This window comes from Ambystoma mexicanum, chromosome 2p (assembly GCF_040938575.1).
Source record: "Ambystoma mexicanum isolate Mex_15411 chromosome 2p, UKY_AmexF1_1, whole genome shotgun sequence".
NCBI lineage: Eukaryota > Metazoa > Chordata > Amphibia > Caudata > Ambystomatidae > Ambystoma > Ambystoma mexicanum.
Window position 1 is genome coordinate 1,389,572,355 of NC_090923.1, and position 1,153,433 is coordinate 1,390,725,787.

General features: G+C 46.3%; 3 protein-coding genes and 1 pseudogene across 12 annotated transcripts; 1 reads left to right on the forward strand and 3 right to left on the reverse strand.

Annotated features, from left to right (window-relative positions):
- Window positions 1–30,492: 30,492 nt before the first annotated feature.
- CCM2 (CCM2 scaffold protein) lies at window positions 30,493–584,440 on the reverse strand. Of its 4 annotated transcripts, none has more exons than XM_069645812.1 (11): window positions 584,327–584,440; window positions 553,209–553,369; window positions 351,186–351,362; window positions 289,922–290,005; window positions 283,474–283,657; window positions 230,855–230,991; window positions 168,683–168,818; window positions 65,550–65,607; window positions 64,158–64,296; window positions 62,572–62,710; window positions 30,493–60,509 (listed from the first exon to the last, which is right to left on the reverse strand). In XM_069645812.1, exons 2-11 carry the CDS (start codon window positions 553,236–553,238, stop codon window positions 60,229–60,231), a joined length of 1,365 nt encoding a protein of 454 aa, XP_069501913.1. In that variant the 5' UTR covers window positions 553,239–553,369; window positions 584,327–584,440; the 3' UTR covers window positions 30,493–60,228. The 4 variants fall into 4 exon arrangements, with proteins under 4 accessions (XP_069501913.1, XP_069501912.1, XP_069501914.1 ...); XM_069645811.1 differs by having other exon boundaries at window positions 584,245–584,382; XM_069645813.1 differs by having other exon boundaries at window positions 584,249–584,373.
- A 35-nt stretch (window positions 584,441–584,475) lies between these two features.
- Window positions 584,476–692,579, forward strand: ANAPC15 (anaphase promoting complex subunit 15). Of its 7 annotated transcripts, XR_011302236.1 has the most exons (6): window positions 584,476–584,531; window positions 584,734–584,856; window positions 629,275–629,395; window positions 649,073–649,132; window positions 690,128–690,342; window positions 692,096–692,579. XR_011302236.1 is itself a non-coding variant. In XM_069645819.1 (5 exons), exons 2-5 carry the CDS (start codon window positions 629,276–629,278, stop codon window positions 692,141–692,143), a joined length of 366 nt encoding a protein of 121 aa, XP_069501920.1. In that variant the 5' UTR covers window positions 584,511–584,531; window position 629,275; the 3' UTR covers window positions 692,144–692,579. The 7 variants fall into 7 exon arrangements, 4 of the variants coding, with proteins under 4 accessions (XP_069501920.1, XP_069501919.1, XP_069501916.1 ...); XM_069645819.1 differs by lacking the exon at window positions 584,734–584,856 and having other exon boundaries at window positions 584,511–584,531; window positions 690,128–690,265; XM_069645818.1 differs by lacking the exon at window positions 584,476–584,531 and having other exon boundaries at window positions 584,746–584,856; window positions 690,128–690,265.
- A 113,070-nt stretch (window positions 692,580–805,649) lies between these two features.
- On the reverse strand, window positions 805,650–808,458 carry LOC138567533 (stress-70 protein, mitochondrial pseudogene; annotated as a pseudogene).
- A 28,776-nt stretch (window positions 808,459–837,234) lies between these two features.
- Window positions 837,235–837,723, reverse strand: LOC138567892 (protein LDOC1-like). The gene has a single exon (XM_069646392.1). It carries the CDS (start codon window positions 837,721–837,723, stop codon window positions 837,235–837,237), a length of 489 nt encoding a protein of 162 aa, XP_069502493.1.
- Between the last annotated feature and the right edge of the window lie 315,710 nt (window positions 837,724–1,153,433).

A 1,153,433-nucleotide genomic window follows, 5' to 3' on the forward strand; every position in this document is an offset into this window, starting at 1 on the left:
GGCAGGGTGCTTACATAGAAGTCCTTGCAATCCTCAGTCCAGGTTAGATGAGACATCCAGTCCTTACCCAACAGCAGACTCTCACATTTTTCCACTTCTTCATTATACAAGGTTTAGCAATAAGTCATCCAATGTTGAGAAAGGATGTGGCCCTCCACTCCAGAACACGCCCCACCCCACCCCACCCCAAACAGAACACCCATGGTAGAATATGTCAATGTGCGATTGACAATTTCTGATAGGGTATCTATCATGTTTCCAAAACTGGTTCAAATTATGGCAGTTCCACAGCATTTGTAATTGATCAGACCTCTCACCCTTGTATCAGGGGCACCTTCCATTCATATCTGGGCCGAGCGTTTAAAGTCTACTGGGGGTATAGTGCAGAGTATTCAATATTTTGTACTGAATTAGTTTGAATCAGGAGTTTGATTGTTTTAGACAGAGAACACAACGTACCCCACTGTTTATCAGAGATCTCCAGCTCCTGCACCTATGTTTGCTTGGCAGATGTTGTCTGCCTACCTTATTTGTCCAAAATGATGTGCCAGGAACCCGTTATCTGGGGGTTCAGTCGGGTATGCCTCCCACCTTCTGGACACTGCAGCCTATAATAATGTAGGATTTCTGTCATTGTGTTTATGTGCCCCTGTTTCCAGGTCAGCATAGTGAGAACACGTTACTTAACCCAGTTAACGTTCTTTCGACTGGATTTTCCTCCCACGTATTCCTCATCTTATGATGGCTTTGTTTCCAGCTTCAGCTGCTTCAGAAACAGGTTTCCTCTAAGCATAGGGCGCTGTGAGTCGAGATGGTCGACTCAATGTCCCTCGAGGGCTTCCATCTCACTGACATCGTTGAGTACATATACCACGTGCAGCGCCTGTTGGCTTCAGTTCTGTTTTTTTCACCACCAATATGCAGAATTACAGCCTATGATAAGTGCATTTAATTTATCAGACCTCAAAAAAGCGCAAGGTCTAAAGCTAAATTCTACCGTGGGGTAGGTTGGGAGGGCGATGAGGAATATGTGGGAGGAACATCCAGTCACAAAAAAGTTACCAGGGGTAAGTAACTTGTTCTTCGAATGGATTGTGTCTCCCACGTACTCCTCATTTTATGACAGACTCCCAAAGCAGTATTAGGTTCTTTTGGAGGAGGGAGTAAGAATTTGAGAGTTAATGTGTTTGGATTTACTGTTGTCCCCTTTTTTTGGCCCTCTCCCTCTGTCCTGGTGGTCAAAATCTAGACTCTGGTATCACATCTAGGGTCACCACTGACACAGGTACTTCAAATTCTAGGTGCTGCCCCTGACCTCCCCCCAGGATGGAGATCCCACATCAACAAAGACCACCTACCCAAACCCTCCTCATTCCCAGCCTTTCAGCACCATACCATCTCCCATAGACTCATCTCTCCCGGCGCATGACCCACGCTTTACCCCCCCAACTTCATGAACCCCCCCCCACCTTATATCCCAACTCTTAAGATCAGAGGAGCACTCTGGCGCGCCAAACTGTCTCCTCAATTGCTCATCCCCCACTCATCCCCACTCCTCAACCCACCCGAACACATCAACATCTATCTTCCCTCTAGCATCTATTGAGAACAACCCCACACTCCCTGTTGATACACCGCGCACAATATCAAACTCCCAAGCCACAGGAGCTCTCTGGCACTCCAAACATCACGAGTCCTCAGCCACTACCTCTCCTTACTTGTGCCCACTGAGGAACTCCTCGCCCTGCCTTCCATTCCACCCTCTCCCTCCCCCTCAGCCCCTACTCGAGCCCAGCCCACAGACCCCCCACTTCGGATCCCTTCCCTGAAAGTAGCTTGCCTCGCCCTTTCTAGAACAGTAGCTTCATCCTCTTCCCCTTCTGACCCGCCTACCCTCTCCCATACCCCTATGGCACCAAAACCCACAAAACGCAGAAAGAATGACTGGCCCTCAACGCTCCCTACCTTGCCACTTCTCCTTCGGTCCAAGCTTCCAGTCTTTCCCACCCCTCCCTTCAGACCCTCCCCCTCACCCCGTCTACACCCCTTGCTCTGGACTTCTGAATCAGTACACCTAAACCCCCAGCACCCTCAAGACTCGAACCAGAAACAACTTGACTAACCCGACACCTTAAGTGCTCCACTCACCACCCTCCCAATCCCCCCTGATCCATCCCACTACATCTCTCACATACCTACCACCACCCGCCTACTCTTCCCGCCCCCACAGACATAACCCTCTCACCAACCCTCAAAGTGAACACCCATCCAGTCCCCCCACTACCTCCCCTTCAACCAGTCTTATCCACTCTTGACCTCTCTGCATTCTTTGACACAGTTAACCATTCAATCCTCCTTGACCGCCTACACTCCCTAGTAATCCATGGCTCGGCACTCGAATGGATTGCCTCTTTACTCATCAACAGGAAACAAATCGCCTTCCTCTCCCCTTTTGTCTCAACTGCTTGCGCTGTGAACACTTGAGTACCCCAAGACACATGCCTATCTGCTCTTTTTGCAACCTCTGACAACGCTACCAAGAATCATCTGCGTGCGCAACCTCACCGGTTACAACTACGCCGACGATGCCCAAATTATCATAAGAATTCCCAATACAAGCACCAACGCACATCCCAACCTTGAAGCTTGTTTCAGTGACATGGATCGATGGATGACAACCGCCTCCTTTTGAACCCTGATAAAACTGAAATCATGGTGTGCAGCAATACTGCTCTTCTCCCACAACTGCTCCCATGCCCCCCTACTCCTTCCAATATAGTAAAAAACCTAGGCTGCACTATGGACTCAGGCCTAACTCTCTCCTGTCAGATCAATGTTTCAAAATCCTGTCACTACCACCTCAAACTACTTAGACACATTTTCCTTACCTCTCCTACTCCCAACAGACTTGCCGATGTTACGTCTATTGTTATGTCAAGACTGGACTATGCCAACTCCTTACACTTGGGAGCACCAGCATACCAACTTAACAAACTTCAAAGAGCCCGAAACGCTGCTGCCAAACTCCTCCTCGCCCCGGGTCACAGAGACCACATCTCCCCCGCTCTCTGCACCCTCCACTGGCTCCTAGCTGAACGAAGGGCAACCTTCAAGACCCTATGCATTACCCACTAAGCAGTGCACAAGAACGGCCCAGCGTACCTTCCTTCAAGAGAAGATAAAACTCTACCTCCCATCACGCACCCTAAGATCAAGCACTGCCCTCCTTCCAGTGATTCCAACCACCAATTCTGCCAGGATCGGAGGAGCCGCCTTCTCAACCATGGCCCTAACTCTGTGGAACTCGGTACCCACACATATTCGACACACCTAAGACTACATTACCTTCCACAAAGCTCTAAAAACCTGGCTCTTTCCATAATGCTGATAAGACCATCCAAAGCCGCAGAGATCTTGTAACCTGTTGTTCAAGGAGATACCGAGCAACGACACCACTGAATACGACTATGTCACTAATAAGTTCACTCAGAAAGCAACAATCGCAAACGTGTAATTGAAATCAAGAATAGTGAGCTCGTAAGAACACCTCCACCCAGACACTCACCTCTCCTATCACTATGCTCACTCTCTTCTCTACACCAACACAATAGATCGCAGTTATACCCCACGTAAATCGGCCTAGCTAAACACAAGCGTCCTACACAGGCCCAACGCAGCCAGAACCCAGTCTTGGTGACCATCCTCCAGACTGCATACATTCAACTGATCTCAAATACCACCACACCTAATGGTAGGATGCAGCTACCATCAGGCAATTGCATCAGCTGCGCACATAATCTGTGCACCCAAGCACCCTACGACACCTTACTCTCTCGACTGACCTGGACTACGGTACTCGAGGGCGTTCAACGCACGAGCGCTTTGAGGTCATACCAGTGATATATAGAGTGCTATATAAATGCCAAATAACATAACGGAATGGAGCATAGACCTGCCTTCCCATATATTTCTTCATTGTTTGAGGTGTCTAAACAATCATTTTTTGTGAACATGTGGAAGGTGGATCAGGTAGTTGCCTCGCAGATATTCTTTATCGGAACTCCCCTCTGAAGGGCAGAGGAAGATGCCATGCTACTAGTGGAATGAGCCCTTAAACCTTCTGGGGGATCTTTCCCAGCTAGCCTGTAGCACTCTGAAATAGCCAGTATGATCCATCTGGATAGTCTATTTGGTAACTGACAGACCTAGTTTGTGACCTGTATAACCAAAGAAAATGTGGTCGTGCTGTTGCAACTTTGCCGTACTTGAAATATAAAAGCTTGGAGCGCTCCTTGGATCTAGTCTATGAAATCTTTCCTCTTCGTTGCCAGGATAAGGGGTTGGATAGAAGGCCGGAAGCACGATTTTCTGTGCTAAATGGTAATTGGATGCAATCTTAGGTAGGAAAGAGTGTTTGACCTTAAGGGCAACCTTATACTTGTAAACAGTGGTAAAAGGAGGTTTATAGGATAATGCCTGGAACTTACTCGCCCTGCGGGCTGATGTTATCGCTACTAACAAAATAGTTTTGTAAGTTAGCAGCCTTAAAGGGCAGGAATGTAGTGGCTCGAAAGAAGCACACGTCAACAACTTTAAAACTAAGTAAAGGTCCCAAGTTGGTATTTGGAATGGTGTAGGAGACTAATTTGTGAGTCCTTTAAGAAATTGAATTAAGGGTATTTTGAAGGTGCGCTTGAGTATGGAAATCTCTGCTAGATAAGCCTTGATTGTTCCAATCTGGAGCTGCAGATTTGCCAAATGTAGTAGAAACGATAAAAATGTAAGTGTATCTCATTGAAAAGGGTCCACATCATTTTCCCTAAACCAGCTGCAGAACTTGTTCCAATGGCAGTAATATAAGGATTTTGTTGCTCGCCTTCTGGCCAAAAGCAAAATCTCCATTACGTCATCTGGGAGGACCCAATCCTTGTACCTCATCATCTGAGAAACCATGCGTGAATGTTAAGTGTCTTGACCTCTGGATGGAGAACCCGACCCTCCTGTCGCCAGAGAAGGTCCTCTTTGTGGTCGTAGAGAGGGCGGAAAGGCCTTCAGCGCTAGTCTGATTGCCCTTAGCTCCAAAAGGTTGATGTGTAGTTTGGACTCCGATGGAGATCAACGACCGCTGATTGGCGTGGGATCCAGTCATGGCCATTGGACAAGGGTCCAGGCCTTCATCACCCCCAGGGCCCAAATGGACCCAGTCCTGGCGTCTCTGGCACCAGGCTCAAGGAAAAGTGTGCTTTGCACACTCTGTGCCTGAGGCATGTGCATCAGGGCCGGGCGTGGCCATAGACTATCATTGGAAGTCAAATGCTAGAGTCCCTGGGAGGGGCAAGGTGGAGCCACAAGGCGGGGCCAAAGGGAGGGCCCAGGGCCAGACTATTTAAGACCAACCCACCCACATGTCTCCGCTTTGCGTTATTCTGCTTTCAGCAGCGTAACGCTTACTGCTGTCCTTACCTGATATTCATCTCGTCGTGCATCCACTTGATTACCGCTGCTCCATCGCTGAAGACCATCTTGCCTGAATCCAGCGACTCCATCGCTGAAGACTCCTCTTACCTGAATCCAGCTACTCCATCGCTGAAGGAGTATCTTACAGCGGATTCAGCTAGTCCATTGCTGAAGGCGCTCCTTACCTGATTCCAACCGCTCCGTCGCTGAAGGCGCTCCTTACCTGATTCCAGCCGCTCCATCTTACCGGCATCCCATCGCTATCAGAGTTGGAGCCTTTTCTCACCTGATCCGGGCTTCCAGCAACGCAGAGCTCCATTTCCTTTCTTTATCTTTGTGGTACCTTCCTCCGCAGCCGCGGAGCGGTATTACCCAAATTGTTTACAATTGTTCGGATGAACAATTGACCGAATTTAAACGGTCACAATTGACCTTTTCACAATTGACCATATATATATATTTCTGAGGCTTGTGGAATCTGCTTAGATCACATGCTGTGCATAGGCCGACATCTAGTGGAAGCTGCGGAGTATGTTTGTTTTTTGAAACTCGAAAAAGAGCGTCGACACAGGGCGTGCCATTAATACTATCCCTAGTGTGACGTTCACTGTACCCATGATCCCTCGCGCGTCTAGGACCCTCATATTGTTTTTTTCCGCCATTCTGGTCGGAAGCATTTCGCGGAGTTCCCTGGCCTTAGCCATACTTTTGCTAAATATTGTTAAATTTACCCATTTCTCCACCCCAACGTCGAGTCGCCGAACTTCCACACTCGACGCCAGCCCGGAGAAGAATTCGAACGTCGACAGCTGCACGACGGATTTGGGCCTAGGAAGGCCTCTGGTCTCGGCCCGGGCCTTGGAAGGCCTCTGGCTTCGGGCCTGCAAGTCGGGAGAGTGGGGGGTGGACATACTCTACACTCTTTTGGTCTATAGGTACATTCTTATATATTCCTACACTTACAAGCCCGCTGCCATAAGGTGCGTATGGAGGGTCCCCCTTTCCAATTCTGCCCCAAGTGCAACCGCAAATACCCTTGGGTAGACAGGCATGCCATGTGCAATCTCTGCTTGCAGAGGGACCACCCCGAGGCGAACTGCAGAGCGTGTAGTAGGTTTAAACCCAACACACTTAAGGACCGTTCAATCAAGCGTTGGGCCCACCACGCCAGGCGTCAAGAGGCCATGGCAGCGGAGGGCGCCTTCAGCGATGGCAGCGACGCCGTGCTTTCGGACTGTGAGGGCATTATGGCATCGAAAGACAGCCAAGCGCAAGTCCCCGACCTCGGAAGGTTGTCCGGCAGGGCGGCTATGGGGAAGACCCCCGGCGACAAGCGTTTCCCACAGCACTTCCACAAAACACATGAAGTCCAACCGGGACTCGACACACACGTCGAGTTCTCGGAAAGAGGCACATGGAGAACGGTCCGAATCGGCGTCCTCTGGGCGTTCTCGATCACGATCGCAGCATGACCCCAGGCAATCATCCACTGTTGCCAAGAGTGCCTCGCTACCCAAGGTAATGGAAGTTCGATCGTCGGAGGACGAAGCAGACTTCTATCCCCAGACCGCACTCCAGGAGTCGGCGCCCGCACACTGTGTTTCGGCGGCTCCCAAACCCCTACCTCCACACTCGAAGGATAGGGACACTACCCCCGAACCTCAACCCCAGGCGTCGAAAGGCTCTGTAGGGGCGAAAAAACAGGGAAAACACTCTTCCACTCACGGGGAGGGAGGAAAACAACAAAGGAAACGGCCTCTGCCTACTTCCACACCTTTAAGACACTCCACTCCTCAGAAACAGACATGTCCAAGTCTTCTGCTAGCACAAAAACCCCTACTCAGACCACCAAGTCTAGTCGGGATAAGTCAGAGAAACTTCCAGAACGGGTCATCCCCAGTTCTAGAGAATAGTCTAGTGATGACATAGACAGGGTCAAGTCAAGGATGTCATCATTGGCAGATATTTACGCAAAAAACCCTGAACACTTTCTCTCATATACTCCGACGGGTCAGCACCCTCAGGCTCCAAGGATCCTATACCTCCAAGTAAAAAGTCCCGGTTTGAAACACCAACACGGTCTTCGGACCAATTCTATGTACAGCCCTACTCTCAGTATCAAGGAGAGACATCCTTTTGTGAGGATCCAGATTTGGGCATGTTGGAAGAACTGGTACGGGCTACTATGGGGATGATGAGGACCAAGAAGAGGATGAGGACGACCCGGAAACCTACAGAGTAGATTCCTCGGTAGAGAAGGAACCCCCGGTTACCGACTGCCCTGTCGACAACCAACCTTTCCTGAATGAAGTGCTGTCTCGAGCAGCTGAACATTTCCACATTGGCACCCAGGGTGCTCAAGAGGAGAGGGACTTCGCCGAAGAGTTAGTGGGAGAAAGGAGGCCGGTTGTTCAGGCCATCCCTAGCCTGACGTCTATTCAAAGGAGAATAGACCCTTCACTTATAAATCCTCACCAGAGCAGTGAACCCCAGGATTGAGAAACTTTTCAGGGCAGCCCAATCAGACCCACTGTATATAAGGGGGCATCTGAAGGCGGACTCCCGAGTTGTTACAAACACACGTAAGAGGGCTGGAACACCCTTGTCATCATCCGAAGCTCCTCCCGACAAGGAGAGCAAGAAACTGTATGGGTTGGGCAGGAAAGTTGCCTCCACTTCCGCATACCAGGCAAGGATTGCCAACTCCACCACCCTGTTGGCCAGCTGCAACTGCCATCAATGGGAAGAAGTCACGGCACTCGTAGACTCCGCCCCAGAACCCTTAAAGAGCCCGTTGGCACGAGTTTCGGCGGAGGGAAGAGCCATGTCCAGTTGCATTCTAAAGGCAACCTTTGATGCAGCGGATAACGCTGGCAGATTGATAGCAGAAGGAACTGTTATCAAGAGACGCGCTTGGTTAAGGCAGTCTGGATTCAAGGCTGAAACCCAAGCATCATTGTTAGATAAACCGGTGGAGCCGGATCTGTTTGGTCGAGATCCGCGGTCGAGGACGCGCTGAAAAATGCCAAGGACGAGTATGAAACACTCAAATCCCTAGGTCAATTAACCAATAAACCCCCTAATCAGAGAGGGAATGGCAATTTTCGTCGCCCACGCGGCCAGAATTCCCAGAGAGGATCTAACTATTCCCAGGGGCAGGGTACACCGTGGAGCAATAATAACCAAAAGTCTACCCAGGGTTACGACAGGGGTAATAAGAGGACGTGGGAAAGGTAGAGGCAGCCCCAGTAGAGGAGGTGGCACGCCTCCACCAAAACAGTGACGCTCAGTTCAGGGTCCCTTCTCACGCAACCCCAGTAGGGGGACGCATTTCCAACTTCACCCAAGCTTGGGAAGGGATCACATCAGACAGATGGGTGCTGTCCACAGTATCCGCAGGGTACTGCATAGAACTGTTAGAGGGTCCCCGAAACCATCCTCCACGACAAAGAATACATCGGACCACCAGAAGATCCTCCTCTAGGGGATCGTCAATCTGCTAGCAAAGGACGTGATAGAACTCGTCCCGGGACACCAGGTAAACGAGGGTATTTATTCAACTTACTTCCTTGTGCCAAAAAAAATTTGACAATGCGCCCAGTATTGGACTTACGGCCTGCCAACAAGTATGTCAAGCCCCAAAAGTTTCGCATGACTACTCTCCAGGAGGTAATCCCCCTCCTAAAAAAGGGGGATTACATGGCAACATTCGACATGAAAGATGCCTATTTTCATATTTCCATGTTCCCAGCGCACAGAAAGTACTTACGCTTCAAGGTGGACAGTCGGCACTACCAGTTCAAGGTACTGCCCTTCGGGATAGCTTCGGCTCCAAGGGTATTCACCAAGGTGGTGGCGGCAGCACACCTACTCAGGGAGGCAATCCCGGTGTACCCTTACCTGGACGACTGGCTCATCACGGGGGAGACCCCAGTAATTTGCAGAGCAAACATTCAAAGGACAATCAACCTCCTTTTCGAATTGGGTTTCTCAATAAACGAGAAAAAGTCAAGTCTCGTGCCACGCACATCCAAACAGTTCCCAGAAGCTATCCTAGACACTCGAGGGGTTGACCTTACCTTCCGAGGAAAGAATTTGGAATATACTGCTGCAAATTCCGTAATATCAGTCCGGTGCCAGTTAACGGTACGCAAAGCAATGCGTTTGCTGGGCATGATGGAGTCATGTATTTACATGGTCCCCCACGCGTGCATGCGTCCCATGCAAGAATGGTTGGCGAAACAGTGGTCTCAGGCAAGTGGTCAGTGGGACGATCTAGTGGTCGTTTCGCCAACACTTGTACAAAGCCTTCACTGGTGGACAAGAGAGAATCTGTCCAAGGGGAAACCCTTTTACGATCCCGAGATACAGGTGGTAGTCACAACCGATGCATGCCTGATGGGGTGGGGAGCTCACCATCTCCACCACACAGCTCAGGGTCTCTGGTCGCACTCAGTGGCCAAGAATCACATCAACCCGTTGGAGCTTCTGGCAGTATTCAGAGCACTTCAAGCGTTTGAGCCCTACCTGTTAAATCTATCAGTGCAAATCCGGACGGACAGCACTTCAGCCATGTTCTACCTGAACAAGCAAGGAGGGACTCGGTCGCCAAATCTGTCCAAGCTTGCCCAGAAAATCTGGATATGGGCACTCAGACGGAACATCTTCCTGTCATCACAACATGTTCCAGGGGAGCTCAATTCCCTAGCGGATGCTCTGAGCAGAGACTCCCTCCCAGAGGAACACGAATGGTGTCTATACAGAGAAGTCGTACAAGATATCTTCCCTCAGTGGGGTTTCCCCACTATAGACCTATTCGCCACAAGCGAAAACAGACAATGCCCAGGATTTGCATCCAGGTTCCCCCAACCAGACTCCCAGGGGAACGCCCTGTGGATGAACTGGTCAGGGATATTTGCGTACGCTTTTCCACCGACTCCTCTAACCAGGAAGGTGGTCAACAAGATGAACAGAGAATCGATGACGCTCGTCGTAGTTGCTCCCATGTGGGCAAGACAACCGTGGTTCCAACACTTACGCAGATTGGCGGTGTGCGAACCCATCACACTTCCGGGCTGGTACAACCTACTGTCCCAGCACCAAGGTCAAACAGTGCATCCCCAACCCAACTCAATGAACCTGGCAGCATGGCTCCTGAGGTCAGAGTTCGGACATCTCAATTTACCACAGAGGTGTATGGACATCCTAAAAATCTAGAAAACCTAACACAAGGCACTGCTACTTTGACAAATGGAAGAGATTCGTTATCTGGTGCCAGAATAAACAAATCAACCCAGTCAATTGTACTCCTTCCACTATTGTTACATACATGCTCCACCTGCTGGACGCAGGACTGGTTTTTAACTCACAAGGTACACCTGGCAGCCCTATCAGCATACACCACTTCCCATAACAAGGTGTCGTGGTGGAAAGTACCAGTAGTTAAAGCCTTCATGGAAGGAGTAAAGAGACTTCACCCTCCTATTTCAAACCCACCACCAGTATGGGACCTTAACGTGGTGCTATCCTAGCTCATGGGCCCCCCATTCGAGCCCATGCACAAAAGCAGTCTCAAACACCTGACTTACAAAACGGCCTTCTTAGTAGCAATTACATCTATAAGAAGAGTCAGTGAAATTCAGGCTCTGTCAGTGCAAGATCCCTTCTTTACTGTCCATAAAGATAAACTGGTTTTACGCACACACCCTAGGTTTTCACTTAAGTTTATTTCAAAATTCCACGTGAACCAGTCCATCGAGCTTCCGGCTTTCTTCCAAGACCCACAAAGCTCGGCTGAGGTGAAACTACACACACTAGATTTGCCTAGGGCGGTCCTCTACTATATAAACAAGACCAGACCGCTAAAGAAAACAGATCAGCTGTTTGTCTCCGTAGCTACAGGCAGAGAGGGGGATCGCGTCTCTAAAGGTGCCATCTCTAAGTGGATTATTAACTGTATCCAGCTGTGTTACTCGCTTTCTGAAAAAACTCTGCCTTTCACGCCTAGGTACCACTCCAAAAGAGGCATTGGGGCCACTCTGCCTTTCATTGCAAATGTACCCCTTGACACCATTTGCAAAGCAGCTACTTGGAGCTCTATTCACACTTATACTCAGCACTACTGCATTGACACTCATTCCAAGACAGATACCGAAGTGGGACAAGCGGTTCTAAGACCTTTATTTGCTCATGACCCTTCTCACATCCCACCTCCTTCTTCAGGTACTGCTCGCTAATCTATGCACAGCATGTGATCTAAGCAGATTCCACAAGCCTCAGAAGGGATACATTACTCACCGTAATTGTATTTCTGATGCTTGTATCTGCTTAGATTCACATGCGACCCACCCTTCCTCCCCTCTGAGAGAAGGCGCATGGATGCTTGTAGTCTTACCTTTCTATCTATCTGCTTGGATTATCTGTACTCGCGCTACCCCGCATGCTACCTCATGTCAGAAAAAATACAATCTGAGGGTCCTAGACGCGTGAGGGATCATGGGTACAGTGGACGTCACACTAAGGGATAGTATTACTGGCACGCCCTGTGTCGATGCCCTTTTTCGAGTTTCGAAAAACAAACTGTAATACTCTGCAGCTTCCACTAGATGTCGGCCTATGCACAGCATGTGAATCTAAGCAGATACAAGCATCAGAAATACGATTACGGTGAGTAATGTATTATATATATATATATATATATATATATATATATATATATATATATATATATGGGTTTTGGGGGGTTTGGCGTTGGGTGGGGGGTTGCGGGGTGTTTCCTCCCACATATATGTTACAATTGACCTTCACAATTCAGTCAATTGTGAAAAGGTCAATTGTAATTCGAACAGTTGTAAAACGAACAATTCGTATACAACCCGCGGAGCTAATTCGAGCCTCCAAACTCCGCTCTACGCCACCGGTCTTCTCCTGCAAGGGAAAAAGAACACAACAGGTTAGAAACCATATAAATAACGAACGCTTGGCCGCGCCATACCTGAGTCTAGAGTTCCATTATAAAGGCCAATTTACCAGCTAATTCGGGAGCTCCATCATCCACAAGGGAATCCCCGGACTCGCTCCACGACTCCGATTGGCCATCTTCACATCTATTGGGAAAGAGATAAGACATTGCAAGAATTACCATTAATAATCGAGGCAAGACATTATAAAGAAAACTAACATTAATCATAACCAAAAGACTTACCTTCTAAGTGGATTGGTCGCAGTCGGTTTGGATCACCACTTCCATGGACTAGTGAAGCAACTAGGTCCACTCTACACGCCCCTGCTACACGAAGCAGGACGGAGAGCTCAGCGTTACAAAACCACAGGTGAGCTTGCATGGGAAAACGCATGCGCACTTCATTTTGGCATGAGAGGGTCGAAGGAATTCACAACACCACCACGCCATTCTCATTGCCTCATCTTCTCTCGGGGGCAATATCAGCATCCAGAACAGCAGGCTCAGCAGCAGCTGGGGGAGAGAGTCTATCCAAAGGAGCCAAGTCGAGGGAGGGCTCCAACCGTGCCCCAACGTCCCAACAGAGACTAGGTGATCGTAACAGCTCCCGACCCTTTGAGTGAGGCGTCCATCACTGTTCTCTCCGGCCATCGTTGCCAAAAAGGTTTTCCTTTCAGAGTGTTGTCCTTGCACGTCCACCGTAGAAGGTCCTGTGTGACTGTGCTCGGAATCTGAAGGAGGTCTGACATCCTGCCTGAGAATTGGGACCATAGTGTCCTGAAAGCCCATTGGAGGGATCTCATTCCCAGACGAGCCTCTGGCACCAGAAAAATGCAGGATGCCATGAGGTCGAGCAACCTAAAGGTCAAAGGGGGGAAAACGCTGGGCACTCTGACCCTTGGTGACCGTCTGCAGAATGTATTCAGCCCTCACCTCGGGTGGCGAGGCTTTTCCCAAGGATGCATCCACCACTGCTCCAATGAACTGTAGTCTCTGAGATGGCATCCTGTGGGACTTCTTGTAATTGAGGTAGAAGCTCAGTCTGTGGAGTGACAGGTGATATTGATGTTCCTGGGCCCTTTTGGGTGAACATGCCCTGATCAGCCAATCGTCCAGGTAGGGGTAGACATGAATCCCCCCTCCCCGCCCCCAACACTCCCCTCTCCTGGGACTCGCTGCCACCACTGCCATTAACTTGGTGAAAACCCTTGGGGCGGAGGTCAGCCCGAATGGCAGCACTCGAAACTGATAATGAGAACAACAAGGAGTGAACCTCAAGTACTTCCTGTGCTTGTGATGGATTGGCACATGGAAAAAAAGCATCCTGAAGGTCCAACGACGAGTCCAAGATAGGTCCGAGTCCTCTGTCCTCCTTGGGGATTCGGAAATGGGGAGAATACCATCCTCTGTTCGTCCATCACAGGTACTGGTTCTAGAGCAAGCATCTTTCTTTAGCAGGGACAACAGTTCCTGCAACAGGAATGGATCTGGAACTTTTAGCAAATGGCTTCCCGGAGGATGACACGGACGTCTCTGTATAAAGGGGAGGCAGTAGCCCTGGGCTACTGTTTCCAGTGCCCATGCATCCGAAGTAATAACTCGCCATTCTTTCAGATGCTGTGACAGTCTGCCTCCCACCGGCATGTCGTCAGTCAAGACTTCAAAGTGGTTTTGAGGCGGCTGAAGCAGCAGCTGAAAATATGAAAATATGGGAAATGAAAAAATATATTAAAAAATGGGAAATTCTCCTATAGGCCAGTCAACATTTATAAGCAAAAGGTTGTTGTTCCCATGCTGATGTATGGAGCTGAATGTAAACTATCAGACCTGTGCCTGTCCTGGAACAGGTTGGAGTGCATTTTTTTGGAAGAAGGTACTGAGTCTGCCATCTAGTTTTCCCATACAAGTCATATGACTAGAATTGGGTCTTCTATCCATGAATATTATTTGTGTATGGCGTATCATGGCCTTTTACAGAAAATGTATGCTATCTGAAGGCTCACACAATTTGGTACTGGCTGCAATCTCCTTGCTTCTCGGATCTGAGCAAGATATACTTTTACGCGAGTGGAAATGTAGATGTCTCACGGCTATGGCTGATGCTGATATCTCACTAGATCGACCAATCCTGATCGAGTTAAGCTTAAATTGTGGCAGTATGATTGGAGACTCTCATGATTCCTGCTCCTCATGTCCCCAGCCCTCCAAGATGTCAGGCTGGAGCTAGGCCAAGATCACCTACATGGCCCTCAAGCGCCTCTCCATCCCTCCAAAGACCCACTTGGAGTCAGACTTGGCGCTTGTGGCACCAGACACACACTCCCATAGGATAACATTGGGGATTGGACTTGTAGTGCATTGATGGGGACAAGATGGATGCCCCCACATATTTCGGTTCCCAGAACTGCATGTGCAGTCTAGTCTTTTGGGTGTGGTTCAGCCCAGAGACACCTGGGATACCCAGAGACTATTTAAGCCACGCCCAGGCTGAGAAACATGCTTTGTGTTTTCTGCACCTGCAGCGTGACACTCGCCGTGTTCGGATCGACCTCCAGTAGGTCTGCATCTTTCTGCGCTCAGCTCCAGCAAGAACACTGTTAGGAACAGCCTTACCTTGTGGCGCTTCTGCCCATCATTCATCGCTCCTTCTGTTCTGCGGGCATCTTCGGCGGTGTCATTCCCATCCCGGCATGACACTTCCTAAGGGAAAAGAACAGAAAAAAGGCATTAGTAAGCATTCAGCAAATCTTCGCTTATTTTTTAAAGACTGTACGAGCTTCAAACGCTTACCTGAATCCCAGTCGCTCTGGGGGAACTCTGTTTCTGGAACTTCTCATCCATCTGCAAGAAGGAAAAGACACTCCAGGTTAGCGCGGAAACATCTAGAGGCGCTGCATACCGCGCTTACTCGCCGCATTTCTTATTCATAACCGGCATCCACGCTGAAAACGTTGCAGCACCTAAAAGACACAGAAAAAGAACTCCGTTCAATACAAATACGAAAGGGTTGCATCGCGCTCTCACTCACCTTCAGCGCTACTCAAATCAGCAGCACGTCGCCATCCCGGACGCCGGCCATCCTCTAAGGAAGGAAAGGAACGAAGTTAGAGAACTGTTCAAAAGACTCATTATACTTACATGTCGGACTCTTGCCAGTGAAGTAACGAGCCCGAATCAATCAACGCGCCCCTGCACTGAAAGCAGGACAGAGAGCACACTATCCAAGAAAACAAGGTGAGCTGTGGATCAAAGGGAGGGGTTGGACCCTGGGGAAGAAAGGGTTCAAGCACACAGAGACAATAGGGAGTTAAACTCTGCCAAGCCTGTGTTTCAGGCTCAGTCTCCAGTCGAGTAGACTCCAGGCAAGGGTTCGAGGTCGTAAGAGGTCAGAACAGGCTGAGTGACGTCCCCGTGGATACCAGGTGAGCGTTACAGAGACTGACTTGGGATCAAGCTATTGAGTGTGACTCTTTTAAAAAGGGACATTTTAAGTAAAAATCTTTTGATCAACCTGCACCTTATCTGATTAAGTTTCCCTCAGCCAAACACTGGGCCTTGTTTCTGAGATTTCACCTAAATCTTTCACCAATTATGGAGGTTTTGGGTACGAGGTTGAGGACACCACACCAGGAGGGAGTCTTCCTCTTTGACAGGCTTGTCCTCTCACTCTTCAAACTGAATAGTAGAAAAAAGACCAACCCCTCCAAGATCCGCTGGGGTGACAAGGCTATGGTTGCAGCACTTGAGGACTTGGCTGCCGTCTTTGAGGTCTGTAGCTTTTCAAGGCTTTCATCAGCCTTATTTCCAAATAAATGGGAGCCGTCAAGAGGCATGTTAAGGAGATAGGATTGTACATCAGGTGCAAACCCTGACTTCCTCAACCACGCAAACTTACGTATGACAGTACTTACTGCTATGGCCCTTCTGACGCTGTTCGCAATGTTCAGACCAGATTTCAGAGACTCACATGGCCTCCTTGCCATCCCTTATCAAGTTCATGAAGCAGTATCTTTCCTCACCCTCAGGAATGTGATCAGCCGCCATCGCTATTCAGTCCCACAGGGTGAATGTGAACTTGAGAACTTTGCAAGGGCACCTGTAGAATTACCAGACTTTGAAGCCATGCTACTAGCAGAAAATACTTGCTTTGCCCAAAAGTCCATGCGTTTGTCATCCCTATCGGGGGGGTATGGTTGGGTATGCAGCGTGCTTGGAGGCAAATGTTGCTGCTTTTACTACTAGGCTTTCTGGAGTTGGGTGTATTGACAGGTAGCCAGGGTCGCTACTGGATAGTCTGTATTTTGTCAGCATTTTGTTTACTGCAGGGCTGGACTCTGGAACCTCCTTTGTCCAAATGTCAGTCAGGTCATCTTGTTGAAATGCAGGAGTTGGTCTACTCCATCCCAGGAATTCTACCACTCTGGACATTCAGCTTCTGTATGGTGCATTTGCATGACCAGCCGGGTCCGGTTTCCCAATAGCTAGTTCTGGGGAGGGATCTACCTTACTAGCTGTCTGTAGGGTGTCATGAAGTTCCCTAACCTTGGTCGCTTCTGAAATGAAACATTCAGGTATCTTAGTATTTTTTTTAATCCCACAGGTATCCAATTTGCGACCACGTGGAGGGGTATCATCTGAGGTTTCATAGCCGTCATATATAGATGTTAAGAATCTAAAAAATCCTTTTTAGGCAAAGGTTTAAAAACCTTTTGTTGGGTTTTTTGTGGTAAAGGCGTCCAGAAATATACAGTCGGCGTCAATGTTTTTTGTGTCCATGGCTTGACTTTGCACTTGTGCTTTCGATGGACACGACCCTCGACTCGGCAGTTTCTTCGATTTTTCGTCGAGTACTCTAAGACTCTCAAGTAGCCTTAGGCTTATTACCCGGGCTTGAAGGCGCGCAGGGTTTCTCCTTGGCGTCATGCTTGTCATCCACCATAGCATGGCCACCTTTCTTATGTTTTGAGGACAGGGCCTGATACTCGAAGATTTTGCACATGTTCTTCCTAAAAATTTCCCACTCCTCTTTGGAGGGGGGATTTAGTCAGGCAGACTACGCTCCTTTATCTGAGGAAGAACGTGATCTATGCGTTTTTTTGAGAGAAGTTTTATCGCTCGACTCGTGGGATGATCCACATTTCGAAGGAATCGACAGGGATTTGGCGACAATCCTACCCACCAATAGTTTAGCTTTGTGCTCTTTTAAGGCCTTACCTGTCATCGACTGACAGTATCGACAAATGGCGGTTACATGCTCGATGCCAAGGCACCAGATGCATATCTTACTCAGGTCTGTGATGGACATCTTGGTGCTGCATTTTGGGCACTTTTTGAAACCCGTATTCGGAGCTGAAGACGAGGCCATTTTTTGAAGAAAACTAAAGCACGCCGTAATTTTCGAAGCAATCGCATTCCTGGAAAAATAGAACTGAAGCCAATGGGCGCTGTGTGTGGTACATGGACTTGACAATGTCAGCGAGATGGAAGCCCTGGAGGGACATCGAGTCGACCATCTTGACACACAGCGCCCTCTGTCGAGAGTAAAACATTTTCTGAAGCAGCTGAACGTGGAAACAGCTATCCTAAGAGGAGGAATACATTGGAGGACACAGTTCATTCGAAAACCTCCCCTCTGGGAAGAAGTCCCCTAGCGCCTGAATCCCATATCACCCCCTCCCCCTGCCCCCCAAGTAAGCCATCCCAAGTGGGGTCAAGTCCGGGGAACTTCCAGAGAGGCAACCATTTGTAGTAAGGGTGCCCCCCCCCCCTATATGCTGGAATATGATTCGCCATCATCTGTGTACGTAGTGTCTACAAGGTTTCCGATTTCAGCTTTGTCAGCGGCAAGGTGCTCCAGTCAGCCATGCGGGGGGGGGGGCACCCTTCCACTCCATACCAGAATTATGCAATTTGTGCCTGAGCTGCCAACCAGTACGTCTCAAAGTTGGGTGCAGCAAACCCCCCCCATACCCCTAACTGTACGGTATTGCCAAGTCCACCCACTATTTTCATACTGCACTTGCATGCCATAGGAACTGCGCCAGGGATCTGTGCAGCTTGGCAAAGAGGTCCTTGCCTGGCGAGATGGGTCCATTGAAGAATAGATCTAATAGTTTCTGATGCTCGTTAATCTGCTTAGAATCACCTGCTGTGCATATAGTCAATCTAGTGGTAACCGCAGAGTATTGCATCTTGTCTTTCGTGGATCGAAAGGGGACGTCGACATGGGCATGCCTGTAACACTATCCCTAACATGACGTGTAGTGTAACCAAAATCTCTCGCATGTCGAGGTCCCGCAGATTGTTTTTTTTCTACCCAGCTAGCTGGTGGCCTTATGCAGAACTCCTACTTCTCCAGCATGGGGTCTGGCATGGATTCACGTGCTCATGAATATTCCCAGTCGTCAGGCTGGAAATCCTCGGTAAAGAAAAAAATCTGTTTCAGTTTCACTTCTGAACTGTTTTTCTCCTAACAATCAAGCAATGGTCGCTGGGTCATTCTGCCCCCAGCCAATGACTTCCCTCTACCTAAGCCCCTCCTTTGGCAGCCATCTTCAGATGTGGTAGCACGTAAAGTGGAAGTAGGACCAAGAGAACAGCCGCAGAGGGGTGACGGGAGGGTTCGCATGGGAATCCATGCCAGACCCATGCTGGAGAACAACAGTTACAGGTAAGTAACTTGTTCCTTCTCCAGCATGGGTTCTGGCATGGATTCACATGCTCATGAATAATGAATACATAGCCGTACACACATGCACAACTACGGAAGGTGGCAATGCTCAACACTGATAACACCAAGGGCTCGGCTCGTTGAGATGAAAGTCCAATGGCACCTTGGGCATGAAGGAGGGGTGCGTCTGTAGCACCAGAGTCATAGCGTGGAAAGTCAAGTAAAGTGGTTTACAAGAAGGGGCCTGGATCTCTCCCACTCGTCATGCGGAGGTGATGGCCACAAGAAATTCTCTTTTGCACGATAAACATTTCAGTGGCGCAGAATGCATAGGCTCGAACGGAGGACCCATGAGCCTAGTCAGCACCACATTGAGCTCCCACGCCGGGGCCGGAGCCTTCACCGGCGGGAACAAATGGAAAAGTCCTTTGATGAACTCCTTGGCGGTGTGACCATAAGGACGACTGTCTGAGTTCTGGTGTAGCAGAAGATAACTGCCAGATGGACCTTGATGGAGGCATGAGCCAGTCCCGCTTTGGCCAGCAATAGCAAATAGGGCAGCACCTGCGGAGCCAGAATCCGTAGAGGGTCGATCTTCTGTGCATGGCACCAGATGGCGAACTCTTCCACTTATGTCCGTAGCATTTCAGTGTAGACTAAGCCCTGGCCTTGGCAAGCACCTCCTTGCAGTCGGCCAGGCTATCGTATACTCCAAACTCTACTGCGGCCTGGCTCCTGAGGTCATAGAGTTCGGGCATCTCCCACTTCCTCAGAGATGCATGGATATACTCGGGTAGCAAGAAAGCCTAAAACCAGACATTACTACTCCAATAAATGGAAATGCTTAGTCATCTGGTGTAATTCCAAGAGCATCAATCCTGTTGACTGCTCTTTTGCTCATATTGTGTTATACCTGACTCACCTACTAGACTCGGGTCTAGTTTTTAATTTCCTGAAAGTTCACTTAGCTGCATTATCAGTCTATACCACGTCCCAACGTAAAGTGTCGTGGAGGAAGATCCCAGTTATTAAGGCTTTCATGGAAGGGGTTAAGAGAATTCATACCTCCATTTCTAACCTAGCTCCCGTATGGGACCTAAATGTGGTATTAACCAGATTTATGGGGTATCCCTTTGAACCTATGCATAAAGCCAGTCTCAAAGATCTTACTTATAAGACCGCCTTCCTAGTGGCAGTCACTTCGATAAGGAGAGTCGGTGAACTGCAGACCATTTCTATTCTAGACCCCTTTGTCATAATTCAGAGATAAGGTGGTTCTGTGCACTCACCTTCGGTTTGTGCCCAAATGTATTTCTAAGTTCCATGTGATCCACATAATCGAACTACCAACGGTCTTCCAGAACCCCACTAATGTGGCAGAAAGAAGCCTACACACACACTGGGTGTGCACAGGGCAGTCATGTACTACCTGGAAAGGACTAAAGCACTAAGGAAAACAAACCAGTTTTTTTGTTTCAGTGGCAGCTGGTAAAGAAGGGGATGCTGTCTCTAAATCAGCCATCTCTAGGTGGATTGTCAATTGCATCACACTCTTCTACGCTGTTGCTAAGAGAGCTCTGCCCTTCAATCCTAGAGCACACTCTACGCGAGGCACTGGGGCTTCCATAGCATTCATTGCAAATGTTCCTCTCGAGTCCATTTGCAAAGTGGCAACCTGGAGTTCTGTACACACCTTTACAAAACACTATTGCCTAGATGCTCATTCTAGGTCTGATTCTCAGGTGGGACAAGCAGTACTAACACATCTTTCCACTAGTGTTCCTTCTCACAATCCAACTCCAGGTACTGCTTGCTGGTCTATGCACAGCATGTGATTCTAAGAAGATTAGTGAAAAGAGAGAGGCGAGAGTGCAAAGCTTTATTACTGATGATTTCCTTTTTTTTTCTAGTAGTTCATGATCCTGTAGATTCGTTTGTTAGTGGGGTGCAGCCCACTATCTTATGCCACTGTGTAGGGCACAGAAAGTGAACATGGAGAAACAAGACCTAGGCTATTGTGCCTTCTTGGCTGATATGCAATCTTGGCTAACAGGTCAGTGACACTAAACGCACATCGTAATACATAGCCACATGGTATCAGCACTAAGTATAGCGGCCATTAAGCACCTTAGCACGTTAAGACTCACATTGAAAGTTAGATTATTTAGCAATTCAATTAACACGAGAGGTCACGGTGCTAAACATTGTAGTTCCCACGCATGATAAATGGTTATTAAATGCTTGATATGACGTAAAATACCTCGGAATGAACATACACATTGATGAAAGTTTTTCTTTTTCCTTGTGGGCGCCCTGTTTAATAATTTTTTTTTTTAAACTTGTTTTGTGCACGGTGCACTGTTGAACCTTGAACTGAACATTGTGGATACGTCTAATGGATATTGTAATATATAACAATCATAATGTATGTAGTACAGTAACAACCTGGCTCTGAAGAAGGATTAACTCCGAAATGCATTAGCGGGATGGGTTTTCTGTTTTTGCCTTAACAGACAGCAATATCTTTTTTGGTGATGTTTAACCAATTAAGCGCAAAACTTTTTTGTACCTAAAGAATCTATATTTTTGAACATTAAACAAGATTATATTTTTGAATAATCCCCAAAGTTGGCCTTTTGAATTTATTAAGAAACAAAGAGTAATCGATTAACCCGAAGTGGGAATTTGGGGTGTGTGGCCCACACAGAATGGAGAAAAAAGACCTAGACTATTGTGCCTTCGAAGCAGATTAACCAGCATCAGAAGACATGCATTCCTTACCGTAATAGCATTTCTGATTACAGTATCTGCTTAGATTCACATGCGCCAACCCGTCCTCCCCCACTTGGATGGAATGCACAGACATCTTACTACTACTCCTCTCTTTTTTGTACTCATTCATGATAGTCTTAAGGCTCCCTCATGGCAGAAAAAAATACAATCGGAGGGACCTCAACATGTGAGGGATTTTAGGTACGCTACACATGTTAGGGATAGTGTTACAGGCACGCCCATGTCTATTTTACCTTTCGATCCTCAAAAGACAAGATGCAATACTCTGCGGTTACGACCAGATGTCTGACTATATGCACAGTATGTGAATCTAAGCAGATGCAATCATCAGAAATGCTATCACGCTAAGTAATGCACGTCTTTGGCAAGAGGAGAATTTTCACCGCTAGCTTTCCAGCGAGTGAGAGCAGAACATTAAACCATCTCAGTAATTTGTCTGACACATAAGTCTCGTGAGCCTTGTAGTTTAGAGAAAGAGGTGACCTGTGTCCCTAGCTATTCGAACCCCCAAGTATTTGAAACCACCAGGCGTCCACTTCAAGGGGTATGTTACACGTGGCCTGGTCGTGCTAGCAGTCAGGGGAAATATTTCAGGCTTTGTGTAGGTCATGGTGAAGCCCGAGCATATGCCAAATTCTGTAATGTCCTGCATAATTGGGTCTAGGTTGGTGTGGGTCCCTGACAAACAAAAGTACATTGTCTGCATAGAGGAAAATGATTTCTGAGGACCCAAATTACCTGATACCCCCTTAGACCCCTCCTCCCCTCCCCTGCGCCCTCCCTCTGTGAGACTCCCTGATAATATCCATCATGGGCTCAATGGCTAGTGCTAACAATAATGGAGACATGGGGCAACCCAACGCATTATTCATTCCAGAAGCAATGGTTTGGACAACTGAATACCCTGGCAGTGGAACATGAATAGATGAGTTTAATAAACTGAATCATATTGTACCAGAGCCCACATTTATCTAGGTCATCGATTCTACGATTACAAACAGGTCTTCCCACAAGACCATTTCAAAGGCCTTCTGTGTGTTCAATTTGTCTGACTGCAAAGCCAGGCGGGACACAATATTGAATAGCTGACGGACATTTAGTGCAGTAGATGAATCCTGCCTGGTCACTATGCACCAGGTGTGGCATCAGGGGGGAGCAGTCCTTTTGCTAGAATCTTAGAATATATTTTGGTGTCTTCGTTCATTAATGATGGTGGTCTATATGACCCACAGTCAATGGCAGGCTTTATCTGGCTTAAGCTCAATTGTGATGGTGGCCTTGTAGAGTGACTCGGGGAGGACTGAATTAGCCAATTACTCTTCTCGCAGGAGAGGGGAGCTAGTATTGCCCCATATGCTACATAGTATTCAGCAGTCACTATCTGGGCCTCTCCATTACTCCCATAACCTCTTCAATGGTGAATGGCATATTAATTTGTTCGCTAGCGCCTGCCGCCAACCTGGATATCAGTATGCCTTCCAACAGGGAATGAATAGCCTGCTCCCCCTGAAGTGGGCTGGCCCAATAACAGGACTTGTAGAAATGCCCAAACACTGCAAGGATCTCCTGGACTGAGTATTTACACATTTCCCTCCTATTCCAGTATCCTGTCACCCTGAGGGGGCCCATGTTTAGCCTGTATCAGCCGCGCAAGGTCCCACCCGAGGTGATCCATTTCCCCATACGACCTTGCAGCTGCCAGTTTCGCAAAGTATTTGGTGTCCTTAGGCGCATGTAACTGCTCGAGTGTGTGTATTTCTGTCATAACTGCTGGGTCTGGTTGTTCAGCGTAAATGGTTTCCAAGGTTTTGAGATGGAGTTTGCAAGCCTCCAGATTGCGCCGGATGGTCTTGAGAACCCCAAACTCTTAAAATAGCCATTTCCCAAATATATGCTTTAAATGCTTGTCACACCTTACCACACAATGTGGTCTCTGGAGTATTCTGGGTGAAGTAAGTCCAGATATTGTCTTCTATATCTGATCTGAACACCATATCCTGCAGTGCCTCAGATTTGAACTTCCACGCTGCATGACTGGGAGCCCCCCTGCCCATTCTGATCCACATTGTAACGGGACAGTGGTCTGAGAACATTCGGGGAAGAATATCCAGCTGTTGTACTATACCCACCAACTGTCAGATCAACACTAAGTCAATACGGATTAGTAGAATCTGTACTGCTGGGCCTGCAGGTGCAGGAATGTCCAGATGTCCTGCAGTTCAAGCACGCAGCAAGTTCTCACAGAAGTCATGGGAGTCTGTGTTTGGAGCATACTTATTAACAAGCAACACTTCCAACCCCTCCAGCACCCTATGTACCACCACATACTGTCCCTCCGGGCCAGTCCAAGCCATTATGTCCTTTACTTTCGTGTAATTACCAAGTCCACTAACGTTCCAACTTCACAGGATAATTTCAGACATCCCATTAACATGCAAATTATCCAATTGGCATCCTTTCCGCCCCATGGATGCGTTTCCCCTTTGCCCATCCCAATGAACATTTCCATGAACACTTGTTTACCAAGACAACTTTTAGAAATTTTCGTCCCCCTCCCTCATCCCCCTTCCAAGCAGGGTGATGCCAACCCTCCCATCCCAAACATTGCCGACCCACCCGTGTACTTGGCAGACCCCAACTAAACATACATCTACAACAAAGCAACTTTGCATGAGGAAGCTGTTGCTGGACTCCTTGGACGCTTACGTTGCAATAAACCTCGACCATTCACAAGGATGATTAAACATAGCCCTAAACTGCAGCACCCTCTTAGCAGTCTTCAAGAAAGGAGACCATATTGGCCCAATCAGACTCATTCCCCTAAAGTATGAACCAGAAATAGTTATGTACTCACTCATTGATCAGGCAAAGTTAATCGTCGGTAGCTCCAGGCATTTGGGAAACCAGACTCCTTGTCACCATTATTCTAGCAGGCGAGGGGAATGTTTGCCTCAATTTATGCTACAGACTCCTGAGGTATTGTGAAGAACAGGGTCTTCCGCCCCATGCTGGAACCACAGTCATGCTAGGAAAAAGCATTGTGTACTATACTGACCTGTCTCGCAGTAGATTTTTGTTACTCTAATGATCTATATTCCATCTGAACTGCAGTGGTGAAGTCCAGATAAATGTGCACAGTGGTTGATTCATAGCAGAGGGGCCCTTCTCTGCAGCTAGGCGCAGGATCTCTCGGACGCAGTAATTTAACAGGCGCACTTTCATGGGACTCGGTCAGGCTCCGGATTTGGGTTTCATCGTAGGTGACTAGTGGACTCTTTCTACACCGAAAGAGGCCGAGTACGGCATATCTTAGTAGTTCCTTGAGCAAGGCCTCTACCACTTTCTCCATGGGACCCTTGCCAAACCCCTATGGCAGGCCAAACACACAGATGTTGTTGCGCCTGGATCACAAAACTAAATCGCAACAACGCTGTATGCCTGCTTAAGATCCCTAGATATTGAAGATACTTGAGTTTTTAGCCCCACTCTATCGTCTTCTGCTGTCCCAATATGGGATTCAGCCTCTGTCATTCTGGCGCTTTCCTGCTTCATTTTAGCATTCAATGTGGAGCTCGTGGTAGCGATGTCATCCAGTTTATCACTTACCGCAGCAAACCTGGACTGCATGCTGTCCAGAATCTGCCGTAAATCTGGTCTGTTGGAGGCAGCCGCCCCTCGAGGACTCCCATGGCTCTCCCAGTATTTGGGCAGGGCTTACCTGCCTGCCAAAGGGGTCAATGTTGCTCTGCTTTTTATGAGCCCCACTACTTTTCGTCATGGTCACTGCAGATGTAGATCTGGGAGCTTCAAAAATCAGATGATCGTCAATGCAGAGAGGGCGGAGAGGCGGCCCCGGCCGTGACAGGATCTCTCGATTGGTGGGGGAAGGGGGTACACTCCAGGGTCCAGGCATAGCAACAATGCCTCAATGTGCTAAAACAACTGTCCCGGTGGAGCGCCCTTGGGTTTAGTGCCAGAGGCTTGCACCGGTGTCAAACCCCATGGGGCGCAGTTAAGTTATGCTTGTTGCATGCAGGCTGTCTCCCCATATCAGCCCCAGTCACCACAGGATCACACTTTGGCTGGGCTCCTTTCCTCGCGGTCCAAATATGGCAGTATTATAGTGTCCCAAGGTCTGCTGCACCCCCCCCCTTAGTCTGGGAGGGGAGGCGGGGGGGGGGGGCAGACCATTCCAGAGGCACCAGTATCTTCCTTTCTGCATTGCAGTGTGGGGGGCAGAGGGTGGCTCCTTTTTTAATTTAATTGGTATTTTATTTCTATTGCGCTCATACACAAGTGTTTTTAGAGAGTGGCAAGGGAGGGGAACAGGGGGGGAACAAAACAAAGATCTTACTAGGCCCAGTGACATTGAGAACGCACAAGTGCATGGGAGAGGGTGAGAGGAACATTGCATGAGGGGGGGGGGGGGGACAAGTGGAAAGTGTGGAGAAAATGAGAAACGGATAAAAAAATTAAAAAAAATAATAAAAGCAACAAACAGTGGTGTAGTGCAGCCAGCAAGTGCTGGGTTTAAGGCAGCAGACGGGGTAGGTCTGATAAGTGCAGGAAGACAAAAGGGCATGGGGGGGGGGCTGTAGGGGTACAGAAACAGACCCCAGTGCAAGGGGTGGCCTGGAAGCAATGTGGGAGGGTGGCAGTGTGAGCAGGTACTTGGGCACAGAGGACAGAGGGTGGCCAGGTGCACAGTGCCAAGAGCGAGAACAGATCAGCAGGGGGGAAGGGCACAGGCAAAGGCAGAAGCAAAGAGGAAGGTCTTGAAGTGCTTTCGGAACTGGAGATGGTTCTCCTCAAGTTTTAGAGTGGGGCAGGGAGGCTGTTCCAGAGGGAGGCCTGTGTAAAGGGCGGGGGGGGGGGGTGTCTGTGCCTCTCCTCTACTATATAGAGAGCAGGAGTACAGAGGACCCCAGCCAAGATTCTCTAGTGTTGGTAGCAATGGACAAGCAATCAAGGAGGTGATGCAGGCTGGTTCTTAAGTACAGTGTAGACCCCAAGCACCCACAAAGGAAAGTCCATACACTGTATTAGTTAAAACACAATCTTTCTAATTAAGGTTCAAGGTTATGTACACAATCATGATAACTCACTTTGTGCTCAGTTAATCTACAATGGCAAATATATACAATTCTAAGTGGTACCACATTTATCAGATTTCTTTAAAGTGCATCAACTGTACTCTGGTCAAATGTCACACAAATCAATTAATAAAGGTAACCAACAATAGACATAGGGGGAAAAGCAGTTGGTTATAACAACTGGCAGAATACTGGCCCCGTTACCTAGACACAGCTGTGTAGAGATCCACCCCCCCCACCTGGGCAACCTATAAAATAAAGATATATTACAAGCCCAGTCCATATATTGTTCAATGAGTCTTATTACCTTCTAGAATGTTTCTACCACCCAAAGTACCTGGAATAGCAGAGTTCCACGACACGGGACGTGGAAACGCTATTTTCAGTTGGGATTCATTCCAGTTATTACAACTTTATTAACGGTCACAAGAAACATCATTGGATATGCCCAGATTTGAGAAAGGCACCTTGCCAAAACACATGTAATCTATAGGGCAAATTAATTAAACTCACCCATCACATAACCTCGGATTCAGCATTATTTTTTCTGGCGCAGTATTAAGGTGTGGTCACAGCAGCTTGTTTTCTGAGTTTAACAAACGGAGTTGAGGAACTCAAAGTCTCTGTTCTATGACACACCAATGCGACAGCGCACATTTTTGCAACTAACCAGGTTGCGGCGGCACTAAGTGATATCAACCCAAAAGTTCCTTCATACTTGCCTTCCTCGAGGAGGCGTCGAGGGATCCTTCTTGAGGGACTCCCTTTAAAGCAGGAGCCACGGATCGTCGATGGGCCTCAAAGAACGTGAACTCGGCGTTGAGAATCCTCGATGGAAGTTCGGCAGAGTCGAGACCGCAGCTTCTGTCCTGGCGGTGCTTGTTGACAACAAGTCGAAGACGTCCTGCAAGGAAGAGGCGCGTGGGGCACCTCAATGTCGATAGTTCAGGACCACAAAGAGTTTGTGAAGAACTTTGGCCCAGCAAGGGCGTTGAGCATTTCTACGGTCTTTGGGTGGCAGGAAATCCACTGGCGGATGCGCCTCGGCATGTCGACGGCCTGGCCTTCTCAGGCGGGATAAAGCTGGCGGCGGTGCAGACGAGCGAGTCCGTGAATCAAACAAGTCTTAGGCAAAGGAGCGTTGCGGCTCCGGTTGTTGATGGCACGGCGTCAAGCAGTCCCCGCTTCTGGGCAACATGGCTTCGACAGGCCTCCAGTGGTTATAGGAAACCTGCAAACCCTGGTCAACTACAGTGGACGGAAAGTCTGGTGCTTATCTTTGTTCTCCTCAGCGGTCCCCGTCTCCGGTCGGCAGCCTGTCGAGGGTCTGACTTCCAGGGAGCTTCAGCAAAGGTTAGTGGTGCTCGATGGTCCCTCGGAGCACAGAAAAGGGCGTCTAACCAGGTTCTCTCTTGGATCAGTCTTGATGGCTTTCGGCCAAGGGAGACAGCAGTCAACCTTCTTCTTCAGGCTCGGCTTCGAGATTCAGCTTCAATGTCAGTTTCTACTTCAGCTTCTGAACAAATTCTAGCAGTGTGAGGCCCCCAGATATACTAATTGATCTCTCATTCATTCTGCTGGGTCACACTCAGGCAACCAATCACTCAGAAGGGCATTCAGCAGTCAGTCAGCCAATCAGACATACAGTTCATTCAGGCCCTTCTCCTCCTTCTCAGACACTCACAACAAGGAATGTGTATTCAACACTACACACTGCATTCATACCAGTTTCGGGCAGGGCTGTCTCAGTCATTGTGTCAAACATCAGAAACTAGACATCCACAACAAGAAGTGCATATTGGTCACACACTCCATTCACCCAGGTCCCACCCACAGGGTGTACCCACAACATACAGTCACTGGGAAGGCTCCAGACAGTCTGGTCTGGACTTCACAACACCATATATGGAACTTCCACCTAACAGCGGGAAGGGACAGAGTCAGGGCTTCCCAGGACTTTGGGAAAACAAGGTAATAGGCAATAGAAAGCAAGAGGCCACATGGGCCATCTTGTTGCCTATCAGGAATCAGTGGCAGGGCCTGGATATCCTCAAACATGGAGGATACTCCGAGCACCTGTCAAATTCAGCATGGAGCTGCCACAAGCCCATACCCTGCTCTGTGGGCCACACACACGGGCCCAAAAACATACACTAGGGGCACAGGGTTGTACTCCCACCCATGGGTGCCATAAACAGGAAGAGCCGCACTGCCAGGAGTCCCACATGGACTAAATGAAAAAGGACTACAGGACAAGGACAGGGAGGCCCTGTCCCTCCAATGCATTTCCAGCATCACAGCCCCAACCCAAAGACAGATCTACACCCAGCTCCTTACTTCAACAGTCGCCTCCACCAGCCGTGACGGTCCTCACAGGGGCTAGGGGGCGCTCCCACCACTCAAGCCCCTTTCCCAGCACGGCACCAAGGAGTTGACCAGACCTGTCTCTCACTGCGCATAAGAGGCCAGCGCGTTGCCAGTGGCACTGCCTGGTTTGCAGACTCTACCATAGGCCCTCCTCTCAGTCTATGTGGATAGCCTCCCTATTCCTTGGGGAAGCTGCCAGCACTCACCCCAGCCCCACCAAGCTGACTAGTGACTGCGGTCTCCGCTCTGTCCTCTTGCATTTAGCTGCCTCCGGGTTCCCACCCGGAGCGAGCACAGTTTGGCCCTGTCTGCAGAGGCTACCGGGGGGAAGTAGGGGGGGGGCCTTTTTTGGGGCCCAGATGGTCAGAATTGCGGGTCTGCGGCCTTGTGGAAGACAGTGGGTCACAGAGCTCAAGATGACGCAGCCATTTTCCAGGCTGCTCAATCCCCGTTGGTTTCTTGAGAAGCAGGACGATTTGTCCAGTGTTGAGGGGAAGGTGCCTTGAGCTAGAGAGCTGTCGATTGTCAGAAAATGGAGGAGTGCCTCAGTCGGAAGGGTCTTCAGTAAGGAGACAGGGAGGTTGTCACCCACATATGATGTGCCCTTGAGTGATTCTATGGTGGCAGTGAGGTCTTCCATAATCAATGTCTACAAAGTTGTCCAGATAGTTGTGTTTTTGTGAGATGGGATGTGTAGTGTGCTGTCAGTTGTGGCGTTGGTGCCTATGTGTTGGCGGATCATGCCAATCTTGTTGACAAAGAAAGAGCTGATGGCAGTGGATTGTTTGATGGAGTGTTGCAGGTGGATCGGGCAGATTGATGGCTTTGAACCATAACATGCTTGACTTCTTACCTGGAGCCATCACATGTATACACAAGATGCTAACTGCTTACAGGTCCCAACAAATGTATGGACCCAAGACCATCAAGCAGTAACAATTCAGACTTAATTAGAACATACTAATTCCTAAATGTATTCTGGATACCTATGAACACTCCTACTCACCAGAAAGATTGGGCAAACTACAATCCAATTTTCCAAACTGCAGATACCATCAACTGCATAATTTCACTGAAAGCCAAGAATAAGTAAAGAATGCAGCATTCACTTCCGTGCCCACAGCCCCTACAATTCCCAATAAATAAGGAAGTTCAGTTCAACCAAACATTTATTTACCTGTAACAAAAACTCCATACAGAAGGCATACATACAGTAGAGCATACAAAATGACAGATAGACCCAGGCAGGCGATTTTCCGTCAAAGGCAGGCAATAGTCCAGTTCGACATTTGAAATGTTTCAGACAAATTTCAACCTCAGGTTTGCTTATGAGTCTTCTTACGATAATTAGGTGTGCTACAGAACAAGGGTAGCAAGCAATCTCCCCCCCCCTCCTCAAAAGATGTCTTGCCCAAAGACAAGAGGGCAGTGTTTCAGGTACAATATTCATTCTTCTGGTACCAAGAGTTGCACATATTTCTTTTGCAGAACGCATCCACATTGCTTGCAGGAGAGAAATGCATGTTGACTATTAAACAAAGTTCAGGAGGAAATACAGTGCTAATAAGTATCTTTTGGAATGTGTGGTCTTTCTGGTATGCACTGCCCAGTTTCTAGCAAGACCACAAAAGTGCTGTTCAAGTAAAACGTTTTAAGCCAGGTAGGGAGAAAACAGACCTGCTGGATGGGCACTGTGGATGCTTAGCCAGTATGCTCAAGAATGCATAATGCTTTGAAAAAGTATTGCTTGTCCCCTAGCTGTGCTTGATGGAATGTGCAATTGCATGCTGAAAGCAGAGTTGCTATGTATGCTGTAAATCCAGGCATGGGCAGCAGTGTACTACAGTAAGGAGCTCACAGAGAGGGGCTTGTGCAAGACTAATGGAATCATGTAATGACATTTTGCAGATTCATGCATACAGTGAAGCTTGTTCGAAGTGTTGGCAATTAGGAAAACATACACTTGGGTATCATGTCCAAAATGGAGGCTGCTCATTAAAGATTGAGCAGACTGTGTAGCAGGCGATAGAATGGACGTGCTATTCTCCAGACGAAAGCCGGATTGCCTCTGAAACATGTCAGCAACATGACATTACTTGCTTCAGTTTGACTGATTTGCACAAACATCCTTTTGTCAGGTCCTTTTCTATTACCTACTTGTTGGAAAAAGCCTTCTAGTTATCATTTATCGTCTATAAAATGTTCCTCATCTGTCCCTCCAACTTTACAAACGATTGTACATTCTGAAAAGCAAGGTAATCTGTACGAGCAATATACATAGGTCTTCAATACAAACTTGCCACACTGGATGCAATCTTGGTCATCCGTATGGCAGTTTCATTTTGCACTTGTGTTCCCTTCCTTTAGGATTCACCCACAATAAATAGCATACAGTCAAAACAAGCAGTCCTTTTATACAAAACGTAGTAAGGCTATCTGGCAAAATATGAGGTTGATGGTTGCATGGGAAATGTCAAGTGACCAGTTTGGGCAGTGGACACCAATCTCGTTGCAAAAGGAGTAAAGGAAAATGTTCAGAGCATATGCTGTGATAATTCGTAAATAAAAAATGATCCATTGCACTGGGCAGGTGATGCACGGATCTGAAATGGATCACCTTGACACGAAGATAACAGCACAGGATGTCAACAGTTACTTCGTAATGGCCAGGTAGTAAACGTAGCAAATGTAAGTTACTCAACCATCCCAGAATGCCTCTCCTCGTTGATGTGTATACCCATTTCTGGTGCATTTGATGAAATGTGCATCCATTTCAGGGAGACCTATGAGTCTTGGTATGGTCAGGTGGACTGTTACCCACAAGACTAGGAATATCAAGGCACGTTGTGGGAGAAAGAAGTTGGGCTCCTGTTGTCGCTTTCTCTGTGAGCAATGTACAAACTTGATCACGTACTGCTAAAAAATATTTTTGTACTGAATATGGATGTAAAGGTTGAAGGCATCTACTTCCTTGGCCCCGATTTTCATGATCACCTTCTATATCCCCCCCTTCACTGTTTCCCAAGCCATCCTTCTGAAGTAATGAAGAAAGCTCAGTTGCCAAATAAGTTTGCACCCAGTTAAGGCCCATTCAATAGCTCATACTCCAAACAGTGGAAAGTAGAACACTCATGTAGTGGTGCTAAAATATGCTATAGACAATCCCCTTGCCCTGAAGACCACAGTATACCTAGCCCAATGCAAGAAAAGCCTACAAAGAAAGTATGTAGGTGGGACCTGAGAGCAGCTGTGCAAAAGGATGCACCTACACAGATGCACCAAATTGAACCACAAAACTAACACCAATAGGCCGCCACTTGACACAGGATGGGCACCCTCTACAGAACCTGTTGGTAATGATTTGAAAACGGACCTCTCTAATAATATGAACAGATTGTGGGAGCAGTACTTGAAGATGATTAACCTAAAGGAGGTCTGAACAAAGATACAAGTTGTATGAGGTAATATGGTCAGCTTTGATCCCGACTAGCAATTGGATCACATCAACAATGAGAGAAAACAACCTCGCAGCAACACCTCTCACCAAAACCACTGTCCAGAAACTCCTAATAGGTGTAGAGACAGGACAGAGACTACCGAAACTTGGGTGTCTAAGCTCAAATGGTTGCCATCAATTATCAAGCATGAGGCACACTGAGAGAACGAACAAACATTGCACCATTAACAAATGGTAATGTATTTGCCACATTCCATGCATGCCAGGGAACCATTTTGGAGATCGAGGCGTACTGCGGTAACACTGGACACTGCACCATCTAAAGCTGGAGTAGATACTTTGCAGTGATCACTTTGAACACAAAGCAGTTCACCTAATAAGCTGTATGGAACTCACTGTCCTGATAGATCATAAAGGATATAAAACACATTTTACACTCTGTGCAAAGCAAATGCAAAACACACCGGGCTTTCCAACTGTTTCTTTCACGTCAATATGTTTCTAAAAGAACATGAATAATTTTGGTTGGCTTACTGCCCCAACCCCTCCCACTTTCAGATTGCCAGTGCCTAATATTGACAACATATTACAATCAACAGTATGTTTGAATACGATTTCTTTTTTAAAATGCATCCTTCAGCATGGCACGATGGATAAACTATTGTGTTCCCATCTACATGTTTTATAGTCCGGAAGATAACGCAGCTTTGCCAGACCTGTATTCCATGCATACTATTCCTTCTCCAAGGAAGTGTTGAAGCGAGAAAGCTCCTTTTTTATGTGGGAATGCGCTGTGCAGTGTTTTTTTCTTTGCTACTCTTTGCCTATGCACTGATGATGAAGTCTATGGGACTGTGAAAGCTCCTGTGCATAATAACGGTTAGTCGAATAAAAGGTATCAAAGCATTTTCTGTGATTTTGAAACTGGATTACGTGTCCACCAACCTTTCTTTGCCCAGTATAAAGTCAACATTCCAACTTGTGGACAGGAACATTTTTCTCAAAAAAAAAATATTAGATTAACAATATTTAGTTTGCAGCATTAAGGTAAGAAGATGAATTCCCCCGTTCAAGATAGTTTTGGTTACAATGGGTTGTTATAGAAATCAAAGGCTAAGAGAAATGCAGTGCAGCTGGCTTGTGGCATGGATAATGCAGCACTTCAACCCTAATCTATAAAAAGTAAATGTGATATTAAAATGGTACCCTGATGAATATATACATTTCTGATGCTTGTGAATCTGCTTAGAATCATATGCTGTGCATATAGTCCGACATCTAGTGGTAATTGCAGAGTATTGCATCTTGTCTTTCGATAATCAAAAGGGGACGTCGACATGGTCGCGATTATAACACTATCCCTAACGTGACATGTAGTGTACCCAAAATCCCTCACACGTCGAGGTCCCTCAGATTGTTTGTTTTCCACCCAGCTAGCTGTGCGGAGCTCGTAAATTGCTAAATTTCTAATTGTCCACAACCGTTGGTCGTTTAATATTAATAATTTCTTCATTGACTACTACTCCTGAACCAACGCTAAAGACAACTGAAGATTTCAGCGACTGGTGCTTCGGTCAACGCTGTTGACCGCGTGGCTTCAACCCTCCGACCATGCATGTAGAGTAGGGAGAATGGGGCCCCGTGGGGTTTCAATCCTTTGTAATATGCATTTCCTTCTCCCTTCTCTTCTGGTTTTGCTGTTTTGTTTTACCCTGAGCTATGGACAGGACTCCTTTTAAATTTTGCCTTTCTTGCAACAACAAATAGCCATGAAAATAAGTGTAATAAGTGTCTACCTAGAGATCACAATGGTAAGTCCTGCAAGTGCTGCCATGTTTTACACCCGAAGACGATAAAAGATTGGTGGACGTAGCGGTGGGCGACCTACGGCATGCAGCAGGCCGAGAGAAGCTGCCCCCGTCGGCGCAGGCACCTCGAGTGACGAGGATGTAAGCGACAGCCATGGCTCCGATGCGGAGGCCATTGAACTCTCTGCAGAACAGGCAAGTTCCAAGGGGTCTGACCCTGGCAGGCCACTGGTTCTGCTATGGGGAGAAAACACCTTGGCAACAAGGACACACACACACACACACACACCACAAAGAAAAACCCACAACCCTCCATCCCCAAGCATCCTCGACGGACTTGTCGGGAAGGCCACAGATGCCAAAGGGAACATCAAAACATTTGATGGAAGCCACCGATCCTTATGATCAGCCGCCCTCCCCGCAAGCGTCGATTTGGCATGTGTCCAGGCATTCAGGTCAAAAGGGCGTCAGCACCAAACACCATAAGAGCGCAGAGACGCCTCATAAGAGCACGTCAGCGCCAAAGGGTTTCGCCAGCGCTGGAAAACCACGACAAAGTAGTCCGGCTCGTCGAAATCCCTTTCCCGATACGCGAGTCTCTCACGATCATCATTTCGGCGGCAAATAAGCCAAAGGACACGTCGATAAGAAAATTCAGATGGGTCGCAGCCACTATCTAAGACACTAGCAGACAAATCTCGACCGCCTAGAGACCCAAGTCCTCAAAAAGAGTCCTTTTCCCCCTTCAGACCACTCTAGTTCATCCCTATGGACCAGAGATAGGCTTGAGGGATACATGAACAAGCTTTCCAAGTTTATAGATTTTTCTGAAACGTTTATCACCCCCAAAGAGACCAAGAGAGGAAGACTCTTACCCTACTTTGTCCAAAGAACTTCAATTCAGTTCCCTCATGATGAGATGTTTGACCTGATAGAAGCTGAGGAAATCCATGAAGACACCTTTGATCAGGAAGAGAATCCCTTTGACGAGGCGCCAGACCAGGGTAATGACCTGGTAGGCAAGTCACCATGGCTTACACCTTCCACTACTCCAGATCCAGACACCCTATGTAAAGATCCTCCCTCAGCACCACCTAAAAGACAAGCCTCACCTATTGATGACCAAATGGTCTTCAATGCTATCCTTAAAAAGGCTGCCGAACACTTCCAAATTGCCACTCTAGAGGCGGTACAAGACACTGACTTTGTGGAGGACATTTTAAAGGAAATACCACCCACAAGTCAAGCAATGCCACTATTGAATTATATCAAGAGGCCCAACGCTGATCCTTTTTTAACTCCAACTCCAACAAGAGCTGTAAATCCACGAGTCGAAGAAGTTATATGCCCTTGGAAAGCACATTACAACAGCAGCTTACTCCACTAGTATAGCTAACACCACCACATTGCTGGCTAGTTATAGTGATGTCCAATGGAATTTGCTCCAGGAGGGCCGGCAAGAAGTCCCACAGCCGGCACAATCACGCTATCTGGCAGTTGTTTCGGAAGGGAGGCAGGTCAATCAGAATATCCTCAAAAATACCCCCTGCATGCTGCAGAAACAGCGGGAGGAACACTGGGCCAAGGTAACCTGCTTAAAAGGCATGCGTGACTTAGGAATTCAGGCTTTAAGCCTAAGATCTGGGCATCCCTTATTTACAAGCCAGTTGAAGACACTAACCTGGGGCGACTGCCACAGGACAATATCAACAAAGAGGGCAGTGCCGTAGCAAAGGAAAGGGTAGAAACTCCACTCCAAGAGGCTTCCCCGTCTCAGCTAAAAAATGACTCGCCAGTCTGGGTCCCCTCCCATGCCTCCCCGGTCGGGGGACGAACAACCTCTTTCTTTCATGCATGGGAGGGAATCACCACATACCAGTGGGTGCTAAAGACCGTCACCCACGGTTACTGAATCAAGTTCAGCTGACCACCTAGATACTGACCACCAACGCCAGAACACCTGAAGATTATGCTGCAAGAGGTGGCAATCCTTCAAGAAAAGGGCGCGATAGAAGTCGTTCCCATGCTACAGGTAAAAAAGGGTATTTATTCAGTTTACTTCCTTGTACCCAAAAAGGTTCTCCCCATGCGCCCTGTGCTAGACTTGCGCCCAGCGAACACGTTTGTCAAGCCTCAAAAGTTCAGAATGACAACATTGCAGGAAGTAATCCCTCTGCTAACACAGGGGGATTACATGGCAACATAACATATGAAAGATGCATACTTTCATATTTAAATGCTGCCAGCACACAAAGTACCCAAGGTTCATGATTGAGGACAACCCCTATCAGTTCAAGGTCCTTCCCTTCGACATTGCCTCAGCCCCAAGGGTATTTACAAAAGGTGCAGTCAGTAGTAGCGGCTCACTTGCACAGGCAGTCCATTCCAGTCTATCCTTAACTCGACGATTGGCTAATAATAGGGGATTCATTCAGAACATGCCTAACAAACACCCAGACAATGGTAGATCTACTCTTCAGTTTGGGAGTCTCAATCAACAAGACAAAGTCCAGCCTAGACCCCAGCCAAGTCAAACAATTTCTGGGGGCTCCAATTCGGAAGGAAGACGGCCTCATCTTCCCCTCCAACAAGAGGGTTCAAAACATTCTGTTCCAAATCCCTCACTATGTAGACAAACACGAGGTGAATGTATGCAAAGCCATGCGACTGTTGGGGATGATGGCCTCCTGCATTTACTTAGTCCCATACGCATGTTTGCGCATGCACCCCATACAAGAGTGGCTCAACAGCCAATGGGCCAGGCCAGCAGACAATGGGATGATCTAGTGGTTGTCTCTGCAGCCCTCGTTCTCTCTCTCTGCAGTGGTGGTCGAGGGAAAACCTCTTACAAGGGAAAGCCTTTGCCACATCTGCAGTAGAAGCCACTGTCACCATGGACGCATCTCTCACTGGGGGGCGAGGGGGAGCTCACCTCCTTCACACAGCATTTTGTCCCCAGCAGTAGCATCCAAATACATAAACCTGTTGGAGTTGTTGTTAGTGTTGAAAGCCCTGAAGGCTTTTCAAACACAACTACAGGAACAGACAGTACTAGTCCTCACAAACAGCACCACAACCCTGTATTACCTGAACAAACAGGGAGGCACACACTCTCCAGGGATATCCAAACTGTCCCAGAACATATGGAAGTGGGCTCCCAAACACAAGATGTTCCTCTTGTCAACACGTTCCAGGGGAACTCAATCTTCTGGCAGACATGCTCAGCAGAGACTTCCCACTACCCACAGGGTATGAATGGCGATTACATGAAGACATCGTCTCCAACGTCTTCACAAAACAGGGCTTCCCAGAGATCGACTTGTTTGCAACTCTTGAGAACGCACAATGCTCAGATTATGCCTCCAGGTACCCCTAGAACCGCTCCAAGGGGAACGGTCCCTGGATTACATGGTCAGGGAAATTTGTCTATGCTCACCCCGACTCCCCTACTCAACAAGATTGTGCACAATGATTCTGGTGGGCCTGCCAACCCTGGTTCTCCCATCTGATGGCGATATCTATCTCTCCTCCGATGAGGCTACCTTGCCCATAAAACATGCTATCACAAGACAAGGGGGAAACACTCCATCCATGCCCACAAACTCAACTTAGCACCCTGGCTCTTGAAATCATAGAATTCGGGCACCTCCAACTTCCTCCGAGATGCATAGACATACTTAGAGAAGCAAGAAAGCCTAACACCAGACATTGCTACTCCAATAAATGGAAACGCTTTGTTGTCTGGTGCAATTCCAAGAGCATCAATCCCATAGACTGCTCACCAACACATATTGTCTTATACCAGACTCACCTACTTGACTCGGGTCTGGTTGTTTAATTCCCTGAAGGTCCACCTAACTGCACTTTCACCTTATACTACGTCCCAGAAGGTGTTGTGGTTGAAGAGCCCAGTGATCAAGTCATTTATGGAAGTGGTTAAAAGACTGCATCCCCCTATTTCAAACCCAGCTTCCAGATGGGACCTAAATGTGGTATTAACTAGACTAATGGGCTCTCCATTTGAACCTATGCATAAGGCTAGCCTTAAAGCACTCACTTACAAGACCGCAATCCTAGTGGCAGTTAATTCAATAAGAAGTTAGTGAACTACAGGCCCTTTCAGTTCAAGACCCATTTGTCACAATTCACAAAGACAAGGTGGTTCTGCGTACTGACCCACGGTTTGCGCCAAAATTCATTTCAAAGTTACATGTGAACCAATCAATAGAACTACCCACCTTCTTCCAGAACCCCACTTATGTGGCAGAAAGAAGCAAACACACACACACCGCCATCCCCCCCCCCTCCCCCCTTGATGTGCGCAGAGCAGTCATTATCTGGAAAAGACGAAACCACTAAGGAAAATGAACCAGGAACCTTAGCCTGCGTCGCATCTAGTTAGAAATGTGAGTGTTAGCATGCGCCACACCTAGATGGAAATCTTAACCTTAGCTTGTGTCACATCTAGGCAGGATTACGAATGTTAGCATGTGCCACACTTGGATGGCATTCTTAACCTTAGCCTGCGTTGCATCTAGATAGAAATGTGAATGTAAGCATGTGCCACACCTAGATGGAATGCCTAACCTTAGCCTGCGTCGCATCTAGATAGAAATGTGAATGTAAGCATGTGCCACACCTAGACGGAATTCTTAAACCTAAGCCTGCGTCTCACCTAGATGGAAATATGAAAGTAAGCATGCGCCACACTTGGATGGAATTCTTGACCTTAGCCTGTGTCGCATCTAGATAGAAGTGTGAATGTTAGCATGCGCCACACCTGGATGGAGCTCTTAACCTTGGCATGCGTCCCATGCGTCCCATCTAGATACAAATGTGAACATTAGAACACTTAAATGAAACTGAATGACGGCAAGTGCAACACTTTAATGGAATCGTGATCACAAGCCTGCCTCACATCTAGACAGAATATTGAAAATTGGCAGAATGATAGCAGGCATCACACCTAGACATATTTGCAAGGACAGCAATGCCAACTAACCAATTCACTAACAATTTCATCCTTCTGCATACACCTCTCAAACTCTAACCAAACACAACCACAAGCCTAAAACGCAGCAAACTGCACAAACTTCACTATACGGCAACAACAAAACAACCCGCACATAGACTGCACACGACTGCCAACTGTAAAAACACCCCAAGCCCAGTCAACGGACCCACCAGGCTGAGGCTGCCAACAGCACATCACTGCTATCTTGCACTTTTCCAGCTCATTCCCACTAACTCACCCCCCTCCCTCTTTCAGAGCCGCCAGAGGACCACTCCGGTGGTGATAATGTTAAAGGATATTTGTACCGCGCACTAACATATTTATTGCCATCTCCACCACCCCGCCACCTCCACCACCCCTCCTCACCTCCCTCCAACCCCTCTCCACCCCAGACCTCTTTCGGAGCAGACAGTATCTGGCGTATGCTCTGGAGTTATTGCAGGACTGGATCCATTGCGCCCTTTGCTAGCATGGCTTGCACCTCTCAGAGTAGCTGGGCAGTATGTTGTTCCTTGCTTGGGTGGAATACAAGGGCATCTGTGTATCAACTATAGGTGTATGTCCTTGCTGCAGAATGTCCAGCACCCATTCGTCTGTGGTGATGTTTTTCCACACATCGAAGAAATTTGATGGACGACCTCTCACTGGGGTGCAGAAGTGGGGACCTGGGGCCAAGCCAGGCCTACTTGGTAGTTTGTGTTTACCCCCTGCGGGCGCCGAAGGCCTGGGGTCAACCTCTATACAATTCCTGTGCCGTGGAGCTGGAAGGCTGACGGTAGGAAGTGGAGGCTTATCCTTTGGAAGATCTTCCAGATTTACTCCTTGAGGATCGAAAGGAAGAAGAGCGGCTCTGCTGCAGGGTTCCCAGGGACATCGCCGTCTGTGTCTGTTTTGATGGCCTGTAGCGTCTCACCCATCGCTTCTCCAAAGAGATTATCCCTGTCGAAAGGCATACCTACCACCTTGGTTTGAACGTCAGGTCTGAAATTGGTGGCTTTTAGCCAGCCTTGGTGCCGGAGCGCTACGCCATTCCCAATTTGGCAGAAGCCTAAATCTGAGACATCCATCAGTGCTGTGATGGCATGATCGGAGGCCACGTCTCCCTCCTGAAACGGGGCAAGAGCTTCCGTCCTCATCTGGCAAGAACTCTAGGAGCGGGCCCAGCTGGAACCATAACTCCCTATCATACCGGGCAAGGATGGCTAGGTGTTTGGAGGCTTTGATGGTAGATGCTGCAGTGTATAGGATGTGCTTCCCAAATGCATCCCGCTTTTTCCCCTCGTGGTCTGGCGGGATCATGTACTTGGAGGATGGGTTTGCAGACCATTTGCTTGCTGCGGCCGAGACCACTGAATCCAGAGATGGCTGTGAGTGGAGACATTTGGAGGCGGAGTCCGACACCCTGTATTTTTTTCTCCAGCGTGTCCTGCTTTGCTGGTGCACAGCTTGAGGACTTCATCAAGGCTAGGCCCTCTTCCCATAGCTCGTCCAGTAACAGGACAGACAAAATAGTTTTCCTGGCTGAAGCACGCCTTTGGTAGAGGAAGCCTTCCTACTACTACTTCTCCGCCACCAAATTAAAGAGGGTAGATGCCCTCGCCATCATGGAGTGGAATGAACAGACTTCTTTGGGCGGTGAAGCTCTATCATCTGCACCTACTGGTTCCTCATCGGCTGGGACGAAGTCGTCAGTCATCTGTGTCCATTGTGCCGTATCCGCGTTAGTAGCAGCATCAGTCTGCGGTGCGTCACCTGGCGGTGTCGGGACAGGCGGTGGTGACTGTGGTGGCCTCGGGTTACCCGAGCGATGCTTGGGCAGAAGTCTTGGAGGGCTGTACCTGGGGGTGCTCCCTGACAGGCCCGCTATCAGCTGTAGCAGCTGCTGTATCTCTGAGATCAGAGAACTGAGCACTGTAAAGATGTCTTGGGACATATCCCTTGAGGAAGGGCCCCTGGGCCTGCCAGGAGGGCCCAGGGCTGGTGCCCCTCACTGTGTGTGTGTGCCTTGGCGACACCATGCCGACGGGGCTGTTGCCACCTGTGTCCAGGCATTACTGTAGTGTCATATTCAGAGCTAGTGTAAAGGACCAAAGGAGCACTGGAGCTCTCTCTGTGACTTACCCTCTGTTCTTAAAAGACATCCGCCGGTGGCAACAGGTCTCCTGCTCTAGCCACTTCCCTTAGGGTTAAAGATACGACCGGTGCCTTCACTGACTGGCTAGTGGCGGTCGAAGAAGCAGTGGTTGTGCTCTGAGCAGTCGTGGGCCTTGGAGGCAGCAAAACCCTTGCCGTAGATTTCAACAGCGGTTTTCCTTTGCTAGTCGACAAGGCGATCGTCAATATGGTGGCTGTGGACGGGGTGGGCATCAATGGGATTGTTGAAGGGACCATCCGCGAAGGTGAACCCCCTGCAGCCAATGACTGAGCAACCTTCGACAGGGGGGGGGGGTCTTGTCAACAGAGTCGTGGCCGGAGGGACCGTATACGATGGCTTTGCAGTTGTTGACAAAGCCGTGGAGGTGGGCGTCGCTGAGGGCTTTGATGAGGACTCCTTTCAGGAGTGCTTCTTAAATTTCTCCCGAGACTAAACACTATGCATCAAGGACCTTATTGATAACACGCCAGCCACTGGCAAGCTCACTGTAGATGGGGGAACGCATCTGTCCTGCATTAGGACCCGAATCCACAGCGTCTCTAGCCAGATCAACTGCCTGGCGCTTGGCCTAACGGATGCCCTCTGGGGTTACATCCTCAGCCGATCTCAACCTATTACCCGAGGGAGCACGTTCTGGAGTGCAGCTCGAGCTGGGCTCCGCCTGAGAGTTCCCGAGGCCACACCAGGGGGCCCTGTCCTCTTTCAACCACACCACCAACTGTCAGTAGCGGTCCCTCATGGTTTTGGCCGGAAAACTTCAGCAGATGTTGTATCGGTCCTCTTCAGGATCGGGATGCAGACAGTAGAGACATCTCGTGTGCTTATCCTCATGTAGATGCTCCTCAAGCCACACCAGGAGCACAGCCTGAACAGATTTCTCCTGCCTTCCTCAGACATGGCAAGGCACAAAGTAGGCCTTGTTCGGCCTCCCCAAGTTGTCATGAAGTGTAGATGTTGAAACTTCACTGGCAACCGAGCCCCGTTACTGGAACTGACTAGGCATCAGTGGTTTTGAAAATGTTGATATTTATCGTTGAAAAAAACCCAACAAATATCGAAAGAAAGCTCAGAGAGCAGAACTCGAGGACTCCCTGCACTGAAATGTGCAGTAAAAATCCAAAGATGGCCACCAGGGGCGGGACTCCATGCCAGACCCCATGTTGGAGAACTATAAACTCTAATCACAGCAATATGCTGCAATTTAATATATCTTGTTTCAGATATATTAATAACAATAAAAATATTTGACACAAAATTATCATCCAAGCTGAAGCGAATGTCCAGGGAGTAATACATCTAAAACCCATAAGGTGTAGCCCATTATCGAGTCACTCAGACCTTGGAAGCCTGCAGTCTGGTTTAAGAAACACCGAAAGTTACAAATAGACGATCCAAGGCTCTGACTTCTTAGGTCCGAATGATGTAGAGTTTTAGAGCCTAGGTGGAGGATGATGCATAGTGCTTTATAACTTGGAGGATAGGTTTGGGGGGAAAAGAAAGCAAGCACATTTCTTAGTTCATGTGGAAATAGGACCATTTTTAGTGGAAAGGAGAGTTGCAACCTTACAATGACCTTGTCCTTGTGAAACACGGCATGAGCCTCCCTCCAAACCTAACCCACTGGCTGATCAGGCCTGGAAATCATTACGCTTCTTGCTGATAACTAATGGTGAACAAACACAGTCTTTCAGATTAGCTTAATGTTTCATGCAGATATAGGGCCTCATTATGAGTAAGGCCTTAGCCCTTTAATGCAGAGTTAATGCTATTACTGGCGCAATTAAGGGTTGTCCCAATCATGAGTTGGGCAGTAAATGGGAGTTTTACCTCCAGCTTTTTGCTGGAAGTAAAAATGTCCCCTTACCGCTCGTTTTCAGCACTATTACCGCTGGTGGTAGTAGCGCGACCCAATGGGGATTTACTGCTGCACTGCTACTTGTGATCCGGCGCTTATAGCGCTGGACCGCATGTCGGTAATGGTATGTATACCAGAACCATAAACACAGGTTTAAAATTCTATGAAGCAGAAGTCGCTCAGTGGGAATAGTGATGGGCTTCCCTCAAAGAAAGGCTTGACCACTGCATTCCACAAAGAAAATGTTTTGTCTCGAATTCCTCTACAAACAGCAGTGAGGTATGACCAAGAGGACTCCACCTATATGCATATAGCCTTCAGATTGGAATGTGATCAAAGTAACAAAAGCGTGGGCAGCAATGCCTCTCTTAGGGCAGATGTAAAGATCAAAAGGTCCTTGCTCTTACTGCAAACCGTACACAGAGGGGGTTTTGGTAAATCTTTTGACCAATGTTGTCCATATGCTTAGTGCCCTTAATGAGTGAAGCAGTTCAAAGTGCTGCTGGATTACTTCCATTATGGTGCCACACACCTCACCTACCCATTGGACTGTGTGTAGAGCCAGATAGCAAGGCCATGTATGTATGTATGTATGTGTTTTTTTTGCATAGCATAAAGTAGCGTTGACCCACCAGAGTGCTTTACAACAAAGGGCTCCAGTTATAGTCTACAATAATATGGATACCATTATGCTAGACTAAGACCGGTAGACTTGAAAGGTCAAGGAGAGAAAGTATATAGAGAGTTACAGGCAGAGGATGAAGGTTAGGGAAGGAAGGCAGACTCATACTTGATTTGTTTATTGGTAGATTAAGAGTTATGCTTCTGCTCGTTTATATTCCGGTGAGTTTTAGACAAGCTGACCTTTGCAAGTGCAATGTTGAGTCAGTCTCTACATCAGCGATTCCCTGCTTGCTGCCTTCTGCTATGAGAGAGGAAGCCCCCAAGGCAGCAAGTAATAAAGCAACTCTTCTCGCATTTTCACTGCTAATCCCTGCCAGAAAACCTTAACGGCAGCAAGTCCTTAAGCAACACCCACCACCTTTACCAGCCATTTCCCACCCAGGGTTCTGCAACATTTGGTTCCCCAGATGTTTCCGGCTCTAACTCCATCAAAGTTACGAGTCAGAGGTTAAGGTGAGGGAACATTGGCATTATTTTACAAAACATATGGGGACCTAAAGCTTGCAAACCTCTGCTGTAGACCAGTCTTTCCATGTTCATATAGCAACTCTGACAATTATTTTTCTGAGTTTCTCTCCAGGCTTTGTTGGATTAAAGTCACGAACATTGACTTTCTATACATTTAAGTAGGATATAATCGGGAGACAATATCCACCCAACAAAGAAGCATACTGTATTGCAGAGATCAACTGCATAACCAAACAGGTGTCGAGTGGGTATGCTAAAATGGAAGCTAGCAGTTTGACATGGACGGATGGGCGGGTCTACCACTGAAGTAAGAAGGCTATTAAGGGTGGGAGATTATTTTTGGGTCGACCTGGTGTACGTTATATACTTTGCTTCAAACCTTTTGCTCTGGATCGGGATGGCCATGAGCCTGCCTTCAATGTCAAAATCGCACCCCAGCTCAGAAGGTCCTCTGGTTTCAGCCACATCATCCATGCCATGATTTCATCAATGATTGAATAGAAATATTTAAAAGAACATGAAAATAAGGGCTCCTCTTCGGGCTCTTCCGGTGAAGTATCAGGATCTGTGTCCACCTGTTGGGCATGGTATCATCACTGAGATTGCCTAAATTCGCTATCAAAAAGTGAATTAGTTGGTGCAAGTGCAAAGATTCATTATGCACTGATGGAAAAGGAACAGCTTTGATGACTAGTGCAGTTTCTTTGTATAATGGTAGCACAGTGGGCTTTCCTTCCCCCTCCGACCGGTGCTGCTAATAACAGGGCGGCGTGAAACTAGAACTTTATCGAATACCAATTGCACTCTCCAGGAATACCTTCGCTTGCTGCCTTTAGAGATCCCTTTGACCGAGTATGCCCAGCCACAGTACTCGCCACAGGGTGGCCGTATCATCTCAATGAATAATCGAGGAAGAAAACAATCTGTGCATCGAGTTTGTTTCATGCACTTAGAAGCGGGTCATTCATCTCTTAGGGACGCGCTCAGCCTTTTTTGGAGAGTTCTTTCTTTTTTTCCAGATGTTTTTCACATCTTTTTTCTCTGCTGCTTGCAGTGATTTTCGTAGCTCCCCTTACTTGGTGATAGTAGCTCCATCATGGCCCATGTTTGATTCTCCATCACATCACCCATGCAGTATCTATGTCATCAGATGGAGAACTGCCTTTCGTTCACGGCACAATCTCAGAATGGACCAGCTTGGTGCCGGAGAGCCAACCTTCCTAAAGAAAATGTAATCCTTATCCAGCATACCAGGAAGCCTTCCACTAAAAGGAAGTGCAAACTTACAGGGATACGTTACAGGCAATTGTTACATAAATAGACACACCTGGTTATCAATATACTATCATTCATTTAAGGTGTTATGGTAGATGTCCTAAAGACTGCTTGTAATATATACAGGCACTCATCTGGGCAGACAATATGAAAGTATCCATAGCTTGCCGCAGCGCTTCATGCACTGTAGAGTAGGAAATGGATGGTAACGCAGCTGTCTTTGAAACACGTTTTAATTGAGGTTATCTAAACCGCAACCAATTGGTTGAAGATATTCTCAGTGATGTGGAAATTATGGGCACGTGTCTTGAGGTATCATTTCCCACACATACAACTCGCCCTTGATTTAATGAACATAAACACCTGGTCTTTGAGGTATTTGGATTTGAGGGCAAATGGGTTTGTGACGTTTCCTCATAAGGATTTTAGAGTCTCTGACCCTACTCATTTAAACAGTAAGCATCAAGTGTGTGCTCTGTGTGTTTAAAGCACACTGATGGACTAGGATCTAACTCTCCAGTTTTGGTTTGGGCAAACGATTGAAACATAAATGAGTGATCAAACCTGGAACGTGCATTGGTTCAATCTTTGGTTACTAATGTACCCTTTGTTTCCTTTTCCCCAACTTGGCCTCCAATCAGACTGAGGATATATGGAAAAAAGCCACCATGTATTACCAGTGTCCATATAGAAAGCAACATAAAATTCTTCTCATGTAAACAAAACATCCAACCGGTAACTTGGAAGAAATTAACTCTTTAAGGCAATGAACAAACTTCACTCCCAATCGAACCTGGTTAACTGCCTAATTGTCTCTCGATAATTCTATAAGAAAAAAATAAACTGTATTCAGGGCATTTGTTACTTCAAAGATAGCTGTCAATCGCTGATGCAAACAGCCCACAAGGAGAACTGCTTCGAGTAATCCACGACTGATAGTAAGGGGACATTAGAATATCAGCCTTGGGTCTGGAGGATGACAGAAGATAGCAAATTAGACACCGGGAAAGCTTTACTGAAAATCAAATGGAGACGACAGTGGCCCCACTTTGAATTGCTTCTGTTTTTACAGTCACACTTGATTACACTGCTGGTTGGGATGTAGCCCAATTTGTCACAGCACAAGTGAACATGGAAACAAAATTATAAATTATGAATATAATGCTGCACATCAGAGTGGTACCCTGAACATTTAAAAGTTTAAGGTCTTGCAAGAAAATAGCAAAATTGGTATGGACACAGTCAACCAAAATATTACCTTGTCATAGCCCAATCAGTTGGTGAAGTATCTGGGCTGCCTCTGGAGTGGTTCAGGCCCTTCCTCCAAAAAACAATGGGAAGGAATTGAAGAATGTGTGTTGGACGCTGACTGGTATTCTGCATCGTCCCCTTGACTTCATACTGTGATGAGGTCCCCTGCCTGACTATCGAGTGACTAAAATGACCAGGTATCTCCCCAAACAAGAGGATGCCGGTCCTGGTGGCAGCACTGGGACGATTCACTGGTTGACCCGACCTCACGTAGTAAAAACAAAAGTTGATGGCTGGAAGGTTTTGAATGAATCATACCCACAGGCACAACCTCCAGACCATGGTTTTTCAGCCTCATCAGTGAGTAGCAGCTTGGGTTTCTAGGCCCAGCAGGCTCAGGACTTGTGTTAAATTTAATTCGAAACCTTCTAGCCATCACCTCTTATTTTGCTATACCCCCAATTAGTGCCTTCCATAGAGCAAGAGCGAGTGAAATGGAACACTACTAGCTCAACGGCCCTTCAAAGCTACATCCATGAAACACCCTGGCTCAAGAAAGCTCAGCAACCTACCACCCGCTTTCCAGCAGACCTATGGCCCTGCGGCTGAGAAACACTCCTCCTTGCTATGAAGGACCATTTCCCTTTAAAGAAAAGGGATTCAGAGCGATCCGTGGGCAACACAGAGCACAGTATGAAAAATCATTGTCCCACACAGGCACCCACAGACAACAGGGGTCCCCCATGGATACATGGGCAATCTTGCTCGTGGGCTCATGCATATCACAAGGGTTGGGGGAGAAATAACTTGTGAGACCATTGTTACAGTGGATAGTGCTGGTAACTCTCGCCCATGAACACAGCAAATATCATGCATTGTTAACATTCTGGAGTACCAGACACATCACAATACTGCTCCTGTGGCTCCCTGTAGACTCAAGCAATGACCTGTATGAAATCCAAGATGGAGGACCTGCCAGTTAAATAAGTAGTCTGCCTTCCCAATCACTTAGTGAGCCCAGCTGAACTCGTTCCCCATAACCAATCCCATTTCCTCACCAATTTTCCATCAGAGGTGCAGCCCCTCACAAAAACCAACCCAAGGCAAGAGGCTACATGGCAAAATTAGCCGAGGCTCCAATTCTGACAGCTCAGGCGTTTGAAGAAGCTATGGGAAAGAATTTGGAGATGGTTGGCGAGAAGCAATTTGAAAGGAGGGGGAGTAGAAAGAAGTGAAGGAGATGTTTTGAGAGGGAAATAAGGCTGGATACAACAGGGGTTGAGTGAGTGGAAGGATGAATCATTTAGGAGAGCTATCAACACCAGGAGAAGGTTAAAGGAGGGATTGAGGAGAGCTATCAAAAAGAAATGGAAGGGGGAATCCAGAAGGAAGTTTGTGAAACTCTGGAGGTGGTGGGCAAGTCAAATAAGGAGGAGGTTGGTGGAAGCAAGGTGATGAAGGAAAATAGGGCATGAGGTGAACAGCAGAGGGAGTAGCTAAAACAATGAGGTGGGTAATGATCAAGAGGAAAAAATGACCAGACAGAGGTTGAGGAATATCATAATGGTTGCAAGAGGACAAGAAGATCAGTGGTGATCAGGAGGAGGTTGGAGAAGATCAGCAGAAGTATAGAGCGAGACTAGGAAGGTTCAAAGGAGGCTGGTTGGGCCAAAGGAAGGGGGGGGTAGATGAAAGACCCCAACCAAAAGGTGCCAGACCCACGGCGGGAGAAGGTACAAGCATGTGCAGCATTGAAGGGGGCCAGGTGCAGCATAGAGAGCTATTTAGTTAGGGAGAAACTCAGGCTCTAGAAGTCAAAAAGCCTTCATAGGGCCTCTTGGAAGGCAGAGGATTGCCCTGGCTCCTTGACTCTACCTAGAACAGCTAGGGAACCTCCCATTGACCAGAAGAATATTTGCTTCCACAAGATCGAACCAGGTGCGTAAGCTCGGAGAAAAGCAGGGTGAAGAGTGTTCAGAAAAGCCATAAACCCGAGCGACATGGAGAGAGATAGAGGATACAGGGAACCCATGAAGCCAGAGGGACTGGGAAGAAAGACAAGGATGTGGGAAACCTCAAGCCCAAGACTGAAGAAGCGTGACCAGGGGGCCGGAATATGAAAGTCACAGACTGGGAGAAAGAAGGGTGCAGTAATCGTGAAACAGGACCTCAGTTGGCTAAGCAGGCTTTGTAACTGGAACCAAAGAAAAGGCAATAATTCACTCTCATTCCGAAATAAGGAACGCATTAGGCTGTGTTGGGACCAGGAGCTTTAAATTGGACATTCAGAACTTAACCTTTTTTTATTACATGTGCCAGTATGTGCCTAATCCCTTAATAAAACTAAGCTTTATAAGACTAAGTCTTGGTATGATTTCTTTGTTATCCCAGCAAAACATATCGCCACTGCCCCATTAAATAAAATTGTTACGACCTTCAACTCCATTTGGACCACAGCCACCAATGATCTACCCAGGATTTCACAAGGGCCAAGTGTTTTCCAATTTTAAAAAGCACTGGAGGGCAGTGCATACCTTTGGAGGGCAATCGCACTATATTTAACAAGCCTGAACTTAACAGGGTAAGGCTTAACCTAAAAGGGCAAGGTACTAAATCTGCATAGTTCTAAGCAAATCACTACCAGCTGTCTGTACCAGACACTTGTAGGGGGGGGGAGAAACAGCTATAAAACAAATACTCAAATCTACCCTCACCTCTGGTTAAATAAGGCTAAAACATAGCTGATTTTATTTGGGAACAATCGGATCAAAAGAGATTGAAATTACAATTCAGACTTTATAATAATTGTCAGAGAATCCCTTAAAACCTAAAAGACAGAATCTTTATTTACATGTGAATAGTTTACAAAGTGCTCAGGACTAGGCAGTTGTCACAGACGGCTTCATCCAAATGAGGACGCTAAAGAGGACCATGCAAACATTACTAGAGATAAGAACACTTTGGTGGGATGATCAACTCCAGGATGGCTTGTTCTAATTCTGTATAGGGGGCTCTACAGAAGAAAGGCGGGCTCTTCAGATAGTCCAATTAAATAGCAGTGGTCCACATGGTATCCAGGCTGCATAGGGTTATTTCTCTCAAGAAGACAGTGATCGTCATTGGGTCCCGGCAGCCTGCTGGATCAGGCTCAAAAACCTAAGGGCAAAAGTGGCCTTGGTCTAGCCTAGCTGGACCATAATCCCTGCTTTTACCCTACTAACTGTAGGTTAAGATCAGAAAGTTATCAATTCCTCATTATCTTAAATGCCAGATGTAAAACCAAGAACAGCAGTCTCTGAATCTCTCAAATTGTTCCTCACACACTGCACAATCCCAGAAGCATCTAACAGCAAAGAACATCATTAAAGCATTATAAAATGTGTTCCATCATACACTCCGTGTTCGAGCAAGGGTTTTGGGGACTGCACAGGTGTTGTCTAATGAATATGTCACAATGATGGGTCTAGGATGGATATCTACATAGGTGATGCTAATGACAAGAACATGATCTCCTATTTTGAAAGTCCTACTTCCACTTTCCTTTGTTAAATCATGATTTTGAATAGAAAGCATATGGGCAAGAGACTTATTGACATAAAAGAAGTCTTAGTTACTTACCTGTAACTGTATTTCTCCAGCATTGGTATCTTTCATAGATTCAGATGCTTGAATATTCCCCATCGTCAGACTGGGAATCCTCGGTGATAAATAAAAAAGTTTTGAACCATAGGAACTACAGTATGATGGGTGCAGAGCATAGGAGCAGCCTCTCAGGGGAGGCAGGCGGGCGCATGTGAATCTATGAAAGATACCAATACTGGAGAAATACAGTTACAGGTAAGTAGCTAAGACTTCTCCAGCACTGGACCTTTCATAGATTCAGATGCTTGAATAGAATACCAAGCAGTTAAAAACATGCCACCAACATATACATGTATGCATAAATACAGAAAACATATCTCTGATCAAACCTTTACCATGCAGCAACACAACGGTTACATACCCAGGGAAAGGTGGGAAAGGGAGGCTGGTCCTACCTTATGCAAAGAGGTGGCGGAGCACTGCCTGTCCAACTGCAGTTTCTTTGTTAGTATCTTCAGCCAGGCAGTAGTGTTTAGCGAACGTGTGCCGAGTGCTCCATGTGGCAGCTCTGCATATGTCCTTCAAGGCCACCCCTGCGTGGAACGCTGTTGACGCCCTCTACCTCTGGTTGAGTGCGCGGATGGTGGTTTGGGAAGGGGGTCGCCTTTCGTTTGATGGCTGTGGGTGATGCAAGAAGAAACCCAGCGCGCCAGACCTTGTTTAGAAATATGCTGGCCCTTTGTGTGGCCCGAGAAAGTAATGAACAGTCTATTTGAAGAACGAAACTCCTTAGTTCTTTGCAAATAAAACTTCAATACTCTAGCTATGTCCAGAGAATGCAATGCACGTTCTGCTTCCGAAGAATGATTGTAGAAGAAAGTTGGTAGGACAATGCATTCTGTGAGCATCATTTCCGATACTACCTTCGGAAGAAACTTAGGGTGTGGTCTTAAAATGACATGCTCCTTGTGGAACAAGGTGAAGGTAGGTTCAGAAGATAAAGCTTGTAACTCAATGATCCTCCTGGCCAAAGTGATGGCTATCAAGAAAGCCGTTTTCCAAGACAAGAATTTAATGTCACACCTGTGGATGGGCTCGTAAGGAGGGTCCCATGAGGGCTGTTAGCACAGAGTTCAAGCTCCAGGTTGGAACCGGCGTAGGCGGGTATGTACGCAAAAGGCCTTTCAAGAAGCCCTTGACAGCGGGCAGGGAGAGCAAGGACTGCGTCTCTGGTGCCGTCGTGTATGCCATAATGGCCGATAGGTGGACCTTGATCGGAGACAGTGAAAGTCCTGCTTTGGATAGGTGTAATAAGGAAGTACTTTCTCAACCGAAGTGGTGAGAGGATCAATAGCATACGTTTCACACCACTTGGAAAAACAAGTCAATTTCCTAGTGTAGGTGACGCGTGGAGAAGGGGCCCTTGATGCTCTGATTATATCCCAGCATTCCACAGGCAGATTGAGATTCATCAGTTTATGCTGCTCAGGAACCATGCCTTGAGAGACATGCTCGACGGGTCTTGGTGGAGGACCTTTGCGGTTCTGTTGCATCAAAAGATATTGATGCGCTCTGAGGTGAATCAGGGGCCATCGGGATAAGTGCTGTAGGGTTGAGTACCAGACCTGTCGTGCCCAGTCCGGTGCAATCAGGATCATTGAACACTTCTGCTCTTTCAGTCTGCGTAGTATTCTGGAAATGAGGGGAAAGGGAGGAAAGGCATATAGGAATTTCCCCGTCCAATCCACTGAGAAAGCCCTCTCCTACTGACTGACTCTCTGGGTACCTGGTGGCGAACATTCTGCATTTCTTGTTGGCTCTGTTGGCAAAAAGATCGAGATGTGGATGGCCCCATAAGGCGAAGATCCGTTGGGCTTCCTCTTTGTCCAGCTCCCACTCATGGGACCACGTGTAGTCCCTGCTCACTTTGTCCGCTAGGACATTGTCCACTCCCGGAAGGTGTTCCGCCTTGATTTGAACTCTGTGATGCAAGGCCCATGCCCATAGTAGTTGGGCTTCTTGTGACAAGATCTGACCTTGTGCCTCCTTGCTTGTCAGTGAAGTGCATGGCGGTTGTGTTGTCTGTCTGGACATTAAGTACCTGCCCTGCTACTACAGGAAGGAAAGCTTTCAGTGCCCATTGTATGGCCCTGAGTTCCATTACATTGATGTGGAGTTGGGACTCCTGGGTTGACCAAGAGCTCTTGGTTTGCAGGTCCGCAAGATGAGTGCCCCAGCCCGAAAGAGATGCGTCCATCCTCAAGAGAAGGGTCAACGTTGGTGCCTAAAACAACATCCCTTGTAAAAGGTTCTGCGGGGCGTTCCACCATCGAAGAGTTTGTGCAGCGTCCTTGGAATCTGGACGATGTCCTCCCAAGAGCCGAGAGCTTGTTCCCATTGGTGGTCCAGTGCCTCCTGGACAGGCCTCATGCAAAGCCTGCAATTTGGTATGAGGAATATACATGAGGACATCATGCCCAGGAGGGATTTGTAAGAGCGCACCGATGTGGTCTTTCTCTCCAGGAACCACGAGGTCAAGCGGAGAATTGCTGCTGCTCTTTCTGCCGGCGGTCTCACCCTGGGAATGTTGGTATCGAGTTCGGCTCCCAGGAAAGAGACTGTCTTGCTTGGAACTGGGCAGGACTTCGCGCTGTTTATGGAGAAACCTAACCTTTTTAGAAGATTTGTCGTCTTTGAAACTGCCAAGTGAGTGCTTGAAGCGGAACTTGCCCTTATCAACCAGTCGTTCACATATGGGAAGACTTCTGTCCCTGTCCTCCTGAGTTTTGCAGCTACTGGTGCCAGGCATTTTGTAGACACTCTTGGTGCTGATCTCAGACCGAACAGGGGCACTCAAAATTAAAAATGAAGATCGCCTACCGTGAACCTGAAGAATTTTCTGTGTGCTGGGTGGATCAGTACGTGTCCTCCAAGTCTAGAGTGGGTAAAAATATTGTGCATGAGCAAGGAGCACTCCTTGCAACGTTATAATCTTGAATTTGATGCATTTGATATACTTGTTCAGCGCTCTCAGGTCCAAGATTGGTTGCCATTGACCATTCTTATTTTTGATGAGGAAGAAACGGGGGTAGAAACCCTATCCCCTTAGAGAGTAAGGTACTGGCTCTATTGCTGCTTTGTGCAACAGCTTCTAGATTTCAGACATGACTTGTTTTAACATATGCACCCTGCACAGAGTCGGGGGCAGGGAAGGGAGCTGGTCTAGAAATTCCAAGGTGTCTCCTTCTTGGACCAACTGTAACACCCATTTGTCTGATGTTATTGACTGCCAGTGTTGTAAGAACTGGCTCACGCTCCCCTCCTCCCACCGGGGTCTGACTTTGAGGGGGAGGAGCTGGACTGTCAGTTTTGTTTGTTCTGCGACTTCCCTTGAGCGGAGCCCCGCCGCCCTCTCTGGGCATACTTGTTGGAGGACTGGTACTTGGTGTCCTGGTATGAATTACCTTGCGACTTCTGACCATAGGAGGAGCGGTTAAAACCTTTGTACTTCGAGGTTGAACCTCGAAAAGGACGTAAAGACCAGTGATCTTTGCTTCTATCTTTCAAAGAGCTGATGGCAAGTGCCATGTCCGTCTTGATTCCCTCGAGGTGGTCATCAATCTTTTTCCCGAAGAGTTCTTGACCATCGAAGGGCATGTCCAATATCTGAGCCTGGACCTCCGGCCTGAAATTGGTAGCCGTCATCCAGGCCGGTCTTCTCAGTACTGTGCCGTGGGCCATCTGCCTGAAACCTGACTCCACCACATCAACTGCTGCGTCAATCATGTGATCCGAAGTTGCTTCATCATCAGCGATAATCGATCTGGCTTCCTCCTGGAGTTCTACAGGTAGCTGTTTGGTTAGCTTGGACATGCAGAGCCAAAGCTTGCCGTCAAATCTCACTGTCATGGGCAGCACATTGCACGCTCTAATGGTAAGCTATGCTGATGCGGACACTTTCCTGGCCATAGCTTCTAACTTGCGACCGTCCTTGTCCGGTGGGGCTGATAGAGGTGATGCTGGATTGGCCAATTTTTTGTAGCTGCTACAGTGATGACCGAGTCCGGTTTTGTATGCCCTCGCAGACAAAGAGGTGCAGACTCAGGAGCCTTGTATTTTGTCTCTGGCCTGGAAACTAGAGCCGGGGTGGATAAAGGTGTGGCCAATATTTTGGATCTGGACTCCCAAATGGTGTCGAGGAGAGGTTCTCCTACGTTTGTCCCTGTGCTCATAAAGCACCAACTTCTCCCCCGATGTGACCTGCAACTAGAACAATTCAGCGGCTTTGCCGATAATAGTATGAAATGATACTAGATCATCCGGTGGTGACGAGCCACCTGGCGAATCGTTCTTCCTGGGATTCTCAACAATGTAATCGTCCCACTCGCTAGTATCAGGCACTTGCGTGATTTCGCCTTCTTCCGGTTCCGAAAAGTCTCTGAAAGGATCTTCCGAAAAGTCTCTGAAAGGATCTTCCTGCCAATCTGTGTCCGAAACAGAGGATGGTACAATAGTTGGATCTCTAGCTGGAGATCTTGCCCTATGTGAAGAAACTGGAGAAGGGACCCTAGTCGGTGAAGCACCGAGTGTCCTGCTTCTAGACCTGCGCGGTGGCTCAGGCGAACGCAGTCTCTTCTGTGGCCTACTCCTGGAAGCTGAATGTCTTGGCGTGCTTTGCTGAGGTGAAAGATTCCTGTGCGGGAAGCTTGGCTCCCTCGGTACAGCCGACTTGTTCTTTTCATTTTGCCGTCTGTTGAACTCCTCCATGACCCTTTGCATTGATAACATGAGCAGAGGGTCATAGGGATCAGCAGACACCTCTGTAGTAGGCTGCTAAGGAGGGATGTGTTCCATAGGTGTAAGAACAATGCTGTTCTTCAATAAACTCAGTGTCTGAAAATTCCTTCTGTAGGATGACGTCAGGGAGCTCTGGCATTTCTCCTAAGGGAGATAATTGTGTTCCCTGTGGTTCAAGAGCTTCTACAGACCGAGGCGGTGCTTCCATAGACTCAGGAAGACTGTCTTCATTGGATGGCGTAACAGTGCCGTCAGCGAGGGGTATTCTAGGCCCCATTTCTTCTGTCGGTAAAGAAGCTTGCGGTGCCGTCGACGGAGCCGTAGTCTAAGATTTCGTAGACAATGGCCTCATCGACAGCAGTTCCGTAGACAAAGATTTAGTAGATGGTAACTTGCCCTTATCCGTCGACGAGTGCTTTGTGGACGAGTGATGAGCTTCCTTTGTCGACTATTGCTTCGTGGATGATAAACTCGCCGACGAGGACTTAGTCGTGGACGATGTGGTTTGCCGCGTGGTGGTCGTCAATGAGGGTTTCATCGATGGCGGGCCTCTATCTTTACTGTCGCTTATAGATGGCTTCTCCGTGGACGACTGTACACCCCCCCCCCCTGGTTTTTTGCAAACTCCACCTTACCTTTGGAGGTAGTTTTTGCCGTAGAAAGCTTCATCTTATGGCTTGTAGAGTCCAAGGGAGGTAGGAAAGGTATCATTTCTAGCTTCCTCTCACTCTTGGGAGAGGAACTTCTTTCCACTGAAGAGACCCTTCTTTTAGAAGTTTGCCTCTCAGATGCTTTGCTGGAGTGAACAGGGGCTGTCTTCACAGATTCCTCGTCAGAAGAAAGCCCCTTGGCTTCCAAATGCATAAGAAGTCTTCTATGCCTGTCTTGAAGGGTCTTGGTCGCGAAAAAGACTTGCAAATATGACATTTCTGAATGTCATGAGGAAATAGACAGTATATGCAGTGATCATGGGGGTCTTTCATGTAAACCACCTTTCTCCTGCACCTCGTGCAATCCCTGAACAGGGAAGGCTTCTTGGTAGCCTGAAGTTCAGCCATCTGAAGAGAAAGTTCACTTGACGAATTTAGGGTCAAAATAAAGTTTCTTCAAGCCCCAAAAATCAGAGGAGATAGCCCCTAGCCAGGGGAATGTAGTAGAGTATATTTAAAAATATAAACTACTGTGGAAATGGAAGAAAAATCGAAAAGCTCAGTGAGATTGAGGATTCCCTGTGTCAGACTGCGGTGAAAAATCTGAAGATGGCTGACTGGGGCGGAGCTTAAGCCCTGCCACCTCATTGGTTGGGGCCATAAAGGACCAAAGTGAGGTGGAGGGACTACACAATGGAAGGGCTCTTAGGCCATAATGGTCTATGTACATGCATTTCTATGTAGCAATGTATGTATATATAAAAAAATATATATATTTATCACTGAGGATTCCCAGTCTGATGATGGGGAATATTCAAGCATCTGAATCTATGAAAGATCCAATGCTGGAGAAAGTGATATACCATACTAAACGCCAAACAAGCGTATGGCATTTAGTATTTTAAGTTACTTTCTTTTACGGCCTTGAACCCCGCCCCACTGGTCATAACATCACTCATACGCAAAGAAAGGAAGACAGAAGAACTATGTGGAAACAAATCGGGTTGAGAGCCTGGGAAGGATTCAAGCCAGTAAGGGACAGATTTCTAGGTTAAATTGCTAACGTGTCCATGTCTGTGTGTTAAGGAAAATGATTGCTAAATGCACACCATAAATGAGGACATGGTGTTGTAATGAATATGCCCCAACAACTTTTTTCCACAATCTTCGAACCGTGTTTTGGGTATTGTGGATCACAGCACCAGGCAAATTTCTGGAATATTGCACAACACTATGATTCTGGCAAGAGAATGATCATGCAATATACGTACAGCTAGACAGTTTAATATCAGGTTTATTTCATTGAAAAAGGATGGCTGCATGATTCGCACATATCTAGAGCTCCTCCCACTCTTGAAGCAGTAAAATAAACTTGATGTTTCAGTGTCTACAGGACCCTATTTATTTGATACATACATTGTTAAACAGAAATATACAAAAGTGGTGTGTCGGCGGAGAATGCAACTTCATGTTATTTTACTGCTTAGTAATAGGGTAGTCAGCTCATAAGTTGCATGAGTCAGAAGAGAGGCATGCAAACCTTCAAATTGTAGGTAAAATAAATCTGATATACACTGTGCACTTACAATTTGTACGCCAGTTTCCTCGAATGTTCATTACAACACAATGTCACATTAACAAGTACTGGAAGATGTATATGGACACTAGTATGGGACACACACACACACACACACACACACACACACACACTAACACACGTATAAATGCATAATTGCCTGCAACATAGATATGAACTTTCTAATCTTCCTTGCAACATTATCTGAGGTCAACAGCTGATACCAAAATATAGTAGGAATGAGGGCATCCAATAAGGTACAAGAAGCAGAAAAATACTAAATGGAATTTAGCAACAATCTGATGCCACTGCCTTAGTGATGTGAAATACTATCAAAACGCTTTTGCAAGTGCCTCACCGATCCCTATACATAGAATATAGAAATGTGGTGTAGAATCAGATTCCCAAATACTGTTATGAATTGCTGGTACCTCTACATTAATGGGAACCAGACAACAGAAAATGGAGGCTTTGATGGACAAAGTCTTAATGCATTAAACTCGGGTAGAGTGTCTGAAACTCGAGAGGAAGGACAGTGTTGAAAAAGCAGGATCTCAAGAGTGACGCAGAGTATCGTACAAAGTGCACAGCTGTCCTCAACTTCGTGATGGCACTACCTACAGGTCTGTAGGAAACCTTGCCCCGTGAGCGTGCACTCTTTTCATTAACTAAGTTGGGTCTCCCCGAGATGGGACTGTAACGTATCCTTCAGCACTTGTGACAAGAGTTTACAACACAACTTCTAAAAGATGTTTGAACAGCACCAAAACCCTCACCACATTATCCTTCCCTTGTTAACTCCTTGAATAGAGCTTTACAGGGGGGTGACAAACGAGTTTTAGGTTGTGAAAATAGAGAACCGACTATTGTACAAAATATAACAAAATCCTCATGATAATTTAGACGCCAAAAAACCCTCCCACCCCAGCCCCTGGTCTGATATTTTCAACCCGAAACTAGCAAAGGCATCAGTACAGCAGTATTAAAATGCATTTTTACTGCCCCAGTAGGCATTCCCCAGTGAAAGTGCTTGTGTGCACACATACAAACATCCACACACTTACCCGATGCCTGTCAGCTTTGAAGCTAACACTTTGCCTCATTCTAACGGTTGGCATGCCTAGATTTCAGATACACTTTATGAAGTACATACAAAAAATCCTTTGTCAAATGGCGATTCACACCCCATATGCTGGGTCTCCTAAAGCGAGGAGTGTTTGTTGAACCAGGCTACAAAGGAAGAGTGGGAATGTATATTTTCACTAAGAAATACTCACTTCAGCATTTAAGACCGAAAGCTTGCATAATCAGGACTATGAACTTTTCTTGATGACAATTTGCACAACTAGTAAAGATTTGCTCACCAAAGTGTGCTTATGTACCTGAATTCTGGGGTCAACGCCCGGCAAAGGAATTTACAAGGGTCGTTGAAAGCTATGAAAAAACATGGCCAATTATTCTATCACTGTGGATATCAGGGTTGCTGAATAAAATTCTAGTGTGCTACCTAAAAGCGGTGCAATATCGCTGGCCAAACAGTGTAGACAGGGATGCGTTAACAAAGAGCCTATGCAATCATTCCAGAGCCCCATCAACAATACCCTGCAGTGAAAGGAGCACCAGCAGGACTTCCATCATGCTTAGCTGACCGAAAGGATGCAACCGCTGTGCTGCATTTTTAGATTTCTTAATTCCTCACTTTAACCATCACAAAAATAAAAGTTTTTTTTTTAAATGCCATAGCGTGGCAAGTGACAGCATGGCCGTCCCTCAAGCTCAGATAAAAATCATGTAACGATGCCGGCGAGAGGTTTAAATTATTCACATTGTGATAAAACATTTTTTCTCCTTTTCTTTTTCTTAAAAAAGTTTCAGAGTAACCCAACACTCTGATGTGCAAAACTATTAACTGTTGGTTGGGGTCCATTAATCCCTCCTGTTGGTTGTGGCCTGCTCACAGAATTCCAGCACCTTCCAATTTGTGGCGGTTATGGGTGATGCCGTTGAGTAGAGTTTTTTACATCCTACCAAAGGACCAAATGCCATTCCTCTGCCTTGGCATTCGAGTAATCATGCGCAAGCACACATAAGCTCACACTCCTTCACAGTAAAGGAAAACAAGCAAAGAAGGTCAGGAGCAACCGATCATTGTGAGGTCAGACGAGGGGACTTTGCTGGCTGGCTCCTTCCCTTGAACCTGTTAATGGTCTGCGAGACAGTAGCCAATCCAATGGCAATCCCTGTTGGAAACATGAGTGGTATGGAGGGGGGAGGGTTAATGCGAGTGCCAGCTACGGCCCTCCCCCCATTGTCCCTCAAGAGGAGTCCTGGTCCATGCTGCACCCAAGGGCTTCTATGTCATTGCTGATGTCTGTGATCATTCGGTCCCACTCATCACCCTCAGACGGCGCAGACTGTTCGTCCGAGCCACCTGCTGCCCCATTTCCATTAGTAGTGGAGTTGGAGGCCGTACTCATTGTTCGTCGGTATCTCCCAAAACTGTCCGTGATGATGCCCCGGCCATCCTTAACTCCAATGGTTTCTAAGAAGTTCTCAAAATGCTGGCTGTCCTTCTCGGGAATGAACGGTCGGAGGCCTAGACAGGAACGTAACACAAATAGAGGAGGAAAAGAGCAGGAAATGTCACTTCATTAATTAAGTTGAAGTACTCAAACCAAATTAAATTGCTTAAAGAAATTAATCAAGCAGTTACACCTGGTTGCACACAACTGAAAACAATGAATGTTCTTCATTTTCCATGAATGGAGGACTATCAGTGCACAGGATCTGCTCTTTTTTTTAATTCAAAGTTAATTGAACCTCTACAAATAACAAACATCGCTGTCTTTTAGTGTATTCTCTTTTCTGAAAGCAACAGTGAGATACCTCAACTAAAATAATATGAGGTTCTCAGTTATATTAAAGCTTGTTTCACTACAGTGGGACTGCAAGTCTTAATGAGGGTGATGGTGTATAGAAGGGACACAAAATGAGGGTGCTCCAGCGGAACCTGGACTGAATAGTGCTATTGAATGGAAACTACATGTAATGCATGCCCTTTCTAACCCCAATTCCCCCACCATTTGATCCGACTTGCTGCTGTAGGGTCTGAAGGTGATACAGAACAGAATGTTCTGTACTTTTACCCAGAGGTGCCACAGCAGGAGAAACAATTAGGTGTATGATGTGGGAGATCAGGTGAGGTATAATAGACAACGAGGGGACAGGGAGGGCATCTATCAGCAGTCTACACTGTCATGACAGCCTCTCACAACAGACCCAAGCAGGTTTGGGTAATGAAGTTTCTCCAGTAAATAAACATGTAAGCACTGAAGTGGTGCAGATTTCCAACTGAGACAAATACAAATAAGCTATTTATTTTGCAAATAAGCACAATCTTGATTTTTGGTTTAACCAAGTTACTATACTAATATTCAGCATTTAGGAAATTCCAGATTTCCTATTGTGGAGTCAACAACCAGATCAACTCATTTGTGAAGAAGCACGTCCTGCAATACATTTTCGCATGACGATTTTAAGATGGCTGCCAAAAAAATAACCTCCTGTGCCGTCTAGTCTGTCGAGTTAAACTCTAGGTATTAGAATCGTACATTTTGAGAAGAGGGACCACAAAGCATGTTCAAATCTGCTCTTTCTTTCCTGATTTATATCCGAAGATCATGCAGTTCTCCGAGTGTTGCACCCCCGTTTACTTAGCAGACCAATCACAGTTTGGTCAGGGTCTTTCTTAAACTAGCTATTCTTTTTCACATCATGTTTGCTGTGATGTTGTTCTTTGAACCAGTCGTCCTTTGTGCAATGCTATTCCACAGTCTCATTCCAATATCTCATTGTGACCTCTAGTTCTATACTTTATCATCCATGGGTAAGCAGCTTTTGTACCACCTGTGTAACCTCAAGGAATTTTAATGTGCTTAACACACATGATAATTTGGCAAGCTCAATGACACAATACACAGTGGAAAAGAATCAAGTATGGGTTCCACCACGAAATGGCACAAGAAATGACAACTTACAATAGTCTTGTACTTGAGGATATCGCAGGTATTTCCTATCAGCACCTGAATAGTCTGGCGGGGCAGTGCACCAAGTATGCAATTGACACAGTAAGTTATGATAAATTATCATTTGTTTAAGCATTATGCTAATCAAAAAGACCTCTATGTGCCAAAGCAGAGGACACTGTTCATCCACCACTGGCTGCACATAGAAAGGTGAGATAAAGCTCTGATCGTTAGAGCAGGTCTTTACCGACCTACCAAACTGGCTCGCTTGTAGATTGGCTAAGGGCATATTCCACAGCTGTTTTTCTAGAAAGTATAAAGACCTCGCCTACACAACCTCGCCATCCTAGAACTTTGAGATCACACAAAAGTGGAGAGTGCCTCCGCTGACTAGAGCGCACATACTTACCAGTCAAAAAAGTGGGAGCAGGCCAATAGCAAGGACTCTAATAGCCAGAGTCCCACCATATCAATGTAGCCGACAGCAGGCTGATGTGATAACTGCATCCCTGGTGTGACAACAAATACAGCCTGTTTCTGAGCATGAAGTCGCTATTGGAATGCTCAGGCTAGATGACAAACACTAGCTTGGTTACAAGCATGCAGAGCTGACCACCGCTGCTTCCGGCTCACCTAGCAGCAGGAACTTTCTGCTGTCCCCATACAGCTGCTTGAGGTTGATACAGAACTCGTGGATGGAGGCCCCATTTCGATACTCGTGAAGAAGCATTGCAAACTGCTGGATCTCTTGAGATGAAAGCTTCGTTCTTAACTAGGGACACAAGCAATGCAAGTTTACATGTAAGAGGAAAACACTGAACATTTAGGTCATATGGTTAATATACCATCTACAATGTTATGGCAGTATCCTTAAATATTTGTTTCCCACATTAAACAATTTCTTAACCATGATCAATAAAAACAATATGTATCAAAATGCCTTATCAGACGCCAACAAAAAAAGCGTGTCTCACTCTCCGTCCCTCCCTCCGGCAATCCATGGGCAAAATCTGTACACAGCTCAGGAAAGCATCAGTGTAAAAAAAAAAAAAAAAAGAATAATATACATCAGTCAAACGAAAACGTAACTATGAAAAATCACATGTTGCCGACATCAGAAAACAGATGCTTTTAAAGATGTAAGTTTAATGTGAGGGCAAGAGGGTGGTTTTTGGGCGTATACAAAACAGCAAATGTTTATCTGGATATTTTCAGAATTGTTTGTGTTCCCTTTAAATAAAAAATAAAAGTTTCAACCCCCCCCCCCCAAAAAAAAGCCAGTTAAGCAAAACAGCCCCAAAGAATCACTTGCAAGCATGACGAGTTCCAAAACAAACGATTTTCATTTCTTCTTAAGAGGTTCCAACATCAGATTAGCCTCTTAAGCAGTATGAATGCTTCTGCACAATTAGCAGCAAATGCAGTCGGAACATGTTGCCGTGGTTTTAGAACTGGGAAGGTAGTGCTAAGATCAGGACCTACAAATGCACACACGTGCAGGAGTGACTGGGGGATTAAACATCAATTACAATGACCTTTTGTAGAATTTCTCACACTCACTGCAGAAAACACATCTTCTAAATTAAACCGAGCACTATGCGGTTAGCGGAAACCTACAGGCGGACCACAAGCCCACCTACAATCGGATGAGGTACCCCTTCCAAAGAAAATCGTTTCAACGAATATCTCACCTTAGGTTACAAAAATGAGTTTGTTGAGCCCAGTTTTATTTATTATTTTATTAATATGTTGCATACATTTCCAGGTGTTTTAAGTGTTGCTATCCGAGGTGAAATGCCCGTCACCAAGATAAAGCGGTTTTCAATCGGATATGGAATCAACAGGTCTTAAAAGTGCTTATAAAGTGGAGAAGTTAGGGGAAATGTTTCAATGTGACGAATGCTCTAGAAAACATCAAAACCAGGTGCGACGCAGTATTTCTTCAACTGCGCCTGTATAGGTTACAGAAACAGTATCTTATTTTCCTATTAATTTGGAACTGGGAATGATCATTGTTTTTGACCCCTCCCCCTGCATTTCTCAAAGCATTTTCTGTCCAAACAAAGAATTCTCTTTTGCCTCATCTGCAACGTATCCAATGCACACATTGGCAATTGAGCTTGCTTGTACTTGCCACCTTGCAAGTACACCCTACATGCACGTTCCCCCAATAAAGCCACACAGATCCCTAGGGGTATTCATTTGTTCTCAGAGCTTACTGTCGTCATGTAGTCTTGGAGAAGCTCTGCGGCAGTGGTGCTCAGCTCACTCTCGCTGGCCGTCTTGGTATGCGGAGACTGCGGATTGGAGAAGGATGAGGGGGAGTTACCACCAGTGCCTAGCGAACCCTGGAAGGAACTAAAGAGAAAAGGGATTCATGAACAAACGTCACTAACCAGAAGAATCGCCAAATGACATCAAGAACGTTTTCTCACTTGGGCAGCACTATATACAGTAAGACTGCAAATAGGAAGAATGTGTGCAGCGGGAATAGGGGCAACGAAACAAGCCATAAAATCCGAATGTCAACTAAAAACTACTGACTATGAAGGAGGGGTTTCACATCTACATGGATTTTCTCTGCGAGCATAACCTACAGGCACAAAACGGTCAAATGTTCATGTCTGCTGAATTCTTATCCGTTTTGGGTGCAAATGATGAAGCCGTTGGAGCTAGAAACAAAGTCTCTGGACTTCAGAGACCCCTCGGTGCTCCGCTTGCGTTCACCACTGAACTTAGTTCCGAAACTTTCAAATGGAACAGATGCTTGTGAAACATCTGGAGCCTCTATAACGTGGATGCTTGGAATGAGAGCACTATGATCGCCTTTAGGTCTGTCTTCACAAAGACATGGTCAGAACTTATATTGTTGGCCCGAATTAGACATCCTCGGGTCCCTTAAGGAGTTCTCACCCCATCACTCATTTTCCAGTCTTATCCTTCTATACATTCACTTACTACCAATAGGATTTTTTTAAAAAGCCCTTTCATATTTTTATTCCAGTAAACTAGATAAATCCCACACGTCCAAAAAGGAAGGAACTATCATTTTTTCTAAGGCAAGTAAAACGGTGCATGCCAATATGGGAGAAAAGAACACTTTTTTGCCCAACTATAAAAAGTACCCAAGTTCTAAAAGTCTTTAATTGGTTGTTGAGCCAGTTTGAAACCATGAAACATATGCTGGGACCACTTGCTGAAGCACAACAGTTTTTAGAAAGTTTCTGTTGAAATATATATATACCAGATGCTGGAGTGGTGCAGACTACATCTGAAATCCTTGGCTCTAAAAGTCACCATTGTTTTTAATCACGCATTGAATTGCTACGTCCCTTTTCAGCACTGCACTAAGATCATTGTCCAGCTAGCCTGGGACATAGTATGTCACTGACCCCCGCCCCCCACATTACCTCAAAATTAGAGCATATACCGTTGCCAGCTCCCAAAGCGCACTGCCCAAGAAAAGAGACCAACTCTTACCCCATGCATAATGACCAACAACCGTGCAAAAGAAGCCACCAACGAGCTTGAAAGCATGCACACAAATTCATGCAATACCAGGTAAGTAGCCAATGCCACCTCCTTTGAAATGTGGCAAAACATGCACATACAATGGGTTGGCCTCCGTTTCGTAGGCGTCCTTAATATCCACTTTGGAGCAAGAGTCGTCTGTAAGAAAAACAGATAAATCTGATCAGATGCGTCATAGAGAAACTCGCATGAACCAGTACACAGACCCACTCTTCTTGGTAACAATGTGTTCCGCATACTGGTAAAAGAAGTCAGCTTAACATCACACTCACAAGAGTTAGCACCGAATCAGAACTTACCCAAGGGAGACAAGCACAGACCTGCCATTTTTGGCTGTCGTCACACTTCAATTAAGTAATTATTACAAAAGGTCAAAGAAGGGATTCTCCAAGATCAAAAAAAGTGGCAATTAGGAAATGCAAAAAAGAATTTTCCTTTGCCCCCAAATTAAGAACTACTTCTTAAAGAAGGACAACTCCAAAAAATGCAGCATAGGTATCTTGGGCAAAACCCGTGCAAAAAGCTTTGCATTCCCTGTAGCGTAAACATCTGCAAATGTTAAAGATAATGGGTAATATCTTAGAAGTGCAAACTTCCTTCTATTTAGATACATTTCCCTTTTTTTAAAGCCCCTAATTAAAAGGAATGATTTTGTTTAAAATAATTTAAGACCAAAATTGCAAACATGGCACATTAGAGAAAACCTTTTAAAAGAAGTTAAAGTTACTGACCGTAGTGACTAGAGTACTAATACTCCATAGCCCCCTTTCCTGCATCCTTGTGGGCGGCTCCCAACATGGGGACGGTACCAGAACCTTTGTCAGAGAAAAGAACAAGTTACTCTCTTACCTGGTAACGTTCTTTCGATGGGATGATCCGACGACGTCTTCCATATCTATGACAGTAATCACAGCAGCACAGCTGTGGTGATTACCGTCATAGATATGGAATACGTCGAAGGACCCAATCCCATCGAAATTGAGCTTCCCCTTTAAATTTAGTATAACGCGCCCAGGGCGCAGCCTCGGGAACACCCCACCGAGGCCATGCCCTCCGGCACCTCACCTCAGACCCCTTTGAACACATCAGTTGCTTAGATACCTGGCTACTCTTAGAGCATATTAGCCTTTGGCATACTAGCGGGGAAGGTGGGTGGGAAGTATGGAGGAAAAGGGACTATGAGTAATCTAGTCACTACGGTGAGTAACTTTAATTACTCATACGTCCGGTCCCCTTTCCTCCATCCTTGTGGGTGATTCCACCCAACAAGAACACAGGGTGGAGCTGTGACAACTTGCCCCATATCTAGGATGAAGCAAAAAGGTTCTTCAGAACAGTCTGACCAAACTCTGCATCGCGCCTGGAGCTAGTTTCCAGTGAATAGTGCTTACAGAAGGCTGACGGGGTGGGCCAAGTAGGCACCTTGCTGATGACATCCCAAGAAGCATTTCTCTCAAACGCGATGGCCGTGGCCTTAGCTCTGAATCCTCTCTGGAACAGGTTTGCCCATTTCCGTGTATGCCTCCAAAAGGCCTGAACCATCCAACAGGCAATGAAAGCCTTGGAAGCCTGAGAGCCGGGGGAGGAGCCCCCAAAAGTCACAAACAATGCCACAGACTTCCTGAAGGATTTGTCCCCAAGAGATCAAACTTTAGGAACCTCTTCAGGTCCAGGGAACGTAGGGCCCTCTGTGCCTCTGACTGCGGGTTCGTTAAGAACACACTGCAGGCACATCTGTGCATAGAAACATAACGCGAAGGAAGTAGCTCTTGCCTCGTGGGCCTAAAGCACTTCCCAAGCACCAGCTCGCAGGTAAGACCTCATGAAAGCAGCATTTTACGCTGCCTTATTCCCATCTTGTCCCCATTTTAGTAAAATCAGGTGCACTCGGCACTTTTACCCCTTCCAAACCCAACCCTCTTCCTGACTCCCCCACCCCTCTCCCATCCCTCCCACCACTCGTGATTGGTCTGTGCATATGTGCACAGAAACAACGCCGAGGGAGTAGCTCTTGCCTCGAGGGCCTCAAGCACCTCCCCACGCCTCTATCCTGCCCCTGATTGGGTAGCTGCAGTACTTAATAGTCCCTCCCAGGGCAGCCCTCTGCCCGGCAGCCCCTGCAACTAAGGGCCCCAAAGCAAAGGGTGGCTCTGACATTGGCGGCTCCAAGGTGTGTCAGCAGGTGTCCGCAGGGGAAGCCAATGAAGTCAGCAGTCAAGAGACACCGACAAAAATTGTAAGTGTGGCATGGGTGGGGTGTAGAGCAATTACTCATTTCCAGAAAGCTCCTGCCACTCTAACTTACATTTCCATAACCTAGACTCATCCCATGCATTCTTAGAGAGACATGTGACCACAAACCTAAACCTATTCATGGCTGGACAGCAAATCTTGCCTGCATCACAATGTTAACTAGTACCATACCTAGAGAGAACCATGAAGATTAGCCTGCATCACATCTAGATAGAATTGTAAATGTTAGCATGCGCCACACTTAGATGGAATCCTCAACCTATCCTGCGTCGTGCCTTGATAGAATTGTGAATGTTAGCATGTGCCACACTTAGGTGGAATTCTTACAATTAGACTGCGTTGTATCTAGATAGAAATGTGATTGTCAGCATGTGCCACACTTCGATGGAATTCTTAAGTTTAGCCTGCGTTGCATCAAGATAGAAACACGATTGTTAGCATATACCACACTTAGATGGAATTTTTAAGTTTCATTTGCGTCACAACTAGACAGAAATGTGATTCAATGATTGACATAAGATTCACCTGCCGAGCCTGGACCAAGCGTACAATCATGAATCAATAACCAACTCACTAACAATCTTACCCCTCTGCATACACCTCTCAAACGTTAAACAAACACAACCACAACTCTATAGCACAACAAACTGCACAAACTTCACTACACTGCAACAACAAAACAAAACACACAGACTTGCACAACAGTACACAACGACTACCGAACGGAAAGCACCCCAAGCTTAGCCAACAGACCCACCCTTCTCCAGCTTATTCCCACTAACGCACCACCCCCCCTTCCGTTTTTCAGAGCCGCCAGGGGACCACTCCGGTGATGATAGTGCGCGGTACAAATATCCTTTAACATTAACATATCTCTTAATTCAGATGAAATGGAGGGACCACCTTGGGCAAGAAGTTTGGGTAGTGTGCAAGATTACCTTGTCGTTGTGAAAAATGGCGAACGGCTCACACTAAGATAACCCCTGCCGCTCACTAACCCCAAGTGCAGAGGTGCGAGTCACCAGTAGAACAGTTTTTAGTGTCACCAAGCGGATGTCCACAGAGGTCATCATCTCGAAAGGCTTGCGCTGCAAAATCCGCAAGAACCACATTGAGGTTCCAGACCTGGTGCGACCTATGCACCAGAGGAAACAGCCTAGACAACCCCTTAAGGTGTGAAAATACATGCTCAGGGAATTCTTGTAAGCCCCTATGGCTGCCAAGTAAGGGTGGCAAGTATCCATCTGGACTCCAGAGTGAGCCAGGTGTGCTGCAAAAGCCAGTACGCCATCCAGAGGACAGGTGACAGGGTCCAGACCCTTGCCATGAGCCCAATGGCAGAACCTAGTCCATTTGCTCTTATAATGGGACCTAGTCGAGGGTCTGCAGAATGATGTCCAAGTTGTCCTCTGAAAATTGAGCATGCTGAAGCCTCAGCTGGTCAGGAGTCAGGTAGCCAGGGGCAGCTTGGCCGGGTCCGGCTGTTCCATTGCTGGGCTCCATTAGGTCAGGAAGCCCCTGCTGCTGGAGATCGGAAGGTGGACGGGACCATGTGAACACAACTGCAGCAGATCCAAAAACCAGAGTCTTGAAGGCCAAGAGGGGCTAGGGGGGGAGAGGGGGGGAAATCAGGATGAGGCTGCAACCCACCGAAATCCAGAACTTGCAGAGGGTCTGTTGGAGCAGAGGGGTGGGCGGGAACGCTTAACAACTGCGGATGTGCTAACAGATCTGGAAGATCGCAGAGATCCCAGTCCTGCCCTTGAAGCAAACTGGGTACAATTGGAATTCAGAGGGGATGCAAACAAATCCAGGTCCACAAACCCCCAACACTGCAACAGGGGCAACAAGGAGTTGGTGTGCAACTCCCACTCGTAGGTGTTCAATCGCAAGCGGCTCAGCTGGTCTGCTTCAGCATTGTTGTCCCCGGGAGGTGGACTGCTGAAATCCAAACTCCCTCTGTCAGGGCCCATTCCCAGACCGATGCCGCCTCCATACTGAACATGGGTGTGGGGAGGAGGGAACAGGTGCCACCCTGCTTGTTCAGGTAAAACATTGTAGCAGAATTGTAAATCCTGACCAGAACAGACTGGTCCCTGATGAGGGGCAAAAATGTCTTGAGGGCCAGGCTCACTGCCCTGAGCTCCAGGAGATTGATATGCAGGAGGGCTTCGGTCCTGGACCATGTGCCATGAATCACGCAGTCCTTCAGAGTAGCCCCCCAGCCCGAAAGAGAGGAGAGTCCCGTCATCACCACCAGGGTAGGCTCCGGTCGGGTGAAGGGGCTTCCACTGAAACATTGCAATCTATCATCCACCAGCGGAGATCAGTCAATAGGAGTGATGGTATTGGGGTCCTGTCCGACTGAGAACCAGTTTTCTGATCACAATTGGCCACTAGGTGGAGCTGGAGGCGCCTCATCTTGAGGCAAGCGTGCTGTACAACGAGCATGCAGGAGGCTATCAGGCCCAGAATGCGCTGGAACCACCATGCAGAGGTGGTTGAGTTGGCCAGGAACTGCCCCCCCCGCCTTGCGTAGGGACAGGACCTCTCAGGCTTAAGGAACACCCGCTGAACAGCAGTGTTCCAACGCACCCCTAAGGAAGACTAGATCCTGAGATGGGCACAACTGTGACTTCCTCTGGTTGAGGGAGAACCCCAGCTGAAGGATCTCTGGCAGGAGTGCAAACCCCCCTCGGGTCCACCCCCCTCCCCAATCCCCGCTCAACAGGCAGTCGTCCAAAAAAGGGTACAGATGATGGCCCTCCAAGCGGTGAAGGCCCGCCACTGAGTTCATCAACTTTGTGAAGACACAAGGGGCTGAGTTCAGGTAGAAGGGCAGCACCTAGTACCGAAACTTAAGTGGTGCAACAATTGTGAACCGCAGAAGCCTCTGATGCAGTTGGTAGATGGGTACATGTAGGTACGCATCCATGAGGTCCAGGGAACACATCCAGTCCACTGCACACAGAGAATGGGCTATGTGTGCAGGAGTAATCATCTTGAAGCGTTCCAGCGAGAAGGACAGATTTAGAAATGACAGGTCCAGGGCAACCCTCAGGCCAGCCTGGTTGCACCTGGGGCCCCTGTCTGAAAGAAGAACCGGGTCTATCGCTTGCATCTCCAAGAGCGAAAGGACCGCCCGTAAAAGAGCTGCTGGATGTGTCGATGTGGGAGACGTAAAACTTCCTGAGGTCCTGCACAATTGCCCGGGCATCTGCCAGACCGGCCTTGAGGAGGGTTGTTTGTCCGAAGGGAGGTCAGAAATTCCCTGAGCTCCCGCCACAGCTTCTGGTTAGCCACAGCCAAGAGGGCACCTGCGTTGGCTTGCAGCAGATAAAGACTGGAGATGGAATAACAATGCTTTCCCAAAGACTCAGACAACTGGAGGTGGCTCCTGTGGAGACAACTGACAAAGACGATGGTTTAGTATATAATGAGGCTGCAGCCAACACTGAAGAATGCAGCTGCGGGTGGGAGGCCAGGAGTATTGGAACCCGCTGTCCAGCTTATCTCAGACATTTCGCGCCACCTGTAGGCCATCCTTCTGGAGAGGGATGCCAGACCGGGCCTTGGTGTGCTTACCTAAAACCTCTGCTAGCACTCACAACTCCTGGGCAGGTGGGGGGAGGCTTCCTAGGGCAGAGGGACCTCCAAGAACTAAGTCAGGCCCTGAAGGCGGTCATGAAAAGGCCTTAACGGTTGCTGAGGGTTCATCGCCCTGGGCGTCATTGTCATCACCCCCCTTTTCACAGCCCGAGGCGGGTCTTAGGCCCTGGGATACAGGTGCCGAAAGGGTTCTGTCCCCCCCCTAAGTCCAGAGAGCCAAGACAGGTCCAATGGCTGTTGAGGGGGAGATGTTGATGGTACAGGAGGAGGTGGAGGGGTCTGAACGACCGGTATGTCCTGGACTGGGGGAGGGACTGGCACTGAAACCGGCAGCGCTGGAGGAACGGGAGGGCCACCCAGAGGAGGGGCCCGGGGAGGCACCACCTACGGGATGACCTTCACTATATCCTTCAGGAGGCCCTTCATCTGAGGGGAACGCACGAGGAAGAGGAATCGCTCGAAGAAGCAGTCCTTCCAAACTGCCAGGTCCCTGAGGGCCACTCCCCCCGAGGCGAGGGGTCAAAGCATCAAGACATGTAGCCGTAAGGCTGCGATGGGTAGATGTACCCCCGAGGAGATCAGATGCTTGTACCATACAATCCGCTACCGCTCCCAGAGGAAAGGGGACTGGGATCGTCCTGCAGAGCCCATTCAATGGGCGGGAGCACAGGCGGGACCCGAGTTGGACCTAAGATGACCACTGGCCTGCTACGTGCTTCTCCACCATTTTGAAACCTTGCGCCACACCCTAGGAGGGGGGGGGGGGGTGAGAGAGTGCACGAAGGCCCTGAGCCACGAGAGGCCTCAGACATGGGAGGATGCACCTTGGATCTAGCACCCGCAGCGGAAGCGTTGACCTTTGAGATCACTCTGGTAGGCGCAGAGCCCTTGGCCGGATGGCCGGTAGTCGTAACGCCCCAACTCGCGTCCTTCAATGCCCTGTGACCGAGAGCGCTGCAAGCCGAATATGCGTCCAAGCGGTGGTCGAGCCCCAAACACTCAAGATAGATTGCTTGGGGGTCTGATGCCGGTAATGAGCGGTCGCATGAGGCACATCTTGTGAATCCTCCTGCAGCCGATATGTGCCGGGGAAAGCGGGGCACCGAAGGGAAGTTAAATAAGATTGAAAAAACAAAAAGCTAAAAATGTCTCTGCGCTGGCTGCCAGGTCCAACAGTGTGTGGAAAAAGGGACTGGGATAAGGTGCCAGAGGGCAGGGCTTCGACGAGCGTTCCCACCCAGAGGCCACGCCCCCAGGCGCTATACTACATTTAAAGGGGAAGCTCAATTTTTCGTTGCCAAACAGTATAAAGAATTATTATGGTAATTTTACTAAACATACTGTAATACCATGCAACAACTAACTATTTTGGGAAAGGAAACAGGCGTGGTGATACTGAGGTGGATCAAGAGGAAGAAGAGGATGAGGAAGTGGAAACCCCTCTCACCACCGCCCAATGTGCAAGGTTGTACTCAGTCGCGAAAAACCGGGTCTGTATAGCTACGGGACCTCCATGCGGCGCCACCTCAGGTAGTATCACAAAGGAGCAGCGCAAAGGGTCGTACATTTCGAAGGGGTGAGTGGGTTGACATCCACTATCACACCCTCATCATCCACTCCTGCCACCACAAGAGACGCTCCTGTGGGGCAGAGGATACCTGCAGAAGCCTCGCAGGCCATACATGACAAAGTCAACACTTATCTATGATTATTTTATTTTTTTACAGGCGGTTTGTAAAACACTTTTTGTATGTTTTTTCCTTACAGGAACCTCTTCAAAGCATTCCTTACATTATGAAGGAAAATTGCATTTCCAATATTTGAGAAGTGAATTCCATCCGAAGCAAAAAAATTCACACCCTGAGAATTGATATTATCATTCTCAAAAGTTAACATACGAGAACCATACAAAAAACCCAGATACACCTTTATTGAAAATCTGTCAATTTGAAGACTGAAAAAGTTTGTTGGACAACTCCATGTGTGTCTCAGATTTATTTCCGAAAAATTATCTTAGCAGCAGGAAACAGTTGCACCAGGCATTTTAAAAAATCCTTCAGTGCAACTTGCACAGACACTGGAGTCACAAACTCTAAACTGTCCCCTCCACAGTGGACAATCAAAATATCTGCACACGCCAGTCTCACAAAAGGAAAGCAAGCTTTCCCGGTTTGAGCCGCAAACTGCATGCCAGGAAACGTCCACTTCTGGAAAACCAATATTTCCGAGGATGCCATGATTCTCAGCATGTGACATCAATGACTGCATTGAAGAGTCCCACATAATCCACATACTCTGCCTCCTGAAAGACACAGCCATAGCCATGTGCACTCCTCTCAGCAAACACACCTTCTGCCACACCCTCCTTACATACCACACTCAGGAAACCTGACTGGCTAATCCTCTGTACTGCACAGTCCCATTTCCATGCCTGTCATGCTCAAAAGACCCGGATGTGGCATGTTTGTTAGTCTGCGGACTACTGCGGTGTCCGCAGACAGATCTTCCAATAATTCAAGGGGATGGGGGAGAGAAATTAAATGCAATGCAAGTTATGTACTCTATCAGTGGCTCTGAAAAGAAGCTTTTTTTTGTTGTATTTTGATATTACAGGCATTTCAGATTTCTTTTTGTTGCTACACCTACTCACATGCGCTCTAAATCATTTTCACAAGAACTTTGTGAGTGCATTCTGAATATTGTCAAGAAAGATGCATTACCACAATCTGTAAAAAGTGATGCCATCACAAAACAAAGTACGTCCACCATCCAATAGAATGTTATCATTTGGGAAGTATGACATCCCAACACTGTACACAAATGAACACACCCTTTGCTGACAAGTCGCCTTCCTGTTTCTTGTTGAGGGCAAAAGACATTGGGGCATCTCCATAGTGCCCTGGGAGGTATATGTGAAAAGATTACCTTTCCACATGGAAACAGCTCCATTAGTGCCTTCAGGAATTCTTTCAACACAATCTGCAAACTTGTTGCATTAATATACCCTAAACTCTGTCCTCCAAAATGCACCACAATACCATCTGGAGTTTGGAAAACAGACATTTTTGCAAAGTGCAAATAAACTCTTCAAGTTTTGCCCAGGCACAGCACACCAAAAAGCCTCCACTCCCTCCAATTAAAGGTTAGCAAAAATGCCACACATTTCTGTGTGCCTTTGCAAATTAACCATATAACAATCTCCCACCATCCACACAGTAAGCCTTTTCATCTCTGCAACTACAGCCATCTTCCCTACATGCAGCAATGAAAAAAAGTGTTACCCTGTCTTCCTATAAAGCACAACCTGAACCCCTGATTGGTTAATCCCCACTGTCCGCTTTCCATGCCAAACATCCTGAAAACACCCAGATGTGGCACGTGCCGTTGTAACACATGACTTCCCTTTCCAATTCAATCTTTGCAGCACTTCCTTAATGGCTACTGTCAAGCAGTCCAAAAACTCTATATCTAACTATGTCATCCACAGTTCAACACTTCAGATGTACTGTTGAACAATAGTACATGTCTCCTGTTACTCCCATGCACCCGCATCTAAAACTACTATACACATTTCTAAGATTTCTATTTGCAGATTCAACCACATTTGCATCTATCAACACAAAGTACAGGTATGCATATATTTTTGAAATTACATTTCCAACTCTTTTACAAATGCATATAAACATAAACAGGGTTCCTACCACTTACCCAGCATTAACCTACTCAATACTCATACTCTCATTTGTCCCACCTCCTAACATCAATTGGCAGTTACTTAAAATGCTGTGTGGTTGCAAAGTTTTCTTTAATGAGGATTTTCATAACAATTTCAAAACACATATTTGCAATTTCAGCAGCACTCTGTCTTTTGTGAAAGGAAAGAAAACCACAGCATGTTTAAGTGCCAGATCCTGTGTGAAAGTTCAATATATTACCAGGACATGCATACTTGCCCATGTGTCATGATGCCCGCTCCCGGGGAGCCGGTTCAAGCCCTGCGTCCCCGAAAGCGGACATCCAGTCCCCAAGGAAGGACCCAGCAACCCCATATAGGGGCCCTTTGGACAGTGTCCTGGCGCCTATGGCGCCAGGCTCATAAAAGACATCAGTCCTGGCGCCATAGGCGCCAGGCTCATTATGGAAGTGCTTGGGTGCACTTACCTGATGCAGACCATGCTGCAGGATCCCGGCCTCCTTGAGGCCTGAAAGGAACTACTTTACCTGTGGGACTAATTTACCATCCGGGCGTGGTCGGGGAAGGATACATGCCTGGAACGTCTTCCAAGGCTATTTAAACTCCTCCCGAACAGCCACACGTGCTTCGTGTTGTTCTGCATCTAGCAGCTGGACGCTCACCGTGTCTGCTCCTGCATCCTGACTTCTGCCAAGCCTGCCAGCATCCTGGATAACCTGCAAAGGAAGAGAAGAAGAGAACAGAAGAAGGAAATGTCCTTACCTGCTAAAACCGCATCCCGGAGACATCTCGCTGACAATCCTGAAAAGGAAGACTTTTATTTAAAAGCTCATCGCGTCGATCGCTGCAGCGCCGCATTCCACTCACCTTTACAGGGCGCCTCCATGTTCAGCAGCGATCATCCGGATTCGCAGTCACGCCCCAGCGCCTAGGGAGAAAAAGACCAGAACAAAAGGTGAGAGAGAGAAGGGAATAAGGAAAGCTAATTCTCCATGTTAAGACTTACCTGTTGATTCATTCCCTCTTCATTTCGGGTCCGCGCCGCATCCTGGCATTTCCGGACCCCGGCCCCTGAGGGGAAAAAAGAGACATCAGCATTAATGAGCGAATGAAAAGAAATTACCAAAAAACGCTCATTAGAGACTTACCTGATTTCTACAAGGATTTCACCTCTCATCTCGGGTAGGTGCCTGTTCCCCGGCATTCCGTACCCCGGCCCCTATGGGGAAAAAGACACTAGCATTAGTACATTAATGCATGGACACAAGGGGAACCTCTTATCAAAAAACTTACCTGGAAGCCAAGCAAGTTTGGTTCTCACCAATCCGAAAATCCAGTGAAGTAACTGGATACCAACGCGCCCCTGAGTCAGAAGCAGGATGGAGAGCTCGTCCTTCCAGACCCTAAGGTGAGACGCTACGAGGAATCACAGAAGGGTTTCGAGGAGGGTGAGAGGGGAAAGTGGGAGGCTGATTGCATTACCCCGCAGACAGTTAATCCACTATTTTCGCCTACAGAAGGATACTTCTGCGAGCCAGATAAGCCAGATTTGGGGGCCCGGTCCAGTCCGTCTTCCGAACCCTGCGCATCACCTTAGAAGAGGTCACAGCAGCGCGAACCAGGCCAGCGCCTCCATGGGAGTCAGGTGAGCGTTACACCATGTCGTTCTCTACCTGCACACGCTCTGGACGTACACAACCGCATCTGCAGTAATAACCTCGACATAATATTCCTCAGCAAGATGTGGCTCAGTGTCTCCTGCCCTCACCCTCGCCATCCCGGAAGGCTACACCATATACAGACAAGACCGCTCCTCTCACAGAGGGGGAGGTGTAGGTGTCATTGCTAGGGACACTCTCCAGACCAGAAAACTTCAGTATGACCTCAATCAGAACTCCGACTTCCTCTTGCTCAAACTGTAAGTCTCTCATAATTCCACTATCGCACTCCATGTAGTGTATCACCCCCCTGGTCCTACCTCAGACTTCCAGAAAGCCCTCATCTACTCCCTTTCCGACAACCTCAAAAAATCCTCTAAAATACTACTCCTTGGTGACCTCAACTTAAGTGTCAACGACCCCAAAGACTCCCATGCCTATGCCCTCCAAAAAGCTCTCTCCACACTTGGCTTCACCCAAGCCATCTCTCAGCCCACCCACATCAAGGGTCGCTCCCTAGACTGGGGGTCCCAACACAACTGCCCTCTCCTCTTTAAAGGGATCACTCCTCTCCCATGGTCTGATCACCATTGCATCAAGTTCGATATCCTGAACTCTAGAGGACATCCTAAGCCCAACACCCCTCTCCCAGCTGCACTATCTAGAAATTCCAGGCTACTCACAAAGGAAAATCTCATGCAATATCTCGCGGTGCCGGCACTACTGCCCCCGTTCTCCAACGATCCTGAGACACTAGCTAATGTATTTAAAACCACCATCACCCAGGCCATTGACATCGCAGCCCCACTCACCCTCAAAAAAGCTAAAAAAGTCAAGAACGCCAATGCCTGGTTCACCCAGGACCTCCTTGAGTTACGCTCCAAAAAAAGGGTTGCTCTATCTAACTGGAAAAGTAACCCCAAGGACAGCACACTAGAAGCCTTCAAGGCTTGAGCAAAAGAATACAAAATGGCCATCATCAAGGCTAAAGCCAAATCTTTCAATACTAGAATATCCAATGCCAAGTCAGAGACCAAATAAATATTCTCCATCTTTAGAGAGCTAGAAAACCCTGGCCCTCCGCCCCCTTCACTTCTGAAGGATGAAGCGTGGTGTAATAACATTCAGTCAGCCATGCTCAATAAACTTGACACCCTGCACTCTACAATCCTTGCCCACCAGCGAGCTCTCTCCAACCTTCTAGCCAAAAGCCACAGTAGCTCACCCCCATCCGACTGCCCCCACTCACTCTCCGTTGTTTGAATTCAAAGACGTGACCGTCCCTGAAGTCATCACACTCCTCAACTCTATTAAACCGTCCAACTGCAAAGCTGATGCCAGCCCAGCACAAGTCATCAAAGACTGTGCTCCTTCCCTTGCCCCCCTCATCACAGCCTTCAGTAATGCCTCCTTCCAGTCAGGCCACATCCCTACTGGTCTCAAAGAAGCGTGGGTTTGTCTGCTTCTTAAAAAACCATCCCTTGACCCATTGGCACCAGGGAACTACAGGCCCATCACCACTGTCCCCTTCTTACTTAAAATACTTGACAAGGCAGCCTATCTGTAAGTTCAAAACTTTCTAGAGGACAACCACCTCCTCAGTCTTCGGCAGTCAGGGTTTCGGCCGCATCACGGCACTCCTTGACCTAAAGAACCAGATGGATGACCTCAGAGACGCCGGCAAGCCGGCTCTCTTGCTCCTAGTTCACCTTTCAGTGGCTTTTGACTTGGTTGACCATAAGACCTTGTGTCACCACCTCACCACCGTGGCCAATTTCTCGCCAACCGCCTGTAACTGGATAACCTCCTTTCTACAAGGGAGGGCCATCAAGGTCTTCTCAGAATCTTCTTGTGCCACACCCAGCATCCTCAAATGTGGTGTACCCTACGGTTCTTGCATTGCCCCCACCTTGTACAATCTTTTTAGCAGACCTCTCTTTAAAATCCTTGACGCCCTGGGCCTCTCATATACGAACTATGCTGATGACACACAGGTACTCATCCCCCTATCGGGAGACTACGCGTCAGACTCAAACACCCTCAATTCAATCTATTCGACAATCCAATCCTGGATGGCAGATATCTGGCTATGCCTCAATACTGAGAAAACAGAACTTCTGCTCATTGGATCCCCGTCCACCTTGGGCAAGCTGGACAAGCAGTCCAATTGCTTCGCTGTCAACAATATTCCCATCAATGTGTCACAGACGATTAAGACCTTGGGTGTCTACCTTGAACCAAACCTAACTATGGATAGGCAGGTTAACGCCATTGCATCTTCCTCGGCCTACCATTCCAAACTCATCAACTCAGTTAGACCCTACCTATCACAGCAAAACTGTCTCACCATTGCCAGGGCAACAATTGGTTCGAGACTAGACTATTGCAACGCCCTTCTTGTGGGAATTTCTGGGAAAAAAACATAGTTAAACTACAGATTGCTCAAAATAATTCCCTTAGGGCTGCCACGGGCCTCTCACGCAGAGACAACATCTCAGGACTTAGGTCCACTGCGTTCCAATTAAGCAGAGAATCATGTTCAAGACTTTAGCCCTTACCCATAAGTGCCTCCACCATCTTGCCCCCCCTTACCTGGCCCAGAGGAGCACCAAACCCCTCTCATCCAGGCCAGCTAGAACACCCTACACAAACCTGATCACCATCCCTAAAATTCATAAAACGCATGCCGGTGGAAGTAGCTTCCCTACCCAGGCCGCGCAAAATTGGAATGCCTTACAGCCACACATCAGGAGCATTGACTCTCATGCAGCCTTCCGCAAGGCGATCAAAACCTTGCTCTTTGTTTGAATATGTTGTTCTACCCTGCTTTGTCTAACCGCTGCGTCTGTAACCATGCAGCCTTGTAACCACGCAGTTCTCTCTTATGTTTGTAGTAACCTTTACCATGTATAAGAATCCTCCTTGGGCGGCTTTTATGTAACCCAGAACCAAGCCTCCTTAAACTCCTCTTAGCGCCTCGATACCCGTGGGCTGCAGTGCGCTTTACAAACCTAAATAAATATATATCGCCCATTTCATTCCGTCACTTTCAACACCACTTCTCCCACTAACAAAGTTAAACTAAAACTACCCCAATGCAAACTCAAAACGAAAACTGCATGTATGTTACTAAAGCATGGCATATACATGGAATTATCATATATATTATATAGGTAAAACAAACAATCCCCAAAAGTCAGGTAATTGTGAAACCATACTGACTCCAATGTCTAGGGAAAGACTTCATACAATTTTATCAAACAAGGAAGTCAGACCTATTACCCATTCATCACAGGTGACCTCTGGTTTCTACAAACGCACAATGCCACTACTTTGTTCTGTATCAAAAACTCAATTTTATTTTACTCAAAGTACCATCAAAAATGTAATACAAAGAATTCTTATTCTTTCATATAAAAAACCTTCTCATAAAAATGGGTGTGCTTTTTTTTTTTTTAGAAATGTTCTTGTTTCGTTTGTTTAACCCCTATCACCAGGTCAAGAAATGAACACATAATACACAAGTGTACATTTGGACACCGCCTTTAGACAATTGTTTTTACAAACACAACAAAGCCCACATTTAACATTCACATAAAAAGTCTTGTGTTATCCATTGAACCAAATCAAAAGAAAATTGTTTAAATTAATTTTAACCAGAATGAAACCACTAACAAAATTAATTAGTAAACTACAAAAAGTACTTCTAAACATGCAGTGTCAACCTAGATAGCTTTGCGAACTTCTGTGCAGTTGAATGGATTCACACAAGCAGCACAGAACCATCTTTCCCTGAAGAGGCTTATAAACAAGAACAGAAAAACCCAATTGTCATATATAGTAGTGGCAGAGGCTATGAAATGCTAGACAACACGATTATGGCACAAAAAAACCCTTATTGAAAAAACGTCCAACAAACTTACAATCAACTGTTCCTTCCACCCAATCAATCCGTCCAGTCAACAAATGGCAATGCACCTCAATGTGTATCATACAGAAACAATCCTTCAAATCTTTATGACAATTTCTCAATCAGTAGGTGAAAGTAAAAGAAAATTAGAATAAAAACTTTACAAACCATGGAATCCTGTCCAGTACGCAATTACACTTGTGAGGACATTCCTTAGCCTGCATTTCAGGACCTGTTTGCAAAAGAACTTTCCACCACAGCAAAATGTTCGCAACACACCATTCCACTATACAGAATTTTCTCCAAAGCCTGTACTATGCAAAAAGTCCTGCTTTACAACTGCAATATTTTAATAACATTCTCCTACATGGGACAGGCAAAGAACTTCTTCAGGAAATAAACCGCGTCCAAAGTAAGTATTTTGGAAGTGAAGATCACTTAGAAAATTCAGTAACTGTAGAGAACATTGGTGAAAACCTTACAAATGGCAATCTTATAATAAAGACATACAAAAAAGAAATAGCACAGTTTAAAAGCACATCCGCTGAAGTACCAATCCAAGTATGTGTGGGTGGTCACAGAACATTTTATAAAAACAGCACAAAAACTGTAGATATGACTTACAAAATAGAAGACAATGAGGAATACCAATGGTTCCAATTAGCTCTATCTCTTATAACAGAAAACAAATACAAAATAACTCCCCTTCACAGGCTATTCCCACTTCCCCAAACCTCTCCAGCAACTTAATTTGTATGAGGCATTATAATCCAAACAGTGCACCCATTTCAAGATATAATATGCATTCAATCCAAAACAGACAAATTGCCTCCTTCTGAATTACTAAAAGGCATTTGTGGCAAAGTGTGTTTATTTGCCATTAGATTTTAACGAAAATGTAGAAACCCTAGGAGTGAAACAGCCAATAGATCACTCTGAGTATGCTAGTTAATGGTATACCAATGAAAGACAAGAATTTGGCAACAACTAGTAGACTTAAAGTTAGAAAAGCCCTACAACATCTAAAAGAAAACAATGACTACTACAAAGATATAAACATTGAACAGAATTTAAGGATCCCATTACAGCATCCAATATTTTAGACCAGTATATAATTCACCCACTACACTCCAAAGACACCATAGACTATGCATTAGAAACATATCAAATGCGTCAAGCCAAAGGATCTTTAATCGGCATATGGGAAAAAAGTGTAGAAGCACAAGCCTTTCCTCTACTCTATCCTACAGTAAAAGGGGGGACGATGGGATGAAAGATGCACACAAATAACAGCATCAGAATACAGTTCTTTACAAATGTATTCTGAAGACCCCAGATTCAGACAAAATGTTGAATATATATTCCACCGCCTGTTCGAAAGTGAACTAGCAACTCTGTTACGGAGTTGTACACACATTGAAAATAGGCTCCAATGTTTTAAACATATCTGCTACCCAACTACTTCAAAAGATAAGACAAAGATTAAGTTTTGCAGTCAAGTATCACAAATCTCTTGGCAAACATGCGTGATACAAAAGAATACTGGTTCCGACGTCACGCTGATGTACGGTGTATGCTAAGGAACCTTGCCCCACCCACATGATTTGTCACTTTAAGTTGCGCAGAATATGCATGGGAGGACTTGCACAACTTCCTAGGCATATCAAACCAAATCAAAGGAGGGATAGACCTAAAAATACCAGGAGAACTGTGCTCTCTTGTCCCTGTGAATGTATCAAGATACTTTCACCACCGCTTTATTGCCATGCTGCACTTTATCTGTAATAAAAATATTCCTCCCCTCAGAGAAGTGGAACACTTCTTTTGGAGAAAAGAAAATTAATCCAGAGGAGTACCTACCACACATCCACATGCGTTTGTGGATGAAAGATGCTCCTAAATTTGGTCATGACAGTGATGCCACTTGTAGTATCTTGTGTTGGGATGTACCTGCTCTGCATCAAGTGCACTGATGCAGGCAGTAGAATGTATGAGGTAAGCATGGAACCGTGCTGGTTCAGTATTCCATGAATGGCAGTTAAGCATTCAGGATGGGAGATTACATGAAGTAAGATGTATACCTTATAGCTCCTACTCCCTCTTCATAACTGTACCCTGAAACTAATAAAGCCTACTTCCATTTGTACCTGCCTGTCTCCTGACTGGTCCCTGCCTACATTAAAGAACCCCATTATGCTACAAGTGGCGACGAGGATGTTTGGAAATGAGGGTCCAGAGATGGCAGATGGCAGTGATGGCAGTGGAAACTCAGTGGTGAGATGGCGCCCACTGGTATAGCAGAAAATAAGAATATGAAGTTGGTGAAGCCATCAATGGAAAATATGCCCAGGAAAACAGCTTATTTGAGTAGCGACGTGGCCCAAGTCATGTTGGGGATGGGAGGACACACTCTCCCTTGCAGGCTGCCAAAGAAGTGGTGAGCTGGAAAATGCCTGCCTTTCCCTCCTTTCTTTCACAAGAAAAATAAGGTACTGTAAATGTTGTGAAAGGATGACTGAGAAGAGGAGATGTGAAGGGATTCATTAAGGAAAATTAAGGGCATTAAGGACTGGATTTAAAGGGGGCAGAAAGTGCAGTGCAGAAAGAAAAACTGCTTAAAGTACTGTAAAATAAGGTGTGCATTACTGCTATGAGGAAGGGCAGCCAAGAAAATGCAGCGTTTTTTTTCCTGCTATCAGTTTTCAGTAAAATAAAGCACTGCAGAGTACTGTAAAATCAGTTACAAAAAAAAAAAATGAAATCAACCCCTGCAGTAATGAGGATTGTAGTATAGACATGAAACTGCTACTTAAACAATGAGACGCTTTCTTGCACTGCGGATCTGCTGACATTGTGATGAAAAGTGCTGTTCAGCTTTAATGACTATGCCATTAATGTCATTATTGATGTGCGCGCTCATCCTGTGAATGTGGACTGTATGGGACTGGAGCCTGCAGATGGAGTGCTGCATTACCGTTGGAAATGATCGTGTACAGATGATCTGCGTTCCTTGGTTTATATTTTGAAAATGATGACGCATTAGAATGCAATGGGGGTGTTGGTGAAGTTCGAACGCTTGTGAACAAGTGTTCCCAACAAGCTCAGAATGCTGATGTGGAAGGGTTCTTTCTACGGTTGAAATCGTATTATGGCTGTGTTATCAAGAGAATAGGAGAAACGTTAGAGGAATGGCCCTGGGTACGTGGCCTCAACGTGTTGACAACATATGCGGAACTATGTCTCTAACCCTTGGAACGTGGGGGTGAATAAATTAAAACATACAAGGAGTTCTTGTAAGCGGGTATGTTCTTCCTTAATGCATTAATATGAGGTAATGCTGCCATCTACTGGCGGTTTTAAATAAAAAAAAAAAGAAAACAAGGAAGAAAGAAGGAAGAAAACTAAGGGAAACGTCAAAATGCAGCGGTTGTACATAGAGGACAATGTACATGAAGAAGAAAATGTTATGTTCTACAGTTTTCCAGAAAGCTGCTTTCAGTGAAGCCTAAGAGGTCGGCATTTAAAGGACGGAAAGTGTTATGGGAACGTAGCGAAATGATGTGGGGAAATGCGAGGTACTGTTTGATTTTTTTTTGGAAATAGCAACGTGGTGGGAGCACACGTTGAAGTGAAATATTGTGCAAATAAAGATAGAAATAGTAAATTCAGCCACTGTGATGTGACTATATATGCAAAAGGAACTGCTGTTTTCTGCAAGAGAAAATGAACTGTTTCTGCAAGATGTAATGCCGTAGGCTGCATTGAAAAGTTCTATAGTGTTTTATTTGTAGATGGCAACTGATCTACGAGCAATTTATGGACTTATGGTGCAGTGTTCATTTAAGTGTAAAAAAAAAAAATGTTGCTTTAATGTATTACTGTTATTGTATGATGTGTGGAGTGTATTGTGTCTGGCCTGGCTGGGAAGGCTCAGAATGAATGCAGATTGTTTAAAGGATTGTGCACAGTGCTTAAAGGAAAATAAAATGAAAAATGATTGTATTGTGGATGAAAGATTAAATAGATTTAACTGGTTTGAGGAATTTTTAGGTTAAAAAAAAACAGTTTTAGAAAGTCCGCTATGGTGAATTGTAGAAGTGTATTTTTAATATCTATATTTATGGATGTTTAGGTTTAACCAATTTGAGGATTTGCAGGGTTATAAAGCCATGCACCCTGGACTTATAGGGATCTATTGATTCCATTTTAATGCATTTTTAATGGGAAGATATATTGAGAAATGTATTAGTAAGTGAATTTACATGAGAAATATAGAAAATGTATTGTATTTTGAGTATAATCCATATGGGCTTATAGTAATGTTTGTGTTTAGTAAATAGATGACCATACATTGGGTGTATAGGTGAATATTGGTCATAGTGAAATGATTTAGGCATGTTTAAAATTACAATGCCATTGTAAGAGTAGGCATTAGTAAATTGCCATTGTGATTACAGCATTAATTATGTTGGCTGGGTGGTAGCGCTCCTGGTCAATGTGAGGTATGTTAGTCTGTTAATCAAAATTGAGCCTGAGTTAAGTGTTATTTGGATGTATGTGATGCCCAAGTGAGTAATTTGTGGAAGAGCTCTGAGTTAATGTGTATGGATATTGGTTATATGGTATAATAACATTTATAAATCTATGGTGAGATTAAGTATAAAAGAAAAATTGCGCATATGTTGGTGAATGCATTCATTCTAATGGAGTGATCTGTACACATGGCGGGTAGTTTGGCCAACTTTCTGTCATGGTGTGTTCTTTTCACGTGCTGTGTCTCTGCAGTTACGCTGTTTTTATGTGATCTTTGTGTTGTTTGTTGCTTTTCTTATATTTCCTACTTTTCAATGTTTTCTTCCGGGTAGTTAGTGAGCGAATGTTAGAATGGTTGTCTAAGTGTTATGCCATGCTATTGACAGGTTTCTATGGTTGTGATGAGTGGTAATCTTGGTGAGGACAGATGATGTATGTTAGTGTGGATTTGATTGTTAGTAAGTTGTGGTTGATGAAGTTTAGTGCTGAGGGCGTGGCAGGCCAGAGTCTCTGTGTGGCAGGCGGAGTGGAAGGAGTGTATGTCTGACGTAAGAGCTGCGAAGGTGATGGAATGTGGTTTGTTGTTGGTTAGTGCTTGCAGGTGGCAGCTGTGAGACTCAGGTTTGAGAGATCTGAGTAAATGGTGGATTAGTGTTTTTATGATTGTTGGGGAATGTTAGTTACGTGGAATGTTAGTTACGCCGTGATGGTTCTGAGTGTAGCAGTTGTGTTGGTTTGTGGTGGATGAAATGTGTTGTGGAGGGAGCCTGTTCTTTTGTTATGGTTGTGTGTGCTTTTTGAAAGGAAAGGGATGTGTAATATCTTGTATTGGGATGTACCTGCTCTGCATCAAGTGCACTGATGCAGGCAGTAGAATGTATGAGGTAAGCATGGAACCCTGCTGGTTCAGTATTCCATGAATGGCAGTTAAGCATTCAGGATGGGAGATTACATGAAGTAAGATGTATACCTTATAGCTCCTACTCCCTCTTCATAACTGTACCCTGAAACTAATAAAGCCTACTTCCATGTGTACCTGCCTGTCTCCTGACTGGTCCCTGCCTACATTAAAGAACCCCATTGTGCTACACCACTGTTTTGCAGTTTATTCACAAATACATAACCTGCAACATCCCTTCAGAAACCACACATAGTGAGGTACATACACATTTTGCGCTTCCAAAAGCAAACGTGTGGCAAATACTGCCGACGCAGATATAAAAAACAAAGGTAAATACTACACCAAATGCCGCTTTAGTTTCCCATGACCAGTTTAAGCAAAAGGACAAGCAAACAGCTTGTCTTCTGTTAGACACAGTGTGAAAGGCAAATCACCTAAAAACACATACTGCATTAAAAGAAACAAAGCTTCAAAGTGCATCAATGATTACAATGCAACCATTGCCCTCTTGTGGAATGAAAACCTAGATATGCAATATATTGCAGACAATCCCACTGCCGTTACAAGATATGTCCAGGCTACCTAAACAAAGCTGAGAAAACAGAGCTAAAAAACCTCTGGGATGACATATCTGACAAAACACTGTCCCAAAAGTTGTACAGCTTTGGCATAAAAATGCTCTACCATAGAGAATGTGGATGCTATGAAGCTGCAGGCCGTTTAACAGGCACAGCCTTATATGGCAAATCTGAACACTGTCTAGCTAAGCCTGGGTCCATCTGCATCCATAAAAAGAGTGCTTAAATCGTACCAAGACAGACACAATAGCCAGAAATGATCCCAACAGCCAGGACATTTTGAAAAATAATTTATTAGACACATACTGCCCAAACAGAAGTACTGCTTTGGAAAACATGATCCTGTACCGCATAGCCCAACATTTCTCCTACATGAATAATGTTAAGCCAGATTTTAAAAAAGTGGAAAATACATGGTCTAAGCTTGTAAAGGGAGCCTCGTCAAGCTTACCAAACCCAGCCCAATTAATCATATGAAGGTATCATTTAAAACTCCTCCACAGAGAACTTTACTACATGGCCCTACTGCAACTTCTTTTTTTTTTTTTATAACATGTTTTTATTGAGGTCTCGACAATTGCAGCAGCGCCCAGCAAACACAATATATAGTAGTATGCATAACAATATTGTTGTTAAATACATAAATAACAGTAGTAATTTAAACAGTTGTTTCGATATCAGAAAGCATGTCACAGAGGTATGTCCTGAATGGGCCCCAAATGTCTTTTGGCCTGCTCATGCTCGGTTGGGACAGCACGAATTGTTCCTCGCATTCATTGATGTAGGTTAGTTCACGTAAGAACACGTCCATGGTGGGGGCAGCCGGGCTCTTCCACAACTTCAATATGCATCTTTTAGCTATAACACACGACACATTGAACAATCTTCTACGCTTCTCGGAGCATTTACCTATATCCCCAAATAAGTATTTTTGTGGGGTCAGGTGCGGGGGAATCTGTGTGACTTCATTTAGCATTTCCGCTACTTTCTCCCAGAAACGCATCACAACTGGACACTCCCAGTACATATGATAAGACCCCGCTGCCGGGGACCCACATTTGGGACATTTGCCTGGGTCATCTGGTGTGAATGTAGCTATCCTGGCGGGTGTGTAATGCAGTCTGTTGAGGATTTTAAATTGTATTTGTCGAAGCCCGGCATTGAGGGAGACTCGCTTTGTTAGTGCACAGTATCTCGCCCACTTTTCTTCTGGTATTGGCATTTTCATGTCCACTTCCCATTTCTCCCTCACCTGGCTTACCACTGCAGAGTGAGTCTGCATTGCCTTGTAAAGTCTGGAGATTCCCAGCCCACCCCGCACTGTAACCAACTGCACACACGGGTGGGAAGGGGGTTCGTCTGGGAATGACGGCCAGCGACTGTGATATGCTGATCTCATTCGATAGTACTGCAATGTCTTGAGCTGCCCACCTCCCACGCCCCTGGTGAACACCTCCAGGGTCACGAATTTCCCCTCTAGGTACATATCGCCTATTTTCATCTCCCTGCCGGGGTCCCAGGTTTCCTGTATATCGGTATCGAACGTGGGGGGGAGGCCAGGGTATTTCCACAGGGGCACCTCAGGGTTATATGGAGTCTCTATTTTCAGCCTTTTATATATCGCTCCCCAGGCTTTTACTGTGCAACTCACAGGGTCGAACTCGCAAGAGTCTTTATGTCTTGTGTTGAAGATCACTGATCCAATGTTAGTGGGCTCGGTAGTGTATTCCTCTATTTGCGCGTGAGGGGAGTTGTCGCAATCATCGTACCAGTACTTTGCAAATTGTGCTTGTGACACAGTATAATAGAGCTCAAAGTCTGGTGCGGCCATTCCCCCCTTCTCGTAGGGTTCTGTCATCTTTTCCCAGCTGATTCTGGCTGTCTTCCCGTCCCACAGAAAGGACACCACCATAGAACGAAGTCTAGAGAAGAACTCTCTCCCTGGCCATATGGGGATGTTTACAAATAGGTATAACAATTTCGGCAGTACGATCATTTTAAGAATGGCAATTCTACCGTGTAGTGAAATTGGGAGACGCCTCCATATCTGTAATTTAACATTAAGTGTGTGTAGCGCCTGATCGTGATTGTCGATGTATAGTGTTTGTTTGTTGCAGGAGACCAGTACCCCGAGGTATCTGATGTGGTGTGCAGACCATTTAAGGCCACAAATATGAGCCGGGCATCTTGTGGAGGGGGTGAGCGGGAACACCTCTGACTTGGAGTTGTTGACCTTGTATCCAGAATATTCTGTAAATACGTTAATATCTGTCATGATGGGAACAATGTTTTTGTCGGGTTCGCGAACATAGAGTAGCGTATCGTCCGCATATAATGATATTATTTGGGTGGCTCCCTTCAGTGTTATGCCTCTATTATCGTGTCTCAATCGTATCGCCGACGCCATGGGCTCGATTGTTAAGGCAAAAAGTATAGGGGAGAAGGGGCACCCTTGTCTGGTACCCCTGCCTAGTTCAAACAATTGGGACATAGTTCTGTTTGTGTGTACTTTCGCACATGGAGCTGTGTAAAGCAGTTTAACACACCGAATGAAAAATGGGCCAATCCCAAATGCCTCCAACACCGAGAACAGATATTCCCAGGAAACCGAGTCAAACGCTTTCTCAGCGTCCAGGGATATCGCCACCGCTTGTTTGTTCGGGTTGATCTGTGACATTATGCCAAATAGCCTACGCAAATTGAGGGCGGTGGACCGTTGGGGAATGAACCCGCTTTGATCGGCATGTACTAGTGCTGGCGTGATGGGTAGCATACGGTTTGCCAGCACTTTCGCGAAGATTTTGGCGTCCACGTTTATTAGGGACAGGGGCCTGTAGGATGACATGTCTTGAGGCGGGCGGCGGGGCTTGGGCAACACCGTTATTATGGCCTCACGCATTGTTTGTGGTAGGGATTGTTTACCCAGAGCCTCCCCCCACACCTCCAGCAGAACTGGGACCAGTTCTTCCCGGAATTCTTTGTAAAATTCCACTCCCAGGCCATCCGAGCCCGGTGCCTTACCAGACGTGAGCCCCTTGATCGCTTCAGTGAGCTCCTCTGCCGTGACTGGTTGCTCCAGTATGAGCCTGTTTTCTTCTGTGAGTTTAGGGAGATCCAAGGCGGCCAAATAGGCTTTGATCTCATCAGGGGATTTCCTATCTTGGTTCGCGTACAGTGCTTTATAGAACTGTACAAATTCATCATTTATTCCCTGTTCACTTGTTACCATCACGTCTTGCGCCGTGAGTATAGACGCAATCGGGGCCACTTTGTTTTCCTGCTTGACCAGATTGGCCAGCATTTTCCCAGCCTTGTTCCCCTCCCCGTATCTCCGGGCTCTGGAAGGGGCTGCTATATAGTGAACCTCCCTCATTGCCAATTTATCGAATTCCCTAAGAGATTTATGTATTTCAGAGAGGGTATCTCCACCATGTGTTCGGCTATATGTCTCCTCCAATACGGTTAGTTCCCTTTCCACCCTTTCCAGGTCTCGGCGTACCTCTTTCAGTAGGCCCGTTGTTTTGGATATTAGGACCCCTCTTGCCCACACCTTGAATGTTTCCCAGACTGAGGAGATATGGTCCACAGACCCAATGTTGTCTGTGAAGAAGTCGGCAATGTCTGTGTGCAGGCTTTCTACTACGTTTGGATCTTTTAATATACCGGTAGGCATTCTCCACCTCCTGGCCGGCTTAGGGGCACCCCTGATAATAATTTCCATGGTCACTGGGGAATGATCAGACAGTGTACGGGGAAGGATTTCGCAGCTCTGTAAGGCGTGTGAAGTGCCTGAGGGGATAAACCAATAGTCGATGCGTGACTCACTGTCATGCACAGAGGAATAGAACGTGTAACGCTTGCTTGTTGGATACAGCACCCTCCAGGCGTCCAGCAGGGACAGCTGCTGCATTATCTGTTTCAGAGCTAGCGACGTCCTAGATGGTGGTCTAGGTGTCTTGGCTGACCTGTCCAGGGCCTGGTCCAGCACAGCGTTGAAGTCACCTCCCCATATTATGTTTGTTGCCTCATGCTTAGCAAGGATTTCAAATATATGCAAGTAAAAGTCTGGGTCCTCAAGATTAGGGCCATAGGTATTTACCAGGGTTATCTGTTCGCCAGCAATTTCCCCCCAGACCAGTACATATCTACCCATCGAGTCCAACAGGTGGCCTTTTTCAATGAACCCCAGTGATTTGTGAATCAGAATGCTTACCCCCCTGGATTGTGAGGAGTAGTTCGTGGAGAACCGCTGCTTACCCCATTTCGCCAGTATTTGATCATTAACCGTGCTCTGCGCATGCGTTTCCTGTAGCATTAAAATTTGGGGCCCGTGCCTACTGACATAATTGCCTACTTTTCTGGTTTTCATTGGATTGTTTAGGCCTCGGACATTCCATGTCATTAGTTTAACCTTTAACCCATCACCCATTATCTGTGCGTGTGGTTTGTGTTAAGTTTCGACAACCGTTAATGCACATGTATTCAGGACTGGAGCGATGCCAGCACTTGTGAGACCGTTTTCCAACCAAACCACAACCTTCAACTGCCCACATTTCCCTCCCAAACTGAAACTCGTCTGGGCGGTGATCACAACAAAAGAACTTACCCTTTGGCCCTATCCCTCCCACCACCCACATCATCTGCCCCAACTTGACGATGAGCCCAAGTAACTGATTGGAACAATCCTGAGGGTGCATCGTCGCAAAGCAATGCTCAGCCGTCTGGCCGCCCATGCGGGAGGCTCTACGGCCCGATTACGTCGGATTTCGGTTCAGTTTAGCTGTGCTGACATTGTAGTGAAAAGAGAAACAAACTGCAACTGGTAGGGGGGAGTCTCATCCATCCACCGGATCGCCTCTACCCTCACCCGGGCAGGGTCTTGCATTCGGGTCTCTTGCGCGGTCTCTTGGGGGCAGTGGGATGGAGGCCTCGACGTATGCCAGTGCCTCTACGGGGTTTTCAAAAAAGTGGGCTCTACCGCCATGTTGAATTCTCATTTTTGCAGGGAATATTAAGGCATAGGGTGTGTTGCGGAGTCGTAGTTGCTTTTTGACCATCTCGTAGGACCTGCGTTGTGCCTGTACATTTGCAGAAAAGTCCGGATATATATGTATTCTGTTGTCTTCATAGTGTAGTGTCCCCTTTTCCCTTGCTGATCGAAGGATCGCATCTCTGTCCCTGTAGTTGAGTAGACGCGCAATGATGGTTCGGGGTGGGGCGCCCGGCTTGGGGGTTGGTGCCAGGGTGCGGTGGGCCCTTTCAACAAGGAAGTGGCCGGACAGGGAATCCTCCCCTAGTACAGATTTCAATAGCTCCTCCACCCTTCTCTCCATGGAGCCCTTGCCAAACGACTCTGCCACTCCAACAATACGGATGTTGTTTCTGCGGGATCTAGATTCGAGATCCTCGCACTTATTCTGCGTCTTGCGGAGTTCTGTCTGGAGTAAGGCTATGTCACGACCATGTTGTGTGAGCACGTCTTCATTTACACCTATCCTGTTTTCTGCCTCCGAGATGCGTGCGCTTTCCTTCTCCATTCGCGCTTTTAAGGAGCCGATCGTCGCCACAATGTCGTCTAATTTCACATTGACCGCCAGGAACCCGTTCTGTACAATTGTAGCCAAGCGGTCCAAGGGGTCCGAGTTTTGAGCATCAGACGCTTGTGTTGCCCCTCCTGGCGTCTCCTGTTGTTGGGAGTTTGTGTAGGAATCCATTGGGCCGGTCTTTCTCACCCCCGTAGTTTTTTTCTCAGTGCGGCCCATTGGGTGGCGTTGCAACTTCTAGGGTGAATTGTGCTCTCCCACGTCTGTATGCTGCCGGCCACCAATGACCACCAGCAGCGGTTCTGTTGCGATGTAGGTTGGGGGGTGGGCACCGGGATATACAATCTCGTCCCCGGGGTGCTGTGGTGGGCCTCCGCGGTCCCCGTATAAAGCAAAGCCTCGGCCTTGAGTATGTCGGGAGTGCAAGAGGTTGGCGTTCAGCCGTTGCCTTGTCTCTACATCGAGGGGATCCAGGTGAACTTCTGGCCTGCAGCTCAACCGGGATGTAATGTAGTGCCCCCACCGTCCACACCGCAGTCCCCGTGTAGGGGCGGATGAGTGTTGGAATTAAGCGGCCTGGCGGGCCTCACTGTTCAAGGTGTATCGCAGCGTGTATGGGAGCACGGGGCTGTCCCTTCGCACGGGTAATCTGTGCGTTTGGCGTCCAGGCAGATTTTGCTGCCGTCCGTAGCACGTACCCCCACAAGACCACAACGGCGGGGAGTGTATGCTCCCGGGGGGGTCCCGTGAATAGGATGTTTATTCCTGGCGCCTGTGTCGTTCGCCCCCGCTCCCGTGGCACGGATGTTCCCTGTGGGGGGGCGCTGGCCCCCTGTCCGTCCACCTCCCCGGTCTGCCCACTTACTTCACCAGCTACGTCCTAGCTGGGCTTTGCCGCGGGCGGGACCGGAATCAGGGGGCTGGTGTCGTCGTCGCAGCGTTTCCTCGCCCGGTCTATCCTGTGGCCTGAAGTCCGGAGCGAGGGGGTCTGCTCTCCCACCGCCGATCGGTCCAGCAGGAGGATGAGTGGTGCGTCGCCGTCCTCAGGCAGCGTCCGTGTTCAGGCAGGTTGCTCCTCCCCCACAAGGCCGCTCAGCCGTTTCAAGCCCGGGGCTCGAGTGCGAATCGCCCGGAGCCCACCAGTGGCCAGGCCGCCGCTCTGCAGGCGCTGCCGATACAATCGATGATTGCTCCGCCGTCTCGAGATCCACTCACACAGCCTTTGCAGGATGTCTTCCAAAGGCATTCCCCAGCAATATTCTGCAGTAGCGCGTCGGCCAACGCTAACCTGGAAGGATTTATTAATAAAAAGGATTACGTTCGAGCCGGAGCTCTTCACCTAGGCGGCCATCTTAGCCGTGCGCAACAGCGCCCCCCGGCCCTACTGCAACTTCTTAAAACATGTAGAAAAGAAGATTTATTAGGCACCCATGACTCATTTGGAGCTTCATTCAATGCAAATAAAAGCAGTATAACAAATGACAATTTCAGTCAATACCAAAACATGTTGGACAATGAATGCCAACAAGAGGAAGATGTTAAAGCTCACCTAAATGAAGACACTCCTGATGGCAGGCAAACTTCTGTTACAGGAAGCCAAGAACCACTTGGAGAACCACTCATAGTAAATGAAGCAGAATTACCCATGACTGAATTAGAAAACACAAGGCATAAAATAAGCGGTATTGCATCGCAATTTGCGATACCAAACCACTGGTTTGCTTTTTAATTTGAAAATCATGTCGCAACAACTGCAATATGATTTATTGGACCGAGCGCAGAGCTTAAAAGGCACAGATATAACTGTGCCTTTTATTTAAGCTCTGGGCTTGGTGCACTGACAGTGTGCAGGCAGAAGCTCCCAGGCTGGGCTAAATACATTGCATCAATGTAGGAGCCCAGCCCGGGTGCGGCGTCGAAGTCAGGTGGAGAAGTGACTACAGCAGGCGCATCCCAGCTCCACTCACAGGCCCGGCTTCAAGGTAAGGAGTCATGTTGGGGTGCTTATGAGAGGGTGGGGGGCCTTCTGCAAGCCTCTTGTGTGCGGGGCTAGGTGTTAGCAAGTGGCCGAGGGTAGGAAGATCTAGTTCTCCTGCCCGTTTGGGTGGGAGAAATATTCATTCCAGCCATTTGCTAGTACCCAGCCCCACAGTACTATGCTAGCACAACGTATTTCAAATATTCTTTCCATCTCGTGATTCGCGAGAAGGAAGGAATATTTAAAATGCCCTCTGCAAGCAGGCTATGTTATTACTGCTGGCCTGAGTGCTTAGAAAGTGGCCGTAGGAACAAGTTACTTACCTGTTACTGTTGTTCTCCAGCATGGGTCTGACATGGATTCACATGCTCATGAATATTCCCCGTTGTCAGGCTGGGAATCCTCGGTAAAGAAAAAATCAGTATCAGTTTCGTTTCTGATCTGTCTTTCTTAGTAGTAACCAATCACTGGTCTCTGGGTCATACTGCCCCAGCCAATGACTGCCTCTCCCTAAGCCCCGCCCCTGGCAGCCATTCTCAGATTTGGTAGCACGTAAAGTGGCAGTATGACCAAGTGAAGAGCCGCAGAGGGGAAGGAGGGAGGGTTCGCATGTGAATCCAGGCCAGACCCATGCTGGAGAACAACAGTTACAAGTAAGTAACTTGTTCCTTCTCCAGCATGGGGTCTGGCATGGATTCACATGCTCATGAATATAAGAATACATAGCAGTACACACATGCACAACCATGGGAGGTGGCAAGGCTCAACATTAAGCACTACATAAAACTCAACATTAAGCATCTCTTACCTCTTCACCAGGCTCACCTTAAGCGAACAGGTTGCACAGCACTGCCTGGCTCACTCTGGACTCTTCCTGGAATCTCGGTGACGCAGTAGAATCTCGTGAATGTGTGCGTCGATCTCCACGTAGCAGCCATGCAGCTGTCCAGCAGGGGCACACCAGACAAGAACGCCATGGTAGCAGCGATCGCTCTGGTCGAATGGGCTCTTGGACGGCCGGGCAACGGCCGGTTTGCCAACCGATGACAGTGCATGATGCAGCCAGAGAGCCATCTGGAAATGGAAGCCTTCGAGAGAGCCTTCCCTTGGTTCACAGGTCCAAAGTTCACAAACGGCTGTGATGTCTTCCAAAAACTCTTTGTTCGGTCCACGTAGAACTTCAGCGCTCTAGCTACATCCAACGAGTGCAAAGTCCTCTCGGCCAGCGACGAAGGCGACGGGGAAAAAGACTGGTAACACCAGGGGCTCATTGAGATGGAAGTCCGACGGCACCTTTGGCATGAAGGAGGGGTGCGTCCTCAGCACCACCCTCGTCTCGTGGAAAGTCAAGTATGGAGGCTTGCAGGAAAGGGCCCGAATCTCTCCCACGTGTCATACAGAGGTGATGGCCACAAGGAACGCGGTCTTCCACGACAGGAACTTCAACGGAGCCGAAAGCAAGGGCTCGAATGGTGGGCCCATGAGCCTGGTCAGCACCACGTTGAGCTCCCACGCCGGGGCTGGAGCCTTCACCGGCGGGAACAATCAGAACAGTCCTTTCATAAACTTCTTCACCAGGCGATATGATATGATATGATATGGTATTTGTAACGCGCCTATACACAGGTGTTTCAAGGCGCGACGAGGCAGGGAGGGGAGGAACAAAGGGGAGACATACAGCGATCCTACTAGGCCCGGTGTCATTCAGATCGCGATGAGACCACAGGGACGACCGTCCTGCAGTTCTGGTGTATCAGGAAATCGCTGCCAGATGTATCTTGATGGAAGCGTGAGCTAGCCCAGCTTTGGCCAGCGACAATAAGTATGGCAGCGGTTGAGGGGCTGTAATCCGTAGAGGGTTAATCTTCTGTGCACGGCACCAGACAGAGAACCTCTTCCACTTGTGTCCGTAGCACTTGAGAGTTGAGGACACCCTGGCCTTTGCAAGAACCTTTCTGCAGTCCGCCGGGATATCGTACGCTCCAAACTCTAGTGCTGCAGGAGCCAGGCCTGCAAGTTCAGCGACTCCGGGTCATGATGAAGAATGGCGCCTCCTTCTCTGGAGAGAAGATCTGCATCTGTCGACAGTTTGACTGGTGGGGACACTAACAAGTCCAGAAGCTCCGGGAACCATATCTGCCTCGGCCACCTCGGTGCGACGAGTATCATCCTGCACCGGGACCTCTTGAGTTGGTTGATGAGCCTGAGCAGCAACGGCGGGAACGCATACAGGAACAGGCGTCCCAGGGGAATGAGAAAGCATAGCCCATGCTCCTCGGCTGGGGGAACCTGCTGGCGAACCTCTGGCACTTGGAGTTCATCGCCGTCGCGAACAGGTCGATTTGGGGTTTGCCCCATCACCGGAAGAGTTGATCCACTTGATTCTGGTGTAGTTCCCACTCGTGGCACGAGCGCAGCTCCCTGCCGAGTGAGTCGGCGATGGTGTTTTTTATCCCTGCTAGATGAAAAGGCACCAGAAACATCCCCTGGGCAACGGCCCAGTGCCACAGATCCTGGGCTTCCTTGGACAGGGCTGGGGATCTGTTTCCTCCCTGCTTCCGGATGTAGAACATCGTGGTGGTGTCGTCGGTGAAGATCCTCACCACCTTGCCCTTGAGGGACAGGAGGAATGACTTGAGGGCCCAGAACACTGCTCGGAGCTCCAGTATGTTGATGTGGAGCGGCCTCTATTCCGGGAGCCACAGGTCTCTCCCGTGAAGATCTCCGGTGTGTGCTCCCCACTCCTCCAGGGAGGCATCCATCGTCACTGTCACCTGGTATGCTGGGGTCTGAAAGTCCGTGCCCGGGGCGAGGTGCGCGCGAGTGCCCCACCATCGAATTGCTTAGCGGAATACTTAGTTGAGCGAGATCTTGTCCTCGAAGCCACCCGTCGCTTGCGTCCAACGGGAGTCGAGGAACTCCTGCAGAGGACGCATCCGAAGCCTGCACAGGCACACCAGATAGATGCAAGAGGATATCATCCAGAGAAGGGAATTGATGGACCTCACTCAGGCCATGTCCCTGGCCAGCAGACGCTGTACCTTGCCCAGGATGGCATGCGTTCTTTCCTCCGACGGCGAGGTCAACTGCGCTACTGTATCGAGCTTGGCTCCCAGAAACAGCGCGACCTGTGACGGAACCAGGTGGGATTTGGGGAAGTTGATGAAGAATCCCAGGTCCGTGAGCAGCCGGACGGTCTTTGCTGTGTGTTCGACGGCGAGTTCCCTTGTCCCTGCTCGGATGAGCCAGTCGTCCAGGTAGGGGTAGACTTGGAACCCCTGCAGGCGCAGCGGCGCCGTCACTGGTGCTAGGCACTTGGTGAACACCCTGGGCGCCGACTTCTATCCGAATGGGAGGGCCTTGAACTGGTAGTGCCGCCCTTGGACCACGAACCTGAAAAACTTCGATGTCCTTTTAGGATGGGGATGTGAAAGTACGCATCCTCCAGATCCAATGATGATAGGAAGTCGCCTTCCTCCAGTTGGAGGGTGACCATCCGGAACTTCTGTGCCTTGATGTATTTGTTTAGCCGACGCAAGTCCAGGATGGGACGCCAACCTCCTGTCTTCTTTCTGCCGAGGAAGTATCTTGAGTATACTCCGGAGTCCCGGAGCCTCTTTGGGACGAGCTTGATGGCTCCTTTCTTGAGCATCACCCTTACCTCTCACAGCAATTGAGGGACATGGTTTTCCTTCCTGGCCACGAGTGGAATTTGGGGGCACTTCCTTAGAAATTCCAGAGAGTTTCCCCGTGGGCCAGGGCATCCAGCACCCAACAGTCGGTGGAGATGGACTCCCACACACTGACGAACTGTCATTCGGCCTCCCACCGGGGTGCTTTGGTAGGGGCCCGACGCGATGGCCGGTTCAGTCTAGCTTGAAGCAGCCTTGCTGCCTTGGCCTCCCTGGCGACGACGGAGAGATCCACCTGACTTGCCTCGTCCCCTGTAGGCTTCTTGCGACGAGACGCGGGCCGCCTGACGGTAGGTCGAGGAGCCGCCGCCAAATCCTTTGGAGGCACCTTGCTTGCCTCCGGAGTTCCGAAAGGGCGGCCGCCGTTGCTGCACAACTCCAAAGGCCTGAGCCGTCTGTCGGTCTTGATAGCCTTCAGCGACTCATCCATAGTCTTTCTAAACAGATTGTTCCCATCGAAGGGCATGTCCAAAACCTTGGCTTGCACGTCCAGGTGGAAATCCGTGGCCTTGAGCCACCCCCGCCGTCGAAGGCAAACGCCGTTGCCCAACTGGCAGAAACCGGTGTTAGGAATGTCCGTGGCCACAGTTATGGCATGGTTCGACGCCACCTCACCCTCCGGTAGGATCGCCAGGGCCTCTGCCCTCTTGTCGTCCGGGAGGAAGTCAAACAGGGGGGGCGATCTTGTACCACAATTCCCTGTCGTAGCAGGCCACAATCGCTAGGGCGTTGGCCGCCTTAATCGTCGTCGCCATGACTCGTCATCCCACAGCGTCCAGCTTCTTTCCTTCGCCGTCTGGTGGGGAAGTTGATGATGAAGCCGATGCCCCCTCCCCCGCTTTCTTCTTGGCCGCTGCTGAGTCGACCGAATCCAGGGTCGGCTGTGCCCTAAGGCACAACGGGGCGGCGTCAGAGACCCGGTACTTCTCATACCGGTCCCTCTTGGCAGGTGTCGTGGACGGGTTCTTGAGGAGGGCAAGTCCCTCGTCCCAGATGTCATGCAGCAAGGGCACCGCGAGGACCGTCTTCCTCTTGGCCTCGTGCCGTTGGTAGAGGAAGCCTTCCTTCTCCTCAGGGCAGAGCTGAAAAAGCTTGGATGCCCTGGCAATCATGGCGTGGAAGGAGCCAATCTCGTCGGGCGGGGACGCCCAAGGATTCAGAGACGGGAGGTCAGTCCCGTCGTCACCGCCGTCGGCATCTGTCCCCGTCGTGGCCGTGTCCGTTCCCGTGTCGTCCCTCGGGATCGGGGAAGGCGACAAAGGCTGAGAAGGCCGTGAGGGCTGAAGCGGCACTGGATGAATTCTCCTCCTCTTGTTCGGAGGGCTTCACGACGGATCCAGTACAGCTGGGTCATCCATCGGGGGTAGGGGCAGTCTCATCCTTATCTCCAGGCATAAGGCTTGGATTGCCATCAAAATGGCCACCAAGTTGTCCTGAGGCTCGGGTTGCAACGGGCGTGCCAGGTGCGACGGTTGTTCCTTAACGGGAACCTCGTCTTCATTGCCACCCTCGCTCTCGTCGTCCCCCTCCTCGGGATTCCTCCCGTGGGGCTGGGCATCTTCCAAATTCTCGGTCAGTTCCTCCTCAGAGGTAGTGTCTGTGTCCTTAACGGCCACCGCCCCACCCTCTTTTCACCGGGGTCTTCTCGATGGGCTTAAAAGAGGATTCCCTCCGCGGAGGCAGGGAAACTCTAGGCCCCGAGATCGCCTCCACTGGGATAGCCTCCGCAGGCTTTGCCAGTGCCGCAGCGACTCCCTCGATTGAGGCCTTGGCCAGGATCAAGGCCTTCACCACCTTGGACGCGCTTGAGGCCTTCACCTTAGGGGGAGGGTCACCGCCTCGCTCCCCTTCGGCCTGATCCTTCGAGATCGACCGGGGCCTCTCCAGAAGCTTAGCCGGGTTCTCGGATTTTCTCTTCCCTGAGCCAGAGCGTTGGCTCGCAGTTGATGGCATCGGTGAAGGTGCGCCCTGCTTGGCAGCCGAGGAGCCCGACCGTTCAGCGCTCCCGGTGCCCGCGGTGCTTTGCCTTCTGTTGGGCCCCCATCGCTGGGGCGCCCTCACAGGACTTAGAAGACCGCTCGGACTTCTTCTCACCTGCTGGGCTCTTGCCTTCCAGCCAGTTGGAGAGACAGGTCCGGCGATCCCTCATAGTCCGATCCGACATGTTCATGCTAAACGCAAAGTCCTTCTCCACGTGCGCTTTGTCCTCGTGGACGCAGTAAAGGCATTTCGAATGCAAGTCCTCCTTGAATACATTTTGTAGGTTGCATCCAGGGCAGATCCTGAACAGTTTGCCGGGAGTCGAGCTTCCCTTCTCCTGGGCCATGTTCTTCTCGTCTGCGAGATGGCCCTCAGAAACTTCTGGAATCCTCCAAGAAGCGTAACTCGACGAAAACTTCACCCTAGAGAGGCGTAGATAAATCCAAAACGGGTCCCTGTTGATCGGAAGTAGAATCGGTGGAGCTTGAGGCTCGATTAAACCAAAAAATGAGAAATCTCTGAAAAAGCGCAAAACGCAGTAAAAGCTCAAGAGCTATAGCACGATGACTCCCAACATTTGAACGTGCGGTAAAAATCTGAGGATGGCTGCCAGGGGCGGGGCTTAGGGAGAGGGCAGTATGACCCAGAGACCAGTGATTGGTTACTACTAAGAAAGACGGATCAGAAACGAAACTGATACTGATTTTTTCTTTACCGAGGATTCCCAGCCTGACGACGGCAAATATGCATGAGCATGTGAATTCATACCAGACCCCATGCTGGAGAATACAATATCTCTCCCGCCCGCATGGGTGGGAGATATATAATTTACTGCCACTTTCCAAGCACCCAGGCCTGCAGTAATAAAACAGCCTGCTACAGAAGGCCCATTACATTTTCTTTTAATCTTGTGATTAAAGGTGCCAAGAGCACTTTAATCACGAGACTGTAAGAATATTTAAAAGGTCCTCCGCAAGCAGGCAAATTTTGGTGGCCTGATGGGCATTACCAAGACGTTCCATTACAAAGACGTTCTAAAATGGATCAGGGTGCACTGGAACCCTGGCTTTCAGTCTCATGATTAAAGTGCTTGTGCACCTTAATCACGAGACTGAAAGAAAGTTTTTAGAAAGTGGGTGGAGTAATTGCCACTTTCTAAGCACCCGGGCCTCGCACTAACAACAGCATGGTGCTGCAGAAGGCCTTTTAATATTCCTCCAGTCCCGTGATTAAAGCGCTCGTGGCACCTTTAATCACAAGACTGAAAGCCTAGGTTCCAGTACAACCTGATCCATTTTGGAATGTCTTTGTATGGCAGATAACTGCAGTTTAAAGTACACTGCTATCCATCTATATAATCTGATATACGACTGACATGCCAACATTCTGGGACCAGGTTCAAAATAGTAAGTAGCATATGATGAAATCATAGGAGATGTCACATCAATTTTACCCAATGAAATGACTAGTGATAATCGGCAGCCGTTCACCCCCAGATTATTTCTTTAATAGCCAGGCCGCAGGAATCTGAAACAATAATACCCACTGAAAAGCTATAAAACCTATATAAATCCAATGTCTGCAAGTGCCTGCTGTGGAGGAACCTGTGTGAAAAGGCAACGAGGTGATAACACTTCTGTATACCCCAAGGAAAGTGACGGCCGGAAGGGATCCCGCAAATGCAGCTTATAAGGCGTTAAGCCCCAGAACAAAAGGATAGACAGATAAATATATTGCTATGTTATTATATAAGACTGCAAACTGGCAACATGGGCCAGTTGATGGGGACATCCCTAAGGCTCATTGCCCTTATCAATGGAAAAGGTTGAAAGGCCCCGCCGCTGTCCCCGATTGCAGGGCTCGTTGTTAGCAAGTGGCTGGCAGCAATATTTCTCCTACCAGTTCCGGTGGAACAAATATTTCCAGCCACTTAGGCACATTGCTGGGGGTAATCAGTTTCTCTTTGTCCGTTTTGTAGACAATGGAATGTGTCTGTAGAGGAAGATAACAGGAAAGAGTGAACCTTCACACTGACTTTGACAACAAAGGAAGAGTGACGCCAGAGGTAAGAAAAGCGTAGTTTTTTTCGATACCAAAAAAACACATTTTGTGTTTGGGGCTACTGGCAGCACTTTATGAGAATGGAACAATACTTAAAAGGCCTTTTGCAGGCAGGTTGTGTTATTGGTGGGGGGGGGGCTGCTTCGAATGATTTGTGTTCTTTGCAAATAAACAACCATTTTGTGGTTCTTGAAACACAAAACACGTGTACTAATTAGAGCTTGGAAGGTATGTGGTAAGTTGCTTAAATTTCTGGCAAATTCTGGCTTCACTGCTTAATCAAACAGTGTGATCCTGGGCAAATCACTTGACCCAACCCAGCCACACTAGTGTGCTGGCAAGAACAGAAGAACAAGTTACTTACCAACTGTAACGTTCTTTCGATTGGATGTTCCTCCCACGTATTCCTCATCTTAGATATATCCTTACCTTCAGCTTTGCTGCTTTGGAAATTTTTTCTCTCTCCACCAGAGGGCGCTCCACTCGAGGCGACGATGTCCCGCGGCGGCATCCGCCGAGTGTCGACGTCATCCGTAGTATAAATGCCTTGAGCGCACCCGTTGGCCTCAGTTCTGTTTTTTCGTATCAGAGCCCATGTATTATAAACAAAGGCGTGCCTCTTATTGACCCAAGCCTTGAAAGAATTTAGAGTGTAAACCACGTAAACTGTACTGTGGGGTAGGATGGGAGGGTCGATGAGGAATACGTGGGAGGAACATCCAATCGAAAGAACGTTACAGTTGGTAAGTAACTTGTTCTTCGAATGGATTGTGTCCTCCCACATATTCCTCATCTTAGATAGACTCCCAAAGCAGTTTTGTATTGGAGGCGGGAGTACAGATGCCTTTTAGTCATGTACCGAATGTAGTATAGATTTGGCAAATAAACCTCCTTGAGATGTAGTTGAGTCCAAAGCATAATGTTTGATGAAAGTATGCATGGATGACCATGTAGCTGCTGCACAAATATCTTGCACAGGGACACCGCTCTTAAGTGCTGTTGAAGTTGCTATGCCTTTAGTTGAATGGGCTCTTAAGCCCTCAGGGGGGGGTCTTTTCCGGCTAGCCTATAACACTCTGTTATGGCTAAAATTATCCATCTTGATAATGTTTGTTTGGTTACGGCTAGTCCCAATTTACGGCCAGTGTATCCCACAAAATGTTGATCACACTGACGCATCTTTGACAATCTTGAGATGTAAAAGCTTAGAGCCCTTCTGGGAACTAGCCTATGCAGTCTTTCCTCTTCCTTACATGTGTGAGGAGGAGGGTCGAAAGCAGGTAGAATTATTTTCTTTGACGGATGAAAGTCTGAAACTATTTTTGGCAGAAAGGATGGTTTAACTCGAAGGACAACTTTATCTTTATGAAAGATGGTGTGAGGAGGACCACTCGAAAGTGCCTGCAACTCACTCACTCTGCGGGCTATTGTCAATGCAAATAAAAGTATAGTTTTTAATGTAAGAAGCCTTAACGAACAAGAATGTAAAGGCTCAAAGGGTGCACATGTCAGAAATTTAAGTACCAAATTTAAATCCCACACAGGAACTTGAAAAGGTACTGGTGGAAAAACATTGTTTAAACCTTTTAGAAATTGTATTATTAAGGGTATCTTAAAATAAGATCTTTCTTCTGATGAGCGCTTGAAGATAGATAGCGCTGCTACATATCCTTTTATTGTCTTAACCTGGAGCCCCAGATTAGCTAAATGTAATAGAAAAGATAATACCATTGGAATGTCACATTCAAAAGGATCCGCATTCTTGTCCCTGCACCAGTTACTGAATTTATTCCGACGACACTGGTACAAAGATTTTGTTGCTGGCCTTCTGGCCAAAAGCAACACCTCCATAACATAATCCGGAAGGTCCCAATCCTTGTATCTCAACCTCTCAGAAGCCATGCGTGAAGGTTGAGTATGTTGACCTCTGGATGGAGAACGTGACCTCCCTCTTGCGAGAAAAGATCCTCTCTTTTTGGAAGACGTATGGAGGGCAGATGGACATGTCGAGAAGGTCCGGGTACCACGTTCTCCTGGCCCAATCTGGGGCAATTAGGATCATGGTTTTCCTGAACTTTCTCAACCTCCTGATTACCTAAGGGATCACAGGGACTGGAGGGAACGCATATAGAAGAGGAAATTCCCACGCTACTACAAATGCGTCTCCTAGAGCTCCTCTCGGGGGAAATTCCCTTGAGCAGTACAGTTCGCACTTCCTGTTGACAATGGTCGCAAACAGATCCACTTGAGGGGTTCCCCAAAGGGCGAAGATCTGCATAAGGACTTCCCGAGCTATCTCCCACTCGTGAGAGACTGTGCTCTGCCTGCTCAGAGCGTCCGCCGCTGTGTTTTGCTCTCCTGCTAGGTGAATGGCAGAGAGAGATCCCTTCTTGTATTGCCCAGAACCAGAGCTGCATTGCCTCTCTGCACAGTGGCAGTGACCCTACTCCTCCTCTCTTGTTGAGGTAGTAGTACATGGCCACTGTGTTGTCCGTCATGATCAGGACATTCTTTCCCCGTACAGAGGGCAGGAAGGCCTTCAGCGCTAGTCTGATCACCCTCAGCTCCAAAAGGTTGATGTGTAGTCTGGACTCTGATGGAGACCAATGACCGCTGATTGTCAGATCGTTGGTGTGGGCTCCCCACCCCGTGAGTGAGGCGTCTGTCACTACAGTGATCTCCGGCCATGGCTGCCAAAAAGATTGTCCCTTGAGGATGTGTTCTTTTCAAACCCACCATTGTAGGTCCTGACCTACTCTGGTTGGAACTTGTAAGAGATCTGTCATTTCCCCTGAAAATTGGGACCATTGAGTCCTGAGGGCCCATTGAAGGGATCCCATCCTCAATCTGGCCTCTGGCACCAGAAAAATGCAGGATGCCATGAGGCCGAGCAACCTGAGAAAATCGAAGGCCAGTAGATACTGGGCATTCTGGAATTTTGTCACCGTCTGCAGAATGTGGTGAGCTCTCTCTTCGGGAGGCGAGGCTTTGCCCGAGCGAGTATCCAAGACTGCTCCTATAAATTGGAGCTTCTGTGATGGTATCATGTTTGACTTTTTTAAATTCAGAGAAAACCCTAGTTTGTGAAGGAAGTGGCAAGTCTTGGATAGATGATCCTGGACTTGTTCTGGAGAAAGTGCCCTGATCATCCAATCGTCCAAATAGGGGTAGACCTGAATCCCCCCTCTTCCGAGACTCGCTGCCACTACTGCCATCAACTTGGTGAAAACTCTTGGGGCGGAGGTCAACCCGAAAGGCAGAACTCGAAACTGATAGTGAGAGTTGCCAATCGCGAACCTCAGGTACTTTCTGTGCTTGAGATGGATTGGCACATGAAAGTAAGCATCCTGAAGGTCCAATGATACCAACCAGTCTTGAAGTTGGAGAGCCTGAAGGATCTGAGAAAGAGTGACCATCTTGAACTTGTCCTTCCTGAGGAACTTGTTCATGTTTCTCAAGTCCAAAATGGGTCTCAGTCCTCTGTCCTTTGGTATGAGGAAATATGGGGAATACCAACCCTTGTTCCTCTCCGCTACAGGTACATGTTCTATTGCACCTTTCTGTAGCAGGGTTAAAACTTCCTGCAACAGGAGCGGGTCTGGATTTTTGGTAGAGTTGTATTCCGGTGAGTGATTCTGAGGTTTCTTTAGAAAAGGAAGGCAGTAACCTTGGGATACTGTTTCCAGTGCCCACACATTTGAAGTAATGCCCCGCCATTCTTTCAGATGCTGTGAGATCCTGCCTCCCACTGGGGTCTTGTGAGTCAAAACCTCAGAGTGGTTTTGCGGCAGCTCCAGCAGCGGCTGAAGGGACAGATGCTGCTGCTGGGGCAGATCTAGCGCCTCTTCCTCGCCCCGAGGAAATTTTCTTTGCCCCCTTTGATTGGCCTGTGCCCTTCATCTCCCAAATGAGGAGTAAAAACGAAAGGGACGACCCCTCCAGGAAGATGAGCCTGTGCAGGGACGTTGCTGAGGTTGTCGTATAGCGGCACTAAGTGACTTTGCCGCTGCCTTGGAGGTCTGCAGCTTCTCCAAACTTTCATCCGCCTTGCTGTCAAACAACCACGAGCCATCAAATGGCATGTAAAGGAGTCTAGATTGAACATCTGGTGCAAAACCTGACTTCCTTAGCCACGCAAATCTGCGTAGCACTGCGCTAGACGCCATGGACCTGCAGATACTGTCAGCAGTGTCCAAACCTGCTTGAAGGCATTCTCCTGAAGCCTCCTTACCATCCTTAATTATGGATAGGAAACCATCACGTTCCTCTCCTTCCGGGATGTGTTGAGCTGCCGCTGACAAGCAGTACAAATCTAGCCAATGTACAAGATACATTGGTAGACTTCGGAACCATGCTCCCTGATGTAAAGATCTTTTTCGACCAAGTATCTATTTTCTTGTCATCCCTATCAGGGGGAATAGTGGGGTATGCAGCATTTTTTGTTGATGTGGCTGCCTGAACTACCAGACTCTCAGGAGAAGGATGTTTACTCAAATACTCTGGGTCAGAGTTACAAGGTCTGTATTTTGCCACATATTTTTTATTTACTGCTGGACTAGATTCCGTTCTTTCCCAAGCAGCATTTACTCTCCTTTGCAGGGCAATATGAAAAGGAAGTATGTGGTCTGGTTGAGGACCTCCTGACAAAATATCTGTCATGTCATCCTGGTATACAGGTGCATTATTACCCCACCCCATAAACTCTGTTACTCTATTCATAAGTTTTCTGTAACCCAGATCAGCATGTTCTGCTGGATCTGGTCTCTCAAATGGATATTCAGGAGATGTGTCTATTCCACTTGCAGACTGTAAACATTCATACAAATCCTGCATTTTTGATTGAGGATTTATTAATTGCTCTGGAACATCTCTTGTCCCATATTTTACCCCTGCTGATGTAACCTCAGGTTCATCTTGGTCTTCATATTCTTCATTTTCTGATGACATTTCTCCATATGCAGATGACATAGTATGGGAAAAATCATGGCTGTTTTCAGGGTGAAATATTTTTTCAGGAATATGTTTCAAACCCTGGTGTCGACGTCGACAGAAGCGTCGAAGTCGTGGCCGTTACCTTCGATGTTGTCGAGGTATTCTTCGATGTTTTCGAAGGCACTACAAATGGCGTCGAAGGAATCTTCGAGGTCGTCGATAAAATATTCGATGTGACTTTTTTCTGTTGGGTCGTCGACCCTTTATACTCGACAGCCTTCGACAGAGGTTTCGAAGATGTTTTCGTTGAAGTCTTTAATGACTTATCGACGTCAAAAGTCTTTTTCGTAGAGTCTGTCTTTTTAGGTGTCTGGGAAGAGTCCCTAGAAGACACCCTCGACAATTTCTTAGTTTTAGACCTTCCTCTGTCACTTTTGTGACTAGAGGCATGACCTTCAACGGACATTTTTGAGGGGGTCTGGGCCGCGTTCTCAAAAATTTTCATCATGGACTCTCTAAATGCTTCCCACTTTTTAGGGGAGTCATGTTTAGTTGGACAAGTAATAACTTCCTCTGAAGTCGAGGAAGAAGAAGAGCGAGATCGGTGTCGTCTCTTTTTCGCCTTTTTGGACAAAGAAGAAGAGGACTTCCATTTCTATTGATCTACTCCTCGATCGTGATTTTTTTGCCGAAGACTCAGCCGAGTCTTTCTTCCCTCTCGAAGAAAACGTCGAGGATTCCTCCCCCACCGCCAGTTTACCTCGTCTTTCTTTCAAGGCCTTGTGGGTCATGGATTGGCACGAACCGCAGTCATCGATCCGATGTTCGGACCCGAGACACCAGAGGCAGTTACGGTGAGGGTCGGTCAGCGACATTTTTCTGCCGCACCTTAGACACTTCTTAAACCCCGTTTTCGGAGTAGATGGGTTCGAGGAAGACGACATATTCGCTTAAGACTGAAGCGCCGTTTTATTTCGATCCAAAGCGAAGCGAACTGATAAACGGAACTGAGGCCAACGGGCACGCTCGAGGCATTTATACTACGGATGACGTCGACACTCGACGGATGCCGCCGAGGGACATCGACGCCGTCGCCTCGAGTGGAGCGAGAAAAAATTTCCAAAGCAGCAAAGCTGAAGGTAAGGATATATCTAAGATGAGGAATACGTGGGAGGACACAATCCATTCGAAATGTGCATTATTTATCCTTAGGCAGTGCTGGTGGCCTGATTGGCAATACATTGCACAATTTGCTGCTAACTTGCCACCCTGTACTTCCTACAATGCCGAGGAGGCACAATGCGGTGCCTTTGTGCCATAGGTTTAGAGAAGAGATTTCCGAACTCTTGGGCACCCTGATTATTTTTCTTTTGGCTTTTAGGTGTCTGGGACGGCACTCTATTTATTTTGATCTTTTAACTCATAGTTTTTGCTGACTTGCAATAAGCCAGACCACAAATGGATGATTACATGTTAACTTGCTGGGTCAGTTTGTCTTGCAGATGAGACTTTACGGCACTAGTAAGTGGTAGGTGCTGCATCAGGTCCTCACTGACCTGGGCAGATCAAGAGACTATCTGGGCATTTGGTTCTGCAGAATAAGATAACTAATGCCCCCAGTTTGTCACAAACTCCTTGTAGCTGCTGTCTTCATCTTGGGCAGTTGGTTGTGACTGCTTTATGCCAAACACCAGCTAAATGAAACTTGATAAAATGAAAATGTCACACGCACACTTGCGTCTTTTATTAATGTCTTGTTGACAATTTGATGGATACTGCCCTATGCACCACTGACTGCTGCATGACCCAGCTGCACAAAGCCATGAACTGAAAACATTTTTCAGTTTTTTTAAAAAATCAGATCTATTTTTTTTGGTCCATTTATGCAGTGAACCTTTACATTTTACAGACACTCATTGTACTAATTTATTACTTCAGAGGTACATAGAAATGCTATAGTCTTGCTAATTTTATGTTTTGGGGTACAACTAACTTTTGGTGACATTTAAAATACCAGTACAAAATTGCTAATCAAATAAGTTTGTTTGCTAATCAAAATTTTTTAATTAGCACATTCTGCTAATCCATTTTTGAAAACTAATTTATGCCTTAGAACACCATGTATCAATATCAGCAATCAGAAGAAAACGTGGCACTGCTGAAATCGCAAATGATGAGCAATTTAGCATTTTCCTAGAAGTAACTGTAGAAATTGAACATGATTTGCAGCATGAAAGTAAAAAGTATAGCTGTCAAAATTATAAACCTGTACTCCTCTATGCAAGTGGTGAAGCTGGTTCTGGAAAAACATTCTTAATAAAAATAATCAACAAATTCCTACAAAAGTTAATAAACAACAACCTTTCAGCTGCTGCAACAGCCCCCACAGGTTTAGCTGCCTGCAACATAGTTGGTGTTATTTTACACCGACTACTGCTCCTTCCAGTAGAACACCAAAACAGTACTACAAACTATCAACAGAAGTTGCTACTGAAGTACGCAGAATTCTGAAACAAATGAAAATGCTCCTAAAAGAGGAGGTAAGCAGGTCTCCAACCTAATGTTGGCTTTAATTCACCTCAGATTACAAGAAGTCCTTCAAATGGACTACGAAGAATTCTTTGGAGGAAAATGCGTTATTGTTTTTAGAGATCTCCTACAATTAACACAAGTGAAAGGTGAACCTATTTTTAAAACCTTAGGACACAAACAGTGCCACAATACACTTTAGCAGCACAGGAAATGTAAATCTCTGGCAACATTTCCAATACAGAGAACTAACTCAAAACATGCGTCAGTCTGCAAACCTCACCAATGTTAACATTTTAAAAAGCATTAGGACTGACTTTCTAAAGATGCACAATCTATCTTAAATAGACTCATCCATGAGCTATATGGGCATGACACATCTGCTCCTGATATAATGGAAAAATTAGCACAAAAAAAAAAATACTAACATTTTGTCCTTAATGCCAACCCTAGCAAGCTGTACACAATTCAATGAGAAAATGTTAAAAAACATAAATGCAACTAGTAGAGCATATTAGCTACACAGACAACTGGAGGTGCACGACATGACACTCCTATGTGTCAACAAGCAACAGCACCACTAAATAGCTTAGAAAAGTGCATCTCCAACAGCTGGTTTGGAGAAAATGTTAACGTGTTTAAACGGTAGAGTAATTCTAAAACGTAACCTTGATGTAGAGCAAGGTTTAGTCAATCGAGTTGGATTCCAGATGTATCTACATGACAACATTCAGTTTGTCAACATCCAATTTGACAAACCTTAAGAAGTTAAAAGGACAGGACGCTCAACAGCACAATTCCTTCTTTTCAAAGACTTGTATGTAAGCAGAGAGATATTCTCTCCGTCTCTTGCATATGCAGTCACTATTCACAAATCACAAGGTCTAACCCTAGATCAGGCATTGGTTGACATTGGCAGCAGTCTCCAAAGAAGGTATGAGTTATGTAGCACTGTCACGTCTACATACATTCGAAGGACTATTAATAATCAATTTTGATGCAAACAAAGTCAAGGCTGACATTTCTTGCATTTTATAGTACAACAGACTATGTGCACTCTACACACCCCATCTAGATATGTACCCTGTTTGTGAAAAAGGTAAACTTTTAAAAAGAAAATTAATGCAAACAGAACTTAAAAGAGGAGATCTCCCAACAATACCACGCAAGAATCTAAAAACAACTGCTACTCCATCAAGAAGTACAACCACAAAACTATCTAGTGCAAACGCAAGTGCACATCCATCAGCAGAAAAAAAGAGAAATATGTCTTCTTAAAAACAAGTGGAGGTCCAGCAAATGACAGACAGAACTCTCCGGTCCATTTAAATTTCCCAACACCACTAGTTTAAATTGCTATGCGAATGTAGCAATCAATCTTCTGTTTCGATTGCCTCCAATTGTCCAAAACATTTACTTGAACGGCTCAGACGAGTTGTGTTTGCAAATGCTCATCCTTCATAGAAATGTGACAAATAATCCTGACAACGCTTTCAGTCTCCCAGGAATAAGGCAAGAATTGGACTACTATGCAGGAATTGTAAAATTCACCATAAAAACACAAGAAGAACCACAAGAATTTCTAATGTACTTACAAGTACTGGAAAGCAAACATATACCTATAAATGAAATCAAAATTTCATACACGCAGAAGCATACATGCACTCTCTGCAACCATGTTGCACAAGAGCACATCCCTAATGAACAATTTATGTATCTATATCTAATTGTGAATCCATTACATCAGCTGGTGAAGAATGCAAATCATGCCATATTATGCACTGTTTGCAATTCAGACAATCGTTCCACCTTACACAAACTCAAATAGCCAATATGTAATAGTAATGCTTTTAAGGTACAACGTAGATGGTACCAAAATCAACTGCAAGCTTACTAGCTTCGCACATGGGCAAGTACCTCTTGGCAAGAAAACCTTCACAACAGTAGGCATAATGTAGGCATAATATACAACACTGGTGCCACAACTACTGCAGGTCACTATACTACATACATTCAAAAAAGATGTGGTTGGTTTGAATGCAATGACATTTCCATTACTCTAAAACAGATTACCAGAAAATGCCTACTTGATATTCCTTAAACCGAAATGTAGTCCCTGACCTGTGAAACTATGAGTTAGGGCACTTTAGGCATTCCCTTAAGTACTGCACCAATCAAACAAACAGTGTGAAAGATAAAGTCACATAAATGTACTACGCTTTTTGTAATGGTGTATATTTTTTCCCCAATGACTCAATGATTATGCAAACAGAAGCAAAAACTCTGCAAACCACACAGTAATGTTGTTTCAACCATAGTACTTACAACATACTGATTATGAGGGTGACAACATTTATTCACTGACCTGTAGAACTATCAACCATTACAAAACACCACCTGGCATCTAGCTGCAGCCATAACATCCCAATGCTACTTTTGAATAGCAAAATAGCTGGAATACACCAACTGGTATCAAACAGCTTCAGAAAATACCCTTCAGAACTATAAAACTATCAACAGTTAGAAAAACACCACCTGGTATCGAACTGCATCCATAATACTGCAATGTTGCTTTTGAGTAGCAAAATAGTTAGAATCCACCAACAGGTATCTAACTGCTTCAAAAAATACCCTTCAGAACTGTAAAACTATGAACGTTTAGAATATGCCAACTGATATCTAACTACATCCACATTGCTGTTTTTGAAATGGAAAACAGTTTCAATATGCCAACAGATGTAAATTTAGTACATTTTTGGTAATGCTATATAGATTTTTTCCCAAAGACCCAATAATTATGCAAACAGAAATAACTGTGAAAAACACGCACTAATATTGTTTCAACCATAGTGCTTAGAATGTACTGATGAGGGTCTACAAAGTTTAGTCACTAACCTGTAGAACTATCAACAGTTAGAATATGCCACCTGGTGTCTAACTGCAGCCATACTACTCCAAAACTACTAAATAGCTAGAATACACCAACAGGAATCAAAGTGTTGATCTGCAGCATCTAACAACTCGGCCAAACTCTTTAAAATCTGTAAGGAGCTGGCCAACCCTGCTGCAGTGTCCACCCCTCCTCGCCTCCAAGGCTCTTTGCAATGCCCTTGCCAATGCCAATGCCCTTGCCTCTCGCTTTATATCCTGTCCACCCCTCTCCTCTCCTCTCCTCTCCTCTGCTCCTCCTCCTCCTCCTCCTCCTCCTCCTCCTCCTCTCCCCTCTCCCCTCTCCCCTCTCCTTTGCTGCTTGATGACCCTCCTTCATCTACCCCCTCTCCCTCTTTCCCCTCCTTTGCTCTTTTCTCCCCTGGTGAGGTCGCTAGACAACTCCGATCTGTGGAAGCCTCATCAAAATAGGTCCATCCCTGTTCCTCTAAAACCATAAAGTACCACATTGATACCTTCACTCCGGCCCTTGTCGATTTCTGCAACCTCTCCTTTTCCTCTGGATCTTTCCCAGCCCCTCTGAAGCCCTTCCTTGTGCATCTTCTCAAGAAACCCTCAGCTGATTCTTCTTGTCCAGCTAACTATCGCCCAATTTCCATTACTCCCTTTTTGGGCAAGCTCCAGGAAAAGCTGGCCATCTCTCAGTTTAACCTTCATTCCGATTCTGTTGGCTCTCTCCATGACCACCAATCTGGCTTCAGAGCCGTAAGAAGCACTGAAACTGCTCTCCTGAACATCTGTGAAGACCTGCTCTCCAACCTTGACTTTAAAATTCCCTCTGTCCTCATCCTACTTGATCTCTCCTCTGCTTTTGACACGGTCAACCATACCACCCTGCTCCATCGTCTCCATGACAACCGATCAGGCCCTGGCCTGGCTGACCCATTTCCTCTCTGATCCACCCTCCCAAGTACAACTTGGGTCCTTCCTATCTTCTATCTCCCTCTCTACCTGTGGTGTTCCCCTGGGTCTAACCTCTCGCCTTGGCTTTTTAACCAATACCTGGAAACTCTCCCGTATTGCATTTCCATTTTCTGCTCAAATTTCCAGTGCCATGCTGATGACGCCCAACTAATTTTCAGGCTCCCTTCATCCACCTCCTCTCATTCCCTCATCTCCGATTGCCTAATCACCATTAAAAGTTGGTGTGTCGCCAACAATGTTAGTAAAATGCTAACAAGGCTGAGATCCTCCTCATTGGTACACCTTCACCATCCTTTCCCCTCACTCTCAGGCCGGCCTCCCTTGGCCCTCCTCCTACCCCTACCTGCAAGACCAAGAACCTTGGGGTCATCTTTGAGTACACACTTTCCTTCTCGCACATCTGTGACGTCTCTAAAAAGTCAAACTTCTTTCTGCATCTCCTTAGAGGTACTCTGCCTTTCCTCTCCTTCCCTCAGAAGCTCACTGTCTCCCAAGTTCTGGTTTTCTCTAGGTTGGACTACTTTAACAGCCCCTTTCTAAATCGACCTGCCCCCACTCGCCGCCCTTTACAACTAATGCAGAACATGACTGCAAGACTTGTCCTTGGCCTCAAGCCCTGGGATCATATCTCTCCAGCTCTGAAATCCCTTCATTGGCTCCCAGTGGATTCACGGATTAAATTCGAAACCCTCTGCATTGTCCACAAGGCTTTCTGGGACCTGGGTCCAAAATACCATCAACTATCCTTCTGCAAATACCTCCCCTCTCAAGACCTTCGCTCCTCTAACTCTCTCAAGGTCAGTTGTTTTTCAAAGAAACAAGCTGGGGGTAGATCTCTCTTCGGCTGGGGCTTCCCTTTGGAAAAGCCTCCCTGCCACCTTGAATCTTGAGAACCATCTCCGGTTCCGGAAGCAGCTCAAGACCTTCCCCTTTGCTTCTGCATTTGCCCCTCTTCTCCCCTGCTGATCTGCTTTCTCTCTCTGCACTGTGTACCTGGCCAACCTCTGTCCTTCGGGCACAGGTACCTGCTCACGCTGCCACCCTCCAGCACTACCTCCGGCCCACCCCTTGCACTGAGGTCTGTATCTGTACCCATACAGTCCCCCACCCACTTTTCTTCTGCACTTATCAGATATACCCTATCTGACTAACCTAGCACTTTGCCACTTGTTGGTTGCACTACCACTGTTTAATCGCCTTTATTTATTTTACTTATTATTTATTCTTTTCTCTCCTCTGTTCCGCACTTTCCACTTCTCCCCCTTCCATGCACTTCCCCCTTTTTCCCTTTCCCATGCACTTGCGCGCTCTTAATGTCACTGGGCCTAATAAGATTGTTGTTTTTTGTTCTCCCCTGTTCCCCTCCCTTTGCCTGGTTGCGCTCTGAAACACTTGTGTAGGAGCGTGATATAAATAAAATATCATACATCATTAAGTGCTTCAAAACATACCCTTCAAAACTGTAAAACTCTCCAGTTAGAATATGCTAACTGGTATCTAACTGCACCCATAATACTGCAATATTAGTTTCCAATAGTAAAATAGTTAGAATCCACCAACAGAAACCAAACTGCTTCAAAACATACCCTTCAAAACTGCAAAACTATCAACAGTTAGAATACGCCAATTGGTATCTAACTGCAACCATACTACTGCAATGCTACTTTTGAGTAGCAAAATTGTTGGAATACACCAACAAATATCGAACTGCTTAAAAAGAAATAAACTATCAAAGTATCAACGGTTAGAATACGTCAACTGGTATTGAACTACATCTATAGTAATACAATGCTCCTTTTCAAATAAAAAACTGTTTCAACACGCAAAAAGATATCTAAATACTTAAATTTTAAAAAATACAGCATCGACCGTGACTTTCGAAAAGCAAAACACTTACAGTATGACAATTCTTCCTACTGCAACACTGACTGTAACAACAAATACACGTATTTGTGCACCTTGACCATTCCTTTAAGTACTGCACACTTCAAACAGTGACATGTAACGTCAAATATATGTACTAGGTTTTTTTTTAATCCTATAATGATCCAATGGTTATGCAAACAAAAACAGAAACTGGGCACAGTAATGTTTGAAACATAGTACTTGGATTGTACGAACTATGAGGGTCTAAAATGTACATGAATATGTGAGATTGTATGCAATGTGACATTGTGAACTATCCCACCTAACAAATTATGCTATTTTTTTTCACAGAAAAAGAATCAAAGATTTCTCCTGCATTACCATGTACAACAAAGTCAACCTGTACACTTCAAAAGTATTTTCACCATGTTACAAAAACTATACACTGCCCACACACTAGGTATAATTACTATACACATATTATAATGGTAGTTTCCAATGGCCGAATTCCATTTCTGTACACAAATTATTACGATGGTTGTGGCCAGTGTCCAGATTCTTGGGTGCATGGCATGGCCAACAAATAAACTGCCCGCACAAGACCCTGTCCGCGGACTACCGCGCCCCATACGATCTTCTTCCACCTAAATAAATAACCCCATATCATCTTTTTTTTCACTGCCCCGCCCTTCCCAGTCCCTCTTTCCAACACCAAATGACCCAAAATGCATTTCTCAGCCTTGTTCCCCACCACGCTGTCCGTCGATAGAACATGGCGGGTGTTTCGGAAAAATATGACGCCCCTCACGCTTTTCACCAACTAATCAGCGGGCGTGTTGGGTGTCCGCGGACATCACGCTGCAACCTGGACCAATCGGAGGCCTGTCCATAGAGTGAACAGGGAAGCGAGTTCGCGGAACAAACCCATATATGACTAATTTATTTTTAACCTACTTTTAGCCCGTTTTAATTAAAACTACTGGACGGATTGACACCAAATTTACAAAAGCATGCTTTTGGGACCAAGCCGCTGCTCCTGCTGCAAATTTGGTGAAAATACGTCCAACAGTTTGGGCTGTAGGTGTGAGCAAATTCTTTTTCCATTGTGTCTATGGAAAAAAATTAATGTTGGGACCACCCCATAACCTTGCCCCTCCCCTTCATGAAACCTCACCAAACTTGCCAAAAAAATTCAGATGGGGTCATATACATTTTTTGCAAAGTTTGATAAGGATTCGTCCAGGGGGGCAAATCTATAAGGCACCCAAAAAGTGCTCTTCCTATGAGTTGAGCAACTTGAGGCTTTCTCCTTGGACACCGCATGGGCTTTGATGCTCTACGGTACAGTCGATTGTCGGCCGTGGGGTATGTCTTTAGTGTCTTTGTGCTTGTGTCTGCCGGGTGTCTTCTCCATCACAGAGCCGCCGGCCTGCTTCTTGGAGTCGGGGGCCTGCACATGGGCTTCCGACGAACTCTGTTCGCCTTCGGCATCACTCATGACCCCGATACTGACTTCGCTGGAGTCTTCCATCGCGTTGATGGAGGCCATCAGCCTGCATGGCGTGAGCGGCTCAGCGTTTGGTTAGCCGATTCCTTCAAGGTTTTCGGCTGAAAATGTTTACAGGATTTACAACCTTTTTTGGGGTGATCCCTCGGGAGACAGTAATTGCACACTCGGTGTGTCTCCTTCCGCAGGAATTTTCAGTGGCAGGTAGGGCAAAACTTAAAGGGAGTTATGTCAATTTTTTTACAAGGGCAGCTTGGCAGAGAAAGGGGATGACAGAATATGCATTCTATGAACGGGTCAGTATGAAGAACCTCCTCCCTCTATCCCTACTGTAATGGGCCAAATCCCGAAGAGGCCTGTGTAGGCCGTGTCTGGTCATCGATCAGTCAGTGATTATGAGGTTGCGAGTAGAAAGCTGTGTAACAGTCTGTTAGCCAAGCGGCAAAGCCAACAATATAGGAAAGAAAGAAAGTCTACAATTAAACTTTCAACTAATTTAAGACATCAGCCTGGAAGAGAACTCTGCATTTGTGACCGACTTTGATGGCAGAAAAAAACAATGTGAGGGACCGACGTGTGAAGGACCATGAGTACAGTACATGTCACACTAGGGATAGTATTACTAATGGGCCCTGTCGACGTCTGTTGGAGTTTCGAAAACAAATCTTGGAATACTGTGCGACTTCCACTATATGACGAACTATGCAGAGCATGTGATCTAAGCAGATCCACAAGCTCCAGAAATATATTTATTTACCACATAAAACTCGGTCACAATGGGGTGGCTGCTAAAGTCATCTCCTTCACAGTACTTTCGTGGGTCTGTCCTTGCTGCTGGAACACTAATGGCTGGCTGCAACGCTGGTGGACGAGCTGGCTGTGAAGGGCCCGAAGGTGGTCAGGCCGGTTGTGGCTCAGTCTTCTGATGGCAATGATGTCTGGGGCCTGTCCCCACTGTTTATCTTCTAGATGGCCCAGTCCACCACATGGGGCCACTGATGACCACTGCGCTTCCCTTGCTCTATTTTTTTCCTAGGCAGCCCACACTGTGAGTGGGGGTCCGGCAGTTAACACTGCTGTGCGACCTTGTGCTGGCTTCTGGGTGTTCCCTGTTGGCTGGGGGCCCACCCATTTTTACCGCATCATCCACAGCATACTTTAACATCTTCGGGCCATCCTGTGACTGCGCGACCCATGGTGCCATCTTTGATTTAGGCATTGTCCCCTACGTCATGGGGACGCCACATGATCACTGCTGCATGGCCTACGGCCTTGTTGGGCTTCTGGCCCGCCCCTTCAGCAATTTGTCAGGAGACGCAGGGGACGGGCCGCTGTCCTTCACCTGGGCTGCTCTGCTGGGCAGCACTGGGATTTCATCACTCGGGCCACTCAACAGAGCAGTTTGGGGACTTCCTCCTCCTCCCCTTCTTCACCCGGGGCTTATCCTTCACTGCTGCACCATCCTGGGTGGAGTGGACTTCTCCGTTCTTCACTTCCTGGGCTGTGCCCATCATACGCAACGCAGCCCTGGAGGACTTTTACAAAGGGCCGGCATTGCTGGCCAAAAGGAAGGTCAGAGGGGTACGGCCGGGTAGCATGGCCTGGGCCGACCCCTACAGGCGGCCTGGCTGTTCGTTATTTGCCCAGGCAGCACCTGGTATGCTGCCTAGGTCCTGGAGTGTGCTGGGCCCGTCCGGTCTGATCCCCGGTCGTGACGACTTCAGCCATGGCCCTATGGCAGCGAGTTGCTCTGGACATAAGCAGCTCGGCCCCTTGCATCTTTCTCTGGGAGGAGGGGGCCCACTCGCCGCCTGGTGCCATTTTCAGGATTTAGACTCAGGTGGGAGGTCTTGGGGGGGGGGGGGTCACTTGAGTCAAAGACCCCCCTCCCCAGATAAGTTGTTTCCTTATCTTTCCCTCTTCTCCAACTGTCCTTTTTCAAATTGTCTTTATTTTAAATCCTCTTTGGGCTCTTTTCTCTTCCCTGGCCAGCCCATTATTGGGCAGGAGAGTTCTGTTCTGTTGTTCCCTTTTCTTTTAAACATTCCATCCAACCCCATGTTGATCTGGATGGTTTAGTCCAAGACAGGAACAGATACACAACACATTTAATAAAGAAAGTTTTATTACCTTGGTGTCTTGCTTTTTTCCCCCGTAGGTGTTAACTTAGGTGACAAGCACATCGCCCCTGTTTGCCAGACACCGTGGGGGCCACGGTCTACATAGGTGACTGGCTTTAACGTAAAATATTTCTAGGAAAATAGCTATCTCCTTAAGGCATCATTGTATGGGGAGGGTACATTTTACTTTCGGCCAAAAGGTAGAAAAGTAGTCTGTTTCTTTGAAGTGCTTTTCCCTGCTCAAGTGTTTACATCCAAATCCTCTTTGCATTAAAGTTATGCAATGGATGCTCCATCTTTACCAACTCTACCAACCTCTTGCTTAAAGTTCAAGGAATTTTTCTTTTTTGGAACACACTGTTGATTTGGCAAGGCATTGGAAGCAGTGAAACAAAGTGCAGACTGGCACCAAGATGTCGGGCCAATTAACCCCCCCCCACCACCATCCCCAAGTTGTTCTCTCTCATGCCATAAAATCTGCCTCCATTGGTGGTGCTATAGTGATGAAGGGGGGACACAAGCCTTTCAGACGCCTGAAGGTGTAGATGTATTACCTACAGCAGCTCTTCCTGTAGAGCAAGATCCTATTTGGCCTCACTCAGAACAAAAGCTTCTTGCTGAATGAGAAACTGAGGATAAGTCATTATGTGGCTTCTGAAACATACTTCTGGGTTGTCGAGCTGCTTTTAGAGTTGCTTCACACCACTAGGCATTGGCCCATGTACTCTACCAAGATGGGGCTACTGAGAAAGGAAAGCTTTACTCCCGGCAATGAAGCAGGATGCAAGTCGAAACCTTCAATGCCAAAGGCTTCCAGCACACAACAATTTGAAGGTAATTTCAGAAGGGACAATAACAGGTTGTTTAAAGCTTCAGAGTTCAGATCACAGGCCACAACATCTCTGAGCAATGGGGGGCTTAAAGGGAGGGGTATTTAGACACTTACTGAACAGGAGAGGATTGTTAAATAAACTCAATGCAATGGGAAGGTTATTCCCGTCGCCAAATTTCTGTTTTCTAGATTGAGGCACCAAGAGGAAAGCAGTATATGCAGATCATAGAATACTGCGAGGGCAGTATTTGACAGTCTCGTCCCAGTAGGTTTGGGGGCAGTGTGCAGGGCTTTGAAGGTAACACCGTGGCCACAAAGAGCCAATTAAAGGATTGTAAGATCGGGTTCTTATGGTCCCTTGCTTTCAGCCCCAGAATCAGACAAGCAGCTTTGCTGTGGATCACTTGGAGCTCATGTAATAAGCCCTTGGGGAGCCCTATATACAAGCTATTAGACTAATTGGTTAAAGAGAGAGACCAACCCTTGTGACCTCCAACTTTACATGATGTGTGTAGAAATGGAAGGATGTGTTTTAACAAGTGGAAATTAAAGTGAGGTGTTCTCATGATGGCATGAGTGTGTGGTGACAGACAAAAAGGCTATCAAAGGTATTGGCGTAGCTTTTGACAGATCTCACAAGGTAAGGGGCCTGTGACAATATTTCTTTTCTGGTCAATATGTTGTGAAGGTGACCCATGTGGGGCGGGCACATCACCCTCTATATTAGGTGGATCTGGAGGCAACATGGGGAAGATTTCATAGACTCCCCAACACCACTTTTGGCCCAGGACCGGGGCAGCCAACACCGAGAATAACACTGTTATTGTCTCTTCAAGAGAATCCAGCGATGGTGGGTCAGCCTGTAGGAGGTTTCTGTGAAACTTAGGCCTTTCTCCCGCTGTCTAGGTGTCTCAAATCTAGGCGTTTAATTACTGCCTGCCACTCTGTGAAACCAGGCCTCTCTCCTGTTGTCTGGGTGTCTCAAATGTAGGCATTTAATTTCTGCCTACCTCTCTTGAAACATAGGCCTCTGTCCTGTTGTCTAGGTGTCCCCATCTTGATGCTTGATCACTGCCTATCTTTCTGTGAAGCCCCCTAAGTGTCCCAAATCATTGTGCTCGATCACTGCGTGCCATTCTGTGAAACCTAGGCCTCTCTGCTGTCGTCCAGGTATCGCGAATCGAGGTGTTTAATTATTGCTTGCTATCTGCTGAAACCTAGATCCCTCTCCCACCCTCTGATATCCTGCAGTACTATATCACACCCAGCAGCCACTAAACCATAATCACTAGCCTAGTTAACCTGCACCCATAACCAGCCGTGCCACACATCCAACGCCTAGCACTCCCTTGGACAGCCCTCCCATAGTAAGAAGAATAACCTAACCGACTGAACAGACAGACACCCTCGGAGAGCATCCAGACATCGCAAGAGGATAAAGCTCAACATTATCCTAGCACAAGGCATGACAGTTGGGCAACTGCCCCTGTAAACTCAACACCCAGACCCACTCCTACCACCGAGGACCCAAAATGCCCCGACACAGAATTGGACGCCGACAAAGAGTAGGAACATGGAACAACTAATACGGATGCACAAACTCAACTACCTCCAGTAGAAGCTGCCTTCAATACAGAACACACTCCGCCAAATAATACAATCAACAGAACAAACACTGCAAGAGAAAAATCCTTATACCTTACACTGTACCTCGCAACAACAGCAGAACCTAGATACTTCAATGACACTGACATTTCCAGACGGGTTAAGAACTGCCCCAAACAACGGAGCAAAAGACGTGAGGACCCAAGAAGAGAATGGGATGACACCAATCCCCTTTTCCTTACTCCATATATCACAAGAACAGAAGGGCACTATCGATATCCACATCAAACGACAGGAGATGATGAAGCAGTAGAAGTCAACAACCAAATTATCAATCTAACAGACCGATTCAAATGGCGAAGCAACCTCCAAGGAACCTCAACCAACCAGCATCAACACAGAAGCACCCCAACTGAACATTCACAAATCAAAACTGGGAACAACAAATAGACCAAACCACACCAAAAAGATCCACTGCAATCTAATCAATGCAAGGTCAATGTCCAAACATGCCACCGAAATCTACAACCTCCTAAGTGGCGGGGGTATCGACATCCTATTCGTAACTGAAACATTGCTAGATGACAACTACAAGATCACTCAACAATTGCCTGCCTGATACCTTCCAACTGCGTCCAAGCAAACAGGAAAACCAAAAGAGGTGTTGGACTGGCAATCATCCACAAGGAACACCTGGAAATTAAACTGGAAGACCCATTAAACATCGATAAATGTGAATCTCTAATCCTCTGCCTATCAACAAACCCCAGAACAAACCTGAAATTCATACTGTTATACAGACCACCAATTTACGATGCAACCTTCGTAGATGCCTTCACGGAAGCAATCACCAACCTAGCGATCGAGCACCATCTCCTGATCATCCTCAGAGACTTCAACATCTAGTTCGATATAGAAACCACAACCAACCACACAAAAATCTCTTATTAATTTTACATAGCGCTTTACAATGAAACAAGATACAATAATGGAGAAGCAAGTTAACAAACATGAGAGAAACCAGCGTAACAATATGTAGAACAGTTTCCTTGGATATTGGAGATGAGGGAAAAGTGAGAAGGAAGGGAGAGAAGGGAAGAGGACAAAATTCAATTATGTGATATAATGTCGAGTGGCTGTGAGAGGAAGGGAAGGGGAAGTATGGGGACGGGGAAGAAGGGAGGAGAGAAGGTAGGAGGTAAGAGGGGGGAGTGCAGAAGAAGGGCTTTCAAGGATGTGCAGAAGGAGGTGTATGTGGGGGTGGAGCGGATAGAGAGATGTAAAGAGTTCCAATGTAGTGGGGCCAGAAGCTGAAAGGAGCGGAAGCGAGAAGCAGCACAAGGAGACGGGGGTACAGTAAGTAGAAAGAGGTCAGCAGAGCAAGGTCATGTAGAGATTTGAAGACCAAACAGAGAAATTGAAATTTAAGTTGGGAGGGGAAGTGAAGCCAGCCGAGTTGAGGAAGTGAGGAGAAAATAGAGTCGCGAGGGCCGAGGAGGCAGAGAGTACGAATAGAGGAGTGGTAGATGAGGGAGGACCTGATCTTGCGGATGTTGTAGAGATGGTGATGACAGGAACGAGAGGTGAGAGAAATGTGATGGGAGAAGGAAAGGGAGGAGTCGAGGTGGATGCCAAGGTTGCGAGCAGAGGTGGAGATGGGGAGATAGGAAGTGGGAAGAGGATAGAAGCAGGAGGGGTAGGGGAAAGAGTGTTAGAAGGAAAGAAGGGGACTTCCGTTTTGTCTGTGTTGAGGGAGATAAAATGGGATGACATCCAGTTTTTTATAGCTGTAAGGCAGGAAGATAGGAAGTGATGAAGGTCAGGAGAGAAAGAGGAGGAGAGAAAGAGTTGGGTGTCATCAGCGTAGAAGTGGTGGGAAATGCCGAAGGAAGAGATGACGGGAGCGAGAAGGGAAGTATAAAGAGAGAATAGAAAAGGGCCTAGTACCGAGCCTTGGGGGACACCGTAGTCCAATGGGATGCTGGAAGAGGTGCGGCCACCAGAGGCGATAGTGTAGGAACGATTAGATAGGTAAGAAGAAAGCCAGGTGAGGACAGAGCCTTTGAAGCCAAAAGAGGAAAGGGAACGGAGGAGTAACGGGTGATCGACGGTATCAAAGGCAGCGGACAGGTCAAGGAGGATGAGGATAGACGATTGCTTAGCGTAGCAAGCAGTGAGGAGGAAATCGAGCACGGAAGTAAGGGCAGTTTCTGTGGAGTGTTTAGGCCGGAATCCAGATTGAGAGGGAGGTAGGAGAGAGTTGAGAATAGGTTAGGTGCTAAAGGAGCTTAGATAGAAAGAGGAGAAGCGAGATTGAGTGGAAGTGAGAAGGTATACCATCCTTTGATCGTGGGACTTTTCATCGCAGGGTTTTTTTTGGTCGGGGGGTTAAAAAATTTTAAAAAAATGTGTGTAAGGGAATTAAAAAAAAATTAATAAAGTGAATGGGTGGGGTTTGGGGGGTAACCCCACCCAAAAGAAATGTGATTTTTTTTTCTGAAAAAAATATTTGCAGTAAAAAACCCTGCGATGAAAAGTCCCGCGATTAAATAACGTAGAACCAGTGAGAAGAGGGTTAGCAGAGGGTTTCATCAGAATGGGAATAATAGTGGCGTGTCTGAATGCAGAAGGAAAGGTGGCATAGGAGAGGCAGGTGTTAAAGAAAGTGGTTAGGTAAGGGATGAGGTTGGGTTAGATTTTAGGAATGAGAGGTGGGAAGGGGATCAGAGGGGGCAGGAGAAGGAGACACAAGATGGAATGACAGGAGAGAAGTTGGACATGCAAGCAGTGGTTGAACGTGCAGGCGGGGAAGTTGGAAGTGCAAGTGGGGGTGGGGGAGGGGGAGGAGAACAGGAAGGGGAAAGGAGAATATTTTGGCAGAGGGATTGAATTTTGGATGAGAAAAAGTTTGCAAAGTCAGAGGGAGAGCGAGGAGAGTTGGCAGAGGGATCAGGAGTTGGAATATTCGACGGGGGTGGGAGGCTTGTGAGTGGACAAGGTTAGAGTAGTAGGAGAGCTTACCCGAGTCAAGGCAGGAGTCAGAGCAATATGAAAAATAGGAAGATTGGTTAGTCACAGTAGGGGATTTGATCCAACTTCGTTCAAGGCGGCGAAGATGACGACGCATTGACAGAAGGTGAGGGGATAGCCAGGGTTGGGAAGGTTTGCGAGAGGGTGGAAGGGAAGTGGGTAAAGATGATCGAGACTGGTGGAGATTGCGGAAGACCGTGAGGAAAGGGTGTTGTTGGCTGAGAGAGAAGAAAAGTCGGGGAGAGATGGAAGGGCAGAGGAGCAGGAGTTGAGGAAGAGTGAAGGGTTGAAGTTGCAGAGGTCATGACGAAAGAAGGAGGGAGGAGAGGGGTTGGTAGGAGAGGGAGGTGGGTGGGTAAGGGAGAAGAAGAGTAAGGCCTGGTCAGAGAGATGATTGGGCAGAGAAGAAACAGGTGAGGAGGAGTAGGTTGAGGTGAAGATGAGGTCAAGAGTGGAGCCGGAGGACTAGTGAGTGGAGATAGGAGTCAAGAATGGAGAGGAGGGGAAGTTAGAGAATGGTTGGAGAGGGGAAGGTTGAAATCACTGAGGACTGTGAGAGGCGTAGGGGAGGGGGAGATGAGAGAGAGGAGGTGATCAAGGTCCTCATAAAAGGTACAAAGGGGACCAAGTGGTCTGTAAATGATTAAGAAAGAGATAGCATGAGGGTAGGTGAAGGGTTTGAAAAGATATTTGAAGGAGGAGAAGGTAGGGAGAGATAGGTTAGGGGTAGATGAGAGAAATCTAGGATGATTGATGATACCAATGCCACCACCGCGGCCTGAGGGGCGAGAGACATGAGAGAAGGAGGAAGAAGGGGTGGTGAGAGAAGCAGAGACAGTGGTATTTATGAGGGGGATCAAGGTTTCCGTGATACAAAGGAAATGGAGGTTGAGACAAAAGAAAAGGTCAAGTGTCGCAGCTGTCTTATTGCATATGGATCTGGCATTCCAGAGGGCAAGGTTAATGAAGCTGGAGGGTTTGAGAATGGGAGGGTAGATAAGGTTAGGATGGAGAGGGTGGCCGGGAGGGGGAGGACATGGGTATGTCATGGGGGAGACATGAGAAGGAGAGGAGGAGGGGGGGGAGAGGGAGGTGAACGAGGAGGGGGGACAAAGTGCATGACAAGAGGGGAAATAATAGCAGGCAGGTAGTCTTGTAGGCAGTGTTTAAAAGCTGCTAGGTGAATACAACTAGAACAAAGCGGTCGTCGCAGAAGGGAGGACACTCCAGATCACAAGAGAGGAAGGAGTGAGCGGTCTCGGCAACAGGGTGTCAGCAGATGGTCCAGTAGGTATGGGTGGATCAGGGAAGGATTAGTAGTCTTGGCAGCAGAGCATCCGTAGGCTGTTAGGTAAGCACAGCTGGGTCAGGGGGGTAGGAGCGGGCTGTTGTGGTGGGTTTAGGTTGCTGCAGGCAGAACCTTGATGGTAGGTAGATAGCAATGGAGGGTCAGTAGAGGAGAGGGCACAGGTACCACAATATCAGGTCTTAGGTCTAAGGTGAAGTAGCAGGACTAGAGTGTAGGAATGTTGCAAATAACAGGAGGAACGCACATGGAGAGGTGTCAGTTAAGGACACCGGTCACAGCCAGGGAGGAAGTGGGTTTGATCAGTGAGGACGCCGGTCACAGCTAGACAGGAAGTGGGAGTGATCAATGGTTGGCGCAGCAAGGTATTCTTGAGAAACAGAGATTAAGAGTTGTGGCTTGGCTAGAACAGGCAGGGACAGGTCAGAGCAGTACAAGGCAGGCAAGCAGGGAGGGAGCACTGGGGCTGGTGGAAGTGGGGGGCTTCAGGGTGGGAGGGAGCCCTCAAGTATCAGGGATCAGGAGTTGTGGTTTGACAAGTACAGGCAGGGACGGGTCTGAGGAGCGCAAGGCAGGCAGGCAGGCAGGGAGCCCTGGGGCTGGATGGGAGTGGGCAGCTTCAGTATCAGGGATCAGGAGTTGCGGCTTGACAAGTACAGGCAGGGACAGGACAGGAACAGAGCAATGTAGGCAAGTAGGGAGGGAGTCCCGGGGCTAGGCGGGATTGGGCAGTTTCAGTGGCTAGTACAGCAGGGGGCTCCCAGGAGCAATAAATGAAAGTTGCAGTATTATAAGTATGAAAGGGACTGCAGTGAGAATGGAGCAGGTGCCTACCCCAAAGCAGCCGTGGTAGCCGGCTAGGTTCTACCCTGCTCCGTCATCAGGGTCGCATCAAGGAAGACAGCAAGCTGGAAGAGTGGTCCTAGTAGCAACGTCTGTACTTTGTACAGTTCTGGTAGTGTGGAGGGAACGGCCATCAAGAGATCAGGACGGAAGGGGTAAATGTTTGTACTTAGCAGTCACAGGTGATATGCTTAGAGAATCCCATGCCGGTTCAAAGCAGGCACCACCAGAGCAGCCTCAGGAGCAGGCGTGTGCTGGTGCACAGCCGCTGTGTGGTAGGATTTACGATGGCAGGTTCAATGCAGGCAGATTATAATGCTGCACGGCAGCCGCGTGTAGTATGATTCACGAAGGCAAGGATCGATGCAGGCACCCCCAGAGCGGCCCCAGGAGCAGCAATCAGCATGACTATATTGCTGCACAGCCGCTGCATTTGGCACGCAAACAATGGCATGGTTCAAATTCTGGCACCCCCAGAGCAGCCTCAGGAGCAGCAGCAGCACGATGATGGTGCGGCACAGCTGCCTCGTTCCCACCTTGCACAGCTGCCTCACGATCACGTTCCAGCAAAGTACCGGCGCCACTAGAGCGGACACAGAGGCAGCACGCCGCAATATCAGGGCTGCGGTATGGAGGTGCAACAGAGGGGATGAGTCTCTACACTCAAACAGACCGCTGCGGGTGGGGTGTCTTCTCAACCCTGCTGCAACACAAGCGGTCACCTCCAGAGCATGAGGATGTGTAGTAGTCACGGCAGGTGGCAAGTGCGCAGGCTAGGTAGATACGCTGTGTGCTTTAAGCAGTGGAGGGTAAGAGCTGGTAATCCACAAGGAGGTGCGGGCAGGAAGGCAACCTTCGTTAAGCCAGTGGTGGGAGGCAGGAATAACGTCCAGGTAGTGCAGATTCCAGAGCCCTCACTCGCTGAGGAGAGCAGAGGTCAAAGCCCTCGGTCGCAGGAGAGCGGGAAGAGGCCAACGGCTGCAGAAGTGGAAGAGGCCGCGCTGAGGAGAAAAGGCAGATGCAGAGTGCGGTTTAGTACAATATTCCATCCGCAGGTGCTCCTGATTCAGAGAGGCAGAATCGGAGAGACGGGGTCAAGAAAACAGTTGAAAGTATTAGAAACACTAGGTTTGAAACTGTTTGAAGTGAGGAGGCGACGGATCAGGCTTCCGAGCTCCTGCACCCCCTGCTGGTAAAACTGGAAATCATGAAAAGAAACTGGAGAACCATCAAAAACTCCAACTTAACTGAACTACTGGAGATCAGCAAATCACAAGCAACTACTATGGACTAAGCTGACCTGGACAAAAAACTAGATCGACTTCTGGACCAAGACAACTATTGACGAGATCGCCAAAGAAAAACCTGCACCCCATCTCGCAAAGAGCGACAGCAAAATGGTTCACCCCACTACTTAGCGCAATTAAAAGAAAAAACTAACTACAATGGAGGATCAAAAACGACTGCGAAAAAACAACATACCCGCTCATACAAAAAGGAAATCCAAAAAGCAAAAAGGAAATACTATGACAACAGAATCCTCAAAGCCTCAAAAACCCAAAAAGAACTCTTTAAAATCATAAAATGAAAAAAAAACCCACCTGGCTGCAACACTTCAATACCATTGAAGAAACTATGCAATGACCTCGCAGACCATTTCAAAAACAAAATCTTGACCATCCAACAGACCATACAAAACAGACCATGCAATCACAATACTGAACCCACCCACCCCCATGAGGAACACTCGAACAAACTCTGAAGTTTCCCCCAAATGTCAGTGGAGACATTCTTCAAACTGGTAAATCAAATTAACAAATCAGGTTCCCCCGTGGATCCCAATCCTCTCACAAGGAACACCCATGGAATACTACAGGAACGTCTTCAACCAATCAATCTCAACAGGGAAAGTGCCACAATCCTTCAAATCAGCATACGTCAAGCCGATCCTCAAGGATACAGCAGAAAACGTGGAGGACCTCGCCATTTACAGACCTCTCTCCAGCATCCCGTACCCAGCTAAACTGCTGGAAAAACATATATATAGAACAACCGAAGAATTCATAGAGAAGCATCACGTATTAGAACAGGCACAAGTATGCTTTAGACCAATGAGAGGAACGGAAACAGCACTTCTCTCAATCTGGGATGATCTATAGGCAAACGCAGACTCAGACAACAGTACCGCTTTGATACTTCTAAACCTCTCTGTGGTATTCAACAGTTTACCACAACATCCTCATCATGAGATTGGAAGAAATTGGAATCACTGAAAGCGCCTTACTATGAAACAAATACTTCCTATAAACAGAACATAAAGGTTTGATCCATATAGTTTCAAATCCAACCCAAGAGAATCCTCATGCGGAGTACCACAAGGAACATCCCCCCCCGTTATTATTCAACATCTAACTGTCTCAAGATCACACACAAGAAGAAAACTCAACAACATTAGAGAACTGCCTTCGTGAAATATACAACTGGATGAACTCTAACTACCTCAAACTCAGGCAAAACAGAAATAATGATCATAGCAAAAAACAGAAGACAACCACTACATCCCCTGGCCAACAGAACTTGGTACAACCCCAGCCCCATCGTCGATTGAAAAAAAAACCTTGGAGTCCTGATGGACAACAAACTTATCTTGAGCCACAAGTAAACGCTCTAATCAAGAAATGCTTCTTTCTCCTGTGAGCGGTAAAAAGGATCTTACCATTCCATTCACAAACACTCAACATCATCACTCTCGTCATGTCCAGAGTTGACTACACCAATAGCTTATATCTAGGCATGACTGAACGACTTCTAAAAAAACTCCAACGCATGCAAAATGCAGCAGCCAGACTGCTTCTCAAACTGCCTCGAAGAGAACACATCACACCAGAACTGAAAATGCTATACTGGCTACCAATTAAACAGCAAATCAAGTTCAAATCAAACGCACAGAGCAATCCACGACCAAGGTGCAGAGTTCCTAAGGAAAAAAATAAACACAACAAGGCTGCTCAGATCCAGCAGCAACATCCATTTGGAACCAAAACCATACAACAAAAGAAAATTCAGAAGATCCTCTTTTTCGCACCTTGACCCAAAAATCTGGAACGAGCTACCAAAGAACATGCATAACACAAGAGATCACCTTCTATTCAGGAAACTCCTCAAATCTTGGCTCTTCACCCCATAATTCGAAAGAAGGCCTATAGGTGAAACAATGAAACCGATCCCCTTATTCCCCCAAGCTATCGCCTATCAACAGAAGTAAGGGAAGAACAAATCTATGGTATATCAACTTACCAATTGTAAGATAGATGAGCTAGAATCATACCAAAGAAAACACAGGTAGCAATGGACCACCGACAGGAAATAGATAGGAAGGGAGCGGGCGATTGTAAAAGCACAGCATCAATACTAGAGTGGGGGACAATGCTCGCCCTAACCAGGTGCACTAAGATCGAAATAACACTGCTGGGAACTTGCCAGGCCATCGCTCCTAGCAACTAGGCAGACAGGTAAGAATATGCCTACCCCAAAGGACAGGCATACAAAAAACTAGAACAGGCATAGAAAAAGAACTATAAGGACCAAGAGACATAACCCACTAACCCAAAAGCTCAAATTTGTGCATACTTCACTCACACAAAAACCCACACAACCACTTTCTCGCACAGCAAACCGCACGCACTTCACCACACTGCAGCAACAAACTAACACAAGTCACACCAACAGCACACAAGGACTTGCATCAATCATATATTCACACCCAAGCTCCGCGCACGGTAAAAACCAAACTGAAGCTGCCAACATGACACCCCTCCTTCTTGTTTGCAGATCCGTCTGAGCGCCTGGGGACCAATTCCATTGGTGACGGGGCGCGGTACAAATACCTTTAACATTAACAGAATGTATTGTTTAGGATGAGCGATGGTGTGTCAGCCTTTAGGAGGCTCGGTCTGCTGCAGGAGCAGAGGCAATCAGAAAAGCCCAATTAACACCTCTTTGTGCCAAGTCACAGCAGACAGATATCCAAATTTACATGCGTCTCAACAGGTAGCCCGCATTCAACTATAAACTTGCACTAGGAAGTCCAAGATATGGGTGCTTGGAGTAATGTAACAGTGAGCAGTGGAGAGGGCAAGGGTGCACAAGGAGCAGGAGCAGGTGGATGTGAAGAAAGAATGTATAGGGAATGGAAGGTACAGGAGGTGCAAGGGAGGTGTAGAGAGAAGAGTTTGGGCGAGGTTCACAGAAGCAGGCGGGTAGAGATCAGAAAAGGCTGGAGGAGAATTTCATAAAGTAGTAAACAGAATAGAATAGGTTGGAGTAGGCCGCATTAAGGACGAGAAAGGGCAGACGAGGCAGAAGGAGGTGAACACGCAGAGAGTTAAAGGGTTACAACATCTCAAGAGGGAAAGATGGAGAAATGGCAAAGAGAAAAGACACTTAAGAGGAGGAGTGGGAAGAGGAAGGTGAGCGCTCCCATGGAGGAGCAGGGATGGAAAGTGCCACAGGGTAAGACAACATAAGTCTATCGATTGTGTGGGTGATGTCAGTGAAGGCTCAATCAGGTGCCAAGACATTGAGGAGGTTAGAAAAAAGTCAGTGCAAGGGCGTGTGGCAAGATCCAGTGACTAGACTCCAGGCACAAATGAGCGTTGGTCTGGTGAGAAGGAAAGTAAAACTGGTTTGGGCAGTACATATGTGTTCCTGAGACAAGGATACAGGCCACACCCCAACCAGGCACGTAGAGCCTATTTTGCCATACCTCAACTCTGGGAGATGAACAAGTTACTTCGTACCTTGTAACGTTCTTTCGACGGGATGTTCCTCCGACGTATTCCTCATCTTAGATATCTCCTTCCAGCTCTGCTGGCCTCGGAAAATTTCTCTCTCTAGAGGGCGCTGCGCGTCGACGTCCCTCGCAGCCGCCGTATCGACGCCGACGTCATCCTGGCTATAAAGGCCGCGCGCAGCGCCCGTTGCTCAGTTCCGTTTTGTAGCCCACAAATATGCTTTCTGGACTAAACTAATCACCCTGAAGGAGCGTAAGCTGAAACAACAAGGGAAGTAGAACTGCGAGGATGGATGGGAGGGTCGATGAGGAATACGTCGGAGGAACAGCCCGTCGAAAGAACGTTACAAGGTAAGAAGTAACTTGTTCTTCGAAGGGATTGTGTCCTCAGACGTATTCCTCAACTTAGATATGCTCCCATAGCAGTATTCTATTATTGGAGGAGGGAGTACTGACTTCATGCTGTCTTCTATTGATGAATAGAATGCAGTACAGCCCTTCCAAACCTAGTCTCTTGACTGGAGGAGGAATCCAAATTGTAAAATCGTGTAAAGGTATGGACAGACGACCATGTAGCGGCCGCACAGATGTCTTTAACCGGCACACCTCTTGAGGGCCGATGAAGCTGCAATACCTCTGGTCGAATGAGCCCTAAGGTTTTGAGGGGGCTCTTTTCCTGCCAATTTATAACATTCCAGAATGGCTAGGATGATTCATCTGGAAATGGTCTGCTTAGTTATTGGTAACCCCAGCTTTTGACCTGTGTAACCTACAAACAGCTGGTCTGCCTGTCTTATCCTGGCTAGTCTACTGATGTAAAAACTTAAAGCCCTTCTAGGGTCTAGCCTGTGTAACCTCTCTTCCTCTTTCCCCGGGTGAGGAGGAGGATAGAAAGATGGTAGGGTAATCTTCTGAGTGATATGAAATTCAGAAACCACCTTTGGGAGGAAATTAGGCTTCACTTGCAGGACAACTTTGTCTTTGTGAAAGATAGTGTGAGGGGGTTTACAAGAAAGAGCTTGTAATTCGCTCACCCTTCTAGCAGATGTAAGTGCTATTAATAAAACAGTTTTAAGGGTAAGGAATCTTAACGAACAAGAATGGAGTGGTTCGAAAGGTGTGCCCATCAGGAAAGTTAGGATTAAGTTTAAATCCCATAGGGGAACTTGGAATGGTCTTGGGGGATAAACATTGGTTAACCCCTTAAGAAATTGTATTACCAAGGGTAACTTGAAATAGGATGGTTCTTCCGCAGTGCGCTTAAAGATGGATAGCGCTGCGAGATAGCCTTTAATGGTGCCAACTTGAAGGCCTGAATTTGCCAAATATAGTAGGAAGGACAAATCCATTGGTGTACCACATAAAAAAGGGTCGATATTCTGTTCTCTACATCAGCTGCAAAATCTGTTCCAACGGCAGCGGTATAAAGACTTTGTTGCTGGCCTCCTTGCCGAAAGCAACACCTCCATAACATCATCAGGGAGGTCCCAATCCTTGTACCTCAGCATTTCAGAAGCCAAGCGTGAAGGTTGAGGGTTTTGATGTCTGGATGGAGAACCTGACCTCCCTTCTGTGAGAGTAGGTTCTCTCTGAGTGGAAGTCGAATTGGAGGGCAGATGGACAAGTCTAGAAGGACCGGGTACCACGTTCTCCTGGCCCAATCCGGGTCAATTAGGATCATGGTTCTCCGGAATCTTCTCAACCTCCTGATCATTTGAGGAATGACAGGGACCGGTGGGAACGCGTACAGAAGCGGAAACTCCCAGTCCACTATGAACGCTTCTCCCAGAGCTCCTCTCGGGGGAAATTCCCTTGAACAAAACTGATCGCACTTCCTGTTGATACTGGTGGCGAACAGATCCACTTGAGGGGTTCCCCAAAGGGTGAAGATCTCTTGAAGGACTTCCTGAGCTATCTCCCACTCGTGGCAGACTGTGATCTGCCTGCTCAGAGCGTCCGCTGTCAAGTTCTTCTCTCCAGCTAGGTGAACTGCCGATAGAGAGATTCCTTCTTGGATTGCCCAAAACCAGGGCTGCATCGCCTCTCTGCACAGGGGTAGTGATCCTACGCCTCCTCTTTTGTTGAGGTAATGCATGGCCACCGTGTTGTCCGTCATTATCAGGACGTTCTTCCCTTGTACAGCTGGCAGGAACGCCTTCAGCACAAGTCTGATGGCTCTCAGCTCTAACAGGTTGATATATAGTCTGGACTCCGATGGAGACCAACGACCGCTGATGGTCAAGTCGTTGGCGTGGGCTCCCCACCCCGTGAGTGAGGCATCTGTGACTACTGTTATCTCCGGCCAGGGTTGCCAAAACTGTTCTCCTTTCAGAATGTTCTCCTGACAGGCCCAACACTGAAGGTCTCGAGCTACTCTGTCGGGAACCTGAAGATCTGTCATTCTCCCTGAGAATTGTGACCACTGAGTCCTCAGTGCCCACTGGAGGGATCTCATTCTCAGGCGAGCCTCTGGCACTAGGAAAATGCAGGATGCCATGAGGCCTAGCAACCTCAAAAAGTCAAAGGCTGGGAGACGTTGGGCATGTTGGAACTTGGTAACCATCTGTAGAATATCTTGAGCCCTCACCTCTGGTGGCGAGGCTTTTCCCAGGGAAGTGTCCAAGATCGCTCCTATGAACTGGAGTCTCTGCGATGGTATCATTTGTGACTTCTTTAAATTGAGGGAGAAGCCCGGTCTGTGAAGGGAGTGGCACACGTGATTTAGCTGGATCTGAGCTTGTTCCGAAGAAACAGTCCTGATCAACCAATCGTCCAGGTAGGGGTAGACGTGAATCCCTTCCCTCCTTAGACTTGCCGCCACTACCAACATTAACTTGAAGACCCTCGGGGCGGAGGTCAGCCCAAATGGCAGCACTCGAAATTGATAGTGAGAGTTGCCAATTGCAAACCTCAGGTATTTCCTGTGTTTGAGATGGATAGGCACATGGATATAAGCGTCCTGAAGGTCCAGAGATACCAACCAGTCCTGGAACTGAAGGGCCTGGAGGATCTGAGAAAGAGTGACCATCTTGAATTTGTCTTTCCTGAGGAATTTGTTCAATTCTCGCAAGTCCAAGATGGGTCTCAGTCCTCCGTCTTTCTTCGGAATGAGAAAGAAAGGGGAGTACCAGCCCTTGTTCCTCTCCGCTACAGGTACCGGTTCTATGGCACCTTTCTCTAGCAGGTCTAAAATTTCCTGCAAGAGGAGCGGATCTGGAGCTTTCTGAGGGGTGATCCCCGGTGGATGACTGAGGTATACGTAGGAAAGGTAGGCAGTAACCTTGGGCAACTGTTTCCAATGCCGAAGCATCTGACGTGATAGCCTGCCATACCGCCAGATGTTGAGTCAACCTGCCTCCTACAGGTGTCCTGTGAGGGAAGTCCTCAGAGTGGTTTTGGGGCGGCTGATGCAGATGGTAAAGAGGCACCTGCTGTTGCTGCGGCTTTTGAATATCTACCTCGTCCACCTCGGGTAGTTCTTCTTTGTCCCCTTTGAGCCGGTCGTCCTCTACCTCTTCCGAATGCGGAGTAGAAGCGAAAGGACTTGCCCCTCGCAGAGGTTCCTGTGGGATGAAAAGGTGTCTGACGGATTGCAGCTCCTAGGGATTGTGCTGCTGCTTTTGAAGTTTGCAGTTTCTCTAAACTGTCATCCGCCTTTTTCCCGAACAAAGAAGAGCCATCGAATGGCATGTTCAAGAGCCTGGCTTGCACATCTGGGGCAAAACCAGACTTTCTCAACCAAGCAAATCTCCTGGTTGTTGTACTTGCCGCCATTGCTCTACTGATACTGTCAGCCAAATCAATGCCCGTCTGGAGGGATTCGCACATAGCGTCTTTACCATCCTGTATAATATTCAGGAACGCATCCCTTTCTTCTCCCTCCGGGATGCAGTCAGCCGCTGTAGAAGCACACTCCCAAAGTGTATGGCTGAATCTAGCAAGGGTGCAAGTAGCATTAACAGATTTTAACGCCATGCTACATGCTGAAAAGACTTTCTTTGCCATAGCATCATATTTTTTATCGTCCCTGTCCTGTGGGACGGTAGGATAAGCCGTCATGACATCGGTAGAGGATGCTGCCTGTACCACCAGACTTTCTGGGGATGGGTGTTTAGACAAAAACTCCGGGTCTGTAGAGGATACCCTGTACTTTGTAGACAGTTTTTTATTTACTGCTGGTATGACATCTGGGGTTTCCCAGTTTGTCATGATCTTCCTCTGAAGAGCTTTATGAAAAGGCACCACAGGATCCTCCTGTGGGCCTTTGTCAAGAATATCCGTGAGGTCATCTTGTTGGAAAGATTGTGAAGGTGCAGACCACCCCATAAACTCTGTGATCCTGGCCATTAAGGCTCTATAGGGGGTTTCAGCATGTTCCTCCGGGTCTGGCCTAGCAAACTCCACCTCAGGGGAGGTGTCTAACCCACTTGCCTCATGTAAGGAATCATGAAGATCCTTTAACCTGCATTCTTCAGAGGAAAATTCCTCTCTAATTGGGGTTACAGGTCCCTGCAACTCAACTGTGTCTTCCTGTTCAGACAATTCACCCTCTTCCAATATTGAGGACATAGTTCTCAATTGTTCTGAACTCATAGGGTGTAAACCCCATTTCCAAGGCCGAGGGTGCCGAACTTGTCATAATCGGCCTCGAAAACGTTGATGTCGTCGACGCCGACGGCTTCGAGCGTGGCGTCGAAAACAAAGGCAGAGGCCTCGAAGACCTCGACAGAATTGGGATTCTACTCGACAATCTCGAAGCCATCAACGTCGAGGACCTGGGGATAGACACTGGGTGTGTCGTAACCGTGACTTTTCTTGGCGTCGACACCGGTGTCGAAGCTGGCATCGAGTCGACAGCGTCGACACCGGTGTCGAAGCTGGCGTTGAGTCGACAGACTCGTGTGTCGAAGGTCCCTTCGACAACGGCGTCGAAGACATCGACCTCGACGGAACTTTCGTCGACGGCGTCGACGGAACCTTCGCGGAAGGTTTGGAGGTCATAGTCCTGCTAGAGGGTTCGTGACGCGCTCGAGAGGTTTCCTTCGACGGGTACTGCGACTCGCGGCGTTTTTGACCTTCGGGTCTTTCGACCAGAGCATCGCTCTCGGCAGTCTTCGAGGGGGTCGAGGCCGCTTTCTCGAAGACGCTCATCATATTTTTGCAGAATTCCTACCATTCAGCCCGGGAACTATGTTTCGTGGGGCACGGGATTCTCTTTGGCAAAACAGAGGAAGAGGAAGACGGAGAAGGGGATCTTGGACGTCTCCTCTTCGAGTGCTTCGATCTCGAGGAGTGACGAGACCCACTCCGAGATCTGGAGCGCGAATGGTGACGAGGAGACGAATGTCTCGACTTCGTCGAATAAGAAGAAGCTTTAAAAGTCTTACCTTTCTCCAGCTTCCCCCTACGCTCCTTCAGGGCCTTAGCTGTCATGGACATACAGTCCTCGCACTCCGAACAATGGTGTTCAGCTCCCAAACACCACAGACAAACTCTGTGAGGGTCAGTCAGCGACATCTTTTTTCCACAATCTCGGCATTTTTTGAAGCCGGATCGAGGAGTTGTTGGTTCCGACGAAGAAGCCATCGAGTACGGATCGAATAACTCGAGGTAAATAGGTTTAACCTGACAAAACTGAGCAACGGTATTCCGAGGCACTGAGTATGCAAGGAAAAACGGAACTGAGCAACAGGCGCTGCGCGTGGCCTTTATAGCCAGGATGACGTCGGCGTCGATACGGCGGCTGTCGAGGGACATCGACTCGAAGGAAGTCGACGCGCAGCGCCCTCTAGAGAGAAAGATTTTCCGAGGCCAGCAGAGCTGGAAGGAGATATCTAAGATGAGGAATACGTCGGAGGACACAATCCCTTCGAAGCTGTGTTACTTGCCGCAACATAGCCTGGAACTTCAATATGAATACCTAAAATACTAGAGGTACTCTGTTACCTGTGACTTACTGGATGGGCCACCAGTATCTAAAACAGCATGTAGCAACCTGTTTATGAGACCAAGTGACTGCTGGGAAATACCAAGACAGATTATTTGCTTAGAGATGTTGACTGGTGGAAAGGTGAATAGAACTGTTCTGTACATTTGTCAAACACTTTGAGATCTATTCTTTAAAACGGTTGGTGAAGGACTGGCCCTAGAAAAGGACCTAAAGGACTGTGCTGTCAGAGGAAAGAGTATCGAGGGTGCCGAGATTACTTACAGGTATTTGATTCATAAGGTTTGAGCCTTCTAGGAGAGGAATCTACTTTTGTAGTAGCACAGCTTCCTAATCAGAAACCGACTTCCTTTTAAAGAGTGGTGTGGCCCCATCAACAAGACATCTAAAGGCGAGAATTAATAGAGATCCATATCCAATGGGTTTTTACTTTATTATACTGCCAATAAAAAAAAATGCAGTCCTATCTTGTTCCAATCTCAGAGTACTGAAATAAATAAAGAGAAGGTCTCTTAAAACTAAATTTCATGTGTCAGTGGCGATTTCCCCATGTCTTCGTTAAAGGTCACCCCCACGTTTGAAGGCCAAGTGAACAGCATGGGAGATGAAATAAGTGAGCTACTAAATCAGTGGTCAGTTTTAGCTGAAATAAAATACCAAAAAGCGTTTTATTTATATTTCTGGGCTGATAGACTGTCTCCCATTTGGGGAGGGGGTACCTTCTCAAGAAACTTGAAGGGTTTTCAACACACAAGTATGGTTGCCAGAAAGAATTTGCTAAAGCTTTTAAACGTCAACCAAGCCAGATGATTATATTTATCAGGCTTGAGTCAAGGCAATAGGGACCTATTGAGACGAGCTTTGGGTGTTTGAAGACGCCTCAAAAATTGCAGATAATCTAAAACAACTTTTTTGTAGGCTATTGGGCCTGCCAAACTGTGCACCGGGCTACAAACTATATATTGAACCGGGCATCTCTCCTCTTTCAGCTATGGTATAGAGCGCCACTTAAGATGCAGCTCTCGACACGCACCAATACCAAACCCGTACTCTCAAATTTTATTTTGGACTCTTTCCTTTTGCCCTTCAGCCACAAAGATTACCTGGTGTAATCACATTTGAAAGTCTCTTGCTGCGGTTCAAGCTACTTCTTTATGGCCCATTCATTTAGCATATTCCAAAATAGAGATCCAACTTCAAAATTATTTATAAATGCAAGAGGGTATAGGGAGTTCGATACTGCCTTAAAACTGAAGATTCAAGACTGCTTCCTTATTTCAACTGAAAATATTCAAGCCGTACCTAGGCTGTTTTATGCATAGTTACAAAGGGGCATTACGAGGATACGCTTTGACTGCCACTGAATACTTGGACAGCAACCTGAAAGAATCGGGACTTAAGAAATAATAATTGTTGTCCTTTTTGTCTAGATAAGGATGAAACGATACAGCATTTTATGTTTTTATGCTCTCAATGTGCTCATCTTCATGCCTCTTATTTGGTTCCAATTTTGAAATGTTTGGAAAAGTAATGATGCTTTTTATCTTTTAATAACCTGTAACAAACCCTGGGTTTTGGCCACTGTGAATACGTTCATACAATGACGATTGCGACTGATCCCAGTGATTCTTACTGTTTTAGGTTATCTTTTTAAATGATTGTATTTCGTATTTATGAATCTGACCAAAAGATGATGGCACTAGAGCGATCAGTCTCTTCTTTAGATTCCCCACATATCTGGAGGGGTAAAGAAAAACTGCAGCAGGCATGCTTAGTACTAACCACTTAGCGCTAGGAAACCCTGTTTAAGGGGAGGCTCCTTTTGCAGTGAATAACTGGTATACAAATTTACCTATTGAACTGTTTTATTTTTACTGTTGACCAACTACTTTTAATGTATGCAAACAGGAGACCAGAAACATTTTGGATATTACTTGAAGCCATCATCACTCTTCGAAAAACTACTATGTTCTCTGTGAGAAACCTGAGGGTATTCCCACAAGTAGACCTTGAGACCAGAGGTGTAGGGGTGGTTGGATTCTGGTATTGGGTGGAAGGGAGGTTGAGTTGACATCCTAAAGGACTTCGTTCTCCCTTTGTTCTTTCCCGATATAATACTGCATCTCGCTTGGGAAATTCCCCCGAGCGCAATCCCGGGCTCCCCTACACAGGGGATCCTCCCTTGCTAGTCAACCTCCAAGGTTTGGATCCGAACAGTCATTTTTCGAAGACCATGTGAGCGTAACACTGACCAGTTTAATCGTAGGCTCTTAGTGTAGGGATGAGGCAGGAAGGCAGGGATGGAGAAATCAAAAATTCCTTTATTCAGGTAAAAGGATGAAAGGAAAAAAATGAATAACAGTAATTTTATGTGAGTCTTCTTCTATATCGATGAGGCCTCCTTTTAGTCCTCGTAGGCCCAGAGAGTGTCCTGTGTGTCTCTCTCTCTCCGTCAGTCCGCCTGTTCTGAAACAGTGGGAAAAGAACACACAATCCCTCATCAGTTTCTTTCTTATATAGGGGTGAGACAGCAGTCAACCAATCAGGAGCAGCGTTGTTACCACATCTATAAAAATCCCCTGAAGCCCCGCCCCCTTTTCCACTGATCGAGGTTTGCCACTCTGCCTCCACCCGTGTCCTCCCCTCTTGGACCCGGTTGCTGTTCGGAGGACCCGCAGGTGAGTCCATCACGTAACATGTGTGGGGAGCGGGTATCACTCCAGCCTCGTGATTGAGGTCGGTGTTGTCCGATTCAGGGACTTCGGTTATCCCCGAGGTGTTAGACCAGAGCGTTCAGCCGTGTGCGGCGTTCGTCTCCCATTCGGAATCAGGGTTGCCGGTTTCTGCCACGTGGTTGGACCATGAGCCACGGACGCCGTTCCTCCGCAGTTCGCGGCTGTGGGCGGGTGTCTGGCGGCCGCATTCACAAGGTTCATGGCGGTCCTTAAGCTCACTGCGGTCCTTGGTTACCGTCAGGTGGTTCTTAGTCGACGGAGGTCTTCCATGTTCACACTTAGCATTGGTACATACCTCAACAATAGTGTGTTTATTTAGTTTTTCAGTCACCGTATGTATGTATTTGCCAACTCAAAGTTGCATGATCACTCAACTTATTCGGGGTAATCACTACCTCTTCACACTTTGTCTTTGTGTTCAGGTCAGTGATAATACAGTCTATGTGTGATCCAACTTTGCCATTCGACCAGGTGTATGCATCTTTGTAGTCTTTCATTTCTTTGCACTGCAGTAAAACCAAATCGTGCCGTGAGAGAAGTTTTGCCCAGTCATCTACAACATTTTCTGGCCGATGTTTACGATAGTGCAAATCTCTCACTTTCAAATCTCCCACCAATAGTATGTGACTTAGACATAATAAACCACTGTAATATTGCATCTTCAATACACTGAATAATCATCTTTGTGTGATGACCCCCCGGAGGATCGTAAATGTTAATTAACAATATAGGACTTAAATGGACGTCAAGATGTATGGTAAGGGAGACTCTACTTTCATAGTTGCCAGAGAGTGCTTCCGCCTTGTCCCTATAGCTAGTCTCCCACTGGGTCGACCACGTACCAACTTCTTTACCGAATTATGGACAATCTGGAAACCATCTAAGTGAAAAGGCACTGTACACCAGGTTTCTTGTAGCAAAAACACATAATTTGACCTTAGAATATCAAGACCTGTGTGGTTGAGGAATTCATTATAACCACGAGTATTCCATGTTACCAATAATAAGTAATCTATAGGCGGATTTCAATTTGCTCCATTGCTTATACGTGTAGGTAGCCATCGCTCTTCTTCACAAGTATTTGCAATAGCTGTGTCTTTGTCTTTCTGTAGCGCACATGAAGAGCGTCTCTCTGTGTAACAGTCGCACAGGATCTCTTATTTCATTCTTTTTCTCATTTATTCCAAAGCTGCTTTACACCATTTCTTTCTTTTATAACAAGGAATCAGAGACACACCCATGGGTGTCCACAGCAGTAAAAACAAAATAGGAAAACTCGATCAGTGCCCAGTTTGTACGGCTTCCAACCCTTGGTAGTTCCACTCTTCATGTCTGCTGAACCAATCATACTTAATTAAGGAATTACTTGAAAAATTGCCAACATTTCTGTTCTATTTAGGAAAGGGATGTGAGCAGCTGGATTTATTTCTTCAAACAATGCACATAAGCCAAATCCTTGCATGAATCGGTTGTTTCCGTTTTCTTGAGGTTTCCACTTTATTCATATTCACTTTAACAGGAGATGATGGATTTTTGCAACGGCCCGTGATTGTGTTTGCCACCATTCTTTTCCACAGTTTGTGTTTTTAACCGTCTTTTCCCTGTGTCCCCTTTAGTGTCGTACTTTGTGTTGTTCCATCTGGCACAGTATTTATTACCTTAATCAGCCCAGATTGTACGGTTACATTTTTAATACAAGGTGAATCTCTGTACTTATTAATTGCCAGTACTTTTCCGGCTTTGTTAGGATGTCTTTTGCCTGCCCCCTTGTACTGTATTTTTGGGCGGCTCATTGATAGATTGGTCCATGTCGATGGCCTTTGAAGAAGAAACAAATATCTCCTCGTAGTCCAAAAGTGGCCTACCCGTTGTTGCCTTCTGAGGGCGAATAAACGGCCAAGGGGCTAAATTCAGAGAAACTTCATCTGTAGTCAGGAATGAGGAGGACTTCATTAGTTTTGACGTTTTGTTTTTTTATAGGTAATTTGGTCTAATCAATATCTAATGCCATTTTCTCCAGACTTTTTAGAGTCATGGTGAGTGCTGTTTTAATGTCCAACTTGTCCTTGACTATGGTGGATACCAATAAAGACGACGCTTCCATCTTTGCCATGATGCCATCAAGACCTCTAAGTAACATTGCCTTCAAGCTTACTTCTGGAGATTCTCCATCTTCATCATTTTTTTATTTTTTATTCACTACTACTCAGAAGGGAGCAATGCTGCGAGGTCTGACGAGTTTGAAAGGTTTATATCATTTACGCTGTCTTCCTGTCTTCCTGTGTCATTGCTTGTGAATTCAGTTTCCGGGGCAAAGAGACCAGCCTTAATCCTACACATAAGAAGTGAATTGTTGTTATCTATTGATCTGAAGTGATCAAGTTCCACAGAGACATCAGGAGACAAGGGTTGCACTGTGGTATCCAACATTGTTCTTTTTTATCAACTCAGAAATTGCAGATTGTGTAGTTACTAAAGGACTTTTTTTGGGATAAATTGACTTGCCTTTGTTTGTGGGACACTTTTGATCGGTTCCCTCTCATCCCTCGTTTAGCACCTACCACCGCGCTACATAAAGTAGCCCTGCGGTTTTGTTGGGATTTTGTTTTTGTTAAGGCCCTGGCACGTGTTCCCATTATGGATATTACAATCAGTATCTTATCTTTGTCCTTCTGATAAATCAAATATCACCACCTGCGACAAGAGACAATAGCACAAAACACAGGACACTCCAAGGCATTCTCAAGCACGACGTGCGCGCTGACGCGCCCATGCCTTGCATTTCTATTCCGTCCCACTGTAGGGAAAGTAGCCGCTTCCCGAATGATTCAGTCTGTTGCAGGCTGTTGCGCTGATCGCCGAATTGCAGATTCGCAATTGCGCTTCACCAAAGTTGCCAATAGTGATTTACACCACAAAAGGCGAGCACCAAACTGAATGCTAAATAATATATTGCATGATCTCAGCAATTTCATTTCTTGCCCAGAATAGTATACATTTCTCTTATAAGACCAATTGATGCCAGAGTCAAGGTTAATAGCCTGGCACTCACTGACCTTGCAGAAAACATCTCAGTAGCAACTAAATCAATAATATATACAAAACATTCAAAGTATCTTCATCTGATTTCATGCAGCCCTTCACACACTGTAGAATGATGCTCGAGTTTGCAAATGATATTTAAATCCTACAAGATTGGTTACCACTTTAAATATTCTTCCTTGGGCCAATAACTTCTAAACTATCTGGCAGATTTCAAACGAAAACTCATGAACCAGCTCCTAAATAAAGGACAAGGGAATTTACTCAAAAACAGGGGCATTAATCAATGGAGAATGATTAACATATTAAAATCATAGATTTATAGCTATATAAACAGTTCAAACTGATGTCTAGCTATCATAACCTATTGTTTACTAAGAGGATTTGCACAGGCATTTAACCTATATAGGTTGAACTGCGTCAGGAGCCCCTCACACAAACTCAAAAGTATTGAACCACCACCACATTTGCCTGATAGTACAGTCTTTTCAATTCTGCACAGAAAGCGTTTTCTGCAACAGACAGATCTCAATATACAAGTTCAACTTATTCCATTTTATAACCGAATTCCAGGCGGTCAACCCTAGTTCCAGCATAACTAATGGTATAGGAAACGATGCAGCTAACTTCAAAACTGTTCTTACAGACCCAGCCGTCCATTGCAACAAACTATTTCCATGTTTTAAGATCCAGCATCTCTAAGCTATAAAGTATGCTCAGGCTTCCCTCTGGATTTATAGAAATCAATCGTTGGTTGCATAGAAGAACCACCAAATTTACAATTTGTAATTTTCATTTGGGATATAACTGCTCCCTCTCGGCTCATTTTTACTGAAGTTATGCAACATTTAATGGGAACTAGAAATCCCAAATAAGTGATTTGGTTTACTTAATCTAAAGGCATCCAATAATCGAGCACATGAAGCCTCTTTTTCTATCCCTTTAAAAATTAATGATTTTTGTTTTGTTGGAATTTACTTTTAAATTATGACGGGCTGCATATTCACCAAAGCAGACTAACCTGTTTTGGAGACCAATTGGGGTAGACTCCAAAAGAATAAGAGCATCAGCATAAGCCATCCAAACAATGTGCAATTGTCCCAATTCAGGAGGAAACACATTATTCCCCTTTAATTCTTCAACAATATATACACTAGGTGGCATTGTGGAATGTTTGACTTCGCTTAAATGGACTTTCCTACATATAAATATTTTCACTGGAAATACAGTTGTTAAAGGGACAATATGGTTAAAAGTAAAACCAAAAAATCTCAGAAATACGCTAAGCAACCATAACTCACGCCACCACCGTACACTTCCAAGACTAACATCCAGGACATCAAATATGACATCATGATATCAGTGGGTAGGGAGAAGTCTCTGAAGAGCACGACCGCCAGAAGATGGAGTTCCCCTAGAACGTGCTGAGACAGGAACATCCCATGTTCGAAAGCCCACTCCCAAATGTTCTGGACAGTTTGGAAAGCCCTGCGAGTGTGTGCCCCCCGTGTGCCCCATGTTTGTTCAGGCAATTACACGGCCGTGATGCTGTCGACCAGTACGGTCTTCCCCTAGAGTTTTGTCTGAAAAGCTTTTAGGGCTTTGAACACTGCCAATAATTCCAACAGGTTTATGTGGTTGGGCGCTACTGCTGGGGACCAAACGTGTGCGCCGTGCAATGAAGGTGCTGAGCCTCAAGCCCAGAGACGCGTCTGTAGTGAGTGGCTTCTACTGCGGGGGCAGTGAAGGTCTTCCTCCTTTAAGAGGTTTTCCCTCAACCACCACTGCAGAGAGAGAATGAGGATTTTAGGGAGAATTCTCAAAATGTACTAATGCCTCTCTACCTTAGAGACCCCCAGCTCTTTTGCTGGACTTTGAACTTTTTAATTCTGTTTGTTTTCTGTGTTCATTTCTTTGGTTTATGGAGTTTTAGACAACTCCATAGGCATCATCTTTTTTATTTGCGTCACACAACACCCTCAGTGCAGTGACACAGGGATGTATTTTAGACTTCCAAAAGATTGAAATACCTTCTCTGGGATAAACTACTGTTTCCCAGAGAATGTAAAGTGAAATTGACTTTACTAGTCTTTCCAAATTCCTAGACCCAGCACACACCATCTTACAATGGAGTGCTGGAGGGGTTACAGAGTATCCCCTGTGTCTAAATACTCATGTAGCAGTCAAATGCTACCCTTTCCTATGTTTTTTTATTGTATATGGTTTACAAAAGAAACCTTTACAAATCCATTGAATAAAGAAAGAAGAGCATCAATATAAAGAAAAAAAAACATACATTACAGATAAATTTCATTACAAAATGTTAAAAGATGCATAAAGAACCAAATATTCTTTTTCTAAGAATGAGACATAGCGCAGATCAAATTAAAATATTCAGTGCAAGTTAAAATTCAACACAATGTTTAGTGACTAGAAAAGCAGCTTCCGGTTACGTATGAACAGAATTTTAGCAGAAATATCAAAAAGATTTCAAATTTTATATACATACATGGTATAGTCTGTGATATAACAAGTTAAAAGTCATCATACATATTAATCAAAGGGAAGGGGCATACAGATATAATGATTTAATAAATCCCGCCACAGCAAGGCCATCTTCGATTTTAGAGATCGCAAGACACTTGGAGCAAATTGGGTTTTCTGCCCCCAGTAGACCCAAAGTGTTGAATCTACCTAAATACATGTCCCTAGGACCTTTCAGAGCAACGCAATCTAAAGAAATGGCGGGTAGATTTAATTACCCCAGGAGTGTGACAGAAACGGCATGAAAGGTCCAAATCACTAATCTCCTTCCTTCTATGGAGGACTTCCCTAGCAGGGAGGAGATTCCATCTACGCTTGAGGAGAAGTGATCGGTAGTGGCGGTTAAGAAATTGAGTCAAAATAAAAGACAGACAGCCTCTCTTCTTATGGTCAAGTTGTAGGTCACTGAGAGATGGGTAAGCATGCAATTTTTCCAGCGTGTTACTCCAATCACAACTGAAAAGACATTCCTTAACTTTATTAGGGTTATTTAATAGGGTATCCCTATCTGTGGAAAGATCCATTAGCGGCTTGTCGCAGAGGTCACAAAATCTTGAAAGATAGAGATCTCGATCCAAGGAACCCTGCGAGAAGAGCGTTTTACCCACATCAACAGAGAGTATCGTGTTTAGGAGAGAGCAGGGCAGAAAAAAGTGTAAGAACTCTCCAAAGAATTCTGGCTCACAAAGAAACTAAGCCCAGTTCATATTTTATGGCCACTATTGGGACACAATTAGGCAGTTTCATAACTTTTCTCCAATAGATACCCTCAAAGGTGTCCCAAAAGTTCAGGAGGGCTAGGTAATGGAGTTCCATTGCATATATTAGTTTTGGGATCACCTTTCCCTTGAAGAAATGTACAATCGGTTTAAAGGAAAACATGCCATATTTATTGTCTAACTTAATAGATTGAGAAATAAGCGGGAGTATTTTGAGTCTAAGGGAACGTCTTAGTTCATTGGCCGATGGTTGGGCCAGAATAAGGAATCCCAAGTAAACAATTTTATGTGCTCTGATGATGTTTTCACCACCAATTTTCCACACTTTTTTGTTCCCTTTTCTCCCCCTGGAGAAGACCATCGTTCAGGTTTTGCTCGGGTTAATTTTTAACCCGTTAAGAGTGGCACATTCTTCAAATTTGCAGACAAGACTCTGCATATGCCTACCATGAGAGCCCGAGATCCCCCAATTTTGCATTCAAAATGCCTGTATTTCCAAGAAATTCCCCTACATCTGCCATGGGGCTAATGAACAGCCCTGTCTGAACCCAATACGAGTCCTTATCCTTCTAGAGAGCGTTCCTTCAAGATCCATCCTAATATGGACCCCCGAGTTCTCATACATTGCCATGATTAGAGTGAGAAGACCTGCCGGGATCCCCCACTTAGATAGTTTTTCCCACAATCTCAACCTAATTACCAGATCAAATGCATTTGACAGATCGATTGAAGCAACATAGAGAGAACCACCATATTTTCCCCAGGTTGAACCTTGTAGTGCAGTTAAAATAAAGCCATTGAGATAGGCTGTAGGGTTGGCCATTCAACCAGTTTGTTGCTTTGGGAGGATATGATTTTCCTTAATCCAGACATTAAGGTGGGAGAGAAGCAGGGAGGCAAAAAGCTTGCAGTCCGCATCGATAAGAGAGATTGGTCTATAGTTCTTGACCAATGATTGCTGGCCTCTCTTAAAGATGGGGACGATGTGTGTGGTCTGCCAACTGGTTGGGACATTACCAGAATTAACAACATCTTGGAATAGCAAAAACAAAAGTTTAGCCCACATTTCTGGTTCCGCTTTTAATGTATTATTTGTTAAGCCATTAGGCCCGGGGGCCCTTGAATTCTTAGCTTTGGCTATAAGGCCACGTATTGTCTCATAGTCAATGATGGGCTCCCAGGTATCATTTAGAGCATTCTCCCCCATTGAGCAAAGTTCTAGCCCCTCTACCCCTGTACCCTTGTACCAAAACGTTCGGTGTAGTGCTCCACCCATTGAACCTCTGGGATAGCATTCAAATGGTCAACCACTGCCACATGATCTCGGCTGGAAAAAATAGCCCAGAATGCCCTAAGATCTCTTTTGACAAGTATTCCAAGCATAAGCTCTGCGTCATTTTGTAGCAATCTAGATTTTCTTCATTTGCAGTAATTTTTATATTTTTGGCGGATAGCTTTGATTTTTGTTTTTTTGATATCCCAGTCAGTATCAAGAGCTTGAGCCTCTCTGATAAGTTTCCGAGTATAGGCCTTTTCATTGGCCAACTCCTGATCAAACCTATGAGCATGAGATTTTTTAGGGATACCCTCCCTAAGAGAACCAGAGATACTGCTGTCGAGCATTAAGAAAGCTATCAAAATACAGGATGTTAAATACTGCTCGTTTCTAGGAGAAAGAGGTATGATTAAACGAAGAAATCAGTTTACAGTTAAGGAGATTGATATTAGCAGGTGACCAACGTACCCCTGTCCCTTGTCCTACAGTTTTAAGATTATGTGGCCCCCCAGCGGGCAAGAGCTTCATGGGAAAAAGAGAAAGAAATATAACCAACAGTGACCCATGGTCGCTCCATGGGTTGAAGGAAACCTCGACCTCAGACGAAAGAGAACAGAGAATGATTTACATGGACAGCCTATAGTAGACGTTGATAGACCTCTATGCCATGTAGGGCAGGGTGGGAGAGTAGCATCATAAGAGCCGTTGAGACATGTTAGACCAACCGAATCCAAAGCGAGATTCCAAAGTCTCCCCCATACATATTTCTGGCCTCGCCTCGCCGATTGTCATCCTCCAAAGCCAAACCCAAATCGTCATAGTTGGCCTTGGACGAAATAGAACAGTCGGAGTTAAAATCACCAGCCAAGATCAATTTTTCCCCTGGGAAATAAAGATCTCCATGCAAGTACCATATCCGTTAGGAGTTTCCAAGAATGGCTCGAGGGCGGCAATGCCCTTGTGCCAATATACATTAATCAAAAGAAGGTTAACCAGTTGATCAAGAGAACTGACCTCCAGAGCCAAAATCCCAAATGGCTTTTCCACAAGGACCTTGTTCCTGAAACCAAAAGAAGCTCCAATTCCAATGAGAAGGCCCCCAGAGGCCCTCCCTCCTGAGCTAGATTTAGCATTTTGAGAATGGATATCAAATCCATCTACGACGACGGGAGGAGAGAGCAACCAAGTTTCCTGTAGGAAAAAACAGTGTGAAGCACTGATCATAAGTACTGTGTCAGTATTCGTGAAGAGATGAGTATTTCCCCTGGAATTCCAGGAAAGAAAAGTGAATTTATTCGGGCCCGAAACATTAATGGGTGTAGCAGAACACTTAAAGGAGTGCTCATTTCCACAGACCTGAGGTAACCTGGGCCCAGTTTCTTGCGTTTCCATTGAATCTGGGCGTAAATTGCCTTTGTTGGTACTGTGGAGCTCTTTCCGGGTGATACACCATTGTAAGGTTTCCCCTATACTCTTCACACCCTCCATATTTACTGGGAGGCTGATTAGATTGTAGCAGATTTGCTTCAAAACCAAGCTGCTTTAGGCCTTCCCTTTGGCCCATTATTAATTCTAGTACCACTCTTGATTTCAGAATATTGCTCATATCTACACGTCCTTGAGTGGGAAAGAAAATCCTTTCCATTGTAAGTTACTTCAATTCAGCACTCCAACTAAGTCAATGCTTAGTATGGGATGCCCACTGGAAGCCCTTATTTATATATTTTTATGTCAAAGTTCTTTAAATCTGGATGATGAACCCTTATATAATGCCCCTCTCTTTGAATCCCCCTGACTTCACTGAGCCAAGAAGTAGGTTTGTTTTGCAAATTAAAAGGTTTATTTGAATAATTAAACAATATATATATATATATATATATATTGTTTATCACTTTTATTAACAAAATAATATCTGAATAGCACACTTATGAATATTGACGGTAATCAACAATGGGTAATATTACAAAATCAACAATCTCTTTAATAATCTAGGGGTAGGAATAGGAAGGATACTGTAGCAGAGAATATTTTATATGATTCAAGGAATGCAAGATGGAAAGAATGCAACACAGAAATAAACATGATATGATTTCAACAAAGACAATATGATCACTTTTTCCCTTGTGACTACTGACTTCCCCCCCCCATGCAATATGAAGAGATGGAAATGAGGGCACATAGGTTTCAGGAATACAATCAAGAAGGCAGTTCAATTCCAGTTCCCCCAGCAAGCTTAGAGAAACGGGTATGATTTTAGAACAGGCAAAAATACTTTTGAATGTGATTGCAGTGAAAGTGAAAATATACTAAATTGATTTTAATTCACTAAAGGCGATTCAGCACTAGTGAGAATTACTTTAGATTGGTTCAGGTCAAGACTAGCAATGATTCATGAATGATTATCAAATTGAAAACGAAATTCAGCAGTTGCAAACAAGAAACAGCTATTCTGACATGTGTTGAAAGTGAGCTAAATTGCAATTCACTGCACTTTTTCCCGCGCGCGTAAATCGTGATTACGGAAAAACTATAATGAATTGGGATGTCGTTTTGGGTTTGTTGGAAAGCTTAGGATCTTAGCTTTAAAATGACAAATGACAATGACAAATTTCCCTTCTAGGACGTGCGGTTCAAAATTTACGGAGGTTTTTGTGAAAGTAGATTTTTCAGAAATGAATCAAGATTTCAGAAATAACAGGCGCTTTACAGATTTGAAATCAATCGGATGGACACAAGATTCTATAATGCAGTTCTGAACAGGTTGAAATGGATGGAAGAGGATTACTTTAAACTAAGAGCTTGGTTAAGGACAGTGCAAGACTAGATACTCACTCCTAGGCTTTGGAATGGAATGCGCCTTGTCAAAAGATCTGGTCAAGGGTTTGACTTCACTCGCCACCGGATAGGTCTCTGTCACTGGGTTCTGCTCACAGCACGGCCTCTGGTCTGCTCGGTCTGACAGGTTCTGGATACAGTGCTGCTTTCTGGGTCTGGATCTGGGTTCTAGCACAGGATTCCTAGCTAGAAGCAAACAGCACAGCCCGGCTGTTGAAGGTGATAATCAGGTTGCTAGATTCTGAAGCCTGCTGAAAAGGATTCAGCTTTTGGTTTAGGCCTCTCTGCTTCAAGGTTCTAGAGTTTGGGTTCTAGAGTTTGGTTCTATCTGTAGTATGGATCTATCTGGAGTCTGGAGTCTTCCCGGGAGAGTGCTTCGCAAGAAATCGGTTGAAGAGTGGAAAGTGTGTCCCCTCTCTGGGTCTCAGCGCAGTCCCTATTTATGCGTTTCCAAAGGGGGGGGGGGTAGGCTGATTCTACAATGCCCAACCCTCTAAGGATTTGATAGGTTAGAGAATTCCCTGTCCCCTGACTGGAGAAAGGATCAGCGTGTCAGAATGAGTCAGAGTGATGCTGTGTTTATGGCTTAACTGAAATCCCTCCCCTTTGCTTTTACATAGAAAATCAATTTCCCCCAAAAAACATATTTCCCAGATACACAAGTAGTTCATAATACATATACACATCACAGATTAATTAAGGCATGTCTGTTCAATTCCCATGTTCCTACGAGCTTGGGTTCAGAAATGACCACTTATTTGCGCTTTTGGTGGGTTTCCCAATATTGGTTCTGCACCAAATTTTACATAAACATACACACCCTCTCTGAGCATAGTACTGTAAGTTTTTCTGTTTCTAGCATAAACACTGTATCCACAATATGACTAAATTCCGGGGTTTAGTCTCAGAACCTTACACAGAGAGAATTTTTCATTTTAACCATCTCAAAGTTGTACATTTTTGTCAGCTTGGTACACTTTGTAATAAGCAATTTTATAAAACATACATTTGCTTTCAATTCACACCAGTGGTTTGTTTCCGTCCCCAGAGCCGTCTGACTCAGAGGTCACATGTCTCTCTTTCCTGCCAGGAGTTGTTGAGCAGTCACACCCAAGTCAGCATATTCCTATTCATCCCAAAGAATCCATTGTCTTGACTGAGAGCAACATGCCAGGGTGCCTTGGCTAGTTCCTGTTCACACCAGTCTGTCAATCTCTTGGCCAAGGGCAGGGGAAGTCTCATTTGTCCAGGGGAAGGTGTGGAATCTGTTTTATCCCAGTGTGGGAAACTTTTTAACTCTGCAACCAATGTCTACACATTGTCTTTTCTTACAATATAACCCACATTTTTAACACACATTAAACAATGTCTTCCTTCAAGCCATTTCAGAATATAGTTTTAAATTGTCTCCACCCCTTAGGCTTCTGATGGTATCAAGTATTTCTTTGGCATAGTTTGGGGTTCCATTGTTTAATTTTCCAAAAATGGTTTTAAAACGCCGGCTTCTTGGTAGAGGCGAGTAACGGTACTGCACCCATTTTTGACAGCTGTCTTTCCATCAGTATCTTTAAAAGGGGATTTTGCTTGATAGCATATGATTCTTGCTGACATTTTATTTGTGTGAATTCTTGCAGTAAATGATGTGGAACACCCAACAAAGAGGTTGGATCTTTTAGGGTGGTTTGTGAGCCATGATTTTAGCAATTTGACACCCAAGAAAACCGATTTTTGAAACTAGCTCTCTTTCTTTTTCAATCAGCATTGCTATTTCCAAGTGGTTTCAGGCTGCTTTGTGGGTAGCCCAATGGTGGTTTTAGGCAGTGATCTCCTGTGCTCACTAAGATAGGCAAAAGTGGATGGCAGCCTATTTTTCAGGTTTTCACTGCGCATTTTCTGGCGATTTCTGGAGAGCAGCATGCTTTCCAGTGGCCATTATGATGTTTCTGCTGCCAGCAATGCACAGTGATGTTGCAGGGCTTGGATGAGTGGGTTGACACATCCCACACCATATCATAACTAGAGATGAGTGAAAGAAAGAAGCTGGTGGAAGGTTTTTAATATGTTTCCGCGTTTGAGACAGATAGGCATGTCTTGACCCCAAAGGCTAGTAAGCTGCAGAATGTCCAAAGGATCTTTAACCTCCACTGAGTGAGGTAATGCATCAGTTATACTTTTTGTAAATTGACTTAAAGAGTCAGCTTCCAGATCAGTACCCCTTGCACCCCTTAATATGGTCCTATTATGGGTTACATGTGGTCCCACAGGAAATCTTTCATACAGATTGGGAGAATTCCTCATTTGAAAAGCTGCGGGCCCGGTGGTAGAGCCTTCATGGCCATTAAGTGGGCCTCCATTTAGCGGCTTTGGGTGAGCTGAATTAAGGGACTTAGGAACAGTGGCCCCCCACTGGTCTAAATCCCATAACACGCTCCCCCGTTATAGACTCCGTGTTGGTCAAATGACCATCAAGATGACGGATGGGTGATCATCTATAGAGGAAGAAGGAATAATGGGGGCCCTATCCTGAGATGAGCCTGTAGTTGGATTAAGAACCACCCCAGTAAGTGAATTTGTGCTAAGGAGCTCCTGAAATAGTAGTTTCACCATGTCGAGGTTAACCATATTCGCCGAAATCGGAGTGGTAGTAGGCTCAGGGTAAGTAGGATCTAAACTAGATAAGGAATTGCACTGAATAGTTGAGGGTTGTGCGTCCAAAGAGGATGCCATCGACTTACATACAGTTTGGGTGTTCAGGATAGCTGGAGCAGTGTTGTTTATAGGCTCCAGTTGGGTTGAGACTATTTTTTGGATGGCAGCTGACAAGAATTTCCTCAGCCCACCTAATATTGCCCACCACCGCAGAAGGAATATTATCCTTTGGCATAGAACTAACTGCCGAAGGATCAGACTGACTGGGTACAGCTGGAGTAATAGGTAGAGAGGTTGAAGCGACAGAAGGAACAGCCGCATTAGGGATAGCGATCACAGGTACTGGTGGTTCCACCAGAATCTTAATCCCCTTAGTGGGGGTAGGAGTTGTTGCACACACAGGAGCACTTGCCAGAAAAAAGATTTTTAAAGAATTGATTGGTATAAGAGTTTATTTTTTTTATATTCTTCAGATTTTTAGTTTTCTTTTTTTGTTGGTTATGTTTTTTTTTCAACTATGTGAGCAAAGCCCTTTGGGTGTGCCGCTTCTTTTGTGAGGTCAATAAAGTCAGGCGGCTTCTCCTGAATAAGATCAGACTTAGAATCAAAAGAGGAGGCAGCTTTGTCTCCCTTAAGCGATTCAACCACATCTAGAGTAGTAGGTTCACAAGATAATCCCTGGGAAGTGGAGAAAGGTAAATCGACGATCAACCCCTCTTGGGTTTTCTCCAGTAGGGGTTTAGTAATAACTTTTAAGGAAGTGATGGGGAGTTTTACATCTGGAACATGATCCTCTTGGACGCTCTCAACGTTTGTAGGGGGAAATCAGAGAAGATTGATGACAAGTACCACTATCCAAACAATGAGGGTCAGTAATACCTGGGACCATATTAGGGGCGTCCCCCAGGAAACTATTCTTTTCCACATTAGGGTCTTTTCTAACCGGAGGCCCATCCATAGAGGGTTGGCTTGAGAGAATAGAGTCTGGAGACTGTTTTGTTATTGAGGGATGATCTTCCTTAATAATTTTAACCAACTCTTTAATCCTTCTAGCCTATTATAGATTTCAGAGAGTAAGCGTGTGATCTAACCTCTGACCATATATTGTCATAGAGGCTCACAAAGGAGCTAAGAACCATATTCAACGCAGAGAGTGTTGGTTGAGTTAGTTTTATTCTGTCATCCGCCTCTTTAAGGGTATGATGCAGAATGAACTCACTGGCATGATCCTTTTTTATATCTGGGAGTAAGCCCCTTTCTCTAAGCCAATTTTGCTTCTCTGTATACTCATCAATAAAATTAGTGAGTTCAGAAGGAGAACCCACGTAAGAGGCATCACAAGTTTCCTGGGTTACATTGTTTATGTTAGTGGAAGTAGGATCCAACTGACTCAGCTATTGCCTTGTCTGCACATTCTAGAATACTAATGTCGTCAATATCATTATCTGCAGAATCTTCAGTCTCCAACTTCTTTGCTACATCCGCCAGGTGCGTAGGGTCCAAAGTAGCACCTGTTAAAACCGAATCCGGAGGTTTGATAAGGGTACTAGTGGCAGTCCTTTTTCAAAAGAAGTTAGAGATTTTTTTTCCCTTGGATAGGTTTACCCCGAGTACCCATGTTAGATTTTGTTTTGGGGGTATACGTTTGGGATTTTGTGAGTGGGGTTTTAAACACTGTGGGTTTCACTGTAGAAGTGTTGGGAATGCCAACAGAAGTAGAAGAGAGATTCACATGAATAGAAGTATAGTTGACCCCCCTACCAGAGGAAGATACCTCCGGTGATAGATTGATGGGGGGGAAATACCATAGTTTCTATTGCACTCTGGTGGGGGAAGTTGTTGAACAGTAACCTCTTTAGACAGGACAGGAGATTCTATAGCACTCACAACAGAGTCATCCAGCAATGAAACAGGTAAAGGCAGCCTAGGTTGTGGTAGGACGGGGGTTGGGTGTGCAGAGTTCACCATACTATTATTCAGGTGATCAATACACCCTTGCCCATTGTAAGCTACCCCCTTCCTCCAAATTCAAAGCTATAGTAGCTGCTAGGCATGTTTCCTGTGCATCTATGGATAGATCTTGTTTTCCACTAAAGATGCAACTGTTATTAGCTGGAGTGCGTGGGATAATACCCATCATATTAAATAGATCAGTCCGATCTTGTCAGTGGATTCGGGCATGGACCATACATTTTTAAAGAGAGGAATCCTGGGAGCTATACATAGTGTATGTTGCGGCTTGCCCAGAGAGACAGGGATGGAGTTTGCTGGTGGAATACAGTCCATCAAAGGAGGGGAAAGAGCCACCACAACAGGAAGAGTAGAGTCAAAAGAAACCTCCATAGCTGCCTGGCTCCTAAGACCCTTACGTGTCATCCAAACAGGTGGAACACCGCAGGGGCGAAAGGCAGGAACAGGAGGGGTAACAGCAAAGTAGCTCTATGGGTGATAGTATGGAAACTCCTAGACTTAATATTAAAATAGATATCACAAGCAGGAAAAATCACAGATGGTAAGACCAATGGAATAACAGACAATTTAAAAATGCACTGAATACAAGGAGTAGCTAAAACACATCAAACACTACCCCAAGTACACTTTAGAATAAAATACAAATAGATCTGCATCTCTTTCTAAAATCGGGAGACTAGGGAATAAATGTATCATCAGATATGTCCTTTAGTTATTTCAACGAGAAACTCAGACTGAGTAATAGTCCCATAAATCAGCATAAGACTGAAAGAGCGCCTCGTCTCAGGGTAAGGAACGCCCGACAGCTTGAGGAGCTGCCAAAGTCCAACTCTACCCCCTTACCCTAGAGACTGGTTAAACTGTAACAAGAGATGCAGCAGCATATAACCTCGGTCTCGGTTACTCACGGAGCCGTTGCACAGACACAGGTCACAGCAAAACAGAAGCTCCAGCCCTTACTGCCTCCAGGGCTTAACGCCGCAAGGGTGGCTATGTGCTGGTTAAGAACCTCCTTGCGAGGTCACGTGCAGCAGTCAGGTGATCGGGAGGTCCGCCTTCCGTCCTCGTAACAGAAGCAGCAAGAGCAGGTGGCTCGCAGTTCTGCCTTAAACGTGTGCAAATTTGCAATCCTGCACTGTAATACAAAGTGGCACCAGCACTTTTCAAATGCAGCTATTGAAAAGGCTGGGGGCAGCGGTTTTACAACAAACTACCATGATTTTTCCCGACAGCGAACACCGGTAGCTAAAAATCATGGAAGCCATGTTTTTCAAGATGGTGCCTTAAGCCACTTTGTTTAAACAAGTCCCAGTCTTCTTTTTTCACCGTTTCTTTTTGTAAAGGTCCTTCTAGAGTTTGTCTCTGCGCGCAAAACTAGGTTTGGTCCCTTTGTTTGTGTGCCTTAGGCGGGCTTCAGGATTAAAGTCCGCCTCTGGCGTCTGAGTGTCTGGGGTGGACAGAAAGTGAGGGAGGTGCCCGAAACTCCCTGTGCTTAGTCTCCTAGGAGACCCAAATGCACTCTGGCGTGATTGCCTGGCTTACTGTCCGGCAAGGACAGCCACCCTGCTGGGTGAGTGACAGCTAGGCTGGAATGAAAGGGAGAGAATTGTTTAAAAGGAGAGTCTCTTGTCTTGGACTGGAAAGCAGAGTCGACCACTGGAATGAAAGAAACGAAGACGAGCTGTAAGAGGACGGCTGCTGCAACTCCTGGACCATTGGTTTGCCCGGTGAAGCCCTGCTGCAGTCCGAATTGCTAAGTTCATCTGGACAGAGGAGCCCCTTCAAGGACGACTTCTCCCTTTGAGTTGGTGGGACCAATCAACACGTAAGCCACCTGGATACCATTCTCAAGGCTGGTTAGGATTAAACAGGGAGAGGGACACCAGCTTGTGTGCTTGAATCTACAGCTACTGGAACCGAAGTGACACCATTTTGTTTGCGTTTTCCGACGATCCCGTGCAGTGCACGAGTCTCCCGACGTCCACCCTCTTGTCCCTACGACGGAGACCCAGGGACAGTGGGACCTGCAGGAACTGCCAGGAACCAACGAATTCAGCTGCATTTGTTTCTTCATATTAAGGTACTGTGCCAACCGCTATTGAGAGAACGCCAATCTTGTGGTGAAAGTTCGTAAAATGTTCCCAACTTGCAGGCCTAATCAGCTTGTGACTCAACATAAACTACTTCTGCAAACTTTTGCAAAGACTTTACCGTTTGATACCAGAACTGCTCTTTCCTATCCAGAACACTAGCCCATTGACTTTGGCCTAGGCCTCGGCCTATTGACCTGAACTCTTCTGGTGAACTGAAACTATTTGCACTGACTAACAAGTATATATTATCTATTCTACTTACCTTCTGCCTTTTGCTAACTAAGTAGCAACTGACATTTGGGTCCTATTTCAGGGGAGCTCAAACTGTCTCAAAAGCTTAGAGTTTTTTATTGTAGTGTATTGGTATATAATATTAAGTTGCCTCCTTCTAGTGACTGTTTTATAAATGATTGTGTAATAGATTAATAAGTGTTTTACCAAGAAACCTCGAGTACAAGTGTCTACTTGAACCACTGTGATTGAAAGTCCTATGTGTAAGGACTTGTACTGCTCACATTCACTCGCGATAAGCTTGGCTGCTCAGCTCACTACCAAAAACTGTGTTATACAGACTTATACCAAAGGTTGGTCTGGCTAACACCTGTAGTCCTAATTGTGTGTGGTGGTCCCAGAGGGTACTGCATGCAACTCTGCCTAACAGAGGGTTGTCGAGAACCACTAGATCGTCCCATTGTGGGCTGGCCTTACACCACTGGCTGTTGAGCCACTCTGGCATGGGGCGCATGCGCAAACGTACGCGTGGGACGAAATAAATGCAGGAAGCCATCATCCCCAACAGTCGCATGGCCTTGCGTACATTCATCTCGCGAATGGCTACATAGTGAGGGATCTGGAACAGCATGTTTTGACCCTCTCATTGGAGGGCAAGACGAGGGCATCTTCTGCCCGAATTAGAGCTACCAGAAATTGTTTGACTTGGCTGGTGTCTGGACTGCATTTCTTGTTTATTGAGAAACCCAGACTGAAGAGTAAATCGACTGTCTTTTGGGTGTGTGATAGGCATGTTCCGTGTGAATCCCTTGTTATTAGCCAGTCGTCGAAGTAAGGATACACTCAGATGGACTGCCTGTGCAGGTGAGCTGGTACTAAAGCCAGTACCTTTGTAAATACCCTTGGGGCGGAGGCAATGCCGAAGGGGAGGACCTTGAACTGATAGTGTTTGTCCTCTATCATGAACCATAGGTATTTTCTGTGCGCTGGCAGCATTGAAATATGAAAGTATGCAAGTCCAATGTGGCCATGTAATCCCCCCCGTTTTAGTAGAGGGATTACCTCTTGCAGTGTTGTCATACTAAACATATGTGGTTTGACAAATTTGTTTGCTGGGCGCAAGTCTAGCACAGGGCGCATGGTGAGATCCTTTTTTGGGTACAAGGAAGTACACTGAATAAATACCCTTTTTACCTGTAGAATGCAGACGACTTCAATCGCGCCCTTTTCTTGCAGGATCTCGACCTCTTGCAGTAGGAACGTCAGATGTTGACATTTGCCTGGACGTTGGTGGCCGAGGTGGTCTGGTGAACTCGATACAGTAACCATGGGTGACAGTCTTGAGCACTCACTGGTCTGTGGTAATTCCCTCCCATGCGTGAAAGAATGTTATCCATTCCCCGACCGCAGAGGCATGCGAGGGGACCCGGACCAGTAAATCATTTTTAATTTGAGGCCGGGGAGCCTCTAGGGGTGCTGTTTCTACCCCTTCCTTTGCCACAGCGCTGTACTCTTGGCTGATATTGGTTTTAAGCAGCTGCCCCCTGTCCTGAGGACCATGCATTTCCTGTTCCGTACCGATTGTGGGGGGGGACGTGGGAAAGATTGTCAGCGAAAGGAGTGGCGAGTGTTACTCCCTCGCTGCCGATAAGGTCTCTAAGTTAACTGGTTTAGTGACTTCAAGGTCTCATGTTCCTTTTTTGCAGTCTCTAAAGCCTCATCCAACGCCTTTCCAAACAGGTTAGATTCTGCACCTACTACTAGATGTTGGCATATGTAAAGCTTGTGATTTTTGAGCACATTCACAAGTGTCAGAAATGAAATTAAAAAATCTCTCATTCCAATGAGGTCCATGTTAGCCATATTACCTTCTATAGGCCGCCATGAAAGCCGCAACAGCTCAGCAGATCATTAGATTAAGAGGCAATCATCAGATGTGATGAAAGCAATGGGTGCCTAACCGTTAGGCTCACAGTAAGTTTTGACTGCAGATAGAAAACAGGCAGGGGGAGGTAGGGCAGTCCAGTGAGATCTAAAATGACTGCCGCAGTCATTATAGCTCCTGCTACATTAAATCCACCCCAGGAGAGTAACAGGAAGGAAGTGGCCTCAATCAACCACAGACTAGCCCCCGCTCAGTCAGGCAGGTGCAAACCATCAGCCTGAAAGCCATCCCATGAAGAAGCAGAGAGTATAAAAAGGCAAATCACACAGCTCAGTTAATGGGCTGAAGGAGTAGAAGAAGGAGTTTGGCGAGCATGGTAAAGGAGGTTGCAGAAGGAGCCAGGAGGCGATTGGAGCAGAGGCAGTGGAGACATGCAGTGGAGGAGAGAAGACCTGGAGTGGAGAAGGAGGTGGTAGTAAGGTCAGAGGAGGTTGCTGAAAGTAAAATTGTGTAAAATGGTTTATTGGAGGAAGTTGGTTAAGGGAGAGTGCCAGACTTAATAATAAGAGAAGCGATTGAAGAACGCGAGTAAGCAGCGACATCAGACAAGGATGACCTAGGTGAAAACAGCCAAGCGAGAGGAGTGGAATTACTAAGATTGGTAGGTAGAAAGGCTTGGATTTTCAGGGGTTGGGGAAAGTTGGTAGAGGAAGTCAGAGGGTGGATGTCAAAGGTGAGTTGTGGTGTTGAAATAACCAGAAGCAGTACATGGGAACTTGACTGCAGTGAACAAGGCACAAGAATAAGACACTCGTTTGACTCCCGTTCATTATTCTCCCCCACACTTTGTTCATGTTCCTTAATAAATCACTTTACTTTTTAGTTGATGAGGATGTCTAGTTCTTAATCTCCAGACAACCATCTTGGCACCTCAAACTCGGTTTTACAAATATATCCTTCCAGTACATGGAATACTATGCAGACAACTATAAACTTGAGACAAGGATATATAGAAGACAAACTGAACTAAATACTATATTGCAGGCCAATAGGGGACACACACACAAGCATCCATAGCAAATATCCCCATAGTAGAATATTAAAGAGCCAAGGGAGACTGAAGTTTCTCATATTAGTTTGAAAAAGAAGCAATGATCAAAGATTTATTTAAGAGATGATTTCTAGAAAATATAAAATGAATCCTTATACAAGGCCAAAAACAGAATGGGAGATCGATTCCCGACACACAAAGTCGGGTCTAGTGACAACAGAGAAGACATTTACTATATCACAGAACTCTAATAAATAAATTCATTTTCGTCATTTGCATACCGCGTTTCACCATAATTATGGTCTCAACACACTTGTGGTTGAATGCTCTCGGAGAGACCACAGTCCAAAGTGTGTGCATTTCAGCCGTTAAAGTTATGAGAGAGTGGCCAAGACCCTGCTGGTCACCCATGTCTGAATGGCATGGATGGGTGGAAGGAAGGAGGTATACTAGGAGTTAAGCAGGAGGGTGTGTGTAAGAGAATAGACAGTTGTGTGTAGCTACAGTTTGAATTTTTTGCCGTGAAAGGGCATTCTTATGGCAGGGGTGTTGTGCAAAGTAAGTATTTCAGTTATTTGTAAAAAGCATGTGTGGGAGTAAGACGTGACTTTGGGTAAGTTCCAAAGGTGCGTGGAACAAAAGGAATAAATAGGTGAGCTATACATTCACCATTGTCTACCCCTTGCATTCCATCTAGGTGCAAAGAGCACCACTTAATGTCACATATAGTCCAAGTGTCACAAAATACACACCCTCCGTGTGGACCTTAAGAGTGATACACTGCCCATCCCCAGGTCCTTCAAATGCAATAAAATTCCCACCTTAAATGTCTAGGTGCAGCGACAATGCCCACCCTCATTCTTCCTTCCCAATTCCTTCTAGAGCAGTACATGTGCTAGCCTTCACAGTTCAGCACATGCTGACATAACTCAAGATCCTCTAATTGCAATAAATGTGCTACCCTTCACAGTTTCTTCTAAACTAACATATCCAATTTCATTCTACAAGCAATACGTGTGCTAGCCCTCACAGTTCTTCATAAGCAATACATCTGCTAATCTAAACAATTTCTTATAAGCACATCACATGTGATAACCTACCCAATATCGTCAACCCTCTGAAATGGTGCAGAAGTAAGTAGATTGACACAGGTGGTATGCCTTGGGCTATAAACTTGTATTGATAATAAAAACATGGTTTGGGGAAATATGCCAACTTGCCCTACCTCTATGAGAGGTTTCCCTATCTCAACAAAACTAGTGAACACTCTATGTCAGAATGTACCAAAAGAAAGTTATCTGTCCTGTGTCCAAAAAGCCTAACCTGCCCCTCACACTCTAAAAGCAATATAAAGTGACAGAGCATTGTATTTCAGCTGGTCACTTGCAGCTCTCTTCAAAAGTTCCAACATAAAGTTCAAAAGAAGGTGCAAAAAACAAAGTTCCAGTGGACTAGAAGGTGATTCCCTTTTCCTCAGTCTCTTCAGGTTTCTTATTATTTGTCATAAAGGGTATGGACACTCCCGTTGTTCTTTTCCAGGCCTCTATACAAGTCTCCACACTCGGGTACACGTAGTTTACTTGCCTGCCAAATATTATCTTTCTTCGTTAAGTTCTGTGTGAGCCTCTCAGAGGTTATCGGCTCTTTCTGGTAGGCTGGGTTTACTTTCCTGCCCAACTCTACCCATGACCTCTATTACTATCCCAAAAGCCGCTTAGGGTAATACAAGACACTCTCCCTGGGGTTTGGTCCACCCTGCTTATACGTCACTGTTAAACCAGTAACCCTGAGGCCTTCTGAGTATGCAAATACTTTGTCTACTCTGTTGGGCGGCTTGACTTCCTGTTCCAGAGCCTGGCATGCAAGGGATTTGCAAGGGACTGGAATTTAGTTTTGGGTCAGCGGCGCCTCCCCTCAACCCTGTTCTCCTTATAACCAGCCTGTGCATCTCCTGCAGCTTTACCGCCACCTCCAGTGATCGCAAAGCGATAGAGGTTCGTCGGCTGATCTGGACAGGGTACTTTCCTATTGCAATCCTCTGAGATCACAGCATCTGCAAGAGTTGGGTGACTTGCCTCTGATCGACAGCAAAACCAGCCGACGAAGCACCCGCTGCAAGCATGCTCCATGCTCTTCCCATGGCCTCTTAACAGCTCCACAGGGCGGGTGGCTACAGGGCTCGGTGTCTGCAGGGGTTGAGAGGCTTGGTCGATTCAGTCAGGTCTGCGGTAACTTCGCTTAGTCCAACCCTTCTTGAGAATGCCGGCCTGCCGCTCAGCCAGCCTTCTGGAGTAGCCACCAACCGGGATACAAACTCCTGGCTTTTTTTCCAGTGTTCTCTTCTTTCTGAAATCTCTCGTTCCCTCCTATGCTTCTCCAACTTCTCCAACGACTGCTTAACACAGACTCTTGTCCGTCTTCCCTTTTAATTATTAGATCACCTTCATGGGTCGGACAAAGACTAGAGCATTGGTTTTAGTTTGCAGGTCTCTTTCCTCCATCCTCACATGTTTTTGCGTCTCAAAGATGTAATTATTGTTCTCTATGGGGTCTCTTCTACTCTTTTTCATCCTAGTACTGGTTTGCAGATGTTACTGGTGTTATTTTACATAAATACATTGATTGATGTGTTAATATGAGTGTTTAGAGTAGGGGAAGGGGTAAGAACCTTATGATCATGTTTACCAGTGGAGCAGTGTTCGCTCGCCTACAAAAAAGGGACGTTATCCTCGGATTCATCAAACCCTGAATCTATCGAAGTGCAGCAACTTTCCTGCCCCTAAATACATCCAAGTGTGACACGTTTCCTGCCCCCAAAGTACAGCTAAGTGCAATACAGTTTTACCCCAGAATACAGCTAAGTGCAATGCCTTTCCTACTCTCAAAATTCATCTATGTGTAACACCATTCTTACTCTCAAAATCCATGTAAGTGCAACACATTTCCTATCCCCAAAATACAGCTAGGTGAAATACATTTCCTTCCCCCCCAAAATAAGCTTAAATGTAATACATTTGTTACCCCCAAAATACAGCTAGGTGCAATACATTTCCTACCCCCCAAATAAGCTTAAATGTAATACATTTCTTGACCCAAAATAAGCTTACATGCAATACATTTCCTACTCCCACAATCCATCTAAACGCAGAACACAGATAACTCCCAATACATCTATGAGACCATCTAGGGGGTACATCAAGGAATCTACACAGTGTTATAATATGATGGTGGTAATAAAGGAAGGGGTGGCAGGGTATTAATACATCACAGTAATGGCTGTGTTCACTGCCCATGCCACCTTACCTTAGATGTTGCGGTAGGGTGCTCCGTTGGTCGCCCATGGGCGAACAGGGGCGAACCGGGGATGGAGCTGCTCAGGAGGGAGCTGGCCTTTGCCCCTCACCCTTATCCCTGGGAGAATCCTTGAAGAGGGCAGTTTCTGGTCACGTGATCCAGTTACAGGCTTACAGTTTGGAGGGAGGGACTGGAGGGGGGGGGGGGAGAGGGACGGCACATGAGGAGAGAGAAACAGGGCAAAATGGCAGACCGGGGCAGGGAAAACCAGCCCTACAGGCGGATGCCTGTTGAAACCTACCTTGAGGGTCCTTTCTCTGTTGGTGTGAGGCTCGAGTGGCCTAAAAACACGCTGCCAGTGGAGGAAAGGTCTCTCCACGTGCTCCAACTATATCTGGTCACGTGACCCAGTCACAGACCAATCTGGTGGTCGGAGGGAGGGTATGGAGGGCAAGAGGGGATGGCATGGGCGGAGAGAGAAACTGAGGGCAAAATGGCAGAATGGGGCAGGGAGAACAGGCCCTACAGGCGGATGCCTGCTGAAGCCTACCTTAGGGGTCCTTTCTCCACCAGTTAAAAAATCTTACGCAGAAATCGGCATAAACGACAGGTTAGCTCAGATATCAAGAAGTAACATAACAGAACATTGAGGAAATCTCAAACTGAGAAGGTTCCTTTGTCCAAGCTAATCAAGTGCAAAAGCAGCTCCATCAACAGCCTGGATAAGTAAAAAGTCAATGGGCTTTTAGAAATGTGGAATATGTAAAGCATGCTCATAAGCATTGATTGAAACAGATGAGATCACAATTTGAGCGCACAAAGCATACAGCAAGAGTTTAATTAACTGGTGGACGCAGTGTACAATCTAGGTAATCCATTGCATCTGTGATAAACATTACTGAGGCAGCACTACTGGGCACTCAAAGATTACATCCATGAGCACTGAGAGCTATTAAAAACAGGATCTTAAATATCCACCAGTCATACATTGTTTTTGATTAACAGCAAAACATTGACTGAATGGATAGGATGAATTGAAATTTAACACGTTTTGACCCCTCCCAGGGCAGAAGACTGAACTGTTTCTTAGGTAATAAGAGACAAACTTCATCTTTCAAACATGTGCAACAACTGAAGGATTGAACCAACATGCAGAGCTGGTTGTTTTTCTACTATATACAAATCTAGTTTTGATCCTATACTAAGCGACCTAAGCTTTAAAAAAAGCCTCACTTCATCTAAAAAACAAGTCAGATAAAACAATGGAGATGAATGTCACTGTCACTTCTCTGTCCTTTTAATTCCACCAAGCCTTTATTCCTTCACTGCGCCTCCTTCTGAGAAGCGGTACCATAATATCACTGGGGGGAAGGAGGTATGGTTCCCTACAGAGGGCGGCATCACAGCTTGAGCCCATCCTACCATTACCGCCAGTAGCATCCTAGGCAATCCACCAGAATTACAGAAATACCATCATAACAGCAGCAATGGATGTTAATTTACGAAAACCTCACTGGCAGCATTTCAGCGTCAAGCCAACTTTATTGCTTAACCAAAGATACTGCATACAAAACAGTAAATAATATAACATGTACATAAGATGAGTACCAAACACCTCAGATAAGCTGGGAAGACATTGTGAGATGTTTTTGCTCATAGTCCCCATTACTAGCCGGTCAAGTGGCACAACGAGTAGAGCACTTGCTTTGACATCCGTGCAGAGCTTGCTAATGCAGGTTTGAATCCCAGCAGGGTCAAACTCAGCCTTTCATCCTTCAGAGGTCGATAAATGAGCACCACACACCGTGGGTAATAATAAGCAGCGCTCAGATACCTGAGAGTTCGTAGCGCTATATAAATGCGAAATTATTATTATTATTACTACTCTAAGGACAGCTAGAAAATCCCACAAAATAAAACATGAGCCTTTGCCTTCTTAGGTAAATTCTCCCAGCCCATATTGGATCTAACCTTACATTTGTTAACCGAAAAGGAAGCAACACCAAAGGTAACTGTTGAAGAGGTAGTTCCCTTAGCCCATTACAACCTTTCTAACTCCCCATGAATCTGCGATTTTAACATGAGGGGCTCTTGCCAGATCCTCCTAGAGTGATTATAGAAGGCGCGGAAAAAGGAAATGGGTCAGCATCTCTATTGAGCTACCATGACGCAGCCACAAAAAATTCCAAGTGCCTAACACAAGTCATCTTCCCACTACGGACTTGGGGAAGAAGTTCCAGGCAGAAATTCACAAATACAGAGTGCATTCTAGGGCCCTACATTAGCTCCATGGTTCGAAAATGAGGGGAGCTATTTAGCTCCAGCAACTACCCTAGAAGAGCCTAGTTATCTTGGCACCAACAGTTACCAGGAGCTACTTGTAACTCCCCATGTCAATTGGTGCCCGACAAACATGCATATGTGACATGAACTATATATTTTAGAATGCAAATGAAGTATTCGAACACATCTAACACACACAGACATAATGAATCATATATAATGGATAAAAGGTAAAGTGTGCATCTCATGTGGACAATCGATTCACAGTGTGCTCCTGGTTAACCAGCAGTTGCTCCTGCCTGCTGGCTGATGCCCGACACCCAAAAGCTGGTTTTAGCTCATGCTCCTCGAATCTTAATTTTGTTCCCTGTGGCTCCAAATACAGTGAAATCATTCTATTTTAAAAGTATCATTTTTTAATAAGATTTTCGGCCTCATAATGAGGATCAAATAGGGTATGTATAATAGGGAATCATACCTCTATTGTACAATTATTTTGAATGCACAAAAAGTACTATTTAAAGCGTTTTTGCATTACATTCAAAAGGTGATGAGAAAGTGGCCATCAGACATTGCACATTCCTACCCCCACTTCCCCTTTGGGATTAACCCTGCACAAGGGTGTTTCCTGTAATGAAGGGAAGTGCTAACACTTCCATTTAATAAAGAAAAAAATAATGATTAAATGTTTCAGATTAATTTTTCCAATGTGTACCTCTATCTTAGGTGGTGGCTGGAATGTGGGCTATTCCACCTTGCAATCTGGTAATGTTTTCTCTCACTCCAGTAATGTGGTGGTGCTGAAAAGGGCATTTGTATGGTAATACAATCTATCCTAACGGCCTTACTCTCATTCTACATTTGTATTTTATATGGCGCCCTTGTCCAAAGCGCTTTACATAGGACAGTCAACAATATAATGAATCAGAAGGAAATCAGCGTTCATAAACAGTAACATTCGAACTGTGTTCATAAATAGTAACAATCAATTAACGTTCATAAGAGTAAGTGAATCAGTGTCCATAAGCAGATTAAATCAATTAGAGGACTGTAGCAGGTGGGTTTTTAGAGAGGAACGGAACAGAGGATAGTAATGGAGCGAAGAGACAGGGGAAGCATGTTCCAGTGAAGAGGGGCCAGGAGCTGGAACGAGCAAAAACGGGATCGCGCACAAGTGGGACGTGGGACATGGAGTCTAAAAAGATTAGTAGAGCGGAGGGAGCGATGGAGAGTAAAAAGAAAGGAGATGCAAGGTAGTCAGGAGCCATGCCATAGAGACATATGAACACAAGACAGAGAAAGTTGTATTTAAGTTGAAAATAGAAGGGCAACCAGCCAAGAGAGGCAGGGAAGGAGAAATTGGGTCATGGTAGGAGAGAAGACAGAGTGAGCGAATTGAAGAATGATAGATTTAAGAGGAGCAAGGCGTGATCAGGCAAGACCAAAGAACAGAACAGAATAGAATAGTCGGGAGAAGACTAGTGAGGAGATTAGGATTTTTGTAGCGTGGAAAGTGAGGAAAGGGCGGACTTTGCGAACGTTTTAGAGACGAAATAGGTAGGTGCGGGATGTAAGGGAGATGTGGTGGTCAAAAGGAGAGATTAGAATCAAAGTAAATGCCAAGATTGCAGGTTGAGGGAGAGATTGAGAGACAGGAGGGGGGAAAAAGAGATGGAGAGGGAGGAGATTGCGAGATGAGAGTGTTAGTGGGAAAGAATAGGACCTCAGTTTTTTCGGCATTGAGAGTGAGGAAGTGAGAGGTCATCCAAGACTTGATGGCGGTGAGGCACATTGAGAGAGTCTGATGAATTTCCGAGGAGAAGGACGAGAAGGATAGAGAGCTGGGTGTCGTCAGCATAGAAGTGGTGTGACACTCCAAAGGATGAGATAATGGGGGCAAGAAAGGAAGTATATAAGGAAAATAGAAAGGGACCTAGGACTGAACCTTGAGGAACGCCATGGACCAGAGGAACGTGAGGAGAAGTGTTGCCGCCCCAAGAGACAGCAAAGGTACGGTTGAATAGGTAAGATGAAAACAATGATATAAAAGACCCGCGCAGACCAAGGGAGGAGAGCGAGTCCAGGAGCAAAGAATGATCTACAGAGTCAAAGGCGGCGGACAAATCAAGTAAAATAAGAATAGATGAGTGTTTGGAGTAGCGAGCAGTGAAGAACATAGAGAAGGGCAGTTTCAGTTGAATAGTGGGGCGGAAACCAGACAATCAGAGGAAGGCTAGACACGAATGATGGGATACGTGAATAAACAAGGTGCTGAAGGAGTTTGGATAGAAAAGGTAAGCAGGATATAGGACGGAAATTAGAAGCAAGAAGGGGGATAGCTGTAGGTTGCTTTAGGATAGGTATGATAATTGCATGTTTAAAGGCAGTAGGAAAGGTAGAGGTGGTGAGACAAATGTTACAGAAGGAGGAAAGGTTACTAGAAGTGGGAAGACATTGGGGATAAGTGAAGAGGGGATGGGGTCAGTGGGGGCTGCTGTAGGGTGAGCTTTGGCAAAGAACTGGAACTATATAGAAGTGGAGGTACCGACAAGGCTTTATTTCAGAGGGCTGCTCACAGCCTGCCGTAAAACGATGACCACGCTATATAAACGAATGCTTTGCTGCTCCTCCTCCCCCCATCTCTACCACTGTACCAAACTGCAGTTGCTTTACAAAGCTAGCTTCATGTTTCACAAGCGGCATAAGTAAAATAACAACAATTTAGGGCTGATCAGGGGCCACCGACAGTGATAGACTGTATAAATATTTGTAAGTAAATGGATTTGGGACTAGAATCAGTTTAGGAGACATGTTGTAAATCCATGCTCAACGTGTAACTTGAAAGGGAAATCTAAGAGCCCATATTAAATCACATGAAATAAGTTATTTAAGAAGCTATTTGTAACTTTCAATGTGCCCATATGTTCCTCTGTATGTCCTCCATAATCGACCATGCCAAAAGATACTAAGCATTTGTTACTGGCATTACACCTGAACCTCTTCATAGTCTCTGCAAATCTGTCTTGCACATACCACTATGCACTGAGGTGTGGCGTGTTGGCGTTGTGGCCCCATCAAATATTGCTCGATCTAAGAAGTCGATGGTGGACTCAGTGTAAACAATCTGAAAAACCTGCCCAAGGAGGAGGCAGAGTTCCTCTGCAGCTGCCTGGAAGAGAAGAAAGAAAGAAGACATGGTTGACAAATACCAAGCAGAACATCTGAATCGTGAAAAGTGTAATTTTATTTTTGCAGCACGTTCAAAACAATGAAGTCACAGCCTACACCTTCAGTCACTGTGGGGCCACCCGTCAAAATCTTTGAAATAATTTCCTCACCCACGACCCCATAAAACATATAGGGCAAGACTATGGGAATACATCTAGCTATTATGGTACACTGAGCTATGCTGCCCAACACAGTCTATGTTTTACCAATAATTCCTCCATCATACAAAACACAAACACAATTATCACATTCTTGCATACTAAATCTTAAGACCGGACAGAAGGGGGAGCACATTTCATATCATTCTTAAATGTGTGAATTAGGCAATGGCTTTAGAGTGCGGTGAATACAAAAAAATTGTCATAGGAACCCTTGATTGCCTAGGAAGTCCTGCTTCCTACAGTAGATACAAATCATAGGCCCGGGTGCATGAGATACAGAATGGAAGGTAAAATCAGTGCGCAGATCCCAAAGTTCTTATTGAAAAGTCCATAAAACAAAGTGCAGATTTGGCTTCAAGTCCAATTTATTGGTAACTAAGCAGCCGACACCTGTTTCGACCTATCAGGTCGTTCTCAAGGCGTGATTCCAATGACGTAATGAGCAGAGTGGTATGTCAAGCAACACAGTTGCTGCCCTCCAATGGGTATGTATCTTTGTGCTAGTACGAATTATCTGGTGCAGGTAGCTCCAAGATGATACTGTGGTGAAATCCCCATCTCCAAGTAGAGTTTGAGCGAATTAACACTGGCGCCGTCATAGGCCCGGGTGCACCTAAGGCTGAGTCAATGGCCAGGCCACCAACATAGCCAGCAATTTCCCCATCACTGCTCATTTCCGCTCAGTGTTTACCAAATTAAACAAAGAGCAGGGGCCACAGGAGGCGGGATGTGGGGGGGGGGTGATTTGGTGATAACATATGCACTCAAATATCCATCCATTTCCACTTACTCTAGAGACATATTGTAAGATTAACAAAAAACACAAATATTGATAGATATATTTTGAGAAGCCTCTGCCTCAGACCAAAATTGTTATTTTACTTGGATTAAAATACCTGAGGCATTTGAACTGGAGTGAACGTACAACGCAAAGTGGCTGCAAAACATCTACAATGAATCCCAAGTGGCGGAATTGCAGAGAGCGTCTAATATTTCCTCCATCATACAAACAAAAACAGGGCTGTGCATCTCGCTCTCGTCTCTCACGCACTTCTCCATCTACCTCCTTTGCACCCCTATGATGCTCTCCGTCTCTCACATCTTCTCCAACTGCTACTCTATCTCTTACCCTATCCCTCTCACTAAGTCTGGAAGGAAGAAGTTCAAGAGGGACATCCTGGTCTCCAACCCAGGCCTCCCTATCTTTGATACCTACACCAGTGCTTCCTCCAGACAGACTGACATCCTCCTTGTCGTCACCTCTCCAGAAATATGGACCCTTCATATGGTCTCTGCTCTATCTCCTTTCTCCTCCAATCCCATTAACGGTGGCACTAGGTGGGAGGTCCTCTTGGCCCCCCTTCCACTCCTCCAAGACCATCATTAATGTCTATCTGAACGGCACTATCTTGGTTCAGGGCCATCAGCCCAATCTCCTTTTTGATAGGCGTATCCCACATCTTATCATTATCAACTTCCTACCTTCTCCTGCTACTCCTTCCACCACCTCTCTGGCACCCTTATCTTCCTCCTCTGAAACTCTTTATCCCTCAGGCAAAGCCCCCCCCCCACCCCAGCACTGCCACCTACCTTCTCTGTCATTCAGCCCATGAAGCGTGCGTCAGTGGATGCCTTTGCCTCTACATTCTCTGCTCCTCCTACCGCTGACTCACACCCGACAGCCCTTTCTAATCTGCGTCTTCCTATTTCCAACACCGTGAACATCCTTGCCCCGGTCATGAGAACTGGCTGAAGCCTACCTCCAAGTGCAACTCTTGGTATGATTCTGACCTTGCTGTCCTGAAATGCAAGCGCAGGGTGGCTGAGAAGAAGTAGAGGGCTTTGGGCGCATCCTCGGATAAACTGGCCTGCCGCTTGCTCCAAAAGGCAATACAGACTGTCCTGTCCAAGACAGCACACATTCAAGCCTGCATCTCTGCAGCCTCTAGCAACACGGCCGAACTCTTTAAAATCTGCAAGGTACTGGCAATCCTGTTGCACTCTCTACCTGTCCTGTTCCGTCACAGGCCCTCTGTTTGGCTCTGGCCTCTCACTTCTCTGCTAAAACTCAGGACATCCTGTCCTCTAGCTCCTCTCCCTCTTCCTCTCTCGGCCCCCCCTTCGGCCATCTATCCCTCTCCTCCTTTCTCCTCTTTCTCTGACAACACTTGACAAGGTTTCTAGACAAGTCCGATCTATCAAAGTGTTGTCCAAACAGGTGCTCACCTGCTCCTCCAGAACCATCATGGACCATATTGACACCCTCGCTTCAGCCTAGGCCGATTTCTGTAATCACTCTTTCGCCACTGTAACTTTCCCCTCTCCTTTGCGCACCCCCTTCTCAAGAAGCCGCCTGCCAATCCTACCTGCCTGGCAAATTGTTACCCAATCTCCATAACCCCTTTCCTGTGCAAACTCTTGGAAGCTGGCCATCTTCCAGTTTACTCTCCACACATAATTTGTTGGTTGTCTCCAAGACCCTCAGTCTAGCTTCAGAGCTGTCAGAAGCATGGAAACGGATCTCCTGAACACCTGTGAAGATCTGCTCTCTAACCTTGATTCCAGCATTCCTTCTGTCCTCATCCTTCTTGATCTTTACTCTGCTTTCGACACGGCCAACCACACCATCAATCGACTCTGTAATTAACTGGGCATCACAGATAAGGCCCTGGAGAGTGGCTGACCTCCTTCCTCTTTGACCGCCCCTCCCAAGACCAACTTGGTCCCTTTCTCTCCATCACCCCTCTCTTTTTAAAGCTCTACTTGGCCCCTTTGGCCCACCTGATCTCTACCTTCTCCTCTAACTTTCAGTGTTATGCAGATCACACTCAGCTTTCCTTCAGGCTCTCTTCTCCTCCCTTCTCCTCTCTCTCGCTCATTCCTGTGTGCATATGCGATTCAGAATTGGTGCGCCTCCTATGATCTCTGTCTTAATGCCAGTAAGACGGAGATCCTTCTCGTTGGGACACCTGCCCCTGCTTTCCCTCTCTCGCTCAGCCTGCCCGTCTTGGGCCCTCTTCCTTCACCTTCCTGCGAGTCAAAAACATTGGTGCCATCTTCGACTCTACTCGCTCTTTCTCTCCTCACATCTCGGACGTCCCCAAGAAGTCCCACTACCAGCTATCCCTCCATCATCCACAAGGCTGTCTGGGGCCGGGCACCACACTATCTGCAACTCTCTCTAACTAAATATTCCTCCTCTGGACCGCTGCGCTCCTCTGGCACCAACTCTGTGTGTAAAGTGTTTCGATAAACAGAGGGCAGGTGTTTGATCGCTTTCCTACCCTGGCTCCCTTCTTTGGAACAGCCTCCCACTCCCTCTAGGTCTTGAGCTGGACTTTCTTAAATTCCGGAAGCTCCTCAAGACTTTCCTCTTTACCCTGCCCCCCCGAATCCCACCACTCTCCTCTGCTAATTTCACAGTTGGTTTGGTGTGGCGGGCCCTTCTGCATCCTCGCGCCCCTGACCTTCAACACCAAATCGCCCCCAGCTTCTGTCTTGCCTCTGCACTTGCCTCGGCACACCCTCCTCCATGGAGTTTCACACTTACTCTATATTGCACTTCACCTGTTGCTCACACATGACCACCACAGCACCTATCCCATTCGCCCTTCCTTCTGCATGTGCATGTTCTGAACACTCACAAGGCGTAGTAGGTTCGCCCCCCCGACCCACTGTATTTAATATTTCTTTATGTATTTAATTGTATTAGTTGTTTAATTGTTTCACATCCCCATGTCCACGCCCTGTTGCTCCGTGGGTACTTTGAAACAGTATTTACTTCCTGTATAAGCGCGTAACAAGAAAACAATGAATAAAATAAATAAGTTGCTCCTCCTCAAAGGGACTCTTCTCTTTCTCGCCTTCCCCCAGAAGCTCACCGTCTACAGAGCCCTGGTTCTCTCTGGAGTGGACTACTGCAATAGCCTCTTTCTCAATCTGCCTTCCTCTTCTCCCTACCCATTGCAACTAATCCAGAATAGGACCGCAACACTTCTCCTTGGCCTCAAGCCCAGCGATGTATCTCTCCAGCCCTGAAATCTCTCCACTGGCTTCCGGTGGCTGCGAAGATCAAGTTCAAGACCCTTTCCATTATCCACAAGACTTTCTGGGGCGAGGGACCGCACGAAATCCAACGCGCTCTTCCAAAATACCTTCCCCTCAGAGCCCTTCGCTCAGCTACCTCCCTCTGGAATGACCTCCCTGTCCCTCTCAAACTTGAGCCAGACCACCTAAAATTTCGGAAGCAGCTCAAAACTTCCTCTTCTCGGCTTTCTCTCTCCTGCTGACCTACCCGATCTACCCGTCTGTTGTACCGACTGGCTGCTTGGCTACCCCCAGAGTCTCACTGGGTACCAGGCCCTTGAGCAGTGACCCTTGCGTTGCCTCCAAGCCTACCACACACTAAGGGGCTCTAACTGTAACCCTACAATCCCTTGTTCTTCTTGCAGTACCCAGAGCCGCGCTGCCCTGGCTACACTTAGAGCATTGCTGCAATGTTTTCCCCTCTCCCATGCACTTCCCCCTCTCCCTTTCCCCAATCTGAATGACACAAGGCCTAGTAAGATAGATGGTCTTAATCCTCCCTCCGTCTTCCCTCCTTTGTCCTGTTGCGCCTAGAAACACCTGTGTTCAGGGACGTTATATATTACTCATATCATAATACAATGTGGCGCAGGAAAGCCACAAACACTGTTTATTACCTTAAAGCAGGTGTATGAATATCGTTTGAAAAAGGGATCCCTTTAGCAGTACCACACTGTAGGATACAAAAGAGGACCCAAGAGTGCAAAGGTTGCCCTTCCTGTGCATTTCCTAGGGTTAGGGTCACCACAAAAATGAAAGCCTGATCTAGAATCCAACGGTTTAATTGTGGAAATTCAATTTAAGGTGACTGCAGACATCCACATTGAGAACCATTCTTTCTTCATCCAAAGAAGTATTCAGAAATAAACAAGCAGGATAATCATGAAGTTCACAAGGAAATCTGAGGGCAGAAGTCGGGAATATCTGAGTGAGGAAAAAAAGTGCGAGCACGAAAGAAAAAGGACCAGAGTAAAAGAGCAAAAGCGTAAGAGAAAAAGCAAGAGACAGATATAAGGAATGAGTGATCCCACTGGAACGCATAACTATGACAAACACTGGGGGGTTGTGGCCAGCAGCCATGCAGTGAGGCTGCCCAATACCTGAGCTCCTACATGATCCCTTCAAAATAAGCTTTAAAATTGCCCCAATTTCACTGCTGATCGAATACACAGGTGTCAGAATGGGTACTGCATGGAACCGTCTGGGTAACAGAGGGATCCAAGATGGTGGCAGCAACCTCGAAGTTCCAAATAAGGCCGGGTTTGCATGGCAACCACCAAGTGGGCGGCCCTGCATGACTTGAAGCGGCGCTCGTGTGCTCCAGTCACCCAGATCCCGAGGCGATCAGAGAAGGTGTGGATAGCTGGGGGTCCCAGCGCCGGGTCTGCTTCAATGTAGCACCCCTGTGGAGCTGAGGAGTGTCTCTGGGGATCGGCAGAGCTGCAACACACTGTTTCGAGACTGAACAGCTGCTCCTTCTGTCCTGGATGGACTGGGGAAGGCTGAGCAGTGTGCTAAAAATGGGAAGGCGATTTGGGTAGGGCATTTACGGATGCTGAATGGACAATAGTTTTGCTGTACACTTAAAAGGTCTCCAGAAATTCCAGATTTAAATTAACACAACTGTACCTCTCACAAGGTGCATACATGCCCACCGCACCCCACAGGATATCATTGTTCCAGGGAGCAGGGAACCTGAAGTGTCCTAGATGCGCCCATGACATAGCAGACATCATGCATGTGTTTTGGTCTTGCCCGGTGATCATGAGATTTTGACAGGCGGTTGCAGATAAAGCGACCAGGGGGGAATACAGATACATGTATGGCACCCTGAAGCCTGATGGTTGGGGTTGTTCAAGAAGGGGAAAAAACACATGGATCACCTCACCAAGACGAAGGACTTAATCTGCGTGATAGCCAAATGCAGAACTGCAATGGCTTGGAAGTCGGCCCAAGGGACCCAGGATTGAAGCATGGGGGTGGACCTGGAGCGCTACACGACAGCAGAGACCACAGTGTGGTACAGAGCGGTCTACAAGGGGATGAAGGAAGTAAGCATAGTAGTGTCTGTATAGATTGCAGTAACACAAGCAAAGTGCAGCCCTTATGACACTAGACCACCATGATTTGATTCATTTGAGAGGTGGTACTCAAGGTTTCACACAGGTTATAAGAGGGACACACTCTGGAAATACGGGAGCCTCCACCAATAACCTAAACAAGTTGCAGAACTGTAACCATACAAGTGTGCATGAGTTGGATCATTTTGGTTGGTTTGTTGTTTCAGGTATGCAAACACTTGTTTTGCCACTGGTCATCTATACGCAGGATGTTATGTTCATAACACAAATACCTGTTTATTATTGTAGGTTAATAAAAATGGTTTCGAATAAAAAAACAAAACTATGTAAAACACTGTCCATCAACTACTAGTCTAGTAGAATTTACTGCAATAATGAATGGGGTCTACCACGTCACCAGCTCAAACAAGTGTACATGGCCTATTAAAGCACGCAAGTCAAAACAGTAGCCTAGAGACAGACTGTACAGGGTACCCGGAAAGGTAACAACAAATGAAGTAGCAAAATCAAATTGTCTTTTGAGGAAAATTCTGAACTGAAAAAGCACCATTTGACAGAAGTCCACAACTGCTACATAGGCTGTTCAGGGAAAAGACGTATGTATCCAGGTTTAAATCAACCTGTGGAAAACTTCACTACACTGCAACAACAAAACAAAAAACACAGACTTGCACAACAGTACACGACGACTACCGTCCGCAAACACCCCAGAGCCAGCCAACTGACCCACCGGGCTGCGGCCGCCAACAGCACATCACTGCTCTCTTGCACTTTTCCAGCTTCCTCCCACTAACTCACCCTTCCTTCTTCTTTCAGAGCCGCCAGAGTGCCAGGGGACCACTCCGGTGGAGATAGTGCACGGTACAAATGTCCTTTAACATTAACAATTGTAACGGATATTCTTATTCAATGTAAAGCAGTTACTATAGGAAGCATTTCCTAACACAGAACATGGCTTGACTTCAGTGCCTATGCATTTCGGAGTGATTCTCCAACCTCAGGGCTATCAGGGCTATGTTTTTACCATGTTAAATATCATACAGCAAATCCATTTCTGAGTATTATATGCCGTTTAAATGCAAAAACTGATAAACAATAAGTAGCACCAGGTACGTACCATATGTATCCATACATAATTACAGGTTATGATCGAACACAGTAGAAAAAAAGAGAAACACAAATTGCTAGTATTAAGAGTTTGGATTCAATAATATGTAATGAGACGTATGTACATTAAAACCAAAAAACAAACACAAATCCACCCCCCCCAAAAAAAATGTACCTCTTGCTCATAGCCGTGTTGCTGTACTTGCAATGGTGTGGGAAAGATTAAAAAAAAAAAAAGAAAAAAAACCTTTATTTTTCTGACCTGTGTTTCCACGACACCAATAGGTGTAAATAAATGATGTATTTGTATGCTAGAAAGCAAGTTTACCTTGCGTTCTGTGAGGTTCCACTTCCTCATGTACTCGAACTGTGATGGCGTATGCTGTGAAAGAAAGTGGCTGTTACCAACTGCCTTTTGTCTCTGAAAGTTGCATCTGTCTGAGCTCAAGTGAGCGATTACTTACTCACTGCCATGTCTACGAAGAGAATGAGGCTGCTAGTTTGCACGCGATTCTGTAGCGTATTGTTGTATACTGTTGCCATGACGAGCTGGCGTGGCGACGCGGAAAGGCAGCAGACGTGCTGATGCGCCAGCATCTCTTGTCCCCTTGGTTACAGGGGAACGGGAATACGATCATAAGGATTATGAATGTGATGAAAGGTAAATCTAATGTGCAGACATTAGTAACTTGGTGTATACTCAATAACACTGTTAGTGTAGATAAGGATTGTCAAACCGAAGACTCTGTGTTACGATCCATTTTATAACCATTGCTAACAGAAAGAATGCTGGTGTGAGCTCACAAAAGTGTGTTCCTTGGAAAGTTGCCGGTATGGCTAACTGGCGTATTTACTCAAGTTATGTACTCGGACGTGCGCTGGTGTCAGTAACATACTCAAATTATCAGACTGTTACTTATGGTCCTAAAGTGCATGGTTCAGGTTGGGAAACATGTGCATGGAATTCTATCACATACATAACTTGGTAGCTAACATGAGGTCCTAAGTTGTAAAACACTTTAAAAGCGCACCTCATACACTTCTGATTCTCAGTTCCAAGTTTTAGCAAAAGTGGAAGTCTGTAAGATGTAAGACATTTCTGAAATACGCCTAATGCACTTTTTATTCTGAGTTCTAAGTGGTGCTATCAATGATACTGTATTATTCATCAGTGGTCTCAATCTTCTAATTGGCATCATGATGTTATGGTGATACGCCTAAATGGTGGGTGATTTCTACAGAACACATTGAAACCTCCTCATTAGAGATTACACTTGTGCAGTCCGATCATATTTGCAATTGGCATTGGTAATCTAGCAATCAAATCTCATAGGTAGCATCCCAAATTGATCTCCTCATTTAGGGCCTTGGGAGCAAGGGATTCTAAGCGTTCAATCCAGAAGGCTTCACTTCCGTCAAGTCTTTTTTTGTATATTTTCATGTGGTTCTCTTTTGGTTACTACTTCCAATACGAGGAAGCAGATTTGCGCTAGATTAGACGTGTCTCTCAGACGTGTGTCTCAGACGTGTGTCTCAGACGTGTGTCTCAGACGTGTGTCTTAGACGTGTGTCTTAGATGTTCAGTGTCTGGCCACTGCAGAGTTTGCATTCTTGTTGCGTATATGTTGCAAAGGTGTGTGAAAGATTAAAAAAAGAACTGAAAGTACAGCAACACGGCTATGGGTAAGATGTACATTTTTGTGTGTTTCTTTTTTGGTTTTAATGTACATACGTCTCATTACATATTATTGAATCCAAACTCTTAATTCTAGCAATTTGTGTTTCTCTTTTTTTCTACTGTGTTCGACCAGAATCTGTAATTATGCATGGACACATATGGTACGTACCTGGTGCTACTTCTTGTTGTTTCTCACTTTTTGCATTTAAACTGCATAGAATACTCAAAAATGGATTTGCTGTGTGATATTTAACATGGTAAAAACATAGCCCCGAGGATGGAGAATCGCTCCGAAATGCATAGGCACCGAGTCAAACCATGTTCTGTCTTAGGAAATGCTTCCTACAGTAACTGCTTTACATTGAATAAGAATATCCATAACAATTGGATAAATAAAAAGAAAAAGATATACTTACAGTAAATAAACACTAATGACTGATTTGTTACAAGACTGAGTAAACGTATCGTAAAGAAGCACAAAAGAATTAGGCTTGCACCGAGCCATTGCGAGAGCACCGACTTAGCTGGGTGAGATCATCCAGCTCTTGTGAAATTCAGAATTATTGCCATTTCTGGACACAACCCAGTGGCATACTGGCCTTAATAGTACCTCGGAAGTCTCTGGTCTTAGGGGGCAATGAATGGCTCAGCACTCTCCACCCCTCCACCAACCCCTCCGTCGTACCCCTCACACCTAGGAGCATATCCAGCATACTGATCGAAACCAAGCTGGAAGGGAATAGTTTCTTACCTGTAACTCCATTTCTCTAGCATTGGTATCTTTCATGGATTCGCATGCTTAGAATATTCCCCGTCGACAGACTGGGAACCCTCGGTAAGCTTATAAAGCTGTTTCCCATAGGAAAACGTTCGACACTTTCGTTTCCTATCTATGTCATTTTGGGCCACGCACGCCTTACTTGGACGTAGCGGTATAAATGCCCCGCCCCTGCGGCTCCCTTCAGATTTCGACCCCTCCAAAGCAGAATGGGGTGAAACCAAGAACTACAAGACAATTGCATTTAGGGGAGGCCGGCGGGCGCATGTGAATCCATGAAAGATACCAATGCTGGAGAAATGGAGTTACAGGTAAGAAACTATTCCCTTCTCCAGCATTGGATCTTTCATGGATTCACATGCTTAGAATAGAATGCACAGCAGTGATCCTGAAAAAAGGAGGTGGTGTGAATGCAATCCGGCACCCACCCCATCCTGCATATAGCAACTCACGTTTACATAAGATTCGTATTTAAAGTGTGCCACAATAACTGCACAGAGCAATATCCATAAAAAGCAATAACAGTAAACATATCTCTATCTCTATATATATCTCTCTCTCTATCTATCTCTCTATCTATCTCTATCTCTATATATCCATACATATATCCAAATCAGCATAGACCCTTCTTGAAAAAGGGCTTACCTTATTGAAATAGATGTCGCAAGACTGCTCTTCCCATTTGTATTTCGTCCGCATGCTGTCGTTCGAGGCAGTAGTGGCGGGTAAATGTGTGAGGCACTGACCATGCTGCCGCCTGGCAAATGTCTGTCAGTGGTACCCCTGCCCACAACGCCGTCGACGACGAAGTCGCCCTGGTTGAATGAGCTCTTGGACGTACTTGTAGCGGTTTTCCCGCTTTTGAATGACAGAAGGCAATCGTCGACGAGACCCATCGGGCCAGTCCCTGTTTAGAAATTGCCTTCCCTTTTGCCGAAGGGCCATATGCAACAAAGAGTTGCTGCGTAGATCGAAGTTGTTGAGTTCGATGAAGGTAAAATTTTAGAGCCCTCTTGACATCCAAGGTACGTAGGAACTTTTCCGCAGCCAATGAAGGGGTCGCGAAGAAGGTGGGCAGGACAATGGATGAGTTCTTATGATAAGTTTTAGGAACTTTTGGGATGAAACGAGGACTTGTTGACAGAATCACTTTGTCCTTGAAAAATCTGAGGTATGGAGGGTCTATGACCAATGCTTGCAACTCCGAGATCCGTCTAGCTGATGTTATAGCCATTAGAAAAGCGACTTTCCATGACAAGAACTTCATCAACGATGTGGCCATTGGCTCAAAGGGTGGTTTCATTAACCCTGCTAGCACTATATTCAGGCTCCACGTTGGTGGAAAACGTTTAACCGGAGGGAATGTCCGGAACAAACCTCTCATGAAGTGTTTCACTAACCTGTCGCTAAACAAGGGAGAGGACTTCCTTCTTCTTGTGAACCTAGAGATGGCCGCCAGGGGAACCTTTAGTGATGAAAAGGACAATCCGCTTTTTGCTAGGTGTAGTAGATATGGAAGAAGCTGTTCCGGAGTAACCCTCAGAGGTTGCACTCCCGTCTGTCCTTGACACCACGCACAGAATCTTCTCCACTTACACCTGTAGGACTTGTTGGTGGAAGGGGCTCGCGCAGCTTGTAAGATCTTCCGACAGTCCGAGGAAATGTTCAAGGCACCAAATTCTGAAAAGTCAGGAGCCAAGCTGTGAGATTGAGACTGTCTGGATTGTGATGCCACACTGTTCCCTCGTCCCGGGACAGGAAGTTGGGAACCTTCGGGAACGTTATCGGATGATCCGCCGACAGGTCAAGCAGGTCGGAAAACCACGGCTGCCTCGGCCAACACGGTGCCACCAGGATGACTCGGCACCTGTACCTGCGTATCCACTGCAGAGTTCTCCGTATCAGAGGAAACTGAGGGAAGGCGTAGAGGAACTTGTCCGTCCACGGGAAGGAGAACGCTTCTCCCAGAGAACCTTCCTGTGGCCACCTGCTGGCATACATCTTGCACTTCTTGTTCCTCTTCGTGGCGAAGAGATCCAGCGGAGGCCGCCCCCATTTCTTGAAGACCTTTGACAATTGACCAGTGTATTTCCCACTTGTGAATCTGGTCCATATTTCTGCTGAGCGAGTCTGCCTGTTCGTTCCTTACTCCTGGAAGGTGATGAGCTACGATGGATAGATCGTGTTTCAGAGCCCAGTGCCACACCTGAGCCTCGATGGAAAGGGTTCTGGATCGTGTGCCGCCTTGCTTCCTCAAGTAAAACATCGCTGTGGTGTTGTCCGTCAAAACTCTCACTGTGGACCCTCTGATGTGAGGCAGGAACACCCTCAGGGCCCAGCGCACTGCTCTAGTTCCAGAACGTTGATGTGCAGGAGAGATTCCCTCTGAGACCAACGGCCTTGTGTTTGCAGCGTGCCCATGTGTGCCCCCCAGCCAGTTAGGGACGCGTCCATCACTATGGTTAATCGAAACTCCGGCACCTGTAGGGGTACATCTTTGGATAGATTCTGGATGCTTTTCCACCACTGAAGAGCTAATAGGAGCTCGTCGTCGTCGTCGACGGTCAGTTTGTCTGACCAGAGGCCTCGAGCCTGCGTCCATCGGTCCGCCAGAAACTGTTGCACTGGCCTCATGAACAGGCGGCAGTTGCCCACCAGAGGAATACAGGACACCATAGCGCCCAGGATCGACGTACATTTTCTCACTGAAAGTCTGGTATCGATTTTCAACTGACCTGCCAATCGACTGAGTTTGGTGATCCTGTCGAGGGATGGTCCCACTAACCCTGACTGGGTCTCGAACTGTGCGCCCAGGAACACCAAGCTTCTTGACGGTGTTAACAAGGATTTCTCGAAGTTTATCGCAAACCCCAGCCGTTGTAAGAGGTTCATGGTGGCCTGCAGACTCCTGTCGTCGACATAGGGGAGGACCCCTCACCAACCAGTCGTCGAGATACGGGTATACATGATGGCCTTACCTTCTCAGCCAGGCAGCCACCGGGGCCAAACATTTCATGAACGTTCTGGGAGAAGATTTCAGTCCAAAGGGAAGTACTGTGAACTGGTAGTGAGTCCGCCCTACCACAAACCTTAGGAATTTCTTGTGTCGCCGACACATCGGTATGTGGAAGTACGCGTCCTGCAGGTCCAGAGACGCCAGAAAATCTCCTTCAACTGACCGTATCACTTCTTGGAGCGTGAGCATCTTGAACTTTATGCTTTTCAACGATTTGTTTAGCGCGCGCAGGTCTAGGATGGGGCACCATTTTCCGTTTGGCTTTTTCACCACAAAGTATCGGGAATAAACCCATTGACCCCTTTGTGACGACGGAACCAATTCTATAGCACCTTTTTGTAGCATAAGTGCTACTTCCTGCTGCAACACGCTCAGATAGGATTGAGCTACAAACGCCGGTGGAATGTGCGGAGGGTTGCTTTTGAATTGCAGGGAATGTCCGTATCTTACAGTGTCCAAAACCATTGATCCGTTGTTATTTGCTCCCATTCATTGATGTAACATGATACTCTGCCCCCCAGATTGTTCCGATGCCCGTCATTGCTGGTCCTTGGTCTGCTTATCCCTCGTCGACGAGTAACCTGCTCTCTTCTTGGGGGCTTGGTAGTCTCGGCGACGTTTAGCCGCTTGCGAAGCTCGTCTGTATCCCTGGGAGGGGTATGCTGGCCTACTGAAGGATCTGTCCCTCGATGCCCAGAATCTGGAATTTCCCGATGCTCCCCTGAAGGGACGAAAAGACTGGAAACTCCGACCACCCTGGAGGGCCCCCAAGGAACGCGCCGTGTCCGAGTCCTCTTTCATGCCCTTCAGGGCTTCGTTCACCTTCTCGCCGAAGAGGAGGTCTCCTTCAAAAAGGCATATCCAGTACCTTGTACTGCACCTCCGGTCGGAAGTTGGTGCATTTACGCCATGCCTGCTGTCGGAGAACCACACCGTTATTCACCTGCTTAAACCCCCGACTCCACGAGGTCCACTGCGATGTTTATGGCATGATTGGAAACCTCTTTACCTTCCCTGACCAGCAACATAGCCGCTTTGCGATGTTCATCCAGAAGGTGTTCCCGTATAGGAGCCAGCCGGTGCCACATCTCCCTGTCGTATCTGGCAACTATGGCTAGAGAATTGGCCGCTTTCACTGTGGTAGCACCTACCGACAGCACTTTTTTGCCGAAAGCATCCTGTCGTCTGGCCTCACTTTCCGGGGGGGTCATGCACTTGTGCTGGGCCCTCGCCTTCCACGCCGCCGCCGCCGATACCACTGAGTCAGGAGTTGGTTGGGAGGAAAGGCACTTGGGAGTAGAGTCCGGGGCCTTACATTTTTTCTCTAGACGACCCTTTATCACTGGTTCCGAGAAAGGGTGGCGCATGGTCTGCAATCCTTCCTTCCACACATGATCCAGGATCGGTACTGAAAACACTGGCCTTCTTTTCCCCATGTGGTCGAAAAGAAAAAACCGTCCTTTTTCTCTTCTTCCTGGGCCAGCCCGAATTTTGCACAAGCCCTGGCCATCATGGTGTGAAATTACCCAATATCGTCTGGGGGAGACGGCTGAGCCGGGCTCCTCAGGGTTTCCAATTCTGCTTCGGACTCCCAGGTTGGATTCCCTGGAGGGGGAAAGGGAGACAACTGACGAGGCTCTGATATCCGAGTCCGAATCCATCAGTTCCCCTTCCTCGCGGCGTGGGGCCGAGAGGTTTGAATCCGGCGGCACTGCCGCGGCGGTTGAAGGCGGTGGTCGACGAGACGGGCCCAGGTCGTCGATGACCAACCTGGCCGCAGTTGTTCGAGGTAGTCCGTCATCCCGTGTCTTCAGCAACGTTTGCAACGTGGATAAGACTTCCAATGACAAAAGTGACTGTGGGTTGAGCAGAGAGGTAGAACCCGGAATGCTCCCGGAGAGAGGCCTGGTAACTTATAACCCTATGTCTGCAGGGCCAGCTATTCTCACATCCTCGTCTCCCAAGGACACCGACAAGGCCTCTTGCTGCAGAAGTGTCTCTGGCAAAATTGGGTCGTATACCTCTGGACGCCAGGCCTCTTGCGGGATCTCCGTCGACGAAGCGATAGTCTGCTCCGTCATCGACGCCGTCGTAGTCTGCGGTCCAGGAACGGTTGAGGCCAACTGCGTCAGCGGCAGAGAAGTAGTCGACTGCCCTACCGTCGACGACGGTGGTGGTGGTCGTGCAGGCCTATGCGGCGTTCCCGCCTTTTCCTAACTCAACCTGCGTTTCTCTGCATCTCGACTCGAGGCCGATATAGGACGATCGCCCGAGGAGGATTTAGATTTTTCTTTTTGTCTTTCCTCACTGAAGATGAGGATGAAGAGGCCTTCTTCGAAGAAGAGTCCTTGGAATGGCCTTCCAATGATTCTCTCTCTGCCGGTCACGATTTCTTCACCGGGGGTTCCGACGACGTTGAGCGGCGCGGGGCACCTGAAGATTTTGACACTGAGGCTGCACTGCGCGTGGAGCCCACCTCCGAAGGCGGGTATGCCCCCGCTCTGTCGTTCAACTATGCCACAAGTCTTTGACTCCGATCTTTAAGAGTCTTCTGGGAGAAGCCTTTACATATGTCGCACTTGTCTGCCGAATGATGAGGGTGTAGACAGTATATGCAGTCCATATGTCCGTCCCGCTCATACACCTTCTCCAAGCCGCACGTAGCACACGGGCGGAACAGCGCTTTTCCCGACATCAGGAGAAAAACTGCAACAGCACAACCTAAACCAAATAGTAGACTACACGAGGTGATCCCACTACTTTGGAGATAGTTGAAATGTGAAGGGAGCTGCTGGGGCGGGGCATTTATACCGCTAGGTCATAGTGGGGCGTGCGTGCGAGCGCGGCCCAAAACGACGTAGATCGGACACGAAAGTGTCGAACGTTTTCCTATGGGAAACGGCTTTATAAGCTTACCGAGGGTTCCCAGTCTGTCAACAGGGAATATTCTAAGCATGTGAATCCATGAAAGATCCAATGCTGGAGAAGGTCCCTTCATCACTTGTCATGACAATGTGTCCAGGAAGAACAAATTGCTTCATAAGGGGGCATGTAGAAAACATGTACTTGCCTGAAATTCTTGGAAGTCCTGGCACCAAAATCTTCCTTGCACCTGCATCTCCTGGGCATCTGGATCAGACGACGAGAAACCCTACCTCCAGCTACTCCCCTCTGACCTGCCAAGTCCTTTGGGAAAATCTGGGTAAGAGCAGTGAGTACTCGAAATACTTACCCGTGATCGCATCTCCTACATTCTAAAAGTTTGTGAAGAACGTGGTTTGATCTTCCATTCCATCGCTTTTTAACCATTTACTTAAAAAGCTGTTCAAACTGATAGAAAAAGTACTTAACAGTAAATCCTTGTGAAGCCTTTAAGAACACTTTTCATCACCACACAAACTATTCCTACTTGTGTCCCCTCTCCAAAAGGAGCTTTGAATGGGGCATTGTACCCAAAAGTTTACAATTTAGGGACTGGACTTCAAGTCAGGGCTTCTATTCTTGTGGACTGGTTTTCTTCCCGCATAACTACTTACCTTAACTTTTAGGTGTTCAGGTGAATGGTATGCATTTCTACCCAAAGGTGACACTAGATATATTTTATATTTAGAGTGGTGTGTGATAATATTACCTGCTGGATTCATTTTTCATAGTGTGTTTTTGGACCCAGAATAAAGAGTATTTTTGTACTTGCCTGTCTAAGTAGAATCATTGTGTATTTCACTGTGTGGACTCATTGTGGACCCCTGACCTCACTCGCCTCTCCCGAGACGTAGCCTTGACCACTTTCTGCGCTTCCCTCCGTTGGGATTGGCTAGACTCCCAGAGTTCCCCTGTTCAGTAGAACTAGGGTGGTCTCCTGAAATCAGGCCACATTTGAGAAATACATTTTAACAATTGGTGTGCTGTGAGAACTGTTGAGATGTACCATGCGTATGCGGTTGCTGCCAACAAAAGGTTTGTGAGCAGAAGACGCTCTCAGTCTTTGACTTGGCCACCCCATGATCTGACCCACTGTTTTTAGTGTCATGTTCTCTTTTCATCTTCTCAAGGGCCACAGCAATTTAACAGATTTAGAGAACAGAAGTAACATATCTTCCAAGAAGGACCTTGAGGATTTGGCGTCCGTTATGAAATAAGAGTATAATTGGAAACATGTTGGCGTTAAGAATGGGCATCAAAATTGGCATGCAACTATCCAGGCCCCAATTAAGATAGATCCTGTAAAGACTTTACTCATCTCATAAGGATGGGGAATCATAAAATCCTTAGATCACAATTAGAATCGTAAGTGTTTGTGGGATATTTGTGAAAAAAATCTTCAAAATCAGATCTGAATATAGAGAAGTCCTGATTACCTTGCAAAGTTAGATTTTGGAAAAAGTGATTTCCAACTGTTTCCAAAATCTAACTTTGCAAGGTAGCCAGGACTACTCCTCTAATCTTACTAAGAGGCGTGGGATTCACCTCAACCACCTGTGACCTTGCATACAAAATTAATAGTAATACCGACTAACTTGAGATCAGCGCAGGATTGTTCACCAACTAGTGCCCTTTTCCCTTACCTCAGATTCGAATATAGTATGATCCAATTTAGAAAGTTCTCTATAAAAATCAGCAAACACCTCCACAATAGCTATATCAGTACATAGCAAAAAATCTGATTTGCGTTTAATGTACGGAATTATGGTGCATTTTTTTCACTTGTAAATAGGTTGCTAAAGACTTACTACCTGTATTTGAGGTCTGATAGACTTCAGCTTTATATTTTAGCCATGCCCCACATGGAAAGTATGAAACAAGTGCATTCAATTAAAACAAAGTAAGGATTTTCCTACACTAGCTACCCCTTTTCCTCCTTCACCACAGCCATCTTGGAACAGATTGTGTGCAATCAGCCAGTGGATGGTTCTATGCTGCCTCATGTTGAACACTTTGAAAACAGAAGTCATCTTTCTCCTGGCTTCAGACACTCATTGCTACCCTCCCTTTTCAGTTCTCATTCCTCTGAGCTTCTTGCTCTCTTGCTTGAGGCTCAAAAGATGAGGGTCTTCTTTCATAACGACAGCGACCTTGGACCACAACAATTCATAACTACCACCACCTCTGCTGCTTGTATTAATATTCTAAACATTCAGAAAATGCAGTAATTTCTTACCACTCTATAAAAGCTTTAACCTACACCTGACTCTTCAGAAAACAACTACTGCTTGCACCTGTTTCTTGGCCTTCCTTCCTCTAGACAACATCCTCAACTTCACCAACCGCTCTCTTACAACCTACCAAGATCCCCTCTCTCTCTTCAACCTACATTCACCATGCTGGATGGCTCTGCATGTACATCGGATCCCTTTTCAAGTTCCTAGTCTGCAAAACTATCAAAGGTCATGCTCAAGGGTATCTGGTGGACTGTATCGGTCTACTCGCCATCTAGTGCCCTCCTCTACACTCAACCTCACTGTACCAGGCCTCACCTTGTGCCTCTCGCTTCTGCTACGTCTCCCTACTCCAGAGGAACCCACTGCCCATTACAATCAAAGTCAGCCTGACTGAGGATCTCTTCAAAACTTAGCTTAATCATCATCTACTGGCAAAGAGGGAGAACCTTCCCCACCCCATCCATCTTACCCCGTCACTCTCCCCTGCAGTGCTGAATAATACTGTAATTTGGAATATTTGCACTCCTCTTCATTTGTAGCACTCACCCCTCAACCCCCTGCCCCCCAACCAATTTTACCTTTGTAAGTCGCCTGTGTTTTGTCCCTGTTCTATACTCCACTTCGTTCATCCCGTCAAACTGGCACCCACTTGTTCTCATCTTTATGCTATTGTACAGACACCCTAACTGCAAATGCCTCTGCCATCTGTAAATGTGCTATTGTAAGTAATTTTTGATCAAAACTGCCATCCCTGTTCTTCAAATAAATAGAAATACAATATAAAGAAATGTGAAACGTTACCTTTGAATAAGCTAGGTTTTAAAAGCGAAGTTATGCCTACAGGTATCACATGGGGCCCCAAAGGGAAACACTGCTTTGGAATTACTCTCTTCTTCAAAGAAACCAATATATGCAATTCTGATAAGAGGCATATACTACTTCTTGGTCTCCCATTTACATTACCTGGTGGGGTCAACTGGAGGCAATTAAGATGATGTCATTACTAAAAGTCTAACAGCTTTCCATGTTTTGAATTATATTCCCTATATCCTTTTTTTAAAAAGGTGTTCTATTAGGCATAAGGGAAATTTGTAAAAGCTATTGGCAAGCTCAAATGTAACAAAGATAATGGTGGTGTCAAATCTCTGCATTTCAAGATCTATCACATAACCTTTATTGTGAAACAAATGAAAGGAACAAGTTACTTACCTTGAACTATTGTTCTCCAGCATGGGTCTGGCATGGATTCGCATGCTCATGAATATTTCCCGTCGTCAGGCCGGGAATCCTCTCTAAAAGAAAAAAACGGTTGCACTTTCACTTGCAAACTGTATTTTTCCTCTAAACCAATCACTGTACTCTCGGTCATACTGTCCCCAGCCAATGAGAGTCCTCTCCCTATGCCCCTCCCTGGCAATCAGTGGAAGTATGACCAAGAAGAGCCGCAAAGGGGTAGTGGGGGGTGGGGCGGTTGCATGTGAATCCATGCCAGATCCATGCTGGACATTAGTTACAGGTAAGTAACTTGATCCTTCTCCAGCATGGGGTCTGGCATGGATTCACATGCTCATGAATAAGAATAAACAGCAGTACAACATTACACAACCACAGAGTACAACATTACACAACCACAGGATGTAGCAAGGCTCAAAAGAAGCAAATACTCTTACCTCTGAAAAAGACTTGCCTCAAGCGGACAGGTTGCGTATCACTGCTTGGCAGACCATGGACTCCTCCCTGGAATCCCTGTCAATGCAGTAGAATCTCGTGAAGATATGCATGGACCTCCGCGTAGCAGCCCTGCATATGTCCAGCAGGGGCACACCAGACAGGAATGTCGTCGCAGCAATCGCTCTGGTAGAGTGGGCCATTAGATGGCCGGGCAGCGGTCGGTTAGCCAACCGATGGCGGTGCGTGATGCAGCCGGAGAGCCACCTTGAGATGGAAGCCTTGGATAAGGCCTTCCCATGTTTCACAGGACCAAAGTTCACGAACAGTTGAGAAGTCTTCCAAAAACTGTGTGTGCATGCCTCGTAGAACTTCAGAGCACCTGCAATGTCCAAGCGAGTGCAAAGCCCTTTAAGCCGGCGATGAAAATTTCAGAAAAAAACTCAGGTAACACCAAAGGCATGAGGTGAAATTCCGATGGAACCTTCGGCATGAAGGAGGGGTGCGTCCGCAGCACCACCCTCTATTCGTTGAAAGTCAGATATGGCTATTTGTAGGATAGGGCCTAGCAGAGGTGATGGCCACAAGGAAAGCCGTTTTCCATGAGAGGAACTTGAGAAGGGCCCGACGCATTGGCTCGAAGGGGGCTCCCATGAGCCCAATCAGCACCATGTTCAGTTCCTACGCCGGGGCAGGAGCCTTCACTGACAGTAACGTTCGATACAGTCCTTTGAGGAACTCCTTGATGAGACAGTGGGACCAAAGAGAAGATCTTCCCGGAGACCTGGTGTAGCGGGAGATGGCTGCCAGATGCCCCTTGATAGAGGCGTGCGTCAGTCCTGCCTTGGCCAAGGACAAGAAGGAAGAATCTGCGGGGCCGTTACCCTCAGAGGGGTGATCTCCTGCGACCAGCACTACGTAGTGAAACGTTTCTGCTTGTAACCGTAGCACTTAAGAGTTGACAATGCTCTAGCCTTAGCAAAGACCTCCCTGCAGTCCGCTGGCAACCCGTATCCTCTAAACTCTAGGGCTGCAGGAGCCAAGCCCTCAGGTTCACCAAACCTGGGCCGTGATGCAGGGTTGCGCCTCTTTCTCTGGTGAGCAGATACGCGACCACCAGCAGCTTGACCGGTGGCGATGCTGACAAGGTCTGGGTACCAAATCTGCCTCAGCCACGCCAGGGCGATGAGTATTACCCTGCATCGGCAATGTTTGAGTTGATTGATAATTCACAGCAGGATAGGCAACTGAGGGAACATGTACAGAAATAGGCCTTGCCACGGGAAGGAGAACGCATCCCCGGTTGGTGAAAATACCGCAAGTTTCTAGTATTTGGAGTTCACTGTCACCGTCGCAACCAGATCAATCTGGGGCTTGCCCCATTTGATGAAGATGCGGTCCGGCCGGTCCTGCCGAAGTTCCCACTCATGGCAGGAGCGTAACTCACTGCTGAGGAAGTCTGCAATGGTGTTCTGGTCTCCGGTCAAGGGGAAAAGGGGATGAGGAACTTCTCTTGCTCCACGTCCCGGTGCGACCAATCCTGCGCCTCTTTGGAGAACGCCAGGGATAGAGTTCCCCCATGCTTCTCGATTTAGAACATGGTGGTGGTTTTGTCCGTGAAGATCCTCACCACCTTGACCTTCAGGGACGGAAGGAAGGACTTGAGGGCCCAGAACACTGCCCTGCAGCTCCAAGACATTGATGTGAAGATCCTTCTCCTGCCACAGGCTTCTGGTGTGTAGGCATCCGGTGTGGGCTCCCCAGCCCTTCAGGGAAGCATCTGTGGTGACCGTCTCCTGGTACGGGGGCTTTGGAACCCAGTGCCTTGTGCGACATTGGAGTGAACGCCCCACCACTGTATCGCTCGACAGAACTCCTTGAACATCTGAGCCCAGCAAGCGTCCAGGAATTCCTGAAGAGGTTGCATCCGTAACCTGCAGAGCCGGAATAAGGTAGATGCAAGACAACATCATGCTGAGCAGTGACTTTATGGTCCGCAGCGTGGCGGTCTTCAGTGACAATAGTCGCTGCAACTTCCCCAAAATGGCCGATGTGCTCTCCTCCGAGGGCCACGCCAGACAGGAGACCATATGGAGTCTGGCTCCTAGGAACAGTGTGTTCTGCGATCGTATCAAGCAGGACTTTGGATAATTGATGAAGAACCCCAGATGCGTCAGCAGCCGTACAGTTGTCTGTGTGTCCGACGGCCAACTCTTGCACACTGGCCCGGATGAACCAGTCCTTGAGGTACACGTGTATCCCCAGTAGACAGATGGGCCGCCACTGGAGCCAGGCACTTTGTGAATACCCTGGGGGCTGATTTCAGGCCGAAGGGGAGGGCCTTGAACTGGTAGTGCCGTTCCTGCACTATGAAGCGGAGGAACTTTCAGTGCTACCTGTGAATGGGGACATGCAAGTAGGCGTCCTCCAGGTCCAGCAACGTCAAGAAGTCTCCTCCTTCCAGGTGGCCGAGCACATGCTGCAACGTGACCATCCTGAATTATCTGGAGTAGACTTCGGATCCCCAGATTCATTGTGGAACCAGCTCTATCACCCCATTGTGCAGCATGGCCGTACCTCCTCGAGAGTTGAGGGATGTGCTGCTCCTGCCAGGCCACCAGAGGGATCCGCGGACACCTGCGCTGAAACTCCAGGGTATGTTCATGGACGAGAGCGTCCAGCACCCATCTGTCGGTGGAGAACTTCTCCCACTCACTGACGAATCCCAATAGCCGGCCTCCCACCAGGGTGCATGGGTGGGGGCCCGACATCTTGGCTGGTCCAATCCTGCTTCTGTGCCGGCGTTCCTCCTTCAGGGCGACGACAGCACTGACCACCTCCATCGTAGGCCTTGTAACGGCCTCTGTAGGCCTCCTGGGTCGTGGACCGGGAGGGTTGACGGTATGACCAGGAGAAACCTTTCTTCGATCTGTCTGACTTACCTCTGTAGGTGGAGAAGGAAGAGCAGTGTTGGTGGAGACTGCCCAGGGCAGGAGCCGTCTCTGCATCTGCCTTGATGGCCTGTAGGGACTCGTCGACGAAGAGGTTATCCCCATCGACAGGCATGTCCAGCATCCTCGTCTGGACTTCCTGGCAGAGATTTGTGTCCTTCAGCCAGCCTTGGCGACAGACACATACCATTCCCCAGCTGCCGGAAACCGTTGTCGGCGATGTCCAGCGCCACAGTGATGGTATGGAACAGGGTGTTCCTGCCTTGTCAGACAGGAACACCAGAATCGGGCCCAGCTTCTATCACAGCTCACTGTCGTACCTGGCCAGGATTGCCAGTGCGTTTGCCGCCTTGATGGTCAACGCTACGGTGTAAATAACCTTCCTCCCCATGGCGTCCAGTTTCTTCCCTTCGCTGTCTAGAGGCACTGTGGATGAGGAACGGTTTGACGATCTCCTTCTCGCGGTCGCTGAAACCACAGAGTCTGGCAACGGTTGTGGCCGCAGACACCTGGAGACAGACTGGCACCCAGTATTTTCTCTCCAGTCTATCCCGTTTGGTCAGGAAAAGTTCAGAAGCTTTAGCGACCATGGAATGAAACAACCCCACCTCATCCGGTGGGTAATCCCCCTGTTGTGGGGATCTGTCCGCCGAGACGATATCAACATCGTAGTCCGTCGTCACTGTGCCAGTGTCCGTCCCCGTGTCCACCGGGGGGAGGGCACCTGAGGAGGGTATGGCAGTTGATACAGCGTCGTCGGATGGAGTTTCCTCTTTTTTGCCGTAGGCTGACCTGGGGCCACAGGGACCGGAGCCTGCGGCATCCTTTTCTGGATTTCTGACGTGTGTAGGGTCGAAAGGATGTCCAGGGATACATCCCTCAGCTGAATTGGCGCGGTCGGAACACTAGGCACGTGCCTCTGTCAACCTGCTCCATGCGCCATGGACTATGTGCAGGTATTCCAGGTCCTCGTCCGTGTACGAAAACGTTCATGGCCTGGGGCACGGCCTGCAGTTGGCCTGGGACTTCATGCCCTGTCCTAACCTTTATGCACCGTGAGGGATTGGGCCGGGCTCAAAGATGGCATCCTCTTCTCTGGTGTGCCAGCCGGCTTCGCTACCTCCCCAGCTGAGGGGACCCCCCCCTGGAAGGTAAGGACACCATGGGTGCAGTAGGGGCTACTTTAACAGGGTTTGCCCCTTGGGCCTTTGAGATAGCAGCCGCCACCAGCTCAATCGTTGACGATTTCTCCTGCGAAGCTTGGGCCTTCTTGGGCAAGTCGGACGCTTTTTCCTCCGCCCTTTTTCTCCCGCAGCTTGTGCGGGTTGGACAATTTCCTCTGAGGAGGAGCTGGATCGCTGGCTGCTGATGGAGGCGGATGGTGAGGTTGATAGCGCCCTGTCCTTCGAGGAGCCACTTGTGTGGCGACCCTGATGGAAATGGACTTCGTGCTTGGCCTTGTCTTGGGCCTCCACGGATGGGGCACCCTCAAAGACCGCTCCTTGTACCGGCCGGTCCTGGGAGAGGCATGACCGGGCACGTGGCAGCCTTGGTGTTTAGCCAAGCTGCCAATCTACTGTGGCGATCAGTCATCGTTTTCTTGGAGAAGCCAAGACAGATCTTGCACAATGAAGGTGTTTGTCCTCCACATTTCGGTTGCTTGTGCTTCATTTAATTTTGCTCGATATGGCCGCTGATATGCCACAGGGTCCCAACTGCCTCTTGGCAGACTCAACAGCTTTTCTTTGCGTTGCTGAGCTCTTCCACAGTCGAACAGAGAAACGTCTGTCGGTTTTCCTCTTCCAACCACTTCCTTCTGGGTTGTTCGGCTATCGCAACTTCCGCTTCAAATGCCAGCTTTGCTCCAGACTCCAGTAGGCAAAATGCTGGTTGCAATCGCCTGCGAATGCCCAAGAGTCCCTCATCGGCTTCTGCCGTTCTCGAAGCATGTCTTTTCCTCGCAGCAACGCCTGCTTTCTTCGATGGCAGACCTGGCTCCACAATGGCGATAACCACCTTTCGCTTTCCTTAATCTCACGGAGAGACTTTGCTCTCTCTCGCCAGCTGCAGTCGACGTCTATTCTCTGCTTCAGGTGCCTTTTAATCTTCCCAGGCACCGGTGTGTATGCATAACCACTAGAGCGTTTGCTGGAGTTGTTGCTTCCTGCGGTCTGCATGACAATCTGTCTTCCTCACCCCAGTATTTCGTTCATTCTGGGAAAGGAAGTCCAGTTTTGAGAAAGGACTTGTAAGACTTGAATAAATATTCTTAACAGTTTCAAATGATGAATGAGTTCTGGATGAATGATAGATGGAAATGGAGGGAGCGATTTCCCTATTCCTTATAGGAGAAGGGGTGGATGCATAACAATAGGTGATGAGGGAAATGGATATGGGAAGGTTATTTTCAAGAGAAAATGAGGGATACCATGTCTCACCCGATGAAACCATGACATCTCCCAGGAGGTTGTCTCCCCCATGTGATCATCCTTTATATAGCAGCCCTCTAGGTCAGGATCAGGTGGCGGCTGCCATCCCCTGGCCACATTAAGGGGGTAGAGGTCACCACTGAGAAATTAGTGATCACTCCATCGGGTTAATCACATAACCTTACCCTAATGCTGCTGGTTCTCTCAGCACCTACTATTGGGAACCGGGAAAGGAAGTTTACATTGCCTTGTTCTGTTCATTTTCTGTGTTCTAGTCTTAAACAATAGAGCCGTAAGTTTAAGAACCAGCACAGGACACGTGCATCGATATCCTTAAGTAGGCTCATCCATATCAAGGGGGCATGATCTGTGACCAATCTAAACTTTCTGCTAGTGGGGTAGTATTGAAGAAAGGTCATCACCCCTTTTATTGCCAAGACCTCCAATTCAAAAGTGGCATAGTTCTTTTCCCTGGGAAACAGTTTGATGTAAACAATAGGGTGTTCAATACCATCGTGATCATGTGAAAGAACTGCCCCTAGCCCAACATGTGAAGTATCCGTCTAAATTAAACTCTGTTGAAATCTGCCACCTTCAGCGCGGGTTCACTACACAGAATGAGCTTCAGTTTATCCAAACACAGATGGTCTTCCCCTTTCCATTTTACCTTTTGGGGATCTGCATTTTTGAGTTGGTCAGTGAGGCAAAACGTGATGGATAAATAACTTGGAATACATCTTTAATACCCCACTAAGCCCACAAAGGCCTTTAGATATTTCTTTGTGTTTGGTACGGGGGTTCCCTTGACTGCTTTGACTTTCTCCGTCTGGGGTTGAACTTGTCCATTGCCAACAAAAAGCATAAGATACATGTCTGCTGATTGTGCCAAGTGACACTTCTTTGGATTTGCTGTGAGCAAATGTTCTTTCCAGGTCCTAATGTGGATGAATCATCGATGTACACTCCAAAGAAAGATGCACAAGTCCGGAGGACTCGGTCCATTAACCTTTGAAAGGTGGCCATCCAATAACAGTCAATGAGCAATCACCACAGCGCCAGAGTGCCAAGATATTTTTCAAGCTATGTACATCAAGTTAAACGAAAATATCTTTCCAGAATACATTTTCTCTTAAATCACCCATTGAACTGCAAACATGTGTCCTTTATTCCGGCAAACAGAGTTCCTAGGAGGCTAAGCACAGGGAGTTTCGAGCATCTCCCTCACTTCCTGCCCACCTCAGAGACCCTGGAGCCAGAGGCGTGCTTCACTCGTGAATCCCAACAACAGAACAAGAGGTAGAGGAAGTGGAGAACCCACTAATAACCAACCCTCAATAAGGTCAACAACCTTTAGTGCAAAACATTAGGGTTAAGCGGGCATCAATCTTTCAGTTTTTATAGGCAACTACGTGAAGCAAACAAGGTCTAGTCAAGGGGAACTGCCTCCTATTGCATTAAATTATCAGGCAGTGTAACACATTAAAGATAAAAATACAGCTTTATTCGTGTACAAAACAGGACATATAAAACCAAAAACGCAATACAAAATTTCAATTAAGCTTGCAGACAATTGAGGTAGAAAATTTTAAGTGCAAAGAAGAACAAGTTACTTCTTACCTTGTAACGTTCTTTCGATGGGATGTTCCTCTGACGTATTCCTTATCTTGATAATAGATCACTTTCAGCTTGCTGGCCTCAGAAATTTTTTTGCAGTAGAGGGCGCTGCGCATCGACGTCCCTCGAGTTGGTGTCCCTCGACAGCCTCCATATCGGCACCAACGTCATCGTGCGTATAAATAGACTTGCTCAGCGTCCGTTCCTCAGTTCCGTTTTGAAGCTTAAGAGTAGCTGTGCATGAATTGGTTATTGACCTTGAAGGAGCGTAAGCTGCAACTACAAGGGAAGTTTTACTCAGGGGATGGATGGGAGGGGCGATAAGGAATACGTCAGAGGAACATCCCATCGAAAAGAACGTTACAAGGTAAGAAGTAACTTGTTCTTCAAAGGGATTGTGTCCTCCGACTTATTCCTTATCTTGATAGACTCCCATAGCAGTCTTGTGTAAACGGAGGTTGGAGTCAAATTGGAATATTTCCCTTTAAGAATGAACAGAGTGTAACACAGCTTTGCCAAATCTTGTCTCCTGGCTAGAGGAGGAATCCAGATTGTAGAATTTTGTAAAGGTATGTGCGGACGACCTTGTGGCAGCCGCACATATGTCTCAAATCGGTACCCCTCTTTGGAGGGCCGAAGAGGCTGCGATACCCCTGGTTGAATAAGCCCTAAGGTGTTGAGGGGGCTCTTTCCCTGCCACTTTGTAGCATTTTAGAATGGCTAAAATAATCCATCTTGAAATGGTCCGTTTTGTGATTGGCAATCCTAATTTGTGTCCTGCATAACCTATAAACAGTTGTCTGCTTGCCTTATCCTGGCAAGTCTGCTGATATAAAAACTCAAGGCTCGCCTTGGATCCAGCCTATGTAGCCTCTCTTCCTCTTTCCCTGGGTGGGGAGGAGGATAGAATGATGGTAAAGTTATCTTCTGAGTGATGTGGAATTCAGAGACTACCTCTGGGAGGAAATTAGGCTTCACTTGTAGGACAACTTTGTCTTTGTGAAAAATTGTATTAGGAGGTTTGCAAGATAGAGCTTGTAATTCGCTCACTCTTCTGGCAGATGTCAAAGCCACTAGTAAGACTGTTTTAAGGGTGAGAAATCTTAATGAACAAGAATAGAGTGGTTCAAAGGGAGTACCCATCAGGAAATTTAAGACTAGATTCAAGTCCCACAAGGGAACTTGGAACGGCTTTGGGGGGGTAGACATTAGTTAACCCCTTCAGTAATTGGATTACTAGGGGTAATTGGAAATATGATGGCTCCTCCGCAGTGCGCTTGAAGATCGACAGCGCTGCGAGGTAGCCCTTGATCGTACCAACTTGAAGACCAGAATTCGCCAAATAGAGCAAAAGAGAACACCATTGGTGTGCCGCATTAAAAGGGTTCGATATTCTTTTCTCTACAACAGCTGCAAAACTTGTTCCAACGGCAGCGGTATAAAGTCTTTGTTGCTGGCCTTCTAGCCGAAAGCAAAACCTCCATGACGTCATCTGGGAGGTCCCAATCCTTGTATCTCAACTTTTCAGAAACCAAGCGTGAAGGTTGAGGGTTCTGATGTCTGGATGGAGAACCTGACCTCCCTTCTGCGAGAGAAGATCCTCCCTGTGCATAAGACGAATCGGAGGGCAGATGGACATGTCCAGAAGGTCGGGGTACCACGTTCTCCTGGCCCAGTCTGGGGTAATTGGGATCATAGTCTTCCGGAATCTTCTCAACCTCCTGATCATCTGAAGAATGACAGGGACCAGAGGAAACATGTACAGAAGTGGAAACTCCCAGTCTACTACAAACATGTACCCTAGAGCTCCTCTCGGGGGAAATTCCCTTGAACAAAACTGATCGCACTTCCTGTTGATACTGGTGGCGAACAGATCCACTTGAGGGGTTCCCCAAAGGGTGAAGATCTCTTGAAGGACTTCCTGAGCTATTCCCACTCGTGGCAGACTGATCTGCCTGCTCAGAGCGTCCGCTGTCAAGTTCTTCTCTCCGGCTAAGTGAACTGCTGATAGAGAGATTCCTTCTTGAATTGCCCAAAACCAGAGCTGCATCGCCTCTCTGCACAGTGGCAGTGATCCTACATCTCCTATTTTGTTGAGGAAGTGCATGGCCACTGTGTTGTCCGTCATTATTAGGACATTAACAGTGAGCATTGGTAATCTATCTTTTCTAAGAGAATTGTGTCTGAAACGAGAAATTAAAGTTATTTGATCATCCATCAGTTAAAAAAAAACTCCAGCATGATGGTGCCTTTGCTTGGGCAGTGCTGAGTGTTACTGTTCTGTGAGCAACAAACTTTAAATTATTTGTGTATGAAAAACAGCTTCCATGAAAGTATTTGTCGAATGACAGAGGTAAGTATGCAGCAAATAGTTTCTCGACCCCCTCGGAGACAGCTAAAACATTTTTTTTACGGAATTCCTCCCATTTAGCTGGAGAGCTGTGTTTCGTGGGGCAGGTGACCCTTTCCGGGGAAGTGGGAGAAGAGGGAGATCTACTATGCCTCTTTTTCAAGTGTTTAGATCTCGAAGACTGATGGGAACCGCTTCGAGACCTTGAACGGGAATGTTTCGTGTGACGGCGAGGAGACGAATGTCTCGACTCTGCCGAGGAAACTTTCGAAGAAGTTGAAGTTTTAAGAGTCTTTCTAGCTTCCCCTTACGCTCCTTCAAGGCTTTCGCCGTCATGGACATACAGTCCTCGCATTCCGAACAATGATGCTCCGATCCCAGGCACCACAAACAGATCCTGTGAGGATCCGTCAACGACATTTTCCTCCCACAATCGCGACACTTTTTGAAGCCGGATCGTGGGGTCGACGGTTCGGAAGAGGAAGCCATCGAATGAGGAAGATATCTTCTAGGAATAATAAGAAATACTTGTAGAAAGAACTGAGCAACATGATTCCGAGGCCCACGAAGCACGGAAAAACAGAACTGAGCAACGGATGCTGCGCGAGTCTATTTATACGCACGATGACGTTGGCGCCGATGCGGAGGCTGTCGAGGGACACCAACTCGAGGGACGTCGACGCCAGCGCCCTCTACTGAAAAAAAAAATCCGAGGCCAGCAAGCTGGAAGTGATCTATTATCAATATAAGGAATACGTCAGAGGACACAATCCCTTCGAAGTGTGATATCTTTAAACTATTACACTCGTAGGTTTCTGCTCAACCATCAAACAAACAGTGCAAAGCTAAACAGACAGTCTAGTAGGTATAATGGGCTCGACAGTATAAAGCCCTCTAAATAACACCATCAATAACACAAAGCTCCTACCTTGTATATTGTTATTACTATGTACTGTATATATTTTGCCGTTTCTGCTCTCACACATCTTTCACCTCACTGTAACCCATGTATACTTTATGAATAATCTTATGAAACCTTCTGTAACTGTCTAACTTGCACCTATGTTGTACCAAGATATGCACCCGGATGCCTTTCGGCCTGGTGCGCTATACAAATAAAATAAATACAAATACAAATACTAAAGTCTGTGGTGTCAACAAAAGTGTTGTATGCTGTGCAAATCTGCAATTGTTTTAAAACAAAGGTTTTACATACATTTCACTCTCTCACATCAAACCAATACATACACATACTCTCAAAACAACTCATCCAACATGTATCTTTCCAACAAACAAAAAGTGTAAAACGAGTGTAGGGAAATTCGTCAGGGAACTGTCTGGGGTAGTCAAGTCCATTATCAAAATAAGCACTGTAATGAACACAAAGCACCATAAACATCTGCTTTATAACGAAATACAGCCCATCCAGTGGATGCTTGAATTACTACAATTTCATAGTCAGCATAAATGCCAAGGGCAAAAAGTACACACAACAGCACAAATATGTGGCTGATGGTGTTGGGTTGATGGCGCATCCACGGCGCAACAGCTTGTAAATCCACGTGTTACCTAAAGAAAAAGGGAAAGAGAAGACAATAAGGAACAATGTCCTGAAATCAAGCCAATCGCTGCTTGAAATAAATTACCAGCTCCAGGTTCTTATAAAAAAACTTCCTGGCATGGCTTAAGTAAATAAGTGTATCTTAATTAACCACTGGGGCTGGCGGGGAAACTGCACAAGAATTAAAAACAGACTGATTCCAAGCCACTTCTCTTGGACTCCTTTAATGGGACCAGGTTGAAGTGTGTTGTCTTATTGAGACAAGCACTAAGGTCTCTCAACTACCTGCGGTCTCAATTTGGACTGACTTAAGCAATGGCTACAGAATGTGAGCTCAGTACGTAACCAATCTTCTCATCTGGTTGATGGTCTAGGGATGCGGACCCTGCTGTAGAGCGTGGATTCGGTTAGTTCTGTTGCCGGTTACTCTTTCACGCTTGGGGCAGAGGTGCAGGACATCGACCGGTATGGGGTCAGCTGTAACAATTCCTAAGGAGGAGAGAGAGCGTACACAAAAAGGGTACTGTTGAGTCTGCCTGTTGTAAATTTTTGTCAGTAAATGGACCGGGGGGGGGGGGGCAGGCAAGGGGAAGAACACAGGAAAAGGGTGGAAGAAGGGGGAGCCGGGATGTAAAGGGTCTTGGTTACCCTTCTGTAAAAATCTGGTTTCTCAAAGTACCTTAGGTATTGTCGCAACCTCCACTGTAGCAGACAGTTCGTTGTTTGTAGTCGTCTGTACTTCTATGTACACAATGGAAATCAGACCTCGAAAAATCGCTACTGCCTTGTGCTTATGTGTAGTAGGCTCCGGCACCGCGCTGGGTTTACAGTCACGGGATTCGTCAGGTAAGTAATACAGCCGGCGTGCGAAGAGTCATGAGTACTACGGGGGAGAGAGATAAAGACAGCATAACGTTAGCGTAAGACATATGCTGCAGGGGGCGAGGCGGTATAACACAGAGGACTGTCTAACCACCGCTGGGTGTAGTCCGTGTGGTCTAACTCCGATGGCTCTAGAGATTAATTTTCTCTTACCCACTGTTGCTTACTTCGTCTTTACTCATGCAGTCCTCCAAGGTGGGCGTAACCCAAGATGCATGGGTCATGTGCTTATTGCGTCTCCCTAAAATACAGAAGAGCGTCAATGAAGCCTATTCGAGATAGGAGTAAAGTGTTGCGTGATGTGTATGGACTCCTCCTTCCATGTTTGCTGGGCGTGCCGAAACTCTCCGACTCCAAGATCAGCTGTTACTTGTTATGTAAATACCACAAGTTCGTACAACTGGGGTAAGTATTCTTTATGGGGCAAGTCCCAGCGTATTTGACGAGATGGTTGTGTAAAGAGGGGTACTGAAGTACACGATATTCTTGACACGGGCGTGTGCGTCCACAGTGATGATTCTTTAATTAGTGCAAGTACAACGCATACAAGAGAGCGCTTTGCCAGGTGTCTTCAGATATTAAGCCGTGTTGTTCCAGGTGGTTGTGTGAAGAGAGGCAATAAACTTAACGAAATTCTTGATTCGGACGTGTCTCCACAGCGATGATTCTTAAATTAGCGCTGCTCATTAGTATAAATACAATGCGTAAGGAAAAGGCGTTCTGTCCGAGGTTTTCAAATTTTTGACCGTGGTGTTACAGGAGTACTACTCATGTCACTAGGTGGATGCAGTACTAGGTGGAAACACTCAGTTGCGTTCATTAAATGTTCAGCCAATCAATTTTTTCGTTTAAATCCGAAATGGCACTTTTGGTAAAAAAAAAAATCATCTGTTCGTTCCGCACTAATAGGCATGTGTCTCTGTTGGTGTCTGTGCTGGGCAAGAGTTTATAAAGGATAGTCCATTTAATATCTTCCGCCGTATATCTGTGTTCCACCCAGTGGTCCACCAGTGGGGCGTTTGCCGTTCTATTCCTCAAGCAGCTCTTGGCTCCCCAATTCTAAGTTTGACCTTCCTGTCAGTCTTACCAATGTAGAGTTTATTACATGGACACCATATGGCGTAGATAACCATATCATCACTCGCGAACCCCGCCAAAGGTAAAGCGAACAATGGGACCAAACCTGCTTTGCTGAGCACAGTAAATCTCAAGAAGGACCTGTCCACAAAGAAATGGTGAAAAAAGAAGACCAGGGCCATATTTACAAAAATGGCACCCTTGGGTGCTTTACTGCCGCTGTGAACGCAGCCTGCGGTAAATGCACAACACAGTCGTTAAAACAAAACCACTGCCACCAGCCATTCAGTGAGGCAAGGGTAACATAAAAATGTTACATGAGAAGATAGACAAAGGGGATACTAGGTAACCCCTCCAGCACCCTATTGTAAGTAGTGTGTGCTGGTTCTAGAAAGTTACAAATGTAAGTAACTTTACTGCTCTGGGAAACAGTAGCTTATCAGAGACGGTATTTAAACATTTGGGAAATCTGGAAGACTTCCCTGTGTCACTGCACTGAAGGTGCTGTGTGACACAATGTAAAAGATGATGCCTATGGAGTTTGTCAGACTCCACAACCAAAAGAAACAGTGTACCAAATCACATTAAAATCCATGAGAGAGTAGGAAAAAAAGGATCTCACTCCCTCCAGGTAAAAAAAAAATCAAGTCCTCAAAATCCAGCAAAGTTGCTGGGGGTCTCTAAGGTGGAGGAAATTAGCATATTTTTGATAATTCGCCCTAACTCCAAGCAACCACAAGCTTCGGGACCAGGCTACGAAGGATAGTGATTGAGTAAAAGACCATCCTGTTAATGTAAAAGGTCTGAGCGGTTTGGGAGGGGCAAACAAAGGGGCAGACATCTCAAGATTTGGAGATCTGAGAACAATATTTTTTTCGGCTAATTTGGCAAAATCAATAGATGGTGGCAGCCTGCTATCCACTTCAGTGTCTGCAGGACTTTTAAAGAAAGGGGTGGAAGCTCAAAGAAGGGGAAGAGAGGTATGGCGAGGGGGATTGGAGAGTAGGAGCGTTTACCCACTCCTAACAAGTGTCCTAGAATCCAAGGTGATCGTCTCCAAGATGGTATGTGAAGGGATGCATAATCCCCTACGGAGGTAGAATGCAACTGGATGCTTGGTTCAAACTTTGAGCTCGTCACCCTGGGTGATTGTACCACTAACAAATCATTTGGTAGTATGCACACTTTTCCTTGTCACGACGCCCACATTATGTGGACAGCACCCCCTTACCTGCAGTTGGCGGTAGTGTCTGTGGTGTCTGGAAGGTGCAGGAGTCCGTCTATGTGCAACCATCTCCCGACAGCGCCTGCAAACAAAACACTCCAGGACCGGACGCTGTCATGATAGGAATGGCACGCATGCATCCACTGGTGACCGGCTACTGCCAAGCGGGTGCAGTCATCCTGAGATTGGCACACATACGTTGGGGACAAGCGTCTTGTTACCCCGCCTGCGCTGTCTGTCCTCTGGTGGCAGTTGCCTGCGGCTACACAGGGAGTGAGGCTGAGCCTCACTCATGCCGGTGCCTTCATAAACACTGGCGTTCCTGCTCCCCACACATTCTCAACCTTTCCAATTCCATGGCGGCATGGTCTAAGACACTCCCCCTTCTGACCTGGTTCCTATCCCCCTGCAGGGACCTTGTCCTTTCCTTGCCTCATATCTTTCTTACCTCCTCCCACTCCCCTACCTTGTCCTTGCCTTATCTGTTTCTAGGATCCACCTTGCCATCTCCCCCCCCCCCGATCCTCTGCTTATTCTCCTGAACACTGCCTGCTTGCCACCAGATTCAGTTTCAGTGCCTGCACTGCTCTAATGCCACGTAAATCCCAGGTGGCTTACTGTGGTGTTGGGAGACAGCCTTCCAGTGAGCCTGATGGTTAGTCTCCATTGGCCCGTCTGAAGGATGGGAGGTCTGCCACGCCGCCTATTTTCCTGATTGTGAATGCGACCCAATGCCTACAGGCCAGATCCCAAATATTCAAGCACAGCGGGAAGCACAGCGAGGGGCTCGGATTAAGACCTTGCCTGAAGGTCCAAAGATTGACCCAATCGGTCTCGGTTTTGCGTGCTGGCTAGGAACACCCTTTGGCACCACTGCTTGTGCATTGTTTTTCTGCTGAGAGCTGGAAGATGTTGTGCCTAGCTACGGCAGGACTCTGCAGTCAGGCTATGGGTCTTCTTGTTTAGCTCCTCGTTCTTCATTGGATGGAAGAGAGGAGCGCAAACTCATCGAATGGAAGAAGTTTCCCTGTACCTTAGGGAATGGCTAGGTGACAGTGACTCAGTGAGTGCACATTTTGCACCCTGATTTTAAGTATTGAAAGTCAAACATTCCAAACTAACTGCACCTTACTGAAACAGCAGGGACATAATGTGGAATGTGGTTTAGTCCAAGTGCTGAAGCTGTGCTGAAATCCCAGTTATATACCACTTAAATGATTTTGAGTGTGACCCTCAGTAACTCATGTAATCTTATAGTACCTAGATTTTGACAAATAGAATATCAGTCCTTAACAGTGAGCATTGGTAACCTATCTTTTCTAAGAGAATTGTGTCTGAAACGAGAAATTAAAGTTATTTGAACATCCGTCAGTTAAAAAAAAAAGTCCAGCATGATGGTGCCTTTGCTTGGGCAGTGCTGAGTGTTACTTTTCTGTGAGCAACATACTTTAAATTATTTGTGTATGAAAAACAGCTTCCATGAAAGTATTTGTCAAATGACAGAGGTAAGTATGCAGCAAATAGTTTACGATTTTGTGTGTGTAAGGCGATCTGAAAGATGTGTGAATGGTATTGAAGCCTTGGTATGAAGTTACGGCACTCATGGCGGTTTCCCATGTGACAGGTTTACCAATTTGAGTGACTGCACAGTGGTCAGAAACACCTTAAAATCAAAGAGGATAAAATGTTCTTTTCTACTTCAATTCTATTCATCATTCTATATCTTTTAAGGCAATCAGGGCTGGTAAAGGAGCGGTGTACAGGAGGAGCACAAGCACTTTGTTGGGCCTAGGGCAGCTGAAATCCTGATTACGCCACTGACTAGAACATCATGAGTCTTTTGGGACAGATCTGCCTGTCGCCACCCATCAGTCTTTGCCATACAATGTGACCCATCAAGACACAAGGAGCTACCTTGCACTCGACAGGAACTGGAAGCAGAACAGGAACAAGGTTCCCCTGGAAAACACACAGACACTCAAACACACCACCATGCCAACTCTTGCCTCTGCACCAATAGAACGCAGCTACACCCCTCAAAATGCGGCCTAGGTGCACACGTCGTTCAAGCAACCAGCCCAGCCAGAATGCAGATACCATAGTCCATTGGTCTTGCTGCACACATTCTACTGATCTTACACAACCACTGCATCACACCTATCTCTAGTATGCAGCTACACACCATCTATTGCACCTTGCTGCACACATACCAAGCTCACCCAAGCACCTTGTACTATACTTCCCTCTCTACTGACCTGGACTGCAGTCCATGAGGGGATTCAACCCACAGCGAATACAAATGCAAAATAACATAACATACAATTTTCATCCGATTAAGTCCTGGTATCTCCCCAGATGTCTCCCCCCATGTGATCCTCCCTCATTTAGTCACCCCCCGGATCAGGATGAGCATTCAAACATATATAGTTTGTGTGAGGGTAGGTTTTCATTTTTATGCTTAATGTGCTCCACATGTGAGTCCCCCAGCACATTTTTGATGGATTTAAGGATTTGTGGTCTGTTCGCCTGAACGAGTGAACCTTTTTCCACACTCATTTTACCCTATCTTTTGGGATACTTTCTTTTTATTAGCTTTTCTTGGAGTTACACTTTCCTCCAGGTTCCATGGCACCAGTCATTGACTTGTTCCACACAGCACTGTAAGCAGTGTGGCTTGGAGGCCGTTGGGCTTCCATTTTTATTTTATGTGATTTTCCTTGTGAGAACTGTTCCCAAGGGAAGGGAGATATTTAGTATCCTTCCTAACTTTTATATTGTGAGATCAGCACACCCAACCTTATGTGGGGTGCTGAGGGGCTACATATGATCCCATTTTCTCACTGCTCCTGAAACTTTTTGGTTACAGCAACAAGTTCATCTGAATGGCTGGTGGCAGTGGTTTTATCCTACGTTTGTGCAATTTTTACTCCTAGGTTGTATGCTCTGCCACGGTAGTGTTTGAAGAGTCGCCATTGATCCAAAATGGTGCCAGTATTCTTTTGCTTTCTCCATTTCTTGTTTGTTTGTCCCTTCTTGGTCCTCCTCCTGCTGTACTTGTTGGGGGAGGTCCTGGTTGGACTTTCTTTTTCTGCAGGAATCCTTTCTGAAGCCCACCAAAGCTCCAGTGTGTCTGTGAGGACAGAAAACAGGAGAGGAAACCGAAATGCTGCTGTTTTGTGTTCTGGTGTGACTCCTGGAACCAGTTCCAACTGGGGGGCTGGCTGTCCTGAAAAGACAGCCACTACCCAGAGTTTGAATGGTGCATGGGTGCTGATTGGCTGGGTCCCTGTATAAAAGGCATGGATCCTGAGGCTGAAGACAAGCTGACCCCTGGAACAGAAGAATCAACGAGGAAGATGAGAAGATATCCGCAGCCACTTCCAGATGACCGGAGAAGCCCTCTAAGTAACCGCTGTGTCCCATCCCTTCTTCCAAGCGTCAGGAGAGCTATGAAGACGACGACTCGCCCCTTTAGACAGGTGGGACCAATCAGTCTTGAGACAACCTGCATTTTGTGCCATCACATGATGAGCTTTGACCTTCCTGGTCTGCAAACCGGCAATACCCTGTGCATTGTCTTGTGAAGATCGAATCCGCCCGACAACTTGGTGGACTCCATCCGGACCACCAGAGGCAAGATTCCATTCCTTGAATTCCCCTCACCAGAGTGCTGGACCGAGAATGCGAGGCAAATCGATCGGGCGACAACCGTTCTTCATTTGGTATCCTGAAAAGGGCACCAAGACCACAGAGCCATGAGAGGAGACTACGAATCTTTTGCTGGAAGCCTCTTCCCTCGACTGCTGCTGCGAGATCCCCGCCAGTCTCCCTTCTTTCTTCTGCCTTTCTTCTGCCTGACCAAGAATCCAGTGACCGGGTCTGCTGTTGCTGTATCAAAGAGGCATTGTGCTGCAACAACATCTTCACTCCTAAGGTAATGTGAGACTGTTGGTAGAACTTACCTAGAGCTGAATTGTTGCGCTGTGTTGCTGAAGTGCCGATTCGTGTGTTTGGGAGTTGGCCTATAGACGTTCGACCAGGCCTAATGCATGTAAGCCTACCGGGAGACGTATGCCAAGTCCGTTACCCTTTTTCACACAACCAAGAGTTTACTTATTTGCTAATGAAGACTTCCTCAGGAACTTTTGAAATTTCTACAGCAGTGCCTTACCTGTTTTGCCCTTAAAACTGACCCTGAGACACCCATAACTAGTTATGTATGGATTTATAAAGTGTTAGGCCTCTGTTAAAAAAATTGCAAAGTATTTACTTACCTTCTGTTGGTTTTACTTTGACCAGAAACAGAGAGTGAACAGTTATTACAAAAGTTTTAACAACTTTCAATTGCATACTGCCATAAGTATTACAAAGTGGGTTACTTATGGTGAATAATGTCCGTTTTTCATTGGCCTATGGGTATACTCCAGGTTCTGTGTACCATCGTCAAACAACTTTATTCGCCTGTTGAGTCATCAAAGTATGTTTAGCAATACATTTCTAGTGCATTATTACAGCAATATCAGAAAAAAACCACCAAAAAAAACAATGAAAGAAGCAGCACCCTCTTTCATTGCCACCGGGCAGATTAGATTATGTTATTTTGCATTTGTATAGCGCCTTATGTACCATTGGTATGATCTCAAGGTGCTGGTAGGTTGAACGCCCTCGGGAACCGCAGTTCAAGTCAGTTGAGAGAAAGCGAGAGAGAGAGTCGTAAAGTGCATGGGCGCACCAGGTATGTGTGCAGCCGGTGTGGTTGTTGCACGATAGCTGCTTCTTAGCAGTAGGTGTGGTGCTGAGGAGATCAGTTGAATGTGTTCAGTCTGGAGGGTGGACATCCAGACTGAGTTCTGGCTGCGTTAGGCCTGAGGAGACGCCTAAGCTAGCCGGTGTGTGCTAGCTAGCTGTGTTTTATTAGGCTGATGGGTGGTTTGATGGGTCACGTTAGTATGAGAACAGCTTTACCGAATGTGTCATAGTACTGCTATGTTCTAGTTGAATGGTGGTGTATAGGAGAGAGTAAGCGTAGTAGTGTGATATTGTGGTAATCAGTTAAGTGTATGCAATCAGGAACAATCTACCTACTAAATTTAACTTTTAACACAGTGACGCTATTAGAGTACATTCAATGTTGTTGGTGATACTATCTTAATTCAACTCTAAAACAGTGACTCTAATAGGGGATGCTTCTATGTTGAACTTTAACACAGTGATGCTATTGGCGCACACTCAATGATGTTGGGAATACCGTCTATATTCAACATTAACACAGAGACGCTACAAGGGTGCGCTTTCTAAGTTCAGCTTTAACACAGTGACGCTATTAGGTACACTTTCTAGATTCAACTTTAAGATCATGACGCTATTAGGGCACAGACATTGATGTTGGGAATATCTTCTAGATTTAACATTGAGACAGTGGCGCTAATTAGGGTATGCTTTTTAAGTTCAACTTTAGCACAGCGACACTATTCGGTGTGCTTTCCAAGTTCAATTTTAACACAGTGTCGCTATTAGGGCACACTCTAGATACACTCTTAACACAAGGACGCTATTCGTGCATACCTTCCAAGTTCAGCTCTAACACATTGACGCTATTAGGCGGGCACACTCTCTAGATTCAACATTAACACAGCAACGCAACTAGGGCACACTTTTAGATTCAGCTTTCACATGGTGACACTTTCTTGATTCAACTTTAACACACTGATGTCATTGGGCACACTCAACGATGTTGGGAATACCTTCTAGCTTCCATATTAGCATAGTGACGCTATTAGGGCACATGCTATTTATCACAATTGTGTCTAAGTGCGGCACATGCCATCATTCACAATTAAACTAAGAGTGGGACATGCCATCAATCACAATCCAACTAAGAGTAGGATATGCCATCATTCGCCGTTCAGCCAAGAGTGGGACGTGCTAACATTCACAACTCCAACCAAGAGTGGGAAATGCTAATATTCGCAAGAAATCACAATCTGCTGAGAGTTTAATAATGCTATAAGGGCACACTTTCTAGGTTCAGCTTTAACACCATGACGCTAATAGGGCACACTTTTTAAGTTCAACTTTAACATAGTGACGTTATTAGGGCACACTTTCTAGATTCAATAACACAGTGGCGCTGTTAGGGCGTACTTTTAAGATTTAGCTCTAACACACTGACACTATTAGGCATACTCAATGTTGGGAATACCATTGTGATTCAGCTCTAACACAGTGACGCTATTGGGGCACACTCAACGATGTTGGGAATACCGGCAAGAAGATCAGTGGTTGCCATGTGATCAAGACCCACCCCCCTCTGGGAGTTGGTATGTTAACATCGGGCACATGTTCATCTAGGAATGTGCTGGGCTGGGTGGAAGCAGGCAGGGGGTTCAAAACAGGTCCTACGGTAATCCCAGGTGGTCATGGGAGAAGCTCCTCTTGAAGGCTGTGGGTGCTGAGGGTCCAAATGCTGGCTCCCCATGCCCCGCCCCCCCAGGTCACAGACTATTTCAGCAGTCAGTTGGGCGAGTGCTCTGTCCACGTTAGAGCCCCCAAAACGAAGTCCACTTCCCTGGCATTTCCCCAGCGCTTTGCTTAGCAGCCCCCTCACTGCTCTTTTCTTCGGCCCACAATAAGTTTGCGATTCACCTTGAAGTCTGAGGGGCCTTGCAGGTTAAATAAAAGGACAGATTTGTTGAGAAAAAGGGGGGTGAGGGGGAAGGGGATCCTCCTCTTCTGCGGCTCCAGACATATCTACAGCAGTGTCCCGGGCCAAGCTGACCATCCCATACAATGGAAATCAAGTGAAACCAACTCCCAGATGTTTATCTCACCTCACGACGGGGGCGACATCCGTGGGGCACTCTGGTCTGCTGCACTTTTCTGTTGGAGCTCCATTGGAGTCGAAAACACCCAGGCGGGAGCAAAAACCTGCACCCTTTCCTCCCGCGGGCTTCCACCCTTACGGGTGAAGCCCGCCGTGTTTGTCCTGTTGGGGTGGGACTTAGGGGCCGGCAGTGTAGCCGGTGCAGAAAGACTCCAAGCACTCACGCCCTTTCATCCCAGGGGCTTCCAGCCTCACGGGCGAAGTCTGCCGTGTTTGTCCTGTTGGGGTGGGGCTTAGGGGACAGCAGTGTAGCTGGTGTAGAAAGACTCCAAGGGCTCCCCAGACGGGAGCAAACACCCAACCCATTTCCTCCCACAGTACCACCTACAGCTCTGTTCTCCCTCCTAAAATAAGCCGGCAGCTCAGCCATTGCTACCAACATACGTGTGTGGTTCAGACCTATACTAAGAATTGGAGCCCTATGTCCCAAGTGAGAGTCTTTTAAAGTCTTACCTAAGGTGGACTTTTGTTAAACTCCCTAACAGTTTGTCTGGCATCTACTTATGAATGTGGGCACTGCTAAACTGTTCAGCACAAAACAGTAATTTATAAGAGGCGTACATTTCTTAACTGATGTTAGGGAGTTTTACACAAGTTCCTGTCTGTGACAGAACTTGGAAAAGCCCACCTTAGATGGTGACAGCGCTGTAACCCCTTAGGTTTAGCCTGAACTATCCAAAGGTTTGGTAGCAATGGCTGAGCAGCCAGGCTTAGTCTAGGAGGGATAAGGGCTGTAGCGAGGTACACATTACTTACACATACAATTGGTCCAAGGAAACACTGACATACTAACAATTATATAAAAATAGTTATTTAATATACACCAAGGCTTTAGAGAATAAGTCATGTTAAGTACTATCCACAAAGTAAAATCACAGTAGAATAAAATGTAGCACACTTGAAATCACAACGTGTAAAGCAACACAAACGATAGTGAAAACTACCAATTCTAATGAGCAAACTTAGATTAACTCTTGCAGCTTTAGTTAACTCTTTCTTAACCACTCTTCAAAAGTCCAACCCTATACTAAATGAGTCACAAAGAGTCAAGGGGCATTGGGGATCCCTTGACCAATGGCTGAGGAGGAAAGAGGTTGGAAACAGCACATAGAACAAAAAGAGAATGTCTTAAGGTTTGCAGGTAGGTAAGTTAGTTTTAGCAATTTAGAGCCCAATGGGTTGTTCACTCCAATGGGACTCAGGGTGCCCTAGAGTGGGTGAAAATAACAGCATAACCGCAGCCCTCGAGGAATACCTGAGCAACGCAACAAGACCAAGGTAAGTTCCTAGGCTTGGAACAGTACCTTATCAATGAAGAACTTGGTGCAGCAGTGAAAGACGGCCTGGGAAGACCACAAAATTACCCAGAGGTTCTGGTGCTAGATCAAACACAACACAATAACGGGAATAGACAAATAAAGCAGGGACAACATACAAATCTCGAAGTTCAACGTGCTTATCGAAAACAGCTTTTAAGTCGATCCTTTATCATAATTAGCATCATACTGTACCAAAACCTACGTGTTGAGGGGATTGGTTAAGGGGATTGACTACATATACATTCTATAAGGGTTAAACTTCTAATTGGGTAACAATCTGATGGCTCCTCCAGAGACCACCTCTAAACTGATAAAACATTTAAACAATTGACTATTGGGTGGCATAATACATATTGGGTGGTCTAACATTGGGGGTTTTGATTGGTTGGCTCCGTACTGACCAACCGTGAGCAACTGGCAGGTTGTCAAGACACGGGCCAGACAGGTGTAGGGGGAGAGAGGGCCGCAGACTGCTTTCCTTTCAATTAAAGAGGATACCATACCTTATTCCTAGGCCATGAGCCAGAGTAATTTCTTAGTATTCGACATTGTGCAGTGCCTCGTGTGTAGGAATATGCGTGTGGAGCAAGGCAAGTGTCCCATCTGTGATAGTTGGTAATGAATAGACCGTTCTTCAATTATGGGTCACGTTTGGAATTATTTCACCCCGCAGTTATTCGGATTTCAGCTAATATTAGTGTGAATGTTATGGTTCCTTTAACCACTGGGGACTGTAAGGAACCTGAGGGCATCCTCACTTTTCCCCCAACATCCTATTCTCAGTTGGCCCATGAAAGGCCATCGCTTTTGGATCCCGACTTTGGGGTGGATAAGCGAAGGAGGATCACCTGGGTGTAGGAGATTTGGGGAGTGGGGAAGAGGACGTCCTTGGTTGAAACATGGTTTTCCCCCATTCCCTTTTCATGATGCACCTTCAGTCCCAGAAGCCTTTGTAGACTATTGTCATCCTTTGCCCTTTTCCTCCTTTTGCAGATGACCCCAGGAAATGCCACTACTAATGGCACTAGGAAGAGGTTAAATAGGAGGACATTTCCTTCTTCAGAGAGGGTAAACACATTTGAAACCCCTAGTAATATTTCAGAGAAATATCAGGCCAAAATAGTAAAGAAGCAATCCGAGGTTGTACATACTTACACTCCGAGTACTGAGAAGAGGAAGAGTCGACTAGGAGTTGTACACACCAACATTCATTTGCACTACTCTGGTACCGAGACGAGGAAGAGATTTGAAAACTATTGCAAGGGTCAGGCATGTCCAGAAAATAGAAGTAATTGTGGCCAGGCAACTGAAATCAAGGACTTGCATGTGCAGGTCACAGATGCATAAAAGATTGAATCGCCAGCCAGGTTGGGGGGAGAGAAGGAGAAACCGGCCTGGGAGATAACGGCCCGAACGAGAGTTGCCCAAGAGGGGAAGAAGCCTGCTGAGGAGGGTCCTGCCTGGAGGAAAGGACGCCAGCTGCTGCAGAGGAGAGACTGTGCGCTCGGGCCCAAGCAGGCCTTGAGAGGGTTGAGACCACTACAGTCTCCTTTGCCTTGTGCCCACAGCCAGAGCTGTGGGGCACGGAAGACTCCCAAGTACTGCAGGCCACCGGTAGCGTCCGAGAGTGCATAGAGGAGTTACCAGCAACACGTATCGAGGTTCGAAGAAGGCGAGTGCTGCTGGCCGGGCTCCAGGGAAGTGTGTGTGGAGCCGAAGGACCCCAGAAGAAAGAAGAGAGGACGCCAGAGGAGCGGCCCAGGACAGTGAGTGAAATAAAGGGAACACTCATACCAGGGGGAGATCCTGGGGCTATCACAGGGCATATAGCTATGCTGAATGAACTGAAAACGTCTGACAAGTGATGGTGAATCCAAAGTGAGGAGTTTTGGATATTGAGCAAGCTAAGAATTATAAGTAAATGAACTTGAATGTAAAGCAAGTATTATTGTATACCGAATTAAAGGAAAGTTCAGATGAACCTGCAAATGAAAGGAAACAAATATAAAATAGAAGCCCTGACCATTTATGAAGTAAACAATTTGGAACCATGTGAAAAAGCAAGCGATGAACATTTAAAGACAAATGGTGAATCTTTATGAATAAAGTGAAAAGCAAGAGATCACCTAGGAATATTTTGACAGCAAGGTGGTGGAAGAGAGTGAACACCACAGAGTGAGTTGTGTGGAAGAACACACTGCGGCAAAGCCACTAGACTGCCATGGAGAAACAAAGGCACACGCGCAGTGAGAAACCTTTGTTGGCAAGAAAACAAAGAGTGCTGCAAGCTAATACAGTGACAAGGCTCATCTGTTGCGTGACCTGTAATGGGTGGACCGTGTGGTCCGAAAATTGTGCCTAGACCGAGGATCCCCAGCTTGGAAAAGCCAAGGAAAGTAAAGCTAAAGAATCTACATTTTGGAATAGGATTGCTGAAGTAAATGAGAAATAGAGCCATCTGTATAAACTATTGAGGAGCCTGAAGGATTATAAAGTTGATCTCGAACTGGTTTTGAAAACAGACTTGAACTGATTTTAAGTTTACAAGCTGGACGAGTTGACGTCTTGTGGAAGGGAAACCAGAGATTTTGTGAACTGTGTTGTCTCGGGGAAGGAAACCGTGAAGACTTTTGGAACTGTTTTGAACTTGGGGAAGGGGAGCTGGAAAGTAATACAAGTGCTAGAAGAGGCTTAGAACTCTATTTGGAACACTATTTCTTTGGTTGCTGACATCTCTACACATTGTTTAGCTTTAATTGCGAGGGCAAGTACAGGTTTTGGACAAAGAGACTAAAGTTGCAATTTACTGACTATCCTTAGTTTCTTTAGGTAGGGAAATCCCCACCTTAGCATAGGGCACGTTAGGCCTTACACCATCCTGACATTTAAGTAAATACACGTGTTTTATTTGAACATTGAATCTGTTGTCTGTGTCTTGCTTTATGATGCCTTCACAGAACACTCTTGAGTTATTCATTATGGGAACTTCTTGGGTTTATGATTTGCTCACAACTTATGTCATGGGAACTATTATATCATTTCTTTTCAGCAGAGTTCGGACTCTCCCTAATTTCCCAGTAAGTTTGGCTCTGATTACCATCTGCTGCCTGAGCTCTGCATTGATCTGTATTTCTGTGATTTAAACATCTGAAATTCTTGTGAAGTCTTGAGGCCTTTCATTAACTTAAACGAGTGCTGTGGCTTCCATTTTGGAAAAGATGGCTGCTCATTATTGATGCATTTCTATGTTAGTGAGCTATGTTCGCGTGTCGTTCATGTTGCATTTAGCTTATACACTGATTATGTTAGTATTCTTCATGTGTTTATAGATGCCATGTTAATATTTTTCATGTGTAAATGCATATTTGACCTAGTGTGTGGATTCTTCATGGAGAGTATATATTTACCTTCTGTCTAATACATGCAAATGCAATGCCACAAAGTTAGCTTGGTTTTACTTGTGCCATCTTTAGCTTAAATTGGGTCCATCTCCTGGTGTACCTGCCTGTGATATGGGCAGTACAGCTGTCTTCGCAAGTTATGCTTCTCGCCTGTGCGATATTGGGCCCAGGGAGTGGCAGTAGCTATGGATGACAGGTTAATCTGCCTCTCAACAGCAGGTTGGTCCCCAAGTTGAGGAGATAGGTGTCCCGGTTCGGGTTTCTTGGCCTGAATGGCTGAGGAAAGAACTTTGGTGGGAACAGATGGATGCACTCAAACAGTGGGATGCCCAGCTTTGCATCTTCGTGGCACTGGTGCATTGGAGCCCTTCGCAGGCCTCGGTTCAGCGATGGTCGTCATGCAGCTGGCTTTTCTTCGGTTCTCGACTCAGCTGAGGGGACTTCAAGGAATGGATAAGTATCACTGCAGGTCTAGAAGGATGCCCACAAGGTTTCAGACGGATCCGCGCTTCACACTAGGTTGCACTGCAAAATGGCACAGATTCAAGGGTATTCGGCGTTTGCAGCTGGGAACGGTCACAGCTCTTCGTGGGATGGTGCAAAATGAAGGTTGTCCCACCACTCTATAGGAGGAGTCTTCAGTTCAGTGGTTGACTGCGGTTCAGCTCCAGGACCTTTGCTTTTTATGCAAGAAAACGGTCCGAGCCAACCAATCAGTCAAGACACTCATGCAAAGCTGGGGAGTGGCTATCCAGGGGGACAGCCAGAGCCCCAGTTCAAAATGGTCCCAGGCAGGCACACTACAGGACAAAGACCAGGGCAATTTTGTTTACCTCCCCCACTTTCTGCCCTTTCATGCACTCTAAGCACCTTGGTGGGCTTTCCAAGGGACACCCACCAAATACAAAAGACCCATCAAGACCTCCTCCACCCATGATGGTAGAAGACGGCTCAAATCATCTTGAACAGGGCTTAAGAAAGTACAGCCACCATTTTAGGCAAATGGTGACTCCTGTGTTCCTATTTCAGCTGCGAAGATAGCCTGCGGTAGACGTCCACAAAAAGTTGTACAAAAGGTACACTGCCACTAGCCTGTCAGATGAACCTGTAACAGTAACTAAAAGTTATTGAAATAGTCAGAAAAGGGAGACAATGTTTCCCCTCAGCACTCCACATAAGGTGGGGTGTCCTGATCTCACAAAATAAAATACAGGAGGGACAGAATGGTGTGCCCCTGCCCTGGTAACCGTAGTTAACCCATGTAAAATAAAAAAGGAAAGCTCAAGGAGCTTCCAGCAAGACTGCACAGAAAGTGCTGCGGGATGAAACAGTAAAAGGTAGATGCCAGAAAACATGGAGGAAAGCATAACAGAGTGTCAAAAAGAGATAAGGTTTCCCCAAGTACAGAATAAAAAACTGGGTGTGGAAAAAGGGTCCCACTCACCCAGTACAGACGGAAAAAAGCAGGAATACAGCAATAATCACTGGAGGACTCGCAGGTGGAGATAATTCCACTCAAAAAGGAAATCTACTCCGACACCTGAAAATGTAGTTCACCAGTATTATTGCCTTTTATAGATTCACATGCATTTGAATATTTCCGTTCATACATGTTAGCCCCCTTTCTCACCCCGTTGACACAGAGCTTAGGTAAGGAGGCCTCTAGTACACATGCACAGCTAGATCATTTGGACACACCATGTGGCTTGACTACATTCTCCAACTTAGTTTCATTTTCAGATACTTGAAATACGTTAACTCATAAACCCCAACATTATCCCCCTTGTAGAGATGAGTGGGCACATGCAAAGCAATAAAAGCTGCATATACTAGAGATCAACAATTGCAAATAAGAAACTTATTTGCCTTCTCTTATATAGATTCAAATACTTTTGTATGTAGTTCACCAAGCAGAAGTAGACCAATAAGAAAAGTTATTCTATTTAGAACACCATATGTTTTGAGAAAGAAAACTTTGCATCCATACTTGGGATGGAGAGGAGGCCACCACTAATCCTAACTTGTGGCATCAAATCAAAATGCTGAATGAACGTGTGCACTTTGCTCAAACTAGCTGCCTTGTAGATCTCCAGGAGGGACGTGTTAGCAAGACAAGTCGTTGGCCTTCACTCCTGTCATGTTTTCTGTCCCCCCATTTGGCAATGGTCTGTTTGCTCTTTTGCAGCAAAATGTAATGCAGCCTATGATCTAACAGGCAATGTCCTCGTCTGATACAGCATTCCAGATTGTCTAAATGACTTTGTCCTGGCCAAATAAAACTTCAATAAATAACCTATCATATATCATATCAATGTCATTTTGGCATCCAGGGTGTGCAGTGACCTATCCTTTCACCAAGACTGTCTGGATTCATGTTGACAGTACACAACCTTTGGTACAATGTTAGGATTAGCTCCCAAAACCGCCTTGTCCCTAAAGAATTTCAAGGAAGTGTCAGGCAATGACAATTACTGTACTTAGAAACTCTATGCCCTGATATATAGACTAAATGCTAATTTTCACTAAAGGCCTTTCAGGTTGGGGGAGTGAATTGGCTCTAACAGCGCTCTCCTCAGTTTGGAGGGAACCACATTGCACTCCCACGCCAAGAGCAGCCAGCGCACTAGTGAATGTTTGCAAAGAAGCCCCATCAAGAACTTGGTTAACTTGGAAGCCATGTGCCTTGTGTCCCAAGCTCTTCCTGTATTGAAGGAAGACCCAAAAGTCAACCTTGATGGAGAAATGTGCAACCCACAGCAAGCTAGAATAAGCAAATAAGGCTGGATCTCATAAGACTGGTACAGAATCAGACACCGCAAAGCAGCTACATCGTCTACTTCTTTTCTTAAATGTAGTTGATAGACACTTATGTTGCCTTTGCCGTTTTGGCCAGGTTATCCAGCACCATGTTTAGTTAAACTCTAAGATCTTATGATCAATGGCGTCAAAATGATAGAATCTCAGTCCCAATGTGGCACCATGCCTCGATGCCTGGACAGCAAATTGTAAAGTTTAGGCATCAAGCAGGATGTGAGGCTCCTGAGAAAACTTGGGACAGATCACAAAGTTGAAGCACAGGGATATGGAGCACTGGAGATCGTGTGCTGCTGATCCAGGTAGTAGTCAACTAGCTATGGAGCACACCACGCAGGATGATTTGGATTCCCCTATGCCATCTCAGGAGCAATCGGAACCAGTCTGCATGTGGAATTCAATGACTTGATGACCACTCCCTGCATCAACAGTCTCTGAGGAAACGGACATACGAATCTCTGACCAAATCCTGTTTTCTGTTATGGCAAACAGACCCTTATATGGACCTCTACCAATGAAATAACTTTCCCAGGTGATGAGAACCCATTTACCACTCATGGCACATTTTCAGCTATCGGCTTAGGAAGCATGCAATGACATTTTTACTTCTGGCCAGATTAATTGCAGACACCTAGATGTGATGCTTGTGGTACCAATGCCACAGTAATTGCTCCTCCTACAATGACAAGGAGACACCTAGTGGTAGAACGACAGACTAAACCTCGCGCAAATGTATTGGACTCCTCTCTGGGATATTTTGGGGCCAAAATAGTGTCAAACAGCCTTTTTAAGTGATATAAAAAGAGCAATATGTTGACATTTTGAACCGACACTCTCCAATAGAACAGGGAATAATAATTTAGCCTAGCATCCATATAAAAAGAAGAACAGGAATGACAAGCGATTACCCTCAGATGGAGCATGCTCATGTGAGCTTTGCTCCCCTCGATACCACATCCTTGGAATCGATCTAGGCAAGTTCTGCAACTTGTCAGTGACAAATCTGTTGCCTATGTCATCTGGTGCAACAGCACATGAAATGGCAAACCTCTGATCAAATTGGGCACGTGCTTCCAGAAGGCCATACTCTGTTTCATCGTAGGGTAAATTCAAATCAAGTCTTTCCAGCAGCATCCGGTTTGCACCACCATAGGCCACACTGCTCTTGCAGCAGCCTCATCTGCAGCCTGCATACCAGGATCACAGGTATGCAAGAGTGAATGAGACCAAGCCTCCTCTTATACACCCTGGCAGACACAGCACTATGGATGCAAGTACCAATATGTGTACTGTCTCCACCGAGTACTCTGCTGGTCTTACCTGACCCACCCCACCCTTCAAGCTTAACGACCTAAAGGCAGACTTATCCATGATGATCGAGAACTGCAGGAAATACAGTGGATCCATTGTAGCCTGCACTGGGTTTCGCTCTGCTACGAGCTATAGAGGCTAGAACCATCCCCTCATCCAATTTGGTGTACATGGGCATCAGTCTTCTTTGCAAGTGAGCCAACATCAGAGAGGCACTTTGGAAAAATCTTTGACACAGATATGAGACCCAAGGGCAAAATCTTGATCTTGAAGTTCTCTCCCTGCCACTCGACCGTCAAGAGCTTTCAATAATTGTTTAGGATCGTCACACGGAAAACATCCTTCAAGATCAGAGATCTAGGAAATACTCTGCTTCGATCACGTTTTGTGGCATCCTAATTTTAATTTGGACTGTTTCTGGGCAACAAAAACATGTTTAAAGCTTGCATGTCCGTTATGTGTCTGTGCCACATATCTGTTTCTGTAACTTTAGTACACATCCCTTGTCCCATACTTCCTTCATACCTGCTCCACCTCCTCCAACTGTTACAGATGTTGTTTTGGCACCCTTCTCTATGCTGTAATTTTGGAGGAGGCTCCGTCTGAAACCTCTAACACTTGTCTGATGTTATGGACTACCATGATACGTAGATGGTAATCAACCCTCCCACAAGCTGCTTGTGGGGTTCGGCCCCTCTACAATAGTTACCTCCTCTCTGGGATCTACATGTCGCTGCTTTTGCTGAGGAAGCTGATGGATGAAAGTATGGCAGATGCCTCTGGAAGGACATAGAAAAAGATCAACCCAGACCTCTAGCTGCTATGGAGGAGGAAGACCGGGGCCTATCAGACAAGACTCTGGATGCTCTTGTGGGCTCAATACTGCTTTCTAAGTCATGAGCGTAACTTTCCCTCTCTTGCTGAACTGCGAACATTCCAGAAAATTGCAGGCATAATATTTAAGTTTGCACCTCATGTTGAAACCCTGCCAGCTTTATTCATAATATCCAGCTTTCGTGACTCCCTGACCCGTAAGAAATTGTATGAGGATCCTGGAGTCACAGACCTTAAACTGGCTGAAGTAGCCAGGATGGAACATAAGCATGGTGGGTTCTTAAAACATACTGGCGGCAAGTAAGGGGCTCTACACTTCTTGTCCAGTAAAGGGTATCAAGGCTAGTGCCTTGAAAACCTGCTAACCCAACTAATAAATACCAGAAAAACTGGCTTATAGGCTGGTTTCAAATTTGCTGTCATAACAAAGACATCTTTTTTGAGGGCCTTGGATGTTCAGGTGCAAATGGCCTGCCACCATCAACAACCCCTGAAAGCGGATATTGTCTGGGGAAGATGGAGCTGGTGGGACAAAAAGGTGTCTACTTTGGGTTGGTTGCCTCCTCAGAGGAAAGCTCATCCTCTTCATCATGGACCTCTCCTTCCGACTCTTCCCTGGAGTACACAGAGGTCTGCTGATTTAATTTGGTCCCGTTTTGGACCCACCTACCCCAAGAACAAATGTTGCACCACCACAAATATCTTCACAGTGGGAGGCAACCCTTCTCCCACATTTGTTACAGTGAATATGTGCCTCACATGCCTCTAGAAGAGAACTCCCTTGGCAGTGAGGACTGGTGATTGTACTGTCTCGACAATGACAGTCTATGCCTGCATCTTGACTAGCGTCTGGGCCTCGCTGCACCTCCTTGACAATCTTAGGTGAAGAAGAGCACAGACTAACTTTTCTGTCCCACGCCTCACCAGCGATGACGGCAGCTCCATCACTAACAAGGGGGACTGGCAACGGACCTTCAGCGTAGATATCGTGGACTACAGTAGCTCCAAAGCCAGATGTTACACTGCCAAAAGCATCCTTCTGCCATCGTCAGTTAATGACTATGGCAGAACACTTATTTTATTTTAGGCTGGACCCTCCCAAACGACAGTGGGTAATTATGTATTTTTCAAACTCGCAGAGGATTCAGAGACCAGCTCAGAGTGAATGGACCCTTCACCGCCCACAGTAGTCGCAGGCTTGCACATCTCCTTAGCAGCCTGCTTCTACCTAGTCCTCTATTCTCCCTCAGCACTCTGGTGCTTTTGGTACTCTTTCACCAACTTCTCAGCCCTGGGCTTTTGAAGCCAAGCCAAGAGTCTCCTTTCTCAGTCTGGTTTCATCCTGTTGGGCAGGTCTTGACATAGTTCACAGGCTTCCTCCTCATTGGTATACAGGCAAAGAGACAATTTGAGAATCAGTGCATAATTTAAAAGGCCACATTTTTCCTAGATGACTAGAAAGGTTTACGGCTATTGCGGTCAACCACAGCACTTTGCCAAATCTTCCAAATATAAATTCTCCACACACCAAATACAGGTGAGCAGGAGATATCTACTAAGGGTTCCTTAAACTAAGTGTAGAATGTAGTCAGGGGTCACAAGTGGTGTCAATGTCCTAGCTTTGCATGTGCTCTTAAAAGTTGCACATGCCTTCTTCGACAGACTGTTTTAAAAGGAGATAATAGGGCTGTTTTTCCTACATCAGGTGTTATATTAAAAAAATAATAATTGGGTCAGTTTAGTGCAGAGGTTGTTTTCGGAAAAGTAACTCCTCATGGCAAGTCTTTCCCTCAACACCACCATTGTAGGGAAAGCGCCACTGCCCAAGTTTCAGGTTCCTGTTCCAGGAATCTAATTTCTGCAAACCCTAGCTAAGAACATAGTAGTTTCCTACGTGAAGACAAACATTTGCATCCTGTGTGTCAGAAAGAAACCATAAGTGAATCCCTTGCACTACCAAGTTGATACGGATCAGGTAGAATTCACCAGATCCCAACTCACTGCAGCCATTTCTATGCATCCTTTTGCAGCATTTTTATGAGGGGAAACCCCGATATAACCCCCTTCTTTGCTACTCACCCCACCAAAAAAAACAATGACCCCAATATAGGATTTTAAATATACCCTAACCCCACACCACCCCTAATAATGAATTGAAAAAAATGTGAGAAAATGGCTGTTTCATTAAATGCAGTGAAAATACTGCCCTGAGTAGGCTGGTAGCATTGACAATGCCAAGTATATCAAGAGTTTCAATTGGAAAAGAATCTCTTAGAACTTGAAAATTCTTCTCACCCTTCATGAAGGAGTCCGCTTTAATGGCAAGATATTCTAGTATGCCTTAAATAAAATCTTGTATTTCCTGAGAAACACTGCTGCTATTGTCATGCATTTGGAAAGCACATCTGGGAGGACTAGAGAAAACTTTCTGACAAGTCAGGAAAAATGCAATGGCGTAGCAACATTCAGAATCCTTGCTTCTATATTATCTTGTTCCCGGTCTTTAGGTTTTAAATCAGCCTTAGTTGGCCGGTGCTTTTCTTTTCCATTTGGAAGAAGCTGGAATAAGACATGCATTACTCACCGTAATAGCATTTCTGACGATTGTATCTGCTTAGATTCACATGCTGTGCATATGGTCCGATATCCAGTGGTAACCAAAGATTATTGCAACTCGTCTTTCGGGAACCGAAAGGGGACGTCAGCAAAGGGTGTCTGTAACACTATCCCCATCGTGACGCGTAGTGTACCCAAAATCCCTCACGCGCCGAGGTCCCTCGATTTGTATTTCTTCTGCCACGGGGGAGCCCAAGGCTATTGTGAGTGAGTACATGAAGAGAGAAAGTAGTAAGACGTCTATGCTCCTTCCACCCAGAGCGGGGAGGTAGGGAGGGCGCATGTGAATCTACGCAGATACAATCACCACAAGTGCTATTACGGTAAGTAATGCATGTCTTCTGATGCTTGTTAATCTGCTTAGAATCACATGCTGTGCATAGACTAGCGAGCAGTACCCGGAGTTGGAGGTGGGTTGTGAGAAGGAACAGGAGAAAAAAGATGTCCAAGTACTGCTTGTGCCACCTGAGAATCAGAACTAGCATGAGTGTCTAGGCAATGGTGTTTTGTAAAGGTGAAAGGTGTGTACAGAACTCTAGGTTGCCGCTTTGCCAATGGACTCAAATTGGTTTGTTTCTCTCAGTGGTTTCGTTCTTTCCAGGTAAAACATGACTGCCCTGCGCACATCTAGTGTGTGTAGGCTTCTTTCGGCCATGGTAGTGGGATTCTGGAAAAAGGTAGGTAGTTCGATGATTGGTTCACATGGAACTTCGAGATGAATTTAGGCACACATCTGGGATGAGTGCGCAAAACTACCTTATCCCTGTGGACTGTAACGAAAGGGTCTAGAACAGAAAGGGCCTGTAGTTCGCTAACCTTTCTAATAGAAGTGATAGCCACTAGGAAAGCTGTCTTGTAAGTAAGGTCTTTTAGACTTGCTTTATGCATTGGCTCAAAGGGAGGTCCCATAAGTCTGGTTAAAACCACATTTAGATCCCATCCAGCAGCTGGGTGAGAAATGGGAGGATGAATCCTCTTAACCCCTTCCATAAAAGCTTTAATCACTGGTATTTTCCACCACAACACCTTCTGTTGTGATGTGGTGTATGCTGAGAGAGCAGCGAGATGAACTTTTAGGGAATTGAAGACCAACCCTGCGTCTAACAATTGGGATAGGTACACCACAATGTGTGTGGGTGAACAATCGATGGGATTGACGCCATTGGTATTACTCCAGATGACAAACCGTTTCCATTTGCTGGAATAGCAATAGCGGGTGTTTCCTAGCTTCCCTGAGAATGTCCATGCATCTCAGAGAGCTGAAGGTATCCAAACTCTATGACCTCAGGAGCCAGGCTGCTAAATTCAGAGTTTGTGGGCATGGGTGTAGGGTCTCCCCCCCTGTCCTGAGACAACATGTTGTACGGGCAGAGTAGTTTTACTGGTGGGGAGAGGGACATTTCCATTAGATGAGCGAACCAGGGTTGGCGGGCCCACATGGGGGCTACCAATATCATGGTGACTGGTTACTGGTGCACCATATTGCTGAGTAGGAGAGTCGGGGGGGAGGGGGAGAAGGAAGCGTAAACAAATTTCCCTGACCGTGTTATCCAGAGACCGTTCCCCCTTGGAGCGGTTCTGGGGGTACCTGGAGTAGTAGTCTTGGCATTGGGCATTCCTGAGTTGCAAACAGGTCGATCTCTGGGAAGCCCCATTCTGCAAAGACGTTGGACACGATGTCTTTGTGCAGACGCCATTCGTATTCTAAGGGCAGTGGGAAGTCTTTGCTGAGCATGTCTGCCAGAAGATTGAGTTCCCCTGGAACATGTTGTGACAACAGAAACATCTTGTGTTTGAGAGCCCACATCCAAATGTTTTGGGATAGCTTGGATGGCCCTGGAGAGTGTGTGCCCCCTTGTTTGTTCAGGTAATACATGGCTGTGGTGCTGTCAGAACCAGGACTGTCTTTCGCTATAGCTGTGTTTGAAAGGCTTTCAGTGCTTTGAACACCGTTAATAGCTCTAGTAGATTATATGGTTGGATGCTACTTGTGGGGAGCACACTCCATGCGCTGTGTGCTGAAGCAGGTGAGCCCCCTGGCCCATGAGATATACGTCTATCATGAGAGTGGCTTCCACTGCAGGGGTGGTGAAGGTTTTCCACTTCAAGAGGTTTTCCCTCGACCACCACTGCAGAGAGAGAATGAGGGCTGGCAAGACAACTACCAGATCTTCCCATTGTCCGCTGGCCTGACACCACTGCATGGGACGCATGCGCAGCCGCACGTGGGGAACCAAGTATATGCATGACGCCATCATACTTAGGAAGCGCATGGCTTACCGTACCATCCCCTCTCAATTGGCTACATATTGAGGGATCTGAAAAAGCATGTTCTGAACCCTCTCCTTGGAGGGGAAAACGAGGCAGTCCTTTGTCCGGATTAGAGCCCCTAGAAATTGTTTTACTTGACTGGGGACTAGACTGGATTTTTTCTCGTAGTTGGAGAATCCCAGACTGAACAGAAGGTCTACGGTCTTCTGGGTGTTCAAAAAGCATGTGTCGTAAGAGTCCCCATGTTATGAGCCAGTCGTGGAGGGAAGGGTAACCCGGGACGGACAGTCTGCGCAGGTGTGCTGCCACTACTGCCAGGACCTTTGTAAACACCCTTGGTGCCGAGGTGATGCCGAAGGGGAGCACTTTGAATTGGTTATACCTGTCCTCTATCATGAACCTTCGATATTTCCTGTGCGCTGGCAACATTGAAATATGAAAGTATGCATCTTTCATGTCCAATGTGGTCATGTGGTCCCCCTGTTTCAACAGTGGGATCACCTCCTGTAGCTTTACCATACAAAACGTTTGAGGTTTTATGAATTTGTTTGCTGGGCGCAGGTCTAGAGCAGGTCACGTGGTGAGGTCCTTTTTGGATACAAGGAAGTACACTGAAGAAATACCCTAGTTAACCTGAAGAATAGGGACGACTTCTATGGCGTCCTTTCCCAGCAGCACTTCCACCTCTAAATTCAGGATCTGCAGATGGTCCGGTGAGAGGCACTTTGAGTATGGCGGTCTGAACTGTGGTGGTCGGGCGAATTCCTTGCAGTACCCATGGGCGACCGTCTTTATAACCCACTGGTCTGAAGTTATGCCCTCCCATGCTGTGAGCAAAGATGTTAAACACCCCCCACGACCGGGTGACATGGGAGGGGACCTGGATCTGTTGGTCATTTCTGACCAGAGGCTGCGGCTCCTCTGGGATTGGGGCCTCTACCTCTGCCTTTGCTGCGTCGCTGACCCTAGGTGGGTAGTAGGCGGGGCTTACTGATGTTTGTCCAGAGTTATAGTTACGCATGCTGTAGTTATTCTGACTTCCACGTGACTGCCCTTGAAAGGACCGACGAGAACCACCTCCCCTTTGGGGGGGGAAGGTTTCTGAGTTATTTGTTGCAAGGATTTAAGAGTCCCATGCGCTTTCTTGGCCGTCTCCAGGGCATCATCGACCGCTTTCCCAAAGAGATTGGTCTCTTCTATGTGTTTGTTGATAAGAGCGGCCTGTGTTTCAGGCTTGAACCCAGAGTTGCGAAGCCAAGCGTGCCGCTTGAGTAGAGTGCCCTGGGCCAGAGACCTGCCTGCTGTCTCAGCAGTGTCCAGAGTGTTCTTGATTATATTCCGATTTACCTACCTGCCCTCGGCCACGATCTTGAGAAGCCTGGACCCAACGGTTTCAGGAACCTCCTGGAGAACTTGTACAAGGTCTCATTGTGCGGCTGCATAACTGGCCAGCAGCGTGGTGTTATTTGCTATGCATGTGGTGTATGCAGCTGCTGAGGTAACACGCTTACCTAGGGCGTACAACCTCTTGGATTCCTTATCCGGAGGTGCCTCCCCCGTAGCCAGGGGTATTCCTGCCCGTTTCCGGGTGGTAGTGACTACCAAGGAGTCAGGGATGGCATGGCCTTTAATATACTGAGAGTCCAAAGGAGCTGGCCGAAATAGTTTTTCCACTCTTGGGTTCATTGCCCGGGTCTGAGCTGGTGTGACCAGGGAGGGGCCCAATCTTCTTTTAACAGAATTTAGGAGGGGAATGGCTTGGCTTGAGGGGGGTTTCTCCTTGAGAATGGCCTCCACAAAGTCTTGTTCGGGTACCGCCTCCTGAGTAGTGATCTGCTGCCTTCCTTAAGATGGCATTGAAGGCCATTTGGTCGTCTACAGACGAGGCCTGGCGAGCCGAGGTGAAAGGAGAAGAATCCAGGCATAAAACATCTGTGTGCTGATCTTGCGTGGGGAGCATCCATGGCTCCGTTTCCACTTACTGGGTTTCCTCCTAGTTGTCCAATGCATCTGCCTGGTCCTCAGTGTAGTCCTGCAGGAAGGAAGTGTCTTCTTTGCTGTAGATGTCCTGGTAAGAGTCCATCTGGACCACATCTTCACAGTGGACAGAAACCGAGGGCTGAGTCAAGATTTTCTTGGAAACGTGAAGCTGATCTTAAAAGATGGTCCTAACGAGAATGTCTTAGGGGAAGGATGCTCTGAGTGTGAGACAATCCTTTCAAGGCGATCCTTGCACCCTTCGAATTTCTCCCTTGTCCACTTAGAGGAATCAGAAGGGCCTAAAGGTGGAAAAACATTGTTTTCCGCCCTTTGGCATTGAAAATTGTCTACACAGGTTTTGGACAGAAGCTCCTGACTGTCCTCATAGGTTTCACGAATATCTGGGCACCATGGCATGTCTTTAGACTTGTCCGCGGCCTGCCCCATGCGTTTCGATGGTGCACGTACCAGCCCAACTGCGGAAGTAATTCTTGCGATACAGTCTTCGATCTCCGTGGAATCGGCGCGAGTTAACGGGTTCGAAGGCTTATCGGAAGATTTACCGCCTACCGCGGCGTTAGAGGGCCTAGCGGTAGATTTTCGCCTTGGGGCCTAGTAGTAGGTTTTGGGCATACTGGGCCCTTAGGGACTGTCTGAGCATCGAATGACCGCGCTTCGACATGTAAACCCGATTTAGGGGTCGTGCCCTTGTTTTTCGAGTGCCCAGTCGCAAGACGCTGCTTCGGATGCGGAGAAGGCTGCTGATCAACCCGATCAGAGGAATCCGCCAAAATTTTCAACGGCCCTGTTGGCGCTTTCACCATTTTTGATGGAACCGTTGAAATCGGTGGTGGGGATGTGTGCTTAGTGTGTTGTGGGTTTTGTACACCCCTGTCGCCGGGTGTTGTCCCTGAAGCGAGACTTGCGTCAGGCCTTGAGGGGTTGGGGACGGCATGGCAGACCTAGAAGTTTCCGCCTCAAGGTCTATGACATCCAATACGGATGTTTGGTCATCGGAGGTGCCCCCGTCACATTTGGCGGGCGTGGCGGTGGGGGAAGAGGGTTAAGCCCGCGACATACCGTACGCAGAACACCGCTTCATACAGCGCTCCTTAAGGGTCTTAGGCCGAAGGAGCTTACAAGCCACGCACCGCTTCTCGTCGTGATCTAAAGGGAGACGAGAATGACAGGTTCTGTGCTCGTCTTTCCACAGGTATCTGACCCTACACTTGGGGCAGAACCTAAATGGCGTCCTTTCCATAGCGAAAGGTATAATCAAAGATGACCAGACCTAGAGGGCAAAGAGGGGGAAAGAGGAAAGACATAACGTAGGATATGGCCGCCCAACCTCATTCTCCCTACTGTGTAGGCCGGCCAGAGGGCCCGGACACATGGATGCCTCAGTCTCCGGATCTTAGATGCCGAAGTCCACCGCCGTAGAAGCTTCCTGCAGTCTCTGTCAAAGTTCTTAATCGCTGTTGAAGTGACGTGTAAGGGAATAACCGTTAATGTCGGTATAAAGATAAACAATATCTCTTATGTAAGAGTTCCGCTATAGGGTGACCAGTTATCTGGGTGGAAAAAAACAATCTGAGAGACCTTGGCGCGTGGGGGATTTTGGGTACACTACACGTCACAATAGGGATAGTGTTACAGACACGCCTATGCCGACGTCCCCTTTCGGTCCCCGAAAGACCAGATGCAGGATGCCACTGGATGTCGGACCATATGCACAGCATGTGATTCTAAGCAGATTAACAAGCATCAGAAATCCCTTTTTCTAATTAGGGTCTGTCTTTTTTCCAACAACGCAAAGACATCTTGAATCAGCCAGTCCAGGATTACTCAATGGGGAACAACGAAACCGAGAACATAGCCATGCAATACTAGCACCAAATGACCGTCTGTGATCAGTTGTCAAGCTTGAACCAACACTCTGATGCATCCTCCTAGCTGGATGCTCTAAATTTATGAACACCACTACAAAGTAGCTGCAAGCTTTCCTGTCGGAGAGAAGGTTGCCTTTCCCTTTCTTCAGTATCTCTGCTGCACTCACAGATTTGCACATGTTGGTATTGCTGTGGCTTAAATGGGCCTTAAGTACACTGTGGGAAAAATCTCTTTTTGCAAAACCATGGTATGTTAACTGCCCATAGTCTGTGTTTTCCTGGTCACATATAACCAACTTCTGGGTCTCCTTCTTGAATATAGTTTTGGTGACTTCCACACCCCCATATATTCTGAATATCCCATACCACCATATTTTCTGAATATCAAGACCCAGAGAGCAGAAAGACCAGGGTCCTGTGATTAGCCGCTAACATGAGGGTCATTAGAATAGTGTAAGCAAGGACAATTGTCTCATACAAAATGGCAGTATCTGCTGACAGAATAGTCTGCCGCCACTTGTCTGCACTGAATTCTTATCCAGCAACTACGTAGTATGGCAAGGTCAGAAAGAGGACCATGTCAAGAGGGGGTTGGGGACCCCCTCTCAGCCTGGGGTGGGAAGCCTACCATGGTGGAAGCAAGAGCCAGTCCTACTAAAGAGGGGATTGGGGGTAGTTAGGAGGGCTCCAATCCTTGTCCCTTCTTGTAGTGGCAGTTTGCCTACATACAATGCCACTGAATCGCACAATACCTGCCTTGCACGATGCTAGCCAGTCTTTCTCTTTGTTTTCAGAAAAACTCCCAGCATCCCCCCACAAGAGAAAGAACCTTCACCAGGGAAGAAGATTGCCCTGCCATCTGATGAACTACAACCAGCAGCATAGGGGAGAGATGCTGAGCGAACCGCAGACAGTGGAGGAATGCGTGTACACAGAGCGCTCAAGGGACTTTCTGCTTAGCTGGGGGAGAAGGGCAGAATAGCTCCCCAGTCAAACAAGCGAACCAACATGCCTACAACGTCATCAAATTAACTGAACTTAAGCGCCATAACTCACCACTATTGGTCGCCCTTACAGAACCCCATCGGACCCGCACACAATAAAAGCGCAGGATGTACACCCCTTTTGATGTTTGTACCACCTTCCGAAAGGGGAGAACAGGGACAGATTGAGCCAGGAGAGCCAGTTGTTAGGGATAGCCAATGAAAAGAAAGGGGGTGGGGGCAGTACATAGGGAGACAGGAAGTTGTGGGTTGTTCAGTTGAGATCAGAGGTGGCAGAGGTGGCCCAAGAGACCAGAGAGAGGAGAACGGAACAGAAGAGCATGGAGGAGGATTATACCTGCAGTGTGTAAAAGTGAAGCACTGGTTTGTGAGAAGAATTGAAGGCTAATGTGCGTGTGTGGGAGAGGGTAGGGTATGAATGAATGTGAGTGGGGGAGTGAAAGAAGAGTGAATGTAAGAGAAGGGTGGGATATGTATTAGTGGTGCAGAGAAGGGACAGTAGTGGTGGTGTGGAGAAGGGAAAGTAATGGTGTGTAACATCAGAAGGTGGGGGTAAGGAGGTCGAGAGGCCCATCGGAGGGCAGGAGAGGGAGCTTGTGTGAAAGAGAGAGTGGGTGGAGTAGGAAAAGAGGACAAGTGATGGAGTCAGGTATCAGGGCGCAGAAGGAACAGCAAGGGTGAATAACTCGGTGTCTGAAAGGCACAGCCCTTAAGTCATTCCTGTGGGGGAAAGCCAACGGATAGGAAACCCTAGATTGTTCTCTGAGGAAGCTTGTGTAGAAAAGGTTTTGGCCATTAGGCCATCACCAGAAGACAGATATTTATTTTTTTAGGACAGTAGGAGTTACCATCTCTAGTACCAGTCTGGGATCGAGGTACACCTGGCTTACAGTGGGACTGCCCAGTCCCAAGTTACAGAGCGCGGGATGGCCATTACGGCCACCTCTCAAACAGAAATAAAAAACCTTGAACCATCTCTGGGAGTTGGCATGTTTTTGAGGCCATCTGTGACACTAGCCTTCTTTCACCATTTCTTATTGGCCCCCTCGTTTTATTTATTTATTTTTATTTATTTTTATTCTTTTAACGCGCTGCATGCCCGTAGGCCTCAGGGCGCACAAAAACAGAAAAAGACAGGACAACAAGAGAGCAAGCAGGATCAGAAAGGGTCATAAGGATTACTCCATGTTAAAAAGGTAGGTTTTTATGGCTTTTTTAAATAGGAGGTAGTTTTTGATTTGTCGTAGCCCTGCCGTCAAAGCATTCCAAAGTAGAGGGCCCTGAACGTCAAGCGTGGTGGCTCCAAATTTTGCGGTCTTAAATCTGGGGGAAGCAAGGACTGTGGCAGAGGATGAACGAAGATTTCTTCCATTGCTCTTGATGTTAATGCATTCAGACAAGTAGATGGGACTGCTGAAAGAGAGGCATTGATGCTTAGGATATAATTCAGGCATTCTACTGGCTCCAAAAGAGATACAGCTCTTAGTAGGCAAATGGTATTACCAGCTCGAAGTGTTGTTACAAATGTCAGGAAGAGGTTCCTTACTGTGACTACTCAAGGGAAATCCTTTTACACTCTTTTACTCTCAACCTACAAAAAAGGTAGTACAGCACTGCTGCTTCAAAATCTAATCTATAGCCATGTGTGGACAGCTGTCAGAACATCCTGTGTGCTGTTGCCATTTACCTCAGTTTCACTGGGTTCCTGCAGTTGACAAGGGATAACCTTCCTCCCTCATTGTTTCTACATAACCCTGCCATGTTTTTTTCCATGCACATAGGGACCACAGGATGTGCAAAAAAGAAAGGAAAGCTTTTAGCATCAAACTTACTTTGTTCTCGGTCGCCAGGATCACCAAACAGCAAGCTTCTACTGGTGCTGTCCCACACTCAGAGAGTGACCCAGAAGTCAAAGCTTTGCCACTTTCAGCAGAAAGACTCTGGTTTGGGGAGATTCCTGGGTCCTGCGCTGTTGAATAGAAAAGAAAATGTCAATAAATGGTGGATACAATGCAGCAAAAACAGAGTAGACGGTCCCAATTATATATTTGTATTTTGTTTATTTATTTATATAGAGCGCACCGGGCCCTAGGACATCAGGGCTCTGAGCAAGAATTTGGTTACAGTAAGGACAAATAGAGACAATTTACAGATCCAGTAGGTGTAGGTGTATGGTACAGGGGAGACAAAAACAAAGCAAACTGCAGTACAGTGCAGGTGAGGGAGGGTAACAGGGGGATAGAGCAACACTAAAGGATATCTATACATTATATACATTATCAACATAGCTTGGTGGACAGTGTAGGGTTAAATAGGAAAGTAATTGGTCATGTGCTAGCAGCCATTGTTTGACGTTGGTTTTGAAAGACTGGAAGGAGGGCACGGCTCTGAAGTTTTCCGGGAGTGAGTTCCACAGTTGAGTTGCCTTAACTGAGAAACTAGCACTGCCAGTCATTTTGAGTTTGAAGGTATGTATTTTTAGACTGTTGGAATGAGCCGTTCTAATGGGTCTCTTGGAGGTGTGTCTGGTGAATCTATCTGTCAGGTCGATAGGGGCCTTGTTGGAGAGGCATTTATGTGTGATTTTAAGTCCTTTGAGTTTAATTCTGTCGTATATGGAGAGCCATTTGATGGTGCATCTTTCATGTGAAATGTGATGGGATTTAGGTATGCCTAAGGCTGATCTTAAGGCGTTATTTTGGAGTGTTTGTGATTTGTTAGTATTACGTTCGTTTGTGCCAAAGTATAATGCGTTGCAGTAATCCAAGCGGGATAGAATAAGCACACTAACTATGGTTGTGCAATTCTCCACCAATGGGTATGGTTTGCAGGGGTATATCAGTTTGCAGGTGTAACTAGTGGCTGATGCTGTGGCGTTTACTTGCTTATTAAGGTTAAGTGCTGAATCCAGGTAAAATCTTAAGGTTTTTACCTAGTTAGTGACCTTGATTTTGATACCATCGATGGTGATGTGGCTGTAAAGAGAGGAGAGTTTTTTTAGGCTGATCCAATGATTAAAAGCTCTGTTTTTTCGTCATTGAGGCATAGGCCGTGTGTCGCCATCCAGGTCTGCACAATAAGGTACATTCTGTTAATTATTTGCACATCTTTGACATAATCCCCTTGAATGGTGATGAGGCTCTGGGTGTCATCCGCGTAGTTAGCATATGAGACACCCAGTTTGTCGAGTATGTCAAAGAGGGGCTTTGTAAATATATTGTACAAAGTAGGGTAGACACATGAGCCTTGAGGTACGCCACAAGTGATCGGAGCTGGATCGGCAGCTGATAGTGGTGAGAAAACCCTGATAGATCTATTATCTAGGAAGGAGTTTATCCACATGGTGGCTTCCTTTGAAAAGTGAGCAGATGATTTGAGGTGGTTACACAAGACTTTGTGGTCAACCAAGTCGAATGCTGCCGATAGGTCTAGGAGGAGGAGGATAAATGCTTCTCCTTTCTCTTTTCTGTTCTTGAGTTGGTTCTTCAGGTCAAGGAGGGTGGTTTCGCTCCTATGCCTTGGCCTGAAACCTGATTGTCTAGTGTCTAATAAATTGTTGATCTTCAGGTAGGATTGGATCTGGAGGTAGGAAGCGCGGTCCAGTATCTTAAGGAGGAATTGAAAGGTTGTGATGGGCCTTTCATTGGTGGTGATGCTGGGGTCTAAGCATTTTTTTTTTTTAAATAATGGTAGTACCCAAGCGTCCTTGAGATTCGCGGGGACTGAGCAGGATTTGAAAGATGCGGTTATGAGGGTGGTGATAAATTAAGTTAGGTCTTTGGCTGCCTCTTTAATGATAGGGGCGGGATAAGTATCTTCGAGGCACAGGGAGATTTTGAGGGATGAGATAATGTCTAGTGTCTCACGTTTGGAAATGGCTCTGAATTTAAACTTACTGTCAGGTCTGGTTTGGTTATTTCATCTTGGAGCATGGCACTTTTGTTGCATAGGGCGTTTTGGAGGTCTGTACACCAGGTTTTGTTTTTGATACAGGTGTCATTCGGTGCAATGGGAGATTCTAGTTCTCTTAGTATAGAGAATATTTCTCTGGTATTAAGAGTTGGCTTTTTGGATTCTTTCATTGAAGGATTCTTTTTTCATTTCACTTTTATATTTAGCTGAGAGTGAGGTGAGGAGTTGTTTGTTCAGGTCAGTTTGGTTGCTATTCCAGCAGGTTTACACCCTCCTTTTTTCCAACCGTAAGGCTTTCAGGCTGAGGGTGAACCAAGAGTTCAGGTGAGCTTGAGGTTTCTCTTTACTCATTTTTAGTGGAGCAATAATGTTGATGGCTGAGTTAATAGTGTTGTACAGGTCTACCAGGTCGGTAGGGTCTGAATATAGGTGATTAGGGTTGGTTATAGTGTGGCGAAGTGGTAGCAGGTTTGTTGTTATATTCTTTTTACATCTGGTTAGGGCCTGAGGGGCCATAGGTTTGGGCGAGTTAGAAGGTAGGCTGTCTTGGATTGTCAATGAGATCAAGTAATCTGTCCATACGCAAGGTTCAATAGAGGATATACATGATGAGCAGTTAATGTCTGCAAGCCAATCTAATGTACAGCCTTTAACGCGGGTAGGCTTGTTAATCCTGATTGCGAGTCCTGCTTCATTGATGGTATTCGCAAGAGTGGTGGCATTAAGGTCACAAGAATCATTTAGTCCTAAATTGAAGTCTCCCAATAGGATTATTTGGGAGCAAGGTTGGGTGTTGGTGGATAGCAGGGACATAAGGTCTTCCTCGAAGGATCCTAATGGACCAGGTGGTCGGTAGATCAAGTGTAAGGAGATGGTGCAAGAGGGATATAAGGCCAACTTAACAGAGTAGCTCGGATGAGGCACAGGGTTTACATTTTGTTACTCTAATGGACAGGTTGGTCTTGCATATAAATGCTAGTCCACCTCCTTTGGACGTTTCTCCGTCACGTCTGATTATGGTAAAGTTGGTAGGGACAGCTAGTAGGAGGGCCAGTCCTGCTGCTTTATGTAGCCACGTTTCGGTGACTGCTAGGAAGTCTAGCTGGTTAGATAAAATAATGGCCGATATCTCTGTGGCATGGGCCACGAGGGATCTGGCGTTAATAAGAGCGCCTTTGAGTAGGTGGGGCTCTATTTTGGTTTATAGGTGCTGTGTTAGACTGATCTGGGCTCAGCTCTTTAGTGGGAGTGAGTTTAGGGTTTTGGGTGTTGGGTTTGCGAGGCCTTTGTGATAGCGGAGTATGTTTGTGTGAAGTGGTGGAGGAGGGTGCAGTGAGTCTGGATCCAAGTCTGTGGTTTCTCCACTCTGTGGGACAGGGCTGGTTGGGTTTGGGTTTACTGGCGAATTGAAGGATCCATTGGGTAGGCCTTAGTTCAGGTGTGTGGGGAGGTCAACTTTAGTGGGGTAGGCTTCCTTCTGTGTCTAGCCAAGGTGGAACAAAGTATGTGGGCTTGATAAGGCTGGAGTGGGGTAATGTTTTAGAGGGTGGTGATGAGTGACTAATTGTGGGCAGCACTAGGTGGCTTTGAGAGCAGGAGGCGACACCATGTGGGTGAGGACCTTCATTGTTTGGACGGGAAGGACAGCGTGGCTGGCAGTGACCGTTGTGACTATGAAGATTTTTAGTAAAGCATGTATCATGATCCCGTGCGACAAAGGCTTTGAGATAGGAGATAGCTAGTTTAGGGTTGGAGTTGCAGCAGATTCAAGCCGAGGTGCTAAAGTTTTCTGTAGGGATGTGTTCGTTGTCACAGTGCTAGGGTAGATCTGGAAGTTGCGTGTCATACGTCTAACGTGTTCACAAATACAGAGCGCAAGCACAACAGCTCACTGGTGCTAGAACTGAGACCAGAACACATGTTTGCCCTAGGACTATTGGCCTGGCAAGATTACTTCTAGAGTAAGACAATGTACGCAGTAAACAACTCTTTTGTTGCATGTGAAATAAAATAACTTCCATGGTTTTAAATGTGCTGAAAGTTTGAACTTGCTAGTGCAAAAAAAGGAAGACAGAACAAGTTAAATGAAAAAACATGAAATGAAGATTTTATGCACAAGGGTTATTTGGATGAGTTTACAATGCGACAGGAAAACAAACACTGCCAGAATTAAACTTTATCTAGTAGGAGGGTACAAGCGGGGAAGGACGATAGTTTGCAAGGATGGGGGAGGGGAAAATGGTGTCTCTAGTCTCTCGGAACAGAGGAAGAAATTGGGAAGACATGGGCACTTTAAGCACAATGGTGGTGGCAATGACTGCAGTACCACTATCTCAGAAAGATGGGCGAGAGACTGTGTCGAGGAGCGAAAACCGAGTGCTGCTCATCCCAGGAAAGTCTGCATACCCCAACACCTATGTATTGGAGCCCCACGTCAGAGCTGGCATAGAAAATTAACAAGATTTGCCTACCAAGTGTAGTGTGGAGACAAAATGTATGGGTTTGCACAATACATCAAGTGCCAAAGTGGTTCTGATGATCAAAGTAGAGAGCCATAGTTGATGAGGTGTGCCGGCAAGGGCTCTTGAGCATGTTTAAAAGGAGGCTACAACTCGCAGCAAGGGTATCAAAGGTGCGCCCAAGCAGGCAGCAAAGACAGCCCTGGATGGAAGCAGCTACAAGGGGGATAAACTGTGGATGGCTCCATTGGGTGGGGTCTTGACAGTGCATATGAGAGCGTTTAGCAAAGCTTTGTTTTGAGTTAGGAAATTACAACATCTATCACGGGAAGGCTACTGTAGGGTTGTCCCACACACAGTGAGGTATAGACAAAGAAGGGAAAGGTAGTTTATGCAGTTCAAGAGCATTATGTGTGGTCTTTGCTACTAAGCTGCGCCGCTGCAAACCAGTGAGCTAAGAGTGAGGTTCCTGGAGTGGCCCTGCTAACAAGTTGGTAGGAGGCACTCCTATGAATGGTTGGTGCAATATGGTGCCACAAAACCAAATGCATATGGTGTTGAGCTTTTTATTACCACACATGACAACATGGCAAAAGACAACAATCCAGGGACTCAAAGCAAGGTATATACATTTGCAAAGGTACCATTGAAACAGTCACAAGGGACTGCAGACGTACAGGCCATTACCCTTTGACCCAAAGCACCAATATCAATGGTTGATATGCTGATGGCAGCACCAGAGGCTAGTACACAGCCAGAAAGCAAGATAGGCATTGTCAGGGTAAACGTGAATTGAGTTAGAACAGGTCTGAAAAGGGTAACAGACAGGCTTACAGATGTTGTGGAGAATGTCTCACCCAAAGAACAGATGGGAATGTCCTTTTGAAGAGTGAATTAAAGGTTATTATTGAGTCCTATGGTTTGGAATGTGGCGGCGTAGAATCTTCTATGCTTTTGATACACTTCATTGGGTGTAACATGGAAAACCCACTGTTTAGAGGTTAATCAGGGTTGCGGTAATGATGCTTGGCCTTGCCTTGGCGCCATTTCATTGCCACCTGTTTAGATACTGTAGTCCCCTGGTGGTTCCTTATAGTATTTTCGGTGAGAAGGTCCCATGTGTATTACTTGGGTGGATTGAAACCTGCACGAGAATGTATTATATTTGTTGACACAGCTATTGGGCAGCAAGGGTGTCTGTTTAAATGGAAAGTTCAAGTAATTTGAGGCAGGGATAGGGTGGTTTTGAGAAATAGACTGATAGCCTGAAGGATTATTGACTGGACTCATTGTTGCATGTAATGCCGAGGGTTGAATGCGCAAGGAAGCTGGGGCGTGGGGAAGGCGTTGGTAAGCAGTTACTGTTCTCAAGTTGTACTGTGAACCAATGAAGAATGAACGGGCAGCGTTAGCTCTTGTACATGACTTGGGTATTGAATTTTCTGACAATACAACATACTGCCCCACAAAATCATTAAAGGGAAAACTGTCCTGAAATATTTTAAAAACACTAAAGTAATTTTCAGCTGCACGTTGGTGTAAAAGAGCCCTAAAAAGAGATTGCATTAAAATATTTATGGGGGCTGCTATTTTTCCAACTGCCTGCCATGGGTCACGTTACAAAGTATAAATAACCAAATCAACTAATCACTGCAGTACACCTTTGCCAACAATGAGAAGCAATTGCTACAGTTATAAAGTATCAATAAAATGTTTTACTTTATGGAACATGTTCCAACTCTAAAGTGAAATGACAATTCTCACAGTAGTACATGTATAATGACATTTTTCCACATTCCACCCATCTCTCCTTCTTTCGATCCATGTTCCTGTTCTTCTCTTTTTTTCCCCATCTCATTACTACCCTGGTTTCTTTTTCATGATTTTGGTCTCATTTCTATTTTTCTTCTTTACTTTCCTTCCATCTGTTAGGAAGAATCCTGCGCAGTTCCCTTGGGGAACACTGCAAAAAGATTAAGACTACAGGAGTAAGCAGTAAACCCAATTGGTAGCAGTCTGCACCACCCAGATTTACCTGGTAGCTGTGGCTGAGCAGTCAGACTCCTCTCAAGAAGAGTAAAGCAGTATGTAGAGTATACACAATAGGGCCAAAACACAGTAGAGCAAACAAACACTGACCACAGCTTTGTATAAAAAGTATATAATTATTTATTTAAAAACACACTTTATGGCATATACTAGCACTCTTAATCAAAAGCAAGTTAAAACACAGTCAGGTAAAGTATACACACCTCCCCTAATAGTTATCAGACAAGTCAGGGTTAAAACACTATTTGTTATAACAGATGTGAGCGCTTAACCAAGACGGCACTCTGATAATGTAGTTAAAGGGAGAGAAAAAGGCAGAGAATACAAATAAAACAGTTCCCAACACTTTTAAGAGTTCAGAGCAAGGGGAGAAAGGCAGGTTATACTGTAGAGCCAAAGTTCATAGGCCAGGCCCACTTTAAATGGAGCAAACCGAAATGTGCCCAGGATCACACGGTTTAAAAGTGCACTAAAAGTCTTTGCAGAGTGTTCAAAAGAGGTTGGGGTGATTCAGAAGATATAGTTAGAAGGCCTGGAGCCAACCCAGTTTTGAAGCCCGGGATTTAAGGGTCACCTTCAGCAATCTGTAGAAAGGAAGGCCAGGCAGGACACAGTACCTTAAAGAGAAAGGAAGCTCCAGCGGGGGCAGTTGTTCCTGGCAGTGGCTGAAGTTCGTGGTTCCGACCAGGGGAAGAGACGATCTCGTCGAGGAGGGAACGGGGAGTTGTTGCACTGCATGAAACCATCCGCGGAGTTCCCGATTAAAAGGTGCGGTCCTTTTATTCGTGGTCAAAAGTGGTGAGCTTGGCTATCCGGCCACCGGGGTGCTTGGCATGGGCGATTCGACCAAGAGACGTCTTTGGAAGGCGAAAAGGGCGAACTGGTTGACCCCACCAGCTCAAAGGAAGTAGACTCGTCCAGCAGAAGATCTTCTCTCGTCGTCGGGAAAGTGGTGAGGTAGTTGCAGCAGGGCTTCACCGGTGGTGTCGTCATTGCAGATGGCTCAGCTTCTTCCTTCTTAGGTCCTGTGGCGACTTCTGAAGTTCCAGTCCCATAGGCCCCGCTTTTATGCAGAAAAACACTGATTCATCAGCCTAGCTGTCAATCACACATGCTAAGTGGTGAGCCGGGCGGCTCACCACTGGGCCAATCAGAGTAGAGTGTGACTTGGGTTGCTAAGGCAACCCAGTCCAGGGTGCCAATTCCTCCCTCCACCCTTCCTGTGGAACCCAGACAGAGTGGCACCATTTGGAGGGCTTCTGTGGAGAAGCCCGCCAAAATAGTGGAACAAAGGGCTCGACCTTGGTCAGAGTTACAGAGACGGACACAAACGCCATTTTAGAATCGAGTTCTGGCAAAAAGACCCAACCGGTGATTTAATATTAAATAAATAAACCGGCGGTATCTTGAACATTGCACCAAAAAGTGGTGCGTTTAAAATCAATGGGAAAATCCCATAGAGAATATTCCGGTGGAATATTTCGTGTGGTAACCACTGCCACCAGCCAGAAACTCGACGAGTGGGGACGGGACAGTGCCCCCTCGAAAAAAGACCCAGGGGCAATCGAATTACCCCTTACCAGTACTTCCACAATATGATGGTTTGTACTGGTTCTGTTCACAATTTTGGACTAGTAAAGCCAATGGTGACTTTACATGCCCTGGGAGACAGTAGTCAGTCCCAGGGTATGGAGTCTATGGTTTGGGGGTCACTGTGACACCCCTGTGGTACTGCACGGAGGGTGCTGGGTACCACACATACAGAAAAACAGATGATACCCTATGGAGTCAAAAGAAACCCCATAGCCCATAAGTCAAAGACATACCTCAAATCATGTCTAAGAGTGGGAGTAAAATAGTCTCACTCTTAGCAGGAGAAAAAAAAAAAAACAAGAATCCAGCAAAACTGCTGGGGGACTCACTAGGTTTGGGAAATTAGCCTTATAACAGAATTCTCCCTAACACCACCTTTCTTCGTTTCATCTTCCATTCTCATTCCATGTTATTTCATTAATGTACTTTTTTACTTAAATTACAACGATCATTTACTTATTTCCATGAAGTGGTTTGTTTCTGTCCATCTGTCTTGCCTTTATTCCATCCATCCTTTACGGTTTCCTTATTCCATCCTTTTATCTTTATTTTCTTTCCTTCATCCATACCTTTGTTCCTTCCATCTTTCATTCAATATTCTTGATTTTTTCAATTTTGCAATCATTCCTTACTTCTTTCCATCTCCATCTTTATTTCCTACCTTTTTTCCTTCGTTCTAGTAATCCTTCACCACCTCTCCATCGGTCATCCTTGTTCTCATTATCCATGTATTGCCATCTACCAATTAAAATCATCTTCATCATTCCCACACAATGATGCAATAGTGACTATGTATCGAACACAGGGAACAACCTAAACAATATTTGATGTGCAAATGAGAGGAAGAGGGAGCAATTACTAAAACAGTGGGTTTAGTAACCAATGGGAAAGATGTGTTACAGTGCCAACATTGAGCTTCGACCATCTGAATCCACCTCTGTGCCAGTTACCTGTGAATAGCCACATGCTCCTTAGTACTCTATTGTTTAACATCCATTTAAAGTCTTTAATAGATCTTTTTTGCTCCTATGAGCTAACCTTCTTAATGGACGCTATTGGCACCCAGGTGGTTCTCAGATTCGAGGTCTACCACTGACTGTTTTAAGAAATGCATGAAGGAGGTCGTCCCTTGGCTGAAAAGGAACAGATAATCCCAGAAAAAGACAGGACTTAGTATGTGGCCTCAAAAATATCACAAGTTTGACTTACCAAGGATCACTGGAACTCTTGGCCTTTGAATTCCTGGCCTTCAAGTTTAGGTTCCTATACTACCCTAGTATCGCAGGCTCGGAATTTGGGAGTGCTGTTTGACTCGTTATCTCCATTCAAATATGTTTTTAGGACATGCTTTTTCCCTCCATTTGCAAAATTGTGCACCTTTTTTGGACTATTTCGCTCTACTCCACAAAATCCAACTGACTAATGCATTTGTGTCAACAGCTTGAATTATTGTGCAATCGACCTTGGGCTCCTGAAGAATGAGTTATATCGACTTCAACTGATTCAAAATTCAATTGGCAGATATATTCTGCATCTTGGTCGGAGTGAACATATAACTCCCCTTCTGTGCACCTGGCATTGGCTGCCAGTTAAAGAATGGGTATATTTTAAAACACTTTCTACAATGTATTGCACTCCATTCAGCATTGGCCCAGTTTTTCTACATAAACGATTCTCAAGCTATGTTCCTAATGGAGATCAGAGCTGTTCATCCCTAGGTATGGTAAATGTCCTCAGCTTCAAACAGAAGAAATGGAGTCGATGATATTTTTCTGTTCAGACTGCAATCCTCTGCAATTCGATTTCTGATTAACTTTGTTTGATATTAGATCATTTGTTTTTCATAAATTACCTTAAACATTACCTTTTTCCTTATTGGGCTGTCATTGCTACTATAACAACTGTTGCTCGATGATGTAATAGGGCCACTTCATAGGAAAAAAGGTCCAGCCTTTCAACAGACCATTTAGTGCAAACATGTTGATGCCAGTCATGGATAAGGCAAATACGTTCTTGATGTGATCATAATATTTAGTGACAGGAGCTAAAAATGGTCCTACTTTATTGAAAAAAAGATCAGCTACTTTTTCAGTTCTCTTTTTAAGATCTTCCAATGCATAATTCTTGTTAGGATAGAATTACATTTTTTGGAATACTTTTGCTTAACAAGGGGGTGTCCCCTTCTCTTTTTGCTGAATTCCTTGGTTTTCGGGCCTCCTTTTTTATCATGGTCAAGCTTAATCCATAGTCTGACAGGGTGCGGCTATTTCTGTGCTCTGCCTTAACTGTCCTTATGACTGCTAAGGGAGGGGATCCCAAAAGGTACATCTCAACCCCCTTAATCACAAAGAAAGAGCACACTCTCGATTAGTCATATGGTTAGGCTTGTTTTTTTCTCCTCTGTAAAATGGTGCCACTGACTCTTACGGTGTGGGGTCCTTTTTGACACCATGCCCTAGTCATCAAAACGGAGGTTGAAGCGGGAGTCTGGAAGACCCGAGAGGTTTCAGGACTTTCTATTTTCCCTCCCTGTGTATGTGAAAGGCAGTGGCCATTTTCACCACTAGGAGGAAGGAGAGGGGAGGGCGCGGGGGGTGTGTGTCTGTCTGTCTGTCAGGACTGGGGGCTGAAGTAAGCGTGAAGCCAGTTTTGACTGGCATATGCAGAGGCCTGTCTGGGGCAGTGTGGATTCATTCCTTTGTGTGAGGGGGGATGGGCCTGCCATTGGCTGACCACCCCTCTGTTTGAATTACGCTTGGTTTGGGATTAAGTGCAGTGTTCATTCAATGGTATCACAGGGTGATACAGGCTAACACCCTTGCCCATACACCTTGTTGACAGCTAGATCTCCAAAACTGCCTTCTAGAAGACCCGTTTCTTGACACAAAAACAGAAGCTCTGTACCAGCACCCGTTGACATACTGAAAAATCAGATGGCAAAACACAACCTCTTCAAAAAAGACCAGAAGGAAGGCACAGAGACGCTCTGCACCTGATTCGATGGGGATAACCATCACAGCTCCTGCTCAATGCTACATTTTGTTTAAGATCCTGACCGTGACTGCGTCACTGGGCCCAGACTGGTGCGCACCTATGCTGCCAGGATCCTCAAGCATCTCCAAGTCAAACCAACCAGAGAATCTTCACCACAGGACACCAGGCAAGCATTCCTGTTCTGCCTACCCTTATCTGGGACTCTCCAGAGGTAGTGTTTACTTCAAATCCTGAGACGGCACAGCTGAATTCACCACCCTGGTCCTCCTTCCATGGCTGGCTCCGCGCTGGTGTGATTTCTTCAACCTTTCTTTAATATCTGCTCTTCGTTGTGGTCTTGTGCCAAGCTGATCCCCGTCCTTCGACCCCAATCCTGCACCGGAAAGAACGCAGGAACCCTGATTCAAAGGCAAAAGTAACTCACCTTTCTGTTCCTTTGGCTCTGTTCCCTGATCTGGGAATCTCCAAATCAAGAATAAGTGTCCTTCCCAATGGTCTGTGGGGCCCATCTGCGTCTGCTTTCTTATACGAATATAAATATACAATAATCACTAATGCAATTTCAAAATATACAGATTGTTGGGGGCGCTCGTTAGCCGCACCAAGATGGCCGCTCTAATGAGAGCTCCATGAAACCTGCCACAAATCTGAATAAAATACTGTTCCATCAAGGCTGGATCACCCTGAAAAACTGCCGATATCGGGCTGGAGCTGCTGGCAGTCGACTGCCCAGTTATCGCTGCACCAGACGTGGCAGGAGAGGGGAAGCCACTGTGGGCCTGCAACAAGGACAGGGGAGGAGCTGACAGTGTGGACCTGGTGGGATGCTCGAGCGGAAGGCTGAGCCGGGAGAATGTCGAAGTCGGGGGCAAGGAAAGGCGAGTCTCGTTGATTGTGGCTACGTATTGGTGCTCATTGCGTCACCGATCTCTGTGACGCATTGCTTTATGAGTGGGCCCATGAACTGAGCGGGCGGTGATCATGCCGAACAGCGGGGCACTGCAGGTGTAATGATCGAAGCTGAGTCCGGGGAAATCTCAGGCGGACGACAGCCAACATTATCATGGGCCCCATGCAGAGTAGAGCGTGGCGTGGCTGGGGCCTGTTATCGCCTTGCACGGCCCCTGTGAATCCAGCACGTAACTGCAAAGCGTTTGGGGGCGGATCTCCTGCTTCGTACATCTAGCTCCCGACCAAGCCTTAGAGCGGCTGATTGCAGGCTGGTGCGGCGCAGCAGTTCAGGAGAGAAGCCTACATCTGGAGCAATAAGCCACACTTCTCTAGCTCTTGGATCTGGGGACCCCCCTATCAGGAGCGCTGGTCTGGCTGAAATGAAAAGCCATCTGCGGGCACCAGTGTGCGTAGGGGTCTGTGGCGTGAGCCCCAGAGACTAATAGGGAGTCACTCACATTAGCAGAGAGGACTCTGCCTCAGCATCAAAGAACTACTTTGGATGTAGCTCCCCTTGTGGGAGCCGGCTGACGGAGGCAGAGCGGAAGGCAGCGGGGAGCGAGGCCAGTTAGGTGGAGGAGGATCCACTGCATGTCAGCCATGGGGCTGTGAGCATAGGATTCTGGCTGGTGGCGGTCTAGCATTATCCTGTGGGGGCAGAGTGCGGAAGCTGATTTAGCAGATCGCTTCTGCTGTAACATCCCGAAAGTAATTACTCCTGGAGCCAGAGGTGGACCTGGGATCTCTACCAAGAAGAACTGAATAGGGTGCCTCAGTGTCAGCAGATCCCAATCACTGGTTGTAGTTTACCATTGGCTGGGCAGTCAGTAAGTGTACGCAGTACTGCCAAGAAGGCGTCGGTACTGGGACTGTGGCTTACTGGTGACATCAGACCCCCTTGGGTGGTCCCGGCCCGGTCCATGCTCAGGTGTGGTTGCGGAGTGCAGTTCTGGACTGACTATCCTGCAAGCGCTTGTGCGTGCACACCAGTCGGTGTCACAATGTCGAAGTATGAAAAGACTCGATCTAAACTCCTGTATGACACCCCTTCGCAAGCAAAAAAATGCAGTACGGGGAGTCAAGGACATGGAGGAGGCAGTTGAACCAAGAACGTAGCCCTCGCCGGACACCCTGAGGGACATAAAGTGCATCTTAACCAAGATGCAGACTGGCATCAGTTCATTGGACAACAAAATGGACACACTAACCTGTAAGGCTGATCATACGCAGGTGCGGCTCAACAGCCACGCAACAGATTGGATGAAGCGGGAGCGGAAATGGCCAAGGCAGGCCCTCGCCCAGAGACCCAGACAAACTCCGGACGTGCAGTGGCACTCCAGTGTGTGGTGTTTTCTCGAGTACGCAAGGGGTAACTAACCGTCAAGGCGTTTATTGAGTATTGTTTTTGGCCAGAACAACTTCTATTAAGTCCCCCTGCCACTGCCACTGCCACCTTTTTTACTCTCTTAGCAGAATGAGTGTCCAATGGTTACCCATAAGGCTTCTAGAAAAGGGGAGCTTTCAAAGCCCCCTATTTGGGCCCTATAGTGATTATGTCACCCGATGTTGGTTTTAGGGAGGACGTTAGTGCCATCTATAATTTAGTTGTGGCTCCACCATGAATGCAATCCAGTTTACAGCATTGGTAGTCCAATTTAACTTTTGGATAGCTATTCAGTACCAATGTAGTTTTTAATTCCTGCTTTCGCTCTTTGTTTTAGGGGCTTCTTTTGTTCAGTGAAGCCACAGGTGGACATAAAAAGGCAGTTGTGCACATGTTGGCTCTTTCTGAGCCCAGCTATGTGCTTTCTGTAGTGGTTTGAACTGGTGCAGACCAGCTCCTGGCACTCGTGACAGCATTTTCACATTCTGTGGGGGTGCTCTGGGGTGATTTGAAAATGTAGGGGCCAACCAGATTGACCCTCCACCTAACAGTTTGTTTTTAACCCCCTTTAATTGGTGTGCTGCTAAAACCTCGCCATTGAGGTAGATTTGACACTTTCCTCCATACAGGCAGATCAAACCATTGTCTTTGTCCGTTGACTCCTTTGGGGAACACTCTACTCACCTGAAACTCTTTCAGAGCGACTTTGGGGGTACTTACCTGCCCCAGAACAGTTTTCCTGCATCCAGTTGCATCCACTGAGTTTTAAGCCCAAGACTAGAATTTTAGTTAGTGCATGCAATTTCCAAAGTATTGTATTCCACGTATGTTAATGGGAATGCCTGATTACAATGCCACTATTTCTGGTGATACTGTTTTCTTTTGAATTTTGATGTTTGGTGTGATTAGTCTAATGTGTATATATATGATCCATTATTCACCATAATCTTATTTATGATGCTTGTATCTGCTTAGATTCACATGCTCTGCATAGTCTGATGTGGTAGTCGCACAGTATAACAAGATTAGTTTTCGAAACTCGAAAAAGAAAGTTGACTGGGCGTGTTAGTAATACTATCCCTAGTGCGACATCTACTGTACCCAGGGTCCTTCACACGTCGAGGTCCCTGAGATAGATTGTTTCTGACATGTGAGTGCATGAAGTGTAGAGCGAGTACAGATGTGATAAAGCAGATAAACCGCGATAGAGCAGAAACATCTATGCACCTTCGACTCCAGAAGGGGTGGAAGCATGTGAATCTAAGCCAATACAAGCATCAGAAATAAGATTACGGTGAGTAATGTATCCCTTCTGAAGCCTGTGAATCTGCTTAGATCACATGCTCGGCATAGATTAGCGAGTAGTATCTGGAGAAGGAAGTGGGATGTGAGAAGGTACAGCAGCAAATGTTTTAGCACTGCTTGTCCCACCGGTGAATCTACTTTAGAGGGAGTATCAATGCAATAATGCTGTATGAAGGTATGGATGGCACTCCATGTAGCTGCTTTGCAAATGGCATCTAGGGGGACATTCGCAATTAAGGCTAAGGGAGAGTGTGAAACCTGAAGGTGCCTCCCTAGCTAGTGCACAGGGGATCTGTCATCCAGGTGGCCAGGACACGGCACCGTATTGGAACCAGTTCCTGGGGGTGGACCAGTGAGGGAGAATCACCTGGATGAGGGGGTCCTCGGAGAGTTGGACACCGAAGGGGGAGATGCGGTATCCCCCCTTCCTTCAATACCGATTCCCCATCATACGGAGAGTTGGACACCGAAGGGGGAGATGCGGTATCCCCCCCTTCCTTCAATACCTGTTCCCCATCATACCACGTAGGATATTCGAAAACACTGCCCCTCCCCACTTTCCTAAAACAAACACTTTCGCACAACAGACTAACACCAGTGCCATTTACCTGACATGTCCCAATGCAAGGGTCAGGCAAAGTCAGGCAATTGACGTGAATTACACACACCCAACTGCCCTTTCCTTTCCCCACAGGGATAAAAGGTGGAGCAAGATGGCACAGTACAAGGAAGGCAGACCGCATGACGAAACAGCTATCCAGACCCAGCAGTTCAAGAGGAGGAGAAAGGTGGCAAATATCGAGAGGCTGAAGAGGAGAGAGACAACCTTGCCCCTTTCGACAAAATCCCATGAACCTCTTCGCTGAAAGAAACTTAAGACCGAGGACAATAGCCCACGTGTGCTGCAACAGATGTCACGGGTACACAGAGCGGATCGACGCTGATAAGCCGGAGCAAGGGAGACTCCGGCTTCCGTGGTACTAGCCTCATCTCCAGTAAAGAGGAAGGTCAATCGGTTCATCACAGCCGGTGAGTCGAGGGGAGAACCGATAAGAACCAGCTGTGGAGAATGAAAGTTAGTGAAATAAGTTTAAAAGAACTGTAACATTGTGAAGGGGAGACCAGCTGAAAAAGGGAACCAGTACCACATGGGTGCTGCTCCGAGAAACCCTGGTCAATCCCCGTCAAAGTGAAACTATAGATACCAGAAGGCTGTAGGAGAGCCGCCAAGATAGTTCAATGTGGTCATACAGGAGGTCAAGCAAACTCCACGTACAGTCGAAAGCCTTTGACCCAAGAACTATAACAGAAGTAAGGGAAGTGAATCCTGTGAACATTGAAAGTACAAGTGAATGTGAAGTTGGCAAGAGTGAACCCGGAAGAGTGATGTCCACTGGAACTGTTAAAAAGACATTAAGATTTGCGAAGGAAGGAAAAGCTATAATGAACCCGGTGGAGGGAGTCTGAAAGTTAAGAGGGGTCTGCGCCAGGAATACGGGGACCCAGGGGTGAACAACCCTCACCCTAAGTGAAACCATGAAGCAAACTAATTTTGTTGAAGGAACTTTTGTTTTGATATTTGAACACATCAGGCCCTTGAAGCCAAGAGACTTTCAAGGGAAACGAGACTTCGCCATCGAGGCTCCTGATAAACTGGAACAGGACTGTCGACTCGTGCGGAGGAAGCTCGAGTGTGTGCTGTGCACCAAGATTCCACCATACCCTGTGCTTAAAACGTGGGGAAGGGAGACCTAAGCTACTGCCTCCTGACATATTATTTGTTAACACTTCTTTCTTTTCTTGAAAACTATCCCACACCTCTTTTTGTATTAGTTGTAAAATTTGGCAATAGGTTTTAGTATAGGCCCTTTTTATTGGACACGGCACCACTAGGACTGCCCTATTTTCATTTGATGGTCGATGCTTGCTCCCATCTTAGATTTAGTTAGGTTTTTTTCCATCCTGCCATCATAGTTCAATAAACACCCTCGAACTGTGATCACTTTTGTCTGTCTTTAATGTTGCCACCATGAATTTCTTACAGTAGCTCCTGTTCCTCTGGTAGAATGAGCCCTGGGAGTGAAAGGTAAAGCTCTTTTGGATAGGGAAAAGCAGAGCTGTATGCATTTGACTATCCATCTGGAGATGGCGTTTTTAGAGATCCGATTGCCTTCTCTACCAGGTGCTATGGAAACAAAGAGCTGATCTGTTTCCTTAGTTTAGTTTTGTTCACATAGTACAAGACCACCCTTTGAACATCTAGTGTATGGAGGCTTCTTTCAGCTGAGTTGGATGGATTCTGAAAGAAGGTAGGAACCTCCATAGATTGATTAATATGGAACTTTGAAAATAATTTAGGTGAAAACCCAGGGTGTGTGCGATGGACAACTTGTCCTTGTGGATTATGAAGAAAGGTTCTTGTAGCTCACTTACTCATCTTATGGAAGTGATGGCTACCAGGATTGCAGTTTTGTAGGTCAAGTGTTTTAGGCTGGCCTTGTGTGTGGGTTCAAAGGGTGGACACATGAGTTGAGAGCACAACATTAGGATCCCAATGTGGTGGAGGGTTAGAAATGTGAGGGTATGGCCTCTTTACCCCTTCAATGAAAGCCTTGATGACAAGAATTTTCCACCAGGACAACTTGCTATGAGAAGGGGTGTAAGCGGACAGAGCCGCCAGGTGTACCTTGATGGAGTTAAATGCTAGGCCGCAGTCTAGTAGATAAAGCATGTAATGCAGAATGTAGGCTGGAGAACATCTACCTATCTATCTGAACTTTTCTATAACACCACTAACCCATAGGCCTCAGGGCGCTTACAAAGAAAAACATCTAAGACAAATTAAAGAAAAACCAAAACAGAAACATCAGAAAGCAAACCAGACTCTAAAAGGCTAGTGTTAAAGCATTTGGAATGTTGAAATGTTGGAAATTTGTCAGGTCATTTAATCAAGTTAAACATCAAAAAGAAAAGTTTTCAGATGTTTCTTAAAAAGAGCAGTTGAGTCGCTATCGGGCAAATGTTTAGGCAGAAGCCCAGGAGTTGATACTAGCTCCCCACATTTTCTTCAGGATGATACGTGGTTGACTCAAGCGAGTGGTGTTATTAGAATGTAAGGTGTGTGTAACAGGATTCTTTGTTGTTCTGATTTTTAAATAGAGTGGTTCCTCATCATGGAGGCATTTGAGGACTGACTAGGCCCTTGAATTGTAGCCTCCAACGAATAGGCAGCCAGTGCAGGCTTTTGCGAGCTTCAGTAACATGTGCGTTACTCTTCAGGCCACAGATGGCACACAGACCTGAAGTTTTTTCGCATTGGTCTGCGAGGTTCCCATCAGTAAGCTGTTACAATAATCCAGCTTGGAATTTGTAATAGCAGCTGCGATCATTGCTTTAAGAGTACCAGATAGTAACGGACGAATATGCCATAAAGGTGGAGTATAGTAATAGCATGTAGACTTAAGATGTCTAACCTGACGGTTGAGTGCAGGTCGAGACAGACTCCCAGCGTCTTCACGGTCTTGGAAACAGGGATAACAAGTTGGGCAATGGTAAAATTCTCATATTTGGAATCAAGCTTTTTCAGCTTGTTTTGAGTGCCCAGGATGAGAAGCTAAGTCTTAGAAATGTTCAGAGCTAATGAATTCATTGCCATCCATTTTTGGATCACTGTAAAGATGTTATTAATCTGCACAGAATCGTCAGTATATATGCCGGATAACCTCAGAACAATTTGTATATCGTCGGTATAGTTTGCAAAATATACCCCATGAGTAGACAGAAGGTTGCATAGGTGTCTTGAATAGACATTAAAATGCAAAGGGGACAAACACGTCCCCTGGGGTACACCGCAAGTAAGAGCAATCCCCTCGGAGTGTGCAGTGTCCTTTACGACATTCATACTTCTTGGGCCAAGAAAAGATTTGAACCATGCTGTGGCAGAGGGGGTACATCTACCAACAGTGGATAATCTATCCGCCAAAAGACAGTGATCAACAAGATCAAAAGCAGCGGATATATCTAAAAGCAGGAGCGTCGCTGCATTGCCCTCCTCAATGATGCCTGTGATATGCGACTTCAGATCCAGCAAAGCTGTGTCAGTCCCATGATTGGGACAAAAGCCAGACTGCCGAACTGCTAGGATATCCTGGCTTTCCACAAACTTTTGATATTGCATGAATGCTATTTTATCCAGAATCTTAAGGCTAAAGGGAACATTGGTGATAGGGCGAACATTTTCAACTTCTTTGGGATCAAGATTATCTTTCTTCAATAAGGAGGTAACCCACGCCTCCTTGATGTTTACAGGTACTGAAACCTCTCGGAAGGAGCCATTTATAAACCTTGTGACCCATGGACCTAGTGTTGAGATAAATTCTTTAAACAGTGTAGCCAGAAAAACATCACCTCTACAGGAAGGGGGTTTCAGTTTGTCAACTACTTCCAGAACTTCTTTGTTACTGTTTTGAAAGCAAAAACAGCTAACTCAGGAACAGGTCCTTTAACCACATTGGGGGTGAAGTCTATGGTGGCAGACAATAAGTTTACCTGATCTTGTATATTGTCCTGGTGTTTTCATGTTTTCTCAGTACACATCACGGACACGTTGGCACCAGTTATTATCTACAAGTATTATGGAAGTATTTGTACTTCCTTTTAACTCCAGTAGAATAGAAAAAATCTTTTTAGGTCTGGATTTAGCTGCTAAGAATAAGATTCTTTAGCCTTATGAATCGCAGACTTAAAGATTTTAGCAGCCTATTTAGAAGTAGAAAGATTGGAATCGGTAGGGTGTTTAGGCCAAATACGTTCCAGTTTTCGCATATGTGTTCTAGCCTCAATTAACTCTGGAGTAAAAGGCACGTTATGAGTAGTTTTTTTCTGATGTGAGCATTTCTGTGGGGCAAGTGTATTAAAGGCCTGATTTAAAGCCCGTCGAAAACAGGACGTAAAATCTTCGACAGTGAGGTTTTCCTTTAAGGAGGGCAATAAGGGAGAGGCTAATGCATGAAAAGCTTTGTGGGTTACATTCCGAAGATTCCGAGATAAAACGGGCAGAGGGGGCTGCTGTGTGTCTGTTGGAGAAGCCTTGTTGTGAATTTCAAAGAATACGAGGTAATGGTCAGACCAGACACACTTCTCAACAATAATATGAGAAATAATTACATTTTTCGATAAGACCCAATCCAGGGTGTTTCCCTCTATATGGGTAGGCACATAACGCATTGGACAAAATCTAAAGTGTGGAGAGTCTCTAGAAGTAATGATGCTTCCAAATCTAAAAGGATCATTTGCCCATAGGTTAAAGTCGCCCAAAATCATAATAGCAGAATGTGGTTTACAAACATTGCCCAGAAATGCCAATAGCCGTTCCTCAAACAAGGGCGTCAACATGGGTGGTCTGTATAGCAGTAGAATACTAAAAGTTGTCACAGGGTCAAGGCTAAGTTTCAAAAATAGGGCCTCACAGTGATCCAGTAAAGGAGTGTCAGGTATATGAAATTTAAGGGAAGATTTGAAAATTAATGCTACACCGCCCCCACACTTGTATGTACGATTAAGGTGTAGATATGAGTAGCCAGGTGGTGCTGTCAGTTGTAAGGACTGCGGAGCAGCGTCATAGAGCCATGTCTCTGTGAAAGCCAAAAAATCTACTTTAGTCTGTAAGATGAAATCAGCCACTTCAGATCCGTGTTTCACGAGGGAGCAGGTATTTAGTAATGCACATTTAAACGCTTGGGTGTTAGAGATAGCCTTAAATATATCAGTACTAGAATCATGTGCAGAATCAATAGATTTGAGGTTTGATAGGCCATAGCCTGATCCAACAACAGAGGAGCTGTTGATATTGCAGGTTTATCAGGTACAGAGATGCAGTTACTATTCAGGTAATCAACCATATTACAGGCGTTATTCTTGGTAGTCGGTAGTCTGGCCATGCAAATTTCTTTGGATAACAGACCAGATCACAATGCGATCACATGATATAAAAAAGCCAGCAGAACTGCCATCACTCACCTCAGCACAAACAGGCTTTGAAGATGCGGCGCGGACACGCCTGACATGTCTTTAACACACGGGTGGGAGCTACAAATAGCCTGGGTAGTGTAGTTCTGCAGTTAATTCACGCGTATGCCCAGAGTAAATATAATAAAGGAAAGCAGCGACTATGGAAATGTTAGCACGTTGAAATTTACCCAACAAGGCTTCAATTAAATAGACAAAATGTCACAATTCCTAAAAATATCTTTTACATTTCTAATTTTTTTTTAAAAAGTACTAAGATAGTGCTTCTATTTGGAGCAGCAGAGTATAATAACAAATTGCACTCAAACGCGGTCTACAACCAAAATAAGAAGAGTAACAATCAATTGAACTTATGGATTGTGACCTGCACCATATCACACACATTTTCCACTGGTTGAAGTAACAGTGTCTGGTGCTGGGTTTCCGTGCTTGTTTTAGGATATCCATACACCGTTGTGGAAGATTTAAAATGACCGAACTCTATATGAATTCAGGAGCTAGGCTGCCAAATTTATAGATTCAGGCCGAGGATGGAAAGATGCCCCTTTGTGTTGGGATAGCATATTGTAGGGTCACGGGAGCTTGATCGGGTTGCACATCACCAGTTTCAGCAGATGTGGAAACCAAGGCTGTCTTGCCCACGTAGGAGCAACCAGGATTAGAGTAGCTTGTTCCTGGTGCTTCCTGTGCACTATCCTGCTCAGGAGTGGTGTTGGAGGAAAAGCGTAAGCAACATTCCCTGACCAGTTCATCCACAGGGTGTTCCCCTTGGACCCTGGTTCGGGAAACCAGGAAGCGAAGTCTCGTTTAGACTTGTGCAAGTCTAATGGGGGGTGACCCCATTGAGAGACAATTCCAACTAGAATATCTCTGTTGAGCTGTCACTCGTGTTCTTCAGGTAGAGGGTACCTGCTTAGAGTATCTGCCAGAGCATTGTGCTCCCCTGGAACATTTTGAGAGGTTAGGAACATGTTCCGCTTGAGTGCCCACTTCCATATTTTTTGGGATAGCTGGGACAGACTTGGAGAGTGTGCCTACCAGCTGTTTTATGTAGAACATTGAAGCGGTGCTGTCTGTGAGGACTTGCACTATTTGACCTATAAGATGCTGCTGAAAGGCTTGTAGAGCCTTGTGAACTGCTAGAAGTTCTAGGAAATGTTTGTGTTTTTGGGCTGCAATGCTTGTCCACTAGCTGTGGGCTGTGTGGTGGAGGAAGTGAGCTCCCCATCTGGCGAGTGAGGCGCTTGTAGTTAGGATCGCTTGTGGTGGTCGAATGCAAAAGGATTTTCCTTTTAGCTGGTTGTCCCTGGACAACCAGAGAAGGGTCTGTACCACGATTAGCAAAACAATAGAGCGTCCCACTGACCACTTGCATGAGACCATTGCTATCGCTAACCACTCCTGCATTGGGCGCATGTGCAGGCATGCGTGTGGAACTAAGTGTATACATGAAGACATGATCCAAAGCAAGCAGATTGCTTTGCCTACAGTAGCTTCCTAAGCAGCTTTTTGCTGGCAGGAGATAACGTCGGAAAAGAGCATTTGGAACGTTTTGAGATTTGCACAATATCCACAGTGGTACGGACTTTTTTTTTTTTACAGTGGACAGATAGCTCAATATAAAGGAGCCAGTGTTATTGAGGATTTAATCGTTGTTTCCCTGTATGTTAGCCTATTTGTTAAACACTTTTGTTGTAGGATTGAAATGAAGTACACAAGGCCCATCCCCTTCCTTTCAAGAAAGACTACAAAACCCAGAGTCTGCGCGCTTCTGCACGCGCTTCACAAGTAGCTTCATAAGTAGCTGTTTGCTGTTCGTTGAGAGAGAGATGGCGTAGAGAGTTAATTTTCTAGTCCCACTGGGCTCTCACTCTTTACAGTGGTGAGCGAAGCCGCGTAGGCACCCTCTCGCTGAGTTGAACAAGTTACTTACCAACTGGTAACGTTCTTTCGATTGGATGTTCCTCCAAAGTATTCCTCATCTTAGCTGTATTCCATCCAGCTTTAGCTGCTTTGGAAAAGAAATTCGGCAGAGGGCGCCGTGCGTCGAGTCTATGGTCCCTCGAAGGCCTCTGTCGAGGGTGACTTCATTGGGTGTATAAGTAGCATGCGCGGCACCCATTGGCCTCAGTTCTGTTTTCCCCCCTTTACTATTGATTTTGCACTGTGTAGATTGTGCCAGCAGACAGGTATTCGCCTTGCAAGAGTTGAAGTGGCAATAACCCGGAAAAATCTATAGAGGGGTAGGTTGGAAGGGCGCTGAGGAATACGTTGGAGGAACATCCAATCGAAAGAACGTTACCAGTTGGTAAGTAACTTGTTCTTCGATTGGATTGTGTCCTCCAACTTATTCCTCATCTTAGATAGACTCCCAAAGCAGTATGGACAATTTCTCTGGAGGAGGGGTTAGATTTTTTGATACCCTTAGATAGTACTGCTTTACCAAAATCCAGCTCCTTAGACTGGGAAGCATCCAGACTATAGAATTTTGAAAAGATATGCAGTGAAGACCAAGTTGCTGCTTCACAAATGGACCTTATAGGAACACCTCTTTGTAGGGCTGTCGAAGAGGCAATGCCTGTGGTGGAATGAGCCCTTAGACCTTCTGGTGGGTCTTTTTGTGCTAATCTGTAGCATTCTGAAATGCAAAGCACAATCCAGCGTGATATTGTTTGCTTTGTCACTGATTGACCCAATTTCCTTCCTATGTAGCCGATAAACAGTTGAATGTCCACTCTAATCTTGGAAAGCCTAGAGATGTAAAAGCTTAAAGCTCTTCTTGGATCCAACCTGTGTAATCTTTCCTCCTCCTTACTAGGATGAGGTGGAGGATAGAATGCGGGTAAAACAATTTTCTGACTTAAATGAAAATCAGACACCACTTTAGGTAAAAATGAGGGTTTAACCCTCAACACAACTCTGTCCTTATGGAACACAGTATAGGTTGGCCCAGAAGACAGTGCCTGCAATTCGCTTACTCTTCTTGCAGATGTTAAAGCAACTAGGAAAGCAGTTTTCCATGTCAGTAATCTTAATGGACAAGTGTGCAAAGGCTCAAAAGAAGCACACATTAAGAATTTTAGGACCAGATGGAGATCCCAAATTGGCACTTGAAATGGCCAAGGAGGAAACACATTAGCGAGTCCTTTTAAGAATTGCACTACCAAAGGAATTTTGAAATGGGAGCATTCTTCCGACGAGCGCTTGAAGATGGAAAGCGCTGCAAGATAACCTTTAATGGTTCCAACATTTAAACCTCTATGTGCTAGGGACAGGAGGAAGGATAGTACTTCCGGAATAGAACATAGAAAAGGATCGACATTCTTCTCTCTGCACCAGTTGCAAAAATTTTCCAACTGCAACGGTATAGAGACTTTGTTGCTGGCATTCTTGCCGAAAGCAACACCTCCATGACATCATCTGGAAGGTCCCAATCCTTGTATCTCAGCCTTTCAGATACCAAGCGTGAAGGTTGAGCGTTTTGACCTCTGGATGGAGAACCTGACCCTCCATTTGTGAGACTTGGCAGCTGCTTTTGAGGTCTGCAACCTCTCAAGGCTCTAGTCAGCCTTGCTGCCAAAAAGGTGAGACCCATCAAAGGACATGTTCAGAAGGCAGTTCTGTACATCTGGTGCGAAACCAGACTTCCATAACCATGCAAATCTGTGCATTATCATGCTAGTGCCCATGGACCTGCTCACACGATCTACGGTGTCCAATCCAGATTCAAGGGATTCCTGCATGGCCTCCTTTCCATCTCTAACAATGGCTAGGAATCCTACCCCTTCGTCCCCTTCTGGTATGTGCTCTGCCGCCATTGCAATGCATTCCCACAGTGTGTACAAAAACTTTGCCAAGGAAAATGTGGAGTTGGCTGATTTTAACGCCATACTCCCAGCTGGAAATACCTTCCGTGCCCAGCCATCCACACGCTTATCGTCCCTGTCTAGAGGGATAGAAGGGTACGCTAGTTTGTTAGAAGCTGTGGCTGCCTGTCTGACCAAACTCTAGGGAGTGGGATGTTTAGACAGATAGCCGGGGTCGCTACTGGCAGGGCGGTATTTTGAAGTGAGGGATTTCTTCACTGGCGGAATAGAATCCGAAGTCTCCCAATTTTTGCCCACCCTATTTTGCAAGGCTACGTGAAAGGGTATTATTGGGTCTTCAGTAGGACCATGATCCAATATCTCTGTCATATCATCTTGGATGAATTGGGCTGGTGGTCTGGTCCATCCTAAGTGATCTACCACCTTGATTGACTGGCATGTTCTCCTGGTTCTGGCCTACCAAAGTCATTTTCAGGTGATGTATCAATGCCACTTGCATTGTGTAGAGATTCGACCAGATCCCTCATCCTGCTTTCTTCTGAAATCACACATTCTGGGAGATTTGGGGTGCCATATTCCAGCCCAAAGGGTACATTCTACTCATCAGATTTCTCCTGTTCCTCAAAGATTGAGGTCAGAGACTTGAACAATTCAATTCCTTCCTAGGAAGAGGTTTGAAAACCTTTTCTGGGCGAGGTGGAGGAGTATTAATGGGTCCTGAAGGTATTACAGCTCTTGTAGCCTTCTCTTTCCTTTTTTCTGGCTGACTTGGCCGAATTGGAGCCTTTGACGCCGAGGGCTGTTAGGTCAGTTTTTCTGAAGTCCAGTTAAGGGCCTAGCAAAACCATAACACTGTTGGCATGCGCTGGGATCAAGGTGGATTGCATTACACCGACTATTGATATACTTTGTATCCAAAGGAAACCATCCAGTAGATTTGGTTTAGCCAAGGTAAAGTGTACTTATTGTATTTAACACAAGAACCAACACCTGCTTTAGGCCTGAGGACTACGCCAACGCTGCAATGGAAAATGTGGTCATAATGTGTATAGCTAAGGGCCTCAATTGTGAAGGAAGTAAGCTCGAATTATTACAAAGGGTATGGGACCATATGCATGGTTTCAGTGAACCTGTGTCCACAACAATATTGCTGGGAGTGAGGGTGATGAGGGTTCAGACAGCTGTCCAAACTCCTCAGAGGAGGAATATGAGGGTTCTGATGAGGAGGATGTTAGTGCACCCCCCTCTCCTTCTCTTGCCTCTACCTTACTGCCTACCATGTGCTCTGAGATATCTAAGGAACTGGATATAAGAAAATTCCTGTGGAGAAACAATATGATAATGTGGGAATATGGGAAAAAGCATAACAGGTCTGTAGAAGACAGTTTTCTGCACCCCTCTTCTTTTTCCACGTCTTCTGCGTCTACAGCTTCCAGGTTCCCAGAATTGGTGAGTCAGTATGATATGAAGTATGACATTGTTGTATGGCTGAAAACGTTTGACCTCACTTGTAAAAGGTTTGGTCTGTGTGAGAGTGATAGAATACCCTGGGTTCTTTTTAGACTTCCCAAGAGAGACTACCAAGTGCTCTTGGATTTACATGAAGTAGAAAGAGGTAACTGGGATAGGGTAAAACAGCTCTCATGGATAGATATAAGAAGAAAGCGTCTCCATATCTAAACCTCTTAAGGGACTCTGAGAATAGAGGTAGGTCAAAGAGTGCTGTCTCCTCATCCCTTAAGAAATCTGTCAATACTGAGTATAGCAGAAAAGCTGTGGTCTTTGACTCAGTTGAGCCCCCTTGTAAAAAGGCTGAGGCTTTTAACCTTGAAGTTAGAGAGGTGCCCTTGGGAGACCCCTCCTTAGAGATAAAAGGTATTAACTGCCACTCTGAAGGGCACTTGGGTGTAGCACCCATAACTTCAAATAGGGACAAAGCCCCTAGGCCCACAAAGCTAGAGGTCACTCCTGTGACCCCACCTTTAGTTGCTGCTAAGGTGATAGAGCCTCTTGAAAAACCACATGTAGTGGAAGTGGTTCAACTAGTTCCCAGAAACTTAAAAACTTCTGTCCTAGTACCAATATGGTGTAATACCATTAACCAGGTCACTGTTGTGACCCCACCTTCAGTTAACACTGAGTTGAAAGAACCTCTTGAAAACCCACCTAGAGTGGAAATGGTTCAACCTGTGGATAGAAACTTATATATTCCTGTCCAATCTATAAGAGTGTAAAAACTTGGTTGAACCTGACAAGAACCTTAGTGTTCATGTACACACCCTGTGTGGTGTATGTCCTTTAGAATAAAAGGCCCCTTCAGTTAAACCTGTAGTGGCAGAACCATTGGAAAACCCACTTACAGTGGAAGTGGTTCCTAAAACTCTAAACATGGATACACCTGAAAACCCACTTACAGTGGAGGTGATCCAGATGTACAAAGCTTAGGTGTTTTTAACAACCCTAAGAGGACAAGGAGTTTCCTTGACCCCAAGGTAGGAATTGAGTTTTCTCCTTTAGTTCACAGTGCCCAGAATGTAACTTTTAGGCCTGGAAAACTGAAAACCAAAGAGAGTTATAAGAAACCTAAGAATAGCTTTCTTACTAGGCCTTCTAATAAAAAGCCAGTGACTCCAACTACCCCTACAGGAGAGATGGACAGGTGTTCCGACAAGGCTAGGGTCTCTGTTTCAAGAGACCACTCTAAACCTGTTGGATCCTCTATAGTGAATCCTATTGAAAGTCCTAATGTTAGAAGGGAAACCTCTAACAAAGGCAAACCAAAATCTAGAATATTAGGGAAATGGGAGCCCAAACCATGCTCTACCATTCCAGTTCCAATTCTAATGTCTTTGACCCACACTGCTTCTGAGGAAGGGGTGGATAGACAAGTTGGAAACCTAACTAGGCCTTTGAGGACTGGTAAACCTCAAAGCTGGTGGACATCCAGAAAGGATATGTCTAAGGCTAAACCCCTTGACAGTGTGGGCTCTTCTGCTGAAGACCCCCTTGTAAATCCTAGTTTTAGAAGGGAAACCCCTAACCAAGGTAAAAACAGATCTAAGAGGAAGTGGAAGGATGTACAATGCTTTGCCACAACCCCTCCAACTAGGATACCTGAGACCCAACCTGCTCATGTGAGAGGTGGTGAGGAATCATGGAGACCCCTCTAGGTCTGAGGGATTTCTTTATAAGAACCCTTTTAAAAAGCCTATTGTACGTTCAGAGGTTGTCACAACTTCTGAGGGACTGTTTAATCAGATCCCGTATACCTTAGACATGAGTAAAGTGCCCAACACTACTTGTAGGTCATATAGTTAGCAAATGATAACTAATATAAGAAAAGGTATCACAGCAAGGGTTACAAAAAGATTGCTAGTTTGATCAGCAAACAGTTTAACCGACTTGAAACAAGAGATCCATCCAGGTGAGGATTAGTTTCTCCTGTTCCTTAGTCTGGGGGGGGGGGTGAGTGTTGGGTAAGATTTCCACAGAGCTGGTAAATCTTTTCCTGGTTCAACTCCAGAACTTTTTGCTTTTCTGGTGGGATATTTTTCATTAATACCTCAGTGAGTGGGAACCTTTTTCCACACTCACCTGTCTAACTCTTTTTATGGGTGTCATTTTAAAGACTCTCCATATTGTCTTTTTAAAGTTTTTATGTCTAACAACATATTGGCAATAAGTGCATGTTGTTGCTGGGTTGCCATAGGGACTCCCCATTTAACTTTCTTGTGCTAACCTTGAGTGAACTACAGTTCCCAAGGGTAGAAAGGATCTTTGGATCCCTTTTACATTTTATTCTGTGAAACCAGCACACCCCACCTTATGTGGAGTGCTGGGGAGATACCATGTATCCCCCTTCACATTTAAACTGTAACAATTCTGTTACAGTGACAAGCTTACCTTTAATGGCTGGTGGCAGTGATACCTTTTACTAATTTGGTGCACCTTTACCGCGGGCTGTAATCGCAGCTGCAGTAAAGGAACCTAAGGGTGCTCATTTTACCAAAATGGCCCCCCTGTCTTCTTTTTCTGCCATTTTAGTGTTTGTCATTTCTTGTTCCTTCCCCTGACATCCAGGGTGGGAAATTCCTTTGTTTGGGTTTTGCCTTTGGCGGGAGTCCCCTGGACACCCCGCCCAGGCTCTAGTCAGTCTGTAAGCACAGTGGTGGGGGAGGAGTCCAAAACATCCCCCTCCTTTGTCTCAGGCCTTCCTTCAACTGGGCCAAATCCCAGTGGGGGGGTTGGCTGTCCTGATTGGACAGCCAGGCGCCCCTTTTTTTGTAAAATGCGGGGAGAGAATGCAGAGGTTGTGTTGCAGTTCCTGATAAATACTGGAAACCTGGAAGCTGAGGTCATGTCGACCACTGGAACAGAAAACCGAAAGAGGATGATGAAGGAAAATCGGCAGGAATGATTTCCAGCGACCGGGGAGCCTGCTGTTTAACCAGAGCCTGCTGCAGCCCTTCCATCCGATCGACCTGGGGTCTCCGAAAACACCGACCCGAACCCAGAGCCTGGTGAGACCCACTAGACTCAAGAAGACCTGCATTTTGAGCCATCCCACGGGTTGCTGCGACCTTGCGTTCTTGCAATTCCCCAATACCCTGGGACCTCCGGCCACTGTGCGGTGCACGGTCTTCCGAATTCCGAATCTCGCTGAAACTTCGTGGGCATCCTGGTGTATCACCAGAGACACGAATCGAGTCCAAAAAGTCCTCTCACAAGAGTGCTGGACCTTTTAAATGACGAGAATTCAACCGCGATTTTCTGTCTTCTCCTGTGCTCCTTGAAAAGGCGCCAAACCCGCAGAAACGCATTCAGCCGCAAGAGAAATCTTGCCTAGAGCTTTCTTCATTGATCCCTGCTGCAAAGTCCCTTCTGAGGTCTGGAGTATAGTCTCCAGGACAAGGAATTCACTGACCGGGTATTTGGCTGCAGTCCCTGAAGTTCTCCTGCTGCAATCTCTTCTTCATTGCTGAGGTACTGTGTTGGCTTGGGTATATACTTACCTTAAGCCCGTTGGGATTTCTGTGTAGTCCTGGGGCGTTTTCTGTGATTGGGAGGCCCCTCATCCAGTGCGCCCAGTCCCACTGCTAGAATCCTGCTGGGGTGTCTTCTGTGAAGCCCCTGGGCCGTCTTCTAACTCTAGAAGTAAAGTACTCACTTGTTTGCCCAGTTTTCCTAAGGAACTCTGACTTTTGCTACTAAAGAACTTATTCTAACACTGCCTGTTGGTCACTAGTCGTAGTGACCCCCCTTCTGCCACTGAGAACACTCATGCTCTAAGGGAAAGACTTTGAAGGGATTGGGACTTCTGCAAAACCCAAACAAAGGAATTTCCCGCCCTGGATGTCAGGAGAAGGAACAAGAAACAACAAGAAACACTAAAATTGGAGAAAAAGAAGACAGGGGCCATTTTGGTAAAATGAGCACCCTTCGGTGCCTTTACTGCAGCTGTGATTACAGCCTTCGGTAAAGGTGCACCAAATTAGCAAAAGGTATCACTGCCACCAGCCATTAAAGGTAAGCTTGTCACTGTAACAGAATTGTTACAGTTTAAATGTGAAAGGGGATACATGGCACCTCCCCAGCACTCCACATAAGGTGGGGTGTGCTGGTTTCACAGAATAAAATGTAAAAGGGATCCAAAGATCCTTTCTACCCTTGGGAACTAGAGTTCACTCAAGGTTAGCACAAGAAAATTAAATGGGGTGCCCCTAGGGCAACCCAGCAACAACAGGCACTTATTGCCAATAAGTTGTTAGACATGATAACTTTAAAAAGACACTATGGAGAGTCTTTAAAATGACACCCATAAAAAGAGTTAAAGACAGGCGAGTGTGGAAAAAGGTTCCCACTCACTGAGGTATTAATGAAAAATATCCCACTAGAAAAGCAAAATGTTCTGGAGTTGAACCAGGAAAGGAAGATTTAGCAGCTCTGTGGAAATCTTACCTAACAAGGGCTTCGGGGTCGACGTCGACAAAGGCGTCGACGTAATACCTGTCGTGGGCGTCGAGGTGCTCTTCGAAGACTTGCCCTTCGAAAACTTGCCCTTCGAGGTGCGTTCGGTCTCGGAAGGTGTCGGTGAACTCGAGCGGTCAACTCGAGCAGCTTTTCTCGCTCGGCATCCTAGAAGGTTCTCCATCCTTCCTTCCTTTTTCGATCACCTGGGCTCAAGGGCGCACGAGTGTCGGAGCGATGACGCTTCCGGCCAGCTTCCAAAGAAGGCGCGGGGCTTCGCTTTCTCAAACACCTCCATCATTTTGACCCTGAATGCTTCCCATTCTTCAAATGACAAATGTTTAGTGGGACATTTCATCCTTTTTGGGGATTCATCCGAGGTGGAGAGGGACCTGTGGCGTCGTTTCTTCAATTTGTCGAAGACGAGCGATGGGAATCTCTTCGGGACCTGGAACGATGCCTTTCGTGTCGAGGAGACTTCTCACGGGACCTCGACTCGACGCTAGAGCCTTTACGACCTACCTGTAGTTTTCCCCTCCTCTCTCGCAAGGCCTTCCCCGTCATCGACTGACACTTCGTAAGGCCTCCATGTCGTGGCCTTCCCCGAGGCACCAAAAGCACTCTCAGTGCGGGTCTGTGATAGACATTTTTGAACCGCACGATTTGCACTTCTTGAAACCCGATCTCGGGGTCGTAGTCAGCATCGATGACGAGGACATATTAATTATATTCACTATTCTCACAGAACTCGAGACGCGCCGAATCTCCGAAGCAACGCATACTGCGGGAAAACAGAACTGAGGCCAACGGGCGCAGCGCGTGCTACTTCTACACCCAATGACGTCACCCTCGACGGAGGCCTTCGAGGGACCATCGACGCACGGCGCCCTCTTTTTTCCAGAATCAGCTAAAGCTGGATGAAATACATCTAAGATGAGGAATACGTTGGAGGACACAATCCACTCGAAATATTTTTATGTCAATGGGAAAGGTGAGCATTCTTTCAGTACGGCTTTGACCAATTATTGCTTCAGACAGTCCGTTTTTACTCCCCATCCTGCTTTTTATCGATGCATTAGTGCAAATAGCTCTAGGGAGGGCAGTAGCCTGCTTGTGGCTTACTTTTTGTTGTTGGATTTCTAACTGGAATAACTCGCGCTGTGTCTCTGTATTTATGAAGTGGTACATAGCATTGAGAGAACGTGGCTGCGTGTGTGATTATTTGTGCCAGACGCTGGTAACAAAAGTGTGCTGTGTGTTGGTAAGCACTGGGTGCTCCTCATCTTTTAAAAGCCAGAGCCCGCAGGATACGTCACAGAGAACGCAGCCGTGTAACACTATTGAACATTGTAGCAAGCCTTTGTTCTGTCGGTTTATTCTGTCTGCTGTGTTGGAAAAATACTGTTGTAACGCTTGGAATATAAACTGTGGTTTTTCCAACTGTGCCCCTAGCAGATAGAGAGTCCTCTACCTATTCAGAATACCTTTGCATGCAAGCGATAACCTGACCTTTGATATTGGCAAGCATGCAAAGTTAGCACACAGCCAATGGTAGGTGAATAGTTGGCCGTAAAAAGTGATGGGACACGAGGTTTAGAATAGCACAGAACAGTCGCTCTGCTTAGTACACCTGTAATGTTGCACAGTGTGTTATAGAGAATTGTGTATGCACTGGGAACAGATAAAGCGGTAAGTTGGCCTCTGAATTAACTGAACTGTTCTGCCAACAGTATTTAATACATGGTAGCATTTCAAGAAATGAGTAACCTGAAAAGCACCATAGATGCTTCGCAGAACATTCCATTGGCCGTGCGACTGTCGCAGAATGTGCACCCCTAAAGACTATTTTATCAAATGGCACTATGACAATCAAAAAAACCAACCACATTTTTCTCTAAAATCATGGCAATGGATTCTGTTGCTCAAGAGATAGCGGTCAGAGAAATTGCAGACGATCTAAGCAATTCTCTGGCCTGCATAGGCACTAAATTATTGGAAACAGTGATTACTAGAGCACCAACTGCCATTTCATCTCAGATTGATAATAGCTGCACCGCCTTTTCACCTGAAGAGATTTCTGTATTCAAACCAGAACTGTCTTCTGAAAATTCTAGAAGAAAATCACATGTACCAGATTTTTAAAGAAATTGGACGTAGAACCATTACAAACGAAAGTGCAGGTACATAAAAGTACAACATAAGTGATGAACCTGAATTTAACGCATCTAAAAACAAGTCATGGATGTATCAGAGGCGGAATACTTGGGTGATAATGAAATCTCATCTACCCCAAATGTATTGAAGGTGGACCCTGAATTGTTTTTTTGAAAATCTAGATATGCAAAATAACAGCAACACTCCTGAGGTTGAAAAACATTAAAGAAAGTGTGAATTTAGATGTGTCAATTACTACCAGCGTATAATTAGAAGTTAACCAAGCCCAAAATAAGTCAACATTTAAGAAGAGGGTGGCAGCACAAGTAGCATGAATTCCAATTATATGTGTTGGGCTTTAGACAATCTGCTAACCATGCTAGTTGAAAAATGTGATATGGAGAAAGAAATTGAGGTACATTCAGTGCTGCTTCTTAAAAGTATAAACCGTGCTCGAAAAACAGTGAAATAAGTTGGTACTTCCATGGATCCGACTGGTATTGGAGAATACCCAGTTAAATCCCTTTAAAAAAAAAGAAATGTGGTGGCCACCAGGGGGCGCACGGATGAGTTCCTCTCCTGCGTGAGCTCCCGCCCTGAGGTCCCGAAAAGTGGAATGAGCCACTACTTTTGGACCCCCCCCCCCCGGGGTTAAAACTCGAGACGAAGGTTTATGAAGGCATCGACCATACACGGGAGAAATCCCCGGTGAAAACGGCCCAGGCTTCCAGTAAATATCGCCAAGAACCCGTGGCGGTGAAAACGAAACTCGATGCGGCCTTGAGGCGGCTCGGGACCTCGTGCCTGCCGGGAGCGATTACTGCACTGGCACCAAGAGGAGCGCCCACCGGAGGTTGAGCCCCCACATCTACGCGAAACCACTCTTGGAAGCGAGGACCCCACGGAACAGCCGATGGGATGCAGTAGCGGGGAAAGGGCCTGAAACAAGCTAGACGGTGCGAAGCCGGTCGCCCCACGGAGACGACAGAGGCACGGGCCCTGTGCTCCCTCTTCTGCCGAGTCGTACTCCCGCAGAAGGATTACTTCGCCTCCCTCTGCAAGGAGCGTGACCCAAGAAAAGTAAGTGATCCCCATTGGCCCCTCCATCGCTTGGCGGTAGCGCACAAAGCTTTCAGCCCGAAACTGCGACACAACTGATTGCGGCCTTGCCGGCGCCCCTCGCCCGGAGGAAACCCGCAAAACCGATAGGCAACGCGCTACCTTCCAGCCGCGTGGTGCCTTGGGGTTCCTTTCTTAAGCGATAACGAAGAAGCGGGCACACGATGGGTGCACTTTGCGACTGATTCGCGGGTCTTCACGCGGAGGTGTCCGCGGGACGTTGAGAGACTACAAACGACCCTGCTCCTCAAGACGATAAGGCCCTTGCTTGGACTGTAACAACTAACGCATCTCCCCCACAGAGGCTAAGGCCCCCGGTTCGTCTGGGCCAGAAACCAAAATAATAGAAGGGGGAAATTGGTCTAGGGGCGTGTGCCTACTCTGTGGTACCAAGTACTTGAGCTTTTGCACTTACGACACGTTGAATCTGCAACACCAGGCGCATGAACGCCTGCCAGAAACTTGCCATATACGCATACGGATTAGCACCCCGAATTGACGTCAGACCCACAATGGCCACATCATCAATTGTTGGCGCAGAAACCGCCGCGACAAAAGGAGATATTGCGGATTTACTGGTGGAAATAAGAAATATGGGTTCCAGCATAGGAGGAAAAATCGATAAGCTCACACAGCGCCTTGATATGAGGACAGGGTTGAGGGCGTTGAGAACAACCAGGCCTCAATTGACGTCCTAGAAACGCAGCTCTCACACAGAATAACCGAATTAGAACGGAGGGAGCAAGAATTTAAACTCAAGATGAACGATTTGGAGAATCGAGAAAGGTGAAACAATCTAAGCTTTTTTGGGATTCCTGAGAAGGAAGGAGAGACAGAGGAGGACCTAAAAACGACCCTTCACGACATCATTAAGCTACTTGTTGCGGACAACAACATTGATGAACCCAAAACAGAACGCATTCACAGAGCAGGAGGCCCACCTGGAGGCCCGAGGTCGGTGCTGGCGAGATTCCACCGTTATCAAGATAGGTCGAGAGTGTTGGAAAAGACACGGAGTGGGGGCACCATTACCCTAAGTGGGGCCCAAATAACAATATACCAGAACCTCTCCACCCTGACACCAGCCCTGAGGAAAATGTGCAAACCACTCACGACGTGGCTCAAGTCTCGGGACACGTGCTACAGGTGGGGATATCCCTTTTCTCTCCCCTTCGAACATGAAGGCATGAAGATCAGGCTGAGCTCCGAACGGCAGATCAAGGATTGCATCGCTGACTTACTAGGCCCGCAGGATTGCGAGGAATCCAGCAACCGTCCTCCCAGGGATGGGTCGGAATGGCAGACACAGGGCCCGAAGAGGAGGAAGGTGAAAGGTTCAAGCAAATACCACAGAGGGAACGGTTCTCCGGAGGGGGGCAGCTAAGCCTCGATAAGTATAGTACTCTTTGCTTGAACTGACATTTGATATTAGGACAACATGGTTGCTTTTTTTTTTGTTTTGTTGGGTGAAATGTGATAGAGACTTCCGCTCATGTTGCGGTATCGAGCTCACTCTGGGGGGAGGTTCTTGGGGGCTCATTATTTATTTTGATGTTTACTTTACGAGGGGACCGTGAGGTAACGGTCTCCACTGGTGGTTCGGTCCAGGGCGAGTGAAGCTAACACGGCCCGATCGGACGCCACCAAACTCAGGTAGTGCGAGGGAAGGGGGGGAGGGGTCGGGGGACTGGGGCACGTGCTGAATCAAATGTAAACTTAAGAACTATGAGCAGTGCAACGGTCATGTGGTTGTTTCGATACCAAGGAAGTGAGTACTACGGTCAGAAAATATGGATGGTCCTAGATCCCGTCGTTATGACCGCTGAATCATATTGCAGGGGTGCCATAAGGGTGGGGACGTTAAATGTCAAAGGTCTTAATTCACCAACAAAAAGATCACTTGTCTACAGAGAATTTCGCGGATCAAAAATCGACATCCTACTATTGCAGGAGACTAAATATATGAAAGGAGAGGAGAGGAGAGGGTGGTCCTGGGGAGGCGTTCCGGGATGGAATTTACAGGCTCGGGACCGTTGAGGAGGGGGGGAGTGGGAATCCTCATTAGGAAGGGGTTGGACTTCAAGAACACAAAGGTCTGGTCAGATGTTGAGGGCCGTGCCCTACTGGTTTCGGGGACTATTGGGAATGTGTCCACTACGATTGCCACGATTTATTCCCCCAATGTAGGGAAAGTTAGATTTCTCTCCAAAACAATTCCCAAGATTATATTAGAGTCAACAGGTCATGTCATCCTGGTAATGCAGAAAAGCGCGAAAAACTTGGAGGAGATCACGCTCAATTCAGGTCATTGATGGAGCTCTATGGACTGACTGATGTGTGGAGACAAATGCACCCTACAGAGAAAGCTTACACCTTTTCTTCAGCCCACACAACACCCTCACCCGCATCGACCACCTCTATTTCTCAAGGTACTTATTCGGTACGACCTCACACACAGAAATCACACCAATCACATGGTCTGATCATGACATGGTGATCGCGGACATGGTATGGGAGTCCTTGCCAGTTAGAGGTGGGAATTGGAGATGCAATGAAACCCTATTGAAAGACCTTGTCTTTAAACTGGAAATGGAAACTGAGATCACCGAATACTTTCGATTGAATGATGCTGGGGAGGTTTCTAGACAAGTGGTCTGGGATGCGGGCAAGGCGACCTGGAGGGGAATCCTAATAAGGGAGGGAGCCAAAAAGAAAAGAGAGGGCTTTGATCGAAAACAGACTCCGCAAGGAAATCACCCAACTAGAAAATGAGGCGAGGGACGGGATGTGCTAAACCATGAAAAAGCCTGCCAAGCGCAGACAAAGGGAGAGGAACTCAGTCACCTGGAGCATGATAAAATAAGGAACAAGTTACTTACCTGTAACTGTTGTTCTCCAGCATGGGTCTGGCATGGATTCACATGCTCATGAATATTCCCCGGCGTCAGGCCGGGAATCCTCAGTATAGAAAAAATCAGCATCAGTTTTGTTTCTGATCCGTCTTTCTCAGTAGTAACCAATCACTGGTCTCTGGGTCATACTGCCCCCAGCCAATGACTGCCTTCTCCCTAAGTCCCGCCCCCGGCAGCCATCCTCAGATTTGGTAGCACGTGAAGTGGCAGTATGACCAAGTGAAGAGCCGCAGAGGGGTAGGCGGGAGGGTTCGCATGTGAATCCATGCCAGACCCATGCTGGAGAACAACAGTTACAGGTAAGTAACTTGTTCCTTCTCCAGCATGGGGTCTGGCATGGATTCACATGCTCATGAATATAAGAATACATAGCAGTATACACATGCACAACCACGGGAGGTGGCAAAAGGCTTAATATCAAGCAATACAACAACTCAACATTAAGCAACTCTTACCTCCTCATCAGGCTCACCTTAGGCGAACAGGTTGTGCAGCACTGCCTGGCCGACTCTGGACTCCTCCCTGGAATCCCGGTCGACGCAGTAGAATCTCGTGAAGGTGTGCATCGACCTCCACGTAGCAGCCCTGCAGATGTCGAGCAGGGGCACACCAGACAGGAACGCCGTAGTAGCAGCAATCGCTCTGGTCGAATGGGCTCTCGGACGGCCTGGCAACTGTCGGTTTGCCAACCGGTGACAGTGCATGATGCAACCGGAGAGCCATCTGGAAATGGAAGTCTTCGAGAGAGCCTTCCCTTGATTCACAAGTCCAAAGTTCACAAACAGCTGTGATGCGGTGGGGGGCGCCCATAGGTCCATCACGAATTCCCTGGTGGGCGTGGAAAAAGAGTTGGGGGAGCTGGAGAGCAGGGCAGATTCGACTCCAGAACATCTACAGGAAATAACCACACTGCGACAAACCTGCCTGTCGCACTGGGAAACCTTGGGGAAATTAAGTTATGCTAAGCACACTGAAAGAACGCACACGCTGGGAGATAAGCCCGGTAAACTCTTAGCTTGGCTTTACAAGAGGGAAACCCCTAGGACTCCCATTTGCCACATACTCAGACCTGATGGCACCACAGCGCACACACAGGCAGAGATTAACTCTGTCTTCTCCGAGTTCTATCGTGACCTCTACTCCAAGACCCTGCCCCCCCACTGACACCGAGATTGAGGATGTCCTGGATAGCATAGAGCTACCCAAAATAGATTCACAGATGGCTGAAGCCCTAGACGACCCAATCACCCCTGACGAGGTGAAGGCAATAATTAGATCCTTACCATCTGGGAAAGCGCCGGGCATGGAAGGCCCACCCGGGGAATTCTATAAGTAATATGAAGAGACCCTTGCCCCACTGCTAGCACAAGTATACAACAAGGCTTACGAATGCGGTATCCTCCCAGACTCCATGAGAGGAGCCATAATAATCCCCTTGCTGAAGCCTGGAAAAGATGGGACGGACTGTGGGTCATATAGACCACTATCTATGTTAAATGTAGATAACAAAATACTGACTGCACTCCTTGCAAATAGATTACGTAGAGTGATCCCCCTGCTGATTCACCAGGACCAAACTGGCTACGTGCCAGGGTGCTCTATCACCGAAAACTTGCGCAGGTTACACCACATCATATACAGCACTGAGCGAGGGTCTCAGAAATATGCTGTGGCGTCACTAGACGCCACCAAGGTGTTCGATTCGGTAAGATGGGAATGGTTATATGCCACCATGGTTAGGATGGGGATCGGACCCGCCTTCCTTAAATGGACCCAATTGGTCTACACCAATCCCATTGCCAGAGTGCGCACCAATAAGACATATTCTGATAAATGGCCCCTTTACAGAGGCACACGGCAGGGATGCCCACTGTCCCCTATGCTATATATTATTGCTGCAGAGCCTGTAGCTGCATATCTGCGACAGGAGTACGGAGACGGAGGCATTGAACTAGACGGGGAGACACACCTCGTCTCTATGTACGCAGACAACATGCTGCTGTACCTGCACAATCCCGAGCACCTCCTGCCCTACATTTTAGAGACTCTATGTTTCCATAAACACGGGCAATCAGATCAACAAAGACAAGTCTCGTCTCTACCCCCTTGCTGCATTGTATAGTGAGGAGCACAGATCCCTGCCCCCTCTAGACCTTCAATGGCTGGTAAAATACTTTAGATACGTGGGTGTTACCATACACCGTAACCCGAGCACCGAACACATTCTTAACACGGTCAGGGCTAAAGATGCCCTTGCAAAGTCCACGGATTTTTGGGGTAAGCTCCCACTCTCGGTGGCGGGGCGGGCGGGTCTCCTCAAAATGGTGGCACTCCCCCGTTTACTGCATTGCTTCTCAAACGTCCCCTTTAACATCCCCCGCTCTTATTTCAGAAACATAAACAAACTATGTAGGGGTTCCTTTGGCAGGGAGGTAAGCACAGGGTGGTGCTGGACATTCTCCATAGACCCTACGAGAGGGGGGGAGATTGAAGGTCCCTAATTTCAAGATATACTACCTGGCTAGCCAACTAAGGCATGTGACGCAATGGATGGCAGATGAAACCACCACAGACACCCGACTTCTCGGACCAGCTCTGCCTCGACTGTTACTCCGAGACTTACTATGGGTTGAGAAGGGGGCTCTGAAACATTACCCATACCTTGTCAGGCTTGGAACCCAGCTCTGGAAGCGGGCCTGTAAAACAGTGGGGGCGACAGACCCGTATTCCCCGCAGATCCCCATCACGGCAGTCATGGCTAAGCTCTCATGGGGACACACAAACACGCACCCAGTGGGAACCCTATGGGGTGGCAGTATTAGGAGACCTCACTCACGAACAGGAGCTCATGACATACACTGACCTCAGCGAATCCACAGGCCTGCCCACAGACCAGTTTTTGCTCCACAGAAAAGTAACACAGGCCATGAAAAACAGATGGCTGGAGGCCACCGACCAAGGCATAGAGAACGATATCATTGAGTAAATGCTGGACACTGCTGAGGGAGGCCACGCTACCTCCAGACTATACGAAGCCCTACTGCAGGGCACAACCAAGAATGAACTTAAATTCAAAGAGGTTGGAGAGGGAATTGGGCCTTGAATTGGAGGACAAAGCATGGGAGATAATAACCCATTACCATAAAAAAATCTCTAGAAATGCCTGTCTCCAACTCATCCAGCTGTACATTACCAACAGGGCCTACCTTACACCTGACGCCATATCGAGGTTCAAAAGGAGCCACAACCCAGACATGCCCCAAATGCAACGAGCCGAAGGCAGGAATGACCCACATGTTCTGGGGCTGTCTGACGGTCCAGAGGTTTTGGGCCCAGGTGAAAGAGAGGGCAGCAAACGCGGAGATTGAAGTGGAAATTCACGAGCCAGCAGCCTGCATTTTGGGAAGTTACAAGCGAAACAGTAAGAATAAGCCCCTAAATGAACTCATAGACTTGATATACATAACAGGGAAAAGACGCATAGCCATGGGATGGAAAAGCATCAGAGGCCTAAGCGAGGCCCTTTGGTGGGGTGACCTCAAAAGATGGATAGCCGCTGAGACCGCGGCTTGGGAGACAGCCATTCAGGTACAGAGGCTGGACTCCGGTGACAGCGCCTCGGTCAGTACGGACAGTCCCGACCCGGCACGAGGTCCAGAAGAAGACTGAGGATGTAACTGAGGTCTCGGAGGAAGGGGGTGGGGCGGGAGGGTTGGGAACGTTATATTATGTTGTTCTTGAATTATGCATACTGCATTGACTAATCAATGATCCTTTGTTACTATTTGTTGAAAACCCAATAAAGAAAGGCCCAAAAAAAAAAAAGTAAATAAAAAAAAAACTACAAATGCAATGCAAGCCTGACAACCTGAGAACCCTTTGTGCATTAAGGGGATAACGAGAGCCTATTATGGAAATGCCAAAAGTGGCATAGCCATGTTAAAACTGACATTAATTTCTGGAGATGATCTAGACATTTGACCACAAATCCTGTAAATGACAAGGCAATGTGGAAACTAGCACGCTGGCACAACAAACTGTACTCTGGAATTATTTAGCACACCATGGAATAATTGAGCAACACACCTGTTAGGCAGGCACAACGAGCATCAGATTTTTTGCCACATCCTGAAATAGTTGAGCAACACCCTGCCCAATATTACTAACAAAAATCTGCAATATTTAAGATATACCATGATACTACGGACAACACAGTGTTACTACTTAGGCAAAATACTGATGAATTTTGGAAGTACACTACCATATGAGTGGAAATATAATTGGCTATAATGGCATTCTGATTGCATTGTAGTTTCTGGAAATTCTGTTAGGGTGCCACAGAGAAATGCAGCCAGTACATTTGTGATAATGACCTAGTATAATGGTATTACGATCAATAATCCTAATTAAACAAATGGGTAAGAATAAAGAAATGTTATTCATGACATTGAAAAAGACTATGCAACTTCATCGTGAACATTTGGAATTGGGAGCCGATCATCAGTCTGAAACAATATGCTACAGGTGCACCAATTGCTACCACCACACTTCCAGCCACAAGCATGATCTATCTGCATTTCAATTTGTTGTACAGGCACCAATATCCCTCATGCCTCCAAATACATGAAACAAAGGACAGACATTGATTACTAAATGATTTAATATTTAACATAGTTTTTACAAAGATATTATGCTACACCAAAATGGTTCTCACGTTTCTATATCAGTATTTAGATTAAGGCTAGATGAGCTTGAGTTTGGTTACATTTGAGGTGCGGGCTTGATGGAAGGCACTCAACCTTCCAGTACCTGCTCCCCATGTTGCACCCAGTTTCAAGAATCTCCAATCGCCCAGTGGTCATGCTCCAGACACCAGCCTATTTTTAAAAATCTCATTAAAGCCATCAGGGAGTAGAGGAAGAGATTATCAAAGGATGTTTTTAGAGGGTTCAGCAATTTTGAGGATCAGATTTTTCATGGGTATAAATGCATCTTTTGCCCTTGCCTATGGGAGTGGTTGAGTTAGAAGTGCAATAAGTCCTTGTTAGGGAGAATTTTCATTTTAGTGTTTTATTCCACCCTCCTTAGAGACCCCAAGCTCTTTCGCTGAACGTTGGGACTTTAATGTTAACCTTTGAGTGAGTCCTTTTTCTCCCTCACCCAGGTGTTTTGATCCGATTTGCATTCTATATTCTCTGTTTTTGGAGTCTGACAAACTCCATAGACATCACTTTTTGTATTGTGAAACACAGCACCTTCATTGCAATGCCACAGGGAAGTCGTTGGATTTCTCTAAAAGTTTAAATACCTTCTCTTGGATAAACTACTGTTTCCAAAAGTAGTAAAGTGAAATTGACTTTACTTACCTTTGTTACTTTGTAGACCCAGCACACACCATCTTATGTGGAGTGCTGGAGGGGTTACTTAGTATCCCCTTTGTCTACTCTCTCACCTAACATTTTTATGTTACCCTTTCTACAATTAATGGCTGGTGGAAGTGGTTTATTTTTCCTACCATTGTGCGTTTTTACCGCAGGCAGAATCCTAAGTTTCCGTATTGCACCCATGGGTGACCATTTTGTCAAAATGGCCCTGGTCTTTTTTCGCCATTTCATGTCGGAAAGGTCCCTCTTGAGATTTACTCTGCGCGCCAAACCAGGTTTGGTCCCTTTGTTCATTTTGTCTTTGGCAGAGCTCACTGCTGAAGCCTGCCTCTGGCTCCAGCGTGTCTGGCAGGGCAGGAAGCGAGGGAGGTTCCAGAAACTCCCTGTGCTTAGTCTCCTTGGTTACAGGAATGCGCCCAAAGGTGATTGGCTGGCTGCTGTGTGAGTGACAGCTAGGCTGCGATTCAATGGGAGAAACTTGCATAAAAGGTGATGTCTTTTGCAAGGAATGCAGCGGCGACCACTGGACAAAGGAACCCTAGAAGAAACTGGAAGAGAAGCTTGCTGCACCCTCCTGGACTGTTGGTTTGCCAGGTGAAGCCCTGCTGCAGTGCTGAAGCTCCGAATTTCTAACCGACCTGAGAAGCCTGGAAAGGACGACTACTCCCCTTGGGTTGGTGGGACCAATCAACCCCAAGACGAACTTGCCTGGAACCCTTCTCTCTCTGCTGGCTGTACCTTCTTTGCTGCTGCAGGAACTGAGTAACAGGGGACAGGAACACCAGGACGAGTATCGCATTTAAGTCGGACCCGAGCTCAGGGAAGATCCTCCGGACTCTCACCAAGCAGGACTTCCGAAGCCTGAGCCACCTCAACAGAGTGCTGGACCCCAGAAGCAAAGGAAGCCCATAAGGTGTCCAAGAACCGTGGTGGTGCTATTTGGTTTTTTTTTAATTATTTATTTATACCTTTTTGTTCAGGAAAACAAATTAATCCAACAGTAATAATGCAGGGGTAAGGAGCCCGTATGTCAATTCATCAAATTTTCAGTTCAGAATACCTTCCCTCGAGTCCATCTCAATTCAGCAAAGCTGAACGTTGCATTATCAGTACATCAATTCAACTTTAACTAGATCATGAACAATTCATTTGTCAACAATCAATTGGAGAACAATGCAATCATGAACAAACAGAACAGCGGGAGAAAGGGGGGTGGGGGGGAATATATATATATAAATAAATCCAATAAATCGGAGCCTGTGCAATTCATAGCAATATCAGCTTAGTGCAAGTACGCAGTTTCAAGTCGGTCAGGAGTTCATAAAGTGCCTCATCAGCTCTGGCCTGAAATATATCTGCTCCCTATCCTCCACATAGTCCAAAAATGGTGCCTCTGATCTGAAGTGTGCCCCTTGCTGCCGTCGATCTTCAAACCATAGTGCAGGAGTCCCCAGACGTCCTCCCTCTTGTCCCCACGACTGAGGCCCAGGAACAACAGCTTCTGCAGGGCTACAACAAGAACAGAAGCCAGCTGGACATTTTTCTTCAGACTCAAGGTACTGTGTAACTAGAGGTACTTGCCTTGTGTGTGTAGCTTGCTTGCTCTCTGTTGAGACTTGCATTGGCTACCTTTTGCAGAGTTGCTTACAGATTTATTTTTCACAAGTCTTACAGCTTGCGGCCCAACAGTGATTTCTTTTCTACAAACTCTCATAACATTGTGCAAGACATTTGTGCTATCTTCGAGAAGTGCCTCAGCTCCCCTAGACTTTGCTCAATGGACATTGGCTGTCTTGGCTCCCCTGCAGACTCTTCTGACCCTTTGACTGTGTTAATCTGTCCCTATAAAGGTTATACATAAATTACCTATATTTCTGGGAAAGAGTTAACCTATAGTTCATTGGGGGATTGTGAAAGTGCTTACCTGTTCTGGAGAACCTAACCTTTGTTTCCTTCCCTAATCTCTTTTTCCTTTTTGCCATAACTCCAGTAATGCACTTAAGTGTTCAAGTGATACATCAATGTCCACAGTGTCCTAACTATTGAAGTTATCTGAGGGTGTAGGAAGTGTCTGTGTATCATCCCAAAAGGGTATCTACTTACTTAATTGAAACTGAACAAGTGCATTTTTTAAGTTTATTTTATTGTTGCATCTTGCCCTTTTTAAAAAAAGATTACTTAAACAGTGACTGTTAAATTAATAAATAATTTTAATAAGAACCTGGAGTATAAAAGTGTTATTTGATTATTTGTCACTGTGAATACCTATCTTGTATCTCTACAGCTCAGATTGACCCCTCTTGAGTAGTACAGGCCTATACCAAAGGTTGGGTTCCCTATTGCCAAGAGGACAAGGCTGGTGTAGTCTCCCACAGGATTACTACATACAATCTTGCCTAACAGTCCTTTATTACATAAGCATTGAAACACATTCAATTGGGGAAGAGGTTTATACAAATTACTTCCCATACCAGCTTCAGATTCTCTGGCAGGAAATAAAATAAATTTTGAAAAGTATCCTGAGATCAGACAGATTTCTCTCTCAGACTGGGACGACTGCCGAGTTCCCTGGGGCTTGCTCTCAGCCTTTCTTATTTGAGAGGATGTGTACATTTGAGTCAAAAGCTGTGGACAAATGTATCGATGGCGGTTTGATCTTGCCTAGGACTACATTTTGAAAAACCTGCTGGGATAAATCAAGAGCCCTTGCACTCCCTTATGGTTTATGAAGCTCTATAAAGCTAAGGTGGGGCTGAGCGCGTGGCTCGGAGCTGCCACGATCGGTATGTCTCCTTATGAGCTCCTGCTCAGCGCGGTGCACCATACCAAAAATCGCCGGATCCGAACCCCGTTTATGCCTGCAATTTGAAGACAAGCAGGGGGAACCCCCTCAGCTGACCTCGCCCAAATTTGGTCCTGCTCCATGGTCGGATCTTCGTGATGTGGGCCGAATTCCCAGCCGGGACCCACGTGGCCAAAAGAGGGCGGCCGCCACTTCACATCACATATGCCAGCCTTGAGGGGGAGGTGCAGGCAGCTGAAGCAGCCTCGGCCGCCGGAGCAAATCAGCTCGTGCACCCGCACTGCCTCGGATGCTCCAAGACCCCTCCTCCCTTCCTCCCACAGTGAAGCTTGGCACCCGCGGGAGTCTGCGGAACTGAGCACCTCAGACTGAGCGGCCCGAACCGTTCTGAGCTCATCAGTGGCACTGGGGAGCCCCGCGGGGGACTGTGCCACACCCTGGGGCCTCTTCGTGGGTGATCTGCACATGGGGGACCTTGGGCGCCTGGCCGGGGCTCCTGCCTTCCCCGCCCTCTGCCAGTGTGTGCAGCCCACCCACCCGTGACGAGGAAGCAGAACCCTGGCAATCCCGCTGTGCGGCTCTGCAGTGTGGAACGCTGCACACAGAGCCTGCCGGAGGCTCGACGCAGGGGCAGACCCGCCCCACTGTTATCCAGGGTCCCCCACGGCTCATCAGCGGCATAGGCGTTCGCCCGAGGGGCTGAGGAGGACTGCAGTGCTCCGATTCTGACTTCTGGTTCCCCGGAGCAGCAGCGAAGCAACATCCTGCATACGCAGTGGCCGCCCGCAGCTCAGCCCCATCACTTCACCAGCCTGCACTCCTGGGCGCCTTGGAGCCACAACGTCAACATCGGACCGCCTCCGGTGGACCGGGCTGGAGCGTTGTCACCCGCCATTATCATCTGTAACGCAGACCCCGTCGGCCCTTCCGCCCACAGATCCGGGGTCCTCGCGCCCTGCAAGTAAACACCTGCGGCCACTCGGAGGGGCAAGGGCCTGTGGATCTGCATCACCGGGACAGGTGAGGTGAGGAGCCAGGGGGGTGGGGGCGCTCTGCCTCAGCCTACACGAAATCCAGGCTTGCCTCCCACACCAGCCCCAGACTCTACCCCACCTCATAGATCAATCAGGTACATCCACCTGGACAGCCACGGCAGAGTGCCCTGTTCCCATCCTCTCACAAGCTCCCCCCACAGCCACCCTATACTCATCAAGGGGAGATGTCAAGGCTTTATTCATCAAGGGGCCCCATGTTATAACAGTCTATCTGGGAACTCGGCAGACAAACCAGTGAATCCTCCCGTTCTCTGATCTTCTCATCAACCGACTTTCCTCACTCACTGAGCCTCCCCCACCTAGAGGGGCACCTGCGGCCAGGCAAAAGCGCGAGAACTGGCGACATCACCCTCCAACCTCAAGGCTAAAATCACTGTATGCCAATTCACGCTCCTGCATACTCCCTCGCTAAACTCAGCTCACTGTACCACTGTAGGGGTAGCAAAGGCTCAGAAGGTGGGGTGCCAGCACAGACCCCGGCAGACCCCATTCGGGGAGAAGCGCCAGGGGCATCTTGTATCCCGCACAGCTAAAGCATCAAGCAGTAGCGAAATGGCAAAAAGCGGGAAAACATCCAGACAAACGGACATCGCCGCCTTGATGAGCAGCACCCCCGCAGAAAGGTCCAAGAGGGGGGGACCCACCAGAGGATCCAGCCACCAGCACTACCCATAACTCAGCAGCCCATAGTCCATCACAGATGGTCACAAAAGCCAACCTCCAAGACTTGCTATTCGCACTAACAAAAGAAATTCAGAAAAGCACGGAAGAGTTCACAAAAAAGATCAACTCCCTCGACAAGAGTGGTAGCCGTGGAACACCGAGCCGCTGATATCGAAACTGCGATCTGTGACAACGATTTGAGTGCGAGCAAGGCCGGGATAGAATTGCAGCCTTAGAAGCGAGGTGCGACCTCCTGGAACCAAAGCAGGAGGATGCAGAGAACCGGTCCCGACGGAATAATATCCGCCTGCGGGGGATTCCATCTTCAATCCAAAACGCAGACCTAAAGAGCTATGTGTCGGACTTGCTCAGATTCATAATCACCCTTCCGGACAACTCGCCGCTGGAATTGGACCGTGTCCACAGAACGACAAGCGTCTGCTCTCCCCACGGACGTTCTGGTGAGAGTACACTTCTTTCAAGTCAAGGAGGAAATCATGCGACAGGCAAGACAAATGCATCAAATCACCTTCCAAGGATCCACAATTTCTCTATACCAGGACTTAGCGAATTCCACTCTCCAAAAACGAAAAGCCATGAGAGCATTAACAGAATGGCTGTGTGAAAGATAGATGCCATATCACTGGGGCTTCCCGACTTCCGTGAGATTCACCTGGGAGGGGGCTCAGAAACAAGTTCAGTCACTAAAGGAGGCAGACAAATGTATGGGCATCGGCGGGGGAGAGGAAGAATCAGAATCTGAGGGAGTAGGCCGTGCAGCCCCCAGAAAACAGTCAGAATCAACCTGGACAAAAGTCAGTAGAGGGCGCAGGCTCTGAGGCCCTCCCTGGAAAGAGTCCAACCCAGGATGATCAGCAGTGATATCGATTTCCAGTTAAGTTCCGTGGACTCCATGATCCCCACAAATTCCAATGAGAGGGTTGGGGGGGGGGTGAGCGATGGTCCTCCCAGAGTCAGTGATCGAAGGCAATCTGAATTCCTTGCAAAAAGAGCGTACAAATAAAGTTGCAGTGAGGGAGCAATGTTCGAGCTCAATCTTATTTTATTTGGTTTTGGCGGCCCAGTTGGCCAACTTCCGGTGCACACGCGCCACCAGTAACTCATTGGCAGTAGGATGAGGTTCTCCCTACTAAGCCATGAGGGGGGAGGGGTGGAGGGGGGGAACGGGACAAGGAGGGACAAGTTCAACTCACTGAGAGACGGGACACACATGGTCCATCTTCACAACACGTTACATCAACATCACCACCTGCGTTATGCCAATACAGTAGTTTCGCCCTGCACTCTAAGGAGCCGGAATCGGCAGCGGACAAAGAGCACACCATAGCCAATGCCAAAGATCGAGGGGATGGCTGACACAAATGAAGTAGTAATCCTCTCCTGGAACGTCCAGGACTTGAATTCACCAAGGAAGCGCAGATCAGTGGAACACAGGTTGGGACAACTAGCCGGAGATATCGTCCTCCTCCAGGAGAGCCTCTTACTGCAGGCAGATGAACATCGGGTCAAATTCAGCAGATATAAAAAAAAAGCCTTCTTCACCACGTCTGGAGTGAAGAAAAGAGGGGTGGCAATACTGCCGAGTGATAGGGTCCCCTTATCAAAGATCACGGTGAGAAGAGACCCGGGAGGCCGCTCCCTCCTACTCAAGGGGCTATTCGAGGAACTGCCTATTACACAATTGTCACAATCTATGGACCCAACACGTCCCAAAGCAAGTTCATCTCTGAATTAATTCCGACCATTTTAGCCTTTCAGGAGGGGCACCTGATCATGGGCGAGGACTTCAAAACGACGCCAAATCCCCAAGTGGACAAAACTCTGCCGCCCACAAATGCAGACTTCGCACAAGCACTATCCCTGGCAAAGCTGCTCAGGGAAACTGAATCTGTCGATGCTTGGAAGTTATTCAACAGAACATCAAGGGACTATACCCACTACGCCTGTGCACACAAAGGGTTTTCAAGAATAGATCTATTACTAATCTCTGGGGTCCTATACCAGTGTTTAAATAAAACAGAGATCCACACATGCATGATCTCTGATCACGCCCCAGTAACCGCAAACCTCAGCATATCTGGCCAAAAGCACCCCACTCAGACATTGGAAACTGAACGACTCCCTACTGTTAGACGAGTGCATCAGGCAGGAAATTGGCGAAACGATAAACTACTTCAGGGAGAACACGATTGATTTCTCCCCCATCAACATTGTATGGGACGCTATGAAAGCAGTGGTTAGAGGGTCTCTGATCAGTTCGGGGACAGAACAGAGGCAGATCTCGAACATTGCCACAGCTAAACGGAAGGAAATGGTAAAGCACTGGGTTGCGGAGCTGAAATCCTGAAGTTCTAGGAAAACACAGAGGGCCGTGAGGAAAACCAAAATAGCACTAGAAATGCACTGGGCCAATCCAACAGACAAATCGCTAGCCTATACGAGACAGTTCTATTATAGCAAAGGGAATAAGGCGAACCGAGTGCTAACAGAAATTGAAAGGTCCATAGTAGGAATAATATCCTTAAACTGGTGGGAGCCGACGGCAAGGTTCACTACTCAGAGGTAGACAAAATCAGCAAACTGGTGCGACACCACAAAGCTATAATGTCAGGGCAGCCCACACCGCTGGACAGCCTGCCCGAGTTCCTGCAGACTATCCGGCCTCAAATCAAAGCCCAAATACCATCCCTAGAATCCCCTATTACTACCGAAGAAACTATCGAGGCCATTAAAACCCTCAAGAATACTGCACCGGGCCCGGACGGTTTAACCCCAAACTTCTATAAAACATACGTGAGCATAATAGCACTGCATATGTCAGCCCTGTTCAATTCCTTCCTGTCATCCAAATCGGTCACTAAATCAATGACAGAGTCGCTCACAGTGCTGTTACATAAAGCAGGGAAAGACCCTGAGTTGGCCGCATCTTACCGACCAATAACATTACTGAACAAAAATGGGAAAATCTTCGCAAAGATCCTAGCACGCAGACTGGGGGGCGACGCTCCCGAGCTTGATAGACCAGGACCAAACAGGATTTATCCCAGGGAGGCAAACGATTGACCTCATTGAAAGCGCTCATAGGCTGGGTGTGGGAATGGCAGTCGCATCCCTGGATGGGCATAAAGCATTTCATCTGGTGGACTGGGGGTATAATCGGAGTGTGTTCGAGCACTACGGCTTCGGCCCCAATTTCACAACTTGGGTAATGGCCAATTATCAGACACCCACCACACAACTACGGGTCAACGGCACCAGGTCCGAGGCAATACGCATAACTAGGGGCACTAGGCAGAGTTGCCCACTCTCGCCTCCGATTTTCGCTCTATCCATGGAGCCCTTTGCGGCGAGAATTAGGCAGAACACGAGGATAAAGGGGATCACAGTGGGAAACCACGAATATAAAATTGCTCTATATGTGGACAATGTCCTAGATACAGCAACAGACCAGGCGGCATCTCTGGGGCACCACTCAGAGGAAATTAAGGAATTCAGAGCGATCTCCGGATTCAGGGTTAATCTGGATAAATCCTCAGCCCTAGCAATTAACCTCCCCAAGCAAGAAAGAATCAGCCTTAACCCCCTAATTCCAATCCCATGGGCGAAAGGGGCAACCTTGGGGTACAAATCACTGAAGACCCATCACGCTTGTACTCAAGCAACTTCCCACAGCTAATTAACGAATTCCAGTGTGACCTAAAGCGATGGAAGGCCCAGGAAATGTCCTGGTTTGGGCGGATCACAGCCATAAAAATGAATATAATCCCCAGGTGGCTGAATTACTGTACAGCACTACCGACTCATATCCCGGGTCCCGTTATGGCCTCCCTGCAAAAGAAGATACAGGAATTTGTCTGGGGGCGGGGGAGAAGAGAAGCCTCGAATCGGAAGGAGAATCATGATGTGGGGGAAACACAGGTGGGGGCTGGGAGCACCTGACGTAGCTAGGTATGCCCTTGCGGCACAACTGTCACATGCATACACCTGGGTCCAAACGGTGGATCAGCCGATGTGGAACCAGCTAGAGGAGGCCTAGTGCCCGGTCGCCCCATCAGAGCTCCCACACCTGCCAAACATAAAACCCCAAATGAACAGTGGTCCCCTGTCTGCAACAAACACAACTGTTCGCAGTTGGAAAGCTGCAGTCCGGAAATGGGGCGTCCGGTGTACACTGGGTCCTCTTACCCCAATTTGGAACAAACCCGAATTCTCACCAGGTAACCCTCCGCATGGCTTTGAACCTTGGAGAGAGGGGGGGGAGCTATTAAAAACGACAGACATCCTGGAAGAGGGAACCCCCATATCGTTCGAGAGATTCAAGGCGAAATTCGGAGTAGGTGAGCGGGAAAGATTCCACTATGCCCAAATTCAGCACTGGTTGTCCCACAGAGGAATTAGGGAAAAAAGCACTAGAGAGCTGACGGCGCTGGAAGGCTAACATCCCCCGCTGCGAGAAGTAGAACCTCAGCTCTCTATCGGCTCTTGGACAGGTCAGACCCCTCTAAAAAAGAAAGATACATGCTTGAATGGGAGAAAGACCTGGGCCGGGAAATAGATGTGGAGGATTGGGAGAAAATCTGGACGAGACTGCATAAAAGCACTAGTGCATCACGAATAGGGAAGGGGGCTACAAACTCTGCTACAGGTATTACATCACTCCCTCCCAACTAAACAAGGTCAACCCGGGCATTCCCGCGACCTGCTGCCGCGGATGCCCCCACCCTGGGCATGCTATTTCACATGGTCTGGGCCTGCCCGAAAGCAGAGTCATACTGGAAAGCGGTAACAAACCATATCAAGGAAATTACCGGATTATCCATCCCTTGGGACCCTGGCATAATCCTCATGGCCGAAACAGGGGGAGGGGCACTCCCGATATCGGGCCATATCCCTCGCCTGTGCACGCACCTCCTCCTAGCAGCACAAATTGCAATGGCCCGGCTATGGAAAAACACAGACGGCCCCTCAGTAGCACTATGGTGGTCCAAATGCTGGGACATAGCCGTTACCGAAAAGGTCACGGCAATCCGGTCAGGCTTCCTGAACAAAGGTTTAAACATCTGGGCTCCATTTATGGGCTACACAGTAAAGTATCCAGCTCTTACTAGAAGACCTCCACTGACCAGATGACTCCAAGGAAGCACGCTCGATTAAGCTAACGCAGTAGGAAGGGAGAACGCAGGGCACGCTTGCCCATCCCTGGCAATGTGAAAAGGCATGGACATGGACAAATAAGAACAGTGCCCCAGCCATCGAAACAAACCTAACCCTTGGTGCAAACTACATTACTGTATTGGCACTATCATTGAATATTGCAATGTTGTTCATGTTGTGTGTACTTGTAAAACCCAAAAAATGTTATAAAAAAAAAAAGCTAAGGGGCCTCAGTTTGATTTTTAAAGGAAGCGTCTAAAATGAAATTTAGGGGAATAGTTTTGAATATTGTGGGGTTTTTTATTATAACTTTTGTCATAGAATGTGCTGTAAAAGAACTATCGATCTAACTGGCAATGAAAAACAATATTTATTGAAAGGGGTCAAATATAAGTATTACCAAGGTACAGGAATTGATGGAAATCAGTGTATTGGTCAAATGTTTTTTCAATAGGATTGTATTGCTTTTAATATTTTTCCCTCATGATATGTGAACTGTATTTGGATTATCTTTAAAAACACATTTATCGTTATATTTTTTTAAAGAACGTTTTATAACTCAGACAAATGCAATTTGAATATACTTTACAAACAAATAAATGAATTTGAAAGGTAGCTATCCAGATTGGGCTCGTTTTTGGGTTGAGGGGTTAAAATGAAAAAAGATTGCAGGTAGTAAATAAAGCATCGACCAACATCTAAGCCTGGCTTCATTTACCAGTTTTTAGCACCACCAGGTGTGAGGCATCATCCCGGATGTAGGACACTGCTGCAATGTCATGGATTGGAACCCGGAGAATTATATCCTCCCCTTCTCTCCACACTAGCTTGACGTTGTAGGCGGACAGACTGATCACTGCATCATGCTCCGGAGTCAACTGTCCAGGGAGTTGATGTGCCCTCTAAAAAAAAAACAGAAACAAAAACACATCACTAGCACAGAAACCCTAGCACCGTTTCGTACGGTTTCACACATTGCCACGGAATGAGGGTTTTATTTTTGTTGCAAGCATGAAGCATTGTGAAGGTGCCATGCTTGGCACACTACCAATGAAATAATTAAGTACGTTGTTTCAATCTTCTGCGTAGTCATTTCAAGACTAATTTGATATTTAGCTGTTGTCATTTAAACAGTGAAAGAAAAGCTGCTACAACAGGAGACATTTACAGTAGCAGGATGGAAAGAAACTACAAACAAGCATCAACATAGCCAATCATTTTTGCTTAGCAAATGGATACTCCTTCAGATGTACGTGACTCCACTAAGATTTTCTATAGATAAACCTGAAAGCCCCCCCCCCCCCGCATAGCCGAACAAGCACCGTTGGCTGCCCCAGCCACCTGCTTCACCAGTGCTTTTCAGCGTTTGTTGTATACTACATCGATTATCCATGTTTACGTTGTTGGTTCAGTGCTAAATCACCACCCTTGTGTCAAAGATAATGGTTTAACTGCATCATACCATGAGGTTAATTGGTGTGACAGGAAGAGAACTGGATGAAAAAGGAGGAAACAAAGCTGAATGGAGGGTGAAATCGGCACTGAACGATTGAGTAGGGAAGGTAGTGTTTGGTCTACGCACATACTTCTAGCTGAGAAAAACCTGAAAAAACCTACCTTTGTGAATGAGAAAAGGTTCTCCATGAGAACTCTGGAAAGCGTCATGAAAGCCATGAAATCCGTGAGATTCCTCCCATAAACAGTTACTCATGTTTTAATGCCCAGACAACTGAAGATGAGGAGGAGGTAGTGGTGATGTAAGAAGCTGGATTCCTCCCCAAGGAAGAGTTTTCTGCTGAGGTCCATGAATGTGCTCCTTAAAGTGGATAGATTGGAGGACAAGCAGACCCCCTTGAAGACTGGCCTTAAAGTAATTGATGGGGGTGGTGCCAGTGACCGAGGGCTTCCTCATGACAATATAATGAATGAGGGTAAAAGTGGACAGAATTGCAAATGAAGGCTCTGAATTGCAATGTGGGCAGCGCAAAATATTGCAACTTTTCAGAGTGACCTGGGTGTCAATCTAGGTATTTCAGTTCACAGAGGATTTCTGGATGGGTTTATCTGAAAAGCGGTGAGACGCTAGACAAGTCAAGAATTAGTATGGGGATGTTGATTCAGGATGCACTGCAATGAGTACCCCCACCAATTAGAAATATACAGCTCATGATACAAAAATGACATTGTATCACATCTTCACCTATATGCCCTGCCGTATTCAGAGTTCTCTGAAAGGCTCACTGGGAGAATTTCCAGCTTCTGTGCCTATTCCCCTCAACCCGAGAGACCCCCCAGCACTTTTTAGCTGTACTCTGGAATTTTTTTGATCCATTTCCCCGAGTAGAACTTTTTCCCACTTGCTCATCCTTTTGCTCGGATTGGGAATCTTATGTTACTGCTTTTGTGTTTTTACTTTAACAGAGTTATGCTTTCCTCCATGTATTTGATTACAGGCATCTGTAATTGACATTTGCAGCACACAGGACCCAATGTGCAGTGTTGCTAGGGAGTCCCTGGGACTTCCCTTTTTATTTTATTCTCGCATGTGAACAAATGTTCAGGAAGGTAACTTATCTTACTTACCTTTTCTTTTGTGGGTCCAGCACACACCACCTTAGGTTGGGTCCTGGGGGGGTTGCATTGGGTATCTGGACTTTCCATCGAAAATGAATTCATCAAATTAATGTCCATCAAATTTTATTCATTGAAAATACTTTCCATCGAAATGCATTTTCATTGAATAAAATTCGATGGATTCCAATGGATTTTAGGCTTGGCGTTAAGGTTAGGGCAAGGGTTAGAAATGGGGTTAAGATTAGGGCAAGGGATAGAATTAGGGGGAGTGCCCTTTGGGGTTGGGGGGAACTCCCCCCATTAACTAATTCACACTAAAATGTTACATGGAGCTGGCCAGTGCCGAAATACTTTGAAATTCGGAATCCATCGAATTGTATTCAATGAAAACGCATTTCGATGGAAAGTATTTTCAATGAATAAAATTTGATGGAAATGAATTCAATTAATTCATTTTCGATGGAAAGTCCAGATACCCAATGCAACCCCCAAGTGTAGAGTTCAGCTAAAAAAGTGCAGCTAAAAAGTACAAGGGGTCTCTCGGGTTAAGGGGAATAGGCACAGCAGCTGAAAATTCTCCCAGGCAAATAGGTGAATTTGGGATACAATGTCATTTTTATATCATAAGCTGTATATTTCGAATTGGTGGGGGTACTCATTGCAGTGCATCCTGAATCAACATCCCCATACTAATTCTTTACTTGTTTAGCGTCTCACCGCTTTTCAGATAAACCCATCCAGAAACCCTGGGTGAACTGAAATACCTAGATTGGCACCCAGGTCACTCTGAAAAGTTGCAATATTTTGTGTTGCCAACATTGCAATTCAGTCCACTCTTATCCTCATTCATTATATTGTCACGAGGAAGCCCTCTGTCACTGGCACCACCCCCATCATTACATTAAGGCCAGTCTTCAAGGTGGTGTGCTTGTCCTCCAATCTATCCACTTTAAGGAGCACATTCATAGACCTCAGCAGAAAACTCTTCCTTGGGGAGGAATCCAGCTTCTTACATCACCACTACCTACTCCACATCTTCAGTTGTCTGGGCCCTAAAACAACGTTACATGAAGCTGACGTTTTCAGCACTGGACAGCTTCATGTAACGTTTTAACGTGTAAAATAAATGCATGGAAATGCTATCTTTTACATTTAAAAGTACATATCCATTGAAACTTGTCAATTTCTATATTCGATGGACAAGTTTCAATGGATATGTACTTTTACATGTAAAAGATAGCAATTCAATGCATTTTCTTTGATGGATTTCCTTTTTGATGAAATGTTTGTCGAAAAGACCATAAACCGTTGCCATTGTAACTCCTTTCCCACTGCTCCTGTAACTTTCTATTTACAGTAAGTAACAAACCTAAATGACTAGTTGCAGTGGATTTTTCTACCATTATGTGCAGGTACTAGCAGGCTGATTTCTCAAAAGGGCTCCCGCCTTCTTTTTTCACCATTTTCGTTTGTAAATTCCTTCTGGGCTCTCCCATCATTCCAGGTGGGTCCTTTGCACGTTTTTGGCTGGCCTCTCTTGAGACGCTAGCCCAGGCTCCAGTCTGTCTGGAAAGGCAGGAAATGAGGGCGAGTTCCGAACCTTCACAGTCCTTTGTCTGTTGGTGTGCCTGGCTGAAACCAGCTCAAAGTGGGCGGCTGGCTGTCCTGCAGGACAGCCAACCCCCAGGTGATTGACCGCTTCATAGGACTGAATGAATGGGTTCCAGCATATAAAGCAAGGATTTTTGGACCACAGGGAGAGCCGACCACTGGAAATGGAAATCCGAAGCAGAAGATGAGCAGAGATGCCTGCAGTACAACCACAGAAGTACTGGTGAAGCCCTGCTGCTGTCCTGACCCAGTTTTCAAATCGACAAGGAAGCTCCACCAATGGGCTGGTGGAATCTATTATTCTCAAGAAGAAACTGAAGAGAATCCAATCAGCAATATCTGTTCCCTCTTGGCGCTATAAAAAACGCACCAAAACCACAAACCGCCGCAGGAGCGAGCTGAATCCTTTGCTGGCGACCCCTTTTCTTGATGACTGTCACAGAACCCCACTGAAGGTCCCCCCTTTGGTCACCACGACCGAAGAGCAGGTAGCCGGGTCTTCAACGCTGCATCAGGAAGGCGTCCAGCTGTATTTTCAACTTGACCCTCCAGGTACTGTGGGGGCTTGTGTTATACTTACCTTCAGAAGTGCTCCTTTGCTTTGGGAGTACTGTTTTCCACTTTTGGGAGCCAACCTCAACTCCATTGTGCAGGTATTGCAGCATGTATACCTACAGGAAGGCTCCCCTTGAGCTCCTGTGCTTTCTACAAGAACATCTGACTGGGTACCTAACTTTTCTCTGGAGATGGGCATCAGAACGTGTGCTACCCATTTGACTGTGACATTGCTGGTTCCCCAAAAGGCCATCTTCCTTATCCTACTGGCTTGGGCAATGCTTGTTCCTCCACAAATTGAACTGTGAACTCATTTCTATTTAGGAAACAGACTGCTTAAACCATTACTGGAGAGCGTTACATTGTTACTTAACAGTTGTAAGCTGTGTTCCGTCTAACCTTTACTTCCCCTGAAACTAAATATTGCAAAGGTGATACATAAGTGCTTTGACTGACCTTAACTGAAGTCACTGTGTGTGTGGATATAAAAAGTACATGAAGTTAATCACCTACATAATTGTTCCTTTCACAATCCGATTCCATTTTTCATTTAATGTTACGAGTAGTTGCTGCATTTTAGAATTGCTTTTGTGCCTTCTGTATATATAAAATAAATAACTATTTTTGATATAACTAAGTAAGTGTTTCCTTGAATCTGTGTATGTGCCGATTTCTTTGTACTGCTCTACAGCTCACATTCCACCCTGCCACTCTACCAACTTGGGTAGGAAAGGCATAGATTAGAAGTTGGGGCTCTAAAACCAAGAAATACATTTCATGAAGTCTAGCCACAGATGGACTTCAGAAAAACGTACCCAACACTCACAGATATTTCAAAGATGTCCAAATGTTCTCACTCTACCCAGGGCTAATGAGACTAATCATTATTACAAAATCTTACAAATATCTGAGAGCATCCAAAGCATAACAATTTTACCTTTTGGCCAGTGTAAGAACTTGCCCTTTTGGGTGAGTTTTTATATCACGCTTTGCAATCATTTTTTCATTTAACAATTAGAAAGCACTCTGCGGATTAATTAAAACAATTTACAGAAAATTCGACATGCGCCATCATACTGACTTAAATCATTATCATAAACAGTTTCTCTCAAGCAATTGGTTAACTGGCATCCAAGTTCAAGAAAATCTCGTGAGAGTTGTTGACCCAGAAAATGGTGCTCTTTTCATTCAGATATTTTAAAGCTTTGCTGTCATTGTTCCAAATCGAATAACAGAAGTACTCCTAGAGCTTGGGATCTCCTACTTGCATCAAGTTTTTTCTACAATGCTTATTAAAACATTTTTTTTATTATTTATTGGGTAATTTTAAATGGTGTCTATTCAACAAATGGTGTTCTATATGCCAGACTTTGGGCCTCATTACAAGTTGGGTGGTGCAGCTAACTAGTCTGTAATCGAGTTACTGCCGCATTACCGCACCGTCCAACTTTGGTTTTGGCGGTGGAGTGGAGGAAAAACATTCAGCAAAACGCTGGCGCGAAGTTTGCTACCTTACCGCTGGTGGTAATTCCACCAAAATCCTAATGGTAATTTCCAGAAGTCACAGTATGAATTGAGGGCCCCTCTGCGATACACCATTGTTCCTCAGGGATTTTTGAAACACGGCAGTCAAAGGGTTAAGACAATAGGGGTAACAAGTGCCTGGAGGACGTTTAAAAGATGGTATTGTACCTACAACTGCAACCAGCAAGAATCCAGTGCTGCTCATGTTTCTTAAAACTAGGTTCCTTGTTCCCAAACAGTTCAAGGAGCCAAAAAAAGGGGCATTCAATTCAGGAATGGAAAAGCATAAACACATGTTTCATGTCCGATTCCTCCTACCTTTCAGGCTATTACAATGTGTGTTGTCTTTGCACAAGTTAATGGTACTCACATTATCAACCTCTGAAGGATAAAGGGTTGAGTGAGTCCTCCCAGTAACTTCAGGCAAGCCCAATGTGCGAAGCAACCACTCTGAGCTACGCTTCGGGCTCGAAGCAAAAGGGTTCTTAGCCACCAAACAGGTCAAATCTAAATGTTCAAGTGGTGGAATGGCAATATGGCTAAAGGTAGAGGGGAGCAAAGAAGGCAGCAGGGGTTGAGTGGCAACCAGTAACCCACCTGTAAGGAAAGGAGAGATCTCCTTTTCCACGCTATGCAGGACTACACATTTACGTTAACTGAGATAAGCTCAGAGAGCACCAGCGTCATAATGCACATCCTCTGCTCCAAGTTTCACCTACAGCACTGATGCAGGATGCATCTGGTTTGATATTAATATACATGTATTGTGTGTACATTCTGCTAGTTTCTTTCTTTTTCAAAGTGCTCTGAAGTGTCCAATGGCGTGTTGGTATTCTATCATACACGTACAACAATAATAAATAAACCCAACGCTCTGCAAAGTCATAGTAAGCAAGACTCACCTTGGCATTATCTATTAAATGCAATATCTCAGTTCGGCTGGAGGGATTAAGGTAACCAGGAATTGATGTCAGTTGGCCTAAATACTGGGAAAAAGCAAAATGTCACACGTAAGAAATTAAATACCATGCTTCATTAAATAATGACTTTGAGAGAAAACAAATACTATGATGAGAGGCGACATGCGTAAAGATACCTTTACCCTAAGTATGCTGCCTCTAACCTTTTGTGTGTCAGCTCCCTTTCTACAGTATTCCACCACCTGGAATACCTCAGGAAAGATACTCCACTCCTACCTATGTTCATATTATGTAATGGACCATGAAAAAGTTCAATGAACTTCAAGTGGCACAGTGCTAAGAGTATGCTCACAAGTACTCCCTTCCAAGCCTATTGATTGTGACTATGAAGGGCATTTCCCCCACAGTTGAACCCAACTTGCTGTGGCACTGATGGCTTCTATTAACATTTCTAGGGGCACGAAGGTGTGAGCCCTTAAGGGGGAAACTCGGAGCACATGGGACTGTGGCAATGGACACCCTCTTAAGAGAACCTGTGTGGCAAGCACAAAGGGTACAAGGAAAGAATTCCAAAAAGTGTTGATCTGGCGCTCCAGAAGTATTTATTTGGCTTCTTAGTTGCAGGACAATATTTGTTCTTCATGTTAATGTTCACAAAGAAAAAAGTACGTGCCCTCTACACGTGTTAACCCACTTTGATTCAATGGTTCTTCAAAAGATAAACATTGTCTATTTCATTTTAGTAATGGTTTCTTGTGCCTACATGCGTTTCCCCACTTTGATTCAGTGGTTCTTCAGGAGGTTAACATATCTATTGATCCGATGTGCAAGTGAATGACAATCATTCCAACTGGCTGTATGTACATGGACTACTTTCCATGGTATCTTCTTTAATGGCTGCAAAAGGTATCATCAAAATTGTTTTGATTCGAAAATTCAGATTGAATATTGTTATTAAATACCAGCATCCATTACTAGGGCATGGATCCCATAAACGTTCCTCTGGTTAACTCTGCGTGCATTTACATATGCTACAATTGCATGATAGAAGTCTTCCTCTTCATGCCGGGATTTCATACCTTTACCAAGAATGGCATGTCCTGTGAGGAATCATCCCCTGGCGACCCGCGTTACATTTTCTCCTTAATGGATTGAATCTCGTCACTTTGACAGCACCTGCTTAGAAATTGCTTTGCTTAATGTATGTGCTCCTTCAACACAATTCACTGCCCTAATCTACAACCACTTTCCTAGCAGATCATATAAAATACACATTACTCCTGTGAAAAACCCCACATAGCTCATACTTCACATCTTAACCTACACATGTACTCAGACCAAAACAGCACCGTCACAAGATGACCGCATCCCAGGTTGACCTGTAGTTTATGTTGGTCTGACTCAAAACCTCTACACGCTTGTAGAGACTATACTGTATTGCCAGTTCACAGGAAAAGGTACGACTATCCGACTCTTCAATTCTACCAACGCCATCATCTGGGTGAACAAATATTTCGCAAAACAGGGAGGATTTACAATTATGTAAAGGCAATGTCTCCACCCACCACAGCAGCATAATCCACATCCCAGTCTATGAACTCATGCCTGTGAATATAGTTACTCTCCATCACATGTCTCCTGTTATCACTGCTCTTCCTACCCAAACTTCCTTGTGACCAGCAGAGCACAGTCAGTTTTGCTAACCACCTAGCCAACTTCCCTCCCGTCATTCAATAGCAAAACGCCCTTTTTCAAATACATATTTACAGTTCAGACTTACAATATAGTATTTGAGTCACATATTTGGGATGATAAAACACCAATACATGACAACACCATACAATATTTATCATGGTAGAAAAAAAAGATATTGTATGGTCTGCACCTATGCCATTAACTTTGTGTGGTGCATGAACAAAAGACAAACAACGTGATTACCAACTAGCATCTACTGAGACAATGCGGTCTCCTCCAGCCCTTCAGTTGAGAATGATTTTCAGAACCATCCAATTGGGACGGTCCTGAGGCCACTATTGTCATACCGGGTCAGTGACTACCGTGGTGATGTAGTAGTACAGTTAAACCAAAATGGAATACTAATTTATTAGGCCTCAACTCTAAGCAGGTCAAGTAGTTTTTACTAGAACATTGTCTACACATATATGTGCATAGCTGGTGAGTTCAAAGTGAAATTGCTGCACACTTCAAAATGAATCACAATATGAGCAGTTCAAATCAATGATTCAGTATAAAATGTACGCGGTAAAGTGAGAAAACAGTGCATTTAAAACCAACCATACACCCTGCCTGACCATTGTTATGCCCTATAGTTTAAGCAGTCCTCACCTAGCAGGCAAGTAGGTCTAGGGCCTGAACAGAGGAAAAAGGTCCCGGTCCGTACCAGAGTAGGAAGAAAATCTAAAAAGTCTACTTAGAACACACTTTGGCACAGCCAAAAGGTTCTACACAGTTTTAGAATAAAGCACGTTTGATGCTTAAAAGGGAAGTAGAAGTAGCATGTTTTTAGGGTACTCTCACAATCCCTCTACACTAGGGTGACCCATGCGGGAGGAGGGATTCCTGCCCAGAACCCCACCAATCATGGTCAAGCCAGGAAGTGTTAGACAGTGGGATTTAAACCCATATAATCCCTAGGGAGTGAGGGGGCGAGAAAACTGGTACGTAGGCTCGCCCCAGAAATCCAATCTGCCAAGAGGCCACTCAATCGTTGGTCACTTTTACTGTTGGTCCTGTTGCAGGAGGTCCTAGGGTCCTGGGTGCAGTGGATAAAATCTGTTTTGGTATTAATTACGGCTAGATGGCAGTTCTATTCTCCGATGGGACAGTTCTGAAGATCTTCCAGCAGGATGGCCGAGGCACTTCAGGACAGCAGCCACAGCAGGTCCCATGATGAGGATACCCAATGACGCAGCAGAGTCGGGCAGCAGCGAATAGAACCTCAATCCAGAGGCTGCAGTCAAAGCATGCAGCGGTAAAGAAGATTCAGTCCCAGGGAGGTCAGTCTTCTTGCAGGAGAGACTACAGCAGAAGAGATGATTTTAGACCACAGGTTGATGGCCTGCAGGGTGCCATGCTCCAACTCAGGATGTCGATCAAATCACTGGATAGGCCTTTTGCAAAGCTTGACGGCACAAAAGATGATTCTGTGACATTTACATTGGCAGGTATCGCATGCAGGGGTCCTGACTGGTTGGTCCCACCAGTCCACTGTTCAATGCACCAACAAGGGTCTCCTTGGATCATTACAAAAGGTGCAGGGCTTCAAAAGGACTTCGCTTTGACAATACAGGTTATCCTCAGCAGCAGTCTTCCAGGTCTCCAGCATAGTGCTTAGCTTCCTTGCAGACTTGGCTCTAGTCGACGATCTGATGACTGGCTGCAGGACTCCCCGTTATCCTAAATTCGTGGAGGAGGCTGCCTGAGCCCTCCACTGGAAATGAGCTGCATCATCCAAATTGACATGGGCTGTCCCATCATGGCCTTTGGTCTCACATCTGACCAGTAATAGACATCCCCCTTGCTGGAATCTAGATTCAGGCAGGACAGTCCCATCCCCATATCCAGCCAGGTTACATATACTTTCGACTGGGAATCCAAGCTCGATTCTGTCAAAGTGAATGCCATATGGCATCTGCCAACATGAGAATGCAGGAAGATGGCCAAAGAACAAGATGAAGAAAATGGTGGAGATTACATGGCATGGCCATATTGTGTACATGGCACTCAAAGACCTACATTAATCAGCGTAATCATATTTCTGGTGCTTTTATCTGCTTAGATTCACATGCTGTGCATACAGTCCGGCATCTAGTAGTAATCGCGGAGTACCGCATCTTTTTTTTCGAAGATCGTAAAGGGACATCTACCTGGGCGGGTCTGTTACACTATCCCTACTGTGATGTGTAGTGTACCCACGAACCCTCACGCATTAAGGTCCCCCCCAGTTGTTTCTGTTCTGCCATGAGGGAGCCTGAAGAGAATGTGCGAGTGAGTACAGAGGGATAGGAAGGTGTAAGATGTCTATGTTACTTCAGCTCCAAGAGGGGTATGTGAATCTAAGCAGAAACAAGCACCAGAAATACGATTAAGGTGAGTAATGTATGTCCTCCGATGTTTGTGAAACTGCTTAGAATCACATGCTGTGCATAGCCTAGCGAGCACTACCAGGAGATGATGGTGTCAAGGAACTGCAGAAAAGATGTCTTAACAGCGCTTGAACCACCGGAGAATCAGTCTCAGAATGTGTATCTAAGCAGTAATGTTGTGTAAAAGGTGTGAACGGAACTGCAGGTAGCCGATTTGCAAATAGAATCGACAGGAATATTTGCAATGAAAGCTATGCCCCTGTGCTCGAGTATAATGTACTCTTGGCGTAAAAGGTAAGGCTCTCTTTGACAGACTAACATATATGGATACATTTAACAATCCCATTTACAGATTGCAGATTTAGGGACTGGCATGATTCCCCTTCTCTACCAGTGGCTATGGAGACAAAGAATTGATCCGTCTTTCAAAGTGATTTTGTCTTATTGAAGTAATGCATCACTGCTATCCTAACATCTAGTGTATGGAGGCTTCTTTCAGCGGAGTTGCCAGGATTCCGAAAGAAAGATGGAAGTGCAAGCGACTAGTTTACATGCAACTTGGAGATGCATTTAGGTGCAAAGTATGGATGTGTGCACAAAACCACTTTGTCCTTATGGATAGTAACAAATGGGTCTTGAACTGAGAGCAAATGCAGTTCACCAACTCTCTGAATGGAAATAATAGCCACCAGAAAAGCAGTTTTATAGGTGAGAGCCTTAAGACTAGCTTTGTGCATTGGCTCCAAAGGAACGTCCACAGGTTTATTAAGCACAACATTCAAGTCCCATCCAGGAGTTGGATTAGAAATGGGTGGATGAAGTCTTTTCACATCTTCCATGAAAGCCTTGATTATCAAGACTTTCCACACGGAAATCTTGCTCTGAGAGGTGGTGTAAGCAGAGGTCAGAAAGGTGGACCTTCAGTAAGCTAAAAAATAGGCCCCAGTTCAATGGGTTGAGTTAGGTAAAGGAATGTGTATGTGTGGTGGAACAATAAACAGGGTTGCTGTTAAGAGTACCACACCAAATGACAAAAAGCCTCCATTTAATGGAGTAACAGTGTCTTGTATTTGGTTTTCGTGCCTCTTTAAGAATGTCCATACATCTTTGAGGCAGTTGGAGATGCCCAGACTATGACTTCAGCAACCATGCTGCTAAATTGAGAGTTTGAGGGCATGGGTGCAGTGTTGTCCCCTGATCCTGGGACAGAATATTGTAGGGGCAAGGCAGTTTCACCAGAGGGCAAAGTGACATTCTCATGAAATGCAAGAACCACGGTTGACGAGCCCTGACTGTTGCTATCAGAATTCATGTAATTTGTATTGGTGTATCTTGTGAATGATCCTGTTGCGGAGAGGAGTTGGGGGGCGGGGGGTAGTGTAAGCAAATCTCCCTGACCCTTTGATCCACAGACCGTTCCCCTTTCACAACTTTTGCGGATACCTGTAGTCTGGTCATTGTGCGGTCTGCAGCATTACAAAGAGGTCGATGTATGGATGCCCCCATTCTACAAAGACATGCATAATGCGTTTGTGTAAACGCCACTCTTGCTCTACGTGTAGCTGAACATCTCTGCTGAGCACTCCTGCAAGAAGATTGTGTTTCCCTGGAACACATTGTGATGGAGGAACATTTTGTGTTTGAGTGCCCACTTCCAAATGCTTTGTGGCAATTTGGACAGCCCTGGCGAGTGAGTGCCCCCCTCCTTATTTATGTAAAACATGGCCCCGCTGCTGTATGTTAAGACAAGAACGGTCGTCCTTGTAGTTGTTTTTTAAAAGCTTTCTACAATATATCTACAATAAAGTGCATTCATGATTGAAGGTAATATGATCTGGGTCTCGGATTATGTAAAAACCTTGGGGGTTTATTTTGATCCCAAAATGACCTTCAAAAATCAGGTCTCCTATTTGAGCTCCAGTTGCGCTTACTTGACCCATCTTCTCCGGCAGATTCGCCCCGATCAATCAGAAAAAAAAACACATAACTAATTGCAGCTGCCACAAACACAAGATTGGATTACTGCAATAGTCTCTTGGTCGGGACAACAAACGAATATTAAAAAGCTCCAGGTTATTCAGAATGGGGCGGTCTGTGCAATTTGTGGCTTGGACCAGAGGGCGCATATCGCCCGGGCCCACCAAGAGCTGCACTGTCTCCCCGTTCGACAGATAATTCATTTTAAAGCCTCCAGCATGGTATAAAAATGCTTGGCTGGTGATGCTCCACCTTATCTCCGTTCACAAATTAAGAGCACCGATTAGGCGCACCTTGCGTTCAAATGAGGAAGACCTCTTGACTCAGCCACGCTATCAATTAAAGGTTTGGTGGATCGAGCTTCGATTCCTGGGCCCCCATCATTTGGAACACCTTGTCGCGCTCACTTAAATTGGTTCCTTCAATTGCACAGTTTAAGAAGGGTTTGAAGACATACCTGTTTGAGAAGGGAGATGATTGAGAATGTTTGAGAACAATCTTCGTTTCCCCTTGAGTGTTCATCGTAAGTCTTGTGAGCACCCTGAGGCCTGCGAGCGTGTTGGCGCTATATAAAAATCCCATAGAATAGAACAGGGCTTTGAACACTGCTAGCAGCTCTAAGAGACTGGTGTGTTTGTTTGCTACAGCTTGTGGCCATGTGATGTGCACCGTCGTCTACTGGAGAAGGTGAGCTCCCCACCCTCACTGGGATGAGTCTAGTGAGAGTGGCCTATACTGTGGAGTGGTGAATGGGGTTGTCCTTCGTCCACCACTGCAGTGATAGAACAAGGCCTTTGGAGACAACCACTAGTTCATTCCACTGACCACTTGGTTGACACCATTGGCTCAAGAGCAACTCTTGCATAGGATGCATGCACAGGTGAGCATGTGGGACCAGGAACATGCAGGATGCCATCGTTCCTAATTTGTACGGTTATCTGACTGGCCACATATTGAGGAATGTGGAACATGTTTTAGACACTCTTGTTCAAGGGGAAGACAAGTTAGTCTTCTGTCTGAATAAGTGCTCCGAGACATTTTTTAACTTTACTGGCACAAGACTTGATTTCTTTTCATTAATAGAGAACCCCAGTTGAAAGAGTAGGTCTACAGTATTTTGCGTGTTCTTTAGACATGCCTGACACGTACGTGTCCCGTGTTATGAGCCAATCGTCTAGATAAGGGTACACCGGAACAGACTATGCGCAAGTGAGCAGCTGCCACTGCCAGAACATTGGTATCAACCCCTGGGGCTGAGGCAATGCTGAAGGGGAGAACTTTGAATCGATATTGAGTGTTCTCTATATTGAACCATCGGTACTTCCTGTGCGCTGGCAACATTAACATATGAAAGTATGCATCTTTCATATCCAAGGTGGCCATGTAATCTGTGTGCTTCAGCAGTGGAATTACTTCCTGCAGAGTTGTCATCCGGAATTTTTTAGGCTTGACATACTCGTTTGCAGGGCGCAGGTCTAAGACGTGACGCATGGTTAGATCCTTTTTGGGTACAAAGTAGTATATTGAATAGATACCCTCGTTCACCTGATCTGGGACGAGTTCTATTGCTCCCTTTTGCTGCATGGACTCCACTTCTGCCTGAAGGATGAGGAGATGGTCTGGAGACATTCTTCTGTTCTTTGTCGGGTGGTACTGAAGTGTCGGAAGAAACTCGATGCAATAACCTTGCCCACCTTCTAGAGCACCCAGTTGTCTGAAGTGATCCCCTTCCATGCATGGGTAAAGCATATTAGCTGACCTCCTACTGGAGATGCATGGAAGGGGACTCAGAACGGAGAGTCATTTTTTGGCAAGGGCAGGGTAGCCTCTGGTTGCTGCATTCATACCCCTTCCTTTGCCACGCCAAAACCCCGCTATTGAGGGGCTTGATATGCATTGGATGTTCTTTGGCCAGAGTATCAGGGCAAACCTCCTGTACCATAAGCACCCTCTGCGGGTCTAGAGAAGGATTGCCCCAAAAGGAACAGTCGGTACGGCCTACTGGAAATCTGATTGAGAGATATTAGAGTCTCATGTTCTTTCTTTGCCGTTCCACCACCTTTCCAAAAAGAGCAGACTTTATGGGTTTATTGATGAGTGAGGCCTGCGTCTCAGGTTTGAAACCTGAGTTTTTCAACCAAGCCTGGCGCTTCAAAAAAGTCCCTTTTCTAAAACTCCGCCAGCCATCTCAGTGGCATCTAACATGGGTTTTTTATATTCTTAAAAGAGTTCTTGCACAATAGCAAGATGCTGTAATTTAACTGGTGCAGGAACACTCTGTAGTCCGTCCTGCACCAGACCCCACAGGACATCACTGAAGCTGGTAAGCAAGGTGATGTTACTGGCAATGCAGGTACTAAATGCAGAAGACTATCCTTTTGCCTAAAGGCATAGCGTTTTTTACAGTCTTTGTCAGGAGGAGCCTCGGCCAAAGACAATGGATCACCTGCACGCTTTCTGGTCGTAGTGACCATCAGGGAATTTGGATTGGAGTGTCCCCATAAATAGAGAGGATCTGAGAGAGCGGGTCAAATTTTCTCAATTCACGTGGTCGCGGCCCAAATAAGCAAGAGCATGAGTAAGGAAGGGGCAACAGGTTTCTTTTTGGAGTTAAGAAGGGGGAATCGACTGACAGTTACCTTTTCTTTGAGGATGTCCTCCGCAAAGTCAGAGCCAGGCACTGTCTCCTCAGTGATAATCTTTAAATGGTCCGCTGCCTTCCTAAGAATGTTATTAAAGAGCAGCTGGTCGTCATTCGGGGAAGCCTCCTTGGGCTGTGAAACAGGCAGACATCTAAAAAGATATTGTCAGGCTCTGCCATATGAGCAGGGGTAGTGGGCTAAGGCGCCTGGCCATCAGTATCAATCCATATGTCTGGTTCCTGGGAGGCAGGATCTTGGGATACATCATTCCTGGTCTGCGACATAGAATAATTCTTCATCCTCATCATCCTGAATCCCCATAGGGGTCAGCCATCTTAGGTACAGGCGAGGTAGAGTGGAAGACAGGGGACCAAAGTCTGGGAGACTTGTAGGGCCTAGGGTCATCCTCAAAGGAATAAATCCTTCTATGAGTAACCTTATCAAACCTGTGTGAGACCTTTTCCATACATTCCTCAAACCTTGCCCTAGACTAGGAGCCTGTAGTTGGAGCTTCAGTGAGTCGGAAAGCAAACTCCTCTGGACTATGACCCCTTTGACCCTGTAAGGATTGTGATGGTGGAGAAGAGGCCTGGACATAGCCGTGAGGTAAAACAGCGGGTGTCTGGGGACAAGAACTACGTCAATCTGGCTGAGGAAGTGCCTTGGGCAACTGGTCTCTTAATTTAGGGTGTGTTTTACTTAAGGACGAGTGTTTCGACATGTCTGAAACAGGCGCCAAAACTTTAGGGGGAGCACCCTGTGTAGTCGAAGACTTGGAACCATGCGCCAAACGCAGAGACGGAGGCACAGAGGGTCGAGAACTAGAAGGTTCAACAAGTTCCGCTGAAGATTTTGACAGGTCTGTGGGTGCCGTTGGCTTCTTTGACACTACCGTCAAGGGGTTGTGTGCTTGGCCTTGGTGGTATGAGCCTGTGGGTGGTCTCCCCATATCAGTACGTTTGGCATGCCTAGTGGGGCTGGAGACAGGCACGCAGGAGTCGGTAGACCTCGCAACAATGTCTTCGGCCTGCGAAATTGAGCCATGACTGCTGGTGGGGTCCTCTTGATACGACAGTACCACACTGGGGGAACGGGATTCGGCCTGCATAGGGTAGGCCGCACACTGCTTTGTGTGCCTTTCTTTAAGTGTTTTAGGCTTAAAGAGTTGACCGGTCTTGCAGCACCGCTCGTTATGGTCACAAGGTAAGCAGTTATTACACTCCCTATGAGGGTCCCTCCAAGGAAACCTCCTATTACCGGAAGAGCACATTTAAATGGAGTTCCCTCAATTAGAAGTAGAAAAAAGCAGCAAGCCAAGGGAAAGAAGAGGGAAAAGCAAGAAAAGGCATTCTCTAAAGAGCAATGTCGAAAATAAAGGTTTCCACCCTCCCTATTGTGAAATGTCGAAGCCTGACGGTGAAGGCCGCCACCAGCTGTCGAGAATTCTGCCAGAGATTCTTAAGGCTGGAAACAGGAAATGGCAGTCAAGCAAATCATCGAAAGGGTGCATCGAAGACTGGATAAATACAGCAATAAATATCATTAACACAAGCTCTACATGAAAGCTACAGACCAGTATGATGGAAAAAACCTATCTGAGGGGACCTCGATGCATGATGAATAATGGGGACACTACACACATCGTAGGGGATAGTGTTACAAGCATGCCCAGGTCGACGTCCCGTTTCGATCTTTGAATATAAGATGCAATTCTCTGCGAGTACACCACTAGATGTCAGACTAAATGCACAGCATGCGATTCTAAGCAGATTCCCAAGTATCAGAAATAATATGCTAGAAAAAAAATGAGCACATGAGTGAGACAAAAAACAAAAATGGTACAATTTAATCCGCTGTCACCAGCACATCCCAGACAAAAAGTTAACACGATTGGTACTAGAGAAAGAAAATATATAGTAACCCTGCAACACTTGCAGTGCAACACTGTATATTTGATTGTGCAACCTATTGTGTCCATTTGAATTTAGTACCTGAATTCTAAACATCCGCATCCTGCAATCACTGTGCATATTTGCTTGCTTAACCTAGTATGACCGTTTGAATTTAGTACTTGAATGCTAAACATCCGCATCTTGCAGCCACTGTACATATTTGTCCTCAGCCCACTATGCCGTTCTGAATATAGCACATGCAGCCCCATTTGCATGGGACTGTGCAGCCCGCTGCACCCGTTTCAAAAGAGCTCAAGCAGCCCTCTGTGCCCATTCCGAAACTAGCCTTGCACCCCACTGTGCCTACCTCAATTTTAGACTAGACGAACATACTCGAAGGCATCCACTTAAAGGGTACCTCTACCCTTATTACGCTACCTCTCAACTCCACACCATGACCATCACAGCCTATAGCCTACTAATTAACACATGTCTCGTGATCATTACCCACCAAACAGCATGCAGTAGCCCTCCTTTAGCACTCACTAGAGCTCAAAACAACTCTACCACCACTTCCCTAGCCGCCCCCTTCATTATGGAACACCAAGACCCGAGCACCTTAACTGGTCTTCTAAGCAATCCTTGAAGTCTACTCCTCCGAAATTCTAGACTACGAGCAAGACTCATGAGACTCCATGAGTCTCTAACCAGATCCCTACCTCCAAACAACAAAAGATCTTACAACCAGAAGGCAAATAGCATTCATCTCAATAGCCTGAGACCTCTAATCACCCATACTAAAACAGAACCGACCCACCCTTCTGCCCCTCCCCTCAAAGGAGGTTTAATGAATGCCAGATCCCTAACTGCACATGCCACGGGACATCTGCGATCTGTTATCAGTCGATAACTTGGACTGTCTCGCTATTACAGAGACCTGGCTGCACGACGCTGCAGGCCCCCTACTCTCCCTAGCAATCCCGGAAGGTTACACTATCCTGAGACAGGACAGAACTAATATGCGCGGTGGTGGCATTGCTCTCATTGCAAAGACTAGCCTAGGCATGAGAATTACGCCCATTACAGCTTCCGAATCTTGTGAAACTCTCAACATCAAACTTCCTCTAATTAATTCCCAAACATTTACTATCCATCTCATTTACAGACCACCTGGACCTATAGGGTCATTTGAGGAGGATATCCACAACCTACTCTCTAATAATCTCAAAATGTCTTCACAACTACTGGTCCTAGGGGATTTTAACCTGGGTTTCAATGACCTTCTAGACAAACGCCACCACCATTGCCAACACGCTCTCTGATCTAGGTATGACTAAAAAAACTATGAAACCTACTTGCATCAAAGAAAGAAACCTCGATTGGATAACAGATTACAACTGCACTGTCAACATCAAATCCATTATCCCACAACTATGGACTGACCACTTTTTCCTGTCCTTTGAGCTTTCCACTTCAAAACCACTCTCGCTAGTACCCACCTTGGCCCCGCCTTGTCCTACAAGAAATAAAAAGATCACCACCAAGGAGAAAATAATTCCAGCGATTTTACCCACTCTTAACTGACTAGCGGACCACTCAGACCCTGGAACACCTGTTAACATGTACAACAAAATCATGATAACCACCCTCGACAACATTGCCCCTCTAAAACCTAGACCAAGCAAACCCAAATCCACCTAAACAAATGGTTTACCCCTGAACTAAAGGATCTTCGACTACTTGAGAGGCTGTGAAACAGCCTGGAGGCTCAGCCCCTCAGAAGACCATAAAAACAAACTAACAGAAATCTCACCCATATATAAAACGAAAATCCACTTGGCCAAAGAAAACTCATTCAATGAGCGTATATCCAATGCCAACTCAAGCATGAGGGAACTGTTCGCCATCCTCAAGGAACTAATCTCTAATATCCCCATTCCGGACACATGTTTCAAAGCTAAAACATGGTGCTCTGACATTCAACAAGCCCTATCAAATAAAATAACCATGCTCAAAAAGAAAATCATCAAGAAAAAAAGACTCTCTCACTCTATCACCCCAGACTAACATCCCGCTTAGAGACCCCACTTCTATGGAACAGAACCCAGCAGCGCGATTCATGTTCTCCAAAACTTCCATCCTTGAGGTGGAGAAAGTTATCCTCTCTCTCAAGCCACCAAACTGCCAGGGCGACCCCTGCCTGCCCAGTTTATAAAAGACGCTGCCAGGTATCTCACCATTCATCTCAAAACTCGTTAACTCTTCATTTACGTCCGGCTCTATGCCGAACAATCTGAAACAATCCTGGGTACTACCCTTGCTTAAAAAACAAACCCTAGACCCACTTATACCAATGAACTACCGTCCTATCACCACCTTACATTTTCTGCTTAAAATCTTGGACAAGATCGCATATAACCAAATACAAAAATATCTGGAACAACATAAACTACTAGAAAAACGTCAATCGGTATTCCAACCCCATCATGGCACAGAGACCACCCTCATTGACCTGAAGGCCCAAATAGATTAATTACGCGATAAAAGAAAAATGGCTCTGCTCTTGCTGCTGGACCTCTCGGCTGCATTTGACCTCGTTGACCATGGGGTCCTTTGCAGCCACCTTGTATCCGCTGCAAACCTTTCTAAAGAGGCTATCACTTGGATCGAGTCTTTCCTTAGTGACAGGACCACGGGGGTGTTCTCCCCATCAGCAGCGGCCAACCCGATTCCTATCCTGTGCGGAGTTCCTCAGGGCTCCTGTGTTTCCCCTACCCTATACAACATATTTACCAAGCCCCTTTTTGATGATCTGGACCATCTTGGTATCACCTACACCAACTATGCAAATGATAACTAGATTCTCATCCCACTTTTGTGGGATTGCAATAAGGATTTGGCCTTGGCGATCAGGGTGTATACCCTCATTCAGTCATGGATGGCAACCCATGGTCTATGCTCATCATTTCAGGGACCCGCTCCAAAATTAAAAAACTAAGCCAAGACACATCTTTTGAGATTGATGGTAATATTATCAAGGTCTCCAGGGAGGTGAAGACACACTGCTTTTATCTGGACTCCACACTCTCATTTGACAAACAGGTGAAGTCCTTGGCATCTACCACATCTTACACCTGTAAGCTTATCAGAGCAGGCAAACACTTCCTCTCAGACAACAATTGCATTATTCTTGCTAGAGCTCTGATCCTATCTAGGCTCGACTATTGTAATGCACATATCCAAGATCAGGTGTAAAACAACTGGCTGTCCACCCTAAACAAAATTAATCTAAAAGTAGCATCCCTTACTCACAAAGCTCTTAATAATTACACACCGAGCTATCTCATAGGCAGATTCCTAAAGAGAAGCTCCACCCGGCCAGCAAGAGCCGCTAATGCCAATAGCCTCATCATACCTAGATTCAGACTTAAAGTCCAGGGGAGGCAGCTTCCAGGCCCAAGCAGCCCAATTAAGGAATTCTCTGCCTCACCACTTACGTGAGGAGCAGCCCTTTCTGAAATTCAGACACAACTACATCAACTATCTGAAGGCTGCTAATGACTAGCCCATTAGCTACTACCCTACTCCCTAGACCCCAGAGACAAGCTATTGACCCACCTAGTTGCTGCCCTTGTATATATAGGTACCCTCCTCCCCTGCTAGGGATTCACGCCTTGATAGGGCCTGCACGTATGTACATATATTGTCCCTGTGTATTCTGTTCATACTTTGCCTATATGTTTTCTGTATTCTCTATGCCCTGTATATATTTTGACCTGCCTGTCATCTGTTTTTCTATAACTCAAGCCTTGCATAATCTGTACTGCTGCGCCCGGCTACCTTCGGTTTTGTTGCGCATTATAAGTGAATAAAACAAACAAACTTCACTCTAAGGTGATGTATGATTCAGTAACAATACAGCAATCTTTCACAGGGGACAGAGTCCCCATGCATTGGCAGCCATATGTGATGACCAGTGTCCCGAGAATTGGGGAATTCATCAAACGAAGTAAAGCAAAAGGACTTATTTCCAAAAATCAGAACACAGTTCCAATCATGGTAAATAGCTGGGGGTTCAATTGAAATCAATGGAGGATACGTTGAAAAAGAAAAATGTTTCCCTACACTGTATGAAGGCATCCTGAAGTCGAAACAACACAGGTTCAAGATTGGTTCTTAAACTTTTTATTAACTTAAAAAGCAGGATGGAGTAAGGCCTAACTTGCCCCATACTGAATTTCCCTACACTAAGGATAGTCTGTGTCGGGAAGTCTAAATCAAATGTCTGTCTGTGTCCAACACTTGTACTTGCCCTCACAACTAACTGTATACATTTCTAGGGATGTCAGCATCAAAACGAATGGTGTTTAAAATAAAAGTTCAGAGCTTCTTTCAGCTCTTAGCTTGTAATCAGCTCCCCCTTCCCCAAGTTCAAAACAGTTCACAAGGTATCGGGGATCCCTTCCCCAAGAGTTCAAATCTTCCAGCTTTTGAAAACACAATTCATAGGGACACTTCCCAGCTCTTTTGACATCAGTACTTTTCACTAGTTCACATAGGCAGTTCTGTATCTTGACTTCAAAATCACATAAGAGGTTGTTGCAAAACACAAGCTTCTTCATGGATACTTTAATTGGCTTTTCTATACTGGGGGGCACTCGGTCTAGGCACAGTTATCAGATCACACGGTCCACCGATTACAGGTCACGCAACCAATACCGCTTTACTGCTTTCCATCCACAATTGGCCACAGTGAGGCTTGGTTTATTCACTAGGGACACACTCTTCTAACACTGTACCGTGGCTTGGTTAGGCACCATGTACTTTGTTACACTTTTCTGGATTCTTCTGGCTCTTGCCAATATAGGTTTCCACATAACATGCAGTTCCTTATTAATACTTGGTTTCTCATCTCATACCCTTCTTCGTATTCTCTTGACTTTTCCAATATTATTTCAGACAATACATTCCGTGGTATCGGCTACATGCACCAACTTCTCTTTCACTCCACTCACGAGTGGCCAAAACTTACTTTTACTCTGTGCGACATTCAAAAGTGCTTATAATTACTTTATTTGTTCAGTATTCACAAGTACTTGTTTCACACAGTTTCCAATGTTAGAATTCACAGGTACTTGGTGTTACTCTACAGCTTTACAGATCCCCTTGACTGTGGGCATGCTTTTCAATAACTTATATGCGTTTATCAAAAGTCTTTCTTTCTTAGTTGCAAGATGGCCGCCGGCTGGTAAGCAACCGCGACACCCGAGCTCCCTGACCCGCTCAGGCCTTGATGGTGCCGCCGGAGACCTGATTACCTTTAGAAGCCCTCCCCGGCTGATTTTGGGTCCCCCACCTTGTGGGCGGCGGAGCAGGGCCGGCGATCCCAGAAGTGTTGGCTGGCGGTGGTGGCAGGTGCCTGGGTGACCTCCTGGAGGAGACCCGTGGCTGCTTGGTGCGGTGGTGCTGGTCCCTGCCGGTGAGCGGGGTGCTCCTGCTGCGGCCGTGGGACTCAGGGCAGAGCGGAACACCAGCGGGACACCGGCGGCGCAGTCCTCACGCAGAGAAGGAAACGTGCAGTGGGCTGCCCGGGGACAGCTGATCTGCGCAGCGGGAGAGGCGCGGCCCCGGCAGCTCTCGGGGAGCTGCAGCCCGAGCCGAGGTGCGCCCCCCCTCCAACGGAGACAGGCGGTCACTGTGGGACCAGGGTCTGGAGGAGCCCCCTCTGCACCGCCTACAAGTAAGGAGCAAAGAAGGAGGGGGTCTCTGGAGAGCTGCCCGTGGTTGAGGGCAGAGGCAGTCAGTTTCAGGAGGACACAGGCCTCTCCGGACCTCCCATGGTAACGGACGGGGTAGAGCCTGCTCCGGGGCATGCAGGCTGCGACAGCCTCCTTCAAGCTAAGGGGGCCCTAAGTACTCTCACCAATCAGACTCAAAGCCCGGCCTGGAGGCTTGATCGGGTTTAGGCACTGGGGAGGTGTGGTATCATTGTGCCCACAATAGACTATTTAAAAGAGGGAGCGGGCTTAGTCCCTGGAGTCAGTGATCCCCCACAGCTTACTGCACTGCATCAGACAGGGGGTTGTGCTCCCCACCTATTCTACAGGCACCAGCAGACCTGTAGAAAGGTGCCAGGTTCCTCGATAAAAACAGGCTACGGGCGGTCCCTGCAGCGGTTTGAAGTAACCCCCACAATGTCTAGGAATAAAGTCAAAGACCCCTCGTCAGGGGTGAAGAGCCTGAAAGTCCCAGGACGGGACACTCACCAGAATTTGGTCACGAGAGTCTGAAACTGAGGCGGCCCTGCTAGGGGAGGAGGGTGCAGTGGGTGCATCCCAAGTCTCCACCCAGATCTCCCACGATGCATTGGTCACACATGCAACACTTAACACAATTTTTGGGGGAAATGGTCGACAAAATTACTGCGGCAGGCCAAAGGCAGATGGATACCCTGAGGGAGGACTTAGCGGAAGGTCTCGGGGAAATCAAACGAAACATTAATAAAGTGGAGGAGAGGGTCGACATTAAAGAAGGGGCCATTCAAGAGATGACAGACGAGGCACGGAAGTCGGAAATCTTGCTGGAGACCCTAGCGGTTGCAACTCAAAATCTAGAGCTGCAGGCTGAGGAGTTGGAGAACCGCTCCAGGTGGAGTAATATCCGTGTTAAAACCCTGTCTGAGGCTATCCAGGCCCAAGACCTCACGCAAACCCTCACAAATATATTCATGGATCTTCTAGAGGAAGAGTCGGGCTTGGACCTTCAGTTTGACAGAATCCACAGGGTGGGGGCTCCCCGAGCCAAAAATGGCGCTAGGCCAAGGGACGTCTTGGTGGCCCTCCATAGCTATGTCACTAAGGAAGCGATTTTACGGAAGGCCAGAAAGGCGGGCAGCATCACCTACAATTGTTCAGAGATCTTTCTTTATCAAGATCTGGCACAGGTGACTTTAGGTAAGAGAAGGCGAATGAGCCCGGTTTTGAGGACTCTCAGGGCACAACAAGTTAAATATAGATGGTCTCACCCGTTTGGACTGGCATTCACATGGCAGGGTAAGCAGCACAAGTAACGACCTGCGAGCAAGGCCTGGAGCCGCTGGGCATAGAAGATCAGCAATCACGGGGGTCTGTCGAGGCAGAGTCCCGCCGTAAATAACTCAAACCATGGAAATGGACCAAAGTGCGGTCTAGGCGCCCAGCGAACCAGGCCTCCCCACCAGCTTGTCGTAACACTGAGAAAGTTACTACATCTGGGAGTGGGAGTGCTCAGCTGGGGGTTTCTGGCGATACTGCCTTTTTAGTTGAGAACAATGTAACAGGGCAAGCCCGGGGAGGGCGCTTGCGAAAGAAGAAAAAGGCACCATCATAGGCAGACACCAGTTACATAGTGGATGGTGGCGGGGAGGGGAGGGGTGATCATATTGGAATGGGATGGGGTAATCCTGCATTGTTTAAGACTGGGAGAAAGCCAGAGCTCAGCTCTCGTAGTCATGAGGCGAGGGGGCAGGCTGCCAGTTGAGCTCGCCCAGCGGGATCTTAGGGGGGCGGGGGTGGAGGGACGAGGGTGGGATGCTATTGATCCAGGAGGTCGTAAGGGTCGAGCAACACTTTGATTCCTATAATGGGGTCCCGACACCAGCAATCACTTGAGGCCCAGTTTGAGAAGAAAGGAGGAAGCATGTCACTTTAGGGATATCATCTGAAAAGGGGCAGCTGAAGCTACTGTCTCTGAATGTTAATGGGTTGAACTCCCTGCATAAAAGACAAAGTGGAGAGGTTTGTGCAGAAACCCCAGGTAGTTACGTTGCAGGAAACTCGTATCCGGACTCAGGATTCCCATAGAATTAGAATATGGGGATACTCTCTGCTGGTTCAGGCCACCCAATCCACTAAAAAGGGGGAGTGGTCATTGCTGTGCGAGAAGGAGTAGACTTGTCGGTTAAGGCTACACAGCGGGACTCCCAGGGGAGGTATTTGCGGTGATGCTGGAGGGCAGGGGGGAGATTTTTTCATAATGAAAACCCTCACTAAATTGAGCAATTTTGCAAAGGGCCGTATCATATTAACAGGGGACTTCAATAGAGCCTGGGAGCCACACAGGTATAGGAGTAGGGTGCTTTGGGGGAATCGCAGGGTGGGCCCTCAGGGACCTAAAAGCGAAAATGAGAGTTGGCGCTGGTCGGCGCGTGGAAGGGAAACCCAGGGAGAAGCTCCAGGATATATTTTTTATTCATATGCACACAGAACCCATTCACGTATAGATTACGCCTGGGTGTCCAGTTCTCTCCTGAGAAATATAAAAGACATCACACTAGGTCCTAGCGTGGTCTCAGACCACGCTCCTATCCTATTGGTGATCTCTAGACCAAGCGGGGCCCCGTGCTTGTGGAAGTGGAGGTATCCTGCAACTCTCTTTAAGGACCCTATTCTGGTAAGGAAGAGATTGAAGAGTTTGTTTCTCATAATAGCTAGGAAACACCACGCCCCAGATTTGGTGGGACGCCCTCAAAGCTACGATAAGGGGAAAGATAATAGCGATTAAAGCAAGGAGGGAACGGGAAATGCGACTGGAGGAGGAGCGGCTGGGATGTAGGCTTAAAGAGGCAATGGCTAGGATGGCCGAGAAACAAACGAGGGCCATTGAAAGAGGTCTGTATACTTAGGGCCCAGCTGAAACTCATCCACCCTAGGGAAGTGGAAAGGAGTCTGCTTCGCCTGCGACAGATAGATTACGTTAAGGCAAATAAAACAGATCGCCTGCTAGCCAGGATGCTCCGGATGGAAGACAGGGAGAAAACGATCTGAGAGGGGGCACAGATTTACAGCTCCAACAGGGATATTGAGAGGGAGTTCTGCAAGTTCTATACAGACCTATATTCCTCCAGTGATCGAGGTTAGCGCACACGAGAGATACTTGGAGAGGGTCAAGCTTAGCCCTATTATGAATGAACAGAGGGAATGGCTGGAGGGGGAAATAACTACGGATGAAGTTAGAAAGGCAGCATCTGCCCAGGCTGTTAGTAAAGCCCGGGGCCCGGATGGTTTCTTAGCCGAATTCTATAAGCTACATAAGGAAACTTTAATCCCCCCATCTTACTAGTCTTTTCAATCACATGGGTGTAACAGGGGTGCTGCCACGGTCTATGGAGGAAGCAAAGGTGATTCTTTTACACAAGAAGGGTAAGGACCCCGAGAGGTGCGGGGCGTATCGACCAGTTGCCTTAATAAATGTGGACGCTAAGCTGCACACAAAGATCTTGGCGTCTAGATTGGATGGCATCATGCTTACTTTAGTCCAGGCCAACCAGGAGGGTTTTATTAGGGGACGCCAGATGGCAGATAACATAAGGAGAATAGCATACCTGATGGAAAAAGCACAAAGGATGGGGGTTCTGGCTCTCCTCCTGGGTATCGACGCCGAAAAGGCGTTTCATCGGGTACAGTGGGGCTTTCTCCAGGCCACGATGCTTAGGATGGGGTTTGGGCCTGGATTTGTGGGCCGGGTGATGTCCAGTTATCAGAATCCGATCATTAGACTGGCGATTAATGGTCGAATCTCAGGCCCTGTGGCGGTTCACTGAGGTACAAAACAGGGATGCCCACTCTTCCCACTGCTATATGCCCTCCATTTGGAGCCCTTCTCGACAGCAATTCGGGCCGCAGTAACTACAAATGGCATTCAATTTGGTGGGCATGAGCATAAAGTGGCCGCCTTTGCAGATGACTTGCTTTTCACGCTGACCTATCCGAGGGCGTCTCTTCCGGCACTCTGCGAGGAACTGAACCTCTTTGGTCAGGTGGCAGGTCTGAAAACGAACTCTAGCAAGTCAGAAATACTGAGCCTTGTGCTGTCACCTTCCACGGAGCGGTATATTAAAAATACCTACGATTTTAGTTGGGCAGACAAAGACAAAAAATACTTAGGAGTACTCCTTACAAGAACAGTGGGAGAACTTTTTAGGGCTAACTACCTGCCCCTGATTGGGAAAATCAAATCAAAATTAGTCAAGTGGGGTCCGCCGAGTATTTCCTGGCTAGGTCGCATTAATGTACTGAAGATGGCGATTCTACCCCTGGTATTATATCATTTTGCGGCCCTCCCAGTCGCTATCCCACGTAGTTTTTTCAGAGCTTTGCACAGGGTTACGAGCCGGTTCATTTGGAATGGTAGAAAACCAAGGGTGGCAGCATCGCTTATGAGGGCCCTTAGCTCTCGGGGGGGTTGGGGGAGTCAGATTTTAGAGCGTACTATCTAGCAGCCCAGATTAGAATCATCAGATTGGCAGAGGGACGATCGCAACAAGTTGTGGAGGCAAATGGATAGGGTGGTAGTAGCGGGGCATCTGGAGGGAATGCTCTGGATACCAAGGGCAGATAGATCTCCTCAAATGTATGCTAGTGATATCACCTCGGTGGTGGGCGAAGCGTGGGACTCCGCAGTGTCAGGCTCCCACTTTACCACATTCCCTTCCACATACACCCCTATATTTGAGAACCCACAATTTACTCCAGGGTGCAAGAACAAGAGCTTTGATGCATGGTTCCAGGGGGGTTGTCGGATACTACGAGATATGTATTATGAAGGGTCAGTTAAGGACTTTGAAAAGTGCAAGTGGGACTTTAATCTAGATGAGCGTTGCAAAACCTTGCTAACACAGCTGCAGTCCCGCTGATTGGCTCCCGACATCCACATAAGGCTATTGGTCTAGCCGGCAGGCGGAGCCGGCCGTAACAACGAAGGCCGTGGAAACAAAGGCTCCCCCTGACCGAGCCGGAAGGGCTGAGGGCTGCACAGGACTCTTGCCGGTAAACTTTCACAAAACAGCTGACTCTCCAGCCTACAACTCCTCTCCCACGACTTTACTCCCGCATATACCACTCCAATACTTACAGGGTAAGAACAAGCCCACAGTTTTTACAAATGCTCCTTGTAGTTGTTGTTACAACTGTATATAAACAATGATTGTCTAATCTGCAAACCTTCTCCCCATCATAGTAGCTCTATTGATAGCACCATATTATTATAATGCTGTTAAATCAACTCTGCTTGGCCCACATTACTTAGCAGCTATTACCGTTTTCTGTACCTAGCTGCACTTGCCTTCTATAGTATACTGCGCCGCTGCAACTGTCTCAAAGTCTCATAGGAAACACTACCTGCAATCTGCCTATACACTGCTGGCCTAGCTCAACCGGGCCACTCACAACGTGCCCATACATGCCTCCAACTGTACCCCTGAACCCTAGTTACCCCTTCATAGTGATTTTGGCCCACCTTCCCCTTCGTCAGAGCCACTCCCATTCCGGCATACCCCCACCTCCCTGTAGTGCCCACACTGCTAACACTCCCATGCCCACTCAAGTCGCTACCACCAATCAGTCCAACATGCCTTATATTCCACCCACACCATTCCTCCCCTCCTTCACACAACACAACACAACACACAGCTTCAAACTTTACATCCTCACCACCAGCACACTCCGCTGTGACAGACAAAACTAGCACAATTCGACCTAACCTCACCACCCGCCTCACACGCCCCAGAGCTCTCAACAGCAGAAACCAGTTCCTCAGGCATTGCTCACGCCACACACACACCCAAACCATACCCCCCACCATCCCACTCAAAGCTACCACCACTGCACAATACACTGCACCCCTTGCTACCCTCAGATCCACACCTCACCCCATACAGCACACCAATCAACTCCAGCACCACCACAACAATCACAAATACCACCACTGACATCTCACACCAACACACACAACATGCATCGCACACACCCTAAATACCTCCTCCAAACCACATGAACCCACTCACCTACAATGTGCACTCATTAACGCAAGATCCCTCCAAGCACACGCCACGAAAATCTTTGACATCATTACGAATCTAGACCTAGACATCCTGGCCATAATAGAGTCCTGGCTACACGAAGCATCTGGACCAGCCATCTCCTTAGCTCTCTCACAAGGACATTCAATCTACAGACAAGACAGAACCAGTACCAAAGGTGGAGGTGTAGCCTTCATAGTAAAAGACTCCCTAACCATAAGAAAAACTTCCTCAAACCTTGGTGAAAACACAGACTGCCTCACAATTTAAAATAGCCACATCAGCTAATAACACAATCACCATCCACCTAGTCTACTGCCCTCCAGGCCTCAGACAACTTCCATGACAACTTTATGCACCTTGCAAGTGACAACATCAAAACTTCATCCAAAATACTCGTTCTAGGCGACCTTAATCTGGGCCTCAATGACCCTAAAAACAAACCAGCCAAAGACCTAGCCGCAGCTCTCTCCGAATTCGGCTTCCAGCAAAGAAACCTCACACCCACACACTGCAAAGGACGCACACTTGATTGGGTAGTGGACCACAACTGCCAAGCAGATGTCAGCTCCAACACCCCTGTTCCCTGGTCTGTCCACCACCTCATCCATTTCTTCATTCCCACGCGCACCAACACAGCCAAAGCTAACGCTCCCATCCCCGAGACTCTAGCTAGGAGTGCCCGTAGCTTAACTAAAGAGAACATCCTCCCTCTCTTAGAAATACCTCCTCTCCTTCGTCCCACATCCACTGACCCCACGGTGCTCGCAGTCACATACAACTCCATCATGGAATCCGCTATTGAAACTATTGCACCTCTACAAAACAAAACAGCAAAAAAAATAAAACACAACAACACATGGTTCACCAATGAACTCAAGGAACTCCGAACACAAAAACGCAAAGCTTTGAAGAATTGGTTAGGCTCCCCACATGATACCACGCTATCAACCTACAAAGCTATTGCCGCCACCTACTAAAAAGCCATAACATCAGCCAAATCTTCATCCTACAACAACAGAATCACTAATGCCACTTCCGAGTCCAAAGAACTGTTCGCCACATACAGAGAACTCTCCATCCCAGCCACCAAATCGCTAGAAATCACCAAAGACACTGCTTGGTGCACGAGTGTGCAAACACCCTTACTAAGTAAAATTGAAAAACTACAGGTCAAGATCCAGGAACACCACAAAAACCTCTCCAATCTCATTAATCTCGCCCCCTGCTCTGACATCAAGACCAAACCACAAACAATCATACCATTCACATTCAGGGAGGTTTCTACACCCGAAGTAATAGAAATAGTCCAAAAAATCAGACCTTCCAACTGCAAAAGCGATGCATGCCCTGCCAAACTAGTCAAAGAGTGCACCGAAACCTTAGCCACCTTCCTCACAACCTTTATCAATGTCTCGTTTAACTCAAACACCGTCCCAGACTGCCTCAAAGAGGCCTGGATATGCCCACTACTTAAGAAACCCGCCCTAGACCCTGAAATAGCTACTAACTACAGGCCCATCACCACCGTACCATTCTTGCTTAAAATCCTGGATAAGATAGCTTACACTCAAATTCAACAATTCCTAGAAGAAAACAAAATCCTAGGTAAAAGACAATCTGGTTTCCGCCCTGGTCACGGCACAGAATCCGCCCTACTAGATCTAAAAATTCAACTCAGCGACATCATGGACAAAGGGAAGCCGGCTCTCCTCCTCTTATTAGATCTGTCTGCAGATTTCGACTCGTTAACCACGACATTCTAGGGAAGCAACTACAAAATGCGGCCCATTTCTCCCCTGAAGCTACAGCATGGATTGACTCCTTCCTCCGCGGTAGACTCATGACAGTGTTCTCTGATTCCGTCGCTGCCCAACCCACTACCATTCATTGTGGAGTTCCACAAGGCTCCTGGACTGCACCTGCTCTCTACAACATTTTTACCCCCCCACTATTCAATGACCTCGACAGTCGCAACATAGCCTACACCAACTATGCCGATGACACACAAGTCTTAATCCCACTCAACGGCATCTATGAACAAGATGTAGCTACCCTAACTAACATCTACACTGCTATCCAAACCTGGATGGCAGCAAACAGATTGTGTCTCAATGGAGACAAGACTGAGATCCTTGCAGTAGGCACCAAAGAAACGCTAAACAAACCATCCCCCCACTACAACTCCTTCATTGCCGACAACACTACTATCACAGTATCATCAGCAGTCAAAGCATTAGGCGTATACCTCGACTCCTCCCCTATCCATGACCCGACAGGTAAATGCCATAGTCTCATCTGTAGCGCTCACCAACAAAATCATTAACGCAGTCAAACCCTTCCTAACAAATGAAAACTGCCTATCCATTCCCAGAGTAACGGTCGGCACCAAATTGGACTACTGCAATGCACTCTTCCTGGGCACCTCTGCCAAAAACATACACAAACTACAAGTAACGCAAAACAACGCCCTTAGGGCTGCACTCAGCATCCCCAAAAGGGAGCACATATCTCTAGCAAGAAAAGAAGCACACTGGCTCCCTATCAAAGAGCGCATTCTCTTCAAAACACTAGCTATCACACACAAATGCATTTCACTCAACCCTCCCCCTTACCTATCCAAAAGAATCACCACCTGTACTTCCTCCAGACCTATTAGAACCCACCTCTCCAACCAGATCATCCTCCCTACTTTCAAAAGATCTAAAGCGGGTGGTGTAAGCTTCCAATATCTAGCTCCAAAGCATTGGAACGCACTCCCCACAGCATTAAGAAATGAAAACTCCTACACTCTGTTTGGAAAAATGCTTAAAACAAAACTGTTTAATTGAATACTCTGCTTCTGCAAATGTACTTAAGCTGTATTCTGACCGATAGCAACTGTCACCTTCTAATCAACCTGTAACTTGCCTCTTACGTCTTCACCACTATGTAAGCAGACTAAGAACACTGCATAGACTGTATGCAACCAATCCCCGTAATTATCAAGTACTCTGTAACAAGCGCTACGATGCCCGAGGGCCGCTCGGCGCTATACAAGACCAAATAAATAAATAAGAAATGGATACATTCAATTGAGGCACTGGCTCTCTCACCCTGAGATGCGTCAGACAGGCACTCGCGCACTAAAGCCCTTTGAGAAATATATGGACTCACATTCGGGGGTGGGGGGCTAATGTGGTCCATTTACAGGCATATTAAAAGAGGGTGAAAATCCCCGACCTAGGATTTACATGAAGAAATGGCAGGAAGATACTGGGGCAATCATTGAAGATCAGGAGTGGCAACAGCTGTGGGCTCAAATTCCGAAATTAACCAGATCTATCCAGATCCGCGATATCTGGTTGAAGCTTCTGGTCCAATAGCACTTAACTCTGATTAGGTTAAACAAGATCTATCCACTTTCATCTCGGGAATACTGGAAGGCGTTTGGGGGAACTGGTACATGGGCTCACTTATGGTGGGACTGCCCAAAATTGGAGTCGTTTTGGGGTCAAATAAGGCAGGCAGTGGTGCACACCATTGGGAATGTTGGGGGTAGGAATACAGGGCTGGACATGATGGGCTTGGGAGGGAGTCTTGGGGGAGATTCCCACCAAGTCCAGCCGAAAGGTGTATATCATCATGTCGGCGGCCCTAGTGCTGGCACGCCGATGGAAGTCTAGGGACCCACCACAAGAACACGAGTGGTAACCAAAATGTGGTCGTTGCTGGCTATGGAGTGGCTTCTTACTCACTACAAGGAGAGAGCATGAAATTCAGGACGGACTGGTCCGAATTAATAGCATATTTAAAGGAGGGAGCACGCAAAGCATGGTGCCCTAAGTATGACATTATTGGGAATTATAAACTCGCAACAGGAATCAGATATATAAAATGGACAAAGAGGATTGACATCAAGGAACCCTTGATTAGGCGTATGGGACCTGGGTACTTGATTGGATGCTTGGAACTTTCCAGAGACCACAATGGGGGGGGGAAGAGGGGCACTCCTGGATCAAGGAAGGGGAGGGAGAGCGGGGGGCATGGGGAGTTTGTTAGTTCATTGTTTCGCTGTTGTTGTAAGAAATGCTAATAAAAACCAAGTTGAAAAAAAAAGTCTTTCTTGAAACAAAGTCCAGTATTCAAAAGGTAACTTTGTTACAAGTTCCCAGAGCGCCTCGGTATAAGTGTTTGCCTGGTTTCAACTCACCGGTTGCACACGGCAGCTCCCTTCCTTTTGTTGTCCTTAGCAACGGGACTCTTAATGCTCCTTGTTTTGCTTTCCGTCTTCCAGGAGCTTCGCCTTTCCTTCGCGGCAGCCACAGATCGCACAGCTCATTCTCCTGGTTTCCTGTGGCAGCTAGGTTTCTTGGCCGTAACTACAGCTCCTGCTGCATGTACCCAATCAGGAGGGTAGCAGGACTTTCAGGACCTCAACCGGTCGGCCTCAGCATCTCTCTCTCCAGCGTGACACGCACCCGCTCCTGTGTCTCCAGCTACCTTCTCTCCAGACCGCTCCTCCTTGTTCTGTGCAGCAAGGTCTTTTATATCCGTTAGAAGTGTTAAGTGACCTCATGTGTGGGTCATTAAATTACCTCACTATGGCGAAACCCATTAGGAGGACGTGCCTGGTTGTTCCACCTGTATATTTCCAAAGTAGTATGTTGAATTTACAGAGACGATAAAATGCCTTGATCTCAAGAGAAGGCAAATTGTTTAAATACGGCTGGGTTTCTATGGATTTCCAAGCATTACCTTTCTTAAGCTGTAGCCTTCTGCATTTGATAAACCTGATCGTTTTCTAACTCTTCTGCCTCCAACACCATCCTCACTATTTTCTTGAAAATAAATTGTTGCTTTTGGTTTTCACTTTTTCCATGACTGGTTTATACAATCTTTTTTCAAGAAGGCATATCCCGTAATTGCAGCGGAGAGGGCCATTGGCCTCTCATGGTTAGGGAACTCCAAAAGGCACCCTATGCAAGCGTCCTTGTACAGCTGGCTGTGTTGGCATAATGTGGTAGAGTCTACTGTACACCAGGGAACCCCAGTGGAAATACAGTACTAAAACAAGGTGGCAGACGGTTTATGGACTTTCCATCGAAAATTTTGCATCGAAAAAAGTTCCATCGAAATCCCATACTTAAAATCTTTTTGCATGGAAATTCGATGGAACATAACGCTACAGGGAGCTAGACAGCTCCCTGTAACTTACGATATTCATTTTTTAGTGGGGGGGGGTTATTGGAGGAGGGTCTCCCCCCAAGCTCCCCTCAACCCCCAGGGGTCCTCCCACTCTAATCCCCCACACCAACCCCCATTTTCAAAATGTAACCCTTGGCCAGTGCTGAAATCTTTAATGTATTTCAGCACTGGACAGCTCCCTGTAACTAGAGGGATTTATTGTTTATTTGGGGGGCCCAATTAACCCCCCTTATCCCAAGGGCACCCCCCCAGGACCCTAACCCCAACACCAGGTCCAGATATTCTGCCAACCCTGCAAGCCTGTTGTGAAAGGCCGTTGCTGAATACAGCGTGGCAGGGTCCTCACTGTCGGCTGTATCCACCTGAGCTTCCGGCTGGTCCGCAGCGGGAGGAGGGGTGCTGGATGTTGGGGGCTGCGGTGTGGAGACCGGAGCTGGAGGCTGACTTGGAACAGGCTGCGCTGGAATCGAAGGAGCCGGCAGCGGGGGCTGCACTGGGGCCTGAAGTTCTGGAACCATGCGAGGAATGACTATGGGCGCCGGTGGAGTGAACGGAAGGAGCAGGTCCCTGACTGCATCCCTTAGAATGGCCCCCATCTGGGGGGTTCACATCAGTCCCAAGAACCTTTCGAAGAACTGGTCTTCGGAGGCGGAAGAGGAGCCCCCAGCCACTGATTGAGTGGCTGGGGGCTGCTGGGGCCGGAGCACACTCAGTCTGGGTTGCAGGGGGAACCTGCCCTGCGCTACCCATGGATACACTGGAGACCACCTACCTGATGGACACCAGTCCCACCTAGAAAGTTGTTCACCCGCCTGCTCCGTTCCTAGGAGAGGCATCGGTGGCAGCCATGTTGTCTGGCGCGGCGGCACGTGCCAAAGTCGTGGTGCATTGCCCTCTGGGTACAGCCTCGCCCAAGACTCTTGTTGGAACAAGAGGCCTATCCCCGCACCTCAGGTCTAGGCCTGAAAGGCGAAGCACCCTCGGCATCGTCACCTGTAGTGCTGTGTTAAGGTGCCCCCGCGGACATGGAGCCGGTACTAGGGCATAGTACTTGCGGTCCCTCTGCACGGATACCGGTAGGGTCCGAAGACCCCACGGCCGTAAGGCCGGTGGCTGTGTTAGCCTCGGTACGTGTGCTGGTAACAGAACCAGAGAGGTTCCTCCTGCTTGGGCAGTTACACTGGAAGGAGTCGCCCTTATGGGGTGCAATGGAAAATAACGGCCCTCCTTTGGGCCTTGATCTCTGCTTGACAAAATTCTTCAAGTCCTCTGGAGGCGACCCTTCGAAGAGCTCCCTCCACCTACCTAGCCTGTTCTTCAGTGCGCATGGAGTCAGAGCGTTGCACGCGGTACAACCTTCCCAGTCGTGGTCAGGGCCAAGGCAGTAGAGGCAAAGAGCGTGGGTGTCAGACGTAGGAAAGAGCCCCTCACAGGCTGGACACCTGCTGAAGTTTGCTGAAGTCAACATGCGCCGGGGAGGAGAGCAACGCCGGAGGACCAAGTACCTAAATGACAAATAAGAGAAAAAAATGAGAAGTCCGGGGAAGAGCGCATGGAATTAGATGGCAAGGCCAAACCCAGGAGCACTGGTGAAAGCGGCCTGTTCCCGCCGACACGGAAAAGTGGACTGAGGAGTGGCGCCGGTGGGCGGAGTCAGGGTAGCGCATGCTACCAGGGCTGCACCCCTGCGCACCCCTAAATTTAAAGGGGAAGAAGGTTTTTTTGGTGAAAAAGGTTCTGCAACCCGTCCCTAGGAAGGGAAGCCCATACAGTATGGATGAAAGGGGACGGGACATAAGAGTAGGGCACCCTTAGAAACCTAAACGGAACTGTGATATATTTTGTTTTGTGTTGAAAGCTGGAAGAGACCTGAGCTTGGGGAAGGGAACCCTAAAAGGCCCAACCAAGTTAGAGACTTATTGGTTTTCTTCATAGTGTTGAAAGGATTGAAGCGTGGGGACAGGAATCCTGAGAAGCTTCAAAAAGGAACTGTCTTACATTTCCTTTGTGGCGTTTGAAACTTGAATAAGTTGAAGCTTGGGGAAGGGAACCCCAAGGAACTCAAAGACACGGAAGGTATTTGAAATCACTGCAAGGAGCCTGTGGCAAAGGTCTTGCAAGCAACCCTATTTGTTTGAACTCATTCCCGTGAGCTTACAACCAAACTACATCTGGTAAGAAGACCACCTGAAACAAACCTTGGTTTCCACTTTTTGTTGAACCACAATGTTTCCTTTTTAAAAGACTTCCTATCACATTTTTGTAAAGAGTGAGGGCAAGCATTGGTTTGGACACAGACAGACTTATTTTGGACCACTAGACAGCAATGGTTATTAGAAACATCAGTTAAGCGAGCCATCGCTGTAGAGTTGGGGCCAATCAGGCATTACACCAACCCAGGACACTCAGTAAATAGGTTTTAAAAACGAACACCTTTGAGTCTGTGTCTCTCTCGATACAATGCCTGTCTCACAGTAGAATAGCCCATGACAATATCTGGCATATTAATATTATTGAGGTGGTCCATCATGAGAGATTGCCTCTCACCTTTCAGTCAACAGTGAAAAAGCATTGGATGGTATAGACTGGGGTTATGTTTCACAAATGTGGCTCAGATCTGGCTTTTGGCACAACATTTCAGATTCATTAATGTGAACTATGTTTGGTTAAGTTCACAAAAAGGTCTGATAGCCCCTCTACCAAGAGCAAATACGGCCAAATAATCTGTTCTATGAGAAGGTGCCCACTCGGGAGGGTTTACAATGACGTTTTAGCGCCCTGTATCCATTTGCATTTCAGTCTAAATCCCACCCACAAGGGCAGTCCAGCACCGGAATGCAAGACAATTCTCATCTGAACAAGAGTACTGTAAGAAACCTGAAGGTGTCTCACCTGCTAGTCACCATGGATCCATCATCCAGGTGGCCAGGACACAGCCATCGCTTTTGGATCCAGTTCTAGGGGTGGGCCAGTGCGAGTGGATCACCTGGATGAGGGTTCTTCAGGGAGGATGGTGAGACGCAGTATCCCCTTTCCAGTAACATCTTTCCAGTAACATCTTTTCCGCATCCTACCAGGTAGGATACTTAGGTACTCAAACCCCCGCTCCCTTTCCTGAGAGAAAACAGACTAATACCCCAGCCGTATACCTGACATGTTCCAACACAATGGTCAGGCAATTACTGATCATTACACATACCTGACTTCCATCACACTTCCCCACATGGATAAAAGGCAGAGCACGTAAGTAGACTGAGCAATGCAAAGCACACAAGGAAGCAGCAGTTCCAAGATGGTAGTTTAATACAAGGAGAGTGCCCTTGACCTTTTCAAAGAAAAAAAATGTTACTTTCACGAGCCTTCGAGAATAAGAAACAAAAGACCTGGAATTAAAGCTGAAGAAACCTGCATTGTGTGTCCGAGGTACCCGGGGCTCTCCCTTGCCGATAGCCAAAGCGAAGAGGAGCGTTTGCCTCCTTGGTACTGGCCTTGAGTCCTACAACAACGCAGCGCCAGTAAAGTCAGCACAGCCAGTGAGTCAGGGAGACTGATAGACCGGTCTGTGTTAGAACCAAGGTTGCAAGCAACAACATTGTATGGAGAAATCTAAAGAACAGTGTGTGAAGCGTTTGTGACAAGCGACACAAATATAATTGCACAGCAAAGGAGTGACTGAACTTTTGAAGCCAAGATGGATACTGTAGACAGAGTGGTCCGGCGCCACGTGGGTTCTCATTCGAAGGTCTCTGTTAGGTATCCAACTGAGAGGTGGCAAATGTAAAAGGAATCGTGAAATCGAAGTGGTCCTGCAACGGGTCAAGCTAAACCATGTGCACATTTGAAAGTCTTTGATAGTTAATATGTACTAAAATTGGTCCGAGCCCGGCTGAGGGAGACTAATTGTGTGAGAGGAAGCATCTGAGCCAGGCTAAGGGAGATGTGGGGTGAACCGTGGAGTCTCCAAGAAAGAATATTCTCTGAACATTCGAAAAGGGGATCCAAAGTAGCGATCGTTATATAACAAGGGATCTGAGCCCGGCTGAGGGGGATGCAGGGTGAAGAGTGAATCACCTGAATTGAGTACTTGGAAGAGGAAAATAACTTTGTTTTGGTACATACCCTCTGAATGAAGAGACTTTGATAAGTAAAGAGACTTGGGCACAGAAGGCCCTGATGGTGGTAAATTGAACTGTATCCTCGTGCTGAATAAGCCAGAGAGTGTGCCATGTTCGAGTGAAGCGCCTTGTCTCGTGCTGAAAATGTGAGGAAGGGAGGCCAACGGCCTAAACATCCTGACACATTTTAGTGAACACTTTCCTTTTCTCATAAGCACTAGCCCAAACTATTTGTATTTAGAGGTAAGGACTGGCAATAGTTGTTTTTTTTTTAGTATCGGCCCTTTTATTTTGAGGAGACTCCACTAGGACTGCATTATTATTTGATGGTTGTAGCATGCTCCCATCTGTAGATTTAGGATTAGATGGGTGTTTATCACACCCTTGCTGAAGTTCAATAAACACCCTTGAACTGTGGTCACTTGTGTGTCTTACTGTTGATACCATGCCTTACTTGCAGTACCAACAGCAACCCCAGACATGCGTTTCAACCTAGTTGAGTCTCATCAGTGAGGTGAATATGTGCTTCTATTGCGCCGGCAGCAAGGGGTTCACGTCTGGAATACCCTGGGTAACTTAGGGTGAAACGCCAAGTTCCAAAATAATTCACAAAAAGGTCTGGGAGCCCTTCTACACAGAACAAGAATGAACACGGCCAAATAACCTGTTTTATGGGTAGGAGTAATTTCCATTTGCATGAGGTTGCTGATGGTACACTTGTTCAGAGGTGATTTGGCCAGAGTTTCGGTGCTGGACTGACCTTGTGGGTGGGACAAAGACTAATAAACAAATTGTTATTTCGCTTTGTGAGGGGTGCAGTGAGCTAAAGGATGGTTGTAGTCCGTCCTGAAAGGAAGAAATTCCATAAAACAGGGTATCTGACCCATGCTCGTTCTCAGCAGAAGGGCTCCCACACTCTTTTGTAAGTTTGTAAAACTTGGGGGTTCACCCTAAGTAACCCAGGGTAACCCAGATGTGGGCCCCCTGCTTCACTGTGTCTTAGAGAGGCTCAGATTCACCTCACTGATAAGGCCAGACTAGGCCGAAACATGGGTCTCTGGTTCCTGATGGTACTTTTATTCAGAAGAGATTTGCCTAGCATTTCGGTGCTTGACTACCCTTGTGGGAGGGACAAAGACCGATATGCAAATGGATATTTCTCCTCTGTGAAGGTTGCAGTGAACTAAAAAACAAGGTTGTAGACCTTCCTGAGTGGAAGAGAGTGCATAGAACAGGGTATGTGACCCATGCTCATTCTCAGTAGAGGGGCTACGACAACCCTTTGTAACTAGGTGTGGTTAAGTGCCTATATAAAAATGAAGGGATTCCCTGGAGGGATGAACAGAAGTGCCCTTGCCCCCACTTCAGTTATTTTGATTGAGTCATTTGCCCAAAATGTTCAGGAAAATGGGGGAAATTCATGAACCAAAAGTTGCAGGGTCTTCCCACAAGTTAGCTCAATTTGCGATAGGTACCATTTTGTAAAAGGACCTGTCAAATTCTTTCCTAAAATAGATGCAGGAGCAAGAACATTTTGAACTAATTTGTGGATACAAGATTAACCACTAGTACTTCAACAGAAACATTTGCTTAAATGGAAGAAATGTAGCCATACATATTTGGGTGTTTGTATTACCAATTGCCCAGCCACACTGTAGAATTCCTGGGGTCATAAGTAGTTTAGTGAAGGATGTGCATGAATGGGAATCCTTAGTAAAACATCATGGCTAGGTGGTGTCACGGTTGTAAAATTGAACATTCACCACCGATTTGCACACATTCACCAAGCCATTTGTAAGGAGCCAGGAATGTGAGACAGAGCCAGAGAGCTTGGTATTGTGGTCATACACTTATTAAATGATTAATGATAAAGGGGTTGGAAAATGCATTACTATCCCTAATCTAGGAGGTATCTCCCTACCTCTACCAAAACAAAACGGGTCTGTTCTCGTCAAGATGTCCAAAGCAAAATATATATCCTATATATCCTGTGTCTGAAATCCTATTCGGGACCTCACACTCTAAAACCAACTCTGGTTTTCAAAGGGCACAATTGTTCAGATCTAACACAGAAAGGTAAAGCCAACCGAAAGGTTCCAAGTGGATAAGGTTAACAGCTCCAGGTAATGGCTCCCTTCCCGGATCCCTTTTGTCAAAACGAAAAGTTCCAAAGATAATCCAAGTTTCTCTTAATCCCAAGAGGATAACTCTCCTCTTGGTAGGTTCACCGTTCGAGGAAATGGCTCCCTTCCCCAGGTTGCTCTTTAAATTCAAGATAGTTCAAAATTCTTAGTGCATGTGTCTTCCTTGGGATTCTCTTTTAACTGTGTTACAATTTGGTTGTGGGTCCCAGACTTGCAGATCACCTGCTATACTCTCCTGCCAGGCTCTTTTACACCTTTACAACCATTCACAATATCAAGGGTATGAATCTTCCTTAAGATGCTTTTCTCACTTTATTACACACACTTGACTTTGCCTGGAATACTCTCCTGCCAAGACTTGCAAGCAGTTACTTTCTCTTCTATCCACTAAACATTTTCTTCAATGTTGACTTTTTGACCCTTGTTTAGCAAAGTCTGTTTCAATATTTGCTCCCTCTTTCATGGGTTGCGTCTCTGCCCCTTCCTCAAGATAATTCACATTTGCTATGTATTTTATTATAGAATATGGATTTAGCGGCCTGTTCGTGACATGGCTCACAAATGTGTTAACCTCTTCACAATGTTTCTTTTTCATGAAATGGCATACTTTGATGCAACCAGGTAACCCATAAATCTTCTATGGGGTCACCTGATGCTTCCAGTGTATCTTGCGTTTCTCCGCTTCTATTCCTTTCAATTTGCTGGCTCTGCGTGCATCTTGGTAGTCACTGTGACTTCGCTGTGTCCTTTTCTACTGTGCACGTTTCCCGCTGCCTCGCACTTTCAGGCAGTGGGCTTCCTGCACTCTGGTTCCTCTTTACACTGGTTGCCCTCGCCTTCATGCCACTTCCCATACCATGCTTTACCTCCGCGTTCTGACCAACGTCAGCACAGACCTCAATGCAACGCATCCTCTGCAGCTATTCCCCGTTGGTGTCAGCTGTTGCAGATTTAAACTTCCCGGCATGATTGACTAACTTCCGAAGACTAGACCCCTGTGTTGGTTTACCGGTCTTCGTTCTCTTCATTACTCCATCCCGCTTTCTCTTCTCAGTTGTCGTCATGTTGTTCCTTGGTTGAATTGGGGATTACTTGAAGTAGACCTGGCAAATGGTTCAGGGGGGTTGTTGCAATATGCCATCAAGGCATGAGGAATGGAGGGCACATCCTTAAAAGAGAATGAGGGATAGTGATCCCCCTGAGGGTCGCCCCAACCCCCATGTGGTCCTCCCGCATATAGCCGCCAACAAGATCAGGTAGCGGCTGCTGTCCCCTGGCTACCCACAGGAAAGGAGTGGTGACATCATCAGATTCATCACACCTTACAATAAGGGTACCACAAACAGAACTTTAGGTTGCACCATAAAATACGTCATCAGCAAGTCATTGTGGGTACGCATATTAGCCCAAATGCAAACGTTTTTCTGCAGGAAATGGTCTTTGTCTTAGAAGGCAATGCTACTTTTTACATAGCTTAACCAACCCAAGACAAAGAATTTCCTGGAGAAAAGGGTTTGCCTTTGGGCTAATTTGCATACCTACAATGCCTTGCTGATGTGGCTCAGAACTGGAGGTGAACTTCCAGCAATGGCTTCTAGGTGGCGCTGTGAAATGTGTGATTTGGCTCCAATCAGCCCTACCGATAAGGGGTGTTCTATCTGCCACTTGCACTCCCTAAAAATAGGCAAATACTCCCAAAAAATTTAAAAAAGTGAGGAAAAATACTCCCAATAAAAGAATTAAAAAAAAAAATTGGATATGGACACAAGAGCTTGTGCCCCCGCTTTCACCCAAACGGATCCATGGATGTGTGTGGACCAGGAGTTCATGTAGCACTACAGGAAGAACTACTATAATTATGAAAGAGGACAAATTCATCTTTTAATGTGCATGAATAACTTGGTGCAAAGAAGTATGTTTCACATTATTTCGGTTTTACAGTTTAACATATTTTTACTCGTTTATAAAATACTCCCATTCGGGGCCGGACTATGTTTTTACTCCATAAAAAATCATTTTACTCCCACGTTTCAAAACTAGGGAGCAAAATACTCCCACTTCAAAATCAGATCTGCAGCACTGGCTCCAATGGAATATCCTACTTACACATTTCAGGTGAAGGGTTGTTTTTTTTCTTAAGCTTTTTAAAATCCACCATAACTTTATTGGTGAAATATATATTCACATGCCATTACTTACCATAATTGCAGTTCTGATGCTCGTTTTCTGCTTAGATTCACATGGTTGGTAGGTGCAGATTATTGCATAGCCTTTGTTGTCAAAGTTTGAAAAGGGACAGACTGGGTGAGTTTCTAATGTTTCCATGTGACAAGACCTCATGTTAAATTTCTCCAGAGAAAGAGACAGATTTACCATGACCGATCTTCACTTGCTCGCAAAACCAGAGCTTTAAAAAGGTTTTTCTAAAAACAAATATTTGTGAATTTTCACACCCGGAGCTCCTCCAAGTCACCTACCCTACCCCCTTCAGTATTACCTTCGAATCGTGGCTTTCACCACCCGAAAGCCCATCTCTCAGCCCTGCCTCCTCCCTCCACACCCGACGCCCCCAACCACAAAACACTCTTGAGACACACCAATGGTCGCACACACACAGACACACACACATGTTGTCCTCGTCCTGCGGTACCGGGTCTCAGCAAGCCCGACAGCCCATGTGCGAACTCGGGTGCAGCCGGGGCGTGACAGTTCGATTTAGAAAGACCTTCAATTCCAAGGAAAGGACTACAGCTGGGCGCATGTCAATGTAATGGATACACGCATCGAAATATGATTGTGGTCAAGTAATGTATGCCTTACGAGGCTTGTGAATCTGCTTAGAATCACATGCTAAGCATAGACTAGCAAGCCGTACCTGGAGAAGGTGGTGGGGTGTTAGAAGTAATAGCAGCAAAAAGATGTCTTAACAACGCCTGGCCCCCCTGTGTGTCACCTTGTGAATGTTTATCCAAGCAGTAGTGATGTGTGAAGGTGTGATCTGAACTCCAGTAGCAGCTTTGCAAATGGCATCTAAAAAGATACATTTGCAATAAAAGCTAGAGTAGCCCTTGTGGCCAGAGTTGAGTGTGCTATGGGCGTGCAAGGTAAGGTTTTCTGAGGTAGCAAATAGCTCAATTGGATGCATCTGACAATCTATTTTGGGATAGCTTACTTAGAGACAGGGTCCCCTTCTCTTCTTGCGGCTACAGAGACGAAACAGTCCGTTTTTCTTAGTGGCTTTGTTTTCTGTATGTAATACATGACAGCCCTTCTGACATCTAGTGTATGGGGGCTTTATTCTGCTGAATTCTGAGGGTTTTGAAAGAAAGCAGGACGTTTTATGGACTGGTTAATGTGAAACTTAAAAATGCATTTAGGAGAAAAAACGAGAACCATATTAAAATGTAGTTATACACCCTAGACCTCACCAAGGAGCACATTCTCCAAGTTTGTTTTCCCCTAGCAAAAAGTGGATTGTAACATTGCTTTCTAGTTTTTAAAAATAGGACAAGGTGTAACCATTGGAATTTTACGACAGGAGGCAGACTAATCCCGAATGAACCAGTTAAAATACTGTGGCGAGAACAGATCATCCAGTTAGCTAGTGTCTGTACCACACAAGATCATATTAAGTTGCAAATTATAGTTTTTAATGTAGTTTGGGAGTCGCTTTAAATGATGAGCACTGCATAATGAGAAGCGCATTTGGAGCCATCCATGTCTCTGTAGAGACACGATCTATAAGAAAAGAAGCCTCCAGCCGATTTTGATTACTTGGGTCGCTAGAGATATACCTGGAAATTAGTGATGATAAAAAGTAGAAGACAGAAAAATATCATCAATACTAGAGTGACTAGAACCATTGAGCCACGTGGAAGCTGAAGGAATATTCCCAGGGAAATTCCCATTCAGTTTCATACGTTCCCAGGTATCAAAGAAATTATTCCAACAAAAACTTCTAGATAACTTGCTATTCGAACAAGATTTAATCCTGAGGTTTTCAGAGGAGTCTGTACAAGTTAATTTGAAGGCACCTGCTAGAACAATGTTCAAAACTACAATTTGACACATTATCCAATATTCACATGTTCAAAGAAATGGAACTTCTAGATCAACATCATACATATTATATTCAAGTTTAAAACAATGAATCAGAAAAGTACTTGGATTTCCATTTCACCTCATCGTCTAACAACTTACTGTGCGAAAAATATAAGAGTTCACTATTCAGGTTAACAAAGAAACCCCACACAGAAGAACGTGCAAATGGACAGGCCTTCACTAGACAAACCCTTTCTGTTTCAGCAAGTGTTTCATTTTACTTTCTAGGTATCCCTAAGAAGCAATATAAAAAGGGTTCCAAGCTTACCGTCTTCTAGCAATGCTTGATGCTCCGGCAAAGAATTTTGACAGGGTACTCTTATTAGAACTGAATACTTGGATGGAGGAACACAAACGTATTCCTAAATTCCAAACTGGGTTCACGAAGGCATCAGGCACTTTGAACAATGCATTACTCTAATGCGATTAAAATAATATTCTTGGATGGTGAGACAGGATTATGCTTTGATAATTGATTTTGCAGCTGCTTTCGACGCCATCTCACAGAAAAGATTGTGACAAACATCATAGTGGGGTATACCATCTGGTCTTTGTAGGATGATCATTGCGCTATATACGTCCACCAAAGTTAAGATTAGACTAACACTGGTGTCACAACTCAATCATTTGACACTAGGGTGGGCCTGAAGCAAGGGTGTATATTGGCCCAATACTTTTTAATGTATACCTTGCAGATCTACCGGATGCACTGATTACTTCCTCTACTAATCCACCGCGCCTGGGCGAATTTAGGATCCCATGGTTGGGATATGCAGATTACTTGGTCCGGTTAGACAAACTGCCCTGGCTTACAATGCTCGCTAGATTGATTAAATTATATGTGGAATGAAACAGTCTTTCCATTAATGTGAGCAAAACCAAGTTTATGGTATTTCATCCAGGATCCTTCCGTATTGATAAGAGATGTTCCTTGAGAGTAGGTGAGCAATCTATAGAGTGGGTGGATATTTATAAATATTTTGGTTTCTCGCTGGATGCCTGCCCGGCGTGGGATATGCATCTGTCGGAGCGTAAGGTGAAAATACGTCAGTTAGCTGGGGCTATACACTGATTTGCTAAATTACATCCAGGTTATTAGTCTATATAAATCAAAAATTGGGCCAGTTACCCTTTACGGCATAGAAATTGGGGGTAAAAAGAACCTAGAGTGTTAAAAGATGGTTTCTTAATGTTTAAAATCTATTCTTCAATTACAAACTACACCATCTGTAGAATGACAATGCATTACTTACCGTAAAAGCATTTCTGATGGTTGTATCTGCTTAGATTCACATGCTGTGCATAGGTCCGACATCCAGTGGTCACTGCGGTGTATTGCATTTTGTTTTTCGTAGTCAAAAAGGGGACGTCGACAAGGTGTGTCTGTAACACTATCCCTATAGTGACGTGCGGTGTACCCACAATCCCTCACGCGTCGAGGTCCCTCTGTTTGTATTTTGTCTGCCCTGAGGGAGCCTTCTAGACGTGAGCGAGTACAGAAAAGAGAGAGATATAAAAGGATGTCTATGTTCCTTCCATCCGAGCGGGGAGGAAGGGTGGGCGCATGTGAATCTAAGCAGATAGAACCATCAGAAATGCTTTTACGGTAAGTAATGCATTGTCTTCTGATGTTTATTAATCTGCTTAGAATCACATGCTGTGCATAGACTAGCGAGCAGTACCCGGAGTTGGAGGTGGGTTGTGAGAAGGAACAGTAGAGAAAAGGTGTCTTAATACTGCTTGTCCCACCTGGGAATCAGCTCTAGAGTGGGTATCTAGACAGTAATGTTTTGTAAAGGTGTGTACAGAACTCCAGGTTGCCGCTTTGCAGATGGACTCAAGGGGAACATTTGCAATGAATGCTATGGATGCCCCAGTGCCACGAGTAGAGTGTGCTCTTGGCTTGAAGGGTAGTTCTCTCTTAGCAAGAGTATAACAGAGAGTGATGCATTGAACAATCCATCTAGATATAGTGGACTTTGATACTGCATCTCCTTCTCTTCCTGCTGCCACCGAGACAAAGAACTGATTAGTCTTTCTCAGTGGTCTAGTTCTTTCCATATGAAACATGACAGCTCTGCGCAAATCAAGTGTATGCAGGCTTGTTTCTCCTAGATATGAAGGGTTTTGGAAGAAAGTTGGTAGTTCTATTGACTGGTTGACATGGAATTTCCAGATGTATTTCGGTGCAAACCTCGGGTGTGTGCGTAGAACCACCTTATCTCTGAACCGTTACAAAGGGGTCTAGAACAGAAAGAGCCTGTAGTTCACTTACTCTCCTAATGGAGGTGATAGCTATTAGTCAAGCAGTCTTAAGAGTGAGGTCTTTAAGAGTTGCCTTGTGCTTGGGTTCAAAGGGTGAACCCATGAGCCTGGTGAGTACCACATTTAGGTCCCAGCCGGGAGCTGGGTTTGCTATTGGAGGGTGTATTCTTTTTACCCCCTCCATGAAGGCTTTAATCACTGGGACTTTCCACCATGACACTTGGAGTTGGGAAGTGGTGTATGCAGAAAGCGCCGCTAGGTGGACTTTAATAGAATTGAATACTAGTCCTGAGTAAAGCAAATGGGTCAGGTACAGAACCATTTGTGTGGGAGAGCAGTCAACGGGGTTGATGCTTCTTCCTCTACACCAGATGACAAATCTCTTCCATTTCCTAGAATAACAGTGACGAGTGTTAGATCTTCTAGCTTCCCTGAGGATGTCCATGCACCTTTGTGGAAGTTGTAAATGTCCAAATTCTATGACCTCAGGAGCCAGGCTGCTAGGTTCATGGTTTGAGGGCATGGATGCAGTGTCCTGCCCTTGTCCTGTGACAGCATGTTGTACGGGCAGGGCAGTTTCACTGGTGGAGACGGAGACATCTCCATCAGATGAGCGAACCATGGTTGCCGGGCCCACATAGGGGCCACTAGTATCATGGTGGCTTGTTCCCGGTGCATCTTGTGCACAATCCTGTTGAGAAGGGGAGTCGGGGGAAAAGCTTAAACAAATTTCCCTGACCATGGAATCGATAGACCGTTCCCCTTGGACTGGTTCCGAGGGTACCTGGAGGCGTAATCTTGGCATTGTGAGTTCTCCAGAGTTGCGAACAGGTCTATTTCTGGGAAACCCCACTGTGTGAAGACGTCGAAGACGATGTCTTCGTGTAACCGCCATTCGTACTCTGCGGGCAGGGGGAAATCTCTGCTGAGTTCGTCTGCTAGCAGATTGAGTTCCCATGGTACATGTTGTGACAGTAGGAACATGTGTCTGAGAGCCCACTTCCAGATGTTCTGGGACAGCTTGGACAGTCCTGGAGAGTGGGTTCCCCCTTGCATGTTGAGGTAGTACATGGCTGTGGTGCTGTCCGTGAGGACCATCACCGTCTTTCCTTGTAGGTGTTCCTGGAAGGCTTTCAGTGCCTTGAACACCGCCAGCATCTCCAGTAGATTTATGTGCTTGGATGCTACGCTCAGAGTCCACACTCCGTGAGCAGTCTGATGGATAGGTGAGCCCCCCCCCATCCTGTGAGGGATGCGTCTGTGGTTAGAGTGGCTTCCACTGCGGGTGTGGCAAAAGTTTTCCCTATTAACAGGTTTTCCTTTGTCCACCACCGTAGCGAGAGAACCAAGGCCTGCGAGACCACCACTAGATCGTCCCATTGTCCGCTGGCCTGACACCACTGGCTGTTGAGCCACTCTTGTATTGGGCGCAGGCGCGCGTGAGGTACCAAATAAATACATGACGCAATCATTCCTAGCAAGCACACTGCTTTGCGTACCGTCACCTCTCGACCTGCCACATATTGGGGGATCTGAAACAGCAGGTTTTGGACCCTCTCGTTGGAGGGGAAGACGAGGCTGTCCTTTGTTTCAATTGGAGCCCCTAAGAATCGTTTGTTCTGGCTGGGGTCTAAGATGGACTTCTTCTCGTTGATGGAGAAGCCCAGTTGGAACAAAAGGTCTACAGTCTTTTTGGTATTGGAGAAGCATGTTTCGTAAGTATCCCCTGTTATGAGCCAATCGTCGAGGTAAGGGTATACTGGGATGGACAACCTGCGCAGATGGGCCGCTGCCACTGCCAGTACTTTCGTGAATATCCTTGGTGCTGATGCTATCCCGAAGGGTAGCACTCTGAACTGGTAGTGTTTGTTCTCTATCATGAACCTGAGGTATTTTCTGTGCGCTGGCAACATTAAAATATGAAAGTATGCATCTTTCATGTCCAGTGTTGTCATGTAATCCCCTTGTGATAGCAAGGGGATTACTTCCTGTAAGGTTACCATGCAAAACTTTTGGGGCTTGACAAATTTGTTCGCTGGGCGCAGATCTAATACAGGGCGCATGGTTAGGTCCTTTTTGGGTACAAGGAAGTACACTGAATAAATACCTTCCGTTACCTGAGATAGAGGCACAACCTCTATAGCTCATTTTTCCAGTAGCTGTTCCACTTCCTGTAGAAGGATGACGAGGTGTTCTGGTGTCATGCGTCGTCCCCGTGGGGGTTTGTATGTTGGGGAACTGTTGAATTCTATACAGTAGCCGCGTGCTATGGTTGATGTTACGGTCTGATGTTATTCCCTCCCATGCTGGAAGAAACGATGTTAACCGGCCCACGACCGGCGATGCATGGGAGGTGACCCGAATCTTTGGGTCATTTGCTGTTATTGGCCTGGGAGCCTCTAGGGGTAGAGCCCCGACCTCTCCCCTTGCTACGGCGTTGGCCTCTCTGATTGTACTGGCCACTATTACCCTGGTTAGAGGACCAGTTGTTGGCAGAGTATTGTTGTTGTTGATTCTGCTGCTGGCGTTGGCCACGAAAAAAGCGCTTATTGCCATAGCCGCGTCTGTTAGGAGGCCTACAAATCTGGTCAAGGTTCTTGATTGTGTCAAACTCCTTTTTAGCATTTTCTAGAGCCTGATCAACTTCCTTACCAAAGAGATTGGTATCCTCTATAGGTTTGTTGATCAGGGAAGCCTGTGTTTCAGGTTTAAACCCCGAATTGCGCAGCCAGACATGGCGTTTGAGGAGTATCCCTTGGACTAGGGAACGCCCAGCAGTCTCTGCAGCATCTAAAGTGTTTTTAACGATGCTTTGGTTCACCAGTGTCCCTTCCGTGATTGTAGTCAGAAGGCATGTACACGGGGGTTCTGGTGCCTCTTCAGCGTCGCTACATAGCTTGCTCCACTGTGCGTCTGTGTAGCTTGCTAGTAAGGAGTTGTTATTAGCGATCCTTGCTGAGAAAGCGGCGGAAGCTGGGATTCTTTTCCCCAGGGCATACAGCTTTTTCCCCTCCTTGTCTGGTGGTGCCTCACTGGTGGACAGTGGCACCCCTGTCCTCTTCCTTGTATTCGTTACTACAAGGGAGTCTGGTACGAAGTGGCCCCTGACGTACAAAGGGTCAGAAGGAGATGGACTGAAGAGTTTTTCTATTCGAGGGTGGACCCCCTCTGACCAACGCAGGAGTGGATAGAGAAGGGGTGATTCTTCTTTTTACTGAGGCAAGGAGTGGAATGGTTTGACTGACAGGGGGTTTCTCCTTAATTACTTTTCCCACAAAGTCAATGTCAGGAGAGGTCTCCCCTGTATCTCATTCAAAATGCACTGCTGCTTTGTGCAACAGTGCATTAAAGGTAGGCTGATCATCTATAGGAGATGTGTTCCTAATAGGCGAGTCTTTGGGAGGAGATAGGGTTATGGCATCAGGGTCAGAGTACGCTGATGGGGACTGCCAGGGGTGTGAGGTAACTACCTCTAGTTCTTCTCCGAAGCCCCCTGCACTTGTATCTGGATCTTCTTGAAAACCCTCCTCCTCTAGGTTTCGTTCTTCCTTTACACCCAAAAAATCATCCTCTTCCTGAAAATGTTGTTCCTCTTCAGTGAGGTCATACACATCTAATTCCTCATGTGAAGGATTAAACAGCCTAGGAAATTTGACCCTGGGGTCCTCCTGGGATCCTTCTCTTGGTCATTTGGGTGTTGGTAGGTTTTGGTTTTCCATAAACCTTTCCATTTTCTCCATACAGAAATGGAGTCTCTCCAGAGTTTCATGGGGTACCCCTGAGTAGTCTGGGGGGGGGGGAATTAGTGTCTTCTGCCTGGAAACGCTTTGACCTCTCCCACAACGTCGAAGAAAGGTTTCCGTCGCCGTCTGAAAAGCCTTCCGGTAGGCCAGGAGTCCCTCTAGATGAAGGGGGCAGTCCCTGGCTCCCCTTCGGCTTTTTCGGTGTGTCTTTAGCCCTTTGAGCAGTATTCGACGTGTCTTTCGTCGTCCGCTTATGGGTATAGGCGGAAACAATCCTCGCTAGGCTCTCGACAAGTACATTTTCTGTGGAGGTTTCTGGTCTCGACGCTACGGGCGTTGCGTGCTGTACTGCGACGGGTGCTCTTACATGGAGCATTACGTCGGATGGTTTGGGGGTAGCGCCTTTATCTGTGGAAAGCCCAGTCGCTGGTCGCGGCTGCGTTTGCGAGTGGGGCTTTAGACTCTTACGGTCTGAGGTAGACGCCGGGGTGCCCTGCGTCACCTTCGGCGCTGATGGATTCTTCGTCTTCTACAAAGAAGAGCCGTGGGTTGTGTGCTTATGGGAGAGTCTTGTGCGTCCTTGTCGCCAGGGTGTTCATCACCATAAGCAGGGCGTGAGCCGAGCCCGTCGGGGCAGGGAACGGACGTCGAGGAGCGTGAGCGTTCCCTCGAGAGGTTTAAGACTTCCACAACGGAGGTCGTGTTATCACTTTCCTCGTCACTTTCCGCGACGGCGGGTGAGGAATCGGACTTCGACATGGCGTAGGCCGCCCACCTCTTGACTCTACGTTCTTTTAGAGTTTTGGGTTTTAGAAGCTGACAAGCCGCGCAGCCATCTTCTTTATGATCGAGGGGCAAGCAACGATTACAGCGTTTATGCTTGTCCTTCCAGGTATACTTGCCCTTGCAGCGCGGGCAAAACCTAAAGGGTGTCCTCTCCAAAGCTGAGGCAATAATTTGTGGTGATAACAACCCTGAGGGAAAGGGAGGGGAAAAGGAAAGGCATTCTCAAAGAGAAACAAGATAGTTCCACCCCCCACTCTCCCTACTGTATGTTGACCGGCGAGGCCGGGCCACGTGTTCGGCAGCGCCGAAGGATCTCCTCCGTCTCGTCTCCTCCGTCGAAGGTCTTGTTCGGCGGAGAAACAGCTTCGCAGCTACGTCGAGGGGAGGGATCTATGTGTTAATCTAATAAGTCAGGACCAAGGTCAAGGAAATATGTTTTGCAATGTCTCTCGAGGAGCTCTGCGTAAAGGCGACCAAAAGCTGAGTGGAAAAAAACAATCTGAGGGACCTCGACGCGTGAGGGATTGTGGGTACACCGCACGTCACTATAGGGATAGTGTTACAGACACGCCTTGTCGACGTCCCCTTTTCGACTACGAAAAACAAAATGCAATACTCTGCAGTGACCACTGGATGTCGGACCTATGCACAGCATGTGATTCTAAGCAGATTAACAAACATCAGAAATATATTTCTTGAGTTCCATATGAACTCTATTACTAGCAATATCTTGATTAACAACCGGAGTCTATACCTGAAGGTGAAGAATGCCCCAGTTTATTCCCTGCTTGAACTAAATAGTCAACCAAGTGTGTGATCGCAGGATGTCTAAATGTATACATCTGCTTGTAACACAGAACGTCAGCACTGGTTCAAGCGTTTTGGAATACCTGTGGATGCTTGCATATCAACTAAAATCATGCCTCAACACAAAAGAATAATTTACAACATGCGAAAGTACCAAATCGTGGTGAATTTATCAACTAATAATTTGGCCTGTGAATACCTAAACCAATATTTAACTAGGTCTATTGTGGGTAATTCTGTGATTGCTTATCCTTACAATTGGATTATTATAAAAGACTTATATATAAAATGTCATTTAGTTGCTTCTGGTGAATTGATTGGAGGGAATTTGGGAGTTCCAAGGTGCAGGCATTGCTGCATATTATGTGGAGATGTTGTAATGGAAACAATCAAACATTTATTAGAATGTGAAGATCTCTACATTAAGAACATCTGCTTCTGACTTGCAGTATTGTTTCTGCTTATCCGAATTAATGGACCCAGGACTGTTTCCTATGGCAACATATTGAAATGTAAATAAGTTAGCCCAAACCTTTGAGTGCATTAATCTGTCCAACCCAAGTAATTTTCTCTCTCCAGGTGAGACTTAATTTCTTTTTTACCCAAGATATTATTTTGATAATAAGTTCACATAAAGGAATGAAAAGCCACTCAAAGTTTATTTTTGAAATTACAATGAAACCGATTATTACAAAAAATTAACACAAATACACTGAGATCTGGTGACTAGAGCCAAGACAAACATCTAGAATTTCAGGAAAGATTCCCTTTTATACAAATCTTGCCTCAGGAATGATATACCCAACCCACTCTCGGAGAGTCAACCCATAACAAATAGAGCAAAGCAGGTTTATACTGCGTGAATCAAAGTTCTCAAAGTAACAGCCTTAAAGTCTTCCCTCTTATCTCAGAGGGTCAGGCAAAACAGAAAGTGAGCCAGATTCCTCCCGATTGGCATCACACAGTAAACAAGCCTGATTATTGCTATTGCACTCCCAGATCGTTGTGATAGCTCTGAGGGCCAGGCAATTAAAGCCTGCCCTGGTTATCAAAGTTCGCTGGGAGGGATATGCTGTACACAAGGATATTTCTGAATACATGGCGCGGCTATGATATCTCCCTTTGATTCCCTTTTCTCTAATACATGGACACAAAATCTAGACTTTAGAAGTTTAGCCACATTAACAGGCATAATATCTAGCAAGTGGAAATATGAGGCAGAGTTACATTCCATCAATTTGGACTTCACATATGCCAACCATGGGATCTGGCATTTCAGGACCGTGGAGGCTAAAAACCGAATAAGATCATGTGTCACATTAGCCATAAACAGAACCAGTCGATTAAGTGCTGCGATAATGTATCTGCAAAGAAATTGCAGCCCAACTCTAGTTCTTAGCAAGGCTGTGGCTAACATGTCTCAAAGAATATGTTGCAAATTATCGCAGGCTCCAACATCTGCAATAATTGCCTGTGATAGGGTATCCAGATTCTCAACAAATTGAGCACTGGGGAAGCAATCAAAACAGCCTCCAGATGTGCCATACGCCTCTCTATGAACTGCCATGCTTGGGCTAGATATGGGTAGGCCCAACAAACCCTTTATAAATATGTTCTGTATAATTTGTAATATAGAGGATGTTTCTCAACTCTAAAATCTGGCACCATCGGACGCAATTAGTTTAACCGTTTCCTGATTAACACATATTGCCATTTCCATTGGTCAAGAACTTGCATGTCATAAGAAGCTATAACTAGTACCCCCTGGCTGCCAGTTGTAGTCTGGTCATAAAGATCATATCCAATGATCAAAGGAAGAAAAACAGTCCAAGTCTAAATCTAAACATTGAAAGAATAAATAGTAGTTCTGCCTTTTTGGAACAGTGTTTCAGGAACCAACAATATGTAATCATCTCTGGGCCCAGGGTTAGTGGGTTGTTTCTGATACTAACTCCCAGGGGTAACTGTGGTAGACGATACATGCAGGTGGACTTCAACTGCACTCACCCCATTGACTCGCATTGGGGGCAGTGTCCTGCTTTGCTGCATTCTGTCTTGGGTTGCAGAGTCTGAAACCTGGCCATGGATATCTTCTTATGGGTCATCTGTGGTGTCCCCCTGGGTGGTTGCTGCCATCCATGAACCTGTGGGCATGGGGGAAGAACTGGGACTCACTTGGCCTTTTCATCACCACCACAGGTCCTACAGACATGGTTACATTTGTTTCCATAGGGCACTTTTTACAACACTCCTCCAAATGACACTATGTACTTAACTGCACTGTGCAATTTGTCTATGGTCCCTGGCATTCTCCACCAAGCCCTGGAGTTTTAGTGGCTACCCGATGATTTATTAATTATTTTAAATATATGCGTTACACTCCTGCACGGTCTCACTAAGTGAGAGTTTTGTTACTAGTGTTACTCTCCTTGAAGTGTAATATGCCCATCTGGTGTAAATCTAAAATATATCCTGGGCTTTGGTAGCCCTCCCGTCTAAGCGCTACATTGTGCACTCATGTTCTACTACCTCTATCTATTAAACCACTGTGCTATGTGCATATTGTAACATAGTGGCAGGGGAACTATTAGTCTCCCTGTCTATGTGCAAGAGGAACTGTACTCTGGAAATCCCCCGCCCCAAGAACGGGAGACCAGCCATCGGACAAAGTTCACTGTCTTTAGTAGCAATTAAAATGACAGACATCGCAACATAACAATGCAAAATTCTGCAAGAGCTCTCACTCGCCAGGCGCGTGTCGTCCCATTTTGTTGTCTAGTGATGTCACAAAAACCTAACGGGGGAAGGGATTGGTTAGACAAGCTATATATGAATTCCATAAGGGTTTAGTATGATCAATGGGTAAGCCATATCTGATGGCTACTCCTGAGACCACCTCTATGTGTTACAAATACAAAGGGACAGGTTAGTATAAAGATGATTGGCCGGTCCAACAAAGTGTATGCTTATTGTGAAGGTGTTTAAGGATTGGACAGAAATAGTCTTCTCAGCCTTGCCGCTTTGGACAGTTACCAGGCCAAGTGCAACTATTCAAGATAGTGGGAACGGCCCTGAAGGTGCTGCATGTTCCCAATAAGTTACGATCTCCTAGACCCCGAGACAGATCATTCGGCATTGAACATATAATTATTGGCTCCTTCTACCTTTAGTTCGATGGGAACAGCTTTCCTCTATCTGCCTCGAATGAATAGGCTCCGTCTCAGATTCAGGTCATGTGTGTAGGGACCACAAAATGCAACTCTCCTGCTTGCAATTAAGATGATTTCTTACTGTGTCCCTCGCAGGTGTCCCATCTCCTCGGTTAACTGGAAACTTTCCTTACCTACTTGTCCTTGGCGAGGCTGTGCAGTGTCTGCACAGGAAGCTTTGTCTGCATGCTTCAGCAGAATCAGTCTGTCAGCCTTTCCCTGTATTCTGAAGTTCATCTTGCTTTTCAAATTCACTCTAATGTGCATATAGCTTCCATCTTCATTCGCATGGCCATGCACACTAGTTGCAATTAAGCGTAGGCAAGCCATTCATATGTATTCTTAGGTGATTTTTAGTTTCCACGTAGCAAAAAGGTATACGTGTCAGTCCTCCAACTATGTGAGTCATAAGCATTTGCTTTGTGTCTATCGGCAATAAACGAAAGTGTTTGTGTAGCTTCGTGCAGGGATGCCTCAGTGCTTCATGTCCAATGTATTTATGTCATGATGTCAGTCGTGACGTCATTAGCGTTCAAGGTTGCAGTCAGTCTACTTTTTCGATTGATGACAGCTGTAGCTCTTCAATATTGTCATCTAGCTCAAGGGCAACGTGCTCGCCTTGGAAGCAAGACGTCACGGAGCACCACAGGTTCGATCCCCAGGTCTGCGTTTAGAAACCTCTGGGTATTAAGCGCGTTATAAATAACCTACCATACCATAGTCTGAATGGTTGTCTGAGCAAGTAGTGCTTTTCACACCTGCAATACACCAATGATGGTGAGGAAGGGCCCAGAAGCGATGTACATCTCTCGTTTCTCCGTCGCCAGGTTGAGAGTGGGATGGGTGTAATGAGGGCCAAGTTTGGGTCTCCCTTTACTTGTAATATGTACTGGGAACAGTGCAGGTTTCCTACTACACTGTGTGGCATCCTTGGATCCTAAATTTGATGGTAATTACTATGTGCGTTATGGTCTATGGGTCAATTCTTAAATTCATCTCTTGAAATCTATATGTGTAGTGTCTGCCACCAGGTATGGGAGTTTGTATTTTAGGGTAAAGAGTGAGTTAAACCTTAACATTTACTATTTTTATACCAACACTATGCTCTGCAGATTGTTACATTTCACTGGAGTATGTATTTTCTCTAACAGATATTTTATGTGACATCTTGTGATAAAAGCGTAGTGTGGTGTGGTGTATTCTTTTGTGGTGACTATTGGGAATATGTGAACTTCTCGGTTACCCGTCCTCCCTCCTAAAATTAAGCCAGACTACTCTGCTACACATACCATAAGAGTTTGGTCTTTCCTCTGGGATAACATGGCTCCACAGCTCCCTTCAGAGGAGTTGTACAAAACTCTACCCCAGAGTAACGCATCTTGAATGTGCGCTTATGAGATTTCCCACTCAGACCACACGATGCAGGAGACATTCCCATAGCAAATATGTAAGCCAGTGGTAAACATGATCGCAAGGCTTTGCAAGAGTTTACTCTGCTTTACATTGTATTGATCCATTCGGTAACACGATAGTAATGTGGGGTTAAGAGTAACAGCCTGAAACAGTGGTAATTGTCAACAATATAACTTTATTAACTCTTCTCTCAAATGACGTTTGTTTTCTTTTTTTTTATCTTTCAGATTCAAAGAATGAAAAGGATACAGGTCGCTGAAGTCCTTGACAGTCTCTTCAATAGGACCACCCTCTTTGTGATGGTATTTTGATAAGTCTCGTTTTCCAGCTTCTTTCTATTTTATGTCTTTCTTTCTCTTATGTCTTGAATATGATCTCTTCTCTTATGGCCAAGCTCTCTCTTTTAACCTTTATTTGCACATTAAGAATAAACTCAGTGTCTTTATACGTTTTCTCTCCTCTTGCTTCAGTTCTTGTTGTCAATGTGCCTTTATTTCACTAATGACTCTTTCAAATGAGCAATGTTAAAACTTGGGTTTACAGTAAAATGTAAACATCTTCACGTGTACTTCACTGTACCACATAGATAGCTTCTTGTGCCACTTTCTCTTCAGACTTATTGCTTATTGTATTTATCGCTCCATACTTCTATAAAGGACGATACCTTTTCTGTTCATAAAAATAAATTGTTTATACGTTCATAAGTCTTTTGCTCCGCCGGGCGGCACTCATTCGTCACCTCGTGTGACTTCGCCTACATTCCCAGAAGAAAGCAACAGTACCTCTCTGCTCCGTTTCGTTTTCTTGGGGACATCACCTGTGGGAGTCGACTTCGCTCTCATTGGTTTCTTCGCGGGCCACCTCTAGACTGTTGCCGGAACTATTGATTCCTTCTATCCGACAGCGTTTACCTCCCGATTGACTTGTGGAGGTTCTGCAACTTCACAGCTGTTGTCAGACCGTATTCACTGGTCTTACATCGCCTCCGGCGTACTACGCCCCTCATTACAAACAACGCTCGTCGGAGCAGTTTGCAGCACAAACGATTCGCCGGCACCACAGCAATCAGAGCTGCCCTTTTCAGAGTTCCTCCATAACACTATCAACTTCTTTAGGGCAAAGGCGCAACAATTTCTTTAACAAGTGTAAACAAATCTTTTCACTTGGCGACTAATACGCCCACTCATAATGGACATTTTCTGTTTCTGCCTCCTCTGTATCCTAGCAACAACAAAGACATCAGACACATATTAGAGAAAAGGCCCTGTAAGTATATACTTGTAACTCATTGGCAGATTATGATGTCTATCAAATAACGAAGTACTGCCTTCCCTTGTCAACCTTTCTCGCAGCTGTTTTGCCTGGTATTGACAGAGTTTGTTTCTGATGCAGAATTGTCACACATTCCTTCTGAGTTTGTCATATCTACGGAGCTATATCTTTGTGCTCATCAAAGAGGTTACCAAACCGCTTCTGCACAAACTTAAATTATCAACGACACATCCTCTTCTGTTTAGGAGCCTTTACTTCAAAAAGTGGGGCTATCTATTCTGAAGCAAGAAAGAATTAGCATTTAATAGCTGCAACCACAAATATTTCCAAGGGTCTTCCCAATACTTCCTGCCCATACTCCCTTAGAGCCCTTGCTCAATTTAGGAGGGGATGTTGAGTGCGATGGGCCTGAAAAGGAGACTCCACAGCATCTTGGGCTATATGGTTCTTCAGCTCCCACCAACTACCTGCCACCACAAAATGCAGGGAATGGGTGCCTGCATGGCAGAAACGTCCACATGTAAGGTTGCGCCTGGATGGAGGCACAGCACACCTCCCTACCCATTTGAAAGGGAAGCCAACACAGGTCAGATAGCTGCAACCACAACCATTGGCTGTAGTTTGGTCTCTCTCTTATGACTGCACTGTTTACATTGCGGGGAGGGCCGATTTGCAACTTCATATGGAAGGAAGCATGGTGTCTGTGGATGGCACAAACGGGTCACATCATGCCACTGCTTAATATGGTTATGGACTCCAGTCATACTCTATGTATAAGGCTCACTTCTTGTCCCACTGCACACACTTTCTGGAGCGCTTTCACACAACTGTGCATTCCTCTACCTGTGTTTCCCCCATGGGCAGTGGGGAAACCCTTCAACACACAGGAGGAACACATTGTAGAACGTGATGGGAACATTTCTTGTCCTTTGCCCTGCCTTCTTCGTGCACAGCATAGCATCCATCATCCTCCTAAGTCCTCCTCTTCTGGCTGCCACTTCGGCTCCTCCTCCTGCCGTACAACCTCATCGTCTTTTCTCTTGTCCTGCGTCCGCCCTGTGTTCCACCTAAAGCTACCCTGATTCACCACATTGTGTTAAACCGACTTACCCAAAATGTGTCTCCTCACCATAAGCCACCCACGGCAACAACTCCTCAATACCTGCACCTATTTCTGTCCGGTCCCAGTCACCACATACTTCAGAAGCCCCCCCCCCCTCATCCCCCAGCTGCCACCTGTTGGATAGATTTTGGGGTCATATCTATTACTTTGTGGTATTTTTTTTAATTATGTGTTATTTGGAGGTATTATATAATCCTTGGCAATATATTGTGGTAACCTGTTGGGGTATTTTTATAGTGGTGAGACTCATTTTAGAACACTGGCTAATAATTACCAGGGTCACTAACAGCAGACAAAATATTGGACTCGATACACTCTGGATGGATGGCTCATGCCTTCCTATGGTACCTTATGTACAATACCACACTACGCCCTTTTGGCCGAATTTCAACAATTGTAAAGTATGCAATTGAAATACTGCAAATTCATTCAATCTCTCTAGATAAACCGCTCACGGCAGGTACTTTACTTTGATATATTTCTTACCATGCATATGTCTCTTTAAGCATGTCAAATGAAAGCGAATGAATGTGGAATAAACGTAATGCAACTAAAAGTTACTTTGGATTTTTTTTTAATCGTAAAATACAAATATGCAAGTTACAGAGAATGACACTTATGCCCACATTGTATTTCACAGTGCAATAGCTTTTAGCGCTTTATCTGTGCCGAGCCTTGCCAGCTGTCCTTGGCATCGTGGAGTTGGCAAGAGAAATACACTTTAAAAAACACAGTAAGACTTAGAAAATATAAACACAGTATTGCATGGACGTTAAAAATAGACAACGCCTAAAACGAAGCAAACTCAACCTAGACTACCTGATATTCACAACAGCAGCCGCTCACTTAACTTAATATTTACCTAGATATGTTGGCAGTATTTGATTCATTTTAGCATGGAGATCCTTCCTCAATGTTTCTGCCTGCCTCGCCCAGGGTCAACCCAGATAAGGACCGCTTCAGCATCAGACAACTTGCCAGCACTGGATTCGTCTGCCTAGCCAACCTCTGTTTCTTAATCTCCCAGTGCCCGAAGATGAATGAATGTTAGTCTGTCTCAAAATCCTTTTTGACAAACCCCTTTGTCACTCAAGGAAAACACTTCCCCTTGAGCAGATAATTCCACTGAAATGGTACGCGATTTCATTGTGCTTCCTGCCCTAATACAATGCCCTGTTTTCAGTAGAACAGATCTACACAATTCTTTTAATTTATAACCCAGCGCAGATTCAGCCTGCACATTTAAATTCACATTTCTAGAGCATCATGCATTTTCCCCAATATGCATTCAGCTTATTTCATCATGGATTAATTTGCACTAAATGTTATCACGGGATTCAGTTACATGTTAACTGGAGTTGGGTTAAATTAGTATGTTAATTTTATGTTCGCGTTAGATTTAGTGCAGCTCAGTTCACTGAAGCAAAGTGCAATTTCAATCATGTTCTCTGTGCATTGGCATCTATTTAATTCTGCCTGTGGCTCACACTCGAGTCCAGTAATGAACTTCACACCATGGGCCCCAGTTGCAGTTCAAACCCACGCTAACCTGTGCATGTTGAAATTGTGAACTGAACCGTTAAGTCAGAGCCCCTACTCCTACACACCTCTTCGCACATTTGTTCAGGGCGCACCCTCAATTATCCATGCTTGTGTTGTGTATGTAACGCTCACCTGGTATCCACGGGGATGTCACTCAGCCTGGCTGGGCCCTTGACTCCCGCTCGAACCTCTTCCCTTGGTAATGCTTCAGAGAGTTGGGCCTGCAATACAGGAGTGCTGGGTTCAAACGTAATTGTCCCTTGCTGCTTACCCCCCCGCCTCCCTTGAAAAGTAGACCTTCCCTCAGACCTGTCCTCACCTTGATTTTGTGTACGATGCGCTCTCCGTCCTGCTTCTCAATGCAGGGGCGCGTAGATGGAGCGGGCGTGTTGCGACCGAGTTACTTCACTGGTGCGAGCCCTGTGCGATTCCAGTTCTGCTGCGAATCCAACTTGTTAAGGTAGGTTGCTTCTTCACAGTTTTTGATATTTCAGTCTCTCTTCTTTCTTTCTTCCTCCTTATTCTTTTGCTAATGTCTGTTTTCTTTCCTCTAGATGTGGAAAGTGATTTTTGGCGTTGCCATAAGGATCGCGTGGAGCATGAATTGGTGAGCGAATGCGCGTTGCGCGACGTTATTCTGGAAGTAATGTGCGGTGCGCGGCGATCATCTGCCTTTCTTGTGCTAACCAGTGTTTCTTGTCTTGCTTGCAGGCCGCTGTGATGTTCCAGAATGGATGCAGACCATGAGACGCTCAAATCAGGTAACCGTCTTGTGCTTCCAAAACAGGAATGATTCAGTGCTCACTAATGCTGTTCTTTCTCGCTCTCCTTTCCAGGTTGCGGTGCTCCGGGGGAGGATGCAGCGCCTAGATGCTGGTATTCCAGAGAAGGATGCAGCGCCTAGATGCTGGAGTTCTCTGGACCGGGTAATAGATGGACCGAAGACAGGATGCTACTCACAGGTAAGTGCTGTATTAATGATTTTCTTGTTCTTTTAGGGTGCGCGATTCCAGGATTCAGCAGGTAAGGAATTCAGGAGGCGGAGCTGGACACGGTGAGCGTCACGCTGCTAAATGCAGAGTAACACGAAGCGTGTTCCTCGGTTTGGGCGTGGCTTATATAGCCCCAGGAACTCCAAGGCCCGACCACACTCAAAACACTAGACCACATGGTACAGTTCTGGGAACTGAGCCATGTGGGAGCTTCCATGTTGGACCAGCCCATTACCAAGTCCAGGCCTCCATATTACCTTCACATTAAGGTTGAGCCTGGCGCCAGGACTGACTCCAGGGGATTCTTTGGCAAAGTGGCAAGGCCTTGGAGGCCATAATAGGAGACCCTAACTTGGCTCCCAGAGGAAGGTTAACTTGCCTATGAGGGTTGGGGGTAGGGACCATGACAGTTCAGGGCGCACCCTCAATTATCCATGCTTGTGTTGTGTCTGCACCATTCCCATTTTCTTGTGCACTTGCTGCCCAGTGCTTGGTGTCTGTCCACCTTCATTATGCATCCAAGAACACGCATTCTACATCCTCAGAGGAGGTGCCAACCTCAATATCAATGTGCTCCGACTACATCTGCCCCAACATCCACTATGACCTCCTCCTTATCCGAAGACTTAATGCACCCAAGGAGATCCTTTAGGTCCTTTTATCCATAGTAACTAATTGGGGATGAAACAGTCTAAAGGATAGGGTGTCACAAATATTTTATTCTTTTTTATTTATCGTTTGCTTGTTAGGCGCTTATACAATAAGAATGTACTGTTTCAAAGCACTGGCAGGGAGGGAAAGGAGGGTGGGAAGTACAATTACAACATTACAACACAAGATTTAAGAGCAGAGAGGGAAGAGGGGGGGACAGACCTACTTTGCCTTGTGAGATTTCAGAACGTGCAAGTGCAGAAAGGAAGAGGGAAGAGGGGGTAAGTGCTGGTGAGCCGAACCCGTGGGTGAGCCATGGACGAAGTGCTAGAATGCTGAGTGCTACACAGCCTGGGCTGCAAGAGCTTTAAGTGCGAGTCTCCAGTACAGGGGGTATGCAGATGCAAGGTGCTGTGGAAAGGCAGGAGCTGGGAAGAATTGGTGTGGGAGGTCAAGGCCGAAGATGCATATGGGCCAATGACACTGATTCAGCAACTGAGATTAGCAGAGGCGAGAAGGGGGTGGGGGGGGAAAGGAATGTCTTAAGGTGCTTCTGGAATTCGAGAAAATCCTGCTCAAGGTGCAGGGTAAGGGGAAGGCTATTCCAAAGGAGGGAGCCCGCCGAGGAAAGTGAGCGACCCCCTGCCCTCTGTTTAGCAAAACGCTTGACATACAAGCCGTTGGTGCCAGAGGAGCAAAGAGATCTAGGGGGAGACTATTTAGAAAGATAAAGTTGAAGAAAGTGTGGTCCCCGGGCCCAGACAGCCTTGTGGATGAGGCAGAGGGATTTGAATTTAATGCATGCAGCAACCAGGAGCCAGTGAAGACTTCAGTGCAAGAGAGATGTGGTCCCTGGGTTTAAGGGCAAAGATATGTCTTGCTGCCCTATTCTGCATAAACTGGAGGGTTGCAGAGTGGAAGAAGGAAGGTACAGGAGGACGCGTTACAGTAGTCAAGTCTAGAGAGAACAAGGGCTTGAGTCACATTGAGCCTCAGAGAAAGTGAGAAAAGGTAGAATTCTTTTGAGAAGGAAAGCTGATAGTTGGACTTCTTGGCAATGTCCTGAGTGTGAGGGAGGAAGGAAAGAGGAGTCAAAGATGACTCCAAGGTTTCTGGCTTCAGTTGAAGGCGCAGGGGGAGAGCCCAAGGAGGAAGGCCAGAGTGAAAGGAAGGAGGGAGGGAGGGAGGGGTGAAGGGAGGGAGGGAGCGAGCAGGGGGCCCAATGGGAAGGATCTCAGTTTTACAGGTTTTGAGGCAGAGAAAGGGGAGATGAGGTGTGCAAGGAGAACAAGGTAGATGTTGACGAGCCAGGGGGAGAGTATAAAGCCCTGAGGGACACCACATGTGGAGATGGAAGGAGAGGAGGGGAGGAGGGGCCCAGGATGACTTGGGAAGAATAGTTAGTGAGGAAAGAGGACAGCCAATTCAGTGCCCGTTCCGAGATACCAAGTGTATCGTGGAGCCTTTGTGCGGCTTTGTGTTAGGATGGAATGGTTAATTGTGTCAAATCCAAAGGAAAGATCGAGAAGGATAAGGACAGGTGGGGAGTCAGAGTCCAGAGATGCGAGCAGATCTTCTTGGTGTTCAGAAGAGCAGTTCCCGTGCCTCTGGATGCTCAGAATCCAGATTGATGGTTGTGGAGGCCTCCAACAAGTCCAGTGTGAGAGTTATGTTGGTGCAAGGCCAGCTTCTCAAGCAGCTTCCCCAGTAAGGGGGTGATGGAGATAGGGTGTAGCTGGCAGGGCAGTTAGAGTCAGAGGATGTTTTTTTCTAAAGTGGGCACACACAGAGTGCTTAAGGGAGGAGGGGAAGATCCAGTGATAAAGGAGTGATTGCAGAAATCAGCAAGAGCAGGGGCAAGGGAGCCAATGTTATCCTTGATGGCCCTACATGAGCAAGGGGGCAACCTGTTTAGAAGAGACCTTCACGGTGCGGACAACTCTGGTAACTTCTTCAGAAGTGACAGGAGAGAAGGAGGAAAAGGAGGAGGATGTGTGGTTGGGTGGGGGGGGGGGGGAGTGGGATGGGTTGGGACAGTGTAGAAAGGGCGGTCTGAATGTCCAGAATTTTGGTGGCAAAGTGGGAGGCCCGTGCATTGCAGAGGGCCTGGGAGGGAGAAAGGGGAGGAGGAGACTGCGGAGGAGTTGGCTAGTTCCCCTATGATTATGAAAAGTTCAGCCATGTTACTGGATGTGCCAGAGACTCGTGCCTGAATGTGGGCTCTTTCCTTTGCACGGATGGAGTCTGTATGGCCTTTGGAGCAGGCGGCAGGCCAGTTTGTCAGAGTATGAGCCTGAGGTTTGCCACTTCTGTTCTGCTGCCCTGCAATTTCGTTTCAGGGCTGCATGTTCGGTGTCGTACCAAGTGTTACGCTTTGAGGCAGGTTTCAGATGGATCATCATGACTGGGGCAAGAATGTCAAGAGCGTTGGTGATGGGAAGATGGAGGTTGCTGAGGGCAGAGTCAGAGGTAGAGTCAGAAGTCAGGGGTGTGAAGATGGAGGCGAAAGTAGGCACAGTCACTCATTTCATCGGGTGGGTGTTGGTGAACAAGGTTGGTGCGACTTTTAGGGGGCAGTGTCAGGGGGCCAATGGAACCCAGGTGGGAGGAGAGAGTGGTGACTAGTGGAGGGCAGAAAGAGAGGTTAGAGTGTATGAGGGCATCCAGGGTATGTCCAGCTGTGTGGGTTGGCCCTGAATGGAGAATGGAGAATGGAAAGAAAGCATGGAGCAGAGGTCCATTAATAGAAAGGATGCAGAGCCAGGGGAGTACAGCGAATGTTAAATTCACCGAGGAGGAGACGGTTAGAGGCTGCGGAAAGTAAAGAATAGCAGAAGTCAGCCCATTCAAGAGGAAACGAAAGGTGGCGCCTGGAGGCCGGTAGATGGTAGTTAGGGTGGAGGTGGGAGAGGTGACCAACTTGCAAAACAGGCTTTCAAAAGAGGAATAGGTCTGGGTAGGTAAGCTGGAACCAGGAACCCACTCACGGAAGATTAAGGAAACCCCTCCACTCCCCACCAGTGCATTGAGGTCGAGGCTTGGAGATGATCTTGAAGCAGTCAGGGAGTAGGGAGTCAAAAGCAGTGATTGAGCTGGCATTGAGCCAAGTCTCGGCAAGAGCAAGAATGTCGAGGTAAATGTGTTCATGAAGGAGATAAATGTCAGAGGAGTGTCTGCTGGTTGAGCGGGCGTTAAGAGTCGCCAGGTGGAGGTCGTCTGTGCTTTTGAAGGTTTTCTGAGGTGGAGTACAGGGATGTGGTGCACCATTCAGAGGAGGGAGAAGGGTGGGATGAAGGTGAAGGACGGAAGTTAATGAGGGAAGGCAGGATGCAGTAAAAAAAAAAAAGGGAGGTTGGGTTGTTGACTGAACCAGAATGGTGCCAGTGCGATGGACATTAACGAAGCAACCAGAGGATGCGAAGCCAGCCAAGAGGACTTCTCACTTGGTGCCACCGTTAACAGAGGAGTGTGAGGACGGAGAGAGAGAGTGGAGATGAGATGGGGGTTCAGAGATCAGGAGAAGAGACAGAGTAAAGTGAAAACCTCTCTAGAGGGGGCACTGACATAGGTGTCTGCGATGGGAAGTACAGGGTTTGCATTCAGGATGTCTTTTTTGTGCTTCTTCCTGCCGGACGTGGAGAGAGAAAGAGGATAGGTGATAGTGTAGCAGTTAGAGAACATAGCAGAGATGGAGTCATAAGAAGCAAAGGATTAGCCAAGGAAGGAGGGAGGAGTTGCAGCACTGCACAGTTCCGGCTGAACTCACTAGGAGGCCTAGTAGAATGAAGTTGGAGAGAGTAAGAGAAGCCTATAAGTAGAAGAAATACATTTGGTGGGTGGTACAGAAAGTTGAATAAACTATACACACCCAATTCGATTTTGTAATGAAGGCAGCAAACCATGCAGGGCAGATGGTGCACAAGTACACAATAAGAGTAGAAAATGGATCGAGGAATGAAATTAAATAGGCGAGGATGGGACAACAGAAGAAGCCTCAGGAGAGTTAGGGATGGAAGTCAGTCAGACTCACTTTCATGGCAGCAGGGGGCAGCAGGGATCATGGCAGTCCTTTGGAGCAGTTGCAGAGAAATCAGTTCAGTAACTTGTCTGGAGGAAGGATCATCATTAGAGATGTAGGGCGATGGCTGTCCATGCACGGATAGGAAAAGACAGGAGCCTTTGAAGTGGGGCTGGCATTCGCCTCGACGCTTTGCCTTTTAAGAAGCAGAGGCCCAATCGGAATCTTAACAAAGGGGTCAGCCACTCCACCTCAAGCAAAACGGGGTGGCCATGATGAGAAGAGAGGGCCAACTGCAGACTCGCAATGAATTCAAGGCATACGGGACAAGGAGAATGCCTTTCTGTATTTTGAAAATTAATTATTTCTGTTTTTTTCTTTTGTTTCTTTAGAAGGAAGGTTACAGGGGCAGGGCTTCAGAGAAAATCAAAAAGGAGTGTTTTACAAAGTTTTCAAAATGTTTTTTTTTTCACTGGAAGGAGGATGGATAAGGGAAAGGTTTACACATCTTAGTGTGTTAAAAAAGGGTTTCCCAAATAAATACATATCTTTTTTGGCTAGAAAAAGGAAATGTGAAGGAAAGGGAATGAAATATCACAGAGGATAGCGCAAAAGGAGGAGACGGGCAAAGTCAAAATACAAGAGACTTCACAAAACCAGCACAACAACAATTTAATTATCATAGGGAAATGATTGTAAAAAAAAATAATAATAATAGTTAAAATAAATTAAAATGTGGTCTGAATGCATAAAGCAGAAGGTTTTTTCATTTCCACTTGTGAAAGCACCAGCCCTGTTGCCTCCGTCCAACAGCAAAGCGTTACCCACCATGAGCCAGAAAGTGGGCTGGGCCTTTTATAGGACTACCGACCCTCCTAGAAATTCTAGGGTCCTGAGGTCGCCGGAGTCAGCCAAACCCTTAATACGGGATGGTTTTGTCTCGCCAGTTTAGCGGGAGGACATCTGTCCAGATTTATGAGGTACGCCTTGAAGGCACCTCAGAAATGCAAGCAAGCATGTAGCAGAGTTGTGTTGTGAGAATCGAAGTTGCAGCTTGACATACATATGTAAAATGTACTGTTAATGGTTTAAAAGAGTAAAAATAGTTTTTTTAAAACATACTTTGATAGTCAATCTTTACTTGCCTACATCGGAGAAGCCAGATACAGCTCCATGTAGGAATGGTCCAATATGTACCGTATAGTGCAGAGCTCCTCAAACGTTTCACTGATGTAGTCCTGTAATTTATCATTTAGTAACTTAAGTGTAAAAGTTTCCTTACCACAAAAACATTTTTCAAAAACACCAGGCAAACGCATCACAGCTAATGTCAAAGGATTTCCCACCCAAGAGTTAGATTGCGCTTTCTCAACAATTGAGGTTTTTTTTCTAACAGTGGAAAGAGGTAAAGTAGGGAATGAGCACCTTGACTTCCTTCTCAATGTAGTCGTTGAGCAGAATATCCGGCTCCACTCTATGTTCAGCCTGCGAGAGGGACACTGTATGGAGAGCTCGCCGTTCTGTCACTTTCTCTTGGGCTTTCTTGTCACGACCCTTTTCTCCTTTCAGGAAGACGCGTTTGAATGGCGACACAATTCCAGGCTGCAGTTAAAGAGAGGAAGAGCTCAGTGACAAGTCACGCATTGCATTTCATGTAATTGCGTAGTAACAGGTAGCTTCAAGGTGTTTTACACAGAACATCAATAAAATAAAAAAATTCAAATGATGCATACACCATGATCAAAAATGTCAAGGTGAAAACTACAAGTCAGGCACAAAACGTTACTCGTCCTCAGTTCTTCACATGCACACAGAAAAGCATTTCGAACTCACCTAAAGTCAATTGTCACTAGCAGGCGACTAGTGGCAAGGGCACATGTTGAGGCCTGCATACAATTTAGCAATGAACGCCTGCTGCACAGGCTGGAACGGGTGGTAATGACCAATAAGAGTCCCTGGTGCCGTTCCAGCCCGGGCAATGGGGCTTTATTGCCATTAGCACAACGGGTAACCCGGGGTGCTAAGAGGAAAGTATTTTGTTTGAATGAAAGGGGCGCATCCCGTTCATTCAAACAAAATGCTCACTAAAGATGGCCACCAGTGATCAGGAAGATCCATTTCCATGGCGGCCAGCAGGGCCAACAGGAGGGGCCAACAGGAGGAGGCAGCAGCAGCAGCGGTGGCAGCCATCGCCGCTGCAGTAATCAGTTAAGTGGAGTGGGGGGGGGAGCTAAAAATAAGAAGGGATAGGCGGGGTGGGGGAAACAGCCATCAGTTGCTCAGAACACAGGCTTGGATCGGAAGATTCAGCCTGCGATCGTGTAAGCAGATTGGTTGCTTCCCCCGCCGTGGGTGCCAATATTCAGAAAACCAAAAAGAGATCAGAGTAAAAAAAAAGCTCTTTGCCATTATTGCAATTGCCAATGTAAAAATATTTCTAGCACAAAAACATTCCGATAATTATACACAGAAGCAACCCTACTAGGTATCAACTTGCCAATATTAAAAGCTTCACACTTTTTATTCCAAACAACCTTCAAATGACTACGTCCTCGCACAACAGGCATACATGCTTTAATAGTGTAGAATACTGCTGCCAACACGTACCCAAATTAACTATTAAGAGTTGATGCTGTGCTAGAGTTTTCTTCTGCCAAGCTGATCACAATCCATCCACTGTGTACAAGCCCTTAAATTCCCAGATGCTAACATTAGTGGTCGAAGGAACAGTGAGGCAGGCTGAGTAGAGAATAGATTGTGTCAGCCCCAGAAGACCCTATGTATTGTATTGTATTGCAGTGCAGTAGTCATTTATATAGCGCCTTTTCCCCATTTGTATGCCCTCAAAGCACTTTGTGGTAGGAATGCCCTTGCGGACTGAGCTACGGGTATGTGAAAGTTCCAAAAAGAGGCTTAAGATGCGTGTGTGCATTTGGCCAAGATTAGGACTTAAGAGGGCTGGCTACGCTCCAGTAAGCAACCCAAGAGGTCAGGCACGTGGGCAGGTGCTGAGGGAGGTCACGACAGAACGCTAGTGCAGGAGACTCAATATGTACCCAGCAAGAGCAAACATTGTCATAGGTGGCCACTGTAGTCCAATGGCAGAGGTGTTGAGGCAAATCTAGTGTTGAAGTCCAAAGCGGTTATGTGACCAGCTAGGCCGAACTTGTCATAGTCGTATCTGCATTCTGGAGTGCGTGGATGGATAGCCGTGTCTGCGGCACATGCCCACGAGGTGGTGCGTTTACATACAACTTAAGCTCAGATGGATCTTATCTTTGATGTCCCTGTGTCACCCGATCGTTGGTGGCCTTTTGCATGGGCGCGGTGTGAACCGAGTTAATACTCTAGAATGTTGATTTTCAGCTCTCTCCTAGCCCCAAGCAAAGGCAACTAATGGTAGGCAGAGGCATCCGAGGATGAAGACATGTGTTAATGCAACAGGGTTTTTAAATGAACCAGGAATCCAGGAGGCAAAGCTTACATAAGAAATCTAATGTAGCCCACGTGACTGCTCTGCATATCTCATTGATTAGTGTTAGGTTTTACGTTATGGGTAAAACCTGTGCACCGAGTCCTGGGTGAAATTCAAAGGGTCTTTAATATGCTGACACAAAACGGTAAGTTAGAGGTTAAGTGAATAGGTAGGAAAGGCATCCACCGGTCCCCTGTTCCTTTAGCCCCAGGTCCCAACTCAATGTTTTAGAACCTTGCAGTACGCTCAGCTGATAACATTCCATCCAAACATTCTCACAATAACATGAGCATACAATCACATTGGGAATTGACATACAAACCACCTTAAGCATTAGACTTAAAACTCAGCGTGTTACTACAAAATGAACAGATGCAGACACATCTCTAGCAGATAAAGCATTAATATACTCTGGCAGATATCTTTGCATTTGGAGGGCCTCCTGTACTATACTGGCGTTGAACAGAAAAAAACACTGATGGATTCTCTTATAATTAAGGTGTAAATCTGTGAGAACATTTGGAATGATCATGTGGTAGGTCCCAATCTCTTGAAATAACTCTTAGGGTACAGTAGCATAACGGGCATTTTCCTGGTTGCACAGAATTTTCAAACTGGACAGCGATGATGTTGGTAAAAGGTTATGTAATCAGGTCACCGTATGTATTTTGTTCAGCCTCTGTATGAAGTAGTGTGGTATGTCAGGATACCTAAACGTTGGGAAAGGGAAAGCACTAGTAAGGCAGAGTAAAAGGGAGCACCACTGACTAGTGGCTAGAACACACAGATCTCCTGCTCTTCGGTTCACTGGCTTATCGGGATGACAAAGTGCAACACAATTCAGAAACCAATGGGGGCTTTTAAGATTGGAGCACGTATGGCACCTACCCACTGAGATCCCGACTTGAGCCACCAGATGGTAAATTACAGTTAATAAAAATCATATAAACTATATGTGAAAGTGGCAGTAAGACTATCAGTTGCACCAAATAACAGGATGCAGCACGGACAACAAAAGCTGCTGAACGCAGATTAGTTCATGTGCAATCATGTAGGAGGAATGAGAGGAAGGAGACAGCACGGGCTGCTGATGGCTTGGAATGCAAACTGTATGGAAAACCTCTCCCTGGTGCAGACATTTGCCATCAATTAGCCCATGCAGAGAATAAAAACGTTGTGGTGACACAATTGAGCTCTGCAAACATGGGGTGACCTATCACTGAATGCACACCAAAAAAGGAAGGAGTAGGAAAGTGAATTTTGAATTCTAAAGATTAGATACTGAAAGAAATATGCGATCTTTCATTCGGTTTCTGGGGCGTTAACATGGCATGCAAATGACTGCATGTACTCTTACAAAGAGGCGGCACCTACACGAAGCGGTTTATTGATTCAAGTGCAGTCCCATCAATATTAACCCGAAAATAAAATTGCATAGCGTTTTAAAAAAAAAAAACATACTATGTGACTGCAAGCCAGACATTTAACGAATTTTAAACGATTGCTTGGTTTCAAGTTGGGGATGCCGACCTTTAAATTTATGATAAGCCCCCACTTTAGTCTCTTCCGATATGGCCCCTGTCAGAGGACGCCACCAGAGAGGAGACAGACTACATCGTGGAATTGTCTCTAGTAGAGCCCTGGTATAGTGCAACATTATTCAAAATGACGTGCCTTGAGAAGAGCACGTAATTTTAACTGATTGCATAAGAAGATGGATTCAAGCAGCAGCGGTTTGCTACCAACTTTAAATGGTACACCTCTCCTCCAAGAGATTCAGGAAAGTTGGAGAAACTGTACAGGAGGCGCAGGGGCCAAAGGCTTTAGATTTGGGGGTACAGTCTACTTTAAATTACTTTAGTGTACACATTGGAAAGTTTAAAATAAACAATGTGATCCTCTTCACGCAATGGACTGCAAATGTATTGAAAAGAATGATGTTCTAAGACAGATATTTCTCTGTACTAGCCCCCATGTTGGGAACCAGTTACAAGACCTTTTTTCTAAACACTGAAAACTAGTTGCACTTGAGGCAACCCCCTAAATTTGCTTTTCCTAAAATGCTTTAAAAGGCTTGTGATTCAAGCCCCATCACAACTAATAAAACTCCAACGGGTGCAAAACACTGCAGCAAGGCCCTAGAGAACACATCACACCCACCCTCCATGCCCTTCACTGACTACCGATAGGGCGACAATCCACCTTCAAGGCAATGTGCATCACCCAAGAGCTCTCCACAACACAGGACCAGAATATCTGCAATATAAACTTACATGCTATAGGCTCACCAGAAACCTGAGATCATCCGCAGCAGTCCTTGTCATCCCAGTGGCAAAATCAATCAGAAAAGGGGGCTAGTCTTTCTCAATCCAAGCACCTGCCATCTGGAACGCAATCCCATTTACCATCCATAGCATAGAGGATCACCTCGCCCTTCAGGAAGGCCCTCAAAACCAGTCTTTCCCTCCTCAGCATCCTAACAGATTTAGTTCATCCCCTGGGTGAACTATCGACAAGGTTGAACCTAGTTTTCCATGGGTGACATTTCAGTCAGGCCTCATGAGAATCCCTGAAAGACATTGCCCCAAATAGGTCTCAACCTTGCTTCTCTACCTCTGGCACTCCATCACAATGGAATATAGCTGTACCCGTCCCGGGGCACAGCCACTCACCCCTGTACATCTGCAATAAACACTGCTTGACTTCACACACCCAACACACATCACTACTTCCAATAGAAAGAAACTGTGTCCCAGTAAACAATTCGGTCCAGCTGTGCACATAATCATTGTTCCTCGACTCTCCTTCTGCCTTGACAGTCTGACAGCACCCATCTTTTATTCTGATGTCTATGGGCTGCCACTATGGACTTAGCCACTCCCCACTTACCTTCAGGCTGGCTAAAAATGCACGCACACATTTATAATAGTAGGGTCCTAGTGTGAGGTCAGTAATGCGGGGCGGACAGCTGCTTGTTTCTCAGAATTAAACTTAAAAACTGCAAATAAATCCTTGCTAAACCTACTCTTTCAGGGAGCTCGCTAATTGCTAAGGGGATTACTTCTAGCATAAACAAAACTGGCCTTCACACTAAACAACAAAAACATTCAAGTAAATCATAACATAAATGAGTGAATAACCAACTAGTCATTTGGATGACCACCTGTCCTGGGTAAATTCCTTCCCCAGGCCTAGTCAAAGTCAATTTCCCCAAATATTCAAAAAGAAAATAAGTCTTGCACCAGTTTATGTATATTCCAAATTAAACAAAGGTTCACCAAATAAAAATCTACTGGTAACAGTTCTTCAGCTTTCTGTTGAAAAGTTCCCCTTCCAATTCCAGCCAAGAAAACCACACCAATGGTAATCCTGGATATTCCCTTTCCAAGATTGTTTGCCACAGTTCAAAGAATAAATGAACAACTTCTTCTTTGAAAACTTTCCAAGTATTTATAACCTCTGCAGTGTCTTTGGTATCAATGTCCCGATGCTTCTTAGGGTGTTGCTTTCCTTTTGACAACCACGCTTCTACTACTGTTACTGTGGAAACAGACTGCTTTGTTCCACAGTATGCTGCTACTTCAGCCACCTTTAATACAACATCCACTGACAGTATTATACACAACCACAGTTCTGGTATTTGCTTCTACTTTGTACTTTATGGTTGTTAGGCATTTTAAAAGACATGACTCTTCAACCTCCACCATGTAGGGAAGGCACTCTTCTTTCCTATGCTATAAGAAAAGGGTAACCTCTTTGCCTCTTCTGTCTTGCTGCCATCATTATAACCTGCCTCCGCTTCCAGACTGCCTCTCTGTCTCTCAACTTCAACAGTCTCAGCATTAAAGATTATTGACTTAATCTTCTTACAAGCACCCAGCTCCCTTCCTCCAGCTTCATTTACACCTTCTTGGTTCCAGTAGCGACCCTGAAGCTGTATTGCCACACTTTCAGCTTTGGATAACAATGTTTCTTGTATCATAGGATACTGAACCTTTAGCAACATTAACAACCTCAGAATTCAGGTGGATAGATTTCAACGGGAATGGTTTCACTATGGAAAGGGTTTGCCTCTTGGCTTGGGTAATGCTTGTTCTTTGAGTCAGTACAATCACTTCTACATTTACAGAATACTTGTTCTTGATGTTACAAGATTCAATCTTCAAAAGGAGAAATAGATTTAGGCACACACGACCACTCTTTAAGGAAGATCTTTAACATTAAAGAACCGTAAGTAATTGTATTCCCACTTACTAACACAGAGATATCCTACGACTCCTGTCGGGAACTACAATTTTTCATATGAGACCTCTCTTTGATGCAATAAGCTCTTTTAACAAATTTATGAAAGTCAGTGTTAGGGTTTCCGAGTGATTTGAAAAGCGTTCCCCCTTTTAAGTGAAGACACGCAGCCACTCCAGTAACATTAAAAAGTTTAACAATGGGAAATGAAAAACTTTTCTTTATACGCGAGCACTTTTACTAGAAGCGAGCCCAATAAGTTTCCATTGTCAGCAGGACTCTTCACAACGACAAACAATTTCTACTCGATCCCACTCTTAGTAGAGTTAATCTAGAGCTGGCTACAGTTACCAGTAAGATTTTCAGAGTGAACCTGAACAATGGCTCCATGAACACTGCGGTTGTGGGCTGCTTCCACTTCCCGACAACAACTTCTACTACCAGTTTAGGCACACTTGGTACCCACGCCCCTCTGCAGCATGGTTATCGCCCATACGGCCTTACCAATGGGGAGTCTCCTTCACTCCTCTGTCCCTCGGCTTGCTTCTTCACACAGGCCTTGGGTTGAAGCACAATCACAGCTCTGCAATTACAGCCACTATGCACACCTGGGAAGACCTTCAACCTCAGCACTTCTCCCTCAGTGCAGCCACGGAAAGGCAGGATTTGTGAACACAGGACCCGCTGAGAACTTTCAGGTGAAATCTGCTTTCCTCGTGTCCCGGCATCCCTTAAGTGATCACACTTCTTCATGAACTGCCAGCCTTGTGCTCTTCTGCTTCTGCTACTACTGCCAGTCTTCCAGCTTCTGCTCCAGCTCCTTTCTTCCCCGTCCTGCTGCAGCCCTTTACGCCTCTCTTGTGGGGCAATTGAGTTCAGGTGCAGGCCCTTTCTGTTAATTGCCGGACCCTGGCAAAGACTGTTGGGCCTACTTGCCAGTCCTTCACTTCTACATGCCTCTTCAGCCCTCCTCTTCGTCAGTCCCTATGGAATTCTGGGACATGTAGTTCACCTTAGTGAAACTAGGTTGTTCCACTTGTAGTATAATATTATGGGTAGATTTAATTCCCTTAGTCATTTTAACAAATGGGCTACAGGCTTTAAAGTTATTAGAGGAAGATGGTCTAGAGAAGGCAGTATTTTTGCTATTCCTTGTAATGTCCCTTTGGTATTGAGGAAGGCATTTGATTTTAGGGATAAAAAAAGATTTGTTATTTTGGTATAATAGGTTTGGATGTTACAACCTTTGGTTTTACCACCTTAGTTTTATCAGGCTCTTGAGAAATATTAAAATAACAGTACACCAAAAACTCTTCTGCCATAGGGGTAATACCATCCCCTTCAGAGGAAAAATACGGTCTCATCCCACAGAATCTCCTCACTACTCTGTGCCCGGTCTTCACCCAGGCGATCCTCCCGCAGTACACCACCCCTGGGGTTGGGATCAGGAAGGGTCCGTTTTCCCCTGGCCACCTGGGAGGAGACTTGAGGCAGGGTTTCAGTGAGGGATCCGCAGAATTCTTCACACTAGCCAATGCCTACCTACATTTGTGCGGTCTAAAAAATGCACACATGCATTTCAGAAACCTACCTCCACATCTCACATCTCAGACCATGGTCCTCCAAAGGCTGTTCATCCCCATAGCGCTTGAGGACATACCAATGGCAGTAGGCGCTATACAAATGACAACATAACATGTACTCTTCACACTGATGCTCCTAAAAATGTCAACTTCAAGAGAACATTTGCGATAAGCATGCATCTAATATAAATGCGAGTACTGCGCTTCATAGGGTAAACATTATCTTCCATATACGATATACGAAGAGACACAGAGTGCAGGACAAGTCAGTGCACCACATCTGAACCTCCGGGATCAACTATGTCAAGCCTGTTTTGTTAACCTGTGTAGCACACATCAGACATCCACTGTTTTTCGGAAAACCTCTGTGGTGGGAGCCTGTCAAAGATGAAGCCACCGTTCTCAGACATGGTGACCAAGCTGTGTCGCCTACAGCAAGAATGGTTCACCACTTCCTCCCCGACAGAGCTAGCAATCAAGCAAATGCTCAGTGCCTCAACTGTAACCAGCCTATTCTAAAAACAATCCCTGGTAAACACCTGGGTCTCTGGCTTGCTTGTCAGCATGCAGGTCCGAGGACTAATTCTATATTTGGGTCATTAACAATTTTAGAGGGTCACATAATGAAACGCCACCAAGTCTGGAAATATTTACATTTGCTTTCATTTTTGGGCTACGTTATAGATCAAGAGTACAGAACATAATGTATTTTACTGTTCACTGGCGCATGCACAATCTCCTACATCTCTCAAGCTCGAAAGCAAGAGGGCGAATCAATAGAAAGGGGAGGCGTTCAGGGCTGATATCATGCAAGTGGTCTTATATAGTTCCCTTCAGCCAATAAGATTGGCGTCAATGTGCATCGCTGTGTAAAAAATAAGCTGTTTATTTTTCATTTTTAAAGGGCTCACACAGCCCGCGGGAACCGAGGCGCTGTTGCAAGAATATTTTTTTTGCCTGGGGGTTTTGTTGCGTAATTGCTTTTTTTGTTTGGTGCTTAAACACCCAGAGGTTCCTAAGCGCGGACCCGGGGATCTGTATTGCTTCATGTCATCTTGCTTCCAAGGCGAGAACGTTGCCACTGAGCTATTCTCCCGAGACTGGATGCAAGCATGGGAGGTGCAAAAGAAGGAAAGGCAAGTGGCAAAACCAGTGATGTTTAGTGCAGGTCGCAAGCCCCCCTACCAGTGTGCCAGTAAAAATGCTGTTTTCAGGCGGCAAGAGGGGGAGGAGGAAGTGGGGCGGGATTCATATCACTTAGAAGGGGGATTAACCAATTGGCTAAATAGAAGACTTGGAGGGTCGCAGGGAGCACAAAGATGCATAGAGACCGGAAAAAAATTACATTGTGCGACTCGTAAATAATCGTAGCCCAGAAACTAGGTAAACAAAAGACACAGGTGGAAAAAAAAAATGTAAACAATTTAGCAGGACTGGAATGTCATGGGGGCTGGGGGTGAGGCACTGAACTCTTCAACCAGGGTCCGGCCTCCGTTTTTCCAGTGGGGGTACAGCCTTAAGGTGCAACTCTTGATCCAGGCAATGTTATAGGAAAGGGTCCACCTACTCCTAAATCGGGTAGTTTGGGGACAGGCATCTGGTTAAGCCACCACCAGATGTGGGGGAGGTAGCTTAGCAAGGGGGAGAGAGGAGTCTGGGGTCGCTTGGCTCAAATGCATCACATCTCGTTCACCTGCTTTGATTCTCTCCCTCTCCCATCACTACTTTCCCATCCAACCACTCACTGCGACTTTTATCTAAGACAATTGTACTCAACTGCCAAAAACGGGATGCAGATTCTATCCTTCTGGATTTTATACATGTTAGTGCAGTTTTAACCACATATGTCTGCCCTTAACTACAGATATCTAGTGATTTATTTATAGTGCGCACACGGTCCCCTCTGATGAACTGACTCGATTGTCCAGTATTTTCTATACCGTTGAAAACACAAAACAAATCATGTCATGGCAGTTGAAATGTGCATTTTTACATGCAATACTTAACACACAACCCCAAACAATGTACGTTTAAAATCCAACACACAATTATTGTGACCTACCACATTTAGAACTATGCATCTAAAACTGTACAGATTTACAAGCAGTGAACACATGAACACATCAGCATATGTGAAAACCTAAAAAAAAAATACACTCAAAAAACATCTAGCACTGAGGATCTTACATTGCAACCAAGTCCCTATTGCTGGTTCATTCCAATTTACACTGTCGGACCACAGCCGCATGAACTCCCACAGAGCCACATCTTCCATCTTCATAGTTATTCTTTCACAAGTAATTGCCACCAAACATGACAGGTATTTTCAGATAGCTCACTTACAATTCGTGGTCTGGAGTGGGTTTTTCCAAGGAGAACCCTCTGGTCCCTTACAAATGAAGCGCACATGCAAAAAGGCATAACTCTCCTCGTCAATAAGATGACCATGTTTTCTTCCCACCAAAGTTAGTACACATTATATAGACACCAGGTAACGTGCACCGATGATGCAGGACAGTGAATCCCTAGAACCCCAAGGAACACGTATATTCCACTTTAACATTGTCCATCCCTTTCTGAGCAAATTGACAGAATACAGGAACTGTGTCAGACTGGGTGGGAACAAAAAGCAACCCAGTGGGTTGGGCTAAATACAATACCTTTTTGCATTGTCTGAACAAAAGTGAACTGTTTATCGTCGCTTGTTGACCTCCAAACAATTACTAGTATCATGTGGATCTAGCCTCTCCTTTTCAACATGGAACAAGTTACTTACCTGCAACTGTTCTCCGGCATGGGTCTGGCATGGATTCACATGCTCATGAATATTCTCTGTCAGGTTGGGAATCCTCGGTAAAGAAAAAAATCAGTTTCAGTTTTGTTTCTGAACTGTCTTTTTACTAGTAACCAATCACTGGTCTCTGGGACATATTGCCCCCAGCCAATGACTGCACTCTGCCCAAGCCCCTCCTCTGGCAGCCATCTTCAGAAATGGTAGCACAGAAAGTGGCAGTAGGACCAAGTGAAAGCCGCAGAGGGGTAGGAGGGAGGGTTTGCATGTGAATCCATGCCAGACCCATGCCGGAGAACAGTTACAGGTAAGTAACTTGTTCCTTCTCCAGCATGGGGTCTGGCATGGATCCACATGCTCATGAATATAAGAATACATAGCAGTACACACATGCACAACCACGGGAGGCGGTAAGGCTCAAAATTAAGCAACTCTTACCTCCTCACCAGGCCCACCTTCAGGCAAACAGGTTGCACAGCACTGCCTGGCCGACCCTGGACTCCTCCTTGGAATCCCGGTCGATGCAGTAGAATCTCGTGAAGGTGTGCGTCGACCTCCACGTAGCAGCCCTGCAGATGTCCAGCAGGGGTACGGCAGACAAGAACGCCGTGGTAGCAGCGATTGCTCTGGTCGAGTGGGCTCTCAGACGGCCGGGCAACTGTCGGTTTGCCAACCGGTGATAGTGCATGATGCAGCCGGAGAGCCATCTGGAAATGGAAGCCTTCGAGAGGGCCTTCCCTTGGTTCAGAGGTCCAAAGTTCACAAAGACAGTTGTGATGTCTTCAGAAGGCTCTTTGTGCGGTCAACGTAGAACTTCAGCGCTCTAGCTACATCCAGCGAGTGCAAAGTCCACTCAGCCGGCGACGAAGGTGACGGGAAGAAAACCGGTAACATCAAGGGCTCGTTGAGATGGAAGTCCGACGGCACCTTGGGCATAAAGGAAGGGTGCGTCCTCAGCACCACCCTTGTCTCGTGGAAAGTCAGGTATGGAGGTTTACAGGAGAGGGCCTGGATCTCTCCCACTCATCGTGCGGAGGTGATGGGCACAAGATACGCAGTCTTCCATGAGAGAAACCTCAACGGTGCAGAATGCAGAGGCTCGAATGACGGCCCCATGAGCCTGCTCTCACCACATTGAGCTCCCACGCCGGGGCTGGAGCCTTCACCGGCGGGAATGATCAGAACAATCCTTTCATAAACTCCTTCACCAGACGATGGGACCACAGAGATGATCGTCCTGGAGTTCTGGTGTAGCGGGAGATCGCCGCTAGATGTATCTTGATAGAAGCGGGCACTAGCCCACCTTGGCCAGCGAACAGTAGGTACGGCAGCACCTGGGAGGCCGTAATCCGCAGAGGGATAATCTTCTGTGCGTGGCACCAGACAGAGAACCTCTTCCACTTGTGTCAATAGCACCTGAGTGTCGAGGACGCCCTGGCCTTTGCAAGCACCTCCTTGCAGTCCGCCGGGATATCTGTAACGCTCACCTGGCTCCCACGGAGTGGTCTAGTCTGGGTTGCTGTGGCCTCTTCAAGCGTAATGCGCAGAACTCGGACCACCGATTGAACAGGACCCCGAAATCTTGCTTGTCTGGCCCGTAGGAATATCCTTCTGCAGATGAGAAAGGGGATTAACTGTCTGCAGAATAGTGTGCTTGCTCCCCCCTTTCCCCCTTCGTTCTTCTCTGACTTCCTCCAAAACCCCCGGTTTAAGCTCACCTTATGGTTTGGAAGGATGAACTCTCCATCCTGCTTCTGGTGCAGGGGCATGCGTTCGTCCAGTTACTTCACTGGTTTTCAGAATGGCGCTGGCAAAATCCACTTGACTTTTCTGAGCGATACGCCGTAAGTATGAAGATTCAAAAGTGCAAGTGTGAGCCTCTTTTTATGTTGTCTTCCTAACCTGTGATCTGTCCTTTATTTCAGGTGCAGCGTTGACGGGTTAAATTGCCGATGGTAAAATCAGGTGAGTTAGTGATGAGGGCGGCCCCTCTAAATGTCTTTATAATTCCCCAGTAATGTCTTTTGTCCTTTCCCCATAGGGGCCAGGGTGCGGTACCTGCCAACGAAGCGGCGCCGACCCGAAATGTGGAATGGTTCACCAAGAAAAGCCAGTAAGTATTATGGCTGAAAATTCGGCTTTCCTCCTGTGTTCCCTCTGCTCACCTTTTGTCTGTTCTTCTCTCCCCTAGGTGCAGAGGTGTGGCGACCGGTGCTGACAGCCGCGATGGAGCCGGGAGATGTCTCGAGGACAGGTGAGTGAAGCGCGGTGCTGCAGCGAGCAACGCAATGCTTTTAAATGGAAGTCTTTCTTCAAGAATGCTGGCGTGAAGATTCCGGATGCAGGTAAGAAGTTTGAATAAGTTCTTGGTTTTCACCTTTCTCTTCTCTTCTTTCCTTACAGGTGTTCCAGGTTCGAGGCGGGCGTGGCTGGAGTCCAGGTGCAGGAGCAGACACGGTGAGCGTTCAGCTGCTGGGATGCAGAACAACGCGAAGCACGTGTGGCTGTCAGGGCGTGGCTTAAATAGCCTTGGAAGAAGTCCTAGGTAAGTATTCTTCCACAGCCCCACTCAAGTAACAAAATAGTCCCTTCAGTAAAATAGTCCCTCCTAAGCCTCATTTGGCTTGGGACTTCATGCAGCATGGTCTGCATCAGGTGAGTATGCAGCATGGTCTGCATCAGGTAAGTGCACCAAATACTTTCCTTTATGAGCCTGGCGCCTATGGCGCCAGGACTGATGTCCAACATGAGCCTGGCGCCAAAGGCGCCAGGACAGAGTCCAAAGAGCCCCTATAAGGGGCCGCTGGGCTTTTACCCGGGGGCATGATGCCTGCTCCCGGGGGTGCTGGGCCTGGCCTGGTGCTCCGGGGGTAGGCATCATGACAATATCGTACCCTCCAAGCTCTAGTGCTGCAGGAGCCAGGCCTGCAAGTTCAGCGGCCCCCGGTCGTGGTGGAGGATGGCACCTCCTTCTCTGGCGAGGAGGTCTGCGTCCATCGGCAGTTTGACTGGGGGGGTGAGGGGGGTCGGGGGAGGGGACGCCGACATGTCCAGAAGGTCCAGGAAGCAGATATGTCTCGGCCACGCCGGTGCGATGAGGCTCATCCTGCACCGGGACCGTCCGGGTTGGTTGATGTGTCGCAACTGCAACGGTGGGAATGCACACAGGAACAGGCCGTCCCAGGGGAATGAGAAGGCATCGCCCATGCTCCCCGGCTGGAGAAACCTGCTGCCGATCCTCTGATACTTGGTGTTCGTCGCCAATAGATCGATCTGGGGATTGCCCTATCGTTGGAATAGCAGATCCACTTGATCCCGTCGTAGCTCACACTCGTGGCACGAGCGCAGCTCCCTGCTGAGTGAGTCGGCGATGGTGTTATTTGTTCCTGCCAGGTGGAAGGGTACCAACATCCCTTGGGCGACGGCCCAGTGCCACAGATCCTGCACCTCCTTAGATAGGGCTGGGGATCTGGTACCTCCCTGCTTCCGGATGTAGAACATCGTGGTGGTGTTGTCAGTGAAGATCCTCACCACCTTGCCCTTGAGGGACGGAAGGAACGACCTGAGGGCCCAGAACATGGCCCAGAGCTCCAGTATGTTGATGTGTAGTGACCTCTCCTCCGGGAGCCAAAGGCCTCTTGCGTGGAGATATCCGGTGTGCGCCCCCCCCATCCATCCAGGGAGGCGTCAGTCGTCACCATCTCCTGATGTGCCGGCGTCTGGAAGTCCATACCCGCCGCCAGATGCGCGCGGGTGCCCCACCACCGGATCGCTTGCCGAAAGGCCTTGTCGAGCGAGATCCTGTCTTCGAAGCTGCCCGTCGTTTGCATCCAACGGGCGTCGAGGAACTCCTGCAGTGGCTGCATCCGCCGTCTTCACCACCACCGCTTCATCCGTGCCTGTCGTGGCCGTCTCTGTACCAGTGTCCTCCCTAGGATCAGGGGAAGGAGATGAAGGCTGTGAGGGCCGCGAAGGCTGGAATGGCGAGGGGGATGAACTCTCCTCCGCCTCTTTGGAGGGCTCCCAGACGGGCAAAGCTCCGCTGGATTGTCAGTTGGGGGTAAGGGCAACCTCGTCCTCATCTCCGTACATAAGGCCTGGATCGTCATTAAGTTGGCTCCCGAGTTGTCCCGTGGCTCGGGTACCGGCTGCGACGGTTGGGGAGTGGAATCCTCCGCCTCCACAGGAACCTTGTCGGCACCGCCGTCCCTCTTTGTCCACCTTGTCGGGATCCCACCTATGGGACCGGACCGCCTCAAACGTCTTGTTGAGGATCTTCACGACTCCAGCCAGCTCCTCTTCAAAGGCTGTATCCGTGTCATTGATGTTCCACCAGGGATCTCACGGGGAGCTTATCGATGGGCTGAAAAGAGGATTCCCTCTGCGGTGGCAGGGAAACTCTGGGCCCCAAGGTCACCTTCACTGGGGGAGCCTCCACAGGCTTCGCCAGGGCCGATACGACTCCCTCGATAGAGGCCTTAGCCGGGCGAATCAGGGCCTTCACGACTTTTGGTGCGCTTGAGGGCCTTTACCTTGGGGAGAGGGTCACCGCCTCGCTGCCCCTCGGCTGCTTCCGTCGGGATCGACCGGGGCTTCTCCAGAAGCTTAACCGGGTTCTCAGACTTTCTCTTCACTGAGCCAGAGCGTTGGCTCATGGTTGATGGCATCGGTTAAAGTGCGCCCTGCCTGGCAGCCGTTGAGCCTGACCGTTCAGCGCTCGCGATGCCCGCGGACTCGCAGTGCTTAGCCTCCTGTCGGGCCCCCATCGCCGGTGCGCCCTCAAAGGAAGAGGAAGACCGCTCGGACCTCTTCTCACCTACCGCTGGGCTCTTCCCTTCCAGCCAGTTGGTGAGGCGGATCCGCTGATCCCTCATGGTCCGCTCTGAGATGTTCTTGCAAAACGCACAGTCCTTCTCCACGTGCGTTTTGTCTTCGTGAAGGCAGTAGAGACATCTAGAATGCTCGTCCTCCTTCAACACATTCTGCAATCCGCATCCAGATCAGTTCCTGAATAGTTGGATCCGGGCGTCGAGCTTCCTTTGTCATGGGCCATGTCCTCAGGGTAGGCCTCAAGGTCTTTGGAATCCTCCAAGAAGCATAACTCGACGAAAACTTTGTCCTTGAGGGGCGTAGAAAATTCCAAAACGGGTCCTCGTTGATCGGAAGTAGAAACGGTGGAGCTTGAGGCTCGACTGACTGAAAAAATGAGATTAAACTCTTTGAAAAATCGCAAAAACGCAGTAAAAGCTTGAGAGCTATAGCACAAGGACTCCCAACACTTGAACATGCGGTAAAAATCTGAAGATGGCTGCCAGAGGAGGGGCTTAGGTAGAGGGCAGTCATTGGCTGGGGGCAGTATGACCCAGTGATTGGTTACTGGTCTAAAGACAGTTCAGAAACGAAACTGAAACTGATTTTTTCTTTACCGAGGATTCCCAGCCCGACGACAGGGAATATTCATGAGCATGTGAATCCATGCCAGACCCCATGCTGGAGAACTACACTCCGCCCCCCCTCCCCTTGGAACATCGTAGCCCAGGACTTTGTAAGCTGGTAGATTAGTTGGATATCGTATACAAACTATACATCAAATGATCTGGATTTTAACACATGCCTGACGCACATTAACACATGAATGATGACAAAAAAACATTGAAATTAAGCCTCATCAAAACATACCCTATCATTTGTAACACCTCAATATCAAGCCCTATGTCAATTCCTTAGCCTGTAGAAATAGGAAAACCTTGAGCTCCATAAAGAGCGCCCTCACTCTCGAACCACAATTTAAATCCACAATAGGAAAGGAGTAAAGTCAAGCAATGACAATCAACACCAAATAGCCATTGTTTAAAGAAGGACTTTTATTTTATTCTGGTAGGGGTTGGACTAGATGCTTATAGGAACCAAGGAAGTCGATAGAAATAAAAAGGAGGTTCCCACAGCAAACCAGGTCAGGGATTGGATAACACAAATTGGGGTTCTTCTTCACGTTGCCAACACCGTCAAGGATGAGTGTCGAAATCATACATTGTGTAAACTATTCTTAAGAGTCGTCGCCCCTCCAGGGGCACCCAAATCTATTAAAGAAATGTACAACCAGATAAATGCTCGACCAACAGTTCTAAAATCCTTTTCTTAACAAGTCCTTAGCCTCCTGGCTACCCTAAGCTAGAATGCAACATTTCCAAGACGTGGCCAACAGAAATGTTTCCAAATCCTCATCTCAAATATGCAACCCTAGGGCAGCACAACACCACAATGCATTCTCCAAGGAAGGCTTTCAGGGTTTCCTCGCAGTCTGGAGCGCTCGTCAGTCTACCCATTTTGACCTGGCTTCTCACAATCTCTCCCAGGTTTCAGGCTGCTCAGGTTCCCTTTCCACCGGATTCCCCTCAGCCTGGTAGCTTTCAATGAGAGGATCTTCGAGAACTCTCCTCCTAGACCATGGGTTTCTCAACATTCACATCAGACGTCACTTAGAACTTGGATTTCTCAGTATTCAATTCTGGCCTCTCCCAAACCATGGGGTTTCCCAATACTAACTTTGGGTTTCTCCCAGACCTCGTGTTTCTCAGATGCAATAGGTATTCCACCACCTCTCATTCAGGGTCCTTTTCAGGCAGCCGAAATTCGCAACCTCCTGACAGTAGTTGTTCTTTTTAGGGTTTTCCGTTTCTCTGTAGGGGGACGTAATGTTCTGTTCCACTTTCTCAACACCCCTGCTGGTGTAATCTAGAACCTTGCCTTGACAGAGTTTCCACTGGATTAGCCTCTATAAGCTAGCTGTTATATCCAAGATGGTGGCATGCCTCTATATCCTGGGAGTATGGTTAAGTTTATCTGTTTTATTGGAGGAACTGCTACTTCCGGCGTTTTCTAGCTCCTATAGTCCTAAACTGGTACGCAATTATATAACCTAGCTCAAGATTGGATCCCTCCCTGTGTGCGATGGGTCAGTTGTTGTGATTGATTAGTTTTCATTTAAATTTTCAATTGCCTAGTCTGGTTATTATGATTAAGTGTTTTACTTTGTTCAGGAAGTAATTGATTCAAATTTTATTTATGATTGACTCAGACGGTTTATTTCGGAGCTCGGCCATCCATGCCATTTTGAAATCTCAGATATTCTGACTTCAGTTCTGTGGTGTCCTGCGCTCCTCGCCCAAGCAGGCCAGGCTTTCTGTCTGCTCGCAAGTGAATTGCAACCTCTTTGAACACTGTATCTGCAGTTCAGCTGTTTGTTCAGAGAGTCTGAACTCTGGCGCTTCTGCATTCAGTCTTTCCTGAATGCTCACATGTGCAATAAGCTCTGCTCAGCATCACAGAACTTTCTTCTCCTGTCCTGCTGGTCCTCCGCCATGGGCTGTATTTCAGGATTTTATATGGTAACTCTCCCTGCATCCCAATAGGTGTTGGAACTTTTTTTGTCCGTTTATTAACGGATGGTCTTGTGTGCGGTAGCATTATACTGCGTCACTTACAGAAGGGCAAGCCTGCGGGATTCCAGTTCTTCCAACCTTTGGAGACATTAGCCAGCAGCCGGGTCAACCCAGTCCCTGGTGGCTTGCCTCCCACATACTGCAAATCACTGCACCACAAATCTGCATCTTTCAAATCCAAAAGATCCAGCGCAACATGCATTTCCTGACCTTCTCTCACATGGTCGTCAGTAAACTAGCACTCAAGACTTGACAACCCCAACAGCCCAGCCCCTACCTGGGGATCCTGCAATAACTACTTAATAGACTAGAGAGCCAAAACAAGTGCAGTGAGACCTCTTACGAGAACACATCAACATCACCACAGCTGTCCACAATGCTTCACTTGCTCCCTATCAAATAGAAAAAATAACATCAACATTCTATACAGAGCTCATCGTGCCTTCCATGGCATGGACCCTGAAACCACCACAAGAAAAAGCATCCACCAAAACCATCCCAAAAACTTTGCCACTGTTATTAAGGCCACGTTGCTAGACCAAACTTAAATCGAAAAGTAATTACGGATCACTGCTCTCCTTTCTTTCAATCAAGCTCAGTAATTCTATGCCCAGACCTCTGCACACTGAGGACAAAAGGATGGCATTCAGAAAATCCAAGAATCCCTGTCTATTTAATTGACACCATCAGCACATCAGTAAAATCCTGAGGGTATTTAAGCACATGGGACCAACCTCAAGCAACAGGCACCCATTATCAGTAAAATTGGCCAAGTGGAACCTTTCTCTGCCTAGTCACACCAACATGCCACAGGCCTGCTCACAACAAATCAACCAAGGATTACAGGAGATTCAATTTGTATTCGGGTAGGTTTCCCTGTAGCCCTTAAATAGAATCGAAAGGGTTCTCGCACAAACATGCTATATGCCAGCAGACAACATGCCAGCCAGGAGACATAACTCTTTCTGGTGAGTCTTCCTGAACCCCCTAAATGAACATGTAATGACGACTAACAAATAGTTAAAATATTAACAAAAAAAGCGCTTGCTAAACAATACTCTCTTCCCGGTTGATCGACTCACAAATTCATCTCTCTCCAATTTACACTACTCACACAAACCTTTGCACACAACAGCAAGCTACCTTCAAACATGACCCAATAGATCTTGGGGCTTGGGGTCCCACCACTGGAAGGAACAAAAAAAAAAAAGCCCAAAAAAACAAAAAACAAACACACACAAGCGTGTCTCCACCATTAACCACCTAGAATCAGACAGACACGCAGGGGTCTGGTTCTTAAGGCCTGCAGGCATCAACAGCACAGGATTCCCATCTGCCTCCCCACTTATAGTCAAACAAGAACCCCCACCACCCCACTTTTTTTGCAGGGCTAGATGCAGTAAGCCCACCAACATGGCAGAAGCGCATGGTAGAAGGCTACATTGCACAGCCCACAAATGAAGGCTGCAACGCGGTGGCCTTGATTTGCAAGGAGTGTTTGACATTCCCACTAGTCAGACGCTTCACTAACGCCGCCATTCACACAAGACAGCTATTCGGCAGCGTTCGAAGTTGAACTAGACAGTACAGCAGACCAAACCACACACTGCACAAATGTACGGCAAAATCAGCTCTGTATTTCAAGTCTTGTGCTCAGTAACAGCAATGGAAACTCGATGAAGGGTCTTCGATCTAAAACATGCCACTGGAACAAGAGCAAATGGAACTCGGCCAAGATGACATCACTTGGCTTTTTACAAGCCGTTCTTTCAATGACCCCATACACGGGGAAGCTATCCCACAAGGCTGGTCTATTTGTGGAAATGAACGAGGTTTCTGCCTGAACCACACCCAGACGTTATTGAAAGCAGATGGCGGGCCCTTCTTTCTAGACACAAACATCTGGGCGGATCACGGCTGATGCCTACTCTTGATGCGTAGACTGCTGCATAGAACTGCCAGGCTGGCCTGGCCTCTATGTTTTCCTGTTTTTCGACAGTGAAGTACATCAAGAGATTAACAGAGGCCATTTCTGAGACGGTCACAATATCCTGCGCACAAAGATTTTGCCACAAATTCCTGTGCACAAAGTCTGCAACTGGTCTCTGATGCAGCCATCTTCCAGGGTCCAACTCACTGACTTTAAATGTTGGCATTCGAGTAGGGAACAAACAAAAAAATCCTCAAATGAAATATATTTTGTAAAAATACAAGGCTTGCATAATAGTTTAGTAGCTGATGTTAACAATATTACTGTTACCCTGCAAGATCTCCTCACTTCCCATTCATCACTACACAATTCTGCTATTAGCTAAATTAAGTAACATCAGCATGCCTACCCAAGACCACCTTCACTCTACATTTGAGACAGATTGCCGCTACCTAACTACCCATTAGAGAGATCAAGCCTATCTCACTTGCATAACGTGGTTTAAACACAACCGGATAGAACCTACTTACCTCGCTTTCCATTTCACACTCCAGGGGACAGGCTGTAGGGGCACCGTATACCTATGTGCCGGTGTCTTCGGATACAAGAACAACACTTTTGCAGAGACATGCTTGTTGTCATCTGTACAATTCATTGCTACTTCTGCTCCTTTGACCAGGCATGGATAACCGTCAGCAAAAGCCTTCAAGCATGTGAGCAGGAAGTGAAAACCACAGCTTCCTTCTCTAAAAAGCCCTGACATGAATTCAATAAGAAAAGTAACATTCATGACAGATAACATGTAAACTAACACAAACGTGAGATCCGATATGTTGAGCAATCATGGCCAGCATGTACACTAAAGAATTTCAAGAAAAATAGAACCACGCACAGAAAAACCTCAGACTCCTGCAGATCCTCCTGCCGAATATATTGACTGCAGATATGCCCAGGATAAAAGAAGGGGGATCTTTGAGCTATCACTGTCTCCACCACTCTTCATGTGGAATTCCTGAATACAATCCTCAAGTAGTTCCTTAAGTGTTCCATAAGAAGCAATGTGCATGCTGCTTAGGCGTTGCATTTAACATGTGCATCCAGAACAACTGCTGTATGTCTGTGGGGTGCATTTAAGGGCCCTAAACAGAAATCTCTTTTCACCTGAAAAAACCGCATTGAAACTATTCACCAAAAACGGCTGTGCTTTGCTCGTCACATGAGTGGCAAACCTTGGAATACTGCATCCAAAAAACGGCCCTGCGTTATTTTATTCCATCTGAATGACAAGAAGTATGAATTGCATTCAAACACAGCCCTGCATTGTTTTGTTTTACTTAAATGACATGAAGTTCTGCACTGCATCAAAAACGGCCTTATTGTACTTTTCAATCACATGAGGGGCAAGAATTGCAATCCTACAACCAGACACAGGTTTTGTTTTCCATTTCACTAGAACATCTGCCCTTTAAAACATTGCAAATGAAAAACGGTGTGGCTTTTTCTTTTATTACGTGTCAAATCAAAGAACCCTGTGGAAGGGGGGCCTACCCCTCATTGTCAATGGACCAACAGCAAATGCAAACGCACTCAAAAAGACAAATTAAAGAATCTTGTGGCATACAAAACAGGAGCTCAAGCATCAGACGCAGAAACGGCTTGCACACGTGTAATAAAATAAAGAAATTACTTTAAAAAGCCATCGTGAAAGGATAGCTTTGCTCGCACAGAAATATCAGTGAAATATGCTGTGGGATTGGGGGGGGCGAGGGTTGACTAAGCAATGTATCTTATGTTTCCACCCACAAGACTTCAGTCACCTGGGAAGAGGCTCACAATACCAGGAAAAACTGTTTTTGAGCTCAGACAGGAAACTTCTCAATTGAAAGCCCCGCTCTCCATTGAAAGTCACACCTACTAGTGAATCAGCCTGCAACGACATGTGATGTACTGGGGGTTACAATTCTCTGCTCTGCCAGACCTGTAGGCAGGGGCTCGGGGACTTCAAGGAAAGCAAGTGTGGCTAAAAAATTAACTGGGAGGTGCGAGTTCCTCCTGCACCCACTGCCAAGAACAAACTGACAATTTCAAAGACGGCAATCAAAATCTCTGGTCACTGGCTGTGGGGGATAAAGCGCTCCTCCCACAGAGGGGGAGTGATCCTCCAAATTGACATCAAAGGACTGAGTCCATTTTTAGGCATTTTTGTAAGAATTAAAATGAGAAATACCTTTGTTTTATGCTATGTTTTTATATGTAATTTGCAGGTGGTTTCTAAGTGCTATAGTTAATTTTCCTAGGACTTTGGGGACTGAAATAGCCAGTTAAGACTAGTTTCCGGCTGCTCAGAAGATGTGACAAATATGAGATTTGATGGAAAGATGGGAGGTGAAATTAGGAATATGCTTGGTCATTTGCAAAGTCTAACTATTACACAGTTTATGAAAATGACAAAAATGGAAGTTGGCGATCGGCTTACCTAATTCCCCTTGACCTCCTCAAACCGCATATCTAATGCATATGTCACAGGCTCGTACAAATATGAAGTTATGAGACATAACTGTTTTTTGTCAAAAACTGGCCAAGAGAACAAAGAAGGGTAATAAAATGCCAATAGACAAATGGTGCTTTCTTCCCTTGGACCAATCATGCCAATGGGCAGAGGGAGGAATGGTAAATTGTCCTATCCAAGGGTCTGGGGTAATTATAGAGTACTCCCCCCTAGACTGTAAAGTGGGTGATGTCATTTGGGCTACATAAGGGGGGGGGAATGTACTAGGTCAGGGGACAGACCAAAAAAAATAATCTGGGGAGACAGGAGGAGGACAGAGGAGGTCGCTGATCCATACCATCCTTGAGAGTGCAGTGATCAGATCCCTTGCCTATCTGTCCAGAGCGTCCCGAGATCCAGCTGGCTTTCCAGAATCCCAAACCAAGGCTTACTTTGTAAGTCGCAAATAACCCCAGCCCTAAATTTCATAAACCCTTCCTTTTTGTAGCATTGCACCCATTGAAAACCCCATTGAAAACATCACATTGCTAGTGTAATTCTTTCATCATCCCATAGAAGAATCTGTGATGTGCCTGTGCAAGTTAGCATATTCCCTTGGTAAACCTCTGTGTCTGTGCAAAATCCTTCGCCATATTTTTAAGTAAATCAATTAATTCCCCATTGAAATTCAAGGTACAACTTGGTTAAAATTCGAAATTAACCCACTTGTCCCTGGTGTCTTTATTTAATAATTATAGTCATTAAAGTATTGCCTAAAAAGAATTAGTCTGATTGCAACTGAAAACCGAATTTGCCCATGTATTGTGTGCATTACCCCACAAAATCTTATTTGCATCTGTTCTATTAAAACCCCAACCATAGGGCCATTGAGAGCAATCCCTTTTGCCTACAAGTCTGTTGTGTCTGTCCGCGTCAATGAAAAACGATTTTCCCATTCTGAGATATACCCCTTCCCTGATCTGCCTGTCAGTGTAAAACTAATTTCCATTTGCCATTGTATTTTTCCTTTTGCATTTGCTTTCTTCCCCAAACCCGATTTTCCCACTTTATTTCTACGTTGCCCTGGTGTGCTGATTAGTAGTCTAAGCTTCCCTATCTCCTCAAGTGTAGCAACACACATTTCCTTTCATTCTGTCCCATAGCTGTGTGATTAATCAAAATCCAATTCTATTGTTTTGCTCCAAAAACGTGTTTTCACTTTCTTTGCCGACTTCCCATCTGGGGACAGGAGGCAGTACTTTAAATCTGATTTTCTCTCTCCCTACTCCTTGCCACTGCCTTCCATTCAAAGGAATCAAGTTGCAGGTGGGAGTGCTAAACGGTTGGTGTTCTTTCTAAAGATTGCTCTTTTTCTGTGTTGCCATTAAAGATTGTGAGAATTGTTAACAGTATATCTTCACTGACTTGTTTTGTAGAGATTAGTGCAATTGTGTACCACAACAGTAGTGGCTGTAAAACTGTTTGATTTTACTTTCATTAAATAATACATCAATAAAAATCTATTGATACACACCGGCCTGATTCCTGGTCCATTGTGACACGGGGTGTTTGTGGAGGATGGGTGCAAGACGGGCTTGAGGCCTACTCAAACAGAAGAGAAACTGTGGTTCATGAAAAAATTAAAAAAGCGCTTTATTTTACGCCACATTCATTGTCGGGGAAGGAGTCCCTGGCTGGAGTGTGCCGTGTAATAACGTTGTCTCATCCTGTACATTTTCCAGACCATATACTCATCTGGAGTTTTGGTTGAAAAGGGCATTTCCTATTATCTTCACACCACACAATGTCATGGTTGGACAAGGGTGATAGCCATCGTTGGGCCCAATCTGGCCCCACAGAACACCAGACGGAAGCCAGTACGCTTTTTCATCCGGGACAAGCACTGTCTGCAATTCTATGGCAATTCCTGGGCGGGCACCATCCTGGCTTGCTTTACCAGGCGGATATCCAGACATTCCTCCCTTTTGGGCTTTCCAGGTAAGTACATCTAATGGGTCGGTCTGCAGACCCTGGTGCAGTGAATAGGGAGAACATTGCTAATTTCTCTCGGCGCGGTCTGTGTATGCAGATTTATTTTTAAATGGGTTGTTTTTCATCTTTGTAATAAATTGGTGAGTAAGTCGCACCACAGGCCTTGCAAATTCTTAAAAATTACACCAAACCTGCAGGTCAATGGGGGGCGTGGCTATCTGGCCATGGAATAGGATGTGCTTCGTGAGGAGCTCCTGATGATCCGACTTTATTTTTGCTTAAGTTACCCGCTGAAACTGTAACAAGCGCCTAGAACTTTGGGGGATCAGGTGTCGGAAGCTGCACGCTAAGTGGAGTTCGTGGGAGAAGTTCATGGTCCTAGGGAATCGTGAGATATATATGTTTTTGTTGGTACGGCTGTGTGGCCACTTCGGTGTCAAGATGGCGGCTAACAAAGGAGAGGCCTCCGAGGAGAAACAAAACTGATTCCCCAGAACTGCGGGACATAGCTGCGGACGATTGCCTGGAGGACGAGTACAACAGGGCAATATGGAAAAGTGTTTGAGATAACTCAGAGAGTGCCCGGCCCGGCGTACGCTAATGGAGCCTCGACGACCTAACTGCAGGAGGAGATAGCATTGGACACTTGGGCGACAAGGCCTACGGAAGTTGAATGAGGAGTGTGAGGCCATAGCCCACCCGAAAGACGATTCGAAGTGCCATCTTGAATGTAAGTTAGGAGACCTGGGAGCCAGATTGTCGGACCAAGGACAGTGCAGCAGCTGCACCAAGACGGAGCCGTACAGGAGTGGAGGGCAGCGCCATGTCGGCGAAAGGGTTGAGAGTCAAGTCCAAGCAACCCACGATGGAGGTCTTTACGAAAATGCAGCGGACCCCTCAACATCGGTGCAGAGCATGGTCGCGACTCCCGCGGAAGACGCCCCCGAAGGGGATAAGCACCAGATCCTGGAGGCTATAACGGGACTGAGTGCTAAATGGGACTTGGCAATGGCGGACTTACACACAGCTCTGGAGAACAAGATTGATGCTGTGGGTACGGTACTCACCCTGTTACGTCAAGATGTCAGGGCACTTGCAGAAAGAACTAGTGGTCTGGAAAGTGAGGTAAAGGTTAACAACAACCTTAGCACGAACAATGCGAAGGAGATTCGTGTCCTAAAACAACAGGTTGCCAACTTGGAAAATCGTGTGGAAGAGGCGGAAGGATGGGCAAGGAGGAACAACATACGTGTGGTCGGTCTGCCGGAGGGGGAGGAAGGCCAAGACCCGACAAACTATGTGGAAAACATGATCCTACAAGGGATTGGAGCAGGGAATCTTTCGCAAGGAATCACGGTGGAGCGGGCGCATCGCGCCCTAATGAGGAAACCGTGGCCGGGGGCCCCGCCAAGACCGATCATCGCGAGGATCCTGAATTACAGGGACAGAGAAAAGATCCTCGAATATTTTCGTAAGGGCGGTACGATAGAGAGAGCATCCACCAACATCACAGCATACCCGGACTATACGATGCTGGTGCAAAGGCAGAGGTATAGTTACGTTGCCGTCAAAAGAAGGCTGAGGGCGGCGGGAGTTAAATAGATGCTGCTATATCCAGCACGATTGAAGGTGCTACATAAGAACAAAGCGCTATTTTTTGATACCCCGGAGGATGTTGTCACATGGCTGGACTTGCAGGGTTGCCCGGAACAAGAAGCGGATCGTGATCGGCAGGAGCATACCGAATGAAGATTTTGTAATACGGACATTATGAGGGTGAGTGGGAGGAGGATCCTGATTGTACAAGGAAATTGTAACTGGCTGAACTTTGAGCAAAATCCGAGCCTGGTGCTCAACATGGACTGGAATATAGTGAGTGTAACTGCAATTGGTAACTGTCTAGCATCTGTATGGGTAATATTTCTTAAAAAGGAGCAACAGAACGTGGACGACCTACCCCGATAGATTATTAGTTTTAGCAGCCATTAGGGCGGCTTTACCCTACTGAGCCCCGAGTAGAAGCTTGTGCTAGGCAGGGCTAGATGTGGGGGTGCCTGAGATCCAGGAATGAAGCTGGGCAACAGTTGGGGAGGGTGTTGTTGGGGAAGGGATGGGTGGGGAGAAGGTGGGGGGATGGGAAGTTGAGTGTGAATGTGGTTATGGGAAGTTTAAGTTTTGTTTCGAGTCTATTTGGAGGAATCAGCGTGTTGCACTCGCGTTGCATGAGTGGGCGGAATCGGTGGAAAATCGGGGGTGGGGGGTGCTTATCAACAACCTATGGGAGACCTCAGGATAATAACGTGGAATGTCAGGGGCCTTAAAAGTTATTTGAAAAGAAATAAAGTCATGATGTATCTGAAAAGGGAGAAAATAGATATTGCACTACTACAGGAGAAGTACTTGACGCAAGAGAAGTTGGACCTGGTTAAGAGAAAGTGGAGAGGGACTGTGGTGGGCGCCCATACGCTCGGGTTGTGTTCATCTGGGTGGCACCGCATGTCCCGTTCCAATCGATACAAGAGGTAGTTGAAACTGATGGAAGGATGGCTATATTGCGAGGGCTGGTGGAGAGCAGGGAGGTATGCATAGTAAACACGTATGCCCCCAAACAAAACACAGCAGCATATTTCAGAGCTCTGTGTACCAACCTTAATATGTGTATAGGGAGCGCTGTGATCTGGGGTGGGGACTTTAATTGTGTGTTGAATCCTGTGGTGGACAGATCTGATGGCGGGGTGGGTAAACCTAGCCCGGCGGCGAGAGTGTTGCAGTCACTGCTAGTTGATTTTGGCTTTACAGATGTGTGAAGGATGAAACATCCCACTGAGAGGCAATACTCGCACTATTCAGCCCCGCATCAACTGCACACTAGGCTTGATTAGGTCTTTGCTACAGCAGATAGGATGTCTGAGATTACTCAAATCGAATATAAGGCTAGGGTCCTCTCAGATCACTAGCCCCTGATCTTCGGATGGCAATATTGCCCCCCCGAGGGCGAGGATCCCTACATGGCGCCTCCGAGTAGAGGCGCTTAAAGATCCAGTCTTTAGGGAAGATATAAGGGAAGAGATTACTAACTTCTTTGAGGAGAATACTGGAGTGTTGATTCCGCAGGCACATTATGGGAAGCTTTTAAGGTGGTGATGCGGGGGCGGCCATTGCTAAGTCAAAGGGGTTACAGGTTGGGGTCTTGGCTGACTTACAGAGGACGGAAACTGAGCTAGAAACAGCATTGAAGAACGGTGACGTGGACATGGAGCTGGTACTCCAACTACAGCAACAATGTGCAGGGCATTGGGAAAGACTCTGTAATCTCAATTATAGGAAATATGTTGAGAGGCAGCACGCGGGGGGAATTAAGACCGGCCGCCTTTTGGCCTGGCTATACAAAAGCGAGACCCCCTACGCCTCCGATTAGGACCATTATTAGGGAGGACGGGGATGAAGTGGCCACACAAGAGGGGGTTAACAAAAAGTTTGCGGATTATTACAGAGTGCTGTACGGGGATGATGAGACGGGTGACGAACGCAGGATAATTGAAACGTTAGAAGACATAGGGCTGCCCAAGATCAGTGAAGAGGAGAGGGAGGAGCTAGATGAGCCAATTACGTTAGAGGAGTTAGAGGCGGTTGTGAAGCAGTTGCCTACTAGTAAGACCCCGGCAGCAGATGGGTTCCCCAGCAAATTCTATAAAGTATACAGAGAGGAAGTTCTCCCCCAATGCTGGACATGCTTAACGAAGCGTTTGAGATTGGACGGTTGCCTGAGTCGCTCAGAGAGGAGATCATAATACCGCTGCCCAAGCCCAACAAACCGGAGCATAGATGTGGCTCCTGCAGACCTTTGTCGATGCTAAATCAAGACAGCAAGATTCTAACGGCTGTCCTGGCAAATCGATTGCAGAAAGTGATTGGTAGACTGATATATCCTGATCAAACGGGTTTTGTCCCGAATAGGAATATAACACACAACCATAGTCGGCTTCACCGGGTGGTCGAATGGGGTAGCAGGAATGAAGGTGAGATGGCGATAGTGTCTCTAGATGCAGTTAAAGCTTTTGATTCGGTCAAGTGGTCATGGCTATTGGCTGCCTTGGAAGGGTATGGAATGGGGCCAGGCTATATCAGGTGGGCGAAGATGTTGTATAGTGAGCCGCTTGCCAGGGTCCGAACTGGAGCGGTGATATCCGAGAGATGGCAACTTGGCAGAGGCACCAGACAAGGGTGCCCTGTCATGATGCCTACCTCCAAGGAGCCAGGTCCGACCCAGCAACCCCAGAGGCAGGCATCATTTCCCCCAGGGAAGTGCCAGCGGGCCCAAGCTGGGGCCCTTTGGACACAGTCCTGGCGCCTTAGGCGCCAGGCTCATGTTGGACCACTGTCCTGGCGCCTTAGGCGCCAGGCGCATAAAGCTAGACATGTGTTCAAGTGTTTTAAGGTGCACTTACCTGATGCAGACCATGCTGCTACATCCAGGCCCTATTGAGGCCTGAATGGAACTACTTTACCTGTGGAACTACTTTCCCCTGGGTGTGGTCGGGGAAGGATACATACCTGATCGGTGGAAGGATACATACCTGGAACTTCTTCCAAAGCTATTTAAACCACGCCCGATCAGCAACTCACGCTTCGCGTTGTTCTGCTCCTCGCGGCTGGACGCTCACCCTGTCGGCTCCTGCGTCTGGACTTCGGCCACGCCTGTCGGCACCCTGGGTCACCTGCTAAGAGAGAATTGGAGAGAAAGAAGACCTTACCTGCTAAAGCTGCATCACGGAGACTTCACACCGACGATCCTGAAAGGGAAGACATCATTTTAAAAGCATTTCGTTTCGATCGCTGCAGCGCTGCATTTCACTCACCTTTCCTGGGCACCTCCATCTTCAGCAGCGATCATCCGGATCCGCAGCCACTTCCCAGAGCCTAGAGAGAAAAAGACAAGAACACAAGGTGAGAGAAGGAAGGGAATAGGAAAAGCTCAGTTTCCTTCTAAGACTTACCTGTTGGGTCATTCCGGGTCCTGCCGCTTCCTGGCATTCCGGACCCCGGCCCCTATGGGGAAAAAAGACAGACATTGAATGAGCGAATGCAAAGACATTACCCGAACGCTCATCCAGTATTTACCTGTCATTTACTGGAACTGCACGTTTCACTTCGGGTCAGCGCCATATCTCCGGCATTCCGAACCCCGGCCCCTAAGGGGAAAAAGACATAAGCGTTAGCGCTTGCAGCAATAAGACAATGAACATTATTATTAAGCTTGAACTTTTGAACTTGCTACAGAACTCTTACAGCGCCTTACCTGAATAGTCAAGCTTATTTGAACTCCCATCAAACCTCAATCCAGTGAAGTAACTGGGTTTCAACGCGCCCCTGCATCAGAAGCAGGATGGTGAACTCATCCTTCCAGACCCTAAGGTAATGCTCCCTTTTCACGCACAGGGGAATATTCCTGCGAGCCAGTGAGTCCATCTTCAGAGTCCTGCGCTTCACCATAGAAGAAGCATCAGCACTCGAAGCCAGACCTGCACCTCCGTGGGAATCAGGTGAGCGTGACAGAACGCGAAGCCTACCCACAATTTCCCACCCGGGCGCTATGGAGACTTCCGAGACAGATCAGCTGGCCCAGCTTTTGGGGGAATTACGGGCAGAAGTGCACTCAGCCCGCCAGGAGACTAACACTCTCAAAAGAGAACTGATCCTATCCAAGGAAAGAACAGATGACCTGGCCAAAAGGTTATTGCAGGCCCAGGCAGGGCACACTCCTTTACCTAATTCCGGAGATACTTCCACATCAATGGGTTTGAATAACCCGGTACAAATCAATTTACCTGGACACATGCCTTTGGCCCCGCCTGAACGTTTTGCGGGGGATCCCAAGAAATATGCCGTCTTTATGAACCAATGTCGTTTACACTTTCTATGCAGACCCGGGGCCTTCCCTAACGACCAGACCAAGGTAGCCTTTATACTATCTTACCTCAGTGGCAGTGCTGCCGATTGGTCTATTCCATTGGTAAATCAGGATGATCCCATTCTCCAGAATTTTCAGGGTTTCCAGGCCAGCATGGAAAGATTGTTTGCTCGACACTCTCAAGGACAGGCCCTTGATAACGAACTGCTATCCTTACGACAAGGTAATCAGGATCTTCTGTCCTACGTTGCCACCTTTAATAGACTGGTTGTGGAAACTGGATGGCCAGAAAACAAAAGGATCACATTGTTTCATCGAGGCCTGCGCGGAGAGTTTAAGGATGTTCTAGCTCAGATAGTAGATCCACCCCAGGTCTGCGCAGACTACATAGACTTGGTGATTCAACTTGATCACAGACTTCAAAATAGAAAAGCAGATCGGTTCAAGTACGAAACCCGAGTACCGATCAAAACCCACGCTAACTCCAAGAGTACCGACGTATCCGAACCTATGCAAATCGGCGGTGTTAAAGGACCATTAACACAGAAGGAACGAGAGAGAAGGCGGCAAATGCAACTTTACCTGTATTGCGGGACTTCCGGTCACTTTCTTCGAAATTGTCCGGTTAAACCACCTAAGAAGGTGGTTGGAGCCACTGATAACGATTTATTGACACCTGATTCGGGAAACAACCTAGCCCGACAAGCGTAGGGGTCCGCTTGCCGAGCTTGAAAACAAACTCTTTGACCTCGCATTTTGTCATGCCAATGGTGCTCGTGGACCCAAAACAGCCTCAGCTGTTGCATGCTATAAAAGCATACATCGACAGTGGAGCTATTGGAAATTACATAGACCGTGAATTGGCTTCCAGGATTAAGCTCCCTCTCCGCCCGAAAGTAACCCAAGATGTCATTACTACAGTAGATGGAACCGAAATAGCCTCAGGGCCTGTAACGCATTCCACTGTTGAAATGACACTGGTGGGTCAGGATGGACATCGGGAAGCAATCGTGTTTGATGTGATCAAGGCCCCACAATTTCAAGTAATTCTTGGAATTCCTTGGTTAGAAACACATAATCCCAGAATTGACTGGCGAGCAAAGATGATAAGTTTTCCTGATTGTGAACCAACTTGTTACCCAAGAAATCCAGTTATGGGTCTAGCCTCAGCAACTTCCATCCCTGTACAGCTACCGTCAGAATACCAAGATTTCCAAGACGTTTTTCAGAAGGAACAAGCTAACACGCTACCTCCCCATCGGTCTTATGATTGCCAAATCGATCTGGTACCCAATGCTCAACTACCTTGCAGTAGGATTTATGCTCTTACGGAACCTGAGAACCTACATTTGCGTCAGTATTTAGATCAGTACCTAGCCAATGGTTTTATTCGCCCGTCCAAGTCTCCTGTCTCCTCAGCTCTGTTCTTCGTGCCGAAAAAAGAGGGCGACCTTAGAACATGTATAGACTATCGCGCCCTAAATCAAATAACGATTAAGAATCGTTATCCTCTGCCCCTGATCCCTGAGCTTATCGACCAGGTGAAAGACGCTTGTATGTACACCAAGTTAGATCTCCGAGGAGCTCATCACCTGGTGCGTATAAAAGAAGGCGACGAATGGAAGACTGCATTCCGCACCAAATTTGGGCTCTTCGAATATCAGGTGATGCCCTTCGGTTTGTGCAATGCACCTGCCGCCTTTCAGTACTTTATGAATGATGTTCTTCGGGAACTTATCGATGTCTGTGTCATTGTTTATATTGACGACATCCTGGTGTACTCCTCTGCAGAATCCGATCACAGAAAACATCTTAGGGCAGTTCTTGAGAAATTGCGCCAGCACAGACTATTTGCAAAGCTCGAAAAATGCGTTTTTCATACCACAGAAGTGGAGTTTCTCGGATTCATCCTGACACCTCAAGGAGTCCGAATGGACTCGCGAAAGGTGGACGCCATCCTCAAATGGCCATCTCCTAGCACGGTGAAGGGAGTTCAGAGCATGCTCGGCTTCGCCAATTTCTATCGAAGATTCATCCCGGAATTTTCCTGAAAAGTCCAACCCATCACAGCTCTCCTAAAGAAAAACAAACGCTTTGAATGGACTCTTGAGGCCGAACAAGCCTTTCAGGACCTGAAAACCAAATTCACCTCTGCACCTATATTGAAGCACCCGCACCCAGATCTCCCTTACATTGTGGAAACCGACGCATCCAGTTCGGCCATGGGAGCTGTCCTGTCGCAAAGAGACCCAGAAACTAACCAACTACACCCTGTGGCCTTTTGGTCCAGGAAATGTTCTCCTGAAATCAACTATGCAATTACTGACAAAGAGTTACTGGCTATTAAATCTGCTTTCAAGGCTTGGCGTCACTACCTTCTCGGGGCAAGACACACCATCACCGTAATTACGGACCACAGAAATTTACAGTATTTAAAGACGGCCAAGGCTCAATCTTCACGACAACTCCGATGGGCTCTATTCTTTGCGGAATTTGATTTTGTAATTACCTATCGCCCTGGCTGCAAGAATGGTAAAGCGGACGCCTTATCCCAGATTGGCATGGAAGAACCCAATTTGAGTTTAGAACCTGTGCCAATCATACCTGAACAAAGAATCTTAGGCCTAACTTCATTGCAAACTATTGAGGACATCCAAACGCAAGTAAAACAACTTCTAGACTCTTCAGCCTTACTGGAATGGAGTCAAAAGGGTCCTCATTACACCATTAAGGATGACTTACCCTACTTCCAAGAGCGGTTGTTTCTGCCTAGTAAAGAATTGCAAGAACTTGTTATTGCCCATCATCATGAATCATTAATGGAAGGACACCCTGGTATCGCTAAAACAGAGGAAAAAATCAAACGCCACTTCTGATGGCCTTCTTGGAGAAAAGACAAAGTCTTTTGTATTGTCTTGCGGAATTTGCGCCCAAAACAAGGGTCAAAAGAAAAGGCCAGCCGGCCTACTTCAACCCTTGGATATTCCAGCGGCACCATGGCACACCTTGTCAATGGACTTTATAACTGACCTGCCTCCTTGTGCTGGTTACAACACTATCCTTGTAATTGTGGATCTATTCTCCAAAATGGCCCACTTTATCCCTTTAAAAGGTTTGCCTTCAGCTTCCACCTTGGCCAAGGAATTTCTGGAGAATATAGTTTGCATACATGGTTTCCCTTCCATATTAGTCTCGGATCGTGGAAGTCAATTTATCTCCCATTTTTGGAAGAAGTGTTGCCAACTAGCACAAATAGATGTGCGGCTATCCACCAGCCACCACCCCCAGACCGACGGACAAACCGAGAGAACCAATCAGACTCTCGAGCAATATCTTCGGTGCATGTTACACCAATCCGAGTTAAATTGGAAAGACACCCTTTGGATCGCAGAATATGCATACAACGATTCAGTGCATTCTGGAACCGGACAAACTCCTTTTTATACTTTGTATGGTCACCATCCTCGGACCTCTGATCTAGATCCACCTCTGACCCTGGAAATGCCCGCAGTAAATCATCTGCATTCCACAATAACCCGAGCCTTCAAAGAAGCTCCAACTCATTTACAGCAAGCCAAGAAAACGCATAAATAAAACACTGATTTGCACCGAAGTAAAACTCCTCCTTACCAAGTAGGAGATCAGGTATGGCTAGCAACGAAACATTTACCCCTCAAGGGCCCGCGAACCTTCAATCCCAGATACATAGGACCTTATCCCATCAAAGCTATAATCAATCCCGTGGCCTTTAAACTGGATTTACTGTCTAACATGCGTATTCATCCAGTTTTTCATGCATCACTTTTGAAGCCAGTACAACCAGGGACCCGACTGTCCAAGCCTCCAGACCCAGTTCAAATTGAAGGGGAATTAGAATTCGAAGTTAAAGACATTTTAGACTCCAAGGTGTTAAAGTCCAAACTCTTCTATCTTGTTGACTGGAAGGGATATGGACCTCAGGAGAGATTGTGGGAGCCTAGTAACCATGTTCACGCACCTCGATTAATACAAAGGTTCCACCGGAGATTTCCGAACAAGCCAAAACCCCCGGAGGGAACAACTTGGGAGGGGCCTTGGGGGGGGGGGGGGGTACTGTCATGATGCCTACCTCCAAGGAGCCAGGTCCAACCCAACAACCCCAGAGGCAGGCATCATTTCCCCCAGGAGTGCCAGCGGGCCCAAGCTGGGGCCCTTTGGACACAGTCCTGGCGCCTTAGGCGCCAGGCTCATAAAGCTAGACATGTGTTCAAGTGTTTTAAGGTGCACTTACCTGATGCAGACCATGCTGCTACATCCAGGCCCTCTTGAGGCCTGAATGGAACTACTTTACCTGTGGAACTACTTTCCCCTGGATGTGGTCGGGGAAGGATACATACCTGATCGGTGGAAGGATACATACCTGGAACTTCTTCCAAAGCTATTTAAACCACGCCCGATCAGCAACTCACGCTTCGCGTTGTTCTGCTCCTCGCGGCTGGACGCTCACCGTGTCGGCTCCTGCGTCTGGACTTCGGCCACGCCTGTCGGCACCCTGGGTCACCTGCTAAGAGAGAATTGGAGAGAAAGAAGACCTTACCTGCTAAAGCTGCATCACGGAGACTTCACACCGACGATCCTGAAAGGGAAGACATCATTTTAAAAGCATTTCGTTTCGACCGCTGCAGCGCTGCATTTCACTCACCTTTCCTGGGCACCTCCATCTTCAGCAGCGATCATCCGGATCCGCAGCCACTTCCCAGAGCCTAGAGAGAAAAAGACAAGAACACAAGGTGAGAGAAGGAAGGGAATAGGAAAAGCTCAGTTTCCTTCTAAGACTTACCTGTTGGGTCATTCCCATTTCATTTCGGGTCCTGCCGCTTCCTGGCATTCCGGACCCTGGCCCCTATGGGAAAAAAAGACAAAGACATTGAATGAGCGAATGCAAAGACATTACCCGAACGCTCATCCAGAACTTACCTGTCATTTACTGGAACTGCACGTTTCACTTCGGGTCAGCGCCATAGCTCCGGCATTCCGAACCCCGGCCCCTAAGGGGAAAAAGACATAAGCGTTAGCGCTTGCAGCAATAAGACAATGAACATTATTATTAAGCTTGATTGAACTTTTGAACTTGCTACAGAACTCTTACAGCGCCTTACCTGAATAGTCAAGCTTATTTGAACTCCCATCAAACCTCAATCCAGTGAAGTAACTGGGTTTCAACGCGCCCCTGCATCAGAAGCAGGATGGAGAACTCATCCTTCCAGACCCTAAGGTAATGCTCCCTTTTCACGCACAGGGGAATATTCCTGCGAGCCAGTGAGTCCATCTTCAGAGTCCTGCGCTTCACCATAGAAGAAGCATCAGCACTCGAAGCCAGACCTGCGCCTCCGTGGGAATCAGGCGAGCGTGACATGCCCCTGGTCCCCGATGCTTTACATTTTAGCCCTGGAGCCTCTGGCAATATGCCTTAGGGCACAGTATGATGCGATAGGCATTGAGGTAGGAGGGGAAAGACACTTGATATCCTTGTACGCAGATGATTTGTTACTGTACTTGCAATACCCAGAAGAAAATCTCCTATACATACTTGAAGTGATGGAAAGGTATGCAGAGTTGTCGGGCATAGTGGTGAACCCCCAAAAGTCTGTCATATTCCCGCTAGGTAACTATAAGGGGACCGCTGTAGATGGACTACAAGTGCTACAAGTACCATGGACAACTAGCTCTTTTCGTTACCTGGGCGTAGATGTATACCACACGGTGGAGGAAGAACATAGACATAATACAGAAGTAGCCGTTGAGAAAATTAGGACCAGCATGCAGTTCTGGGCAAAGCTTCCCTTGGCGATGATGGGCCGGGGGGATATGCTCAAGATGGTAGTTCTACCCAGGCTCCTGCATTACTTTAGTAATATCCCATACATGATACCCAAGAGGTTTTTCAGTAAATTGAACAGCATGTGTAGGGACTTCCTGTGGCATGGTACCCGAAATAGAGTGGCGTTTTGGAAATTGCAGAACTTTTATGAAAACGGAGGTATCAGACTGCCTCATTTTGAGGTTTACTATTTGGCGGGACAGCTACAGTATGTGGCTAAGTGGCTCTCTGATGAAGTGACCCCTGAGCACAGGGTGCTTGGACAGGACTGCGCCCTGTTTTATTTGAAAGAAATGATCTGGCTGCTTGAAACCGAAATGAGGGAGCGTCCTGCGATGTTGAGGTTTGGGTGGAAAATCTGGCGTAGGGCATGTCGTTTGATGGAAGTACCATGCCCGTGCCTCCCGCAGATACCGCTGGTTGCTTTGACAGGAGGGGATAATCAGTTGAGGGTGATTATTAGGACCTACTGGGAATCGGTGGGGCTGGTAACGCTAGACAATGTTTGGCAAGAGGGGTCAATTAAGGAGTTTATAGAACTCAACGAAGAGGCGGGGCTACATACGGGCCAATATGTCACGTACATTAGGTTGGTGCAGATGATTAGGAACACCTGGCCAGAGACAGTTTTGATAGAAGAACCAGATGCAGTTTTGGGAGCAATATATGATATATCCGAAGGAGGGCATGAGATCTCGAGACTGTATGAGATGGTGATGGCTAAGGTGGGGAAGGAATGGACACATCTGAGACTGGACTGGGAGGCGGAAGTGGGTGCCCCAATGGAGGATGGGGTGTGGGAGCGTGCCCTGGGCTATCACAAAAAAGTGTCTAGAAATGCCAGATTAAAACAAATACAGCGGTATGTAACGCATAGGGCATACATGACCCCCCTTGAGGATATCTAAGTTTCGAAACACTGGAAGACAAGCGTGTCCTAAATGCAACCTAGAAAACGCTGACATGGTACATATGTTTTGGTCGTGCCCAATCATTGGGTGTTTTTGGGGAGAATTAGCGCAGAAACTGGCTGATAAGGGGGTTACTCTTGTTATAGATACAGCCTGGGCCTGCTAATTGGGCGGGTTCCCTAGGCCACGGAAACTCAAGCATATTGAGAAACAGAGATCTAGCGTATGTGCTTGCAAAACGTAGGATTGCCATGGGGTGGAAGAAATGCCACAAGCCTAAGGTGGATGTATGGTGGAAGGACTTGCAGAAATGGGCGGAAGCTGAAACGGTGGCATGGCAAGAAGCGAGTGGCCTGGCTGGAGAAGGGGAGGCGGGCACCTTGTTGGCTTGGAAATCGCTAATAGCAGAATTGTTTGGAGTAATATCAGATCCAACAGACTCCGAAGAGAACGAAACCCGGCCGCATGTACCAGACATTGAATGAGATTGACAAATAGGCTCATGGGGGGAGGGAGGGGTTGTGGGAGCAGCGATTAAGATAAAATGATGTGTAATGGAACTATTATGATTATGCTGCTTGTTTGGTTTGTATTGTTTTGTTTGCATAAAATCAATAAAAGAAATTTAATTAAAAAAAAAACCTGCAGGTCAAGTTCGTTAACTTACATACTCAACGCACTTGTCTCCATGGTGAAGGCAGACAAAAATTGTTCCAGTGCTTTCTGTAAAATGGTGCAGGTCACCTTAAGCACACAACATATTTGGTGCAATGTTGCCATCCAGAGGCCAGCCACGCAGAATGAAATGTATTTGCCGTTTACTGCAAAGTTTGCAGTAAACATGAAAAAAGTTTCAGACATCCCCATACTCTCCAGCAAGGTGAAGTACCATGCAAATGGTACTAGACCTTCATAAAGTCTCAACTATGCGAATGGGCGAGTAGATTTTCCAATCCCTGCACCAATTTGAGAGCGCTTACCCAGCCAAGGCATTTATTAAATAGTTAGCTGAAATTATGCATTTCACAACACAATTTTCAATAAAAGGTGAATAAAAGGCTGCAGGTTTAAATACCACAGAGTATTTTAGGCTTGAATGAAACCTCCACCAGTATGACCTGCACTTCCAAATTCTTCAATTAAAATTGCATTTCTTCAGAAGTTAGGTATCCAATATCTCATTGGACATAAAAGGCCTCGAAGGTTTACACTCTTAATAGATAATTCAACCACAGAGTAGGAAACTGTGCGCTATGTGGAGAACTTCAGGGCGGAAGAGAGTGACATTTATTACTTGTATTGCGCCATAGGTATCAGGGCGCGTTGCAGAAGAAGACTTACAGCTTAGTTACACAACGTCATCGTATTATCCAATTTACACTACACATCAATATTAAAGTGACATAATTTACAATTTACCTCTCATCTACGCAGTAGACAAGATAGTGTACTTATATACAGGTTAGTAACATCAAAATTACAGTATCATAGAATCATATAGTATACAACCTAGCTGCATAGTAGAGGTGATAATGTACAAATAATACAGTGGTTCATATGCCTGGCTAGGAGCTTGCAACTTGATTTTTAATTCCGCCCCTAAAATATATTTTTTGTTGGCAATTTATCACCCAGTAAATGAAACAGAAATATGTAAGTTTTCAACTTGATTGAGTATTGAATCCATCTTCAGGAGATAACAAACCACCTTGTGAGCTACGACTACATATCAAGTAAACAAATAGCTACAAATAACGATAATTGGAAGATATAACCATGTCTCTGCGTGCCCTAACCTTGAAATAGCTCTCGGGTAAACAGGAGGCCCTTTCCCAAACATATCCTTACGTAATCTGTTCAACGTTCATTAAAGAAAACACCAAAAACTGCTGCTGCAACCATGTACATAGAACACATTTGTTGACAACGTTTGGTTTAAGAAACATCCTAAGTGACATGCTAATTTGTCAGACTTCTGGTTTTATCAAACGACAATGAGTCTATCATAGAGGATGTAAAGGATGTTACCTAATCAGCAGTTACCAAGCCTTCCAAGTAGGCTGTTCCTGCAGTCTTTTGTACACACCTTAACGAATGCTGCATAGATTGTGTAAGGAGACGTTGACATTTCTCATTATCTGTGTTTGAGGTAAATCCATATGTTTACCCTAGCAGAATTTGAGGGGGCAGGTCATGCTGAGATATTAGATCTAAGAATGGTCTTCATTTTTAGCAATTGCTTTAGTTATGTATTTATTGTTCACTTGTAAGGCACTTCTACAGCAAGCAAATACGGTTTCAAAGCACCCACAGGGCAATAGGGGATGAAAGACCATGTAATACAACAATGATAATTAAATTAAATACAAAACAATAAGAAAAAACTGTGGTGACGGGGAAGACAAACCTACTATGCCTTGTGAGTGTTCAGAACGTGCAAATGCAGAGGGGAGAAGGGTATGGTAGGTGCTGTGGCGCTCATGGAGAGCAGCAGGTGAAGTGCTAAGACGAAAATGCAATCTCCAGTGGGGAGGGAGAGCCTAAGCAAGTGCAGATGATAGGCAGCGGCTGTGATAAGATGTGGGAGGTCAGGGCCCTGAGGATACATAAGGGCCCTGCACACCAGTCAAGCAACTGTGTGATTAGCAGGGGAGAGAGGGAGTGAAGGAAGAGGTAAAAAGGAAGGTCTTGAGGCTTTTCTGGAACTTAAGGAGGCCCTGCTCAAGACGAAGAGGGAGGGGGAGGACGTTCCAAAGAAGGGAGCCTGCTGAGGAAAGCAATCGGCTACATGCTCTCCGTTTAGCAAACTGCTCAACACGCAAGGAGTTGCTGCCAGAGGAACGCATGTGTCTAGAGGGGGAGTATTTGGTCAGAAAGAGTTGCAGAGAGTGGTCGCCGGCCCCAGACAGCCTTGTGGATGATGCAGAGGGATTTTAATTTAATCCGTGCACCTACTGGTAGCCATTGCAGACTTTGTAGGGCAGGAGAGATGCGGTCCCTTGGCTTGAGGTCAAGGATAAGAGTCTCTGTCCAATTCTGTATTAGTTGGAGGGGTTGCAGAGTGGACGAAGGTAGATTAAGGAGGAGGCTATTGCAATATTCAAGCCTGGAGAGAACCGGAGCCCAGGAAACATTGGGTCTCTGGTGGAAGATGAGGAAAGGTAGAATTCCTTTGAGAAGGAAGATGCAGCTGTAACTTGCAATGGGTTTTACATTTTGTGTTTTGTTTCAGGTAAGAACATCTCTGGATCACTGATTCGGTATCCAAAACATGTTGAGATAACATTCTGCCTAATTACCTGAGCAGATTATAAAATGTTTATAATGTAGCCTTATAGGCGAGGGTGGGTGTCATTATCATTGGATACTGACCTACCACCAAGGTATAACCCGAGATTAAGCTGGGGGCCGTAACTTGGGGAAGGGTCCTTATCCTAAGCGATAATGATACCTACCGAGGCCGACAAGGCTATAAGCACATAGTAGTAGTGGCTGGCAAAACATTATTTAGGAGTTTTGTTGGTGAAGTAAAACATTTTACTTTAATAGTGAGAAAGTAAGTAGAAAAAGTGAGTTAGTAATTTAAATGTGGTTTTATGTTGCAGTATTTAAATAACAAGGTTGACTTCATAGGTTAAGCATTTTAAATGCAAACTTGGTTAAACTGGAGTGGGTTTAATATGAACATTTTCTCTCCAGGAAAATAAAGGCATTTTCCCCATGTTTTAACTGTCTCTTGGTTAAACAGGGCGGTGAAGCAAAAGAAAAGGACCCCCGAGAGGAAGTGTCTTGATGAAAGAAATCTTGCTGGGAAATTGCACTGTTGTTTCCCTCTATGCTTTTGAGTTCCGAAAAAAGTCAATACCAGTAGTTAGTGACTGCATGTGAACATTTGGATTGGCTGAGAGGCGGTCAATAATAAACTATATGTACCAATATAGGTTACAGTCATAAAAGGACAAGACATTGGACACAATTTATGTATAAATGGGACAAATTATTTGAAGAATTTGGTAGGGGTGGTCATGATGAATGTGGCTTCATTCAAGCTGAATATACATTGATATACAGATTGCAAAATCTGCACTCAACACTAGCGATTGACTGGTGTGCTGTATGTACGTAGAGAATTATGGTGGATAGTGATTTATGGCTGGCTAGTAGCTTGAAACTTGAATTTTGCTCCGGATATATGTAGGCACCTGGGGTTTAGCTGCTGCTGACAGTTGCCATCATAGCGTCACCTGCCTTTATTAATAGTTCTGTGCAGGAATACATGAAAGATTACAAATCAGATATTAGATCACCAACAGGACACACAAGAATTTCTGTTGTAGCCAATACATTTTGCGCCAGATGGGAACAGTGGGGGCAGAGTAGACAAATATAGTTGTATAGTTGAGGGGGGGCCTGGTCTGAGCCCATGGAGTGAGGAGGTCTCTGGCAAGAGCTCCCGCCAAGATCCTCTACTGATTGTACAAACTAATAGTAACAACTGAAAATATGCCTCTAGAAACCCACGAATACCTGTGAGAAGCGATTCTCTCGACTTTGCTGTGTGCCGCAGACAGAAATCGAAAACACCTGCCCCAAGTCCAATCAACACTAGATTTAGGCAGGTCAATCTCAGACCACTCGCTGTTACTTAAGGAGCAGAAGATGCGTGGCTCGAGACCACCCATACCATTACAGCGAATGCCGGCAGATGCACCGACTGATGGCGCCGTTAGAGAGGGCTTTCAAACCATAGTGGAGTACAAAGATAAGAAAATGGGAAGCGTGAAGGGATGAGACACAATCTGGGAGGCACTGAAAATTGTAGTTAGAGGTCATTGCTAGTGCTGGGGGCATCAAAAAGTCACTGTGGAACGAATTGGAGATGAGTGAACGGAACATCAGACTGATGGAGGCCACTGCCCACAAAACTAGGGAGAACGAACTGGAGCAGGCTATGGTAAGAGATGACCGTCAAAAGGCATGGTCTAGAGTAACAAAATTTGATTACATCGCAAAAACCACCAGGGCGCACTATGAGGGAGATAAACCCAGCAGGTTGCTGTGCAAAAGGGAACTTGATTACAGAAATCAAAGACTATTCTGGCTCCGTGCACAAGACCCAATCATCGATTAATGACGCTTTCAGCAAATTTTAATCCCAATTGTACTGCCACGACACGCTAATACCCCAGGATGAAATCCTGGAGACATTGGAAGAGATAGGCCTCCCCTCACTAGATGATGCCCAACGTGAAATATTGAATGTGGAGCTATCAGTGGACGATACAAGTGAAGCGATCAAAGCACTGTCCACTTGCAAGACCCCGGGGAGTGATGGGTTACCCCCCTGAATTTTACAAAGCTTACAGCACTGAACTAGTCCCGGTCTTGCATGAGGTCTCCGAGGAGCATGAGGGAGACACTAGTGGTCCCAATACCCAAACCCAACAAACCCACAAGGAGTGTGGCTCATACAGGCCGCTGGCAATGTTGAATTATGACAATAAAATACTGACAACCATATTGGCTAAACGGTTGTCGACAGTCATAGGGACGATAGTGCACGAAGACCAGACCGGGTTCATACCAGGCAGAAACACGGCAATAAATTTATGCAGGCTGCAACACATCATTGCACAAACAGCAGACTTGCAAGAATAGTATTATGTGTTAAAATAAAGAAAGGTGAGGCGCGCACTCCCGGTCCTGGTCAATTAAACCTGTTGCAAAAATTAATTAAATAGCTGGGTCAAATCCCAAAATGGACAAGTATTCACAGGGTTAGATCCCTTCTGCGGCAAAATAGGTACTCCGTGTTCACAGGGTTAGATCCCATCAGCTGGAGTTCTGTGGTCTGTAGTTGTTCTCCTCCAAGCGCTTTCTTATCTCAAATAATCATCAGGGAGGCTGTGTTTTCTATTGCAGGTGTAACTAATTAGACTCTAAGGATTATGGTAGCTGTAGTGAAAAGTTTTTTTCTGTTCAGGTGACCAGCAACCGACACCCCTCCAACAGCACAAGTCCTTCCCAAATTTGGGGGAGGGGAGAGAACCATCTTTATGATTCTCCAAAGTGGGGCACAGTCACCCAAGACTGGGGCAAGAATAGTATGCTGTAGTTTCCCTGGACGCCATAAAGGCATTCGATCCCATGTATTGGGAATGGTTGATAACCGTTTTGAGGGAGTTTGGACTGGGTGAATATTTCATTGGGTGGATCAAGATACTCTACAAAGCACCAGTGGCGAAAGAAATGGGCAGAATAGTATCAGCACCACAGGATATTGAAAGGGGCACCAGGCAGGGCTGCCCGCTGTCGCTGATGCTCTACATCCTGGTGTTAGAACCCATAGCAATATACATCGGGAAACAATTCTTTGACGCTGGTATCAGAGTGGGAGGGGTCTACAACGTTGTGTCCCTACATGCTGATGATGTGCTCCTATATCTGCGGGACCCACATTGCAACATGCCAACGATATTAGAGGCACTGAAGAACTATGCTAGGGTGTCAGGGATCTCCATCAGCCGGGAAAAGTCTTGCATATTTCCACTAGCGGGGCTAGCAAAAAAAATAATAATCAGAGAGTGACCTTCCGAAGGTGGGGATCCGATGGCAGCGGCACTCGTTTAAGTACCCAGGGGTGAATGTCTGGCACACGCCTGAATTAACACATAAAGGAAACACTGTATTGGCGGTGCAGGTACTCAGAAAGTCCATGAAGTTCTGGTCCAGGCACACACTATCAGTGATGGGAAGGGTCGCCATAGTTAAGATGATAGTACTGCCAAGGTTCCTTTACTTCTTTCAAAATGTGCACTGCTACGTCCCAGCCTCCTTCTTTCGACTGTTAGAAAAACTAAGGGAACTACTTTGGGGCCCTGCTAGAAACAGGCCATCTCTGACCACACTAACACTACCGTACAGAGAGGGCGGGGTCCAACTACCGGACCTAGAGAGGTACTATCTGGCAGCGCAACTCAGCTTCGTTGCCAAATGGCTTGGAGACGAGGCTGATAAGTAAACGACACGCGGTTCTCACTGGAGTATATGGGCAATACCCCCAATGGTTGTGCGACTAGGCAGGAAGGTGTGGGACAGGGCCCTGAAACTGACAGGACAAGAACACCCCTATTCACCCGAGACCCCCATCACAGCCGCAGTTTGCACAACTAGGGCGGACCTGGTAACCGTAAGGCAATGGGAAAGATACTGCATATACGCTTTTGAGGGACACATACGAAGAGGGCGTTTTCAGGGAGTTTTAATCCATGAACTAGAAGGAATGGTTATCGAACGCCCAGTTTCTATTGTACCGGAGGATTAGGAGAGTAGCTAAAAAGTACTGGAAGGAATGGCCTGGGGAACCTGAGGCGGACCCGCTACTAACGCTACCCAATAACCTGGGCGACGGGTGGTAACCGGTGTCCAGAATCTATAACTTGCTGGCAGACAGACATAACCCCAAAAGCACTAAGCTAAAGCAATGGTGGACGGCAGACCTAGGGAATGCCATCACAGAGAAGGAGTGGGAAAGGATACTAGCGTACTCCCGGGAAGTGTCAAGGAATGCCCATTTTCGGTTAATCCAACTAATGTCCTACACAGGACCTACATGACCCCGAGCAGAATAGCCAAATTTAGTAAAAACACAAATCCAGGCTGCCCTTGGTGTGGGCCGGAGGGAGCGGGAATTATGCACATGTGCTGGGAGTGTCTGAAAATACAATGCTTCTGGGCCAAAATAGAGTGCCTGCAGGGGGCTGGGGTGGCTAGATACGAATGGACACCTAAAGAATGCCTCCTGGGAACCTACCCAAGAGTCAGCAAACTTAGACATAGAATTAAATGTATAGACAAGGCATGCATGCTGGCCAAAAGGTCCATTGCAATGGCGTGGAAGTAGGTGGGGGGCCCCCAGTACACCAAATGGCATAACGAAGTGGAGCATTGGTCTAGCGCAGAAACAAGAGTATGGGGAGAAGGGGTGGCAAGGGCTGGAGAGGAAGCGGGTCCCGCATATGAGGCCTGGAAAGCATTGGTTTGGCACATGTTCCACCAATCGGACGATAAGCCCCCCATGAATATGCTGCGTTCATACTCGAGCGGCCCAGGGCCATCAAGGGCAGGGAAAATACATCCAGACACCCCCTGGTCCCAGATGAACCAGATATCACCCAGCACAACCCGACTCCCTTAAACTAAAGGATGTGTACCCGAGGATTAGAACCAATGATGAAGACCGTTTGTTTTGTTAAAAAGTTAACTGTTATAATGTAGTTCTATAGGCACAAGTAACAAAGATGGCAAATTGAGTAGCAAAATGCTGATGTATGACGTAAATGCCAATAAAAACATTTTAAAAAAAAAGTAGTTGTATAGCTGAGTTGCATTATTGAAGCAATGGCTGAAAGTGCCACACTTGGGGGAAACAAATCGAATCACACAACAGTAGAAATTGCACCAGTTTTCAATATTGTGCCTGGGGATGTAATGTGCTTCGTTGCTACTGTGTTAATACAACACAATCCGAAATGGAGGGCAGCACAAATTTGCAGAGGTCTTTCAAAGTATATCCGAGTGTTTCCCAAATAATCCAAGGTGACTGAAATGTGATGTTCATGGCTACAACATGTTAGAGATGACCCTCAAATAACACCATGGTCCTATCAAATATGCTGGCACTCCAAAGTCCAGTTAGTCTAAACATTGGCAAGCCATATTAAAACTTGCCCGAGTTAATAAAAAGGGGCCATTCCAGACAACACAGCTCATGAACGGGTAAACCCACTGAGTAGAAATCATTCCTTGTAGCTAGAGTTATGGGATCCGCTAGCCAGTGACTTAAACTCTGGCCCAAAGACAATCCATATAAAACATAACAACTAGCCTTCCCACAAGAATTACCAACCATACAGAAGTGAAAGAAATGTCTAGGTGGACCCAAGGAAAAGGGAGCACCGGACAATGCTGATCTGGGTGGATGAGCAAAAAGGAGTAGCTAGCTAGTAGAGAAACGCCCCACAACGGAAACCTTGTTGGAGGCGACACTTTATAGTCTACACGAACATTAGGAGACAGGGTAGCAGAGTCCCTCCACTCTTCTGGCAAAGAGCAGCTTCCAACCCCAAGACTCACAACCAAGAGGCAAATTCGGGAAGAAGGCAGTAAAACAACCCAAAAATGAACCCACCACAGGATTCAAAGCCCCATACATTGAAGAGGACAATGGGCAGAATGGAGACAACCCAGAAGAACGTCCATCAGGTCAATAAGTAAACTGGAGCAAAGGGAAAGTAACCAGGAACAGCTTGATATGGCCTAACCTGGTGCAAAATTGCAGAAGCAGATTTGGGTTAAGATCTTCCTGCAGGTAAGTAAACCTGCAGACCTCATCAGAAATCCAGCAACATTGAAGATGGTGGTGGGTCTCCCATAGATATACCCCTTCACGGAGGTGCCTGCCTAAAGCAGTGCTGATCGCACACAAAAGCACTCACAGAAAGGTTTGGCAGCCAGCAAATTGGGCTAGCCCTATAAAATTTGCAAAAATCCAGATCTACCCAGGCAGTATAAATTGGCCGATCTAGGGCTAGGGACCAGCCTAAACCAGTACTGAGGGTGCAGAAGTGGGTTCAGAGTGAGCCCATGTTTGCACAACAGCTATTTTAGGCATACCTCATGGTTTCCCCAACAAGCGAACGCCAAAAAATGAAATGGCTGAGAGCAAAAGAACTTCAAAGAAATACATTCGCACACTACTGGCTACCAAAAAGTACATTGGGCAACAAATGCCAAGAAGTTGAAACAAAATTACAGTTCACACCAGCCTACTCACCAACACGAATTGGGGGGAGGGGCTGGGGGATATTATATCCCTAGTGCCAAAATGGGGTGCTTAAGACACTCCAATCCTAGGAGCAGTAGGGGCTACTATAGGGCCACATACTAACAAAAGGGATGCAGTGACAGAGGGAATTCTGTAGAAGTTCTTGACAACAAATAGAAGTCTGAGTCTAGAAGTCAAATGTTTTAGCAGTCTCCAAAAATAGGACAGCAGAACCCCCGAAAATGCAATTCCGCTCTAACTTACCTCCAGTAAATATCTATGCCTATTCAAATAGCAACTGGAAAATGATAATTAAATTAGTTTTTCAGGCATCGCCAATAAAATCACATACATTATTCTGTTCAGATAATCAAACATACATGTGCTTCAAAGCAGGGATAAAGACCAAGAATCCTACACATTCCGCAAATCCTAGCAATGGTCTAGGCCCTGCTGCTACTCCCTGAGCACTGTCTTGGTCTCCTGGTGCCGCAGGGTGAGTCTAATTTTGTGCATCTGTACAAACCATCTTGCATTGTGAGGCCCTAGCAAACTTGCAATTTTGGTGCTCCCTTGCACCTTTTCCTGTCCTCGAGACCACTAGTCCCCATCGGCTACCTTGTTATCCACCCCCTCCTACCCTTAGCCCTCCCAACGCCCAGTAATTGGCATGCTACTCTCCTCATAAGACACCCACCCAGGGCAGCCCCTTGCCCATGCAGCCCCATCGCTAAGGGCACCAAGGCAATAGCCAGCTCCTGAAGAAGCAGCTCCAGTCCGCGTTTGCCCATGTTCACCTGGGAAGCCTGCCGCGGTCAACCAGCAGCAACTGACAAGGTAAGAGTGGTCTGGGTGGGGAATACAGCAATGACTGTATTCCAGAAAACCCTACCACCCCTCATCTACATAACATAGTTTACCAAGGTTTCCTACTAAGTAATAGTCCTATTACTGCTGCACTCCAACTGTTAGGTACCATTTCATTAACTCTTGGGTCCCCCCCAGACGCTTTCTCAAATCTAGGTGTTATTGCATTTACTGTTGTGCTGCATTTAATGTTTTTGCCCCGAATTGGACGCGTCTCCCTCTATTTAGGCATCTCAAATCTAGGTATTTCTGCACATACTGTTGAGACCCAACACCGATACTCCCACACAACCCCAGCCGCACGCCCTTACATGTGTGATCTCTCACTTAAGGATGCCTCCTACCCACAAGATACACACCATCCAACACCGACCAGATCAGAGCTGCACACTGGCGAGCCAGTATGCCTTCCGATACCCACCACACCTTACCACAGCCCTCTCCAACGCACAGCCCAACCTCCCAACCCTCCACCTAATCTCGAGCCCCCACTCACCCTCCAAAGTTCCAATGTACACGCCCCACCTCCACCCTTGCCCTACCACCACGTAGATCTCGCTCCGCACAAGACAAAGCAGCAAGATGGAGAGCGAGAGTTGACAACATTGACCCCTGGGCATTCTGCACCGCCCATCTACCCAGTCAAGCCAACCCTCCTACTCCATCCCCCCATGCTGCCTCCTCACCTGCACCCTCACCTCTCTCCCCAAACATACACCCCCCCCCAAACTCCCTCTTCCCTTCTTTTCTCTTAGCACAGCAAGGGCAGCACTGGTCAAAAATCCTGCCCTTCACAGCCCCCCCTACTCTCACCCACACCCCAAGGGCTGCCCAAAAGACGAGAAAAAGGTCCATTCCCCCCCGCACCCATCCCAGGCCTTGCACTAATGCCCTCACCCCAAACCCCCATTCCCTCATCAGACCACCCCTTTCCCTCAACCCACGGAGACCACCCCCATCCTCCCATTCCCCCCCAGCCACTGCCTCCCTCAACCCACCGCCACCACACCCCACCCCACTCCACTCCACTCCACTCCACTCCCTCTGCAACAATCCCCACATCTACCCATCTAGCACTTCCAACCAAACCCGATTTAACAATTTTCACCTCATCTCAGACGAAAACCCAGACATCCTTTTCATCACAGAGACCTGGTTTGCTGATGATTACAAAACCATTGCACACAAGGCCTTCCCACCTGGCTAAAACCTGACTGTTCAGAACAAAAGAGGTGGGTGACTTGCAATCCTACACAAACACAATTTCCTCTGCTTATCAAGGACACCTCAACAAGCACCGCAGACTACGAATCCTTCTTGCAAACCTCCAAATCTCAACCTCCACCGCACACAGCTTCCTACTCATTTAAAGACCCCCTGGCTACAACAAATCGACACATTCAGCGACACTCTGACAACTACCTTCAATCTACATCAAGCAATCACCATCCTAGATGACCTCAACATCTGGTTTGACTCCCCTTCAAAGCCCCATGACCTGCCCTCTCACAGACCGCCTAGAAGCCTTCAACCCGACAATGCATTTCTACACCCAACCACACAGGAGGCCACACGCGCAATGCGGTCTTTAGCCACACAAACATCATATCCACACTGCCTCCATGTCCCCCAACATGAACAGATCACTCAGCAGTCTTCTTTGTACCACTCTCAACGGCAGCCTGCAACCAAGGCCACACCCGACCACCACCAACCTCCACACCTCTCACCCCACTCTGGAACTAAGTCGTTATCACCCCGGATCTAGCCAACTCCCTCCTCAACTCACTCCATCCAGGACGACCCCTCCCACCTCTTTCATCCAACTCTTCGACCACTGGCTCTCCAATGCCCTCCCACCCCTCACCCCACCAGAAAAGGTCCTCTCAGTGATCAGGACCCCACACCCAGGTGGTACACCACCAACCTCAAATCGCTAAAAACCCTCCAGCAATGTCTGGAACGGACCTGGAGAACCAGCCGAACTGCCCAAACAAAACCATGCTAGCAAGACTAACAAAGGACTACAGATTGGAAATCAAAAAACCAAGAAAGCATTTGATGGAACAGAAATCGCAAATCAAGCAAGGAACTGCATAGAATAATTTCTGAATTCAATTGTCCAGGTTGCTCTACCATCCTCCCAATCCCTCTGCAATGCCTTATCAGAACACTTCAACATCGCTAGACAGACATTCTGCCATCAGCTCCAAATTAAAGATGATGCAAGCGCCCATTTTCTGCCCACCACCCATTCCCTGTCTAAACCCCCTCCCGATGCAAATCTTCAACTCTTTGTCTCCGATCTCAGACCAGAGGTTTCACTCGCTCCTAACACAAAGCTGCACATCAGATTCCCCTGAAGACCCTTGCCCGCCCACCCTCCTCAAAGCATCCTAGCCTCAACCTGTGCAAGCATTATCGCACACCATTCCCGATATTGGGATACTTCCCGGATGCCTTAAAAACCACCTACATCAAACCCCTCCTCAAAAAATTCTATGCTCGTCCCACTCCTCCCCCAAAACTACCGGCCCATTTCCAACACCCGCTTCATGGCCAAACCTATGGACCGCACAGCATACAACTAACTCAGCCATTTCACTGAAGCCAACAACCTCCTTGACCCTGCCCAATCTGGCTTCAGACCCCTCAGAGGAACGGAATCCTCCATAGTGTCTTTTCTTAAAAAGAACAGTGGACGCAGAAGGATGTGCAGTACTCGTTCTCCTTGACCTCTCAGCTGCCTTCTATACCATTGACCACACCATTCTCCTAGACATGCTACACTCTTTAGGAATCAATGACACTGCCCTCACTTGGCTCTCCATTTCATCTCTAATAGCTCACAAATGGTGCTCCTCTGCCCATTCAACTCTACATCCCGATCGGTACCGAAAGGGGTCCTACAGGGAGCATCCCCATCTCCCCTCTTCAACATCTATCTGAACCCACTCCCCGCACTCATCCGCTCCCACAATCTCACCTGCTACAACTATGCAGACGATATTCAGATCATCCTTAAAATCCCAAAATCGCCAGGTTCCAACCACCCGTATCTGTCATCATGCCTCTCTGATATTGACTACTGGATGACGACCAACCACCTCAGCAATCCTGGGAAAAGCGAAATCCTAGTCTGGGGGGAAAAAGGCGCTCCTTCCCAAACATATTCCCCCTGGCCTCACTCTGTAGGCCCCCCCGCCCTCCACCTCTGTGAAAAACATTGGATGCGCACTGGACACAGATTTATCCCTCCTCACTTACACATGCTCAGACCCATCATCCCATACCTCACCTATACTCACCGTTTTTCTGCCATCACCTGCATCCCCCTCTCCCGCTTAGACTATGCAAACTGCCTTTACCTAGGCAGACTGGCATTCCAGCTAAGGAAACCAGAAAAAATCCAAAACGCTCCGGCCCTCCTGCTTATTAGCCTCCCTCCCAGAGAACACATCAGCACTACAGTAAGAGTCCTCCATTGGCTCCCTTATTGGTCGACGCACTACCTTTAAAGCCATGTGAATCAACCACTATGCCGTTCACAACACCAGCCCGGAATTCCTGAACACCAGCTCTCAGTAGCAGACGGCCCCGGGGACACACGCCAGAGGTCTTATCATGGTTCAGATGCGCCGCTCCGTTAACAATGGCGGACTTCCTTCGTTACTGACCTGCATCAGCTTATATACAACTGCTGAAACTAGCAATCAATACACTGGGTCATTTCACGGATCTGCAGTGTTGTCCGCAACAGAGTCAGCACGCACCCTCGAAACGAGATTTGCTTCAGTTGAAAGTGACACGGCCGTAAGCTCCAATAAACTACAAGCAGGCTCGACTACTTTAAAGCAGGGTCCTTTACCCACTGCCCTGACGAAGGTGGACTTTTCTTTTTGGATATTCCAGTTCACATTGTTATTCCGCCGAAACGCACTGTTGCAAGAGCGGATTGAAGGTCTTGATAGGCCAAGCCGCAAGTCTGGATCATGGATTACAATGGGTCCAACAACTGAAGGAACTCTTTTTGGTTTCTTTCTAGCTCCCCCTTCTGTGTTGGCAGACCCTATCCTGGATAAGAATTTGTCACTCTGGGACATTTAGAAGGACTTGCTCCCTTTCTTTTTTTCTTAAACCAATTTCGTGAACTAATAACAGTGTTTAGGCACATATTAAAACGTAAGGTCAGTATGCTTAACTTGTAGGTATCACAGGTTTTAGTTCTACATAACTGCCAATTTGGGTCGCTTTTGGTTCACTGTTGTCTGCGCCGTTTATGTTCAAGTATCTTTGTAACCATATTCTTTTTAACAAACGTTTCTTTTACTTTTTTGCTAATTTCAAACATTTTTTATAATTTCAAGAATATGCATATGTTTATGTAGATGTCATTACAATTTTTATTGTGCCCTGAATAGCTGGGACCCATTTGTTGCTCTCTTTTTTCTGTGTCATTGCTATATTGTTATGTTGAACATTTTAGCACTGTTTGTTGTTTAAACAAATATATACACAACTTTCTTTGACACTTGTGGTTGATAGGGTGTTTTTTTGGTTCTACATTATACATTATATTTTATTCCTTTACACCCACAACCATATATTTAATTTTTTAAAACCCCCCCAAAAAAATAAAATAAACAAGTTTTTTTTCAAAATAAAAACAGCAATGAAAAAACACGTGATGAAAAATACTGCGGTGAAATGCGTGTATACCGTTTTTTTTCCTGTGACTGCATGTACAAATTTTTTTTGAGGACGGATTGGACTAGGAGGTTCTCTTTAAGTTTAACCTAGGTGAACCAATCCCATGCGTAACAGCACCTTCTTTTCTTGATATAGTATATACATGCCCCAGACTGTTACGCCTCCCTACGGGCAGACATACGCCTCTATGTAGTGGCCTTCTTTGCTGAATCCGGAATTCCTGTCAGACGAACTCACTCGCTACCACCCCTCGAGGACACTCAGATCCGGCACAGCACCTCTCCCAGTTGTCCCACATTGCAGCTGCACCAGACAGGGCACATCTTCCTTCTTTGTCCAAGCTCCCATCTGGAACTCTCTGCCCCTGAGCATCCGCAATATTGATAATCGCTCGGCATTTCAGAAAGGCCCTCGCAACTTGCTCTTTCCTTCCTACTCTTGAAACCTTCTTGCATGCTATTCCGTTGATACGTGCACAGAAGCACTGGCCTAAACCAGACAACATACCCGTCAACCTAAACCTTCACAGATGTCGGCAGCATTTGCAGGGGCACACCGCGATAAACTTGGCCCCCTTCCACCTCCAAACGATCGTCCAACACTTCCATGTCCCTCTGGGCCCCTCTGGCACTGCTCAGCCTCTCAATCTAGGGAGACCACAGCTGACGAGACCAACCAATCGCGTTGGAACTAGGAAAACAACATCAAAGATGAGCTCCATCCGACACAGGCACATCCACCCATCCATGCACTATAGAATGCAGCTGTGGCTATACAGATCCGGTCTAGCAGCTCGCATAGCCGTCCACACTGAAACCTCTGACGTACCTCAACACCTCTGCCATTAGTATACAGTGACAACCTATGGAACAATTCGGTCTAGCTGGACACACATGGAGTCTCCAGCACAAGCACTCTATCCTAAACCATCAACAGCACCCACCCACCCACCCACGTGCCTGACCTGCGGGCTGCTTACTGCAGCCTAGCCAGCCACCTAAGTCCTAACCGGCAAAACACACACACGCATCTTCAAAGTTAACGCTTAGAATCTCCCACACATGGACTTCAGTCCCGGAGGGCGTTCCAACCACAAAGCACATTAAGGCCATACAAATGGGGAAAGGGCGCTATATAAATGACAAATACAATCAATTCATGAAAAATGCCATCAGTAAGGTACATGTGCAACTGGCTTAACCCATTAAGGATCATTAGATAAATCAACAAACTGTAGCCGCGCCATTTGATAAAGGTCTGGTCTACAGTGCATACAAAGAATTGCAATCCATTAGGCATAAATCATCTCACAACTAATCAAATAATATTCAAGGCTTCAACACGTAAATTGATCATATGAAAACTCACCTCGACATTTAATGGAGCTGAGCTCGGAAGTGCAGAAGATCACATTTGCAAGCTTTTGACACACACTCCTCGTATAAAAATTAACGATGGCAAGGAGCCTACTATGGATGATACCAGAAACAGCATCTCTAGAGGCTGTTTAACATAGGACCTAGCACAGCCTGACCACCCCTGCAGCCAACTTCAAGGGGCAGGTTTTGAAATTGCTCGAAGCAATTTAGCTCTCGCTTCAACCTGTGGAGAGCCTGGTTAGCTTGAAACCATCAGTTACAAGGAGCTACGTTTGACTCCCCAGGCCATTTTGATGCCTTCCAAACATGTATATGTGATCTTAAATCGGTATGTCTAGTAATATGAATAAAGACAACTAAATAACACATTTAAGGGACATTTGAAGCAGAATGGAACATACATCACGGACAGAAATGTAGTTTTTGCATCTCATGCACAAGTTCAATTTGCGGTGCGCTGTGCCTGGTTCTACTGAGGTAGCGCCTGTCTACCGGATGATGCCCAATACCCAGGCACCGATTTGAGCTCCTGCCCAACAAATCTCAATTTTGGCCCCTGCAGGTGTAATGCTTGAGAACCAAAAGCTGCTTTAAAAAGGAATTTTCAATAATAAAAAATGCGTTTTTCAAATTGCATGGCCCCAAATGTGTGCACTGTAAAAAATTGCCAAGCATACCTGTGCTCTGCAAATTACTGTTGGAAGTGCTGTGTTGCGAGAGCCAAAGGTTATGGAGAGACCTATGAGAAGTCTGTTCTAGATTAGGGTTAGCCTGGAGGCCAAGCAATATATAAAGAATAGGTTTAAACTTTGTTTCCCATTGTCTTTGGTTGTTAGAAAAGGGTGTCCCTGGAGGGACACAGACTTTTAAGTGTAGCTACAAAACTTTAATGTTAATAGATCTCATCACCCTGAAGAGCAGGAAGTACATGGAGAAATCCACTTGAAGTTGCCCTATTCACAGTGGTCAACTGACTGCGAGGCAGGCCAACCGCAACCCCCCCCCCCCAACCGACCACCACTGGGGGAACCGAAGGATGTCCAGGGAGTCGTGAGGCTCTTCCAAAAGAGCATGGTGACTGCCTTTAATAGAAAATATAAGCCGATATGGCATCTGGGGGGGTCCAGCAACAAGTGTGGTTGGGGAGAGCTCGGCATAAAAAAGTTTGATTACCGCCTAGTGCCTAGTTCAGTCAATTTAAGACCTTTCATATTATGCATCTTAATAAAACATTGTGAAACTGTATTTGTGGTGCAATATGTTAAAGTGGGATCGATTGATTGTTATGTCATTGCTCGAAATCCCCACAGAGATCACATCACCACGGGCGAGGCTATAGGTGTGGAGGTGGGCTCTGCAGCTCACACCCTGTACCGACCCCAGTAAGCTCACGGCACAGACAAGTCCCTAGTAGGCCAGCTTTTCCGAGCTGCAGAGTCCCCGCCCCATGCATTGGGGCAAAGTCAGGGAGATAACCATCGCACTATACTTTAAAAACCCAAAAAAATCAAGAAGCAGTCAAGCGGGAGAGGGCGCTAGAGGGCCGACCAAGATGGCCGCTCCCCTGTAAGCTCTCGGCTACTTCCCGCATGAATCCTGTTTAATCGCGGCAATCCTGAGGTAAAACCATTAAATTCGCAAGAAATACACTACCCTAGCACAGCACTTCATCCCTGCCGAAAATCCGGAGAGAATCGGTCTCGCCTTCCGCGAGAAACCCACTGCGTGGTGCGGGCCGCATAACCGCGAACCGCGTGGGCCCCTGGAACACCGGCCCGCCTAGCCACAATCCTCCTTAGACGGACAGGAGCCACCCGTGAGACCTACCGAGACCGGCAACAGCGGGAAGAGGACTCTGGAGAGCAGCACTGCAAGAATCGCTCGAGACGGTGGCGCCGCCTCACCGGCCCTGCGGAGCAGCTACCCGGCCCACAGCCGGCGGAGGGACGGTGTCGGAGCGAACACGCGCAGGTGAGAGGCGGGAGGCGTGCGTAGGCTCACAGAAGCACACAAAACAAGCGGGACGGCAAGTCTATGCTACACTAGCAAGAAAGGGTCGCTCTGCGGCACCCCCGCCATCTTAACCCATTATGACTTTCCGCACGGCTGGGTCTCAGCCCCTTGCGCGGCACACAGCGACTAAATCTGAACTTGAGACGAAGAGGGATAGACTCTAAACCCTGGCACAACTGCACTGCGACCCTCCATTCGTGCACGCCTTGACAGCGCCTTTACTCAAAAAGCGGACACTCCGACGCTGCTATCTGCAGCACGGGTCCACCAACCGAACTGCGCCCATACACCCGCCAAGATCAAGATGGAGGAAGCCTGACAAGTCCCAGAAAAGACTCAATTTTGACGCAGGACCGGCACCCAAAACACCCAGGCCAGAACACCGCCCCGAATAATCCATCGGAGGTAGAACAACTTCAACAAACGGACATTAGGGACATCCTGATGGAACTAAAAGCTGGCATAGGCGGCCTGGACAGCAAGATAGACTCGCTCTCGTCCAAGGTGGACCTGCTGCAGCACCGTCTCGACAAACACACTGACAGGCTCGACTCCGTCGAACAGAGAGTGTCAAGATCTGGACGACGGCACATTAGCGCTCACCTCCCGAGTCTCCACGCTTGAGGGCCAAATGAAAACTGTACTGGCCAAAAATGAGGACTTGGAAGGCCGCTCCAGACGAAATAACATAAGGATAGTCGGAGTCAGAGAACAACTACCACCAAACAGAATGGAGGAGCACATCAAAAAACTATGCACTGAACTATTTGGTCCCGCAGTTCTGTCGCAAATATTCGTAGTAGAAAGAGCCCACAGAATCCCTGCAACAAGACCTGCTCCTGGAGCCCCTGCCCGCCCGATCATCGCCAAGCTCTTAAGCTACAAGGACAGGGACGCGATCCTGAGAATGTCAAGAGACAAGGGCAAGCTCCACTTCGATGGGGACGACATTCAGTTTTACCCGGACTTCTCGCCTTCAGTCCAAGCCCAAAGGAGATCGTTCACCCATGTTAAACACAGATTGCACGCAAACCAAATCATGTACTCTATGCTCTTCCCGGCGAGGCATCGCATTCCACTTGAGGGAAATACTCACTTCTTCAACTCCCCCGACAAAGCCACACTGTTCCTCGACAGGCAGGGATATAAATCCCCAAACCAAATATCCGGAGCCACAAACAGAGAAAGAGCAGGGAGAGTCCCGCCTTGATGAACACCCGCACCACTGATCCAAAGCAAGAAGGAAACAAGCCATCAGGACAATCTTCGCAAACAGGAGGTAGGGTCTAAGCCTCGGAAGGCCACCTGGGCCCCGTGCGCACCACACCTTGTGTTCTTGTTGGGGGGGAGGGTCCAAACTGACGAGTTGGGGGTTGTCCGTGTAAGGAAAATTGTGTTGTTCGAAACGCGCGCTATATGCCACCGCCTAACCGCGGGCCTTGCCCCGGGCCCCGCTGCCGCCGTTCGCGCGCCCTCCCGCCTGATGCAGCTCCCATGCACTCCAGCCGCCCCAAATGCCGGGACACCACGAGTGGTGGCCCACCGCTTTTCCCGCAAACGGGCTCCATATAAAACATTGTTCCAATTCAAAGTAGCAACCTGGAACATTAGAGGCGGCAACATCCCGGCCAAGACGCGAAAGATCCTGCAATTACTTAGACGGCACAAGATCAAGGTGGCGGTGATCCAAGAGACCCACCTTTTACCTCAAAACTAACACCTGTGGGCCCGCAGCTGGGGATGCCACTGCTACTTCTCTTCATACTCATCCTACGCCAGGGGAGTCGCAATACTTTCACACTTCGCTGGGGTTTCGCTTGATCAAAACGGAAAGAGACAACGATGGAAGGGCTCTTCTGGTCCGGGGCATGGTGGAGGGAGAGGAGGTGGTTTTCGTCTACTCCTACGCCCCCAACACAGACGGCGCAAACAACTTTGACTGGGTGCTGTCCCGCCTTGCGCAATTGCGAAACGCTACCATAATCTGGGGAGGCGACATGAATACTCATCTCGACCCACAGAAAGATAAATCACAGCCAACAACCACGCACCCGTCCAAGGCCAGCCTACAAGTGCAGAAGATCTGCAAAGCATTTGACCTAGCAGATATATACTCCCCAAAACCTTCTCAGACCACGCCACGGTAATACTCGAATGCTGCTTGCCGACTACCAGACCACGGCCCCCCCCCCCCCCCAATGGCGCTTCAAACCCAGATCTCTTGCAGATCAAATATTTGCCACTGAAATCAACCATGGCACCGTCAACTCCGCCGGAGTGCTGTGGGTATCAATCAAATGCTATGTAAGGGGCGTCTTTCTAGCCAAAGAAAATGGAATCCTGAAACTTATCATCAGAAGTGATCTAGGGACCAGCGAAACACACCTGAAAGATCTGGAAAAGCAGCAAGCCGCTCACAACTCAGACCACATCCAGGCTATGTTGAAAGAAGAACTTCTCAACTTCAGAAACCTAGCTGAAAATTTCTGGGCCGCAATCAGAGAATCAGACAATACGGTGAAGGCCAAAAGCCTGGAGCCCTTCTCGCTCGTCTTATAGCTGCAGACAGGAGGCCAACAAGGGTGGACAGTATCCGAACACCACAGGGAAATATGCTGCACAAAGAAGAAGACATAGTCGAAGTATTCAGGGCATTCTACCAAGATCTAGCGCCGGGCGCCCGGCAGATACAGAGGCGATCCAGAACTATCTCAACGACACAGAACTGTACTGGGTGGAAAGGGAACTCTGTGAGCCGCTGAACGATCCCATAACTCTAGATGAGATCCAAGAAGCCATTAAAAGTCTACCGCCATCCAAAGCCCCGGGGCCTGATGGGTTAACTGGTGAGTTTTATAAACACTTCGCCCCTCTCATAGCCCCTCTTCTACTAAAAGTTTTCGAAGAAGCGATCGAATCTGGCATTCTCCCACAGACATTAAGAGAAGCCAACGTAATACTACTACACAAAAAAGACAAACCACCCAAAAATTGTAAATCCTATCGCCCCATATCATGAATTAATCTCGACAATAAAATCCTGGCAAAGATCCTCGCTAACAGACTTCTCCTGCTAATGCCAGCACTGGTACTCTCTGACCAGGCAGGATTCGTACCTGGCCGAAACACTACATTCGGGATACCTAGAATGTTCGGGGTTCTGGCAGCCCTCGACTCCGAACAGCAGGCGGTGGCAGTGCTGCTGGATGCCGAAAAGGCGTTCGGACTCCGTCGAGTGGCCCTTTTTGTTTGCCGGGCTGCAACAACTCGGACTTGGGAAACAGTTTATTAAGCTGGTTTCACTTCTCTACAATCAGCCCCTATCAGCAATCACTCTTGGGTCGACTCGCTCGGCATATATTAATCTCCAAGAGCGGCACCAGGCAGGGATGCCCACTATCTGCCATGATATTCGCCCTTGTGATGGAGCCCTTAGCAGCGGGTCTCAGGGAACGCCAAATTCAGAGAGGGCTCAAAATAGGGCCTCACCGTCTGATAATATCCCTCTATGCCGACGACATAGTCCTGTACATGCAAAACCCCAGCGAAAACCTTAAACGATAATGCAAGAAATAATAAAGTTTGGGCGGGTATATGGGTTGAAAATCAATCTAAATCAATTGTTTTTCCCTTAAACACAATGACAAAAATAGTTCAAGACGACTTCAACTTCCATTGGGAAAAAGCCCACGTCCGATAACTAGGAATCCGAATGTCCCGGAACCACCACGACATATTCAAAGACAATTACGAAAGCACACTGAAATCACTAAGAGATAAGGTGAACAGGTGGAAAACTCTACCACTCGCCCTCTGGGGAAGAGCCTCACTGGTAAAAATGGTAATTCTCCCCAAACTCCTGTATCTATTCTCCAATATCCCCATCCTGTTGTCTCGGCGCTTCCTGGGTAATCTGAGAATTCTAGTTCTAGACCTCATTTGGTCGGGCAAACCCACAGGGTGGCATACTCGTCCCTCGTACTCCCTGTCACTCAGGGTGGCCGAGCTCTACCCGATTTAGAACGGTACTACTGGGCAGCACAAGCCCAGTTCCTCAGTCACTGGTATAAACCCCAGTTCGTAAGACCACACGTACAGGTCGAACGGGCACTAGCCTCACCCAACCTGCTAAGGACCGTGATCATCAGCAAACAGGCTCTGCCTCACATGACCCTGAACATTGTGCAAGCTACCTACACAATTTGGTGGAAAATGGCCCAAAGGTTCAAGATACAGTTTAGATACTCTCCTCTGCTACCCGTTAAATTCATCCCCGGGATCCCACTCACCGCTGAGAAAGTGTATCTGAACTAGGCGCACAAGTGCAAAATAAATACACTAGGAGACCTCTTCATACAAGACACCTTCATAACATCGCAGCAAGTGAAGGAGAAAGGTAGCACCTCCTCCCTTGATATTTTCATGTACTTCAGAGTGCGGTACACCCTTCAGGCCATCATTCCTTCGTTCTCACAACCACCACCCACTTGGCAGCTGCTGCACAGAGTTATTCAGGCACAAGGGGAGGGCAAATTGGTCTCATCTATCTACAAAGCCCTGCTCATGGACACTCTAACATCGAACCCCCAAACAAAAACAAGATGGGAAACCACGCTACAAACATCCATTCTAGATGAAGACTGGGACTATATCTTACAACAGACTCAAAAAGTGGCACTCAACTCCCGCTTCAAACAAATCCACTTCAACTTTCTGCACCAAACCTGTTTTACCCTCCAAAAAGGGAAACAGACATCACCCCGGGGCAAACGCATCTTGTGACAGATGTGGGACCCCTGATGCTGACTTTTTGCACCTGGCGTGGAGCTGCCCAACAGTGACCAAATTCTGGTCCAATGTGCTCGATGAAACTGACGCAATAATCGGCGAGAGGGTGGAGCACTCCCCACTAGTGGCACTCCTAGGGCTAACGAGACCCCTGTCCTCGCACGTTAGAAAACTGGCAAGCATGCTATTGGCACTGCCACGTAGAAGAGTGGCCATGGCGTGGGGACGTGGTACACCCCCCACACTAGCGAACTGGAGGAGTGGCATCATATATTGCCAAGAAACAGAAACGGAATTTATAAAGACACTACCCCACCACGCGAGACCCCCAGATATTTGGGGCCCGCACATCTCTCACCTCCTCTCCAACACTGTCAATCGAGCCAACTGATCAGCCACCACAAGCTACACCTGAGTAAACCAAAAGCAATAAAGTCTGTTGTGTATTGGGGTTGTCGGGTGTGGGTGGGCGTGGGGGTTTGGGGGGACGACGGCGGCAAGTTGGTAGCCCACTGTTTGGGCTTGTTTGTACACATGTCTTACTAAAATGCAAAAATAAAGTTTTTTTTAAAAAAAAAGAAGCAGTCAAGCGGGAGACAATGTTTGATGTGCCCAGAACAGGCATAAAGGCAAACAAGACGGATCATCACTTTCTATGCTTTTATTAACTTTTATACCTCTGAACTTTAACAATATTGAAGCAGAGCTATTGCAAACTAAAAAGTAAGTTTGAGTGGAAACTCAATGCAAACAGCTTTGGGTTGACAAATGAGATCTGCATTGCATAACTGCAACAGCCATTCCCTGTCGAGCACAAAAATGTAACGGATAACTAACGGATTTGGTGCCAACCCACACAAAACTTCAAACCCATTAATATGATAAATGGATTTAAAAAAAGAAGAAAAAAAAAGTAATGCAACTATTCATGCAAAGGGATGCGACTATCGAAGATTTGGCACCAATAATTGTCGTCTGGAGAACTGGGACACGTTCTAATCATAGATTCTGCACTCACTGAGATCCTGGTCAAACCGCTTCCAAATTTGCGAGTGCTTAAAAACAGTGCGACTTAACACTATGCACATTTAGATATACAGCATGTTGAACCTTTCCTGGACAGTGGTACGAATGGGCACTTGCAAAACTTTTCTCATCTATTCTTCTCCTCTCTATTGAGAAACCTGGTTGATGGCCTACGTGGTGTTTTGCCAGTTGTGAGTTCGTCTCTGGGCCTCATTCGCGTCGTCAACCGCTCAGCCATTACTTCAGTTTTTTCACTAATTTACTCTCACAGGTCCATCTGGCACGAATTGGAAACAAAAATAACTGTAGAATAGGTACAAGAAGGCAGCCATATTTAAACAGTTCAATCCATAAGGCTTCTGTTAATAGTGTGTCAACCACTCTGACTACTGTATTTATTTTCAATCTCTAACCTTAAAAACACTAATCAAATTACTAAAACATAAGCATTCTATGGTGCTGATTCGTGTTTGTGTGTATATATATATATATAATGCGTTATGGTCAAATAAATCTACCTTTCACATGTACATTCAACAATACATGTACAAGTATACAAACATACCCAAAAAACAACAATATAATGCATCAATGAGTACAAGCTCACAAGTAGGATAGCGAGATCCTTTCTATATCTAACAAGACCATTGGCACTAAAACTATCTTCAAATTCGTGATTTAAACAGTCAATTTAGAATAACATGGTCGCTTCTGCAGACTGACTTTTTTCTAAAAATTACAAAACTTCCAAAGTAAAAAAAAAGTTTCAGAACCCGAGCTCAACTTGTCCCAAAAGGCCTCAATTTTAAGCCACTCGATGTTATGGACAAACTGACCACAAAATAATCTTCGAATTACCTGAATGGCAGGGCATACTATCATAACATCTTTTTTCATTTTTAAGACTCGGCAACAATGACACGTCCCTTAACTTTCCTGCGACTTATCCCATATAGCACATCACTCATTAGTATACGGTAGGTCCATGCGAAATCTTAAAAACTGTGTTCGCTAGAAGGCATTAGGCTATTTCTATTCCAAGTGGTTTGTCATTCTTGGAAAAAGAGTAATACAGTCTGTAACTGCATTTTTTTCAATAGAAACAGATTAATCCAATAGCAGAGTTGATTTATTTACCCCTGCTGGATTCCCACATAGGCCATCTAGGTTTCGGCCACAATTATTCAGAACTGATCCTGACATATCTTTACATTTTTAGAGAGATGGCCCTTTACCTCCCATCATGGCCGCTTACATATCTACATATAGTGACCGAGCCATGGGAAACATTACCTTTCCAAACAGTGAAACAAACCTCCAGTCTAACCATGCCCGGAGCGAGGCGAGGCCTAGCTTGAAGCGTAGAAGAGCTATAAGAAGCACTGGGCGGGGTGCCGGGGGGTGTGGGGGATCTGGGGGGGGGGGGCGAGAGATTTAGAGCCTTCTTCCAGATTCGTCCCTAAGTGATTCCAATCCAATTCATAGGCTTGAGATTCTACCTCCATGCCATAAAGTACTGCTGTATCACCTTTGCTTTACAAAAAGCAATTAGCGGCTTAATAGAAAAACCTGTAGAATTTAAACAAAATTCTACGCATTTGATAGGATAGTTAGTCAATCTTACTTCGAATGCAAAAAAATTTGCAAGTTGCGAGGGTTGAGCAGTGATCGCAAATCCTAAATATAAGACTTTTCTAAGAGGATTTACTTCCATTGAATCTAAGAACCACCTAAATCTATGGCTACCTACACTTATTTTAAGAAACAGATAATGTGCAAATTTTGGCCATTAATAACAAGATCGTTGGCAGTCACATTAGATGCCAAGGCGTTTGAAAGCCACTGGAGGCCCATCAGTGTTACATCCATTAGAACAACATTGACTGCATAGGCCAACCAGCAAACTTTCTGCCCACCAATCTCTGGGCTGATGAACGCATCTTTTGTCAAAGTCTCTCCAATGTCTGCCAGGTAAAGATTGAATAGGCAGGGAGCCAGAATACATCCCTGCTTAGCCCACGACATGTGTAATCGGGGCTGACAGGCTTCTCTGCCCATCCAATCTGATCTGTACCATTGTGTTATCATGTATATGCTTAATAATGTATGAGGTAAGGCAAGGAACCCGCTTTTTTTTCATACGGGGCTTGACTCCAGAGGGTAGCGCGGAAGTTTTGAGAAAAGAGTGGAGTCAACAGATACCCTGGTCACTGACGCTCTGGTAGGAATCTTTTTAGAAAAGCAGTGGAGCTAAATTAGCACATATCGATTAGCTCTTAACATGAACACAAAAAAGTTAAGATTCTTTTTCAAACATAAAATGTTGTGATTTATTAAATTTTCAAAAGTAGATATTTTTTAAAAACAGCGACATATGCCATCCTTGGCACAGAAAAACATTTTACACACAAAATATGCAATGATTGTGCATATAGGTGAGTTAGTACATCAATGGTGACTGTAATTACATGTACTGCTAGTGTTGTGGCAGTACATAAAAATTGTCGACACACACAGAGTTCAGGTGTTTCTAGTACGGTCAGTAGATGGAGCGGCCAGCGGTTGAAAGTGTGGAACCTGCTGGTGGATGCACCGGACTGTCTTCAGGACTGGGGGAACTTTAGAGCACAGGAGTGCTTGTTAAGTGCCAGGCACCTAGGGTAGTTGGAGCGTCATGGCAAGCGTGGTTAGATAGGAGCCAGATTCTGGGTAAGTCGCTGGCGAATGGATTAGTCCATGAAATGGACCGACGGTCTCTGGTCTGGTCAGAAAATTGGGTCCCAGGTGATTCTAGATGAGAAGATGTCTATCTAGGGCGTGGAGTAAAGCCGTGGTCTCTGCTATCGAGCTGTGTCGGCGACTGACGGTACTGTCTGATCACACAGTACCGTCAGTCGCCGACATCTTCTCATCTAGAACCACCTGGGACCCAATTTTCTGACCAGACCAGAGACCGTCGGTCCATTTCATGGACTAATCCATTCACCAGCGACTTACCCAGAATCCACCAGCAGGTTCCACACTTTCAACCGCTGGCCGCTCCATCTACTCACCATACTAGAAACACCTGAACTCTGTGTGTGTCGACAATTTTTATGTACTGCCACAACACTAGCAGTACATGTAATTACAGTCACCATTGATGTACTAACCCACCTATATGCACAATCAATGCATATTTTGTGTATAAAATGTTTTTCTGTGCCAAGGATGGCATATGTCGCTGTTTTTAAAAAATATCTACTTTTGAAAATTTAATAAATTACAACTTTTTATGTTTGAAAAAGAATCTAACTTTTTTGTGTTCATGTTAAGAGCTAATTGATATGTGCTAATTTAGCTCCACTGCTTTTCTATAAAGATTCCTACCAGAGCGTCCATGACCAGCATAGCTGTGGACTCCACTCTTTTCTCAAAACTATGCTTAATAATGGCCAACAGTGACAGAGGAATTCCCCACTGTTTTAAATTCCACCGTAGCAGACTTCGATTGATCGTATCAAAGGTCTTAGAAAAGTCAATTAAGGCTGCATGCAAAGGAAAACATCCTTTATTCCATGCAGAGGCCCTAGGGCTGCCAATCACCAGGTTATTTAGACTCATGGACATCCCATTTCTAAAAGCAAGTCGATATTTCTGTAACACTCCCATTCTCAATGCCCAAGCCTCCAACTCCACTAAGAACATGGCCGCAAAGACCTTACTATCCGCATCTAGACGGGCATTCGGTCTGCAGTTGGATGGACTGGCTAATCGCCTTTCTTGTAGATGGGGACGATAATAGAGCGCGTCGACAAGAGAGGCGTTTTGCCTAGTTTTAAGGATATCCTGAAAAAGGAGAAATAGGATATATGACCAAAGAACCGTATCCGTATTTAGGATTTGGTTAGTCAGGCCCGGCAGCCCTAGAATGGGACGACTTACTAATAAGCTTTTCTATATCACTTACATCAAAATGTAACTTCCAGTTTGGGCAGTCATAATTCACATCATCCTCAGAGATTTTATACAATTCCTCGAAGTGTGCTCTCTGGCAGCTTTCTGCAACAGCGTTACTTTGCAGAGAAGATTGGGAATTTTCTAACCGATTTATCATGGACCAAAAATGGGGCAATATTAGTGGTCAAGGTAGTTAACATTTGTTCACCTTTTTGTTCGCCATACTGCATAATCAAAAGAATAGCAAGGTCTGACCTTACTGATAGCTCTAGGTCGCCTAAAGGGCTCCTGGTCCCACAAATACTGTCTAAACTTTAGCACGACACAAGCTACACCATGTTCCTCCCACGTAGTATTTGCTAAAATATACCTCAGCTTTTTAATAACTCTTATCCCACCACTAGAAAACTTTGAAACCCGATTTCCATTTGAATTTACTGTAAGGGCCATGTGTGTCAACGATTGATGAGATTCTAAATCAATGTTGAAACTGGCTGTGAACATATTGTGATAACTTAAAAAAACACAATGCATGAACAAAGAACGGGAAAGCACAATATGACAATGCATTACTTACCGTAAAAGCATTTCTGATGGTTGTATCTGCTTAGATTCACATGCTGTGCGTAGGTCCGACATCCAGTGGTCACTGCGGAGTATTGCATTTTGTTTTTCGTAGTCGAAAAAGGGGACGTCGACAAGGCGTGTCTGTAACACTATCCCTATAGTGACGTGTGTTGTACCCACAATCCCTTACGCGTCGAGGTCCCTCTGTTTGTATTTTTCTGCCCTGAGGGAGCCTTCTAGACGTGAGCGAGTACAGAAAAGAGAGAAATATAGAAAAGGATGTCTATGTTCCTTCCATCCGAGCGGGGAGGAAGGGTGGGCGCATGTGAATCTAAGCAGATACAACCATCAGAAATGCTTTTACGGTAAGTAATGCATTGTCTTTTGATGTTTGTTAATCTGCTTAGAATCACATGCTGTGCATAGACTAGCGAGCAGTACCCGGAGTTGGCGGTGGGTTATGAGAAGGAACAGCAGAGAAAAGATGTCTTAATACTGCCTGTCCCACCTGGGAGTCAGATCTAGAGTGTGCATCTAGACAGTAGTGTTTTGTAAAGGTGTGCACAGAACTCCAGGTAGCCGCTTTGCAGATGGACTCAAGGGGAACATTTGCAATGAACGCTATGGAAGCCCCAGTGCCTCGAGTGGAATGTGCTCTTGGCTTGAAGGGTAGTTCTCTCTTAGCAAGAGTGTAACAGAGAGTGATGCATTGAACAATCCATCTAGATATAGTGGACTTTGAAACTGCATCTCCTCTTCCTGCTGCCACAGAGACAAAGAACTGATTAGTCTTTCTCAGTGGTCTGGTTCTTTCCATGTAGAACACGACAGCTCTGCGTACATCTAGTGTATGCAGACTTTTTTCTCCCAAGCTGGAAGGGTTTTGAAAGAACCTTGGTAGTTCTATTGACTGGTTTACATGAAATTTACAGAAAGAGCCTGTAGTTCACTTACTCTCCTAATGGAGGTGATAGCTATTAGGAAAGCAGTCTTAAGAGTGAGGTCTTTAAGAGTTGCCTTGTGCATGGGTTCGAAAGGAGGGCCCATGAGTCTAGAAAGTACCACATTCAAGTCCATCCGGGAGCTGGGTTAGCTATCGGAGGGTGTATTCTCTTTACCCCCTCCATGAAGGCCTTGATAACTGGTATCTTCCACCACAACACTTTAAGTTGGGAAGTGGTGTATGCAGAAAGTGCCGCTAGGTGGACTTTAATGGAATTGAACACTAGACCTGAATCCAGTAAATGGGTCAAGTACTGAACAATGTTAGTGGGAGAGCAGTCAACCGGGTTGATGCTCTTACCTCTACACCAGATGACAAATATTTTCCACTTGCTAGAATAGCAGTGGCGAGTATTAGGTTTTCTGGCTTCCCTGAGGAAGTCCATACATCTCTGCAGGAGTTGTAAATGTCCAAATTCTATGATCTCAGGAGCCAGGCTGCTAGGTTCATGGTCTGAGGGCATGGATGCAGTGCCCTGCCCTTGTCCTGTGACAGCATGTTGTACGGGCAGGTAATTTTCACTGGGGGAGATAGGGACATCTCCATCAAGTGAGCGAACCATGGCTGCCGGGCCCACATTGGGGCCACTAGTATCATGGTAACCTGCTCCTGGTGCATCTTGTGCACCACTTTGTTGAGAAGGGGAGTCGGGGGGAAAGGCGTAAACAAATTTCCCTGACCATTGAATCGACAGACCGTTCCCCTTGGACTGGTTCTGGGGGTACCTGGAGGCGTAACTTTGGCATTGTGAGTTCTCCATAGTTGCGAACAGGTCTATTTCCGGGAATCCCCATTGCGTGAAGACGTCTAAGACGATGTCTTTGTGCAATTGCCATTCGTACTATTCGGGCAGGGGGAAGTCTCTGCTGAGTTTGTCTGCTAGCAGATTGAGTTCCCCTGGTACATGTTGTGATAGTAGGAACATGTTGTGTTTGAGAGCCCACTTCCATATATTCTGGGACAGCTTGGACAGTCCTGGAGAGTGAGTGCCCCCTTGCTTGTTGAGGTAGTACATGGCTGTGGTGCTGTCTGTGAGGACCATCACTGTCTTTCCTTGTAGGTGTTCCTGAAAGGCTTTCAGTGCTTTGAACACCGCTAGTAGTTCCAGCAGGTTCATATGCTTGGATGCTAAGCTCGGAGTCCACGCTCCGTGAGCAGTCTGATGGGATAGATAGGTGAGCCCCCCATCCTGTGAGGGATGCGTCTGTGGTTAGAGTGGCTTCCACTGCGGGTGTGGCAAAAGTTTTCCCTAATAACAGGTTTTCTTTTGTCCACCACCGTAGCGAGAGAACCAAGGCCTGCGAGACCACCACTAGATCGTCCCATTGTCCGCTGGCCTGACACCACTGGCTGTAGAGCCACTCTTGCATTGGGCGCATGCGCAGGCGCGCGTGAGGTACCAAATAAATACATGACGCCATCATCCCTAGCAAGCGCATTGCTTTGCGTACCGTCACCTCTCGACCTGCCACATAATGGGGGATCTGAAACAGCATGTTTTGGACCCTCTCGTTGGAGGGGAAGACGAGGCCGTCCTTTGTTCGAATTAGAGCCCCTAGGAATTGTTTGATTTGGCTGGGGTCTAAGCTGGACTTCTTTTCGTTGATGGAGAACCCCAGTTGGGACAAAAGGTCTACGGTCTTTTGGGTATTGGAGAAGCATGTTTCATAAGAATCCCCCGTTATGAGCCAGTCGTCGAGGTAAGGGTATACCGGGATGGATAACCTGCGCAGGTGGGCCGCTGCCACTGCCAGTACTTTCGTGAATACCCTTGGTGCAGATGCTATCCCGAAGGGTAGTACTCTGAACTGGTAGTGTTTGTTCTCTATCTTGAACCTGAGGTATTTTCTGTGCGCTGGCAACATTAAAATATGAAAGTATGCATCTTTCATGTCTAGTGTTGTCATGTAATCCCCTTGTGATAACAGTGGGATTACTTCCTGCAAGGTCACCATACGAAACTTTTGGGGTTTGACAAACTTGTTCGCTGGGCGCAGATCTAATACAGGGCGCATGGTTAAGTCCTTTTTGGGTACAAGGAAGTACACTGAATAAATACCTTCTGTTACCTGAGATAGGGGGACAGCCTCTATAGCTTCTTTTTTCAGTAGCTCTTCTACTTCTTGAAGAAGAATGGTGAGGTGTTCCGGTGTCATTCGTCGGTTCCGTGGGGGTCTGTACTTCGGGGAACCGTTGAATTCGATGCAGTATCCGTGGGCTATGGTGGATAATACCCAGCGGTCTGACGATATTCCCTCCCATGCTGATAGGAACGATGTTAGCCGGCCCCCGACCGGTGATGCATGGGAGGGGACCCGAATCTTCGGGTCATTTGTTGGTATTGGGAGTGGAACCTTTGGGGCTGGAGCCGCGACCTCTTCCTTTGCCACGGCGTTGGCCTCTTTGACTGAACTGGGTGTTGTTACCCTGGTTAGAGGGCCAGTTGGTAGCAGAGTAAAATTGCTGTTTTTGCTGCTGGCGTTGGCCACGAAAGGAGAGTCTATTCCATAGCCGCGTATGTTAGGGGGCCTAGAAATTTGGTCAAGAGTCTTGATGGTATCAAACTCTTTCTTCGCATGTTCTAGGGCCTCATCAACTGCTTTCCCAAACAGATGTGTTTGTTCTATGGGCTTATTTATCAGGGAAGCCTGGGTTTCCGGCTTAAATCCCGAATTGCGCAGCCAGACATGGCGTTTGAGAAGTATTCCCTGAACCAGGGAACGGCCAGCCGTCTCTGCGGCATTTAAGGAGTTCTTTACGATGCCCTGGTTTACAAGAGTTCCCTCTGAGATTATAGCTAACAGGCGTGAACGCAGGGGTTCTGGTGCGTCCTCTGCTTCGCTGCGCAGCTTGCTCCACTGTGCATCTGCGTAGCTAGCTAGTAAGGAATTGTTATTTGCAATCCTAGTTGAGAAGGTGGCGGAGGTCGTGATTCTCTTGCCAAGTGCATAGAGCTTCTTGCCCTCTTTGTCAGGTGGTGCCTCACTAGTGGATAGTGGTACCCCCACTCTTTTTCTTGTATTTGTAACTAAGAGGGAATCCGGAATAGAATGTCCTCTGATGTACAAAGGGTCAGGGGACGAAGGGCTGAAGAGCTTTTCTATCCGAGGGTTGACCCCTCTGACTAAGGCAGGATTGGAAAGGGAAGGAGTTATTCTTCTCTTTATAGAAGCCAGGAGCGGAATAGACTGACTAACAGGGGCTTTTTCTTTAATAACTTTCTCTACAAAGTCTATGTCAGGAAGAGTTTCCCCTGTGTCTATTTCAAAATGTGCTGCTGCCTTGCGCAACAGTGCATTAAGTGAAGGTTGGTCATCTATGGGAGAGGTGTTTCCAATAGGTGAATCCTTGGGAGGAGAAGGGTGAAAGACATCAGGGTCTGAGTGCACTGATGGGGATTGCCAAGGCTGCACTGATGGGGATTGCCAGGGCTGCGAGGTAGCTGTATCTTCTTCAAAAGCTCCTGCACTAGTGTAAGGATCTTCTTCAAACCCCTCTTCCTCATGTTCTTCCTCTCCACCCAAACACTCCTCATCTTCCTGGAGGTATTGCTCCTCTTCAGTGAGGTCATATACGTTTGTAGAAGGTGGAAACAGCCTAGGAATCTTGACCCTAGGGTCATCCTGGGGCCAGTCTCTTGGTCTTTTGTGTGTGGGTGGGTTTTGGCTTCCCAAAAACCTTTCCATTTTCTCCATACAAGAATGGAGTCTTTCAAGGGTCTCATGAGGGACCCCTGAATAGTCTGGAGGGGGGAAATCAGTGTTTTCACCTTCAAAACGCTTAGAACGCTCCCACAACATCGAAGAAAGGTTTCTGTCGCCCTCTGAAAAGCCCTCCGGTAGTTCAGAAGTGCCCTTAGATGAAGGGGGCAGTTCCTGGCTACTCTTGTGCTTTTTCGGCGTTTCTATAGCTTTTTGTGCGGCATTCGACGTTTGTTTCGTCGTCCGCTTACGTTTGTCTTCGGAAACAATTCTTGCCAGGCTCTCGACAACGAGATTGTCAGTAGAGGGCTCTGGTGTCGACGTTGCCTGCGTTACGTGTTGTTCCTCGACGACCGCTCTGTGGAGCGTTACGTCTGATGATTTTGAGGTAGCGCCCGTGTTTGATGAAAGCCCAATCGCTGGTCGCGGCTGCGTTTGCGGGTGGGGCTTGAGACCCTTACGGTCTGAGGTAGACGCCGGAGTGCCCTGCGTCCCCTTCGGCGCTGATGGATCCTTTGTCTTCGACGAAGAAGAGCTGTGGGTTGTGTGCTTAGGCCTATGGGGTCTATGTGCGTCCTTGTCGCCGGGGTGTTCATCCCCATAAGCAGGGCGTGAGCCGAGCCCGTCGGGGCCGGGGACGGACGTCGAGGAGCACGAGCACTCCTTCTGGAGGTTAATGACTTCCGTAACGGACGTCGAGTTATCACCCTCCTCGTCACTTTCTGTAACAGCGGCGGCAGGTGAGGAAACTGACTTCGACATAGCGTAGTCCGCCCACCTCTTAACTTTTCGTTCTTTAAGAGTTCTTGGTTTCAAGAGCTTACAGGCCGCGCAGCTGTCCTCCTTATGATCGAGGGGCAAGCAACGATTACAGAGCTTGTGTTTATCCTTCCAAGTGTATTTGCCCCTAGAGCGTGGGCAAAACTTAAAAGGTGTCCTCTCCATAGCTGAGGCAATAATAACTGGTGATAACAACCCCAAGGGAAAGATAGGGGAGAAAGAAAGACATTCTCAAAGAGAAGATAAAAGTTCGAACCCCCACTCTCCCTACTGTATGTTGGCTGGCGAGGCCAGGCCACGTGTTCGGCAGCGCCGAAGGATCTCCTCCGTCTCTTTCCCTCCGTCGAAAACTTGCTCGGCGGAGAAACAGCTTCACAGCTAACGTCGAGGGGAGGGATCTTTAACAATATAATAAGTATAATTAAGGACCGAGGTCCAGAGAACCATTTTTCCAGGTTGCCCGAGCCTGTAGGTCACCCTTTATATTCCCATTAGTCATTTCCAAATTCCAGTTGTTACAAATGACATCCACAATGCCCCCATTCTGCGGACACAGCGGTATATAATGGTACAATAAATCAGTGTCTCAGTCATATGTTGAATATAAAAAAAAAAAAGAGCTTAAGTAGAAAACGGATCCAATTTTGCTACATTCGCTCTCACGTACACTACTATGAGGCATGCCCCACGGCCTCTGGAGCCCCAGACTTTGCTTCCAGATCTCGTGGCATAGGACTACGCTAATCTGAATACACTGGCATTGAATTTAAGCGTTTTCTTCGGATGCATTTCCATTCCAGGATTTTGACACTGCCATTATTTTTTTGTTTTTCCAGTAATACATTTCAAAAAAACCTGTGCACAGAGTTTCGCCTCTACTCTAGCAGGAAATTAACATCTGTGGCTGGCAGGTGTTGGTCTGGATCACACCTGAGGCAGGTTATCATTAATGAGATTTAAAGGCCTCTATTGCTTCATTTCAGCAGTGGTCATTGATGCATTGTTCTTGTTCAGATTCACACTCTTGTCCGTAGTTATTTACACTTTCCAAGTGCCTGAATCTTGGGTTAATAATGCACACCAGTTTTAACCAGCACTCCCTGCAAGATACCCTTGATCGCAACGTAGCACACTTTAGCCACCGAAGGTAGCATTCGGAAGTAGCACTGATTTGCCGCAAGCTCTGCTTGGAGATATTTTTTTTGTACCTTCTTGCAGTTGTACGATTGCCCACTACGTAGCAGTACATCTATTTTACTCCTGGTCTAGTGTGGTCATGTATTCAGTCGGCCATGCTTGGATTTTTTTTTTAATGTTCCTATGTGATCACAAGAATCCATAGGAACAGCTGCCAAACGAGGTGATGTTTCTGGTCCTTGTGGGTATTGGTTCAAATTATGTTAAGCAATACCACAAAGTTGTCAGCTTCACTAATCCTAAATTACTTTCCAGCTAAGTGAGCTCCGCAAAGATTGTAACAGCAATTATCTGGGAGAAGCTTGCAGAGCTTCAGTAAAAATCATGAAGAGCTTTGTTTTAGATTCCTTTAGTATCCGTCTTACTGTACATAACGTTGGCGCCCGTACAGGGTAATACTTTTTGCTGCATGTTGTAGGTAACTGCTGGCTGCCTGCATGATCTTGGGCACAATTCCTTGCCAATATACTCTGCATGTTGCCCCTCCTCGCTCGACGCAGGTCAACTGTACTGTGCATGTGATCACTTACTATTAAAAATGCATACTTCAGTAAACCTTTAGTCATGTATTTTGTTTTTTATACAGCGCCAGCCCAACTAAAACCCAACAGTGCTGCAGTACAAGAGGATACAGTAATGGTACAATGATTCATTTAAGAGAATGGACTGTTAAGGTACAGTTGGAAGAACAAAGCGGTCATACCGATGGGCACGGGCAGGTGATCCAGCCTAATAAGGTTTTTTTTTTTCTTTACATCGAGACTGCAGTGATTACTCAACGGCAGTCGTCTCTACTTGCTTGGTAGGGGACATCTTGAAATGGGACGGTCAGCAAGTCTGAGGTTCCATGCTAGGGGTTTAGCAACAAAGTAGTAAGGGTAGGCTAGCATTCGAGATCTAGTCATTGGCTACTCAGGATACCGCCATTTTTGACGAGGTTTTTACTTAGATACTTGTGGAGACAACTACTGAAATAAACAGCCTAATGTAATCTTGCAAGAGGATACATTGCAAGAGGGGTGAAATATCTGCAATCACATTTTCATGCAATTAGGCGCTAAATCACGTGACCTTGTCATAAACGGTAATCTAAATGAAATCCCATGGGTCACTGGCAACTAATGTAGTACTGTTCCATTGTTTTATTTTAGAACAATACATTTAAATGTTTATATAAAAACGTTAAGAGGAAAATATATCCATCATCCTCTTTATTACTCTCCCTGCGTCTGCATACACTTGCTATCTCCGTCCACCTTTCAGAGCGTGGGTTCCCAGAGTTTGAGTGCATTATTCAATATTCTAACATACAGAAGCAAACCACCAATTTGTTTCTTTCAGTAAACACTTCAATTTTTCTTTCTAAACTCTCCCTGGCATGCTAAGCATCCTACCACAATTCGTGTAGCTCATCTCCATCCTCCATCCCCCTTTGCCTCAGCGACTGGCTAACTTGGGTTTAAGTGCTACACAACCACTATCCAGAGTTATCGCCCATCGTCACGAGCCCCCTTTCTTTTTCAGTGGCAACGTACACCAAACCCTCACTTCCTCCATGCTCCGCTTCCCCATCACCCACTTCCCTGCATCGTGGACTACCCCCTTTCGGTAAGATAGCATTGCTCATCGATGAAATATCTAGGGTGCAAGCCTCATTCAACACACAAAAAAAAAAAAGTTTCACCTTCAGTGATGGGAGCTACAACTGGAGAGTTCACTTAATGCAGGTGTATAAAACATACACCCTGATTATACCAAATATGTGGCCTTCAAATCTTAGAAAGAAAAATCGAATTAAGGCTTAAAACAAAAAACAAAAAAAACAACAAAAAAAAGAGCAGCATGAATCTCTGCTGCCAAGAACGGCTGTTGTGGTTTGTTTGCATTCCTTTCCAAGTCCTCAAAAAGGTTCCCTGGGATCACCCAGCTGTGTGCTGCCTTTGCCAAGGGCAACAGAGCCGAGGATGCACAGGAAAACGCCCAGGCTGCTTTTAGTTCACACATTTGAACACCCAAAATGTGCCAGTATCCAAACAATTAACAGTTTTCTTGAACAGATTGACCAACACTGGCACTAGTACAAAAATGGCAGCAATCCCCTCTTGCACACATGCTTCTAAATACCCTCCTCTCAGAGTTATAAACATCCTACCGATTCCAATAACTCAATTTCTTAACAGCTATTCCACTAGCACGCTGCATCGTAAGCTTCTGTCCAGCATGATCACCACAATATTTTTGCCCTGCTGTCAACAGCCATAGGATGAGATTCAAGCTTCTGGGACAGAAATGAGCAGTTGCCAATATCTAATGCAGGATCCAGACACCTAAAGTTATCTCAACGAAGTCATACTAAATATTCCAGCTGGTTACTGTGCGTGTCCATCACGGAAACAAAGTAGAATATGAAGTGAAAAAGAGGGGTGTCGCGCTAATGGGGTCTAGTAGAACTGGGCTGATGGTGCAAAAGAGACCCCGACGGACGCTAGATCTCTGCGAGAGCCCAACTGCAAGTTCATGACCCCCTTGGGGATAGGAAGAGGACAAGGTAACTACATCTCAGAGAAGTGAGGCTGAAAAGTTAAACCCGATTAATAATGCGTTAGGTCTGACATTCACTGACACCCCCTCTACCCCACCATCGGGGTCCTCTCGTACAATGACTCCCAGACTCAGGATTCATTTTCCAGAATTATATATATATATATATATATATACACACATATATACACACACACACACACACACACACACACACACACACACACACACACGTGAACAAGCTGCAAGACAGCAGCGAAACGCGGTGTACCGTGCTTTTTTAATTGTTGGCTGATGCCCAATAAAACTGGAAATCACAAGGACTTGATGCTGCATTGATCTTGGGTTTTTATTGAAGGAAAGGGTTTGCTGCTGGCGTTCTCCACACTGCTTTGAGTGCTATCACCTCCAGGAGGAATGGAACCGCTTTCTCCTTTGTCAAATATATATATATATAGATTAGCTAATGTAGCTCTCAAAGGTTACGTCACTGAGTCACGGGTAGAATCTGTCCTGTGGTCAGACGATTATCCAGTCAGGATTAACCTGGGAACTTGTGTAGACCTATGAGGTTGTAACAATTTCCACCCTAAAGGACAGGGACACGGTGCAGATTGTATTGATGGAAAGTAAAGACTATTTCAAGTTTGACAATGGAAACACTAGTGCCAGTCTCCTTTGGGAAGGCTTTAAAGTGACTTTGCAGGGTGTCCTCATACGGATAAGGGCACACAAGAAGCAGGAAAGACAGTGCCTAGAAATGGATTGAAGGAGGAAAATAGAAGGTTTACAGCCCAGTGGATCCCATAGCGGTCATATATCACCAGCGCAGGTGGCACAGTTAAAGCAGTATAAATTGCAGTTGAAGGCCCTTCTCCTACATTTAAACTAAAGTACCATGAAAAGGGCGACAAGGCTGATAGAATCCTAGCGTGGATGTTGAGGGAGCAACATAAATCTAAAATGGTGTTGAGCACCAAGACATAGGAGGGTGGTACGGACTATGACTCAGCACGCATAGGGAAGAAGTTTCAGGCTTACTATGAATGACTCTACACATCCGAATATGAGGTGAATGGGTCCCACATTAATAATTTTCTCAACTCTATTCCCATCCCAGGTCTATTTGGGGAACAATCTGAAGGTATAGAGGAGCCGATCATGGAGGAGTAAGTAGCACACACAATTAAGAACATGAAGGGGGGGAGGGGGTGCAACGGAGTGGGACGATGGATTTACAGTGAGGTTGTATAAAATGTACCGCTTCCTATTAACTCCATACTTCGGTTCGAACATTCAATGATATCCTGGAAGGAAGTTCCCTCCCTGAAACTATGCTAGGCAGTATAACAGTGTTTACACATAACAGGGGGGTCCACAATGATATGTTGGTATGGCCATATGATATCCATAAAGACGAATGTTCGTCTCCTACACCTCTTTACAGCAATCCCCATTATCTTCCTGGACAGTTATTTAGAGATTTGCAAGGCACGTTAAATAGATTTATCTAACAGAAGAAAGTACCGAGAAAAAAACGACCAATGCCAACATTACCAAGGGAGTGGGGAGGGTTTGGTTTTCCGACTTCTACTTATACTATAAGGCCTCCCAACTAGTGAAACACAAGAGATGAGTTGGGGTACTATTGGACTTACTTAGAAGACCTCAAAACACACCCCAAAAATGTAAGAGCTTTACTATGGTCACCAACGAGGATGATCACCAAAAGAATGATGGATCATCCACCTCTTGGGAGTATTAACGGCAATCAGGACCTGTAATCATGGCCAGCAACATCGGTTCGGAGTCCGCCTCTGGACCTCGCACGGCATGGCTTTTGGCACAAACAAGAAAGGTTGGATAGGGTTTTGGAAACAGTAGGGCAGCTGTTTGTGCAGGGGTCGTTCATTGAATATGACACGCTCCGGGAAGTCTTGGGTCAGGAGACCATTTCGGTCTTAGAATATTTGAGACTAAAGGGAATGTTGATGAACATAAATAAATAGGTGGACGATTTAGCTAGAATCTTGACTCCATTGGCGACAGCGATAGCGACTACCACAAGTAGGAAAGGGATACTCTCAAAACTCTACAAAGTTCTAATTACCTCACATGTGGGAATAGCCAGAATTTCAAGGCGCTCTGGGATAACTTGGTGGGCCAGGAGATACCAGAGGAGATTTTGGAGGAGAGTTTGTTCAGCTACCTTCCATGGAAACCTTTTCAAGTTAGCTATTGAGCACAATTTTAAAGTGATGCATGCTTGGCATCTTAACCCCCTCAACTCTCCAAGATGTTTCATGGTACATCCCCATTGGATCAAGGGGGTGTGATCAAATTGACCCTCGATTTCATATGTGGTGGCACTGTCCGAAAATACATTCTTACTAGGAAGAGGTCTTAAGTTGGATTAAAGATCTAACGGGGACAAACTTGCAATGGATATCTTGCAAATGTTATTGGGTATCCCCGCCCCCTATCCACCAATAGGTAGCGAGGACTTCAGGCTCCCAAGGATATGTGGGGCAATTCTGAGGGCAGGAAGAATAGCAGTAGACCAGAAATGGAAAGCTTGGGACCTTCCCAGGAGGGAGGAATGGGAACACAAATTTCGAGACATGATTACAATGGAAATATTCACTGCTATAATTAATGATCATACAGGGTCATTTCAAGAAGAATGGGCACCATTGATTAGGAAGTGGGAACTTGACACTGTGGGAGTCAAATCTATGGAGGATCCCTGGGGGAATTCTGAAGAGGCTCTGCTGGTGGGTGGCAGGGATTAGCTGGGGTGAGGGGTGGGAACGACTTATAAACACATGCAATATTGAGCGAGATTGTACAATTCCCATCTGATGCAAAGTATGAAGAGGGGGGAATGCCCTTACCTGTAACACAGACCAATGGCTGAGAGGACGCAGTTAGCTTGTACTTGATTGAAAACTGTTCCTAACAATGCCCCGACATTGTAAATCTTAATTTTATGATTTTGTAATCACTTTTTGGATTTCTTTTGTTTTGATTTAGGGAACTTTAGCGGGTGAGGGGGTGGGTTGGTCGGAACTATTGTGGAGTATTTTTGAGCTCTTAATTGTAGATTCTGCAAAAAGGTTTTAATAAACCAATAGGAAGTATATTAGGGTTCATGAGCACCACAAGTGGCACCAAGGGATAACTACTGTCACAATGTTTTCCAGTCGACCGCAGGGTTCAAAATTAAGATTGGATAAACAGAAGCTAAATGCAGCTCTTAGGTATCCTGCATTAACCAATGACCAGGACCTACCACTGGGGAACAAGGAGCTAGTAGATAGCATTGCGCAAATCTAACTTCCACATGAGATGCAAACTTCTAATTCTAGCCATTATTTATTACCCATCAAGCATTTTACAGCTGAGCTCTAATATGTATAGATTGTCCCAAAGCACAGATTTATATTCACATAGGTGTGTTTGTTTGGCGTCGGTTGACCTGGAGAGCCAAAATGAGCCCCTGGTAGCTGTTGGTATCAAGCTAACCAGCCTCTTACAGAATACAAGCAGTAGCTAAATAGTGTCCCTTAATTTCAAACCCTGTGACCATATTTCGTAAAGTACCCCTCCATTTTGCGATATCTTCAGGCAGGATACAGAGCAACGGCAGGAAAAGATCATGTTATTTGCAGTTTCCATTGGAGCTATTAGCAACAATCTTTTTCTAAATGTTGTATACCCAGATTGTGAAGACAGCGAGTGGAAGTCACGACAGTAAAATCGAGCATTTTATTGCTCCCACATGTCTCCTCTGGACGGGATGGTGTCCCCTGATCCAGTACCCATTCCGCTTTTAGCAGCAAGCCTATCAGACAGGTTAAATGTCAAGTGGGGTGCTGCTCCTTGAGAGAGCAGAAGCTGTTCGAGCTACAAGCCGGTTACAATTATTGGCTATCAGTGAGCTGCACTTTGTTTGGCAGAAGGCCTGCCCCATGCACACTGCAGACAGAGTTGTGGCTGCATGTCAGTGCTGGAGCCGCATGCCTATTCATAGGATAGCCCTCCCCCTTTATATTAAGGCATAAATTAGCTTTCAAAAACTGATTAGCAGCGTTTACCAATTAAAATGTTCTTGATTACAAAAGACATAAAATGAATAGCAATAAGGCATTTTTGTATACCGCCAAAGACATTAGTGAGAGGAGTGCCTGTAAAATGTTAGCTGCATGAAAGGACACAAATATGATCAAAAGGCTCTGAAAACTGTTTAGTGTAAGGCTCTGTGCAGCTGTGTGCAGTCTGTGTTGCACAGGGCAGTGTCCCATATATTGGATGCTTGACCCATAATTTGTGGTGTAAGAATTTCATAAGTTTCATAAATCCAAAACTTCCCAACGTTAAAGGAAAGTCATAGCTTTAGACCAAGTAGGGAGTATGGTGTTGCGGGAGACAGAATAATAGACAACTTCAGATGGACAAGATCGCCCTTGCCAAACATTTTCTATACAGCATTAAATACCACTTTCAGTGGTAGGGCAGGGCCACTAACTGTCCTCAAGCCCACGTTAGGATAGAACAAGGACAATGTTCCAGCCCTGGGCACCCATGAAAGCAGTATTTATCGCTATTGATCCTCCGAGCGGCCATCTGGGGATCTGACACTTTTTTTGTTCTTCATTTAAGGAAACTAGGATTTGCGCAATTCATGGTTCCCTTAAAAAGGAATTTAACCATATGTCGGCGATTGGCAATAACGATTTCCAGGACCTGCAGGTGTGCCAGGAGGTGCACAGGTGGGTGGACAGCAGGGTAAGGGGGTCTAGGTGTAACACTCTAGTGGGGACTCCGACTGGGGCACTGCCTCCAAGGACAGGGTGAAGGCTGGTCAGAGGCGCAGCCGGCCGGCATGAAATGCAGATGGCTACTTGCAGATTCTTCTTGTGTTACCAGCCCCTCAGATTGGCCAGCAGGCGTCAGAAAGCCTGTCAGTGAAAGAACATGGAACCCTCCCTTAGGTGCCAATATATAAAATGGTATCACGTAATATTATCCCCAACAAAAATATTGCCGTATATATGGTCGTCAGGAACGGCCATAGGTGATATTTTTATTGGGGATAATATTTGGGGGTTTTGGGAGTGGGGATTGCGGGGGTGTCCCATGCCTTAATATCACGCAAAAATATGGCAATATTTTTGCTGGGATATTAACACATGGAACCTATATAATGAAATCAATTGTAGAGCAAAGTGAGCTCTAGAGGATAACTGCAGTGTAAGGTATTGCTGTACAGACACAATGGGAATATTGATCACTACTTTGTGCAAACATTTAGTTATGTGTATTGTAAGGAAGGCATGGTATCAACAGTAAGGCAAACAAGTAAACACAGTTCAAGGGTGTTTATTGATCTTCAAAAAGGCTTTGTAAAACGCCTGTCTAATCCTAAACCTAAAGATGGGAACAAGCTACGACCATCAAATAACGCAGTCCTAGCGATGTCTTGTCAAAATAAACGGGCCTATACTAATAAACCTATTGCCAATCCTTACCTCGAAATACAAATAGTGTGGGAAACAATGTTATGTAAAAGAAAAGTTTTAAAGAAATTATGTCAGGATGTTCAGGCCGTTGGCCTCCCTTCACCACGTTTTTACCACGGGATAAGGCGGTAAAGGCGGTAAATTTGAGATTAGCAGTTTCTGGCTTCTCTAGCACAAGGATGCAGTTCAAACATTAGCATCAGGGCCTTCTGTGCCCAGGTCTCTTTGCCTTTCCAAGTCTCTTCCTTCAGAGGGCCTGATGCAACAAAGTTCCTTTCCTCTTAGGATTTCAAACAATCAATTTCAGACCCCCTTTAACACATTGCCCATAGGATTTTCATGTATCCAATTTCTCAGTGACTCACGGTTCACCCCGGAGCCCCCTCAGCCAGGCTTGGATCCGTTTTAACAATATGTTCAATCAGTATCCCTCTGCTGGGTTCGGACCAATTTAATTCAATTTAACACAAACTTGCTATAACCCAAAGCTTTCAATTGATCTCCCTCAGTCGGGCTCGGACCAACTTTATCATCTACTTTGTCATCAACTTCCTTTACTGGATCAACATCGAAGACTTTCGATTGTGCACAGGATTTCGCTTGATCCGCTGCAGGACCACTTCGATGCACAGATCTTTGCCACTCTTTCACCTTTGTCAACTCTCAGTTGGATACCTTACAGAGACCTTCGAATGAGCATGCACGCGATGCCGGACCACTCTTGTCAAAGGTATTGTATCTTGGTTTCAAAGTTCAATCACTCATCTCTTGTTCATTTTGACTTGTGTTGGTTATCACATGCATTTCATACACTGTTCGCTTCAGTGCTCAAAATACAATGTTGCCGCTTGCAACCTTGGCTTCAACACAGACCAGTCTGTATCGGTCTCCCCACCAAACCGGCTGTGTTGATTTCACTGGCGCTACTTTGTTGTGGCCAAGGACATTACCACAGCAGCAGGCAATACAACCCGCCTTAATTATCGATGCAGGAGTGCCCTGGGTACCGCTGACACACAATGCAGAATTCTTCAGCCTGGTTTCCTGGTTTTACGCTTTCTATTCGAGGTTTCGTGAAAATAACAGTTCCTTGTCGAAAAGGTCAAGAGCACTTTCCTCCTTGCGATCCCCTTTTGTTTCGCCGTCTTTTTCCGTGTGTTAAACTGCCATCTTGGAACTGCTGTTTCCTCGTGTGCCTTGCCTGGCTCCTAGTGTGCTCTCATGCTCTGCCTTTTATCAGTATGGGGGAAGTGTAATGGAAGTCAGGTGTGCATGGTGGTCAGTAATTGCCTGACCCTGTCTGACCATTGTATTGAGACACGTCGGGTATACGGCTCTGGTGTTAGTCCATTTTCTCTCATAGCGGTCTGTCCGTGACAAAGTGTTTGTGTTGTGAAGGGGTAGGGGGGTGAGTACCTAAATATCCTACCTGGTAGGATGGGGAAAAGGTGTTACAGGGAAGGGGATATCACGTTTCACCATCCAGTGTCCCACTCCTCGAAGACCCCCCCCATTCAGGTTAACCTCCTGCTCTGGTCCACCCTCCAGGAAGAACTTGATCCAAAAGCGATGGGCGTGTCCTGGCCACCTGGATGACAGATCCCCCGGAGACTAGCGGATGAGACACCTTCTGGTTTCTCACAGTATTCATTATGTAAGAGAAAAGAAAGTAAGAGACTAAGCAGAGTGGATGGCATAGCCGGCAGAGAATGGGTCAAACTAAGTGGAATATTGTAACATCTCACTTTCTGTGAAGCTGGTATAAAGCAACTGGGTGATCAGACAGAATGTCAAGGAGTTCGGTATCAGCTCATGGGTTGAGCACCAGTTGCAAAGATGTATGCAACCAGTAGGTCACATGACTAGGTTTGCCATCAAAAGAATTTGGCTGTTTGATCATGTACATTTTTTTAAGTGTTCACTCGTCAATATGATGCACGTTCCCCAACAAAATGCTTTCAGGTAATACTCATTGGTAAGCATATGGTTAGCAAACTAACTTGTTATCTTGATTAAAATCGAGAGAATCCCACTCACTACTAGCCTCATCTTCCTAGTCATTTTGGTGGCCTTAGTATTTGGCAGCGCTTTCAGGGGAACATCTTTATATTCTCCATAGACTTACAGCACAAGTCAGCGGTTTGTTTATTTGTCGTGCGCACCAGACCCGAGGGTATCAGGGCGCAAAAAGCAAGAGTATGTTCAGCTTGGTTACATATGAGAATAAGTACATAACATGTATACAAAATATACAAAGCAGACATATACAGGCACCCTAGGGTATCAAGGCGCAAAAGGTCAGAGTATGTTGGAATTGATTAGGAATAAGAATAAGATCATTGCGACTATACAGAATATACATTGCAGAAATATATAAGCATCAAGAAAGTACAAGTAGAGTGTGAAGTGTCTAAGGTGCAAATATATAGGCCAGGGACAAAGCAGGCAAATGACAGGTAACTCAGAAAGATGTCTAGTACAGATTACTGTCGTTATGGACAGAACTGTTGCGGATCCGTCGCTGGACAAGAGGAGTTACTTGTCATTCTCTTTGAACCAGTTGGTCCAGTTCTGTCTAAATTTGGTAAATGTTTGATCCACTCTCAATGGAGGTGGCAGAGAGTTCCATAGTTGTGCCGACTTAACTTGGAAACTGGAGCCCCCGATAGTGGAGAGTTTATATTGTGGTACAAGGAGACACAGTTGGCTGATCTTGTGGGTCTATTAGCAGTTTTTCTAGTAATCCTTTATGTCAAATAGCGAGGTGCTTTATTGTTTAGGCATTTGTGGATAAGAGATGCTTTTTTAGGTGAATTTTATCGTACGTGGATAGTCATTTGTGTTGTCTCCTAGTTGCGGAAATGTGTTCTTTCCTTGTTATGCTTAGTGCTGCTCTCAGGGCGTTATTTTGGAGTACCTGTAATTTTTTTAATGATGCGTTTGTTCGCACCAATGTAGAGGGCGTTACAATAGTCCAGTTTGGATAGTACGAGTGCTCTGGCGAGAATTGGGCAGCTGTTAGAGGAAAGAAATGGTTTGCCAGCTCTAATTAATTTGCAAGTGTATGCATTAGAGGAAGCCGGGGAGTGTACCCGTTTAGTAAATGTTAAGGTGGCATCCAAGTAAAAACCTAAAGTTTTCCCCTCTTTGGCCACTTTGGGGTTTCCGTCAATAGTAAAAGATGAGTAGTCTGGGCTGGTGAAAGGTTGAGCAAATGTGCACACCTCCTTCGTACTGAATCGATTGATATTTCAGTAAGTGTATTAAGTCTTCAGGTACGGGGGAGTAACTGGGGTCTTGGGACAAAACCCCTACACTAAATAATGAAAGGAAAGAAGATTCAGCCTAGGAATCCTCCCGTCCCCTGCACACTTTCAAATTGTTTGGGGAAAACCCACTACTATTTTTTTGAGTATAAAGCAAAGTAAATATGTATTGATAACAAAAGCTAGATAGACAAAATGATTCAAGAAATAAAAGTATTTTGTAAATACGGTGTAATTAAAAAAAAATTAAAAAAAGGATTTTTTGTTTACAAAGGAAGATACAATATAGCATAAAAAAAACAAAGAATTAAAAGATGAAAAAATCGGCGACGCGTTTCGTGGATGGTTTCCTCTTCTTCTGGCCAATAACAGAATCTTTAAGTAAAGAGAAAACAGTAGTTCACAATTAGAATTTTTACAAGTGCAAGAAAATCTCTTATGTATGCTAAAAATATGAAACATGCTATTGGTTACTTACTTTTACATTGTCCGTCACCACAGTGCATACAATTCTCATTAAAGAAACAAGTTAATAGGTTCACATTATCCATATGCTTCATGTCCTATAGTAGGTATTAACCATTAATGCGTGCTTTCATGGATGGTCCCCATCTGCACGGGGTGACTGGGGCGACTGTGATCCGTTCAATGTAATTTCACCTAGCATTGATCTTAGTCCGGGCTGGTGGTCACTCTCCATTCTTCAACTACACAACTTCCTATGCAAGCCCATTCAGAGTTATTAACCTGCTGACCACTTCTAGAATAGCTAAGAAAGGTCAGGTTGCTGGGTGATCAGTCACCAATCTACAATTGCCAGCTCTCAGTCTAGCCTTAATCCATAGATGGGCTGTATGGATGGATAACGTGTGCCGTCTCTTCAGGGGTACACATCCAACTCTGGGGTACTCCAGTCAAGGTCGTCATACAGCCTGGTGCTTACTAATGAAAGCATGCCAATGCACATCGAACATTCATTCAATGTTCCACGAAATTAATCCTCCTTCTAATTGGACATAGTTAATATTATTCCATAATGATCAGTTACAGCAGATGGTTTTTGATGCAACCCCGTGTCATCCATGGTTTCAATCGCATCATCAGCTTCTGTTACAAGGATCATTGGGGAGATCACCCTTGTTTCCTGTCCCCTGGCATCACGTATTTGCACTCGAGTTATCGTTTGTCTTACCCAGTGTTCAATTCAAAATTCTTCATTCTCTACATTTCTGTATGTTTTGTTTGGTCCACAGAAGTTGGCAAGAAGATAAAAAGGTCCTCATTTGTATCAAAGATCCAGAAGGAGCTTAGAGTGTACACTCCAAGGATAATAAACCCATTGCAAGTTCCTTTTTGTCTAATATTATATTAATTATGCCTGTGGGGCTTCACTTGTTGCAGTAAGATCATTTCGGATCACAACATCTCCTGCTGCAGGGGGCAACATTCCAAGCTACTAGCCAGGCATAAAAAAGTTGCTGGTCGCCTCAGTTCTACACATCCACACAACACTTCATTTCTTAATTGCCAAGCATTATCACTTGCCAATGGCTAGTGGTGAGTGCACATTTTGAGCCCTGCTTTATCAGATCTACTAGACATTTACTCAGGAGAGCTCTGTACATCTCTGGTTGGCCATTGTGTCATTTTGGTGCATTAATCACGTACCACACCATCTTGCAAGGTATTGCGCTTGTACAACCTGATTAACTGGATGGTAAAACCAGTCCTCACATTAGATGTATATTGATATAAATACTTGTAGGTCCAATAGTAGGGCTTTCATCAATTTTACTTAACTAAATTCCCATAATTTCATCCACATTGTCCAGCAAAACCAGCACCTTTTTGACATTTCTGCAACTTGATTTAATCCTTTTCCTAGGTCTACCTTCGCAGTGGATTAAGTATTGCCCAAATATGCATCCGCCAGTAACCCAATCCCTCTCATAACTTTCTCATAGGCCTTCTCACTGACAGAATTTTTCAAAAAGTGTCCATTAGTATAGTGTTCAACAACTTGGGATTCTACTCCTCCAATATCATCCGGAATGGCCAATGTTTGTAAATCTTAATATTCAGTTAAAACAAAGTTGTTAAAAAGGGATGTTATGGTTAAGTTGCGCTACTAAAATCCTATGAAATTCAGTGAAAAAAAACGTTGTTAAAAGGGACGTTATGGTTCCAAGTAAAACCAAAAAACCCCTGAAATTTGTCAGTTATGGTAATCTAAGCAACCATAACTCACGCCACCACCGTGCACTGCTAAGACGAACACCCAAGACATCAAAGATGACATCACAAATGTCATTGATGACATCACTGATGACATCACATGTGCATCCTCAATCAAGATGGAAGTGTCCTTAGGACACACAAGATGCCCACCTGTCCATAATTAACCAAAATGGGGGTGTCCTAAGGACACTATACCTGTTCGAATTCCCGTAGTCAAAATGGGGGTGTCCGCAGAACACTAAATACGTCCTCATGTTCGTAGCTATGCAAAAGAAAGTGTCCCAAGACCATTCCCCCTGTTTGCATTGTCCGTAACCAGAATGAATAGGTCCGTAGAACACATAGCCGTCCGCCTGTCCGCAAAGTTGCGACGCACATTTATTTTGTTCGGGGACTTGAACACTGTCTGTAGAACACCAGCGCGCATGCGTAGCACACCCTTTCCCCTATGAACATCGTGCCTGTCCGCAACTGACTGTTGCACTTTTAATTAGTTCGGGGACTGGAACACTACCCGTAGAATAGCCGTCCCATTCGCCAAACTGTTATTTTCTTCATTCATTCCATCATTTCTGTAACCACTGCCACGTATTTAACCACATTTCAACCATGATACCATTTAATGCATAAGATGTACATACAATTTCCTTTCTATACATTCTGCATATTTCACATACATTCTATCATTTCAACTTCCTTTACAAATGACTATTAGTAATCAGACAACACACACAGCTATTTAACAAAGTGCCATTTCATGTTAAAAGATGGGAGAAATAACAGTATAAGTATGGAAAAAGGCTTTCGAGTGTTATAAAATTACACGCAGCCAGGATGAGTACATGCATCTTTATTTATGCACCCAGATAGCCAATATCATTTGAAAGGCTCCCAGCTAAATCAACACCACTGCCTCTACAACTGTTCTTCCCATCTAGACAGCTCCCTCATTCCAGCTGGTTGCCCATTCCGTGCTAGATTTCACAACAACATTGAACTATGCACAGGTGCAGTCATATCAAATTATCTACAACTATGTACAGTGTTGTAAAGCAAGACATACAACATCCCCCCCACCCTTCCCTTCAGTCTGCAAAACAAGCACCAGGTCCTTTCTTGCAACCCTTACTTTATTTCAGACTCTCCCGTCTCCAAGCAGCACAGAATCACCCAGTACTTTAGTAATCACCTAATGAGTAATAAGCTGCTGACCCCATCAAATCCTTCTGATTTATTTCCCACACCTTCACAAATACATACATTGCATACTCCCCCATACAGTTCCTGCCATTTACCCTGTAAAAATAGCAAACAAAGCATACAATTATTTCTTCTATCTCCTGAAATCCAATAACACCGCCTTACGAAGCCAAGTGTGCTCTGTGCGCTTAATACTGTACTCATTTCTAAAGCACATTCAACTAACAGATTCTAAATAAAATATACAGAATGCACATAGGCAAAGAAAAGTGCATGTACATGCTATGCACAGTTATCAGAAAGCAGTACTACTGCAAAAACAAAGAAATCCATGTCTACATTAACAGCACCTAAAGTACGAACAAGAACTCAGAAGAAACCTACCCTTTCCATTCAAAAAATAAGTGCTTCCCCTCACCAATCCACACATCATCTCACTATCCTATAAACACTATTACACTACTGCCAATCAGTACTCACATTTTTGAAAACATATCCCCTAAGCAGCCCACATACCACAATCAAAATATTTGGTAGCATTGTAGAGTTATGCTGCGGTGGTTGTGGCCAGGGCCTAGAGTCTTGGGGGCATGACCTACGGCCTACGGCCTTCAGCCATGCACCCAAGACTCTAGGCCCTGGCCACAACCACTGCAGCATAACATAACCATAGAAACAAACACCTACCAAATGACCACAACCCAAAAACATAATACATCCACCTCAAAACTGTGCACTTCAATTAACATGCTAGAAAATAATTAAAAACCAGCGTACAAACTCTTCAATGCATACCCTCTTCACCCAATGCCCTACTAAAGACCCAAAACCAACATCATACTAAACCAAATAGCAAGTAGCACGCCAAGTGTCTAGTATGTCCGCGGACACCGGCGGTGACCGCGTACACCGCAAACACATCATGGCCTTCTCCCACCTAAACAGATGCAGCTTTTGACCCATCTCTTACTCCCCCACCCTCTCCAAGCACTCATACACACCAACACACTCCCCAAAATTGGATTTATGCTCAATTCCAGCGCATTTCCGTGCATCCAATATGGCGGGCGCATTAAAACAATTTGACGCACCTCACGCCTCATCCCAGCCAATCAGAAATCATGTTGCGTGTCCGCGGACAAGACGCCTGCCGATTATCCAATCGGTATCCTGTCCACAGAGCGAACAGGGAAGTGTGTCCGCTGAGCGGACATAGAGATCACTAATTTTTTTAGACCTACTTTTTGGTCGTTTTTTAAAAAACGACTGGACGGATTTTCACCAAATTTACAAAAGCACGCTTTCGGGAACAAGCTGCCGCTCCTGCCGCAAATTTGGTGAACATCCGTCCTGCGGTTTGGGCTGTAGGCACGACAGAAATGTTTTCTCCATTCAGTCTATGGGAAAAATATAACTTTTGGGACCCCCCCCATGGACCCAACCTTGCAAAGAAATTCAGAATGGGCCATATACTTCTTTTGCAAAGTTTGGTGGGGATTCCTCCAGGGGAACAAAGTTATAAGCCGCCCAAAAAGTGATCTTCCTATGGGTTTAGCAACTTGACCATAACTACACAGCTGCTACCCCGGGTTGTGTAACACTAAAACACACACACACACACACACACACACACACTTACTTTTGATTTTTGCATGACCGCAGTCTGCTTTAAAGGGTGAGCAACATACTCGTTCAATGCCCTATTGTGCGAGGACACCAATGCATCTTAATTATTTATCTCAGTTCTTGTCTCCCTCCTGAGTTTCACTTCAAGGAATCTCATACACTATCAGGGAGCCATTGACAGCTGTTTTTTGCCGAGTGTGATTAAAGATGCCCTTACTTTATTACTCATCCAGGGGATCATATGCATCATAGTCCACTCTGCCTTTTCATTAATATTCAACTCTTCCCTAATTATGCAATTCACTGCGTGTGACAAAGCAGAGTTATTACTTTCATGCCATGACCATCAATTACTACAATAGCCCCGATTTCATTCAAACACATTAGCCTCTAAGTGCCATTATTGCTATATATTTCTTAATAACTTGTGTTGGGGATATTTGTGTAGTGTCCGTTCTCTTTTTTTAGAATTGTACAATGCTTTAATAAAATGCTTTTGCGTCACCTGGCGGTATGACCCACTATATCCAATGTATCTGCACGTTATACAGTTCATACAAATGCAAGTGCATAAATGTCCAATAATCAGATTGTATGACTTAAAACCAATATACTACAGAACAGCAAAGTCTTACAAACTATGAGAAGGCTTAACTCAAATCTATAAACAATATAAAAACGACATATTTAAAAAATAACTATATACCCCGTTCAATCCTCCAGTAGAACAAGTTACTTTCTTACCTGGTAACGTTCTTTCGATGGGATGGTCCGACGACGTATTCCATATCTATGACATGTAATCACCACAGCTGTGCTGCTTCGGAAACTTTTTCGGCGTCTGCGTCCTGCGTCGATGACGTCGATGCGCCGCCGTCGAGGACCTCCTCCGACGTCCGACGTCATCCGATGTGATAAGTAGGACGCACGACGCCAGTAGCCTCAGTTGTAGTTTTTTCCCCCAGAACGTGTGACATTAGTCAACTGCCAGTCCGACACAAAGCCTTGCGGAACGTAAGCTGCAATCGCAACAGAAATTCTGCAGCGGGGAAGGCAGGGTGGGAGCGATATGGAATACGTCGTCGGACCATCCCATCGAAAGAACGTTACCAGGTAAGAAAGTAACTTGTTCTTCGAGGGGATTGGGTCCTCCGACGTATTCCATATCTATGACAGACTCCCAAAGCAGTACCAAATCAAGGAGGAGGGAAAGAATTTAGAAACAAAATTTAGAATAGCCAATCAAATAGCAGAGCAAAGGACCGCCTTGCCAAAGGCCAGATCCTGCCCTCTGATGGAATCGAGGGAATAATGCCGTACAAATGTATGTACTGAAGCCCAGGTGGCAGCATCACAGATGTTGCGAATAGGAACACCCCTCTGCAGGGCAGTAGATGCAGCCACGCCCCTGGTAGAATGGGCCCGCAAGCCAGCCGGTGGGTCCTTACCCGCCAAGCGGTAACACTCCGAGATGGCCAAAATAATCCAGCGTGACAAAGTCTGTTTCGTCACAGCTTGCCCCAAGCGCTTACCAGCGTAACCAATAAAGAGTTGATCGTCCACTCTGACCCGGGACATGCGAGAAACATAAAAGCTCAAAGCTCTCCTAGGATCAAGCCTATGGAGCCTCTCCTCTTCCTTACCAGGATGCGGAGGAGGATAGAAAGCCGGAAGAACAATCTTCTGGGCCAAATGAAATTCCGTCACTACCTTTGGAAGAAAAGAAGGACGAACTCGAAGGACAACCCTGTCCTTGTGAAATACAGTGAAGGGTGGCTTAACAGAAAGTGCCTGTAACTCACTCACTCTGCGAGCGGAAGTAACCGCAACTAGAAACGCAGTTTTCAAAGTCAACAGTCTCAAAGGGCAAGAATGTAAAGGCTCAAACGGAGCACCCATAAGAAACCTAAGAACAAGGTTTAAATCCCAACCGGGCACCAGGAAAGGCGACGGAGGGAACACATTAGTGAGCCCTTTCAGAAACTGTGAAATTAAAGGGATTTTAAAGTAAGAACATTCTTCAGATGAGCGCTTAAAGATGGACAGCGCCGCCAGGTAACCTTTAATGGTACCCACTTGCAAGCCCCTGTGGGCCAAAGAAAGCAAAAAGGACAGAACCATGGGGATGTCACATGCAAAAGGATCCACATTCTGAACTCTGCACCAGTCGCAGAACTTACGCCAACGGCAACGGTACAGAGACTTAGTTGCGGGCCTTCGGGCCGAAAGCAACACCTCCATCACGTCTTCAGGGAGGTCCCAATCCTTATACCTCAACCTTTCAGAAGCCAAGCGTGAAGGTTGAGGGATCCGACCTCTGGATGGAGAACCTGACCCCCCTCCCGTGAGAGCAGATCGTCTCGGTAGGGAAGACGACGTGGAGGGCAGATGGACAAGTCGAGAAGGTCCGGGTACCACGTCCTCCGAGCCCACGCCGGAGCAATGAGGATCATCCGGGAACCGAACTTCCGCAACCTCCGCAGCACTTGCGGGATGACGGGGACTGGAGGAAACGCGTACAGCAGCGGGAATGACCACTCCACCACAAACGCGTCGCCTAAGGCTCCTTTCGGAGGAAATTCCCGCGAGCAAAACCTCTCGCACTTCCGGTTGACACTGGAGGCGAAGAGATCCACTTGAGGGGTCCCCCAAAGGGCGAAGATCTCCAGGAGAATCTCCTGAGCCAACTCCCACTCGTGAGAGATCGCGCTCTGCCTGCTCAGAGCGTCCGCCGTCACGTTTTCGTCTCCGGCCAGATGAACTGCCGAGATCGAAACTTCCTGCCGGATGGCCCAGAACTCGAGCTGCATCGCCTCCCTGCACAGAGGAAGTGACCCTGCCCCCCCCTTTTTGTTGAGGTAGTGCATGGCCACAGTGTTGTCCGTCATGATCAGGACAGCCTTTCCTCGCACAGTCGGCAGAAAAGCCTTCAGGGCTAGCCTGACGGCCCTCAGCTCCAACAGATTGATATGGAGTCTGGACTCCGACGGAGACCAACGACCGCTGACTGTCAGCCCGTTGGCATGAGCTCCCCATCCCGTGAGGGATGCATCCGTCACGATCGTCACCTCCGGCCAGGGTAGCCAAAACGGAGCCCCCTTCATCAAGTTGCCTTCGACAGCCCACCACAGAAGGTCCCGGGCGACCGAGGGCGGCACCTGAACCGGGTCCGACATCCTGCCGGAGGACTGCGACCATTGCGTCTTGAGTGCCCACTGCAAAGATCTCATCCGCAGGCGAGCCTCTGGCACCAGAAGAATGCAGGATGCCATGAGGCCGAGCAACCTCAAGAACTCGAACGCCGGGAGCGTCTGGGCATGCTGAAACTTGTGCACCATCTGCTGAATGTGAAGAGCCCTCACCTGGGGAGGAAAACACTGCCCCAGGGAAGTGTCGAGCACTGCTCCGATGTACTGGAGCCTCTGTGTTGGCGTCAAATGGGACTTCTTTAAATTGAGGGAGAAGCCCAGCCTGTGAAGGGAGTGGCAGGCGACGGACAGATGATCCAGGACTTGCTCGGGAGAGCTCCCCCTGATCAACCAATCGTCCAGGTAGGGGTAGACGTGAATCCCCCCTTGCCTGAGATGCGCTGCCACCACCACCATGAGCTTGGTGAAAACCCTCGGGGCGGAGGTCAAACCGAACGGCAGGACCCGAAACTGAAAGTGCGAGTCGCCAACCGCGAACCTCAGGTACTTCTTGTGCTTGGGATGGATCGGCACATGGAAGTAAGCATCCTTGAGGTCGAGTGACACCAACCAGTCCTGAAGCTGAAGGGCCTGGAGGACTTGAGAGAGAGTAACCATCTTGAACTTGTCCTTCCTGAGGAGTTTGTTCAAACCGCGCAAGTCCATGATGGGTCTCAAACCCCCGTCTTTCTTCGAAATCAAAAAATAAGGGGAATACCATCCCTTGTTCCTCTCCGCTACAGGCACCAGTTCTATGGCGCCTTTCTCCAGCAGGGCTTGAATTTCCTGCGCAAGGAGCGGATCCGGACTCTTCAAAGAGAGGTTCCCCGGTGGATTGTCGCGAGGCCTGTGCCGAAAGGGAAGACAGTAGCCGTGGGAAATGATCTCCAGAACCCACACATCTGAAGTAATGGCACGCCACTCTACAAGATGCTGCGCCAGCCTTCCCCCAACCGGCGAACCATGGTACATGGCCTCATGACTGAGTAGGAGCGGCTGCGGCGTTACCTGAGGGCAAAGAGGCAACTGCCCGAGCGGCCTTGGCACCACGGGTACCTTGTCGTCCACCTCTGGTACCCCTGCGTTGGCCCCTTTGACTGCCAGCTCCTCTCGCTCTACCAAAGGACGAGTAATAGCGAAAGGAGCCACCCCTCCACTGCTGTCCCCTAGGACGAAAAAGCGGAGGTTGGCGAACTGCAGCGCCCAACGACTTCGCTGCAGCTTTTGAGGTCTGCAACCTCTCAAGGCTCTCGTCAGCCTTGCTGCCAAAAAGATGTTCACCATCAAAGGGCATGTTGAGGAGCCGGGACTGCACATCAGGAGCAAACCCCGACTTCCGCAACCACGCAAACCTGCGTATCACGGTGCTCGCCGCCATGGACCTACTGACGCATTCAGCCAAGTCCAAACCCGACTGAACGGACTCACACATGGCATCCTTACCATCCTGGACCATAGCAAGGAAACCATCCCGTTCGACCCCTTCGGGAATATGTTCAGCCGCTAACGCAACACAGTTCCACAGAGTGTGCGTGAAACGCGACAAGGCACAAACGGAGTTGGCCGCCTGAAGCGCCATACCACCAGAAGAAAACACCTTCTTCGCCCAGCCATCAAAACGTTTGTCGTCCCTATCAGGAGGGATGGTAGGGTACGACGCCTGCTTTGCCGGGGCCGTGGCCGCCTGCACCACCAAACTTTCCGGAGTGGGGTGCCTGGTCAAGTAGCAGGGGTCGCCACTGGCTGGACGGTATTTTCGCGACAAGGATCTGCCCACTGCCGGGAGACTCTCCGGAGCAGTCCAAGCCGCCGCCACCCTACGCTGTAAAGCCATATGGAACGGCAGTACCGGGTCAGTTGGGGGACCAACATCAAGGATGTCCGTCAGATCATCCTGCACAAACTCACCTGGGGGAGCCGACCATCCCAGATACTCAGACACCCTAGCCATAAGGCGCCGGTATGAGGAATCGGCATGGGAGCCAGGCTCAGGCCGACCAAATTCCACCTCCGGAGAGGTGTCCAGTCCACTGGCATCATGCAGCGACTGCCTCAAATCGTCAAATTGACTATGGCCCGAGACAATGTCATCCGGCACCTGACTAGGAACCAGGCCATCCGAATCCTCATCCGCCTCCGAAATATAATCCAAGTGGTGGAAAGGCACCCGAGAGTGCCTGCTCTTAACCAGAGCCTTCCTAGGGGGAACACCCGAGACACGGGGCACCTCCGACACGAAAGGCGTCGATGGCGTCGAGCGAATCGGCGCCGACGTCGAGAAAACCGGCAACGGCGCCGAGAGGATCGGCGTCGAGGAAATCGGCGTCGACGTCAGATGCAGCGCCTCCAGTATCGGCGGCGTCGACACAGCCCTCGAAGCCGGAGCTCCGAGCGTGTCCCTCGACGACCTGACCGTCGACGGCTTCGACGACTTCCTCGGAGCCGGAGCCTCGAGAAAGCCTGTCGACGCCCTCGACGCCTCAGACGTCGATGTCTTCCTCGAAGACATCACAGGTGCACACGGTCTCGATCGCGTCGAGGACCGGGACCTGGAACGGGTACGGCGAGAACGAGCCCCCTTGTCCGAACGGGACCTCTCCCGTGACTCGCGCCGACCACTCTTGCGAGCGGTGGCTCTCGACCTCTCACGGCCGACCCCACTCGGGGGCGCGGACGGTTGAGTACCCTGCGACTCAAGAATCGCCAACATCTTCTTCCCGAAGGAAGCCCATTCCTCCGGCGTCGCACGGCTGGTGGGGTAACCGACGTGCCGGGCAGAGTCCTCTGAAGAGGACCTGGAAGGCGACCGGTGTCGGCGCTTCCGAGAATGCCTCGAAGAGGCTGAGGAGTGGCGAGACCGACTCCTAGAAGAAGACCGACGAGACTTCCGACGATGACGCGGAGAGTCACCCCTCGAATCATCCGTCGAAAGCCCCGCCGACTTCGACTTCCGGGGCTTGGACACCCGACCTACCGACAATTTCTTCTTACGTTCGCGTAAGGCCTTGGACGTGAGCGACAGGCAGTCGACACAGTCATCCGTGTCGTGGGCCTCCCCGAGGCACCAGAGGCAGGCATCGTGCGAGTCAGTCACCGACATCTTGGACCCACACTCCCCGCACTTCTTGAAGCCCGGACGCGGGGTTGAAGACGAAGTGGAAGACATCGTCGAAGGAACAATTCACAAACGAACAGGTTCGAAGAACCGGAAAGAACAGAACTCTAATGAGTCGAGGCTAGAACCGAGAAACACGAAGCAACACGTTCGCGGAAAAAACGGAACTGAGGCTACTGGCGTCGTGCGTCCTACTTATCACATCGGATGACGTCGGACGTCGGAGGAGGTCCTCGACGGCGGCGCATCGACGTCATCGACGCAGGACGCAGACGCCGAAAAAGTTTCCGAAGCAGCACAGCTGTGGTGATTACATGTCATAGATATGGAATACGTCGGAGGACCCAATCCCCTCGAAATTTATCTGTTCAGTTTCCTTGAAATAAAACCATAGAATCCAGAGCTTGCAGGGAACACCAAACTGGTTTACGGGTAGACCCCATCCGACCCCCAGTCCCTGTGAGCTTCTGTTCATTTTAAGCCGGCCGATCTAAAGTAATATTAATTCGCAAGGAAATACCCCAAACGTTAGAGTACTTTTACATCAATAAGGAGGGGTCACAGTCTTATTGTAGCATGGTATATTCTCCCCAGTGTCCTGGAAAACATGGCAACTAGTTACAGCATATTTGTCAAGTTGTTTTGTAAGTTTGATGATCCTGATAAATCCAATATAAGATTGTACTATAAAGAAGCAAATGTCCTCAGGAATCTTAGCTTTTAGCAAGTTTAGAGAGAAAACCTCAATAGATGTTGAACAATATCAGTTCCCTTAATGGGACAAAACAAAGTTAGCAGCTAGTTGTTCATAGACTTCAAGAGATGTTACAAACCAATGCCATAATTTAGACCGCATGTGCACTTCTTAACACCTTACTGTCTCTCATGAGACCTGTCCCCAGCACAAAACTGCACTCTCACAGTGAATATGAATAACTGGAGCAGCATACACAGAAAGACTCCCACCTACATATGCAGGCAGCCACATCCACCCAAACCACCGCCGACTGTCGACAACTGCACTCGGCTGTGCTTTGCCCAAGCGCAGGGATTATGCCGCCTCACATCACCAAGCCAGGCATTCCACCTTCGTTATGCAGCTCCTTCAGGTTCTAAAACGGGTGAAAAGCAAGGGGTCGGGCCAAGGACTGCAAAAGAATGCACTTTGCTGTAAACCACCTCTATATTAAGTGAAAAAACACTATGAAGTGCAGATATCTTTTGGTCTGTTCAAGTAAAACTTTACCGCTCCCCAAACGTCCAAGCAATGAAGGCCCCGCTCCACGTCAGAGGAGAGATTAGAGAAGAAAACGGAAAGTGAAATCTCACGATTAAGGAAAAACTACCTTTGGAAAAAATGAAGAATGTGTGCGAAGCGTCTGCAGTCCCACCCTCCTTCAACCCAAACAGGCCGAGGAGACCATCACCAAGAGCAGTCTTCCATGAGAGGAGACTGATATCAGCGGACGACAAGGGTTCAAAGTGTTTCCGGCACAAAGCAACAAACAAAAACCATGTCCAAATCCCACATATGGTGCGTAGCCCTTACAATGAAAGGCCATCAAAATGCCTTGACCAGGGGGTTTGACAGAGAAGGAGACGCAAAATATTTGGCAAAAAGATACGTGCAACGTGTGTCCAATGCCACACCTGTAGTCGGGCCAAATCTGAAAGAAAAGAGGAGAGAATCCAATCCTCGGGATAAAGAATTAAGTTGCCACGCCCTGCATAAATGGCAGAAGCTGACCCATTTGTTCAATACAGATCCCTTGTGCTTCGCTTCCTGGCTTCCAGCTTTCTTCAGACAATTTCAGAAGGCCAATTCTTAATTTATCATCTGGGTACCTGAGACGCTAAGTGACAGTGCAGAAGAGTGGAGGATCTTCCCAACCCCTGACCCTGCTGAAGAAAGAAAGTCACTCCTCTGAGCGCACGGGTGGGTTCGTTAAAAGGTTATTTAGGTCCGAATGGCAAAAACGTGCTGGCCCATATGGGGCCACCAAAATCTTAGATGCCCAACTGAATTCGTGCTATTTCTTGGGTACCCTTTGAATTAAGGGGAACTGTGAAAGGTGTATATGGCTAGGCTGTACCAAGATATCTAGGTATCCCCCCAACGATTTCAGGACCGCTCCCTGCAGTGGGATCAACAGGCATTTGGTGTTTTTTTGTGTTGCACAAAGATTGACAGAGGGAAAGCCCTGCTCCTTGAACAGCTTGTGCACCAACAGAGGGTGGCGCTCCTACTAGCAATTGCCGCCAGTCCTCCTGCTGAGGGAATCTGGCTACTTGTTCTACTTCCCTGGGATGTGCAATGCCTGGATGATATTGTTGAAACGTGCCCATCCCACATTGACACTGCCAAGAGTTAACAGGGGAGATTTCATGCCAGCCTGCCCATTTAAATAAAACATTGAGGTAGTGCTGTCAGATCTGAACCAACTGACTCACAATGTAGGGTAGAATCCCTTCCTGGGCACTGAGGATTGCCTCGATCGTCAAGTAAGTGATGTGCCAAAGCACTATCCAGGAACCATAAGCCATGGATTTTCATCCAATTCAGGGTTGCTCCCTAGCCTAGCACCATCAAATCCATTGTAATTATAGCAGAGAGGGAGTGGTGCACAAATGGCACTCCCAATATGAAGTTCGCTGAGTTTTTTCACTAGCAGCCCCTTGCAGTATCTCTGGAACACAAAGCACAATTTCCAGGGGATGGTGTAACTGTTTCCACACCAAAGCTAAGTAAATCTTTGTGCATCTCATCGTTCTTGCATAAGGTACATAGACCATGCACAGGTCCATCAGTCTCTGGAACCACCATGCAGTTTTTGCTTTGTGGTTGATTAAAAAGCAAGTATGAAGGAGGTCCTGAATTTCCTCTACTGTGTTGGAAACACTAGCTCTTTCAGAGTCCCATAAAAAAACCAACTAAGGTCAGGCAGTGCATACCCACCATGAATAATTTCCTGGGGTTCACCGAAATCAGCAAATCGAAAAGAAGATGCAGTAGACACCTCAATGAAGAGACTCCCTTCCTCTGCCTGGCAGCCCTCACCAAACCAGTCATCTGGGTAAGTGTAGAAGTGGGCCGGATGGAGACAAACTTTGGAGGCCACTGCTGCCATCAATTTTATGTATAATCTGGGTACATAACTCAGCATGAAGGACAGCACCTAGTACTGGAATGGGCTCTGCCCTAGGAAAAGGGCAAAACCTCGGATGGGGCTCACATTTCGGGTTGAGGTGAGAAGTGTTGCGTAAATGCACATGGAAAAGCCACTCACCCCCAAAAGTGGGCTGACGGACCTGTGCCAAGGGAAAGGAAGGGTTTAAGAGGGAAAGGTTCAGGACCATCCACAGACCCGCCTGGTGTGGTTTGGGAATTTTAAGCAACCTGGAAAAGAAGCCAGTCTCTGTTGGGATGGAGAAACTTCCTCTGAAGCGGTCAGATCCGACTATTCTGAATTTCCTGAAAGAGAATCAAGGCCTGAATTGACGGAGCTGGGGATCAAAAGGTTTAGGCAAAATATTCACCTCACCACCGGTCCATACTCGGTTTCAACCTCCAGTTACTCTAGTTGAGGTGCAGAGGCAATCAGTCATGGTTTCGATTTAGCCTCAGTTGAGGCAAAGGAAGAACAGGGAACACACTTCCAAGTGGTGGAGCATTGCAGATTTCTGCAGTAGTCCGAAGGCAAACTGGCCTGCTGCCTAGCTCTGCCAATTAACATACATTGTTCTGCTGCATCAATATGGTTCACAGTGGACTGCAGGAAGTCCTCTGTTTGCTAGCACGGGGCTCAGCAATTAAATAGTCCCACTTCTCCTGGGGAAGAAATTGTTCAAATTCCGCAAGCTCCTTCTAAGCCTCCGATTTGCACCCATTAGAATTAAGTGTGCGTTTGCTTGATGCACATGAAGAAGTTTGGTCTCTACCCACTTCGAGGACCCAGAAATGAGATGCAGACACAGGGGATTCATGGTTTTGGCCATAAACCTTTATTGAAACAAAAACGAAACAAAGAGGGGCTGGAAAATGCCCCTTTGCCCCTACTTTTAGAGTTATTTCCCTACCTAAAACAGAACTAAGTGCCTTTCTGATGACAAGATGTCCAAAGCAAAATGTCCTACGTCCAAGGTATTATTCTAGCCCTCACATTCTAAATGTCAACCCGAAGGTTAAACGGGAAATGGCTTTAGCCTAGAAAAGTACATCAATGTAAAAAAAAAAAAAGAAAAAAAAGGAAGGCGTAACTCCAACACATGAAAAGTTCATAATGGATAAAGTTCACACTTCCAGAGGATGGTTCCCTTCCGCTGGATTTCTCTTCAGTGTGCTTTGTAATTTTAGGAATATCAGTTCTTTGAGTTTCTTTTGATAAAAAAAAAACAACTCGTAGGCAAAAGGGCTTGGCCGTTCGTCTCAATTTTGTTAGGATACCCCGTGAACACTCCTGCCAGGTTTCTCCTCCTGTTTAATATATTTTCAACACAGTCTTTGACTACTCCCAATATATCCTTATCAGGACCTCCTTATGTAATGCACTTTACACACTGTAAAACTTGACCTTGCCTGGTATACTCTTTTGCCAGGGCTTTCTCATATGAACACACTTTCACCTTGAATCTGCCTGGTTCTCCTGCCAGGGCTTTCGCATATATGATATGATATGATCTATGATATGGCATTTATAACGCGCCATACACAAGTGTTTCAAGGCGCGACGAGGCAAGGGAGGGGGAAACAGAGGGAAGACAGACAGCGATCCTACTAGGCCAGGTATCATTCAGATCGTGCAAGTGCATGGGAAGGGGGAAGGGACAGTGCAGTACAAGTGACAATAGAATAAATAAGTAAGCAAGGTACGGTCAGCTGGTGGCAAGTGCAAGGGTAAGGGTAAGTGCAGACATCAGTTGTCAAGTGCTGGCAGTGTGACTGTAGGGATACTGAAAACAGTCCCCAAGTGCGGGGGTTGCCAGGAAGGCAGTGCAGGTGTGCGACTGGTGGGGGAGGGGACCTGGGCCCGTGAACAGATGGTGGCCAAGTAACCAGTGCAGATTCAGTTTTAGCCAGGAAGTCAGCAGGGGAGAGGAGGAGGAAAAAGCAGAAGCAAAGAGAAAGGTTTTCAAGTGCTTCCGGAACCGGAGCTGATTCTCCTCAAGTTTCAGGGAGGGAGGGATGCTGTTCCAGAGGGAGGCCCCAGCCGAGGAAAGAAATCTAGCACCAACTCCTTGCTTGGAGAAGCGACTAACTCTGGGGGTTGGAGGCAGATGAGCGAAGAGCTTGATAAGGAAGATGTTTAGGAAGAGAGTTGAAGGTATGGAGGCCCCAGACCTCAATATGAATACACTTGCAACTTGAATCTGCCTGTATACCCCTCCTGCCAGGGCTTTCTCATAGGTACATTGTGCACACTTGCAAACTTGACAATCCCTTATATTTATTCAGTTCGGTCTCTAAGAAATATTGAGTCTTTCTTTCTCATATGGATCATTACTTTTATTTGCCTTCAGAAGGGTTGCTGAAGTGCCTCGCTGACCCTGCTTCCCTTGGGTGGACTTGCCATCTCTCTGTGGCATGTGTTTGCTCTCCTCGACAAGCCTGCAGTGACTCTTGGGCATCCAGCTCCTTCTCTCTGGGTGCACTGCCTCTGCTCTGTGGCTTGTGTGCCCCTTGTGGTTCCCGCTCACCTGCTCTGGGATTCTCTGTGCTCGAGTGGTGTGGAGACTTCCTTTCAGTACCTGCGTACGCCAGGAAGCCTTTCGTTCTCTTCTTCTCGTGGCGTCCTCGCAGTGTACCATCTCCTGCAGTCTGCTCCCCTCAGCCTCTTCTGTGAGCTGGTTGGCTCCACGGCTTTCGCACCTGTCCAGTGGTCTATCGGTCGGTACAGAGAGGACAAGACTCCTCCAGCCAGCGTCATTTGCCTGTCAGCTGGTTTAGCGGTTTAAATATCCCAACATCAAGTATGCGCTTGCAACCACTAAAGCGTGGCTTGTCCTCTTGGCCTCCATTGATTTTGATTACTCGGCTCAGCTTCCGCATACAGTACTTCTGTATTCAGTTAAGGGGAAGCCCGCTCTTGATTACTTGTATGCAGAGTATGGGAAAGTAATCTTGAAAGGTGGGCGAGAGGAGTTATGACAATATGCCATTAAGGCATGAGAAATGGAGGGGGTATCTTCAAAGGAAAACGGGGATACCATGTGCTGTCCGATAATGTTGTGTCACTCCCTGTGGTGTGCCTCCCCGCCATGTGATCCTCCCTCCTATAGCCACTCCCATGGTCAGGATCAGGAAGTTTCTGCTGTCCCCTGGCCACATGGGGAAGAGGTCACAGCTGGGAAAGGAGTGATAATGCCATCGGATTCATCACACCACGCTCAAAAGCAGCCCGTCCTACTTACCCAACAATGAGGCAGAGGATGTGCCTGGGTAGAAGGTTGCAGCTACCATACAGGAGAGCCAGATGGGCCTCCTCCGAAGTAAAGGGTCTATAACTTACATCCACCCTCCTGCTAACAGGATGAGTCAAATGAGGCTTTTGCCAATGGTTCTACTCCTTGGCAAACATAACTTTGCTTAGGGGACACCTCTCGGCTCCTGCCCTCTAGTAGCCAGCACCACTGACAAGACCCCCACACCCTCCCGGTTTCGCCTTCCCAGTTTTGAGAAGGGGAATGTACAGGAACTCCAGAAGAGCAGTCACCATCTCATGAAAGGCCATAGCGGAAGATGGGAGCTCCTCTTCCGGGCTCTTTGGGTCTTAGTCACTATCCCTATGATCAGTGGTATGTAGCTTTGCCCAAGGCAGAGGGGATGCAGGCTTTGGTGCTGGAGCAGGCAACAGCCGAGCCAGTGCATGAAAAAGGAATAGGCCCAGTGGGCGAAAATTCCATAGGTGAAACGGGCGCATCGGTCGGAATTTGTAAAGGCCTTGGCTCAGTCTGGGCCCTTAGGCCTGGCAGAGGGGGCTACAGGTACTTCTCCCAAATATTATCGCAAAAGTACACATTCATTTTTGGCAACTGCATTATTGTTTGAACATAACCACGAAGCAGTCCTAAGCCTCGGGTGATGCTAGAGCCCATGAAGCTACTGATGTTGGGACTCGGCCGTGCTATATGCGATCCAAGGGTCTGAGTAGACCAGAGGGGACGAATTCAGTGACAGGTCCACTGTATGTCACATGGACATCCTCCTTGAAGTAGATCATTACACAGAGAGCGAGAAGGGATCCCTGCTGAGAGGAATGCCCATCTCCATCCCCAAGCACACACCTAAAAGTCCTGGGGTATACATCGGCACCAAAGATGCTGGGGGAATAGTCACAGAATCGTCCCATTCTTTTGTAGGTCTGGTTGCCATCTTGAGGCACTTGAGGGCAGTGGAAATGCCCTGCCCACGTGTCCTGCTAGTTTGATGCCGTGTCTGCCATGTTGTGATGAGATGTTGATCAGATAACGCCTCCTATCCCAATCCACACACACCCCCTTCTCCCAAGACATGAATGTGTGTGCACGTCTGGACTCCTTTAGAAGCCCCTCATATGGCTTTCTTATCCCTAGCATGAACCCCTACACAGGAATCCTCAGGTGCCAACCCCTAATAAACCCCATGATGGAGATCCTCTGACATCAGTCCGGCATTAGTCCCTCCATGGGGATACTCGAATTCATGATCTTTAGCCCCACAAGGAGGGTTCTCTGGCCTGTGTATGGCTTTAGCTCCAGAACAGGGAACCTCGGGACAGCCCAGAACCTAGAGGAGCACTAGGAACCCTCCTAGACAAATCAACCGCTTAGAAGAAGGAGTCCCCCTAAAGCCACAAACATTCAAGGCAGACCGTATGAGGGTCCGACGAGCGTATCTGCAGTCACAGCCCACACATGCAAAAAAGAAAAAACAAAACAAAAAAACAGTTTTACCAGGATGGGTGGATGGATGAAAACCATGTGACGGCAGGGAAAAATCAGAGGGCAAAATAACTGGAAAAGAAAACCTGCACTGGGAGGAAAATCAAGTTAAAAAAACCTGTGCGCGAAAAGTCATACCATGCTGGCAGTGCCAGTCCTTCCACCGCATAGTTTAGAACTGGCGTGGTGAGGACAGGGTGGCGACTGTGCTGAATGTGCTGAATTTAAATGCCACGATTTCCCACTGGAAAATGCCTCGAGTCCTGTCCGCATGTAGGGTAATCCCAAGAGTATGGCCAAAGGGTGACGGAAAGTAGGAGTATGTTCAGTAATCCTCATAGTATCCACTTCTTTGATGTACCATCTGTATTCTCTGCCGCTATCAATCCTCTTTAAAAAAAAAAAAAAATATGTAGTTTAGTTTTCTGGAAAACTAGTAAAAGTCTTACCAAGACTATGAAGAAGAAATAACTGTTCTGTCTTTTCCCACAGTGAAACGTGTCAAGTCGGTCTGGTGTTTGACTTTGCAGAACAGATACTGTGTTGAACCAAGAATGACAGTCAGACTGGAATGATAGACAAGTCAATTCTAAAAATTCACAATGTTCTTCCTGTGGACAGCATCCTTTTGGTTAAGGGCAGGACCTAGAGAACATGTGTGATTTGGGCGAGTATACACAGAGCTCCTTAGTATTTCCACTCAACTCTCCCTACAGCTGGCTCCTGTTCCCACTTTTATGAGGAATTCACCCGGGTAATGGATATCTAAATCCTTTGTCCCGCTCCTCTGAAAACTAGGAAAGGTGAATGTGGGCATGAAGAAGGATCAAATAAAATGATTGACGCAAGTTGGTTCCCCTTTACTACCACTTATTTGAGCTGAATGCACTTGAACCTCATTGGCCTTGACCTCTGAACAAAGATATTTGCGCCGCTCCCCTCACATGGAAGTGGCAAGAAACTGCACACCTTCATAGCAGTTTGCGTAAAAATGTAATGTAATAAGAGAATATGGAACTGCTTAGACAGCTTTGATCTAGAATACCATTAGAATACCCTGGGACAGTGGCATCCAGACAGAAATTTGCAATTGCACACCCAAGTAGTGTCGTCTGCATCCCTCTGGGTGAACATGAACATGGTTACCTTACATGCCGACTTTAGCCTGGCTGTTGGATGCCAGTGTGGTTCTGGTACATCTCGGTAAACACACCGGCTACACACTGCCATGTCTCCTGTTTACACTCCGATATGCCCCTCTGGGAGCAAAAGGGGACAAAGCTCCAAGAAGGCAGACCTCGACAAGCCTCCAACCTTTACCAGAGCAAGCACTTTATGAAAGACACAATGTGACAAAGTGCATGACTTTTCACCAACAGTCATTTTTAGACCTCCTCGAGTATACGAGTACTCTCTGCACTCTGTAGGTACTAAATGGCATACATTGGCGATGGCCAGTTGCCCAGCCTCTTTGCTCTCCCACATGCCAGAGTGGGTAGGTGAGGGGTTAAGAGTATAGCACCAAAAAAAGAGGATTCACAACATGAGTCAATATAGAATAGGAGTGATCACAGACTTCCCTGGATTGAAAAAATGTTTGTCCACGACTGTAGCCAAAACAATACTATGCCAAAAGAAACACCATGCCCGTGGCCACATATTTACAACTACAAAGCCTCAATATTAAATGCCACCCACTGTAATATACAATATGCTAATGCTGCGCCTACATTTTCATTCAAGGAGTGCCATTCTTCTAAAGACCTCCAAGGTTGTTGTCTCGACTACATGGTAGGAAGACTCTTACTTAATAGACACTCTTGTCAAACATTGGGTTTTTGCCAGTTTGGTCAGTATGCCTTTTTTTCTGCTTTTCCATTTTCCTCAAGGTAATTGTTAATTTGTATTTTCTTCAAAGTTTTAAATATTAAAGATCTTTATTCTGATTCATATTTAAGTCTTTTACGTTTCAAGATAGGCTATCTGATGGTATTGTGCCATTTTAGGTTGTGCAGCGCTATATGGTTATCCAGCAATAGGTCGTCTCGGTACTCTATGTGATCTAATGGCTGGAATGCCATGCTGTGCGATAATGCCATCTTTATGTTGAGCTACATTGTTATATCATGATGTGTCATGCAAGGTTGCTATGTGCAAGACCACCTACTTTTTGCAGACAGAGGAAAAATAGTACAGCTTTACCACCCATAGTGAACAGGGCAGGGATGAATTGCCCTTGCCAGACATTGCCGACAGACCCCGCGCTCCCCTGTCAAAGATGCACCAACAAGTTCAATTAACCCATCAGAATGAGAAATTAAGAGTGACTTATTAATATGAGGCTTCCACTTTGACACAATCGATTAGGTGGACAAGCACTTCCAGGCAGCCAAAAGGTGACATGCATCACTTTACAAAACCACCTAAATAAATAAGAAATACAGACGGCTCCTAGCCCATACAAGTAGTTTCAATGCCCAAATGTACTTCTGAAATGTAGAATTAGGCAGGGCCTACTAAGGAGTGGGGAGAAGGGCATTATTATTTAAGCACATCAGAAGGGGAACACAGTGAACAATCTTTAATGTAAGCTAGCCTCTCTGCCTGTGGGTCAAAATAGAAAGGAATAAGGGAGGGAAAGGGGGGGAGGGGGAGAGAGAGAGGGGAGAGTACAGAGCATGTAGTGGAGAAACGGGGGGGGGACAAAGGGGGAGGAAAAAGGCAGGGAAAGAAAGGCAGGGATGAAGGGGGGCAGTTTTCTAAAATGTGAACCTCGATTAGAATAGTCCATCAGTACTAAATGACAATGGGTCCAGTGACAGTGAACAAAACATGAAAACAGCCAAACAAGTGCAGTTAAGGCAAAACAAGCACAGCTGTGAGAAAAGAGGCTTCATTCATTGTTTGAATGTGAGAGAATGATTCGATAATTTTAACTCTTTGGCACACCATTCCAGAATCTCAGCAATTAAAAACAATGAAAACTCAGTTTGTTTTACTTCTTCCCCTAAATATTTGTAGAGTGCAGGATATGGAACATAAGTCCCTTTAGTACAGAAAAGGCTCACCCCGCCCCTATCCTCCACCCACCACCAAAAGAACATACTGGAGCACAGTGGATTGTGCCTTCCACAAACAGAAAAAGTCACTCACTACATACAGTGAGCCGAGTACAGTGGCGAAGCGACTCCCTATAGCAGGGGTCTGCAACTTTTTGCTCGCCAGATGTTGTGGACTACAACACTGATCATCCCTATGCATTATAGTCATTATTGTCTCGGGATGTCATAACAGGTTTGATCCCCGGGTCTGCGCTTAGAACCTCTAGGTATTAAGCACGCTATAAATAACCAATTATAAAATAGCCAGATATCATGGGAGTTGTAGTCCCAAACAACGGGAGTACAAAAGGTTGCAGAACCCTCACAAACGCATATGAAAAGGCGACTTATTGGTTGCATTGAATCCCTGGTGGAAGCATAAGTTTACCCTCAACAAATCAGGGGATTCCACTCCAACCGAGAAATGACAAAATACAAGAACTCAGCCTGATTTTTTTATCACCTTCCCAGACCATGTGACTAGAGATCAGAGACTGAGAACGCTTGGGAAAGGGGAGCTGCCGAGTACGAGTGTGTAAGTGAGACGGGTGAGAACAGATCCTGGCATTGCCCACCAAAGGGGTGAAGTCCTGAGTCATAATAGGTAGGAGAAGGTGAAGTGGCACAGCAGAGATGAAGAGGCTGCTGAAACCTGGAAGGGAAACATGGAGGCGGTAGCTGCAGAAGAATGGATGAGTGTGTGCAGGGATTGCTGAACGCACAAGCTGCTTTCATTTTGGTTGGGGTGAACCCATACGTCAGACTGTTACACAGAACCCCAATTGCTGGAGTGGGTCTGAGGGGTGGAGGTTGCGGCTAGATTACAGCAGAGAATCCCAGAGAGGGACGCTGGTGAGAACTGGGCTGATGAGTTGTCCACGAGGAAATTGAGATGGAACAAAAAGTAGTTCAGTGACAAGGCCAGTGGAAGAGAGACCATGGTGGTACTAGCAGACGATTGGGTAAATGAGGTTAATTGTGAAATATAATTCAAGTGAAACAGTTTGGGAAAATTAGGGCATTGCCAATGAATTTTGGCAATTCATTAAGTGCAATTCCCAGAAGTACCAAAGTGTCAAACAAAGATTGCAGAAAAAGAACCTCAATGCTGTATTATGAGAAAACATGATTCTAGTAAAAAAGCATTTCATAAAGACTGTCACCCAAAACGCAGTCTTCAGTTTTCCTTCTGACAAAGTCCCAAGTGACTTTATGCATGAGCTAAATGGCTATTACAACAATTTAACTGAACACGGTTTTCCAGTTTGTCTATTGCTCCTAATCCAGATTCCTTTCCTCCATATTTATGGCAGGTCATTCGTAGGGAGGGTGTCCAACCTAAGCATGTTGCGCACCACCATTAAATATAATAATGTTCCTGAGAGCAGGAGTGACTAAGCTCCACGCCCCAACTGCCAGTCCTTCAATCAGCATATAGATGTTCGGCTCTTAAGGACAGAGGGTCATATGGAGAAGAGAGCTTTGGGAGTGCTGTGTTTCAATATGGTGAGTAGCTTTCACTGGATCCCATGTCCCATCTTTCAATAGAGATTAAAATGCACCCTCCTGAATACCAAGACGTATGTGATATATACTGAAAGATTCAGCCAAGCAGAGATGCCCCCACAGTAGAGGTTGCCAAACTGTGCATCTGCTCTGGACCCAGTGTCTTCAGGAAAAGTTAGCAAAAATCATGAGGTGTACCCCGCGTAGTCACTCAGCAAAAATACTGTAAGGGACTAGGTCTCTGAATGGCTACCAATGCTGCCTTAGCTCTCATCAGAGGAGTATGCATGCCCTTAGAAGGCAAAGTATCCTTTGTTTGTAGCTTCTTTAATGCACGATACCAGCAACATTGCAATGGATGTCTTTGAGGATTTTGTTCAGGCATCAAATCCCTGCAAGCGAACGGACGAGGAGAGTGTGAGGCAACTACTTAATACTAGGTCGGTAGAATTTGAGTTCTCTGCTAATATTCAGGGTATGCCAAGTTCTCTACGCCTCTATATCCAGGTAAAAACAGGCTTATTTACTCTAAGCCGAGCCCCTGGTTCGCACCAACTATACACGCAGAGGTGGCATGACTACGAATTTTTTTATTTTCTTCAGCTCGCACATTTTAATACCATCAATGCCATTTGCTCTAACGGCTTATGCATGGAAATTTGGAGGACTACATTGAAGTCCCAGATAAAGTGCCAGTGACAATCTGAGGGTAAAGCATCGACAAATCATTGACATGTCTCTTAACCACGGGATAAGAGAAGGCAAATGCAGTTGTACCAGAATGCCATCTGTGAGGGTGGAATAGCCTGAACTTTTTGGATTTTTATTAATTAAATTATGTGCGTCTCTGAAAGTGAGATTTGCTAAAACAAACACCAGTTTCATAATGTTCCATGATAGAAAAACATAGTGCACACACGTGACTGTGTAGCCGGTCGGTCTACAGATACCTTTCAGCATCTGCTGTGTGTTTTGGAAACATGTCAGTCACAAACTGGCATGTGCTCTTCTGCTAGTAACTGTTGGAACCAAACATCCAGTATGTCGGGATTTACCTTTAACTGTGGACAATCCAGAGTCTAAATTGAGATTACTGTCTGCTCCAAAATCCTGTCAGAGGAGAACCAGATTTCCACAGAAGAGGCAAACTCGCATCCATCCACCCCCTAAAATCCCAGGGGAACAATTGAGGTGACGAGCTGTCGGACAAGGCCTTCTTGCAACCAGACCACTGGTACCTAGGGTCCTGCACAGCACAACAATTACCTTTATCCATAGAGACCCAGGACAGGGACCTCCCCAGCAACCAAGGAAGTGACCCTTGGTTCTCCCTGCATCTATAAACCACTTCAATGCTAACGTAAGCACCTTTGGTGCAACCCAAACTGCTGCAAAGGAACCAACAAAGCAATTTTCAACATCTACACTAGAGACTGTCTCATGAATCTCAAAGTTACACTTACCACAGAGCGTCAGTGTCCGTGGCTTCTGCATCTGAGACCTACAGTCCTCTAGCACTCCAAACTCGGCACCACCCGCTTGATCAACAGCTTCTTCCATCCCCAATCCATTGCTGCTGCACCTTAATTCTGTGCTGAGCTAGTTGAGCTCATTTGCCGCCAAAGGCAGGTCTTTGCTTCTCTGAACCAGAGGCCACCAAGGATTCCAGTGCTAGTGAACTGACAACCCTGTCATTTAACCCACAAGCTGTTGCTTCTGCAGAACTGCCCCGCATAGTTCAATCCCATTGACACCGCTCCCTGATTCGACAACGGCTCAGCGCCAAAAGGCACTCAAACGCTGAGTTTGAAACCAAAAAACCTGAAAAGCAAAATATTTTTTTTTAAAAAGGTACTATTAGTGGTTCTGCCCCCTGGACCTGTTTTAACGGGACAAAGTGATTAATAATACCCCGCTCTCTAACCTTTCTTTAAAGACATCTTAAGTGACTGTCATTACTGCTAGCATTTTGCCTGTAAACCCCACTTCTGAAACCCAGAGTGTCCCTTTCATTCCATGGTCTGCAGTCTCTGTGTTTTCCCAGACAGGAGGTGGCTTACAGGGATTTGTATTCATGGATTTGTATTTTCAGTTTTAAGTATTCTGTTTTTTTGTAGAACCTTGCTTGGACATTCTTTGATTTTGGTAGTGTAATACTTTTGTTTATTGGCCACTTCTGTGCTAGCTCACACCACTCCTGAAGTGTGTCGCCTGCCCTCGGCTTGTGCTACCCGAGGAGACCAAGGAGCTATACCTGTCAGTCAGTGTCCGTTTCATCTTCATGACCGAAATCACGGTTGGTTTGGTAGTAATGGGAGCCAGGGTAGTTTTTATTCACTACTCATTCCAGTAGAGCAGCACGGTAGTCATGTCAGTGTTCAAATAAGCCCCAGTTAAAAGACAGGAAGGTCCTGCAGGAGTATATTTTAATGACTGAACAAGCTTGGTCTGCAATTAATTAAAGGAATTGGTTTAGCTTACTCTTCAACGGGTTAACATCCTACTCTGGGCAGAAGCAGCCAAATCTAGTCACCTTGCCTATGTACTAAAGCCAGGTTGATTGCTTTCTTGCAGCCTTCAGAACGTCCAGGTCTGCTCAGTTCTCTTCAGCTACCACAGGGCATGTCCTCAAGGACTAGGCTGCTTTTTGAGACAGTAGGTTGTGAGACGAGAATCCATAGAGGGAACCTCGACATCTGAAGAAAGCCAGAATCCCAGACAGTAGGTTGAGGCATTGAAGAGCAATCAAGATCAACAGTGGGTTTTCTTTCTGTATCTCCGTGTGTTAATTACCTCTAGAATGAGGGACTTAGGAGGGAAGACAAGTCTGACCATCCCATGCAAAGAGAAAGCCATCTTTGGGAAAGTAAGTGCCCAAATCCCCACAGGACTCAAATAGAACATTTCTTGGCTTCCAGAGTTGCTAACAGCTCAAGCATTGGATTGCGAAACTGGCTAAAAATCTGATTCCCCACACTGTGAAGCAGCACCCAGTCATGAGGGGCATGCACATGAACATTAAGCTCTCCTACTAGGGGTGATGCTACTGGATAAACGTTGCGGTGTCTCGTGCACTACTGCCTGAGACTCAGCCACTCTGTAAAGCTGGTGGAACTGTTCATCACATTGTTAACATACGGCTTCCTGGAGGGGACATTCCTGGTACAACAGGCACACATGAATGAGCCAGTCAGGAATTATTTGGGAGTGGCTCACTAACAGGACTCCTCGCTCAGTGAGAGTTGAACGTGCTGCACTGTAGGGAGTAGCAGTAAATATCGGTGAATCTTTGTAGCATGAACTAAGTTTCACATTGCAGACTGCACCAAACTGCTAGCCAGGAAATGGCTGGCATGTAGCAGCTACTGCTGTTCCTTTAGGAGTGTAGCATGAATGGGGTTCCCACTAGTGAATACATGCACGGAAACATTGTGCACAAATCCTTGATATTTCATTTCAGGATGTTGAAGAAAGACTACAATGTAAGAAGTCTATCTTTCTTGCTCATTGTCACATGGGCTGAGCCACAGTGGGACCTTCATCTGAAGAGCAGGTGGAAACACTATCCTGGCAGAGGTGGGGAGGCAGCCACGCACGCTGATGCACAGGTGGAAAAACTTGGCAAAAGTGAACAGCTGTTGTGAGAAGGCAGTAGGCGGTGACATACAGGTCTATAGAACAGACAAGGAATGTTCGAATCTTGTCCCAGAGGCAAAGACAAGAAAAGGGCGATTTTAATATCTGAACTGATGATCCACAAGGCAGTCATACATTATATTTACAGAATTTCGCTGAGACCTTCACATTATTAATTAATGGCACCACTCATATAGAAGGCCATCAATTTGACTGAAATCGGTAAAAACTATATTAATGTGAAACACTCTGTGATTGGCCTTCATTCATTGGTCCTTCATTGGTCTGATCACAAGTCAATTAATTTTACTTTGACCAGTTTGAATGTTTAGAATTCCTCTGACGGCACTCCAATCAATAGACGAGAGTCGTAAATCATCTTTTAAAATGTGACTCCTTTCTTCCCTTGATTAGCTCAGCTTTTGATTTTTCCGATTTGGACAGGGATTTCAATCAGGAAGCTGAGCTTTATAAGAGTCCCCCTTGGGATCACTGATCTTTTAGCCCCTTTACAAAGTTACTTAAGTATCACCCTAAACCACTTTTGAGAGCCCTACTTTCCTGCTGAACTACAGAATCAACATTGTAATCTTTGGGTACTCTGATGCCAGTGGCCAAAATAAATAATCAGAAACCAATCATGCCACTTTGAGATTAGCAAGCTCTAAATATAAATGTAATATTAGGTCAGCTAAGAAGAGTTTATTTACTCCTAAAATTGACAAAGCTGGCATCACCAAATAAGGCTATACTCTAAACCTTGCGTGTTCCAAAATAACACCCTGTCAAAACCAACCAGATCTATTTCTAGATTGGCTACAAAATATGAAGTTATCAATGGAGACTAAGATTTCTCAGATTTGTCAATTTATTGGAGCTCAATAGCCTGTTTCTGTTAATACTATTTTTTGACCCGGGACTGCAGAGAGATCTAATTTGAGCAACTATGACATACTGTCACTACTTATGAACTACCATTTGCCTGATCAAACCTTGCCACGCACAACACAAGACTGTGCCTTTTCTAGTCAATCTGGTGAACCGTACATTTTTCAGAGCAGTTTTCTCACGAATGACAGCTTTTTTTTGCCGCAAAATGCAGGTAGGGTGATTGGGTAAGGCAATGTAGAGTGAAGGGGGAGTGGAGAAGAGAGGTCTTCCCACTCTGCAAACCTGCATTTTGCAGCAAAAAAAAAAAATGGATTTTAAAAATTGGCGCTAAAAGAAACCTGCAGTGGAAAAAAGGCATGGTAAAAACAAAATGATGGTGTTTAGATACTGGTGTACTAAGCAATATCCTGCCCATTGCTAACTGCCCTTTTCCCCATGAAGAGCAATTGAAGAGTTGTAGTGATCCAATTGCCAGAATTTGTGGAATCACAAAAAATGATTGGTGAGCGTCAATCGGGTTTTCGGCCCGAGAAGTACTGAAACTGCACTTCTTGATGTCTGAAACGGATTGCTCTGGAATTTGGATAATCAGGACTCCTCTCTCTTAGTGCTCAACTTCTCATGAACAAAATCGACACCTTGGACAATAGAGTCCTTCAGACTGACATTTGTGTCCATGGTGTGGAATTTCACACTGCCTTGGTTTGCTTAAATTCTTTCCAGTCATCGTTATGGTCTTGAATTTGGATGGTGGGGATACTGAATTCACTGAAATGAAGGGGTTCCACAAGGCTCTGCTTAGTTTCCTTTGTTAATCAACCTTTGGGTTAAACCTTTTCACCAACTACTTCCTGGTTTGTTTGTTGGGTATCACTGCTATGCAGATGATACTCTTATTTGTCAAATTTAGGAGTACTTTATACCATTATAATTATGTTTTTTCAGAGTTTCCCCAATAAAGTATGAATGCAAAACAATGGGCTCAGTCTGAACACAACCTGAAATAGTAACGATTCATCCCGGCAAATTCTTGCAACTCTTACTTCCATCTGTATTAATTTCCCTTACCACAGTGCCTAAAGGTTAACATTGTAGGTTATTTGGATTCCAGTCTGGATATGTCTACTCAAATTAATCTGACTGAGGAGTACTCCATTTGCTCTGTTTATTCAAATGGATATTCACCCATTTGAATTAATTCCATCTGGCTACTATTGCTAGAGCAAATGTTGAGGAGAAACTGGAATAATGCAACTCTCTGTATAAAGGTTTACCTAAATTCCCATGTCAAAGGTTACAGAACATTACTGCTAGGATAGTTCTTACTGTCCCTTACCATTGCCACGTCACACTAGGTCTACTCCCAATTCATTTATTACCAGTCTCTGTCTAAATACTTAAAGCAGCCACTACGATGCACAAATGCATACATGGCAATGCCCCTTCTTATCCAGTCAGTAAATTGAAAATATACTCCCCTAATCACTTTCTCAACTGCCTCAACACTGCCCCTAACCCGTCCCAGATTCAACACGAATTATGAAGTAGGAAGAATCATCTCAGTTTGGGGTGCCCAAATTTGAAACAAACTCCCAGATTTGTTGAGATCGAGCCCAAGCCAAGTACTTTCGAGAAAGATGTGAATCCCTTTTTATTGCGTCTGTATCTTCCCCACTAATCATGGATTCACTTCATCCTGTTTACTTAATGTTTTACGGAGCTCTTGAGTCTATGGATTTTAGCGCTATATAAAAATGTTACACAGAGTCCAAATGCGCAGAAGCTGAGGCGAAAGAAACATCCGAGCCCAAAGACGAAGCTATGCAGGGATGGAGGGGAAACGCAGCACAATAAGTCGCCGGAACCGGTGTGAAGCCCGAATGGGGAGAAAGTTGCAGACAGATGCAGGAAGTCAGCAAAAGCCACACGGGGCTGGAGCACCTAGAAAAGCAACGGTCCTTGTGGAGAATTGGAGTGAAAGTCCATTGCGTTTACAAAAAGGACAGACTGTGAAAACCAAGAAATGCTTCATGAGAGTATGGTTCCAGACACTCTAATAAAAAGGCGTGTGGACTAATTAACATGCTTCAGGATGGGAGTGGAGGTAAGATTCCCATAACTTCACAACCAGAGAACTAGAAACAGTGCATTCTGGAAGCTGGAGTAAAATTCCAGTGTTTGCAACCAAGAGCAAGAACCTGAGTAACAGAAGAGAAAGATTGTATATTTGAAGTTTAAGGAAAATACCAAAACATGTGGAATCAATGAAAGAGTAGCACAAAAAGGTAAGAGAATTTTGAATTATTCAGATTATTAGACGACATCTATTAGACTGGTGGGAAACCAGAGTTTAAAGTAACACAACATTCTGAAGTCAGAAGGCGGGGCTGGGGTGGGACTCAAACGCTGCTCTGAAAGACAAGAGACTTTGCAGACATAACAAATGATCCTCAATTTAATAAAGCTCTAGAAATGTACGTGTGTTTTCGCTCAAGTTCTTTGGCGATTCGCCACCAGGATTTATGCACAGTGATGTGGCTAGCTGCATCATACATCATTAAGTGTACAAAAGGAAGTAAAACAGACGAACCAGAGAAGGTACACTAGCAAACATGAAGACACTGCACCATCTAGACATGCTGGGAGTGGACATGAACATTAATTGTTTATTAATTTACACTAGACTGCTGGTGCTTTGGGAGGTTTGCTTCGTAGAACCCCAAACCCATTTCGTTTGCCACTCTGAAACCTGGCTGATGCAAGATTGTGGTCTGTAAATACCTAGGGTCATCCCCGAGGTCTTCTCCTACCTCTCCACAAATCATCAAAGCGGCAAAAAGTGGCCATCATCTTTAATTTCAAATACAGAGTACAGGATAACCAATTTCTTTGACTCTCTGCTGGTGGAAGCTGCCTAAAGTTCACCCCCACTCTGAATATTAGACCCTTCCAACTGTTTATTGTCCTTCTGTCACAGATTGGTCTTTTGGTGAGGTTTTTGCTGGAAGCATCTCTAAAGCCGTCACATCTGCAAACCACATCCCCATCACTGGCGACTTCAATGTTCTGGCTTCATCCTGGATTCTCTAGCTCAACATGCTTTTTATTTATTTATTATTTTCTTGTTAGGTGCTTATACAATAAGAAAATACTGTTTCAAAGTGCCCACAGGGCAGGGAGGGAAAAACATTAAAGCACATTATTTAAGAGCAGGGGGTTGGGGGGGGGGGGAGGGACAAACATACTAAGCATTGTGAGTATTCAGAACGTGCAAATGCAGAAGGAGAGGGAAGAGGGGATAAGTGCTGGGTAGTCCGAGCTCGTGAGCGAGAGACGAAGTGCTAGGAATGTTGAGTGCTACACGGCCTGGGCCGCGGGAGGAGTAAGTGCGAGTCTCCAGAGCGGAGTTTGTACAGAAGCAAAGTGTTGTGGATAGACAGGAGCTAGGAGGAATTGGTGTGGGAAGTCAAGGCCCCGGTGGATGCATAAGGGCCAGGAAACAGATTCAGCAACTGTGAGATTAGCAGGAGAGGAGGAGGGAAGGGGGAGGAAAAGAGGAAAGTCTTAAGGAGCTAAAAGAATTTGAGAAGATCCTGCTCAAAGCGCAGGGTGTATGGGGGCCATTCCAAGGGAGGGAGCCTGTGAGGAAAAGTGAGCAACCCCCCCTGCCCTCTGCTTAGCAAACCCATGTACACACAAAGAGTTGGTGCCAGAGGAACGAAGTGGTCTAGCGGGAGAGCATTTAGTGAGATAAAGTTGGAGATAGCCCAGACAGCCTTGTGTATGATGGAGAGGGATTTGAATTTAATCCGTGAAGCAACCGGGAGCCAGTGAAGACTTTAGTGCAGGAGCGATGCAGTCCCTTGGCTTAAGGCCAAGGATAAGTTTTGCTGCCTTACTCTGGATAAGCTGGAGGGGTCGCAGAGTGGAAGAAGGAAGATTCATGAAGAGGCTGTTACAATAGTTAAGTATAGAGAGAACCATGGCTTGAGTCACAATGAACCTCTGAGAGAAAGTGAGAAAAGAAAATTCCTTTAAGAAGGAGAAGCTGCTAGTTGGACTTCTTGGCAATGTCCTGAGTGTGAGGAATGAAGCAGAGAGAGAGAGGAGTCGAAGAGTCGACGATGACTCCAAGGTTTCTGGCTTCAGTTGAAGGCGCAGGGGGAAGAGCCCAAGGAGGAGGGCCAGAGTGAGGGGAAGGAGGCGGCTTGCCCTCTACCTAATCAAGTGTTTGCAATGAGTTCAGAATAGGACTGCATGGATGGCCATTAGGCCCACATTGCGTGACCGGATCACTGCAATCCTGGCTAATCTCCACTGCCTCTCGATGGAAAAACGCATCCCCTTTAAAGCTTTGTGGTTGGCTCACAGGTCAGTTTTTAAAACAGTCTCTACATTCTTGAACGCTTGCTCCAATCTCTATGCTACTGCCAGAAGTATGAATTTTGCCTTTACTGAATGTTCTGGTTGTCCTGTATGTTACAAGATTTAGACCTGTTGGGTAGGTTTTCTTGGACCTAACCAGCAAAGTGCGGAACGCTCTCACTTTGGATCTGTTGCAACATGTTAGGATATTTAACATTGTGAAAGTGGCTCGAGATCAGGTTTCCCCATGAGCATCATACCGCCCACTGTCTTTACTTTTCTTACAGTACAGCAGCAAAGGCACATGTATTGTATGAGCGTATTATTTTTAACAGAAATGACAAAACTAAACATTTCCTGAAAAGAAGGGCTTTTTTGCTTAAATTAAAGCTCAAGGCTACTGAAAGATGGTGACGCTGTCCTCTGTATAGTTCGAAATTTGTTTTACACACCAGTCTTAACCAGCCCTCAACACAGGCACTGCTCATGTTTACAACATTAAGTATCAGAACTTCTCCAAGCTGATGGAGAATGCCGGTACTCAAAGAAGCATTTCATTTAACTGTACCTCGATGAAGGACTAACCTCCCACAGTATTTACTATGATAAACTGTGCCTGCTCCACCCCCCCCCCCCCGCAGTGCCCATCAGCTCACCTTCAGCGTCCACCCTGCATAAGAAAAGGGAAGTCAGCCTATAGCTCAAAAGCCACCAATGTGCTCATCAAGCAGCACTATTTTATTTAATGGGCTTTATGCTCCCAAGTCCAAGGCTAAAACGAGCATTGGCAATGCCAGACGTTTTGTGTATGCATGGGAGAAGCATTTTTCCAGTCACAGCCATAGTGGTATTAACGGGCCACCAATGGTAGCAGCTGCAAAATGGGTGCGATTGCCTGAGCATATAACAGCAATGCCGGATACTTGCAAGCAAGCAAAAACTGCTGGGACAAGCATAGTGCTTGCAAAAATTGATTGGCTCAAGGCAGACCTGGTTAAGATATTTTATTACACCAGTAACGAGTTTACAGCTCCAATCAAATCATTAACTCTCAGAAGACTGCTTTGAAAAAACATTGCCAGGCACTTTGAGCAGAAAGGTTGACGGGAATGCTTAATAAAAAGGTCAAGCAAAGAGATCCCAGAGGATTTTTTTTGTTGGCAGGTAGGGCCAGGAAGTGGGTGTGAATGGGCATAGAGATTAGCATGGCCCTGGGCAGATAATGGGTGGGTAAATCGCCTAACACCAGCAAGCTTCGTGTCCCCCCCTCGTGTGCCATTTCTCCCTAGCTGTACTCGAATGCAATAGTTTCGGCCTATAGGTGGCGCAAAGCTGAAACTAAAAAGGGGAACTATCACAGAGGGGGTGAGAACATGACTGAAGTTGGGAATGAGACAAATAAAGAGGGGCACAAAGAGTGAGATGCAAAGAGAGACCTACACAGATAGTGATATAAGGAGGGAACTAAGGAGATGGAGTGTGACATACAGTAAGATTCCTAGAAATGGGTCAGGAGCCTACAAAAGGGACTCGGCAGAAGGGCAATTTTTAGACCGACCGGCACCGCATGCTGACCCACTTGAAGTACAGATCAGGGAGTAAATGCACTTATTTTTTCCCATTTAAAGCAGTGTCCACTTAAAGGTGCATATTATTAGGAGTGTTCAAGAGTGCAATCATACCTTACGACTTGTATCCCACCACTTGGACATGTCCAGCGCAGGTCTCAGTGGGTGCCTTGGAAACTGTAGTTATTAAGCCACAATTGCTTTACTGCGTCCTGGAGGAATCGCTTTCGTCCTACAAAATCCAAGGCGTGGCGTTGAACCATCGCTGGAAAATAATTCTCAATGTCTGAAAATTCAAACTCTCACAACCAATACAAAATACAAAGAGGCACATCCAGGTGTAATGGTGTATTACAATTCCTTGAGGGTGGGGGGGGTGCATCTAGAACCAAAGCGTCGATCTTGTGGTGGGGATGTTATTCCCTCTGCTCGTGTCGGGGAAAAAGTATTCGTTGAAAAAAGCAAACCGCTCACAACAACTGTCTGTTCTATTTTTGAGTTTCAAATTACTGGACCCCTCTCGCACATTATTCGAAGAGGAAAGAAAAAAAAAAACGTTCCCAAATCCACCCTGAAAGCGAGAAAGGAAAAAAGATGTAAGCCAGCACTGGGAGATAAGGTCCAGCGAGAGGCAAACGAAAGGAGGAACAACTGTACAATCAGAGGGGTGCACCTCCTGGCAGCAGCCACGCGAGCACCCCACCGGCCCAACGTCCTTCCTGCACTCCTCGACAAGACGTTTTACCAAAGCAAGATTTTCACACGCAACCAGGACCCACACAGCCTGCGACAGGAACCGGCAAACAAATGGATATTAGGCAGGAGGCGGTTCCCCCACCCTGGTCACAAGAGCCGAACGCTTCACGAGATGCTCCCAGGAGCCGTGTGCAGAGCAAACACACGTGCACCTCAGCTGCTCGCAGCGCCAGCCCCGAGCCCTTCAGGTGTTAAGTCCGTTCGGAATTGTACAACCTAACACAAAGGAAGGGGGCCTTTGTTGCACTGTTAAAGCGACTCGTTATTCACTACACGCAAACCCAAGAAGAAAAGGTGTCGCGTCTTCAAAGAAAGTTATAGTCGGGCCCAAATAATTATATGAAAAGATTCTCCTCGGTTCTCGAATGGAAATGATGAATTGGGCAGGTTGTCGCCTCCTTTACTGAAGTATCAAACCGAACACATAGCATTGTGCTGTAGCCATTTTTTAGGCTGCTTTATAAAAAGTCATCTTTTCTCAAAGTATTGGTGGTGGTGGTCAGACCTTAGCACCAGGGCAGCAACCATGCATGTGATGCTTGCGAGGGATGAGCCTGAGACACGCTTCCAGAACTCGCAAGGAGGACATCAAATGCCCACGACTTCATGCCAGAACCCTCCCAATTCTTGTAAAAACAGGCATTATTAATAGACTCATATGGTCAAAATGATCGATGAACAGCAGAAAGACGAAGAAGAACAAAGCCTGAACCACCGGGATTTGAGCCCGTGTCTTGGTGCACATAAAAGCCCCAGCCTAATCTACTGACTTATGGGGTATATTTGTTCATCAGTCATGTCCTGTATATATTACACAAAGTAAGATGAAAAAAAGGGGGGGGGGTCGGAGTGGGAGGAAGCAGTGCTGGAGGAGTCTAGTTGTGAGACAGAGGAGCCAGTGAGAGGGCTAGGAGCCTGTAGCTCTTGTGGTGGCGCACACAAACTACGAGATGCTTGCACACAGGAGCTCAGCTCAGGAGGTGGAAAAGAAACACATTTGAACGGGAAAGAGATGCCGTCACGGAAAGGCAAATGTTAGATACCCACAATGGTTGTGGAAGAGATTACAAGGTCGGAGCCCAAGAACCGAGGGGGGGCCGCAGGGGAGGGGATGGGTCGCGGAAGGACAGGAAGTGGAGCAGTCAGAATCAAAGTTCGATAATGCAAAATCTGTCCCTCTGCAACCGTAAAGCAGTCAGACTCCATTGGTCTCCCCTTTGTGTCCCTTACCTAGTGAGGCGAGATATTGGTACAGTGTGTGCAAAGAGGGATGGTATGGTGACGGCAGACAAAATAACTTGGGTGTCCTTCGGGTACTTCGCTTTGGCTCATACGTTGCATTTTAGCACGATGTGACTTACAGATCGTGCATTAGCACCACTTACTAATCGTGGAGCTAAAGCACCACCTACCAGTCGAAGCGGATTGTAGCATTGACACGCTATCTATAAGCCAAAGCGAATATAGTTCGGTGCCAAAATGAGTTGTGGAGATAAAGGAGGCACAATTCTTTTGGCCTGATGGGTTTCTCTTTAACGCTGCAATTAGCATTGGCTGCTGGATGATGCGTGCTTCACCATCAGCGTCCGCTCAAAGTTATGGCTTCTAGTTGGCACTTTGGTGCCACAATCCGTTTTGGCTCAGCGATGGTGCGGCAAGGCAGAAAACTGTAATGGCAAGCATTACATGAAGTTGCTATTCTTACTGAACAAAGCTGAGGAAAGAAAGGAAGGTGTGGCAGAAGAACTTTGAGCTTTTAGCTTGGCTTGATGGGGAAGAGGAGTTTAAAGAGCTGATGGGAGAGCGTGACAGAGACCCGGTTTTAAAATGGAGTATAGAATACGAAACCCACCCTCTCATTAAAGCAATATTTTTGGTTGCCAAATTAAATGAACAATGGCCACCGTAAGTGGATGTGGGGGTGCAGCAAAAAGGGAATAACGTCTTCCAAGGCTCTGGGGAGCAGAGGTTGGGAGGGGTTGTGATGGGCCTGTTGAGCAAGGGAATCGCATACAGCAGGCATCTGTTGAGCTTGTTGTTATCGGATGAATGCTTCTACTGCAGCCGACTGTGCTGGCGTGGATCTGTGCTGGCGCGGATCTGTGGGAGGGCTCTTGCACCCTGCGCCGATGCTCCATGTGCTGCAGCCGCTGTGCTGGCGCGGATCTGTGGGAGGGCTCTTGCACCCTGCGCCGATGCTCCATGTGCTGCAGCCGCTGTGCTGGCGCGGATCTGTGGGAGGGCTCTTGCACCCTGCACCGATGCTCCATGTGCTGCAGCCGCTGTGCTGGAGCGGATCTGTGGGAGGGCTCTTGCACCCTGCACCGATGCTCCATGTGCTGCAGCCGCTGTGCTGGCGCGGATCTGTGGGAGGGCTCTTGCACCCTGCACCGATGCTCCATGTGCTGCAGCCGCTGTGCTGGCGCGGATCTGTGGGAGGGCTCTTGCACCCTGCACCGATGCTCCATGTGCTGCAGCCGCTGTGCTGGAGCGAATCTGTGAGAGGGCTCTTGCACCCTGCACCGATGCTCCATGTGCTGCAGCCGCTGTGCTGGCGCGGATCTGTGGGAGGGCTCTTGCACCCTGCACCGATGCTCCATGTGCTGCAGCCGCTGTGCTGGCGCGGATCTGTGGGAGGGCTCTTGCACCCTGCACCGATGCTCCATGTGCTGCAGCCGCTGTGCTGGAGCGAATCTGTGAGAGGGCTCTTGCACCCTGCACCGATGCTCCATGTGCTGCAGCCGCTGTGCTGGCGCGGATCTGTGGGAGGGCTCTTACACCCTGCACCGATGCTCCATGTGCTGCAGCCGCTGTGCTGGCGCGGATCTGTAGGAGGGCTCTTGCACCCTGCACCGATGCTCCATGTGCTGCAGCCGCTGTGCTGGAGCGAATCTGTGAGAGGGCTCTTGCACCCTGCACCGATGCTCCATGTGCTGCAGCCGCTGTGCTGGCGCGGATCTGTGGGAGGGCTCTTGCACCCTGCACCGATGCTCCATGTGCTGCAGCCGCTGTGCTGGAGCGGATCTGTGGGAGGGCTCTTGCACCCTGCACCGATGCTCCATGTGCTGCAGCCGCTGTGCTGGCGCGGATCTGTGGGAGGGCTCGTGCACCCTGCACCGATGCTCCATGTGCTGCAGCCGCTGTGCTGGCGCGGATCTGTGGGAGGGCTCTTGCACCCTGCACCGATGCTCCATGTGCTGCAGCCGCTGTGCTGGAGCGAATCTGTGATAGGGCTCTTGCACCCTGCACCGATGCTCCATGTGCTGCAGCCGCTGTGCTGGCGCGGATCTGTGGGAGGGCTCTTGCACCCTGCACCGATGCTCCATGTGCTGCAGCCGCTGTGCTGGCGCGGATCTGTGGGAGGGCTCTTGCACCCTGCACCGATGCTCCATGTGCTGCAGCCGCTGTGCTGGAGCGAATCTGTGAGAGGGCTCTTGCACCCTGCACCGATGCTCCATGTGCTGCAGCCGCTGTGCTGGCGCGGATCTGTGGGAGGGCTCTTACACCCTGCACCGATGCTCCATGTGCTGCAGCCGCTGTGCTGGCGCGGATCTGTAGGAGGGCTCTTGCACCCTGCACCGATGCTCCATGTGCTGCAGCCGCTGTGCTGGAGCGAATCTGTGGGAGGGCTCTTGCACCCTGCACCGATGCTCCATGTGCTGCAGCCGCTGTGCTGGCGCGGATCTGTGGGAGGGCTCGTGCACCCTGCACCGATGCTCCATGTGCTGCAGCCGCTGTGCTGGCGCGGATCTGTGGGAGGGCTCGTGCACCCTGCACCGATGCTCCATGTGCTGCAGCCGCTGTGCTGGCGCGGATCTGTGGGAGGGCTCTTGCACCCTGCACCGATGCTCCATGTGCTGCAGCCGCTGTGCTGGAGCGAATCTGTGAGAGGGCTCTTGCACCCTGCACCGATGCTCCATGTGCTGCAGCCGCTGTGCTGGCGCGGATCTGTGGGAGGGCTCTTACACCCTGCACCGATGCTCCATGTGCTGCAGCCGCTGTGCTGGCGCGGATCTGTAGGAGGGCTCTTGCACCCTGCACCGATGCTCCATGTGCTGCAGCCGCTGTGCTGGAGTCGTGATTGCTCATCTATACTGTACAAGATGAGCTCGAATTTCTGAGGCCTGTAGCAAACATGTTCGAGTGAAGCTTGCACTGCCTCGAAATATACCGACATTGTTCTGGTGGTGGGAACCACACACTGCTGGTGATTGTGCTGTAGATGCCAATGAAAAGGAATATTTTTTTATTGCATTCAAATATTTATTTCATGAAAGAATCATATGCTATACAATTATCATATGCACTGTGTGTGGTGCAAAGAAACACATTGCAATTCTCCAGATGAAAATTAATTGCAAAAAGTAAAGCCTGAACACCAGTACTCAGTGCCCGGGTGCCCCTGATACTCCAGATTGACCTAAAATGACCAGAATGGCCTGGATCGTTTTGTCGCTCCTGTCGATTTGTAAACGGGCTCATCTAAACTGTTAACCGATCCCACTACATCAATCCATTCCTGGAACGAAATAAATCTGCAGATAATCTCTATGGGCCAGCATCGCCACCAATCACAGCCAAGCCTAATTGCAATGTGGGAGATCACCCAGGCCCTCATCCACACCAAATGCAAGGACCGTGGAGGATCCATTGATGACCTTAGTTCAGAATGCCCCAGCCTTTAGACACCTTCCAAACATGTGAATGGATGAACCTGTCCCGGGTCCGCACCTCCAGCATGTCTGCATATCTGAGACCCTCCCTAAACGTTTTATCTGGGGTTCAGTGTGCACAGCACACGTTTTTACCAGGCTCTTACTGAGATAATGGCACACCAAGACACCCATTCCTCGGTCAACACCCGGCCCAAATCATCCAGCCCAGTCACAATCAGTCATCCATCAGTCATGTCTTCTGCTGATTGCATTGAGTAATTAAGGAAGTCGCCACGGGCAGGCCAGAAACAGCCTTATCAAAGACCTCGACGTCACTGGTTACACTTCCTGGCGAGTCTACATCATCCATTAATGGCACTGCTCTCTGAAGTTTCCAGCTTTCACCATACATGCAATCCTCCAGGCTTCTTAAAACGACAGCCAAATGTCTCAAGTTCAGATGTTGCCAATGCATTGTATGCCCTCTTAGGCGACAAAATATTAAGAGCAGCAGTTTCCCATTAACATGCATTTAGGTGTTGAACATTGAGGGTTCCTTAAAAAGATATGGATCAAATACCCATATTTCCTTGCTCAATACCTCAGAGCGCATTCCTCTCTCTCCCATGGAACCAGAACTCACCCATCCAACCCCTTTTTTAGTTTGGGCTTTAGGTGGCAGCACCACAGATACGCGGAAATTATAGCATTAGAGTACAGATAGGGGGAAATGGCATATGAGGGGGACATGGCATATGAGGAGGGACACAAAGCTTTAAGGTGTTTGGTTATTTGCCCACCCATTGACTGCACATGGCCATGCTAATCCCTATGTCCATTCCCACCCACTTCCTGCACCTCCCAGCCCAAAACACCTACAACTCCGAGCTAGCTTTAATCAAGCCTTGCCATCAAACTTTGCACTCGAAGTGCCTGGCAGTGTTTTTTCAAAGCAGTCTTCTCAGAGTAAATTACTTCATTAGAGCTGTAAACGCGATAGATGTGTAATAGACAGTATCCAGTTAAATTTTAGAAAACACATTTTCGATATGGCAAAATCTCGGAACAAAAATAGCGGAATTTTTTGGGGGAATATTTAATTTTTATTTTATATGTTTTATGGTTGTTTCGTTAGTAGAAAAGTGACAATTAAAAAAACGGGGTTTGGGAGGGGAATCCCCCGTTCAAAAAATAAAATTAAAAAAAACTATTCGAAGAAAAAAAAACAAATCAGCATTTTTGTGTTGAAAAAAATGGCATTTCGAAAATGTGACGTTCGAAAATGTCACTATAGACCGTAATAGACATTGCTCAACTAGGTCTGCCTTCAGCCCCTTGATGTATAAGCAGTATGTGTCCCCCTTCCTAGGCGCCACAAGATGAAGACCATATTGTATTTCTCAGAGTCAGCCAAGCTCATGCCATCCTGAGCCACTAGTAACTGCAGTTTTTGCTGGGCACCGGTTTCTTGTCCCAGATCAATTCGCTCATATGCATCTATTTAATTCTTTAAATGTGCGCAAGGGGCAGCAAACGGGATCACTGAGGGAAGATTTGCACTGCTGGTGGTGGTGGGATGCCAGCATTGTGGCGGGAAGCTTGCACTTGTGCTGGCAGGGTTATAGATCTTGTTCCGATTGGAAACTTGGACGGTTTCAGCTTATGATGGTCCTGTTGTATACGAGTAGTTTGCACTCGTGTCATCGGTGCTATGCCCGTTTTCCGGGGAACACAAACTGCTTTCAACTAAGCTGTAGCTGTTCTGTAAGCGGAAAACGTGTGCTTCTGTCTGTAGTTTGCGAGGGAGTTTTTCAATGATGCTGCGATGTACATGTTCTCTGGCAGTCAAACTTGCACTGCAGAGGTTTGTGTCGGGAGCAGGCAGCGTAGATACTGCCATATCAACTGATGAATACGTGGAAATACAATATCGGGATTTTTTTTTTAAACACTTTCATTATTGGTCGTTACACGCCACTAGGCAACACCGTTCCACTGTCCACATAGTACAGCGGGGAAGACATAGGCAGATGCATATAGCTTAGCAACGTGGAGCAAGGCTTCTTGAGGTCACAATTAGCTATGTAGGAGAACCATTAATTCATAGCATACACTATGGAAAGCAGTAATGGCCTTAACTGTACTCGGGTGACTTTCTTATTTCTATGAAGCAATTGTCAGTTCTGTTTCAGCCAAATCCCCACTCTGGGAAACAAGGTAAGCGACAAAGGGGGCCCCATACTTTTTTAGGCTTAGTCCGCTGCCCACACAAAAGCCCATATTCAGTGTCCGCATCCTTGAGCTTAATCATATCCCTAAGCCAGGTCTGAATATCCGGAGGAGTTGCACTAGTCCACTCAACAAGATGCACCGTCTAGCCATTATCATGCACGTTGTAATCAGTTTCCAGTTCATTTTAGGCTTGCGGGGCAGCCAAGCAAACATACACCACAGTAATTTGCACGGAAGGACAATCCCCAATATAGCAGATACCTTTTTCACCACCACCTCCCAGAACTTCCTCAGCATGGGGTACATCCACATCATGTGGAGGAAATGTGCAGACTGTGTTGCATCGTGGACAGTTGCTCGCCCTGGTACAGTCCAACTTGTGGGTACCCTATGGAGAGTTTTAAACTCAATCAATTGTAGCCGTGTATTAAACAACCGTGTGATCGCTCACATAGAAGTGTCCATTGCTTATCCGTGAACGCAGTTTCCACGTCTCCCTCTCATAGCCGCCTGCAGCTGAGGGGCTCACGTGGAGTATCCCTCTGAAGAAGCCTGTACCAGCATGGATACCATACATCCCACCACCAGTGAGCCTACCGGGGCCTGCATAAGTGGGGTTGTCGCTGGCATGGTTGGACCATGTCTTAAAAGCTGCTCTCATACGGTGGTACTGAAGTACGCGATGAAACACCTTCCCTATTCTCTCAGACAATTGGTCAAGTGATACAAGCGATACAGACGTTCCCCCAGGCGATAGATCAGGCATTCCTTCGATCCCCTCCCCCTTCCATTCTCTTAGTATTGCTTCATCGCATGTCAGGGTATGCATTCCATCTTATATATACGAAGGACCAGATGAAATGGGATGTCGGTCCGGAGGCGTTTCAGCGCTGAGTTCTATGCATGGATTGTGCATGCCAACGGGTCAAATTTACACTTGTCTGCCACTTTCGATGATATTAGGGGCCCCTGTAGCGTGAAGGGATGCACTGAGTCTCTCTCAATATGCACTTGGGGGTAACAGGGCGCCCCCGGCATCCAGTAGGATGCGAAACACAGCTGTGCAGCAATGAAGTACAGATCAAAGTCCAGCGCCCCCACTCCACCACACCCTCAGGGGAGGGTCAAGTGTGCCAACTCAACGGTAGGGTCTTTGGATACCAAGTTAGCTTACTCAGCTGAGCCCTTACTTCAGTAAAGTATCCCACACCTGCCCACTCTGGGATATTTTGAAAGTAGTACAATAGTTTGGGGACTATCATCAGTTTAGCGATCGCTACCCGGCCAAGTAGAGATAGCGGGAGTCTGTACCATCTCTCTGCTCTGCATTGCATCCACGTACTTAACATGATTATCTGTTAGCAACCTGGTGGCATCCCGGCTCACCTGTATCCCAAGATATTTAACCTACGCCTGTTCCCATCTATACTCTCCAATATTGTCCGGAAGGATAGAGCTGTCATTCAGCGGGAAGAAGACAGACTTAGTCCAGTTTATCCAGAGGCCAGACATTCGCCTGAACACAGCCATCTCTTGTGAGAGCGGGCCCAGGTTGACCACGTGACCTTTGATATACAAAATGGCATCATCCGCATAGAGCAACATCAGTTCCCTGGTGCCCCCCAGAGACAGACCCCACTTCCGCAGCCGCGCTGCCATTGGCTCAATCGCCAAGGCGAAAAGCAGTGGTGACAGCCAGTACCCCGGTCTGGTCCCACAACCAAATAGGAAGGGTCAGACCGCCTACCATCTAGTCCAATTTGTGCATTTGCGCACCCATATAGCAGCCGCAAGGAAGTACCCGGGTCACCCACCAGCCGCAAAACCGTGTACAAATCGTTCCACTCGACGAAGTCCAACCCCTTCTCCATATCTAGCAATGCTGCGACTGCCTGCACCTTGGGGTCTATTTGGGCAAGGATAGGGAAGAGTCTGCGTAGATTCAGTAAAGTCGATCTCCCAGGTATGAAACCCCGACTGGTCTGCATGGACTACGCTGGCAACATACGGGAGTAGCCGGTCAGCCAACACTTTCGTGTCTAGATTAAGCAAGGCGATAGGGCGGTATGACGAGCAATCACTGCCTCCCGCATATTCAGAAGGAGCTGTGCCATCTCCATCGCCTCCTCCCAGACAGCTAGCAAGTGCCCAGCTACCTCCGGGCTCATTTCTTTATAAAACTCGACGGGGATCCCATCCATACCAAGAGCCTTTGCTGACGATAAGGTGCGGATAGCGTGCAGTACATCTTCCTGTGTAATAGGGACAGCTTGGGCTGCGATCGCCTCACTTTGCAGCGTGGCACACCCTAATAAATAACTACAAGGTGATATGTTTGAAGGAGACGTAGTCACTTGACCAAGTGCACATGCCTAATTATCTGGCCTTTTTCTCACCAGCTGTTAGATCCCCAAGGTGCGCCTTAAGGGAGGATTACTGATTTGGACTCATGCAAGCATTAAGACAACATGTAGAGTTCTGGACGTGGGCTCACCTGACCTGCCTTGTGCAACTTCAGGAATGGCCTGTCTTTCTTAAATGTATACTTGAGGCTAAACCGTAGTGCCCTTCAGCACTTGGAGCTGGCTTTGAACAGGCTCGCTCTACCCACTACTGCTTCCCCTAACTGCCAGTTATTTATGCTGGGCAATTTTAACTGCCAGTTGGAGGAACCGAGCAAGTCAATGTGGAATCTTGCAGTGGAAGATGAACTATGGGGTATCCCGTGGCCGTTGGTCCCCCCCCCCCCCCCCCCCCCCGCTTTCATTTAAGATTTTGGAGGGAGCCGAGAGGGACCATGATCTGTTGGTGGTTTCTTTTTTTTGGGCTCTTCCAACACCAGTTGCCAAAGTAGGCCTTCCCCTCCACCAGTCAGCACTCCTTCCCAGGCACGAATTTCCCATAGATGGCCACAATCACTAACTGACGTTTTTCAGGCTACAATTTACGAGGCTTTGTTGCCAATCTTGGGGATTTATGTGGAGACATAATCTCCTTTATGACGGGTTGATTTTTACAGACTTGTTGATAGAGAGACTGTCCCCGTTCGTTACCAAGGAAAGACGTCCTCGAGTGTCGGTTAATGGAAAGTGTGTGGGTTTGTATGATCATGAATGTCGAGCGGCCAAGACTGCCTTGGTTAAAACACTTAGGTGTGGGCTGGCTATTCCCCCTGGGGCTGGAAAAAAAAAAAAAAAAAAAAAAACACTCGGGCATGGCATGACTATAAACTCATGCTTGTTGAAAAGAAGAGCGCACGGTAAAAGCATTTGCTCAGTTCTTGGTAGGGCTGCCGGGTCAAATGATTCTAAATAGTTCGGCATTTGGTGAAGAAAAATCTTAAACCGGAGCAGCCAGCTATGGTAAGCAATAGCTCCTTGGATGCATGGCATGATCATTTTACTACCCCGATATGCTGCAGGGCGGTCTGTGCTGACCAGTGGGGAGAAGACAGGACAAGCATGGATATCCTTCCTCTCCCCCACACTCCAATGAGGGTAGGATTGATCCGATTACAGCCCTAGAAGTAGGCTAGGCGCGGTTTGAAGCGAAATAGGGAAAGGCCCCCTAGCCTGGACTGCATTCCCATTGATCTTTTTAAAAGTGAACCTGTTATGGGTAACTTTTTTAATGACATTTTGTAATGGTGTTTTTTCCAGCAACCTCCTCCCGAGCAGTTGGGGGGAGGCAACCATCATCCCACTATACAAGAAAGGCGATCAGGATTCACTGTGTAATTATAGGCCGATTTTGTTGTTTAATTATTTGGCAAAACTTTATTCCAGGGTGCTTTTGAACCACTGGAGGATTGGGTTGCCAGTGAAGGAATCATTTCCAATGTGCAAGCAGGAATTAGAGGTATATCTCCACGTTAGACCAGGGTATGGGGGCTTGACCTCTTATGCCAGAAATACGCGATTCTCAATTCACAATTCTTGTATTTGGCGATTGTCGATCTACACTCGGCCTTTGATACAGTTCCAAGGGATTGTTTGTGGTCCGTTCTAAAGGAACTAGGCATCCCCTCATCCTTGGGTAATGGCATTAAATCTTTATATTCTGGCAACTCGGCACAAATATATTGGAGGCCGTCTGGCGAGTTAACCCATGCAGTATCCATTGATGTTGGGGTTAGGCTGGGGTGCGTTGCAGCGCCTTTGTTATTCTTATTATATGTTAATAGTGTAGTCCTTGAATTTTTAGAAGCTGCAAGGGACGCCCCAACTTTGGGTAACAAAAAATGGAGCCTATAGTTCTTTGCGGATGACGCAGTTTTGCTGTCAAAAACCCTGGCTGGCCTGCAGAACTAACTGGACGTTGATTGCAGGTCAAGATGGTAGTAGTATAGGGTTTTAAAACACTTTGTGCCCCCACTTCTATGTACTTTCATCATAGCTACCGAATGAAGGTACCCAAGTTATCAACATCAGAAGGGTGATGGGCTGAATGAACTGTGTCGGGATTCGAGCTTGCAGTGTAGGCTGACTGACCCCCCCCCCCCATGTCAGAGGCGAGTGCCTAACCATCAAGCCATTGCCAAAGGATAAGGGAGCTCTGTGGGTTGAGCACGAGGCAAAGAGAAAATTAGATGTTCTGTTATTAAGTCCATGACCGTATGAAACCCTGTCCAATCGACAATGCACTGGTTGCCTAGAGGGATCTGACAGATTTTGAGGTTACACTTCTCGTAACAAGCGAAAGAAGACTGTCCAGCTGATCGCAAAGGGGGGTTTGTTCAGGACATCGCACTCTGAAACTGTAGCTACATGCGGTGGACGAACTATGCAGCTGTGAAACTTGGATGTTAGAGCAAGTTGAGCTCACTGGCAAACAATAGTGCGCACCCTGGCAAGCACAGCACGCATTCCCATAACTAAACATTGGTGCGGCCGGCTTCTGCCAGGAGCGAGCAGCACAGAGGAAGAACTCCTCCCTCCACTGTGAATGAATCACGGGTAATCCTGGTTGTACAACAGATCAGGAAACGAGTCTCACGGGTGGGTCAATGGATCACAAGACAGGGCTGGTTCATTTCTGCCGCCAGAACATGGGCAGGAATGGCAAAGAATGTGCTACCCCTCCAGCCGTGCAAGTTATTGAGCCATCTTTAAAATCCACTAAATGTGCAGGATTAACATTTTATTTCACTATAGCCTAATACACTCCAGAGAGTTCCGCGCGCTGAGCAAAATATTTCATTTACTTTGATAAAATGTATTAAGCGTGGCAACATTCAACCTTGAGATGTTTTTGTTTATATTTTAAGTATAGTAGAATCAAAATGACTATGAGGAGCACAATTTATACTTAATCTCTTTTGGGGGGGATACAGGGGAGGGTGGCTGTATAATGGGAGAAGCGTGGAAGTGGGAACAAGGGACCACAGTTAGGCGAGTTTTATTTGTTGGTGTCTGTTGGGCAGAACTATATGCAGTACCCTTTGGGAAGACTACACACAATTAAGTCTACAAATGACAGTACAATTTCACCTTTGGTACAAGCCTGTACTACACAGTTATAGTGGTAGCAGTAGCGGAGCAACCAGACTTCTCTCAAGAGTAAGTGAGCAGTACAAATAGTTACACAAAGGACAGCAATTACTATGTTTCAGGCAAACACTGACTCAAGGTTTCTAAGTAAAAGAATATATATATATTTATTTACTCGACAGTTGTATAACATTTCACTTTTCTAAGCAAGTTAAAAATCACAATCATAAATACACCACACCACTTCCCTTAAATTCCAGACAAGTTAAGCTCACAAAATGAAGTGGGAGCAAAATGGCACTCCAGCAATTTAAAAGGGAGGGAAAGACAAAGTTATTAGAAATTAGGCAAAACCAACAGGTACTCAGGGCAATTGAACAAGAGACACACCAGTGAGGAGATCAGCTAGAAAAGGATTAGGGCCAAAGTCAATGGGTCAAAAGTCTTTTGCTCAAGATCACACAGTTCAGGGTAGTACGCGGTAAAGTTCGTGGCACAGATTCCGGACGAGGTTGGTTGGTAGAAAAGTTAGTTCAAAGAGAAGAGAAGGACAAGCCCTCGATTTGGATAAAGATTGCAAACACTTTCACAGTGGTTGAACGAAACGGACAACCGGATTTGCACAGTACCTTAAAACGGAGAGGGAGCTGTAGCTGAGGCAGACGTTCCTGTAGTTCCTCCAGGCTCACGGTTCCTGAAGCGACTGTCGGACTGACACGAAGTAGGAAGACTGGAGGGTCCTGCACCACCCAGGGAAGAAACCAGCAGCAGAGCAAAACAACGAATAAAAGGTGTGGTCCTTCAAACCCAAGCAGGGTCCGACCTTCCTGGCTATCTGGCCCACTGTAACTCTGCACAGCAAATTCGACCAGAGGAGGGGTCCTGGCTTGTAGTTTGGGCAAATTGGTTGGTCCCACCAGCTCAAGGGAAGAAGTTTCCTGGAGGATCTTCTCTGTCGTCGGATTCTGGCGATTCGGACCGCGAGGTCCTCTTCTTCCAGTTCCTCATTGGTTCTTTAGTTCCAGTGGCGAGATTGCTCTTCCAGTCGCAGAGACCTGCTTTTTTTATGCAGTTTTCCCCCATTCATACAGCCTTGTTGTCAATCACACAGCAGGGTGGCTGGCCTGGCAAGGCCAGTCCCCTTAGCCAATCAGACAAGAGTGCGACTTGGGTTACCAAGGGAACCCATGGCAGGGGTCCGAAGATCCCTCCCTCACATCCTGCCTACCTAGACTATCAGGAACCTTAAGGAGGGCTTCTGTGTAGAAGCCAGCGAAAAGACAGCGAACAAAGGAGTCACCCCCTGTTTGGTGTGCAGAGAGAAACACGAGAAAGACTTTAACAAAGAAATGGCGAATAAATCCAGCCAGAGCCAAAATAAAATGCATTTGGTCAAGCGGGTTTATGTTTGAGGCCTAAAACATTAACACGTTATATAAGATAATCGCGGTAGAAAAGTTAGGGTAGATACCACTGCCACCAGCCAAGTCTTAATGTTAAGGGAGCGAAACAAGGCTCCAAGAGACACAGACAAAAATGGATAAGAGTTAACCCTTTCCAATACTCCATGTAATATGGGTAATATGGGATGTACTGGGTCTGGTTTAAAGTGACTATATAAAGTTAATGGCAACTTTACATGTTTCTGGGGACAGTAGTCAGCCCCAGAAAAACGGAGTCAGTGGGAAGTCTCAAAGACAACCCTCTGTCACTGCACTGAGGGTGCTGTGTAACACACAGAAAGTGGTGCACATGGAGTAGGTGATGCTCAAGATCACACAGAAAGTAGAAATACACATGTAAGAGTGGTAAAAAAGGCTCACATTCTCAACATGTGAAAAAAAAAAAATCTTAGAAATCCAGAAAAGCTGCTGAGGGACTCAGTAGGTAAGGGAAATTAACCATTTATGAGAATTCTCCCTAACAGCGTCTCTCGAGTGCCTTGTTCACAACTGTAGAAAAATCAATACTAAATGTATTAAGCGCACAAATAACTGGTAAACAGCTTCTAGGCGTGTTGGTAATATAGATTAAACAAGCAATGTGTGTGTTCTGACCCATCTAAATGTCTTTACTTGCACAAGGGAAGTGACCATTGAGTGTGAGGTGGGTAAAAGCCACTTCTAAAAATGTATTCTAGAATTTGCATATAGCGCAAAAAAGTGCAACAGAGCGCTGTAAAACGACATACAAAAATGACAATACAACGCATGCTATTAAAACAATTGCAAAGGATAAAACAGTTAACCACAAAAAAAGTTAGTTATGGACTGCCTAGCCTTATTTAAGAGAAGAACCTTTTATTTTGACAGACGTAGCCATTCTTCTGCTGGGATACCATCTACGTTATGGAGTTGACTGAGGAGAGCTTCCCAAGTTCTCTTTCGATAGCACGGTTTGCCTTTTTAAAAGTAAATATGTATTCTTTTGCGAGACTGACTGCTGTTAACTGAAGTACTATTGAGTCAGCAGGATTGAGTATATTTAAAAATGTTTAAAGCTGGAGGGTTCTGCCTTCTTTTTTAGCCTTCATATTTGCGTGATAAGATACAAGATTTTAGAAAAATGTGTGTATGTGTATGTATGAGCCAAATTAGTCTTATGAACTTTTTATTTCTATTTATGTTTGTAACGCGCCTAAGCCTGCAGGCGTCAAAGCACACAAAAAAGACATGAAACAGCAAACAACAAGAAAAACACAAAAAGCAGGATTTTCCACATAAGGCCTTATAGTGCAGCGAGTTAAAGAAACAACAGGGTCGTCAACTTTTTACTTAACAAAAGTAAATTTGTTTCAAGCCGAAGATCGCTAGGTAAGGAGTTCCAGGCCAGCGTGGCCGGCACTGGAAAAGAGCGGCCACTGCCTCTTACTCTCTTACTCTCTTACTTATGGGGCAGACCAGACACAGAGCTTTAGTTTGTGGAGTTAGACTTCACTTGAGGTAAAAAGGTGCTGATCCGAATAGGCACTTGTGTACCATGTTAAATTTAAATTGGATCCGAGATGATATTGGGAGCCAATCCTATGCTCTGAAATATGTTCCCTTTCTGTAAAGTTTCTGACCACACGAACCACATAATTTTGCAATATTTGCAACTCGGGTAAGTATTTTTACTGGCGCCACAGAAAAGAGCATTACAGTAGTATACTCTAGGCATAATCGATCCGACAATGGTTTCACAATTTTCTTCAGATAACGTATGGCTTCACTAAAACTTAATAGTCTCATGTGGTACAGAGTTTTTTATACCACACTATCGACATGTGCATCAGTACCTATCGAGGCTTCAAGCACGAAACCCAAGGGTTTTTTGGACCGCAATATCATGCTTTTCAACAAGAAGGCTAGAGAACTGCGAGTCCAGTTTAGCTCTGTCTTGAAAAAGAGACAGAGAGAAGATCTGTTTTAGAACTATTCAAAACATGGAGGGTCATTACGACCTTGGCGCAAAGGGATACCGGGCACCGGTAATGACACCGGTAATCCCTTTGCTTCCTATTCCGAGGTCCCTTTGCGGGTCCCTCCCTTAACGCCTGGTTTTACCAGGCGTTATGGACGGGACCCGCAAAGGGATACCGGGGTCAATAACGGTACCGCAATTTGTGGTACCATTATTGACGACTTCCCGCTTCCCATTGAGCTCTATGGGGGGTTCAAATGGGAATGGCTTTTCAAATGGGGACTTACCGGTCCCGCAATGGTCGGAATAGACCGGTAAGTCCCCATACCACCAAGTCGGTGGCGGTACCGGTATTGATGCTAGTCATGGCGCTAATAGCGCCATGACTAGCACCAACCTCGGAATGAGGGCCATAGTCAGTTTGCAAACATCCAATTTTCCACTGAATTATATACGCTTTGGACCTTAATGGTGTCTGCTAAATAATCAACTGCTAGCACAATCAAGAGCCCTGTGTCGTTGAATAATTGGTAAACATAACCCCCAGTTCATCCAAAAAGGCTACATAGGGGCTGTATATAGATATTGAATAAAGCCGGCAACAAACAAGCACCCTGAAGCACACCGCAGACAATGCGCAACGGCGGTGAAGACACATGATCCTGGGCAACCTGGGACATACGATTATCAAGGAAGGAGTTGAACCAATCCACGGCCTCTCTAGGAAATGGGCACCAACAGTTAGTAGAGTGGACAAGAGCCTCTTATGATCAACAAGATCAATGTGGCTGACAAATCTAAAAAGGCATAAGAAGCCCAGCTCTATCTTGAGCATCTGTGTCTGCAGATCAACCAGGGCACTCTCTGTACCAAAATTGGAGTGAAAACAAGAATGACGAATATGTAAAATATTAGAGTATTCCAAGTGCTCATGAAATTGCTCAGAAGCAACCATGTCCACAATTTTTAGCAAAAAGGAACATTAGTAATTGGCTGTAGGTTATTTGCTTTGGTTGCATCAAGGCCTGTTTATTTTTAGCAAAGGTGTCAGCACTACTTTTTTTAATTAAGTCGGTTACTGTTTTATGCTTAAAAGAAGAATTCGTAAAACATGAAAAAGGTGCAAACAATTCAAAAATTGTTTAAAACAATTTTAGGAGGAATGGTATCATTCAGACAAGAAGTGGGGCACATTCTCTAGAGTGCGTGTTCCATTTCCATAACCGAAATAGGTTTAATATTAAATGATGTGATAGGTCCCATGGAAGAACCACTTGGCATCCCAAAGTCTTGTAATACACTGAGACGTCCTCTGAAATGTTTGTACGGATGGTATGGATTTTATCCGTAAATGCCTGTTGAATTCGAATGCAGTCATCATTTGTATGAATGGGTAACAATTTATAGATGAGACTTTTCAAAATGTTTAAGGACAGCAAACAATTTCTTTGTACAATTGTTAGCGATCTATTTCGGTATTTAACAAATCTTTTTTTTTTGCATTATATATATTTAGTTTATAAGAGTTTAAGTTGTTTCCAGACTTGCCGGTTTACAGCAGTTTTATTCCTTAACCATGCCCGTTCGGCACGTCTCTTTTGTTTCAATCCCGCTAAGGGGGTGCATATCACTGGCTGAGGATAGGATTATCTCTAATAATCTTGGTCTTCAAAGGGGCTATATGATCCAAAAAGTCACCTAATTGATTATTATATAAGGTGGCTAAGTGATCTGAAAAGTCAGAATCAGATGTAATTGACGTCAATCTTCAAATTCTGTGAATGTTCAAAAGTATGTTTTTAGTAACGTCTTTATCAATTCTTTGAAAGTGTTGTATGTTATTTTTGTCAGAGGAAAAATGAAAGGTTTCAATTGTAAACCAGAACACAATAACAAATAAATAACAATGACATACAAAAAATACAATACATTTGTGCTATTAAAACATTAAAAAAAGAATAAAACAGTCTACCACAAAATACTAGATACAACCAAATAAATTAAAAAGCAACACCCAAGACCTAGATTTTAAAACTTTTTAAAGCGTAAAATATTACGGAATCAAACACATTTCAAGTGGAAGTGCATTCCACAATTTACTATTGCAGCAGAAAAAGAGCGATTCAGTGACACAAAACGTTTGAACTTAGAAAATTTGAGACACAAAGAGTCCCGACTAGGTGAGCCTCACATGCCACCCGAAATTCTTAATTTTTCAGATAAATAAGGTGTCTGAAATGGATTACTTTAGAACTAATATACAATAATTTAAAATGAATTCTCAATTCAAGATAAAGCCATTAGAAACCTTTTTAAATTGTGGAAATATGGTCACATTTTTTAGCAACCTACACCAAACCAGCGGTCACATTAAAGAGCCCTATTAAAAAGGGACCAAGGAAGATCTAGGAAGGCCTACTAGAAGTGAGTTCTACAATTGAATAGCAGATGGATGTCGTACACAGAGAAATAAAGGACATGATAGTCTCATTCTAGACACGATTGTCTGAAGGAACGGGGCAATGCAGCAGAGTTTCTTTCATATGATTCTCGGACAGCGTGTGTAATGAATGCGAATTTCAAGCCCTCTTTTATTAAGGTCACTTGCTGCCACTTCAACATAATATGGCATCAAAATACAGCAAAAAGCACTACCACTAGGGCACAACTCAGTCCTGTTTAGTCAAAGGCTACATTTACTAACTGGAATGGGTGACATTCTTCTGAGACATGGGAAGTTTGTTTTTATTTTTTTAATAGATCTAGACTGGGGACTTCCCTAATGAGTAACTTGAGTTTGAGTACTTATACAGCAAGAAATGCCCATAATAAATATTGGGCTACATAGCACTATTTGCAATTTCAGGTTTGCATAATTAGTGGAACACTTCATACTGTTAGAACACAACTTTCCGCAGAGTCACTTTTCAATGTCCTATACGTATCTGGTCCAGTATGCATGTTTTACAAGTTTCCTTAATTTGATGCCCAGGACCCATATTTAGTTATGCAGATTTGCTATTTTTTATTAGAAAAAATATGCAACCATAACCGGCCACGGCTGGCAGTTCCAGACAATCAGTGTGGTGCTGTGTCAACGAATGGGTGGTGGGGAACTAGTTCTTAAGTACTTTCAAGGCCGTCAGGTTGCAGGCTTGACGACTAATGGAGGCGGCGAGAGGATGGTCCGGTTGCACCTACCTGCCTGGCCCAGGCTACTCTTCTAATGCCCAGAGATGCTGGAGAAAGTTTCAACAAGCGGGGTCTGTGTTGACACTAGCTGTTGGAGGCATCCCCAGAACCAAGAAGACCGCGTGACTTAAGTTGGCCATTTTTGCAAAAGCATTTCAAAGAGCTTCAACCATACTCTTTGGAGTCATATGCCAAAAGTTTATCAGGCACATATGACCAGGTTGCCATTCTAAAAGGATACAAGGTACAGGTACAGGTTTCATTATATATCATTATAGCTGGTGATGGATATGCATATGTCGTTGCACCACTAAGTGTTAAGGTTTGGGTTCTAGCCACATTTAGAGTTTATAGACAAAATGGAACCTTGGCAACCACATTCGACTGATCATTGCATACATTAGTTAAGGAAGCACAGGTATGGTTGGGTTCCCAGTAGCGCTTTATTAGATGTACACATGTAGCAAAGTACTGAGACCATACATTCTTTCATTATGTGGGTTAGAGTCGCAGCACACTTCTTCAAAGGCGGACATGCAGGTTGAATCCACAGTTAAATACTTGGGGGGTAGGGTGGCAGGGTAGAAGGGAACAATGCTGCATCGAAGAGCAGGAAAGAGTCTTTCAGACCCAGGCCTACGAATCTCAGAAAGGAGAGGCAGCAGAATCGGAGGATATGGGCATCATGGAAAAAAAAATAAAAAAAACTGGCAAGCTGGATGGTACCATGATGGCTAGAGAAGACAAGCTGGAGGGCCTTAACCTCAGGGTTGTCACTTTTACTGTGGGAGGAATATTCACTATAGCCAATGGAAAATTGAAAACCGTGGAAGATAATTTGGAGACATTTGGAGCGCTTCAGTAGAGTACCATTTGACAGATTCTTCATCTGGAGTCTACTGTGGAGCAACTGGGAAATATCATAAAAGCTGTTAATCTTAAACTGCTGGGTCTGTCGAAATCGTCCGATGGGATAGATCTGAAAGTGTATGCAACTGACATTTCCGCAACTCATAACAAGAGGTCAAGGGACTCTGGTCCCCATCAGGAGGGTGATCAGTGCCTCATCTGAGTAAGCTCACAGGTGGCATTGGAAGGAACCATGCTGGTCAAGTTCTATGATACAAATAAGAGGAATACGATCTGGAAATTAGGGCAACCAAGAAGGACATGCATGTGGGCAGAGCATCATTTTCTGACCAGATTCTTGCTCAGTTAATGTCTGGAAGTGGCACTTTCGACAGGCACTCAGGCAGCAATTAGTGAATGTGGGGATCCAGGGACTGGTCATTCTGAGGGAATGGTGTACATGTTTGTTCAATAAGAAGTTATGAGAGAGAGGGTTCATATCAAAAGTCTGTTCCGAGTGGATTCCACACTGATAGTTGTCTGACACTTATTGCGTTCGTTTTGTGGTTTCTAGTTACACATCAGTAATTAGTGCATTTGAAATATAGACACGTGGCTAGTTCATTTAAACCCATAGGACCGGTCCCAGTCCCTACTTCAAACTCTTGTCCCCTGCTTACTCTTTGTTTGGTAATTTTTGTTATTGAGGTTTCAAATATAGGGGAAGTAAAAAGCTACATAATAAGGAAGCAAATTACACCTACTGCGATGAATCTGATGCGGTCATCACTCTCTTCCCTGAGGTAGCTTCTCCTCATGTCGCCGGGGGCGGCAGCCGTTACCGGACCCTAACTCTGGGGGCAGCTATTTCAGGGGAGATGACCCTCAGGGTGGGAGCCTGGCATCAGATGACATCCCCATTTGGTGATACCCCTTTCATTTCTCATGCTTAATGGCATATTGTTGTCACCCCCTTCAACAGCCCTTAAAGTCTGCCAACAGTACGCCTCAATATTCTGTACCAAACATAATATTAAAGACAGAGACGAGGAAGAGGGGCAGAGTAATGCCGAATACTCAACAGAATCAGAATGAGCAGTCTAGTATTTGGAAGAAGCAGATTGGCTACAAGCAACTCCCTTCTGGGAAGAAGGAGTTTAAAATTGGAACAGCAGAAGGTAACAGCGATGCAACCGGCTAGGTAACCGAGAAGCAGTGCCTACGCTGCCCCAACACTGAGAAGGGCTCAGGAGTGAGACAGGAGCCGTAGAGCACGTGGAAGCCACCAGACAAAAACAGTAAGCCCGTGAAGTGGAGGCCAGACGCTTCTGTGCGTTTGCTAGGAGAGGTCTGAAAAAACACCAGAGAAAGCCAGTGAGCCCTTGGAGGGGAAGTTGGTTTACAGGGGCACTTCCGCAGCTCCACCAAGTGCAAGTACCGATAAGTGCCAGGTACACGAGGTTGGGTCACTGGGACCTTTAACAAAGGACATCAATGAAAGTGGGTTTGAGACAGAGTGTTTTGGTGAAAACAATATTGAATATTATAACTCTGGAGAGATACAAGAATAGAGAAAGAAGCAGGCAGGGGAGCACTAGGTGTTTGGACATTTCACAAAGGAAATAAAGGAAAGTCGGTTAGAGAGCCTGTGTTTTGGTGAAATCAATAACAAATATTGGAACTGTGTGGATGCAAGAAATACAGCAATAAGGATAGAACCTGGCAAAAGAGCACACAAGGTGTTTGTTGAGTCTGGGACTCACACCCAAATTGCAAAAAGAAATTTCAGGAGAGAGCCTTGCAGGAGAGTATACCAGGTGTCTGGCGAGTCTGACTCGCACCCACATTGTTTTACTTTGAAAAGAGAATTCCACGGAAGAGTCATGCCCTTAGGGCTTTGAATTACAGGGTTTTGGAAAAAGACTTGGGGAAGGGAGTTATTTCCCCTGAAGTGGATTAGATCATCAACAGGAGAAAGGCATCCTCTTGGGCCTTAAAGAACTTGATTATTCCTTGGAACCTTTACTGGAGAGAAACCCAGTGAAGCAAGCCTTTCCCATGAACTGTGAACATTACCCATTTGGAACTTGTGTTGGATTAGATATTTTTGTTGAACTTTAACATCTGTACTTTTGAAGCCAGAGACAATACCCTTAGCACCTTAGAATTAGTTTTAGAATGCAAGGGCTAGGATAGGATTTTTGACATGGAACATTTTTGCTCTGAGCATCTTTTTTTTTTCTCTCTGCTTTGGTCACTTTACACGGGACAGACCCTTCGTTTTGGCTGAGGTAGGGAAATGCTTCCTACGTTAGGCACAGGGAGGCATTTTTCAACTACTTTATTGTTTAATAAAGTCTTTAACACCAGGAGTCCTCTATGTCCGCATCTCATTCCTGGCTCCTCACAGCCCTTGAGCAATTCCATTGTAGTATACAGATCCTTCATACTGTCTTCTGCCAGGGCTAGCCTGTATGTATCATACATTATGCATATCTATCGAATAGATCCTATAACCTGAAAGAAAATAAGGTCCAAGTCTCACAACAACTAAAACAATAAGCATGCAAACTTAAATCAAAGGCTGTGTAGGGTTTCCATTGGAAGTCATGAGTAAGTTCAAACATTTAGAAGACACTAGCAAAAGTACCCGTTCTCAGAACAGGTTCTGTAGACAGACATGATAACTCTCCAATTGTTGAAAATCAATAATCCTGTAGGTTGCTGTTCCAATTTGCTTATCACTTGATGTGCTTTGCACACTGAAGTAAAACTGCACTGAGAATCAGCAAGTGTGGCTGGCTGGCATACCCCAGAACAGACAGAGGAGTCCGTAATGCGAGGCGGACAACTGCTTGTTTTTTGCCACACACACTTTTTATTAAAGAAAAAAGGTTTTAAATAAATCCTTGCTAAACTTACTCTATTAGGGAATTCCCTACCTAGTTTAAAGGCTAAGGGAATAATTCCAAACATACACAAACTGGCCCTCACACTAAACAAAACATTCAAAGTGAAACAAACGACAAACACATAACCAGCATTTTGGATGACCTTGTCCAGGATTGTCCAACGTCAATTCCCCCAAATGTTCAAAAGGAAAAGGAAAAGTCTTGAAACAGTTCTTGTAATTTTCATATAAAACAAAGGTTCAAACAAAAATCCACTGTTAACAGTTCAGCTTTCAGTTGAAAAGATACCCTTCCAATTCCAGCCAAGAAAATAGCACCAATGGCAATCCTGGATATTCTCGTTCCAAGATGTGTTTGCCACAGTTCAAACAATAGGTTAACAACTTCTCCTACTACAAGCGTACAACTGTTTGACTTCTGCAGTGTTTGTCGGAATGCTTCTTCATGGGCTGTTGGCTTTCCTCTTGACAACTATCCTTCTACTACAATTACTGTGGGAACAGATGCCTTTGTTCCACAGTATGCCACTACTACAACCAACTTCAATATAACATCCATTGACAGTATTATACACAACCACAGTTCTGGTCTTTCTGCTTGAACTTTATACTTCAGGATGGTTAGGCATTTTAAAGACAAGACACTGAGACCTCTACAGGTAGTCAAGGCACTCTCTTTGCTTATGCGCCAAGAAAAGGCCAGCCTCTTTGCCCCCTCTGTCTGCATTGCTGCGACAAGTATAACCTGCCTCAAGACTGACTTTCTCTCAACGCCAGCAGTCTCAGCATTACAGATTATTTGCTCAACCTTCTTACAAGCAGCCAGCTCCATTCCCCAGCTTTATTCACACGTTATTGGTTCCAGTAGCTACCCATAAACTATATTGCCATACTTCCAACTTCGGGTAACAATGTCACACTTGTATCAGAGGATCAGGTGGATAGATTTAAACAGAGCTTGCTTCACTTTAGAAAGGGTTTGCCTCTTGGCTTGGGTAATGCTTTTTCTTCTCGTTATCATGACAACCTCTAGTTTTAAAGAATATTTGATCTTAATGTTACACAGTTCAGTCTTCAAAGGGCAAACAGATTTAGGAACACACAACCACCTTTTAAGGTAGATCTTTAACCTTAAATAATTGTAAGTGTCTGTATTCCCACATATCACAGAAATGCTTTCTAACGCCTGTCGGGAATCACAATTGGCCACAAGTGACCTTCCTTTGATGTAGCAAGTACTTGTAACAATTGTGAAAGTCAACGTTAGGGTTTTCAGAATGTTTTAGCATGCGCTCCCTCTTTAATTAGATACACACGACTACTCCGACAACATCAACATTGGGAAATGAAATGCTTTTCTTTTTACGCGAGCACTGTGACTTTTACTAGAAGTGCGCGTCATACATTTCCATTGTTGCCAATACTTTTTCAAAGATAAAGTTTATACTTGCTTCCCCCCTTATGTGAGTGACTTTAGAGCTGGTAACAGTTACCGGCAAGGTTTTCAGAGTGATCCTGAATGCCAAGCTTCACTCACCGGCTTCAGGAACACTGCTGCTGCGGGCTGCTTCACCTTCCTGACTTCTTCCACTACTGCCCTGGGCACTCTTGGGACACACCCCTGTGCAGCATAGGTGTCTCGGGTCCGGCCACACCAACTGAGAGTCTCCTTCACTCCTTTGTCCCTCGGCTTGCTTCTTGCTACGGCCTCGGGTTGCTCCAGACCCTGAGAAAATCTTCACTCTCAGCAAGTCTTTCTCAGTGCAGCCACAGCAAGGCAGGGTTTGTGAACACATGACACTGAACCTGAAGGAGAAATCCGCTTTCTCCATGTCCCAGCGTTCCTTTGGTGATCACACTTCCTCATTAACTGCCAGCCTCGTGAGCTTCTGCTACTACTGCCAGCCTTCCAGCTCCTGCTCCTTCCTTTCTTTTGCCCATAAGTAGGGCAAGTAGTTCCAGGTGCGGGACATTAATGATAAATGCCCTACCTTTGCAAAAGCTGTTGGGCCTAATTGCCTGTCCTCCACTTCTAAAAGCTTCTTCCGCCCTTTTCTTCGTCTCAGACCCAATGGTATTCTGTAACATGTAGTTTACTTTCTTAAAGTTAGATTTGTCTACTACTTGGGTATTTGGAACGGTAGCTGTAATTCCCTTAGTAATTTTGACCGAGGGGCTATAGGTTTCAACTATATTAGAGTAAGACTGTGTAGAGAAGGCAACACTTTTGCCATTTCTTGCAGTGTACTCTTTATATTGAGGAAGACATTTGCTTTTAGGGACCAAAATAATTATTTTAGGAGAATAGGTTCAGGTTTACCAACTTAGATTTCACAAGAGGTTGAGAGATATTAAAATGGCAATATGCCATAACCTCTTCTGGTTTAGCGATAAGAGGAAAAATACTGTATCTCACGCCACAGAATCTTCTCACTTCCCGGGGCCTTGCCTCCACCCAGGTGATCCTCCCACAGTACACAACCCCCATGACTGGGATCAGGAAGCTTCTGCCCTCCACTGGCCACTGTAAGGGAGGCATGGTATCACAAGTATGACACTGAAACAAGAGTTACAAGTTTCAAAAGCTTTATCAACTTTTTGGGGTTTGGAGAAATTCCTACTCGGCCATATAGCTAAGATAGGAGTAGTCTCTACCTTCAAATAATAAAGAAAATACAGTCCTAGTCAGTCGTCAAATCAGGATGGCCTATACTAACAAAACCTAATGCCTGCCCCATCTCTTATACAAAAAGTGTGCAATGGGGGATATGTGTTAGAACAAAGAATCAATGTGGCTGAGTCATCTCTGCTTCCCACGTTGGACAGCACGGAGTAAGGAGGCCCCTGTAAACAAGATGACACTCCGATTCAGGTTTGCAAAACAAAGGCAGCACAAAACATAGATCGTGGCCCGCTTGGCCTTCCACGTTAAAGTAACTTAATCCAGCTTTCAAAAGTTCTTTCACAGTTCAACAAAGGTTCACGTAGATCTCCCTCAGGAGGGCACGGACCTCACAATCACAGCACTTGCAGGGGTTTCCCTTCTCCAAGCTTTATTCACATTCGTTAGGGGTTCCCTTCCTCTAACTTATCCCACTTTTGGTCTCCCTCAGTCGGCCTCGGACCCTTCACAGATGTTGAAGACTTTCGAATGTGCAAGGTTTTTACTCTAGGCCTCCGGTGGACCACTTCGACTTTCTGAGCTCACAGTCTTTTGTTATTTGCCCCAGTGTCTCTTGGTCTTGATAGTCCAGTATCATAATCACATATGTTCAAAGAAATATTTCTCTTAAAATAGTTCATTCACTTTGCTGCTTTACAACAAGATATCACATATCAAAAGACTTTTGAGTGAGCCATTTCCTGTTGCCAGACCACTCCGCTACTCTATCGCTGGCTTCACAACTATCAGTAATTTAAAGTTGGCCACAGGTCTGCCTTCCTTCACGTCTCATCAGCACCCGTGCAGCCTTCAACCGTGAGATATACTGTTGCAACTTCAATCTTTCCACAACATACACCAGCCTTTTATGCCATTGGCTAACTCACTCGCTGTGTGCATTCCTTTCTTTTCTTTGCAGCTTCAATTCATGAGTCAAGGTTAATACCACAGGCTTGGCCTCACCTCCCCAACTCTGTCGTTCACCCGGGAGGGTCGCTGGTGCCCTTGAAACACAATGCAGTCTTGTCTGGGATTTGGCCTTCTCTGCATTTCTTTCACGACTCTTCGGAGGCAACAACCTCCTGTGGGATTTCCAGGGTTTCCCTACCCTTTTCTCTTGTCCCTCGATCGGTCGTTAAGCGCCAGTAGGTTTGCCTTCACCCCGGAAGATCTGCTCCTTTTCGTCTTCCACCTTGCTCAGAGTGTGTCTCTATGTTCCTCCTTTTATCCATGTGGGCAGAGCTAATGGGTATCGGATGTATGTAATAACAGTCAAGTGCCGACTTTGCCCGACCAGGTTAGCAGGACATGTCCAATGAGATATTTAAGGGTTAGCCTCTTTACTCTCAGTCTCCCTCTTCCTCGGCCCAGTGTTTGTGCAGAAAAGGGGGGGGGGGGAGAGAGTTGGGCCATTGAAGAATCCTATAAAATAGGATGGGGTATGGGTATGGGACAGTGGGGAATACTGCGTCTCACCCCACCTCCCCGAAGACCCCTTACCCAGGTGATCCTCCCACACTGGTCCACCCCAGGGTCTGGATCCAAAAGCGATGGCCATGCCCTGGCCACCTGAGAGATATCCGGGGACTAGCAGGTGAGACACTGTTTCGTTTCTCACACCACCTGGGAGGAGACCTTAGGCAGGGTTTTAGTCTGGTATCTGCAAGATTCTTTTCAAGACGTGTGGTGCAGGGGGAGGCAAGAGTTGGCGTGCTGCTGCATACTGAGACATTCTGTGCTCTCTCCCCACCCTTTGCCTCACCTTGGCATGGTGCATTTTTGTTGCAGTGCAAATATCTCAGAAACTGTGCATCCTACGACCTTAAAACATGATTTGAGGTACCATAGGAACCTCGAGTTTTGTTCCACGTGTCGGGACCGGTCCTTCTACAACCACATTGATATTTTGGCAATTATAGGCGACTCATGTGTGAAGGTGCTGAAATGCAGGAAAAAAGGGTGTGGTGTTCAAATGTCATGTAGCGAGTATTGTCCAGAAGGTCCCAACAGGTAACTATGCAAAATGTGGTGCAGACTAGTGAAATGGTGTGGAATTATTTAAGGAACAACGCTTTACCACAAACCAGCCACCTACACATTTTCACTTTTATAAATATGATTGAAACATTTCTACTAGACAGATTGTATTCTCTTACTGAAGAGACATATTAATGCAATGAGAAATTACCTAGCGATTCCGGTCTATGAACTGTTTTTTCATTGTTTTGGATGAAATCTATAACAACTCAACTCAAAATATGAACACATTTCTCAAGTCTACTATTCAAAGAATAAGTCAACTCGACCATAATTAATTGGTGCTATAACCTCCACCAAAACAAACTCAGGAGGAGGAGGATGTATTTTTTCCCCAATTGCGCTATTCAAACTAGAAAATCTCATATTACATTTTCCCACAGATGACAATAAGGGGACATTTTCCTTCTCATCTACTGCTCTTTTAAGAGCAATGAATGGCTCTGGTGGCAAACGCACTTGGGTTATCTTAGTCTGAGGCTGTCTGGGACCTTCTGAAGTGGCCACGCCTGGGAAAGGATCCAGAATGACTGTGGAAGGAGTAATGTTTTCTTTCCGAGGGCACACCCAGGATGCCAGCTGAGTGAAGCATCCGAAGACTGACAATTTGTGAAGCACCTGTAAGATAACTCCTTCTAATAAAGCTGCGGTAGCCTTTTTCTGAACACTGTTTTGTACGTCCCTTATTTTATAGCAGAGAAAGTGTACTGGCCACAGTGTTGGGGAGTGTAGAGGTCAGGTGGGACAGATCCCAGGTTAGGAGGTAATTGTGAAATGGATTAAAAGTTGGACAAACCAAAAAGGCGGGTATGGGTTGTCGCCCATATAGTTACATTAGCAACTTACAAATGCAGTCTTCCAATATTTGGGACAACAGTTGGGACTTGTGTGGAATTGCAGCGTCCCGCCCTACAATCATGCCTAGGATTGAGCATAATCCCACAACTGAAGAGCTTCCATTAGTTGTGACTGATCTGGGAACATTCTCCTTGTGTATGTAGCTAGACCTGAAAATTAGCATTACTAATCCAGTATTTGGGGAGCGGGAAGGAGAGTGACAAAACTAATACGGATTAGTAGACTTTGCAAGGAATCGAGAGCTTGCCTGCTACATACGAGGCCTGATTTGTATACAGCAATTGGTGTATAAAAACAAGCTATTTGAGGACAGGAGGAGATCTGGCATTGCAAGGGTCTTGTAATACCACTAGAACACCCCAGGGAGGAGTGCATCTACTTCTATGAGCCAAAAGCTAAAAAGTAGCATTATCTAAAGTAACCTTTTGAGATGAGGCAGGACACATTTCACCCGAGAAGTTGCAACTTTAACCTTAGGCTTGCCATCTTCACTGTATGGAGAACCGGTTTCAGGATTAAATGCGGTCTAACTGAACTCAACGAGGTAATTACTGCAGCTCTACAATTCTTTGACAAGTTCATGGCAGTAGTCTAGGATGGGCTATGGGGACAAAGATGGTGCAGTGTGATCTTATGTGCACACCAATCCACAAAAGGAGATTAGCTTTTGGTGTAGATGTCAGATGCAACCTTTACAGAACACCACCTCACAACAGTTCATAAACTACTACTACCGATTGTGAATTTCAGACAAATGCAGGGTTACGTTACACGCTATTGTAAGACGTGACGTCACTGCTGCTTCTGATATCCCGGAATATAAAATGTCCAAGTCGGTAAACGTAACCTTGCATGTTAGCTGATGGTCCTAAAGCTAACAATACCTCCCAGACAGGACACCATCAAGGGGAAAACTGCACTCACTCCTACAGATTCAGAAAGAGTGAAACTCTACAGCAATTGGTCAAAGTTAATTGGATGGAACCCTCGAAATGGTATCTTGGAAGGAGGAGGCCATAATCTGGATGATTCAGAGTACAGTTCATCTCCGTCACTGGCATTGGGGGCATACCACACGGACTGCTGGATGTTCGCAGACACAATCTGTTCCAGTCTGATCTTTCATGAATATAGGTATAGCCCGTGATAGGTGGAAACGGATTGTCTGGCCTTCAGCTGACACGTACTAGCTGTGCGATATTGGGCGTGTTTAACTAGGAGGAGGTGGGAGGTATCTTAATTAAGGCCCCCAACACAAGTATGTTTGGGGGTATAGACATATTGCTCAAAAAACGGTTGGGGTAAAAGGCCCCTCTATCCCTAAATCTAAGACGGTTTTTGCTTCCCTCGAAAAGAACTGACGAAAACAGTCAGGATGTCCAAAACTAAAAGTCTGTCTCAGTCATATCCAAGTCCTTTTACCTCCCTCTATAAATTATCAAAATGGTGAAGGGATGATCTTACTCTAAAGAAAATTGTATTCATCAAGCAAACAAATGTTCTCAGCCAGTCAAGCTATCAAAAGTATTCAAAACAATGTTCAAGAAATACGGTTCCAATATTAGGGGGTTGCTCCTTTCCCCTATACTTCAAAAATGATAAATGTCTTTCCAGTCTCTTCATATAAAACACAAAGTGATTTTCAAACAATACTACAACACGCTTCTCAGTCTTCGTTTTTTTTTTTTAAACCCCTTTTGTTCCAGCTCTTTATTTTGGGTGCAAATCCCAGACTCGCAATATGAGAGGTCTTGGGTGTACTCTCCTGCCAAGACCCAGTTATTTCTTATATACTACTCCTTTCTCATGTCGGGCTCCTGCCTGTTATTTCTGATTATCTGTAAGGTACCAGTCTCAACAACACTCGAAGGGTCCCGATATACTCTCCTGCCAAGACCCAGTTAGTGTATGTATTGTCCTTCCTTCTCGTATGGGGTCCTAGCCCCCATTATTTCTGATCATGTTTGGGGTCACAGACTCTTTAGTCTCTCTTTTAAGTGCGGGTCCCAGACACTCAATGCAACTTTGGGATTGCTTGGTTTACAATCCTGCCAAGCGCAGCACTCCTTTTCAAACTTGCTTTCGGATGAGTCCTCGACTCCCTTATGTGCTCTACTTCACTTGGCTGCAGGTCCCAGACTAGCAATTGCTTTTCACAATAGCCTGGTTCATTCTCCTGCCAAGCTAACATTATGTTTATCTTGCGCTTGCTTGTTTAGCATTCTTTTGTACATGTCCATTATTGGCTGGGGTAACTATTCCTCTGGTTTTCTGTATTTCCTAAGTACATTAGACCAAAAACATTCTGACACCAATTTGGTCCTTTTTGTGCTCTACTCTGCTTCCCCAAACCTCTTCCTTCTTCCCACCAGCCTGTGTTCCTTCCTCCTCGGATCGAATCCTCTGGGCTGTGAGATTCTGGTGGCCCTCACGCTTGTTCTCACTTTGGTTTCTTGTTCACAGCGTTCTACGTCCTTCTTGCTATTGTCCCTTGCCTCGTTGGTGCTCTGGTCACAGGAAGACTCATGTCTATTCGGTAAGTGAGCTTCGGAGTAGCCGATTTCCAGGCTATGTTCATTTGCTCTCCTTTTCTGGCAGACTTCGTCTTCTCTCCGTGTCGGTCTAGCGTCTCCATTCTCCAGCTGTCAGCCTTGTTTCTTCGGTCACTGCAACCCAGAGGGCTCCCTCTCTCTGCTTCTCAGTTGTACTACATTTAAAGCCCGGCGTTGGGAAAGGGAGTACTCCTGAAACAATGAGATTCCCACAAGAACTGGACTGATCACTTCAGTTTAACAGAGTGATCTTCATTCTTGCAGCCCTCTTCCTCGTCTCAGTACATGGTCTCAGATATACTGAGTCAATACTGGTTTGCTTTTGCTCTGTATGAATGAATTAGTTGGATTGATTTCACAGTAAAACATATCAGGGCAGATGGGAGGTGAATTTGATTCCCGACAAGGGGTTAAAGGACTTTCAACGGGATTATACCGAGTCTCCTGAAGAGAATAGTCCCCAGTCACCTTAGGGGCTTCCCAGGTGATCGTCCTGCTGTGCCCCTCCCCCCTAGGGGGGACTATTGTACTGTGGACGCACCTCCCTGGCCCCCTGGAAAAGGACTCCCCCTAGAAGAGAAGGGACAATATCCTCAGATTTGTCACAGACGATACAGAGGGAAGGTGCAGAAGGAGGGTAGCCAGCCGCTAGCAAACGAGCAGAGGGGAATCGGAACCAGATGTACATGCGCGGTGTGTAGGTGAACGTTGCTGAAGTAGCCTTCCTCTAAATTTAAAAATGCCTCAATTTTCTTAATAGTTGGGGGTTTGGTTACATCCCAACGGGAAAGAAAACAAATAAGCATGTATCAACTCAAATTGTAATCAATTTCGAGCTGTAACAAGTCAACAGAATACAGGTGTAGGGGGGGCTGAGGATCATCACACCACCAAGGCGACATGCAGACCAACAACATAGTACCTTCTTTTTCCACTCCTCCCCATCACATGGTTATTGCACTGGCAATCCCCCAATATGCCCACCTGTAGGGTCTATGCTCAATGGCACTCACTCAGCCTTGGATGATGGTGAGTAACCTGTCTTTCTGGGGGACAGTACCCTCGCCATCATCTGCAATTACTAAAAGGTACCACAGTCCAAAGAACCCTTTTAACCAGATTGCACCCTAGCCCCACTGAATCGGCTGGGTGGAACTCTGTATTTTGGTCTCCTTATTCTCCCCAATAAGGATCTCTGCCTGTGAAAAGCATATGTGGCGCTTTCAAACACAATTCTGTTGTATAAAGCGCCTTACAAATGATCAATAAATAAAGATCAGGACTATCTGGCAACCCAGATAAGACCTAATCACCTTAGCCTGGACAGGACACCTACTTGGGCCTCTAGTTAGTGGGAAATAACCATCTACCTCCCACTAGCATATAGGTAGAACCGAAGATGCATTGTTGTCCAGCACCCTCAGATGCAAGGGCTCTCCATCTTCATTCATTCATTCATTTGAATCAGACATCCCCAGAAGACGGTTCTGGAATTTTGTTTTGGTAGCAGTGCCAGTTCCTGTAGCATGGTCCTCAAGCGGAGCCCCAGGATTCAAAGCAGGAAACGTGTGCTCCTTGATGCCCTAAGCATTAATGTCAGGACAGAATCCCGTGTTGGAGGGGCTTCTGCTGTCCCATTTTATGGAGCGCCTAAAATGTCTGTTATTCTCCCCCTTGGTCTTCTAGAATCTTTGACTGTATTTTAGTCAGAGGGAATTCTACTGAAGTCCACCTGCCACTACATCCCTTTTACATTTTGGCTATAAGGTGGCACATAAGCGCCAGCTTCAAGCCAAAACATTCCCACTGGAGTACAACTAGAAGGGAGATGACATGCAAGAAGGGGCACAGCTTGTTGGAGTTGGCATTTGAACAGCCATGGACATGCTAATCCCTATGGTTATTTCCACCATCTACTTGCCCCCACCCTGCCCAAAACAAATCTTCTTGGGATCTCTTGAAGCTAGATCCATCAAGCAGTAACACAACATTTTGGCCAAATAGTGTATTTTCAAAAGTAGTCGGCTCAGCGTTAATGGTTTAATTGCAGCTGAAAATTCACTGATGGCGTAATACATATGTCTTAACCAAGCATGCCTTCAGGCACTCGATTTAGATCGGTACTTTGCAATGAAGTCCTGTTAAAAACCAACATTGACAAAGCCAATGGTTTTGGTTTTGGGGTGGGTGTAGATATTAGACATTTGGCAGACACTGCCATCATATGCCCAAGCAATCACACCATTGTCCAGCTGTTGTCATCTTATGGCTAGGTAGTAGTTTTATGGCAGAGCCTAGCAAATGCGGATCCCCTGCCTCCACAAAATCTAAAACTGCTGGCGTTGCCAATGCTTGTTTATATATTTTCCTATGGTAGCCCACATGGCTCCCTAGGATATTCATAATTTTTACAGTACCCCATTCTAGCCCTGGGTTGGTTATATCACCATAGACTTGTGTTGTGAGGTAGGCGGATGTAATTCAGTTTTGCCTTTGCAATGGACATTTAAGGTAGCCCATGGAGTAATATATTTTCTTAAGTCCTACTTCTGCCCACTTTGTTTTGGGCACTTTGTATGTGGAAACCATGAGGATCGGCAGTTGCACTAACATGGGCTCACTCTTGAGCCCAGCCCTGCACCCTCTATAGTGGTTTAGCCTGGTATCTTACGCCAGACAGCTCAATACATAAACTGTGTGGGTGGACATGAGTTTGGTGACTTCAGGCCAACCTGATGTGCTGGCTGCCAAAACCTGTGTGTATGTGTGTGGTGTGCACCTGGTGTGTGAATGGAGGGCTGGTTTAGGCCAGCCCATCAAGGAATGTGGTTGTCTGGGGGAAGCCCTATGCATTACTCAATTCTGCATATTTAGGATTTCCACGAAGATGGGATGATGAATCTCCAGGGCAAAGTCTAGACACAGCATGTAACTTGTCATCCTCCCGGAACTTGAAAATAAATGTCCTGGATGTCCTATGATGGTACCGTTTCTGGAAAGTTTTACATAATCTACCCAGTTCATCCGCCTAGTCCTAGCATTTCGCAATGACACCTCCGTCATCCAGAAGAGTGGTCGGACACACATACCCTGTCTTTGCTCTTTGTCTGGGCATCATGAGTTGCCTTCACTGTTGCACCCATCATGGGATTGTTTTCTGCTGGCTGGCTGCTCCATTTTGCCTGTTGAGCTATCTTGCTCGGTTTCTTGTGTCTTCTTGGCACCTTCTCGATTGCTTCAGATTCTGGTTGGTGGGTCACCGTCCCAAGGAGGCATATTTTTAAACTTTTGGGTCATTGCTAGTCAGGGTTCCAAGTCCCTGAATCCCAGATCCTGTAAGTGACCCTCTGGAAAAAGCTTGGTTCAGGAATGTCGAAACAATCTGTCAAGTACAAAGACCTCTAAAACATGCCCCTTAAGTACCCAAGCGTGTTCAGGTCATACTATGGGATAAAGGCGCTATATAAATGACAAAATACCATTACTTGCCCCCTGGATCTTGACTGCTGGACTATTAATCAGATTTCTGATCTGGAGTCCCCTGGGTCAGACAGTCGTGGGGATATGCAGAGGCCCCAATGCGGTAAGCCACCAATTTTCATTGCCCTTAATACAGCTTTGCTTCGTTCCCAGGATTTCTTGTTCTCAAGCCTTATTGGAGGGTTCTGGGGGGGGGGGGCAGGGAGGTGTCTCCTCTTAAATCCTTGGGGTGGGTTTCATCTTTCTCTGCTCCAGAGCTTTTCCTGACATTATGCCACAAGCATGGTAGATTTGACCTTTAAATTCTTATGTGGAACTTCTGGAATTTGTAGATTTGTTAGAAGGTACTCCCCTTACTACTGACATTTTCCTGGGTCTCTGGAGTTTCATGCCAAGAATCAGAATTTTAGCTTATCCACAGATATATTGTGTATTTTTAGATCACTGCATTAAACTCCTACCTACTGAAATGCACCATGTTATTTTGTATAATTCTTTATATCTAATTTCTATAAGAGTAATGAGACAATGGGCCTCATTACGAGGTAGCCTTGCCGGTAAGAGCGGCAAGGTTACTTCTATAAAGGCATGAAAGTCTGGCACCCGTGAATGGGCAATTACTGGGGTATTCTGACCCCGCTGGACCTGGTAATTGCCCATTCGCAGATGCCGGTGCGAGTAGATCCCCCCCCCCCCATTCCCATTTCAGCCCCACAGGGCTCAATGGGAATGGGGATGCCTGTAGCACCAGCACTGTTACCTGTACCGGTGCTACAGGCTTGCTGTGCTCGCGGGTGCCTTCCATTCCGCAAGGGCAGACCTGGTGGAATGAAAGGCACCCGTGAGCACAACTCTTGAGTTTGCCGGACCTGTAACAACGGTACCTGCAAGCACACCGGTACCGTTGTTACCGGACCAGCGACCTCGTAATTCGGCCCACCCAATATCTGTCTAGTGCTGGGAACCTAAATGTATCCTAACTTATAGCGGCCCTCTGATAATTGTTGTCAACGTGTTGACAGCATTTTCTCCATCTAGGAGTTCCATGCAATATATGTTGTACATTTGTACAATCCATTCTGCTATATACGAGTGTGGGGAATTGTGTAGCAATTCCTGTATTGGCATTATTGGTGCCTGGTCAGGACCACATAAATGTATTTTTTATTATTGTCTAGGGTTCCCTTTTTTTCGCCACCTGTTAGCCCTATATGTATCGTGCTCACCACGTGGTACTGGGCATTCAACTTCGGAATAGGTAGGGTCTGCAAGCGGCCCGTTGCTGGTTTTATATATAGGCCATCTCTTATTATGCGTTCTGTTTAAACCCACTTGTAGTTACTCTATGCATACTTTCATTACAAATTGTAATTTTTTTTAGTATGCAAGTGTGGTGTATTCTCGTGTGTAACTATTAAGAGTAATTGTATGCCAAAGTCAGCGTACCTCCTTCCTTCCTTCGAATCAGAGGATGTCATGCCTTCTTCCCTAGGGAGCGGGAGGGGAAGTGGGGGGGGAATAGATCTTTACCGTAGGACCAGGGTGGAGCATCAACATTACAATAGTACCCCTGGGGGTGGTGTACCGAGGGAGGACCGCGTGGGGAGGGAAGCACCTTTTGGGATTGGGGACGATCATCAGGGAACGCGGCATCAACCTGATTTACCTTACCCTCCCCCTCTTACAAAATTAAGCCCTACTATTCCCTCCTTATATAGCTAATATACATAACTGTCAAGTTAGTACAACAAACCGGATCCATGTTGAAAAACTGAATACCAAAAGCTTGTTACAAAATTGCGAAGCCCACTTGTTCGCATTTTGCAACTCAATTTTGGGATTTTGGTTGTTTGTGCCCCGCTGTGCATTTAATGTATGCAGGAGACACCTATGCATCCCATAATACCGAACTAGGAGTGCGGGGGACAGCCCTGTAACCCTCGCTCCCCTTGTTGGGTATTATGGCCTTCAGTCTTTTTTACCATGCCAAAAGTGCACCAAATGTGCATCCAGCTTTTTTTCTTTTCAACCTTCTCGAACGAAAAAATGCAACTAACCTACAGGATGATGTTGAAGACCTAGACAGTATAAAGTATTATGCATGTAGCCAAACTGACCTGCATAATAACACTGAAAATGCAGATCATCAAATCTACAAGCATAACAACCCTGAAAATACATATAGCCAAACTAACATGCATAACACCATTGATAATAGGAAATATTGTGCAGGTAGTTTGACCAACGGCACTTTGACGAGGAAGATGGTCAAGAGTATAAAGATCACTTACTTGTGAGCAACTGAACGAGCAGTCTAGTGTCCGAAGGCTCATGATTGGCTTGAACAAAGATATCAATCTAAGCATGAAAAGATCATAAATGCCGTTTCTCTCACTTATACAGGGAGCAATTACAGGCATGTATTAGGCAATTGTGCCTTAACGATGGAGTTGTGCCGTTTTTTGAACGAACTCATTTTATGTAATCAAAACTGACCATGTAAGTAATTAACAGACTAATTTAAGTTAATTGAGTTAATTATGCTTTTTAGCAACAAGCGTAGTTTGTGAATACATTTCGCTATTACTAATACACACGTTTTTAACCAGGCTCAGCAGGACATTTTATGTTAAACTCACGCTGAACAATGGGCATCTGCAGCAGCTTAATGGCGGCCGTTATGAAGGCTGAACACTAATCAACAGAATGTAATAACGGCGGCCGCCCTAGACAGCAAGCGGTGCCAGGACCAAGTGAGTGCACCATGGCAAAGCGTAGCCGTGTTGCCATGGAGATCCAAACACTACCCGAGATTTTAAAATGGCGTCGGCTGCAGCCGACGCAATTGAATTTGAGCAGCAGGGTAAGTTTGCTTACTCTGCATACTTATGCGTGCCAGCATCCATACATTTAATTGAATGGGCATGCATGGCACACTACTACGGATATATGACGTTAATAGTCATGATTCATCACTTAGGGCTAGTCTCCCTACACGTATACACTTTTACAGGTTGCATGCAATAGCGGTTTGCAAAAATGCAGCAAATGTCTTGGGTATTTTGAAATATTGACTATAAATTGACAACTCTTGAATAGCCTGTACTTAACAGCGCTATGATGGGAATTAGCCCTCATAGTTTTGATAATTTTTCTGTGCCTATAGTTTTAATTTGGCAATAAGAATTCTATAGAATAGGGTGGAATCGCCATACAAAACGCATAGCTTGCAACATATTACTGTACTCTGATCAGTTTTTTGCATGCTTTCTACTCCCCACTAGATATGGGCTGCCCTTTCTCATTATATTTGGTTCATTAAGGGTTGAGTGTGTATATACATTAATATAGGATTATTCCAAACGCTTTATTACAGATTATTGATTTTGGGGATCTGTCCCAGTTACTATCCACATGACAACAGTCATATGGACTTTTTCGTTCTAATATCGGGTAAGCTAATTCTTTAGCACTTGCTGGAAACATTACTTTGCTTTTGGTGCTGATAAATATACTTATTAACAACTGAACAAATGGTTTTTTCTATTGGGTTTTTTCTTTTTTGTCCTTTTCTCTTTTATTTTTGGTGTTTTTTTAAATTTTATTTTGTGATGTATGTTTACAATGACTTGTTTTCTTGACCTATTCCAATCCTTCCCTTCACCAACCCTTATTTTTCTGTCTTTTGGAATTTTGACATGCCATGGGATATGATGGTATCATGGCTTTGCAATTTGAATCTCATATGTGTGTTTTGTATACTCTGTTTGCTTACATTGATTTTGATCATTGGTATGAATTATAATACTGTGATGCAATCTCCGTTTATTCATGTCAGCCCTGATTTGATAAAGGCTCAGGCGAGCCGAAACACGTGTAATCACTAAGGAGAGGGCTAATCTTTCAATTTTTTGATTGTATATTAAAACAATCTTGTACTTTTCCACTGGCGCCGAGTCCTGCAGTCACCCTTTTTCCTGAAGTTACTTGTGGACGGTTATGGCTTAATTTCCATCCAAATCCAGTGACCCGCGACAATTTAGGGAACTCAGTGAATCAAATAATGATTTTCCTGGCCAATTGATAGGGATTGTAAGGAGTCGCCTGCCTGAGCAACTTGCAAATAAGCCCCATAAATCCTTCTGAAACAAGATATCAATCTAACCCGGGAGTCGGACAGCGGTTCAAGCTGCAGTTTAAGCTCAGGCTCAAACCAAAGTGTCAAAGAGACGTGTGAAAGGGGGAGCCCCAAACCCACAAATAAGACAACCGGGAAGTCGAACCGGAGAGATGCAGCTCGGAAAAGACAGAACGTGCGACTGGGAAGAAGCCTTAGTCTGCAGTGAGGCTGAAGACCCTGCTGGACGTCCGAATGCCGCCTGAGCCGCTAAGGAGGAGACAGCTACCCGGGGGCTGCGGAGACCTCAACGAAGGAGGTACATGGGAAACCAGCGAGCTGTAGGAGGTCCGGGAAAGCGCACAGGTGAGCTAAGAAGTTTGAGAAGGAGGGTCTGGGACCCTACAAGAGCATTGCATGTTTGGCAAGAGAGTGACACAAACGTATACAACATACCTGTGCAAGTCTGGGACCCTGCAACCAAAACCACGATTGTCAGGGACCCTAAATAATTGATGAAAATCAAATGAGAACCAGTTGTATTATTTTGGTTTACTCTCCTGCCAAACATACAACACACTTGCTTGAGTCTAGGATCTGCACCCAAAATAACGAGGGTTTGGGACCCTAAAACAATCAAGGGTCAATCACTTATTTAGAAAGGTGTGGGACCCAGAAGCAATTGAGCAAGAGTTGCAGACTTGGAGGGAAATGAGCCAACTAAAAATAATGCAACATTGGGAGGGTGCTATTGTACAGCGAGCTGATGAGGATGTGAGCCTCCACTGCTCTGCCGGGCTGCTCCTATCCTGCACTCGATATCCTGTTTCCCGGTCACATCCTGCTAATATTTTAACAGTTTCGGATAGCAGAAGGGACCAGCTTCATTTGACCTGAATTCCGAGTGGATGTTAAGCAGAGAAGCCCCGGGCCAGCTCGGTGAGCAGCGCTGCCTCCAACGGACGCAATCTTGCCACCCTGTAAGCTGCATTGCAGTACATGAATGGTGTTGGTGGTAAAGAAATGGACGCTAGGGTGATCCCGCTGGGGTACGGCATTAGGACTATAGCACCAGTGGAAGATTGCTACCACGCTGGGCGCGGTGCAGAGAGCACAGCTGGCACTATAGTGAACTGGGTAGACACAGGCCCGCAGCGGTGAGCAGAGAGCAGGCGGGACTGCAGGAGCGGAAGACGGCTCCTGGACACAGAGCATGAGCTGTGGACGCAGCGGGGCACATCACCACAGAGCACTTAAGCCCCAGCGGCATACTCGCTGGCATCAGACGCAACGCTGAGACAGAAGAGAGAACGGAGCAGGACCACTGCTGGGAACCACAAACGGGTAGCTGCACAGGCCCTGGGGCAAGTGGGGCGGTCCCTTGGTCTTGCGCAATTAATTGAGAAACTCAGGGAGGCCAGGTGCATGCAGTGGCCATCACAACTACGTTGCAGCGCAGGGGTCTGGAACTGGTGTGCACTGGACAATAAGCAGGCAGCAGCACTGCCTCTGGGATCAGGGGAGTGAGTCCCTTGCATGGAGAGTGATAGAGGGTGGGGATTTTTGCCCCCCAGCTGGCTCCCAGAACTGGGCACATCGAAGGATTGCACAGGCTGGAAGCGGTTCTGCCCCTGTGAGGAGGGAGGCGATTCCCTGGCCCTAAGCAGTGGAACTGACAGGCACTGTAACATTTGGCATCCATGGGAGTCGGGCTTCCACTTACGACCCTCTGAAGGCACTGGGAGGGCGCAATGTCCTGGTTCTACACTGGATGTATGGCGACGAGTGGACAATACAGTTGGAGGTGCCCGGCTTCTGCAAGGTGGGAGTGGGGGGCGGTGCCTAACTGCAAAAAGGCCTCACTGGCCCCCTCACTGTGTAATTCCTAGGTGCATGCACGACTGGGGCATCAGCACACATGGGCGGTGACGATCACGAGTTGCACCAGAGGTCAGGAGCGGCCAACGCCATGGATAAAGATAAAGTGAAGGCAGCGGGGCTTTAACACAGTATAAAAGTGAGCAGCCCCCCCACCGTACATGTCGCATAACCTGGCGAAGAATGGCACCGGGGCAGAGGCAAAAGATTCTCAGACTTCGCTCACAGATATTATGGGGGCCATAGGAGAGTGCAGATCCTCAGTTGAAGAGAAAATAGACACCCAAGCAGTGGAAGTGTCCTCCTTATAGCAAGTCTTCGGAAGCTGGCTTCAAGAGCGGGGGAGGCAATACAGCACATCTCAGATTCCGAAGACCCGTTCAAACTGGTGGAAAAAAAGCTTGCGGCAGTCTCCCAGAAACTCACTCACCTAGAAAGCAGAGCAGAGGACAGCAAGGTGAAATCGCACTGTAATAATCTTTGCATTCTTGGGATGACCGAGAAGGCAGAAGGACCCAGTATGGAGCTCTTCTTGTAACAATGGTTGATGGACATGTTTGACCTGAAGAAACTTTCCAAATTCTTTTCGATCGAAAGAGCCCATAGGATTCCAACAGGGCGGCCCACATGGGCCAATTCAGCAGATACCCTGCACATGGTTGACACGGTGTTCTTGCGTCTGTTTGATGCGGTATTAGGACAACAGGGGTAATGTTTATTGCTGTTGCCCTAGGTTTGTTGCCTTGCTGGGGTAATTTATGCAGTGTGTTCAGGGGTTACGAGGATTTGCACATTTTGGTTGCTATGGGGCGTGAGGGGGTTGACTTCATGCTTGGCCTTTTCTTCTCACAACTTCTCATGGCTAATGGCTCAAGAAAGTGTGGTTTCCCTGCTGACATGGAACGTGAATGGGTTGTGCTCCAGTATAAAGTGGTAGTTGGTGCTGCAGTTGTTCAATGGGTACATGCTGGGCATCGCACCCCTGACCATAACACATCTAGCTAGGACTGACCGAGTTCTTTCCTAGAACTAACTACAAAATGGCCTTGTATGAAGGTTTTGCGAGAGGGGCACGGGGCATGTTGATAGTCCCACAGAAAAGGGTTACCTTTCATCTCACTGAGGTTCGGGCTGACACCAGAGGTAGATTTGTTCTGGTGAAAGGTGAACTGTGGTGGGCTACGTAGGTTCTTAGTGGCTGTCTGTGCACCTCCCCCTCTTACTCTCGATTTATTGAACGAACTCCAGACCCTGATGCTTCGAGATCAAGCAGACACTGGGTTGATCGGGTGGGTGGGGGAGGGGGGATTTCAATGAGGTGATGGATCTGGGCCTGGATAGAATGCATATGGGAAGCAGAAACACTCTCCCCACCAAGTTGTGCTCCTTTGACACAGCAATGGGTCTGACCGATACATGGAGGATGCTCCAAGTTGGGTTATTCTTTCATCTCCGGCGTGCATGCCTCCATGTCAAGAATGTACTTTTTTTAAAAAATCACCGACACCCTTCCACCACAGGGCGCTTTCTGTGAAATTCCTGGCCAAGGGGATTTCTGACCACTCCCCACTCCTTAACAAGCTCAAGAGCGGCCATGCAAAAGCCACAGAAATGTGGTGCCTTAAAGCACATTATCTAGGGGTCCCCAAAGTAATGGAGGGGCTGTCTCATACAACGTTAGAGTATTTTACCATAAACTAGGGGTCAGTCGATAATCCAGCCACACTGTGGGAGGGCTGCAGAGCTTGACTTGGAGGGGAGGCACTTTCTTTGATGACGGCACAACGGAAGCGATACAAGCAGGTGGTGGAGGGAGAGCAAGCGCCCATTCGGGCGGAGGAGGAATTTCTTGCTTCTGGGTCTCGGGCTTACCAAGAAGCTCTGGCCACCGCACAAAGTCCTTTCGTAATGTGGCCCTGGATAACTGACCCTGGATAACGCCAGGACGGCCCACTGGGCCATGTGGAGCCAGATTCATGAATCGGGGGATAAAGTGGGGAAAATGCTAGCGTGGCCGGACAAGCGAGACACGGGGGAACAGGTATGCAAGGGCTCTACAGAATGCTCAAGGGGGGGATGCTGAGGGAAGACGCAGACACTGGCAAGGTGTTTGCTGCCTTCTATGAAGCGATGTGCGTCGCCCCTTGGGAATTGTCCCTGGTGGACGGGCCGGGCATCCTCCACTCTGTGGTTCTCCCCAGTCTTGCAGTGCAGAAGGCAATGGGGTTGGAATCGGACATCACAGAAGAGATTACCGCAGCTGCAGTCTGGCAAAATCCATGGGACTAATTGCTCCCTGGTAGAGGCATGGAAGCGACTGGGGGAGCTGGTCATAGGACTGATGCACTGCCTATTTGCACAATGCAAGCGGGACAGGTAGCTCCCATAAGATCTTAGTAAAGTCTGCATAGTGGTTCTCCCCAGACCTGGAAGCCATCTGAACAGTGCAACTCTTACAGGCCGATATCACTGATTAACGGAGAGGCCAAAGTCCTGGAACGAGTCCTGGCCGACCGCATACTTGGGGAAATGGACTCTCCGATACACCCAGATCAGCGCAGGTTTATGACCTCCAGGTCCACACACATGAATCTCTGCAGGGTGCAGCTTGCTATAAGCCAGGCCTCGCTGATACCAGAGCTGCAGGCACTCCTGGCTGTGGACTTTGATTCAGTCTACTGTGCTTCCCTCCGGAAGATTATGGGCTGTATGGGCCTTGAGGGAAATGTAATGTCCTGGATTTGCTTGCTCTACAGTTCTCCGGGGGCAGTTGTTAGGGGCATTGGAATGGCTCCCAGGACCTTCTCCCTGGGGCGAGGGACGAGGCAGAGCTGCCCCCTCTCTCCACTGCTGTTCACTATGGCCATAGAGCCGCTTTGCGATTAGACTCGGGATGGATCCGGACTGGCCGGCTTTTAAATGGCCTTGAGAGGATGGGAGGGCATCCCTATAGGAGGATCTTTTGATTTACAGAAACAACCCTGCAGTGCCCTGCCCCTTCGGTGTCCAGAATACTGGTGGAGTACCAAGGGTTTAGCTGGTTCACAGTGAACTGGCAGAGGTCAGTTCCGTTTCCACTACGGGGGAGAAGAGGGTAGGTAGGAGGTAGGGGGACATTATCCAATCTTGGTCGCTGGTTTCGCATATCTGGACATTCACATGAATCGGAACACCCTCAGATTTCTCCGGCTTAATCTTCACCCTGTGATAGACGCATTCGCTTTAGACACAGTACATTGGTAATCTCTTCCACTGACTTTGAGTAAGGCGGCTCTTTTCAAAAGGTTGACACGCACTACGTTTCTCTACATGCTTCAGAACACCTCACTCCCTGTTCCAAAGGAAGTCTTTGCTTTGATCGAGAGTACCCTGTGTGGGTTGTTGTGGTGGGAAAATAGCCACATGCCACTGAAAACGTTGCAGCACGTGGTTCGGGAAAGGGGTATAGGCCTGCCCAATCTTCAACAATACTACTGGGCTGCACAACTGGGGGTGGTGAATGATTGGTTACACAGGGATCCAGGTTTCCACACATTGCAATAGAAAGGGGACGGATGAGAGGGTCACACACGCAAGCAAATGCTATATAGGGGCGGTAAGGGGATAGCGGCTAAAACACACCCAACAGACAAGGTCCGACACACACCATCATATAGACTGGGGAGGGCGACCGGCTCTTGAACAGCCCTTATGGAATAACTTGCACCTGCCAGAGCTACTTAAAAAGGGTCACTTCCAAAAGTTGGAAAGAACACAGAGTGCACGTCTTGACCCATATTTTATAGGAGAAGAATCTTATCGTATTTGGACACTCAAAGATACCGATGGACTACCAGGGAGTGAACAGTATAGATACACGCAACAAGCCCATGCTAGGGGAACTTAGTTTCCCTCACTGGAAGAGGTTCCGAAATGCATACCCCTAGAAGCCAATCTCTTTCCTGACTGCATTGTTACCAAGGTCACTGCAATGCTATATCAGCATTCGGGGCTAAGGTGTTGACCCCAGCCCAGGAATAGATGTGAACGGGATGTTGGGCTTTGGACCCTGAGGAGTGGACAGAGGTGCTCATATTCCCACGGGAGGTCGGCATCCCCTCCAGACTCTGCCTTATCCAATATAAAATACAGCATTGTGTATCCTACTCACGGGCGGCAATGGTTCACTGGGGCATAGTACATAGTGACACCTGTCAGATGTGGGAGGGAGGGGGTTACCTTCTTTCACATGTTACGGGAATGTGAACAAATCCAAGTCTTCTGGGGGGAGGTGTAAACGCAGGCTGACACCACTGGCGGGGTCTCGGTTGCCCTGCAGCCCCAAACTGGTTGCTCAGGATTTGGGGAGAGACAGGGATCACAAAGTACGAAAAAATGTTTGTCTGACACTGGGGCTGGCAACGCAGATTATCGCAGCAATGTGGATCTCAGCAGATAGGCCAAGGTTCAGTTGTTGGATGGCTGAGGTGGACAGATGCATGTCGCTCGATCTGCAAATTTATAATGTTAGGAGATGTTCCGGAAAATGTTGGGAGGGTGCGGGTTGAGGGTGTATTATTTTGGCTTTTACCCTTTATTCGATATACTGATGAAATAGTTACCCACTGTGTCGTCCCTCTGCAGCTGTACTTTGATTTTGATGACATTCTTCTGATGGTGGCTAACCAGCAATGGCATTTGTGAAGTTACTATTTAAAAAACAATTGAGATATATATATATATATTAATAATAAAACATTGCAAGGCTGAACTCACGCCCACATGTGAAACCAAGGTCCAAGGCGAGGAGGGTGCGTGTACCCGAAGGACACCACGAAAGACAACCCCAGGTTCTAATAAGGAACCCAAATGCGGTACATGAAGTATTCCGAGCCTGGGACTGGCACCCATGTAAGAGACTGAAACTGACAAGATCAAGGAAACTATAGGAATCCTAAGCCTGGTAATAGAACATGCCATGGTACTAGGATACGGACAGTGCAGCTGAGAAACAGTTTCTCCTGAGTTGTATCATCCATAGAAGCTAGGGGAAAGCAGTACATCCGAGTTTATAGCATTGTTTTTTGCAACACTTTTCACTGCCAGCAAAACGGGGGAACTTTCAGTTGTTTGAAAACATGAAGAGCACTTATTTTCTTCAAGAGGAGATATACACTGCACAATTAGATTTTTAGTGTTATTGAAGTACATTTTTGGGACAACGCAGTGACAGATTCCTTTTAGTTTCATACTTCCTGACAATCTCTATAGTTTCCTTTGAGGAAGGGAAACCCGATTGAGAGGTATTCTCCAAATAAAAAGTCTATATCCAAAAGTCTCTAAGGTTGTGCCCGACTCACACATCTGCACCCTTACAGTGTCTATTCTAGCTTTTGGTTGGAAGCCCAGTCTTGCCAGTATGTTCGATGGTTTTAAATCCCTCACCAAAGGGCTGTCGACAAACTCCCTTATAATCAGAGCACAGGACATCATTTTACTGTTCAATAAAAAGAAAACAAGATTCTACAACTGTAAACAGCAACAATGACCTTTTTTTTAGAGCACGATGGTGCCCTATTTTCTGGCTCTGTGATGCAAATTCCATCTGCCCTTTCACCCATCCCCTTTGTATCTGGCTGTCAACAGCAGGCTAACGCTCTAATCAACACGATCTCCTGTTCTAAACCTTTTGTAAAACTATACGGCACTGAACACAACCAATGCCCGTCGCAAACGAAAGGGAGTCTGCCCATCCATATTCAAGCAGCGTGGCTTAATGTTACAGGATGGTCGGCTCAGCAGTGCCGTAGGCCAGGTGTGGCATATGGGGCAAAACGCACCCTCCTTGACTGAGGGCCAAACCGGACATTCTGGCAACAGCTCGGTAGCGATTAGAGCCGTTGGTGCCCCGAAGACGGCGTAGATGCGTTTGGTTGATGTGCAAAAATAAGTTTAAACTTTTTTGTGGAGCAGCCAATTGTATTCACATTTTGCCAAAGAGGGTGCATGCCTGTCTCGACAAAAAGAGGACTGTAAACATGTGAGCATCATACGCGCTTCTGGGCCTTTCTACACTTTGAAAGTAGTGTAACTCAACTGACTGAACGTTAGGTTGTGCCATGCCAGGTAAAATAATCAATATGTCTTGACTTTTAGGGTAAAAAGCATTTACATTTAAAACGCGTTGCCCTGCATTTATAAACTCTACAGAAAAGCAAAAAGGGGCATGTTCTAACAATGCCAGGACTTAAGAACATGACGAGAGAACTCAGGTTCAGCATACCAATCACAAAACAAGGGTGTGAAGGAAGCAGTTGTGCGAGAAAAGTGGCCAGGGACTGTCTCCATGACGAGCTCTGGAATGTTCAGTCGCTCTGCGTGTAGAGTACTGTCGGGAGACTGAAGAGAACATTTACCCATGAATGGGATTTATAGACCGCAAATAATGGAGCACCGCATACACAAGAAGGGAGAATAGATGACAGCAGAGGAAGTAAAGGACAGATAACAGGGTTCCTCCTTGCTAGCTCTTCCGAGCCTGGATATTCTCCACCCTCATGCCCAATGGTACAGGACCTAAAATGCAGGATTAGGCGTTTGCCTGCTTAGGTAAACTGTGCTTCTTCTAATAACTGAAGATATGTTTTCAGCTCAAGTCCAGTGTAGGTGCCCCCTGCAGGTGCGTCCTTATAGCCTCCACCACCAACAACTTAACAAGGGACACAATGGATCAATGTCAGGTTTACAAACTGGCTCGCAGTCACAATAGCCACTTAACAGAGTGGTACATGGAAGGAATGGAATGAGTTAAGATAGTGGCTGTGGTACCGGAGAAATATTCTACTCAAAGTATTCAATAAACACACAGTATACAATTCACCTGTACTAACTCCATCATCCTGCTTCACAGCCAGTGGTCAAGTCCTAAAAAAGATAGGGGGGGGGGGGGAATTCGTCAACAAACGCAATGGGATGCGACCCTGCCAGAAATTAGCATTTCAAGGTGAAATATGCACATTTCATTAAATTGGCTTTCCATGACCACCCAAATTGAACAGGACGAATGTTACTTGCCTTTCATAAAATTAACACACACAACCAAGACAGGATATTTTCGTCTGATAGTGTTTTTGAAAACGTTAAAAAGGTGTGCACGTTTTAAACTCCAAGAACCAATACAAATGTTTTTCCTGGGACTTGCAGTATCGAAATGGGATATTTCACCTTTATTTGTTTGTTATTTTTTCATCGTGTTATACAGTGCAGTGGTGAAGTGTCCGGCCTACAAACTTGGCAACTGCAGTTTGATCCATTAGGCCGACTTTAATTAATAAATTAAAAGAGAACATTCAATGTTTCTTTTTTTAGCTGGGGGGAACTGAGTCCACCCTCTGAATGCAGTAGGTGGACTCCGTGCCCACGTGTGCCCTCAATTTGAGCCCCGTTTATAGCCTGTACAAGGTTTTATCCATGGCTTAAATTGAAGCATTTAAATGGTCTACTTTTAAACATGGAGAATACAGTTAGTTAGCGTCTGCTTATTAGGTTATGCGTCATTTGTAAAGAGGCTCAAATGGACTCGGAGCATGGAGATCTGCGATTCCAGAGGATGTCTCATTGCATGACAATCAAGAAATATATCGAAATAACAAACAACTGGACACATTGAAAACTAGCAATACACTGCCACTCACCAGTGCAGCGGTTTTACAGTGCTGAGGCTGGTCTGAAGCGTGGTGTATTGTGGCCCCACAAGGTGCCTCCAGACCTTGCCTAAAATAAAACCAACAAGCCATTACGTAGATTGTACCTTAGCACACATGAACATAACTCAGCAGGGATGAAACGCATAGGACAGAGGTACACTAAGGCCTCACTGCTCAAGGCTGTATGTTTGATGCAAGAATATCTGCACCGAGTGGGGAGTGTGCTATGCAAGTATCAGTGCATAGGACGGAGTGTATTCCAGAAGTTCACCATGCCGAGGGCTTTGTGTGTTGTGCATGAATTACTGTTCTTGTGGCTATAGGGATGCTACTGTGCAGGTTTGTGCGTTTTATACAAATGTTACTATCCAGGGAAGTGTACAGTGTAGACCTACAAGAGCACAGAGATGAGCGATTTTCAGACAATTATCTAAACAGGGCAGGGTGCGTTTGTGGTGAGTTTACCATTTAGATATTTTGTGTAGTGCTGCATGTCTCACAATCATTTCAAAGTGTGCGACTGCTTTATGGATGCCATCATGGTGCCTTGTGGCGAGTGGCTGCCATGACTACCTGTAGGGGCTATTTAGGCTGAGTTTGACATTAAGCAATCCCCACAGCGTTTTTAGAGTAGTGCGGCCTGGCCCTTTGGTCAGGTCTACTACGGTGTAAAGGCTGTGTTTTGCTGCTCTGTCAGAAAATACTAGAAGTATCTGGAGAAAGGAAGGTGCCAGTCTAACGAGGCACCTCTCTTGGGAGCAGGTCACTTTACTGCAGAAATGTTTCCACGGGAAAGGATTTCACATTCAGGAAAGAAAAAGGGGACATGCCGGTATCCCCCCATGTTATGGGTGCGAGGAGTGACAAGGGGCTCTACCAAACAGTAAAAGAGAAAGAGAAGGGAGGAAAACTGGAGTGGAACAAGAGACCGCAGAATGAGGACCCAGAAAATAGGGACCCAAATCCACTCTCCTAACCTCACCAAGTGTGGCGGATAAGCGCTCAGCGAATTCAGTCCAGAGAAAAGGGACTGTGCTGGGATCTGGCAATGTCGTAGAGAGTAAATGCCGTTCCACTGACTCTATAGGCTAGCTTCTATGGAAAGCTGTCTGGAACTGTGCAAGGCAGTCGGTCTAATCGGTGGCTTCGCTGCGAGCAAACGCCCTGGTGCAAAGTGCCTTAGGTTTGGTCAGCCTACTTGGAGTTTGATGGTGATGGCTACAGTGATGTGAGAAGCTCCCTATAGCTCCGAATAGACTTCTGGGCATTAGCCAGCCATTTCCACCCCCATCTACTTGGGCTGCAGTTATCTCCTTCTGTTAAAACAGCAGTATGGCCCCCATTGGAGCAGTTATTGTTCAAATGCATGTGCCAATGTATTTTTGCCTGTGAGCGCGACAGGATGCTTGATGGAGGAGCAATACCCGTTTGGGGTGGAATGCAATACCCAAGACATTCTATGGGTTGATTCATGCAAAGTCTAAATATACGGTTTGTATCTATTGAAGATTGAAATCGCTTTGATTTGTACAGTGAGCGAAACAATCCCTTTGCTGGGTGCTTTACAATAGGTCAGGGACGAGGGAGCAGGATTTTCCCTGATGATGGACTAGGAAGCAGCACAAATATGTTTTACAATTTTGCAGGTCTACAAATTATATATGAGCAGGTACAATTAAGATGACACCTCTGTTATGAAAACCTTAGAAATTCATTGGAAAAATTGAATTGCTGGTTATGGATGCAGCTGCACACAAATACAGGAATTCACCAGTTACTGTTCTTACAGGAATGAGAACTCAGCCACCGCCTTACATTGCTCATGCTTTCATAATCCATATGGAAAATAACCTCTGCACAATCTTTATGGTCCATTTGGGTTTGTGTTGTCCCCATATCAACATGAGGAGCCTGAGGTAATATTGTTCTTACTTCTATGATTTTGTCCATTATGCCTGCCTGAAAACCTACCTGTGATTTCCGGTGAGGAGACATGACCAATGCGTGGTGGTGGTAGAGTTATGGTTGCTTTGAGAACCATCAAAAGGAGAATTTGTGAGCGTTTTATTTTTTTGTGCTGCCACCACAACGTCATTCAAATTAAAAGGTTTTTATTACAGAAGGTCAACCTTAAGTGTACAAGATTTGTAAATTCTTTTTTTTAGATTCGTTTAATGATAAACACTAACAAGCCAGTGGACGATGTGCCCATGTTATGGCCAAAGGACAATGGCCTTTGGGCAGGCCCTGGGCACAGTTAACACCAACAGCAGAAGCTGTACACAGGAAAGGCCTACTGCCATGTTTTGGTCACAGTGAACCTACCTTAAACCTTCTTGTCACAAGTGCAATATCAATCCATTTACCGAGTATACCGCAACGTTTCCGGATTATTTCCTACTTGCAAATTGAATAGCAAATGTGTCATTATGACTCTCCTGGAACTCCCCTCCAACTCCTCAGACAGAACTTCAGGAAACATCAGAACAAAAGGTCAGTGTTCCGCACATGCTTGGAACGTTTCATACAATTCCATCCAGAGGGGCAACGCTAAACGTTCTTTTTGCAACCCCCCCTACAGGTTTTGCCCCATTTCCATTGCAGGGTATTTCACAAAATGTCCCACAACAGCCAACAATATTCAAAGTAGGCTGGTATGCAAGTCCTGGAAAGTATAATGCCATTCCGTGGCACAGAGGCCCCAGTTACAAGGCTGCTAATAGTGCCCTTTTATGGTTCAATGTATCCAAGATTGTTAAGGGTTGCATAACCGCACCCTCCGGCCCTCGGACCGCAGGACTAGGTCAGCAAACTCTGCAGCCATACCTGCCAATTCTGCTTTCTTTTGAAAGGGATATTCCGCCCCTCAGAACAAGCTCCTGAGGGCTGCTATGTGTCATCTTTGAATATTCGTTCAGCACAGGATCGGACTCTATGAAGGTCGACAGGTACCCATTTTTCAGCCTGGCTTCAGGCAATCGCATCTCTGGATTCTTGCCAGTTGGATCCAAGGACAGTCCTTGAGGACCCAGATATCACTAACGTATTTTCCTCCCTTTCTAAACCACTTTTTCAGGTTTTTATAAAGACATTGAGCAGAATTTCTCCAAACCAAGTTAAGATCGCTAGTTGCAGCAGACACCAGCTCCTATTGCAGCTCTGGTGTAAAACCGGCAAGCAGTGCTTGAGGTAGCTGAGAGCAAAAATTCCCTGTGAGAAGTGCAATTTCCACTACCCTCCTCTTGCACCCTCACCTTTACCCAACCTGGACGAACTTTACAGAACACTCTCAAAAAATGTAGAGCCCATTTCTGGAATGTTTTGTGACGTTACAAACTGTGCCAAAATTACAAGCATCACACAAGATGCATTTCCTACGGGGAGGCCAACTTACCGTTAACTTCAAAGTCACTGTTGCTAACTCTATAATACACTGTTTTATGTATTAACAAATCAGCATTTATGATGTGGAAGGGATGGGACGGGTGGGGCAGTGATGCCGTTGTAAGGTACCAAACCCTTTCCTTTTTATGCAAGCAGTTCTGAAGGTCAGTATTAAGGCTACTCCCTTAGTAAGAGGGTGCAGAGAGTTCCAGTGGGAAGGAGCAGAAACTGAAGGCAGCATAGAATGGACAGAAAAATTACAGACAGAGCAGGATTTAAGATCGCCCTTGTGAGCGGTGGGGGAGGGGGTTTAGAGAAACAGCCAGGTAGGTAGTAGCATGTCCATGAATGGGTTTGAAGTGGAACCGCTGTTACATGGTGAGTCAACCCGCAGGAATGTGGTGGGCAGTGGTAGGAGTGAACATCAGAGGTTGTAGAGAGTGGAGTTTATTTATTACTCACCCAGACCCGGGGGTATCACGGCGAAGTTTCAGATGAATTCTCATATATTTATACAGTGTTGCAGTTAGACAGATAATAAATAGCATGTGATCTAAGCAGATTCCACAAGCCTCAGAAACTATGTTACACTGGGTCAAAGTAGCAACTCAGTTCGTTTAAAGGGTAGGCTTGTAGCGCTCTAATACTGGAATCGAGTAGGACTAGTTGGGGTTAATATTTATTGAATAGCCAGGTTTTCCGCGCTTTTTAAAATTTTAGTAGAGAGTCCTCGTTTTTGATGCTCAGGGGTAGTGCGTTCCAGTGCGAAGGGGCTAGGACTTTGAAACTACATCCTCCTGCTCTACAGTATTTTTAATGAGGAACATCCAGGAGGGCCAGTTTACTAGATCCAAGTTGCCTACAGGAGACTTCTTTCTTGACCGTGTTATTGAGGTAGCTGGGTGCTTCGTTAGTGATGCATTTATGGACAATACTAAGTGTTTTGAAGATGATTCTTTCTTCAATTGGCAGCCAATGATTTTCTCTTCCGATGCTAGATATATGTTCGGATTTCTTAATATAGTGCCGCTCTGAGGGCTTTGTTCTGTAGCAATTGAATTTTGTTTAGGTTAGTTTTGGATGTTCCTAGGAAGAGGATGTTACAGCAATCCAATTTCGTTGGGATCAGGGCTCTAGCCAGTGTGATGCAATTTGTCGGGGTGAGAAATTGGCGACTGAGTGCGATGAGTTTTGCTGTGTAGGCTGTGGACGAGGAGAGGGCAGCTATTTGTTTGTGCATAGAGAGGTTAGCATCAATATAAACACCAAGAGTTTTAACTTGTTTGAGTACTGGGATCAGTGTGCCGTCAATGTTGATATGGGAGTAGTCAGAGTAGAGGGTGCTTATTCTTTTTTTGAGAGCCCACGATGAGGACCTCAGTCTTCTCATCGTTGAGGCAGAGACTTTTTAGAGCCATCCGATTTTGGATTATTGAGTAAACTTTGTTGATGGTGTAGGTGTCTTGGGGATGAGGATTTGTGCGTCATCTGCAAAGTTGAAAAGTTAGCATTTTGTTGAGGAGGGCAAAAAGAGTAGAGAGGAAGGTAGAGGGAGTTACAGGAGGCCAAGCGTAGAACTCAATGTTTTGGTCAAGTGATAGGTTAGATGGGGACAGATCTAGCATATATTCATATGCATATGGTTAATCCTGGCAGTCGTGGAAATAGAGGTGGAGAATTGGTAAGGATTTGCTATTCTGTAAAGGAAGACCCAAAGCTCCCAACTTTGGGGATAGTGTGAGCAGATCAGGGGAAAGAATGTTGGGATGGGGAGGGCAGGAAGTGTGGAGCTTTGCGAGCAGAATGTTGGAGACAGAGGACTTTGGTGTTGGAAGCACTGAACATCAGGCATCAGTGTGCCATGCAGAGATAGCCAGCAGAGAGAAAGGCTGATATATGAGAGAATGTTCAGGGTGAACAACGGAAAGGAGAATATTTGAGTGTCATTGGCAAGTAAGTGCAGGAAGAGGTCAAAGGATGGGATAAGACTACTGAGTGTAGAACTTGTAGAGTAGAGAAGTGGGACAAGAACAAACCTGGGAAACTCAAACAGGGAAGGGAATGGGCGTGGACATAACTGTGTTCCATGACATGGTCCAGCTCCGCGACTCGTAGCAGTGAGACTGCCAGGAAGACGTCCGCAGTGAGTGGATCGATCTAGGAATGATTTAGCTGCATTGGACGCTTTAACCCTCACATGGCCGCCGAAAGTATCAAATTAGGACCATACCTCTTCACCTTTGGGTGACAACATTTGTTCGACACAAGGTGTTGTCCATAGGGCGCAGTCCAAGTTGTGGACACCTGGTTATTCCCAAGCATATACTAAATTAATTTTCGCTTGCACGACGGTTGCCATATACCTCCTCCCAAGGATCCAATGTGAATTGACGGAAGATAGATACTTGTAAACAGGATCGAAGGAGGCAGAATACATTTTTGGCTAGAGTTCTGGTTTTTATCACACTAATATTCATTGTGATTATATATTGTAGAATTTGTGGTTGGATCACGTTGGTTCCCCTGAAGAAGTCCTTTTAGTAAGCATTAATAACTGCTCCCATAGGACGAAACATGTTGGGCACATTACACTGTGAATTTACAACAGTGTTATAACTAAAAGCGTTATTAAATACGACATACCTTTCGGAAGAAAGGAGTTTATGAAAATATCCTAACACAAGGGTTCAATAGGTCCTTTGCTTTTGGTCAAGGGTTCCTTTATACATCAGAATAAATTGTATATAAAAAAAAATAATAAACCAACGCAGTGTTTACACTACAATTGTATTTGTTGTTTAATTTGTTTTTGAATTATCAATGTGGGAAGTTTGTACTTTTTTGCACTTTTTGCACTTTTGTACTTTAAAGGTCGTTTGGTCCATTAGTGGACAATTGTCCACTAAGGTTACATCAATCAAAGTGAAATTTATACCTTTAGTACAGCGATAAAGATGAATTTTTATGTTTTTTGATGATTGTTCTTAAAATTGCCAGGCTGTGTTTAATAATTGTGTTTTAGAACTTTATACGTGAATTAGGATGATTGTGAAAAATATATTTATAATAAAACATGTGTTTTAAGACTTTACCTGTGTGTTACCCAGTGCCTATTTGGTTCATGGTCTGGGTGTTCTTGTTTTGCTGAGTGGGAGTGGGGAGAGGAGATTGAGGAATAATTTGATTAAGGAAGACTGACGCATTGGTTCCTTGGTTTCTGATTGGGTTGTTCTAAAGGGTTGAACCTCTGTGTCTTTAAACTAGCCAATAGTCTCCCTTTTGTTGTTGATGGAGATGGTCCAGTCTGAAAGGTAGGATCCACTCAAGAGCAGAGGCATGAATGTGATCATTCACAAGGGGACAGAGGTCTGATTGATCATGTTGAAGGCAACAGAGATGAGGGAGGAAGGGGATAGGATTCCAGTGGGTGGAAGTGATTATGTGGGGAGACGTATTTGTAATGGCAAGGGGGTATTCCCAAAGAAGGCTCACTCGTAATTCTCAGCAAGATTTATTAAACAAACAGAAATAGGTCAGGATTTGGTCTGTTTTATAGTTCTAAGGTTCACTTTGGGAAACATTTCCACCACCACTTGCTGTGGATCCCATGATCTTTTGCTCTCACAGAGAACAAGAACGCAGTCGATTCCTCACTGAACTCTTACTCCATAGGAGTGCAGGGTATAATCTGTCTCTCTGATAGGTTCTGAGACATTCATAAAAATCCTACCTACTAACCCACCTCTCTCTTCCTTTCGTATTCCACTGCCACAGAACAGGGATTCAATGCAGGATTCAAAATTAGTGGTGTTGGTTTCGCTCCTGCTTGTACCCTAGAAGAGCCTGCTTAGCTTACCCAGCTATAAGGAGCTACATGTAAATCCCCAAGCCAACTGGTGCCAAAATCATGAAAGGTACACGTTTGTGAAGGTCTATAAAGATGCAATAGGACACATCAAGAAGGCATTAAAAGTATAAATCGGTCCTAAATAACAAACACAAATGTATAGTTGACATTCGAGTGGGAGCTAATTTGCACCACACTATGCACTACCTGCAATATTTAATAATAACTTAACAGTACGACAAAGGGTAGGCACTGGGCTTAATAGTCACTCCCTTCTGCTCAAATAATATGCACTAGCTGACCATTCCCAGAGATCGCTACTGCTTACTAGGTCATGCCTCATACCAAAGAGAGGACCTTATCGTCAACACACCAAATCAGACCTTCTGCAAGTCGGACCTTCTTTGCTCACTTAATGCCAGGATGTGATTCTCTGGGGTGATCTGTTGCCCACATTCTGGCACAGAGTTAGAAGGGTCTGGATACATCACCTCTTCAGATGATCTTGATCTCGCTCAGCTCAGCCTCCATCTTCACCCAAAACACGTCTTTATCTCCTGTTCCTCTCTGTCGCCTAGGTCCACTCTCTTGTCTTCAAATGTCTGTCTTCTACCAAGGTTTTTAAAAGATCACCTCACCATGGGATGGAGGGTGGCAAAGTTCATTGGTCTCCAGGTCGATGGTAATAGTGTTAAAAAAAACTACACACCCTAGTATTGTGTAGTAGTGAAGGAGGGGACGACTGATGGAAGCAGGTTTCTTGTGGTCAGCGCAATATTTTTGGGGGAACATTAGTGTAATAAGGTAAGATGGATAGGCGATGACACACAACACAGTCCTTCAGGTAATTTTATTGTCTCTTCAGGTAAATTGGTAAGGTAGAGGAAACACTGGCAGCACCCCACCCGGCAGGCATCAGATTTCCCAACCGTCAACTGCCAGAACACTCCATCTTACCTTATTACAGTTAGCACTGTAGCTATTTTGCTGCAAGAGGGGACAGTTGTAGTGAAATACCAAGTAGGCAAGGTCCCAGGGGCAAGATAGTGGTTAAACAAATATGCAGGAGCAAGGTGGGGTTGGGGGGGGGGATCTAAATCTTTGTGGCAAAGCAGTCCTTAGGAGCACAAGAGGGATTGGCAGTCCAGTGGACGGGTTATAGCTCGGTAGGACAGTAAGACAATGGTTGTATGTGTTTTTTTTAATGAGGTCACTTTCCTCGTTTGAACATTAACTGTGCATTTCCCCACTAGTTTTGGTAGAATTGTATTATTCCTTTTTTTTATTTATTTTTTTAAATGGTGTTATGCTTGAGCTAAAACATGGCGCTGGTGCGCAGTGCATTCTGGGAGCGCTCGGAGCCATGATGGATATTTACTTCATGCCGCAGTGAAAAGCTGCACTCATTTTGCTGAGAGCTAGATTCACGATGCTGAAGAAAACATGCTTTCCAAACCTGGTATGCAGTCAAGGACATTTCTGCTGGGAAAAGCTAACTTTGTTATGTCTTGTTATGAGCTATGGGACTGTTTTCCATGGGGCTTGTTTTTAGAGGAGGGAGGCACTTTTCTCCTTGAGGTTACTGTCGGTTGACCCAGCTGGCAACCAATGGCTGCTCATCAATGTGCAAGTGCGTTGCCAGAAGGTTCGAGAAATTGCCACCCCTTTTTGACATGTGCATATATGCGGAACCCCTGAGCAGTCAGGTGAGACTTCAGCCGGAGGGGGGACGCTTCCGTCCGGCATACCTGTGGGCGGTTGTGCTCTCGGCCTGGCTGTTATCGGGGTCTTCCAGCCGCTTCTGGCGAGATGAGGAATCCAGTTTCGCTCACGGTGATGTATTTTCTTTTGAATTCTCCGTTTCTTCTGTGATTTATTTCTATGTTATCACTGGTTGCTTCTAAGCTTTGAATAAATAGCCGTATAAGTGCACATTATTTTCTAAGAGTGTGTGGTTGCAAGTTATTGCGTCTTCCTGCGTTCCAAGTAATGGCTCCGTAATTGCACTGGTGATTTATGACTGTCTGTGCACTCTGGGAGAGCAATACAAATGGGGGTACTCTCCTAAACTCCCACCTAGCCTACCTCATGGCATTGGTTATTAGATGTGTTTGCAAGGTTAACTCATAGATGTGGACGACTGAGGTGGGGCTCATTTGGGAGATAAAGGTTAACAAAAACACTTGAAAGCATTAGGGGGGGGCAGATGAGAAGAGTGAGGGTGCTTTTGGGAGTGCGGGAATAAGATGTGGCAAGAGAGATGGATGGGCATGCTGTGTTAATCAAAGGGCCCAGCCCAGCAGCTCCATTATTCGAGGAGAGCAGGAGAAAGTGGAACAGACTGTGTGGAGCTCAACAAGTAACAGTATGAGGGAGATCCATGACAGCGACTTCCATGACAGATCGATGGGGTAAAGCAGTTTTGCTGCAAAGCGATGGGGCATTCTAAAGCCGAAGGGAAAGATTAGTAGGTGTGTTAGAAAAGGTGAGGTGTGCGGGCAGAGGGGGCCTCTTGGGGAGATGTGGGTGGCAGACCAGGTAAGAGTGAGCGTAGTGAGCAATGTGGCTTTTATGAGTGGGTAGATGGATGGGAGTTGGATAAGGAGAAGTAAAGGGGGAACCATGCAGGGTAGTGCATGGAATACCCATGTGAATGGCAGGGGAATGGATATGCAGAGATGCAGGCTGTTCAGCAGGTATAGCAGAGATTGGACAGGTAGTAGCCACCAAGGCTTTGCAATGGGCCAACAGCAAGCAAAATAAAAACGTACAACACAGGCCACTGGGAAACAAAACAAAGTAAAGTAAAAGGTAGAAGGGAGCAATACATTAAAGGGGAAACCGCACAGGGATAGCTATAGAACCACCTTCCCACGGACACACAATATTGATGCACAGGTCAGTGATGGGAAAAAGGATTTCAACCCAGACGGTTTACAAGTGACCTGGATGGGAGTATGTGCAGAAAATGGGGGTTCTGAATCTTTCAGTATACGGAATGGAAGACTTAGTTTACATCTGTTGGCACTTGATTAAACTGCTCAAAGACACAACAAACCTACACATTCCTTAAGGAAAACAACAAGGTCAATAGTTGAATGACCACGAGTGAGCGTTAAGAATGAAAACGTGGATTGGATGAATGAAAGGGAGTGATGATGATGAAAGGAGGAAGGACGATAAGGAATGCGAGCATGAATAAAGGAGAGTATGGATGTAGAAACAAATGAATTGCATCATGAAGACGAGCAAAAGATTTAAGGACAGATGGGAGGATGAACAAATGAATGAATCAACGTTGTGGTGATTGATAATGGAGTGCTGAATGAAGGCGTAAAGAAGGAAGATTCGATTAACATGTGAGGATGTAAGTATGGAGACTGGAGGAGGGTGTGTGTAAACGAACAAGAATGGGAGGAAGAGTGCACTAATGAATAAGAGGATGGATGGAAGAGTGAGGTGGTGTGGCAATATAATGGAAATCTATCCACAGACTGCTTGGACTTTGCTCAGTACATGAAACTCAACAATAAGACTGAACATAGAACAGACACTTCTATGTAACGGCATTCAGATAGTTTAGTCTAGTAGAGGATGGCCATATAGTTTAATCTAGTATAATGTGTTAATATAGTCAGACCATCCACATCCTCTTATTCCACTATGCAGGCCTTGGTCAGTGATATTCTGACTGGTACTGTACCTACACCCGACACTGCAGTAAGGACATTCAGGTTACGTACAATACATATAGGTTGAGAAGCTGGGTCATATGCTTAGTGTAGAATGGGGCACTGGATAGGCAGGGCGACGGTGGAGGAACGGAGCGTGTTCAGTTGAAACAAGATCAATGAAATCAAACAACATACTTGGTTTGGAAAGGTGAGCAACCGAATCACAAACCCCCAACAGTGCGTTTTGAATTGGTACAGGGGCCTGCACCTTGCGGCTCTCTGGAGGTTTTGAATTGCAATTCCCATTATTCATCACAATTAACTATGCTGGCTAGGGCTGATGATCTGCAGAGCTGAATGTTGCAGACCGCACTGCGAAATAATTAAATTAAGGGTGGCGTTGACCTCTCTGGTGGTTAGACTTTGACAATCATTCTTACAGAACTGCTGTTGGGTAGTGTCAGAGCTGGGGCATCAGTGGGGGAGCTGTGCGGGCTGTTCCAGCCTCAGAGGGCTCAAAATACCTGGGAGGCATGCAAAGCTATGGCAAAACTATATTTCTCAGAGTCTCTGCCGCATTCACACTCCTCTCCAGTAACTGAGAATCACTCAGGAGGTATTGGCTGGACGAGAAGAAGAATTGCCAGATTCTGCTGCTTCCCACCAGTTCCTATGGCTGTCCGAGCCACAGCCACTTTGCAGTCTCAGACGACTCCTCAATTCAGCACGCAGGCGAAGGGGCACTCTACAACTCATTAGTGTTCTACCAAATCACAGGTCTCAGGGCCTGAGCTACTAAGCATCACAGTTATAGCAAAAGGGAGGGGGCACCAAGTTAGTGTGTGCAGGTATTGTGACATGGTCAGTAATCAAGAGGGGATGGTACTGGTTAATGAAAGGTACGCAAACTGATGCGTTTCTTCGTATACACTACATATAATTTCTTTAAATCCATGATATACAGTAAATATACTTTCGTCAACTTATTTTACAGAATCAGTCAACGTTTTTTACGAACTCCAAGCTTGAAAAGGTATAACATTTCAATATACACAATGCCACAACAATTTTAGATCATACTAATGCAGGGATCGAAATTAAGATTGTATAAGCACGAGCTTAAAGCAGCTCCTGGGTATCCAGCATTAACTAGGGACTAGGAGCTGACACTGGGGAACGAGGAGCTAGGACACTGCATTCCACAAATCTAACGTCCATGTAAGATGCACACTTGTAATTGTATCCATTATGTATGAGCCTTTGTGCTTTAAAATGTTGTGTAGATGTGTCATAACGTCTATTTATACATGGTCCAAATGCACAGAATTAAATTCAGATCGGCGTGCTTGTTCGGCATCACTTGGTCTGGGGAGCCAAAAGTGACTCCTGGTAGCTGTTGCAGTCAAGCTAAATAGGCTCTTCTAGGATACAAGCTAAAGTGAAATAGCTCAGAACTTCCCCCTCATTTCTGAACCCTGCTGATGGAATTTTGTAACCTTCATTTCTGTTATCAACAGAAGGCACTGCTTATTATTTGAGCACAAGCAGAAATTTGGACAACTAAGTTATACATGAGGAAGGGTAAGAAGCCCTAACATAATGGATATTGCAAGGAAGGCATGGCATCAAAGTAAGAGAGGGAAGTGATCACAGTTCAAGGGTGTTACCTGTAAAATGGGTGAGATAAACGCATAAGCTAGACCTAACTCTGGGAGCAATCTACGACCATCAAATAAGAATATTACAGTCCTAGTGTAGTCTAGTCAAATAAAAAGGCCTATACTAAGAATACCCATTGCCAATCATTACCACTATGCTACAAAAGAGTGTGGGACAGTGTTCACAAGCAAAGAAAATAGGTGTTCACAAAATGGTAAGTCAGGATGTTATGGCCGGGGTCACCCTTCCCCACGTTTTAAACACGGGACAAGGCGGGACTCGAGCACAGCACACTCATAGGCTTTTCCAGCAAGAGGTTATAGTTCCTTTTCTCTATATCAGGACCTTCTGTGTCCAAGTCTCTTTCATACAAAGTCTCTTGCTTTAGAGGGCCCGATATGCCAAAACAAAAAAGTTCCTTCTGGTAACTTTCACATCGGGGCATTACTCTTCACCCTAGGATCCCCTTCACCCGGGCTCCGATCCTTCTTTCAGGGATAGCCTCTCAAAGCACTTGCCAAGATCACAGTTCGCACGGCGTTCCCCTCAGCCGGGCGCAAATGCCAGAATCACAACTCCCTCAGTCGGGGGTCACACTTTTCACATAATTCAACATATCAAAGCAGGTATTCCCTTCCCCTAGCTTTCTTGACATCACTCCGTCGGGTTCACATTTGCCACCGTTCAGATCTCAACAAAAGTCATTCTAGAGCCCTTAGGTTCTTCCCTTTTCCTAAATCCTGGTTTCAGCTCCCATTCAGCCTTTCTCTAAAGCCCCCAATCAGGCTTGCTTTAAGAACCCCAGGCAGTATCAAATACCCAGAATCCTCCAATTGTTGGTACTCTGATGTGCACATTGCAGGAAGTAATATAAAATCAATGAAAGCCATTACGTGTGTGCACTTATGGCACACGCATCAGTGGCTCCTAAGGTTTTAGTTCCACATCCAGTCCCAATTACAGAGGCACAATGCCTGGTACATCATGCACTATAGGGAATAAAGGGCACATTCCAGGCACATAGCATGCAGCTGAGCATTGATCTAGCCCCAGCGTCTAGATCAATGGCAACACAAAATACCGCCAGTGTCTGCAAGTACCATATTGTTCCTTGGGAGGTTACTCAAATGGCAACGACAAATGGCAGGGAACCACAGTGATGTGCCCGGCAGATGGACTGATCTAGTACAGCAGAGAAGCAATAGCCTAAGTAGAGACTATGTGTGCGCAAATATAGTCCCAACACATCACAAGGCTGACACGGATTGCAACAATGAAGAAGCCAGTGCGAATACATAGAGCCATAGACTCAATGAAGGAATCGTTCCTGTTGGCACAAACACACAAGTGTAACCACACTCTTGTGATCCCTGAAATGACGAAAGGTACGGCAGCAGTGATGGATTACTACTGGGCTTGAGGCCAAAAAACCTACTTGCACCACCCACTCTCATTGAGGGGCAAGTGTTCACTGGCCACCCTGCACTCAGCGCTACTAGTAATCCTGGACCACCACCTGAAGGGAGAAGAAATGCCTGTCGAGATGCCAACAGCCACTCCAGCACCTAAAGAAGCAGAAAGAAGCTTGCAGATCACACAGGAATTTGGTATGCTGCCAGAAAAAGGACGATTTCAATGGCGGGGGAAGAAAGAAGAGCTCAAACTGTCTCAAAAGACTGTTCCGCATTGATCAGAGGAATACCCGAGGAGTATCAGCCTTTTAACTCAGCAGAGACTTAATTTTCCATCTTTTTTGGCTCCTGGGGTACAAGCAGCTGCTGCACATTTATACCCCAGGAGGATTCGGAGAATGGGTCACTATCCCACGTCATCAAGGCAGTGCACAATCTAGGTGTTCAAATGACGAAGGAAGGTGGAGTTCAAAACACAGATTGGCTATCGCTTGCTTTTGATCGGGTCCCGTCATGGCTGGGGGCAGCAGTAAAACTACTGCTGCCTGTGATCGTGTTCGTCATGGTTCTCTTCTGCATGTGCCAATTGGGTCTCTGATGTTGTGTTCTTATAATCCCTAATAGTGCAAAGATGATGGTATCAATTGGGGGGGATCTATAACACCTTGCCATTCAATAAACAGCAAAACTCTAATATTTCTGGGGTTGTAGATATGTCGGGTGGGGACGAGTTTGTTCCTGTAGAAATAACGAAAAGGGGGGAAATGTTGGGGAGGAGCTAGCCCCTTGGCTAGCGTCTTCCTACACCCCTCCGTCACAAGGGCTTTACAATTGGGCAAGACTTCTCAAAGCACTATAGCACTGAGAGAGCCTTCTTCATACAAATATAATCACACACAGGCATGGTCAGTAACTAAATGAAAATAGTTACTAAATATAAAGGTGCAAAGAACTATTCAGCTGAATACATTTGTAAAAATGTTAACTTGTAGTTAGTTTTTCTCAGAGCACAGTAAAGAGCTCTGTGCCAAAAGGAATGCAGCCTGTGCTAAAAATAGACTACAGGCATTGCGTGGGGCCTGGCTAACTCTGGCAGAGCACATGAGGTAACTCAGCAGGTGTTTCCTGTCCATCAAAACACCCAGGAAGGCTGGGGCTCATGTACACAATGTAACAGTATGGAAAAACAAGGTTTGAAGGAGACTTACTGGACCAGATCAAATCGGAGTATACTGAGTGAAGTGTGGAGAGTATGGCGGGAAGGTGCGTTTATATATAAATGTTTTTAATATAGCAAATGATGTTGAACAGGAGCTACAATGTATTCTTGTCTAGGAAGCAGTATGCTATGTAGTTTTGTCCTAAATGAAAACCCGTGTAGTGAACAGAGAGTGTGTCAGCGGAAACAAAATTCAAGTTAAAGTGGTGACCGGCAATGGGTTGGGGAGAGGGGGCCCCCGAAATTCGGAATCACAGATCAGACCATATAAACCAAACAATAATTGAAAAACATGAATATTTTATTTAAATTCCATTTGTTAAAACATACATATTAAATTTTAAATTTTGTTACGAGCTCATCTCTAAATAGCAGCAGATTGTTGTAGAATAAAGTGCATAGTGAAACAAAGTGCCAATATAAAACCAGACTGAAAATTCAGTCAGTATTAACTTCATGTTGCCAAGCTGTCTGAACCTCAAGTCGGCTGAAGGGGGTCACCCGGCTGGTGGTCAGAGGCTATGGCCGCATTTAACAATATAGAGAAAACCCCAAAAATATGTGGACAAGGCAATGGTAGTTCCTAATTAGAAAAAGGGGTGCCATACGTCCGAAATGAAAACCCGGGCATGCAAGAAGGAAGACTGCAGCATCCCTTGTAAGGCAGGAAGGACTGTTTGGAATGAGCTATGCCAGTATCCAGAGACCCAGTCAAACAGTATATAAGGCACCTGCTTAGTACCAGTCTGGAGGAGCCGGCCATGGGACGACAGAATGCCGGTCGGGGAGCAGAGTCCTTTGCTGCCCCCCACCCCCTGACCCCCTTTCTGTACAGATTAAATTTGTACTCCTTGCGAGATAAGACCTTTGGCCTTAATTCCCTAGAGTAGTGAACTATTAATCTGGTGCGACTGTGATTAGGAGTACCCGTATTTGAGGGGTACCCCTGTAAATTGTGCTACTTTCATAATGTTCTGAGGTCAGGGTCTCTTCTGCTGACACTCAGAGACCTGAGTTCACCTAAATGGTCCACGGGAGGAGTCTAGCTGTGGGTACTGCCAGGCAACCCCTGCACCCCTGGACTTGCCTTCTGGAGGTATAGCTCCCTCTGCACAGTGCAGTCTCCTATGGACTCACAGGGCCAGTGTCAAGGCAGTGTTCTCCTCCAGGTCTCCCAGGCTCTCTACAGCTCTTTTAGTCTTCCTCCAGCTTCCTGCACCTTCCAGCATCCCCAACTCGCTCAAAGTGTGCTTTCCTGCCCTGCCCTTTATACTTCCTGGGAGTAGTGATTGAATTCTGGTGCGAGTGGTTGGAAGGGAATGCCCGACTCTGCCTGTCCTCATTAGTGGGACAATATGGCAGTCGTCCATAGGAGTTAATGGGCCAGGGATTCCTATGGGTAATCTTTATTCCTCCTTGCTGCTTCCTCCTCTTCACAGTATTTGAAATAGAGTGAATGAAGGTAATTCTGGGAAATGTAGTTTGAAGATTTTGGGAGAAAAATCGGCTAAATAATTTAAAAAAGGTTTATAAACAAAAGAACAGGGATTGTGAGGTTTATAATGTTCGACTGAAGAGGAGGGAAGCTTACTGTCAGAAAGGGGGGAGTCAGATGTGTCGTAGTGGATAAAAGGGGGTTTTATTAAAGAGAAGTACTGGGGTAGGATGTGACTGTGGTGGCTATATCCCATAAAGAGGGAGGGGTTATCAGGTAGGGGTATATCGCAGGAAAGGGAATATCGCGTCTCGCCTGAGGGTATTATTTCCGCGGTCCCCAAGGGCCCATTACCCAGGTGATCCTTCTTCGCTTGTCCGCTCCCAGTGTCGGGATTCAAGCGCTATGGCCCTCCCCTGGACACCTGAACAAAGGATCCACGGGATCTACCAATGAGAACACCCTCAGGGTTCTCACAAAATCTATATTCTCACAAGAATGTAACTATACAATATATAATTAAACAATATCAATAGATAATGAAATGTACAATAGCTCAGATTTCACCGAACAATTCAGTGCGTTATACATATAGATTACATGTATTGAAATGTTAGTCTATCGGGAACACACACAGTTATTTTGCAAATGTTAAACCAAGTTCTTCATTACAATTGAATATGGAATATATATGATTAGAGAAAATCTTTGGTATTGGAAATGCAATCACACCCATGATAAGAATGGGATACAGCAGGATTTTTGTATTTCAAATGAACATCTATATAATGATCAGTAACATTCGAAATATGTTACTTCACTTTTGTTACTCTTCCCCCCCCTTTTATCCCTCTCCTCTTCCTCGTCCTTGTCAACTATTTGAATATATATTCGTAACTCGATTTAGAAATGTACAAAACTATTGGGATTTCTGTTATACAACTTGATTTTCGCATGACCAAGATGCACTGTGCACACAATATATTGCAAATGAATGAGGATTAAAAAGGAGCCTTGAGAAAGCCTTTTCAAAAGGGGTAACACGGACATGTGCATGAATTATGTGTCAACTCTTTTTAGAATTTCCAATTCACCTTGGCATTAAAAAAAATATATATGTTTTATAATCATTCACAGAACACATACATTATTTTTTCAATAACTGGGCGCACTTTAGCCAAATGTGAAACACATAGTTGACTTAACCCGCTATTTGTAACTTCCCATGATTGTAACACCTCTCGGGTGGAAGACAGGACCAGATTAGGTGAAGGAAGGAGAAGATAAGAGGGGCAAGAGGAAATAGAAGTTGTGGATTGTGTGGGTGAGGTCAAAGAAGGAGGTGCAGATCAAGAGACCAGCAGGAAGAAATATAGCAAAATGGAAGTTGGCAGAGAATTTGAGAAAAGGGGAGCTATTGTTGGTGAGAGAAAGTGGTACTGTGCAGTGACTGTGTATACAAAGGGAGTGAGTGTGTTAGAGGGAGTGAAAACCGCATGTTAGCGTGAAAGAAGGGTGACTAAGAAGAAGGTGGGGTGGAGCGATAGCAGTGCGGAGTGGTAGTAGTAGTGAGGAGAAGGGATTAGCAACAATGGGGGAGCAAGGCAGTAGAATGGTGAATGGACACAAGGAAGATGTAGGTAGAAGAGGGTGAGTAGGTGAGTGGAGTTGGATGCTGGAGAGTAGCAAGAAGTTGGAGGAATATCAGGGTATGAGAGAAAGGAAACCGAGTCATGTATAATGTCTTAAAAGGCACAATCCTATAATGATTTTAGTTACTAACATCACCAATGGTGTTGGCAGGGTGCAAAACATGCACTCGCCACTAGCCATTGGCTAGAGATATGACCCTTAGTGAGTAAGAAATGCTGCGTATATGTAAAGAATTGAGATTGCAGGAGATTTTTTTAATGGCTGGCTAGTAGCTTGCAAATTGAATGTACACTCCCTGTTGTAGAGATAGTTTAGAAAGTCGGAGGGAGTTTAGAGGAGTCAGTTGCCTTTAGGTTAACCCCGAGGGCTATCTAGAAATTAGATAGATGGGGTGAACAGTCTCTATACACTAACCTAAGACTTCTTCCCACCTTGTGGGCATCTTGCGTTTTAGCCCCGCTTGGACTCCCTGGCTCTTCTGCCATTCTTAGTTTATCGTTCTCCTCACCCCCCTCAAGGGATACCTTGATTCTCAGCCTGGCGTGGGCTATGGGCCTTCTCAGTCCATACCTTCAACTGGTATAAATAATAACAAGCATGCTGCTATCTTGCTACAGGTCTAATGTAATCAGCACTCAAACCTACAGCATTCGGTCCCCCACTGGGATGGTTGGGTCTAGGGTAGCAAACACGTGAGTTACTTAGCAGCTTGACTTGACAGTAAGATGCCACGATTTTGTGTTATGTTCAAGAATTGGGGACTCCCTTCAGGAAAGTATTTTTTAAAGATGTAACCACATATAGTTTAGCGGTTAATGAATACAATTGAATGATGCAGTTTTGGGATGAAGTGTTGGAACAGAAGCAAGCAGCTGAAAATAAATTACACAAAGGGCTCCTAGTTAGGAGTACCTTTCCACCCCTGCTCCACACTCACGCACGCACACACACACATACACACAATCTAGAGAGCACTCTACCATCAACTAGGGATAATTAACGTTTCCGTAGTTGGGTGCTAAATTGACATGGAGTAATATCTATCAGTGAACCTGCATAGGATGACTATTAGGTTTACCTTGATATCTAAATTGAAAAGCAATCTGGCCTATCTATAAAAGATGACTGATCAGATACATTGTTTTTTTAAGTGTTTAACAGTCCAAAAGTTCAGAAACAGTAGGGCTGTGCGAGTAGTTGTCCAAATAATGTAGTGTAGAAAGTAAAGATGTATTTAAGCCGACATCCCTGAGACCGATTAATTTAATGATTACCGAGTCTTTTTAAATAAAAGCTCAGGCTATTGAGTTTGGTCCTGAATAATGAAGCTGGAAAGGCAGGCATAGTACCAGTGGTTTCCTCCTATGTGGCAAGGAACGTAGTTCTGAACACATACAGGCGCAAAGCCCTACCAGAAAAGGTTGAATGTTCTGAAACTACCACTCCTGTTCATAGGCGGCTCTTAAACGCCTGAAAATGTGACATAACTGCTCTGGACACATGCAGAGATAAAACCCCACCAACATGCGTAGCATGGGTAAACACTAGTGCAACAGTCCGCAGGCAGGTAAAACATACCATTTTTGTGTTGGCCTAACGGTATGTCAACTTGTCCTGCAGCCGCATAGTGGCATTTATAGGTGCCAGCCACTTCACTTCTATAACCCCTTTCGCTCCATTGGGGTAGGGGGGTTACATCGCCTTTCCTTAGCCACCTTTTGACAACACCCTGCAAACTGAGGGGCACACAGGCAGGTTTCACGGTGCTAGACAGTTCAGCATTACGAGGGATGTTGGGACTGCAACTGGGAGCATGCAAGAGGATCAGTGGCAGATATGCAGTAAAAGATTTGGGACAGGCACTCTTATAAAGCAATTGGTGACAAACAACTTAGTAACAGGGCACAAAAGCTTGGTCATCTTGGCTGCTTGTGCGTGTCACCACTACCCTAAGGTATACCTTTGCTTTGTTAAAACTTTGACAAAACACCTCCACCCGTATGCCCAAGATTCTCAGGTCCAAATCCATAGGTAATCGGGGTCAGACATTGCTATGGTTGAATTAAAGCTTTCACAGAATAACAGCTGCCCAAGCAGTAGTTGGAGTAGACACAGCTTTATAATTCCTGCCGCTCTTAGATAGGCAGTTCACTAGATCTGCCTTTCAGTTGGGGTTTTGTATTCACTCACCAATTTGTTTGGTTCTTTCTTCTGAATCAAAAACTTAGATCCTTTGCACATGTTACACTACAAAATCCTTTTGGTAGCATTCATCCGTTTTCCACATGAAGTTAAATACTTGCATCTTTTATCAAGATGCTGGTCACCTAGTACTACTTCAATTCTTTGTTCACTACACGTACTACTCAAACCCTTGCCGAGTCCTCCTGCCCACAACCACCTAGCTGTATTCATGTCGAGTTATATGACTAGATGTCCTCAAAAGAGGCTCTATGTTGTGTAGTCTATACAGTCTCCCTTTTGAGTCAGTAAACACATTTTGAACCTGGAGTCCCAACTATGACACAACCAGCAACTCTTTTGGGAACCATAGTATATGAATTCTCCCGGGATCATTGTGGGGCTATTAAAGTCCATTCTCTGCTGCACAGACCGTTTATACAGTGTTTACAACATATATAGCTGTACCTTCCATGTCCTCCGCCACCTAGATCTTCAGGGTCCAACAAATTCGAATTTTCTCTAGATGGTCTCTACAATGCCAACTGACAAACGTTACTCGACATGCGGGCATCAGCTGGATCACTGAGGTCATGCATGGCTACTGCAATATATGACGTTATTTGGCGGGCCAAGCATCAGAGTACAGAAATGTGATCCTACAGCAGCTCAGAAATTGAGCTCTTGGGCTAGGACCAAAAATGTAGGCACCAATCATTTCACATCCCCTTCAAATACCAGCTTTGGTCTTCATTTCTGCATAGGACACCCTCATTCAACTGTGAATTCAGCCATCTTGACCAACACCAAGCATGCCACGGCTCCTGCTTTTGTTCTCCATGTTCTGTGTCCTGGTGGGTGTAGTTGAGTAGGGTGGCAAGCCAGAAAGAGTTGGACGAGTTACTGCCATGTTCAAAGATTTTATTTAAATTAAAATAAAAACGCTGAGCTATTACTATCGCTATGAGGAAAGTTCCAAATGTAATAAACTAAAGCCAAGTGTGCACGTTAAAGTTCAAAGTAAAAGGTGTGAATCCTAATCAAATAACTGGCCCTAGCACTTTAGAAAAAACAGACAAGAAGCAAACGAGACCAGGGCAAGACCTCTGCATAGGACAGCTGCCTGGCCCAACACTTGGACTCTTCTTCCCTTTCGGTTTTATAAGTAGTTCTTCCTTTTCTCAGGAAGTAGGGTTTTAATTACATTTCACAAAGTTTAGTTCACAACTTTCTTGCAGATTTGGTTAGCAAAAGAAATTATCCTCTGCATGGTTCCCTCTTCCCGGGGAAAACAAGGGTTTTTTCACAGAATTTCTCCAGGCTCCCCTCTATTAGTTCTCCTTATAATGAATGTGTGGCTCTTGGACTCCCCAAAGTCCTACAACCCCCTGGCAGACTGGATTTCTCTTAATCAAGGTAGTTCAGATAGGGTGCTTGCCCACTTGGGTTTTCCAGTCTCCCTTAACCTCAGCAGCTTTCTGTCTTGTTGCAAAGTGTTTGTATATTCTATCTAACTTGCATAGGGCGTTTTGCCGTTCAGATTTCTTAGGGTCCTATAAACTTGTTGGCATTTGCAGCCGTAGATACAAAGTATGCGTAACTATTTCAATTTGATTAACATAGGGTGCTTGCCCCTTAGGGTTTCTCAAAGTCCTCTGGCCCTCGGTCAGATTTACTCAAGCAGGGTGCCGGTAGGGAGTCTGCATGTTTGGGTTTTCCGGGCTCCCGTAACTCCAGTGGCTTCTCCATCCGGGTCTATGAATATCTTTTGGCTTCTCAGAGCTTCCCAAAGCCCTTATGCCCACTGATCCACTTGCTGAGTCTATTCGGGTTTATCAGGCTCCCGTGACCTGGTCAGCTTCCCCAGCCTTGATTATCGATTCCAAGTGATCCGACCATGGCTGATTTTGCCGCGGCCGGAATGTTCACATGAGAAAGGTGCAAACTACCAAAAGTTTGTACCTTTCTCATGCGAACACACTTACATACTAAGGGGCTGCAGGGGTTGATGCGGGAGGGGGGGGGGGACACCCCTGCAGCCCCCCCTTTTTTTTCATGGGTGTGCTGCAGGTGTGTCCCCGGCAACACGCCACTCACTATGCCACAAAGTATAGTTTACTTACCTGGAATGCTACCACCAAAGGTTCAAACTTTTGGTGTTCGAACCTTTGGTGGTAGCATTTTTCGGTCGTTTTGTACGGTCGGACCTTCCAGATGAGACGGTTGCTTCTCGGTCTCTCTCCCGACCTTGGCTACTCAGTCGGTCAGAACGACAGGCTTCCAGCATCCTGCGAGCGATTCGATCGCTCTCCAGGCTCCCAATGGCTTTGCGGACTAGCGTGACACCACCCCTCCAGGATGTCTTTCCATAACAGGCTTGCCTCTGTGTAGGATTCTCTCCACCCACTGCGTAGGAGTTTCTCGGATTCAAAGTTCCTAATGTTTTCATACATGCCAGCACAAAAGGGTTGTGTCCATCTGTGGCATTCAGGCGAGATCCAGCATTACCTGAAACCAAAAGCAATTGAAGGAATGTTCCTTCTGTTTTGACTCCACCAAACAGTGAAAAAGATCTTTCCAATGCTCATGTAGGCAGACAATGCATTACGGACTGGGAGTGCTTTGTCCCCAAGAGGGAAGTCACCTCCAGTGAGCTCCCACTCACCCAGAACCCTAGGGAGGGTCTTGCTGAGCAGGATCACCTGCCTGGCCTCAAAAGGGGGTGGCACCCCTCTGGGAAGAAGGGACAAATACCCTTGATTCGTCACAGTAGGGTGTGTGAGGATAACTATGCAAGTGTACGCATGTGGGATAGTGTGTGGCTATGTGTATTGGTGAGTGTAAACAACGCAATTTATGTATGTATGTATGTATGTATGTATGTATGTATGTATGTATGTATGTATGTATGTATGTATGTATGTATTCTCTGGGTCACCACATATTCACTCTGCAAATTCAGTCCCGTTTTGCTAGCCCACAAGCCTCAAGCAGTTCTCCTGAATTATCACTGCCCTTCCTCCAGTCCTATCACACACTATTCTGGAATCACCATGGTGTGACCATATCATTGTGCTTAAACCACTTACTTTCATACCGCTACACAAGATCAACAACTGAGAAGTGGCTAAAATGACTTATGTGCTTTAACCGAATATCCGTTGTTTTACTACTGAAGCGTGGAGGGGTGGGGGGGCGAGGGGGAATTCTTGCACACTGTCCCTTACCGGCACCTACTCAATATTCTTCACTCCAACCCCCCACCTCCCCTCTACATTTTAGCAGTAAAGAAAATGTTGAAAAATAAATGCTACTACCTGGGAGGTCGATAAAAACACATTAGCCCACAAATTAAAAATAATAATAACTGTTTCCGAGTAGCCCCAAGTCATCAGCACTTCATATACATGGGTTGGGCCAAGTGGGTTTCAAAAGTGTGTTTAGGGCCAAAGAGTGGGCTAGGTTGACACTGGTGCACTGGTTATGCACCAATCTCTGAAACGGGGAAAGGGTCTATTTGCAGAGGTATTTACTGCATTAGTGATTTTGAGAAACAGTCTACATCTCTTGTAGCTTATGTAGTGTTTCACCACACACAATGAATGTTCAATGTCGAAGTTACCTTAAGACCACTAGGACTGTTGGTTTATAAAAAATTCAAATAAAAAATATTTCTGATCATCAAACCAATTTGAAACACCACTTGAGTTAGGAACATGGACCGCATGCAGACTTCTAATACACGTTACCTCGATAACAGAACCTCAAAGCGAGAGAAATCATCGTAGAAAAACGTATTCTGACCACTCTGCGAGTGCACACTTTTTGCAAATCGGGAACGTTTTACTTTTCCTCCTGTGACCTGCACGTTCCTCGGGGACGCAATGTAGATGCGAGATAGTCGCTCTGCAGTAACACAACAGGAAGTGGCTCCGGGTTCACAACCACTATTACGAATCATTTATTTATAGGCTGTGCTTTGTTTACATTCTGCCCAGGAGTTGGGGCGTTTCCTTACAGCCAATCTGCACTCATCTATAATACAGACGCCCCCCCCCCCATTCCAATCCACACCGTCGGGTAGACATAGTCGGATACGTTACAGACGTAATCGACAAGAGATTGCAGAAACGAGCAGCAGGGTTGGATCGACTTTGTTACCTTAATTCAACAAGGATTTTGGTCAAATTTACTTGGGATTTCGATGAATAAGATTGTGATGGGAGCACCCTGAAAGACTTACACACTGCATTTTTAAAAGCAAGGCCCCCAAATTATAGGCCAAGTATTGACATTCTTCCGAGTTTGCTTTGAAAAAGTAGCGATGCGTGCACTCGAGGAATTCCAGTGGCCTTAAAGAGTTGGACACGCCCAAAATGAAATGCGGCGCACAACTTTCCAGCCAAATAAATGATGTAGTTACTGTCCGGCACAGGACTCGCAGACTTGCCACCTGACATCTTATCACCTTTTGTTTCACGCCTGCTGCAAACCTTGCTACTTCTTTAGTGAGTAGAATATGACATTTCCTGCTACCCTTGACACAGCCTTCTGCTTCAGGAGGAATTGCAGCCTAGGTTCTAGACTAACTCCCCTACTGCTCCAGTAACTGCAACCGCTTTTCTCCAAAACAAACGTCAAATAATGTTGGGTTCAATACACCCTTCCCCATATATGTTTCTATAGAGCACCCATGGGGGTTCTATCCTAGATATCTGCCCGATAGCACAGAATGTGGGTGGCGTTTTCTAGGACATGCAAGTTCAGGGTGGTTAAGGTGAGGGGGGACGTCGAAAGATTTTTCTCTGTACCCCACTCCCCCATAAAAAAACATTTACATTTCATTAATACATACATTATTAAATAAAGGAGGAGTTTACTGTAATGTTATTTTATTTTTTACATTTATATAGTGCACAGACAGCCCAAGGGAATTCTGGCGCTGTTACTTGCAGTAGACTTAGTTACATTAAGCAGACGTTAGTGCATTGGAGAGCAGAGATGTTATACATGTTATGCATAAAAACGTACAGTTTGTAGTATCCGGGGGAGGGGATGGACGTCATGTCGAGGGGTGGGTGGTCAGGCAACACATTACAAAAGGTACACGTCTTTTAAACGTACAAAGCTGTTCTTGAATATTGTCTACAGAGTACAAGCGCGACAGGACTATTCACACGCGTTGTGGTTCCTCTATTCTACTAAGACTTCAGCACTGGTGATCTGAGTTTTGGCGTCAGAAACAAAAGCAGAGCGGTTACATTAATGGGCACAAATAGTTTTCCGGATCTGAGATCCGGGAAAATCCAGAACAATGATCAGCGCTGCTAATATCACAGTATTAAAAAAGGAGTTTATGAAGGAGAGAGAAAAGATGAAAAGGTAAACCTTTCCTTGCTTTTTTTCTGCACTGAATCTCATGGTAGATTCGAAACCTCACTCATTAACCTAAGCCTCTCAACTTACGCTCATTTGGAGGGTGTCACACACCTTGGACACTTTCACTTTAACACCTCGTCTTCCATAAACTCAATGCGCTCACCCAAGCAGAAAAACATTTACCAAGTTACAAATGCATTTAATGCCCACAGACTTCAATTGAAAACCCACCAAACGTTTCCCCCACCTTGGAGAGTAAATGGGTTTAGAGGTATCCATTAACCTCACATATCAAGCTCACGAAATGGATTACTCTCTTGGAACTTGTAGGGTGTAGGCATTAAAACAATCCAAACCTATTAATGCAGACAATCGGAGAGAGCACCTTGTATCTAAATTATTAAAGGATTACAGGGCTTAAGGGCGAGCAGTTCTCCTTACATCAATGTGGAACTGTAATGCGAGTGTATAGCCAAGAGCGCCCAGTACCTGGGCAAACCAACAGCATCAACCATTAATTAATATTAGCATTGTGGATGGAACGTACAAATCCTGCTAGCCAATCATGGTGCAATTACTAGAATGGGCATTGATCCTGTAGGCTTACAAGATTTAACATGTCATGCTGGTTGCCTGCTGCTGTCCCTCCCGACTCCCTCAGCTCCAGTGATACCTTCTGCTTCCTTTTCTTCACCCTTTGCCACCTGCCAAATTCGCTCTGGTTTTCGCTCCCTGTAGTGGCTGGCCTTGGTGATATTGCATGGTCGGCATAACAGATTCCTTCTCTAAGACTGCCAAGCATTCATTGCAAGATGACCATGCTGGAATGGATTTGCTTTTTTAATGAAACCTTGGGGCGTGGCCATGTGCTAGGGTGCTAAAAGCGTCATTACCCACATCCGGTGGACAATGCAGGATGCTATGAGCCCTTAGTGCTCCCTAACTTCATTGTGGCCTAAAAGTCGGGTTTCCGGGAACAAAACATCCTGTACTGCCCACGGATTTGGCCAATCATACTTAAATTCCACCCCACATTCACAGAAAGCCTAAAAGACAAGAAAATGATTGCATCCATGCAAGACATATGCCACAGAGGCAGGGCAAACCATACTAGCAGACTTCGGAGCTCTCCATAGATCAATTTTATCTAGGAAAGAGGGTTCAGAGATCTTGCCAGGAACGGAAACGCTCAGCCATTTGTTGTCAGGGGTTATTTGACTGCGTGCGTACTGGGTCATCTATTCCAGACTGATGGGCTTTCTAATGCAGCTGTGGAAGACGGATGTGACCAGGAAACGTGTCCTACTCCACTTATTGTAGTAAAATTGTTCCGTCCTCAGAAGGGCGAGGATCCCCAAAATACATCAGAGGATAGAAAGAGGCAGACTCTTATCAGTGCGCAGCTAGACCTCCTCCAGCTTGACTCAAGGCACATCCAAGTTCGGAAGAACCTTCAAATGGATGCTTTCACTGTAGAGTCCGAAGAAGAGCAGTGGAGTGTCTCCAGCAGCACCCTGAAGCCACAGCCTGATACCTCTATAATAATCAGCATCCTCATTGCAATGTTGCCTTCAGAACTAATCCATAAACGTATAGATAAGGCAACAAACAATACTTAGTTCTATTTCGATTACAAAAGCAAATTAAGTACTAGACTTGTAAACAATGCGGATCATACACAAACAGCATAATTAAACAAATGTATCTTAATTGCATGGGGCTGGCTCTACCCTAATTAAATATAGGTTGGCAGGCATAGCTTAAATGAATATTTGCACAGGATATTCCTGAACAATAAAAATGTCACTTTCCATTTCCCATGTGCAAACATTGTATTAATGAACATACAAAGGCTTGCTAAATCTGGATTTAATGAGAAGGATCATGACCTCAGACACGTGTAATATCCATATCACATCATATACCAATAGCAGTTGCGCAGGGCGTAGATGGTATTGGGAGCAAGCGAAAACTTCCCAACTAAAGAGTTTGTGCTCATTGTTGTGGAAAAGAAGGAAAAAAAAGCATATCAAATGAAAGAGCATTAAAGTTCCACACCTGTGGGCTGCCTGCACACAATTTGGGGCACAATGAAAGAGTTAGCAAGGAGGTTCATGGGACTGGGTCAGTCGTCTGACCCATGTGAAGAGTGGATGGTGCCCCACTCAACCTCTGGTGGGAAACCTGCCAGCGTGCAAACCAGAACCAGTCCTACCCCAAAGACGAAAGGTGGCAATTGAGCACCAGTTCCTGTCCCCTTATGTGTGTGAGCAGTCCCATTGTTGATCACCCCATACCTCTCTTGCATGATATTGGCCAGGTTGTCTCGGTTTCTTGTACAAAAACTGCCATTGCCAGACTGCAGAGCACCAAAATATTCAACATGCTACACAAAACAAAAAAATAAGAACAACCACAAGCTACAGTGCAGCCAAACAAAAAACCAGCGAAGCCTCCACACTACATGACCCTCACCAACACAAACCTGCAGTGCAGCCCACGAAACGTTTCCTCTCGCTCGGTGCTCCAATCCAAGGCTGAGGGGCCAGGCACACAAACTGGTGCAGCAGGACACTAAATCGCCATTACGTCAGGCCACCATTGCCGATCCGCAGCAGACTTGCATGAGAAAAAATGTACAAGGCTTAGACCCCTTTTAGGAATTCCACGTTTTGCAACATCTGCATGTACAGTGCGCAAAGCGGAGAGCAGGAGCTCCTCTCTCACCCTGCGCTGCAGTGGAGCAGCACCCCCTTGGCTGTAGGTAAGCATGTGGGCCAATTTCTCTTGATTCTAATTTTGCCTGCTGTTGAGGAAACCGCGACACCATATTTCATTTATCCTGCCCATCTTCAAAGAGGCACCTAAATTGAATGTCCCGCATCTCGAATTGAAGCAGCTTTACCCATTCACAGGACCCGCTGCACTACGCTGCGACTAAGAGGCGACCTGCTAAAGATGGCCAACCTCTCTTCATTCGCACCTTCCACTATCATGCTTCCTGCATGGTAGCCCATTGGCTACTCCCCATTACGTGTGGCCTATCGGAAGGCCCCGAAAGGCGAACCGGCACTCCTCCAAGGCACACCGTAAAGCTACGGACTGAGCTGACCGAGCTCAACAAGCAACGTGCTACGCCACCCTCCTTACATCTCCTACTTCGCATTTTGCCTTTTGTTAGAGTTCGATCAGGTCACCTCAGCAACACCCAACAGCTATTCGATGTGCTTGATCCAATTTGCCTAAGACTATGTCTTCCAGGCAAACCGCCCTGCCGGAGAGTTCCAGACACTATACCCACGGTGAGACTCAAGCCTCTCGGACTATTCCTTCCACCTCCTCAACTCCCTCTTTTACGGTCACCAACCCGCCATGCTCGCCAGCACGGTATAGCTCACTAAAGCCTCTATCGCACTGTATACAATGTGCCCCTCTGCTCACTTCGCTACCTACGTTATGTCTTATTGTGATGCGTACTCGTAAGCACAGCACGGTTCTAGTCACAACTTGGTGCTACTAGACCTCCCATTGGCACCATCACTCGTCCTACTATGTAGAAATTCCATATCGTACTGACTTACTCTGAATCTCTCTCTTCATAAGATGCAGCCTATTTGCCTTTCTGGTCTGTTCGCCACAAAACAACTTACGTTTGCCTTTTGGAGCCACTTCTCACTTTCTCTTACAAAAATAATATTTATCAACAGCAGGGTTCCCTTCATCAATTTTGCCTTTATCTGTTTGTTAGCCAAAATAATTACCCAGAAACCTTGGTGCCACTCTCTTGGCTTCAGGTAATACTTGCACACTTGTATCTTAGGCAAGGTTGAACTTCTATTGGGCTCACAGTATTGATTTGATGGTTTTCTGGCTTTGAGAAAGGCTTTCAGTCTTAACAGGGGAATACTCTTGGCTTGGGCATTGCTTGCTCCCTCGCCAACTGCAGATAACATGTTTAAACACTTGACATTTCTTTATGAGCAATTGTCGTTTGCATGAATACAGATTAAAAGTTTAATCTTCCCTGGAAAAGCGAAATTGGGCATACGCGACCACTTCTTCATAGGTTTAACAAGGTAAAAATGTTCAACAAAGGCTTTTGGTAGTGTTTGCTCTTCAAGCGAGGGAAAGAGAAAATACCCGATCACACGCAAATGCTACATTTCAACTGTCCCATTGTTAAGAACTCAACAAACAACTTCATCTCACTTCTGCTTATAAGCAGAGTATTAAGCTGGATACTGTTGCCAGAAGTGCTCATGCAAGGAATCGTAGCGCCAGGTTTGACTCGCATGCTTCCGTGATCCTTGTTCCACAACTTCTACTGCTTCTGGCTTAACTCGAGACCCATACCCATCCTTGCTGCAGGGGTCTCCTGTCCGACCACTCGATCAAGGAGCCCTTCTGGCTCCCGAGACCCACTGCTTAACAACGACTCCTCGCCTTAGTCTACGAGACACTTCTTGCACGGCAACCCCTGCAATTAGGCTCACATGGGGAAAGACAGCCTTCCCGCACCCGTTCAGCTACGCAGGCTCGTCACCACAGAGTTTGGTGGAACAGGATTTTCAGAGAACAAGCAGGTGAAATCTGCTGCATCAGTATTTCGACGTCCCTTCGGTTCTCCCACTTCTGCCTGGATTGCCAACATTGTGCCTTCTTCTTTCTGCCTCTGATACTACTGCACACACTCCAGTCACAGTTGCAGCTCCTTCTCATTGCATGTGCCTAGGGGGGACTTTTATGCCGCTCAGGTTCCTTCAGGCATGGGCTGTTAGGCTTAATTGCTCGAGTACTATTACAGCAGAACTCTTCAGTCCTCCTCCCAGTACTTTTGGGATTATAGGACTTGTAGTTGCCAACAACAAAGTTAGTTCTTTTTAGTAACTTCTGAGTTTTAAGGGTAGATTTATTTACGTTACGTTATTTAAAGATTAACCGTTAGAATTCATTGTTAACGAGGAAGACAATTTACTTAAGACAATATTTCTTGATATTCCATTTTACCTTTGAGAGCAAGGAGGATTTTTTGACTGGTCTTTCTGTTGTCAAAGCTTGTTCGGGTCTTATGGTTTTGGGGCCAAAGCCACAGACCTATGTGGCTCAGATGCATTATAATGACAATAAGGCATTGTAATGACAATAAGCCATTACCTGTTCTGCAATGTTAAAAGGTTCTCCCTCTAAAGGACAAATAACATGTCTCATCCCACAGCATCTCCTCATCACCCTGGGCTTAGTCTCCTCCCAGCTGATCCTCCCACAGTACACAACCCCGAGGTCAGGAAGCGACAGACTTTCCCTGGCCACCTGGGAGGATCCTTTAGGCAGGGGTTCAGTGAGGGGCCTGTAGGATTAATCAGAATACCCAGGAGGTGCTTGTAGCTCCTGCTTATCCAATCCTAATTTCAAGCCCTGTCAAAGTCAAGATGGTTTACATATTTTGAGCATTTTTATAAAGATATTACAATTAGGGTCGTAATATCCTGCCGGAAGAGAATTTACACAACCTTTGTTCATCTAGCTCATACTTCAATTTACAATGCAAGAGGTGACCAGGTCTGGGATGGCACAAATAGGTAATGAAGCCCCTAGCCCTGATAAGATCCGGTTGACATTTTTAAAAACTGAACCCACAATTTGGGCCCTGTTCCCGTCACAGCTCTTATCATATGGCAATCATACCCTTGCCCTAAGTAAAAGCGGAAATCATCCTCATTTATAAAATAAGTTGGCTATGAAGACCCAACCAATGATCACACAATTTGTGGACGGGGTAGGGAAGATTTATGCTATTGTTTTAGCTGAGATTAAAATCCTGGATATATGATATGACAGGTTATTTATAATGAGCTTAATACCCAGAGGTTTCCAAGCACGGACCCGGGGATCGAACCTGTGTTACTCTGCGTCGTCTTGCTTCCAAGCCGAGCACATTACCCCTCAGCTATCCTCCTGAGGTGGATACTGGAGAATAGTGCTCTTTCACATGCAATCAGGATTCCGACATGGCCTTAGCTCATAAGATCAGGGTTTAGATCCCCTTTACCTATTCAAAAATACGTAATTATGTGACTGCATCTTTATGTTGTATTATTGATTGTAAGACAGCATTCCTTCTTACTTCAAGGACAATACTCAGGGAGGTTTTAATTCAATTAAATACTGATCCCCCTTGATCAAAGGATTGCAGACACTTTAAACCAACAATGAAGGCCTTGTTTGATGGAGCTCATCGAGAGAGGTGCCACAACCATTCCCTGTTCAGAAGGGTGTAAGACAGATTTGTTGAGGGGCCAATGTTTTTTTCTTTATTTATTAATGGTGCCATTAATAACTTGTTAGCTGTTCCTTTCCATGCATCTTCTCTGGGTAATGATAACATTCCAGCGTTATTACTTGCTGATGACACGGTTTTAGTCTCACACACCCAATTAGATCTAAAAATGCAATTAGCACATGGAGTTCGTTATTGGCCTTCTCTCAGCCAATCAGAATGTTTCGTGTGCAGTCAATAACTACTGGTATTGACTGCATTTGGTCTTCAAAAGCAAACAGAGCGACAACAATGCACTTTTGAGGCATGATTTTTCTCAACAAAAAACCTCTTGATGCAACTACTTCTTTTCCGTTGCAACATCCTCTTTAACAGACTAACACGTAAGCTACAACATGAGAAAATGTTTTCACCTAATGAATGCCAATGCTAAACCTGCTCTAGTTTAAACAAGTTTGCATTTAAAATGCTTAACTTAGGACAACAACCTTGTTATTTAAATAGTACAAAATAAAAACATTCAATTTACTAACTCAGTGTGTCCATTTACTTTGCTCACTATTAAAAGCAATGACTAAAATTCACCAGAAAAACGTGTATTGCTATTACCTCTATATGCCCACCTTCCCTCTGTCCAAAAGGCTATATTAAATAGGTTTCTGAAACAAATTGTTTAGTTATAAATTTGGCAAAAACGAAATCTGCGTTTGGGTCACCAGGAGGAAACCTAAATTTGCACTATTAGAGGTGTCAAAATTGAACAGGTTACATTTTATAACTACTTGGGTATTAGGGTCATGGATTGTGGCAGATGGACCCTCGAGTTGGACAAAGGAAACCCTGCTTTAGTGAGATATAGTTCAGCAATCGCAAGATTTATAAGGGAACATGGTGTCGAGGCAATTCGTCCAACGTCAAGAATGTACAAGGCACAGGTTAGACCAGCAACGCTGTATGGAAATGAGCTATGGGGTATCGCTCCTGTTCGATCTTGGTCGTTACTGAAAATGTATTCTTAAAACATATTCTACACTTTCTGAAATCTATAACTACCCTCCAGGTTTACTTGGAACTTAACTTGAGAGTCATGGATTGTCTAATACCTATAAAATCTCTTTGTATTGGATAATGTTATGGTCTTCATCTCAATTAATAAAATTAAGAGAATCTGTGCAGGATCTCCTCTTGCAGACTGGTGGCCGTATGGTACAATGGTGTAGGCATTTCAAGCAACATGCGAACTGCACAGGAAACCTTGATTTATGGTCAGATCCATCAATCGTAGATCAATTTACAAAACATGGCTAAAACAGCCTTCTATACCAAAAGGGAGGATCAGCTCTTTGGCAAGCTCTTTAATTCTGCATTGGCCTTAAATTATTGGGACACTATACCTGCATTTGGTAACGAGCCTTACTTAGATTTCATTAGACCACATTACACTTGCACGCTTTATTCCAATTTAGGTTGGGGCGTCTACCATTAGCTAGCACATTGTTTTAATGTAAGGAATTCACTTCAATCGGACGCCTGTTTTTGTCAAATGTAGCAGAGAAATACACGTTATTGTTCTGGCTTTTGTATGGAAGATTTGTGAGTGTTCATTTAAACCTCTTACTTAGCCATGCCATTTCTAGTTTATCAGCTGCGTTGGCATTTTGCAAAGGGACAAGCGAGGGCGACTGTGGCTACATTTTTACACAGAGCCGGGCTGGGAAGAGCAGCTCATTTAGAAGTTCTAATATAATGATTTAAAGTATCCTAGCGTGTGTAGTAATATTTATTATATTGTGTTTTTAAGTAAGGGTTATTTTATAAAAAAGGTATGATCGCCATGTGCAAACATTCTTGATTAATTATTGATGTGAATTCTAATGATAGTTACGTGTTGGTAGTGTGTGCATTTCATTAAATACATAAATGAAGTTATTACAAAGAACACGGGAAGTACCGAATATGTTCAGCACAAAACAGACTTGCGACTGAATGTTTTGGAGACTACATGTGACATGATGGATAGGAAAAGAAAGCGCTGAGCCTTTTGCTAACGATAGGGTCACTGAGCTCAAGCCAGTTGCCAGAAGGGAGGATCACACAACTGTTAACACTCGGTTTATACTTCCAGGAATGTGGCTGTGTAGCTCGAAAATGTTATCAGAACCTCAGAGCTCTGCCCCGTGATTTGAGGTGGCAAGTCCCTTTTACAGATGCTGCCGAGCCTTGCATACAAGTTCTAGACGACCAATCTAGCACCAAATAAATATATTTAGCAATGCACTTACTCAGTCCTGGCAAAAAATAAAATGTTAAGTTCATATATTCGTTTTTTACGGAAACTAAGAACGTCTAATATGTGAAATCAACATTTTGGAATGGAGTGTATTGGGGTCTTTTACAATGAACGCCAATCAACTCAGGAAACGTTATACTAACATATCCCCCTGTCCCAAAAAAAAGAGCCCCAGGACTCACCTTTTTTGCTTTCTTTGCATCATCTTCCATGTCTCACCGCCGCCGACTCCTTTGCAGTGCCTCTGTAAGAGCTGGCGCCCCTGGCACTCCCGAGGACATCCCTGCAACTGTGGCAAAGTCACTCCGTTCCTCTCGATGGCATCCTCGCCACTCCCCAAGACCTAAAGGACATCACCACAGAAGTTGGCCAGCAGCAACAACAATTCACCTCCCACGTCCCAACCTCAAGTGCTATTTACTGTTTACTCTGCACCTAACGTGGATGTTTCATAAAACCAAGCAATTGTACGATCAAGCCAATGAGGTCCCAAACGCAATCATCCCTGCTACAACACTGCAACTGAGGAACTCTTGCCCAGTTATTCTACTCCAACTTTAAATCCCTCACTAATGGTGTCAATGGATCGACAGAGCCACTAACCTGCCAATTAACCTCACTGCACACTCAAAACCTTTGCTCTAAATAGCAGTGCAAGAAATTACTCAACCTGCTGCTGCTTTCACCGATACCACAGAATAAGCAGCACACCAATGCCACTGCATCCTCAAAACCCTTTTCTTGCCGGGTGACATGAGACTTAAACCCAGAACAGTCATGGCACTCAAGAGTTCAGTAACCCCAAACTCATGCCAATTTCTCTGAAAACCAAGAACCATTTAATCCAAGAACCTACATTCTACCAATGTCGTCACCAACGACTACAGCAACCATCCTACCAATGACATGACTAACTCTCTCAGTATGAACCCTTGAGTGAAATCTAGGGATCTGCTTGTGGAATTGCTGTTGGTCATTTGATACTTTTGTGTCTTCGTGCCAGAAAGCAGCTGCAGTCTATTGATGTGTGCACTCTTTGGCAGCAATGTCATTGGCAGAGTAATGTTCTGGTTCCCGTCCCAACCAACCTCTTCACAAGGTCTCCCAGAGCATCTAGCCCAAGCATTCAAACAAAGGGTGTCTCCAAGTAGCAACCCCACTGTTAGGGCCTGTTACAGCCTATGTTCAAAACCCCTGCTACCACCATGTCTGGTACGTTTCCGAAATGAGCTACATCACACACATATCCTATTGATCATGCACACTCACAAGCACACACACATCCCACTCACCACCCTTCAAACCCCATTGTCTTCACATTCACTGCACCTCATGGCTCAACGTCACTTACTGAGCTATCCTACACACCAACACCGCAGACCTCATCACCATCCAGAAACTCAGTGCCGTTTTCAGAGAACACTTTGCACATCACTCCGATAACCTGTAAAGCATGCATCATATTCACACGATCTCTGAAAGCCTTGAAGTAATCAATACAAATCTTCCTGAGCTTGTACATTTCAGGAACCCTCATTGGTTACTTCCATGGAAGACCTTAGCTGCCACTTCCCTCTCATAGACACACAACCCACCCACTACCTTCCACCCGACCTAGAGACCACAACAAAGCATTTCCTAGGAAAACAGATGAATCTGATCTTCACACCCATGAAAGTCTTCTTCAGAGCCTTCACAGAACACCACACAACCAAAGCATAAAAGAGTCTCTTATACCGTCTCAACATCAAACCGCACATCACTGACCTTATACCCCTCAAGGGAAACTTCTTCCAACCTCCTTTCTGCAGAACCACACTAAAGTACCGTTGCCTATCAAGATGGATTAGAGTGGACACTGTGCCAAGCATTCCATAACCATCTTATACCACCCATCATCCACAGCCAACTCATACCCAATAAAACAGTATCCCTCCTTGAAAGACTTACCCATAGGCACACAAACAAGATCTCATCCCAGAAGTTTCATCACAACCCTCATTGACACCAACAGCATGTCAGGATTATTGGGGTTGTGGGACATTTCTAGCTCATACAATGTGTGGTTATGCACATAATACAAGGGCAAATATGCCCTTGGCATGCCATCCATTGGCTCCCAGGACTACACTCTATAGAATCCCTGCAACCTGAAGGTTCCACCAGGATTCTGGGTAAAGACATGCCTTGCCCGTGCCAGTTGCTGGTAATTGGCAATCACGACATGGGCATCTTCTCTTGCGCACTTTGATGCCACCAGCATCTCTTGGACTTGGTCCGCAGGCCTCTCCCCAAGCTAGCGTTTGCGCACCAGCACCTGCCCACCATTCATGCAAGCAGGGTCGCCATATGCTACTCTGCTCAGAGCCCTCATGGCGTGCTAATCCACTGTGCGCAGTAGAGTTCACAAAGAGGCATGGTGTGATTCTCTGTTGCGCATTGAGACTGTAGGCACTCGCTGACTAGCCCAGGGCCGACCAGTCCAGGGACGACAATGCATCCTCGCCTTAAAATAACAAGCCACGGGAATCTGCACCGTGCGTTCTCGGGCCAAAGTTAAGTAACAATGAGGGTGCAAACATTGTCAGAGGGCCTGTTCTAAGGCCCTGTAAAAGGGGAGAGAGAGAGCCTGCCCCACCGCGACCAGCGCTGCAGTGAAGGTGGGCCCCATCGCACCCCTCCTTACCTGAAGGAGGTCAGCAGCAAGGCCATGGGGTGGGGATCTGCCCCAACCAAGGCGGCAGCAGCAGCAGTGCTGTTGCAAAACGAAATAGGTATGCAGCAGCTGGCATGACACCGCCGTGAACCATGCTAGAGGAAGGGGAGGAGGAGCCAGCATCTGGAAAGCCACTGCAATGGGCGATGAAATTGGCACTGCAGCCTAGATCAGAGTTGAGCTCCAGCAGGAGCCCGCCCCACAAAGGCCATCCACTAGCCCACAGGGGAATTGGTTTTAATGTACGCAAAGGCCTAGTGATTTGGTTTTAATGTAAACAAAGGACTAGCAAAGCACCACAAAACCACCAGGGAGAATTAGTGTTGATAAATGGCTCCAACAAGGCTTGAAAAAGCACTGGGTCCATGCGAGCCCCTACAGGGTCCATACTAAAAACGCAGAAGGAAGGGTGTGGGACTTACTAGTACCTATGAAGCCTCCTGAAACCCCTCAAGGAAGGTAAGGTATTGGATATGGTAGGGAGCAATCCTGGAAGGGAGTGTGGTATTTAAGTGTGTGTGAATGGTTGGGAGTAGGCTAGATGGGCGAGTACAGTAGGCGGTGGAGGATGCCCAAGAGACCAGCGGAGGCAAGAGCGACAGGAGTGTGCATGCCACTGGAGAGAGGGAAGTCTATGGAGTGTTGTGGGTGTGAAAGTGGAGAGTGTGTGGAGTACAGGTAGAGTAGGAGTAACGGAGTGGTAGTAGAGATAATAGACAGCAAGAGCAGCAGAGTAGCGAGTGAGAGGAAAAGATATTAGAGTGGTAAAATAACAGTAGTGGGTGTAAGAGTGAAAAGAAGAGTAGAGTGATAACAGTAGTAGTGGAAGAATAGAGTAGGGGCAGCAGTGCAGAGAGTAGGAAACGTGACAGGAAGTGGGAGAATAGGAGGAGTGGTAGGAGCAGAGAGGGATTAGAATATAGAACAGAAGAATTCCAATAGGCAAGAAAGTAGATTGGGAGCAAGGAAGAAAGGATAACAACGGAGGGAACATTAAGAAGTGAAGGAGTTGAGAAGAGGAGAAGTCAAATCAAAGGGTGGAGGTGGAAAGGTAGAGTGAGAGATGGGAGGGACAGTAGTATGGCAGGAGGAGAATATCTTAAAGCCAGCGTAGTGAAGGGACAGGTAAGAAAGTGTAAGAGATGAGAGTCAAACTGGGTGAAAAAGACACCATCCCCATAATACTAAGCAGGCTATTTCAGGGAAAGACTAGAAGGCCCCTAGGTAGTCAGTTAGCCATTGTTTTAGTGAAGCCGCTAATGGAACCAGATAGAACATCCACAGATAGTATCTCGCCAGTGGGGAAACCTAACACTATTAGGGACGTCTGGGCTAGGTAGGGTTAAATCTGGAAATCAGATAGGGTGAGACGGCCCAAGCGCCATCTTCCTTTTAAGACCCTGGTAGGCGGTAATGTTTACCCAGAGAACCTGTGACCCAAACTACCTGTAAAGTCCCAATAAACACCCTGGGAACTACTTTGGGAGATAGCGTGGTTATTGATGGCGGGTCACGCCACCACAATATATAAAAGGGTAAAGGTTGCATGGTGAAACATACAACATTGTGCATTTATTTCTGATTATATATCTCTGTGTGAAGACTAATTTATCAATACCAGGATTCACCTGTGAAGGAACAGGAAGGGCTACAGTCAATAAGGCAAAATGACCAACTTTTGAATATTCCTAAGGAAAACGCTTCTGCCATGTTTTGTTTGTCACATATATTGATTTAGCCCAGAAGATCACTTACTTTGCGGAATCGATCAACCTCCGCTTATGCTGTGTGCATACATGTTGTTTGCTTAAGCAGCCTATGTTGATGTGCTTATAGGTTTGTGACGATACAACAATATGTGTGGCTAGTATGCGTGTTTCTAGTAGTGCTCACCAGCATTATAACTCAGATTAGTAACCAAATTGAGTTTGTTTTAATCTTCTTTCACATAATCAAGAAGATATGGTTTTTGTTCAAAGAAAACCCCCATACCTATCTACTAGTTTTCTAGCCTTCATTTTGGTTTCCCCAATATCCCCTTTATATCAAAAGCCTCTCCATAACTCTCTTCCATCCTTTGGCTGCATTGTGGTGACCTGTTGGGTCCAATTCAGGAACCCATGGCATCCAAGGTGGGAGGGTTGTGTTTTATTTGGCTTCTGTGGTTAGGGAGAGAGTGTGGATATTTAGCCAAACCTTGTCAAGCTGCTATACAGCCTCTTGGACAAAATCTCCCACTCAAAACCACTGTAGATGCAATTCTCCACCCCTAAAGCTAGACACCACAAAACCCCTAAATGCCAATCTTGGGTAGACATATGAAATCACCAACAGCAAATGCCCCATCCCCAAACACAAATATGAATTATGGCGCACATCCAACTCTTGTGAGAAGCTCCCAAAATGTAAAATCCTCCAAGCCTCCGCAGATAACTTATCTACCACCAGTAGCAGAGCCCTGATGAAAAGGCATAAACTGACTTCTGAAACCCCCATCCATTGGCAAATCAAATTCCATTAATCCATTGTTTGTATTTTTTTTCCAAAACAATTTATTCAATTCCACACATAAGAAACAATATCTGTCAAAGTAACAATGTCTCACATTAATCAGAAAGAACAAAATTTACATAACATAAGCATCATAAAGAGTACATACCAGCAAATAACCAACCATAGCGAAACACATTCAACATATTAACATGAATAAACATAAGATAACACAAACGACAACACAAATGACACTTCTAACGGAAAGGAGAAAAAGAGAAAGAAGGAAAAAGAGAAAGACAAAAATAAATAAATAAAAATATTTTTTTAAAAAAGGGAAGGAAACCCATCAACCCCACCATGAATACCGTTGCAATCAAAGCAACCCAATAACTACATTTATCATAGAGAGCCATAAACTGACCCCATAGCTTCATGAAGTCTTCCTCCTTATCCTTATTACGAAATGAAACTTTATCATATGCCGCCAAAATATGCATCTCCGTCAACCATTCGTCAACATTTGTTTTTTTTCTTGTTTTCCAAATCCTGAGTATCAACTTAATCGCCATCATTATGGCCCTATCAATCCAACAAGAATGTCTCCTAGCGCTACCACATCTATCTTTACGGGAAGGTAAAATTATATTTACTGCTGATCTCCGCAAAACAATACCAAAAATCAAATCAATCCCATCAATCACCTCCTTCCAGAACTCCCTCACTCTCGGGCAATCCCACAGTAAATGCAATAAAGTTTCCCTATTAACATCACAACACCAACATAAATCAGTAGGTCGCAACCCCAGCTTAAACATCTTAGCCGGTGTCCAATACAATTTCCCTATTACCTTCTGTCTACGTAAACCCATATCGGGTCCCAAATCCAAAGTAACCTTTAGAATATTTCTCCAATCGACCTCAGGAATATCCTCCTGAACATCTTCCGACCAAATGTCTCTCAATCTAGACCAAGCAAATTGGAGTTTCTCATCAATAGGCATAAATCGCATACAAGTACTCGCACAGTATTCCTGACCCTCCAACAACTTACTAATCTCCGTTTTTTTTCCAATAGAACCATCAGCCATAACCATCCTTCCATTAATCACAGAAACCAAAGGCAAGTATCTATCTCTCTCGCTCAGCCTCAAGCTGTATCTATCTTGTAATTACACAAAAGTCAACAACCGACCTCCATCCATCACATCCGACAGTCTCAAAATTCCCTTAGTTATCCAATTCAAATATTTATTATCTATCTGTATAACATCATTGAACCATAAAGAGGCATCAGAGCTGAACCATAACTCTGATTATTTTCCCTAAACCCCCACCCCGCCCCCCATCACCTTTACAGTTGCTGCAGTTGGAATAAACGTCAACCTCTTACTTGGTAGTTTATCCATACTGTATAGGTTTCCTAGGTCAAATGGTGCACAAACATCCCTTTCCATACGCACCCAAATCGGCTCTCTTACAGTCCTTTCCCTAAAGTAATATGAGCTTTTTTTTTGTAAAAAGGCTTTGTAATATTTTGTTAAATCAGGGAATCCAAACCCCCCATCCTCAACCTTTTGCATCAGCATGTATTTTGGAATCCAAGGTCTCTTACCCGGACCCCACAAAAGAGAAGAAAAGAGTTTTTCAATTGTAATTAACTGCTTTTTATATAACAACGGGATAGATTGAATAATATATAAAAGCTTTGGTAAGAGGACCATTTTGATTGCATTAATCTTTGCCCACAAATTCAATTGCAATCTCTCCCATCTCTTCACCAGTAACGACATTCGCAACTACCAAGTCCAAATTAAATTGCAGCAATTTCTTCAAATCTCCTATAATATGTATGCCTAAATATTTAACACCCCTCGGTGACCACGTACAATTCCACAAACGCAGAACATTACAATTACAACGGTTAGACAATGGAAAGACCTCAGTTTTGTCCCAATTCACCTTATGTCCCGACAGCTCACCCACTTCCTGAAACATATCTTTTATTACATTGCCACACACCTCAGGGTTTGACAGCATAAGAAGCATATCAGCATATGATAAAACATTAACTTCAACTTTGCCAACCATAATTCCTTTAATAATCTCACATTGTCAAATATATGAAGCAAGTGGTTCCAATGCCAAATCAAACAAAAAAGGTGACAACGGACAACCTTGTATCGTACCCCTCAGTAAAGGAAATGATTCAGAAATTACTCCATTAACCAATACTCGGGCCCTAACATCTCTATGAATACACTCTACCATTTTCATGAAACTCGGGCCAAATCCCATTTCCATTAAAGTGTATTCCAAAAACTTCCAGTTAACCCTATTTAAGGCTTTTTCAGCATCAAAAAACCCAATAATGTCATTCGAGTCCTTTCCAAAACGTTCACCAACCACATTTAAAACCGTTCTGATATTATCATAACCATGCCTCCCTGGAATAAAACCCAACTGTGACTCATCAATCAAATCTCCCACACATAATCTCAACCTATTAGCCCAGATTTTAGTGAACATTTTTAGATCCACATTCAATATCGGAATAGGCCTATAGTTTCCACACCTAGTATGATCCTTATTGGGTTTCGGGATCACAACAATCAATGCTTCTTTCATCGATTCACACATCGTTCCTGATACTATGAATTCATTATAGAGTTCACACAAAACTGGCGCTAATTGGACATCAAATTTCTTATAAAATTCAGAGACTATACCATCAGGACCCAGCGATTTCCCCATCATTCATCTCAGATATGGAAGCACTACTTTCAGCAACGTCAATTGCAGAGTCAAGTAAAGTCTGCTTCTCTAAAGCCAGTTTTGAGAGCGAAATTTTCCCAAACTTTTTGTTCCAATCTATCAACCGTAGGATCGCTGTCTTCCCTATACAGCGTTTCGTAAAAATCTTTAAAAATATTCACAAATATCTCTATTCTAGAAACACAGGTATCTGTCACCAGTCCCTTAAGCTTACAAGCCAACAATTTTCCATTCCGATCACCCGATTCCCAAAACCTCTGTTTTGAATAAAACATACTCTTACTTGCAAAGTTTTGCACATAAGTCCTCAATTCTGCCTCTAATTTCTGCAATTTCAGCTTGTTTTGACCTAAATCATCCTTAGCACAAACCCCTTGCAAGTCTCTGATCTCCGACTCCAGATTTCTTACCACATCCGAATTATCATTCCTTGCATGCGCAGTTCTACTTATTAGTTCCCCCCCTTAATACTGCCTTAAAACAATCCCAAACAGACTTAATACCAGCCAAATCTATATTTTCTTCAAAGTAGTGTCCAATAGATGTATCTTAACCCTCGGTAACCAAACTATCCTTTAATACGCTAGCTTGCATTCTCCAACTTCTTGTTCTGGCACCCACTTTGTCCAAGAGTAACTGAATAACAGGTGAATAAAAGGTGAATTCCTCCTCATCGTGATGAAGCCCCCTCCAAATATCAACAAGTTTGTATTTAAACACAAACCATCAATCCATTTTTAATTGCCAAGACTGCCAGGACTAGAGAACTCTCCTTCATTCCCGCCCCCATCACTTACACCACTTTTAGGAAACTCTATACCTATTGGGATAGTGCAGGGCATCGAGGACGTAGACCCTGCGTATTACAGCCGGATGATCCACCCATGCAGTTCTGGACACAGCGCTATTGTAAGCAGTAGCGGGCAGACAACGGAGGCTGCCCCTAACCTGTCTGTGCGGCGGGCGCTCCAGCCTCGGTCCGCCCTGCGCCGGGAACCGAAGCCAGAAGGCTCTTAGGCCTCTCGGCAGCTGGCCGCCGGCAAGTGAGACGGCGGGCAAGGGAGCCCGAGATCTGACAACAGCGTTCCCATGCCACGACTCCTGCCTGGCCTTCCTCCATATCCCCCTGCACTCGCTAAGACACAGGAAGCAGCGGACACGGTAAGAGTTAGCAGGGGGAAGGTACGGCTCGTGCCTCCGAGTGCAGGCATATCTGCAACGAGGCGCAGCCTTTAGCCCCAGGACTTGGGAACACGGTATACTTCATCACTCCGCATCCAGGCCTCGAGCGCTGTTCTGGTGCTTTGGAGAACAGTCACACCAGCGAGGCCCATGAACAGTAGTCTCGAAACAGGTGGGCGTTAACTCACGCTGCAATAGGCCAACAGGCAGTGAGAACCATTAGGGTTCCAACAATGGATGAATGTTTCACTGCGCCATATACAAGGCGGCCCGCATGACCTGACCCGCTGGGGGCCCCCTGACGAACAGGTGGCACATCACTGCCCCCCGCAAGCTCTCATCAGAGCATATCACCACATTACCGGCCCCCTCAAGCCTTCATTGGAACATTTCACCCCCTGAGGGCCTCAATCCGTGAACACAAGGCACCACTCCCTTCCAGAGAAAGTGTACTGCAAGTCTGTTTCTCTGTCGCGGGACACTGTTCGGCAGAATTATATGCAGTACCCTTTGGGAACACCGCACACAATTAAGACTACAAGTGAGCAGCCAGACTTATCTCAAGAGTAAGTGAGCAGTATCCAATAGTTACACAAAAGACAGCAATCACTATGATTCAGGCAAACACTGACACAAGGTTTTCAAGTAAAAGAATATACATTTATTTCACTCTTCAGTTGTATAACATTACCAGGAATGTCCGCCTCAGCTACAGCTTCCTCTCAGTTTTAAGGTACAGTGCAAATCCGGTTGTTCGTTTCGTTCAGCCACTGTGAAAGTGTAGCCTACTTATATTGCAACCATCTCCCTCCTCTCTGGACTATCATATCCGGCCAGACTAAACTACACTATAGCCATTTGCACCTCATTGCCAACATGACCATTGGTAACCTTACCCAAATACCTTTAGTTGCCATCATTATAATAATTGTCCACCTGACTATCCTCACTAATTGCCTTACCATAAGCTACAGTCTAACCATCATGACGAGCTCCAGATCTCTACCTTGCCCAATCCTTGATAGGAACAATAAACTTAGAGCTAGGTTATCTCGACTACATGAACCACGAGCGAACGTCCTACCCAAACAGGACCACTACCTAAACAATAACCGCTCCAAATGTAAACTACCTAACTACCCTGACAAAACAGCATCAGCTACCTTGCAGAAACCAACCAAAACCATACCTAGCTATCGCAAACCTACTAAAACTCTCAACAATGTCTACTCTGCCAACCTCAACATGGCCTTAATAAACGCCAGATCGCTGGTAGCACATGCTACAGATATAGCCGACCTGATCACCTCAAATAATCTCGACCTCTTAGCAGTCACCAAAACTTGGCTACACGATGCAGCTGGTCCAGCCCTTGCCTTAGCAGTCCCTGATAATTACCAAATCTTCAGAGCTGACAGAACTAATACTAGAGGGGGAGGTATTGCCATTATAGCAAAAACACAACTAGCAATTAGAATTATAGCATCACCCCCAAATACCTCCTGTGAAATGCTCACAGCTAAAATACCTATATCCAACTCTAAGACACTAACAATCTATCTAATGTATAGGCCCCCAGGACCAATTGGCTCATTCGAGGATGATATTTCCAGTATCCTCTCCAGCAACACAATGTTACGCTCACCTGGTATCCACGGGGACGCCACCCAGCCGTAGGGACTCTGGTATCCTTCTTTGCGGTTCCCAGGTGTGACCAGCAGGGGAGTTCTGCCTGGAATACAGGTGGGCAATGTTCAAGACTGGGCAACTGGGGTAATCAGCCCCCACCACCCCAATGCCCACAGCCCCTCTGGGCCTCTCCTCACCTTGTTGTTAATTCAGGTGTGCTCTCCGTCCTGCCTTCTTGGCAGGGGCGCGTTGTCCTTTGTGGGCGAATGCGATCTAGTTACTTCACTGATGCCGGCCCGTTTTGAGTCTTTCAGGTAGGTCTTATTGCTGTTGTATATTGTTATTCTTGCATGCCTTTCTTGGTTTAATAAATGTCTCTTTCTCTTCCTTAGGTGTGCGGAAGTCCAGTGTGATGCATTGGCTGAATTGGGTCTCACCAGTAAATGATGGCATGTAAAGAGCGCTATGATGCGGTAAGTAGGCACTATGATGCCTTGCCTTTGCTAACCTGTTGTCTTTTCTTTCCCATAGATCGCAGTGCTCACCCGGTGTGTGGAATCCCGAGGCGATGCTGGTTGAGGGGCAACTTCCGAGGTAAGCTTTTCGGCACAATTCGTTATGTTGTAAAGTTTCTAATATCTTGTTTTTTCCTTTTTTGCAGATCCGTCGGACCGGGAGACGCGCTGATCCTAGGAAGCTGTTCGCAGGAGCTGTGGGCAGCTAACAATGAAAATTACAGGTAAGCTGCTGCCGTTAACAATGTCCTTTTGTCTCCTTACAGATGCTGTTCTTCCGAGGTTCGCGGGTATAGCTGAACACGATGAGCGTCACGTTGCAGGATTGCAAAGTAACGCGAAGCGTGTTATCCAAGTCGGGTGTGGTTTAAATAGCTTCAAGAAAGTAATCCAGGTAAAGTAGTTCCTAGGCTACCACACCCAAAACACTATACCACATAGCTTGGTTCTAAGGAACCAAGCAATGTGGATGCCTTCATGTTGGCTGACACTTGAAATAAAGTAGTTCCCTAAACACAGGTCTTTATTAAGTATGAGCCTGGCGCCAAAGGCGGCAGGACCGGCTCCAAAAGGGCCTAAGCAACGGATGCCTAAGTTTGTTGGAAACCCGAGCCAAGACCCCTCCTGGCCCTCAGGCTTGCCAGAGGGGTTTCTGGATGTGAGTCGTGACACACAAAGACAACTTCCCAGGTACTTATCCTAGGGGATTTCAACCTTGGCTTTAACAACCAAACAGACAATGACGCCAAGATTACCACCAATATGCTCCAAGAACAAGGATTTACGCAAAAAGTAAACCACCCAACACACTCAAAAGGTAGAACCCTTGACTGGGTGGCTGACTTAAACTGCAACCTCGCTATTAACTCCAACTACCCATTGTCGTGGATTGACCACCATCTGATTACCTTCACTATGGTACTAGATAAACAGATACAACCTAATATGACTACAGCCCCTCCTCAACCTATGAGGAACAAAAAAAAATATTACATTGGACAGGCTCCTACCACTGGTCATGCCGTCACTAAACAATGTAACTTTATCTACAAACCCCCAACACATTAGTTGATATGTACAATACAACTATGTCCAAAGCACTAGACTCTATTGCACCTCTCAAACTGCGCAAAAGCAAACCACAAGCACATTTAAACGCTTGGTTCACCGCCCATTTAAAAGAACTTAGACAAAAGCCATATGGCGTCATACACCATCGTCAGAAAATAAAACAAACTTGACTAAATCCGCCGACTATTACAAAAAAGAAATAATCAAAACCAAAAAAGACCTCTACAACGACAGAATTGCTAAAGCTAGCTCTAATACAGAGGAGCTCTTTACCATACTACGAAAAAATGGAGGCACCCATCCCCCCAGCTGATAATATAACTAAGGACAAAGTCTGGTGCACCAACATCCAGAATACTTTAGCCAATAAAATTACACTCCTTCAAGGTAAAATTGCAAATAAAAAAACCTCCCTCACCAAACATGATGCTCACTCCCAGACAGCCAAAACACTAACTAACAAACCAGACCAATTTAAATTCTCCAAAGTTTCTGTCCTTGAAGTGGAGAAAATAATTTCCTCCCTGAAGCCATCCAGATGCCAGGGCAACAACTGCCCAGCACAATTAATTAAAGATGCAGCAAGAGACCTGTCCCCATTTATCACCAAACTCATTAATGCATCTTTTTCAACTAACACTGTCCCGAGCAATTTGAAAGAATCTTGGGTCCTACCTTTGTTGAAAAAACAAACGCTAGACCCAGCCATACCAACCAACTATAGGCCCATCACAACGGTGCCTTTCCTCCTGAAGATATTTGACAGGGTAGCATACATTCAGATACAACAATACCTGGAAACAAACCACCTCCTCTGCACACGTCAATCAGGTTTCAGGTCACAACACGGCACTGAAACTGCACTGATTGACTTAAAAACACTTGACTTGTCAGCCGCTTTGACTTGGTGGACCATGAAGTCCTTTGCAAACACCTTGCCTCAGCGGCTCACTTCTCTAAGGACGCAGTAGCTTGGGTTCAGTCATTCCTTAACAACAGAACCATGTGAGTCTTCTCCCCTTCTGACTCGGCAGATCCTATCTCCATAGCCTGCAGTGTTCCTCAAGGCTCATGTGTTTGTCCCACCATGTACAATATATTCGCAAAGTCACTGTTCAACAAATTGGATAATCTGGGTGTCACCTACACAAATTATGCAGATGACACCCAGATCCTGATACCCCTTTCGGGCAATTACTCTTCCGACATAGCTCTTGTGAACACAATCTACCTCCTCATTCAGGCATGGATGGCCACACATGGTCTCTGCCTGAATGACGACAAGACAGAACGCCTAATACTAGGCACCCCGGCCAACCTGAAAAAACTCACAACGACTACTCCTCCTTCAATATTGATGGTAACTCTATCAAGGTTGTAAAAAGTAAAAACGCTTGGATTTTATTTCGACTCCACCCTAACCATGAGTAAACAGGTCAACTCTCTAGCGTCCTCATCAACATACACATGCAAATTAATCAGGGCCTGCAGACCCTACCTATCCCCTGCCAGTTGCATGACTCTGGCTAATGCCCTTATACTCTCAAGACTGGACTATTGTTAACGCCCTCTACTTGGGGGCCAACAAGTATATCCTAAAGAAAATTCAAACATTACAAAATAACACCTTAAGAACTGCTCTAAACATCCTAAACAAAGATCACATATCAGGGGATTAGAAGACAGAACCACTGGTTATCAATCAAAGACAGAAATCTGCTCAAAACGACCTCATTGACCCACAAATGCCTCAACAATGCTGCACCACGGTACCTATCCGACCGGATAGCCAAAAAAACCACCAACCGCCTGACTAGGTCTTCCAGCGCATGCTACCTTAGCATACCACGCTTCAATTTAGCCAATCTGGCGGTAGAAGTTTCCCAGTTATGGCAGCACAAACATGGAACTCACTCCCCTACTCACTCCGGGCTGATCAACATACCCTAGTTTCAGACTCAACATACAGAAATGGATTAGAACCAACGACACTCACCCCACAAATCAGCACTAAACAACCCATTAAGCGAGCATCCACCACCTCACAAGCCAGCAACTGGATTACACCTAGATTGCTTCCTGTAATGTAACTGTATATATTTTTCTGTAATGTAAATATATACATATTATATATATCTTGACCTGCACTGTAATACTATGCTCACCAAGTCTAAAGTCTCCCTGTACTGCTTTCGCCCAGTTACCTTCGGGTTTTGGTGCGCCATACAAAAACAATAAAACAAACGAACACTATTATAAGCAGTTTAAAAATCACACTCTTAATACACCACACCACTCCCAATAAATTCCAGACAAGTTAAGCTCACAGGGTGAAGTGGGAGCAAAATGGCACTGTAGCAATTTAAAAGGGAGGTAAAAACAAAGTTAATAGAAATAGAACCACACCAACAGGTAAGTACTCAGGGCAATTGGGCAATAGGAACTACAGTGATAGAATCAGGTAGAAAGGGCTTAGGGCCAAAGTCAATGGGTCAAAAGTCTTTTGCTCAAGATCACACAGTTCAGGGTAGTTTGCGGTAATGTTTGTGCCACGGATTCCGGACGAGGTTGGTTGGCAGAAAAGTTAGTTCAAAGAGAAGAGAAGGACAAGACCTCGGTTTGGAGAAAGATTTCAAACACCTTCACCGCGGCTGACCGAAACGAACAACCGGATTTGCACTGTACCTAAAAACGAAGAGGAAGCTGTAGCTGAGACGGACGTTCCTGGTAGTTCCTGCACTAACCAGGGAAGAAACCAGCAGCAAAGCAAAGCAGCGAATAAAAAGTGCGCTCCTTAAAACCCAAGCAAGGTCCGACCTTCCTGGCTATCCGGCCTACTGTAGCTCTGAACAGCGAATTCGACCAGAGGAGGGGTCCTGGCTTGCAGTTTGGGCGAACTGGTTGTTCCCACCAGCTCAAGGGAAGAAGTTTCCTGGAGGATCTTCTCTGTCGTTGGATTCTGAAGATTGGGACCAGCAGCAGGGCTTCACCGGGCAGTTCAGTCGTTGTAGGGGTCCTCTTCCATCAGCTCCTCGTTGGTTCTTTCGTTCCAGTGGCGACTCTGCCTTTCCAGTCCGAGACCTGCTTTTTATGCAGTTCCCCCCCATTCATACAGCCTGGCTGTCAATCACAGCAGGGTGGCTGTCCTGGCAAGGACAGTCACCCAGCCAATGAAACAGGAGTGCGTCTTGGGTTACCAAGGGAACCCATGGCAGGGGTCCTAAGATCCGTCCCTCACATCCTGCTTACCCAGACTTTCAGGCACCTTAAGGAGGGCTTCTGTGCAGAAGCCCTCGAAAAGACGGAGAACAAAAGGGACCAAACCTGGTTTGGCGCGCAGAGTAAAAACACGAGAAAGACATTTACAAAAAGAAATGGCGAATAAACCCAGCCGGAACCGTAATAAAATATATATGGTCAAGCGGGTTTATGTTTGAGGCTAATATAGCCTAAAACAATACCATGGTTATTTAAGATAACCGCTGTATAAAAGAATAGGGTAGTTACCACTGCCACCTGCCAGGTCTTAGTGTAAAGGGAGCGAAACAATGCTCCAAGTGACAGACAAAAAGGGATAAGAATTATCCCTTTCCAATACTCCATGTAAAATGGGGTGTATTGGGTCTGTGGGTTAAAGTGACTGAAGTAAAGTTAATGGCTGCTTTACCTTTTCTGGGGGACAGTAGTCAGCCCCAAAAAATGGAGTCAGGGGGAAGTCTCAAAGACAACCCTGTGTCACTGCACTGAAGGTGTTGTGTAACACATATGAAAAACATGAGGCCATGGAGTAGGTGAGGCTCCAATTCTCAGGATCACACAAAGTGAAAACACACACAGAAAACACATGTAAGAGTGGGGAAAAGTCTCACTCTTACCAGGTGAATAAAATAAACCATAGACATCCAGCAAAGCTGCTGAGGGACTCATTAGGTAAGGGAAATCAGCCATTTATGAGAATTCCCCCTAACAGACACTTAGTAGCAAACTTGGGTGGCACGACACCGACTACCAGAGGCAACTGACACCTGGGTCCAGACAGACATTTCCAGTCACGCAGATCAGCCAAAGGCCAAACCAATTGAACTCTGCATGCTGGGAAGGATGGTCAGTGACATGATCAGGGGTACATAACTGGGAGGCTTGTACACAAAGAAATGCCAAGTACGATAAGGAGTTATTCAGAGAACAGAGGCACTCGACACAAGCAACAATCAATCTTAACAGTCGAGGCTTGCTCTCTGACCATCACAGTGGAGCCCTTGGCCTGGGAAGTACTAGCAGAGCACAATTTGGATGACTCACACCACGGCAAAGGAAAGCAGCATATGGAGTGGGAGCGGCCTCTAAGAAAAGTGGGGCCATGGACAAATTCATTAAACCAACCACCAAAATGAGCACCAATGGCAACAAAGGAACTGATGGTCCAGAAGCAACTACATCAATGCTCGCTCCAGCTACAATGGACCTACAGAGTGTCTTCACCTCAATGCAACAAGAATTCGCATCTATAAATGACAAGCTTGATGGTATCCACATTAATGTCACAACAATCCGCACCCAGCTGGAAAGAGCCACAACGCATCACAGAAGCAGAGACGCAGAGACGCAGATTAGCACGACAGAAGACGCAATAGAGGCCTTACAGAACATGGTGAAGGATTTGAGCACAGTCAAATTTAAGTGCGAGGATTTGGAGGCGAGATCCACTCGAAACAATATACGCATTACAGGGGTGCCTGAAGATGCCTTGAAGGGACCAATGGAATTAGCTGTTGAAGAGCTAATAAGAGATATACTGGGGGACCCACGCTGTTCAACAGTGTTCGTAGTTGAACGTGCACATAGATCCCTGGCTGTATGACCTAAACCGGGCGCATTTCCCAGACCGGTAAGATCACGCTTATGAATTACAGAACAGAGACATGGTATTAAGAGCCGCAAGGGATAAACAATAACTAAAGATGGGGTCCAGTGTGATCCGAATTTTCCCCGACTTCACCCTGGCAGTCCAACAGGAAAGGCAAACGTTTGTCGGAGTGAAGAAACGGTTGAGAGAATGCAAGATACCCTACGCAATGCTATACCCGTGCTGAAAATGTGTGGAAGGCAAGCCAACTGCTCAACTATCCCTACATATTTCTTGAACACTTTCCTTTTGCATACATTGCTATCCCACACCATTTTGTATTTAGAAGTAAGGATTGGCAATAGGTTTATTAGTATAGGCCCTTGAACTGTGATCACTTATGTCTGTCTTCACCTTTTTGTACCATGCGTTCCTTACAGTAGCTATAGATTGTCTCCATTTGATCACTGTAGGTGAATGGACTCACAATCAAGAAGGAGACATACTTCATGGTTTCATAACTAAAGATAATGTGGTGTGGAGTTTGGAAATCCTATCATATGAATTATCAAGCACTGTTGAGGTAAGCATGTGGAGCCCATTGAGACCAACCGTTGTTTTAAAATGTATGAAAAGTCTGAAATTAGAAATCCCCGACTATTACATTGTAACTCTCCCAGATAGCCACCCCCGCCCGATACAGGAGGCAAGAAGAGTTTGGCAAATACAGGACAATGGGCGTCATTCCGAGATTGGAGGTAGTCACTGCCTCCAATAACAGTACCGGTCTCGTTCAATGGGGACTTACCGGTCCCGCAAAGGTCCTACACCGGTAAGTCCCCATTCAAAAATAAAATCATTCCCCATTCCCATTTGAGCCCCCATAGGGCTCAATGGGAATGGGGAAGTAGCTAATAACGGTACCGCAAATTGCGGTACCGTTATTAGCTCTGAAGTCTCTTAACGGGATCCCGTCCTTAACACCTGGTCAGACCAGGCATTAAGGAAGGGACCCGCTAAGGGATTACCGGCACCGGTCTCCTTACCGGTATCCCTTACCGCCCTACTCGGAATGAGGCCCTGTGTTTTTACATATATTAAAAAGATATGGGTAGGTGTATTTTTGTGTTTGACGTGTTGTTCGTTTAGAAACATTTACTCATCTGTGCGTTTTTGACCACACAAGGTTTCATTGCCACTACCCTTGTTATTCAGTATGATTCACGCTAGTCTTTCGTTTTTATATGAAATTTAGGTGAGAGTGCCAAAGTAGAGATAGGCCCATGAGGAAGTTCAGGAGTAAAAGACGACTGAAAATATCCTGTGTGAAGAAGAGGAACAAATTGATATGTTTAGCAAAATTTCCTGATCATAGGAATGGTACATTTATACACACACCCAAGAACGAGGCTGAGTACAGTTCAGCGTTTTGTTGTTTTCGGGGATATATAGAGGAAATGGGCCCGTTAGTATATGTATGGATGCGACGTTTTTTCTCGATTGCCCACAAGTCTTCAACCAGGACCCACACTTTTACTGTGATGAAAACAGTAGGCATCAGTTTATAAGGCACAGGGACATGCGTCAGTATAATGCTGGCTGCTGTTCGCTAGGTAAAACAGAAACCGGGTCTTAAAATGTGTTTTTGCAACTAGCCATTAGCGAGTGATAACATGACAGTTGGATAGGAGGAAATGGTCGCCGCGTGCATAATGAGACCGGAGTGGGCACTTGACATTTTATGCCTGGCTAGAAGCTTATAACTTCCATTTTTACCCTGGCAGTAACCCTAGACCCCTTACTATTGATGCAACAGCGTTCACAAAGGCTGATAGAGCAACACACCAATGATACCATTGTGTCCTACTTCAGAATAACCATCAATAGGTTTACATAACCAATCGGGTTTGTAACAGTGGTTTACGACGTCACATCCTCTCTCTCAGCTGCTAACATAATTTTCCTCCTTTGCTCAATGAAGCCACTGTGTTTGTTTGTTTGTTTTATTTATACTGCGCGCCAGACCCGAGGGTATAAGGGCGCAGGAGCAACAAGGATATTCTTAGCTTTGTTACAGTGCTGTACAGTAATTACAATGTGTACATAGGTTAAGGCAATTGCAGTTGTAGCGACAGATACAGTGATAAACAATTTACAAATCTACATAGGGTAGGCAAGGAGAGTTCTTGGTCATTGTCCTTTATCCACTGAATGTAGTTGCGCCTAAAGTGGGGGTAGGTTTGAGATGTCCTTAGGGTGAGTGTCAGGGAGTTCTAGTGTTGAGCTACTTTCACCTGCAAGCTGTTGCCACCAGTTTTGGTTCGCTTGAACCTGGGGACTGCGAGCAAGTTGGCATTCGCGGTTCCGGTAGGTAGATTGGGGGTGTATCTTTTTATTCTGTCGACTAGGTAGCAGGGGGCTGCATCGTTAAGGCGACTTAAGGAGGCCACTTTGAGCAGAATTTTGTCAGTGGTGGTAAGCCAATTGTGGGCTCTCCCAATGTTAGAAATGTGTGCTCTCTTGGGGATGCTCAGCGCTGCTCTGGGAGCATTGTTTTGCAGTGTCTGGATTTTATTTATAACATATTTGTTGACTCCTACGTATAGGGCGTTACAATAGTCCAGTTTTGATAGGATTAGGGCTCTGACTAAGGTGGTACAGCTCTGTGTGGAAAGGAAGGGTTTGGCTGCTCTTATTAGTTTACATGTGTGGGCTGTGGAGGTGGCCATGGAGCTAACCTGTTTGCGGGAAGCATAGGGTGGAGTCTAGATAGATTCCTAGAGTTTCAACTTCCTTGGTGGAATTGCCATCTATGATGAAGCTAGTGTAGTTGTAATCCAGTTTGTTTAGGTTAGGGGTGGAGCTGAGGATAATGAGCTTGGTCTTGTCATCATTCAGGCATAGACTGTGGGAGGCCATCCATGCCTGGATGATGAGGTACACCCTGTATACCAAGGCCAAATCCTTGTTGTAATCTCCTGTTAACGGGATGAGGATGTGGGTATCATCGGCGTAATTCGTGTAGGCGATACCCAGACCGTCAAGATCATCAAACAGGGGCTTTGTGAACACGTTGTACAATGTGGAGGAGACGCATGATCCCTGGGGAACCCTGCAAGTGATGGGGATAGGGTCAGCGGATGCTGAGGTAGAGAAGACACGCATAGCGCTATTGTTCAGGAAAGACTCGATGCAACCGATGGGCTTCTTGTGAGAAATGGGCTGCCGAGTCTAGGTGGTTACAGAGAATTTTGTGATCTACTAAATCAAATGCTGCAGAGAGGTCAAGTAGAAGTAGTATAGCAGTTTTCCCGTTGTCTCCAAGGGTGTCAATTTGAGCTTTGAGATCGATGAGCGCGGTCTCTGTCCCATGTTGGGGTCTAAAGCCCGATTGCCAGATTCCCAGGAGATGGTTTAATTCTAGGTATTGTTGTATTTGTAGATAGGCTGCCTCGTTTAATATTTTGAGCAGGAAGGGGACGGTGGTGATGGGTCTGTAGTTTGTAGGTACAGATGGGTCTAGGGAGGGTTTTTTGAGTGAAGGGAGAACTCAAGACTCTAAGATTGTTAGGGATGATGCCTGAAGAGAAGGAGGAGTTAATGAGTTTGGTGATGAATGGTGAGAGGTCTCTTGCCGCATCTTTAATGATTTGTGAGGGGCAGTGGTCGCCCTGGCAGTTTGAAGGTTTGAGGCGGAGGATAATTTTTTCCACTTCTAACGTGGAGACTTTGGAGAAGCTGAAGCGGGAGAGTGGGTTTGGTTGTAAGGTTATGGGGTGTAGGGCGGGGGGAGGGGGAAGAGTGTTGGTTGAGCTGGTTAGGGACTCTTTCTTGTTAATTTTGATTTGTAGGCCTGCGACTTTGTTGGAGAGGGCGCATTGGACACTGGTGCACCATTGTTTATCTTTTACACATGGGTCCGGGACCGGTGTTTCCAGATCTTTGATGATAGTAAACAATTCTTTAGTGCTAGAGTTAGCTTGTGATATTCTCAGGTTGTAAGATTATTGTTTAGCGATTATGATTTCTTTTTTGTATGTGGCAGCTATTTTATTGAGGATCAACTTGTCGTGGTGTGTGGGTGATTCTCTCCAAGCTTGTTCCTTTTTGAGTTTCTCTAATATGAGAGCTCTTAAGTGAGGAGAGAACCAAGTGTTGGTGTTTTTTCGGTTTGCTTTTTCTCAGTTTTAGCGGTGCAATGGAATCTAGAGCAGAGCGTATGATTTTATTGTAACCCTCTACGAGGTGGTGAGGGTTGGAGGTTGGTGAGAGTTGGTTCAGGGTCGGGAGAATGAGAGGGATGAGTTTTTCCGCTGTAATGTTTTTTTTGTTTCTCGCTGGGATGGCTGTAGCTATTGGGTTATTAGAGATGGGGCTTGCGACCTCGAGGGCGAAGGTAAGGAGATGGTGGTCAGACCATGGTTGAGGAGAAGTGACAGTGATGGAAGCCACACAATTGTAGTCTGCGACCAAGTCAAGGGTTCTCCCTTTGTTGTGGGTAGGGTGGACACTCTTTGGGTAAAGCCTAATTCTGACAGGGTATTGTCAATGAGGGTAGCCTGGGGGTCTTTGGTGTCTTTAAGGCCTAGGTTAAAATCTCCTAAAATGAGGCTCTGGGAGGTGTTCTTTAGGTTGTTATTAAGGACGGTAGTGAGATCTTCCTCGAAAGAGCCTAGGGGCCCAGGAAGTCTACAGAATAAAAGAATGGTGATGGTTTGGGAATTGGCTTTGGGCAGCTTAGCTGTAAGCGATTCGCAAGATGAGGTGGTGGCAAGTCTAATGTTGAGGTGTGTTTTGGCAATTATGGCGAAACCTCCGCCTCTGGATTCTATTCTGTCCGCTCGGAGGATAGTAAAGTCATCCGGGATAGCTAATGTGAGGGCTGGGCCAGCGGCTGCATGGAGCCAGGACTCAGTGATGGCTAGAAAGTCTAGTTTTTCTTCTAGAATGAGGTCTGCTATATATGTGGCATGGGCTAGTACAGATCGTGCATTAATTAAAGCGCCTCTAATGGGAGGGGCGATAGTTTTGGTATAGGTAGGTATGATGTCTGTATTGTGAGGGTTGTGCTTGGTCATAGTATTAGTGAGGTTGAGCTTAGGTCTGTTCATGGGTTGGTTGGTGGGGGTAACTATGTGCATGGGTGGGGTCCGGTAAGTCGGTTTCGACTGGGTGGAGTCCCTGGCACGAGGTTCATGTAGTTTGGGTAGTCTGGTTCGTAGTCTACCGTTTCTGGTGGAAGGACTGCATGGAGTGGAAAGGTGGGGCAGAGTGGGGGTGAGGGTGAGTGGATGAGGTGGTGGGAGGGCATAAGACATGATGGTAGGTAGAAAGGTGCCAGTGGAGGCAGAACTAGAAGTGAAGCTTGAATAGCTGGTTGAGTGGATAAGGTGGAGAATAACTCTCAGCAGTGCTGAGAAGATACCTGGTAGGTACATTCTGTTAGGTATGGGGAGTATTAAAGATCTGGAATCAAATCGTTCTGTTGTAATTACCTTGGTGCGGTAGTAGTCAAGGCAGGGGGCTATGGGCTAGTCCAAAATACATAGACTAGTCCAGAGTACATAGGTTGGTCCGAAATACGTGGGTCAGTCCAGGATACATAGGCAATACGTAGGTAGGCTAGTATTACATTCATAGGCAATTCACAGGTAGTTTGGTCAGGAGTACATGGAAAATCCACAAATAGGTCACGGATGAATGGGCAAATTCACACAAGAGCTGGTTAGGCATAAGTAGGCAATATGCAGGTGGGCTAGTTCGAATACCTGGGCAATTTGCACATATGCTAGTCCAACAAACACTTGGTCCCAAAATAGACTAGTTTCTTGTATGATATGGTGGCATAACATTTCTGAATTTAATAGAAAATTAACTTTGTTAAATGATAGCGTGTGAAATTGGTATTATACAGAGCATTACAGTACCTTACAGAGAGGTTTCTTACACTAAGTTCGCCAATCAGCAGTGAGATGGACGGAGAGCCTGGACCGTATCGGATGCTAGATTGTAGTACAGCAGTGTTCATGAATCGATCCTCGCCTTCACAGTGAGGGATGGGCATTCCGAGGGTACTACCGGAGAGAGATGTTGGCAGGTGGCTAGGGGCGTGCTGAGCTTAAACAGTGCTAGCCGATAGAGCACTATGGGAGCATAAGTCGGTCCCAGAAGTGTTCAAAGCTTATCTGTGGTGAGCATGGGTCGTGGGCCTTGGGCTCTGTAGGCTCTAACAGGCTCAAACAGGATATGGCTTAGGCAGTGGCCGGCTGTCGCCTACCGGTGATGCCGTTCCTCTTTCAGGTCACGTCGCAGCCGATTCACAGCTGAGTATTGTTGCTTGGCGAAGGGCATTAAACTGCTCGGGGAATACATGGTTTCACATGGCCACAATCCTCCTCCACTTTCTGCTATTGTTCGGAACAGCTCTTCGAAGGACGAAAGTTGCTGGGTTTGTCGTCCCTTCCTCGAAACTGGAAGTTACACTCTTGCAGCAGATGGGTGGCAGCGCAGATATGATAGCATAGTCCCAGAGTAAGTAGCTAAGGCTCCATAGCTCAGACCGGGACAAGGACTGTAGATCCTGCGGGGTACCAGCTGTCCTTTTCGGCAATGGACTGTACAGGGGCAAACCCTTATGAATTAGGAGTATGGACTCCAGTACAAGTACCATATCCCTGCTCCACACCTACACCGGGCCATGGGAGGCAGCAACTGCATCCATCATCTGTTAAAAGGCACTGGGCAATTATGATAAGCCCACAGTACAGCAGGGTTTTAAATTGAGGGGAGCTGGGAGCCATTTAGCTCCTGCTTGTTGCCTAGTAGAACTTGGTAATCTTAATACCAACATCTACAAGGAGCTACTTATGGCTCCCGGGCCAACTGATGCTGAACAAATACAACTATGTGCATTCGGGAGAATCTTTAAATTAACATTAGGAAACAACTATACTACATTTAAAGCATAAGGAGTCATAAATAATGAAAGAAAGTATATGTTCGATTCGTATTTGAAAGTTAGAATTGTGGAACACTTTGTACTAGATCCTGGTCACTACCTAATGCTGGATACCCAGTCACTACTTTGAACTGCTGCTTATCCAGACGTAATTACTAGACCCAAGCTCAATATACTTCGAGAAACCAGTCCCAATCACTGTTCAGATCAGACCATCTTTACGGTGTTGGCTGGACCCATCAAATCTCCTTGAGGGGTTCAGTCTCAATTCTCCCTACAGCCGTAATCACTATGGATGCAAGCACTGTGAGAGACAGACAGACAGAAGACACACACACATACACTTTTCTCAATCCAGGAATCCAGCAGGATATCCAACTGAAGATAATTGGAGGTAATCCAATTTGTAGTGCCATTTTCTCTCCTGATCGGGAACAGGGAAGGAGTATGTAAAATTACCAGGGGTTGCATGAGATGATTGGAATACTCATTTGTGTATTTTTATAGCACTTTGTACAGGATAACCCCCACGTCTAAGTGCTGGTGTTAGTATCCCATACAACGGTACTCAATTCGTCAACCTTCGAGAGATGAAAGGCTAAACTGGATTCGAACTTGAAAAGTGCAGGCTGCTCTCATGTCAGAGATCAGTGCTTTAATCACAAACTATCCACCCATGAGCAATCTATCCCACTGGCAGAAATTGCCCTCACCATGGGTCCATCAAGAATTCTCACTGGAGGTACGTCACGTCCAAGGAGTCAAGAACACACACCCTGGTAGACTCCCTCAGCGGGGTCTTCCACCTCACCCCAGGAAAAGTAATACAGCTCTTCCGCTTTCCAGCGGATCGCAAATCTTTACAATCTGCCTGAGATAGACATGTCTGGATCGACATCCAACACCAAACCCCTCCTCTTTTGTTTCAGACTGTCAGAGGTCTGAGCTTGGGTGGTCGATACTCTGTCCATCCTGTAGCTGGAGATGTAGATCTATGTCTTCCCTCACAACCCTCAATCCCCAAGGCCCCGCATGGGATAAAGGGCAGCAGGAAGAGTGCTGAGGGTAACACCTTACTGGACAAGAAGAACTTGGTCCCCCTCCTTCTACAGGTGGTAACTCCATCCTGAACAACTGGTGCTGAGCAGCACTGGAATGAAAGGTGGGCCTTTGGAGAAAGGACCTCTCTATTATCGTCTCCTTTGAAGTCCAGGGCGCCATAAAACCTTGCATGTTCGGCTCCTAGTACTGAAACTGGCAGCCATAATTACCAATGGGTAGCATGAACCTCCTTACTCTTCAGGGTTCAGAATTGCCGAGAGCCTTTTACCTCCCACATATAACAGGGTTCAAAATCGAGGGAAGCTGGGAGCGATTCGGCTTTTGCTTATAGCCTAGAAGAGCATGGTTAGCTGGATAACTACAGGTACAAGGAGCTACTTTTGCCTCCCCAGGCCAACTGATGCTGAACAAACACCTATGTGAATTGAACTCTAATGGACAAAAGGATATGCTTGCATCTTAGATGGAAGTTAGATTTGTGGAACTATGAAATAGCTCCTCATTCCCCAGTGGCAGCTCCTGGTCACGGATAATGCTGGTTAACAAGGAGCTGCTTTTAGCTCTTGCTTATCCAATCTTAAAGTTGATCCCAACTGTAGTCTAGAAGAGTCTGATTAGCTTGACACCAACAGGAGCTACTTTTGGCTCCCCCAGCCAACCGATGCTACACAAATGTACCCATCAGACAATTACTTCATGTGTCTTGTCATTTGAATGAGTTCTTTAAAACATTGTTGGTCGAGTGTACTGGACAGAGTTACAAAAGTAGCATTTTTGTCAATCTCCATCAGGGCTTGCAAAATCTACTAGTGACATTTTCTGAGTGAAATTTAAGATAAGCTTAGTTCTTAATGTATGAATTGTCTTGGTACTGAATATTGTGATGCTAATTTGCATGAAAGGCTTGTATAGTTCTGTTGATTGCGAAAATGCTGTAACACTAAAAAAAAAAAAACTATATTTTTGGGTCAAATGGCGATAAACAATATCAAGATATATATTGGATATGTGCGTTAAATGCTCAGTTGTAAGCCGCCAACTACATGCGAGATGTCAAAAACATATTTATAAGACATTGATCAAAATAAAGTGCAAATACAGGGCTCCTCTTCCTGTATGGAAATGCACACAGCTGTGTAAATATCAAAATATAAAGAAAAAAATAGTACATGTATATATCTCGATATTAACAATATTGTCTCATCCTATATCGATTTTGAACATATATATCAAAAACTCTTTATATCGTCCAGCCCCATCTTCCCTAGATGCCAGATAATTACTTCTGACATATCTTGCAGGGATCGAACTTAAGATTTGATGTGCAGAAACTAAAAGCAGCTCCTAGGTATCTGGCATCTCCTAGCTAGCAGGAGCCACCTAGGAGTAACCAGAATCTAGTGCACAGCATTATGCAAATCTAGATGTCACATGAGATGCAAGCTTGAACTTTTTGTCCATTATATAGTATTCATTATGCTTTAAATGTTCCCTCAGTGCGTTATTTATTGTCATTTATACATAGTCAAAACATACAGAGTTAACACCACATAAGTATGTTTGTTTGGCAATAGGTACTGGTGTCAAGCTAATCAGGCTCTTCAAGACTACAAATAATAACTAAACGGCTCGCATCCATTTTGAACACCACTTTGACAAGACATTGCTCTTCCGTTTCACCAATAGCCTCTCTGCCACTTTTGAAGAAATTAACAGTGGCCATCTCCCCTTTGATCAGTCGCTGGCAGGGCACCATCTCCTTGATGGACACACCACCCCCAGAAGGAAACTTGAACTCAACCTGAGGCATGGCTAAACCCGGGGAGAGGGGAGTTCCGCTTCCATGATGGTTTGCCACCTGGGCTACCCTAACATGTTCAGGCCTCACAAAATTAATCCAATCCTAGCATAGCCAACTTTTTTTTGAGTGGGGAAAAAAAAAAAAAAAAAAAAGGGTATCCAGATGGCAGGATTGCGCCAGTTTCATCACGAATAACTGGAAATAAGTATGTAGCTACGCAAGCCCATTGGTGAAGGTGATGTGTGGGGTTGGGATCTATAGCAGAGCAGCTCTAATGTGGTGCTGCATTGAGAACCAAGCAGCCTGCCTGTCTTGGTGTGGTTGGCCCACTTTGGAATTCTCTTAACAAGAAATTACAGAGCAGTAACTGAGACTTGTAGGTAGTTTACACATAAAAATGAACCCATGTGGCCGAGAATTAGTGTGATACAATACAGGTTAGTATATCACTATATTCCACATCAGCTCCTACACTTCCGAACCTCCCTCTTCCCCCAATTTTTCCCACAGCAACTTGGCTACACCACGCAATCCAGACACGCATGAAATTAGATTATAATTATAACATTGACAACAGTCAAAAAAATGGTCCTCTATCAATTATGTTTATTATAAGCTTGAACCCAAGCGTGTGGCAGGTGTATTAGCCCCAGCTTGCAACTTGTAACCATAAAAGTGATGGGTAGAAGGTTTTGAATAAATCTGAACTACTGACACTGCTCTGGGCAACCTTCCACACTGCTGCTTTTTAGCCTGTGTGAGCTATTGCAAATGGGGTCCAGCAATATGCAAATCAGTCAGGCACTGCCACCAATGGAAGCAGTCCAGCCCGAACTTCTAGGCCAGGTTCCCTCTGCACAGAAACACAAGCAACCATTGGACTGACCCTTTTGGGATGGACCAAGCCTGATTTGCATATGGTCTTTCCCCTTCTATGATGGCTTGGCAGGCTGAAGAACGATGGTTTGGAGGGTTGCCAGGAGCAATGTCAGCAGTTAGGATTAACTCCAAACCTTCCAGCCATCCCCTCTTGTTTTGCATTTACCCCCCCGCCCGAGTGTGACGGGTGTGCCCAGCTGGGCCTAGAGACCGAAGCTACTCCTCACTGTTGACGCCCAATGAGGCTAAAACATGTCTGGAAATGCTTGTGGTCTCATGCTGAAGGGATGTGACCTAGCAGTTCAGGCTGGGCTGCCCCCGTCTGGGTGGGACAAGCCTGATTTGCATATGGTCTTGTCCCTCCTGTAATGGCTTGGCAGGCTGAAGAACGATGATTTGGAGGGTTGCCCAGAGCAATGCCAGTGGTTAGGATTAAGTCCAATCCGTCCAACCATCACCTCTTTATTTTTGCGCAGTTGCTTGCAACTTGCCATGTTTACCCCTGCCCCAGTTCTTCCCTTGGAAGCAGGCGGATTACCAAAGGTCCAGCCTCAAAATATATACATTTGGATAGTTGCCTTTCAAGTACAGTTACCTTGGAGGTGGCCGACTCCCGGCTTCTTTATATTCACTAATGACCCTGCTCATCCATTTTCATGAGAGCATTTTGAGTCAATTTTAGGCAGCGGCTTGTAGCGCCCTCTGCCAGCAATGTTGCACAAAACATTAGTGAACGGCTGCATTGTGGGCTACAAAGGATTGGCTCTTTAAATTAACACATGCACGCTTACTCCTAGTAATATCCTTCAGAATAATTTTGCAACAAACCATATTCTTTCTGGTAATATAATGCACCTTTTTAGTTTTCCTTTTTTTAATACATCCAAACACTAACTCACATGCCAAAACCCATCATGGCATAATTTATCCTAACCCAAATCCTAAATGTAGACATTCTAACCCAACTCAAACAAACAAACTAGTTCAATCTCTAAACCGGTCAGCCAAATGCATAACACGCACATAAGCCTCACCCAATGGTACCTAGCTTGTGGAGGATCTTGTAATCACTTATAAATGTGGTTGATAGGAAATGTATGTTCAAACGAGTCCAAGAGGAGGAAAATATTGAAGGGCACGTATACATTGCTTTAAGAGTCACCATGCCTTTTCAATACAAAAAAATTATTATACCATCAAGTTCAGGGGTGAAGGGCATTTCTCTTAAGTCGAATAGATAAACGAAGTTACTCTTCCGGCAGGACTAGCAGGTTTTTAAAGATTTTATGAGGCCTGACGTTCACACATCATTATCAGCTCCAGCTCCCCAGATCACAAATTTGCCACTGCAGTTCTCAATTCCCCACCTGTTGACACTTCTGCTTTACTCAGCAATAAAAGTTCACTGTATTTTGCTTCATAGAGGATTCGGATTTCATTTCAGGGTTTAACAGGGATGTCAGTGGTAGTTGGCACACATCAAGAGTAAGGGCTGAGATGAGGAAGTGTGATGTGATGTTCTTATTGCTTACCAGCATCGCTATTACACCTAGAAATCACGAGCTTTGAGATCACTAAACAGACTACCTGTTGTAAAACGTATCGCTTTTAAGGCTCTCGTGCATAGCGGACAAAGTATTATAGGCCAATGGCTCTCTACCATAGGCAACATCAGTATTCTCTGACTAGATGAGTTATATCCACTCTTTCCCAGTTGCTAGACATGCCTAAACACATAAGAAAAAGGACAGAAAATGTGTTACAGTGCCAGCTTCCAAAAGAAATGACAATCTGCCAGCCTAACTTTGAGAATAACAATTCGCTTTCAATGACCGAAGAAATTACTATTTCAGAATGTGTAGATTTATCAGCGTAATCTTTAAATCAAAGAGATCATTCTACTCATGCACCTCTTATTATATACCTTCAGGGTAAGAATCCACCCGTCATCAAACAGTTCTACCGCGAGGGGAAAAGGGTCAAGTAGCAAGCTACTAGCCAGTCACAAAAAGTCACTTGCCCCCTCCATTCTATATAAACACACAGCTCGCAATTTCTTATTCATCAGGAATAAATTATAGTAATCAAAGGCTAGTGTAAATGTTGAGCCCTGTTGAACAATACGATGCCCTAGCGTGGTAATTCTGCACTTAATAAAACTCGCCATCACAAGATACCAGCCTCACAATCCCTGAAATAAGCAATCAACACGACTCATTAGGGATAGGAAAAGAAGCCCATCTAATTATACTACAGGGGAAAAAGAAAGGAGGATGAGCAAAGCAAACAAAGAAAATTATATTTTTTTTAAACAAACAAAAGACACACTGCCTTCAAGAATAAGCACCGTGGCAATGAATAGAAGAACTAGGTGTAAAGTGAAAAGCAATAAGGAACATTGCCGTGTATCACTGACAAATAATTGGCTCGAGTAACACTTGAAACACTTGTGTATAGGGGCGTTATAAAGGCCATATCATAACCGGACTATCTCTCGCTTGATTAATGTCACTACGCCCCTCACATCGGCCAATACTGCGACATCACTGGGCCCCTCATTATCCAATAACATCCTCGTATCCGTTTTACCCAAAGCAACACTGCAATTGCATTAACCATATAACGTCAACATACATAATGACGTCAAGTTGCATCATTGTAGCAACTGCAGTCTACAGCTCCTACACCTTTCCCTTTGCCCAATGATATCCATCCACCCCCATGTCCGGTTCGTAAATACATACATTAACTTTGCCAATCGTGTCAAACTTAAATTACCCTAATGTATGCATATTTAAATGACGTCATTGTGTTCCCCTCGCCATGCTCAATGACAGTTGTATCCCCTTGACCAATAAACAAGCAGTCGTTCCTGTGAGCAATGACTTCACAGAGTCACTTCACGTTAAGAACATACGTGTCTATGTACAAATAGTGGGGTATCGAGTATCTTTCGAAAGTTGCCAAGGGGCAGAAACAATTCCCTATTGCAATATGTTAGCATGGTACGTGAGAGACGCTAGGCGCATTCGTCACCCCGCTAAGCAAAAGTCCGTACTAAGTAATATTGCATAACTTCTGACAAGCAATAATGTAGAAGCCTGTGACATCACTGCGCAAAGTTGTCCAGTGACATCACTGCGCAAAGTTGTCCAATGACATCAACCCCCGCCCACTTAACTGTACGAAAGAGAAAGTCCCTGTCTCTGGAGTTTATCCCAGCCCTAACCTAAAGACAAATTCACACCCCGGAGTTCACACACAGTCACTATCCATGCAAAGTCTAGCTCTCACCCACTGCTGCACACAAGTCCGCAATCTCCGCATCAGTCGTTACTATTGCCCACAACTCCACACTTCCCGCACCAGTCGTTACCAGTTACTTGGGCGGCTGCTTGCCATCTTGGGTGTAAACTACCCCAGCATGCCCTGCGCGGGGAGGGGTTCTAAGGGAGACATTTGGAGGACTGCCGTCATACACTGGGCCATAGAACAGCCAGTCAGGCTAGAGCGGCTACGTGCGCATGCGTACAAAATGGAACACATACTAATGCCTCATGCCTGGTTAATGCGGCCGTTAGGTACTAAGTAATTTTCTACTTTTTGTGTGAACTACGCCTCGCCTTGTTGATGCAGGCGGGGGGGTTTTAATTTTCTGTGAGCATTTCTTGGCTAAAATGCAGAAAAAATAATGTGATCAATACACTGGGTGTAACTGGAATCGCCTTAAGTTACAACGTTGAAAACATTATGCATTAAATGTTTTTTTTTTTTATTTCTCAGCCGACTTTAACCAGGCTGAGACCGATGACCGAGCCACAATGCAGATGAGCATCCGCACAAATCCCTCGGTTAGCACATTCATCTATTTTGGAATCGGGCTCTTCTCGCTGATTAGCGCAAAGGGTAGGTTGGTCTGGCCACGCAGGTGGCAGCATCTTTTGAGCACGAACCAAGACGTCACATAGAGCTCTCTCCCGTACAGTAGACGCTGCTGTGTGATCTCATGGTAGGATCCCATAGGGTCACGCAGTGGTCGCCACCCACACGTTCCACTCCAACATGGCGAACGGAGTATCGATACGAGCACAAATACTGGTCCTCCTTCCCGCACACTGATGTGTATTTTGTGAACAGAGACGGTTCACTTTGTGTCGAGTGTGCTGAGGGGCTCTGGCCGCCTTCAATAGTGCATAAACCGGGTGAGTGGACACGTTAATCAAGGGAGTGCACAAGAAAGCAAAGCTGTGCTTCTACTAAGGCGGGCGGGAAGGTCGGCAATAATTCTTATCGTGAAATTCAGAAGCTCTCGGATAGGCGCCGCTCACGTCGACCGACCGACCAACCGTAAGCATAAACTATTTCAAATTCTGTTCGCCCAATAATATTCCTCTGTACTTAATAGGATTTTAAAATTACTTTTATTGGCATTCAAACGAGATGATGCAAACAGGCACAATATAAACAATTCATTTTTGACTTCGTTATATCAACAATGTATTACTTTATTGGTCCTTTATTAGGTGCTGATGCAATTAGCAAAACAGTTTCAAAGCTTCCACAGGGCAAACGGGGTGAGGAAAAAGGAAGGTATACAATGAATTACAGCAAGGATAACAAATTGAATTAATAATACAAAGAAATATTGAGACTGGAGGGGAGACAAACCTACTATGCCTTCTTAGTGTTCAGAACGTGCAAGTGCAGAGGGGGTACAGGTGAGGGATAAGGTACACTGGTACTAATGGAGACATGTTCAGTGTAAGTGCTGAGATGAGACAAACTTAAGTGCAACAATCAATGAGTGGCTGAGCCAAGTAAGTGAGGAGAAAGAAAGACAGCGGCTGGAATGAGAGAGGGGGGGAGGGGTGAGGGGTCAACCCCCTGAGGACACATAAGGGCCCTGCACATCTGTTACGCTGCTGTAAGATTAGCAGGGAAGAGAGGAGGAGCTTGAGGCTTTTCCGGAGCTTAATGAGGTCTTGCTCAAGACGCAGAGGGAGAGGCAGGCTGTTCCACAGGATGGAGACAGCAGAGGCAAGTTGATGCCTGCCACCTCTCTGTTTGGCAAAGCGCTTAACACACAGGGAGTTGGTGCCTGAGGAACGGAAGAGTCTAGTAGAAGAGTATATGGCCAGGAGGCGTTGAAGATAGTGGACCCCAGCCCCAGATAGCCTTGTGTGTAATACAGTGGGATTTGAATTTAATCTGTGCTGAGACGGGAGCCAGTGAAGTCTTTGTAGATTGATAGATATTTTATTTATATCGAGCTCATACACAAGTGTTTCACACCCACCCCTGTAGGGCAGGAGAGATGCGGTCCCTGGGCTTGAGGCCAAGGATAAGTCTTGCTGCCCTATTATGGGTAAGCTGGAGGGGTCGCGGGGTGGTGGAAGGAAGATTAAGGAGGAGGCTATTGCAGTAGTGTAGCCTGGAGAGAACCATAGCATGGCTGACATTGAGTCTCTGGGGGAAGAACATAGTTCTGTTATATTTACAAATACATTAACCAAAACATAAAATTGGATAATAGTTGCTGCAATGTATTACCAATACATGCTCCTACAAGGAGTAGAGCACATCATAATACAAGTTCTAGATTTTAGAGAGGTTACATTAACAGCAGATTTAGGGCAAAGGCCCCCTTAGGCAGGGCAGTTTCTAGTCAACTTGGCTCAGAGGACGAAAGACTAGAATGCGCCCCGCTCGACTGGCGCACATCACTCCCAAACTGCACCTCTGTGGCGTTAGACAAAACTCCTCAATATCGACAAATAATTGCTATATAAATGAAGCTGGTTTCATTACATTGTAATTCAAGTTCATTACAGACGAAATCTAATGTGAAAACACAGCTATTGCTGCTTAATTAAATGGTTTTTCTGTCATCTGCTCTTAAGGAAGGCCTTGCCTCAATGCAGTTTCACCAAACTGGCACACTGCGGTGTGACCAGCCTGCCTGGGTCTGAGGGCCCACTGGCACTGGGTGGCAGGTGGTCTGTTCATACCAACTAACTTGTATTTTGCAAGGGGCAATACTAGACTAACCATGAATTATTTTCTGATAGGTTATCATTCCAAAATGGACAGTCTGGTACACTCTTATTGCACCCTTTTAAAATACCCCTTAGAGTGGGAAGGTGGACAAATGGCACCAATGAGGGTTCCTGTATGCTTTGCATCAAATCACAGAGCATGTCAGGAATATAACCGTGATCAGAGATCTCTATATTTGATAAACAAAGTCTGTGATAAAAGGATTGTATGTATTCTCTAAATTAATAAGACACATGGCATGGTGCTCACATCACGGTTCACAACACTCGCCCTAACATTAAAATGTTTGTAACCATTAGCCATACATAGTTATTCGAACAGCTAAGTTTTTGATGTGTAAAATTGCAGGAACATCAGCCATTCAAACGGGGTACAAAGGCTCTTTTGATTCTTGTTTCTGGAGCATTTTAGATGAAGGGCTGGGTCTCGGTGTGAGCATGCCCAACCCCCAATACAGAAACAACTTAAGGGAATTATATCTATAGACAGGAAAGGATACCCTACAAGTGACATCTAATAAACAATGCATATTGTTCCAGTGCTTCAGCGAGTGCTGATTGGCTGAGGGATTATCGCCAGGACTGAGAAAATCTTCGCCAGGATTGAGAAAATCTTGCTTTGTTCTTTATTGGACTTACATTCGTCAAATTGGTTGGCCCCGCCCACCCTTCTCAGCCATCATACATATACAGCCTGGCGCATGCATCGCTCGAGTGCTTCAGCAAGTGCTGTTAGGCTGGGGGATTATTGCCAGGACTAAGGAAATCTTGCTTTGGTGCGTCGTGGGCTTTAACTTGGAGGTTTATCTTTGAATCCAAATACATACGGGACCAAGCACTGCATATTCTGTTGGTCTTTCCTCCTTCTAGTGCTTTCTGGGACTTTTAAATCTGTCAAATTGGTTGGCCCGCCCACCCTTCTCAGCCACCATACAAATACAGCCTGGCGTGCGCATCGTTCGGGTGCTTCAGTGAGTGCTGTTCGTGGTGAGCGGGGCGGATACTCCTTGTGGAGGCACTAAGTTTGACGCTTACTGGTATCGGTGCACCCACTTTTGAATCACTGTTGTAATTTGCTGTTTGTACGAGATTACTAAACTGGGGCTGAACAAAAACCTAATGGGCGATAACGTTGCAATCGCCTAGTCTGACCATGCCAGCGACCAAAAGAAGATGCCAGTTGAGATGCTAAATTGGCCTGTAAATGTTCACATGGAGTAATAGTAGAGACAAAGTTGATTGGTATTAAGAAAAAGAAAACCCAGACAAATACAGCTACAGAGGGTATGACATTGGGAGTGGTGGAAGCCGTATGGGGGGAAAAAAGAGGGGAGCCAAACATGGCTCAAGATAAGATAACAACATACTTTAAAGCCAGTATCTAATACTGTAAGTCTTAACACCAGAACTGTGACACAAATCCACAAAGGGAACTCAGGATTGAATAACACTGGCCCTTTGGAGGAAAACCCAATCGATAATAACTTCCTCCTGAATATGTGTATACACTTAAAAAAAACCTATACTTTGGGGTGAGGCGTTGGAGCCTGATAGCGCGGTTCCTAAACAAGATTCAGATGGGCTGAGTGCAACGAATTTAGAAATATATCCTGATTTAGAAAAAATAGCAGCTAGAGTTCACGCCTCTTTGTCTCTACTTGATGATTCTTGTATTTCTTCTGAGGATAGTTGTGAACCAGAATATATGAAATGATTGAAGCCCCTATTCACGATGTGTCATTCTGGAGCAACAACAATTTAAAGAAAGTAATAAAACAAGTAGGCTCAAATCAAATTAATGGGAGGACCATTTGGGCCCAAACAATTTTTGTTCTTCACCCACAGACAACGTAAATGCTGGGGAGGCAAGACTTCTGACTCGGGTACCCTGAAACGTGGAAGACTTTCTCTTAATGATTCATGATGACCTAGAAGACTCCTTTTGTGAACCAGATACACCACCAGCTGTGCCAAATAAAAATGACGTATTAAATAAAAAGAAAAGTACGGAAACCATCAAAGCGAAGAGGAAATCAAATGGAGGGAAGGAGAGTGGCAGTTTGAAACGTAAGAAAAGAGGATGTACTCCCACCAGTCAGGCCACCCAATCTCTGGCGTTAAGCCAAGGGGGTAAAGTAGGAGGTGTGGAGTCTACCAAACGTTTCCTCTTGATAGATGAAGAGGATTGGGTTGCCCTAATAAAACATCCATAGGTGGTGTGAAAAGAAAACAAAAAAAGGAAACCGAATAACCCTACAATCTCTAAAATAGGCAAGCAACAGGGTACTTTGGGGAAAATGGGTGTCGCACAGTGCCCCATAAGGACAAGTCTACTCATGGAAACAATTACCAACACAACCTTGAATGCTTCCAAGTCAGAAACATTGAGAATGCTGTGTACTGAGAGAGGCTTGCTTGCTTTCATTTTCATTCAGCGGCAAGGAAGGAGATGGAGAGCAGCTGACCGATGCTCCAGAGTCAACAAGGAATACTGCAGAGCTATGATCTAAGGCCTTCATGCTGGTATGGCCTCCCCCACAAATGGGGTACTGCCTTTTACTTTTAATTCACTGAGCTATCTTGCAACATTCCCTGCAAGAAAAGAAAAGCATCCTCATCTCCTTACACGTGCTGTATTCACATGTTTATCTCTGCAGTAGCTTTATGGATCTAACATGGGCCTTCTAATATGGCTGCCCTTTTTTGCCATGAGTCCCCCTGCTGTTGCCCTGGACCAGCTCCCACTCCCATTGGCTAGCTTAAACCTCCTTTAGCCAATCGATTGAGCGTGCCGTCTGCTCTAAGGTCCGCATCGAAGGCCCTGTCTGTACCTGTACGTGCCACGTGCAGAGGATCAGGTGTACCCCAATATACTGCATGCACATCGCAGCTGCAGTTATTGACTTTAAGAGCCAGCCATTCAGATGACCGCAGCAACAACCTTGGACCCATTCCTCTGGCACTCACCATTCGTTAACTAAGATAAGGCCTCAAGCCTTTCGCTAACATTGTTCCTACTAATTTGATCTATTGTGACTTTCGTTTACTCTTCTGGTGCCTCTTCACTACTGGTGAATGTGATCTCCCGCACATTGGCCTAACGCAGTGTCACATCTACACCATGTTAATGTTTGACTATTACACCCTTTGGGCTACTCTCCTGCAGTTGCCACCGTATTCTCTCCATGCAGAGAACACCTTCCATCATTTATTCTTGCCTACACTAAGCCCTACTGTGCTGACGGCCTTAACACAGCATTGTAATGCCCCCCTACCAACTTACCCTTAGCATGTGTCCCACTTGCACCCTACCCACCTGCAAAGATCACTCCATAACTTGTAACCGCACTATCTCTTACACCTTCTACCTCCGGTTCGAATTTAGCTTCTTTTTAATTGCTGTTGCCTTTGCGAATCCAGACTATTTTCAGCGGCTGTTGCCATTTTGAATTTGGCTTGCTGTAAACTGCTGTCGCCAATTCGAATTCTTGTTGCTATCTTTGGCTACACTGTTTGTTTGCTTTTTCCGCAAAACCTGGTTAGCCAGTGACTGCATTGTACTACTCCACCCTGCTGCTCCTAGCTGATCCTCCTCCCCTGCCCCCCTCTCTCTAGCTACCCCTGGCACTTCTGTTTCTCCTATATTCTCGAACCATGCTTATTTATCACCTATGTTCTGATGTAGCCGCCTCACTAAATGCCAGGTTGTAGTAAGGCCAGGCTTTTCCATATCATGCACCGGACTTTACCATTTGTAACTACTTGTTTTGATGTAGCCACCTTGCAACATGATCCCAGGCTTTTCAATATCATGAACCTGGACTTTACCATTTGTAGCCTTGTGAAATGAGGTCCGGCTTTTCCAACGTGTGTACTTGGACATTACTCCACTTTGTAATCGTTGTAGCCACCTTCTTAAGCTTAAAGCGCCCATATGCCTCAGGGTTCGGTGTGGTATATAAATGTCAAAATAAATAAATAAAGAGTGAAATGAGCCAAAGGATCCTGGATTGGCAAGAGGTGCGACTCAATGCCATTACCACAGACGAAAGTGCAGAAGGTAGTGGGGCTGCTCTCACTGACATATCCTCTGCCAGCTCTGATGCTGATGCCATGCTTGAATTCAAGAAGCAAGAACTGCTGTTTGAGCAGAAAGAGCTTTAGTTCAACATGTCAAAACTGAAAGTTGTGCAGGCAGAAACAGAAGGACAGGGATCACCAGTTGGAACTGGCCAAGCTTCAGGTTTCAATTGGCTCCTCCAACGGATCTGGACATGGGTCTGGGTCCTCCTCTCATCCACGGTTTCCTAAAGTTCTGCTCAGTGTATATGATGAGAAGAATGACATTATGGACTGGTTGACTGCATTTGAGTATGCATGTGAAGTTCAACAGGTTGTAGATGCTGACAAGATTGCATGTCTGCTCAGTCGACTACCCCATTCTGGCTGCAGTGCTATTATGGCAATGTCTAGGGCTGAAAGAGTAGACTTTGCTAAATTAAAGCAAACTCATTTTGAAGTTTGGGAAGACTCCTGCCAAAGACTTAAAGACTTGGAGTACAAAAAGAAAGAAGATAACACTTGGGTGTCCCATGTTACTGATTCCTTGAAAAACTTGACTGGATAGGTTGAAGGCTATACGGTCTCCACCTTTGAGGGTATGATTTCATTAGTCATGCTTGAACATATTTTTGCATCTTCTTCCCTTGAGCTTAAGCAGCACTTGGCTTATTCAAAGGAGTTAGATCTTAAGAAGTTAGCCATGGCAATGGGTGTCGCACAGTGCCCCATAAGGACAAGTCTACTCCCGGTAAGCAGGAGCAGGGGACAAATCACAAAGATAAAGAGGGTGGTGGATCTGATCAAACCTCCTGTCAAAAAAGCCACAAAATAAATCAAGGGTAAGTCCCAAGAGAATGTTCAGGGTAGTGGGAGTTGTCCTCCCAAGCAGAACTAGTAACAGTGCTCCAGATAAGATTTTGAGGTGGGAGTATTTTACGCATGATTTTTCAAATTAGAGCGTAAATGCAATTTCAAGAGAGTAAAAATTAGTTTTCTCCTCTGCAAGAGAGTAAAACTTATCCAACACATACGTTATGGGTATGAACACATTTTAAAAGGGTGCATGCTTTATTGTGTTGCTCACTTAGCTGTCACAGATTTGGTCTTTCAGTTGGAAATTCACCATCATGCATAAGAAGGCTATGCTGCTGACAAAAGAAATGATACATTGCCATCTAGTGGTGGAACGTATTTTTTTTAAATTAATAAATCGAAGCGAACACGGTACGCAGTACAAAATTAAATGGTCCGTATTTGCCATATTTACATGCGTAAAAGGGCAAGATACGCACGTTAACTGGTGGGACATAGGGAGGCTTACTAGTCAGCCTCCCTATGTCCCAAGACCCAGTGGATCCATTGTGGCTTGCGGAGCAAATGACCATGTGAAGGGGGACCCCATATGTAAAGTCAACACCTTGGGGGTCCCCTGTGTGAGTCTGGCCTTCCCCTCCTAGGAGGAGGAATAGATCACAGGGGCCGCCTTCTCCCCAGACACCTTCTCCAGTGGGATAGAGTCTGAGGTAGTCCTTTTTTTCCCTGGGAGCCTAAAGTCCCAGAGGCTTATGCTAGCATTCGAGATAACACTAAGCGCTACTTTAAGGATACAATGGAGTAGATACTCCTGCCCTTGGGGATAGTGGGGCCAGCTGAACAGTGGTGGTTTCTACCTTGGCAGACCCAGAGGAACTTGCCAGAGCTCCGTTGATGCCCACCAAGGTAACTGATGGCCCCCCTCTCAAGTTCCCAGTAATCACATTACCATTTCTAGTAAAATGTGCAGGCGTCAGGATTCCAGTGAGCATGCAGAGGCATGTCCCAGGTAAGTTCCTGCTGGGGAATGATCTTGGAGACCCAAGGCTAAAGGAGTCAAGAAAGGGAAAGAAAACGCCCCCCCCACCACCTAACTCACCTACCACTGAGGTGGAGGTAGTTGGCCAAACACCTGAATCTGACGAGGAAGAGGTGTTGCCTAAAATACTTAATCCACATGAGCATCCTGAACTCCAAAGTTTATTGGTTGAAAGTGGTCCTGGTCGGGTTGAGTTTAGTAAAGGCCAACACAAGTGCCCATCTTTTGGAAGGCCTAAGGAGACAGGCCTGCTCCCAGCTTAAGGGTGAACTTCTGGGAAGCACAGAATTTATTGAGAAGGTGGACTCCTCTACAGTGAGCCCACAGAGTCTACAGAATGAGACCAAAGGAGGTTGGTCGTTCCTCTTCGTGTAAGACCCTTCCTCTTGCAGCTGGCGCATGAAATGCCCCTTGCTGGTCACCTTGGCATCAAGAGAACCAAGCAAAGGTTAGCCATGCACTTCTACTGGCCCAAGATGGGGGTGCAAGTAGAAAGTCACTGCAGGAGTTGTGCCACATGCCAGTTATCTGGGAAAATTGGCACAACAATCCACGCTTTTGGTACCACTCCCAGTTGTGGGGGTACCATTGGAAAGGGTAGGCATTGACATTTGTTTGGTCCCCTTGACCCATAAACATCCTCAGGCTATAGGTCTATCCTGGTTGACCATGCCACCAGGTATCACAAGGCCATCCCATTGAAGACTGTAACTCTTAAGTCAGTTGCAAAAGCTTTACTTACTTGGCATATTTACTAGGGTTGGCTTCCCTAAATAAGTTGTCTGATAGGGGCAGCAACTTTATGTGCAAGTGTATGCAAACCACATGGATGCAATGTGAGGTTACTTGCACGTTTCCCTCAGCATATCGCCTCCAAACCAATGGCTTGGTATGACCAGAAGGCGTCCCTGGTCAACATTACACCAGGCCAGCAAGTCCTGATCATGAACCCTATACGGCCTAGCGCCTTACAGGATAAAGGGTCATGCCCTTACTCGGTGGTGGAGTCACTGGGTGAGGTTAACTATTTAGTGGACCTTGGAAGGGCTGGACAGGCTCCAAAAGTGTTCCATGTAAATAGGCTGTAGGCTTTCATCCCAAGAGTTGAAATGGCTGCACTGCTGTTGGCGTGAGATGTAGAGGAAGAAGAGTCGGAACTTCTTCCTGATCTGTCCCAGGGCAGGCCTTCAGACTGCTACTTTTAGGGTGTTTTCCCTAGCACCTTGGTGCAAACATGACCTTGACACAGGAGATGGTGAACCTACTAAAAGTAGGGGATACAGAATGTTGGATAAGCCGAGATCTTACAACAAGACAGTGTTCAACAAGATGTTAGATTTTGGGGTGATTGAACCCCCAGTAGTTCTTGATCCAGCCCTGTGGTTTTGGTTCCAAAAGCAGGTTCCTCTGAGTTGGTGTTATGTGTGGATTTCAGGGCTCTGAATGCTGTACCTAAGACGTATGCACACCCCTTGCCTAGAACTGATGAGCTGGTGGATACATTGGGTGCCCCCAAGTACCTCAGCACATTTGACCTCACTGCAGGATATTGGCAAATAGCCCTAGCAGAACATGCCAATGAGAAGACCGCATTCGCAATGCCTGTGAATCATGTCCTTAATGGGTTGGATAAATTCTGTCTTACATAGCTGGATGATATAGCAGTTTTCAGTGCCACCTGGGAGGATCATGTGAAACACTTTAAAATTGTGTTACAGGCTTTTCAGAAGGCCCACTTGACTATAAAGGCCAGTAAGTGCCGGATCGGTCCAGGTTCAGTTGTCTACCTTGGGCATGAAGTAGCTGGAGCGAGGATACAGCCCCTACCCAGTAAAGTACAAGCAGTACAAGACTTGACTACCCCCACTACACAAACCCAGGTGAGAGCCTTTTTAGGTCTCACAGGGTACTATAGAATCTGCCTGCTCTCACAACTCCTAAGAAGCCCAAGAAGGTCTCTTGGTCTGAGGATTGTGAGAAGGCCTTCAATGGCTTAAAAGGCTCATTGTGTCAGGCACCTGTTCTCAGGGCCCTAATTACCAAAGACCTTTTATTGTGCAGACTTTTGCCTCTGACACTGGGATAGGAGCTGTATTATCACAAGTAGATGAGAAAGGTAAGTAACACCCTATTGGATTCATAAGTCGCCAGCTTGAGGACAGAGCGCTCAGGGGGTCCACAGTAGAGAATTATTGTTTCTCTGTTGTGTGTGCCCTAAGGAACCGGAGGCCCTACCTCTATGGGAACCACTTCAATGTGCAAACTGACCATCCTTGAGGTCGATCTTGACCATCCAGTCCACAGGGAGAAGAGTGTCCGTGATCAGGTAAATTCCCTCCATTTTGAAATGTTGATAGACCACTAAAGAGTTGAAGGCCTGCAAATTGATGACTCGATGGAACCCCTCCTCTGGTTTTGGGACCAGGAAGATAGTGCTCAGGAATTGAGGCTTTGAACACGGCTGGTTCCACTGCCCCCTTGCAGATAAGGTACTGGATCTCTGCAGCGACTGCTTTTTGCTTGACCTTGGGGAACAAGAGCGGAAGCAGGCATGCAATCTGACATGGAGGGAAATAAAACTCTGTGGAAACCTCTAACAGTTTGTAACACAGAGGTGACCGAAGTAAGAACCTCCCACTGAGGAATAAACCTGGCTAACCTTCCCCCTAAACCTTTGTGGGAAGAAACATTTAAAACATGTGGTATTACTTGGCGCCGTCCTTGCCCTACCAGCACTTCTGCCACCATAACCTCTCCACTGGAAACCCAGTTAGGTGTAGAAGATAGTTTGGGCCCCTCGAGCAGAGGAGGAATTGTGGGGACTTCTGGCAGCATATTGCCTGGGACTGGAAGATCCCTGGGAGAAGCGGGAAAACGAGCGGGCTCTACCTCTTCCGGCCTTGTCAAAAATCCTGGGGGCGAAAACCATATGGCTGTGAAGGTATGGACATAGGCAGACAGATCCTTGATGCATCTTTCCCTAAACAAATTGCCCTGGGTGTTGGGACCTGCTCCGCCTCTGCCATGTCTGCCAATTTATCGATCCTCATGAGGTGTGTATTACGCCGTTCTCTGGAAATGGCGTTGTTGATATTGCCAAGCAGGCAAACCGCCCTCTGCACCCAGCCTCAAAGGGCCTGCACGTCTTATCAGCAATTCAGATATTGCAGCACCCTCTGCCATTTCAAAAATCTGCATCAGGGGACCCAGGATATCTAACAACCCCTCAAGGCCTTATCCACCCCTTTTTTGGGGTCCTTCCCTTTTTGGGACAAAAATGAAAGCATGAGCTGATCAATATCCGGAGTAAAGGCCACCTTATCTGGGATGACAGGCCTAGGACACTCCGAGCGGAGCTTGTTCCTATCCTCCTTAAGCAAGGGTGTCCTAACACATTGTTTCAAGAAAGATGAGACGATGTCAGACGGATGCCATTCCGCTGACCTGGGATGCTGAATTAGGGAAGGATCTAAGAAAGAAACGCCACTTTCATCCAGTAATGGGCCTCCAACCCCCTGGTAGAGCTCAACCGAGGACCCTTACGTCCTAAGTCTCTTGGGCGGGGAATCTGAGTCCTTGGCACAGAAGTGTCTCCAGTAGCCGCCCCTGACTGACCTTGCCCAGGAAGGTAAAGACTGAGGGAGATGGGACCCCCCCTCTGCAATTATTCACTTAAAAACCCTTCTAGGGGAGAGTTCCTGGCCCTGGGAACTGGGCTGAATTGTCCCTCTAAGTGCTTGGACTTTGCAGAACACTTCGGGGCATGTGTGCCGGGAATGAAGGTGCCGCCTCAGATCGAGGATGAAAATCAGAAATGTTGTTAAAGCCTTTCAAAAGCTGAGGCAAGAGTGGAGTTAAGGTCATGCAGGGCAGAATCCAGTGTAGCCTGTATTTGCCCGTGTTACAGGACGAGGGGCCTGAAGGGATTCCTCGCCTGACCCTGTGACTGAACTATGTTCCCCCCACTTGTCACTTTTCTTTGATGGTCTAACCTGTGTACTTGCATCAGCTGAAGTAGGGCCCTCGCCCCTTCTTACTGGCCACCATTATTGCACGATACAGGGGGAAAAAGAAAACTATGGGAGGATAGAAAAACAAGATATTACATAAACAATGTCTTGTGGAACACTAGGGGAAGGATGTTAAATTGTTCACACAGCGTAACTGCTGAAGAACAGTAAGGCACTGTAAGTGTGATTATTATACACACACCGCGCAGGCGTTGTGCCAAAAGTGGTTCATCTTCCCCCTCAGCTGGGGGCGGGCCGTAGGCAGCCTGAGTCTTACAGCTAACGAGAGAAAAACCACCTTGTGTTTGAAGCCTGGACGTCGAGCAGGCTTCCCGTGGGCGGGGCTACCGAACCTCTGAACATCCGCTGCAGCACCACACGCACTACTGAAGGAAAAGCGGTCTGCGCGCGTCAGACCACTAGAGGGCCTGGCCCGAGAGCGCTCGTCGCTTCGGCGACTGAGCGAGGCGAGCGTTTCCTCCTGCGGCCTCAGTAACCCTAGCTGGGTGCTAATAATGAATAAAAGTTGAAAGGCCTGATGGTAGAGGCCTCTGCCAAGGCTGTACACAGCACACCCTTCAATAACAAATGAGGCACACCACTAAGTGAACGGCACCTTAACAATTAAGCAGGGAAACTAAATGTATTATCGTAAACCTCATATTCTACAAAATATCATATTACAAAACTGACAAGAACACTTCACTAGCAGCAAAGTATACAAATGAAGGGAGTGACTCAGCTTGTGGCATCAGCAGCATAGAAAAAGGATGTGTTAAAGGAAAGGGCTTATATGGGGATGATCCCTGCCTATTGGTTGGTGGCAGGCCATGACCTATCCTCCATCTTGGTTTGGGATATTCCCTTCAGTTTGGTTGAAATACTGACTTTCAGTTTTGAAGTAAAAAAAAACTTATTTTGTGCAAAGTTTTTTTTTCTCTTTGCTTCTATGGTGTCAAGTAGTAATTTTTTTTTTTTTTTGCATAACATGAAGCCTACCGTCTTGACATAGAATTCACAATCCAGCACATAGGCAGAGCTATTCTTTGGTAATGAATCTCAATCAGCATTACTTTTTGACTGGTTTTATCATCTGTATTTGTTTCTCAGAAGAACAGTGTAAATCGAACTACATATACCAACTTTTTAGGATGGGAATGAAATATGTGGAGGAGGAGGAGAACGGGCTTGGGGTTGTGTACCAAGGCAAAAAAAGAGCAGCGCATTGTGTTGGAAAACACAAGTGCAGCATCTATGAGCCCAGCAGGCCAAGCTACCTGCATGGCTAATGCAGCCTGCCCTTCAAGAACCTCTGTCGCACAGCTTCTGCTCCCCCCCCCCGCTCTTTCAATCAAAGAAAAATCTGCAGCTGAGAACCAGCTGCTTCCAAGCATCGAAAAGTTGAGGCACAGAAGTGCTCTCTCACTAAAACTCTTTGCTTATTGCCATCATCTCTCTGAATCAGTTTTGCTCCATATGTGCTTCCTACAGACAAGCCATCTCATTATCCTGCAGTAATTTTCAGGCCCTAGCCCACGCTAGCCACCTGCCCCTCAAACCCTGATCACAAATCTGTATCTCACACTGCCAGAAAAACGAAATCCCTGAACTACACAGACGCTAAAGGACTTTGTCTCTCTTCAGAAGCACATAGAGTATAAGTGCCTAATCAGCCTCTCCATGCCGCCTGGCAGCAATTGTATCTATCCTTCCCCTTGATGCAAACCACACGGGGAGGCTCACTGCAAACACCACCAAAAATGCTACTTTTTCTTCTGCTGCATCTAGCCAGCCTGGATCTTTCAATTGCCGTACTACACACATGGTGTGTCCAAAGACTGGGACTGTGAGCCTTGTTAAAGCGACCACTGTAAGTAACTCATGGTGGCAACAGTAAAGACAGACACACGTGATCACAGTTCAAGGTTGTTTATTAAACTGTATGCATGGGTGTGAAAAACACCTTAAGCTAAACCTAAAGCTAAAATGGGAGCAAGCTATGACCATCAAATAAGAATAAGGCAGTCCTAGTAGTGTCTGGTCAAATAAAGGCCTAAACTAAAAAACCTATTGCCAGTCCTTACTACTAAATTACAAAAAGAGTGTGGGATAATGTTCATCAGAAAAGAAACAAGTGTTCATAAAATAAGTGGGGATGGTATGGTGGGGTCTCTCATCCCCACGTTATTCGCACGGGACAAGGCTGGACTCCTGAGCACAGTGCACTCCTGGGCCTTTCCAGCACAAGGCTCACAAGTCCATTCCACGATACTAGAACCTTCAAGGGCCAAGTCTCTTTTCTACAAAGTCTCTTGCATTAGAAGGCCTTCTGGATCAAAACAACAAACAAAAGTTCCTGGTGTGATCTTGCACCTTGGCGGATTGCTCTCCGCCCCTAGATCTCCCTCTGCTGGGCTCGGATCCCCCTTGCAAAGTGGGCCTCCCCCCGTCGGGTTTACTACAGCCTTTTATAACACAGTTCATGTTTTGCTCAGTTCCATCAGAAAGCAGGGGTCCCCTTTTCCCCTATCATTCTCTCGGCACTGGGTCAGAGACTTTGGTTGTACAAGGGATTTGACATGACCCTTGTAGGACCACTCTGACATCTCCTGCCAGCTTTTTTCTAGGGCCTTCTGGTACTTGCAGTTCAACTCAAAACCAAAGGGGCCAGCGAGAGTTCTTCCAATGAGCACTCCACTCCTGTGGCGCCTGACCACTCTGCAGCTGGCCCTTGTCTGGGCTTTCCCAAAAGTTGAAACACACACACACACATTCTTTCTTCTCAAGTTCCTTGCGTTCATATAATGTTGCCACTTGCAAACTTCGGCTCAACACAGTTCGGTTTGCTATCAATTTCCTCAGAATTGCTGGCTGTATTGAACCCGCTGGATTGTATTGCTTCTGAAGTCAAGGACGGTACCACGATAGCCAGCCTGCCTCCCCGGCTGTGTTATCAATGCAAGAGGGCCCCCGTGCACCGTTGACCTCTGTTCCTCCACACGCCAACTGTACCTCCCGGTCTTATGATTTCCCATTCGGAGGCTTTGCGGGTCTGAGTTGAAAAGGGCAAGGGCAGTTCCCCCTTTGTCGTCCTTCCAGGTCTCTCTGCCTTTCTCCTCCTTTTGAACTGCCGGTTTGGTGTAGCTGTTTCCTCGTGCATTGACCTTGCTCGTAGTGTGATCTCATGCTCCGCCTTTTATCCCTGTGGGGAAGGTAAAGGGCCGTCCGGTGTTCGTGGCTATTGTCAATTGCCTGGCTCAGCCTGACCCGTGTGTTGGGACATGTCCGGTAAACGGCTCTAGTGTTAGTCCGTTGTCTGTTACAGTGTGAGAAAGTGTTTGTGTCGGAAAAGGGGTGGGGGTGGAGCTTCTAGGATCCAAAAAAGGTGTTACAAGGAAGGTGGTACTGCATCTCACCTGTCAGTGTCCCACTTCTGCTCGCCGAAGACACCCCCATCCAGGGGATCCTCCCTCACTGGTAAACCTACCCCCCAGGAACTGGGTCCAATAGCATTGGCCGTGTCCTGCTGGATGACTGATCTCCGGGGACTAGCGGGTGAGACACCTTCAGGTTTCTCACATAACTCACCCTGTAAACTACCACACTGTTAATTCCTCTGCCTCCCAGGCACCTATCCTGAGTGCGGGAAACGTAACCGTCGGTCGCAACAGTATTGCTGCCAGTATCACTGCCTGCCCTGCACCTAACAGTGCCTCAAATGTGACTGTCTGCCCTGCATCTATTCTGCTCCCAACGTCACTTCATGCCTTCCTCCTAACAACAATGCTGTAATTGTATCTGTCTGCCCCACAACGAATTGTACTATTACCAATGTCATTGACTGCCATGCACCTAATCACAGCACCACTAAGGTCATCACTTGCCCTGTTGCTATGTTGCTAACAATACTGCTGCTAAAGTTACAGCCTGCGTTACACCCAGTGCTGACGCCCCTAACAGCATTGCTTGCCATGCACCCAATAACTATGGTCCTGCCCACAACCGTAATACCCATGCCAACTGCCTTACTACCCATGCCAACTGCCTTACTACCCTTAATGCAAGCACAGCGACTAACTTTCCCAGGCCAGACGGGGAAAGATTCTGCCTCATGTCAAACGACACAGATCCTATCCCCACTGCTTACACCTTTGATGCACCCAGTCAGGACTCTAATGCCAACTGTCAGGAAAGCCAACTATACAATGCAAATTCTAGTAAATGTACCGAACCTGCAAAGCTCACACTCCATGTGGCTCTGGTTAATGCCTGCTCCCTACCAGCGCATGCGCTGGACATCCATGACCTCTTAACAGACAACCTTAACACGCTTACGATCATGGAAACGTGGCTCATGCAGCCGTCTGCCCTTTCTCAGGCTATTTCGCAGGGTACACCATCCTCAGGAACGACAGATTCAACGCCACAGGCGGTGGAGTCTCAATCCTAGCCAAAGGCCACCTCTGCATGAGACCATTCAACACCTCCAACAAGAACTGTGATCTCATCTCTGTTACGATGTCCACCTCCCCCGCCTCCACAATCGCAGTCCAAGTCATTTACCACCACTGGACCCTACCCTTACCTTCGAAGAACTTCTACTCATGATGGGCGATAACATCAAACCCTTAAAGTTATTCTACTTTGTGACTTTGGGCTTGAAAGACCTCTCCCACTTACTAGCTTCCTCCATGGCCAATTCTTTGAATGCCCTTGAATTCAGCCACTGCATCAGCACGCCCACCCATGCCAAAGCCGCACCCTAGATTGGGTTGCGGACCTCAACCTCCTCATCACCATTAGATCCAACACTCCCTGTCCATAGTCTAACCATCCTATCATCCCTTCCCGAGATCCATGGCACCTTATCAAACCCACTACCGTCAATCATGACACATGGCTCTCGTAAACCTATTAGTATCGGATCCTTCCTCACTCAAAAAAGAGCACCTCTGCTCTCAGGATCCTAACATCCTCACACACCTATACTTCATGACTCTTAGCACCTGCAGTTGACACCTAGTTCTCAAAAAAACTAAACCGAATGGACATATTAACTCCTGAGTTTCCCCGACCTCCTTGAACTCAGAGCAAAGAAACGACTTGCTGAAACATCCTGGAAAAAACTCTTTCAGATGCCCTTAGGATAAACTTTACAAACAAGACATTATTCAGTTTAGCTACCACCTTCAATGCTAGAATTTCCACCGCCAAATCTGACATCGGAGGACTATTCACCATTCTCAAAGAGCTCGCAACTCCTAGCACCACACCCTCTACCCTTAGGAAAGCCAAAGAATGGTGCACCGATATTCAAAATGCTCTGCTACAAAAAATGGACACTCTACACAACCAAATCCTTGCCAAACTATCTGCCTTGAAACCCATGCAACAAGCCCCTACTGACACTCGACCTCCCACGACCAACAACTTCAGCATCCCAATGTTCTGCTTCCATAAAGTCCATGAACTGGAAACACTTCACATCCTAAAGAGTCTCAAGATGTAAATTCGACATCTGCCGTGCCGGTCTCATCAAAGATAGTGCGAAAATTAATGCCTCTTTCGAGACCGGCTGTGTCCCATCTGGCTTCAAGGAAGCCTGGGTTCCAGCCCTGGACCCGGCCCTCCCTAACAGCTACAGGTTGATTACTACAGTCCCCTTCTTAATGAAAATCCTGGTCAGAGCAGTCTATGTCCAAATCCAGCATCACCTGAAAACCAACCACATCTTGGGAGTGCAACATTCTGGCTTCCGGCCAGGCCCTGCACAGAGTCGGTACTCCTTGATCTGAAAAACCAGATTGATGAGCTCCGGTATGAAGGGGAAACCTGCCCTGTTACTACTCCTTGACCTATCAGTGGCCTTAGACCTAGTCGACAAAATTCTTTGCCATCACCTGACCACCTCCGCGTCAATCTCGCTGGAAGCCATGACTTGGATCGCCTCCTTCTTAGAAGGAAGAGCCGTAAGGGTCTTTGCGTAAAATGCAAGTGCTCCACCAGCTCCAATCAAATGTGGGGTTCCACAAGGGTCTTGTGTCTCTCCCACAATACACAATATATTCACTAAACCACTCTTTGACCACTTGGACTCCCTTGGCATAGCCTACACTAACTCTACGAATAGTTGCCTAACGATTGCCCAGGCTGTGGTAGGTGCCAGGCTAGACCACTGCAATGTACTCTTTGCTGACACGACCGCACACAACATACTCAAATTACAGACAATCCAAAATAATGCCCTTCATGCGGCATTAAACATCCCTAAAATGGAACACACCTCGACCGCTCTGAGAGCCGTCCATTGGCTCCCAATCCAAGAAAGGTTTAAGTTCAAGACCCTTTCCATCACCCACAGGTGCATTTCTGGCTCTGTCCCTCCAGAACTCCTTACACCCATCGCCTAGTCCAGCCCAAATTCAAACGTGCCAAACTGGGAGTCTCTAGCTTTCCCTGCATTGCTGCCAAACAATGGAACTCCCTCTCTCATGCGCTGAGAGCCAAAGAATTCTATTAAAACCTGGTTCTTCACATAGGGGATGAATTACCCTGTATGAACCTTTGCATGTAACACGCCACTTTTGTAATCTACCACCTGTGTCTGCATGCAACTGTATCTTTCTGACTGTATTCTTCCTTGCTTAAATGGCCACATGTAACTGGTTCCTGCAACAGAGCCTTGATGCCCCCGGATTTTTCTGCGGTTTACAATTGCAAAAATAAATGAATACCTAAATTAATGGTGATGACTGTAATAAGAAAAATAAATAGTGATGTTCTTTCATAATCCACTACAATGACGTCACAGAAGTGGTATACAGCATTCTCTCTGGCAGATATTTTTTTGGTTCTATGTGAATTGACCTTTTTTTTTTTAAAGGTCTCAAGAAAAAAAAAGACAGGTCTCTCTCTCCTGAGACCTTTTTAAAATGTGGTTTTCCTCCTTTTCAGGGGGGTTTCACCCCCATCCCCTAAACAAAGACACACAAACCATCACCCACAAACCCCCTGCCCCCCACTCCCCTAAACCAAAACACATACATACTCACAGCACACACGCACCCACACAATTGCCCGATTTCCTGGTCCTGCTCTTGTGGTCCCGCAGAGCCTGTCGGGCCCCTGCGCGCACTGGTGTGCGGCAGAGGCATGACCGTGAGCTTTAGAAAGATTGCTCTCTGGTCACGTAGCAGTCTTTCTAAAGCAACCTTTCAGTGAAAAGATCGTAAGAAAAAGATCTTTTCACTGTGAACGATTTGTTTTAGGGTGCTGTGGGATGAGGGCACTTTGGGCATCATTAAATGTTTCCTGTGGAAATACCACCAAACTAGTTTACAATTTTTACCACTTTCGGGCTAAAACCACCAGATTTAGTGGCAAAATGGAAGCGTTTATATCAATTGCTGTTGTTGTAGGACTCCATTAGGGATTTAAAGTATTTGCTGCCGGCAGCGGAGTGGAGGATAAACCTCCAGCAAGTTCTAAGATAGTTCTTCCACTTAATCACCAACATGGGATTCTACAATCTGAGAAATTGGTGGTAAAATGACTTTATTGCCATTGTGTTTCCTGCACCAACAAACCCATGTTTAGAACCTTTGTATTTTGTATGTTGTATATGGTCTCTTATGCCTCCTCTACACCCCCCTGCAATGCCTTTTCATACGGGACAGCCAAGGGTTTGGAAAAGGTGACGGGAGGGCCCTACACCAAAAATAATTATACACCTGTAGCTTTCAACTACAGGATACACTTCTTGGTTATTAAATGTCACTCATTGGAATATATCCACATGGTTGATAGCTACCGATCTATACTTTTATATATGTGAACCATTGTCAGAAGTGCAGGAGCAGGATATTGGCAAAATACCTTTTATGGCTTGTTGTACGATTAATAAATTTGCTATTCTTCTTACTGACTTCTTTCTCTGTGTTTTCAAATCTACCCAAACACCAAAATCTGTGGCTGACCAAAGGCTGAGTGACAGATAAAAGAATAATTCTGAGGCCCTATGAAACCTCAATGTAGCCCCTAGGTATCCACCTCCCGCACCCCAGGCCAGGGACAGGCCCCATGGGAACCAGTTTCTCACCCCACCGGGTCGCCGGTGGGGTGGGAAGCTGGTTCGACCAAGGAGGTTGGGTCGACCCTCGCATTTTTACCAGTTTTAAAGGCTTTTCAACCCTTGCTGCCAATCTAGACCCAAAGTTCACCCCCAAACCCGGGGAAGCAACCAAAATCAGCCGCCGCTCTCTCTGCCTCTCTTTCTCGCCCCTCTTTCAACTGTTCTTTTTCTAACTGTTTTCTTTTTCCAGGTCTTCCCTTACCCTGCCAAGCCTACATATGGGCAGGGGAGGTATTGTCCTTTTTTGTTTTCGTTGTAATTCTCAAGCATTCCATCCAGCCCCATAGTGGGCTGGATGGTACAGACGATGGTAAGTCCTTGGTAGTGTCACAATCCTACTCTCCTGCCACCCTGCACTGCTACATGCACACATTCAGAGACTCTGTTCATGGTATACTTGCAAAGTTAAAACCTGCAAACTGCCTCTGCATTTATTTACTTGTTTTACCACTGCAGTTTTGGGCCAATCTAATTTCATGTTCCATTCCGGGTTTTGGGTTAAACCAGCTGATGCATTCTGGTACATGTATGCTGTCCAAAAGGCAGCGAGCTGAAGGAAGCATGCTAAGTACATTTGTTTGCAGCAAGCTACTAAGAGCTGGGGAGGCCGTGGTTGCATTCACCTGTTCCAAGCTACTGCAGGCTAGGCTGCAGAGAGGAGAGCTGGAGAGCCCTTAATGATTAATCCCCCCCCCCTCTCTAACGTGTGAGGCGGTTTAGATTCTATTAAAGACAAGGGGGCGAGTATTATGTATTATAACATTTACTTCTGACACCACACCAGAAAATAACTTTTAAAACAAAAACAAGTTTCGTTAAATCAAACTGAAAAACAGCATTTCAGTGACAATAATGGGAGGACTCCAGAATCCAAGACTGCTAGCAACCAATGGGCAGAGATCCTCCCCCATATAAGTCCCTTTCTCTAGTATCAAATCCTCTTCTGTAGCTGCACCACATCAGACGCCATCCCTGAAGAAAAGACCTTGTAGTGCGGACAACCCAATCCATGACCAGCTCTGGGACCTTCTTATGCCTAACCATCCTGGGGCACTCAAGAAACCTCCTTGGCTGGTTCATTTCACTCCGAAGCTGCATGCAAAACTTCCAGGAAAAGGGTCATAATACTTGCCCCCTTGTCTTTACTAGAATATAAAACCCCTCTCATGTTAGTGAGGGGGATTAATCATTCTATGTCAAGACAGTAGGCTTCATATTATGCAATTTTAAAACCCTTGCATCACATTAAGTGCAACATGATCAACACACTTATGATAAAATGTTTGATTGTGGACTCTCTAGACCAATCAGCTGCTTTCAAAATTTGTTCCACACCTCCCCCCAGGAGGGTTGCTTTTGAAGCCATAGCACCCCTTACCAAGTGCACCCCAAAAGAAGAAATGTCAATACCTGCCTCCTTCATGACCCATCTGACCCTCCTGGCTAAAGTGGCCGGGACACAGGCTTATAGGGTTTTCTGTAAGAAATAAGCAGCTGAGAGGTACCCGGGGACTTAAGCCTCTCCGTCTTTAATTCAAAACAGAGTTTGAGATCTTCTGGAAAAGCAGGGTATGAAATGGAAGAAATCATGCATTTAGTTCTCCTGGAAACAAAGGTTACCCCCCTGCGGGGAAAATACTTTATCGACATCCAAAGCTCTATATCTGAAACCCTTTTGATGGAAATGAGACACAGTAACATGGCTAACTTGGGAAACAGTTGCTGCAACAATAACTTGTCATAATGTGGCCAAGAGCGAAACCAGTCCAAGACCATATTGATGTCCCAAAGGATGGAATACCTAGTTTTAGGCGGGACCTTAATGCAAATAGAGTTAAGGACCTTATGCACTAAGAAGTGCTTTCCCACTGGTTCTCCTTTAATCAACACATGGCCAGCCAAAATAGCTGACCTCAACCCATTGATAGTTCTATAAGCCTTTCCCTCTTTGAACAATTCGACAACAAAGAAATTACCACCTCTACAGGAGGGGCAGGAATGGGATCGAGGTGTCAAGCCACACACCAGCGGCTCCATGCTGAGGAGTAACCTGACTGAGTGGAAGCTGCCCAGGAATTCTTGATGATAGAGAGTCCTGCAAAGTCCCTGGAAGCACCAGGAAGACCTGAAATCTTCCAAGCCAGAGATGTCCCCAAAGGACCAGCTTGTGAGGAAGACCTGTTGGGTCCGTTAGGTGGAAAGGGAGAAGACAAGGAATATCCACTGCCGGCTCTAGGAGGGCTGGAAACCACACCCGAGAGGGCCCAAAGGGAGTTATTACTAGAGTTGCAGATTGTCTGCGCACTGGCACCAGGAGTCTGGCGATCATGGTGAACGGGGGAAAGGCATAGGACAGGGGACCGGACCAATCCTGGAGGAAAGCGTCGGTCGCTAGCAGCAAGGGGTCGGGCCTTCAGCTGAAAAAGAGAGGCACTTGACAGTTGAATCTTGATGCAAAGAGGTCTATTTGAATCAGACCTCAGAGACAGGATCCTGGCAAAAAAGGGTTTTGTTCAGCATCCAGTCGCTCCTGTCCTGAAGATGCCTGGAATTTCAATCTGCCACCGTATTGTTGGCCCCCGGGAGGTACTCTGCTTTCAAGAGAATGTTCCTGTCTAGGTAAAAGTGCCAAAACTCTCTCGCTAGATCCGCCAGTACCTTGGAGCGGGTCCCCCCCAGATGGTTTATGTAACGCATTGCCGAGATATTGCCCATTTGAAGAAGGGCACAGCAATTTCCCTGATCCTTGAGGAGGCTCTTGACTGCTCAGTAGCCTGCTAGCAGTTCCAGACAGTTTATATGTGGATATTTCTCTCGAACTGACCATTTCCCCTCCAGTGGAAACCTGACCTATATTGGCCTCCTAACCTGCCCTGCTGGCATTGGACTCCAGAACCACATCTGCAGACGGACCAAAGATCGCCTTTCCATTGCAGGCAGTCATAGGATTGCGCCACCAAAGGAGCTCCAACTTGGTGTCGGGAGACAAGAGCACCATCTGTGAATACGATAGATTCTTGCAGAGATGCCTGCCCTTAAGGTGTTGTACAGCCCTGTAATGTAAGGGCGCCGGAAAGATGGCCTGAATGGAGGCGGAGAGCATCCCCACAACCCTGGCCATTGTGTAGGCCGGAAACTTAACTTCACATTTATGACCAAGCCTAGGGCTTCTGACCGGGAGATCGTTGGATGCATGTGATCTTGGAGAATCTGGAAATTCTGCGCCAGAGGAGCATGTCGTCCAGATAAATGATTAGTCAAATCCCCTTTGACCTAAGGAGAGCCATCACCAGCTTGATTAGCTTGGTGAAACACCACAGGGCTGAAGAGAGGCCGAATGGGAGAGAGGCAAACTGCCAAATGCAACCCCTCTCCCACCCCCACACGAGCCCCCATTGGAACTGGAGCAACTCCTGTTGAAGGGGGCAGACCGAGGCTACCAGGTACGCATCTTTAAGGTATATTTTGACCATCTAATCTGCAGGGAGATGGGTGTCCCTGAGGAGGTGACTGCCCTCCATTTTGAAGTGATGATAAACTACAAATTAATTGAGGGCTCGTAAATTGACAAGGCGAAACCCTTCTTCAGGTTTGGGACTAGAATAATCGTGCTGAGGAACTGGGAGGCTTTGAAAATGAGATCCCGGACCTCTGCATCCACCAACCTATGTTTGGCCTTGTCGAACAAGAGGGGAAGGGGAGGAGTGAGCTGACTGGGAGGGGAGTAAAACTCTGTTTGAAACCCCTGTACTGTTTGCAATACCCAAGGATCGCAAGTGACCCCTCCCACTGAGAAAATAACCTTGCGCCAACCCCTCCTCCCCCCAAATCTTTGCGGGAAGAAACATTTAAAATACGTGATAATACCTGTAGCTTTCCTTGCTCTAACCGCACCTCTGCCGGACATCCTCTCCATGGAAACCCCCTCTGGGGATATAAAATAGCCTGGGCTCCTCTGGCAGAGGAGGAATGATGTGCACCTCTGGATGCGTATTGGTTGGGAAGGGTAGAAGCCCAGGAAAAACAGCCAGAAGAGCGGGGCCCTACCTCGTCCGGCCTTGCCAAAAACCTTGGGGCGAAAATCTTCCTAATGTTGGTCTGGGCCTTATCCAGGGCAATGAAAGTATGCAGATGGGTCCTTTTTATAAACCATCACCGAACAGGTTGCCATGGGCTTTAGGGCCTGCTTCCCCTTCTGCCATATCTTGTCATTTGGAATCAATGCACATAAGTAGGGACTTGAGCCTTTCCTTGGGAATGGCGGCGTTGGTATTGCCGAGGAGGCCGACCGCCCTTTGCACCCAGCCTCGAAGAGCTTGAACATCAACTTTGGTATTAGACAGCGCAGCCTCCTCTGCCAATTCGAAAATTTCAGTTAAAGGGCCCAACATATCCAGCAACTTATCCTGTCAACTCCGCAGGGCCTTGTTCCCTCCTCCAACCCCTCCCCCCCCTTCTTAGGATCCTTTCCTTTTCCTTTCTGGGATAAGAGACTCCATAGGTTGGTCAATATCCAGGGCAAGGGCCACCTTATCAGGAATAACCGGCCAGGGGCATTCAGAACGTAGCTTGTTCCTGTCTTCCTTTGGTAAGGGTCTCCTGACCCAATTTGGAAAAAGGTGGAGACAGCGCTAGGCAGGTGCCACTCAGCAGACCTCGGGTGTTGGGTGAGGGAGGGATCAAAAAGGCACCCCCCTGTCATCTAGCAAAGGACCAGTAGGGGACCCCCTCTTTTTACATCTCTTAGGCAGGGATTCGTAATCCTCTGAGCTATCCTGTGAGGACACAGGAGATGAAGGGGTGGTAAACAGTAGGTCCTGACCTTGCCCCACCCCCCAACTTACACTTCAAAGCCCTTCTAGGGGACTGAACTGCACACAGGACTTCGTTTCCCTTCCAAGTTTTTGGATTTAGCTGAACACTTTCTGGTAACATACACTGCTGGGGAGGGGCCAGGATCAGACTGAGGGTGAAAATCAGAAATTGTATTTATTAACCTATCAAAAACTGATGCCGAGGTAGAATTAAGGTTATGAAGGGTGGAGTCCATAGAGTCTTAAATTGCCCTAGTAACGACCTGGGTGTCACCTACACCAACTATGCAGATGACACACAGATCCTCATCCCGATCACCGTGGACCATGACGCAGACTCCGCCACCCTTAATTCCATTTACCTCACCGTTCAAACCTGGATGGCACACCACGGGCTCCGCTTAAACGACGAGACCGAGTTCCTCATTTTAGGATCCCAATTCAGACTCTCCAAACTAAATGATGCTTTCATATCCTTTGAAATTGATGGCAACACTATCAAAGTCTCTAGGTTTTTACTTGGACTCATCGCTGACCCTTACCAAAGCAGTAAATGCCACCACCTCAGCCACAGTTTACACCTGCAAACTCATCAACGCTTGCAGACAATTCCTTTCACCCGACAGCTGTATCACCCTGGCTAGAGCCTTAGTCCTGTCCCGTTTCGATTACTGCAACGCATTGTACCCTGGCACCAAAACACACAACATCTGGAAACTCCAGGTCCTACAAAATAATGCACTCGGCGCGATGCTCAATATCCCCAAATCAGCTGACATCTCCTCTACCAGACAAAAACTCCACTGGCTTCCTGTAAAAGACAGAATCACATTCAAAACACTAACCCTGACGCACAAATATCTCCACCAGCTGGTGGTAAATCACTATACCACACCGCACTAGACCTACCAGAACGGCCTACATACATCTTCACACTACCCTGAGATTCCAGCTCCATAAATCCAGAGGCAGCAGCAGCTTTCCCACAGTCGCAACCAAACAATGGAATGCCCTACTGGCCCACCTCAGAGCACAAGAATCCTTTTAGGAATTCCACAGACAACTAAAATGTACCTCTTCTCTCAAAGCTTGGGCCACCCCACCCTTGTCCCTGCTAAATCAGATTACCTTCCTGCCATCCGGCCCCCCAGGTAACCATGTAAATATTGTATCTTTTTACACCACTGTGCCTGCTTCTATGTTTATTTGTAACCTGTGTAACAAATTGTTACACATCTACTATGCTTCTGTTCCTATGTAACCTGTGCAACTACTGTATCCTTTCTCTGTAAGCAAGCACACAGATACCTTTGGGCTTGAAGCGCTATATTAGCAACAAAAATAAATAACTAAAGGGGAGGCAGAGAGGGGGCCCTCCCTAGAACCCTTAAAACCGCAATCTTTCCCAGAGCTTTCACTTTTCTTTGAAGGCCTAACCTGGGTACTGGCATAGCTGAAGAAGGGCTCTCTAAACTCTTGGTTGCAACCTTAGTTAATAGAAATAGATGTGACAAACTGTAAATTAATGAAGAGAAGACAAAGTGTTATTTATACAACTTAATTGGTCCTTAGTACCACTTAACGGCTGTAGTACACTGAGGAAACCAGTCACAGCAATTTAAGAAAAACAAACGCCGAGCAGGTGTTGCTCAACAGTGCCTCCTTATGAGGGTTATGGCAGGCAACATTGTGCGCACAGCGTGCCATTAAATCACAGGTGTAGCCTGGAAGCTGAGCAGACTTGCGGGGGGGGGGGGGGGGGAGAACACCCACAGTGTTATAAATATCAGGCGGGCCTGAACGCCTAGCAGGAAACACACAGACGAAGCACGTCTGACAATGAGAGAGGGAGGGGCTGGCTTCCACACACACACGCGCTTGCCGAGCAGGCACGTGCGTCAAAGACTAACAGAACTCTTGGGCTCAGAGGAAAAGGAACACTGAGGCCGTTCGTGCGAATGCGACTACTCTAGGCTGAATAAATTGGCTAAGCGGTCGTGCACAATGAAAAACAAACACTTCAGTGGAAATGAGGGACAAAAGGGTCTGCAGCCCTGTAATGACACATGCTTACCCGTACTGCAACAAAGAATGTAACCAAAGAAACCAACGTTTCTACACTTCAAAGACACCAATAGTAACAGCGTACACAAGTGAATACAAAAGTACTTCTCTTGTGGTGGCCGCAGCAAAGAAAGAGGATTTGATACTAAAGGAAGAGACTTACATGGGGGAGGGTCTCCTATTGGTTGCTAACCGGGCATGACCTACTCTTCATTTTGGATTGGGGATTCCTTCCTTTATTGTCACTGAAATGCTGTTTTTCAGTTTGATTTAACGAAACTTGTTTTTGTTTTCAAAGTTTTCTTTGCTGCTGTGGTGTCAGAAGTAAATATTATAATGCATACTATGAAGCCTCCTGTCTTGACATAGAATTCGAAACCACTGCTGCAGGCTACTGAAGGCAGGGCTGGTCTTAAGTGAACACAGCTGCTTGAGACTGCAATCAGCTCCACCCTACTGAGACTGCAATCAGCTCCACCCTGTTGACTGGGAGGGCCATCATAAGCTCACTTTGAACAGTAGCAGTTGTCAGTCAACTGCTTCCACTGCGAGTTCGTGCTCCTGTTACCCGTTTTTGCCTTTCCTGAACATACTCATTTTGGCTTTTGAATCCTGTTGCTGTTGCTGCTTGCAGCACCATTTCTGCCTGTTATTCAACCTTTCCTTGATTTCCAGCTTTTGACTTCTGAACCCTTTGCCCTGTGCTCCCCGTCCAGACTCCTGACATTACATAAAAGATTTTTCTCTACACCCTGGTATTTAAGAAATATTCCTCTTTACAGCACCTGTCCTTCCATTTCTATGGACCCCCCAAACCTTTTGCTTTTATTTTTGTATATGACCTGCTCTTTTGACAGTGCAGTGAAGCCTAGGTTTCCCTACACTGACTTTCTGCTCATCTGTCATGGAGAAACTGACATGGTATTCAGACTGTCAGTACTGGGAAACATTGTTTGCCTTAAGTCTACTTACTTTGGTACTACTTTTAGTAACGTGTTTCCACTTGTGGTCATTTTTTATCATTGTACAATGCGGTACAATGGGGTACACTTTTTGATGTATCCTACACTAACATTCAGAGGATTTTCGGTTACTCTAGGTGTGCTAAAGGGACAAGCTGGTGGCAGCAGTGACTTTTTACAATTCGTTTGGTGCATTTAGTTTTAGTCATACCATGTTTACTGTGTTTGGCTACTAACTGTGGCTAGTGGTCAAACATGGCAATCCCACGCAGTTTTTCCTCTTGTCCTTTTGGCCATCTTGTCTTTTTTTTTTCCTTCTTCCTGGCCTGTGCAGGAATGAAAATCCTTATATGGACTGCCAGTGCCCGGGAAAGCGGAGACATTTGGTGGGCTACTGGAGGGCTATGTGTGTTTGCTACCAGGAAGTGGACTGGGACTGTCTGGTCCCAATCCACAAACTGGTGCCAGTGTTGTCCCGGTCACAATACTAGGTTGGCCTTCTATACATCTGTCCACCAGGCCAGAGTATAGAAAATCAATCCGAATATCTTTGGCTTTATTTGTATTGGGACAAGCATGTAGCCATACCTATCCAGGACAGATTTGGGCCAGGAGTACATCAATATGGAAGACTGTTGGTCTAATCTTTTAGAACTGTGGGCTCTAGTAAGATTGTTTTAGGAAATAAGAGGAAGAAGGTACTTTGAACAAGATCAGTTTCTTCTCATTTTTTTATTTGCATGTAAATATAGAGACTAGAACAATGACGTCAAGCTTAGCGTGTAGCATGACCTAGTCCCAACTCTGCACAAAAGCAAAAATGTGGCAAACATAAGAACATACTGCATTTTAACATTACTTTACTACTCCAAATAACACAGGCACATGAGGTTTGGAAAGGAAGACGATACAAAAAGTGCAGGTGAAGGGGCAATAAATGGAATACTGAAAGGCCAAGTTAGTATGTCATTTGCATCCTTGTTTACATGTTCTCATATTGAACTGATGCATCTTACCTTTTTAAACAACCTGGGCCACTTCTTGGAGCTTTATGATGGATGGCTCAACTATACGAGTCTTCGAAGAGCCAATCGCAACCTTTTTATATTGATCTAGCCCTCCCCGTGCTATCCTGGATCAAATGGTGCAAATTTGGAACCGTCAGCCCAGACCCTGGAAGATATTGTGAATCTGTATTCTGTTGTTCAGTGCTTTGAGGCCAATGTAATATGTTACCCATGAGTGCCCAGAGGAGAACTGGGATTGTGGGATTGAAGACCAGTGAATGAGAATAGTATGGTGAAGGATGGAGAGGATGACGGTTAACCATATCTGTAGCATTATTGCATTGAGAAAGTCTGCCCTACAGAATATCTGTAGCATAATCGCACTGAGAAAGTTGCATTTCAAAGGCTGCACTATAGCATACCTGTGGCATAATTGCATTGTAAAAGTCTGCCCTACAGAATATCTGTAGCATAATTGCATTGAGAAAGTTGAATTTCAAAGGATGCCCTATAGCATACCTGTGGTATAATTGCATTGAGAAAGTCTGCCCTATAACATTTCTGTGGCATAATTACATTGAGAAAGTCTGCCTATAGCATATCCGTAACATAATTGCATTCACATAGTCTGCCCTATAGCATATCTGTGGCATAATTGCATTGAGAAAGTTGCATTCAAAGTCTGCATTAAGAAAGTTGCATTGAGAAAGTCTGCCCTATAGCATATCTGTAGCATAATTACTTTCAAATAGTCTGCCCTATCGCATATCTGTGGCATAGTTGCATTGAGAAAGTCTGCCCTATAGCATATCTTTGGCATAATTGCATTGAGAAAGTCTGCCGAACAGAATATCTGTGGCAAAATTGCATTAGAAAGTTTGCACTCGGAAATATGCCCTATAGCATATCAGTAGCATTATTACATTTGAGAAAGCTGCATTCAGAAATTCCTCCTAATAGCTTATGTATGACATATTTGCATTTAGAAAGTTGCATTAAAAGTCATATCATACAGGTTATAAAATAGCTTTTAGAAAAGTCCCTAATAGCATCCCTATGGTGTAACTCCAGCTGAATTTAGAAAGTCCTCCCAATAACGCATCCGTAGCATAAGTGAACTTAAAAAGTCCTCCTAATAAGCATATCTGTGCATAATCGCATTTGAAAGTTGCATTAAAACCTGCACAATACCATATCTGTGACAAAATAGCTTTTAGAAAGAATCCCTAATAGAATCCCTATGTTGTAATTGCAGTTGGAAAGTGCACCGAATAATTACCAGTGACGAAATAGCACTTGGAAAGTGTTCTTAAATTGCATATTTACGGTTTAAGTCCACTTGAAACGTGCCTAATAGCACTCCTGCGGTCTAATTTTGCTTTTGGTTAAATGCATTTAGAAAGTGTCTAGTATCCTAGCTTCCTAGAAAAAAATCAAGCTAATCACGTATCAGTGCTGTAAGCTACAACTAGACAGTCCGCCTAATAGCAGATCTGAAGTCCAGTTCACATTAAGAAACCCCCACCTAAATCTGTAGTCTAAATACACTTTAAAGTCCGCCTAATCCCTTTTCTGGGATCTAGCTACATTAGAAAATCTGCCTAAAGCATTCAGCGGCCTACTTTCCATTAGAACAGTAAATCTGTGGCTGCCTAACAGCTCAAACCATGAGTACACCCATCCCACCAAGATCCACCGAAAATGACCCACGTGGGCCCGTGCCCGCAAGCCCCCAAATCATCCCACCCTCCACCACACCCCCTGTCCATCCCCTCTCAAAACACCAAGGCAGAGGGGCACGATGGCGAGCCAACCACCCTAAAACGGCTGCTCCTCTCATCCCCACAGCCCATCAACCTACTATGATCAACCCTCACCCCCCTCACCAACCTCCCAGGCACACACAGCCCAGCCAACATTCTTCCCCCGCCCCCCACATCAACGCCCACCATCATCCACCTGCGACCACACTCCTTCCCCTCCCTTAAAACTGCACGCCTCGCCCTAGCAAGAACAGTAGCCACGTCCCTTTCACCCTCTGACCCACCTGCACTCTCTCATACACTGATCGCAACAAAGACACTGAAGAGGAAACGTACCTGGTCTCCCTCAATCTCTCAGTACTCATTGCCGCTCCTGTCTCGTCCAACCACCTCATCTTCCCATTCTCAATCATCATCAAGCACCCCCCCCCCAACCTCACTGTGCCTGAAACCCCTCTCCCTCGAATTCTCACCATCCACAACAGAAACTACTAACCACCCTCACCCCACCTTCAAATCCCCCGTGCCAAACCCAAACATCCCAACACACCTGTCCAGCCTCTCCACCCCAAACCCACCAACTCCTCTGCTCGCCTACTTTTCCCATCGACCAGCTACCACCCCGCCCCTCACTCTCTCCAACTTCCTCCCTCTGCCCTCCCAACCCCCATCTCAGCCGCTCCCACATAATCCTCCTCTACAGAAGTAAACTGCATCCTTTTCAATGCCGATCCGTAGCAAAAAACAGACACAGCATCTTTGACCTCCTCGTCTTTGACAAACCAGACCTGGTCTTCATCATGGAAACCTGGTTCTCTGATGACTTCGCCCCTATCGCCAATGAAGCTTTCCCCCCTGACTATTTCCTCATCCCACTGAACCGCCCCTCTAGAGGAGGAGGAATTGCAATCGCCTTAAAGTCTCACTTCCACGCCTCAATCCTCGACAACCAACCTTCCATTCCTTCCTGCGAATCACTCCTCGTCAAACTATTCCCCCCCCCTTGTTCTCCCCCAGCTTCCTAATCATATACAGACCTCCTGGCTACGACAGACATTTCTCAAACAACCTCTGCGACTCTGTCGCCACCCTCCAACTAAACCATCCTAACCTCACCCTGCTAGGAGATTTCAACATATGGCTTGACATCCCCACCAACCCTATGACCCACTCTTTAGTTGACGGCCTAGACATGATTAACCTCTAAACCCACATAAATGGCCCGACTCACTGTAAAGGACACACACTTGATACCATCTTCAGCTCCCGCAACCTGATACATCTAAACCCCCCCGCTCCCCACCCCCCCAATAATCTGGTTTGATCATTTCATTGTTTCCTTCATCATTTGCTCACCCAACCCGCTCCCGTTGCCCGAACCAGAATCTAAGCAAATGCTGGAAGAAACTAAAGATCCATCTTGACCTAGCCGACACACTCCTCCAGTCTCCTCCCCCTACCTGCCTACGCAATGAACAACTAGCCACCGACGCCTTTAACTCATGGGTCAACTCCTCACTAATGCGGCTCACGCCCTCTTGCAAACCTTCAGCTCGCCGTGGCCGTTTCCCTAGGTGGTTCACACCCAAACTAAAGACCACTAAATAATTATATAAATCTCTAGAACGCAAATGGTGGCAAAACAAAACGCCCCTGAGCAGATCCACCCTGGCCCGGCACCTTCACCAGTACAAGGCTGAAATACGGAAAGCAAAAAAAGCCCACTACAACTCCTGAATCCTAAACTGTAAAAACCCCAGCAAAGAACTTCATAAGATCATGGCCGAATTCACCAAACCGACATGTACCACCACCCTTCCGACCCCCTCACAATCGCTGTGCGACTCTCTCTCTCTCTCCACTTTTTTACAACACAGCTCTCGCAAGAACAAACGCTCTAACCAACAAACGAACTCTCTTACACCCACCAGGCAATCCACCCAATAAAACAGCCACCCCACCGCATATGACCACTGGCCAACCAACGTTCGACTCCTTCAGTCCAATATCCACTGACCAATTTCTCAAGCTTTTCTCTGCCCGCAAACCATCCGGCTCTCCGCTGGACCCTTGCCCATCCTCAACCCTCAAAGAGATTTTCGCCTCTACTTGCGCCGGAGAACATGCAAGAACCATCATAAATGACTCCCTTTCCTCAGGAATTTTTCCCGAGGCATTCAAAACGGTTCATGTCAAACGTCTCATAAAATAAAACCGTCCCTCAACCCTCTCGAACCCAAAAACGACTGCCCCATCTCAAACACCAGGTTCCTTGCCAAACTCATTGACCGAACCGCCTACTCCCATCTAAATGCCTTTGTCGAAGCCAACAATCTCCTAGACCCCGCTCAATCAGGTTTCAGAGCCCGACACGTAACCAAAACCACCCTAACCTCAATCTGGGGTGACCTTAAAAACACAGCAGATTCTGCCGGATGCGTTGCATTAATCCTTCTTGACCTATACGCCGCCTTCGACACAATCAACCACTCAATCCTTCTTGATCGCCTCCACTCCCTAGGAATTCGTGGAACCACCCTCAAATGGATAGCATCCTTCCCCAATAATAGAAAACCAATAACCCTACTCTCCTCCTATTCCTCCCAAGCTCGACAGTCGACACTGGAGTTCCACAAGGAGCATGCCCATCAGCCCTCCTGTTTAACCTCTACATGGCCACCCTCCCACGAATAATTTGTTCGCACAACATCCTGTGCTACAACTGCGCCGATGACACTCAACTAATTCTAAAACTCCTGAACTCCAACCCCGACTGCCGACCTGACCTCGCTTCCTGCCTCCTCGACATAGATCTCTGGATGACCACAAACCACATCTTGCTAAACCCCTCCAAAACCGATATCATGTTATGCGGCAACACCAAACTCCTTCCACACCTACTACGCTGGCCATCTGCCATGGGCGTCTCACCGACACCCTCTAACTCAGTTAAAAATCTTGGATGCACCCTAGACTCAGACCTAACCCTCTTGCGCCAAGTCATCAACGTCTCAAAGTCTTGCCACTACCACCTTAAAACGCTTAGGTGAATCTTTCCATACCTCTCCTTTCCCAACAGACTCTCCGCGGTCCAATCAATTGTTATATCAAGACTGGACTATGCTAACCCCCTCTACCTCTGACTCCATGCATACCAACTGACTAAACTACAAAGAGCAGAAATCGCTGTAGCCAAACTCCTACTAGCACTTGGCCCAAGGGTCCACATCTCCCCAGCCCTCAAAATACTGCACTGGCTTCCGGTTGCCAGAAGGGTGACCTTCAAAACCTTATGCATTTCTCACCGAGCATTGCATAAAACTGGACCTCCATATCTGCAAGACAAACTAAAACCCTATCACCCTGCACATGCTCTAAGATCAAGCTCAGCCGGCCTCCTAGTCATACCAAAAACGAACTCTGTCAGGTTAGGTGGATCATCATTCTCAGCCTTGGCTCCCACGCTGTGGAACGCACTCCCACCCCACATCCGACTCACCGAGGGCCTCATGTCTTTCCGCAAATTACTGAAAACATGGCTCTTCCCCTAAAACAGACCGCTAACTCAAACTGGACGACAGCAACTCAATAACAATAGCCCAAACTGCTAGATCATAAATAACAATCCAGCATCACGATCAGAGTAAAAATCGGAAACTAACCTCTAAAGTAAACTAAAAGGATAAACAAAACAGAATGAGTAAAAAGGATCAAACAGTGAACTATATAAAAAAAATAACTAGTCGTATAAGAACAGTAAAGTGGTTGAAATTAATGAAATAGATTAAATAAAAGTAATGGACAAGAGGAATAAAGTGGGTAACAGCAATTCAAATTAGCCCAAACTACTAAATCTTAAATAACAATAACATAAATAACAATCAAGCATCAAGATCCAAGCGAGAAAGCAAAAACGAATAACCTCTAATGTATGCTAAAAAGGGCAAACAGAAAAGAGCGAGTAATATAGATCAAAGCAGTGAAGAGTATGGAGTGACACTGGTTGAACCTATAATGCATGATGAGTAGATGAAGCTAGTGGAGCAGACGAAATCGGTGGAGCGGTGGAATGTCGGAGAAGCAGATAAATGGCGGTCGAGCGGATAAACGTTGGTGGAGAAGATGAGAGCGTAGACCGGATGAGAGCATAGAATGAATGAGAGCCTAGAGCAGATGAGAGCGTGGAGCGCATGTAGGATGTTGAGCGGGGTAGTGTGTTGAGCGGATGTATGCTGTGAGGGTGCTGATCAGATGTAGAGTGCGGAGCGGTTGTTCTAGAGTGTGGAGCTGGTAGAGCGAGTGTGTAGAATGTGGAGCGGGTACATAGGGTGTGGAGCGGACGCATAGGGTGTGGAGCGGACTAGTAATGTGGTGGAAGGAACCGATGAAGAGGCTGGAAGGTACGGCTGAAATATGTGGAAGGTACGGGTGAAGTATGGATTTGAAACGGACGAAGTGTGGTGTTGAAACGGATGAAATATGTGGGTGGGAAAGATTAACTGGTGTGGAACAAATGAAGTATGTAGATCAAAAAGATGAAATATGTGGATGGATCGGGCGAAATGGGTGGATGAAATTGGAGGAAGTTGGGTGAATGGAACAGGTGTAGTATGTGGAAGGAACGAGGGAAGTAGCTAGATTGAATGGAGAAAGTGAGTGGATGAAACTAGTGAAGTGGGTGTATAGAGCGGCTGAAGTATAGGGAAGCAACAGGTGAATCCTGTGGATGGTACGGGTGAAATTTGTAGATGGAACGGTGAAAGTGGGATGATGGAATGGGTGAGGCTGGTGGATGGAACGTGTCAAGTATGTGGATGGAACGGGGGAAGTGGATGGATGGAACGGATGATGTATATGGATGAAGTATGGTGAAGGTTGGGGAAATATGTGGATGGAACAGTGGAAATGGATGGAACGAGAAAAGTACATGGATGGAGCGGGTGAAATATGCAGATGGAACGGATGAAGTATATAGATGGAACAGGTGAAGTATGTGGATGGAGCGTCTAAAATAAGAGGTTGGAACGGACGAAGTAGGTGGATGGAACGGACGAAGTATGTGGTTGAAACGGATGAAGCGGGTGGAACGGGTGAAGTGTATGGACGAAACAGATGAAGTTGATGGAATGATGAAGTAGGTTGATGAACGGATGACGTATCTGGATGGAACGGGTGAAACAGGGTGTATGGAACGGATCAAGTATGCGGATGGATGACACATGGGGAAGCGATAACGTGAGTAGAACAAATGAAATGAGCAGACCAGATGATGAAAGGATAGCATGCATAGATCCAGATGAAGTGCAGTGATCAGAAGGAATTCATAGACCTGATCGAACTGATAATATGCATAGAAATGAGCGAATGTTTCCAACGGATCGAATTCACGGAACAGATGAAGAGCACAGAATGGACACTGTACAAAATGAGTAGAGTACATGAAACGATCTGAAATGCATAGAATGGATGGGGTGCATAGAATGGATGGAACGGATGAAGTAGGTGGATGGAACGGATGAAGTAGGTGGATGGAACGGATGAAGTAGGTGGATGAAGTGGGTGTTGGGGTGCATGGAAGGGTTGGGTGCATGGAAGGGTTGGGGTGCATAAAATGGTTAAAGTGCACAAAACGGAGTGAACCGATCGTTGTAGAGTGAATGGAACGGTCGGAGTACAAGGAACTATCTGAGTGTGCTCGATCACAAGCACCTATGCTAAACCACCATATCACATCCCCACGCTTACTCTCCTTTCACCACCACTCAACTAGAACACAGCGATACTATGACACCATTCGGTATAGCTGTTCTCATACCATCACTTGTCTCATACTCCACATCATCCTAACTACACACAGCTGGCTACTCGCCCTCCAGCCAAGCGTTCTCCTCGGGCCTAACGCAGCCAGAATCGGTCTGGATAACAACGTGCCAGAACGAACACATACTCCTGATCTCCCAACCACCACACCTACCGCTAAGAAGCAGCTATCACACGAATGCCACACCTGCTGCACACATATCCGGTGCTCACAAGCACCTCATGACTCTATCCCTCTCTCTCTCTACTGACTTGAACTTAGGTTCCCGAGAGCGTTCAACCTACCAGCACTTTGAGATCATGCCAATGGTACATAAGGTGCTATTTAACTGCAACATAACATAACCTATGTATAGATTAGACCGGGAGGATAACACAGGGGCAACGCATTTGTCAAGACAATGCATAGCAACACAGGTTCGAATCCCAGGCTCGCGATTAGAGACTATAGAAAGAAACAGTATACCTTGCTATACTCTCTCTATGTAAATACTGCTGCCCATGCATGTGTACTCATATAAGTTTTATATCCTAGTGCACGCACCTTTGATCCAGCCCTATTGTTCATATTGTATATATCCTGTAATCATACTATACTGCCACAGCCCTACTGTTCATATTGTATATTTCCCGCATTCATGCAAACTAGCCACAGTCCTATTGTTCATATTGTATTTATCCTGTCTGTAACCTGTGTAATCATGTAAGCCTTGCATTTCCTTGACATTGCGCCCTTTTACTTACGAGTCTGGTGCGCTTAACAAATGAATAAACAAACAAACAAACAAACTATCTGGAACATTGCCCCATTTCTACTTTTAAAACTAGTCTTGTTGAGCGCCCATGCAACTTTTCCCTAGTCACCCCATCCCTCTCGCTGATGACACAAATCTTCACAAATGCCCCAAGTAAGGTTGGATCTGCTTGTTCTATGCAGTATTGGGCTGGTGTTTACTCCCCATCTTTTTTGAAGTTCTCCCATCTCTGAATACGCTTTTGTTAAAAATATATGTGAGCAAACATTGAGAAACACTGTTACCTGTTATAGAGGTGGAGTGGGGGAGGGCACATGGGATGGCTGTGCAAGGGAGCTCACATTGCCACTGCACCTTCACTCTACCGCCTCTGTGTCCATGCTCTACTGCTGTCTCTCCTTTAAGTCTGATAATTATATTTCTGGCAAGTGCTCCAGTAATTCTCCCCCATCCCCTTTCCTCCCCCACTATCAATTGTACTTCTCAGTAAACATCACCAGCCATACGGGCACTCTGAAAGCCTTTGGATGTCAAGTGGGAACGCTACAAATCCGCGATAACTTAAGGAGCTACCGAAAATCATACAAAATTATGTTGCAATTCCCACATGTGATCCTTTCAGTAAAAAAATGTGATGCCCAGAACTAGGGCATTAATTCACTCAGCAGTTACATATGTATGTGTGGGTCAGCAAACTGACTCCTTTTGCCAAAAAGCGCAAAGCAGGCAGCTTTTGCAATATCACTTTCATGGAACTGTAATGTAACTAATTACATGCATCGATTTCGGGTTGGCTCAGACGTGTCGGAAGCGGCTGTAGCGTTGTGGTGTTATGGCACATTGTTGAGGTCTGTCCTCTAAGGATTACAGTGAACTGCGCCTTTTGCAGTGAGCAGAGGTGCTGGGAGTAGTGTGTCCACTGGTATCTGGCGCCAAGACACGAGAGACTGAGGTTTGCGGGGTGGCGGTGTGATGGCCCAGCGTGTTGGTAACCGGCCATTGAGCTATTCAAGTGCTTGCCTCTGAGAAAGTCAAAAGGTACGTGGCATGGAGCACAGGAGCCAAGTGCCTCTGTTTTGGAGCAGTTGCCAAGTGCTTCCGTTTTGGAGAAAGATTGTGATTTTCCTTCGCCTTTGATTCCTTTTAGGACCTAGGCAGCGAAAGATTGTTTTGTACACAGAACGGGGGAGAAATCATTGGCTTGGCCTTGCGTGTTAGGTGGTCACTGCCAAGTGCTCAGCTGAGGACGCGACTGACCCCTGATTTATCCTATGTCTAATCATCTGCAGATCTATTATCAGATCTAATGTTTGCTATATTTGAGTCAGTATACCGGCAGGGTGGGGGTGGACTTTGTGTGCTTTACATGTGCAGGAAAGATGATTGTTAATTCTTAACTGACTGTCAATTGGAAATGCAGTCGGCAGTTTGCAGCCCAAGCCCTATGGCTGCGCTGCATAAGTTGGTTGAATCGAGCCGCTCCCTCTCCTTCTCCTGCCTGAATCTACTCATGCACTGCTTTTTCTACTGGCCCGCCATTAACGAAGGCTCCTAAGAAACGCTACCACTTAGGAAGTGGTTCATCGTTGAGTACCATTCAACAAGTACCCAATAAGGGAAAAATATCTAGTTTCTTCCGGTCTAAAAGCAATAAACTATACAGTGAAACAGCTCAAGTCTCCTTTTCGGTCATGGATTTGGTTACGCCAGAGGAGCTTCCTAAGGAGGGGACTTCTATGAAATCTCTGGGCCTGTCCTAATGGGCATTGAGCGTCGGCTGAGTATCTCCCATTCGGCTACTGGGATTAGCCTTCAGACAGAGCTTGGCGCCTTTCATACCTTGGACAAAAGACTGAGCATGTCACCTGGTCTGTTTAATACGCTGCAACCTAGCATGACCCAAGTCTCTACTGTCTCGGAACAAGAGGACGAGTTGGAGGACTCGAGCGGAGACAACCTGAGCAGGGTCGACCGAAGCTCGCTTACGTTCAGGGTGTCGATTCAAGGCAAGCTTAACCCCCCCCCCCCCCCCCGACATGAATTTTACCTCTCTATCTGCTCTAAACATTGTGATCCAATCATTTATTCGTTTATTTGATACTGTGGCGCACAAAGTCAGGGCTAATTGGACTTCCTTGAACAAAATCTACACCCTCCTACTAGCATCAAGAACTCACGTACCCGGTCCCCTGAACGACTCGCACTCAGGCCGCAGGATAAAGGGGGTGGCTCAAGTACTGATCTTAGTCAACATCTCTTCTCCAAAGAATCTTGGTGACGGAACATCCATCATTATTATGGACTGTGATTCAACTTCCCTGGTAATATGCCAGATGTCTGGTTTTAAGGAAAACAAATATCAAGGGGGGCACTCGCCCAAGGAAACGCTATTCCGGGCTGCTACCTTCCATTCTAGACACGGAAGATCTCAGAAAGCAAAGAAGAGTGAAGTTTCACAAAGCAGTAAACGCCTACCCCAGAAATCTTCAGCCCTGGATTCCGGAAAAAACAAAACTAGCAAGCAAATTGATCTTTATCAGCAGAGGGGAAGATCAATCGTCCATGGGCCTTAAGGACACAGCTCGACTGCCAGGGTCCAGAAAAAAAATGGAAGGGAACCGCCCGCAACGCCCTACAACTGAAGCCAAGGCTTGAGTCCATCCTGCCTAGCGGGAACCTGAAATCTTCATTGAATCGCGGCAGGCAAAGTCACTCGACTGTTTTCCCAACCGCAAATTGCAACACGACTAAGGAACCGGTGAGGGCTTTAGCAACCAGCAAGCCACAAATCCATCTGAATACCGCGATTCCTTCTTCCATGTACAATCCTTTTCTGGACAGATGTAGCACTAGTCCAGTTCGAACTCATATGGATCCAATACAAAGGCGCTGTGAGAATCTGGAAGCAGGGCACACTGAACCTTGCAAAATCAGCTCCTTGGCTGGTTCCTTAACTCTGCTGTATTTTGATTCAGTTCTCGAAGAAGATATGTCCGTTATGCTAAATCGAACAAGATTGTTGTCTCTCCTCTCTTCAGTTGTGGAATTGTCTTCGATTTCAACGTTGGACATAAAATCCGTTCACCTATTTGTCAGATGTTATCTGGGTAGATGTGCGGCTTATATCCATTCGAAGCTGATAGAAACCTTGGTATTCTAACACCGAGAGGACTTCCGGCTTAATGGTTTTCACTGTTATTATGATAACAATGTGTTTAATCAGTATAGAACTCGTAAACACAATTCATCAATAAAATGTCACTTTGAATACGATCGTCAGTGGCACACGCATAGATCCCAGCCTGCCGCTGGTTGGGACTGGCTTGCCAACACCTTGCCACCCATTCCAGCTGCAAGGCCCGGATTCTAAAACTTCCATCCTATGCTGGAACGCTCATGGGGTCACAACTCTTTTATACACCCTGATTTATTGTTCTTCCTGGTCTAATTTTGATATTATGTTTCTTGAACCCTGGCTTTTAAAAAAGCCGGGTATCGATGGCCAAATGGTTAATTATAAAGCTGCTAGGAAGGGAATACGAGGCTGCCCTAGAGGAGGATTGTAGACTACCATCAGGGCTAGCTGTGGTCGCACTCTTAAGAACTGGTGCTGTAAATCCGAGGCTTTATTAGCAACAGAATTGATCGACAAATTCGGACCATCTTATATACATTTGTTGATTTAACATCTATTTCAATTCGATCTGCTCCCCGATTGCAGAGGCATTAGAGGACCTAGATAACTTGCTTATGAAGTGGGGAAACATGCACCCTCTGGCACCAGTTCTGGTAGGGGGAGACCTCAACTGTTACTGTGCTGTCAGTGTGGATAATGCTGATTTTGGGGTGGACTTAAATTCTAGGTTTGTACCAGCTTCCCACCTCAGTGGAGCAGGGTCCAGAGACTCTCACACGGTGGGGCTGGGTCATCTTTGATGAGGATTCAGCCAAATTAACCTACTTTTTTGATGGGTCGCTGGGCAAAGACACCCTCTTGGCACAACATCTTGGCTCAATCGATTATGGACTACCTTTTTCTATCTAATGTGGACCATGATAATATTTGCTCATTTGAGATAATTAACACCCCTTGCAGCGACCACTCGATGCTTTCACTAATCTTATTGGGCATCTCTCCATTGGTGAATAGAACAAGGCCTGTAAATCTGTTGGTAGCTGGAGTTAGGCCTAGGATTGGGATAGGAAGGAACTTGGCCAATGACAATAACAGACTCCGTTTTTGGTGGGAAGGGCTCTCTGGAGCGGAGAAAAATGCTAGTAACAGTCCTAGTGTCTTTAATCATTTAATCAACAACCTGGGCATGATGAGTCACGATTCTAACGTTCGATCCTTGTGTTTTGCACCCACACTTCAATAACCTTTTGACGCTCCTGTCAACAAGAATTAAAGGGACAAAAGAAAGGCCCTTAAACTGTTGTCCCGTTCTGAGATCTCGTTGGACGGCCTCGCTAAAGATGAAAAAAGAACTGTAAGATTGGCATACTCCAGATGGCTCAGGAACCACAAACTTAACCTCTATATTGATCAAAACCAGATATTGTTTAGGAAACTATTTGATAAGGACGTTGATTCAATATGGAGAATAATTGACGGCACTGTTTCTAAGCAATCACCTCTCCAGGTAGGTTGTGTGTCTGAAAGCACCTGGTCGGAATACCTCTTTACAAAATGTAACCCGGAAGGGGGTTGGCGGGGTAATAGTTCCAGTGTATTGATTGCTTGGAACGTGCTCGGTGGCTTATCAACTTTAACAGAGATGATATTATTATGGTGATTGAGAAGCTAAACAACTCAGGAGCCAGTGGCCCGGACGTGGTCTCCAATTTATTTTTTAAAGATAATGCTGTTTTATGGGCTGGCATTCTGTTCCAATTATTCTCTCATACTGCGGCTGCTGAAGACTGCCCCAGTTCATGGAACAAAGCTACTATTGTCCCAATTTTTACATCAGGGGCCAGATCGGACCCAGCCAATTACTGTCTGATCGCTTTAATCAATTCCTCGGCTAAGGTCTTTGCTAAGCTATTCTTAAAAGATCTCAGTAAGTGGGTGGAGAGTAAGTATCTACTAAGCCCCCTGCAAAGGGGTTCCAGGAAAGAGGTGGGGACATGGGTAAGCACTTTGACTCTATCCACTTGCACCTCTGACCTAGGTGGCACCTTCAGCAAGTTACTATATGTTGCAGTTTTGGACCCAACAGCAGTTTTTGATAACCTCAACATAGCCCTCCTCTCGGAGAAGCTGGAGAAGTGTTGTATCTATCGGGGCCTCTTGAGAATGATTCAGTCCCTTTACAGTAATAATTCTGTGTTAGTGTTTAGTCTATCTAGCCCGATCATTATTACAAGAGGGGTCCCTGAAGGTTGCGTTCTTGGACCCATTCTCTTTAACCTCTTCCTGGCAGACTTGTGGAAGGAGTCCCTGTCATGGGAAGGGTACACGCCCAAACAGGTGGATCTAAGATTCATTGATTATGTGGATGACGTTTTAAATGGATTAGACTCCTGCTTGATTGGTTCTTTATTTATATAGCGCCTATACGCCATGTGTTTCAAAGCTGTTGGTCTCCAAAGGCTTCCGGACGTGGTATCCAGGTACATGGAGAGGAAACATCTTGAAATTAATCCCTGGTAGTCATTTGGCTTGTCCTATTCCACAAAGCGGAGGCCCAAATCCTACTCCTGCACCCTAAATCAGACCAGAACCAAACTCGTTCCCTCTATAATCTAGCTTGCGTTCTTGCTTTCACCAAAACAATTCGTATTGCAGAGAGAAAGAATGATAACGAAACCGGGACCTCGTTTTGCTCTTATGAAGGCCCATTGGAGTAGGCTTTGTACTTTCTCTTTTATTACCGCTCATTGAGCTGTATAAACTGAAGATCACTGCTACTGTATTGTATGGTTGTGAACTGATGTCTTTTCCCAACAGAACCTTCTTACATAGATTGGAAGGGAAAGTCTAAAACTGTCTTGGGTCTCCCAAAGTCTACGCCCATAAGTGCCATTAGGCTGGAGTTGGGTCTCACATCCTGGTGGGCCCAGTACATAAAAAGATGCTTGTCTTTGCCCTCGAAGAACATGGAGGCCGATAGAAAGTCCCTTTGTTTCTATATGACCAACCTCTTAAGGGGTAGTTTGAGTCACTCTTCATCATTGCTTGGGTTTCATAAGAAATGCGAGAACTTTGGTACCATGATCTCGTTGGACTCCTTAGACCGTGATTTTGTTAAACATTTATTTTAAAAAGGAACCTCATCGTCTGGGACAAAATTAACGATCGCTGCGATTTAAATAGATTGGTACTGTTCAAGGACAACCATCATCTATTCACACCATCACTTAAGCTAAGAACTTACTTGCAGAAGTTTACATCCAAAAAGCACTGCAATCTCTACTTTAAAATGAATCTAAATGCCCTACCTATCCTAGAAGTTATGGGGCCTAAAATGGACATACCCAGAGGCATGCATGTGTGCCGGATGTGTGGCTCAGACTCAATAGAATGACTGGCTCACCTGGTCTTGGGGTGCCCTTTTTTCTTGCCTCTTAGAATTAGCCACTTGGGGGCTTCATACATCCGACCGAGCGGGTACTGACTAAAAACCTATGGGAAAGGCTAATGATTACTTCTAACCAGGCCTTAATAATTGCCCTGACATCACTCCTAGAGGAAATTCTTCAGGGCCTGAAGAGCAGAATGTCTGAGGGGGAAGCAGCATGGAAGGAGATATGGGCTTAGTCTTATGGCCAACGGTTAAGTACATCTCGAATACCCTTGTTTATTCTGGTCTGAACAAAGATGATGTAATTTTGTTGTTTTCTATGCTCTTACTATGCTCTTATTACGTATATCTTGCTCCAGTATTTTTTTTACTTGTTCTTATCGAAGTGTAAACGTTTTTAGTAAACTGTCAAATACTTTTAATAAAAAAAATACATGCATCGTTTGTTAATTCAAAGTCCTTTTATGTTATTAAATGTTTTATTTTTGTGTATTCGTTTAGAATGTCTACACTCTTCCCGTCGCTGTTTCCACAAGTAACGGAGTCCTTATGGTTTAACCTTGACCGGCCTTGTGTAGACGAGAATGAGCTCCATCAGCAGGAGCAGCAGCACCAGGCCTGGGTAACTATGAACTGTGGCGATGTCTTTACATTTTATCGATGTTCTCTGTCAATCTTGCAAGTCATCCACTTTACATGCTAGGGCAGATCTGCTATTTATTTCAGCGTAAGGGCATTTTAATGTCAGCATTTGGAAAAATGAAATATTAGATGCTGTGACTCCCTAGTCCTCGGCCAGTGGGAATCTTGGCAGGTTGGCTTATAAAATGGAACTGTTTCATCTATGGTGATCCATTCTTCCTTCTGGCCCAAGTCAATTCTGGGATCTGTCGTATCGGATATGTGGTCCTGCATGAAACAATGTGAGTTCCAGAATAAGTGGTCATGTGTCTCAAGATCTGTCTGTGGCCAGCAGAGAGTGCAATAGATTAGCGGTTCTGGTTTGAAAATGCAATATCATGTCTCAAATGCGGCTTTTTTTATTTATTTATATTAAAAAAAAAATCATCTTTGTCATTTCGAATACCCAAAATCAAAACACTTCATCTCCCACAATGCACTATTTTGCTGTCCTGGAACTTGAATCTGTAAGTATTCTGAAACTTTGGGCATGGATGGAAGGTTTGACTTTGCAGTGAAGTGCAAGCTGGTAGCATACTCCTTTCATGACGCATGTGTGTTTTGAATGAGAGGTTAAATCCTGTTAAATTCCGAGAGATTTTGCGCTGGGGAAAGTTGTGACATGAATCGGTCACACCTTGTCAGTCGGCCAATTCTGGACTTGGCCATGCTTGGTGTGGTTTCCAAAGAGAATGATTTTGTTTTTGTTGCATTCAGCTTCAGGTAGTCACTTGACCTCCAGGCTTGGATTAGGAACAGATAGTTATTGAGGCGATGGATGTCGTTGATGCCAGCGGTTTTTAGATGGAAGCTGCGATTCATTTGAGTGTTGGTTTATCTTTGTCCGTTTTAATGAGCAGTGCCATCAGAAGTTAAATGAAGAGGTTGAAGGTGACCGCGGACCAGATGAAACCTCGTGGAACACTCCAGATTAATGTGGGGTGCTGGAATCTGGCGGATCCTTTTGGGCAATTTGGTTTCTCTTGGCGGGCTAGGAGAAACACAGTCACGCGTCTGGTTTCCAGGTTCCGGAGTGGCAGGAACCAACCATCCCACCCTGCGGTCTGCTCGCCTGCAAGCGAAGGCCCACACAGGCCTCCGAGACCCCAGTAGGGAAAGAGGGTTAGGGAGTCGTTGGTTGGATGGGTTCAGGTTGCGAGGATAACCGGTAAGAGGGTTAGGAGAGGGGAAGTGGGTAGGACAGGGAACATGGGAAAACACAATGAAATGCAATTACATTACATACATGCAATGCACACACTACACAGTTTAGGCTAGAAAGGCACTTATCACTGGGGTGAGTGCTGGCCTCCTGCCTGCGCACTCTCTGGTCCGGTTTATGGAGCAGTGTCAGTGCTGCAAAGAGAGTGGGAATTACTATGCATGTTTACACACACACACCACTTTTGAACATGCGCAGGGTTAATGCCCCCTTCAGAGTCTGCTTCCTGCCTTCATGTTAGTTACATGCAACGTGAGAGTTTTGCCATAGGCATGCGGTTTTAACGCCGCACGTGGCTCCGCGCTGCACCTATGCCGTGGGGTGTAGGGTTTAGTCAACATTCGTGCAACCGTGCTGCCCGTCACACGTGACTGGTTGTGACTTGCCGAGTCGCTCTAGCTAGCCACGAACGTGGTGCAAGTCGCCTGGGCTAATTAAGCATTCAAATCACACGCAGAGCATTTGCACTGCTCGGGCTGTTCCGTAAACATACGCAATTGGATTCAACCCATTAGTGTCTATGGCGCTAAACAATGATTAGGCATGAACTTGGCTTCAGTGAGGCAGGGGGACCTGAGATTCTGGGCTGTGCCCCATGCGCTTGCCCCTCTGCTTCTCTCTGTGGGCTTTCTGCGGTCTGCTCCTTAGTGCGGCATTTTCCCCTGTGCTGTTTGCCTCCCCCTGCGCAGCGCGGCTTATCTTTTGCAGGCGAGGGGCCTGTGGTGAAGTGCTGTGGGCGTGGCCCCTCATGCTGGTCCCGGTAGTGGGAGTTCCAGCTGACACGTCCTCTCGGGTTGCGTGTTCAAGCACAAGCCCAGTGCTTTGGCTCTTGTGTGCACGCACGCGTGTGCGTGCCTCATCCAACATGGGCCTGGTTAAGTAGTTCCTGGCCCAGGGATGCTTGGGTATTGTAGTTTTGCAGGTCCTTTTCCTGCAATGAGGACATAGAAGCCTTCTATAAGGCTGCAGTTTTTTGCCTTTTGTTGTTTTCTTTATTTTACATGCTTTTAAGTGTGTGTAAGCCCCAATGAGGTTCTGCCAACAGAGTCCCAAGCTCTGCTCCTTGACAGTACTCCCCCCCCCCCCCCCACTTCGCACAGAAGGATCTGGGTTTGGGTTTGTCTGGATAATTAAGATGGAACCTTGGACAAGTCTTGGAGCTTGAACATTCCGGGCAAGTTCCCAAGACCGATCCTCCGGCCCGTATCCCACCCAATCTATGAAGTAGTAAAGCCCATCTTTTCGTTGTTGAGAATTTAAGATGGGGTAACCACGTACTGGACCTGAAGGGGGTCAGTACCCAAATCTTCCCTTGGCTATGAAGTTACCACAATAGGATTTGGGTATTCTTTATGTAATGCTTTACTAAAAGGAGAGCATTTTCTAGAAACATTTTCGTTGGTTGTCATAAAAGGGCACTGTCCTCTAAATGAAACAATTTGTGACTATTTGGTTTCCGTAGGGGACTGGTGTGCTTTTAAAAGACCCACAGTTCCCTAGTTTTTGGTTGTAGCACTTTGAGCACTGTGACCGTCGTGCTAGGGGGTGGGTATAGTTAGTGCAAAAGGACCAGGGGTCCTCGTGTCTGTTTCTTTTTTGTTCTTTTTATTTTTCACTTAATATCTCAATCCCTGTGTCATATATACACAGTAAAAGTCCTTGATCAGTCCTATTATTCATTTTCTTGAGAGATCAAACTGTAGTCTGGCATATTTCATTTAATTTGACTTCACAGGTACAGTGTTACGATGAGCCGACCGGTTTCAGTGGTAAGACCCACTTTCATCAGGGCTAGAACAGCTAGCAGGTGGTGATGCTGTTTTAGTTGAAGGAGAAGCTGGATCTAGCTTGTGTCTTTATAGGACCTGCCTGTATAAGATACAGAGCAGGGAGAGAAACCGGGAGGGGAGAAGAGGCACATACATGAGTGACAGTGGGGGATACAGGATTTCTCTAGTATACCTATAGGGATAAATCTTATCCTAGACCAGGATGACTTCTCTTGTCAAGTCGGTCCTAGTGTGAGACTGTAGAACTTCAGTCCCACTGCAGGTCCTGACAGTGTTCAGCCATATGCAAAGCCACCTAGACATAAACCATGAACCATGTATGGATTTAGTAAATCTAGGTGTCTATTTTTATGACAATAACTTAATAAACACTAATTTCTTATGTTTATGCAATGTTCACAAAGAACATGTATGTACACATGCATGCGTGGCTAGATTCATACATAGGTGTACATGTACCAGGACAGATGGTTATACCACACAGGGGTGCTATACCCAGAATGTAAACACTCAAATAAATAGGACAGCACTGGCATTGGTGTAGCTCAGTGTGCGTCTGGAAATTTCAGCCAGAGGGGTTTAGAAACGTAATTCTCAAGGAAGGTGTTTGTTTAAAATGAGAAAGACATGGGCGAAATGACGGGAGCGAGACAATGACCTGTGGTGACACGTTCCTTGTTATAGCGGGTCGCCCAGGTGCGCAGCAATTTTAACCGCACTGAAAAAAGTACAGAAAAAGGAATCAAATGCCTGTTTCTGAAGATCAGGGCAAGTCGAGGGAAAAGGTAAAGAGATGGTGCCACAACCATTACCTGTAAAGTTAGATGTAGGTGTTCCCAGCGCGTCCCGGTTTGTGAAATGCTGGATAAACCGGAACACGCTGGGAACACCTACATCGATTTGAATCCACCACGCCACATATTCTTCTCATATTAAGGTAATATATCTTGTCCCTCCTCACCTACTCTGCAGTTTAGTGTTGCTCTCAGTTTCTCCCCATGGGGACTCTGATGGCTGCATGCTTCTGTTTTTCCTCCTTCACTCTGAATGCTGAATCCTGTCACACTCTGGCCGGCCTTTCTTGGCCCTCTTCCTGCTCCCACCTGTGTGGCTAAAAACCTCAGGGTCATCTTCGACCCCACTCTTTCCTTCTCTCGTCACATCGCTGATGCCTCTAAGAAGTCACACTACCAGCTGAACTGCCTCGGAGGTATTCTTCCTTTCTCTCCTTCCCCCAGAAGCTCACTGTCTCCAGAGCTCTGGTCCTCTCTAGGCTAGATTACTGCAACAGCCTCTTTCTAAATCTGCCTGCCTCTGCTCTCCGCCCCCTGCAACTCATCCAAACAGGACTGCAAGGCTTGTCCTTGGCCCTCAAGCCCATGGATGGTATCTCTCCAGGACTGAAATCTCTGCACTGGCTCCTAATGGCAGCAAGGATTATGTTCAAAACCCTCTGCGTTGTCCACAAGGCCTTCTAGGGCCTGGTACCTCAATACCTTCAATTATCTTCCCAAGTATCTTCCTTCTCGAGCTCATCCGCCTCCAACTCCCTCAGGGTCTTTCGCTTCTCCAAGCAGCGAGTTGGTGGCAGATTGCTTTCTTCTGCAGGGGCCTCCCTCTGGAACAGCCTCCCTGCCTCTCTCAAACTTGAGGGGAACCATCGCCAGTTCCGGAAACCCCTCAAGACCTTCCTCTTTGATTCTGTTTTCTCTCCTCCTCTCCCCCTGCTGATCTCCTGGCTGAATCTGAAACTGCACTGGTCACCTGGCTACCCTCTGATCTCGGGTCCAGGGCCCCTCCCCTGCCAGTTACACCCCCGCACTGTCCCCCTGGCAACCCATGCACTCGGACTGTTCCAGTATCCCTACAGTCCCTACCTGCACTTGACTCATGAAGTCTGCACTCACCCGTGTACTTGCCACTAGCTGGCCGCGCTGCTATTTATTGTCTTTACTTATTTATTTTTACTGTTATCCTATGTACTGCACTTCCCCCTCCCCCTCACACTTTTCCCTCCCCGCCCTTTCTCCCCTGCATTTGCGCGATCTCAATGTCACCTGGCCTAGTAGGATCGTTGTCTGTCTTCCATCCGTTTCCCCTCCTTTGCCTCGTAGTGCCTTGAAACACTTGTGTATAGGCGCGTTAGAAATGCCATATCATAACATTAGAATTCAAGTGGTCTAAACCTTTTCATGTCATTGTATTGTCATTCTGATTCCTAGACCCATTCTTCTGACAGGGCCTTTGTTTATAGCACTGAGTTTCTTTCCAAACCATTTCTCGAAGTCCCTCTTTGTTCTCTCTCTGAAAGCATGTTACCGTCCAAGAGAACAGAATTTGCCTCCTTGGGGACCAGAACTAGACTTTGATTTTTGAAGGACAGGTCCTGCCACCCAAATGAAAGAGCAAACCAGAGAATGGGATGTGTTCCAGTAGCTCAGGAGAGAACACTTCAGACAAGGGTCCCATCATCCTTCAATCTTTTAGGTCGCTGCACTTCTGTGCCCCATCCCCACCTCCAGATATAAAATCACTCTGGGACTAGCACCACCCAATGACATTCTGCACACGGCAGCTAGGATTGGACACTGGCGGAAGGGGACCAATCAAACTGTGGAAGATTAGATATTTAAGGGGGTGAGGCATACCTTTTAATTGAATTATGTCTGCACTACAGAAGATGGATTTCACTTCCAACTGTATTGCAGCTACCGTCTGCCCCAAAGTCCCCTTCAGTTGAGGTGGGTTGAGATAAAACCTCCAATTAAAGATCAAGCCCTTTCCCCTCACTGATTTTCTCCCCCCCTCTCCAAGTCCCCCCCCAAGGAACATTTGGGGAAACTGTCTGGAGCTAGGCCTCCCCACAGAGACACTGGTACCCTGGACTCTGCCTACTGGAACATGCAACCCAGCAAGAGCTCTGACAACCTTCCTGTCTGGGAAGGGCTGACTGAGGACTCGCCTTATCCTTTGGGACCCTGGGCTGGGTCACCCAGTAACCCAGGGACAAAGGAACCACTCTGGGTTTTGGTTTCCCTCCTCAAACTTCTTGTGAGCAATGCAGGCCCAGATATTGCCTGCCACGCTTCGTAGTGCTGTTGAACTGCATGCTCGCCCCAGCTGACCTACCCAACCAGTATGGAATCGCCACCTCAGAAAGCTCCCAGACCCCCGGTCCAATGTAGTCATGCAGGCCTCTAGATAAGTGGCGTACGAGGCCTTTTGTATGCATTCTAATCTTGTAAATTCTAGCTTTATTATTTTGCTGCATATCCTTTACGCACCAATTTAGAGCAGAGGGCAGTGCAACTGTCATATTACTGACAGAAACCAGAAAGCTTCTATATATATATATATATATATATTTTTGCTGGCAACAATGTAAGGAATGGTTTCTTTCAGTTCAGCTTCTGCCGTTTGGTGTCTAGATGCCGAATTGGGTTTAAAATGGTCAAATATGGCCCTGGTATTGCAGGCAGAGGAACTGAACGAGAGAGCCGGGGGTGGGAGAGGGGTTCTGCTAGCAGAAGAAGGGGAAAGAAATAATTTCGTTATTGGAAGGGTTTAGTATGAAACAATGTGTGGTCATACAAGATTGGATGGCAAGAAGGCAGGTGGTGACTTGAAAGAGAAGGGAATCCGAGAAAGCAGAGGAGGATGCAAAGATTTGTGAATCGCCTGCATAGAAGTAGCTGTCATGATGCCCGCTCCCGGGGAGTCGGTTCAAGCCATGCGTCCCCGAAAGCGGACATCCAGTCCCCAAGGAAGGACCCAGCAACCCCATATAGAGGGCCTTTGGACAGTGTCCTGGCGCCTATGGCGCCAGGCTCATAAAAGACATCAGTCCTGGCGCCATAGGCGCCAGGCTCATTATGGAAGTGCTTGGGTGCACTTACCTGATGCAGACCATGCTGCAGGATCCCAGCCTCCTTGAGGCCTGAAAGGAACTACTTTACCTGTGGGACTAATTTACCATCCGGGCGTGGTCGGGGAAGGATACATACCTGGAACTTCTTCCAAGGCTTTTTAAACCCCACCCGAACAGCCACACGTGCTTCGCGTTGTTCTGCATCTAGCAGCTGGATGCTCACCGTGTCTGCTCGTGCATCCTGACTTCTGCCACGCCTGCCAGCATCCTGGATCAGCAAAGGAAGAGAAGAAGAGAACAGAAGAAGGAAAAGTCCTTACCTGCTAAATCCGCATCCCGGAGACATCTCGCCGACAATCCTGAAAAGGAAGACTTTTATTTAAAAGCTCATTGCGTCAATCGCTGCAGCGCCGCATTCCACTCACCTTTACAGGGCGCCTCCATGTTCAGCAGCGATCATCCGGATTCGCAGTCACGCCCCAGCGCCTAAGGAGAAAAAGACCAGAACAAAGAGAGAGAAGGGAATAGGGAAAGCTAATTCTCCATGTTAAGACTTACCTGTTGATTCATTCCCTCTTCATTTCGGGTCCACGCCGCATCCTGGCATTTCCGGACCCCGGCCCCTGAGGGGAAAAAAGAGACATCAGCGTTAATGAGCGAATGAAAAGACATTACCAAAAAACGCTCATTAAAGACTTACCTGATTTCTACAAGGATTTCACCTCTCATCTCGGGTCGGTGCCTGTTCCCCGGCATTCCGTACCCCGGCCCCTATGGGGAAAAAGACACTAGCATTAGTACATTAATGCATGGACACAAGGGGAACCTCTTATCAAAAAACTTACCTGGAAGCCAAGCAAGTTTGGTTCTCACCAATCCGAAAATCCAGTGAAGTAACTGGATACCAACGCGCCCCTGCATCAGAAGCAGGATGGAGTGCTCGTCCTTCCAGACCCTAAGGTGAGACGCTACGAGGAATCACAGAAGGGTTTCGAGGAGGGTGAGAGGTGAAAGTGGGAGGCTGATTGCATTACCCCGCAGACAGTTAATCCCCTATTTTCGCCTACAGAAGGATACTTCTGCGAGCCAGACAAGCCAGATTTGGGGGCCCGGTCCAGTCCGTCTTCCAAACTCTGCGCATCACCTTTGAAGAGGTCACAGCAGCGCGAACCAGGCCAGCGCCTCCGTGGGAGTCAGGTGAGCGTTACACTTTATCTCTGTCGTGTTGGTATACCTGGTGCAGTACCCTGCCAGGTTTTCACTCCTCTTCTCTCTGGTTTTACAAAGCCTTTGGCTAGTCCTGAAATATCCTTCTCAGGTCTCCATGGGGTCGATGTATTTCTTATGCACTGTTTAATTCATCCTTGCATGGTGTATTTCCCTACCAGGGCTTTCTTACACACACTTGTAACTGCCCGGGGCTTTCTTAAACACACGTGCAACTGCCTAGTATATTTCTCTTGCCAGGACTTTTCTTCATGTGGGTTCTGCAACCACTTTTCAATGTAATATCTTCTTGGGTCTGCTTTATCTAACTCTGTATCTGCCTGCTTTATATCGTCTTGCAGCTTTTCTTAAATGTGTATTGTACACATTGACATTCGTGTAAGTGTCTATTCGTTTGGTTTCCCTTTCAGTGAAATGTTCACAGGTACCTTCTCTTTTAATTCTTATTCGCTTTCTTTGCAATTATTCTCCTTTGACACATGTCAATACGCCCCAGTATCCCTGCTTCCCTTCCGGGGACTCGCTGGTTCTTCCTGGCATGCTTTGTTCCCCTTAAGGTGAGAGAGTGACAACCGTGCTGCATCTCTCCTCGCTACCTTCGTTCCTCGCTTCTGTGTTCTGGGATTCTTGCTGGGTCAGTCTGCTTTGTGACTGGCTACGGTTAGGCAAACGCTGCCGCTGCATGCATCCCGGACGCCCAGGAGCTTTCCTCTTCTCCCTCTCTGAGCCGGACAGCTCCACAGCACTCCTTGTGGCCCCAAGGTCTCCCGGTCCTCACAGAGAGAAGCAGATTTCTCTCTCCAGTAGCTACCTACAGTCAGCTGCTGCTGCGGTTTCAATCTCCCAGCTTTCGATACGCGCTCCCAAAAACTAGAATGCAACTTGTGTTCTTGGGCTTTTCCGCTTTGCATCTCTCGGTCCATCTTCCTCATGCCGTATTCTTGAAATTATGGAAATGGAAGTCCATTCTTGATAATTTCACATGGAAAGTTTGAGTGATCTCGAAAGTGCAAGTTAGTTTTGAATAACTTGTATGCAGAGCCAGAGGAGATACTGTCATGAATTGTAGAGGTTAAGTCGGATCTTGTTAGGAGGTCTTCAATATCTTTCCTAAGGGAATGAGGTGAGGTGTAACAATATGTCACTGGGTATGATTGGGTTTCCCCAACGGAGGAAGGGGAATACCATGCCTTCTCTGATGGTGCCCTGCTACTCCCCCAGAAGTTGTCGCCCCCCCATGTGATCCTCCCTCACATAGCCGCCCCCAGGGCCAGGATTCGGTAGCGACTGTTGTCCCCTGGCCACATGGGGAGAGGTTACCGCTGGGAAAGGAGTGATGACAGCATCTGATTCGTCACACATTTGAGGATATAAATGATGGCATTAAATACCAACTGCAGGCCTCCTATTACAAACCATTTTTCTTATGCACTGCATCCACCCTCAAGCATCTGAAAATCATTGCCATTTATTTTTTAAACAATTTTTTACTACAGTTCTATGGTTATCCAATAAACTTTAACCAAAGAAACATTTAAAGAAAGCAGCCTTTAACCAAAGAAACAATATTGTTTATTTTATTTAAACATTTTGTTAATACATACATGCATATCTTAATACACAGTTCCAATTAATTCATTTAAAAAAACACAAATTCATATTACAAAAATTAGACAAATTAAAATTTCAATTCGATCATCTTACAATTTTTCAGGCATCACTCCTTGTTTCACCCAATTGCAGTGAATTTAAAATAAGCCAGTAACTGCCAAAACAAGAGAACTGGTCCAACCAGCAAGGCAAATGTTCCGGAGATCCCCATGATTTCCCCCCAAATCCAAAAGCTCTTTGTAATGCCTAAAATATAGTTCTCGTTTCCCTTGAAGAGCTGACCATAAAGTTACAAGGTGCTCAAGTGTCTCGTGTCTTCGGCTTTGCAGATGCGACATATGTCTTGATTATTAGTTAGCTTGCCTTGTCATGCCAACACCTCCCTAGTAGGAGCCAAATTCCACTTAAATCTTGCAAAGTCTCGGCACACAGTCCGATCTAGATACATCAACCAGTATGGCGCAAATACACCCGCCCGTTTGTAGTCTTACCCCCGATGTTTTAATGATTTATATGAGTGAAGGGAGTTGAGTGTGCATGCCCAATCATAGTCGAACAAAGCCCTTCTGATCTTGTCCGGATTCTAAACAAAATCATCAGTTGATTGCCCAATATCAGAAAGGATCCTGTTACAAAGCACTGAATAGGCACAAATGAATTCATCCTCCCCCCCCTCCCTGCTAAACGTAGAGAATTTAAGTCCGCAAAAAGGCAGAGGTAATTTACTGGACATAAGATCTTATAATAGAGGGATAGATGTTTCCATAATGCTTAACATTTAAGCGAGTATAATCCAAGTTCATACCTCGCTGTCGCCAGGGGAATGCCGCTCAATACCCGCAAAACCTTCTTCCACATCAACCTTTCTATAGCAGGAGAGAAGTCCAAAGCCCAAGGAGAAAGAATTTCAGAACCATACAGAATCTTTGGCACTATTTTCCCCTCAAAGAATCTCACACAGGGGAGGAACATTTTTTTTTGTGCCATATTTAGCGTCAACCCGAGTAAACTGATTGCCGAGTGCCACGCCTTTAGACTTTACCCATTCTTTAAAATGCACTTTACACTGAATGGAAAATATGGGAACACCCAGGTAGATGAAGCTTTCGACCTTTTTAGGCTGTCCTGCCCAGCTCGCCAATTAAGAGGTTTTATTCCTCTTGTTCGTGCAATGCAGAATGTTTAATTTCGTAGGATTTACTTTAAGGTTGTGAATCAAGGCAACATTTGAAATGTCATCAACCAAGCTTTGAAGACTGATCTTTGTGCAGATAAATATTAAGAAATCGTCTGCATAGGCGAGACATATCGGTTTCAGATTTCCAATGTTCGGCATAGCAATTGCAGCAGTACTTAAATATTCACTGATGTCACTTGTGTAAAGATTAAACGGGCAGGGCTCGGGAACGCAGCCCTGCCTGCCCCTCTAAAGGTTGAAATCTTGCTGGACAAGGTGCCATTCTGATTAAGAATAATCTGTATGTTGGAGTTCAAGTACAATCCCACAATTAGACATAGCGACCCATTTGGAATGCCCCACCTCTGCAATTTTGCCCACAGCAGCCCCAGATTAACACAATCAAAGGCTGCTGAGAGATCAATTGTTGCCAGGTAGATTGATCTTATTCCATACCTGGCTTAGTATAGCTTTAAGCAAGAAACCAGCCGAAAAGACCTTGCTGTCTGCATCGAAGGGCTATGGGACGATAATTGGTTGGATCAACAACCTTTTTTAAATATGTGGAGTCGACCAGGGCTCTGGGGGCAATGTTCTCAAACTGAGAGGTCAAAATAGATGCCCAAGCCTCTGGCTCCCACTTAAATAACAGATTTGACAGATTGTTCGACCCTGGTGCACAAGAGGAGCTGATCTTTACAATGTTCTTATTATTTTCACAATCAACCGTTAAAGGTCCATTGGAAAGCAGAAGACAATAATAGCACATCCCCGTTATCAACCCTACCCACAGGTTTTGAAAATACCATTCCGTAATGATTGTCCCACTTTTGCTCAAACTGAGGCAATACGCAGTTCTGGCTGACTGATTTCCAATTAGTTCATCAGACGCCAAAAAGGCGTATCTTTGTTCTTCAATATTTTGAGCATGCCCTCTGCATCCTGTTGCTTATTCATAGCACGCCTCCCGCGAAGCCAATTTTTGTTGGCCTATTTGATTTATTTTTATTTATTTGTGGAAACACATCACGGGGGATACCACTATTTAGCTTTGGTGCTTTAAACTGTGCGCGCATAAGCTTTTTTCACTTGGAATTCTTTTAAAATGAAAGCAGTGTCGGTGCTTCCTGAGAGGTTTCTTAATGCGTAAAAGCGATGGCAAACTATATTCAATAAAACCATCCAGAAAGCTTTCAAATTTCACCAAACAAAACGTTTTGTACTGCCAATCACTAGAAGTGGTATTTGGGCATGCTGACACCTATCATTCACCCTTTGGACCAAACCAGAATTCCAACAAACTCCGTTACCAGACGGGTTGATGGTTAAGGCTGAAGTGTCTTGTATCGAAGAACCGTGGCCAGTCAGTGTAAACAAAAATACTGCAGTTAGGTGGAAATGTCCACTCAATTCAAAGGGAACAATCTGGAGGGAAGTGTAGATATTTAAAACGCCCTCACTATCAAAGATCTGCTTGAATGTGGAGTTCGACCAGGTAAATTTAGGAGGGATATCACCCTCCATCGACCCGTTTAATATAGAAACACCAATTCCCTCTATACTCTTCAACCAAAGGACCATAATACTTCCCACCCTTGTCAACCAGAGATTGTCATACTGTTACTAGAGATGCATGAAGCATTAAAATCACTAGAACTATTTGACCCTCAACATTTTTCTCTAGCCAATCATTAATGCAGATCACGATTGATTAAATAAAGACAGCAAGATCACGCATTCCAGCATGCCAGTAAATATTAAGCAAAAGTATGTCACACACATGGTCAAACTTTAACCTAACATCGATTTCCAAGGCACCAAAAGTCAATTGAGTGTTGTCAATAATTAAACATTGTGTAGAAATGTGTACCAAGGTCACCAGGCCACCAAACGGGCAGCCGGAAATGCCTTTTTTGCTGGCTGGAAGCTGATCGCATACCCATCAAATGCTGACAAATAAACCAGTCACATTTCCTGAAGTGCAATTATACAGTGTTCTTTTAGCAACAAGCCTACCAATGAAGTTCTGGTTATCCTTCTTTGATAAACTTACGTGTCCCCCTGTGCCTTGTCATTCTCTTTCTCTAAAATGTTATCTCCGATAATGAAAAACTTTTTATATAGAGAACTCAACAGTTTTTATAGTTAGTTTTATATTTTGAGTTTTAATTTAAAAAAAATCTTTTTTTGAATGGTAAGAAACTGCTATATTTTTTCCATTGTTGCGACAGAATAAATAATACAGGTCATACTATTTTAACAAAAGAATAGGTATTCATTAATGCATTCTTAGGACAGTGCCACCAGGATACTACTTTTTTTTCAGTCTCCAGTTTCATTTTACAAGCTAATGCATTGAGTTGTAGTCTTGATTAATTTCAAACAAATAGTTTGTAAACGCCTGAATATTATTATAATTATTTTTTGTGGGAGGGTGAGGGTTGGGCCAAAAAAAAGCCAATGTTCTTGGACTGGAAAAAAATGCCTGGTAACCTGGAGTCATCTGGTCACAGTACATCACAAACAAAAGGCAGTGAAGTAGAATGTGTGTTAAAGAGCCCAACACAATCTTATGAAGCCTACAGCTCCATATTGGGATTCACAGGCACAGCAATGTGGCCCAGAACAAACGCAACAACCGTATGTCCCAAAGGCAGATTAATTGAAGTTTGAACCACCTTTTATTGGTTTCATTAAAAATTGCAATCTTATTCCCTTTTTTATGTCCAAGAATTCTTCTCCGCAAGCATTCTTACTTTCCTTCTTTCCTTTTGGGTGCACTAGAGGGACCCACTTTTGACAAGGGGGCTTTAAAATCTGTGTTTGTGGGCCTTTTGGCAGATCCTTTGTTTCATGTCATTTTACTTTGAGGGATTCTACCATCATTCAGAAATAGACTAACAATAACGTAAGACTTCTGCTGATCATATTCTCTGTTGCATGTTTCTCCTGGATCAAATAGATCTGAGCGGCTTGCAAGCAGCGACTTCTCCACAGGCTTGTATTTTGTCATTTAGATGGGCTTAGTCGTATTAAGTCTGTGATGTTTGCACCAGGTCACCAGGTAAGGATAAGGTTATAGGATTGTCCAAGAGTCCAACAAAGTGTGGCATTGCCTTTGGTGAGCCACATATGCCTCTTTAGGATTTAAATCCTCCAACCGGAATACAAAAGTAATTCCTGCATAATAGAGCTCAATTGTGATTGGTTGAGCAAATCCCAGAAACATTCAATGGGCTATAACATGTCTATAGGCAAGAATACCAGGTCTGCACAGAGAACCTCAGAGAATGGAGGAACTCAAAAGAAGACCAAGAAAAGGATCAGGGAACCCCAATGAAGAGATCAAGTCACCAGAGATTCCAGACTGGAGCTCTGTCATCAGCCAAAGATTGCTGAGTCCGATGGGCTGCTGTATGGAACAGCAGCACCGATCCATGGAACCAAAGCCTAAAGGTGAGTCTGCGGACCCCAATTGAAGTCTCAAAGAAATACAGGCTCTGTGAGTTCCAGTAACCGCACTCCGAGATGTGGCTCTTTTCTGCTGGATGGTCAGACACAACCCATATATTTGTGGCCATTTGGGGAGCAAAGGTAGGAACTACTGCAAAGAAGCCCATTCAGAGTCTGTTTCCTGGGCCAGACCGTTGTACTGTTTCTGTTTGGTGGAACTGTTCTTGAATATAGTGGCTACATGAGTTGTAGCCATTTTAGGTTATAGGAACACTTTTTTTCTTCCTGGGGTTTCCTAAAAAGGGAGTCTCTGGCAATGTGACACCACCCACCCCCTAAAACCCACTATCTGGGTGATATTACTTTGTTTCCCTTGTATGTTATTGGGTCTAGATTGGGAATGACCATCTAGGGTCATTTTCTAATATGAGCGCCAGCCAGCTAGAAGCTCACAAAAGAATGTGTGGTTGTGCCTCAAGAGGGATGGTAGTCTGTGATTTCTGTGCACTGATTGGCTGGCTGCCACATTTGTGAATGGCGCATGGTTAGAAATGTCCTCAACCATCTGGTTTGCCATAGAAACTAACACTGCACAAAGAAGAATCCTGAGAGACCACTGCCTTGATGGCCATGGAAAAACTACTTCTGCTGATTTTGGTCTCTTGAAAACCTGACCGTGAAGCACTGCCTATCTCCTGACCAGAAGAAACGGTGTTCCCTTTATCGGCAATTTTGGTGACACTGTAACCTTTAGAACTTGCCTGTACTGATGGACCTCATAAGCCAAGGAGTGCACCTTTCTGACATCTTATTGGGTTATTTGCTTCTGCTGGACCCTTTGGTCAACTCATCTGTGAAGGTGAACCGTTCACCCAGCATACAGGCTGCCCGTGACCTATCCTGCTGCAGTTTCTTTGAACGGTAACCTGTGAATGCTGGCTATGGTCACTATTGCTAAAACAATGATATTCATGTGCTAAGTCTCCATTTAATTGCCTGCCTGTCTTAAAGCAGTTCCTCCAACCTATGATGGCCTGTTAGTTTTTATCTCCTGGGTTCAGGGTGTTTGTTTGCTGACCTTACCCATCCAGCGGACAACTGCAACCTACCCTGCTGCTGCTAAAGGACTTTCTGCAGGCTCCTCATCTGTACAGCTCTGACTTGACATCAAAGTATCTTCCCGGTGGTGGCCCCTTCATGCTGCTGGAAGTGGTGGTTCTACTTCTCTGGTGCTGCAGAGTTCCTGTGGTGACTCCTTGACCATTCATTGGAGAACTACATCCTCTCCTATTGTTCTAGAAGCTATATCTGCAGGCTCCGAACCAGAGTTGGTCATGCAGGCTTTTTGTTTGGTTTTCCCGTTGGGGGTTCCCCTACCTCACCTGTGGTGGTGGTTGGGGCGGTAGTTCCATCTCCCATTTCTGTAGCGTTGCAGTGCTTAATGTGCCCATCGAGAACCAAACCGCAACCATTTATGCTGGTGATGTCACTGCTCACTTCTGCAATGCCAACTCTTAGAGTGGTGAATTAAACTTTGTGCTGGACTTCTTCTTGGAGGTCCTCTTCTCCATAAGTAAGCTATTATTTGCTCTTGATGTCTGTGGACCCCATATGCAACCCCCTTATCTCCATGGAATAATATTGGACAGTTGTCTTACATTGGAGCTGTTGGCCAGCACTGTGTTCGTATGTGCTGAAAACTGTGAGGCTCACTAAAAGTTCACTAGGACTTTCAGAACACTGGAGTATGTTTTATGATCCTGTGACATCACTATAGCCTTTACACACTCTCTGGTGTGCCGGATTGGGTGTTATCGGCCCAGGCTCCGAGTTAAAGGCCCGAGCGAAGCAAGGTTGTTAATGCTACTAACACCCTGGGTTGCCAATCCGGTAACCCAAGGTGCTAAGAGCGTTGTATTTTGTTGGAATGAACGGGGCGATGCGTCCTGTTCATTTAAACAAAATACTGTCTTAAAATAAGCGTCGCAGAGATGGAAAGCGGGGCACCTTGTGAAGCCTCTTTTCCATTTCCGTGGCAGCCAGGAGGGAGCACGGCAGCAGAGGCGGTGGCATCCTGCCGCCACTGTTAAAACAAAAGGTAAGTGGCCGGTGCACAGGGTTGGAGTAAGAAAAAAAAATATTAAAAAGAAAACTTGAGTCAAGGGAGGCTGGGTGGCAAGATGGAAGTGTGGTGCGGGGGATCCACCAGCAGGCTGCTCGAACCTGGGTTGAGATTACCAGTTTCAGCCCGAGATCTGAGCAACCTGATTGATTGCCTCCACCACCTGCTAATATTCTTTGTTTCATATCTTGATACATATGTTGTGCTTCTTTCATGTGCACAACTTTATATAGTAAATATCGATCTATTGTCTGGACCATCCATTATTGGATAATAATCATAAAGATTTAAGGGGTTGAATTGCTGGAAGCTATTTAGTTCCTGCTTGTAGCCTAGGAGAGCGTTGGTTGCTTGACCGCCCACAAAAGAAACCTTGAGCTGCTCTTAAATCCCCAGGCCGACAGGTGCCATACAAACATACATATTTGATAGTAAGCGGAAGGTTTGTGTGAACATCAGTCATACTGAGCCCAAAATTGATTTGTAGAATTTTTAATATTAATATTAAAATATTCATTTTTTTCAGTGCTCGCAAAATCGTATAGTGTTATAACTAAGCCAACACTTGTTTCAACCATAAAGTTTTTTTCAAGGCCAATTAGTATCCTATATTGAAAGAATAATCTCCAAGCTCAGCTTGTTTCTCTGGTTTGGACGTTAATTACAGCACGATAAAGTACACACTAATATAGACGTTAGCGGATTAAGTTTAAAGTTGTGGACAGGGACTGTTGGTCTTTCAATAATTGATCAATTATTGATCAATCAAAACTAGGGTATCTATAGTTCTACTGTGCGGGTGCCCCGCCTGAGCTTCGATTGGTTAATTATTGAAGTTGCTGTCCACAACTTTAAACGTACTCTGCTAGCGCCTATATTGGTGCATACTTTATCGTGCCATAGTTACGTCCAAACCAGAGAAACGAGCTGAGATTATTCTTGCAATATAGGATACTAATTTTCCTTGAAAGAAAACCTTATTGTCGAAACACGTGTTGGCTTAGTTATGACACTATGATTTTGTGAGGACTGGAAAAATGAACTCCATTTCATAATTTAATTCTACAAATCACTTTTGGGCTGAGTGCAGAATTATTGGTGTTCGTACAAACCTTCCACTTTTCCTTTAAGACGTTTGGGCATTCCCTCTTGAACACCCCAATACGCAGCAGCCTACCTTACAACTCTACTATTACAGCGTCACCTCAGCATGCAAGACAATTGGTTGCACTAGGAATTGTCTAAACCTATTTGATAGTAACTCTGTTTGGGAATGTTTGTAAAGAAGAGTACAGGACACATCTCTGGGACATTTAAGCATAATGGATCAGTTATATAGTAAACAACAAGAGCCGGCATCTTATTTGCAAGTTAAATTTGCGGCTACTTTTAGCTCCTGCTCATCCAATATGAATTTCGATCTGTCAATTACTGCAGCTTTAAACTAGATCATATCTTCGGCACGGTCGCCTTGACTGCTCAGCCATAGTATCACTTGTCGAGTCGGGAGCTACATTGTAAAGCAAGTAGGATGATCTATCTGTGCCCTAGAAATAAGGCCTACAAAAAATCTTCACGAGGGTTGAATTGAAGTCCCTGGTGAAATACCCTGCTGCGCTGGTGGAAATCCTGATGCATGACTTCTGGGGGAAGAGTATGTGTCCCTCATAAGTTAGCAATGATGGGAACTCTGGACCTCTCGTGTCCAAGGAAGACATGTCTTGCAGGGGTGATCACTTAAAACCGCTGCAGCCCAAAATATGCTGAAAAGTAAGTGACGCAAGCTGCGGTCTCAATTATGCCTTCAAGAACGCTTAATCCACTTCTTAATGGAAGGGTTGTCAAAGAACAATGTCCCCTTCATCTTTAGTTAAGCCTTGCTGCTTGGCCAAACATTCTTAACAGAGAGAGGTTTTGCTCAACTGGGATTGTGAATAACCGTGCTATAACCCCAAGTTGGCTTTTTCAAGTCCTACCACAGGTAGTGACTTTAAAAACCCCTCCAACCATTCATTTATTTAAAATTCTGTATGCATGCCTATCTCGTAGGATAACCTCTCGACCGTCGGTGTCGGCTTTCAGACTCCCTCATCCCGTTTTCCAGAGATTCCTGCGCCCCTCCCTCCCCCCCCCCCTTGTCGTATAGGAATATGGATCTCTTCTTGAGTGTGCTGCATTTTCTGCTCTTGGCTACACAGATGCCTCATCTCCCTGCACTTCACTTCTTGGGACAGTACCTGCATGGGCATTTGAATGCAATCTCTCACCTAACAATAGTAGGAGTACTGGGGTTCTGTTAGAAAAACCTGGGCATGGTAGCTAGGCTTTTCGTGACAATAGCTACATATGACTGCAGTCACTTCATATGATGTGATTGCCGGAGGGAATTATGCAATGGCGGCAATAGCTCAGCAAGGTTAAATACCTGCTTAGTGCCGATCACAAACTAAACCTTTTGGCTTTGTCAATGCTTGCTTGTAGCTGGAAGATTAGTTTTGTACCAGATGGAACGTTTTGAATATTAAAGAGCGAATTGGTTTGCCTGCATCCTTTCATCTTCAGTGTAAGGGTGACAAGATATCAACAACGAAGAGGCAGCACTTTGCTGCAGTGCAAGTCGTTGTTGACCATAGTCATGTTTTTGCCTTCTCCTAGCAATTGAGGACACGACACACCCTGTCGCGGGAAGTCGAGTACTGAGTGTGAACACCACAGCTGTTGTATGCCGGCCGGTTGCTATGTTCTAACACTAAACATCCAGACGTCAGAAGACCACAATAAAAGCAGGAAATCTCATGGAAAGCGAAATATTAGCATTTGTGTAATGGCCAAATAAGTCACCTAGTTGGCAGTACTAGTGCATGGGCTATCTACTATGGTTCCCCATGGACTGTTCAGACTTGTGAATACATTATTCCGACTACAGCGGCTTCGGCACTGAAAGCTGGGTGTCACACAGCATAACGAGGGTCGCTCCTGCTAAATGTAACACTAGTACACCCAACTGATAAGCAGCAGCTCTGTCTGTAACATGTATTGATTTGCCATCGAGTTAAAGACAAACGAAAATTAGAACGCCTGATGTATTTCTTATTGCCATGGTGTGTTTTTGTTTATTCGCTTTCAGCTTTTTTTGTACCCCCTTCAGCTCCAGAGTATAGCGGAAAAAGACAATATTTTGGTGCCAATCGGAAAACCTGCCTCTGAGGTAAGTTCCAAGAATCCATTGATCAGTACCAAGTAGATGTGTCAACTATTACTTGATGCATGTTTACACCAGCCTCCACTATGCACATAACCTAGGCCCCAAGCAGGTTTTAAATGATCTTTTTAGGATGTAAGAAATTGCTCACTGTTCCGAACCTTGTGGTTGGGTATGCACATAGGTTTGCCTAGTCCAGCTTGTTATCTGTTCTTTCTTTGTATTTGGCAAGTCACTTAAATTAAGAAAAACCTCTTTTTACTTGTGAAAGTCCTCTTCAGATCAGGCACGAACAGTAGTAATGGTAGTAGTGCTTTGTAGTAGACATGCCTGATCTGAACATAGCAGGAAGTAGGTTGCTGCATGTCCTTTACTCTCAAGTCCAACTTTACACTTGCATATTTGCCTTGGGAGCACTGACCTGATTTGAGCGTGAGAAAGAGCCCAGACCAAACAAGTGACTTCTTACCAACTACCGATTTGAGATGACATCCATCCTCATTAATACCACAGAAGCCCTGCATTGTAATACAAGAGAACTGTTGCCATGAATCCCAAAACAAGTGAGCCCAGTAAACATAGACCCATGCTTGGTTACCATTGTCCCACCAGTTGACCAATGTAGCCACTACTGGTGACCACACCTCAACAATATTGGCTACGAATAAGTGCATGCATATTGGGAAGCAAGAGAAAAAAACTCAACCCTTTATGACTCAACTCAGAGAGAACCTGCTTTTGGCCAAGCCCCCTATTGGAGCAGAATTACATTTGTGCTGTTCTTTTGCTGACGTTGGCCAGTCTTGTACTTGGAGAAAATTCTACTGACGCCCCTGTCACTGCAACTCATATTGGTGTACTGACCTGTGGTAACCCATATTGCCACTAGAGCAGGGGTTCTTTTTCAGCATCCCCATTTTGGTCCCATGGTAACTCCTCCATGGTTACCCTGAAATTGTGTTCAGGTGTAGGCTTATGACAACTGTTCCTTTGGTATGGCTGCACCTCATTTGTAGCTATTGTTACTGTGTTGGTAGTTCAAATGCACCTATATAGCAGTTATTGGGGCTAACAAAAAATGCACCAACATGGTAGCCATTGGGGCTGATGTAGTTTTCCAACTCCTGTCCCCGGCCATTTTGCTTTGTGGGCTTTCTTTGTTTGAGCAGACCAGCAGGTCCTGTGTTTGTCTGTTTTCTTGGCTAACCCTGATTTGCTGGTCTCCAAATCTTTGTTGCAGCATGGGTGGGAATTGATGGGTTGGCTATGTGAATCTACTGATCATGGGGAGACCCAGGCCATTCCTTGTTTACCTTGCTGAACTCGCCTGAAAACTGCTACTGGGGTGTGCTGCTGCTGCTGAGGATTGCAGTGCGGCCATACTGCCCTGGCTCCTATGTCCTTTATATGCCTGCCTCTCTTTGTGGGTGGAATCCTTTACTGCCCTTGAACTTTGATTCTTCAAGCCTCCCTGGCTGGATTATTCTGGTGTTCTTGTTGACTCCTCCTCTGTGACTGGTGCTGATCCTCCTGGAAAACGAATGTTTGTCTTGAAGTACCTAAAGTTGGGAGCCATCTGTACTCTGCTGTTCTGGAACCGAGTGGCTGCCTGCTACGTCACCCGAGCTATTCTTAGGGCGTCATGGGTTGCTTCTAGCCACAGTGTTTGTTGCAAGACTGTTTCTGCTGGCTGGCGTAACCATGCTTTCACCCAAGTCAATCTGACAACCTTGCTGGGTCTTCCGGAGTGCTCCACCAGATGTCGCTTCTGCAGTGTATCCATCCCCCGTGGTGTGCCATCAGAGGTCTTTTTCATTACCTGGATCTCCTACCTCCTGTGGGCTTCCCACTTCCCCAGCCCAAGCTTCCCTGTTCCCCAGGTCTGAAACTACCGATCAGTAACCTAGACAGTGTATAATTCTGGCTATGGTGATAGCATAAAGGCTTCAGCCTTTCCTATCTTACTCTCTCTGGGATTTTCCTTAGGGGGGCCAATACAAACAATTCCTCGGCCTGTGGTGTTCAACAATATCGGGTGCCTTTTTCAAATGCCCAGTTCCTCTCACTCAACAATTCTACTCCCTTGTGTTCCCTTCGTCATTCTTTCCCTCTTTTGCCTACTCGATTCCTCCTTCTCATTCTCTCGTTTTCCTCTACCTCCTTCTACTGTCCCTCCAATGATCCCTCCAATTCCTAACTATTTTTCCCCTCTGTGCACCCCCCTGACAGAACTTCTCTGCCCTCCATTCTGCGCTCTCCCTTTCCTTTCTCCACCCTCCCCTGCCCCCCTATTATCCTTCCGCTTTCATTCACCTCTTACACTCTCTCTCATACACTTTTCTGCCTCTCGCTACTCCTATTCTCTTGCCAGCCCCCACATACACCTTCCAACAACCAGCCGCACACCCTTCTACACAGTTACAACTCTTTCACAACCAACCCCTCAGCTGAAACAATCTCCACCAGTCTTCCCTACACTGTTTCACTGTCCTTTCTCGGCCTGGTCTCTTGGTCTGCCTACACTTCACCTTACCCTTTCTGATCCACCCACAGTCCTGCTGTCATCTGTCAGGTTTTTATACCCAGGAGTTCCTTTGGTAATCATTCCCACCTCTTCCCATTGGCTTGTTTGCTCACATGTTCCTTGGGGTCAATCTGGTCTTGCTTTTCCCCGATGGGTAGTGCCACAGTGGCGGGAAACTTAAAAATCCCTGCTTGGCCCAGGTCCCTTTTTGTTCATAGCACTCGTGTTGGTCTCTCTGCTTTGGTTTTCGGTGATTTTGTCATCGTTGCAGAGGCGCAGTGAATTTCCTTTCACTGTGGCAATGGTTCTCAGGACTCCTGCTGGTGTTTCAGTAACTTTGTGAAGTTCTGCAAGTCTTTCCTCTGGAGCACATCGACTTCCATCTGCTGAAGTGCTTCCTGGTACATGAAGTCCTAAAATGAAAGAAACCACTCTGGCCAGAACAAGGTACTTAAAGCATTGGGTGATTGATAATGATAACTTCCGCTTGTGACAAAGCACATAAAGGGACAGCAGAGACTGGGGCCCTCCCAACTCCCTCACCCCATCTTTTGGGCAGGCCGGGCTCTGGTGTAAACCTTGATTGGCCTCCTGCCCCAGCTTCAGAGGGTTATACTCTGAGCTGGCCACAGATTAATCTTCTCCTGTCATTAAGTATTACAAAGTGGAAAGGTGGGGAACACACAATTCCCCCAAACTGCTCTTACCGAATAGAGCGTAAAGGCTTCCGCTACTTAGGGATCTGGGTCTCTGGAGACCTTTCAAACTATACAACCCACAACCTACACCCGATCAACGACAGTCTTGTGAACAATGTTCGGCACTAATGCTGATGGGCAGGGCTGCACTTTTCAAAATGATGGCGTTACCGTGATTCCTGTACGTTTTACAAAGTGCCCCACTCGGGATCCCTGATCCCGAATTTGACCAGGTTGAGAGCCTCCTTAGGGAACTAATATGGGGAGGAAAGCATCCCTGCATCTCTTTAACTACACTGCAGAGATCGGTCTGGGAGGGAGGTTTAGGGGTGCCACGCCTTCAAACCTATTTCTGGGCGAGCCAAATGGTGTTGTTCAATGACATACTTCATGGAGACCGGGAATTGCCACACATCAGAGCAGAAATTAACAATGTCCACAGCACCGAGCCACTTCACTGGATCTACCAGCCCCTCAGTAGGCCTCTCCCGCAAACAACGGCAGTGCATATCGCAGTGATTTGGAAGCAGGCACATATATTCATCGGGTGGGGGCACAAGGTGACTGCAATGAAACCCCTATGGCACAATAGTAATCTTGCTGAATTGGGAAAACTCGGGTCACGATCCAAGTGGATGGAGGCAGGGATCACTAAGGTGGGTGATATCCTTGCCGAAGGCGGCATAGCCCTGTTTGAAGCCTTGCAATGAAAATTCCAGCTCCCGAATACTGAGCGCTACCATCAAACGCAACTGACTCATGCTCTAAAGAAATGTATACCAGTAGATACTAGTGTCCCAAAATGCATACCCATAGAGCATAATATACTCACTGAATGCATCCCCACCAGGCTCTCCTCCATTCTGTATAACGCCATGACAGCCTTTGCCACCCCGGAACTGGCCAATCTCAAAGCTAAATGGGAAGCAGATGTGGGAATTATAGAACCGGAGGACTGGATATTGGTGCTGGTGCACCCACGTGCAGGGCTGTCGCGAGGTGTGGTGAGGCCCAGGGCAAAAAAATGTGATGAGGCCCCCTTATGATTATTTGCACTGGGCCAGCGCCGGTACCGCCGCAAACAGGAGGCATAAGAAATATCTTGTTGAGTTTTTGTGTGGAGGAACCAAAATATGTTGTATTCCTACAACTGCGAATCAACTACAGCAAAGTTAGGTTTCTCTACTGAAGAAAGGTTTATGTCAGACTAACCTTTGTATCATATGCATAAATATTTATAGGATGTCATGCCGACGTGTGGTGCAAGGCGCCAGCATTAAGGACGGTCTAGCCCCTGTATGCGCATTACAACACACATCATACACAGTGACATGTGCAGTGGAGGCTGGTGAGGGAGCACAAACCAAACAAGGTGTCATTGAGAGGGGTTCTGACTCCCGAGAAAATGTTTGAAACATTTGGTTGAAATGGTGCATTTTACATCATTTAAAAAAAAATTGGGTAGAAAGCCATACAGTTTGCAATTGGTGTTGTATGGTAGCACATGGAAAAGCCAATAGTTTCATGCCGCCTTTGCCCAAAACATATGCCAGTTTAAAAATATGTTAATGCTGGATGTTCCCATGCATGTCCATGCAGGCTGACCAATATATGCCAGTATTACCATATAAGGACTCCCAGAAAGTCTATCCAGGCTGGCTGCACCCCATCAGGGTTATTACTGGCTAGACTGGCCTACATTCAATGTGGTCCAATTAGCCATGTAGTAACATTTAACTTTGCTCTACCCTTAATGTATGGTCCTGTGCATCAAGGGTAAAGCAAAACAAGTATTTGCAATGGCAACAGTTTGGGCTTTCGTGTAGGCATGGGAAAGGTACTGCTGTATTGGAATTAACTGACCGTTGATGGCAGCAGGTGCAAAATGGTTCGAGAACCCTCCCATCTAATAAAAGTGCCTGGAGCATGCTGAATAATTATGCACACGCCAAAAACTGTTGGCGTTGCCAATGCTTGTTTTCAACAGGACTTCAGTAAAGGACACGCATTGGCAGACCTGGTCAAGACATTTTTATTATTATACCAGTGGTGTGTTTACAGTGCCCATTAAGTCATTCACTCTAAGGAGACTCTTTTGAGAAAACACTGGCAGGCACTTTGAGTGTAAAGTTTGATAGTACGGCTTGATTAAATCTGGCTCAAAGTGTTGCTATGAGGAGGTGTTTTTATTTTGGGGCGGGGGGGGGGTCAGGGACTGGGTGGGAATTGCCATAGGTATTAGCATGGCCATAGGCAGTCAATGGGGGATAGAGGGAGGTATCCAGACAACACCTTCAAGCTTTGTGCCATTTCCCCCCTATCTGTACTCTAATGCAATAGTTTTGACTTGTATGTGGTGCACCTAATAGCTAAAACTAAAAAGGATGCCCTAGTCTATCACTGATTAATATTGAGGGTGTATATGTCTGCATTCTTGAGAGCTGCCTTCCTTGGATTAAAAAAAAGCTGTGTATAAAAAAGCACTGCCCTATAAGAAAAAAACAAGTGTCTTGCCATTACAGTGTAAAGCACTTTGCAGTCTGACTTTAATTTGTATTGTTCATGTGTTTTTTTTTAAGTCAGATATATGCAAAGTCAGATGTATGCAGCGATGTTAGCTAAAAAGTATAGCTATGTGGAAATGTTGCACATGAGCAATAGACTGTTACGACAGGACATGTTCAAGTCGGGCTTAATTACTGGCCCTATGGTGCCCTTGCAGTGTTTTCATTTCGTCAAAACAAAACTTTCTGCTGCTTGTATCGGATACTCACTTTTATTTTTTGTCAGAACAAATATAATCGGACTGGTCGGGCAGAAGGAGGATTTATGGTCAACAATCACTGTTCCCAAAGTTCTCAGCTGGAAATGCTGAGGAACGCAAGAACCTCACACAACAACCTTGATGAGGGCTGAGCATGTTTCTCTGCTTCTGGCAGCAGCGGGGATAAGCACCCTTGTTCTGCACTAGGGGTGGGAAAAAGCATGGCCTCCCCAGTCTGCATCACGAGCGAGGATATTGGAGAAACAGCCTCGTTTGAAACCAGTGTGAGTGAGGGGAGGGGGCCCACATTGGCACTTCAAGCCCCGCATTATACAGAAGAAAAGTTAAGCACAGTCCAGGTAACCTCTGCTGCAGGGACTGCGGAATAACGCTGAATCGGCAGAAGACGGGCAAGAGGGAGAGCAACTGGGAGAAGGCAGAGGGTGCCGCAAGGCCCCTCCCAAACGCGAGGCCCGGGGCAGTTTGCCCCTCCTGCACCCCCTTCTCGTGACGGCCCTGCCCACGTGATTTCCTCCAGATGCCGTTTGATTCAACTCAAGATACTTCATTGAATCTATTACCCCAGAACTGCATTGTATGGTTGGAAACGCGCCCCAAACCCAAACTGCCTACGATGTCGAGAAGAGGAAGGTACCTTCATGCACATCTTCTGGGAATGCCCCCGAATCAGAACCTTCTGGAGCAAATGCTGTGATAAACTGTCTGCGGTCCTTGCCCATACCATATCGCTGGACCCGAAAACACTGCTGTTAGGTATCCCTGATGAGAACACTGTTAACAAATGGGGAAAGACTATTCTTATCCACAGCAACGGGTCTGATAAAACGCAACATAGCTAAAAAAAAATGGGGCGCCCTGGAATGCCCAACCCAGGCTCAATGGACCACCGATATGGATGTATGTGCTGCCATAGAACACAGAATATATACAGCAAGAGGCTGCCCTACAAAGGCCAATAAGATATGGGGAGAATGGGAGGAGGGAGTGGACTAAAGATCTTTTCTGTTTTACGGAGGCACAGGTGTGTGATGACACATGGCGTCTATGCGATTTTAAACTATTTATTAAGGTGATTATATATGTGACTTATTTATATGATCACGAGTAAGACATATGATTGTTAAAAGACAATTGTACGTTTCTTTTGCTCTGTTCCAAAATCAATTAAAAAAAATCTATTAAAAATAATTGGCCAAAGATGTTACTATTTAGTTACTACTAATTACTGTTGCAGACGGCCTCAAGAAACTCACAAATCTGACAGGCTTTCACTTTTTTATTAGCAAGCTTTGCTTAGCTTTGTCTTGCGACGTCTGAGACTGCAGGTTAGTTCGACTAAAGGGCTGTTTTAGCTGGTCCCCTAGCCTCCTGTGAGTTCCCTCTGGGGCTTTCTAGGCATACCCTGCTCTGGTGTGCCATCAATACTGGTCTTAAAGATGGTTCAAGATTGTGCCTGTGTATTTTCAAACCTGGTTCACTCTCTCCCTCTCACTGCTTACCCTGTTCAGATGCCTCCTTATCCTTTGACCATCTTTTCTATGGATTCTCACTTTGCTCTCTACTGCCTCCCTTCCACCGCTTTCTACCGCCCCCTTCCACCAACCTTCCCCCTCCTACTCTAGCTATATGCATTGGTTTCCCACGGACATATCTCAGACTACCTCTGGATGTAGGCTGGATCGTAACTTACCCCAATCCTCTTAGTGGGGCGATGCAACCTTTTGGAAACTGAGAAATGGATACAGAGATCAAGCTTCGCTGGCTTACATTTTCTTCTCTTACACAGGGGCCAGATTTAGTTTTCCCAGGTTCCTCCCTTCCACTGACCAATCTCAGGAGTGCATAGCTTTCTGATGGGCGTTGGCTGTCTGAATAGCTTCCTCGAGTGAGGGCTGACTTAAGTGGTATACAACCTTCTGTTAATGGGGCGATAAGGAATGTATAAATCACTCTAATATGAGCATTTCCTTTGCTTCCTCTTTGTCCCAGCCATTTATTCATGAAATCTTTTACTCTGTATAACACCTGCCAGGGGGTTTTACTCTGTCATATTAGTAAATATCTCTGCTGTAATCAAAAATGCTCCTGGAATTGGCCCATTCATTCCAGGATCCCTTTCTTCAAATCTTCATATGGGGTGGCCTGTCCAGATTCCAAAACCTGACCCTGTTGGTTCTCGCCCATGAGAACAAGTGAGATGTACCGAACCTAACCTCCTCCAGGCCAGCCAGCAGTCTTGGCCACTGGTTCGAAGTTTGTGAAGGGGGCAGGATCCTCGTTGCTACTTTTTGGGGGACCGTAGTGGGTACCACTGGCTGTCCTGGACTCTCGGCTATTATTCCACTCTCGGCGATTAGGGTCTCCTGATGTTCATGGTGTGCTACTAGCAGTTGGTATGCTACTAGAGACTTTAATAGATCTTCCATACCAATGTTTGTGTTACTTTAACCCATAGAGAGCTTGGAGTCCCATCAGCAGGCTCATCTGGGGATTCTCAGTCTTCCCGCTAGTGGTGGGGTCTCTACAGCTGGAAGGATGTAGCACAGGTGAAGCTTGCTAGAACACTTCCACTCCCAGGAATCTTCATAACCTTCTGGTGGTGTTTCCAGATTGAGAAATTCTAGCTTTACCTCCAGTTCTTAAATCTATTTCAAAGGCTTCAGTAGCTGCCGTCGCCAAAGAATATCCGGACTTTAATCTGTTGTCTGTAACTTATCCCCTTGTGGGTGGGCTTTAATCGGGACCTGAATGATCTCACAATGGCAACACATGTCACAGGTGGTTAAATGGTTTTCCTGAGCAACAATAGAAGGTATTCAGACTGGCAATATATTACAAAGGGGCTCGGGTACACCAACAGGCATCCTCCCTTGGGTACCCACCTCCTTAACCCAGTTGCCCCTAAATCCCTGTGTGTTAACTGGCTCTAGATAACTCCAACTATCTAAAATCTGGCTAAGGTGACGGCCTAACTTGTAGTTTTCTCAGTCCGACTGCCACTGGGATGGTTAAAAGGGCTCCCTTTCCTACAACTCCATTGATCAGATGGTAAAGGATTATATTCTCACAATTATACCTCCACAGGTATCTAACTCCTCTCTACCTTCTCTTCTTTCCATGATGGTCCTACTTTCCTTTGCTTCTTCCCCCTCTGTCCCTCTTCCCTTCTCCGACTGTGCCCAATGCTGCTCCCTCTACACCTAGTCTCTCTTGGCCTCCCCACCAAACACTCTGAGCCTCAATCTCACTATCTAAGTACCACCCTCTCGCACTACCACCACCTCATGTTTAACAATCTCCTCAATGCTCTGCTCCATTGTGTGTCCTCCACCTGGTCTCTCGGTGCACCTGCTTTCCTACTGACCTCACCCCTACAACCCCCACTATGATTTTCTTTAGCCAGCCTTTTATACTCCTCGAGCCGTCTCCCTTCCCTCCATTGGTCTCATGCCTCGCATGACCCATGGAGCCAATCCTTATACTGGTTCTTTTTCATGTTGTAAGTCTTTTTGGCCTGCCCCCTTTTCTCAAGTGAGATTCGAAGTTGGTTTGGGGCTCTTGGTGTGCTGTGGCATTCGCATTGCTAGTCTTCCTTAGACGCTGTGGAGAGACTCATTGACTCTGCACTGCGCATCACTTGCTGAGCGCTGGAGCTTTGGAGATGTTGATGGGGCATCCAGTCTCTAGTCCACTCGTGGTTCTGGGTGGGCGCTGTGCATGCTGGTATCGGTATATCTGGCATGAAACAAAAAGAACATTGGAAAGTAGCAGATCGGCAAGGTATGGTGTGATTTACAGTGCCAATGTTTTCACTCAACACAACCACACAACCATATGTAGGGGCGGCAGAGATTGGGACTCTCCCAACTACCTTACCCCCATCTCTGTTGCAGGACTGGCTCTGATCAAAACCATCATAGGCCTCCTGCCCTATGCTGGGAGGGGTCACTATTCCCTCCTGACTGAGTGAAGCTCGTGTTCCTCCTTCTGCCGGTCCATCATTGGGGTCACAACCGCAGCAGCAGGTCAGATGTGGTCCTGGTGAGGAAACAAAGATTCTGCGCAGGCAGGAGTATGGCCCCACAACAAAAACCAGCTGCAGAGGTCCGAGCCAAGATGTCCCTCCCAGCAGTCGGTTAGTTAGGTAGAGCAGCAACATGCCACGTGGGTGTAGCCAGGCAGCAGGGGCTCCCAGTTGAGGCCGAGTGAATGTCTCAAGGCCAGGAAACCAGAAGGCTGCATGTACAGATGTTCCAGCAAGGAATACTGGTTGGAAGGTGGTGAAGAACTACAGCCAAAATTATACGGCACATAGTGGGGGCAGGGAGGAGGTTGACACTCGAGAGTATCAGGAGCTAGGCCATCCCTGAGGATCCTTCCGATTGGCTGGATGGCTATCTCCGCCTATGTTTTTACTTACGTTTCAGCAAACATCTCTAGAAAAGCCTGGGCTCTCCCTATGTAAATGCACATGGGGCAGGGCATTCGCCCTGTCACCAATCCACAGCTGTGCATCTTTGAAAGCTTTGGGTCATCTGCTGCGCATTGGCCCCATATTTGGGCTCTGCAAATAGCCTGCGTAGCTGGAATAGGCATTTTGGTAATTCCTTGTGGTCCGAAAAACAAGTCCACGAAACAAAATTGCTGGGTTATAGAACTTTTAAAATGCATTGGTCGTCATTTTGCGACCACATAATGGCAAGTGGCTGTCAACACAGTATTAAGGTTACTGACTGGTGTAACCAAAACTAAATCAGCTGCCACCCTTTCTTGGTGAGAGGAAATGCCCACAGACAAAATGGGAGTGGGGTGGGGAGGCTTCAAAAGCATCCCTGCCCTGATGGCCATATGGCTTTGTAAGAGCAGCAGATCCAAAATGAAAAAGAAAGCCAGCAAAAACTTAAGGAGATTACCAAAGTTAGCAAAGGTAACCCCAACAATGGATTTCCGTTTAATGTCATTGAGGTATGACCTGAGGCTGCTATCGTTCAATCTCTCAAGAGTGGAGAACTAATAACTACCATTACAAGGCTTGAAATGTCTTGCAGTAGTGGTTAACTGCCTCTGTGGTACAGTTCATACAACAAGATGGGTGCAACTTCACTTTAAATGTTGTTGTATGAAGATTGGTTTCAGTGGTATATTTTTCTATATGACACTTCCGTTCATAAAGCACTCCCTCCTTCCTAACATTTTGGGAAAGGCCTGCTTCCGTAGCAGGAAGGCTGGAGAACATCTCAACAGATGGTGCATAAGGCGGCAAATAGAATTTAGAATGAATAACTCTTGCATGTAAATCTTCCATTACGTGAGTGAACAACTACTAGCCTCCTGTATGTAAACCTACCTTCCATTCTGTTCTTGCGCTGAGCAGTCAGCTCGAGAAAGTCCTCTTGTCAACCGCTTTGGGATGTGGTGGTTTTGTTTTTTCAGTCTTTATCTGTGACTCGTTTGAACAAATTAGCATTGTTTTAAATTGGGTTTTTCTGAAAATAATTTCTATTAAAATCTTTATAAATTCCCTCCTTTCCAGCAGTGGTCACATGCCCTAGGTTAAGGGATTCAAAGCCTGTATTTAGTGCACATGCCCATTCTTAGAAAGTCTATCCTCACAGGACCTAAATCACATGCCTCAGGAACTTCAGTACAGTCTCTGGGCTGGGCTAATTTTGAGATGGCTCTGATTCGCCTTCGTCATGTATAGGCCAAAGGGCTGGGTCTACTGCTGGAGACTGTTCCAGTTGATCCAGTTGGCCCTGAACAGCCATACCTCAGACTTAGATAAGGGGTTGTCTGTGCTGGAACCTACACAGGTGTGGGAAGGTTCTATCTGTGCAGGGCAGGAAGTCGGTCCCTCAGTGTATGGGCTTCATGGCACCATTAGGAGGTGGTGGACTCCAACATACGGGCAACAGCCAGGCTTACCAATTTGTGCATTATAGCCACTCCGAGTCCTTCGGTGCTAGACCCCCTCCTTCTTCCATCGGGACAATTTTACTACAAACCGTCTGCTCCACGTTCCACAGGTCACTCTGGCCCTAGGATTGAACAGGCTCTGTCCAAAACAGCAGTAGTGGTACCTTCTAGGGTTTGAGACCTGCTCCCTCCATAAACTCTATGCCAGAAGCTCTGCCAGAATGCTAGATCAATCAAGTTTTGGTCAGCTAGAGCTTAATTCTCCCTAGCTGGAGCTGCTGACAAGCAGCAGAGTAGCCACAAACTAAAGCAAGACACCAAGCATATGGGTCTCATTCCCCAGTACCACGATTGTCTCTGAAGAAGAGGCACATCAGGGGAATTGGAAATCCAAGAAAAATCATCCTTTATCCTCAGTGGGTAGTTCTGGTCCCAATGTTCAGCCAATGTGTGTTATGTAAAAGGATTCAACCAGAAAATGAATTGGGTCTACAGAGTAGCATTAATCCTCTGATGGAATCCATACACAATGTTGTGTGGTTTGTCGTATTTGCCTAGTAGTGACATCACGATTGACTTGCAAAAACTATCAACTATTGCCCACTATGTGACCAGGGGTAAGGATCTCTCTTCTCACAAGTATTGAAATCCTTTATCTTAACCCATGACCCGAAAAGTTCCACCTCGTTTTGGACTTGAATTTGGTTTTGGATTCCTTGAAGTGGAAACCTTTCAAACCTATGGCTTCCTGTGACCTTAAACTCCTTCCTGGGAGGCTGCCTTCTTAGCTGTGCTGACTTCTGCTAGGACCACCGCCATAGCAAATGTTCCAGTTAGTGATGTGTCTCAGCAATAGTGTGATTGCATTCTTTTTCGGAGATCCCCGCTGCGGCTCTTTTCTAGCTGAGACTGGATTTGATGTTGAGCGGTTCGCAGTGTGTGGGGGGTCAGAAGGAGGACACGGACACTGATTCGCCATCTCACTGATATTAACTTAAATAAGAAATTTCTATCTTTCCCTATGCTATGGGGTTCCTTACCTAACAAAACTAAGGTGCTTGTTGGTGGGAGTCCAAATTGTAATCCGTGCAACGTCCGAACTAACCTGTGCTTACCCTATTATAACCAACCACTAAAACCAGGAGAATGTCTCCCTTCTCCCTATACTGTTGTTTCCAGGCAGTTAACTTCAGTAGTGGTTCTTTAAGTAGTTCCGGGTAACTGTTTTTATCAGTTAGTTTGGTTAAACTTTTGACTCTTCTAATGGATTGTGTCCTCCCACGGTTTCCTCATCTTTGCTATAGCAATATTCTGCTTGCAGCTTCTGACATTTTTTCGACAGCAGTAGGCATTGTTGAGTCGATGTCCCTCAGCGGCTTCCACTCCCACATGACGTTGGTTTAAAAAGCACTTACTGTGCCCGTTCAGTTCTATTTTTCCGCATGCACAGCACACTTTAAGCAGTTTGGCTCGCCTCAACGATTCTATTGCGTAGTTATAAATTCTTCGAGTAGGTCTACTCCGAAGACTGGTTTAAAAAGGTGTGTGGACTGTGTCTCGAAGATGTCGATCACAGATCTGCACAGAATATGCTTCTGGTGTCTTGGCAAAGAGCACAAGGTCAACATCTGTGGTTCTTGTCAGTCCTAGACTAGCAAGGCCTTGAAGGAGAGGAAGTCAAAACTGACTTTGGGTCGTTAAGTGTCCAAATCTCCATCATCAACTCCTTCAAAGAGCAAATCTTCCAAAGACAGTAGTTTGAGGAATGGCCGATTTTTTTTATTTTTTATTCCATGATATTTTTTTTTCTGCGGTTTCGGGCTCCCCCGTCTGGATGTATGACCTTTTACCTTAGTTCACTATTTCTTGTTCCCTTTTGGGTTGGACTCTGTTCCTTTTTTCAATTTCTCTTCAAGGTTCCCTTTTTAAGATATCTCCCTTCTTTAGTTGGACCTTCTTGGTCTGATTGTATTTCATGCTGATTTGTCTGAATTTGGGATTCATTCCCTCCAGTTATCTTGGCTAGTACGGGTACCCCAATAATGATTCTCATTCGCGTCATTCAGGATTGAGTTATTCCGTTTATGAGGAGTATAAACGTTCCAACAATAAATCTTTCACTTCATTCAATATAAAGGTCTTTTCGAGGGGATTGGGTCCTCCGACGTATTCCATATCTATGACATGTAATCACCACAGCTGTGCTGCTTCAGAAACTTTTCGGCGTCTGCGTCCTGCGTCGATGACGTCGATGCGCCGTCGTCGAGGACCTCCTCCGACGTCCGACATCATCCGATGTGATAAGTAGGACGCACGACGCCCATAGCCTCAGTTCCGTTTTTTCCGCGAACGTGTTGCTTTGTGTTTCTCGGTTTAAACGCCTCGACTCTTTGGAGTTCTGTTCTATCTCGGTTCTTCAAACCTGTTCGTTTGTGAAAATCCTTCTGAAGATGTCTACTTCGTCTTCGACCCCGCGTCCGGGTTTCAAGAAGTGCGGGGAGTGTGGGTCCAAGATGTCGGTGACGGACTCGCACGACGCCTGCCTCTGGTGCCTCGGGGTGGCCCACGACACGGATGTCTGTATCGACTGCCAGTCGCTCACGTCCAAAGCCTTACGCGAACGTAAGAAGAAGTTGTCGGTAGGTCGGGTGTCCAAGCCCCGGAAGTCGAAGTCTGCGGGGCTTTCGACGGATGATTCGAGGGGTGACTCTCCGTGTCATCGTCGGAAGTCTCGTGGGTCTCCTTCTAGGAGTCGGTCTCGCCACTCCTCAGCCTCTTCGAGGCATTCTCGGAAGCGCCGTCGCCGGTCGTCTTCCAGGTCCTCTTCGGAGGGCTCTGCCCGGCACGTCGCTTACCCCTCCAGCCGTGCGACGCCGGAGGAATGGGCTTCCTTCGGGAAGAAGATGCTGGCGATTCTTGAGTCGCAGGGTACTCGGCCGTCCGCGTCCCCGAGTGGGGTCGGTCGTGTGAGGTCGAGAGACACCGCTCGCAAGAGTGGTCGGCACGAGTCACGGGAGAGGTCCCGTTCGGACAAGGGGACTCGTTCTCGGCGTACCCGTTCCAGGTCCCGGTCCTCGGCGCGTTCGAGACCGTGTGCTCCTGTGAGGTCTTCGAAGAAGGCATCGACATCTGTGCGGTCGAGGGCGTCAACAGGCTTTCTCGAGGCTCCGGCTTCGAGGGGGGAGTCGAGGCCGTCGACGCTCGGGTCGTCGAGGGACACGCTCGGGGCTCCGGCCTCGAGGGCTGTGTCGACGCCGCCGATTCTGGAGGCGCTGCATCTGACGTCGACGCCGATTTCCTCGACGCCGATCCTCTCGGCGCCGGTGCCGATTCGCTCGACGCCTTTCGTGACGGAGGTACCCCGGGGCATGGGTGGACCCCCTAGGAAGGCTCTGGTTAAGAGCAAGCACTCTCGAGTGCCTTCTTTTCGCCACCTGGACTATATTTCAGAGGCGGATGAGGATTCTGATGGCCTGGTTCCTAGTCAGGTTCCGGATGACATTGTCTCGGGCCATAGTCAGTTTGACGAGTTGAGACAGTCACTGCATGATGCCAGTGGACTGGACACCTCTCCGGAGGTGGAGTTTTGTAGGCCTGAGCCTGGCTCCCATGCTGATTCCTCGTACCGGCGCCTTATGGCTAAGGTTTCTGAGTACTTGGGATGGTCTGCTCCCCCAGGGGAGTTTGTGCAGGATGATCTGACAGACATCCTTGATGTTGGTCCTCCAACTGACCCGGTTCTGCCGTTCCATATGGCTTTACAGAGAAGGGTGGCGGCGGCTTGGACTGCTCCGGAGAGTCTCCCGGCGGTGGGCAGATCCTTGTCGCGAAAATACCGTCCAGCCGGTGGCGACCCCTGCTACTTGACCAGGCACCCCACTCCGGAGAGTTTGGTGGTGCAGGCGGCCCCGGCCCCGGCGAAGCAGGCGTCGTACCCTACCATCCCTCGTGATAGGGACGACAAACGTTTTGATGGTTGGGCGAAGAAAGTGTTTTCTTCTGGTGGTATGGCGCTTCAGGCGGCCAACTCCATTTGTGCCTTGTCACGTTTCACGCACACTCTGTGGAACTGTGTTGCGTTAGCGGCTGAACATGTTCCCGAAGGGGACGAACGGGATGGTTTCCTTGCTATGGTCCAGGATGGTAAGGATGCCATGTGTGAGTCCGTTCAGTCGGGTTTGGACTTAGCTGAATGCGTCAGTAGGTCCATGGCGGCGAGCACCGTGATACGCAGGTTTGCGTGGTTGCGGAAGTCGGGGTTTGCTCCTGATGTGCAGTCCCGGCTCCTCAACATGCCCTTTGACGGTGAGCACCTTTTTGGCAGCAAGGCTGACGAGAGCCTTGAGAGGTTGCAGACCTCAAAAGCTGCAGCGAAGTCGTTGGGCGCTGCAGTTCGCCAACCTCCGCCTTTTCGTCCTAGGGGACAGCAGTGGAGGGGTGGTTCCTTTCGCTATTACTCATCCTTCAGTAAAGCGAGAGGAGCTGGCAGTCAAAGAGGCCAACGCAGGGGTACCAGAGGTGGACGACAGGGTACCCGTGGTGCCAAGGCCGCTCGGGAAGTTGCCTCTTTGCCCTCAGGTAACGCCGCAGCCGCTCCCACTCAGTCGTGAGGCCATGTCCCATGGTTCGCCGGTTCGGGGAAGGCTCGCGCAGCATCTTGTAGAGTGGCAAGCCATTACTTCAGATGTGTGGGTTCTGGAGATCATAACCCACGGCTACTGTCTTCCTTTTCGGCACAGGCCTCGCGACAATCCACCGGGGAACCTCTCTTTGCAGAGTCCGGATCCGCTCCTTGCGCAGGAAATTCAAGCCCTGCTGGAGAAAGGCGCCATAGAACTGGTGCCTGTAGCGGAGAGGAACAAGGGATGGTATTCCCCTTATTTTTTGGTTTCGAAGAAAGACGGGGGATTGAGACCCATCATGGACTTGCGCGGTTTAAACAAACTCCTCAGGAAGGACAAGTTCAAGATGGTTACTCTCTCTCAAGTCCTCCAGGCCCTTCAGCTTCAGGACTGGTTGGTGTCACTCGACCTCAAGGATGCTTACTTCCATGTGCCGATCCATCCCAAGCACAAGAAGTACCTGAGGTTCGCGGTTGGCGACTCGCACTTTCAGTTTCGGGTCCTGCCGTTCGGATTGACCTCCGCCCCGAGGGTTTTCACCAAGCTCATGGTGGTGGTGGCAGCGCATCTCAGGCAAGGGGGGGATTCACGTCTACCCCTACCTGGACGATTGGTTGATCAGGGGGAGCTCTCCCGAGCAAGTCCTGGATCATCTGTCGGTCACCTGTCGCTCCCTTCACAGGCTGGGCTTCTCCCTCAATTTAAAGAAGTCTCATTTGACGCCAACACAGCGGCTCCAGTACATCGGAGCAGTGCTTGACACTTCCCTGGGGCTGTGTTTTCCTCCCCAGGTGAGGGCTCTTCACATTCAGCAGATGGTGCACAAGTTTCAGCATGCCCAGACGCTCCCAGCGTTCGAGTTCTTGAGGTTGCTCGGCCTCATGGCATACTGCATTCTTCTGGTGCCAGAGGCTCGCCTGCGGATGAGATCTTTGCAGTGGGCACTCAAGACGCAATGGTCACAGTCCTCCGGCAGGATGTCGGACTCGATTCAGGTGCCGTCCTCTGTCGCCCGGGACCTTCGGTGGTGGGCCGTCGAAGGCAACTTGATGAGAGGGGCTCCATTTTGGCTTCCCTGGCCGGAGGTGACGATCGTGACGGATGCATCCCTCACGGGATGGGGAGCTCATGCCAACGGGCTGACAGTCAGCGATCGTTGGTCTCCGTCGGAGTCCAGACTCCATATCAATCTGTTGGAGCTGAGGGCCGTCAGGCTAGCCCTGAAGGCTTTTCTGCCGTCTGTGCGAGGGAAGAATGTCCTGATCCTGACGGACAACACAGTGGCCATGCACTACCTCAACAAAAAGGGGGGGGCAGGGTCACTTCCTCTGTGCAGGGAGGCGATGCAGCTCGAGTTCTGGGCCATCCAGCAGGAAGTTTCGATCTCGGCAGTTCATCTGGCCGGAGCCGAAAACGTGACGGCGGACGCTCTGAGCAGGCAGAGCGCGATCTCTCACGAGTGGGAGTTGGCTCAGGAGATTCTCCTGGAGATCTTCGCCCTTTGGGGGACCCCTCAGGTGGATCTCTTCGCCTCCAGTGTCAACCGGAAGTGCGAAAGGTTTTGCTCGCGGGAATTTCCTCCAAAAGGAGCCTTAGGAGACGCGTTCGTGGTGGAGTGGTCCTTCCCGCTGCTGTACGCGTTTCCTCCAGTCCCCGTCATCCCGCAAGTGCTGCGGAGGTTACGGAAGTTCGGTTCCCGGATGGTCCTCATTGCCTCGGCGTGGGCTCGGAGGACATGGTACCCTGACCTTCTCGACTTATCCATCTGCCCTCCACGTCGTCTTCCCTACCGAGACGATCTGCTCTCACGGGAGGGGGGTCAGGTTCTCCATCCAGAGGTCAGATCCCTCAACCTTCACGCTTGGCTTCTGAAAGGTTGAGGTATACGGATTGGGACCTCCCTGAGGACGTGATGGAGGTGTTGCTTTCGGCCCGAAGGCCGGCAACAAAGTCTCTGTACGTTGCCGTTGGCGTAAGTTCTGTGACTGGTGCAGTGTTCAGAATGTGGATCCTTTTGCATGTGACATCCCCATGGTTCTGTCCTTTTTACTTTCTTTGGCCCACAGGGGCTTGCAAGTGGGTACCGTTAAGGGTTACCTGGCGGCGCTGTCCATCTTTAAGCGCTCGTCTGAAGAGTGTTCTTACTTTAAAATCCCTTTGATTTCACAGTTCCTGAAAGGGCTCACTAATGTGTTCCCTCCGTCACCTTTCCTGGTGCCCGGTTGGGATTTAAACCTTGTTCTTAAGTTTCTTATGGGTGCTCCGTTTGAGCCTTTACATTCTTGCCCTTTGAGGCTGTTAACTCTGAAAACTGTGTTTTTAGTTGCGGTTACTTCCGCTCGCAGAGTGAGTGAGTTACAGGCACTTTCAGTTAAGCCTCCCTTCACTGTATTTCACAAGGACAGGGTTGTCCTTAGAGTTCGTCCTTCTTTTCTTCCGAAGGTAGTGACGGAATTTCATTTGGCCCAGAAGGTTGTTCTTCCGGCATTCTATCCTCCTCCGCATCCTGGTAAGGAGAGCTTTAAGCGTTTATGTTTCACGCATGTCCCGGGTCAGAGTGGATGATCAACTCTTTATTGGTTACGCTGGAAAGCGTTTGGGGCAAGCTGTGACGAAACAGACTTTGTCTCGCTGGATTATTTTGGCCATCTCGGAGTGCTACCGCTTGGCGGGTAAGGACCCACCGGCTGGCTTGCGGGCCCATTCTACCAGGGGTATGGCTGCGTCTACTGCCCTGCAGAGGGGTGTTCCTATTCGCAACATCTGTGATGCAGCCACCTGGGCTTCCGTACATACATTTGTACGTCACTATTCCCTCGAGTCCATCCGAGCACAGGATCCGGCCTTTGGCAAGGTGGTCCTTTCCTCTGCTATTTGATTGGCTATTCTACATTTTGAGTCTAAATTCTTTCCCTCCTCCTTGCTTTGGTACTGCTTTGGGAGTCTGTCATAGATATGGAATATGTCGGAGGACCCAATCCCCTCGAAGAACAAGTTACTTTCTTACCTGGTAACGTTCTTTCGATGGGATGGTCCGACGACGTATTCCATATCGCTCCCGCCCTGCCTTCCCCGCTGCAGAATTTCTTTTGCGATTGCAGCTTACGTTCCGCAAGGCTTTGTGTCTGACTGGCAATTGACTTATGTCACACGTTCTGGGGGGAAAAAACTACAACTGAGGCTATGGGCGTCGTGCGTCCTACTTATCACATCAGATGACGTCGGACGTCGGAGGAGGTCCTCGACGACGGCGCATCGACGTCATCGACGCAGGACGCAGACGCCGAAAAGTTTCCGAAGCAGCACAGCTGTGGTGATTACATGTCATAGATATGGAATACGTCGTCGGACCATCCCATCGAAAGAACGTTACCAGGTAAGAAAGTAACTTGTTCATCTTTGTTATGACGAGTATGAATGTTCAAATAAGGATGCTTTCACTTCACTCAATATGAATACTTTGTCTTGACTGGGACGAGTATGAGCATTCCAACAATGATTCATGGCCCGTCTCCCATTTCCCCCCCCCCCCCCCCCCCCCCCCGTTATCTGTTGTATTCAGGGATAACGTCACCAGGTTTGTGGTTTGGCTGACACCTTCTCTCCCATTCGTCAGAATTGCTTTCCGTGACTTCTCGGTTGCTTTCCTTTCAGTCCACTGTCTACGCAAAAACTCTGGCTTCTCGGCTACCGGTAGCTTGAACTTCAAGATACGCAGAGTGGTATCAGCATTATTTTCCAGACTCCTGGTCCACTTATTGTTATGCCACCACTCTGTTCCTCTTTGGGATACAGATACTATGTGTCTGCACTGGTTTCTCTCCCTTTTCAGGTTTGCTAAGGTAAGGAATTCAATTTGGTTGTTTCTTCTTGCTTGACCATGGGATGCTGTGCGTGTCCTCTCGTCTGTGTAGCAGCCAGCAAGCAACTTTGTAATCTTTTTTCTTTTTTTTATTTTATTGAAAATTTGTATGGCAGCTGTAAGCAGAAAGTGTTTCCGGGTGCCACAAGACAAAAAGGGATGGGGACATAGGAGAAAAACAGCAGTAACTGTCCTTCTAGGCCTTGTGACATTCAGATTGTGCAAGTGCAGTGTTAAGAAGTGCAAGGGGAAGGAGGAGTGGGGGGAGTCAGCCTCAGAAGGCTTCTCACGGAAGGGTGCCCGAGGGAGTGCTGGTATCCAGTCATAACTGAGGAAGAGGCTAACGGGGGAGTGAGAGATGGAAGTAGGAGGAGAAAACGAGGGTCTGGAGGATCTTCAGGAACTAGATCCGGCTCAAGACGGAGAGTGGCAGAGAGACTGTTCCAGAAGCAAGCTCTTGCTGAAGGGAGAGATCTATTCCCGCCCACTCCCCCACTCTCTGCTTGGAGAAACGCCAGACCTGCAGAGTGTTGGAGCTACAGGACTGAAGGGCTCTACCATGGAGGTATTTAGGAAGAGAGTTGAATGTAGTGCAGTCCCAGGCCCCAGAAAACCTTGTGGATGATGCAGGGGGTCTTTAATTTGATCCTAGCAACCACTGGGAGCTGGTAAGATTTTGGGATGGAGAGATGCAGTCCCTGGGCTTGAGGCCAATGATAAGTCTTGCAGTATTATTCTGGATTAGTTTGAGGGCGGAGGGAGGAGAGTGGTAGATTAAGGAAGAGGCTCTTAACAGGTGAGCTTCGAGAGAACCAGAGCATTAGAAACATTGTGTTTTGGGGGAAGGTGAGGAAAGGGAGAATACCTCCTGAGGAGGTGAAGCTGATAGTGGGTCTTCTTGCCAAGATCAGCAATGTGGGGTGAGTAGGAGAGGTAGGAGTCGAAGATGACACCCATGTTTTTAGCCTCACAAGAGGAGGATGAGAGTGGTTTCAAGGAAGGGGGCCAGCCAGTTGGAAGGAAGGAGTTATTAGGGCTCCCAATGAGAAGGATCTCGGTCTTAGTGGCATTAAGGCAGAGATCGTTGGCAGCACACAATGCCTGAATAGCTGTCAGACAGGAGGAGGAGGAGGAGGAACCTCGTGTGTCATCAGCATAGCAATGGAAATTAGGAGAGAAGGTGATCAGGTGGGCAAGGTATATATTGAAGAGCCATGGCGAGAGGATCGAGCCCTGAGGGACGGCACAAGTTGAGAGTGAGATAGAGCAGAGAAAGTGGCCCAGTTGGACTACTGAGGGCAGATTCGAGAGGAAAGTGGTTAACCAGTCCAGTGCCCGGTCTGTGATGCCGAGGGTATCACAGAGACTTTTTATGAGGATGGAATGATTGACCTTGTCAAAGGCAGAGCCCATATCGAGGAGAATGAAAGTCAAAAGTTCAAGAGCAGATGATCACGGATGTTCAGGAGAGCAGTTTCCACGCCTTTGGATGCTATGAAGCCAGACTGGTGGTTGTGAAGGCAGCCAGCAGATTCAGTGTGATGGATTAGTTAGGAGATGACCAATTTTTCGGGAGTTTGCCCAAGAAAGGGGTGGTTGAGATAGGGCAGTAGTTAGCCAGGCAGGAAGGGTCAGCAGAAGGCTTCTTTAAGCAGGAGGGGCAGAAGGGAGTGCTTCAGGGTTAAAGGAAAGGAGCCAGTGGCAAGAGTGGCTTCCTCCATCTGTCCTGCCGCCTCCCCTTCTCTTTATGATGTCTTTGTGGGAGTCCCCAGGCGGAATCCCATATTCCTACTTCGCTGTTTGTTTTACATTCTCCATTGATCTTCGTCTCAGTAAAAAGGATTTTTTCTTTTGAAGGAGTGGTCCAAGCCACTAAACAAAATTAACACATTTTGGTAGTTTCTTCCCACCTTTCTTTCCTTTAATGTGCTTGAAGATGTTTATCTAGAAGGTTTCTTATGTAGTTCTTCATAGGAATGGGGGTCGTTGTCCCCAAGGGGGAGTCTCGCCCAGTGAGGTCCCACTTGCCTCGTCCCCTAGGAAGGGTGTTGCCATAGAGGGCTCGCCTCCCTAGCCTTACAGGGGCAGTGGTGGGGCTCCCCCTTGGGGGAGAAGGGACAAATTCCTGAGATTTGTCACAGTGGTGACATTTATTTTGACCAGTTGTGCAGCGTCGCGTAGCCGTTTCGTTTAATCTGGCTGCCGGTTATGAAATGCGGTATCATACTTTTGGGAAGATTTTTCATTTTTATGCCAAATCCCCTCTCTCTGTGAGAACCCCAGTACTTTTTGCTAGACTCTTTGACCTGTTTCCTATTCTCCTGAACGAGGGGAACCTTTTTTCAACTCATTCATGCCTGTTGGTTCAGAATTGTGGGGACTCTTGTTCATTCTGCTTTTACTTTATTTTATGGAGTCTTGCTTTCCTCCATATATTTTAAAGGCATCTGAAATGTACTTTTGCAGTACAGTGCAGTGTTGCTGGAGCCCCCCCATGCCTGCGGGTTTTTGACATGCTAGAAATAAATGGCACACAGAAGGGTCAACATTGAGCCAAAATAATGCCTTCTTTTCTCGCCATTTTTCGTTTGCTTGTCATTGCTTGGTCCTTCTGCCATCCTGGGTGGGGGGGAAGTCCTGGTTTGACTTTTGTCTTCGGCTGGAAACCTATTGTGCAGCCCGCCGAGGATCCAGTGTGTCTGCGGGGACAGGAAATGGGAGAGGGTACTGAAACTCTGCTGTCCTTTGTCTTCTAGTGTGCCTGAGACTAACCATTTCCCACTGGGGGGCTGGCTCTCCTGATTGGACAACCCTCCCCCATTTATGTAAACTGCATGGAGAGTTTTCATAGGATGAGTGTGAATTCTTGATAAAAAGTGAGGATCCTGAGGCAGAAGACAAGTCGACCACTGTAACAGACGAACCGAAGAAGACGACCAGAGATGCCTGCAGCCCCTTCCATCAACCGCAAAGGCACCACTGCTGTCCTGACCCTGTTTTGTAATTGACAGAGGAGCTCTGAAGAGGACGGCTACTTCCCTTGGACTGGTGCAATAATCCATCCTAAGACGACCTGCAAATTGAGGCACATCGCACAACATGCTATGACCTTCCTGGGTTGCAAACCGCCAATACCCTTTGGACCTGTGACCACTTTGCAGTGCACCAGCTTTCCGTGAACAAACTCTTGCAAAACTTTGGTGGACTCCTTCAGGACTCCAGAAGCACAAATCCCCTCCTCAAAGTCCCCTCACCAGAGATGAAGACCGAGTGAGCGAGGTGAATCGTTTGGCCGAGAACCGTTCCCCCTTGGGGCCTGTGAAAAGGCACCAAAACTGCAGACAGACGTTTAAGCATGAAGAACCCTTTACTGAGAGGCCTTTTTCTCGACTGCTGCTGCACCGTGAAAGAATCCAGCTCCATCTTCACAACTCCTCAGGTACTGTGGGACACGAGGTAGTACATAACTCAAGTCATTCTGTTTCTCTTTTGCAGTTGGAGGTTTTGTTCACACATACCGTCCGCCCAGGCCAAATGCTTGTGCTCCCATAGGATGCCTTGCCCAAGGTCCCTGAACCCTTTTTGACCCTCTAAAAGCAATCTACTCATTTGTCACAGAAGAATCATTTGGAACCTTGCCTTTTCTACTACTGTGTTTTATCTGCTTTACCTCCAATCTGACTTTGAAGAACTCATACGTAACTAAGGGTGGACTGCTAAGCAACACAGGTTTCGATTCCCGGGTCCGTGCTTAGAAACCTGTGGATATTAAGCGCGTTATAAATAACCTATCCTATCATTTTCAAAAGGTATTGCAAGTTGACCTGCTATTATTGGTGTTGAATAACCCTTTTTATTCCTACACCAGAATGTTTTCTGAGTTGCTATAAGAAAGGGATTTTACTTGCTTTGAACTGATAACTCCTAACTTCTGCTTTACTCACCTGATATACTACATTGTTTTCCTATTGCGTTAATTAGTTTGAACTTACCTGAATAACGTTATCCTTGTGTATATACAATAAATGACTTATTTTACTATAACTAAGTGTGTAAGAGTTTCTTTAGGCCTATGTATTTACTGAGTTAATTGTACTTGCCTACAGCTTTCATCTCTCTCCTAGGATAAACCTGGCTGCTCTGCCATTCTACCAAAACTTTTGGTAGTACAGGCTTATACTAGAAGTTTGGACGCTGTATACCAAGGGAAGATTTTATGAAGTCTTACCACAGGTGGACTTTAGGAAAACTCCCCTAGCACATACCATTACATCGCATTCTATTTTGTCGAATTTGATTTTACATCGTTTTTCTGTGTGTACATTTTTCACTGCAATGTAGACTCTGGATTAGGGTAGGGTATAAACTAAGTTGGGGGATGTGAGGTGGGGCTCTTGGGAGGGGGGGGGGACATTACTTCATTACTTTGCAGTGAAAAATGCAAAAAATAACATCAAATTCATAAAAAATTGTTTCTTGTTCGACCACTGCTAAGGATGTGTTGGTATTTGTAGTTGCATAGTAACACAGTGGGGTGATCGATGAACAGTGGTACTATTTATTTTCTTTTTTAAGTCTATATAGTTTAACATTAAAACCTTTTACACTATCATTAAAATACACACAGTCCAATATATGAAAATCATGTACACATACTAAAATACTACAATGGTAACATATGCAAGTCTATTTAACCTGAGCTAAATTCTCTTTAATTATTAACAGTCACAATATGTACTACAAAACAATCGGTTTAAGACATTATAAAATGTGATGCACCAATTTCTCTTTCTTGAAGTTAAAAAGTCAAACCTATCAAGTTAATCCAAATTATCTTTCTTCCTTATGACATTCGTGCACTTTCTCACAAACCACAATGTTGTCAAGCTTATCTATGCAAGCTGGTGCAATATTTCCATCCATGAAAGGACGCCTCACGATTGTGCTGAAAATATGGCTGACCAAAATTGTGCGGAAGCAAAGCTAGACCCGAGTGCACTAGTGCTTCATATTCTTGCGATGCTGCTCAGTAAGACAGGGACACTCAGTTAAAATATGGCGTATAGTTTCGATTTGGACCCTACACAATCTACATGTAGCACAAACTACATGTCTACATGTCCTAGCCTCCCACAATCTATTCTGCCATGCATCTCTATATTCCAATACTGGCAGTATGCGTAAATAAAGTGTACATCCTCTTAATTCCAGATCACAAATCTTAGTCCAATAGGTACGTGTAACACCAGGTTTAAAATGTTGGCACTATCGGCAAGCACACGGGTACCTAACGAAAGGACAAAGACTGGAGCCGTCCCAACTTGCCACCTTTACCCTCTGCGGTAGGACGGGCTCTGGCTTCCAACCAGTTCGACCTCCCACCCCTGGCCAAGCGGGATCCCCAAACCTTGTTGACTGGGTCGGATTATAGACCATGTCGCAGAAGCCATTTGGCCTACTGCCCATGTGTTCTGCATGCACTTTTCCCAGGTTGTTTCCTCCAGACATGATGCTGTTTTTGGCCAGGATCTGTTGCACGGTCTGTTCACTTAAAACCTCCCGACACCACCTCCTCATCAAGGAAAGGCATTAAAGCATACAATGAAAGGCCAACATACCAGGATATGTAATGGTCCCAATCCCCCTCACTCCCTACCAGTGAACATAAATACCCAAACTTTGAAGCTCAAGACAAATAATATCATCAAATTCTGCCCTAACTAAAATGGACCCTGAAGGACATTCCTTTAAGGGAGCACTCCTTCATGTATGATCCCTAGTAGCACACGCCATCGACCTAGCTGACCTAATTATAGAAGCCAATCTAGACTTTATTGCTATAATCGAGACCTGGTTACACAGAGCGGCAGGTCCATCACTCATGCTGGCCATTCCCGACGGTTACACCATATCCAGGCAGGACCAAGAAGGCTCCTGTGGAGGTGGAATCGCCATTATATCCAAAACAAACCTATCATTACGACTAGCCCCTGCCACAACCATGCAATCTTGTGAAACTCAAACTGCGAAAATCCCTATAAACAATACCCAAACTCTATCTATTCACCTAATTTACAGACCACCAGGTCCACTTGGAACCTTCGAGGAGGATTTGCACAGCCTTCTGTCCAACAATACCAAAACTACCTCACAATTGCTGGTACTAGGGGACTTTAACCCTGGCTTCAATGACCAAGCAGATGCTCATGCATCAAATATTGCCAACACCCTTAACACCTTAGGACTAACCCAAAAAGTTAACACCCCTACCCATGTGAAGGACAGAATACTTGACTGGATCGCTGATTCCAACTGCTCAGCCATAGTCTCCTCTATTAAGCCCCTATCCTGGACCAACCACTCTCTGGTGTCCTTTAACCTACTAACCACTAAACCACCCACTCCAGTCCTACAGGTGGCTCCACCCTGCTTCCACGCCAGCAGAGCAGGAGCTCTAGCCACGTCCCTCGTGCTGCAGGAGCAGCTTCTTCCACATGAGAGCATGGGGGCGTTCCTAGGTAAGCCGCAGGCTTAATTAGATTCAGTCCTGTGCACTTTGCAACAACGCCACCTTGCCACAAATATCTGACAATATTTAGCAGCCAGATATCCAACTACTATTTAGCATTCAGCTTCCTGCTAAATGCGACTTTAAACACCGGATCGAAAAACGCCTGAAATTCGCCATTACCTCCAAAGTGGGCTCCATCCGTCCCAAGATGGCCGCCCCGCTCTGAGGACCCACCTCTGAGCATTTTTCCCTTCGTCTGCAGCGTGCTTCTGGATTGGCTACCAGCAGCCATAACAACCAATCGCCGGCTGGCGAACACCGGCCCAGAACCAAGGCACGGAAATAAGGCACTCCTGACTGAGCTGACCGAGCGTGCCGCGCTGCAAGCTGCCCCAGGTTGCTTAGACTGCTCAGCTCTCTTGCCCCTCTCATTGCCCTCTCCAGTGCTACCGACCTCACGCGCCTGCCAAGCCAATCATCTGCCTCCGGCCCGGAACACAATCCCTCCGCTCCGCAGATACTCGAGGTACTGTGCTCACCGATATGAACTGTGCCATCCTTCTGTTTGGCCACCGACACATGCCCAGAACCGCCTCATGGCCTTGCTGACACGCCACTACCATCACCAACGGCCCAGACGCGGCACATATTAACTTTGTCAAGGCTTAAATGTGATGTTTAACAAAATGTTATGCCGACTCTAATTACAACTAGCTCTGAATGTTTGCTGTTCTACAAGCCCGTACACACATTACCTTTGAACCACATGCGACGCTAACATCACTAGACCCACTGTCTGCACTCTGCTAGTGAAGCCTCCGCCTCACATTCACACCCTCAGTGCTGCAACTTCCCCACTCGCCTCCTCACGCGACAGTCGCGAGCACCGCTCGCCTTCCTGCTACCGATCACCGAATCAATTCCGGGCCAGCGCCTAACCTGCCCTCGCACTAGCCACCCACGCCTTACCACTCCCACACAGCTTAATGCACCCAGTACCGACTACTATCTCAAAGCCCTAATCCTGGTTTTGTATCAGCACACTAACGCTGCACTATGACACCGCGCACGACTCTGCAGACAGCAGCCCGACACTAGCTCACAGACCCTAGCTTGCCCCTACCTCTGCATGCTGACAACTATACTGATGCACATTATATCCTATAACTGTCGTGTAGCCTTAAGACTGCCTTATACTTGCTTAGTACCAACTACATTGACCACTGCGCTTGATACGGCACGCAGTACCCTAATTTGGCATATTGACATTTCTATTGACCCCCGCGCCTGCTATCGTACGTAGTATCTGCAGACACTGTATTACTTATAGTTCCTGTAAACACTGTATTGCAGTTCCAAGATTGCCTTACACCTGCATATTGACAACTGTACTGACCCCCGCGCCTGTTATCGCATGTTGTATCTATAGACACTGTATTGCTTGTTGTATCTATAGACACTGTATTGCTTGTAGTATCAGTAGACTCTGTATTGCAGCTCCAAGATTACTTTTCTCCCACTCTAATATTGACAACTGCATTTATGACCACTGTGCCCAATCTGGTATGCAGTACCGCAACACGGTAGTGTAATACTAAGCCCACAGCTCCTGCAGCACTAGCCTAACAGCACTAAGTCTGCCTCTGCTGCAGCACTTGGACTCTATGCCCCTAAGGATTCGGCATCCTATCAGCCACACCATCACCCAGGCAACAATAGCTATGCTAACCTGGACTATTGCCATCATGTTTCCCTTCTGCTTAGTACCCATTGACCTACCCTGCACAGGATCTCATTTCATCTCACACCCCAATGGTTTTAGCAGACCAGCATGCCCAAGACACCACCCCATCCCCTGTCCCACTCCATTCTTACCCAACACCACACCACACCACACCATTCCAGCCAGCCCTTACTGAATCTCACCCCCTGGTAGACACCTGCAGCACCAACAAAACCATGAGTGCCACCAGCCCTTGCATTCACACCTTTAAGAACAACACTACTAGGCATTCCTATCCCAGCATAGGCACAATCAGATTCGACCGCCTCAGATCCAGGACACACACATCCCTGACCACTCCTAACGCAAGACCAAGAAAAAGTAAAACCAAACGCATACCAGCTAATCACATCATACGCCCTTCAGCATCTCCCAAACAGCCCACTCCCCAACCCAATACCTCCTCACCCTGCACACTCAATAGAAAACCACACCAAGCGACCACCGAAACAATCAAAGGCGCACTCGTCAACGCTAGATCTTTAGCTGCACACTCCCTAGACATAGCCGACATCATTTCTCTCAATGACCTAGACCTCATAGCTATCACCGAGACCTGGCTCCACGCTTCATCAGGCCCCGCACTAGCACTAGCCATCCCCAATGATTACACCATCTACCGCACAGACAGACAAACTTCCAAAGGTGGTGGTGTTGCCATTATTGCAAAAAGCTCCCTTACCATAACACTCATACAAAATCAATCACTTCCATCTGCATAAATACCCACCATTAAACTTTCCACATCCAACACAAGCACAATCGCCACCCATTTTATCTACAGGCCACATATCCTCATTCAATGAAGAGATAGCTCTCCTCCTCTCCAACAACACCAAACCTAATTCACGATTACTTATTCTTGGGGACTTCAACCTCGGACTCAATGACGAAAAGGATAACATAGCAAGTACCATTGCTAACACCATATCAGAATTAGGCTTCACCCATCACATCACATCACCCACACACAACAAAGGCCGCACTCTCGATTGGATAGCAGACCTCAATTGCAATACCACTATCCTCTCCAATACATCATGCGCCTGGACTGACCACCACCTCATCACATTCACCATTGATAAAGACATACAAAAATCTGCACCCCTCCCGAACGCTCCATCCACACTCACTAGAAACAGCAAAAATATCAGTCGACAAACTCCTCCCTCTACTCCAACCCATCATCGACTTCTCACCCACAATCACCAACCCCACTGAACTAGTAGACCTCTATAACTCAACTATTTCCAAGGCCATAAACACCGTAGCACCACTCAAACTACGAAAAGCCAAACCACGCGCCCATCTCAACTCTTGGTTCACCCCCGACTAAAAACTCTCCGTAAAATCAAAAGACAAGCGGAAATAGCGTGGAAAGTCACCATCAGCCAACAATACAACCTCCTATACCCTAGCCTCCAATACCTACAAGGCAGCAATTATCCAAACTAAAAAAAGTACAATGAGCGAATCTGCAATGCCAAATCCAACACCAAAGAGCTCTTTAATATCCTAAGAGACCTCGAGTCCCCATCTCATCCCAGACACTTGCATCAATGATATCTCCTGGTCCACTAACATACAAGAAGCACTCCTTGGCAAAATTGCTATGTTACAAGCCAAAATTGAGGCAAAGAAAGAAAGTCTCACCCTCACAGAGAACCCGATCCTTCCCTCCCCCTCCTCACGATTGGACGACTCCAACCGATTCCAATTCTCCACCATCACCACCAAAGAAGTTGAAGACATAGTTAACTCTCTAAAACCCTCCAAATGCCAAGGTGACATCTGTCCCGCGCCAGCCATCAAAGAAGCGGCCAAACATCTCGCCGCCTTCATCACATCTCTCATAAACTCATCCTTCATCTCCAGTACAGTACCCAACAACCTAAATGACTCCTGGGTTCTACCTCTTCTCAAGAAACCCACGCTCGACTCCAGTGTCCCCACGAACTACAGACCTATCACCACTGTGCCCTTCCTCCTAAAGATCCTCGACAGAGCTGCCTACCTTCAGATCCAGAACCACTTAGAGAAAAACAACTTACTTGGACTAAGACAGGCAGGCTTCCGCCCTAGGCATGGCACTGAGACAGCCCTGATTGATCTCAAAACACAAATGGACAATCTCGAAGACAACGGCAAACTTGCCCTCTTGCTCCTCCTCGACCTGTCGGCCGCTTTCGACCTGGTAAATCACGGCATTCTCTGTAAACACCTATCCTCAGCAGCTAATTTCTCTGACAAGGCCAATGCCTGGATTCAGTCCTTCCTGAACAACAGATCTATGAGGGTCTTTGCTCCCACAGCCTCAGCCGAACTAGCCCCCGTTACATGTGGCGTCCACCAGGGCTCCTGCGTTTCCCCCCACATTATACAATGTGTTCACTAAACCTCTTTTCGACATCCTGGACCGTTTGGGCGTCATCTACACGAACTACGCAGATGACACCCAAATACTCATCCCTCTGACAGGCGACTATGCCACTGACACCACAGTACTCAACAACATCTATTCCATCATCCAAGAATGGATGGCTAAACATGGACTCTGCCTCAATGACGACAAGACCGAGCTACTTCTCCTAGGCACCCAATCCAGACTCAACAAACTTGACAAACTCTACCAGACATTTACCATTGACGGAAACATCATCACAGTCTCCAACAATGTCAAAACTCTTGGGATCTACCTTGACTCCTCCGTTACACTGACAAGACAAATCAACGCCATCTCATCCGCCACCGCTTACACTTGTAAGCTCATCAACGCTAGAAGACCCTACCTCTCGACCCCCAACTGCACCACATTAGCTAGAGCACTAGTACTCTCCAAAGCAGATTACTGCAATGCCCTATACCTGGGTACTAGCCAAAAGAATATTAACAAGTTGCAAGTTATTCAAAACAACGCTCTAAGAGCAGCTATGAACATATCCAAACACGAACACATTTCTGACGCCAGACGTTCCTGCCACTGGCTATCCATACCTCAGAGGATCGAATATAAAACACTCTCTTTCACACATAAATGCCTATCTAACCAAGCACCTAGATACCTCTCAGACAACTTCACGCACCATACCTCATTTCGCCCAACCAGATCAGGACAAACGCACTGCCTCAACATCCCCAGATTTAAGCTCCAAAAAGCAGGAGGCACCAGCTTCCCTGTGCTTGCCGCTAAACTTTGGAACTCACTACCAGTCGATCTCAGATCCGAACCATCCAATCACCGATTCAGACTCGCGGCCAAAACCTGGATTCTGTCCAAAGAACTCCAAAACACTGACTCTTCCGACTAACGCATGCACTGTCTGCATAACCCGTGTAAATATGTATGATATGTATATTACCTATAACTGTATTACAAGAACTAACTAAACTGTATGATGTAACATATTGGTGTAACGGTACCAAGCGCCTGGATGCCCCTGGGCCAGGCGGCGCTATACAAATAATAAACTAAACAAGAAAAAAAAAGAATATTACAGTGGAAAATATTATTCCCCTGATCCTTCCAACCTTAAATGCACTGCCAGACAACCTCGACCCTAGTGCATTGGTCAACGAATACAACAATATCATGCGTACCACTATGGATAGTCGCCCCACTCAAAATGTGAACAAGCAAACCCAAGACACATTTAAACAAGTGGTTCACGCCAGAACCTAAGGCCCTGCGCTTAACCAAAAGAAAATGCGAATCTGACTGGAAACTATGTCCAACCGAGGAGAACAAAGTTAACTTAACTAACATCTCTCAGCACTAAAAAAATGAATTCGAGGGGATTGGGTCCTCCGACGTATTCCATATCTATGACATGTAATCACCACAGCTGTGCTGCTTCCGAAACTTTTCGGCGTCTGCGTCCTGCGTCGATGACGTCGATGCGCCGTCGTCGAGGACCTCCTCCGACGTCATCCGATGTGATAAGTAGGACGCACGACGCCCATAGCCTCAGTTCCGTTTTTTCTGCGAACGTGTTGCTTTGTGTTTCTCGGTTTAAACGCCTCGACTCTTTGGAGTTCTGTTCTTCTCGGTTCTTCGAACCTGTTCGTTTGTGAAAATCCTTGTGAAGATGTCTACTTCGTCTTCGACCCCGCGTCCGGGTTTCAAGAAGTGCGGGGAGGCCCACGACACGGATGACTGTATCGACTGCCAGTCGCTCACGTCCAAAGCCTTACGCGAACGTAAGAAGAAGTTGTCGGTAGGTCGGGTGTCCAAGCCCCGGAAGTCGAAGTCTGCGGGGCTTTCGACGGATGATTCGAGGGGTGACTCTCCGTGTCATCGTCGGAAGTCTCGTGGGTCTCCTTCTAGGAGTCGGTCTCGCCACTGCTCAGCCTCTTCGAGGCATTCTCGGAAGCGCCGACACCGGTCGTCTTCCAGGTCCTCTTCGGAGGGCTCTGCCCGGCGCGTCGCTTACCCCTCCAGCCGTGCGACGCCAGAGGAATGGGCTTCCTTCGGGAAGAAGATGCTGGCGATTCTTGAGTCGCAGGGTACTCAGCCGTCCGCGCCCCCGAGTGGGGTCGGTCGTGTGAGTTCGAGAGACACCGCTCGCAAGAGTGGTCGGCACGAGTCACGGGAGAGGTCCCGTTCGGACAAGGGGACTCGTTCTCGACGTACCCGTTCCAGGTCCCGGTCCTCGACGCGTTCGAGACCGTGTGCACCTGTGAGGTCTTCGAAGAAGGCATCGACGTCTGTGGCGTCGAGGGCGTCAACGGGCTTTCTCGAGGCTCTGGCTCAGGTCGTCGAGGGACACGCTCGGGGCTCCGGCCTCGAGGGCTGTGTCGACGCCGCCGATTCTGGAGGCGCTGCATCTGACGTCGACGCCGATTTCCTCGATGCCGGTTCTCTCGACGCTGGCGCCGATTCGCTCGACGCCATCGATGCCTTTCGTGTCGGAGGTACCCCAGGGCACGGGTGAACCCCCTAGGAAGGCTCTGGTTAAGAGCAAGCACTCTCGAGTGCCTTCTTTTCGCCACCTGGACTATATTTCGGAGGCGGATGAGGATTCTGATGGCCTGGTTCCTAGTCAGGTTCCGGATGAAATTGTCTCGGGCCATAGTCAGTTTGACGAGTTGAGACAGTCACTGCATGATGCCAGTGGATTGGACACCTCTCCGGAGGTGGAGTTTTGTAGGCCTGTGCCTGGCTCTCATGCTGATTCCTCGTACCGGCGCCTTATGGCTAGGGTTTCTGAGTACTTGGGATGGTCTGCTCCCCCAGGGGAATTTGTGCAGGATGATCTGACAGACATCCTTGATGTTGGTCCCCCAACTGACCCGGTTCTGCCGTTCCATATGGCTTTACAGAGAAGGGTGGCGGCGGCTTGGACTGCTCCGGAGAGTCTCCCGGCGGTGGGCAGATCCTTGTCGCGAAAATACCGTCCAGCCAGTGGCGACCCCTGCTACTTGACCAGGCACCCCACTCCGGAGAGTTTGGTGGTGCAGGCGGCCACGGCCCCGGCGAAGCAGGCGTCGTACCCTACCATCCCTCCTGATAGGGACGACAAACGTTTTGATGGCTGGGCGAAGAAAGTGTTTTCTTCTGGTGGTATGGCGCTTCAGGCGGCCAACTCCATTTGTGCCTTGTCGCGTTTCACGCACACTCTGTGGAACTGTGTTGCGTTAGCGGCTGAACATATTCCCGAAGGGGACGAACGGGATGGTTTCCTTGCTATGGTCCAGGATGGTAAGGATGCCATGTGTGAGTCCGTTCAGTCGGGTTTGGACTTAGCTGAATGCGTCAGTAGGTCCATGGCGGCGAGCACCGTGATGCGCAGGTTTGCGTGGTTGCGGAAGTCGGGGTTTGCTCCTGATGTGCAGTCCCGGCTCCTCAACATGCCCTTTGACTGTGAACACCTTTTTGGCAGCAAGGCTGACGAGAGCCTTGAGAGGTTGCAGACCTCAAAAGCTGCAGCGAAGTCGTTGGGCGCTGCAGTTCGCCAACCTCCGCCTTTTCGTCCTAGGGGACAGCAGTGGAGGGGTGGTTCCTTTCGCTATTACTCATCCTTCAGTAAAGCGAGAGGAGCTGGCAGTCAAAGAGGCCAACGCAGGGGTACCAGAGGTGGACGACAGGGTACCCGTGGTGCCAAGGCTGCTCGGGTAGTTGCCTCTTTGCCCTCAGGTAACGCCGCAGCCGCTCCCACTCAGTCGTGAGGCCATGTCCCATGGTTCGCCGGTTGGGGGGAAGGCTGGCGCAGCATCTTGTAGAGTGGCAAACCATTACTTCAGATGTGTGGGTTCTGGAGATCATAACCCACGGCTACTGTCTTCCCTTTCGGCACAGGCCTCGCGACAATCCACCGGGGAACCTCTCTTTGCAAAGTCCGGATCCGCTCCTCGCGCAGGAAATTCAAGCCATGCTGGAGAAAGGCGCCATAGAACTGGTGCCTGTAGCGGAGAGGAACAAGGGATGGTATTCCCCTTATTTTTTGGTTTCGAAGAAAGACGGGGGATTGAGACCCATCATGGACTTGCGCGGTTTGAACAAACTCCTCAGGAAGGACAAGTTCAAGATGGTTACTCTCTCTCAAGTCCTCCAGGCCCTTCAGCTTCAGGACTGGTTGGTGTCACTCGACCTCAAGGATGCTTACTTCCATGTGCCGATCCATCCCAAGCACAAGAAGTACCTGAGGTTCGCGGTTGGCGACTCGCACTTTCAGTTTCGGGTCCTCCCGTTCGGATTGACCTCCGCCCCGAGGGTTTTCACCAAGCTCATGGTGGTGGTGGCAGCGCATCTCAGGCAAGGGGGGATTCACGTCTACCCCTACCTGGACGATTGGTTGATCAGGGGGAGCTCTCCCGAGCAAGTCCTGGATCATCTGTCGGTCACCTGTCGCTCCCTTCACAGGCTGGGCTTCTCCCTCAATTTAAAGAAGTCTCATTTGACGCCAACACAGCGGCTCCAGTACATCGGAGCAGTGCTCGACACTTCCCTGGGGCTGTGATTTCCTCCCCAGGTGAGGGCTCTTCACATTCAGCAGATGGTGCACAAGTTTCAGCATGCCCAGACGCTCCCAGCGTTCGCGTTCTTGAGGTTGCTCGGCCTCATGGCATACTGCATTCTTCTGGTGCCAGAGGCTCACCTGCGGATGAGATCTTTGCAGTGGGCACTCAAGACGCAATGGTCGCAGTCCTCCGGCAGGATGTCGGACTCGATTCAGGTGCCGTCCTCGGTCGCCCGGGACCTTCTGTGGTGGGCCGTCGAAGGCAACTTGATGAGGGGGGCTCCATTTTGGCTTCCCTGGCCGGAGGTGACGATCGTGACGGATGCATCCCTCACGGGATGGGGAGCTCATGCCAACAGGCTGACAGTCAGCGGTCGTTGGTCTCCGTCGGAGTCCAGACTCCATATCAATCTGTTGGAGCTGAGGGCCGTCAGGCTAGCCCTGAAGGCTTTTCTGCCGTCTGTGCGAGGGAAGAATGTCCTGATCCTGACGGACAACACAGTGGCCATGCACTACCTCAACAAAAAGGGGGGGGGGCAGGGTCACTTCCTCTGTGCAGGGAGGCGATGCAGCTCGAGTTCTGGGCCATCCAGCAGGAAGTTTCGATCTCGGCAGTTCATCTGGCCGGAGCCGAAAACGTGACGGCGGACGCTCTGAGCAGGCAGAGCGTGATCTCTCACGAGTGGGAGTTGGCTCAGGAGATTCTCCTGGAGATCTTCGCCCTTTGGGGGACCCCTCAAGTGGATCTCTTCGCCTCCAGTGTCAACCGGAAGTGCGAAAGGTTTTGCTCGCGGGAATTTCCTCCAAAAGGAGCCTTAGGAGACGCGTTCGTGGTGGAGTGGTCCTTCCCGCTGCTGTACGCGTTTCCTCCAGTCCCCGTCATCCCGCAAGTGCTGCGGAGGTTACGGAAGTTCGGTTCCCGGATGATCCTCATTGCCCCGGCGTGGGCTCGGAGGACATGGTACCCGGACCTTCTCGACTTATCCATCTGCCCTCCACGTCGTCTTCCCTACCGAGACGATCTGCTCTCACGGGAGGGGGGGGGGGTCAGGTTCTCCATCCAGAGGTCAGATCCCTCAACCTTCACGCTTGGCTTCTGAAAGGTTGAGGTATAAGGATTGGGACCTCCCTGAGGACGTGATGGAGGTGTTGCTTTCGGCCCGAAGGCCAGCAACAAAGTCTCTGTACCGTTGCCGTTGGCGTAAGTTCTGCGACTGGTGCAGAGTTCAGAATGTGGATCCTTTTGCATGTGACATCCCCATGGTTCTGTCCTTTTTACTTTCTTTGGCCCACATGGGCTTGCAAGTGGGTACCGTTAAGGGTTACCTGGCGGCGCTGTCCATCTTTAAGCGCTCGTCTGAAGAGTGTTCTTACTTTAAAATCCCTTTGATTTCACATTTCCTGAAAGGGCTCACTAATGTGTTCCCTCCGTCACCTTTCCTGGTGCCCGGTTGGGATTTAAACCTTGTTCTTAAGTTTCTTATGGGTGCTCCGTTTGAGCCTTTACATTCTTGCCCTTTGAGGCTGTTAACTCTGAAAACCATGTTTTTAGTTGCGGTTACTTCTGCTCGCAGAGTGAGTGAGTTACAGGCACTTTCAGTTAAGCCTCCCTTCACTGTATTTCACAAGGACAGGGTTGTCCTTAGAGTTCGTCCTTCTTTTCTTCCGAAGGTAGTGACGGAATTTCATTTGGCCCAGAAGGTTGTTCTTCCGGCATTCTATCCTCCTCCGCATCCTGGTAAGGAAGAGGAGAGGCTCCATAGGCTTGATCCTAGGAGAGCTTTAAGCTTTTATGTTTCACGCATGTCCCGGGTCAGAGTGGATGATCAACTCTTTATTGGTTACGCTGGAAAGCATTTGGGGCAAGCTGTGACGAAACAGACTTTGTCTCGCTGGATTATTTTGGCCATCTCGGAGTGCTACCGCTTGGCGGGTAAGGATCCACCGGCTGGCTTGCGGGCCCATTCTACCAGGGGTATGGCTGCGTCTACTGCCCTGCTGAGGGGTGTTCCTATTCGCAACATCTGTGATGCAGCCACCTGGGCTTCAGTACATACATTTGTACGTCACTATTCCCTCGATTCCATCCGAGCACAGGATCTGGCCTTTGGCAAGGCGGTCCTTTGCTCTGCTATTTGATTGGCTATTCTAAATTTTGAGTCTAAATTCTTTCCCTCCTCCTTGCTTTGGTACTGCTTTGGGAGTCTGTCATAGATATGGAATACGTCGGAGGACCCAATCCCCTCGAAGAACAAGTTACTTTCTTACCTGGTAACGTTCTTTCGATGGGATGGTCCGACGACGTATTACATATCGCTCCCGCCCTGCCTTCCCCGCTGCAGAATTTCTTTTGCGATTGCAGCTTACGTTCCGCAAGGCTTTGTGTCTGACTGGCAGTTGACTTATGTCACACGTTCTGGGGGAAAAAACTACAACTGAGGCTATGGGCGTCGTGCGTCCTACTTATCACATCGGATGACGTCGGAGGAGGTCCTCGACGACGGCGCATCGACGTCATCGACGCAGGACGCAGACGCCGAAAAGTTTCCGAAGCAGCACAGCTGTGGTGATTACATATCATAGATATGGAATACGTCGTCGGACCATCCCATCGAAAGAACGTTACCAGGTAAGAAAGTAACTTGTTCATCTGCCTAGCAAAGCATAAATGTTTGCATTGCCAACTCTAACTCAATTATGAAGGAACTCTTCTCCATCCTGAAAGAACTTGAGTCTCCCATTGCCACACCAGATACCTGTATTAAGGACCAGACCTGGTTTACAGATATCCAAACTGCCCTAGCAAATAAAATTACCACGCTGCAAAATAAAATCCAACTAAAAAAGAATCCTTAAACCTCCCAAATAAGCCGCCACTCAATAACACCACCAACGACCCAACTAACAAATTCTCCTTCACTAAAACTACCACTTTAGAGGTAGAGAAAACCATCCTTTCCCTCAAACCTTCGAATTGCAAAGGTGACATCTGCCCAGCACAACTAATAAGACGCTGCCAGAGATTCCTCACCATTCATTTCCAAACTGATAAACGCCTCCTTCGCCACAGGCAAAATCCCGGCTAACCTAAAACAATCATGGGTGCTCCCGCTTCTCAAGAAGCAGACTCTAGACCCCCTCATCCCCACCAACTATCAGCCCATTACTACGGTACCTTTCTTACTGAAGATACTAGACAAGGTTGCCTATACACAAATTCAAAGACACCTTGAACTACACAATCTATTGGGAGCTAGACAATCTGGTTTTCTTCCACTCCATGGAACTGAAACTGCCCTCATTGATTTAAAGACCCAAATAGATGAACTTGAGAGATCGAGGTAAGACAGCACTCCTCCTTCTACTTGATCTCTCAGCTGCTTTCGATCAGGTGGACCACAAGGTCCTTTGCAAACACTTGGACACTGCTGCACACTTCTCCACCCATGCCACTAAATGGATTGAATCCTTTTTGAGCGGGAGAAAAATGAGTCTTCTCCCCTTAGGCAGCAGCCGACCCTTCACCAATCACGTGCAGAGTCCCTCAAGGCTCTTGTGTCTCACCGACCCTATACAACATATTCACTAAACTCCTCTTCGATGATCTGGACCTTGTAGGTATCACCTACACTAATTATGCAGATGATACACAGATTCTCTGCCCGCTTTCTGGGGATCACAGCAAGGACAGGGAGTTGGTGAATAGGGTGTACCTCATTATTCAGGCATAGATGGCATCACATGGCCTCTGCCTGAATGATAAGACCGAGCTGATTATCCTGGGCATGCAGGCCAATATCAACAAGTTAGGCAAGGACTACTCCATGTTTAACATAGATGGCAATAGCATTAAGGTTTCGAGAGAAGTAAAAACACTAGGTTTCTATCTCGATTCCACCATGTCTTTCACCAAACAAGTTAACTCATTAGCTTCCACTACAGTTTATACCTGTAAATAATAAGAGCAGGTAAACCTTTTTTATCTAACGATAGTCGCATGATCCTAGCGAGAGCCTTAATATTATCCCGACTTGATTATTGCAATGCCTTTTACAGTGGTGCTATCAAAACTATCACCAAAAGGCTACAAATCTTACAAAATAATGCCCTCGGAGCTGCTCTAGGCATAAATAAAAGGGAACATATCTCCTCTATCAGACACCAATACAAATGGCTTTCCACCAACAATAAAATCCATCTAAAAATTTTCTCCTTGACGCACAAAGCCCTCAACAATGATGCTCCTAGCTACCTGATGGACAAAATAAAAATAAAAATCTCCAGTAGGCCTACAAGAACTCCCAACTCCAACTGCTTGGTAATTCCTAGATTTAAACTTGCTAAAATTGGCGGTACCAGTTTCCCCGTGCTAGCCGCTAAATGGTGGAATGCCCTGCCACACAACTTGAGAATAGACCAACCTTTCTCACACTTTAGAATGAATCTCATCAAACACCTCAATGACAAAAATATGTAAGGTACTGCTAGACACTTGTGTTATGCTACTTTATCTGAATGTATATATGTATTATTAGAGATGTATCACAATTGTAAATAATTATAGTAACATTGTATATAACTGACCGCCTCGCCTTATAGCAACGCCTCAACCTTTTGATCAGATATGATCCGTGCTAAGTCTGTACATACCTTCTCTTATCACTGTAAATTATGTAACATTTTAATTCTATGTAGCATTGTAATTCTTTGTAACACTGTAATTCTATGTAACATTGTAAGCTTTGCATATTCTCTTCACTGCGCCCGGTTACCCTTGGGTCTGGCACGCATTACAAATAAACAAACAAGGTTTTGCTGTGTGATCTGTTCCAAGAAGTTGGTAAGGAGATAGAGCCTAATGGGCAAGAATGGCAACAAATGACCTTCATGATGATTGAGGTTCTCTTAGTTTGTAGCTGTTCCTTCTTCCCAACACCCACCCCAGCCATTTCCAATAGAATATGCTAGTGATATTTGTGTTCATCCATGACCTCGTTACATGGAAAATGGTGGACAGGGCATGTTAATATAAGGGAACATAGGGTGCAAAGTGCAATTTTCAAAAACCAGGGTTCTGTATTATGTATTTCTTTTTCAATTTTATGCTGCATCATTTGAACACTTTTCGGCCCGGTCTGCTAGCCTTTCCCAACAAGTTGGGAAGGTGGCAGAGCCACGGACTAAGAGTAACTCAATCACCATGAAGGTCATTTTGTGGTTTTATCTGCAGTGAATTTAAATCTGATACCAATAAATATGTAGCCACGCTATAATGCTTAGAAACGTTTCAAACCTCTTCTTTGGTGATGCCATCCCGTTCTCTGACTTTTCTTAATTTCGGCAGCATTATGACGAGGATGAAGAGGAGGATGACGAGGATGATGAAGATAGTGAGGAAGACTCAGAGGATGACGAGGACATGCAGGACATAGACGAGATGAACGACTACAACGAGTCTCCGGATGATGGGGAAATTAACGAGGTAGCTGTATGATGTTGCAGCTTTGCGCTACGCTCTGATCTTTCGAGCTTGCATAGTGTTTGCTGCACACACAAGAGGTGAGACCGCGCTGTTCATCTAAATCTTCATTGAGAGCTCCGCGTAGTGTGACTTTCAGTGCAAGGAAAGAATGGATGGAGGGCTGAGCATGAAACTATGAACTTTACATGCAGCTGTACCTTAGAGTAATACAAGTGCCTCTAATGTGAACCAAGCATTCCCCACAATTGTTGTTGAAGCAAAACGGTAAGATAGCTTGGTGGATAAAGGGACTTGTTGCATAGAACTGTGTGAAGCCTACTGGCTTAAAACACAACAGGTCTAACTTTCACCCTTAAGAGTTTTGATTGAAACATTAAAAAAAGAGGCGCTTCAAATTAACATCTGTTGTAATTACCAGTTCAGATGTCAATTTTAATTATACAAAGCTAAAATCAGCGTCTCTGCAGCCCCACACAGACACCAGATTTGTACGGGAGAGAGAGAAGTCTCAAACGTCCCTCTTTCGGACTTCGCTATTCTTTGTGTGAAATCAGTCCTAACAATTTTTCTCAAATCTGAGTTTCTCTGACTTTAACATTTAGCAGCATAGAAAGTGGGTTCATACTTTCATATCTCTGCCACACCATGTACATATTCCTTATTAAGATGTCTGTTGAAGATGTATGCCTGCTAATGTAAAGTCATATTTCTTAAAAGAAACACCCGACCTTTGATCTGATATTCTGAGCTTGTGGCAATTCTTAATGTCTGTTTTCTCCGCAGGCGTGTGATGGCAACATGTCCTTGTTTAGGTTTGGACGAATTGACTCGCTTTGATCAAACCAGCTAGTGTCCCAAATGACTACTTGCTGTCGTCGTTTTACAGCTTCGTAGCACTCTGATGGCATGCTTTGATATTGCCTACATCAGTGGTGCTTAATTTATTTTCCACAAAATTTTGAGGGCGTCTGCTCTCTTCATTGCTGTGACTTGCAGGTTATATGCTGACAGTTGCATTCATTGAGTGAGGTTCTTCACTGACCTTTCAGAGCCGTAAGTTACTGTGTCTCCACATTTAGTGCCTCCAAAACCTGTTTCTCTTTTAATCCCAAGCCATGACAGATTTTCAACATTGTGGAGTCTAGTATGTTTGGGTTGTATGTGTGTCAACCATCTCGAAGTTCCTACTTTGCGTATCATGCCATTAATCTGCCAAAAAGCTGTAAGTTGTGTAGAGCATGGACATGGGGCTCACTGAGAGAAGTTCTTCCATCAGTGCTTATTTGGGAAAAGGTTATCCAAATTCTAGATATAAATGATGCTGGTCCGTTCTCTGGGGCCTATGAATAGCTCAGCAGAGTTACATGTATTCAGGTCGTCTCAGGTGGGCGATTCCCCTTTATTTCTGATTAATTCAAGTCTTCCATGTGGGCCCACTGTGCCAAAGCTCGGACCACTTTGAGTAGCTTTGAACACCTAGAAATCCCAAAATAGTTGGATTTCAGAAAATACCCAGCAACTACAGTGTACAAGCCGCATGATGCCCCTTAGCAGAGCGAATGTATGGTGCCAACCAAAATATGCTCCTAATGTGCTACGATTCATGGATGATGGCAAAAACGGCAACCAAGCCCATTTCCTGACCTGTTGCTGTTCCTAGAGACCCAGCTCAGTTTTCATCAGTTATTGCTATCTAGTACGTTTTAAAGAAATAAGTCTGTCTGTTGCTAGCGTTCCGAGCAGAAGGGGGCAGGAGATCCACAGCCTGTTCCCTATTTGGGACCTTACCTCATGCAGAGACCTAACATGTCTGTATCTCGTTCTTTACAGGTCGATATGGAAGGAGCCGAGCAAGATCAGGACCAGTGGATGATCTAGACTCTGGGAATAACTTGGGGGACCTACCCGAGTGCTTCACTGTCGTGGATTGAGCGGGCACTTAGTGATAGTGTCATCATGAATAGCAGTATGGTGTGCTGGCGGACACCGCCCTGATGCTGGAGACTGTCCAAGGACACGTGGCCGTGAGGAGGGATTATTCTGCTATGTTAGATCTGCATTTTAGCTGGTTTATTTGAACCTTTATTCAATATTTTGAAGTCTCTGCGTTATAAATGTGTATTGATGCTATTAAACACGGTATTAATTTGGTATCCGATTCAAAGAAGAACCCTAACATGGAAGCTCTGGGTGCTGGAGCTACCCTTGTAGCACTTGATATCACGAAGGCGACAGCCTCCCTGGACGATGCATAGCGCTACCACCACATGTGCTTAATGTTTCCCAGATTTTTCAATAAACATTCCTTATGTTGTCTTGTTTCCAATTTGATTACTTAGCAGTATCCTCCTATTCAAGCAAAACATCTTCTCCTTGAAACACAACACATTAACAGACAGTAAAGCCATAAGTTCTACCCAGCCCACTCAATTTCCTGCATCCTCATCACGACGGACCCCAAATGAGCTTCAGCTTTCCCGCTCGTATTGCTCCTTTGCATCGTCCATTTTTTTGTTAATAGAGTTTCTCTTGGATTCATCACTCCCCAATCAATCCCCATTAATTACTTGTATGTTTTAGAATGTTACCGCAGATCTTGCTCTGTGCCTTCCTCGGCTCCCCAAACCACATATTACATTTTGCACCCTGTGCTCTGCTGGAGGAGTAACTTTCTTGATTGTTTATCGGATTGAGAAATGTGAGTGTTGGTTGGTTGTTTTTTTTTGTTGTATAGTCCTTAAGTATTGACTTTGAATAACCCCTTGTGTGATTTGTGGCAATTTCTAAATATAAATTACTATTAAATTCCTAGATGTCTTATTTTACGTAAAGGGTTTTTTCTAAGAGGAACCAGGCTACTTTAGAAAGCTATACCACCTAGAGCTAATTACACCTCATTTTCTTTGAGGAAATGCAATCCATATTTCTTTTCAGTATAATTGTGTTGCTAACTTGCTGTGTGGAAGCGATGGACAGCACAGAATTGTATGTAAAGAAGTAACGCAGGCTAGCTGTCGAATAATGCAAGCTATGGGCTGAATCTCCACATGCACCCAGTTACCTCAGGGTTAGGTGCGCTATGGAAATAAAATAAACAAACAAAACCTTGGTCTTTTGAGGCAGGTGGAAGGTGAAGGATTGAGCATGCTGGCGCTTAAATCCTCTAGGTTTCTCACACTGTCTATCCTTGTGCCTCAGCTTCTCAGGTGGCTAAGACGTTTCTGTGTAAAGTAGCAAGGTAATTTTACTCTCTGCTCTACCACACATCCATGTATGCCTGGCTTCAAGTAAAAGCTGAGACCTGTGCCTACGCAGGCAAGCGGCTTACAGGCTTACACAGGAGTGTAGGCATTGCAGTGGAAGCCTGGTGTACAGCGGCTTAGACAACAGAAATCCAGGGATTGAAACCTCTGTGGGCAGGGCAATGTTCTCTGTATGCTTAGGGGGTGTCCACCAGCTTATGGCATTGATATGTCCATCACACAGTGATTCTCTGTCAATTCGAATATTTATTAATTATAGGCTTTGTTCATACTTAGGAAAATTCCAATCTCTCACACTCCTAGCAGTACTCCTCTGACCAAATGGATTTCCAGTTATCCACTCAACGGTCAAATTGCTTTTAACAGCAGTACCCGTTGGGGCTTGCTCTCAGGATAAATTCATCTATTTGAAAACAAATCCAACTCTTATAATCCAATTTGCCCCCAGGTTATGGATTACTTGTAATGATCAGTCCTGCACAAGGCCCTGCTCGTATGCTTTGATTTATATCATCTGTGAAGCAGATACTGCAAAATTAACTTTAATTAGACAAGGAATGTATGCAGTGTGTGAACACATCAAATGCCTTCGGTTTTAAAATTACAAAAAAATAATTTCACTATAGTGTGTATATATAGATTGATGTAAATATGAACTGCCAGTGCGTGATATGGTCTGACTGGTATATGCGCCTGTGAAGTAGTGTTACCCCACTTGTGTTTTCTTCACTTCTGGAAGGGTTTCTGGTAGTGATTACATGTAACCTGTTCATTCCTTTATGGGATGTGCTGAGCATTAAAAATGCCATCACCATTGTTGACTTCCCACAATGAAAGTTGTGACGGTGCAAGATTTAACATTGGAGGAAACTAGTGCTGGCTGCTAGTAACGCACAAACTTGATTTACACCTTCACTTCAATTTAATATGATGATGTAGTGGACTGGATGAATAACGTTTTTTTTTTAATTGGGAGCTCCTCCTCTGGAGTAAGAGTTCACCCCAGTTACTTGCTTTGTTCATTTTGTTTCCCAATTGATCAGACAGTGCTTTTTCCTTCTTATAGACTGGCCTTCAATCTGTCTACTGTGATTGGTTAGTGAGCCCTCTCACTGTTTGACTTCCCAGCTTTTATTCTCCCTGTTCCTGATTGGCTCAAAGTAAATCCTTCAGCTAAAATGCAAATGCATTTACTCTTTGTTTTCTCCCAAAAAGCTGATAACACAACTGCATCCCTTTTCCCTAATCTGCTTTTTCAATGAACCTACCTGCACCAGTGCTGCCTGCCACCAAATTATTCTAAGTTGTAACTTGCAGGGAAGATTCTTTTCAGCGAACTGTTCTTGACTATTTTTTCCATTGTCGTTGCTATAATTTACAAAAAAGTTGTCAAGTGGCATAAAACCAATCGTTGGTTGATACTGAATACTGTGGTCTTTGCTTTCTATTATTTAAATAGATCTTGATTTTCAAGTATCTCAAGTTCTTTGTCATGAGATCTTTGTTAATATTCATAAGCACCCAGTATCTCTGCCCGTGTGCTGAATTGCAAAATGTTTCTAACAAGAAATCTCTTTTATAACCATTTAGCAGAGCTTATCTGGCTTATTGTTTTACTTTTTCCACATGTAAACAGTAATAAACCTAAAAGCGCATATATTGTAATCCTTAATTTCGCATAAAGAATAAAAGAAAAATTGGTATGCCTTCATGTTACATGTATATAAAGAACACGGTCACATTAAGGCAGTCTGGCACGGAGACCACGGGCTAATTCTTATATATTCACTGAAAAACCTTTGAAGTTGAGACGATTTATCGCAACAAAACCCTTGAAATTCAGCGTATGTGGGAAGTCATGACAAGCTTAACTCTGTGAAACTTCCTGATTCAACGAACTGTATTAGATAAGAAAACAAGCATTGGCAAGTGCCAGGAGAATATAAGAAAGTGCAACAAGTGCATGGTGGCAAACCAAGCCACTATACAATGTCAAGAGGGTGTGATATATGTGAATGAATCACGTACCACTGTCCAGCTGAAGCAGTAGCCACTTGTTGATTGAAAAGCAGCAAGTAACGTGTATCAGGTGCGTGACATGTAATGGATGGACGGTGTGGTCCGACAACTGCGCTTAGACCGAATGCCCCCTATATGGAAAAGCCAATTAAAGCACCCACAAAGAAGTTTGTGTTTTAATTGCAAAAGACTCTTATATGATTTGAAGTTAAGGAACTGAATTACATAGGTGAATTGGTCAACCATAGCATACCATAAAAGCTGGGAAGTGTCCTAAGGACTTGTGGTGTTGAAAGGTAACCGTATCAGAAGAGCTGGGACGTCTCTGAAGGGATTTTTTGGGGGAAATCTAAATGATTTGAACTCTTGGGGAAGGGAACTTATGTTCATTAGGAACTATCTTGAACTTGGGAAACGGAAAGCTGATTACAAGCCAGGAGTTGGAAGAAGCTCAAAACTCTTATTTGAATACTACTTATTTTGATTGCAGCCATCCCCACACATTGTATACAGTTAGACGTGAGGGCAAGTATAGGTTTTGGACACAGTTTCTTTGGACTTCCTGACACAGACTGTCCTTTGTTTTCTTTAGGTAGGGAAATCCCGCATTGGCATAGGGCAAGTTAGGCCTCCTGCCATCCTGCATTATTTTGTTAATAAAAGTTTGTAGAGCAAACTTGAACTTGTCTGTGTCTGCTTCGTGATGTCTTCACAGGGGATGATATTGCTGGTGTTTCACAACATGTACCGCTACCTGAACAAACTTCTGCAAATCGAACGACTGTCCTGTTTAAAAAAAAAAGTCTGTGAAGGCATCCTGATTGAAGTACTTTAAAAAATTAATTTGCTGTTAGAGCACTAAAAACCACAATTGCTAAGTGGTATGGTAACACTGATTAATGTATTGCTAGAAAGTCTGAGCCTGTAGACCGAGAAATAAGCCAGATCTAGAGTTATCAACTGTAAAGAAATGTGTGAAATAAGAATTTGTTTTCAAACTTGTATTTGTTATTTTGATATTTCAGCAATCTTGCAAATATTTGCATCTATCGAATGAGGTACAAAGTTCAAGCATGTCAAACCTAAAGGATACTAAATGGCAATTGTAGCAAAGCGTAAATCAAGAACATCATACTAGAAACAAGGCAATAGTAATACCACCCCCAAAAAAAATCCAACTCCCAAACAGATACACTCATTGAAAGATCAGGGAGAAGTAACAAAGCCTAGATGGTTTGCACGTGCTGTGGACATTATCCTTGCAAAATTAAATAAAGGTAGACCAGTTATTGAGATATCTAAGAAATGTGTTGGAAAGCAATGCAGTAATATTTACCATCTAAATAACTGCCAAGATTCTACTTCACCAAATAGACACAATTGGTCCATCAGCTTTTTCCACCCCACGGCCAATGATAACCTAAGTAGAATAGAAATTAGCTGAACCGGGTGCCCCGTTGCAGGATAATCTCCTTCAGTATCACACAGAATGATCCCCAATCGGCTAGGGGGAGAAAGATCCCACAGATCACCTTAATTCTAGCCAAGCTCTCCTTTCAAAAGTTTTGTGAGTGAGCACAAAATTACCACATATGAGCCAGGCTGCTGAGGTCGATTTTATATTCACACACCTTAATTGAGGAGCTACATGAGATTGTGTGCGTCTTGGCCTATATGCAGCTCCAAGCAAGATCATCATTCAGTATGTCGAACTCCTCCTCCTTCCTGCGCATGTATGGCATTTTCTCCCACGCGTTCATATGATCCAGTATAAAATAAAGATTCTGCCTCTGTGTACACCTTCAACCATGATCTATTCAAGAGCGGTGAGAGGATGAACACATGCTGCCTTAATCTATGGATGTGAAACCCAGGGGCAGTATCTAAAGCACTCGTGGACCCACCCCGCCCATCTCAAAATCCAGCTGCCCTCCTTGGAGCAAACTTGATTTTTCAAAGAATGACAAATAACCTAGAGGAAGATTGCGTTATTCCCCCCGTTTCCAGGTTTACCGACTCTTCCCACAAACGGGCAGACCAATTAAATAGATACAAAAATTGCACCACAAGGAAATGAAGCTTTACATTTGGCACATACAGCCCCCCCTGAGAAAGGTTCCTTGGTGAGCACTGGGCCTGACACCCCTGTTTTGCCCATATAAATGAACATATTTTGCACAACAGGTTGGACATGAAATAATCCAGGATCTATGTGGCAAGTGAAAGAAATACAGAGAAGTCCTAGGACCAACGTTCATCTTTATCGTTGGAATGCACCTCAATCAGGAAATATCAAGCTTGTTCCATCTATCAACCACAAAACCACTACTGTGAACTAGCGGGGGCAGATTGTGTTTAAATAAATCCTTGTTAGATGGAGCAATTGTATTCAAGGTAGTCCAGAGAGGTCTTCCCCCAAGTGAAGGGATAATGGCACCCCACTCGAGATCTAGGCATATTGAGCCACTTTTGCTTGTATTGACTTGAATCCCTGAAGCTGCATCAAATGCTTGCAACTGGGCCACTGCTTTGGCATTACATGTTCAATGTAATTTAGGCAGAAAAGCACATTGTCCACGTAAAGGGCACTGCAGTGATCCTCTGGCACATCTAACCTAACCCCTGCAGGTGTTCATGGCACATATTCTCAGAGCAAAGGGCTCTATGGACAGGGCGAAGAACAGGACTAAGAATGGAAGGGCAGCCCTGCCTGGTACACCTCGAGGTCTAAATGTTGGCGAAAACAGGCAATCAAACCTAATCTTCATCAAGGGCCTTCAGCGAGAAGTTAGAAAAATTAGCTCTTATGTAGGCTTTGAAGGACAGACCAAAGTCGAAGCACTTCAACAAACTTAAAAGAAAATCCCGGTCTACCCTGTAAAAGGCCTTGGTCGCACACAGTGTAAGAAACGGCATGGCAATCCCAACATGCCTGCTCCCCAGCCCCCATTGCTTAGCAGTCAAGTTGATCACCCACCTAATGCTGTCATGTGGGTTATGCAGAGATTAACCCAGTTTGGTCAGGCCCCACTAGTGTAGGAACGACCGACCATCCTCAGATGGTTAGCTAAAACATTATAGTATCATTTGTCATCGAAATTGAGTAGAGCAATAAGGTGGTAAGATTTGCAGTCCATCAGGACCTTAGCGGGCAACAGAAGGAACGTGATGACATTTTCTGCCTTTTGGGTGAGTGACCAAGCCCAATTCAGAGAGGGAATGAACGTGTACCTCTAGGTGATCGATGAGAGCGGTTTAAATGTTTTATAAAAGACAGGATGAACCCACTATTGGCCTGGGACCTTCAACAGCCACAGCAAGGAGATGGCCTGTTCCATCTCAGACTTTAGAATAGGGGACTTTGGGCTTTGCTTGATCTGATTCCTCTAGTTTAGGCAGGGAAGCAGATTGGATATAGGAATTGCGAGTCAGTGTCAATACTTTCCTTTTGCCAGAAGAGCTAAGTATATCCCCTTTTCTCCTTTCTATGGTTAAAGATGAACTAGGAATCGATAACATCTGGAATAAAGCTTCTTGCCACTTAAGGTTTAAGCTTCTGAGCTGGGGACGATTGGCCTTGGTTCCTTTCAATAAAACGGTCTAGTTTTAAGCAGACCATTGTCGATCGTATCTGCTTCACGTGACTCTCACTTCGTTCTTTTTCATAGATTTTTCTCTTAAGTAGCTGGCGCTGAGATTCCCTTGCTCTGACCAAGGCTGCAGATGTGTTCATGAAAATGCCCTTAAAGACTGTTTCTAACCTTTCTAATGTTGTGCTTGTTTCAACCTGGAAGTAATTTGCAATTGCCTGCAAAATCTCAGCTTTTGACTGTCGGGACTCCCAAAATAGGGTCATAGGGTCTCCAGGGAGGTTTACGTGGGGCCATTGTATGATCTACTCACAGACCTGTACTGTGAAGTGATCTGAGAAAATCCCAACCCCAATTTCCTAAAATGGGTCCATGAAGAAGAGATGAGAAAGAAATTGATCCTGGAGTGCCCACTTTGGGCATGGATAGAACTGGGTGCAATCCCTTTCTCTAGGGTCTAACAACCACCATGCTTCCACCACTCTGTTCCCAAAAACCCTTGCTAATGCAGTGGAATTCTGAAAATCGGTCAGAGAAGGGGTAGGTGAGTCTTTCTTTGAAGTTGGTTGCCACTGAGAAAAACTCTGTGAGGAGGAATTCTACCTGTTTGGAGTTGGGCCGTAGATGGAGGCCATTCGACCAGAAGACTTCAGTGCTTCTCCAGTGTAGCTGGGCAGAGGTCCTGATCGACTTGGATGTGATCATCCCTAAAGAGAATTAATGGAAAAAGTGGAGTCCTAGACATGATGGACTCCAAAGAAAGTGGACACTTGAGAACAAACATGCAGTGTAAATCTTTTTTTTTTATTTTGCGGCAAATACTCTGAATGGATTCTGTCAAGTTCCATGTTCGTCATCCTGTTGCTGCGGAATATGCCGAAAATGGTCTTGAACAAAGGGGCTGATATCCATCTTGTTTTGGGGCGCCACATTTTTCATGTTCTCTGGGTGCTCAGGTGGATCTGAAAAGGAAGGTGGCTGGGAAGGTAAGTGGGGAAAAATGCTAGTGAACTTTGATGTGCTGTTGGTAGATTCAGTTCAGAAGAAAGTCGCTGGGTACTGGTATGATTTAATAGATTGCCATTTGTGTGTTGTATGCACGTATTCCTGTGTGTGTTGGGTAATATGGAGGGACGGAAGAGTGTTTGTAGTTTCAGTGTTCCGGGTCTGAGCTTTGTGTCGTGTCGGTTGTGTAATGAGGTGGATATTGTGATGGGTCGGCAATGCGAGGTGGACAACTTTTGGATGATTGTTCAAAATATGCCATTTTATCAAACCATAAATATTAAATGCCTCACTATCCATACTCTGGCGAGGATTTCCCTGCCTATCAAAACTAAAGGGAAACACTCCTAACACTGGATGTCTTGATAACCTGTTAGTAACCTGGGTGAGCCCCCTTCCCCAGGTTTCAGGGTAAATTCAACTGCAATGTTCACGAAAAAAAAAAGGAAATCCCAGTGCTTGATGTTTCAGTGTCAAAGTAAAGTGTTAACCAAAGTTACAATAACAGTAAAGCTTTCCTCTTGATAAAATACGGACTTTCCATTTCCTCAAAATAGTATCAATGTTATTCCCAGCCACAATGCTTTACCACCACTTTGTTATCCAAGAAGAATTTTCCACAGTTCAAAGGAATACAATTTATGTTAATGGTAATGAAACACAGTTCTTGGTAAACACTTTGTATGTCTCTCTTTACAAGATTAGGAGTTACAATAGGTATCTTTGTCAGGGTGACGTCGCAGCACATCTACTTCCACTTTAACAACTCCAACTTCTACAAGAATTCACCAATTAGGACCTACTCCCTTTTGGCTCAGTTTTCCACGTTTGTACTACTGAAGCCTCAAGTCTACTGACAACCAAATACACCACCACAGCTTCAGTACCTTAAAGTTACAAAGTACTGAAGATGTGGTGGTATCACAAAGAGGTTTCAGGTAGACCATGCACTCTTCCTCTAAACGGGGGGGGCTGCCTCTTTACCATCTTTGTCTGCCTGCAACAACGTGCCACCACAACTTCAGTGTTTTGTCATAAAAGTTTTCAGGTAAAGCAAGATTCACTTTCAGGCACTTTAACACCTTCAAGTAGACCAGGCACTCTTCCTCTGAAACTTTGGCCAGCCTCTTTGCCATTCTTGTTTGCCTGCCACAACAACAACCTAGGATTGCTTTCGGGACCCACTTCTCTCTTTCTCCTACACTCGTCTTTGGCAATGTAGGTTTTATCAACTTAAAATAATATTTATAAATATTATAACGCATGCATTTCAAAACCTGTTGATCCTACTAATATAGGTTCCACATGTATTTCAAAGCATGTTGATCCCACTTATACTTATGCCTTATTGAAGCCTGTTGCCCCCACTGTTTTGGTTGCCACATGTATTGCACGGCCCATTGACCTCATAAATATTGATGCCACATGTATTTCAAGGCCTGTTGACCCCACTAATACTGTGGCAAGATGTATTTTGAAGCCTGTTGCACCGTCTATTCAAGATGCCACATGTATTGCAAAGTCTGACCTCACTAATATTGATGCCACATGTATAATCAAAGCCTGTTGCCTCCACAATCACTTTTTACACAGGTACCATGGAGCCGGTGGCCCTTGTAACTGTCGTGCACCTTGGAGCCCGCTGCCCTTTCAATTAGGATTACGGTCAACAAATCTGTCTCAACTGACCCCCACTAATGACACAGCAAGGCTGATAACTCGCGCATTGGGTAAGCCCACTCTGACCAGCAGTCCGATCCTTGTTGCCATCATAGATGCACCCACAACACAGCTTAAGGGAGCACTCCTCAATGCTAGATCTCTCCTGGCACACGCCCTCGATATATCAGATCTCCTTACCTCCAAAACCCTTGACATGGTAGCCATCACAGAAACATGGCTGCACGCAGCCGCTGGTTCCATCCCTCTCCTTGGCCATCCTGGATAGTGTGAGTTACCTGAGGGTATTCTCCCAGTGAAACCTAGAGAACCCCTTATTCAGGTGGCTAGGACACGGCCATCGTTGTTGGATCCAAGTCCTGGGGGTAGACCAGTAAGGGAGGATCACCTGGGTAGGGGAACCCAGGGTTATGCTGGGGGGGAATACCCCAGGTGAGACATAGTATTATACAGGCGAGAGGGACGCGGAAGACTAGGTCTATGGGGCCTTTATAGGCTGTACCAAAAAGACCTCCCTACCATCCAATAAACTTCCTCTTCTGGAAGCCAACAACCCTCCTGTATATAACCAATCCCCTAGGATCCCAACTTCCATTGCTCCTAAAAAGCCTAGCTACCAGAATCCTTGTTTTACCGGTCTCCATGCGAATACTCCCCATCCTTTTTCTTCCTGTCTGCGTATTATTTTCTGCATTCCCAACCTGACCAGACAAAACACTACGATTCCCGCAATCCCCTTAGTGTATTTCATAATTCCAGATAGTCCCGTTTAGCACGCAAACCCTGCCAATACTGTCCCTCTTGTCACTTTCTGAACTCCCAGTCGAAACTGACCGACAGTTACAATTCCCACCATACCCTATGTTCTGTTTTTCATCCGGGTCATTCTCATCCATTTCTCAAACCTTCCCTGTCCCGTCCGATAGGATACTCTGACATTCCAACCCCTCCCCCTTTCCGATACAAACACCTTTGCACATCCAAGACAACAGACTAATGTAAAACTCGTCTATTTGACATGTTCCCAACCCCGATGTCGGGCAATTAACCTGAATCACACACACCTGACAGCCCTTTCCTCATAGGCGTAAAAGGTGGCGCAAAGAGTACAGGACGAGCAAGGCGAGGACGGCACGAAGGCACTGCTACGCAGGCGCAGCAGTTCAAGAGAATGAGAAAGGCAGCAGGAATCGAGAGGGTGGCGAGGACAGAAGTAAACCTGCCCTTTTCATCCCAGGCCCACAGAACCTTCGTGGAAGAGAGCCTAAGACGGCGAACAATAGCACAAGCGTCCTGCAGCAGATGTCAACGGTACATGGGGCAAGCCTATGCCGATAAGCAGGAGCTTTGACCCCAAAGAAGCCAAAAGCCATGCGGTTCTTCACAGCCAGTGAGTCGAGGGGAGAATCGATGAGAACCAGGCTGTCAAGAGTGAGAATCGCAAAGTGGCATGTTTTGAACCATAGCTGATGAACTTTGAATAAACTGTAAAAGGTGTTAAGGGGAAACCAGCGACGGAGGGAAACCGGCAATACGTAGGTGCTAAATTCAAGAGCCTCTGGTCGATCCCCAGCTGAACGAAGTACAATTACCAGAAGGCCGTAGGGAGGGCCAGCAAAATAGTTCATACAGAGGGTCAAGCAAAATCCCTGTACAATCATAAGACTTTGATCTACAAGCACTGTGAAAGAAAGGGAAGTGAATCCCGAAAACGTTAAATTGAGTAAAAAGAGAACACAAAGTAAAGAGGGGTCTGAGCCTGACGGAGGGAGATCCAGGGGTGAAGCCACACCCAAGAACTAACATATATAAATTGAGTGGATAACAATTGAGAAGGGTCAGCACCCAGAAGAGGGGGACCCAGGGATGAAGCCATCACCCTACGTGAAACTGTGATAAACAATTGAGACGTGTCGGCGCCAGACGAGGGGGGGGGGCCCAGGGACAAACCCATCACCCAACAAACATTAGGAACAAACTTTTATTTGGTTAAAGGAACTTTTTGTTTTTGTCATTTGAACACGTTGGGTACGCCCCCCTCCCCCGAAGGCAAGAGACTTTCAAAGGAAACCAAACTTGGCCATTGACGGTCCTGAGAACTGCCATTAGAAATGTTGTCTCGTGCTTGAGAAGCCCGAGACTTCTCTGCTCCTAGTTCCCATTTTACCCTGTGTCCAAAATGTGAGGAAGGGAGGCCCAGGCTACTGCATCCTGACATATTATTTGAGAACACTTCTTTCTTTCCTTGAGAACTATCCCACACCCCTTTTTGTATTAGTTGTTAGTTTTGTCAATAGGTGTCTTAGTATAGGCCATTTATTTCGACACAACAACACCACTAGGACTGCTTATTTTTAATTTGATGGTCGACACTTGGTCCCATCTTAGATATAGGTTTAGATTAGGCGTTTCTCCAACCTGCATACCGCATTCATTGTTCAATAAACGCCCTTGAACTGTGATCACTTGTGTCTGTCTTACTTGTTGCCACCATGTGTTTCTCACAATAGCTACACCATCTTCAGGAAGGATAGACTGCTCACCAAAGGAGGTGGGGTAGCCATCATAGCTAAGAATCACCTGGCTATTGGAGAACTGTCCAAATAAGTTTTCCAGTTGGGGGAACTGCTGTCAACCAAATTGTGCCTCTCTGACATCGCCACACTAACCCTACACTTAATTTACAGACCACCAGGCTCCCTGCTATCCTTCGAGGAAGACATTACAATTCTCCTCTCAAGCGACACCAAGCTATCCTCCAGAATCCTGCTCATCGGAGATTTAAATCTGGGCTTCAATTACTCTGCTGATGACAAAGCACTGGCCTAACCCAATGCATCACAGACCCCACTCACGACAAAGGTTGCACGCTAGATTGGCTGGCAGATACGAACTGCAACACCAGTATCATATCCAACACTCCATGTCCTTGGTCTGACCACAATTTTCGCTCCTATACCGTCCTTAAGAATAATCAAACGGCTGCCACACCGAAACTTGCACCAGCCTCCCTATCAAGACATGCTTGGAATATCTCTACAGGCCAACATGCTCCCGCTACTACGTCCCATAACAAATTACTAACATAAAGTTAGTGATCCTAACTTCATGGTAGAACTATATAACCAACCTCTCCTACTAGCCATTGATAAGGTAGCCCCTATGAGCGAACGGAAACCCAAAGCTTGACTGGTACACCTCAAAGCACTACCCTCCAATAAGTGAGCAGCTGAGACCTCGTGGAAACAGACTCCCTCTGCTGCTAACAAGAAACACTTCACCTCACTGGCCAAAAAACAGGCCATCCTTCAAGTGAAAAGCTCAACCTATAACGAGCAAATAGAAAACGCCAAGTCTAGCGCTAGAGAGCTTTTCGCCATCCTCCCAGAACTCGAATCACCAGTCTCCCCACCAGATATCTGCCTTAAAGACATCACCTGGTGCTCCAACATCCAAAAGGCACTATTGGACAAAATCTCTTTACTTCAATCAAAAATCGTGGGGAAAAAAGACAAGCTAACTCTAACCGAGGCAACCCTAGCTCCCCCCAGTCCTCCTGTTGAGCCACTCTCCCATTTGAATTCAGCCCAGTCTCTATCCTTGAAGTTACTAAAGCCATCCAGATGCTAAGGGGACATCTGCTCAGCATCGTTTATATAAGACCGTGCTGTAGAAGTCGCCCCCTTTAGCGCTTCACTCATTAACAACCCCTTCTATTTGGGCAATATACTCTCCAGTCTAAACGATGCATAGGTGCTCTCACTCTTATAAAAAAAATTTAAAAAGCCCACACTCAACCCAAATAACCCCACCAACGACTGCCCCATCACGACAGTCCCCTTCCTATTTAAAATACTGTCTACAGCAACATACCCACAAATCCAAAATTACCTTGAAACTAACTAACAACCTCCTTGGCCTGCTCCAATTTGGTTTCCGTCCGGGTCATGGAACAAAATCAGCACTCCTAGACTTAAAAATCTAAATGGACGAGATCCTAGACAACAGAAATTGGGCCCTCCTCCTTGTGCTGGACCTCTTCACAGATTTTGATTAAGTGGATCACAAAATCCTCGGCCAACACCTTTCCTCAGCTGCCCACTTTTCTACTAAAGTTACAGCCTGGATTGAGTCCTTCCTATCCAACTGAACAATGAGGCTCTTCTCCAATTCAGCAGCTACCTCGGTAGCCTTAGTCACCTGCAGTGTTGTCCAAGGCTCCTGTAGCTCCCTGCCACTATATATCTTTACGAAGCCCCTCTTTGTCCCCCCCCCCCCCGACGACCTGCGTATCTCCTACACTAACTATGCGGATGACACCCAGATTCTCCTTCCCATCTCTGGCAACTACAACGGACACTTTGAGCAAAATATATCAAATCATTCAGGCCCGGATGGCTCAACATGCACTATGTCTAAATGATGAGAAAACCGAGTTGCTCCTAGTGGGAACACAAGCACGTCTAAACAAACTGAAAGATGACTACAAATCATTCATCATCGACAAACGTATTGCAGTCTCCAAAGAATTAAAAACTCTGGGGAGACCCAGAGACATGTAAACCCCATTGCCCCAGCAGCCGCATACGCATCGAAACTTATAAACACTGGTAGACCACCCCTGACCTCGGGTAGCTGCATCACGATTTCCAGAGCACTCATCCTCTCCTGGATTGACTACTAAAATGCACTATTTACAGGCTCGATTCATGTAACATAAGAAAACTTCAGATCGTACAAAATAATGTACTAATAGCTGCTTTGAACATTCCAAAAAAAGAGCATATTTTCAATGCCAGACGGAAAGCTTACTGGCTACTGGTTCGCGAACGCATTGTGTTCAAAACTCTCTCTCGAATGCAAAAATGTTTATCTAACACTGCCCTAAAATATTTATCCAGAAAATGGCTAAATCGCAATCCAACTTTACCACCCGGGCTGCCTACTTGCACCTCCTCACCATCCTCAGATTCAAGCTTCACAAGGCAGGAGGCCGCAGCTTCCCTGGGGTGGCGGAGGTGGAACACTGGAACGCACTTCCTCTATCACTTAGATCAAAATCATCCTTCCGTAAAAGCCTCAAAACATGGCTTCATGCAAGACCCACAATCCACCGATAATACCACAACTACTCTGTATGACTACATCGGCTGCAGAACTACATTGGGGTTGCAATGATGGGTGTATCTCCAAAGTGGTGATCCCACGTGTCTCCAGACAATCAACTTCACCCTCTGGTAAGGCTACTTCGGACCAACACTTTAGAGCATTCTCCTTGCTCTGATGTACTCGGTTTGTTTACTTTGGCTTCATTTGTCTGCAACTTTGTTTCCCTGTACCGGAGTGCCTGTACCTCTTCATCAGAGGCACATTGTGATTACTGGGACCTTTAGACATTCCAAGATGGCAGACACTCACATGAGCACTGGAGTGCTTCGTGCTCTCACATGAGGGCCATGGGGATTGGCTATCTCTCTTCTCAACTAGCCAATCGGGGTAGCCGGCAGGCGCACCCCGGTGCCCACATAGGCCCACTCGCAAGATCTCGGTCTGCTTCCTGTCGGTTACCTGGAAGTTCCTGAAGGTCCCCTCACACCCCCACCACCTCAACAGGAGTAGCGCTCCTGCTCTCCCTGGTGGAGCCAGAACTACGGTATGCCTACACTGAAACTGCCATGGGTTAGCTCCCTCTCCCTACTTTGCTCCACTGACTTTCCGAACTTCTCTCCCCCTCTCCCTTTTTTTGTAGGTGTGGCTTTTAGTCTTTCTGCCAGTTGCTGTTCTTCATTTAACATGCCGCCAACATTCAAGAACTTTGTGTGCCCTTGTGGCTGATTTCACCTGCTGCCAACTCAAATTTTCTTTTCACCTGTGGCTGTACTTTACTCTACCTGCTGCCAATTCGAACTTTGTGCCCTTGTGGCTGCACTGTGTGCTTTTCTCTTGAATTTGGATGTGCCCATTGACTGCATTATGCTACTCTTTCCCGCTGTTCCTATCCTGATCTACCTTCCTTGCTTCACCCCCCCCAATCTCTCTCCACCTCACCCTCCTCCACTTAACCCATGGCGCTCTGTTTCTCCTATCTTCTCTAACTGTTTCTCCATTGACTATCCTTCCCTTCTCACTAAGCCTGGCAGGAAGAAATTCAAAAAGGATATCTTGGTCTCCAACCCTGGTCTCCCAATTGCTGACACCTACACCAGCTTATCCTCCAGACAGACCCTCACTGACATCCTCTTTTTCGTTCCCTCGCCAGACCTATGGACTCTTCATATGGTCTCTGTGCTCTCTCCTTTCTCCTCTTCTCCCATTAATGATGATACCCGGTGGGAAGCCCTCCTGGTCCCCTTCCACTCCTCTAAGAGGTCATCAATAATGTTACCTGAATGGCACTGTCTTGGTCCAAGGCCCTCGGGCCAACCTTCTCCTCTTTGATGGACGCTTCCCGCGCCTCACCGATTTCCTTCCTTCTGCTGTCCCTTCTCTCGCATCCTCTGCTTCCTTGCCTCCCCCTGCCTCCGCCTTGGCTACCTTGCCCTCTGCTATTTCCTCTTCTGTCCCCCCTTGGGATCCTTCTAGACCTCCCCAGGGCGTACCTCTGATTTGTACCCCTTCCCTGGAAGTCCTTCAAGGATGGCAACCTTCTCCATATTGCCACTCTTAACTCTCGCTCAGCTATCAAACACTCCTCGGACATCTGCGGCCTCCTGGAAGAACTTGACCTCCATGTCCTCGGTCTCACAGAGACGTAGTTCACGGCCAGCACCGTCACAAGCTTTAACACTCTCCTCCCTGATGGCGATCCTGTCCGTGCCCAGATCCAACTGTTCCGGAGGTGGTTTAGCCTTGATCTTCCCGTAGTGGATTCCTGCTTCTGTCATTCCTATTCAGGCCTACTCCTCTTTTGAATGCCTTGTCTGTGGGCTTTCTCTCTTTCCTGGCCACTCTCTTACCGTGGCTACTATCTATCGGCCACTTGCTCAGATCACCACCTTCCTCTCCGAGTGGGTGGACCTCTCCTCCCTCCTGGTCTCAACCACTCAACTCCTCCCCCTTGGAGTCTTCAACATCCATCTGGATGCTTCCTGTCCCTCCTATGGATCCTTTTGTGACCTATGTGACTCTTTCCATTCTCCCCTCTGGCCCGACTCACTCTGCAGGGCACACTCTGGATGTTCTGATCTCTTCAGACCTCCCCCTCTATCCCTCTCACCACTCCTCCTGGAGCGATCACTTTCTCCTTTCCTCCCATCTTTACCCCTTAGGCCAAGCCAACTCCAACACTGCCATCTACCTTCTTGGTCATCCGACCTATGAAGCATGTGCCACTTGAGGCTTTTGCTACCACTTTCTCTCCCCCTCTTCCTCTGGCTGACACATCCTGACACATCCCTTTGCATGCTTTACTCGTCTATCTCTGATACTCTTGATGTTCTTGCCCCTGTCATCCGGATCCGCTTGAAGCCTAAAGTCAAGTGCAACTCTTGGTACGACTCTGACCTAGTTACCCTTAAACGAAAGTGTATGGTGGCTGAGAGGAAATGGTGGGCTTCTTGTGCATCCTCTGACAAACTGGCCTGCCGCCTGCTCCAAAGGCGATACCGGCTCCTTGTCTGCACTAAGAAGAGAGCCCGTATCCAAGCCTATGTCTCTGCGGCTTCTAACAACTCGGCCAAACTCTTTAAAATCTGCAAGGACCTGGCCAACCCTGCTGCAGTCTCTACCTTTCCTGTCGCCTCCCAGGCCCTCTGCACAGCCCTTGCCTCTCATTTTAACTCAAAAACCCAGGACATTCTGTCCACCCTCTCGTCCTCTCCTCTCCCTTCTCTCTCCACTATCTCTGGCAGCCCTACAGCCACCTCTCCTCCCTCGCTCATCTTTTCCTCTGTCTCCCCTGATGAGATTTCCAGACAAGTCTGATCTATGAAAGACTTGTCAAAACAGGTTCTTCCCTGTGCATCCAAAACCATCAAGGACCACATTGACACCATTGCTCCTGGTCTGGCCGATTTATGCAACCACTCCTTCGCCTCTGGAGCCTTCCCTTCCCCTCTGAAGCACTCTCTTGTGCACTCTTCTCAAGAAACCCACAGCCGACCCCTCTTGCCCGGCTATCACCCAATCTCCATCATGCCTTTCCTGGGCAAACTCCTGGAAAAGCTGGCCATCTCCCAGTTTAATCTTCACACCGATTCTGTTGGTTGTCTCCATGACCATCAGTCAGGTTTCAGAGCTGCCAGAAGTGAAGAAACTGCTCTCCTGAATATCCGTGAAGATCTCCTCTCTAACCTTGATTCGAATATCCCATCTGTTCTCATCCTACTCTCTTTCTTCCACCTTTGACACAGTCAACCATGTCATCCTGCTCAATCGCCTCCATGACAACCTGGGTATCACTGATCAGGCCCTGGCCTGGCTGCCCTCCTTCCTCTCAAACCGACCCACCCAGGTCCAACTTGGGTCCTTCCTGTCCTCTATCTCACTTTCTACATATAGTGTTCCCCAGGGGTCTAATCTCTCGCTTTTCAACCAATACCTGGCACCGCTCGCCCACTGCATTGCTGCTCTCTACCCAAACTTTCAGTGCGCTGCGGATGACACCCTACTTGTTTTCAGACTCCACTCTGCCACCTCTTCTTCGTCTCTCATCTCTGTCTGTCTGCAATTCAGGAGTGGTGTGCTGCCAACAACCTCTACCTTAATGCCAGTAAGACAGAGATCCTCCTCATCGGCACACCTGCACCTTTCTTTCCTGTCACTCTCTGGCTGGCCTCATGTGGCCCTCTCCCTGCTCCCACTTGCGAGGCTAAGAACCTCAGGGTCATCTTCGACTCCACGCTTTCCTTTTCTACACACATCTGACGTCTCAAAACATCTACCAACTGTACCTCCTCAGCTGTATTCTTCCTTTTCTCGCCTTCCCCCAGAAGCTCAGTCTCCAGAGCCCTGGTTCTTTCTAGGCTGGACAATTGCAACAGCCTCTTTCTAAATCTGCCTGCAACCACTCTCCGCCCTATGCAGCCCATCCAGAACAGGACTGCGAGACTTGTCCTTGGCCTCAAGCCCTGGGATCGTATCTCTCCAGCCCTAAAATCTCTTCATAGGCTCTCAGTGGCTACAAAGATTACATTCAAGACCTTTTGCATTGTCCACAAGGCTTTCTGGGGCCTGGGTCCACAATACTCTCAACTCTCCCTCTGTAAATACCTTTCTACTCGAGCTTTTCGCTCCTTCACCTCCAACTCCCCCGGGGTCAATCGTTTCTCCAAGCAACGAGTTGGGGGTAGATACCTTGCCTTTGCTGAGGCCTCCCTCTGGAACAGCCCCTCTACCTCTCTGAAACTTGAGGAGGACCATCTTCGGTTCCGGAAGCACCTCAAGATCTTCCTCTTTGCTTCTGCCTTCGCTCTTCCTTATCCCTGCTAATATGTCTGCTTTGGCACCAGGCTACCCTCTGATTTTGGGCCCAGATCCCCGCCTTCCCAGCAACACACCCGCGTTGCCTTGTGGCAACCCCTGCACTTGGGTCTGTATCTGCTACAGTCCCCTTCCAGCACTTATCAGTCACCACCCGTGGTCTACACCTTACTCTTGCACTTACCACCTGCTGGCCGCACTACCTGTTATTGTTCTATCACGTGTTCAGCACTTTCCCCTCCTCCGCTGCCCCTTGTACTTTCCAATGTCATTGGGCCTAGTATGGTTGTTGTTTTATCCTCCCTTGTTTCCCCTCCCTTGCCTTGTCGCACTCTGAAACACTTGTGTATGGGTGTGATACAAATAAAATATATTATCTGTATAACCTTCATTTGTGTAAGTAACAGTACCATCAGTGTATGTCATGTTGTGCTGTAACAAGTGACCTCAAGTATGCATGTAGCAATACCTGTATCAAGCTTTGCTGTAACCAGTGCGAAGATGCTTTCAGATTCGGCATGCTCTACAAATACCAAAATAAGTAAAACGCAAGTTTCCCTTCCCCAACCTTGCCTTTATCCCTCTGCCAGCTGTTAGCCTGAATAATTACCCATAAGCGTTGGTACCGCTCCCTTGGCTTCAGGTAATGCTTACACACTTGTACCTTATGGAATGCTGAAGTTCTACTGGGCTCACAGTTTTGTTTAGACTTTTCTCTGTCTTTGTGAAAGGCTGGTTTCAGTCTCAATTGGGCAATGTCTTGTTCACTCTTGGATTTGGCAATGCCTGCTCTCTCCAACTTCAAATACAATGTTTAAACACTTGACTTCTCTTTGCGAGCAGTTGCTGTCTGCGTTCATATAGATTCAGAGGTTACTCTCCCTCCTAGAATCTTAATTTGGCACACACGACCACTTCATGTACTTTACAGCGTTTAAAGTTTAACAATTGCTTCCCGTATCATTCGCTCTTCACGTGAGTGAAAGAGAAATTCTCTGATCACACGCAAGTGCTACAATTCAAATGTCCCATTGTTAAAGACCTCAACGAACAACTTCACATCACTTCTACTCTTGCGCAAGTGATTATTAAGCTGGATACTGTTGCCGGCAGTAGTCGCGCAAGGAATTGGAACACCCGGTTTAACTCGCCAGCTTCTGTGTTCTGTTCGTGTATTGAACAACTTCTAAAACCTCTGGCTTCACTTGGGACCCACACGCTTTCTTGCTGAAGCTGTCTTTGGTCCAACCACTCAATTAAGGGCCCCCTCTCGCTCCTGAGACCCACAACTTCATGACGCGCTTCTTGCTGTGCATTCTCTGCAATTAGGCTCACATGGGGAAAGGCAGCCCTCCTTCATGTCTTCTGCTGCGCAGCCTCTGCACACCAGAGCTTGAGGGAATAAGACCCTCACAGGACAAGCAGGTGAAATCTGCTGCATCAGAGTCCTGGTGTCCCTGTGGTTCACCCACTTCTGCCTGGATTGCCAACACTGTGCTTGCTTTGTTCTGCTTCTGCTACTACTGCATAAACTCCAGCCACAGTTCCAGCACCTTCTAATTGCCTGCACCCAAGAGGGCATTTTAAGCCTCACAGCTCCCTCAGGTGTGTGCCTTCAGGATTAATTGCCTGACTACTACAGCATAACTCTTCAGCCCTCTTCCTGGTCCCAGTACTCATGGGATTATGGGACTTGTAGTCCCCAACAACAAAGTCAGTTCCTTTTTGTAACTTCTTGGTCTTAAGGGTAGATTTATTTCCCTTGGTCATGTAAGGACAAACCATTAGAAGTTGTTATTCTAGAGGAAGACCGTTTATTTAAGGCAATATTTCTAAATTCCTTTCCATTATACCTTTGGGAGTAAGGAGGATTTCTATCCTGAAGTACCTTAAAGGGTCTTTCTGTTGAGGCTTCTTCAGGTTTTGTGGCATTTGTGCCTAGAGCCACGAATCTTATATGGGGTTCAGATACATCATAATGGCAATAAACCATTACCTGTTCTGGCAACTTTAAAAGGTTCTCCCTTGTAAAGGACAAATACCGTGTCTCATCCCATGGGATTTCCTTACCACTCTGGGCCTTGTCTCCTTCCAGGTGATCCTCCCGCAGTACACCACACCCAAGGTCAGGAGCAAGAAGTGTCTGCCTTTCCCTGGCCACCTGGGAATCTGGGAGGAGACTTTAGACAGGGGCTTAGTGTGGGATTCATTGGATTTGTCACAATATGCTAAGGGTTAGAGCTTTATTAGTAGGGTGTGTTGGGACTGTTTGGGTTTGTTGCGATGGGTTGGCCCTTTTGCTTAGTCTTGTTCCTGGGGTGTTTGTGGTTAGAATTTCAGAGATCCAGTCTTGTGGTTTTCTCTTGCGTTGTGGTGGGTGGATAACTTGTTGCTTCTAGGTTTTCTTCAGCTCTGAGTGTTAAAGTGCCATGTTTATAATAATTTCCTGAACTTGAGGTGATCCTGTGTTGTTCGTATTTCCTTTGAGAGCGAGTTCCAGAGTTTCACTGCTTTGCAGGAAAATGCTGAGCCCCCCAATATTTGCTTTGAGTATTGTTTGTGTTCGAGGCAGATGCTGGATCTTAAGTGTTCATGTTGGTTTGTAGATGATGATTTTCTCCTGTATGCATTACGCTCCTTGGCCATGGATCGCTTTGTGTGTTCTAAAGATTTGTTTGACTGGCAGCCAATGCAACGTTCTCAGTGCTGGTGTGACATGTTCTCCTCTTATGAGTTTAAGTAGCAGTCTTGCAGCTGCGGTTTGTATTTGTTGTAGGTCCTCAACAGGAATTCTGGTATTCCATTGTAGATGCTGTTGGCATTGCCTATTCTTGACATGACGAGAGAGATGATGGCGACCGTTCTGTGTATGAAGGAGAAAGGGAGTATTTTCTTTATTATGTGTAGGTGGAAGAAGCATTTCTTAAATACTGTGTTTACCTGTGGTACTATCCATCTTGGACAACATAAAAACCAACGCAGTAAGCCGCTGATACCACTGAAAATTGGAGCAGAAAATGGCAATGCAGTGGGCAAGAGTTGTCAGGTATTGGTTAAAAAGCCAGGGAGAGAGGTTAGACCCCTGGGGAACACCGCAGGTAGAAAGGGAGATTGAGGAAAGGAAGGACCCAAGTTGGACCTGGGAGGGTCGATCAGAGAGGAAAGAAGTCAGGCAGTCCAGCGCCTGATCAGTGATACCCAGGTTGTCACAGAGACGGTGGAGCAGGATGGTATGGTTGACCGTGTCCGAGGCAGGCGAGAGATCAAGTAGGATGACAACCGAGGTTATGTTGGAGTCAAGGTTGGAGAGCAGCTCTTCACGGATGATCAGGAGAGCAGTTTCCAGGCTTCTGACAGCTCTAAAGCCAGACTGATGGTCGTGGAGACAACCAACAGAATCAGAGTGAAGGTTAAGTGTGAGATGGCCAGCTTTTCCAGGAGTTTGCCCAGAAATGGTGTGATGGAGCTCGGGTGATAATTAGCCGGGTAAGAAGGGTCAGCTATGGGTTTCTTGAGAAGAGGGTGCACAAGAGAGTGCTTCAGAGGGGAGGGGAAGGCTCCTGAGGCGAAGGAGAGGTTGCAGAAATCAGCCAGGGTAGAAGTGAGGGTGTAAATATGGTGCTTAATGGTTTTGGAAGAACAGGGAAGAACCTGTTTTGAAGAGACTTTCATAGATCGGAATTGTCTAGAGACCTCGGCAGGGGGGAAAAGAGGAAAGGATGAGAAAGAGGGTTGGGGGTGGCTGTAGGAGGGCCAGAGTTCACAGAAGAAGAGGGGGAGGGGGAGAGAGGGTGGACCAGATATACTGGGTTTTTGAGATGAAGTCAGAGGCAAGGGCTGTGCAAAGGGCCTGGTAGGCGACAGGAGAAGTAGAAACTGCGGCAGGGTTTGCCAGCTGCTTGCAGATTTTAAAGAGTTTGGCCGAGTTGTTAGATGCTGCAGAGAGACAGGCTTGGATGTGGGCTCTCTTCTTAGTGTTGACAGAGAGTCGGTATTGCCTTTGGAGCAGGCGGCAGGCCAGTTTGTCAGAGGATGAACAAGAAGCCCTCCATTTCAAGGTTTGAAGGTCTCAGGTTAGGAGTATAGGCGCGTTATAAATGCCATATATGATGAGCGGTTTGCAGTTTGTGATGTTTAATGGTACCGCTGTTATTTGTAGGTGTTACTTGTATGGTACTGTACATTTGCCTCTTTTTCCTTGTCTGTTGGCTTGCTTGAGATTGAAGATGCAGTCGAGCACTATGACTTTGTAGTTTTGGGTTAGCCGGATTTCAGTAATGAATGGGATGTCTATCCTTCTGTTGCATAGCAGATCGTAGGTTTCTGTTGTGTATTTGGACATGCATCTGGCATTGACTAGTTTGCAGTGTATCTTTGTGGTCTGTTTGGTCTTTGTGGCTGTGTCTTTTGGTTGCCATGTTGTTGTTCATTATTACTGCTTAATTGCATGTTTGGGTCGGTGGGGGCTAATTCTTCATTGATTAGTTCAGTCGGGTTCCGTATTGGGTTGATGCCTTCTTTGTCGTCTCTGTCGATGTTGATGGTCCCTATGGTTGTGCCAGGTTTTGGTAATGAATGATGTGGTGGTGGTGTTGTTTCCTTCAGGTTGGTTTCTGTGTATTTCTCATCTTTCTCCTTGGTATTCTTTTATCTTGTTAATGTGCTTGAGGTTCTTGGGCATCATTGGCTGTCCGAGAGGGGGGTGAGGAAACATGTAGGGTGTTGGGAAGAGCAATTTTATTCTTTTTTTAGCTGTTTGGTGTGCATCTGTTTTCAGGTGTAGTGTTCCAATATTGTTCCATTTGCTCTGTTTTGGTTGTTCCTTGTTTGTCGGTCTTTCCTGGTGCATGGCATATTGTACTTGGTTCTTTTCTGAGAAGGCTTTTATTTGAGGCGAGGGTGGGGCTTGTCACGGGTTGGAATATTCTGTGCACCAGATTATCCCTTGTGTAGTATACCACCAGTATCGGGCTGCCCACTTTGAGGGCCTCCCTGTTGTGGTCTGGTGTGTCTGGTGTGGCCTGTGGTTATATCTTCCCTTGTGGGGTGTTTAGTGGGTTCTGGCAGTTTTGTAGTTGTATTTGTATCGGGTTCATAGTTGCGAATGCCTCCCTGTCGTACCCTTTGGTTTGATCTTCCCTTGTGGGGATTTGGAGTTTTGTCTGGTGAAAGCCTACCTGTGGTTTGATTTTCCCTTGTGGGTGTGGTTGTTTCCTTTGTGGTCTCTTTTATTGGTATTTGGTTCGTCGGTGGAGAATGCCTCCCTGTGTTGGTGAGTGGTGTCCTGTGGTTAGCTCTTCCAATGTGGGTTCCTGTTTGTCTGTCTCTCCTTGTGGAGTGCCGTGGTTGTGTCCTGCTCGGGACATCACACTGGTGCAGAAAGGCAAAAAACAGTGTTCTCAGCTACCCGTGAAATCCTGTTCAGAATGAGCAATGATACTCCCAGGAGGGGTACCCTAGCTCCGGGTGCCCCGCCAATTGTGGGCCCAAAGCTGTTGCATTGCTCCCCTGGTTCAGGACTGGTATACTCCCCACTGCACAACACTCTTCCTTACCTAGAGAAACATTGGAATCTGTTGCACCTCTGCCTCATACAAGTCACTTCTCCCTGGGGTCCCTCCCATGTGTGCAAGGTTACTCTGGGAGCCCAGTGTACCTCAGGGACTTCAGGTAACTCCGGATCCAGAGCAGATGTGAGCACTACTGTGAATGCCACCTTCTCAGCACGAGCAACATGCAGACTTTGGCACCCTCACAGGCATCCCACCACGCCAGCTCCCGCAGCAAAATAATAGCAACACTTCCCAAGTGTTCCTCCGAACGGTCTATACTTACGACCTCCTCTGCATTCCCTTTATTCTTCCGCCACAGGCCTGGCGTTTAAGCAATCCCCAGTGACGCAGTTTGAGGGATAGCTGTCATCTTGACGACTTCTGCCTAGGTGTTCAAATAAAACCCTCACCAAAATTCATAGCCCTAGGACTCTTTCCCCTGCTTTTCGCTTCCGTAGGAAGTGCAGGGGGCGTTGGAGCGGAAGGGTTAGGACTTCTCTGATGTCGACAATCAGGAGGTCAAATGGGAATAGTGGCAACAATGGTGGGGGCAGCCCAGCGGAGCTCACCGAAGCACTTTCTCACATGGAACCTCGCTTGGTTATGTCCCAGCAATGAGATGAATTTAATGGATTCCATTTCCATCAAGCACCACTCAACATCGGGCATGAAGAAGACTTGCTGCAGGTAAGCCCTTGCTGGGCTCCAACCTGCTACACAGAGCATGTGTGCTCCTCCAACATGGCCGCCCTTCACACTGCTAATGAGACCTGTGATGGTAAAAGCCTGCCTCTGCAGTCAGCGGATTGGCTGAGGCCACTGCCGTTTGTTCTAGCACTGGGCACCGGCACGCAAGCACTGCCTATAAGGGCTTCATGTGTAACCTTGTCCGGGCACCTACGACACACCAGTCCATGATTTTCAAGTTTCCATTGTTTTCTTCGCCTCCACAATGCTACCTGCATAAGCGGTCCACACGATATGTCACCCTATACAAATCAATGTAAGGAGATCTCTGCCTCCTTTTTGCCTCACGCTTGATTACTACTGCGCCCAGCACCTCATCAAACTCCTATGCCTTATCCATACCGACTGGTACTTCTTTCTCCCTAACCAATCACTCTCACACTCTCCACACCGCATATTGATGTTCCTGCTAGTTTGCGGTGCCTTGCAGACATCATGCATTTACAGCAATCCTTGTGGGCAGCTGTTAGAATCAGGGACCACTGCGGCTCTCATGCTCTTGTGCACTCCAGACATCCTGGCACCAGTAGTGTGGATTGAGACCAGACAGTCCCAGCCCACTTCCAGGGTACCCACACACGTAAAATGCATTAGCCTGTGAAAAGCACCGGTTTTCCTGGAGAATGCATGCCCAAATAAGGACTCCCCGGGTTACAAAGAGCAATGGGAAGGCCAATGGACAAAATGGCCAAAGGAGAAGACAAAATACCTTGTGGCACGTCCATGACGGACACTAGCCACAGTCATGTGCCACACACTGTAAGTGTTGTATGGCTCAATAAAAGTTCATAAAAATACATAAAAAAGCATCTGCTGCCACCAGTCCACTCCTAGGCACATTGTCCAGTTACCAAAAATTCCTAAAGAGATATATAGGGCCCGAAAAGCCAAGGACCCCAGTGTGCGGTATTGTAATGTACTTTGCGCACTGAAATACAGTTGCCAAAAGTGTGAACAAAGTCATAAGGACAAGTCGGTTTCCCCAGAACGATGAGCAAAAGGCCAGTGGAGTGCAGCTGAAGGCTGGGCTTCACTGGAAAAAGTCAGGAAAGGAGGCTGAAACAAAAGCAAAAAGTTGGGGTTCCACAAATATAGAGGTAAAACATCAATAAGTAAAATTTTACCCAATACCCTCCCCTCCCAGACTAAGGACAGAGGGACTTAATCCACCTCTGGATTAGTCTCATGTTCAGGTCAGTTAAACATTCTGAACAACCTATCAACATTGCTATGTTGGACACCTAGCCTATGCTCAATAGTGAAGTCAAAGCCTTGGGGGCTAATGGACCACCTGTGCAATTTAGGATTCTCTCCATTCATGTTCATCAGCAACTTTAAGGGCTTATGGTCAGTCTGCACAGTGAAGTGGGTCCCATAGCTACCTTTTTATTTTTTCTACAGTAGACCACCGGATCGCTTTGTCCTCCCTGTCTTTAAGATGGTCACTGAATCCAATAGGGTGTTCCCCGCCTTTCACATCTAACTGTGATAGAACTGCATCTATTCCCATTGTCAGATGCATCTGTCTGCAGATTGAAAGATTTCTGAGAGTCAGGAGCCCTGAGAACATGGGCCTGGCACAAGGAGTCCTTTAAGCCTTGAAAGGCCTTCTCACACTCCTCAGACCAAGAGACCTTCTTGGGTTTCTTTTGAGTAGTGGGGGCATTGGGGCGACTATGTTACCATAGTCTGCCATGAAATTCCTTTAGTACCCAGTGAGGCCCAGGAAAGCTCCCGTTTGGGTTGTGGGGGTAGACCCGGATATGGTGCTGCAGTTGTGCAGTCTCAGCAGTCTGTTTACCTTGCCTATTGCCTTTGAGAGGAGGAGCTGAATCCTACTTCCTAAACCACTTTTTCCCGCAAAGCAGGTGCTGAGGTGGTGCAGTCTCCAGCGGTATCCAGCCCTTCAGCCCTCTTGTTCTCATCCCTACATCCTTGCCCCACTTAGTGATACTAAATCGGGGATGTTGCCTGGTGGCCCACTAACATGGAGGAAGCTGAGGAAATTGCGTGTGGATGTTTGCATAACTGACTAGGTAAGTGACCCCTCCATGCCTCATAATGCAACTCTTGAGACCCTACAGTTGTCACCTATTGAAACTGTTGCCAATGCTGATATGCACGATGCCAACACAATACAGGATTTTACTAGAGTGGATGATGCTTTAATTATGCGTACACAGGGAATGTCAACTTGGCCAGTGGTGCACACTAAAAACCAGCCAGTGCACGCTGTGTGTGCCACCCCTGACCTGAAGTCTAGCCCCTTGACATCGGGTATGGCATTATTCAGTCATCCTACTATATCAACAACAGGCCCTCAAGTTCTTGAAAGCAAAAGCATGATAAAACACAAAGCACTTACTTTGGTCGGGTCGGTAGATGCCTTGGCTGCTGCTGGAGCGGGACACTCTGGTGTTATCTGGGGAACTCGACGTGCCATGCTCATCGCTCGGCGTGAATGGCCACTGCAAGGAACTCGGAAGTGAAAATAAGAATTAGAGTGTGGAAGAATTGCCTTATGTGCTTGCGTGAAAGAGCGCACGAGGAAACCTGGATACTGAACCAAATGTGAATAACCCCTTAGATTCCATATCCTTGGAAAGGGTATTTGCAAACTCCAGCCCTCTACTCGGATTTGCAGAAGAACCCGAATCCGAATGCAAGTTGCTTTTATTCCTCTCCACCATGAGAAAATCAACATGCATCAGCGCCGTGGTCTGCTCTCGCAGTGAGATTTACGCGGGACATAGCAGAAATTAAAATACGTCTTGCATAATTTTCTAGAACAACCCTTATTGATGCAATTGATATTGGACCATTGACGGAAGAGATTGTGCTCGCCCACAAAGTAGCGACATGAGAGAATTCAATCAATCCATAAATAATTACAAATGTCCATCAAAAACAGCAAGAATGCTGATTTTCCAGCAACCATCGGCTGGGTTAAGACCCTTATGAGACAGATGCCCAACATGGAAATGAATCAGTTCACTTAGAGTCTTCACAGAACGCTTGCTGCAATGCTGCAACAGTGGTTGGGTCTGTGTTTCACCAAGAGCGCGCTAACTATCAAGTGCACATAACACCAGGAATAATAGCACAATTGCAAAATCACATGATTCTCATTGTGTGTAACACAATGACTCTGGTAATCAAAATCTGAGTAAATTCATGATACCCTAAAGGATCAATCAACGCTGCTGGCCATGTCACACACCAAAGTTATATATCTGGAAGGCATAGCTAATAAAATAAATGCAAGGCTAGATCAAGAAGCACAGACTTCCCAAATGTGGCAAAATAGGTTGTGCGATCTAACAAGGAAGGAGCAGTCTGATAAAGTTGCAGTAATGACTGCGGTCTTAGAAAATAGCAACTGGATGCACAGTGAATTTGCAAGCCTATAATTGGGACAAATTTACACCGAATCTACTAAACCTACAAACTCATGATGGAAATGCTCACAAGCATAAGTCAACTAATATCATGCCAACGCAACAAGGGAAATCATGTAAGATTTACCCTAGTGTGGGGACAGAAGTTATTGATGTTGAAACTGAGTTTGGGCAGATGTCAAACATCTCTGCTATCAATACAGTGTCCATGGAAAATCAGGGCAATCGGCACAATTCAAATGTGGATAGACCAACCGTTGTAACCTTGAATGTACAAGAGGCAAGCAGATCAATGAATGATCAAGCAACATCGGTGGTGATAGCGCAGCCAAGACCCACCCAGGAAAGCTTGATGACTTTTGACATATTCCAGAAAAAGGATACCAATAAAAACCAACAAGCCAGGGCTCCAGTGGCACCTCAGAAACCTACATTAAACGATCCACAACTGAAGAAATTTTAAAACATACAAATAGTCCAGAAGCGAAAAAAAAAACAATGGGTCAAGAGCCTTCTTGTGCAACATAAGACTCCCGGCAATGAAACTAAAAGGAAAATCAACAGTAGTTCAAAAGACCTCAAATACTCTGACCATCAAGACGTCCAATGCAAAAGGTCAATACCAATCACTGCTACGTTCAAATGAGCCATCGAAGAAAATTACGAGAGAGGTCAATGTGGCAGATACAATAAATCTCGATAACACATCAGATTCGGAATGTGAAAGAAGTGAAAACTATGAATGAATCTCTGAATTGCTAAATGAAATCGCTATGCAGGAAAAGAAGACTAGCCTAGTTATAACTGTGGAAGCAAAAAAGATAAACATAAGCTGTCACAACATGTGCTCAGTCCATGAAGATAACCAGAATACATCGATTAAGGGGATTATGACACCAAGATGGTACTCCAAATTGACTCTCAACTAATTCTTAACTTTGGAACAGAAACGCCTCATTGCTCAAGAGAAAGGAAAAGTACAGCAAGTTCAATGAAAGAAAATTGACTCATTGCCGGAGAAAAGGCAAAGACCCAAAAAAAGAGTCCAAGAAAGATTATGTGGACCACATGAGCAATCTAGTGTCAATCGAAAGAATTCTGATCTCAAAAGACAACTTGATACTAAATCGCAGAAATGTTGTAAGATTACTACATCACAGTCCTAAACTCAGATACATCCTATCGGAAGGTATCAAAATTGTTCAATTAATGAATGAAAAGCGTACTGACTGGGTAATTTTACATCTAAAGTCCTCTCTAATCGTGAATTGACTTTTTGCCACTGGGCTTTGAAATGTGAAACTATGAAAGGAAATCAACAGAGCAACACTTAAATTTAAAGCATAATGAAGGAACAGGCTCAGAAACGTGTAAATCTAGGCAACCATTGCTGTCGACAAGAGAAGATGACTCGAGGCGTGAAATGAGGGAACAACCCCCCATACAAATACTTTTTTAGCCTGGAGCCCCTTCTCAAAATTAACCCAAACAGGTTTGGAAGAAAGCGCGAGACTTGGATGAATGTGAGTGGAATTGGATTGTCAAAGCTTTGCCCCCAGAGATGGAAGCCTAGAGCCAGAAACATAACTAACAGATTCCCCTTTTCATAAGATCATAGAACTTGCGAGGCTTCTATCATCTTTTTAATAATAAAAATCTAGATCTAAAGAAATACGACATTCTCTGCATTCAGGAAACATGGCCCAGACAGTCTCCATGCTGTGATGGATATGTATGCTATGTAAATCCTGCCAGGAAAGGGGCTTCTGGTTGACCCTACTCGGGTCTTCTTACATTCATTAGAAGTGGATCTGGTCTAATAGTCTGGGAAAATAAAAATACAAATCTCTACGGTCAAGTATTATACTTGATAGGCCATCCATGTCTGGCAAGGAACTGCAAACATACTAATATTCAACATATATCAAAGCCCAGACGTGTGCAAAGATAAAACATTTGTCACTCTAATCATGGAAGAAATAGATGACTTGACAATGCAATACCAAAATTCAAACATGGTACTATATGGGGAACTAAATATGAAGCTACTTGGCAACAAGGGAGATGTCCTAAGCAAACATATACTAGGAGCAAAAGCGTACAAATGGGTTGTAGCCATTGAAGTACGCAACCTGTACTTGCTCAATGGACAAACAAAGTGGGACATACCTGGGCAGGTCACATACCTGGTCACTTGGTCCAGAGGTCAAATAAGTGGCTACCATGACCATATATTCGTCTCAGAAAATCTGTCCAATCCTTTCCCATTCAAAACATATCGACAAGTGACCACAATCTCCTAAAATTGATATGTGCCCAAAACTCACCAAGGAACCAGAGGAAAATTATGAATAGCTTAGAAGTCACGTAAGGATGCAATGGACTTAGTGTGAGAGATAAAGACATTGAATGAATTACAAATATGTTGAATAATGGTCAAGGGGATACATATTTGGCTATTGAAAATGCATGGCTGCTAACAAACTACAATGAAACAACAAGGAAATGTGAGAGACCCTCATTTGACCTGCTACATTTATGATACAATAGTAGCCCAAGTCAAGAGAGGATTGCGATTTGATATAAGGAAAATCAGACAAGAACATCAACCGGATATGATACCTCGTATTAGAGCCAGAAGACAAAGGTATAAAAACTGACTTATAGCGACGAAATCGCTGAGAGCACAACACGATGCGGAAACGATCATGAAAACAATCTCCAAGCGGAATACAAGGCATCTCTGGGTACTGCTTAACAACAATGGTAGATTCCAGCAGCGTCTCCTTACTTCAAATGTCCCTGAAGAAAATTGGGTTGTGCATTTTTCAAATCCATATGCTGCCATATCACAAGACCCCATTGGGTACCAGATAACACAACAAAGCAATGGTACTTTAACTGGGCTAAGGATGACATAGAAGGAATGATTGGCAGATTAAACTCGACGCAGGCAGTGGGTCCTGATGGCCTAACCAATTGAATGTTGAAAGAAGCACCCAGGCTATGGGCCACATTCATAACCATTCTATTCCAAAGAATCATGCAACACAAAAAAGTTTCATCTTCCTGGACAAATTCCATCATAGTCCCAATCTTTAAAAAACGGGACCGGGAAAATCCCAAACATTATCGTCCGATTGCTCTGTCTGATGTAATGAGTAAAATCTTCAGCTCCATTTTTCTACAAGAGTTAACTTCATGGGCTGGGAAAAGTGGGCGGGTAGACCCCTGCCAAACAGGATTAATCAAAGACATTGGTACAAGTCTAAAGCTCTTCATCCTAAATATATTGAAACTTAAAGGCATTACAAAAAAACAAAATACTTCCTTGCATTCATTGACTTTGAACAAGCCTTTGATAGTGTGTACAGGGGCAGACTGTGGGCAAAATAAAAAAAAAAATGGTACTGCCCACAAGATCTATTACAGGCCATTGTGTCCCTGTACTCATACACAACAATCCAGATAAGACTTACCAATCAAGGGCAAGTTACAAACAAAATACTTACAGACAGAGGATTAAAGCTAGGATATCCCCTTGAATCCATTCTGTTTAATTTATATCTATCAGATTTCCATGAATCCATTACAGCGTTTGCACCTAAACTAGCGAACCAGCATATTGCCTGGGCCCTGTATGCAGATGACATGGTCATCATTGACCAGACCCAAATTGGACTGCAAAGAAGATTTGAATGCCTTTGTGGAATATACTGCGGCCAACAACCTGTGAATAAACGCAAAGAAAACCTGTATTTTAGAATTAGGAGCTAAACAAGGAAACCATAAGCAATCATAAAATGCTTTTAGTTGGCAAATAGGGGGTCAACACCTGATGCAAGTAAAATCCATCGTCTACCTGGGGATCCTCTTCAATTGTAGTATTGAGAAGGAATGATATGACACACTTTGTGTAAAAATAAGAGGCTTATCTGCCCAAGCCAAAGCAATTCTAAATCAATATGGAAAATATACACTGTTACCAGTGCTCATATTCTGTAAGCAGAAGGTGGTACCAGTATTAACATATGGAGCAGAAGCAATATTAAATCTGTCTTGTGAAATATGGTCAGTGCTAGAAGGATTATTCTGGAAACGGGTATTAAGTCTACCTAAGGCGCTTGCAATGAGTACCATCAGGTACGAACTAGGACTGCAATCAATGGAGTCCTAAGTTCTATGGAAATCCTTATCCTTATTAAGGAAATGCATATCGAAAGAATATTCTCTGCCCCTTGAAGTCCTAAGAACGGAAGGAATTGAAATAAGAGAAAACTTATTGGAAGATTGGAATGAAAAATGTCTCATTTGGCTATAGGAAATAGGAGCAACAACGGAAATGTTAATAACAATTCCTGACATGGTCAAGAAAAAGTTAAACGAACATGATTAGATTCAAACACAGGCTCAGAAATCCAACAATCAAATGAGTAGCTCAAATACATCTGAAGAAAGAGCCTTGAATAGTGTACCAGATTATCTAAAAAAATGTCCTTCAATATTCTACAGAGACCTGTTTCTAAGATGCAGGCTCAATAATATTCCAATAGGTAATATTCTATACTTCTGGAAAAAAGAAATCCCAATAGTAATCCTTGGTGCAGATTCTGCCAGAGAACTACGGCTTGGGAAAGCTCGCAACATATCATGATTGACTGTTTTGCGGTCAAAATTTCTCAAATATGCTGTCCTCAGTAAAAGGCAGTCTTGCTTTCTGCAGTGGAGCAAATTTGTGAGCGGAACTGACGTGAGCTTAACCTTAGAAGCATTGACATTTTTGGAACCAGTTTTAGACAATATTCTGTTAGAACTAAACTGAAGTCATAACTGATATTTAATGACAAATTGTCAGTTTTGGCACAAATGGAATTGACTGCCATACCAGATACATTTCATGTGTGATGATCAAATGTTGTATTGTTCAATATTTAAAAGGTTTATATAAACCATATCAAATTAATAAAAACATTAAAAAAGTATTCCTGTCTTGTACTGCTTGTATTCTCCTGGGAAGAGGCTGTTTTCTACCTCCACCAACCTCATGCCCAGGGTAGACCCCTGAACCCCTACCAGTTTGACACTTTGACACTTGCTGGCCTTTATGGTCAGATGGTCCTTCTGAAGAGCCTGCAACACAATCCCAAGGTGTTTTACATGTTCCTCCCAAGTGGGTATGTAGACTGCTATATCATCCAGATATGCAAGGCAGAATTCATCCAATCCATTCATAACATGGTTAACCAACCTCTGGAATGTGGCAAGTGCATTCTTCAATCCAAATGGCATTACCCTGAACTGGTAAAGCCCTTCTGGAGTTGAAAATGCTGTCTTCTACTTGGCACTTTCTATCAGGGATATTGGCCAATACCCTGCTGTGAGATCAAAGGTGCTCAGGTACTTTGCAGTACCTAGCTTGTCTATCAGTTCATCTGTTCTTGATAGAGGGTGAGTCTTTGTTTTGGTGACCGTATTCAGAGCCCTGTAATCCACACAGAACCTCAACTCGGAGGTACCTGCCTTTGGCACCAGAACCACAGGACTGGACCATGGACGACTAGAGGGTTCAGTCACCCCAGGATCCAACATCTTGTTGACCTCAGACTTGATGTGGGACCTGGCTAACATCCTATAGCTCCTACCTTTTGTAGGTGCACTATCTCCAGTGTTAATGTCATTTTTGCACCAAGGTTCCAAACCTGGAGTGAGTAAGTGAGAACAAGGCTGAGAATTGCCTCAGCGAAGTTCTCACCTCACCTTGATGCTTAGGAGACAGCTGAGGGGCCACTTTGACACCCTCAATGGAGCCATCTAAAGGACTGCCTTGGAACAGGTCCGAGAGGAGTTCAAATTCCTCTTCCTCTCTGCCTGATGCCAAGAGCAGAGCAGCCATTTCTACCCTATGGATGAATGCCTACAGCCTATTTACATGGAACGCTTTTGGGGCTTGACCAGGCCTTCCAAGGTCCACTAAATCATTCACCTCAACAAGTTGGTGTAGGGCCCTATGCCTTATGGGATTCATGATCAGGACTCCTTGATCAGAGCAAAGTGTACAAGTGTCAGGAACTCACGGGCTGCATTACGCCCACATGGTAGGAATGGAGGTAGGGTGGTTACTGGGATGGTGGGTGGAACATTTCTGAGTCGCTGCCACCTTTGTCCCCATTGCAGATGTGCTTGGTGCAGGGGTACAAGGTGTGCAGGACATAGAAAACCAGAAACACTACGTTTCCCAGCAGCCCCGGGCCTAAAACTACAGCTCCGGCACTCCAGGAAACGCCTAGGACCACGCCCGACACAACGCGCATGCGCGAAGATGCTGCCGCGCATGCGCGATCCCCAAAAGCTCGTCCGTGCTCGACTCTGCTGCCGAGAGGACGCATCTTACGGACCTCCGGTGAAACCTCTTGCGGGGCCGCCCTCGCCACTGGACTCATCTTCAGGCCCCGCGATGTCAAAGATAAGTACATTGCCTGCCATTTAAACTTACCCAGAGTGAAGTGTGCATTGGAAAGGGAGTCCGCTTACCAGTGACTTTGGAGAAACTTACAGGGGAGATACGCGGAAGCTCGCGAACTAACCAGCCTACTAAACTTTGCATGTGACATGCATTCGCCTGTTGCGGGTGCAAACGTAGTAATAAGCTCGCCAGTTGCGGGCCGTTTATGCCATACTCGTAGTAGCGCACATTTGTGAAAGGCATAAGGCACTGAAGGGAAAGGCTAATTTTCTCCCTTTTTGTCAGGAGTGAGCTGCTATCGACAACGACCCGATCGTTGTGCAACGCACAGTCTGCGGAGCCGGCGGGCGGAAGAAGCGCACAGGAAACCTCAGAACACTAGAGCTAAGTACATTATGTGACCAAAAGCATTGTATCTGAATATATGTTCTGCTTGTGAAATACCCAACAAGAGGGGAACATGATAGGCATTTAGAAGCCCGATAGAATATTGTGTTTCTATGGAGGAAAGCCAAGATTGGGCAAACTTGTGAATGTGGTGAACAAGTGCTGGGTTCCAGTCTGAGGGTAAAGCATGCATGTGGTAAGAATGCATGACTGAATGGCCTTGGAAGTACAAAGACAACTACCAAGAGGCAGTAGTCCAGACTCAGAAGGTCGGAGTTTGGGAACAACTTGACCCTAACACCCCTTTCCCTATCCATTACATCTCCCTAATCCTCAATCCGGTCATCCTATCACCCCGAAACCTATCCAATCCGTGGACCCTAACCCTCTTTCCCCGTGGGGGTCGCGGTGACCTGTGTTTCAACTAATCCAGGCGCCAAGACCGTCAAGGGGAGGTAGGAGTTCTTGCTACTTCCGCGTTGGGACGGACTTCGCCTTGACAGAAGCACGGACCCACGTATTTTCACGCGCCCAAGTAGCACGAACTCCGGCACCATGGAGGACATAGCTCGCGTCCTACATGAACTGAAAGATGCTTTAGAAGCGACTAGGCAGGATTATGCTACGTTGGCTCACCGTGTACAGGAAATCACGGCACAAGGTAGACCCCTGCCAGATGGGCCTCCTCCCACTCCAGTACAGGTTCAAGTGACCACGGAGCCGCCCATGCCCTTAGCCACCCCAGAAAGGTACGGGGGAGACCCACAAAAATTCTCCATATTTATGACCCAATGCCAGTTACATTTCTTGACAAAACCAACAATCTTTCGTTCGGCCCAGTCCCGCACAGCCTTCGTGATTTCCTATCTCACGGGGGATGCTGCGGCATGGGCTACCCCTCTAGTACAAAAAGACGATGCTTTACTGTATGATTGGGGGGTATTTCAGGAGGAATTCGGGAAAATGTTTGATAGGAAGGCGGCCTCCTTGATCCGGGACCGAGAGTTACTCACTTTACGGCAGGGAAGTAGGGAACTCATTTGGTATGTAACAACATTCAATAGATTAGTGGTTGAAGCAGATTGGCCCCACGAAAAAAGACTGGCTCTTTTTTATCAAGGCCTTAGAGAGGAATTGAAAGATCTGATAGTGCAGGTGGACCCGCAACCAACCACCTGCACGGGAATGATTGAGTTGGCTCTACGATTAGATCACAGGCAAGGAGAAAGGAAGCAAGACAGACGTAAATGGGAGACCAAACAGTATTCGTCAAGAGCGGATTACCCAAGGGCTGCACCAGGTTCAAAAGCAACAGAGAGAACTTCGGAAGTTGAACCCATGCAAATCGGAACGATCCGAGGACCGCTCTCCAAAGAAGAAAAAGAAAAACGCAGAAGAGAAAAACTGTGTATGTACTGTGGCAAGTCAGGACACTTCGTGAAGGAATGTGGGGCTAAACCAAAGAACACCATTTCGTCGGGAAACGCCAATGCTCGCCAGTAAGAAGGGGGGATCTGCCGAGCCAAAATCATCACAGTACCCCCAAGCATCTATTGGGTAACGTGACACAAGTACACAAAGCTCATGTTACCGTTACTGGAATTCTTCAGACACGCCAAAGGGATCAAACCATCACGTTAATGGTGGATTCAGGAGCAACCGGTAACTTTGTGGACTTGGATTGTGCTGTTAAATTGGGTTTACCAGTTGCCACTAAGAACATACATGAAGAGGTTCGATCAGTCGATGGATCTTTGTTGATATCCGGACCGGTGACTCAGCAAACGGGGGAGATGATTTTGAACATCCAAGGGCATAAAGAGTGCATTCAATTTGATGTCATCACCGCCCCCCAGTTCGGTTTCATTCTGGGGCTACCTTGGCTGGCGTTACATAACCCGGCGATTGACTGGGCACGTGGAACAGTGTGCTTCTCTTCTAGTCTCTGCCGCACACAGTGCACGAAAGAACCAGGACATATGGTGCAGGTACTTGGGGCCACACAGGAAAACAGTGGAGAGCCGCTAGCAGGATTACCACAAGAATACCAAGATTTTCAGGATGTTTTCAGTAAAAAGGCGGCAGAAACTTTACCACCGCACAGGTCGTTTGACTGTAGAATAGATCTGGAACCAGGAGCTGCCCTGCCATGCAGCCGGATTTACGCCTTGACGGAATCTGAGAACCAACACCTCAAAGAGTATATAGACACCAATCTCCAGAATGGGTTTATTCGTCATTCCACTTCTCCTGTTTCTTCACCGTTGTTCTTCGTTCCGAAGAAAACTGGAGATCTCAGGACGTGTATCGACTATCGTGCGATAAACCGCATAACTATCAAGAATCGATACCCCCTACCATTGATACCGGTCCTGTTGGATCAAGTACGGGGAGCCACAATTTACACTAAGTTGGACTTACGAGGTGCTTACCACCTGGTGCGGGTGCGCGAAGGGGACGAATGGAAGACCGCTTTCAGAACGAAATTTGGACTGTATGAGTACCAGGTCATGCCGTTCGGTCTCTGTAACGCACCCGCCGCCTTTCAACACTTCTTGGATGAAGTCCTACGTGGTTTTCTAGACATTTTTGTCGTTGTTTATATCGACGACATACTGATCTACTCGAGGAATAAGGAAGAACATGTACAACATGTCGGATCCGTTCTGCAACGTTTGCGAGAGCACCATCTGTTCGCGAAATTAGAAAAATGTACGTTTCATTGCACCACAGTGGAATTCTTGGGCTTTATACTCTCTCCCGAAGGCGTTAAGATGGATACGCATAAGGTACAAGCAATTTTGGATTGGCCAGCCCCGCAGAATGTCAAGGAGCTACAGTCAGTACTAGGATTTGCAAACTTCTACCGACGGTTTATCCAGGGGTTTGCAGAGAAAAGCTTAGCCATTACCCGTCTGCTCAAGAAAGGGAAAAAATTTGTGTGGGATACGGAGGCAGAACACAGTTTCAAGTCACTAAAGGAGGCGTTCACTACAGCCCCCGTCCTGTTACATCCGGATCCAACGTTACCGTTTCTGGTGGAAACGGATGCTTCGAGTTATGCGTTGGGAGCGATATTATCCCAACGAGACCAATCTGGGCATTTACACCCGGTCGCTTATTACTCAAGAAAACTTAACCCTGCAGAACAAAATTACACCATAGCAGATCGCGAGTTACTAGCCATTAAGGCGGCTTTTGCAGAATGGAGGCACTACTTACTGGGAGCAAGGCACACCATAACGGTGTTGACGGATCACCGTAATCTCCAGTTCTTAAAATCAGCAAGAGCTCTCACTCCACGGCAATTACGATGGGCAATGTATTTTGCAGACTTTGATTTCCTGGTAACATACCGACCCGGACAGGAGAACAAAAAGGCAGACATACTTTCCAGATATCCGGAATCATCAGTTTCTCCTGGACCTGAGGAAGCGGCAAAACCCATTGTGCCCTTAACCAAGATCGTAGGAAGCGTAATCAATACCTTACTGGAACAAGTGGGGAATGCCATGACAGCCAAAGAATTACTGCAATGGGAAAACCCACAGTTAAGACGCTCGTTACAAGAAGGCATACCATTCCAAGACAAAGAAGTGTATTTACCGACTAAGAACCTACAGGCTCAAGCCCTCAAATGGTGCCATGATTCTCCACTGGCTGGCCATCCGGGGGTGCACAAAACACAAGAACTACTTCAGCGACACTATTGGTGGCCCAACTTGCGCAAAGACGTGCGAGAACATGTGGAAAATTGTGAAATATGTGCTCGGAACAAGACAGATCATAAGAAACCAGCAGGACTATTGAGACCTCTGCCCACTCCCTCACAGCCGTGGCATACCATATCATTGGACTTCATAGTGGAATTGCCCCCGGATCAAGGTCAAACCACGATATTAGTAGTGATAGATTCATTTACTAAACTTGCTCACTTCATACCCAGTAGCGGCCAGCCGACGGCGGAGGAATTTGCAAATCTTTTCCTACAGCATATTGTTCGCCTACATGGAATACCACAACACATAGTCTCGGACCGGGGAACGCAGTTTACATCACGGTTTTGGAGGCATTTCAGTAAGAAAATAGGAATACAGTTGCAGATGTCTAGTAGTTACCACCCCGAGACCAACGGACAGACCGAGCGACTAAATCAGACGCTAGAACAATATCTTCGCTGTTTCACACAAGGCACTGAAGGGGGCTGGGTTGAGCTCTTGTGGTTAGCAGAACTAGCCTATAACAATTCTCAACATGCTTCTACAGGATATTCTCCTTTTTTCATGACTTACGGATACAACCCATTGATACAGCCAAGCGGAGAACGAATTCCAGATGTATTGCCTTCCGTACAAACTAAAGCGGCCCAGTTAAAGCAGGTCTGGAAAAAGGCCCGACTAAACCTGATCACAGCCAAGAACACAACCAAGAAGTATGCTGACAGAAAGCGCCGTGCTAATCCCGAATATAAAATGGGCGATAAAGTTTGGCTCTCAACACGACATTTGCACCTCTCAGGTTCCCGAAAATTGAAGCCCCGCTTCATAGGCCCATTTCGCATTACACAAGTAGTTAACCCAGTAGCGATGCGACTTTGCCTTCCAGATCACATGAGGGTTCACCCTGTATTTCATGTATCGCTCCTAAAACCAGCGAAGCCCCATATGCGCATGGAAAGACCACCACCAGTCTTCATAGAAGGGTACCCAGAGTACGAAGTTAAGGCCATACTGAACTCACGAGTGAGACGAGGTAGATTGCATTACTTGATTGATTGGGTGGGATTTGGCCCTGAAGATAGGTCCTGGGAACCCGCCATTAATGTGCATGCCCCAAGATTGGTACGTTTGTTTCATCACAATCATCCCACGAAACCTGGCCCTTCTGCGGGGAGGGGATGTACTGTCAGGAACTCACGGGCTGCATTACGCCCACATGGTAGGAATGGAGGTAGGGTGGTTACTGGGATGGTGGGTGGAACATTTCTGAGTCGCTGCCACCTTTGTCCCCATTGCAGATGTGCTTGGTGCAGGGGTACAAGGTGTGCAGGACATAGAAAACCAGAAACACTACGTTTCCCAGCAGCCCCGGGCCTAAAACTACAGCTCCGGCACTCCAGGAAACGCCTAGGACCACGCCCGACACAACGCGCATGCGCGAAGATGCTGCCGCGCATGCGCGATCCCCAAAAGCTCGTCCGTGCTCGACTCTGCTGCCGAGAGGACGCATCTTACGGACCTCCGGTGAAACCTCTTGCGGGGCCGCCCTCGCCACTGGACTCATCTTCAGGCCCCGCGATGTCAAAGATAAGTACATTGCCTGCCATTTAAACTTACCCAGAGTGAAGTGTGCATTGGAAAGGGAGTCCGCTTACCAGTGACTTTGGAGAAACTTACAGGGGAGATACGCGGAAGCTCGCGAACTAACCAGCCTACTAAACTTTGCATGTGACATGCATTCGCCTGTTGCGGGTGCAAACGTAGTAATAAGCTCGCCAGTTGCGGGCCGTTTATGCCATACTCGTAGTAGCGCACATTTGTGAAAGGCATAAGGCACTGAAGGGAAAGGCTAATTTTCTCCCTTTTTGTCAGGAGTGAGCTGCTATCGACAACGACCCGATCGTTGTGCAACGCACAGTCTGCGGAGCCGGCGGGCGGAAGAAGCGCACAGGAAACCTCAGAACACTAGAGCTAAGTACATTATGTGACCAAAAGCATTGTATCTGAATATATGTTCTGCTTGTGAAATACCCAACAAGAGGGGAACATGATAGGCATTTAGAAGCCCGATAGAATATTGTGTTTCTATGGAGGAAAGCCAAGATTGGGCAAACTTGTGAATGTGGTGAACAAGTGCTGGGTTCCAGTCTGAGGGTAAAGCATGCATGTGGTAAGAATGCATGACTGAATGGCCTTGGAAGTACAAAGACAACTACCAAGAGGCAGTAGTCCAGACTCAGAAGGTCGGAGTTTGGGAACAACTTGACCCTAACACCCCTTTCCCTATCCATTACATCTCCCTAATCCTCAATCCGGTCATCCTATCACCCCGAAACCTATCCAATCCGTGGACCCTAACCCTCTTTCCCCGTGGGGGTCGCGGTGACCTGTGTTTCAACTAATCCAGGCGCCAAGACCGTCAAGGGGAGGTAGGAGTTCTTGCTACTTCCGCGTTGGGACGGACTTCGCCTTGACAACAAGTGAAGCCTTCTAGTCAGACCAATGTTTGACCAAGGCCTAACCAGCTTTCAACTTGTCACTGGCCCAAGCCATCAGTAAGGCCATTCTGTCTCTCAATCCCAGCACGTAGTCCATTACATTTGTAGTAACAGGAGGAGTGTGGAGCTCCCATCCTTCCTTATCTAATACTAGGGGTCCCCTGACAGGGTGACCAAAGGGACTAAAACCAACCCCTTGTTGCAGGACCTCACTGTAGGCAAAGAGTAAGCATGGTAAGAGGAGATCCCTCTTTCTCCTCTGGGGCTCCTTAAGAGCTCCAATCATACTTTTGAGAGTTCTATTAAACCTCTCAACTAAACCATTTGTTTGTGGATGATAAGCTGATGAAAATGTATAGGATACCCCCACACTCCTTCCACATGGCTTGCATATACTTCAACAAAACAAAAAGGTTACCTGTACACCCAACGATCCTTCAGGTGAACAATATAGTCATATACAAAAACATGGATCTGGGGCCGTGAGGTTGGATTAAACACTCTAATATCAATTATTCATACAAAATGTATTCAAACTTTTATCACCAACTATAACTAAAACAACATGGATCCTGTATAAAAAATCAATTGTGTCTACAACTCCTAGCATTAACCAACCTTCATACACACTCATATCATCACATTCAACCATTCACCAATATTTCTGGCTGTACAAGAAAGAAGAGTCCAACAATACAACCTCTCTTGCCACCTTATATCTTATTCTATGTTATTCGTTTGGCACCATTTCTCCTCTCATGGTATGCCTTACAGTCCACTAAAGTGTTTTTGTGGACTCTTTCTACATATCTTTCAGTCAGTTGAGGGCAACCTAATATCACCCACAATCCTTTTGACCTTCTTCAGGACAGAACAATCAAGAGCGGTTCAATTTCCACTCTCACCACAGTATTGGTGCAAGATGTCTTTGACAGTTTTACAGTTCCAAATCACCTAAAACCAAACATATATACAAATATTTTAATTCAACTTGTTTCTTCACATAGGCATAATCAAATTATGCAACACAAAAAAGAATACATTGTTTTGGAAAACTCGCATTAACTTCCAATTTATTAATGAAGGGGGTGGTGCAAGAATAGGGAACACATCCTAAATGCTCGAGAGGACCAGATAATGCAACTCAAACACGCTATCTCCTATTGATTAGGAACAGTCCAGGCAGAAACCTACAAAGCAAAAGTCCAGGATCAACCTCTTTTTCCACATAAATGGATATTGTGTCCAAACATAGTTCTATATGGGACAACATGATTTACTTCGTCCTGTGCATGTATCCTGCCAAATCACTTGTGTATCACTATTAACAGTGGCATCGTGTAGGTTCATACTGCATACTAACCATCTGGAAGGTAATATAAAGCCAATCAGTATGGATATGGAATACCTTCCACACATGTCTCAATGAGTTACGATGACTCAACTCAGTATACAATATAATGATAATCCTTAGGACACACGAAACACTCAAAACACTCACCCATGATTGATGTTCCAATGGGTCAGTGCTCCATGAGGAAAAACAATGTTGTCACTAAGATTTAGTCGTGTATCTCAATCTGACTAACTGCTGCATCTGCATCAAGAAAATGAACGCATTGCGGTAAATGCCTATTACCACGACTGCATCTTGTACATGCTTATGGCTCTAACTGTTGCCCCACCTGATTGTATTGTCATGACATGGTACACATGTGTTTATGCATAAGTTGGAACAACTGTTGGTCTATGTCCTAGATTCTGTGAAGACCGGAATGAGCATCGCCGTGGAGTGGAATAGACTAATCTGATTGGATGATCCACATCACTGGGGTTAGCGCCTTTTGTGTATGTCATAACCGACAAGACACTTAGTAGTTGATGATGCTAAGCACAAGCAAAGCTACTGCAGGAACATGCAGCCTTGATGGAAGAAAAGGCAGACCCTTGGGTAGAGCCCTGAGCTTGTAATGCCCGATTGACATTCAGATGCAATTTGCATCTCGAGAGACCAGGAGAAGTAAAGCCTGATACCTAAATCTCTACCACCGGAGAAGGGAACAGACCTAACGAGTGAGGCCAAAAAGGAGTTGTGAGAAACCAGAAGGTGTCTCATCCGCTAGTCCCCAGCAATCTGTCATCCAGGCGGCCAGGACACATCCATCGCTTTTGGATCCAGTTCAAGGGGGTGGACCAGTGCGGGAGGATCACCTGGGTGAGGGGTCAATCCCTAACATAGTAAACATGGGAAATGGAGAGTACAGACATCAGGGGTTTTAACCACCTGGAGCTAACCCCAAAACCCGAGTCCCAGTGACAGTCTTCCATACCCTGTGGGGTGGGTCAGAAGGACTCGTACTCTGATTATCCATCTTCTTGAAAGTTGTATTAACTTAAAGAATAAATGCCTACCTTTCCCTATACTAAGGGGTTTTACCTACTGAACAAAATGAACTAAGATGCTTGTCAGTAGTGAGAGGCCAAATCAGAATCTGCCCAACGTCCAAACTAATATATGCTAACCCTACCACTATTCTAACCAACAAAAGCAGGAGAATGACTCCCTTCTCCTGAAGACTGTTTTTTCTCCATGATCAGTTCAGTAAACTATCCCCAAATAGTTCCTGGAGATTGCTTTTATCAGTTCAAACAGTTCCATTACAGGAGTATTCAATTCCTGGTTCTTTTTCTTAGATAATTATTCTCTAGTTCTTTTCTGGACTTTTTTTTCTTGGAGTTATTCTTCTCTTTGTCCAAGGTAGTTTTGTCCAAGACTTTGAACTTTCTCATGGCCTTCTCTGGCTCTTGATACATACCTCATAGCCTCTGGCTTCTCTTTGCTTATGCCCTTCTTATCTATTTCTACCTTCTGTTCATGCTTTCCTTTTCTATGATATTCCTCTTCTCTGGTTTAGACCTTCTTGGTCTGTTTGGATCTCAATATGAACATTCCAATCTTGAGGTTTGTTCCTTCTATCATTTTGTAGTATGTCAAGAATTTCCCCTTCCTCATTCGCCTCATTCAATTTCAATCCTTTATCTTGACTGGGACGAGTATGAGCGTTCCAGTAGTGATTCTCCGTCAAAGATGGCCAAATATCAGAGTACCTGGTATGGCAAGTGATGGACGAGAGTACTTTTCCACATCGTGTAGGCGAGGAATTGTCCATGCCGATGTAACCCTCTAGTGGAATAAACACACAGAGGGATCAATTGATTGGGATAGATGGGCACCAGCTGGTATCGGGAATCGGCTGTTACAAGAGGTTGGTAGCAGAGGAATCAGAGTCTTTAACATAAACAAGAACATTTTAGATGCAAGTTATATATAGAAAGGCTGGACTGAACAATCAAACAGGCAGGGGGGCTAACATGGGCAAGAATAGGATAAAAGATGCCCTTCCGGTAACTGGTATAGGACCAGGAACAGATGGGACGATTAGACTTCCACCTTATGGAAACAAGAGAACAAGACTTGAAGACCAAGAAAACCCTGATGAGAGTAAAGAGAAGGAGGCAAGGAACAAGACAACCACTTACCGGTCGTCCAGTGAGGAATCTTCGTTTGGACACGACACCGGCAGCATATTGTTCCAAGCGGTAGTACCCGACGAAACAAGGATGTTGAGTCAACAGTCTCATGTGCCAAGGGGTCAGCTACACCGACGGCGCGCGGACGCCTAACGAGTTCTAAGCGCCAGGGATGGAAGTCCAAAAAGTTCCTGCGCTAGACTTAAGGCCGTACAGGTGCGCAGTGGTATCAGGTGGAATTGAAGGTCCAGATCCGACCCAACTAGTTGGTTTGGCAACCAGGAAATGGGTTACCCTGTTTAACAATCCTTGTTCGTGTTGATGCGGGCAGCAGAGTAGACTGAATCAGGTAGACAGAGGCAAGTCATTAGCGGTCCTGGTTCGTTCTTGGCAGCAGTCAACGTAGAATCAAGAATCAAGAGAAAAGGCAAGAAAACAAGGGTAGGCAAGACAACAAGAATTCCAGAAAGTAGCAACGTGAAAAGCACAGCGCCTGATTTACACAAAATCAGAAGCGCCGGGTCTCGGAAACCCAGAAGCTAAATACTCATTGCCGGGAGACAATGGCCCTGGCTGTTAATGCGTACATTGGAACGTATAAATGTTAAATGAATATCGGGTGCCAGAGTCACCATGGTAACCTCCATGTTCTATGAGGAGTATAGCGAGAGCGAGGGGGCGGGGTTGTCCGAGAACGTGTATGGCATTGTGAACCAGGGAACAGTGTGAGAGAGCTCATTGATTGTGGCCCACAAAGACTAGGGACCTGGTATCTGGCACCTCGCATAGTCGTGTCCTGGCAAGGTCGAGTAGGTACACTAGTGGAATGCCTAGTAGGTAACGCCCGTCCCGAGAATGGAATCCTGACATTCTCTTTCACGTCACTCAATGTCAATGCTTTATCTTGACTCGGACAAGTATGAGTGCTCCAGTAATGATTCTCTTTCACGTCACTCAATGTCAATGCTTTATCTCGACTGGGGCGATTCTCTTCTGTCCCGCTCCCAGATCTCCCGTTTTCCCCGTTATCTACCATGTTCAGGGATAACGTCACCAGGTTTGCTCTTTGGCTGGGACCTTCTCTACAGTTTGTCAGATTGGCCCTTTGTGATTCCTCAGATTCCTTTTATCACTTTCCCCCAGTGGCTCACTATCTCCAGAGCCTTGGTTCTTTCTAAACTGGACTATTCTAACAGCCTCTTCCTTAACCCCCTCTTCTTCTGCTCTGCGACCTCTGCAACCCATCCAGAACATAACCGCAACACTTATCCTTGGCCTCAAGCCCAGGGACTGCATCTCTCCGGCACTGAAATCTCTTCACTAGCTCCCGTGGCTGCAAGGATCAAGTTCAAGACCCTCTGCATTGTCCACAAGGCTTTCTGAGGCCTGCGACCTACCTACCTTCAGCGCCGCCTACCTAAACACTGTCCCTCACGAGCCATACTGTCCTCTACCTCCAACCTTCTGCGAGTGAGATGGTTCTCCAAGCAGAGATTTGGAGGGAGGTCCTTATCCTCAGCAGGTATCGCCCTCTGGAATAGCCTCCCTGCCGACCTCCGTCTTGAGCCTGACCATAAGTTCTGGAAACTCCTCAAGACCTTCCTCTTTTCCTCTTCCTTCGCTCTCCCTCTACCTTGCTAACCTAGCCTTCTGCTCTCTCCCTCTCTCCCTCCTCTTCTCTACAGCTTGCTGACTGGCCACTTGGTGTACCTCAGAGTCTCACTGGTCCCGGGCACCCCCGCCAGTCCTCTATCACTTGCCTCAGAGGCCTACTCCCACCCACTTCCACTGCTCTTAGAATAACCCAAGAGAGAGGCTCTCTCCGCAATTACCCCAGTCTCCGTTGACAAGGTGCACTTGGACCTCCCCCCTCCCTGTGACCTTCTATGAACTTGCACAACCCAAATACAACATGCCTAATGATCATCTGTCTGTTCTCCTTTGTATTCTCCCCTTAATTGCACTAATAAAACTGCAGAATCGCTATCAGGCCTATTTGCTGCGTCTCAACTGTAAATGTATTTTACGCACTTACTCTGTCTGTGCAGACTATTATCCTCTCAGAATTGCAAGGGCTCTGAGTGACTGTTGTTTTTCCCCTTGCTCCCACCCTCCTTGAGCACTTTGGAACACTTTCATGTGTATAGGCGCTATATAAATAAACAATATAAATAAATCAATAAAATAAATATAAAATATTTATTAATTCTTCTGTTGTTCCTTGGTGTCACTGTACAGGTGGATTCCACAGTATTTCCTCTGCCGGTAGGTTCCGTGTCAGACATGATGGAGTGATATCGGTGTCGTTTGAGGGACCTCTGGTCAACTACGGCTCGGTTGTGGTCACGCTACCACTCGACACTCCATCAGGATAAGGACACCTCGCTTCGGCTTTGGTTTCTCCCTTCCTTTCAATCACAGGTTGCCGTGTGTCCCGTTTAGTCTTCACATAAACTGATGAGCAAATTTGTAACTTGCAGGCTTAGTCTCTTCTCTCTCTGATTTCTCGACGCTGCACGTCTAACACTATAGTTTGCTTCCTTTCAATTACAGGATGCCGGGGATCTAGTCTCGCCTTCGCATAAACTGGCAAGCAAGTTTGTAACTCGCTGGCTTCGCCTCTCCTTTCTCTCCAGTCTCCTCCTTTTTCTTTTATTGCGTAGCTGTGGGACTTCCCCAGCGGAATCTCATATTCCGTTCTTTGTGTTTGTTCTATATTCTTCATGCCTCCAGAGATCGTCTTCATCTCAATTGTAGATGATTTTACTTGTAAATGAGAAATCAGAGTTTCTTGATGGCAATAACACATGTTAGTGTTTTCTTCATACATTTCTTTACTTGACATATTTGAAGAGCTATGGTTGGAAGGTTTCTTAGGGAGTTTCTTAAAGGAACGGGAGTCCTTGTCCCCAAAGGGGGACTCTCTCCCGATGAGGTCCCACTTGCCTCTACTCCTACAGAGGATGCTGCTGAGTGGGCTCACCTTCCTAGCCTCACACAGGGGGTGCTCCCATTTGGGGAAAAGGGACTCATTCACGGGATTCGCCACAACTGGCAGAGCATGCATACATAAACTTACAACAATATCCATGGGAAAATGAACATGAGGTAAGAAGCGCATATACGTACTGTAACTCTACAAATAAGAGAGAGATGGATAAACAGATCTCTGAGTACACCTCCCCAGGGACTTTATTCGGTACATTCTCCCTAACCTCAAAAAACTGTCAGGTTCCCCATACGAGCTATTCATTTTTGTCAGCCACCCTAAGATCGACTGTAATATGTGGGCCCTTTTGGTCAATCAGTCTTCCAACCCTCTGCAACTTCAGAAGGTAGAGGAGTTTGGCCTGTTCCACTGGGACATCATATGGGAGGCCGAAGCTGACCCGGAGAGAGGAGATACGTTTGAGGACACAGAACCACCAAAGGGAGTGCCCAATGCATGTCCGGAAGGTGCAAGTGGACCAGGGCAGAAAAGTGTAAAGGTTTGCTAAATGTGAAAGCCAGATATAACTTCCAGGGTGGAATGAGAGAGACAACCGGAGAGCCTGCTTACTGAACTGAATGACACCTCAGAAGAACCCGGTAAGAAGGAACTAATCTAGTAGTTCCAAAGTGGAGAAAGCCGAAAACTAGTAACAGAAGAGAAGAAATACCAGAGACCCTACCCACAGAAACCTGACACTCAAGTACAGATGGCTGATAGAACAATGTTAGTGACAAAAGCAGAAACAAAGAGGGTCACTCCAGGAGAACAAGTATGAGTGCGAACAGACCTATGTTTGGTTAAGATTGAATCCATCCCGGAAGAGATAGGAGAATCATACCTATTTGAGGACAAATCCTCTGAGGAAGAAAGCCCCTCCCCAGACGAAATCCAATAGCTACAGGCTGTTATATTGCAACAGTTCTCTGATGAGGATGATTTGGATCACCTATCCGAAGAAGGTGACAATGAACCAGTGAAAGGGAGGGGACTGGGCAAGGAGGAGGACCTGGGGGACGACTCAAACTCAAGTCCCGGATACCAAGAGGGGAGCACAAAGTCTGTAAAAAAGCTGACAGCCCCAAGGAAAAACAAGGGAAGATCGGGGAAGGGATGCTCTCACCATCAACAATTATATGCCCAAGGGGATATAATACAGAATCCTTCCGGACACTAGTTCGAGTTTGTGGGGAAATGGTTTGGTCCCTTTTCGAATTAGGCAGTACTAACCAGTCCATATTTGGACTGGTTAGTTGGTACCCTTCCCCAGCCCCCCGGAAAAAGAAAACATGGCTACTGTTAGGAAAGAGTTCCATTCCATGTGTAATTTTCCCTCAAGTTGTGTACCCCCCAACTTTTTGCTTTGTTTAAACAGCATAGTCTGACTTTGCCAGAGGATCACAGCCTTCTGCTGCACTCCTCTGGGCTTTTCGTTCACTTTGTTACGGGGAAATACTTTTCTGCAACATGTTACAAGTGCACAATGTACCTTCCAGTATAGTGCATGTGGGTCTTCCTGTCATTTCTAAAGGCCCTAGTTACTCTGGAAGGATTTTTTAGGAGAAGTGCAGATACGCCGTGGACAGGGCTGGTGGCAGCTTATCTTGTGTATTTTTAACCCTTTCCTGACAGGTAAACCGCGGTTACAGCGTTTGCCACAGTTAGGTGGCCTGGCTCGAAAATGGCCATGCCACAACGTTCTTTGTCCTGTCTTTTGGCCATTTTGCCCCTTAACCTTCCCCAGGTCGAGCCGACCCAGGTCAGTCCTTATTTGGGCATGCATTTTCCCACGAAGCACCAATCTTTCCCTGGCTTCTGCATGCCTTGAGTGTGCGCCCCCAGAATGTGGGCTGGACTGTCTAGTTCCAATACACATCCTGGGTGCCAGAGAGTCTGGTGTGCTGTGAATTCCTGGGACCACCGTGGTCCATGATTGGTCCATGTATGGTATGCCTGTATGTGAGCAGATCTCCCAGTGGGTTCACTTTGCTTTGGCGCAAAGGAGATTTTGGATAAGAGAAGGCTCTAAACACCCATACCATGTCGATCTCTGGAGTTCTCACTGAACGAAGGATAGGATCCAAGTATCCTGAAACTAAGAAGCTGAGTCGAGGAACCACTGGGAGGTTTGGCATCCTGAGCCGGCTGTCGTCCCGCTGAACTCCTCTGCATCTGGCCATCCTAGAAGGTCTGCATAGACATTTGGACTCCTTAGAATAGTGGGACCAACTATTCTCGACACCTTCATCAAAACCTGCAAGTAAGCCTTTTTCGGAAGTGTCCCTGGGCCAACCAGTGGGCTGACCAGCTTGCGCAGGACCTTTGTCCTGATACCGCTGCCATTTCGAAAGTGTACAATGTTAAAGGTAGTTTTTCCACCAGAAAAGAGAGCTCTTTTGTACGCAGTAGAAAGCAAGAATTATTTAGTTGCTACTGTGTTGTGTATCAAGCACCTGTGAACTTGATCTTGTGGTGGAAAAACTACTTTTAACATTGCATACTTTTAGGTGGTGTGTATGTGTTTTTTAATCCGTTTTGATATTTGTGCTATGAATAAGGAAATGAATTAAAAACAATATTTTTAGTAAACAGTTTGTATATGTTGTTAATTATAGTACACACAGTCTATATTTGCTAAATGGCTGTGGGAATTTTGTTTCTGAGCTCTGAGGGTAACATGTCGTGTTAATGATTATGTATGTGTCTCTTCTTTTGTTTAAATAGAAATATTAAATCCTCACTTGGTAGGAGGGATCAATCACCATAGTGTGGGGCAACCCCTGAATGAAATAACCCAAATATCAATCACCAACATCTGACCCTGAATTAAGGAAACGCTGGGGGAATAAGTCAGATAATTCTCTGGGAGAAGAGGAAGAATTGGAAGGAATGGGGGAGGTATGTGACAGGGTCAGGGTCAGGACGCAGTGAAGGGAGGCCGTTCTCAATCTGGGGCAGGAGGCCTTCACAGACAAAAGGCAGAATCAATCCTGCCCCAGATAAGGGAAGTGGGAGTTGGGATGGCCTCAGCCCCTGAATACCCACAAGGTGACTTGAATGTAACCTCTGATACTGCTTGTTATCTCCCAAAACCTCCTACTACATTTTCTGGCCACGTCTCTTGCTTTTCTTTTTCAGAACCGCAACTCCCAGAATCGCCCTGAGAGCAACCCAGAAAACCTGTGCAGGAGCTAGCAGAGCAAAATAAAACCAAAATCAGGGAATGGACTGAGAACCTTCTTCACCAACACACATGAGATAGCCAGCACCAAGCCTGGCCACCCCAGACAGATCCCAAGCCAATAGGGAATCTGAAGAAACCAAACTAAGAATCAGAAGAGAGTGCAGGGGGCAGTGGAGACACAGACACCTTCCCCCCAACTCGAAATTACAACAACACTCGCCAACATCCGAAAAAACCCATCAGAAGAAAAATCAGCCTGAGCCCCTGGCTGCTACCCCACTAGAGACTCTGCTGGAAAAAGGAAGGGGCTTAGATTTTTTTTTTAAACCCTCTATCCTATGTAATACAAGCCCTGGGGAAAAGACTGTCACCAGTTGTTGCAGAGATTCAGGTGAGTGTTGCAGCCAATGGGTAGGGACGAGAGACACAGAACCACCAGCAGGACTATACAAATGGAGAGGAAGGGTATTGGTTGTTCGGGTGAGGTCACAAGAGGAGGTGAAGGTGGACCCAAGAGATCAGCCGGAGAATGGATGCAGGAGCAGAGTGTTGGAGGATTGGTGGCAGAGTTTAGTACAGGTGAGGTAGTGGGGAGAGAGAGTGGTGCCAGTTATGTGTAGTGTAGCGTAGATTTGTGTAGGAAGTAGGAAGGGAGTTGTATAGAAGTTGAGAGAGAAGGAATGAGAGATAGAGTAGGAGATAGCAGTAGGGCAGTGAGGGTAGTAGTTAGTGTGAGAGGCAGTGAGTGCTAGGAAAGAGTGAGGCTAACAGTGAGGGGGTGTAGGAGTGGAGCGCAAGGAGAAGGGTGTAGGAGAGAAGTGGGGTAGGGGTGACAATAGCGACATTGAGTGTAGAGGAAGTGTTATCCGTGCACCATATGCCTGAGGCAGGGGAAGAGAGTAGTAGTAGTAGTAGTAGTGTGGCGAGGGGAGAGAAGTAGTAGTGAACTAAAGGTAGAGTAGTAGTAATTTGGAGAGGGGAGTAGTAGTAGTGGGGAGAGAGTAGTGTGAAGAAGGGAGTACTAGTATGTATGGATGACGGGAGTAAGAAGGAGTGGTAAGATTGGAGAGAGGGTTGTAACATCGGCGGGTAGAGAAAGAGAGAAACATTGGAGAGAAAGAGGAAAGAGACATGGGCAGGAGAGAAGCTGGGTGGATCCAGATGGAGGAGAGCAGGGAAAGGGAAAGTGTAGTAAGGAGATAGAGTGGGTGTGGAAACTCCAATACATACACATACACCACCCTGAAACAACTAACCTTCGGTAGTGTAGGGCCAGAAAGGAAGTTCCTAAAGGAGATCAGATAGCCGGCATTTAGGGAAGATCCTTTGAGACAAAGCTAGAGATTAGACAGTAGGAGTTACTGGTCGGTAGCACTAAACAAGGGTGACGGATGCCTGGGTTAGGGAGGGAGGTGCCATGGGAGGTGAGCAAGAGAGAGGGATGGCCCTAGTGCCACTCCCCCAAATCTCTTCTCCAGCCCGTACCATTGATTGAACCATCTGCCTGTCTTGGTCCTGGAGAATATACTTATTGACCAAAGGAACAGTCAAAGATCTTACACTGTATTTCAATATAACCCTTGAAGCGTCCTTGCGAAGTTGCCCATTATTAAGGTTATCTAGGACACTCATCTCTCTCGGGTGGAGTTTCAGATTGATGTAAATAATGGCCTTTACTTCTCCATCTTCTAGTTGCGATAATATGGGTCCTAAACCTACAGTTGAAGCATTGGTTTGGCCTTTGTAAAGTATGGCATTATTAGGACTGGGCTTTTGCACACGGCTTCTCAAAGTTTATCTAAAGCCTTTTGGGCTTGGTTGTGTATTAGGTTAGGGTTAGGGTGTTCGTTTTTTAACAAGTCTATTAAGGGAGCGGCTATCTCCAAAAACCAGGATATGAACTTCCAGTATAAACCTACCAGGCCTACAAAGTCATGAATGTAATTTTTCTTGACTGGGTTCTGCACGAAACGTTCGGCTTTCACTTTAAGACTTTGGGGCTACACTTTCTCGTTTCTGACCTGGAAGCCCAAATATTTCACACTGGACTGTGCGAGATGACATTTTCTGGGGTTCGCTTGGACTTGGTCCATCAATCTTTGGAATGTGCCCGGGGCTCTATGTAGCCCGAACCGAAGTTCCGTGAATTGCTCTTGGCATAAAAGCCTTTTGGATTAGAAAAGGCAATTTTGGTTTTGTCTTCTTCCGCTAGGGAAGACCTCACCCGGAAAGCCCACACTTCCACTTTCCTGTCCTCTGCTTTAATCCCCCTACCTCCGTCCTGATTGGGCCGCCTTCCCTAGCCAATCCTGTTCTGTCTTCCCCTGACAGGCGTGTGTTGTCGTTCTCACCACTTGGGTCTCTGTGCTGGGGCTGCGATGTGCTACGGCGGATCCCTCTCTCCTGTTGCCGGATGGGCAATGCCAGCTCTCAGTGCACGGTCTGTGCACGGTTGCCACGAGTCTCCCTCTCTCTATCTTGCTAGTGAGCTGTTGCGGTCAGGTCTTTTTGGGGCTGTAGTGGCTCCTGTCATTCTCTCTTTGCCATTTGATGTATGGGGCGCTGGTGCTGATCTTCTCACTTGGAGTTCTCTGTTGTTTTCTGCTCCTGCTTGGAGTTTTCTGAAAAGAAACAGAAATACTTGCGAGTATATGCACCAGGAGCATACTTGCCAACATTCTGTGACCAAAAAGATGTAGGATTTTTCAAGTTTCAAAAATAATTCACATAACAATGACATCACAGGAAAATACAAAACTTTCATTGTTGGCACCATTGAAGCATTCTAAAATGCACAGCCCCTCAAACAGCACAACATGCAAAAATGTTCCAATGTTAAAAATGTATAATTCCGAATGGTTAGTTAACACCAAATTCAATTACCTAACTTCACAGAAGGTAATCACACATAGCTGGTAGGCAACGTTTGCCACTGTTCTGTAGCAGCAGCCCGGGCAGTGCATATTTATTCCTGCAGTGCAGGTTGAACACTGAATGACATGGAGACTGATACCCCCCTCAGTCTGATGGGCAGATGCGGTGTGATGGTGATACGCTCTGCCACTTGCCTTCACTGGTGGTTCACCTAAGGGTTGTCCGAGCAAGAGTGCAGGACAGAGTTGCGTAGCTGTCAGGTCAGTGGATTGGTCTGAGCCCAATCAAAGTAATCACCTACCAGCCCACTGCACAGACAGGCTAATTCATGTGTTGCATGCTTTGCCCTACAGCCTGCCTTAGAGTCACCTACATTACCTGCCACTGTAAAAAGCAGTAGGATCTGTCACCCAAATCTGTAGGCGTAGGACTGCTTAAAAAGCAGTAGCCTCCTGACTAAATCTGTAGGGTTGGCAAGTATGCAGGAGGTAAGGCTGAAGATAAGTGTCTGTAAACTAGAATGCTGGCATAAGGGTTGGGAATAGGAATCTGGTCCCTCTCCACTGCCACCATCCCCCCTCAGGGTTAGGACTGGCTCTGCATCCTCCCCTGACACGGCCAGATTACTGGCCTTGTCACACTTGTCAAATGTGTTGAAGTTCTTCCACAGGGTGCAGCCGCTCACTACCGTTCTTGGGCTCTTTCACGGAACGTTATTGTCCCTTATGGATTTTAGTGTTAGCCATAGGATCCAGCAACCTTTAAAGGTTCACTGGGTTTTTCACAGGACAAGGCCACCCCAGTACGGGTCTCGTGCTGCACCACATGGCACAGCCGGCCACTAATGTTTTCAGGCTCTTTCACAGGATGTAGTCTCTCCCATTGAAGTGCTCAGGTTCTCCCACTGGACACTGCCATACCCTAGGAGTCTCATTTTGTTCACAGGGTGGGCCACCCACTAAGGTACTTGTGCTCTTTCACAGCACATGGCCACCCCTTTGGGATTTTTCAGAGGACACAGCCATACACTAAAGTTCTCAAGCTCTCCCACAGAGCATTTCATAAGGTTCTCTATATCGACCATAGACATCTGCCATTCTTGCTGGGTGGGGACTCTTCCTGTTAGGCCAGACCCTCCTCCTGTGCAACGGGCTACAGGAAGGAAGTGCAGTGGGGCTCCACTGCCACCACTTCACGATCCTACAGCTAACAGACTACCCTCAATAAAGGCAGTAGGTCCCTGGATGCTGCATGATGTAGTCCATGAGGTCCTTCCAAATATGCATACTGCGGACAGTGCACCACACCAAACCGTTTGTCAGAGCAACACCAGGAAAAGGGGTCTGGCACTGGCCAAATACGATGGAACTACTGGTGACGATTGCCATGCTGGGTGGACAATTTAGGCAGAATGCACCCCAGCCTTGGGACATTCTAGAGTTCTCCTCTTCCATGTAGCCTTGACCATTGAAGGAGCAGTGGAGGCTGAATGGTAGCTAGCCGCCTTTGAAGACAATTGTGTCTGGTACACCTTTCTGTGCCAATGGTGCATGTGGTTCCACATGGCTGTTGTAGCTAGGGCTTAGCCCTTGCCTTCTGTCCTTGCTGAACTATCTTCACACAGTTCTTCACCATAACCAAGACCTCAGGCTCATCCCCCTGACAGTCTTCTCTGGAGACAGTGCAAAATAGTCCCACACCCAGGACCCTGTGGGTTTTGAAGGGTGGTTGAGGTTTCTGCTCCTTGTAACTCCTCCTGGGCATAACTTTCCCCCTCTGACATGGCTAGAGGAGGAAGAAGGTCTCTCACCAACACTTCTTCCTCTATCTGCCCTGCCTCATATTCCCCTCAGGTTGGTCCACCAATGGCTGCGCCATCTACGTAGGCTCCCCCACCCCACCTAACAGTCCTTCCCTCTTCTCTGCAGCAGCACCCTCATAGGGCTGGGTATCAACCACTTTCTCCTCTATGCCCCCACCCAGACAGGAGCAGTACCAAACACCTCCTCCAGGATGCTCGCTGCGCCCCACCCCACCTACTTGTTGAATATGCACCCATGCTCTTAAGTGATTCTGTGGGGCCAACCACATGAGCCCCTTCCTCTCCTGTCTCTGTTGTCACTGCTGGTGCCCCCTCTGTTAGCCCTATCTCCTCTCATACTCCGGAGGCTTCAACCAATGCCCCAGCACCCCCACTGACTCAGAAACCTGGGAGTGTGTTATCACTGCTCAACCTGAACACCCAAGCATCTGTAGTATGAGAACCAGAGCACAACTACAAGTGTACCAAGTGAACAAACAAGGAAACAAACACTACTACCCAAATAAACTACAACTTAAAAGTAAACACTACCCAATACCAAAACAATGGTCACATATGGCTATAGGAACACTCCTACTCTCAGAGGAAATGTAAGGGTTTTATTGAGTTTTTAGGGCCTTTTCTTAATGTCATTTATATATATAGTCTTTCCTCCTTACCCCAGGCTAAGATTGTTGTACCCTAATATCAACATTCTAAATATCTTTCGATAAGGACCTAACGGCAAATGCCTTCTCTATCTACGCTCTTCCGAGACATCCTAAACTGACCCTACACTATCCATATTGTTGGTGACAAAAAAAGGATTCTAGGGTGTGCCTTTCAGACACGCTGCCCAACTCTGTCTTCTTCCTATCACACCCACGTGTTCCTTTCCCTCTCTCTGTCTTATGTTCTCCTTGCGCTACTCTCATTCGTCCAACTATACCTCCCTTTTTCCTTCTGCTCCCAATGTCTTATTCCTCTGTCCCATCGATCATGGTGCCAGGCTGCTGTTTTTGCAACTCTTTTGAAGCCCACTAAGAATGCCAAGGGATCTTCCTCAAAGTTTTTGTAGGATCGCCGGGGGTACTGTGGGTTGCTCTCGTCTTTCAGTAATAACACCTTGTTAGGCTGTGAGGTTTACTGGTATTAGCAGCAGCTGGCCAGTTGGCCATCTACCATGTTCTCAACAGGTTCTCTGTAGATGATGGATTTAAGCAAGTATCTCAAGGAACAGGGTCCTTCTTAGGACTTGTGAGATGCACTATCACCTCTTCGTCATCGGAAAACGTGCAGGTCACCTCCACTGATGGAAAGTGGTTCTAGTTGAGAGGTCTTGTAGTCCGCTTCCACTGGCTGGTCTTTGCTCTAGCCTCCCGTATTTGTTCTATTAAACTTTCCTTGCTGTTATTTGCAGGGTGGTGGATTCCCCAGTCAGGCCCATTGTACCAATGCTGTTGCCTCCTCGCTACCATCCCCAGGAGGCCCTGTGAACATGCCAATGTCATGCATCACAGAAGCCTGCCATCCGCACAACAAAATACACTCCATGGTAACTGCCATCCAATGGCCGCTGCTCTTCGCTGTGACCCCAGAGTACGTGTCTGTCGTGCCGGGCCTGACTGAGGCATTGTACCAATGCTGTTGCCTCCTAGCCACCATCCCCAGGTGGCCCTTTGTACATGCCGATGTCATGCATCACAGAAGCCTGCCATCCGCACAACAAAATACACTCCATGGTAACTGCCATCCAATGGCCGCTGCTCTTCGCTGTGCCCCCAGAGTACGTGTCTGTCGTGCCGGGCCTGACTGAGGCATTGTACCAATGCTGTTGCCTCCTAGCCACCATCCCCAGGTGACCCTTTGAACATGCCGATGTCATGCATCACAGAAGCCTGCCATCCGCACAACAAATACACTGTGAACAGGTCACCGGTACTATTCAATAGGTTCCTGACCCGTTCTTCGTCCTCTGTGCGAAATTATGTTAACCTGGTTTGGAATTACCAGCTTTTGACCCTGCTCCATTGTCCTGGTTTGCTCCTTTGGTTTGCCCCTCTTCTGGATTGTACCTTTTCTGGTGAGAACTGTTGTCTTTTTCTAGATTGATCTCAGACTGCTTGTTGGAACTGTTTAGTTGATCCCCCATTTGTGTATGGACTGGTTTCTGGAAGGTCCTTTGCTTGTTGTTTGGAACTATGTACTGGATGTCCCTTGTTTGGTGACTTCATGTTTGATCTCCTTGCTTCTGTTAATTTTAAGTTAATAAAATGGCTACTTGTGAAAAACATTTACCAGGTTATTCTAACCCCTCACATATGGTGTCAGTAGTGGGATCGGAATCAGTTAATAAAAACTAGGAACCCATTAAAATAAATGTTTCTCTCATGAAACTAATAAATCAACCCACAGATAAGAGATGAATTTATTTTGGATCTTAACCACGAAGACACCATTTTCAGAACTAAGCAAAGAATAGTGACTGCATTTGCTTTTCCCCTGGGCCAGCAGAAACCGATTTTTTCACCCAAAACTTTGTCAAATTTGAAATGGGTGGTAGATTATAATTTAAAACCACTTTAATACTCACAAACAGGCCAGGAATTTCTTTTTCAAGTATTAAACCATGTCTTCCTAAAAACATAAGCATTCCAGCCCACTCCACCAAGGCATTGTTAGGAAAGAATTGGTGCAGTCACTATGTGTGAGACTACACAAGACTTATCTGCTTGGCATTAGGTATCCCACATTTTGGTTTAGGTCTGTACTACACAAGTTGGTAGTGTGACTGAGCAGTTAGGCCTATCTCAAGAAGGGTAAATGTGAGCTGTACAAATGAAACCCGTGAATACAAGTAGCCAAACAACACTTACACTCAAGGTTTCAGTTATAAATAGTTATTTATTTATTTAACATCAGTTTTAAATAAGAATACTTTAAAAAGGTAAGAGATTGTAACAATACGAATCAACTTTGAAATTACTTTTCAGAATCAAAAAAGCCAGTGAATAATCTTTGGATATGCTTTCAACACTTCTCCTACACCCCCAGGTGACTTCAATCATAAGGATAGTATTTTCATTTATATATTACACTGTGTGTTTATACTTTGCAGATTCAGAGTTGCAGAAAGGGAAGGTTAAGGGAAGTAAAAAGATTAGAACAGATTCTCAGAATATGTGAGGACAACTAAATCCTCCAATGAAGTCTAGGTAAAGCCTTTGCCCTGCAGTAACAGTGTTAACCAGTTACAACCTATAGAGGGACAAGCAGTGCCAAAGTCAATGGATAAGGAGAGTGCCTTCGTGGAGCCAGGACAGCCAAAGTCATTTGAACACAGTCTATGGGTCTGATTCACTTCTTGGATAAAAAGACTTGCACAAAATTAGAGTTCAGAAAATTCACTTGTACGGCCACAAGCTGTTACACTTGTGAGACGGGAGTTGAAATCAACTCGAAAAGGTAAGCCAATGCAATTCCCAAGTGAGAAGAGCACGGCTAAAGGCAGTAAGGTAAGTACCCCAAGCCTAAACAGTACCTCTGGTTAGAAGAAGAGTGGTCCAGCTGCATTCCATCTTGCTACAGCGGTGCAGGCCCTGGTTCTTGAGCCTCAGTCGTGGGGACAAGAGGAAGGACGTCTGGAGGGCTCCTGCGCCGGTACTTGGTAGGTCATCAGCAGCTACGGGCTCTTTTTTGGTTCAGCAGCACTTCGCTGTTTCAGCGCTTAGCAAACCGCACTGATGCAGATCTTGGACACTGGTTGGACTCTCTTTGCTCCCTCGGTTCTGCACTCTGGTGAGGGGACTCAGTAACTTGAGGTCCTGCTTCAGGATTGTCCTTAGGAGTCTCCTGGACCTTCTAGCCGGATTCTTTCTGCGATAGACGTTGCACTCTACTACGGACACTCAACCCCTGGCATTGGGCTCTCACAGCAACGAAGAAGCACAGCAGGTTGGGGATGGTGGTTCAGTGAAGTTTGTCTCAGGGTTAGTTGGTCCCACTAACCCAAGGGGAGAAGTTGTTCCGTCCGGAGCTTCTCTGTCCAGTTGAAAAAAGGAGGTCAGCACAGCAGCAGGGCTTCACCGAGCAATTCAAAGGTCCAGGAGGTTTCAGCAAGCTTCATTCACAGTTTCTTCGTCTGGTGTTTCTCCCAGTGGTTGACTCTGCCTGTAGTCCCAAAACCCTCGCTTTTAAGCAGGTTTCTCCCATTCATGCACAGCCTAGGCTGTCAATCACACAGTAGGGTGGCTGTCCTGGAAGGAGAGCTAGCCAGTCAATCAGGACTAGTTTCATTCAGGCATTCCTAGAGACAATGGACAGGGGAGTTTCGGGACCGTCCCTCACACCCTGTCCTTCCAGACATACTGGAGCAAGGGGTGGGCTTCAGGGCTGAAGCCCGCCAAAGGCAAGGCAAACAAGGGGTTCAAACCTATCTCAACACACAGAGTAAAAGCCAAGAAAGACCTCACAAACAGAAAATGACAAAAAAAGAAGAAAGGTTCAATTTTGACAAAATGTTCCCCCATGAGTGCTGAACTGCAGCTGAGGGTTCAGCCTGCGGTAGAAACACACAATGGTAGGAAACATTAAACCACTGCCACCAGCCATTTAAAGTAGTGAGGGTAACATAAAAATGTGACATGAGAAAGTATGATAAGGGGCTATTAAGTAACACCACCCCAGCACTCCACATAAAATGGGGCATGCTGCTTCTACGAAGAGGAAAGGTAAGTAAAGTCAATTTCACTTTACTCTTCTTGGGAACTGTAGTTCACACAAGAAAATGTATTTAAACCTTAGAAGAAATCTAAAGGAGTTCTCAGTGACACTGCACTGAAGGTGCTGTGTGTAACTATACAAAAAGCAGATGCATATGGAGTTTGTCAGACTCCAAAAACTGTGAAAACACAAAGTCCAAATCCGGTAAAAACACATGAGAGAGGGAGAAAAAGGTCCCACTCACGCAGGGATTAGAATTAAAAAGTCCTAAATCCAGCAAAAGAGCTGGAGATCTCTAGAATTTAGCACTGAAATGAAAATTCTCCCTAACAGACGTCTCAGCCAGTAGAGATAGACTACCTTCTGAATCAGAAGAAGGTAAGGCATCTCATACCCCTCCAGACTAACAAGACCTAGATCTCATGAAAAGGTCTGAAACCCCTTCAGAGGATGCTAAAATGGTGACTTTAGATGACCTATTGACCAGGTGTTCTGCTTTCCAGACATGTGTAAAAAACTCAGAATTGCTTACCCTATTACACAGAATGAAAGTTCTTGGACTCATGAAGGCAATAATACACACTTAGACCATCAGTTCGAATATAAGTGGCTCTTTAACAGCCCTTTATTCATACTCCATAAACACACATAAAACAAAATAAATGCAACTAATTAAATATAGATAGATTGATTAGTAGAAATACATCACCGTTAGTGCAGTTGTACAAAACACCTTCATCTCGACCACAGCAACACCACCCATTCCCAAGGCAGGTAGGCAGAGAGATCACATCAACTAACGGGGTCTGGAGTGGAGCGGCCTCTCTCTCAGCGAGAGTTCCTTGCCGGGGTTCCAACTACCTTGGCAGATTCTACCTATCTTCTTATGGGATCAGAGACCCCCGCCTTCCCATAGGTTACTGACTGCCCCCAGCCGAAGGACAGACAGCAAGTATTGGAGGCAAGAGTGGAAAAATCCAGACAGTGGAAAAAGCCCAGCTCGTCTCTCATGCTCTCGTTCCCATCACCCCTTATCAGTGCACCTGCACATCTCTGCTCCCCTCTCGCTCGTCCTTGAACAAGCAATGCAAAACTATCCTATGCCGTGAGCTCATCTACTGCACACTAAAATATCGCAGACGCTGCAGAAATACATGTCTGCCTTCTAACTGAGCTCGCAGTAAACGTAGACTTTCATTGCGGTTCGGCAGTCATGTCCAAAATGGCCACACACTGGCGCAATGTTTTAGCTCATTTGCGCTCACGCACTACACCAGGTTAACAGAACATCAAGTAAGGATGGAAGAAAGATTTCAGGAGGGTTTAAATAGAATAGGTGCTTCTTCCCAAAGGCCCATAATACCACAAGAAATGCACCAACCCCATAGATAGGGGAGTAATTAGGAATTTATGTTCTCAATTTTGATCGGTTAGCCCATCAATTAAACTGGAGCCCAGAATTATAAACATGGTTTTTGGCTACTTTGCTAAAAGGAGAAATTCAAAACTCCTATTATCTCCTGAATCAAGAGTAACAACACCTTTTGCTGAAATTAAAGAAGGATTGTTGAAAAAAGTGGGTCAGACTCAAAACCTTTATAAGCAAAAATGTAGGAGTATTACATTGAATTCTGAAGAAATCCCTGTAGAATTATCTGCTAGAGTTCAAAACACTTTATCTTTATGGTTAGGAAAAAACCATTAGAAGAAGTTTTAGAAATTCTAACCATAGAACAATTTATAAATTCAGTACCCCCTTATTAACAAAGGTCTATAATACAACTGAACAAACCTAATTTAGCGTTGGTCATCGAGACCGGCCAAATGTTTATGAGGCTTATCATCATGTGAGAAATCTCCAAAAAGTCTAAGAGGTGAAAAGAGAGCCTAAAGGTACATATCATTCTCGTCATGTGGCAACTAAGACTAAGAACTACCGAACCACCTCCTAACCCTCCACCCCCAAATTGATATTTAAAGAAAATACAGGCAGGGATAGGAGAGTTAACTGCTCTAAAGAGAAGAGTGGATCGAAGTTTGAAGAAACCCGTGGCCATAAATCTACCACCGTATTATGTTTCTCCTGTGGACAATCAGGTTATTTAGCCCGACATTGTCAATCGAACAAGAGAGAGGAGCCTATGGAGATTGGGTACATGATGGGAGATGAATGAGAAGAAGAAAAAGGAGACATCAGTGAAATGGCAAGTATTAAGAATATATTTCTCGGTAATGAGAGTTTTAGGACCCATCATATAGCTATAATCAATGGAATCCCAGTTAAGGGTTTGATTGATTCCAGGAGTAAACAAACAGTTATATGACCTAATTTAATTACTCTTAAAAATCATAAAAAGATCCAGCCGATCAAAGTGGCATGTGTACATTGGGATGAGGAAGTTTATCACAAAACCTCAGTCACTATTAGGATTCAAGGGAAAGCTACTAGAATAAATGCTGCCATCATTCCCTGTTTACCTGAGGAAATAATTATTGGAACAGACTTTCCAGAATTTGAAGCATTAGAAAAGAATGCAAATAAAACCTTGCCTTCATTTTATTCTCCCCGACAGTCGTGGGTACAACAGGAGAAATTCACTGAGGGTCCAGTGTGGAGTTGGAAAACACAGGAGCCCTCTTTGAATGTGGGAAAGGGTGAGGGTTTAGAGGCAGGGAAAGATCCTGGACAGGGAGGTCAGGTCTTTAGGGGAAGGGCATGTGATGAATCCTGCTGAGTCGTCACAGAAACCCTGCATAAAGTCTCCTCCAAGGTGGCCTGGGGGAAGGCAGCCGCTACCTGATCCTAAGCCTGGGGATGGTATTAGCAGGGAGGATCACCTGGGGGGAGAAGAGCCCCAATGCACTAGGAGTGCTCTGCTAGGAGGGACGCAGTATTTATCTTCTTCAGAGGGGGAGCTTTTCATGATGCCAGAATATTTAATGGCTTGCTGTCAGAGTAAGGCTTCCCTTCACAAAACTACCCACTTCGTTGATAATGAAAACTATTTTGATCAGCAGGGGAATCAGAGTATTAATACCTTGTCTTCTGATAAATGTAATTCTCCCTTAAGTCTGAACCAATCAATAACCAACCTAAAATCCTTCCTTAAAGGTGTATTTAATACACAGAGTAAATTAAATAAAGTTGAAGGCTGTATTTGTGATGTAAAAATTAAGCTGAACATTGGGGACTTCAAGTCCCGCAATACCCCAAGTACTGGGACGAGGAAGAGGGGCTCAGAGGCCTAAAACTGAAATGTGCAGTCTAGTGTTTCTAATGACCCACACCACAGCAGACCTTTGAATATATAAGACCCCCTCAGGTGCAGGCCATTAAAACAAGAAGATGGAGTAGTAGTAGGAGGAGTTGACAGTCGCAGTTGCAGCAGCAGAAGCAGAGAAAGTTAGACACCAGAGCTGCTGCTATATTTGATGCGGACTTCGGTGCTGAGAGGGTATACAGTGAAGAAAACCTGAACTGCAGAGGTCATGCAGCGGGAAGTGGTAAACTGATTAGCTGTCCCGTTAGAGAGAAAGAAGCGGCACAGGCCATGAGAATGCGACAGAAGCTGTCAGAGGTTCAGGAAAGTAAAGAAGAAGAAGTGGCAGCGGTTCGAGCGGACGTGTATAGAGAAGCTGGTGAGTTGGCCTATGAAAAGGACACCCCGGAACACTCCATAGTCGAATGCTGCCCGCTAAACAATGTTTTGAATACCAAACTAATGTAAAGAGGTTACATGGCCAATATTCTCACTTTAAAGGAAAGCCAGAAAAGAAATGTTACAATTGCTATTGCCAAGACAAAGAGGGGGCAATATTGAAGCAAGATGAAGGGATGTATACGTTTTGGCTGTGGCACAATTGGTCGTTGCCGAATTGACCGTGGTCAAATCGGCCGCGAAGCCAATTTGGACGTGGCCAAAACCAACCTGTTTTGGTGCTGGGGAGTGTTGCGCGGCACTTGGGGGAACCTCACAAGATCTCTGGCTCTTCTTTTGCTGGTGTTATTTCTCCATGTTCACCATGCAGCACAGATTTTTTTAGGCAGGTTGCACAAGGCGCTGATAGTTTGCAGTCCTGCAGATGGTCTCTTCATATAGTTGCTGCTTCGCTTGTGGTTTTAGAAAAGAAAGAGAGAACGTGGCCAGCACTTTCTTCAAGAGGTATGGAGTGATGCAAGTTGCTACTGCCCATGCACTTGGGGAGGGGACAGGAAATGGGACCCTCCCAACTGCCATCGTCCCTGACTGGGGTCAGACTGGCTCTGGTTTCCACCCTTGTAAGCCTCTTAGGCCAGGCTGTGAGGCGTTCCTATCCCCCGTGACAAGGTCAGATTACTGACACACAATACTACAATACTGTACAATACAGTCTATAACAAACACACAGAGGGTAAAGTGCAAACACATTTTTGGTCGGTTGGTAGGGGGTGTTGTGGATACAAATAGGTATAGAAACCTTTTTGCCTTTTTTAGATTTTACAAAGGGACACAAATTGGCAACGGCACAAGAGAAAAAGGCAAAGTGTTTTTTCTTTTTTTTAAATGGTGAAAATAACACGACACTATCCAACAACAAACAGATACTAGGAACAAAGTGCATACACATGGCTTCAAAAAAAAAACATGCTAAACAGCAAGAAACTACACAAAGGACTAACAGCAACTAGATCCAACTCCTCCAAACACTCCCTAAAAGCTCCAAAATGCACAAAACACCCTCTTAGTTTGAGCCTGTCCTGTTCAACACCTTAATTCATAGCCTAGCAAAACCCACAAAGGAACAGGAAGTGAGCTGGACCTTTTACAGGGGATGAACTTTCTTTAGGAGATTTGTGGGCTCTGATTGGTTTAACAAACTGGGACAAATCATCTAAGATAGCCTTAATTGGTCAAACCTGATGATAAAACCACTATTGTCAAAAGATCTGCTGCTCCTGATCGGACAACTAATGTTAATGTTAAAGGAAATTTGTACCGTGCACTATCACCCCCGGAGTGGTCCCCTGGCGTTCTGGCGGATCTGAAAAGGAAAGGGGGTGAGGGGTGAGTTAGTGGGAACGAGCGGGATAAGTGCAAGAGAGCAGTGATGTTCTGTTGGCAGCCTCAGTTCAGTTAACACTGTTCGCTGAGCTTGGGGGTGCTTTCCGGTCGGTAGCCATTGTGTGATGTTATGGGAAGCTATGTGTGGTTTGTTTTGTTGTTGCGATGTAGTGAAGTTTGTCCGGTGTGTTGTGCTTTAGGGTTGTGGTTGTGTTTGGCTAGAGCTTGAGAGGTGCATGTAGAGTGTTGAAATTGTTAGTGGTTTGGTGGACTCGCTATCAAGAAGTGATATGTGCTGAAATGCCACGTTCTTTCTAGATGTGCCACGTGAATATCTGTGCGTTTCGATCTGGATCTGGAACTGGCCAACAGTCACAATTCTGTTTACATATGACGCATGCCAACATTCACAGTTATATCCAAACGCGGCACTAGCCCACTTTCAAAATCCCATCCAGATGCGAAGCAAGCCAGCACTCACGATTCCGTCCAAATGTGACACTCGTAACATACCTAATGCAGTCTAGATGTGGCAATGGCCAACATTTGCTATTCTATCCAAATGTGGCACTGGCCGCCACTCACAATCCTTTCCAGATGTGACGCATGCCAACGTTCACAATTGTAAATGTGGCACTTGCTAACACCCACAATTCCATCCAAGCGTGGCACCCGCCAACATCCACAATCCTATCCAGATGCAACGTAGGCCAACGTTCACACTTCCATCCGAGTGTGGCACCTGCTAACATTCACAGTTCCAAGTGTGGCACTTGCCAACACCCACAATCCTGTCCAGATGTGATGCAGGCTAATGTTTGTGAACTTGTGTGGAACTTAACATTCACAATGCTATCCAAGTGTGGCACTTGCTCACATTCACAATTCTATCCAAGTGTGGCACTTGCACACATTCACAATGCTATCCAAGTGTGGTACCTGCTAACATTTACAATGCTACCTAAGTGTGGAACTTGCTAACATTCACAATCCTGTCCAGATGCAACGCTGGCCAATGTTCACAATTCCGTCCAAGTGTGGCACTTGCCAACATTCACAGTTCTAAGAGTGGCAATGGGGGGCCTGTCTCACCACGGACCGGAGGAGCCCATCTTTGCGGAGGAGGTATAAGGAATGATAGCCTCCTTAAAGAATGGCACCACACATGGCCAAGCTGTGCAACTCATTCCTGACCTCGGGCCGCAATACCCCCACAATGGAAGAATCCCTCACAATAATGATTCCGAAAGAGGGCAAAGATTAATCTTAGAATTCTGTACCTCTTATAGGCCAGATTGCCCTTTTAACCCAGTTTGTCTTTGCTGTAACCTAGTTTTTGTATTGATTTACTTGCAAGCTACTCCCGTACCCAACGTTCTTTCTGAGTGGGTAAGGGTGTGGGTAATATTGGGCATGTATACTAGTTTCTGTCCTCATTGGGTTGTCGCTTGTGTTCTATTCCACCTAGCGTGGTCTCTCTTGTTCCTGTATGAGTTTCCCTTAGTCGCTTCTGGGTGTTGTCTGTGCCATCATGTGTTCTGACAATCTGTTCTTTGTGTTTCCTGTTTGATTGTTTAGTTGTTTCCATTTGGTTCCGAGCCTAAAGACCCCCACTGCAGGTTCGGTGGGGATTTGTCAACACCAACAACCAATACTGTTCTTGCAGTAGCAACACATTTTCACTAAAGGATTTGACTGCTACCACAACTGTGTTTTTGAGAAATTCATCCAGGCCTTACACCAGGCATTACTCACAAACACTTTCCTACGATTTCAAAACCAACATAGCAGTGCCATGGCACCCCAGTGATAAACCAAAAGTGTGAGCTATGAAGAGTGCCACGTATGTACTGAACCCGGCATTCATGATAGTGATAAGGCAGTGCCTTGTTTGCCATATTGCTTGTTTGGTGTTATCTTTAAGGTTGCATGATTGCTTGCGTGACTACCATTGAAGGGAATTACGTCCCTTATGGCTTCCCTTTTACAATCAGGTAAAGATTTGAACACCACAAGAATACTGAGAAGGGGAAAAATAACATAAATGCATCCTAAAGGCGAACTGTGTCCCCAGTCTAGTAATCCACGACCCTAAGATTAATCAAGCCACACGGCGCTACCCCAAAGACTACCCCTTTGCTAAATCTGGTAATAGAAATATTAGCTGCTGTGACCTATAACCACCATAGCTTGGGCTAGGCTCTAGCACTCCAAGTAAGTCGTAGGACAGCCAAAATACACAGACTATTGGGAACATCGGTAAACAGCTACATTTTACAGTACCCATGGCTCACTCCACAAAAGGACCTAATTGCAATTGTCATAGAAATTGAACCAGGTACCTAAGTCAGTCCAGACTCTGATGTCTAACCTACTATAGCAGGATTTAGCTCTAATGCTAAGTGTTTGGCAAACACTCTCTTCCACAGGTATAACCCTTGCACCAAAGGTTGTGAGCAGAAACTTTAAGAAAATCAGTGATAATGACTTGGATGTTGTATGACGACACTTATGACATCTACGTCCAAAGACGAAGCACCAAATTCTCTGGTAGTTAAATATAGTTTGGCTTTGACTGATCTACTTGATCGTATAGCCCCATTAAAGTTGAAAACTGTAAGAGAACACACTAATAATCAAAAATGGTTCTCACCAGCCTTAATGATGCGCAAACAGGAAGAACGGAGAGCGGAACGGGTATGGGAAAAAAACCACCCCTGAAAACAAAGATTCCTGGAATGCATTGGGTAGGTTCTAAAGAAGTGACATTTGTGAGGCTAAACAAAATTATTATAACACCCAGATAAACAACTCGAAAAACATTACCAAAAATCTAATTGAAATATTTAAAGATTTGGAAAAACCTAAGGCCCAACTAAATCTTTTTGTTCCCACTAAAGAAGACTGCGTTGCAGTCCAAAAAGCCTTTTCAAATAAAATACAGTCAGCCCAAACCAAAATGGCAGAAAGTTGCACAAAAATAAAAAGTAAGAATAATGAATCCTTACGGGAGAAACCTGGGAATACTATTAGACATCCCTTCAGATTTCAGAAGGTGGATATCTAGCACGATTCTAAGACTCAAGACCATGCGCACTACGTCATGGGCAGGGGATGTCTTTCCAGTAAAAATCATACTGGATAAGGCCAAGCTTTTTGCACCATTTTTACTGCGAGTCACCAATGCATCCTTTGAACATAAGGTAGTGCCCGACCTCTGTAAGAAGGTGGTGGTTACTCCACTACTAAAAAAACCAGGACAGGATTGTAGAAACGATAAAAGTTTGAGGCCTGTTACAAATGTGCAATTCCTGCTGAAGATTACTGATAAAACCCCAGCCATGCAGCTGCAGGAATATTTGGAGACTAACAAGATGCTTCATCAAAAAGAGTCAGATTTCAGAACCCATCACGGTACAGAAAGTGCCTTAATAGATGTTCAAACAGGGATGTTGGCTATCATGGACACAAGTAAATCGGGGCTGGTTGATGCTCTTGGATTTGTCAGCAGCCTTCAATTTAGTAAACTATGATTTCTTAATAAAAAGGCTTGCAGAGGTAGGACACTGCTCAGAAGCGGTATTAAATGGATGGACTCATTTCTCAGAAATAGAATGTCTAACATCCATTGGGGAGAGGAAAGCTCTATGACAGAATGTATTAGCTGTGGAGTCCCGCAGGGGGCTTGTCTCTCCCCGGCTCTTTTTAATGTGTTCTTTTGCCCTTTATGTGACTTATTAGACAAGCTGGGCATCCGTTTCACTAACTATGCGGATCATACCCAGCTCGTCATGGAACTAAGCAAGGATTATGGCAAAGTTTCAAAGGAGGTTTCTTTCATCTATGAATCAATTAAGATGTGGATGACGGCTAACGGATCCAAGACAGAGTTTCTCATATTTGGGTCCTCACAATCACGAGCAAAACTAAATGCAAAGTATGTAGGCTTCCAGATCGAACGGCAATTGATCCATACACTCGAAGCGAAAACACTCAGCATCACACTTGAACCCTCTCTGAGTTCAAAAGCCCACACCAGCAATATTTTGAACAAAGCAAAATACCACCTAAGATTTCTCTGGTTAATTAAACCTTTCCGTTCTCAGGCAAATTTCAATAACTTGACTAGAGCAGTACTTATGCTGAGGTTGGATAAATGTAATACCATCCCGAGTGGAGCAAATGAGAGATGTATCTACAGGATGCAGGTGTTGCAGAATGATTCAGTTTGCATTGTAAAAAGTATCCCAAGAGGTGATCAAATCTCTGAACATAGAAGAGATCTTCATTGGTTGGACATTGAAGAGAGGATTGAAAATCAGCACAATTACCCATAAGTGCTTGTATGGCTCAGCCGCCGGGATGGTCTGCAGCTGCAGCAATCCTGCAGGACCTCTAGGTCCAGTGACTCTATGCTTCTTCGCTGCCCCCGTACTAGACGAGTTAAGGGTGGTGGTCGTTCTTTTCCGATGCAGGCAGCCGCAGCATGGAATAAGCTACCTACTGAGCTGAGGCTGACTACAGATTTGTATCACTTTAGTTAACGCCTGAAGACACTTCTGTTTAAGTGAAATGTATAACTTCGACATCTGCTCTTGTCTCACTTTTCACAGTCTTTTGCACCCTGATGCCTGCGGGCTCCGGCACATTATAAGAAAGTAAATACAAGTTAATTTTTCCCCTCAGCGACTGTATTTCACCCACTGTTGATTTCTCTTTACCAACAGATCAACCGGTGGCCCGACTCACCCCTAAAGAGTCTGTACATTTTATTGCAGGAGCCTAAATACCTCCCCCACAACACCACCTCTTTTATGAAGTTGATATTGATGCTTTGAAAAGCAAGGATGTGACACTGGACTAGTTGTTTCATTCTCTGCCCATGGGATGCCTAATTGTTGCTAGGTGTGTGAAGGGCATTCAAGTTGTTTACACACTGATGTGTACCAGCACCTGCTACGAACCAAATATCAAACAGTCTAATGTCCATCGGCATGGTAGGATACTATCGACTGCTCATATCAAACTTTTCAGAGAAGGGCGGGGCCATGGCCCCCAGACTGGAAAAAAGCCTTCCACATATTATCCAGTGAGACAATGCTGGCCAAGTGACATTCGACCGCTCTCATCTTTAGGTGCCATGATGTGGCTTGTCTACAAGATGGTATTCCAGGTGCTTCTGGCGTAGAACTACTTATTCATGCCGGCCAAGGAAGGTGAAATGGTCTGGAATAATCAGGCATGGATCTCATCTTTTTGAGCAGGGATTATTTAGAAAGTCTGGTAGCACACCAATGTTTTGGGCAGCGATTCTGTAGTTGAGCAGGAAAAACTTGCACTTGGACTGGCAGCCCAGGTTGATAAAACCATCCAAACCCTCCAGATTAGTTCTAATGTGCTTACCAAAGAAAACAACGAACAAGGGGGCTTCACATGTTTCTGTGCATCATGTGAATTTGTAGGCAACATTATTTTCATGGGAGAAGCCCACCACCTTGAAGGATCCTTCCAACTCTGCACAGGGAAAGGCATCCAGCTCAATTTGTCCAGTGCTTTTGGCCCAAATTAATCTTGGGTCCGTATCTTATCTTACTGGTAGTTATGGGGACCAAGGTTAAGGCAATGTACTACTCGTTGCGGATGCTTAGAAACTTGTTACCATTCCTACCAGCGGAAGACCATGCAGTTGCCGTGGGGGCTATGACAAACACCCACCTGGATTACTGTAATAGTTTGATGGCGGGTATACCAGCCAAGCAAATATACAGACTACAGAAGGCCCAGAATGCCGCGGTAACACTGGTGGGTCGGTTGGGAAAAAAGGACCAGGTTTCCCTGCTCTGTAGAACTCTGCACAGGCTAGCGGTCGAGGACTGAATCAAATTTAAAGTAGTCTGTTTAATTTTTAAATGTGTTAATGGGCAGGCAACGGAGTATCGCAGTTCCAAAGTCTGTAGATACCATCCTGCTAAAGTATTCTGGTATTCTGGTCTGGGGATTAGCTGTTGTTGAATATCTCACGCACAAAGTTTGTCTCCAGAGGCGATAGCAGATTTGAGTCTATGGACCAAACTATGGAATAACCTCCCTGTGGAGATTAGATCCTGCGAGCCATTGTCCAGGTTTCTGGAGGCTCTTAACACCTACTTGTTTAAATAGAATTTGCCCAGTTTTAGGGATAGCATTTGTATACGAATTGTCCTGCACCTCATATCAAGGCTTTGTTTCCACCTGCGCCTGTTTACAGTTGTCTATCTGGAGCGCGGTATAAATGCTCAAATCAAATCAAATTATTGCTATTTTGGACTAGGAAGGACCTAGAATTGCTGAACCCTGACTCTCTTATATATCTGTACACCCCTAGGCAGCCCTATACTGCTCCGTTACTATTGGATGTCTTACACTGGACAGTTGACACAATTATCACTGGGTGTCAGTCAAGCACTAAGGCAGAAACCTTTTTATTGGGTTGTGATTACATAACCCTTGGAAGATGATATCTTCTGGGCTCACCAGCAGAAGAGGAAGACCAAACATCTATGCTGCAATCACTACATTGCAGTCCAAGGGTGTTGCTAGGTCTGGAAAAGATCCGGGGCTACGCTAATATCAGGACAATCGAGACTGTCGGGACTCAGGGCTAGCTAACCTTTTGGTTGTAGCCCCTGAGCTTCTAGCTTCTATCCTGAGCCTGTGTATTGTGACTCCGGTCACAGCATTCCCCAAACAACACCCCAGCGCCCCATTTCCTCACATTACCCTCCCTCTGCAGGCCCCTTCCTAGGACCAGGCTTGTCCTGATAAGCACAGTGGAATTCCTTCACCAAACATGGGGCATGAACCGCCCCTGCAGGTTCCCAAGAATTATCTTCAGGACTGGACCCCACCCAAGAAATGAAATACCACAATCCTCCACTGTGCCGTCTGGAGTGCAGGATCCTTCGCACCTCAAACTCCTCTTGTCCATTCCACATCAATCCTGGAGGCTTTCATGTCTGGGCACCAGATACTGCAGGCTTAATCAAAGAAATATGAAAAACAGGATGTATCTTCAAATGTGAGGGAAGACGTAAACGAACAGCAGTCCATGACACACATTTTACTATAACATAAGGACCGATAAAACGTAGTAGAAATGTTTGTGAACCAGACAACATGATGTGTTGCGTGGACAATCACACTCTGTCCCCTGCTAGATACGTCGGCCCCTCTCTTCTCTTTTTGTCTGCCTGTTTCTTATAGGCCTCTTTAGCCCTGTCCACATTTGGCGTGCCCTCCTCCTTATCTCAAGAAGCTCCTGTTTCTGCTCCATTACTGCTGGAATCTTATCGCCAGCTGTGAGTTCCTCAGGCAACGTCCTAACCTCCTGGCCATATAAGCAATAATGAGCAATAATGAGGGGACATTACCAGTGAATCATGCTTAGCATTGTTATAACAAAATTCTGCCAACCACAACGCTTGAACCCATGACTGCATACAATCTGCAATAAAACATTGAAGGTACTGCTCCATAGTTTGAATTACTCTTTCATTCTGTCTATCAGTTTGTAGATGGTAAATTTTGGATAATGCACAGGAGATTTCCAGCATTTTACAGAAACCCCTGATCCGATACTATGGACCTAGGTAGACCATGCAACCTCACCACATGTTGTAAGAACAAAACCGCCAACTGCCCAGCATTAGCGATTCCCTCGCAAGGAACAAAATTAGCTTGTTTTGAAAAATAGTCCACCACCGCCCTGATGGTGTCAAATTTCCCATCCTTAAGGAGCTCGGTAACAAAATCCATAGAAAGGCATACCCAAGGTTGCTCCGTGGTGGGTTGAGGTTGCAAATACCCTGCCTTTCTTGAATTATCTGATTTGGACCATACACAAGTTTCACAACATGACACATAATGTTGAACAACAGCCATTAACCTGGGCCACAAAAAATACTGTTGCAACATGGCTTGAGTCTTCCTTACCCCTGCATGGCCTGCCAACAGGGACCTGTGGCATCAGAACATGGCCTTCTCTCTGAGACTCAGTGGGGAGAAAAAATGTACCTCTCCTGATATGGCAGCACATATCGAATTGTTCGTGCTCCCCTCTTCCTCGCCTACTCCTGCCACTCCTTCCTGGGGACACTCTTCCGTACCTCTGCTAGAATGCCCTTAGTCACCACTCCCACTATCCTTTCCACCAGTATTGTACTCTGGTTCTCCTAAACCAGACTTTCAGTATTCTCTTGTCGGGTCAATGTAGGCTACATTTGGGAAATAAAAGCGTTGTGTACCAAAGTGCAGTAGCAAATGTACGAAAATGTTATGAATACCAAGAGAAAACAACAAATGTCCTACCATCCCAAATTCTCAGAGGTGTCCCACCGAAAACGGTACCTCACATGTGTGGATGCACCTACCTGGGCGCAAAGGGAAATCGCTAAAGCACTGCTAGCCCCTAAAGGGTTTGGGAACACAACCTACAGATTTGGGCCGGTGGTGTCGCAGCCATCAAGGTAAACAGGGAACACCGCCTTAGACTTTATTACCCAGAAGCTCTGTCAAAGTCTGAAATTAAGGAAAAACCCCACAATTTTCAGTTATTTGCCACTGGGAAACCACCAAAACACACGCCGCCAACAACACTTGTCCTAACTTCCCAGGTTTCCACAACTGTTCCAAAGAAAGCCAGACCTCGTATGTGTGGGTGTTCTCACCTGTGTGAACATGGGTAAATCATCTGTATGCCAAGTGCTCTGGGAATACAAGAATCACTGTGTAGTACCCACTGCCACTCCGTCTTTTCTCTTTAAGCCCATTCACAGGCACCTTTGCTCACTCTCCTCATACATACAGTTCACAGTGCAACAGGACAGGCAGGGTTGGATTTAGCACAATGAACAAAGTTTCTGTGAGCAGTAAAGCCGCGTCAAGGCACCAACCATTTTACTGGCCATTCATACACCTTTCGTGTCTGCAGTCAGTAGGCATCCATTTCAGCAGTCACACCTCTACCAAATCATTAGCTCCACAGCAACTGTATCTGAACACTTACAGCAAGTGGACATCCGCTCACATTACAACCTTGTCTCCAGGCGATATCTTTCACACCAACTTCATGTACTTGCATATCAACTGTGTCTGCATACAAATGTCATGTGGGACCAACCGTATCTGCACACTCAGAGCAAGTGGACATCTCATCACATGGGAACCTTGTCTGCAGGTGATATCTTCCACAGCAACTTAATGTACTTGCATATCAACTGTGTCTACATTCAAATGTCATGTGACACCAACCGTACCTCCACACGCATAGCAAGTGGACATCTGCTCACATGGCACTGTCGTCTCCGGGTGATGTCTTTCACAGCAACTTCAAGTACACGCATAGCAAGTATGCCAGCATTCACCAGTCATGTTGAACCATCCATATCTGCAAACATACACACACTAAATACACATCCACTAACATGCTAATCTTTTCTGCAGTGATGGCAAAGTGCATTCACAGAAATCACATCTGCATGTACAAAGCAGCTTTACCTCGCTCTCACACCTATCATATCCAAGTCATTTCAACAGAAGACATTTCAGTCACACAAAACATGACCATTACTGTAGTCAAAATAAAAAATAAATGGCAGGGTGGTGCGAGTTATACAAGACACTGCGGCCATATAGATGGTGTCCAGGTACCATTTTCATGACACTTAGCCCTGAAGGGAGGGAGCCAAAGTGGCGTTTACAAATTTTGAAAGACACGCCTTGAGTGGATGGAACCGCAATGGTGTTCCTGTCTTGTTCAACACACCCCCCAAGTAGAGGGAGTGGGACTGGTGTTTATTTCTAAAGCACGACTCAAGTGGTGGGAGCTGTACTACCATTACTTGCCAAGGCAAGCCTCAAGTTGAAGGAACCCGAATCCGTTCCAAGGCACACCTCGAGTGGAGGGAGCACGACTAGCATTGCTTGCCAAGGCACGCCAAAGGGGAGTGTTGCCTTCTTGTCCAAGCATGCCTTGAGTGGAGGGAGCTGGAGTGGCATTCCTTTCTCAGATACGCCTCAAGTGGAATGAACCTGAATCGTGTTCCTTTGCAAGTCACACCTTGAGCAGAGGGAGCTAGACTGACCTTTATTTCTAAGGCAGGCCTCAAGTGAAAGGTGACAGAGTGGCATGGCTTTCTAAGGCAGGCCTGAAGTGGAGGGAGCAGGATTAGCATTGCTTTCCAAGGCATGCCAAAGTGAGTGAACCAGAATGGTGTTCCCTTGTTGTCCAAGGCACGCCTCGAGTGGAGGGAGCTCGAGTGGCATTCCTTTCTACAATATGCCTCAATTTGAGGGAACCGAAATGGTGTTGCCTTCTTGTCCAAGGCACGTCTCGAGTGGAGGGAGCTGGAGTGGCATTCCTTTCTACAATATGCCTCAAGTGGAGGGAACCGGAATGGTGTTACCTTCTTGTCTAAGGCACGCCTCAAGGGGAGGGAGCTGGACTGAAGTTTCTTTCGAAGGCACGCTTCAAGTGGAAGGTGCCGGAGTGGTGTGCCTTTCCAAGGCAGGCCTGAAGTGGAGGTAGCAGGACTAGCAATGCTTGTCAAAGCACGCTAAAGTGAAGGGAGTCGGAATAGTGTTGCATTTTTATTGAAGGCACGTCTACAGTGCAGGGAGCAGGAGTGGCGTTACTTTGTAAGGCATGCATGAATTGAGAGTCAATGGGCCTCATTAGGACTCCGGCGCTAAATCATGGTGCTATTAGCACCATGGTCCATGCCGGAGTCCGCCATGGCTGAATGGGGAATTACCACCCTATTCCGAGGTTGGTGGGGTGGTAATTCCCCATGCCGCCATGGCCCTTCCCCATTCCCATTTTTGCCCCATAGGGCTCAATGGGAATGGGGAAGGTGCTAATTACGGTACCGCAAATTGCGGTACCGTAATTAGCACCAAGGTCCCTTTGCGGGTCCCTACTTTAACGGCTGGTAAAACCAGTCGTTAAGGTCGGGTCCCGCAAAGGGACCTCATAATTAAGCGATAGGTGTTTAAAGGCGCTGCAGCCTTTTACGGCGCCGTTAAACACTTAGCGCCTGGGTCATAATGAGGCCCAATGGGTCTTTTTCTAGGAATGATGGGCATTCCAGGAAATCAATCGATCTCCCAATACTTTTCCTTGGTATGATACAAAAGAAAACAAGGTTGTAGGCAGAGGGCTGGCATGGAAGGGCATTGGGGACAGTACACCCGAGTATCCCTCCTGCTTCCTTTTTTTGTACACACCTTACATTTTCTGTACGGTTTTGTCTTCATGGGTGTGGCAGGAACATAATCAGCAAAGTGACGTCCTTTCAATTTGGCTGCATCTACTTCTGGAAAGGAGGGAGTTTGTACATGGACAATGGTCCGAGATTTTACAACTTCTTTTTCAAAAATCAAAAATGACAGTACAGTTTGTTTTGTGGAGCATCTGCACGGTATACAATATAAGCATTGTATGTAGCTACGTGCATAATGTGTACAGCCAACTTCTAGTACCACGTGCAAGACTTGCGTGCTGCCTGTTATGGCTCAAGCAATTGGTCTGCTTTATCTACTCCACCCATGTACTTGTTGTAGTCCAGAATGCACTTGGGCTTCTGCATTTGCTGAGCCTGCCCATGCACAGTGACAAGTGAAGTACTTTCATCATGTATAGTACTTAGCATGTGCACATCCCTTCTGTTGCAGACTTTTACTGCCAACAGTTCATCCCGCTGCAATGCCATACATGCTTCCTTGTCCAGCTTTTTACACACAAGTTGTCTTGGGAAGCCTTTGCTGTTACTGCAGATTGTACCGCATGCCAGTGTGCCCACATTGTATAATTCCTTGAAGAGTGGTATTCCTGTGTAGAAATTGTCCACATACAAATGGTGACCCATGTGGAACAATGGTGTGGCAACATCCCAAACAATCTTCTCACTTATCCCTAAATGGGCTGGGCAGCTAGGAGGGTGTATGCTCGAGTCTTTTCCAGTGTAGACTCTCATGTTGTAGACATACCCAGTGGTACTTTCACCCAACATGTACACCTTGATCCCATATCGTGTTCTCTTGCTCGGAATATACTGCTTGAACAGTAGCCGACCTTTGAACAATATCAATGATCCATCAATGGATATGTTCTGGCTAGGAACATACACCTAAGAAAATCGCTGATTATAGTGCTTCAGAAATGGCAGGAATTTCTAATAGCTTATCACAATTTGGGTCAGTTCTGGGTAATGTTGCTGAGTTGTCATTGAAATGCAACATACATTGCAGTGCTTGGAATCAATTTCTACTAATTGTTGCTGGAAAAGATGGGGCTGTAAATACTGCTTCAGTAGACCAGAACATTGAGATAGAGGGCTTCTGCGATATTCCCATGAGCAGAATGAGGCCCCAAAATGGTCTCATTTCAACATTGGTAGCTGGAACCCAAGATTGTGCTCTGGAATGGGGTTTGAGAGTGGGATCTCATGACCGCAAGAACTGTTCAGCGCACAAATTGGTTTGCTCAACCACATCTGAAATGAACCCATCATACACAAAAAGGTTGAAAAAGTCAATAGGCTGAAAACCATCTGTATTCTCTGTGCACCCTGATATTCCAATGAAAAGTGGCACAGCAGGCACATTCCTCACACGTCCTGCATGTTCCCTCAACGTTGCAGGTAACCTGTATGTGGGAAGTGTCACAACAGGGGCATGTACTCCTTCATTCTCTTCCTCATCAGATGAAGAGGTAGAACCAGCCTCAACCGAAAACTCACTTTCCGAATGAACTGCTTGCTCAGCCTCAGAAGCAGATTCCGTTTCAGATTCCACATCCGGTTCTGTGCCCTTCTCCGAGTCAGACTGCATCAGTAAGGCCAAAGCCTCCTCAGTAGATATCTGATAAGAAGCCATGACTACTATCGCGATGTAATCCTTTACTGCCCAAAGAACAGATAAAGACTGAAACAATAAGTATCTTTGTTTCTCAAAGTATGGAAACTAGTAGAGTAAGTGGTATTGAATGCCACAGACCAAGTCCACACAATTATGCCGAACTATCCAGACTCTGCTTACAAACTGTAGAAGCCCTCTGCAATGTGATGTACTCTCAGCACGCTAAATAGAAAGGAGTACTAATTTGCTACTAATCACTTGAAATGTAAAGGACCAGCTCATCGCTAACTTACAAGTGGGTAGACTGCTACAACACACCTGCACCTACAACAAAGAGGACACAAAATCTAAGCAAGATGTCATCTTCAGATATACATTACACCAATGTGGGGAAGAGGATGGAACTCACACTACCAATTCAAAGACAGCCACTACGTTGAACCCTCCACTCCCCCATAGGGTGCAGGTGGGTGGGAAATACAAGTGAGAAGCAACATTGCAATGGATTTGTGATTGGGTGAGGTGAAATGGCAGATGCACACTGGACGCAGACAGTAAAGATGAGGAAAGTACATGGCAGGCCTTTCAAGACAATTGCTGACACACTTTCCACAAATCCCCCTGCTCATTCACACAGGGTTGTGTGTGAAGGTGGAAGGTCACAAGTACCGAACGACTGCAAGGGCCAGCAAGTGGAATTAAGCTGCTAAATGTGATGATACATTGACATCCCACCAAAACAAAGTACTGTGCAATTGCTAGGAACTCAGAGTCTCACTGTCAACAGATTTAGTCATCAATTTATTTTTATGCCACACAACCCAGTAAGTCCATCAATTATAGGGATTCCCCCTGCCCCCCAACATAACGTCTGGGCAAAGTTCATAATGGCCTCAATGAAAACGTCCATGCCTCTCTTAGAAAGGTGCACTCCGTCTCAGTGAAACAACATCCACCTTTGATGAAGATATGGTGAAATGTCAGAATTCTGTCATTGTCCTTGGCCAGTCTTGCCAGCTCACCATTAAGTTTCCTCACCGCAGAGTTGATGGCCTTTTCCTTCCCAGGAGTTCTCCAATCCCTCCTGGGAAGCATTTGGGACCAAGTCACCACAGTGTTTGGGGACCTTAATGAAATCCACTCCAGTTCGGCAATCCATCAGTAACTCCAGTACCCCTCTCTGTCCTATAGAAGCCATATAATTTCCTCCCAGATGCATCACTATGGGAAAAGGAGGGGGAACATCTCCTTTTGCCTGGGCATAGCAGATGACTCTTCTGAGCTGGTGAAGGCGTATTCCCCTGACACCAAACCAGTGCACCGACACACCATCCCTCTGAGACCCAGGTGTGCTTGGCCCTCTGAAATGTGCTGCAGCCCTTCGGATGAAAGAGTGCCCGACAATCCATATAACCCTCATCCTCACTAGAAAATGGAAATATGAAAAACTAACATGAATAGGGCCAGACATGCAGTTTATCAATTAGCACAGCAAGTGCTTCAACACATGTCTCTTGCAACAATCCCAGACACACACTTCCCCTAATCGTACGTGCACTTCACATGCGATAGAACAGTAAGTCATTATATAATTGGCACATACTTTTGAGGGAAAGAGGTGAAGGACACATTATGTCACCTTGTGCCAATGGCACAGTTGTGCTGGCACATTTGTAATTAGTGAAGGTTTCTGTTGTTGTGGCCCACCGTTTCTACTGCACGGTGGTAAGGAGAATTGCACGTAATGCACCATGATACCAAGGTATCAGGGAAGCTAAATGGGAGCACAATTCAGCCAGAAGGGAAGACTAAGGCTCAGTGAAGTCTCCATGCCTAGCATTGCTTAGGGCACTGTACAATACGCATAATTCTCCCGGTACCCACTGACTTGTCTTCTTTACACCACACACAACACAAAACTCGTTACCACCATACACTTCACACAGTACCCCAAGATCTTCCACACCTCTTCCAACAGAGGATCACACCAGTCCAACCTGCCTCCCACCTTTCCACTGCAGCCCAAGCAGAAATAATAAAACTGATCAATACTTTGCACACATTTTGGCAGGGTGACTATTCTGACAGAGGAAATTAGCTCCATAGCAAGTGTGTATTGTATGCTCTGTCAATATAGGCACCCTGACAGAATGTGTGGCAATCCTCACAAATTGATACACTCTTTGACAGTTTCATTGTGAGAGCTTCGGCCATAGCTCCAGGACGGCCGGGGATGCTGTGCCTGGCCTTGGCCACCTGTCTCCCATGTCAGTCAACCATCCCCATATTTAGTAGCAGTCCCACGGAGCCCCGGCAGGGTCTACATCCCTCCTCAAAGGGAGAAGCTGTAACGCTGCTGCACTTGGGGGCAGTTGACCAACAAGGGAAACAGACTCCCAAGGCCGGGCCATCACCCGCTGACCATCCTGAAGGTCTGGCTAGGCTGCGATACAGCTCTTTCCTTCGGAGAAGGGATGGGGACCCTTGGGATGGGCTGCTGAACTTGGGTATGGCCGATCAACAAGGGAAACAGGCGCACACGCCTAGGCCCATCACTCTCTACTGTCCTGGCACTCTTGGTGGCCTCCATTACAGCTGTGCACTCCGGGAAAGGATTGGGACCCTGCCGGGGCTCACTGGGATGGCCGCTGGACTTGGGGGTGGTTGACCAGCATGGGAGACAGGCACCAAAGTCCGGGGACATCAACCCCAACCATGCTGAAATTCTCGCTGGCCTGCGTTACAGGTTTTCCATCCATGGAGGGGTGGCACCCTGCCAGGGATCCCTGGGACTGCTGCTGCACTTGGGAACTGTTGTCCAACAAGGAAAACAGGCAGCCAAGGGCGGGACCGTAACCCCGACCTTCCTGAGGCTCTGGCTAGGCTGCATTACAGCTCTACGCTGACAGAATGGATGGGGACCCTGCCAGGGCTCCCTGGACCACTGGTGAACTTGGTGGCGGTCGACCAACAAGAGAGACAAGCGCCCAAGGCCAGGCACGTCACCCCGACCACCCTAGACCTCTGGCTGGGCAGCGTTACAGCTTTCCCCTCCAAGAAAGAATGGGGACCATGCCAGGACACCCTGGGACTGCCCCTGAACTTGGGGATGATCGTCGACACATGGGAGACAGGTGCCCAAGTCCAGGGACGTCACACCGCACTGTCCTGGACCTCTGGGTGAACTGTGTTACAGCTTTTCCCTCACTGGAGGGATGGGGACACTGCTGGGGCTCCCTGGCATCACCGCTGGACTAGGGGACGGTCGACCCACATGGGAGATGTGCACCCAAGGCCAGGGACATCACCCCCAACCATCCTGAAATTCTGGCTGGCCTGCGTTACAGGTTTTCCTGCCAGGGAGGGATGGGCACCCTACCGTGGGTACCTGGGACTGCCGCTGCACTTGGGGACGTCCTTCCTGAAGGTCTGATAGGCTGTATTACAGCTCTACACTCGGAGAATGGATGGGGACCCTTCTGGGGCTCCGTGGGACCGCTGCTGAACTTGGGGGCGGTTAACCAACAAGGGAGACAAGCGCCCAAAGCTAGGCATGTCACCCCCGACCATCCTAGACCTCTGGATGGGCAGAATTACAGCTTTGCCCTCCAGAAAACAATGGGGACCCTACTAGGCCACCATCGGACCGCCCCTGGACTTGCGGATGGTCGCCCCACATGGCAGACAGGTGCCCAAGGCCAGGGACATCACACGACACTGTCCTGGACCTCTGGGTTGCCTGCATTACAGCTTTTCTCTCAGTGGAGGTATGGGCTCCCTGGGACCGCCGCTGGACTTGGGGATGGTCAACCCACATGGGAGACAGGCACCAAAGGTCGGGGACATCACCCCAAACCACCCTGAAATTCTGGCTAGCCTGCGTTCCAGGTTTTGCTGCCAGGGAGTGATGGGAACCCTGCAGGGGGTCCCTGGGACCGCCGCTGCACTTGGGGACTGTCGTCCAACAAGGGGAGCAGGAGGCCAAGGCCGGGTCCATAACCCCTGACCTTCCTGAAGCTCTGGCTAGGCTGCGTTACAGCACTACACTCGGAGAAGGGATAGGGACCCTGCCGGGGCTCCCTGGGACCACTGCTGAACTTGGGGGTGGAGGACCAACAAGGCAGACAAGGGCTCAAAGCCAGGCACATCACCCCCGACCATCCTAGACCTCTGGCTGGGCAGCATTACAGCTTTGCCCTCCAGGAAACAATGGGGACCCTGCCAGGCCACCCTGGGACCGCCCCTGGACTTGCGGATGGTTGTCCCACATGGAAGACAGCCACCCAAGGCCAGGGACATTACCAACCCCCCCCCCCCACTGTCCTAGACCTCTGGATGGGCAGAATTACAGCTCTGCCCTCTGTGGAGGTATGGGGATCCTGCCGGGGGTCCCTGGGACCGCTGCCGTGCTTGGGGACTGTCGTCCAAAAAGGGAAACAGGTGGCCAGGGGGGGACAATAGTCCCAGACCTTCCTGAAGCTCTGGCTAGGCTGCTTTACAACTCTACACTCAGAGAAGGGATGGGGACCCTGCCAGGACAACTGTGCTGGCCCTCTGGGTGGCCTGTGTTACAGCTTTTCCCTCTGGGAAAGGGTTGGGACCCTGCCAGGGCTCACTGGGACAGCCGCTGGACTTGGGGTGGTTGACTAACTTGGGAGACAGGCACCAGAGGCCGGGACCTCACCTCCAACCATCCTAAAGTTCTGACTCCGGAGACAGCAGGAGATAGGGCTGGCATCAGGGGACAGCGCAGTCACGGAACATGGGTGAGGCGCTTAAGTAATACATGTTTCCGTCACGCCTCTACTCCAGTGAGAAATCCGGGACTGCCAGTAACACACCCGCGGGCGGCAGACCGTGAGCTCTCATTCTTGTACATAAATACAGAGGTCAACATCGGATTGCATCCGATAAGTGCAGGACATTATCGTAGTGCACAGAACCAAACAAAGCCTCAAGCTTCAGTCATTGAGATAAGACAACTGAGTGTAACAGTGCCACCTACTAGTACCATTTTATATATAAATTGCAGTAAAGCAATTGTTGACAAGCACAGTTCCAAGTAAAAACTGTTTGCCTATATAAGCTATATACTGGACCACTGCACACACTGATAGTGTGTTCATTTGGATGGGTACAGGCACATAACTCCTGCGTGTACTTATCTGTGGCAACTGCCATAGAGTACATTGTTAGAATGTCCAGCTCCAGTGCGGAAGGTAGAGCACAAGTGAGCCAGAAGAGGAGCCACCCCAGTTTGGGGTGAGTCCTTCAAAAGACTCTGGGGGCCAGTTTGGGGGATCCCATCAACTAGCTATTATGGAGGACTGGCTAAAGTTCCCGCAAGTTATGGAAGAACTTAGAGAGGCAGATGGACATGAGAGACAGAAAGGTGGAAGAAAAAGAGCCTGTAAGGCACGAGATGCCACAACACCCCCGGGGACGCCACAAGAAAGTGAGAGCAAGAAGAAAGCAGTGATGTCCAGGAGGAAGGAGAACAGGTGGCAGGACACATCCTCTGAGAACTCAAAGGAGGATGGTGATTGGGAAGATCACTCCTTGTAAGAGGATGTAGAAGTGTTATCATCCTCCAGTGAAGAAAAGGAGAAGAGAGATTCTAAGAAAAAGAAAGCCACAGACATAGAGGAAGATGCCATGGAAGATTTTGACCTGGTGACAAATTTTCGGACAATGCCAACGCGTGGATCCAGTCCTTCCTGAACAACAGATCCATGAGGGTCTTTGCACCTACAGCCTCTGCCAAACCAGCCCCAGTCACATGTGGCGTCCCTCAGGGCTCCTGCGTCTCCCCTACACTATACAATGTGTTTACAAAACCCCTCTTCGACATACTGGACCGCTTGGGTGTCATCTACACGAATTATGCAGATGACACTCAAATACTGATCCCATTAACAGGAGACTACTCCAAAGACAACACAGCACTCAACAAGATTTACTCCATTATCCAAGAATGGATGGCCAAGCACGGCCTGTGCCTCAACGATGACAAGACTGAGCTTCTTCTCCTAGGCTCCCAACCCAGACTCAACAAACTTGACAAACTCTACCAGTCATTCACTATCGACGGCAATAACATCTCCGTCTCTAACAGCGTCAAAACCCTAGGGATTTACCTCGACTGCTCCCTCACACTGACAAGCCAGATCAACGCCATCTCATCCGCCACTGCTTACACTTGTAAGCTCATCAATGCCAGCAGACCTTACCTCTCACCCTCCAACTGCACCACCTTAGCTAGAGCGTTAGTCCTTTCCAAAGTCGATTGTTGTAACGCTCTATACCTGGGCACCAGCCAGAAAAACATAAATAAGCTGCAAGTTATCCAAAATAACACCCTGCGAGCAGCCCTGAACATACCCAAACAATCACATCTCTGACGTCAGACGCTCATGCCAATGGCTATCTATGCCGCAGAGAATTGAATATAAAACCCTCTCACTCACTCACAAATGCCTATCTAACCAAGCGCCCAGATACCTATCCGACAACTTCACTCATCACACCCCATCTCGTCCAACCAGATCAGCTCAAACACACTGCTTAAATATCCCCAGATACAAACTCCAAAAAGCAGGAGGCTCTAGCTTCCCTGTGCTTGCCACTAAACTCTGGAGCGTACTACCACTCGATCTTAGATCTGAACCGTCCTTTCATAGATTCAGACACAGTGCCAAAACCTGGTTACTGACCAAAGAAGCCTAGAACGCCCTTCTCTACCCTATTATCGCACCTACTGCCTGCAACCTGTGTAAATTCTGCCTTGTTTGCAATACCTTGCACATTACCTGTAACTATTTGATAATGCTCTAAACTTTCTTTGGTGTCCACCTACGGACCATGCTGTATTATATTGTTATGTTGTAATCAATTCAAGCGCCTGGCTCCCCCAGGGCCAGGCGGCGCTATACAAATAATAAACTAAACTAAACCTAAACTCTGAGAACTCAAAGGAGGATGGTGATTGGGAAGATCACTCCTTGTAAGAGGATGTAGAAGTGTGTATCATCCTCCAGTGAAGAGAAGGAGAAGAGAGATTCTAAGAAAAAGAAAGCCACAGACATAGAGGAAGATGCCGTGGAAGATTTTGACCCGGATGCGCTAATACACCCTCGATCTGCGCAGTGGGAGCCGCCGGCTAAAATAGCTGCATATCAAAAGAAGTATCGGCGAACGTCATTAACAAAGGAGGCCATGAACAAGGTTAGGGCAGAATGCCTGAGGTCCCACCTTCTGGAGGGAATAGCAGATGAAAAGATGGTAACATTTACGAGCAAATATGCGAACGATATCACGATAGGTCCTGGCATTCCTGTCAGGACAGGATGCTAGATGTTGTCGGGCCTCTCACCAAGATTTTACAGATGACAGATGAGGCCAAAAACAAGAACAAGGCTATAGACCCATCAATACTGAAAGGATGGGCTCAGAGGGCGATCTTACTCTTAGGCAATGCCAACAGTGCGCTAATGACAGAGAGATGCAGGTCAGTCCTCATCAAAATAGACCCTAAACTCAGCGAATTAGCCACATTAGAGGCAGCAGCAGCAGCAAAAGGAAAGCTTTTTGGCGACTCCTTCATAAACGAGTTAACAAAATTTGCCAATTCATATGCAGCCATTGAGAATGCACAAGCATCCCTGAAAAGGGTTTTTGGGAAACACCTTTTTGGATGGGCTGGCAGAGGAAGGGGATGCTAGGCCAGCCACTATACATTCAGCAGAAGTCCGTGGAAGCAGGACAAACGAAAAACCAACACATTCGTCCCATCTTCCCATCGAGAGGGAGAGGAAGGGGCTGGAGATGGAGCGCCAGCAACAGCCTAACTCAGGTGAGAGCAGAAGTTCAGGTGCACAGAGTGAGAGAGAGTGCCAGCGGTAGGCGGGAGACTAGCGCAATGTGTACAACAATGGTACGACACATCCTCAGATGCTCGATTTATGAATACAGAACAAGGTTTTAAGAGACTTTAATTCCAGCCCAATACAAGAAAAGTTGCCAAACGTGTTGGTACACAGCACAGCGGACAGAGCACTACAAGATGCAGAATTAGAGGCTCTGGTGCAGAAGGCAGCCATAAGGCGAGTGTCAGATCTGACAGGGAACTTTGTATGCAATATCTTTTTAGTAAGAGGGAAGCACAAATTGAGACCAGTTAAACAACTTGAGAGTTGGAACAGCTTTGTACTCTACAGACATTTCAAGATGGAAGGAATTCACCTCTTAAGAGACATACTGCAGCGAGGGGACTGGCCTGTCAGAATAGATCACAGGGATGCATACCTGAGAGTACCGATTACAGTAGAACAGAGGCAATTCCTAAAATTCTGATGAAAGGGGCAGATATGGGAATTCATATGTTTGCCCTTTCGGTCTAGCGTCAGCCGCATAGTGCTTTACGAAGTTGATCAAAGCAGTAGTGATGTATCTGAGGGAGAAAGGAATACGCCTGATTATCTATCTATCTATTTGTATAATGTGTCAAGACAAAGAGATAATCAGGAAACAGGTAGACTCCAGAATTACAATGTCGTTTGGGCTTGCTGGTGAACTGTGAAAAATCCATCCTTCAACCATAAGAGAGCATTGAGGTTCTGGGATTCATAGTGGACACCTTTCAAGGTACACTGAGCCTACCTTTACCCAAAGTGAACACCAAAAAAGAAATCAGGAACACGTTAACGAGAGAAATTATGTCACTGCGGGAGATAGCCAGACTGGCGGGATGCTTGGCATCTTCAATCCAAGCGATCTTCCCAGTACCACTCCACTATAGAGCGCTTCAGAGATTAAAGAGTCAACATCTCAGAAGGGACGTATTTTACGAAGAAAAGGTGCCCCTATCGCAGGAGGCCAGAGAAGAGGTGGCTACATCACATGGAGGTATGGAACGGGAGAGCTATATTTGGCTTGTCACCGGACCCGGTAATAGAATCCAATGCCAGCAGATGGGGCTGGGGAGCCTGATGTGGAGATCCGACGACAGAAGGAAGATGGTCAGAGAGGGAGTTGGATCTAAATATCAACTGCCTAGAGCTACTTGCAGGCTTGTTTGTAGTGAAATGCTGGACACAGGAGAGGGCTCAATGTTGCACTCGCCTCAAGATGGACAATGTGGCTTGTCACCGGACCTGGTAATAGAATCCAATGCCAGCAGATGGGGCTGGGGAGCCTGATGTGGAGATCCGACGACAGAAGGAAGATGGTCAGAGAGGGAGTTGGATCTAAATATCAACTGCCTAGAGCTACTTGCAGGCTTGTTTGTAGTGAAATGCTGGACACAGGAGAGGGCTCAATGTTGCACTCGCCTCAAGATGGACAATGTGTCCGCAGTAAGATACATAAACAAACTAGGTAGAACAAACTTCAGGATGTTGGCAGAACTGTCGAACTTATGCCTCCAGAAAAGAGTATCTGTGATAGAAGAATACCTACCGGGCCGCCAGAACGAAGTAGCCAACTGGTTACAAAGAGATGCCAGTGATTGAAAGCTGTACGAAAGAGTGTTCCAAAAATTGATGATGAGATGGGGCCCATTTGAGAGAAACCTATTTGCATCGAGGCTGAACAGACATATACCTTGTTTTTTCAGCTGGAGATGGATCCATTTCTGTAGACTTGGGGTCCGCTCCTGGATTATGCATTCCCGCTATTTTCAATGATAGCAAGAATGCTGGCCCAAGTGAGGCGACAACGGGTATTGATAATCCTGATAACACCGGCATGGAGCAGCCAAGCATGGTTCCCGAATCTGCTAGAGATTGGGGTACGAAAATCTGATTGCTCTTCCGATGCTCGACCTGATCATTCAAGACCCTGCGGGGGACAGTCATCCACTGGTGAAGTCAGGCAGCCTCAGCCTCATTGCATGGGTGATCTCAGGGGATCATGGTCTAGGCCAGGATTATCGAGCGAAGCTGAGCACATCATCGAGGAGTCCTTGGCTCCGGGGACCAGGAAGGCACACAGGTCAGCATGACAAACTGTGATAGCTAGTGCCTGGAGAGAAACGTACATATAGTACACGTAGCAGATTTTCTGGCCCAGATGGCAGCACAGGGCAAAGCATGCAGGCCCATTAATACAGCTCGCTCAGCGATATCGTGGGGACCATACAGGTAGAAGGACTGGCAGTCGGGGAACACCTGTTGGTGATATGCAGACTACTGAAAGGTGTGAGACTGATCAGAACCCCTCAAGGGAAATATGACCAATTATTGGATGTAGATAGAGTGTTGAAGATGTTCACGGCATGGCCGGACAAAAGTGAATTATCCAGGAAAGAGTTGTCTGGAAAAGTGACAATGCTATTAAGTATATTGTCATACAAATGAGTATCAGACGTTAGAGCAAAAGAGGTTAATAAAAGATCATTTATGCCCTCAGGGGTAACATTTTATATCTCCGAGAACAAAAACCAATCCAAAAACAGTAGACTATGAATCATTCCCGGGACAGCCCAAATTATGCCCGGTACAATCAAGAATTGTTATAGTTTCCACTCATTTGGCGCGTGTGCTGTTTGTTATGCTGGGATTTACCCCATTGCTTTGTACAATGCCCGGTACAATGTTTTACAGACATATGAAAACATGACGAGGTTCATGTGACTTGCAGGGGTATCCCAGCCGCTCATTGCACTGAGGACACCCTTTGGAGCAGTTGCTTCAGCAACACTGGCAAGATGGATGATGAGCCAAGCAGGCATTGATATTTACATACTATGGTGCCCACTCTGCGAGAGGCGCGATGGCGTCTAAGGCATTTAATGTGGGAGCTCGACTGAAGGACATCATGAAGGATTATCCCACCATGATAATCGTGAGCAATGACAAAAGTGATGTTGTTATATATGATGCAATTATGTTATGCAATGTTGGATGTAACACAAGTATTCACCCAAATGGACAAGATGTCTAAAATGCTGTTTATTTTTCAGGTTCCATAGTGGATAACAAACAGACAGGGACGTGATTTACAGTTTGGAGTTCAATAACCGTTGAGCGTTTACCAGTTGGGATGCAAGAGTTGGGAGGACCAGCGAAAGAAAGAGAAAGATTTAAGATGCTGGACAGTGTTTATGGAGTTGGTTGTGGACTATTGATGTAGAAGGGCACGTTTATTTTATGGACAATAACAATGAGAACTTATAAAGACTCAAACTACGTTGGGATTTGTTTTTTCCCCCACTTTGCCTCAATTTGGTTTGTTATTGTTGATGCTGCTCGAAAAAGTTAAGTTAAGAGAAGCATAATCCTTTGCCTCCGTGTCTTTAATAGAATTATGACTTTCTGTAACATATGTTATGAAAATCTGAATTGTTTTGCAAGGCAATCAACAGAACATCATGGCCACTCTACTAGAAGTGATTGACAATAGCTTCCCCCTCCAACCGGACCTCCACCTTAAAAGGTCATGACCTATCCGAAACCACCCTGGCACATTTGCTAACTGCAACTCAGAAATTACAATTATAAGTTGGGGCCTTTCCATATAGTCTACATCATAAAGGTAGGCAGAGGAGTCCGTCATCAACGCAGTTGGCACTTACACAAATCACCTGACCAGTTCCTTACAGAAAGCTCCCACTAGTGATAGTCAAAATCGTCATCTTCCCTCATAACACATGCGGGTGCCTTACTACAATCTCATACTGAAGTCCGTACTCCATGTTTACCACATCAAGTGACTTCAGAAAAGTCCTTTGCTCAAAATATTACGAAAGTGACTTACAGGAGGGAGGTGATTAAACATGATTAAATGGAATAGAACAACTTTTCATAATGGAGTATACATATATGAATATTTTGGTAGGAAGATTAGTATAGGCATAGACATTGAAAATGTCGAAATAGATAATCATGTGACAGAAAATTCGAACAGTATAAAAAAGAATACCTCCCACACTGATCATCTTCAAATTCGTTCAACATTTTGGGTCAACAGGGTACAATTTGATTAATGTTGAGTTTCTAAAGCTACTCCCATTGGTCCAAGTGGGGAGGAGCGGTTGGGAGCAATGCTCCTCTACTTTTGTTAATTGTTACAGTTCCTATACTTTTATTTTTATTCCCTTAAACAGCAGGTGCGTTTGATTTTTGCATTCGCCTTACTAGGTATTCAAACCTGAGACCTGTTGCATCAGCTACAACCTCATATCGCAGCGAGCCATCGTAGAACTGCTGGGATGCTGTTATTCTTTCATTGGGCTGCTTGGGACAAAGCCCGTTCCAAGCCCCATCATAGCACTGCTCCAGCAGTAATCAGAATTACATTTTGCATTCAAGGAACTGAACGTGAAAATACTGCAGGCACAGCTTTATGTACAGTTAATAGGTAGGTGGGACGGGTGGTTAAGAAGTGCGAATGATGGGCGATTAGAAAGAGGGGGTGCATAAAGCTGTATGCTGTGGGGTACAATGAATAAAGTTAATGGGGATCGTTTAAAATGTATGTGTTTCTTTCAGCCGTTACACCGTGGTGGATGTGGAATGAGGAAAGTTGGGACCCAGGATTGGGGTTTGTATTGTGTGTCGGCGGGGGTGTGGTAAAGGGATTTGTTGGGAGCCGACCAGAAGGGAACATAGCTCCACTAATTGTTTTCGTACACTTCGACCACTGGCTACTCCTGGAAATGACGACTTTCTAATTGCAGGTCGCTGTGGGTCTGCAGGGTTTTCACAAGGTTCTGATCAGCTCCAATTTCTCAATTTTCAGGATGACCTCCTGTATTTTGTATTTTATTCATTTATATAGTGCTCTCACCAAAGCGCTGAACAGGCAAGGCCAACCGACAGAACAAATTAAAGTTTCATACAATAAAAAGTGAAAATCAAGAGGAAATATTAAAAAAGAGAGCAAGAGTAGAGATTAGGAAGGAGAATCAAGTGGAAACATTGTCAGACGAGTACGAAAAAGGTGCAGCAAATGGGACGAAAGGATATTAATGTTACGAAGTTCGTTGGTCGTGTAGAGTATGAACAACCCCTCTGTCCCCAAGAAACACCCTGACGGTTTAGAAATATCGTCAGTGTGAATATTAAGGCCACAGGTGGAAGTCCGGAAAACCAGGACGCGGGAACAGCCGGAAGAACCCCTTGAGCGCTGTAAGGAAAGGTACAGTGGTTAAGTAAAGAAACAGGGCCCGAATACCTTTATGTGCATAACCCCAAAATACCTAAATACCTGTGAGGTCTTGGGTCAAGGCGTGGGTCTCCTAGCTGTAGCTGGAACAGCTGTAGGGTAGAACAGGTAACCACCTATTTGTAGGACTGAGGCCCTAGCCAGTGAAGGGTTAAGCAAGTGGAGTCCGTGGAGCAAGCGTGGGTCGGTAACAGGCAAATCCAAAGTACTTGAAGGGTTAAGCAAGAGGAATCCGTGGAGCAAGCGTGGGTCGGTAACAGGCAAATCCAAAGGTACTTGAAGGGCTAGGCAAGAGGAATCCGTGGAGCAAGCGTGGGTCGGTAACAGGCAAATCCAAAGTACTTGAAGGGTTAAGCAAGAGGAATCCGTGGAGCAAGCGTGGGTCGGTAACAGGCAAATCCAAAAGTTACTGAAGGGCTGAGAAGGAGCAATCCGTGGAGCGAGCCGAGGTCAGAATCAGAGCAGGTCCTTGAACGAAGAGAGAACGTCACGTGATCCAAAACAAGACAGCTGTGAAGCAACGCCTTCGGTTCACAGACTCCTTTTATCCTCGGAAGGGTCGTACGTAGAGTCACGTGTGATGGAAACCGAAAGCGTTGCCATGCTGCTAGGCAACAGAAGTCACGTGATCCGTGAAGCGCCGGGAAGCGCCGGTCTCCGCAAGGGATGTGAGTTCCTGAAATGACGGAGCCTCCAGTTGATCTGCCACCGCCGTGAAGGGCGATAAACACCCGTTACCCCAAACCTGTCATGCCGTGCCCTGCTGTGTGCGACGTGAGTGGGGAGCATAATGCACGAGTGTCGGGGAGTGCGGGAATGGGTAGACAAGGAGGGGCGAGCGGAATGGTGTGTCCGCGGTCTAGGAAGCGGTGTGACAATTAAGGGGAAGAGAAGTCCAGTTTAGGACCAACAGGGAAAAGAGGAGAGAACAGGGATGCTCAGGGGGGCGATGGGGTCTTTGGAGAAGAAAGGAGAAACTGATTAGGAGAAAGGGCTCTGGAGGGGAAGAGTAAGGAGGACAGATAAGAAGGGGCAAGATGATAGTTAGGAAGTGAAACAGCCGTGGGTTATCAAAGTTAAGCAGAGAGAGAGGAGGCGATACACGAACGAGCGCAGAGCAGGCAAAGTGAATGGCAAAGCTAAAAATTGAGGGTAAAGGAGCACGACTGTTAGAAGGGAGACCAATAAGTAAGGCAAAGTAATAGTCGGGGTGGCAGAAAACCAGAGTTCAGATAAGGAGCTTAGTGGCGTGAAAAGATAAGAAAGTAGGGGCCCTTACGGATGTTAAAGAGTTGATAGAGGATTTTGTAGCAAAGTGAGAAGAAAAAGAAATAGTGTGGGTCAAATATGGCCCTGGTATTGCAGGCAGAGGAACTGAACGAGAGAGCCGGGGTGGGAGAGGGGTTCTGCTAGCAGAAGAAGGGGAAAAAAATAATTACGGTTTTGGAAGGGTTTAGTATGAAACAATGTGTGGTCATACAAGATTGGATGGCAAGAAGGCAGGTGGTGACTTGAAAGAGAAAGGAATCCGAGAAAGCAGAGGAGGATACAAAGATTTGTGAATCGTCTGCATAGAAGTAGCAGGATAACCAAAAAGAAGAGATGAGTGAAGAGAGAGTGATAGTATACAGTGAGAAGAGAAGGTGACCAAGGAGAAAGCCTGGCCACTCGTGGACTTTACCTTCCATTTTCTGATATGTAATGTGATCATCACTCAGGACAACGCGCCAAGATACCTTCGGGTTTGGTGCGCTATATAAATAAAATAAACAAACAAACGGTACCCAGTGATTTCATCGCTGGAAATAAACATTGGTGGTAGAACAATATTTTTTTAAGCCTCTTTCCCGAAATATTCTAGGACTGGAGTTTGTTTATATAATTGCACCAGTCCTAAAATTTGTTGGAACAGGTTTTAGTGGTTTAAAAAAGCTGTTTCCCCCTCAATGTTTATATCCAACGATTCAATCACATATAGCTGAAGATACGATTCTCCTGGGAGCAAGCAAAAACCATCACTTACTTTCACTAGGGCATCTCCCCTTCCTACCATGCCAGCTGGAGCTAATCTTTCACTGGGGTTAAAAGCTTGTCACAGTATTAAGTGTTTCTGCAGGTTCCACAGAACCTCACCTTCTTCCCAACTATGCCTAAATGGCTTTCGTGAGCTGGGAGTAACACCCTCATAGAGATCTCTGTGGGAATCACAATTCTGGTGCCTTGTTTTGGTGTGGATATTTCTTAATGGATGGTAGAAGTAAGAGTGACAGATACTTTTGATTCACTGGTATAGTATCTATCAGTGTTTAGGATGGTCTTCCAGCGGCCTTGTTCTAGTCCTGGACTTTCTGAAGACTGTCATCATGTTCTGTAATTCGGGCAGTATCTTCGGACACAGGCACATTCGGAAAAGCTATCCCTGCAATTAGCCACACATGCTTTTCTATGTTTGCAGCCTGCTGTATTTCTTGAGGTGTGGCTAGTCTCAAGATCAGATGCTTACACATAATGGTAATCACTGTGTCAGAAGGACATGGTTTGCAATATCAGAATCCCCGTTTCATTTGTCCTTGTGGCAGCAATGGAAGAGTTCCCGGAAAGCGGTACGTCCCGGCTTCATCTGTACATCAATTCACAACTGAGAGCAGAGGTCTAATGTTCCTCCAAGGTGGCTATCAATGACAACATGTATTGCTTCGCATTTCCGGAATCACTGGTCACTGCTACCAGAGTGCTGTCACTCTCGAGTTGGCATGAACACTGCCCATGATTTTGTGAAGTGGTTCTACAAGAAAGGACCGGTTGTGGTCTTCTGAACAACAAGAGGGTTTTTTGCTTCAGATTTTTTTCCCCTCTTGCTCTGGGCATCTGATGGGAAGCTACGTGCCTCTCAGTTGTCATACTATCTGGAGGCCCAGTGGCAACTCTGAGGGATCATCCCTACCTGTCATGATGCCTACCTCCAAGGAGCCAGGTCCGACCCAGCAACCCCAGAGGCAGGCATCATTTCCCCCAGGGGAGTGCCAGCGGACCCAAGCTGGGGCCCTTTGGACGCAGTCCTGGCGCCTTAGGCGCCAGGCTCATGTTGGACCTCTGTCCTGGCGCCTTAGGCGCCAGGCTCATAAAGCTAGACATGTGTTCAAGTGTTTTAATGTGCACTTACCTGATGCAGACCATGCTGCTACATCCAGGCCCTCTTGAGGCCTGAATAGGAACTACTTTACCTGTGGGACTACTTTCCCCCCGGGTGTGGTCAGGGAAGGATACATATCTGATCGGAGGAAGGATACACACTTGGAACTTCTTCCAAAGCTATTTAAACCACACCCGATCAGCAACTCACGCTTCGCGTTGTTCTGCTCCTCGCAGCTGGACGCTCACCGTGTCAGCTCCTGCATCTGGACTTCAGCCACGCCTGTCAGCATCCTGGGTCACCTGCAAAGGGAGACAAGAGACCTTACCAGCTAAATCTGCACCACGGAGACATCACACCGACGATCCTGAAAAGGAAGACATCATTTTTAAAAGCATTTCGTTACGATCGCTGCAGCGCTGCATTTCACTCACCTTTCCTGGGTGCCTCCATCTTCAGCAGCGATCATCCGGATACACAGCCACTTCCCAGAGCCTAGAGAAAAAGACAAGAATAAGAGGTGAGAGAAGGAAGGGAATAAGACTTACCTATTGAGTCATTCCCATTTCATTTCGGGTCTTGCCGCTTCCAGGCATTTTCCGGACCCCGGCCCCTATGGGGAAAAAAGACAAAGACATTGAATGAGCGTATGCAAAGACAGTTCCCGAGCGCTCATCCAGAATTAACCTGCCATTTACTGGAACTGGAACTGCACGTTTCACTTCGGGTCGGCGCCATATCTCCGGCATTCCGAACCCCGGCCCCTAAGGGGAAAAAAGACATAAGCATTAGCGCTTGCTGCAAAAAGACAATGAACATTATTATTAAGCTTGGACTTTTGAACTTGCAACAGAACTTTTACAGAGCCTTACCTGAATAGTCAAGCTTACCTGAACTCCCATCAATCCTCAATCCAGTGAAGTAACTGGGTTTCAACGCGCCCCTGCATTAGAAGCAAGATGGAGAGCTCATCCTTCCTGACCCTAAGGTGAGACTTTACGGGGTATCGTGGAGGGTTGGAAGAGAGTGGGAGGCTTGAGCATAACTCAGTCAGTAGGTAATACTCCCTTTTCACGCACAGGGGAATATTCCTGCGAGCCGGAGAAGCCAGAGTAGAGGGCCCTTCCTGTCCATCTTCAGAGTCCTGCGCTTCACCATTGAAGAAGCATCAGCACTCGAAGCCAGACCTGCGCCTCTGTGAGAATCAGGTGAGCGTTACACTACCTCTATCCCTCGCGTCCACACTACTAGTATCCGGAAAGGCACCAAGAGGTTGGAGTGCCCCAATGATCAGGGGATAATGGAGTAGGTGAAGGAACTGGTTGCCACTATCCAGGCACTCATAGCAGAAGTGCTAACAGCAAAGACAGAAAACACTATGCTTTGGCAATTGGTGTCAGCATGTGAGGTATTGACAATCGAACCACCTCCAGGAAGCTTGGCATTGGGGAAATTTGAAGAATCCTCTGGAAAAGTGTGTGAATCTCTTGATGCATCTACAGTCACATTTATACCACAGCTATTCCCCACATACCGTACAAAGGTGGGATTTCTCATCACTAGTATGAATGGGAATGCCCTTACTTGGGCAAAACTATGCAGTATTCCCCTGTTCCATGAAAGAGTTTTTTTTGACCAACCAGACCTGACCTTCACTGCACAGGAGAATCACTGTTCGACTTGACTGAAGGAAGTCAAGACTTCATCACGTTACCAAATCTAAGAAACTAACAGCCAAAACAGAAAAGGCCAGAAGCAGGGCTCAGTTTATGATATCACGAAGTGGCCTCAATGATGATCTCCAAGACAAGTTGGCTTGTGTTCCCTGACCAGCACTTTTGGTGAGCCAAGGTGCATATAGATGTCCAGGATTACGTAAGACATCCACCTGCATATCAAGTACCCCACGCCCAAATCCATGGGACTCCTTTGAACCCCGTGACCTAGGGCCCTTTAAGACGAGGTAGCAATATGAATGGGGATGCAGAAGTTACTCAAACATCAATAATCAAAACGACTCAGGAAGTTGGCAAAACTCGATGCCGTTTTATTTGCAGTTGTCTAAAACAGGGAGTTACAACGGACGTTTGCTCGATTTCTCTCAGCACATATCACAGAAAACACAACTTTTATAGCAGAAACTCGTCATAAGTGATGTCACACGACGTCGCAAACTACAAAAACCTATTTGGGGATGTGATAGGATTACAGGGAACATCTAAGTATATGTTCCACACTGACGGGGAAGTGATTGGGTTTCTACTGTCAGGTGGGCAACTACACCCATCCCAAGTGAAAATCATCTTTTGTGTCACTCTATTACATGTCACTTAATTGGTTATACAAACTATAGGGCTCTTTGATACGTGGCCCCTACCATTGGTTTGGCACCTTTGTACCCTTCTGGAATATTCCACACTAGCAGCACGCAGGCTACCATACCAGGTGCATGGAAGGTCAGTGTGATCATGCCTCCCCTTCCAATTAGCCCCACATCTATCATCACTCGTGCAGTCTGCCAGTCAATTAGGCTTTGAACTTGGCCTTGTAGAAGCTCTCTTTGCCTGGGAAATAAAGGGAGTATCTTCTTGGTTTCGGTGTAGCTCGACCCAATGTCTATTTTGATCTGACCATGTGACTGGCAGACGGCATTTTCAAGCCTTTTGCAGCATTTAATTCTATTAAATGATTAACTTTTGACACCTTCAGTGTTTTTCCACTCCATTTCAAACACAATGAACGTGAGAAAGAAACAAACTTCTAACTACTGGATGAACAACCAGGATCAGGGTGGCCTCGTCTTCTTGGTGCTGGGCCAGCCAAGCCTTTCTTGAATTTCTTTCGCCATCAGTAATTTTCCAACTACACCACACTGAAAACTCTTTCCAAACACAGGGTTTCAGCCTTGCTTAAAGTACACCATGGAATATCCAGGTTCTATACATTCCTATGCATTATACACCGGCACATTGCCGCAAACTATTGACTACGTAGCCAGCCTTAAGATTACTTTGTCTACTTTCGTTACTGCATCTGTACAAATGTAAACTGATTTACATGTTCTTCAGCATTTCTGTAGCATGAGCATCTTCATCTTGAGCCCTAAATATTGCTCATCTTTACCACCTGCTCTACAGAGCTTATAGAAAGTCTATGTTGTTCTTCCTTGTGCATTTTTTCCAGGTGCGTCATCATCTTCTCCGTATGACGCCACTAGTCTCCTCTTTCACTCATTTTCACACTTCTGGGACTTTGTCCATAAGGTCATTGTTTGTTTGTTTATTTATTTATAATTATTTCTTTGTGAATGCATACAGGGTTTTCTTAATGGATACCTTGTCCACATTTTGGTCGACCTTATGCAAAGCACTGGGCATTTCCTAAGCTTATCCTCAGGTAGGTTTTCACCAAGAGTCAAAGAGGCAGATTGGGAGAATTAATCACACCATGGTACAATACCCATGTTGCCTTACTTCACTCGCACTAGACAACTGGACAGAACTACTAACACTTCCTAAATTAGCATCTGATAACGTCTTTCATACTTCCAATAAACAAAGCCCCTTTCATTGCAATTTCAGGTAACATCCACAAACTCTTCCCCTTTACTTGCCCCCAGACATTTTGGTACACTCCTGTGCTGGAGTTGAGTCACTGCAAATCTCAGATGACAGACTGCCCCCTCACTAGCTAAAGGAGATATGGTCTGGTTATCTTCTTATTTGCCTGCTCGACTGGTAATTTATACGTTGTCTCTAAGATAGTTTGGTCTTTTCTGTGTGGTGCATCGAATGTCCTACCATCTTGATCTACCAGCTACCTGGAGTCTTGTCCCTCCAGTGTTCCACATATAGCGACTGTGGAAATACGTACCAGGAAAGTTTCTTGGCAGAGCCCTCTCCAGACCTCCCTAGATATTGAAACATGGAGCTCCAGAATATGAGGTGGCCGAGATCTGCTATTCCTGCTACAGGTATGGCAAACTCCAGTACCTCATGGATTGGAAGGGGTACGGACTGTGTCACTGGTCCAGGGAGCCTGCCTCCAATATACATGCGCCTCTTCTGCGGCAATGAATCCATAGGTGGCACTCCGAGAAACCCAATCTAGGCTGTTCTCGAGGGGGGCATGCTGTCAGGATTCCGCCATCATCCCTGTTTCGTTGTTCTTTGTGGCAGTGATGGAAGAGCGCCTGAAGAGCAACAACATCCCAGCTTCATTGGTACTTCACTCCACTGCTGAGAGCAGCGGTCTAATGTTTCTCCAACTTAGCCATCTAAACATGAAGGCATGGATCACTTACCATTTCTGGGATCGACTGTAAAAACCCAATGTGCAATGATCCAGGTACAACCTGTAGCTAGATATTGTTCCCTACCCATTCCTTGCTCTCCCTTCCCTCCTTGTGTGTTCCTGTCTGTGTGTCCGCCTTCCATCCTGGCCTTCAGTGCCATTGCTTGCTTTTAGGAGAGAGGGGTCACCCTCTCTTTTGAAGCAATTCTACAAGAAAGGATCTGTTCTGGTCTCCTGATCAACAAGAGGGTTTTTCCTTTTCTGGGTTTTCCCCTTATGCTCCTGGTGTCTCCAGGGGGCCTACTCTCAGTTGTCATACTATCTGGAGGTGCATAGGCAATTCTGAGGGATTGCCCCTAACTCTATCCCTCACATCCACGCTCCAAGTATCAGGTGAGGCCAGTCGCTAGACTGCAAAGACTTGTCAATGTGCATTTTAATTTCCTTGTCCTTCATGGAACCGAATCCCTCAAAACGTTTATGAAATTCTTCCAATAGACTTTACAGTGCCATGGCGTTGACATTGAATGTAGCTCTGACTAGGCCTCGTTTTTAAAGACTTTTTGAAGCTCAGAAGCATGTCTTGGTCTTTCATGTCTGCAAACACTATCTGATACTTGGATGCATGTTCTTGTAGCAACGTCGGGCAATGAGCATGTGACTGCTAGTTTTAACTTTGGTGCCGGACATGTGAAGTCATGGAGATCAAGCTTTTAAATTGTGATCTGGTAGCACATCAACAGATGCAAAAACATGATCAACTTTGATTGAACATCTGTGGGTGGGTTCCCTGTTGTCATTGGAGGAAACTTTTATGACATGGATGTTAAAGACGTATTCATTCTTCTAAATAAAAGTGGACCTTTTGTAATCCATTAGTAGCTTCTGCAGTCTAAAAATCACTGTGCGCGCAGTGGCAACATGACACCGATTTGATACGCGAGTTCCTAACTAAACGTAGATGTGCAAACGTGCTTGTGGGTGTGGCAACAGGAAAGGCTGCTGACTAACAGGTGGTAAGTCTCTGGCTTTGCTTTTTGTAACTTTGTGCAAATGTTGCTGATGCATCTGCTTCATTGCCTGTCCAATCCTCAGAGTGCAAGTCTCTAGAGTTGTAATTTCTGCCCATTTCGAGGATTTTATGTTGGGAAACAGGAGGCTCTCCAATAGTTCTGAAAAGCTGGATGGAATTCCAGCTTTTTATCATTGGAGTCCTTTTTTTAATCCCATGTGTCAGGCATCTTCCGTGAGCTTGCACAATGCATGCATGGGCATATACATAATCTTAAGTAGCTCTTTGCAGGTGGAATTAAAGATGGTCTGAGTTTACTTATGGGTGAACATGTGTGAAGTACAACAGTGGCAGCATGTAATAATTTTCTTTGCTGGTGTTGGGTAATATGATTAAGTACGGTCAGGGGAGCTCTGTAGAGAATGCAGGACAATCACACAGGTGCATGGCAGACTTCCTAGAGGGCAAGAATATATACATGGCCAGGGGCAAGCAGCATCTGTTCAGCCTCCTGTTCCCAACTTGACTGCAACAGAACCTCGCTCCTAGGAGTCTTGCACACCAACTCCACACACCTGTCCCATTATTATCAGCAGCACATCTAAATGGAAGTGCTTTATGAACAAGGCGTAGGCACTGCACCAGTGGTAATTGGGTAACAGTCATTGCCTGTTAAGCACCATTACGACAAACCTCGCAACTGGGTGGATGTATGTGTACTTGAAACCCCCCCACCCCCATACACAGGGTCACTTAACTACACAATACATGCATTCTTCCAGTACAGTTGGCCTGGATAAAGAGATGCTCTGCATTTTTGACACACAAATAATTTGCTTTATTGTGGATCTTATTTTCCACACATCCCACACAATAACAAGCGGCAACTATGTGTCAAACAATGCAGTTGTGAATTGGGTTCCTGAAGATTTGAAAACACAGTCGTAAAACAAAGTGGCGTTCTTTTAGGCAGATATTACTTTGCATACTTGTACTTATAGGCAGTCCTACAGACAAGGGGTGTATCAGACACTTTTACTACCTAAAAATGGGCAAACACTGCCAAGAAAATTCAAATAGGGAGTAAAACACTAAACAAAACAAGGGAAAAGACACACATGACCTTGTCCCTCTGCTTTCACTCACACAGCTACATCGATAAGTTCAGACCGGCTTTGCACGCATCTCCACAGGAAGAAATTGATATTACAGCCTGGTCGGAAGAAGTAAACATGTTTCTTTGAATGTGTATGAATAAGAAGGTGCAAAGAAATAAATCAAAAAAACATTACCGTTTCCCAGTGCAAACATTTTTACTCGCTTACAAAATACTCCCATTGGAAATTTGCCTTACTTTTTTACTCCCATTTTTAAAATACAGGGAGTAAAATACTCCCAACTTCAAAATCTTATCTGGAGCACTGCTTATAGTATTACATTCAGCACAGTGGCAACAAAGCTACAATTGTACTAATTGTTACATAAGGATAATGTGTGCCTGGTTGTTCTGTATTGAAATGTGTACTTATCAAGCAATCAAGATGTCTTTTAGCTCTTTAAGTCCATACATTAAAAGATATTAGTATTAACTAGAGTAATATGTGGGCAAGTGTCTAAAGTACAGACTGGTTTCAAATCCACACTTCACCTTTTACCTAACGTGTATGATACTGGGCAAATCACTTTCTTTCAGTACAGCATACAGAAAAAGTGTAAAACCATATATCCGTTAAGTGATGTAAGAGGGTAGGTAAGCAGGACAACAGGTATAGGTTTTGCATGGAGAGGCAAAATGTCAGGTATCTGTTCCATGTTGTGGGGGGAAGAACCGGGTATGGGTCTTGTGTTATGGGAGGTCGGGTTACATATTTAGGACATTTGCTGGCTGGCTTATCTGGTTTTAGAGCCCAGCCCAAACAGCAGGCTCAGCTATACCCATGAATTGTCTGGGTCCTCACATCTGCTAAAACATGAGAACATATTGCTAGAGCATCCCAGCCCTATTTATTTCCTAAAGACACTGACATTGATATGAATCTGTTAAATTCTTAAAGGTCTTTCTGACAGATCCCAAACAAACAAAGAAAAAATGTCAATTCTTTAGAAAATTAGGACATGGATATTCTTGCAATCACTTAAATAGTTTTTAACGGAAATGCTATCCCGCTTACCCTCTGGATCACTGCTGAAACGTCCTACTCACCGACAGAGCGGTCACGAGCAGTACAAAACAAAGATAAGCACCGGGCCTTGCAATTAATATAAGTGAAAAAAAAAGTATGTTCTTAGCAGCAATTTTCTTAGGCGTAAAGGCTTAGGCAATTGGCACTGTGAAGAGACCATTCGATTTAAAAGCCCCCCCCCCCCAGCTCCAGTTATCTAACAAATGGGTGTTGTCTGCTTTGAAGACAATTAAGTGAACGACAAATTAAAGCTCTGTTCTAAAGATTCGTTTATATCCATGTTGTCTAAATCGCTTAGCATGCAAGCAAAAAAATATATATATATTAGGATTTCTTTCTATGTGGGTAGTCAAACTTTATTAAAACCATGCATAACAGAACACTGGTAGTTTGTGACAAACAAAATCTCTATACCCAGGTGATTATTACACTATTTCTTTGTGTCCTCCTCGAAGTGCTGAAGTACATTGGTGTAATTGTTCAGGCTTGCATTACTTTGCCTTCTGGGACTTAATATTTTCCCTTCAGGGTGTGGAAAATAAGCAACAATGAAATTATTTTGGCTCAGCAGGGTTATATGAGGATTTACATATTGTCAGTTTGCTTTACTATGTGATTTGTACATTTTGCAAATAAACTATGTAAGACAGTATTACAGCATTCTTTCAACATCAAAAGTTAAATATTTGTACCAAGAAGAGCTCAAAAGGTATGTTGGTCAAGCAACTAAATAAGAGAGTTAAAACCCCAGCTTCACTGCTTAAGCAAAGTGTGTGATTCTGGGCAAATAATGTAATCTCAATGCGATTCATTGAAACAATTGGAGACTTTATAAGTGATTATGCTCACTTTAGTTGGGAATATCACTTGCTTACAGAAGATTTAATGATTTTAGGGGCAAAATAGTTTCCCTTCATTCTGTTCTGATAGTGGCTCCTAAAGCCATTGCCTTCGATTGCATTACTTGTGTACTGGCCCTCCCTCAGTCACACAGCACTTGATTTGACAGAACTTATAGTCAAAGTGTTGGCGGGAGCAACAATCCGGGAAGCTTTGGTAGCCCTGCCGGAGGAGCCCCGTTACCCCCGCCATCCTTCCCATACTGCGTCCACCCCCTTCTTCAACTGATTGTTCAGGCACAAGTAGCTATGCACTTGAGGGGAAAATACTAGGGGACTACCCACCATCAAGTGTCCTTTTGGCAGATGGAGATGGCATTAAGAGTGCTTATGTTAGCATTTGATGGGCTTACCTAGTTTCTCCCAAGTCTCGCCTATCTTGTGCCAGCTTCACTGGCGGCTGGTTGAATGTCATTTTAAGTTGAAGTCCCTCTGCCTGACAAACCGTGCATTGCACGGGCAGGGAGCGTCCTTTTTTCAGCAAAATATTTCGGCCTCATTTCTACTAGGGCTCTTCGGTCTGCTAATTTAGGTCTCTTGGTGGTCTCGCGGTTTACGAAGGCACCAGTGGGTGGCCGAGCCTTTTCCATGGCTGCTCCCCCCTGTGGCACTCTCTCCCTCAGATTAACTGAGGACTTACTTCTTTTTAGGAAATTGATTAAAGTACGTTACACTTCCCTCGCCGATATGTTTTGGTTATTCATTTCTCTTCCTGTAGGGTCTCTTCTCTCATTGCCACCATACCTCCAGGTGGTAGTGTGTTATACAAGACCCTCTGACATATTTACAACTGTGAGGAAGGCTTGTCAGTGGAACTTGTAACGTGCAGCAAGACATCTTACAGCCAGTGGGTGATCTGAATCTATCAGCAGTGTAATATTCCATCAGAAGTGTGATATGGTCACACAGATATATAGACTGTAGCTAGATTCACTTAAAATCCTGGTGCTGCATAGTGCTCATATAGAAACAAATAGCCAATTAATTGTGTCAAATGTTACAAGAGGCAGTGGCACCTGATAATTATTGCAAGGGTGTTGATGTCTTATCATACAAGCTTGGAGCCCACGTCAATACCATTTCTCTGACAAGAGCAACAAATTGTTAATTTCGGTTGGCCATCCCAACCACACTTATGATTGTCTGGTGGGCAACCAGGGTGTAGGTGGGGGAGGTGAAGAAGGGAAATCTTGGCTTGAAGCCATCAGATGCCTGTTCTCTGTTCATCTGACAGAACTAGAACTGCTTTATACCACCCCACCCTACAGTGATTATTCATGAAGATTTAAAGCCCCCGAGAGATGTTGTGGACTATAGATAAATGCTGTTCATATGAACTTTTAAGTGTCTTGGCACAAGTTCATTTTGGTACCCAGTCATTTTACCGAAAATAAATCAGAGTGGTATGTTTTACCGAAACCCAAAATGTTATCCACTCTGATTTTACCCTCGATAAAAATGACATAACCTTAATTTTTATGGCTTGTGTTCACTCATAGCATGGGGCTCTTAATTGGATTTGGAACAATTACATTTTGTATTTGTTCAGTTTATCAATATTAATATATGACATGTTCACAAGTCCTAATATTTTGCACTCCAAAGATAATGATTGGACTAAAGTGCTAATGTTAAGTAGTGGGACTGTGCAATAACCTTGCAAAGGCCCTCCTACCTAGAATAGGGAAAACGATTACCAAGGTCAGCTAACTTAACAAGAATGTGAAAGTTCTGGAAGTTGGTATCCATAGGCAAGTCCAAAGATGAAAGTCCCTTTACAATTGAGGATTACAGAAGAAATATGGTTCATCCACTTAAGCAGCCTGTATAAAGAGAACAGAAAGTTCAGATATAAGCTCCAGCATTAACCATTTGAAGCCATCCATCAAGATTGAGCCAAGTTAGTACTAATCTTAAAGAAAGTTCATCCAGCAATCCTCAATCAAAAATCTGATAAGGCCCTAGGCCCCAAAGAGATTCCAGTGGAGTTTCTTAAAGAGGAGAGACATTTAGGTCCCACTTCTAGTAGTATTGTCCAACATAGTTTGGAAAGTGGGAAGAACACACAACTTGTGAAAGCCTGAAGAGGTGGTAATATATATATTTTTTTTTAAAGGAGAGGGGGTGGAAATATGCCAGGAAAATAGACGAATTTCCCTTTTCAATATGACAGGTAACATTTTCTGGAGGATTCTCCTAAAGAGGTTAGCAACTTGGATAGCAGATAATCAGCAGGCAACTATACAGAATGTCATTAGCACAACTGACCTACGCTTTAAGTTACAAATACTCTTCTAGCAAATTGTGGTTCAGAAAGAAAACTATTTAGCCTGTATTGATTTAAAAAAAATACTTTTGACAGGGTGCCAAGAACATGACTCTGGAAGGCTCTATCCGATCTGCTCTGCCTACGGCCTCAATACTTTATTCCCATAACCCAGCAACAGTATGGACTTGGAGGAAAGCCCCCTTCGAAGAAGAAAAAGTGTGAAGGTACGGATGAACATAAGCTCCATCTCTGTTCTGCTTGTACATCAACACTAAGAACCACTCTCCCTCACTGCTGATGCTTCAACACTTTTTTCATAAATGGTAGCAGGCACCCCTCTCCAGAAAGAGCACGGCATGGTAACCTGTTCATTGTTTTTTCCCCCACTATGAGAGTTAGCAGTCATCTGCTTTTTGCTCACTGTACCTTTCACAGATGGGAAATATCCATTTGCATATCAGTCTTTGTCCCACCCACATGGGCAGACCAGCACCAAAATGCTTTGGCAATTCCTTTCTGAACAAGAGTACCAACAGCAACCCCATACATGTGTTTCAGCCATGTTGGGCCTCATCAGTGAGGTGGAGCTGTGCCTCTCTGAACACAGCAGGGAGTCCACGTCTGGGTTCCCCCAGGTAACTCAGGGTGACCAACCCCAAGTTCCTTGAAAACACTTTGCTACTCTTGTTCAGAAAGGAATTGCCTATCATTTCGATGTTGGACTGCCCACCTGGGCGGGACAAAGACTGATATGTGCGATGGTGCGAACTCTCAAAGTGGGAAATACCCCCACAGAACAGGTTATCAGGCCATGTTCTTTCTGGAGAAGGGCGCCTGCTACCTTTTTTGAACAATTCATGGCCCGATTCTGAACTTGGTGCAGTGAATGTGCTAAAAAGCCAGATTCACTGCACCAAATCAGTACGCCCAGGCTCCACCAGTATTTTCAAATCCTTCAGGATTGCGCCTGTTTGTCATAGTGGGCGCAATCCTGAAATCTCAGCAGCATTTTTGTAAAATAACATTTGTTATTTTACAAAAATGCTGCTGAGAACGTGTGTGTGTATATGAACACATTCATATAAACCAAAGTAAGCAGCTTCAACGTTGCAGAATACAACATTGAATCTGCTTGCTTTGCAAACACCCAATTTGCGGGCTGCAATCACCACGGGTCACTGTGCTGACCTCCATTACCCAACACGAGGACTTAGGCAGTACAAAATGGCCGCTCACCTTCACCACTGAAGCTGCCTCCTCCCAGCTTCCCTGGCTGATCGAGGAATCCGATGTGATTGGTCCCAGTGCCTGCCTTTAGGAGCAATCACCAACCGGCAGAACTCAGGAAGGCACACGAAGAAAGGCTCTCGCCTGTCTGGAGCCGGCAGAGCCCTGAGACATGCCACCTGCCCCGACCGCTCCCCTGCACCCTGCGCATTCTGCAAAGCACCTCCTGACCTCCACATAGGGTATGTACCCCCCCTGCAACTACACTGACGGCGGAACTATATCACCACTTAAAGTAAGACTGAGGACACGCGGTGGTTTGAAACTGTCCCTCTCCTTGCACACAAGGTGCACCTACATATTACTACTCTTAAGGTGCCCACTCTTATCTAGACTTTCACTTATGTCCAACCTAACTCACAATGTTGCTTTATGTTACTCCCTTTTAAAGATAGCACAAGCATTATACTGGCTGCCCCATCTGTCCACCTAGTATAACCCTGACGAAAAGTCTCACACTGCCTAGTTAGGCGCTAACCAGCGTTTTCCACCGTTACCTTATCCAATCATGTCCTGTGACCCACATACTGTATGCCTGTCGCCTCTAACCTTGATACTCGCTTGCACTGAATCCGTCCTGCTGCTTTGTTATACCCAGACATAGCTGGTTCTAAACTTGATCAACAACCTCTGCCCCATGCTGGTTTATTGCATCTAGCCTATGTTGACCTGCCTAAGCTCTGATGCACCCAGCCCCAGGTAGCTCTATGCCTTACAGCCTAACTATCGATAGGGGAAGCCCTTACTAGCCCATCTGTCGCCTACCATACCTGTCACTGTTGTCAGTGCACCGACTTTATGTGTCTCGATGTGCCTACCTACGCCTGCCTAGCACATATACCTTGTTGTTACTCTACGGCACTTAACCTTAGAGCGTCTTCTCCATTCTAGGCATTGCCCCAAGGTAACCTAACTTAAGAGTGCACTGGTCCTGCATTGTGCAACCTTGCTCCTAGACCATGATCACCTGGCTTACCCTTACCATGTTCCCCTTCTGCATCATACTAGACAACGTACCTTGTAGCGGCAACAACTTCATAACCTTCAACCATGGCCTAGCCTCTCTTGGATGCCCCAGGCACCACCCGATCCCCTGCCCCACACCCTTCCTACCTTCACAGCCACCCTTCCCACCCAACCTCCACCCTCACCAGATCCCTTGGAAACACTATCTCTAACAAAACTCCCAATTATAGAAGACTTAGTACCCCATGCCACACTGTACCTCCCACACTGAAATCCCCTAATTCTGTATGCTCAACTAATCCGTACACCACGGCCCGCAACAACAGACTAGGCACCAGGCCCATCCCCACCCCATACAACTAGCAACCACCCTGCAAAACTCAACAACAAAACTAAGACACCCAACAAGCCTGAACCACTCCCCCTAAAAGGGGCCTTACTCAATGTCAGATCCCTGGCTGCACGACCCACAGAAATTGCCGATACCATTCTAACCTACGATCTCGACTTCCTTGCCCTAACGGAAACATGGCTACATGAGGCATCTGGACCACACCTATCGCTAGCTATTCCTATCAACTATTCCATCCTCAGAGCCGACAGACCTAATGGCAAAGGAGGAGGCGTAGCAATTATCTGCAAATCACTACTAGGCTGTAGACTAGTCTCCACCCTATCACTTAAATCCTGCGAGCTACTCACAGTCAAGATTCAAATCTCTCCCACAAGCACGATCACTCTTCACCTTATATATAGACCCCCAGACCCTCCTGGAGTCTTCGAAGAAGAAATCACTGCCCTCATCACTGAAAACTCCAACTATTATCCTTGGTGACTTCAATCTTGGCTTCAACGACCCCAGGGACGCCCCAGCCATATCCCTAGCTAACGCCCTAACGGAACATGGATTCACTCAACTCAGTACCTCACCAACTCACCAGAAAGGTAGAATTATCGACGGGGTAGCAACTCTTAACTGCAACACCACTTGTAGGGACCCCCAATCTCTCACATGGACGGATCATTATCTTATCCCTCTCGAAATTCACATCAACCATAGAGTTCCTAAAAAGTGCCCCATGGCACCAGCCTGCCCAACCAGAAACAAGCGCAACATCACAGCTGAAGCTTTATTACCCTTGGTCCTACCTACCCTTAACGCTCTACCGGACAATGCTGACCTTAACCTACTTGTTGACACCTTCAACAATTCCATGGCCACTGCCATTGACACCATTGCCCCTCTGAAACTACGCAAAAGCAAGCCAACAAGCCACTTGAATTCATGGTACACCCCCGAACTTAAGGAAAAAGAAGGCCAAAGCTGAACTCTTAAGGAAATCTAACCCATCATCTGAAAACAAATCCACTCTTAAGAACATCTCAGCGCTATACAAAAGCAAGATATTTCGCACCAAAAAAAAAAAAAAAAAAAAAAAAGGAGGAGGCCTACAACGTTAGAATAGATGAGACAGGCTCCTCCACTAAAGAACTATTCAAAATATTAAAGAAGCTAGAAAACCCCAATCCACCTCCAGACACTTGCTCAAAAGATGAACCTTGGTGCACCAGCATCCAGAACGCACTCAACAACAAAATCTCAGGACTCCAAACCAAAATTGAGGACAAACGTCAACAACTCTTCAGTAACTTGACCACGAACCCAATACTCAGCTCTCCAACGCCTATCAAAGCTAATACAGCTTTCACCTTTGAGAAAGTAACTATTCTAGAAGTCCAAAAAATTATCACCTCCTTAAAACCATCTAATTGCAAAGGGGACAGCTGTCCTGCACAGATAATAAAAGACGCAGCCAGGGACCTCTCTCCTTTTATCACTAAGCTAATCAACCGGTCATTTGCTAACAACTCTGTCCCCAGCAACTTAAAACAATCCTGGGTTCTCCCTCTCCTAAAAATACAATCACTAGACCCAGCCATACCAACCAATTATAGACCCATCACCACTGTCCCTTTCCTGTTAAAAATCCTGGACTGTCTCGCCTAAATCCAGATTCAGGAGTACCTAGAATCCAACCAACTGCTAGGTATACGTCAATCTGGCTTCAGACCTCAACACGGAACAGAAACCGCTCTGGTTGCCCTCAAAAGCCAGATTGATGAAATCAAAAGGCAATGCTGCAATCCTACTTCTCTTAGACCTCAGTGGCCTTCGATTTAGTCGATCACGAAATCCTCTGTAGCCACATATCCATCGCAGCCCACTTCTCTTCCTCTGCCTCCGCATGGATACAACCCTTCCTGGCGAATAGAACTATGAGTTTTCTCCACAACAGCAGCAGCGGACCCTATCCCCATCGCATGCGGAGTCCCACAAGGCTCCTGTGTCTCCCCCACGTTGTATAATATATTTACAAAGCCACTATTCGATAAATTAGACTGTCTGGGTGTCACCTACACTAACTACGCAGATGAAACCCAGATCCTCCTCACCATCTCGGGCAACTACAATGCGGACGTCACCCGGATTAACTAAATTTTCTCCATCATTCAGGCATGGATGGCCACCCACGGCCTCTGCCTGAATGATGAGACGGAGCTTCTTCTGGTCGGCTCTCCCAACAACCTGGCAAAACTCAGTCCTTGCTACAATAACATCATAGATGGCAATACTATCCCTATTGTCAAAAGTGGGAAAACCCTAGGCTGCCACTTTGATGCCAACATCAACCTCACCAAACAAATAACTCGACCGCCTCAGCTACTGCCTATACGGGCAAGCTAATTAGGGCTAGCAGACCCTTCCTATCTTTCAATAGCTGCCTTACTCTTGCCAGAGCCCTCATCCAGTTCAAACTGGACTACTGCAAAAGCCTGTACTTAGGAGCCAACCAATCCATAATAAACTCCAGGTTCTCCAAAATAATGCTTTACGCGCAGCATTCAACATCCCATGGCGAGAGCACATCTCCACAACCAGGAAAGCGTGTAAATGGCTTTCCATGCAGCAAAAAATTGACCTCAAAACTGTCTGCCTCACTTATAAGTTCCTAAATCATCTAGCCCCACCGTATCTCAATAATAAATGTACTCTAAAATCCGCCACCAGATCATCCAACTCTCTATGCCTGGTAGTCCCTAGATTTGCCATAAAAAGAGCAGGAGGTGCCAGTTTCACTGTGCTTGCCGCCCAACTTCGGAACACACTACCAATTAACATTAAAACTATTGAGTCCTTTCCGATCTTATCAGCTGGTTACTGAACAAAGAAAAGCATTCACCTCCACTATCTTACATGTTAACTCCCTAAGACTGCGACCATTGCCAATACTATATGTAAATTGCTATACCATGTAACTTATGTAAACTTGTAATATGTAAATGTATATCACGTTTGTAACCACTTTCTTAAGCGCCCTTCTACCCACGGGTCCGGAGCGCTATACAAATAAATAAAACAAACAAATCTGCGGGCTATATCAGTGCATGTAGCCTGCAGATTGACCAATCATCTTCCCAGAAACACCACTAGGGTGTTCTAATATTGGTTGAAAAGCCAGTTACCTGGGGGAACCCAGACGTGGACTTCCTGCTCACTGTGCTCAGAGAGGCACAGCTCCACCTCAATGATGAGGCCCAACAAGGCTGAAACACAAGTATGGGGTTGCTGTTGGTACTCTTGCTCAGAAGGGAATTGTCTAGCATTTCGGTGCCGGACTGCCCATTTGGGCGGGACAAAGACTGATATGCAAATGGATATTTTCCATCTGTGAAAAGGTACAGTGGGCAAAAAGCGATGGCTGCAAACTCTCAAAGTGGAAAAAAAAAAAAACAACAGGTTATCATGCCATGTTCTTTCTGGAAAGGGGCGCCTGCTACCTTTTTTTTAAAACAATGCTTCAACACTTATTGCAGACGACGCAGCCAACATCTCTAGAACCTTATGAGCCAAAGAAAACAATTTGCCAAATTCAAAGAACTCTTCAAAGAAAAAGGATGGGAAATCAATGACCAGGCCATGGTAACGATCTATATTTCGGTACTTGAGATGTGCCAAAGTGTGTGGCTGGTAAGGGTGGGAGGTGGAATGATTTAGATGTTATGGTTACACACGTTGGCCAACAAACTACCCAACAACTAGGGACAATCCTTTTTTTCAGTTTAGTAATAGTGCAAGTCGCATTCATATCCATGAAAAATATTTCACCAGCTGTATGCCTTATACCATATTATGTGAGGGTAGGCTAAGGAATGCTACGCCAGGTGACTATGTCACAGCACCAATTCAGTGTCCCTATTGTCTGTGCAGTTGGCCAGGACCACCTTTCTGACAACTCAAAAACACTGCAACTGTAGCTCCACTCTGTCTTAAATGATATTATGGTACTATGCAGCTAGACACGCACAATAGACTAGTAACTGAAAAAGCCAAACCATGCACATCACAACCACAGCATTGCCATGTTGGTGAAAACCGTTAGAAACGTGCCTGTGGTGTTTAATTTCTATCATGGTTAGGGGAGTGCCATTGACCCAATGTGCTTAAAATGACACCATTTTCAGTAAACTTGACACCCCCCACCCCCCCCCCCCGCCAACTCATAGAAAGGGGTCCCATACAAGCAAGTCTGCATCATTCACGGCCACACAAGGTCTCTGAAGGTAGTGGCCCCTAGAAGAGTTATTTAACCTTCTCACGTTGCTGGTGTAGCGCCGCTGGTCTCGATGAGCCGTACACAGTCGAAAAATTAGGGGATACCGAATCGGTATGGGATACCAAAGATTGCATAACACCACCACACCGAAACAGCCAGCGTTGAAGGTGGACTGCCTCGTTTACACAAAACTAAGAATTGCCGTACTACAATAACGTGCATCCTAGAATTACATTTTTCAAACACATAAGATTTATTGTATTTAAATAATAGAATTATATCGGTTATATATTTTGGAGACAGAAAATATTTGCAAACGAAGCTTAATCTTAATGTCGCCGCAGACGTTGCATCATTCCAAGATGGCCGCCGAAAGCTGTCAAAGATACATTTGCTTTCAGAATCAGAAAAGGGACTTCAATGCAATTGGCTCCATGGCGGCCATTTTGAGCTATCACTTCACCTTGAAACTCGACAAGAACGTAACAGTCGCTGTTTTTTTTTTATTTTACCAGGGCGGGACATGCGGCCATTGCATAATAGCACTACTGCAGTCGCCGTAGGGAGCAAGCAGCGCAGCCACCCCAAAAACGTTTCAAAGCCTATATTTAGTGGGGGTTTTTGTCCCACCCCACACATACACAACGTAATTCTATTTTGCAGAAACGCGTAAGTGGCTATTGACCTGGTATGGTAACTGGAGTACAAATTAAACATGCCCCCATGCATCATTCACTTTGTCTTACTCCGGTTATCAATCCTTTACAATTGAAAACCCATAGACTTCATCGATCAATAATTTATTACCCAACCAATTTTTCAGGACTATGTAGCAACGCAGAAAACGATAGGAAGCACGGGCAAATACTATAATATTGTTTTCACAGAATGGTACTAACAAACGTGTCTTGATATAATACAACAGTGACAGGCCAGGGAACTACATAAGGTTTATATTTGGCCCCAACTCAATTGGCTCAACCATGTCATACAAAAAAACAAGAGTTTACTTATAGTGACACTAGTTTGATCTAGACTTGATATTGTAAGGTTTTGTTTTTACAAATTAAAAAACTACAAACAAGTGCCTGAATAAATCTTATGTAATCCAATTAGAAACTGACCAAGCGGATTGTGGGATACCTCACATGAATTATTAGCCTTGAAATTAAAGATTGAAACACCTAATGAGAGTTAAGTACATATAAAAGTATACATATGTAGTACTGCAAAAACACAGTAAAATGCTGACTTTTGCCAATTCTGCTCAAGAGGATGGTGGTTCCTTTTCACTCCTAAACATCAGATTATTCACAAACGATGAAAGTTTAATAGTAGGTCTACTGCTTCTCTTCCTTCTTATCATTTTGCTCAGCACTTTGCTCAGCACTTCCAGAACTCTCCCTCTCTGAGGCCATCTTCTTGTAAGCCACTTCAAAGAGTTTCAACGAGGCCTGCTGAAGGTTAGATGCAGCCTGTCGTATGCTTTCGCCAGTTTCAGTATCTTTACGCGACAACAGATCCCTCATTTTGACAATCTCCTCCTTGAGTTTGCTGCACTCATCGGCTGGCAACTGATCTTTAAATTCTTCCATCTTTGTTTCTGTGTCATGAATTATTCCCTCTGCGTTGTTCACAGCTTCAACACGCTCCTTTCTTCGGCGGTCTTCTTCGGCATACTTCTCTGCATTTTTCACCATGTTTTCAATATCATCTTTGCTAAGCCCACCAGATGATTGAATGACGATTTGCTGCTCACGCCCAGTACCCTTGTCCTTGGCAGAAACGTGAACAATTCCGTTGGCATCAATATCAAAAGTAACCTCGATCTGGGGAACACCACGGGGGGCCGGTGGAATACCCACTAAGGAAAACTGACCAAGAACTTTGTTGTCAGTAGCCATCTCACGCTCTCCCTGGCAGACCTTGATCTCGACTTGAGTCTGCCCATCAGCTGCTGTTGAGAACACCTGGCTCTTTTTTGTTGGAATGGTAGTGTTGCGGTTAATCAGTTTAGTGAAGACCCCTCCGAGTGTCTCGATCCCAAGAGACAGAGGTGTGACATCCAACAGGAGTACATCGGTGACATCGCCAGCCAGTACACCACCCTGGATGGCAGCCCCCATTGCAACAGCTTCATCGGGATTGACCGCTTTACTAGGGGCCCGGCCAAACAGGTCTTGCACAGTTTGCTGCACTTTGGGCATTCTCGTCATACCCCCAACCAGGAGGACCTCGCCAATGTCACTCTTGGAGACTTCAGCATCTTGCATTGCTTTCTGGCAAGGTGCAATGGTTCTTTTTATCAGATCAGCGACGATACCCTCAAGCTGTGAACGAGTGAGCTTCATGTTCAAGTGTTTAGGTCCAGAGGCATCCATAGTGAGGTAGGGCAAATTGATGTCAGTCTGCACAGACGAGGACAGCTCACACTTTGCCTTCTCGGCTGCTTCCCTCACTCTCTGAAGTGCCATGTTGTCTTTAGTCAGATCCACTCCGGACTCACGTTTGAATTCCTTAACAATGTAAGCCAGCAAGGCCTGGTCGAAGTCTTCACCTCCCAAAAAAGTGTCACCATTTGTCGACTTGACCTCAAAAACGCCTTTCTGAATCTCCAGGATGGAGATGTCGAATGTGCCCCCTCCCAAGTCGTAGACCGCGATAACTTTGTCGTCTGCCTTGTCAAGACCATAGGCTAGCGCTGCGGCAGTTGGCTCGTTTATGACCCGCAGCACATTCAACCCCGCTATTTGACCTGCATCCTTGGTGGCCTGTCGCTGCGAGTCGTTGAAGTAGGCAGGCACTGTCACGACTGCGTTCCTTGCCGCATGGCCCAGATAGTTCTCTGCCGTCTCCTTCATCTTCACCAGCACAAATGCACCCACTTGGCTGGGTGAATATAGCTTGCCATGCGCCTCGACCCAGGCATCTCCATTGGAAGCACGAACAATCTTGTAAGGGACATTTTTTATATCCTTCTGCACCTCCGGATCATCGTAGCGCCGCCCTATCAAGCGCTTGGTGGCATAAAGCGTGTTGTTGGGGTTGGTCACTGCCTGGCGCTTGGCAGGCATGCCCACCAAGCGCTCACCATCTGCCGAGAACGCTACCACTGATGGGGTGGTGCGTGCCCCTTCAGCATTCTCCAGCACTTTGGCCTGTTTGCCCTCCATCACGGCGACACACGAGTTGGTGGTTCCCAAGTCAATGCCAATGACTGCGCCTTTGATAGCTTCTGAGGCATAAGCACGTGTATATATATTTAAGGCAAGCTTGTGGCGGCCCAGACGGAAAAGAGGGCTAGAAAGGGTGCTGAGGCATAATCCAGGCTGTCCCGTTCGGAAAAGGGTACCGGTCAGGGTATTACCGCCAGGTCCAGAACTTTGAACCCTGGCCGCCAGGCGGGACGCAGTTCGGCGAACTCCCAACATGTTGCGATGAGCCTCTAAAGGTGGCAACCGAAAGGCAAGGGAGTCTCGTGACAGCACAGCGTGGAACACCGGCAAAAGGACAGAACTGAAGTGACGACTGAATAAGCGGGGAGCATGCGCACACCGGTTGTGCAACTACCTGCAGCAGTCCGCTTTCAGTGCGTATTAGAGGCGGAAACTTCCGTTCCTCAACTATGTCCTCTAGTCAGCGCCTATCACATAGCTCGACTGAAGATCTAGAAGGCTAAACGGCTATCATACAGTGTGCGGGGACTGTACGCCATGATGGGTTGCAAACGCCATCGAAATCCCCATGTTTTCAATGTAGCCTGTAATGTTAGCTTCTAAAAAATGTGTTCGTCTCTGTACTATTCCGAATTAGGCGGGCAGAATATATTTTAAGGGGGTGACAAGAGGACTTTCTATGTTATTATAAGTGAAATTCATACCCCTCACTTCACCCTCATCTGGAGGTTATCAAGCCTTAGAAGAATTTCCACCCGCCTGTTGAGCCCCACTGCTCTCCCAGGACAGGTGAAAACACCACATTTTATGTTTGGCGAGCTGGATTGTATGGTCGAAGGGGCTGGGCGGGTGAGTACATTGATTACATGGCGGGTGACAGACACAGGCTAAAACGTGATTGAGTTGAGAGGTATGAGAGGCCTTAGACTTTTAACAGGATGCGACTGTTGTCCTGCTAGCCAGTTATGAATGCTGATAGAATATTGGAGCAAAAATATGGCCGTTAGCTTAGGAGAATGTTCACTGCTTGGTGTGTGAGTGTGCTGAATTTGTCAATTTGGGGCCTGAGCTGGAGTGCATGAGGATGACTGGTGGTGATCTCTCTATGTAATATAGTCATGTTAAAGGTATTTGTACCGCGCACCCGTCACCAACAGAGTTGGTCCGCATGTGCTCTGGCTGGTCTGCAAAGGGAAAAAGGCGGGGTAGGTTAATGGGGTGTAGAGGGAGTAGGATAGTGAGAGAGTTGGTGTTCTGTTGGCAGCTTCATCTCGGTATACACAGTGCGATGAGCTTTGGTGCAAGTATCAGATCGAAGCTGGCCTTGTGTGTTGTGGGGGTGGTTTATGTGTTGTTGCAGTGTGGTGAAGTGCATGCGGCTTGCGTTGCGAGAGGTGGTTGTGTGAGATTTTTCAGTGGTCTACGTATGCAGAAAGTTTGAGCTTTTTTGGTTAGTAGGTTATAGGCTTTGCAACTTATGTGTAACTTAAACTTTAAAGTCACTGTATATATGCATAGTATAGCTACCTGGAATTTCTGACAGCTGGCCCCAACTAATCAATCCTCATTTAACCACTCAATTTGGTGACAAGCAGAAAAGAATCCACAAGGAACTTCAAGATACAAGTAAGAAGGGCCGTGGTGGAGGAGCAGCACAAAACATACCACCAACCACACTCCATAGGTGACATCCATCTTTCAACCACTATGCAAGGGAAAAGAAGCCCAGGAAAGCAAAGGAATAATTATGGACCAAGGAACACTCCCAATCCACTGTTGCTTGATCTAGCAGCCAGCGCTCCCTTGCAGCACATAGCACCCTTAAGCGACATAAAGATCTGCATACTGGCCATTGTTGTGGCTGGACCTGTGGTCACACAGGCCAGCCGGATCACTGCAGGGGCACCCAGCAGGCATAACTCTCAATCTTTTGTGACACCAAAGCGGATGAAAACACCCGATTTTGTTTGTGGCGGGTGAGATCCCATTGAACAGTACTAGCATACTTGAGGTTTGGCGGGTGAGTCCGCTGTTTACAAGGCAGTTGACACCCGCCAAAAGTGTGTGAGTAGAGGGCTATGCCAGCATGGCTAAGGTTGCTGTATTCACACAATGGGAAGCAGATCTGTGTGATTTTTCCATCACGGAAAAGTCTGTAATGAAAAAGTTTGCATGGGAAATGTATGCACCACCAAATGTTCGTACATTTTCCATGCGAACAAACACGGCAAATCACTACATACCCACACCCACGACACCCCCCACCCACACCCCCAACATAGACAAACCCTACTTACCTTTTCTTCACGCTGTGTCCCTGCAGCGCCAGTTTCCTTTCACTTCCTGATCGGCAATCGGCGCTGCAGGGTCCTTTTCTTTTTATTTATTTTTTACGTGCAGCTGCAGGGGTTTCCCACGCACCCCCCGCTCACTATACTGTAAAGTATATTGAGTGGGGTGTTGTGGGGGACAACCACGCACCCCCCGTTTATTTATTTATGAATTTTTTTTCTCTGGGGTGCTGCAGGGTTGTCCCCCGCAAAACCCCGCTCACTATACCGCACAGTATAGTGAGCGGGGTGTTGCGTTTTTTTTTCTTCCAATGTCGGATGTGCAGCAGGTGTGTCCCCTCCATCCTCGCTCAATATACTGTATGGTATGGTGAGCAGGGTGTTGCAGGGTGCACCCCCGCATTTTTTTTTTTTACTAACCTACAATGCATGCCACCAAAGGTTCGAACTTTTGGACTTTTGGTGTTCGAACCTTTGGTGGTATGCATTTTTCGGACTTTTTGTGCAGTCAGACCTTTTTTTTCGGTCCGTTCGTACAATTCCGCGGGAACCTGTTGCCGGGGGCACCCAGGCTTATCAAGGCATACATGCCAACATCCCGATGAACCCAGCAGGGAGTTTTTGTCAGATAAATCGGGAGACATACATTTTCCCACAGAAATGCATTGGGGCTTGTGATGAAGTGGCGGAGAACAAAGGGACCCAGCTGAGGGAAAACATGGACACACACAATGGGGTGAAGGCAGCACAGAGCAGCGAGTCAGTTGGACTGTAGAGGGTGGATGGCAAAGACTGCAAGGGTGCATGATTGATGGGACGGCTGGGGAATGAGAAAAGAGGACGTGAGACTGATGGGTGCTTTCCTCTATTCAGGAAGAAGATGAGCCGAAGGTGTTTGTGTGGGCGTACTGAGGGAGAGACCGGAGAGAAAGAGGAGCGTTTCCATGGCAGAACGGGATGCCGTATCATTAACCCGCGTTGGGGTTAGAAGGAAGTGAGTGCAGTGGAGGTTATGATATGATATGGCATTTATAACGCGCCTATACACAAGTTAATTTGAGAGTGTGTGTGAAGGAGGAGGTCCACGCCGCATCAGAGAAAGGAGCCTGTGACGCCGACCACAAACCTAGAATTCAGAGAGGTCAGGGAGTCGTAAGAATTGACAGGCTCCCACTCAACTGAGGGACATAATCCCCCCCACAACTCCAAGAGTTTTGTTCCTACCATTGTTTGTCAACTAGGACGTTGAACTCCAATAAGGAAACTGACCCACCAGGAGCAATTTGGACATTTCTCCTGCTTTTTTCCTTGTTCTACAGACAACTGCGGAAGAGAGCTGGGCTGTGAGATGACGGCTCGGAGGAGGGAGCGAGGACTCTCTGAAAGTTAAATAAAGCAGTCTTGTGAGCACAACAATAATCCAAGTTTGTGTTTATTCCTATACCACTTTGTGACAGGGCTACCATTTTTTTAGGTGGGAGAACGTGAAAAATAGCACGATTTTTCAAGGAAAAACCAGGAGTCTCCCGCCTAAATCGGAAGGGTTGACATGTATGTCAAGGTGGCCGTGGTCACACACCTGGACAGTTTCCTGGAGGCATCCAGGCTCAGCTTACAGATCTGTGATCACGCAGATCAGCTGGGGTGCTGCAGTACCATGATCACACACCATCGACCTGCAAGCAATGAGACATAGAGACAAAAATGCCATTCATGGAGTCTGCCCCACCACTACCGCACATGCCTGCTGGAGCTCCTTTTATTAGGAGCACGTCATGACGTGGTCATGACTTGTAACCTTAAATGGGACATCACCACACTCCTCTTCCATAACAACAAAACGAACAGACATATGCATCAAATATAGGCTAACATTACAGCAGAGAGTGCATTCAAGTCCTGAGACCCACCTCACTAGCTATCTAAAACAATCGTCCTACAATTAACCTGGTAGTCCTTCATTCCTGGGTCAAACACATCGCCCAGTTCATCCAGACCCTGATGGCTTGTAACCCAAAAGGGGCTCTCCATTGAGGTAGCATGTCTACATGAGGCTGTCACTACCTTCTTTCCTGCACTGATGGCATGGGGCGAGCCCAGTTCTTTTCCTCCACCTCCGGTGATGCTCATTAGTGGTCCGGCAAGGTGACCAGGACTTCATTGGATACTTCACCACTGGTGGTCATCCCTAGGGAGCAGTGTTTTTTGGACACATGCTATCTAAGCTCTTGCTTGCCCTTTTGTGCACTGAAGGGGCAGAAGACATCCTTAAAGTCATTGGAGGTTCTGTTAGGTTCACTTGCCCTGTATACACCAGGTGGGGGAGGGTGGAAGTCAGTGTATGCACAGTGCCTGTGTCCAACTGTGTTTGCACTCACTTTGGCTTTCTTGTTTTGCTTCGCAATCCACCTTCTCTCATCCCAACATTCAGCCTTTCTTTTCTCTTTTTCATCCAAATAGGAGCCCTCTACCCAGGAATCAAAGTTGTACCAAAATGAGTAAACTACTTCCACATCTTCAAGTGAAGCATTCATGTCTGAGTTTAGGAACATGTCTTTTTTTGGACCACCTTGTCTTTCTTTCAAACGCTGGAGATACTGCCTCAAAGTAACTTTCTTTTGTTTCGCTTTTAGATGGTACCAAGTGTTGGGAAGCTGGGGCGTTCGTCCCAGGTCCCCAAGAGGTTCTGGATGCAGCCATGGCCTAAGAGTGTGTTGCAGTTGCTTGTGAAATTTATAGGGGCAGGAGGGTGTCGTTGGGAGCTGCATTATGGTTAGGTTAGTATATAATTGGGTGTAGATTGCACTAGGAATGAAACGCCATCTTGAAATAGAGGCCGGGCACCATGCTGCAGCCATGACAGTAGACCCGCGCACAGAACGTAGAGATGCATGTGTGAATGCATGCTCGGGTTGCAGCTTGGGCAGCAGTGAGAAAGGCCGAGCCTGCAGAGATTCATAAATCTCTCATTGTGTCATACTGTTAGCACTTGTGACCCAGAAGGAATGTGCCCCTTCAATGCCATGAGCTCCCTGTGAACAGTTATCCAACGAAAAAGAGGGCACGAGCCTCCGACTTGCATCAGTCCAAACCCTAAGTTATAGCGCCCCCATCCCGAGACCCCAGCATTCAAGGGACCAGTCAGCCCCAGATGACCGATCATAAAACTGTTAGATCGCAAATCTATCAGAGGGATCACAGCAGACAGATAAGTTCACAATGTCCTTTGATTTCTGCTGCGAGGTGCCAGGGGGGAAAAAGTAACAAACCTAGAACCAGGTTAAGAAGGTTTGGGAAGGCACTGATGTGTCTGGGATTCAGCTGGGGTTTGCAAGTTAGCTTGACCTCGAAAGTATCCTCTGCGCCCATGTCTGCAGTACCAGATGCACATTAGGCCACACATAGGGAATGTTATGATTTGTGCTTATTATTTCCAATAAGGAGCCTGGTGCCCGATGACGTGCAAAGAAGAATCCCACATGGAAGAAGACGGGACAGGAGGAGCTGGGACCAATGGCCAGGCATCCCTTATGGAACAGGCAGTATACGTATAGGGTCACACCAACCAGCCAGCTGGATCTGTAACCTATGTAATGTATGTCCCTTATGACGCTGTGTGCCTTTATAATTTGTTGCATTCTGACAGCGATTCCCTATGATCCTCACCTGAGTCTCCTTCCAATGAAAGTGGAGAGGATTCTGCACAGGATATGTCCTTGTCTTTCTTCTTCTTCGAAGTCTTCCTCTCTTTATAAAGATATGGCCTGCCATGAGGGGAAGCCACTATGCCTGTTTAGAGTACAGCCCAGGCAAAAGGCCCCTCCTCTGGGCAACCCGGCTGAGGAAAAAGTCTGATGGCTCAAAAAACCCCAGAGTTGTTGATTGGGTAGTCTCTTGCAAGAAGTGTTCCCTGGAGTATGTTTCAGCTGTTCCTTGTCCCAACCAGTATGCATGAATAGGAACTGGGAGAGAGGAGATACAGCAAGGCACAGGGCATAAGAAATAACAGGGAGATCCAAAGCTGGTGCCGCACAGAGCGATTCGAGAGAAACCAGGGGAGAATGGAGACTGACCTGAAAGCGACAGCCAGGCAGAGAAAAGAGCAAGGGTGGAGACCAGGAAAAAAGGTTACAGACCTCTGTGCCCCAAGATGGAGATCAAGAGCAGGAGGACAGAGAAAAGGGTAGTGGAGTACAAGCAGAGAGTAACGGGACAAGGGTCTTACCCAGGAAGGAAGGCAATGGGTTGCAGCGCGCTCCGTCCATAGAATGGAATGGTTTTGCTTAGGCAGGCAGCGACCATCTTGGAAAACACTAGACCGACAAGTCACGGTCTGGGAAGACGTGGCGGAATGCTAATGGCGAAAAGTCCATCTCCTTCATAAGTGCCAGGAAGGGTGCTATGTGTCAGTATCCCCCCTCCTATACCTGGGGGTACCAGGTTTGCCCGGATGTAAGCAATGGAGATTACTGATCATGCGAGGGGCCTTGACGTGAGAGCTAGGTACCCAGGAGTTCTCAGATTTCGAATATCCTTTCCAACTCACCAAATACTGGAGCCTTCCCTCGCGAATTCTGGAGTCACAAATGCACCTCATATTCCCCAGGCTCTATCGTATTTGTGGTGAGGAATCCCTTCTTTTATCGGCTGTATGAATCTGGTACCCAAGAACGTAGAAGGGATGAATGAAAAGCTGGATGTAAACGATTCAAGGAGCTGGGTAGATGTAGTCTGAAAGCCACAATATTTTATTTATTTATTTATTTACTTGAATTTAATCAAATTAATGAAGACATAAATTCGAAATTCAATTGAAAATCTAAATTTAAAATTCAAGTAAAGGAAGAGCGTATATGCAGAAGAGAGCAATGTACCAGCAGAAAGAAAACAAAGGAAAGTCTAGTTTACATCCCATTTGAAGTTTTGTTGTTTTAAAACCAGGCTCTGTTTCATAGGGCCAAAATGTGTTTCAGAGTTTGGGAGGTCGCAATTGTCCACGTAGTCCTTTCGGCACTTATTAAACGGCCCCACCATAGCTCCTCTTCCCTAGTGTAGGAGGCCGATACATGCGGTAGCAGACATTTTTCGCCTATTACCTTTGTCCCTGGGCAGTTGAGTAACAGGTGGCGTATGGTTTCAACCTCTTCTTCATTTGTACAGAAACGGCAACTCTTTGAGTTACTTAGCCCCCTAAGTGCTAAGATCTCCTGGGTTTCCAGAAGATTCAGGCGCGCCCTCAAGAACACGTTTCTAGCTGCTTTACTTGGGAATTTACTCAGGTAATTTGGAATCGTGTTTAATTTGCTCAGATGAGGCGGGAGATGTCTAACTGATTTGGCCTTTGCTGCATTATCCAAGGTCTTAATCCAGTCGAGCTCAGCCATTTTCTTTTAAATTTTTTTCGGATTTCGGATGAGCTCAGCCTCCGATGAATGAATTTCCCATAGTTTCAGTTTACACAAAGTTTCCCAGGATTTTAGCACCCTGCAGCGCAAGCCCAAGGTTTCCGATCATATTATTGCTAATAGGTGCGAACAGTCCGGGAGCAACGTTTTCCGGAAAAACATCATGTTTTTGATCTCGGTGGTCCCTCCGAGAGAAAGAAGGCCTAGCTCCCTTCTGAGCAGTAGCATAGATGTTGATTTCGGCAGGCCCAGGACTGTATGCCAGAAGTACCCTTCTAGTTTAGGCCAGGGGCTAGCCGGCGTGTGTGGAAGGGCTTCCGCTGCGTAAGTAAGAGAAGGGACCACTTTTGCACGGTAAAATCTTATCATCGGCAGCAAAGAGAAGCGGGCACATTTTTTGTCCAATGCACGGGCCTGGGCTGCTAGTTTTTTTACTTTATCCATTAGGGTGCGTTGCAAGATGGCGTTGATGCTTGAGCAATCCAAAGTGACTCCCAGGTATTTAAAGTTGTGTACCTTTTCGAGTACGACCCCGTCCAAGTACCAAGACAATTTTTCTTTTGGTCGTTTTACTTTTTCCATAACTAGAATCTTGGTTTTTGATACGTTGATTGTGAGATCGTTCGCTCGGGTATAGGCAGCCAGATTGTCTAATTGGCGCTGAAGGCCTATCGGTGTCAAGTCCATTAGGATCATATCGTCTGCGTATAACAGCCTTGTGATTTTTTGCTCCCCCATTGATGGCGGAAAGGCGCGGATGGATGATTCAGAGTCCTTAAAATCGCCAATATACGCAATAAAAAGGCCCGGGGCTAGTGGACAGCCCTGCTTCACTTCTCTTCCCACTGGGATTTCTGCTGATAATAAGCCTGCTTGATTTAATCTCACACGCAGCTTAGTGTTTTGATGGAGAGCTCGAATAGGCTGAGTTATTTCTTTGGGGCAGTTCCAGTGTTCCAGTTTTTCCCACAGAATCGCTCTATTGACCTGGTCAAACGCTTGCGCCAGGTCAATGAAGGCCATGAAGACGCAAAGCCCTCCGCCGAGAACTTTACTCTTCAGTGCACTCAGAAACATGATGTTAGTCGATGTTCCATTGTTTTTAGTGAACCTCGTTTGGAACGGGTCAGTACACAGAGCCTGGATTGCCCATCGCTGAAAATATTGTAGCAATAATGTTCCAAAGACTTTGCCGATAGTATCCATCAGTGCTATGGGGCGATAGTTCTTTGGCTCCTCTTTGCACCCCTTTTTGAATAAGGGCACCACAATCGATGTGGTCCATGAGAGCGGGGTTGACCTTGTATTCGTACATCGTTTGAGGATTGCTGCCATCAGCGTGGACCATTCAGTCAGATTTTGTTTAAGGTCCAGGTTGGTGATTCCATCCGGGCCAGGTGCTCTTGATGGTTTGAGTCTACGAAGGACCTTCTTTATCTCTACTTCATTACTCAAGTCAACCCAAGGCTCCAGTTGAATATTGGCCCCGAGGGGTGTAACGCCGAAGGTGCTTGGAAGAGGGTTTTCTAAAAGTTCGTCCAAACTTCCTCACTGATTGGATTTATCACTGGTTCCTCCAGGGGGGAAGATGTGGATCTCAGAAGTGACGAGAATTCTCGAGGGTGGTGGCCACAAACATGCTTCAGCATGGCTTCCGCATCCTGTTGATATAAGGTTAATCGGTAATGCCTGACCCAAGATTTGTAGGTAAGCCGAACCTTGTTGAATCGGTCTTGGTTTTCTGATGACGGATGTGCACGCAGTAGCCTTTTCGTTTTCCTCAGCAAACGTCTTTTCTCCACCAGTTCTCCACAATACACGTGGGTGAAAGAGTGGGTACTGCGTCTGGGCTTATTGCTGGACGAAAGGTATGGAGCTAAAAGTGGTTGGTAGTCTGGTGGTGGTTGGGCGTTCTTCTGGCCCTAATCAGCTCCCTCTTTTTGATAGTACTGCGTGATCTTCAACAGGGAGGCCACCGATAGCTTGAGGAGATTTTATTGGCTATTAGTTTCCACTTTCGCTGGCATATATAGTTTTCCAGTTAGGCGAGTCTTCCATTTTAGGGCCAGCAGGTTATGATCACTAGCCGTACACTTGAGTACATCAAACAAGGTTATTAGGGCTGCCAGATGTCTGCTCACAAAAATGTGGTCAATATCCGCATGAGAGTTTCCCCTTTTCCAGGTTGGTGGACGGTTTGATCTCGGGAATAAATCATCAGCACTGAGTAGGGCTCTAGAGGACATCAGAGACAGCCATTTGATTCCTCGACCTTTCCTCGGGGATGTAGAAGCTGAAGGGATGAGCCTTGTTTCATGCTCGAGCCAAGTGGCGTTCAAGTCGCCACATAGAATCAAAAAGGCCACTGGACTTTCCACGAGAGCCTCGTCAATGGTTTGTCCAATCAAAGCTAGGAAGGAGTTGTCGCTCATGGCTGTCAGGTTCCAATAAACGTTGATGACAATTAACGACTGACGTGTGCATAGACCATTTTCTTCCGAAGGCTTTTCCCAGCTTAGCTCTGTTGCAAGAAGGTACGTGGAAGATTTCAGTATTTTCTTGAAGTGCAATCCACTTCCCGAGCGGATGGCTGTTATAAGTCCGGAGAAAGGGTGACCAAAGGACCCCTTTTTTTTCTGGAGCAAACGCTATTGTGTATCCGTCCATTGTGCAGCGTTTTATCATCCAAGACTCTTGGATGCAGACAATATCGAAACAGCCTAGATTTGAGTCCCCTTCCTTGGTCAGATGCAGAAAGCCCCTGGTGTTCCACAACCCCAACAACAACTCCTCTTGCCCGATGGATGATCTGATGGCGAACGGGGCAAGAGGACGTGTTACGCATTGCTATTTCTGTTTATTGATCGTCAGAGCCTTTGGTATCCAAGACCATAGATGCGCTAGTGGGGCTTGTTTGGTGGCTTGTTGAGGCTCGGGGGCCTTCGGTTTGGGGTGTTGAGTGATGGTACGCTGGATTTTAGTCATAGGACCTGCCGAGAATCGCCCTATTCCCAGAGGGTCTTTGTAGGCATGTTCGTCGATAGGTTTATCTGACAAGGGGAGCTGGGCATCGGTCACCGCCTCGGATCTCAGGGTAATTCCACTTGCGGAAGCTGCTGGATTCTTGACTCCTTTGTTCTTCAGTTCCTGGCCTTGGTGGTTCGTTTCAATAGACACCCGCGGAAATTTTTCTTGACTGGATAACTCTGGGGGGTCGCAAGATTTATGAGACCTGGCCACCTCAGACATCTCTTGTTGTAATTTAGATGGCGTGCTCCCTTCTGCTTCAAATAGGTCAAACCCCAGCTTGAGCAGATTTTCTGCCGCCTTGGAGATCCTCATTTTTCCCGTTGGTAGGTACATATAGGTATGCGCTCGCAGTATTGCCCTCATGGAAGGGCTCTACCAAAGCAATGTCTTTTGTCTCTACTCTTCTAAGCGACGGGACGCATTTGAAAAGATGTAGAACGAAGCCTCGATTTAGTACCACATATTTTTTAATATCAGGCAGTTCTTCTATCTTGAATGTACGTTCTGTTTTGGGGCGCCGGGTGGGTCCCCCTTGGTCTTGAGCCATACATGGTCTTTTTCTCCGAGTGGTGGGCATCCGAGAGTTTCAACACTCCGGGTGGCCGTTGGGCCCGGTTAGCATGGACCCACCTCTGTTTAGGGGAAATACAGGGTTTGGGAGAGAGAGCAACTCTCTCAGCCCCTGAACTAGATGGAAAGAAGGCCTGGTGTGAGGGACCTCCACCAGCCTTTTTGTGATCGTGCTTTGGGTCTTCGTGCAAAGCGCGCCTGGAGGCCACCGGACCCCAAGTGGGCTTCTTGATGGTCTTCTTACAACAATTTTCCAGAGTCTGAAAAGGTGGGTCCTCCTCTTCCACAATTGAGGACAGGCGGCTGTCCTCTTGATCCTCAGGTAGCGAGTAGACGCTAAAATTTAATAGGTCCTCCACCACTTACGGCTCGCCCGCCTTGAGCTGAGGGGCGCCTCCCGAGGCGTTCACCTCTCTCGCTCGGATTCTGGTTGGTTAGTACTTGCAGGTTTTGCCGTCCAGATGGAGAGCCCTCCTTCTTTTGTAACAGTAACGTCTCTTGATATGCAGGAGTTGTCACTTAATTTCAAATTCTAAAAAATTGCAAAATCTTTGTGGATGCTTTTGCCTGCTCTTTGTGTTCTAGAGGCTCATCACTATCAGGAAGGATGAGGATAACCTTGTTTTTAATGGTGCCGTTTGTGCTGCTGCCAACTGTCTTTGCTTTGCTCCCCACGGGCCCTGGGCTTTTAGTCCCTGGTGTGTGCTTATCCGTTGGGCACTTTGTGGTGGTGGTCATCAAAGATTTAGGGGTCTGGGAACTGGAGTCAGTAGGCGTTGCTTTAGTAGGGGAGGAGGAGAACAAGGATCTTTTCCGTTGGTCCCCGGGACGGGACTTGCGTCAGCTCCAATCCATCTCCAAGTCGTTTTTCCATTCGGCTGTTTAGGGCGTTTATGTACCCTTCCAGGAAAATCAAGCGACTATTCATCATTGCAGAGATGGACATATGGTCTTTCAAGGAGTCATTTATGGACTCGTATAGCTTACAAAACGGCGCCAAGGCAATTGTCACCATTGACATAATTAGCCTTAGGTCTGTCCTCTTTCCCGGAGAATCTTTGGAGGTGTTTCCAGGTAACTCGGTAGAGCAGCGATTTCTCAGGGGGCTGCCTGGGGTTTGGGAACCGATACTCTGTTCCCGGATCGGCGCTCCTCGTGGGGCAGGGCTAATGGCTGATGGAAAGGCTGGGCCAATACCTGCCATAAAAGAACCCCTGATGTCCAAAGCTGCAGCGGCCGGGGTTGGTGTAAGGTCTGCGGTCTCTCCCGGCTGCTCCCCCTCCAACTCCTTTAAGGGAGAGGGGATCAGTAAAGTATCAGTAGGGCAATGTTCTATCGAATGCGCCCCCCGTCCTGGCGGAGACAGGTCCGGGAGTTGGCACTCGAAGTTGCTAGTTATGTCGAGTACGTCTGCTGAGAGGTTCGATGAAACCAAGTGCCTCGGCACTGGGTGTAAAGATTGCGGCGTAGACACAGGGGCTCAAATGAGGGCAGGGGGCCTTCTGGCTTGTGCTGGTGTATTTGGGGTGACCTTCGTCGGCACCACAGGACTCCCCGGCAACTGCGGAATTCTGGCCACCTCCTCGTTCCGTGTGGTGGAGGTGGACTGCCTTGGCGAAAACAAGGCACCAGGGCGTGGAGAACCAAAGTGCCATTGGACTCTGGCGTCCAGTGGGGCACCACTATCAGAGCCTCTATCAGAATCTTTCAAAGAAGGGTCACCCACACGAGAGGGCCACCCAGGGTTCTTATTCACGGGAACTTGATCCAGGACTACTTTCAGGATCTCGGCGTCTGACAGTTCTTCTGAGATAGTTGGTTTCTTTTTCAGAAAGGTGGCAAAAAATGTGTTGTTAGGTACCGACGATGCTATATCTCCCTTTGTGGGAGATTCTGGAGGGTTTGTGGACGAGTTGGGAAGTCTTAAACGCGAGTTCGAATGGGCTTTAATACCTAATTTTTGCCGGAGGTGGGCACAGCGCTTTCTGCGCGTCGGCGCTCCCTTCTTCTTTTGATGGCAGTAGTTTGCAGAAACATGTGGGAACTTGGGGTTGATTCCCAACGTCAAGTCTTTCAGAGCAGCAGCTGGCGGGACAAGCTGAGTGCTTGGCCGCTCGTCCACTGCTGCCAGCGCCACCTCCACCTCCAACAGCCGCGCTGGAGACAAGTCCGTCAGTGCCTGCTCCTCCAGCAGTTGTGGACAGGGATGGTGCAAGATAGGGACCACAGTTATGCTGGAGTGCATAAGGGAACTAGGGCCAGTGCTTGTCATAACACTTGGCACCCCCTCGGAGCCTGCATATTCCAAACTCTCCGAGCATAAGGGTGGAGTTGAAGGCGGGGGGAAGACATGCGCCGACCCAAGGTCCGCACTCGGAGGTGGCTGTAGGTCGAGTGCTGCTAGCTCCCATGCGCTCCCCTCCCCACCTGCATCCGCATCCTCACCTCAGACGGCCGGCGTTTCCTCTCCTCCGAGGGGCGCCGCCGGACCCGCTGCACACGGAGAGAGGCTACCAGCAGGGAGCGGAGACAGTGACGGGGGTAGCGGGTGGGCTCCACTGGGACGATCCAAGTCTTCAGTCGTCAGCGGAGGTTCAAGCTCGATGGTAGTGCGAGGCACCTGCCTCGCTGCTGGGGGCCCTGGCTCCCGACCTCCAGGGACTGAAGATTGAATCGACAGAGATGCCATGCTCCCTTTTGAGCTCCTGACGCAGCGAACCTCCTCCTCGAGCTGAATTAGGTCGAGCTGTAGAGGCGATAAAGAGGAGGCAGTGTCCTTTCTGCTTTTATTTTTTGCTGTCTTTGCTGCCATAGACTGCAGAGACTGGTACTCCGCGTGTCGCGCTCCTCCAGCGCCAAACAGCCGCACAACAGACAACGCCCTTTACCCCGTCGGGCTTAATGCTGCAAGGGTGGTTTAGGCTGTGTTTTGTGCAGCAGAGGGGTCGCGTGACCAGTCACGTGGCTGCAAAAGAGCTCCTCTTCCTCCTGGAAGCGAGCTGGATTTCAAGCAGGTAAGCATTCGTTTTCGTAGAAAAAAAGTCCTTTACAGCTGCTGGACTACACGCCGCTCAGGCAGTTGAGGCTGTGTTTTGTGCAGCAGAGGGGTCACGTGACCAGTCACGTGGCCGCAAAAGAGCTCCTCCTCCTCCTGGAAGCAAGCTGGATTTCAAGCAGGTAAGCGTTCGTTTTCGTAGAAAAAAAGTCCTTTACAGCTGCTGGAATACACCACAATATTGACCTTGGCTGTGATCTTGTAAGGTCCAATATACCTGGGGGACAGTTTGTAAGGACAAACCCAGCTTGGTAGAAACCTTGTGGATAGCCAAACCTTGTAACCGACTTTCCATCCAGGTAACTCCTTTCAGTGTTTATCTGCTTGGGGCTTGTGTCGCTTCTTACTGTCTCCTAGGTTCTGATGGGCGACCTTGTGCGCCTCAGCGATACTGGCCAGTAAAGAGGCGACAGAAGGTATCTTGGAAGGCGGGTGTACCGAGATTGGTAGAGAACGGGGATTCAGCCCATATGTGCAATAAAACAGGCTTAGTTTGGTGGAAGTATATAGGGAGTTGTTATAGGAGAACTCCGTGGTGGGGAGAAGATTCACCCAATTGTCCTGTTGTGAATTAATGAAACACAGAAGGTATTGCTCTATGGTGCTGTTGAGTCTCTCTGTTTGCCCGTTAGACTGTGCATGATAACCGGAAGATCAGTTCCTCTTGATGCCCAGAGGTTTGCATAACGTGCCCCAGAACCTCAAGGTATACTGTGACCCACGATTCGAAACAATATGTTCTGGAAGACCATGTAGTCTGAAGATTTCTAGGTAGAACACCTTTGGTTGTACAGCCCTGGGAAGGAGATAAATCTACCACAAAATCAGTGGCGAGATGTCTTCAAGGACTGGTAGGAACAGGGCATTGTTCAAAGTAACTTACCGGCCTTTCGGTACAGTATTCACTATGGGCACAAATAGGGCAAGAACGGGTGTACGTCCTTGTGTGTTTTTGAACAGCAGGACACCAGAAGTTGTGCTTTATGAGGTCCAAGGTGGCGGCGAACCCTCAATGGCCTGCTAACTTGTTTTCATGGCATCATGCCCTTACCTGTCTTTGCAAGGAGGTTTTGGGTACCACCAGTCGATCTAGGTAGAACAGTAAACCTTCCCTTTCATGATGCTTCCATTCCGTGTCACTGTATAGATGGTTAGATGCAAGGATCAAGGCTTCTTTGACATCCTGTAAGAAGGATGACACAGTGAAGATGAATCTGTTTCTGCAGAACAAATATTCTTCAGGGAGTTCTTGGGTGTTCCCTGTTCCTTGGCGTCTTGAGAGGGCATCAGCTAAGGTTTTTGGCTGCCAGGAAGGTATCTAATGGAGAGGTCGAATTGAGGAAAGTAGTGGGCCCACCTGGCTTGTCTGGAATTGAGACATTCCATCTGCTGTGGAATCCGTAAATTACGGTGGTCAGTATGTACTTCAAATGGAAAGAGAGCACCCTGTAAAAGATGGTGCCATTCTTCACAGGTTAAATTGATGGACATTAGTTCTTTTTCTATCACCGAGTTGTTGAACTCACTTGGAGACAGGTTCTTGGATAGATAGGCAATAGGATGTTCCAGCACGTCTACCTCTTGTTTGAGAACAGCTCCTACTGCTCTGGCGGAGGTGTCAGCTTCTATGATAAACAATAACCTTTGATTGGGCTGTAGCAATATGGGAGCTGAGCAGAATATGGTTTTAAGACACTGAAACGCAGACTCTGCCGACGATTCCCACCGGAATGGGGGTGTCCTTCCTCAGTAGGGCAGTTATAGGAAGATAAATCTCAGAGAAGCCTTGGATGAATTTACGGTAGAAATGTGCTTATCCAAGAAACCATTGGATGTCCTTTGCCTTAGCTGGGGTTGGCCAGTTTATTATGGCAGAGACCTTGGGTTGAACTGTCTCGATACATTGTGCTATATAATGATGCACAGATGCAAAACCTGCTGACCCAACTCCATTGTGCACAAGTGCGTAACTTACAAAGGCAGGACAGAGGACTGGGTTTAGCAGCTAATAGAGGCATGTATTGAGTGCTTGTAGACCTGCAGTATAAAAGTATTATAGCGCCTAGATGGCCAGTCTTGTAATACTATGACACTAACTAGCAGAGTGCAGGGCCTGTAGAGCTTTCTCACTATGAGTTAGTTGCAATGCATATGTTTCAGCTTCCCCTGAAACATTTATCTTTCGCAACAGTGTCTCTGTCATCCCTCGTAAACAGGCACTAATTTTCACGAGAAAAACAGCTTGACCCGAGCAGTTCTGATTAGAGACATACCAGACATTTTGCAGCTGAGTTCCGAGTTGGGAGGGGTAGGAGTGCCTTGGATCGATACTGAGTGGGGTTTTCCACCAGCACAAACATGTTTCGCACTGAATGAAGGTTATGGACGATTGCGTCACTCTGATTGACAGCCCTACCTTATTGTGAGTTTCTGTGAGGTACTCACATACACCGGAATACTTGGGAGTTTGCTGTAGGTGTGATTTGTCAGGTCCGAATCATATATCGATAGCCCAGTATGGGCCTCATCAAAGAGGGTGACCTTCCCTATGAAATACCACCCTGTCCAAGCCAACAATTGGATACGGACAGGATGGTGGTTCACCTGAAAGAGAAAAAAATACCACCAGGTATTCACCAGCCTGAAAGGAAATGAAGGTGAGTATTAGTACAGAACTCAAACAAGGTATACGTACTTATGATAGGGTAATGAATGCCAGACTAACCTGAGGTGCAGTGAATAATGGACAAAGGGAAGAGCAGGTATAGGTGGTAAAAAACTCTTTAGAGCGAATATTCTTTGATAGAATGTCCAGATTAGGGTTGTAGACAAACTTCCAAAAGGTTTCAGGGAGGTAGGGAAAAAGGGGGGAGGTAGTTAATTTGGTTAGTTGGGAACCTGATACCCGAACGGAACAAGGGCGCGCAAAGGGAAAGCAAAGAGGCAATGATAACTACAAGGCGTCCAAAGTTCAAAGCACTCTGAGTAACCAATGTATAAGCTGTAAGAAGTCCAAAGAAACAGGTAAAGTCAAAAAAACAGGTGAACAGCAAGCATCAGGGGAAAATCCAGTATCAATCTGTAATAGAAAAATAGGTTAAAAAACAGACAATCAGTAAGTGAGGTAACACCAGAGAAAAAGGCAGACTGGAATTACCAGAGCAGGGAGTCAGCAGGGCCAGACTCGGAAATCAGCGTGGAAGGTAGATCAAGGGAATTCACCAGGGCCGGGCTCGGACACCAGAGTGGAGCGTAGATCAAGGCAACACAAAACGAAAGAACTTCAATCAGAAGCACCCACTTAATGTGAAGTAAACATACTTAAGCTTTTATGCTGGCGCTTTCATGATGTGCTTCACGGCGCGGGTCACATAGGGTTGTCTCTGTGGCAAACAGGATGAGGGCGTGACATCTGCTGGGAACTGAGGCGCTTGAGAGCGCAATGATCGTGAAAGTGCCATGGCAACCTGCCAGACACGTCCTGCAGTCATATGTTTGCTGCCAGTAAATACACGGTGGTGGCTGCGAACAGCCGGCTGTAGAACTGCAGCACTTATAAAAATGGACACATACGTTGATAGGGAGGGACTCTCCTGTGGGCTCGTACCGAGCATGTGCAGGTGCACATGCTTTGACTTGCCCCGAAGCAGCATTCCTTGCTTGCCAAGTTCTCACTTAAGTCGCACAAAAAGAGGTAGAGCTAAGACATCTATCTGGCTTGGGCACAATGAGAAACCAAAAGGAATCAAACATACAAAACCACAAACAATATGCCCTTGTGCAGTTATAATCAAGTTTAGCCTCAATACATATCATATAGTTTTGTAATAGATTAAATTTTTATTGTCAAATATAGTTTTTGTATACAAAAATATCCTAACTCAACATATAATCACACATTTTAATGTGAAGCAAGCAATCTATTCATAACCTGGAGCACGATTGTTTCTCCCACACCCGCTCTTTTTACTCCTCTACAAACCTCATCTCATGTATACCACACACACACACACCATACTTTCAAACATAATAAAAAACACACAATAAAATGAACATCTATTCTGACAAAATTTGGAAAAAGTAGAACAAAACAAAGACAACACAAAATTTGTCTTCAGTTCTTAAGGTTCATGGATTGATTGGAACCATAATTAAGCTAGTCCCTAGTCCTAATAACTTGTGTTTTCAATATATAATATTTCTGTGTCCTCTGTCATCATCGACTCGAGTTTTGGCTACAAAAAGAAGGTCCTAGATGGGTTTCTCTGGACCAGCCTCATCAGGACAACGTGGTTGAGGAAAGGAAAGCAAGGACAGGTGTCAGCTGTGGGGGACATACAAGAAAAATATATATGTGGTTGTCCTCCCACTCTAACTGGTATCCAATGAACCCTGTGAGTGATGAGAAGACCCCCGTCTCTGGGGTCAGTGATCTAATGATTGAATCGAGGGGCAGACAGCTGCCAACGCAGTTCCCTTGGGTTGCACACCAACCCCAGAGGGAGCTCGAATAGGGACACTCTTAGGGCTAATGAAGAGCATGTGGTGAGTGTTGGCTAGAAGATGGCATGCAGCTCCAGTGTGTAACAGGATGACAGTGAGTTGAAAATCGAAACCCATGGGTCACTGTGCGGGCTGAATGGTGGTTGCTATCCGAAAGCTTGTTGATGCATTTTAATGTGAATCAGAACTGATCCGAAATCAGCCTGGTTACGAGAAAAAAAAAAATCTGAATCGGTGCTTACTGATGCACATGCGGTGCCGCTGTGAAAAAAAAACAAACATACCCGAGGTTAGTGGATTAAAGGCCAGTGGTTTGGCATGCAAGCACCTAATCAGTGGAAAGTTTGATAAATTACCTCCAGGCCCAGATGTCCTAATATGGTGGGCCTGTGTAAACGGGGGATTCTGGATTGCTCCTCCAACAAAGAGAATGGGGAAAAGCAAACCTAGACAGGACCACTTACATCAATAAATGAAAGTGCAATGTCACTCATTTGCTGCATATCCTCGTTGGTGAAATGATAAGAAAGGGAAAGACCACTTGTACTTACTTCAAGAGAGCTTGTGTGCAGCCTGCTAGTAATTTGTGGGTGTTGCTGGGGCCAAAAATTAGCTGCTCCATGATACAATGGTAGACCGTAATAGAAAAGCGGTCCTGCTGTAAAAATAGGAACAACCCAGAGTCTGTTTCTTTCCTGCTGTGCACCTGGATGGTAACGGCATGGCAAACAAAACCAAAACAAAAATTGGCTTTCACTTACTTGTAGAATGTTTCATTCCAAACCGCAAGGGATTTAAGGGTTTTGCTCGGGCACAAAAATGTGCTGCTCTGTGTTGTATGTAGCAGTGCGCTCTAAGTGATCCTGCTGCAGAAATTAAAAAACAACACAGAGTTAGTTTCCTTTCTGTGCACATAGAATGAGACATGGCAAGGGTTTCACTCGGGGGAACGCGTCTAAAGTAGATTATGTCGAGTAGTACCTGTAATTAGGGGATACTCTTTGCAGTCCGCAATGAGGTATGATTCACCCGGTCTTCTAGGTGTGTCGGAAGAGACAAACCCAACTTAACGGTCAAAGTCAGTGATTCAAATCTCAGATCTGCTGACATTTCAATGTTGCAATTGGTGGACAGAAAAAGAGAACTATTCAGTCTTGCCCGTGGAAACAGAAAAGGGCAAAGTCAATGGGCCTCATTACACGGTAGGCGGTAAGGGATTACCGGCACCGGTAAGAGCACCGGTGCTGGTAATCCCTTACCGCCCTACTACGAGGTCCCTTAGCGTGTCCCTTCCTTAACGCCAGGTCTGACCTGGTGTTAAGGACGGGACCCGTTAAGGGACTTCAGAGCTAATAACGGTACCGCAAATTGCGGTACCGTTATTAGCTACTTCCCCATTCCCATTGAGCCGAATGGGGAATGGTTCCCGGAATGGGGATTTACCGGGTCCGCCAAGGTCAGAATGACCTGGTAAGTCCCTATTCCGGGAAACTGGTTTTAATCATAGCCAATGCTTTATCTTGCAGAATACTTGTATATAAAGCAGCAATGTTCAGAGACACTAGGAGATCTTTAGTGTCATCAAAGGGCTGCCCTTCAAACGCAGTTATGGCCGCTGTAGTGTCTTTGAGGAAGGATGTTGCCCCTTCTGCAAATTGATGTAGAACAAATTCCACGTTCTCACTTAAGGGCTGACCAGAGCAGGAGGGTCCAGCGAGTGCAGTGTCGGGCCAGAGGGGTGCCTTCCTGAGATGAGAGGTCGGTCATTAAGCTGAGCGGAGTCCTAAACGTTGGCTAAAGGGAACGTGAGATGAGACTGTGTTCTAAATATCTGTGATTTATAACTTGCATTTATCCTTCTCATTTTACTAAAATGGCTGTCTGTTTATTTAGTCTGCTTATTGTTAAATAAATGCTAAGATTTTATGCTTGACTTGTTATCTCTCTGGCATGAGTTCATGGCTATATCACAAAGTTTGAACCTGGGAGCGGGAATGTGGGGGTGTTTTATGGTAAGAGGGCTGGTCCTAGAAGCGTGATTACACCCTTCCCAAGACACCTTGATCCATCAATATGTACCCCAAATAGGGTACTGATGTGACTAAAACAAACACTTTTCTGGTTTAACCATGAGTTGCTGCTTCCGAAGTCGGTGCAGTACCTCTCATACATGGATCTGATGCTGTTTTTTGGAGGTGTAAAAAACAAAAATATCATCAAGATAGACGATCACAGAGTGAAACAACATGTCGGAGAAAAGCCTGTCCATAAAGGGTTGAAAGATAGCTGTGGCATAGACTGGACTGAAGGACATAACTTGGTACTCGAAATGTCCAAATGGGGTCCGAAAGGCTGTCTTCCACTTATCTCTGGCTCTTATACATAGGAGATGGTAAGCCTGACGCAAGTCGAGCTTGGAGAAAATAACAGCTTCTTGTACTGCTTCCAATATATCCTTGATACATTGGATACCTGTCCTGAGTGGTAACCCTATTGAGGCCCCGATAGTCGATACATGATCTTAACTCTGGAGTGTCTCTCTTTGGGATAAAGAACAAAGATGCTCCGGCGGGATAGTGAGAGGGCCGTATAAAACCATTATGGCGGTTGTAATCAAGATACTCTCACAGGGCCTTCTTCTCAAGAAGGAACAATGGTTACATGTGACCAAGTGGGACAAGTGTCTCAGGTATGAGATCTATAGCACAATCCTCAGGATGATGAGGTGGCAGGTTTTTGGGAATCCTGTCCTGGAAGATATCTGTAAATTCTGTAAGTTCTTGTTAGTGTTGGGCCTCACCTTCTTTGACTTGTACTTTTGCACAAAGAGGTAAGGCCTTTCACTCCATGCTGCCACTGTACCACCCAAGTATTGTAATCTTGGGGGCACACAGGCCACCTGGAGGGTGTCCGGTCAAATGGTCGAAAATAAAAGATCGAATGACCATTTGATCGAAAGTCAAATGGTCGAAAAAAAAAATGGTCGCATTTTTTAATTTATTTATTTATATATTCTTTTTAGTTTTGTTTGGTAAAAAAAATTAATATAGAAAAAGGGGGGTTGGGGGGAACCCCCCATAAAAAAAAAATCAACCATTTTTTCGACCATTTGACTCTCGATCAAATGGCATTCGATCATTTGGTTTTTGACCAAATGACTGGTAACCCACCTGGAGAGCTGGGCCTCAAGGAAGAAAAACCCCTCCAGGGGAAAAAAACCTGACTGGATATGGTGTGGTAGATCCCAGGTCGGTGTAGCAGCTGAAGTGATTCCAGTGCGAGGCAGGGCTGGTCTTTCGAGAAGGGAACTGAAGAGCAACATCTGGTACTCCAGATGAGCAGAGGAACAATGTGGGAAAACAGGTGAGCAATCCAGGCAACCCAGAAAGTAGAATCCAAGGAAGGCGCCAGGCGCTGGGGCTCCAAGAAGCACAGAGAGGAAGAACTGAGAAGTCAGAGAACCAGGAAGTCAAGGAGAAACAGGAGCCAAAAAAACTAAACGGCAGCATGGGAACGGGAGGACAGGCGACACAGAAAGCAGATGCAAATGAAGCACTCAGTGAAGCCCTACAGGGGAAATGACTCGAACTTAGCGTAATGCAACACGATAACATTTGCACAGCGCTGCCTACCTGGTCTGCAGTGTCTCTATTTCCGGAATCGCTGTCTTCCAGGACTGATGTGACCGTGAACGCGAGTAACTGCCATCTTGGAATGGGAAACTCTCCTCCAAAGTCTCCATAGTGATACTCGGTTCAGGAGACTCCAGGACTGCTGAGGACTCCATGGAGATGTTACATCATGCCCCTTTCTATGTCAGGATCTACCCGGCTTCCAAGGATTGAGCAGGTGGAATTCACGAATGAGACGTGGTGCTCGTATGTTGGTGGAGGGTTCCCAAGATCTTTCGGCTGCAGAATAGCCTTCCCAATATATCAGGTATTGAAGGACACCACAATGGTACCTGGAGTCACAGATCTTATGTACCTCGTATTCACCTTTGTGATCCTCCGCTGGGGGAATGATATCTCTCTTATTTATTCCGGCATATGGTTTCAACAAGGAAGTGTGGAACACAGGATGTATACATTTCCAGATGGCTGGTAACCGGAGTTTGTAGGCCACTGGGTTGATGGCCTTCACAACTGAAAACGGTCCGACATACTTAGGGGAGAACTTGCCAGGTTTCAGCCTATGAGGACGGTATTTTGAGGACAGCCGCCATACAAGGTCACCATTCCAATAGTTCTCTGTTTGTCTCCGTCTGTGGTCTGCATAGGTCTTGTATCTTGATTGTGCATCTTGTAGGGCTTGAAGGGTCTTTGGTTGGACGTCCTGTAGGTTTTTTACATTTTCTTCTAAGGACAGTACTCAAATAACCACAGCGGGTAGTTCCGGAATCCAGGTTGGGTGAAACCCGTAAGAACAGGAAAAGGGACTCTTTCCCATAGTTGAGTGTACCGCGTTGTTGTAAGAAAAACTTGGCTAATGACAATAGTGTAACCCAATTGTTCTGAGAGTGGCTTGTGAAACACTGAAGGTACTGCTCCAGAGTTTGGTTAAGGCACTCAGTCTGTCCATTCGTCTCTGGATGGTAACCTAATGACACAGCTCTGGAGATACCGAGATGCTTACACAATGCCTCCTAGGACCTAGAGGTGTACTGTACTCCGTGGTCAGAAGTGATAGACTCCGGTAACCCATGTAAGTGGAATACGTCTCAAGGGACATCGTGCTCAACTCTTCCGTGGTTGGTATCTTTCTCAAACAGGAAAAGTGAGCCAGTTGTGTGAAATAGTCCACAGTCACCATAATGACAGTACAACCTCGGGATTCCGGTAGATCTACTATAAAGTCTGTAGAGATCTTCTGACATGGTTGGGAAGGTAACAAGGGGGAACAGAGGTGGCCTGCTGGTAGGTGACGAGACGTCTTGTTCTGAGTGCAAACCAAACACTCAGTGACATAGGTGGTAATGTCACTGATCAGAGTTGGCCACCAGAAAACCTCTTGATGAGCTCAATGGTGACTCTTTGTCTGTGACGACTACCCACAAAAGAGTTGTGTCCCAACTTCATAATCTTCAAGTGGAATTCAGGTGTGGGTACATAGATCATTTTCTTATAGTAGTATAGACCATCCTTGTGTCTCAGTCGCGTATGTAGTTTAGGATCTGGAGGATTCCGTATTCCTTCAGTCTGCAACTGCTGCATCCAGGTATCAACTGCATGTATGAAGACGGTGGTAGGGAACATCATGTCACAAAATGGCCTCTCCACCTCCTGGTGACCATTTCTGGACAGGAGATCAGCAATCACGTTCTTGCTCCCAGGAAGTTAGGTTATCACAAAGGAATAATGGGAGAAGAAGTGTTCCCATTGTGTTTGCCGGCTGTTCTGGCAGTCGAGATTCTGCAAGGACATTAAGTTCCGATGGTCTGTCCTTATCTCACTGTGTTAGGGAGCACAGAGTAACAAATGTCTCCACTCCTTACAGGCCAATTCTATGGCGAGCAGTTCTTTCTCTAGAACCGAATAGTTAAATTCGAGCGGGCGACAAGGTCTTCGAGTAATACGCCAATGGATGTTCCTCACAATCTTCCTGTCGCTGTTTCAGAACAGGCCCCAATGGCAGCACCCGAGGCATCTGTCTCCAGGATAAAGTCCTTTTGATAGTCGGGTTGTTGTAGTACCGGGGCTGAGGTGAAGTGTACTTTAAGGTGGTCAAATGCCTCTTGTGTGGACTTGTCCCATTTAAAAGGGACGTTCTTCTTAAGAAGATATGTAAGGGGCAATGCTAGAGCTGAGAATTTTGCAATGAATCTTCCGCAGCAATTACCCATCCCCAAGAACCTTTGAAGTTCCTTGATGGTACGTGGAGCTGGCATCTGGAGTAAAGCTCTTATCTTTCTGGGGTCCATGGTGATCCCGTGGTTGGAAAGGATATAACCTAGGTAGGATACGGAAGAAGCATCAAACACACATTTCTCCAACTTGACCTTAAATTGTTGAGCCTAAAGCCTTTCCAACGCTTGACGTACGTGGATCTCATGTTCTTCTGAGTGGTGGAAAACACCAATATATTGTCCAAGTAAATGACGACTGAATGTATTAAGAGGTCTGCAAAGAGATGGTCTATGTATCTGAGAAACACAGCTGGGGTATCAGCCAACCCAAAAGGCATCACTTGGTATTGATAGTGCCCAAATGGGGTGCGAAAGGCAGTTTTCATTCATCACCAGCCCGTATTCCTATCAGGTGGTAAGCCCCTCGGAGGTCTAATTTCATGAAAATCTTTGCACACTGGACTGCCTCTAATACGTCCGGGATCAGGGATAAAGGATATTTATCCTTTACAGTGACTTTGTTCAGTCCTCAGGAGTCGAGGCATGGTGTCAATTTATCCCTATCCTTCTTTGGTATGAAGAATAGGGAGGCCCCACCAGCGTACTTGGATTCTGTTACTAAACCGTTGTGGAGATGTTCGTCCAGGTATTGCCTCAAGGCTTTCTTCTCAGCAGGTGAGAGCAAATACATCTGGCTGAAGGGAACCGTGGCTCTTGGAATCAGGTCTCTCGCACAGTCGTCATCCCGATAGGGCGGCAAGACATCACCTACACAGCTGTAGGTGCTTGGCTGGTAACACTGTTGCCACTGTTGGTCTTACGGGTGTAGGTAAGGAAGCAAGAATTGTCCTTTCCTCATTGGTTGTTAACAAGCAGGAGCGCATGCATTGTTCAGATCCCAAAAACATGGTGTGAGCTGTCCAGTTTATATAGGGATTGTATTTGGCCAGCCAGGGAATTGACAGAATCACTGGGTAATGATCGGTGCAAATCAAATTAAAGACTAGGTCTTCCTTATGCTGGTGGATTGACATCTCTAACACCATTGTTTATTTTTCAATGGGTCCACCGCTCAACGGTAATCCATCGACACCTTCCACTGGTATGGCTTGGCTCTTCTTTTCTATTGGGATTTTTATCTGGTGAGCCCAATTGAGGTCCATAAACACGCCGGCTGCTCCAGAATCCACCATGGCATGTGTCTCCATGGTGGCCTGCCCCGGAACGGATACGCTGATCTTGATAACTAGCATGCTGATCCTCTGAGTATCTCTGATGTCCTCTTCCCTGAGACTGGCACTTGGTTACCGCACGTAAGTCCCTACTACAAGCGGGAACTGGCATTTCACGACTTGCGAGCCGGGGCCAGAGGGCACATGCGTACCAGATGATCAGCTGAACCGCAGTACATGCATAAGCCTAGCCTTCTACGCATGGATCGTTCTTCCTCCTACAAGGATCCTCTTGCCGCACCTATTTGCATAGGTTCTTCCTTGTTGTTGCTATTTGTCTCAGGTCCAGGTGAGGGTGAAAAGACACAAGGGTTACTGTTCCGCGAATGCCTGCATTCTTGCCTTCTCTCTTACAAATAAACAAACAAACAAACAAACAAACAAACAGCCGATAATCTATCTGCAATACAAGCTTAACCAGTTCTTCAAAGGAAGGGGGCCGAGGAACACGGGCTAGTTCGGCTTTGAGCTCTTCTGCTAAACCCCTTCATAACAGGGTAATGCAGGCTTCTTCTGGCCAAGCTGTCTGGTGTGCCAGTTGCTTGCATTTAGTCACATACATTAAGACATCCATGGATCTTTGGATAAAGTCCAGGAGGTTATCTTGCTTGGTGTATGTGAGTTCTGGCCTGTAAAATATACTGGGAAAGGCCTTGAGGAATCCTCGGAAATCATCCAGCAGGGGACTAGAAGACACTACCAAAGGGCTGACCCATGATAAGGCACTTCCAGTGAGATGGGAGATCACAAAGCCCACCTTAGAACGTCAAGACGGAAATGCTGTTTGTCTGAATCTGAATGCTACGGTGCAGGCATCCAAAAACTCTTTGAATTTCTTTGGCTTGCCACTGTATTTTTCCAATGGAGGTCCCTGATATTGCCTACCCTCTCTAGCGGGTCCTCATTACAGTAGTGCTTGCTGCAAAACAGCATTTTCGGTCTTTACATTTTGCATTTCCAAGGACAAGCCTTGTACAGCAGCCATTAATTCCTGGACTTGCTCCATAAGGACTGCTTCCTTTTTCTTTTTTGAGCGTTGCAAGCTGTCAGTGTCGGGCCTCACCTTCTTTGACGTGTTGGCCTTTGGTGCGAAGAGGTAAGGCCTTTCACTCCATGCCACCACTGTGCCACTGTCACAGGTTTCCCCCCTTCTCACCTGTCTGTGTTCTTTCTTCGATGGAGTCTTCCTGCGTACAGTGCGGGTCTTGTATAACCCTGTGCGAATGTCCTCGGGTTCCAGCGTGCGTTCAGCGTCCAAGTCCTGGATCGTTCACAATGTCCCGGAAGTCCTGGAAACAGCGAAACGAGCACTCGGCAGCGAGTACTCGGAAGTCCGGGATGCAAGTGAGGGCAAGGGAAGGGAAGAATGTGGAGGTAACAATTGGGGACCAGGAACCAGGAAACAAGAAGTAAATGAGAGCGAACTACGGCAGCACACGTCTAGCCACAGTAAGCGGTAGCATTGAGACACGCAGAGCCGCGGGGCGTGTCTGCTTTACAGAACGTGATGCGTAGGACGCAGAAACTGGTACACAGCGTTCCGCGTTCGGTGGCCATGTTGGGAGTACAGCTGAGTGTAAGCCTCTATGGGTCAGGGACCAGGAAGTCCAGAAGGCACGAGTCCGATGGTTCATGACAGCCACCCAAGTATTGTAATCTGGGGGGCACATAAGCCACCTGGAGAGCTGGGTGTCAAGGAAGAAAAACACCTTCAGGGGAAAAAACCTGACTGGATATGGTGTGGTAGATCCCAGGTCAGTGTAGCAGCTGAAGTGATCCCAATGCGAGGCAGGACTGGTCTTTCCAGAAGGGAACTGAAGAGCAACAGCTGGTACACCGGATGAGCAGATGAACAACGTGGGAAGACAGGTGAGCAATCTGGGGAACCCAGAAAGTAGAAATCAAGGAAGGTGCCAGGTGCCAAGGATCCAAGAAGCACATGGAGGAAGAACTGAGAAGCCAGATAACAAGGAAGTAAAGGAGAAACAGTAGCCGAATAAACGGCGGCGTGGGAGCGGGAGAACGGGAGACACAGAAAGCAGATGTAAATGAAGTGCGCTGCGAAGCCGTGCGGGGGAAATTACTCAAACTCAGCGTAACGCAACATGATAACAGTTGCAACACGCTGCCTTCCTAGTCTGCGGTGTCTTTATTTACGGAATCGCCGTCTTCCAGGACTGTTGTGAGCGTGATGACATCAGTGCTCCGTGAACGCGAGCAACTGCCATCTTGGAATGGGAAACTCTTCTCCAATGTCTCCATAGTGATACTCGGGTTTAGGAGACTCCAGGACTGCTGAGGACTCCACGGAGATGTTACAGTTTGGGAGGAATACAGTGCTCCCTGATGATAGAGGAAAGGAGAGCTACACTAGCCTTAACTGCCTCCTTCCTTGTTGATTCTAGGCAATGACTAACACAACGTTCAGAGTTAAACAATAGATGGTTCTTTGCCCAGTCGATGTGGGGATTATGTCTCCTTAACCAAGGCATTCCCAATATGATGGGGAAATGGGCTGCACTGATTATATCAAACTTTAGCTCTTTGTGATGGTTAAACATGGGCAATCTGAGAAGTCCGGTGGTATGAGTGATAGGTCCAGAACTTAACGGCTTCCTGTCCACACGTTCCACTGCTTGGCCTCCCCCATGGTCCTGTTTCGGGATCCCTTCTCTTTCTGCCCAGATTGTGTCCACAAAGATTCCGGCAGCTGCTCTGTCAAGGATGGCTAGTGTTTCAATGATTCATAGATTGGTAGATATCTGGACCTTAACTACAATCAACCTGTTGTCATCTGGTGAGGAACAAGTGGTAAATAGATGAAAGGGACTGGAATCCTGACCCCGATTTCTTGTCCCTTCTAGGACCAGGGACGGTCATTTCCCAGCTGCCTGGGTGGGACTTCAGGACAGTTCCGGAGCAAATGACCTCCAGACCCACAATACATGCATAACATCTTGTCCCGACCTTCTCTTTCTTTCCATAGGAGAGGTCCTCTGGCAGATCCTATCTGCATTGTCTCTTCCTTTGGAGAATCTGAAGGGGAAGGAGATTGTCAGATAGAACGTGGAGAGACATATACTGCTCCCCTGCTTCTGCTTCTCTCAGCCCTTCATTCAGTCAGGTGATATTCAATCTACAGGACTAAGGATATCAAGTCGACCAGAGTGTCAGGACGATGGGTGCGAGTGAGCTTATCCTTGATGTCTTGGTGTAATCCACACCTAAATATGGTGTATTGTGCCACCTCCGGCCATTCAGCTTACAAGGCGGTGCGTTTAAACATGGTGACATAAGACAGCAGATCCAAAGAGCCCTGATGTATGTCCAATAGATCCTCACATGCTGAAGAAACCACCTCAGGTCTTTCAAAAGATTGTTTGAGCAGGGCAAGGAAAGCTCCGTAATCCTGCAAAACGGGTTTGGCTGTCGTGACCAGTGGTGTGGCCCACGCCACAGCATTGCCAACTATGTTGGAGATCATGAAGCCTATGTGGGAGTGGTCTGATGCATACGTGCCGGAATAAAAAGTGAAGTACACTACGCAAGTTTCTATGAATTCCTTTAATTTCTTTGGGGAACTGTCAAACTTTCCTGATGCCAAACCCATTGTAGGCAGGTCAGCTGGATGATACTCTCTGGCAGCTAGCAGCTGTCGTAAAACAGTATTCTCTATCTTGAGATTCTGCACCTCAAGTGTAAATCCTTGAACTGCAGCAAGCAGTTCCTGCACCTGTTCTGCGGTTGCCATGGTCCTTTGGCGTTGCAAACTAACAGCAATTCCCTCCTGATCCTCACCTGTGTCTCCTTCAGATGAAAATAGAGAGGATTCAGCACAGGATGTTTCCTTGTCTTTCTTCTTCGAAGTCTTCCTCTCTTTATCAAGATATGGCCTGCCATGAGGGGAAGCCACTATGCCTGTCTGGAGTACAGCCCAGGCAAGAGGCCCTGCCTCTGGACAACTCGGCTGGGGAAAAAGCCTGATGGCTCAAAAAACCTCAGAGGTGTTGATTGGGTAGTCTCTTGCAGGTAGTGTTCCCTGGAGTATGTTTCAGTTGTTCCTTGTCCAACCAGTATGCATGAATAGGATCTGAGCATAAGAAATAACAGGGAGATCCAAAGCTGGTGCCGCACAAAGCAACTCGAGAGAAACCAGGGGAAAAGGGAGACTGACCTGAAAGTGGAAAGTGACAGCCAGGCAGAGAAAAGAGCAAGGGCGGTGCCCCCGGATGGAGATCAAGAGCGGGAGGACAGAGAAATGGTTAGCGGAGTACAAGCAGAGAGTAGCAGGACAAGCATCTTACCCAAGAAGGAAGGCAATGGGTTGCAACGTGCCGCATCCATAGAATGGAATGGTTTTGCTTAGACAGGCAGTGGCCATCTTGGAAAAGACTAGACCGACAAGTCACGCTCTGTGAAGACGTGACGGAATGCTAATGGCGGAACGTCCATCTCCTCCATAAGCACCAGGAAGGGTGTGATGTGACACATATACTGTTTTCGTCAGAGTACTCCGTGGCAGCAGAGTTTTCTGCAGGCGTGTCTTTGTTTTTTATGGAAATAAACCTTGTTCTTCTTGCAAGAGGTGTGCTGGGCCTTTTCCCCTAGTGGGTTGTATTTTTTCTGGTATGAGCGTCGAGGGGCTTCTCTACATTTTTGGTGACTATGACGTGATCCCAGATTTTCCGCAAAGACAGAGGCTTCCAAGCCACACAGCTGGATGGGCGCCTCCACCTGCAGTGACCATTCCCAAGCGTGCCACCCGTAGTGGTGTACAGGAGCCGTTTTCACAGAATTCCTGTCTGCTCTTTGGTGCGAGGCATGTCTCCTAGGAAGGTGCAGGGCGTTATTGGGACCCCGTAATGGAGGAACTCGGGTGAACACGCAAATTTAAGTACGCCTCTTGCAGGCGACAACAATGGAGGTTGTCGCTAAGTGAGAAGTGGGGGAATGGGGACAGAGTTGTGGGGGTTGCGTGTGTGAAGAAGAGGGAGCGAGAGTGTGTGGCAGATTGGTGTATATTGGAGTTGGGTAGTGTGTGAAGGCTATGTGGCTTTTTTAATTATTATTTTTGTTTTAAGCATATGACCAGAGAAACAGAGAAGTGGTAACCTTTCCGAGCTAGGGAAGAAGGTGGCACCATATTTGTATATGTGATAAGAGGATAGAAATATAGGGGCTCTGTATAATTAGAGAGCTTGAATTCCTGTGCCTGATATATTTCGGGTGGGGGCATGAGAGAAAGTAGTGGTTGTTATGTTAGTTTACTGTTTTAGCTTGTTGTTTTAGTGTTTTATATTTTTAATTGTGTACACGGTGGAGACAAAGGGAAGGCCTGTGGAAGAAGTAGTATGTTGGGTGTGAGGAGTGAAAGTGAGTGTGTGTGGAGTGAGTAGTGGGCAACAGGGGGAACGACAGGTAGGAACATTCATGACAAGTTGCATATTTTATATGGTCTGATATTCTTTGGATATAACGATTGCTGACATGGGGGTAATGACTCAGTTGGAGTATATGTGTAGTGCATTGCCGTTGTTTATAGACAAGATTGAAAAATACCACAAACAGTGGGTGGCGGGGACACAAGGGGGGATATTCCGCCCATAGCTAGAGCCCTGGTACGAATAACTGAAGGATATTGGAACACATGTATACATTTGTAGCTGCTAAATATGAAGGTAAAAAGATTCAAAGGAGGAAAGAGATTTTGGAGTTGTGGAAGATTGTAGAGTACATAGAGGACAATGATGAGTGCAGGTCCCAGTGCGATAACAGACCCGCCCTGAGCGTAGTTAAACCAGCGACACTAGAAGGAAAACAGTCACTGCTGCCCCAAGTGGGGCTGTACTCACTCGCTGCTCTTCCTGCCACCGGAAATACTAACCCCACATATGTGCTTCACATGCCACAGCACCCCCTATACCAAACGAACACCAACATTGCAGTTCCTACAGATAAAAAAACCCAGAAGGAACTAGAAGAAGCTTTTGAGGCAGGGTAAACAGAGTTGGTCTGGCTGAGGTCCCACCGGGAAGAAGGGGGTAAAACATGATGTGGGCTAGACTAATGGAGGGACAGAGATATTTTGTTTAGACTGGACAGCACTGTGATCAAGGATGTACATATTGAAAAGGGGGAAGAGTGACGAGCGAGGGGCGTAGAGTGTAGGTTATGGGACAGAGAGCTGCAGGAGGAGGAGAACACTATGGATGAATTCGAGGATGAGGCGGAGGTGCCAGCAGTTAGCCCATGGATAGAGAGCCTGTGGGGTCCACAGTTTAGGAACAGGTTTTGGCGGGCAGCAGTGGCTAGGAAAAAGGGAAGTGAAAGCAGGAAGGGAAGAAGAGGAATGGGCACGCAATTGACATTACTGCATAAAGGCCCAGGGAGGATGCAGTATGTTCCATGGGCTCAGATGGATAAGGACAACCTTTACTTTAATTTATTATATTTGTATAGCACTGCAACTGACCTGGAAGCTTAAGGGCACTAACGGTCAAACAGTACAAACACATAAACAAAAGGGAACAATCAGCTGGGAGAGAGAAGACCTCAGCTCAAGAGAACCAAGACTTGAACAGAGCAACTAATTAAAAAGGAAGGTCTTGAGTCTTTTTCTGAGCAAGGTGATTGAGGATTCCTCCCTGAAAGTCAGTGGCAGGCTATTCCAAGCCACCGGCACTGCTACATAGAAAGCTTCTTTCCTAACTTGAGTGAGTTTACATGCAGGATTTTTCAGTTGTGTGGTGTTGTTAGACCTCAAGTTATGGCTATTTGACTTGATGACCAGTTTGTCCTTCAGATACACCGGCGCTGTGCTTCTCAAACACTTAAATGAGATTAGCATCAACCGAAAGCAGATTCTCTCCTTGACCGGGAGCCAATGTAGGCTCCTTCTCGCCGCTGATATGTGGTCCCTTTTGTTCAGGTCCATAATAACTCTAACTGCATTAGTTTGCACTACCTGAGTCTTAGGCATCCCAACAAGGAGAGTGCTACAGTAGTCGATTCTAATGTATTAAGAGGCCCACGACACCAAGCTACTCACGTGGGCCTTCATGTTTAGATTGCAGTACAGGTAAACCCCAAGGGTCTCTACCTTGTTCTTGATTTTTATTGTACACCCTTCAATCTGACCCTGAGTATATTCTGACCTGATTAAAGTGCTCCCTTGCCTCACTGCAGCGGCTGGGAAGTGAATACATGGTTTTGAAAAGCAAACAGCAACAATACCCTTAGCAGTGGGAGACCTAAAATTTAGCTTGTAGCAATTGTAGGAGACCAGGCGGGAGATGCTTGGGTTAAGGCTGGATATCCAGGTGTAAAAATAGATGATGACACGCATGATGGAGCACCTTTTAACAATATTAGATCACAGGTGTAGGATGCATTGCGGCGGGCGTACCCTGACATGTCGGACTTACAGTACATAATGCTATACACGATGGGGGATGTTGAAGACCTCGCTCAGTACATTTTAAAAGTGCAGGAGATGTGGAGGGCTGAAACGGCAGAACAATGGGACTGATCAGTCCTGCTTTTCTATTTTGTTATTAAAAGGGGACTTCCCAAGGAAGTGCAGAAAGCCCTCAACAAGATTGTAGGCATAGAGGTTGAAGGTTGGTGTCATGGTTCTGGGAGGTTGGAGGGTTTGGAATCGTTGGAGAACTAGACTCCATTAATTGTGCCATTATGTTTTTCACCGTGTTTTTGTGCATGGTCTAGTCTTTTCGTAACATGGCCGCTGCCGGGAACCTTTAAAACAGTTCGATTCCCGGCAGCCGGTACGTGGCAAATCGTTAGGATTCCTGATCTAATTTGTCGTGCTCGCTTCCTGTTTTTTCCCATTGGCAGTGCTCCACCCCTACTTTCCCTGTTCTGTCTTACCCTTGGTCCTTTTATGTTTCCTCAGTCCTTCCTGATCTAATTTTTGGCGGTGAGATCTCTCTTGTTTTCCATTGTCTACCCTTTGCCTTGCACGGCTCCCCGCAGATACTCCTCCTTCAGGTCCAGTACAGTACTGGGGATGTGGTAAGTGGGGTCATTTTACGAGGAAATGTAGAAGCAGAATGGGAACAGGATACAATCCATACAGCACCGCTGGCCCAGCGCAAAAACAACAACAAAACATTTCTGCACCCTCGATGCCCACATCCATACCACAAGCATTAATGCAGTTCCCACTGCGGCTGCCACAAGCACAGCTGTCTGCCCCGTCCAGCATCAAAATGCAAGCAACCCTGCAGAACCAATCATACAGGGGGCCCCATACCCACAAATAATGCCGTCCCAAACGGAACAGTGACACTATATGGGGCAGGGGGGGCAAGTGTCCTGGGAGGAAACCCTTTCAGGTTCCTGGGTGCTAATAAACCAGGCATCGGTGACGGAAAATTCCCACTATCAGGTGAAACTCTCAACATGCAAGGCTTCTCTGGGGCTGTCGCAACGGTACCGTACACAGAAGAGGTTGCTATCAAGATAGGAGGAAAAGTGGTGCGTGCACCATTATTGCATTCAGAGACCTCCCCAGTGAATTTGTTGTAGCGCCATCTCTTGAGTAAATTAAACATGACCATCTCCTTCACAGATTGAGGGATAATTTGTGCCACACTAGGAATGAGTGCTATGAGGGCGATGGTAACAATACAGGTCAGAGGAGGGGAGGTGGTGGTTTGTGGCGTTCCTGTTAAGCCTGATATGTTTGTGCATGGGATCACTTTTTGACTTGATGCAGAACCCCAAATTGGCAAGGCATGTTGGCGGATACCATCTGATTTCATCTCTAGACCCTTAGTGACCCCAGATCTTGTGGCAGGGATGATACTTTCAATCATTTTGCAAGGTTTGGTGGTCTCAGCAAAAAGGACTGATTTCGTTGGGATCGATTGTCATGAGGAAGCACTCCTGGAAGCTGTGGTCTAGGTGGAGGATCCACCATTAATGTGCTGCCACGTTCTTCCAGCAACTGTCTAGTCTTTCTGGTTCGTTTATGCGCTCTAGCCCTGCCCCCGGTGCGTTGCAACTTTAGTTTTGCCTTTGTTCCACTTCTGTACTGTTGTGCTCCTCAGTCCAGCCGCTTTGAAGTACTTTTCCCCCTCTGTTCTTCTAGTCTCCGCCTTATGCTTTGTTTCCTCAGTTTCTCCTCCTTCTACGACTTTGCATCTACTGTTTACCCATCTACGTGGCCGGCCGCGAGTCTCGCCTCACGCTGTAACTTCCACCAGCACCCGTTTCCCTTTTCTATCAGCCTGTTTATTCAGAACTCTGTTTTTCCTCCTAAGTTGCCGGCCGCGAGTCTCACATTGCGTTCTACCTGCCACTGGCACCCTTTTTCCTTTCTTCCAGCATATGTCTTCCACCGTTTGGGTTTCGGGTAAGCTTTTGTTTTAGCCGTGTCCGTGGTTCCAGTGTCTCGGTACGGACACCTCTCTCTCTCTCTCTCTCTCTCTCTCTCTCTCTCTCTCTCTCTCTCTCTCTCTCTCTCTCTCTCTCTCTCTCTCTCTCTCTCTCTCTCTCTCTCTCTCTCTCTCTCTCTCCGTCCATCCCCTCTCTCTGGAGTATCATACAACTCCTTCCTAGCCACGCAAGCCAAATGCAGTTGACCCCTCCCACCTTGGTTGGCACAGGCCCCTGATTTTAGCATATATGGGTACCTCGAGTCAGCCAAAGGGGGGGAAGAGGGTTAGGGAGAGGTTGTGGATAGGTAGGGGGTGTTAGGGTCACCAGAAAGAGGTTTAGGGTACTTGAAATGGATAGGTATAGGGAACATAGGGAAATAAACAACCTGTTGACACATACTTGTCTTAAACCTGTGTAACACCTCCTATCACCTCCTGACACTAGCTAACACCCTTCTTGATTAGGATTTAGCTTCATAATTCATGTATTCATCATTTGTTCATCCCCTGCCAGCAATAAACATAAGCACATAACGAGTTATTGATGGCCCATAGATAACTGCAGTAACGTGCAACATAAAATGGACAAAAGCCCAAGGCAAAGATCATGTATTTTGCAGCGGCTTTGGAAATCCACATTGAAATAGCTCCAACTCCTCCTGGAGAAGGTTTATTCCTAGAAATGCATTGAACATAAGCGGCTTGCCACGAACATGTAAGGGACAAGAGCAAGCAGTCACAAACAACACATAAGTGTCTCTCTGCTTACTATGCAAAAATGCCCCCCAAAGTTCTACTGTTTAGAGCCCTAGGATTCCGCTTTCTGCGGTTTGCCCAGCATGTGTTCATGAGACTCCCTTCTGCAAGGGGAAAATACATGTGCGGTACTCCGTGACACGTGTTACTGCTCTTATCAGCATGCAGAGAAATAATGCTCAGAGAGTTACACTCAGTGCGAGTTGCACTCAAATAATGGCTGTATGTACCCAAATATCACACACACACTCCTCGTAACACTTAACTGAATCCTGGGGGGGTTGCCGGCACCTCCCCAGGCAAAGCGTGTCCAGCGTTGGACAGACTAACTGCCGTGATTTGCTCTGTGCCTTTTTGAGGGACAGAGCCTTCCCGGGGAGCACGCCACCTCACCGGCTGGTCCGGGTCTTTCATATATCTTCCACGAACGCCTGCGTACCTGCTCTCCTCCGGCCCGTGCCTGCCATGCCAACAATCACCAACAGGCAGCATGGGCCAGGGAGGGTCTTAAATAGAGCGAATGAGCCTGGACACGCGCCGGCTCTAACTCCCAAGGCTCATGTGAAACGCAGTTCTCGGCCCGTTCTCAAACGGGAGCACTGTCCTGAGCTGCCTTGCAGCCCCTTTTTCCTCATATGTAGTTCCTCACCCTGCAAAGATTTTGTGCAGCATCTCCAAACAAGCGATGCATTTCACTGTGGTGGATTTGAAGAATTGTTACGCTCACCTGGTATCCACAGGGACGCCACTCAGCCGGGTTACTCGCTGGTAGGCTTCTCAGCTTGGCCCTGATGCGGGGAAGGTTCTGCCTGGAAATACAGGATGACTGTGTTCAAGACTGACCGACTGGGGTAACTATCCTGCCTCCACCCCCGAATGATTTCAGTCCCTCTGGTGCCCTCTCCTCACCTTGTGGTAGAATTAGGCGTGTTCTCCATCGTGCCTTCTTTGCAGGGGCGCGTTGCCTTTCATGGGTGAGTGCGGTCCAGTTACTTCACTGACACCGGCCCGTTTGATATTGTTCAGGTAGGTCTTATTGCTGTTCTTTAGTTTTGTTGCTATCCTGCATGCCTTTCTTTGTTTAAAATGTCTCTTTTTTCTCCCTTAGGAATGCAGAGCTTCAACGCGGCGAACTGGCTTGGTTGAGCCCCGCTGTAAATGATGGCGCATTAAGAGCGCTATGATGCGGTAAGTAAGCGCTATGCGCAGCGCTGCAAAGTCTTGCCTTTGCTAACCTGTGTTTTCCTTACTTGTAGCTCGCGGTGTTCTTCAGCGCGAGTGGAATGTCCGGAGTGGTGCCAGCCGAGAGGCGACCAGCCAGGTAAGCCTTTTGAGCAGTTCGTAATTTGTAAATGTCTCTACTGCTTTCTTTAATGTTGCCTCTATCTTCCTCTTTCAGGTCGTTCTGTCCGGGAGGCGTGCAGATTCGAGGAAGCTGTTCTCAGTAGCTGCAAGTGTTTAAAGATGAAGACTGCAGGTAAGATGCTGCTGCTAATGATGTTCCTTTTGTCTCCATGCAGGTTCTGCTTCTCCGAGGTTCGAGGGAATAGCTGGACACGGTGAGCATCACGTTGCAAGCTGCAAAGTAACGCAAAATGTGTTGTCTTGCTCGGGTGTGGTTTAAATAGCCCCAACAAAATAGTCCAGGTAAAGTAGCCCCTAGGCTACCACACCCAAAACACTAGACCGCATAGCTTGGTTCTTAGGATCCAAGCTATATGGATGCCTCCATGTTGGCTGACAATATAATAAAGTAGTTCCCAAGCACATTGTTTTTCATGGTGTATGAGCCTGGCGCAATAGGCGCCAGAACTGGCCCCATGAGCGCTTTTGAAGAGAATGCCAGGCTCTAGAGGCCCGAGTCCTGACTCCACCTGGCCAATGGGTTTGCCAGAGGGGTTTTGGGTGAGGGTCATGACAGAATGCCTTATTTTCCACACTCCTGCACCCAGACTCACAATACCTCACTGTGTTCACGCATTGGCGGAATGCGGTTCGATCACACAAGATTACCACATTATCTTTAACAGAATCTTACATGCTGATTTGGGAAACATCCAAGTGCCCAGTACTATCATTCAATATGTGGATGATCTGCTACTGTGCAGTGACAATGAACAACAGTGCAGAAGTCACACTCTTGCAGCTGTTAGCATATACAGCGTACAAAGTAGACAAAGCAAAGCTACAGTCCTGTCTTCAAGATGAACTCTTCTTTGGACAATTGATATCTGTCCTTGGAAACAAAATTATACCCGAACGTGCTGCATCAGTGCGCAGTGCCTCCCAGCAAAAAACTGTCAAAGAAATGCAGAAGTTCCTTGGGCTTTGTAATGATTGCAGAGCATGGATTCTAGACTACGCGACATACACTAGGCCCCTGCTGCAGGGCCTCAAAGAAGCACAAAAACCAGACAAAAAGATAATATGGACAGAGGACATGCTTACAAGTTTTAATGAACTACAAAAGGTCATATCTACTGCTCCAGTAATAGCAACCCCTGACTACAGTCAAGAGTTCTATTTGTTTTCCCATTCAAATGGTCAAATGATGACTACAGTGCTCACTCAAAAAAGCACAATGAGCCACAAGCCATTGGCCTATTACAGTGGGGAGCTGGATTCAGTGGTGCAGGGCCAGTTCCCTTGCGAACAGGCTTTTGCTGCCGCTACTTTTGCAATTGAGAAGAGCTCCATAATTGTCACAGGGTGTTCCGTAACACTGTACGTGGAGCGTGCAGTATTTGCCATCCTCGAGCGATCTAAATCAACTCTGACCATGCAGCAGGCATCCGCGTATGAAGTAATTTTGTCCAGCCCACACATCCACATAGTGCGCTGCAAGACAGTAAACCCTGCCACTTTCTTAACAGAATTGTGTACTGACGAGGATCTTGCAATGCATGACTGTGTGACATTTTAGGGGGGGAAGAGGACATACTAAAAGCAAAGGACAGCCCACTTGAAAGGGGGGAGGTCCTTTTCATTGACGGGTCAGCAATTATTGACCAGGGGACTAGCCTGAGGCATACTGGTGTGTCAGTTGTCCGCCTGGTGGGTGGAGAATATGAAGTGATTGTGCAGAAAAGACTGCTCATGCACTATTCGGCTCAGGAGGCAGAACATATAGTGCTTGTTGAAACACTTCTAGCGTCCCAGGGGTGCAGTGTGACTGTTTACTCTGAGTCATCCTATGTCACCACAATGGTGCATTCAGGGTGGCACGATGGAAGAGGAGAGGGTTTAGGAGGGCTGACAGGTCCCCAGTACAATATGCAGCATTATTGACAAACTGATGGAAGCGTTTTCCCAGCCCTCCATGACGGCGGTGGTGAAATGCACTGCCCATACAAATAATGCAGACGAGGTCGCACTCGATAACGCTGCCGCAAAGGCGGTGGGCAAACAAATAGTAAATCTCCCTGCGCCCAATATTTCCGAATATCCATTGGTAGCACAGGGATGAATGCAATTGCTAGCACCCTACAACTCATTAACCAATTGCCCAAATTATTGAACTGAAGGGCCATGCCCTACAGTAGAAGGACCTGTGCCAAAAAAGAGGATGTAAGCAGTCCCCTGCAGACTTAATATGGTGGCAGGAAACAACAGGCAACGTGGTTATGCTGCACAAACTGCTGCTGGTCACTTTCGACCAGCTGCACCATCCATCTCACGTGTCCAAACATCATATTGTTGCAGATTTACAGGAAGACTGGTTTGTCCCCAACCTGCGAGAGATACTGACTAAAATGGTGTTTAACTGCACTACTTGTCAATCTTACAGTACTGGCCACACCTTATGACCTATCTGAGGTACCCTGCCCTGCTCGATCGGGCCATTCCGTGAGTTATGATATGATATGATAAGTTTATTTATATAGCACCTATACACAGTGGGCCTTATTACGAGAAGTGTGCTAAAAACGGGGTCATTACCGGCATGGAGAAAGTATCGGGTCCGTGCTCGTTTGACACCGCTAATAGCGGCTGATTATGTGTGTGCGAGCATGCGCGAACCCCCATGCCGGTAATGGCCATACCACCATGCCGTTAAAGGCCCTCCAACCCCCCAATAGCGGCATCACGGGAGCCGCCGATACCGCCTCCGCCTAGGAGGCACCCCTTAATACCGACCCAGTAATAACACATGTAAATACCGGGCTCCTAATACCAGACCCGGAAGTAACGTCATCGCGTCGGAACGGGAAATGCGCCGGTGGCCATCTTTAAAAACACAATCCATTGCAATCCTGTCAAACCACCAGTGTTACATAGGAGAGACCAGGGCCATTGAAAAGAACATGTCTAAGGCAACCCAAAAAACCAACCCCCGCATGCGCAAGAAGCATTTCTCTGATGAGGAATTAAACACGTTGGCAGACACTCTTGCTGCCCATGCTGATGAGATCAACACCCATAACCTCAAAAGGGAGGCGCCGCAGTGGAAGAACGAGATATGGGAGGAGCTATCCCGCAAGGTGTCTGCAGTCGGCACCACCCCACGCATAGTTAAAGACTGGAAGAAAAGGTGGCATGACCTCCACCTCAGGGTACGCAACATCCTAGCCAGCAATCGTCGGGAGGCCATGCATGACCACAGGCGGGGGTGTCCACTCCCCGGACAAACTAATGCGCTGGGAAGAGACATGCAGCGGTACCCTCCAGATGGAGTCAATCGAGGGCTTCGGGGAGATGGAGACGGGTGCCGCAACATCTGGAGATGGGGTGAGTGACCCTGCAAACCCCAGTAGGGCAAACCATGACGTAGCACAAGTGAGGTGGAATAGAGCCTAGGCAAGGCAACGGATGTCCCATCACACATACATCAACATATCCATGTCCAGATGGAGGCCCAAACCCTGCCACACTGAAATGCATGCTGAGTGCCAATCCCATTACCAACAGACAGCTAACACACAGGGACCATTCCCATGTCATACATCACACAAACCCCAATACAACGGCATGCCACCTGGCATGCAGCATTGCCGAATTCAGACATCACTGCTAATGCCAAAATGCCTCCCCTTCAAACTACCCTGTGTGACACACCTGTAAAATATGAATGCATGAGAAATGCAAAACTCCACAGCACCATCTAATACATCTTGCATGTAACACCATCACTGATGCCCTGCATCTCTTCTAGCCCCCCCCCCCCAGGCACCGATGGAGAAGATGGCAGTCAAGATCCAGCCACAAGGCCATCCACATCCCGGGCCAAACCACCTGGCACTGGCAAAACCACCTCCAAGGCAGCATCGCGGCCCACAGTACAAGCCAGGGCGAGTGCACATGCCATGCCGGCACATGAGGGCTCCACAGCTGCGGATGAGATGGCAAGCACAGAGCTGCCAACAACAGTGGAAGGGGAGGCCAGTGGCACCCATTCTGCTGCAACAAGTTCCATGGGTGAGGCAGCAGCTACAGCCCCACTGAGTGACATTGACATAGGAGCGGAGGAGTACGTGGACCAAGAAGGCGCAATCCATGTGGGATGTCCGCACATCCCAAGCCCACCGTCCATCCCTCAACCCCACACTCAGGCCACACTCTCCAGCCCCATGGCGGATCCTTCACTGCATAGTTCTGACCTCAGCACCACCCCGAGGCCAGCCCTGCAATTGCACGCCCAGCCACAGCACCCGCAACCTCTGCTGCTCCCACTGACTTTGAGGCACAGCTATCAAGGGTGGAGGCAAGGCAGGACTCCGCCATAAATGCCTCTGCGGTCATGATGCGTGACAGTTTGGGGGCCGTCACGCAGGTCCTGACCGGCATACTGCAGCACATGCAGCAACAACGACCAGCGCCAGCCGTGCCAATCATTACGGCATCCACCCCATCCTCCACACCCGCATCCTCTGCACCCCCCAGTCCTGTGCGACTGACAATACGGAGTGCGAGGCAATCCGAAATGCTGCCCCTGGACGCAAAGAAAGCACGCAAATAGTGTAGGGCAACAATGGGAGTGGGGGAGGTGGTGTTGGTGGTGTATAGGTGAATAAGCGGGTGTTCATTGGGGGAATGGAGAGTTCATTGGGGGAATGGGGAATTCATTGGGGGGTATGGGGAGTTCATTGGGGGTAATGGGGAGTTCATTTGGGAGTATGGGGAGTTTTGGTCTGTTGGGGGGAGGGGGAGGGCATGTGAGTGGTGGAGGGGTGAGGCACTTTTCTGTAGTTTACATTAATACACCCGTTGTGTAAAAAATCATTTAATGCCTGGACATTGTTCATTTCGTGTGTATTCATTTTATTCATGACAGTGCACAGTGCCCAACTCCCCACATACCCTGTGTGCATGCCCACATGGACCCAGTGCTCAGTGTAGCACTGACACATATCCATCAACATCCCTGTGGTTCAGAAGTATTTCTCAATCAGTGAATGGCGTACAGCACGGCCATCTTGTGCATCACGTACTGGCAGGGGTGCTGCTTCTACTCCATCTTCATCCTCATCATCCTCACCCGGTGCATGCATGTCAAGGTCAGGTGGCAGTGGTACATTTCTCCGGACTCACATGTTGTGCAGCATGACACAGGCCATGGTGATCTTTGCCACCTTCTCAGGCCTATAAAGGAGTGCTCCACCAGACCTGCTTAGGCAGCGGAACCGCGCCTTAAACAGGCCAAAGGTCTGCTCAATCACGACACGGGTACGGGTATAAACCCGATTGTACTCCTCTTCATGGCTGTTACGCGGGTTCCGCACAGGAGTAAGTAGCCACGGCTTCAACGGATATCCTCCATCACCTGCATGGGAGAACAAAGAGGTCTGTGTGAGTCATTCTGAGCTGCAACCTTCAGGATTCACAGCCATGGCCGCAGCTATTTGCTGTTGACTTGCACATGTCCCTGTACGTATGCACAAAGATTATTTGAATGCATTGTGTACTGCAATATGGTCTGCTAGTCTGGATGGCGTTGTACAGATGATGCAGGGTGTTAACTTGCATGCTGATGCGGATGCAGAACAATGTCTTGCCTCCCATGATTGCAGTGTATGCTACTCTGTGCCTAATCATACTAGCCACATTGGCACAGTTGTAATCATGTTTAGTCATGCATCGCTTGACATACCCATGGTGGCCTGTTTGTGCGTCTTACATGTTGTCATTGATGTACGGCATTGGTCCAATGTGTGGCAGTGATGTGTCATGTTCGGGTTGGGAGATTCAGGTCAGGAGTGTATAGCTCTGTGTGCATTCTCCACTCACTGCCCATTCCCACCCAGGTGGAGTATGCATCCCCCCACATCACAACCCCGATGCACTGCCATGGGCCAGTCAGGCAACTCACCAAGCAGCCAGGCACGTCGTCCAGCATGTCGCTCCATGTGACAGGGTAGCGTGGAGTTACGCAGCACCAATGCATCATGTGTCGATCCGGGATATCAGGCACAACAATGTGTGATGATCTTTCTGGAGTCACATACCATCTGCACATTGATGGAGTGGTATTGCTTGCGATTGCGGTACACCGCCTGTATGGCATGAGGGACTACCAATTCGACATGGGTGCAGTCAAGGGCACCGACGCAATTGGGCATGCCTGCCAGTGCATGGAAGCCTACTTTGGTGTCGGCAATCTCCTGGGCAGTCCGTGGTAGGGATATGTGGGTGCTAGCGTGCTTCAGGAGGGCATCCAGCACTTGGGTCAGCATGCATGAAAAGAGTAGTTGTGATATACCATGCAGCTGGCCCACTGTGTGCTGGTAGGTGTCTGTGGCCAGGAAGTACAGACACCACCTTTAGTAGCGGGGGTATGGCAGTGCATTTTTCAATGAGGCTGACAATGTCGTCATCCATCATGTCCACAATGGTGGTGATGGTGCCCCGGTCCAACCGGTACAGGGTGTGGATCTGCTCAGGGGTTAGATTGAATGGAATGGGTCAGATGCGAGGGATTGGTGGCTGTCTACGAGGTACTACTGGCTGCACTGGTGGTAATTGCTGGGCCTGTCTCACCCTCCTTCTCCTCCTGCATCTCCTCCGTGCTGCCTGTTGTTGTGGCTGTAGTTGTTGTTGTAATTGGTGTTGTTGCTGTAGTTGTAGCAGTACAGGCATGCCCTCCAGCCCCATGATTGCAACAGCTAGTGGTATCATTTTGGTGTGGGAAGGGGTGTGGTGTGTGGGTGTACTCCTTTGAACTGGGCAGTTGCCTTCACTGCAGGTTGCTATTTACGGGTGATCCGTGATGCCTGTATGTCCGCTGTCGTGCAGGCCCTATTTACCGCCTTCGGGATGCCGGTAAGTGCATGCACGTGTAACTTGTGATGTACTCCTATTACCAGCATTCCGGTATTTCATCTGCGAAGGGGCGCTTGTACGCGTGCAAGACAGTATGAAGGGGCATGGTACGGGCGGTGGCGGTATCGACGGGTTGTCGGGTCGTAATGGCCCGGACCCGTTAATGATGCCAGTAATAGCATTCCGCCTTCCTATTTTCATTACCTCCCTTCTCGTTATGAGGCCCAATGTGTTTCAAAGCGCTTCAAGGCAAGGGAGGGAACAAGAGAAAATACAATGACATTCTTACAGGTCATGAACAGTAAGGATGTGAAATTAACTATCGTACTCGGCCTGACGACATTTCAGATAGTGCAAGAGCTAAGACATAGATAAGGAAGGGAGGGAGAGAGTGTGAAGGAAATAGAAACAGGCAGGCGACTACCGTACTAGGCCTGACGACATTTCGGGTAGAGCCGGAGAAAAAGAAAAGGTGAGGGAGAGTGGTGCAGAAAGGGAGGGGAGGAACAAAACAAGCGACTATCCTACTAACCCTGACGACATTTCAGATAGTGCTGGGGGGAGGGGATCAAGTAAGGAGAGTGGGGAGGAGACAGACAAGGTTGCTCTCATACTAGGTCCTGGGACAATTCTGATAGAGTAAGTGCATAGAAGAGGAGTAGAGAACAGTGTAAGCAGTCAAAAAGAGCAGAGAAGCAATAGAGGAGAGTGAATACAATTGCAGAAGTCAGTCGTAACATATAATGTTGCAAGCGAGGATACAAGATGAAGATGGGAACAGCATGATTCAGAGCCACCCTGAGTACAAGATGCAAAGTCCAGCATGAGAGTTAAGAAAAAGTGATGCACTGTGAATCATTGAAGTCCATAAAAGTCAAATCCAGCATTGGCCACAAGACGGTGATGGTGAAACCAGAATGTATCAGGACATACTCCTGCAGAAGGAGGCTGGAGAGGGGGAGGGGGGAGGTGGAGCAGGGTAGAAGAATCAAGCAAAACAGGCAACACCAGTGTGTGAGAAGGGTGGGGGGCACAAGGGAACATCACGGGGGGACCAGAGGGGGTTTGGATGGCCTGTGGGAACAGAGGGAGTAAACACATGTTGGTGCAGGTTTACCTGCTGTCTGAGCATGGGGTCGGGCCCTGGATCCTCCTGGTCTGAAAAGGTCCAAACAGGAATTGCTCTTTTCTTTGTCAGCCCTTTGCTTCGGACGCCTGGGCGAGAGATGCCCTTGATCTAAGAGTTAATAGCAGGAAGGAAGATGCAGGGCTAAAAAGGTGGGTGGTGCTTAGGCCAGGTGACATAGATCCACTTGCACCTGCTCCCCATCTGCACATCAACTACGCAGATATGGGTGAAAGAAGTAATGGGCATCCTTTCAAGATTGTCATTTTGTGTCCCTCAATGGGTGGAGGCAGGTCCTTGTCAAATCCAGATGCTAAGTGTGTAACCAAATCTTTGGTTAGGGAGGTTTTCTCTCGCTGGGGAGTGTGCAGTGTATTAAGGTCCGACAATGGCACCCACTTTTTCAATGACCTATTCAAGGATATAACAGATTACTGGGCATCGGATGTGCACAATTTACCAGACAATGGGGTTGTAGAACTGATCAATGATTTATTCAAAAGTAAACTTTCAAAGCTGTGCAGCATGTTAAAGAAAAACTGGGTGCTTTGCTTGCCCCCGTCTTTGTTTAGCATGCGCACGCAGCCCTGTAAGGATCATCATTTATCGCCTTGTGAGGTGGTAACAGGGCAGCAAATGCACACGCCCCTATCTTCTATCAGCTAAACTTTAGATGCCCAGAGGGCTGTGTCTCTTCTGGGGGATGAGTTTAGGGATTATCTTTCTGCCTTAACAAAAGCAATAACACGCATTTCTCAACAGATATCACCATCACTATCTGAAGATACAAACAGCGCTGCATCTGATTCACCTACGCCACCTCCTCTTCAGCTCTTCCCAGCAGACCTAATATATGTTAAAAATGTTGTCTGCTGGTGGAGTGAGCCTAGTTATAATGGCCCTTTAACAGTCAATACAAATATTACTAATATTCTTTTATGAACCGGGGAAAACGGGAAAGTCAACACCACTGTTATTAACATGAAAACAAAAACAACAGTTATTAACATGAATACCCCACGAGGAGAAATGGGGAAGTTTGCTAAGTTGGCTATGTCATTATTATTTCCTAATGTTTTTTTTAACAAAGGCACATATTTAAGTTTTCCTTTTACCACGCCACACATCAGTGAGTTAAAATGTTTCAAGCGACAGCTGAAAACAGCTAAATATGATGAGTATAGCAGTGTAGGACTAGATGTGACTAGGATTAAGCATTAGCTGGTACGCAGACATTTGTTCGGTAGGGCAAAAGAGGGTTAATGGGAGCTGTAACATTTGTTCCTTGATTGATACTACATGCATCAGGGTGTCATGGCCATAGGGCAAGGGCCCAGGCCTCCATCACCCACAAGGGCCACTTGGACCCAGTCCTGTCGCCTTTGGCGCCAGGCTCATGAAAATATGTGCTTGGAACACTCTGTGCCTAAGGCACATGCTTCGGGACCGGGCGTGGCCATAGGACTGCATGGGGAGGCACGTGCTGGAATCCTTGGGCAAGGCAAGGTGGAGCCACAAGGCGTGGCTCAAGCGAGGGGCCGGAGCCAGCCTATATAAGGCCAGCTCAATCTCAGGCCCTCGCTTCGTGTTACTCTGCTTTGCAGCGTGACGCTTACCGCTGTATCTCGCCTCGATTCCGGCACTCCAGTTCCAAAGACCTCCGCACTTACCTGATTCCAGCCTCTCCATCACTGAAGGCGCTTACCTGATTCCAGCCTCTCCATCGCTGAAGGCGCTTAACTGATTCCAGCCTCTCCATCGCTGAAGGCGCTTACCTGATTCCAGCCTCTCCATCGCTGAAGGTGCTTACCTGATTCCAGCCGCTCCATCGCTGAAGGGGATTACCTGTCTCTAGCCGCTCCATCGCTGAAGGCGCACCTACCTGCTCCCAGCCACTTCATCGCTGAGTGCGCTTACCTGACTCCAGCCTCTCCACCGCTGGGCTTGCTTCCCACCTGCATTCTGCCGGAGTCGGGGCCTCTTCTCTTCCGATTCGGACTACCAGCGACTCGGGAGTATCTCGCCTCTCCTCCGCTTCACCGCGGAATCTCCCTCCGGAGCCATCGAACCATCTCCAAGTCTCCGGACTCTGCTCCACGCCATCGGACCGCTCCTCCAAGGGGAGAAGAACACAACAGGTTAGAAATTTCTCAATCACCAACTTTGGGCTGCATCTTACCTGAGTCTTGACTCCCATCATACCGATCTGTGTACCTGTTGTCCCCGAGAGCCCATCTTCTCAGGGGAACCCCAAGAGCCGTTCCACGCTCTCGACCATCATCTTCACACCTATTTGGGAGGAGCAGCGACATAGCAGGAAATCATTACTGCTTACCATTACTTCAATACTCATCGCTAAAGACATTATAAGAAAACCAAAGACTTACCTTCAAGTGGATTGGTCACAGCTGGTCTGGATCGCCACATCACGGGCCAGTGAAGCAACTAGACCCTCTCTACGCACCCCTGCTGAAGAAAGCAGGACGAAGAGCCCAATATCTCAAAAGAACAGGTGAGCTTGCATGGGAAGACTCCTGAGTACATTGTTCTGGTACGAAAGAGGCGGGGGAATTCAGTATACCTCCACACTCTCCTCATTTCCTCTCCTCTCCTCCCAGGCGCAATACCAGTATCCAGAACCCTATCCTTCAAGGCAGCTGAGGGAGACAACCGGCACCATGGAGCCAAGTTGGGGGGAGGGCTCTAACCGCGCCCCAAAGTCCCCACAGAGACCAGCTGAGCGTAACACAGGGGCAACCAAGGTATTTCTGTTGCAAAAAGCTCTGCTTTTGGAGGCTCCATTTTTGGTCGATATGACATTAAGCAGGCAGCGAATCACGTTTCAAGCACGGAGCATAAAACTTGTGCTGATGAACCCAGACGAATTGCAGTATACCCGGAATCCCAAAAGTATGCAGTGTCTGCAAAGGCTGTATCTCAAGATGCCAGGTGTAACGTTCATGGCAAACAGATGGCAATTTTCTACAATGAGCTGCATGGCAGGACCCCTTGTGGGATTCAGTGAAGAAGTTATCGAAAGGGTGAGCAATGTCTGCTGAGAGTATTGGATTGAGCTTGTGGCAAAGCTAATGTGGATTGAGGCGATGGAGAATCTAGTGAAGGTGCAGAAGCAAGAAAAATATGAATTGTGTTTCTACAATGAGGGAAGGGCCCTTGTGGGCCCGAACAAGTGCAACAAGACACTATACATCCAGACCTCAAGAAAAGGACAACTGCAGTGATGGACAATTATTGGGTCTGTGGTCAGCAAGCATTCCTGCACCTCTGGCAATAATGGAGGCGGACCTGCTCGCTGGCCACACTGCACACCGCTCTCCTTGTAGTCCCTGAAGAACACTTAATAGTGGGACCGAGGGGCCTGCTTGCCCCCACGGCAGCACCAATATCACATGTCTCCACTATGGTTCTGCCGCCACGCCCCATATTCCGCATTCTGCCAGAGATGAAGAAGAAGGAAGCATTGCGCAGAAAAAAGAGGTCCAATTATCTATCTCAAAACTACTTCCCCCTCAACAATTGAAACAGTGACACATTGGTAATGGCGTTTGGGGTCAATCAATGCGCTGCTATAGCTTCGGCCGGCACAGCCACACTTTATGCTTGACTGGAACAGAATTGGGTTTTTGCCTCCTTTTATGAACATAATTTGTTATCTTCCCTGGGGTGTACGAGAACAGTACAGGGAATGCATCTCTCAGAGCTGACACTCTTCCTATTACGATCGACAGTACATTATGTTCAGTTTGTACTGGTCATCCCACCCCAATACTGCCAGGCTTTCTTTGGAGAAATAGACCCTGCTCCTCGCACGCCTGCCCTTGAATTCAATGTTTGCGTTGATGTAGCCAAACAGGTCCACTGACGCTCCTCAGAACACTGTGGGTCTATGTTTGGTTGTTTTGACTTCTACTTCCTGATGTCCCACCATATCCTTGTACGTATGCATAGGCACTATGGTGAGAACAGAACCTGAGTCCGCCATCACCCGAGTCTCATTACCACGTGGTTTCTCCCTTCTCCCCTTTGTGCTGCTCACCATTATGACAGTAGGTCTATTATTGTCAGCTTCTTCATCCTTGCTCGCATGCCCATCACCTTCGATGTAGGTAATGTTCTTCCCTTTCCATTGGCAAGCTATGGTGATGTGCCCAAACCTTCTGCAATTCAAGCACTCTTTTCTTCTCGCAGGGCATTCTCGTAGTTTGCTAAGTGCCGCGTGCTGGTGCATCTGTGACACTTCAAGGGCTCTTTCCTCTTTCCTCCTTTCTCTTCAACGAAGTCCTACCTGAGTCTGTCACGTGGTCCTCTCCATTGCACTGTGTTCACATCTGCAGCCAATGTTGCTCCTGCCATTTCCTTATGCCTGCTTGAGGTTTCTTCCTCTGCCCTGGCAATATGAACAGCTTTATCCAGAGTTAGTTCTTTTCCGAGGATGAATTTGTCTTGTTTTTTCCTACCATTGGTATGTACCACCAGCATGTCGCAAATCATATTCTCTGCATTGTCTCCGAAACGGCACAAAGCGGCCAGCTCACTCATGCGAGTGACGTAGTCATCGACTGGCTCTGCACTTTCCTACTTCCTTGTGTAAAACTTTAGATGGTTCAACACTGTGTTTTCTTTACAGCCGAATCTTTTTACTATTCTGCACATGGCTTCTTTGAACATGTTATCATCATCTCCCGCCACCTCCTCAGGCTTCAGGCCAGCGAAAATTCTTTGCCCTTCGACCCCTATGGCATTGAGCAGCATTGCCTTCTTCTCTGCAGCATAGTCTAGACCTCCCACAGCCTCCAGGTATGTGTTGAACAAAGGCTCCCATCGTGGCCATGGGATCGCGGGCCTACCTGGGTATTGAAGAAATGGTGGTGGAGACGTTGCTCCTTGCATGATGTCGTTTCCACGATTCATCCTGGATCCTCGTCGCCAAATATGTAGTGGCCTTAAATAAAGCTTTGCACCAGATGATGATTGTATTGGGTTTTATTGTGCAGAGGAAAATACACACAGATGCAACATTAAGTGCATATTAGTCCAGTCTGGTGAATATTACCATGCAATGAATTCACTGCCAGCTTGCACTGTCTCTGATGAGGGTAAGTGGCATGCTTGCATTCAGATGAGTGTATGTATATATATGAGGCCCAGGCCTCGGAGCAGGACGGGTTTTGAGGAACATCCGCTCTCTCCCTGGGTCCTGCTGGTCTTCCTCTGTTCGTCTTCTGAGGCACGCACATAGGCACAGTAGTCTTGTGAGATCTCGCGTGATACGAGATCTCGTGGGGCTACCTCTATACACTTCGATCACAGAACATATACTACAGTACAGGTGCAGGGTACTGGAGCCTACCAGGCACCTTTGCCTTTATTTATTCAGCCAACATGGAGGCACACACATAGCTCAGTTACAAGGAACTGAGCTCTGCGGTCTAATCTTTTGGGTGTGGTAGGCCTGGGACTACTTTACCTGGACTACTTTGGGTGTGGCAGACCTGGGACTATTTTACCTGGACTACTTTACCTGAGACTATTTAAACCACACCCAAACAGCAGAACATGCTTTGCGTTATTCTGCTGTGGGCAGTGTAACGCTCACCGTGTCCAGTTCTTTGAAGCCAGTTTACCTGAAACCAAGGACCTGCAGAGAGAGAAAGAACACTATGAAACTTACCTGGAACAGTATCCTGTCTTCAATCCATCGTTGACTTCAGTTCCACTCACCTGAAGGTACGAACTCCATCATCCGGCACTGCATGCATCCTGGAATACCATAACCTGGAAAGAGGAGAATGAAAGACAGCATTTGTAAGTGTTTACTCACGGTTCCTCCTGAATTAAGAAAGCCACACAATTCTTACCTGGGTAGTCATCTTCTGGTCAGTATCATTGCTGGAACATTACGGTGCTCGGCGAGGAACATCGCAATCTGCAAGGAGAGAAAAGACACATGTTAGCAATATAAAGGTGAAACAGCGCAGCGCATCGCGCATTACTCACTGGACAGCATCGCGCACACCACGCTTTCGCCTACCGGCCCGTGCTCATCTTCAATCTGCATCACCGAAATACCTTTCCATACCTAAAAGGAAAGAAGCAAGACATTATTATTTGAACTAAACGGAACATAAGAACTGCATATAAAGACTGTAAAGCAGCAAACCTACGGAGTCGCAGCAGGCTTGGATTCTCACAGGGGGGCTTGCACCAGTGAAGTAACTTGGTCCCTGCTCGCCCCCATAGCTACGCGCTCCTGCCACGAGGAGCAGGACGGAGAATCCACTTTTTACAATATTAAGACCCATATTTAACCAGAGGCATTACCAAGGGACCGGGAGAGGGTTCGAGAGTGCAAATCATCCAACCAGGGCTGGGTGGTGTCCCCGTGGATACCAAGTGAGCGTAACAGAACGCAAAGCCTCAATAATATTATCCACCTGGGCATCATGGAGACTTCAGAGACTGACCAGTTAGTTCAGTTGTTGGGACAATTACGCACTGAAGTACATTCAGCCAGGCAAGAAACCAACCCTCTTAGGAGGGATTTGATTGTTACTAAGGATCGTACCGTCAAAAAAAGTAGACAATTGCTCCAATCACAGGCAGGACAGACCCCATTGCCTGGTAACATTCCACCAGCACCTGTACCCAACTTCTTCTACCAATCCAGTACAAATAACCCTTCCTGGGGCAGTTCCATTAGCTCCACCTGAACGATTTACAGGGGACCCCAAGAAGTACACAACGTTCATGAACCAGTGTCATATTCATTTCCTTTGCAGACCTTGGGCTTTTCCTAACGACTAAACGCTGGTTGCTTTTGTCTTGTCATATCTGAGTGGCAGTGCTGCGGATTGGTCGGCACCATTGGTAAATCAGGATAACCTGTTGTTACATGACTTTGGGGGTTTCCAGATGGAAAAACTCTTTGCTCGTCATACCCAAGGACAAGCATTAGACAACAAACTTTTGTCACTCCGTCAAGGAAGTCAAGACTTGCTTACATATATAGCAACATTTAACAGACTAGTCGTTGAAGCTGGGTGGCCTGAGGAAAAAAGGACCACACTATTTCATCGGGGTCTACGAGGGGAACTAAAGGATGACCTTGCTCAAGTGGTTAACCCACCTAAAGACTGTGGAGAATTCATCAACCTTGTGGTGCAATTAGATCACAGATTACAAGACCGAAAAGCAGACCGGATAAGGTTAGACACTCAAGCTGTGTATGTCCGGTCAAAGGTTAATGTTCCACGTACATTGGAAAACACGGTAGAACCCATGCAAGTCGGAGGTGTACGGCCCCCTTTAACTAAAACTGAAAGAGACAAGAGAAGGCAACAGCAATTATGCTTATATTGCGGAAAATCAGGCCACTTCCTCAAAGAATGTCCAGTGAAACCACCAAGGAGAACTGTTGGAGCCACAGAGAAGGAAGATAATAACAAGGAGTCAGAAAACTACCAAGCCTGGCAAGCGTAGAGGTCCGCTTGTCGAGCGAGAAGGATGAGCCACAGACCTCACAATTTGCATTACCAGTAATTTTGATCAATCACCAACAACCGTCTCGGATGCATGCTGTCGAAGCATACATAGACAGCGGAGCAGTTGGGAATTATGTAGACCAAGATCTGGCAGCAGAGATGGGGCTTCCCTTGTGCTCTAAGTCGACTACTGAAAAAGTTACTACTGTTTATGGGACAGAAATAGCTTCCGGACCAGTAACCCAATGTAGAGCAGCACTAACCCTACTGTGCCGGGATGGACACCGAGAATCTATTGCATTCGATCTCATCAAAGCTCCTCAGTTTCGACTAATCTTAGGGATGCCATGGTTGGTAGCTCACAACCTTCTAATAGATTGGCGTGCCAAGAAGTTGGCCTTTTCCGATGATTGTGCTCGCACCTGCTATTACCAAGAAAAGGGGAAAACAGGATTTATGTACATCTGCTACTCCCAGCACGGCGGCGATTGTACTGGGTGTGACTAGTACTCTACCAAATGAATACCAAGATTTTCAAGACGTGTTCCAGAAAGAACAAGTCAATACTCTACCACCGCAAAAGCTCTACGATTGTCAGACCAACCTCATATCTGGTGCGCAAATTCCTTTTGGTTGAATCTATGCACTTACTGAATCAGAATGCCTCCATTTGAAATCTTATCTTGATCAGTACCTGACAAATGGATTTATCCGCCCATCTAAATTACCGGCAGCCAGTCCCTTATTCTTCGTACCAAAAAAGGAAGGAGATATGAGGACTTGCACCGACTATCGCGCATTAAACCAGATCACAGTAAAAAAACCTTATCCAACAATGCCCCTTTATTCCTGAATTATTGGATCAAGTCAAAGACGCCCAAATCTATACCAAACTGGACCTTAGGGGGCGTACCATCTTGTTCGAGTGAAGAAAGGAGACAAATGAAAAACCGCCTTTCATACCAAATACGGCTTGTATGAATACCATTTAAGGCCTTTTGGGCTTTGCAACGCTCCTGCTGCATTCCAGTACTTTATGAATGATGTTTTGCGGGAGTTGATCGACGTTTGCGCCCTGGTTTACATTGATGATATCTCAGTGTATTCTGCTACAAAAGAAGTCCATGTCAGGCATGTCCGCTCCGTCCTTACTAAACTCAACCAACATAAACTGTATGCTAAACTCAAAAAATGCTCTTTTCATGTCACCGAAGTGGAGTTTCTTGGTTTTATCATCACACCAAAAGGTATCAGAATGGATAGGCACAAGGTAGATGCCATTCTTAACTGGCCGCCACCAACGTCATTTAAAGGAATCCATAGTATGTTGGTCTTTGCAAACTTTTACTGCCGATTCATCACAGATTTTTCCCAAATAGTGCAGCCAATTACATCACTATTGAGAAAAAACAATAAAAAGTTCCATTGGACCGAAGAAGCAGAGAAGGCCTTTCAAGAACTTAAGAAAAAAATCACTTCTGCTCCAGTTCTACGGCATCCTCGCCCAGACCTCCCTTATATAGTTGAAACAGATGCATCTAGCATGGCTATGGGAGCTGTTCTCTCACAAAGGGACCCAGGAACTGGCCAGTTACACCCTGTGGCCTTCTGGTCATGAAAATTCTCACCTCCCGAACTCAACTATGCTATCACAGACAAAGAACTCTTGGCTATAACATCAGCTTTCAAGACATGCAATACTATCTCCTTGGTGCTAGACATGCTGTCACCGTCATAACTGATCATCGAAACCTGCAATACTTAAAAACAGCAAAGGCTCAATCATCCTGTCAACTGCGATGGGCTATTTTCTTCGCTGAATGTGACTATGTGATCACCTACCGGCCAGGAGTCTGAAATGGAAAGGCTGACGCCTTGTCCCGCATGGTTGTTGATGAAAAGGTATACATAACTCCAGATCCAGTAGCCATCATTCCAGAAGACAAACTCCTGGGTCTTACGACAACGCTGACACAGGGTGAACTCCAAAACAAGATCCACCTCTTAATGGATCCCACTTTCTCACAAAAGTGGTGTGCTCAAGTAGAACATTACACCATTAAAGACCAGTTACCATATTTTAGGAACCGTCTATACTTTCCAAGTAAAGATTTGCAAGAGCAGGTTCTTTCGGGTTATCACGACTCCCTGATTGAAGGTTATCCTGGAATTGCCAAAACTCTAGCTAAAGTAAAACGAAACTATTGGTGGCCCACATGGCATAAAGACATCATACAATTTATTCAATCTTGCAGTGTGTCTGCACAAAACAAGTCCCAAAAGCAGAAACCAGCTGGTCTTCTCCAACCATTGGAAATTCCTCCCGCACCATGGCACACACTGTCCATTGATTCCATTACAGATCTACCTCCCAGTCAAGGATTCAACACCATCTTAGTAGTTGTAGACTTGTTCTCTAAAATTGCACTCTTTATTCCTTTTAAGGGTCTTCCAAATGCATCCAATTTAGCAAAAGTATTCCTGGAGGAAATCGTACGGCTATATGGCTTTCCATCGGTCTTGATCTCAGATTGAGGTAGTCAGTTCGTATCCAACTTCTGGAGGAAATGCTGTTCAATGGCCCAAATTGACATTCGACTATCCACAAGTCACCATTCTCAAACAGATGGCCAAACAGAAAGAACAAACCAAACCCTCGAGCAATACTTACGTTGCATGTTACATCAAGTGGAAAGAAATTGGAAGGACTTGTTATGGATAGCTGAATATGCCTGTAATAATTCATTACACACCATCACTGGACAAACCTCTTTTTACACTATATATGGTAGACATCTACGTACTTCAGAATTGGATCTCCCAACCCCTTTGGAAATGCCAGTGGTTAAAACCCTACATACGACTATTTCCCAGGCCTTCAAAGAAGCAGCAGAACATTTACTCCACGCCAAGAACAAACAAAAGAAATTCGCTGGCCAACATCGTAGTAAAGCCCCCGACTATCAAATTGGAGACAAGGGGCCTCATCAGAAGGTTGGCGCTAAAAATCTTGCCGAACCGGCATGGCGGTAATAACATGTCCGGCTTGGCACCAACCCGCACATAGCGGACGATCAAGAGTGCACGGGCGCACGCATCCCTGCATGCTGGTTACGGCCGTACCGGCATGCCGGTAACAACCTCCAAACCCCCACACAGCGGCATCGAGCAATACGCACAGAACGGCTCCGCCCTCGGCAACCCCTAAATACCATTACCGTTATTAACATAGTGCAAATAACGAGTGCGTCAATACCGGACCCGGAAGTAACATCATCACGCCGGAACGGGAAATGCCATGGCGGCCATCTTTAAAAACACAATCCATTGCCATCCTCCCCCGACAGGACCCTCTACACCCCAACTCCCAGGCCACGACAACATGTCGAAGACCACCCGGAGAGGCACGGCCCGCCTGCGCAAACCACGTTTTACAGACGATGAGCTGAACATGTTGGCCGACACCCTTGTGGCAAATGCAGAAGTGGTGTTCTACAACGACCTCAGGCGTCCAGCTCAGGAAAAAGGCCACCTGGGAAGAAGTTGCCCAGAAAGTAAGTGCAGTCGGCACCACCGCACGCACAGTGCGTGATTGCAAAAAAACGTTGGGATGACCTCAGGCTGAGAGTCTGGCACATATTGCCAGCTAATCGGAGCCAGGGGCTGGCAACAGGAGGAGGACCACACTCCCCACTGAAATTGGCCAGATGGGAGGAGACCTGCCGCTCCATCATAGACGTGGAGTCCATCGAAGGAGTCGGTGAAGCAGAGTTTGGCGTGCCAACATCGGCAGATGAAGGTGAGTGTCCCTACTGAAACAGTAAAAATCATCATAATCACCCTCCCCCAATTGTGGCTGCTACACCAGCCAACAAATGGGCCATCATGCACACCTACACATATCCATGTACGCATTCTGGGTCTACCACCATCCCATCCCAATGCATGTTGCGGTCATACACAAATACACCCACAAGACACATATCATGGGCATGTGCCACCCAGGACGACCCTCCCAAAACACATCAATGTGCAACTGCACCCAACAATGTGTACATGTGGACACGACTACGCTATCAGAATCCACTCTTCAACATTGCATGTACACAGTCCCCTACAAATGCACGAATGCAACTGATCAGATGGCGCCACATGTCCAATAACTAATGCATGCACAATGCAAGCGGAACAATCACTGATATCCTGCCACTCTCTGTCCCCCACAGGTACGGATGCTGACAGTGATGAAGCGCAAGGGAGTGCACAATGCACAACACCAGCCAAAATGCCTAGGAGGCAATCTGATGGCACAGGTCCATCAACCTCAAGTGGACCAAGGATGGGCCATGCGGGAAGCGGGCCAAGAACCGGTGCAAAAAAAGCACCACAGACAAGTACACAGGAAGAGCTGACACCTGCACCTGCATCCGTGGTCACACCATCCACACTGGCTGAGGACACAGCAGGGATGGAGGATGGCACACATTCTGCTGCTGCCAGCACAATTGGGGAGATGGCTGCATCGGCTGATCATAGTGTTGAAGAGGTAGCTGGGCCGGACAATGAGGGCGATGCAGGACTTTTCCACTCAGAGCCTGTAGTCCACACACCAAGCCCGCAGGCCACCCCACAGGACACACCTCAGCGGGACACATCCGACCAGGGCAGCCATGGACAGTGGTCTCCGGCCATGCACAGCCCCATGATCCATGCTGTGCCACCACATCACCCACCAACCACAACCCACACTGCCATGCGGGACCTTGAGGGACGTCTCTCCAGGATGGAGGCCCGGCAGGAGGTGATGAAAGGCTATGTGCAGCAGTACCTTGCTGAAGGGGAGACAACACGCCGTATTATCCAGGACAGCACCGCGTCCGTTATCCAGGCCATTAACTCAAATGCACAGCAAGTGCGTGATGGCTTCAATGCCTTGGCTCAGATCCTCACCAGGATTGCTGACCGCATGGACCAACGGCAAACCCAGCCCCTTGGATCACAACCATCTGGGTCAGCCGCATCATCCAGGCCATCGGGCTCGAGGCAGACCAGCCCTGTGCGCATGTCCCTGCGGAGTTCGCGCCGCACAGAGATCCAACCCCCAACTCCCAAGGGGGCTCAACAGTAGCAGGGCCACCCTGCATAATCCCTTTGGGCATACATGCAGACACATGTCGTGCCATAGTTGACTTTGGGTGTTAGGGGGTGGGTGGAGGGGTGGTGGTGGGTGTAGTGTGTAGTACTGGGGTGTTTGGCGGAATGGGAGTAGGTTGGGGGTGGGTAGAGGGGTGGTGCTGGGTGTAGTGTGTAGTACTGGGGTGTTTGGGGGAATGGGAGTAGGTTGGAGGTGGGTGGAGGGGTGGTGGGGGCGTGGATTGTTGTATCATGTTGTACTTAATTCCTCACTAATACACCAGTTGTGTAACAAACATCACGAGTGAAAATTGCTGATTTATTGCATGTCAATTTATTGCTTCATGGTGATTCGCGGACATGTGCCCACACACCCAGTGCCCACAGTTCACAACACATGGCACCCTCTGCATCAAAGTACATCACAATGATTGGTCTATGACCATTTGGCTCACTACGCGACCCTCACGAGTTTCACATCCTGGCCTATGTCCTACTTCTACTCCTTCCTCTCCTTCTACTTCACCAGGTGGTGGCAGCTCCACGTCAGGTGGCAGGGGTATGTTCCGCCGGATGTACATGTTAGGTAGCATTACACATGCCGTGATGATCTTGCCCACCTTCTCAGGCCCGTATATGAGTGCCCCTCCCGACCTGCTGATGCAGCGAAACCGTGCCTTCAAAAGGCCAAACGTCTGCTCAATGACCACACGTGTACGTGTATGTGCACGATTGAAGTCCTCTTCGTGCCTGTTCTACGGGTTCCTGACAGGGGTGAGTAGCCACGGCTTCAGGGGATATCCAGCATCACCTACATGGGAGCAGAAGGAGGTATGTGTGAGGATGAGGCTCAGTTGACAGGTGTGCTCATTGTACATCATTCAAGGTCATATGCAATCTCGTCATTGGCAGCCACACCCACATGACTGTCAGCCCTGTACAGTGCATGCCAATCCATAGAGGGAGCCTTGTGTGACATACACGACCTAGGGTCCTAGGATTTTAAAGCACCAGGGAATGTATGTCTTGGCTAGGGGCATTTTGCATGCATATGTGAGGGCTGTGTGTCTGCGGATGACTTAAGAAACTACCATTCCCCCCAATCCATCTGCCCCCATGGCCCAGAGGGCATTCCCCTAGCATATGCATGTACCTCCCCCCCAATCCATCTGCCCCCATGGCCCAGAGGGCAGACTCACCCAACAGCCAGCCACTTCGTACAACGTCTCCTTCCATGTAGCGGGGAAGTGAGGAGTTCCGCAGCACCATGGCATCATGCGTGGATCCTGGGTATCTGGCACAGCAGCGTGTTATTATCTGGCTGGCATCACACACCATCTGCACATTGATGGAATGGTATAGCTTCCGATTGCGGTAGACAGCCTCCACGGCATGTGGCACTACCAACTCTACATGGGTACAGTCGAGGGCACCAATTACATTGGGCATGCCTGCCAGTGCATGGAATGCTATTTTGGTGGCATTTGCCTCCTGTGGTGTCCTTGGTAAGGATATGTAGGCATTTGTGTGCTTCAGTAGTGCATCCAGCACTTGGTTTAACACACCCGAGATGCATGATTGGGACATGCCATGCATTTGGCCCACTGTGTGTTGATAAGTGCCTGTGGCCAGGAAGTGGAGCACAGATGCCACCTTCAGCAAAGGGGGGATGGCTGTGCGGATGTTGATCAGGCTGACCAAGTCGTCCTGTACTAATTCCACTATGTTGGTGATGGTGTCTCTGTCCAGGCGGTACAGGGTGTGGATCTGTGCTGGGGTTAAGTCAAATGGATTGCACCTTATACGTTGGATTGTTGGCTGTCTGCGGGGAGCGACTGCCTGCACTGGTGGTATTTGCTGGGCATGTCTCACCCTCCTTCTCCTCCGGCGTCTCCTCTGTGTTTCCTGTTGTACTGCCTGCTCAAGGAGTAGCAGTGCAGGCATGTCCTCCAGGCCCAGTATGGCAAGTACAAGTGGTAGCATTTTGCCTTGGAGGGGGGTGTGGTATGTGGGTGTGCTCCTTTTGTGCTGACCCTGACTCCATTGCCTCCACCTGTGCTGATTGAGTTCACCTGTGGCACTTGGTTACACAGCAGTTTGCTGTTTACGGGTGGTCCGCGATGCCGGTATTGCCGGCATCATGGTGGCCCTTCTTACAGGCATCTCGATGCCAGTATGTACTTGTACGTGTGACTCGTGGTCTCCCCTTCTTTGCGGCATGCCGGTATTAAGGCCACCCCATATGCGCGCGTGCCAGTACGGTGGTGCATGGCCACAGCGGGTCCTTGGCGATGCCGGTAGCAACGGCATCTAGGGTCATGATACACCGGCCCGGTAATGGATGCCGGTATTGCCTCTTACCGGAGCGCCAACCTTGTGATGAGGCCCAAGGTCTGGTTAGCATCAAAATATGTGCCCATAAAAGGGACTCGGACCTTTCGTCCCCGATATCTGGGACCTTATTCTATTGAATTCATAATAAATCCAGTGGCAGTTAAATTAGCCCTACCACCCACTATGCAGATTCATCCTGTGTTTCACGTATCACTCCTGAAACCGGTACAACCCGGTACTCGGGATACAATACCAACAAAACCAGTATTAGTTGACGGAGAAGCAGAGTTTGAAGTAAAGGATATCCTAGACTCAAAATACACCAGATCCAAACTATACAACTTAGTTGATTGGAAGGGATACGGCCCTCAAGACAGATCATGTGAACCTAGTGAATACATCCATGCACCTCGCTTAATTAAAAAGTTCCATCAGAATTACCCAGCCAAATCAGGACCAGGCAGACGTGCCACCGTGAGAGGGGCCTTGGGGGTAGTGCTGTCATGACCCTTGCCCCTGGCCCTCACTGGCAAGTCAGCCTTCCAGTTAGGGTCAGGTCAAAGGCCTTAAAACCTCATCCAAGACTATCTTGGAGTCAGTCCTGCGCCTTTGGCGCCAGGCTAATAACCATCATGAAGACCAACATTAGAATGGGACTATGTACTTGGGACTATTTAACTTGGGGGGTTCAGCCAACATGGAGGCACACACATAGCTCAGTTACAAGGAACTGAGCTATGCAGTCTAGTCTTTTGGGTGTGGCAGGCCTGGGACTACTTTACCTGGACTACTTTGGGTGTGGCAAGCCTGGGACTATTTTACCTGGACTACTTTACCTGAGACTATTTAAACCACATCCAAACAGCAGAATATGCTTTGCGTTATTCTGCTGTGGGCAGTGTAACGCTCACCGTGTCTAGTTCTTTGATGCCAGCTTACCTGAAACCAAGGACCTGCAGAGAGAGAAAGAACACTATGAAACTTACTTGGAACAGTATCCTGTCTTCAATCCATCGCTGACTTCAGTCCCACTCACCTGAAGGTACGAACTCCATCATCCGGCACCGTATGCATTCTGGAATACCATAACCTGGAAAGAGGAGAAAGAAAGACAGCATTAGTAAGCGTTTACTCACGTTTCCTCCCGAATGAAGAAAGTCACACAATTCTTACCTGGGTAGTCATCTCCTGGTCAGTATCATTGCTGGAATATTACAGCGCTCGGCGGGGAACATCGCAACCTGCAAGGAGAGAAAAGACACAGGTTAGCAATATAAAGGCAAAACAGCGGCGCGCATCGCGCATTACTCACCGGACAGCATTGCGCACACCTCGCTTTCGCCTACCGGCCCATACTCATCTTCAAACTGCATCACCAAAATACCTTTCCATACCTTAAAGGAAAGAAGCAAGACATTATTATTCAAACCTACGGAGTCACAGCAGGCCTGGATTCCCACAGGAGGGCTTGCACCAGTGAAGTAACTTGGTCGCTGCTCGCCCCCACATCTACGCGCCCCTGCCACGAGCAGCAGGATGGAGAATCCACCTTTTACAATATTAAGACCCATCTTTAACCAGAGTCATTACCAAGGGACCGGGAGAGGGTTCGAGAGTGCAAATCATCCAACCAGGGCTGGGTGGCATCCCTGTGGATACCAGGTGAGCGTAACAGCATGTCAGTGTGTAACATTGCCAAAAGATCTTTAAAATCTTTACACCAGTTCCTCAATCAGTATGTGAAAGGCAAAGACAAATTCAAAATGAAACTACTACAAAATATGGATACCTGTCTAGTGCGCAAATACACAGGACTACAAGGACATTCATTAGCCTGCATTTCAGGACCTATTTGCAAAAGCACCTTCCATCATATCAAAATGATATCAACACATCATTCAACTATAAGAAATCTGGTCCATAAACTGTACTATGCTAAAAGTCCTGCTTTAGCATTAGCCAATTTAAATAACAATCTTCTACATGGTACAGCCAAAGAACTACTCGAAGAAATAGAGCATATCCAGAGAAAATATTTTGGAAGTGAAAGCCACTTAGAAAATGCAACAGCTTTACAACAGACTAGCAACAATTGTACAGATGGCAACCTTCTACTACACACATGCAAAAAAGAAATACTAACATTTTAAAGTACTTCTTCTGAAGTACCAAACCATGTGTGTGTGTTGCTGCAGAACTTTTTATAAAAGTAGCACAAAAACTGTAGACATAACGTACAAAATAGAAGACAATGAAGATTCCAAATGGTTTGAATTAGCTCTCTATTTTATAGCAGAAAAAAAATACGAAATTACTGACCCCTTAATACTTTGCAGTTACTGCACTGCAAAACTTGACAACAACCAATCTCCTTCACATGCTATCACAAATAACTAGGAATTATTCCCACTACCAAAACCCTGCAACAACTCAATTTATTTATTAATTTTTTTTTTTTTTTATTTGGTTTCGGAAAAAAAACCTTTAAAAATGTTTCTTTCTCAGTCACATTACATATCATTTTACAATCCCACACGCTCACGCAATAAGTTTCTCAGGCATCTTCCGCCATATTCATAGGTCCATTAAGGCTAGATTAATTGCGAAGCAGATGTGGGATTTGCTTCAGTTAAGCAAGTTTTTAGATCCTTTAAAAACATTACCAGTCCAAACATGACTTTTCGGTTTGAGCCATCGAACATGATTTTCCACCAGTCAATGGCACTATAAGTTTGACATTCTTTGAAGAGTGGTCCGAACAGTTTAGTTCGTAATGATCTGAACTTTTACAGAATAGTTTTAAAGTCTCCGCTGAGTGATTACAAAAACGACATGTTGTATTTGCACTTTCGTTCTGTTTCCAAGATTTTGTGCGGTCTTTGGTCAGAAACAGATTGAGTCGAAATTGCAAAAATAGTAATCTGGTGTTTTGATCAGGTGATTGAGTTAGGTAAGACTGTAGTTTATCATACTCGCGGGCTTCAGCGTCAGTTTTGCTTTATCAGGGTTTTTTATCAGAGTTTCGGTTTATTTATGTCCATTAACCCTATACAAAGATTACTCCACTCTGATAGTACCGTATGTTGTAGGTCAGAGGCTGGGTTTTGAAGGATTTTAAATTGTGGAACTGGATTGTCTAACAAAGTCTTCCTGTACAGGATAAGTGCATTCCAACTCACCCTCGCTTTTATTGATATCAACCCCAGTTCGTATCGTATGTTACTTGTAGGACAGCCCTTGGGTAGATGTAATGCTCTAGTCCAGAAAATGTTCTCCAATGTGTCCCATAATTCATATGGACAACCAAACATGTTTTCAGCACGTATATTAAAGCTGGGACAGCTTTTTGTCGATAAAAGTCGGTCATTGGTTTTGCTGAAAATTTTCCGTACTTTTTATTTATAATAGCGGCTTGACAGGCTAACTGTTTGCATTTTCTTTTTGTTTCTTCCACCCATGGTCCGTCGTTTATGTTCGAGCTTATCGAGGATCCAAGGTATTTGATGTGGGATGCTGTTCTGAGAGGTGTTTTTTCTAAATACCAAACAAATTGTTTGGTTCCTCTTTTTTGGTTTGACAGATTTCGTAGTGTCAGTACTTCACATTTTTGTTTATTTATGCAGAGATCATTTTCGTTGACGAACATTTCAAGGGAATCTAACCTTCGTTGTAGCCTTATCGGAGTAACATCTAAGAGTATTAGGTCATCTGCATATATTAACCATCCTATATGAGAACCATGGATTTTTGGTGGAAAAGTTGCTGCCCTGTTAAGGGTATCCCCTATATCCCAGATAAATCGGTTAAATATGATGGCCGCCAAAGGACACCCCTGTTTCACGCCTTTGTATGTTTTTACCGGTTTAGATAGTGTGCCACCTCGGTCTAGTCTAATCTGTATGGTCGTATCTGAGTGCAGTTCTTTTATTGCAGCGAGTAGACTTGGCGGGCACCCCCAAGCTTCAAGTTTAGCCCATAAGATATGTCGGTTGACACTATCAAAGGCGTGCGAGAAGTCAATTGAAGCCACATAGATTGGGGCGTTGGTCCTAATTGATTCCATTTTTAATAGATTCAGTAGTAGAGTATTTAAACTACAACCAACTCCTTTGGCAAAGCCAGCTTGTCGGGTATCAATGTGATTTGTTTCTGTCGACCATGCTAACAGCATTTTTTTGCAATTGACGTGCATAGATCTTACCCAGCACGTCAAGCAAAGCGATTGGCCGATAATTCTTTGGGTTGGATCTGTCACCTTTTTTGAATATTGGTACTATGATGGCATTTTTCCATGTTTTTGGTGTCATACATTTGGTTTTTATCTTTCGAACAACATGCTGCAGAAGTTGGCCCATGCTTCAGGATTTTGTTTTAGCATATAGTTTGTCAGCCCATCTGGACCTGGGGCTCTTGAGGCGCTTGAGTTTATGATTGAGCTCAAGATGTCAATTTTGTCGAAAGACAAATCCCACAACGTTAAAGTTTTAGCATTTGTCTTACCTTTTGCTTTTGATCTACTGAACATTTCTGTGTAATGTTTTACCCAAGTTTCCTCCAAAACTAGTGACGTTTGGATTGCGTCTTCTGGTGCAGCCATGTTATTTATTAAGGACCAAAATTCAGAGGAATTGTTATTTTTTAGTTTTTTGAGCATCTCTTCAGAATCGTTTTGGAGCAGTGTTGCGTCATAAACCTTTCTCCAATTACGATATTTTTGGATTTCAAGTTTTTTTCCTGCAAGAAAAAGACTTTTATCCTTGCACGATAGCCTTTGGATTTCTCTACGCATCATACGTTTTTGTTGTAATATTTGAATATCAAACTTGTGCTTGTGTTGCAGTCGCCGCTGTTTAAGCCCTTGTTTATGTTCTGCAAATTGCATAAGTATGTGCTGATATTCAATCGCATCAGATGTTAGTGCCATAATGGATGTGATCTGATTTACGTCACTAGTTTTCAGATTTAACCTTATCCTTCCTGAGCGATATGAGATGTCATGTGTCCATAATTTTTGTGTAAGTTTTTTGCTAGAAGTGAAGGTCATTTTTAGGAGATTATGATTGCTGTGTTCCATCTTACATACTTTCAGGTCACAAGCTTTTGGTAAAAAGGATTCTGATACAAAGAAGTAGTCAAGTATTGATTTTCTCTACTCCATGTTGGGTTTGCCGGTGTGTCACCAGGCAAGTTTCCGTTGAGAATTGACACTTTTCGGGAGTCCATTTCGAGACACCATAGACAGGTCGCTTCCTCGTATGTCTTTTTTCTAACTATTTTCGATGCGTTCTTTGTAGCTATGTTCACACAGTCGATATTCAAATCGCCACAGATTATTATTTGAGCAACGCTTGAATATTCGAGGATTTCGTCTAGAATTGCAGTCACTTGGTCAATAAATGTTATCGTTCCCGTTGCGGTCTGGTTCCAGCAAAGATTGATAATGTAAAGGAACTCAGACCAGCAAGTGCCTAGTATCTTTATTTTGGCAGTTTGTATATAGGGTGTAACATTCTTGGACTCAATAATCCTAAGGCCAGATTCTTTTTTTGCAGCTATTAATAGTCCAGCCATTGGTCTACCCTTTCTCTGTTGGATAGCAGGATTTAGGACTATTTCAAATTCGGAAGAGAGTGGGCATTCCCTTAACCATGTTTCCTGGAGGCAAATCAGGTCTAAACTCTGCGACCATTGTGTGTGGAACAAATAGATAAATCTGCGCGTATTCCACGATCCAACATTCAGTGTCCAATTTTCCCAATGGTTCTGGCATTACTTTTGCTGTTTGTTATTTAGAGTGGAGGCCAACCAAGCCCAATTTTCATCTTCATTGTGTCTTGCATTTCCGTTCTCGCTGATCGATTTGTCAAGTTTTGTAGTATTGCCTTCGATCGTTATTTCGATTTGCTCCTCTAGTTTTTGTCGACCTATTTCTTTGGTTTTAGGTTTTGTTTCTGTGAGCGTAGGTGACAGATTTACCCTGCTTACCGGTGACTTTTCGTTTGTGTTACCATTTTCCGCGTTCTTTGGGGTTTCGTTGATCATGCCCTTGATCAGGCGTTCTTGTACAGCATCGTTGTGTGGCCGGAAGTACAAATTAAAGCCCAATGATAGTAATGCAGGTACTGCATCCAGTAGTAGGTCTCTTATCCTTCTTGAGGCAAGATGTAAGGTTACTATATCATTTCTTTGCTCACAGTGGAATTCTACAATTTTTAGGTCTTCTGGGATTATGGCTCGCAAGCTAGGCACAAGATGGAAAAGCCTGGTTATATAGTGCCGGTTTAGGATAAAGTTTTCCATCACCTCTACCTTTTCTAAGATCAGTCTTTCAAATGTTGAGTTTTTGTTCGTTATTTTATGATTTATCTTTTTGCACTGGGCAATAGTTTTCATTTCGTTTTTAAGTTGTGGTTGTGAATCTAATGTATTTTGAGTTGGACGCGATTTCTGTGTTTTATTTGTTTTTTCCAATGCATTTTCCATCTTTATTGACCCAGATGCGTAGTCATTTGCCTCCAGCCTAGAGGCCATTTGTTTTGCGCGCTTTTCCTCCATTGTCAGAAATGGAGTACCCGGCTCTTCATTAGTGTTTAAATCTGTATTTTTCATCATCAATTTGCAGATTCTATGTTGTTTCAGTTGTTTTACAGCACTCTGGAGATGGGCAGTGGAAGGCTCGTTAGTATTTGCAATATCGACGTTTGAGATCATGGGTCGTACTGTTGATGAGTTTGGTTCCTTTTTTTCAGGACATTCCAGCTCTGTTTGAGGGATTTCCTCAACATCATCATATGTAGATAAGTTAATCAGGTCGTTTTCATCATTTTGTGATCCTTCATCATTTTGTGATCCGTCCAGAGACTTGGGATTTTCAACACTCGTGATTTTTTGTTTCTGTGTTGTTTTCTTTAAATTTTGTTCTTTAGTCTCAGTGTTATTGTGGACCGTTAAATTGAGGGTTTTTCTATTTCGTAATAATTTTCTTGATCCGTTTCCTCGCCTCAACCTGTTCATTAGTTGATTTTTAGTTTTTTGCCCTGGGTTTTTGTTTGTCCAAAGGTAAAGGTTTTAATTTGCCTCATGGGGCAGTTCACTCCTTTAAAGATGTCGAAAGTGGGTAGATTTTTGTTGGATTTTGTCTCTGGTTTTTCTGTAGTTCCCGGTTTTCCTTCTGTGCTTTCGTTAGGTGTCTCAGAAACAGTTTTGGATGATGAAGGAGTTTGTGGGTCCAGTATTGCTAGGTTACTCGCTTTGTGGCTGTCTTCCAACTCAATTTATATGAGAGCATCATAATTCAAACAGGGCACCCATTTCAAGCAATAATACACCTTCAACCAAAAACAGCAAAATTACCTCCCTCTGAATTAGTGAAAGGCATTTGTGGCAAAGTAGTTTATTTACCATTAGATCTGAAAGAAAATGTACACACTCTGGGAGTGCAACCTCCAATAGATCAATCCCTAATTGTCTTAGTAAATGGTGTACCTACAAAAGACAAAACAATTTGGCAACAACTTGTGGACTTACATAAAGTTAGACAAGCCTTGCAATATCTAAAAGACAACAATGAATACTACAAAGAAATTAATATTGAAGAAAACCTGAGAGAAACCATTGAAATAATTCAAGTCACCAGAAACTGGTCAATTTCAACTTCTCGATCCTGCTACAGTATACAATAGTTTAGACCATTATACAATTCATCCATTACACTCTAAGAAACCATAGATGATGCACTGGAAATGTACTAAATGCGACAAGCCAAAGGATCACCAATCAGCAAATGGGAAAAATATATAGCAGCACGTGCCTTTCCTCTACTCTTACCTACTGGAAAAAGAGGAAGGTACGATGATAGACCCACACAAATAACAGCATCAGAATACCGCTCTTTACGAATGTATTCTGAAGATCCCAGATTTAGACAAAATGTGGAATACATATTCCACCTTCTCTTTGAAAGTGAACTAGCAACTCTATGCTACAGAGTTGCACACACATTGAAATCAGGTACCCATTTTCAAAACATGTCAGCTACGCAATTACTACAAAAAGTGCAAGAACAAGTTGAGGTTCTACAATCAAGTATTACAAATCTTTTAGCAAACATGTGTGGTACAAAAGAATACTGGTTCCGATTTCACAGAGATGTACACTGTATGATAAGAAACCTTGTCCCAACCACTTGGTTTGTTACATTAAGCTGTGCAGAATATGCATGGGAAGATTTACATGATTTCCTACGCATAGCAAACAAAAACAAAACAAACATAGATATACTAACACCTGGAGAACTCTGCTCTCTCGATCCTGTTAATGTTTCAAGATATTTCCATCTTCGCTTCATTGCTATGCTACACTTTATTTGTAATAAAACTGTTCCTCCCCTCGGAGAAGTGCAACACTACTTTTGGAGAAAAGAATACCAAGCCAGAGGATTACCACATATCATATGCTTTTATGGATTAAAGATGCTCCTAAATTTGGTCAAGACAGTTATGCCACTGTTTTACAGTGTATCGAAAAGTATGTCACTTGTGAAATTCCTTCACAAACAACACATAGTGACCTTCATGTACAAATTTTATAATTTCAAAGACACAAATGTGGGAAATGATGTCATCGCAAATATAAAAACAAAGGGAAATACTACACCAAATGCCGCTTTGGTTTCCCTAGACTAGTTACAACAACAGATCAAGTAAACAACTTCATGTCTTCAGTTAGACATAGGGCCTCATTACGACCCTGGCACTAAGCGAAAAACGATGGCGGTAAATGATTACTGCCATCGTTTACCGCTAGGTCCGATTATGACCCTTGACCGTTAACTACGATGCCATTAGCGGCATTGTAGTCAACACTGCCGCTACCTACGCCAAGGACGCGCGCACGCGACCTCCCACACCGTACTTAGCGCCATGGCGGAAAGGTACGCGAATGCCGACCCAAGCGGACATGCACCTAACGCCATCACCCAGCCCGTTAAGTACCTTACCGCCATGGCGCTAAGTACGCCATCGCGAACCAACCGTAAATGGCCATGTAAGTGAATCCAGCTGCCACAGGTGCACAGAAACAGCACAGGTGGAGGCAATACAGACTCAGGAAGTACAAAAAGAGCACACCCCACCCCTTCCCACACCCAGTCACACTCCACAATGATACCAATACGACTTGCAATGTTGGGGCTGGAGGACCTGATAGCAATGCAAGTGCTACTGCAACAACAACAACAACAACAACAACAGGCAGCACAGAGGAGACGCAGGAGGAGAAGGAGGGCAAGGCAGGGCCAGCAAGCCCCACCAGCACAGCCAGTGCCACCACGCAGGCAGCCCCCAATCCCACGCATCAGAGCCAGTCCATTCAACCTCACTGCTGAGCAGATCCACACCGTGTACCGTTTGGACCGGGACACCATCAACGCCATCGTAGACATGATACACAACGACATTGTCAGCATTATAGAAAGTCCAACTGCCATCCCACCCCTACTGAAGGTAGTGTCTGTACTCCACTTCCTGGCCACAGGCACCTACCAGCACACAGTGGGGCACTTGCATGGCACTTCACAACCATTATTCTCACGTACACTTATCCAAGTGCTCGATGCCCTTCTCAAGCACACAGACGACCACATCTCATTACCACGGACTGCCCAGGAGATTGCAAACACCAAAGTGGGTTTCCATGCACTAGCCGGCATACCTGGTTGCATTGGTGCCATGGACTGCACCCATGTGGAATTGGTGGTTCCACGTGCCATGGAGGTACCGTACCGCAACCGGAAACAATTCCACTCAATCAACGTGCAATTGGTCTGTGACTCCAACAAGATCATCATACATTGTTGTGCCCGATTCCCCGGATCAACCCATGATTCAATGGTCCTGAGGAACTCCACAATACCACGCTACATGGAGCGACATGCAGGCCCAAGATCCTGGCTACTCGGTGAGTCTAATGTCATGACCATGGAAATGTGAAGTGGGTAGGTGAACGACGTACCAATGCATACTCCACCTGGCTGAAAGGGGGGGGGGGAATGATGCATACTCCACCTGGCTGGAAGGGGGGGGAATGATGCATAATCCACCTGGCTGAAAGGGGGGGGAATGATGCATACTCCACCTGGCTGAAAGGGGGGGGATGATGCATACTCCACCTGGCTGAAAGGGGGGGGGGTGATGCATACTCCACCTGGCTGACAGGGGGGAGGAATGATGCATACTCCACCTGGCTGTGAGTAGCAGAGAGAACGGAGACAGATGATACCCTAAAGCAACCCGAACTCCACCCAACACCAGTAAAGCCAATACCCAATGTATGCAGCCCTACCATATGAATGAGGTTGTGTCCCAACCATGACACAACCATCTGCAAGTGCATTCTACCAATTCAGACCACTTTGTCAACAATGAAATGCACCTACATGCACGTCACCAAACACCATCAACCGAAAGGCCTGTCCCCCATAACTGCCCACGAAGGAGGCACATGACGGACAGAAACTTCAACACACCATTACACAGACAGCGGGGCCCCCAAAATGTCCCTATCAACATCAGCATTGCTCACTGGGGTCATGATGAGGCCCACAGCAATGTTGCAATGATGTGCGCATTGACATCACAGGACACGTGCCAGGCCAACAAAACAAACGGCATGAACGGACACAGTGGATGGTCACTCACAATGCACTCCACCCCTCTGCATACATTGGGTGATGGCATGCAAAACAGGCCATGAGAGCCATGAGCATATACTGGTTGCATTGTGTGAATCAATTAGTGCATTTAGAAGTGGTCCAAAGTAACAGTTGGATGCAAGCCATGGTGGCACATCATGTTCTTAATCAGACGTCATGACTGACACATACATTCTCGCCTACATACAGGTGATGCAGGCTATCCCCTGAAGAGGTGGCTCCTTACACCAGTCCGGAACCCGCAGAACCAGCACGAGGAGGACTTCAACCGTGCACATACACATACCCGTGTGGTCATTGAGTAGACATTCGGCCTATTGAAGGCACGGTTCCGATGCCTCAGCAGGTCTGGTGGGGCACTCCTGTACCGCCATGAGAAGGTGGCAAAGATGGTTATGGCATGTGTCATGCTACACAATATGTGCGTCAGACGAAATGTGCCCCTGCCCCCTGACGCAGAACTGCAACCACCTGACGATGAGGATGAGGAGGGTGCAGATGGGGCCGCACCTCATGGAGGAGGCGATGCACAGGAGGGGCGTGAAATGCGTCAAAATATCATCGACCAATGCTTCTAGCACACACGGCTGGTGTGTATCACATGGAGACGGCACTTGGGGCACTGTGTGTCTCTGGGACATGCACACTGTGGACTGTACACCAATAAAGCACACATATGCAATGAAAATGTCCACACATTTCATTTCGGAAGAAGGAAAAAGTGTATTTTAATCATAAATTGTCGTGACACACACCCTCCCCCCTCCCCCCTGCACACCCCAACACAGCCCCTCCCCCCTCCCCCATCCCCCTGCACACCCCAACACACCCCCTCCACCTCCCCCCTCCCCCCTGCACACCCCCACACACCCCCTGTGAGTGTCTACAGATGCCTGTAACAGTGGGCACAGGCTATTACAAGTCCCCTCTCCCGGCCCCCGGGGCACCCCTGCCTATGGAGCGCAGGTTCCATCCTGAATGTCGGGCGGGGCTGCTCTGGGCAGAACTGGCAGCGGAGGATGTCCCTGCCTGCTCCCGTGCATGCATGTCCTGTAGGGTGTGGGAGAGCTCTGAGAGCACACGGCGCACCCCGGCAAGTTCGCCACAAATGTCCCTTGACGTGGACTGCATTGCATCCCTCAGGGTGTCAGTGCTCCGCGCAATTCTGGCCCTTAGGGTCTCCGTAGCCTGTTCGATGGCTGCCCTAGCCCCCACACATTCCGCCGCATGCTCGGTGAGTAGCGTGGACAGCTGTTGCTGCCGTTGAATGATGTCCTCAAGGGACTGTTACCCCTGCTGGGCCATGCCCATTGCCGGTGGTGTGATGGAGGGGCTGCTCCCCTCCTGTGGACTTAGAGCTGGGCATGGGGTAGATGGCCACTCCTCTTCCTCTGTGTGCCCTTGTGTGGGATCCTCATGGGGGCTGGCATGGGACAAACAGGGGGAATGTGGAAGGTCAGTGGGGCGTCTGACGTCGTGCTCCTCAATGTCGGAGTCTGAGCATGCTGCAATGGCAGCTGATTCTCCAATGGTGCTGCTGGCCGCAGAACCGGTGCCTTCTGTGGCAGGCAATGTTGGAACAGGTGGTGCTGCTGCTGCTGGCCTGCTGCCTACTGGGGTGCTTGCCGGTGGGCCATCCTGTTTGCTGGCAGTGGATTGTGCTTGCTGTGGGGTCTTGCTCACTACAGCTGTGGTTGAGGGTGCGTGAATGGTTGTCTTGGCCTTCTTGGCTCTTTTTGTCGCAGGGGTGTCCTCGTCCTCGGGGTATGATTCTGAGCCTGTGGTGGAGCAAAGGAGGGAGAGCGTTATTGATGGGTCTGCGGACATTGGAATGACAATGATTGACATGATTTTGGTCAGTAGATGAGGCACATTTGAGGCAGGGGCATGCAGGTTGTCTCCTTTTTGTGTGGAATGAGGATGGAGGTATGTGGGTGCCGGCAGTTAGGGTGTGCATGCTACATGTATACAGGGTGGAGCTCGCATGTGGCTGTGGGCAGTGTCCAGCTAATGTGTTGCATTTACACTCTAGGGCAACATTGTGGTACACATGAATGGACTTCAGTGACTATGGCATGTCTTGATTTGAGGCACCTACCTTCATCGCCTGATGTCGGTACTCCTCTTTCCTCCCTCTGACGCCTTCAATGCCTTCCATGCCTATCGTGCTGGCACATATTTCCTCCCACGGTTGGAGTTTCAGTGGGGATTCAGAACCTCCACCGGTAACCAGGGCAAGGTTGCGGTTGGCAGAGATGATGCTTCTTACACGTAGCCTAAGGTCATCCCACCGCTTCCTGCACTGCTGTGGGGTGCGGGGTATGGTCCCCACCGCGCTGACACGCTCTGCCACCAGGGCCCATATGGCCTTCTTTTTGGCTATCGCCGGCCTGGTCATTTGCGTCAGAAAAACTACGGCTGCATTGTCTTGTAGAGTCTCAGCAAGCATGCTCAGTTCCTCCCGGGAGAATCTGTCCTGGCGCTGGCGGTCGCATGCCTTCTTGACAACTTTGGGCATTTTTGGGTGGTTAAGTGGGTGGGTGATGGGTTGGGACAGGTGTCAGGGTTGGATCTGGTGTTGTTGGGAAGGATGGCAATGGATTGTGTTTTTAAAGATGGCCGCCGTGCTGTTTCCCGTTCCGCCGCGATGACGCTATTTCCGGTTCCGCTTTTTACGGTGACCGCTAATTACGGCCACCGCTGATTACGGTGGCCGCTAATTACGGTGGCCGCTGAGATGGGTGGCGGTAGTGCACCTTGCGCGGCCTACGATGCCGGTAGGGGCCCTTTCCGCCATGGCGTTATTTACATTACCGCCATGGCGTAATGCTCGTGCGCGATGGGTCGGAATGTGGCGCTCTTTCCGCCATCGGTCCACGGCGTAAACGTTCATTACGCCATGGCGGTAATGTCGGCTACTTACTGCCAGGGTCGTAATGAGGCCCATAGTGTCAAAGGTACATCACCTAAGAACACATAAAAAGGACAGAAGAAGCAAAATATATCAATGATTACAATTCAAACATTGCCCTTCCTTGGAATGCAAACATAGATGTGCAGTATATTGCGGACAATTCCACTGCAGTTGCACAATATGTCACAGCCTACTTAACCAAAACAGAAAAAACAGAGCTTCAAGACCTCTGGGATGACTTATCATCTGACAAAACACTGTCACAGAAATTGTACAGCTTAGGCATAAAAATGCTCTCTCATAGAGAATGTGGCTGCTATGAAGCTGCAGACCGTTTAACCGGTACTGCTTTGAATCTAAAATCTGAAAATATGGAATGGCTAAGTCTAGAAAAAGAGTTCTCAAATCATATGAGGACATAGAAACAATAGCCAAAAATGAATCCAACAGCCAAGACATTTTGAAAAACTATTTACTAGACACATACTACCCAAACAGGAGTACCACTTTGGAAACCATGTGTATATACCACATAGCCCAAAACTTCACATACAAAAATAATATAAAACCAGATGAAAAGAAAGGTAGATACAGAGTGACAAATTGTAAAGGCAGTTTAGTGAAACTTACCAAACGAAGCTTAATGAATCATATCAAATTGTCTTTAAGAACTCCTCAACATAAAGCACTATATTACATGTCCCTGCTACAACTTTTTAAACCATGGAGAAAAGAAGAAGAATTACTAGATATCTATGACTCCTATGAAGACGCTTTCAAAGCAAATGAAAGTACTATAACAGATGTAAACTTTACACAGTACAAAACAATGTTGCACAATGAACAGCAACACGAAGACGAACTCCAGGCTCAACTAGAGGAGGACACTCCCGACAGTAGACAACCTTCTGTAACGGGAAGCCAAGAACCACTGGGACAGCCACTAATAGCAAATGAGGCAGAATTAGCTATGACAGAAGTAGATTGTGTCAGTATGAACAGGCTACAGAAGACTTCACTGTACTGAAATCAAAACTGAACAATGAGCAGCGTAGAATTTTCCAAGAAGTAACAAAACAAACTGAACATGGTGTACAACATGAAAATAAAAACGGTACCTGCCAAAACTACAAACCTTTACTGATATATGTCAGTGGTCAAGCTGGTTCAGGCAAAACATTCTTAATCAAAATCATCAGCAAGTTCCTTCAACAATTGACAAACAACAAACTGTAAGCTGTTGTAACTGCCCCCACAGGTTTAGCTGCCTACAACATCAGCGGTGTCACTTTACACTGATTACTACTCCTTCCAGTAGAACACCAAAACAAATTAGTTTATTACAAACTTTCTATAGAAGCTGCAATGGAACTAAGCAGAGTTTTGAAACAAATGAAAATGCTACTAATAGATAAGGGGCGCATGGTCTCCAACCTAATGTTGGCTTTGATTCACCTCAGATTACAAGAGGTACTCAAAACAGACTACGAAGAGCTCTTTGGAGGAAAACGCATTATTGTTTTTGGAGATTTTCCTCAATTAACACCAGTGAAAGGTGAACCTATTTTTAAAACTCTGCCGTAAAACTGTTGGCAGCATAGGAAATGTCAATCTTTGGCAACATTTCCAATACAGAGGATTAACAGAAAACATGCGCCAGTCTGCAGACCTCCCATATGCCAACATTTTAAAAAGTATTAGATGTGGTGTACTATCTCAAGAAGCATAAGCAATATTAAAAACTAGGCACATCCATGCACTCTATGGCCATAACTCATGTGCTACTGATGTCATGGAACAATTAGCACACAAAAATGTCAATTGTATGTCCTTGATGCCAACTCTTGCAAGCTGTTCAAAATTCAATGAAACAATGTTGAAAAAAGAAATGCAACCAATAATTGAAATTTGCTTCACAGGCAAACTGGACGTACATGGTATGACACTACCCATGTGTCAACAAGACACAACAAGACTAAGGGCCTCATTACCCGGTAGGCGGTGAGCCATGGCGCTATTAGCGCCATGGCTCATGCCGGTAAAATACCGGCACCGCCTTGGCAGAAAGGGGATTTACCGCCCCATTCCAAGGTTGGAGGGGCGGTAAATCCCCCTTCCGCCATTGCCCTTCCCCATTCCCATTTCTGCCCCATAGGGCGCTATGGGAATGGGGAAGGCGCTAATTACGGCACCGCAATTTTGCGGTGCCGTAATTAGCTCCGAGGTCCCTTAGCGGGTTGGATTTTAACGCCTGCAAAAAGCAGGCGTTAAATCCCCCAACCCGCAAAGGGACCTCGTAGTAAGGCGGTAGGGATTTACCGGTACCGGTATTTTACCGGTACCGGTAAATCCCTACCGCCACCCGTGTAATGAGGCCCTAACTATCTTAGAAAACTCTATCTCCAACAGAGCTGGTTTGGAGACAATATTAAAATTATCTTTAAACTGTAGAGTAATCCTTAAACGTAACCTTGACGTGGAGCAAGGACTAGTTAATGGAGCACTTGGTACAGTTGTTGGCTTACAAACATACCCACGTGACAACAACATTCAGTTTGTCAATATTCTCCTTGATTAACTATCATAAGTTAAAAGGATAGGACGCTCAACATCCCGCTTCCTTCTTTTCAAACACATGTATGTACGCAGAGAACAATTTTCTCTAACTCTAGCATGCGCAGTCACCATTCACAAATCACAAGGTCTTACCCTAGATAAAGCATTGATAGATATTGGGAGCACAGTCTTTAAAGAAGGCATGAGCTATGTAGCACTATCACGCTTACGTACACTTGACAGACTATTTCTAATCAACTTTGATGCAAGTAAAGTAAATGCTGATATTCCTTGCATTCAAGAATACAATAGACTACGTTCACTGTACACCCCCATCTAAAAACCTAACCTGTTCCACAAAAAGAAAAACATTGTAAAAGAAAACTACTTCAAACAGAAATGATACAGGATCTCACTGCAATTCCTCCAAAGAAAGTAAAAGAAGCTAATACTTCATCAAGTACCACAACCAAAGAAGAATCTAATGCTCAAAGTAACTCAAGTACTCCTTCAAAGAAGCAACACACACTCCGAACAAATGACTTGGAGACAGAACTGTCAGGTCCATTCAAATTTTCAAATACAACTGGTGTAAATTGCTACACAAATGTAGCAATAAATATTCTATTCCAATTGCCACCAATTATTGACAACATTTACTTACACAATACAGACAAATTGTGTTTGAAAATGTTAGTCCTTCATAGACATGCAACCAACAATCCTGACAACACCTACAGTGTTCACGGAATAAGACAAGAATTGGACTACTGTGCTGGAATGGTCAAATTCACTATAAACTCACAAGAAGATCCACAAGAATTTCTAATGTACTTACTACAAGTACTGGAAAACAAAAACATACCTATAAATGAAATCTTCCAGATTTCATACATGTGGAAACATACATGCACTCTCTGCAGCCATGTGGCACAGGAACAAATCCCTAATGAAGCACAGGAACAAATCCCTAATGAAAGCTTTGTTTATGTATCCATACCTAACTGTGAATCAATTACATTTCAGCAACTTGCACAAAATGCAAACCATGGCAGATTATGTACTACCTGCAATTCAGATAATCGCTCCACCTTATAACTACAGACACATAGTAAATACGTAATAGTAATGCTTTTATGTTACAATGCATATGGTACCAAAAACAACTGCAAGCTGACTGGATTCCCACATGGTCAAGTATCACTTGGTAAGAAAACCTTCACAACAATAGGTAAAATCGACCACGCATGAGCCACGACCAATGCAGGTCACTACACTGCATATATAAAAAAGAAATGCGAATGGTTTGAATGTAATGATACTACCATCACTCTAAAACAAAGATTACCAGCAAATCTTGCAAGCGCTTATTTAATATTCTTAAAACCAAAATGTAATAGCTAATCTGTGCATAAACATTAACAAAACTTCAACTACAAAACTATAAACAGTTAGAATATGCCAACAGGTATCTAACTGCCCCAAGATTCTGCAACAACTAAACAGATAAATCAATACCACTAAAATATAACAAGAAATAAACAGAATATGCCAACAGGTATCTAACTGCCCCAAAAATCTGCAACAACCCAACAGATAGATGAATAACTTGAAAGTATAAATAAAAAACGATAACCAGTTAGATACCTGTTGGCGTATTCTAACTGCCCCAAAAAATCTGCAACAAGCCAACAGATAGACGATTAGCATAAAACTATAAGTAAACAATTTGAATACACCAACAAGTATCAAACTGCCCCAAAAATCTGCAACAAGCCAAGAGATAGAAGATTAGCAAGAAACAAGAAATAAACACTGAAAACAAAGAAAGAAATATATTGTACCATAACATTTGTTTTCCCACAGACCCAATGATTTAATAAACAAACACAGAAACTGAGCAAATTGCACAGTACACTGGTTTGAAATATAGTACTTCTAAAGTACTAAATATGAGGGTCAAAAAATGCAGAAATGTCTGTTATGCAATGCAATAACTCATTATGAACTACCTACACTAACATATGATCTTTTCTTTTATCACAGAGATTGAAAAAGAATATCTTCTCCAGTTACCCATGTCATGAAAAAAATATATCCAATCACAAAAAGTCAAACAGTAAGTATATACTAATTCGACTCACAAATACTGCTGCATAACACAACCATTCAAGCAAACATCTAACCATACACCACAATCCAAAATGTTTACTTCCATGGGTATATTATGCTGCAGTGCTTATTACCAAACTCTACAGTCTTAATTGCATGACTTAGCCAAAACTTCAAATACAAACTCTACAAATGAAACAGCACACAAACATTTGGGTTGTGGATATTTGATGGATGTTTGATTCTATGGGTGTGTTATACTGCGGTGGTTGTGGCCAGGTTCGGCCATGCACCCAAGACTCTAGGCCCTGGCCACAACCACTGCAGCATAACGCACCCATAGAATCAAACATTTTGACTATGGTATTTGGGCTGCTTATAGGGGACATTAATTACAATCAATGCTCTACTAACAACCCAAAATCAACATCATACTAAAGTAAAATAGCTAGAAGTGCATTTATTATGTCCGTGGACAGCCGCGATTGCCGCGGACATAGCGAACACATCAGGGGCACATGCCACCTAAACAAATACAGCATTTGACCCATCTCTTACTCCCCCACCCTCCCCAAGCACTCCTACACACCAACACACTCCCTGAAATGGTATTTTTCCCCCGTTCGATGCCACGCTGTCCGCGGATGTCTGCAGAACCAAGATGGCGGGCGCATCAAAACAATGTGACGCACCTCACGCTTCATCCCAGCCAATCAGCGAACACGTCACATGTCAGCAGACATAACGCAAGTAGTTTAGCCAATCGGTGCCCTAACCGCGGAGCGAACAGGGAAATGTGTCCGTGGAGCGAACATAGATATCACACATTTTTTTAGACCTACTTTTTGGCCTACTGGATGAATTCCACCAAATTTACAAAAGCACGCTTCCGGGACCAAGCCGCTGCTCCTGGCGCAAATTTGGTGAAAATCCATACAGCGGTTTGAGCTGTAGGCGTCAGCAAAGTTTTTTCCCATTCACTCTATGGGGAAAAAAGACATTTTGGAACCCGCCCTATAACTTTGCCGCCCCCCCGGACAAAACCTCACTAAACTTTGCAAAAATTCAGAGTGGGCCATATACTTATTTTGCAAAGTTTGGTGAGAATTCGTCCAGGGTGAGCGAAGTTATAAACCACCCAAAAAGTGCTCTTCCTATGGGATTAGCAATTTAATCATAACTACATGGCTGCTACCGCAGGCCAAGTAATAGAAGATATTTTTTAATATTTACACCAGAATTACTTTAAATACTTCAGACGTTTACAGTAGAACTCTTAGGAATACTAGATAATACACTTCAAAGAGCTCTTTCACTTTTATGTTTGTTCGTGGTTACATTTGTAGCAACCTTAGAGAGGGAGAAGACATGGTTTTCGTATTATCGTAGTTGCGCACTCATGCGGTTTTCAACGTGTTATACGGTAATACATTTACTCTGCAAACACATATAGAAAAGTCACTTAAAGGGAGGAAAATAAGTGGTTAGTGCAACAATAGCTTGGTTTAAGGTTCTAGAGATCGCTTATTCGCCTGGCAAGTCTTTTAAGTCCAAAAACACAACCCTAGCTAGAGGCAGTTTGGAGAGGGCTTGAAGTCTTGACAAACAGCAAATTATAAAGAATTCCTGCGAATGACTTCCAGTGTCTAAAGTTATTGAAGCAGCAAGTTAGCAACTAACAAAGGAGACCATAAAACGGACTTGAGAAGGGGACACAAGCAGCGTCTTGGGTGAGAGGTAAGAGGGGGGTGCGTGGACACCTCTATGTGCGCTCCAATGCTCTGGAGTGACTCCTTGGAAACAGATGGAAACAGATAAGCAATAACTTTTCTCCACAGTACCATTGGTTTGAAGAAAATAGTTGTGTTGGCTTTTACACGATGTGGCAGCTCTGGACTGGACCTCCGGATACCTTAGTCTGGGGACGAAAGGCAGGAAAATGGACGTTGCCTCTCAGCAGCAGTCTCGAGGGAGGACCTGTAACACAACTTTAAGCAAGCAGGATCGGATCTTTGGTGTGTCCTTATGGGTTCAGCAAAGATTTGGATGGCTTCAGCCTTTCCATGACGATGCACTCGAAATGGGCAACAGGTCTTCTGGTATTGGGGTTCTGCATCTCTGGAAGCTCCTAGGACCTTGGGAGATGGCATGTTTCAAAGTTCGTCTTGGGACTGGTTGTTCCCAACAGACAAGGGAAGGAGTCGTCTTCTTCAGAGCTCCTCTGTCGCATAGAAAACAGGGTCAGTACAGCAGTGGACGCTTCATATTCTTGCAAAGGGTCATCAGGCATCTCTGGTTGTCTTCTTCGGGTAATTCTGTTTCCTGTGGTCGACCTGCTTTACACAATCCAGAAGCCTCACATTTTATTCAGTTGCAGCACACACTCCTCTGCAATCTCTTTACACATTTTACAGAAAGGGGCATTTGGCTGTCCAAGCAGGAAAGCCAGACACCCTGTGGGAGCTGGACTTATTCAGGCACTCTGGCAGACCAAGGACAAGGGGTGGAAGACTCCTCCCCCACTTCCTGCCTGCCCAGACACTCTGGAGCCTAGGCACGGATACCTACTGGTTCCTGCCAAAGGCAAACCATACACACAGACATCCCCCTCCCAGAATGGTAGAAGAAGGGCTATCAAAGAGCAACCACGCTAGTAATGGCGAAAAAAGAAGGGAGGCCCTAAGTTGGTACTTGGGTGACCCTATTGTGCACTACCAAGCCTATGGACATAGCCTTCGGTATAAAAAATACACAATAGTTGGTCGAACATGTCCACTGCTACCAGCCATAACTGGGTGATTGTATTTATGACTAAAAAGTCACAGGAGCAGAGAGAAGGGGGATACTAAGTATCTCTTTGGCACTCCATTGAAGGTGGTGTCATGAACCGCTGTCTGCGTCCCTTCTGGACTTCGTAGTCCCTGACACATAGGGGATTGAACTCAGTAATCCTTCCAACATGGCCGCTTGTTACGGAACGCTGCTTGCCAGTCTCTGCGTTACACGCTCTACTTTCTACAAAACAGGCATGCCCCCGTGGTTCTGCGCGTCTCAACACTACTGCTCGCCGTAGCTGGACGTGTGCTGCCGGAGTTTGCTCGGGGCTATTTTCCTGATCTCTCTATTCCCGGGTTCCTTGATTCCTCCTCCTTTCCTTTCATCGCTCAAACTTACCGAACTTTCCTGGATTTTTGCCCACGCTTGAGCCACAGATTCCCTGTCTCCATGCGCGGACATTGTTCCTTCCTGGTTCCGTCCTGGACAATCTGAATGAAGCACGCTGGAATCCGAAGACCCGCGGCTTATATAAATCCCGGACCGTGCAGAGGAAGTCACAAAAGAAGGTCGCAAGTAACAGGAAAGACAGGTGAGAAGGGGAGAGACTTGTGACAGATTGAGATGACTAAAAATCGATACGGATGCAGGGATGGAATCCGCGGTTCAAGACCTCATGCAAGGCATGCAGGAACTCACCACAGAAGTTCAAAACCTTAAGGCTGAGAACGCTGTTTTAAAGCAGCTGGTATGGTCTCGTGATTCTGCTACCAAGGAAAGTGTGTTATTGGGAGGAGAGGGGGTCAAATATGACCCTTTGTGCCTTCCTTGATTCATGCTAGGTGCATTTCACCTTCAAGCCCTACTACTTTTCCATCCCTAGAGCAAAGGTGGGGTTTATGATATCACATCTTACTGGCAACGCATTAACCTGGGCAACTTCCCTAGTCAATTCGGGCGACGCCCTCCTGGATGATTACAATGGATTCGTGGAAGCCCTAAAGGCCATGTTTGATCATCCTGAGCAGGTTTACAGCGCTCAGGAACGTCTACTTAATTTTCGACAAGGATCCCAGGATATGCTTACCTTTGTCACCCGTTTCAAACAACTTATGAAGGAAGCTGATTGGTCCCAAGAGGCTAGCTTCACTCTCTTTCGCAGAGGCTTGAATGAAGAAATAAAGGGCGAGATAGCCAGGGTAGCTCGCCCTAATTCCTTCCAGGCCCTCTTGGACCTTTCCTTGCAAATTGATGTTCGAATCCAGGAAAGAAAGATGGAGAAAAAGAAGTCGAAATCATCATTCCAAAAAGCTGTCCTAGACCACCCTTCTAGCCCAGAACCCACAGTTTCTCCGACCTCAGATCCAAAACCCATGCAACTGGGGGCATTCCGTGGACCCATTACCCCACAAGAAAGGATGCGCCGTATTCACACTGGTTTCTGCATGTATTGCACCTCAGAGTAACATCTTGTCAGAGAGTGCCCTATTGCTCCTCCACGGCGTTCGGGAAACGCCAGCTCCCGATCCTAGATGGGGCACTGTTTCGGGAGAATGATGTCTGCTCCACATCAATTCCTTCCTTGAACTCTCCTGGACCAAATAAGCTTGTGATTCTTCAGGCCTTTCTATCGCCTTCCAAGCAAGAATCTTACCCCATTCTGGATTAGTGGATTGCGGAGCAATGGGTATATTCATAGATCATGATTGGGTCACTACTCACAACATTCCACATGAAACTTGAGAGACGATGCAACCAGTAGTGGCAATTGATGGAAGACCCCTATCTTCAGGACCCATAACCCTTCAAACTAAAGAGATCCTACTCTCTATAAATCACCATCAAGAAGAGAGGATCAAATTTGACATCATAAGATCTGCCCACTATCCAATGGTTCTAGGCATGCCCTGGTTACAGAAGCATAACCCCTACATCAATTGGGCAGCAGGCTCCTTGTTTCTTGATTCTGAACACTATATGTCTCACTGCTTATTCCTAGATTCCTTACCAAAGTCCTCTGAAAACTCGCAAGAAATCCAGCAAAGTCCAGCCACTGTCTCTAACATCATCCGAATTCCAGGGCCTATCAGGCTTACACAGATGTATTTCTGACTGCCATCGTTCAATCTCTTCCTCCTCACAGACCTGAGGATTGTGCCATCGATCCTGAACCTTCAGCAGTGATCCCTTTCGGGAGAATGTTTATTTTTATCAGAACCTGAAAAGAGGGCCCTCCGGGAACACCTGGATACTAACTTGGAAAATGGCACCATACGACCATCCAAGTCCCCGGCGGGCGCTTCGTTATTTTTCGTTCCCAAGAAAGATACCAAGGAGCTTAGACCATGTCTAGACTACCGTGGCCTTAACTAGTATACTCCAAGGACCATCTGAAACATGAAGAACACGTAAAGGCAGTTTTACAACATCTACGTGAACATAAACTCCTGGCCAAACCCGAGAAGTGTCTTTTCCATGTATCAACTGTTCACTATCTCGGATTCGTTCTTAGCCGTAAGGGGATTGGAATGGAACCCTCAAAGGTAGATTCCATTCTATCGTGGCCTGTTCCAACTACTTTAAAACAAATTCAATCCTTCCTGGGGCTTGCTAACTTCTATCGGAAATTTATACCAGCCTTTTTGGAGATTGTACATCCTATTGTTACATTGCTAAAGAAGGATACCCCCTTTCAGTGGACCTCAGCCCAAGGTACGGCTTTCCAACGGTTGAAGTCGGAGTTTACACAAGCTCCCATCCTAGCTCAACCCGACATTGATCGCCCTTTTCTTTTGGAAACTGATGCCTCCAACTACGCCATCTGGGCAGTCCTAAAACAGGAACTTGATGATAAGTTAGAACACCCCATCGCCTATCTTTCTCGCACTTTGACTCCCAGTGAAACTCATTATTCCGTCCTGGAAAAGGAACTGCTAGCCATCTGCCAAGCCTTCACTGATTGGCGTCATCTCCTCCTGGGAGCCAAACACCCGGTACAGGTCCGCACAGACCATCGGAATATTCAAGTCCTGCAATCCCTAGAATGTAGAAACATTCGTCAAGCCCGTTGGGCCTTCTTTTTTGCTCAATATCAGTTTCAAATCCATCATGTCCCTGGAACACACAACATAATAGCCGATGCCTTATCCAGACGTCCTGATTACGAAACCCTTGAAGATCGGACTTTTCCTAAGATGTTTCCCCACACAATATTTATTGTCCAAGAAATCACCCTCCTGGAGGATATTCAAATTCAAACTCAGTCCTCTGACACCTGGAAGGAGTTTAAGAGAAACAATCGATGGAAACTCAAGACAAGGGACGGATATCTGTTCAAGGACAATCGATTGGTCATCCCCACTCCTGGACTGCGGCAAAAGATCACCAGCCTATGTCATGATACTTTTCATTAAGGACACTGTGGCATCACCAACACCCTGCGTTTAATACAAAGACAATTTTGGTGGCCGAGGATGAAAGAGGATGTCCGGATCCATATCCAGGCATGTGCAGTCTGAAATCAGAACAAACATGATAATAAGAAACCGGCAATACCAACAAGACCCTGGGAATTCATCACCACAGATTTTATCGTGGAACTACCATCCTCCAGGGGATACACAACTATCATGGTTACCATTGATTTGTTCACTCATATGGCTCCTTTTACACCTTTATAAAAACTGCCATCCTCATCTGAACTCGCCGGAATCTTCCTGGAACACATATTCTGGCTTCATGGGCTACCCTCCAAGATAATTTCTGACCGAGGACCCCAATACATATCTCAGTTCTGGAAACAATTATGTCGTATACTGGGAATCCAATGTGCCTTGTTCTCAGGTTATCACCCACAGACCAATGGAGCCACTGAACGTGTAAACCAAACTCTGGAACAGTATATTTGTTGCTTCGCCACCAAGGTCCAGGATGATTGGTCACTCTTAATACCTGTGGCTGAATTCGCTTACAACAATTCGGATCATTCAGCTATCAACACCAGTCCTTTCTTCTGTAGTCAAGGATTTCATCCTTCAGTTCTACCTTCCATTCTCCCACACCCTACCCCAGTTCCTACAGTTGATTCCTGGATTGAAACCCTTATTAATGTACACAAAGAAGCAAAGGAACACTTAGGAAAGGCCAGAAAAGACGTTAAACATCATGCCGACTCCAAAAGAAGACCTGGGCCTTCTTACTCAGTAGGCGATAAAGTCTGGTTATCCTCGAAACTCCTTCCTCGACATCTGCGACCAAATAAACTGGCTCCCAGGTATTATGGGCACTTTTCTATAAAAGAAATCGTCAATCCAGTGGCCTTTCGACTTTGGCTACCAGAATCATGGAAAAGGATCCATCCTGCCTTCCTCACCTCTCTGTTGAAACCATCTGTTCAGCCCTCTCGAACTGCTCCAAGATCTACCCCAGTGATTATCAATGACCAACTCGAATATGAGGTTTCCAGAATCTGTGACTCTAGATACCGACGTGGTCAACTACAATATTTGGTCGAATGGAAAGGATACCCTCCCAGTGAGCGCACCTGGGAACCAGTGTCAAACATGAATGCTCCCAGGCTGATTCGAAGATACCATCTTATACATCCGGGCAAACCCGGAGGAGCTGGACTTCAGAGGAGGCATACTGTCATGAACCGCCGTCTGCGTCCCTTCTGGACTTCGTGGTCCCTGACACATAGGGGATTGAAAGTCAGTAATCCTTCCAACATGGCCGCTTGATGTGGAACGCTGCTTGCCAGTCTCTGCGTTACACGCTCTACAAAACAGACACGCCCTGCGGCTCTGCACGTCTCAACGCTACTGCTCGCCGTAGCTGGACGTGTGCTGCCGGAGTTCGCTCGGGGCTATTTTCCTGATCTCTCTATTCCCAGTTCCTTGATTCCGCCTCCTTTCCTTTCATCCCTCAAACTTTCCGAACTTTCCTGGATTTTCGCCCACGCTCAAGCCACAGTTTCCATGTCTCCGTGTGCGGACATTGTTCCTTCCTGGTTCCGTTCTGGACAATCTGAACGAAGCACGCTGGAATCCAAAGACCCGCGCGCGGGCTTATATAAATCACGGACCGTGCGGAGGAACTCACAAAAGAAGGTCGCAAGCAAACAGGAAACACAGGTGAGAAGGGGAGAGACTTGTGACAGGTGGTGTGTGCCAATCTCACAGACTACAGAGTTTTGGGAGGGATACTAAGTATCTCCTTAAGAACTGTAGTTACTTGAGGATATAGAAAAATAATCTTAAAGGAGGACCCTAACGGTCCCCAGCAACACTGCCCATAAGGAGCTGTGTGCTGCAGTATTAAAACACAGATGCCTAAAAGAGCTATGGCGCAGACAGACTCCATAGTACAGGGGGGTTATAAAGATTAGAGTTCCAAAAAACAGAGCCCACAAGAAGGAAAGAGTGGAAAAAGGCTCCCCTCATTCAGGATTGGAAGAAAAAGTTCCAGAAGTCCAGGAAAAGTGCTGGGGGTCTCACTAGAAGTCTCATGCACGGCTGAACTGTCAGAAATTCCAACACAGGTATCGTATGCCCCCTCCTCACCTGAGGATTCAGTAGATTCTTCTGTTGAAGTTTCTTTCTTCTTCCTTCTTCTATGACTGCCTGCTTCCTTTTTCCCTTTTTGTCCTTTTTGGTAGAGATAGGGATGGACTCCCCCTGAGGCCACTTTGACTCAGTAGCACCAGCGAGCGTCCCGAAATGGGAAAGAGCAGAGGCCAGAGGTGCCGAATGGGGAGCCAAGCGCCACAAGAAAGGATGTACAGAAGGTAAGGCATGAAGACTGGAACAGGGGATGGAGACAGGGACGAGACCCGTCTCCACACAGAGAGCAAGGGAGAAGGGTAGTGGAGCTGCGAGGGGCATGGATGGCCACAGCGCTGAGAGCAAAGAGAAAAGTGCTAGAAGAAAGCACCGAAGGACAGGAGTGCACAAGGGCTGGACACACACACTAGCGTTAACCGACCCAAAACAAAGGGTTGCAAAGCAAAGTCCCGTAATCTCAGCTGGCCGAAATAGTGTTTGGTGGTGGCCATGTTGGAAACAACTAGACCGCTCACCAGCGCTTATGGGATTACGTGCTGCCATGCTCTGAGTACCTTCGATCGATCGCAGACCCTCCATGGTCGGATCGTGACAGTATGATCCCTTTTCATAGGTGCCCCCCCCCCCGGTTTTCCTGGATGCATTTGGTTGAATTGCCGGACCAATCGGGGAGCCTGGATGTTCCTAAGAGGTTTCCAGGACATTTCTGAGATCAGATAACGCTTCCAAAACACCAAATACTCCAGTCTGCCTTTCTTGTATCTGGAATCCAGCAGTCGCGATACCTCATATTCTTCTGCGGTGTCTTCAAGTGTACTCTGGGTGCGCTTCATCCACCCGGAATGTGGATCTGGTCGATAGGTTTTGAGAAGGGAAGTGTGAAAGACAGGAATTTCCCAGGGTGAACCGAACTGGGTAAGAATTTGGTGGATAACCATGCTTTCATTCAGGTGTACCAAGCAGGGTTTGGTCTTCTGTTCTTGTCTGCCCAATTTTGTAGGTCTATTGACTCGCTTGTAGATTGTGTTGGCCTTCCTTGTGTAGCTGACTGTCATGGCCACTTGCCCAGGATCACAGGAGCGGCACCATCATGTGGAAGGAGCTGGGGGCATCATGGTCCACACACGTCCCTTTTGGACGTTTATTCATGGGGGGCCTGGTTGGACAAAGTCCTGGTGCCAGGCTCATGGAAGAACTTAGACAAGACATTTTTATTATGGGCAGAAGGAATGGAACGGAACTCTTTTATTATGGGCGGGAATACTCTCAAGAACATCTCATCTGTGTAACTAGTCCGGGTGTGGTCTCCATCTGCATCTGCACGTGCAACTTCTAGGAGTGAGCTAAGGGGTGTGGCCTTAAGTGCCCAGCTATAAAAGCCAGCCCAACCCTAAGGCACACACTTTGTGTTATTCTGCACCTCTGTGCAGCGTAACGCTCATCGTTGCCTGGGACTTAATTAACCTGAAGTGATCCTGCCATCTACATCTACACTTACCATCTGGAAGATCCTGTTCTTCCCTGTACGCTCCTTCTTGGCACCGCGGCTCACCTGCAAACATCGTGGAGCACAGACATCTTCTTCCTGGCACCGCGGCTCACCTGCAAACATCTTGGAACGCAGAAAGCATCATCTGGGCACAGCGGCACGACGCACTCCATCCAAGCTCGCAGCACCTGCAAAAGAAAGGCAAGAGACAAGGTTAGACACTTAACAGACATTACATTAAGGGCGCGTTGCCATTAAACCTCGCGCCTTCCCTAAAACCATCACTCACTTGCTGCCGAACATCGCGGTCGCTTCCATCTTCCACTCAGCCATGTTACGCGCCTCCACAGCCATTGTAAGCCGCATTTCCATCTATTAGGGAGAAAACAGAGAGGAAAGTTAATTACGGAAAAACAACAGCATTGAGAGCAATAACATCAAAACATTGAGAGAAAGCACAAGCAAGGGAAAAAGACAAGAGACATTGAGAGAAAGCATAAAGAAGGGAAAAAGACAAGAGACATTGAGAGAAAGCAAACGAAGGAGCTTAGTCGCAGCTGGACTGGACTATTACTCAGGAATCAGTGAAGGAACTCGATTCCATCATAAAGCACCCCTGCAAGAAGTAGCAGGACGGAGAGCTCATCATTCACATTTATCAGGTGAGCCTTATGGGGTGGTACGTGCTGACAGATTTTGCACCTTGGGTTGAAGGGTTTGGGAGATACCACAGTCACCTAGCAGCACATTCACGTCTTCCCATATCCACGCAGGAGCCGTGCCAACATTTGTCACCACCCATAGCTGATCCGCAGGGGACGAAACCAGAAGGGGGTGATCTAACTCCAGGGAGGGCTACAACCGGACCCCAATGCCTCCGCAGAGACCAGGTGAGCGCATCACTGTCTGAGCGTGTCTAGCAGTTGGTCCACCATGGGCATCTTGGTGGAAAGTGGACCTGACAGCGGGATATGTCGTGGGTGGAAACCATACGTACAATAAAAAGGACTCATTCCTATGGCAGAGTGCTTGGCGTTATTATACGCAAATTCTGCCATGGGTAGAAGACCATACCAATCTCTTTGTTCAAGATTACAGAAACATCTGATGTATTGCTCCAATGTTGCGTTCAAACGGTCGGTTTGACCGTTGCTTTCGGGATGAAAGCCTGAGGAGAGTGCCCGCTGGATGTATAGGTGTTTGCAGAGAATGCTCCAGAATTTGGAGGTGAACTGAGTTCCCCTGTCAGATACAATGGTATGTGGGAGTCCATGTAAATGAACCACATCACGTAGAAACACTTCTGCAGTGACAGACATGGTGCGTGTACCCTTCAATGCTGAAAGATGGGCTAATTTACTGAAGGCGTGCACAGAAACCATTACAGCAGTATGAGCCTGTGATTGGGGAAGGTCAACTCCGGGGGGGGGTTCTCGTTGGAGAAGTCCTAATGGTGGAGACGTATTCCTTGATGTCCTTCGACATGGAGGCCCACCAAATGTGGCGTGAAGACAATTCCAGGGTGACAGACTGTCCCTTATGCACTGCAGTGGGAAGATCGTAACACCATGCCATGGCTTGTGCTTGTAGTTCTTTGGTGGGTAGGAATAAACTGTTTTCTTTAAAGAGGAGTCCACCTTTGTTAACCAGATGTGGAGTAAGACCCTTCAATGGTGAAAAGTGCGCTAATTTACTGAAGGAGTACACAGAAACCATTACAGCAGTATGTCCCTCTGATGGGGGAAGGTCCACTATAAACTCCATCGACATGTGTTGCCAAGGCACCTCTGGGGGTGGTTCTTGTTGGAGCATTCCTAATGGTCTGGTGGTAGGGTACTTGCTGGGGAGGGAAGGTAATAATCTCTCAGATGAATTTCTTTCCTACCAATAACTTCTCGGTCCCCACATAGCGTCCGGTATCCTCTCCTTGCTGATGTCCTATCCCTTGATAGGGCATCAGCAAGTTGGTTATCTCTTCCTGGTAAATATGTAATCTCAAAGTCAAATTGTGAAAAGAAGTAGGCCCACCGGGTGTGTCTGGAATTCCTGCATTCCATTTGTTGTAATACCTTGAGATTCTGGTGGTCAGTGTGAACTTGAAACAGGTATGAGGCTTCTTGGAGTAGATGTCTCCACTCCTCGCATGCTTGCCTGATGGCTAGGAGCCCCTTCTCTAGCACCGGGACGAGACCCGTCTCCACACAGAGAGCAAGGGATGAGGGTAGCAGAGCCGCAAGGACGGCCGCAGGGCTGAGAGCGAAGAGAAAAGTGCTAGAAGAAAGCACCGAAGGACAGGAGTGCACAGGGGCTGCACACACACACACACACACACACACACACACACACACGCACGCACGCACACGCACACACACACACGCACACGCACGCACGCACAAATCCGACTGCAGGCCCAACACAGGGACCAGATTCTCACGAGGCTATGAACACAAAGACCAACAAACTGTGCTCCAACTTGCCCCCACACCCGAACTCAAGTAGTCTCACAAGGAATCAACAACCAAAGAACTGTCCTTCACTTTTTTTTTATATAAAATGAAGAATTGTATTTTTTGTAAACTAGGATAACCAGCCAACTAGTACTCATCTGACCAGATAGCATTGCACCTTCCCTTTCCCTTTGCAGACATTTTTTAACAAACCCTTTGGTACATCCATACAGCAAGCTATCCAAACAAAAATGTGGGTCTCAAACAACGAGAGCAACGCAACCTGGTGCAAGTCTTCTTGTTGAGCATAGACATTTTCAAAATTGAGGCATAAGTCCCATCACTGAGAACTGAAAATGTATTCCTTTAAAGGCTCCTCCAGTTGGTAGATATAGAAAGCATGCACAGTTCCACAAAACAATGTAAAAAGTGAGATATGTCACCAATTCATTTACAATCAGTAGCTCTACACGAAGGCACTTTAAGACAATTTGGAAACATTTTTACCAAAATCATCAACACAACTCCAAAGACATGAAATCAAGCATTCCAATGCAGCCAGTCAAAAGAGAACATTGCATCTTTTCAAAAGACTATTGCATTTGTATATAGCCAGAGCAGATTCTGCAAGTGCATGCAAAGATTTAAATAAAATAATAAAAGACCATTGGATTATTGACTAATACAGTTCAGAAAAACAATCAGGCTCATTACATGCAAAGACATCCCAATATTGCACAACAGTGTGACAGTTTCTTGCATTTTCAGTAGGGACAACTAGCTTACATTACCTGTGTTATGACTCCTGGCCTCACATCCAAGACCTATGATGATGCCTTGTGGACAGCAACTAGGTCCGTCTGACACAAAGAGCACTACAAGCACCTCTTTTGTGATCTATTCACAGTGTTCGCTCTCATCCACTTTTTCTTCCATTTATGTATCCACACAATCCTCTGGTGAAGCCGTCTTCGGCTACATGCGTAAGGCTCAAACTTTTTTTCCAAGCAGATATTGCTGGTTCTTTTGTCATTCTTAACTCAGCCGACATACCCATTTCTCAGCATCGCTTCCCATTCTCGGCAATATTTTAGGCCAAGTGCCTGTAACCCTTGGTCCAGGTGTAGGACAAGTGGTCTGAAACACAGAGATACTATTGCAGCATGGGTGCAATTCTTACTATTAGCAAGCAAAACTTCAGAATAGCATTTTTAGTTCCATCGCCGGGACAAGATTCTAACGAGGCTGTGAACACAAAAACCAACAAATTGTGCCCTGACCATGCCAACTCAAAATACTATCCCCAAGCAATCAATCGACAAGCAAAGAATTCTGCCATTTGTTTTAACATAAAGAGAAAAGTGGTTTGGTGTTTGTACTTATTCAATCCAAAAAAGAAGCATCGCCCATCCCTCTTCAGAAATAAATCAGGCCGGGATCAGTGTTGCAGCAGTTTTCCTAAAGTCCTACTGGCAGTAATACTTTAGTAAACTATCCCAGTGGTTTGTAGATCCCCAACTCTTACAGGCCGATTCATGGAATTAATGTGCGCCGAAATTGGCAGCGCAGGCGTGAAAATCGCAGCGCAAGCGTGAAAATCGCAGCGCAAGCAAGCCAAACCCGCGCACATCGATTCATGGAAGTCAGTGCGCGTGTAAATCCTGGGATGTGTGCTAAAATCGTGGGTGGCGCACGCGGACGCCCACGTCATCAAACGGCGTGCGCTACACGCACAGCGAAAGTGCACATAGCGCAGCGCACACAACAAAAGTGGGCGGAACACGCGGCGTAACACGCGGAATGGGGAACAACGTGTGAAAATGTGGGCGTTACGGGGGAAGTACAGGAGGTAAATGCAAGCAACGCCCACATGCGCGCCTACAAAACGTATTCATGGAATCGAACAGGGGAAAGGCGTGCGCCAAAAAAAGACGCGCTAATCCGGAAACACGTACGCCAACAGGAAGCAGGCGTACGCGGCCCCGCTCAGCATAAAAGTGCATGCAAAAAACAAACAAGCTCTGACGCTACGATGAATATACCGTTCCTCGCAGCAGTGGTCGTGGGCCACCGCAGGAGGAGGAGTAGGAGGAGGAGGATGATAGCCAGACCCCGCATTTTTTCACCCAGGACCAGCCTTTTTGGGATGCCTGATGACCAGGTGTATGGAAGGTACAGGTTTGCACCACACATAATACTCGACCTGGTGAGTGAGTGAGTGGGAGGATGACCTCACATCACCCACCCTGTGCTCCGATGCACTGAGCCCCTTGGAAAAGGTGCTCAATGTACTGCACTTCTTGGCTACTGGTTCATTTCAGCGGACAAGTGCCATAGTGGGGTGGGGGGTGTCACAGGCCACGCAGTCACGCTGCCTACACCAGGTGTTGGCCATCAAGACTGCACGCCCCTCAGTCCACAGGCACATATACATGCCCAGAACACCTGCAGAAAGGCAGGCTGCCGTCCAGGACTTTTACGGGGTGGCACACTTCCCCAAAGTGCTAGGTGCCATTGATTGCACCCATGTGGCTCTATGTCCTCCCAGGGCAACTGAGCACATCTATAGAAACCGCAAGCACTGGCATTCCATCAACGTGCAGGTAGTATGTGATGCCAAGGGAATCATCACCTCAGTATATGCCAAATATCCAGGGTCCACCCATGATAGTTTCATTTTCAGAATGTCACCCCTAAACCGGGACCTAGAAGCTGGGCGGCATGGCGATACATGGCTGATTGGTGAGTATAAATGCCTCTGGACATGCATGCATTTCAGATACTGAGTAATGTGACAACCCCACTAATGATACCCATCATCACCTCCCCAGGGGACAGTGCCTACCCTCTCAGCACCCAAATGATGACGCCAATTTCGGAACCCCACCACACCACCTGAGGTAAGATACAACACAGCCCATATCGCAACCCGGGGCATAGTGGAGCACACATTGGGAGTGCTCAAGTCATGCTTTCGCTCCCTTGACCGTTCTGGTGGGCAGCTGCTATATACGCCCCCAGTAGTGTGCAGGATCATAGTGGCAGCATGTGTTCTGCACAACGTTGCAACCCACCGGGACCTGCCGGTGGACATGGTGGTGCCCCCACATCCCCAACCACATGCACGGCCGCTGCACATGGGAGGTAAAAGGGCACGTGGTGAGGCAGCCCGTACCCAGCTGGTGGCTAATTACTTCACCTAAAATCCTACCCCTGTGGAGTGCACACAGCCCTGGCACATACCAGCTGACAATCAATGAGGATGACATAAGGGCCAGTCAACTGTCACAACCATACCAGCCTGAGATAGGTCACCTGGAAGTATTACATTGTGTGCATCCCTACCTACTTAAAGACAACCAATGCTGTGTGACAAAAAGACACACATTCATGCAGCATGAATGACTACCCCATTGCAAAATACCACATGAAAATAGTGCCATGTCACCCAACCCCTCCCCATCTCCGCTACCCAACACACCATGGCATGTCATGCAATGTGAAAGCAACCAAATGAATGCACAACACATGTCACAAGTGTCAGAAAGTGCACTGTCCAAATGTAAACGGGCCACAGACAATATACTCCCAGTAATCAATAAGAAACAGCACACATGAACAAATATTTACCAGCAACACAAAACAGCAACACAGGATGAAACAGTGGCAATATATGACAGTCCAAAATCAAAGTAGTGCAAGTCTCACAACCTGACTAAGCCAGCACATCCACCCCTTCCAACTGCAGAGTGTTGCTGTCAGGCAAATGTGTCAGTGTACTGCATACAACATGAACTGCATCTGCAAAGGAGACGGCCTTGTGAAGACATGAAGAAGGTACATGTGAATAAGTAGAAAGACATGGATGCACAAGCACATATCAATACACCATGCAGTGTTCAATCCAACAACAATCCCCACTAGGGATGTACACACAGTTTTGACTAGAAACTGCCCACGCAGCTCATGGGAGCCCAATGTCACTATGTAAGTTACTGTCACTTGGTCACACCCTTTGCAAGCCCATGGAAAGGGGAAGCAGGAGGGGTGTGTGTGTGTCAGGAACCCAAGCATCTAACCCAAAGACAGGACAAGCCTGCATGTGCCCAGCTGGAATACACAGTGGATCCCCACGGGAGCCACGCAAGGCAACACACTGTAAAAAAATTAAAAAATATCAAAAATGCCCATGTGTGGACCGGGGGGTCAGGGGGTGGAGGCCACCCAGGAGTTCGAGGACAGGGTGCACCCCAACACCCACATGCGTGGATGTTGAGAAAAAAAAATACCTCCATGGGCTCATGGCCTGCACGGCTACGCTACTGTGGGAGAACTGCCGTCGCTCTCCTCACCCTCTGCTGCTACATCAGGAGGTGACCGTGCTATGGGAGGCAGCCCACGCAAAGCCCTGGTGTGGTCCTCCATGGCAGCAAGCATGCGGGTGTGGAAGGTTTCGTTGTGGAGGAAGATGGTACGGATATCCCCATGCAGTACCTCATGGGTAGCCCGCATTTCTACCTGCATGGCCTCGCGTGATGCCCGGATCTCCGCACGGGTTGCCTGGTGCTCTGCTGTGAGTGAACTTGTGAGCTGCTCCAGCTGCTGTTCTGACCTAAAACTTTGGGAAGCCTCAAGTTCACCCAAAGTATCCCTGAGGAACTGGTGTTCTAACCTCAGGGCTTCCCTGTGGGCCTGTGACTCTACAGATATGGCTTCGCGCAGAGTCTCCAGTGCCACTCGCCGGTCCCTGTTGGACACCAACATGTCCTCCCTGTGTGAGTGGCAAATGGAGTCTGTTGCCTGGTGCTGGAGCTCCATCTGCCTTTCAGGGGGGAGAATGGAAGTGGCCACTCTATCCATTGCCTGAGCCATCATTTCACACGATGCTCCCTGTTGTGTTGCTATACCGTACATGGAGTTTTCCCATACGGTATTGCATGGTGGGCACCACACCTGTTTGGGGCAAGGCGATCTGCACCTTGCTGCGCTGGCACTGCCTGAGGCTGCAGGACTGCATTCCCCCTTTGATCTGCTGGCCCAGGAACAGGAGCAAATGTTGTGGAGTGTGACCTTGCATCCGTAACCGCCAAACCAGAGTTACCAATTCTGACATCCCCATAGAGGGGTCTACCCCCGGTGCAGGTGGGTTGGACAGAACAGAATCCCTGCCAGAAACATATGTCTCACTGTCCGATTCAGCACCTGAATCATAGAGGTCTGCGGAGGTGTACCCAGAGACACCCGTGGACAGTATGGTCTGCAGGAGGATTGGGTTTTCACCCACCACCACCCCACATCCTCCACTGGTGCCCAGTTGTGGCTGAGATTCCCCCTGGGTCTGCACCATCTCCTCCACCTCAACAGCATCAAGTGCCTCATCACCTGCAAAAACATGAAAGACAACAAATGGAAATAGGCACACAATTAGGCCTGACAAGCCAGAAATCCAGTACATGATTTACACATGTCCCACATGACTATAACCCTGGCATGCATGCACTGTCAATGAGTTGGAAGGGGAGGTAAAAAGCAGACACTGAGGACTCCAAGATGGAAAATCAACACATTTGCTGCATGCTGGATAGCACTGGCATCACACATTAGCCTGTGAGTGGCATGTCCAATACACATACATGACACATGCTGGCACACAGATGGCACGTAGCATAGCCATGGTACATTTGACAACTACAGCCATATGTTAGTGAATGAGTACTGTCACCCATCCATGTGAGATGGACATGATGAGATGAAAAATGCAAAATAGTGTGACAAAATACGCATGTGCCACACACTGCAACACATCCAGGGTTCAATTATCCAGTGATGGCAGGCAGATGGATACATCAATGGTTGGTCACTTCAACATGACAGGAGACAACAGTCATGTCCCACATTCATACAGGGCCCAAAAATGTATGTGAGCAGGCCATTACTCAATCAGCCTGAATGGTGAAATCATTCCCATAACTAGGTAATAAATGTGGGCCATTGTGGGGTGTAATCTATGACAGAAGCATGTCACATATGTGGCATTAGGGCAGAAAAATGTGTTGTAAAAATGGGAGGATTGAAACAATCAAGCTGAATGAACACTGAACATTTTGAACAATGTTGTTGCAAGATGACAGTTCAAGGGCAACTGCAGTAATGTGGTGCTAATTGGCTACTGTAGTTAGAAGGGATACTGTCATACCCAACTCCAAGGCCGGTGAATGGTTGGAGGAAGCACATGGGTGACCCATGCCACTCATGAGTACACACCCTCATCTGGCACTCAATCAGAACACATCACCCAAGCAACATACACATGGATTACACACACATGCATGGGCACTCACCGGACAATGCTTCATAATCTGGTAGGTTTCCCACGCCTTGGATCTGTTCCTCTGTGACGAAGGTTCCAGCAACAGACTCATTTTCAGTGAGTTGGTCGTCCTCTGGTGGAGACCCACCGCCAGTCACCAGAGTAGAGGCATGATTGGAAGCCAGCTTGTTCTTTGCTCTGCGTTTCATGTCATTCCACCGCTTGTAGCAATCATCAGCTGTGCGCCTCACAAATCCAAGGGCACTAATGTAGTCCGCGATGGTCTGCCAGTGGGCCCTACGTTGAGCAGGCGTGGTCTTGCAGCCTGCAGTCACCACCATTTTGCGGCTTTGTGCCAACACATAGGCCACAAGTGCATCAAGTTCGGCATCCTTGAAGCTAGGCTTCCTTGATGTGCCGGAGTGTGTAGCCGTGTCTGGGGTTCCAGGATGTAGTGAAAGAGCACCCTTCTTCTTCTTGGAAGGTGGTGCGGATTCTGAGTGGCTTACGCTACTCTGGTCAGTAGGGGCAGAAGCGCAGGTGGACTGGGTACTTGAAGTCTGTAAAGGCACAATGACTAAAGGTGTTGGTGCAGGCATTGGCTGCAGGGTGATGTTGGCAGGGCCAACGTCGGTGTGATGGACCTGGACCGACACTGTCCCGGGTGGGAGATTCGGAGCTGGGGTGGATTGAGCTGCAGCTGCCCCTGCAGCCTCCTCACCCTGGCTACTTGGGGCAGCTGATGACATTGCTGCCCCAGATCCACGTGGCCTGGTGACAGCAACTTTCACCGCCACACGTGGCTTAGACTTGGTGACCTGGAAGTCAGCCTGGGAGTCATCCTGTGCCGGTTCAGTTGACAAAATGGGCCGGTTTAACAAGGGCTGAGCTGGGATGGTGTCAACTACATTTCCCACAACCATTGGGGAGGGGCATAGGTGGCCCCGATTGGTCCTCCACACACTGGTCTCTAGGGGCATCCTGCAAATCCTGGCCACGTCCCCTACCGCGCCCAACACGCCCACCTCTTTGAGCTCGGCCACCTTTGCCTCCCTTACTGCTTGGTCGCGTCCCAACCATAGCACTGATGTTGCTGTGCATATAGGAGTCACAGTAAACAATTGCCCTGGGCAATTGGGGTGAAAGGGGTAGGGTACTAGATGGAATTCGTACCCTAGTGCTCTAGCAAGGCTGTCTGTGACCCCTGGGGGAAGATGACGGGTCACGCAACGCACAGGCACCCCAAAAACAAAAGTACATGTGCACGCAACCCCTGGTAGACCACATGCGTGGAAAAATGAACCCGCACTACGCTGTGGCACCCAGAAACACAAAAATAAGCGTACGCATGTTACACGCAGCCTACAATGACCTCTGAAGGGGTACGCGACACATGGGGCAACCACAGTTGGAAAATACGTGCGTGACTCACCGTCTGCCTTGAAAAAGAATGTGAAAAAGACGCACATGTGTGCGTTGGCAACACCCCCGCCAAAAGAAGAAAAGAACGCAGTCTGAGGAAACAGGGAGTTCGAACTGGAAACGTTGTGAAGTAATCGCGTGAGAACCGACAAGAAGTACAAGAATCACCCGCTCGCTCTTCACAAAAAGCACGTACAAGAAAATAGCGTTATACTAGTACCTTGTAAGCCAGCCCACACGTGCAACGTCACTTACGCACTTACGCGCTAAGGCCCTTTCCTCCAATAGGATGGTGACATGCAGTTTTCTCATGTGCTGATTCACTATGCACCCGTGTTGTGGGGAACGCCCGCGCGCGTAACGTCACAGACGCGCTTACGCGCTAAGGGCCTGTCCTCGAATTTCACACTAACGTGCAATTTTTTCACGTGCCAAATCACTCCGTATCAAGCTGGCCACGCAACAACACACAGAAGACCACGCTCCTGCCCAGAAGGCCATATTCCTGCCCCCCAGAGCCCCGAGCACGCTCCCACCTGCCATCTGCTGCTGCCTGCCTGCTGCCCAAGTGCCCTGCTATTTGGTGACTGCACGTCAGCCAGGGGTGCAGTTGCTGTGACCACCCCTGCTGGAACTGAAGATTCCAGACTGAGATACCATCGCTCCACAGCCCAGCCCCAGGACCCAGTTGCCTACCCACACCTGCCTCTGGGGTTGCCATGTCGGACACTACACGATCTGGCACCACTGGCACTCCCAGGCAGAGAGGCAGAGGGCCACCAGCTTCAGTGCCAATGAAGTTGGTGTCCTGGTGGAGCACGTCCTGGGGCAGTATGATGCCCTCTTTGGAAGTTCACGCGCCGACAATGAAGGACAGAAGAGGATCTAGATGGACATCATGACTGCCATCAACGAGGAGGGGTTGGCGGTCCGTGACATTCCACGCGTCCGGAAGTGCTGGGAGGACTTCAGGTCCAGGATCCTCAACAAGGCCCAATGCCTCTTGAAGGCAGCGGATCTCAAGGGGTGCCGGGTCCGCCTATCCACCATCCAAATGAGGGTCCTGGAACGAATACGCCCAGCGCTCCACGTCCAGGTCCTTGAGAGGCAAACCCATCTGGAGTCGAGTGGTAAGTGTACATGCCTACTGATTGGACGATGTGCGTGTTGTGATGTGGCAGGAGTGTGCAGGTTGAACATGTGTCTATGTAGGGCCATGTATGGATGCGTATGTACAGGGACGTGAACCTGCCACATGTGATTCCTCTCATGTGTGAGACACATCGATGGTGTATGTGTTGGCTAGCATGCTGGGCAAATGCATGTGTGGGTGCACACATGTGAATATTATGTGCATGTACTGTGGCATGGTTGTGGTGTCACACATGGATGCTGGATCCTTCTGCATGTATCTGCACTATGTACATGTGCATGTGTGTGTATTTGACAAGTGTGCAACTGTGATGCAACATGGATGCGTGTGACACTGACATGTAGGTGGCTGATTGCCAGTTGTGACATGGATGGTGACGTTATCACTGCAGTGGTGCAGATGTACAGATGCATGTTAGTCCAGTAGCGTGTGTGCATGTGTTATGCACTTCCCGTGTTCCATGTGACATCAGGCTCACCTTCGGCTGCTCGTGCTGTTGTTTGTGTATGGATGGTGCTGCCTGTTGCAACATTCCTGTTGATTTGCTCATGTGTGTGAGTTGAAATGACATGTGTGTTGGGGAGTGCGATGCCGTGTCTGAAGTTTGACACTGCCACTCATGTACAACTGTCATGTGTGTATCAGTCCATTGTACAGTGCCCTGATTCCTGTGTTCTATCTCTCCCTGTCTGCAGCGTCAACTGATGAAGAGGGCGGAGAGGGTGCTGTGGAGCAAAGCGGCAGGGATCGCACCACCAGCCGGAGACGCAAGGCCCGGCTCCCCTCTCAGGTTGTCGGGGAGTGAGGAGTCTGGTGCCGCGTCCCAGGCCGCAGCTGCCAAGAGTAGGTCCAAGAGGCGGAGGTCAGAGGTGGACTCCTCGGCAGCAGAAGGGGCAGCTGAGACCCCACAGGGTCCGACGGAGGAAGATGGCATGGAGTCATCCAGGTTGGTGGGGGGTTTGGTGGAGGAGGAGGCCGTGGAAGGGACACACACAGGGTCTGGAGGTGGGGATTCCACTGGTGCTAGTGGTGCAGTGCAGGGGCAGGGACAGGAGGCAGCACAGGCTGCCGCGGAGGTGCCTGTGTGTAATCCTGTCCCCGATCCTGTGACTGCATCATCCCGCACCAGCAGGGTTGCCTACGTCCAGACCCGTTTTCAGGGAGGGGATGAGCACACAACAACTAGACTTCCTCTCCCTGCGGACGTGGCAATCCGGGACCGAGATCAGCCTGTCCTGGCTTGGATAGTGTTGCGTCAACGGGGCATGCAAGCTGACCTGCAGTGTTTTCGGATGCCTGTTTGACAGCGTTGACCTGCTGGGATGGGTCACCAGTGCTGGATTCCTCCGTGTGCTGGACCTTCTTGCGACCCCCTCCTCACCTGAACCCCCTATGCGCCAGTCGTCCTCCATGCCATCTTCCCACCCATGTATCACTTGGGTACCCTGTGGAGCTGCCTCTGACCCAGCGGCCAGGCTGGTGGCGGACACATCTCTGCCACAGTCGGGAGTCAGACGTCCAGCAGGGGTGGCCACCACAAGAACTGCACCCCAGCCGGAGGAGGACGTGCAGACAGCAGAAGGCAGGGCACAGGTACAGCAGCAGCAACATCAAGGTGGGAGCAATGATGACTCGGGGCCATCAACATCCGAGGGGCAGGCATCGGCCAGAGGGCAGGAGGACCCAGGATTGGGAGTGTCTTCCGTGTGGCAGCGGTTGGGCCAGGCCATAGGTGCGGAGCGGCGGCGGGCGGAAGAGGCATGGCTCACAATGGTCAGGGTGGAGAACTCCATGCGGAGGGCACTGAGGCGGGCCAAGTACCTCGAGGCTATTCGCAGGGAGTTGGAGTCCAACATGGCATCGTCCCTGCGAACCCTCGGGGCCATGGAAGAGGACCGCCTCCAGGACATTGAGCAGGAGTTGGATGATGTCCTGGCCCGCGACATCGGAAAGTGAGCCGTCGGACTAGCCCGCCGCCATTGTAAATAGTTTTTAGTGTTAGGATTCATTTTTGTTTTCCTTTATTTTGTGATGATTGGACTATGACCCACACTTTTGTATATATAGTTATTTATTAGGTAGTTTCTTTGATAGGTTTCATTTCTTTTGTTGGGCTCATTGACCCTTTGAAAATTGCTTGTACATAGTTGGACATTGGATTTATGTGTACATTTACTTTGGATTTCACCATGGAGCAATGGATATTAAATATTACGTTTCATTTGGATTTGTTTTGGTGGATGGAGAGTTTGGACCATTTTTCTTTAGGATTTCTTTGGATTGGTTCTACATTTCCTTTTTCATATTTTTGGACATGCATTTCATTTCATGTTTGTAATTTTGTTAATGCTTTCATTTCATTACATTGATTTTGTTCATAATACATTTTGATATTTTACTTCCATGTGTGGTATTCTCTCATTGGGTTCATGCATGTCAAAATGTGGGTTTACACGATCTATGGCAACCAGTGTGTGTGTGACGCACATGTGTTGATCTACATGGTTGACTTTTGATTTGTGTCATGACATAGGCATGTCAGTGTGTGGTGGATTGGGAAAATCATTGCATGTCAAGACTGGGGTGGCGTGCTGTGGTATTTTGGTGACATGAGGCCCATGATTGTGCAGCTTCATGTCATGTTGCAGGGGGTCATGAGTCGGGGCCTGCTGGTAGGTGCCCCTCACTGCTGGGGGGTGTGGGGGTGCAGGGGGACATAAGTCGGGGTCTGCTGGCAGGTGCCTGTCACTGCTGGGGGGGTGGGGGGCAGGGGGACATGAGTCGGGGCCTGCTGGCAGATGCCCCTCAGTGCTGGGGGGCAGGGGTGCAGGGGGACATGAGTCGGGGCCTGCTGGCAGGTGCCCCTCACTGCTGGGGGGGTGGGTTGCAGGGGGACATGAGTCAGGGCCTGCTGGCAGGTGCCCCTCACTGCTGGGGGGGTGGGAGTGCAGGGGGACATGAGTCGGGGCCTGCTGGCAGGTGCCCCTCACTGCTGGTGGTGTGGGGGTGCAGGGGGACATGAGTCAGAGCCTGCTGGCAGGTGTCCCTCACTGCTGGGGGGGTGGGGGTGCAGGGGGACATGAGTCGGGGCCTGCCTGCAGGTGCCCCTCACTGCTGGGGGTGGGGATGGGATGCAGGGGGGACATGAGTCGGGGCCTGCTGGCAGGTGCCCCCCACTGCTGGGGGGCGGGGGTGCAGAGGGACATGAGTCAGGGCCTGCTGGCAGGTGCCCCTCACTGCTGGGGGGGTGCAGGGGTGCAGGGGGACATGAGTCGGGGCCTGCTGGCAGGTGCCCCTCACTTTTGGGGGGTGGGGGTGCAGGGGGACATGAGTTGGTGATAACTAGTGCTAGGTGACATGTGGCCTGGTTGGGGGGCATGCCCATGGTGGATGGGGTGCCTGCAGTACATGACCAGGGATGCAGGGTAGTCCCCTGTGGTGGGGGCTGCCTGCAGGGGCCTGGGAGGACCCACACTGCCAATTCACATGTGTGACTCCCCGCGCACCCCACTGGATACACGTACCCCGCTCTGCAAGCGGAATCGCGTGTGGTAGTATCCGCGCACCCCAGTAATACACGTACCCCGCTCGAACAAGGCCTATCGCATGTGTGACTCTCCGCGCACCCCACTGGATACATGTACCCCACTCTTCAAACGGAATTGCGTGTTGGAGTACCCGCGCACCCCACAAATACACATACCCCACTCGCCCAAGGCCTACCGCGTGTGGGACTCCCTGCGCACCCCACTGGATACACGTACCCCGCTCTGCAAGCCGAATCGCGTGTGTTAGTACCCGTGCACCCCAGTTATACACGTACCCCGCTCGGACAAGTCCTATGACATGTGGGACTCCCCGCGCACCGCACTGGATACATGTACCCCGCTCTTCAAACGGAATCGCGTGTTGGAGTACCCGTGTACCCCACAAATACACGTACCCCGCTCGCCCAAGACCTACCACCTGTGGGACTCGCCGCGCACCCCACTGGATACACTTACCCCGCTCTGCAAGCGGTATCGCGAGTGGTAGTACCCGCGCACCCCAGTAATGCACGTACCCTGTTCTGACAAGGCCTATCGTTTGTGGGACTCCCCGCGCACCCCACTGGATACACGGAGCCCGCTCTGCAAGCGAAATCGCGTGTGAATGTACCCGCTCACCCCAGATATTCACGTACCCCGCTTGCCCAAGCCCTATCGCGTGTGGGACTCCCCGCGCACCCCACTGGATATACATACCCCGCTCTGCAAGCGGAATCGCGTGTGGTAGCACCCGCGCACCCCAGTAATACACGTACCCCGCTCGGACAAGGCCTATCGCGTGTGGGACTCGCCGCGCACCCCACTGGATACACGTACCCCGCTCTGCAAGCCCTATCGCGTGGGGGACTCCCCGCGCACCCCACTGGATACACGTACCCCGCTCGGCAAGTGAAATCGCGTGTGAATGTACCCGCTCACCCCAGATATTTACGTACCCCGCTTGCCCAAGCCCTATCGCGTGTGAAACTCCCCGCGCACCCCTCAGACAACACGTACCCCCTCAGACAACGAAATTGCGTGTTACTTCCCGCGCACCCCAGGAATAGTCGTTCCCCGCTTCGCGATTGCAGTATAGCGGCCCTGTTAGCTGATCCAGGGTTAGCGTGGCCCTTTGCGCTGCATTGGGGATTTCAATGGTTTTTCCTTGCGCAAGGGGCGTTCTTGGGGGCGTAACTGGCGCTGCCGGATGTTCTCTGCGCCACCGCTCAGAATGGCTTGCCAATTCCATGAATACGTGGTGTGCCAGAATGCTGTTTAGCGCACACGGCTGGCACACACTGGCGCGCGCTCCCTCTCTGCGCTGCTTGCGTGCGCTGCCTCTGCGCTGAAATCTATGAATGACCCCGTTAGTATCAGTCTATACTAGCTCTGGACCTTGGTAGTGTGGCAGAGCAGTCAGGCTTATCTTAAGAGAAAGATGTGAGCTGTAGGTAAGTACACTGAATCTTGGCTAGACAGGCACAGCAAAGCACTTACACATATATTTATATAAAAGATATTTTTTAATATTTTTACCAGAATCACTTTAACTACTTCAGACGTTTACAGTAGAACACTTATGAGTACTAGATAATACACTTCAAAAAGCACTTTCACTTTTGTGTTTGTTCTTGGTTACATGTGTAGCAACGTTAGAGAGGGAAAAGACATGTTTTTGGTATTATCGGTAGTTGCACACTCATACAGTTTTCAACGGGTTATACAGTAATACATTTACTCTGCAAACACATATTGAAAAGTCACTTAAAGGGAGGATAATAAGTGGTTAGTGCAACCTGAGCTTGGTTCAAGGTTCTAGACATGGTTTGTTCACCTGGCAAGTCTTTTAAGTTCAAAAACACAACCCTAGCTAGAGACAGTTTGGAGAGGGCTTGAAGTCTTTACAAAAAGCAAATTATGAAACATTCCTGCGAATGACTTCCAGTGTCTAAAGTTATTGAAGCAGCAAGTTAGCAACTAAAAAAGGAGACCATAAAATGGACTTGAGAAGGGGACACAAGCAGCGGCTTGGCTCAGAGGGAAGAGGGGGTTTCCCTGGACGCCTCTACGTACACTCCAATGCTCTGGAGTGACTCCTTGGAATCAGCTAAGCAATACCTTTTTCCCACAGTACCATTGGTTTGAAGAAACTGGTTGTGTTGGCTTTTCCGCGATGTGGCAGCTCTGGACCCGACCTATGGATTCCTTGGTCTGGTGACAAAAGGCGGAAAATGGATGTTGTCTCTCAGCAGCAGTCTCGAGGGAGGACCTGTAACACAACTTTCAGAAAGTAGCATCGGATCTCTGGAGTGTCCTTATGGGTTCAGCAAAGATTTGGATGGCTTCAGCCTTTCCATGACGATGCACTCAAAATGGGCAACAGGTCTCCTGGTATTGGGGTTCCGCATCTCTGGAAGCTCCTAGGAACTTGGGAGATGGCTTGTTTCAAAGTTCGTCTTGGGACTGGTTGTTCCCACTAGCCAAAGGGAAGGAGTCATCCTCTTCGGAGCTCCTCTGTCGCATAGAAACAGTGTCAGGACAGCAGTGGACGCTTCACAGTCTTGCAAAGGGTCTGCAGGCATCTCTGGTCGCCTTCTCTTTCTTCGGGTAATTCTGGTTCCTGTGGTCGCCCTGCTTTACACACTCTAGAAGCCTGACCTTTTGTACAGTTCCAGCACACACTCCTTTGAAATCTCTTTAAGCATTTTACAGAAAGGGGCGTTTGGCTGTCCAATCAGGAAAGCGAGACCCCCTGTGGGACCTGGACCTATTCAGGCACTCTGGCAGACCAAGGAGAAGGGGTGGATGACTCCTCCCCCACTTCCTGCCTGCCCAGACACTCTGTTGCCTAGTCGGGGATACCTACTGGTTCCTGCCAAAGGCAAAACATACACACAGAACACCCTCTCAGAATGGTAGAAGAAGGGCTATCAAAGAACAACCACGCTAGTAATGCCGAAAAAAGAAGGGAGGCCCTGAATTGGTACTTGGATGACCCTATTGTGCACTACCGAGGCTATGGACATAGCCTTAGGTATAAAAAATACACAATAGTTGGAAGAACACGTCCACTGCTACCAGCCATAACTAGGTGATTGTATATGCGACTAAAAAGTCACAGGAGCAGAGAAAAGGGGGATACTAAGTATCTCTTTGGCACTCCATTGAAGGTGGTGTGTGCCAATCTCTCAGACTACAGAGTTTTGGGAGGGATTCTAAGTATCTCCTTAAGAACTCTAGTTACTTGAGGATATAGAAAAATAATCTTAAAGGAGGACCCTAACGGTCCGAAGCAACACAGCCCATAAGGAGCTGTGTGCTGCAGTAGTAAAACACAGACACCTTAAGAGCTATGGCGCAGACAGACTCCATACTACAGGTAGGCTATAAAGAATAGAGTTGAAAAGACAGAGCCCACAAGAAGGAAATAGTGCAAAAAGGCTGCACTCATTCAGGATTGAAAGAAAAAAATAAGTTCCAGAAGTCCAGGAAAAGTGCTGGGGGTCTCACTAGGATTCAGATGGTTCTTCAGTAGATTCTTCTGTTGAAGTTTCTTTCTTCTTCCTTCTTGTATGACTGCATGCTTCCTTTTTCCCTTTTTGTCCTTTTTGGTAGAGATAGGGATGGGCTCCCCCGGAGGCCACTTTGCCTCAGTTGGCTGCTTGCCCGGCAGCAGGGACTCCCGGGAGCCCGCCCCAGTCCAGGAAAAAGCAGAGGCAAAAAACCCTGGGATTCTGCAGCGATTGGATGGAGGTCCAGGTGACTCTGATGTGTTCCAATCACAAAGGTGTCTTCGTATATTCCTTGCGAACCACTTCTCCCAGCATGCACCAGTGAGCATTCCGAAATGGGAATAAGTAGAGGCCAGAGGTGCCGAAAGGGGAGACAAGCGCCACAAGAAAGGATGTACAAAAGTTAAGCCCGGAGGACTGGAACAGAGGACGGAGACCGGGACGAGACCCGTCTCCACACAGAGAGCAATGGAGAAGGGTAGCGGAGCCGCGAGGGGCACGGACAGCCGCAGGGCTGAGAGCAAAGAGAAAAGTGCTAGAAGAAAGCACTGACGACTGGAGTGCACAGGGCCTGCACACACACTCTAGCGTTAACCTCCCTGGAACAATGGGTTGCAACGCAAAGTCCCATAATTGCAGCTGAACAAAATAGTGTTTGGTGGCGGCCATGTTGGAAACAACTAGACCGCTTGCAAGCGCTTATAGGATTATGTGGTGCCATGTTCTGAGTACCTTCCATCGATCCCAGACCCTCCATGGTCGGATCGTGACAGTATGACCCCTTTTCAGAGGCAGCGCCCTGGCTTTTCTGGAGGCATTCAGTGGAATTGATGGACCAATCGGGGAGCCTGAATGTTCCTAAGAGGTTGCCAGGACATTTCCCTTCCAAAAAACCAAATACTCCAGTCTGCCTTTCTTTTATCTGGAATCCGCAGTCGAGATACCTCATATTCCTCGCAGGTGTCTTCAGTTGTACTCTGGGTGCGCTTGATCTGCCTGGAATGTGGATCTGGTTGATAGGCTTTGAGTAGGGAAGTGTGAAAGACAGAATGGATTCTTCTCAGGTGATAAGGTAATTGTAGATGGAAGACAACCAGATTGATCTTTTCCTGCATCTTGAAAGGACCAATGTATAGTGGTGCGAATTTCCCAGGGTGAACTTTCATTCCAGTGTCCCAAGCAGGGTTTGGTCTTGTCTTCTTGTCTGCCCAATTCTTGTAGGTCTGTTGACTCGTTTGTAGATTGTGTTGGGCTTCCTTGTGTAGCTGTCTGAGCGTGTCTAGCAGTTGGTCCACCGTGGGCATCTTGGTGGAAAGTGGACATGACAGCGGGATATGTCGTGGGTGGAAACCATAGGTACAACATAAAAGGACTCATTCCTATGGCAGAGTGCTTGGCGTTATTATACGCAAATTCTGCCATGGGTAGAAAACCATATCAATCGCTTTGTTCGAGATTACAGAAACATCTGATGTATTGCTCCAATGTTGCGTTCAAATGCTCGGTTTGACCGTTGCTTTCGCGATGAAAGCCTAAGGAGAGCGCCCGCTGGATGTCTAGGTGTTGGCAGAGAATGGTGCAGTATTTGGAGGTGAACTGAGTTCCCCTGTCAGATACAATGGTATGTGCGAGTCCATGTAAACGAACGACATCACGTAGAAACACTTCTGCAGTGACGGACGCGGTGGGTGTACGCGGTGGGTGAAAAGTGTGCTAATTTACTGAAGGAGTGCCCAGAAACCATAACAGAAGTATGACCCTGTGATGGGGGAAGGACCACTATAAAGTCCATCGACATGTGTTGCCAAGGCCCCTACAGGGGTTGTTCTCGTTGGAGCAGTGCTAATGGTCTGGCGGTAGAGTACTTGCTTTGGGAGCATGTAGGCCAGGTGGAGACATATTCCTTGATGTCCTTCGACATGGTGGGCCACCAAATGTGGCGTGAAGACAATTCCAGGGTGGCAGACTGTCCCTTATTCCCTGCAGTGGGCAGGTGGTGACACCATGCTATGGCTTGTGCTTGTGGTTCTTTGGTGGGTAGGAATAAACAGTTTTGTTTTAAGAGGAGTCCATCTTTGTTAACCAGATGTGGAGTAAGACCCTTCAATGGTGAAAAGTGTGCTAATTTACCGAAGGAGTCCACAGAAACCATTACAGCAGTATGACCCTGTGATGGGGGAAGGTGCACTATAAGGTCCATCGACATGTGTTGCCAAGGCCCCTGCGGGGGTGGTTCTTGTTGGAGCAGTCCTAATGTTCTGGCGATAGAGTACTTGCTGGGGAGGAAAGGTAATAATCTCTCTGATTAATTTCATTCCTGCCAATAACTTCTCGGTCCCCACATAGCATCTGGTAACCTCCCCTAGACTGCGGTATAGGGCATCAGCAAGTTGGTTATCTCTTCCCGGTAAATATGTAATCTTAAAGTCAAATTGTGAGGCTCCCTGGAGTAGATGTCTCCACTCCTTGCATGCTTGCCTGATGGCTAGGAATTCCTTCTGCAGCACCTGGACGAGACCCGTCTCCACACTGAGAGCAAGGGAGACGGGTAGCAGAGCTTTGAGGGGTAAGGACGGCCGCAGGGCTGAGAGCGAAGAGAAAAGTGCTAGAAGAAAGCACCGAAGGACATCACACACACACACACACACGTTAACCTTCCCGACATGTAGGGTTGCAACGCGAAGTTCCGTAATCACAGCTGGACAAAATAGCATTTGGCGACGGCCATGTTGGAAACAACTAGACCGCTCACCAGCGCTTATGGGATTACGTGGTGCCGTGTTTGGAGTACCTTCGATCAATAGCAGACCCTCCATGTTCGAATCGTGACAAGGAGAGGGGATGTAGCACAAAAATTATAAATCTCCCTAGCAATCATGCAACCCATGGGTACAGGTGCACGAGAAGTATTTCAAGCAAAGATTATCATATTGCAGCAGCGGTGTAATTCCTAATGTTACCGAAGAAAAGGAATCCGTCTGCAGGCTCAACCCAAGGACCAGATTCTCACGAGACTGCGAACACAAAGACCAACAAACTGTGCCCCAACTTGCCCCCCCCCCCCAACTCAAGTAGTCGCACAAGGAATCAACAACCAAAGAACTGCCCTTCACTTTTTTAATATAAAATGAAGAATTGTATTTTTTGCAAACTAGGATAACCAGCCAGCTAATACGTATCTGACCGCATAGCATTGCACCTTCCCTTTCCCTTCGAAGATATTTTTTAACAAACCCTTTGGTATATCCATACGGCAAGCTATCCAAACAAAAATGTGGGTCTCAAACGACGAGAGCAACGCAACATGGGTGTAAGTCTTCCTGTTGAGCATAGACATTTTCATAATTGAGGAGTAGGGCCTATTGCTGAGAACTGAAAATGTATTCCTTTAAAGGCTACTCCTGTTGGTAGATATAGAAAGGATGCACAGTTCCACAAAAACAATGTAAAAAGTGAGATGTGTCACCAATTCATTTACAATTAGGAGCTCTACACAGAGGCACTTGAAGACAATTTGGAAGCATTTTCACCACAATCATCAACACAACTCCAAAGACTTGAAAACAAGCATTCCAATGCAGCCAGTCAAAAGAGAACATTGCATCTTTTCAAAAGACTATTGCATTTGTATACAGCCAGAGCAGTTGCTGCAATTGCATGCAAACATTTAAATAAAATAATAAAAGCCCATTGGATTATTGACTAATACAGTTCAGAAAAATAAAACGGGCTCATTAGATGCAAAGACATCCCAATATTGCACAACAATGTGACAGTTTTGTGCATTTTCAGCAGGGACAACTAGCTTACATTGCCTGTATTATGACTGCTGGCCTCGCATCCAAGAGCTATGACGATACCTTGTGGACAGAAACTAGGTCTGCTTGAAACAAAGAGCACTACAAGAACCTCTTTTGTGACCTATTCACAGTGTTCGCTCTCATCCACTTTTTCTTAAATTTATGAATCCACACAATCCTCTGGTGAAGCCTGCTCTGCTACATGCATATGGCACAAACCTTTTTTCAAAGCAGGTGTAGCTAGTTCATGTGATCATTCTTAACTCAGCCGACATATCCATTTCTGTAGTGTGGACGTTCTCATTCAACATATACAATTCACTTGCCTGCTTTCAGCAAACCTGTAGCACTAGGCGTTTATTTGATTTTGTGATATCTGTACTTGAAATGCATTCTCCAATTTGTTTTCATACGGTGGCGCTTGATCAGGCCATTCCAACCATTTGTTGTTACTTATTTACAATGGTTTCCATTTCTCAAAGAGATTGTGCTTCTTAGTTATGGCCAGCACAAAACCAGTAGAGGATTGCAATTTCCAATTTCTTTTCTATTGAAACAAAAAGGATAAAGCACACCAAACACACATGCTCTACTTCTAGCTGCATCGGATCAGAAAAAGCACACATTTGACAGAAAGGAAAGCAGTAGACGAAAGCAAATTATAGGTGTAAGGCAGTCACTGTACTTAGCGGATGTTAGGGGTGCTTGCCGCCACTTTAACGTCAGATTGGTCTGTAAAAAGACACCAAAGAGATTGCCGATCTTCTCTCCTTTCAACTTCATTCCGACCTCTCTCTAAATCAAGTTTGATTTCAACATCTTCACACTCAACTCCATTGTTGTCCACAAGAAAACTAATTGATGCGTGCAATTTGCTAATAAGAAAAACTAAGAGGCACACCAAACACATACAAAGGAGGTACAGATAACTGCAATAGATGGACCACATTTTGCAAAAAATAAAGCAGCACAGAAACAAAATGTAGGTATTTTATGGAAAACAACTTCTTCAGAAACACACAAGATTTGACAAGACTGTGAGAACGACCAAGAAGCTGCACCCCTACGTCTCCCCCAACTCAAATGTTTTCCCAAGTAATTGACAACAAACAAAAGAGAAATCATATTGTTTTTTGTACTTATCTAACCACGGAGTGTCGCTTCCCATTCTTCGCAATTGTTTAGGCCAAGACCCTATAACCCTTGGTCCAGGTGTAGGACAAGAGGTCTCAAACATGGAGATCATATTGCAGCATGGGTGTAATTATTACTATTAGCAAACAAAACTTCAGCGTAGCATTTTCAGACCCATCACCGGGACAAGATTCTCAAGAGGCTGTGAACACAAAGACCAAAAAGTTGTGCCCTGACCACCCCAACTCAAAACACTATCCCCAAGCAATCTATCAACACCCAAAGCATTCCGGCATTTTCTTTTTTTTTACATAAAAAGAAAAGTGGTTTGGTGTTTGTACTTATCCAATCCAAAAAAGAAGCATCACCAGCCCTCAGAAATATTTCAGGTCGAGAGCATGCAACCCATGGGTCCAGGTGCACAAGAAGTATTTCGAACAAAGATGATCATATTGCAGAAGTGATGCAATTCTTAATCTTGCCAAACATAAATTCAGGAATCCATCTGCAGGCCCATCTCAGGTACCAGATTCTCACGAGGCTGCAAACAAAAAGACCAACAAGCTGTGCCCCCACATGCCCCCCAACTCAGGTACTCTCACAAGGAATCAACAACCAAAGAACTGTCCTTCACTTTTTTATATAACTTAAGAATTGTATTTTTTGTAAACTAAAATAACCAGCCAGCTAGTACTTATCTGACCACATAGCATTGCATCTACCATTTCCCTACGCAGGCATTTTTTTTACAAACCCTTTAGTACATCCATTCGGCAAGTTGTGCAAACAAAAATGTGAGTCTCAAACAAGGAGAGTAACTCAACATGGGTGCAAGTCTTAATGTTGAGCAAAGCAATTTTCCGAATTGATGTATAAATCCCATTGCTGAGAACTGAAAATGTATTCCTTTAAAGGCTCCTCCTGTTGGTAAATATAGAAAGAATGCACAGTTCCACAAAAACAATGTAAAAAGTGAGATATGTCACCAATTCATTTACGAATAGTAGCTCTCCACTAAGGCACTTTAAGACAAATTGAAACATTTTCACCAAAATCATCAACACAACTCCAAAGACTTGAAAACAAGCATTCCAATGCAGCCAGTCAAAAGAGAACATTGCACCTTTTCAAAAGACTATTGCATTTGTATATAGCCAGAGCAGATTCTGCAAATGCATGCAAAGATTTCAATAAAATAATAAAAGACCATTGGATTATTGACTAATACAGTTCAGAAAAACAAACGGGCACATTACATGCAAAGACATCCCAATATTGCACAACATGGTGACAGTTTCTTGCATTTTCAGTAGGGACAACTAGCTTACATTCAGAGGCGTAGACAGGGTAGGGCCTGAGCAGGAAAGGCCCACCTAAAATCTATAAATGCCCACTCAGCAGCGCTGTGTGGGCATTTGCAGCGGTAATGTCACTGTGGTGGGCTCAACTACACTAGCTTCAGGCCCCACTTGCAAGACGATCCTGGCTACGCCTCTGCTTACATTACCTGTGTTATGACTCCTGGCCTCACATCCAAGAGCTATGATGATGCCTTGTGGACAGCAACTAGGTCCGTCTGACACAAAGAGCACTACAAGCGCCTCTTTTGTGATCTATTCACAGTGTTCGCTCTCATCCACTTTTTCTTCCATTTATGTATCCACACAATCCTCTGGTGAAGCCGTCTCTGGCTACATGTGTAAGGCACAAACTTTTTTTCAAAGCAGATATTGCTGGTTCCTTTGATCATTCTTAACTTAGCCGACATTCCCATTTCTCAGCGTCGCTTCCCATTCTCTGCAATATTTTAGGCCAAGTGCCTGTAACCCTTGGTCCAGGTGTAGGACAAGTGGTCTGAAACACAGAGATGATATTGCAGCATGGGTGCAATTCTTACTATTAGCAAGCAAAACTCCAGCGTAGCATTTTTAGATCCATCGCTGGGACAAGAGTCTCACAAGGCTGTGAACACAAAGACCAACAAATTGTGCCCTGACCACCCCAACTCAAAATACTATCCCCAATCAATCGACAAGCAAAGAATTATGCCATTTTTTTTAACATACAGAGAAAAGTGGTTTGGTGTTTGTACTTATCCAATCCAAAAAAGAAGCATCGCCCATCGCTCTTCAGAAATAAATCAGGCCGGGATCAGTGTTGCAGCAGTTTTCCTAAAGTCCTACTGGCAGTAATACTTTAGTAAGCTATCCCAGGGGTTTGTAGATCCCCAACTCTTAGTATCAGTCTATACTAGCTCTGGACCTTGGTAGTGTGGCAGAGCAGTCAGGCTTATCTTAAGAGGAAGATGTGAGCTGTAGGTAAGTACACTGAATCTTGGCTAGACAGGCACAGCAAACCACTTACACATATATTTATATAAAAGATATTTTTTAATATTTACACCAGAATCCCTTTAAATACTTCAGACGTTTACAGTAGAACACGTAGGAGTACTAGATAATACACTTCAAAAAGCACTTTCACTTTTGTGTTTGTTCGTGGTTACATGTGTAGCAACGTTAGACAGGGAAAAGACATGTTGTTGGTATTATCGGTAGTTGCGCACTCATGCGGTTTTCAACAGGTTATACAGTAATACATTTACTCTGCAAACACATATAGAAAAGTCACTTAACGGGAGGACAATAAGTGGTTAGTACAACATGTGCTTGGTTCAAGGTTCTAGACATGGTTTATTCACCTGGCAAGTCTTTTAAGTCCAAAAACACAACCCTAGCTAGAGGCGGTTTGGAGAGGCCTTGAAGTCTTTACAAACAGCAAATTATGAAAAATTCCTCCGAATGACTTCCAGTGTCTAAAGTTATTGAAGCAGCAAGTTAGCAACTAACAAAGGAGACCATAAAACGGACTTGAGAAGGGGACACAAACAGCGGCTTGGGTCTGAGGTAAGGGGGGTTTCCCTGGACACCTCTACGTGCACTCCAATGCTCTGGAGTGACTCCTTGGAATCAGGTAAGCAATACCTTTTTCCCCACATTTCCATTGGTTTGAAGAAACTGGTTGTGTTGGCTTTTCCGCGATGTGGCAGCTCTGGACCCGACCTATGGATTCCTTGGTCTGGTGACGAAAGGCAGGAAAATTGACATTGTCTCTCAGCAGCAGTCTCGAGGGAGGACCTGTAACACAACTTTCAGCAAGTAGCACCAGATCTCTGGAGTGTCCTTACGGATTCAGCAAAGATTTGGATGGCTTCAGCCTTTCCATGACGATGAACTCGAAATGGGCAACAGGTCTCCTGGTATTGGGGTTCCACATCTCTGGAAGCTCCTAGGAACTTGGGAGATGGCTTGTTTCAAAGTTCGTCTTGGGACTGGTTGTTCCCACTAGCCAAAGGGAAGGAGTCATCCTCTTCTGAGCTCCTCTGTTGCATAGAAACAGTGTCAGGACAACAGTGAACGCTTCACAGTCTTGCAAAGGGTCTGCAGGCGTCTCTGGTCGTCTTCTTTTTCTTCGGGTAATTCTGTTTCCTGTGGTCGACCTTCTTTAAACACTCCAGAAGCCTCACCTATTATATAGTTCCAGCACACACTCATCTGCAATCTCTGTAAGCATTTTAGAGAAAGGGGCGTCTGTAACGCTCACCTGATTCTCGCAGAGGCGCCGGTCTTGACTGGGCGACTACCGTATCTTCAAAGGTGATGTGTAGCACCCGGTTGGCTCTTTGGGCTGGACCTCTGTGCACTGTATGCCTGACGTGTAGAGTAAGATGTCTGCAGATAGAAAATATGGGGTTAATGAACTGGGGTTATTGGGGTGTCCCTATCTCTTTCCTCTTCTCCTCTCCTGTAGACCCCCAAAGGTTAACGCTCTCACCTTAGGTAAGTGAATGCCGAGCTCTCCATCTGCCTCGGGGCAGGGTGCTGTAACCAGTTTCTTCACTGGATAGGTAGCGCAGGCCTCTTGACTTCAGAGGACTGCTGTCCGTCGTTTACTGCACGAGCGGTAAGTTTCGAGTCATTCAAATGTCTTTAAAGTCTTTAGTAATGATGTCTCTTGTTCTGCAGGGTTCCGGCGATGGCGGATGACGGCTGAAGTGAGTTGAAGATGGAGCCCGTGTGATGAATAGAAGCGCCTGGAAGCACGTAAGTAAGCGCTTGTTGCCTGCTTCACTATGCGCTCTAACTGTCTTTTTATTTTGCAGGTACGAGTTCGGAGCGGCTGCAGGGTGCCGGAATACCCACTGGATTAGATGTGGAAAGGAGTAATGGCACGTGAGTATTAAAATTCCCCAATGTCTTTAAACGCACCTTGTTTTGTCTTTCAGATGCGGGATGCAGCGCCGAAGGCCTCCGGAGCGTGCGAAGAGTTGGTAAACTTTTGTCTTTCAGATGCCGGAATGCAGTGTGAAGACCTCCGGAGCGCACGAAGAGTAGGTAAGCCTTTGCCTTTCAGATGCCGGAATGCTAACCTGTTCTTTCTTGTCTTTATAGGTGTTGCTGAAGACTGGATTCAGGATGGTAAGCCTTTGCCTTTCAGATGCCGGAATGCTAACCTGTTCTTTCTTGTCTTTATAGGTGTTGCTGAAGACTGGATTCAGGATGGTAAGCCTTTTTCCTTAGGCCCAGGACCGGATGCAGAAGACACGATGAGCGTTCTGCTGCAGAGGTTGCAGAATAACGCAAAGCAAGATTCATCCACCGGGTGTGGTTTAAATAGCCTCCTGTAGTGCTTAGGTGTCTCCTTCCACAGCCACGCCTAAGTAAGAAAAGAGTTCCTGGTAAGAAAAGAGTTCCTGCCTTCCAGAAGAGTTCCAGTGTTCTGAATCTAGGGAGTGGCTCCAGCCCCACCCAACAGGAAAAGTAGTTCCAAACAGAAGAGGATCAGAGGCTCAACTGGCAGGCAAGTAAGCAGCATGGTCTGCTGAAGGTAAGTCCACCCAAGCATTATGAGCTCGGCGCTTCCAGCGCTGGGACTGGGCATATTTATGAGCCTGGTGCCACTGGCGCCAGGACTGGGTCCAAAAGGTCCCAATTGGGACTGGTTGGCACTCGGAACCTGGGTTATGGATCTGCTTCCAAGGGAGTTGGGAAAACCCTGACCTTTTGGAAGCAGAGATCATGACAGTACCCCCCCTCAAGGCCCCTCCCAAACCGGGCTTCTCCGGGGGTTTTGGCTTGTCAGGAAATGTTCGGTGAAATCTTTTGATTAGGCGAGGAGCGTGGACATATTCAGCAGGTTCCCAGGATCTCTCTTGGGGGCCGTAGCCTTTCCAGTCAATTAGGTAGAATAGTTTAGATTTGGAGATCTTGGAGTCCAGAATGCTTTTGACTTCAAACTCGAGTTCTCCATCCACTAGGATAGGTTTTGGAGATTTGGTTAGTCGGGTTTGAGGTTGCACGGGTTTTAATAGAGAGACGTGGAAGACCGGATGTATCTTCATGTGCGGGGGCAAGTCCAACTTGACCGCTACTGGGTTTACAATGGATAGTGATGGAATAGGGACCAAGGTATCTTGGGTTGAATGTGCGTGGCCCTTTTAGAGATAGATATTTGGTGGATAACCAGACTTGATCCCCTACTTGATAGTGAGGGGCTTCCTTCCGATGTTGATCTGCTCCTTTCTTGTATTGTTCTTTAGCCCTTTGAAGGTGAGAAACAGCTTCCTTAAAGGCTTGGGTGATTGTAGAATGCAGGTAGTCTACTGCTGGTGTTTCAAGATCTTGGAGGGGATCCAACTCCGAGGTTCGAGGGTGACTGCCGTACAAAAGAAAAAACGGGGTTTTCCCAGTTCCCGAATGGACAGAGTTATTGTAGGCATACTCGGCTATCCAAAGGATATCTTTCCAAGTTTTTTCAGTTTGTTGCAGCATGCAGCGTAAATACTGTTCCAGAGTTTGATTGGTCCTCTCGGTTTGTCCGTCGGTCTGAGGGTGGTGACTGGTCGATAGTCTCACATCAATTTGAGCCGACCGACAGCAACTTCGCCAAAAATGAGAAATAAATTGACTACCTCGATCCGAAATTAGAACCGAAGGAAAACCGTGCAGTCGGACGATGTTTTCGAGAAATTCTCGGGCCAGAGTTGCTGCTGTTGGCAAGCCTTTGAGCGGAATGAAATGCGCCATCTTGGAGAATAAGTCCACGATTACTAGAATCGTATTGTATCCGGAGCATGGAGGTAGATCGGTGATGAAGTCCATAGAAAGCGTATGCCAAGGGCGAGGTGGGATGTCAATAGGGCGTAAGAGGCCTGCTGGTCTTTCCTTTTGACTCTTGTTTTGGGCGCATACTCCACAGGACATTATAAAGTCTCTGATATCTTTTTTCCAAGACGGCCACCAGAAGTAGCGCTTGATCTTTTCTGAGGTCTTGGCTATACCGGGATGACCTTCCATTAAAGAGTCGTGATAACAAGAGATTACTTTTTTCTGTAAATCTGTGCTGGGTAGGTATAATCGTTCTTGGAAATACAATAAGTTGTCCTTTACTGCAAAGTCCTTTCCCTGCAGATGCCAATTCTGTATGTCTGCTGGAGTTACAAGTTGCCTGGCTTTAGCCTTAACTTCCTCTATGGATTCTGTGGCGATTACACCCAGAATTCTTTGTTCGGGAATGATTGGTACAGGTTTAGGGTTGACCAAGTGTTCTTCCACTCCCATCCGAGAAAGGGCATCGGCTTTACCGTTCTTCGTACCAGGTCGATAGGTAATTATGAAGTCAAACTCGGCAAAGAATAATGCCCAACGGAGTTGTCTAGAGGATTGGGCTTTTGCGGTCTTCAAATATTGCAGGTTTCGGTGATCCGTAATCACAGTAACGGTGTGTCGGGCCCCCAGCAGATAATGCCGCCAAGCCTTAAAGGCAGACTTGATAGCCAGAAGTTCCTTGTCAGTAATCGTGTAATTGATTTCAGGAGGCGAGAATTTGCGGGACCAAAATGCCACGGGATGCAACTGATTGGTTATCGGGTCCTTTTGTGATAGAACTGCCCCCATGGCAAGGCTTGAAGCATCAGTTTCCACGATGTAGGGGAGTTCGGGGCGAGGGTGTTTTAAGATTGGTGCAGAGATAAATTTAGTCTTCAAATCCTGGAAAGCTTGTTCCGCCTCGGTAGACCATTCAAAACGTTTGTTTTTCTTTAACAAGGCAGTGATGGGCTGGACTATTCGAGAAAATTCGGGGATAAACCTGCGGTAAAAGTTAGCGAAGCCTAACATGCTTTGCACACCTTTTACGGAGGATGGTGATGGCCATTTGAGAACTGCATCGACCTTCTTTGAATCCATACGCACTCCGCCAGGTGATAATATGAATCCCAAGAATTCAACTTCAGTCACGTTGAAAACACATTTTTCCAACTTAGCGAAAAGTTTGTGTTGACGCAATCTTTCGAGGACCATTTTCACGTGTTTCCGATGTTCAGATTCCGATGAAGAATAAACGAGGATGTCGTCAATGTAAACAACAACACATACATCTATGAGCTCTCTGAGGACATCGTTCATAAAATATTGAAAGGCGGCCGGGGCATTGCAAAGTCCGAAGGGCATGACCTGATATTCAAATAGCCCATACTTGGTGCGGAAGGCCGTCTTCCATTCATCGCCCTCTTTTACTCGTACCAAGTGGTAAGCTCCTCTAAGATCCAGCTTTGTATATATGCATGCTTTTCTGACTTGGTCCAGGAGTTCAGGGATCAAAGGTAACGGATATCTATTCTTAACGGTGATCTGGTTCAGGGAGCGATAATCGATACAAGTTCTAAGGTCTCCTTCCTTTTTTGGAACGAAGAACAAAGCTGAAGAAGCAGGGGACTTGGAAGGACGAATAAACCCATTTGCCAGGTATTGATCCAGGTATTGTCGAAGGTGAAGGTTCTCAGGCTCGGTGAGGGCATAAATTCTACTACAAGGAGGAGTAGATCCAGGTATCAGGTCTATCTGGCAGTCATAAGACCTATGAGGAGGTAGAGAGTTAGCCTGATCCTTCCGGAAAACATCTTGGTATTCTAGGTATTCGGGAGGTAACTGGGGAGTCTCTGAAGAAATTGCGGCCAGTGCAACACCAGGTGGAGGGTGACAAGTAGAGACACATTCTGGAAACTGGACCGTTCTTGCTCGCCAATCGATCAGAGGATTGTGTTTCTCTAACCAAGGTATTCCTAGAATAATCTGAAACTGAGGGGCCTTGATCACATCGAACACGATCTTCTCATGGTGTCCCTCTTGACTTACTAGCGTCACCTCTTGAGTGGTATGCGTTACTGGCCCGGAGGCTATCTCCGTACCATCCACCGTAGTAATGACGTCCTTTACAGCCTTGGGACAAAGAGTTAGATTCATCCTCAAAACCATTTCATGATCCACATAATTGCCGATGGCACCGCTGTCGACGTAAGCTTCAATTGCATGTAATCGATCCGGATTATCAGGGCTAATGAGGACCATAGGTATCACGAAATGCGAGGTCACGGAACTGGTTTTCACGCTCGGCAAGAGGACCTCTATTCTTGTCGGGCGAGGTCGTTTCCCTGCTCAGAGTTTGTAACTTTGGTAACTGCAGCTCCTACTGCCTTCTTGGCAGGTTTCACCGGACAGTCTCGAAGAAAGTGCCCTGAGTTTCCGCAATATAGGCATAATTGCAACTGTTTCCTCCTTTCCCGCTCCCTTTGTGTTAGAGGACCTTTCAGACCCCCTATTTGCATGGGTTCCCCGGAGTCTACTCCTTTGGAAGGAGTTGGCGGTTTGGAAAATACTCGAGCATCAAACTTGGAACGATCGGCCTTCCTGTTCTGCAGCCTGTGATCTATTTGAACGACCAAGTCTATATAATCCGAACAGTCTTGTGGGGGATTCACTACTTGGGCTAAAACGTCTTTGAGCTCTCCACGTAGACCTCTATAAAACAGCGTAATCCTTTTGTCCTCAGGCCATTGAGTTTCCACTATTAGTCTATTGAAAGATGCAATATAAGCCAAAAGGTCTTGATTACCCTGTTGCAACGAAAGAAGCTCATTGTCCAAGGCCTGCCCCTGTGAATGTCTTGCGAACAGTTTTTCCATACTAAGCTGAAAGGCTTGAAAATCATGGAGAACCGGATCATCTTGATTAACTAGAGGGATCGACCAGTCTGCCGCATTGCCACTAAGGTACGAAAGTACAAAAGCTACTTTAGCTTGATCAGTTGGAAAGGCTGCTGGCCGGCATAAGAAGTGCAACCGGCACTGATTGATAAATACTGCAAACCTCTTTGGGTCACCAGAAAATCGTTCGGGCGGAGCCAGAGGTACATTCCCAGGTAGGTTGATCTGCACTGGATTCATAGAGGATGTTGAAGGAAGATTTGCCCCTGATGCGGGTAACGGGGTCTGTCCGGCTTGTGACTGTAGCACTTGTCTAGCAAGATTGTCTGTTCTCTCCTTGGAAATAATTAGTTCCCTTCTTAGAGCATTTGTTTCCTGACGAGCTGCATGCACTTCTGCCCTTAGTTCCCCAAGTAACCGGGCTAGGGGGTCAGTATCCGAGGTTTCCATAGCGCCTGGGCGAGAGTTTTGCGGTAGGCTTTGCATTCTGTAACGCTCACCTGATTCTCGCAGAGGCGCCGGTCTTGACTGGGCGACTACCGTATCTTCAAAGGTGATGTGTAGCACCCGGTTGGCTCTTTGGGCTGGACCTCTGTGCACTGTATGCCTGACGTGTAGAGTAAGATGTCTGCAGATAGAAAATATGGGGTTAATGAACTGGGGTTATTGGGGTGTCCCTATCTCTTTCCTCTTCTCCTCTCCTGTAGACCCCCAAAGGTTAACGCTCTCACCTTAGGTAAGTGAATGCCGAGCTCTCCATCTGCCTCGGGGCAGGGTGCTGTAACCAGTTTCTTCACTGGATAGGTAGCGCAGGCCTCTTGACTTCAGAGGACTGCTGTCCGTCGTTTACTGCACGAGCGGTAAGTTTCGAGTCATTCAAATGTCTTTAAAGTCTTTAGTAATGATGTCTCTTGTTCTGCAGGGTTCCGGCGATGGCGGATGACGGGCTGAAGTGAGTTGAAGATGGAGCCCGTGTGATGAATAGAAGCGCCTGGAAGCACGTAAGTAAGCGCTTGTTGCCTGCTTCACTATGCGCTCTAACTGTCTTTTTATTTTGCAGGTACGAGTTCGGAGCGGCTGCAGGGTGCCGGAATACCCACTGGATTAGATGTGGAAAGGAGTAATGGCACGTGAGTATTAAAATTCCCCAATGTCTTTAAACGCACCTTGTTTTGTCTTTCAGATGCGGGATGCAGCGCCGAAGGCCTCCGGAGCGTGCGAAGAGTTGGTAAACTTTTGTCTTTCAGATGCCGGAATGCAGTGTGAAGACCTCCGGAGCGCACGAAGAGTAGGTAAGCCTTTGCCTTTCAGATGCCGGAATGCTAACCTGTTCTTTCTTGTCTTTATAGGTGTTGCTGAAGACTGGATTCAGGATGGTAAGCCTTTGCCTTTCAGATGCCGGAATGCTAACCTGTTCTTTCTTGTCTTTATAGGTGTTGCTGAAGACTGGATTCAGGATGGTAAGCCTTTTTCCTTAGGCCCAGGACCGGATGCAGAAGACACGATGAGCGTTCTGCTGCAGAGGTTGCAGAATAACGCAAAGCAAGATTCATCCACCGGGTGTGGTTTAAATAGCCTCCTGTAGTGCTTAGGTGTCTCCTTCCACAGCCACGCCTAAGTAAGAAAAGAGTTCCTGGTAAGAAAAGAGTTCCTGCCTTCCAGAAGAGTTCCAGTGTTCTGAATCTAGGGAGTGGCTCCAGCCCCACCCAACAGGAAAAGTAGTTCCAAACAGAAGAGGATCAGAGGCTCAACTGGCAGGCAAGTAAGCAGCATGGTCTGCTGAAGGTAAGTCCACCCAAGCATTATGAGCCCGGCGCTTCCAGCGCTGGGACTGGGCATATTTATGAGCCTGGTGCCACTGGCGCCAGGACTGGGTCCAAAAGGTCCCAATTGGGACTGGTTGGCACTCGGAACCTGGGTTATGGATCTGCTTCCAAGGGAGTTGGGAAAACCCTGACCTTTTGGAAGCAGAGATCATGACACGTTTGGCTGTCCAATCAGGAAAGCCAGACCCTCTGTGGGACCTTGACCTATTCAGGCACTTTGGCAGACCAAGGAGAAGGGGTGGACGACTCCTCCCCCACTTCCTTCCTGCCCAGATACTCTGGAGCCCAGGCGGGGATACCTACTGGTTCCTGCCAAAGGCAAAACATACACACAGACGTCCCCCTCCCAGAATGGTAGAAGAAGGGCTATCAAAGAACAACCACGCTAGTAATGGTGAAAAAAAGAAGGGAGACCCTAAGTTGGTACTTGGGGGACCCTATTGTGCACTACCGAGGCTATGTACAAATTTAAGAGACCAGAGGTTTTTGACCTATATTTTGTCTTGGACTTTTTTGCAACAGACCTCTTCGAAACACTGCCCACAATATAGTATTAAATGTGCAAAAGGTCCCTTGCTTTCCACTACTCATCCAGCTATTGACCCTAAGTGCATGGGCCTCATTACGAGGTTGGCGGTAAGGGAAAAACGATGCCGGTAAAGGATTACCGGCATCGCTTACCGCTCCGATCTATTATGACCCGCCAACCCGCTATTAGCGGCACCCTAAATAACGGTGCCTCTAATAGCGGCATGGGCGCATGCACGCGCCCCTTTGGGGAGCAAATACCAGCATGCCGGTAATAGGAGGACATCACAACCCACGCGGACATGCAAATACCGGCATCCCAAAGGCGGTAATCAGGGGCTGCACGATACCGGCCATACAGGCATCGCGGACCACCCGCAAACAGCAATCAAGCCAACTGCCACAGGTGCACACAATCACCACAGGTAGAGTCAATGGAGGCTGGGCCAGTATTAAATGAGTACACCCACACACCACACCCCTTCCTACACCAAAATGCTACCACTAGCTGTTGCAATCATGGTGCTGGAGGACATGCCTATACTGCTACAACTACAGCAACAACACCAACTACAACAATAACTACAGCAGCAACCATAGGCATCACAGAGAAGACGCAGGAGGAGAAGGAGGGCGAGACAGGGCCAGCAATTACCACCAGCGCAGCCAGAAGTGCCTGGTAGGCAGCCACCAATCCCTCGCATCAGACCCAGTCCATTCAACCTAACCCTTGAGCAGATCCACAACCTGTACCGGTTGGACCGGGACACCATCACCACCATAGTGTACATGACACACAACGACATTGGCAGCCTCATAGAAATACGCATTGCCATCCCCCTGCTACTAAAGGTGGTGTCTGTGCTCCACTTCCTGGCCACAGGCACCCATCAACACACAGTGGGGCCGCTGCATGGCATTTCACAACCACTATTTTCACCAATGCTGAACCAAGTGCTTGATGCCCTCCTGAAGCACGCAAGCACCCACATATCCCTACCACGGACTGCCCAGGAGATAGCCGACACCAAAGTAGGTTTCCATGCACTGGCAGGCATGCCCAATTGTGTTGCTGCTCTGGACTGCACCCATGTGGAATTGGTAGTCCCCCATGCCATAGAGGCGGTGTACCGCAATCGCAAGCAATACCATTCCATCAATGTGCAAATGGCATGTGACTCCGGCAAGATCATCAAACAATGCTGCGCCCGATTTCCCGGATCAACACATGATGCCATGGTGCTGCGTAACTCCACCCTACCCTGTCACATGGAGCGTCATGCTGGACCACGTGCCTGGCTGCTTGGTGAGTTGCCTGCGTGAGCAATGGGCTACTGATGTGTAGGGATGCATACTCCACCTGCGTGGGAAAGGGGTGATGCATACTTCACCTGGGTGGGAAAGGGGGGATGCATACTCCACCTGGGTGGCAATTGACAGTGATTGGAGAATGCATGCAGAGCTAGACACTCCTGACCTGAATCTCCCAAACCCAAAATGACACATCACTGGCAAACATTTTACCAATTATGCATATCGATGACAACAAGTAAGAGGCACAACCACGCCACCATGGGTATGTCAAGCAATGCATGACTGAACAGGATTGCAATTGTGGCAATGTGGCTGGTGTGACCATGCACAGTGTAATACACAGCATAAATGGGAGGCTAAACATTGTTGTACAACCACAGTACATCCGCCTCAGCATGCATTATTTCACCCTGCATAATCTATTGAATGCCATCCAGACTATCACACCTCATAGCAGTATAGTATGCATCTAGTTAACATTCTTGCATACGTACAGGGACATGTGCATGTCCACACCAAATAGCTGCGGCGATGACTGTGTCTCCTGAAGGTGGCAGCTCAGAGTGACACGCACCTATTTGTATTCGCTTGCAGGTGATGGAGGATATCCCTTGAGGCCGTGGCTACTTACCCCTGTGCGGAACCCGCAGAACAGCCATGAAGAGGAGTACAATCGTGTTCACACCCGTACCCGTGTTGTGATTGAGCAGACCTTTGGCCTGTTTAAGGCGCGGTTCCGCTGCCTAAGCAGGTCTGGTGGGACACTCCTTTATAGGTCTGAGAAGGTGGCAAAGATCACCATGGCCTGTGTCTTGCTGCACAACATGTGCGTCCGGAGAAATGTACCACTGCCACCTGACATTGACAGGCATGCACCGGGTGAGGATGATGAGGATGGAGACAGAGGTGAAGTAGCCCCCCTGCCAGTACGTGATGCACGGGATGGCCATGCAGTACGCCAAGCACTGATTCACAAATACTTCTGAACCACAGGGACTATGATAGACATGTGTCAGTGACACACTGGGTCCATGTGGACATGCACACAGGGATTGTTGGGAGTTGGCCACTGAACACCGTCACACATTAAATGGATACACACAAAATGAACAATGTCCAGCCATTGAATGTTTTTTCACACAACGGGTGTATTAGTTCAAACAGCAAAAATTTGACCACTCCCCCCAACCCCCAGTGAACTCCCAAACCCACCCAACAAACCCCAAAAACCCCCAGTGAACTCCCAAACCCACCCAACAAACTCCACAAAAAAAAACAATATACTCCATAAAATGCTCCCCTTCACCCCTAACCATGTGTCCCACTCCCATTGTCTGCCCACACTACTTCTGGGACTTTTTGCTGTCCAGGGGCGGCATCTCAGAGTGCCGTGCACTCCTTCAGGTCTGGTGCACAGGGCTGGTGGGGACTGAGGATGCAGGTGTGGTGGCTGTTTATGAGTCGGAGGCAAGTTCCACGCCTGCTCCAAGGCGTTGCCGCTGCATGTGGAGCAGGATTGAAGTGAGTACTTGTGTTACTGCCCCCAGACAGTCCCTAATCAGCACAGCTGACGCATTCACAGCGGCTGGGCTTGCTGCAATGGTCGCAGTGGTCCCCGCAATGGCAGTGGCGATTCCCCGCCTGATGTCCTCTCCATCGGCAATGTACTGCCGCAGGAGCTCCAACATGGCCTCCTGTCGGACCTCCACTCTCGACAGACAAGACTCCAGGGTGTTGGTGGGAGCTGGAATGGTGGGTGGTGCACTCACGGGGCCTACATTCTGGGTGCTGTCCTCCTCGATGGTGCTCAGGTCCGAGTCATGGGGGCAGGGATCAGCACTCCTATATGTGGGTGAGTGCTCATTATGGGGCAGGGGGTGGACAGGGGGCTTGGGCTGGGTGGACATGTCACATCTGTGACTCCCTCCTGGTCCACATTGCCATCCATGTCATCCTCGGTGGTGGCCGGCGCTTGTAGGGACTCCCCTCCAACTGGTGTGGGTGTGGGCTGCTGGGTCTGACGTGTGTCCGGCACACTGGCAGCAGGTGATGTTTGCTGTGTGTCGGCTCGGTCAGGCACACTGGCTGTGAGTGTGGCCTGCTTGGCTGCCATGGTGGTGGTGGTGGTGGTGGCGGCAGCGGTAGCCCTTTTCTTTGGGTGGGATGTGGATGCCCTCGCAGTGTTGTCTTCCCTGGCATCTTCCTGATCGGTGCCTGGGGGGTAGAAGAGATGCAGGGCATCAGTGATGGTGTTACATGCTAGAAGCATACAATTATGCTGTTCAATATTCATTCAATCATGCAATCATGTCTTACAGGTGTGTCACACAGGGTGTTCTGAGGGGGCATTTTGGGATTCACTGCATGGCAGGTGGCAAGCCGTTGATTTGGGGTTTGTGTGATGTGTTACATGGGCACCGTCCAGGTGTGTTGGCCGTGTGTTGGTTATGGGATTGCCACTCAGCATGCATATCTGTCTGGCAGGGTTTGGCCCCAATCTGGACTTGGATATGTTAATGTGGGTGTTGGGACATGCATTGCCTTGCAGAGACTCTCTTCCACATCACTTGTGCTACATCATGGTTTCCCCTACAGTGAACTACAGGGTCACTCACCTCCTTCTGGGGATGATGCTGCACCCATCTCCATCTCCCCGAATCCCTCGATGGACTCTGGATCGATGAAGCTGCTTGCGGTCTCCTCCCAGGGCATCATTTTTGCAGGAGAGTGGGGACCCCTGCCTGTGGCTATGGCCGCCCTCCTGTTGCTTGCCATGATGTTGCAGACCCTCAAGCAGAGGTCATCCCACCTCTTTCGGCAGTCCCTGACAGTACGTGGGGTGGTCCCCACAGCCGACAACTTGCGGGTGACTTCCTGCCAGATGTCCTTCTTCTTCTGCTGGACCTCACGCTTCATGTCATGGGATTTAATGAGGTCTGCATGTGCAGCAAGAGTGTCTGCTAACATATTCATATTAGCGTCGGAGAAACACTGTTTCTGCAGCCGGGGGGTGGTCTTCCGGGTAGCCTTGGACATCCTCACAGTATTGCCACAGTGCTCAACAGGTATCGTCTGGTGGTTTGGGAGGATTGCAATGGATTGTGTTTTTAAAGATGGCCGCCGGCCCATTTCCCGTTCCGACGCAATGGGCCTCATTCCGACCCAGACGGTAAGGGGTTTACGGCAGCGTAAACAGCGCCGACCCTTACCGCCTGATTCCGAGGTCCCTTAGCGCCATGGAGGATTTAACACCTGCTTTTAGCAGGTGTTAAAATCCATGGCGCTAAGGGACCTTGTTGTTAATTACGCCACCGTAATTTACGGTGGCGTAATTAACGCCTTCCCCACTCCCATTATGCCCTATGGGGCAAAAATGGGAATGGGGAAGGGTAAATGGGGATTGGGGACTTACCGCCCCGCCAACCTCGGAATGGGGCGGTAAGTCCGCCAACCACCATGGCGTAAACGTAGTTTACGCCATGGTGGTAAAGGTACGACCCAGGCGGTAACTTACCGCCTGGGACGGAATGAGGCCCAATGACGTTATTTCCGGGTCCGGTTTTAGGAGCCCGGTATTAGCATGTTGGTATTACCGGGTCAGTATTTAGGGGTTCCTCCTAGGTGGTGGTGGTATCGGCGGGTCCCGTGATGGCGCTATCACGGGGTTGGAGGGCCTTTTGCGGCATGCCGCTATGGCCATTACCGGCATGGGGGTTCGCGCGTGCTCGCGCACTCGTAATCACCCGCTATTAGCCGCGTCATACGAGCATGGACCCGCTTATTCCGTCATGCCGGTAATGACCCCGTTTTTACCGCGCTACTCGTAATGAGGCCCCATGTCTTCAAATTTCAACATACTACAGAGAATTCTGTATCAAAAAATATCACAATTTTATTTTCTTGTAAAAATATACAGCATCTTCATTTCACTTATATAAAAAAAATACATATTTCATTAAATATGAAGGCAATCAATTTTTTCTTTTCTATTATTTTGTAGATTATTGCATACATCAACAATTAGCCTTATAGGCTGGCAACCATTTTCTATGGTACATCTCTCAAAGGCAATTCATTTTGGATCTAATGTGTTATTGCTTTTAATCACACCATGGGATGCTCAATCACGGTTTTAGTTATTGTAGAATACCGACTATTAGTATCCTCATTATTTTGCACCGATGGTTCATCATTCATCCATTCTTTCATTCCTCAAGCAAACATACCCGACATGTTTCATTCCTCATTACCAACTAACACACTAATTTACAGGAATTTCTTCAGGGGAATAAAAACACAATAGATTAAAAAAAAATCTTTGTTTTTGTATTGTTCCTTATTCTTGGATTTCGCCAGGCTTCTAGGTTTTCTTTCTTATCCCTTTTCGTTATAGGTCTAGGTCAATTTCTGGATGATGTTCTGTGGAAACACAAGGAATACAGAGGGCTCTATTATTCACCACTCTTTTAATGTAGTATACACCATACTTTTTTATGTTTTAATTACATATATAGATGGGTACAATCGTCCCTATCATCTTTCTCTTTTTCTCCACTATTACATCCCCCATATACTTGTTAGCAAACGCTGTCACGTGCTTGGCATTAATATCTCTCCCTAATAGGAAGTCCTCTTTCCATACACATGTGGGAAACCTTTGTGTCTGGATAGGGATTTTTAGGTAAAATAAATGACACAATTACCTGTGGATTGTTTCAAAGGGAGTGATCTTCCTGATGCGGGTAGCTATTAGCTCTATTACTGCCATATCTGTTCCTCTCCTCTATTTGGTTGTTTAGGATCTATTTTTAATATTCCATTCCCTAGATAATAGAATGAGATTAGAGTGGTACTATATTAGGTTCTACTCCCAACATCATGCTTACATAAGGTTTGGTCTTATTTCCTCATTCCTCATTACCTCATTCCACGTATATCCTCTTTTATTACCTTCACAATCTTTGATCAAAGGATGATTATCTGTTCTTCTTCTAAAGTGTAACAGTCCGGACCTCTTTATTGGCCTTGGTCAGGGGGCTTTTTGATGGCTCAGCCGAGTTCAACTATGATTCAGACTTCAGTACCCTGTGGGGTTAACACATTAAGGATTCATTAGGTAAAATTACTGGGTGTTATATCTCCCGTGTGTTTTAACGGTTAGTTCCAACTTGGGGCCGTTTCGAGTATGGAAGGGATGTGATCTATCTTACCTTTAACATTGGTACTGGTCGTTCGTCTCCTCTTCCCGCGTGGTATCCCGCGGTTACAAATTTCCTCTCCTGAGTACTTTTCCTGAGGTTCCCAAGGGTCCTCTTCTTTGTTAGCGAGCGCCACGAAGGAATTTCCGCTACTGCATACTTTTCCCGAGGTTCCCAAAAGTCCTCTTCTTAGTTAGTTAGTGAGCGCCTCGTCCTCACTTTCCCATCTTCCTGTTGTTGCTTCTACACGGGAGTGCTTCTTAGTACAACCTCGTCTTCCTCCTTGTTTGGAATCCTTTCATTTTTGCGTCAGCTTGCCGGCAACATCCGTCTGTCCCGCCTCTTGTCTGTTATTGGCTGGATCTCACATAGGTTTATATTCAAAATGACGTCATTCCGTCAATTTGGCCTATTTAAGGTCCTTTTTTCTAATAGTTACGTGTTTTTCATCGCTTTTTTATTCTTTGAGGTGATTTTTGTATTTAAAGGTACATCTACTTCGTTTTTACACTTCTTCGAATGCAACATGATGGGTAAGCCTATTCTCACCTCTAATGTGTTTAATTAGACTACTCACTCGAAATGTGAGTACAAGTATTTGGCAGTAGGGTTACATTTGAGCAATAGCTGCCGTCTGCATCTATAAAACACATAAACCCCAGCCCAAAATATAAGGTTTAGGTACTGGCCCGAGACTGCAACTGCCTCTTCTTATCTTATCATGTATTTCATTGAGGGCCTCTTGCATTAGTCCGGTCTTTCATTTAAGCCTGCTTCTGTACTCTTTGTCAGAAAAATCAGCTCTTTTTCTTTCTTAAGTAGCCTTTTGCAATCCATATTGATGTCATTGCTCCGTTTTAACTTAAAGATGACTAACCATATTAGATCTTCTGTTTTGTGAATTCTTTCCACAAAATGTCCTACTACAGGTGCCGAATGAACACGATTCTTGATGCAGCTCTTGTGTTCTGTTATTCTTAGTTTTACTTTCCTTTCCGTTTTTCCAACATATAGTTTATTACATGGGCACCAAACGCCACAGACTACAAATGTCGAATTGAGGTTTGCCATGCTGCAGTGTTTCCATTTTGTTTCAAAGCCTATATCTATTTCCAATGTTTTTCTAGTCTGTTGGCAGCAGGTGCAATTTCCACATGGGAAATGGCCTGTTGGGGTTTTTCAACCCCATGTTTCAGTCAATGTTAGCTGCTTTTTCTTTTGTATTGTAATGTCGTTCCTCATCACTTGGTCTCTGATAGTTTTACTTCTACGAAACTACCAAAGGTTTCTCTACTGGAGTGTTACCTTTATCTAGGTTCTTCCAATTCCGGTAGATAATCTTTCGAATTCTATTCAATAGATTGCTGTATGTGTTAACAAACATTATGCCACCTTTTTTATTTTTTATTGGTTTTTTTGGTATTCCAGGAGGGTCTGCCGGTTGTTGTTATCTGCCCTCTTCATGGCTTTCTTTGTTAGATTTGCCGGATATCCTCGATTGTGCAAATTATTTCTCCATTTTCTGGCTCCCTCTTTGTAGTCTTCTCTATTAGTGCTGTTACGCTTGAGCCTCAAAAATTGGACAAAGGGCAAATTGTCTCTAATATGGACTGGGTGGAAGCTTTGGTAGTGTAAAATGGAATTCCGATCTGTTGGCTTTCTATATGGTTTTACATAGAGTGTGCCATTCATTCTGTCAGCCTTTATGGTGATGTCGAGATAATCAATTTCTTCTTTAATGTGATTATATGTAAACTTCAGGTTTTGATTTTGTAGGTTTAACCATACGAAGAAAGCCAACATTCTTTGTACATCACCTTTCCATATTACAAGCACATCCTCTATGTACATTTACCATAATCTGATGTTATCTTTATATGGGTTGCTTTCACTGTAGATGACGCTTTTTTCAAATGCCTCCATATATACGTTGGCTATATTGGGGGCTAACGTAGCCCCCATTGCTGTTCCTTGTATTTGCTTGTAAAACTTTCCGTTGAAATGGAAGTAATTCTCTGTAAGTGCTACTTCAGCACACCACAGGATCAGAGAGCTTGGGGTCTTACTGTCTCTTATTTCGCTCAAGAGTCTTTTCTCTAGGACTTCTAAGGATGCCTGCTGTGGTATATTAGTATAAAGTGCAACGACATCTAGGCAAATAAGGATTTCTTCTTCCAGATTAAAAGGTCTCCCTTCTACTTCTTTTATTAGTTGAGTAGTGTCTTTGACAAAGGACAACATATTTTTACCATGGGTTGCATGAATGCATCTGCAAACTTTGAGAGGGGTTCTAGAACTGATTCACAGCCTGACACGATTGGTCTCCCTGGTGGTCTAGTGAGAGATTTGTGAATCTTTGGGAGCACATAAAATTGTGGGGTACTAGGTTTATCTTGTTGTAGGAAATCCGCCTCTTTTTTAGTAATCCAGTCCCTTTCTAAAGCTTTTGCAACTTCAAGGCTGATGAATTTCTCCAATCTTTCTGTTGGATTTGTGTCCTATGGCTGGTAGTTGTTTGCATCGTTTATTTGTCTCATGCATTCTTCTATGTAGTTGTTTCTGTTTTGGACTACAATAGCTCCACCTTTATCAGCTTTTCAAATGACTATTGATTCATTTTCAAATAGTTGTGTCAGGGCCATTTTTTCTTATTTGGTTGTGTTCTGAAAGCATTTCTCTTTCTCTGTTTCCTCTTCTAGTTTCTTAATCTCTTGTAGGACCCTCCTTTCATAGACTTGAGCTTCTGCGCTTTGTAGACTTATTGGTGGGGTAAAGTCAGACTTTCTATGGAGTCCACTGTCTTCTCTATTGGTTTCCTCTTTGTCAGCAAAGTACTGGATGGATCTTTCTCATTAGTTCAGCAAACTCTTCTCTGAAGACAATGCGATTATGTCTATTTGTGGTGACATTTCCTAGGCCTTTTTCTAATGTTTTGGTTTCTACTTCACTAAGTGTGTAGTCCGATAGATTTGCCAGAGTGTTTTCATGCTCCGTGTCACTCTCTGGTCCGGGTCCCATTCCGTCCTGTCCCATTTTAAAAAATGTTGGTCATTTGGATTTCCCCTATTGGCATTTCTTCTATTGCCGCCTTGTCTACCTCTGTATTGTCTCCGACCTGTGTGGAATTCGGCATTTCTTCCACATCTTGCCGTATTACTTCCTTCTGCCATACTGTCTTCACTGGAGCTATATGCCCCTGAACCTAACTCTCCTATTCCCATTGTTACCTTTCTGGGAAGTTCCAAACTCCACCTGTTCTTTAAAGAAATTCTCCTGTGTGTAGGGGAAAGCTTTTTCGTGGGTGAATTGTTGGATATCTTTTTTCAGACTTCTAACCCGCTCTTTGGTTATGTCTTCCTTAACTTTCTTTTTATTCAGGCACTTTGGCAGACGACGGAGAAGGGGTGCACGACTCCTCTCCCACTTCCTACCTGCCCAGACACTCTGGAGCCTAGGCAGGGATATGGTAGAAGAAGGGCTATCAAAGAATAGCCACGCTAGTAATGGCGAAAAAAGAAGGGAGGCCCTAAGTTGGTACTTGGGAGACCCTATTGTGCACTACCGAGGCTATGTACATAGCCTTAGGTATAAAAAATACACAATAGTTGGAAGAACACGTCCACGACTACCAGCCATAACTAGGTGATTGTATATGCGACTAAAACATCACAGGAGCAGAGAGAAGGGGGATACTAAGTATCTCTTTGACACTCCATTGAAAGTGGGGTGTGCCAATCTCTCAGACTACAGAGTTTTGGGAGGGATACTAAGTATCTCCTTAAGAACTGTAGTTACTTGAGGATATAGAAAAATAATCTTAAAGGAGGACCCTAACGGTCCCGAGCAACACAGCCCATAAGGATCTGTGTGCTGCAGTAGTAAAACACAGACGCCTTAAGAGCTATGGCGCAGACAGACTCCATACTATAGGTAGGTTATAAAGAATAGAATTCCAAAAGACAGAGCCCACAAGAAGGAAAGAGTGGAAAAAGGCTCCACTCATTCAGGATAGAAAGAAAATGTTCCAGAAGTCCAGTAAAAGTGCTTGGGGTCTCACTAGGAGTCTCATGCATGGCTGAACGGTCAGAAATTGCAACACAGGGACCGTATGCCCCCTCCTCGTCCTTTTCCGTAACAATAGGGACGGGCTCCCCCAGAGGCCACTTTGCCTCAGTTGGCTGCTTGCCCGGCAGCGGGTGAAAGGGGCCCTTAGGGGTCCCTCGTGATATGGAAACAAGGCAATAACCATACACGAAAGGATGCGCCAGACACGAGGTTAAAATTCCCAATGCTAGGGTTTATTGCAAGCAAAATAGTCCCAATTGGCAAACTGTGGTCTCACGCCCGCGACGTGTATTCTCTAGACCTCGAGGGACGCAAGAGAGCGAATTACGTACATCAGTTACATATATACAAAATGCATATCATACAATCAGCTATGACATGTTTAACACCCCCTTTTTATTGAGTTTCTTTGAACTCCGGATGATGATGGACATTTCCGACGAGTATGACAATTATGACACTTTCGATGTCTATTCTAGTAACAATGTGCAATTTAGAAAGTGCAGAGGCATCTTCTAGTTGTTGAACAGAACACGGTGCTTCTGTTCTTGGAAGCAAGCTGCACACGGGGGAAGAGTCACATTCCAAGCTTTGCTATCTATGAGGTGCTATTCATGTCCTGGGAGCCGACACGCTCTAAAGGGTTTTGTGAAGTGGGGCCGTAAGAAGAGCATAATTCAAGCCTTTAGCTGCTTTATTCTAACATATTCTACCACAGTACGAGACTGGCTGGCAGCTGTGAAATGATTAAATGCCCTGCAGCTCTCCCTCAAGGCTACAGAGAGGGAGCGTGGGCATTCCTTTCTGGGCTGCTCATGAGGAGTTTCAACGAACTCCTCAGTCCCGCAGCCTTGCCCTTTCATATTCAGACAACATGTTAACAGTTGAGCAAAGTAAGCAGAATCCGCAAGAATTGCAAGCTGCAAAGCAGTTTAGACAGAAAGTAATGAGCAATGGTTAACAAGCAAAATGGCGATTCTTGCTACGTTTAAAATGGCCGCTTGTTGATCAAGCATAGCAGTCTGTATTTCTATAATTCTGTGCATAAGACGGTTGGCCTTCGGCCATCAAGATACGTCTATCATCCAAATCATCCAAATTAAGGGTATTCACTTTTCCAGATTGGCAAACCCTCCTTTTGGCCGTATGCCAAGCGTCTTATAAGTGTGGGGTATCTATGTCTGAACCTTTCATGCTATCATAAGCATCATCATTAATGTCTATAGCCATGAATTGTTTTACTGTTTTTGTTTCATCAGTGTCTCTGTTATTTCGGCCATGCGTTTGTTTTCCTCTCGACACCATGTGCATACATCCCTTAGTACATCCCTCAGTTATCTCAGTGCAAACTATTGGTAGGCATTGTATGCAACAGCAACATGTTATGAATATACCAAGTACCACCACTAGTATCGAAATTAGCTTCCATCCCCAGGACCGCAATAGTCCCCAAAACTAGGATCCTATCCCCCAACCCCCTTCTTCAGTATAGAGTGTGGAACTAAGGACATGCAGTTTCCTGATGGCTCTGAATATGGTAGGGGAGTAGTCATCTATGAACACACAGCATGCAGTTTTTACGAGTTTGCAAACTCCTCCACGATCAATTAATATTATGTCAAGAGCCATTCTGTTTTGTAGTGCCCTTAGTCTTATTCCTTTCTCTTCTAACGTCATATTGAATAAAATATCCGTTGTTGAATCTATTGTATTTTTTAATATTCTAGACAGTTTTCTTATATTATAGGAATTTTCTATTTGGGCCAAGAATGGTATAAACGATTTGGCTACATCCATTGCTATCATTCCATCTTCACTACTCCTTCGGGTTCTATCTTTTAATCGCCTTAGTACTTCTGCAGTTTCTAAGAGGAACACTCCTGGGAATAGTAGACCCAAGTAACACGTACCTCCCCAGTTCCTAGGTAACCATGGATATGCTTTTTCCCCACATATAAAGTAAACAGGGTCCCCTACGTACACGGGTTCTATTTCGTGCTTTAAAACCACTGTGTTCAGGCAGCTGCTAAACATTCCTACTTTATAGGAACCTTTTTTCTTTAAACATAGGGGAGCAGTTTTGGGGCTGTAATCCACTGTATAGGCAGGGGGCACAGCATCTTTATTCCATTCATCCCTCATTCGAAATGTCATTACTGATGTTTCTTCTGCTGGCGGGGTCAGTCTATTCTGCCTATGTAATCTATCTAGTCTTGTTCTCTTTCGTGTATTTTTTCTCATGGGATCTGGTGAAAACACGCGAGCTTTGTGGAATATGGAACAACCCACAGGTCTCATGATCACTTCCTCAAATTCATTCATATTGGTCTCATCTAGCTGACCCGTATTACTCTTGTTCCATTTCCCAAAGAACATTGCACTCAACGATACTTCACATGCATAACTCATTGGTAACGGTTGTACATACCAGCCTATCCCTTTCCCACCGTGCTGTGGTAAATGGGCACAAACCCAGCAATCTTTTTCTTTTAAACCACATGGGTCGTGTTCATGATGAGCAACAATGTATTGTTTCCATATCCTTCTCTATGTCTTTCTTCCATTGGGGACAAAGTACCAGTGATTACATGAACCGGACTTTCAGTAGCTGCTTTTGGCAAAAGTGTTTCTAATGGGTGCGCGGACTCCAGGAACCATAGTGTAATAGCTATTATTGTTGGAACTACCATACTTAGAGAACACAGGACCAATGTCCAAATCAGTACCTTGTTCCTTTTACCATGCTTTTTCCCTAAATGTACAGTCTCTAAAACTATCATCTTTTCAGCAGGGGTGCAGGAGGAAGCTGAAACCGGTCTTGATTTGTTCTTCATCGTCCTTCTTCTTGCTGGCAAAGTTCGTCGCAAATGTCTCTCGTTCTTGATGCCAGAAAAGTTCAACGGAAATGTCACAGTTCAATTCTGCCAGCTTTTCCCACAACCTCAATCACTTATCCACTCCAAGCAAGATTAGTTGTCTTTTCTTCCACTGCTCAAACTATTTCTGAACAGTTCTTTGTTGACGGAGTACTATGTGCATCCAGCTTATCCCGCTCTGGCTTAGGAAACCTGTACTCTGTCTGCCTCAGTACTTATGTGCGTCCAGCTTGTCCTGCTCTGGCTCCTGACACATGTACTCTATTATAAGTGCACTGAGGAGCCGTGAGTCTTGAATTGTCCGACTTGCACAACTCTCACACTTCTCTCCTCTACACCCCTGGCTCCTACTCCGTCCGTGAGTGGAACCAAAGGCACAAGAAAAGCACCAAAGATCTGTGGATCACTTTGCCTTTCGAGGCCTGAGATCGTAACGTTCTACTCCTGGTATTGTGTGATCGGTGAACAGTGCCGATGCACTTCCAGTATCAGGCTCAGTGTCAGCCTGCGGCGCAATGATGGGTAGCGATGAGCGCCGTGGCAATGATGTAGTTTCTTTCTTTGGCTCTGGTGCGTTTGCAGAAGCTGGTGGGCGCCAAAGGGGTACACGCGTTGTTTCTGCTGGTGTTTGCAATGCAGAGTTTGTGTCGCTCGGCAGTGATGTTGCTTCTGCTGGGCAACGTTGGGGCACTTTTCACCCTTTCCCCTTTCTGGCAGCCTCCTCAGGCTCTGTTTCGAGTTTCACTTCTCGCTTAGGCTTTGTTTCAAGTTTCACTTCTCGCCCAGGCTGATGCTGTGGCAGTGGACTGGCAACAGTTTCTTTAGTTTCCGAGACTGTTTCCTTTCTCTGGTCGTCGGAAGTTGTCAGCAGTCCTGGGAATCTTTTGGCATGTGTCGCATGGATCCATGCCTTGTAACCGTACACTCGAATGGCCGTCTGTGTCGCCAAAAGTACTTGGTAGGGGCCGCACCACCTGGGTGCTAATGACGTCTTCCGTTGAAAGTTTTTACAGGCTCCAGCACGTGCCCCGGTCCGGTGTATCGCACTGGTAACGCCTCCTGCACCTGCTGATGAATCAAACGCAACTTCTGCATTAAAAGGCCACAGTACGTGCTTAACACGGGATGCTCAACCTCACATAATCTTTTGGGCTGCGATGCGCACCATACATTTGCTGGTCTCCCCATGATAATTTCATAGGGAGAAAGCCCAGTTTTAGCCTGCACCAACGTACGCATACCCAATAGCGCTAGGGGTAATGCATCCACCCAACTCAACTTGCTCCCAGCACAGATTTTTGCTATTTTTGACTTTAATACGCCGTTATGTCTCTCAACAAGTCCGGCGGAACTCGGATGCCTGGAGCTGTGGAATCGCTTGTCAATCTGCAGACCTGCACAGATCTGTAGTACTACTGCGCCCACAAAGTGTGGGCCGTTATCTGACCACAGGACACGAGGCAGCCCGAACCAGGAGAAATCCTCCTTCAACATTACTTTTGCCGTTGACATGGCAGTACAGTCTTTTAAAGGATATGCATCCACCCACTTGCTAAATGCACAAATCACCACTAACACATATTTGTAGTTCTGGCACCTTTCCATTTCTATGAAATCAAAATGGATCACCTCGAATGGCATAGAGGGTGGGCCAAACTACCTACTGGAGTCACGGTTCCCTTCCCTACATTGTTTTGCAGGCACGTAATACAATTCTGCACTAGCCTTTCTGCATTCTTTTTTATGTGCTCATTTTTCCATACTGTGGATAAATGCTGTACCATCTTCTTCGCGCAAATGTGGGTTGGGCTATGCACCATTGTAACCATTGCGGTTACGTAACAATTTGGCAACATCCAGTTCTTGGTCTCTTTGTCCACCCAACATCCTTCCAAATCTAACTCAGCAGAGCCCTCAGGCCACCCCTGAATCTCTTCGGTCGTGGCCTCAGCCTGCATTTCTTTGACTGTGGCAACTCCATTCTCTATCATACAAGTTACTTACTCTGTTTGTACTGTCATCATTTTATTATGTAGGTCAGTGGCAGTTTGTTTTGCAATCCTGTCTGCAAATGCGTTTCCTTCTCCTATTTTGCATGTCACCTTTTTATGCGCTTCACATTTTACTATTGCCAGGCGCTTTGGAAACGTGAGTGCAGACAACAACCGCACAATCAAAGGGCCATGCTGAATCCTGGCCCCATGTGATGTCAAGAAGCCCCTCTCAGCCCAGAGTCGGCCAAAGTTATGAACCACGCCAAAGGCTTACTGGCTGTCAGTATAAATATTCACGTTCAAATTCTCAAAGAGTTCACAAGCTCTAGTCAAGTCTATAATTTCTGCGGCTTGTGCTGAATTATATGGGATTCTTTTACTTTCCACAACCCTTTCTAGGGTAGTGATAGCATACGCGGCAGTTGACGTGCCATCTGGTAATTTGAAACAAGAGCCGTCACAAAACAACTCCCCATCTGGCTCTTTTTGTGGGGTGTCACTCAGATCAACTCTTCCCTTCGTTTCTTCCTCGGTGACAATTAAACAATCATGGGGTGGTGATTCGTTGTCACCAATTTCTGCTATGGGCAACGGCATTAATTCTGCAGGATTCAAGGCGCTACACCTCATAATTTGGATGTGGGGTGCAAACAAGATGAGCTCATATCTTGTTAGTCTGGCAGAAGTGAGGTGTTGCGTCTGTGTTCTATTTAATAGAACGTCTATAGCATGTGGCACCATCAGAATTAAAGTGTGCCCCAATACCATTCCTTCCGTTTGTTTCACTGATGCAGCAGCCGCTGCAACAGATTGCAGACATCGTGGTAGTGCGCGCGCTACAGGGTCCAGCGCGGAAGAATAATAGCCGCACGGCCTATTTCTTCCACCTTGTTCCTGTGTCAAAACCGCCAATGCACATCCTTCACTCTCGCTCACAAATAGTCTAAAGATCTTTTTATACTTAGGAGTGCCTAAAACTGGCGCAGAACATAAAGCCACTTTCAACTGATCAAACGCTTTCTGACATTCTTCATCCCACTGCAAAGGCATCACTGCATCCTTTTTAGTTAATTTTATCATCGGCTTCACAATCAACGCAAAATTATTGATCCACTGCCGACAATAAGAGGCCATGCCTATTACAGCTCTCACTCCTTTTTGAGTTTTTGGAATAGGCATACAAGAAATACTTTCTATGCGTTCTGGTGTTAATCTTCTCCCTTCTTCCGAAAGTAGGTAACCCAAATAAGACACCTCCTTTTGATTATACTGGAATTTCTTCAAACTTGCCTTGTGACCATTGGTCGCTAGATGTGTCAATAGTAATATAGTATTTTCTTTGCAGATCTCTTTTGTGTCAGCAGCCAGTAACAAGTCATCTATGTACTGCAAGAGTGCGCAACCCGTTGGTAGTCTAGCATATCTAGCTGTTCCTTTAGTGCCCTGCTGTAAATGCTCGGGCTTTCTGTGTATCCTTGTGGAATGCGTGTGAATGTGAATGATCGACCTCCTAGAGTGAACGCGAACAGATATCTACTGCTTTTATCCACTGGAATGCTAAAGAACGCGTTCTTCAAATCGACTACACTAAAGTATTCTGCAGTGGACGGTATCATTGTCAGTATTGTTGTGACATCTGGGACCAAAGGGAATTGTGGGTCTACCCACTATGTTCAATGCGCACAGATCAATTATGAAACGATATGCTACTTCATTGCCTCCTTTCTTGTAAACTGGAAGAATCGGGCTGTTGCACGTGCTACCTGCAATTTCTTCAACCACTCCCAATCTCACCAGGTCAGTAACAATACTCTTTAATCCCTTCTCACCTTCAACAGAAATTTTATACTGGGGAATTCGTGGTAATGTAACACCTTCTTTCAAAGTTATTTTTGCTGGCTCTATTTTCAAGCATCCTACATCGTTATCATGCATTGCCCACAGACAGGTTGGTACTCTACTTAGCTCTTCTGGTAACGCTTCTGACATGAATTCCGTCACCGGTGCATCGTGAGGCCAAATCGTGAGGAACACCCCATCTGCCGTACAATGTATAACTGCCCCCAGTTTTCTCAACAAATTTAATCCTAGCAAGTTCTCCCCACAATTTTCTGTCAGAAGAAATGGACACTGTTCCGTAAATGGTCCTATTGTAATTGGGACAGCTTCGGGCATGGGGTTAATTACTGCTGTACCTGCGAACCCTACAGAAACATTCTTTTGCCCCGACAGTGGGATCTCCGGAACCAAGTGGTGGTCTATCGAACACTTTTGTGCCCCTGTATCTACAAGGAAACGGTGCTCCTTATTCCCGACTCTTATTTCTACGTAGGGTCCTCTCTGATTCACAGGAATAGACACTGGTTCCGACCCCTGCCGTGGGCTGTCCTATTGTGAAAATAACACATCGTCCGATGTGTAGTCACCGCTGCTGCTATAATACGTGTTTGGCTGTGTATCAAAAATATTCCCATTTCCCCCTCGGTGTCCTCCACTCTGATCATTTCTCTGTTGGCCCTGCCCGCCCTGATTTTGGTTCGGAACACCTTGGTTCAATGCCTGGTTCTGTTGAGCTTGGTTTTGACCATGGGATTGACCATTGGTATATCCCTGCTGCTGCATGCTATTTCTGCTTGGGCCATTTGACCCCTGATGTCCTCTATGAGGCCTTCTCTGGCCAAACCCACCTCTATTCTGTAGGTGCGGGCATTGCGCTCGCCAGTGTCCTTCCTATTTACAGTACATACATTGATTTAATCCCAATGACACCCCGTGCATATTATTCAATTTTCCCCTGCCTTGTGCATTTCCTCTACCTCTATTGTATCCAATTACCTGCTGCAGTAACACCCCTACCATCGTTCGCATCGCTTCTTTGCTCATCTCCAATGGGTACCCATTACACATCTCACTTACTTCCTCCACTGACGTTCTTTTGTTCGAGATCCATCGCATTGTTTCCCCCACCCATGCCTGTAATCTTTGTTTATCACCTATTTGTCCCGGTGCCGGCAAATGCTTTGCACCACCTGGAAAAACTGTCGGCCACGATTTTTGCATAGACAACCTCGACGCCTCCTTCCTACCTTTCTTAATACACTCATGACTATATTCAGGTGTAGCAAACATTTCAGCATATCTATCTTCCATTTCATTTTTAAGATCAAAAAGTCCATTCACATGTTCCTTTACTTCTTCATCTTTTATTCTACAACATGCAAATTGGTTCAAATCTAACAATCGTTGTGGCGGTAAATTCCCAAGTAACTTTTTCCATTCTCCCACCAAAAATGTCCCCATGTATTCCAACACTACCTGTCTTTCGTTGCTTCTTCGGTACCCATATAATGAGGCCAATGCTGCCGTCTCATCATTTCCTTCTATGTACATTTCTGCCTCTTGCTGTAATTCAACCTTTCTTTCTTTGCTGATCGCACTGCGAGTTACCCGTCCAAATGCTTTTCCTTCAGCCCCGCCTCTCGCCTCCCCGGTCTCAATTTCGACTTCGGGAGGGGCGGATGGTGCTGAATCTGTCTCTGGAGCGGGAGGTGCGGATGGGATATGTGACACAGGTGGCATCTGTGAAGGGCCTTGCTGGGTGCTGGGAAATTGCGCGTCTGCGGTCAGCGCTTGTGGGAGGGCTCGAGCTGTGGGTGGGGCGTAGGTTAATGCTTGCGTGAAGGGAAGTGCTTGGGCTACGGGAGGGGGTATGAGAGCTACTGGTTGGGCCTGTGCAGTCACTACTGGCGTGTTTGGTTTCGATCCTGGTTTTGGGCCTCGACCCGTATGGGTTAACAAATGTTCCATTAATTAGTCTGCTATGTGTAGTTCCCGCTGCGGGTATATTCCTTCTATGTTCATTTGCTCACGTCTCCCTTCCCGTCTTAGACTTGCCGTCCACTCCTCCTCCTCCTTTTCTTCTGCTACCTCAAGCTTCGATTTGTGCCTGCGCGCATGCTTCTCTCTACACCTAAGTCAGAGCATTGCTTCCCTCCTCCAATCTTTGATAGTCTCAAAAGCTGCGGGTCGCGCTTTTTCCCTTATCAACACCCTTTCTAGGTTATCTATCCTCGCAATCTCAAAGCTACCATTAATCGGCCGCTGATGGTCCTGTTGCTTTCTAGTTTGCCTATGCCAAATTTCACAAAATATTATCGCACCCACACCATATTTTGCATACATGTCATAAACCAGCGTTCCCCCAGGCGGTGCACTTTGGCCATTTTCCAAGGACTGTCTACCGCAGCAGAAAAGCCCCGCTAAAGTGGACAGTACTCCAGGCATGTTTTTAACCTTCCCCTTGGTTAACCAACCTTACTCTGGATGTTTGAATTTGCAAAATCAACACTCTACCAATAATCAGGGTTTCGTTTGAATCGGGGAATGACTCACCTGATAAAACAAGTCACCTGTGTCCTGACACAACCTCTCCCAACGTCGTGTCTGCGCTTCTCTGGCTTCTGCCTCGTTTCGGGACCCTCGCCTCCTTTGCCCTCTGGCCCGGTACGTCGATCAGGGATCAGATGTGTGCAGATCTGCGAAGGAATCTCTCCTCACTTCTACAGGGCGCCCCGTACACCTCTTGATCCCGGCTCGATCGTCCCGTCCTCGCTGTTCTTCAACCTCTACTCCGTTACAACGTCTACGAAGGGGCAAGTGGGGGAGGGTCCCTATTCGGGCACCATCTTGAAAGGGGCCCTTAGGGGTCCCTCGTGATATGGAAACAAGGCAATAACCATACACGAAAGGATGCGCCAGACACGAGGTTAAAATTCCCAATGCTAGGGTTTATTGCAAGCAAAATAGTCCCAATTGGCCAACTGTGGTCTCACGCCCCGCGACGTGTATTCTCTAGACCTCGAGGGACGCAAGAGAGCGAATTACGTACATCAGTTACATATATAAAAAATGCATATTATACAATCACATATGACATGTTTAACACCCCATTTTTATTGAGTTTCTTTGAACTCGGGATGATGATGGACATTTCCGACGAGTATGACAATTATGACACTTTCGATGTCTATTCTAGTAACAATGTGCAATTTAGAAAGTGCGGAGGCATCTTCTAGTTGTTGAACAGAACACGGTGCTTCTGTTCTTGGAAGCAAGCTGCACACGGGGGAAGAGTCACATTCCAAGCTTTGCTATCTATGAGGTGCTATTCATGTCCTGGGAGCCGATGCGCTCTAAAGGGTTTTGTGAAGAGGCCCGTAAGAAGAGCATAATTCAAGCCTTTACCTGCTTTATTCTAACATATTCTACCACAGTACGAGACTGGCTGGCAGCTGTGAAATGATTAAATGCCCTGCAGCTCTCCCTCAAGGCTACAGAGAGGGAGCGTGGGCATTCCTTTCTGGGCTGCTCATGAGGAGTTTCAACGAACTCCTCAGTCCCGCGGCCTTGCCCTTTCATATTTAGACAACAATGTTAACAGTTGAGCAGAGTAAGCAGAATTCACAAGAATTGCAAGCTGCAAAGCAGTTTAGACAGAAAGCAATGAGCAATGGTTAACAAGCAAAATGGCGATTCTTGCTACGTTTAAAATGGCCGCTTGTTGGTCAAGCATAGCAGTCTCTATTTCTATAATTCTGTGCATAAGACGGTTGGCCTTCGGACATCAAGATACGTTTATCATCCAAATGAAGGGTATTCACTTTTCCAGATTGACACGGGGACTCCGGGGAGCCCACCCCAGTCCAGGACAAAGCGGAGGCAAAAAACCCTGGGGATTCTGCAGCGGTCAGATGGAGGTCCAGATGACTCTGATGTGCTCCAATCAGAATGGTGTCTTTGTATATTCCTTGTGAACCACTTCTCCCAGCATGCACCAGTAAGCGTTCTGAAATGGTAATGAGCAGAGGCCATAGGTGCCGAAAGGGGACACAAGCGCCACAAGAAAGGATGTACAAAAGGAAAGGCAGGAGGACTGGAACAGGGGACGGAGACCGGGACGAGACCGTCTCCACACAGAGAGCAAGGGAGAAGGGTAGCGGAGCCGCAAAGGGCGCGGACGGCAGCAAGGCTGAGAGCGAAGAGAAAAGTGCTAGAAGAAAGCACCAATGACTGGAGTGCACAGGGCCTGCACACACAAACTAGCGTTAACCTCCCTGAAACAAAGGGTTGCAACGCACAGCCCTGTAATTCCAGCTGGACGAAATAGCATTTGGCGGCGGCTAAGTTGGAAACAACTAGACCGCTCGCAAGCACGTATAGGATTACGTGGTGCCGTGTTCTGAGTACCTTCCATCGATCCCAGACCCACCATTGTTGGATCGTGACAGCATGACCACTTTTCAGAGGCTGCCCCCCGGCTTTCCTGGATGCATTCAGTGGAATTGACGGACCAATCGGGGAGCCTGAATGTTCCTAAGAGGTTCCAAGGACATTTCTGAGATCGGATAACCCATCCAAAAAACCAAATACTCCAGTCTGCCTTTCTTGTATCTGGTATCCAGCAGTCAAGGTACCTCATATTCTTCGAAGGTGTCTTCAGGTGTACTCTGGGTGCGCTTGATCCGCCTAGAATGTGGTTCTGGTTGATAGGCTTTGAGTAGGGAAGTGTGAAAGACAGGATGGATTCTTCTCAGGTTATAAGGTAATTGTAGACGAAAGGCAACCGGTTGATCTTTTCCTGTATCTTGGAAGGACCAATGTATCGTGGTGCGAATTTCCCAGGTTGAACTTTCATTCTGGTGTCCCAATCAGGGTTTGGTCTTCTCTTCTTGTCTGCCCAATTCTTGTAAGTCTGTTGACTCGCTTGTAGATTGTGTTGGGCTTCCTTGTGTAGCTGTCTGAGCGTGTCTAGCAGTTGGTCCACCGTGGGCATCTTGGTGGAAAGTGGACCTGACAGCGGGATATGTCGTGGGTGGAAACCATAGGTACAATAAAAAGAACTAATTCCTATGGCAGCGTGCTTGGCGTTATTATACGCAAATTCTGCCATGGGTAGAAGATCATATCAATCGCTTTGTTCGAGAATACAGAAATATCTGATGTATTGCTCCAATGTTGCGTTCAAATGCTCGGTTTGGCCATTGCTTTCGGGATGAAAGCCTGAGGAGAGCGCATGCTGGATGTCTAAGTGTTTGCAGAGAATGGTCCAGAATTTGGAGGTGTACTGAGTTCCCCTGTCAGACACAATGGTATGTGGGAGTCGATGTAAACAAACCACATCACGCAGAAACACTTCTGCGTTGACAGACGGAGTGGGTGGACCCTTCAATGGTGAAAAGTGCGCTAATTTACTGAAGGAGTGCACAGAAACCATTACAGAAGTATGACCCTGTGATGGGGGAAGGACCATTATAAAGTCCATCGACATGTGTTGACAAGGCCCCTTCGGGGGTCGTTTTCATTGGAGCAGTCCTAATGGTCTGGCGGTAGAGTACTTGCTTTGGGCACATGTAGGGCAGCTGGAGACGTATTCCTTGATGTCCTTTGATATGGTGGGCCACCAAATGTGGCGTGAAGACAATTCCAGGGTGGCAGACTGTCCCTTATACCCTGCAGTGGGAAGGTCATGACACCATGCCATGGCTTGTGCTTGTAGGTCTTTGCTGGGTAGGAATTAACCGTTTTCTTTTAAGAGGAGTCCACCTTTGATAACCAGATGTGGAGTAAGACCCTTCAATTGTGAAAAGTGTGCTAATTTACTGAAGGAGTCCACAGAAACCATAACAGCAGTATGACCCTGTGATGGGGGAAGGGCCACTATAAAGTGCATCGACATGTGTTGCCAAGGCCGCTCCGGGGGTGGTTCTTGTTGGAGCAGTCCTAATGGTCTGGCGGTAGAGTACTTGCTGGGGAGGGAAGGTAATAATCTCTCCGATTAATTTCTTTCCTGCCAATAACTTCTCGGTCCCCACATAGCGTCCGGTAACCTCTCCTAGACTGCGGTATAGGGCATCAGCAAGTTGGTTATCTCTTCCTGGTAAATATGTAATCTCAAAGTCAAATTGTGAAAAGAAGAAGGCCCACCGGGTGTGTCTGGAATTCCTGCATTACATTTGTTGTAATACCTTGACATTCCGTTGGTCAGTGCGTACTTGAAACGGGTATGAGGCTCCCTGGAGTAGATGTCTCCACTCCTCGCATGCTTGCATGATGGCTAGGAATTCCTTCTCCAGCACCTGGACGAGACCCGTCTCCACACAGAGAGCAAGGGTGACAAGTAGCAGAGCCGCGAGGTGTGCGGACGGCCGCAGGGCTGAGAGCGAAGAGAAAAGTGCTAGAAGAAAGCACCGAAGGACATGAGTGCACAAGGGCTGCACAAACACACACTAGTGTTAACCTACCCGAAACGAAGGGTTGCAACGCGAAGTCCTGTAATCACAGCTGGACGAAATAGCATTTGGCGGTGGCCATGTTGGAAACAACTAGACCGCTCACCAGCCCTTATGGGATTACTTGGTGGCGTGTTCGGAGTACCTTCCATCGATACCAGACCCTCCATGTTCGAATCGTGACAAGGAGAGGGGATGAAGCACACAAATTATAAATCTCCCTAACAATCATGCAACCCAGTATTTCAAGCAAAGATTATCATATTGCAGCAGTGGTGTAATTCTTAATGTTACCAGAGGAAATTTCAGGAATCCGTCTGCAGGCCCAACCCAAGGACCAGATTCTCATGAGGTTGCGAACACAAAGACCAACAAACTGTGCCCCTAACTTGCCCCCCATCCCCCAACTCAAGTAATATCACAAGGAATCAACAACCAAAGGACTGCCCTTCACTTTCTTTTTATATAAAATGAAGAATTGTATTTTTTGTAAACTAGGATAACCAGCCAGCTAGTACTTATCTGACCACATATCATTGCACCTTCCCTTTCGAAGATATATTTTAACAAACCCTTTGGTATATCCATAGGGCAAGCTATCCAAACAAAAATGTGGATCTCAAACAACGAGAGCAACGCAACATGGGTGCAAGGCTTCATGTTGAGCATAGCAATTTTCAGAATTGAGGAATAGGGCCTATTGCTGAGAACTGAAAATGTATTCCTTTAAAGGCTACTCCTGTTGGTAGATATAGAAAGGATGCACAGTTCCACAAAAACAATGTAAAAAGTGCGATATGTCACCAATTCATTGACGATTAGTAGCTCTACACTAAGGCCCTTTAAGACAATTTGGAAACATTTTCACGAAAATCATCAACACAACTCCAAAGACTTGAAAACAAGCATTCCAATGCAGCCAGTCAAAGGAGAACATTGCATCTTTTCAAAATACTATTGCATTTGTATATAGCCAGGGCAGTTTCTTCAAGGGCATGCAAAGATTTAAATAAAATAATAAAAAGCCCATTGGATTATTGACTAATACAGTTCAGAAAAACAAACGGGCTCATTACATGCAAAGACATCCCAATATTGCACAACAGTGTGACAGTTTCTTGCATTTTCAGTAGGGACAACTAACTTACATTACCTGTATTATGACTGCTGGCCTCACATCCAAGAGCTATGATGATGCTTTGTGGACAGAAACTAGGTCCGTCCGACACAAAGAGCACTACAAGCACCTCCAATCCAAAAAGAGCATTGCCCATCCCTCTTCAGAAATAATTCAGGCCTGGATCAGTGTTGTGGCAGTTTTCCTAAAGTCCTACTGGCAGTAAGACTTTAGTAAGCTATCCCATTGGTTTGTAGATCTCCAGCTCTTAGTATTAGTCTGTACTAGCTCAGGACCTTGGTAGTGTGGCAGAGAACTCAGGCTTATCTTAAGAGGAAGATGTGAGCTGTAGGTAAGTACACTGAATATTAGCTAGACAGGCACAACAAAGCACTTACACATATATTTATATTTAGTAAAAGAACTTTGTTAAAGGGACATTATGGTTAAGTTGTGCTATTAAAAACCTATGAAATTCAGTGAAAAAACTTTGCTAAATAGACGTTATGGTTAAGTTGAGCCTTGAGCCTGCACCCTCGGAGGAGTCGGACCCTTCCCCACACTGCAGGAGCAGTTCCCGGGGACATCACCTGCCATAAGGTAGGCCCCCGGGCACGTTTTCTCGAAAAATCAGAAAATCGCCCTTTGCAACGGAAAACGCAGCAATTTGCTTATTTGTACTACAAAATTGGCCCCAAGTGCATCCGTCCTGCCCTAGCAGCGCAGTTTCGCTTTTGTAACCTGCACAAACCATCTGAGTGCTAGCCTCCATTATGTGCCACGAGGTCTAGTCACTCCAAGATGGCCGTCCAGAAAAGGGTAATGGCTGGCTGGGCCTAACCCTCACCAGGTGCATCCCCCTGCGACCAGATTGGCCTGCTCTTGCTTCATCTGAGCCTACCAGATGCCGGCAGGCGAACGCCGGCAACACCCACTAAGGCTCACCCAACAAGGCTCGGCTCCTGTCTTGAGCCTGTCCTGAGCCGTTGGGCCGAGGGCCATGTCCTGCTGCCCATTCCGCCGACATCACAGGTACCAGGTACCTTCGCTCCACCCTAGCGCCAGCTGGCAAAGCCTCAAACATTCGCTCCTGCCTAATTAATACCACCGTCTTGTACTACAGCACACACGTGAGCATTCCATGCCCCATAACGTGCCTCGGCACCTTGCTGCTTGTTGTCTCACCCTCCTGCTTAATCACCACTCTCGCCGATCCTATCGCTCGATCGGGGCTGTAACTATCACGGGCCGCACTTGTGCCGCACTTTGTACATTTTTACCTGCTCGTCCCAACTATGCTTTTCATTACGTCCCCCCACGAGTCACCTGCATATACTGCACCTTCCTCTATTGCCCAACCGCATGTTCACTGTAGTCAACATAGTTCTATCTATCTAAGCTAGGTACTATTGTTGATTGTGTCTAAATCAAATATGCATTACAACCCTAGTGTTCACCCACGCACTCTAAGTCCAACTGAAACATCTCTTTCACAGATGATACCTTCAGTGCATTGAGTCTAACTGCATTTAGGAATTGCTGATTCTAGCCTAATTTGCATTATTTTGAATCTAGATGCCCCTTTGCACTGAGCCCACATGATCTTTAGAACTGCTGATTGTAGCCTAACTGCATTATTCTGAATCTAGATGCCCCTTTGCACTGAGCCCAAATGATCTTGTAGAACTGCTGATTGTAGCCTAACTGCACTATTTTGAATCTAGACGCCTCACTGCATTGAGCTCAAATGATCTTGTAGTACTGCTGATTTTAGCCTAATTGCATTATTGCGAACATAGTTGCTACCACCACTGCCTCGTTGCCAACAGTGTTTAGTACCCAGACATTGCCACATTAACTGCAACCCCTTCACCTGGCACCACACCTTAAGCTTCTTGAGAACTAATAAGCCACGACATGCAGTCTATGCCCTCTGCCAGCCTCTACCTCACCCACATAATCATTTTAGGATCTTTATCCTTCACTGCAGGCAGTTACCTTGCCAGCATCCTTAAGACACACCACGACCTCCAACTCACTCGTCCCTCCACCATGCTCCACTGCTCGGACCCTCCATCGAATCTCTACCTCAACGACCCAGCTCTGTGGCTCAAGCACTTTGCAACCAAACCTACACCAAACCTCCCATGTACACTACAACATAGGAATATCAGACTTAGATCTAGACTGCCCAGACCACCTTGTACTCAGCGCAGTCAAACCGCTCCTCCACAGCCCAACCTACCCGCAGCACCCAGCCCCCCATCCACCCCACCTACTTCAGCGCTAAAGGGAGCCCTTATTAATGCAAGATCCCTTACGGCCCATGCCCTTGACATCGCAGACCTCATCACTGTCCATAACCTCGACTTCCTAGACATTACCGAAACCTGGCTACATGATGCCTCTTGGCCCACTCCTCGCCTTATCCCTAACCAAGGGTTATACCATTATTAGAAATGACCGTCAATCCAACTTGTCTAAAGGAGGAGGAGTCGCTTTCATACATAGCGACAAGATCACCATGAGAGCTGCCGCCAACACACAATTCAGCTCTGCAGAATCACTATCAGTGAAACTATCCCTCTCTCCCACCAACACAGCAACACTCCACCTTGTATACAGACCTCCAGGTCCACTGGGCTCATTTATTGATGATGTTGCTTCCACCTTGTCGGCTAACACCAAGCCTAATTCCCAGATATTGCTATTAGGTGACCTCAACTTCGGCCTCTCCGATCCCAAGGACCACATGGCCTCTGAAGTTGACACCACCCTTTCCAACCTAGGCTTCCAGCAGCGCATTCATGATCCTACACATAACACACATAACAAGGGTAAAACGCTCAACTGGTTAGCTGACCTAAATTGCAATACCAATGTCATTTCCAACGCTGCCTGCACTTGGTCTGACCATCATGTTATTACCATCCTCCTGCCAGCCACCAACCCCCAGCCCACACCTACCATAGCCCCCGCTACACCCACCAGAAATAAAAAGGATATCACCAGGGAGAAACTGCTTCCTCTCATCCTCCCTTGTTTGAACACTTTCGCTTCGCAGCACAAGGACAAGGACCCCACTGTCTTAGTAGACGCCTTCAACAGCCTGATGATCAAAGCCATTGAGAGCATAGCCCCACTAAAAATTTGCAAAGCCAAACAACAGTCCCACCTGAACTTTACCCCGCAGCTTAATGCTCTGCGCAAAGAAAAGCACAAGGCCGAAGCCCTTTGGAAAAGTCATCCTAGCTCAGCTAATAAAGCCTCCCTCCTGATCACCTCTCTCAACTATAAGGAAGCCATCCTTCAAGCCAAAAAAGAGACATATAATTCACGCATATCCCAAGCAGAATCCAACACAAGAGAATTATTTAAAATTCTCAAAGAATTAGAATCCCCCTCCCCTGCCCCTGACGTGTGCACCAAAGACAGCACTTGGTGCAATAATATACAAAAAAACGCACTTCTCAACAAAATAACAACTTTGCAATCCAAAATCAACGCCAAACAAAACTCCATCCACACTCCTATATTTAGCAATACCCTGACATCTAAAATAACCACCCCAGACTCCCCAGTGCCATTCAGCTTCACACCGCTCACCGTTCTGGAGGTTGAAAAAATCATCTGCAACTTAAAACCCTCCAATTGCCAAGGGGACGCATGTCCAGCCCCGATCATTAAGGAATCGGCTCATGACCTCGCTCCTTTTATTACCACTTTTATCAATGCCTCTTTTCAATCAGGAGTGGTCCCTAACAACTTGAAGGAGGCATGGGTCATCCCTCTCCTAAAACAACCTACCTTAGATCCGGAGTTCCCAACCAACTACAGGCCCATCACGACGGTCCCATTTTTGCTAAAAATCTTAGATAGAGCAGCGTATCTTCAGATACAGAACTACCTGGAAACAAACAATCTACTAGGCACGAGACAATCCGGCTTCAGACGCAAGCACGGTACGGAGACAGCCCTCCTAGATCTCAAAACCCAAATTGGGGACTTTAAAGACAGAGGTAAACTAGCCCTGCTATTACTATTAGACTTATCTGCTGCCTTCGATTTGGTCAACCACTAAATCCTCTGTCACCAACTGAAAACGGCAGCCCACTTCCCCGACAAGGCCACTAACTGGATTCAATCCTTCCTGGATAACAGACAGATGAGGGTATTCTCCCCGACCTCCTCTGCCGACCCTGCGCCAGTCCCTTGCGGGGTCCCCCAAGGATCGTGCGTATCCCCTACCCTCTACAATGTTTTCACTAAACCCCTGTTTGATGTGCTGATGTGCTGTACTATCTGGGTGTCACCTACATTAACTATGCTGATGACACCCAGATACTCATCCCCATCACGGGCGATTACACGGTAGACTCGAAATCCCTAAATGACATATACCTTGTCATCCAAACCTGGATGGCTCAACATGAGCTCTGTCTCAATGACGACAAGACAGAGCTCCTCATCCTAGGCACACAGCAAAGACTTAACAAGCTGAACCCCATGTTCAGCTCCTTTAATATCGACAGAAACTCCATAAAAGTTTCCAAAGATACTAAAACTCTCGGAATCTACCTCGACTCCACCCTCTCCCTCCACAGACAAACAAATGCAGTTGCTGCCGCCGCTGCTTACACCTGCAAGTTGATCACAGCATGCCGCCCTTTTCTTTCCACTCATAACTGTACAATCCTTGCTAGGACTTTGGTCATGTCCAAACTAGACTACTGCTATGCACTGTACCAAGGCACCAATAAAGGCAACCTAGACAAACTCCAGATCATACAAAATAACGCCATCAGAGTAGCCCTCAATATCCCTAGATCAGCCCACATCTCGGAAACCAGGAAGAACCTTCATTGGTTGTCAGTCACCCAAAGGATCTCACTAAAATCACTTGCCCTGACCTACAAATGCATGAATAACCTGGGCCCCATCTACCTTTCCTCACGGTTCACGCAGTATACCCCATCTCGATCTCTAAGATCTACCCTCAACCAGAGCCTACTGATCCCTAGATACAAGCTCCAAACACCCGGTGGAACTAGCTTCCCAGTTCTGGCAGCCAAATTGTGGAACTCTGTCCCCCTTACTATCAGAAACCTTCCTTCCCTGAATCTATTCAAACACAAAGCCAAACGCTGGCTAGTCACATCAGATGACCAAGCTGCACTCTGAAAACTTGATGACCTATGTATTTCTGTACAAACTACCAATGTGTTTGATAACTATGTCAATTTAAATGTTACCTGAAATGTCATAATATTATGTAACCACTGTTTCTAAGATATGCGCCCGGTAGCCTCCAGGCCTGGTTTGCGCTATACAAATGAATAAAATACAAATACAACTAAGTTGCGCTACTATAAACTTATGAAATTCAGTGAAAAAACGTTGTTAAAGGGACGTTATGTTTCCAAGTAAAACCGAAAAACCCTGAAATTCACCGGTTATGGTATGCTAAGCAACCATAACTCGCGCCACTGCCATGCACTGCTAAGACTAACACCCAGGACATCAAAGATGACATCACAAATGTCATTGATGACATCACATGTCTGGCTCACTCTTTTTTCCTTTACTGACATATCTAGGCCACATGGTTTTCTTCAGTAACAGTCAGGAACAAAAAAATCAAAAAGTACTATATTTGTAGACTTATACTTCAAATATGTTCTTACAGTAATTCACTTAGGGTCCACTCACATCATATGAAACATATACAAAGGGGAAAACACAGACTTGAATGCTTTGTGTGTATGAAGATAATCAGTAAGGTTATCAACACCTTCTTATAGTTATTTTTTTTATTACTGTACTTTCTCTGGACATGCTCATGTTTGTATGTGTTGTCTGTTTGTGTTTTGTGTGCAATAATCTAATAATGTACTAGATGGGTTTTATTACGTACTTATTAAATGTTTACAGTATGCAAAGAAAGTATTTATAATTTTGGTATTTAACATGGCAAGATTATTAATATTGAATCTCCATCATGTTTGCTGCACACTATGCCTATGTTAGTACATGTAAACCGTAGTATATTGGAAAAAACTTCATAATGCAATGCTATTTGGATTAATGCATTGCTTAATGCACTACGTACCTCATAATATTTATTCCAATAATCCTTGACACGTTTTTTATTAACATTACAATAAGAATCCCTTGTATAGACTGTTCATGAAAAGTAAATGCACATGTGATGTCATCAGTGATGTTATCAATGACATTTGTGATGTCATCTTTGATGTCCTGGGTGTTAGTCTTATCAGTGCACGGCGGTGGCGCAGTTATGGTTGCTTAGCATAACTGGTGAATTTCAGTGGTTTTTCGGTTTTACTTGGAACCATAACGTCCCTTTAACAAAGATTTTTTACTGAATTTCATAGGTTTTTAATAGCGCACCTTACCATAACGTCCCTTTAACAATGTTTTTTTACTGAATTTCATAGGGTTTTAAAAGCTCAACTTAACCATAACGTCCCTTAGCAATTTCTTTTTTTACTGAATATAGATATACATAGTGTGCATTTGATAGGTGTTTACTAGGATTCCCTTAGTTTATATACATGTAACATAGAACATACTGAACCCCCAGCTAGCGATTTTGATGTCCGCGGACTGTGCGTATGTCCGCGGATAGACGCGGTCAACATCAGCACTATCCAAAAACTCAGGGGGTATCTTACACTGTTGTATCATGCAATAGAAACACTGAACAAGTTCAAAAAGCAGCACATAAACACATTATAAGTAATAATAAATAAGAAGCGGAAACTATGTATGTAAGACATCAACCGTCCATTTAAATAGCATATGCACCAGAATGGAATGTACCAAAATAAAATATATATGCCTCCAACATAATTACCTCACAGAAACTGCACAGCAAAAAGCAACAGCAGACCTACACAACAGTAACAACAAAATTTAGCAAAAACTAATAAGTAAACTTCATTTTTCTTATATATTTGTAAACTATCACTAAAAGTAATATATATTTTTTTACACAGAAATGTCCAGTACTCTGGAATGGCTAGAAGAAAATTTCCCACGGGATGAAATGAGTGAAGACAGTGATACTAATGGTAGACACAACCCTTCTCTATATAAGCCAATTAATAACCATTACTTTATGTGTACTTAACAATTTTTGTTTTTAACAGACCATACAAACAGTGAAAATAATATACCAAGAGAGATATTAGAAAATGCTCTGCAGCAAAAAACACAAAAAATGGATATGCTAATGAAACATTTCAATCTTTTAAAACATTTTGTGGAGAACCACATAAAAGAAAACATTAAATATCACTGTCCCACATGTACCTTTCCCCCCTCTCCATGTCACAGTCAACTATCTCCAAACCCTCCCCACCAAGAAAAACGTTATGATGAAACTTCCATCCCTTCATCCCCTCCCATCCATCATCTCCAAACCCCTAGTTCCCCTGTATTTATTTCATTTTCTGCTTCCCCCTCTCTTTCATACATTTTCTATTTGTATACAATAATAAAATATTATGTGTGTTGTTACTTTATTCCTCTGTGTCTTATTTTATTTTTAAAAGGCAGTTGGGATGTCCGCGGACAGTGCGGGTGTCCGGAATGTCCGCAATTAACCAAAATGGAGGTGTCCTAAGGACACTATACCTGTCCGTACTATCCGCAATCAAAATGGAACTGTTCTTAGAACACATTAGATGTCCGGGATTTTCTACGAATATCGCGCCTATCCGTAACTGTCCACCGCACATGTGTCGCATTTTAAATTAGTTTGGGGACTAGAACACTGTCTGTAGAACACCCACACGTATGCGCACAACTGATCATGCACATTTGGTGTCCTACGGACAGCCGTCCCATTCGTGAACGTGTCCGCGAAATCATCATGTGACCACACCCATTGTGAGCATGTGTCCTTATTTGCAGACACTGTCTGGGTCCCCGAACATTTTAGAAGTGCTTTTTTGGACAATCCAAGGTATTTTACAGTAAAAGTTCACCATTGCACATGTCCCAGACAATGTCCCTGGCGATCTACATACTTTTTGGAACTTTTTGAGTCTTTCTTTGGTGTAGCCTGCACCCCTATAAAAGGCCACACCCCAGAACTCATCCTCATTGTGCTTCTGACTACCTGACAGAGCATTGCTCCTGACCTGCATTTACTGCATTGCTGGTGTCTTCTGACTGCTGTTATACAGATGGCAACCATGGCTGCTTCTGCTTCAGCTTCAGCTTCATCACCATCACCACCTCCACCCCCTCCACCACCACCACCTCCCCAAGGGCCTGCAAAGAGGAACAGGCGTGAGGATGTGTGAGGATGCGTGAGGATGTAGAGGAAAGGGATGAAGAGGATGAAGAGGATGAGGTAGTGGAAGTCCCTACTACCAGCACTCGCCTTGAGTCTTGGGTGTGGCGGTTATTTACCAATCTTGATGCAGTGCCAAAAGCTTGTGCGTTTAAGGTGATCTGCAATCAGTGCCGAATGGTGCTGAGTCGTGGAAGGCCTGGTTCGTATAGCTTTGGTACGACATCAATGAAGCGACACCTGAAGTCGTTCCACAGTGGGGCTATTCATAAGGTTGTACCTTGCGATAAACGTAGTAGGTTGAGTTTCCCTGCAGCATCCTCCGTTTCCGCTCCTGCCACCACAAGAGACACTCCTGTGGGACAGCGCATCTCTCCAGCTGCCTCGCAGGCCATTCATGATGCTGTTGACCCTTATCTTTCAAGGGTCACAATATTATGCATGTACTGCGACACAGTATTCTGCAGGGGGGAGAATCTTCGGAGTGCTTTCGAGACTGCAGTCAAGGAGCACGAAAAGAATTGCCCACTACCTGAATAAGGGCCACCCTACATCTTCCTCTCTCCACCTTCCCTTTCTTATCCCCGTGGTTGGTGTCCCTTCCTTACCCTCCTTTCCCCTCCTTTCCTTGTGTGTCATGTTTAAAAAAAACAAAAAAAAGAAGAGAACAAAAACAAAACAAAAAAAAAGTCTCTTTTCAGAGCCGCCTTTCACAGTTTAAAAATAGAAGTGACAAATAAATAGTGCAGGGCCCTGTGCATTTTTTTTAGAAGTCAGCGGACATTCCGCGGACATCTAGTATTTTTGAGGTGCTGCCCTATTAGAACTATTGCACTTTTCTCTGAAAGGCAGTGGTGGCTCTGAAAAGAGCCTTTTGGTGGTTTTTTTTGTGTTTCAAAAACTTCAAATGATTAACACCTACTGCAAAATTTATTAATGTAATTCCAAAAAAGGTTGCAATGTATTTTGTATATTTCGCAGAAAAATCTGATTGCCAGAATAAGTAAGATGTACTCCATCTCTGCGATAAATGTATGTGCTACGAAACATAATATATTCATTGTGAGAAGAGGACATGCCAACATCTCTTCAAAAGGCACAAACAGCGTTATTGACATTGCGCCTCACATTCTCCATTTGTGGACCAAATGAAGAACAACGCAGCCACATTTGTCTCTGTGCAATACAGGAAAAAATTACTTGGGAATTTGGAAACATGTCCATGACCTTCCCAAATCCTTCTTTCATTGCAAATTGCAAAGAAATTTCAGACACATGTCCTAAACTGTTCCCTCCACAATGAATAATAATAATGTCTGGATGCCACTGTGTCACCAAAGTAGCACAAAGAGGTACCAAATCCAGCCACTTCATTTCACACACTCCATGCCACTGCACTTCCACATGAGGGAATCCAAGATGTGCAGCCACTCCACAGCTGCATGCACCTCCAACCAATTTATCGATGAGTCTCCCAAAATCCAGATAATCTGTTTTCTGAAACACACAGCCATAGCTAGCTGTTCTTCTCTCAGGAAAAAGACTTTCTGACAAACTCTCTCCTTACACAACACACCCAGTAAACCTTATTGACCAATCCCTTGCTCTGCTCAGTCTCATTTTCATACCTCTCAACCCCAAAATCCCTGTATGTAATATGTGTTGTCCGTGGACAACCGCGGTGTCCGCGGATAAAAATCTGAACGTGGTGAATGTAAATTTAAATAGTGTGCCCCATTTCCCCTTTGAGGTTGGCTCTGAAAAGAGCCTTTTTTTGTTTTGTTGCAGATGTTTGAGAGACAACTTTTAATTTGTATTTTCTTTGTTTTTGTTTTTCTTATTTTGCTCCTAAAATCTTCACATTAGCTTCTCCAAAGCAACCCTTATGTTCCAAAACAGCATGGCATTTCCCATAAAAGAGAAAGAAATGCCATCTTCTTTAAAATAAACAACATTACCAGAATCAATGTTCTCATTATTACAAAAGAACATATGAGCTCTAAGCATAGAAGCAAACATGCCTCGGTTGATTGCACACCTAGCAATGTTTTGCTGAGGACAAAAAACAGAACTATTGTCCCATATTACCCTAGGTACTAAACCAGAAAAAATAACTTTGGCATTTGGAAGGACTTTCATTACTGCTTGAACCAAGTGTTCCAAATCTGCCAACAAAGTAGGGGCACTGCCATAGCCCAAATGCAAAGCACCACAGTGCAAAATTGCCACATGGGGACTGTTCACCCTGCCCATATCTTCACAAACTTGTACAAATCCCTGCACACTGAAATCAGGCACAGTGCTCCACACCACCTCCACTCCTTTAACATCAAAATTGTTTGCCACATTCCTGCATTTAGCATACTGCTCCAAACCATGCACAAACATATCTCCAACCACCTCCACCCCGACTTTCTCCACCTCTGCCATCTTCACTACACACAGCCTCTTTCAACACAAATCCACAACCTTAACACCTGATTGGTTAATCCCTACAGTCCTATTTCCATGCCGAATATGTTCAGAAGTCCCGTATGTGGCACGTTCTGTCCACGGACAGTCGCAGTGTCCGCGGAGAGCGTAACTCTTGGGCAGCCCTTCTACCCTTTCCACTTCACTCTCTGCACCATTCCCTCATTGGCTACAGCTAAGCAGTCACACAACCATCCACCAACCACATCCAAGAACTCTACATCTAACTCCATCATCATAGTTCAGCACTTCAGATGTACTGTTGATCACTCTGAGTACAAGTCGCATGTCATTGGAAAGCGCCTACTACAAAAACTACTGTACAAGTCTCCAAGATTTCTACTTGCAGCTTCATGCATATCCACATGCATGAACACAAACTACAGGTACACATATCTTCTGCACAGTACATGGACAGCTCTTGTATAAATGCATATAAACAGGGTAACTGCCACTTAACCTGTATAACCTACAAAATGAACTGACTGTCATTTTTCCCATCTGCTATAATCAACTGTCACTTGCAAACCTGTATGCTCTCCAAACATTTTTTTTACACACACAGCTATCTAAAAAAGTGTAATTTCATATTAAAAGATGGGAGAAATAACAGTATAATTGTAGAAAAACACTTTGTAGTGTATTATAAAATTACACGCAGCCAAGATGAGTTCATGCATCTTTATACACTCACAAAGATAGACACTATCATTAGAAAGGCTCCCAGCGGAAACAACACCACTGCCTCTACATCAAATCCTTCTGCTTTATTACCCACGCCTTCACAAATGCATACATTCTATGTTTTTCTATACAGTTTCTGCCATTTACCCTATAAAAATAGCAAAATAAGTATATGATTATTTCTTCTATCTCCTAACATCCAATAACACAGCCTTAAGAAGCCAAGTGAGCTTCATACGCTTAGTATTATACTCATTTGTAAAGCATGTTCAACTAACAGATTCTAAGTAAAAAATACAGGCTGCACATAGACAAAGGAAACTGCATGTATACACTATGTTCAGTTATCAAAAACACTACTACTACAAAAACCTAAAAATCAATGTCTAAATTAACAACAGTGCTATAAACACACAAATGTACTAACTTCTTTCTTTTACAATTGCAGTGAAGACCACTCTCCTGAAAAGCAGAAGCGTCTGAAGTACGAACAACAACTCAGAAGAAACCTACTCTTTCCATACAAAAAAGTAAGTACAATACTACCATAATGTTCTGTTACTCAAACACACTAGAATGTTATTATTGCAGAACAAACAACTGTTTTAATTCTATACCATTAGATTTAGTATTAGTGCTTCCCATGGCCACTAGCTTACTTTGTATTGTCATCAGAACCCCATTATAGTAACACACAAATACAAGAATAGCCTTCCCAACTTGTTGTAGCTGGCCATTGCACATTCACACACCTCCACATACATCCTTAACATCATACTCAGACACTCGTGCACAAAGCATACATACATTGCACAACAGCCCAACCCACACTTTCCTTTTTCTCCAACAGACCCCAAAGAATGCCTACCAAAAAGCAACTCTGTAGAAAGCAACGCCAACAGACCCCACAGGAGAGAGATCATGCACAACCCTTAAAACCTACCGTAGAAAATGAATCTTAGAAGCTCTCATAGACAGTGCAATCCTTCTCAAAAGGAAGTTATTTATTTTAGTTTTAAACAGAATGAAACCACTAACAAGATTAACTACTAAACTACAAAAAAGACTTCTCAATAAACAGAATGTCAACAAAAATAACTTCTTAAATATCTGTGGAGGTGAATGGAGTCACACCATGAGCACAGAACCATATTTTAATGAAGAAGCATACAAACAAAAGCAAACAAACACAATTGCCATACATAGCAGTGGACAAGGGTATGAAAAACGTAATAATACCATAATGGAACAAGAAAGGCTGCTTACAAAAATATCCCCAGAAAACTCAGTATCACCTCTCCATTCCACTGAACCAAAACGTCCAGTGTACAAATGGCTGTGCATGTCAATGTGTAACATTGCCAAAAAATCTTTCACATCTTTACGCCAGTTCCTCAATCAGTATGTGAAAGGCAAAGACAAATTCAAAATGAAACTACTACAAAATATGCATACCTGTCCAGTGCACAAATACACAGGACTACAAGGACATTCATTAGCCTGCATTTCAGGACCTATTTGCAAAAGCACCTTCCATCATATCAAAATGATATCAACACATCATTCAGCTATAAGAAATCTGGTCCATAAACTGTACTATGCTAAAAGTCCTGCTTTAGCACTAGCCAATTTAAATAACAATCTTCTACATGGTACAGCCAAAGAACTACTCGAAGAAATAGAGGATATCCAGAGAAAATATTTTGGAAGTGAAAGCCACTTACAAAATGCAATAGCTTTACAACAGACTAGCAACAATTGTACAGATGGCAACCTTGTACTACACACATACAAAAAAGAAATATTAACATTTTAAAGTACATCCGCTGAAGTACCAAACCATGTGTGTGTGTGTTGCCGCAGAACTTTTATAAAAAGTAGCACAAAAACTGTAGACATAACGTACAAAACAGAAGATAATGAAGATTCCAAATGGTTTGAATGAGCTCTCTACCTTATAGAAGAAAAAAATACAAAATTACTAACCCCTTAATACTTTGCAGTTACTGCACTGCAAAACTTGACAACAACCAAACTCCTTCACGTGCTATCACAAATAACTTGGAATTATTCCCACTACCAAAACCCTGCAACAACTCAATTTATATGAGAGCATCATAATTCAAACAGTGCACCCATTTCAAGCAATAATACGCCTTCAACCAAAAACAGCAAAATTACCTCCCTCTGAATTAGTGAAAGGCATTCGTGGCAAAGTAGTTTATTTACCATTAGATCTTAAAGAAAATGTACACACTCAGGGAGTGCAACGTCCAATAGATCAATATTTAATTGTCTTAGTAAATGGTGTACCTACAAAAGACAAACAAATGTGGCAACAACTTGTGGACTTACATAAAGTTAGACAAGCCTTGCAATATCTAAAAGACAACAATGAATACTACAAAGAAATTAATATTGAAGAAAACCTGAGAGAAACCATTGAACTAATTCAAGAGTCACCAGAAACTGGTCAATTTCAACTTCTAGATCCTGCTACAGTATCCAATATTTTAGACCATTATACAATTCATCCATTACACTCTAAGAAACCATAGGTGATGCACTGGAAATGTACCATATACAACAAGCCAAAGGATCACCAATCAGCATATGGGGAAAAGTATAGCAGCGCGTGCCTTTCCTCTACTCTTTCCTACTGGAAAAGGAGGAAGGTACGATGATAGACCCACACAAATAACAGCATCAGAATACCGCTCTTTACAAATGTATTCTGAAGATCCCAGATTTAGACAAAATGTGGAATACATATTCCACCTTCTCTTTGAAAGTGAACTAGCAACTCTATGCTACAGAGTTGCACACACATTGAAATCAGGTACCCATTTTCAAAATATGTCAGCTACACAATTACTACAAAAAGTGCAAGAAAAAGATGAGGTTCTACAATCAAGTATTACAAATCTTTTAGCAAGCATGCGTGGTACAAAAGAAAAGTGGTTCTGACGTCACAGAGATGTACGCTGTATAATAAGAAACCTTGGCCCACCCACTTGGTTTGTTACATTAAGTTGTGCAGAATATGCATGGGAAGATGTACATGATTTCCTGCGCATAGCAAACAAAAACAAAACAAACATAAATATACTAACACCTGGAGAACTCTGCTCTCTAGATCCTGTTAATGTTTCAAGATATTTCCATCATCGCTTCATTGCTATGCTACACTTTATTTGTAATAAAACTGTTCCCCCCCTCGGAGAAGGGCAACACTTCGTTTCGAGAAGAGAATAGCAAGCCAGAGGAGCACCACATATCCACATGCTTTTATGGATTAAAGATGCTCCTAAATTTGGTCAAGACAGTGATGCCATGTTTTACAGTTTATCGAAAAGTATGTCACTTGTGAAATTCCTTCACAAACAACACATAGTGATCTTCATGCACAAATTTTACAATTTCAAAGACACAAATGTGGGAAATAATGTTGTCGCAAATACAAAAACAAAGGGAAATACTACACCAAATGCCGCTTTGGTTTCCCTAGACCAGTTACAACAACAGGTCAAGTAAACAACTTCATGTCTTCAGTTAGACATAGGGCCTCATTATGAGAAGTGCACTAAAAACGGGGGTCAATAAAGGCATGGAGGAACTAGCGGGTCCGTGCTCGTATGACGCCGCTAATAGCGGCTGATTATGAGTGCGCGAGCACGCGCGAACCCCCATGCCGCTAATGGCCATACCGCCATGCCGCTAAAGGCCCTCCAACCCCCCGATAGCGCCATCACGGGACCCGCCGATACCGCCTCCGCCTAGGATGCCACTGTTTATCGAAAAGTATGTCACTTGTGAAATTCCTTCACAAACAACACATAATGACCTTCATGCACAAATTTTACAATTTCAAAGACACAAATGTAGGAAATAATGTTGTCGCAAATATAAAAACAAAGGGAAATACTACACCAAATGCTGCTTTGGTTTCCCTAGACCAGTCACTGATTACGAGTGTGCGAGCACGCGCGAACCCCCATGCTGGTAATGGCCATGCCGCCATGCCGCTAAAGGCCCTCCAACCCCCCCCGATAGCGCCATCACGGGAACCGCCGATATCGCCTCTGCCTAGGAGGCACCCCTTAATACGGACCCGGTAATAACATCATGCTAATACCGGGCTCGTAATACCGGACCCAGAAGTAACGTCATCGCGCAGGAACGCGAAATGCGCCGGCGGCCATCTTTAAAGATACATTCCATTGCATTCCTCCCAAACCACCAGTGTTGCACAGGAGAGACCAGGGCCTTTCAAATCAACATGTCCAAGGCAAGCAGAAAATCTAACTCCCGCCTGCGCAAGAAGCATTTTTCTGATGAAGAACTAAACATGTTGGCGGGCACCCTCGCTGCCCATGCTGAGGACATAAATACCCATGACCTCAAAAGGGAGGCGCAGCAGAGGAAAAAGGAGATCTGGGAAGAGGTAACCCGCAAGGTATCTGCAGTCGGCACCACCCCACGGGCAGTCAAAGACTGTAAGAAAAGGTGGGATGACTTGCACCTTAGGGTACGCAACATCCTGGCCAGCAATCGGAGGGAGACCATGGCCACAGGCGGGGGTGCCCACTCCCCGACAAAACTAATGCGCTGGGAGGAGACGTGTAGTACCTTCATCCAGATGGAGTCCATTGAGGGCTTCGGGGAGATGGAGACGGGTGCCGCAACATCTGGAGATGGAGGTGAGTGACCCTGCAGACCCCAGTAGGGGAAACCATGACGTAGCAGAAGTGAGCTGGAATAGAGTCTAGGCAAGGCAATGCATGTCCCAACACACACACATCAACACATCCATGTCCAGATGGAGGCCCAAACCCTGCTACACTGAAATGCATGCTGAGTGCCAATCCCATAGCCAACACACACAGACCATTCCCATGTCATACATCACACAAACCCCAATACACGGCATGCCACCTGCCATGCAGCATTCCTGAATTGATATGTCACGGCAAATGGCAAAATGCCCCCCTTCAAGCTACCCTGTGTGACACACCTGTAAGATATGAATGCATGATAAATGAAAATCTCCACAGCACCATATAATGCATCTTGCATGTAACACCATCACTGATGCCCTGCATCTCTTCTACCCCCCCCCCCAGGCACCGATGGAGACGATGCCAGTGAAGAACCACCCACAAGGGCATCCACGCCCCGGGCCAAAACAACTGCCACAGGCAAAACCACCTCCGGGGCAGCCTCGCAGCCCACACCAAAACCCAGGGCAAGTGCCCAGGCCATGCCTGCACATGAGGGCCCCACAGCTACGCCTGAGACCGAAACCACAGAGCTGGCAACACTAGCGGAAGGCGAGGCCAGTGGCGCCCATTCTGCAGAAACAAGTTCCGTGGGCGAGGCAGCAGCCACTGCCCCATTGAGCAACATCGAAACTGGAGTGGAGGAGCATGTGGACGAGGAAGGACTAATCCATGTGGCATGTCCACACACCCCAAGCCCCCTGTCCACCCCCAACCCAACAATCAGGCCACACCCACCAGCAGCATTGCGGATCCTGCACTCCACAGTTCAGACCTCAGGACCACCCCTGAGGCCAGCCCTGCCAATCTACGCCCAGTCGCAGCACCCTCAACCACTGCTGCTCCCACCAACCTTGAGGTACGGCTAGCAAGGGTGGAGGAAAGACAGGACTCCATGCTGGAACTTGTTCGGCAATATGTGGCGGAGGGAGAGGACACGAGGCGAGAGATAGCGCAGACCATAGCAGGGAACACTGCCGCCATCAATGCCTCTGCGGTGATGATGCGAGACAGTCTGGGGGCCGTCACGCAGGTCCTGACCTCAATCCTGCTGCACATGCAGCAGCACCAACCCGCGCCAGCCGTGCCAATTACTACGGCTTCCACCCCATTCACCACACCCCCATCCACCACACCCCCAACCTCCACACCCGCTTCCTCTACACCCTCCTGCCCTGTGCGTCAGACAAGGCGGAGTGTGAGGCAGCCAGAAATGCTGCCCCCGGACACCAAGAAAGCACAGAAATAGTGTGGGACAACAATGGGAGTTAGATGGTGTTGGTGGTGTACAGGTGTATAAGGGGTGTTCATTGGGAGGTATGGGGAGTTCATTGGGGGTATGGGGAGTTCATTGGGGGTATAGGGAGTTCATTGGGGGTATGGGGTGTTTTGGTGTTGTGGGGGGCACCGAGGTAGCACATTTCTGTAGTTTACATTAATACACCCGTTGTGTAAAAAATTAATTCAATGCGCTGGACATTGCTAATTTCTTGTGTATTCATTTAATTCATGACAGTGTACAGTGCCCAACTCCCCACATTCCCTGTGTGCATGTCCACATGGACCTAGTGTTCAGTGTAGTGCTGACACATATCCATCAACATATCCATCAACTTCCCTGTGTGTCAGAAGTATTCATCAATCAGTGATTGGCGTACAGCACGGCCATCTTGTGCATCACGTACTGGCAGTGGTGCTGCTTCTCCTCCATCTTCATCCTCATCATCCTCCCCCAGTGCATGCATGTCAATGTCAGGTGGCAGTGGTACGTTTCTCCGGACGCACATGTTGTGCAGCATGACACAGGCCATGGTGATCTTTGCCACCTTCTCCGGACTATGAAGGAGTGCTCCACCAGACCTGCTTAGGCAGCGAAATCACGCCTTCAACAGGCCAAAGGTCTGCTCACTCACAACACGGGTACGGGTATGGACCCGATTGTACTCCTCTTCATGGCTGTTACATGGGTTCCGCATGGGGTTAAGTAGCCACGGCTTCAAGGGATATCCTCCATCACCTGCATGGGAGTACAGAGAGGTCTGTGTAAGTCATTCTGAGCTGCCACCTTCAGGATTCACAGCCATGGCCGCAGACATTTGCTGTTGACATGCACATGTCCCTGTACTTATGCACAAATATAATTAGATCCATTGTATACTGCAATATGGTGTGCTAGTCTGGATGGCGTTGGTCAGAAGATGCAGGGTGATTACTTGCATGCTGATGAGGATGTACTGTGGATGTCTTGCCTCCCATGATTGCTGTGTATACTTCTCTGTGCATAATCACACTAGCCACATTGGCACAGTTGCTATAATGTTTGGTCATGCATTGCTTGACATACCCATGGTGACCAGGTTTTGCGTCTTACATGTTGTCATTGATATACGGCATTGGACCAATGTGTGGCAGTGATGTGTCATGTTCGGGTTGGGAGGTTCAGGTCAGGAGTGTATAGCTCTGTGTGCATTCTCCACTCACCGCCCATTCCCACCCTGGTGGAGTATGCATCCCCCCACCTCATGACCCCGATGCACTGCCATGGCCCAGTCAGGCAACTCACTAAGCAGCTAGGCACGTCATCCAGCATGTCGCTCCATGTGACGGGGTAGCATGGAGTTACGCAGCACCATGGCATCATGTGTAGATCCGGGATATCGGGAGCAACAATGTGTGATGATCTTGCTGGAGTCACATACCATCTGCACATTGATGGAGTGGTATTGCTTGCGATTGCGGTACACAGCCTCTATGGCATGAGGGACTACCAATTCGACTTGGGTGCAGTCGAGGGCACCGACGCAATTGGGCATGCCTGCCAGTGCATGGAAGCCTACTTTGGTGTCGGCAATCTCCTGGGCAGTCCGTGGTAGGGATATGTGGGTGCTAGCGTGCTTCAGGAGGGCATCCAGCACTTGAGTCAGCATGCATGAAAAGAGTAGTTGTGAAATGCCATGCAGCTGGCCCACTGTGTGCTGGTAGGTGCCTGTGGCCAGGAAGTGGAGCACAGACACCACATTTAGTAGCAGGGGGGTGGCAGTGCTTATTTCTATGAGGCTGACAATGTCGTCATGTATCATGTCCACAATGGTGGTGATGGTGGTGATGGTGTCCGGTCCAACCGGTACAGGGTGTGGATCTGCTCACGGGTTAGATTGAATGGACTGGGTCTGATGCAAGGGATTGGTGGCTGCCTACGAGGTACTACTGGCTGCACTGGTGGTAATTGCTGGGCCTGTCTCACCCTCCTTCACCTCCTGCGTCTCCTCTGTGCTGCTTGTGGCTGTGGTTGTGGTTGTGGTTGTAGTTGGTGTTGTTTCTGTAGTTGTAGCAGTATAGGCATGTCCTGCAGCCCCATGATTGAACATCTAGTGGTATCATTTTTGTGTGGGAAGGGGTGTGGGTGTACTCCTTTTATGCTGGGACAGGCTCCATTGACTCCACCTGTGGTGATTGTGTGCACCTGTGGCAGTTGCCTTGACTGCAGGTTGCTGTTTAGGGGTGGTTCGCGATGCCTGTATGGCCGGCATCGTGCAGGCCCTAATTACCTCCTTTGGGATGCCGGTAATTGCATGCCCGCGTGAGTTGTGATATCCTCCTATTACCTGCATCCCAGTATTTACTCCGTGAAGGGGCGCATCTATGCGCGTGCGCCGGTATGAAGGGGCACGGTACGGGCGGTGGCGGTATTAGCGGGTTGTCGAGTCGTAATGGCCCAGACCCGTTAACGATGCAGGTAATACCATTCCGCCTTCCTATTTTCATTACCTCCATTCTCGTAATGAGGCCCATAGTGTCAAAGGTAAAACTCCTAAGAACACATATTACATAAAAAGGACAGAAGAAGCAAAATATATCAATGATTACAATGCAATGATTGCCCTCTTATGGAATGCAAACATAGATGTGCAGTACATTGCGGACAATTCCACTGCAGTTGCACAATATGTCACAGCCTACTTAACCAAAGCAGAAAAAACAGAGCTTCAAGACCTCTCGGATGACTTATCATCTGACAAAACACTGTCACAGAAATTGTACAGCTTAGACATAAAAATGCTCTCTCATAGAGAATGGGCCTCATTCAGAGTATGGCGCTAACCAATGGCGCTATTAACGCCTTGGTTGACGCCGTACCCGGAACGGCAGCGCCTTGGTGGATGGCGGAATCACCGCCCCATTCCAAGGTTGGCGGGGCGGTAATTCCCCATTCACCAAGGCTCTTCCCCATTCCCAAATGAGCCCCCATAGGGCTCAATGGGAATGGGGAAGATACAAATAACGGTGACCGTTCATTACGGTCACCGTTATTGGCTTGGAGGCCTCTTTGGGCCCTCGACTTTAACACCTGCTCAAAGCAGGCGTTAAGGGCGAGGGCGCAGAGGGAACTCGGAGTATGGCGGTAAGGGATTACCGCCACCGGTCTCGTTACCGGTGGCCGCTATCCCTTACAGCCATACTCGGAATGAGGCCCAATGTGTCTGCTATGAAGCTGCAGACCGTTTAACCGGTACTGCTTTGTATGGAAAATCTGAAAATATAGTATGGCTAAGTCTTGGTCCTGCTAAATCTAGAAAAAAAGTTCTCAAATCATATGAGGACATAGAAACAATAGTCAAAAATGATCCCAACAGCCAAGACATTTTGAAAAACAATTTACTAGACACATACTACCCAAACAGGAGTACCACTTTGGAAACCATGTGTCTATACTACATAGCCCAAAACTTCACATACAAAAATAATATAAAACTAGATGAAAAGAAAGGTAGATACAGAGTGACAAATTGTGAAGGCAGCTTAGTGAAACTTACCAAACAAAGCTTAATTAATAATATCAAATTGTCATTACAAACTCCTCAACATAAAGAACTATATTTCATGTCCCTGCTACAACTTTTTAAACCATGGAGAAAAGAAGAAGAGTTACTAGATATCTATGACTCCTATGAAGACGCTTTCAAAGCATATGAAAGTACTATAACAGATGTAAACTTTACACAGTACAAAACAATGTTGCACAATGAACAGCAAGAACGAAGACGAACTCCAGGCCCAACTAGATGAGGACACTCCCGACAGTAGACAACCTTCTGTAACAGGAAGCCAAGAACCACTGGGACAGCCACTAATAGCAAATGAGGCAGAATTAGCTATGACAGAAGTAGAAAACAGCCTGTGTCAGTATGTACAAGCTACAGAAGACTTCACTGTACTGAAATCAAAACTTAACAATGAGCAGCGTAGAATTTTCCAAGAAGTAACAAAATAAATTGAACATGGTGTACGACATGAAAATAAAAACTGTACCTGCCAAAACTACAAACCTATACTGCTATACGACAGTGGTCAAGCTGGTTCAGGCAAAACATTCTTAATCAAAATCATCAGCAAGTTCCTTCAACAATTGACATACAACAAACTGTACGCTGTTGTAACTGCCCCCACAGGTTTAGCTGCCTACAACATCAGCAGTGATACTTTACACTGATTCCTACTCCTTGCAGTAGAAAACCAAAACAAATTAGATTATTACAAACTTTCTACAGAAGCTGCAATGGAACTATGCAGAGTTTTGAAACCAATGAAAATGCTACTAATGGATGAGGTGAGCATGGTCTCCAACCTAATGTTGGCTTTGATTCACCTCAAATTACAAGAGGTACTCAAAACAGACTACGAAGAGCTCTTTGGAGGAAAACGCATTATTGTTTTTGGAGATTTTCCTCAATTAACACCAGTGAAAGGTGAACCTATTTTTAAAACCTTAGGGCACAAACTCTGCCGTAAAACTCTTGGCAGCATAGGAAATATCAACCTTTGGCAACATTTCCAATACAGAGAATTAAAATATATATATAGTCTTTAAAGAAGACATGAGCTATGTAGCATTATCACGCTTACGTACACTTGATGGACTATTTCTAATCAACTTTGGTGCAAGTAAAGTAAATGCTGGTATTCCTTGCATTCAAGAATATAATAGACTATGCTCACTGTACACCCCATCAAAAACCTATCCTGTTCCACAAAAAGTAAAACATTGTAAAAGAAAACTACTTCAAACAGAAACGATACAGGATCTCAATGCAATTCCTCCAAAGAAAGTAAAAGAAGCTAATACTTCATCAAGTACCACAACCAAAGAAGAATCTACTGCTCAAAGTAATTCAAGTACTTCTTCAAAGAAGCAACACTCACACAAATGACTTGGACACAGACTGTCAGGTCCATTCAAATGTTCAAATACAACTGATGTAAATTGCTACGCAAACATAGGAATAAATATTCTATTCCAATTGCCACCAATTATTGACAACATTTACTTACCCAATACAGACCAATTGTGTTTGCAGATGTGAGTCCTTCATAGAAATGCAACCAACAATCCTGACAACACCTACAGTGTTCATGGAATAAGACAAGAATTGGACTACTGTTCTGGAATGGTCAAATTCACTATAAACTCACAAGAAGATCCACAAGAAATTCTAATGTACTTACTACAAGCACTGGAAAACAAAGACATACCTATAAATGAAATATTCCAGATTTCATACATTTGGAAACATACATGCACTCTCTGCAGCCATGTGGCACAGGAACAAATCCCTAATGAACGCTTCATGTATGTATCCATGCCTAACTGTGAATCCATTCCATTTCAGCATCTTGTACAAAATGCAAACCATGGCAGATTACATACTACCTGCAATTCAGATAATCAATCCACCTTACAAATACAGACACATAGTAAATACGTAATAGTAATGCTTTTACGTTACAATGCAGATGGTACTAAAAACAACTGCAAGCTGACTGGATTCCCACATGGTCAAGTATCACTTGGTAAGAAAACCTTCACAACAATAGGTATAATCTACCACGCAGGAGCCACAACCAATGCACATCACTACACTGCATATATAAAAAAAAATGCAGATGTTTTGAATGTAATGATACTACCATCACTCTAAAACAAAGATTACCAGCAAATCTTGTAAACGCTTATTTAATATTCTTAAAATCAAAATGTAATAACTAATCTGTGCATAAACATTAACAAAACTTCAATTACTAAACTATAAACAGTTAGAATACGCCAACAGGTATCTAACTACCCCAAGATTCTGCAACAACCAAACAGATAAATCAATACCACTAAAATATAACAAGAAATAAACAGAATACGCCAACAGGTATGTAACTGCCCCAAAAAATCTGCAACAAGCCAACAGATAGAAGATTAGCAAGAAACAAGAAATAAACACTGAAAACAAAGAAAGAAATATATTGTACCATGACAAAAAAGGTTTTTTTTTAATCCAGCATGGATTTGTTTTCCCACAGACCCAATGATTAATAAAGAAACACAGAAACTGAGCTAATTGCACAGTACACTGGTTTGAAATATAGTACTTCTAAAGTACTAAATATGAGGGTCAAAATAATGCAGAAATTTCTATTATGCAATGCAATAACTCATTATGAACTACCTACACTAACATATGATCTTTTCTTTTATCACAGAGATTGAAAAAGAATATCTGCTCCAGTTACCCATGTCATGAAAAAAATATATCCAATCACAAAAAGTAAAGTAAGTATATAATAATTCGACTCACAAATACTGCTGCATAACACAACCATTCAAGCAAACATCTAACCATACACCACAATCCAAAATGTTTACTTCTGTGGGTATGTTATACTGCAGTGCTTGTTACAAACTCTACAATCTTAATTGCATGACTTAGTCAAAACATCACATACAAACTCTACAAATGAAACAGTACACAAACTTTTGGGTTGTGGATATTTGAAGGATGTTTGATTCTATGGGTGTGTTATACTGCGGTGGTTGTGGCCAGGTTCGTTCATGCACCCAAGACTCTAGGCCCTGGCCACAACCACTGCAGCATAACACACCCATAGAATCAAACATTTTGACTATGGTATGTGGGCTGCTTATAGGGGATATTAATTACAATCAATGCTCTACTAACAACCCAAAACCAACATCATACTAAAAGTAAAATAGCTAGTAGTGCATTTATTATGTCCGTGGACAGCCGCGATGGCCGCGGACATAGCAAACACATCAGAGGCACCTGCCACCTAAACAAATACAGCATTTGACCCATCTCTTACTCCCCCACCCTCTCCAAGAACTCCTACACACCAACACACTCCCCAAAATTGTATTTTTCCCCGTTCAACGTTGCGCTGTCCGCGGATCCAACATGGCGGGCGCATCAAAACAATGTGACGCACCTAATGCTTCATCCCGGACAATCAGCGAACATGTCGCATGTCCGCAGACATAACGCAAGAAGTTTAGCCAAGCGGTGTCCTGTCCGCGGAGCGAACAGGGAAATGTGTCCGCAGAGCGGACATAGATATCACTAATTTTTTTAAACGTACTTTTTGGTCGTTTTAAAAAAACCTACCAGATGGATTTCCACCAAATTTACAAAAGCACGCTTTCGGGACCAAGCCGCTGCTCCTGCCACAAATTTGGTGAAAATCCGTCCAGCGGTTTGAGCTGTAGGCGTGAGCAAAGTGTTTCCCCATTCACTCTATGGGGAAAAAAGACATTTTGGGACCCGCCCTATAACTTTGCCACCACCTGGACCAAACTCACTAAACTTTGCATAAATTCAGAGTGGGCCATATACTTTTTTTTGCAAAGTTTGGTGAGGATTCGTCAAGGGAGAGCAAAGTTATAAGCCACCCAAAAAGTGCTCTTCCTATTGGATTAGCAACTTAACCATAACTACATGGCTGCTACTGCAGGCCAAGTAATAAAAGATATTTTTTAATATTAACACCAGAATCACTTTAAATACTTCAGACGTTTACAGTAGAACTGTTAGGAATACTAGATAATACACTTTAAAGAGCTTGTTCACTTTTATGTTTGTTCGTGGTTACATTTGTAGCAACGTAAGAGAGGGAAAAGACATGGTTTTCGTATTATCGGTAGTTGCGCACTCATGCGGTTTTCAACGTGTTATACAGTAATACATTTACTCTGCAAACACATATAGAAAAGTCACTTAAAGGGAGGAAAATAAGTGGTTAGTGCAACATGCTCTTTGTTCAAGGTTCTAGAGATGGTTTATTCGCCTGGCAAGTCTTTTAAGTCCAAAAACACAACCCTAGAGATCATAAAACAGACTTGGAAAGGGGACACAAGCAGCGACTTGGGTCAGAGGTAAGAGGGGGTTGCGTGGACACCTCTACGTGCACTCCAAAGCTCTGGAGTGACTCCTTGAAAACTGATAAGCAATAACTTTTCCCCACAGAAGAAACTGGTTGTGTTGGCTTTTCCACGATGTGGCAGCTCTGGACTGGACCTCCGGATACCTTGGTCTGGGGACAAAAGGCAGGAAAATTGACATTGCCTCTCAGCAGGCAGTCTCGAGAGAGGACCTGTAACACAACTTTCAGCAAGTAGGATCGGGTATTTGGCGTGTCCTTACGGGTTCAGCAAAGATTTGGATGGCTTCAGCCTTTCCATGACGATGCACTCGAAATGGGCAACAGGTCTCCTGGTATTGGGGTTCCGTATCTCTGGAAGCTCCTAGGAACTTGGGAGATGGCTTGTTTCAAAGTTTGTCTTGGGACTGGTTATTCCCAACAGCCAAAGGGAAGGAGTCGTCCTCTTCAGAGCTCCTCTGTTGCATAGAAAACAGGGTCAGGACAGCAGTGGAGGCTTCACATTCTTGCAAAGGGTATGGAGGAGTCTCTGGTTCTCTTCTTCTTCTTCGGGTAATTCTGTTTCCTGTGGTGGACCTGCTTTAAACAAACCAGAAGCCTCACATTTTATCCAGTTCCAGCACACATCCTCTGCAATCGCTTTACGCATTTTACAGAAAGGGGCCTTTGGCTGTCCAAGCAGGAAAGCCAGACACACTGTGGGAGCTGGACCTATTCAGGGTCTCCGGCAGACCAAGGACAAGGGGTGGAAGACTCCTCCCCCACTTCCTGCCAGCCCAGACACTCTGGAGCCAAGGCAGGGATGCCTACTGGTTCCTGCCAAAGGCAAAACATACACACAGACGTCCCCCTCCCAGAATGGTAGAAGGGCTATCAAAGAACAGCCACGCTAGTAACGACAAAAAAAGAAGGGAGGCCCTAAGTTGGTACTTGGGTGACCCTATTGTGCACTACCGAGCCTATGGACATTGCCTTCAGTATAAAAAATACACAATAGTTGGTCGAACATGTCCACTGCTACCAGCCATAACTGGGTGATTGTATTTATGAATAAAAAGTCACAGGAGCAGAGAGAGGTGAAGGTGGTGTGTGCCAATCTCTCAGAATACAGAGTTTCGGGAGGGATACTTAGTTTCCCACTTTCTAGAATATCAGCACAGATTTGACTCTTTCAAGTGGTGGGTGATTGACAAAGTCCAAGAATCTTCCAACAGCACCAATGCACTCAATTTCAAAGAGGCTTGGTGGATTTTCAAATTGCAATCCGCTACCAAAGGGCTTAATGAGCTGGCACCTTTCGAAAACCAATAACTACCCACCAGCCTCCACCTTTCTTCCAGGGAGTTTGTTTTCAGAGATCAGTAAATCCTCCTTGCACCTCCATTTGGACACAGCCGGTCCTCTCCACTGGTCTCAAATCCCCTAGGACTCACCTAGGCCAGCAATCCTGCAGGCCCCTGCCTATATGGCACCTACGGGGCCTCACCAATGTGGAACAGCAACTTGGCGCCCTTCCACTGAATGGCACTCAGTTTCATTCTTTCCTTTTTGACATACCCTGCAGTCAGTGATGGGAACCCGTGCTTCACAGCACCCCCGCGGCTGTCCTCTGCATGTAATCCTCCTAGTCAAATTAAGGCTGCATGCCAGCCGAAACTCACACCTTCCAAGTGCAGCTACTTATCTTTCTGCTTTTTTCCTCCGTGCACCCCCCAGCACGCGCCCGCCCCGATGTCTCTCCTTGCCTGACACTTTCATTTTGCGAGGCCCCAGCTCCATTTGCCTACGTGACCGATGCTAGGTCACAGCCACCATGGCAACGGATCTCGGGACGCCAGTGCGCATGTGCATCCTAGAGACACTACATCTCTGCACATGCGCATTGGCGGCTCAGCACACAGCTCCAGTCCACACCGGGAGATGGACACGCGGCTGACTTTCTGCATAGCTTGCACAGCTGACCCGCTCTTTCCTAGGCTCCAGACCCACCGGCTGGCGCACATAGGATCTGATCTACAAGGATCCTTCCCACCAAGGGACCAGTAGTCCAATGCTGTTCCACCCAGCCATTAAGGTACCCACACTGAACGTTTTTCTGAACGTTTTTTCAAACGTTTTTCCAAACTTCACCTACCAGCTCCTTTGCTCTGTGCCACAGCTCACTGGGATCTCTGTCCCTCTGTGCATCTCTTTGTTCTCACAGGCTACCACAGCCAGCCTGACCCATCCCAATCAGCATTGCACCTTCCAGTGAGCTGAAGTTATAACTATTCTGAACTTGTACCTACAACCAGCACTACCCAAGGTTAGTCTACTAAGTCTTAGGACCTTCCCAAAATATCCTTTCACGTGGTCTGCTCCCACCTCTAAAGGGAACCCTGTTCTTAACCTCCTTGCAATACCACTCTAGGCATTATCCTCTCTTTGGACCTACTGTCAATATATCCTTATATTGTTTTAATCCATAGGGAGACATGTTTACACTTGGCCCCAGAAGAAGGCTCTAACACCACTTAGCCGAAACATCTAAGGTCACCATGTTCCACCCGAAACATTGTGAACGTTGACCACCAGAACCACGACTACTTTTATTTTGACGCCGACCAGTCATTTGGTTATCCCTCCTAAGCCAAGCCACAACAGACCCTATTGTTAAGGTCTATATTCCACTCACAAGTGGAGCAGCCCAACAGTTCTTCGGACAACAGTCTGCCATCAGATGAACAATACCCTTATGCCTCATAAAAAACTTGTGTCTTTTCTGGCGATACTTGTACACCTTAAACACCAAAGATACATTGTGGACTGTTTGGGCTGAAAAGCGGGTGCATTTGAAACACTCACTGTATTTGTTGTATTTTCTGAACATGCTTGTGGACTAATATGAAGTAATATGTAGCCAAACTATACATTTGTGAGTTGATACCACACAACTGTTTATTTGTTTTTCAGATTTGTCCCCACAGGACATTCTGTGATTTATTTATTTGATTTAAAGTGTCCTGTTCACTGTACCTTTTGACACAATTGTTTATGCACTTTTTTGGATTGATTTCTACAGAACACTCGAGAAGCCTGCGACCCACCTGATTTAAAGTGCTGTGTTGAAACTTTCCTTTTGAAAACCTACATGTGCAGCCAAATTAAAAAAGGCAACAGTAGTTACTGTCCAGTGTTTGGATCCTTCCTTTTCCAGTAAATACATATTCTTTAATGTCTTACTGTTGATTTCTGGAGATTTAAAATTATTATTGCAGCAAATAATTGCAGCCGTAAATATTTGAGGACAGGACTACCCCCTCTACCCAGTATTATGTCAGCCTTTTCGTCCTGTCGGACCTTAGGCTGTCCCTTATGTTACTACTAACTCCAGGGAGGGCTACAACCGGGCACCAATGCCTCCACAGAGACCAGGTGAGCGTAACACTGTCTGAGCGTGTCTAGCAGTTGGTCGACCGTGGGCATCTTGCTGGAAAGTGGACCTGACAGCGGGATATGCCGTGAGTGGAAACCATAGGTACAATAAAAAGGACTCATTCCTATGGCAGAGTGTTTGGCGTTATTATACGCAAATTCTGCCATGGGTCATGCCATGGGAGAAGACCATACCAATCGCTTTGTTCATGATTACAGAAACATCTGATGTATTGCTCCAGTGTTGCTTTCAAACACTCGGTTTGACCATTGCTTTCGGGATGAAAGCCTGGGGAGAGCGCCCGCTGGATGTATAGGTGTTTGCAGAGAATGCTCCAAAATTTGGAGGTAAGCTGAGTTCCCCTGTCAGATACAATGGTATGTGGGAGTCCATGTAAATGAACCATATCACGTAGAAACACTTCTGCAGTGACAGACGTGGTGCGTGTACCCCTCAATGCTGAAAGGTGCGCTAATTTACTGAAGGAGTGCACAGAAACCATTACAGCAGTATGACCCTGTGATTGGGGGAAGGTCCACTATAAAGTCCATCGACATGTGTTACCAGGGCCCCTCCGGGGGGGGTTCTCGTTGGAGCAGTCCTAATGGTCTGACGGTAGAGTAATTGCTTTGGGTGCATGTAGGGTAGGTAGAGACGTATTCTTTGGTCTTCTTCGACATGGTGGGCCACCAAATGTGGCGTGAAGAAAATTCCAGGGTGACAGACTGTCCCTTATGCCCTGCAGTGGGAAGGTCGTGACACCATGCCATGGCTTGTGCTTGTTGTTCTTTGGTGGGTAGGAATAAACCATTTTCTTTAAAGAGGAGTCCACCTTTGTTAACCAGATGTGGAGTAAGACCCTTCAATGGTGAAAAGTGCGCTAATTTACTGAAGGAGTCCACAGAAACCATTACATCAGTATGACCCTGTGATTGGGGAAATCCCACTATAAAGTCCATCGACATGTGTTGCCGAGGCCCCTCCGGGGGTGGTTCTTGTTGGAGCAGTCCTAATGGTCTAGCGGTAGAGTACTTGCTGGGGAGGGAAGGTAATAATCTCTCTGATTAATTTCTTTCCTGCCAATAACTTCTCTGTACCCCCCATTAAGTGTCCGGTATCCTCTGCTAGACTGCGGGATAGGGCATCAGCAAGTTGGTTATCTCTTCTTGGTAAATATGTAATCTCAAAGTCAAATTGTGAAAATAAGTAGGCCCACCAGGCGTGTCTGCAATTCCTGCATTCCATTTGTTGTAATACCTTGAGAATCCGGTGGTCAGTGTGTACTTGAAACGGGTATGAGGCTCCCTGGGGTAGATGTCTCCACTCCTCGCATGCTTGCCTGATGGCTAGGAGCTCCTTCTCCAGCACCAGGACGAGACCCGTCTCCAGATAGAGAGCAAGGGAGAAGGGTAGCAGAGCTGCGAGGGGTGCGGGCGGCCGCAGGGCTGAGAGCTAAGAGAAAAGTACAACAAGAAAGCACCAAAGGACGTGAGTGCACAACGGCTGCACACACACACGCGCACACACACACACACACACTAGCGTTAACCTACCCGAAACAAAGGGTTGCAGTGCGAAATCCCATAATCGCAGCTGGACAAAATAGCATTTGGCGGCGGCTATGTTGGAAACAACTAGACCGCTTGACAGCGCTTATGGGATTACGTGGTGCCGTGTTCTGAGTACCGTCCATCGATACCAGACCCTCCATGGTCGAATCGTGACAAGGAGAGGGGATAAAGAACAAAAATGATAAATCTCCCTGACAATCATGCAACCCATGGGTCCAGGTGCACCAGAAGTATTTCAAGCAAAGTTCATCATATTGCAGCAGTGGTGTAATTCTGAATGTTACCAGAGAAAATTTCAGGAATCCGTCTGAAGGCCCAACCCAGGGACCAGATTCTCACGAGGCTGCAACCACAAAGACCAACAAACTGTACCCCAACTTGCCCCACCCCCAACTCAAGTAGCACAAGGAATCAACAACCAAAGAATTGTCCTTCACTTTTTTTTAATATAAAATGAAGAATTATACTTTTTGTAAACTAGGATAACCAGCCAGCTAGTACTTATCTGATCACATAGCATTGCACCTTCCCTTTCACTTTGCAGAAATCTTTTAACAAACCCTTTGGTACATCCATACGGCAAGCTATCCAAACAAAAATGGGGGTCTCAAACAAGGAGAGCAATGCAACATGGGTGCAAGTCTTCCTGTTGAGCATAGCAATTTTCAGAATTGAGGAATAGGGCTGTTAGGGAGAATGTTCAATATGTGCTAATTTCCCGTACCTTTTGAGACCCCCAGCAACTTTGCTGGATTTCTAGGATTTGATTTGTCTACCTGGGAAGAGTGTGAGCCTTCCCCCCCCCTCTCTTGCATGTATTTTGTGTGCGTTTTACTTTTGTTTTCTTTGGTTATGGAGTTTTAAAACAACTCAAAAGGCATCATCTGTTTCTGTGTGTCACACAGAACCTTCAGTGCAGTGGCACAGGGTTGTCTTTCACACTTCCCAACATTTAAAACACCTTCTTTTGGACTGACTACCGTCTCCCAGAGCATGTAAAGTTAAATTGACTTTACTGGTCTCTTTAAATACTGACCCAGCACACATTATCTTCCTATAGAGTGCTGGAGGGGTTGCCTAGCTTCCCCTGAGTCAAAACACTCATGTAACAGTGAAATGTTACCCTTTCCTACTTTAAATGGCTGGTGACAGTGGTTTAGATCAAACTCTGTGATATTTTCCGACCACTAACAACGGTAGCTAAAAATCGGGTCAGCCATGTTTTTCAATATGACGCCCAAGACCTATCTGTAAAAACAGACTCCGGTCATCTTTTTTTGCCATTTCTTTTAGGAAAGGTCCTTCTTGTGTTTGTCTCTTCATGCCAAACCAGGTTTGGTCCCTTTGTTTGTTGGACTTTGGCGGGCTTCAGTGCTGAAGCCCTCCTCCGGCGCCTGAGTGTCTGGGTGGACAGGATGTGAGGAAGGTGGCCGAAACTCCCTGTGCTTAGTCTCCTAGGAGACCCAAATGCACTCTGGCGTGATTGGCCGGCTGGCTGTGCAGCAAGGACAGCCACCCTGCTGTGTGAGTGACAGCCAGGCTGGAATTAATGGGGGAAAACTGTTTAAAAGCAGGTCTCTGGGACTTGAAAAGCAGAGTCGACCACTGGAACGAAAGAACTGAAGACGAGCTGAAGGAAGAGGACTGCTGCAACTCCTGGATGACTGGTGAAGCCCTGCTGCAGGTCCGTATTGCCTGAAACTCCATCAACAGAGAATCCCTTCAAGGTTAACTTCTTCTGTTGACTTTGGTGGGAACAACCAAATCGCAAGTCACCTGGACACCATCCCCATCTTGTTGAATTTTCATCATGGTGCTGTTGAAAACCAGATAGCCAGAGGGAAGGAGACCAGCTTGTGGACTTTAAGGAACTCACACCTTAAACTGACGTCTAGCTAAAGCTTTTGGCCTCATCCCTGGGCAGTGCAGGAACCTCCTGACGTCCTCCTTCTTGTCCCCATGACTGAAGCTCGGAACAGCGAGATCTGCTCGAACTGCCAGGAACAACTGCCTCGGCTACAGCTTTCTTCATTGACAAGGTACTGTGCAAACGCAGTCTGGAAATCCTTTCGGCCATCGAGAAAGTGCGTGAAACTTTCCTCAACTACGAAGGCTTGTCCTTCCCTTAACATTCGTCAAACTTTTTCACCTAGCCAAATCCTTCTAATCTCTGTGGCAAAGACTTAAGCATTTCTTACCAGAACTGTGCTATCCTTTACAAAAGACTCTGAACCATTGACTTTGGGCCAGGTCTATTGAGAAGAATTGCTGCTTGTATTTAACTGAAACCCTTTGCCCTGCCTATGAATGTATTTGAGCAGTCTATTCTTATAACCTTGTCTTTTCCCTCCTTTATTAAGTATTTGAAGTGCCATTTTGCTCCCACTTCATTTTGGAACTAAACTTGTTAATTTACTTACCGGTTGGATTTTTGTGGTTTATTAGTGTGTGATATTGAGCTGCTTATGCTAGTGTAATGTTTTCTACCTGACTGAGTAAATAAATGTATATTCTTTTACCAAGAAACTTTGAGTAAGTGTATATTTGAATCACTGTATCTGTTGGTCCTTTGTTTATCTTGTTCCACTGCTGACTTAAACTCTTGAGATAAGTCTGGCTGCTCAGCCATCATTACCACTTTACTGTGTAGTACAGGCTTGTACCAAAGGTGAAATTGTGCTTCTACATGTAGTCCTAATTGCCTGGAGTGTTCCCAAAGGGTACTGCAGGTGATTCTGCCTAACAAGGGCCTATTGCTGAGAACTGAAAATGTATTCCTTTAAGGCTCCTCCTGTTAGTAGATTTAGAAAGCATGCACAGTTCCACAAAAACAATGTACAAAGTGAGACATGTCACCAGTTCATTTACGATTAGTAGCTTGTCTTGAAAAGGGGTATTTCTTCCCAGGGACCAGCCCTTATTAGCATAAATCACCCAATTCTACCCAAATTACAGGTCCACTAGAGCCAAGCAATGAACTCATGCTAGAGAAATGACACCTTCAGTATAAATTTAGCATTTATTAGGCAAATAGCATAATATAACATAACAGTAAATTTAGCAATGGAACTTGGGAATCAATAATGATAGTTAGAGAAATCACAAAAACGTAGAGAAACACAGTCTTACGTCTCTTGAGATGGTTAATCAGTGCTAGGGGACCCTGGTTGTCTCAAGAGAGCTGCTGCCAGCACCTTCAGATGACAGCGCTGCTAGTTGCCGCACAAGGCCTCATCATGTTCCGGGCACTCACTCTTGCTCAAAGCAAGTCCGCGGATGGATCTCCCACCCAGTTCTGGGTGCTGGCACCTTTTGTGCTCTCATGCCGTCAATCAGCATGACGCACAGTGCCAGAACCTTCCCTGTGCAAAAATATGTTTGCCAATGGAAAAACCCAACTCTCTCTGCGATGCTCCCTGCTCGTACCCCTCCCTTGGAGCCCTGTCTGCGAAAGCACTGGAATGTCTTATCAGCATGTGGAAGGCCGTACCAGGCCTTCTCAGAGAAATAGGATTTGTTTACGAAGCATGGCAAAGCCACAGTTGCAAAGACAGAATATTCTAAGAGAAGCTGAAATCGATTAACCCCTAGTGAGCAGGCTTTACCAGGCCTGCACTCTGCTAGCTGTGTCTATAGTGCTTCAAAGATTGGCTATCTAAGCGCTATATAGGTGCCATAATGCTCCAAACACTCCAATCCAAGTCTCTATTAGCTACTAAACTGGGGCCTCCACCCTGCCTGTCTATGCACAATGCATAATGTAACCTTCCACCCCTTCAAGGCCTGCATAGTCCTTGTAGCTCACTAATGCGTAATGGAGGCGCTATCAACACATTACTTTCAGCATTTAGCACATACTTTGAATAAACTTGCATTACCACTGTTTGTTGCCTTTATTATTTATTTATTGTTATGTATCTGTTTCTCCTCTGCTTCGCACTTTCCACTTCTCCCTCCTTCCATGCACTTTTTCCCTCCCCCTCTCCCATGCACTTGCACGTTCTCAGTGTCACTGGGCCTAGTAAGATCACTGTTTTTGTTCTGCCCTGTTCCCCTCCCTTGCCTTGTCGCGCTCTGAAACACTTGTGTACGAGCGAGATAGAAATAAAATATCAATCAATCAACTATTGGTTTTTAGCTGTTAATGCAGCCATCTAAGTCCCTAATATGTAAATATGGCACTTTGTATCTCATGACATAGCTCTACACTAGGGCACTGGAAACATTTTCACCACAAAGACTAGAAAACAAGCATTCCAACACAGCCAGTCAAAAGAGAACATTGCATCTTTTCAAAAGACTATTGCATTTGTATATAGCCAGAGCAGTTTCTACAAGTGCATGCAAAGATTTAAATAAAATAAGAAAAGCCCATTGGATTATTGACTAATACAGTTCAGAAAAACAAACAGGCTTGTTACATGCAAAGACATCCCAATATTGCACAACAGTGTGACAGTTTCTTGCATTTTCAGTAGGGACAACTAGCTTACATTACCTGTATTATGACTGCTGTCCTCACATCCAAGAGCTATGACGATGTCTTGTGGACAGAAACTATGTCCATCTGACACAAAGAGCACTACAAGAACCTCTTTTGAGATCTATTCACAGTGTTCGTCTCATCCACTTTTCTTCCATTTATGAATCCACACAATCCTCTGGTTAAGCCTGCTCCGCTACATGCGTAAGGCACAAACTGCTTTTCAAAGCAGGTGTAGCTTGTTCTTTTGATCATTCTTAACTCAGCCAACATACCCATTTCTGTAGAGTGGACATTCTCATTCAACCTTGTGACAATGAAACAGGTAGGCGGCTCGATGAAAATTAAAATGGGTCTTTATTCAGACTATTTCAAAAAGGATAAAAGATCCCCTTGCAGGGGATCTGGTAAGGACTTCTGGCAAGGCTTCTCCTCCTAGTCCTCATACGCCCACCAGCCTTCGGCAGCTCCTGATGTCCTGTCTGTTTCGATCTGCAACAAAACCAAGAATGAACACACTCTCGCCTTCCAGGGTTGTCTTTATATAGGCGGAGTTTAACAGGCCAATCAGTGTTCACTTCCTCCTCTAGTCTATATAAACTCTCCCAAGCCCCAACCCCTTTTCCCTTGAGGCATTGCAAGCTGTCTTCGACATCGACCTCCACCCGCTCCCTGTTCCAGTCATCTCTGACCAGGTGAGATCTTAGTTCCTTCCTGGAAGGGTTTTGGTGGGTCTCTGGGAGTCTCGTGTTTTGTCCTGCTCTATTATGTTGTCGCAACACTGTCTTTCATAACCCACGGCTCCGCGTTTCTCAGTTACAACTGCCGAGTACCCGCAGGTTTCCCATGCCGCGGCAGCCCCGCCTCTCCCTGCTCGCGGTTCCTTGACTTCTCTGCCGGCTGTCATAGTCGAACGTCGGCGTCTCTTCTAATTCACATGAGTGTGACAACCTGACTCTCGTGTGTCCGCCCGAAGGTTCCATGTCTTTCAGACCGCCGCCAGAATCGAACGTCGGCGTCTCTGCTACTTCGCAAAAGGCTGCGTTCCGACTCTGTTGGGCCCGTCCTGGAGTTCCATATTACAAGTCTCTGTCTGTGCTTTGGCTGGGTTAGATGTCTCCTGACCCCACCATTCCCCAATCGGGTGGGTTTCTGGGTCTCAGGTCCCTCCGTGGTATAACTGACCCTCTTGACTGTTACAAACATATACAATTCACTTGCCTGCTTTCAGCAAACCTGTAGCACTAGGTGTATATTAGATTTTGTGATATCTGTACTTGAAATACATTCTCCAATTTGTTTTCATACAGTGGCGCTTGATCAGGCCATTCCAACCATTTGTTGTTACTTATTTACAATGGTTTCCATTTCTCAAAGGGATTCTGCTTCTTACTTATGGCCAGCACAAAACCAGTAGATGATTGCAGTTTCCAATTTCTTTTCTATTGAAACAAAAAGGACAAAGCACAGCAAACACACATGCTCTACTTCTAGCTGCATTGGATCAGAAAAAGCACACATTTGGCAAAAAGGAAAGCAGTAGACGAAAGCAAATTATAGGTGTAAGGCATCACTGCACTTAGCTGATGTTAGAGGTGCTTGCTGCCACTTTAACATCAGATTGGTCTGTAAAAAGACACCAAAGATATTGCCGATCTTCTCTCCTTTCAACTTCATTCCGACCACTCTCTAAATCAAGTTTGATTTCATCATCTTCACACTCAACTCCATTGTTGTCCACAAGAAAACTAATCGAGGCATGACATTTGCTAATTAGAAAAACTAAGAGGCACACCATACACATACCAAGGAGGTACAGACAACTGCAATAGATGGCTCACATTTTGCAAAATGGAAAGCAGCACGGAAACAAAATGTTGGTATTTTATGGAAAGCAACTTCTTCAGAAACACACAAGATTAGACAAGACTGTGAGAACGAACAACAAGTTGCACCCCTACGTTTCCCCAATTCAAACGCTTTCCCAAGTATTTGACAAGCAAACAAAAGAGAAATCATATTGTTTTTTGTACTTATCTAACCACGGAGTGTCGGTTCCCATTCTTCCCAATATTTTAGGCCAAGGGCCTGTAACCCTTGGTCCAGGTGTAGGAAACGTGGTCTGAAACATGGAGATAATATTGCAGCATGGGTGCAATTCTTACTATTAGCAAACAAAACTTCAGGGTAGCATTTTTAGACCCATCGCCGGGACAAGATTCTCACGAGGCTGTGAACACAAAGACCAACAAATTGTGCCCTGACCACCCCAACTCAAAATACTATCCCCAAGCAATCAATCGACAAGCAAATAATTCCGACATTTCTTTTAACATAAAGAGAAAAGTGGTTTGGTGTTTGTACTTATCCAATCCAAAAAAGAAGCATCACCCATCCCTCGTTAGAAATAATTCAGGCCAGGATCAGTGTTGGGGCAGTTTTCTACTGGCAGTAAGACTTTAGTAAGCTATCCCATTGGTTTGTAGCTCCCAAACTCTTAGTATCAGTCTGTACTAGCTCAAGACCTTGGTAGTGTGGCAGAGCAGTCAGGCTTATTTTAAGAGGAAGATGTGAGCTGTAGGTAAGTACACTGAATATTAGCTAGACAGGTAAAACAAGGCACTTACGCATATATTTATATAAAAGATATTTTTTGATATTCACACCAGAATCACTTTAAATACTTCAGACGTTTACAGTAGAACACTTAGGAATACTAGATAATACACTTCAAAGAGCACTTTCACTTTTGTGTTTGTTCGTGGTTACATTTGTAGCAACGTTAGAGAAGGAAAAGACATGGTTTTCGTATTATCAGTAGTTGTGCACTCATGCGACTTTCAGCACGTTATACAGTAACACATTTACTCTGCAAACATATAGAAAAGTCACTTAAAGGGAGGATACTAAGTGGTTAGTGCAACATGAGCTTGGTTCAAGGTTCTAGGCATGGTTTATTCACCTGGCAAGCCTTTTAAGTCCAAAAACACATCCCTAGCTAGAGGCGGTTTGGAGAGGGCTTGAAGTCTTTACAAACAGCAAATTATGAAAAAATTCCTGCAAATGACTTCCAGTGTCTAAAGTTATTGAAGCAGCAAGTTAGCAACTAACAAAGGAGACCATAAAACGGACTCGAGAAGGGGACACAAGCAGCAGCTTGAGTCAGAGGTAAGAGGGGATTTCCCTGGACACCTCTACGTGTACTCCAATGCTCTGGAGTCACTCCTTGGAATCAGGTAAGCAATACCTTTTTCCCACAGTTCCATTGCTTTGAAGAAACTGGTTGTTTTGGCTTTTCCGCAATGTAGCAGCTCTGGACCCGACCTATGGATTCCTTGGTCTGGTGATGAAAAGGCAGGAAAATGGACCTTGTCTCTCAGCAGCAGTCTCGAGGGAGGACCTGTAACACAACTTTCAGCAAGTAGCATCAGATCTCTGGAGTGTCCTTACGGGTTCAGCAAAGATTTGGATGGCTTCAGCCTTTCCATGACGATGCACTCGAAATGGGCAAAAGGTCTCCTGGTATTGGGGTTCCGTATCTCTGGAAGCTCCTAGGAACTTGGGAGATGGCTTGTTTCAAAGTTTGTCTTGGGACTGGTTGTTCCCATTAGCTAAAGGGAAAGCGTCGTCCTCTTCGGAGCTCCTCTGTTGCATAGAACTAGTGTCATGACAGCAGTGGACGCTTCACAGTCTTGCAAAGGGTCTGCAGGCATCTCTGGTTGTCTTCTTCTTCTTCGGGTAATTCTGTTTCCTGTCGTCGACCTGCTTTACACACTCCAGAAGCCTTACCTTTTATACAGTTCCAGCACACACTCCTCTGCATTCTCTTTAAGCAGTTTATAGAAAGGGGTGTTTGGCTGTCCAATCAGGAAAGCCAGACCCCCTGTGGGACCTGGACTTATTCAGGCATTCTGGCAGACCAAGGAGAAGGGGTGGACGACTCCTCCCCAATTCATACCTGCCCAGACACTCTGGAGCCTAGGCAGGGATACCTACCGGTTCCTTCCAAAGGCAAAACATACACACAGACGTCCCCCTCCCAGAATGGTAGAAGAAGGGCTATCAAAGAACAATCATGCTAGTAATGGCGAAAAAGAAGGGAGGCCCTAAGTTGGTACTTGGGTGACCCTATTGTGCACTACCAAGGCTATGGACATAGCCTTCGGTATAAAAAATACACAATAGTTGGTACAACACGTCGACTGCTACCAGCCATAACTAGGTGATTGTATATGAGACTAAAAAGTCACAGGAGCAGAGAGAAGGGGGATACTAAGTATGTCTTTGGCACTCCATTGAAGGTGGTGTGTGCCAGTCTCTCAGACTACAGAGTTTTGGGAGGGACACTAAGTATCTCTTTAAGAACTGTAGTTACTTGAGGATGTAGAAAGATAATCTTAAAGGAGGCCCCTAACGGTCCCGAGCAACACAGCCCATAAGGAGCTTTGTGCTGCAGTAGTAAAACACAGACGCCTTAAGAGCTATGGCACAGACAGACTCCATACTACAGGTTGGTTATAAAGAATAGAGTTCAAAAGACAGAGCACACAAGAAGGAAATAGTGGAAAAAGGCTCCACTCATTCAGGATTGAAAGAAAAAGTTCCAGAAGTCCAGGAAAAGTGCTAGGAGTCTCACTAGGAGTCTCATGTCTGGCTGAACTGTCAGAAATTGCAACACAGGTATCGTATGCCCCTCCTCACCTGAGTATTCAGATGGTTCTTCAGTAGATACTTCTGTTGAAGTTTCTTTCTTCTTCCTCCTTCTATGACTGCCTGCTTCCTTTTTCCTTTTTCGTCCTTTTCCATAGAGATAGGGACGGGCTCCCCCAGAGGCCACTTTGCCTCAGTTGGCTGCTTGCCCGGCAGCGGGGACTCCCGGGAGCCCGCCCCAGTCCAGGAAAAAGCAGAGGCAAAAAACCCTGGGATTCTGCAGCGATTGGATGGAGGTCCAGATGACTCTGATGTGTTCCAATCACAAAGGTGTCTTCGTATATTCCTTGCGAACCACTTCTCCCAGCATGCACCAGTGAGCATTCCGAAATGGGAATAAGTAGAGGCCAGAGGTGCCGAAAGGGGAGACAAGCGCCATAAGAAAGGATGTACAAAAGTTAAGGCCGGAGGACTGGAACAGAGGACGGAGACCGGGACGAGAACCGTCTCCATACAGAGAGCAAGGGAGAAGGGTAGCGGAGCCGTGAGGGGCATGGACAGCCGCAGGGCTGAGAGCGAATAGAAAAGTGCTAGAAGAGAGCACTGACGACTGGAGTGCACATGGCCTGCACACACACACACTAGCGTTGACCTCCCTGAAACAAAGGGTTGCAACGCAAAGTCCCGTAATTCCAGCTGGACGAAATAGCGTTTGGCGGTGGCCATGTTGGAAACAACTAGACCACTCGCAAACGCTTATGGGATTACATGGTGCCATGTTCTGAGTACCTTCCATCGATCCCAGACCCTTCATGGTTGGATCGTGACAGTAAATGCATTTTCAGAGGCGGCTCCCCGGCATTCCTGGATGCATTCAGTGGAATTGACGGACCAATCGGGGAGCCTGAATGTTCCTTAGAGGTTCCCAGGATATTTCTGAGATCGGATAACCCTTACAAAAAACAAAATAATCCAGTCTGCCTTTCTTTTATCTGGAATCCAGCAGTTGAGATACCTCATATTCTTCGGAGGTGTCTTTCTTCTGGTGTACTCTGGGTGCGCTTGATCCTCCTGGAAGGTGGATCTGGTTGATAGGCTTTGAGGAGGGAAGTGTGAAAGACAGGATGGATTCTTATCAGGTGATAAGGTAATTGTAGATGAAAGGCAACCAGATTGATCTTTTCCTGTATCTTGAAAGGACCAATGTATCGTGGTGCGAATTTCCCAGGGTGAACTTTCATTCCGGTGTCCCAAGCAGGGTTTGGTCTTCTCTTCTTGTCTGCCCACTTCTTGTAGGTCTGTTGACTCGCTTGTAGATTGTGTTGTGCTTCCTTGTGTAGCTGTCTGAGCGTGTCTAGCAGTTGGTCCACCGTGGGCATCTTGGTGGAAAGTGGACCTGACAGCGGGATATGTCGTGGGTGGAAACCATAGGTACAATAAAAAGACTCATTTCTATGGCAGAGTGCTTGGCGTTATTATACGCAAATTCTGCCATGGGTAGAAGACCATATCAATCGCTTTGTTCGAGATTACAGAAACATCTGATGTATTGCTCCAATGTTGCGTTCAAATGCTCGTTTTGACCGTTGCTTTCGGGATGAAAGCCTGAGGAGAGCGCCTGCTGGATGTCTAGGTGTTTGCAGAGAATGGTCCAGAATTTGGAGGTGAACAGAGTTCCCCTGTCAGATACAATGGTATGTGGGAGTCCATGTAAACGAACCACATCACGTAGAAACACTTCTGCAGTGACGGACGCAGTGGGTGTACCCGGTGGGTGAAAAGTGCGCTAATTTACTGAAGTAGGGCCCAGAAACCATTACAGAAGTATGACCCTGTGATGGGGGAAGGACCACTATAAAGTCCATCGACATGTGTTGCCAAGGCCCCTCCGGGGGTCGTTCTCGTTGGAGCAGTCCTAATGGTCTGGCGGTAGAGTACTTGCTTTGAGCACATGTAGGGCAGGTGGAGACGTATTCCTTGATGTCCTTCAACATGGTGGGCCACCAGATATGGCATGAAGACAATTCCAGGGTGGCAGACTGTCCCTTATACCCTGCAGTGGGAAGGTCGTGAAACCATGCCATGGCTTGTGCTTGTAGTTCTTTGGTGGGTCGGAATAAACGGTTTTTTTTTTAAGAGAAGCCCACCTTTGTTAACCAGATGTGGAGTAAGACCCTTCAATGGTGAAAAGTGTGCTAATTTACTGAAGGAGTCCACAGAAACCATTACAGCAGTATGACCCTGTGATGGGGGAAGGTCCATTATAAAGTCCATCGAATTGTGTTGCCAAGGCCCCTCCGGGGCTGGTTCTTGTTGGAGCAGTCCTAATGGTCTGGCAGTAGAGTACTTGCTGGGGAGGGAAGGTGATAATCTCTCTGATTAATTACTTTCCTGGCAATAACTTCTCGGTCCCCACATATCGTCCGGTAACCTCTCCTAGACTGCGGTATAGGGCATCAGCAAGTTGGTTATCTCTTCATGGTAAATATGTAATCTCAAAATCAAATTGTGAAAAGAAGAAGGCCCACCGGGCGTGTCTGGAATTCCTGCATTCCATTTGTTATAATACCTTGACATTCCGGTGGTCAGTGCGTACTTGAAACGGGTACGAAGATGTCTTCACTCCTCGCATGCTTGCCTGATGGCTAGGAATTCCTTCTCCAGCACCTGGACGAGACCCGCCTCCACACAGAGAGCAATGGAGACGGGTCGCGGAACCGCGAGGGGTGCAAACGGCCGCAGGGCTGAGAGCGAAGAGAAAAGTGCTAGAAGAAAGCACAGAAGGACATGAGTGCACAAGGGCTGCACACACACACACTAGCGTTAACCTACCCGAAATGAAGGGTTGTAACTCGAAGTTCTGTAATCACAGCTGGACAAAATAGCATTTGGCGGCGGCCATGTTGGAAACAACTTGGCTGCTCACCAGCGCTTAAGAGATTACGTGGTGGCGTGTTCGGAGTGCCTTCCATCGATACCAGACCCTCCATGTTCGAATTGTGACAAGGAGAGGGGATGAAGCACAAAAATGATAAAACTCCCTAACAATCATGCAACCCATGGGTACAGGTGCACAAGAAGTATTTCAAACAAAGATTATCATATTGCAGCAGTGGTGTAATTCTTAATGTTACCAGAGAAAATTTCAGGAATCTGTCTGCAGGCCCAACCCCAGGACAAGATTCTCACAAGGCTGCGAACACAAAGACCAACAAACTGTTCCCCAACTTGCCCACCCACCCCCCACAACTCAAGTAGTCTCACAAGGAATCAACATCCAAAGAACTGCCCTTCACTTTTTTTTTTATATAAAATAAAGAATAGTATTTTTTTCTACACTAGGATAACCATCCAGCTAGTACTTATCTGACCACATAGCATTGCATCTACCATTTCCCTACGCAGACATTTTTTTACAAACCCTTTTGTACATTCATTCGGCAAATTGGGCAAACAAAAATGTGGGTCTCAAACAACGAGATCAATGCAACATGGGTGCAAGTCTTACTGTTGAGCAAAGCAATTTTCAGAATTGAGGTATAAGTCCAATCTCTGAGAACTGAAAATGCATTCCTTTAAAGGCTCCTCCTGTTGGTAGATATAGAAAGCATGCACAGTTCCACAAACATAATGTAAAACGTGAGACATGTCACCAATTCGTTTATGATTAGTAGCTCTACACTAAAGCACTTGAAGACAATTTTGAAACATTTTCACCAAAATCATCAGCACAACTCCAAAGACTTGAAAACAAGCATTCCAATGCAGCCCGTCAAAAGAGAACATTGCATTTTTTCAAAAGACTATTGCATTTGTATACCGCCAGAGCAGTTGCTGCAAGTGCATGCAAAGATTTAAATAAAATAGTAAAAGCCCATTGTATTATTGACTAATACAGATCAGAAAAACAGGCTCATTACATGCAAAGACATCCAATATTGCACAACAGTGTGTGACAGTTTTGTGCATTTTCAGTATTGACATCCATACGGCAAATTGTCCCAAAAAAATGTGGGTCTCAAAGAACGAGAGTAACGCAACATGGGTGCAAGTCTTCCTCTTGAGTAAAGCAATTTTCAGAATTGAGGAATAGGGCCTATTGCTCAGAACTGAAAATGTATTCCTTTAACGGCTACTCCTATTGGTAGATATAGAAAGCATGCACATTTCCGCAAAAACAATGTAAAAGGTGAGATATGTCACCAATTCATTTACGATTAGTAGCTCTACACTAAGGCACTTTAGGACAATTTGGAAACATTTTCACCAAAATCATCAACACAACTCCAAAGACTTGAAAACAAGCATTCCAATGCAGCCAGTCAAAAGAGAACATTGCATCTTTTCAAAAGCCTATTGCATTTGTATATAGCCAGAGCAGATTCTGCAAGTGCATGCAAAGATTTAAATAAAATAATAAAAGACCTTTGGATTATTGACTAATACAGTTCGGAAAAAGAAACGGGCTCATTACATGCAAAGACATCCCAATATTGCACAACAGTGTGACAGTTTCTTGCATTTTCAGTAGGGACAACTAGCTTACATTACCTGTGTTATGACTGCTGGCCTCACATCCAAGAGGTATGATGATGCCTTGTGGACAGAAACTAGGTCTGTCTGACACAAAGAGCACTACAAGCACCTCTTTTGTGATCTATTAAGTGTTCACTCTCATCCACTTTTTCTTCCATTTATGAATACACACAATCCTCTGGTGAAGCCTGCTCCGCTACATGCGTATGGCACAATCATTTTTTCAAAGCAGGTGTAGCTTGTTCCTGTGATCATTCTTAACTCAGCCGACATGCCCATTTCTGTAGAGTGGAAGTTCTCATTCAACATAAACAATTCACTAGCCTGCTTTCAGCAAACCTGTAGCACTAGGCATTTATTTGATTTTGTGATATCTGTACTTGAAATACATTCTCCAATTTTTTTCATACAGTGGTGCTTGATCAGGCCATTTCAACCATTTGTTGTTACTTATTTGCAATGGTTTCCATTTCTCAAAGACAATCTGCTTCTTACTTATGGCCAGCACAAAACCAGTAGATGATTGCAGTTTCCAATTCTTTTCTATTGAAACAAAAATGATAAAGCACACCAAACACACATGCTCTACTTCTAGCTGCATCAGATCAGAAAAAGCACACTTTTGGCAAAAAGGAAAGCAGTAGACGAAAGAAAATTATAGGTGTAAGGCAGTCACTGTACTTAGCTGATGTTAAGGGTGCTTGCCGCCACTTTAACGTCAGATTGGTCTGTAAAAAGACACCAAAGAGATTGCCGATCTTCTCTCCTTTCAACTTCATTCCGAACTCTCTCTAAATCAAGTTTGATTTCATCATCTTCACACTCAACTCCATTGTTGTCCACAAGAAAACTAATCGATGCGTGCAATTTGCTAATTAGAAAAACTAAGAGGCACACCAAACACATACAAAGGAGGTACAGACAACTGCAATAGATGGAGCACATTTTGCAAAACGGAAAGCAGCACGGAAACAAAATGCAGGTATTTTATGGAAAGCAACTTCTTCAGAAACACACAAGATTTGACAAGACTGTGGGCCTCATTACGACCCTGGCGCTAAGTGAAAAACGATGGCGGTAAATGGTTACCGCCATCGTTTTCCGCCAGGTCGGATCATGACCCGTGACCGTTAACTACGATGCCATTAGCGGCATCGTAGTTAACGCTGCCGCTAACTGCGCTAAGGGTGCGCGCACGCGACCGGCCACACCGTACTTAGCGCCATGGCGGAAAGGTACGCAAATGCCGACCCAAGCGGACATGCACCTAACGCCATCACCCAGCCCGTTAAGTACCTTACCGACATGGTGCTAATTACGCCATCGCGAACCAACCGTAAAGGGCCATGTAAAGTGAATGCAGCTGCCACAGGTGCACAGAAACAGCACAGGTGAAGGCAATACAGACTCAGGAAGTACAAAAAGAGCACACCCCACCCCTTCCCACACCCAGTCACACTCCACAATGATACCAATACGACTAGCAATGTTGGGGCTGGAGGACCTGATAGCAATGCATGTGCTACAACAGCAACAACAACAACAGGCAGCACAGAGGAGACGCAGGAGGAGAAGGAGGGCAAGGCAGGCCCAGCAAGCCCGACCAGCACAGCCAGTGCCACCACGAAGGCAGCCCCCAATCCCACGCATCAGAGCCAATCCATTCAACCTCACTGCTGAGCAGATCCACACCCTGTACCGTTTGGACCGGGACACCATCACCGCCATCGTAGACATGATACACAACGACATCGTCAGCATGATAGACACTCCAAACGCCACCCCCCCCCTACTGAAGGTAGTGTCTGTACTCCACTTCCTGGCCACAGGCACCTACCAGCACACAGTGGGGCACTTGCATGGCATTTCACAACCATTATTCTCACAAACACTCATCCAAGTGCTCGATGCCCTCCTCAAGCACACAGACGACCACATCTCATTACCACGGACTGCCCAGGACATTGCAAACACCAAAGTGGGTTTCCATGCACTAGCCGGCATACCCGGTTGCATTGGTGCCATCGACTGCACCCATGTGGAATTGGTGGTTCCACATGCCATGGAGGTACCGTACCGCAACCGGAAACAGTTCCACTCAATCAACGTGCAAATGGTCTGTGACTCCAACAAGATCATCACACATTGTTGTGCCCGATTCCCCGGATCAACCCATGATTCTATGGTCCTGAGGAACTCCACAATACCACGCTACATGGAGCGACATGCAGGCCCAAGATCCTGGCTACTCGGTGAGTCCAATGTCATGGAAGTGGGCAGGTGAATGACGCACCGATGCATACTCCACCTGGCTGAAAGGGGGGGGGATGATGCATACTCCACCTGGCTGATAGGGGGGGGAATGATGCATACTCCACCTGGCTGAAAGGGGGGGGGATGATGCATACTCCACCTGGCTGATAGGGGGGGGGGAATGATGCATACTCCACCTGGCTGAAATCGGGGGGGAATGATGCATACTCCACCTGGCTGAAAGGGGGGGGGGATGATGCATACTCCACCTGGCTGATAGGGGGGGAATGATGCATACTCCACCTGGCTGAAAGGGGGGGGGGGATGATGCATACTCCACCTGGCTGTGAGTAACACAGAGAACGGAGACAGAGGATGGGCACTCACAATGCACTCAACCCCTCTGCATACATTGGGTGATGGCATGCAAAACAGGCCATGGGAGCCATGAGCATATACTGGTTGCATTGTGTGAATCAATTAGTGCATGTAGAAGTGAGCCAAAGTAACAGTTGGATGCAAGCCATGTTGGCACATCATGTTCTTGATCAGACGACATGACTGACACATACATTTTCGCCTACATACAGGTGATGCAGGCTATCCCCTGAAGAGGTGGCTCCTTACACCAGTCCGTAACCCGCAGAACCAGCACGCGGAGGACTTCAACCGTGCACATACACGTACTCATGTGGTCATAGAGCAGACATTCGGCCTATTGAAGGCACGGTTCCGAAGCCTCAGCAGGTCTGGTGGGGCACTCCTGTACCACCATAAGAAGGTGGCAAAGATCGTCATGGCATGTGTCATGCTACACAATATGTGCGTCAGACGGAATGTGCCCCTGCCCCCTGACGCAGAACTGCAACCACCTGACGATGAGGATGAGGAGGGTGCAGATGGGGCGGCACCCCATGGAGGAGGCGACGCGCAGGAGGGGCGTGCAATGCGCCTAAGTATCATCGACCACTGCTTCTAGCACACACGGCTGGTGTGAATCACATGGAGACTGCACTTGGGGCACTGTGTGTCTCTGGGACATGCACACTGTGGACTGTACACCAATAAAGCACACATACGCAGTGAAAATGTCCACACATTTCATTTTGGGAAAGAAAAAAGTGTATTTAAACTATGAAACGTCGTGACACACCCCCTCCCCCCTCCCCTCTGCACACCCCAACAAACCCCCTCCCACCTCCCCCTGCACACCCCAACACACCCCCTCCCCCCTGCACACCCCAACACACCCCCTTCCCCCTCCCCCCTGCACACCCCAACACACCCCATGTAGGTGTCAACAGATGCCTGTGACAGTGGGCACAGGCTGTTACAAGCCCCCTCTCCCGGCCCCTGGGGCACCCCTGGCTGTGGAGCGCAGGTTACGTCCGGAACGTCGGACGGGACTGCTCTGTGCAGAACTGGCAGTGGAGGATGTCCCTGCCTGCCCCCGTGCATGCCCGTCCTGTAGGGTGTGGGTGAGCTCAGTGAGCGCACGACGCAAGCCGGCAAGTTCAGCACAGATGTCCCTGGACATGGCCTGCATGGCATCCCTCAGGGTGGCAGTGCTCTGCGCAACTTCGGCCCTTAGGGTCTCCGTGGCCTTTTCAATGGTTGCCCTAGCCCCCACACATTCCGCGGCATGCTCAGCCAGCATCGTGGACAGTTGTTTCTGCCGTTCTGTGATGTCCTCGAGGGACTGCTGCCCCTGCTGGCCCATGGCCAGTGCTGGTGGTGTGTTGGAGGGGCTGCTCCCCTCCTGTGGACTGAGGACTGGGCATGGGTAGAAGGCCACTCCTCTACCTCTGTGTGCCCCTGTGTGTGATCCTCATGGGGGCTGGCGTCTGACAAACATGGGGAATGTAGTAGGTCAGTGGGGCTTCAGACTTCATGCTCCTCAATGTCTGAGTCTGAACATGCAGCTATTGCAGCTGTCTCACCCATGTTGCTGCTGGCCGCTGACCCGGTGCCTTCTGTGGCAGGCAATTTTGGTAGAGGTGGAGCAGCTGCTGCTGGCCTGCTGACTACAGGGGTGCTTGCCGGTGGGACGTCCGGTATGCTTGCAGTGGGTCCTGCTTGTTGTGGGGTCTGCCTCACTGCAGCTGAGGTCGAGGGTGCGGGGACGGTATAATTGGCCTTCTTGGCTCTCTTCGTCGCAGGGGTGTCCTGGTCCTCGGGGTGTGAATCTGTGCCTGTATTGGAGCAAAGGAGGGAGGGCGTTATTGATGGGTCTGCGGACTTTGGAATGACAATGATAGACATTATTCTGGTCAGTAGATGAGGCAGATTTCAGGCAGGGCCATGCAGGTTGTCTCCTTTTAGTGTGGAATGTGGATGCAGGTATGCGGGTGCCAGCAGTTTATACAGGGTGGTGCTCGCATGTGGCTATGGGCAGTGTGGAAATGTGTTGCATTTACACTCTAGGGCAACCTTGTGCTACACATGAATGGACTGCAGTGACTATGGCATGTCTTGTTTGAGGCACCTACCTTCATCGCCTGATGTCGGAGCTCCCCTTTCCATCCCTCCGACGCCTTCAATGGCTTCCATGCCAATTGTGCTTGCACAAATCTCCTCCCACGGTTGGAGTTTTAGTGGGGATTCCGACCCTCCACCGGTACCCATTGCAAGGTTGCGGTTCGCAGAGATGACCGCTCTGACCCGTATGCGGAGGTCGTCCCAGCGCTTCCTGCACTGCTGTGGGGTGCGGGGTACGGTCCCCACCGCGCTGACGCGCTCGGCCACCAGGGCCCAGATGGCCTTCTTTTTCCCTATCGCTGTCCTGGTCATTTCAGGGGAGAAAACGACAGCTGCGTTGTCTTGCAGGGTCTCCGCAAGCATGCAGAGTTCCTCCCGGCTGAATCTTTCCTGCCGCTGGCGGTCACATGCCTTCTTAACAGCTTTAGGCATTTTTGGGTAGTTGGATGGGTGGGTGATTGGTTGGGACAGGTGTCAGGGTTGGATCTGGTGTTGTTCGGTAGGATGGCAATGGATTGTGTTTTTAAAGATGGCCGACGTGCTGTTTCCCGTTCCGGCGCGATGACGCTATTTCCGGTCCTGCTTTTTATGGCCACCGCAAATTACGGTGGCCGCTAATTACGGTGGCCGCTACTTACGGTGGCGGAAGTGCACCTTGCTCGCTTTACAATGCCGGTAGGGGCCTTTTCCGCCATGGCGTTAATTGCATTACCGCCATGGCGTAATGCTCGTGCGCGATGGGTCGTAATGTGGCGCTCTTTACGCCATCCGCCCATGGCGTAAACGCTCATTACGCCATGGCGGTAATGACGGAAGATTACCGCCTGGGTCGTAATGAGGACATGTGAGAACAACCAACAAGCTGCACCCCTACGTCTCCCCCAACTCAAAATCTGTCCCAAGTAATTGACAACAAAACAAAAGAGAAATTGTATTGTTTTGTGTACTTATCTAACCACGCAGTGTCGCTTCCCATTCTTTACAATATTTTAGCCTATAACCCTTGGTCCAGGTGTAGGACAAGTGGTCTCAAACATAGAGATCATATTGCAGCATGGGTGTAATTCTTACTATTAGCAAACAAAACTTTAGCGTAGCATTTTTAGACCCATCGCCGGGACATGATTCTCACGAGGCTGTGAACACAAAGACCAACAAGTTGTGCCCTGACCACCTCAACTCAAAATACTATCCCCAAGCAATCTATCAACAATCAAAGAATTCCAGAATTTTTTTTAACATAAAGAGAAAAGTGGTTTGGTGTTTGTACTTATCCAATCCAAACAAGAAGCATCGCCAGCCCTCAGAAATATTTCAGGCCGAGAGCATGCAACCTATGGGTCCAGGTGCACAAGAAGTATTTCAAACAAAGATGATCATATTGCAGAAGTGGTGCAATTCTTAATCTTGCCAAACATAAATTCAGGAATCTGTTTGCAGGCCCATCCCAGGTACCAGATTCTCACGAGGATGTAAACAAAAAGACCAACAAGCTGTGCCCCCACATAACCCCCAACTCAAGGAATCTCACAAGGAATCAACAACCAAAGAACTGTCCTTCACTTTTTTATATAATATTAATAATTGGATTTTGTGTAAACTAAGATAACCAGCCAGCTAACCCTTATCTGACCACATGGCAATTCATCTACCATTTCCCTAGGCAGACATTTTTTTACAAACCCTTTGGTACATCCATTCGGCAAGTTGTGCAAACAAAAATGTGGGTCTCAAACCACGAGAGCAATGCAACATGGGTGCAAGTCTTACTGTTGAGCAAAGCAATTTTCAGAATTGAGGTATAGGGCCTATTGCTGAGAACTGAACATGTATTCCTTTAAAGGTTACTCCTGTTGGTAGATATAGAAAGCATGCACAGTTCCACAAAACAATGTAAAAAGTGAGATATGTCACCAATTCGTTTATGATTAGTAGCTCTACACTGAGGCACTTTTAAGACAATTTGGAAACATTTTCACCAAAATCATCAACACAACTCCAAAGACTTGAAAACAAGCATTCCAATGCAGCCAGTCAAAAGAGAACATTGCATCTTTTCAAAAGACTATTGCATTTGTATATAGCCAGAGCAGATTCTGCAAGTGCATGCACAGATTTAAATAATATAATAAAAGACCTTTGGATTATTGACTAATACAGTTCAGAAAAAGAAACGGGCTCATTACATGCAAAGACATCCCAATATTGCACAACAGTGTGACAGTTTCTTGCATTTTCAGTAGGGACAACTAGCTTACATTACCTGTGTTATGACTGCTGGCCTCACATTCAAGACCTATGATGATGCCTTGTGGACAGCAACTAGGTCTGTCTGACACAAAGAGCACTACAAGCACCTCTTTTGTGATCTATTCAAAGTGTTCGCTCTCACCCACTTTTTCATCCATTTATGTATCCACAGAATCCTCTGGTGAAGACTTCTCCGGCTACATGCGTAAGACACAAACCTTTTTTTCAAAGCAGATATTGCTGGTTCCTTTGATGATTCTTAACTCAGCTGACATACCCATTTCTCAACGTCGCTTCCCATTCTCTGCAATATTTTAGGCCAAGTGCCTGTATCCCTTGGCCAAGGTGTAGGACAACTGGTCTGAAACACGGAGATGATATTGCAGCATGGGTGCAATTCTTTCTATTAGCAAGCAAAACTCCAGCATAGCATTTTTAGATCCATCGCCGGGTCAAGATTCTCACGAGGCTGTGAACACAAAGACCAACAAATTGTGCCCTGACCACCCCAACTCAAAATACTATCCCCAAGCAATCAATCGACAAGCAAAGAATTCTGCCATTTTTTTTTAACATAAAGAGAAAAGTGGTTTGGTGTTTGTACTCATCCAATCCAAAAAAGAAGCATCGCCCATCCCTCTTCAGAAATAAATCAGGCCGGGATCAGTGTTGCAGCAGTTTTCCTAAAGTCCTACTGGCAGTAATACTTTAGTAAGCTATCCCAGTGGTTTGTAGATCCCCAACTCTTAGCATCAGTCTGTACTAGCTCAGGACCTTGGTACTGTGGCAGAGCAGTCAGGCTTATTTTAAGAGGAAGATGTGAGCTGTAGGTAAGTATACAAAATCTTAGCTAGACAGGCACAGCAAAGCACTTACACATACATTTATATAAAAGATATTTTTTAATATTTACACCAGAATCACTTTAAATACTTCAGACGTTTACAGTAGAACACTTAGGATACTAGATAATACACTTCAAAAAGCACTTTCACTTTTGTGTTTGTTTGTGGTTACATTTGTAGCAACGTTAGAGAGGGAAAAGACATGTTTTTGGTATTATTGGTAGCTGCGCACTCATGCGGTTTTCAACAGGTTATACGGTAATACATTTACTCTGCAAACACATATAGAAAAGTCACTTAACGTGAGGACAATAAGTGGTTAGTACAACATGTGCTTGGTTCAAGGTTCTAGACATGGTTTATTCACCTAGCAAGTCTTTTAAGTCCAAAAACACAACCCTAGCTAGAGGCGGTTTGGAGAGGCCTTGACGTCTTTACAAACAGCAAATTATGAAGAATTCCTCCGAATGACTTCCAGTGTCTAAAGTTATTGAAGCAGCAAGTTAGCAACTAACAAAGGAGACCATAAAACGGACTTGAGAAGGGGACACAAACAGCGGCTTGGGTCTGAGGTAAGAGGGGGTTTCCCTGGACACCTCTACGTGCACTCCAATGCTCTGGAGTGACTCCTTGGAATCAGGTAAGCAATACCTTTTTCCCACAGTTCAATTGGTTTGAAGAAACTGGTTGTGTTGGCTTTTCTGCGATGTGGCAGCTCTTGAACCGAGCTATTGTACTTGGTGTGGTGACGAAAGGCAGGAAAATGGACGTTGTCTCAGCAGCAGTCTCGAGGGAGGACCTGTAACACAACTTTCAGCAAGTAGCATCAGATCTCTGGAGTGACCTTACAGGTTCAGCAAAGATTTGAATGGCTTCAGCCTTTCCATGACGATGCACTCAAAATGGGCAACAGGTCTCCTGGTATTGGGGTTCCACATCTCTGGAAGCGCCTAGGAACTTGGGTGATTGCTTGTTTCAAGATTTGTCTCGGGACTGGTTGTTCCCACTAGCCAAAGAGAAGGAGTCGTCCTCTTCGGAGCTCCTCTGTCGCATACAAACAGTGTCAGGACAGCAGTGGACGCTTCACAGTCTTGCAAAGGGTCTGCAGGCGCCTCTGGTCGTCTTCTCTTTGGGTTATTCTGTTTCCTCTGGTCGACCTGCTTTACACACTCCAGAAGCCTCACCGTTTATACAGTTCCAGCACACACTCCTCTGCAATCTCTCTAAGCATTTTACAGAAAGGGGCGTTTGGCTGTCCAATCAGGAAGGCCAGACCCCCTGTGGGACCTGGACCTATTCAAGCACTCTGGCAGACCAAGGAGAAGGGGTGGACGACTCCTCCCCCACTTCCTGCCTGCCCAGACATTCTGTAGCCTAGGCGGGGATACCTACTGGTTCCTGACAAAGGCAAACATACAAAGACGTCCCCCTCCCAGAATGATAGAAGGGCTATCAAAGAACATTTACGCTAGTTATGGCGAAAAAAGAAGGGAGGCCCTAAGTTGGTACTTGGGTGACCCTATTGTGCACTACCAAGGCTATGGACATAGCCTTAGGTATAAAAAATACACAATAGTTGGAAGAACACGTCCACGACTACCAGCCATAACTAGGGGATTGTATATGCAACTAAAAATCACAGGAGCAGAGAGAAGGGGGATACTAAGTATCTCTTTGGCACTCCATTGAAGGTGGTGTGTGCCAATCTCTACGACTACAGAGTTTTGGGAGGGATACTAAGTATCTCCTTAAGAACTGTAGTTACTAGAGGATATAGAAAAATAATCTTAAAGGAGGACCCTAACGGTCCCGAGCAACACAGCCCATAAGGAGCTGTATGCTGCAGTAGTAAAACACAGACGCCTTAAGAGCTATGGCGCAGACAACTCCATACTACAGGTAGGTTATAAAGAATAGAGTTCAAAAGACAGAGCCCACAAGAAGGAAATAGTGGAAAAAGGCTCCACTCATTCAGGATTGAAAGAAAAAGTTCCAGAAGTCCAGGAAAAGTGCTGGGCGTCTCACTGGGAGTCTCATGCACGGCTGAACTGTCAGAAATTGCAACACAGGTATCATGTGCCCCCTCCTCACCTGAGGATTCAGATGGTTCTTCAGTAGATTCTTCTGTTGAAGTTTCTTTCTTCTTCCTCCTTCTATGACTGCCTGCTTCCCTTTTCGTCCTTTTCCGTAGAGATAGGGACAGGCTCCCCCGGAGGCCACTTTGCCTAAGTTGGCTGCTTGCCCGGCAGCGGGGACTCCGGGGAGACCGCCCCAGTCCAGGAAAAACGGAGGCAAAAAACCCTGGGGATTCTGCAGCGGTCGGATGGAGGTCCAGATGACTCTGATGTGTTCCAATCACAAAGGTGTATTCGTATATTCCTTGTGAACCACTTCTCCCAGCATGCACTAGTGAACGTTCCAAAATGGGACTGAACAGAGGACAGAGGTGCCGGAAGGGGAGACAAGCGCCACAAGAAAGAATGTACAAAAGGTAAGGCAGGAGGACTGGAACAGGGGTCGGAGACCGGGACGAGACCCGTCTCCACACAGAGAGCAAGGGAGAAGGGTAGCGGAGTCGCGAGGGGTGAGGACTGCCGCAGGGCTGAGCACGAAGAGAAAAGTGCTAGAAGAAAGCACCGAAGGACAGGAGTGCACAGGGGCTGCAAACACACACACTATTGTTAACCTACCTGAAACAAAGGGTTGCAACGCAGTCCCGTAATCTTGAAAACTTGGTTATTCAACAAATATTAACCTCATCTAGTTCCATTCCACCTCAGTACTAGAACGTTTCTGGTTTACCTCCTTTCTTTGAACCGAAACACTAAATTCAGCTCCCATGGCCCACATGTATCTCCAGTGGTCACCTTTAGACCTGCAACTAATGTCTTAAACGAACTGTGATTTGTTACCTTTACCGATTGTAATTTAGTATAAGAAATCTGATTATATGACTTTAATTGTAATTTAGTATGAAATGTGTTTTATTTGACTGTAACTTTAACACTGTATAAAAATGTGATAATTCGGCTGCAACTTCGCCGTGATACCTTCGGGTCTGGGCGAGTAACAAATGTAATAAATAAATAAATAAATAAATAAATAAATAAAAATCCCAGCTGGACGAAATAGAGTTTGGCGGTGGCCATGTTGGAAACAACTACACCGCTCGCCAGCGCTTATAGGATTACGTGGTGCCGTGCTCTGAGTACCTTCCATCGATCCCAGACCCTTCATGGTCGGATAGTGACAGTATGACAGCTTTTCAGAGGTGGCCCCCCAGGCTTTCATGGATGCATTCAGTGGAATTGACGGACCAATCGGGGAGCCTGAATGTTCCTAAGAGTTTCCCAGGACATTTCTGAGATCGGATTACCCTTCCAAAACACCAAATACTCCAGTCTGCCTTTCTTGTATCTGGAATCCAGCAGTCGAGATACCTCATATTCTTCTGAGGTGTCTTCAGGTGTACTCTGGGTGCGCTTGATCCACCTGGAATGTGGATCTGGTTGATAGGCTTTGAGAAGGGAAGTGTGAAAGACAGGATGGATTCTTCTCAGGTGATAAGGTAATTGTAGACCAAAGGTAACCGGATTGATCTTTTCCTGTATCTTGAAAGAACCAATGTTTCGTGGTGGGAATTTCCCAGGGTGAACCCACCTGGGTAAGAATTTGGTGGATAACCATACTTTCATTCCGGTGTCCCAAGCAGGGTTTAGTCTTCTCTTCTTGTCTGCCCGATTCTTGTAGGTCTGTTGACTCGCTTGTAGATTGTGTTGGGCTTCCTTTTGTAGCTGTCTGAGCGTGTCTAGCAGTTGGTCCTCCATAGGCATCATGGTGGAAAGTGGACCTGACAGTGGGATATGTCATGGGTGGAAACCATAGGTACAATAAAAAGGACTCATTCCTATGGCAGAGTGTTTGGCGTTATTATAGGCAAATTCTGCCACGGGTAGAAGAGCATACCAATCACTTTGTTCGAGATTACAGAAACATTTGATGTATTGCTCCAATGTTGCATTCAAATGCTCGGTTTGACCGTTGCTTGCGGGATGAAAGCCTGAGGAGAGCGCATGTTGGATGTCTAGGGGCCTCATTCCGAGGTTGGCGGTAAGGGGTTAACGGCGCCGGTAACGGTGACGGAGCCGTCAGCCCCTTACTGCCGCATTACGAGGTCCTTCAGCGGGTCCCGCTAAGGACGCCTGGTTTTACCAGGTGGCCTTAGCCGGACCAGGTAAAGGACCAGCATGCTAACAACGGGGTTATTATTAATGGGCCCGTTGTTAGCATGGTCCCCATAACCATTCAGCCCTATGGGGGCTCGAATGGGAGTGGGGATGGGTTCCCTGAATGGGTAGATACAAGGTCCTCCAAGGTTGGAATAGCCCGATATTTCCCCATTCAGGGAACCCGGATCCGGTATGCGTATGGGGGAACCATGGTGCTAATAGCGCCATGGCTACCTCCATACTCGTAATGACCCCCTAGGTGTTTGCAGAGAATGGTCCAGAATTTGGAGGTGAACTGAGTTCCGTTGTCAGATACAATGGTATGTGGGAGTCCATGTAAACAAACCACATCACGGAGAAACAGTTCTGCAGTGACGGATGCTGTGGGTGTAATGGTGAAAAGGGTGCTAATTTACTGAAGGAGTCCACAGAAACCATTACAGCAGTATGACCCTGTGATGGGGGAAGGTCCACTATAAAGTCCATTGACATGTGTTGCCATGGCCCCTTCCGGAGGTGGTTCTCGTTGGAGCAGTGATAATGGTCTGGCGGTAGAGTACTTGCTTTGGGCGCATGTAGGGCAGGTGGAGACATATTCCTTGATGTCCTTCGACATGGTGGGCCACCAAATGTGGCGTGAAGACAATTCCAGGGTGGCAGACTGTCCCTTATGCCCTGCAGTGGGAAGGTTGTGACACCATGCCATGGCTTGTGCTTGTAGTTCTTTGGTGGGTACAAATAAATCGTTTTCTTTAAAGAGGAGTCCACCTTTGTTAACCAGATGTGGAGTAAGACCCTTCAATTTTGAAAAGTGTGCTAATTTACTGAAGGAGTCCACAGAAACCATTACAGCATATGACCCTGTGATGGGGGAAGGTCCCCTATAAAGTCCATCGACATGTGTTGCCAAGGCCCCTGCGGGGGTGGTTCTTGTTGGAGTAGTCCTAATGGTCTGGCGGTAGAGTACTTGCTAGGGAGGGAAGGTAATAATCTCTCAGATTAATTTTTTTCATGCCAATAACTTCTCGGTCCCCACATAGCATCCGGTATCCTCTCCTAGACTGCGGGATAGGGCGTCAGCAAGTTGGTTATCTCTTCCTGGTAAATATGTACTCTCAAAGCAGATGGACTTGTATAGGAAAATAATATCGGAGGATAAGATTCCGTCATTGGAAATATTAAAAGAAAAAGAACAAGCCATGCAAGTCTCAGCTTTCTCAAAATGGACTGCTGAAATAAAAACGAAAATGCAGATATTGGAAATCACAGAGGAAATGCTGACAAAAAGACCACAACACGCGAAACGAAAATTAAAAACGAATGGCTGGATAAAAACGATAGATCTTCAAATAAGCTTTAAACGTTATCTTAAAAGTGGAAATGAAGTAAGATCACTCAATGAACTACCCAAATACTTAAAACAATTTCCAGATACCAAGATCTGTGATCTCTTTCTGCGGTTTCGACTCAACATTTTACCAACTAGAGACTACTTAGCGATGATCAACAAACCACCCAATATATCTCCCGCATGTCGATTTTGTGACAAACAGGAAGAAAGAGAAACCTTATTTCACCTGATTATGATTTGCCAAGCACTGAAAGAGAAAAGAGAATTGTATAGAGACTTTTTCAAGATATTGAAGAAAACAATGACGACAGAAGAGAGATGGGTGCACTTGCTACAAGGAAAGGACAAATGGCTTATTATCACAGTAATTACATTTTGGATAGACATTACAAAGGAGACTTAATTGTACAAAAGAATTGAAAGGAACTGTTGTATTACCATAATTGCTCTATATGAAATCGTGTGAGAATTATAAATGAAAAGTTTGTAAAAGCAAACAAAACATTTTAATTTAAAAAAAAAGTAATCTCAAAGTCAAATTATAAAAAGAAGTAGGCCCACCGGGCGTGTCTGGAATTCCTGCATTCCATTTTTTGTAATACCTTGAGATTCCGGTGGTCAGTGCGTACTTGAAACGGGTATGAGGCTCCCTGGAGTAGATGTCTCCACCCCTCGCATGCTTGCCTGATGGCTAGCTGCTCCTTCTCCAGCACCTGGATGAGACCCGTCTCCACACAGAGAGCAAAGGAGAAGGGTCTTCTCCAGCACCTGGATGAGACCCGTCTCCACACAGAGAGCAAAGGAGAAGGGTAGCAGAGCCGCGAGGGGCCCAGACGGCCGCAGGGCTGACAGCAAAGAGAAAAGTGCTAGAAGAAAGCACCGAAGGACATGATTGCACAAGAGCTGCACACACACACATGCACACTAGCGTTAACCTACCTGAAACAAAGGGTTGAAACGCAAAGTCCCGTAATCACAGCTGGACAAAATAGCATTTGGCGGCGGCCATGTTCGAAACAACTAGACCACTCGCCAGCGCTTATGGGATTACGTGGTGGCGTGTTCTGAGTACCTTCCATCGATACCAGACCCTCCATGGTCGAATCGCGACAAGGAGAGGGGATGAACAACAATCATGCAACCCATGGGTACAGGTACACGAGAAGCATTTTGAGCAAAGATTATCATATTGTAGCAGTGGTGTAATTCTTAATGTTACCAGAGAAAATTTCAGGAATCCGTCTGCAGGCTGAACCCAAGGACCAGATTCTCTTAGAGGCTGCGAACACAAAGACCAACAAACTGTGCCCCAACTTGCCCTCCCCGCACCCATCCAACTCAAGTAGTCTCACAAGGAATCAACAACCAAAGAACTGCCCTTCACTTTTTTTTATATAAAATGAAGAATTGTGTTTTTTGTAAACTAGGATAACCAGCTAGCTAGTACTTATCTGACCACATAGCATTGCACCTTCCCTTTGAAGATATTTTTTAACAAACCCTTTGGTATATCCATACAGCAAGCTATCCAAACAAAAATGTGGGTCTCAAACAACGAGAGCAACGCAACTTGGGTGCAAGTCTTCCTGTTGAGCAAGGCAATTTTCAGAATTGAGGAATAGGGCCTATTGCTGAGAATTGAAAATGTATTCCTTTAAAGGCTACTCCTGTTGGTAGATGTAGAAAGCATGCACAGTTCCACGAACCAATGTAAAAAGTGAGATATGTCACCAATTTGTTTATGATTAGTAGCTCTACACTAAGGCACTAAGACAATTTGGAAACATTTTCACCAAAATCATCAACACAGCTCCAAAGACTTGAAAACAAGCATTCCAATGCAGCCAGTCAAAATGGAACATTTCATCTTTTCAGAAGACTATTGCATTTGTATATAGCTTTTTCGGAAAGCGGTGTTTCGACAAGGGCTGTCAGTGGCTGTACACCGTACCCCCGACTTCTCAGGATTCAGCGAGCGAACTTTGCCGAATTTGGCTGCAACCTGCTGGATTCACGAGGAAAGACTCCAAGATCCGCCCCCTTTTACCCACAAGCCCTATAACATTGCAGGACCCGCGCTTTTGCGCGCCCGCTTTTTCGGAAAGCGCTGTTTCGACAAGGGCTGTCAGTGGCTGCACACCGTACCCCCGACTTCTCAGGATTCAGCGAGCAAACTTTGCCGAATTTGGCTGCAACCTGCTGGATTCACGGTACGCTTCCTGCTTCAAGCATTGAATACAGAACTTAGAGAAAAGACTGCCAAACTTTTCCAATCCTGACAACCTTTTGTCTCTCTTTCTTCCAAATATTAGAGGAAAGACTCCAAGATCCGCCCCCTTTTACCCACAACCCCTATAACATTGCAGGACCCGTGCTTTTGCGCACGTGCTTTTTCGGAAAGCGCTGTTTCGACAAGGACTGTCAGTGGCTGTCTGTGGTCTGCTGGGGTGGAGGGGTGAAAGCAGGCTCATATGTTATAGCTCCACATAATTGTGGAGGCGTAAGTACAGAAGTTTAACAGATATTACTGAGTGATAGAGGGTACGGTGCAAGCACAATTTTTTTTCTTCTTTTTTTTAAATTACGTGTCTTGTTTGTATTCAGATTATTTATATATTAAGTTATTTTGTCTAATTATAACATTGAAACAGTTGACTGTTATTATTTCATTTCTTGTGCATTAATACCTAGAAACAAAACATGACACCGAAAAAGTTTACATTAAAATCTGGCATGCCTGGAACGGCGACCGCCTCGTTGTTGCAGTTTAAAGCACAATCTGCGGCAGCAAAGCGTACTCTGGCAAAGTCAGCACTTCCAAGAGCGGGGGCGGGGAGTGCCATTCTCCGCCACACAGTATCGCTATCTGCGGACATTCGCTCCTTCTACGATACAGAAATCCAAACAGGAGCGCGACTGGGCCACGAGGCAAGCAGAATTAAAAACTCAACGGAGGCATTCATGATAGGGAAACAACCGGCGGAAACAACTTCACAAGTAGATAACCCAGCTGGGAGGGATGTGCCTTTTCAGGGCGATGAACAATCAGCGCTTGAGAATGTCGACAAAAAATGATCTAATTCACCACCAATTGATCATCCTAATCCCAGTCCGAAATTGCCAGTCAATTCACCAACCTCATCTAAGACAACGCTCAATCAGACAGCCGTGGAACTCAATGAGCCATTAACTCCACCAGACTCGTCGGATGTCAGGGCAGAAGTGGTTGCGGCTGAAAGCAAACTATCTATCGACAAAATGCATCAAAAGGCGATAGCGTTAAACGAAAAAGAGGCCGCTTGTGAAAAGGGAAAATTGCAACCCTTGCCCTGCCAGATATCCAAGCTGGACCAGGACAACAAGCTTACTGATGTTACATTAGAATTGGCGGTAACTTCAGGTGATCTGCTTATGAAAGAAACAGACCAAAATATTGCACCTTCAAAGGAAATAACAAAAGAGTGCGCAACTAAGGAAACAAAACATGGTGAGATGGCTATTAGTAATCCAATGCTGGCAACCTTTCAACCCATAGAACCTATCATATGCTCAGTCGAAGCACAAGTAAAATTGCGCAAGGCATACGAGCACTTAACCTTGACGGGTGAAATTGATCAGGACGCGCTTGATTTCATGGATGCATCCTCTAGTTCTAACAACCCAGAAGCTGATATTTTATATATCTGCTCGAGCACAGGAGATCTCATACAGCTCCAAGAGAGCCACACACGGAGTCTGCTTGATAAAACAGACAAGTCGATGACAAGTCCACAGGTGTGTGCTCGCAGTGGCACCAATGATCTTAACCTTCCTCAGCTTAATACCTCAGCTCAATCTAATGCTCAAATGGTAAACAAATCTCCTTCATTTATCGCCCCCACTCCAAGGCGGACAAGATTCCTAGATGGAGCTCGGGGATCTGATTATTTTATCCACAATGCACAAACAAAGCGATTCTCGTTTCCGGAGGCTCCGGCACTTAACAACACACTTAGCGCAATGAACACTGCTCTCCTGGCGATAGCGAAATTGTATGAAGCACTAGATAGTAAAATGACACACCAAACAAACTAACTTGAAAAACTGCTAGATAAGGGTCTCGTTACCGAGTCAAGACCAGAGGAACTAAGAAACCCAGGAGCAACACAGGATCCCACAGAAAAATCATCGGATACTATGGGAAAACCAGATTGTTTACCAATTTTTTACCATCGAAAGAATCAGAAACATCTGAATGCAATTTTCTATTATTGAAGGATTCAGAAAAATCCATAATAGAAGTGATCGAGCCCTCAGTATTACAAGTGGAGATGAACTTGCGAGAAGTGGACGCTCAACTGCACCCAAATCAACATGCTGAAAAAGAACTACGAACCATTGTATCCGTAAACCCCTCAACGGAAACAAGTGATCAGTCACAATTAAAAAAATATATATTCGATGTATTTGAATCGAGTAGCGGAGGTCAAGTAATCCACACTAATAAACTTAAGCCGCCCAAGAATGGAAACCAAATACAGGATAAACCCATTATTCAAACTGACTCTAAAAATCAGAGATTGAAGAAACGCAAGTATGTAAGACTACAACATAAAAATTCAAAACAGATGAAGCCATCGCAGATAATAAGCGTGCCATATGAACCTCTAGACACCCTAGTGGCACTAACCAAGCAAGCAACCCAAGAAAGTGGAGAGCTAGCTTTTCGGGATGTGAATAAGATGGTCACTCCTGCAACGAACACAACCATGTTCAAGGAAAAGAATCCAGCGAAAGCGATAGAGTCACATTCCATCGCCAGTGTCAATACGCTGCAGCAGCCGATGACGGTTGAAGCTTTAAGAGAGGAAATCAGAGAATCCATCAAGGCATACCAGATTCATCAAATCGAGAACACCCACAAGAGTGACCCCTCCATAACTCATGTAGCTAAAAATAACAATGGGCCTCATTAGGACCCAGGCGGTAAGGGGTTTACGGCGGCGTAAACAGCGCCGACCCTTACCGCCTGATTCCGAGGTCCCTTAGCGCCATGGAGGCAGGTGTTAAAATCCATGGCGCTAAGGGACCTTGTTGTTAATTACGCCACCGTAATTTACGGTGGCGTAATTAACGCCTTCCCCACTCCCATTATGCCCTATGGGGCAAAAATGGGAATGGGGAAGGGTAAATGGGTTAATGGGGACTTACCGCCCCACTCACCTCGGGATGGGGCGGTAAGTCCGCCAACCACCATGGCGTAAACATAGTTTACGCCATGGTGGTAAAGGTACGACCCAGGCGGTAACTTACCGCCTGGGTCGTAATGAGGCCCAATGTGTCTATAACCACAAAAGTTCCCGACCCCATGAAAGCCACAGTATCAATCGTTCAAAAAGCATAAGGACAGAAAGAACATGGCCGGGAAGAAATTGAGAAAATATCGTCGAGCACGAGTCAAGCAGCTAACTTGCAGCGCCAAACGCAATCCACTCTCGACGTATGCAAAACTCAATCAACCACTGTGGACAATCCTTTGCTTAACACCTCATCCCAGCAAGAACTTTGTGAACTGATTAAAGCTTCTATTGAATCCTACATAAGTGACACATGTCATCATACTTCCATGCCATTGAGGCAGTCTAATGGTGCCTTCCCAGAAGTTGGACCGTTACTACAAGGGCCGAGCGCAGTGAGCAGATCTTATGAGCAAGAAACAAACGCACATCCTAAGTCGCTTACTCAGACTCAGCTGTCCTTGAAAGCCCTAGCAAATCCCAACTGGCAAAATAGGAATAAGAGGCAAAGCGTACCGTGTCTGAATCTGAAATGTCGAGATCATCCCTTTCAAACATATGTGCTTAATCGCACAAGAATATATGCATATAAATCCAAATCTTAAAAGAATTAACATCGTCTGATCTCGACTTGATTGAATTTGCCAGTCACGAAAATACGTCTGAAGCTAACATCTACATTAAATCTGTCCTAATATACAATCTGATATGGCAGGCTAGAATGGATTTGTTTGATATGGGATTTACACTAACGCAAGTAAATTGTACTTCTGATGACCAGGCGGATAAACCATATATAAACATCTACCAACCAAGCAATGACAGACGGAACCCGACAATTCTACCAGTGAGTAATGGAAAGAGGTCATAACAACTCATCACTCAAACCTCCATTAAACTAATGTCCTGGAATACAAGAGGCAACAGTCACTTCATAAATTCGAAACTCACTACGCTGGAAGATTATGACATCATAGCGTTGCAAGAAACGTGGCTAAGGGAATCTCCGACATGGGATACTCACATTATTTTTGACACATTGGCGTTCAAAAAATCAAAAGGTAGACCATCAGGGGGTCTTCTAGTAGCAGTTAAAAAGTCATGTGGGTTTACTGGGAGAATGCACTACTCCCCGTCCCCGTACTTTCAAGTTGTTAGTCTCTCGGTGGCAAAATTTAACATAACAATTATGAACATATATTGGAGCAGACTTAATCTCACAGCAGAAGCCTTCTTCACTACCCTCCTGTGGCATCTTGACAATATTGCCTCGGACACGAAATCTGGGGTTGTTTTCATAATGGGGGATTTAAATTTGCACCTATTATCAACTCAAAAGACCTTATGGACGAGCGATGAAAACATGTGGAATGGAATTATGAAGGAAAGAGGCCTGATCATGCTTAACAATGCTTGCAACGGAGACAGCCCTCTTTGTAATACATGGCAGAGGGGCACCTCCGGTGCTATTTTGGATTACATCTATGTAAGTAAAGAATTCTTGCCACAAATCAAATCAATGGTTGTTGTATCTGCGGGTGAAAGTGACCACAATAAGCTAGTCCTATGCTTCTCTACTCCAATTCCATGGCACGTTGAGGAGATTAACAAAAACATTGTGTGTACTGCTATTAACAACCAGGGCAATCGCCTTAAGTGGAATCCTCAAAGTTTCTGGTATTTTGAGAAAATACTTCATGAGATGTATAATGACAATCTAACTAACACCCAAAATTGTTATGTGACCAAAATGCAATTGTTTAAGCAATCGAGTTCTTCGGAATCCTCAACTAGAATTAGTCATCGTCATCCTTTCTACATACAGATTCAACAAGCCAAAACCAATCTGAAAAGAGACATAAGAGCTTTAATACACCATCCCGTTAATCTCAGAAATATGATGCAAAAGCAACTTAAAAAAACCTATGCCCAATGGCTAAAGGGACTGAAAATTCATTTGCATGAACAAAACAGTGAGCACATGCTCACACAACTGGTAAAGAAATCGACCAGCGGCATTTGGGCTTGCATGAATAGTGTCTCTACGAGCCCACAAATAGCGGTTCTGAGTAACTCAGTACAAAAAGAGGATTGGAAAATGTATTTAGAACAGCTCTACCAATCGCCCTTCAAAAATTTAGACAGAGAGTTTCAATTGTATTCCATACCATGTGCTTTTCAAATCCGGCTGAGTGACATTTTAACATGCATCAAAGCCTTGAGTAATTCCAGAGCTTGTGGACCTGACGGTCTGCATAACGGCATGTTTAAAGCTTATCCGTATGAATGGGCTGGCATTCTTATGCACATTTTTCAAATTACACTAACAACCATGCAAATACCGCCCACATGGAAACAATCCGTAATAGTGCCACTATTTAAAAAAGGCAATAGAGCGGATCCGAAGGCCTACAGGCCCATAGCTCTCTTAGACTGTCCTGGTAAAATCTTTGGACGATTGGTTCTTAATGAATTTAATGAATGGCTGGATAACAGTTCCTTGCGTGATACTTTCCAAACAGGTTTTATACCTGAAATAGGCACAGGAATAAATACTATCACTCTGAATAGCATCATTTATCGAGCACAGGAGAAGGTGTCATGATGCCTACCTCTAAGGAACCAGGCCGGGCCCAGCAACCCCAGAGGCAGGCATCATTTCCCCCAGGAAGGTCTCAGCGGGCCCAAGTCGGGGCCCTTTGGACTGAATCCTGGCACCTTAGGCGCCAGGCTCATATTGGACCCCAGTCCTGGCGCCTTAGGCGCCAGGCTCATAATCGAGGACATGTGTTTAAGTGCTTGGGTGTACACTTACCTGATGCAGACCTTGCTGCAACATCCAGGCCCCCTTGAGGCCTGGATGGGACTATTTTGTCTCTAGAACTACTTAACCACACGGGTGTGGCCTGAGGAAGAATACATACCTGAGTGGAAGGATACAGACCTGGGACTTCTTGAAAGGCTATTTAAACCACGCCCGATCAGTAACTCACGCTTCGCGTTGTTCTGCATCTAGCAGCTGGACGCTCACCGTGCCTGCTCCTGCTTCTGGACTTCTGCCACGCCCGCCTGCATCTTGAAACACCTGCATGTGGAGAAGGAGAAAGAATTGGACAAAAGAAGAGCCCTTACCTGTTTCAACCTTGTCCAAGAGTCGTCCCGTCGGCGATCCTGAAAAGGAAAGACTTTCATTTTAAAAGGTCAACTCACCCGTCGCTGCCGAGCCGCATTTCACTCACCTTGCTGCCAGTCTCCATTGCCAGCGGCGCTCGTCCGGATTCGCTGCATCAACCCGGCAACTGGGGAAAAAAGACAGAAATCAAAGGTGAGAGTGAGAAGAGCATAAGGAAAGCCAGAGCTTCCATTTAGACTTACCTGTTTGGGTCATACTTCATTTCGGGTCTCTGCCGCATACAGGCACCTGCAGACCCCGGCCCCTAAGGGGAAAAGAAAGACAGCGGAATTAATGAGAGAATGAAAAGACATAATAAAGACTCTCATTCTGCATTAGCGTTTAATATTGCACTCAGAGGAAAAACATTCTTTGAACACTAACCTGAGCATTCTTCATCGTTTTCATCGCTCTTCTCGGGATCCACGTTCTGCACCTGAAAGAAAGGCAATAGAGCCTTTTTATTCTCGGACATTAGCAGAACCAACATGGATGTATGAGAGTGAATCCAGTGAATTAACTGGGTTTCAACGCGCCCCTGCACCAGAAGCAGGAAGGAGAGCTCGCCATCACAAAACCAAAGGTGAGATTCTAGGGGAATTACAGAAAGGGGGTTCGTTCCGGAGGTGAAGGGAGTGGAAAGCTGCACATTGCCCCGCAGATCATTAACGCCCCTCCCTTTTCACATACAGAAGAACCGGCCCTGCCATACTCTGAGTCCAGCGCCTCACCGGAAGAAGCAACTTCATTCCAGTCCTGATCAGCGCCTCTGTGGGAGTCAGGTGAGCGTTACAGAAGGAGGACCGTTATACATTGCCTTCATTGACTTTCGAACGGCGTTCGACGCTGTCCCGCGAGAGCTGCTGTATTTAAAATTGACGAATAGCAGTTGCCCGTGGTCAATCCTTAAATGGATAGTTGAATTTCACACAAACACCTCAATTCAAATCAGATTGGACAGCACAGGTCTTTTATCAGAGCCGATTAAGACCGCTCGCGGATTGAAACAAGGATGCCTCCTAGCATCAGCCTTGTTCAATTTTTTTATTGCAGATATCAAACCCCGATTTGACCCTATCTTGACAGATTCACAGAAAATAGATAATATCCATGTGAAACACTTATTATATGCAGACGATATGGTCTTGCTTTCTAAAACCCCGAACGGCTTACGTGCCTTATTAAATGCCTTGGGGGTTTATTGCGAGCAAAACCATATTTCCATAAATGTTTCAAAGACCAAGGTTATTCAGTTTGGTACAGTCAGGCAGAGAACCAAATGCCACCAATGGCCTTTACAATCAAAAAATTTGGAGTCGGTAGACGCTTACGTTTATCTGGGAACATTAATAACCCAACATCCAAGTGCCCTGGGTTATGAAAACTATATAAGGAAAAAAGCAATCATGATTCTTTCCCAAGCACGATTGATCAAATCCAAGTTTTGCAAATTTTCTCTGAAACCCATCATAATATATTATAAGCAGATATTTGTGCCGGTTGTCACATATGGCAGTGAAACATTTAAGATCAAAACATACGAGTACTGGTCCACCTTGGAGAGTAGTTTTTGGAAACGAGCTTTGAATCTGCCAATGTCGACTCCCATAGTGTTACTAAGACATGAATTGGGGCTGTTATCACTATATGCAATCTATAAATGGAAACTTTGTGCAATGTACAGAAAATGTTTGATAACAAGTGCTCGAACGTATAAAGGATTGATGTACATTATAGCGAATTACTTGTTAAAATCAAAAGATAGTTTCCCAATGTTATGGAGGACGAAAGCGCAGGGAATCCTAAGACAATTAGACATCTCTGACGCTACGTTAATTGAGAGGCCCAACGCAGTCAAAAAACAATTATGGAAACTAGACTGGATAAAATCAAGGGAGGCTTGCTCCATGTATAAATCTTTCAAAAACAATCCATTTAAATTAAAACGGTATGGTATGATTGAACCGTATATGATACTTTTTCCAAATTCGCGTCAAAGAGATGATTTCATGGGCTTTCGTTTAGACATATGGCCCACTCATGAGGTATTATGCAGAAGGAAAATATTGCCACCAGATGCAGTAACCTGTCGGTTTTGTTTATCTGTTCCTGAAACCTTGAGCCATCTTTGTACAGAATGTGTGGAGTTGCTACCTCAGAGAATTGTACATTTTAAACCTCTATTTGAAGGATCATTAATTGAATCGACTTTGGAATTGTGGTACTTATTATACCATACAACAAGAAAATCTGTCAGGTATGCTATATTAAATGTTCTTTATGGTTTGAAACTACGCAAACAAAAGATGAAAAAGAATATCAACTAATACAATGTTATAATATTGGAAATGTATTTTTTAACATCTGTTTTTTTTTAAAAAAAGGAAAAAAGGTTGTTCAATCTTTTTTAGCTTTATTAGTTGTTGTATATGATTGTTGATTGAGTTTGATATCATAGAATTGTATATGAATTAATGTTGAAAAAATCAAGTATTTTTATGCTTGATTAAAACAACAATAAACAAATAAAAAAAATAAAACAAATTTGTATATAGCCAGAGCAGATTCTGCAAGTGCATGCAAAGATTTAAATAAAATAATAAAAGACCTTTGGATTATTGACTAATACAGTTCATAAAAAGAAACAGGCTCATTACATGCAAAGACATCCTAATGTTGCACAACAGTGTGACAGTTTCTTGCATTTTCAGTAGGGACAACTAGCTTACATTACCTGTATTATGACTGCTGTACTCACATCCAAGAGCTATGACGATGCCTTGTGGACAGAAACTAGGTCCATCTGACACAAAGAGCACTACAAGAACCTCTTTTGTGATCTATTCAGTGTTCGCTCTCATCCACTTTTTCTTCCATTTATGAATCCACACAATCCTCTAGTGAAGCCTGCTCCGCTACATGCGTATGGCACAAACATTTTTCAAAGCAGGTGTAACTTGTTCCTGTGATCATTCTTAACTCACTCGACATACCCAATCTATAGAGTGGAAGTTCTCATTCAACATAAACAATTCACTGGCCTGCTTTCAGCAAACCTGTAGCACTAGGCATTTATTTGATTTTGTGATATCTGTACTTGAAATACATTATCCAATTTTTTTTTCATACTGTGGTGCTTGATTAGGCCATTTCAGCCATTTGTTGTTACTTATTTACAATGGTTTCCATTTCTTAAAGGGATTCTACTTCTTACTCATGGCCAGCACAAAACCAGTAGATGATTGCAGTTTCCAATTCTTTTATATTGAAACAAAAAGGATAAAGCACACCAAACACACATGCTCTACTTCTAGCTGCATCGGATCAGAAAAAGCACACATTTGGCAAAAAGGTAAGCAGTAGACGAAAGCAAATTATAGGTGTAAGGCAGTCACTGCACTTAGCTGATGTTAGGGGTGTTTGCCGCCACTTTAACGTCAGATTAGTCTGTAAAAAGACACCAAAGAGATTGCCGATCTTCTCTCCTTTCAACTTCATTCTGACCTCTCTCTAAATCAAGTTTGATTTCATCATCTTCACACTCAACTCCATTGTTGTCCACAAGAAAACTAATCGATGCGTGCAATTTGCTAATAAGAAAAACTAAGAGGCACACCAAACACATACAAAGGAGGTACAGACAACTGCAATAGATGGAGCACATTTTACAAAATGGAAAGCAGCACGGAAACAAAATGTAGGTATTTTATGGAAAGCAACTTCTTCAGAAACACACAAGATTTGACAAGACTGTGAGAAGGACTAACCAGCTGCACCCCTATGTCTCCCCCAACTCAAATGCTTTCCCAAGTAACTGACAACAAAACAAAAGAGAAATCGTATTGTTTTTTGTACTTATCTAACCATGCAGCGTCGCTTCCCATTCTTTGCAATATTTTTGCCTATAACCCTTGGTCCAGGTGTAGGAGAAGTGGTCTCAAACATGGAGATCATATTGCAGCATGGGTGTAATTCTTACTATTAGCAAACAAAACTTTAGCGTAGCATTTTTAGACCCATCGCCGGGACATGATTCTCACGAGGCTGTGAACACAAAGACCAACAAGTTGTGCCCTGACCACCCCAACTCAAAATACTATCCCCAAGCAATCAATCGACAAGCAAAGAATTCAGCAATTTTTTTTAACATAAAGAGAAAAGTGGTTTGGTGTTTGTACTTATCCAATCCAAAAAAGAAGCATTGCCAGCCCTCAGAAATATTTCAGGCCGAGAGCATGCAACCTATGGGTCTAGGTGCACAAGAAGTATTTCAAACAAAGATGATCATATTGCAGAAGTGGTGCAATTCTTAATCTTGCCAAACATAAATTCAGGAATCCGTTTGCAGGCCCATCCCAGGTACCAGATTCTCACGAGGCTGCAAACAAAAAGACCAACAAGCTGTGCCCCCACATAACTCCCAACTCAAGGAATCTCACAAGGAATAAACAACCAAAGAACTGTCCTTCACTTTTTTATATAATATTAATAATTTGATTTTTTGTAAACTAAGATAACCAGCCAGCTAGTACTTATCTGACCAATGGCATTGCATCTACCATTTCCCTACGCAGACATTTTTTTACAAACCCTTTGGTACATCCATTTGGCAAGTTGTGCAAACAAAAATGTGGGTCTCAAACAACAAGAGCAATCTAACATGGGTGCAAGTCTTCCTGCTGAGCAAAGCAATTTTCAGAATTGAGGTATAAGTCCCATCGCTGAGAACTGAACATGTATTCCTTTAAAGGCTCCTCCTGTTGGTAGATATAGAAAGCATGCACAGTTCCACAAAAAAGTGAGACATGTCACCAATTCATTTACGATTAGTAGCTCCACACTAAGGCACTTGAAGACAATTTGGAAACATTTTCACCAAAATCATCAACACAACTCCAAATACTTGAAAACAAGCATTCCAATGCAGCCAGTTAAAAGAGAACATTGCATCTTTTCAAAAGACTATTGCATTTGTATATAGCCAGAGCAGTTGCTGCAAGCGCATGCTAAAATTTAAATTAAATAATAGAAGCCCATTGGATTATTGACTAATACAGTTCAGAAAAATAAAACGGGCTCATTATATGCAAAGACATCCCAATATTGCACAACAGTGTGACAGTTTTGTGCATTTTCAGCAGGGACAACTAGCTTACATTACCTGTATTATGACTGCTGGCCTCACATCCAAGAGCTATGACGATACCTTGTGGACAGAAACTAGGTCCACCTGTAACAAAGAGCACTACAAGAACCTCTTTTGTGATATATTCACAGTGTTCGCTCTCATCCACTTTCTTCCATTTATGAATCCACACAATCCTCTTGTGAAGCCTGCTCCGCTACATGCGTATGGCACAAACCTTTTTTCAAAGCAGGTGTAGCTTATTCCTTTGATAATTTTTAACTCAACTGACATACCCATTTCTGTAGAGTGGAAGTTCTCATTCAACATATACAATTCACTTCTGTGCTTTCAGCAAACCTGTAGCAGTAGGCGTTTATTTGAATTTGTGATATCTGTACTTGAAATGCATTCTCCAATCTGTTTTCATACGGTGGCGCTTGATCAGGATATTCCAACCATTTGTTGTTACTTATTTACAATGGTTTACATTTCTTAAAGGGATTCTGCTTCTTACTTATGGCCAGCACAAAACAAGTAGATGATTGCAGTTTCCAATTTCTTTTCTATTGAAACAAAAAGGATAAAGCACAGCAAACACACATGCTCTACTTCTAGCTGCATCGGATCAGAAAAGGCACACATTTGGCAAAAAGGAAAGCAGTAGAAGAAAGCAAATTATAGGTGTAAGGCAGTCATTGCACTTAGCTTAGCATGTTAGGGGTGCTTGCCACCACTTTAACATCAGATTGGTCTCTAAAAAGACACCAAAGAGATTGCCGATCTTCTCTCATTTCAATTTCTTTCCGACCTCTCTCTAAATCAAGTTTGATTTCATCATCTTCCCACTCAACTCCATTGTTGTCCACAAGAAAACTAATTGTTGCGTGAAATTTGATAATTAGAAAAACTAAGAAGCACACCAAACACATACAAAGGAGGTACAGAAAACTGCAATAGATGGCTCACATTTTGCAAAATGGAAAGCAGCACAGAAACAAAATGTAGGCATTTTATGGAAAGCAACTTCTTTAGAAACACACATGATTTGACAAGACTGTGAGAACACCCAACAAGTTGCACCCCTACGTCTCCCCCAAATCAAAAGCTTTCCCAAGTAATTGACAACCAAACAAAAGAGAAACTGAATTGTTTTTTTGTACTTATCTAACCACGCAGTGTCGCTTCCCATTCTTGGCAATATTTTAGGCCCAGAGCCTGTAACCCTTGGTCTAGGTGTAGGACAAGTTGTCTCAAACATGGAGATGATATTGCAGCATGGGTGTAATTCTTACTATAAGCACACAAAACTTCAGCGTAGCATTTTTCGAGCCATCGCCGGGACAAGATTCTCACGTGGCTGTGAACACAAAGACCAACAAGTTGTGCTCTGACCACCCCAACTCAAAATACTATCCCCAAGCAATCAATCGACAATCAAAGCATTCCGGCATTTTTTTTTAACATAAAGAGAAAAGTGGTTTAGTGTTTGTACTTATCCAATCCAAACAAGAAGCATCGCCAACCTTCCAAAATATTTCAGGCCGAGAGCATGCAACCTATGGGTCCAGGTGCACGATAAGTATTTCGAGCAAAAGATGATCATATTGCAGCAGTGGTGCAATTCTTAATCTTGCCAAACATAAATTCAGGCATCCGTCTGCAGGCCCATCCCAGGTACCAGATTCTCATGAGGCTGCAAACAAAAAGACCAACAAGCTGTGCCCCCACATGACCCCCAACTCAAGTACTCTCACAAGGAATCAACAACCAAAGAACTTTCCTTCACACTTTTTTATATAACATTAAGAATTGTATTTTTTGTAAACTAGGATAACCAGTCAGCTAGTACTTATCTGACCACATAGCATTGCACCTTCCCTTTCCCTTCGAAGATATTTTTTAACAAACCCTTTGGTATATCCATACGGCTAGCCAAACAAAAATGTGGGTCTCAAACAACGAGTGCAACGCAACATGGGTGCAAGTCTTCCTGTTGAGCATAACAATTTTCAGAATTGAGGTATAGGGCCTATTGCTGAGAATTGAAAATGTATTCCTTTAAAGGCTACTCCTGTTGGTAGATATAGAAAGCATGCACAGTTCCACAAAACAATGTAAAAATTGAGATATGTCACCAATTCGTTTATGATTAGTAGCTCTACACTAAGGCACTTTAAGACAATTTGAAAAAACATTTTCACCACAATCATCAACACAACTCCAAAGACTTGAAAGCAAGCATTTGAATGCAGCCAGTCAAAAGAGAACGTTGCATCTTTTCAAAAGACTATTGCATGTGTATATAGCCAGAGCAGATTCTGCAAGTGCATGCAAAGATTTAAATAAAATAATAAAAGACCTTCGGATTATTGACTAATACAGTTCAGAAAAACAATCAGGCTCATTACATGCAAAGACATCCCAATATTGCACAACAGTGTGACAGTTTCTTGCATTTTCAGTAGGGACAACTAGCTTACATTCAGAGGCGTAGACAGGGTAGGGCCTGAGGAGGAAAGGCCCACCCAAAATCTATAAATGCCCACTCAGCAGCGCTGTGTGGGCATTTGCAGCAGTAATGTCACTGTGGTGGGCTCAACTACACTAGCTTCAGGCCCCACTTGCAAGACGATCCTGGCTACGCCTCTGCTTACAGTACCTGTGTTGTGACTCCTGGCCTCACATCCAAGAGCTGTGATGATGCCTTGTGGACAGCAACTAGGTCCGTCTAACACAAAGAGCACTACAAGCACCTCTTTTATGATCTATTCACAGTGTTCGGTCTCATCCACTTTTTCTTCCATTTATGTATTCACACAATCCTCTGGTGAAGCTGTCTCCGGCTACATGCTTAAGACACAAACCTTTTTTTCAAAGCAGATATTGCTGGTTCCTTTGATGATTCTTAACTCAGCTGACATACCCATTTCTCTGCTTCGCTTCCCATTCTCTGCAATATTTTAGGCCAAGTGCCTGTATCCCTTGGTCCAGGTGTAGGACAACTGGTCTGAAACACGGAGATGATATTGCAGCATGGGTGCAATTCTTCCTATTAGCAAACAAAACTTCAGCGTAGCATTTTTAGATCCATCGCCGGGTCAAGATTCTCACGAGGCTGTGAACACAAAGACCAACACATTTTGCCCTGACCACCCCAACTCAAAATACTATCCCCAAGCAATCAATCGACAAGCAAAGAATTCTGCAATTTGTTTTACCATAAGGAGAAAAGTGGTTTGGTGTTTGTACTTATCCAATTAAAAAAAGAAGCATCGCCCATCCGTCTTCAGAAATAAATCAGGCCGGGATCAGTGTTGCGGCAGTTTTCCTAAAGTCCTACTGGCAGTAATACTTTAGTAAGCTATCCCAGTGGTTTGTAGATCCCCAACTCTTAGTATCAGTCTGTACTAGCTCAGGACCTTGGTAGTGTGGCAGAGCAGTCAGGCTTATCTTAAGAGGAAGATGTGAGCTGTAGGTAAGTACACTGAATCTTAGCTAGACAGGCACAGCAAAGCACTTACACATATATTTATATAAAAGATATTTTTTAATACTTACACCAGAATCACTTTAAATACTTCAGACGTTTACAGTAGAACACTTAGGAGTACTAGATAATACACTTCAAAAAGCACTTTCACTTTTGTGTTTGTTCATGGTTACATTTGTAGCAACGTTAGAGAGGGAAAAGACATGTTTTTGGTATTATCGATAGTTGCGCACTCATGCGGTTTTCAACAGGTTATACGGTTATACATTTATCTGCACACACATATAGGACAGTCACTTAACGGGAGGATAATTTGTGGTTAGTGCAACATGAGCTTGGTTCAAGGTTCTAGACATGGTTTATTCACCTGGCAAGTCGTTTAAGTCCAAAAACACAATCCTAGCTAGAGGCAGTTTGGAGAGGGCTTGAAGTCTTTACAAACTACAAATTATGAAAAATTCCTCCGAATCACTTCTAGTGTCTAAAGTTATTGAAGCAGCAAGTTAGCAACTAACAAAGGAGACCATAAAACGGACTTGAGAAGGGGACACAAACAGCGGCTTGGGTCTGAGGTAAGAGGGGGTTTCCCTGGACACCTCTACGTGCACTCCAATGCTCTGGAGTTACAATCTTGGAAGCAGGTAAGCAATACCTTTTTCCCACAGTTCCATTAGTTTGAAGAAACTGGTTGTGTTGGCTTTTCCGCGATGTGGCAGCTCTGGACCCGAGCTAACGATTCCTTGGTCTGGTGACGAAAGACAGGAAAATGGACGTTGTCTCTCAGCAGCAGTTTCGAGGGAGGACCTGTAACACAACTTTCAGCAAGTAGCATCAGATCTCTGGAGTGACCTTACAGGTTCAGCAAAGATTTGAATGGCTTCAGCCTTGCCATGACAATGCACTCAAAATGGGCAACAGGTCTCCTGGTATTGGGCTTCGGCATCTCTGGAAGCGCCTAGGAACTTGGGAGATGGCTTGTTTCAAGATTCGTCTTGGGACTGGTTGTTCCCACTAGCCAAAGAGGAGGAGTCGTCCTCTTCTGAGCTCCTCTGTTGCATAGAAACAGTGTCAGGATAGCAGTGGACGCTTCACAGTCTTGCAAAGAGTCTGCAGGCGTCTCTGGTCGTTTTCTTCTTCTCCGGGTAATTCTGTTTCCTTTGGTCGACCTGCTTTACGCACTCCAGAAGCCTCACCTTTTATACAGTTCCAGCACACACTCCTCTGCAATCTCTTTAAGCATTTTACAGAAAGGGGCGTTTGGCTGTACATTCATGGTAGCCAGACCCCCTGTGGAACCTGGACCTATTCAGGCACTCAGGGAGACCAAGGAGGAGAGGTGGATGACTCCTCCCCCACTTCCTGCCTGCCCAGACATTCTGGAGCCTAGGCGGGGATACCTACTGGTTCCTGCCAAAGGCAAAACATACACACAGACGTCCCCCTCCCAGAATGGTAGAAGGGCTATCAAAGAACAACTACGCTAGTAATGGCAAAAAAAGAAGGGAGGCCCTAAGTTGGTACTTGGGTGACCTTATTGTGCACTACCAAGGCTATGGACATAGCCTTAGGTATAAAAAATACACAATAGTTGGAAGAACACGTCCACTGCTACCAGCCATAACTAGGGGATTGTATATGCAACTAAAAAGTCACAGGAGCAGAGCGAAGGGGGATACTAAGAAACTCTTTGGCATTCCATTGGAGGTGGTGTGTGCCAATCTCTCAGACTACAGAGTTTTGGGAGGGATACTAAGTATCTCCTTAAGAACTGTAGTTACTAGAGGATATAGAAAAATAATCGTAAAGGAGGACCCTAACGGTCCCAAGCAACACAGCCCATAAGGAGCTGTGTGCTACAGTAGTAAAACACAGACGCCTTAACAGCTATGGCGCAGACAACTCCATACTACAGGTAGGTTATAAAGAATAGAGTTCAAAAGACAGAGCCCACAAGAAGGAAATAGTGGAAAAAGGCTCCACTCATTCAGGATTGAAAGAAAAAGTTCCAGAAGTCCAGGAAAAGTGCTGGGGGTCTCACTAGGAGTCTCATGCACGGCTGAACTGTCAGAAATTGCAACACAGTTATCATGTGCCCCCTCCTCACCTGAGGATTCAGATGGTTCTTCAGTAGATTCTTCTGTTGAAGTTTCTTTCTTCTTCCTCCTTCTATGACTGCCTGCTTCCCTTTTCGTCCTTTTCCGTAGAGATAGGGACGGGCTCCCCCGGCGGCCACTTTGCCTCAGTTGGCTGCTTGCCTGGCAGCGGGGACTCCGGGGAGACCGCCCCAGCCCAGGAAAAAGCGGAGGCAAAAAACCATGGGGATTCTGCAGAGGTCGGATGGAGGTCTAGATGACTCTGATGTGTTCCAATCACAAAGGTGTATTTGTATATTCCTTGTGAACCACTTCTTCCAGCATGCACCAGTGAGCTTTCCGAAATGGGACTGAGCAGAGGCCAGAGGTCCCGGAAGGGGAGACATGTGCCACAAGAAAGAATGTACAAAAGGTAAGGCAGGAGGACGGGAACAGGGGACCGAGACTGGGACGAGACCCGTCTCCACACAGAGAGCAAGGGAGAAGGGTAGCGAAGTTGCGAGGGGTGCGGACTGCCGCAGGGCTGAGCATGAAGAGAAAAGTGCTAGAAGAAAGCACCAAAGGACAGGAGTGCACAGGGGCTGCAAAAACACACACTATTGTTAACCTACCTGAAACAAAGGGTTGCAACGCAAAGTCCCGTAATCTTGAAAACTTGGTTATTCAACAAATATTAACCTCAACTAGTCCCATTCCACCTCAGTACTAGTACGTTTCTGGTTTACCTCCTTTCTTTGAACCGAAACACTAAATTCAGCTCCCATGGCTCACATGTATCTCCAGTGGTCACCTTTAGACCTGCAACTAGTATCTTAAACGAACTGTGATTTGTTACCTTGACCGATTGTAATTTAGTATAAGAAATCTGATTATATGACTTTAATTGTAATTTAGTATAAAAAGTGTTTTATTTCACTCTAACTGTAACACTGTATAAAAATGTTGTAATTCGGCTGCAACTTCGCCGTGATACCTTCTGGTCTGGGCGAGTAACAAATGTAATAAAAAAATAAATAAATAGAAATCCCAGCTGGACGAAATAGAGTTTGGTGGTGGCCATGTTGGAAACAACTAGACCGCTCGCCAGGCTTATAGGATTACGTGGTGCCGTGCTCTGAGTACCTTCCATCGATCCAAGACCCTCCATGGTCGGATAGTGAAAGTATGACCACTTTTCAGAGGTGGCCCCCCCGGCTTTCATGGATGCATTCGGTGCAATTGACGGACCAATCGGGGAGCCTGAATGTTCCTAAGAGTTTCCCAGGACATTTCTGAGATCGGATTACCCTTCCAAAACACCAAATACTCCAGTCTGCCTTTCTTGTATCTGGAATCCAGCAGTCGAGATACCTCATATTCTTCTGAGGTGTCTTCAGGTGTACTCTGGGTGCGCTTGATCCACCTGGAATGTGGATCTGGTTGATAGGCTTTGAGAAGGGAAGTGTGAAAGACAGGATGGATTCTTCTCAGATGATAAGGTAATTGTAGACCAAAGGTAACCGGTTTGATCTTTTCCTGTATCTTGAAAGAACCAATGTTTCGTGGTGTGAATTTCCTAGGATGAACCCACCTGGGTAAGAATTTGGTGGATAACCATACTTTCATTCCGGTGTTCCAAGCAGGGTTTGGTCTTCTCTTCTTGTCTGCCAGATTCTTGTAGGTCTGTTGACTCACTTGTAGATTGTGTTGGGCTTCCTTGAGTAGCTGTCTGAGCGTGTCTAGCAGTTGGTCCACCGTGGGCATCTTGGTGGAAAGTGGACCTGACAGTGGGATATGTCATGGGTGGAAACCATAGGTACAATAAAAAAGGACTCATTCCTATGGCAGAGTGTTTGGCGTTATTATACGCAAATTCTGCCACGGGTAGAAGAGCATACCAATCGCTTTGTTCGAGATTACAGAAACATCTGATGTATTGCTCCAATGTTGCGTTCAAACGCTCGGTTTGACTGTTGCTTGCGGGATGAAAGCCTGAGGAGAGCACACGTTGGATGTCTAGGGGCCTCATTCTGAGGTTGGCGGTAAGGGGTTAACAGCGGCGGTAAGGGGTTAACGGCACCGGTAACGGTGACGGAGCCGTCAGCCCCTTACCGCCGCATTACGAGGTCCTTCAGCGGGTCCCGCTAAGGGCGCCAGGTTTTACCAGGCGCCCTTAGCGGGACCCGCTAAAGGACCAGCATGCTAACAACGGGGCCGTTACTAACGGGCCCGTTGTTAGCATGGTCCCCATTCCCATTGAGCCCTATGGGGGCTCGAATGGGAATGGGGGTGGGTTACCTGAATGAGTAAATACAAGGTCCTCCAAGGTTGGAATAGCCCGCTATTTCCCCATTCAGGGAACCCGGACCCGGTATGCGGTATGGGGGAACCATGGTGCTAATAGTGCCATGGCTACCTCCATACTCGTAATGACCCCCTAGGTGTTTGCAGAGAATGGTCCATAATTTGGAGGTGAACTGAGTTCCGTTGTCAGATACAATGGTATGTGGGAGTCCATGTAAACAAACCACATCACGGAGAAACACTTCTGCAGTGACGGACGCTGTGGGTTTACCCGTCAATGGTGAAAAGGATGCTAATTTACTGAAGGAGTCCACAGAAACCATTACAGCAGTATGACCCTGTGATGGGGGATGGTCCACTATAAAGTCCATTGACATGTGTTGCCATGGCCCCTTCCGGAGGTGTTTCTCGTTGGAGCAGTGATAATGGTCTGGCGGTAGAGTACTTGCTTTTGGCGCATGTAGGGCAGGTGGAGACATATTCCTTGATGTCCTTCGACATGGTGGGCCACCAAATGTGGCTTAAAGACAATTCCAGGGTGGCAGACTGTCCCTTATGCCCTGCAGTGGGAAGGTTGTGACACCATGCCATGGCTTGTGCTTGTAGTTCTTTGGTGGGTACGAATAAACCAGATGTGGAGTAAGACACTTCAATGGTGAAAAGTGCGCTAATTTACTGAAGGATTCCACAGAAACCATTACAGCACCTTTGATGGGGGAAGGTCCACTATAAAGTCCATCGACATGTGTTGCCAAGGCTCCTGTGGGGGTGGTTCTTGTTGGAGCAGTCCTAATGGTCTCACGGTAGAGTACTTGCTGGGGAGGGAAGGTAATAATCTCTCAGATTAATTCTTTTCATGCCAATAACTTCTCGGTCCCCACATAGCATTCGGTATCCTCTCCTAGACTGTGGGATAGGGCGTCAGCAAGTTGGTTATCTCTTCCTGGTAAATATGTAATCTCAAAGTCAAATTATGAAAAGAAGTAGGCCCACCGGGCGTGTCTGGAATTCCTGCATTCCATTTGTTGCAATACCTTGAGATTCCGGTGGTCAGTGCGTACTTGCACAGTTCCACAAAAAACAATGTAAAAAGTGAGATATGTCACCAACTCATTTACGATTAGTAGCTCTACACTAAGGCACTTTAAGACAATTTGGAAACATTTTCACCAAAATCATCAACACAACTCCAAAGACTTGAAAACAAGCATTCCAATGCAGCCAGTCAAAAGAGAACATTGCATCTTTTCAAAAGACTATTGCATTTGTATATAGCCAGGGCAGTTTCCTCAAGGGCATACAGAGATTTAAACAAAATAATAAAAAGCCCATTGGATTATTGACTAATACAGTTCAGAAAAACAAACAGGCTCATTACACATGCAAAGACATCCCAATATTGCACAACAGTGTGACAGTTTCTTGCATTTTCAGTAGGGACAACTAGCTTACATTACCTGTATTATGACTGCTGTCCTCACATCCAAGAGCTATGACGATGCCTTGTAGACAGAAACTAGGTCCATCTGACACAAAGAGCACTACAAGAACCGCTTTTGTGATCTATTCAGTGTTAACTCTCATCCACTTTTTCTTCCATTTATGAATCCACACAATCCTCTGGTGAAGCCTGCTCCGCTACATGCGTAAGGGCACAAACTTTTTTCAAAGCAGGCGTAGCTTGTTCCTGTGATCATTCTTAACTCAGCCGACATACCCATTTCTGTAGAGTGGAAGTTCTCATTTAACATAAACAATTCACTGGCCTGCTTTCAGCAAACCTGTAGCACTAGGCATTTATTTGATTTTGTGATATCTGTACTTGAAATACATTCTCCAATTATTTTCATACTCTGGCGCTTGATCAGGCCATTCCAACCATTTGTTGTTACTTATTTGCAATGGTTTCCACTTCTCAAAGACATTCTGCTTCTTACTTATGGCCAGCACAAAACCAATAGATGATTGCAGATTCCAATTTCTTTTCTATTGAACAAAAAGGATAAAGCATAGCAAACACACATGCTCTACTTCTAGCTGCATCGGATCAGAAAAAGCACACATTTGGCAAAAAGGAAAGCAGTAGAAGAAAGCAAATTATAGGTGTAAGGCAGTCACTACACTTAGCTGATGTTAGGAGTGCTTGCCGCCACTTTAACATCAGATTGGTCTGTAAAAAGACACCAAAGAGATTGCCGATCTTCTCTCCTTTCAACTTCATTCCAACCTCTTTCTAAATCAAGTTTGATTTCATCATCTTCACACTTAACTCCATTGTTGTCCACAAGAAAACTAATCGATGCGTGCAATTTGCTAATTACAAAAACTAAGAGGCCCACCAAACACATACAAAGGAGGTACAGACAACTGCAATAGATGGAGCACATTTTGCAAAACGGAAAGCAGCACAGAAACAAAATGTAGGTATTGTATGGAAAGCAACTTCTTCAGAAACATACAAGATTTGACAAGACTGTGAGAACGACCAACAAGCTGCACCCCTATGTCTCCCCAACTCAAACGTTTTCCCAAGTAATTGACAACAAACAAAAGAGAAATCGTATTGTTTTTTGTACTTATCTAACCACGCAGTGTCGCTTCCCATTCTTTGCAATATTTTAGCCTATAACCCTTGGTCCAGGTGTAGGACAAAGTGGTCTGAAACATGGAGATCATATTGCAACATGGGTGTAATTCTTACTATTAGCAAACAAAACTTTAGCGTAGCATTTTTAGACCCATCGCAGGGACATTATTCTCACGAGGCTGTGAACACAAAGACCAACAAGTTGTGCCCTGACCACCCCAACTCAAAATACTATCCCCAAGCAATCTATCAACAATCAAAGAATTCCTGATTTTTTTTAACATAAAGAGAAAAGTGGTTTGGTGTTTGTACTTATCCAATACAAACAAGAAGCATCGCCAGCCCTCAGAAATATTTCAGGCCGAGAGCATGCAACCCATGGGTCCAGGTGCACAAGAAATATGTCGAACAAAGATGATCATATTGCAGAAGTGGTGCAATTCTTAATCTTGCCAAACATAAATTCTGTCAAGGAGTTCCACCCTTCTCACCTGAGTTCGATCTTTGCCTTCTTGCGAACTGATCAAGTCTTGAAATAAGCTGCACGAGTCTCTTCCGACTCCAGCGTGTGTTCAAGGTTCCGGGATGCAGGGATCCAGAAGTCCTGGAAAGTAACAGGGTGCGCAACAAGCACACAAGTCCAGCAACCAAGAAAGGAAGGAAAGGGACTAGGATGGGGTAAGCTGGAAGAAGCAAAGGATACAATACCGCGAGCTACGGAGCACACGTCTGGTTGCTACTTCGCAATAGCATTGAGATGCGCTGGGCCGCGGGGGCGTGGCACATTTATGGGACGTACAACGTCCGCCATGAAGGCTGGTGCGAGGCGTGTCATGTGATACGGCCATGTTGGAAGAAACAATGAATACAAGCCCCGTCGCGATAAGGACCAAGAAGTCCAGAAGGGGCGCGTTCTGTGGGTCATGACAGCATGCCTCCTCCGAAAACCTGTTCCACCAGGTTTGCCCGGGTGTATAAGGTGAAATCCTCTGAGTAGTCGAGGGGCCTTCAGATTAGAAAGTGGCTCCCAGGTTCTTTCACTAGGAGGATATCCTTTCCATTCAACCAGGTATTGAAGCTGACCCCGTTTATACCTGGAATCACATATTCAGGATACTTCATACTTCAATTGGTTGTCGACCAGTAGAGGAGGAGGTCGGGCGGATTTCCGTGAGGATTGGTTCTAGGGTTTTAATAAGGATGTGTGGAATACTGGGTGAATTATCTTCCAAGAGTCTGGTAGTCTAATCCGGTATGAAACTGGATTGATAATTTCCTTGATGGGAAATGGACCATAGTACCGAGAGGCCAACTTGTTTGGCCGTAGATGCCGGGGTAGTAATTTCGAAGACAACCAGACTTGATCACCGATAGCATAAGAAGGACCTGGTCTCCTTTTTAAATCTGCATACCTCTTAGTCTATGTTCTGGCCCTGTCTAAGTTTTCTTTGGCCTCCTGGTGAACGTTGATGAGGGTTTCTATCCAGGAGTCGACAGTAGGTACTGGTGTAGGATGAGGGAGAACAGAGGGTAGAACCGATGGGTGGAAACCTTGGCTACAAAAAAAAGGACTGATCTTAAGTGCTGAATGGTCAGAATTGTTGTAGGCGAATTCAGCCACGGGTATCAGGAGCGAACAGTCCTCTTGAACCTTGGTGGCGAAACATCGAAGATACTGTTCCAGGGTCTGATTAGCATGTTCTGTGGCCCCATTGGTTTGGGGATGATAACCAGACGAAGGGCGCGTTGGATTCCCAAAATGCGACAGAGATGTTTCCAGAATTGAGAGACGTATTGAGGTCCTCGATCAGATATGATCTTGGAAGTCCATGTAAACGAAATATGTGTTCCAGGAAGATTCCGGCAAGCTCGGACGAGGATGGCAGTTTACACAGGGGTGTAAAATGAGCCATATGAGTGAACAAGTCTATGGTTACCATGATGGTTGTGTATCCTCGGGAAGGTGGTAATTCCACAGTGAAGTCTGTAGCAATGAATTCCCATGGTCTTGTTGGCAGCAATGGTTGCAGTAGAAGACCCGCCGGTCTCTTGTTATCATGTTTGTTTTGACTGCAGATAGCACAAGCTTTGATGTACTGTTGTACGTCGGTCTTCATTCCAGGCCACCAAAACTGTCTTTGTATAAAACAGAGAGTGTTAGTTATGCCACGATGTCCGGAGTGAAGGGTATCATGGCAGAGGTTTATCATTCTTTGTTGTAATTTCTGTGTAGGAATGACCAGTGCATTGTCCTTGAATAAATATCCTTCCTTAACTCTTAGGTTCCTTGGATTCTTCCTTGAAATATCCTTCCAGAGGTCAGAGGACTGGGTTTGCACTCGGATTTCATCCAGGAGGTTGACTGCTTGAGCTACAAAGATTGTGTGGGGAAACATCTTAGGATAGGCCTTGTCTTCAGTGGTTACATAGTCAGGACGTCGAGATAAGGCGTCAGCAATCATGTTTTGTGATCCGGGAACATGAGTGATTTGGTTTTTGGTACTGGGCAAAGAAGTAGGCCCAACGCGCCTGACGACTGTTCCTGCACTCCAACGACTGTAGAATTTGAAGATTCCGATGGTCCGTGCGGACCTGAACTGGATATCTAGCACCCAGAAGTAGATGTCGCCATTCAGTGAAGGCTTGGCGGATGGCTAACAGTTCCTTTTCAAGGACGGAATAGTGTGTCTCACTGGGAGTCAGGGTTCGTGAGAGGTAAGCAATGGGGTGTTTCAGTTTATCCTCAAGTACCTGTTTCAAGACCGCTCCTATGGCGTAGTTAGAGGCATCCGTTTCCACTAGGAATGGGCGATTTATGTCGGGTTGGGCCACGATGGGGCTTGCGTGAACTCTGTCTTCAATCATTGGAATGCTTTATCTTGCGGTGTAGACCAGACAAAGGGGGTGTCTTTCTTCAAGAGAGCAACGATCGGCTGAACGATCTCGGAAAAGGTAGAAATGAACTTCCGGTAGAAGTTGGCAAGTCCCAGGAAGGATTGAACTTGTTTCACAGATGTGGGAGCGGGCCAAGCCAATATGGCTTTTACCTTTGAAGGGTCCATACCAATTCCTTCTGGGCTAAGGATGAATCCTAAGTAGTGAACAGAAGTAACGTGAAACAAGCATTTTTCGGGTTTGGCTAAAAGTTTGTGTTCATGGAGTCGTTGTAATACTGCCTTTACATGTTCTTCATGCTTTAGAGGATCCTTGGAAAAGATCAATATGTCATCCAGATAGACAATGACGAAGAGGAATAACATGTCAGAAAACACCCTATCCATAAAACGTTGAAAAACTGCGGGGGCATTAGCTAGTCCAAAGGGCATGACTAGATATTCATAGTGACCAAAGGGTGTTCTAAAGGCTGTTTTCCATTCCTCTCCTTCCCGGACACGGATTAAATGGTAGGCACCCCGGAGATCCAACTTTGTGAATATTACGGCACCTCTCACAGCTTCCAGGATATCCGAGATCAGGGGCAGTGGATACCGATCTTTGAGGGTGCATTGATTTAAGCCACGATAGTCGAGGCAAGGTCTGAGTTCCTTGGTGTCCTTCTTGGGAACGTAGAACAACGAAGCACCCGCTGGAGATTTTGAGGGTCTTATGGTGCCGTTTTCAAGATTGGTGTCCAGGTATTCTCGGAGAGGGCCTTTTTCTCAGGTTCAGAAAGAATGAACATTCTGCCGAAGGGAATCACTGCTGAGGGATCTGTATCTATGGCACAGTCTTCAGGTCTGCGAGGGGGGAAGGCCTGGACTATGGCAGTTGAAAATACATCAGCATATCCCTGATAGGTCTTTGGGACTTGTATGATATTGGAAACCATGAGTGGTGTTTTCTGGTCTCTTAGGGCCTCATTACGACCCAGGCGGTAAGTTACCGCCTGGGCCGTGACTTTACCACCATGGCGTAAACTACGTTTACGCCATGGTGGTTGGCGGACTTACCACCCCATTCCGACCTTGGCGGGGCGGTAAGTCCCCAATCCCCATTTACCCTTCCCCATTCCCATTTTTGCCCCATAGGGCATAATGGGAGTGGGGAAGGCGTTAATTACGCCACCGTAAATTACGGTGGCGTAATTAACTCCATGGTCCCTTAGCGCCATGGATTTTAACACCTGCTAAAAGCAGACCCTTTGCTATATCCATACGGCAAGCTATCCAAACAAAAATGTGGGTCTCAAAAAACGAGAGCAACGGAACATGGGTGCAAGTCTTCTTTTTGAGCAAGGCAATTTTCAGAATTGAGGAATAGGGCATGTTGCTGAGAACTGAAAATGTATTCCTTTAAAGGCTCCTCCTGTTGGTAGATATAGAAAGCATGCACAGTTCCACAAAAACAGTGTAAAAAGTGAGATATGTCACCAATTCATTTACAATTAGGAGCTCTACACTAGGGCACTTTAAGACAATTTGGAAACATTTTCACCAAAATCATCAACACAAATCCTAAGACTTGAAAACAAGCATTCCAATGCAGCCAGTCAAAAGAGTACATTGCATATTTTCAAAAGTTAATTGCATTTATATATAGCCAGAGCAGATTCTGCAACTGCATGCAAAGATTTAAATAAAATAATAAAAGACCATTGCATTATTTGTTAATACAGTTCAGAAAAAACAACGGGCTCATTACATGCAAAGACACCCCAATATTGCACAACAGTGTGACAGTTTCTTGCATTTTCAGTAGGGACAACTAGCTTACATTACCTGTATTATGACTGCTGGCCTCACATCCAAGAGCTATGACGATGCCTTGTGGGCAGAAACTAGGTCCGTCTGACACGAAGAGCACTACAAGAACCTCTTTTGTGATATATTCACAGTGTTCGCTCTCATCCACTTTTTCTTCCATTTATGAATCCACACAATCCTCTGGTGAAGCCTGCTCCGCTACATGCGTATGGCACACATTTATTTTCAAAGCAGGTGTAGCTTGTTCCTGTGATCATCTTAACTCAGCCGACATACCCATTTCTGTAGAGTGGAAGTTCTCATTCAACATCTACAATTCACTGGCCTGCTTTCAGAAAACCTGTAGCACTAGGTGTTTATTTGATTTTGTGATATCTGTACTGGAAATACATTCTCCAATGTTTTTCATACAGTGGAGCTTGATCAGGCCATTCCAACCATTTGTTGTTACTTATTTACAATGGTTTCCATTTCTCAAAGGGATTCTGCTTCTTACGTATGGCCAGCACAAAACCAGTAGATTGCAGTTTCCAATTTCCTTTCTATTGAAACAAAAAGGATAAAGCACACCAAACACACATGCTCTACTTCTAGCTGCATCGGATCAGAAAAAGCACACATTTCGCAAAAAGGAAAGCAGTAGAAGAACGCAAATTATGGGCGTAAGGCAGTCACTGCACTTAGCTGATGTTAGAGGTGCTTGCCGCCACTTTAACATCAGATTGGTCTGTAAAAAGACACCAAAGAGATTGCCGATCTTCTCTCCTTTCAACTTCATTCCGACCTCTCTCTAAATCAAGTTTGATTTCATCATCTACACACTCAACTCCATTGTTATCCACAACAAAACTAATCGATGCGTGCAATTTTCTAATTAGAAAAATTAAGAGGCACACAAAACACATACAAAGGAGGTACAGACAACTGCAATAGATGGCTCACATTTTGCAAAATGGAAAGCAGCACAGAAACAAAATGTAGGTATTTTATAGAAAGCAACTTCTTTTTTTTTATTTAAAAAAAACTACAGTTTTGACATAAAGAAAAAACTTTTGTTTCAAAATTCCATTTGTCCGTTAAATGAATAACATCCATTCCACTCATGCTTCTAATGAACGGAAAAAAACCGAAAAAGATTTTGTTTCGAAATTCCATGAATCCATTAACTAAAAAACAACCATACCATTCACACATCTGAAAGGAAAAAGCCAAAACAGGAGGAGAAGAAGAGAAAGTCTCAAGCTTCTAAAAACAGTCTTTCACACAACAAGTGATGGCAGGTTTGGCTCAGCCAACATTTGGTAATCCAACAGAATGTCAGCTTCATAAGCACTTCAAAAGCGCATCCAAATAATTCACAATGGCACAAGCATTTTTGACATTGTTGCCAGAAGAAATCAAACACCACCAGGCATCCATGTGTTCATCTAAGGGCGCAAATTGACCAAGATGTATGGAACATAAGTCACATGTTGCCTGGCAGTCCATGACTAGAGGTTTCAGTGATTCAACTGTACCATGGCAGAAATGGCATAGATTGTCTTTTATCAGTTGGTCTTTTCTTTGCCATAGGATTTCCTTAGATTTCAAGATGTTCAATCGAAATCTAAGGAATTGCTCACGGTAGTAACGGGAGTAGCAGCGCAGCAAATAGGACGACTGAGTATTTCGTTTTTTTTGTTCATTACCCAGCCAGTTAGTTGAAGACAATTTTTCGCGTTTCTCTAAGTTGACTATCCATGCCCAGGACTCGAATTTTCTTTTTGCATGTTGTGGTCAAATGAACAAGTCATAATTGCTCATTTCCGCAGCATCGACCCATCCTTGCACTCTTAACCGCCATTGGTCCAGTAAGCAGAAATTTTTAGTCTCATGTTTATTTGCGAATATATGGTAGGCTGGAGCCTTACTATCCACTGCCATCTTTCGCATTAGCGAAATTGATTTCCTGATCACATGGCTGTACTTTGAATTCAGTGATCATTCATGTCGTAAGGCTATGAGTGGGACACATTGCGGAAGATTGAGGGAACGCCACCAGAAACGGCCTTCAAGATGGTTCCAGGTTTGCTCATTGATATTCCAGCTAGCCTCAGCGCCAAAAGTTGGTATGGGCACTACCCTTTGCAAGTAGAACATCAATATAGGTGCAAGGGAAAATTTACTGAAGTTTTTGTTTATTTTTGCGGCTTGGAGAGCTAACCTGGAGGACTTCAACTTCAAATCCTTCACAAAGTGAGTTATTGAACTGGACTCCCAGATAAAGTATGGAGTCTACTGAAGACAAAAGCTGCCCTCCACCCGCCCACCTAAAGGCTCTATCTTTCCTACTGGTCACGGCTCCAATGGACACAATTTTTTTTTTTCTGTGTTTATTGAGAGTTCGTTGATAGACAGGTAGTCATAGAGACAGAGAGTCATAGAGTCTGCATAGGCGCATATATCTTACAGGAAACTGGTTTATTTTAGGTGGAAAGCAATTAGCATGCTCAAGGTGGGGCAGCAAGTCCACCAAGAATAATTTGAATAAGTCAGCGGCAAGAGGGCACCCTTGCTTAACTCCCCTTGTTGTTGGAATGGAAGCTGATAGTTCTCTGCTCTTGTTGAGACAAACCTGAATCGTGGTGTTTGAGTGCAAAGCCATTATTGGATCGAGGATGCTAGCTGGACACTTCCATTTATGCAATTTTGACCACAGCAGGTCGCGATTTATACTGTCAAAGGCCTGCTTCATATCAATAAATGCTAGATGGATTTTAAATCTAGCTTTCTGGGCTTCCAGTTTTAAAATTGTTAGTATCGAAAGGTTTACATCGACACCCACGCCCTTTGAGAAGCCAGTTTGACGTTCATTAAGAATGCCAGCACCGTATGCCCAGTTCACCAGATTCAATCGTAGGTAAGAACCAAAGATTTTACCGATTTAATCAAGCAATGCAATGGGGCAGTAATTTTCGGGAATATCCCAGCTGCCCTTCTTGTGATTAAGAACCACGATTGCTGTTAACCATGATTCTGGAAGTTGTTTGTGTCGAGATGTGCTAAGACTTCAACACGCGCCTTTCACACTCTGAAATAATGGACGGACGCGGAGTCTTCATTAACACATCTTTATTCATAACGTTGCTCTGAAGAACTGCCCGACCCACGTCATCTCCTGTCCCTCCCCTTCCTGCGGCCCCGTGTTCCTCTCCATGTGACCAGGGAGTTATGTGACAACATCACACCCCCCCGATACTAAACATTAAGTTCGTTATTAGGGCATCTCTTCAATGAGACGAGGTGGTCTTCTACGAGTTCTCTGAGGTCTCCAATTGTTTCTTTCATTTGATTCCTGAGGTAGCCAACAGGGCTCATCAGTGTCGGAATCCTCCTGGTCTCCTTCATAGGGTGCATCCCGCACCAAAACGTCTCTTGGCATGTGATGTTCGACTAGGGGTATGATCCCTGGCATTTTTTTGAAGTGAGAACTGTTTCTTGTTACTACGTGCGTAGTTCCTTCAGCCGTGATGAGAGAGCCTTTCCTCTGCGTGATGGTGAGGGGTTCTTCATTAAACGCTGCCATGGTTTTGCGATTTTGTGGCTGTCTCGCAACGACAATGTCTCCCGGTTCCATGATATTCTCTTCAGCCCTTATTTTCTTATCCGCTGTGTCTTTCATGTTCGCTTTCTGGGATGCGTCTTGTTGTCTCATTTCAGCATCACCTTTGTACCTCTCTTCTTCTAGTTCTATGTGGGGTATTCTGGTTCGCACATTTCTTCCAAACATGACTTCTGATGGTGATTTGCCAGTGGTGCTGTGTGGGGTATTTCGATAGTCCCTCATTAGCTTACACAGTAATTTCTCCACTGGTTCTCCCGTTAGGCGAGCTATTTGTGTGGTGCGTTTGACACTCCCCATGAAACGCTCAACTGTACCATTCGCTTGAGGCCATAACGGTGTTACTTTTCTGTGATGGAAACCCATATATTCCGCGAAGGTTTTGAAATCTTGTCCGGTAAATGGAGGTCCATTATCTGATTTCACTACTTTAGGAATTCCGTATGTGGCAAACATCCTATCCAATGCAGGGAGGGTGTGATATGCCGCTGTTGACGGTACAATTTGTACGTCTGGGAATCTTGAATATTCATCGATTGCTACAAGGACATATTCTCCCCCTTCCAAAGGACCATAGTGATCTATTGCAATCTCTTCCCAGGTTCTGTTGGGCAATTCAGTCATCCTGAGCGGTTCAGGTCTAGTTTGAGGGTTAAGAACCACACACGTGGGACAGTTTTTGAGCAGTTCTTCCACCTGTGTGTCCATTTGAGGGAACCATACTCTTTGTCGCAACATCCTCTTGGTGGACATTATTCCTCGGTATCCTTCATGTGCAAGTTCAAGGACCTTTTTTCTCAACGAACGAGGAATCACAAGTTTTGTCCCTTTTAGTAAGAGTCCTTCTGTTTCAGCGAGCTCTTCCTTTACTGTGAGTAGACAGGAGATGTCCTGTCTAGTTTCCTCTCCGGCATCTTATTTCAGTTGCTTTCCCTGTTTCCAGTGACCTGTCTTAAGACATCTCATGATGATCTGAATTGCGGGGTCCAAGTTGGTTTCTCTGGCTATTTGTTCCATGTCCAAACCTTGTGGGGTACTTTCTTGGACCACGTACATAATGTACTGGTCTGCAATGGATGAATCGGGATTGCGATCTTGACTGGGATGACGCGAAAGGAAGTCCGCTGGATTTTGTTATTTTCCCGGTCTATGAATGATGTTGAATTGGTAGTCTTGTAGCCTTAGGGCCCACCGAGCTATTCTGGGAGGTATTTTAGCTTGAGCATTTCCATAGATGAATAGTAATGCCTGATGATCTGTGACTATTGTGAAGGGTTTCCCGTAGAGGAAGAGATGAAAATGCTCGCAAGCCCACACAACAGCCAGACCTTCCCTCTCGGCTTGTGAGTATGCTTGTTCAGTTTTTGAGAGGCTGCGACTGGCATAGGATACTACATGTATGGCCTGGCCATCTTTGTGATCAAGTTGAGTTAGAATGGCCCCTAGGCCAACCGGACTAGCATCCACTATTAATTCCGTGTGCTTCCGTGGATCAAAATACGCCATATTTTTGTCATCCGCAATGCGATCTTTGATGACTTGGAACGCTTGTTGGCATTCATCTGTCCATCGGAAATCGGCGTTGAGTTTAGTGAGGGCTCTCAAGGGTGCGCTAACCGATGCAAAGTCTTTTATGTATCTTGTGCAATAGCTTGCTAGGCCTAGAAACGATCGCAGATCAGTGACGGAGGTTGGTGGAGTCATGCTCGTGAGTGCACTGACCTTCTCAGGATCCGGTGTCATTCCATTTTTAGAGAAAATGTGGCCGAAGAATCGTAGGGTTGGCTTTCTAAATTCGCATTTGTCCTTGTTCAGGGTGAGGTGTGCTTCCTCCAGTGCCATGCACACACGCATAAGAGTGTCATCGTGTTGCTCTTGATTTTGTCCAAATACTAAGATGTTGTCGCTGTAGTTCAGACAATTTGGCACGTGTTTTATTATGTTGTGAATTTCCGATTGGAAAATTTCTGCTGCCGAAGAAACTCCAAAACTGAGCCGCTTGTATCTATAGAGACCCAGGTGCGTAGCAAAAGTGGTGATGTATCTGGACCTTTTGTGGAGTTCTAATTGATGGTACCCTTTATTGAGGTCCAGTTTTGAAAATAGAGTGGCTCCATTGAGCAGATGCACCATGTCCGTTATCCTAGGAGATTGATGACGTTCTCTCAAGATTGCTTCATTTGGTCTTCGCATGTCCACACAAATGCGAATGTCAGCAGAGTCTCTTTTTGGGACTGGTACCATGGGGGACACCCAGGGAGTCGGGCCTTTAGCCGGTTCAATTATGTCTGCTTCTAAGAGTTTCATTAGTTCGGTTTCCACTTGCTTTTGTATATTAATGGGAATACCGCGGTAATGCTGCGCTACAGGAGGAATGCTGTTGTCTATATGTAGTTCAATTTGTCTGTTCTTCAATTTTCCTAGTCCTTTGAACAATGCAGGGAAAATGTTGTCAATGTTGGCGGTGGGGTCCAGATGTTTATGCATCATGAGTCTATACAGAACATGAATCAGCCCCATGTCAACTGCCGATTTGTAACTGAGAATGCATCCGCTGTCGGTGGCAGCTTCAAGAACGTGCATGGGTATTTCTTTTACGTGATCTTTGTATCGACATGATGCCGTGAAGAAGCCTTTACACGGTAGCGGCGTCTTGGAACCATACGGAAAAATGAGTGCTCTGGCTGGTTGTAAACGTGGTGCATTTGGCATGTTGTTGTACACTTCCTCACTCACCACATTTACCGTCGCTCCAGTGTCCACTAGAAATTCGGCAGCCACTTGGTTGACGTTGATGATGAGAGTGGGGCTGTTTTCCTTTGCGGTGGGGTTTCCAAGTGCATATAGGTAGCCTTTTATCCGTGGTTCTCCTCTTCGTAGATTTGATTCCTTCTTGGGTTTGTCCTCTGAGGAGGTGCTGGAGATGCTGTCAGAGTGTGTTTGTTCTACCAAACACCTGACATATCTCCGAGGACGCCTTCTTCGTCCTGAGGACGCAGGTTTGTTGTCTCGCCATTCCTGTGAGCTCCTTGATTGTCTTCGATCCGATGGCTCTTCCCGTTGTCTGCGGCGTGTCGCGTCATTCTGATAGTGTGAGTCACGACCAGGACTCAGACGCCTTGGCTCTCTTTCTGGTGTGGAGCGTCTATTCCTTCCACTTCCTCGCATTTTGCTACGATATATGAAGCATACAGCCTTGTAATGATTTTCTCCCCCGCAGGCAGAGCACACTTGACCCATGGCAGGGCATGTGCCTTCATGAGGATATTCATGTCCGCAACGATAGCAAAATGGATCTGCGTTTCCCTTGGTAGTGCTCTCAAGTTTATGTAGATTCTCATGCTTTCCATGAATGATGGTGATGCCACCAAGACCTTCGACCTGTGCTGTCAGCGCCGCATGGGATCGAGCCAGGCGTAGAATCTCTTCCAGGTTTCGAGGTTTCTGCAGAAGTCGTTTTCTGAAATCACTGCTTTCACACCCTACTATTATCTGTGAGCGAAGTGCTTCCTCATTTGAGTAGTTGTTAAAATCACAGTGTTTCATTTTTATTCTTAATCTCATCACAAACGCATCCATTGTTTCACCTTTCAGTTGTTTAGTGGTGTGGAAGATGTGACTCTCATAGTCCACGTTTGTGTGTGGCGTGAAATAGTTGGTTAAGGTTGTCTTCAATTTGGTGTAGGTGTCTATGGCCCTCATTACGACCCAGGCGGTAAGTGATCGAAATTACCGCCATGGCGTAATGAGCGTTAACGCCATGGTCCGATGGCGATAAGAGCGCCATATTACGACCCATCGCGCACGAGCATTACGCCATGGCGGTAACGTAAACTACGCCATGCCGTAAACAGCCCTTACCGGCCTCGTTAACAGCGCAGGGTGACCTACCGCCACCCATCATTGCGCCGACCGTAGTCAGCGGTCACCGTAATTAGCAGTGACAGCAATTAGGCGGAACCGGAAATAGCGTAATCGCGGCGGAACGGGAAACAGCACAGCGGCCATCTTAAAAAACACAATCCATTGCCATCCTACCCAACCACACCACAACCAACCCTCAAACCCTGACATTCCCATAACCCACCCATTTCCTCAGCCAACCATGCCGAAAGTTGTCAAGAAGGCATGTGACAGGCAGCGGCAGGAGCGCTTCAGTCGTGAGGAACTGCAAATGCTTGCAGACACGCTCCAGGAGAAGGCCGATGTTGTCTTCTCCACTGAGATGACCCGGACAGCCATAGGCCGCAAAAAGGAGGTGTGGGAACTTGTGGCACAACGTGTCAGTGCTGTTGGAACCACCCCACGCACCTCCAAACAGTGCCGCAAGAGATGGGACGACCTGCGGATCAGGGTCCGGGGCATTATGTCTGCCAACCGTAACCTGGCCCTGGGAACTGGCGGGGGAGCAGACTCCCCACTGAAGATGCAGCCATGGGAGGAGACATGTGCCTCTCTGATTGGCATTGAGTGCATCGAAGGTGTCGGCGAGATGGAGAGAGGGGCCCCGACATCTGGAGACACAGGTAGGTGCCTCATATCCAGCCTTGCAAGACACCCTGATACATTTGCACGTGACAATCACAATGTGGCAGATGCAACACATCAGCAGATGAGCCACACCCTGCGCACATGCAGCATGTACACTGTACAGTAGGCAGGCACACACCTGCATGCAAAACCGAACCTAAAGGGAGGCAACCTGTATGTCATGGGCTACTAACTCCACCATCTATCCATTACACTCTTCACAATGCCTGCTCAATGTCCGCTGAACCATCAATAACAGTCACCCTCCTCTGCTCCACCACAGGCTCGCAATCGGACACTGGCAGGGACGACAGCACCAGCACCCCAGCCAAGAAGGCCAGGAAAATGGGAGAAGGGAACCATGCATCCACCTCTGCTGGACCCAGGCAGAAACCACGCCAGGCTGAAGAGGCCAGGGCAGCAAAGTCCCCCGAGGAAGGGGTCGTGACAGCGCCTGCAGCCCAACAACACCCACTGTTGCCCACTGAGGGCAATGTGTCAGCAGGGAGCAGTACTGTTGGGGAGACTGCAGCCATCGCTGCCTGCTCTGACAGTGATGTGGAGGATGACACTGGACTTGACCACAACACGCAACTGCACTCACCACACCTATCCCCAATCAGCCATCATGGAAATGTCACCCAGGGCCAATCGCCATCTAATTCATGGCCAGCAACTCCAAGCCCAGTGGGAGTTGTGGAAGATGGGAGTAGTCCCATTGGTCCCCCATTGGCACCCTCCATTGGGCCAGAATTCCAGCTGTCGCTGGAGCAGATTGCCAACAGGCAGGAAGCACTGGGCACACTCCTCACGCAGCATGTTGCAGAATGTGGAAGTGCCAGTGCAGCCATGGAGAGGAGTGCTGATGGCATCAGGGCTGCCATCCAAACTGCCAGCAGGGACATATGCACCGAACTTGCTGCAGTGCGGCAGATGATGAGCCAGCTCATCCAGACAATTGTGGACACATGCCGTAGTGAGCAGCCCGGTACATCCTCAGCTGCAAGTTCAGCACAAGCCTCTCCCGTCCGCAGGTCATCCAGGACCCTGAGGAGCACAGGCAGGGGGGCCCCAGGTTCCGGGAGAGGGGGCAGTCAATAGTGTGCTAAACTATACACACTTCACCACGGGCACTGTCACATGTTTGCAGGGTGTTCAGGGGGGAGGAGGAGGGGGGAATTGGGTGTGTTGGAGTGTTCAGGGGGGAGGGGGAGGGGGGAATTGGGTGTGTTGGAGTGTTCAGGGGGGAGGGGGAGGGGGGAATTGGGTGTGTTGGAGTGTTCAGGGGGGAGGGGGAGGGGGGAATTGGGTGTGTTGGAGTGTTCAGGGGGGAGGGGGAGGGGTTCTGTTATACCTATTCAGAAGAACAATACACTTTTTCTTTTCTCACAAACGAAATGTGTGGACATTGCTCATTGCGTATGTGTGCTTTATTGTTTTACAGTCCACAGTGTTGACATACCAGACACACACAGTGCCCCAAGTGCCATCCATATGTTACACACTCGCTGTGTGTGCTAGAAGTATCGGTCAATGACATTCCGACGCATTATATGCCCCTCCTGTGCATCGCTGCCTCCCTGAGGTGCTGCCCCATCCCCATCATCATCATCCCCATCATCAGGTGGTTGTGGTTCTGCGTCAGGGGGCAGAGGCACGTTTCGTCTGATGCACATATTGTGTAGCATGACACATGCCATGACGATCTTTGCAACCTTCTCATGGCGGTACAGGAGTGCCCCGCCAGACCTGCTGAGGCAGCGGAAACGTGCCTTCAGTAGGCCAAAAGCATGCTCTATCACCACACGGGTACGTGCATGGGCATGGTTGTAGTCCTCCTCATGCTGGTTCGATGGGTTCCGCACTGGTGTGAGGAGCCACCTCTTCAGGGGATAGCCCGCATCACCTGTAAAATGTGAGAAAAGAATGTGTCAGGAACGAGATTGATATGTGAACATGACGCACAACCATGCCTTGATTCTGACTGTTACTGTGCACCAATTGGAGTTGTGGTTATGGATTTACACTGTGCAACCAGTATGTGTTCATGGCTCTCATGTACTGTTTTGCATGCAAAAACACAATGCAGGGGGGACGATTGCCTTGTGAGTGGCCATCCACTGTGTCCGTTCAGGCCGTCATTCATGTGACCTTGCACGTGTCCTGTGAGCTTGAAGCTCACATGATAGCAACATTGATGTCTGGCTCATTATGACCCCAGTGAGCATTACTGGTGTCAATGGGGACAGTTTGTGGGTCTTGTAGTGGTGCATTGATGTTCCTGTCTGTCATGTGCCTCCTTTGTGCGCAGTTGTGGGGGACAGGCCTTTCAGTAGTTGGTGCATGGTGACGTGCATGTTGGTGGTTTTCTTTAGGGTCAATGCGGTCACAATTTGCACAATGCACTTGCAGATGGTTGTGTCGTTTTTGGGATGCACTTTCATTCACATGTTGGGATGATTAGGTCAGGCATGATGTGTACACTATGTTGACGTCAGTGCTGCCACAGGGAATGATCTGGCTACTGCTAGTTGCACCCATGTGACGTATGCATCACCCCCCTGTATCTGCCAGATGAAATATGCATTGGTACGTCATTCAACACCCACTTTGCATTTCCATGCTCATGACATTAGACTCACCGAGTAGGTAGGATCTTGGGCCTGCATGTCGCTCCATGTAGCGTGGTATTGTGGAGTTCCGAAGGACCATAGAATCATGGGTTGATCCGGGGAATCTGGCACAACAATGTGTGATGATCCTGTTGGAGACACAGACCATTTGCACGTTGATTGAGTGGAAATGTTTACGGTTGCGGTACGGTACCTCCATGGCATGTGGGACCACCAATTCAACATGGGTGTAGTCAATGGCACCAATGCAACCAGGTATGCCGGCCAGTGCATGGAAACCCACTTTGGTGTTGGCAATCTCCTGGGCAGACCGTGGTAATGAGATGTGGTCATCTGTGTGCTTGAGGAGGGCATCGAGCACTTGCATCAGTGTACGCGAGAATAATGGTTGTGATATGCCATGCAAGTGCCCCACTGTGTGCTGGTAGGTGCCTGTGGCCAGGAAGTGGAGCACGGACACTACCTTCAGTAGGGGGGGGTGGCAGTGGGTGTTTCAATCATGCTGACGATGTCGTTGTGTATCATGTCCACAATGGTGGTGATGGTGTCCCGGTCCAGTCGGTACAGGGTGTGGATCTGCTCAGCGGTGAGGTTGAATGGGCTGGCTCTGATGCGTGGGATTGGGGGCTGCCTGCGTGGTGGCACTGGCTGTGCTGGTGGGGCTTGCTGGGCCTGCCTTGCCCTCCTTCTCCTCCTGCGTCTCCTCTGTGCAGCCTGTTGTTGTTGTTGTTGTTGTTGTTGTTGTTGTTGTTGTTGTAGTTGCTGTTGTAGCACTCGCATTGCTATCAGGTCCTCCAGCCCCAACATTGCTAGTCCTATTGGTATTATTGTGGAGTGTGACTGGGTGTGGGAAGGGGTGGGGTGTGCTCTTTTTGTACTTCCTGAGTCTGTATTGCCTTCACCTGTGCTGTTTCTGTGCACCTGTGGCAGCTGCATTCACTTTACATGGCCCTTTACGGTTGGTTCGCGATGGCGTAATTAGCACCATGGCGGTAAGGTACTTAACGGGCTGGGTGATGGCGTTAGGGGCATGTCCGCTTGGGTCGGCATTCGCGTACCTTTCCGCCATGGCGCTAAGTACGGTGTGGATGTTCGTGTGCGCGCGCCCTTGGCGCAGTCAGCGGCAGCGTTAGCTACGATGCCGCTAATGACATCGTAGTTTACGGTCACGGGTCGTAATCGGCCCTAGCGGAAGACGATGGCGGTAATCGTTTACCGCCATCGTTTTTCGCTTTGCGCCAGGGTCGTAATGAGGGCCTATGTCATCTTCAGGAATTTCATCCAGAATGTCTCTCACATTTGATCCTATGGCATGGGTGAGTAGGCTGTGTTTCCTTTCATCCTCCATAGGGCCTACTGCCTTGAGACACACTTCAAAATCCCTCACCCACTTCTTCCACGTTGGTCCTAGTGTGCTGGTGTCACTCAAGTCAAAGTTGGAGGGTACCTGTGTTATTAGGCCGTCCGTCATGCTTGTGCGTGTTGTTTTGGCAGGAGTTACTTGTACAGTTAGTGATTCCTCAGACGAATCATCAAGCATGACAGATGATATGTAACTGTGCACTTACTGGGTGTGGAAATTGGATGACAACAGCTACGTGTTTCTGTCAAGACTTGACTTGAAAATGGTGGATATTCCGTGTGTGACACGAAAGTGTATGTGTGTGGGGAGCCGACGCGCTCCACCCACGTGGCTTCCTCAAATTGGAGATAGAAAAAAACTTCCCAGTCTTCACACGAAGATGAGCGAGAAAAGCAAGAGGAGAAATGTTTTTTTTTTTTTTTTGAAAAGAGAGAGAGAAAAGTCTCTGTGTGGAGCAGATGTGCTCCACTCGCGTGTGTTTCGTTTGTCGTAAGCGTACCTTTTATGTGTGTGGGGAGCCGACGCGCTCCACCCACTGGTGCCACTTCCTTTGGCAGGAAAACGCTGTGAGGAGCCGACGCGCTGCACTCACGCGCTTCTGCGTGAGGAGCCGATGTGCTCCACTCACGAGCAAATCCCTTCCACTGAGATGAGCCGTCGCGGGGAGCCGATGCGCTCCACCCGCGAATCTCCCGCACGCGTTGGCGGGAAAACGCTGTGAGGAGCCGACGCGCTCCACTCACGCGCGAATATGCCTCTCAGGATGCGAAGCAGTCGCAGGGAGCCGATTCGCTCCACCCGCGACACAGATGTGTAGAATTTGCAGGGAGCCGATGCGCTCCACCTGCGAGTCTTCCTGTCACCATTGGCGGGTATTTGTGAAGCCCCGCTCGGACTCCTGATGGGAGTTTCAGCTGCCGGGGAGTATACTCACTCCCACCCGCCGTACACTGCCGTCGCGCCTGAAACGCCGGAAAGTGATTCTGCTGCGTGGATTCACTCGTCGCCAGTGTCGAGATGTGCTAAGACTTCAACACGCGCCTTTCACACTCTGAAATAATGGACGGACGCGGAGTCTTCATTAACACATCTTTATTCATAATGTTGCCCTGAAGAACTGCCCGACCCACGTCATCTCCTGTCCCTCCCCTTCCTGCGGCCCCGTGTTCCTCTCCATGTGACCAGGGAGTTATGTGACGACATCACAGTTTGTGTCTAGCAATTTTCCTGAAGAGACACTCAATAAAAGGAGCCCACACCGATATATTTTTCTTGAGCATCACATTGCTAATCATGTCAGGTCCAGCAGCACGAGAATTTTTTAGCATCATAATTGCTTGGGGTATGTCGGCCTGCGACATTTCCACCTCCCAGAGCCCGGCTTCGACCTTAAGGTGTGGTTCAGGTTCAAGGTTCAGGCTGTTGAACACTATGGAGAAGTGACTACACCATCTATCACTTGCGATGGTATTCTGGGTCGAATTTAAGATGTTCGCATTGTCCATATTCAGGATTTGCCAAGTATCTCGAGTGTTTTTCGTAATCAGGGGCTTCATCATTAGTTCTGCACGGTCTTGCTCAACAATAATTCTGTGAGACATTACCCAGTTCCTATAGATTGCATGTCTTGCCTTCACTTCTTCTAACACCTTGTGCCTTGGGATATATTTTTTTTATTTGTCTCAAGTCCCTTTGTAGATCTTTCTTTTTCTCATGCATGACCTTACTGAACAGCTGTTCGTGACATTTGCGCTGTTGACTTGGATCATTGTTATCTTTTATATAGATCGATAATAAAGGAGTGTAGTCCACTCCATGTGGCGATCTCAAAAAACTTTCAGTTAGGCATCCAATCTGGTTGACACTTAACCGAATGCGGTTTCCACCCATAATCGTCTCAACTGGTAGATTATATAAAGGAGCAGAAGTTGTCACTGCCAGAAAACATCCAAGTTTCAGCAACATATGATCACTATTAGTCATAATTTGAGAATACAGTGTAGTGACCTTGGACTCGAAATTTCTTGAGACCCAAAAGTAGTCGATAATGCTATGAGAAGGTTCGCAGTGCCAGGTTGGTTGCGCGGGGATGTCGCCACTTACCGCACCATTTAACATCACACAATCACGCATTTTCATCGAGTTTGACCACCTTTGCTCTCTCTCCGCCAGATCTTCTTTGCCGGTCTGCATGTAACTTTGGGTTTGTTGATCATAAGTAAACCATGAACAATTTTTGCGGGATTCCAATAACAGTTGATGATCAAGAGGGATTTTTTTGCCTCTGAATTGTCATTCAGCGTGTGCGTAGTTGATCCTTGTACAAATGGATTAGGATTTGAGCATACCAGTGTTGACCATTTTTGAGACAATCGAACCATGGTTAGTAGACCCGCATTTGGTCTGCCTTGTGCATTTTTAATAGCTGGGTTAACTAGCATGGTGTAACCGTCTCTCATGGGTGCCTCAAGGAGCCACGTCTCTTGTAGACAAATTGCAAACACGTTTTCAAGTGGGACTTCAAAGTCATTAAACAGGTGGTTGAAGCCACAAGTGTTCCAAGACAGAATAGAGTAAAGTGCCTCCTGTGGTACCAATCATAGCTAATCATGCGCGTGTTGTCTCGGGAGGTTAGCTTGTTTGGCATTAGAGTTCCCTAGATGACCATGTGTTGAGGCAGAACTCAGAAGATTCCGTAATTGAGACACATTCACTGCAGTTTTTGCGTTTGGTTTGTTGTTGACCCTCTCAAAGTTGTTATTTGAGGTAACTTTCCCAGGTTCAAGGGAAATATCAAAACCAAGCATCAAAAGATCATCAGCAGCTTTAAGAATCGTGTTGCGAACCCCAGCTGATTCAATGTGGAGCAAGACTACATCCGAGCACTGCTCAGTTACATATTCAACGATTTTAATGTCATCTGAATTGATCAAGCGAAGAGGTGGCACATATTTGAACAGCCTCAGCACATTAGCGCGATTGAGGTTCAGCTCGGTGTCATCTCTATGAATGTTCTGCAGTCTTAATTTACAGCTATAGTTGACAGCATGATGTAATTTATTGTCATGGGTCCCAGGTTTGAGGCGGGTAAGCAGTTTGAGTTGATTTGTGGTAAATTTTGGATTTAAACTCAGGCCAGCCGGGACAGATATTGCAGCATTGTCATGTGCGGCGGCCAAGCTTAATGACTAAAGCAACTTTTTCAGAAACACACAAGATTTGACAAGATTGTGAGAACGACCAACAAGTTGCACCCCTACGTCTCCCCCAACTCAAACGCTTTCCCAAGTAATTGACAACCAAACAAAAGAGAAATCGTATTGTTTTTCATACTTATCTAACCACGCAGTGTCGCTTCCCATTCTTTGCAATATTTTAGGCCAAGAGCTTATAACCCTTGGTCCAGGTGTAGGACAAGTGGTCTCAAACATGGAGATCATATTGCAGCATGGGTGTAATTCTTACTATTAGCAAACAAAACTTTAGCATAGCATTTTTAGAACCATCGCCGGGACATGATTCTCATGAGGCTGTGAACACAAAGACCAACAAGTTGTGCCCTGACCACCCCAACTCAAAATACTATCCCCAAGCAATCAATCGACAATCAAAGCATTCCGGCATTTTCTTTAACATAAAGAAAAAAGTGGTTTGATGTTTGTACTTATCCAATCCAAACAAGAAGCATCGCCAGCACTCAGAAATATTTCAGGCCAAGAGCACGCAACCCATGGGTCCACATGCACAAGAAGTACTTCGAACAAAGATGATCATATTGCAGCAGTGGTGCAATTCTTAATCTTTCCAAACATAAATTCAGGGATCCGTTTGCAGGCCCATCCCAGGTACCAGATTCTCACGAGGCTGGAAACAAAAAGACCAACAAGCTGTGCCCCCACGTACCCACCAACTCAAGTACTCTCACAAGGAATCAACAACCAAAGAACTGTCCTTCACTTTTTTATGTAACATTAAGAATTGTATTTTTTGTAAACTATGATAACGAGCTAGCTAGTACTTATCTGACCACATAGCATTGCATCTACCATTTCCCTTCGCAGACATTTTTTTACAAACCCTTTGGTACATCCATTCGGCAAGTTGTGCAAACAAAAATGTGAGTCTCAAACAAGGAGAGTAACGCAACATGGGTGCAAGTCTTACTGTTGAGCAATGCAATTTTCTGAATTGAGGTATAAGTCCCATCGCAGAGAAATGAAAATGTATTCCTTTAAAGGCTGCTCCTGTTGGTAGATATAGAAAGCATGCACAGGTCCACAAAAACAATGTAAAAAGTGAGATATGTCACCAATTTATTTACGATTAGTAGCTCTACACTAAGGCACTTTAAGACAATTGGGAAACAGCTTCACCAAAATCATCAACACAACTCCAAAGACTTGAAAACAAGCATTCCAATGCAGCCAGTCAAAAGAGAGCATTGCATCTTTTCAAGACTATTGCATTTGTATATAGCCAGAGCAGATTCTGCAAGTGCATGCAAAGATTTAAATAAAATAATAAAAGACCATTGCATTATTGACTAATACAGTTCAGAAAAACAAACAGGCTCATTACATGCAAAGGCATCCCAATATTGCACAACAGTGTGACAGTTTCTTGCATTTTCTGTAGGGACAACTAGCTCACATGACCTGTGTTATGACTCCTGGCCTCACATCCAAGAGCTATGATGATCCCTTGTCGACAGCAACTAGGTCCGTCGGACACAAAGGGCCTCATTACGACCCAGGCGGTAAGGGGTTTACGGCAGCGTAAACAGCGCCGACCCTTACCGCCTGAGTACGAGGTCCCTTAGCGCCATGGAGGTTTTAACACCTGCTTTTAGCAGGTGTTAATATCCATGGCGCTAAGGGACCATGGAGTTAATTACGCCACCGTAATTTACGGTGGCGTAATTAACGCCTTCCCCACTCCCATTATGCCCTATGGGGCAAAAATGGGAATGGGGAAGGGTAAATGGGGATTGGGGACTTACCGCCCCGCCGACCTCGGAATGGGGCGGTAAGTCCGCCTACCACCATGGCGTAAACGTAGTTTACGCCATGGTGGTAAAGTCACGGCCCAGGCGGTAACTTACCGCCTGGGTCGTAATGAGGCCCAAAGAGCACTACAAGCACCTCTTTTGTGATCTATTCACAGTGTTAGCTCTCATCCACTTTTTCTTCCATTTATGTATCCACACAATCCTCTGGTGAAGCCATCTCTGGCTACATGCGTAAGGCACAAACTTTTTTTTTAAAGCAGATATTGCTGGTTCCTTTGATCATTCTTAACTCAGCCGACATACCCATTTCTCAGCGTCGCTTCCCATTCTCGGCAATATTTTAGGCCAAGTGCCTGTATCCCTTGGTCCAGGTGTAGAACAAGTGGTCTGAAACACGGAGATGCTATTGCAGCATGGGCGCAATTCTTACTATTAGCAAGCAAAACTCCAGTGTAGCATTTTTAGATCCATCGCCGGGAGAAGATTCTCACGAGGCTGTGAACACAAAGACCAACAAATTGTGCCCTGACCACCCCAACTCAAAATACTATCCCCAAGCAATCAATCGACAAGCAAAGAATTCTGCCATTTTTTTTATCATAAAGAGAAAAGTGGTTTGATGTTTGTACTTATCCAATCCAAAAAAGAAGCATCGCCCATCCACTTCAGAAATAAATCAGGCCGGGATCAGTGTTGCAGCAGTTTTCCTAAAGTCCTACTGGCAGTAATACTTTAGTAAGCTATCCCAGTGGTTTGTAGATCCCCAACTCTTAGTATCAGTCTATACTAGCTCAGGACCTTGGTAGTGTGGCAGAGCAGTCAGGCTTATCTTAAGAGGAAGATGTGAGCTGTAGGTAAGTATACGGAATCTTAGCTAGACAGGCACAGCAAAGCATTTACACATATATTTATATAAAAGATATTTTTTAATATTGACACCAGAATCACTTTAAATACTTCAGACGTTTACAGTAGAACAATTAGGAGTATTAAATAATACACTTCAAAAAGCACTTTCACTTTTGTGTTTGTTCATGGTTACATTTGTAGCAACGTTAGAGAGGGAAAAGACATGTTTTTGGTATTATCGGTAGTTGCGCACTCATGGGTTTTTCCACGGGTTATACGGTAATACATTTAGTCTGCAAACACATATAGAAAAGTCAGTTAAAGGGAGGATAATAAGTGGTTAGTGCAACATGAGCTTGGTTCAAGGTTCTAGACATGGTTTATTCACCTGGCAAGTCTTTTAAGTCCAAAAACACAACACTAGCTAGAGGCAGTTTGGAGAGGGCTTGAAGTCTTTACAAACAGCAAATTATGAAAAAATCCTGCGAATGACTTCCAGTGTCTAAAGTTATTGAAGCAGCAAGTTAGCAACTAACAAAGGAAGCCATAAAACGGACTCGAGAAGGGGACACAAGCAGCGGCTTCGGTCAGAGGTAAGAGGGGGGTTTCCCTGGACACCTCTACGTGCACTCCAATGCTCTGGAGTGACTCCTTGGAATCAGGTAAGCAATACCTTTTTCCCCACAGTTCCATTGGTTTGAAGAAACTGGTTGTGTTGGCTTTTCCGCAATGTGGCAGCTCTGGACCCGACCTATGGATTCCTTGGTCTGGTGACAAAAGGCGGGAAAATGGACGTTGTCTCTCAGCAGCAGTCTCGAGGGAGGACCTGTAACACAATTTTCAGCAAGTAGCATCAGATCTCTGGAGTGTCCTTACGGGTTCAGCAAAGATTTGAATGGCTTCAGCCTTTCCATGATGATGCACTCAAAATGGGCAACAGGTCTCCTGGTATTGGGGTTCCGCATCTCTGGAAGCTCCTAGGAACTTGGGAGATGGCTTGTTTCAAAGTTTGTCTTGGGACTGGTTGTTCCCACTAGCCAAAGGGAAGCGGTCGTCCTTTTTGGAGCTCCTCTGTCGCATAGAAACAGTGTCAGGACAGCAGTGGACGATTCACAGTCTTACAAAGGGTCTGCAGGCGTCTATGGTCGTCTTCTTCTTCTTCGGGTAATTCTGTTTCCTGTGGTCGACCTGCTTTACACACTCCAGAAGCCTCACCTTTTATACAGTTCCAGCACACACTCCTCTGCAATCTCTTTAAGCATTTTATAGAAAGGGGCATTTGGCTGTCCATTCAGGAAAACCAGAACCCCTGTGGGACCTGGACCTATTTAGGCACTCTGGCAGACCAAGGAGAAGGGGTGGACGACTCCTCCCCCACTTCCTACCTGCCCAGACACTCTGGAGCCTAGGCGGGGATACCTATTGGTTCCTGCCAAAGGCAAAACACACACACAGATGTCCCCCTCCCAGAATGGTAGAAGAAGGGCTATCAAAGAACAGCCACGCTAGTAGTGGCGAAAAAAGAAGGGAGGCATTAGGTTGGTACTTGGGTGACCCTATTGTGCACTACCGAGGCTATGGACATAGCCTTAGGTATAATAAATACACAATAGTTGGCAGAACACGTCCACTGTTACCACCCATAACTAGGTGATTGTGTATGCGACAAAAAAGTCACAGGAGCAGAGAGAAGGGGGATACTAAGTATCTCTTTGGCACTCCATTGAAGGTGGTATGTGGCAATCTCTCAGACTACAGAGTTTTGGGAGGGATAGTAAGTATCTCCTTAAGAACTGGAGTTACTTGAGGATATAGAAAAATACTCTTAAAGGAGGACCCTAACTGTCCCGAGCAACACAGCCCATAAGGAGCTGTGCGCTGCAGTAGTAAAACACAGACGCCTTAAGAGCTATGGCGCAGACAGATTCCATACTACAGGTAGGTTATAAAGAACAGAGTTCAAAAGAGAGAGCCCACAAGAAGGAAATAGTGGAAAAAGGCTCCACTCATTCGGGATTTAAAAAAAAGTTCCAGAAGTCCAGGAAAAGTGCTGGGGGTCCCAGTAGGAGTCTCATGCACGGCTGTATTGTCAGAAATTGCAACACAGGTATCTAATGCCCCCTCCTCACCTGAGGATTCAGATGGTTCTCCAGTAGATTCTTCGGTTGAAGTTTCTTTCTTCTTCCTCCTTCTATGACTGTCTGCTTCCTTTTTCCCTTTTCGTCCTTTTCGGTAGAGATAGGGACGGGCTCCCCCGGAGGCCACTTTGCCTCAGTTGGCTGCTTGCTCGGCAGCGGGGACATCGGGGAGCCCGCCCCAGTCCAGGAAAAAGCAGAGGCAAAAAACCCTGGGGATTCTGCAGCGGTTGGATGGAGGTCCAGATGACTCTGATATGTTCCAATCACAAAGGTGTCTTTGTATATTCCTTGCGAACCACTTCTCGCAGCATGCACTAGTGAGCGTTCCGTAATGGGAATGAGCAGAGGCCAGAGGTGCCGAAAGGGGAGACAAGCGCCACAAGAAAGGATGTACAAAAGGTAAGGCAGGAGGACTGGAACAGGGGACGGAGACCAGGATGAGACCCGTCTCCACACAGAGAGCAAGAGAGAAGGGTACCAGAGCCGCAAGGGGCACGGACAGCCGCAGGGCTGACAGCGAAGAGAAAAGTGCTAGAAGAAAGCACCGACGACTGGAGTGCACAGGGCCTGCACACACACACTAGTGTTAACCTCCCTGAAACAAAGGGTTGCAACGCAAAGTCCTGTAATTCCAGCTGGACGAAATAGTGTTTGGCGACGGCCATGTTGGAAACAACTAGACCACTCACAAGCGCTTATTGGATTATGTGGTGCCGTGTTCTGAGTACCTTCCATCGATTCCAGACCCTCCATGGTCGGATCGGGACAGGATGACCCTTTTTCAGAGGCGGTCCCCCGGCTTTCCTGGATGCCTTCAGTGGAATTGACGGACCAATCGGGGAGCCTGAATGTTCCTAAGAGTTTCCCAGGACATTTCTGAGATCGGATTACCCTTCCAAAAAACCAAATACTCCAGTCTGCCTTTCTTGTATCTGGAATGCAGCAGTCTAGATACCTCCTATTCTTCAGAGATGTCTTCAGGTGTACTCTGGGTGCGCTCTATCCGCCTGGAATGTGGATCTGGTTGATAGGCTTTGAGTAGGGAAGTGTGAAAGACAGGATGGATTCTTCTCAGGCGATAAGGTAATTGTAGACGAAAGGCAACCGGATTGATCTTTTCCTGCATCTTGAAAGGACCAATGTATCGTGGTGTGAATTTCCCAGGGTGAACTTTCAATCCGCTGTCCCAAGCAGGGTTTGGTCTTCTCTTCTTGTCTGCCCAATTCTTGTAGTTCTGTTGACTCGCTTGTAGATTGTGTTGGGCTTCCTTGTGTAGCTGTCTGAGCATGTCTAGCAGTTGTTCCACCGTGGGCATCTTGGTGGAAAGTGGACCTGACAGCGGGATATGTCATGGGTGGAAACCATAGGTACAATAAAAAGGACTCATTCCAATGGCAGAGTGCTTTGCGTTATTATACGCAAATTCTGCCATGGGTAGAAGACCATATCAATCGCTTTGTTTGAGATTACAGAAACATCTGATGTATTGCTCTAATGATGCGTTCAAATGCTCGGTTTGACTGTTGCTTTCGAGATGAAAGCCTGAGGAGAGCACCCACTGGATGTCTAGGTGTTTGCAAAGAATGGTCCAGTATTTGGAGGTGCACTGAGTACCCCTGTCAGATACAATGGTATGTGGGAGTCCAACCACATCACGTAGAAACACTTCTGCAGTGACGGACGCGGTGGGTGTACCCGGTGGGTGAAAAGTGCGCTGATTTACTGAAGAAGTGCACAGAAACCATTACAAAAGTATGACCCTGTGATGGGGAAGGACCACTATGAAGTCCATCGACATGTGTTGCTAAGGCCCCTCCGGGGGGCGGTCGCTTTGGAGCAGTCCTAATGGTCTGGCCGTAGAGTACTTGCTTTGGGCACATGTAGGGCAGGTGGAGACGTATTCCTTGATGTCCTTCGACATGGTGGGCCACCAAATGTGGCGTGAAGACAATTCCAGGGTGGCAGACTGTCCCTTATACCCCGGAGTGGGAAGGTCGTGACACCATGCCATGGCTTGTGCTTGTAGTTCTTTGGTGGGTAGGAATAAACCAGATGTAGAGTAAGACCCTTCAATGGTGAAAAGTGCGCTAATTTACTGAAGGAGTCCACAGAAACCATTACAGCAGCATGACCCTGTGATGGGGGAAGGTCCACTATAAAGTCCATCGACATGTGTTGCCAAGGCCCCTCTGGGGATGGTTCTTGTTGGAGCAGTCCTATTGGTCTGGCGGAAGAGTACTTGCTGGGGAGGGAAGGTAATAATCTCTCCGATTTTCTTTCCTGCCAATAACTTCTCGGTCCCCACATAGCGTCCGGTAACCTCTCCTAGACTGCGGTATAGGGCATCAGCAAGTTGGTTATCTCTTCCTGGTAAATATGTAATCTCAAAGTCAAATTGTGAAAAGAAGAAGGCCCACCGGGCGTGTCTGGAATTCCTCCATTCCTTTTGTTGTAATACCTTCACATTCCGGTGGTCAATGCGTACTTGAAACGGGTATGAGGCTCCATGGAGTAGATGTCTCCTCTCCTCGCATGCTTGCCTGATGGCTAGGAATTCCTTCTCCAGCACCTGGACGAGACCCGTCTCCACACAGAGAGCAAGGGAGACGGGTAGCACAGCGGCGAGGGGTGCGGACGGCTGCAGGGCTGAGAGCGATGAAAAAAGTGCTGGAAGAAAGCACCGAAGGACATGAGTGCACAATGGCTGCACACACACACACACACACACACACACACGCACACACACACACGCACGCACACACACACACGCACGCACACACACGCACACACACACAACTGGACAAAATAGCATTTGGCGGCGGCCATGTTAGAAACAACTAGGCCGCTCGCCAGAGTTTATGGGATTACATAGTGGCGTGTTCGGAGTACCTTCCATCGATACCAGACCCTCCATGTTCGAATCGTGACAAGGAGAGGGGATGGAGCACAAAAATTATAAATCTCCCTAACAATCATGCAACCCATGGGTACAGGTGCACGAGAAGTATTTCAAGCAGAGATTATCATATTGCAGCAGTGGTGTAACTCTTAATGTTACCAGAGAAAATGTCAGGAATCCGTCCAACCCAAGGACCAGATTCTCACGAGGCTGCGAACACAAAGACCAACAAACTGTGCCCCAACTTTCCCCCTCATCCCCAACTCAAGTAGTCTCACAAGGAATCAACAACCAAAGAACTGCCCTTCACTTTTTTTTTTTTATAAAATGAAGAATTGTATTTTTTGTAAACTAGGATAACCAGCCACCTAGCACTTATCTGACCACATAGCATTGCACCTTCCCTTTCGAAGATATTTTTTAACAAACCCTTTGGTATCGCCATACAGCAAGCTAGCCAAACAAAAATGTGGGTCTAAAACAACGAGAGCAACGCAACATGGGTGCAAATCTTCCTGTTGAGCATAGCAATTTTCAAAATTGAGGAATAGGGCCTATTGCTGAGAACTGAAAATGTATTCCTTTAAAGGCTACTCCTGTTGGTAGATATAGAAAGGATGCACAGTTCCACAAAAACAATGTAAAAAGTGAGATATGTCACCAATTCATTTACAATTAGTAGCTCTACACTATGGCACTTTAAAACAATTTGGAATCATTTTCACCAAAATCATCAACATAACTCCAAAGACTTGAAAACAAGCATTCCAATGCAGGCAGTCAAAAGAGAACATTGCATCTTTTCAAAAGACTATCGCGTTTGTATATAGCCAGGGCAGTTTCTTCAAGGGTATGCAAAGATTTAAATAAGATAATAAAAAGCCCATTGGATTATTGCCTAATTCAGTTCAGAAAAACAAACGGGCTCATTACATGCAAAGACATCCCAATATTGCACAACAGTGTGACAGTTTCTTGCATTTTCAGTAGGGACAACTAGCTTACATTACCTGTATTATGACTGCTGGCCTCATATCCGAGAGGTATGACGATAACTTGTGGACAGAAACTAGGTCTGCCTGAAACGAAGAACACTACAAGAACCTCTTTTGTGATCTTTTCACAGTGTTCGCTCTCATCCACTTTTTCTTCCATTTATGTATCCACACAATCCACTGGTGAAGCCTGCTCCGCTACATGCGTATGGCACAATCATTTTTTCAAAGCAGGTGTAGCTTGTTCCTGTGATCATTCTTAACTCAGCCCACATACCCATTTCTGTAGAGTGGACATTCTCATTCAACATAAACAATTCACTGGCCTGCTTTCAGCAAACCTGTAGCACTAGGCGTTTATTTGATTTTGTGATATCTGTACTTGAAATGCATTCTCCAATTTGTTTTCATACGGTGGCGCTTGATCAGGATATTCCAACCATTTGTTGTTACTTAGTTGCAATGGTTTCCATTTCTGAAAGGGATTCTACTTCTTACTTATGGCCAGCACAGAACCAGTAGATGATTGCAGTTTCCAATTTCTTTTCAATTGAAACAAAAAGGATAAAGCACACCAAACACACATACTCTACTTCTAGCTACATCGGATCAGAAAAAGCACACATTTAGCATAAAGGAAAGCAGTAGAAGAAAGCAAATTAAAGGTGTAAGGCAGTCACTGCACTTAGCTGATGTTAGGGGTGCTTGCCGCCACTTTAAAGTCAGATTGGTCTATAAAAAGACACCAAAGAGATTGCTGATCTTCTCTCCTTTCAACTTCATTCCGACCTCTCTCTAAATCAAGTTGGATTTCATCATCTTCACACTGAACTCCATTGTTGTCCACAAGAAAACTAATCGATGCGTGAAATTGGCTAATTAGAAAAACTAAAAAGCACACCAAACACATACAAAGGAGGTACAGACAACTGCAATAGATGGAGCACATTTTGAAAAATAGAAAGCAGCACGGAAACAAAATGTAGGTATTTTATGGAAAGCAACTTCTTCAGAAACACACAAGATTTGACAAGACTGTGAGAACGAACAACAGTTGCACCCCTACGTCTCCCCCAACTCAAACGCTTTCCCAAGTAATTGACAACAAAACAAAAGAGAAATCGTATTGTTTTTTGTACTTATCTAACCATGCAGTGTTGCCTCCCATTCTTCACAATATTTTAGGCCAAGAGCATGTTACCCTTGGTACAGGTGTAGGACAAGTGGTCTCAAACATGGAGATCATATTGCAGCATGGGTGTAATTCTTACTATTAGCAAACAAAACTTTAGTGTAGCATTTTTAGACCCATCACCGGGACATGATTCTCACGAGGCTGTGAATACAAAGACCAACAAGTTGTGCCCTGACCACCCCAACTCAAAATACTATCCCCAAGCAATCTATCAACAATCAAAGAATTCCGGTATTTTTTTAACATAAAGAGAAAAGTGGTTTGGTGTTTGTACTTATCCAACCCAAACAAGAAGCATCGCCAGCCCTCAGAAATATTTCAGGCCGAGAGCATGCAACCTATGGGTCCAGGTGCACGAGAAGTATTTCGAGCAAAGATGATCATATTGCAGAAGTGGTGCAATTCTTAATCTTGCCAAAAATAAATTCAGGAATCCGTTTGCAGGCCCATCCCAGGTACCAGATTCTCATGAGGCTGCAAACAAAAACACCAAAAAGCTGTGCCCCCACTTGACCCCCAACTCAAGTACTCTCACAAGGAATCAACAACCAAAGAACTGTCCTTCACACTTTTTTATATAACATTAAGAATTGTATTTTTTGTAAACTAACCAGCCAGCTAGTACTTATCTGACCACATGGCATTGCATCTACCATTTCCCTACGCAGACATTTTTTTACAAACCCTTCGGTGCATCCATTCGGCAAGTTGTGCAAACAAAAATGTGAGTCTCAAACAACAAGAGTAATGCAACATGGGTGCAAGTCTTCCTGTTGAGCAAAGCAATTTTCAGAATTGAGGTATAAGTCCCATCGCTGAGAACTGAAAATGTATTCCTTTAAAGGCTCCTCCTGTTGGTAGATATAGAAAGCATGCACAGTTCCACAAAAACAATGTAAAAACTGAGATATGTAACCAATTCATTTACGATTAGTAGCTCTTCACTAAGGCACTTAAAGACAATTTGGAAACATTTTCACCAAAATCATCAACACAACTCCAAAGACTTGAAAACAAGCATTGCAATGCAGCCAGTCAAAAGAGAACATTGCATCTTTTCAAAAGACTATTGCATTTGTATATAGCCAGAGCAGATTCTGCAAATGCATGCAAAGATTTAATAAAAATAATAAAAGACCATTGGATTATTGACTAATACAGTTCAGAAAATAAAACGGGCTCATTACATGCAAAGACATCCCAATATTGCACAACAGTGTGGCAGTTGCTTGCATTTTCAGTAGGGACAGCTACCTTACATTACCTGTGTTATGACTCCTGGCCCCACATACAAGAGCTATGATGATGTCTTGTGGACAGCAACTAGGTCCGTCTGACCCAAACAACACTACAAGCACCTCTTTTGTGATCTATTCACAATGTTTGCTCTCGTCCAATTTTTCTTCCATTTATGTATCCACACAATCCTCTGGTGAAGCCGTCTCCAGCTACATGCGTAAGGCACAAACTTTTTTTCAAAGCAGATATTGCTGGTTCCTTTGATCATTCTTAACTCTGCTGACATACCCATTTCTCAGCGTCGCTTCCCATTCTCAGCAATATTTTAGGCCAAATGCCTGTATCCCTTGGTCCAGGTGTAGGACAAGTGGTCTGAAACACAGAGATGATATTGCAGCATGGGTGCAATTCTTACTTTTAGCAAGCAAAACTTCAGCATAGCATTTTTAGATCCATCGCCGGGACAAGAGTATCACGAGGCTGTGAACACAAAGACCAACAAATTGTGCCCTGACCACCCCAACTCAAAATACTATCCCCAATCAATCGACAAGCAAAGAATTATGCCATTTTTTTTAACATAAAGAGAAAAGTGGTTTGGTGTTTGTGCTTATCCAATCCAAAAAGAAGCATCGCCCATCCCTCTTCAGAAATAAATCAGGCCAGGATCAGTGTTGCAGCAGTTTTCCTAAAGTCCTACTGGCAGTAATACTTTAGTAAGCTATCCCAGTGGTTTGTAGATCCCCAACTCTTACTATCAGTCTGTACTAGCTCAGGACCTTGGTAGTGTGGCAGAGCAGTCAGGCTTATCTTAAGAGGAAGATGTGAGCTGTAGGTAAGTACACTGAATATTAGCTAGACAGGCAGAGTAAGGCACTTACACATATATTTATATAAAAGATATTTTTTAATATTTACACCAGAATCCCTTTAAATACTTCAGACGTTTACAGTAGAACACTTAGGAGTACTAGATAATACACTTCCAAAAGCACTTTCACTTTTGTGTTTGTTCGTGGTTACATTTGTATCAACGTTAGAGAGGGAAAAGACATGTTTTTGGTATTATCGGTAGTTGTGCACTCATGTAGTTTTTAACGGGTTATACGGCAATACATTTTCTCTGCAAATACATATAGAAAAGTCGCTTAAAGGGAGGATAATAAGTGGTTAGTGCAACATGAGCTTGGTTCAAGGTTCTAGACATGGTTTATTCACCTAGCAAGTCTTTTAAGTCCAAAAACACAAACCTAGCTAGAGGCAGTTTGGAGAGGGCTTGTCCAGTGTGTAAAGTTACTGAAGCAGCAAGTTAGAAACTAACAAAGGAGACCATAAAATGGACTCGAGAATGTGGACACAAGCAGCGGCTTGGGTCAGAGGTAAGAGGGGGTTTCCCTCGACACCTCTACGTGCACTCCAATGCTCTGGAGTGACTCCTTGGAATCAGGTAAGCAATACCTTTTTCCCACAGTTCCATTGGTTTGAAGAAACTAGTTTTGTTGGCTTTTCCGCAATGTGGCAGCTCTGGACCCGACCTATGAATTCCTTGGTCTGGTGACGAAAGGCAGGAAAATGGACGTTGTCTCTCAGCAGCAGTCTCAAGGGAGGACCTGTAACACAACTTTCAGCAAGTAGCATCGGATCTCTGGAGTGTCCTTACGGGTTCAGCAAAGATTTGGATGGCTTCAGCCTTTCCATCACGATGCACTCGAAATGGGCAACAGGTCTCCTGGTATTGGGGTTCCGCATCTCTGGAAGCTTCTAGGAACTTGGGAGATGGCTTGTTTCAAAGTTCGTCTTGGGACTGGTTGTTCCCACTAGCCAAAGGGAAGGAGTCGTCCTCTTCGGAGCTCCTCTGTCGCATAGAAACAGTGTCAGGACAGCAGTGGATGCTTCACAGTCTTGCAAAGGGTCTGTAGGCGTCTCTGGTTGTCTTCTTCTTCTTTGGGAAATTCTGTTACCTGTGGTCGACCTGCTTTACACACTCCAGAAGCCTCACATTTATACAGTTCCAGCACACACTCCGCTGCAATCTCTCTAAGCATTTTACAGAAAGGGGCGTTTGGCTGTCCAATCAGGAAAGCCAGACCCCCTGTGGGACCTGGACCTATTCAAGCACTCTGGCAGACCAAGGAGAAGGGGTGGACGACACCTCCTCACTTCGTGCCTGCCCAGACATTCTGTAGCCTAGGCGGGGATACCTACTGGTTCCTGGCAAAGGCAAAACATACACACAGACGCCTCCCTCCCAGAATGGTAGAAGAAGGGCTATCAAAGAACAACCACGCTAGTAATGGCGAAAAAAGAAGGGAGGCCCTAAGTTGGTACTTGGGTGACCCTATTGTGCACTACCGAGGCTAAGGTCATAGCCTTAGGTATAAAAAATACACAATAGTTGGAAGAACACGTCCACTGCTACTAGCCATAACTAGGTGATTGTATATGCGAATAAACAGTCACAGGAGCAGAGAGAAGGGGGTTACTAAGTATCTCTTTGGCACTCCATTGAAGGTGGTGTGTGCCAATCTCTCAGACTACAGAGTTTTGGGAGGGATACTAAGTATCTCCTTAACAACTGTAGTTACTTGAGGATGTAGAAAAATAATCTTAAAGGAGGACCCTAACCGTCCCGAGCAACACAGCCCATAAGGAGCTGTGAGCTGCAGTAGTAAAACACAGACACTTTAAGAGCTATGGCGCAGACAGACTCCATACTATAGGTAGATTATAAAGAATAGAGTTCAAAAGACAGAGCCCACAAGAAGGAAATAGTGGAAAAAGGCTCCACTCATTCAGGATTGAAAGAAAAAGTTCCATAAGTCTAGGAAAAGTGCTGGGGATCTCACTAGGAGTCTCATGCACGGCTGAACCATCAGAAATAGCAACACAGGTATCATATGCCCCCCTCCTCACCTGAGGATTCGGATGGTTCTTCAGTAGATTCTTCTGTTGAAGTTTCTTTCTTCTTCCTCCTTCTATGACTGCCTGCTTCCTTTTTCCCTTTTCGTCCTTTTCTGTAGAGATAGGGATGGCCTCCCCCGGAGGCCACTTTGCCTCAGTTGGCTGCTTGCCCGGCAGCGGGGACTCCGGGGAGCCCGCCCCAGTTCAGGAAAAAGCGAAGGCAAAAAACCCTGGGGATTCTGCAGCGGTCGGATGGAGGTCCAGATGACTCTGATGTGTTCCAATCACAAAGGTGTCTTCGTATATTCCTTGCGAACCACTTCTCCCAGCATTCACCAGTGAGCGTTCTGAAATGGGAATGAGCAGAGGCCAGAGTTGCCGAATGGGGAGACAAGCACCACAAGAAAGGATGTACAAAAGGTAAGGCAGGAGGACTGCAACAGGGGACGGAGACTGGGACGAGACCCGTCTCCACACAGAGAGCAAGGGAGAAGGGTAGCGAAGCCGCGAGGGCTGCAGACGGCCGCAGGGCTGAGAGAAAAGAGAAAAGTGCTAGAAGAAAGCACCGAAGGACATGAGTGCACAAGAGCTGCACACACACACACACACACACTAGCGTTAACCTACCCGAAACAAAGGGTTGCTACGTAAAGTCCTGTAATCAGAGCTGGACCAAATAGCATTTGGTGGCGGCCATGCTGGAAACAACTAGGCCCCTCACCAGCACTTATGGAATTAAGTGGTGGCGTGTTCGGAGTAACTTCCATCGATACCAGACCCTCCATGTTCCAATCGTGACAAGGAGAGGTGATGAAGCACAAAAATTATAAATCTCCCTAACAATCATGCAACCCATGGGTACAGGTGCACAAGAAGTATTTCAAGCAAAGATTATTATATTGTAGCAGTGGTGTAATTCTTAATGTTACAGAGAAAATTTCAGGAATCCGTCTGCAGGCTCAACCCAAGGACCAGATTCTCACGAGGCTGCGAACACAAAGACCAACAAACTGTGCCCCAACTTGCCCCCCCCCAAACCCCCATACTCAAGTAGTCTCACAAGGAATCAACAACCAATTAACTCTCCTTCACTTTTTTTTATATAAAATGAAGAATTGTATTTTTTGTAAACTAGGATAACCAGCCAGCTAGTACATATCTGACCACATAGCATTGCACCTTCCATTTCCCTTCGAAGATATTTTTTACCAAACCCTTTGGTATATCCATACGACAAGCTATCCAAACAAAAATGTGGTTCTCAAAAAACGAGACAACGGAACATGGGTGCAAGTCTTCCTGTTGAGCATGGCAATTTTCAGAATTGAGGAATAGGGCATATTGCTGAGAACTGAAAAAGTATTCCTTTAAAGGCTACTCCTGTTGGTAGATATAGAAAGGATGCACAGTTCCACAAAACAATGTCAAAAGTGAGACATGTCACCAATTAATTTACGATTTTTAGCTCTACACTAAGGCACTTTAAGACAATTTGGAAAAATTATCACCAAAATCATCAACACAACTCCAAATACTTGAAAACAAGCATTCCAATGCAGCCAGTCAAAAGAGAATATTGCATCTTTTCAAAAGACTATTGCATTTGTATATAGCCAGAGCAGTTGCTGCAAGCGCATGCAAACATTTAAATAAAATAATAAAGCCCACTGGATTATTGACTAATACAGTTCAGAAAAATAAAAACAGGCTCATTAGATGCAAAGACATCCCAATATTGCACAACAGTGTGACAGTTTTGTGCATTTTCAGCAGGGACAACTAGCTTACATTACCTGTATTATGACTGCTGGCCTCACATCCAAGAGCTATGATGATGCCTTGTGGACAGAAACTAGGTCCGCCTGAAACAAAGAGCACTACAAGAACCTCTTTTGTGATCTATTCACAGTGTTCACTCTCATCCACTTTTTCTTCCATTTATGAATCCACACAACCCTCTGGTGAAGCCTGCTCTGCTACATGCTTAAGACACAAACTTTTTTCAAAGCAGGTATAGCTTGTTCCTTTGATCATTCTTAACTCAGCCGACATACCCATTTCTGTAGAGTGGAAGTTCTCATTCAACATATACAATTCACTTGTGTGCTTTCAGCAAACCTGTAGCACTAGGTGTTTATTTGATTTTGTGATATCTGCACTTGAAATACATTCTCCAATTTGTTTTCATACGGTGGCGCTTGATCAGGATATTCCAACCATTTGTTGTTACTTATTTACAATGGTTTCCATTTCTGAAAGGGATTCTACTTCTTACTTATGGCCAGCACAAAATCAGTAGATGATTGCAGTTTCCAATTTCTTTTCTATTGAAACAAAAAGGATAAAGCACAGCAAACACACATGCTCTACTTCTAGCTGCATTGGATCAGAAAAAGCACACATTTGGCAAAAAGGAAAGCAGTAGAAGAAAGCAAATGATAGATGTAAGGCAGTCACTGCACTTAGCTGATGTTAGGGGTGCTTGCCGCCACTTTAACGTCAGATTGGTCTGTAAAAAGACACCAAAGAGATTGCTGATCTTCTCTCCTTTCAACTTCATTCCGACCTCTCTCTGAATCAAGTTTGATTTAATCATCTTCCCACTCAACTCCATTGTTGTCCACAAGTAAACTAATCGATGCGTGAAATTTGCTAATTAGAAAAACTAAGAAGCACACCAAACACATACAAAGGAGGTACAGACAACTGCAAAAGATGGCTCACATTTTGCAAAATGGAAAGCAGCACAGAAACAAAATGTAGGTATTTTATGGAAAGCAACTTCTTCAGAAACACACAAGATTTGACAAGACTGTGAGAACGACCAACAAGTTGCATCCCTACTTCTCCCCCAATTCAAACGCTTTCCCAAGTAATTGACAACCAAACAAAAGAGAAATCCTATTGCTTTTTGTACTTATCTAACCATGCAGTGTTGCTTCCCGTTCTTGCCAATATTTTAGGCTAGGGGCCTATGACCCTTGGTCCAGGTGTAGGACAAGTGGTCTCAAACATGGAGATCATATTGCAGCATGGGTGCAATTCTTACTATTAGCAAACCAAACTTCAGCGTAGCATTTTTAGACCCATCGCCGGGACAAGATTCTCACGAGGCTGTTAACACAAAGACCAACTAGTTGTGCCCTGACCACCCCAACTTAAAATACTATCCCCAAACAATCTGTCAACAATCAAAGAATTCCGGCATTTTATTTAGATAAAGACAAAAGTGGTTTGGTGTTTGTAGTTATCCAATCCAAGCAAGAAGCATCTCCACCACTCAGAAATATTTCAGGCCGAGAGCATGCAACCTATGGGTCCAGGTGCACGATAAGTATTTTGAGCAAAGATGATCATATTGCAGCAGTGGTGCAATTTTTAATCTTGCCAAACATAAATTCAGGAATCCGTCTGCAGGCCCATCCCAGGTACCAGATTCTCACGAGTCTGCAAACAAAAAGACCAACAAGCTGTGCCCCCACACACCCCCCAACTCAAGTACTCTCACAAGGAATCAACAACCAAAGAACTGTCCTTCACACTTTTTTATATAACATTAGGAATTGTATTTTTTGTAAACTAACCAGCCAGCTAGAACTTATGTGACCACATAGCATTGCATCTACCATTTCCCCGTGCAGAATTTTTTTTACAAACCCTTTGGCGCATCCATTCGGCAAGTTGTGCAAACAAAAATGTGGGTCTCAAACAACAAGAGTAACGCAACATGCGTGCAAGTCTTCCTGTTAAGCAAAGCAATTTTCAGAATTGAGGTACAAGTCCCATCGCTGAGAACTGAAAATGTATTCCTTTAAAGGATCCTCCTGTTGGTAGATATAGAAAGCATGCACAGTTCCACAAAAAAGTGAGACATGTCACCAATTCTTTTACGATTAGTAGCTCCACACTAAGGCACTTTAAGACAATTTGGAAACATTTTCACCAAAATCATCAACACAACTCCAAAGACTTGAAAACAAGCATTCCAATGCAGCCAGTCAAAAGAGAACATTGCATCTTTTCAAAAGTTTATTGCATTTGTATATAGCCAGAGTAGATTCTGCAACTGCATGCAAAGATTTAAATAAAATAATAGAAGACCATTGCATTATTGATTAATACAATTCAAGAAAAAAAACAGGCTCATTACATGCAAGGACACCCCAATATTGCACAACAGTGTGACAGTTTCTTAAAGTAGGGACAACTAGCTTACATTACCTGTGTTATGACTGCTGGCCTCACATCCAAGAGCTATGACGATTCCTTGTGGACAGAAACTAGGTCAGTCTGACACGAAGAGCACTACAAGAACCTCTCTTGTGATATATTCACAGTGTTCGCTCTCATCCACTTTTTCTTCCATTTATGTATCCACACAATCCTCTGGTGAAGCCTGCTCTGCTACATGCGTAAGGCACAAACTTTTTTTCAAAGCAGATATTGCTGGTTCCTTTGATCATTCTTAACTCAGCAGATATACCCATTTCTCAGCGTCGCTTCCCATTCTCAGCAATATTTTAGGCCAAGTGCCTGTAACCCTTGGTCCAGGTGTAGGCCAAGTGGTCTTAAACATGGAGATGCTATTGCAGCATGGGTGCAAATCTTACTATTAGCAAGCAAAACTTCAGCGTAGCCTTTTTAGATCCATAGCTGGGACAAGATTCTCACGAGGCTGTGAACACAAAGACCAACAAATTGTGCCCTGACCACCACAACTCAAAATACTATCCCCAAGCAATCAATCTGTCATGATCTCTGCTTCCAAAAGGTCAGGGTTTTCCCAACTCCCTTGGAAGCAGATCCATAACCCAGGTTCCGAGTGCCAACCAGTCCCAATTGGGACCTTTTGGACCCAGTCCTGGCGCCAGTGGCACCAGGCTCATAAATATGCCCAGTCCCAGCGCTGGAAGCGCCGGGCTCATAATGCTTGGATGGACTTACCTGCAGCAGACCATGCTGCTTACTTGCCTGCCAGTTGAGCCTCTGATCCTCTTCTGTTTGGAACTACTTTTCCTGTTGGGTGGGGCAGGAGCCACTCCCTAGATTCAGAACACTGGAACTCTTCTGGAAAGCAGGAACTCTTTTCTTACCTAGGCGTGGCTGTGGAAGGAGACACCTAAGCACTACAGGAGGCTATTTAAACCACACCCGATGGATGAATCTTGCTTTGCGTTATTCTGCATCCTCTGCAGCAGAACGCTCATCGTGTCTTCTGCATCTGATCCTGGGCCTAAGGAAAAAGGCTTACCATCCTGAATCCAGTCTTCAGCAACACCTATAAAGACAAGAAAGAACAGGTTAGCATTACGGTCTTCAGTGACTGCTCTTCACTTACCTGGTCCATCGGCTGTCACCAACGCCTCGCGCTGCATTCCGGCATCTGAAAGACAAAGGCTTACCTACTCTTCGTGCGCTCCGGAGGTCTTCACACTGCATTCCGGCATCTGAAAGACAAAAGCTTACCAACTCTTCGCACGCTCCGGAGGCCTTCGGCGCTGCATCCCGCATCTGAAAGACAAAACAAGGTGCGTTTAAAGACATTGGGGAACTTTAATACTCACGTGCCATTACTCCTTTCCACATCTAACCCAGTGGGTATTCCGGCACTCTGCAGCCGCTCCGAACTTGTACCTGCAAAATAAAAAGACAGTTAGAGCGCATCGTGAAGCAGGCAACAAGCGCTTACTTACGTGCTTCCAGGCGCTTCTATTCATCACACAGGCTCCATCTTCAACTCACTTCAGCCCGTCATCCGCCATCGCCGGAACCCTGCAAAACAAGAAACATCATTACTAAAGACTTTAAAGACATTAGAACTACTCGAAACTTACCGTTCGTGCAGTAAACGACGGACAGCAGTCCTCTGAAGTCAAGAGGCCTGCTCCCCTTATCCAGTGAAGAAACTGGTTACAGCACCCTGCCCCGAGGCAGATGGAGAGCACGGCGTTCACTTACCTAAGGTGAGAGCGTTAACCTTTGGGGTTCTACAGGAGAAGAGAAAGGGAAGAAGAGAGAGACATTCAATAACCCAGTTCCTTAATCCCATATTTTCTATCTGCAGACATCTTACCCTTCAAGTCAGACATACAGTGCACAGAGGTCCAGCCCAAAGAGCCAGCCGTGTGTTACACATCACCTTTGAAGATACGGTATACGCCCAGTCAAGACCGGCGCCTCTACGGGAATCAGGTGAGCGTTACAGAACGCAAAGCCTACCACAAAACTCCCGTCCAGGCTCTATGGAAACCTCGGATACCGACCAGCTAGCCCAGTTACTTGGGGAACTAAGGGCAGAAGTGCATGCAGCCCGTCAGGAAACGAACGCTCTAAGAAGGGAACTGATTATTTCCAAGGAGCGAACAGATGATCTTGCTAGACAATTGCTACAGTCACAAGCCGGACAGACCCCGTTACCCGCATCTGGGGGAAATCTTCCTTCTACATCCTCTATTAATCCAGTGCAGATCAACCTACCTGGGAATGTACCTCTGGCTCCGCCCGAACGATTTTCTGGTGACCCAAAGAGGTTTGCAGTATTTATCAATCAGTGCCGGTTGCATTTCTTATGCCGGCCAGCAGCCTTTCCAACTGATCAAGCTAAAGTAGCTTTCGTGCTTTCGTACCTTAGTGGCAATGCGGCAGACTGGTCGATCCCTCTAGTAAATCAAGATGATCCGGTCCTCCATGATTTTCAAGCTTTTCAGCTCAGTATGGAAAAACTGTTCGCAAGACATTCACAGGGGCAGGCCTTGGACAATGAGCTTCTTTCGTTGCGACAAGGTAATCAAGACCTTTTGGCTTATATTGCGTCTTTCAACAGACTGATAGTGGAAACTCAATGGCCTGAGGACAAAAGGATTACGCTGTTTTATAGAGGTCTACGTGGAGAGCTCAAAGATGTGCTAGCCCAAGTAGTGAATCCCCCACAAGATTGTTCGGACTATATAGACTTAGTCGTTCAAATAGATCACAGACTGCAGAGCAGGAAGGCCGATCGTTCCAAGTTTGATGCTCGAGTATTTTCCAAACCGCCAACTCCATCCAAAGGAGTAGACTCCGGGGAGCCCATGCAAATAGGGGGTCTGAAAGGTCCTCTAACACAAAAGGAGCGGGAAAGGAGAAAACAGTTGCAATTATGCCTCTATTGCGGAAACTCAGGGCACTTTCTTCGAGACTGTCCGGTGAAACCTGCCAAGAAGGCAGTAGGAGCTGCAGTTACCAAAGTTACAAACTCTGAGCAGGGAAACGACCTTGCCCGACAAGAATAGAGGTCCTCTTGCCGAGCGTGAAAACCAGTTCCGTGACCTCGCATTTCGTGATACCTATGGTCCTCATTAGCCCTGATAATCCGGATCGATTACATGCAATTGAAGCTTACGTCGACAGCGGTGCCATCGGCAATTATGTGGATCATGAAATGGTTTTGAGGATGAATCTAACTCTTTGTCCCAAGGCTGTAAAGGACGTCATTACTACGGTGGATGGTACGGAGATAGCCTCCGGGCCAGTAACGCATACCACTCAAGAGGTGACGCTAGTAAGTCAAGATGGACACCATGAGAAGATCGTGTTCGATGTGATCAAGGCCCCTCAGTTTCAGATTATTCTAGGAATACCTTGGTTAGAGAAACACAATCCTCTGATCGATTGGCAAGCAAGAACGGTCCAGTTTCCAGAATGTGTCTCTACTTGTCACCCTCCACCTGGTGTTGCACTGGCAGCAATTTCTTCAGAGACTCCCCAGTTACCTCCCGAATACCTAGAATACCAAGATGTTTTCCGGAAGGATCAGGCAAACTCTCTACCTCCTCATAGGTCTTATGACTGCCAGATAGACCTGATTCCTGGATCTACTCCTCCTTGTAGTAGAATTTATGCCCTCACCGAGCCTGAGAACCTTCACCTTCGACAATACCTGGATCAATACCTGGCAAATGGGTTTATTCGTCCTTCCAAGTCCCCTGCTTCTTCAGCTTTGTTCTTCGTTCCAAAAAAGGAAGGAGACCTTAGAACTTGTATAGATTATCGCTCCCTGAACCAGATCACCGTTAAGAATAGATATCCGTTACCTTTGATCCCTGAACTCCTGGACCAAGTCAGAAAAGCATGCATATATACAAAGCTGGATCTTAGAGGAGCTTACCACTTGGTACGAGTAAAAGAGGGCGATGAATGGAAGACGGCCTTCCGCACCAAGTATGGGCTATTTGAATATCAGGTCATGCCCTTCGGACTTTGCAATGCCCCGGCCGCCTTTCAATATTTTATGAACGATGTCCTCAGAGAGCTCATAGATGTGTGTGTTGTTGTTTACATTGACGACATCCTCGTTTATTCTTCATCGGAATCTGAACATCGGAAACACGTGAAAATGGTCCTCGAAAGATTGCGTCAACACAAACTTTTCGCTAAGTTGGAAAAATGTGTTTTCGACGTGACTGAAGTTGAATTCTTGGGATTCATATTATCACCTGGCGGAGTGCGTATGGATTCAAAGAAGGTCGATGCAGTTCTCAAATGGCCATCACCATCCTCCGTAAAAGGTGTGCAAAGCATGTTAGGCTTCGCTAACTTTTACCGCAGGTTTATCCCCGAATTCTCTCGAATAGTCCAGCCCATCACTGCCTTGTTAAAGAAAAACAAACGTTTTGAATGGTCTACCGAGGCGGAACAAGCTTTCCAGGATTTGAAGACTAAATTTATCTCTGCACCAATCTTAAAACACCCTCGCCCCGAACTCCCCTACATCGTGGAAACTGATGCTTCAAGCCTTGCCATGGGGGCAGTTCTATCACAAAAGGACCCGGTAACCAATCAGTTGCATCCCGTGGCATTTTGGTCCCGCAAATTCTCGCCTCCTGAAATCAATTACACGATTACTGACAAGGAACTTCTGGCTATCAAGTCTGCCTTTAAGGCTTGGCGGCATTATCTGCTGGGGGCCCGACACACCGTTACTGTGATTACGGATCACCGAAACCTGCAATATTTGAAAACCGCAAAAGCCCAATCCTCTAGACAACTCCGTTGGGCATTATTCTTTGCCGAGTTTGACTTCATAATTACCTATCGACCTGGTACAAAGAACGGTAAAGCTGATGCCCTTTCTCGGATGGGAGTGGCAGAACACTTGATCAACCCTAAACCTGTACCAATCATTCCCGAACAAAGAATTCTGGGTGTAATCGCCACAGAATCCATAGAGGAAGTTAAGGATAAGGCCAGGCAACTTGTAACTCCAGCAGACATACAGAATTGGCATCTGCAGGGAAAGGACTTTGCAGTAAAGGACAACTTATTGTATTTCCAAGAACGATTATACCTACCCAGCACAGATTTACAGAAAAAAGTAATCTCTTGTTATCACGATTCTTTAATGGAAGGACATCCCGGTATGGCCAAGACCTCAGAAAAGATCAAGCGCTACTTCTGGTGGCCGTCTTGGAAAAAAGATATCAGAGACTTTATAATGTCCTGTGGAGTATGCGCCCAAAACAAGAGTCAAAAGGAAAGACCAGCAGGCCTCTTACGCCCTATTGACATCCCACCTCGTCCTTGGCATACGCTTTCTATGGACTTCATCACCGATCTACCTCCATGCTCCGGATACAATACGATTCTAGTAATCGTGGACTTATTCTCCAAGATGGCGCATTTCATTCCGCTCAAAGGCTTGCCAACAGCAGCAACTCTGGCCCGAGAATTTCTCGAAAACATCGTCCGACTGCACGGTTTTCCTTCGGTTCTAATTTCGGATCGAGGTAGTCAATTTATTTCTCATTTTTGGCGAAGTTGCTGTTGGTCGGCTCAAATTGATGTGAGACTATCGACCAGTCACCACCCTCAGACCGACGGACAAACCGAGAGGACCAATCAAACTCTGGAACAGTATTTACGCTGCATGCTGCAACAAACTGAAAAAACTTGGAAAGACATCCTTTGGATAGCCGAATATGCCTACAATAACTCTGTCCATTCGGGAACTGGGAAAACCCCGTTTTTTCTTTTGTACGGCAGTCACCCTCGAACCTCGGAGTTGGATCCCCTCCAAGATCTTGAAACACCAGCAGTAGACTACCTGCATTCTACAATCACCCAAGCCTTTAAGGAAGCTGTTTCTCACCTTCAAAGGGCTAAAGATCAATACAAGAAAGGAGCAGATCAACATCGGAAGGAAGCCCCTCAATATCAAGTAGGGGATCAAGTCTGGTTATCCACCAAATATCTACCTCTAAAAGGGCCACGCACATTCAACCCAAGATACCTTGGTCCCTATTCCATCACTACCATAGTAAACCCAGTAGCGGTCAAGTTGGACTTGCCCCCGCACATGAAGATACATCCGGTCTTCCACGTCTCTCTATTAAAACCCGTGCAACCTCAAACCCGACTAACTAAATCTCCAAAACCCATCCTAGTTGATGGAGAACTCGAGTTTGAAGTCAAAAGCATTCTGGACTCCAAGATCTCCAAATCTAAACTATTTTACCTAATTGACTGGAAAGGCTACAGCCCCCAAGAGAGATCCTGGGAACCTGCTGAATATGTCCACGCTCCTCGCCTAATCAAAAGATTTCACCGAACATTTCCTGACAAGCCAAAACCCCCGGAGAAGCCCGGTTTGGGAGGGGCCTTGAGGGGGGGTACTGTCACGATCTTTGCTTCCAAAAGGTCAGGGTTTTCCCAACTCCCTTGGAAGCAGATCCATAACCCAGGTTCCGAGTGCCAACCAGTCCCAATTGGGACCTTTTGGACCCAGTCCTGGCGCCAGTGGCACCAGGCTCATAAATATGCCCAGTCCCAGCGCTGGAAGCGCCGGGCTCATAATGCTTGGGTGGACTTACCTGCAGCAGACCATGCTGCTTACTTGCCTGCCAGTTGAGCCTCTGATCCTCTTCTGTTTGGAACTACTTTTCCTGTTGGGTGGGGCAGGAGCCACTCCCTAGATTCAGAACACTGGAACTCTTCTGGAAAGCAGGAACTCTTTTCTTACCTAGGCGTGGCTGTGGAAGGAGACACCTAAGCACTACAGGAGGCTATTTAAACCACACGCGATGGATGAATCTTGCTTTGCGTTATTCTGCATCCTCTGCAGCAGAACGCTCATCGTGTCTTCTGCATCTGATCCTGGGCCTAAGGAAAAAGGCTTACCATCCTGAATCCAGTCTTCAGCAACACCTATAAAGACAAGAAAGAACAGGTTAGCATTACGGTCTTCAGTGACTGCTCTTCACTTACCTGGTCCATCGGCTGTCACCAACGCCTCGCGCTGCATTCCGGCATCTGAAAGACAAAGGCTTACCTACTCTTCGTGCGCTCCGGAGGTCTTCACACTGCATTCCGGCATCTGAAAGACAAAAGCTTACCAACTCTTCGCACGCTCCGGAGGCCTTCGGCGCTGCATCCCGCATCTGAAAGACAAAACAAGGTGCGTTTAAAGACATTGGGGAACTTTAATACTCACGTGCCATTACTCCTTTCCACATCTAACCCAGTGGGTATTCCGGCACTCTGCAGCCGCTCCGAACTTGTACCTGCAAAATAAAAAGACAGTTAGAGCGCATCGTGAAGCAGGCAACAAGCGCTTACTTACGTGCTTCCAGGCGCTTCTATTCATCACACGGGCTCCATCTTCAACTCACTTCAGCCCGTCATCCGCCATCGCCGGAACCCTGCAAAACAAGAAACATCATTACTAAAGACTTTAAAGACATTAGAACTACTCGAAACTTACCGTTCGTGCAGTAAACGACGGACAGCAGTCCTCTGAAGTCAAGAGGCCTGCTCCCCTTATCCAGTGAAGAAACTGGTTACAGCACCCTGCCCCGAGGCAGATGGAGAGCACGGCGTTCACTTACCTAAGGTGAGAGCGTTAACCTTTGGGGTTCTACAGGAGAAGAGAAAGGGAAGAAGAGAGAGACATTCAATAACCCAGTTCTTTAATCCCATATTTTCTATCTGCAGACATCTTACCCTTCAAGTCAGACATACAGTGCACAGAGGTCCAGCCCAAAGAGCCAGCCGTGTGTTACACATCACCTTTGAAGATACGGTATACGCCCAGTCAAGACCGGCGCCTCTACGGGAATCAGGTGAGCGTTACACAATCAACAAGCAAAGAATTCTGCCATTTTTTTTAACATAAAGAGAAAAGTGGTTTGGTGTTTGTACTTATCCAATCCAAAAAGAAGCATCGCCCATCCCTCTTCAGAAATAAATCAGGCCAGGGTCAGTGTTGCAGCAGTTTTCCTAAAGTCCTATTGGCAGTAATACTTTAGTAAGCTATCCCAGTGGTTTGTAGATCCCCAACTCTTAGTATCAGTCTGTACTAGCTCAGGACCTTGGTAGTGTGGCAGAGCAGTCAGGCTTATCTTAAGAGGAAGATGTCAGCTGTAGGTAAGTACACTGAATCTTAGTTAGACAGGCACAGCAAAGCACTTACACATATATTTATATAAAAGATTTTTTTTAATATTTACTCCAGAATCAATTTAATTATTTCAGACGTTTACAGTAGAACACTTAGGAGTACTAGATAATACACTTCAAAAAGCACTTTCACTTTTGTGTTTATTCGTGGTTACATTTGTTGCAACGTTAGAGATGGAAAAATAAATGTTTTTGGTATCAACGGTAGTTGCTCACTCATGCGGTTTTCAACGGGTTATACAGTAATACATTTACTCTGCAAACACATATAGAAAAGTCACTTAAAGGGAGGATAATGTTATGTTATGTTATGTTACTTTGCATTTATATAGCGCCTTATGTACCATTGGTATGGTCTGAAGGCGCTGGTAGGTTGAACGCCCTTGGGAACCGAAGTTCAAGTCAGTAGAGAGAGTAGAGAGAATCAAAGGTGCGTGTGAGCACCGGATATGTGTGCAGCTGTTGTGGTATTTGTGTAATAGCTGCTTCTTAGCGGTAGGTGTGGTGGTTGAGAGGTCAATAGTATGTGTTCGTTCTGGCAGGATTTATCCAGGCCGATTGTGGCTGCGTTAGGCCTGAGGAGAACGCCTGGCTGGGGGGTGTGTAACCAGCAGTATTTAGTTAGAGTGATGGGGAGTATGAGGCAGATGTTGGTATGAGAACAGCTATACCGAATGGTGTCATAGTATCGCTGTGTTCTATTTGAGTATTGGTGTAAAGAAGAGAGTAAGCGTGGAGATGTGAATATGGTGGTTTACTGTAGGTGCTTGAGATTGTGCCCACTCCAATAGTTTCATGAACTTCGTCCGTTCCATGTACTCCGACTGTTCCGTGCATTACGACCGTTTCAAGCACTCAGACCGTTCCTTTCAATGCTCTTTCAGACGTTCCATGCCCTCAAAAACCATTCCATGCACGTCACGCCATTCTGTGCACTCCAACCCGTTCCATGCACTCCCATCCGTTCCATGCACTCCCATCCGTTCCATGTACTTCAACCATTTTATGCACTCCACCATTTTATGCACTACTCTTTTCATTCGTTCTACCCACGTTATCCTTACTCCATGCATCATCCATCCACATAAGTCATCTTCACACGTTCCATTCACTTAACCAATTGCACCCATTTCACTCGTTCCATCCACTTCACTAGTTCCGCCCACTTCGCCGGCTCCAAGCACATCCCCCGTTCATTCACCTACTTCATCCATTCTACCATTTCACCCGTTCCACCCACATACTTCACCCGTTCCACCCACACACTTCATCCGTTCCACCCACACACTTCACCCGTTCCATCCACACACTTCACCCGTTCCATCCACACACTTCACCCGTTCCATCCACACACTTCACCCGTTCCATCCACATACTTCACCCGATATAGGGAAGACTTTCTAGACTTAGGCACATTGACGTTATTATGGACACTGTCAAATCCTGCTACGCCAGAGTGGTGTTGTTATATACACTTCTAGAATCAACTTTGTACCAAGAGGATATTAGGCAAACTTTTAAAATCAGCCAAGGCACGCTAATAGGCACACTTCTAAGTACAACCAGGGCACGCTATCAGGCACACTTCTAAATTCAACCAAGGCACGCTATTAGGCATACTTCTAACTTCAACTTTGCACAAAGAGGATAATAGGCACACTACTATATTCAGCTTTGCAGAAAGAGGATAATAGGCACCCAAAACAACTTTGCAATGGGGGTGATGTTAGGCAACCAAATTTAAATTTGCACAGTGAGGATATTCAACTAAGGCGCGCTATTGGGCACACTTCTAAGGTAACCCAGGGCACGCTATCAGGCACACTTCTTTTTTTTTTTTTTAAACTTTGTTTTATTAGCATTTTCATAATAGAACAGACGGGCATGAAACCTTTTCAGCAAAGATTAAAGATTATACTTATAACAGGCCCCGTAACCCCCCCCCCCCACTCCCCCCGTGAACCCACCCCCCCCAAACAAGCACACTTCTAAATTCAACCAGAGCATGCTATTAGGCACCCTTCTAAAAATTCAGCTTTGCACGGAGAGGATAATAGGTACACTCCTAAATTCAACTCTGCACAGAGAAGATATCGGGCACACTTCTAAATTCAACCAGGGCGCGTTATTTGGCACACTTCTAAATTCAACTTTGTACAGAGAGGATATTATGCATACTTTTAAATTAAACCAAAGCACGCTAATAGGCACACTTCTAAATTCAACTTTGCACAGAGAGGATATTAGGTGCACTTCTAAATTCAACCAAGGCACGCTCATAGGCTCACTTCTAAATTCAACTTTGCACAGAGAGGATATTAGGCACACTTCTGAATTCAACCAAGGGACGCTAATAGGCACACTTCTAGATTCAACTTTGTACTGAGAGGATAATAGGCACACTTCTAGATTCAACTTTGCACAGAGAGGATATTAGGCACACTTCAAAAGTCAACGAGGGCACGCTATTAGGCGTACTTCTAAAGTCAACCAGGGCACGTTAATAGGCACATTTCTAGAGTCAACCAGGGCATGTTGATAGGCACACTTCTAAATTCAACTTTGTACAGAGAGGATATTAGGCGCACTTCTAAAGTCAACCGGGGCACGCTATTAGGCACACTACTAAAGTCAACCAGGGCATGTTAATAGGCACATTTCTAAAGTCAACCAGGGCATGTTAATAGGAACACTTCTAAACTCAACTTTGTACAGAGAGGAAATTAGACACAGTTGTAAATTCAACCAGGGCATGCTATTAGCACACTTCTAAAGTCAGCCAGGCACGCTATTAGGCACACTTCTAAAGTCAACCAGGGCACGTTAATTGGCACACTACTAAAGTCAACCAGGGCATGTTAATAGGCACATTTCTGAAGTCATCCTGGCACGCTATTAGGCACACTTCTAAATTCAACTTTGCACAGAGAGGGTATTAGGTGCACTTCTAAATTCAACCAGGGCACGCTCATAGGCTCACTTCTAAATTCAACTTTGCACAGAGAGGGTATTAGGCAGACTTCAAAATTCAACGAGGGCACGCTATAAGGCACACTTCTAAAGTCAACCAGGGCACGTTAATAGGCACACTTCTAAAGTCAACCAGGGCATGTTAATAGGCACACTTCTAAATTCAACTTTGCACAGAGAGGATATTAGGCACACTTCTGAATTCAACCAAGGGACGCTAATAGGCACACTTCTAGATTCAACTTTGTACAGAGAGGATAATAGGCACACTTCTAGATTCAACTTTGCACAGAGAGGATATTAGGCACACTTCAAAATTCAACGAGGGCACGCTATTAGGCACACTTCTAAAGTCAACCAGGGCACGTTAATAGGCACATTTCTAGAGTCAACCAGGGCATGTTAATAGGCACACTTCTAAATTCAACTTTGTACAGAGAGGATATTAGGTGCACTTCTAAAGTCAACCGGGGCACGCTATTAGGCACACTACTAAAGTCAACCAGGGCATGTTAATAGGCACATTTCTAAAGTCAACCAGGGCATGTTAATAGGAACACTTCTAAACTCAACTTTGTACAGAGAGGAAATTAGACACAGTTCTAAATTCAACCAGGGCATGCTATTAGGCACACTTCTAAAGTCTGCCAGGGTACGTTAATAGGCACACTTCTAAAGTCAACCGGGCACGCTATTAGGCACACTTCTAAAGTCAACCAGGGCACGTTAATTGGCACACTACTAAAGTCAACCAGGGCATGTTAATAGGCACATTTCTGAAGTCATCCTGGCACGCTATTAGGCACACTTCTAAATTCAACTTTACACAGAGAGGAAATTAGACACAATTCTAAATTCAACCAGGGCATGCTATTAGGCACAATTCTAAAGTCAGCCAGGGCACGTTAATAGGCACACTTCTAAAGTCAACCGGGTACGCTATTAGGCCACTTCTAAAGAAACCAGGGGACCTTAATTGGCACACTACTAAAGTCAACCAGGGCATGTTAATAGGCACATTTCTAAAGTCATCCTGGCACGCTATTAGGCACACTTCTAAATTCAACTTTACACAGAGAGGAAATTAGACACAGTTCTAAATTCAACCAGGGCACGCTATTAGGCACACTTCTAAATTCAACTTTACACAGAGAGGATATTAGGCACACTTCTAAAGTCAACCGGGCATACTATTAGGCACACTTCTAAAGTCAACCGGGCAGGCTATTAAGCACACTTCTAAATTGAACCAGGGCAAGTTAATAGGCACACTACTAAAGTCAACCAGGGCATGTTAATAGGCACATTTCTAAAGTCAACCAGGGCATGTTAATAAGCATACTTCTAAATTCAACTTTGCACAGCAAGGAAATTAGACACAGTTGTAAATTCAACCAGGACACGCTATTAGGCACACTTCTAAATTCAACTTTACACAGAGAGGAAATTAGACACAGTTCTAAATTCAACCAGGGCACGCTATTAGGCACACTTCTAAATTCAACTTTACACAGAGAGGATATTAGGCACACTTCTAAAGACAACCGGGAACCCTATTAGGGACATTTCTAAAGTCAACCCGGGCATGTTAATAGGTACACTTCTAAATTCCACTTTGCACAGGGAAAGCTTAGGAATTACCTCTATGTGTGCACATGCTAGCATTCACAGTTCCATCTAGATACAGCGCATGCTAGGTTAGGTTGAGGATTCCAACTAAGTGTGGAACATGCTAATATTCACAGTTATATCTAGGTGCAAAGTAGGCTAGGTTGAGGATTCCATCTAGATGTGGCGCATGCTAATGATTATTACACCTGTCAAAGGTGACATAGGCCGATCTTGACCGTTCTCTATAGGTCAGTTAACATTGGCACTAGTTAACATTGGTTTTGCGGACCTACCGATGATATATAAAGTGCTATATAAATGTCAAGTAGCATAATATAACAGTATGTTAGTGCGTGGTACAGTGCCACATCTATAGTCCAGCGAAGAATGCATTTTGGTTGGTGGTCACTAAACTCTTTAGTGTGCATGTTGTAATTCTATGGCAGTCAACATTATGGAGAGGCAAGGTAGAGTAGCAAGGGTTTTCTGGAGTAGAGTGATTGCTCTACCCCCCACCCATGCCACACTTACAGTTTTGTTGGTGTCTGTTGGCTTCTCTAGCCACCATATGTTCTCTAGACACCATAATAAGTGGTTAGTGCAACATGAGATTGGTTCAAGGTTCTAGAAATGGTTTATTCACCTGGCAAGTCTTTTAAGTCCAAAAACACAACCCTAGCTAGAGGTAGTTTGGGGAGGGCTTGAAGTCTTTACAAAAAGCAAATTATGAAACATTCCTGCAAATTATTTCCAGTGTCTAAAGTTATTGAAGCAGCAAGTTAGCAACTAAGAAAGGAGACCATAAAACGGACGCGAGAAGGGGCCACAAGCAGCGGCTTGGGTCAGTGGTAAGAGGGGGTTTCCCTGGACACCTCTACGTGCACTCCAATGCTCTGGAGTGACTACTTAGAATCAGGTAAGCAATACCTTTTTCCCACAGTTCAATTGGTTTGAAGAAACTAGTTGTGTTGGCTTTTGCACGATGTGGCATCTCTGGACCCGACCTATGGATTATTGGTCTGGTGACGAAAGGCAGGAAAATGGATATTGTCTCTCAGCAGCAGTCTCGAGGGAGGACCTGTAACACAACTTTCAACAAGTAGCATCGGATCTTTGGAGTGTTCTTACGGGTTCAGCAAAGATTTGGATGGCTTCACACTCCTCTGCAATCTCTTTAAGCATCTTACAGAAAGGGGCGTTTGGCTGTCCAATCAGGAAAGCCAGACCCCCTGTGGGACCTGGACCTATTCAGGTACTCTGGCAGACCAAGGAGAAGGGGTGGACAACTCCTCCCCCACTTCCTGCCTGCCCAAATACTCTGGAGCCTAGGCGGGGATACCTACTGGTTCCTGGCAAAGGCAAAACATACACACAGACGCCCCCCTCCCAGAATGGTAGAAGAAGGGCTATCAAAGAACAACCACGCTAGTAATGGCGAAAAAAGAAGGGAGGCCCTAAGTTGGTACTTGGGTGACCCTATTGTGCACTACCGAGTCTAAGGTCATAGCCTTAGGTATAAAAAATACACAATAGTTGGAAGAACACGTCCACTTCTACCAGCCATAACTAGGTGATTGTATATGCGAATAAACAGTCACAGGAGTAGAGAGAAGGGGGTTACTAAGTATCTCTTTGGCACTCCATTGAAGGTGGTGTGTGCCAATCTCTCAGACTACAGAGTTTTGGGAGGGATACAAAGTATCTCCTTAAGAACTGTAGTTACTTGAGGAGATAGAAAAATAATCTTAAAGGAGGACCCTAACGGTCCCGAGCAACACAGACCATAAGGAGCTGTGTGCTGCAGTAGTAAAACACAGACACTTTAAGAGCTATGGCGCAGACAGACTCCATACCATAGGTAGGTTATAATGAATAGAGTTCAAAAGACAGAACCCACAAGAAGGAAATAGTGGCTCCAAAAGGCTCCAATCATTCAGGATTGCAAGAAAAGTTCCAGAAGTTAAGATAAAGTGCTGGCGGTCTCACTAGGAGTCTCATGCATGGCTGAACTGTCAGAAATTGCAACACAGGTATCTAATGCCCCCTCCTCACCTGAGGATTCAGATGGTTCTTCAGTAGATTCTTCTGTTGAAGTTTCTTTCTTCTTCCTGCTTCTATGACTACCTGCTCCCTTATTCCCTTTTTGTCCTTTTTGGTAGCGATAGGGATGGGCTCCCCCGGAGGCCACTTTGCCTCAGTGGGCTGCTTGCCCGGCAGTGGGGACTCCGGGGAGCCAGCCCCCAGTCCAGGAAAAAGCGGAGGCAAAAAACCCTGGGGATTATGCAGCCGTCGGATGGAGGTCCAAATGACTCTGATGTGTTCCAATCACAAAGGTGTCTTTGTATATTCCTTGCAAACCACTTCTCCCAGCATGCACCAGTGAGCATTCCGAAATGGGAATGGGCCGAGGCCAGAGGTGCCTAAAGGGGAGACAAGCGCCACAAGAAAGGATGTACAAAAGGTAAGTCAGGAGAACTGGAACAGGGGACGGAGTCCGGGACGAGACCCGTCTCCACACAGAGAGCAAGGGAGAAGGGTAGCGGAGCCGCGAGGGGCACGGACAGCTGCAGGGCTGAGAGCGAAGAGAAAAGTGCTAGAAGAAAGCACCGACGACTGGAGTGCACAGGGCCTGCACACACACAATAGCGTTAACCTCCCTGAAACAAAGGGTTGCAATGCAAAGTCCCGTAATTCCAGCTGGACAAAATAGCATTTGGGGGCGGCTATGTTGGAAACAACTAGACCACTCGCAAGCGCTTATGGAATTACGTGGTGCCATGTTCCGAGTACCTTCCATCGATACCCAGACCCTCCATGGTCGGATCGTGACAGTATGACCCCTTTTCAGAGGCGCCCTCCCGGCTTTCCTGGATGCATTCAGTGGAATTGACGGACCAATCGGGCAGCCTGAATGTTCCTAAGAGGTTCCCAGGACATTTCTGAGATCGGATGACCCTTCCAAAAAACCAAATACTCCAGTCTGCCTTTCTTGTATCTGGAATCCATCAGTCGAGATACCTCCTATTCTTCGGAGGTGTCTTCAGGTGTACTCTGGGTGTGCTCTATCCGCCTGGAATGTGGATCTGGTTGATAGGCTTTGAGTAGGGAAGTGTGAAAGACAGGATGGATTCTTCTCAGTTGATAAGGTAATTGTAGAATAAAGACAACCGGATTGATCTTTTCCAGCATCTTGATAGGACCAATGTATCGTGGTGCGAATTTCCCAAGGTGAACTTTCATTCCGGTGTCCCAAGCAGGGTTTGGTCTTCTCTTCTTGTCTGCCCAATTCTTGTAGGTTTGTTCACTCGCTTGTAGATTGTGTTGGGCTTCCTTGTGTAGCTGTCTGAGCGTGTCTAGCAGTTGGTCCACCGTGGGCATCTTGGTGGAAAGTGGACCTGACAGTGGGATATGTCGTGGGTGGAAACCATAGGTACAATAAAAAGGACTCATTCCTATGGCAGAGTGCTTGGCGTTATTATATGCTAATTCTACCATGGGTAGAAGACCATATCAATCGCTTTGTTCGAGATTACAGAAACCTATGATGTATTGCTCCAATGTTGCGTTCAAATGCTCGGTTTGACCGTTGCTTTCAGGATGAAAGCCTGAGGTGAGCGCCCGCTGGATGTCTAGGTGTTTGCAGAGAATGGTCCAGTATTTGAAGGCGAACTGAGTTCCCCTGTCAGATACAATCGTATGTGGGAGGCCATGTAGTGGGAGGCCATGTAAACGAACTACATCACAAAGAAACAATTCTGCAGTGATGGACGCGGTGGGTGTACCCAGTGTGTGAAAAGTGTGCTAATTTACTGAAGGAGTGCACAGAAACTATTTCAGAAGTATGACCCTGTGATGGGGAAGGACCACTATAAAGTCCATTGACATGTGTTACCAAGGCCCCTGCGGGGGTCGTTCTCATTGGAGCAGTCCTAATGGTCTGGCGGTAGAGTATTTGCTTCGGGCACATGTAGGGCAAGTGGAGACGTATTCCTTGATGTCCTTCGACATGGTCGGCCACCAAATGTGACGTGAAGACAATTCTAGGGTGGCAGACTGTCCCTTATACCATGCAGTGGGAAGGTTGTGACACCATGCCATGGCTTTTGCTTGTAGTTATTGGGTGGGTAGGAATAAACCGTTTTCTTTTATGAGGAGTCCACCTTTGTTAACCAGATGTGGAGTAAGACCCTTCAATGGTGAAAAGTGCGCTAATTTACTGAAGGAGTCCACAGAAACCATTACAGCAGTATGACCCTGTGATGGGGGAAGGTCCACTATAAAGTCCATCGACATGTGTATTCAAGGCCCCTCCGGGGGTGGTTCTTGTTGGAGCAGTCCTAATGGTCTGGCAGTGGAGTACTTGCTGGGGAGGGAAGGTAATAATCTCTCTGATTAATTTCTTTCCTGCCAATTACTTCTCGGTCCCCACATAGCGTCCGGTAACCTCTCCTAGACTGCGGTATAGGACATCAGCAAGTTGTTTATCTATTCCTGGTAAATATGTAATCTCAGTTAAATTGTGAAAAGAAGAAGGCCCACTGGGCGTGTCTGGAATTCCTGCATTCCATTTGTTTTAATACCTTGACATTCCGGTGGTCAGTGCGTACTTGAAACGGGTACGAAGATGTCTCCACTCCTCGCATGCTTGCCTGATGGCTAGGAATTCCTTCTCCAGCACCTGGACGAGACCCGTCTCCACACAGAGAGCCAGGCAGACGGGTAGCGGAGCCGCGAGGGGTGAGTACGGCCACAGGACTGAGAGCAAAGAGAAAAGTGCTAGAAGAAAGCACCGAAGGACATAAGACACACACACACACACACACAAACACGGTGGCGTGTTCGGAGTACCTTCCCCTCCATGTTCAAATCATGACAAGGAGAGGAAGTGAAGCACAAAAATTATAAATCTCCCTAACAATCATGCAACCCATGGGTACAGGTGCACGAGAAGTATTTCAAACAAAGATTATCATATTGTAGCAGTGGTGTAATTCTTAATGTTACCAGAGAAAATTTCAGGAAACCGACTGCAGGCCCAACCCAAGGACCAGATTCTCACCAGGCTGCGAACACAAAAAGACCAACAAACTGTGCCCCAACTTGCCCCTCCCCCCAACTCAAGTAGTCTCACAAGGAATCAACAACCAAAGAACTGCCCTTCACTTTTTTTATATAAAATGAAGAATTGTATTTTTTGTAAACTAGGATAACCAGCCAGCTAGTACTTATCTGACCACATAGCATTGCACCTTCCCTTTCCCATCGATGATATTTTTTAACAAACCCTTTGGTATATCCATACGGCAAGCTATCCAAACAAAAATATGGGTCTCAAACAACGAGAGCAACGCAACATGGGTGCAAGTCTTGCTGTTGAGCATAGCAATTTTCAGAATTGAGGAATAGGGCCTATTGCTGAGAACTGAAAATGTATTCCTTTAAAGGCTACTCCTGTTGGTAGATATAGAAAGGATGCATAGTTCCACAAAAACAATGTAAAAAGTGAGATATGTCACCAATTCATTTACAATTAGTAGCTCTACACTAAGGCACTTTAAGTCAATTTGGAAACATGTTCACCAAAATCATCAACACAACTCCAAAGACTTGAAAACAAGCATTCCAATGCAGCCAGTCAAAAGAGAACATTGCATCTTTTCAAAAGACTATTGCATTTGTATTTAGCCAGGGCAGTTTCTTCAAGGGCACGCAAAGATTGAAATAAAATAATAAAAAGCCAATTGGATTATTGACTAATACAGTTCAGAAAAGCAAACGGGCTCATTACATGCAACATTGGCACAACAGTGTGACAGTTTCTTGCATTTTCAGTAGGGACAACTAGCTTACATTACCTGTATTATGACTGCTGTCCTCACATCCAAGAGCTATGACGATGCCTTGTAGATAGAAGCTAGGTCCATCTGACACGAAGAGCACTACAAGAACATCTTTTGTGATCTATTCACAGTGTTCGCTCTCATCCACTTTCTTCCATTTATGAATCCACACAATCCTCTGGTGAAGCCTGCTCCGCTACATGCCTATGGCACAAACTTTTTTTCAAAGCAGGTCTAGCTTGTTCCTGTGATCATTCTTAACTCAGCCGACATACCCATTTCTATAGAGTGGAAGTTCTCATTCAACATGTACAATTCACTTGCCTGCTTTCAGCAAACCTGTAGCACTAGGCGTTTATTTGATTTTGTGATATCTGTACTTGAAATGCATTCTCCAATTTGTTTTCATGCGGTGGCGCTAGATCAGGCCATTCCAACCATTTGTTGTTACTTAGTTGCAATGGTTTCCATTTCTCAAAGGGATTCTGCTTCTTACTTATGGCCAGCACAAAACCAGTAGATGATTGCAGTATCCAATTTCTTTTCAATTGAAACAAAAAGGATAAAGCATAGCAAACACACATGCTCTACTTCTAGCTGCATCAGATCAGAAAAAGCACACATTTAGCATAAAGGAAAGCAGTAGAAGAAAGCAAATTAAAGGTGTAAGGCAGTCACTGCACTTAGCTGATGTTAGGGGTGCTTGCCGCCACTTTAAAGTCAGATTGGTCTATAAAAAGACACCAAAGAGATTGCTGATCTTCTCTCCTTTCAACTTCATTCCGACCTCTCTCTAAATCAAGTTTGATTTCATCATCTTCACACTGAACTCCATTGTTGTCCACAAGAAATCTAATCGATGCGTGAAATTGGCTAATTAGAAAAACTAAGAAGCACACCAAACACATACAAAGGAGGTACAGACAACTGCAATAGATGGAGCACATTTTGCAAAATAGAAAGCAGCACGGAAACAAAATGTAGGTATTTTATGGAAAGCAACTTCTTCAGAAACACACAAGATTTGAGAATACTGTGAGAACGACCAACAGTTGCACCCCTACCTCTCCCGCAACTCAAACGCTTTCCCAAGTAATTGACAACCAAACAAAAGAGAAATCATATTGTTTTTTGTACTTATCTAACCACGCAGTGTCGCTTCCCATTCTTCACAATATTTTAGGCCAAGAGCCTGTAACCCTTGGTACAGGTGTAGGACAAGTGGTCTCAAACATGGAGATCATATTGCAGCATGGGTGTAATTCTTACTATTAGCAAACAAAACTTTAGCGTAGCATTTTTAGACCCATCACCGGGACATGATTCTCACGAGGCTGTGAATACAAAGACCAACAAGTTGTGCCCTGACCACCCCAACTCAAAATACTATCCCCAAGCAAAAATCTATCAACAATCAAAGAATTCCGGAATTTTTTTAACATAAAGAGAAAAGTGGTTTGGTGTTTGTACTGATCCAATCCAAACAAGAAGCATCGCCAGCCCTCAGAAATATTTCAGGCCGAGAGCATGCAACCTATGGGTCCAGGTGCACGAGAAGTATTTCGAGCAAAGATGATCATATTGCAGAAGTGGTGCAATTCTTAATCTTGCCAAACATAAATTCAGGAATCCGTTTGCAGGCCCATCCCAGGTACCAGATTCTCACGAGGCTGCAAACAAAAACACCAACAAGCTGTGCCCCCACTTGACCCCCAACTCAAGTACTCTCACAAGGAATCAACAACCAAAGAACTGTCCTTCACACTTTTTATATAACATTAAGAATTGTATTTTTTGTAAACTAACCAGCCAGCTAGTACTTATTTGACAACATGGCATTGCATCTATCATTTCCCTACGCAGACATTTTTTTACAAACCCCTCGGCGCATCCATTCGGCAAGTTGTGCAAACAAAAATGTGAGTCTCAAACAAGAGTAACGCAACATGGGTGCAAGTCTTCCTGCTGAGCAAAGCAATTTTCAGAATTGAGGTATAAGTCCCATCGCTTAGAACTGAAAATGTATTCCTTTAAAGGCTCCTCCTGTTGGTAGATATAGAATGCATTCACAGTTCCACAAAAACATTGTAAAAACTGAGATATGTCACCAATTCATTTACGATTAGTAGCCCTTCACTAAGGCACTTAAAGATAATTTGGAAACATTTTCACCAAAATCATCAACACAACTCCAAAGACTTGAAAACAAGCATTGCAATGCAGCCAGTCAAAAGAGAACATTGCATCTTTTCAAAAGACTATTGCATTTGTATATAGCCAGAGCAGATTCTGCAAGTGCATGCAAAGATTTAATTAAAATAATAAAAGACCATTGGATTATTGACTAATACAGTTCAGAAAAAAAAAAAACGGGCTCATTACATGCAAAGACATCCCAATATTGCACAACAGTGTGGCAGTTGCTTGCCTTTTCAGTAGGGACAGCTACCTTACATTACCTGTGTTATGACTCCTGGCCTCACATCCAAGAGCTATGATGATGTCTTGTGGACAGCAACTAGGTCCGTCTGGCCCAAAGAACACTACAAGCACCTCTTTTGTAATCTATTTAGTGTTCGCTCTCATCCAATTTTTCTTCCATTTATGTATCCACACAATCCTCTGGTGAAGCCATCTCTGGCTACATGCCTATGGCACAAACTTTTTTTCAAAGCAGTGCTGGTTCCTTTGATCATTCTTAGCTCAGCTGACATACCCATATCTCAGCGTCGCTTCCCATTCTCAGCAATAATTTAGGCCAAATGCCTGTATCCCTTGGTCCAGGTGTAGGACAAGTGGTCTGAAACACAGAGATAATATTGCAGCATGGGTGCAATTCTTACTTTTAGCAAGCAAAACTTCAGTGTAGCATTTTTAGATCCATCGCCGGGACAAGAGTCTCACGAGGCTGTGAACACAAAGACCAACAAATTGTGCCCTGACCACCCCAACTCAAAATACTATCCCCAAGCAATCAATCAACAAGCAAAGAATTCTGCCATTTTTTTTAACATAAAGAGAAAAGTGGTTTGGTGTTTGTACTTATCCAATCCAAAAAAAAGCATCGCCCATCCCCCTTCTGAAATAAATCAGGCCAGGATCAGTGTTGCAGCAGTTTTCCTAAAGTCCTACTGGCAGTAATACTTTAGTAAGCTATCCCAGTGGTTTGTAGATCCCCAACTCTTAGTATAAGTCTGTACTAGCTCAGGACCTTGGTAGTGTAGCAGAGCAGTCAGGCTTATCTTAAGAGGAAGATGTGAGTTGTAGGTAAGTACACTGAATATTAGCTAGACAGGCAGAGTAAAGCACTTACACATATATTTATATAAAAGATATTTTTTAATATTTACACCAGAATCCCTTTAAATACTTCAGACGTTTACAGTAGAACACTTAGGAGTACTAGATAATACACTTCCAAAAGCACTTTCACTTTTGTGTTTGTTCGTGGTTACATTTGTAGCAACGTTAGAGAGGGAAAAGACATGCTTTTGGTATTATCGGTAGTTGTGCACTCATGTAGTTTTTAACGGGTTATACGGCAAAACATTTTCTCTGCAAATACATATAGAAAAGTCACTTAAAGGGAGGATAATAAGTGGTTAGTGCAACATGAGCTTGGTTCAAGGTTCTAGACATGGTTTATTCACCTAGCAAGTCTTTTAAGTCCAAAAACACAAACCAAGCTAGAGGCAGTTTGGAGAGGGCTTGTCCAGTGTCTAAAGTTATTGAAGCAGCAAGTTAGAAACTAACAAAGGAGACCATAAAATGGACTCGAGAATGTGGACACAAGCAGCGGCTTGGGTCAGAGGTAAGAGGGGGTTTCCCTGGACACCTCTACGTGCACTCCAATGCTCTGGAGTGACTCCTTGGAATCAGGTAAGCAATACTTTTTTCCCACTGTTCCACTGGTTTGAAGAAACTAGTTTTGTTGGCTTTTCCGCAATGTGGCAGCTCTGGACCCGACCTATGAATTCCTTGGTCTGGTGACGAAAGGCAGGAAAATGGACGTTGTCTCTCAGCAGCAGTCTCAAGGGAGGACCTGTAACACAACTTTCAGCAAGTAGCCATCGGATCTCTGGAGTGTCCTTACGGGTTCAGCAAAGATTTGGATGGCTTCAGCCTTTCCATCACGATGCACTCGAAATGGGCAACAGGTCTCCTGGTATTGGGGTTCCGCATGTCTGGAAGCTCTTAGGAACTTGGGAGATGGCTTGTTTCAAAGTTCGTCTTGGGACTGGTTGTTCCCACTAGCCAAAGGGAAGGAGTCGTCCTCTTCGGAGCTCCTCTGTCGCATAGAAACAGTGTCAGGACAGCAGTGGATGCTTCACAGTCTTGCAAAGGGTCTGTAGGCGTCTCTGGTCGTCTTCTTCTTCTTTGGGAAATTCCGTTACCGGTGGTCGACCTGCTTTACACACTCCAGAAGCCTCACATTTATACAGTTCCAGCACACACTCCTCTGAAATCTCTCTAAGCATTTTACAGAAAGGGGCGTTTGTCTGTCCAATCAGGAAAGCCAGACCCCCTGTGGGACCTGGACCTATTCAAGCACTCTGGCAGACCAAGGAGAGGGTGGACAACTCCTCCCCCACTTCCTGCCTGCCCAAATACTCTGGAGCCTAGGCAGGGATACCTACTGGTTCCTGCCAAAGGCAAAACATACACACAGACGTCCCCATCCCAGAATGGTAGAAGAAGGGCTATCAAAGAACAACCACGCTAGTAATGGCAAAAAAAAGAAGGGAGGCCCTAAATTGGTACTTGGGTGACCCTATTGTGCACTACCGAGGCTATGGACATAGCCTTAGGTATAGAAAATACACAATAGTTGGAAGAACACGTCCACTGCTACCAACCATAACTAGGTGATTGTATATGCAACTGAAAAGTCACAGGAGCAGAGAGAAATGAGATACTAAGTATCTCTTTGGCACTCCATTGAAGGTGGTGTGTGCCAATCTCTCAGACTACAGAGTTTTGGGAGGGATACGAAGTATCTCCTTAAGAACTGTAGTTACTTGAGGAGATAGAAAAATAATCTTAAAGGAGGACCCTAACGGTCCCGAGCAACACAGACCATAAGGAGCTGTGTGCTGCAGTAGTAAAACACAAACACTTTAAGAGCTATGGCGCAGACAGACTCCATACCATAGGTAGGTTATAAAGAATAGAGTTCAAAAGACAGAACCCACAAGAAGGAAATAGTGGCTTCAAAAGGCTCCAATCATTCAGGATTGCAAGAAAAGTTCCAGAAGTTAAGATAAAGTGCTGGCGGTCTCACTAGGAGTCTCATGCATGGCTGAACTGTCAGAAATTGCAACACAGGTATTGTATGCCCCCTCCTCACCTGAGGATTCAGATGGTTCTTCAGTAGATTCTTCTGTTGAAGTTTCTTTCTTCTTCCTCCTTCTATGACTACCTGCTCCCTTATTCCCTTTTTGTCCTTTTTGGTGGCGATAGGGATGGGCTCCCCCGGAGGCCACTTTGCCTCAGTGGGCTGCTTGCCCGGCAGCGGGGACTCCGGGGAGCCAGCCCCCAGTCCAGGAAAAAGCAGAGGGAAAAAACCCTGGGGATTATGCAGCCGTCGGATGGAGGTCCAAATGACTCTGATGTGTTCCAATCACAAAGGTGTCTTCGTATATTCCTTGCAAACCACTTCTCCCAGCATGCACCAGTGAGCGTTCCGAAATGGGAATGAGCCGAGGCCAGAGGTGCCTAAAGGGGAGACAAGCGCCACAAGAAAGGATGTACAAAAGGTAAGTCAGGAGAACTGGAACAGGGGACGGAGACCGGGACGAGACCCGTCTCCACACAGAGAGCAAGGGAGAAGGGTAGCGGAGCTGCGAGGGGCACGGACAGCTGCAGGGCTGAAAGCGAAGACAAAAGTGCTAGAAGAAAGCACCGACGACTGGAGTGCACAGGGCCTGCACACACACACTAGCGTTAACCTCCCTGAAACAAAGGGTTGCAACGCAAAGTCCCATAATTCCAGCTGGACGAAATAGCATTTGGGGGCGGCTATGTTGGAAACAACTAGACCACTCGCAAGCACTTATGGGATTACATGGTGCCATGTTCCGAGTACCTTCCATCGATACCCAGACCCTCCATGGTCGGATTGTGACAGTATGACCCCTTTTCAGAGGCGCCCTCCCGGCTTTCCTGGATGCATTCAGTGGAATTGACGGACCAATCGGGCAGCCTGAATGTTCCTAAGAGGTTCCCAGGACATTTTTGAGATCGGATGACTCTTCCAAAAAACCAAATACTCCAGTCTGCCTTTCTTTTATCTGGAATCCAGCAGTCGAGATACCTCCTATTCTTCGGAGGTGTCTTCAGGTGTACTCTGGGTGTGCTCTATCCGCCTGGAATGTGGATCTGGTTGATAGGCTTTGAGTAGGGAAGTGTGAAAGACAGGATGGATTCTTCTCAGTTGATAAGGTAATTGTAGAAGAAAGACAACCGGATTGATCTTTTCCAGCATCTTGATAGGACCAATGTATCGTGGTGCGAATTTCCCATGGTGAACTTTCATTCCGGTGTCCCAAGCAGGGTTTGGTCTTCTCTTCTTGTCTGCCCAATTCTTGTAGGTCTGTTCACTCGCTTGTAGATTGTGTTGGGCTTCCTTGTGTAGCTGTCTGAGCGTGTCTAGCAGTTGGTCCACCGTGGGCATCTTGGTGGAAAGTGGACCTGACAGCAGGATATGTCGTGGGTGGAAACCATAGGTACAATAAAAAGGACTCATTCCTATGGCAGAGTGCTTGGCGTTATTATATGCTAATTCTGCCATGGGTAGAAGACCATATCAATCGCTTTGTTCGAGATTACAGAAACCTATGATGTATTGCTCCAATGTTGCGTTCAAATGCTCGGTTTGACCGTTGCTTTCAGGATGAAAGCCTGAGGAGAGCGTCCGCTGGATGTCTAGGTGTTTGCAGAGAATGGTCCAGTATTTGGAGGTGAACTGAGTTCCCCTGTCAGATACAATCGTATGTGGGAGTCCATGTAAACGAACCACATCACAAAGAAACAATTCTGCAGTGATGGACGCGGTGGGTGTACCCAGTGGGTGAAAAGTGTGCTAATTTACTGAAGGAGTGCACAGAAACCATTTCAGAAGTATGACCCTGTGATGGGGAAGGACCACTATAAAGTCCATTGACATGTGTTACCAAGGCCCCTGCGGGGGTCGTTCTCATTGGAGCAGTCCTAATGGTCTGGCGGTAGAGTACTTGCTTCGGGCACATGTAGGGCAGGTGGAGACGTATTACTTGATGTCCTTCGACATGGTCGGCCACCAAATGTGACGTGAAGACAATTCTAGGGTGGCAGACTGTCCCTTATACCATGCAGTGGGAAGGTTGTGACACCATGCCATGGCTTTTGCTTGTAGTTATTTGGTGGGTAGGAATAAATCGTTTAATTTTATGAGGAGTCCACCTTTGTTAACCAGATGTGGAGTAAGACCCTGCAATGGAGAAAAGTGCGCTAATTTACTGAAGGTGTCCACAGAAACCATTACAGCAGTATGACCCTGTGATGGGGGAAGGTCCACTATAAAGTCCATCGACATGTGTTGTCAAGGCCCCTCTGGGGGTGGTTCTTGTTGGAGCAGTCCTAATGGTCTGGCAGTGGAGTACTTGCTGGGGAGGGAAGGTAATAATCTCTCCGATTAATTTCTTTCCTGCCAATTACTTCTCTGTCCCCACATAGCGTCCGGTAACCTCTCCTAGACTGCGGTATAGGACATCAGCAAGTTGTTTATCTATTCCTGGTAAATATGTAATCTCAGTTAAATTGTGAAAAGAAGAAGGCCCACTGGGCGTGTCTGGAATTCCTGCATTCCATTTGTTTTAATACCTTGACATTCCGGTGGTCAGTGCGTACTTGAAACGGGTACGAGGATGTCTCCACTCCTTGCATGCTTGCCTGATGGCTAGGAATTCCTTCTCCAGCACCTGGACGAGACCCGCCTCCACACAGAGAGCAAGTCATACGGGTAGCGGAGCCGCGTGGGGGGTGCGGACGGCCACAGGGCTGAGAGCAAAGAGAAAAGTGCTTACACACACACACACACACACACACATGTGTTCGGAGTACCTTCCCCTCCATGTTCGAATCATGACAAGGAGAGGAAGTGAAGCACAACAATTATAAATCTCCCTAACAATCATGCAACCCATGGGTACAGGTGCACGAGAAGTATTTCAAGCAAAGATTATCATATTGTAGCAGTGGTGTAATTCTTAATGTTACCAGAGAAAATTTCAGGAAACCGACTGCAGGCCCAACCCAAGGACCAGATTCTCACCAGGCTGCGAACACAAAGACCAACAAACTGTGCCCCAACTTGCCCCTCCCCCCAACTCAAGTAGTCTCACAAGGAATCAACAACCAAAGAACTGCCCTTCACTTTTTTTTTTATATAAAATGAAGAATTGTATTTTTTGTAAACTAGGATAACCAGCCAGCTAGTACTTATCTGACCACATAGCATTGCACCTTCCCTTTCCCATCGATGATATTTTTTAACAAACCCTTTGGTATATCCATACGGCAAGCTATTCAAACAAAAATGTGGGTCTCAAACAACGAGAGCAACGCAACATGGGTGCAAGTCTTGCAGTTGAGCATAGCAATTTTCAGAATTGAGGAATAGGGCCTATTGCTGAGAACTGAAAATGTATTCCTTTAAAGGCTACTCCTGTTGCTAGATATAGAAAGGATGCATAGTTCCACAAAAACAATGTAAAAAGTGAGACATGTCACCAATTCGTTTACGATTAGTAGCTCTACACTAAGGCACTTTAAGATAATTTGGAAACATGTTCACCAAAATCAACACAACTCCAAAGACTTGAAAACAAGCATTCCAATGCAGCCAGTCAAAAGAGAACATTGCATCTTTTCAAAAGACTATTGCATTTGTATTTAGCCAGGGCAGTTTCTTCAAGTGCATGCAAAGATTGAAATAAAATAATAAAAAGCCAATTGGATTATTGACTAATACAGTTCAGAAAAGCAAACAGGCTCATTACATGCAAAATTGGCACAACAGTGTGACAGTTTCTTGCATTTTCAGTAGGGACAACTAGCTTACATTACCTGTATTATGACTGCTGTCCTCACATCCAAGAGCTATGACGATGCCTTGTAGATAGAAGCTAGGTCCATCTGACACGAAGAGCACTACAAGAACCTCTTTTGTGATCTATTCACAGTGTTCGCTCTCATCCACTTTCTTCCATTTATGAATCCACACAATCCTCTGGTGAAGCCTGCTCCGCTACATGCCTATGGCACAAACTTTTTTTCAAAGCAGGTGTAGCTTGTTCCTGTGATCATTCTTAACTCAGCCGACATACCCATTTCTGTAGAGCGGAAGTTCTCATTCAACATGTACAATTCACTTGCGTGCTTTCAGCAAACCTGTAGCAGTAGGTGTTTATTTGATTTTGTGATACCTGTACTTGAAATGCATTCTCCAATTTTTTTCATACAGTGGCGCTTGATCAGGCCATTCCAACCATTTGTTGTTACTTATTTACAATTGTTTCCATTTCTCAAAGGGATTCTGCTTTTTACTTATGGCCAGCACAAAACCAGTAGATGATTGCAGTTTCCAATTCTTTTCTATTGAAACAAAAAGGATAAAGCACACCAAACACACATGCTCTACTTCTAGCTGCATCGGATCAGAAAAAGCACTAATTTAGCAAAAAGGAAAGCAGTAGAAGAAAGCAAATTATAGGCGCAAGGCAGTCACTGCACTTAGCTGATGTTAGAGGTGCTTGCCGCCACTTTAACGTCAGATTGATCTGTAAAAAGACACCAAAGAGATTGCCGATCTTCTCTCCTTTCAACTTCATTCCGACCTCTCTCTAAATCAAGTTTGATTTCATCATCTTCACACTCAACTCCATTGTTATCCACAACAAAACTAATCGAAGCGTGCAATTTTCTAATTAGAAAAATTAAGAGGCACACCAAACACATACAAAGGAGGTACAGACAACTGCAATAGATGGCTCACATTTTGCAAAATGGAAAGCAGCACAGAAACAAAATGTAGGTATTTTATGGAAAGCAACTTCTTCAGAAACACACAAGATTTGACAAGACTGTGAGAATGACCAACAAGTTGCACCCCTACGTCTCCCCCAACTCAAACGCTTTCCCAAGTCTTTGACAACAAAACAAAAGAGAAATTGTATTGTTTTTTGTACTTATCTAACCACGCAGTGTCGCTTCCCATTCTTTGCAATATTTTAGGCCAAGAGCCTATAATCCTTGGTCCAGGTGTAGGACAAGTGGTCTCAAACATGGAGATCATATTGCAGCATGGGTGTAATTCTTACTATTAGCAAACAAAACTTTAGCATAGCATGTTTAGACCCATCGCCGGGACATGATTCTCACGAGGCTGTGAACACAAAGACCAACAAGTTGTGCCCTGACCACCCCAACTCAAAATACTATCCCCAAGCAATCTATCAACAATCAAAGATTTCCGGAATTTTTTTAACATAAAGAGACAAGTGGTTTGGTGTTCGTACTTATCCAATCCAAACAAGAAGCATCGCCAGCCCTCAGAAATATTTCAGGCCGAGAGCATGCAACCTATGGGTCCAGGTGCACGAGAAGTATTTCGAGCAAAGATGATCATATTGCAGAAGTGGTGCAATACTTAATCTTGCCAAACATAAATTCAGGAATCCATCTGCAGGCCCATCCCAGGTACCAGATTCTCACAAAGCTGCAAACAAAAAGACCAACAAGCTGTGCCCCCACATACCCCCCAACTCAAGTACTCTCACAAGGAATCAACAACCAAAGAACTGTCCTTCACTTTTTTATATAACATTAAGAAATGTATTTTTTGTAAACTAACCAGCCAGCTAGTACTTATTTGACCACATGGCATTGCATCTACCATTTCCCTACGCAGACATTTCTTTACAAACCCTTTGGTACCTCCATTTGGCAATTTGTGCAAACAAAAATGTGGGTCTCAAACAACGAGAGCAATGCAACACGGGTGCAAGTCTTACTGTTGAGCAAAGCAATTTTCAGAATTGAGGTATAAGTCCCATCGCTGAGAACTGAACATGTATTCCTTTAAAGGCTCCTCCTGTTGTTAGATATAGAAAGCATGCACAGTTCCACAAAAACAATTTAAAGGGTGAGACAAGTCACCAATTCATTTATGATTAGTAGCTCTACACTAAGGCACTTGAAGACAATTTGGAAACATTTTGACCAAAATCATCAACACAACTCCAAAGACTTGAAAACAAGCATTCCAATGCAGCCAGTCAAAATGGAACATTGCATCTTTACAAAAGACTATTGCATTTGTATATAACCAGAGCAGTTGCTGCAAGTGCATGCAAAGATTTAAATAAAATAATAAAAGCCCATTGGATTATTGACTAATACAGTTCAGAAAAATAAACAGGCTCATTACATGCAAAGACATCCAATATTGCACGACAGTGTATGACAGATTCGTGCATTTTCACTAGTGACATCCATACGGCAAATTGTCCAAACAAAAATGTGAGTCTCAAACAATGAGAGTAACGCAACATGGGTGCAAGTCTTCCTGTTGAGCAAAGCAATTTTCAGAATTTTTTTTTTCCACAAAAACAATGTAAAAAGAGAGACATGTCATCAATTCATTTACGATAAGTAGCTCTACACTAAGGCACTTTAAGACAATTTGGAATCATTTTCACCAAAATCATCAACACAACTCCAAAGACTTTAAAGCAAGCATTCCAATGCAGCCAGTCAAAAGAGAACATTGCATCTTTTCACAAGACTATCGCGTTTATATATAGCCAGGGCAGTTTCTTCAAGGGTATGCAAAGTTTTAAATAAAATAATAAAAAGCCCATTGGATTATTGCCTAATACAGTTCAGAAAAACAAACGGGCTCATTACACGCAAAGACATCCCAATATAGCACAACAGTGTGACAGTTTCTTACATTTTCGTAGGGACAACTAGCTTATATTACCTGTATTATGACTGCTGTCCTCACATCCAAGAGCTATGACGATGCCTTGTGGACAGAAACTAGGTCCACCTGACACAAAGAGCACTACACGCACCTCTTTTGTGATCTATTCACAGTGTTCGCTCTCATCCACTTTTTCTTCCATTTATGTATCCACACAATCCTCTGGTGAAGCCGTCTCCGGCTACATGCCTATGGCACAAACATTTTTTCAAAGCAGATATTGCTGGTTCCTTTGATCATTCTTAACTCAGCAGATATACCCATTTCTCAGCGTCGCTTCCCATTCTCTGCAATATTTTAGGCCAAGGGCCTGTAACCCTTGGTCCAGGTGTGGGACAAGTGGTCTGAAACATGGAGATGATATTGCAGCATTGGTGAAATTCTTACTATTAGCAAGCAAAACTTCAGCGTAGCCTTTTTAGATCCATAGCCGGGACAAGATTCTCACGAGGCTGTGAACACAAAGACCAACAAATTGTGCCCTGACCACCCCAACTCAAAATACTATTCCCAAGCAATCAATCGACAAGCCAAGAATTCTGCCATTTTTTTTTAACATAAAGAGAAAAGTGGTTTGGTGTTTGTACTTATCCAATCCAAAAAAGAAGCATCGCCCATCCCTCTTCAGAAATAAATCAGGCCGGGATCAGTGTTGCGGCAGTTTTCCTAAAGTCCTACTGGCAGTAATACTTTAGTAAGCTATCCCAGTGTGTAGAAATCAGGACAGTAGCCGATGTGGAGTTTTGTAGACCTTTATTACACACTGGTTAAATGTAATGTCTTAACCACGGTAGTTGAACTCCAGGATTGACCCCACAGTTACTTCACTGTGAGTAAAAGGCACCAGGAGTTCCTCTTCTCTGGTAGTGTCTCCTATTTTCCCGGACCCGGATAGGCCCACCAGTTGCTCTCACTCTCCTCTCCTTCTCCCTGCAAAAAGCAACCAAAATGCCATTAGGCCAGTCCCTTTTATACCTGGTGCTTGGAGGGAAAAAGGGCCAATCAGGGACAACTGCCCTCCCCCCCTTTCCGATTGGTGGGGACTCTAGGCACCCACCCTCTATAAATAGAGCTGCCTCCTCCTCTCCTCCTCCTCCCTTACTCTGGCTGCCTGGTTCCGGCTCCCCCTCCCCTTTGTCAGCCACGCCCTCTCCTTTGGCCCCGCCCCCTCCCCATGGCGTCTCCCCTGAGGCATGCCTCCCGGAGGCCCGTACTGTTCGAGGCCCCAGGTTGCTGTAAGGGGTCTGCCCTGCTTGAGGTAAGGAGGGGGCTCTATTCTGTTCCCCTTGTTGTGCTCCTGTCCAGCTGTCTGGCGCACCTCCGACGCCGAGCGGTCGGCACACGCCGGGCTCTCCAATTCCCGAGCCTCGCCGCCGCTCGCCGCCAGAGGCCGCCGAGTCCTGTCGGGTTCGCGGGTCTCCCAGCCGCAGCGCCAGTGTACCAGGTCCTCGTGGACACACGCGGCGCTGCGGCTGCGGGGACCCGCGGCGCCGCGGCCGCCACGCCGGCACTGTCGCGGGCCGCCCACAAGGCTCTCCCTTCAACAGGGACGCCTCCCCGGCGGCCGCCCCCAGCGTCGCACACGCCCGCGGCATAGCGGGCTCCCTCAGCCGTGCGTCCCGCTCCTCCCCGTCCACCCTCACCTCCTCACATACCCCCACCACGGATCCAGGCCGGTCGGGCCGGATCGAACTCCTGGATAAGTAATCCGCCACCAGCTGGAAGCTGGCAGGTCTATGCAAGGTAACGAAGTCGAAGGGCTGGAGGGACAGGAACCATCGCAGAACTCGTTGGTTGGAGTCCTTGTGTCTCGCCAACCACTGCAGTGGTGCATGGTCGGTATACAACGTAAACTTCCTCCCCAGTAGGTAGTATCGCAAAGAGTCCACCGCCCATTTAATGGCGAGACATTCCTTTTCAATAGTGGAATACGCTAACTCATGTGGAAGGAGCTTCCGACTCACAAAACAGATCGGTTTTAGGAACCCGTCTACCTCCTGCGTCAGGACCGCCCCCAACCCCATGCCAGAGGCATCCGTCTGCAGGAAGAAGTGCTTCCGGAAGTCCGGGCATACCAACACCGGGTGGGACGATATACTGCGCTTCAACCCTTCGACGGCCAGTATGGCTGCGTGATTGGTTGACAGGTCCGGGGAACCCCCGATTTTCAATGCCTCGGTCAGTGGCGCAGCCAGGGAAGAAAAACCAGGAATAAAGCGCCTATAGTACCCTATAAACCCCAAGAAGGCCCTGATTTGTTTTCTGTTAGTTGGTACTGGGATCCCCTGAATAGCCTCGATTTTGGACACCTGTGGCCGAATCACGCCGCCACCGACTATATGTCCGAGGTACTTGGTTTCCTGGGTCCCTAGCACCGATTTCACTGGGTTGATGTGGAGTCCGGCCCGGGTCAGGGTGCCGACCACCTCGCGTAGATGGGTCAGGTGGTCATTCCATGATGCGCTTTATATCACGATGTCGTCCAGGTAGGCTGCAGCGTACTGGTCGTGGGGCTGTAGGAGGACGTCCATCAGCCTCTGAAAGGTGGCCGGAGCCCCATGCAACCCGAATGGTAGTACTTTATACTGAAAGAGCCCCTGGGGTGTAGCAAATGCGGTTTTTTCTTTGTCAGCTTCCCGTAGGGGGATCTGCCAGTATCCCTTGGTGAGGTCCAAGGTACTGAGGTACCGGGCAGCACCCAGCCTTTCCAGTAGTTCATCCATCCTGGCCATGGGATAGGCTTCGTAGTGGGATATCATGTTGAGCTGCCTAAAGTCCATACAAAATCGTACAGCCCCGTCTGGCTTGGGTACGAGTACGATTGGAGAACACCACGCACTGGTTGATGGTTCAATAATATCCAACCTAATCATTTCTTCGATCTCCTTCTTAATGATCGACCTTCGGGCTTCTGGGATCCTGTAGGGTCTCAGCCGGACTGTCTGTCCGTTTAGGGTTTCGATACGATGCTCCATTAGGCCGGTCCTTCCAGGTAAATGGGAAAAGGTGTTGCTATGTGGTTTGAGGGTCTCCAGGATCTCGTTCTTCATGTGTTCAGTGAGCGTTTCACCCCATTGTACCGCATCCAATTGGCCGGTTGCGTGGATCAACCCCGTATCCTGGGTGGCTAGAATATCGACCGGGGCAGGCTCAGTCCATTTCTTCAGCAGGTTTATGTGGTAGACCTTATGTGATGGGCTCCGGTCAGGTTGGTGTATCCGGTAATTCACTGGCCCCACCACGTCCTTCACTACATAAGGACCTCTCCACCGAGCCAACATTTTGTTCATACTGGTGGGTAGTAACACCAGTACCTTATCCCCGGTTTCTAGTTTTCTTAGGCGACAGCCCTTGTTGTATGTCTTCTCCTGACGGTCTTGGGCTATATTTAGATGGGATTCTGCTAGTCCCCTCAAAGTAGACAGATGGTTCTTAAGGTCCTCAGCGTACTCGGTGAGAGACGTTTCCTTAGTGTTTTCCCAGTCCTCCTTAACCAGATCTAGGATTGTTCTGGGCTGTGTTCCAAACAGCAGCTCGAATGGGGAGAATCCTGTCGAGGACTGGGGGGTGTCCCTTAATACCATCAGGATCAGGGGTATGACTCGGTCCCAGTCTTTCCCCTCCGGACCTGTTACCCTCTTCATCATTTTCTTTATCGTTTGGTTGTACCTCTCCACCAACCCATCCGTTTGGGGGTGGTAGACGGAGGTACGCAGCGGTCTGATTTGTAGTCTTTCACAGACTTGTCGCATAACCGCCGACATGAAGTTTGTACCCTGATCGGTGAGGATTTCGCTGGGTAGGCCTACCCGTGCGAAGTAGGGGATGAGTTGGTCACATATTTGGTTAGCCGACGTCCCCTTTAGGGGAAAGGCCTCGGGGTACCGGGTGGCATAATCCACAATGACTAGCAGGTATCGATATCCACGACTGACTGGCTCGAGCGGGCCTACCAGGTCTATACCTATCCGTTGAAAGGGTATGGTGATCAAGGGCATCCGCTGAAGAGGCGCCTTGGCTGGCTTTTCCCCACTCGTCAACTGACAGATTTTGCATTCCTTACAGAATTTCGCCACCTCCCCATAGACCCCTGGCCAGTAGAAACGTTTTAGAATGTTTTGCTGTGTCTTTAGGGAGGCCATGTGGCCGCCACACGGGTGGTTTTGTGCCAACTGGAGGACGATGCCCCTGTGTGTTTTGGGGAGGAGTAGTTGTTCCCTCCGTGCTCCTCCCTCCTCTTGGTAGACCCGATAGAGCAGGCCCTGTCTAGATGTAAAACCAGCTCCCTTGGTCAGGTCGGGGTCCCCATTTGTGATGGCTCTTTCGCGGGCCAATGTTAAGGTAGGGTCCGTCAAGGTTTCTCCCCGGATGGAATCCTCATGGTCCTCCGGGTTCCAGGCTATCCGTTGGGTGGCATACATGGAGGCGCATTGAGCAAGGCGAGCTTCCCTTCTTTTTCTGGCGGGTTTCTCTCGTCTCTGGGTGTTCGGGGGGATGGGCTCCCTGGCAAAGGGTGCTTTTTCCCACCATCCCTGGTCTAGGGCTTTGATGGTCTGGTGGAAGTGGGGCAGATCGGTCCCAATCACCACTGGGGCGGGTAAGGAGGGGAGGACGGCAGCTCTCATCTCTGTAATGTTAGGGCCCACCTCTACTGTTATGGATTTCATGGGGTAGGTTCTCACATCCCCGTGTATACATCGAATTGGGATACTAACATTGGTGAGATAAGGAGAATCACTTATGGTTGGTAGCACCGCTGTTTGCCTGCTTCCACTGTCGAGTAGGGCCCTGGCTTGGTTCCCGTCTACCCGGACGTCCATCTCGTAGAGACCTTGGCATCGTGGTCCTTGCTCGGTCCGCATAAATCCGATCTCCATCGGCTCGGTGCCTCTCTTCCGGGGACAGAACCGGGCTATATGGCCCCACTCACCACAGTCATAACATTGCGGTTGCCGGTACCCTGTGGACAACGGGGTGGACCGTGGGTCGGGTCCGCTCCTCTTCTCCTCGGATCCAGAAGGGCGTCCTTCCATGGCTCTCCATTTGGAAGGCCCTACTCGCAGGCTCTTGGTTGTGAGGGGTTCCAATGGTGGTATCGGGTTGCGAATGGGAGATCCGACTCCAAAAGGTTTACCCGTTCCCCCTGCCTTTTGGTAGGCTGACGCGATGTCGACAGCCTCAGATAAGGTGGGCCTGTGATGTTGTCGGACCCATCTTTGCATCGGAGGCGGTAGGGCCTCAATGAATTGCTCGAGGGTGACCTTTTCTAAGACTTCTGGGAGGCCTGTTCCCGGTACTTGTAACCACTTCTCGGTGAGGTCCTTAACCCGGTAGAAGAGTTGTCGTGGGTTCTCCCCTGGTCTGAGTTTAGTGTCGCGCAGCCTCATTCTGTAGGCCTCTTCATCAAGTCCCAACCGGTCCAATACAGCCTTTTTGATTTCAGCGTAAGGCGTGGTTCCGTTTGGGTTAACGGTCTGGTAGGCACCTTGCATGATGCCAGACAAAAGGGGAGCAACATACTGCCCCCAGCGGTCCACCGGCCACTGAGCGTTTCGGGCGATCCTCTCGAATGTGGTAAAAAAGAAAGCCGGGTCTTCGCCTTCCTTGAACTTCTGCAACACTGCGGAAGGGACCATGGGCTGGTTCCGGGTGCCGGTGACAGCATCCGTCAGGTGTTTTATCGTCTCTTGATGTTGGTCCTGAGAGGTGGACTGCAGGTTACCCTGTAATTGTATTGCCTGCTGAAAGGCTTGGCGATCAGCGGCCGCCTGCTGGGCCTGAAGTTGGAAGAGCTGCTGTAACTGTTGTTGCCCCTCGGACAATGTCTGTATTATTTTCTCCATTACGTTCTCTTGATCCTGCCGACTACGCCAGTTGTAGAAATCAGGACAGTAGCCAATGTGGAGTTTTGTAGACCTTTATTACACACTGGTTAAATGTAATGTCTTAACCACGGTAGTTGAACTCCAGGATTGACCCCACAGTTACTTCACTGTGAGTAAAAGGCACCAGGAGTTCCTCTTCTCTGGTAGTGTCTCCTATTTTCCCGGACCCGGATAGGCCCACCAGTTGCTCTCACTCTCCTCTCCTTCTCCCTGCAAAAAGCAACCAAAATGCCATTAGGCCAGTCCCTTTTATACCTGGTGCTTGGAGGGAAAAAGGGCCAATCAGGGACAACTGCCCTCCCCCCCTTTCCGATTGGTGGGGACTCTAGGCACCCACCCTCTATAAATAGAGCTGCCTCCTCCTCTCCTCCTCCTCCCTTACTCTGGCTGCCTGGTTCCGGCTCCCCCTCCCCTTTGTCAGCCATGCCCTCTCCTTTGGCCCCGCCCCCTCCCCATGGCGTCTCCCCTGAGGCATGCCTCCCGGAGGCCCGTACTGTTCGAGGCCCCAGGTTGCTGTTAGGGGTCTGCCCTGCTTGAGGTAAGGAGGGGGCTCTATTCTGTTCCCCTTGTTGTGCTCCTGTCCAGCTGTCTGGCGCACCTCCGACGCCGAGCGGTCGGCACACGCCGGGCTCTCCAATTCCCGAGCCTCGCCGCCGCTCGCCGCCGGAGGCCGCCGAGTCCTGTCGGGTTCGCGGGTCTCCCAGCCGCAGCGCCAGTGTACCAGGTCCTCGTGGACACACGCGGCGCTGCGGCTGCGGGGACCCGCGGCGCCGCGGCCGCCACGCCGGCACTGTCGCGGGCCGCCCACAAGGCTCTCCCTTCAACAGGGACGCCTCCCCGGCGGCCGCCCCCAGCGTCGCACACGTCCGCGGCATAGCGGGCTCCCTCAGCCGTGCGTCCCGCTCCTCCCCGTCCACCCTCACCTCCTCACACAGTGGTTTGCAGATCCCCAACTCGTAGTATCAGTCTATACTAGCTCAGGACCTTGGTAGTGTGGCAGAGCAGTCAGGCTTATCTTAAGAGGAAGATGACAGCTGTAGGTAAGTACACTGAATCTTAGACAGGCACAGCAAAGCCCTTACACATATATTTATATAAAAGATATTTTTTAATATTTACACCAGAATCCCTTTAAATACTTCAGACGTTTACAGTAGAACACTTAGGAGTACTAGATAATACACTTCAAAAAGCACTTTCACTTTTGTGTTTGTTCGTGGTTACATTTGTAGCAATGTTAGAGAGGGAAAAGACATGCTTTTGGTATTATCGGTAGTTGCTCACACATGCAGTTTTCAACGGGTTATACACTAATAAATTTACTCTGCAAACACATATAGAAAAGTCACTTAAAGGGAGGATAATAAGTTGTTAGTGCAACATGAGCTTGGTTCAAGGTTCTAGATATGGTTTATTCACCTGGCAAGTCTTTTAGGTCCAAAAACACAACCCTAGCTAGAGGCAGTTTGGAGAGAGCTTGAAGTCTTTACAAACAGCAAATTATGAGAAATTCCTGCGAATGACTTCCAGTAACTAAAGTTATTGAAGCAGATAGTTAGCAACTAAGAAAGGAGAGCATAAAACGGACTCGAGAAGGGGCCACAAGCAGCGGCTTGGGTCAGAGGTAAGAGGGGGTTTCCCTGGACACCTCTACGTGCACTCCAATGCTCTGGAGTGACTCCTTGGAATCAGGTAAGCAATACCTTTTTCCCACAATTCCATTGGTTTGATGAAACTTGTTGTGTTGGCTTTTCCGCGATGTGGCAGCTCTGGACCCGACCTATGGATTCCTTGGTCTGGTGGCAAAAGGCAGGAAAATGGACGTTGTCTCTCAGCAGCAGTCTCGAGGCAGGACCTGTAACACAACTTTCAGCAAGTAGCATCAGATCTCTGGAGTGTCCTTACGGGTTGAGCAAAGATTTGGATGGCTTCAGCCTTTCCATGATGATGAACTCGAAATGGGCAACAGGTCTCCTGGTATTGGGGTTCCGCATCTGGAAGCTCCTAGGAACTTCGGAGATGGCTTGTTTCAAAGTTTGTCTTGGGACTGGTTGTTCCCACTAGCCAAAGGGAAGGAGTCGTCCTCTTCGGAGCTCCTCGGTCGCGTAGAAACAGTGTCAGGACAGCAGTGGACGCTTCACAGTCTTGCAAAGGGTCTGCAGGCGTCTTTGGTTGTCTTCTTCTTCTTCGGGTAATTCTGTTCCATGTGGTCGACCTGCTTTACACACTCCAGAAGCCTCACCTTCTATACAGTTCCAGCACACACTCCTCTGCAATCTCTTTGAGCATTTTACAGAAAAGGGTGTTTAGCTGTCCAATCAGGAAAGCCAGAACCCCTGTGGGACCTGGACCAATTCAGGCAGTCTGGGAGACCAAGCAGAAGGGGTGGATAACTCCTCCTCCACTTCATGCCTGCCCAAACACTCTGGAGCCTTGGCAGGGATACCTACGTGTTCCTGCCAAAGGCAAAACATACACACAGACGTCCCCCTCCCAGAATGGTAGAAGAAGGGCTATCAAAGAAAAACCACAATAGTAATGTCGAATAAAGAAAGGAGCCCCTAAATTGGTACTTGGGTGACCCTACTATGCACTACCGAGGCTATGGACATAGCCTTAGGTATAAAAAATACACAATAGTTGGAAGAACACGTCCACTGCTACCAGCCATAACTAGGTGATTGTATATGCGACTAAAAAGTCACAGGAGCAGAGAGAAGGGGGATACTAAGTATCTCTTTGGCACTCCATTGGAGGTGGTGTGTGCCAATCTCTCACACTACAGAGTTTTGGAAGGGATACTAAGTATCTCCTTAAGAACTGTAGTTACTTGAGGATATAGAAAAATAATCTTAAAGGAGGATCCTAACGGTTCCTAGCAACACAGCCCATAAGGAGCTGCGTGCTGCAGTAGTAAAACACAGACGCCTTAAGAGCTATGGAGCAGACAGATTCCATACTACAGGTAGGTTATAAAGAATAGAGTCCAAAAGACAGAGCCCACAAGAAGGAAAGAGTGGAAAAAACCTCCACTCATTCAGGACTGAAAGAAAAAGTTCCAGAAGTCTAGGAAAAGAGCTGGGGGTCTTACTAGGAGTCTCATGCGCGGCTGAACTGTCAGAAATTGCAACACAGGTATCATGTGCCCCCTCCTCACTTGAGGATTCAGATGGTTCTTCAGTAGATTCTTCTGTTGAAGTTTCTTTCTTCTTCCTCCTTCTATGACTGCCTGCTTCCTTTTTCTCTTTTCGACCTTTTCCGTAGAGATAGGGACGGCCTCCCCCGGAGGCCACTTTGCCTCAGTTGGCTGCTTGCCCGGCAACGTGGACTCCGGGGAGCCCGTCCCAGTCCAGGAAAAAGTAGAGGCAAAAAACCCTGGGGATTCTGCAGCGGTCGGATGGAGGTCCAGATGACTCTGATGTGTTCCAATCACAAAGGTGTCTTCGTATATTCCTTGCGAACCACTTCTCCCAGCATGCACCAGTGAGCGTTCCGAAATGGGAATGAGCCGAGGCCAGAGGTGCCTAAAGGGGAGACAAGCGCCACAAGAAGGATGTACAAAAGGTAAGGCAGAAGAAATGGAACAGGGGACAGAAACCGGGACGAGACCCGTCTCCACACAGAGAGCAAGGGAGAAGGGTAGCAGAGCCGCAAGGGGCACTGACAGCCACAGGGATGAGAGCGAAGAGAAAAGTGCTAGATGAAAGCACCGATCACTGGAGTGCATAGGGCCTGCACCCACACACTAGTGTTAACCTCCCTGAAACAAAGGGTTGCAAGGCAAAGTCCCATTTTTCCAGTTGGCGAAATAGTGTTTGGCGGCGGCCATGTTGGAAACAACTAGACCGCTCGCAAGTGCTTATGGGATTACTTGGTGCCGGGATCTGAGTACCTTCCATCGATCCCAGACCCTCCAAGGTCGGATCGTGACAGTATGAGCCCTTTTCAGAGGCGCCCCCCTGGCTTTCCTGGATGCAGTCAGTGGAATTGACGGACCAATCGGGGAGCCTGAATGTTCCTAAGAGGTTCCCAGGACATTTCTGAGATCGGATTACCCTTCCGAAAAACCAAATACTCCAGTTTGCCTTTCTTGTATCTGGAATCCAGCAGTCGAGATACCTCATATTCTTCGGAGGTGTCTTCAGGTGTACTCTGGGTGCGCTTGATCCGCCTAGAATGTGGATCTGGTTGATAGACTTTGAGTAGGGAAGTGTGAAAGACAGGATGGATTCTTCTCAGGTGATAAGGTAATTGTAGACGAAAGGCAACCGGATTGATCTTTTCCTGTATCTTGAAAGGACCAATGTATCGTGGTGCGAATTTCCCAGGGTGAACTTTCATTCCGGTGTCCCAAGCAGGGTTTGGTCTTCTCTTCTTGTCTGCCCAATTCTTGTAGGTCTGTTGACTCACTTGTAGATTGTGTTGGGCTTCTTTGTGTAGCTGTCTGAGCGTGTCTAGCACTTGGTCCACCGTGGGCATCTTGGTGGAAAGTGGACCTGACAGCGGAATATGTCGTGGGTGGAAACCATAGGTACAATAAAAAGGACGCATTCCTATGGCAGAGTGCTTGGCGTTATTATACATGAATTCTGCCATGAGTAGAAGACAATTTCAATAGCTTTGTTCGAGATTACAGAAACATCTGATTGCTCCAATGTTACGTTGAAATGCTCGGTTTGATCGTTGCTTTCAGGATGAAAGCCTGAGAAGAGCGCCCGCTGGATGTCTAGGTGTTTGCAGAGAATGGTCCAGAATGTGGAGGTGAACTGAGTTCCCCTGTCAGATACAATGGTATGTGGGAGTTCATGTAAACAAACCACATAACGTAGAAACACTTCTGCAGTGACGGACGCGGTGGGAGAAAAGTGCGGTAATTTACTGAAGGAGTGCACAGAAACCATTACAGAAGTATGACCCTGTGATGGGAGGACCACTATAAAGTCCATTGACATGTGTTGCCAAGGCCCCTCCGGGGGTCGTTCTCATTGGAGCAGTCCTAATGGTCTGGCGGTAGAGTACTTGCATGCTGCGTGCCAATCCCTTTACCAACAGACACCCAACACACATGGATATTCACATGTCACACATCACACAAACCGCAATACAACGGTATGCCACCTGGTACACATCAGTACCGAATGGAGAGGCCACGGCTTATGCAAATATGCCCCCCCCTTGCAAGTACCCTGTGTGACACACCTATAAGAATGCAATGCATGCGAAATTAAATACTGTACAGCACCAACTCATGCAACTTGCATGTAACACCATCACTGATGCCCTGCATCTCTTGTTCCCCCAAAGGCACTGATGCCCTGCATCTCTTGTTCCCCCACAGGCACTGATGCAGAAAGTGAAGGGCAGAACCCTGCCCCAAGGGCTTCAACACACTCCAAGTCATCCAGGGCCAGACCAGAGGGCACTGGGCCTTCCACCTCCAGGGCAGCACCGTGGGCCAGAGTGCAACCCAGGGCACCAGTACAGGCCAGGCCAGCTGAGGAGGAGATCACAGCAGCCGACGAGACTGCAAATACAGAGTCGGGAACAATTGCAGAGGGAGAGGCTGATGGTACCCAGTCCCCTGCCACCAGTTCTGTAGGTGAGGCAGCAGCCACAGCCCCCCTCAGCGACATGGATGTGCACGCGGAGGAATACCAGGACATTGACGACACCATCCATGTGGAATGTCCCCATACACCAAGCTCCCAGTCCACCCCTCACCACTCCAAACAGGGCACACCAGCATGCCCCATGCAGGTACCAGCGGCTCTACTGAGGAGTCCGCATCTGTCCAGCACCTCAGAGGGCAGCCCTGCAATGGTCCACCCAGCCACAGCACCATCCAACTCCACAGCTCCCACTGACATGGAGGCACGCCTGACCAGGGTACAGGTCCGTCAGGACTCCATGATTGAACTGATCCGCCAGTATGTGGCAGAGGATGAACAAACACGCCGAGAAATAAGGGAGGCAAATGCGGCTACTGTAAATGCCATCAACACAAGCGCCATACTCATCCATGACAGTTTAGGGGTGGTGACACAGGTCCTTAGCAGGATGCTGGACCATATTCAGCAGCAACAATCTGCACGGCAGTGCCACATCCAACAACCTCCACCCCATCATCCACACCTGCCAGCTCAACTCCCTCAAGCCCTGTGCGGGTGATGAGGCTCAGCGCAAGGCACACCGACATGCTGCCCGCAGACTCGAAAAGAGGCCGTAAATAGCCTGTCCACCCACATCGTGTGTGGGATGACAATGGGTGAGGGGAGATGTGAGGTTGGTGGTTTTTGGGGGGTATGGGGTATTTGGGAGGATATGGGGTGTTTGGGGGGTATGAGGTGTTAGGGGATTTTGGGGGAGGGGGAAGGGCATGTGAGAGGTGGGGGTATGAAGCACTATATTGTTATTTTTTCTAATACACCCGTTGTGTGCAAATTCATTTCATGACTGGACATTGTTCATTTCGTGTGTGTTTAATCAATTCATGAAAGCGCACAGTGCCCAACTCCCCACACACCCTGTGTCCATGTCCACACGATCCCAGTGCCCAGTGTAGTACTGACACATAATCATCAACGTCCCTGAGGTTCAGAAATAATCGTCAATCAGTGATTGGCGCACAGCACGGCCATCTTGTGCATCACAAACTGCCAGGGGTGCTGCTTCACCTCCACCATCATCATCCTCATCATCATCATCATCCTCACCCGGTGCATGCAGGTCAATGTCAGGTGGCAGTGGTACGTTTCTCGGGATGCACATGTTGTGCAGCATGACACACACCATGGTGATCTTTGCCACCTTCTCAGCCCCATAAAGGAGTGCTCCACCAGACCTGCTGAGGCAGCGGAACCGTGCCTTCAACAGGCCAAACGTCTTCTCAATCACAACACGGGTACGGGTATGAACCTGATTGTACTTCTCTTCGTCCCTGTTCTGTGGGTTCCGTACAGGGGTAAGTAGCCACGGCTTCAAGGGATAGCCACCATCACCTGCATGGGAAAACAAAGAGGTATGTGTGAGTCAATATGTAACCTGACACCTTTAGGAATCAATGCCATGGCTGCAGCTATTTGGTATTAACATGCACATGGTGGCCTGCTTGTGCGTCTGGCATGTTGTCATTGCTGTGCAGCATTGGTCCTATGTATGGCATTGATGTGTCATGTTGGGATACTCAGGCGAACAGTGTATAGCTGTAAGTACATTGTCCACTCACCGCCCAATCTCAACCAGGTGGAGTATGCATCCCCCCCAATCTCACCCAGGTGGGGTATGCATCCCCCCCATCTCACCACCCCACTGCACTGCCATGGCCCAGTAAGGCAACTTACCAAGCAGCCAGGCACGTCGTCCAGCATGTCGCTCCATGTAGCGGGGTAGCGTGGAGTTACGCAGTACCATGGCATCATGTGTAGATCCGGGATATCAGGTGCAACAATGTGTGATGATCTTGCTGGTTACATACCATCTGCACATTGATGGAGTGGTATTGCTTGTGATTGTAGTACACCACCTCATTGGCATGAGGGGCCACCAATTCTACATGGGTGCAGTCGAGGGCACCGACGCAATTGGGCATGCCTGCCAGTGCATGGAAGCCTACTTTAGTGTCAGCGAGCTCCTGGCCAATCCGTGGTAGGGATATGTGGATGGTTGCATGCTTCAGGAGGGCATCAAGCATCTGGGTCAGCATGCGTGAAAAGATTGGTTGTAATAAGCCATGCAGCTGGCCCACTGTGTGCTGGTAGGTGCCTGTGGCCAGGAAGTGGAGCACAGACACCACATTCAGTAGAGGGGGGATGAATGTGCGGATTTCTCTCAGGCTGACAATGTCGTCGTGTATCGTGTCCACTATCGTGGTGATGGTGTCCCGGTCCAAACGGTACAGGGGGTGGATCTGCATGGGGGTTAGGTTGAATGGACTGGCTCTGAGGCGAGGTATTGGTGGCTGTCTACGTGGTACCACTGGCTGCACTGGTGGGACTTGTTGTTGTTGTTGTTGTTGTTGTTGTTGTTGCTGTTGCTGATGCTGCTGCTGCACAGGCATGTCCTCCAGCCCCAGGATTGCTACAGCTAGTGGGATCATTTTGGTGGTGGAAGGGGTGTGGTGTGTAAGTGTGCTCCTTTTGTGCTGGGACAGGCTCCATTGGCTCCACCTGTGGTGATTGTGTGCACCTGTGGCAGTTGGCTACACTGCAGGTTGCTATTTACGGGTGGTCCCCGATGCCAGTGATACCGCCATTGTGCAGGCCCTATTTGCCGCCTTCGGGATGACAGTAAGTGCATGCCCATGTGACATGTGATGTCCTCCTGTTAGCGGCATCCCAGTATTGCTGCCACGAAGGGGCGCATGAACGTGTGCATGCCAGTAAGAAGGGGCACAGTACGGGCGGGGGCGGCATTAACGGGTTGTAGGCTTGTAATGGCCCGAACCGGTAAATGATGCCGGTAATACCATTCCGCCTTTCTTTTTTCATTACCTCAATGCTTCTAATGAGGCCCATGGTCATTGTATTATCGGTAATTGCGGACTCATGCAGTTTTCAACGGGTTATACAGTAATACATTTACTCTGCAAACACATATAGAAAAGTCACTTAAAGGGAGGAAAATAAGTGGTTAGTGCAACATGACCTTGGTCAAGGTTCTAGAGATGGTTTCTTCATCTGGCAAGTCTTTTAAGTCCAAAAAAACAACCCTAGCAAGAGGCAGTTTGGAGAGGGATTGAAGTCTTGACAAACAGCAAAGTATGAAGAGTTCCTGCAAATTACTTCCAGTGTCTTAAGTTATTGAAGCAGCATGTTAGCAACTAACAAAGGAGACCTTAAAACTGACTTGAGAAGGAGACACAAGCAGCGGCTTGGGTCAGAGGTAAGAGGGGGTTGCCCTGGACACCTCTATGTGCACTCCAACGCTCTGGAGCGACTTCTTGGAATCAGGTATGCAATACCCTTCCCCCCACAGTACCATTGGTTTGAAGAAAGTGGTTGTGTTGGCTTTCCCACAATGTGGCAGCTCTGGACCTGACCTCCGGATTCCTTGGTCAAGTGACGAAAGGCCCCCAGTCCAAGGAAAAGCCGAAACAAAAAACCCTGGGGAGTCTTCAGCGGTCGGATGGAGGTCCATATGACTCTGACGTGTTCCAATCACTTGAGGAGAACCATCTCCGATTCAGGAAGCACCTCAAAACCTTCCTCTTTGCTTCTGCTTTCTCTCTCCCTCTCCCCTGCTAAATTCTCGACTGAATCTGCACCTAATCTGCAACTGGGCCACTCTCACCGACCTCGGTCCTGGGCCCAGCCACTCTCCTCTTGCACTGCCTCCCTGGCAACCCCTGCACCGAGGGACTGTTTCTGTATCCCTACAGCACCCCCCCTTCCCAGCACTTGTCTGCACTTACTTTGCACTTGCCACCAGCTGGGTCTATTTATTTACTTTATTCTACTTACTTGTACTGCACTTTCCCCCTCCCCTTCCCCTTGCACTTTTCCCTTCCCCCTCCACCCGGCACTTGCGCGGTCTGAATGCCACCTGGCCTAGTAGCCTAGTAGGATCGTTGTCTGTCTTCCCCTTGTTCCCCCCTCTCTGCCTCGTCGCGCCTTGAAACACTTGTGTATAGGCGCGTTACAAATACCATATCATATCATATCAAGGTGTCTTTGTATATTCCTTGCAAACCACTTCTCCCAGCATGCACCAGTGAACGATCCAAAAGGCCAGAGGTGCCGAAAGGGGAGCCAAGCACCACAAGAAAGGATGTACAGAAGGTAAGGCAGGAGGACTGGAACAGGGGACGGGACGAGACCAGTCTCCACACACAGAGCAAGGGAGAAGGGTAGCGGTGCCGCGAGGGGCACAGACGGCCGCAGGGCTGAGAGCGAAGAGAAAAGTGCTAGAAGAAAGCACCGAAGGACAGGTGTGCACAGGGGCTGTACACACACACACACACACACACACACACACACACACACACAATATAACCTACCCGAAACAAAGGGTTGCAATGCGAAGTCCCATAATCCCAGCTGGACGAAAAAGCGTTTGGTGGCAGCCATGTTGGAAACAACTAGAGCGCTCACCAGCGCTTAACGTGGTGGAGTGTTCTGAGTGCCTTCCATCGATCCCAGACCCTCCATGGTCGGATTGTGACAGGAGAGGGGATGAAGCACAAAAATGATAAATCTCCCTAACATGCAACCCATGGGTCCAGGTGCACGAGAAGTATTTCAAGCAAAGATTATCATAATGCAGCAGTGGTGTAATTCTTAATGTTACCAAACAAAATTTCAGGAATCCGTCTGCAGGCCCAACCCAGAGACCAGATTCTCACGAGGCTGCGAACACAAAGACCAACAAGCTGTGCCCCAACTCAAGTACTCTCACAAGGAAAAAACAACCAAAGAACTGTCCTTCACTTTTTTATATAAAATTAAGAATTGTATTTTTTGTAACCTAGGCTAACCAGCCAGCTAGTATATATTGGACCACATAGCATTGCATCTTCCCTTTCCCTTCTCAGACATGTTTTTACAAACCCTTTGGTTCATCCATATGGCAAGTTATCCAAATAAAATTGCTGGACTCAAACAACGAGAACAGAAAAACAAACAGGTTCTTAACTTGCAAGTCCCTCCAGTATAGTGGCCTCCACTATAGTCCCTCCAATAGTGTGACCATTTCATGGATTTCCAGTATGGACAATGAGCTTGCATTAGAACTGCTGTTCTCTCCTTCATAAGCTGTGGCCATGTCTTGTGGACAGAATCCTGGCCTCTTTGAGGCAAAGAGTTGCAAGCAGATCTTTTCCAAATCAATCGCATTAGCAGCTCTCATCCACTTGTATTTCTATTTATCCACACAATCTTGTGGTGAAGCATTCCCAATAACAAGCTCAGGGCAAAACGTGTTGAATCAGGTACTGTTCGGTCCTTTTATAATTCTGTAGAGTAGCATTTTGATTAATTGTATAGTGACTTCTCGGCTTACAGCAAACTTTTTTCGCAGGCTGTTTATTTGATTTAGTCTAATCCGTACTTGAAATGCATCATCCTTTTTTTATCCAGTTGCCAATGATCAATCAATTATATTTGCAGAGCTAGTGATTGTATGCCGCTCAAACCCTTATCCACAACATGATGCTGCTTTTTGGAGTAAACTAGAAAGTGTGTAACTCCAAAGAGGCCTCCTTTCACAAACATCATAGAAACTGCATAAGCAGATATATGTACACAATTAATGCCGGATTTATGGGAAAGAATCACTAAACCTAGAGCTCACCGCCACATTTTTAATAACGGTGTGTCTGTGAATAACACTGAGACATCCAATTTGCGCCATTACACATCATTTCCAGACAAGGGTTCACCGTCAGCCAGCACAAAACTAATTGAAAAGAGGGGGGCAAGAGCACCCAACACACACGTTCAACATCCAAATGCAGTGTATATGAGAAACCTATCTGGGTGTACGTAACGGATGCTTGAATTTTTTTGCTGTGGCCTTTTGTATTTTTTATACCCTTCAACCCTTTATAGATGGTCTGCGTATGGGCTCCTAAAAAGATACTGCGCACGTAATCCAGTGTGAAACCTCTACAGAAAAGGGGAAAGGGGCCTAAAAAAGAGGACAGGGGAGGAGGTGCACGAGCCCAACTGGTCTCTCACAGAATATCTACTTCAAGAACCTCTTCAGCGCCTACCTTTTCGTCAGGAAGATGGCAGGATACACATTTTGTGGGCATCACAACAGTGCAAGGGTGCTGCATTGGGGACCAAAACAAGAGGGTCTCTTCTCATCCGAGGCAACTTTTACTGGTAGACACAGTGATACACTGATATTGGCACTGCAAGATTGTTTTCAGTGCAGACATCTTTGGTACAATCGAGGATAATTGGTAGATGCAGTTATTAAATTGCCACTCCGACTCCTGCAACCACATCAATGGCAAAATAAAACAATTTGAAGGCATCTGTGGAGGATCATGGGTACCTGCGTGCATAGGGATAGTGTTACAGTAACGTCTGATGACACTTGTCTTTGAAAACTCCTGACCAAGCAATGCATGTCACAATAATTCACAAGCCTCAGAACCTAAATAGGTGGTGCTAAGGAGAGAGGAAAGGAGAGTAGACTATACAGTGCCTTAAAGAAAAGTAACTGGCAAAGCCATCAGCATAGGATACAGTGAACGAGTACAGTCGAAGTGAAGAGAAACCATGATGAATAGCTTGATGATAGCAAGAAAAGATAAAGGGGTTTTCGTGTGAATTTGAGGAATCCGGAGCAGTAGGTGCAAGGAGTCGACCTTGTGGGAAGTAAGGAAATGAGTGGGGTTTATGCAGAGGGTGCAGGTTAAGGTAGTCTATTATCCGCAACTATTTTAGAGGGGGGGGCAATATAGGCATGTGGGCATGAGCAATGGAGACTTAATGGGCATGGGTAAAAGTGCTGAAAATGCTCTCCAGACATGCCAATTCAATGGAGTCAGCAAGAGGTAGAACGAGAGCTTGAAGAATAGCCTGAAAAGGCCTGCACAGCAGATCACTCTAAGGTTTCAATTTTAATGGAGGGAAAGTTGAAAGCATCCAGTGTCGTGGTTCAGAGGCAGAAAAAAAGACGAGCTGGAGTGTGGGTCGGCAGGCATTGGGAGCAGGGGGAAGCAATCAGAATATGGCCAGAAAGTAGAGTCCAGCCAGAGGTTGTAGACCTTGACTGATTTCAAAGAGCTTTGAGGAGGTGGCTAAGATCATGGTAGAAAGAAAAAATAAGATGGGGACAGAGTGCCAGTGAGGACGGGCAACGTTTGCCAGAAGAGGGATGCAAGTCTGTAGGATAGTCTTAATTTGTTGACCAATGAGCAATGTGCCCTCTAGAAAAAGCTTGAAAGCCACTGATTCACACATTGAAGCTCCTTCTCCACTGACAACTCCACACTGCTTCCACACCAGACCCATCAATCATCTACCCTCATGTGTGCAGTGCCTCTTCATTATGTCTTATTTGATGTATCGCCCCTCTTCTTTTCAATATTCTGCCAATTCTTTAAAAACCTCATTTTACCAGCGTGTCCTTCAAATTACTGGTCCTCCATCTTATCCTTATAGACTATTGCAAAATGCTTATTACTAGCTATCTTGCAATATTGACTTCTAGTGCACACCTTTCAGCTTCACCTAGTTTTCACCCTGCTCACGTCAATGAATCCCCTCTTTTACATGTCTTCTATACACCACAATAAGCAGTGTTCTTTTCGCTCATTTCCCACCATCGACATCAATGGGACACCATGTTTGGTATTTTGTTTGACCTTTCCTGACCATGAGGCAAGTGAAGGCTTTTTGCTTCACTTACCTTACTAAGCTCATCTGTTTGGGGGCACAGGTTAGCCCCTATGGACATCAGTGCAGGAGAACAATACTCAATTTTTCCTGCACAAATATGTTAATCGCGTTAGGGACACTGTCTCCCTGCAACTTTGAGGTTAGTTGCACAATATATCCAGGATGGGCTGGTACTGCTTAATGCACATTAGAGTACCATATTCTCTAAAATAGCTGTGCCACGAGATTCTTGCCTGTCCTTTGGCCATTTTGTGGTTTGACCGTCTTCCTGGCCTGGAGCGGACTGATTTTCCTTTACCGAGGAAAGCTTCAGCTTTCGTGTATGTGTATATATATATATATATATATATATATATATATATATATATATATATATATATGTAGAGTGGCTTTGTACCTCAGTATAAAGCTATTGGAGTGCACTCCAGAAAACAGACCCACGTGAAAATTCCACACTGGACCCAGACTTTCAAAAAGACCAACAAAGCTCCAAGCATCAAAAATATTCTTTAATCAATTTGATGCCATGGACAAGAGAAAAGTGGACGAAAAACGACGCGTTTCGCGGCAAAGCTGACCGCTTGATCACGTTCAGGGTACAGAAACAAAAGAAGGACATTTAAACCTGCGTGCTCACTATGGTATGCATGGATAGAGTAACGTGCACAGTAGTAAACATGCATTTGCACAAAATCTGCCATGTTTAAACATGTTATAAACCCAAGTGGGTCGTGTAAAATACACTAAAATACATGTAAACACATTTGTTAAAGGCACAAAATAGACAAGCAATGTTTCTCTTATCTCAACATATGTAACATACACAATAAGCATTATTGTGTTCACAGTATGCGCGTATATGCATTTTTGGTTAGTTTCATGCTGGAATTCCCACGTGATGAGCCCTCTCTTAATATAGAGATGGTCATTGACCATGTGTATTAATGCAGACATATTGAACTATATCCGTGTTGGTTTATGCATCAACACGTGTATGAGCTGCGTAGTAGGTGCGCAAACAAATGGCCAGTTAATTTTAAAGTAAGTGTTTGTCGTAAGCCAGGTTAATTGGCAAGGTGACAATAGTTATTCCTAGAAACTCAAATACAAGATTCTAAGAGCAATATCACAACGTATGTCGTGTGGTGTATTGGGGTATTTGTCCAAACGATTACTTATAATCTAGGCATTACCTGTTTAAAGTGCAAATGCCTTTAGACTGCATGTGAAAATAAGCCAAAGTCAGTCTGTTGCTTATAAAGTGCAAAGTGCATGAAAAAAGCAGCTTTTTGGATATACCACATAAAAAATGCATAAAGTGCAAGTGCCTATGTGCAAAATTGCAATAACTTACCCAGGTGGGTAAAGTGCAAATAGCAATATAGCAGCTGATGAAGTATCCTTTTTAAAGGTATATAAAGTGCTTAGTGCTTGCAATACCTAAATATTTAATCGAGAAAAAAAACACACTATCATATGAATAGTAGAGCAGTTAAAATCCATGGCTATGACAAGAGGTAAAACCTTAGTGGTAAAAACACAAAAAATTATTGTATACCGGCCATATGTGCATAGGAGAAAAGACATATTAAGTACACTATATTAAAATCCAACTGCAGGTTTAACTAATGTTCCCAATAACACAGCAATAGAATTGCTTACCCTATGTAAGAAAAAAGAAGAAAAGTTTACAATTAGATAGCTAGAGGTAGAGAGAATCTAAAATTAATTCAATTACTGTCATTAAAATATTGAATTGATAGACTCTATATCCTACAAGCTAATGTGAGAAACTGAGGTAGTGTTAACAAAATATTGCATAGAAACCTTTATACAATATCAATAGGTAACATGATATAATCCCCTTGCTGTGAGACTAACTGATGGAACTACAAATCGTGTTAAAATTATAGCAGAAAGTCATAGAGAGTAGAAGTAAGGGAGTACCAAGTGAAACACATGAATCTAAATACAGTGTATGTTCATCATAGAGTATGGCTTAAAAATAGGCTATTTTTTCAAGTGCCCAAGAAGGTGTAAAGTTCCTCATCCAGGTTATGTCCCTTCGGTTTCTTGGTTTCTAAGTCCAAAATATATTTTGTCTCAGATTGTCTAAGGAGCAGCTCCCGGTTGCCTCCTCTCGGTGCCTTCAGAATTGTATGTATCCCAAAATAGGCAAAGCCTTGTAGGTTTCCTCCATGTTTTTCCTGAAAATGTAGAGCCATCGGATACGTGGGATCAATATTCTTGATGGCTCTTATGTGTTGGAGTATCCTAAGTTTCAGTTTGCCAATAGTACTACCAACGTACCATTTGTCACATGGACAAGTGAGCACATACACAACATACTCAGTTTCACAAGTGATATGAGATTTAATGGTCATGTTTTTGTGTGGTATTGGATGGAGGTAGTTTTTGGTGTTTTTGGAAAATTTGCATGCCTTACATTTCATGCATTTCTGAAAACCGTCAGGTATGACACCGAGCCAACTTTGGCCTGCTGAGACAATCTTGGGACTCATGTAACTGGATACAAGGTTATCCCGGAATGATGTAGAGCGTCTAAAGGTGATGTTGATGTTATTACCCAGAATGCTTCGTAAGTGTTCATCTTGTTTCAATATATGCCAATGTTTATGCATTATATGACGTATATTGTTTGAAGCCTTACTATACGTTAGAATTAATCTGGTGTCTCCTATTTCTGAGCTAGTCGCTGTTGAGACTTTGAACATCAACAAAACAGAACAATCTTTTTCTCGTGCTTTGCTGTGCGCTCTTTCCAGCACTTTCTTGGGATAGCCTCTTTGTAAGAATTTTAAAGCCATGCTACCGCACTCTTTATCAAAAGTTTCAAGTCGGGAACAATTGCGTCTTATGCGAATGAATTCGCCATAAGGTATGCTCCACTTTAGAGCTGTGGGGTGGTTACATTTTGCATGTAGGGGTATGTTTGAACTGGTTGGTTTGCGATAGAGTTCTGTAACTAATTCACCCTGTGCCACAGTAACAAGAATATCTAGGTAGGCGATAGCAGTCTTGCTATGGGACTCAGTGAACTGTAAATCAAATTAATTAATGTTAAGTAATTTGACAAACTCCAACCATTCGGTAATAGACCCATCCCAGATTATAAAAAGGTCATCAATGTAATGTAATCAAAGTATAACCTTGTCTGTGTTGTGGGTGTTAGTAGATGTCCAAACTTTAAACTTCTCCCACCAGCCCATAGTAAGATTAGCGTATGAAGGAGCAAAAGTCGTTCCCATAGCTGTGCCTTGCGGCTGAGTAAAAAAGTTCTTATTGAACAAGAAACTGTTATTGGTCAAGCATAAATTTATCATTTCCAGAATCATCTTACCATGTTCTAAATAGTTGAGTGATCTGGTTTTTAAAAAGTACTTGCATGATTTCAAGCCATCCATGTGCTTGATAGATGTGTAAAGAGAGACCACATCGAGTATAGCTAACACATAAGACTTTTCCCAAGGTATCCCATCGATTTTGTTAAGGAAGTCCTTAGTGTCACGTAAATATGACGGTAAAGTGGTAACAAATTTGATTAGGGTTTCATCCACTAATTTTGATACATTTTCAAGTAGTGCACCACATAACGTAACTATGGGCCTCCCTGGTGGTCTGGTTTTATTTTTGTGTACCTTGGGTAGGAAATAAATAGTCGGCATCACCGGAAATTGTGGATGTAGGTATTTACACATATCCTCATCAAGCAAGCCTTTCTCTTTCCATTTGGTGAGTAACTTGAAGAGTTTGTCATTCATCTCTGCTGTGGGATCAATGGCCAGTAGCTTATAACAATCTGTGTCCTTAAGTTTTCTATTGGCTTCACTGATATAATCTTGCCGATTCATGATGACTATGTTAGTACCATTATCTGAGGGTTTAATGACATAGTCATCCAATGTACATATGCTAGACAAGATCTCCTGCTCACGGCGGGTCAAATGATCTTTCATGTTCATTTTGTTTTTCCTGAATTTCTTCAGGTCACTGATGACCAGATCTTGAAAAGCCTCAACGTGCCCTCCTGGGTTAAACATTGGATTAAAGCGTGATTGTAATTTAAGTTTACTTTTGCTGGGCCAATCAGTTTGTATATTCTTTAGTTCCCATTGTGGGTCACTGATATCTTCGTTGTCTTGCCATTCCGATTCGAGATGGATAAGGTCACGCAATATGTGTGAATCCTCAATTGTCACAGGGGTATAGCCACTCAGAGTTTCATCTTTTCTAGGTTTAGGTGGATTGATGGCAAAGAACTTCTTCAGCCGGATTTTACGCATGTACTTATCGAAGTCAATTCTGGTCTCAGCGTAATTGTAGGGGGACGTGGGACAAGAATTGAGCCCCAGCCTAAGTACAGATTGTTCTTCGCGGGTAAACTCTCGTGATGTGAGATTGATGATAGACATGTCTGGTATTTTACTTTGCTCTTCCATTAATTTTTTGTCCCAGAGCGTGTTTTTCTGTGTGTCTTGTCTGCTGCTGCGGTCTCTGTGGCAGTAGCTCCTGCTTGTTTTTTTGATCCTCGCGACTTGGTTGGTTTTCCTCGTCCCCTTCTTTTGGTTTTTTTGCCGTTGTTGTTGCTTCTGCCATCCATTCCTAAAAGTCTCATTTCTTCTAAAAAATTCAATTTTCTCTGGGGTTGTTCGCTTTCGCTTTCTGTGGTGTCGATATCCGAGGATGATGGTTCGCTGGGCATGTCATTTTCAGCATTGGGTATGACTAGGGGTAGTTTCTGTCTCAAGGTATCAAACCTTTTAGCAAATGTCAATACTCTCCCCTTCTCATAGTCATCTTTGTCCCACAGGAATTTCTGCTGTTTTCTCAGCTTAATTTCTTCCTCGAATGCCTTGTACCCCTTTTCCATACTCAACCGGATGGCTTTTCCTTCTTCGCTTTGTGTGATGGCCTGTAGAGCTTCTTCTGTCTCTTGTATTTTTGACAAGAGTTTCTCTCGATCAACTTTAGCAGATTTTATGAGGATTCGAAGAAAAGTCACTGAGCATGTGTTACTCGATTGCCCCCATTCTTCCAGCATTGCGGGATCCTGATCTTCATAGGTGGGTGTGGTTAATATGCGCAGACCTCTCGGGATGCGTCCCACATCGATGTAATTTTGCAAGGAGTATTCTTCCCACCATGTACTGATTTCCCGTCTTTGCAATTTTTCTAGTTCTCTCAGAAGCCTCACTTTGTTGTTGGGCTGTGCCTCTGGCAATTTGTTACTTGGTTTGTTTGTGACACCACCAGTTTGTTTCTCACAAAATAAAAACACTGCTTGTTCCTTACGCACACTTTCTCTGTCCATTTGTGTAGACATAATGTTATTAGTAATGTTCGGGTGTTGGTCTTTAACTCTCTTGGAAAAAGTTTTCTGCTTTTCATGCAAAAATTTCTTATTGCTTAATGCTTGGGAAACTATCCTTTATGGATGTCCAGTTAATGTGAAGCTGATGAAGTGCAGAACAGAGACCCCTGATACCAACTTAGGACTCACCTGAGCGGATGAACGCGCCTCCACCCTCCGATGGCAATGGCTCCTCCAATCCGTTATCAGGCAAGTACTTCAGTCGGTACAGATACTGTGGCTTCACGATGCCGTGGTGGCTCTGGCAATCCGGAGCGAAATTCCACAGCTCCTCAAAAAAGAAAGCGGATGCTGCATAGCGCTGCAAATTAGGAGCGGGTGCACCTTCCAACGCCATTCTTCCCTCGGCGTGTATAAATGTAGAGTGGCTTTGTACCTCAGTATAAAGCTATTGGAGTGCACTCCAGAAAACAGACCCACGTGAAAATTCCACACTGGACCCAGAGTTTCAAAAAGACCAACAAAGCTCCAAGCATCCAAAATATTCTTTAATCAATATGATGCCATGGACAAGAGAAAAGTGGACGAAAAACGACACGTTTCGCGGCAAAGCTGACCGCTTGATCACGTTTAGGGTACAGAAACAAAAGGAAATTTAAACCTGCGTGCTCTCTATGGTATGCATGAATAGAGTAACTTGCACAGTAGTAAACATGCATTTGCACAAAATCCGCCATGTTGAATATATATTATATATATATATATATATATATTTATTTTACATGGCCCGCGGCAGCGGCCGTGTAGTTATAGTTAAGTTGCTAAGCTCATAGGAAGAGCACTTTTTCGGCGCCTTATAACTTCGCTCCCCGTGGAGGAATCCTCACCAAACTTTGCAAAAAAAGTATATGGCCGGTTCTGAATTTTTTTGCCAAGTTGGGCCAGGTTTCGTGCAGGGAGGGGGAGTTATAGGGGGCTCCCAACATTTTTTTCCCCCATAGACTGAATCGGGAAAAACTTTGTGCACGCTACAACCCGAGAAGCTGGACGGATTTTCACCAAATTTGCGGCAGGAGCGGGGGCTTGGGCCAGAAAGCGTGCTTTGTGTGTTTAGTTGCAATCGGACCAGTTTTTATTTTGCAAAACACTGAAATGTACGTCCCAAAAAATTTGTGATATCTGGGTCTGCTCTGCAGACCCATTTCCCTGTTTGCTCCGCGGACCGATGTCTCATTGGCCTGCAGTATGCCATTCTGTCTGCGACCAGTGGACGTGGCTGGTGGTTGGCTAGAGGGAAGCGTGCTGTGCGTCAAAGTTTTTGGGAAACACTGCCATGGTGTATCGGGGGACAGTTTTGCGGTGTGTGTGGCAAGGGTCTACACTACCGTGTGCATGGCTGGGCCTTTTGTTAACTCAAAATAGTCACGTGAAACCGCTCTGCTGTCCGATTTCCCTGTTTTCTGCGCGGGCAAAAGTTTGTTTGCACTGCAGTGTGCAGTGACAGGATGTGTGAACAGTGTTCCATGCTAGCGGCATGCTGTATCGGAAGAAAATGCAGCGGCAAAAGGATTTGAAAATCACAGTGTAAGGCATCTGGTGGTGGGAAGAAGGGATGGAAAGGGTGCGTGAGTGAGAGGGACTTCACATGATATCTATCAATATACAAGAAGACGGTGGTGTGACAGTGGTATCCGGTGGCAGGCACATTTGCTGAAGGGGAGTGCATTCCAATACACATGACGATTTAAACATAGCGTGTACTATGGTGTGCTGTGTGAGGAAAGTTCGTAGCCCCTTGGCTGCATGCCTGCAGCCCTACCATAGAAAATTATGTTTACTGGTTGAAAAGGTAAGTCCAAAGGTTGCAAGTAGGTGCCACATTGTTGCTTATTGTGTCTCATTTGGCTGCAGTGCACATAATGTTGGTTGCTTGTGTGTAGTGATTGGTACACCAACCTACAGTAGTTGGGTAGAGATGGTGCAGTGAGCAGTTATGCAGTGTGTCCACAGGGTGTATTAACAGAATAGTGTACATATGGAAGAGGTCCCGGTGCAAATTTTTCTTGTATATACTTGTGTAGTGTCCATTGCGCAGATTAGTATGCACCATTGGTTCTATGCACGTACTAGAGTGGTGTGAGCAGGCTGAAAGTTATGAAGATTGTCTTGTTTGGTTGGCATGCTTATAATTGTTTCTGATTGGAAGTGGGTAGCGGTGCGGAACACACTGGTATGTTGCGGCATTACGGTAAGTGGAACACGTGTCGTTGCGTCTCTGCTTTATGGTGTGGTGGTTGGGTGGAAGTGCTGATGCATATGTTGGCTTTGTGATATTTGGCACATGCGTAACTGGTCACCTGCATAGCTCTTTTACGATGTGGTGAGTGTGGCCTAGGCCTAGACTTATAGCCCAAGGCCATGCACCCAACAGTCTAGGCCTTAATCACAGCTTCCACAATATAATACAGCAATGCAGTTGTTACTGTGCATGCTTTTGGAGTTGGTGAGTAGCATACAATGGTTGCAGAGGACATTGTGCACTTGGTGGAGCAGCAGAAGTGAGCTGCTCTGCCTTCATTACAGCCTGCACAATATATGCAGCAATGCAGGTGTTACTGTGCATGCATTTGGAGTTGGCGAGTAGCATAAAATGGTTGCCCAGGACATTGTGCACTTGGTGAAACAGCAGAAGTGAGCTGCTATGCGTACATTACCATATGGTATACATGATTGCCCCCGTTGCACAATATTGAGCCACAAGTTACCGTCTGCATTTGCTATGGGTAGGCCCTTATAAGACCGTTCCTTGACGAATCCTTTTACCCCATTCCGCCATGAAAGGAAGTCATCAGAAAGGTGCGCAATGCAAAATGTACACAGCCACTCACATACCGGTATGCACAGACAACACAATGTAATTGAGCAACGTATGTACAGATGTGGCCAGGGTGAAAGTTGGCAGGCCCATTTGCAGATGGGGCCTGCATTACACATGAAATGAGAAGTAAAACATAGGTTGCACTAGGGTGTTCAGTGTGTGGTGAGGTCCAGCGGTCAGTGATGGTAGAGCAATGGCAGAAGGGGAAAACAGTGGAGAACACATTAAACGTGGAACCTACACAGCAATACAGTGCGTTGCGTGTGCTAAGCTTGTAGATGTGCGGTTTGTGATCATTGCATAAAATGTTGCTTTTATGGTTTTGGGGATTGGTTGCAATTATTACACTGTATAATATATGCTTGGACTTGATGGCGTGCCGACTCTTCCACTGTGTCCTGTGAGGGAAGTGTTGAAGTAGTGAATGCTTAGAAGTGGCTAGGGGTGACCTGCATGTACCTGGCCACTTGTTGACCACTCATAAGTCTGTTATGTTGAGCTGGGTGTGGACAAGGGCAACCCTGTTGTGTGTATGCCAAAAAGCCTGTAGCCCGTAGGGTAGTCACCGAAGAGGCTAGGCTTTCTCAATAGTATGCCACCATAACGCCACCATGCACTTTTAATTATGCATGTCTCCGCTGGTGGAGACGTTAAAAAAATGGTTGTGCAGGTCATTGTAGACATGGTTGCACAGCACACGTGACCTGATATGTGTCCGGTACCATATGGTACCCATTATGCCACCACCTTGCACATTAGGGAGCCACTTGGTGTTACTTGTTACTTGAGGTTGATATGTTAATGTTAAAGGACATTTGTACTGCGCACTTTCACCACCGTAGTGGTCCCTTGGCGCTCTGGCGGCTCTGAAAGAGGAGGGGAGGTTGAGTTAGTGGGAGGAAGCAGGAAAAGTGCAATAGAGCAGTGATGTGCTGTTGACAGCCTCAGCCCGGTGGGTCCGTTGGCTGGGCTTGGGGTGTTTTGTGGTCCATAGTCGTTGTGTGCTGTTGTGCAACTCTATGTGTAGTTTGTTTTGTTGTTGCATTGTTGTGAAGTTTGTGGGGATTGATGCGTTTTAGGTTTGTGGTTGTGTTTGGTTAGAGTTTGAGAGGTGTATGCAGAGGGATGGAATTGTTAGTTGGTTGGTTAGTTGGCATTGCTGTCCTTGCAATTGTGGATATTTCTATCTAGATTTGACACGAGCTAGGTTCATAATTCTAAGTGTGGCACATGCTAACAGTCACACTTCTATCTAGATGCAACACAAGCTAGGTTAAGAATTCTAAGTGTGGTGGGTGCTGAGAATCATATATGCTAACAGTCACATTCTGAGATTCCATCTAGATGCGACGCAGGCCAATGTTCACAATTCTATCTAAGTGTGGACATGCTAACATTCACAATTCTATCTAAGCGTGGACATGCTAACATTCACAATTCTATCTAAGTGTGGACATGCTAACAATCAAAATTCCATCTAGATGCGACGCAGGCCAATGTTCACAATTCTATCTAAGTGTGGACATGCTAACATTCACAATTCTATCTAAGTGTGGACATGCTAACAATCACAATTCCATCTAGATGTGACGCAGGCAAATGTTCACAATTCTATCTAAGTGTGGACATGCTAACATTCACAATTCTATCTAAGTGTGGACATGCTAACAATCACAATTCCATCTAGATGTGACGCAGGCAAATGTTCACAATTCTATCTAAGTGTGGACATGCTAACATTCACAATTCTATCTAAGTGTGGACATGCTATCAGTTGCCTTTTGCACCACGCTTCATATGTTAAGTTTCTGGATTGTGGTATGTGGGAAATGTTCTATTTCATGAGGCCACTATGTTGTGCTGGGTGTAGGTAAGGCCTACAGTATTGGGCTGCACTCAATTAGATTATGTGGGGCTCCCGGTTACGACCCTGTTCTCACCAGGTAAGTTCACAGTTAAATAAGACACAATGAACAGGGTCAGGGAGAACCATAGCACACACTCCTATCTTGGATACAACAAAATCCACAGTATTTGCTGCTTAATCAGAAGTTTTACTATACAACATAACAGGATGCTCAATGTTTATACACAGAATCAACAAAAAGTACAGTTAGTGCAAATCCAAAGTCATTGTCTTGGACACTTTGGTTACATGACAAGTACATACCCTGGGAACCTATAAGGATCACATGAGTAACACATTTTCAAACAGAAAGTACATGGTGCTTCAATGTAACCGCACGTGTGAGGCTGCGCTTTTTACGTTGTTGTCCAATGAACATGGGAGTTTCAGAATTATCCAATCAGGTTGGTGGGTGTGGTTCACCCAAAGGGGCGTTCACACTGCTGTACATTATTCTCTGCGTAGTGAGGCTGGTTGACATGACGAAACCTATTGTGTTGCCTATAGGTGATGCCTTTCTACTACATCTGCATGAGTATACCCTGGAAAGAAACTTTGATGGGAATTTCGAGTTGGAAGGAGTGGTCGCATTATGGAACGGTGTGTACGAGCACAGTTTCGCTGACATGGATGCACTTTGCAAAGACTTTGCAAGTTTCGCTAAAGGCGACGTGATCGGCATCCACTATGGTGGCATGAACATGGGTTCCATCGACTAAATGGGTTGCTAAAGTTAGTGAAGAGGATTTTTCCCACCACCAACGTGCTGTTCTCATCGATAACACCACGAAGAGTGTGGGCCACGGATCATGGATGTTGTTCGAACCAGACGCAGGAAGGTGTCTCATCAACAGAAGCATGAATACTTTTTTGTCCACTGCTGGGATGTTCTTCTGCAACAATGACCTCATTAGTGGTGGAAAGGCCGAATTTTTCCAACCAGATGGTATTTCTTTGACGCCCATTGTTAAGGCTGTTTTGTTTGCCCGTCTACAAGATGCGGTGAAGAGTTTACTTTAACAATGTCCACACAAGAAAACAGAAAATAAAAAAGGTCTTCCTCTAGAAGCCTTTAAAATACAAAAACTAACAAAGCTATTTTAAGAGCCGCCCCTTATAACAAACTTCCCCTACCCTAGTTGCACGCTATGCCCCCACGCTTGCACCCAGCACGAAAGCCACATCCGGACATTTTCAGGATGGCGCAATGGAAATGGGACTATGGAGCCATAGGGATTGCGCAATAACATATCTAGGCAGGCTGTGTACGCAGAGGACTATTGTACAGAATTGATACTGTTACATGCAGACCTCTTCAATGTCATTGGTGGAAGCGTGTAGAACTTTTTAACAGTACGCAAAGACGGCGTGCTGCAAAGAGGAAACTGAAAATGCAAGAAGAAATGTTTGTGCTTCATTTGGACAAGGCCGTTGCCGTACTTGGGTACAAGCACAGGCATATACACCCTTTTTCTGGTACTTACCAGTGACATTACAACAATGGGGACTATCGCTGCTGAGGGTGTGGGTGCCACCAAGGCCTGTGCATAATTCTCGCAACTACTGTGCGTACCTAGGCACAGTCACATGGCTGGTAATAGTTGCAGACGCACTGTAGCTGAGCAGATGTGCTGCACCATTACTTGCAGGGCAAACGTATGTGCCGCACTCCGCTGCTCAGAAAAGGTGCAAACAAATTACACAGCACTTCTACGGTGTGCCTTTTGTGCGGAGTGTTGTGGAGATTTTTCACGCAGAAAGCAGCCATACATTCTTCTGAAACATGCATGCATGTGCAATGGCACATAGCAATGTGTTTGTAAGCCTGCCCTTTCCAAAAAATACTGCGTACATTGCTCAACCCTATGCTTTGCCGCTGTCAGAGAGTCTGGCTCCTGTCCCCGAATTGAGTGCCCATGCGCAGTGACGGTGTGATCACCTAGTCATGTTGGCAATGGTGTTGTTACGCAGCTTGAAAGGCACATCCAGTGACTTTGCGGATGGCGGCTGTGGAAATGGGACTGCACAGGGATTGCAAAACTACATTTGTGGTCACAGTGTGTAAGCAGAGGGCTGTTGTAAACAACTAATACTGTGACATGGAGAGTTCTTGAATGGTATTGGTGGAAGCGTCGGAAACTTCTTACGAGTATGCAATGTCGCTGTGCTTTCAAAGAAGACACTGCAAAGGGAAGAAGTAATGTTTCAGCTTCATCCGGCCAAGCCCGTCGCCCTCCTTGGGTAAACGCATGTGCGTATATTCCCTTTTTCTGCAAGCTTCCTATGACATTGGGGACTGTTGCTGTTGCGGGCGACAGAAAGGGACGTTCATAATTTTCTCCACTACTGTGCGTATTCAGCCAGAGTGAAATGGTTGGTGGTAGTTGCAGATGCACTGTACGACACCACATTTAGCCATTCCACCATGGCGAAAAGTGAAATACACCCAATGTCTTCTAGAAATGGTTTCAAGAGACACTCTTTTAACCCCAGCCTAACCAGGCATGTCACATGCATTTGTGACATACTGCTCAAGAATATTCAGAGGCCCCCGCAGTGTTTGTGTACCGTGTGCGGCATGACTGATTGTATAGAAAACTGAGTGATATCTTATGAAAGTCGCTAATGCACTTTGTGCAGACCCCCACCAGTGTATGTGTATCTTGTGAGGTCTGAGTGACTGTGTACGAAAGTCAGTGATGTCTTATTTGAGCCTTTCTGCACCTTTCACAAACCCCCACTACTGTATCTGTTCCTTGGGAGATCACATTGCATGTGTAGGAAACTGAGTGATATATTATGTTTTTTTATTTTTTATTTAATCATTAGGATTTGAAAAGCGCACTAGCAGCCCAAGGGCATCAAGGCGCTGCTGCATGATATTGTCTTAGTTACATGAATCTGTCTTACTTACATAGGGACACTTGGCTCTTGGTTACAATGATTTTTATAAAGACCTTATATGCAGTGCAATACTTTAACCAATCCGAACACACAAGAATACAATCAATGTGCAAATTTAAAACATAAACTGCCCTAGCAAAGAAACTCCTGCTCACGGCCACCAAGGAAAGAATTATCTCCTTCTTCCTCTCCACCAAAGAAACATTGGATTATGAAACCCATTCCATTCAACTAGTACAAAAAGCATTGATAAATTGTCTGGTGAAATTATAAAAGAAGCTGCAAAAGCATACGTAGGATAAATCAACACAAGAGTACTTTGTACCTCCTGAAGATCCACACCTGTGGTGACACGTGAAGAGGACTTACTCTTGAATAACTAAGGACAGTATTCTGGAATGATTTTGATGTATGATGTTTTATAATGTTTACGTACAGATTGCCCCAAATTGACATAGTTGTGCTTGTTTGGCAGTAGTTGGTGTGGGAGGCAAATGTAGCTCCTGCTAACTGTTGAGTGTTAAGCTAGGCAGGCTCCTCTCTGCTACAAGTAGCATGTACATTGCTCCCAGCTTCCATGATTTTGGAACCCTGTATTGTATGTTTGCTTATATTTTGGCACTATTTATGTGATGCTTACTTATTTCAATGTAACATTACAGTTTGTAACACGAAGTGCACTTGCTTTTTGTTAAAAATTGTAGGCTTTGTTAGGCCTCTACAAAACAAAATCTGTTTGATGTCAAGGTACTTTTTGCTATTTAAAACGCTACTGCATTTACCTACTGAGTACACTGTTATCACTTTCTTTACTTGATCGTGTTTACTTACTGACATGTCGTTTGTTTTACCAAGACCTATTAAAATGGTTAATTTGTATAGAAATAGTACGTGTCTTGATCTCATGCATTGTTCACTAGGTTGCATCGAGTTTTCAAGAGGAAATTGTGTTGTGCTAAGGAAGAAACTGGTGACACTATGTACAAGTCACTCATTTGGTACTTCTCTTTATCATGTTGGGTCAGAGGATATGGGGTGGAGCCCACCAGGCACTCCGCTCTTATGATCTCTTGAAGGGCATAGTCCAACTGAGGTCATTTTTTGCGTTAATGTGAAATAATTTCCTGTGATGCTATGTACTGTCATTTCATTGTGTGAAGTTGATGTGGCATCATTTCCCGTTATGGCATCAATATGGTAGGTACAATTGTTGAAACGTTAACATCCCTACACATTTTTGGGCAGAATGTTGGCATGTATGATTTTGGACTGTCCGCTGGACGCGTTTTGGGCGCACTGCGTTGTGTGCATGTGCCTGGTTGCACTATGCACACTGTTGCCAATTTTCTACACACTAATAGTGCGTAACACGTGCGCCGACCATTTTGGGAAGATGCTGGCTACTTATAGGGTGCACCAGCTCAGATACTTATTTCCATACCTATCTGTAGGACGTGGGTGCACGCCCCGACCACAATAATGTTCCTTCGCGTATGCTGCAGAGTGCTGATGTTACCAGGACACAGAGGCATATATACACATGCCTGCACTTGCAGTATGCACAAATGTCCGTTCCCACTGCCAGGTGGTGGACAACTTGCAGCCATGCGGAGCCTGTTGCTGGCGTCCATTGTGATTGTGGGTATTCCACTGCCCTCCTGCCTCCCTTTCCAAATGACCCTCAACTCCTTGCATCAGCTTTTAATGTGGTCATGACCCAAGCTGTTGATAAAATCGCACCACTTACCCTCAAAAAAGCAACAAACAAAAATGCATGGTTCACCCAAGAACTAATGGAATTTCGTGCCAAAAAAATGGCAGCGCTTGCTACCTGTAAAAACCACCCCAATGATGCCTCTAAAGCAGCCTTTAAGGCCATTTAAAAAAAACTACAAAACTGCCATCATTCAGGCCAAATCCATCAAAGCCTCTAACTGTAAAGGGGATGCCTGCCCGGCTCAGGTCATTAAAGACTGCCCCGTCCCTTACCCCATTCATCACTGCCTTTATCAACTCTTCCTTCCAGTCGGGTCTTGTCCCAACGACACTCAAGGAAGCGTGGGTCTGCCCACTCTAAAAAAAAAGTCCCATGACCCTCTTGTCCCCGGGAACTACAGGCCGATTACGACTGTCCCGTTCTTACTAAAAATTCTGGACAAAGCAGCCTATCTGCAAGTCCGAAAATTCATCTAGGACAACCACCTCTTGGGTCTCCGGCAGTCTGGCTTCCGACCCAGGGATGGCACGGAAACGGCCTTGCTTGACTTAAAAAATCAAATGGACGACATCAGAGATGTGGGCAAACCTGCGCTCCTTCTTCTACTCGACCTATCCGCTGCCTTAGATCTAGTGGATCACAAGACCCTTTGTCACCACCTCTCCACCGCAGCTAACTTCTCCCCGAGGGCCTGTGCTTGGATAACTTCCTTCCTACCGGACAGAGTCATGAAGGTTTTTTCTGAATCTTCATGTGCCAACCCGAGCCTCATCAAATGTGGGGTCCCTCAGGGTTCTTGCATTGCTCCCACACTATACAACCTTTTTACAAGGCACTATTACAAAATCTTGGACTCAATGGGCATCTCATATACCAACTATGCAGATGATACCCAAGTACTCATCCCCCTCTCGGGGGATTATCTGGCCGACCTCAACTCCATTTACTCTACAATCCAATCTTGGATGGCAGAGAACTGGTTATGTCTCAACAGAGAGAAGACCGAACTTCTGTTAATTGGATCCTCGTCTACCTTGGGTGAACTGGACAAGCAATACTGCTCCTTTACTGTTGACAACATCCCTACTGCTGTCTCCCAAGTAATCAAGACTATGGGTGTGTATATCGAACCCGACCTAGCCATGAATAGACAGGTTAATGCTGTAGCGTCTGCCTCAGCGTGCCACTCCAAACTTCTTATTGCAGCCAGGCCCTTCCTGTCCCAAGAAAACTGCCTCACCATTGCGTGGGCAATAATTGGCACTAGGATTGACTGTTGCAATGCCCTCTTTGTAGGGACCTTCCGCATGAATTTGGCCAAACTCCAACTCGCTCAAAATAACGCCCTGAGAGCAGCAACTAGCATATCCAGAAAATACCACATTTCGGAAGTCAGGAGGAAGGTCCACTGGCTACCAGTCAAGGAAAGGATTGTTTTCAAAACACTCGCCTTGACGCACAAATGCCTTCATGGGATGGCCCCCCCTACCTAGCCCACAGAATTGTCCCCCACACCACCTCCAGACCGTCGAGAGCGGCATATGCTAACAGAATAACGGCACCCATCACACAGAGTGCGGGCGGTTGGCACCAGCTTCCCCAATATGGCTGCTACCTTCTGGAACTCCCTCCCACCGGAACTCCGACAGATTGACTCTCACTCAGCTTTCAGGAAAGCTATCAAAACTAGGCTATTTGTATGATATGTTCACTCATGTTCATTCGTAAGCTGCTGTACACACTCTGTTTTCCTGTAAATGTAACTGATCACTATGCACTAAGTAACTTTGTGGGCCGCATTCATGCAACCCTGAATCAAGCATCCATGCATGTCCTTCATAGGACCTCGACGCCTGAGAGCTGTAGTGCGCGCTATGAATTCAAATAAATAAAATTAATAAAACACTTATGTTTTGCTTATTTGCAAGCATAGCAAAGAGGACTGTGTGCTGAGGAGTCTGAGCGCAATTTCATGAAAGAAAGTATATCATCCAAACATTTAGCAACACTATAATTATTAATGTTCACTTTTGCACATTCCTACAACCCATTAGGGAAGGAAAGGGGTAGCACAATGACATACTTACTGTGGGGAAATGTGGATTTCTACAACTTGGTTGTTTGGGAAGGAAGAGATTGCTTTGTCACTGTCGCGTCTCCAATGACACGATTTTTTGAGGTGATGGCATATACATGCAGGTGTGCCACAGCCATTTAATTTTGTCCAAAACATTTGTTTGTAAGCAACTTATCTTAAGGCTTTATATTATAATAACTTAATTAACTAGCTACTATCTGTATATGAACAGCAGATTTGTCACGTACAAACCTCACAGATTGCACTAAGTGCTTATATGAAATTAAATTACACTGCTAAACGTATGAAGGCAAACTATTGTTCTCAACTATTTTTATATTGCTTCATGAATAAAATATGTGATGTGCAAAAAATTGGTGAAGCCATGCTTTCTGTTTTAAGTGGTTTGCGATAGAGTAAGCGCCATACCTGTTGGCCTCTAACTGAACGGATTGACAAAGGGGTAGCTGATTTGACCTGTTCACTTTTCAGTTACGCAACTTGTAAGGGGGCACACTTGTTAGCCATATTTTTTAATTTGCCTTCCAGCCTCTTCTTTTTTCTATTTGCAGTTTCTTTCTTTTGCTATGCGCAAAAGCTGTTGTGTAAGGATTGCGGCTTCTACTACCTTGCTTTCCTTTCCAATAAGTTTTCTTGCGGAAAACAGAATGTGCTTGCTGTACAAGCAGGAATATATAGTACATAATGTACACTTCACACTACAGTGCGTACCAATGGGGTTACTGTCCAAAAGTCTTTCAGTAATGAGGGACATTTCTTTCCTCCGACTCAAAGGGGCTTGGCATTGCCGCGTTTCAAAAACACACATGTATGTACTATTGCATACTGCAACACCTGTGCAATCATTAGAGACTGTTCTGCTTCTTTACTACATTGTACTGACGTTTTGCTGTAAGCTCTTGCCAGTTGTTACTCTCCCCCTTACTTCTCTGTTCCCCATGTACAGTAGCAGTGCGATACGATTGGTGAAGGGAGATGTTAATTCTGCTGTTGATGCCCTTATGGTGTCCTCCCAATGTCGTTCTCCTGTTTGCTTTGTACATACACATTTTCTTCACCTACTACATTTAGTCTTTCCATTTTTTGCCATGCTGCTGCTTTCACATATTTTTTGCGTATGGTGATTGGCACCACTATGTAAGAGAGCAGGTGCCTTCCTAAGCAGGTTGCATGCCACCCAATGTGCACAACCAGATGCATAGTTTGCGACTGCTGCCTGTGTTACCATGCTGCCAGCAGTTTCACTATGTTGGAGAGTTCTTCTTTACAAACTAAGCATACCCTGCTCAAAACCAATGAAATTCACTGGCTTAAAACATTGTTAAAGGAACGCTATGGTTGAGTTGCAATAGCAAAAGCCTATGGAATTCAATGGACAAACGTTGTTTCAGGGACGTTGTGGTTACAGGTAAAACTGGGAAAAAACTGACTGCAATTCGACAGTTATGGTAAACTAAGCAACCATAACTCGTGCCACCAGTTTGCACTGCAAGGACTAACACCCATGACATCAAAGATGACATCACAAATCTCATTTGTGACATCATGTGTGGATCCCCGTTTTCTTCACCACCATAAGAAGGGCTGGGGCTTTTCTTCACCAACAGTCAGGAAAAAACAATTCAAAAGGTTCTAGATGTGTGTACGGCACCCTTCTTGAGTATGTTCTTACACTACTTTTCTTATGGTTCACTCACATCATATGATACATATAAGAGGAAAGCATAAACCAAAGCACTGGTTTCTGTGCATGAAGATAATCAGTTATGTTATGAACAGTTTCTGGTAATACTGCTCCTTTTTAGCTTACTTTAATTCCCTTGTATATGGTCATGTTTGTATGCATTGTGGTGTCTTTCTGGTTTCTGTGTAGTAGTGCAATTGTTATAAAGACAATGGTAGCTACTTCTTACATGTTTCACAGTACCCGACACTCTAAAACTAATGCATTCATGATTTCACTGTGTAACATGGAAAGACTTTGAGGGTTACACTTCCATGAGGCATGGTGCAGACAATGGCTACGTTTGCACACATGTTCCTTCATGTACAGTGAAGTGTGTAATACAATGGTGTGTATAGCAATGCATTCCTCCATGAACTACTTATCTTATGAGTTTTCTCCCACCATTACAATAACAATCCCTTGTGGAGGCTTCATATTAAAAATAAGTGCACATGATGCCATGAATAATATTGTGATGGCATTTTTGATGTCATGGGTGTTAGTCCTTGCAGTGCACACTGGTGGCACGAGTTATGGTTGCTTAGCTTACCATAACTGTCGAATTTGGGGGGGGTGTGGAGGGGGGAGTTTTTGTTTTACCTGTAACCATAACATCCCTCTTCCTTTAACGTTTTTTGCCATTGTATATATATATATTTCGCTGGGGGCTGAGCGTGTCTGGACCCAGTCAACAACCAAACTAGGTGTGCCTGTTGATGCGCAGATGCAGTGACCAGGGGCTGTGCCCAGTACTGAACAGCCACTGCCAGTCTGAATGGTGCAGATCCTGGCTGCTAGGCGTAACTCCAGTCCAGATCCTGGATAAAAGGGCACCGTCTGCAGCCATTAATCAGCTCATCGTTGGGAGACAAAAGCACCTACGAAGGAGCATCCTGCGAAGATCTCAAACCCATTGCTGGACAATCGCTGGCCGCCCCTTCTTCACTTCTCCCACAAAGCCCTGCCTCTCTTGCAGATGCCCATTGACCTTCATTGGTGCTTCAACTCCAGGACCGGTGGGAACAGCCAGTCCCGACCTCTGCTCAAAACTCCAGCCAATGGAAGAGCACAAAACGGTCTCAGAAGCATGCTGTGGCTAGCAAGAAGTCTGCTTTGTTAACTTGGCTGCATTGTTTGCTGTCCCAAGGTGAGCCATGGGACCCTGCAGATCCACATTCTCCAACTACAAAAAGGGGCCTGAAAGGACTACTTTGTTTCCTCAAAGAAGGACCGCCCATCTGCCATTTTCTTCAAGTGATCATCGCTGTTTGCTGCCTGCATCACATCCTGGGAGAGAGTTGAGGTTTGGCTGGAGTTACCTGGGCACCCACAACCCATGGGCTTCCTCCAACAGAACCCAGGCACAATTTCAGTAAGTACTGCAGAAAAATACAGGGGGCAAGTAAACTTACCTTTTTTGCTCCAGTCTTCATAGGGTTGTATGGGTGTAAAGCCATAGCCGGATCTCTCCCCTGTCCAACCTTGAACAGTGGTGTTCCAGTCTGGTATCCTCCTGGGTCTCCACTAAGGTGACTGGATTGAGAGATGGTTTGTTAAAATTTGTTGACAAGTCACTACGCATACAATCTCCATAAAGATTGCCTCTAGAAAAGTCTTTGATTGGGACCTATTTTTCGAGCACAGCTAAAGGTTATAGGTGTACCTATACATCGACTACCTGATTTCAAAATGTATAAACGCAAGACTATCATTAATTAAGCCTTACAGGGGATGGACTTTGTCGCATAAGGACTTCATTCAAACCACTTTTCATTAACTTCACAAAGGTTTGTTTGTACCGGAGCCAAATGTAATCGCTGGCAGCTGCTGGTATAAAATTAACCAGGAGTTAACTAGCTCCCAGCCTTTTCAAACCTTAAGCCTTGCCATGTTCAGCAAAACATTGCTGTTCTTCAGTGTTTGCCCACACCTGAACAGCACTCCATGTCTCTTGTTCAATTGGATCCATCTGCAGTGGATCACACCGTTCTCTGAGCGTCGCTCACGATATGCCTGGCTCCACATTCTCAAGCTGTGTTCGCTTTTTGTTCCTGGCCCAGCAGCTCCTCCCACGCTCACTATGCTTCAGTATCCCTCACAGATCATTCTTGGTCCGCAAATGTTCTCTTTATGTTGGCCTTTCCTATCCACACACAGATTACCACATTTGTATTCCCTTCCTTCTCTGATAAACTTCACTTTTATATATTGGGGGTCTCTGCATTAAGCTCCAATTGCTCGAACATTCTTGTAATTCATCAAAAACAAGGAAGCTATTTGTGCCTACCTCTTGCCATCTCACCTGCACCTCCTCCCCACATAATCAGCCCTAAATGCATGCCCTTTTTCTTCCTTGAGTAAATGGGGGAAAATGCATAGATGATAAAGGACAACCAACATTGGACATATTTATGTGCAGGTAGGCAGTACGTCCAGCTGTGCTCAGGTCAGGACCATGATATGATAGATTTGTGAACCAAGAGGAATTTCACTCTGGCTGTTTTGCATCATCATCCATTCAACTGGCGACAGTACAAGGAAGTGGGTGTGAAATGAGTTAGTTCAATGAGTCCTGGTAACGATGTTAATGATTTTGTCAAGAGGACAGAAAGCATAGTTGGGGAGACCAAAGACACGAGTGGTTAAGAGATGCTTGGTGGTGTTGAAAGAAGTAGGTGGCCCATTTAAAACTCAAGAGGCCAAGGCAAACTGCTGCTCCAGTTTTGGAGATGAAAGTTGCAGCTGGTGAATTTTTCAAGTGAAGGGGTAGAACTATTTCCGCCAAAAATGCATAAGCGACCGAGCGCAGTGAGGGAGCCTGAACCAATCAAGGGGAATCAGGGTGTTTTCCCCCGTGATTCTTTTTTAAATGTGTTACAATGTTGCATTGTAGAGCATACTTTAAAAAAAGAAATGGGCAAACAGCCAAACAGTTTGTAATTGGTACTGGGGGGGCCGGCGTGACATTTTTTTTTACTGGACATTATAGATGCCCAGTAAAATAAATACCATCCCCGTCCCCTGGGCCCCACTGGGCCTAACACAATCAACATGATTATGTGTAAGGCATTGGGGTGCCAAGGGGGAAAGCATGGTATTATTCACTGGACATATATGATAGAAATCCAGCATAAAAATGCATCCCTGTTCCCTGGGCTCCACAGTGGCTCAGGAGAGCTGATTTTGGCAGGCAGATAGGGGGTTGTAAAACAAAGGCAATTAGGCATTTTTAAAATGCCTTTGTTGTACAACCCTCCTTCCCCCTCTATCAACCACTTGCCAACATCAGCTCAACGGACCAAAACAAACCAACACATTCATACAGCTATCACTATCATTCACACAAGCATCCACCGCCCTACACCCACTCATAACACAAGCATACATGCATCCATAAACGTTTAAATAAAAAACAATGAACATAAACGTACCTTCCGTAAGGGCATGCACATGGGTGCTGAAACACCCCGCTCCAGGCTGCTCTGTCCTTATGTGTGAGGAAGGTGCAGGAGCTCCCACTCACACATACAGACATGCAGTGCCCCAGCCAGTATTTCCAATGAGCTATGCAATGCTGGCAAAGCAAAACGCCCCAGCCTTGCATGGCTCAGTGAACATGTGACCAGTGTAAGGCACTGAACAGAACTGTCAAGGGGAAATGGCGTTTCTCTTTGACAGTTCAGTTAGCCCAGGAGCACTCCTTCAGGTGAAAAAGCAGCTGAGGGAGTGTTCATTGTTTCACTGGGCTGGCTCTTTAGATCCTCCATAAAGGGTGAGGGGGGCCATTGGGTGTGCACCCCCTCGCCATAATGGCTGAGCCACCAGGGTCAGACTGGCCTACAGGGCAATGCATGTATCAAAAATGCAAAATGCTAGTGTGGGCCATTTCAAATGGGCCACCTTTTTGTCCAACGTGAGCCAGTTTGATTAGTTACTTATGTATGCAGTTAGTAACTTTGACCATTATTGCTGAATAAATATTCTTTAAATATCACAATGTACTTACATTTTAACACAAAGCACCCCCCCTTGGGTACTATTCAAACAGTCTGTGACTAAAGGAATGAATATCCAGTTACAACTCCGGGCCACTTTTTCATTGGTGTCTGAGACAGTTTCATGGTTTTGCCAGACCATGTGAGCCACCCTTGCCATTACTCCCAATCTTTTAAAAAAAAGATTGATAAATATTTATTGTTATTTCATGCTGGCCTCTCACGGCCAGCCAGGAATGGGGCCATGCCCCAGTTTGAATACCACTGACCTAGATAAACCAATTTGAATTAGCACAACTAAGAAAAGAGATGTTTAACTACTTTCAGTTTTACAATCACAATACCACACCCACCCTTCCAAAAATAACACCATTAAAAAAAGTGAAGTTTTATTTTTTAGTTTATTAGAAACGTACCAATTTTGAGTTTCAAAGTTTATTACACACCAAGTATGTACAGCACAAATTACAATTGAAAAATGTGTACTTGATAAACAAATGCTAATAAATGGTCAGCAGATGGAAACACTTATAAATCGCCTCACATGTAGTTTCTAATAAACTTAGTATAACCTGAAAGTAGCAATAACATACCAAACTATATTGTAGCACTGCTGTAACAATACCCAATTTCCAACCTGGGTAATTTAGAACGTACGTGTAATCACAGATAAAAAAATGCAACTGCCGACAGGGACACATTGAAAAGAAGTTTATGCTAAGCATACTCGCGCTGCTGGAGGCGAGTCACTAACTCCGTCCAAAGAACGATACAGCGCTAAAAGGAGGGAGCATTTGGCAATATATTTCTTCTGATGCCACGCAATAACCGGAAGAGAGGGTATGGGCATTGGCGCCCCTTAGGTTGCCGCGGCGACTGGTGCTACACAATTCTGCGGCTAATGCAGGTGGGGAGGGAGGCGGAAGCCTTAAACGTTACACCTAAAATGCAAATATTTGATAAAGCCGGGCACGTATGTCGAACGTCTAATGCCACACGGTGCCATGCATGACCGTTATAGGAGACAAGATTATGGGGTGGGAAAAAAAGGAAATGGGCGAAGTGCACTGTGGGCTCAAGTTAACCCACTAAACGGGTAGCTTTTAACACAAGTAGGTTACCCCCAAGACATTCCCAACTACCACAGAGAAAACCAACTAATCAGAAACGCATCCGAAATGTGCCACAGGTTAGTCTATTACAGCAACCCACCCCCTCCCAAACGACAATAAGCACTGCTCAACCTTTGCAGTGTGCTCATACCTGCCTACATTTGAAAATCAAAATCCCTGCGATTTATGCCCCGCCCACAGCTACAAGACCACCCATCTGCACACAGCCCCGCGGACACGTACCACCCCCTTTTTAATGTAATGCCTCTTATATCAAACCCTGCACTTTGGTCAAATATTTGGAAAGAACTGCACTGTTGTGAAGTGAACCTGTGACCGTTTGATGTCAAGGACAAGGATGTTGCACTAGGGATTTATCCATCTCTAATAGGTCACAGGGATTCAACCCCATAAACTCTATGGACACAACAGAAGTTTCAAGCAAAATATGAGATATTGATAAACGAGCACAAGACAAGGCCTTGAGAACGACCATACCGATCGAAACACGTGTCGGCACCGTACGACCAGAATATAAAGACATTACTGGATGTAATGTGTGGACTATATTTGAACAAACAATATGATGAATTGTGAACACAGATACTAACTGTAGACGAGCGATACTAGTATCAAGTGCGGTGACAGTCTTGCAATAGTTTTTGAACTTTCACCACGGCACTGTATTCAGAAGGGAAATTAGTTACCACTACAACAGCTTCAAGTTTGCCAACTGAAACACGAATGGGCAAAATATAACCAATTTTGTAGGCGGGAGTTCGCTAAGCAGACATAAGTTTCAAATCATGTTGAAAACGATAACTGCAGCATAGTTTATAGGGAACGATGGAAAGTTTTTTAATTGTGTCGAGATGTCTCAGAAACGTTCAGTGTCCATGATGTAAGATTGCAATACGCACTCAACCACCACCCCCCACTCTTAGCTCAATAGGCGACGCAACCGCCCCCCACCTGATATTTACAGCCAAGCCATTCCACCAAATCCAACTGCTGTATCAGGCGGGTATACAACCGAAACAAAAATAACTGTCCAGCACTCTTAGGGTCGGCATCAAAGAATAGTCTAGTGCACTTCGCCCGTAGGTGCCTAAAAAGAGGGAGTGTTTCACACCCCTTACGTCACCCAGCAACGTATTAGAAAGGGATGAGAGCGCGCGGAAAAGACATAAAAATAACGCCGCCATGGGCGGTTCCGGCAATCCTCCAAAGAGACGTTAACGACCGGCCGGCATATTGAAATATAGCCGACACGCCAGCATTTAATTTAATGTATTGCATTTTGAAACATATCACGACCATCGTACGATTCCGTATTAAAAAAAATAACGGCGTGCCATCTCGTCCAGCTTTCATATTTCCGTGTGAACTGAACACGGAAAGCCACCTTCGGAAAATTAGATCGCCACCACCTCACACCAGTAACGTACTTCCGCCATTACAGGACCCTGCGCCCATCTTGTGAACGCAAACCGCCATTTTAGGGACACGATAAAATAAAATCCAACGTGTTAAGTAAACAAATGGAACACAGCCCTCTCACATCAGTAACGCCCAACCGCCATCTATACAGCCTACGCACGGGGTCGCCATTGTATGACTCCCCCAGCCACTTTATGAACAAACGACCATCCTACGATTCCGTTAAAAAATATCGTGCCATCTCTTGAACCATGAAGCTGCATTCAGCCAAAGTACAGGGTCCTCGCTCACATCAGTAACGTCCGACGACCATGTTATGTTAGCCCCGCTACGTCCATCTTAGAATTCTACGGTGATAACACTACCGGGTCCTTACACAGGGCACCTCACAAATAAACGGCCAGCCATCATAACACAGGCAACCCCCCATATCATAACGGCCATTAAACATTCCGCCGCCAGATACACAAGTTATAAACACCCTGCTTTCGTTTTATGCCAAAATGTTCGGCCGTTTTCGGATTAACACCATGGCGCCACTTTGTGGTGACGGGCGACACGGAATCGCTGCCAAGAGTTTCTCTCTGGGTAACGCGTTCATTTAAGTTATTCAGTACCACAATTGAGATTGCTACACAGAGAAACAACCAGTCCCGTTAGCGCTGTCGCCACTACGAACAAAACCAGACCACAAAAAAAACGCGCCGTCACCCAGAGCCCTCTACTTACAGTGCCAAAGAAGGCCCCATGTGAAACCTCTCTACGCATCTCCTCCCACGACAAACCTACTCACATATGTTTCCTGGGCGATTGGACGTACTGCACACGTCTGCGTAATTTATAGATTTTTAAGTACCCCTCCGCGGCCGAAACAAGAAATATAGTCCCGATGGTGATAGGATAAACTGTGCCTGCCTTACCACGTCCGACCCTCCCATTGGGACTCCCATTGGTTATGGGATCGGTGATCGGCCTGGAGCCGATGTTATGTAATATTTGGTATCCCATACCGATCCATTGACCCCTTGGTCTTCGATTGTTTTCGGCTCATCTCTGATTGGCTGCATTCAATTCTAGCACTGCCCCCGTGAGCCGAGCAAGACATCACTTACCTGTGGAGGTCTCGTTATTACACAGAGCACCGAGCGCGCTGGCTCTGTTGCTGAAATAGAAAACACACTGGGCTGCCTTTGAGGAAGCCGTTGATATAAAGCTTTCTCTCAGAATAATCTATACCTACAACGGCATACAACGGCACAAAGCTCGCCATTTCATAAACTTTAACTTGTCATTAAAATACAAGGCTTCGACTGATAGGGGCCATTCATGACTCGTTACAGTTCATGAAACGTTGAGCTGCGCTCCGTTGTAATAACAAGACAGTTACAGCTTATGAATGTGTCTTAAGCCGCCCTATATTCATGTCAAGACTAACTCTCATATTATGCTCACTCTTCTCTTCACTAACTCGAGCAGCAATTCAACCAACAAACATGAAAAACAAATAACCAATAAAAACTACAAATCCCAACAAACCATCACATTTGTAGTCTGTTTTTCATAGGTTGTCCCAATCACGCGATTTCCTCATCCAATACACTTCTCCTGTCCTGTATAACACTAACTGCCCCCATAGTCCTTCCTCTTTCTTTGCTGCTTAAGCAGCCGAGATAAGTTATGTTAATGGTACTTATATAGTGCACCATCACCAACGGAATTGGTCCCCAGGTGCTCTGCAGGATCTGTAAATGAGAAGGTGGGATGGGTTAGTAAGGTGAAGAGGGTGTAGGATAGTGAGAGTGGTGTACTGTTGGCAGCTTCAACTCGGTAGACACCGGGTGCTGAGCTTTGGTGCGAGTATTGGATCGGTGTCCATCCGGGTGTGCTGTTGGTGTGGCTTGTGTGTTGTTGCAGTGTGATGAAGTGCGTGCAGCCGGTTGTGCGAGAGATGGTTGTGTGAGTTTTTTAAGTATGCAGAGAGTTAGAGTTTATGTTGGTTAGTGGGTTATGTGACATCAAACATGCAAGCATTCACAGTTCTATCTAGGTGTAGCACCCGCTGCCCTACACAATTCAGTCTGAGTGTGGCACTCACCAACCCTCACAATACCATACAGATACCGCACAGGCCAATATTCATAATTCTGTCCAAGTGCGGGACATGCCAACATTCTCAATTCCCTTCTAGTGCAGTGCATGGCAATCCTCACAATTCCGTCGAGGTGTGGCACATGCCAACATTCACAATCCCGTCCAGATACGGTGTAGGCTTGTGTTCTCAATTCTAAGTGTGGCACATGCTTATGGACTTATAATAATCACAGGCATTGCTGGGAGGTTTATATCTTATGGATTTATAATAATCGCTGACATTGCTGGGAGGTTTGTATCTTTTGACAGGAAAAATAGCCCTCATCTGCAGCTTCGAGTTAAAAGCA

What these genes read in the sequence shown, in the direction of transcription:
- ANAPC15 (XM_069645819.1), top strand. Translation starts at nt 629,276, where the DNA reads ATGTCTACACTCTTCCCGTCGCTGTTTCCACAAGTAACGGAGTCCTTA. An exon ending in TCGGAAAACCTGCCTCTGAG is followed by an intron (nt 649,133 to 690,127) that starts GTAAGTTCCAAG and finishes TAATTTCGGCAG; the next exon opens with CATTATGACGAGGATGAAGA. An exon ending in ATGATGGGGAAATTAACGAG is followed by an intron (nt 690,266 to 692,095) that starts GTAGCTGTATGA and finishes CGTTCTTTACAG; the next exon opens with GTCGATATGGAAGGAGCCGA.
- LOC138567892 (XM_069646392.1), bottom strand. Translation starts at nt 837,723, where the DNA reads ATGGCAACCGCAGAACAGGTGCAGGAACTGCTTGCTGCAGTTCAAGGA.
- CCM2 (XM_069645812.1), bottom strand. Translation starts at nt 553,238, where the DNA reads ATGGAAGATGATGCAAAGAAAGCAAAAAAG. An exon ending in CCACACCTCAGTGCATAGTG is followed by an intron (nt 65,608 to 168,682) that starts GTATGTGCAAGA and finishes TTTTTCTTACAG; the next exon opens with ACGACTCTTGCTCCAAAGTG. An exon ending in TCCAAGACTACATGACGACA is followed by an intron (nt 62,711 to 64,157) that starts GTAAGCTCTGAG and finishes TTGTGTCCCTAG; the next exon opens with TTAAGAACGAAGCTTTCATC.